We start from the raw sequence: 1,153,433 nt of genomic DNA, 5'->3' as shown, positions 1-1,153,433 counted from the left end.
TGTGTGTGTGTGTGTGTGTGTGAGACTATGTGTTAAGCACTGTTGGGGTTACAGTGATGCACAATCAAACAGACCCAGATGAAGAAGAAGAGTGCTACAACTTAACTGGTCATTTTTTCCAATGCCTTTTTTGTCCTCTGAACATCTTAATTACCAAGAATAGAAAAATAATTATTTGCTTAGTTTCTTATATTTGAGTTAGCTTCTTTGAAGTGATTATAATACTACAACATATTTTTCCTCAGGCAAGCCCACTAGAAATAATTTTTAAAAATAAGTGATGTGTCTTTCTTTTTTCAGCCATAGTTGTTTCTGTTTCATGTTACAGTGTACGTGAAGGAAAATTGGAACATACACTAGCTCGAGACTTGGTTCCAGGTGATACAGTTTACCTTTCTGTTGGAGACAGAGTTCCTGCTGATTTACGCTTATTTGAGGTAAGTTTGGTGTGTCAATTTCTTTGGGCTGCTTTAACAATGTACCATAGCTTGGGTCGCTTATAAACAACAGAAGAGTATTTTGCGTAGTTCTGGAGGCTGGGGAATCCAAGATCAAGGGTCCAGCCCAGTTGCGTTCTAGTGAGGGCCCTCTTTTCGGGTTCATAGCTGTGCCTTCTCTCTGTCCTCACATGGTGGAAGGGGCTGGGGAGCCCTCTTTGATGCTCTTACAAGAACACTAATCCTGTTCGTGAGAGCTCCATCCTCTTTACCTAAGCACATCTGAAAAGTCATACCTGCTAATACCTCATGTTTGAGACTTTGGATTTCAATATATAAAGTTGAGTGGGGGACGCAAATATTGAGACCATCGCATTTGGTGATCTTTTTGTGAGAAATGAAAATACTTGGATGTAGACTAAAGAATAGATGTTAGTAATTTTAAGAATGCATAGCTGATTTGGACTCTTTGTTTAAAAAGTGCCATGTAGTAAACGTGTTTTGTTTTCTTAAAATATATTTATCTTTACCACAGAGTCTTTTGAGGTATACATTAGTGAATCAGCCTATCTTTATGGAAATGTGTGTTAGGTCTTGCGGAAGACACAAAGATGATGTAATGAGTTCTTGTGATCAGGGAGCACACTATTTGTGTACGTAAATCACTCACAATAAAATAAGATACAGTCTGGTAAGTGACTAAGAGAAGTACAAAGAATGGAGTGTAAAAACTTAGAGAAAGGAGCAATTTACCTCTGATTTCAGTGAAAATCAGGAAATGTTTCAGACAACAACGTGGCTTTGATGGTGAGAATGGAAAGGTAGTACTGGACAGAGATGTGGAAGACCACGAAGCAGCAGTATTCAGATCCCTGGGAATGTCCCAGTGTATAATACCGGGGTAGATAGAATATGTTAAGGGTAGAAAATGTATGATGGAATCAGATTCAAGGGGGCCTTGGATACAAAGCTCTACTTCAGATTTTACTGGTTAGGAATTGGCTTTAATTTTTTTTTTTTTTTAAAGATTTTATTTATTTATTCATGATAGTCACAGAGAGAGAGAGAGAGAGAGAGAGAGAGGCAGAGCGAGAAGCAGGCTCCATGCACCGGGAGCCCGACGTGGGATTCGATCCCGGGTCTCCAGGATCACGCCCTGGGCCAAAGGCAGGCGCCAAACCGCTGCGCCACCCAGGGATCCCAGGAATTGGCTTTAAAGGTCATATGCAGCTGGCAAATGATCTTGCCCTTAATCTGGTCACAGTGTATAGAATAGATTGACAGGCTAGAAAATGGAGTTAGGCATCTAGTTTAGCATGCCAGTCGCATCTACTTTTGGAATTAACAGGCTATTCATTAACACCTATAGAGCTGTCAGTCTTTGAGAACATTCAGATTTTGGGACATAAAAAGTATTCAGAGGTTATAGAAAGCTTCAAGAACCTTTCTGAACTGTAATAACAGACTTCATTTAATCCTGAAGCAATGGCCTTTTTTCCAAATATTTAAAATTTCTCCTTAGGAAGATACCCGATTGCTTTAATTGGTGAGTGGAAATAATTGATAATATAACAAGTGTTGGGAATATTGTTTATTTTGCTTTATCACTTTCTGCCTTTATCTTTTTATGTTACATCTGTTTTTACTCATTTCTTCTCCCTTCCTTCTATTCCTAATACTTGGTTTATGACAAGACCTTGGATTATCATTCTTTAGACTTTTGGTTGGCCTGTCACTTGATATAAATTATCTTCCCTTTCCTCAGAGGGCCCTAATTTGAATTCTTGGAGTTTATGTCATCATCATTTATTCTGGAGTGCTTCTCTTTCAGTTTAGAAGCAGACCTCCTCATTGGGGTAGTAAGTAGATGGTGTTTCCCTTTATTTGAACATTTTGAGCAGTATAATGACATAGAAACTTTAAAACAGGGGTGCCTGGGTGGCTCAGTGGTTGAGTGTCTGCCTTTTGCTTGGTGTGATCTGAGGGTCCTGGGATTGAGTCCGGCATCGGGCTCCCTGTGGGGAGCCTACTTCTTCCTCTGCCTATGTCTCTGCCTCTCTGTCTCTCTCATGAATAAATAATTAAAATCTTAAAAAAAAAAAAGAAACTTTAAAACACCATTTGACTTGATAAAGTATATTAGAGTTTTCATTTAAATAAGGGTTAATCTAAGAATTATTTCAAAGTTCATGTGCAACTGGGAAAAAGGTAGAGTTCTGGACTAGTATATATCTTCTCCACTTAGCAAATATACTTTAAAGACTTACTGTGAGTTCAGTAAGGGAATTTTTGACCTTTTAAAGCTTGATGTGTAAAAATTGAAAGCATGTACTTTGTGGAGTGATGGGTTGTTACTGTTTTCCTCCTGCCATTAATTTTTTAGACACTTTCATTAGCATGTGTTTTATTTGACAGTGCTAAAGTTAGGTTGATTTTCTTCTGGTTAATCCATGTTTACATATATAGTTGAACATCTTTGGTTCCCTCTATCACTTCTTGTTCTGTTCATTTTACCTATCACCTTGGTACCTCAAGCAGGCTTTTACAACAACTTTTGTAGTAGATTAAGATAACTTTTCTAAAAGATTTGAACCTTTGTGCTGCTTCTAGATTTAAACACACTAACCTATGACATAATAAGGCTATTAAGGTAAATTTCTCTTCTGGACACAGAGGCTACTAGCTTCTGGAATTAGGTTGGCTTATTGGAGTGTTATTTGCTGAATTTGGCTTTGGTGATCTTTGGATGATTTTAAGGCTAGCTGGTCATTTGATGTTCTTGTATGAAATAAGCTCTTCATTAAGATTTAAAGGAAACCAAAAACTCACATGCCTTTGAGATATTATTGATTTCTCAAAACAAAGTGTGTGGATTTCACTTTAGAAAAAGGAAGTGTTTGGACTTCCACTGTATCGTTCTCCTCTTGTGGGTGCTGTGGTCTATCAAGGTTGCACTCTAGCATAGTCATGCTGCCACTCTAGGGTTCCTGTCATAAATTTTGAAGGTTCAGATTTTGACTATAAAACTTGCCTGGGCATTCAGTTGCATCTTGTCTGCAAGTTCAGTAATATGGCTGCTATGCAACTTTTATTTAGTATTATCTCTTAGTAGGCTGTGTCTTAAGTTAGGTCTGGCTGCTGTGATTAGATACCATAAACTGGGTGGATTGAGAGAGTGATTGCTCTCTCTTCTTCTACTTCTTGTAAAGCCACTAATCCCATTACGAGGGCCTCACCCACAGGAGTTCATCTGACCCTGATTACCTCCCAAGAGAATTATCATCACATTGGAGAGTAAAGCTTCAACATGAATTTTACTGGGACAAAATTCAGTCCGTAGCAGGTGGACACTGTCATTTGTAAATCCTTTTCAAGGAAGATTAATTTTGATGACTTTAGGAATTCTGCATTTTGTTCTCTTGCCTGACTCATTTTCCATAGCCAGGGAATGAACCAGTATGTGTTGGTGACAGTAACCTTGCCAGCTTAGGAGCCTTAGAGTCAGTGGTGGAGCTGGGACAGTAAAATTTAGAGGAATTGAGCTATGGGTATGTTTTCCAGTTTTTTCCCTGTGGGTTTTTATTTTAATTTTTAAAAGTATCTGAGAATAGACACCACTTGACCATTAATTGGTGATTGTTAATGGATTGGTCAGACTATGACTTTAGGTGAAGGAGTCTTATACACCGTACCTACATAATAGTACATTTTGCCTTTTTGGAAATGTAGCGTATTTTACTTACTGTTGCAGGTAAAGTCTGTATCAGTATTTGTACCAAGAAGTCTTTGTAAGAGAAAACAATAAGAGTGAAAGGAAAAGAGGGTTTCATTTTTTTGTTGAAAATATTTTACCTCTCTTAGGTTTAACTTTCTAAGCCTGAAATGTTGCCTGAAAATCTAAGATTTTCTTTTATTTGAAGTTCTGAATGATTAATTCCATTGACACTTTCTTTTGTGGCTCCCTTGCTTGTGGTTAGCCTATATCATTCTTTAAAGTTATCCTCAAGATCTAGACATTGGATACAGCTGCCTTCTTTTTTTTTTTTTTAAGTTTTTGATATGATTTTCTAAATGTATCAAATTTTCTAATGAGAACTACCAGTTATATGCCTGATGGCCAAGAATTAGCTATTTTTATGATCCTAGATTATTAATTGGACCATTTAAACCTGAGCCAAAAGATATCTCCACTAGGAGTCAAAGCCCACTGGGGCCATGCTCAGAAATCCAAACTTAAAATAAACAAATTGGCATTATATAGTGAACCTTTTTACCTCACGAATCCATGTATTTTGTTATAGGATAATATTTCAACTAAGTTTTTGGTGTCTTCAGGGCTGTTTCTTCCTATTCCTCAGTTCCCAAGTGAAAACCAAAGATAATGAGCACAGATCTATTTTGGCTACCTACCAATGGAAGGAGTCAAAGAGTCTTCTTGACAGAAACCTTACTTAGCCTTTATGTCCCTTTCTGTAAAGCATACAGTTTTGTGCACACTCTTGGTAAGAACCACTAACAAGCACTTTTCTCTGTGTTGGCTAATTTCATTAGATAGGAGCTATCTTTCTGTGTCAGAGCATTGTGACTTATTAAGTTACAAAATGTATTTTCCATTTACTCAGTGAAAAGCTTGATATTCTGGTGAAACTCAGATTCTAATTAAATTTGCAATGCTTTTTGAAAAAAATTCTTTCAAACATTTGCTGGAATATAAGCACATGTAATGATAGGTTAAATTTACTTAATTTGGTAATGGAGCTAACTTAGGCAAAATGTAATGCCTCTCTTTGGAAATTGGTGTGTGTCATGAGGTCATTTTAGGCGCTTTGTTTCAGTATTGTGTATAGAACACTGTATGAGGCTTCAGAGCTAGGATGTAAAAAAAGACACTTTCTACTGGGAGACACCAACTTGCAAACAACTGTGATTCAAGGAATAAAATGTGTCTTATGGATTGACCATGTGAGCTTAGATAATCCACTTAACTGTTTATAGGTCTCTGTTTTTTCATTGTGACAGAGAGTTGCCCCAGGGCATTATATCCTAACTTTTAAGGTACATAGGAATCATCTTGATTCTGGCCTATCTGCCACATATAAAAAGATTTAAAAAAACAAAGCACAACTTCATTGAGATATAACTCACATTCAAAACAATTTACACGTTTAAAATCCATTATTCAGTGGCTTTCTGTATAGTCTGAGTTGTGCGACTATCACCATTCACTATATTCTCTACCCTGCCTCAGAGCCTTATATCCACTAAATTGCTTGTTGTGTCTGTATACATGTGCCTATTCTGGACATTTCATTATAAGTGGAATTAAATAATATGTAGCCTTTTGTATCTGGCTTCTTTCAGTTAACAGTGTTTTCAGGGTTCATCCATGTGTAGCATGTATCAGTATTTCATTGCTTTTTATTGCCAAATGATATTCCATTGTATGTATATGCCACACAAATGTAAATCCATTTATATTTAAAGTGATTATTTATAGAGGACTTTCTTATGCAATTTTGCTATTTGTTTTCTATATGTGCTATATTTTTTATGTTCCTCACTTTCTCCAGTCTCTCCTTTTTTTGTTTGATATTTTAAAAAAAATATACTTTGATTACCTCCTGAATTTTTTTTCTGTATACGTTTTAAATATTTCCTTAGTGGTAATGATGTGGATTACAGTTAATGTCCTAAATTTAAAACAGTGTTTTGAATTGATACCAACTTTAATAGCATGCAAAAACTTAGCTTCTATACAGCTTACTTTTCTTCCACCTTTATGTTGTCACAAATTACATTTTTATGCATTCTGTGCCCATTAACCATACATTTGTAATAAGTATTTTATATAAATCAGATAGGAAAAATGGAGGAGTTACAAAGTCAGAATACAATAATGTTGGCATTTATATTTCCTTGTATAGTAACCTTTACTGGAGTTGTTATTTTTTCATTTGACTTTGAGTTACTTTCTACTTTCTTTTTGTTTTAGCTTGAAGGAGTCTCCTTTAGCCTTTCTTCTGGGCATGTCTGCTAGCAATGAATTATTTTAGCTTTTGTTTAAGTGGGAATGTCTTAATTTTTCTTCATTTTTGAAAGATAGTTTTGCTGGGTGTAGACTTCTTTTTGATCTTTTTTTTTTTCTTTCATCACTTTAGATAGGTCTGCTGGTCCTAGCCTCCATGGTTTCTTTTTTTTTTTTTTTTAATTTTTTTTTTTAATTTATTTATGATAGTCACACAGAGAGAGAGAGAGAGAGAGAGGCAGAGACACAGGCAGAGGGAGAAGCAGGCTCCATGCACTGGGAGCCCGACGTGGGATTCGATCCCGGGTCTCCAGGATCGCGCCCTGGGCCAAAGGCAGGCACTAAACCGCTGTGCCACCCAGGGATCCCGCCTCCATGGTTTCTAATAAGAAATGGCTGCTAATCTTATTGAGGAGTACATGATGAGTTACTTCACCTTTGTTGTTTTAAAGATTGTGTCTTTGTCTTTCAAGAGTTTAATTATGTCCATCAGTCTAGATGGCTTTGAGTGTTTTCTATTTGGAGTTTATTGAGCTTCTTTGATATATAGAATCATGTCTTACTGAATTTGGGAAGTTTTCATTCGTTATCTCTGCAAATATTCTTTCTGCCCATTTCTTTGTTTTCCCCTCTGAGACTCATATTATACTTATGTTGGTATGCTTGAACAGGTACCTTAAGCTCTGTTCATTTTTCTTTATTTTTTTTTCTCTTTATCCTTTAGACTGGTTAATTTCAATTGTCCTATCTTTTTGTTTGCTCATAGTTTTTCCTCCTTGTTCAGATCTGCTGTTGAACCCTCTCCAGGGAACTTACCATTTCACTTGTACTTTGAGCATCAGGATTTCTGTTTGTTTCCTTTTTATGTTTTCTTTCTCTTAATTGATAGTCTTTTTTTAAAAAATTGTTTTCCTGATTTCCTTTAGTTTTCTGTTCATGGTATTCTTTACTTTATTGAACATATTTAAGACAGTTGATTTAAAGTCTTTTTAGTAAGTTCAGTGTCTGGCCTTGCTCGGGGACGATTTCTGTCAGTTCATATTTTGTGAATAGGTCATACTTTTTGTATTTGTGATTTTTTTTGTTGAAAACTTTGTATTTTGAATGTTATACTGTTGTAATTCTGTACAGTAGATTCTACCTTTCCTCAAAGTTTGTTGTTTTCGATTATTGAGAGTTGCAGTGGTTGAATTTTAGTGATTTTTCTTTAAGAAAATTACTTTTTTTTTTTTTGCAAAGACTGTATTCTTTTTGTGTGTGGTCACTGATGTTTCTGTCCATTATCTCAGCAGTCAGCCTTATCTTTCTCAATCCAAAGAGGAAAATCAATTACTATTCTCCTGGTCTTTGTAGCTTATCTTTGAGTTGGGGCATCTTTTTTTTTTTTTTTTTAATATTTTATTATTCATGAGAGACAGAGAATAGAGAGAGGCAGAGACACAGGCAGAGGGAGAAGCAGGCTCCATGCAGGAAGCCTGATGTGGGACTCGATCCCAGGACTGCAGGATCACGCCCTGTGCCAAAGGCAGGCACTAAACTCCTGAGCCACCCAGGGATCCCCGTGTTGGGGCACCTCTTGATCATTGAGCCTTGTCTGTCTACAATGCTGCCTTCACCTTCACTTGCTTATGCCAAATCCACAGATCTATCAGGGTGCAAGTCCAGGATCTTCTCAGGTCTTTCTGAGCACACAGCTGTTTATAAGCCTGTATTTTTCACTCTGTCTTCCCTGGTATATGTGGCAGCCCTTCCAAGCCTTTATTCTCTCACAAAACTTCCTCCTCAGCTTCTTTCTCCCAGTCTTTTGGTTGTGTTTTCTGCTTGCCTTATTCCTAGTCACTTCCCGGCTAGTATATGTCCTTAATCTTTTGGCAGACATCCAGAAAGTCACTGTAGCTGCCCTGGAGTGAGGTTGTGAAATAAATATTAGCCTATGCACCAGTCCCCCAAGGAACTGCCAGAAAGGTTAAACACACAAGTACAGTATTTTAAGAACGAAGTCTGGGCAGCCCGGGTGGCTCAGTGGTTTGGCGCCGCCTTCGGCCCAGGGCGTGATCCTGGAGACCCGGGATTGAGTCCCACGTCGGGCTCCCTGCATGGAGCCTACTTCTCCCTCTGCCTGTGTCTCTGCCTCTGCCTCTCTCTCTCGTGTGTCTATCATGAATAAATAAATAAAATCTTAAAAAAAAAAAAAAAGAACGAAGTCTTTTTTTAAGCCCCCACTGCCAGTAAGCTGCAACAGAAAGAAAAGCTTCTGTCCCCACAGCCAGCACTGCTTCTCTGGGCAGTGGGGAATAGTTGATATGTAAACAGAAATGCCACAGTGCCTTCTTACCAAAATTCAGCTTTTTCTTCATTAAGCACTTCCTTGGTTGTTTTAAGGTTTTGATTCTAGAGTTGATTCTGTTAGTTTTTGCCAGCCTATGATTAGTACAGGGACCGATTCTTTGACTGCCCTATTCACCAGTTTTTATATCAAATTTAGTGTATTTTTTTGATAGGTCAATTTGATAAATTGATTTGCAGTTTGTTACTCCCTCTCTTATTGTAATTTTTCACTGAAACTTTGCTTTTAAAAGTTTCTGAATTATTAACTTATATACAGATTTGTAAAAAAAAGCATTTTTTTAATTAGCTGTCAAAAGAAATTGAGTAGAATATTGGAGAAGGTATATGGTGTTTTTGTGGAATTTAGAAACATTCCTATTTACTAAAAACTTTGATGTAATCACTTTGGAAAGGATGTATATTTCTGAAGTAGTATTGTCGTTATACAGCTTGGAAAACCCATCCATATGTAGAGCACTGGGAATGTTGGTTCTCTTAGATTGTATAAGCTTGAGCTGTGCTTAGTGTTTTGTCTGATTTTTATAGATCATTGGTTAAAAAGCATTGTGAGCTGAGGAATGCTATTTATGTTTAAAATTTTGAAGAGAAAACTTTTTTCTCATTAACTGTTGAGAATTTAAGAGACGATATGGGAGGGTTTGAAGTGAGACTTATAGCCTCTTTGTTTTTAGATTCTCATTTCATATTGGTAGGAAAGGACTGTTGGAAAAGTAGATCCCTTTTTGAAATTTGATTTCTTTTCATAGTCTTAGCGAAATATCCTAGAAATCATTGTTAACCAAATACTGGTCTTTAAGTTATTAACAACTTGATCACATTGAATCTTTCTGGCACATAAGTCAGAAAGTTTAATAATTCATGTAAATATCTATCATGGGATAAAATCCATTTCATGTAGGCCTTTTTAGTAATTTGTAACACTTGGTGGTCATGTGGGTAGGCTGGATCCAAAAACCTAGTGGATGCTTCCACTGGGAGCAGCTTCATGCCAGGATAGAAATCAAGTATGAGTAGGAGAAAGTGAAAACAGAGTCTATTGAATAGTGTGAGTGAGAGAGAATAGCAGACAGAGTGGGAGACTTGGAAAGGAGAGGAGAATGAGTCTTGTTGTTTGGAGTTAGGAGTTTATATTAGAAAGAGGTCTAGGGTTTGTGGTCCTTCAGGAATTCTGAGTAGGGTCCAATCAGAGGTGAGTGTCAGGTGAACAAAGGTGTTATTCCATAAGTGACTGAAAGTAGAGGGTGTTGATGCCAGTGTCAGCTGAGGTTTGTTCAGAGCTAATGTCCTAGAATGTGTTTGGGATCTGGCTCTGGCTCTTCTTGGATGTTGTCAGGTGTTTGGAGCCTAGGACAAAACTGAGAGAATGTTAACTTTCTTGCTACCTCCTTGAAATGGGAACACGGCTTCTTTGGCTGATTCAGAAACAAAATACAGAACATGAGTAAATGAGGGCTAACAGAAAAATAGCAGAGATGGAGTTTTTCTAAAATGGAGTTCCTTCAGCTTCCCTACTTTAGTCGGTTAGGCTTTGATTGTTAATAAACTAGAGCTCATGAAGAAGTTTTAATTACATTTTCCTTCATTTGAATAAACAGTAAGAGGAATCTTAATTTTTGAGACCAAAAGTAAGAAATTTTGTCGTGATTAGTCAGCTGCAGATGATTAGTTTGGAATTTTCTTCTGGGGGAAAAGCCATTTCTGATTTGCTTTTAATCTAGACTAGAGAAGTAATTGATTTAGCAGCATACAACAAGCCTTTCTTTAAGAATTTATTTGTAGTTGCCAGTTGTTCCATATTATCTATAATTTTTTTAAGCAGTCGTTTTTTGCTTTTCAGGAAAACTTTGTGACTTTGGCTCGTAATTTCTTTCTGCCTAATGTTGTATAGGTTTATCCTATGAAGTTTTTCAACCTTTTCTATTCTGTAGGTGTTAAATATTAAGATACAGATTATGTATGCATTTTGATTCTTATTTATATTCTGACTTTTGAACTGTGTTGTGTCTATTCACATCTCTAGTAGAGTGCCTGAGGAATAATGAAGAGTAAGTGAAACATAATCAGTTTCCCTATTTATTAACAGTTCTTCTGAAGGTTTAATGTTTAAACTTTGGCTAGAAGGCATGGAGCTGGCTGGTTCTTTAATTTCATTATATCCCACCTTTCCCTTTCTCATAAATGCAGCGGATAAGTGACTCTAATATCTTTCTTCTCAGATGAATTAAATTGTGACTTTGTTAAACTGTAATAGGCTTGCCTAATTCATTAAATACCACCTTCTTGGAAATGACTTCCTTCCCCTCACTCCCTCCTGTGGAAACTCTTGTAATCACCATTAAGAGAAAATAAGTTATAACTTAAAAAATAGTCTTGTTCAGGGCACCTGACTGGCTCAGTCAGAAGAGAATGCAACTCTTGATCTTGGGTCTTAAGTTTGAGCTCCACATTGGATATAGAGATTACTTAAATACATAAAATTTAAAAAATAATTCCTGCTCAGCAGACAGTTGAGATCTGTGCAGTTTGCTACATTGTATGATTTGGACAAATTTTATCAATATATATATATATTTTTAATTAAGCTCTAGGCCTAACGTGGGGCTTGAACTCACAACCCTGAAGAGCCAGCCAGGTGCCCCATTGAAAATATATTTTTGATCTTATCTACAAAGTTACAATTTATATTTATGTATACTATAAATAACACAAATAATTATATATTAATAAATAATAATTATAAATAGTTGTATATATTATATATGAATAAAGATCTAAAACTCCCTTTTTTCCCCACATGAGTTTCTACAGTAGACAGAATTGATGCTATTGTGCTAAAAATGATGTCTCTTTTTTGTAGAAAACCATGATTTGAACAAAAGTTTCTATTAAATGGTTATTGAACTGCTAAGGTTGACACTGAAGAGCTAGATCACTGACAGAGCTAATAAAGCTATGCTTTTCTTCCTTTTTTAAAAAGTCAGATTATTTTCATATTCTTTGTTTTAATAGGCAGCTACTACATGTTAGTATTTATCCATGTTTAAAATTTATGTTTGGGATCCCTGGGTGGCGCAGCGGTTTGGCGCCTGCCTTTGGCCCAGGGCACGATCCTGGAGACCCAGGATCGAATCCCACGTCGGGCTCCCGGTGCATGAAGCCTGCTTCTCCCTCTGCCTGTGTCTCTGCCTCTCTCTCCCTCTCTCTGTGTGACTATCATAAATAAATAAAAATTAAAAAAAATAATAAAAAAATAAAATTTATGTTTAAAGTTGAAAGTCTAAAAAAAAAAGTTGAAAGTCTTCAGTGGGAAAACATTAATTTTGCTTTCCTCAGAGAGAAGTTCTATAGATATTCGTAAGTTAATTGTTTTTAAAATTAGCAGGTCTTATTTCTAATTAAGAGTCAGAAAATTACATACAGTTTTGATTTTTTATGGCAAGCATTAGAGAAGAGCTTGCTAAATAAAAACTTTGTTTGATTTGCAATTCAAAAAAATACATAATTTAAAAATATATCTTAATGTCTTCTAGAAGTACTAATAAAACTAGAGAAGAGAAATAGTTTGCAAATTGATTCTCTAAATAGTTAACAGGAATTTGGAGTTCATCGTCAGCTCAGCGTTTGGGTTTTATCTCCCTCCATAGCTTACTATTTGTGTGATGTTGGGCGAATTACTTAACCTTTCAAAGTGTCTTTAAAAGAGGAGGGGATGATAATAATGGTACCTGCTTCACTGGAGTTGTTAGTAGCTAAGTAGTTGATAGTAGATAACTTAGCATAGGTATGTAGCAAAGTGCCTTTCAGATAGTAAGCAGTGAAATGTTAGTTGATTGCTTTTAGTACTTGTATCATCTTTGAAGAATGACCTAGCCTTTTTTTTTTTTTTTTACCTTGGTAATAGAATATATTAGTGTGAAAAATTATGTAGTTCTAAGTTTAATTTGGAAAGAAAAGTCAAATAAATATGTTCCCTTAATAAAGAAAAATTCCTTTTCCTTTGAACATGGACATTGAAACATTGAAACATTGAAAAAACTTTAAAAAGTTTTTTGTAGTTGGAAAAAAAAATTTTGTAGTTGGACTAAAGTAATGAAACCAGATATTCCTGGCCTGTGTTTGTATACATAATTACAGAAAATGGGAAGCTTTTTAAAGACTGAAGGACTAGCGATCTGTGCTTTAAGGAAAACTTTTTATGTGCTGATTTTGATAGTAAAATCTATAACATTTGCATGCTATTAAACTTCCAGAAATACTAACACAGTTTAGTCTCTTTGAAATTACGTGATATAATTTATTTTGTTTCCGAACATTTTTTAGCTTTATGATCTAATCTGTAAACTCTTTTTTTTTTTTTTTTTTTAATCTGTAAACTCTTGATTATATTTGCAAAATTATGTGTCTGCCTAGCACTGGAACACACCAGGCCTATTCCTACCCTCATAGTCTTTGTATTTTTTGCTTTCTTTGCCTAGATCACTTTCATCCTGATTGTGGCCCATCCTTGGGCCCTCGGGTTAATCATGGTTCTACAAAAGGGTCACCTACTTTTGTTAGATGTTCTCTCCTTTATCTAAAATGTCACTCTCTATCCTAATGCATTTTTTCCTATCAGGTATTATATTACATATTCTTGTTTGCTTATTTTTAGATACTTTCCCATAAGAATAAGAGCTGAGGGCAGGAACTTAGTTTTGTTTACTGCTGATTCCCACTGTGTATAATATAATACAGGGTCTGGCATTAATAAATATTTGTTAAGTGAATGAATCAATGAGATTGATGAATTAAGATATAATTTACTTTATAGATAGGGATAATCAGTGAGCCAGTTTTTAATATTTTCTTTTTTTTTAGAAGATTTTATTTATTCATTCATAAGAGACAGAGAGAGAGAAAGAGAGAGAGAGACAGACAGACAGGCAGAGGGAGAAGTGGGCTCCATGCAGGGAGCCCAACGTGGGACTCGATCCCGGGTCTCCAGGATCACGCCCTGGGCTGAAGGCAGCGCTAAACCGCTGAGCCATCCGGGCTGCACCAGTTTTTAATATTTTCTATGAGACATTTATCTTTATGAAAAAAAATGAACCATTTAAAAGTTGAGATTTATTATCTACCGCCTACCACCTGCCCCCCCCCCCACCAAAACCCAGCAGGAGTCCAGGTTTAGAGTATTTTATACATAGTACGCGCTGTCAATCAAGAGGCCTAATTGAGAACACCGGCTCAATTTATAATAGCAAAAAGACTGCATAGTCATTTAATTGCTCTTGGTTTATTCCCTTGTTTCTTTTCTAGAATCTATCTCAGTGCCTGGTACACAGTTAAGGTAGCCAATAATTTGTTTTTTGGGTGAGTGAATTAACTTGTAAAATGAGTAATACCATGCACTGGGTCTTAGTTTCTCAAAGTGTCTTAAAGACCCTAGAATAAGACCTTCTGGAATAAAACGGATCAAAGAAATTTGTGAAATACTATTCATTGATTCTCAAAGTATGCCTCAGAATCACCTGCATGGCTTATAAATACGTCTTTTAGGTTTACCCTGCCCACCTCCATATTTGAAGTAGGGTAGTGAATTTCTAACAAGTTCTGAAAAGGTAGGGAGAGGTAATTTTGGTTATGTGGGACCGCACTTTGACAGTCCCTGTTGTATCTGTATTCCATTTGAGGTTATTCACACAGACCTGTTGAAGGTTTACGGAAGCACTACCAAAGCTGTTTAGCTCTTAACTCAGTATTTCCAAAACTTATTTGAATTTGGTACCCATTCTGTGTGTATGTGTGTGATCTGCCAATCGCATTATACTCAGTGTCTTTGAACATCCTTGGAACTATTGTTCTGTGGCTCATACTTTCAGAAACAAAGCCAGGTCACATCTGCAGTGTTTCTCACTTATAGAATGAGGATTCCTTCCTTCCTTCCTTCCTTCCTTCCTTCCTTCCTTCCTTCCTTCCTTCCTTCCTCCCTCCCTCCCTCCCTCCCTCCCTCCCTCCCTCCCTCCCTTTCTTTTTTCTTTCTTTTCTCTTTTTTTCTGCATGCTAGAGTAGGTTAAAACTTAATTGTATTAGGAGTGAAATTGTGTTAGGGCTGAAACCCTTAGAATTGAATCCTGTTGCTTGGATGAAATCTAATATGATATTCATGATCTGCATGGAAACATTATATACGTTTTTGATTTTTGCTGATCTACATTGGGTTCAATGTAAGGATGTATATAGCAAGTTTCTTAGTTTCATGAAAATTGAGCCCAAAATGATGAAATGATTTCTTTCTCAGTACCTTTTATATCTTGTATTTATATTTCTCTTTCTAGGTAGCTTTTTTTTAAATTTGCCAAACACATTTTTGTAACTTCAGAGCATGGCAAAATTAGGAAGTAATACTTTATCATGAGAATTGTTTTCTCTAGATAAAGTCAAATCTCAGATAGTGTTCTTTTTCTCTAGTTGAATTTTGAAATTTGCTAATTTTATCTCCCAGTGTAGCATTTATTTTGCATGTTGCATTTTGCTGACTTCACTTCATATTTTAAATATGGTTGTACTTGTTCTGGGTCTTCTTAGAGTAATGGATATAATAAAAGATTTGAGTAATTATTAGGGGATATTTGAGGAAGAAGTGATGGTTACAAACTCTTCAGATATTAAATGTAGCAGAATCTTCAAACTTGAACTTAATGGAGTGCTTTATATTCTCCAAGGCTGTGGATCTTTCCATTGATGAATCCAGCTTGACAGGAGAGACAACACCTTGTTCTAAGGTGACCGCTCCTCAGCCAGCTGCAACTAATGGAGATCTTGCATCAAGAAGTAACATTGCTTTCATGGGAACACTGGTCAGATGTGGCAAAGCAAAGGTAATTTTTTCCTCTTGTTTTGAAAGTAGTAGTTCCTTTGTTTTCAACCTTTTTTTTTTTTTTTTTTTAGTTCTAATTTTGTGTGGTTCTTTTAAAATTATATGACAAAGAAATGACAGAATTGAACCTAACTTGTAGCCACTGTGTGTGAGACTAAGAAGCTATGTCCCTGAGGCATAATATTCCATAGTTCTGCCATTTGCCAGATAATGGAGCCTTTATTTTTTTATTTTATTTTTTAAAAGATTTTATTTATTTATTCATGAGAGACACACACAGAGAGAGGCAGAGACACAGGCAGAGGGAGAAGCAGGCTCCATGCAGGGAGCCTGACATGGGACTTGATCCTGGGTATCCAGGATCAGGCCCTGGGCTAAATAAAGGTGGTGCTGAACTGCTGAGCCACCAGGCTGCCCGATAATGGAGCCTTTAAAAACATAGTCCTCAGTAGCCGTTCTTTTTTTCATTTGTTTATTTTAGATAGAAACAGCAGTACATGGATATGTTCATTACTAGCTAAATAAAATTTTAATTTAATTGATAATGGTACTGGCTGTAATATTCTGTCCACATATCATTCACTTAATGATGGATTTTAGCTATTCTTTTTCCTGGATTCACAAATATAAAAGACATGATTCAGTAGCATTTGAAGGGAAAAATAAACTACATTAAAGGTCTCTCTTGAGTATAAGACAGTTTTGAATTTCAGAAATATTGATATAGACAAAGAATGAGCCTCAGAGGGACACCTGGGTGGCGCAGCAGTTGAGCATCTGCCGTTGGCTCAGGGCATGATCCCGGGGTCTGGGGATCGAGACCTGCTTTGGGATCCCTGTGAGAAGCCTGCTTACCCCTCTGCCTGTGTCTCTCATGAATAAATAAATAAAAAATCTTTAATAAAAAGAAAAGAAGAATGAGTCTCAGAATTGGGTGAAGGCTTATATGGTGAGGCATAAATACTAGTGATCCGTAGTACTATCACAAAGTTAATTTGCTAAGGGAACCTTGGATATGTGTATTAGCCGTCTTGACCGTGGACAAGGTTTTGGAGAAAGTAAGAGTTTTTGGTTTTACTCAAGAGAGGTGATTCCATCTGAAAGTAAATGTTGTTCTCCTGTTTTTTCTTTTAGGGTATTGTCATTGGAACAGGAGAAAATTCTGAATTTGGAGAGGTTTTTAAGATGATGCAAGCAGAAGAAGTAAGTACTTAGTTGTGTTAATGATATTTTAATTTCAAATCTAAAATTCTCCATTGTAAGTAGAGGGACAGAAAATATTGGTGGATTATTTTATGTACTGTTGAAAGTAGTATTTTATTTGGAGTATCACTCAGTTGTCTGTTTTTAGAAACGTAATTAGAAAGACTGTATTTGAAAGGGCTTGAGTTGACATTGCTAATATGCTAAAACATTTTGATGTTCATTGTTTATAGGAGAAAAAGGTTTATAGCCAATTATTTATAGGGCCTATTCTTTTTAAAAATTAGCTTTATCATATTAATTTTAAAAATTATTAAATAGTATATTTGTCTTGTTCAAATTCCCAACTTTATATAATTCCAAGTAATGGGGAAAAAATTGCAAAGTAAAATAACCTGGAAGATACTCTTGTTTAAGGATATTACAGATTAGTTCTCCCATTGAAAGTACTTCCTTATGTATATAAAAGGAAGTTGCATTCTACAAATGTCATATTCTCTCCAAATCATCTGGATTTCTCAGGTAACCTGCCAAGATTCCACTATGTGATGCAGTGTGTAAAGCCATTCCCAGAAGCTTGGCTGTGAAGGAGTGCTAGAGAAGGGAGTTAGCAGTAGCAGATCAGGGAGCCAACTGGAGGAAAAGACTTGGATTGTAAGCTTGTTTGTGGATACAGAAAGGAGAAGATTGGAAAAGTGAGGGGGCAGTTGATGGTAATAAAGTCCTGGAGAAGCTGATCGGGAGAATAGGCTTCTTCTCAAAAATAGGCATGAGGAGCATGATGGACCCTTTCAAATAAACAAGCTTTTAAAAGTCTCAGCCTTAGTTTCCTCATAAAAGGAGTAATACTTACCAAGAGAGAGTTGTGTACATCATGGGTATATTAAGAACGAGCATGAAAAAAAAAAAAAAAAGGAACGAGCATGAATATGTCAAGCACTTAGCGGAGTCCCTGGCACCTAGTGTATTTCACTAAATTTAGATCATTGCACTCTTCTCCAATTTGTCAAGGCACCAAAAACCCCTCTGCAGAAGAGCATGGACCTTCTAGGAAAACAGCTTTCCTTTTACTCCTTTGGTATAATAGGTAAGAGAAGAGTGAGTATGTATATCTCATCTATTTACTTATTTACTTAGGTTTTTAAAATTGTTTAATTTTTTGAGTGGGAAGGGGGAGTTTAGCTAGATGCATACATTTATTCATTTAATGAATTTTTAGATTGCTACTACTTTTTAAAAAATATAAAACTAGTCCCCAACTATTGTCCTTTTCTACAAAGATAAGTTAGAACTCTCTGTAATTATTATAATCAATGAGCATTTCTGTAAACATTTTAGTATTTGTCTTTCTCGTTTTCAACAAAATGGATAGTATGATTCATAGACTACTTTTCCTTTTCTGTTTCACATTTTCTTCATAAGCACCTTGTCATTAAATAGATGCTCATTGAATTGATGTCATGAAATAGGTGGTTGTATAGTATTCCATTATGTAGGAAAAAATATCTTAGAACTCTTGTAGACATTTCTGTTTTTTGAATTTTTAAAATTATATAAATGATTCTTCAGTGCAGGTATCTTATTAAATTCTTAAAAGTAAAATTATTGGATCAGAGATTATCCACGCAAGTTTTAGATTTTTGACATGTTTGCCATGTTTTTAAAGTTTTTGTTTCATATTGCCAAATAATATCTTTCATCAGCAAGGCAGAGTTATTTCTCTTCCAGCACCCTTGCCCGCTTTGTTGTCATGAACAGATGAATAAAAGACTTCTCATTATTTTATTTCACAATTCATTATAGAGAAACTGAGCACTTTTGTCATTGCGTGTATGGGTCCTTTTTATTTTATGACTTGCAGTCTGTTTATCTTATCCCTTGAGTCTTAGGTTGGTAACAGCTCTTCATATAATTAGGATATCCATCCTTTTGTTAAATATTTTCCTCCCAAATTTTAAATTCCCTTAAGGGATAAATAAAATAAACTTAGTACAGGATAGAGTTGTAATTGAAACATCTTTGTGTCCTGAGATTCTGATATAACTGTACTATTAACAATATCTGCAATTATAGTTTGTCTTTGTTATCTTCGTAAAAGCTGTCCCAACTCCATGTTGTGGAAAGTGTTTATGTTTATATCTATTTAAACATCAATCTACTACTTTAGTTTTTATCTTTGACACTTAATTTTACTATTTAGAATTTATTTTAGTATAAGACTTAAGGTAGAGTTCATAACATTTTTACTCAAAACTTAATTATCCCAATACCATTAATTCTATAGTCTATTCTATATTCACTGAGTTGAAATGACATCTTTATCATACATTAAACACTTGAATCAGTTTTGGAGTCCTTGCACCTTTAATTTTTCCATGCTATTATTTTAATTATTCTTGTTAGCCTAATGTTTCAAAATCAGTAATACAGCTTTAAGTTAAAGCAGACTTGTTATGCAGTTTCAACTAAATTATTTAAATATTCTGTTGATCCATCTGTCTTCATATAAAGTAGAAGGTAGAAAAGTATTTCATTCCTCATTTTTAACTAGTGTGTATATATTCTCATACTCCCTTAATTTATTGCTGTTTATTTTCCAGAATTTATAGGGAATTTGATAAATCTAAGGGCATGTAGCCAATTAAATCTCCCCAGTTATACTAATGCTGTACTGTGAAACTGTCTCACATTTAATGATAGAAATCTTTCAACTTTATGATTACCTGGTTTGAATATAATTCATTGGGCATATTTTTTGTTGTTGTTGTTGTGATAGAGGATAAAGGTCAAGATCAAAATGAAAGGTCTGCAGGCTTTTTTTTTTTTTCTTTAGCCTTTGGTCCATACCAAAGTATTTTCAACATTCTCTGATGGAAATACTCAACTCTGCCATCAGCAGGAAAGCAATCGTAGAAAATACATAAACAAATGGATGTGGCTATGTTCCAGCAACCTTTTTTTTACAAAAGCATGAAGGAGGCCCACAGATTATAGCTTCCCTGGTATAGTTCATTGGACATAATTTCTCAAGAAAGTATTGGAAATAGGATCTTAAAGAGTCACAATCTAGATTATGATTTTGTAGTTGTAGAAAGATGAAAAAAAACTTATTTAAATGTTTATATTGACCTAGAATACAATCTTGATGCTGTGCTTTTTTCTCACAAAACCAGTGGTACACTCTGTGCCCCCTTTATTTCAGAGAGAAAGATTAAAGCAGAGAGTATTTTGTTTGGTTTATGTTAATTGATTTTATTTGTACATGCCATAAAAGTAGTAATTTTTTAATGTTAATGGAATTTTAGGTATTTTATGTAAGCTCTATCACTCTGAGCCAAGTCCTAAATATTCTTTTGTTTGCAGTACAAACTTTATATGTACTGCTTGGATATTTAGTTATGAGAAGTAAAGTCCCAGGGTTTATTTTTGCAAAGCTGATAATAAATAGAAGACTTGTGTGTCTTACTCTACCCCCGCTCCCCCTGCTGTATGAAAATACTGCTAATATTTTCTTATAGTGGGAATCCTCAGATACTGCTTTAAGGGAGGGTGGCAGGAATGGCAATAGAAGGTATAACTCTGTGTGTGTGTGTGTGTGTGTGTGTGTGTGTGTGTGTGTTATGTAGCATTAACTTTAAGCAGCATTAGTTTGATCACTCCTGCTTAATGGATTTTTGTAAAATCTTGTAATTGTGATCTGATGCACTTTATTATTATTTTTTTTTTGTTTTTTTGTTTTTTTTTTTTCTTTTTTCTTTTTTTTTCTGATGCACTTTATGTCAAGGGACTTCTTTGGCTGTGTCCTCAGCTTGTTATTCTATCCCATCTATACTTATGTGATTATAGATAAAAGGGAAAAATAGCTATTTGATTCTGTTCCAGGTATCATCATGTTGGTTGGCTGGTTACTAGGAAAAGATATCCTGGAAATGTTTACTATTAGTGTAAGGTGAGTTCTGATCATTTGTTTATAAATTAAAATCTCTTTTCCCTCTATAATTTCTCTGAGAGGCATAGGTTATATTCTATTATGGAAGTATTATACGAGCATAAAAGAGTATAGTGTTTCTAATTAAATACTTCAGAATTCATATATTGAAATGAATTCTAGGAAAATGAAAACCTACATATATAGCAGTGAATAAAACCTGTACAGGATGTCTGGTATTATCAGTCCACTATTGCATTTTTATATATAAATAGACAGTTAAGGATTGTGTAACTGAAAACTAGCAGCATGAAAGAGAAAGACCATAATAATAGAAATTGAATAGTCAATCTCAGAGGAAAACAGAAGATTCAAGAACTAGCAGAAAAATGAAAACTAGAAAGCATTTGTGATACACATGCATTCACGATATACAGATTATTGCAGAAGAGAGAACAAAAAGTTTTTAGAAATTGTGATTTTTATTGCTGAAATTGAAAATAGAATTTAAGGGCTATAATATTAAAGCCAAAGAGGACTCCACAAAAATAGAGCAAAATGTCTAAAACAGAATGAAGAGAATAATTTAATAAATACCATATCTAACCGATAGGAGTTTTAAAAGAGGTAAGAAGAAATTATATAAGAAATGATACATAAATATTTTTCAATCAGAAGCAAAACATGAAATTTTTATAGTTTGTATGGATTATGTAAATGCCCAGCAGGATGGAAAAAACTCCCAACCTAGGTGCATCATTATTAAATTAAACAAGTTAGGTCTTCTATAGAGGAAAGATAATTAGACTGGTATCAAACTTCTCATCAGCAGCTGCAGTTTCCATCATAGGATCTTTTTAGACTACTAAATTCACAAGACTTTCATGGTCACAATTGGTACCTGTGCCCTGAACAGCGGGGCAACTTAAGGCAGCACTCCTCTGAGAGAGTCTGTGCAGCAATTCAGCTTCAGGTACAAGAGATTGGGATGACCTTATGTGTGGGCGAGCTACCCTAGGTTAAAATGTTTCATTGTCCGTGGGAGCCAACATCTCTGGAAACATATACTTTCCAGGGTGCTTGCAAGAAACATGTCCAGTTATAAGAGTCACCTACACTCAGGAAATCCAAAGTGATGGCTTCCTGTAAAATAATTAGAATTCTTAATATTCCATAGACAGTCAATCAGGAGATCCCTTTATCAGAAGTAGTGTTGCCTAGCAACATAGTTGACATAACTACCCTTACCAGGTCACTAGGGGAAAAGAGCTAGGGATTTAATCAAATGCAGAAGGGAAAAGGATTTTATTAACCCTTCCTCCACAGTAACATTGGATTACATTAGAGAACAGTAGGGCAGTGCTATCAAAGTACGAGGGGAAGGGATTTTAAGTCTAAATCTAGACGGAGACAAGGTATCAATCCAGTTAGTTAAAAACAGATAGGCAAGTAATCAGAAAATTTATTCCTTCTCTGTCCTGTATGAATTCTAGCAAAACAAAGATGATAAAAGGAAAATGGTGATGGATGGGATATAAGTAAGAGTGAAACTTACCTAGGCATCTAGGGAAAAGAAATCCTGGATGACAGCTGTATTGTAGGAGTAGAAAGTAATAGTTCAAATATTAGAACAAAAACAATTAAAAAAAAGTCAAATGTATTATAAGGACTTGGTAGGTTGAATAAGGTTAAAACATATTTGTGATAGGATGAAGCAGTGTATCTTTTCCCCTAAAGGGGCAAACATACAATTTAAAACTCTTGGCTTCAATCTTGGGTTGCATACAAAATAAATTTAAAATGGGGTATGAGTTTGAGATATTAAACATAAGCATATTATCTATTAGACTCATTTTTAGATTTTTAGTATTTTTGAGGGGGCAGTTCTGTTTGTGAAGGTTGACATATCATGATTTTTATTCCTACTTCAAGGTCTTACAAAGGACAAAGCGTTAAACATTTTTTTTAATAGAATAAAACTCATTCTACTTTGCAATTATGGATCCATTATCCTTTCATAAATCTAAGTAAGATATATTATGGGATCTTTAGTGACCTTATTTTTCTTGTGTCTTGAAACATTTTGTTATTTCATTATCCTATTAATTATTTTAATAATTATTTCCAACTGTCCTAAAAATGAGTAAAACAATAAGAATGCAGAATGATGACATCACTTATAAGGTTGATGTAATAGCATTATTCTGTTATCCTTTAATTTTTTCATTATGTTGCTCAGTATTACATCATCATTTACAAGTATAAAAGGGGTCTGGAGATACAGTCATTATAGTTGCCTTTTTTTCTTTCCTATTCATTAAAAGTTAGCAATCATTATTTTTTCACTTTTCACCATAATGGCAAAGAATAATTGATAGAAGAATTACTGGGTGAACCAAAAGATGAAAGCAAAGAGACAAAGAGCCACCATACACTCTAATGATGAGGGTGAAATTTAATCAAATAAATGAAATCTTAATACTATGAATCTTTGGATGGCAGTCTAGGTTTTCTGAAATTCCTGAACTAATGAATGAATAGTTTATTTCTAAGGACAAAAAAGGAAGGACAGGTATTCCCTTTCAGTTAGTCGTTCTACAGCAAGGAATTCATCATGCAGTGTTTTCCAACAAGAACCTAGACCACCCATTTTTGTTAAAAGGATGTGTATGGCAGTTTTCTTTAATGTTTTATAATATTTGTTTACCAACTTTTTACTTTATACCATTTATAAGTGGAGAAATACCAAAGGCTGGTATGAATATAAAAGTGATTAAAAGGAAATAGATGACAGAAATGAAAAGCTTAACTGGACTTATGTTATTGGTATTTATAAGTCTAAAAACTATGTTACTAAGACAATAACTGTTCTCTTTTCAACAGAATTATGAACCATCCACATTTTCAAAAGTTGTTGCATTTTGAAGACACAAATGCAAAAAGTGAAACCAGAATTGATAAGCCTATAACCTGTTGGAAATATTTTTTGAATTTGAAATTACTTTTTGTAAAGTGAATATATTCCAGGCTGTGTTTAGTTGCATCCAAAGGACATTGCTCATTTCAGATATACCTTCAAATCCAGGAATATAGTTTGAGGTTAAAATTCAAAGTTAGTTAATTCATTCATTCATTTGTAAGAGACCTACAGAGAGAGGCAAAGACCTAGGCAGAAGGAGAAGCAGACTCCATGCATGAAGCCCTATGTGGGACTCGATCCTAGGACTCCGGGATTACGCCCAGAGCCAAAGGCAGACACTCAACCGCTGAACCACCCAGACATCCCTAAAATTCAAAATTTCAAATGAAGTTTTTCACAATCCATTTTATTCCTCTGCAAATTGTTCATGAAGTGACTTAAAAACAAAAGAATGGAATGGTCCAATAGATCTAGATTGTAAATGATGATGCCTATTTTTCTTGATATAGTAAGGGTTAATGTAAGCATAAGAAAAGAGGATTCTGTTTCAGCATAGAATAGTTCAAAAGAGAGAAGGAAGTATTAATGGTAGCACATATTTCTTTGGAGCCCAATATAGGGCTGGAACTCATGACCGAGATTGAGACCTGATCTGAGATCAAGAGTCAGACACTTAACTGATGGAGTCACCCAGGTGCCCTGATAAACACGTATTTTTTGACTCTTTCAGTGTAGACTATTTGGACAATGGTATTATGTCATCCATTGGCTTTCAGATTTTAGAATTAAGCTGTAAACAGCGTGAAAAACTAAAAAAATGCTTATGGAACAGCATGCTAATGATATCAAGTTAGATGATGCTAAAGAAAAAATAGATAATAGAGGTTGATGAGTAAAAGAAGTGGATGCAGCAACATTAGAATGAAGAACAAGAATGCATATGTCCTTAACTGTAGGAGAGTTGGAGCTAATATATATATATATTTTTTGGAGCTAATATTTGTACTGGGATAAAAAATAGACTTAATTTGACTTTTTAAAAAATTGCAAAGGGAAACAATGAAGTAATTAATCTTTTGTTAGAAAATACACATACCACGAAATTTACCATTTAAAAATGTGCAATTCGATGGAATTAAGTCCATTCATAATGTACAACCACAACCACTATCGAGTATCAGTACTTTTCATCCCCCCAAAAGAAAACCCTGTGCCCATTGGGCAATCACTCACCATTCTTTCTTCTCCCCAGCCCTTGGCAACCACTAACCTGCTTTCTGTTTCTATGGATTTGTTTTATTGTTAATATTTCATATAAATGGAATAAAAATATGTGTCTTTTGTGTCTGGCTTCTTTCAGTTAGCATAATGTTTTCAGGGCTCATTCATGTTTTGCATGTATCAGTACTTCATTTCTTTTTATGGCAGAATAATACTTCATTGTATAGGTATGCCACAATTTCCCATTTATCGGTTGATGGACATTACTGTGATCTTTTGGCCATTGTAAGTATTGCTGCTATGAGTAGTCATGTATAAGTTTTTGTTTGAATATCTGTCACTGCTATCTGCACTTCTAGATAAGAAAATTAAACTACAGGAGTGGAGCAATAATTGCTCAGAGTCAAAGAGGTAAAATTTGGTGAAGCCTTGGCTATAAATCTAGGCAATCTGATGTCACAAACGTACATTCTTCAACCACTACACTTAACCTGGCAGCTAGTAGGTATCCCATAAATGTTAATTAGCTTTCCCTTCCTCTTAATTTTTATTTAAGTATTTTTTTATTACAGTATTAACTTTGTATTTTTATTAGCCTCTGTTTTAAGTAAAAGCTAATTGAAATTATTGCTGTAGGTACTATTTAATTTATACTTCAATACTAAGTATATATTGATTACAGTTTGGCTGTGGCAGCAATTCCTGAAGGTCTTCCCATTGTGGTCACAGTGACTCTAGCCCTTGGTGTTATGAGAATGGTGAAGAAAAGGGCCATTGTGAAAAAACTGCCTATTGTTGAAACTCTGGGTAAGTATGTGGTAATACAAGCATACTTAAGCAATAGTGTGCTAGTTTACATCAACAGTGAATCATCAGGTTGCAACAGTTTTTTTTGTCTGAGAGGCTAACATAGTGATATTTGACTTGTGGCAAAGTTAAGTATGGTTTTCATGACCAGAAAAGGTAATTAAAAATGTGTATCATTCAAGACTGGGGACTTTCAGAGAAATCTGTGTCATGGAATGTTCTAATGCTTAAATTATGTAAAAAAGAAATCCATATATAACAAATGAAACCTTGGAATAAAATTAATAGAATCTTCTTCTTTTGACATCTCAAGATAATTATCATAGATCCTAGAAATCACACTCCAGCTGAATTTGCTGATAAGAACAGTAAATATACAACAGTTGCTAAATGTTGCTACAACAAAACTTTATGCTGTGAAATTTCTTTTTTTTTTTAAATTTAGGAATCCAAAAATACTGAATTTCATTTTTTAGTTTGCATTATACTATTGAGAAGGCAAAATACTTAAAAATACTTACTGAAAATTTATATGGGTTTATATTTAAGTACCCTTAACACTTTAGAAAATGTATTATGTAACATTATAATATAAAGCTAATACTGAGAAGCTTTGTAGAAATTCAACTGCAAGTTAATAAGGAAAAGTCATCATTTATCACTATTTTTTAATTTTAATTTCAGAACTTAATGGTGAAAAGCACAATGAGAGAAAATAAAATTATCAGTGAGCCTAATTTGTGTAAAATTTAGAGAAGTAGGACAGGCTTCCAGTGTTTTTAATATAAACTTGTTTATTTCTTCCTGACTCTTTTGATGACGTGTAATGATTTATTCTATAGGCTGCTGTAATGTGATTTGTTCAGATAAAACTGGAACACTGACAAAGAATGAAATGACTGTTACTCACATATTTACTTCGGATGGTCTGCATGCTGAGGTACTCTATAGATTTTTTCCTTTTTTAACAACTGTATTTCTTTGTTAAGAAACTTGGTGTTTAGACATTCCTAACCATTCTAGTGTCTTATCTTCAAAACGGCTATAAATTCATCACCAGCAGAGCCTTTTCCTTGTGCTACTGGTCTTGATCCCACTTCACTTGTACACTCCATTTGTACCATCCAGAAACTTTGAATCATCCTTGGCACCTGTCTTTTAATCACTCCTACAGCCGTTTGTTACCAAACTTTTATTTTTGTTGTCTATGCAGCTTGAGGGGTCTTTTAGAACCAAATATTAGCAAGTCACTCCCAAAACTAAGATGTTTTAGTGGCTTTCCATTGTGACCAGGATCCTGACGTATGGCCTCTCAAGGCCCTTACATATTTTGTTCCTTATTTCTTTCTTTATCCTTACATATTCTGCTTTGCTTTCTGGGCACCAGATACACAGATTTATGATTCTTTCAGTGTAGCAAAATTCCTCCTATTTCAGGACTTTTGCTGCTATTCTCACTGTGTATAGGACAGTCTATTACCTCATCCTTTGCAACTTAGTTCCAACCCCACTTTTTCTTTCTTTCTTTAAATTTATTTATTTATTTATTTATTTATTTATTTATTTATTTATTTATTTATTTATTTTTAAGCATATAGCTTTTTTTAAAAAAATTTCTTTTTAAATTTATTTATGATAGTCACAGAGAGAGAGAGAGAGAGAGAGAGAGAGAGAGAGGCAGAGACACAGGCAGAGGGAGAAGCAGGCTCCATGCACCAGGAGCCCGATGCGGGATTCGATCCCGGGTCTCCAGGATCATGCACTGGGCCAAAGGCAGGCGCCAAACCGCTGCGCCACCCAGGGATCCCTCTTTCTTTAAATTTAATTAACATGCAGTATATTATTAGTTTCAGAGGTGGAGTTCAGTGATTCATCAGTCTTATATAACACCCAGTGCTCATTACGTCTTGTGCTCTTAGTCCATCATCCTCCCACATCTCTCCCCTCTTACCTATGATTAAGAGTCTCTTATGTTTTGTCTCCGTCTTTCATTTTGTCTTGTTTTATTTTTCCATTCCTTCCCTATGCTCTTCTGTTTTGTTTCTTAAGTTCCATATAGGAGTGAAATCATATGATAATTATCTTTCTCTGACTTATTTCTCTTAGCATGATGCCCTCTAGTTCCATCCATGTCCTTGCAAATGGCAGGATTTCCTTTCATTTTAATGCCTGAGTAATATTCCATTGTATGTATACAAGGGATATATATATATATATATGCAGTTTAGCGACAGATGTTCATCTGTCGATGGACATCATCTGGGCTCTTTCCATAGTTTGGCTATTATGGATATTGCTGTGATAAACATTCAACCCCACTTCTTTAAAAAAGCTTTGCTGGCTGCCCAGAACTGGCCTTAGATATTGTTTTCATAGAACTTGATGCCTCTTGGTTTTTAGCCCAGGTAAACTTTTCTGTTCCTCTTTATACTATTTAAGTTGTTTTTTGTTTTTTTTTTTTTTTTTTAATTTATGATAGTCACAGAGAGAGAGAGGCAGAGACACAGGCAGAGGGAGAAGCAGGCTCCATGCACCGGGAGCCCGACGTGGGACTCGATCCCGGGTCTCCAGGATCGCGCCCTGGGCCAAAGGCAGGCGCTAAACCACTGCGCCACCCAGGGATCCCTATTTAAGTTGTTAATAGAGCAGAACTAAGTTGCCCAACACAGGGCCTTCCTCATAGTAGTAAATACGTGTGGGAGGAGTAAATTAATAGATGAATTACTTCATTTTAAAAATAATATTTTGGCAGTTTCTTAAATACATGTCATTCTATGTGTATTGGTTAATTTTGAAGCTAGGTAAGGACAAGTTCTAGTCTAACCCCAGTCTTAACAGGCTTTCTAGCTAATATGTTCGTTGACACTACTTAAGAAGGGTACCATATTTTAAATTATATTTGCATCCAATTCACTGTATCATTAGACAAATTGACAGAAGTTGTACTTAAGTTTATTTAATTCCATTTTATGTAGGATTTAAAATAATAATATTGATATTTAGAGTGTTAGATTTGGTTAAGGATACCCAATATGGTGTGTGTTGATGATTTAGAGTCATTGGGGTTTAACATGTGCTTGCATAGTTCAGGAGTGGAAAGTAGGGTATAATAAATTTCTGGGTTTTTTTTAAAGATTTTATTTATTTATTTATGAGAGACAGAGAGAGGCAGAGACACAGGCAGAGGGAGAAGCAGGCTCCATGCAGGGAGCCCAACGTGGGACCCAATCCCTGGTCCCCAGAATCACAGTCCGGGGCTGAAGGCGGCACTAAACCTCTGAGCCACCCAGGCTGCCCAGTTTCTGTTGTTTTAACCCCATACTTCCATATGTCAAGCATTAGCTGTTTGTTAATTTCTCTCTAAACTGTCTTATTTTTGCTGTGAAATTCAACTTTTGTTTGGCTTAGTTCTAGCCATATGGAATAAGTATCTGGCTTGTCTGTACCTCTGATTTTTAAAACTGGCATGTAATATACTATGTTAAAGTAGTTTCTAAGTGCTAGGATAAATCATGTAATGTCACTGAGCCTAGCCTGCATATTTGCCAAAAGAATTCTGCTTTTTTTCTGGGTCTCAGGTTTGTCACAAATGTTAGATATGGAAATGGAATTGAATTCTTGGAAAATTGAGTATGTTTATAGATGTAATGTTACATAAATTTATTTTTATTATTATTTTTTAATGTTACATAAATTTAAAGCTCACTTATGTTTAGAGATTTTCATGGTTTACTCTTTTATAGTGTATTATAAGTAGAAACAATATAAATTTATATTAATTGTATTAGTATATTTCTACTTAAAATGTGCTATACATTGTTATATTTATTATAATTTAATATATAATATATTATATATTAAATTAATATATTAAATACAATATACTTATATTTATTATAATTAATTATTCATATAATTAACTATAGGTTTGTTATTACGGTGAAAATTAGAATCTAGATTTTATTTTTTTAGGGAGAGAGAGAGCACGCACAAGCAGCAGGGGTGAATGGCAGAGGGGAAAGGAGAGAATCCCAGGCAGGCTCTGTGCAGAGCTTGAAACCTGACTCAGGGCTCAGTGTCATGACACATGAGGTCATGACCTGAGCTGAAACCAAGAGTTGGACACTTACCCAACTGAACCACCCAGGAACCCTGGAATCTATATTCTTTTAACTATTAAAAGAATTATGTATTAAAAGCACATGTTCTTTTAGACATGTGCTTTTCTAGGTATATACATTAATAGCATCAAGATGTATAAAATGAAATGACACAAGTCATCATCGTTTTTGGCTTTCATAAATATTATCACTGTCTCTATGGATTGATTTATTGACCTCACTGTATGTTCCTTAGGTTACTGGTGTTGGCTACAATCCATTTGGGGAAGTGATTGTTGATGGTGATGTTGTTCATGGATTCTATAACCCAGCTGTTAGCAGAATTGTTGAGGTAAATACTTTATTCTCTAAGAAGGTGATTTTTCATAATGACTTAGAACACAGTGATGGGTTCATAGTCTCTGTATATTTCTCTTAGGCGGGTTGTGTATGCAATGATGCTGTAATTAGAAACAACACTCTAATGGGGAAGCCAACGGAAGGAGCCTTAATTGCTCTTGCAATGAAGGTATGTGTTTGATTTCTTTGACATATGAGACATCACTTTCACAAGAGAATGTGAGGTCATCAATTTCAGTATTACAGGTTTTTAGGTTTAGAATGAAGAAGACTCACAATATTTTATTGTTTTTATTGCCCCAAAATGGTTTGTGAACCATTTTTATTATTCTTGAAATACAGAGCTGATAAAAATAAAGCCTTTTCAACATAGCTTTATCTCTTACATTCAAGAAACAAACTAATGACCAGTGATTGGATTTCTTATGAGTGAATGTTCTTATAATATTTTCCGTAATATTTAGAGTTTTGTGTGGAAGGCTTTCTCAATGTGTGTAATGTTGAAGTGCTAACTTTAAAATGAGTGAAGACAACATTCTTTAAGTATTTCCATGTGAAGATATTAAGGACATCATGAGAAATCAGCTTTTCTTTCTCTTCCTATTTCCTTCATTATCAATTTCTTAAAAGGAGTATAGAATTAGAATGTGTTGGAGAGAGAGGGTGCTGTTTTCTGTGACCCTTTCATTTATCCCAATTGATGGCCTCTTCTAAGTCTTATATTTGATTAGATGAAAAACCTGAAGTCCACTCTGTCACTCCCATAACAAAAATTAAAACTCTTACTTTTAAGAGCAGTCTTAGAAAATTTTGAGACTTGTGTGAAATAGGATATCTCTAAATGAAGTTGTTTGAATTGAAATTTAATATGGAAATGTAGGTTATTATATTAAATTTAATAAAATAAAATTGATAGTTTTAGAATATGTTTTGTTAGTAAAAAGTGCATTTCTTTATTGTTTTTTGGTAAAACTAAAATAGCATGAAATAGCTTTTTGAAAGATATTTAGAAGTTTAATCTGTTAACCAATATTAACAGTGGTGTTATACGTAACCTTATATTAACTTTTTTAAGAGGTAAAGAGTGTGAAAACTACCTGCTTATGATTGGGAACCTCACATTTTAGGTAGAGAGTTGACACTGTGACATGCTTGGTACAAATACAAGCTAGACCAATATTAGAAGATAGTTAAGTCTTAAAAGTTGAACCACAAATAAGAACAAGGCAAATCCAGACTTGAGACTTCAGTTTTGAGGGATAGGCAAGATTTAGGTGGGAGGTAAGCCAGGGAAAGAGCAAGAATAAAAGCATGGAGGAATAAATAATCATAGATTACATGGTAGTTTATATATTGATTAACTTGGATGAAAAAAAAAGAGTTTGAGGATTTTTTTTTTAAAGATTTTATTTATTTATTCATGAGAGAGAGAGAGGCAGAGACACAGGCAGAGGGAGAAGCAGGCTCCATGCAGGGAGCCCGATGCGGGACTCGATCCCGGGACTCCAGGATCACGCCCTGGGCCAAAGGCAGGTGCTAAACCATTGAGCCACCCAGGGATCCCTTTGAGGATTGTTAAATAGACTGCATGGTGGGTTTCTGAAAGGACCTTTGAAAGCCAGGAAGAAGAGTCTAAACATGTTTCAGTAGATAGCAAAGAGAACAAAAAGCAATAAGCTAGGTTTTTGAGTAGTTTAAAAAATATTTTTGAATATTTGGAGGAAAATGTAGAGGATATGGGAAGAACAGCTACAGTACACTGGTAGTAGTCAGAATATCAAGTGGTAGGATGTAAGAGAGTAGGATAGTGGCAACAGGAAAAATAGATTTGAATCCCTAAGAAGTAAGGAATTGAATTTGAAGCTTCTGTTGATCATAAAAGTACATGCTCAGTGTTGGTTGGGTATTTTATTTATATGTATCCTGCTTCCTTCCAGAATTTGAGCCAGTAGAGATTTTAATCTAGACAGTGTTGAAGATTTGGTCTACATATAGTCCAGGTAGCATGTCTTACACTGTATCTACACACCCAGGCTTTCATCTTGATCATGTATGTTGCCATTCAGAGAAATGTGGTATATATAGATGGAGCACTGCTATTCTATCACCATTATTTGAAAAATACTCCAGGTATCTCATCTCTAGCCAGCCTACCTGTACATTGTGATCCTTGTTCTTTGTTAAAGGAAAAAATAATCACATGTTGGTGAGAATTAACTTTCTTTTTGTGCCATATAGATGGGTCTTGATGGACTTCAACAGGACTATGTCAGAAAAGCTGAATATCCTTTTAGCTCTGAGCAAAAATGGATGGCTGTTAAGTGTGTACATCGAACACAGCAGGTACCCTTCCATGTAAAGAGTACATACTAAATCTTGTTTAACATAGATGACTACATTGTATTTATTATCCACCTTTAGGTTTAAATACTCATTGACTATAACAAAGTCCCATTGCTTTAAAGTATATATAATTTATAGTAACTTATCCTTGTTCTCATGTTCTCTTTGAATTTATGCATAGAGACATCGAGTTTTGCTGTATGAGCAAACAGCTTAAAATGAATTAGACCCAAGTCTCAGTGTCTTAGATCCTGAGACATCAGATTCGATATTTTTGTTGTTGATGACTATGTATTAAAGGTTTCTGCCCTCTGGTGTTACTCTGTGTTCTTTCACTGTAGGAATGTCTGGTCTTCAGAACAAACAAAACCACATTATTTTGTGGGAAAGTGATTACCAAATGTTTATAATTCATATTGGTTTATTCATCTTAAAAACTGGCAAAATGACAGGCACTGATATTTCCAGCTGCTACTTTGTTCCTGGGTACTTTAGAAATTTTTACAAAGTTAGTGTAATAAGAATTCTTAGTTATCGGCAGTGTATAATTATGTCACTCATAGTTGCTGTTAATAGTGTGATGCTTAAACTTACTCTGCCTTTAAAGTATTTGTTATTTTTATATTTTCTTTATTAGGAATTAATTGGTTATGTATTTTCACCTGTGAGCAAATAGTTTGAAACCATTATGTCTCTATAGACAGGAATGAGTGAGATTTCCCCTTCACCCATAATAAGTAGGAAATATAATTGATTTTAAAAGAAAGGTCAATTTGGCCAACATTGAACTTTTAGATGTCTGCCAGGAACTCTGTCCATGAGGGTTAAAATACTTCTATCTAAGCTTTAAAGGAACTTTTATGAATCCCTGGGAAGGGAGACAAGTGAAAATAAAACTGTAAAAATAAAATACGTTTAAACCTTGTAACATAAGGGGTGCCTGGCTGGCACAGTTGGAGCATGTGACTCTTGACCTCACAGTTGTGAGTTCAAATCTCACATTGGGCTTGGAGCCTACTTAAACCTAGCAACATTAAGCATTCAAAAATTGTATTAGAGTTAGATAATTTTCATCTAATGTCCCTTGACATAGAGTTAATACAGCTGTAGTATGTATTTGAGTTTATTTGAAAGGTCAGTTTCTTTACGTTTTATGTATGATCACACAGTACTTCAGGATAATGAAGCTCATATAAAGTTTAATGATTTGACTTCAGCAATTTTGAATCTAACTTCACCAAAGTTGTACTCTGGAAGTTATACTCTGATGTTACAGTTTGATTGATCTTCTCAGTTGTGGGAGTGGGAGATAGGTAGCAGCAGGATATAAGTTTGAAAAGATTTGTGTGATTATATTCTCATTTACTGGTCTGAAGAGCTTCTTATACAACACAAAACCAACCAATGTAACTAACAAAACCCAAATACACAGATGTGACTCAAGATCTAGAAGAGGTCAGCCTGGCACAAATGTGGCAGATTTACCAATTTTAAAAATAACTTCAGTGGTTCAAATAGTTTGGCTTAAGAAGACTTTCATTTGAGCAGGTCAGTATACATTTATTTATACTTTTTCCCTGGAACCTGCCAAAATGATAACCAATGAGTAAAGGATATAAAAAATAGAAAGTATAGAAGACTCAGTGTGAAAATAGAGACTAAGACAGAAAGCTAAAAATAGGAGATCAGTTTGAAATTCTGGGTGAGGAACCAATAGAACCTCCTGTTTCTTGAGGCCAGATTATCAGCCCCCCCCCCCCTTTTTTTTGTATCTCTGAGGAATATCAGAAGTCTCATCTTGGAGACAAGAGTGGAGGGCAGAATTAAGGCTTATAACTGAAAACAGAGTGATTAAGGGCAAATCACTGTCCTCCAGGGGAAGTCTCTAGCCATACCTCCACTTTCTTAGAATGCCTGCAGGGAGGTATCTCCCTGCCCTCACTCTCTAAGTAAGAAGATTAAGGAGTTGTAGAGAAGCTGACTGGTCCCAGGGAGATCCTCACAGTACAGTTTTTTTTGTTTTTTGTTTTTTAAGTAAACTCTACACCCATTTTGGAGCCCAATACAGGGCCCCAACTCACCACCCTGAGATCTTGACCTGAGCTGAGTTTACAAGTCGGATGCTTCACTGACTGAGCCACCCAGGTGCCCCTAGTACAGAGTATTTTTTAAGCGGGCTCATCACTTATTGGTAGAGTTTACTGACTCTTGGTTATCATCTCATCATCATACAGTGAGGGCCATCATTTGGTAAACCTATCAATGCCCATGGAGCTTCTAAACCTTTAATTTTTTCAGTCTTAATGTAAATGGACAGTCAGGAATTGCTAGATACTTGGGAAAAGTCTTTTTTTTTAAGATTTTAATGAGAGAGCGAGAGAGAGAGACATAGGCAGAGAGAGAAGCAGGCTCCTTGCAGGGAGCCTGATGTGGTACTCAATCCTGGGACTCCAGGATCATGCCCTGAGCTGAAGGCAGATGCTCAACTGCTGAGCCATCCAGGCATTCCTAGGGAAAAGTCTTTAATACGAAAGCCACAGACCAAACCAACAGAGAAAGGAGTCTCAGCAAAACAGTGATAATGGTGGATGAAGAAAATTTCCAAAGACCGTAGAAAATGACAACAAAATGCCTTAAATAGAACATTTATCAGAAGGTGGAACAAAAAGTCAAAGAGGTGCTTAATATAAAAGGTAAGGTACAAAAATCAGAAAATAAATAGGAGAGCCAGCATCCACCTAATAGTGGTAATAGAGAGACAAGAAAATGGGAAGATTTTCTTAAATATTTATTTATTCATTCATTTATTTATTTAATTTATTAAATATTTTACAATGTTATTATTTTTTAAAGATTTATTTATTTATTCATAGAGAGAGAGAGAGAGAGGCAGAGACACAGGCAGAGGGAGAAGCAGGCTCCATGCGGGGAGCCTGATGTGGGACTTGATCCCGGGTCTCCAGGATCACACCCTGGGCCGCAGGCTGCACCAAACTGCTGTGCCACCAGGGCTGCCCTATTTATTTATTTTAGAGAGTGCACGCACTCACACACACACAGGTACACACTGGGGGAGGGGGAGGAGGGAAGCAGACTCCTTGTTGAATTGGGAGTCCACCCTGGGGCTTGATCTCAGGATCCTGAGATTACGACCTGAGCCAAAACCAAGAGTCGGCTGCTTAACTGACTGAGCCATCCAGGCACCCCCAAAATGGGAAGACTTTATCAGATAACACCATAAAAATTTCCAGAAGGACCTACCTCAGCTTCTAAAATAAAATTGCCTGTCAGCTGCTTAGCACAATGAGTTATGTTAAAGAGTGGGATGAAAGGATAAACACAACAATCAAGAAATTTGAGGATGCTTAAGGAGAATTTTGAAAGCTTCTGGGCTAGAGAGTGAGTAGGCAAGGGGAAGATCATATACAAAGGTTTAGGAATTAATGTAGCTTCTTTAGACTTTGCAAAAGTAACACTGAACTCTGGAGCCTGGAAGTTAATAGAAGAATGTCTTCAAATTGAGAGGAAATTTATTCTCAGCTGACCTTAAAAATGTGATAGAATAAAAATGTTTTGAGATATTCCGTGTCTCAAAATCTGTATCTCACACACCTTTTCTTAAATACTTGCAGATATTTTATTCCAACATAAGACAGTAGACTAAGGAAAAGGAAGACTTAACACCCAGAGTTCTAACCAGGACAACAGTGCAAAGAATCCCCATGATAGAGGTGAAGGGGAAGTTCCTGGATATTAGTTATGTAGCAGGCCTACAAGTCGACCAACTCAAACTAGAAAGGAGAACAAGACTCAAGAAGGAGATCTTCATTAATAATGTGGAAGGAATAGCTTACCTGCTCATTTAATCATATGAAAAATACCATTGAGGGGTGCCTGGGTGGCTCAGTCTGTTGACTGCCTTCAGCTCAGGTCATGACTGGGATTGAGTGCCACAAGGGGCTCCCAGTGGGGACCCTGCTTCTCTCTGCCACTTCCCCCGCTTGTGCTCTCTCTCTCTGTCAAATAAATAAGTAAAAAAAAAAAAGAAAAAAATACCATTGAGAAGGGCTTTTTATATTGCATGGAAGAGTTTGGAGATAATTAGTGATAGGTATAAATAAAACCAAGTAAATAAAAAGAAGTTAGAAGCTTTTTAAAAGACAAAGTTAAACAAGAAAAGAAATATATTTAATTTATATAGGCTATGGAAACATCATCATACCTTCCTGTTGCCTTCCTGCCTTCTAGTATCTCCTCACTAGTTACTTGGGGACCCAGGCAGGTGGGAGCTCCATCTCAATTTGAGCACACACTGCCCTAGCAGGGCCAGAGGAATAGCACATTATTTCCATTTGGAAGTGACACAGTATTGCTCATATTTATCGGCCAAAGCAAGTCACGCCTGACTTCAAAGTGGGAGAGAAGGGCAGGGAAATATGTTCCTGTCATGTGCCTGCAAGAAGTGGGATGTTTGTGAACTGTTCTAGTGACTATTCGATTAGCAATGAGGAATCATTAAACAGAATACTGACAACTTTTGCTTTAACTGTTTTGTAATGATGAGTGGAGGAATAGGTAGTAGGGGTGGCCAAACTACTAACCTGTTACAGTGGGCAATGTATAAAATTGATCAGTGAAAAAGTAGCAGTATAAATGTATTTAATAACATGGAGATAAATACCAAGGAAAACAGCCAAAAGAGTTAAAATTGGTTTGGCTCTGTTGAGTAAGACTAGAGGTGAGAAAGTTTGGGCAGGCAGCTCTAGTTTTTCATTGTAAGCTTTTATATAATGCTTTCCTAGGGTAAAAAGTAAAAGGTTCTGATAATACCCGTAATTATAAAGTGGTTGTGAGAATCAAATGTGATCATATATATTTGTACATATAATAGCAACTAATGGAAAGCCTGAATTACTGTTTGTGGGCTGATGATAGATTTCTTTCCTTTTCCTGTTAGGTTGTAAGGCTCTCCCCAACCTCAGAGTTTCTGACCTAAAAGGGCTTAGTATAGCATTGCCTTCAGTTGTGGAGGTGAGGGTGGGAAGTAGATGCTATTTTCTCTAGAGGGTAAAGAAAGCTTCCACAAAAGAGCTTTTAATCTTCAGAGTTCAAGTGCCACTCAAAGCCTTAGTTAGGCTTGAGTAACTTCCCTTGGGATTATGAGAAATGCATGCCATGTATTGTTGGACTCCAGTGACAGATATGTATAAATTGAAATAAACTTGAATTTATTTGCGGTTTTTTCTTTTAGGATGGACCAGAGATTTGTTTTATGAAAGGGGCTTATGAACAAGTGATAAAGTATTGTACTACATACTACAGCAAAGGGCAAACCTTGGCACTTACCCAGCAGCAGAGAGATCTGTACCAACAAGAGAAGGCACGAATGGGCTCTGCAGGGCTCAGAGGTAAGGCCATTTCAGCAAGATAATGCTTGCTTGCTTGCTTGCTTTCATTGCAGTAGAATTGACATACAATGTTATATTAGTTGTAGGTGTACAGCATATTGATTTGACAAGTCTATATTGTGCAATGCTCACCATGGTGGCACGGTCACCATCTGTCACCATATAACATTATTATAATATTATTAACTATATTCCCTATGCTGTACTTTTCATTCTCATGATTTTTTTATTTTATAAATGGAAATTTGTACCTCTTTATCCCATTCACCTATTCCTGCACCCTCCTCAGTGATGCCTTCTTTTAATTGTAGCTGAATTCGTGCTTCACATCTGAGCTGTCACGCTGTATCCCAGGCTTTGTAGAACATCCATTTCTAAAGTGTTATGTTTTAGTTGGCTCTTTGACCCCTAAAATAAAAGAAGTTGGGAATGTAGCAAAATACGAAATTTCTAGTTCTTACAGATATGCATTGGCCTCTGAGTAGGTGAAAGGAATTTTATTTTAGACAAGTTTATTTTATGAGAAGGGAGATAGAAGAAGGTAAAGTGATATTTCTCATTTCATCATTTGGACTGTTGTAATTATTGATAGATCTAAAATACTTTCCTAAATACTAAAGTTTTAAGCTTTTAATTTGTCCTTTAAACTGAGGCGTTCCTCTTCTGCTGACCTTCCCTTGCCATTCAGAGGAAAGAAGTGTCCAGATTCTGATTTTATGTCTGTGTTGCTGACTAAACAATGATGGGGGAGAGAGGATCTGATATGCACACAAACATTAGGCTGTTAAGGACAGTATATGTAGGATTGAAGAGGCCAGGGTTGGGGCCATACCTGGTTTTTACCTTCTGGATAGTCATCTGGCTTGTGGGGAATATATATACTTATGTAGTCTCTCTCAGGGAAATTGGAAGAGTTGCCTTCCTTAATCTTATTATTTTACAAAATAGAGATCAAGCACAGTCCTGGAAGGAGGAAGCAACTTAATGTAAAAAAAATATTCATGGTTCACTTAAGCAAGGGCTCTCTGTGGTTATAAAACATTTTGATAGACCTACAGAATTTCTGCTCTTATAATAAGCTAGGTTTAGAAAAGTACTCTTGTGGCTTTGAAGGCAGAGTTTTGTTATTTTTAGCAGCTCACGGCAAGGGGGTCCAAAGTTGGCTTGGGTTTAGAGACACTAAAGAAGTTTCAGAGGTTTCACACTTACTTTAACTCATCATCTGAAAGATTATGGAAGTTTGTGTATTTGTGGTTTGGTGTGACATTGTGAAAGAGACCAGAGTTGGGAGAGGAGAAAAATCTCTGTTTTGCAGGGCTTTAGGAAATGTTCTGGTCATTTGTCTCTTGCTTCATGTCTTTTCCTCTGGTTAAGCTCCACTTTCCTCCTCTCCCTGAAATTACCATATTGGGAACAGAAAGACATCAGATTTAACTTGATATGTACCTAAGTTACATCTTCTAAATTATAAGTTTCTTAAATATACTTGGTTCTTAATTTTGAAATTAGAATATGTTTTGTTTTTATGCTTTAGTCGGGGACCCTCCTCATGAAAAAGGTCTACCTAACCTTGTCCCAAACAGTAGTAGTAGCAGTAGATCTTCATTTGTGCTAAGGAAGCAAACAAACATAGGATACTAACCTCTAGGCTAACCCTCCACTGAGAGAGCCAGGAACTGATCTCCCTTTCTTAGGGTTTACTGACACATGAATTGATACTCACTTTCCCCTTCTGTTGCCTTCTGCCTCTGTTCCAACATCAAGTGACTCTCCAGGGTGAAAGCCTTTGGAGCTCACATCTACATAATAATTAGGTATATTACTCTGACATTGGGAGAATAGAAGTGGTTTGCCTCTAACCCTGGTTTTCTTTCTTTTTTTTTTTTTATCTTTTTTTTTAAATAAATTTATTTTTATTGGTGTTCAATTTACCAACATACAGAATAACACCCAGTGCTCATTCTGTCAAGTGCCCCCCTCAGTGCCCGTCACCCATTCACCCCCAGCCCCCGCCCTCCTCCCCTTCCACCACCCCTAAATTAAAAAAAAGTTCTATATTTTTTAGTTTTTTAAATTGGAGTTCAATTTGCCAACATATAGCATATCACCCAGTGCTCATCCCGTCAAGTGCCCCCCCTCAGTGTCCATCACCCAGTCACCCATCCCCCCACCCACCTCCCCTTCCACTACCCCTTGTTCGTTTCTCAGAGTTAGGAGTCTCTCATGTTCTGTCATCCTCACTGATATTTTCACTCATTTTCTCTCCTTTCTTGGTTTTCCAAATATATTTAATCCTTCTGCATGAATAAGAATGAATACTGCTTGTGATCTGGTTATGACTTTTCAGTTTACCCATGAGATACATATGTTTAGTTAGTGTGCTTTTTTGTGCTCTCTCTGGTAAATTGTTCAATCTAATAATATTCCAGATGGTGATACATTTTTGGCTCATAAGGTAGTTATCAGAAGTTCCAGAATTCTGAGGATAAGCTAAATGATATTTGGAAATGAGCAATACTTTGTGTTAGATCTTAAGTGCCCAAGGATGACCGGAAAGTACCAGTAATGATATGGTGGTGTTAGTTAGATATTCTTAAAGAACCAAAGTTAAAAATAAGAAATACTTAATAATGTTATGAAAAGAGTAAAAGAATCCAAACTGCTGTTAATTAGTGGTGGTTCAGTCACTTTACAGATTAATTTAGCTTCTAGGGTTTGTCATGTACAAAATTGTTGTATGTTGTATATAGTTAATTAATATAGCCTTCTCTTCAAGCTATTGAATTGTTCTGGAGACCTATAAAATGGAAAGATGAAGATACATTAGTAACAACCCCCTTCAGAGGTGTCTGTTTAAAACTGATTTTCAAAGCTCAATAAACCCATAGTTTCTCCAAATACCTAATTATATTTTCTAAAGAGCTAATAGTTGATGTTTAGAGGAGCTGCATGTAATCGCTTTGTAAAAACATTTATTTGCTCCTTACTTGCCTTTCTGCTTAATAATTCTTTAGTAATAGCTTTAAGCAACTCCATATCTAGAATCATTGATGTCTTCGCATGTAATAATTTTTATATTTAATGATTATATAATAGCGTTATAATCTTAAGTGATTTATTTGTCTCTAGCTTTTGTCAGTAAATTGTAATGCTTTTGTGACTCATATTTTCTTTTTTGGGTTTTATTATTTCTTAAGTTCTTGCTTTAGCTTCTGGTCCTGAACTGGGACAGCTGACCTTTCTTGGCCTGGTGGGAATCATTGATCCTCCTAGAACTGGTGTGAAAGAAGCTGTTACTACACTCATTGCCTCAGGAGTATCGATAAAAATGATTACTGGAGACTCACAGGAGACTGCAGTTGCAATTGGTATAACTACGTTGCTTCCTTTTTTTCTTTTTCTTTTTTTTTAATAGCTTTTCTTAAATGAACTGCAGTACATAGCTTTATGAACCATTAGATATAAAGTGTGTATGCATAATATTGACATTATACACATTTTTTAAAAGATTTTATTTATTCATTCATGAACGACAGAGATTGAGAGGCAGAGACATAGGCAGAGGGAGAAGCAGACTCCCTGTGGGGGACTTGATGTGGGACTTGATCTCAAGACCTTGGGTCACAACCTGAGCCAAAGGCAGACAGTCGACTACTGAGCCACCCAGGTGTCCCTGACATTATACAATTAAAATGAACTCTCTTATTTACTCATACTCTATATAGAATTGTGGGCAAAAATTTATTTTAGGCTAAAAATACTATTAATTGAAAATACATAACTGTTAGGAAATCACATTTACTTTATTCACAAAAGAATAGTTCATTATTTTTAATCTCATAATCCACTATATTGTTGGATTATGTTTAATCTCATAATCTACTAGATTTTGCGCATGAAAGGAAACATGAAATTTAGTTTTCCCTTTAAACTTGAGGATTATTTGCAAAGCAGACTTTGACTTATACCTGATTTGAAAGAAAATAGCTTGTGTCTATATTCTCTTGTTACATCATGTATGTGCTTATGTTGTTTGAATGTCATTTAAGATTACCTTAAGAAATGTAAGAATTGAACGGCACCTGGGTGGCACAGTTGATTAGGTGTCTGACTCTTGATTTCAAGTTGTTGGATCATGATCTCAGGATTATGTGATTGAGCGCCCCGTTGGTCTCCATTCTGGGCATAGAGCCTGCTTGGGATTCTCTCTCTCCGTTTCCTTCTCTTCCCCGCCTGCACCCCCCATATATATATGGGGAAAAAAAAAGGACACTGAAAGTTAATCTCCTGGAATTTATAAATTGTAATTCATGCTGATAAATTTAAGGTTTGCTAAAATCCATTAATTCTGATTTTATTAATATAGCAAGAGACTGGTATAGGAGTTTCACACTTTATGTTATCTAAGAAGAGTATGTCACCAGAAACAACATTGTTGGGAAGATTATACCTAGAAAAAAAAATTTTTTTTTTGAAAAAAATTGTAACATCTATTTTCTTTTACATTTAACTACATGATTACCATAGATCCACCAATGTTTTGTCTGGCTTTGGATACTTTCCTTAAAATGCATTCTGATCTTTATTAAAATTGAATTACTAAGCAAAACCTGATTGGCCCTGTTTCAGTTCTTACGTATGGTGGGTTAAATTGTCAAAACTCTTATTCTTAAGTTTAAACAAAAATAAAACAGAAAACCCTAAACTTTCAGATAAGTTTGTCTTACTAGTAATTTGTTTTGGTGATCCCTTGGTATAAAGACATTTTTTACTTAAAAATGAATGAATAACAAATCATATAAAGTGAACCTTATGTTGACTAGCCTAGCAAGCAAAACTAATTTGTTCAATTATGTTTTCTCTCCCATTTCACCTTAGCTAGTCGTCTGGGATTGTATTCCAAAACTTCCCAGTCAGTCTCAGGAGAAGAAATAGATGCAATGGATGTCCAGCAGCTTTCACAAATTGTACCAAAGGTAGGTCTAAACTTAAAGCCTTTTTAGATGGAAAGGCCTTATTCCAAGTGTTACAATTTCTGTTACCTTCATGAAACTGTTTGAGAACAGTGAGGACAGGACTATCTAATTGATCCAAATCATGAAATGAAATCTCATGATTGAAGTCAGTCTTCTCATTAAGAATATTTATGATACAGTTGGAGTATTTATAGTCATTTGAATACAGAGAGCAAATTGTTAACTTTAGCAAGAACCATCTTTCCTCAGAGGAGGGTATATGGAGGTTAAGTGGTTGAATTACATTTACAAAGTACAGAGTGGAGAGCGATCATTACTTTGTATTTCTTACCATTTTGTTTTAAATGTGTCATGAATACTTAATGCTTTTTAAAGAAAATCGAGGTATCATTTTTGTACAGTAAAATTTACCCTTTTTAATATACAGTTCTAAGTTTTGACCAGTGGATACAGTCTTGTAACCAACCACAGTCAAGATCTAGAACAGTTCCATCATATCCCCAAATTCTTCTATGTCTTTTTATAGTCAACTCCTCTCTCTACTTTTAACACTTGGCAACCACTGATTTGTTTTCTGTCCCTATAATTTTGCCTTTTCCAGAATGCTTTAAAAATGGAATCATATAGTATGAGGCTCTGGATCTGCTTTTTCCATTTAGCATAATGCTTTGAGATTTATCCATGTTGATTGTATTAATGATTTGTTCTTTTCTTAAATTGCTGAGTACAGTAGTATTCAGTGTTTGGGTGAATGTGTTACTTGTTTATTGGTTTAAAGACATTTATATTATTTCCAGTTTTTGTTGATTATGACTAAAGCTACTATAAACATTTGTGTTTAGATTTTTGTATGAAAATAAATTTTCATTTCTCTTGGATAAATACCTAGGAGTAATTGTTGGGTCACAAGGTTATATGCTTAACCTTTTAAGAATTTTCCAAGTTGTTTTACGAGGTGGCTTTATTATTTTGCATTCCCACCAGTAGTGTTTAAAAGTTCTAAATTCTCTGCATCCTCACCATCATGCGAGATTGTCATTTTCTCTCACACCTCATTCTAATAGGTAGGAAGTGGATCTTTGTATGGTTTTAATTTGCATTTCCCTCACAGTTAATGATTTTTAATATCTTCATGTGCTTATTTGTCATCCATATATCTTTATATATATATATATATATCTTCTTTAGTGAAGTGTCTGCCCTGCCTATTTTTAAAAGATTGTATCTGTTTTCTTAATGACTTTTGAGAGTTCTTTATATGTTATAGATACAAGTCCTTTATCAGATACTTGATTTGAAAATAGTTTTTGCTAGTCTATGGCTCATCTTTTTATTTATTTTTATTTTTTTTTTCTTTGTTTAGATTTTATTTATTTGTTCATGAGAGACATAGAACGCAGGGACATAGGCAGAGGGAGAGAAGCAGGCTCCTTGCAGGGAGCCCGATGTGGGACTCTATCCCAGAACTCGGGATCACACCCTGGGCCAAAGGCAGATGCTCAACCGCTGAGCCACCCAGGCGTCCCTCTTTTCATCTTTTAGCACTTTCAGAGAGTAGGAGTTTCAAATTTTGATGAAGTGTAGTTTATCATTTTTTCTTTTATGGATAATGATTTTGATGTCTTTTCTGAGAATACTCTGCTTAACCCAATGTCACAAAGAATTTTTTTTTACCTATATTTTCTCCCAAAAGTCTTATATATTTTTAGATTGTTACACTAAGGTTTGTGATCCATTTTTTTAAAAATATTTTATTTATTTATTCATGAGAGAGAGAGCGAGAGAGAGAGAGAGAGAGAGAGGCAAAGACACAGGCAGAGGGAGAAGCAGGCTCCATGCAGGGAGCCTGATGTGGGACTTGATCCTGGGACTCCAGGATCATGCCCTCGGCTGAAGGCAGACGCTAAACCACTGAGCCACCCAGGGATCCCTTGTGATCCATTTTGAATTTTTGTGTATGTTGTGAGAAATGGGTTAAATGGTTAAAGTTCAGGTTTTTGCATATGGATGTTCAATTGTTTCAGCACCTTTTGTTGAAAAGACTTTTTTTCTTTTAGTTTAAATAAACTGAAAAGAAAGAAAAAGACTGCTTTTTTCTTTGAAATGCCTTTTTTTAAACCTTTGATTGTAATGCTTTTCCAACAGATTATTTATAGGGAAAGTATCTTCTTTTTTTATAACTCGTTAACTTCTTCAGAGCCTTTAGGTGTAAGATTATTTTATTAGGATGCTTTGGCTGTTGGGGTTTAGAGGAAGGAACTTCACAAAGCCTCTTTTGTGGGTATGTAAGTTCTGTAGGAAGGGCCTCATAAAGGATAGGCAGTATTATTGCCTCTAAGTTCTTGACAGTTTGAGTTTCTTATCCTTATTGTTACTTGACCTATTTATGCACATATTTGTATATCCTTTAAAATAAGTGTTTATCATCTGACCTTTATTTTTTTTTAAAGATTTTATTTATTTATTCGTGACAGACAGAGAAAAGCAGAGACACAGGAAGAGGGAGGAGGAGACTCCATGCAGGGAGCCCGATGTGGGACTCGATCCTGGGACTCCAGGATCGTGCCCTGGGCCGAAGGCAGGCACTCAACCACTCAGCCACCCAGGAGTCCCCTAAAGCTTTTTATAATAGAATTTTCTGATTAGAAAATTTATTCATTAGAAGTATATGTTCAAATTGTAGAAAAACTGGAAACCTAAAAAAGTAAGAGTCAGAATGGAAACTGCCTGTAATATAATCCAGATACTCAGAGGTTGTACACTCACAGAGCATCCAAAATAATAAATTAACCCATGTCTTTTTAAAAAATGTGCTTAACAAAGCTTGGTTGGACCCTTTATAGTGTTATAAATATTTGTTAAACATAACTTCAGCATTCCTGAAATCATTAGTTATTATAAAACATGTTTTTAGTTGGTGTATAATATTTTGCTTCAGTATACTGTGTATGTATAAACACACAGCAAATACGTGGTTATATAGTCCTTTTTTTGTTGAAGTTTTAGCTTCCGTTTATTTTTTGTTACTGTAAACAATTACTTCAAGGATAATAACAGTAAGCAACTATTTACCATGTGCTAGGCAATGTATATATTACATACATTATCTATTTACTTCTAATAGTCATCTATATTATAAAAGATAGGCAACCCCATTTTTACAGTTGGGGAAATTGGGGCCCAGAGAATATGAGATACTTTGAAGTCTCAGATCTGATGAGTGATGGCAGTAGCATCAGGACTGGAGCCCAGGTCTGTGTGACTCTCAGGTCATATGTTACTTACTGATTTATTGAATATGTTATACACGACATTATCATACATGACTTTGTACCCATCTCTGATTATTTCTGTAGAATAAATTCCTACATGTGAAATGATTGGACCAATGACCAACATATTTACAAAACTCTTAACACATACTGATGAATTGTCCTATGAAAAGATTTTAGTTTATATTGCCACAAACTGTCCTTCATACAGTAGTAGTAAGTCCCTAGGCCTCCAGCCTCACTTGTGGTTAGATTTTAGGTATAGTTACAAGTAGACATGTACTGTTTTACTCGTTTATCTTTTCTGTATTTCAAGCTGTAGTTACTCATGAATGTTGTTTTCAGAGCATCTGGGAACAGTGTGGGCATTTGCTTTATTTTGCATTTAGTGAGGAAGCTATTTCCATATTTGAATGGGAGTGTGTGTGTGTCTCCTTTCCTGTTAGTTTCTTCCTGACATTTATTTCTGAGATATATTCTGTATTAGGTTACCCGGGAGTATTGAGAGGGAGTATACATTAGTAAATATATGTGAAATCTGCAGTTAATTAAACATTTTCCCATTAGACCTTTGTTCAACCTTTTCTTCTGAACCTATTCCCAGAGATGGTAACAAGTAGTGAAACTGACAGATTTGAAGTTTCATTTTATTTGCTTTCTTGGTTCATTCTCTGGGCTCTCTGATAAAAATGCTAATGAACTCTGAAAACCAACTTACAGGTACTTAGAGAGGGAAGTAGCAAATTGCAAATTACAAATTACAACATCAGCTTGGACAAATTACATCTTTTCCAGATAAGAGTTTTGTGCATTAATTATGGCAGATACCCTGATGCTATTCCAAAGAGACTTAAACAATATAAAACCTAAGCCTTGTGAGAAGCTTGTTGAATGACTTAGTTCATGTTACTCTAAAAAGGAATTCTATAAATACCAGGGCTTCCTTCCAGGTATTTCTTTTGACTACCTAAATCTTTTCTCCACGTATTATTAATGAATTGTTTTGGGGTTTTAGGGCTTAGCTGGACTCCTCTTGTCCCCCAATTTTGTTTTCTTTCCCACTTTATCTTGTGTTTATGGAGCTCTCTTATAACCAACATGTATACTTGGTCTTACGGTTTTACTTCCTGTTAGTTTGAATAGCTTTTCTTTTATCCATGTTAAAAGCAAAAAACTTTTCTTCTAAATTTCCAGCTTACTGAGATTTTCCCATATGTACTAAATCTCCTTAACTCTGTTCGTTATTAAAATGTTTTTTAGTTTCCTCTTTCTGTAATTCAGTCTCATTCCAGATCTAACATTGCTCTGTCCTATTGACCTAGAGCCATACTACTTAAAGAGTAGTATGGAAACTGAATTTTGCTTAATTATTTATAAAGTCCATCTAGTGGGAAGCCTGGGTGGTTCAGTTGGTTAAGCATCTGACTTTAGCTCAGGTCATGATCTTGGGGTCTTGGGATGGAGCTCTGCATCAGGCTCCTGCTCAGCAGAGAGTCTGCTTCTCCCTCTGCCTCTGCCCTTCCTCCCCACTTGTGCTCCCTGTCTCAAATAAATAAATAAAATGTTAAAAAAAAAAATCAGGGATCCCTGGGTGGCGCAGCGGTTTGGCGCCTGCCTTTGGCCCAGGGCGCGATCCTGGAGACCCGGGATCGAATCCCACATCAGGCTCCCGGTGCATGGAGCCTGCTTTTCCCTCTGCCTATGTCTCTGCCTCTCTCTCTCTCTCTCTGTGACTATCATAAATAAATAAAAATTAAAAAAAAAAAATCAACCTGGGAGTTCTTAATGTTTTTGTTTATGATTTCTTCCCTGTGTCGTATATTTCCCAATGATTAAAGTGGACATCCTCTTTTGTTCTTTGTTTTTTATAATAGTACCTCTATTTGTATTTCTAACAAACTTATTAACCAAATTTCTGTAATATAATCCCAATCAGCCTGCTGTTTAAATTTTGATAGGTTATAAATATTTTGTCACCCCTTTCTTCTTCAGTGCATCAGGTATCTTTTTATCTTTTCTGGAAGATTAGGGTAACTCTAGCAAGTTATTTTAATGCCAAGAACATTTTTTATTAACCTTTCCTTTAATATTTTCCTGTTTTCTTCTTTTTATGACTTCCTTTCTCTAACACCCTTGTCTGTTTGTGTTGATCAGGAAAACGCTGAATGCTAACCACAAATATAAAAGAGAAAAATACATAGATTTTCCCCTCTCCTTTTGATGATTTTCATCTTTCTCTCCCATATTATTCCTTTTTTTTTTTTTTTTTTTTAAGATTTTTAATTTATTTAAGACAGACACAGAGAGAGAGAGGCAGAGACACAGACAGAGGGAGAAGCAGGCTCCGTGCAGGGAGCCTGACGTGGGACTCGATCCCCGGTGTCCAGGATCAGGCCCTGGGCTAAAAGTGGCGTTAAACTGCTGGGCCACCGGGGCTACCCTCCCATATTATTCCTTAAACTCTCTCCTTTTCTGACATGACTTATTTTCCACTGTCCTTTTACCATCCTGTCTTCATCCTGTCTTCTCCCTTCTTGTTCCCAAACTACAGTGATTTTATTGTGTGCTTTTACCTTTAATTGGTACTTTTTTCCAGGTAGAGAAACAGATATAAAGGCGAAAAGATTACGAATAGAGGAAATTGAGTTACTCCTAATTAATCCTAGCTCTGTGATACAGTGATGTAGCTCAATTGCTAGTCCTTTCTGTTTTGTTTTGTTTTAAATCTCATTTATTTAGCCCATAATTTTGTGTCACTAAATCTAGTATTTTTAGTCAACTAAGGAGATTGACCTGCCCTTCTGGTGCTTTAGGAACAAATTTCACTGTGTACCACATGCAAAACACGAAGTGAGTCTTCAGTTTTGCATTGAGATCTGCTTAGTCTGAAAACTGCTACTCTTTTTTTTTGAGTTGCCATCAAAGCTTTGAGATGCTAAAATCTTATATCAAATGGTAGGTTTATTGGATGCATGTCAAGTAATTTATTATAAAAGAAATACGCAAAAAAAAAAAAAAAAAAAAAAATAAAAGAAATACGCTTTCAGTCCAATAGTTACATCTTCACTGCCACTGTCAGTGATAACCCACAGTGGTTATAATGGAATGATTTGAAATGATTTGCAGTGGCCTAAAGGCAAAATTTTACTCTGTTCAACCTGAGTATTGGTAATTAGCCTTTTACTTAAATATTCTGTAAAATCTACAATCTTTGCTAAACACTCTTGTACTTCACTGTGTACTACATGATTAATTTCTGCAGTAATGTAGAATTTTCACTTAAAAGATAACTAGTATACTTCCTTTTTCTTTATAGATTTTATTTATGAGAGACACAGAGAGAGATAGAGGCAGAGGCACAGGCAGAAGGAGAAGCAGGCTTCATGCAGGGAGCCCAATGTGGGACTCGATCCTGGGACTCCAGGATCATGCCCTGAGGGGAAGGCAGACACTTAACTGCTGATCCACCCAGGCATCCCATTAAGTAGGATACTTTCAATGAGTATGTAGCTGAGTCTTTTTTAAAGACACACTAAAGAGTCTGAGTAAATTTTTGAATTTTTTTTATAGGAAATATGTTCTCCAAATATGAATTATGTGATTCATCGTACTTAGAAGACCTAGCCATATGTAGAAATGTGATATTACAGTTAAATTGAGCCTTTTGCCTAAGAAAATGATCCTCATTTATTTTAGACCTTTATTAAAATTAGGAGAGAATCTTTGAACAGTCTGTGATGGTACTAAGAGTCATTCAATGATTAATTCATTTTGTATTTATAGAGGACTGAAGGTATGAAGCAAAAATCTCTGCCTTCAATGGAGCTTATAGTTTAAGATAAGCACATATATATATAACATTATGTCAGATAAGTGCTAATGAGCACCAACAAAAGCAGGGAAGAGAGAGATGAATGACTGAAGAGGTAGATTGAAATTTTTAGATAACATGACTAGAAATGGCCTCACTGGCAGGCCATATAATATCTGAGGAAAGAACACTCCAGACAGAGGGAGCATAAGGGTAAAGACATTGAGGTGAGTGTGCATGGTTTGTTTCAGGAACGATGAGGAGGACAGCATAGGTGTAGTTTGGGTGACAAATGAGGAAGAAGAGGCATGCACTTCATGCAGGACTTGGTAGGTAGTAATCAACTTTGACATTCATTCTGAGGGAGATAGGAAGTCATTGGAAGGTTTTGAGCAGAGGACAGATGTAATCTGCCTTGGGTTTTAACAGTTTGATTATGGTCACTGTGTGAAGAAGAAACTGCACAGGAAGCAAGGGCATAAATAAGAAAATCAGTTATTGGCCCCATGGGTTTAGAGTAAGGAGGTCGAACTCTGGATTTATTTGAGGATGGAGCCAGTAAGATTTGCTGTTAAACTACTTGTGGCATCTGACAGAAAAGGAGGAATCAAGGATGGCTTCCAAAAATAGGGTCTGAGTGACTATGAGGATGTATTTATCATTAGCAGAGGATATGAAGGAGCATGTATTTTGGGAAATAACAAGGGTTCAGTTTGTGATAGTTTTAAGTCTTAGAATTCCAAGAGGAAAAGTGGAAAAAGTAGTTGGATTAATTTCATTGGTCTGGATTTTAGAAGAGATATTGAGGCTGGGGACAAAAATGCATAAAAATAAATCTGTAAGGCTGGATGAGATCACCTACGGAGAAAGTAGGGGATTCTTAGACCTCTTACATAGGGAAATTTAAGAACTAAGTTGTGGAATATTCTAACATTCAGACTCTAGGGAGGTCTGGAGGAACCTACGGAAGAGGAGTAGCCGGAAAGGTAGAAGGAAGACCAGAAGAGTATATAGGGTAGTCAGGGGAGCCAAGTGAAAAAATTGTTTCAGGAGGAGGGAATTGCCATCTATGTTAGGCTGCTGCTGAAAGGTTAAGTCAGAAGAATAATGACCGATAGTGTTAGCAGTGTGAGAAGTCTTTGGTAATCTTGAATAGGAGTTTCAGAGCAGTGTGAAGACAACGGCCCAATTTTAATAGATTCAGCAAAGAATGAGAAGAGAGAAACGGAAGACTGCAAGTACAGAGGAGTTTTGCTATAAAGAGAAGGAGAAAAGGGTGGCAGCTGAAGTGAGAAGGAAAGTTTTTAGTTTTGTTTTATCTAAATGGAAGAAATCACAGCATGTTATTTACTGATGGTAAAGATGCAACAGTGAGGAAAAGATATTGATATCAGAAGGAGGAGGATTTCTGGAGCGATGATTTTAAGTAGGTCAGAGGGTAGAATATTTGCCCTACACTGGGAGCATATTCAGTTCATCTGTAATAAAAGAGAAGGGAGGGGATGGTGCCTGGATACAGGTACTGTATTGGTGGGAATTATGGAAGTTTTCTTCTGATTCTGTTTCCTCTGAAGTGGGAAGCAAGGTTGTCAGTTGAGATTGAGGTTGGAGATGGGGATGAATTGAAAGTATGAGGAGAGAAAACTTAGTATGAACTAATCCTCTAGTATAGTAGGGAAGAGAATGGTGTACTATGTAGATATTAAAATCACCATGACTTGGAAATGTTGGGAAAAGTGACAGTGAGGAGCTAATTAAATAAGTCACAGAGATGAGAAGTACAGCATAAAGAAAATAGTGGTATTGTAATAATGGTGATATGGTGACTGATAACTACACATATCATGGTGAGCATTATGTAATGTATAGAATTGTCGAATCACTCTGTTGTACACATCAAACTAATACAGTGTCATATTTATTTAAAAAATCTGGAAAAAATTTTGTGAAACGTTGGGGACCGACCTAGAGCAGTGAATGCCTGCAGTTAGTAGTAAGTATAGTCTCATGCGACATTCAAAACTGGAGTTTTGTGAATAAAGAAGGGAGAATGAAAGACACCTACCCCTGTCTAGTTTTACCTAGTGGTAATATTTGAGAGGACCGTAGGGATGGCCTTGGTTTGTGACAAATGAGGTTAAAACAGTGGGGAAAAGTGGAGGATACAGGGGATGTTGTTGATGCTTGCCTTTGATGTACAGCAAAGGGGTATTAGTAGACCGGGAGATGGAATCAGAAAAAGCGATTAAATGCATGGCTTGGACAGATAAGATCATAAAAACTGTTGGAGATACAGTGGAAGAGAATCTAAAGAATTAACAGGAACAAAAGAGAAGTAGACACTTGACACTGTTAAAAAAAAAAAAAAACAACAAAAAGACTCTACAGACATTGAGAAACAGCTATTCTTTATCTTTCCTGACAGAACAAAGGGAAACGGCCATTTTTGTTTGCCAGTGTGATGAAGAGATAAATGCAAGAGAGTTTTTCCTTTATCCATCTCTGAAATATTTCTAGAATAAGGCTGTTTTCTCTTCAGCGCTTAAACATGGGATAAATTAGATAATTTGTTTAGATTACATATTTCCCCGGATAACATTGGTAAAGTTTGAAATGACCATGTGAAATGAGTCTCTTAACAAACATATGGTGTATTATTTAACCTTGATCTCTACAAAGTAAATACAATTTACATTGATAATTTAAAAAATTATTGTTACAAGTGCATCAGATATTTTTTAACATTGAAGATTTTTAGTGTATCCTGTATTTTAACAGGTAGCGGTGTTTTACAGAGCTAGTCCGAGGCACAAGATGAAAATTATTAAGGTGGGTCTTTAAGAATCACATTGTTTTATCTCTGTCTCCAAAATGCTACTTCTTGTCTTTCATTATACTTAGATTTTTAGGAATATTGATAAGAGCATTAAAGTTGGAAGTACTGTGAAACAAAAGAGGTGGGGTTTTTTTGTTTGTTTTTGTTTTCTTGAGCTTGAAATGGAAGCATTAATAGAGAATTTAGTTAGCAAAGGAAGATGTAGAAGAAAATGTTAGTGAAATATCTGCAACACAACCTTCTTTAAACAGTTGAACAGTGTAGACATTATGTTCTGACAGGAGTCCATAGTCAAATCATCCCAGTGTAAATAGCAGTAATTGCTTAGAAACTTAATACAACAAGAAAAGGAAATGTTAGGAGAGTGGGAAGAGTATTTCAAATATTTCATTATTTATATTAATCAGTGAGGTATATAGAAAGCAACTGATGTAGTATCCATTAGTTAAAGGGCTTAAATTCTTAATCACATAGACCTCCCTTGTATTAGTTCAGAGTTTCTCAACCTTCACACTATTTGACATTTTGGACTGGGTTCTTTGTTGTGAGGGGCTGTCCTTGTGCATTATAGGATGTTTAGCAGTCCCTGACCCCTACCCCAAAGTCATGATAATAAAAAATATCTTCAGACATTGCCTAATGTTTCCTACAAGGCGAAATTGTTCCTGAGTGCCACTGTGTAATTAACTCTAGATTAGACTTTAGACATAGCTCTTGCACATGAGAATATGAATAGCAACTCTTTCTAAGCTGTATCTTAAGACTTCCATATATTGAAGTTTGTTGAAAAGTCAGTGGTCCATATTATTTCCAATCTTTATTATGTGAACAAAATAGAGAAGAGTTGTTGATCCCTTTATCTTTGTGGAAGCAACATTTTTATCAGAATCCTCCCTTCCCACTCCAGTCTCTACAAAAGAATGGGTCGGTTGTAGCCATGACAGGAGATGGAGTCAATGATGCAGTTGCTCTGAAGGCTGCAGACATTGGAGTTGCAATGGGTCAGACTGGCACAGATGTTTGCAAAGAGGCAGCAGACATGATCCTTGTGGATGATGATTTCCAAACCATAATGTAAGTTTTATTTCAGTGAATGTGCATCAGAGAATTTTGTCCCATCTTTTTCTGCACTCCATCTCCAGAGAGTTCAACTGGAAAAGAATTAGGATATTCAGTCTATTAGGATATTCAGCAGTGGATGAACTGTATTTTACTAGAATGAATTAATCTTATGTATGGCCTAGTATATAGTTTTTGAGAAAATTATTTGTATGGAATAGAAAGGACATAATAAATGGCAGAGTCATTCATTTAGGAAATATTTCCTGAGTGCCAGACAGATGTCACATTTTTCTGGCCATCAGTGTAGTGGTACAGGAGTAAACTTTCATGGGGCCTTTATTCTAGTTAAACTCAGGCTATTAGAAATATGCATGTGCATGGCCTCACAATCAGTATTAAAAGTAATCAAGTTCATCCATACCTATTTCCTTATGGACATAAGGACACTTACCATACTGTTAGTGATACAAGTTACTAAGTTTAAATAACTTTGTCTCCTTCAGCTATGGTTTCTAATGGATTTAAGATTTTATGTAATATCTGATCATGTCAGTTGTGCAATGTTCAGGTGGCAGTCACTTGAATTCTGTTATCTGATAATCATCTGTCAGGTAACCTGAGTCTTCCTCATTTCAGTGACTCATGCTAATTATATGCCTGGCATACTTCATCAACCTGTAGTGGCCAAAAGTGGAGCATGTGGGAGCTCAGAACTCAGAATTGACACAATCTTGTAGGGATAGAGGTTTTTTTCTTTCCATTCTTAGAATTGTATAAAAATCTTGAAAGAATGGAGAAGTTGTTTAAAAAAACACATAATTTACTAGATTCAACCAAATGAGAATTTAAGTATCTTTGTAAACTATATTCTCTATATAATTCTGCTACAGCACATGTCTGATTTTGTATAGGAGCAATAGGTAGCTTAAATTCTATAATTCGTATATATCTTATTACCAATAATTCCTGACATACATTAATTTAACCCCTTACCATGCATGCATATTGTACCTTTAAGAAAAAGAAAATTGAGAGGTAAAGATCACTATTTTAGTATTATAAATGTGTAGTATAGTCTCTTGTGTAGAAAGAATGTATGATTTTAATGTTGAAATATCTTTAAGAATAAGAATTTTAATATTGTGTAATTAAATTAATTCAGGTAGAGCTTCCCAAGCTGGACTTTCATTCCTTACCAGAATAATGTTTCTGTATTTTTTTTCTAATCTTATTCATGTGAAGAAAATTAATAGATTATTTTAGTGACATGTGTATATCAATTGCAAATTTGTTTTCAGAATTAGTTCTAGAATGTTAGTAAGATAGATATATCTTTATTTTTGTGTGGTAATATGTCTCATTTAATTTTTTTTTTTGAATTTCAGGTCTGCAATTGAAGAGGGTAAAGGGATTTATAATAACATTAAAAATTTTGTTAGATTCCAACTGAGCACGTAAGTTTGTAAGGAGTTTATCACCATGGATCTTATAGATAAATTATATGAGAAATAAAATTCAAGCAGAATGCTTAGAAGCCTCTGGGCTCCGAGTGTTGTTCATATGTAAATTTTCCAAAATGAAAATTAATTCTATCCTAAAATTAAAAATGGCATGATAAAAACATGATGTCTTTATCATCATCAAAATATGTAAACATTTGTGGTTTATTTACTAGCTCCAGAAGTAACTAAGGAAGGAGTGTCATGGGTTTCCTTAGTATCTTTTTCCAAAAGTAGAAGGGCTTTTCTGGAGTCAAAAAACAGTTGCCAAAATATTGTTGAAACTATTAACAATTATGTAGTAACAGCTATTCGAACTTAATTTTTAAAATCTTCCTCTGTTATCTAAACATCTTGAAATCCTTTATTTAAATGCTGTAGTTATAAGGTTTATTAACCTTTGGCTTCAAAATATTCACACAAACAAAGCATAGGATACTCAGAAATACAGACTTCCTTTAAAAGCACGGTAGTAAAATGAGATTTTCAAATACTGAAGAAGTGGTATTATAAAAGTAGTAAGAATTATACTATGCTGACAGATTTTTTTAAGTGACTCTTTTTTTCCAACAGGAGTATAGCAGCATTAACTTTAATCTCATTGGCTACATTAATGAACTTTCCTAATCCTCTCAATGCCATGCAAATTTTGTGGATCAATATAATTATGGATGGACCTCCTGCTCAGAGGTAAGAGTTTTTTTTATGCATATATTAGAAGAAAAACAAAGAAGGTGTGGTATCTTGATGATTAAGTTTTAAAATTTCATTCATGGACAGCATTAGAGATCTATTCATGCAGCAACATGTTTGTTATAAATTGTATGATGTGTGCTTATATCATTTGCTCCCTTTGAGTGTTGTTCATGTGTCATGGATCTGAGCTTTTGCATTATGTTGGATGCCCTTTCTTAAGTTGAGAACAGACCAGGGAATAGGTGCAGTCCCTGTCCTTAGGAAATAAGCTTTTGTCTCCAAGCACGGGATGTAATGGAGAAATCCCGAGTTTAGTGTTTAGTGGGTTCTGTTGTCAATTTTAGAGACTTTGGAAAAGTATTAAAGGATCTAAGCATTTAGATGGGCCAGAGATGTTGCTTTCCAGCAGACAAAGTCATGGAGTGATATGTGTCGATGGCCATCGTAATAAATCATCCTAGTCAAAACCTCCTTGCATGAAAGGTATTTCACAGTTTACTCAGTAGGTTAATATTTCAGGCCATATTTGAAATAAGCAAACTTATATGTAAATGAAATTGGACAATTTTTTGAAATTTGACCCTCAATCCCCCATCAAACTATGCCAAATAGAAGTAAAAGAGAGAAGAGTGATATAATCCCTGGTTATTTTTGAGTAATTATAGCCAAGCTTTTCTTTACGATTCAACATTTTGTTTCCATAAGAAAACATTTAATTTCCTGGATAATTGAGGTTAATGAGGTCGTAAAAGTGCTAAATCCAAACCGTAAAACTTTAAAGTAATTCACTTTTCTATTTGTTTTGAAGCCTTGGAGTAGAGCCAGTGGATAAAGATGTCATTCGTAAGCCTCCACGCAACTGGAAGGACAGCATTTTGACCAGAAATCTGATACTTAAAATACTTGTTTCATCAATAATCATTGTTTGTGGGACTTTGTTTGTCTTCTGGCGGGAGGTATACTCACTGGATAAGCTGTCTTAATAGCATGCGTTCTGTATGATAGGACTCAGTTATTTTGGTGTGTTACACAGAAACCTGGGAATTTAGGAGAGCTCTTTGGAAAAGATAACAAAGACATTAAAAATAGTTGGGTTTCAGTCTTTATTATTAATAAAATTGTTGATTGATTTATTAGAATAGTTTAAATCTGCAAAAACATAACAGTACAATAAAAAAATGAGTCTATTAATATTTGGGGAGGGGCACCTGGGTGGCTCAGTGGTCGAGCGTCTGCCTTTGGCTCAGGCCAAGTCTCGAATCGGGCTCCCCACAAAGAGTCTTCTTGCTATGTCTCTGCCTCTCTCTCTGTGTCTCTCATGAAAAAATAAATAAAATCTTTAAAAAATATTTGGGGAGAAATTAGAAAATCTGAATCTATTGCTACTTTATTTCATCAGAAAAGAAAATTGTTTCAATGTCCAATATATGGTTTGTAAAAGACTTTTTACTTTATTTAGATTACAACTATTCTTTAGTGATTTACTGAAATGGCATACTTAAATGGCATATATGTTTAGGGAGCTTAGATGTTTTATATCTTAGACTAAAGTTATTTTATTCTAAAGCAAAGAAAAAAATAACCTTTTACAAGCATGCAGTATTTCTTCATTAAATTCAGCCACTGACAACCATTTTTTCCTCTTGACAGCTACGAGACAATGTGATAACACCTCGAGACACGACAATGACCTTCACATGCTTTGTGTTTTTTGATATGTTCAATGCACTAAGTTCCAGATCCCAGGTAAGCTTAGGTGATCTTAGCTGACTAATTCAACTGGTAGGGTAGGCAAGGATTATGGGTTTTTAGCTTTGCTTGATTTTGTTGCCACAGAATATAGCCCCAGATATAGCTTTCCCTATGAACATGTACCTACAAACGTGTCATAATAGGGATAGGGCATTTGAGCAGATAGACTTACGTTTGACCAGAAGATCCAAGTAAACCACAGGTCTCATTGCCTGGTTTTTCTTCTTTGCATTCTCTTATTATCTGTAGCCTTAAGATAGGTTCAAGCTAATATTATCTGAGAGTATTGGACAAACCTCATGGGTTCTGTTAAGATGGTATTAGTCTCATATTAGAAGAAAGTATTGTTAGAAGTACAAGAACAGTTTTGAGCATATTAATGTATTTTGATTATTTCTGTCAGTGTGTTAGAACTTAGGACGTTTTAAATTTGCATTTCTTCCCCATGTTGTATCTTAAGATATGATTGCCTTTTCTTGATTAAAGTGTTTTGATAGAAAATAATGGGCTATGGGCTAGAACCTAGTAGTAGTTTTTCAGAGCATAATTTTTCTTGAAAACTAGTTCCATCTTGAGGCCTGACTCTTCATTTTAATTCTAGAGTACCTTATAAATCCTCAATTATATCTATTACCATTTGACATGCTGGGACTTTCTGAATACTTTCTTAATTTAGATTAAGTTTTGAAGAAGCTACAGTATTCATTTTTTTGTTTTATGAAAGGCAGTTTTACATTTTTAGTACACATAGAACTAGTTCTATTCTTTAAGAAAGGCTTTTAGATTATCTTAGCCTAATAGATAGAAATGATTTAGCAAAATAATCATACAAATAAAGTTTTGATGTTTTAGAATGTTAAAGGAAGTTACTTTTCTTTCTGTGATCTCTTGTTGATATTGTTGTTATTGTAGCGTCACTTTTGTAGAGAAAGCTTTCTTGATAAAGAGGAGCTACTTTAAATTGTACCTTTATTCTATCTTTATTCCAAAATAATAGTTAAAATTAAGAGATTTCATGGTATTGCCATTGTGGAGTTCAATCGAATTTATTAAAAATTGGAGAGGATCATGCTAATTAAGAAGCTGTTTCAGTGACCAAGGAATAATAATTGAACTCTTTGCTCTGCCAACAGACCAAGTCTGTATTTGAGATTGGACTCTGCAGTAATAAAATGTTTTGCTACGCAGTTCTTGGATCCATCATGGGACAGTTATTAGTTATTTACTTTCCTCCACTTCAGAAAGTTTTTCAGACCGAGAGCCTAAGTATTCTGGGTAAAGAAAATGTTATCTTTTTATAATTTATATATTTCAGATGAATTATTGTATTTTCTAAGGCGTTTGTTCTACTAAAAATTTCCTTTTAAAAAGTGAGATTAAAAAAATGAGTTGATTTGAAAAAGGAATGTTCTGTTTTCATTTGCAGAAGTTTAGGGAGTTGTCACTTGCTTAACTCTAGGCTTTAATTTTTTTGGTAATTTTTTTGTATTTGCTGCTTTTGAAGTATAGCAAATGAAAACTTATTAAAGAGTAATTGTAGTTTATAACTTTTCAATCTTATATGAAGAAAAAATAGATTTTAAATTGTAATTTCAGTAAACTAATATTTCAGTATTCTTACTTGCTAATTTGTACATTCTTATTTTACAAAATAACAGCCTGACCCTAAAAGAAAATTTTATTAATATTCTGTGGAAGACAGACATTATTCTTTCACATAGTATGTATTAAATGTATTATGATACAGTACATTTAAAAATTGATCTTGTGTAAGGTGAGGACTGATGTGTTTTGTGGTAATGCTACTTTTAATTCTTGTGTTTTTTTAAGTTAATTGGGATATTTATGAAAATAAGTTATGCAGTCTCACTGTGTTTGTTGCATGCTGTAAGTTACAATTTACCTTGAAGTTGAAATCATTTAATTTCAGTTTTTAAATTCGTTTTTATACTTGTTCCTCTTTATAAAAAGTGGGGTTTTAAGGAGACACCTGCAATTTATCAAGCAATGAATAAGAATGAGATAGTGTGTATAGTACTGTAAAGATATAATCTTTATTTGTTTTGTAAAGATTTGTTTTATATTTCAGAGAGAGAGCGAGAGAGCGAGCACGCGCTCATGAGTAGGGGAAGGGGCAAAGGGAGATAATATCCAAGCAGACTCCCGCTGAGCGCAGAGCCCATCACTGGGGCTTGATCTCATGACTCATGAGATCAGGATCTGAGCTGAAACCAAGAGTCTGGCACTTAACTGACTGAGCCACCTAGGTGCCCCAAAGACATGGTCTTTAATGAAGAGTTCTTCTAGGCTCTCAAATGGAATAGATAGAAATTCCTAGGTAATCTTTAGATAGGCATTTTTCAATCAAATTAAAATGAAAAAGGCTGTAATCTATTAAATAGAAAACAACTCTTGCGTGACTTAATGGTTATGAAGCTGTGGTTCAGGGAGAGTAGTCATAACAAGTGGGTTCTAGTTTTCTGGCTGCTGCCTTTCCTAGCTATATGACTTCACATAATTCATTTTTGAGCCTAACTTTCCTCATTTTTTAAAAGATTTTATTTATTCATGAGAATACACACACACAGAGAGAGAGAGAGAGAGAGAGAGAGGCAGAGACACAGGCACAGTCAGAGGGAGAAGCAGGCTCCATGGAGGGAGCCCGATGTGGGACTCGATCCCGGGTCTCCAGGATCAGGCCCCGGACTGAAGGCAGCGCCAAACCGTAAAGCTACCCGGGCTGCCCAACTTTACTCATTTTTAAACAGGCTAATTTTGTGTACCTACTGGAATGGTTGTGAAACAAAGTATTTTAAAAGTTCAGTTAAAATGCTAGAAAAGGGGCAGCCCAGGTGGCTCAGCGGTTTAGCGCCGCCTTCAGCCCAGGGCCTGATCCTGGAGAGCTGGGATGGAGTCCCACGTTGGGTTCCCTGCATGGAGCCTGCTTCTCCCTCTGCCTGTGCCTCTGCCCCGCCCCCCTCTCTGTGTGTTTTTCATGAATAAATTTAAAAAAAATATATATATATATTAAAAATGCTAGAAAAATGTAAGCTATTAGCTTTGCAACTGTGTTTCAAAGAATTATATGAATGAAGTAAAATCCATGAAATCTCTTATTTTCTCTTGCAGATTTGCTGTTTCTTGTGGGTCTTACCTCTTCAGTGTGTGTAGTAGCAGAAATTATAAAGAAGGTTGAGAGGAGCAGGGAAAAGATCCAGAAGCATGTTAGTTCGACATCGTCGTCTTTTCTTGAAGTATGATGCATATTGCATTCTTTTATTTGCAAACTAGGAATTGCAGTCTGAGGATCATTTAGAAGGGCAAGTTCAAGAGGATAATGAAGATTTGAGAACTTTTTAACTTTTCATTGACTAAAAATGAGTGTTATGTTAAAGACTTGATTTGAGACTTTAACCTGCTGGCAGTCCCAAATGAAATTATGCAACTTTGATAACATATTTCTTGATTTAAATTGGCTTTTGCAATTGAGTGGAACTTTATAAAGCATATGGGCAGTTATTTAATTAAAAAAAAAAAAGGCAAAACATGAACCACCTTCTGCACTTAAAGAGGTCTAACAGTACAAATACACTATCTATCTTAGATAGATTAAATTTTTTTTAATTTTTAAATATTGTACTATTTATGGTGGTGGGGCTTTCTTACTAATACACAAATAAATTTAATCATTTCAAAGGCATTCTACTGGTTTAGAAGTTGATTCCCAGGAGTGCCATATTTCAGCTACTGTATTTCCTTTTTCCCCTGCAATGTAAGCAGCTCAGACACCTTGTGTTACTGTTTTTGTATCAAGTTTTTTTGCACAGGATGTGACCACTGTCAGATCACTGTTCTTTTCTTTCTTTTTGTGATTGAAAAGCCTATACTGCAATTTGAAGTAAATGTTTGCTTTTCTTAGTAAGTGTAAATGGTTCCTTTTTTTTTTTTTAAGTTATGAGTCTTTGGTCTAGCAATATTAATACAGGGTTATCAAGTGACATTCTAGGTAGAGTAGCCTTGTTGTAATTAACACATAGTCATAGAATGAAAAGTATTTAAGAGTGATTGGGCTAAAATTTATATAACAGATTATATGAACATGTTAATGCCTCTTTTTTGAGTTAAATATAAATATACATTTTGTCAAGTATCATTTCGTCATCCCCTAAATATAAATCCAAGTACCTCACCTGAATAATTGAATTTTATTTTTCTTAATGTCTTTCTGTGTATATTTTTAAGCATCTTTCTTAGGAGGTATAGAATGCTATACTTAAAGAATAAAAATGCCCCAAACTCAAATAGATGGCTTATGAACCAGGGTATACATGGAAGACTCTGCACTGGCCTTGCTCTTTGAGTATCTGCAGCTTCTTTGGCTTAGGTTGCAGCACTGTCCTGAGCCTGTTCCTTCTTGGACTTCTATTATTTGTTCTCTGCTTTTCTTTTGATTCATTGAGCATGCTAGAGAAATAGTTGGATTTACTCATATAATGCCATCAGTTTTTATAATAGCTTGGTGAGGTGTAGATAATTTATTTTTTGTTTGTTGTGGCAAATTTGGGCCAGAAATTCAAAATTAGAAGTCCATTTTCCTGTTAAATACTTCTCTTTGAAACAGAAATGGGTTTCAAATTCTTAAATGTTTATTTCTTCTTGAAATTTTTGAGTTTTGTATTTTATAATTACTCTCCATTTTTTAACTGTCAGGATAAACCACTCTCTAGTTTTTATCACCGATATTAACCTGCTAGTGTTAGCACTGAAATATTCTTGTTAATGATAGGAAAAATACCTATTCTTTGAGTCCTTGTAATTGAAACAGTTGAGTATAAGGAGTTGAGATGTCTGAAATTTATTCTACTTTACCCTTCAAGATTCAATAGTCAAATGTACATTTTTCTCACTAGGTAGAACATAGAAACCATTATCTAGTCAACTTTATCTTTAAGACGTGATGTCTCATACCTAAATTTTGTATGATTTTTTTCTCTGTTACAAAGACTTGAAATATGTTATTAAGTGCATATCAATCTTTTGCTTTCCATTTTAGGTTTAGAGTATGACTCGTATGAAATAAATGTGCCTATCCTTTCATTTGATTTTGAACCAAAAGAAAAAAATGATTTCTTTTCATAAGTTAATTACCTTCCAGTCGGGACTGTTGACATTAAAATTTTATGGATGTAGAAGATACAGAAACTAGGCAGTATTCATTCATAATGCATAGAATCTGTGATTTAAAAAGTGAAATGTACAATACAGATATCATCCAGGTTTCAATTTTCTGTAATGTAACAACAAATTAGATTATTTGTATATGTATCTTCCATAGTATATCATCCAAATTATTATAATTTAAACATGCTAGTATCTGAATTTTAAATTTTTATCCCTTTTCCTAGCCCTAGGACTTTCTAGAGTCCTTAATTAAAATACTAACTTATTTGATTATTTGCTGTTAGACTACCTTTTGAAGTTATTTGGTCCCAAAGTAATTCAACATCTGGGAAGAAAAGAAAGGAATTTGAAATAATTTACCTAGGTAGATAATTCCTAGTTGCAAAGAAACAAGGCTTAGCATGTTCTCTCACATTTGTACTGGGGCTAGCACAATCCAGAGATGAAACAAAGTAAAACTAGACAACCTAATAAACCTCCCCCTTCAGGATATACAGGCTTTATATAATAGCAGTAACCACACTCAGAATGCTAAAACACATTTTTTACCTTTTATACCCATAAAAGGTATATCTTTTTCATTGGTAATTTTTCTGATCTCTTTTATACAGGACATAAAGTGAGTATTGGCCATTCTTAAAATAGTTTCTCAGTGAAAAAGAATTGGTGGCAAACAATATCATACCCAAGAACCTTAATTAACTTTACCTTGCTTTCTTTGTCACTTGGCAGTTCATTTGCATTTTACTTCCACATATGATTTAAGCAAAAACTTGGATGGATAAATTGTTATTTCAGTAAACTATTACTTAGTACCTGGAGTTTGCTAAGAATAAAATGGTGGTGGCATTCCTGCCCTTCAAGAGCTCATGAACAGAGTTAGCAAGGAATAGAACTGTTAATAAGCGATTTCGTGGAAGTTAGTAGTGGTCTTTGCACATTATTTTGAAAATATGTATACATTAAGATGAATCCACCACACTTTTTTTTTTTTTTTTTAATTTATGATAGTCACACACACAGAGAGAGAGAGAGGTAGAGACATAGGCAGAGGGAGAAGCAGGCTCCATGCACCGGGAGCCCAACGTGGGATTCGATCCCGGATCTCCAGGATCGCGCCCTGGGCCAAAGGCAGGCGCTAAACCACTGCGCCACCCAGGGATCCCCCCACCACACATTTTACTGGAAGTTTCCCTTGACATTGGTATTTGAAATGCCTTTTTAGACTAAGTTACAGTCCAAACAACTTATTTGTGTATTAAGACATGGTGTGGGTAAATATTAATTCTTACTGGTATGTGACTGGACAAGCAGATTATCCTCCTAATTAGATTTCCTTGAGCTTAGTATTTGATATGACTATTAACTCTTGTTAAACAACCTTATTTTCATTTCTGGTTTTCAGAGTTGGTTATTATTGATAATGGATAATGGTTAACCAGTCCTTGATATTAATGTAGATAAAATAGACTGCAAATATTGTTGTAGGGTTTAGATTTATAAAGAAATAAGAAGTAATATTTTGCCTTTGGGGAGTTTCATCCAGAGATGAAACAAAGTGAAACTAGACAACTTAAAAAACCTCCCCCCTTCAGGATATACAGGCTTTATGTAATAGCAGTAACCACACTCGGAATGCTAAAAACATTTTTTACCTTTTATACCCATAAAAGGTATATCTTTCTTATTGGTAATCTTTCTGATCTCTTTTATACAGGACATATACTTACATAAGTATATGTCCTGTATAATCCTTGAGTCTTAACCTGGAGACCAATATGATATATATTGGGCATAGTGGTAAATGCTGCCCCAAAAGTTATAGCAGTCAAAGGAGAGAAACAGCTTCATGGGAAGGGGTTGTCAGAGAAATTTCCTAGAACTAGTAGCATCTGAACCTGAACCTTAAGTTAGGAATCTTCAGCCTAGAAGCAGCAGAATATTGCAATCAATTACACAGCCTTTTAGAGGTGTTGGTGGAGAGCTGGAAGGAACAAATGAAAACCTCAAGGAGTTTGAAACAGTTACGGGAGGAAGTATATAATGTGAAGGGTTGGACAGATAGTCAGGAGCCTAGTGGTGAAGGGTAAAGACATTTGAGTGGTAGCATGCTGGAAGATTTCAGGAGCGTGATGTGAGTTTGGATTTTTATCTTGGAAGCCTGGAGGGTGGATTGTAAAGACAAAATAGGGAGACTGATGAAGAGAATTGTAAAAGCTTAAGTGGTAGAGGGACTAATTGAGCTGTGGTAGTATGGAAAGAAAGGCATGGCGTTTCTGTCTTCTAGGAGATAGTATTGACATGACCAGGTGGGAGAAAAGAAAAATGTGGAAAATACCTGTTTTGGGCTTTCTGGCTTAGATAATAGAGCTGTTGGGAGAATTACTGAAGCTGAGCAGCCTTTAATGCGACACAGGTCAATTTGAAATGGAAGTCTGTGGTATCCTTGAGATTTCCCAGTGGACATGTTAGATGAGGTTTTAGCACAATATGACTTAAAGCCATGGCTGACAAAGTATAATGTAGGAAAATAATTTCTTGTTACAGGCATTATCCTTCTGCTAAAAATAAAGCAATAAATGAATGGAAACTTGGCTTTGACAGAATGAAAGTTTTTGAAAGTAGTTTTTTTAGTATAATAATGTGAAGTTCAGCAAACATTCAGAATGCAAGGGGAAAAGATAAGATTTCAGCTTCCTCTGTTACAGAGCTTTCAGGATGAATCTGTTAAGATTACTGACTGGAAGACACTGATCTGAATATTGGGAGCACATCTTTTTTATATTTGCAGTAAGACACTTTCTTAAGAGGTGAGAGAAAATAAGCAAAGAACTGGGTAGCTTAGACTGAAGTTTGCTGGGTGTGGAAATGGACTCAGTGAATGACATTAACGCTAGAAAGCAGCTGCTTGCCTTGAGAGATTTATGGCAGGAGAATAGAAAGCAATGTTTTGCTTTTTCTTTTCCATTTTAGTCGTAATTCTTCCTTGGATCTTTCTAGCCTCATATCCCGCACAGTGTTCTAACACAATCCACTTAGAAGTCTTTTTGGATAGTATTCCTTCAACTTAAAACGGTTTTCCTCTGCCTCAGTTTTGAGAATTAGAATTTTTACCTGTTCTTCAATACCCAGCTGAAGAGCCAATCAGCGTGGCCTTTCCAGATTACTGTAAAGGGGTGTGTGTGTGTGTGTGTGTGTGTGTGTGTGTGTGTGTGTGTTACAGTTTCTTGTAAATACTATGAAGAATAAATCCATCCATAAGTTTGGGCATTAAGTTATGCAATTTTATTTTAGAAAGCATTAAAATTTAAGTTCAAGCCACCGCATTGATAAATATAGCCAGAAATTTGATATAATTGTTTCCTTTCGTTCAAAGTAGATTTAAGTGGTGAAGTTTGGGGAGGAACTTTGAGTAACCATTAGTTTTGATCTTTATAAATTCTTTTCTAACCTAAACCTGCTATTGTGAGTGTGGTAACTGCCTGCATTGGTATAGCTACCCCAGGTAGACATTGTTTCATATGCAGATAGATTACTGTACATGCCTGACTTTGCCATTTCTTTCCCTTTTTGTTTAAGTGTAACCAAACTGACATATTCTGGGCAAAGCCCCACATTTCTCTGCTGGTCCCATGACTGTTAGGCATGGCAAAACGGCATTTCATATCTAAATCAGGGTTGTCCTGTCACCATTATTTCTTCAGCAATAATTGCATTGTTTTACTTAGTAACCCTCTAAGTAGAATCCATACCTCATAGTCTTAACAAAGCACATCGTGCCAGAAATTGGACAAATGGTTCTTCATAAACCTAGAGATCCATTTTGGATTCTGAGCTTTTAAACTCTAAACAAAATGTGTTTTTTAATACAACTCTCTCTCTTTTTTTTAGATACTAATCCACTCAATTATATTAAAAACAATTTTTTATTAAGGCCTTTCTTATGCTAAAGTGCTTGTTAGTTGAATAACAATTTGGTGCCATCTTATGGTCATAAGAAAATACTAAAATGCCTTGAAAACATGCTTTTCTTCATCACATCTGCATCTTAATAGCATAATACGAAAAAATTTATTAGGCAGGTCTTTCAAAATATATATATTTTTAAAGATTTTTATTTATTTATTTATTCATAGAGACACAGAGAGAGAGACAGAGACACAGGCAGAGGGAGAAGCAGGCTCCACGCAGGGAACCCGATGCGGGACTCGATCCCGGGCCCCCAGGATCACACCCTGGGCTGCAGGCAGCGCTAAACCGCTGTGCCACCAGGGCTGCTCAGGTCTTTCAAAATATTATCCTTGGAGCCCATTTATAGCAGGCCCCAACCAAATAGATGATTGTAAAAATTATTTGCTTGATAGGAAAGACATGAAAAACTTTATATTTAAGCATTAATAAATCAGTTTTAGGAAGTTACAAATGAATTATGTTTTCATGTTTCTCATATTCAATACGGTTATATAATAGGATTGCATTAGAATTTATGACTGTATTTATGGAGTAGGTCTGGATGGCACATGATTTAGTTAGATGTGTTGCAAATTAGGGAAACATTTTAATACTTCCCTACATGGGCTGTTGATTTAATTTGGGGATTGACAAACTAAATCAGTCTGCTGCTGGATTTGTAAATAAAGTTGTATTAGAACACAGTTATGTACATTCATTTATGTATTATTTATCACTACTTCATGCCACAACAGAAGTGAGTAGTTGTAACAGAAGTGAGTAGTTGTAACAGAGACCATATGGCTCACTAAACCTAAAGTATTTACTTTCTGGCCTATTCCTATAGATACTCAAAAAGAGGAAAATAGGCCCATCCACTGCATTCAGTAGACTAGACAGGAAGTGGCATCAATTTTCTCTACCTTCCAGTGTCCCAACAGGATGTTATCTCTGGGATGGATGAACTTGATACCAGATTTAATGTCAGTGACTCAGCTCTAAGTCTCTGCCCAAGGCTCCTATATGGAGGAAGTCAGAGAGTCTTAGTCTGTTCTCAGAACATTATCATCAACAGGGAGGACATGCCAGTTGTTACTGGTTCCACCTTATCACCAAGGCTTCTTGTTTTTATAATGAATGGGTAGAGTGTTCTGATCTGCTTTCCCATCTGAGTTATGCTCCTTATCATACATAGAAGAGAAATGAGGGCTCTCTCTCATTAGCTGTTTCTTCCTAACACAAACACAGAAACAAGCTTAATTTGAGTAGGCTTTTTTATGTTATTCTGTTTAGGGAAGACAAAGTTTAGTAATAATACAAACCAGAATATCCTATCAGCACAATCTTAAGGCAAAATGCACTCTTGTATTTTCTCAGAACATAATGTTCCAAACCAGAATATATTTGCATAGTATTTATTATATTTCTAAGGTAAAATTGCAATAATATTTCTCAGTGGATTCCTCTGACAAACCACCCTTGGCTGTCAGACTTACAACTTTATGAAATTATAATTATTATTTTTAATATTTATTTATTCATGAGAAACAGAGAGAGAGAGAGAGAGGCAGAGACACAGGCAGAGGGAGAAGCAGGCTCCATGCAGGGAGCCCGACGCGGGACTCAGTCCTGGGGCTCCAGGATCAGGCCCTGGGCTGAAGGCAGGCGCTAAACCGCTGAGCCACCCAGGCTGCCCATAAATTATAATTATTATAATAGGGTCAGTTTCTTTAGTTTGTCTTTTAAAAAAGTTAGTGGGGTGCCCATGTGGCTCGGTTGAGCGTCCACTCTTGATTTTGGCTCAGGTTGTTATCAGGGTCATAAGATTGAGTCCTGTGTCAGGCTCCATGCTCAGTGCAGAGTCTGCTTGAGACATTCTTTATCATTCTCTTCTGCCCGTCACCCCAGGCAGGCTCTTTCTCTCTCTCAAGTAAGTAAACAAACAAATGAAATCTTAAAAAAACGACTGTTCACGTACATATGAGAGCTTGAAGGACTACAGTACTTTGTGATTGGAAACTTGGGCTTATGGATATCACCATTCTCAGATGTCAACAACAAGGGCCTTCTCAACCCACCATTTTTACCTCTTATTTTCCATACTTTCTTGGGACAAGACAAGGGAACATCAGAAGCTTGCTCTCTTGATGCCATCCTTTCTAGAGGCATCAACTCTTACCTCTCTCTGGTCATAAAATAGTACAACATACTCATTGGAGATTTTTTTTTTAAGATTTTATTTATTCATGAGAGACACAGAGAGGCAGAGACATAGGCAGAGGGAGAAGCAGGCTTCCTGCAGGGAGCCTGATGTGGGACTTGATCCCGGCTCTTCAGGATCAGGCCCTGGGCTGAAGATGGTGCTAAACTGCTGAGCCACTGGGACCGCCCTCATTGGAGATGTTTTTAAATAGAAGACAAAGGGGGGCACCTGGGCGGCTTGGTCAGGTAAGTATCTGTCTTGGGCTCAGATCATGATCCCAGGGTCCTGGGATTGAACCTCAGCGGGGAGTCTGCTTGTTCCTCTCCCTCTGCCCCTTTTCCCCCCACTTGTGCTGGCTCGCTTTCACTCATGCACTCTCAAATAAATCTTTAAAAATAAATAAATAGAAGAAGAGGAAAACACTTTATAATCTCAACACTCAGAGGCTTTAACCTAGGCTTCAGGCATATCCAGCTGCCCAGCAGATGTTTCTACTTAAGTGCCTAAAAGATATATCTAACAGCATATCCATAACAGAATCCCAAGTTCCCCAACTTCCCAACTACACCTCATCCTACGGAAATGAATGACAACTGAATAGAAAATCTGAAGACAGAGGGTTCCTGCCAGTATTTTATGAAGGTATAAAAATGCTGTTATCACCATAGCAATTTTAACAATAATTTATAGCAATTCTCAATGGCACATTTACAAACACCATTTTTTTTTTCAGAGTGATGTGATAAATATTTACTCAAAAAAGAGTTTCCGCATCACAGCCAAGTTCTTCCAACAGGTGGATTAATCCACATAACCTCTCCTTTATCATGAAATACAGTTTATTATTCTGTATTCATGTTAGCAAGCATTGAGATAATAGACAGTAGACTTTGTTTTCCCTGTCAACATCCTTTGTTTTTTTTTTTTTTTTTTTTTTTTTAAGATTTATTTATTCATGAAAGAGAAAGGCAGAGATGTAGGCAGAGGGAGAAGCAGGCTCCAGGCAGGGAGCCTGACGTGGGACTCAATCCTGAGACCACGGGATCATGCCCTGAGCCACACCTAGCCAGGAGCCAGGTGCTCAGCCTGAGCCACCTAGGTATCCCCATCAAAATCCTTTGATTTATTCTCCCATAATGTGTAACACACATGAATCAGACAGAAGAAGATATAGGGAGAGTAATGCCCAGATAGACGCATGGCAGTTTTTCAAGAAGAAACAGCACCTCAGTTAATCCTTCAAAAAACCAATTATATTTAAAAACACAGAGACGAGTTTTCCTAGTTTATATGCTAACTCGCATTATGCCATAATTTTTTCATAAATGATTCAGTCATAAATGATCAAAAACTCAGTTGATATATTCTGATCAGCTTTTTTTAAAAAAACTGAAACATTCCTAGGTGTTTCCTGATCCTGATGACCAGTGAGATACATTATACACAGAAATCTCCCAAGTGTCTCCAAAGTCATTAGAAGATTATTTAAAATACGTGTGTATACATGTACGTACATATGTGTATACATGTACACATATGTATATACATAAATATATAAATATTGAAAGATTCTGCTATTTTAACCAGATGCCTAAAATGTTATCAAGACTGGTTAGGAATAAAAGTGATGTGATTGCATGTGCATTGCAACATGTTCATGTGAAATTTGATTTTTTTTTTTCCCTGAAAACTAGATCCAGTGAAACAAGCTGGAAAGGTTTTTTTTTTTCTTTGTACACTATTTTTCTTTCTTTCTTTTTTTTTTTTTTTTTGGTTTATCCTTTTTTTTCTTTTCTTTTTTTTTTTTTATTGGTGTTCAATTTACCAACATACAGAATAACCCCCAGTGCCCGTCACCCAATCACTCCCACCCCCCGCCCTCCTCCCCTTCTACCACCCCTAGTTCGTTTCCCAGAGTTAGCAGTCTTTACGTTCTGTCTCCCTTTCTGATATTTCCCACACATTTCTTCTCCCTTCCCTTATATTCCCTTTCACTATTATTTATATTCCCCACATGAATGAGAACATATAATGTTTGTCCTTCTCCGACTGACTTACTTCACTCAGCATAATACCCTCCAGTTCCATCCACGTTGAAGCAAATGGTGGGTATTTGTCATTTCTAATAGCTGAGTAATATTCCATTGTATACATAAACCACATCTTCTTTATCCATTCATCTTTCGATGGCCACCGAGGCTCCTTCCACAGTTTGGCTATTGTGACCATTGCTGCTATAAACATCGGGGTGCAGGTGTCCCAGCGTTTCATTGCATCTGTATCTTTGGGGTAAATCCCCAACAGTGCAATTGCTGGGTCGTAGGGCAGGTATATTTTTAACTGTTTGAGGAACCTCCACACAGTTTTCCAGAGTGGCTGCACCAGTTCACATTCCCACCAACAGTGTAAGAGGGTTCCCTTTCTCCGCATCCTCTCCAACATTTGTTGTTTCCTGCCTTGTTAATTTTCCCCATTCTCACTGGTGTGAGGTGGTATCTCATTGTGGTTTTGATTTGTATTTCCCTGATGGCAAGTGATGCAGAGCATTTTCTCATGTGCATGTTGGCCATGTCTATGTCTTCCTCTGTGAGATTTCTGTTCATGTCTTTTGCCCATTTCATGATTGGATTGTTTGTTTCTTTGGTGTTGAGTTTAATAAGTTCTTTATAGATCTTGGAAACTAGCCCTTTATCTGATATGTCATTTGCAAATATCTTCTCCCATTCTGTAGGTTGTCTTTGAGTTTTGTTGACTGTATCCTTTGCTGTGCAAAAGCTTCTTATCTTGATGAAGTCCCAATAGTTCATTTTTGCTTTTGTTTCTTTTGCCTTCGTGGATGTATCTTGCAAGAAGTTACTGTGGCCGAGTTCAAAAAGGGTGTTGCCTGTGTTCTTCTCTAGGATTTTGATGGAATCTTGTCTCACATTTAGATCTTTCATCCATTTTGAGTTTATCTTTGTGTATGGTGAAAGAGAGTGGTCTAATTTCATTCTTCTGCATGTGGATGTCCAGTTTTCCCCAGCACCATTTATTGAAGAGACTGTCTTTCTTCCAATGGATAGTCTTTCCTCCTTTATCGAATATTAGTTGACCATAAAGTTCAGGGTCCACTTCTGGGTTCTCTATTCTGTTCCATTGATCTATGTGTCTGTTTTTGTGCCAGTACCACACTGTCTTGATGACCACAGCTTTGTAGTACAACCTGAAATCTGGCATTGTGATGCCCCCAGATATGGTTTTCTTTTTTAAAATTCCCCTGGCTATTCGGGGTCTTTTCTGATTCCACACAAATCTTAAAATAATTTGTTCTAACTCTCTGAAGAAAGTCCATGGTATTTTGATAGGGATTGCATTAAACGTGTATATTGCCCTGGGTTATATACATTGACATTTTCACAACATTAATTCTGCCAATCCATGAGTATGGAATATTTTTCCATCTCTTTGTGTCTTCCTCAATTTCTTTCAGAAGTGTTCTATAGTTTTGAGGGTATAGATCCTTTAGAACTCATACAGCAATTCAGTAGCGTGGCAGGATACAAAATCAATGCCCAGAAATCAGTGGCATTTCTATACACTAACAATGAGACTGAAGAAAGAGAAATTAAGAAGTCAATCCCATTTACAATTGCACCCCAAAGCATAAGATACCTGGAAATGTTTTTCCATGTATTACCTCATTTATCTGTTTTTCCCATCTTAACAGACTGTACATGGCCTGGTTCAGTCATGCCTTTGAATTTGAAAACGTTCCTCAACATGAGGTCCTCTTAGAATTTCTATATTTGGATGAACTTGGATTTTAGCAAATTTCAGACCTGGAAAGAAATACTGAAGCAGCTTACCGTATATGGTTTAGAAAGCAGTTGCTGAAAGTGGGGAGGCATCTTTTTAAAACTACTTCCCAAAATATTTAATTTCAAATTGATACAAGATGCAAAATCACTTTTAGCTGTCGACTGAATGCATCAATGTGTAAGACACTTAAAGTGTACCAAGTACCCTATATCCACCTCACTAAAAATACAAGGTTGATCTGTTTGGAGTCAGATACTAGTGAGAGTTGTCTTTTTACAGAGGTGAAATTATTTTTTTTAGTCTTGGGGGTGACTACTTTCTGGGTGCTGTTCGTGGATTGATGGTGTGCCAGCCATCCAAATAACAGGTGCTAGAGAGTGGCACCCAGTGAACTCTGGAAAGCTCACTAAAGGGGGAAATTTGCTTTGGCCTCCTTAGGATTATGGGAGTAAGGCCAGTATATAACCCTGGCAGTTGTAGGAAAAGGAAATTCATAGGAAGTGGTCTTATCTGCTACTAATTTTTTCCTTTTTTTTCAAATAATTTATGAAAAGATTTTATAATTTGAGAGAGAGAGAGAGAGAGAGAGCGCGCGCACAAGCAGGGAATGTGGCAGAGGGAGAGGGAGAATCAGGCTTCCCGCTGAGCAGGCAGGATGTGGGGCTCCATCCTAGAACTGGGAGATCATGACATGAGCTGAAGGCAGACGCTTAACCGACTGAGCCATCCAGGTGCTCAATTTTTTCCTTTCTTTAAACATACCCAGAGCTCTTCAATTGGATTTTAAAAACAATACAGAAGAGTCCTTGATAATAAGAAAAAATGGCAAGGAGGTGCATATACCCACAGGGATAGTTCCTTCTGGTCTTTTTTCATTATTTTCTAAGGTTGAACTTGGCTGCCTATTCACATTCTCTTGGCACTTTGCCTTTTTTTAGTGTGGTTTAGCCAGCCAACTCTGAAGTTGTTTTAATGTTTTCATGTTCTTGCCCTTCCCATGTTAGCCCATATTTGGTGGTGTTGATCTCCTTGTCTCTGTAAAATTTCTGCATTAGCTCTAGTAACCACTGGTGTCATGGTCTGATCTTTCTGCCCAGCCCCCTCTCTCTCCTCCTCAGATCCCTTGCTTTGCTCTTGGTGTGGGTGCTTTGCTCTTGTGTGGTTGTAACAGTATTGGCTGGCATTCCTTACATATTTCTAGTGCCAGGCACTGGATGATGTAACTTAAAAGTACATGTCATTTTGTCTTTATGTAACAATTTGAACTACTTTGATCCCCTATGTTACAGATAGGGTAACTGAGGAATAGTCATTATTTTATGCACAAAAGAAAAGATAATCCTAAGACCTTTCTACTTAGAAAGGTCTTTATCTTCTAAAATTATAATTTGAATTAGAAATCTAAACTTAAATACTAAAACTAATTTGAATTTTTTGTCATGATCAGTCATCTTGAAAAGCCTTTAGAGTTTATAGTTACAGGATATATAAGTTAAACTTTCTAGGTCTAGGTATCTCAAAAAGGGCTTGTCTAAATGAAGTTCAAGTAACTTTATTACAACTAGATAGAACATGATTGTAGTGTAGTGTTTTTCTCTGTCCAACTTTATTACTAAAATTGATTCATTTTAAAAAACTATCCAGAGTCCCTTTGGTACTTAAACTGCTAATTGGAGACTTACATTTCCAAAGCCTCAGGTGAGCTTTCATTAGCTAGAATTGAATCAGAAAAAGCAAGACCGGGATCCCTGGGTGGCGCAACGGTTTGGCGCCTGCCTTTGGCCCAGGGCGCGATCCTGGAGACCCGGGATCGAATCCCACGTCGGGCTTCCAGTGCATGGAGCCTGCTTCTCCCTCTGCCTGTGTCTCTGCCTCTCTCTCTCTCTCTCTCTCTCTGTGACTATCATAAATTAAAAAAAAAAAAAAAAAAAGAAAAAGCAAGACCTAAAGACTTGTGAAAAATAGGAAACAAACTTTCCAAATAGAATATGGAATTTGTAACCTACAGAGGTGTTTCCATGGCCCAAGGATCTCCTCTGAATTACATCTCTGTCTAGTAAAACCCAGGCTCAGAGCCAAATCTGAGAATCTTGTGATTTAACCTCTCCTCATCCCGGTGACTGCTGTCTCTTTATTGAGCATTCAGTCTGCACTTTGCCATTTTGTGGCTGACAGATTGCTTTATAAAATGTCCTTGTTATTTCATTATGTGTTGTCTTCCCCAAGCAGCTTACCTAAATATGACTTTGGGGATCAGGTACTATGTCCTATTTCTTTGGTAAACCCCTCAGATACCTTGGAGTGCCTATGACCTCTCACTTATATATCCAGGAGAAGACCTATAATTGGATGAGGTAACTCCATAATTGTCAGAGTAAAAGTTAATGAGCATTGTTAGATTCTAACTCCTTCTCTAAAAGGATGAGTAATTCAAGTGAATGGCTCTGATTGCAATGGCTAGAGAAGGGAACCTGATTTCGGTGTCTACTGAAGGAGGGTCTTTTTGCTTGAAAAACTCCTTTTAATGAAAAAAAAAAAAGATGAATGATAAAATTCAGTTGACTTTTAATTAAACTTTGTAGCCCATACACTCTTCAGTTTGGTGCCTATCAAGCCAGGTACTTGCCAAAGTGGAAGTAGAAATGATTTTTCATGCAAGGCTGGTGGTTTGCAAAAGCAGTGTTAATAATAAAGCCAGGAAGTAAGAGACTCATATTGGGTGTAATTTCCACATTGGCCCCCAACTGCAGGAATCAAGAAAAAGAAAATTTTTATATAACAAAGGACTTAATGTGCTGGTAGTCCCCATTAGATCTACAATTGGAAAAACACATATCAAAAATAGAGCATATGACTGCTTTATTGATTTTTTTTTTTTTTTTTGGATAACCATCTCTTTAGAAACATAAAAAGAACTTTGGTACAGACCCCCAGGCGCTCCTCCTAAAATAAACAAAAATTTCCTTATTTCAAGAACTCTTTATTTGAAACAGAAGCCAGTCTTTAGGGCTGAAAACTTTAGAAACAAGTAAGATTGTGTTTTTGCCAGTCAGCACTTGGAAAGTGTGATGCTGGGCTTACTCCCTAGTATGGTTCTCACTAGGAATGTGGAAAGACTTGTCTGCCAGATGTTCGGAACTGAACATAGGCCTGTTCAGTTTAAGCTTACATGGCAGCTTAAAGCCATGTTTAGGGTTCTCACTGATGGAATATAGAATATAACATTGAGAGAGTACAGTTCAAGAAAAGAACACAATTTGCAAATAAAGTGCAAATAAAACAAAGGCTGGGAATCTACTTTCAGATCTTCTAGATCTTGCCCAATTAGATTCATTCCACTTGCTTGTTATTTTCAAGTTATTTATTTGGAACTGACCAGCACCTTCACAATTCTGTTGGTATTTATAATTTTAGCAGCCTCTAGTGTGTTCCAGAGCAGTGCCTTTCAAAGTCTTTCGACTGCAATCCACAATAAGAAATATATTTTGCATAACCGTTTAATATATGATATGCATGTCTGATGATTTCCACTTAAAAATGCTGGTTATGACTCATTAATTTCATATCCCATTAATGGGTCAATTCCCGCAGACCTAAGATTCTGGTATTGCTGCATAGATCACTAATATTCTAACTTCTTCATAGTGTTTCCTCATTTTCCTCTATCTAGGAGCTCAGGATGCTATTGCTTCATTTGTTGGAGCCATACAGTTTCAACTTCTGCTTTAAAACCTGGAGCATTAAAAAAAAAAAAAAAAAAAAAAAAAACCTGGAGCATATAAAGTATTCCTCAAGCCTGCCATGGTCTCATTTCCCTAGTACTTAAAGGTGTTTGCTTTCTGTCTGGTTCCCTCACTTTTCTCTCCTGAAGCCTCAGACCTTTCAGAATAAAGGATGAAGAGGAAACAGTTGAGAAAAAAATGTTTTGAAATGATGATAACCCAGTTCCTGCTTATAGGAAATAATTGAAATTAGATTTCTATTCATTTTGGAAACATAGCTGGCTGAATTGCTGCAAAGGAAAGGTTACAGATTTATTATTAATGTCCGGAAATGGAACGTAAGAAGTACAAACATGTTTTTAAGTGCGTTTAAGAAAATACAGAAGTTTCTTGAAATCAGGTTGTATTTATTAAAAGCAGAATACAAAATACCTTGGGACTCAAAGGTTGCCTCTTAAAATGTTTATCCCCTAACAGATTCTAAATAAAACAGTTAATCATTTCAAGGGGGAGGTAACAGAAGTTTTAAGGATTATAATTCTGGTTGCAGACTGAGTTTATTCAAGCTCCGAGACCTCAATATGTTCCTCCAAGTTTTCAACCATTAATAGCCCAAACCGATTGCTTCCCTCATACCAGCATCTAGTGTCTGAGGTGGTTCCCACTCTGTTTTTTGACCAGCTGGTACCGTGTCTCTTTTGCCTTTTTTTTTTTGAATTTGATTTACCCTTTGGTAGGAATAATTCAGCAGGGGCATATGACCTTGTGGCATTAAACAGATGTTCATATAGTTGCTTTGCTTCAGGGCACATGCTCAGGAGACTCTCTACAGAAGTTGATGTTAGCAGCTGTCTGCATAGTCCATGCACCAGGCTCCCACTATACAGTCTGTTCAACAGGAGAGAAAAGTGTTAGTAAAGCATAGGTTCAGTGCAAAGACAATGATCATTAACATGGCTTCAACAAATGCAGCTAACCACTGAGAACTCTTCTTGCTTCTGTAGAGTTATTACTAAAATTACTTAAGAAAAATCTGTTCCTTGAAGGAAGGAACTGAGTTGTTATTACAAACTTGGCTGGTGATATCTAAAAACTTTTTATCAACAAATTAAATGAGAGATGCTTTGCTGGTTCTACAACCAGCCCAAAGTTGAGCAGACCTCTTAACACTTCAAAGAAAAGGAATTAAATATGTTTGATAAACTAAATAGGCATTCTCTTGAAATATGAGAAAATTTAGTGGCATCTTTTGCAAGGTCACTGACTCACACGTACTGAAAACCTACTTTAGAAATTGAAGATGAGATTAACTGGAAGCCACAAATTTTATAACTTAATGCCAGATGATCAACTGGTGCCTTAGCAACTGATGCAGGACCATCATTTAATCAGGTTAAGAACATCATTTAAAAAGCTCTAGTAATGCTGAGATACCAGAATAGTTCTGCTGAAGTTATTATGAAGATAACTATTTGGTCTTGTTTTTCTCTGTTCTGTTGTAAAGGGATTTGTGGTAGTTAGGATCCACTCAAGAATCACCTAAACTATTTAAGGAAGGCATAAAAAATCCATAGGTCAAAGGCCAATTAATCTTACTTGGTAGAAGGTTCTAGGGTTAGCTCAGATATTAGGCCCAGGGATGTATTAACACTATTTACTGCTTAGGAAGCTTTATACCTTAAAACATTTAGTCACACTGGCGTATTTTATATGCCTTCATACATACATCACTCATTTATTTGACAAATATTAAAGTACTTACTGTATGTTAGGCACCAGGGCTACAAAAGTAAATAAAATAGCTAAGTCCCTGTCCTCACAGTGTTCACATTCAAGTAGAGAGAGACAAAGGAGATCTATAATCTCAGCTCCATTTGCTAACAATCTCCCCTTTATCTTCCTCCCTCCCTCTAGGATCTCCTGTATAGACAATCACCAGGATGTCCCAATCCACTGAATGTGGCACTTTTTCACTGGCTCACACACTACTGCTACCCTTCCTTTCTTACCCAGCTTTAATTCCATAATCAAACATAATCACTTACTGGCATACAGGCTGCCTCTCCCTTCTTCATACTTACCTGGCAAAACAAAAACCCTAGACAAAGTTCACTGAAGTGTCTTAGTGGTCAACTCACTAGGAAAAAAGCTCCATTACAACAGATTTTTAAAAAAAATATTTTGTTCATTACACCCTGGCATAAAGTAGGCATTTAATAAATATTTGAATGAGTATGTGAACTGTATGCCAAGTGGTAAGAAATGCAATTAAAAAATCCAAGAGTAGTAGAACTAGAGTGACTGGAGTAGAGAGTAGTATTCCAGGAGGGTAATCAGAAAAAGCCTTATAAAGTGATATGTGAACAAAGACCTGAGAGAAATGAAGGAACAAGTTCTATAGCTTTTTACTTTAAGGGACTTTTTAAAATATTTGATCTAATCACAGAAATTTTTTGAGAATATGGAAAAAAATTAGTATTTCTCCTGTTTCCAGTTCTTCAGCTATAATAGTGATCTAAGACCAATTACACTAAGATTAATTTTTTAAACATAGCTTATATGCTTTAAGTATAAATAAAAGTATTTACTTCTGTGTGCAGCCATCTGAACTAGTTTCCCGTGGTGCTTACCGAGTTAGGTCTGGTTCCGGGAGAGGAGTGGACAGCAGCTGATTGAGATACATCCCCATCTGCAGACAGCACTGCCACTGACAGAAGATGTGAGCTGTGTCTAAGTCCAGTCTCGTGCCCGGCCGCGTCTGCTCCTTCACTCTTTGGAACTCTTCATACAACATCCTAGCACCATCCTCCCGCAGATCTTCCTTATCTAGACAAAGAAACAACCCAAGGGCAGTATTTCCAAAAACACTGTATAGCCTGTAATTTTCTCTCTATATAGAACTTTGAATTCCATAAGGAAAAAAAAATTAGTTTAAATAACCAAACTGCTTTTCTCTTCTGGCTCTTTACTATTTTCACGTCAATGTAAAAGCCTTGCTGTATAAACTGAAATATTTATACTGAAATGCCTTTTTAATGACAACCTAACTTTACTCAACCCCAAATTATTTATTTTTCCTTAAAACAGTATCTCTTCCCCTGGTCTACCACCTGACCTTAAACACATCTGCATCTGAACTCTCCAAGCCCTAAATCTGTCTCTCTGAAAAATACAAATTACTATTAAATATCATTCTCCTCACTGTTCTTGTTCACTAACTTTCCTTCCATGGAGGCCTCTATGCTATAGTGCACTTACACAGCCTCTGTGTTTAAAGCACACTTTAACTTCTGCTTTATGAGAGGAAAACAAAAGCATAACTCAGTGAGAGTATGGTCAGTCATCTACTTCACATAGTAGAGGTGAAGAAGCAAGAAACAGCCCTAGGAAATGAGTGTAGTGTGTGTTCAGCTGTAAGTTTCTGCAGGTCTGCTTGTGCAGGGAGGTGCAAAATGACACTGGACCAACTTGAAAGTAATAAAAAGGAGGCCCACCTTTTACCAATTAGCGAGCAGCAAGGCACTGAGCCTGCCTGGGTGCGGGGTCCACAATTCCTAAAAGAAAAGAAACAGACCCTTGACGTGCCCCTTCTGTTGGACTCAGGTAAACACCTAACAGGCTTGTTCTTTGAGAATATTCTTAAACTACATTCATTATTTATTATTCAATGGGAGGAAATACCCTAAACTTGTGTCTTGACTAGTAGTGGGCCTTAAGTTGGCTATCCCTTCTGACAACTACTCTCACACTTGGGGTGTCCTGGAATCTATGCTGGTTCACTCTTTCATTTAACTTACTTTAAAAAGTAAACTCCAGAGTAGTATTACCCACCAGAACTTCCAGCGATGATGGGAACGTTCTGTATCTCTGCTGTCCAAATCGGCCTCCTCTAGCCACATGTGGCTACTGAGCACTTGAAACGTGGCTGGTGTCAAGGAGGAGCTGAAGTTTTATTTATTTATTTATTTTTTGGAGCTGAAGTTTTAATGTTAATAGCCACACATAACTAATGGCCATTAGATATTATCACTGCTCTGGAGTGTGATAATGATTATACATGTCTAGATAAAGTGTTACAGCATTCATAATCCTTTAATTCCACGAGAGAATTGAAGTGCTCCAATGCATCGTCAAATACTTCACCTGATAAATCTAAATTGCCTTAAAGTGTATTTCTCTAATAGGAAAGTTACTATTTCTACCATCACTAACACACTAATTGAAACTTAACAGTGGAGAAAAAGTAAAAAAACAGCACAAGTACAAATGTTGATATGGTTGTAGGTATTCCGAAGTTTCACGAATGGACAATTCTAAATCAGTTTTTAGTGATGATGTTGCCACTGTATTGACAGGGATAGGGTACATGGAATACAGAGTGTAATTGGCACATTACACATTCACACTTCATAGATGAAAGCATTAGGTGCCACAGGGCACATGGGATTAGGCAGTGGCAGCACATTTTCACTGCTGTGCCCTTATAATCAAGTTCTGCAGCACAGAGCCTGACACACAGAAGTGATCAAAAATATTTGCCAGTGAATGAATGATATTTCGGTGCCTCCATTCCTAAGTTGTGGATATAACTGATGGGAGTAAATAATCCAAGAATATTTCTTTGTTTAAACTTACGATTACATGCAAGTAACATGCAGATATATATTGGAATTTCCAGATACCTACCAGGGCTGTTGATTATGGCATGCAAGGGCCCCATCAGCATCCCTAGCAGTAAGGCCTGGAGGTGATGTAGCTTTGCCTTGCCCTCTGTGTGCTGCAACCAATAGCAACTGACAGAAATGGGCAGCTTCAATGAAGAAGGGATTGGTTCCAGGATGGTCTGTTTCACCTTCAGAGTTTCTAACAGAAGTATCTGACGTTTGGCCAACGAGAGCTGAAAATACATACCAAACATCCTGCAAGTTACTTTGGGGAATGTCTTTGGTGTTTTTTTTCTTTTTTTCCTACTCTGAAGAGACTTCAATGCAAATGAATTGTCTGTCAGTTTCTTATCTTCCTATGGAAAGAAATCAGCAACATTCAAAGCATTTAAAACACTGGGTGCTTAATAAATATGGTTGAATGGCTATATTGTCTACCCCCACTACACAGCCCTTGCTCATGATATTCCATCTTCCATGTAGGCTGGTGAACATCTTCAGTGCATGTATCACTTAGGAAGCTTATTAAAATATTCAGTCCTCAGGTCCCAACCCCCGAATTTTGATTCAGTAAATATGAGAGGAACCCAGGAATCTGCATTTTAACTATCTGCTTTGAGACACAAAGATGTATATTCAACCTTACTCTTACTTGCCAGTGAATATTGAGACCCTGCCTTCTTCACGATGCCATTACTGATCACTTCCAGAAGGCAAACATAGAGTATATGCACCCTTTGTGGCATATACAGCCTTCTATTTGGGTCCTGTCTCTTGTCCCTACCCAGGTGAATGTTTTATTATCTTTGTTTTCCCACACAAGGATTATTCCAGGGTGGCTGCTTGTAGGTGAGAGAAACATCAAGGGAGATAGTAAGATTTAAGGACTACCTGTATCGTGTTTACAATAAAACTCCATACTCACTTTTACTCCATGCTTTAGAGTGTACTTCAAATAAAAGGAAGTTAATAGCTATGAGGGTTTCAGGCTTCTTGAATTAACTTTACCTTAATGAATCTTAAGAACCATAAGGGACCTTATAGGCCACACATTTCTACAAATAAGGAAATTAGGACTATTAAAAGGGCACCTTTAGAAGGACTTTTTATCATCAAACTTTACGGGAAAAAAACAAAACAAAAAAAACAAACAGTTGTATTCCTAATGTCTGCATGCAGCCAGAAAAGGATTTCTTAACTTTCTGAAAGGATGAAATATTTCTCCGTTATCTAAAACCGAGTTTGTGGTCAATCATTGTGTTGTGTTGACAGCTGGGAATGGACCTGTTAACCTGAAATAAAACACATCATAATTGGCAAAGTAGTTTCATTACTGATGTGTGAGAGTATTAAATCTAATTTATAAACACTGGTTTTAAAATTTTGATACTGTGATAAACTTTAGAATTAGAAATATTTAAAATGCTTTACAGTATAATCACTCCTTATGGGAAGTAACAATTAACTTACTTAAATATAAAGTAAAACAAACTCTTTATTATCTCAACTGGTAGGAAAACATACCAAGTAAAGCTAAGGAAATACATAAGCTAAGGAATTCTTTTCTGAGATCTAATGCTTAAATTTTTGAATTCCCTAGCCAAGTTACAACTTTTACGAACAAAGCAGAGTTTGGGCTTTGACTTTAGAGGTGTTCTGTCTCTCACTACCTGTACAGCACTGGGCAAGTTTCTGAGTGTTTCTACAGTCATTCTGATTATCTGTAAATGGGCATTATAATGAATTACACAAGATGTTTTATGGAACCCACTAGTTCTTAGCCCTTCCAAAAGAGGAACTACAAAAACAAAACAAACAAAAGAGGAACTAGTCTGCTCACAGCCCTTAAATCTGGTTAGGTTTTATCCCATATGACAACAACTCTCCCTTATCCCAAGGGGAAGGAAAGTACAAGCCTGTAGAAGAAAATCCACAGGGAAACAGACACCCAGAGAGACTGGTCGTGGCACTGCCTTACTCCCAAAGAATAATCCACTTCCATCTCCTTATGATTAACCTCTCATGGTTAGCTTGAATGGAGCTCTATCCATTGCAACTAACAATCAAAATGAAAACCCTACCCTATCTGGTTACTGTGGAAATTAAATAACTATAAAGGTTTCTATTACAACAGCTGGCACAAGGCATATAAAGTGTTACTAACTCGAATAGATAACTATCATAAAATATGTATTCATATACTGCATTTGTCTTTGGAATCACATTTGCACCTGATACCATTTAGAATTATCATGGGCTAATTAGAGCCAGTAACACTGAGCTAAATACAGAATTAATTTATGCCAAGAGAAAGCTGAAAGATCTCACCACACAGAATTTCACTTTACTCTGAATACAGGTAAGTGATGAGAACACTTGGCATCTCCACTTAGCAAGGAGTATAATCAGCATGCTATACTCATGGACTCAACTGGATTTTCATATGAAGAAGTACCCTATCCCTATGTCACACCATACACAAAAAATCAGTTGTAGATAGATCATAGATCTAAATATGAAAGGAGAAAAAACCTGTCATGACCTTGAATGGTAATTTTCTAAGTAGGTCACAGAAGTGATAACCATAGTACTATATTGGGACGCCTGGGTAGCTCAATGGTTGAGTGTCTGCCTTTGGCTTAGGGCGTTATTCTAGAGTCCCAGGATTGAGTCCCACATCTGGCTTCCTGGATGGAGCCTGCTTCTCCTTCTGCCTATGTCTCTGCCTCACTCTGTGTCTCTTATGAATAAATAAAATCTTTAAAAAAATTGGGCTATATTAAGAACTTCTCTTCATCAAAACATACTAGAGTGAAAGTCTACGGAATCTGACAATCTATTCACATGTTATTTGGCAAAAGATGTGTGTATAGAAATAAACCAATAGGAAAATGAGCAATAGAGTTTGAACAGAAAATTATATAACAGAATAGTGAAACAGCCAATGGACACATAAAAAGTGCTCAAATAAGTCATTAGAGAAATGCAATTAACACCTACCAAATTGGCTAAAATGATGCCACTATACAACCATCAGAATAGCTAAAAAAAATTTTTTTTACGGATAAAAAACACCAAGTGTTCACATGAGTGTAAATTAAGAGGAACCTTCATAATCTGCTGGTGGGAATACTAACTGGTTAAACCACCTTGCAAGACCATTTGGCAATGTATCTTGTAAACTGAACATATGCATATCTTCTAACAATTCCACTCTTAGTAATATATACAATAGAAATGTGTCCATACTATCTATAGATGATAGGCACTGGAGTGTTCATAGCACTATTCATAATTGCCCAAACTGCTAACTACCGAAATGTCTATCGCCTGCAAAATGGAAAAATCAACTGTGGTATATTCCCACAATGTAATAATACACAGCAATAAGAAATAAATGATCTATAGCTTCTCACAGTGATATGAATTTCAGAAACATCGTGTTGAATAAAAAGCCAGATGAATTCATACTGTATGATTCCATTTTTATAAAATATGAAAACAGTTAAAACTATTCAATGTTGTTAAAGGTCTGGATAGTGATTATAGGAGGTGGGAGAGGAGGTACTGGAACCAGACATTAGGGAAAACTGTTGGGGTACTGATTATGTGTCTTCATCTGGGTGTGCTTTACATGGAGGTGTCAAGTTGGTGAAAATTCATGAAGCTGTACAATCATCTGTGTTCTTTGTGTACATACTCAGGGAGGGATGAATTGCAAAGAGGCAAGGGGAAACTTTTAGGAGTGATGCATATATTCATTATTTTAATTGCAGGATGTTTTCACAGATGTAAACATCAAACTCATCAAAGCTTACGCTTTAAATATGGGCACTTTACTCATTTCTCAATAAAGCCATAAAAAAAGTTTTAAAAACTCTCCCACATAGCACCATTTATGTTGTGAGGAGAAATGTAATTTCAACAAAACATCATCATTTAAAATGTTGCTAATTTCAATTTTATTGGTATGGGTGAAGGTTTCATAAATTCCTTCTATTTGGAATTTGACCTATGCTCAACTTTCTAATCTATAACCCTAGAAACGTAAAATTAGCTATGTTACTTACATGGTAAAAATAACTTGTAAAATTGCATCTAGATTTGAACTATAAATGAACTGTAAACACCAGATGGGGACATCATATCACGGGGCTTCCCTGAGTGCAGTGACTTGTAATTAGGCATGGCCCTTGCAGGGAGCTTGGAAGCTATGTTTATGGAATTGTTACAAAAAAGGAGGGGGAAGGCGGCCAGTGAGACTTTAATTGGGATATAATTCACATGTTATAAAATTCACCCTTTTAAAGTGATTTTAGTAAATTTATAAGCTTGTGCAACCATCACTAATTCCAGAACATCTCAGCAGCCCCCAAAAGAAACCCCGTTCCCATTAGCAGTCATTCCTTATTGCCAAGGAGGCACTGGTACCCATCGGATGTGTTGCTCATTTCCTCCTGAGTTGGCACTAATGAGATTAAAGAGGTTAGTCCCTCATCAGTGTAGGTCAGGTATTGCATTTGGGGCTTGATAATGCCTTGGTGGGGGTGTGTGTGTGGCGCTGTCTGGTGCATTTTAAGATATTTAGCAGTATGCTAGGCCTATTCCCACTAGATGCCAATACCAACACCCTTCCCCCTCAACCTGCGTACTGCTAATCGAAAGTGTCTCCTGACATTGCCAAATGTCCCCTGTGGGAGGTAGGGGAACAAAATAATTCCAGTGGAGAACCAGTAGTGTAGACTGTTGCAAAAACTCCCAAAGGAAAGGAAAGCCTGATTCAAACCTGCTGGGAAGGTATGGTTGCTGTCCTACATGCTTGAGTAAACTGGTACCAGGAAAGGTCTAGGCTAAGTCTCCTGAATCTGAATATTAGGTGGATTTAAGAAAACTCTCAATAGGCACTGCAATTGGTATTGTAAATTTATATGCATTTAATTTGTAAATTTAATTGTATTAGCATAAGCAATTTCGTATTTATTGAGAGAGAGAGTGCAAGCACAAGTAAGAGCATAGGGGTGGGGAGGGGCAGAGGGTGAGGTAGAGGGCAAGGGAGAGAATCTTGAGCAGGCTCCATGCCCAGCACAGAGCCCTACTTGGGGCTCAATCTCAGGATCCTGATATCATAACCTGAACTGAAATCAAGAATCAGATGCTTACCCTACTGAGCCACATAGGTGCCCCTCTCTATTTATAATTTTTAACATATCTGTGTAATATTACAAACAACAAAATAAACACTGGGATCCAAAATGGTTTTACCGGGATCCCTGGGTGGCGCAGCGGTTTAGCACCTGCCTTTGGCCCAGGGCGCGATCCTGGAGACCCAGGATCGAATCCCACGTCGGGCTCCCGGTGCATGGAGCCTGCTTCTCCCTCTGCCTGTGTCTCTGCCTCTCTCTCTGTGTGTGTGACTATCATAAATAAATGAAAATTAAAAAAAAAAAAAAAGAAATTTAAAAAAAAAAACAAAAAAAACAAAAACAAAATGGTTTTACCTTGAAAAGTGGGTTGGTCTGAGAGTTACTTAGGTTTTAACAACACTGAGTTATGCTAAGAATCATGTTTTCAATATCAAGCTAATTATCATGATCCCATAAACCTAAATCCTAACAAAAAAGGTCCTCATTGAGAAAAATGAAAAATTAGGCCCAAGGATCAATATTAATCTTGTTAATTGAAATCTGATGCAGTCTAATATATTAGTTATGCCTATGATCAATGCCTTCAGGCACACTTTATTTTGCAGCTCAGAATTTTATCCTTTTCCTTTTTTTCTAAAGGCACATAACCCCAATTTATTAAGTATCAACAAAGTAGTTGTAATAACTGCAAAATAACACAGACTACTGAAGTAGAGTGGAAGTGGCAATCTAGAGCTAAAAGACCTGGGTTTCAGTCCTAGCACTGCAATTCTCTGGCTGAGATATTACATAGTAACCCACTTTGAATCCTAGTTTTCTCAGCTATGAAATGGGGGGAATAGAGCAACCAACCTCATTTGGTTATATTAAGAGAGATAATATGTGTGAAAGGACCTGTAAAGTACTTTATAAATACTAGATTAGTGTTGCAAACACTTACCTCAGTCAATTTGCTTAAGTCAGAATGATCCTTGGGCAGTTCTACTGCATTAACAGTTGATGTTTTGATATTTCTATTAATCCTTTCCACTTCACTGAAAGCTAGAGGCTGAGAAGGCAATACATTCCAGGATGTATTTTCCAGATGTGGAGAAGCATTCAGAAGAAGCCCATAAATGATTTGCCGGATGGGCAGAGATATTCTGTGGGCATTTGGCTGCTGCATATTTTCTACCTGTGTGTGCAGAATGGTCCGTCTTAGCACCAAAGCATCACTGATGAAAGGAGAGAGCTGGCCTTTGGCCAAAGCCACTAATACCCATTCGGGTAAATCCAGATTCAAGGCTGCTGGACAAGCATAAGTACCATACTGGAAAAAGTCTTGCAGCTCCACCTGAGATTGCTGGTATTCTTCCATGGAACAGCAGAGAATTTCCTTAACATTTTCACGATCCTTTTTTGGGAGATATTTCAGAACATTATCGAGTGCTTCAGTAGGGTCAGCAAAATGAGATAACCAATTCAGAAGTCCCAGAACTCGGTGGTGTCTCCTCCCCTTAGAACTGGTAGCTCCAAGAGGAAGACGCACTTTACTTAAGAATGTCTCTATGATGGGTAGATTAATATGATCGTTTCCACATAGCACCGCAAAAAGAGGTAGTAGAGATTTATTCATGTTGCTGAAGTGATGGCACAATGCATCAAGGGAAAAGCATTTGGCAGGGATATAGCAGTCTTGTGTGCCTTTGATAGTGTTCACATTTCTCCACTGAAAGCTATTTAAGGGGCAAAACCCCGATTTTAGGTCAAAGATGCAAAAGTCACTATCTGATGATAACACAGGGCAATTCCAATGATTAGCCAGTGTCATAATGTCCCGATCTGCCTCTGAGAAGCACTGGACAAAAGACACTTGTAGCTTGATCAAAACCTGTATGAATGCTTCCCGGATGAGTAAAGGACACACATACCCACCCCCACCAACAGAAAGGGAATGAGCCATCTGGATCTTCTCCCTAGCTCGATCCTTTAAAGTTTTAAGTTTTTTATCGGAAATATCACATCCTCCATCTAATACAACATATGGACAGATATTACAAGCCAACAGTGATTCAAAGAATTTTTGTGCAACATCTGCAAAAGAATCATAGTCTCCTCCATACCGAAGTTCCAAGTTTGAGTTGAAGCAAAGCCGGTGGAAGAGAGCGTAGCCATCAATGACAATTTTTGTGTCTCTTAACTTCAAATCAGTGAAGAACTCATTACTATGATCTTCCACAAAGCTCATTAGTCCTCGAATACCCATGATGACTGTCTGAAGAATTGCCTGTTTAAAACAGCAGAACACACTTTCAACTAATGCTGTTTAATGGGGACCGAGTCTTAATTTCCAACACCACAAACCAACATCAAATGTTATGAACAGCTCTTTAAACAGAACATATTAGGCGTTAGCCTCTCAATTCTTTTTTTTTTTTTTTTTTTTTTTTTTTTTTTTTTTTAAAGATTTTATTTATTTATTCATGATAGTCACACAGAGAGAGAGAGACAGAGAGGCAGAGACACAGGCAGAGGGAGAAGCAGGCTCCATGCAGGGAGCCCGACGTGGGATTCGATCCCGGGTCTCCAGGATCGTGCCCTGGGCCAAAGGCAGGCGCCAAACCGCTGCGCCACCCAGGGATCCCAGCCTCTCAATTCTTACCTAGATGCTCAAGTAACACCACCTAGCTGAGTGCCTTTTCATTCTCTTTTGCTTTCCCCATGTGTGACAAGGCACAAATGCAATGGTTTCATGGAGTTTAATCTCTGGATAGGGTGGAGGCTATTGATTCTAAAAGAAAATCAGTTAAAGCCCATTACTGACATACTAACAGAGCCTACTGCGGGCTCTGATATGGAAACATAACAGTCATCACCTTGCAACAACATTTTCGCGGGGTCAAAATAAAAAGTCCTGAGCTATAAAAATGATACCCTCTCACTCTCATAACTAACGAACCAGAGAGTACCGGGCTTCAGTTAACGAAAGTGTGTAGGGTCAATGATACCCATCCAGTTTTTCTTTATTGATAATCAGTCTGGGAATTTCGTTTAGGCCTTGGCTTGTGGTCAGTCCCATCTTAATTGGCATATAGTTTTGAGTAAGGAAAATTACTGCTACATGCATGCAGGAACTCCCCAGCTTCACCCTAACTAGAGGTTCTTTCCCTCTTCTTGCAATTGCATATCTGGCTCAGGACCAAGAATATCGCTCCCTCTCTGGCTAACTGGAGTCACAGAGTGTGTGTTACTAGCTTTTCCTTGGGCCTCCCGCTCCAATAGGGCTCAGCGTGGCACGGTCTTTATTTAAAAACCATGAGATTTTTATCGACGCCCGATTTCTTTTGCATTGATTTTGATTTTTAATTATATTGCATTAAAATGTGTCTATCTTGATTACAGACTTCTGGGGCACCCCTTGCATTTTGCGCCCACGCCAGTTCACCCCAGTTTTGGCCCTACCCTCCTCAGCATCTTATCTGGTATAGCAGTTATTTATTGACGTCTGTCTTGCAAAGCTTATGCGAACGGAGGCCGTGGCCACTCCTCCTAAGCTAATTACAGGGCCTCGCAGGAGCTGAACAAACGTGTGCTGGGTCGGAGGAAGGCGCCCAGAAGGCTTGAGGCCAGTCGTCAAACACAGGCCTTCACACCTCGCTCCTCCACAACCCTCATAACCGGCCACCCGGGCCAGCAGCCGAGCGCACCTGCACCGTCCTCCCCGGGGCCGGCCCTTCCATTAAAAGGCTGCAGGAGCCACTGCTGGAACCGCCCGCACGTGAGGGTCCGACCTGGGGAGCGGGAACCGGAAGTCGCCGCGTATGACGTCACTGGGAAAGCTCGCGTCCAGGAAGCTGGTGGAGCCGGAGGGCGCGGGGGCACAGGGGCTCCGGGGCCGCGGGGCGCGAGGTCGCTCAAGGCAGGCGGGGATATCAGCTCCGAGAGGGCCGCTGCCACGTTAGGAGAGCCAGGCGGGCCCGACCTGGTCGCCTTTCCCCGCCCACCTGGGTCACCGCACACTTCCGCCTCGGCGCCCGGCCCCGTGCCGCCTCCCGCCGCTTCCCAGCATGCCCCACGCTGTCTCCCTGGCAACGGGGCGCAACAGCCTGGCCCCGAGGTCGGGCGGCTCGGCGGGGCTGCTGCACCTACGGGAGACCTGCCCGGCGTCCGTCCCAATTACGGGTGGGACCGTGGGCACGGCCTGGCGCCGCAGCTCCTCCGCCCTCGGCCCCGAAAGGTATGCGAAGGGCGGCCCGCGTGGCGCGCCGGGCTCCCCGAAGCCGCGGACGGTGATGGCTTCAGGTCGCCCCAGCGGGGCTCGGCCTCCGGGGGCCTCCGTGCCCGCGACCCCTCCGCTTCCCTTGGCTCCTCGCCTCCCAGATCCGCTCCCGCCTCCGGAGCAGAAGCGTGGCCGGCGCCGCCTCCGTATATGTTAGCCCGCTTTGCGAAAATGTAATTTTTTTAAAAAAGAAGTTGAGGCAGGGAATGTTCGTTTTACCTTAAGGTTAAGGTTTGCCTTTAAGGTTAGGGTTCGGTGGGGGAGGGGCAGCCTTCGGCGCAGGGCGTGACCCTGGAGACCCGGGGTAGGGTCCCACGTCGGGCTCCCTGCAGGGAGCCTGCTTCTCTCTCTGCCTGTGCCTCTGCCTCTCTCTGTGTGTGTCTCTCATGAATAAGTAAATAAAATTAAAAAAAAAAAAAGGTTAGTGTTCCACTTAAGCAGAATCTGGTGTCTGACCTGCTTCCTCTCTTTATGACAAGGGAAGAGAACTACTTGACTTGAACCCGTGATGAACACGCTCCTTCCCTTGTCTTTTGCCCCCAGCCAGGTCAGTTTGCAGGAGGTCATCTCTCCCCTTTCTCACGGTTCCCATCCGACTTTCTAAGTCTTCTCTTCCCTCCTCTCACCACGCACACTTTTTTTTTCCTCCCTTGGGCAACAGTCGGTCTGTGTGTGGATGCCTGTTTGCCTTAACAGAATTTGTTGAACCACCTACTACTATATGACAGGAGCCAAGGATACAAAGATACAGAAGGTGTGTGTATCTGGCGCTCAGCTTCATCCACAACCTTCAGGAGGTAGGGGCGAGTGAACGTTGACAAAGGAACAGATAGTTCTGGAATCTAGACAACATGGGACCTGCTAGGGTAGCTCTGTGGTTGCACAGAGGAGATTAGTGGAATTGATTACTAAAGGTCACAGGGCTGAGTCTGGGAGTTTGGCAGAAGGGAACCTAGTTCCAAAGTAGTCTGTGGGCCTGGCCAGACTGCTTAGATGACATTGCTGGGTTTAAAATTAAGCTCATTTACAAACAGGAGCCCCTGGGAAATTGGACTTCTCCAGAACTAGTCTGTCCTTCACTGAACAGGGACCTTTATCTCATCCCTAATATAAGGAGAATTACTGGGTCATCTGGAGGGTTCTTTCCTGTTGAAAACTCTATGAGTCCATGTATTTTAATTTGCCAGAAAGTATCACTTTTGTGGGAGCAGGGAAAGCAAACAAAATACACATCTGGAGGACTGCTCTCCAGTCATTTTTTTTCAGTAGTAGATTTTACTGATATTTTCTGTGATCTTGATAATCTGATGTAAATTTTTATTAATTCAGGGATTTTGAGGTTCCGACACAATGCTAACGTTTTAGTATTGTCATGAGCACACGATGATTGGTTTCTTCTCCTCCTCCTTTTTCTTAGATTTTATTTTTAGGTAATCTCCACACCCAACATGGGGTTCAAACCCACAGTCCTGAGATCAAGAGTGGCATGCTCTGCCAACTGAGCCAGCCATACATGCCCTCCCCCTTTTTAAAGCTATTTATAGAATACATCTTACTGGCATCAGGTAAAACCTAACTGATTAATGCATTAGTTTAAGAAGAAAAATGCCTAAATACACATTTACTGTTTTGTTCTAGTCTGAGGATATTTGTAATTGCCACCACCATGCAAAGTGTGTTGGTCATGAACCCCAAACTACACAGGTAGCATCTCGTTTTATCGTTATACACGATAAGTTTTTGTCTTATAGTTGTGGAAACTTGACTCCAAGGCATAGACTGTCTTCAATTAAAAATCATGTTTTCATAGATTTTAAACAAATCCACTTTTCATGATTACCAACAAAACATTTTACATTTTGATGAAGTAAAAGTGATTTTACTGGGCATACACTCATATAAAACAGTCCTACTTTTCATAATCCTGCAGCACATTTATAGTTCCTTGAGGAATTATAACACATGTATATTCAGCTATCATCAAAACACAGTTTTTGGTTTGAACTGCATTTGTGACACTTATTTCCAATCCAGAGAGATTACTCTATACACAGTGTGTATAATAACTTCAGAAACTAGATCAGAATTGGTTTAGGATGGGAAAAATTTATTCTGAAGTCTTTGTTCCTCTTCACATCTATTCTAATAAATGCAAAAGCCAAGGTTTAATATCTACAGAAAAAAATTCTATGCTAATTTCTAGTGTGATCCTAACTCACTGTTTGTTAATCAAAACAGACATAAGGTGGGAAGAAAGACTTACGAAGAGATTGATGCAAATGTATAGATTTTAAGAAATAAATTTTAAGAAATTGTGGGACCCAGGAAATTTAACAAAAATCCCCTACCCCTGGACAAGCAGAGCAGGACTGACTCCATTTTGTGCTGCACCCACCTTGTGCCGACCTGCTTAGGGCACTGTCCCACCCTAGTCAAGGCGGGGCGCACCCTAATCGGAAATGGGGTCAGTGATAGGCCGACCTGCTTATTGCTTAGGGCACTGCCACACCCTAGTCAAGCCCGGGGCACACTCTAATCGGAAATCCGGCTCAGTGGTAGGCCAGTTCAAGTGGATACTTTAGGGTAAAATGTAATTCAATGGGCCACCTGCGATGAACCAACATGACTGTGCAACTTTCTGCGTATCGCATTGGCCACTGGCCCCTAAAAAGCTGCTAAGCCTCTTAGTCTCGGGGTCCAAGTCCCTGCCCCACTGTGTCAGGTGTACTTGGACCCAGGCTCGAGCTTGTCAATAAACCCTCATGTGTTTGCATCGGTGTCGGCTCCTCGGTGGTTCTCGGATTCGCAATCTCGGGCACAACAAAATAAATATAAGAATAAATGTTCTTATATTTGGATTTTTTAAAAAAGTAGGTGGGGAGTATAACTCTTAAACACATTAACTGTAACTCAGTTTTGCCATATTCAGATGTATGAGGGAAAGCTCTCTTCCTGTGAAAGACTGTCTTCTATTAGAATCCGCCAGTATCTCTACCTTTTGACATTTTTCTCTCAGTCACCAAATGTGGTGTCATTGAATCCACTACTCAAAGTTGCAGATATCATTGTCAAAAACTTCTACATATGGCTAGGAATACATTAGCATTCTTTAGGCTTGCCTGATCTCTGAACTTTTCACTTTTAAGGTATTGACTGATGCTACCTGGATGAATTTGGCCATCTTCTAGGAGACTTGAATATTAAATTTCTGTAAGCATATGAACCAGTTCTCTCTTGTTGGGAGCCATGCTGAAATTCCAAGAGGCTGCTAAGTATGCGAATGAATCAATAGCCATTTCTACTTATCCAAAGACTTTGATTGCAAGAAGATATGTGCTTCAACAAAAACTTGGTAGTGGAAGTTTTGGGACTGTCTATCTGGTTTCAGACAAGAAAGCAAAACAAGGAGAGGAATTGTAAGTAAAAATACTTCATACAAATTTTGAGTTGGCTGCCCTGTATGCATAGCTCTTAGCTCATTAAGAACATGGAGTATCATTTGCCCTTTGCATTTGAGATTCTAAGAACTTAGTGATAGAAAAACTTCTTGAATGGTGTCTAAAGATAAGATTTTTAAACGTATTTCAGCAAGTGAGTGAAGTACCCAAATGACCTAGAGATGGGAAATGGGGTAGATTAAGTGAAAATAACATTTTTATGCATACCAGAGTCTCAATTACAGCATTGCTTCCACTTAACTTGATTGGGACTTCTTGAATGAGAAAGTAAGAATTGTTTATAATGATGGCAATTTTAGAAATGTTATGAAATGCAAATAAATGGTAATTCACACTTGAAGTGAATAGGGTGTACTAAGGGAAAAATGGTATTAATTTTCCTTGGCTTTCTTCTATGGAGGAGTTTTTCCAAGTCTGAAGTCCTACAATTCTCAAATTAGGCATTTAAACCAAGCAGGAGCTCCCATCTAAAATTACATTAATAAAAAAAAAAATAAAATAAAAAATAAAAATAAATAAAATTACATTAATAATATTGAGGGCCCTCTTGTTACTTCCTTTTCTTTGATTTTGATAGGACTTTAAACTTTCACAGTAGAGAAAAACTTGTAATGCTGTTGTCTGTTACAGATAAGGATGAATCTTCCTTTCTAGCTTTAAGTTGTTTGAATTTGCTGCAGTGATAAGTTAGTTGGAATTGGAGTTAAAATAAAAACTTGTACATCAGAAACACAGGAAAAAGACAAAGCAGAGGAGGAATGAATAAGACATCAGTCCTTAACTCTAGAAGAACAGATTTCCATCCCATAATTCTTTTTTTCAGAGATTTTGAGGCTTTTTAAAATTCTTTCAGCTTTTGCCCACTGGATTTAAAATGAATGTAATAAATAAACATTTTCTACTTCTTAATATTACATAGAAATTATAAAGGTAAATGTTGATGCTACTATTTTATTTTCAAAATCAACTTTTTAAATGGTCTTTATGTCCAGAATTAAATAGTTTTCAGTAAATTCCTACATGAAGAATGGCAACAGTGCTGGCACTTCTCTGGTATCCTTAGAGCATGCTTCATGACCCCTATCAAAAAGAATTCCAGAAATCCTAGAGGTACTCTTCCACCCATGTAAGACAGAATGATAAATTTCTGAAAATTACTAGATTACCTTTATGGAAATATTGAGAGTAGGACCTAAATCTGACCCAGAACTTGTAAAAATCACATTGTATATGATGTGGGACCACAAGCAACTGGTCAAAAAAGAATTCTTGAGACATTTTCAGTGCAAAAAGATGCTTTTATTTTTTATTTTATTTTTTTTTAAATTTTTATTTATTGATGAATCAGAGAGAGAGAGAGAGAGAGAGAGAGGCAGAGACACAGGCAGAGGGAGAAGCAGGCTCCATGCACCGGGAGCCTGACGTGGGATTCGATCCCGGGTCTCCAGGATCACACCCTGGGCCAAAGGCAGGCGCTAAACCGCTGCGCCACCCAGGGATCCCAGAAAGATGCTTTTATTATAGCACAGGGATAGGACCCATGAGCAGAAAGAGCAGCACTTTTGTTGTATGAAGCTGGTGTTTATATGCTTTGTGTTCAAGGGGGTGGGACATGCAGGGAATGTTAGATCATACATGTTTTCTTTGAATTTCCACTTGTAACTACTGCTGCAAGATTTCTCTGGTGCTTACCATTCAGCTCAGTATTAACTGTCAGGGAGATATACCAACAGTCATGATACCCTTTAAATAATACTAACCAGTACATATGTGATCCTTATTGAAACTGTGCAGCCTTCTGGGCTAAAGGTGAACGTTTTTCTGCTTTTATCCCTCATCATAAAGACTATATTTGATTTTGTTTTTTTCATTGAGTGAAGAATGTGAAAAATCTTAAAGGAATTCATAGGAGGGCTAAAAAGTTGAACACAGGGATGCAAAATAAGATGTAGGAAGACCAAATTTGAAAGCTTCAGACTTGAGATGATGGATGAGTGAAGTGTGTAGGTGTTGGGGCAGGAGGAGAGAAATGGAGAGGAAAGGGTTGGTTGGTTGGTTGGGAAGTGATTTGTCAATAACTCTTCCTGTACTTGCCCTATTAGTCTGAAAACACCTAACTTGGGCTGAATATGGCAGATGAAGCCCTAGGGGTGAGGGATGAACCCAACAGTGAGGATAATTGACAAATTACTTGATACCAGAAAATCTAGCATAGAATCTCTTGAAAAACAATCCATCATCAGAATCTCTACAACATATGACAGACAGGCTACATTCAGCCTTCAGATGTGTTTCGTTTGGCCTGAACAGTGTTTCTTTTTCAGTCTAAATTAGTTGCCAGTAGTTAGCCATGTGTTGCCACTCTTCACTGTCTCTTTTACCCAGCTGTATCACACCTTTCTACTACCTGCCCGTCCTTAGACATTTGATTTTAGATCAATTGATTTTAAAACTCTCTGCTAAAATCATGAGGAATCATGACAATAGCTGTTCACAAAATCCTAGAATGCTAGAAGGAAGGCTGTAACTTGTCGTGGTTAAGACCACAGGCTTTGAGGATGATGTAAAGCCAGTCTTGTTCATAACTGTAAGATTAAGGTTATGCAGTTTCCTAGTCTGAGCTTCAGTTTTCTTATCTGTAAAATGGATAAGATACTTCATAGGGTCATAATAGGATTAAATAAGATATCTATAAATATATGAAATATCAAGATAAATACATATAATAAAGAGTATATAATATATAAATAGATATATTTATAAAGAGACATAAATTTAATTGTAAGTAGATGTGTAAAATACAGACTATCATATTACCTTATGGATATTACTCAATAGCAGTTGAGATTTATTTATTTATTTATTTATTTAAAGATATTTATTTATTCATGAGAGACACAGAGAAAGAGAGACAGGCAGAGACACAGGCAGAGACACAGGCAGAAAGAGAGAGAGGCTGAGCCACCCAGGCGTCCCGAGATTCATCTTATTTATAAATAGTCCAAGTTAAAGGAATAATTAAAGGAAGCCTAATAAAACTTTATCTAGTCACCCAACAACTGTACTCTCTATTAAGTGAAAATGTTTCTTTTGCATTCCACTTTTAGGGAGAAATCTCTCAAATCACATTTCAAATCTGATCTCAGGCATGGGATTTTAAAATCTTATTCAAGGATCTTTCTTGAGATTGTAACAATTCTATTGTCATCTATTCTTTTGTATCTGTATTCAAAAAGCAATTGATCCTCAGAATGTTGACCTTTAAGCTACCAGTTGAATCTTCAGTCTGTGAGCAAGCCACATTAATTAGCACCACCCATTCTCCAAGCAATTTGGTTAGATAAGATTTTAAATTATGCTTTACACAGGGACGCCTCGGTGGCTTAGCGGTTGGGCACCTGCCTTTGGCCCAGGGCGTTATCCTGGAGTCCTTGCATCTAGTCCCGCATCAGGTTCCTTGCATGGACCCTGCTTCTCTCTCTGCCAATGTTTCTGCCTCTCTCTGTGTGTCTCTCATGAATAAATAAATAAAATTAAAAAGATAAATAAATTATGCTTTACATAGTAGGCTGCAAACAGGGAATTGGTTAGTGTCAGAGATGGGTAGAAAATAATACCAGAAATGTTTCTATGTTATGAATGTTATTCCCTTAATACATCAGGGTAGATCTGACTCCCTTCATTGTTTTGTAGACATACCCCTAATCTTTTGAGATTATAAAGAAAGTATATCATAACCTTCTGTACCAGACTATCTCTTAGTATCCCATTAGAGTGACTAGAGTATACCATGAATCTGAGATGGTCCATAGGACATTTATTAATAGCTCATGTGAAATCTAGGATTATGTAAAATGCACTTTTAGATTTAATCAAAGAACTAAACAAAAAGAATATACTATTCTAACTTTTCCACCAGAGTATTGCAATTTATCATTATGCCACTTGGGGGCATCACTCTACCATTGACATTTTTCATATTCTGTGACTTTGTGCATTTTAATTACAATGCACATACCACATTCCTTTATATTTTTATTGACTTTCTGCATTAGCTATGGGATTTAAAAGAAGCTACAGGCATGACATTTGATTACATTAATCAAAGAAAACTCTTTGACATAAAGATCTGCCATTCCTTTTTTAGTTATCACAGTAGAATAAGATTAAACTTAAAATGAGTATTGAATGACATAGAGGTTTTTCTTTTAATCTGCATCATGAAATTTATAAAACAATATTTAGGAATATTTTCTTTCATAATTATAGAAACTCTGATCTAATGGATGTGAGGATATGATAATGTTAACTGATATTTATAAATGTTCTAATTCTGCTTCATAATTTTATATTTTTGTTAAGCTGTCAGACTTTATTTTTTTAAGCAAACCACAGATTTTGATGAGCTAAGAAGTTCTTTGGCCCTTATCACAGTGCATGTAACTTAATAGAAAAGAGACGTTGAGGAAGTAGGCTTACCCTAAGATACATGATTAAACTTGTACATGATTACTTATACATGGTTAATCATGGCCACAGTTGGAATGAATTTCAACATTCATTTTATCAGCATAGAATGCTGGTTATAGTGCTGTTTTTAATTTCATTAACTTAAAATACAGTGGCATTATTATTTAGAGTTGATTTGGTGCTGTAGTCTTTTAGTTTGTCAACACATTAGTATTTAATTTATGTATTAAACCTTTGCTTTGTTCTAAGCACCAGTAAGGAAACTGAAGCAGTAGGAGCTAAGGCTTGGCTCTCAGGAACTTTCAGTCTAGAAGAAGATACAATTAATATGCATAAAACAGCTAGCAAACAGTATAATATTTAAACATCTATATGCCACTTTGCTCTCAGAGTTGTTGGCCACTGCTCATATCCATTCCTAGTTATCTATGGTTTTTATTTTACTAGTTTTTGTGAATTATCCAAGAGCTTTCATATTTTCCCCCTTGGTCCTGTCAGTGTAAATATCCAAATATTTCCTTCTTTAACTATTTACTTACACATTGGCCTTTGCCTAAATATGGTCAGCATGGTTAGCATGGAAATGCTTCTCTCTCCACAGAACATTTCTTCTCAGTATCAAATGTCTACAGCATGAGATAAGGACTGGAGTCAAATCAGAAAAGTTACCAAGTCCTTAGAAAAATGTCTTCAAGCCTGGGCATTTGCCTCCTGGGATAGCTCTTGAGCCTATAGTAGAACAAATTTTTAAAAGTCCTAACAGGCAGATTTCTCACCCAGCCACAGAAGCAGAATGGAGGAGAGAGGACTAAGAGCTGTTGCTAGAATTAGTCCCACTGACAGCAGAGGGGAGAGGTCCTCAGACCTTAAGAATAAAGGAGGTGAAAAGTCATAAAGGTTCAACAAGAATAATAAAAATCAATAAAACCCCACAACAGTCTGGGTCCATTATTGTCAGATAGCTCTCCTAAGCCCAGTCTCTTCCTGAGAGCATCTCAGACTTCTGCACCAGTTCCAGAATGTTCTTTTGAGATACAGTCATCAACAGGGCTGGGACTGAGGGGGTCAGGACCTTTGAAGGACAGAACCATCATTAAACCACCACACTAAGATCCAGTCCTCAGCTTTTAATCTTTTTTTTTTTTTAAAGATTTATTTATTTATTTATGATAGAGAGAGAAAGAGAGAGAGAGAGAGGCAGAGACACAGGAGGAGGGAGAAGCAGGCTCCATGCCGGGAGCCTGACACAGGACTCGATCCCGGGACTCCAGGATCGCGCCCTGGGCCAAAGGCAGGCACTAAACCACTGAGCCACCCAGGGATCCCCTTTTCATCTTAATATACTTAGAGATAGTCAATTTTGGTAGGGGCTCATGCTAACTAAATTCAGACAAGACAGATCTGTAAATCATAATGCCACTTCTTAATTCAGGGCCTAGAATGAATAGTATCTCTTTTCATGTGTCCTTGCACCATTTTATTTCTTTCTTTTTTTTTTTTCTTGCACCATTTTCTGATGAGAGTTCTAGAGAAGCTGAATATCTAATCAGAAGTAAAAATATAGACAAAATGAAGTAGAGGGAGTAGTTGAATAGCTCTTTGCTTAAGCCAAATAGAGTCTCTTCCTCATGACAGAGAACATTGTTCCAAAGTGACCATTTTTTTCAGAACTGTCAGACCCAGGGTGCATCTTCTGAACAACTCTGGATGCGCATACATTCAGTTATCTTTAGGGTACCTTCTTTTCCTATAATGAAAGTAATATGCATATATGTTTTATTAAAAGTGCAGCTGTGCATAAAGTGGGAAAATAATTCTGTAATCTTGCCACCCAACTTCTGGTCTTTTCTGTGTGTGTTGACAAATATTTATTCACTCTTCTAAGGAAACATATAGTATTAGTCACAGTGGTTGCCTCAGAGATGGAGGATGAAAGTGAAGGAGATGTACTTTTCACTGAATCCTTTTTGTACATTTGGAATTTTTGGAATTTTGTACCATGTTAAAGTTTTAAGAAAACAACAACACAGAGAAAATAAAAGTAAAAAAAAAACCAAAAAAACCCAACTCCACATGTTCATTCAATGAACGTTGGTCACTATTTGCTGATCACCTGCTCTTCAAGGTGCTTCAGTCTGGTGGTTCTCAACCTTGGCCAAAGAATGGAATCACAGTATTTTAAAAAATACATGTTTGAGTCATACCCTAGAACATTGTTTTAGTTGGGCCACACCCCAGGCATCTGGGCTTCTTGAGAGCTTCCAGGTGATTCAAATGTTCGACTAAGCTTTAGAATATCTGGTCTAGTGGGAAAGAAGAACTCTAATTTTATCATCATAAGCCGACATAACCATTGTGAAAGGAAAGTCTTGGTTGCTATGAAGTATGATAGACCCATCTAAGCTGGCAGCATAGTGCTGGATGAGGCAAGGCTTCTGAGAATGTATTGTTTGGGCTGAGACCTGAAGGATGATTAAGAACCAGCCAGTGATTTTCTCACTTTATTAGGCATCAGAATTGCCTGGAGGGCTGCTAAAACGCAGATCGCTGGGCTCTACTCCCAGAGTTTCTGATTTAGCAAGTCTGGGTGAGGCCTGTGAATTTGCATCTCTGCCCTCTGTTGCTGCTGGCCTGAAGACTATACTTTGAGGATCACTGAACTAGACAAACGAGTGGGAAGAATAGTTTCACTCAATGTATATATAATTTTGCATCTTCTTTGAAGCACTAAGATATAAGTATTTTCCCATGTTACTAAGTACTCTTAAAAGCATTGTTTTAAATGCTTGCATAATAGTCCATTGTATGGCATTGATAGCAGTTAGTTCCCTTTTATTGAATATGTTGATTCTGGTAAACTCTTTGAAGTAGAAGTAAAAAAACTATTGTACCTTTTAGCATCCTCAGGGATTTAATGTAATGATTGTTCCAACATATCCTTTCTGACAGTGGTATAACCCTGGAAAACTAATGAAGAACCAAGATTCAATCACTGAGAAGTGATGGGCATTCTCTGTCATTCAACTGAAACATATTTGGGCCAGTTCTGAATTATGACCACATTTGCTGACATGCTCAGTTGTAATTAGGGAAAAAAAAGGACTTCATCCATTTTCAAGTTTATTTTAGACACAGAGAGAAATAGAGAAATCAGTTTTCATATTGTAAGGAATGAACTTGAAAAGCCTTCCTTTCTGTATATAAGTTTTCACCGTTTATAAAAAGGGTATTATTTCCTCTTAGTGAATTAATAAATTGATGATAGTAGCCTGACAGTGTCAAAAAATAGTTAAAAATGAGTAGTAGTCCTTACCAGAATGCATAGATTTTTATAATATTTGAGACAAGCTTTCGGTGACTCAGAATGTGACAGTAATTTCTTCTATTTAGTAGCTGGTAGCTTTCACAATGCTAATGCTTATATATTGCACCTACTTATGTATTAGTATAAACACCTATTTATGCATTTCTGTCCGATTTATTTAATCATTTTAACATATCCTTGCTTTCAGTTTTGACTCATTCTAAATAAGACATTAGTAGATTTAATAAATCCAACTTTGAGCCCATTTTATGTACTCTTATTAAAGCTATTATTTTTATCTTATGACCAGGCATTCTCCCCACTGGGTATCTGTGGTGGGAGGACCGGGTATTGAGTAGGCTGAGTTAGTTTAATAGGATTCAATGGTTTATGCAGTGAGGTTATGAAAACAATTTGGAGGAAACTAATGATTTCGTTTTGTCCTGCCAGAAAACAGTTTTCATTGTTGTGATCAAGTCTTGTTCCCTTAAAATCTTCAATCTTTTAAGAGAGATTATAATATGAAAACATATTAAATTTTCTCTTAAAACAGCTCATGTTCTAGAGGATCTTGCGCATCGGTTCCTCTTAGGTAAATATGAGAAGGGTAAATTTGAACTTGGACTTCACTTTGGGCTTTACCAATTCTCTGTCTGTTACAAAATCAAGCCCATGAGCTTCTGGCCATCTTACAATATTTAGGTTTGGTAGATAAGGAAAAAGAGAATAAAATGCAAGAGTGCACAGTTACCTTGACTTATCTCAATCATGGTAATGAAGTCAACATTTTGGGGTAAATGATTTATGTTTTCCTGAGACTGCTTCATCGTATGTATTAACGTAAAAGGAGTCATGAGCTTTTTATTTGGTTTTTATTATTTACAGATGAGAGATGACTAGTAAAATATTTTAGGATGAGTAGGATGTAGGGAACCCCTCAGTTTCATTTTGGCTTGGGCAGGGGGCCAAAAAAGCCTGCTTTGAAGACTGAATCACCAAGAACCATTTAGAAAGAAGACAACAGCACACGAAAAGCCTTTATTTTTTAATGTTTTTTTCCCCCTCATCACTATTGTTTGAGAGAAAATGGAAGTGAATTATTAAAAATATCACAACTAAAAAAAATCACAACTAGATTGTTGACAGGAAAAGAATATAGGCAAATTACTATTAGATTTTTAGACTGTTTAAATTCCTTACTTATCCTGCTCTGTTCTTATGTATTGTTTTGTTGGATTTGTGAGCAGGGAAGCTAATGGTTTTGCCAACATTGAGTAATACCCTAAGAAATAAGGAATATTATTTATTTAAATGTGTGAGATGGGGGGATATCTAAATTATTTTGGTAAATGATAATTTAAAAATGTAATTAGATATGCTGGTCCCTTTACATTGTCATTGTTGACTGCCCCAAATTTTTAAAATATAAGATTTATGTAAGCCTACTCTTTTAACTGTTATTTTGTCTCATTTATTCAATAAGTAAAATATTTTAAGGATGAGTGAATAATATGCAAGAACAAAACTTTGTGTGTGTAATATAGTTCAAGCCCCCCCCATCCCGCCCCAGTCAAAAGTGTACTTTTTTCAGGTAGATGACATGATTCTTAATGGATTCCAGAGGAACCTCAATAACCAAATTCAGGGTTTTAATGGGTAGTATCAGAATATTTTTCAATATTGAATCTCTAACTTTAATTTCCTGGCTCAAAGCAAAGCACCCTTAAGTATAATCTGTAACTAACCTTCTTGTTTTTGGTTCTTTTCAAGCAGGCTTCTTGTGAGACTTTTTTTCTCTAATAGCTTTTGGTGAGTCAAACAGTCCAATACTCTGCCTGACACAGGGCAAGTGGTTTCCCTGTACCCATCACTTACTCCAACAGGATCAGCAGAGGGAGGGATTTTCTTTTGTCAGCTTCTCCCTTTCTGAACTGATCTGATTCCTTTTTTGACACATGCATTGCCTTGTGGGTAGTTTTGGCTAGCACCTACCCTCATGACTATTTTGAACTGGAAATTCGAGTTGTGATATCCACCTTTAAAGAAGTTGGAATGAGATACATCTATAATGTAAACATCAAAGAAATGAGAAGGTGGAAAGCTCTCAGGTTAAAATTAGTTTCTGGGTCACTTTATTACACTTGAGCCAATTTTCCTGGGGAAAAAAGTTGAGTTGCCATGACATCCATTTCTAAATAGTGAATTTAGAGTGATGTGCACGACTTAAAAGTCAACAGGGGGGAAAGGCAACTGTTAGGTCACTATTGGTTCCTTGGCCAGTTATTCGTAAACTTATTTTTTGGAATCTAGTGATTTGTAAATTTATATTTGTATGAGAAATAGACATGGTTGACACAAAGTTCTAAAAGTAGCTTCTGTGCTATGCTAATTGTGTAAATAATTTCATGTAGTATTAAAAATAAGGAGTTAGTATTATATGACATTTATTGCTTTAAAATACCATGAAACTGGGGATCCCTGGGTGGCTCAGCGGTTTCGCGCCTGCCTTTGGCCCAGGGCGCGATCCTGGAGTCCCAGGATCGAGTCCTGTGTCGGGCTCCTGGCATGGAGCCTGCTTCTCCCTCTCCTCTGCCTCTCTCTCTCTCTCTCTCTCTCTAGGTCTATCATAAATAAATAAATAAATAAATAAATAAATAAATAAATAAATAAATAAATAAATAAATACCATGACGCTGACCTGTTCCATACTTTAACAAGAACACAATCCCTTTTTATTTTTCAGCTGTTTTAATGGCCCCTGTTACCTAATACTTATAAGTATGAATGAACAATTATGAAATGTTTGCTATATGCTATAGAATGAACTTGTTACAGCAGTGCTGTTATTTAGTATTTATGTGAAAAACCCACCTAAAGTTTTAGTTATTGAAAAAGCAAACTTTGGGCAGCCCCGGTGGCGCAGCGGTTTAGCGCCGCCTGCAGCCCAGGGCGTGATCCTGGAGACTCTGGATCAAGCCCCCCACGTCAGGCTCTCTGTATGATGCCTGCTTCTTCCTCCGCCTGTGTCTCTGCCTCTCCCTCTCTCTGTCTCTATGAATAAATAAATGAAATATTAAAAAAAAAGCAAACTTTAGAAAATGTGTTTGGAAAACAACCTTGAACTATGATATATGAAAACCTCTAAGAGTGTTAAACTGGCTGATTTTGCAGTTTCTAGTGATAATCATTGTGAAATTTCATAGTTCGAGCTGAATGTTGGTTTTTAATCTTTGGGTTCAGACCAGTCAATATTCTTGGTTTTAGTTCAGAGAAGAATTATAGGCTTTGCTTTTCATGACCTTTATCGAGCAAGTGAGGAAGGAAGTTTAAAGTGTATGTTGATCCTCTAGTCATGTGTTCTAGGTTTCCAAATTTCTAAGAGTAGAACATTTAGAATATTGAAGCTTTGATTACAATGTGTCTGGGTATTATATGCAACTGATGAATCACTAAATTCTACACCTGAAACTTTGGTAATATATATTACCTACTAATGTGTATTACCTTTGGTATATGTTACCTAAATGGAATTTAAATTAAAAAATAATAAAAAGAATGTGTTTGGATGTTAGCTTCCTCAACTTCTCCCATAGACGGTGGGCACTCAGCATTTTCATTAAAGCTTGATTGACATTTCCACTTCCCTTATAAGTTTGAACTTAGAGAAACCCTTAAAAATCTAATTAGGTAGTTACAGTTGTCTTCCCTTGGGGAAAATTTGAGAAAGATTTTTGGTCCAGTAGCTTTTCATTGTCTCACTCCCTTCTCTCCCATTTCATTGGCCTTGCACAAATGCAGATACTGTGGATTTGGGGGCAAGATTAGCCTATCTATTTTTTTACAAAATTTGATTTGCCATTTGTTGATCAGCTGCTTTTATTTTTTTTTAAATTTTTTTAAAAATTTTTATTTATTTATGATAGTCACACACAGAGAGAGAGAGAGAGGCAGAGACATAGGCAGAGAGAGAAGCAGGCTCCATGCACCGGGAGCCCGACGTGGGATTCGATCCCGGGTCTCCAGGATCGCGCCCTGGGCCAAAGGCAGGCGCGCTAAACCGCGGCGCCACCCAGGGATCCGGATCAGCTGCTTTTAATTCAATATGTTCTCTCTCTCTTTTTAAATATTCCATTTATTTATTTATGAGAGATACAGAGAGAGAGGCAGAGACACAGGCAGAGGGAGAAGTAAACTCCTGTGGGGAACCCAGTGCAGGACTCCATCCCTGAATCATGGGATCACGCCCTGAGCCAAAGGCAGATGTTCAACCACTGAGCCACCCAGGCATCCCAATTCACGTTTCTTTGAAAGATATTTCTGTACAATGATTATCAGGCTCTAATGAGTAGTTTTATTATTTGTAGAATTGTTTTATAAATGAAAATTAAAGGAAAGATCAATGAAAGATGTGATTTGCAAGGCTACTTAACAATACTTAGAAGTAAAGCATTTAGATATTTGATATGGGTGGGACTTGACACATATCCAACGTTGACTTTTAGTAAGCCTTACCATCTTTGAAGAAGTTGAGTTTTGGGCTCATAAGGGGTGAGTTACATTCAAACGGTTTTAAAAACCGAGAAAAGCAAATAATTTCCTCCAGGTAAAGCTATTTTGGCATTACGTTGCTAGCCTGGCATAACCATAAAAACTCTGTGTGTATTTGTATGTCTGTATGTACATACATACATGTGAAAACTATATGTATACACGCACAAGTGCTTGCGTGTGTGTGTGTGTGTGTGTGTGTGTGTGCGTTTGTAGACATACATTCTTCATTTCAGATTTTCGGTTCAGCACTAGTTTCAGCAGCAAAGATTGTACTCAGCTGATAGCAAATACCCTTCTTTGACGGATGAAGAAGTCAGGGCTCAGTATCTCATAATTACACTTAGACAGACACTAGAGTACCCTGGGGGGATTCCTACTTTATAAAAATTCAGAAGGCATTAATATGGCCCCTTGTTGAAAAGCCCACACCGAGAGGCACTAACTATACCCATGCCACTGCAGCGTGAGGTAATTGTGGGGTGTCCCCTCGGCAGCTGCTGCTGGCTTGTATTATGCCATTAGCTAGACTCACTCCAGGATTCCTTGGAAACTGTGTGCCTGCCTGAATAATTTATTACCCAGTGATCAATTATTCATAACTCATTATTACAACTGAAATAAAACCTAAAACCTAAAGGTGGAATCATTTTGCCACTTATGAATATCCAACAGATCATCAGGAGATTGCAGGAGATTTTGAAGTCCATGCGGTCACCTCTGCCTATTTGTTTCTCTGAAGGGATTCCAGAGAGAACAGCCTTCTGAAACAGAATCAGAATCAATGAAAGCAGTAACAAATGACTCCCTGCTGGTTGTGTTGTATTGGTTCATCTCTTCACACTGTTTATCTTTTTAATTCTGGCTTTATTTACACCAAGAAATAAAATTTTGGTTTAAGAGAAATTCAGAGACATTTATGGCACTTGGGTTAATTAAACCACCCTTAGGAAGTAAAAAAGGATACAAAATTATCTTCATGGTGTAAAATGCAGGTACATGTAATTCATTTTATTGACATTAGTCACATTGCATTCACTTGTTCCATTAGAGTTATAGCTGTGTTGTATTTTATTTATTTCTTGGACCATATCTTTAAATAAATGACACAGGTTTTTTCACATATATAAAAAGCATTTTAATGAAAGTTCTATGAAAGTGTAACCAAAAGAAGCCTAATTGTTTTGTTGTGGTGGTGGTCCAGGACGTATAATGGGAAATATTTTGGTTTAAGCAAGACTGATTATTCCTATTTTTAAAATAACCACCAAGCTTTAAAAAAATGTGTTAAAAATAGTTGGAGAGTTTGAAATTCCACTTATTTTGGGCTGTAAAACAGAGGTTTGCCCTTGGAGTTTGCCTTGCCCTTGAACACTCTGGCATGGAAGAATGGGCAGAAATCTGTGATGCTTCACACTTGGAGTTGCCATGTCAGTTTTGTGGCATTTTCTGCGTGGTCACTTCCAGTAGTATGTTGGTACTGATTTTGAGTGTCAGAGTTCTAACCCCAGCTTAAAGATAAAAGTCCCAAACTGTTAAGCAAGCACTTTCTAGTAGAGGTTCTAGATTTTTTTTTGTGTGTGTGTGTATGTTGATTCTTCAAATGGAATGAAGGCTATCCAACCAAGTTTTATTTTTTAAATTTTTAAAAAATATTTTATTTATTCATGAGAGACATACATACAGAGAAAAGCAGAGACACAGGCAGAGGGAGAAGCAGGCTCCATGCAGGAAACCTGATGTGGACTCGATCCCGGGACTCAGAGATCACGCCCTGAGCCAACGGCAGACGCTCAACCGCTGAGCCACCCAGGCATCCGTGTTCAAGCAAGTTTTAAATGGGCTGAACCCATGCTTTTCACACTGAACTACATATATGATGTCCCAGATGATCCATCAAACAGGAATTTAAATATGGATTTAGTTTTACTATTCTAAAAATATATGGATACTTAAAAATAATTTTAGGTCAGATGTGAATATGTCACAATGTAAAAAATTTATATGACTTTTAAATGTTTAATAAAATTTTAATAGGTTATACACATTCATATGGCTCAGAAGATATAAAAAGATGTACTGTTTAAAGTTTCATCCCTGTCTTACTTTTTCTGAGTTCCCATTCTCTCCCCCAGAAGATAACCACTGTTAATAATTTCCTATGGATTTTTCTGGAATTGCCATATGCATATATAAGCAACTCTAGAATTCTTATTTTTGCTCCTTTCTGATAAAAACTCACATTTTACACAGTTCTGTTTCGTGCTTTTTTCATATGCCAAAATATCTTGGAGCTTTTCCCATGTTAGTATTAGAGAATGTTCCCATTCTTTGTTTTAACAGTTGTATAGTATATTCCACTATATGGCTATACTATTATTTATTTACCTTCCTGTTGACGTACATTTGGGATGTTTTTAATCTTTTGTTGTTAAAAACACTGTTGCAGTGAATAATCCTGAACATTTGTCATTTCACAAACATGGCACTATATCTTGCAGGAATTTTAAAACAAAGCATGAGATTTCAGAGACCTGTCCTGCCTTTGGCAATCCCATTTCAGGGGTCTGAATTTATCCTTCTTTGCTGTTAGAGATATTTTGCTGGAAAAGCTTGCGAAGCACCCCTGGAAACCTTCTATTGAGGCCGAGTGGTGGGATGATTTTTCATTTTCTGAAATAACTTCTGTGAAGTGATAGTGACAACGTTACTTTGCCATCCTGTGTCTCCTGGAGGTTATGTAAGAAAATATGTGTAAATTTGATGGCATATTATTTATAGGCAAACATCATGTTGTAAAATCAGCCAATTTGGTTGTAGGCGTTTGATACAATGAAACATTTTATAGCTATGAAGCACCAGACACTGGTACTTTTGAAAATGTTAATAAGGTGTTCTGTGTAAAAAGGAGTTCCACGATTATGCAAGTTTAGAAAACATTTGGTTCCACAGAGTTGAACCAGTTTTGTTTAGATTTTTTGTTTGTTTTTACTGAGGGACTCTTTTACTGAGGGACTTAAATCTGCTGGGGTAAATTGTGAATCTTCAAGAGCTTTTCCCAAGCTTGTTTAACCACTGAACTCCCTATTTTTCTAGCTATTCTTACTAGCACTAGTATAGCGAGGAGCCCAACTTAGGAAATACTACCCAAATTGGACACCATGGCTACATGCTGAAATTAGTGGTCGTAAGCATATGTAGTATTTAAATTTACAAAAGATTTAGTAAAGGGAATCAGAAGGGAAGTCACTATTTTGAAACTGATTGTCATGAACAGCAGATGGTGGTAATGTAACATGCAAACCAACTATTAATACACGGCAGTATTTCCCATAGGGACCATAATGTCATCTTCATTTAATTACAATCTTCCAATATTTTAATTTCACTGGTTAAATGAATAAGAGGCTAAAAATAGATCACTAATATACTTTTAATTTCTTCCTTTAATTTCTTTCTAGGAAAAGCACAAGTTGGCTGAGAAATAAATTTGGGGAAATCTTTATTTCCTCAGACCATTTTAACTGGCATGATTTGGTTTTTCTTATTATCTTCACATTACATGAACATTCCTACTTTATGGATACCACAAGGATGTATGTGTGTTCTGTCTCAAAAGAAAAAGTCATAAATTTAGCCAAACTTAATTCTACTGTCCATGAGAATGGCAAAGAGCGGTTTCACTCAACGAGCATTTAGTTAATAGCTGCCTAAGAGATGAAGCAGCTACCATCATTTTCCTCCAGAGAATGACATTTGGATTGAAAGTAGGATGTGAACTCACCTCTGTTAGAAAGGCCATGAGGTGAGAAGGATTAGGGTCTCTTAGAGGTTGAGAGAGATATGGGTCACTTCCATTCTTCTGAGGTCTATTAAATATAAAATGGTGTAAAACGGGGCAACAAAAAATGGGGTATGTTTTAAACGTAAATTTAACACCAAAAAATTTAATATGCAAAAATACAATGCATTGTGACTATGTTTCTCACAGGATAATTACAGAATATAAATTTTATTTATAGTGTATTACGGTTGGGGCGGCCCAGAAATAGGAAATACATTTAAAGCTGTATGGGGAACATTTTTCCCAACTGTCTATGCAACAGAGAATTTAATCTGGCTTGGAGCTCTTGTCAACAGTCAACATTTGAAGCACTTCATGAATCTGCAGCACTGAACAAAAGGCCATTTTGGCCACTTATCAGGGAGAAGCCCTGTTGCAAAAGATAAACCTAGAGGAGTTACTCTTTCAGTGAAAGACATCTGGGCCTACTTGATAGACATGGAATTGCTGAAAATGGCCCAGAGAGAGCCTTTATTATTTAGATTGATGACTGTCCCCTAATATGTGAAACCACTGTTTGAAATGACCCATCAGAGGTACACTTGGGCAGCATTGCACCCTATCCCTGCCACCTCCTTGCTCCAAGCTAGTTAAACTTGCCTTATTTCTACTGTAGCAGAAAGACTAGCTTCAGGTAAAGGTGATATCTTAATAAACGGGCCAGGCCATGTCACCCCTGGGAGATAGAGCCATGACATCTTGCTGTTCCCTGGGTGGTGAAGGATCACTTTTTCTTTTTTTTTTTTATTTGAAGATCTATCACTCCAGACCCTGCAAAAAAAGGGGGGGGGGCTAGTTTATATCAGCCAAGTACTTATTGCAACAGAATCATTCAGTCAGTAACAATTAGGAAGTGGTCTTTACCTTAAGTAACCTACAGTGTGAACACCTTCATTCAGCCTTTAGTCAATGGGTAGATTGCTAACAATATCAGGTGCTGTCCTAGGCGTGGAATACAGCAGCAAACACAACCAAATCATGTTCTTAGGGAGGGGATATTCTGGTGGGCCTGTGAAGAGAGACGATGAATAAAACCATATGCTAACATGTGATTCAGTGCTATGGAAAAAATAAAAAGGGAAAGAGGATAGGGAGAGTGGGTGTGTGTCTATCTGATAAATACTAGTAGATAGTTTGTATTGTTTGGTGTTAAGATGATAGTAAATAGTAACTGACAAAAACATCCAAGACAAAAGATCATTGGAAGGAATTTTGTAGCAAAACCTATCACTAATACTTCTGTTTTTCCAGCAGCAGGACACAAACTTTTTCCATATGCTTATGTTTCTGTGTCTGGGCAGTAGTGCACAGAGACCAAGTATGCTTTGTGTTATTCAGTTCCTTTTCCTGCAGAGTTGGAGCCATTTTATAGGGGAATAAGGATGACTGTGTGTTGAGAGAAGTGGTGCTCAAGTTTTCTTCTGACGCCATGGAAGTGGGATGGGGAGATCTGGGGGACAAGAGGGGACAGCTGTCCCTGTTCCTGTTCCTGCCCTTGAAGACAGAGTCTCCCTAGATATGGCAGGAGTTAGGAATTTTCAGAGGGTCATTCAGTTTTCCAGGCTTCAAATTTATTCGATGCCTGAAAAGTTTTTGTTTCTACTTCAGTAGCCAGCTCACTTAGTGTGTTTTTCCCTGGCCAAGGTCAGTGATATGGAGGCCCTCAGGAAATTCCTCCAGGTGGGGCCTGAAGGTCTTCAGACACCCTCACTAATGGTTTCTTTTGGGGAGCAGATGGATCTAATGTGCAGTGACTGCTGTTTATTATTCTTGTTACCCAGAGATATGGGTGCCCCCTCTCTTGAAATATGGGCTTTGTGTTGCAGTGAGGGAAAATGTACAGTGTTTGAAACTCCCTAGTGTGAAGCCCCTCTTGATCAGAAATGATGGCAGTGTGCTATGTAAAGTTCTGGTAGAGGTAGAGAGAAGCTTGCTGTTATACATCCAGATGTAGAGCTGAGTCATCAAGGGCTCCTAGTTTCTTTCTTGAGAAAAGATAACAAAGAGGGTCAGAACAGATGCCCTCTGCAGAAGCAGCCACCCTCTCCTGTCCTTGGTCCCCCATTTGAGAGAAAGCAAAACCAGCCCCGGGTTAGGGCCATTCAGACAAGAATCTGCTCTTCAGAGGTCTGAAAGCTGTTGATATAATATCTAGCTATTGTTTATCATTGTATTTTATGTAAATAAAACCCATTGTCTCATCACCATCTCTTGAGGTCTCGAAATTTCCATCTCAGCTCCCTTAAATAACTTCTACTCTAATATTGACAAGAGACGGAAGTCACCCCTAACTTGAGATCCTAAGACAGTTGTACTTTTTACCCCGTGATCCTCACAGACACGTCTGTTTGGGTGACAGGAGCTGTCCCAGGGCACAGCTGAGATGTTGCAGAGGTGCTTAGCTCAAATCTAAGGTGTGCTAGAAAACTGAGACCGAATGTGAGATTTCTTGGATCTTCACTAAGGATTTAACCATTACATTTTAAAAACGCATTCTCATTGTTTAAAGATGAAGTTTTAAATTTTAATTTGTCTGAATTTTCTATGAGAATAAAACTGATCAAAGTTGATCCAGGAAATCCCAGAAATTTGTCTTTTTATATTGTTTCTCATTAATAATAGTATTAAAAAGAAAAAGTACTTCAACAGCATTGCTTTGTTTGATTGTTCAGTAGTTCTATAAGGATGACTCAATTGAAATGGCTTTTAAAAAAATTCTAGATAAACTACAAGGTATTACTAATCTCTAGTTCAGGAGAACCTTTAATTGACAGTGAAGATGTATTTTCAGTGTATTTTAAGAAGCATTATTTTTCTTGGTTCCTATGAAAATGTATTTTAGTTCATTGAAACTACCATGAGTTGCTTCAGTTCTATTTCAGAGTAGTTTTCCTGGAGCTGGAGTTTCAAATACAAGAGGAAATTTTATTTTATACATTAATTTTGTTTCTTACATACATTCTTAAAGAGGGTAAAACCATTATGACTTAATAGTTGTTATTTCCCTGACATAAATTAGAATTATAGAAGTGTAATCCACAAGAAATAAACCTGATTTTAAGATGTAATAAAAATCCCATTAGAGAGTCTTATCACTCACTGAAGCTCTGTCAGTGTGCATTTAATTTTTCCATATAGTCCTTTCAGGAACTGAACCAAATTAAGATCTGTCCACATGATGTGAGGTATATGTGTCAAATAGCACTTTTATCAAAGTAGGCATATAGTTAATTCCCATCTGGTTGGCTTTTTCTATTGACTCTAGAGTTAATTTTTAAGTGGCCTCACTGGTGTTTGATTGCTCTGACCACCTGATTTGCTTCAACAGAAAAGATGTTTCAGTTCCCTTTAATGTTCCTATGGCCTCTTCTTCCTCTGTAATCATCCCTTCCATATTAAGAATATATATGGCAGTGATAGACACATAGAGGATTGGCAGGCTTCCCTTGCTTTACCAAATATGTAAAAGTAAAATTGACCTGATGACCAAGAAGGAGATTGGTTAGTTTAGCAAGAGTTGACTGTAAATAGTGTTTATGCTTGAATAAGAGGCAGGACTGGCTACATAATTTGTGGGGCCTAGTACAGAATGAAAATACAGTCCCCTTTGTTAAAAATTAATAAGAATTTCAAGCCAATGACAGCAGAATATTAAACCAAGCACTGGCCCTTCTAATCATTGGTAGCAATCTTACTTCTAGATGTACACCCAAAGGAAAACATGTCAACACAAAACCTTGTACACAAGTACTTAGCAGTATTATTCATTGTAGCCAAAAGTGTGTGTGTGTGTGTGTGTGTGTGAGTAAATATCTGTATCTCTATACAATGGAATATATTTTGGCCATGAAAAGGCCAACATGGATGAACCTTGAAAACATTCTAAGTGAAAGAAGCCAGTCACAAAAGAACACATATTCACATATTGTATGATCCATTTATATAAAATATCCAGAATAGGCAAATCCACAAAGACAGAAATCACAGGTTAGTGATTGCCAACAACAGTGGGCTGTAGGAATGGGGAGTGACTGCTAATGGGTAAGAAGTTTCTTTGGGGATTATATTATTTTTCTAGGACTGCCATTACATAAAACCACAGACTGTGTTGCTTAAACAATAGAAATGTGTTCTCTTTCAGTTCTGGAGGCTGGAAGTCCAAGATCAAGGTTTCCTCAGAGATCCCTGTCTTTGGCTTGTAGCTGGATACCTTCTTGCTCTGCTTCACATGGCCTTTCTGTCGTATGTGCGTGCTCCTGCGTGAGCCCGTAGTGTATTTCTCTTATAAAGACACCAGTCATACTGGACTAGGGCCCCATCCTAATGGCCTCAGCTTAACTTTATCATCCCTTTAAGGACTTTCTTTCCAAATAACTAATTATATTCTGAAGTGTTGAGAGTTGAGACTTCAACATATAAATATGGAGGGCAGGGAACAAAAAATTTAGTCCATAAAAAGATGATGATGAAAATGTTCTAAACTGAGATGGTGGTGATGATTGCAAACCTATGGGAGTATACTACTAAAAACCACTGAATTGTACACTTTAAAAGTGAATTTTATTGTGGATAAATTATATCTCAATAAAGCTGCTATGTAGAAAAAATAAAAACAAATTGTACATGGCTCTTGCTTTCGAAGAGTTTACAGACTAATGTCAACAAGGATGCAAAGAGGCACTTTCAACCCCTTGCAGATTAGATGGAGATACACTTATCCCACTTTTATGGAATGGAGAAAACATTGTAGAAGACAGAGCATAGGGGCCAAATCTCACAGGATGAATATGAATCTGGTAGACAGAGGCAGCGAAATAAAATGAGTGAAGGCATGAAACCCTGGCATGTACATGAACTGTGTGACATTGTTATCTAGTCCCTTCTTAGTCTAATCTGCTCTCAATGTTATCAATGTCTTAACTACTAGATAGAGGTTCAATTAATAATGAAATAGCGTCTTGGCTTTAAGTCAGACTCTTCTGCATTCATATCTTTTTTAAAGATTATTTATTTATTTGGGAGAGGGAGTGAGAGAGGGCGTGAGCAGATGGGAGGGGCAGAGAGAGACGAAGAAGCAGGCTCCCCACTGAGCAGGGAGCTCAATGTGGGGCTCAATCCCAGGACCCTGAGACCACAACCTGAGCCAAAGACAGATGCCCCTCCACTTACTTTGGATAATTACTTAAATTATCAGTCTATACTATATGGTTAAAAATATTAAATATAAATATTAACACAGCATTTTTATAAGTTATTGCTCAAAATATATTAGCTCTGCCCTTCTCATTTCTCTGTTCCTTGGGTAACCTGTGGTTTGAGCACCCCCTAAACATCTTAATCATCGTTCCTTGGGCTGACTTGGGTGACAATATTCCTTTTGAAATAAATTTTCCAGGCCTGATGGAACCAAGTATATTGATACTACAACTTTTCATACATTTCATGATCAGCTTGGAATCTCAGGATCTCTTAGCAATCACATCATATTGTCTCATATTGAATCTTGAGGTCAGCTATTCTCCTCCCGACAGAATGGTCAGCCATTCTAATCTTAAGCCAGGTTTCACTCGTCTTAGATTTGGAAATTTAATTTCCCCACCTGTAACTATGGAACTTAAGGTTTAGTCTTGCAAAATTTAACTTAGATGGTTTTAGCTCACATTTCAGCTTCTTCAATTACTTTGAAAAATTGACTGTCTGTGTCTATTGATTATGCTCCCTGGCTTTGTGACTTCCACAAACTTGGCAAATATATCTTTTTGGATCTTCATCCAAGCTATTAATAAAATGTTGGTGAAGATATTGTTAGGGATGGATCCTGATAGCATTATAAGAGGGAACATCTGCAAAGTGGCCTGAGACCCAAGACTCCAGCATGATTAGTCTGCTTGTTCAACCGGCCATGAATCCACATGAAGATTCCTTATCTCCCATATTAAAAGGATATCACAACACTCTTCTCGTTGACATCTGTTAACATGACTTCATCAGATGGGCTGAAATCATGATATACCATGACTGATTGCTTCTCTCTCATCAACCAATCAAATAACCCTCTCGCAAAAATAAATTAGGTTAATTTAATGTGGCTTATTTTCCATAACCCATGTGAGTCCCTGCTGGCTGCTGCTTCATGTTCTAAATGCTCACAAGCCATCTGTTTAATCATCAATTCTTCAACTTTGCCAGAGATTCATGTCAGTCTTCATGGTCTACAATTCCTGAAATATTCTTGTCATGAAAATTGGAACATGTACTTTGCAGAGGTTGGGGTACAGGAGGGCACCTCTCCCTTTTTTCCTGGTTATTCAGGTTATCAACCGTGGTGCAGAGAATATATCTTTGAGTTGTGTTCTCAGTTGTAGTTCATTTGGGTCTGACTTTGTAAATTCAGAAGGTGGGATCCTATAGTGGGGATGTGCCCAGGATTTAGAAGTGGGGTCTCAGTTTCATTATTACTGGGTGTGGTTTGCCACTTAATTGACTTCATGTCTTTAAATGAAGGTCTTAACCTCTCTATATCTTAGTTTCTTCATTTCAAAAGTGAGGATTATAATAGTATCAATACAGGGGGCCAAATAATTGGTTCTTATATGGCACTTGATATCATCATAATTAACACCAGTATCACTATTTTAGTAGTTTGATGTTTTCTTATTATTATCTCATATCTTGGCTGGTGGTTCTCTTTTTAGGATACTTATTTCATCCTTTGAAGGTACATGCTGCTTTCTTATAACTTCTAATTATTTGTCTTCCCTCTCACTGGATTGCAAACCCCTCAAAGGCAGAGCTATGCCTTGGACAAGTAGAGTATCTTGCACAGTGCAGGTGCTTTATACACATATACCAAATATAGAAACTGGAATTAAGGTATGAGTTGAGAAGCTTTTCTTAAATTAGACATAAAACTGCATTATTCCATATGTAAGTTGGAATTCTGTTTCTGAGTTAGTTCTATTTAAAAGAATCGTTGATATCCTCCTGGGGGACACCTCCACTGCTATGTGTCTAAAATGAAAACTGGCTTATGTCACAAAGGATCAGGAGATTGAAATACCCTCTTGTGTGGGCAAGATTTGCATCTATGACATCACCATCCATATCAGCAACAATAGTAATAGTAATAGTAGTCATCATACTTTCTAGGAAGTTTGGAATTAAATTTGAAATTCAACTCTAACAACAATTTTTGGTCAGTATATCTATTTCTTAGTTCTACCTCCTCTTGCTTGTCTCAGTTTTCTATTTTATTATGTAAGTTATGTCCAATTCTTTGTGGAATGAGGCTGAGTATAAATACATTAAAGTAATAGATCATGTAACAAGATACATTCAAAGGGCCAGTGGACAGCTGTACCTTATCACTAGCGGGAACACAAGAGAAAACCAGTGCAAACTGCAGCTTTAGAATGTGGGCCAAAAATGTAGGAGATTTTGCTAACAATGTTTTAAAACTGGCTTTTGGCCTTTGGGGATCATCTTGGTGTTGGCTATGGTATATTCTCTGGAGGGTGTGTAGTCAAGTCTCTCAGCCTCTCTGTGTTCCAATGTCCTTATCTGTAAAGTGAGGGGTCCGGACCAGCAGCAGTCTCCAAACCTTTGTTGTCCAATGAGGTGGGAGGGGAATCATGCATCATGGGGTGGGAGGGGAACATGTATCCTCTCATTTTTGCTGCTCTTCAAACCCACCCTATCCCCAAGCCTCTAGAGAACTCTGTGGCTCTTCAACACTCAACCCTGACAGTCTTCTGGACTCCTACCAACTCTAAACCTTAGTACTCAAATTATGCTCCCTGGACAGGCAACATAGAGAGCATCACCTGGGACCTTGTTAGCAATGTGCAGTCTCAGGCCTACCCTAGACCTGTATTGGAACAGATTCCCTGGTGATTTGTATGCATGGTAAAATGTGAGAAGCATGACTCTAGGATCTTGTGTCCCTTGGAGGCTTCTTCAGATATCACACTTTATGAATCTAACAGATTTTTCTTTCATCGTGTGAACTTAACACTTGGATTTATCCTTAAATAAATTCTAGAGATTCAGAGTCTCTAGAAATGGTGCTGGTGGAAAACTATGCCTAAGACTGTTTCTAGCTCTGTGCTCTGACCTGAGGAGGTGGTCTCCTGTGCGGAGTTCCTGTGGACTCCTTTAGCAGGTGGGACAAACTCTGCACAGCCATCTCCGGGAGATGCAGCAAGCACAAAAGTTCTGAAGCACTTTATTTAGCCAGGCTCCCGTCCACCCTCTTGACTTGGAAATATGAAGACTTGTATAACCAGAGCCAGGCTAACCATGTGTCCCCATCTCTTCTTACACACAGCCACCTGTGACTTTTTTGTTCATTGCAAATCAATGACTACATCCATGAGCTGTCATTCAGGGAAACCAGATCCTTCCTAGTAGTGGATTCTAATTTGGGCTCTGTTGGTAGATTAAGCCTTGGCTTTCTGGTGCATAAAAACAGATTTTTTTTTTTTACATAAACACTACTCAGCAAAAATGTAAGACCTAGAATCAGTTGCTTATGCTTGCTAATGGCAGTATGCTAATACAGAGCTTCATTTTCCTCCCTTTCCATCTTAAATATAGTAATCTGCTTTATGCTAGCTATAGTTAGAGTTTTAACTTAAGTCCATATATTACGATTACCATGATGATGAAATGGATACTGAAATTTAGAAATACAGACTTTTTGCAATTTTGGCTGTCTCAGTGTTAACTTGCAGCCAACCAGCACCTGCTATAAATAAAATTAGGGGACTTTATTTCACTAAAATCCTAGATTACTTTTTCATTTTATTCTTGGAGCACCAACTTTCTTCTTGCCTTGATCATAATTTAATTTTATTTTATACAGGGTTTATCCTATGTTGGTTTTACCCAGTCAAGAAAATGGAGCTAATCAGTTTTTGTTGCCTTTTAAAATTCAGTTTGTTGCTGTATCTTGATTTCATGGTAGACTTGGCATTACATCTGATCATCTCATTGAAATCCACAATTCTAGTATTTTTCTGTCATGTTCAAAATAAAAACCTGACATGAAAAATGCATTAGAATATTGCATTTTGAATATTAACCTAAGATTAATTGTAAATTTGGAGCATATAACAACCATAACAAAAGCTAACCTGATTATCTATGGTAAATTATTCCTTCACATCCTTGCTGACATTGTCATGCTCCTTAATTTCGTTGCTGACGATAAACAGAATCTTTCCTCTAAGCTCAGTACTTAGTGTACTAAATGTGATACAGTGAATGGGTAATTATTGGATAGCCTTATGTTACCAGTATTTATTTTTGTTTTTAGAGCATATTGCTACTCCATCTTTTAACAATTTTGAATCAAGTGATATTGTGCAATTGAACTTTTTGAAAACTGGCTCCCTCGCACAAACAAATTACCCCATAGGGCCTCAAAAATGTAGATTTCACCACTTTTCTAGGAAAGGTAAGTTTTGAAAAACACTGTCTGACTCTTCTGCATGATCTCATCCCATCTCAGTCCAAATCTGGGGTTCTGTAAGTGGCAGAGACTCCCAACTATTGGTAAGATTGTCTATAACATTCAAATGACAATTAATGAAAAACAGACGTAACCTTATTAGGTATCTCATCAAGAGCAAGACCATTACTCCAGTCACTATGAAGAGGCTCTTGGGTTTTGTTTTTCCCTTTTTCTCTAATGCTAAGGAGGGGAATAAAAGAGTAGGCAACAGGAGTTCTTGTTCTTTGACAAATGGTTTGAGGAATGAAAAAGTTGTAGACTGTCTTAATAGTAGATACTGAAGATTTTCATAATGAAGCAAGAGAGGGGAAGCTGTTAAATTTGAAGACAAAAGTTGGTTCTTTGAAATTGGTAGTCTTTCCTCTTTCAAGAGGTAAATGTGGCTCTGTTGTAATATGCTATATAATCTTGGATAAATACTTCTCAAATCCTTAATAGGTTGAGGTGCTTTAATTGGTCTGCTCTGGGAAGTCCTTGTCTAGCTTTAAAATTCTATACGTACACAAAACCCATTCCAAAATTGGGAAAGAAATTGAATAAGGGGACAGGATATGGAAAACTGGGTAGCTTTGTGCTTCTCTTGAGCCAGGTCATCGCAGCAGGTGTTATCATTTCTGAGATAATGTGAAATATCTGTGCAAAATTATTTTCCAGGTTGCCATTTTTCTTTGTCAATACTAATGTTATGATCAGCTTCCTTAAGTAAGTCAGCTTCCAGATAAGGGCTGTTAAGCAAATATGCTAGGAAGCAGACTTTTATAAACTTCCACTTTCTGACTGATGCCCAGTATACAAACAGATATATCTCCATACAGGGCAAAATCATGTATAGGAGATGTGATCCCCATTACCTTTGCAACAGTACTTCATGTGTTGTTGATTTTGATACTAGTCAAACATTTATGGAACATCCACTATGTGTCAAGAATTGTGCTAGACACTGGGGATACAGAAATGAATGAAATCTAATTGTTCTCAGTCTGGGAGTGGAGATGAACAGAAAGGCATAAAAGTACATAATTGTGAAAGTTACACTTTTGATGGTGGAGGTAATGAGCAAGCTGAACTTTGAAGGGTGAGTAGTATGCAAGCTTAGTCCCATTCAAACACATTAGCCACTGCCAGGTGCTGGGAGTTCTATGGTGAATAAAGTGTGACCCTGACCCTTAGGGTGCCTGCAGTCCAGTAAGAGAGCTTATATGAGAATAGATGTTGTCACAGGATGCAGTGAAAGGTTAGAGGAAAGACCCCTAACTTAGCCTTGGAGAGGTCTAGAAAGACTTTCAGATAAGTGTCTCATAAATGTCATCAATATGAATATGTGTCATCTATAGTTCTTGGAACTTTGTTTTCCTTCTTTTGACAATTGTAATGATCAACCTTGTGCTTCTAACACCTAATGACTTCATTCTTAATTTCTTAAGTTGGAGGCTTTGGACTGTGTAAAACAAAGTAATTCCTTATATTAATAATTTTTTCTCTCATTTGTATCTCTAGGGAATTATGGAAAAAAGCATACATATTACTATGTATGGAAATATGTTTTCATAATTTGGTGGGAGAAGAAAGAGAGAGGAGGTCAGAAATTTTACGAATTTTTTTTGTCTTTCTCACTTCAGTGATTGATATATTTTGTGGTTTTTTTGCTTAATTATTCATGCTCTTTACTTCATTCTTTCCCTTCTTTCTCCTCATTTTAGATTGCTCCTATTTGCTCTATTAGCTCCTATATCTCTACCCAAGGGAAAGAAGAGAACACTGACGAAATGTTAATCATTTTGAATCCTGATACTTTTCAATAACTCCTAAAAATTTTGACATTTGGGAATTTTGAATTAATGACAAAATTACATTTTCAGATTATTTAAACAAATGCCATGTTGTCGGGGCCGACTCCCTATGGGGAGCTTCATGTGGGACTCCATCCCAGGACCCCAGAAATCACAACCTGAGCCAAAGGCAGATGCTCAACACTGAGCCACCCAGGTGCCGCTGTCCTCCTCTTCACAGCATATGATGGTGGAGGTGTGGGGAGATGGGTAGACAGTCATTTGTGTCTTTTAAAATAATCAAACCATAATATTCAATGACTTGGCTCATCTGTATAAATAAGAAAAATAGAATGGCCTGACCACTTGTATTGAGGTATAGGGGAGAAGGAAAAGGGAGAAGAGGAACCATAACTGGCTTTGAGAGGGGAAAATTGAATCTAGTATTAGAATTGAACCTAATACACCCCTGGTTGTTGGGCAGCCCCGGTGGCTCAGCGGTTTAGCGCCACCTTCAGCCCAAGGTGTGATCCTGGAGACCCAGGATTGAGTCCCACGTTGGGCTCCCTGTATGGAGTCGGCTTCTCCCTCTGCCGGTGTCTCTGCCTTTCTCTGTGTGTCTCATGAATTAAAAAAAAAAAAAAAATCTTTAAAAAATAAAAATACGTCCCTGGTTGTAAGGAGTACTTTTGGAGTCTATAGAAAGAAGCTCCAGAAAGCTGTCCACCAAGAAGGGAATCCACTCATTTTTTTATTAAAATGAGACTAAAGGGTGATTTGTTCTCAATGAAGTTTTTCGTGAGACATTCTCAGCAGCTTTTATGCAGGCTGTGGTTTAGAAATGTGGGAGGAAATAGACACATTGTAGTGAATCCACAAACACAGGCTTTCTCAGCAGGGCCAAAACAAATGCTGGCTTTTGTAGTTACCTGATTAATTAATACTCATGGATTTCTTGGCTTGGCTATAAACTCTGCTCAGGAGAAAAGAAAGCCCCTGGAAGAAGGGCAAAGCAGTTAGACATTTTATTATGTGACTCGTAAGGAGTCCTCTGGAAAAGACACATCCTGAAGGCAGTTCTATTCTTGCACTGACACCAGAGATTCTCTGCAGAGAAGGTAGAGTGAGCACCAGTGCTGTTTCCAGCCTTGAAACACATGCTCAAGCCACTTCTTCTTTTAAAAAAATTTATACAGATGGGAAACGTCATTGAATTCACATAATTATTAGAAATTTTTATTTGGGCCATATTTGTCTTCAAACCTCCCACTCCTAAAATCTCTGTTTAGTCTTTTCTACTCCTTAAAAATAAATGGCAACTTGCATAATTTGTTATGGTACCAGCATTGAAACACAGCATGGAAGTTGTCACCACAAACGACAATATAATCTAGATAGGAGCCAGGGTAGCATATTTGCTAAACTAATATGTCTGAAATAATTCTACTCTTATTTGTTTTTTCTTTGTTTATTGTCTGTATTATTGGTTATTATTAATTATTTATTCTTTGCTTGTCATCTGTATGCAATACTCCTATACACTGTTAATGTGTTTGTAAATGAAATTAGTCTTGAAAAGCTTAGGAAATGGAATTTAGCTATAGGTTATAATTGGTTTTCGGTTTCATTATTCACTACTAAAGACACTTAACTTTGTAGGAATCAGGGCGTGAATGGGTGACGGGCACTGGGGGTTATTCTGTATGTTAGTAAATTGAACACCAATAAAAAATAAATTAACTTTGTAAGAATCACTACATCTTAGCCATCTTTAGGATATAGATAAAATCGACCAGAATTTAAAATGGAGGAAATATTTTTATGCCTGTGGAAGATAGGCTTGGTGCCCTATCCATATCCCTTGGGTAGTTAGTGTTTCCTGTGCATGGAGCCAGTCTTCAACTGCCAGCACCTGCAGTGGTGCCTAAGGCCTCTATCTGGCCATTAGGGCCCGTGCTCTGGCAGGGTGAGAGAGTGGGGGAGTTAATACTATTAGGGAGTATTTTGTCTTTCTCACAGAAAATAGCAGGGAGACCCAGAGGTGCTTATTCCACACTAGCTTCCAGGGTTCCTTCACAGAATTAAGGTCCAGTTGCCCATAGTGGTGACCAATGTGGTAATATGTCCTTGATCAGCTTCCCCACTCCTTCTAGCTGCTTCATTTAACACTTGTACACAAATCTTTGTCTCAGGGTGTGTTTCCTGGGGACCCCAAACTAAGAGAGTCCTCTAGAGCAGAGCATGGCTTAATGGGATGATGCCTCACATTTACTTTTGCAATCTTATTATATAAAACATATTTGGATAAAAACTGAGGATAGATCAGTGAGGAGGAAGGAAGAAAAGAGTGGCTTATGAGCCTGTTAGTCTTATAGATCTTTTAAGAAGTATCCCTACATTTTCATTCCACATTCCATAATACATTCTCTGGTTGTATGTGTGTGTGCATGTGTAGTATCTAAAGAATGATACATAGATACAGAAATTAAGTTTTTGCAAGTAGTTCTCTTAAAAAAAAACTCACATACTTATTAACTTCCATAAACTATTTTAATGATGCAAATAAGGACATTCCTCTCCTGGGTGTTGATATACATAGGGCAAATAGTTAAGAAGGGAAGTTCATTTCTTTTGTTACTTGGGATCTACCTAGAGACAGACTAATTCCGCATAGTACAAAGTAGTTTGCAGGTGCAAAAGTGTACATCCTGGGATGTGCTAGTTAGAGATTTTGCTTTTTCTTTTCTCCTCAAGGAACAATTAGGGATTCCCACCTGACACTAGGCTTTATTATAGCATTTATCATGAAATTGTTCAACTATTTTGTACTTGTTGGCCTCTCCCATGGGACTGAGCTCTCTTCCAGGGCAAGAGGTTTATCTTTCTTATCCTTATATCCCCAGGGTATGGCATGATGTTTTGACATACAGAAGGAGGTCAATAGCTGGTCATGTAACAGAACTGTGAATTTCCTATCTTAAGGTATTTGGTAGTGGCTTCCCCAGGGCCTTGTTTAAAGTCTGAAATCAGGCTCTGCTCCTCAGTATTGATGTCTACCATGGGCACTTACACTACACCATTGTGCCATTTTAGCCCCCAAAACTCTGCTACTGCTTGTGATCAGGGGTGGAGAGGAAAAGACCAGGTGAATCAGACAGTTCTAGCCCCCAAATGAGCTGGGATCAGGAATTTAATGGTTAAAAACAAAAGCAGCTCATAGATTATGGCATATGATGGTGACCTGTAAAAGAAGTTTGTTTTTTTTCTCTGGACACAGATGTTAAAGTATACTCTTTTAATTGCTGAGAGAATAAACAACTGCAATAAAATAAAATTCCATCCTGGTGTACTCTCCAGTAGCTTCTACAAATTTTTTTTCAGCTACTCCTTTTTTTTTTTTTAAATCTTTATTTTTTTTTCTTTTAAGGTAAGTTTTTTTTTTAAATTTATTTATTCATGAGACACACACACACACACACACACACACACACACACACACAGAGGCAGAGACACAGGCAGAGGGAGAAGCAGGCTCCATGCAAGGAGCCTGACGTGGGACTCGATCGCAGGTCTCCAGGATCACGCCCTGGACTGAAGGCGGCGCTAAACCACTGAGCCACCAGGGCTGCCCTCAGCTACTCCTTTAGGTAACTTTAGTTCTTGGTGTTTCCATTTTTTAACCAATGTACCACTTTTTTGAATCAGTATCACTTTCTGCCACTATATATTTTTTGTCCTTTTTATACACTATATTAAAGAGTATAAAATAACTTTAAAAAGGATGTTTTATACTCTCATCATATTTCTACCCCTAAAAGAGTAAGAAATACTGTGGCCTTAAATCTCTTAGAGGAGTCTACATTTTAAGACTTGAATCAGTAAATAAAAGCTAGTTTAAGTGAGTCAACATTTTGGTTGTTCAGTTTTCATGACCCCAAAGTGTTTACAGTGATTTGTAGTAACACATGAATGTGCCTATCGCACTGGTCAGGACTCCCAGGTACAGATAAGAGCAGCCACCTTCTGAGGTTTAAGCAGAAAAGGATTTATTCCAGAAAACAGCTCATAGCAGCAGCAGGAGGGCTGGGGAGCAAGCTAACAGCTAAATGTCCAGGAGTATTAGCCAGAACCATGCCACTGATGTGGCTTGCTGTCTCTTCCTTTAGGGCCATGCTGTTTCTTATGACACCTGTGTTAACAAAAGGGAGACCCTGTGCCCAGCCTGTTTCTTTACCTGGCTCACACCCAAAGCAAAGTTCCGGGTGGGTGCAGCTTACTGGCGGAATGTAGGTCACACCTGATAACCCAACTCAAGGGAGGTGGGAAATGTGGGGTTTGTTTCCTTGTCAGTTTTTGTGTGTTTTTTATCTATCTGAGGAAGACAGGACCAATAGTCCAGGAATCTATTGCAATAAAGGGATGCTGTCTAAAGATGCAGGGTAGCCACAAATGACAGGTTTCTGTTATGATAATGTCTCGTGAAAATAGCAGCAGGCAAATTGTGCAAACTATTTGCCATCTGCTATTAAAAAAACCTGTGTAGGGATCCCTGGGTGGCGCAGCGGTTTAGCGCCTGCCTTTGGCCCAGGGCGCGATCCTGGAGACCCGGGATCGAATCCCACATCAGGCTCCCGGTGCATGGAGCCTGCTTCTCCCTCTGCCTGTGTCTCTGCCTCTCTCTCTCTCTCTGTGACTATCATAAAAAAATAAAAATTAAAAAAAAAAACCTGTGTAGCAAAAATATGGGGAGGAAATACACAAAATTATTAATGCTGATTATCTCTATGGTGAATTGTGGGTAATATTTTTTGTTTAAAAATTGTATATAAGGATACTGTATTTCCTTATAAATTAGAAAAGATGAGAGCTTACCAGTTAAGAAAGAAGATTAACATAATTGCTGCCTTGCTAGATGGATGAAATTCTATTAAAAGGCCTGAGCAGATTTATGTAACTACCTGGGATTAAAATATAAAGCAATCCATCAATCAATAAGTTAATCAACCAGTCTCCCTCCCCAAAAAGTCTTGAGCAGATTTAATATTCTCTCTTTGTTAAACAGGTGAATATTGAATCAACAGAAAAGCAAACAGTAAAGAGAAAACTACCCTCACCTAAGCTGAGGTCGAAATCTATTTCCTTTGGCTCTGCCCTCAGTGGCTGCAGTAGGTGATGGTCATATTAAAGAGACATAAGACATAACACCTTGAATAAGGAGAGCCTCAGATGTCATTTACCCCAACTTTATAGCATTCATCTCGATTTAAAGTTTTAAAAAATATATGTATTTTTGAACACTCAGGTATATTTTTCTATTTGTTTAATATTTGTCTTCCCCAGTAGACACAAGAGCAGGGCCTGTAAATCTCCAGTGCCTGCTATACCATAGACACAGAGTTAGTGCTTACAAAATGCATGTGATGCAGGTTGGTTGATGGTTAAATCACAAGGGAAGGGACCACAGCTAGTTATCTCTAGACTAACTGCAAATACTTTCACCACTACCAGTTGATTAGCCCTCACTAGATGGTTGTAGCTGCATGGGATGTCATTCTGCTGCTCTTCATGCTCAATGGGATACAGAAGATTCTAAAACTCTCTTTGGCTCATCAGCTTCCTTGCTCCTTGAAGACCTTTTCTCACTCCTACCCTTTGATGGACATAAGAAACAATGAGGGTCCTGCTCTTTTTTCTACGCCCTACTTTGGAAAGAGTGCACAGTTCTTCTGCCCTCAGGCTCATCTGCCCATTTTGGAGTTCTGTTCTTACCCTCCTCTCTGGACCCAGCCTAGAAGACATGAACTGTTTTTAAGGGCTCAGCAATACCCAGCTTTCCCTTTATCAGGTCCAGAGCATCTTTCTCACCTGGAGGTAGGGAAAGTACTCGGCGACTAGCCAGGTGTTCTTCCATACCTTTACTCCAGCCTTGGTCTCTCCTTTGAAATAAAAAAACCCAGGAATTTGGGCAGCTCCGGTGGCCCAGCGGTTTAGCACTGCCTTCAGCCCGGGGCCTGATCCTGGAGACCCGGGATTGAGTCCCATGTCGGGCTCCCTGCATGGAGCCTACTTCTCCCTCTGCCTGTATCTCTGCCCACCCCCCCGCCATGTCTCTCATGAATAAATAAATAAAATTTTTTTAAAAAGCCAGGAATTTGACTTATTTTATGTAGTTTGTGAGATGTCCTCTTTTTCCTGAGGCAGCATATGCTGCTGCTTCAATGAGGGGCACCTGAAAGAATAAGAGGAAATTTGGGGAAAAAGAAGCCCTGCTTAACATCTCAAAAATATAATTTGCCTCATTTATATGATGAGTGGCTGAATTTGAAGGGAATGAAGTTAGTGGTAGTTAACCCAGGTTTCCAGAATCACTCTCCAAAGTTTATCAGTTTGCTGCTGATTCTAGGAAGAAAGAAGCATGCCACTTGGGAAAAAGAACAGAAAGTTTGCAGATTGAGTGAGTCTGCAGGGATGCCTGTTTGTTGTTTATTGGTGGTGGTGTTTTTTTTTTTTTTTTTTTTTTTTTTTTTTTTGCTTCTGTCATAAAGTTTCTCCCAAACAGTTGAGATTCTGATAAAATAAATATCTGTCATGTTATTTAAGAGTGGACAGGCTGAGAATCACCAAGCAGGTGACAAGGTGTCCTTGATTTGGTAAGGTTCCATGCTGTCTTCAGCTGATATTGATCTCATATTAAGTGATATGCAGTGAGAGTTTCCTCTGTCAGTTCAGTGACACGATTTTAGGTAAGGAAAGTAGAAGGTCTCTGCGTCAGCTAGAGATGATTATAGTAGATATCACCTGTCTTAATAGCCCTACCTTCCTCTGCTAAGCTGTGGGCAAATGAGATTTTATGCTTTATCATCAGGCTGCCAGACAGGACTCAGGTAACTATATGTAAAATCTCATGCTCTGTTACACACTAGTTGATGTTTATGAGGAAAAATAAGTATATTTAAGCTTTTTATAACATTTGTTCCTTCACAGCAAGAGAATATTACACGTTTGTGTAAGGCTTTCTATTGTCATGCTTAACCACTGTGACTTTTACAACTGCATGTTAGCTGGCACAGTAAATTACTGGAGAAGCACTATGAAGATGTCACTGAGCTTTGCCTGCTGTGTGCTAATCTTCAGAAGTTACAGAAAAACATAGCCGCAGATGTCATTTCAAGCTCCTTTTACTACACTAACAGTCTGAGATGCCACTCTTAATAACATGAGGTCACTTTTAACTAAATTCTTGCTGTAACTGTCTTCTTAGAGAAAATGTTACCAAGCCAGCATTTCTGTAGAATACACTTCATGGCAAGGTGTTGATTACCTAACAAAACCAATGTGAAAACCCCATTAGGGGAAGGGAACCAAATGTTCCAACTTTCTAAATTGCAGTCCTAGTTAAAGACTCCTGTAAATGGCAGAGCAGGGCCTGTAAGGCTCCTGGTGCGGGGCCATCCTTCCTAATGCAGCCAGTGCCTGCTGTGGTTGTCTTGTGGGGGTGGATGAGTTCATAATGGAAATACCATGAAGAACATTTAAAATGAATAAAGTGTTATAAGGACTCAAGTTTTAGGAAAACTGATTTCCCAGTAACAGCTCTCTTGAAATAGAAGGTTCTCCGTATGAGATCTTGGAGAATGGAAGCTTAACACCAAGCATTTATTGATCAAGAAAAAGAGCCAAATGTCATCCAGCACTTGATATGAATCAGGTAAAATAAGGACACTTTCTAAGTTTTCCTACATAGTGTCTCAGCTTCTAGGACAGATGGTCTAACGTAGAATTTTTATGAAATGTTTGCCCCTGAGGAATGGAATGGGCAAAAACTACATAATACAGTGCTTACTGTAGTATCTAAGCTTCGAGGCCCTGAGTCTGAACAGACAAAAAGACTCTATCTCTGGTATTGTCTTAGGAAATTTCTTCCACAATGAGACAAGTAAGGAGAAGTCTTATTTGAATCAATGAAAAGTTCATAGTATGATTATGTTTTTAAGAATGATAGGAGCTCTCCTATCCAATGTGATTGGGGCTGGTACTTGGGTAAACAGAATAAACAAATTTTAAATCAAATGACATAATGGAAACATTTATATCAACTTAAAACATATCATTGTACATTTTTTACAATTTTTTGATGCACAACCAACATCTAATGTTTTCTGCTTAGAGGTCCCTTCATCTTTTTTGCATAAACTGCATTCATAATATGTTGTTTTCCGGGTAAACCTTGTTTAAAATGGAATGAAAATTCAGTCTGAATTCAGAATACTCAAATTTTACTTTTTTAAAAAAAAAAGATTTTATTTACTTATTTACGAGAGACACAGAGAGCAAGAGAGGCAGAGACACAGGCAGAGGGAGAAGCAGGCTCCATGCAGGGAGCCTGACGTGGGACTCGATCCCAGGACTCCAGGATCATGCTCTGGGCCAAAAGCAGGTGCTAAACCCGCTGAGCCACTCAGAGATCCCAAGTTTTACATTTTTTAAACCACCTATTTGGCACTATCTTGTCAATCACTTATCAGCAATTTTTTTTTTTTTTTGCAACTTGTCACTATCAAGTTTTTTGGCAAGCACTTAACTTAGTTTTCCTCACGAAGATAACACTCATACTTGTCCTTCATCAGTTTGTCTTATCTAAATCACAAATTTACGGTAACAAGCACAACTGGCATAATCAAGTTCAGGAATAAGCACAATGACTCGTGTAAGCTCACACCTTGCCTGGAAGGGCAGAGGTTAATGGATGTATCAGAGAGCACATACTAGTCACAGGCATTCTCTATGGCAAAGGTAACTATCAGCATCTGTTAGAAAGAACCAGAGAGCTCTGGTTAATCTTTGAGTTGGTTGAAGGGCCTTCAATTAAGACTGTTTTTACTATAAATACATTTCATTAGCATGCATACGTTGTAACTCTTAAAGAACATCTTTGCAAAATGTTTTCTAGTATGGGTTCTGCAGAACTTGCCTTAATGAATAGCTAACATTCACTTATAATCAGCAGAATCTGTCTGCGCACATAATTCGTGCTCTAAAGTGCTTTTCCCCAGCAATCTAGTTTACAGTGGTACTATAATTGGTTTGTTCATCAGACTATTTTTTCCTCAGATGGGAAGAAATAGTGTTTTGGTCCACTCCTCATTGAGTTATCACAGTTTTAAAATTAATAATTTGGAAATTTAATGAGTTCTTTTTCCATTTATACATGCTTGAGATCCTAAATACCTCTCTATCAGTGTTTATAGATTTTTTTCCTTCTCCTAAATACCGATAGCAATAAAGTATGCTATATATGCTATATAAAGTATGCTCAGTGGTTTAGTGCCTTCAGCCCAGAGCCTGATCCTGGAGACTTGGGATGGAGTCCCACATCAGGTTCCCTGCATGGACCCTGCTTCTCCCTCTGCCTGGTCTCTGCCTCTGTGTGTGTGTGTGTGTGTCTCATGAATAAATAAATAAAATCTTTAAAATAAAAAAGGAAATAGATAATGTCCCTATTGATATTAGGTTGTCCCTATTGATTTTAAGTTGAGACATGTGAAAAATTTTAGAGTTGAGAGAGAGAAGTGTGTATACACACACAGAGAGAGAGAGAGAGAGAGAGGGACATAGGTAAAAGAGAAAGACATAGAGTTGACAGATTTATAAATAAAAAAAAATATATATATATATATATATACACACACACACAGAGACAGAGAGATAGAGACAAAAAACAGAGATAGATACCAAGGTAGGAATAGAGAGAAGTAAAAAAGGAAAGGAAAAAAAGATAAGGTGAGAAATAAAACAGACAGAGACAGATGGAAGCAGAGACACTATGTGGAAGAAAAAGAGAAACCAAGACATCTACAGAGACAGAGGAGGAACCACCTCAGCAATGTTGCTCAAAATGAGCTCAGTCTTTGCCCTGTTTGACCAAGTCTGTAGAGTTACAGGTGTGTCAGTAACCAGGATCGGCAAGCAGGCCCAGGAGACAGTGTCAGAACAGACAATACCAGACCTATGAGTAAGTCATAGCCTGGACAGTAATTAGGTGGCCCCAAACCACTTGTACATAGCTGTTATGTTTAAACTTTAAATGTATTTAAATTTTTTTTGTTTTTGTTTTTCTGGGTTTGGTGGTTTTTTTTTTTTTTTTTTTTTTTTTTTTTTTTTTTTTTTCTGCAGAAAGGTACTGAAGAAAATCTCTGTTGGAGAACTTAATCCGAATGAGACTGTGCAGGCCAATGTGGAGGCCCAGCTCCTTTCCAAGCTGGACCATCCAGCTATTGTCAAGTTCTACACCAGCTTTGTGGAGCAAGATAATTTCTGCATTATTACGGAGTACTGCGAGGTAAGACTCTCCTCTTTTGGAATTCTTGGTAAAAATCTGTTTCAAAGTATATAGTTGCCTGCAAAGAGATACCTCATAAGTTCAGTGATTGAATCACAAGTTGGGGAGCTAGGTTAAATAGGTGATTGGGATTAAGGATGTTTTGTGATGAGCACCAGGTGATGTATGGAAGTGTTGAATCACTATATTATACACCAATATTACACTATATATTAACTAACTTGAATTTAAAGAAAAACTTAAAAAAAAAAAAGGCCTCCACTAGCTGAACTATAAAAACGTGGGTTATGGTGTCTTGTAGCTAAGAATGACAATCTCTAGGTAATTGATGAACTCCTTTTTTTTTCCGTAAGAGTTTATTTATTCATGACACAGAGAGAGAGAGAGAGAGAGAGAGAGAGAGAGAGAGGCAGAGACACAGGGAGAGAGAAGCAGGCTCCCTGCAAGGAGCCTGATGCAGGACTTGATCCCAAGACCCTGGGGTTACAACCTGAGCCAAAAGCAGACACTCAACTGCTGAGCCATCCAGGTGCCCTGACAAACTCACTTACAATAAAGGAGTAGTTGCTGCAGGAGAATGCTTCTTGGGGGAATAATTTTGGGGGGAGAGTCACCCGAACCTTCTACAATGGTCCAGTGCTTAGATGGACATTTAAATGCTGTAACAGAGGCCTGGACAGAGCAGAGGTCCATCTCTTGTGCTTTGAGTTCTTGGCCTATACCTATTTTCCCCACTGGAAATTTGGAAATGGAAATATGGCTCATTTTCCTCATGGAAATCTTTCTTCATATTTATCAAACTGTGATTTATGGCTTCCTGTATTTGCATTTTTCCCTGCCACTCCATGTTCTCTGCAAATAATAGCTATGCATTTTACTGAGCCCCAACTGAGTATGAAGCTGCTTGGGAAGGTACCAGAGAGGGAAACATAAGGAGCAGCTGTATTATGAATCTGTATGCTTGTTCCTGAGAGGGTAGGAAGAGGGGAGTTTTAAGGGCTGACTCAGAGAATACATGAAGATGACCTTGCTCAAAAAAGTAACTTCCAGAACATTCTGGGAGCTAATCTTAACTAAATGTACTTTGAGGGAATTTGGTGCTATTCATACTTTAGAGTGAGTTTAGTCAGTTCATTACCTGGATGTTGTGGGGGCCTGAAAGAAAGGATGCTGGAAAGAGGGAAGATGCTCCTTAGAATGGAAGACAGGCCCGTTTGGGTCAGAAACTTTGGACGACCAGAAAGAGTTGTGTGTTTGAGACACAAAAAAGGAGAGGCAGGAGGAGATTTTAAATAATCACGTATGGCTACTAGCTACTATATTGAACAGGTCTTGGTGATAAGCTAGAATTTTCTTTTTTTGCCTTATTTTTAAATTTTTATTTTATTTTATTTTTTTTAATTTTTAAATTTTAATATAATTTTAATGTACCAGAGAAGTTGTAAGAATATCACAGTGAACATATTTGCCAGCTGTTAACAATTTTCCCACATTTGCTTTATCATTCTATATATTCATTGATCTATCTATATTTTTTCCTGAACCATTTGAGAGGAAGTTGCAGACAGGATGGCTCTTTGTTCTAAATACTGCTGTATTTTTTAAGGCTGAGGACATTGTCTTCCATAACCATGGTAGGATGATCAAAATCAGGAAATGAACCTTGTAACAATGCTGGTATGTAATCCAGTGCTTGTCAAAATGTGATTCTAGGCCAGCTGCATCACTATTACTTGGGCATTCCACCCCAGCCATACTGAATCAGAAATTCTGGAGGTGGGGTTCAGCAATCTCTGTTTTGTCAAGTCCACTAGGCAAGTCCAAAACACATCTAAGTTTGAGAACCACCCATCTAATCCACATCCATCTTCAAATATAGCCCACTTGCCCTATTTATGTCCTTAGAAAGGACATTTCTGTATGTTTTTTCTCATGCAGGATCCAGTCCAGAATCATTTGTGATAATTTTTGAATTCTAGTGGTTTCCAAGGGCTGAGCTACTGTCTCAGGAGGGGCGTTGCCATGGTGATGACCACAGGCAGGCCCGTGGGAACCGCTGTAGGGCTTCCAGGGCTCCACACTGCTGCTGAGCTGTCAGGCTGTCACTTCCCCAACTCCCAAGGAATGACGTGGCGGATTGCTGGTTCTTGTTGTTAACAGAGATATTTCTCATCTTCAGACCTAAATTGGTTCTTAACTTGCACAAGCCTGGCATTATCATCTTTTTATTGAGGTAAAATAATATTGAAAATAGCAGATGGCCAAACTTGCACCTCATAGGAAAATGCCATCACCATTGAAATAGTTGGTCTTTTTATCTCCAAGTTTGCTCTTTTGTAATTTATTTTGGGGCCTTGCAAGATTGAAATATATAAATGCGTTCATGAGGCTGCTACATCCATCACTCAACCCTTTGGGCACATCACATCAGATTATGAGTATGAAAAGCAACCAACTGAACTCTCACAACTTCTTGTCAAGATTGAACCAAATCTTTGATGGAAACTAGTTCCCGAACTACCAAAGTGGGACAGTATTTAAAATATTGGTGTCCTTTTCTTCTTCCTCACTCCCACCACCCAGGGCTAAATGGAACTGCTTCCTCTTTCCTGTCGGTCCTGCAGTTTCGCACCTCTTCATCTGTACTTGGATCATTTCCTTTCAGAATGCCCTCCTTCAAATCCTGTTCATCCTCCCAGGTCCAGAAGAAATGCCTCCTTTACAGACTCCCATAATTGCCTGGCTGGAAATCTCTCCCCACCTGGCCCCTCTGACCTCCATCCTATAGCATTTTATTTCTCCTGGCACTCCACCTATTATACATAGTATAAACTATCTCAGACTTTCCACAAGGGATTTATCTTTTTCTGATTCATTTTTGTATTATATCATGGACCCACGTAGTGAGTCAGAAAGAAATTAGCACTCAGAAATTTATTTTTTTTCCTGACGAAGTCTTTATCACTTACTTCCAGCTGCCTCCCACCTCATTTCTGTCAAACCCTAATGGTAAGAAATAAAATATTGGCTCATTCTACCTGTTATATATGTCAAAAGCATTTTGGCCTACTTTATTTTGCTGGCTCACCTAACAATGTACTACCCTGGAGACCTAAGAGATACTACCTGAAAGTTTTCCCTTTGGACAAGGATAAGACATCCCCAGAAACCTGAGCATTAGCTTTATAGATGCAGAAGAGGATACGTGAGATCACATATCTTCAGTAGAGAGAGAACATATAATTATTCACCAAAAGCAGGAAAGTTATGTTGACATAACTAAACAAAAATATATCATTATACAGTAGTGCTCAAGTTTGGCTGTCATTAGAGTCACCAGAATATTTTAAAAATCATAAGAGCTGAGGCCCATCTCTAAAAAGTCTGATTTAATTGATCTGGATTTTTATCTAGACATTAGAATATTTTTTAAGATTTTATTTATTCATGAGAGGCAAGGAGAGAGAGGCAGAGATAGGCAGAGGGAGAAGCAAGTTCCCTTCAGGAAGCCTGACGCGGGACTTGATCCCAGGACCCTGGGATCACAACATGAGCCAAAGGCAGACGATCAACCACTGAGCCACCAGACACCCCTCTAGACGTCAGAAGTTTTGAATGCTTTCCAAGTGATTTGAATGGCAGACAAAGGGGAATGGTTAGTGTAGAAACAGAAAAATGGGGTCATAAAGGAAAACTTTGTCAGTGTTTATGGGACACTGAACAAAGATGAGGCCCAGACCTGAGAACTGGGAAGTATGGTTGATAGTGGCTTAGATTTTATGCTTAGGCATCTCGCTTGGTACTATTCTTCATGAAAATTACCTGGCCTGTTTTCCTTGCTCCATGTACAACTTCTGATTACAGTTCAGCTCTCTACATATGCTGCTGCTTCTTCTTCTTCTTCTTCTTCTTCTTCTTCTTCTTCTTCTTCTTCTTCTTCTTTTTTTAAGATTTTATTTATTTATTCATGAGAGACACAGACAGAGAGGCAGAGACCCAAAGGGAGAAGCAGACTCCTCACAGGGAGCCTGATGCGAGACTTGATCCCCAGCCCTGGGATCACCACCTGAGCCAAAGGCAGCTGCTCAACCACTGAGCCACCCAGGCATCCCTATATATGCCTCTTCTAACAGGAAAAAAGCCTGCTGGCTAAACTGACAAGGGCTCCCTGTCATCTTGGCAGTTGTTCTTACTGCATAGGAGTAAATCGACATCCTGAATTATTTATTGGTTCCTTAAGAATTCAAGTTCACAAAGGCAATAGTAATCAAAGGTCCTTCTGAAAGCCATTACTGATCTCCAGCTCTGTGTCAGATACAATTCTAGAGAGTAGGGGCAACAGGGATAACGTGATAATATTTCTTTAATGAACGTATATGGTAGAATAAATGAACCATTTTATCAATGGCAAAAATACAAGAGGGATGTGGTAAGGGCCTAGGGAATGAGATGGTGAAAGTGCTGTGAAAGTTAAAAGTAAAGAGAAATGACTTTGGACTGCAGGAACCATGGAGGAGCTGGCGTTACATTTGAATTTGAAACATGGGAAGGATTTGGTCAAGGGAGATGGGGCAAGGACATTTCAGTTAAAGGGAATAATGTGATAAAAAGCTCAGAAGTAGAAAAACATGGACCATGATTTAAGAACTTAATACTTCATCTTTAATTTTAATATATTTGCAGTTAAACACATTTCCTAATGTTAACAACTTCTATAACCACTGTGCAATATCAAAACCAGAATATTAATATTTTACCAGTTTCCTTCCCAGTGTCTTTGTTCCAGGACCCAATCTAGGATCCTGCAATGCATTTAGTTGTCGTATCTCCTTAGTCCCTTTGGAAAGTTTCCCTCTTCCAGCCTTGTTTTTATGATCTTGATACTTTTGATGCGCACTGGTAAGTTATTTTGTAGAAGGCCTCTCAGTTTGGATTTGTCTGATGTTTTCTCATGATTAGATTGAGGTTATAAATTCTGGGCAAGACTATCACAGAAGTGATGTGGTGTCCTTCTCAGTACATCATATTAAGAGGGGGACATGATGATAGTACATGATAGGACATGATGATCTTATTAATGGTGATGTTAACTTTGATTATTTAATTGAAGTTGTGTCTGCTGGATTTCTCCACTGTAAAATTACTATTTCCTTTTTTTTGCAATGGATAAGTACCTTGGAAAAGCTATTTTGAGACTATGCTAATAATCCTGTTTTTCCTCAAACTTTCACACACTGATTTTAGCATCTTCAGTGAAGGTTGTTGCCTGGAGCTCTTTTCACTCTGTTTCCTAATGGTGGTTATGTATTTCCCTCATTCTTTCTATATTCACTAATTGGGATTCTCTTATAAGGAAAAACTGTTCTACTGTTCCTTTTCCACTTACGTATTTATTCGGTTATTTATATCAGCATAAACTCATGAATATTTATTTTGTTCCATGGGTTATAACCCAATACTGTCATTATTTTGTTGTTCCAACTCTTCCAGCTTTAGCTGTTGGGGCTCCTTCATATTGGCTCCTATATCTTTTTAACATGCCCTCATCCTTTCTCAGGGAGAAGTAGATTCTTATATATTATTCTGTTTTATAGATAAGGAAATAGGACCCCAGAGAGGTGGAGTGATTTTCCTAGCAATCACATGGCTGGAATATTGAATTTTGTCCAGGGTAGAACCAGGACCAGGGGTATTAGGAAATACCTTTTTTTCTTTTTACTTGGATTGCTCTAATTCCTTCTTTAATATTTAATAGAGTCAATTAAATAGTCTTGGTTCCTACCTCCCCAAGCATGTAATTATCTACCTCTACACGGACATGAATTAAAAGAGATTGACAGTTTTATTGCTCATACCAACAGTATTAACCAAACATGTTTCAAATTGTGGCCCAGAACACAAATTTCTGTATACCTGTGCTAGTCAAGCCTATGTGAATTATAGGAAGATATAAAAAATATAAAATGGAAACTTTCAGTTATAAGATGAACAAATTCTGGGAATTTAGAACATAGTTCTGGGGATAGTGACATAATTAACAATACATACTATACACCTGAAATTTGACGATAGAGAGCTTTCAAGTGCTCTCACCACCAAAAAAAAACAAAAAACAAACAAACAAAACAAAAAACAAACAAACAAAACCAAAGTATTTGAAGTATTGGGTGTGTCAGTTAACTTGAATGTGGTGATCACCTCACAATTCACATGTACCCATGCATTTCCTTTTCTTGGCTTATTCTCACTTATATTCTGTATCTTTATCTCCAGTTATATGACATACATGAACACAGAAATGCATGTATATCAGTTTGTACACACATGGATATTTTAATGTGATGATGATGTTGTTAAGTGTTTTATTTCTCTCACTGAGAGACGAAGTAGGATTTGAAATAGTGGAGAGTGTGTGGACTTTGTCGTCACACTGACTTCTGTTCGAATCTTTGTCCATTTCCTTGAGCAAGTTATCTCTCTGATCCCTCTCCTCATGTTAAGATAGTGCAACAACACTTCTTTTGTTAGGTTTTATAGGGATTTGAAGTAATGAATATTGAAAAAATGGCTATCAGAGCCTAGCACCTAGTAGACTGTCAATAGTGGAAGTTGTTATGATAATAGTGGCTACTCCCATCTCCCCCTTTCCAGTTGTTTTCTAGAAGGCAAGCTAATTTATAACTCTAATTCTGACTTGTAGCTATGAGTATGATTCATGCCAGAAGGAGGAAACATTCAAATTCTTAAACACTAATAGGTCTGATAGCAATTTTCAAGCAAGTCTTTGCCAAGGATCTGTCTGTACTGTAAAAAAGAAAATTTGAAATTTTCTCTTATGTTTCTTATTTATGTAAAACTGCCTAAATAAACCAGGTAAGTAGGATGAGTTTTGTAATCCTGAACCTCTAGCAGTACGCTCTTGCAAGTTAATTTGGCAATGACATATCCTATAAAGCTACTGCTTATTGTCCTGAAGCTCTGTCTGGGGCCATCACCATCCAGATTGTTCTTTTATGGTTGAGGGAGACTCCTGGGATATTGATTATTGTGATGTTGATTAGTGACCATCTGTCTTAGACCATTTAGGCTGCTATAACAATATGCCATAGACTGGACAGTTTATAAACAACAGAAGTTTATTTCTCATGGTTCTGAAGGCTAGAAGTCTGAGATCAAGATTCTAGCAGACTCAGTGTCTGGTAAAGTCCAGATTCCTGGTCCATAGATGGTAGGTCATCTTCTTGCTGTGCTTTCACATGGTAGTAGGGGTGAAGGAGTTCTCTGGGGTCCCTTTCATAAAGACATTAATCTTATTCATGAGCCTCCACCCTCATGACCTAATCATTTTCCAGTGTACCCCCCCATACTCTTATATTGGAGGTTAAGATTTCTACATAGGTACTTTGGGGGGATACAGACATTCAGTCTACAGCACCATCTTTCCCAGTGCTCCAGGTATCCACACATCCGGCTGTCTTTAGTGGCTTGCTTTGCTGGGATTTCTCTGATTGAAGGAACTAAAAATTACCTATAGAGAGGTAGGTCCCATCAGAGTTCTCTGTTTCTGGGCAGCTCCATCCTGGAGTAGGTAGGTCTTCCAGAATTTGCTCTGCACCAGTCCTATGGATCTAGACTTTATCCAATTAGGGAAGACTATAAATCATGTGACTGCCTCATGATTTTGTATACTTGAACTGATCTGTTTATGATTTTTAAGTACCAAAATTAAAGTAATTTGATTTGTTATATTTACTTTTTTTTGTTTAAACCATGAAATATTTTAACCTTTTAACAACTAAGTTAAAAAGTAAGGCCACTGATTTTTACTTAAAATCATTAATGTAAAAACTGAAAAGCAAAACTAGTCTTATTTTTAAAAATATTTGTATTAAATGCACTAATATAAAGGAATTCATAAACCCAGTAGAACTTACAGCATGTGGGGTATGCCTTTAGCTGACATATGACTTTATATAAATACAAGTATTCAAAAATAGAATCAGAATAATCCACTTCAAATATTTTATTTGAAAAACAACCCAGTGATTTATAGATGAAAGCATCTCATGTCACTTCTTCTTCTTCTTCTTCTTTTTTTTTTTTTTTTAAGATTTTGTCTATTCATTCATGAAAGACAAACAGAAGCAGAGGCAGAGGTAGAGGGAGAAGCAGGCTCCCTGTGGGGAGCCCGATGCGGGACTCGATCCCAGAACTCTGGGATCATGCCCTGAGCCAAAGGCAGATGCTCAACCACTGAGCCACGCAGGAGTCCTTCATGTCACTTCTTAGGATAAAAATAAGTTCTATCATTTTATTCTTATTCATGTACATTTGCCTCAACAAGAAAAACACTTACTCTAAAAGAATTTGGAAAAAGAAATTAGCAGCTAAACTCAGGAATGCTTATTGATATTATCAGACATAAACATCATGCATGACACTACATGCCATTCTCTAGTACCTATTTAGAAAGTGAATTTTCTTATTTTGCTTTAAGAGCATAGTGTGGGGATCCCTGGGTGGCGCAGCGGTTTGGCGCCTGCCTTTGGCCCAGGGCGCGATCCTGGAGACCTAGGATCGAATCCCACGTCAGGCTCCCGGTGCATGGAGCCTGCTTCTCCCTCTGCCTATGTCTCTGCCTCTCTCTCTCTCTGTGACTATCATAAATAAATAAAAATTAAAAAAAAAAAAAGAGCATAGTGTGGCCTCCAATTCCCCCATTTTTATGTACTCCATTACAGCGAACTTCCAAAAGTCTTAGGAAATGTCTTCAGGTTCTACGATGACAGATAATCTCCTTACCTGCCCCCTCCACCTCCATTTATTGATGCTCTCTTTAGTAATGCCACCGGCTTTTAAAGATATCATCATAAAATGATGATATCTTTATCTTATTCAACCCTGAATGTCCCAAATACATCTTTTGCCTTTGGAATTTTTCAAACTGTTGGATCAAATGTTTCCATTGATAGGAGAAATATTAAATATATGGCCCATTTGTGTTATTATCTGGCAGCATTTTCTTAAAGTGTGGTCCATGGACTACCTGTCCCACAGTCACTTAGAATGCTTATTTAAAAATACAGATTTTGGGATCCCTGGGTGGCGCAGCGGTTTGGCGCCTGCCTTTGGCCCAGGGCGCGATCCTGGAGACCCGGGATCGAATCCCACGTCAGGCTCCCGGTGCATGGAGCCTGCTTCTCCCTCTGCCTATGTCTCTGCCTCTCTCTCTCTCTGTGACTATCATAAATAATAAATAAAAATTTATTTAAAAAAATCATTTAAAAAAAAAATACAGATTTTGACAGCCATTGCAGTACATTGAGCTCCACAGAGACAGTCAGGCAAGTGAGAGCCAGATGGGCATTGGGTAACTCTGTGCCTCACTGAGGAACATAATTAAACATGGGCAAAAGAGATCTGAAGAAGTTGAGAGGCAAAATGTCATCATATGCATTCTTTATGCAAATTTGCAGAGAGGAGCATGAGATGAAGCACCCAGAAACTTCAGTCAGCTTCCCAGAGTTTTCTAAGAAACACTCAGAGAGGTGGAAGACCATGTCTGCTAAAGAGGAAGGAAAATTTGAAAACAGGGCAAAGATGAATAATGCCTGTTATAAAAGAGAAATGAAAACTTACATACTCCCCTAAAGGGGAAACAAAAAAAGTTCAAGGATCTCAGTGTACCCAAGAAGCCTCCTTTGGCCTTTTTCCTATTTTGTTCTGAGTTATTGCCCCCAAATCAAAGGAGAACATCCTGGCCTGTCCATGGGTGACATTTCAAAGGAACTGTGAGAGATGTGAAATAACACTGCTGTAGATGACAAACCACCTCATGAAACGAAGGCTGCTTAGCTGGAGAAAAAATTATGAAAAGGAGATTGGTGCATATACAGCACTCGAGGAAAGCCTGATGTGGCAAAAAGGGAGTCATCAAGACCAGAAGAAGCAAGAAAAAAAAGGAAGATAAGGAAGAGCAAAAGGAGGAGGAGGAAGATAAAGAAGATGATGAATGAGTTAGTGCTAGTGAAGTTTTTTTTTTCCTTCTCAACTAGCATGTAGCACCCTCCCCCATCATACACAACTCACTCATTTTAGAGAAAAAAATTGAAATGTAAGACTGTGTAAGATTTGTTTTTAAACTGTACAAAGTCTTTTTGTATAGTTAATACACTCCTGAATGTCTCTTTTGACAGCCCTGTCCTGGTGGTCTTCTCTGTGGGCACTAACCTTTGCCTGGTACAGTGTGGCAGTGATACACTGGCATGGAAATTTAAAGCAGGTTTTTGTTGGTGTACAGCACAAATGAGTTTTATATGGAGATGTAGTTTTTTCTTTTTCTTTTCTTTTCTTTTTTTTTAAGTAATCTCTACCTCTAATCTCTAAGTAATGGGGCTTGAACTCACAACCTGAGGTCCAGAGTTGCATCCTGTACCGGCTGAGCCAGTTGGGTGCTCCCAGGATTGATAGTTTTTTTCATCCTCAGTTGTCTCTGATGCAGCCTCTATGTAATAATTGCTGTTCTGTTAAGTAAATACTCCTCTGTAATTGCAAAAAAAAAAAAAAAAAAAAAGTCGCAGCTGTTTTGTTGAGATTCTGAATATTTCTAAGTAAATACAATTTGTTTTATTAAACTTAAAAATACAGATTCCATTGTCCTCTCTAGACTTACTGAATCAGAGTCTCTGTTGATGTGGTGCAGGAATATGCCTTTTAAACAAGCAAAAGGGATGATTCTGATGCCTGGTAACATTTGAGATCCACTGGAAAGATGTATTAGAAGCTTGTGGAAAGGTGACATAGAGTATAACAGAATAGCGTTTTAAGATGTCAACCAAGTGAATTAATAAGAGGCAGCTTTTTGATTTTAAAATGAAGTAGGACAGAACAATTTTTCAAGCTTCTCCCAGCTCTAAAATCCTGAGATTACTTTGTCCTTTGTGTATACATATCTGAACATTGCAGTTTTGTTGTATTCAGGCTTCTGAGAATGCTCTACTTCAGCCTTTTAAACTGGTTGTAAGTACTTCTGTTGATGACTTAAAAAAACTTTGATTAATTTTTTTTAATTAAATGCTTTTAGGATTTGTAACTTTTTAATGGAATCAAAGATGGAATTTAGACACTGTATTTGAGTTGTTCTTCATGTCTTCAAGGTCTTGGCATTTCAAAGTTAGTCGGATGGTGGCTAATTGGGAGGCGGGAGGGAGGAGATGCCATTAACCTATCAAATGGTACATTTTGGGTTACAGATTTTCAAAACTTCAGAAATTAACATCAAAGCTTTATTAGCAGCTTTCAAGGGGTGATACTAGTGAAAGCCTTTTCTGTGAGCAATATAGACTTAGGGCAACATTTTAATAAAGGTTTAAGTCAAAGCCAATACTCTTCACTAAAGTTTTTTTTTTAACAATAAATGTCATCATTTAATATTTCTTAAAAGACAAAATTAAGAAAACAGTGAACCTACAGATATTGTAATAAGAATTTCTTAAACTGAGGTGTGACATTTTATCAAAAACATTTAATTTTTACTTGGAAGATGGCTTAGAGAAAGAAATCATAAATGCTTTTTGAGACGCCTGGCTGGCTTAGCGGTTTGGCGCCTGCCTTCGGCCCAGAGCGTGATCCTGGAGACCCGGGATTGAGTCCCACATTGGGCTCCCTGCATGGAGCCTGCTTCTCTCTCTCTGCCTCTCTGCCTGTGTCTCTGCCTCTCACTCTGTATCTTTAATTAATAAATAAATAAAGTCTTTTTAAAAAATGCTTTTCATATTGCTGAGTTAAAATCAGGCTGCTTCATTAAAAAATTGTATTTCTTTGTTATATAAAAGCATAATTTGTTATATTAATCTGTGAGTGACTTGATTACTAATTTGAATTCTAAGAAAATAATCTACAGAATATTTATTAGAGAACAAAGTAAATACAAAGCAAATGCTTTTTCTTAGAGATAAATGTACAAAATGAAAATCGTAGAGGCAGTAACTTGAGGAGGATGAGACCCTGCTCCCTGATTAATTTTTTGGCAGTCTGTCTTCTTGTCAACTAAACACATTGCTTGCTTAATATTAGGAACTGGTTCATTTCTCCTTCTTATGGTTCTACTCAGAGAGCAAGAGGGAGTTTGTGTAATCTCCTTTTGACATTTCACTTTGAGGCCTACTATTGTAGGCCCTATTCTTTTTTTTCAATAGTCTATATGTATATATATTTATTTAGTCATGGGAAATTGCACACATATGTAATACCAATGTAAGAAACAGATAAGCAAGTTCTGTCACCACTTAGGAGAGAGCAGTAGGAGGTAATTGTCAGACTAACGGTAAATGTCACCCAGGGAGTAGGCTCCCATCATGGCAAGATAATTTACAGAGAAAGAACATAATTCTACTTACTCACAAAGTAACAATACTGAAGCTGATACAAATGTGTAAGATGTGTATTTCTATAACTTACTAGGGATAAATTCTTGAAAAGAATGCTATTTTAATACACAAATTTCTCCAAATTTTGGTGTTGTTTGAATTGAGGTAGACAATTACATATGCAAAAGCTGTTTTCACAGGGACATCTGTACTTATGTATGACCTTTCTAAAGTAAGATGTTGGGTTGAAGCAGACAGCTTCACTGATATTTCTATAAGGCAAGTTTTTCTTTTTTTCCTTTCCTTTCTTCTTCTTTCCTTCTCTCCTTTTTCCTTCCTTTCTTCCCTTCTTCTCTCCTTTTATCACTTCTCATCTAAAGCTATTTAGGAAAGACACAGAAATAAGTATGTAATTATCTTCCTGACAGTGGAGATATTTTATCACATTCAGGGAATCTAAATGAGATATTGAATGGATATCTTTTTTGTTTTTAAAGATTTTATTTATTCATAAGAGACAGAGAGAGAGAGAGGCAGAGACACAGGCAGAGGGAGAAGCAGGCTCCATGCAGGGAGCCCGACGTGGGACTGATCCTGGTCTCCAGAATCACGCCCTGGGCTGAAGGCGCCACTAAACTGCTGAGCCACCCAGGCTGCCCATCTTTTTTGTTTTAAAATGTGTGTGTGTGTGTGTGTGTGCGTGTGTGTGTGAGAGAGAGAGAGAGAGAGAGAGAGATAGTTCCTCTTGCATAGAAGAAGAAGCCTGGATTGGAAAAATGTATATATTTACAGCTCACCTTTTATCTGATGGGCTTTCACATCTGCTTCACAGGATGTTGTCAAAAAATGTTTTGTGCAATTTATAGAAACACTATGGTGGTATAGCTTGTATAATTCAACAGAACTTTGATAAACTCTAGGTTTAAAAGGAGGGGATTTGAAGGTAGGTTTGGAGAATGAGAAAAAAATGATAGTCTTTTTGACAAGTAGCCAAATATTTGATTCATTATGTTTTTGGATTCCAACAAGTTTTGATCAACTTGCCCCAGAAAATCCAGTAGGAAATTGGATGTGAGCTAGGATGAAAATTGAAGGTTCGATATGCCATTTTTGACTTGTCATGCTCATGTGGAAGGTGAGACGATGTGAGGCAAATATTTGCTTATTGCACTGAAAGGAAATAAAAAATAAAAAATGCATTACAAATGAGCCAGTTGGTTGACCTAATATTGTTTGATTAGATGTAATTTCCCTTTGATTCTTTCACCGCCTATATATGCTCTTGCATTTAGCAGTGAAAACTGTTAGGAAGTCTGTAAATAGCTTAATGTTTGGCTCTTATGTTCCTTGGGGTGTGGTTTAGTACCTGTCTTCTTTCATGGAGCTGTGTGTTGCTGGCATACTCTAAAGACCAAAAATACTTGCATTTCACTTTTTCTTCAGAGGCACACTTCTGGAATTGTGTCAATTGTCCAGTGTTTTAAGGTAAAGGGGATTAAGTATAGGGCTTCTCTAAGAGAATTTAACGTTTTGCATGTTCATTTCTATGGTAGTTGAAATACATTAGTAGAAGCATAATCAGAAAAGGTTTTATGTCAGACTCTTCCAGGCAATTTTAGATGTTCGTCATTGTGATCATGATTCATTTTTGGCACCAAGTATTATTCTTCCTATCACCAGTGAGTGGTAGGACAGACTGACTAAATGTTTTATTTATTTATTTATTTATTTATTTATTTATTTATTTATTTATTTTTAATTTATCAGAGAGAGCACAAGCAAGAGTGTGAGAAAATATATTTAAAATAAAATAAATTTTATTTGTTTGAGAGAGAGTACAAACACTTAACCTTAACTGAGCCACCCAGGTGTCCCATGAGTAAATGTTTAAATCATGTGTTTGGACCCCACATAAATCAACAGTTGTTGTATTCCTGGGAATTTTACTGTAGTTAAATAGTCAAAAGGAGAGTTAAGTCATCCCAAGACACATGTTAGTCTAGACATGCTAAACTGAAAAAGAATCAAAACTACAGCAACCAGTACCATATTTACAATGTAAGGACTGATAGAGTTTCACCAAAACATCATCACTTTATATTAAATTAATATCATTCATTTGGGGAAGCCTGGGTGGCTCAGTGGTTAAGTGTCTGCCTTCAGCTTGGGGTGTGATCCTGGAGTCCTGGGATCAAGTCCCCCATCGGGCTCCCTGCATGGAGCCTGCTTCTCCCTCTGCCTGTGTCTCGGCCTGTCTCTCTGTGTCGCTCATGAATAAATAAATAAAGTCTTTATTTAAAAAAATCATTCATTTGAATCTTACTGGCTTTATATTTTACTTTGTATGTATGTTAGGCTTCTATAGTTATATATATATATATATATATAGTTATATATAGTTATATGTATAGTTATATAAAACTCTTAGTATAAGGAAAGTCACTCCTAGTTTTATGTGAGTACATATAAATATGTGACCTTTAGAAGGATTTTTGTCCTTGAGCGATGTCAAATGGGCATTATCTGAAGTAGTAAAAACAGAGTGTATTCAGTAACTGGCAGTTAGGGAAAGAGCTGTACTATGTATTATGTGTAGAATGTTATAACATATGTTATATGTCAAAAAGAGCTCTTCCTGGTTGTGCACACATTCTGATAAGTGCATAGGTGACTGGAACATGAAAAGGGAGACTGGAGGGGCACCTAGGTGGCTCTGTGGTTAAGCGTCTGCCTTCAGCTCAGGTCATGGTCCCAGCATCCTAGGATTGAGCCCCGCATCAAGCTCCCTACTCAGCGGGGCACCTGCTTCTCCCTCTCCCTCTTCCTCTATCCCTGCTTGTGCTCTCTCTTTCTGTCAAATAAATAAATAAAATCTTAAAAAGAAAAGAAAAGAAGAGGGAGACTGGAAGAAGGGGGAAAACAGTGGCAGCCTGAGCAGAGTGAGGGAAGGGGAAATTACAAAAAGCAGGAAGGGGGTTGGTTCATGTGTATCAGGGCTTGCTAACTGTCATTAATTACAGTTAGGCCCTAGGCCCCTGCCCTTCCAGGGACCCCAGGAGACAGATGTGGGCTAGGACAGACAGTAAATTCTTTTGGCAGCAAGTTTTCTCAGGCAGGCACTTTAAGGGAGACTAGTGCCATCCTGGGGATGTGACCTTGAGCTATTGGAATTGTGTGAGTATTGGTTCAAGTCTTTATAAGCCAAGGTCGAGGCTTGGTTGAGACTAAGGCTCAGAGGAACCTGGCTAGAGGCTGGTCAAAAAGAGACTTTGGAACTCAGTGGAAGCTCCAAAGTGGCAGTAAGCCCCCACTTTCTTGTGATAAAGTCACTGCTGTATGTTAACTGTTGTAGAGAGAGCTTGATTTTAAAATCTTAACTGAAAGAAAAATATGAAAAATTATGCTGTTGTGTTTCAGGGTCGAGACCTGGACTGTAAAATTCAGGAATATAAAAAAGCTGGCAAAACCTTTCCAGAAAGTCAAATAATAGAATGGTTTATCCAGCTATTGCTAGGAGTTGACTACATACATGAAAGGTATGTTCATTTGTTACTGATGGACTTGATTTTAAGTCATGTTTGAACTTGAAAAATGAATTTTTTGGGGGTAGAATTGAAAAGATGCAAGTCCAAAGGTAAATGACCCAGTAGTTAAACATCTATAATATGCTTTTCCATGAGAAAACTGTTGAATGACTCAATATAAAAGATTTACTTGAATAGCCTTTTTTGTTGTTCTAGAAATCAAGTTGGCCTTGAATACAAGGCAGAAACATGTATTAAACACATTCTCATATATCTGATGATATCCTGTGATTATAAGCAATTCTCAGATACTTTTAGCATACTATGAATTTATTATATCTTAGAATAAGCTTGAACTATAAATATCTAGCATACTCTAAATGAATTGCATGGTCACTCTAGAATGTGTCATTGCAGAAGTTAGCTGCGTTCACATCCCAAGCTAAGTGATGAGGCAGAAGATACTCTTGGGCTTCAGAGAGATACTCAGACTAAAAGTCAGTTTTGACATGAAATATCTAATACTGAAGGTCAAAGTATGTTTAAGTTCAATTGTAGTTTGCAATTATAATCTCTGTCTTAAAAATATATTTTAAAACTTTTAATTGTATTCCCCATAGGTTAAAAGTAATAGTTTTTGCATGTTTTAGAGACCCATAAAATGGTACAACTATGTTTGAAAAGGTGAACATACAGAAACAAAAGTAGATACCATGAAATGTCCATAGTACATCTTTCAATTTAGGACTGTGTGGAACATTCTTCTTGAACAAAGGTTGAAATTTAGAGAGTACATCAAGGTCTGGCTATCTATGGATTTCGGATAGCTCAAATATGTTGCCTATGGTTTCTGAATGCATAAAAAGTAACCAGATTATACTGAGCTTTGCATGTATCTTCTAAACACATGTTGGATAATACAAATAGGCACTGATTTATTGACAACTTGTAACAATCTTTTGAATTTTGTCAAATTATCCTAAGAAAAGGTGATAAAAGTATATCAAGTAATCTTTTAATAAACTATGCAGAGCTGCTGAATGTAGGGCATATGTATATACAGTTACACTGGAATTTCTTTTATTTTCTTTACTATTCCATGGCACATTTGTAAGCTTATACATAAGGAAATATGTATATGTTACATATATATATATGTCACTTTCATATATAAAGTGAAAACTTCTGTGTTCTATATGCAAAATATGCAAAATATAAAAGTGAAATCTAGTTGATTTAGGAACGAAATATTTGCAATACATTTGGTGTGCTTAATAGTTGAAGTAATGAGTTTAAAGTAATCCTTCAAAGAGAGGATTCAAATTTTTTTTAATCCTTCGACATTTTAAGAAAGTCATTAAATGGGGCTAAATGTTTGAATATTTGTGTATCTGTGTTCCTGAAATTCTGTCCTTTGTGATTCAGGTAATAAATGATTGCTTATTTATTATGTTATTATAACCAATTATTATAAAGGTTTTCTGTATAGACAGAGAAATTTCAATCATATTTAAGTTCATTTATTCATTTATTAAATAGAGATAAATTAAAAATAAGTCCTAACATTAAAGAGCTATTAGATTAGTAAACTAGCAGAGATAAAAAAAAAAAAAAACATGTACCCAAATAACTCTGTCACATGATGGATATACCAGCTGCAGAATCTCTGCCACATACTGTATTATATAGCCCTGGGCAGGCCCTTTGCCTCTCTGAGCCTTTGTTTTCTCATTTGTAAAATAGGGATAATAGTGGGACTCTCCTGCTTACGTATAGAACTATAGGGAATATGCATTGAGATGTTATACATGTAAAACCTTTGTAGTCTGCTAAGAGCTCTGTAAGTGTTGCTTGGAGTTATAACTTAATATAGAAATGAAAGCATAGCCACCAGAAGGGCAAAAAAAAAAAAAAACAAAGCAAAACAAAACTCTGACAATAACAGTTCTGACAAGAATGTGGAGCTACTGGAGGTTACATTGCTGGTATAATCACTTTAGAAAAATGTTTGGTAGTACTTCCAAACCTAAACATTCAAATACCCTGTGACCCGCTAATTCTCTTCTTAAGGTGAAAAATGAGTTCCTATGTCAAAAAAGAGACATGTACAAAATGTCCGTAGAAGCCTTATTTGTATTCGCTAAAACACTGAGAAATGTCAATTTTTAGTAGAATGGTTAAATAAACTGTGGTATAATCTTAAAATGGAATACTACTCTGCAATAAAAGAAGAACATAAATTGATATGTATGACTAGATGAATTTCAAAGACGTGATGGATGAAAGAAGCTAGATGCAAAAGAGTGCATACTATGTGATTCCATATGAGGTTTAAAAACCTTTATATGAGGTTCAAAACAAACAAAACTAATCTGAGATTAACTAACGCAATCTCAGGATAGAGATTACCCTTTGAAGGGGATTTTGACTGAAAGGGGGCACAAAGAAACTTCTGGGATGCTGGAAGTGTTCTTTATCTTGACCCGAGTGGATGATTACAAGGATGATAAATTCATCAAGCTTAAGATTTATGTATTTTAATGTAAATTATACTTTAATTAAAACAAATTATAAGAATGCCAAGAAAAGTACACCTTAAGTGCTATAGGAGACCAAGAAAAGGGATAATGATGCTACTTGGGAGCATCAATGAAGATCTTGGAAGAAATGACATTTGACCCAAAGTAGATTTTGAATAAGGTAAAAGATGAATCTGAGCTTTCCAGGATTAGTGAACAGAGTTAGCAAAGGCACAGAGCTCTGCACAGAAAATCATGGCACCTTCAGAGTGAAAGATGAGTAGTTCAGTTGGAATGGCTCTTAGGGTATATGAATGAAGTTGTGAGGAAAGATATGTTGACATCAAGTTGCAGAGGGCTTTATTTTGTAGTATACACAATAATGCCACAGAAACCTTTTGAGTGGAACTATGATCAGAACTTCAGGAAGACTGGATGATAAATTATAGAGAGGAAAGAGAGGAACTCAGGATATTTGTCTGAAACCTTTTATAATATCCATACATGAGGTTGTAGGACCTGAAATAATATGACAGTAGTGGGCAGGACATGGATATGACAGTTAACTTGATAAGTTCAAATAACTGGAGTTGGATATGTGAGATGTGATAAGAGAAGGTCAAGGATGAACACAAGTTTCATTATCCATGGGTGAGAAGTTGAAAAGATAGATTTGAAGCAATGCTGAATATCCTGGGTGAAATATGGAGAGAATGAGACAAGAAAGGGTGGGGAAGGGAGAGAGAGGGGGTGAGGATGGCAGGGAGGGAGAGAAAAGGAAAGAGAAGGAGAGAGAAGAAAGGAAGGGAGGGAGGGAGGAAGGTAAGGGAAGAAAGGAAGGAAGGAAGGAAGGAAGGAAGGAAGGAAGGAAGGAAGGAAGGAAGGTTAGTAAGTTACAAGTGAGGCCCTAGATATTGGGAAAACACCAAAATTTGTCTGTTTGAGTTCTTCCAATATCCGATCCTTGAAACAAAAACTGGGTTGTAAGAAGTTTAGGGAGCAATTTCATGAAACAGAAATCAGTGAGTGGGGAGAGTGAGTGAGATGGGGAAATGAGAAAAACCATACGGGGGCATATTATTGCTGCTGTCAGGAGAGGGATCTAGAGGCAACTTTCTTTTAAATGTTTTAAGCTAGGGGCTCCTCTTTTTGCGTTCTTTCAGAGCTTTTATGAAATTTCTTGACCATTTGTAACTATTTTCTAGCACAATTATGAATTTTCTTTTGAAAAATTCCTTATATTTCTGGGAGTTTTGGGTGGGAAGGGGAGGCAGTTATCACTATCTAGATCAATTCTCTAAATTAGTTTTTTGTGGGTTTTGAGTTTAGCTGACACACAGTTTCAGGTGTACAACATAGTGATTCTACAAGTTTATGCATTGTACTCTGCTCACCACAAGCGATCTCCAGAACAGTTTTTAAATGGAGAAATGCTATATGTTATTCCTGATAATAAATATATCATATACTTTTCACTTCTGTTAGTTTTCAATATGTAATATATATAGGTCTAATTATGTCTCCTACAGAAAATAAACTATCTCTTGGACAACCTAGGAGAAATGGATAGATTCCTAGAAACCTATAACCTACCAAAATGGAGGCAGGAAGAAATTGAAAATTTGAACAGACCGATTACCTATAAAGAAATTGAATCAGTAATCAAAAATCTCCCAACAAACAAAAGTCCAGGACCAGATAGCTTCATAGGTAAATCTTACCAGATATTTAAAATTCTTCTCAAACTTTTCCAAAAAATAGAAGAGGAAGGAAAATCTCCAAGTTGATTCTATTAGGCCAGCATTACCCTGATACCAAAACCAGATAAAAGACACAACAACAACAACAAAAAGAGAACTACAGGCTAATATTTCTGATGAACATAGATACAGAAATCTTCAACAAAATGTTAGCAGACTGAATCCAACAATACATTAAAAAAAAATCATTCACCATGATCAAGTGGCATTTATTCCTGGGTTGCAAAGGTGGTTCAGTATTCAAAAATCAATCAACATGATACCTCACATCAATAAGAGAAAGGATAAAAACCATATGGTCATTTCAATAAATGGAGAAAAAGCATTTGACAAAGCGCAACATCCATTCATGTTAAAAACCCTTAAGTAGGTTTAAAGGGAACATATCTCAACATAATAAGGGCCTTAACTGAAAGACTCACAGCTAACATCATACTCAGTGGTGAAAAACTGAGAGCTTTTCCCCTAAGGTCAGGCACAAGACAAGGATGTCTACCCTCACCACCTTTTTAAAAAGGGATTTAATTTATTTTATTTATTTATTTATTTATTTATTTATTTATTTATTTATTTATTTATTTTAGAGAGAGGGAGAGCATGAGTAGAAGGAAAGAATCTCAAGAACATGAACTTCCTCTCCATGCTGAGGATGGAACCCGATGTTCTATGCTCAATCTCATGACCCTGAGGTTGCGACATGAGCTGAAACCCAAGAATGCATGCTTAACTGAGTGAGCCTCCCTGGCTCCCCTCCCCCCACTTCACCACTTTTATATAACATAGTACTGGAAGCCCTAGCCATAACAATCAGACAACAAAACAAATACAACAACAACAAAACAACAAAAACAACAAAACAACAAAACAACAACAAAAACTAATAAAGGACATCTCAATTGGTAAGGAAGAAGTAAAACTTTCACTATTTGCAGATTACATGATACCCAAAAGAAAACCCAAAAGACTTCTCCAAAAACTACTAAAACTGATAAATGATTTCAGTGAAGTCAAGGATACAAAATCAATGTACAGAAATCTGTTGCATTTTTATATACCAGTAATGAAGCAGCAGAAAGAGAAATTAAGAAAACAATCCCATTTATACTTGTACCCAAAGTAATAAGATATCTAGGAATAAACCTAACCAAAGAGGTGAAAGACCTGTACTCTGAAAAGTATAAAACATTGATTAAAAAACTGAAGACAATACAAGGAACTGGAAAGACATTCTATGCTCGTGGGTTGGAAGAACAAATATTGTTAAAAGTACTGTCCAAAGCAATCTACACATGTAATGCAATCCCTGTCAAAATACTAACAGCATTTTTTCACAGAGCTACAACAATTCTAAAATTTGTATGGAAACACAGAAGACCCCGAATAGCCAAAGCAATCTTGAAAAAGAAAATCAAAGCTGGAGGTATCACATACGTCAAGTTATATTATAAAGCTGTAGTAATCAAAACAGTATGATACTGACACAAACATAGATCAATAGTACAGAACAGAAAGCCCAAAATAAATCCACAGTTGTATGGTTAGTTAATCTTCAACAAAGGAGGAAAGAATATCCAATATGAAAAAGACAGTCTCTTCAACAAATGGTGTTGGGAAAACTAGACAGTGGCATGCAAAGTAATGAAACTGGACCACTTTCTTACACCATATGCAAAAATAAACTCAATGTGGATTAAGTACCTATTTGTGAGACCTGAAACCATAAAAACCCTAGAAGAAAGCACAGACAATAATTTATCGGATATCAGCTGTAACATCTTTCTAGATATGTCTCCTGAGGCAAGGGAAACAAAAGCAAAAATAAACTATAGGGACACTTCAAAATAAAAAGCTTCTGCACAGCAAAGGAAACAACCAACAGAACTAAAAGGCAACGTATGGAATGGGAGAACATATGACATATCCAATAAAGGGTTAGTATCCAAAATATGTAAAGAACTTATACAACTCAACACCCAAAAACAAATAATCCAATTTAAAAATGGACACAAGACATACACACACACTTCTCCAAAGACATACAGGTGACCAAACAGACACATGAAAAGATGCTCAACATCATTCATGATCAGGGAAATGCAAATCAAAACCATTGAGATATCACTTCATACATGTCTGAAGTGCTGAAGTCTAAAACATAAGAAATATAAGTGTTGATGAGGATGTGGAGAAAAAGGAACCATTGTGCACTGTTGGTGGGAATGCAAATAGGTATAGCCACTGTGGAAGACAGTTTGGAGGTTCCTCAAAAAAAATCAATAATAGAACTACCCTACAATCCAGTAATTGCACTACAGGGTATTTACCCAAAGAATACAAAAATACGAATTCGAAAGGATGCATGCATCCCTGTTTATTGCAGCACTATTTACAAAAAAAGCCAAATTATGAAAGCACCCTAAGTGTCTATCAATAGACGAATGGATAAAGAAGTAGGGTGGTTTTGTGTGTGTGTGTGTGTGTGTGTGTGTGTGTGTAATATCATTCAGCCGTAAAAAGAATGAAATCTTGCAATTTACAACAACATGGATGGATCTAGAGAATATAATGCTAATGAAATAAGCCAGTGAGAGAAAGACAAATACCATATGATTTCACTCATATGTAGAATTTAAGAAACTAGGCAAATGAGCAAAGGCAAAAAAAAAAAAAAGAGAGAGAGAAACCAAGAAACAGATTATTGACTATAGATAGCAAACTGTTGGTTACCAGAGGGGAGGTGGGTGAGTAGGGGTAGGTGAAATAGGTGATGGGAATTAAGAGTACACTTATTTTGATAAACACTGAATAATATATGGAATTATTGAATCACAATATTGTATACCCGAAATGAATATACACTGTATGTTAGCTATACTGGAATTAAAACTTCTAAAAATAATTAATTAAAAAATAAACTATCTTAATTATCTGTTCTTAAAGCAATCTAAGTCCAAAAGAATGATTCTATTAGCATACAGTATAGATACTTAGAAATAATGATATATAAAGCTGAGAATATTAAGTGTTACTAAAAGCTTCCTTGAGAATAAGACACTAAAACTTTCTGCTGAAGGAAGTCATGTTGTATGAACAAAACCCCCCAATTTCAGTGGCTTACAGCAACAATTTCTTGCTCATGTTGGCAGCTGCAGATCAGCTGCAAGTCAGCTCTACCTGTCTTCCTATTCCGGTATCAAAACTGAAGGAGCTGTTCCCATGTGGGACATGCTTTTCTCATGGCAGATGGAAAAGCAAGAGAGTTAGCAGAAATACTATCTGCTAACCTGCTATTGACCAGAGCAAGTCACATGACCAAACCCAATGTCAGAAGAGTGGAGGAGCCTATCCCTCCTGAAGGGAACATTCACTAGAAGCCGGAAGGGGTGTGACTATTTGGGAACAAGAGTACAGCCTACCACAATGCTTCATTCAGCTTTCAAATCAAATCTTTTAAACCATAACCAATGAAAATAGGGATCTAGGGGATCCCTGGGTGGCTCAGTGGTTTAGCGCCTGCCTTTGGCCCAGGGCACGATCCTGGAGTCCTGGGATCGAGTCCCGCATTGGGCTCCCTGCATGGAGCCTGCTTCTCCCTCTGCCTGTGTCTCTGCCTCTCTCTCTCTCTCTCTCTGTCTCTCATGAATAAATAAGTAGAATCTTTTAAAAAATAAATAAATAAAATGTATTTTGAAAATTATATAGATTGCATAAGTTGTGAAAAGTATCTTGGAAACAATACATGTGAGGAAGTTAGGTTTTGTTCCTCTGTTGCAGGTGATAGTTAATTAGTGCAGGTGATAGTTAATTTTATTTTATTTTATTTTATTTTTTTATTTTTATTTTTATTTTTTTTATTTTTTATTTTTTGGTGATAGTTAATTTTATGTGTCAACTTGAGTGGGCTGTGGGGTGTCCAGATTAAACATTGCTTCTGAGTGTGTCTGTAAGGGTGTTTCTGATGAGATCAGTATTTGAATCAGTGAACGTGGTAGATTGCCCTCTCTAATGTGGTTGGCCACCATCCAATCCCTTGGGGCCCCAGTTAGAATAAAAGGAAGAGGAAGGAGGAACTTATCCCCTTTTTCCTGCCTTGAACTGGGACTTATCTTCTGTCCTCAAACTGAGACTCAGACCATCAATTCCCCTGGTTGTTAGGTCTGTAGGCCCAGACCAAGTTATGCCACCAGCTTCCCTGGGTCTCCAGCTTGGAGATTGTGGAGTTTCTCAGGCTCCATAGTTGTATGAGCCAACTCCTTATCATAAATCTCCATATCTATCTATATCTATATCTATATTCTAGTCTCTTGGTTCTGTTTCTCTGGAGAACCCTGTCTAATACAGTACATCAGCAGAAGAGATCAAGAAGACCCTGGAAGAGCTAAGAAAAATTAGGTTACAGAAGAAACAAAGATTTTGTTTACTCTTTTGGAGCTGTCCTATACTTATTTTAATTTGGTTTATTTATACATTTGTAATATGCTAAATGTATGGCATATGGCATAAACACTTATAAATAATGATGCCAGAAGCTGAATATATTCACAGTTCACTATAAGCTATCTTGAGAATGTAGCACTAAAAACTTATTCTTCCCTGTGGGCCTGAACCTCTGGCACACAAGAAGGATGTACATTTTTAAAAGATGTTTGTGTTCTGAGGCTCCTTACCAACTCACTCAAGCTTCCATATGCTGGTCCAGTAATTGAGGGACTTTGGAACCTTGGACAAAGCTAGAACCGTCTGGTCTCTGAAAGTGCAATCCTATAGCCTTTCTTCTCTTTGATCCAATTAATCAGCTAATATTTATTTTATTATTATTATTTTTTAAAATCAGCTAATATTTATTTATTATTATTTATTTTATTTATTTTATTTTTTATTTTTTATTTTTATTTATGATAGTCACAGAGAGAGAGAGGCAGAGACATAGGCAGAGGGAGAAGCAGGCTCCACGCACCGGGAGCCTGACGTGGGATTCGATCCCGGGTCCCCAGGATCGCGCCCTGGGCCAAAGGCAGGCGCCAAACCGCTGAGCCACCCAGGGATCCCCTATTTATTATTTTTTAAAAGATTTTATTTATTTATTCATTCATAAGAGACATAGAGAGAGAGAGAAGCAGAGACATAGGCAGAGGGAGAAGCAGGCTCCATGCAGGGAGCCTGATGTGGGACTCGATCCCGGGTCTCCAGGATCACACCCTGGGCCAAAGGCAGGCGGTAAACCACTGAGCCACCCAGGGATCCCCTCAGCTAATATTTAAAACAGCATCTTTTTTGGATGCCACAGGATTGGGCATAAGGGAATTCCTTGGGGACAGAAACAATGTCTTGCTCATCTTTTTTTTTTTTTGCCCCCAGTGCTAATTTGGAGACCACTAAACAAAACAAACAAAAACCTCCAAGTCATTCCTGTTGAAGAGGAAAGAGTCCAGTTAGCCTGGATTCTTTAAGATGAGGGATAGGGTTGCCTTTCCGCAGAGAACCCATTTGTTGGTGATCTTGAGGCCTTGCTGATTTTGATGCTTTCACAGTGGAGGACAGACTGAGGCTGGGGCACTTTCCCTAAGATGACTGCCTCATCACCTGGCAGCCCACACAGTTTCCCTGCCAGCTTGGTATTGCACTAGAATGGCTAAATATGTCCTGAGAGGTGGCATCAGTGAATTCCTGAGGACGGAAAAGCAGAAAGAAGTTATGATGTTTGTGGTGTTACTGGTGGTTTCCTCCTTTCTCCTGAAGTTACTGTTGGTGCCAGTACCTTTGGTAAGAAGAGTTTGCCATCCACCCTGAGACCAGACTTAATTTCCTATCATCTGAGCTATTTTATAACTCCATAGAGTCAGAGATTAACTTGAATATTTTTGTCTAGAAGAGATGCAAATATTTTTTGTTCGTTGGAATAGATCAGATAACTCTGGGGATCTGATTTATGGCCCTGTTGGCTACTATCCAATTTTGTACCTAACCTAGCTATCCTCTTATAAATACTTTAGCTTGTCAAAGATTCTTTGACTCTGTTTTAACATCTTACTAGTTTCCTCATTGATTAATGAATCATTAATCATGTGTCTCTCATGAATAAATAAATAAAATCTTTTAAAAAATCAAATCTGAGAAATAATAAGGTGACTAATAATACAGACAATTTATATAAAACCTTTCTTCTAAAGAGCTCATAGTAGCCCTTCATCTGTTACTTCCTATGTCCCATTACCATGTCTCTAGGAGTGATAGGTTCTCTCATTTCTAAGTTTCCTGAGGCCTGAGAGATAAGTGACCAGCTAACATTAGAAGACAGTTGTGCTCAAGTACACAGCAGAGCTCCTGCCTCCATCTCCTGCATCAGGCCATTTGCTACATCCTTATGTCTACATCCTTCATCAATTAGTGAAAAATCTGTGACATGTTTATTTTATATTTTCATGATATTCATAATTTTACCTTTTTACCTTTTTGAAAATTATGCTTTGACATTGGCCAGAATTTGGTCATACCACATACCTAAACTGGTCACCCTTAAAGGGAAAAAGAAATTACCTCAGTACATTTCCTATAATACCCTCCAAATTTACTCCCTTCCCTCCTCATTGCCCTTACCTACTGGACTGAAGAGGGATGAGAAAATCAAGACTTGGAGAGGCTAGATAATTTGTCCAAGGTAACACAGCCTAGGAGTAGGAACAGAGTCTTTTGGGGTCTGTTTGACCCTACAAAGTATGATAGTTCTGTTTTACTCATGGTAAACGCTCAATAAATATATGTTGATTTTTAAAGCACTATCCTTGGCACAAAGATGAATACCATCTAGTGGGGCTTGTTCATTAATTTATATTCCCATAACATCTAGAGCTGGGCTCTGTGTAAGTATGATGTTGGCTACTTAAAGATTTAAGGCAAAACAATTATATGTAACAAATAGAGGGTTAAATAAAATTTGGCCTCTTCTATGCTCACTCTTGTGGTTCTCTTGGTATTGCAGGAACTGTTGGGCACCTACACAATGACCATTCTCCTGCTTTTTTCCCTTGATAACAGAACCCCATGAGTCCTGGGGAGGCTGGGCCCTCCTCAGTCCGGTAGGTAAGGGCAAGTAGCATAGCACTTTAGGTAAGAACTGGGGGTTATTTATTTGCCCTGAAAAGAACTGGCCCAGACCTGTGTTGTCCACTTTTATTCTTCCCTTTCCTCTCCACTCTTGAAAACATTCCTTATTCCCCTCTAATTCTCTGAAGCCTTTAGGAGATAAAGATTATTTTGAATTAGAGGAAACTCATCATTCTCAATTCTTCGCTTTATGTACAATTCTAATAGCATTCCCTGTTAGAACGTATGGCCATTTGTTTCCATGAAGTAAAGTAAATGGACTTACTGAATGGCTTTTCTTTGGTGCTGCTCCTCAGTCATGATTTACAGTTTCACTCTGGATGGCTGAGGTCTGACCACTGTACCAAGGTAACATTGTTACACCTGTATTACCACTAATTGTAATAGTAAAAAATCAATTATTTTTTTAACTGATATTTCTAGCATTAACGGATACCAGTACAATTTTGTGGGCATGTATATTCAGGAGCAGGCATTTGTTTGAAGAGAAGTTTGCTTCTGAATGTGAATGTCTATATTGGTAACTATAATTATAAATAATTTTTAATAAAGTGATAAGAACTGGGTTCCCTTTTGCCATCTTTTATAGTTATTTGTATACTTTTCCTTTATGTCCCAACTTGATTGTAAGCATTATGGGATACATGGCCTTGTCTTAAGAATTGTTATATTTTTCACGTTATGTAGTATATAGCACATAGCATGTAGTTGGCACTCATTAATTGTTTTTTCAGATTAATAAATGAGCCCCACAAGATGGTACTCATTTTTGTTCAAAGGATAATGTTTCTAAAATTAATGTACATTTATTGAGCCTCTACCATGAGTAAAGAACAGTGTGGAAGAAGAAAAAATTATACATCCTTGGCCTGAGATTTTGCCAAGGCTTCTGGAGGCATCAGTATAGCCAGGTCTTTAGTTTCTCATAGGTCACATATAGGATTTAACATTCTATTCTGGAAGCAGTGCAGACCCATGGAAAGCTTTTAAGTTAGGGGTTCAAGAGCAGATTTTAATTTTATAAAGCCACGTCCCTGTTCCCAGCTTGAGTCTCAGGGATACTGCTCTCAAATTTGGGTCTCCTATATAGGCTTGTCGATATACCATAGCAATTGATGTGTATTATAATCATGAATTGTTAAAAAATATCCTTTGTTGTGAAGTCGGGGAATTATATAGTCCATTTTGGAAAAATGCCAATCAAAAATGGTTTGAAAAGTTCAGGCACATGTAAACCCAAGGATTCAATCAAGTTTAACCTACCAGTTTAATTAAATGTTTATAGGTTACAGGAATAATATAGTCAGGTAGAATACAGATCTTGTAGAGCTTATAATTTAGCAAGCATGATTGGTCAATTGTAGAATATGATGTGAAAAGAAGAACAGAAGTAGGAGAGTATATCTAACTTGCTGATAGAAGAAGGAATGGTGGTTAAGAATTAGCAGAAAGTGATATATATAGTGGAATCCTTTCCTAAGGTTGGGCCTCTAGGAAACACTCCAGGGCAAGGATTGAAACCTGCCTTGGATGGTGTAGACCCAGGTTAATGAAAGTGAGGACAGATTGAACGGAGGTGAGGATGTGAAGCAGAGAATTATGTGTTACTGTATTGGCCGTCAATTCACAAAGAGCTGGAGAAAGACAATAGCAGGTTGCTTGGCAGGGATATTCATATGGCTTATAGGCACATGGGTAGCATGTCTTGGGGAGAAAAAGAAAAACTATTTGCCTAGCTTCTTTCTCCTCTTGTCTCCTATTCCAAAGGAATTAACTCCCTTGCACGTTTAGGTTGTCATCTAGTTACTTACATTGCCAATTGGTATGCTTGATTCCATGTCCTGCAATGTGGTATTTCATCCTAGTCCAGATGTGGCAGGAACCTGAGGGTCTGGCATCCCCAGACAAGTGACTAATTGGCCTCCAGTACCAGTGTCTTTGGAAGGAAGGGGATAATCAAGGATTCCAAGGAGGTACATGACGTTTGTATCCAATACATTCCTGAAGGACAGACAGGATTCTGAGAGGCAGAGATGAAAGAGGAAGGCATTTTAATATGAGCAGTGACATGAAGGAAGAAGCATGTGTGCTGTATTTAAGATAAAGCAAGTGCCTTGTTGGCTTCAGCAGAGATGTGACAATTTCTTAGCCCATATTTTCTTGGCTTATAGTTATTCTTGAGTTTTTTCCCTTTTAAAGGGTACTTCAAATATATAACTAAATGTTTATTCTTTCATTAGATTTTTTTGTGTGTGTGAATAAATAGGTGGAAGAGGAGGCTGGAAATGGAAGACTCCAAATGTGAAGCTGTTCTTGATTCAGCCAACAGTAGGGGTCCAGGAGGGTCTTGAACAGGGAGTGGGATGTGGAAGAGTGAGGGGGAAGGATGATGTAATTTAAACCATTCCCTGTAATTCATCATTCATTTCTGCTTGATAGCCTCACCCAACTTCCCTTTTGATATATTGGTGGTAGCAATAACAATAAAATCTGAGCGGTAACAGTAACAATGACTACAACCATTCCATAGCTTCATTCACATCTCTGTTCCAATGTCACTTTCTCTAAGGCCTTCCCTGACCACCTGATCTATAAACTAACATCTCCCTACCCTGCATCTATCCCCTTTCTCGCTATATTTTAATAACATTATGTTAGCTGACATCATTATATATATATATATATATACTCATTTAGTTGTTTTCTGCCTATTTGCCTTGCCAGAAAACTTCATAAACTCAGAGACTGTGTCTGTCTTGATCAGTCACTGCCAATGCCTGGCACTGTTCTAAGCACCTGATAGAGTTCTAATGTAACTTCATTGAACCATATGTGTGCTATGAGTGAACTGTATGATACTGATTCTTTGTAATCTGTTGATGCTTGTATATTGATTTTTGAAGATATTACATGCATTTTTAGAACATGCATTTTTAAGTTTTTTTGATGAAATACTCAATTTATGTGTATTAGCTCAAGCTAATTGTGTTTTTCAAATCTATAATTGTCTTACTAAAATCTATATCCTTATTAATTTTTTTGTCTACTGAATTTATAAATCACTGAGGGAAATATGTTAAACTTCCCACTATGTGGATTTGTCAATTTCTCCTTAAATTTTATTAATTTTTCATAATGTATTTAAACTTCTATCATAAGTTGCACACAAGTACAGAATTTAAAAATTTTCCCAGTAGGGGCACCTGGGTGGCTCAGCTGGTTAAGTGTGCAACTCTGGACTTTGCTCAAGTCATGATCTCAAGTTCATGAGATTGAGCCCTGGGTGTGAAGCCTGCTTAAGATTCTCTCTTTCCCTCTTCCCCATCTCAAAATAAACAAACAAACAAACAAATAAATAAATACCCAATAAATTATTGATTTATTCATTTTGTAGTGATACCCTCCTCCATTTTTTTTTTTTTTTTTTGTGATTGGGGAGAGAGAGAGTGCCTCTGCATGTGTAGGGTGGCGAAATGCAGGTGAGGAGAGGGAGAGGAAGAAAAAGAACCTCAGGCAGGGTCCATGCCCTGTGTGGAGTCCCAGCCGAGCCCCAACCAAGCTTGATCTCAATAACCCTGAGATCATGACTTGAGCCAAAATCAAGAGTTGGTTGCTTAACCAACTGAACTACCCAGGTGCCCCTGTAGTGATACTATTTATCCTTAATTTACCTCATACTGCTTTTTACCAACTTTCTTTTGCCTGGAATATCTTTTCAATCCTCTTGCTATCAACCAGTGTCCTTATGTGGGTTTTTGTGTGTGTGTGTGTGTGTGTGTGTGTGTGTGTGTGTGTGTGTTCTTTATAACAGTCCTTTTTCTCTGTGTTTTAATTCATGATTTTAGTCCACTGTGAGTAACAGTATATGGAATGTATTCCTACCATTGTATTTTGTTACACGCCTTTTTCTCCTTTCTCTGCTTTCTTTTTCTGGTTTTTGAGTGAATGGTGGGCAATATATATGAAATAGTCGAGAGATATTGGGTGATAACACTCTTCTTCTGGAGGATCTAATTTTTTTCTGAGTGGTAGTTATAGTTAGGGTAGATCACCTTGAATCAATCAGGGACTGAGTTGGTTTAAGGCTGTTTTCAGATTTTGTGAAGGCTGGTCTAGTTCCGGTTTGCCTTTATACCTGAGAAATAGCCTTTGAGGGTTTCCAAGACTCTTTCATCTTTGTGAATCTCCTAAAAGCTCTGCTTAGTTTCTAACCTCTTAGCAGCCGCCCTCTCCTTAATGTCTCCCCCTGAATAACATAGGATTCAGTAAGTGCCCCAGGAGTACAAGCCATGTAGCATGTCAGACTCACTTCTCTTTTGTTCCCTTTTTTGCTGGAAAATTTTCCCCTCGAGTCCTGGCTGCCTTTGTAGCTCTGAACTGTAGTTTTTGTACTCTGAACCCAGGAAAAGTGCTGCAAGCTCGAGGTCAGGGAATTCTCCTTCTGTCGACTGCCCTGAGAGGAACACACCATGTAGTGTTTGGCTCAGCTCAGAGAATTTCCTTTCTTTCCAGGGTCTTGGCTCCTCAAATCTTGCCTGTCCTAGTTTGCCTTAGCTGATCTCTGATATCTTCAAAGACCTGTTGTTGTTTTTCTGAATCTTACTCAGATTATACATTGTTCAAATTTTTTGGTGTCCTCTGTACAGCCATGGAAAGTGGGAGATTTGATGTGAAATGAGTTTACTCCATCATAGTTAGAAGCTAAGGTTTTATTCTTGCATTTTTAAAATTTTAATCACTTTTCCCCCTAGAAGTTCTATTTGGTTGTTTTTCACCTCAGCATTCTCTTTTTTTGGAGAGTATCCTTTTTCTATCTGATGTTCTCTTTCCTTATTTTATGATTTTAATCTCTTAAAATATACTTATTTTATTGTTTGAATCCTTTTAGATTATCTGAAAATCTCAGGAGTGTAATTTCACTGTGTGTTATCTGCTGACTCTTAGTTTGCATCTGTTTCTGCCAGATGCCCCAAGAGGGTATAAGCAGTTGAGAACCAATTTTTATGTTAATTTCTTGGCTTGGGACTTCTGAGGCCATACAGCTATTGCATATTTGACTCCCAAATGTGAGTGAGCAGAGAGATATGGTTAGGGAATAAGAAGAGAGAGATTTTTTTTCTCTGCTCAGTAGTTCAGACCTATACAGATCAACTTTCCTGTCATTTTGTTTACGTGTGAGTGAGTGTTTCTTAGGTCATTCTTTCAGTTAAGGTACGAACCACATATGGGAATCCAACATTTATATCTATATATTCCAATTCTTCACATTACATGGGCTCAAGGTCTTGACTCTTGTTTCTGTGAGACCATTAAATCCAGTCCATTGGTTACTGGGCTCAGCACAACCCCCTAGGGCAGCTGAGAAATCAGTACCTACAGCCTACTCTGATTTTCAGTTTTCTGTTTGTATAAATCCTCAGGGAGGATCCCTGGGTGGCTCAGCGGTTTAGCGCCTGCCTTTGACCCAGAGCTTGATCCTGGAGTTCCAGGATCGAGGTCCCACGTCAGGCTCCCAGCATGGAGCCTGCTTCTCCCTCCTCCTGTGTCTTTGCCTCTCTCTCTCTCTCTCTCTCTGTCTAGCATAAATAAATAAATAAATAAATAAATAAATAAATAAATAAATAAATAAATATCCTCAGGGATTTGCTTCATTTTCTTGTAAGCTTCAGTGTGCATATGTAAAGATATTTGTATACTTTATTCCACATTTTTTGGTGTTTTTTAGGTAAACATTTTCAAGTTGTCCAGTTCTCTGTAATTCCAGAAACAAAAGTCTTAACCGACGTAATTTATATTGCTGGCTTATACATGTTATCTATCATTAAATATCATCATCAACATTATTATATCTGCAAATGCATAAAAACTGAACATTTGGAGTTAATAGTTATGTAATAGGTTATAACATATTTATAGAACATATAACTATATATGTTCTATAAGAATATATTATAGAAATACATTTAACATATAATACATATTTATATATAATATATAATATGTAATAGATTATATATAATAGATTACAAAGCTTTATGATAACTGATCTATCAACCGAGTGTATAATTAGTAGGTACAGTACTATATCATGAAACATAATAAAATTTGGCCTATTGAAATAGTGTAAACTGCATCACTCTTTTCCCAACTACATGTTCTTCTGATTTTTAAACTTTTTTTTTTTTAAACTCCTATTTCCTTAGGGGGAATTAGAAAATCCTGTGGATATGCGGCTTTTAAACACTGAAAGATATATCCATGGGACTGTGTACTTACCAGTTCACATATACCCATACATAAAAATAAAAAGTTTTATATTTTGCATGAAATTTTATGTCCTTTTTTTGCTTTTTTGTAGGAAGATACTTCATCGAGACTTGAAATCGAAGAATATATTTCTGAAAAACAATCTGCTTAAAATTGGTATGATTTTAAAACATATGTGTTCCAGAAACGTGGGAGAATATATTCTAGGTGTTATCAAGTATATAGCATTGAGCGATATAGTACCTAGAAGTGTTAATCACTGGTGTATTTTAACTTCTGAAACTTTTGTTTCTACCTGGTTGGAGCCAACAAAACCCAATTATTTTGTTTCAGAGTATCTGATATAAATTGAAGTGTAAGACATTTGCTACGTACTTCATAGATTGAACTAATAATTTCTGAGTTCCTACTCCATGCCAGACACTTTGCAAGTAGAGTTGTCTTACTAGCTTGATTAATTAGCGCAGGTTTCCCACTTGTTTTATTGCAAGCAATTAGCAGTGATCATGGATAATAAAATATTAGTATCATGGATTTGTTAATTTTTAGTTCTTCATTAGAACTGTACCTCCACTCATAACAGTTACTGGATTGTTTATTCTTCCTGTAAGATGTCCTTAGAGAGGGAAAGCCTAAAAGCATGTAGCTAGTTAAACTAGAGGAGTAAAGAGAAGCTAATGGATTCAAATATTTATAGTCATGTTCTTGAAAAGTCTCAGGTCTTTTACTTGAAATTTTTTCTTTATTGTAAATGAAGGATGAACTCTACCCCCTTGGATGAAATAGCAAATCCTTATATTCAGCCTTCTAGAATCTTTTTTTGTTGTTGTTAGGCAGACCTGAAATAAATAGCTTTTTGTTTCAAGTTGTTGGTTCTCCATAATTCCAGAAATAAAAAGCTTTAGCTTACATAATTCACTTTCCTGGCTCAGTCTTCCTTCTCCTATAAGATCTATGTTTTTAATGCTATTCGCCAACATTGTATAATTTAAAATATATCATTTTTCTTTTCTTTCCCTTTAAAATGGTATGAGTCATAGCATATTAAAATTGTCAAATTAGACAGTTGTTAGTTTCTGGACTGATTTTCATCATTTTAAAGTATTCATAAAAATGACATTTTTTTTAAAAAGGAGATTTTGGAGTTTCTCGACTCCTAATGGGATCCTGTGATCTAGCTACCACTTTAACAGGAACTCCACATTACATGAGTCCGGAGGCTCTGAAACACCAAGGCTACAACACAAAGTCGGACATCTGGTGAGTGGGCAGCGGGCTAGTCCAGATGATGTATACATCTGCTGCACTGAGAACAATGCGTTTTGTTTTTAGGCTCATTTACTTGCTCCATCCACTCATTTTATCCTTTTGAAGGATGAGTCATTCTTTGACCAGAGTAAAGGAGAGTTTTTTGGATTTGGAACTTGATTATTTCCATTATATTGATTTCAAAAATTCTCTTTATTTGTAGATTAATTGGTTGGTTTGTATTTTTTTTCCTCCTGAGCCACAAGGGAAAGTTCTTAATGTATCATAAACACTAAATGTTGATAGGTTTCTGCTGGCCTATTAAATAAAGTACTTGTAATCCTAAGCACTGTGCTTTTATTTATTTAAGATTAACTTCCATTTCTGTGGGGAATGTATGGTTTTATTTTTTTCTTCCTGTTGCTTATACAAATTTTTATTGAAGATATTAGCATTTAAGAATAAACTCCAATTTAAAAAATTATAGGTTTTCAATGGTGGATGCATCTGAGATTTCTCCATTTATCTGAGCTCTCATACCAAAGGAATTTCTCATTCCTTGTCATGGAACCAGTTTACATCTCAGTGCAGAAGCCATGTGGAAAATTGTATTCTATTGTTAGCAATAGATCCTATTTAGGGAAAATCTCTTCTCCTTTGAAGAGGAATCATATAATTTTCGGCTTGTTAAGGGTTGAAAGGACAGTCTAGCTGAGAGCCTGTTAATTAAGTAAATAATTATTGTATGCAAATCAACTGAAGTAGTTCTGAGCTTTCAAAGATGAGCGATGTGAAAGATTATGTCTGCTTCATTCCTCTAAAGAGGATAAAGTTGAAAGTTACCTTTCCTGTGGTTAGGGAAAAGTAAGCACAACAGAGGATATGCCTTTGGATTTTCATAAGGGTCGTCACTCATGTTCTTGTCCTGGTGCCTGCCAAGTTGGAGAGAACACTGTCAACATTAGTCTGGCTATGGCAGATAGCAATCCATTTTGTCCTTTCAATTCACTCTTGTGATTATTCATTTCTGGGTTCTTCAGTGTTGTTGGTTTTTTTTTTTTTTTTCATTGTTAGCCTGTTTCTACCCTGATGGTCTTTTCCAAATTACCTACCCTATTTTCTCTATCATAACCTTCCCCTAATGCCCTCCCAAAAAGCCAAAACCAAAATAGTAGACAAAACCCACAATGGTATGTTTGGGGGAATGAGTTTCTTTAAATTTTGCCTTATTGAGCATCTACTATTTGCCTATGACTGTGTAATAGCCCTTAGGGTATAAAAATAAAAAATAATAGCATTCCTGCCCCCATAGAAAAGTCTTCTTGCTCCTTTTAGAGTGCTTTCTTCAGTTTGAGATCACTCTTGGGCTTTGGATTGGATTTGAGTTACATATTTATATTTCTTTGTATACTTAATTTTTTTATTATTATGGACATTTAAAAATAGATTAGGGGTGGGATGCCTGGGTGGCTCAGTGGTTGAGCGTCTGCCTTTGGTTCAGGGCATGATCCCGCAGTCCCCAGATCAAGTCCCACATTGGGCTCCTTGCATGGAGCTTGCTTCTCCCTCTGCCTGCATCTCTGCCTCTATCTCTGTATCTCTCATGAATAAATAAATAAAATCTTAAAAAAAAAGATTTAGGGGTGCTTGGGTGGCTCCTTCAGGTTACGCATCTGCCTTCAGCTCAGGTCAGGATCCCAGGATCCTGGGATGGGGCTCTGCATTGGGCTTCCTGCTCAGCTGGGAGTCTGCTAATCCCTTTCCCTCTGCCCTACCCCCTGGCGCGCTCTCTCTCTCTCTCTCATAAATAAATAAATAAATAAATAAATAAATAAATAAATAAATAAATATCTTCCGAAAATAAAAAAAATAGATTAAAATATATAATTTATTCATGATTAAAATTACATGCTAGGCCAGAAAGATGTTTACATCATATCATTTGAATTAAGAATAAATTAATTTATGAAGCCCACTGTTAAGCCTTTGGAATTACATGTAGCAATAAAGTTGGCTTTTTTGAGCAGGTATCTACATCTGCTTGCCAAATCAGACGTGTCTCCTCAGAAACTTGGGGACCAATACCCACAAACAGAGGAGTAAAGTATATGATCTTTTTGTCTCAGTTGTGTCTATCATAGTCCTTTTTTTTAAAAAAAAGCTGCTGCTAGTATTGCATAAAAAATTACAGCAATATTTATAATATGGGAATTATAGGACTGTCATAAAGAATATAGGAATTATCAGGAATATCAGAATTATAGAAATAACAGAATAATAAGAATAGTATTGCTGTAATGTTTTAGGTTTATAAAAATAATATCTGACTCAGGCAAAACTTAAGAAATCTAAAACCTCCCAAATATAAAAATGCAGGAGAACTTTAATATATTTTGTGTGAGCATTAGGTGAGCTCTCCTTGCAGAGATTATTAACTGTTCAGCAAGTATAAGCTAAGGATTTATCATTGTCCTGACCTCAAATAACCACCTTATTATGAATGTAGTAATTACCTTGGTTGTATCTGAATCAAAACGGGCTTATCTAGTAATGAAATTTCTATTGCTGAACCTAAAGTGGAAAGAATAACAGAGAACTATTAATTATAGTGGCAGATACTTAAGTGTGATGAGTAATCTTTGGGAGACACTTTTAGAAAAATTAGATTGACTGGGGTTGAGAATTTTTTTTCTGAATCTCAGTGTGTTGCATCTGTTTACTGTGGAATATTTTCTTACAATTGGAAACACTTGTGAATAATTGACAGGTGTTTTGTTTTAGCACTAATAGCTGTACATATTATATTTCTAACACTTAATGAAGAATTGGTATAATACTAATTATATTTCATCTGTTTATGTTTGCCAATTGTAACCTTATTCTCTTTCTGCAATCTGTTAAACCTTTTGGGATTCATTTATTTATAGCAATAAAGTACAGATAAATCCCTCTCTTAAAAGTAGCTTAAGTTCCAAAAGTTTATAAACACTTATTCGGAAAGTTAGGATAATTAGGTTCATTAAGGACAATACTTTGAATACTGCTGATTTATATAAGCAATTGCTAAACACTTTTTCCCTCAAAAGAAAAATATAATGTATGAATTAGGTTCCTAGGCCGGCTCTTTAAATTGATTTAAATTATGAATGGTTAGAATTTATTATTTTGGTAGGAGAAACAAACAAAGGACAATACTATTAGAATAATGCTGCTATTTAAACAGAAAAGAAACAGAATATTTCATTATTGGTCTTATCTATCTTGTTGTGAGAGGTCAACCAGATGGTTTTTTGATCTTGTGGTCCTATATTCTTTGGGTGATTTAAGTGAAGGGAAAGGGAAAAGAAGGGGTATCAGTATACTGTGAAGCTCTCAGGATTTGCAAAATCCTGAGATCTGGTTCAAGGGTTGGTTACATAAGGAACAATGTAGGAGTCTAGTTCACACTCAACACTGGAGTCAGACTTTAGTGATGTTGGGCGGAATGTCAGACAAGGTTTAGCTATAGGTAGGAAAAAAAAAAAAAAAACAACAGAGAGGAACTAGCACCCACCTGACCTCCCAGAACTAAGAAATTATTCTCACAAGAGATCATTTCCTGGACAGGGAAAGGGAGCAAGGTGGAAAACAAGCCTATTTTCCAAGTGAAAGATTTAGGAAAGAGAAATACAGGTCATTTGGCAGCAGTTTTTGTAGCTAATGTGAGACCTACAAGTAGCTGGCAGCCAACAGCCCCATATTGGTGAAGGAAGCTCTGGAGTGAGAGAGCCCATTTCTTTCCCCTTCCCATGGTCTGAGAAATTCTTGTGTGGATCTACAACTAAGCTGTTGGGCAGGGTATGCCTTCTTAGGCAGTGAGAACTGGTGTCATTGTTGTTTATTTTCACTAAACAGAAGCTGAGGTAGGAAAACATCTCAGTCAAGTGCAGTAGATTTGGGTGTTAATATATTTTCTCAAGACTAGAATGAAATGACTGATACAAAATCTGAGACAATATCTAGTCTGGTTAGTATTATGAAGGTCACAATACAACTGCAGCAACAGAATCAGAATTGCTACTGTCTATGGAGTGCTCTGTGATTGACAGGTAATGTGCTTTATATATCTATATAAATGTGTTACTATAAAAAAGGCATACTATATATATATATATATATATATATATATATATATATATATATATATTTTACAACCTGATTTTTTCACTTGCAAAGGAAATATTATACTGCATTAACAAAATATAGCTACTTATTTAAATGTTTGCATAGTATTCCATACTTGTACACAATAAGTTTTCAACCAATAATGTTTATTAAACATTGTTTAATTTTTATTTGAAGGTTTTCTTTGTTTTTGTCTTTAAGCATTTTTAGGGCACAATGTATCTGGGTGTGGTTTTGAATTTATCCTACCCAGAGCAGAGCTTCTTGGACATGTAGATTAATGTATTTCATCAAATTTGAAAAGTTTTCAACTATTGTTTCTTTGAGTATTTTTTTCTTCTCTTTTCTCTGTCTCCTTGCCTTTTGGTACTCCCATTATACACATGTTACTGTGCTTCCTGGTCTCCGACATTTCTCTAAATGTCATTCTTCATTTTTTCTCTCGGTTTTTTAGATTGTATAATATTTGTCAATCTAGCTTCAAGTTCATTGAGTCTTTTGCTAGTTAAAGTCTTGGTGAATTTTTAATTTCAGTTACTGTATTTTTCAACTCTAGAATTTCTGTTTGGTGCTTCTAAAATAATGTCTATATTTTTCTTGATATTCTCCATTTGATGTGCATTTATGTCATACTTACTTATTTAAACATTTTTTCTTTTAGTTCTTTAAACTTATTTATAAGGATGCTTGGAAGTCTTTGTCTGTTAAAACTGACATCTGAGACCTCTCAGGTAGTTTCTGTTTTGTGTCATTCCCCACTGTGAATAGGTATTTTCCTGTTTCTTTATCTCATAATTGGTAAAAGCTGGACATTTTAGACAATATATTTTATCAACTCTAAACACTATTTTCTTCTACTCCTCCCACCTCTCTGGGGCTTGCTATTATTTGTTTCTTTATTCATTTAATGACATGCCTGACTATTCTAGTGAAACCTATTTCCCTTTTAGTGTGAAACCTCCAGTGTTGATCCTAAGAGAATAGTCTTGGGCACATGCACAGTTAGCCTTGGGATGATAATGGTTTTAGGAAGGTTGTCTGTCCCTTTCCCTGTTCTCTCTGTTGAGCTGGTTCTGCTGGTATTATACCCACTTGTTAGCTTTTACTAATTGCCAGCTCATTACTTTATTATTTTCAACAATACCTTAAGGCATGCATTGCTCTCCAATCTCTTTCAATTAAGTTTGAGCCTCTTTGCAAATGTAGTTTTTGAGGCCAGTCCTTAAGGTTTAAAATTTGGCTACTCTTTGCTGTCTCTTTCCCTGATTTTCTCTGATAATGTTGCTAGCCTATGGTTTAGCTTATTGTACTCATGGAGCTACCAATCTCCTCTAATTGCTTGCCAGCAAAATCTTCACTGTTTCTGAGAGCTGGAGTTTAGGCTTGAATTTCCTATGCTCCTTTCCAAATCAAATTAGTCTCTTTGGGGAGAGACTCCAAATCAAATTAGCATCTTTGTTATAGCCTGCCTTAGCCCTGGGCAAAATCTCTGAGCACTGGTCAGGAGGCAGGGACATGGCCAACTTAGAGTGACAGTCCTGCTCATGAGCAGGGTACCAACCAGGGGCAGTAGCCTCTCTTCCTAGTTTGTGTCTCCTAGCATGGAACCTCCAACCTGTGAGAAAGCTGGGTCAAAGGTGATCAGTGATCAGGGCCCCACTATTGTCTGCCTGCTGTCCCTGAGATGGAGTTTCCATTCTACCAATAGGGACTAGATAGAGGAAAGGAACTCTTAACATGTTGGTTGCAATTATGTGAAATTGAATCTCTATAATACAGAGCTGAGGAGATGAGAGATGCTGGAAGCCCGCCCTTCCTGGAGAGATATCCAAGCCCATGACAGGTTCTGAATAAAGGGAGAACCCCATCATATTGGCCACACTTGCTCAGAGTGAGATTTTTGTCACATTGACCTAGAGGAGTGCCTAAGTGCCACAAACTCATGTTTTTACTGAGAATTAGTAGATTTTCTTATATAAATGTTTCTTCATTTACCTTATGTCCTCAAGACAATTTTCAGTGACTTTAAATTGTTGGGGGTTTCGGTAATTTTCACCAATTATAGTTGTTTTGCTAGGGAGCATGTCTGCTGAGCTCCTCAAGATGCCATTTTGGAACTATTCTCTCCAAGGCCTTATTGTTGGAATTAGAGATTTTTTATTTATTTATTTTCCCTCTGTTAAACAGTGGAAAGACAACAGACTGGGACAGGGAGAAGTTGGGGGAGACTAAAGAAGGAAGATAGGCAGGCCTTCTATTAAGTTTATACCTTCTACTACTTCTGATACTCTGCCCATCCTAAAAGAACCCATGGAAACTATCAGAGATGATTAAAGCAGTTGGAGCACAGCCATTCAACCGAAGTGTGAAGCAGTACAGGTTGTTGCCACATCCAGCCATTATGGAGTAGCTGAGTGAATAACACTTCACTGTGGAAGGATACTTTGACCATTGTTTCTATTGATAACTTACCTTTTCCTTCCAACTTTGAACACTGTCCATGTTCATTTCCCAAACCTTATAGTTTATATGGAATCTGTGATTGTGACCCCAGGAGTAGCTAAAGATGCAAGAAAACAAACCCTTTCCCTTTTATTTTCTCCTCAGCCACACTGTGATCTCCCTGTTCTCTTTTCTTCCATTGGTGTTGCTCCCATCTTCAGTTCTCCCACTGGCCAAATTCTTATGTTGTGGAGGGTATGGAACCACCACAGGGGAGGGAGAACCAATGATCTTCTCTCAAACATTGTACTCAATAGTGAAATAAAGTAATTAGAAAGACTGGTATGGGGATCCCTGGGTGGCTCAGCGGTTTAGCCCCTGCCTTCCGCCCAGGGTGTGATCCTGGAGTCTTGGGGTAGAGTCCCACGTCGGGCTCCCTGCATGGAGCCTGCTTCTCCCTCTGCCTGTGTCTCTGCCTCTCTCTCTCTATGTCTCTCATAACTAAATAAATAGAGTCTTTAAAAAAAATACAAATTTAAAGAAAAATGGAATAAAATTAAAAAAAAAGAAGAAGAAAGAAAGACTGGTATGAACAGGACAAAATTCACCCAAACTTTGTTTCTAAAATGTTATGGGTCTTCCCCCAAACATGATATTATATTGGGATGATATGGTGGAAAGAATGCATTCACCTTTGCTTTTAAATATTCTTTTGAAAATTCAGTTCCTCAGACACATTATCCACATTTCAAGTGCTCAGTGGCCTACTGGTTATTGTATATAGAAATATAGAACATTTCCGACATTGCAGAATTCCACTGGATAGTCCTGAGTACTGCTCTAGACCCTTTAGGCCTTACCCTGGGATTTTCTTGCATTCAAGCAGCTTTTGGATTGAGCAGATCCTATGACAGTTTCAACTGCTGTTTTTAGACGGGCCCACTGTGCTTTTCAGTAAATGCTTTTTGACTATTTTGAAGTTACTATCTTTTTGTGGTCCTTCATCATTCCATTGATTCCCTTTGCTTTGAAATGGTGATGCTGATGCTGGGCAGGCTGCATGGCAACTGTGGTTTGTCTTCACTTCCTTATACTTTGAGGTTTGCAGGGACACCTTGCTACCTAACTTTGTTGAAAGTGTTGGCCATGGTTTTTGGTTTTGCTATCTAGCTGCTCTGTTTTATATGGAAATTTAAGAAAGATCCAGAAACTATGTTTCTGATGTAGCTGCCACTTTTCCCCAAATATTCAGAATAAAAATGCTAATAATATCCCTGGGTGATTTGTATGCCTATTAAAGCTCAAGGAGAACTGGTAGAGGTTCTGGGACATGACAGGCCCTTATAAAATGGTTGCTGTATAATATTGTTCCTGAAGTATTAGTTCAAGCCATCCAGTGTCTTTCATTATATTTAGACAAAGTTTATATTGATACTCAACTCCACTTCAGTACAGACTTTTATTTATGTTACCACACACTAAAGCAAAACTCACTATTCTTTTATTAAATTTCTATTAGTCTCTATTTATTCAATTGCTTAAGTTATGTGTACTCTCTTCTAGATGGATATTAGGATGATCCTCAATTACATAAAATAAAAATATTATCTAGAAGATAAGAAAAGCTGCCCCAACCCACTGGAGTCATGCATTGCTATGGGTTAGGTTTCTCTTTGCAGTCTGGGCAGATTTCAAAGGGTAAATTTAGTTACCTTGAGACAAGACAAAGTCTGAATTACATTTGCAATTCATTATCAACATGTGCTTCAGAAATCATTTGGGTAGTTCTGGTCAGTGTGGACAGATGGCAAGTTTATACAGTTCAGGTGTAATTTGCTTCACATGCACCTGATCCCAGCCTTCCTTTTCCCTGCTAAATTCCCTCACTTAGGAATTTATTTCCTTACTTCTTCACAGTTGGCTGTATTTTGGAAAAAAGAAAGGAATGCGAATCATAGACTGCTAAGTAAAATGCATGTCTCACTTGTTTTTGTTTTTTTTGTTTTTTCAACTTGCCCCCTTCTTTCCCCCCAAGTACCTCCTCACTTTCACATTGCCAGATTTAAGACCTGGGAGTCAATTAAGAGAAAAATCTTCAAAATGGATGGAATTTATGAGTTCAAGTTTATATAATTATTCTTTTTTTTTTTTTTTAATTTTTTATTTTTTTTATTTTTTTATTTTTTATTGGTGTTCAATTTACTAACATACAGAATAATACCCAGTGCCCGTCACCCATTCACTCCCACCCCCCGCCCTCCTCCCCTTCTACCACCCCTAGTTCGTTTCCCAGAGTTAGCAGTCTTTACGTTCTGTCTCCCTTTCTGATATTTCCCACACATTTCTTCTCCCTTCCCTTATTTTCCCTTTCACTATTATTTATATTCCCCAAATGAATGAGAACATATAATGTTTGTCCTTCTCCGACTGACTTACTTCACTCAGCATAATACCCTCCAGTTCCATCCACGTTGAAGCAAATGGTGGGTATTTGTCATTTCTAATAGCTGAGTAATATTCCATTGTATACATAAACCACATCTTCTTTATCCATTCATCTTTCGTTGGACACCGAGGCTCCTTCCACAGTTTGGCTATAGTGGCCATTGCTGCTAGAAACATCGGGGTGCAGGTGTCCCGGCGTTTCATTGCATTTGTATCTTTGGGGTAAATCCCCAACAGTGCAATTGCTGGGTCGTAGGGCAGGTATATTTTTAACTGTTTGAGGAACCTCCACACAGTTTTCCAGAGTGGCTGCACCAGTTCACATTCCCACCAACAGTGTAAGAGGGTTCCCTTTTCTCCGCATCCTCTCCAACATTTGTGGTTTCCTGCCTTGTTAATTTTCCCCATTCTCACTGGTGTGAGGTGGTATCTCATTGTAGTTTTGATTTGTATTTCCCTGATGGCAAGTGATGCAGAGCATTTTCTCATATGCATGTTGGCCATGTCTATGTCTTCCTCTGTGAGATTTCTGTTCATGTCTTTTGCCCATTTCATGATTGGATTGTTTGTTTCTTTGGTGTTGAGTTTAATAAGTTCTTTATAGATCTTGGAAACTAGCCCTTTATCTGATATGTCATTTGCAAATATCTTCTCCCATTCTGTAGGTTGTCTTTGAGTTTTGTTGACTGTATCCTTTGCTGTACAAAAGCTTCTTATCTTGATGAAGTCCCAATAGTTCATTTTTGCTTTTGTTTCTTTTGCCTTTGTGGATGTATCTTGCAAGAAGTTACTATGGCCGAGTTCAAAAAGGGTGTTGCCTGTGTTCTTCTCTAGGATTTTGATGGAATCTTGTCTCACATTTAGATCTTTCATCCATTTTGAGTTTATCTTTGTGTATGGTGCAAGAGAGTGGTCTAGTTTCATTCTTCTGCATGTGGATGTCCAATTTTCCCAGCACCATTTATTGAAGAGACTGTCTTTCTTCCAATGGATAGTCTTTCCTCCTTTATCGAATATTAGTTGCCCATAAAGTTCAGGGTCCACTTCTGGATTCTCTATTCTGTTCCACTGATCTATGTGTCTGTTTTTGTGCCAGTACCACACTGTCTTGATGACTACAGCTTTGTAGTACAACCTGAAATCTGGCATTGTGATGCCCCCAGATATGGTTTTCTTTTTTAAAATTCCCCTGGCTATTCGGGGTCTTTTCTGATTCCACACAAATCTTAAAATAATTTGTTCTAACTCTCTGAAGAAAGTCCATGGTATTTTGATAGGGATTGCATTAAACGTGTATATTGCCCTGGGTAACATTGACATTTTCACAATATTAATTCTGCCAATCCATGAGCATGGAATATTTTTCCATCTCTTTGTGTCTTCCTCAATTTCTTTCAGAAGTGTTCTATAGTTTTGAGGGTATAGATCCTTTACATCTTTGGTGAGGTTTATTCCTAGGTATCTTATGCTTTTGGGTGCAATTGTAAATGGGATTGACTCCTTAATTTCTCTTTCTTCAGTCTCATTGTTAGTGTATAGAAATGCCACTGACTTCTGGGCATTGATTTTGTATCCTGCCACGCTACCGAATTGCTGTATGAGTTCTAGCAATCTTGGGGTGGAGACTTTTGGGTTTTCTATGTAGAGTATCATGTCATCGGCGAAGAGAGAGAGTTTGACTTCTTCTTTGCCAATTTGAATGCCTTTAATGTCTTTTTGTTGTCTGATTGCTGAGGCTAGGACTTCCAGTACTATGTTGAATAGCAGTGGTGAGAGTGGACATCCCTGTCTTGTTCCTGATCTTAGGGGAAAGGCTCCCCTAAGAGAATGATATTCCCCATTGAGAATGATATTTGCTGTGGGCTTTTCATAGATGGCTTTTAAGATGTCGAGGAATGTTCCCTCTATCCCTACACTCTGAAGAGTTTTAATCAGGAATGGATGCTGTATTTTGTCAAATGCTTTCTCTGCATCCAATGAGAGGATCATATGGTTCTTGGTTTTTCTCTTGCTGATATGATGAATCACATTGATTGTTTTACGGGTGTTGAACCAGCCTTGTGTCCCAGGGATAAATCCTACTTGGTCATGGTGAATAATTTTCTTAATGTACTGTTGGATTCTATTGGCCAGTATCTTGTTGAGAATTTTTGCATCCATGTTCATCAGGGATATTGGTCTGTAATTCTCCTTTTTGGCGGGGTCTTTGTCTGGCTTTGGAATTAAGGTGATGCTGGCTTCATAGAACGAATTTGGAAGTACTCCATCTCTTTCTATCTTTCCAAACAGCTTTAGGAGAATAGGTATGGTTTCTTCTTTAAACGTTTGATAAAATTCTCCTGGGAAGCCATCTGGCCCTGGACTCTTGTGTCTTGGGAGGTTTTTGATGACTGCTTCAATTTCCTCCCTGGTTATTGGCCTGTTCAGGTTTTCTATTTCTTCCTGTTCCAGTTTTGGTAGTTTGTGGCTTTCCAGGAATGCGTCCATTTCTTCTAGATTGCCTAATTTATTGGCGTATAGCTGTTCATAATATGTTTTTAAAATCGTTTGTATTTCCTTGGTGTTGGTAGTGATCTCTCCTTTCTCATTCATGATTTTATTAATTTGAGTCTTCTCTCTCTTCTTTTTAATAAGGCTGGCTAATGGTTTATCTATCTTATTAATTCTTTCAAAGAACCAACTCCTGGTTCTGTTGATCTGTTCCACAGTTCTTCTGGTCTCGATTTCGTTGAGTTCTGCTCGAATCTTTATTAACTCCCTTCTTCTCTTGGGTGTAGGATCTATTTGCTGTTTTTTCTCTAGCTCCTTTATGTGTAAGGTTAGCTTTTGTATTTGAGTTCTTTCCAGTTTTTGAATGGATGCTTGTATTGCGATGTATTTCCCCCTTAGGACTGCTTTTGCTGCATCCCAAAGATTTTGAACGGTTGTATCTTCATTCTCATTAGTTTCCATGAATCTTTTTAATTCTTCCTTAATTTCCTGGTTGACCCTTTTATCTTTTAGCAGGATGGTCCTTAACCTCCACGTGTTTGAGGTCCTTCCAAACTTCTTGTTGTGATTTAGTTCTAATTTCAAGGCATTATGGTCCGAGAATATGCAGGGGACAATCCCAATCTTTTGGTATCGGTTCAGACCCGATTTGTGACCCAATATGTGGTCTATTCTGGAGAAAGTTCCGTGTGCGCTTGAGAAGAATGTGTATTCAGTTGAGTTTGGATGTAAAGTTCTGTAGATATCTGTGAAATCCATCTGGTCCAGTGTATCATTTAAAGCTCTCGTTTCTTTGGAGATGTTTTGCTTAGAAGACCTATCGAGTATAGAAAGAGCTAGATTGAAGTCACCAAGTATAAGTGTATTATTATCTAAGTATTTCTTCACTTTGGTTAATAATTGATTTATATATTTGGCAGCTCCCACATTCGGAGCATATATATTGAGGATTGTTAAGTCCTCTTGTTGAATAGATCCTTTAAGTATGATATAGTGTCCCTCTTCATCTCTCACTACAGTCTTTGGGGTAAATTTTAGTTTATCTGATATAAGGATGGCTACCCCTGCTTTCTTTTGAGGACCATTCGAATGGTAAATGGTTCTCCAACCTTTTATTTTCAGGCTGTAGGTGTCCTTCTGTCTAAAATGAGTCTCTTGTAGACAGCAAATAGATGGGTCCTGCTTTTTTATCCAGTCTGAAACCCTGCGCCTTTTGATGGGGTCATTAAGCCCGTTCACATTCAGAGTTACTATTGAGAGATATGAGTTTAGTGTCATCATGATATCTATTCAGTCTTTGTTTTTGTGGACTGTTCCACTGAACTTCTTCTTAAAGGGGAATTTTAAGAGTCCCCCTTAAAATTTCTTGCAGAGCTGGTTTGGAGGTCACATATTCTTTTAGTTGCTGCCTGTCTTGGAAGCTCTTTATCTCTCCTTCCATTTTGAATGAGAGCCTTGCTGGATAAAGTATTCTTGGTTGCATGTTCTTCTCATTTAGGACCCTGAATATATCCTGCCAGCCCTTTCTGGCCTGCCAGGTCTCTGTGGAGAGGTCTGCTGTTACCCTAATACTCCTCCCCATAAAAGTCAGGGATTTCTTGTCTCTTGCTGCTTTAAGGATCTTCTCCTTATCTTTGGAATTTGCAAGCTTCACAATTAAATGTCGAGGTGTTGAACGGTTTTTATTGATTTTAGGGGGGGATCTCTCTATTTCCTGGATCTGAATGCCTGTTTCCCTTCCCAGATTAGGAAAGTTTTCAGCTAGAATTTGTTCAAATACATATTCTGGCCCTCTGTCCCTTTCGGCGCCCTCGGGAACCCCAATTAAACGTAGGTTTTTCTTCCTCAGGCTGTCGTTTATTTCCCTTAATCTATCTTCATGGTCTTTTAATTGTTTGTCTCTTTTTTCCTCAGTTTCCCTCTTTGCTATCAACTTGTCTTCTAGGTCACTCACTCGTTCTTCCACCTCGTTAACCCTCGTCGTTAGGACTTCTAGTTTGGATTGCATCTCATTCAATTGATTTTTAATTTCTGCCTGATTAGCTCTAAATTCTGCAGTCATGAAGTCTCTTGAGTCCTTTATACTTTTTTCTAGAGCCACCAGTAGCTGTATAATAGTGCTTCTGAATTGGCTTTCTGACATTGAATTGTAATCCAGATTTTGTAACTCTGTGGGAGAGAGGACTGTTTCTGATTCTTTCTTTTGAGGTGAGGTTTTCCTTCTAGTCATTTTGCTCAGTGCAGAGTGGCCAAAAGCAAGTTGTATTGGGAAAAAGAGAAAAAGAGAGGAGAGAAAGAAGGAAAGAAAAGAGAAAGAGAAAAAAAAAGGGGAAGAAAAAGAAAAAAAAAAAAACGAAAAAAAAAAAAAGAAGAAAAAGAGAAAAAAAGAAAGGAGAAAAAAAGGGGGTGGGGGAAGGAAACAAATCAAAAAGCAAAACAAAACAAAAACAAAAACAAACAAACAAAAAAAGAACCACCGGGGAGTATCTTCTGATTCTGTGTACTTTAAGTCCCTTGGCTTCTCCTGGAAGTTGTCGGTCTAGCTGGTGTTCTGGGGGAGGGGCCTGTTGTGCTGATTTTCAGGTGTTAGCAGTTGGGGGAGCTGCTGTGCCCCTGCCTGGTGCAGGGCTCGGTGGGGGTTGTTTACCCCGTGAGGCCGCAGGAGGAACAGCCCCAGTGGCGGGGCAGCTCTGGAGCCCTGGATTCAGCTCCGGCAGGAACTCCGTCTGCAGGGCCTGGAGGCTCCGGGGCGGGGCCGCTGATCTGCTCAGCTGGGGCAGGAGCGTCCTCGCTGTCCTGGGCCCTCCCGGCCTCTGCCTGTCCCGGGGGAGGCGGGATCCTGGGCTGTGTCCCGGCGCCCTGTGCTCCGGAGCCTGCGCTGCTGGATTCGCGCTCCCGGGCCGCGCAGCCCCCTCCGCGGAGCCGCCCCCGAGCCCCTCCGAGCTGCTCCTGGAACCGCGCAGGCCCCTCCGCACGGAGCCTCTTCCTCTGCCCGAGCCCCTCCGAGCTGCTCCCGGGGCCGCGCAGCCCCCTCCGCGGAGCCGCCGCCCGAGCCCCTTCAGCTGCTCCGGGTCCCGCCGGGTCCCGCCGTGCGCGCTGCAGCCCTTAGGGAGCTCGGCGCACTCTCCTGGGCGCGCAGTTGCTGTTACTGTCCCCGGGAGCCCGAGGGCATCCCCGCCCTCCTGGGTCCTGCTCCAACTCCCCGCGAGCCCTTTTCCGCCCGGGAAGGTTGGTGCAGCTCCTGCTCCTCCGGGACGGGGCTCTCCTGTCCTGGGGACACTCGCCCCGGCCTCAGCCCGGCTCCTCGCGGGGCCCCTCCCCCTTGGAGGCCTTTGTTCCTTTATTTCTTTTTCCCCGTCTTCCTACCTTGATAGATGCGCAAACTCTTCTCACTGTAGCATTCCAGCTGGTCTCTCTTTAAATCTCAGGGTGAATTCATAGATTTTCAGGATAATTTGAAGGTTTTCTAGGTAGTTTGGTGGAGACAGGTGATTTGGAGACCCTACTCTTCCGCCATCTTGCTCCTCCCCTATCTATATAATTATTCTTATATAGAAATGTTTGGTTGGAAATTGGAAAAAAATTAAAACCATAGGTACACAGATATGTAGTTAACTAGAATAAAACTATATAATAAGTCGATTTTAACTTTTAACAGGATAATAAAAAATATTTTACCTGAAATGCCATGATGGTGTCTGTAATCAAGTTATACCCATTCCAGGCAGGTGCACAGGGACCAGAGCAGGTCCCTTTCTACAAATTACTGGCTGATAAATGAAGTCTTTTCCATGTGCTCAAGTGCAAGTAAATCTTCCTAGATCAAAATGAGACAGGCAAATAGCAGTATGCCTTTAGGGTAGCTAAGAGGATTTCCAAAGAAGAGAATAGTCTTGTATCAAAATTAATTGAGTACTGATATAGCCTCTATGTCTAATTGTTCTATGTCCTTCAGCCAGATAATTCCACATCTTTTTATAACTGCAATACATCCATCAACTGTGGCTTCAATAGAGTTATGTCTCAGTAAAAGCAGGATTTGACTTCATGATCAACTAATTGTACCTAATAGACACTAACCCCCTTTCCCTGCCAAGCAACAGAAAAACAAAGGCCAAACTTGCCAGCCTTCCTTTCCTTTTGCCACAGAGGGTCTCATTGTTTGTGTGCCCTATATTTGCCATAGTCTAATGCCCTGCATGGCTTGTCTCAGGCCCCAGAGATCCCTGAAGGTGGCTTATGGTTCTAGATAGGACCCAAAGTAAGCTTGGGAAGTAGCCCCTGCTTGAAGGTCTTCTATCAGGGTTAGCCAGAATTTCCAATTCAAGAGTCCTTAATGATCAGAAATGCTCTGATTGATACAGCACTGAGAGGCAGGATGGCATAAAGTTTATGTCTCTAGAACCAGACAACCTGTGTTGCAATCCCAGCTCTACCAGCTACTCTATATGGAACCTTTAACAACTGACCTAATCTTAATTATTTCATCATCTGCAGAATGGGAATAAATAGTGTCTACTTCATTAAGATTGTTATGAGAATGATTAAATGAGTATGTAATATATGTAAGGAATTTGGAATAGGGCCCAGCTTATAGTAAACACCATTAAAATTTCAGCTAGTATTTTCCTTATTATCATTATTATTGTTATCATTTGTATTATTGGTGGAGATATATAATAGTCTGCCCCCAAGACAGCTCATAATGTCCCGTGTCAGGAATTATTGCTCTCTTCCAACGCTTCCAACCTGTCAGAGCCAGGAAGGATTGTCTGGCTTTGTTTTGCTTTGTTGTTGTTGTTGTTGTTGTTGTTTGTGTGTGTGTGTGTGTTGTTTGTTTGTTTTGCTTTTAACCCAAGCCCTGAAGAAGACTAAGTCCATAGAAGCTGAATTAAATCCTCAGAAGAGAGTGTGTGGGTGCTGAGGGATTGATAGCCTTCTACTCCTTGGACCTGTGTTTCATTCCTTTTTTCAGTGTTCAGATTATTGCACATACATTAGGTTATGCAGCAGGGTGTTATCAATGTAAATTTTTTAGAAAGCATTTTTAAGAAATATTAAATGAGAACAATACCAATACCAAACAAGTGATCTAACATGGCACATTTCTGGGCAAATTACTTCCTTTCCTTGAGCTTTGGTTTTTTCACTGATAAATGAGAGTTTAGAATTAGCAAATCATGGTAGACCCTGTAGCTCTACTATTTTAAACATTCTCAGGGTTCAAATTAGACCCTTCTTTGGGGAAAGTAAATAAGTGTATTGAGGCAGTTTATAGCACGCAAATATTTTACACATATCCACACAAATAAAAATGTTTGGTTAAGCCTGATGATTATATTTTACTATTAATATGTAACCCTCCCCTCTTTTTGTTAAGAAAACTTTTTTCATAGTATAACAAGTACTGACTTGACAGTGTCTTTTTCATTTTCACCATTCTTATGAGTATATAGTGGTACTGGACTGTGGTTTTAATTTGCATTTCTCTGATGACCAATACTGTTAAGCACCTCATGATTTGGGGCCATTTAGTATTTCTTCAAGCCTTTTGTCCATTTTTCAATTGGATTTTCTCCTTTTTCTTAATGATTGGTAAGAGTTTTAATTAATTAATTAATTTTTTACATATTCTGGATACCAGTCTTTGATGGACATTTGAATTGCCAATATCTTCCTTCTCCCACTCTGTATCTTCCTTTTCACTCTTAGTACTGTGTTTTCACGAATCAAAGTTCATAATTTTAATGGAGTTCATTCTGTCAGTCCATAGCTTTATTGTTAGTGCTCTTTACATTTTGTTTAGGAAGTCTTTGCCTACCCCAAGATCAGGAAGATATTCTCCTGTTTTCTTTTAAAAGCTTTATGTTATTTTCCATAGTTGAAAAATGGGTGATTTTTGTGCATATGTGTGGTGTGAGGTAGGAGTCCACATGTTATTTTCCATATGGGTATTCAGTTAACCCAGCATAATTTGTTAATAAGATTTTTTTTGTCTTTGCATTAATCAAATGATTGAATATGTGTGGATCTGGTTTTGAGCCCTGTATTTTGTTCCATTGGTCTATTTTTTCTTCTTTGTTAATATCATGTTTTCATAAGTAATGCAACTTTATTTATTTTTAGATTTTTATTTATTTATTCATGAGACACACAGAGAGGCAGAGATGTAGGTAGAGGGAGGAACAGGCTCCATGGAGGGAGCCCAATGTGGGACTCGATCCCAGGACCACAGAATCACACTCTGAGCCAAAGGCAGATGCTCAACCGCTGAGCCACCCAGGTGTCCCCAGTAATGAAACTTTATAATGAATCTTACTATGTGGTGATACAAGACCTCCAAATTTGTTCTTCTTTAACTACTGTGGCGAGCTTTGTCCCTTTGCAGTTCTACATAACTTTTAGAATTAGCTTATCAATTCCCACAGAAAGTCTGCTAGGATTTTGATTGATATTGCATTGAGTCTATAGTTCATTCTGGGAAAAACTGTCATCTTCATGACATTGACTCCTTCAGTCCATGTATATGGATCTCTCGCTCTCCACCCCCACTCTCTTTTATTAGGTGATCTTTAATTTCTCTTAGTGATGTATTGTGGTCTGCAGTATAGGGCCTTTCACATCTTTCGTTGGATTTATTCCTGTGGATTTGACATTGTGTGATGTTAGTATAGTGACATTTTGTATTTCATCTTTTATTTATTTATTTTTTTTGTATTTCATCTTTTAAATGTTTGTCACAGGCTTATTGAAATGACCTTTTATGTACATAACCATGTAGAAATGCTTAATGACAGTTTAATATATTTTTTTCTAATCTTGATATGTGTATTCTTTATATGTATAAATATATATATTTATTTTATTTTATTTTTTTACTTTTTCTGGCCTTATTCTGAATAGCACCTTCATTACAACATTGAATAGAAGTGGTGATAATAGACATACTTATAATATTCTCAATTACAAAATAAAAGCATATACTTTCAATATGTCACCAATAAGCATAATACTTATTATATTTTTATAACTCTAAAAAATTACTTGAAGAAGTTACCTTCTATTCCCAGTGTACTAAAAGTTTTCTTCTTTTTAAAAGCACAAATGGGTTTTGAATTTTACCCACTGCCCTTTTTTGTGTCTGTATATAATTTTTCTCTTTTCATCTATAACGAGATATATGCCATTGATTGATTTTCAAATATTAAGTCAACCTTGTACTTTTGAAATAAAATCCACTCAGTTAAAAAAAACAAAAACAAAAACAAAAAAAAATCCACTCAGTTGTGATATATTATCTTTTTAACATATCATTATATTCTATTTATAATATGCATATATGTGTGTGTATTTGGAATTTTTGAATCTATAATCATAAAAAATTGTGTATAATTTTCTTTATCTGTATTATTCTTTTTTTTTTTTACTTTTCAGATTTATTTTATTTTATTTTATTTTTATTTTTTATTTTTTTGCAAGGAATCTATTGTTTATTGGTGTTCAATTTACTAACATACAGAATAACCCCCAGTGCCCGTCACCCATTCACTCCCACCCCCTGCCCTCCTCCCCTTCCACCACCCCTAGTTTGTTTCCCAGAGTTAGCAGTCTTTACGTTCTGTCTCCCTTTCTGATATTTCCCACACATTTCTTCTCCCTTCCCTTATATTCCCTTTCACTATTATTTATATTCCCCAAATGAATGAGAACATATAATGTTTGTCCTTCTCCGACTGACTTACTTCACTCAGCATAATACCCTCCAGTTCCATCCACGTTGAAGCAAATGGTGGGTATTTGTCATTTCTAATAGCTGAGTAATATTCCATTGTATACATAAACCACATCTTCTTTATCCATTCATCTTTCGTTGGACACCGAGGCTCCTTCCACAGTTTGGCTATCGTGGCCATTGCTGCTATAAACATCGGGGTGCAGGTGTCCCGGCGTTTCATTGCATCTGTATCTTTGGGGTAAATCCCCAACAGTGCAATTGCTGGGTCGTAGGGCAGGTATATTTTTAACTGTTTGAGGAACCTCCACACAGTTTTCCAGAGTGGCTGCACCAGTTCACATTCCCACCAACAGTGTATGAGGGTTCCCTTTTCTCCGCATCCTCTCCAACATTTGTTGTTTCCTGTCTTGTTAATTTTCCCCATTCTCACTGGTGTGAGGTGGTATCTCATTGTGGTTTTGATTTGTATTTCCCTGATGGCAAGTGATGCAGAGCATTTTCTCATATGCATGTTGGCCATGTCTATGTCTTCCTCTGTGAAATTTCTGTTCATGTCTTTTGCCCATTTCATGATTGGATTGTTTGTTTCTTTGGTGTTGAGTTTAAGAAGTTCTTTATAGATCTTGGAAACTAGCCCTTTATCTGATATGTCATTTGCAAATATCTTCTCCCATTCTGTAGGTTGTCTTTGAGTTTTGTTGACTGTGTCCTTTGCTGTGCAAAAGCTTCTTATCTTGATGAAGTCCCAATAGTTCATTTTTGCTTTTGTTTCTTTTGCCTTCGTGGATGTATCTTGCAAGAAGTTACTATGGCCGAGTTCAAAAAGGGTGTTGCCTGTGTTCTTCTCTAGGATTTTGATGGAATCTTGTCTCACATTTAGATCTTTCATCCATTTTGAGTTTATCTTTGTGTATGGTGAAAGAGAGTGGTCTAGTTTCATTCTTCTGCATGTGGATGTCCAATTTTCCCAGCACCATTTATTGAAGAGACTGTCTTTCTTCCAATGGATAGTCTTTCCTCCTTTATCGAATATTAGTTGCCCATAAAGTTCAGGGTCCACTTCTGGATTCTCTATTCTGTTCCACTGATCTATGTGTCTGTTTTTGTGCCAGTACCACACTGTCTTGATGACCACAGCTTTGTAGTACAACCTGAAATCTGGCATTGTGATGCCCCCAGATATGGTTTTCTTTTTTAAAATTCCCCTGGCTATTCGGGGTCTTTTCTGATTCCACACAAATCTTAAAATAATTTGTTCTAACTCTCTGAAGAAAGTCCATGGTATTTTGATAGGGATTGCATTAAACGTGTATATTGCCCTGGGTAACATTGACATTTTCACAATATTAATTCTGCCAATCCATGAGCATGGAATATTTTTCCATCTCTTTGTGTCTTCCTCAATTTCTTTCAGAAGTGTTCTACAGTTTTGAGGGTATAGATCCTTTACATCTTTGGTTAGGTTTATTCCTAGGTATCTTATGCTTTTGGGTGCAATTGTAAATGGGATTGACTCCTTAATTTCTCTTTCTTCAGTCTCATTGTTAGTGTATAGAAATGCCACTGACTTCTGGGCATTGATTTTGTATCCTGCCACGCTACCGAATTGCTGTATGAGTTCTAGCAATCTTGGGGTGGAGACTTTTGGGTTTTCTATGTAGAGTATCATGTCATCGGCGAAGAGGGAGAGTTTGACTTCTTCTTTGCCAATTTGAATGCCTTTAATGTCTTTTTGTTGTCTGATTGCTGAGGCTAGGACTTCCAGTACTATGTTGAACAGCAGTGGTGAGAGTGGACATCCCTGTCTTGTTCCTGATCTAGGGGAAAGGCTCCCAGTGCTTCCCCATTGAGAATGATATTTGCTGTGGGCTTTTCATAGATGGCTTTTAAGATGTCGAGGAATGTTCCCTCTATCCCTACATTCTGAAGAGTTTTGATCAGGAATGGATGCTGTATTTTGTCAAATGCTTTCTCTGCATCCAATGAGAGGATCATATGGTTCTTGGTTTTTCTCTTGCTGATATGATGAATCACATTGATTGTTTTATGGGTGTTGAACCAGCCTTGTGTCCCAGGGATAAATCCTACTTGGTCATGGTGAATAATTTTCTTAATGTACTGTTGGATCCTATTGGCCAGTATCTTGTTGAGAATTTTTGCATCCATGTTCATCAGGGATATTGGTCTGTAATTCTCCTTTTTGGTGGGGTCTTTGTCTGGTTTTGGAATTAAGGTGATGCTGGCCTCATAGAACGAATTTGGAAGTCCTCCATCTCTTTCTATCTTTCCAAACAGCTTTAGGAGGATAGGTATGGTTTCTTCTTTAAACGTTTGATAAAATTCCCCTGGGAAGCCATCTGGCCCTGGACTCTTGTGTCTTGGGAGGTTTTTGATGACTGCTTCAATTTCCTCCCTGGTTATTGGCCTGTTCAGGTTTTCTATTTCTTCCTGTTCCAGTTTTGGTAGTTTGTGGCTTTCCAGGAATGCGTCCATTTCTTCTAGATTGCCTAATTTATTGGCGTATAGCTGTTCATAATATGTTTTTAAAATCGTTTGTATTTCCTTGGTGTTGGTAGTGATCTCTCCTTTCTCATTCATGATTTTATTGAGTCTTCTCTCTCTTCTTTTTAATAAGGCTGGCTAATGGTTTATCTATCTTATTAATTCTTTCAAAGAACCAACTCCTGGTTCTGTTGATCTGTTCCACAGTTCTTCTGGTCTCGAATTCGTTGAGTTCTGCTCGAATCTTTATTAACTCCCTTCTTCTCTTGGGTGTAGGATCTATTTGCTGTTTTTTCTCTAGCTCCTTTATGTGTAAGGTTAGCTTTTGTATTTGAGTTCTTTCCAGTTTTTGAATGGATGCTTGTATTGCGATGTATTTCCCCCTTAGGACTGCTTTTGCTGCATCCCAAAGATTTTGAACGGTTGTATCTTCATTCTCATTAGTTTCCATGAATCTTTTTAATTCTTCCTTAATTTCCTGGTTGACCCTTTTATCTTTTAGCAGGATGGTCCTTAACCTCCACGTGTTTGAGGTCCTTCCAAACTTCTTGTTGTGATTTAGTTCTAATTTCAAGGCATTATGGTCCGAGAATATGCAGGGGACAATCCCAATCTTTTGGTATCGGTTCAGACCCGATTTGTGACCCAATATGTGGTCTATTCTGGAGAAAGTTCCGTGTGCGCTTGAGAAGAATGTGTATTCAGTTGAGTTTGGATGTAAAGTTCTGTAGATATCTGTGAAATCCATCTGGTCCAGTGTATCATTTAAAGCTCTCGTTTCTTTGGAGATGTTTTGCTTAGAAGACCTATCGAGTATAGAAAGAGCTAGATTGAAGTCACCAAGTATAAGTGTATTATTATCTAAGTATTTCTTCACTTTGGTTAATAATTGATTTATATATTTGGCAGCTCCCACATTCGGAGCATATATATTGAGGATTGTTAAGTCCTCTTGTTGAATAGATCCTTTAAGTATGATATAGTGTCCCTCTTCATCTCTCACTACAGTCTTTGGGGTAAATTTTAGTTTATCTGATATAAGGATGGCTACCCCTGCTTTCTTTTGAGGACCATTCGAATGGTAAATGGTTCTCCAACCTTTTATTTTCAGGCTGTAGGTGTCCTTCTGTCTAAAATGAGTCTCTTGTAGACAGCAAATAGATGGGTCCTGCTTTTTTATCCAGTCTGAAACCCTGCGCCTTTTGATGGGGTCATTAAGCCCGTTCACATTCAGAGTTACTATTGAGAGATATGAGTTTAGTGTCATCATGATATCTATTCAGTCTTTGTTTTTGTGGACTGTTCCACTGAACTTCTTCTTAAAGGGGAATTTTAAGAGTCCCCCTTAAAATTTCTTGCAGAGCTGGTTTGGAGGTCACATATTCTTTTAGTTGCTGCCTGTCTTGGAAGCTCTTTATCTCTCCTTCCATTTTGAATGAGAGCCTTGCTGGATAAAGTATTCTTGGTTGCATGTTCTTCTCATTTAGGACCCTGAATATATCCTGCCAGCCCTTTCTGGCCTGCCAGGTCTCTGTGGAGAGGTCTGCTGTTACCCTAATACTCCTCCCCATAAAAGTCAGGGATTTCTTGTCTCTTGCTGCTTTAAGGATCTTCTCCTTATCTTTGGAATTTGCAAGCTTCACAATTAAATGTCGAGGTGTTGAACGGTTTTTATTGATTTTAGGGGGGGATCTCTCTATTTCCTGGATCTGAATGCCTGTTTCCCTTCCCAGATTAGGAAAGTTTTCAGCTAGAATTTGTTCAAATACATATTCTGGCCCTCTGTCCCTTTCGGCGCCCTCGGGAACCCCAATTAAACGTAGGTTTTTCTTCCTCAGGCTGTCGTTTATTTCCCTTAATCTATCTTCATGGTCTTTTAATTGTTTGTCTCTTTTTTCCTCAGTTTCCCTCTTTGCTATCAACTTGTCTTCTAGGTCACTCACTCGTTCTTCCACCTCGTTAACCCTCGTCGTTAGGACTTCTAGTTTGGATTGCATCTCATTCAATTGATTTTTAATTTCTGCCTGATTAGCTCTAAATTCTGCAGTCATGAAGTCTCTTGAGTCCTTTATACTTTTTTCTAGAGCCACCAGTAGCTGTATAATAGTGCTTCTGAATTGGCTTTCTGACATTGAATTGTAATCCAGATTTTGTAACTCTGTGGGAGAGAGGACTGTTTCTGATTCTTTCTTTTGAGGTGAGGTTTTCCTTCTAGTCATTTTGCTCAGTGCAGAGTGGCCAAAAGCAAGTTGTATTGGGAAAAAGAGAAAAAGAGAGGAGAGAAAGAAGGAAAGAAAAGAGAAAGAGAAAAAAAAGGGAAGAAAAAAAAACACGAAAAAAAAAAGAGAAGAAAAAGAGAAAGAAAAAGAAAGGAGAAAAAAAGGGGGTGGGGGAAGGAAACAAATCAAAAAGCAAAACAAAACAAAACAAAACAAAACAAAAAAAAAAAAAAGAACCACTGGGGAGTATCTTCTGATTCTGTGTACTTTAAGTCCCTTGGCTTCTCCTGGAAGTTGTCCGTCTAGCTGGTGTTCTGGGGGAGGGGCCTGTTGTGCTGATTTTCAGGTGTTAGCAGTTGGGGGAGCTGCTGTGCCCCTGCCTGGTGCAGGGCTCAGTGGGGGGTGTTTACCCCGTGAGGCCGCAGGAGGAACAGCCCCAGTGGCGGGGCAGCTCTGGAAACCTGGATTCAGCTCCGGCGGGAACTCCGTCTGCAGGGCCTGGAGGCTCCGGGGCGGGGCCTCTGATCTGCTCAGCTCGCGGCAGGAGCGTCCTCGCTGTCCTGGGCCCTCCCGGCCTCTGCCTGTCCCGGGGGAGGCCGGATCCTGGGCTGTGTCCCAGCGCCCCGTGCTCCGGAGCCTGCGCTGTTGGATTCGCGCTCTCGGGCCGCGCAGCCCCCTCCGCGGAGCAGCCGCCCGAGCCCCTCCAAGCTGCTCCTGGAACCGCGCAGCCCCCTCCGCACGGAACGGAGCCTCTTCCTCTGCCCGAGCCCCTCCGAGCTGCTCCCGGGGCCGCGCAGCCCCCTCCGCGGAGCCGCCCCCGAGCCCCTCCGAGCTGCACCTGGAACCGCGCAGCCCCCTCCGCACGGAGCCTCTTCCTCTGCCCGAGCCCCTCCGAGCTCCTCCCGGGGCCGCGCAGCCCCCTCCGCGGAGCCGCCCCCGAGCCCCTCCGAGCTGCTCCGGGTCCCGCCGGGTCCCGCCGTGTATCTGTATTATTCTTGTTATACTTTATATCAAAGTTGTGTTGACTTGTTAAAATGAAAAAATTGAATGATATTAGTATTCTTTATTCCTAAAATGTTTGAAAGATTTACCAGTAAAACCATCTGGCCCTGAAATTTTTTTGTGGGGAGTTTTAAAAAAGTTTTTTTTAATTATTATTTTAATTATTTAATATTTTAATTATTATTTTAAGTTATTATTTTAAAGGTTTTAAAAATTATTTATTACTTTATTCTTTATTTGTTTATTTATTACTTTATTATTTGTATTAATAGATAAAGGACTGTTCACATTTTATATTATTTCTTGTATCATTTTGGTAATTTACATGTTTTAAAGACTGTTCATTTCATTCTGTTTTTGAAATTTACTAGGGAAAAACATTTATTATGTCATCTTAATACTTTCTAATAAATGTGGAGTCTATAGGGTTGTATGCTTTTCCATTCCTGTTATTGTTTATCTGTATTTTTTTCTTCTTGTTTGCTGTATTTTTTTCTTCTTGTTTTCTTAATCAGTCTCACTGGAGTTCTGTTTTTTATTTTTATTGTGTGTCTTCATTAGTTCATGAACTAATGAACTTCATTAATTCCTACTTCTCAAAAATTTCTTTCCCTAAGCTTTATTTGGTTTGATTTGCTATTCATTCTCTAGCTTCCAAGCTGACTTAGATCCTGGATGTTAAGCTTTTTTTCTTTACTTATGTATACATTTAATATTTTAGTTTTGCTAAAATCATTTGTTTTTAGCTACAGAGTATTGATATTTCATACTTCTATTAATATTCAGTTTTAAGTTTTTTAAATTTTGTTGGAATTTATTTCAACTATGAATTATTTAGATGGATATTCTTGAATTTTAAAGTAGTTTGTGATCTTGTAGGGTTTTTTCTCTCTGTTAATAATATTTAATAAATTATTTAATAATTTAATATTTAATAATCTGTAATTAATTATTTAATTAATAAATCTGGCTTAATTCCACTGTGGTCAGAAAATATGCTCTAAAGTTTCCAATCCTTGGGCGGCCCCGGTGGCGCAGCAGTTTAGCGCCACCTGCAGCCTAGGGCGTGATTCTGGGGACCCTGGATCGAGTCCCACGTTGGGCTTCCTGCATGGAGTCTGCTTCTCCCTCTGCCTGTATCTCTGCCTCTCTCTCTCTCTGAATAAATAAATAAATCTTTAAAAAAATAAGAATAAAAAATAAGGTTTTCAATTCTTGAAGTCTGTTGAGGTTTCCTTAATTCTAAGTATTGGCAATTTGGAAAATGTTCCATGTGCCCTTGAAAAGAATCTGAAATCTTTTCTTGTTGGATGCATTTATATTAATATGTCAATTATGTCAATTTTGGTAATTGTGTTTAGATTTTCTCTATCCTTATTGAAGCTTTGGTCTGCTTGTTTTATCAGCTGTTGAATGAGGTATGTTAAAGTCTTTCATTATGACTGTGAATTTGTCTATTTTTCTTTTAATTCTGTCAAGTTTTGCTTTATGCACACACGCAAACAGTTAATGGATTTTAGAATTGTTATAGTTCCTCATGGTTTGATTTCTTTATCAGTCTACCACCTTAATCTTAGTAGTGGTTCTTGCCTTTAAGTCTATTTTGTCTGATGCTAATATAGCTTCACCAGCAATATTTTGATAACTATTTGCATGGTATACCTCTTTCTATGAATTGCTCTGTGTTCTTATACTTAAGGTTTGTTTTGTGAGCAGTATATAATTTTTCACCCAGTCTGATAGTCTTGTAATTAAAGTATTGTCCATTTACATTTAATATAATTTTTCTATATTTATATTTTTATTTGTCATCTTATGATTTGTTTTCTATATATACCATTTTTTTGTCTCTTTGTCTCTCCTTTCTTGCTTTTGTTTTATTTTATTTTTTTAGATTTTATTTATTTATTCATGAGAGGCACAGAGAGAGAGGCAAAGACATAGGCAGAGGGAGAAGCAGGCTGCCTGCAGGGAACTTGATGTGGGACTCTATCCCAGGACTCTGAGATCATGCCCTGAGCCAAAGGCAGATGCTGAATCATTGAGCCACCAGGCATCCCTTATTTTAAATTTTTATATCATTATTTTCCCTCTAGTAACTTACTAGTTATAAACTTGCCAATTATACATTTTTACTATTCTTTTGGTGATAGCCCTAGCAATTATACATACATTCTTGCCTTAGTATAATGAAACTTAATTTAATGAAAGTTATTACTTTTACCACTTTCCCAGTAATGCTAGGACCTTAAATACTTTAACTCCATTTACCCTCTTATGTCTTTCACATTATTTTTGTCATAAAATTACATTTTACATAAGTTTAAACTCTACAATATACTGTTAGTATCATTTTATAGAGTTAATGTTGGCTTATACATAGTTACAGAATTATTCTTTATAGTGTTCTTTATTCTTCCCTGTATCCCTTCTTTCTGCCTAGAATCATTTTTCTTCAAGTGGAAGAATTCCCTTTTAGGATTGTTTTTAGTGCTATCCTGTTGCCAATGAATTCTCTCAATTTTTGCTTGTCTAAAAAAAATGTCTTTATTTCATATTTATTGAAGGAAATTTTTTCTGGTATAGAAATCTAAATATGTGCTACATCATTTTTTAAAAGATTTTATTTATTTATTCATGAGAGACACACACAGAGAGAGAGAGAGAGAGGCGAGACACAGGCAGAGGGAGAAGTAGGCTCCATGAATGGAGCCTGACTTGGGACTCGATCCCGGGTCTCCAGGATCAGGCCCTGGGCTGAAGATGGCGCTAAACTACTGAGCCACCCGGGCTGCCCTGTGCTATATCATATTAATAGTCATCAGATTAGTGGCCTTACAAATGGGCACAAAATTTATTGAGCTTCAAATAATTTTCATATTTTATAATATTTACATTGATCTTGGCATTTTAGTCACTATCATGGGATTTCTCCTAACATTCCCCTTCTTTCTAGCATTCTATAATGAAAATAATCCAGAATTTGGGCAGCCCTGGTGGCTCAGCAATTTAGCGCTGGCTTCAGCCTGGGGCGTGATCCTGGAGACCCAGGAGACCCACGACCCAGGAGACCCAGGAGACCCATGTTGGGATCCCTGCATGGAGCCTGCTTCTCCCTCTGCCTGTGTCTCTGCCTCTGTGTGTGTGTGTGTGTGTGTGTGTCCCATGAATAAATAAATAAAATCTTTTTAAAAAAAGAAAAAGAAAAAGAAACTAATCCAGAATTTGGAAGGAAATATACCTTGTGACCTTCATCAAGCCATTTGACTTCCTTGAGTCAGTTTCCTCATGTATAAAATGGGAAAAATATAGCGTCTGTATGTCACTATGAAATTATGAGGTCCTGTTGAGTTATGTATGGAAGTGCTTTGCAATATGTAAAGTACAAATTAGTTGGAGTTTTTTAGTGTCATTGTTATTTACTGAAACAGAAATATCTTTTTGTATTCAGTATATATCTAGAACTCTCTTACCAGGGCACATTTTTATGATACCCACAAAATGATTAAAATGATAGCATTCATGTATATATTTATTTATACATGCCCTGCCTTTTATAAGAAAGGACAGTGTTAAAAGTTACACAAAACACAGCTTACGCAAGGTTGGTTGTAAGTTTATTTTTGATTTTTCAAGCAACTAACATGAAATGGGAGACCTGGCTAGTTAACTTAAAATACTCACAATATTAAAAATGATCCATTAATTTTAGGAGAAGTAGAGATCTTTCTTAACACTAAGTTCAGGCAGGAATTTACCCCTTAGTTTTCTTAATGATGCCGAGTTATTTAAAAGATTATTCTGCTGGTTTAGAGGCTACTGATTTGCATGGTTAATCCAAATCAGTGTTGGACTGATATAGAATTTTAATATTCTGTTTCATACGCTCAAAGGGAGAATTATACATTTTAATGTGAGCTACAAGTAGCTGCTTTTCAACCCTACTTGCAAATGGATTCTATTCAGAAAACTAATAAAGAATGCCTGTTTCCTTTTCAAAATGCTTGGATACACATTTGAGGGAAGGTTAGGCTGATAAATTAAAATTTGATTTTGCATATGTAATATCAACAAAACTGCCTTAGAAAAATACTTAGCTGTGTTTATTTTTCCTTCATACAGGTTTCTTACTACATTGATCAAATGTTTATTTGCCCTACTATGTGCAGACATACCCCTGTTGGTTTTTTTGTTGTTATTGTTGTTCTCCTCTGACAAAAAGTGGTCATTCAGACTTATATTTTGTAGGGTTGTTTGTTTTTTCATTTTTCCCTCTTTATTTATTAAACATGTATTTAAATGGAAAAGAAAATATGAAACTGAAGCTTTTAAACAAACAACCAAAGAGTATGTTAGTGTCTCATAAGCAATTCCATTGACACATCTGAGATTTGTATGGTGATCAAATTTAAAATAGGATATTTATTCCTCATTTAAATTCTTTGACTTTGTCTTTAGGTCTCTGGCATGCATTTTGTATGAGATGTGCTGCATGAATCATGCATTCACTGGCTCCAATTTCTTGTCCATTGTTTTAAAAATTGTTGAAGGTGACGCGCCTTCTCTCCCCAAGCAATATCCAAGAGAATTGAATGCCATCATGGAATGGTATGGAAATAAATATATTGCCACAGAAGCAATTTTAAATTGTACTTATATTTTAGTTCATTTGAAAAATAATTTTCTTCTTAAACATTACAGCATGTTGAACAAGAGTCCTTCGCTAAGACCATCTGCCATAGAAATTTTAAAAATCCCTTACATTGATGAACAACTACAGGTATTTAAAATGAAAGGGATACTGGGAAACATGTATTAGCATTTATATACATTCAAGGACTTGAAGATATGTTGTGGGAATAAGACGCATTAAGAGTCAATCAGAAAGGAGAAACAAGATTTTTTTTAAAAGTTGAGGGAAATTATTAGATGATTTCTTTTGCAAAAGAAAGTGTGTGAAGTTCCCTGGAGCCCCAAATATGAGAAGTTAGGGTTGTAATTTTCTCCCTGAACTCAACATCCACCCTTAGAACTCTTGGTTTACAAATCTTACCTCAATACTTTGTGAGTATATCCCTGTTAGGACAAGAATGTACTACTAATAATACTAAAATCTGGAGTTTTCAATGAGCCTTTGTTATTCTACTCCTTTATTATATATCTTAGTCATACTTTTTATTAATTAGGTGAGTTTGCTTTCCTTGTAGATTAAAAAGTTTGATGCAAAGAATCTACCTCTGATGGTAAGAAAAAAGCAAAGGTACCCTCTTGGAGGTTTTGTTTGTTTGTTTTAGGCTTTCACAAATACCTCAGGCAAATTTCCTTTAATTTTATGACTAGTTTTAAGTGGACCCACAAAGTAGTCATTTACCTTTAAAGATGGGCACACCTTTTCATCTGCATCTGGTTCTAAGTTGGCAGGAAACAAGGATGCTGACTTGAGGTGCATCCATCAGCTGACGGCTAATACTGGAGGTGCTGTAAGGAAAGGAACTGCAATGGCTCCTGTCTTTTTGCCCAGGGCCCAGGAAAAAGTAATTATACATTATCAGGAGCACTGGGAAGAAAGCACACAGGATGCTGTAAAATAAGGGAAGAGAATGGCTCCGGTCATCAAAGAAAGAGTAGGTGATATGTCTCTACCAGTGAGATGGTGAGAAGCAGCCAGACATGTAAAGAGCCTGAGAGAGGGTTGGAATCACAGGGAATTAGCTGGGACAAAGCCCCAAGTCAGCATATGTTTCTGGATGGAGATATAGAGGGGAGGGTTCCCCAAAATCTGAGTTCTTCCTAATGTATAGCTTTCCTATGCAAAGCCAGTTCCACTAGCCTAAGGGCAGACCTCTGAAAAAGGCTTAGGTGCTAACTGTGGGATCAAAAACCACACTGAACACACACACACACACACACACGCACACACACACTGATGGGGGGCTGTGAGCTATGGAAAAAAGGTAAAAGGAATCCAAGGAAATCTGCTGGGACTAGGGTAAAGCAAGTGAGGCATTTACCCTGGGGCAAAATTAAAGAGGACACCAAAACCCAGTAATCAGGATGAATAACATTTTACTGCAACGTTTTAAAAAATCCAAATTAATGCTAAAAATCCATGGTAACAAAATATCAAAAATTTGCAGACAACATCCAACAGGGCTAGAATTAAGGTGATGGCAGTGAGGTAGAATGGTGCAGGTTCAGGGTTGACTGAGGTTGTTTTTTGTTTTTCTTTCCTATCTTTGTTTTTTTTCCTGTCTTTTATTTATTTATTTTATTTTTTTAATTCCAGTATAATTAACATACAGCTAACGAGATAGTTTTGGATGTACAAAATACGGTGATTCACCAATTCTCTGCATTATTCAGTGCTCATCATGATAAGTGTACTCTGAATTCCTTCCCCCGTTTTGCCCATGCCCCCACCTGCCTGGCAACCACCAGTTCTCTATACTGAGAGTCTGGTTTTTTTATTTGTCTCTTTTTTCATTTGACCATTTGCTCTGTTTCTTAAATACCACATATGAGTGACATCATATGGTATTTGTCTTTTCCAGACTTACTTCACTTAGCATTATACTCTCTAGATCCATCCATGTTGGTGCAAATGACAAGATTTAAACATTTGCTATTGTATTCTCCATGGCTTTTTGGTATTAATTTTTTTTTATAATATTACATTAAAATATGGCTTTTCTTGGTTACTGGGTTTTTTGAGGCCCCTTCAGTTTGCACCTGAGGGGGCGGGTGCCTCATTTGTCCCATCCTAGTCCTGGCCCTGGGAATGGGAACACTGCCCAGTACTGGCAGAGGCTGGGGAGAGCTTGTTTGTTCGTGGAGCTGAGGGGGGCCCTGCCTGTGGTGGAGAGCCGGGAGTGAGAGAACAGGCAGTGAGTACCAGCTGAAGTTGGAGAGGCAGGCAGGAGCCTGACCTTGCTGCATAAGCTACCATGCAGTTTTTTATAACCCTTTATAGAAGGAAAAATAGTTACCAGTGGGTTTGTTTTCAAGCTCCCAGGCATGGTCAATAATACTGCACATCAGAAAAGGCACCTGGTAATTGTTATGCCCTTTCATCCCTGAAGAGAAGTATTTAAAGTGTGTCAGGGTTTTTCTTTTTTTTCAGCACCTGATGTGTAGATACTCGGAAATGACTCTGGAAAACAAGAATTTGAATTGTCAGAAGGAAGCTGCACAGATAATTAATGCCATGTAAGTAATTGCTTTGTTTTTAAAAAGCCCATTGAGCATAAATGTTAAATGCATTTGTCTTTGAAAATCTATTAGTGCCAAGTTGATTGCATGGAGTGTCCTAGAATTCACTTAAGTCTTGGCAAGAAATTGGTGATCCAAAGCCCTTTTGCCCCAGGTGGTAGCAAATTGAAATTATAAAAGTTTTAAACCACTGCACAGCTTCTAGATCTGCAGGGTAACTCTGCAGTAGCCTTGTGAAATTAATATCTCAAACATTTAGTGATATTTATGATAACAAACCTTCCATATTAAGCATAAATGGTTTTCACGTGTTGTTTGTTTAACAGAAACTGGCAAAGTGCCTATTGAGAAGACAACATTGTGAAGTCCTAGGGCAATTGAAAATAAGCCAAAATTTACTTCCTTGAGATATACGTATGAACTAGCGAATGTCATTTTCACAAACAGAATTATTTCTTGACATAACTTCTCTCTCCTACCTCCTTCAAAATTCCTGTGCTATAATATACAAGAGCCTAGAATACTAGGTTACTTCAGAACAGCCAGGGATGGCTGTGCAGGTGGTGGACTGCACCACTTAAGGGGTTGTATACCAAATCTATAATTTTGCTGAAGAACTCTCTACTTGATTTTGTGAGTACCCCGTGAGAATGGCAGTACCTCCCCAGAGCTGTGCAAGGCAATAGGTGAAAAGAGTAGCCCGCGTTCGCTTAATCTTCAAGGCCAAATAACACAAACAGGCTTCTCTGACACTCAGTCCAGTGGTTTCTCAACTGCTCTATGTTTGTTTTCCAATTTCACATTTAAAACTGAGGAAACTGGTTCATCAAAATACTCAGTCTTCGTTTAACACATGATCTCCAGTTAAAATACACCTGGGAGCTAACATGATAGGCGTGCTCTTATAACCTAATTTCCTTAGGTTGCTAATTATTCTTGCAAGAATGTCTGGAATTCTTATTTTGTTTTATTTTAAACTGAGATGCGAGAGGAGTAAAATAACTAGGCTAATTTCAGCTGTCATTTTTGAGCTGCAGTTACAAAACTGTCTACCTGGCTGTGCTTACAATTAAAGTGTGCCAGGGTCTGATCATTTGTAGGGTCTTTCACATTATGAAATATTGATTTCTTTTTTATATATATTTTTTATTGGAGTTCGATTTGCCAACATATAGTATGACATCCAGTGCTCATCCCGTCAAGTGCCCCCCCCCCAATGCCTGTCACCCCTTCCCCCTGCCCACCTCACCTTCCACTACCCCTTGCTTGTTTCCCAGAGTTAGGAGTCTCTCATGTTTTGTCACCCTCTCTGATTTTTCCCACTCATTTTCTCTCCTTTCTCCTATAATCCCTTTCACATTTTTTTATATTCCCCATATGAGTGAAACCATTTAATGATTGTCCTTCTCCCATTGATTTACTTCACTCAGCATAATACCATCCATTTCCACCCATGTCGAAGCAAATGGTGGGTATTCATCGTTTCTAATGGCTGAGTAATATTCCATTGTATATATGGAATCCATTCATCTTTCAATGGACACCAAGGCTCCTTCCACAGTTTGGCTATTGTGGACATCGCTGCTATAAACGTTGAGGTGCAGGTGTCTTGGCGTTTCACTGCATCTGTATCTTTGGGGTAAATCCCCAGCAGTGCAATTGCTGGATCATAGGGGAGCTCTATTTTTAACTCTTTGAGGAACCTCCACACAGTTTTCCAGAGTGGCTGCACCAGTTCACATTCCCACCAACAGTGCAGGAGGGTTCCCCTTTCTCCACATCCTCTCCAACATTTGTTTCCTGTCTTGTTAATTTTCCCCATTCTCACTGGTGTGAGGTGGTATCTCATCGTGGTTTTGACTTGTATTTCCCTGATGGCAAGTGATGCGGAGCATTTTCTCATGTGCTTGTTGGCGAAATATTGACTTCAAATTGTCACTGTTTTTTTGATCATGAATTATGGCTATGTTTTAAGGAGCTCTTTAATCTTACAAAATAAGGGATGTATATTCCAGAAAATCGTGCATTCCCTAGAGGCTCCAGACTATGTTCCAGAGGGATGAGAGCTGCCTACAAATGGTCATTACAATTACACAATTATTATAAAATAATAAAGATTAGAGTGGGAATACATGACATAGAGACTTCTAGTGTTTTGTAAGGAGGGAGCTGAGTACAAAAGACATTCCACAGTATTGGGCCCTGACTATGTCAGGCACAGAAGCAAATGTCATTGGGAATATGGTAGCAGACCTTTTAGTGCATGAGTAACATAAGCACATTTCTTTAACAGAAGAAGGAGGCTCTAAAGTAATAATTTTGAATAACATTTTGTGGAGTGCTTGGCTCTGTTATAAGCACTTTAACTCATTTAAGCTCACAGGAACCCTATGAATTAGGTATTATTATTATTATTTTAATGATCATTGGTTAAATAACTTGCCCAAGGGCATATACATGTAACCTGGGAGCTAGGATTTGAACCCAGAGAATGTTATTAGCCTCGTGATAACCACTGTGCCACACTTACCTACTGTATGAAGCACAGAATATATAACATGTTCAACAAAATTTAACTAATACAATACTACCATTTGGGGTACTTATTTTTTTAAAGATCTTATTTATTTGACAGAGAGAGAGAGAAAAAGCACAACCAGGGAGAACAGCAGAGGAAGAGGGAAAAGCAGGGTCCCCACCGAGCAGGGGGCCAGATGCAGGGCTCAATCCCAGGACCCTGGGACTACAACCCCAGCTGAAGGCAGACACTTAACTGACTGAACCATGCAGGTGCCCCCTCATTTGGAATACTTTTATGTGTCAGACACTGTACAAACATTGTTTCATGTAATGCTCACCACACCCTATTCTTCACAGATGAAAAAAACTGGGGTTCAGAGAAGTTCAGTAACTTGCCCGAGGCTACAGAACTAATGAGTGGTAGAGATGAGATTCAAACCCTGCCTAATTCCAGAGATTAAATCCTATCCACAGGGTTGAATTAGTCCACTAGTCCATTTACTCCTTGATGGCCAAGATCCTAATTTGTCGTACATAATGACAATCAGTCATAGGGCATAAGAAATGAGCAGAAATTTGGAAAGTACATAATTTGCTTTTAAGCAAGTCTAATTTGAAAAATATTACCAATTAACCACAGTCCTGGTTGGCTCATTACCTACCCTGAGTTTATTAGTTTTTGCCTGGCCTGTCTCGAGATGCTTTCCCCTTCTCAGTAGTGTAATGATACTTCTGTAAAATATTTGTTTAATTTTTGTGAGCATATTTGGGATGAGTTGCATGCGGGGATCTTTATTATTTATAGGCAGGAAAAGATCCACCTGCAGACTCTGCGGGCACTGTCTGAAGTGCAGAAAATGACACCGAGAGAAAGGATGCGGCTGAGGAAGCTCCAGGCAGCTGATGAGAAGGCCAGGAAGTTGAAGTAAGCTGCCTTTCCTCAGGGTACCTTGCTCTCTGGCCACTTCCCAGGGCTCCGAAGGAATTGACTGAAGAAAAGCAAAAGCAGGGATCCCTGGGTGGCGCAGCGGTTTGGCGCCTGCCTTTGGCCCAGGGCGCGATCCTGGAGACCCGGGATCAAATCCCACGTCAGGCTCCCGGTGCATGGAGCCTGCTTCTCCCTCTGCCTGTGTCTCTGCCTCTCTCTCTCTCTCTCTCTCTCTCTCTCTGTGTGACTATCATAAATAAAATTTAAAAAAAATTAAAAAAAAAAAAAAAGAAAAGCAAAAGCAAAAACAAGAAAGCAAAATGCACATATGCATTTTATATTTCTTTGTTTCTTCACTTATTCGTCCCCTCGTAAGATGGGCTTTTAGCCATAGGTGGTTATTGGATGCCAGCCACGATTAATGTCAGGCTTTCAGTCTTGTGTGCAAAGAAAGATTGAATGTCAGGGAGCTTATTAGTGATGAAAATACAGAGTCAGCCTCCAAATGAAGCCTCGTTGCTGCTGATGCCTCCAGTACATACCCCGGCGAGAGGGTGAAGATGTTTGCTGTACCCCCTCTGCCAGGAGGTCTAGCTGGTCTATAGGGGGAAGAATGTACTGGCAGGAAATTGTTGGCTTTAGAAGACAGATTGGAAGTAGCTCTGCTCTGTCAAGTGAAGCCCTTTGAAAAATCTATGATCAGGGCAACCCTGCTGGTGGTCAACATCACTAGTAAAGTATTTACATGAAAAGGGGAGATTCCAAAGAGCCCTAGACTCCCAGTTTCTCAAAGACAAATTTTTCAGTTGGTAAATCCAATCTCCTAATTTTTCTTCTTTCTCTGCCAACTATTTGGTAGCTTAGAAGCCCCAACTGAGAGATAGAGAGACAGAAAAGACCTGAAACTCAATCTGTTCATTTTGTGACCTTGCTAACATATCTGAAAAAGGATTTGGAAGTATTCTTATACTTGTAGTGCATATTATGAGGAACCAAGTAAGAATCTGTGAGACTACTTCTTTTCCCTTAACACATGCCTTCTGTAATCAATGTGGAAAACTATTTCTGTCAAAGTGCATCATGGGCAGTCATGTGCTGGTAAATGTTTAACAACCACCTCTGGGGGTGTGGGGCTGGAAGGGTGTAAATACTCCCGCAATGGCCAATTTCAAGGTACCAGTGTGGTATCATCGAATGTTCAGTTGGAAGATATGTACACAATCTGCTCTTGGGAACCAGTACAAGCTGGTTTCTGCAAACCACTGCACCACTGGGTGTGGGTTTTACTGAGAAAATATATTTACGTAAATTGCTTGAGCCATTGTATTAACTAACAGTCCCAGATCTATTTCTAAGGCCTCACGAATGGCAGTATTTCTGGGGTACCATGACTCATGTCATTGTTTGAGGGTGAAAGGAAAATTAAATCTCTGACAGGAACATATCAAAAAGGTAATTTAATAACTTACATGCACATTACAAATTATATTTCAGATTAAAATGGTTTTTAATACACAAAGTCATAGACCTTCCACATGATATTCAATGTTTTTTATTTAAAGGCAATGATTTTAGATAAAGTTTACTATTAGTTTTATGGTTGAATTTCATTGTTTTTGATCATTATTTCTAGAATTCGAGCACAGTCATGTGTTTTAGCTAGAAAACAACTCTATTGTCAGGAGGGATATAATGTACCCACTTTAGAAACAAGATTTGACTCTAAGGATATTCAGTGACTTTTCAAAAATATCTAAATCTAAATTAGCACACAAGTAATCACGAGAACTCAGATTTTTCCTTCAGTTTAAGTCTATTACTTTTACCTCTTCTATATTAGATGGAAAAAATGTGTTGGAGAAAAGTTCCCTTTCACAGTGGCTCTCAAATTCTTTCCATAAATTCTTGGAAATCTAGCTCTCTTCTCCTTGTTTGTGGGTTTATTCATCCTGAGAACAGTAATCGAGTTATTAGTTCCTGTTGGGCACTGCCTGGGTGTCAGGGCCACCCCCCACCCCACCATCACAGAGAATACGCAGGGGTCCATACTGCTTTTTTTTGCCCTCAGAGTCCCATGGATCCTCAAGAGGAATCTGAACATGATAAGAATTCTATGTTCTTAATAGAACTGAACCCCTAGTTTCTAGAAACTAGGCCTTTTCTTCTGGAATGTTCAGAGACCCCTGCTTCTAAGAAATGTTATCCCCAGAAATTAGAAATTGAGAGTATAGACATGCTAATATTTTGTTTTATAAAACCTAAATAACTTTATTCTTGAAGTTGCCATATGGCAAATGTGTGTATATCTAAGTTTGAATTTTAGCGATGCATTTTAGGGGTTCTAAGGATAGATAAGGAGCCAGACAGAGTATCATCATGTGTGCTTTAAAAGTAGTACCATCATGGTGCTACACTTCATTTACCTTGATGAGGGAGAGACCCGTTGATCTGGTTTCTCAACACCCCACTCTACCTGTTGAAACAGAGATCTCACTTTACCTGCATAATTTAGATGTGGCTTTAGCAAAATGCAGCAGTTTTTCTATGTTCACTTTAAAATTGCAGAAAGCTTGCAGAAGAAAAATATGAAGAAAATAACAAACGATTGCAAGAGTTGAGATCTCGGAACTACGGGCAGCTGACTGTTGATGTACTCCATGTAAGTGCTCTCTTGTTTTAATGTTACATCAAACCTTTCTTTGATTGCTTCAGATTCATCACATTGATGTGGCCAGTCAGGTAGGAGAAGGGACAGAGGGGGAAGAAAAAAAGCATCCAGACCAACTTTGCCCAATTCAGGGTGGGAGGTACTGGGGTTCATTTTAGCATATAGGCTGATGGTTAGTGATGACACTAATTCAGAGCAGCTATACTTAAAAATGGATCAATAGATTCCTCCAAAAACATCCAAGTGCATACTGCATACAAGAAAACTCAATCAGCATGGAATGAACAATTGATGAATAAAATTATGACTTTGTAGAGCAAACGTATGTATATCTAATTTTGAATTTCAGCCGTGCTGTTTTTGCTTTACCTCTTTATTCCATTGTTCTCTTTCTGTATTATTTTTTCCTTCCCTTTTAATTTTCTGTCTCCCATCTATGTCATTATGCATTGTGTTAATAGTCCCTTTTGAACTTTGAATAATTACCTTAGATGTCCAATAATAAATAGGGTTGCAGAGTCACATGAAATGGACCCTGAATCATGTCCTCAGCATCCCAAGCCCCTAAATAGCAAATACCATTTTCTCTAATGGTTAAAAACATCTTCATGGGCCTGCCTTGGTGTAGGCAATGATACTTAAGGAAGTTTTTCTTCAGGCTCATATTTGGACAATAGACATCAACCCCAACTTCCTAGCTCTTCTGATAAAAGCAACATCGGAGGGAGTCATTTTTATAGAGAACTTTATGGCTCAAATTCTGGTTGTTCCTTCATTGGAGATCTCTGCATCTGAGGGAGATTCCTTTTCTTTAGCAGGAAGAACCAAGCTCCTCTAAGGCTTTGGAGATGATCTCTGAAGTCTGGGGGCACTCATTTTCCTGTAGTTCAGTGATCAGAGTGCTCCAAACCCTGGGGCATTGCAGGAGCCCCCAGCAAAGTGCACTCTCAGCCAGGCAGAGCTTAGGATCACTTGTTTTCTGCCTCCATTTGAGAGGTAATCCACCTTTCTCATTTACTTAATGGTTGTGAGTATTATCGATTTCTGAAAACTCCAAGCTGGAACAGATGGAGGGGGGGTGTTCAGCATTCTCTAACCTTAAGAGTATCTCTTGGACCCTTTAGCAGACAATATGGGGACATTGATGACATGTGCTCAATTCCACTTGCCCCCTCTATTTGTTTCATACTCCATTAAATGAAGCCAGCTGTGGAATCTCTTGTGGGTCCCAGAAACATGGAAGATAGTATCATTCCCACTCATGGAACCTAGTGAATGGCAAAATTGCTGGCTGAAGGGGATGGGGTCAGGAGCAATGTTGGATCCCTACTTGGAGAAGGGTCTTGATGTTTTCAGTGCATGGCAGACCTGATCCCCTACCAAGCACTGAGTGCTCATTGACAGCTCCCCACTTTTTTTATGCCCTGAAATGATAACTTGTGGAGGTGGGTCACCTGCCCTAGATCTGTTGGCTTTCTTCCACACAGGACTGAGAACTGCAAATTTCCACAGATCCTTAGAAGGAATCTGGCATGATGATAGAAATTCTGTTTGTCAATATGTGTAAAACTACTTGTTGAATCATCTAATAGAAACTGGGACATTTTTTCTGGAAGGTTCAGGGATCCCTGCTTCTAAGGATGTTATCCTCAGAGATTAGAATTTGAGAAATACAGATGTGGTAATATTTTGTTTTATAAGACCTAAATAACTTTATTCTTGAAGTTGCTGTAAGGCAAATAAAAATGTAGTTTCAAATATGATTTTACATTTCAATGTCTGATAATTTACTTGACATTTTTGCTTTCCTTCATTGACCTTTCAAAGTAATAATTTATGTGTTCTTTTTCATTTCTGATGTGATTGCTGTCAGTGTTAAACAACTACTCTCTAAGTGATCCTGTCCTTTTTTAAACCAGGGTCCTTGGGGATCCTGCAGTAACTTTAAGATAAAACTGAAACCATAATGGCAGGCAGGATCTCGGGAGATTTTATTAACTATATATTATCCCTCAGAACATGGGATAATCCCACAGGATAGTTGAGATCTTGGCTCAATTCAGTTGAAGAAAGTGAGGATTTCATAAAGATTTCATGAAGTCCCAATTCACAACTTCCTGGTGTCTATGTAGTTATTTTCAATTCCATCCCCTTTCCATCAGCAAGGAGCAAAGGGAGCAACAAGAGGGAAAGTGCCTAATGCTATTTTGTCCAGAGATGTTGGCTCATTCTTTGATCTTTGATTTAGTATTGCCAACATCTTTGGCCCTGAGATTTCCAGAAGTACATTTCTTAAGTTTGCATATTGATGGGGGCAGGAAATGCTCCAGCAGATGCTTGGGTCTTCTAGCTGGTTCAGTCTTGCAGACTGGGTTGCTCGGCACTTCCCTAACCCCCCAGGTATCTTGCCCTGTTTTATGCAATTATATCAGCCTTTCCATCTCACCCCTCATTAGCATCCCACCTTCTCACTTTCAAATGTCACTTTCTCTTTAGGAAAATCCTCTTTGACCTCACAAGTCCACAATCCGACTGGCTCTTCTCTAAGTTCTTATGGCTTATAGCAATGCTTCTCAAATTTCAAAATTCACCCAAATCACCTATTGTTTTTGTTAAAAGGCAGATTCTGATTTGGTTTGTCTGGGGTGGGGTTTGGGATGCTGAATTTTTAAAAAGCTCCTGGTGATTCTGATGCTGCTCATCCAGGACCACACTGATTAATAATGGACAGAAAGTGAGGCTCTTGAAAGCCATTTCACCTTCAGATGAAGGAAGACCAGGAAAAGCTACCGATTAACAGACTTTCTTATAGACTCTTTAGGAAAAAAGCATTTAATGGGAATGGAAGTAAAGGAAAAGTGACCTGGGGCTTTCTTGTCCACCCCAGGAGGAGGATGAAGAGAGGAGGCTAGGCAGGAAAAAGAGGCGGTTAAGCATATTCACTGGCACAGAGTGAGGCAGGTTTAATGATATTCAAAGAACAAAAGAGAGAGAAAATGGGAAGCTAAATACTTTGCAGAGGGACTGAAGGGTTTTAAATATCTCAAGGGAAGGCATCAGTGAGCTGGAAAAGAGGAAATAAAATGTAAGAAAGAAATTGGATTAATCAGATGCAAGAAGCTAAAGAAAAACGTGATAAGGAGAAAAGGAAGAAAGAGGAAAATGCTCCTGTCTCTGCCCATACACATATTTATGATTTAAATTCTTCCCAATTTCACTGGGGCTCTCTTCTCTGTCCTCTCTCTCTCTTGTCAGCTGATATGAAGTGCTTTATGTTATCAAAAGCAGTGGTATGAGATAAAATCAGAGTTAAGGGAGAAAATAGGCTCTGCTATTTCTTAAACATGTCAAAAATTCTTTGAGGCACTTAGGAGAATGGCTTGTTTTGTTTCCCAGACCCTAACTAACAGGACCTTTTATTTTGGCATGTATTTTCTGCTTGGCTGAATTTGAGCTTTGAAATCTGGAAGCATAGTTGGACATGGAATCATAGGCACCATTTCTTTAAAGGATGGTAGCTTTAAAACAACTAGATTCCATAATGTACAAAATAAGCCTGGTCTTTCTTTTATCCTGTGACACACACAGTTGTGATGATGCCAAAACTGGGTTTCTGTGAGAAGTGTGTAACACATCAGTTCTCCATATATGAAATAGTAAAGGAGATCAAAGATCAGAGCAAGTCCTTTCTAATAGAAGCAATTATAACAATTCTGTCTCTTCTCTTCAAAGAGAACCTCAGCAAATCAAAGTCAATTGAGGGTCCAAATACTTATTTTCCAATAATTTCTGAAGTAGAAGTGAAAACACATTTCATGCAATCTTTGTTCTTAAAGTTGCCTGTGTGCTATCAGTGATCCTTTGAAATTTGAAATCAATTTCACCTCCTACAGCAATCATACAGTACAAACACTGGACTTCTTAAAAATATTTGATGACTGTATTTTCACAAATGCTGTACCATGGCTTTGTTTTATTCATTAAGATTAGTTTGAGCTTTCCCTTCTGTTTTTAATAAGAAGAGTCTCTTGGAGTAGTTCTCCATGAAAGCCACTTATCAAGGAAAATAGGTCAGTTCACCATTAGCTCTAGGTTGCAAACACACACACACACACACACACACACACACACACACACACAAATCCGGGGGGGAAAAAAAGCAAAATGATCTATTGAAATACCTACTGATATATTTGAGGAATTTTACTTTTTTTTTGAAGTGTGAATTCTTTCATGTGGCCTCTTAGATCTCTTTCTTTAGGAAACTGGAGTTTACAGAATCATAGCACTGTTAAAGCTAGATGAGAATTTGGAAGTCATCCAAGCCAAACAGCTCTACTTCTGAGATGAGGAACCTGAGCAGGGCTGAACTAGGGGGAGATGGATGTGGTACCCTTGATGCAGAATTGTAGGGAGTATTTGTTCTTCGCTGCTGATCATGACTGCTCTTGCATGAGCCAGAAAGTGAGTACCTCCTTCAGTTGTGTACCTGGGCATTCCTCCTGCCTCATCCTAGTCATGGCTCTGAAACAGATGCCACGGAAGGTCAAGGTCACCTGTTGAGTTGGTTCAAGGCTGCTTCTCTCATCCCAACCTGCCTTTCTGAAATTTGAAAGTGGAATCCTGTTTAAGGGAGAGGATTAGACAGACTTTTATTTCTACATAGTTTTCTAAACAATATTGTTTCATTTGTGGTAATGCTGTTTCCTTCTATCAACTTCTCATCAACTGTTAATTACCTTCCACAAGGAATTTGATGACCTGACTTCAGAGAACCTACCTGAATCTCAGCCCATTCCTTCCTTGGACCTTGACCCACTTGAATCAAGTATAGAAGACACCTTAACTGACCTTGGAGATCATGGTATGAGTTTACATCAGTATTCAGAAGGGTTGGCACATGGGTTGGTGTGGCTGACCGTCTGGTAGGCTTGGCTGGCCTCTGAGAAAAGCCTTGGATGTATGTGACCACCTTTCATCAGTTTGCCAGAGGTGAGCTGGGACCAGGATAAAAAGCAGAGAAGCCAAAGGACTGTCTGTCCTCTTCTATCTTTGTAATAGATGAAAATGAGTTGGAAACTCACACCAAGTGAGAAACTTTTGCATGAGTTAAACAATATTATTATTAACGGACATTGTAATGGTGTAGGACTATGAATGCTCTGAAATACTGTTTCCTCCTTCTATTAGTGATTTCCCTGGCCTTCATAAAAGTGAACAAATGAAGTCCAGTTTGGAAAATCAACTATACGGATGTGCAATCCTTGCCAGAAGAAAAGTGTTCAGAGCTGTTACCCAAATAAGAGAGAGATAGCATAGTTTAATGTTAAAAACGTGAATTTTGGAGTCAAAAGCTGTCCCCGTCAGGGAAGCCCCTGGCAACTTTGTAGATTTCAGTTTTCTTATCTATGGAATAAGAATAATACCTCCTTTAAGGGTTGCTGTGAAAAGCAAATGAGAGTGGGCATATGATGTGCTCTTACCTCAGTGCCCAACACATAATAAGAGCCAAAGAAAGGGAAACAGTTTATTACCCTAGGGGGGAGGGTTATGACCATGGGGGCCATCTCAGTCTTGTACCACCCTCCCCAGTGCCTAGGACAAAGTGCCAGGAATATTTTCTGGCACTCAATAAATATTTCTTGGATGAATGAATGAATGAATGATATATTAGACTGCCCTCCAAGAAGCAGTTGTCAAGATGGGTGTAAAAGTGCAAGGATATTAGGGAAAATGTCTGCATGAAAGGCATTAGGAAAGGAGCTGGAAAAGGCTGAGAGAATCATCAACCCATGATTTAAGTCATGTTACAAATGAAAAGACAGGTTTGGTGGATGTGTACTAGTCTGCCAGGCAAACAGAGGCAACCAAGACATCAGGAAGTCTTTAAGCAAAGTCAGCCATCAGGGGCTTGCCTTAGTTTCCCTGCTGCACTTTAGCAGTGGTAGTGGCCTCTGAGAGAATGCAGGGATAGATTTCAGAACACAGCCTTAGGACCCTTGGCCAATTATGCTCCTTATAGTGGGAGGTCTGAGGTGCATCCTCATGGCTACACAATGGTGTAACAACTCTCTTGGGCAGTAGTTCTCCTTCCAAACTGAGAGTGAAGGTAGTGAAGTTTGGGTTGATTGGTCATCTCAGCCCAAATTTGCATTTGATGTCTTCTTTACAGATCTTTTAGAATTTGTGCTGCTGCTTTCACCTGTAAGGAAACTAGCACCTGAAGCTCTTTAGGTTGGCATTTGCCAACTTTTCAAATGATGGAAGCCATCTGATAACAGGTATTATTGACAAACAAATAGGTTTATCAGATGGATTTGCATCTTGGATCCTTTTCGGGTATTTCTATACAATACTAATATTTTCCAAAGGTAAAATTTGTAAGCACAGAAATATCCCATAGGCCTTTCCAAAAATATAAAACTGAGAGGCCATTGGATAGCATTTGATATGGATGGCTTGTGCGTTGCTGTAAGGCAGGGCCATCCCTTTGTATAAAGAGGAAGCCCCAGAACAGGATATTGAGTGGGTAGTCTAGGATCAAGAAGTCTGGGCCCAGCCTCTGGGTCTCAAGTAGGAAAAGTACTTCCTACTCATTTCATACATGAGAAACCAAAGACATTACATAATTTGCTTAAGAACTCAAAAGTGCCTGCTTTATAGAACAGCACCCTTTCCATTTTCCCCAAAGGTGTTGAGTAGGAACAATAGATTCTCCAGAATCAGACAAATGAATTGGACTTTCAAAAGGCAGAGTCTTTTCTTTGTGTGTCTCTATGCTAATTTTTGTGGCCTGTATTAGTCAAATTACTCCTAAGCTAGCCCTGACCACAGGTTGCACCTACTACCAGGAGACTAATGCTGATGTCCCCCTTTGTCTTTTGTCGTGGACGTTGCAATATGATAGACCAGATATTGAGTTACTAGCCAAACTGGAAATTTATGCTATAAGGAAACACTACTTAGGTCTCCCATAATAAGCCATCAGATCCAAAAAACACATTGTGGTTTTAGTCGAGCCAAATGCCTTGTAAAATATGTTAAATATTCCCCTTATTTTTCCTTCCCGTTAAGTTCATAGTTCTCTAAATTGAAAAGGGAAACTTAGAACAATAAAAACGTAACCTTTGAGTTGGTGATTGATTACAATTATGGGCAACTACAAGATTATTAGTGATCATATAGCTAGTGAAGTTTTGGGATATGAAACTTTAATTTGTTGATGAATTTTGCAGTGGTTATTTTCACCATTCTCTTTGCTTTTTAGAAGATTTGACTCCAAACTTTCAGCACCTAGAGGAAGTTTTTATTTGTTTATTTTTTATCTAGCATGTATATGTAAAATAAAATTACACAGTCTTTTTTTGAAGCTTTTATACCAAATGTAATCAGTCTTTGATGTTGAATTGGAAAATTCCCTCTGGGATGTGAGGAGTTAGTTGCAGAGAAAGAAAACAAAGTAAGATGTTATTACATTTGGTATGCATTTCGTTGGCTACAGCTGATTTAATCTAGCCAAAGTCATGGATAACCATTATATTCAAATGAGAAAGCACAACTGGAACATTAAAGAAATTATCCCTACCCCCGTATATGTAATGCTGATGATTTCTTACACATTAATTTCTGCCAGGAATTTCATTGCATTTAGCCTTATTTTCAGCAGCTTCCAACTGAGTTGCAGAATAGGGTTTCTTGCAAAGCTGAAGGAGCTTGAGGCTCATGAACATGGTGCAGACAGAGCATGGCTCTCAATCCACCTGTTCAGGTGCTAAGGGTTCACTGAAGTAGGCCTTGGCTGCCCACCCACAGCCTGACCAGTTATCATTTAAGTACTCTTTTAGCTACTCCTTGAGTGACTCCTCAGCCCCTTCCCTGTGCTCCAAGAAAGCTCTGACCTCAGAGGGATTGTCCTTTGCTTGCCCATAGGAAGTCTACATGCCCTTTGTAGTTATCAGCTGCTCTGTGACTTAAGGTATCATCTCTTCCCTTTAAGTGTCCAAGTGGAAATAAAGTGATTTGAACTCTGTTACACAACAATACATTTTTATTATTTTTAAAGATTTATTTATTAGTGAGAAACACAGAGAATGGGGCAGAGACATCGGCAGAGGGAGAAGCAGGCTCCCTACTGGGAGCCTGAAGCAGGACTTGATCCCAGAATCCTGGGATCATGACCTGAGCCAAAGGCAGATGGTCAACCACTGAGCCACCCAAATGTCCCTTATTATTTTAGTTTTTAAAATGAAAACATCAACTGACTCTGCAGTTCTACCTCTAGATAATTACCTAAGAGAAATTAAGACATGTCTCTAAGAAGATTGTACACAAATGTTCTTAGCAGTTTATTCGTAGTACCAAAAATTAGAAACAAGTGTCAACCAATAGATGAATGGGTAAATGAACTTCTAGTTTATCCATACAATGTAATCCTACTTGGCAATGAAAAGGAACAAACTATCAATACACACAACAATATGAATGAATATAAAAAATATTGTGCTGAGTGAAAGAAGCCACAAACAAAAGAGTTCATATTAAACAATTGCATTTCTGTGAAGTTCTAGAACCAGCAGCACTTATCTGTAGTGATAGCAATGAGACCAGTGGTGGTCTGGAAATTGCGAATTGATTCAAAGGACACAAGGGAACCTTTTGTGGTGATGGAAAAAGTCGATACCTTGATTGTGGTGGTGGTTTACCTTGATGTATATATTTGTCAAAACTTACTGAACTCTCTGCTCTAAATGAGTGCATTTTATTGTCTATCAATTATACCTCAATAAATTTGATAAATAAAAAGAACATTGTTAAGAAGAAAGGGGAAAAAAAAACATTGAGAGTAGTGCCTCAGTCTGTACTTTAGCTAACGAATGGCTGAGAGAGACTGGTGAGGTGGTGGAGGTAGAAGGTCAACTAGGAAGATCTCTAGTATTACTTGGGACACAAAGTCCTTGGTCCAGATAGTGATCATGGAGTTTTCTTCTAGTGTCAACTGAGCAATATTGCCTTCCACAAGGAATGCTAACAGTTTTGGGGTCTTCTCTCCAGAGGAAAATTAAAGATGAGGGACTAGAATCCCTTAGCTCCTCTCTTCAGGCTTTATAGTTGGAGGTGGCACACTGGTGTGGCAGGAACCCATACCAGCAAGTGTCACATGACCTTGTGTCCTCTGAAAGCAGCCCAAACATACTAGCACAAGAACTAACAGCCCAGACACCAAAACTCAGCCCAGAGAAGCTGGTAGAGCTGTTTGGCTCATCAGTCCTCAAAAAAGACTAAGTGCTGGGGGTCACTTCTATATTCCTAGATGTCCCATCACTTCCAGAGCTTTAGATATCTTAAAGACTTCATTCATAAATATAAATTGATGGTGGTTTTATTTCAGATTTGTCACATATTCCACTGAGTTACATTTGTGTTGCATGGTAATGTTTCCACCTGACTCTTGTATTTACACCCAAGAATAAACTCTCCAGCAGACACTCTCTAATTTCCTCAGCTCTTGAGGATAATTAAAATGAATCTAATATTGAGTAAAAATGTGCTGATTCTCCACATTGAGGCATATTTAAGAATTGAAGTGTTCCTTCCACATGAGAAGCTGGGTAGGTGCCTTTAACTGAAACTTAAGGATTCTATCCAATTTGAAAACTTGAAATGGATGCAGAATAACACCTGCCCAACCTGTCATTTCACTATTGTGGCCTAAACAGGCATGATAGAAATAAGAGGAAAATCAGTCCCCCAGAGCATCAGTTACTCATATAGAAAATCAGCACCTGTGGACATCTCAAAATAATTTTCTTTCCTGTGAAAGCTGTATGTGATTCTATGCTCCATCCCTTAGCCCAATATTAATTATACAGTAGTTATTAAACTAAAGGTGCTGCTGGTAGGCCAGAGAGCATGCTTAAATGGCCTTGCTGGGCCTGTCATGGGTCATGTTTGGAATGAACCAATTAAGCAGAAAATTAAGTAAGCATTAATCATGGCTTTAAGGTCAGAGAGACTACGAACTATAATAGACTAAAGCCTTATATTAATGGAAGCTTCAGACAGCACTTTGGACATACCATAGTAGAATTTTCTTTAGCTGATGTAATTATTTTCCATTCATGCAAGCTTCACAGTTGTGCTCAGGGCTCCTGCACCTACCACCAAGAGAATATCATTCCGATGCCCAAAGGAAGTGAAGCTGTCACAGAAAACTAATAGAGCTATATTGGATACTGTTTGCTTCCAGTCAAATAACCATCTTTGATTCATATGCTAATTTTTTAAAGGGATTGAAATATTTTCCTTTGGTGTTTGTTTAGGCCAGGCTTTAATTTAGATATTTGTGATAGGAATTTAAATTTGTCTTCTCTGATCTTTGCAGAGGGGCTGTTTCGTGGCAGTGAGGGCCATGGCAGTATTAGCCACCCCCTATGTTCACTTGTCAGAGTCTTTCATTCTTTGCAGTGAAATAACATCTCCCAAACAAACAAAAAACCTTTCTGGCAAGGAATTGTGGCAGCGGTATCTAGTACCTTCTGTCATTCATGACTAACAACATTTTCCACTGACTTCTCTCGCTTAGAAAAAATTCAAAATAGGAAAATAGGAAACCTACAGAAAGGTTCAAAGTGATTGTCAGGTTTCAGAGTAGCATGTCTATGTGTGAGCATTATAATGAATTTGACTTATTCTTAAAAAGTCCATTTTCCCACAGCTGTCTGCAGACAGTGATGTTTGTCACATTGCCAGCATTTGCAGCTCCCCAGTTAGACTTGGCTCTGAGATTGTGGGAAGGGTTCTTTATAGACTCATTATTTCTGTGCATTCGTATCCACATGTAAGAACACATTTTTAGGAATGTGTAGTAGAACTAACTCTACATACCTAGCCATGTCTTTCCTGCTAACCCCTTGGCCTGTCCTGGTTTCTCTCCTGGCTATGGCTCCTTTAAATTATGGGTTTTTTTTTCCTTTAAATTATTAATGGGAGTTCTTAACTATTGAAGATTAGCCAGCTAGGTACGTGTTTGTAGATGAGTTTAAGATGCCTTCAGTCTTTCACTACATTTTGTACTTGGGTATTTGGAGTTGTAGAGAGAGCAAAGTGACTTTACCCTTTTTATTATAGCTAGATTCATTTTCTCTTTTGAATATAGGAAAAGCAAACAAACCCAACCCCTCTCTCCAGCTTGACCCTACATGGCCTTTCCTGGCTTCACACATTTTAGAACTAAATGAGCTCCTTTTATTCCCTCCACTTTCCATCTCCTCACAACCCCATGCCTAAGAGATAATAATTGACAGTTGACATAAGTGGTTGCTTATGAATATATGGACTCTAGCTATATATTTGGCTTCTTTTTATTTGTGAAATTACACATTTTGGAGATAACTTTTGTGTGTACATAGTGTTCATGATGAGAAATTTTAGTGGTTATACTAGAGAGGGCTAGAAAGTGATTACTGGTTAAGAAAAAGCAAATTTTGGAAAATTAAAAGAATTTTTTCCCTTAGCCCCATTAGCTCTGTGTCATTGATGATGAGAGCAGGTTAGTGCCCCAATTGTGCGAGTGTGTTCAGAGGCCTCATTCTTACCTATTCCCAGAATGGCATCCAGCCGTCTTGATGTTATTCCATACCTCTTACTTTTCACTTTTTAGTCTTAATAAATCATACTCTTACAATGTTGATCTCACAACTCAAAATTCCACTAAATAGGCATCATGATAAAAGTATGTGTTTCCCGTTATATGGACAATATTCATTGATCCCAGTTTGATGGCACCCCTGAGAAGTATTCTCAATATAGAATTGTGTCACAGCACAGCAGCTGAATACCAACTGGCCAGTCCATTCCTCAAAGCATGGTCTGAGGACTGTCATCACTAGTATCCTGAGAACTTGTTAGGAATGCAGAATCTCAGACCACACCCTAGACACTACACCCTAGGCTCACTGGATCAGAAGATGCAAAATCCTGGTGATGTGTATGCGCATTCAAGTTTGAAAAGACTGAGTTCAACTCTAAGCTCAACTAGAGCATGGACTATATCTGTCTTGTTCATTTTATTCCCATCTGCTGGCACAGTGACTGGCTCTGAGTTGGTGCTTGGTAAACATTTATTGAATAAATGATTAAATTGGTGGAACAATTCCATAAGAACACTAATGCTTTTTGTCAAAAGCAGCATACATTTCTTGCAAAGATGGATTCAGTTGGGGAAATAGTAGAATAACAATTTGGCAGGAGAGGCTAACTTGTGTGCATTGGTGTTCACCTATAATTTTTACTCTTTCTTCTTGAGGGAGATGGTAATCTAATTTTACCAGATGGATACTGGAAAGAGGAAAAAATAAAGGAGAAGTGTCAGAGACATGGGAGTAGAAATCCTCCATGCATGCTTTTTGAGTCCCCTAGCCACTGCCTCTTCCCTTATAGATACCTTTCCATTTAAATAATCTCTAATGTAAGCCACCGCCATGCAAAAAATTGGTTTTCTTCTTCTGTACTATCCATAGAACAGTATTTAATTTAATAGAAGTAGTCATATCACCAGAAGGTAACCCTCTCAGACTCCTTCATGTTTTGCTAAGTGTACACATTTAGTGGGAATAAAGCGGCTTTATGAAGTCTATAGTCCGTTTAATAGGTACACACTTGTCTCTTTTGTTTGCATCAGCTTAGTTTCCCCATGGAATGCATGACCACACTTTACATAAGACAGAGTGTGAGCAAATGCTGATTGGTGGATTACTCTTATAACAGGATTGGTAAAGTCTGTATGTGAAAATAACTCTTTAGTGGTTTTATTGGCTGGATCCTCCAAGAAGCATACACTAAAAGAGAAAAGTAGGCGATGTTTTGAGGGTAATTTCTGTTGAGAGAAAAATGAGAGTGGGATCAAGAGTGAGCAAAGAGACTCTCCAGATTGTGATGCAGTTCTGGCATCTGTGAGATGTGAGCAGGAAGGAAGGAGGAGTGGGTAGGAAGAGCCCCAGACCTTATTATGGCTTCAAGACAGCCTCAGTCAACCTAGTGGAGAGTTCTGGATCAAAGATTGCCCACAGAAGAATACTACATTGGGCAGAAACGCTGTGCCTCACTATCCCTTCCTGCTTAGCAGATCCTCAAACCTGCAGTTGGAGGCTGTCAGCTTACTGCATGCTTTGCAGCTAATCAGCAAGTTCTTGGAAGGACATCTGACAGATGCCCCTCCATAAATGCTGCACGCCTCCACTGAGGCAAGTCATTCCATACACTTGAGGTGAATAAAATAGTATTTGAATAAACAGTCTAGGGGATCCCTGGTGGCTCAGTGGTTTAGCGACTGCCTTCAGCCCAGGGCATGATCCTGGAGACCTGGGATTGAGTTCTGCATTGGGCTCCCTGCATGGAACCTGCTTTTCCCTCTGCCTGTGTCTCTGCCTCTCTCTCTGTGTGTGTCCCTCATGAATAAATAAATAAAATCTTTAAAAAAAATCTATAATTCAGTATTTTTCTCTAACTCAGGGTAAAGTTACCTCCAATATATACAAAGGAAGAATGATGAAAGCTTCTGGAATATCCATAAACACTTAAAAAAAGATCTACAAGCCTGGAAGCCACTGGTGTACCTGAAAGAAATTTGAAGCCAGACTTTGTCTTTTTTCCCCACTTCTAGCCATTTGTCAGCTGTGTGAACTGGGGCAAAAAAAAAAATTATTGTCAAGCCTCAGTTTCCTCATCTGCATAATGGGAATAATACCCGATTTTCGAGGATCGAGGGAAGAATAAATTAGATGGTAAGCAAAGAACTTTGCACAGTGCATGAAACAAAGTGCACAACTGTCTCTTACTAAAAAAAAAAAAAATACATCAAAGCAAGTTGCAATATTTTCTCAAGTTCCACATAAAATCCCTGAATTGATGATAAATAGTATTTCAGTTTTTAGCTACCCAGGAGACCTTCTGATTATAGCTTAAAAGTACCTTTACCATATTAATTAAGTATGATTTGGAATACAGTACTTTTACTTGCTCTAGTTTTTGCATTTATGGGAAATAAAAAATCGCTCAGGCTGGTTATTTCCTCCTGTCAAATTATGGTCTTAATTATGCCCATCTGGGCCAATTAGCTTAGCACCAAAATATATATATATCTTCCCTGCCTAGATCCTAGACAGCTGGCAAAACCCAAGCCAAATTCTCAGAGATGTACATGCCCTCCTATTGGGTCAGAAATGCCACTGTTATACCCAGAGGTAGAATCTGGGACAAAGTTCTTTAAAAGATGCTCCTTTGCCAGCCATCCTGAGCCCATAAACTTGCAGCTAAAATTTCCAGCTATTTTCCCTAAATACATCATAAATGTAAATATATTTTGTACTAAGGAACATAATAAGGGCAAGAATATACATTAGTTTTCCACTGCAGTCTCATTTGGGATTTAGGCCAAATTCAGATTAAAATACAGATCTTGGTAGGCATAGCTCTGACTTTTGCAACGGAAATACTCAGGTAATACATGCAGTTATTGTAATAGAACTCTCTGCCCTGGGTTTGTAATGAAATCAGGAAGTTTTTCTGAGACATAGGATTTGTTCTATGCTCTACCTTGGAGGCTGTATGTATAAGTGACCTCCTGGTTTTAGATAAATTGCTCTGAAAATTCTTTCTATAAGTTTTTCCTTTAGTTAGAATATAAAGAATATAAGGAAATTTCAGCAGGCTGAGCAGATTTCTAAGATAGGGAAAAGCTGTACTCATTTCAAATGTATTATTTTGCCTCCCTTAGGGCTGCACATGAAATTAGAATATTCCAGATATGATTTTATGTGCATATTAAATCACTTGATTCTTACCACAAATCCGGTAGACAGGCTATATTCATCTTAAAGGTATAGTGGCTTGTTCGAGACAGTATTGTTTGACTGCCATACACTGTAAACAACTATCAGGTACCTTAAGATACCTATCTGTAAAAGATTTTCTTAAAATAAGAATTAAGTGAGGCAAATTTTAGGTTATCCTAAGAACTCTCAATCCTTTTTTTTAAAGATTCATTTATTTATGATAGAGAGAGAGAGACAGAGACAGAGACAGAGACACAGAAGGAGGGAGAAGCAGGCTCCATGCCGGGAACCCCACGTGGGACTCGATTCCTGGACTCCAGCGTCGCGCCCTGGGCCAAAGGCAGGTGCTAAACCGCTGAGCCACCCAGGGATCCCCTCTCAATCCTTTTTTTAAGGGGGAAAGAAAAGTGGGAATTGTGATTAAGAAGGCCAATGTTGCTGATGTCTTGGGTTTTTGCCCTTTGAGTTGGTTATGCCTATGCTGCTGTCATTAATCTTAACAAGACGGGAGAAGGTTTGGAATGGCAACACTCTAAACTCTAAGGGAAGGCAAGCTGGATGTGACCCTCCAGTCTGAGGGGCTGAGACTCAGGCTTGTCCATGCTCAGGAGTGAGCAGGTCTTCATAGTCTGAGTCAGGATAGCTCAAACTCAGGAGGCTCAGCTGGCCACTGACTCCTCAAGGTGACTTTACTTGTATGTGTTCTGAGTCTGGGTTTTTCTATTGGGCTGCTTATCAGAAGCCCTTACAGGAATTAAAAAAATATATATAAACACCAAGTTTCTGTCGTCTTAGACTTTCATTTAGAAGGTCTATGCCAGTGGTTCTCAAACAATACTGTACATCAGAATCACAAGACATAGATTGCTGGGTTCAGCAGCATGTAGGAGCACGTTGCCTCACAGACCCTACTGTACACACCTTCCAGTCTTGTGTTCAGTGATAGCATGTGGGTAGCTTGAAATCGGCCATGGTGACTGAGTGCTTACATCAGGGAAATTGGCAAATGCTATTAATCAGAGCTTTTTTCAAGAACCAGTTGTTAAACGTTTACTAGCATACCACTGGCTAGGAGCCCCACTGCCGAAGCTTCTGATTCAGTAGGTCTGGGATGATGCCAAGAATTTGCATTTCTAATAAGTTTCTTGATGCTGTTGCTGCTGGTTTGAGGAGCACATACTAAGAACAATTTGTCTAGAATCATGCTGTCCAATTTGATAGCCAATAAACTACATATGGTTATTTGAATTGAAATTTTAATTAATAAGAATTTAAGAAAATTTAAAAATGTTTTCCTCAGTCATGTTAGTCATATTTCAAGTGCTTAGGCTAATATCATGTTATATGTCATTTATATCGTGATAAAACTGGGGAGGGGAGGGGAGGGGAATGCTTAAGATTCACATGTGGTTAGTGGTTACGGTATTGGATAGCATACTTCTAGAGCATTTCATCATGCAGAAAAGTCTTGTTTATGCAGGTCCAGGAAAAAGAAATCTGTGCACCTAATTTTTTTTTAAGGTTCCACAGGTTATTCTGGTGCGAAGTCTGTTTCAATAATCACTACAATTATTAAGTATTGATCTTACATTTCAACTTTCTAGAACTCAAACTCACAAAAAAATTCTGTGTTCCTCACTTTCTATTTCTTGCTTGGGAGGGAAGGATTGATTTGCTAAGATTCTCAAATACTTGAGAACACGTATTAAGGACTCTTTTTAACAGGGGAGGACAGAGGTAAGGATGAAAAGAGGTATTGTTGACCTAAGACCCCGCCCCAAACCCATGTTTTTTTCAGACTATAGGTTTCTCCCCCATGCTGTGACAGCTCTCTGCTAACTGGAAAAAAAAAAAAAACTAGTGCAGGTATCGGTCATAGTCCTACCTGCAGATTGTATCAGGGGCCAGCACTGAGATGCCATTATGCTGCCTCAGACTAAATGTATGGCAAACAAAAGCCCCAGAGGTCTTTCAGACTTTATCTAATAACAACTCCCTCCCAACAAGTGAAGGACACGAATTGCATTTACTGTAAACCAGTTGATCATATTAATGAATCAGAAGTGTTCAAATCAACGGATTACACAAGACTGGAGAAGGGATAGAATTTCATTAGAGATGAAGGGTCAGGTGAGATAGTTGAGTCATTAATGACATCTGTGGAGCGGGTTACCAAAATCTGAGTTAGGAGGTTACACGAGGAGACAAGGGCCCAACAGTTGGGCCAGGAAAGAGCTGGCCTGGGATGCCAGCTGGTGTGGGTTGCCTCTAGTGTGTTGTTGGGTAACGATCTTTTAATTACAGCCTGGCATATAGAGGCATGCTGTATGTTACCATCTTCACAGTGCTTGTGTGACCTAAACAGTATCCATTTATTTCAGTTGCTATGTGCCCAAAATTTTATGTTCTTTACAGTGATCAAAAAAATAGTAATTAAGGTAAGGATCATCACACAAGATTATTCTGGATTATGATGTGCCCTAAATCCAATGGCAAGTCCTTTGAAGAAGAATCAAGACAGATACACTGAGAAGACTATGGGAGGACAAAGGCAGAGATTGTAGCGATGCATCTATGAGCCAAGGAGCACCAAGGATTCCCAACATCCACCAGAAAGTAGGAAAGATGTACATAACAGGTGCTCCTTTGGAGCCTCCAGAAAGGGATCAACCCTGCTGATACCCCGATTTCAGACTTTTGACCTCCAGTGTTGGGAAAAAAATAAATTTTTGTTGTTTTCAGCCACCAACTTTGTGGTACTTGTTACATCAGCCATAGAAAACGAATATGCTTCCCTTACTCTTAGAAACATGAACTCTTTCATCCAATTTTTAGCTAGTAATCAAGAGACCAAGTTACACAGTCAGGCTGTCAAGGTTGGAATTCTGGATTTATCAATCACTAACTATATAACTGGGTCAAATTACTTAAACCTTGTGCCTCAGTTTCTTCATCTGTAAGATGGAAATGAAAAGTATGCCACAGCATGGTTAGGAGGAATAGATAAAATTACATATTTAAAACACTCAGAACAGTTGCCGGAATGTTTAATAATTATGGTAATTACTTTATTACTATATTGCTGATGTCTGTTGTTGTTAAAAAAAACTTACAGATCTTTCACAGCCACTCCAGACTACTGTTTTTTTTCTCACTCCTCAACTCTCCTAACACTTCATGTCTCTCCTACTCTTGAGGACATACTGCCCTGTGGTTATATTGAATTTCTATGTTAATATATAAATCTACAAATATTTACTGGGGATCTGCTAAATTCAAGGAATCCTGCCAGCCACTTGGGAAAGCATGTTATTAACGACACCAGGACATTGCAGAATTTGAGGAAATAAGGGATGATCTACATTAAGGTGATCGCCAATAATTTTGGGAAAAAATGGATATAGTTCTGAAGAATAGAGAGGAATGAAGAGGTTATTTCAAATAGGAATTTTTCTAGTACCATTTGTTGAAAAAACTGTCCCTAACACTTTTTTTTAAGATCTATTTTTACCAATATTGTGAATGTTTGTGATAGGTAGGATAATGGCTCCCAAAGATATTTATCTCCCAATCCCTGGAATTTTTGAATATGTTACTTTACATAGCAAAGGGAATTGAAGTTGCTAATCTGATGACTTTAAAATAGGAAGATGGTCCTGGATTATGTGAGTAGGCTCAATATAATTAGAAAGGTCCTTTTTTTTTTTTTTTTTTTTTTTTTTTTTTTTAATTTTTATTTATTTATGATAATCACAGAGAGAGAAAGAGAGAGAGGCAGAGACATAGGCAGAGGGAGAAGCAGGCTCCATGCACCGGGAGCCCGATGTGGGATTCGATCCCGGGTCTCCAGGATCGCGCCCTGGGCCAAAGGCAGGCGCCAAACCGCTGCGCCACCCAGGGATCCCTAGAAAGGTCCTTAAATGTAGAACCGGGAGGGCAGAAGAGAGAAAACCAGAGAGATAACAGTATTAGCACTTGACTTGACATTGCTGGATTTAAAAATGGAGAAAGCAGAGGGTAGGGGGCTGGGATGACTGGGTGATGGGCTAAGGTGATGACTAAGGAGGGCACTTGGGATGAGCACTGGGTGTTATACTGTATGTTAGCAAATTGAATTTAAATCAAAAACATTTTAAAAAATAAAAATCAATAACAAAAAGAAAATGGAGAAAGCTGGGGCAGGAGGTATGTGCAATAAGCCAAGGACTGCAAACAGCCTCTTAGAAACTAGAAAAAGAAGCCTTGTAGAGCCTCCAGAAGGAATGCAGCCAGCTGATATCTTGATTTTAGCCCAGATCAGACCATTTTGGATTAACCTCTAAAACTGTAAGATAATAAACTTGTTTTATTTATTATGGCCAAACTACTTTGGCCATAATTTGTTAAAGCAGCAATAGAAGAGCAATGTGGTATTTTTTTTTTTCTGGTATTAAATGTAATTTTACTTGAAACTAACAAATCAAAAACTGAAATCGAGTAATTGCTGAACTTCAGATAAATGTTTCTTTACCACAAAAGATATTAGTTACTGGGGTGCCTGTGTGGCTCAGTTGGTTAAGTGTCCAACTCTTGGTTTCGTCTCAGGTCACAATCTCAGGGTTTGGGGATCCAGCACTGTGAACACTGAGTCAGTCTCCCTGCTCAGTCTCTCTAGGTGTAAGGTTAGATTGCTTATTTGAGCTTTTTCTTGTTTTTGAGGTAGGCCTGCATTACTATATATTTCCCTCTTAGAACTGCTTTTGCTATGTCCCAAAGATTTTGCACCATGTATTTTTATTTTCATTTGCTTCCATATATATTTCTTATTTCTTTGTTGATTCATTGGTTATTTAATATCATGTTGCTTAGCCTCCACGTCCTTGTGTGTGTTGCAGGGTTTTTTTTTTTTTTTTTTTGTGATTGATTTCTAATTTCATACCCTTGTGATAAGAAAAGATGCATGGTATGATTTCACTTTAAAAAATTTATTGAGACTTGTTTTGTGGCCTAACATGTAATTTGTTCTGGATAATGTTCTATTTGCACTTGAAAAGAATATGTATTGTTGTCTTTTAATTGAATGTCTTGTATATATATCTATTATATCCATCTGACCTAATGGGTCATTCAAAGACACTTTTTTACTTATTGATTTTCTGCCTAGATGTGGGATGTTAAAGCCCCTTACTATTATTGTGTTACCATCAGTTTCTCTCTTTATGTCCATTAATGTTTGCTTTATGTATTTAGATGCTCCAATGTTGGGTGTATAGATATTTACGATTGTTATATCCTCTTGTTGGATTGATCCCTTTATCATTATGTAATGCCCTTTTTTGTCCCTTGTTGCAGTCTTTGTTTTTTGTTTTGCTGGTTATAAGAATTGCAACCCTCTGGCTTTTTGTTTATTACTATTTGTATGGTAAATCTTTTTCCATCCCTTCACTTTCAGTGTGTATGTGTCTTTAGGTTTGAGATGCATCTCTTGTAGGCAGTGTATGGATGGGTCTTGTTTTTTTTTATTTTTTAATTTTTTTTATTTATGATAGTCACAGAGAGAGAGAGAGAGAGAGAGAGAGAGAGAGGCAGAGACATAGGCAGAGGGAGAAGCAGGCTCCATGCACCGGGAGCCCAACGTGGGATTCGATCCTGGGTCTCCAGGATCGTGCCCTGGGCCAAAGGCAGGCGCCAAACCGCTGTGCCACCCAGGGATCCCGGGTCTTGTTTTTTATCCATTCTACCACCCTGTGTTTTTTGATTGGAGCATTTAGTCCATTTACATTTAAAGTAATTATTGATAGTTTTGTACTTATTGCCATTTTGTTACTTGTTCTCTGGTTGTTTCTGTGGTTCCTCTCTCTTCCTTTCTTCTTCTCTTGCTCTCTTTTTTTGTGATTGATGAGTTTCTGTAGTGTAATGTTTGGCTTTCATTCTCTTTATTTTTGTGTATCTATTATAAAAAATTTGGGTTTGTGGTTACCATGAGGTTCATATATAACATCCTAAGTATATAGCAGTCTATATTAAGTTGATGGTTATTTAAGTTTAAAAGCATTCTAAAAAAAAACCCAAGCTGTTTTTACTCCCTCCTCCACATTGTATGTGTATGCTGTCATATTTTACATGTTTTATTTATAATTTTCTTATGTCTAATTATAGCCTTTCTTTTCCACTTTAAACAAGTCCCTTTAACAATTCTTATAAGGCTGGTGTAGTGGTGATAAACTTCTTTAACTTTTTTTTTTGTCTGGGAAACTCTTTATCTCTCCTTCAAATCTAAATGATAACCTTGCCAGGAAGAATATTCTTGGTCATAAGTATTTTCCTTTCAGCACTTTTATCATGCCATGCTCTACTGGACTGCAAAGTTTCTGCTGAAAAATCAGCTGATAACCTTATAGGGTTTTCTTTGATGAAACTTTTGCTTCTCTCTGCTTTTAAAATCTGTCTTTAACCATTGACATTTCAATTGTTATGTGTGACAGGGTGGACTTCTTGGGTTCATCGTATTTGGAACTCTCTGTGTTTCTTGAACCTGATGTCTATTTCCTTTCCTAGGTTAGGGAAGTTTTCAGTTATTATTTTTTTCAAGTAAGTTTTCTATTTCTTTTACTCTGTCTTCTTTTGAGACCCCTATAATGGGATCTTTGTTTGGTTGATATTGCCCAAGACATACCCTAACTTATTCTAATTTTTAAATTCTTTTCTCTTTTTGCTTTCAGCTTGGGTGCTTTCCATTACCCCATTTTCCAGAAAACTGATATGTCCTTCTATTTTTGCTAATCTACTGGTTTATTCCCTCTAGTGTGTTTTTTATGTTATTGTATTTTTTTAGCTCTGATTGGTTCTTTTTTATGTTTTCTTTTTTTAAAAAAGGTTTTATTTATTTATTCATGAGAGACATAGAGAGAGAGGCAGAGACATAGACAGAAAGAGAAGCAGGCTCCTCCGGGGGACCCCAGTGTGGGACTTGCCCAGGACCATGACCTGAGCTGAAGGCAGACACTCAACCACTGAGCCACTCAGGTGTCCCGTATATTTTCTGTCTCTTTACTGAACGTCTCACTGAGTTCTTCCATTGTTTTCTCCAGCCTGGTGAGTATCTTTATGATCTTTAAGATCTTTAAAATATCAGGCATATTGCTTATCTGTGTTTCATTTCATTCTTTTCCTGAGGTTTTATCTTGGCCTTTGTTTTGGAGCATATTCCTTTCACTCCTCCTTTTGCTTAACTTTCTATTTGTTTCTCTGGATTAGGTGGAACAACTAATCCTAAACTTGAAGAAATGGTCTTGTATATGGTTGTCCCCTATATAGACTGTGTGTATTTGGTGACTTTCACTGGCTTGCTGGAACTGGCTGGTGTGGGCTGGGGCATCTCAGGACTCTCCATGTAGTGGGCACCCTGGCAAGATAGCTAAAGCTGAAGTGGGTGCAAGCCAGGAGGTCTCAGGGTTCTATGCATAGAGGTCACCTTGGCAGAAGAGCTGAAGCTGAAGTAGATGTAAAGTGGGTCCTGGGGCATTCCTCTTAAGGGGCCCCTTGTCAAGACAGCTACTCTTTAATTTAATTTTAAAATATAATTGTAAGAACAATTAACATGAAATCTGCTCTTTTAGATTTTTCAGTGTACTATATAGTATTGTTGATTATAGGTAAATTGTTATACAGCAGATCTCTAGAACCTATCTTGCTTAGCTAAATCTTTATGCTCATTAATTAATAACTCCCCATTTCGCCCTTCCTCCAGCCCTTGGCAACCACCATTCCACTCTTTGATTTTTTGAATTTGAGTATTTTAAATGCCTCATATGAGTGAAATCATGCAGTATTTGTCTTTCTGTGACTGGTTTACTTCACTTAGCATAATGTTCTCAAGATTCATCCATGTTGTTGCAGATTATGAAAATTGATTATGTTTTCCAAAATAAAAAAAATATTGAGAAGAGTGGCATTGTTTTACATTTTTACAATTTTTAAAAAGTAACTGGCTTAATAGAAGGCAGCTGGATTCTCATATCTGCTTTGCATTTAGACTTATTGTAACATTACATGTCATGTAGTATCTGGAAAACTCCACTCTGCACTCATGAGAGGATGCAAGTAAAAAAGGCAAATAAGATCTTAGTACTGTTATGGAAGTAGTTTAGATTTTAGACTCCCCTGAAAGGGACTTGGGGACTCCCAGGGCCCCTGAACCATTCTTTGAGAACTGTTCTTCTAGGCATGAAGTGAGACACTGGAAGCCAGCATTAAGTATTCCTGTATATCATGAATAATTTCTCTATTTGCACTGCCCTGTTAAACAATTTTTAATAAACTGGCATAAAGGATAATGAAACAGTAGGATCTCCTTTCATGAATATGATGCTCTAAGGTAGAAAACCTACTCTATTTGAATTTCATGGATGTGAAATCATTAATAAGCAGAAATGATGTTGCCAGTGTTATTGTAATGGTCATAAAAGCTGCAGTCTTACTGAGATGATACACTTTATGCTTTAATCGACATCATTTTCATGTGCTAAGTAGGTGGATGCAAGATCTTGAAATTGTTTGAGGGGCCTCCTGTGGGGATAATCGTGTGGTGAAATGTATTCATTTACTTATGGATTTACTCCCAAAGAGCTTGGGAGTTTCTGAATCAATCACCCAAATGCTTGGCTCCAACGTTTGCTAGATATAGCAGTTTTCACCACCAAGGATTCCCAAATCAGATGCAAATTGTCTGATAAATTGTTTTGTATTACTCTCACTTTTCAGAAAAATAGTCCTTGGAGAATTGTGGCATCAGCAAATGCAATCAGTGCTTTAGAGCAGGTTGATTTTCAGTTGTTATTGTTACAGAAATAAAAGTTTCGGATACTGGGAGGTATGGTTACAGTAAAGTGTGCTCTTTCCCCTGGAGGCACAGGATTTCAGAGCTTCAGGTAGACTGTTCTCTGTCAACACTGATAAATTACACATATAGCTGTATCTATTCTTGTTTCTCTATGTTACAGTTTTAGATTAATATATTCCTATTTTATTTAATTTTCTCTTGGGAAGATCTGAAATTATTTTTAGTCCAATGGCCTATGAAAAATTAGGTTCATTTGACAAAGGCATGCAATGTACTAATGGAATAAACACAACTCTAGTTTTCTAATTTTGAGTAGAATACACAGCAAAAAACACAGACAGGCCCAAACTTATATACCTTTATTATACCTCTTCCATTGTCAAGATTATTCTATCCTAGTAAGTTTTCTGGGGGCTTTTCAATAGGATCCTATTCCTAAAGTCAGAAATGCATAACATTTTCTCACTCCTCCTCCTCCCTGTTGTTTAAAATAGTCATTTTCATTTGATTGAGGGAAGGAATACAATACTTAAGTAATTTGCATTATTTTGTTTTTATAAATTTGTCTTGTTAAATATTTTGGTAATGATTATCACACCATTTTAACTATGAATTTTGCTTGTGTTTTATTTTTTTTTGCTTTTATTTTTATTTTTATTCTTTTTAATTTATTTTTTATTGGTGTTCAATTTACTAACATACAGAATAACACCCAGTGCCCGTCACCCATTCACTCCCAACCCCCGCCCTCCTCCCCTTGTACCACCCCTAGTTCGTTTCCCAGAGTTAGCAGTCTTTACGTTCTGTCTCCCTTTCTGATATTTCCCACACATTTCTTCTCCCTTCCCTTATATTCCCTTTCACTATTATTTATATTCCCCAAATGAATGAGAACATATAATGTTTGTCCTTCTCCGACTGACTTACTTCACTCAGCATAATACCCTCCAGTTCCATCCACGTTGAAGCAAATGGTGGGTATTTGTCATTTCTAATAGCTGAGTAATATTCCATTGTATACATAAACCACATCTTCTTTATCCATTCATCTTTCGTTGGACACCGAGGCTCCTTCCACAGTTTGGCTATTGTGGCCATTGCTGCTATAAACATCGGGGTGCAGGTGTCCCGGCGTTTCATTGCGTTTGTATCTTTGGGGTAAATCCCCAACAGTGCAATTGCTGGGTCGTAGGGCAGGTCTATTTTTAACTGTTTGAGGAACCTCCACACAGTTTTCCAGAGTGGCTGCACCAGTTCACATTCCCACCAACAGTGTAAGAGGGTTCCCTTTTCTCCGCATCCTCTCCAACATTTGTTGTTTCCTGCCTTGTTAATTTTCCCCATTCTCGCTGGTGTGAGGTGGTATCTCATTGTAGTTTTGATTTGTATTTCCCTGATGGCAAGTGATGCAGAGCATTTTCTCATATGCATGTTGGCCATGTCTATGTCTTCCTCTGTGAGATTTCTGTTCATGTCTTTTGCCCATTTCATGATTGGATTGTTTGTTTCTTTGGTGTTGAGTTTAATAAGTTCTTTATAGATCTTGGAAACTAGCCCTTTATCTGATATGTCATTTGCAAATATCTTCTTCCATTCTGTAGGTTGTCTTTTAGTTTTGTTGACTGTATCCTTTGCTGTGCAAAAGCTTCTTATCTTGATGAAGTCCCAATAGTTCATTTTTGCTTTTGTTTCTTTTGCCTTCGTGGATGTATCTTGCAAGAAGTTACTATGGCCGAGTTCAAAAAGGGTGTTGCCTGTGTTCTTCTCTAGGATTTTGATGGAATCTTGTCTCACATTTAGATCTTTCATCCATTTTGAGTTTATCTTTGTGTATGGTGAAAGAGAGTGGTCTAGTTTCATTCTTCTGCATGTGGATGTCCAATTTTCCCAGCACCATTTATTGAAGAGACTGTCTTTCTTCCAATGGATAGTCTTTCCTCCTTTATCGAATATTAGTTGCCCATAAAGTTCAGGGTCCACTTCTGGATTCTCTATTCTGTTCCACTGATCTATGTGTCTGTTTTTGTGCCAGTACCACACTGTCTTGATGACCACAGCTTTGTAGTACAACCTGAAATCTGGCATTGTGATGCCCCCAGATATGGTTTTCTTTTTTAAAATTCCCCTGGCTATTCGGGGTCTTTTCTGATTCCACACAAATCTTAAAATAATTTGTTCTAACTCTCTGAAGAAAGTCCATGGTATTTTGATAGGGATTGCATTAAACGTGTAAATTGCCCTGGGTAACATTGACATTTTCACAATATTAATTCTGCCAATCCATGAGTATGGAATATTTTTCCATCTCTTTGTGTCTTCCTCAATTTCTTTCAGAAGTGTTCTATAGTTTTGAGGGTATAGATCCTTTACATCTTTGGTTAGGTTTATTCCTAGGTATCTTATGCTTTTGGGTGCAATTGTAAATGGGATTGACTCCTTAATTTCTCTTTCTTCAGTCTCCTTGTTAGTGTATAGAAATGCCACTGACTTCTGGGCATTGATTTTGTATCCTGCCACGCTACCGAATTGCTGTATGAGTTCTAGCAATCTTGGGGTGGAGACTTTTGGGTTTTCTATGTAGAGTATCATGTCATCAGCGAAGAGGGAGAGTTTGACTTCTTCTTTGCCAATTTGAATGCCTTTAATGTCTTTTTGTTGTCTGATTGCTGAGGCTAGGACTTCCAGTACTATGTTGAATAGCAGTGGTGAAAGTGGACATCCCTGTCTTGTTCCTGATCTTAGGGGAAAGGCTCCTAGTGCTTCCCCATTGAGAATGATATTTGCTGTGGGCTTTTCATAGATGGCTTTTAAGATGTCGAGGAATGTTCCCTCTATCCCTACACTCTGAAGAGTTTTGATCAGGATGCTTGTGTTTTAAATGGAGTTTTACAATTGATTAAATAGGAGAAACCACTACCATTTATAAAATGCAAAATCTATTTTCCCCTTTTGTTTGTCTTAGAGATTTTTATCTTACTAAGGATCATGCAATTGGATATATCTTTTTTTCTTAAGATTTTATTTATTCATGAGAGACACACAGAGAGAGGCAGACACAGGCAGAGGGAGAGGCAGGCTCCTCGCAGGGAGCCCCATGCAGAACTCAGAACACCCGGAACTCCTGGGACTCCAGGATCACACCCTGAGCCAAAAGGCAGACTCTCAACCACTGAGCACCCCAGGCATCCCGGATGTATCTTCTTAACTTTGTTTTTTTACATAACAAATACAAGAAAGAAATCTGCATTGTATAGTGAGAAATCAAGAGATGCAGAATAAGATCTGAGGCTGAGTCCAGGCTTCTCCCACTGGCTGTACGACATTAGACAAGTCCTCTAACTTTTCCAAGTCTCAAAGTATCATCTATAACATGGATTCTGAGAATCTATTCCCAGGCCACTCATGGGACACACCAGTTGCCCAAGGCTAAGCAACTATCAGCCACCTCACCTGAAGTGTTACACCTGCCTCTGGCTAATCTCTAACCTCCAACTAGTTTATTCTATATATGGCTGCCAAAATGATCTTTTAAGAATGTAGATTGTCATTGCTTGCTTAAAGTTCTTCAGTGGCTCTCCTTTGTGTTTCACATACAAAATAGAAAATCTTTCACGAGGCCCACAGGGCCCCTACTTACCTGCTCCTCGCTTCGCCAACCTCACCCGATGTTATGCTCCATCCTTCTGTTAGGTTGACTGGTCATCCTAGGTTGCCTGGGACTTTCTCATTCCTGAAAACTGGAATGATTGGCCCCTCTACTCCTGGTAGTCAGCTACACGGCTTCCTTTCTGTTTCTTGAGTGTGCCCACATCTTGCCCACCTCAGATCCTTTGCAAATGCTGTTTCTCCTGGAAATTACATCATTTTATCTCGCTATGTACCTGGCCTATGCCAATTTATTCTTCAGGCCTCAATTTAAATGTCCTGTTCTCAGAAAATCCTTCCCTCAGCCGCAGATGTAAATTAGATCCTGTGAAATTAATAGAAAACAGCTATATTGTTTTCTGCCCCCAGTCTCTGGCACAGAGCTTCTAAAACCCTTGTAATTTCCTAAGCAATAAGAGTACTATGAGCATCTTTTGTTCTATTATTTGGTCTTTGACTCTGATTCATGAGACAGAGTTCCTAAATCCTTTGGAATTTCCACAGTAATAGAAATGTCTTTAGCTCTAATGAGATGACTTTTGATGGGCTCCTGGACTAGAAGGAGAGGCTGCTCCTAGCTCCACAGTTTGTGAATGATATTTACCTAGAGTGACCAGTAACTGCTTATTTTTATAGCAGAGGTAAATAAGTTTTCTTAAATGGTCAAGAGTGAATATTTTAGACTTTGCAGACCATACCATCTCTATCACAGCCACTCAAATTTGCCATTATAGAGAGAAAACAGCCATAGATTGTATGGGCTATGATTGTGTTCTAATAACACTTCGTTGACAAAAGCAGGCATCCCAGACTTGGCCAACAGGCCCCAGTTTGCAGACCCTTAGTCTAAGTCACTTTCTGCCTATTGTCTTTGGATTCCAGGAACTTTGGTAGATGTGCTAACAACACTGGAAAATGTAAATTTGAAATGAAATTTGCTTTGCTAGATGTTCTTCTTTCCTTTATTGAAACTTGGCTTTAGCTTCACTGAAACAAACACTTTTAATACTGTTACCATGCAAATATACAGCACATCAATTTCTTCTTAGTTATTAAATAGTGCAAAATTAATTTTCTAGTGGGATGACTTAGCATTATTGCTGTTTGTGAAAAGAATTTGATGCAAATCAGTAGGCCTGCCCTGGGCTTTTCAGTTATGTGTTGGATGAGAACAATCACAGAGTGTAAAAACATACATGCTCTGAGGGAACGAGCTAGATATTAACAGGAGAGGGCACTGGAACTTGTGCTTTAAAGATTTTTTTCTTCTCCATCGTGGGTGCTGATTTCTTGGGAATGTTATCAACTCTAGAGGAGGATTCCGTAAACACCATGGCCAAACAATTCAATAGTACCTAAAGGGCTCAGTCCCGATCAAGAGCCCAAATGGAGCTAGGGTTGGGGGAATTGACTATCCTTAAGGAACTAAGCTCCATGCAGCTAGCCGATGGGCTTGGGTAGGCTGGGTGCAAGGCAAATCTAAAATTTCATTTGGTTTTGGAATTTGGGTTGGGTAAGACAAAGTCACAGTTGGGTGATCAAATTAAAAATGTAAATGGTAACTAAGAAGTGAAAGTGTTGGTCCAAAATGTTGAGAACCAGGAAGTGTTTGGAGATGTTGGTCAGGTTAAATGCCTCAGGCACTTTCAGATAGAACAGGTAAGCACTGGGATTCCATTCCTTGTTTTTAGAGGATGCACATGACAGGAGGGTGTCTAATTGGAGAACCCACCGTAAGGCAAACTAGAACTCTGAATAGGAAGCAAGTGTCAGAGAAATGTTTCCCTCATATAACAGCTGTGGTCAGTGTTCTGTCTATAACCCCTCCCATCCCTTTACCATTTTCTTGTGCTCATCTCCTACCTGTGTCTCTTTTGGTGGGGGGCGGTGGAGGGCTGCTCTTAAACTCCCAGAGGCTGCCTTTTCAGTACACAAAGAGCCACAAATGCCTGGGGATTTACTCCTTACTCTTACCTACCTCCTAAAAGTTCCCCAAGGCAGCCTTTTAAAAGTGACTACTGTGTGTTAGAGAATAAATGCTCAAATGCCTCCACCAACTGTTCCTAGAGCTCTGTGGGATTAAGCCAAGGTTGCCCCTTGTGGGACTCTGCTTGATACTAGCTGCTTGCATGGCCTCCTGCTCCCTGTCCCATTTCCTCACCCTCTACCAGTGTTTCCTAACAAATAATTCTGATGAAGATCCTTATCTCAGAATCTGCTTCTAGGGAAGTCAACCTATGACAACTAGTTTTTTGTTTTTTGTTTTTCTTTTTTTAAGTTGGAAGTAGTTCTTGACTGTTAAAAGAGATCTAGTAGGGCAGGAGGGAGGTGTGCCTGGGTGGCTTGTTTTAGATCTGACTCTTGATATGGGCTTAGGTCTTGATCTCATGGTCATGAGTTCAAGTCCTGTGTTGGGCTCCAAATTATTATTTAATTTAATTTAAAAATAAATTTAAAAAAGATCTAGTGGAGTTTTTCCTCATCAGTTTTTCCTGAATTAATTTTTTAAATTCATTTTAATGGTTTTATTAGTCTGCTGTTTCTGTCACAGGACCCCCATTTGAATCACTACATCTGTAATTGATAAAGAAAATAATTTTAATAAACCCCTGAGCTTTTTGTGCAGATACTTATTCTGTGGTCATGGCACAACACTGGTACCCACACTTTTCAGTTAGAAGCCTTGTACAGATCCCATTCTGTAGGGTGGCCTGTTTCCCTGGTGTCATTCATGGTGGGCATCAGTATTATGACCCAAATAGCCAGTCAGACTTACCAGAGAGTTTGAAAACTCCAAACAAAATGAAGATGACAGGATTTTCTGAAAATGACTGTAAAGAGAACTCTACCAGACCTCTGTAGAGTTTACCATGAATACTTAGAGCCCAAGAGCTTTTCAAGGTAGGCAGTAGATTCTGACAGTAGATTCTAGTTTCCATTTGTTAAGTAACTGGTCCCCAAGTCAACATTTAAGTGTTGAGATGGTGCTCAGTCCTGGAATTCTACTGTTTGGGACTTTTGCAACCTGCGTGAGAGGTCTGAGTTCTCTTTGCCAACTTCATTCATATTCTCTGTCAGAATCCAAGTTGGGAAAGAATATTCATGTTAGATCTTTTTTTTTTTAAGATTTATTTATTTATTCATGAGAAATACAGAGAGAGAGAGAGAGAGGCAGAGACATGGGCAGAGGGAGAAACAGGTTTCCTGCAGGGAGCCCGATGTGGGACTCAATCCCAGATTCCAGGATCATGCTCTGAGCCAAAGACAGACACTCAACCACTGAGCCACCCAGGGATCCCCCTATTCCTTTTAGATCTTAATGATGGTTAATTTTATAAGTCTACTTGGCTAGACTGTGGTACACCAGTGTTTGCTCCAACACCAGTCTAGATGTTGTGTGGAGGTATTTTTTTTAGATGTGATTAACATTTCAATGAGTGGACTTTGAGTAAATCAGATTACTTAGTATATCATGGGTAGGCCTCATCCAATCAGTTGAAGATCTTAGGAGAAAAGACTGAGATCCCCCTTAGGAAGAAGCTGAGATCCCCCTCAGGAAGAAGGATTCTGCCTCCATATTGCCTTTGGACTCTAACTCTTACCTAGGCCTCCAACCTGCTCTCCTGCCCTACAGATTTTGGACTTGCCAGACTCCTACTACAATTATGAGAGCAAATTACTTAAAATAATTTGTCTCTCTGTCTCTCTTCTCTCTCTCTCTCTCTCTCTCTCTCTCTCTCTCTCTCTCATATCCTATTGGTTCTGTTTCTTCAGAGAACTGTAACATAGATCCCATTAAATGCTCCCCAATTAGAGTTCCACATTCTGGATATTTCTCTGTTTAATCAGTTCATGCTCACTTTAATGTAGGTTATGGTGCATCTTAGTCTTGTATTTTTCTCCCCATGAGTTTTGTGAGTACTTAGAATTCAAGCAATATGATGTGATGCTAAAAATAATTACATACTTCCCTTAAATATAATTTTGACCACTTGGGGAACAATGTGAAATTTCATTAGGATCTGACTATTCAAATTCCTGTTTATCCTGATTATGAACCAAATTTTATTACATATATGTTTTTCACTTTACAATCCTTTAAGGGTTGAGATATCACTAACTTGTATATTGGGAGAGAGTTGTAGTGTAAAGTCTGTCATGATTCATTATGTAACCTCAATATAACAACCCAGTTACTTATACATGCTGATAAAATGAATATTTTCCTCAAAAAGAAAAGGAAAGAAAGAAAAGTTAAACTTCTAGGTAATTTTTTTGTGTGGCCAGCCTCCAATATGCCCTACAATGATTCTTGCCTCCTGGTATTCATGCCCCTGGATGGTCCACTCCCAAACTGAATAGGACTGATCTGTGTAACCAGTTGGATAGTATGGAAATTGAAAAGTGTGTCTCCCAAGGGTAGGTAACAAAAGATATTGCAGCTTCCACCTTGCTCTTTTGGATCATTCCCTCTGAGGGAAGCCAGCTACTATAGTGTGAGGACACTCAAGCTCCCTTAAGTTCAAGGCTGTGTTCAAGAAACTAAGGTCTCCTGCCAGGAGCCACATCACATAAGTGAGCTTAGAATTGGATCTTTCAGTTCCTATCAAGCCTTCAGATGTTTATAGTCCCAGATGACTTCTTGGCCAAAACCTCATGATGATCCCTGAACCAGAACCTCCCTCCTGAACCATTCCTGGATTTCTGACTCACAGAAAATGTGTGAGATAATAAATGTTTATATAGTCTGGGGAGTACTTTATTATGCAGCAATAGATAACTAACACAGTATTTTTTGTTGAACGGCTCTTTCTAGTGACTTCCTATGTACAAAATTACATTTTAACCTCTAGTTATGGCTCTAGACGTTATTTGAAAGTGCTCTGTGGTATTTAGTAGTATGCATGTGGTAGAGATAGTGATTGGGAAGAAGAGAAGGACCTGGCATATGGTTAAGACGTAGAAGCTGTCATGAATTTAAAAAGTCACCTTTTGCAAACATTGTTGCATTTGTGAGTATGTGACCAAATTGAGTGCCTACCTTTAAAGAATGGCCAAACAGAATTATGTAGTCAGCATGATTTAATACAAATGAACACTAAATTTGGAATCAGAAGACATGGTTTAGGGCCTGCCACTTTCAAATTAACTTAAAAATGTCAAGTAGCTCCAAATGTTATGTTCCTTGTCTGCAACATGGGGGGATAACACCACCCACCCATCTCATACCATGTTGTGAGGAAGCCTTAACTGAGAAAAAATATTTGAAAGCATTTTAATCGTGAAGAGTCATACAAAGATAAATAATCATTATTACTTACTATTTGGAGAATATGTAAATGGAAGCTTGTCTAGACCATGAAACAGTTCCTTTTAAACGTGGGTTTACCTTGCTCTCTAAGACCATATCTCATTCCACAGGAAGTAGCCAGGTCAAGAAAGGGCAGGTCACCCAGGAAATGCAACATTGCAATAGAAACTTCCTGAATTGGACCACAAAAAATGTGCCTAAACTGATGTGTAAGGATGCACTTCCTTTAACTAAAACATTGAAATGAATTCCATGTCCACAGTATCAGTACAGTAGAGTTCCCTCGTGTTTTTGTGATCATTGACCCATCTTGCCATATTCAGTTTTCCTGTTCACACTGGTGAGCTAAGCACATCCGCGCCAGCAAGCATCTTCTGGCAGTTTCCTGAGTGCCTCCAGCTGGCCACTTAACTGTGGGGTGCTGCCAATGGGAAGCAAACATTTTCCAGGAGAATAGAGGTGGAAAAGAGAAATTATAACTTCAAGATTTCATTGGAGAGGAAATCCTTTTTGGCTCACAAGGTGTTGTTTCTGCCAACAAACAAATTGCTAAATGCATTCCGCAACGGAGCCTCTGTTAATGAGGAGGTACAGCCAAAGAAAAATAAGAAGGTGGCAGAGGCTTCCTTTTGATAGCACTTTAAATTCTTCAGCTTTGTGAAAATCTTATTGTAATCTCACTTCTTGACAAATACTTGGTGGCTAGGAGCAGAAAGCAGTAGTCGAATCCCTTGCTACTCAAAGTGTGGTTCGTGGACAAGCAGCGTCTCTGTCACTCTGAGCATGTCAGAAATGCAGACTCTCAGGCCCCACTTCAGATCTGCTAGTCAGAATTCATATTTCATCCAGTTTCCCAGATGATTCATATGCAAGCTGATTTAGTCCGTTACTACATGTTGTACATTTGCAAGCCTTAGAACAGGAATAACCTGAAACCATCTAGTTCAGGCTCCCTGTATTTTCCCATGAGAGAGAGGGTTCTCCAGCTTGTGTTTTTTCTCTGAATCTGGTGGAGAAAAGACAAGCTTTACCTACTTATTTTGACTTTTGCTCTCCAAACCAGAAAAACAAGTTCAGAGGAATGTTACAGGTTTGCCTAAGGGAGAATCACCTTGACATGCGGAATAAAAGCACAGACTTCAGAGCATGAGGAAGACCTATTTCCAAGTGGATCATTGAGCTTATTTCTGTCATGTGTTTGGGGGGGGCGCGGGGGAGGGGAGCCTTTTGTGCGTTTGATCAAATAGATGTCACTAGAAGAAAAACTTAGAGCAGAACCTGCTGTCCTATATATATATATATATATATATATATATATATATATAGGCACTGTACTTAATTTAGCCCTCCTTACAGAAAGGGTCATGAATATGCATTTTGGCTAAGAAAATTTTTTCATAGCCTCATGTGTGATGCTGCAGGCTAAGCTAATCAACGTGGCTAATTTTAGCCTTAGTTTTGAGGCTTTATTTTAGAATAGGTCACAGTACTAGTACTAACCTATAGCTTATTGCATGAGAGAAAAAAGCATCAAAAAGATATAAAACCAAGCAACTGCCACCCACCCCTGAAGACTATAAATGTATTGTTTGTAATTGAGATTTAATTCCCCTTAGAGTTAGTGATATGATTAATAAAGTGGACCTATGCGATGAAAGACATTGTCTACTGTGGGGATTTAGGAGGATCATGAGCTGCCTTTCTCTGGGATGAGGGGTAGGAGATGAATATCTATTAAAGCTCTACTTGTCACTGGGTGACATATGGAAGTGTTGAATCACTATGTCTTATACCTGAAGCTAATACTACACTGCTGGTTAACTAACTGGAATTTAAATAAAAACTGAAAAACAGAAAAGCTCTACCTGTAGGCACTATATAAAAGAAAGTGGAAAAGGCATCTTGTAGATGAGAAGGTTTGATTTGATAGGTCCTTTGAAGTGGCTCTGGGGACATGCAGAGGAGGCCCAGGGCTAGGGTGGATCAAGTCACTGCCTCCCCCTGCTAGGTCCAGGGCTATGAGGATTGGAAAACCTTCTGGGGCCTCTTGGCTGTGGAGGGTGTGCTGGCCAGGGGAGGAGCAGAGGCTGTGAGCAGAGACTCACATCCCAGGGCTTCAAAGAAATCTAGCCAAATCCGAACTGGAAGCTACAATCCAACACAGCTAAACATGCAAAGGAGGACACTCTAGAACAGAACTGTCTGGTAGGACTTTCAGCAATGATGGAAATATTCTTACCACAGATGTCTTCCAAGTGCTTGAGGTCCAGTGCGACTGAGGAACTGAATTTGTCTTTTTTTTTCATTGTAATTAATTTTGATTTAAATAACCACATGTTAAATAACCACATGTGCCTGGTGGCTACCATATTGGACAAGGCAATTCTAGAAGGGGAGTTCTTTAAAGGAATGAAGTTAGAAAACAAATGTGAGTTCAGAGGAAAAATGTTAAGTCCAGGTTATAAAAGCCAAGGTCCTGATCTAAAGGCACATATGAGAACCATCTGGAAAGCATCAGAAAAATAAAAGTGTTGGACCCAGCCCAGGGCCACCCAGTCAGAATCCCCTTTGGCACATGTTTAACTGAGAGCTACCAGATTCATTGCTATAAGGAGGCTGGTCTGGGAAAGAGAGGTGCATCCAGGTGATGGCAGGCTGTGACTGCCAAGCTGAAGATTTCATATTCAGTTTCATTAGCAGTGGAGGAGCCCTGCTAGGGGAAGAGTGACATGGTAGTAAGTGCTTTAGACAGGACTTGTGGTAGCGGGTGTAAGATTGGAGGTGATTGCAAGAGTTGAATGTTAAGAGATATCTGGAGTGTTCATTTCTGCCTTGGAGTGTCAGTGTGTTCATTTCTTTTTTTTTTTTTAAGATTTTATTTATTTATTCATAGAGACACACAGAGAGAGAGAGAGAGAGAGAGAGAGAGAAAGGCAGAGACACAGGCACAGGGAGAAGCGGGCTCCATGCAGGGAGCCCAACGTGGGACTCGATCCTGGGTCTCCAGGATCATGCCCTGGGCCGCAGGCGGCACTAAACTGCTGCGCCACTGGGGCCGCCCCAGTGTGTTCATTTCACTGAGGGGTGTCCATATCCTTCCCTGGACTGAACATTGGTTCAAAATGTTCTCTAGCAAATATGCTGCTCTAAGCCTCCAGCCCCACTAAATGTTATGGTGATTGAAATTACACTTGCTTCCCACAGGCCCAGAAGGAGGCTGTTTGTAATGAAATAGAGATGCAGCAGCATTTGGAATGTGGAGTAAGAGCCACTCCAGGACTTCTAGCTGGAGCCCATGGTCTCCATAAAATGACTCACCCTGGAAAATAATGATTGCTGCCCTCCTAGTGGACCCGTCCCCCTCCATGACTCCTGAGCTCCCACGAGAGATCTCAATAGCTGCTGATGGGAACTAGGACACCCTGAGAACTAGGCCCAGCTGATGACTCACTGCATAATCATGAAAAACCATTTCATGGTTCACAGTAGGGGGAGAGATGGCTTTTAAAAATTGAAAAGGACAAATAAAATCCAATGTATGTTGAAGTTTAGAAATTGACAAAATGCCTTTGCCAAAACAGAGAATTTCTTTTCTTCTAACAGTGCAGGGGAAGGTATGTCCAGGGGTGACAGACGGAGGGAGTACCTTTATTACCTTCCGGGAGCATGGAAGCCTTGGGTCTCAGCGATGGTATTTATCTACTTGGTGGAGTCCAGCTGTCTTCCTGAAAGACAGGTTGCCTCTGCCTGAGGAGTTTGCTCTCGCTCTGCTATTGGCCCTTCATGCATAAATGCTTCTTTTACGAACCAATAAATGTAACCCAGACATCGGTTTAGAGGCCCTGGCCCAAGATTCTGGAAGCTTGGCTCAACTGAAGCTTGTCCAGAGCTCTCTTGGTAATTGCTGTGCAGGCTCCCTCCACCTCTGTCTCAGGTACTGTGGCTGGTGGCCTCCCCTGGCACTTACTGATTCAGACCTCAACTGTGTAGCTTCTCCACCTACTATGCTAAGTGTCTGATGAGTTTAGCATCTCACAGAGCACAGTGCCTTTCCAGCAGCTTCCCGGCCCTGACCCCTCCCACTCTCCTTCCCTACCTCTTCTCTGGAGTAAGGTCAAAGCCCTCCTCTTGTCTCTGGCAGAAGGGACCGTATTTTCTTCCCCTGCACTCTTGTCAGGTATTTTTCTAAAAACTTACAATTGGGCGCTTGCTTCAGCAGCACACTTGCTAAAATTGGAATGATAGATGCTTACATTTTGTACGAGTGATATGAAGAAAACTAATATTTTTCTACCTGCTCAGGGAATAGTGCTGGGCATTTATTAAGCACTTACTGTGTTCTGGACACTATGCTAGACAGAGCATTGAAGAAAACTCTGAGCAGAGCAAGTAGATTAGACCTCAAGAGATTAAAAATTTAGCTGTCTGAGATATAATTGATATCTGACAAATGACTCAGTTTAGCAGCCTCCAGAGGTGTGGGCTCTATTGTTTTCTAGAAAGACTTGAGGATTAAATGTATAATATAAAAGAATGCGACCTTGCTGGCACCTGTTTTCCTTTAAGTGGTATTTACTTAATTGCATAGCATCACTTATCTTTTGTAAAATTGTATGTCATAGCCATGAGTTAATGTATCATTGTTATAACACCCCCACGTCTTCGGTTGGGCTCCTTATATGCAGAGCCTCAGATGGTTATTCTGGTGTTTGTGTTTTATTGAGGGAGAGCTCTAGCGTTGGGGTGAAGGGTATGTCTAGACAGGGCAGCAGCAGAAGGAGCCTGATTCCCACAGCAAGCTTTGGAGCAGGACTGATACCAGGAGCTGGCTCCACCTTAAGTCATTTAGTCATTGGCCAGGGCTTCACTCCCAGGCAGAGACAGCACATAACCTCTTTGATAAGGAAATTCTTTAATCTGAGAGCAGTTGTCTGGAGAAGGGGACATTTGTGCCTTATTAGCCATTGTTATGAGCTGAATTGTATTCCCCTAAAATGCATATGTTGAACTCTAACCCCCAGTACCTCATAATGTGACTCTTTGGAGATAGGGCCTTTAAGGAAGTGATTATCTTAAAATTAGCATGCACCCTAATCCTTTCTGGCTGGTGTCTTTGTAAGAAGAGATTAGGATACTGACCATCACCAGGAGGACCAGTGCACAGAGAGAGGGTCAACCATCTGCAAGCCAAGGAGAAACCAAACCTGCTAATACCTTGATCTCAGACTTCTAGCCTCCAGAACTATGAGAAAATGCATATTCATTGTTTAAGTCTCCCAGTCTGTGGCATTTTGTTGTGGCAGCCCAAGCAGACTAACACAGCAGCCAACATGCACAGCAGCTGGAGGATGTGCGTGCCAATATGTGTCTGGTAAGGAGGTTTGGGTGGCACATCAGTAGTATTCATTTACACCCACTTACAAATTAGAAAACTGACCAGAGAAGTGACATGGGTTACCCAAGGTCACACAGCCAATAACAGATGCCAGATTTGAACCTCAGTCTGACCCCACAGTTTATCTTCTTAATCTCTACTTTTTATCCTGGTGGGAGGCAGCCTTTCTCAGAAGCAGCAGACATAACCAGTTAACTTGTACTTCATTCTGTGTTTTTTATCCCAATCTGTCCCCACCTTACATAAGACAGAGCTCCCTGGGGAAACTGAGGCAGCTCAGCATTGACAGTGTCTGTATCTGAGTGTCTTCTCAAGACATTCTCTCACCCAGTAGTTTTGGAAATGTAGCAAATTAATCACAGGTTTCTTCTACATATGAGATGATGTCTTTATTTAAAATGTTTTCATAAAAACTGTTTTCATTAAAAAATGGATTAAGGCAATCTTTTTCACACCCACAAGTGCCATTTTTAGGAAAATAAGAAATTCTGAGAACTGCCTTGTCAGTGTAATAATAACTATTGTCATTCTGAGCACTGCTGCTTCCAATTTATAATGGGAGAACATGGTCTTTAGAGGCCACATAAAGATCTAACAATAGATCAGTTTGTTCTTATTATAGCCTTTGTTCAATATTTTCTGGCTCATAATAAAGCCATTGCCCACTTCAGAAAACTAGGAAAGAAAGGAAAAATAAAGAAGGGCATCTCTGGGCAGCTGCCTGCCACAAGGTCCCCTACACACTCCCAGCAAGCCCCGCCACAGGTGACATAGAGAGCATCCTCTCTTTACGAGGCAGTAACAGGCATAGGGAGAAGCATTTTAAAAAACATCTTGTGGATATTCTTGACTTCCTAGAGAAGAGGCAGAAAAGTGTGAGTGAATCTGTTGGATTTCCCAAATCATAAGTCACTTGGTCACCAGTTCTGACAGTATTATTAGATGTGCGAAGAGAGGCTTGCAGCTGGAGCACAGTCTGGGCCCCTGGAGAAATCCACAGTCTACTAGGGAGTGCCATCGCACGCTGGGTACTCTGACTCACATACAGCTGGAGATGTTAGTATGATGAAGACATTTGTTACTATTAAGTTATGATTCCATCGGAGATATAAGTTCAAAGTCTGTGAGAGAGAGGAGAGAAAGAAGGGCCTTAGAGAAAAAAATCTTTATATTTCCTTCCCCCCTTCTCCTTTCCCTCCCCAAAATACAGATTAGGAAATTCTTTCCATGAAATACTATGTGGTAATTCGAAAGTCCTTATCTCTTAGACATGTAGGCATTTGTTTATTTGACAATAAGTTTGGAGTATGCTTTAAGCCATGAGTTGAAGAAACCATAGGGAACAGGTTTGGCTCCTGCCTCCTAAGAGTTTATCAATTGGGGATATCAGTAGAAGCTACTTTTATTTGAGTGGACAGTAAGTTCCAATCATTGTGCTAAATTTGTAGAATTTCCTTTTCTTTCTTTCTTTCTTTCTTTCTTTCTTTCTTTCTTTCTTTCTTTCTTTCTTCTTTCTTTTTTTCTTTCTTTCTTTCTTCTTTCTTTCTTCTTTCTTTCTTTCTTTCTAAAATATTTATTTATTTATTCATGAGACACACACACACACACACACACACACACAGAGAGAGAGAGAGAGAGAGAGAGAGAGGCAGAGACATAGGCAGAGGGAGAAGCAGGCTCCCTGCGGGGAGCTCAATCCCAAAACTCCGGGATCATGCCCTGAGCTGAAAGCAGATAGATGCTCAACTGCTGAGCCACACAGACGTCCCTGAGAATTTGCTTTTCTAGTAGGATCCCAGGTGATGTTCTTACTGCTCTTCTGGGGACCACCCTTTGAAAACAATTGTGCTAAGCTCATGACATGCATCTGCTCATAACATACCGATGGTTAGAACCATTCAGGATAGTAGTAGGCACCCGAGGTTGAGGTATTCCTGCTACATAGCTATGTTCCTTTAAAGGAAACTTGGTTTTGACTTTAGGCAAAGTTCTTGTTTTATTGCCTCTTTTTTAGAAAAAAAATAATGCGTTTTCTCAACCATTGCAGAAGTTTGAAGAACTGTTGCAATAATAGGCAAAGTATCAGGAAATTTCTCATTAAACAGTTGCTCTTGTATGTCACTTTCTCCTTGAGGGTCCTAGGAAGTAGAACGGTAGTTGTTAAAGTGTGTTGCCAAACTGGCAGCAGCATCCTGTAGACTATCGGGCCCCACCTTATACCACTTACCTCTGAAACACGGGCATAGGAATCCGTTTGAACAGGCCTCCAGGGGAGTCCTGAGGAACACTGCAGTTCAAGCACATCTGAGGCTGAGGATAGTGACAGTTAGGCTGAGTCTGAGCAAGGGCCCCTGGCATTCACTACTCCCAGCCCCTTTCAGATACTTCACCATGATGACAAAGCTTCAGTTTTCCCATCTCATCAGTCAGAAGTCTATCCCTTGTTGTTCAACACCTTTCAGCGTGGTGGGGAAAGACAATCATGACTTTTATCCATGACATGTTGTTTTGTTTTGTTTAAATATTTTATTTATTTATTCACGAGAGACACACAGAGAGCCAGAGACATAAGCAAAGGGAGGAGAAGCAGGCTCCATGCAGGAAGCCTTATGTGGGACTCGATCCTGGGACTCCAGGATCATGCCCTGAGCCGAAGGCAGACACTCAACCACTGAGCCACTCAGGGCTCCCAACCCATGACATAGTTTTACTAGCAAAGATGAAAATTCCTAGCTAACCATGAAATAGCACCATTCAATGGGAAAAAGATAGGATTCAGGTTATTTGTGTTCTAATCAAGTGTCCACCCTACATACAGCTATGTGACTTTCAGTTGATAATTAGCCTGTCTGAACCTCATTTTCATTACCTGAAAAATGAGATTAAAATGTCCTGATCTAACCTGAATAACTGTTGCAACGATTAAATGGAATGTGACTTTGCAAAGTGTAAAGTGCTGTAATTAGGAATGCTCACTCATAGGTTTGTTCTTCCCCAACAGTAAAATGGGAATAGTGCTCTAAGACTCCCAGAAATCATGAGTAGTTGAGAAACTAATGGCACACATCTTGTTTGCCATTGGCAAACAAGAGAATTTTGAATTCTTCTCAAGTAAAGCTTATTTCTTCATGTTTTGGGTGTATAACATATAAGGTTGAAAGATGTAGAGATATTATATTCTTAGGTATTTTATTAGAGTGCATCTATGTAATACTACATGATAATACTTTTATTTGAACTAGTCACATCCTAGAGCAGTGGTTTGGATACTGTGGCTCCAGGCCAGTAGCGCTAGCATCCCCTGGCAACTTATTTGAAATGTACATTTTCAGTCCTCACTGCTGAATCACCCCACCAACTGGGTGAGGCCAAGTGCTCTGTTTTATAACAAGCCCTGCAAGTGGTCCTGATGCTCACTTAAGTCTTAAAGGAAGGCATTTATCAGGGTCTTTTTTATTTTTAATGATTTTATTTATTTATTTGAAAGATCAGGAGGGAGAAGGAGAGCACTAGCAGGGGGAGAAGCAGAAGGGATGGGAGAGAATCTCAGGCAGACTCCATGCTGAGCGTGGACACCGACTCAGGGCTTGGTCTCACTACTCTGAGATCACGACCTGAGCCGAAACCAAGAGTCAGTCACTCAACCCACTGAGCCACCCAGGGGCCCCTATTAAGATCTTAATTGAAGGGTCTGGCCAACAGCATGCTTTTCATGAAACAGAATGATTGCTTCTCTTTTTCTGCGTCATGGATCTGCAACAACTGCACCCAAGCTGAGGCAGCCATAATTGGATTCCTTCATAAACACGCTGTCGCTGCCCACCCAGCCTAGTAGAGATCTGGAATGCCGCTCCAGTGCATCCGTTATGAGGCTGACTTCAGGGTGTGAGGAAATTAAAGCTATTTATCACAGACCATTTTCCCTCAATGACAGGAGAAATGAGCCTTAGCCTAACAAGGCTTCAAATTGGGCCCACGTACAAAAAACACATAGCTTGATGAACACAGTTTGAGCAGGCTTATGTTTCTTTTGACTTTTCCTTTTGAAAATGGACTCTCTTCTGAGCTGCACCAAGACACTGGTGCTTGTTTAAGAAACACTGGAGGTGGATTCAACCTGGTTTGTCTCATGACGTAGCTATAAGTGGCACGATGGCACTTTCCCATGACCATTTCTTCCCTTCCTCTCTCTCCTGGGAAGGGATCCTTGGTAAGAGAGGGAATCATTCCTCTGAGACTGAGACTGTGCATAAGGAGCCATGTTATGGGAGGGAGGGAGAACGATTTATCCGTATGATTTGGCCCACTGCCTTCTTGCCCATTTGAGATGGGTACAGTATGGATTTTGAGAAGTGATTCTATTTTTTTCGTGTGTGTGTGTATATAATTAAACTTGGTATATATTTGTGATTATCTAAGATATTTCTTCCTGGTGGTGTGCATTACAGGCAAAACATATACAGAGATTTATGTCACATGTTAATAACCGACATATCTTTGATGTCTACCTACCATGTACACAGTGCTTTGCTTCCATTATACTAATTAATGTTCACAATAGTTCTAAGAAATGGTTACCATTATCTCTATTTTATAGATGAGAAAACTGAAGTGCAGGAAGTTTAAGAACTGATATTAGAGCTTCGATTTAAATGCAAGTCTTTTGGATTCCAAAGCCAGCATTCTCAACCAGTGTTTTTCAAATTATGTGTTGAGAAATCAGTTTAACAAGTTGCAACTAGCAATGTAAAAAAAATTGAATTGAATGTGAAAGACCAGAATGTGTCATATTTAGTATGGGTAAATCTTGATGCATGAAACTTTCATTTCAACTATAAATATATTTGTATTCATACACAAATATAAGCACATTTCTGTGTACTGGGCAACAATGTAAATAATATTTCTTGCTGTGTCACAGTCAAATAGGAAAGCAAATATTCTGGCCTAAAGGAGGAGGTAGAGGGGTAGAGGGAAAGAGGGAAAAATAGAGAATAAGTAAATGAGACAAAGAGGCTCAGGAGAGGAAGAGGAAATAGGAAGAAGTGGGAAGAGGGGGAGAGAATGGACAGATCTGTGAAAGAGACATAGAGATGCAGGGAGAAGGGGAGAGAGAGGAAAAGAGGCAGGAAGTCATGAGGCCCTGTCCACCATTCCATTCAGTGAGCAGATGCACCTACTTGAGGACAAAACTAGAGACTTAAATTGTGTTCTTGGTAGATGTTAGTTTTCATATACTTCTCTAGTTGTGATCCTTGAGCCATTCTGAGTGTGAGTTGAATAAAGATTTTTACAAAATGTGGCCCCTGTATACAAATAATCTATTTCATCTGCTGCTCAACTGAAAATCTGAAGGTAAAATGGGCTTTGTTGGAATTACAAAAATGCACAGTATGCCCCTTCCTAAGGCAGTTTTGAGTATATGGTATTTTTGTCTTTTGAGCTAATTTTGATGGCATGGCACTGCCTCTTGTGTTTTGTGGGAAACCATAGATAGCAAAAATTTTAAAGTAGCCCACTAAATATCTTACTTCCAGAGGATCCTGGAATCAGTTAATGAAAAGTCCATTTTTATAGATGTGGAAATTGAGTGAACATTTTATAGTTTCTCTATATACAATGCTTTCATAAGAATCCTATTACTGAATCTTCATAGCTACCCTGCTAGGTCACCCTTATGCCAGTTTTACTGGAGAAATTGGAGCTCAGCAAGCTCAAATCCTTTGCCTCAGTTCTCTAAAAGGTGGCAGAGCTTAGATTCAAACCTAGTTTTCTCTGACCCCCAGTTCCGTATTTGCCCCCCAAAAATACAGAGTGGCAATAGTGGGATATAAAGTAGTGCTGTTTGTTATAATTTAGAAGAATTATTTTTGCTTATAAATCAGAGTATTGAGCAAAGCTCATGGTTTTAATGTGGTGGGTTGTCACTCTGTAATTCACTCCTCTCCACTAGGGTATTTCCCTATTTTAAGCCTTCATTAATAAATTGGGGTTGGTATCACTATGTTTGTTTTTTTTCTGATCCATTCTTGGCCTTTCTTGGTTGAAAACCATTATAAACACCAATTATATTTTTAGTTAGTAATAACATTGTATCAAATAACTTAGGTAGCCACTTCTTGGCATCAACTTAAGTGGGTTTCTTTCCTTTTAAAAAAAAAACAGATGCTCCATATAGATGTAAACAGGGTCCTAGAGTGAACTCCATCTCAAAAGGCCTCATAGCCTGTTAGAAAAGAACCATAATGTTTTCCTCAGCTTGCCCAAATGCCATTGCTATATAGCCTATCCATCTTGCCTGGTCTCACCACTAATATTTTCTTTAAAAAGGAAACAGCCAGAAAAAGTGCTGACAGAGTTCCAATCCAACTACCTCTGCTAAAGTTTTATGTGGGTGTGTAATAGGGTCCTACAGCCAACGCATCTCATCCAGCTCTTGCTCCTAAATCCCCTCATTTATAATAAGGATTCATGCCTCTGAATGTAAAGACTTGAAAGAAGATCATTTCTTCTTGTTTCATGGTTTTATTCTTCCACTTTCAAAATATGGTTGCAAGTCGAGTCATCCCTTCTTTCCTCTACTGTTTTAATTTTGCTGAGTATTTATTACAGTCAACCAGATACTTTGAGGAAGCTAAAATTCAGGTCTACACTCCATGAAAGCTATGTCAGTGCAAACATAATATATATCTCTGGGAAAATGTGGGGGATCCTAGACATATTATAATTTTAGTGACTAGTAGGGTCTGATTGTTGTCTATTCTTTATTTCAGAGATCCCGGAAGACCCGCTTGTGGCTGAAGAGTATTATGCTGATGCGTTTGATTCCTGTTCTGAAGAAAGTGAGGAGGAGGAAGAAGAAATAATGTTCTCAGCACCGGAGGAAGAGGTCAAGGACGAGGGACCCCGGCCTGCTCACAGAATATTCCAACAGGTAGATGCTGCTCCCCAGCAGATGTAGTGGAACTGTCCGAGGTCCTGATTTGCTTGTGACTTCCCAGAAAGTCAGGGAAGTCTTAGAACTTGAAGTGGGAAGTGCAGGACTAGGGTTTCTTATAAAGGCCCCATGTGATGGGTCTTTATTTCCAAGGCCCAGAGGCAGGCAGGGCCCCATGGAGTTCTGATATTCTGGTGTGGACCATGTTGATGAGGGAAGGACTGGAATACCCAGTACTTATCCAAGTGGGAAGATGATCCATACTACACTGTGGAGCATCCTATATACAGCTGTTAAATAAAGAATTCCAGTGTCTCTTTAGGAGAGAGAAGGGGATTTTAAAAAATATACTTTTCTGCCTGGTAATCAGCTTTTTGAGTCATGTCCTAGTGCACAAATTAGTTCTGGGGATGAGGCCCAGAGATCCTGGGCTTAGGAGGTGATCTTTCCAGCCACTCTCAGCCCTTGTGGGTCCATCCTTACATACGGCTGGAGTCTATGAATGTATGTCCTTGCTATAGATGTCTTTAACAATAGCAAGACCAAACCCTGTCTGGGTAATAGTCTAAGAAACAGTCCTGGCATGTGATTTCTCTGTTGAGTGTCTATAGGAGATGAAAAAAGCAAGAGGTATGTAAGGAGAAAGCAGATTACTTTGGGCAATTTATGCTCATAAAATTAATTTTCTTTGTAGGCCATAACATGGTAATCTTTCCAGTTCTAAACTTTCTAAAGTTACAAAAGCTTTTTAATTAACTGGGAACCATTAAGCTGGGAAAATACAAGTCAATCAAGGGGTACCTATGTCAATGGAAACTTAATTCAGGAGGACTAATTGAAGTTTGTATACAATCTAGTCAACAATTTTTAATGAAGACTAAACAATACATCATAAGAGTCAATAAATAAAACTGATAATATATGTTCTCAGATTCTATATAAGAAAAGGAGAGAGAAAAAAAAGAAAAGGAGAGAGAGGCAAGGAGAAGGGAACTAGAAGGGTATGGATATGAGACTAAGAAGCAAAAATGATGAGAGAAAAGGAGAAAGAAATTAAGAGACAAATACACAAAGAGAGAGCACATAAATGTTGAGAAAAATACAGTCAAGGCAGAGAGTGATTCAGCATATCAAAATAAAAATGCTCTCCTTATACCATTTCCCCATTTTCCAATGGACTTGGATGAACAACAGCACCTCCTACGACACATTAAAAATATAATTTCCATTTCCTTCTCTGTTACTGTTCTAAATAACTGAGACAAATATTTTTAAAGTTTTATTTATTTAAGTAATTTCTATACCCAACATGGGCCTTAAATTAACAACCCCGAGACCAAGAATCACACCATGCTCTTCTGACTAAGCCAACCAGGCACCCCATAGACAACTACAATACTACAGAACCATTATTCTGTGCCTATGGTTGCAAAACACATCCATTTTTGCCCAAAGCATCAAGTGGCAAAATTTGAGCTACTAGTATTATTACTTTTTTAAAATTTTTTAATGGATTAAAACTGATTCAGAAAACCACATGAATAAAATATACAGCAAATGCCACTCAGGTCAGGAAATAGAACTTTGCTAGCCACTTTGGAAGTCCCATCTTCAGTATACTTATAGGAACACAGGCTTGGAAATCAAAATGCCTGTGTACAAGACTAGCCTTTGTTACTTGCAGGTTCTGTGACCTTGTGCAAGTTACTAAATTTCACTGTGCCTCACTTCTCTAATCTGTAAAATGGGAGGATAATGGTTCCCACCTCCCAGTCTGGAGATTAAATGAAGTAATCAATGTAAGGTGTTTAAAATACTGTCTAGAATTTAATAAAGTAATTAATAATGAGTTATTAATTATTATTATGATGGTGATGTTACCCAGTCATCTTGTGGGATTTTAAAAAAGATTTATTTATGTATTTTAGAGAGAGCACACATGAGCCAGGGGAGGGGAAGAGTGTGAAGGAGAGAGAATCTCAAGCAAACTCCCTGCTGAGCGCAGAGCCCTATGCAGTGCTCCCTCTCACGACCCTGAGATAATGACTTGAGTCAAAACCAAGAGTCAGATGCTCCACTGACTGAACCACCCAGGCATCCTATTTTGTGTGTGTGTGTGTGTGTGTGTGTGTGTGTTTTATAATGCTACTTTCCTTTTTATTTTATTTTTACTTTCCAAACTCTTTAATGTTACTGTGAGGTTTCAGAACTATAGTATAAAAAAATCCCTCCTTTTTATTTCTTAGGGCCAATGATAAATATAGGACACAGTTTTACTCTCTGAGTTGTGCATCTGTCACATGCGGTATGATAGCTGAAATTTTCTCTACACAGCAAAGTGTTAGAAAAAGCAGAGTGATCTTTTTGGAATTGTGCCGCAGGGGCAGAGAAATGGATAACAGGCTATGCTTTGTGAATTGGTTTTAAATCTTTTGGGACAAGATGCTGAGGCTTCTCACATCCATGTTGGTATTTTGTCTCACAAAACCCTGTCAGGTAGTTATTCTTATTTCTATTTTCCAGATGAGGAAACTGAGTCTCCACGAGAAGTAGGTTGCCAGTGGCCATGCAGCTAGGAAAGGCTCAGAACCATGCACAGGCCAAGGTTTATCACATTCTCAAGCCAGTTTTCTTTCTAGTACAAAAGGTGTATCAACCTAGAGTGGACTTGGCATAATAGAAACAGGAGTGGAAATCTCAATTGAGTAATAGAGAGAGGTTAACTACAATCCCATTTGTTTTTCCTAGTAATTTGATATCATTTCCCCCTCCCTAAAGGCAGTGAATGTGTGGTTGTGATGAGTTTCTGCTCTTCCCTTCCTAGGTTATTTTATTAGTGACACACAAAATTGTAGTTACAGAACTTCATGCCAAGACCCAGTCTGTCAGCTTTGTGAATTGGGTGAAACCTTCAGCCATCACTGGGATCTTCCTCTTCTTCCCTCTTCCCAGTCTCACCCTTGACCCAAGCGTGTCCAGGGTCTACTTCAGTTATCACTCTATCCATGGCTTTTATGTGAGTAATCAGATCAAAGTTACATAGTTTGTGTTTGATGAAAGAAAAACAGTCTTTCATCAAACAGTCCAATGGGTTTCATTGGGATTGATTGCTGAGTCCCTTGTACCCACCCATGACAATCTTCAGCAGTAGCATCTCCAAAGTGATTTTATTAAGCACCTAATTGCTGTTGATAGTATGTTGCTTCTCTGCTGTGTTAAGCATCAACAACACCTTTATCACAAGCCATTATCATATTGTTGATAGCTACTCTATGAAGTCTCTGGTCACTGAATTGGAACCAGCCTCTTAGATCTCAGGAGAATGGAGTTTATAGCTGTCATCATAACAGGGTTTTCAACAGTATTTGTGGGACTTGTCACTGAAAACTTTTTTTGCTCTAATGGACATGCTTTAGGGCTGCTGTTTAATGAGTATGTTCAGAGACCCTTATGTTTTTCCCTTGCTGCCTTGACCATCATTTCCCTCTTCAAGACTAATCAATGTCCTGTGTGCACCAGGTATACACACTCTAGGTAGACCATAATGACTTCACACAGAACTCCTTCGGAAAAGGCTCTATTGTTTAATGAGTGTGGCTTGCATCAATCCTTGTTTTAAGAAGGCTCTTAGGACCTTGGTGTTTGTTCTTGCCACGACGAAGGGCTACGGAAGCCCATTTTACCAACTAATTCTGAAGCTTTCACCAAATCCTCTAGTGGTTTTGAAATTCTCTGCATAGTGAAGCATGAGGTAAAGCAGAATCATCTTCTTGGAATGGAGCCACAGAAGCAGAGAAATGGATATAGGCTAGAGAAGACCTAAGAATCTACCGAGGACTCTTAGATCAGGTCATCATGAGAATATATGCCTTTGAGTGTCTTCTATTAATAGAATCATTAGTTTAATCAAATCCTAATTGTTATAACAATAACAACTAATGTCCCCTGAACCTTTATTCTATGCCATGTACTTTTATATACTATGTCAGTCCAGGTCCTCTGGGAAGCAGATGACAAGACAGAATTGGGGAAAGCCTCAAACCACGATGCTGGTCTACATCTTTGAGGGCAAGGATGGAGGGAGAGGGAGGACTAGATGACATCCTCAGGTGCAGGGCAGCTCTAAAAAAGTCTTCACAGCTCTGGTAAGAGAGCCCCAGGGCAAAAACTGCCTTGCCCATCAGAGGAGATCAAACTGGGCAGGAATGGCCTGGCTCTAGTATCCCCACACTCCACCTGGCTGGGTGCTTCCAGGGAAGAGCCGATCCTGAGGGGGCAGCAGCTGGGGGTAGTCACCTACACTGGCAGCAGGCTGGCTCTTGAAGAGAAATGTAAATGGTGCACCCCCGGCTACTGGCACTTTCGTTTAATTCTTACAAGTTGGCCCTTTGATGCGTGTATTCTAGTTGAAGTACATCAAGCTGGAATTTAACTGACTGGACTCAAACAGGGGAGAAGGTGAGAGTGAGGAAAGGCAGAGAAGGGCCAAGAGAAAGGAAGAAAATATAAGTTAGTGATTTCAGGTCAGTTCTGCCTAACATTTTACCAAAAGGCAGATGTCCCAGATGGAGAAAGAGCCGAAAGCTGTAAATCCAGAATCCCGCGCTGCCTCTCAGGGCTCATGTGTCTCTCAGATTGAGAACCTCTTGGTGCTTTGAATTATTGCCCTAGACTTATAGTATTTAAAGCTACATGTTCTTCATACAATGCAGTTCCTAAGTGCAAGTCAGTTCTTTCATTTGGTGCTCAAAAGGAAACAGCATATTTTGTCTATCATTAGTTACTGTATTAAGCACTGACTTTAAAACTCAGGTCCCTTGAAAGATGAGACTGTTGTGATCTCCTCACTTTGCACAAGAGGAATCTGAGGCTCAGTGAAGGGAACACAGCTGGCAAGTAGCCACACAGCTAGCAAGTAGCAGAGCTGCAGATCTGACACTTCTTTTAGCCACTTCTTTGTACAGTATTTTCCTGGCACAACAGCTTAACTATAGCAATTATAATCCCTCCTCCATGATGATTGGGTAAACACATTAGATGCCAGGGGATAGCAGAAGGGCCACTGCATTATCTAGTCTGGTTCTACTGAACAGAATTACTGAGCTATGCACAAAGCAAAAGTTATACTGCGCCTTGGAGAAGTGCTGAGTTGTGAAAATTGAAACAAAAAAAGAGCCTGCCTCCCACATCTGGTATAGGATACAGAATTCTCTCCTCCTGCTATCTTTTTGTTTGTTTGTTTTAGTAGAAGATGCCAGAACTCTTGAGTCCAAGTTGTAGGGCTGATTTAACTACTATTTTGCATGCACTGACTTAATCAATTTAACTTCATGCATGAGGGGAAGCAGTTTTTGTCTTGAAGTGACCGTAGAGGTCATCAGTTGTAAGAAGCACTGTAAATAGCCCCACTATTTAACATCTCTCCATCAGCATCCCCCGACCTTCGTCCCAGGCTGGAAAGCAGCTAGCCTGGTTGAGGTGTTAGAGAAACTCAGCAGTCTCATGTGTCACCCTTCCAGGTAACAGGCCTTCTGTAGATCTAGGTCGCGTTGCTGAAAGGAGTCACTTTGATGAGACAGTTTCCATTCTCGTTCCTGTTCCAGCTCTCACTTCCATCATGGCTGTCCTGCCTTCCCTCTCTACTATTTCTTGTCCAAGCCAAAGCATAGTGCATTGCTGGTCAGACAGGGACCAGCAAACCTTGCCCTGGGACATAGGCACTGTGGGCTTTGTAGATCTAGTCCCTAAATCTGTTAAATCAAATCCACTATTGTATTGAAGATCACACCTACACTTTCACCCCAATCCCAAAGAATGGAGGGAAAAAAAAGAAGGCGATGGGGTGGATGAAGACAAAGCAAAACTTAGTGGGAGTGCAAAGAGTCTGTGTACTCCTATCAGTGTGGAGGGTAGGAGCCTCCACTAGCCTCCCCCACATCCATGTTGGGAGCTGAGCAGAGGTCTGCAACAGCTGGGGCAGGAAAGGGACAGTGAGCAACCTGCACTGTGCTCTCCTGTGCTACTCCTAGAGCTGGGGGTGAACATGGTGGAACAGTGTATGCTGGTTTTGTAAAGTTGGTAAGCCTAGTTGGCATGGCACCTTTGGGGCTTCTCCTAAACAGCCCTTGCAAACACATGGCCCATCCCACTATTCTGTGATTCAGTTACACAGAGAAATTAATTTTATTTTCTGAATATTTTATTCATGGGGAAAGAGTGAACACCATTTCATGATGTCTAGGAAGAAAGGAGTATGACACATCTAGGACATTGTTGGAGGTACGGTCCTTTCTACATAACTGCTAATCTGGAAGTGGTCCATGTCATACCAGAGAAAGTAGTCATCATTCTTAATAAAACAGAGCTAGCCTTGCAGCACGTCAGGTGCCATGCTAAGGCCTTTATGTGCCTTATCCCATTTTATACTCACAAGTACTTTACAGAGTTAACATCTTCCCATCCCACTTTACAAAGGGGAAAGTGCCAAATGGAAAGAAAGAATAACTAATTTGACCAACGTCACCTAGTCCATTGACAGGGCTGGAATACAAACCAGCAGATGCTCCTTGTCAACTAGGAGACAGTTGGGGTGAGTGTAGAACTGAATGTAGAAGCTAGTAAAGGAGAGGAAAAGAAGATTCTAGGGACCTCAGGGACAGCTCCAAAATGTGTGAGAACATGATCGGATGATTTAAAATCATGTTGAAAACACAGGACTATGTTTTCTATGTACTCTGTGGGATTCATATAGCAATAAAGCTAGAGCTGGAGTCAAAAATAGTAACGTGCAGTAAAGAAGTGTGTATGACAAGGGCTACCTTTTGGAACATGAACCAATAAACATTCCTTAAATTGCAGGACTTTCTTCCCTAGACTACTGAACATGTGTCATGAAAAGAGATAAATAGTTCATCAAGAGCAAGTGAGCTTTTAGGAGAGAAAGGGTGGATTGGGGGCAGGCTCCCCCACCCCACACTGCTGCCACTTGATAAATGGATCACAGCAAAGGTACCACCCACCCCAGCTCCTGAAAAATTCATTGCCCAAGTTCCTGGGTGGGCGCCGTGATGCCACTCCCAACGACCCTGCTTTCTTTTCTCTTCTCTCCATCCTTTACATTTCTAAACTGCGATCCAAAATGTCTTAAGAGCTCTGTATGGGATACCTGTGAATGTCTTTGAAACCCAGAAGCAACCTCACGGATACCGATGTGCCACGGGCCTAGGCATTAATAAGAGACAGCTGCAGTGAGGTTTTAATAATGTAGAGTAAACAAGGCATTAGCAGTGAAATGTGGACACATTGACAGTCACGTATCAGTGACTCCAAATTCAGTGACAGAGGCATTTAGTGTTACAGGAGCCTGGGGGCTTATTTGCAGTTTGAGTTTTGCAGATGTGGCTCTGTGTTCCCATCACTGCACACACTCTGAGACCTTTTTTCCTTGACAGAAGGTGACCATTGGCAGTGAGATAAGAGTGAAGACGTCAGCTTACTGATTTCAGGGCAGCCTCCACCAAGGCACCATCCGCTTTGTCCTGTGGCTTTGTACTAAACGGCACCCTCTGTCTTCCTATGAATTATGAATGCAAATAAGCACGGCTTGCCTTCTAATGAGATTGAAGAGAGATGTGAAAGGTACTTCTCTGAGTGTGTAGAAAGTGGATAAGGTCACCATGGTGTTTTGGTTTCTGTAACTTAGTGACATTTTTCAGGATGTAGTGGAAATAGTTTGAAGGAGAGTGTGCAGTAGTGTAGTAAAGCAGCTTGCGGGAAAGAACACGGGTGGGTTGTTGCTTAGATCATACATTATCTATCACATATTTGAGTGTTCTAGGCGCTGGGTTTAAGGTAGTGAAAAACAGACACAATGCCATCTTCATGGACATCTCACCCATTCTCATGTATTTACAGAGTATCCATAGACTGTCAACTCCCAAATGTGTGTCTTCCATTCTTCCCATTCTTCAGCTCTGTCTCCCCATAACCCCAGATTCACATACCCCATCTGCCCAGGAGTGGGGATAGGTGTCATATGGACTTCTAATAGACATCCTAAACTAAGCATGTCCAAAAGTGAACGAATACACACCAGCCCCAGTCCACATCAGCTCCTCCTGAGTCAACCTTGACTCACGACCTTTCACTCACATTCCACTTCCAATCCATAAGCAAAACCTATTGACTTGATCTTTAGAATATGATCACTACTTAGCACCTCTATTCCAATTGCTGGAGCCACCATCACCTCCCCAGTGTATGATTGCAATAGCTTCTAACTGGTCTCCCAGTTACCCTGCCCGCCATACCTCACTCAAACTAAAAGGCATGAGTCTGTTCAAAATGGTCTTGCAGCATCCCATCATCACCCATGGAAGAGCCCCTCCCTTCCATCACTGTGAGAATTGCCCTTGCCCACCCCACTGTAGTCATATTAGTCTCCTTCCTGTTTCTGGAATACACCAGGCATGTTCCTGCCATAGAAAGCCTGGAATGCCCTCCCCTCCAGATACACAAATTATTTTGCTCCCTCTTTACCTTCAGGTCTGTGCTTATATGCTGTCATATTGGGGAGGACTCAGAGTACTTAGATAAAATAGCACTTACTGGCCTGAGAAGTCTTGTGTCCTTTCCCTGCTTTATTTTCTCCATAGATCTTATTACCATCTGACCTACCACTGTTTACTTGCTTCTTCATTTATGGTCTGTCTTCCCCTACTAAAATAGTAGGGCAAAGATTCTGTTTGTATCACTGCTGTATTCCCAAGCACCTTGAACAGTGTTTAGCACAGGGCAAATACTGAGCAGATATATTGTGAGATAAATGGATGAATGAATGCCTGCATGGATAGTCTAGTGGTACAGGCAGCCCATAAGCCAGTAGGCAAACATCTAGAGCAATAAGGAAAGGAAGAGGTTAAAGTGATGGAGGAAATGGGCTTTAGGAGGGGCGGTGGGGACACCAAACTGAGAGAGGAATCAGGAAGTTTCTAGAAGAGGGGTTTTCAGCTATAACCTGAAGGATGGAAAAAGCCAGCCCCTTGATGTAAAGAAACAGAAATGAGAGAGGAGTATTTCATAGAGGGGGAAGGGTGTATAAGAAGGCTCGGGTCATAAAAGGACTTGGCAACTTTGAGAAATTGCATAGTAAGCAAGAGGATCGATGCTTTTGGAGAAGTCAGGCCAGCGGTAGCTACATCATGAAGGTCTTGTAAGGAGAGTGGATTTTATTTTAGGTACAAGACTAATCCAGTGAAGGGCAAGTGAAATAAAGTCTTAAAATGAGTCCATGGCAGTAGAAATAGGAATAACAGTGGCAGTGGAAGGTGGGGTTTGGCTGGAAGGGGGCTTGGGGTAAATTTCAGGGATGATAGAGGTGTTCTTTATCTTGTTTGGGGTGGTGGCTACATGGGTATCTTACACTGAAAATCTGGCATTTCGTTGCATGCAATTTACCTGATAAAAATAATACACCATCAACGATGTCATGAAGACAAAAAAAAAAAAAAAAAAAAAAAAAAACTACCAAAAAAACTACACTAGAAATGTGATACTCATACATATATAATGACACTTGTAAGTCAGCCTGTATTGAGGCTGCTTCTTTGACTCCTTATAGCCTGTGCATGACTTTTTAGCTTCAAGGAGGTCCTGGGTACACTCAAATAAGTGTCTTGGGAAAAAAGGGTGAGTCTAGATTGACTGAGCATGAGTGGGGTAAAGGGTTCCATATGGTTTGGTTTCACCCTGTGAGACTCTGACAACACAGGTGCCCAAGAAGTAAGAGAAATCAGCCCCTTCACATCACCACACCCACTGACATAGGGACGCTTGAGGGGGAGGATGTGCCCAATGGTCTGAGTTAGATGAAGCCTGGCTGAACTCCTTTCTGTGGCTGGAGCTATATAGATGCTTATGTCCACTTTATCCATATGTTTATAGATCTTTGCTTGGGATTGTTCCACAGACAGAAATGGTGTCGGGCCTGGCAGCACACCATGTAGTATCCATTCCCACTTATCCTGAGCAGCCTTCCGCCCCAGGAAACATAAAACACTTCTTAGCTGTGAAGCTGTTTATGTCTGGGTTGCTAACTGTCCAGCCTTCTGTGTGTATGCCTTTGGGAGTCAGCATTGCGCACCCGCCAGGAGAGCGCTGAGGCTGCTAGATGTAGACAGATGGTTGGGTTTTCACCACCTCAAGGTGTGGGGCAGGAAGCAGAAGAACCCCCCTCTGGGAGGTTCTTGAGAATGTCTAAAGATAGATGTACAATTGCTAAGGGCTATTGGTACCCAAACTGAGCCCTCATCTGAAAGTAAGGTCTTCTGACAGGTAGTTACCATTCATTCATTCATTCATTCATTCACAATTCATTCTAAGAAGGGCACAATATTGTGAACTGGTTACCATTTTACTGATGTCACTGCTAGATCTCTTTATCCATATATATATATGAAGCTATATGTATATATAGCTTCAAAGAAAGCTGTGTAAGTGAACATTGAAACTTCTCAAGTTTCAGACTTATGTAACATTTCTCTTAAATAAGTGCTTTGTTTCTTTTTTAGCCAACTTACAGTTCTTTATCTCTCATTGAATGAGAGGAAGACATTCACAGGGGAAACATGGAAGAGTGAAGGACACAATGTCTTTACCTCTCTGCCTTGCCTCACTCTGGCTCCTTTCTCTGTAATATCTTCTTCATCCAGATAAAGGTCAAGTGTCCTTAGACTTTGGACAACAAACCTCATGGGACTGGGCTTCTCATTGCTTTGTTCCCTCAGGGGAATAAGTGACTGTCAGCGACAGCTTGAGAAACAAACTGCTTCAGAAAGAGATTTCTTCAACTGCATTATCCATTCCAACAATTTGAGCAGAAAGTTAAGCTGGGTTCCAAGCTGCTGAGCATATTGGTCATGTACCAAACAAACATTTTTGAGCATTTTGTTTAACAAACACATATTACAGTTAATATGTCACAGACATGGATCTATGCACTTTGGAGATGCTAACATTTATTCCTCCTAACAACCCATTTTATAGTTAGGGAACGTAAGGCATGAATAGGTTAAGTACCGGGGATCCCTGGGTGGCTCAGTGGTTTAGCGCCTGCCTTTGGCCCAGGGCGTGATCCTGGAGACCTGGGATCGAGTCCCGTATTGGGCTCCCTGCATGGAGCCTGCTTCTCCCTCTCTCTCTCTCTCTCTCTCTCTCTCTGTGTGTCTCATGAATAAATAAGTAAAATCTTAAAAAAAAAAATAGGTTAGGTACCGTGCTCAAGACACACAACTGGCAAATGGCAAAGCCAGATGTAAACTCAGTCAGGCTTTATCCAAAGCCCATGCCCCTAACCACTAGGCTGTGCCCCTCTCCCTTGGTCCATTCTGTCAGAGCCTTCACTTTGTGCCAGTGGCCAGCCTCCCCTCATGATCTGGATAAATCTTTTTTTTTTTTTAAGATTTTATTTATTTATTCATGAGACAGAGAGAGAGAGAGAGAGAGAGAGAGAGAGGGGCAGAGGGAAGCAGGCTCCATGCAGGGAGCCCAACGTTGGACTTGATCCCGGGTCTCCAGGATCACGCCCTGGGCTGACAGCAGCGCTAAACTGCTGAGCCACTAGGGCTGCCTGATCTGGATAAATCTTAAATCCTATTCATTCCAGCCAGTTTGTCCATTAAACTCCACCAGGGATTGGTTTAAGAAGAATATGCAATCAATCCTGGTCAAAAAGTGTGAGGATATATTTTCTCAGGGAGGAGGGGGTCTGAGAGTGCATGGAGAGGAACATACTGGAGCTCTTTGTTTAAGCCAGTTTATGTAGGCTTTGGGTTACTTGTAGCTGAAACTGTCCTAGGTGATATAGATGATAAATTAAGATTCTTTTTCTTTTCCTAGCAGGAATATTGGTATAGAAATATGGTTGTGTAGTTATTGGATTATATTTTCAAAATAGCTTCTTGTCAACTTTCAAATAAAAGTTTGAATTCCAAGGAACAAACCAATGCTTGTGATATGCACAAATGACAGTATTTGGGGCTTGCCTCTAAGAATTAACATGAAATGTAGGATGCTCCGTAGTTCTGGTTTGGTATAAACCTTGTAACGACATTTTGACTACCCTGGTCTGTTATGGAGTATCCATGTCCAGATGTTATTGAGAATTTGATTCATTGAGTCTATCAGAGTATTAGATTTGAATAAAATAATGCTCAGAAAAAATCTTCCTAGATTGGAAAACTACTTTTTTCCACACCCCTGAATTCTCTCTCTCTCTCTCTTTTTTTAAGTTAAATTTTCATTAGTATATATTGCAATATTGGTTTCAGGAGTAGAATTCAGTGATTCATTGCTTACATACAATACTCAGTGCTCATCACAAGTACCCTCCTTAATACCCATCACCCATCTAGCCCATCCTCCTCCTTCTCTCTCCATCCCCTCAGTTTGTTCTCTATCATTAAGAGTCCTTTATGGTTTGTTTCTCTCTCTCCTTTTCTTTTCCCCCTTCCTATATGTTCATCTGTATATATGTGTACCACACCTTCTTTATCTATTCATCAGTCAGTGGATATTTGGACTCTCTCCATAGTTTGGCTATTGTTGATAATGCTGCAATAAACATTGAGGTGCATGTACCCCTTCAAATCTGTATTTTTGTGTCCTTTGGGTAAATACAGAGTAGTGCAATTGCTGGATCATAGGATAGTTCTATTTCTACCTTTTTGAGGAACCTCCATACTGTTCTTCAACGTGGCTGCACCAGTTTCCATTCGTACCAACAATGTGAGAGGGTTCCCCTTTCTCTGCATCCTCGCCAACACCTTTTGTTTCTTGTGTTGTTGATTTTAGCCATTCTGAGAGTTGTGAGGTGGTACCTCATCATGGTTTTGATTTGTGTTCCCTGATGATGAGTGATGTTGAGCATTTTTTCATGTGTCGTTGGCCACCTGTATGTCTTTTTGGAAAAGTATCTATTCATGTCCTCTGCCCATTTCTTAACTGGATTATTTGTTTTTTGGGGTGTTGAGTTTGATAAATTCTTTATGGACTTTGGAGACCAGCCTTTTATCAGATATGTCATTTGCAAAAATTCCATAGATTGCCTTTTAGTTTTGCTGATTGTTTCTTTCCTGTGCAAACCCCTTTTTAACATATGAAAATACATTTTATTATTTTGCTATATAGCATATTAGTGAATATACTCAATTGCATTTCTCAAATGGCAAATGAGACACAAGATAACATCTTTTTGATTCCTGAAAACCTCAGTATCATCTGTCTTTTGGAGGATCCAGTTTCCTACGACGTCTATAATACTGTTCACAAGGATACCAATGGTGCTTAGTAGTAAAGAACATTTTGCTAAGTTGTTCTATCATAAGTCCTTGCTCAAAGTGTTCATTTTTTTCTTCCAGTCTGGTTTTCAGCACTTGGTCATGTGTTTCTTCATTATTATGCACAGGATCTGGCCGAGGGATAGGTTTTGTATGCTCATATGGAATGTCCACAGAGGGTGGTAGCATACTATCGTCCTGCCGTCAGATGTCAAAGCAAGCTCTACTTTGCAATATAGTCATCTGGTAGAGGAGAATACATAGATTTATGACAAACACAATATAAAGCTCCATTTTGAATTGGAATTAAATATTTCCAGACAGTTCTGTTTGATATTGCCTATTTTACTGCTGCCAATGCCATGGTGAATCAAGATGCTATTGGGTGGTGTAAAAGATGATTTGAAGAGAGATGGATTTTTTTTAAAGATTTTATTTATTTATTCATGATAGTCACACACACACAGAGAGAGAGAGAGGCAGAGACACAGGCAGAGGGAGAAGCAGGCTCCATGCACTGGGAGCCCGACGTGGGATTTGATCCCGGGTCTCCAGGATTGTGCCCTGGGCCAAAGGCAGGCGCTAAACTGCTGTGCCACCCAGGGATCCCCGAGAGATGGATTTTAAATTCTGCTTCCACGTGTAACTATTTTCATCCCTGTGTCAGCGGCACCACGATCCTGCCATTTTACCTCAATCTGGGTCCCAGAACGTGCAAACCCTTTTTATCTTGATGAAGTTGCAATAGCTCATTTTTGCTTTTGTTTCCCTTGCCTCCAGCAATGTGTCTAGCAAGAAGTTGCTGAGGTCAAAGAGGCTTCTACCTGTGTTCTCTAGGATTTTGTTTCACATTGCCGTCTTTCATCCATTTTGAGTTTATTTTTGTGTATGGTGTAAGGAAATGGTCTAATTTCATTCTTCTGCATGTTGCTATCCAGTTTTCCCAACATCATTTGTTGAAGAGACTTTTTCCATTGGATAGTCTTTTCTGCTTTGTCAAAGATTAGCTGACCATATAGTTGTGGGTCCATTCCCGGGTTCTCTATTCTGTTGCACTGATCAGTGTGTCTGTTTTTGTGCCAGGACCATACTGTCTTGATGATTACAGCTTTGTAATATAGATTGAAATCTGGGATCATGATGCCTCCAGTTTCGTTTTTCTTTTTCAGGATTGCTTTGGCTATTTGGGGTCTTTTGTGGTTCTATAAAATTTTAGGATTATTTGTTCTAGCTCTGTGAAAAATGCTGGCGCTATTTTGATAGGGATTGCATAAAATGTTTAGATTGCTTTTAGGTAGTATAGACATTTTAACAATGTTTGTTCTTCCAATACATGAGCATGGAATGCTATTCCATTTTGTTGTGTCCTCTTCAGGTTCTTTCTTAGGTACCACTTTAGTTAGGATTATTCCTAGATATGTTTTTGTTTTTGGTGCAATTGCAAATGGTATCAATTCCTTAATTTCTTTTTCTGCTGCTTTGTTATTGGTGTATAGAAATGCAACAGATTTCTGAACATTGATTTTTATATCCTCCAACTTTGCTGAATTAATGTATGAGTTCCACAATTTTTTTGTGGAGTCTTTTGGGTTTTCTACATTAGAGTATCATGTTGTCTGCAAGTAGGAAAGTTTGACTTCTTCCTTACTGATTTGGATGCCTTTTATTTCATTTTGTTGTCTGATTACTGAGGCTAAGACTTCCAGTACTATGTTAAATAGTAATGGTGAGAGTGGGCATCCTTGTCATGTTCCTGACCATAGCCTCTTAGTTTTCCCCATTGAGGATGATATTGGCTGTGGGGGTTTTTATATATGGCCTTTATGATGCTGAGATATGTTTCATTTATCCCTACTTTGTTGAGGGTTTTTATCAAGAATGGACATTATATTTTCTCAAATGCTTTTTCTGCATCTATTGACAAGATTGTTTGGCTTTTATTCTTTCTTTTACTAATGTATACACCACTGAATTCTTTATGGTTGGGAGATTTTTATGTTTTTCAGGAATCAGAATTCTCTAATTATACCAATAGTAAGTTGAGTAGGGAAGCAACAGAATTGGTTGGCAATTATAGGTGGTTGGATTTTTGTTTTTGTTTTTATGGCCCAGAGAGTCTTCAGGACATGAAAAGAGTGTTATTGAAAACTAACATTTAATTGAACTTTTGATTTCCAGTGTATGCAATATTCAAAATATTAAAGTATCTGACACAGAAGACTTCAATAATAAATGTGATTCTTTTGAGTTTTGTCACTCTCTAATTCATCATGAACATATCTAGTACTGTATACACCAAAGTTCTTCACATATTTCTTAAATGAAAACAAGAGTAAAAAAAAAAAAAAAGAAAACAAGAGTAAAGGGGAGATTTTGCTATTGTTTCAGACATGTATTATGTATAAAGTATCTAATATATTAATACCTATGGTTTTTGTGTAAGTTCTATAGTTATACCTTACACACACACATATATGGACATACACATCCCACTATTCTAAATGTAAAGCTCAGCAAAGAAAAGACATCATGTTCTTGAAGCCATGCAGAGAAGGAGAAATGTCTTAGTCTTAATACTTAAATAGTCCTTCTTGGAAATTACCTTGATTCTTCATGAAGATAACTTCTGAGTTGTGGAATATATATACATTGCAATCAATTAGAAGTCTATAAACTCATATCTATAATAGAATGCGACAAATATCATGATGCCAAGTGATTCCATGTCAGTACAGTGGGCATTTTGCCCTCTAGGAGTATTTGGAAGTTTTTTTTTTAAGATTTTATTTATTTATTCATGTGCAACACAAAGAGAGACAGAGACACAGGCAGAGGGAGAAGCAGGCTCCATGCAGGAAGCCCAATGCGGGACCCAATCCCTGGTCTCCAGGATCATGCCCTGGGCTGCAGGCGGTGCCAAACTGCTGCGCCACCGGTGCTACCCTATTTGGAAATTTCTAATGACATGTTTAATTGTCACAACTTGGGTGAGGGGGGGTACTGGTAGTAGGTGAAGGCCAGGGATACTGCCAAACATCCTACAACACACACAATGGTCCCCCACACCAAGAATTACCCAGCCCAACATGTCACTAGTGCTGAAGTTGAAAAATCTTGAGTTAGTAAAATAGGTGCTTGTGGAAATTCTTCCCAGCTTAAAGTAACATTCACACTAATTGAATAAATCAGAATTCTCTAAAGATAAACAGATCTTTCTAGTACAATCTTCATGGCAGGCTCATTAAAGTAGTCTAGCACCAATCATTCTTATTGCTAAAGTTTGCTCTTGAAATTGTGGTCCATGGACCAGCAGTATTAGTAGCTGTTGAGAGCTTGTTAAAATGTAGAATCTTGACCCTACTCCAGACCTGCTGAATCAGATTCTGCATTCTTAACCAGATCCCTGGATGATTCCTACACAGAGTAAAATTTGAGAGTCACTGGGTAAGAGGACTACGTATCTATACCTCACCTCCAAAGCTGATCTGTGACTGGAAACAGGCCAAGAGCTCCACTACCTAGGAATACAAAACAAGATTGGAAAGCCTCCCTATCACAGGTGTGAAGTAGAAAATACCCCATACAATGTTAACTGTTTTCATTGCTCAGCAATTAAAAGGAGAGTGAGTTGGAAGCTAGTTTACTGTGGTGATCACTTTGTAATGTATATAAATGTTGAATCATGATGTTGTACATCTGAAACTATAATATTGTATGTTGACCACACTTCCATTTCAAAAAAAAGGACACTGAGAAATTCATTGAAGCACACTGAATTTTTAACAGGGTTTGGTACAGGTCTGCTATCACCAAATGTGTTATTGATTCCAAAAATACTTTCCCAGTTTCATCCTAAAATCCTTTTGGGTAACTGTGACCTATGTCTACAAGGCTAAAGGATAAAAACTCTTTCAGTTAACCTTTGCAAAAAAAAAAAAAAAAAAAATGCTCCATCCATCTTTTTAGAAGTTGCTCCAGAATCTAAAACATCATGGTTTGGGCAGCCCGGGTGGCTCAGCCCAGGGCGTGATCCTAGAGACCCGGGATCGAGTCTCATGTCAGGCTCCCTGCACAAGCCTGCTTCTCCCTCTGCCTGTGTCTCTGCCTCTCTCTCTCTCTCTCTCTCTCTGTGTGTGTGTCTCTCATGAATAAATAAATAAAATCTTTAAAAGAAAAATCATGGTTCTAATGTGGAGTAGTAGGACGTAAATATCTTTTTGCTGAAATGCTCATACTTAGGTATTTTCAGTAAAGTGACTTGAGGGCAATGGTGGGAAAGTAGCATTATTTTTTAATCTCAAAGAAAGAACCAAGGAAATGTTTTAATTGAAAAGTTAAAGGCATTTTAGATCTAAGGATACTAAAGCAATCTTTCTTCCAATGAGAGTAACTTATGTGTAATAGGATAGAGGTTCTCATAGTAGAAAATGTTTACTTGAACAAGAGTAAGGACAGGGAGCTTGCAGATGTCCCAGGACTAAATCCAGTAAAGACACCTGGGGATCCTAGAGTAGACTGAATGGGACAGGAAGCTCGGTTAATGTATTAGTCCACATGAGGCTTTCCCAAAGAATGTTCCTGGGTTTCACAGGCAATTAGGTTTGGGAAATACTATGTTAAACAGTGTTTTAGATCTTTATTAGAAGGCTTTTCAGAGCTTTCAATGTGTTCATGAAGGTTATGAATCTCCAAGATACCACAGACATATGGTATAGTTTTGTTGAAGCCAAGGTAGATAAATCTGTGACCCAGATAGTAAAGGGTCCTATTCCTTATGGGCCATAGGATCTATCGGACAAATATCCTGGGGCCTGCTAGAATGTGGAATTGGGAAGAATAGTAAACCAGGCCCAGGAAGGACCGACTAGGAGGCAAGGAAGGCCTGGGGGACTAATGAGCAAAAAGCTAAATTTAGAATGAGAAATTCTAAACCTGACATTCACATGCTTCACCTGAGGCTTTTATCTCTCAATAGTAGCACATCTCACAGTGCCTAGTGGTGTGTACCCTGCAGTGGTCACAGGGAGGGAGAACTTGTAGCAGGACTTCAGCCCATAGTGAGGTCATCTTTTGAGAGCACATTCCTCATTTTGGGACATTTGGAAGGTAACAACAGAAAGTTTCCCAGAGGCTCCTGAGAGGGATTTCACCAAAGGAAGTTCCAGTTAGGGGTAGCCTGTGGGTCATATCTGTCTCTGAGGTCAGCTCAGAAAGAGTCAGAAAATAGCCATACGATAGAACATCTGAGAGCCAGGCAGCCTGGGTGACTCAGTGATTTAGCGCCACCATCAGCCCAGGGTGTGATCCTGGAGACCCGGGATCGAATCCCACGTCAAGCTCCCTGCATGGAGCCTGCTTCTCCCTCTCTGCCTCTCTCTGTGTGTCTCTCATGAATAAATAAAGAAAATCTTAAAAAAAAAAAGAACAAGCCAAGGAAAATAAAGAGTGAAGCAGAAGATGCACCATCAGATGGCTCAATAGGAAGCTCTGTAAATAAAAGCCTCTGAAAAAATTGAATGGGGAAAATGCATTCAAAGTTTGCACTGGACTGAGAAGCTCTGAATTTAAATAAAACCAGAATTTAAATTCTGTAGGTAGGAACAGGAATATTCTGTTTGTTGCTTTGGGTGGCTTTTCTTTCATCAGCATTTTCAAAAAAGGTTTATTGGTTGCTTCCTGTGTGCCCACCTCTGAGCTAATAATTACTCAGCAGGCATGGTCCTGCACTCATGGAGCTCACAATAATGAACAAAACATTAATTTTATCTTTGGATAAGTGAATCAATCAAAAGAAACGGCACTGCGATAGGGTTAACTAAAGTGGTGATGGAAACGTAATTTAGACAGATGCTCAGAGGACCTCTGAGCAGGTGACAGAACGTGGAGATCTGAAGGATGAGGAAGGCAGTCACTTGAATATATATGTGAGGCCAACGCATTCTCAGCCAATGAGAAGGGCCCCAAGGTGCAAAAGATCCTGGTGCATTTGAAGAGAAGAGAGCAATGTGGCTGAAGCAAGGTGCACAGAAGAGCAAGTGGAAAGAGGCGAGATTAGAAAGATCAAAAGGAACTGGATCACACTAGACGTGGCAAGCCATGACTGGATTTCATTCTATCTACAGGGCTCTGGGTTGTATTCCATGCACAGCAACAAAGTGTGGCTTTTATAAGGGAAATGGATTAAAGCAATGCCACAGTGGAAGCAGAGAAGTAAGGAGGCAAGAGATGATTGATGGTGGCTTGAGCTAGGGTAACTGTTGGATTTTTACTTGTTTACTTTTAATGTGTGGCTCTTTTTTAATAGAAAAGAAGGGCCTTGGTACTGGTTTCCCAGTTTGGCTTCTGTGATCCTACAAGCCACCTGATGGTAGACAGCTTGCATTGCAGGAGAAATAATGAAGGAGGTCACTGCTGAAAGGCTAGTCTGGGATACAGCAGAACACAAGATCATCCCTCCCAGCCTCTGTTCATGTGCTCTCTTCCCTCCCATCTATGAAAATGGATGGTCTGTCCCCAAATGGTGGGCTAAGTAAGGCTGCTGCATCTGTCTCCCTCATCTTTGTATACATTGGTACGTAACTAGCATTCAGTAAATGTTTCCTGAATGGAATACAACTGAGTAATCAAGTGACAGTTTTGTGTGTGTATGAACTAAATCTTTCACCATGACTAGCTCTACGATGAGGAGATAATCTGAATTATTTAATCAGATAGAACTTGTTGATAATTAAATCAATCGATGCAGTATGATTTTTACAGGCCTGAAAAGATACCATCTGATTTTCTCCTTTGATGTGCTTGCTTTCTGGTGCCTAAACTTTTGCTATTAGAAATTCATTCCACTGATATGAGGTTATATACCTTATCAAAACACAAATACCCTGAAATAACACATGAGCCTTATCAATCACCTTGGGCTTTCATGGCTCTACTCTTTTTCTTGAGAGAAAGAAAATTTTCATGAGAGGAAGATGAAACAAAATATAAAGGAGCTCATTGTGGAGAGAATGCCCTCCTTGGGATGGGTGGGAACCTGAAGAAAAGAGTGAGAACAGTGAAAAGAGGATGGTTTCTAAATGTTCACATTCTTTGGTTCAATGATTCTACTAACCTAAAGAAATCATATTACACATGAGTCCGAGATTGATGTCCAAAGATAGTCACTGCAGAATTATTTACAACAAAAAAGTGGAAGCGTCCCAGATGTCCAATGATGAGGGCACAGATAAAGAAATGTGATATGGCTATATAGCACAGGATTATGCTGCTATTAAAATTATATTTATGAAGCATTCTTAATAGCATGGGATGAAAGTCCAAGCAAAAATGCATGGGTGTCTGTGTATTCTATGTGTACCATACATCTATGGTATAATTTCAAATATCTGAAAGATAGAGCCATGTAGAAAAGACTAATTAGATATGTGTGTGTGTGTTGTGTTATATCAATAGTGACTGGTTTCTTTGGTAATATTTATTTTCTTTTGATAATTTTCTATTATTTTCCAGAATAAAAAATAAATATGAATTATTAGAGGACATATTATTTTTTATTAACTCTATATAAACATTGTTTAAAAGGAGAGGTTGCTTCAGATACCATAACTTTGCCTGTGGCCGCCAGGCAGGTGTCACTAGGTCTCACGTACGTTACAGATTCAACTGACCTTTTCAAAACAGCTACCTTATCCCCCTTAGGAGCAATTTTGAATTCATTAGCCAAATTACTGCATCTGTTTCTGGAAAAAATCTGGGTGTTTGACCAAACTTGAATCTGTGGGACAGTTTTCCAGAACTAAATCTTACCAGATGTTCCTCATGCCTTGAAGACCTGTTCCTGTTATGGAGGAATTGGTTATGGGGGAAGGAGGCTTAAAGAGCTTCTGAATTCATCAGCAAAAGAACAATTATGTTATCTTCACAACATTTGAAATTCGGCTCCCTGGCACTTGGCTGAAAGGAGTGCAGACTGGTAGCACTGCAATTTAGCTTCTATCTGGATGTGGTTGCTCTCTTAGTTCACTTAGCTCTGGCAGAGATCAATTTAAATTGTGAAACAGAGAGGAAATGCACAGGTTCCAATCAACAGAATAATCCCCACATTGTACCAGCCATAATATGCTCCTGAAAGATGTTTTCCATGATTGAACTCCTTGCTAAAGTGCAAACATGGTGCAAAGTACTGGGAAACATCTTTAGAAAGACATGGTATTCATTTCCATTTTTCTTCCTTTCTCCTGGGGGTGGGTATATTTCTACTGGGGTCCTTTATGTTCAATTAAATAATTGCTGGAACACAAGGAATGAGTTTATTGCTAAATGAAGTTGCAACACAGTGAGACAAGCTCTTTAACTCCTTTTCTAAATTATTTAATGTAAAAATAAAGGAGAACCTGATCTTTATAATGAATTGTCTCTTTTTCAAAAGACAAAGTTTCATTTAAATGTTAAAAAGTAACAGTTGGATTTTATTTAATTCTGTGGCTTATTAATCATTAGTGTCATTTATTTTGATCACCAAATTGATCCAAATTTAACCAGTAGAAAAAAATATGTATCTGGGGATATAGTTATATGTAGATCAACTAGTCTCAATCAGGGGAGATTTTTTTACCCTTGGGAGACATTTGGCAGTACCTGGTGACGTTTTTGGTTTCTACTTCCTAGGGTTGAGGGAGGGATGATGGGAGTGTCTTATTGGCATCTAGTGAGTTGAAGCCAAGAATGCTGCTAAGCATCCTGTAATATACTAGTAGAATTACCTGGCCCAGAACTTCAGTGGCACTAAGGTGGAAAACCTCGGCGTGTATAAATAGATGGGGGAATGGGCATGAAAACATCAAGGTTGACATCAAGGTGAAGGATATATGGGATTTTTGAACTGCTTTTGCAACTTTCCTGTGAGTCTGACATTTCAAATGTTTAAAAAGTGTTCAGTGGGTACGGTTGGAGTTTTGGTCTTAATGCCCTCATCTGCAGTGTAGAGACAGAAAGTGACTTGTCCTTTGTTGGGGATGTAAGTTGAGCTTAGTCATTGTCCATGACTTCTGAGGCCACGGTCTTTAGGGCAAGTAGGGAAGTTGGCAGAGGTCTCAAGTTCCTACGTGGCCCATGACTGTTGCTTACTCCACTAAGGGAATGCACAAGCCTCTTTTGGAAGCCATATTTATTTTTATTTTTATTTTTATTTTATTTTATTTAAATTTTATTTTTAAAGATTTTATTTATTCATTCATGAGAGACACACACACACACACAGAGAGGCAGAGACACAGGCAGAGGGAGAAGCAGGCTCCATGCAGGGAGCCTGACATGGGACTCGATCCCAGGACTCCAGGACCACACCCTGGGCCAAAGGCAGGCACCAAACTGCTGAGCCACCCAGGGATTTCCCCCTGGAAGCCATATTTAGACAGAGAACTGATGTTTTACTCAAAGTTCTCTTAGGACCTGGAGTTCGAAGCCATTGATGAAGAACTCCTCTGCTGCATCTTGTCCCCAGGCTGCATTATACTATATATATCTCTCAGCAAAGAATTGTTTTTGAGTCTCTTTCATGAGATTATACCCTGGTTCCTCCAGTAATATTGTGAAACTCTGCTTGGGTTTGGAGGCCTGCCTTCTACTATAAGTATGTGTACACTAGTGACTAAGAAGAATTCAGGCTCTGGAGAATACCACGTGTTCTACCTCTTACTAGCTGCATGAACCTAGTCACATTATGGAATCTACCTGTGCCTCAGTTTTCTTAACTGTTAAATAGGGAGAAAAATAGCACCACTTAGTTGCATTTAAATGAATTAATACATGTAAGGTGGTGGAACAACAGCACATATTAAGATCTCAGTAAAAGTTAGTATTTGTTTATCCATCCATCTAGTCATTCATTCATTCATTCATTCAATTGGATTAGAATTATTTCCCACAGACTTCTATAGGGTTCCCTATCCTCTATGTTAGAAAGATATAACTGGTATGTCTAAGCCATCCAGATACCTTCTACACCCTGATTTGGGTCCTTGCTGTTTCGTTGCTTGACTCAACTCAAATACTTATTGCAAATGTCTATATTCTGTGGCAGATACAGTGATAGGGACTTTTTAATCTTTTATATCTCCGTCCCTTTCCCATCCCATCCTGTTCTACCCTGTTCTATCTCTTCCATCCATTGGGTATTTCCAACAAAGTCATACCCTCCACAAAAGGCTTTTTATTATTTCATTTGTTTTTTATAAGAGCCCTGTGTGGGATAGGGGACGACATTATTCTCCTCATTTTACAGTGAAGGAAAATGATGTTGGGAAAGGTTAACCAATTTGACCAAGGCCACAGAATTAAGAAGTAGTGTGTTCTTTCCTCTACTTCACCAGGAAGGAGGTACTTTGAGTGGGGAGAACCATACTGTACAACTAGGGGTAGACTGTGATCTAAAGAGTCAATGCCATTGTTCTGTTTCTGGAAGAGACCTGCACAGGTGAGCATTTAGCATTCGTCAGGCTCCTGGGTCCATGCTGGGTGCTGGAGACCTAAAAATTGTAAAATACTTAGCCATCTTAGTTTAGTGTCTCAGTTATCTTTTACTGTGTAACAAAATGCTCCAAAACTTAATGGCTTAAAACAATGACTTATTGTCTCTCGTGACTCTAGGTAGGTTGCCTGGGCTCACTAGACAGTTCTTCTGTTCCATGTATATTGTTTATACATGTGGCTGCCTTTATATATGTTTATACATGTGGCTGCCTTTTGCTGGGAGCTCAGCTTGGGGGTCCCAGGTGGCCTCACATGTATGTCAGACAGTTGATGCTGGCTGTTGGTTGGGGGCCTCTGTTTCCCTTCACAAGGCCTCTCATGCTGCAGGACATCTCACCATAATATATCACCACTGGGAGAGCCTGGAATTCTTTACATTGTTGCTGGCTTCCAAGAGAGTAATAATGGAAGCTACATGGCCTCCTAAGGCCTAATAATAAAAGTCACAGAACATCACTTCTGCCACATTTTGAGGCCCAGAGCAAGTCAGGGCCAGCTTAAGAGATGGGAAGAGAGAGTCTAAGTTTGATATGAGGAATGGTCTAGGAACAAAGGAATGGGAAGGTTTGCTGTCGCTATATTGGAAAACAATCCACACAGTCATGTCCATCTAACTCTTTGCTGGAAGAACCAGGTTTTAGAGCTAGAAGGTCCCTTAACCATCATCCAATTCAATCCCTTAGTTTCACAGATACAGAAACTAAGGCCTGGAAAGTCAAACCACTTGGCCCAGGCCAGGACACTTAGTAGAGGAGCAAGGCTTACAACCTAAGCTTGCCAAGTTGGTGTCATCACCTGTGTATGCCAATGTGTGCTTTGCTTTTCCTCCAACAGAGGATGTCTCTGCTGGGTTCCTCTCTGTCAAAGCTGTCCTGCTAAGTTTGGAGACCACAAAGGTACAGAAGAAGGAAAGGATTTGTTTTTCCCTCTTCTAAATCTCCCTGCCTCCCCATACCTGGGCTGGATACCAGGGTCTTCAGTTAATGCTTTGGCCTCATTGACCAGCATTAACCAGCCATAACCTTCTTCATCATTGCCTCTTTTATACATCGGAACATGAAATGATGCTGGGTTTCACCACATGCATAAAAAGTGGCTGCTCAAACCCCCACCGGATGTTATATTATGAAACAACACATTTATGTAATGTTTTAGAGTAGTCTATTATACCACAATGCATTTTTCTAAAATTCACAATTACTTCAATATGAAATGTGTTGCTTGTTTTGAAATGGAGCAGGTGAGCCACAAACTATTGATTTCCCTCAGTATAGCCACAAACCTGAAAATAATTAAATGGTTCCATTTTCCCAGGTCATTATGATGCTATTGTGGATATTTTCAGTCTCTTGGATTCAGGACAGATATTTCTTTTGTAGTAAAGACAATATTTGTTGCCAAATACAGTTCTGGGATTCCCTCAGCTCTCAAGAGGGTACCTGACTCTTACTGAGGGTTAAGGTAAATAAGAAGTGCAGTTCTTAGATTTATGACCCCTAGAAGACCATACATTTCCAAAGAAAAGCTGGTAGAGACATTCCCTACAAAAATAATATTTACTTGATTTTTGATGTATGTATGTATGTATGGATGGATGGATGGATTACGGATTGAATAAAACCCTTTCCCCATTCTAAGTAGCATTTGCTATTTTGTAAATTAAATAACATTTGTTTATTATAGAAAACTTAGAAAAGATGTAAGCACACAAAGGAGAAAATAAAGAGCATCCATAATCTTACCTTATACCACCATCAACATTTTCAGTGTCTCTTCTTCCCATCAGAGAGATGGAGGAATAGATCTATAGATTGATAGAGATGGAGAGAGTGAGATATAGGCAAACATATTGAGATATTTTTCTTTTAAAAAAATTGGATTATACAATACTAAGATAAAAAGTTTTTGCACAGTGAAAGAAACCATCAACAAAACAAAAAAGCAACCTGCCAAATGGGAGGAGATCTTTGCAAATGACATATCCAATAAGGGATTAATAGCCAAAATATATAAAGAAATTATACAACTCAACACCAAAAAAATAATAATCCAATTTTTAAAAAATGGGCAGAGAACCTGAATAGACAGTTTTTCAAAACAGATATACAAATGGCCAACATAAAAAGATACTCAAAATCATGGATCACCAGAGAAATGCAAATCAAAACCACAATGAGATATTACTTTATACCTGTCAGAACAGCTATAAAGTAAAAAAACACAAGAAATAACAAATATTGGTGAGGATATGGAGAAGAAAGAGTCCTCATGCGCCGCTGGTGGGAATGCAAATTGGTACAACCACTGTGGAAAAAGGTATGGAGTTTCCTCAAAAAAAAAAATAAATGAATAAATAAAACTACCATAAGATTCAGTAATTCCACTCCTGGGTATTTACCCGAAGAAAACAAAAACATTGAAAAGATATATATGCACCCTTATGTTTATTGCAACATTACTTACAATAGCCAAGATATTGAAGCAGCCCAAGTATCCATCGATAGATGAATAGATAAAGATGTGGTAATATATATAATAGAATATTACTCAGCCATCAAAAGGAATGAAATCTTGCCATTTGCAACAACATGGATGGCTCTGGTGGATATCATGCTAAGTGAGAAAAAGACAAAGTCAGAAAAAGACAAATACCACATGATTTCACTCATATGTATAATTTAAGAAAGAAAACAAATGAACAAATGAAGAAAAAAGAGATTAAAAAAAAAACTCTTAAATACAGAGAATACACTGGTAATTGCCAGAAGGGAGGTGAGTGGGAGGATGGGTGAAATAGGTGAAGGATATTAAGTGTACACTCATATTGATGAGCACTGAGTCATGTATGAACTGTTGGGCCGCTATAGTGTACACTTGAGACTAATGTAACACTGTATGTTAATTATACTTCAACTGCAAACAATTTTTTAATGGGATTGTACTGTCAAAAAATTTTGAAACCAGTTTTTTTTTTGTTTTATTTTGCCTAAATGTGGCAAGAACATTTTTCTATGTCAATAAATATTGTTCTGTCATACACAGAAGTAAATCTCTCTTGTTTTGACAGGACAGCGATATCGAAGCACTGGTCAGGTGTTTGGAAAATGTCCTGGGTTGCACCTCTCTAGGTAAGTTGTTTCAAATTCCAAAATGTAGTGGTATCTGCTGATGCTAACAGAATATCTGAGAAGAAAGCTTCGAAGGAATCTAACAGATATTTCAGTCCAGCCTCTTCACTTTATACAGGAGGAAACAGACGCACAGAAGTTGAAAGTCTGGCCCAGGGCCAGGCAACTCGAATTTTATTACTGTAAGTGACCGTCACTCTCCAAGGATGAAATAGTTGAAATTCAGTGGTCCGTTGTGACCAAATGGTGGCCTGGCAGTGCATAGTAATAGGCTTTTCAGGTTCCCCAGAAAAGGAAACTCCTACCTCACTCTTCCTGTAGGAAGATTGTATTCAGTCAAGCTGCAAAGACCATCACTCTGAAGGTCGGGCAGTCACTGGAAGCGATTTGGTCTGAAAAACAAAGCTAAAATTTCTTTAGCATTGTCATTCTCAATACATGGAATTGCTGTGCTTCAAGGATAAGACCCTATGTCTTAGTTTTTCCTTCTTTCTCTTTAATCTGAAGAGCCCAACTGTGGAAACTTCTAGCAATCGATGATAAATTGTCACACCTGACATGGGTAGAAAAGCAGAGGCTGTACCTACAGGTCCTGAGTGAAACGATCTGAGATTTTTTTTCTTTGAAATTTGATTGTGGAAGGGGGGGTGCACCTGGGTGGCTCAGTGGTCGAGCATCTGCCTTTGGCTCAGGTCATGATCTCGGGGTCCCAGGATCAAGTCCTGAATCGGGCTCCCCACGGGGAGCCTGCTTCTCCCTCTGCCTATGTCTCTGCCTCTCTCTCTGTGTCTCTCCTGAATAAATAAATAAATAAATAAATAAATAAATAAATAAATAAATCTTAAAAAAAGAGAAATTTTTGGGTTTTTAAATTTTTTAATTTCATGACCAAAAGCAATCTCCTCAAAGGGAATGACAGGAATGAAGGTCAAGTGTTGAGGTACGCAAACATTCACCACTATTTTATTAGGAGCTTTATGCATTTTGTACATTATTCCACATCTCTGTGTGTGGTGCCTCAGTCATAAACAAACATAGCTCCTGGACTTTTTCCTCCTGATCATCACCCTGTGATCTGTTCAGGTGTACATCAGTAACACTGGGTACATTTAACTCCCAGGTATTGATTTGAAGACCAGGAGGGGGGCAGCCCGGGTGGCTCAGTGGTTTAGCGCCACCTTCAGCCCAGGGTGTGATCCTGGAGACCAGGGATGGAGTCCCACGTTGGGCTCCCTGCATGGAGCCTGCTTCTCCCTCTGCCTGTGTGTCTGCCTCTCTCTCTCTCTCTCTCTCTCTTTCTCTGTCTTTCATGAATAAATAAATAAAATCTTAAAAAAAAATGACCAGGAGGGCTTTCCTTTGGCCAAGTCACTTTTCTTCTCTGGACCTTGGATTAGATCAGTAAGTTTGAAACTGAGTTCCTGGGGCCTCCAGGAAAGGACAAGGCTCTGAGTAGCTGGGGAACAAAGTCCGCATCTGCACTGCTCATCTGTGTTTCTCCAGAGTCTGACACAGTGTCTGGTGCAGAGGAGGCCCTTAGCAGATATTTTACAGTATGTTTGAAACAAATGAGATGCACACCCTGCTCCTTTACCAGCTTCAACCAAAAATAGTTTCACTCTTCTCTGTTTTAGAAATTAGACTTATACATCAGGTTGTGTCTTGAAAAAGATAGGTCCCACTGCAAAAAAAAGAAATTAACACTGAATTGAATAGATGATATCTAGATTCCCTTTTAGACTGTATGCTTTTATAAAAATAAGCAATAGAATCACGGAATAAAAAATGCATTTATCTCTGCCTGGAGCTCCCCTCAAGTGTTTCCTTTTCTCAAAGGAAACAAAGCTGGTATCAACTTACAGGACAAAGGGAATGGGGGAAATGGGGGCAGCTGAGAGCTGTTCACTCATTTGGGAAGTTTGGAAGCAGATGGATGTGTGGTGAGCAATTTAGAAAACGGACAAGATGAAAGCTACATGCCTAAGATGTGTGCAGGAAAAGAGAGCGGCTAAGGGGCAGGCTACAAGACTTTGAGATGATGGGGAGCGTGCTTTTGAAATACCTGTCTGGGAAAGTACTCACAGTGGGACCCTCATCACAGATGAGAATATTATTACTTTCAGAACCCCGGACTTCCATCATTACTAGACTCTATGAAGAAATCTCCTCGTGCAGTTTTATAAGTGTGAACTGCTCAGGTAGCTAGTACCTGTTGTGCCCTAACTACATTTTGGGGGAGTTTCACAGATACAGTAATCACTGTGGTGTTAATATATGTCAGAATGTTAACAGGATTCAAGAGACAATTTAAACTAAAATGTATCAGAGTATAAGCCTGGTCATGTAGAAATGAAACCTTTGCGAATTGAGGCTTTACTCACATTCAGCATCAACCTATGCATTTTGGAAATGTCCAGTTGCCTCCTGAGCATGTCAATATGTTAAGTATTCATGAGAGACTCCTAACTCTGGGAAACATACAAGGGGTAGTGGAAGGGGAGGTGGGCGGGGGGATCGGGTGACTCGGTGATGGGCACTGAGGGGCGCACTTGACGGAATGAGCACTGGGTGTTATACTATTATGTTGGCAAATCGAACTCCAAAAAATATATATACATAAAAAAATAAAGGAAAACCAGACCTGTCTTAAAAAAATGTTAAGTATTCTCCACAAATATGTTAAAGAGCTTCTCCCAACCCTCAACAAGAGAGGAAAAACAGCAGGTGGAAATGTCCTTTCTGGTTATTTAGACCATGCAGATTTTAACTTTGCTGCCCTGAAAACGTTGTGTGCAGTGGTTTGACCCCAACCCAACCCCAGATTTAGTCTTCTTTCTATTTGAAACAGAGGGAATGATATTTTCCCTGCCTGTGTCAATGGAGAGTAGAGAGAATGAATGAGTTAGCATTTGTGTAGCTTCAGGAGATCCTGAATTTGAAGGTATCCTTCTGAATTTCAAGTTCAGTATATGAGTTTCCTGTATACATGAAGGTCATTTAAAAACCTTTAGATCAGTAGTTCTCTCACTTGAACATGCATCAGAATCTCTTAGAGCACTTGTAAAAATGCAGGTCTGGTGCGTGGCCAACAATTTGTATTTCTAATAAGTTCCCAAGGAATGCTGATGTTCCAAGTCCAGACCACATTTTGGGAACCATAGCTTTAAAGTCCTTGAGCCCTGAAATTCTTATTGTGCACCCCACACCAACTTATAGTCCAAAGTATTGCTAAAGTATAAAATAAAAATTTTATTTCTTAATATTATAGAGAATTTGCCAATAAGCTAAACTGAAAATAGCTCCTTTCTAAATTTTTTTCCTCCTTTATGTGATGCAGTCTGTGTGCTGGACTATTTGGCACTGTATATAGGGTTACTGAGCTTCCTTGGAAGCAATCTTGTATTTTTGCCTCATCCTCAGCATCTGCATCAGACATTTAGGGAGGTCTGGTGGATTCAAGGCACTGCATGAGGATTCTGATGTTGAGACCTATTTGAAATGGTCCCAGCCACCAGATCGGGTCCTGGACAAACCAGGGCACAGTTTTGTAATGATACCAGAAGGCACCCACTAGATGCTTCTTTCACACATAGAGGACCTGTTGTCCCAAATGGAGGCACCTCATTTCTGAAGCCCTGAATCCCCCCTGAAATTTCCCATGGACTATAAGACACAAGGCCAGTCATGAACAGGATGTTGAGTGATCCCAGGTGGAATTAAGAAAGGGAAGGAGAGAAGAAATAAAAAAGAGAGCAGGAAAGATCAGAAATGAGGGCCTGGGGGAGACAGCCAAGAATGTCGGCCATTTCACCAAGGGCAGATACTTTAAAACCTGAAATTTCCATGGTTTAAATGTGTATCCTTTCTCCCCCTTCCTCATTCCTTTCTTCCCTCCAAATGTTTATAAAGCACTTAAAATAAGCCAGATATCACAGAGGATGAGGAAAACAATGTCCCTGTCCTAATGAGCTCTCAACATAGAGAGGCTGATATTTACCAGGCACTGTGATGAGGACAACATATACTGTGAACAAGGAAGGTGGAAGACAAGGGTCCACTATGGGGTTGCAGCCTGGAGAAGACTTCACAGAGGGCAAGGTTTGTAATTTCTTGTGTCAGTGAGGACAGTACGAGATCTTCTTTTTTTTTTTTTTAAGATGTACTTATTTATTTTAGAGCAAGAGGTAGAAAGAGACTGCAAATGGGGAGTGAGGCAGAGGGAGAGAGAGAATCCCAAGCAGACTCTGCACTGAGCACAGAGCCCAACTCCGGGCTTGATCCCAGGACCCTGAGATCATGACTTGAGTTGAAATCAAGAGCCAGCCACTTAACCAACTGAGCCACTCAGGCACCCCAGGGCAGTACAATATCTTTTTCACTGTAGTATTCTCAGAGTCTAACATATAGCCTGGCACACAGTATTTTTTCAATTATATTTGATGAATGACTAGAAAGATGAATAGAGTTGCCAAGTGGTTAGAGGGGGAACTATTCTCTAGAAAGCATCAAACAACATGAAAGCTCAGAGGTACTAAACAACTGGGTATATTCATGGAACTATCCAGAGGTTTGGTATTACTGGAAGAAGGTGTGAAGAAGGGATCCATAAACCTGGCTATGTAGGGCCAAACCCATGGATAATCTTGTATGCCAGGTTAAGGAGCTTGAATTTTATCCTGTGGATTAGTCTACCACTGTTTTTTTTTTTTTTTTTTTTTCCTACCACTAGTTTTTAAGCATGGTCAGAAAAGGTTACCTTTAACATATCATAAGGAAATTGCTTTGAAAGGAGTGACTTGAGATGGGGAACTGGTCATGGGCTCTCATTATACAGACAATAGATGGTGTTACTATAGTAACTGTTTAGGCCCATAACTACTCAGTAAGACCAGAAGATGACCTCTCATTTTCTTTTCTTCGAACTTAGAAAGGAAAATTCTGTCTCCATATTTCTTGGTAACCAGATTATGAATTAAGGCAACATATGAAATTTAACATTTTTAAATGTTTATGAAATTGGATGTTTTTCTAGAGAAGGAAGTCATCAGCAGAATGATATAAGTCCTTGGTAAACTATACTTATAAAAAGACTTATTTTGTAGATCCAAACTGGATGTAGTCACAGAAGCAATTAGAATACAGCAGATGCTTCAAAACCGCTCTGCCTGTTAAAATCCCCATCGTGCGTTGAGTTGTCTGATCCATTCGGCTTTTTGAAAATTGTTACCCCTCAATTCTTCCACTGAATCTTGGTAATAACCATTTAATCTCCACTAAACAGTGTAACTGATAGAGACCATCAGGGCCTCTGAATCCTTTAGAATCTTCTTTTGCTTAAGCTCTTCAAACTCTAAGCTGTTAATTGTAAGGTTGACTGGCAGCCATTTAACCTTGCACTATTGTGCTTCTCACCTTGAAAGAAATGAATTTCTCATGCTAATTAGAATGATTTCAACCTAGTGTTTTATCTTTCATTACTGACACACTGAAATCATGACATTTGAGGAGAGGAGGGATTATTTTGGGTCATAAACGACTTGGATCATTTTGATGTGGATGCACAATGCACAGTATCTGTTTGCCATTATACCTTCTGTTTATGTACTAGGGAAATTTAATAGTTTCTGTAAGTTCTTTAAAACTTAAAAGGATGCAACAGATTCCAAATTAATGGCAATTTATAGAGAACCTACTTGTGTCTGCTACCATGCCAGACACATTCATTTGGCAGATGTGTGGTGATGGGATGGGGGTAGGGAAAGGGCTTTGTAATATAGATAAACCCCTAAAACTGTAGTATTATTCATTGTTAGTAGTGTACTCTTAGGGAAGAACATTCTGTATATTACTACTATCTAGGAAAAAAGTGTCAGTGATGAGTTTATTTAAGAGAGAAACTCAGCAATTGTGCATTCATTTGTTACTCACACACTAGAATATCACCAAGTTAATATATTTTGGTTTGTAAATACCTTAGGCACTTCCTTGGTATAATCTGAAAGTGGCCCCTATACACAGGCAGGCAAGGAGAGGCTGAAGAAAGAAATAGGCTGCTCCAGATCGGTAAGGTGGTAGGTTGAATAAGTAAGGAAACTACTAACATATGAGGCTTATCTTGGGTGGCTGTAAGATGATTAGATCTCTGCAGCCACCTGCCAAATCTAAGAAATTGATATAGAGGCCCTAGCTGGGTTTAGTATACCAGCCATCCAAATGGTCTCAATATCACAGCATTATCTCAAGGCTGTGTCCTTGGAGCAGCCTCTGGGAGCAGGAAACGCAAGTGGGATATACATTCCAATGACAGGGGAAGGGATGAGGAGCCTCTGATTGCTGGGGTCCAGCTCACTGGTCAATTGGCAGTCGGGCAACAGTGTACTTTGTAGAGGAATGGTTTTAGGCCACAGTGATATCTTAGGCTTGCATCTTGCCATTAAAGACCTATGATTTCAGAGGAGAACTAAGCCAAGGGCCTAAATAACTATACAACTAAAGAGTAAGGATCCAGAAAATGGAGAGATCGCTTTTAGTTAGGGGAATAGGAGTCCTCAAGAAAGCTTCAAGGAGAAGGAACTGAGATCATTCCTGACAGACATAAGGATAGATTTGACCGTGAAGAGGTGAAGGCCCTGCAGGTGGAAGGAATAGGGTAAGAAGGAACATAGAAATAGGAACAGGTAGTAGCAGACAGGCTTTGCTCAGAAATGGTGAGTGGTTGGTTCCCTTTGGTATTTGCCTGAGTCATCTCACTTGTTAATATAACATGAACTACCTATATAGTTAATTTTTATTATTTTTCTTAAACAAATAAGGTCGCCTTTTCTTTATAAAGGTGTTTACTAGGATCTTTGATATCTAATACCCTTTTGTGTAAAGGGAAATATTCACTACTACTTGCACTTGATTTAATGTTCAATGTAGTAAGCTATATAATTATAAATATAGTATGGATCCCTTTTCTATCTTGTTTTATAGATTCCAGCTTTCTTTTGGTTTGTTTTAAAGAGACTCTTATATATGGACTCCTAAATTTTCTTCTAGGATTATTATTGTCTTATTTTCATAGTTTTTATGCCAGGGGAATTATTCTTCTCTATTTAATTTAAATTCCCTTTTTGTCATATCACAACTCCTGGATATTGTCTGCTTCTGATTCGATTTTGCTCTACTGATCTTGCTGCTTAATCTTCTGTCAATACTAGAGTATTTTTAATTACACTGCCTTTATGGAATGTTTTAATGTCTGATAGGACAATTATCTTCCAATTTTCTAATTTTTTCAAAATATTCTTATCCTCTGACATTTCTTCTCCCGTGTGGGTTTTAAGATCATTGATCCATTTCTAAAAGATACCTTTTTCCCCCCTACTACTAAGTTCTAAAGCAACCATGCAGCAACAGTGATTTCAAACTGGTTTTAAGGTAAATGCAGAGATAGTCTTCATATATTCATATATTCATTTCTTCTCCTAACGCTTCACCAAAGTCAGTGCCTATATTGCATATATATGACTGCATAATAAAGTATTCAAACACTTATTAGCTGAAAACAGCAATAATAGTTTACTATTTTCATGGTTTCTGTGGGTCATGAATTTAAAAGTAGCTGTTGCTCAGGGTCTCATGAGGTTGTAGTCAGACATCATCAGGACCACAGTCATCTGAAGGATGACTCACTCATACAACAGCAGGTTGGTGGAGGGCCTCAGTCCCCTTCACATGGGCCTCTTCCCATGGCAGCTTGGAAATCCTCAAGGCCACTAATGCTGGACATTGAGCATTATTGCTAGACTGGCTACCATTGCCACCTTGGGAACCTGGCTATGGCTCCCACTCCGGCCCTAGGCCTACCTGGATGGATTCCATGTGATCTCTGCCCCTTCTCATTACCAACTCTGATATACAGTCTGGGGAGGATGTGTCTCATTGGCAGAGGCTGATCATGTGTCTACACAATGTGCCTACAATAAGGGAGGCTAGGAAAGTAGTGAGTATCCAGTATTTTTAGCTTCTTTAGTGGGAGCCAGACTCTGTCTCACAAAGTAGAAGATTCTTCTAATAAAGGAAGAAGAAAGTGAGGCCAAACATAATAATAAATATCTACTGTAGTAATGAACTTTCTTGTTCTGAGAGATGTGGAGGGAGAGATGGCCCTTACAATGTTTTGTGGGAACATCTCTTTTGGCTTTCACAGAAGTAGATGATGATTCAAGAGAATCCTTTTTAAATTTATCTTCTGTGTTGCTGACTGTAGAGGGAGCCATTTGCTTCAGACAGCAATTGTCAGGGTCGACACTAATAAAAGGTGAGAACTTGTCCTGAATAGAGGGCCATGGCTGTGCCAGCTGGGGTGAACTCCATTGAATGAGTGCCTGCTTGCAGAACTAAGACACTTGATCCTGGCTCTGCTTAGCTGAGTGCTCAGTTGGGACCCCAGTTCCACACCATTCACCTGACAAGAGGTGGTAGAGACACAGACCCTCTGTCATCCACCTCAGCCCCAGAAGCAGCTCGGTAATGCTCTCAGGTATGTCTGATTGCATGTGGCACAGATGGCCATTGCTGTGCTTTCCTGGGTCAGGTGGCTGCTCCTGGGGCCAAGTAAAAGACCAAATTAACTTGGCCATTTGAACTTTAGAGACTACTTGTTCTGAAAGGGACAATATTGAGTGGTTCTTTCTGGCAGTAATTATATACTTTTTTAAAAAAAGATTTTATTTAGTTATTAGAGAGAGAGAGAGAGAGGGAGCATAGCCACATGAGCAGGGGGGAGGGGCAGAGGGAGAGGGAGAAGCAGGCTCCCCGCTGAGCAGGGAGCCTGACATAAGGCTCCATCCCAGGACCCCAAGATCATGACCTGAGCTGAAGGCAGAAACTTAACTGACTGAGCCACCTGGGCACCAATTAATTTTTGAGGCCACTTCTGTCTGGGTCAGTAAAGGTGTGTAAAGGCAGAGGGAGTTTCATTTCTAGTTTTCTAGTTCATTTAGAACTACTATCAGGCTATTGATGTGAAAAGTTGAAAATGTGAGTAAGGCTGCATTTAACTACAAATCAATTACTGTGAGCATTTCCTGGCACAAAACTGTGGTAGGATACAAAAAGGAATATGATTCACATTTCATATTTTCAAGGAATTTCCAGGTAATTACGGGGTATGAATATCTCTAGACCAAATGACTAGAATTGCAGGCAGGAAGTAATGAACAGCAACGAAGATGAGTGGGCAGCATCAAAATCTCCAGCTCGCTGGGCCCTACCTTGGAGATGCTGCTTCAGAACCTTTGAGGTAGGTCTTGAGAGTCTGCATTTTAAACAAATTCCCAGGTGATCCTGATGCTGCTGGTCCAGTCTGGTCTGGTCTGCTGGTCTCAATGTACTTTGAGATCCATTGGGCTAGGAAATCAGGGAAGAGAGTGCTCTCACTTCCAGCTGTGGCTTTTTAAAGAAAATGATGATTTTTGACAAATTTTGATCAATTGAATCAAGTTTTTAATAAAGGTGCCTCATTCAATTTTAACATATTTATAACCCCACTGAAGAGAGTGGTATTTACGACCCAGAAAAAGACTTTGTTTCAACGTTTAGGTTACACTAACCTGAAAGAACAAAATATTTTTGACCCAGTAAGTCTTTGTCTAGAAACTTATTTTAAAGAGATAGAGTTGGGTGTAAGGATAAATATACAAAGGTTTTCATGGCAGTGTCGCTTACAATAGTGAAAAATTAAAATCAAGATAAATGCCTAGAAATGGGGACTAGTATATCTTCTAGAACAAAGAAGTTCTTTACAGTTTATTAAAATGTTGATGTAGTCACATATTCACTGGCATGAAGGGTGTTATAAAGTAACAAAGTGTACAAAGCTGTAGTTGATACACACACATACATATGCGTGTGTGTGTGTGTGTGTGTGTGTATTTGGAAACACTACAGTGTTAGTAATGGTTCTCTTATTCTCTTAAGCAGCTTTTCCCTTCTGTGTTTTCTAATTTGTCTGCAATAAACACGGACGACTTATGTGATTCTTTTCTACTAAAAGAACAGGGAAGCACTGATGCATTTACCTTAAGTATTTTAGTCAGTCTTGAATCAGCCCAACTTGCCATCACAAAAAAGCAGATTTTATTTCTAAAGCTAGGATTCTCTATATTGGCAACTTAGCATAATAAAACTCCCCAAATACTGGCTTCTGGCTCCATGGGGTAAGCACAACTGAAGAAGTTGGAATCTGGCTTCCACAAATCTCTTCTCAACCTGTATCCGCATTTAATTGGTTATTTTAAAAACCCAGACACTATTTTTTTCCTTCCTTTTTTTCTTTTCTTTCTTTTTTTCTTTCTTTCTTTTTTGTACTGATAGGTTCTATTCTTAGAGGCCTCTTCTGGTACATTCAAAAGGAAATGAGCATTTGCAAACCCCTGAACTCCTGTTGTTTTTAATCTTCCATATCGTTCAGCTGAATATTTGTTGTGTGAAACAACCATGTAGTAAAAATAGAAAGTTTATTTCCCATCTTCTGGTATTTATTATCTCCCCTATGAGTAGCAGGTTTTCTTTCCCAAGCTGACCCACTTTTTCCCAACTAATTTAATTTTGGTGGAGACAGTGGGGTGCTATTGGGAAGTTGTCCTGTGCAAGGCACTATGGTGGGTGCTGTGGGGTCAAGGGAGGCAGTGGAAATTCATCTTGGGTCTCTCTACCAACAACAGAGCACCTTTCTGTGTATCACTGCATTTGAGCCTTACTGAAGCTTTGTGCACAGGTTTTTTTGCCCAGATGAGGAAGCTGAGTCACAGAAGTTTTGTAACGTAGCAAACATCAGAGGCAGGACTCTATGGCAGCTCACAGTGCTCATCTAAGTGTGCCCCAGCTTCCTTACGACTGCGAGCCTCTGGAGGTTGTTGTATCCTGGGCCATCTCCTTTCCTCCTGACTACTTTCTTCACCAGCCTCCTCAGGGCACTTGGCTTGGGCACAGCTGCTGCTGCATGGTTGGCAACAACTTCTCTAGGTGGTGGCTTCCATCCTGTGCCTGTGGAATAGTACTCTGAAAGAATTGCTCAAGGGGAGGGCTAAAGGGTTACATCGGTATTTTTATTATCACTTTTGTTTAATGCTCAACTTGTTCATGTCACTAAGACAATCACCTCATACCCCACTTCTCCCCAAACCCAGTACCCATGTGTCATGGCGAGAGTTCTTCAGGAAGCAGCCTCTGACATGAAGTCGGGTGGGCAGGATGCTTATTTGGGAGTGCCCTCAGGAGAGTCCTGAGGACAGGAGGGGAAGGAAGTAGGGTGAGGCAGAGGGAGGACAGTGCAGTGATGCTGTCCTGACAATCCTGGCCCAAACTCATGGGGAGTTCTGGACTTAACAGAATTGTCTGCATGAGCCAAAATGGCCAAGCTTTCTACCTCTACTATGGTCAGTCATTAAATGTGGGCCACATGAGAAGGGTATGCTCTTGGGCAAGGCAGCCTTCTATGGCTGAGGCAGGTCCAGAAGGGGCCACAGCTGGAGGCTGGCTGTGTACAGTGCTCCGGGCAGCTGGGGAATAGCTCCTTTCTTGAAATCGTTGGTGGTGTTAAGGTAACATAGTGAAGACAGAGCAGCCTGCTTCGCAGATTCTTAGGCAATTTAATCGACATCCTGAGACCCACTGTCGTCACAAGAGAAGCTCAAGGAAAAATGTTCACAAAGATGGGGGTCAGATAAGCCTCTGAGCAGAGTAGGATGGCCTTCACATGCCCTACTCATTCGTGGCCCTTCATAATAAGCCCTGAACCATCATCTGGAGAGGTAGAGAGATGAGATGACAGATGTAATGTTTTCCCCAAATTTCAACCTTTGGAGGAGGGGTTTTGTTTGATAATTTCCTGATTTCTCAAAATCAGCTCTTGAAAGTCCTTATCTGGATGTGTCACTTCTGTGAGGGATTAGAAAGATCACACATTTGGCAGTCAGGAAGCCATGGTTCTAGTCCTGACTCAGCCTCTTTTCTTATAGCTCTGTGACCTCAAGCAAGCCTCACAACCTCTCTTGGCCTCAGTTTCCCCATCCGTAAGATGAAATAATTTTGGCATGAAGAGGTCTATAGTCACTTCCAACCCAGAATCATGAAGTTTCTCTATCATTGAGGCCAGGAGTTGATAAACTACATACAACTCACAGGCAAAATCTGGCCCAATACCTGTTTTTATAAATAAGGTTTCACTAGAACACAGCCATGCCTATTTATTTACCTCTTGCTTATGGCTGTTTTCATGCTACAACAGCAGAGTTGAGTAGTTGCAACAGAGATTGTTTGGCCTGCAAGTCTAAAATATTTACCACTTGACTTTTGACAGAAGAAGTTTGTCAGCCCATTGGCAAATCTTCCATCAGGTGCCATTCTAAAGAGCAGGAACAATATGGTTCATGAGGACATGCCTTTGCAATAACTTGGGCCAAGAAGGGTAACTGTGTTTCTGGAGTATTCCTGAGGCACTTGCAGGACAGGTGAGAGTAAAAGAGTAGGAGAGAAACATTCTGTATGTACTATGCACCAAGGGCAGTGTCTGCAAGGATTCCTGAGTAAGCAATGTCCCAGGTGCTTAAGGGGGATCTTGTTTGCCAAAATATCCAGCCCTGCAGTCCCTGCATCAGCAGTTTATTACCCACGTGGCAGGATATTTAGCAGGGAGGGCAAATGCAGGTTTTTGTTTTACCATCAAGGTCATTTGTCTAGGCACTGAGCTGGGAGGAGTAAATAAGTAAAGTAAACATGTAAAGGGAAATTTTGGAGGAAATGAGAAAAGAATCTCTCTCTGCTGGTGAAATGTCATCAAGCTGTCACTCCTTCAGGGAAAATAGCTCTGCTGGTAAGAGACCATAGAAGTAGGAGGAATCCCAGCAATATTAACTATTACGAACTGTGCTCTGCACTCTCACGAAACACAGCTTCTAGTTGCTTACTTACTCTCTCATCATATCTTCTTGTGTTCATCTCACTGTCAAAACATTCCCAGGGGGTAGAATCAAGTGTTATAATCCTCATCATCCTGTATTTCAGGTGGGGAATGACTTCAGGATGATTGTGCCTGATGTCTTATGGTGCCTGGAGAATTTATTGTTGGTCCCAACCATTTGCCTCTTAATATTTGATCCTTTTGGTTGCTTTGCATTGTTGTTGTTGTTAGTATTGGTGTTGCCTTCCCGAGGAAATACCACCTCACAAGAGGTCCAGGGAGATGTCTTATACTAGATCATAGAAGGCTCTGATTGAGAGAAGGCCCTCAGTCTAGTGAAACCACTTAAATATAAAGTGAGCAAACTGAGGCTCAGGAAAGTGGCCTGAGAGCCATGTAGCTGGTGAGAATGGAACTAGAACAATAACTGTGGTCCTCTAACTTGACGGCTAGTACATTTTTCCACAGACCCTCAATACCCCTCTTTGTAGCATAGTGTCTTATGTATATGTACAAAGTGACACCCTGGTGATTATCTAGACAGATATCCTGTCTTCCCCAGTGGATTGCAAGCTATTTCTGGGTTAAGGATCATGGCTAGGCTACTATTTAAATTACCTTTAACTCCTACCTTTGCGCATCTAAAGTATAATCCGTCCCTTAAGGAACTATAAGAAAATGAGCAAATTAAACCCAAAGCAAGCAGAAGGGAGGAAATAATAAAGACTAGAGTGGAAATAAATGAAATTAAGACTAGAAGACCCATAGAGAACACCAACAAGATCAAAAATTCCTTAAAAGATAAACAATTAATAAATCTTTAGCCAATAATGTCCAAAAAAATAAGAAAGAAGACTCAAATTCATGAATCAGAAATGAAAAGGGAGACATTACTACTACTCTTAAGGAAATGAAATAGATTTTAAGGGGCATAGTATGAACAACAAACTGCGAACAAATTAGGTAACTTACAGGAAATGGACAAATTTCTAGAAAAACACATTACCAAAACTGAGTCAAGAGCAAGAACTCTGAATAGGCCTTTAACAAGTAGATCAAAGTAGTAAACTAAAAACTTCCAGTAGAGAAAAGCCCAGGCCTAGAAGGCTTCACTGGTGAATTATGCCAAATATTCAAAGTATTAATTCCAATTCTTCACAAACTCTTCCAAAAAATGGAATATGAGAGGACACTTACCAACTTATTTTTTGAGGCCATTCTTTGATACCAAAACCAGACTATATCACAAGATGTCACACAAATAAAAAGGATGAGCCGATATCCATCATGAATATATGTGCAAGAATCATCAACAAAATGCTACTAAAATGAACCCAGCAACATCTAAAAAAGGGATTATACTTGAGGATCAAGTGGGATTTACCCAAAGAATATGAGGTCATTTAACATCAGAAAATCAATTAATGAAATACAATATATTAAGAGAATAAAGGACGAAAGTGATATAATTATCTCAATAGATGCAGAAAATGCATTTGACAAAATCCAACATCCTTTCCTGACCCCCCCCCCCAAAAAAAAACAAAAAAAAACAAACACTCAACAAAGAATAGAGAGGAACGTCCTAAACCTGATGAAGGAAATCTCTGAACACACCTACAGCTAATTCATACCTAATGGTGTAAGAACGAATGTTTTCCCCCCGAAGATCAGGAACATGACAAAGACTTCATTCACCTCTTTCATTTAGCACTCTGCTAGAGGTTCTAGCCAGGAAAATTAGTCAAGGGGAAGAAATAAAAGGCATCCAGATTGGAAAAAAAGAAATAAAACTATCTCTATTTGTAGATAACATCCTCTTGTACATAGAAAATCCACTAAAAACTATTAGCACTAATAAACAAGTGAAGCAAGATTGCAGGATACAAGATCAATACACTAAAACCAGTTATATTTCTATACACTAGCAATGAACATTTCAAAGATGAAATTAAGAAAACAATTCCACCTATGATAGCATCAAGAATAAAATACTTAGATGTAGGACACCACCGTGACCAAAATGGCCAGAAGACTCACTGCCTTCCTCAAGGATGCCTGGGCCAAGGAGCTGTTGCTGGTTGCGTCCTTCACCGTCAGAGGCCTCACTAGAATTCTGCCCACCCTCAGCCCTTTCACCAAATACACCACCATGACCAACCAGGTCAAGCCCTACAACTATCCAGTACCCCTCTGAGATTATGGGAATGTATCCAATGTGCCTAGCCACTACTAGGACCCCCATGGCCCAAGCTTGGAGTAGCTGAAAAAGTTGTGAGCACCTCCAGTGACCTAGAGGCCCCCTCTTCTGTGGCCAATAAAATGTGAAAAATCGACCCTCCCCCCACAAAAAAGAATAAAATACTGAGGTAGAAATTTAATATGATACATGTCTTATGCTGAGATGAACTTTAGAGGTACAAAGATGAACAGAGTATAAAATATTTACAAATTACACATCAGATAAAAGTTTAATATCTATATTACACTTTACAACTTAACATGGAAATACAAACAACTCAATTTAAAAATGGACCAAGGACTTAAATAGATATTTTTTTCAAAGAAGATATATAAATGACCAATAACCACATGAAAAGTCTTTAGGGAAATGCAAATTAAAGCCACCACGAGATACCACTCACATCCACTAGGATGGCTATAATTTAAAAACCAGAAAATAACAGTGTTGGTAAAGATGTGGAGAGCCCTCACACACTAATAGTGGGAAGGTAAATGGTGTAGCTGCTGTGGAAAACGGTTTGGTGGCTCCTCAATCAGCTATATATGGAATTACCATATGACCCAGCAATTCTACTCCTAGATATATTCTCAAAAGGACAGAAAATGGGTACTCAGATACTTGTATGCCAATGTTTATTGCGGCAGTACTCGTAAAACTCAAAAGATGGAAACAACTCCAGTGTCCATCAACAGATAAATGGATAAACATGATGTGATATATACATACAACGAATATTATTTACCCGCAGAAAGGAAGTGTTGATACATGCCACGCATTGCTGAACCTTGAAAATAAGTGAAATAAGCCAGATACAAAAGGTCACGTAAGCTGTGGTTTCATTTATATAAGGTACCTAGAACGGTAAAATTCACAGACACAGAAAGTGATTAGAGGTTTGTAGGGACTTAGGGGAGAAGTGGGGGAATTATTGTTTAATGATCATAGGGTTTCTGTTTGGAGTGATGCAGAAGTTTTGGAAATATGTAGCGGGGATAGTTGCCCATGGTGCATGTACTTAATGCCATTGAATTGTACACTGAAAAATGGCTTAAGAAGTAAAAAAAATAAGGTGAACAGGACAAATCTCTGCAATCAGGAAGCTTACTAACTAGTTGGGAAAGCGTTAGGGGAGTAGAGGAATAGATTTATCCCTGTGATTCCGAGTGTTAGAAAGCACAACTGGCAGATAGCACCTCGGCCAACACCTAGCACAGTGACTGCCGTAGAGTGGATATGCATTCTGGGAAGTTTCAAGTAGGGTAGCCAGCATCTAGGACCGTGGAATAAGACAAGGCCTGGTTTCGAGTGCAGCTACATACTGTGTCAGTTGTATGAACATGGGTAAGTTACTGTCTCAAAGCTCAACGCCTAGTTCACAGGACCCTCACATGACATGATACAGGTAAGATGCTTAGCACCGGGCACCTGGCGCTTGTCTACTAAAAAAAGGGTTAGCCTTTATTGTTGCTGTTGTTGTTGTTAATGATGAATTGGGATGAATTTGTATAGGAATAAAGTTTTTAAAAGACTATAAGCCTAAGTACTGAAATATAAGTCCCACATCTGAGATAAGAAGGTACAGGAACCTAGGGCAGAAAGCTGGGGTGAGCCGTGGAAGGATGGGATCAAGGAAAGGAGGATGGCAGAGAGCTGACCATGACAGGGCCCAGAGGAGAGGGCAAGAGAATGTGAGAGAGATAGACCCCAGGCTCCATGACAGGAGGAAAGAGTGTGGCTGGTTCAAAAGGAGACTCAACAGAACTGCCAAGTGGCATCTGTCTGCAGTTGTGTTTCCCTAGTGCCACAGGTCCTCCTTGTCCCAGGGAAGGCCGTGTTGGGGATGCAGGAAAGGAAGCAAGAGCTCAGATTGTTCCATGTTACATTTCCTGTCACCACCTTCTTTTCAAAATGTCTGGATGCTGTGTTTTGATGCTGACCTGTGGTTTGAGCTGTGAGCACAGTGGTATTCTCCAAGGGCATGACCATAGTCACTCTCCCTTTATTCTAATGGGATCACAGTCCCCTTCTAAGGAACACACAGCCCACACAGTGAGTGGGTAGGAGAAAGCAGGACATGGTTGCCATTGGATCCCCTGCTCTTCTCTGGTTTGAGACCAAAGTCAGAGCCACTGAACACGTGCCACAGGGCTTTTCACAGAGATGCACCCGAGTCAGGTATCTTCAGAACTCACCACTAATGTAATAGACTAGTCAGAGAGTTTTTTGTTTTTTGAAAAATCTACCTTGGCTATCCCTTGCATGTACACATACCCACTTTTTAAAAATCACCATAGGTATAAGCTGTGTTTGATGACTGGTTGGTGCACGTTCTTCTGTCTTAGAAACTGAAAGGAGAAGAGTGCTGTCTAAGCAATGCTTCATGTCAGATCCACTGTTCTTTAGAAAAAAGATGGAAGTGTAGCAAAAGTGAGGGGCAGACTTACTCATGGGAAGGTACCACTTCCAACTCCTGCCTGAAGGCTCCTTGGGAAGGGAGATGGTATATAGTTCTCCTGGGAAATTTGTGAATCCATAAATGCACCTAATATTATGTGTCTTACACATACATACTACTTCCAAGTCTATGGATATTTTGTTGAAATTAATAAAGAGAATATTAATTTGAGAAAATCAACATGGATTCATCTATTTTTTACATCTGAAAAAGCAGAGATCTAGAACCAGAGCTTCATGGGCCTGCAACCAGAGCAGTTGCATGGTGTCCCAGGCTCAGAAAGAGGCCTTGAACCTGGAGTTCAATAAAATTCTTAATAATTTTATTTTTGAATTTGTGTTTTATGAGTGAAGTCTGATGGGACAATGGGACCTATGCTAGGGACTTGATACCTCACTTATACGCAGCCTCCAGCCACCTCCCTGAGAAGGGTTCCCTACCATCCTTTCCCTAACTACCCGGCTCCTACCACCCTCCATTCCCTATGAGGCCATATGCACAGTAGGGGAGGATCAGGGTCGGGTGGGGCCCTTGAGCCCCTGCAAAGGTCTTCAGCCTCCTTGAGAGTATCTATCCCAGTTCCTGAGGGAGAATATTAAGTGCCCAATAAAAAAACACCATGACAGTCCAGAGAAACAGAAGAAAGAAATCAATTTTTCTCTTGTTTTTGAACAGGGGGCCTTGCACTGTCATTCAGTTCTGGGCCTCACAAATTATGTTGCTGGCCAGTCTAGAGCCTTATCAAAATGTGGCCCCAGGACCAACAGCATTGATATCAGTTGGAAGCTTCTTAGAAATGCAGAATCCAGGTCCTACCCACACATACCAAGATAGAATTTACATTTTAACAGGAGCTCTGGGCGATTCATATTAAAGTTTGAGAAGCAGCGGTCTAGAACACACTCTGGGATTCAGTGACCCTGGGATTCATTGAATAAGGTGAAGTCTGTGCTTCTAGCCCAGTCGTTTTCATCATGATTGCTAAATGTGTTGTCCTTTTCTTTGACATAAAGCAACTGCTATTCATGGTGAAAGGTGGGATGGAGAGGAAAAAGCCTGGCCAAGAAGAAAAACTAAAAAAGGAATTGGTCTGAGCACCAAGCTTTGCCAGCCCCGGTGCTTGAAATGTTGTTTGCCTTGCTCTCTACTCTTGGGTTCACGGCTTAGCATCTTTCCCATCAGTGCTGAGAGCCCTACTGAGGGGAAGAGTGGCCACATTAAAATAAACTGCAACTCTTCTGGAAATTTCTTTGACCTTTATTTGCATGAGTCTTCAGGACTTGCCAGCTCTCTGGAAGAGAAGGGAAAGCAGCACCTTCTTTTCAGTCTTGGCAGAACTGGTTTTTGAGCTTGCGTTTTACTTGGCATGGTGTGGTTATTGTTTTAGTAACTTCAGGATCTAGGAAAGATGATTATAAAAAGCAACCGACAAGAACATGAAATGACCCCCCCCCCCCCCCATGCATCTCTCCTCCTCACAGAAGCCTTCCTTGGGGAGAAGCAGCTGTCTGGCCAGAGCTGGTGGGAGGGAAAAGCTGAAATAAAGCTTCCGTCTGATGCCAGGGAAGGCTGAGGCAGGTCTGGCCTCAGGATGTGGAAGGGGGGTAATCTCCAGGAGGGAGCAAAAGGAGAGCAATCAGTCACTGGCACTTGTGTCTTAACGTGGGGGTGTAACTGGTGATGTACCAGGAAGAGCAGGTTGTTAATTTAACTATTTGTGAATGTGCCCTTTATAGAATTCGTACCTGTTGATCTGATAATTCTGCATCTAGGGATAGAGGCTGAGAGGAGATCTGACGAAGAGTTAAATGTTCATCTCGGTGCTGTCCATAAGAGCAAACAGTTCAAAACATGTCCTCCAAGGGGGGGTGTACAAAAAAAGGGTGTATCTGAGGAATGTTAGAATTTGCATTTAATTTTTTAAACTTAAAAATATCAGAAGAAAGCTGTACTAATATGTGAGATGAGAATTGGCTCTCAGTCCCTTATCTGGTCCCTAAATCAGACAGTCACATATTATAAGAGATCAGGTGGGACGAGTGGGAGTATCACAGCCCGAGTCCCTTCTGGGGCAACTACGTGGATATAATTTATAAATGAATATCAGAGCGTTCAATGTCTTCTCCTGATGGAGTGTGAGGCACGTAGTCGGGGATGTAAGGAATATAGGAGGAATATTCTATCCCAGTCAGGAATGACCATGCAAATCCAACTCTGGTTGACCCCAGCCCTGGCTCAGGGGCCCACCTTAGCTTCTTAGTGGGAAGTAGTGTGGTTTCAGCTGATGGACTATTTCTTTGCCTTCAGTTCCAACATGCCTTGTAAGAGCCTCCGGGGCATATCGGGAGGACCTGTAGCTTTCTCAGCAGATTTCCTAACTGCAGCTCTCATTAACAACGCTTTACCTCCTGAACCCAGTTTTGGTTTTCTGCTCTAGTCTGCTGAAGTTCATGGCTGCAGATGACTGCCCACCAGCTCCGGTCAGCATCTTGCTTTCCGCTGCAAAAAAAGCAATGTTCAGGTGTGGGATTAAGATAAAGGGAAAACTAAGCTTATTAGAAAAACTGTCTCAGTCATCGAAGCAAATACCACACCTGCTGAGAGAGACTGCCGGAGGCTGCTTTGGCCATAGATGCATTTCCCTCGAGCTTTCTAGTATAAAGCCCATCTTCTAAATAATGGTGTTCTGTTTAAATAATCCTTTTGGAGAGAGGCTTAGTCCTGGAATTCCTTGTGCATATTAAAACTATAAATAATCTTGTCATTAGGAATAAATCTCCTTAATGTGCATGTCATAATTGAATTCATCTCTAATTAATGTAGCATTACCTAGTGGCAAAGGTGGATTAACTTCTGTTTTCTGATTGCCCTTGAATGTTTCCTCCAAGTTGCTGGAGGGCTGATGAAGTCAGTGAGGCCTGTGCATTGATTTTTCAGACGCAAGGACCATGACCAGCACAGCTCCAGACATGTCCCCGGGACCAGCAACATTCAACAGCACAGTGGCCAGGACCAAGATGAAACACATGAAGGAGTAAGTGGCATGCTGCTTGACCCCTAGGAGAGTGGAGTGTTAGAACATATTGACAAAGAGTCCTGTCCTATCATGGAGCGCTGCTCCGCTTGGTCTCCACAAAAACAACAGCGATGCTTTTCTAGAAGCAAAGGTGAATGGAATGTGTAAAAATTCAGTTGGAAAGGCCTGAATCTGCCTCAGAAACTGCTGCTAAGGTCTGAATGTGCATTTACCCCCTGCCACCAGCCTCCCCCAAATTCAGACGTTGAAACCCTAACCTCCAAAGGAGAGGGTATTAGTAGGTGGCTTTGGGAAGTGCTTAAATCATTAGGCCTTGTGAATGGGATTAGGGCCTTATAACGGAGGTTCCAGAGAGCTCCCTAGCTCCTTCTGCCATGTGGAGACACAAGGAGAAGGCGCTGGCTCTGAATCAGGAAGACGGGGTCCTCTCCAGAAGGCGACCATGCTGTTGCTTTGATCTTGGACTTCCCAGCCTCCGGAGCTGTGAGCAATACATTTCTGTTGTTGATAAGCTACCCAGTCTATGGTATTTTATAGCAGCCCTAGAGGATAAAGGCAGCACCTGTTACAGACTTCTTGGCAAAGAAGAAACACCCAGGTTCCTAGTCTAAATTTTCCTGTACAGTTCATGTCTCTAGATTGAGGTTGGCAAATTCTCTCTGTGGGGGGCTAGATAGTAAATAGTTTCGGCTCTGTGGGCCATACAGTTTCTGTCACAATTACTCAGCCTTGCTGTTGGAACAAAAGCAGCCTTAGGGGCACCTCAGTGGCTCAGTTAAATGTCTGCCTTGGGCTCCGGTCATGATCTCAGGGTCCTGGGATTGAGCCCACAGGCTCCCTGCTCAGTGGGGAGTCTCCCTCTCCCTCTGCCCCTGCCCTTGCTTGGGAGCACACATGCTCTCTCTCAAACAGATAAATAAAATCTTTCTTAAAAAGCAGCCTTAGGTAATATATAAATAAGTAAGCATGACTGTGCTTCAATAAGACGTTGTTTCAAACTGATATTTGAATTTTGTATAGTTTTCAGGTATCACAAAATATTGTTATTTTGATTTTTTTCAACCGCTTAAAAATGTAAAAACAATTCTTAGCTCACAAGATGTACAAAAACAGGTGGCAGGCCACAGATTTGGCCTGTGGGCTCTAAAGTTTGAAGACCCCACCTACAGATGTTCCAACTCAGAAACTTCTTTCTGAAATCGACTTCCTATACTGATGGTGAATGGTTAGGAAAGTTTGGCAAAATGAATAGTTAGGAAAGTTTGGCAAAAATTATTTTTCAATCGATTCACATTTATATTGCAACACTACACGTCATCGTACAGCTTAATGTTTGAAAGCAAAGGAGAAAAAAGTACTGGAAATTATTTCTAAACCAAAAGCTAGTAATGTATTTAGATACTTATTGTTTCAAGTCCTGCTTAGGTCTGAGTGGCCACATAGTAACAGAGTTTACCATGGCAACAAAGTGATGCCCAGGAACTGGAAGGAAGAGGGATTTTGGACTAAACTTTCCTGCCTCTGCCTGCTTCCACTTCTCTTTGCTAGGAGACTGTGGAGAAGCCTTTGCTAATCTCCCAGTTCTGATAATCTTCAAAGAAAAGCTACTCAACTATTTTGCTCTTAAAATTTAATAATGTGGTATTGTCAGATGCTTGATCTAAGACTTCATTACTCTTGCAAAGTACCCAACATCCCATTTGCTAATGTATTATGAAATGCTTTAAATAATTAAAATGAAAGTAGTTTTGGCAAAATAAATGGCAAAGATGCGTTCTGGTGATTTCAGTCCTAGTATTTTTTTTCCATCCTTGTTGCTTGACTGAATTTGAATTTGAACTGGGTATTTTCTGGCTTATGTTTTAATGCGGGTCAGTGCAGTGTGGATTCCCTCCCCGTGGTCGGTATTGCTTCTTTGGCAGAATAACCTGCCGTCCCCTCGTATCCCATGTAACAAGGCCCCATACCATTCCAGAAAAGACGAAAAGGAAATTGAGGCTATAGGGCTGAGTATCTTTTGAGGTCGTGGTGTTTCCTGTTCAAAGACTCAGAACACAGCCAAAAGAGAGGGGATCTTGCCATTCTTTCACATTCTTTGCACTATAATATAGTGTGTGCTCTGCATGTGGACACAAGTGTTGGGACACAACGAGAGATGAATTACCTTTATCCCAGGGAAATTACAATGCAGAGAAAACACCAAAATTCAAAGTGGAAAGCTAAATGACCACACAATGCTTTTGTAAGATGAGGTAATAGTTAAGAACAGCCACTTTTTAAAGAAAAGTGGGATCATGGCCATGTGCCAAATGGAGTAGATGGTGAGAGTTTCGAGGTCAGAAAGGGAAAGTCAAAGAGGCCACTGGGTGAAGTGGGAACTTGGCCTTGTCCTTAATAGAGAGGTAGGATTTGGAAAGGTAAATAGAAGGGAGGGGAGGCTAGAGAACAATAGATTTGGAGTCAATCATGGCTTCACCAATAAATGGTTTTCTGATCTTAGGCAAGTGATTTTTCAAAGGTTACGTTTCCTCATCTGCAAAATGATCATAATATTAATGCCACAGTTGGGTCCCCAGGAAGGTGGGCTTGGAGATGGGGATTACTGTGTGGGAGGTTTGTGAGGGAGTGTTCATGAGGCCAACACATGTAGAAGGAAAGGGAAGGAAGTGGACTGGGCACAGGGACACATCAGGCTATGACAGTGGAGAGCTCTGAAGTGGGGATGGCCCTGCAGAGCTGTCCTGAGTTAGGACAAGAGGGCCAGACCTTTACAGCCCCAGGCCAACCAAGCAATGGATGTGGGCTCTCCTAGGAAGGGACTGTGACTGAACAAGATATTCTTCAGCCAAGGCTTTCCACCAGTGGTACCCCCGCGGCTGGAGAGCACCTGCAGGGCCCATGGTGATGAGGAAGTGACATAATGCAGATAAAACTGATACATACAAGGGGCTTTAAGTATCAAGGATTTAGTACCTATCATTAAGGAATAAAGAAGATAGCTTCTTATTAAAAAAAACTATAAGGAATGCAAGGGGTATATTTTAGGGATCCTAGTTGCATCAGGTTAATCATGTTAATTTTTTAAAAATTGATTTTGAAAAATATTAAGCCTATAGAAAAGTTTAAAGAATAGTGCAATGAATATGCTTCACCTAGATTCACCAGTTAACATTTTTGCATAATCTCTTCACTTCATATCTATATAATGTACACAAATATTTATACATTATTATAATTGTTATTACCGTGTTATTTGAGAATAAATTTTATTCATCATGATTTTTCACACTTAAATATTTAAGTGTGAAAGTCCTGAGAATATGGACATGCTTTTACATAACCTCAGTAAATGATTAAATTTAAGATATTTTACATCAATATATACTATGTAATATACTGATCAACATTCAAACTTCAGATTGACTAAATAATGTCCTTTATACCATTTTTTTTCTGATCCAGGATATAAGCCAGTTTCACACATTACATATAGTTGTTATGTGTCTCTGGTGTCATTTATTTAGAAACAGTTCCTCAGTTTTTGTTATCTTTCATGACACTGACATTTCTGAAGAGTACAGGTAGGTTATTTTGTAGACTGTCCCTCGATTTGGCTTTGTCTGGTATTCCTTTATGATTAGATCTAGGTTTTCCATTTTGTATGATATCCTATATAAGTGATACTGTGTCCCGAATTTTTTAAAAGACTTATTTATTTATTTGAGGAGTGGGTGGGGCAGAGGGAGGGAGAGAATCCCAAACAGACTCCACATTGAGTGCAAGCCCAATGTGGGGCTCAATCTCACCACCCTAAGATCATGACTCGAGCCAAAACCAAGAGTCAAACGCTTAACTGACTGTGCCAACCAGGCTCCTCTCCTGATTTTTTAAAAATTTAATTTGGAAAGTTACAGACATACAAAAGTAGTCAGAATAATATTATTAATCCCAATGGACTCATCAGTCAGATCAACAAAGATCAACTCATGGTAAACCTTGTTTTATCTCTACTCCCAACTATTATCCCATGTTACTCTTAGAAGAGTCCCATTCACCATATTTTGTCATCCATTAATTTTTCAGTTATATGTGAATTTGAACCTGCTCTCTGACATCTCCCTTTTGGATGTATGTGAGGTATGTCAGACTCAGATGTCCATTCGAACTCCTGATTTCCCTCCCAAATATGTTCCCTTCACAGTCTTCCCCATCTTTACATAAGTAAGGTAAGGTCCAGGGAAGAACAAACCTTCTGACTCAGTCATCAATGCCTCTAGAGGTTTACTGTGTGATGGTTTACGGGTATCAGGCAAGTGGCTTCATCATCTCCTATTGTGAGAAATCAAAGCGCTCTAAGGAAATTGGGGAATAATATGTGCTGATCCTAATGCCATGTTTCTTCAAGTTCTCCCAAATGGGAGACCCTGAGGCTTGGTGAACACTATTATATGCAGTGGCAGGCATAGAGCAGACCCTAACATACTGGTCAGGAGGGGGAAGGTATGGGGCAGGAAGACAACAACTGCTGGAGTTCATATCACTGCTTATTATTACTAGTGTGCGCCCTTGAACAAGTTACTCAGCCTCCTTGTGCCTGAGAGTTCTCATCTGTAAAGAAGAGCCAATAAGGTTCCTACTTCATGGGGTTGTTGTGAGGTGATGTCATGTTGAGATCATGAATGTATGAAGTGCACTTAGGACAGTTCGTGGCACATAGTAAGTGCCCGGTAAATGTTAACAACTTACAATGAGACTCTCAATATATATGTGGTTACTTCCTCTTGAAAAGCCCCAAGTGAAGTATTTGAAGGTATTGGCATGTGTTAGTCTGCTAAGTGATGTTTTATACCTAAGGGCATCTGTGGGCGAAGAAGCTGTGAAGATATTTATATAGTGGTATTTTTTTTAAGCATGCAAAAAGAAGTGCCAGTTCTCTGGGAAAGTGTTATGAAGTTGTTGAATATAAAAACCAGCCATTTACCATCAGTCTCCAATACTCAGTTTCCTGTCACAGCTACTTTTTAACTCCTGCTGGGAGACCACTCCAGAGATGAAAATTCCTGCTGGGGGCACAGGCAGCACTGAGCTCTCAGCAGCTGTTAGGTGGTGCCACTCATAGTCTTTAGAAAGTCTGCAGAATCACAAGAAATCAGTATTGACTTCCTTTCTAAGTGGTTTCCATGCACACTTGAAGAGAGATTGTTATTCATATATGGATGGATGGATGGATGGATGGATGGATGGATGGATGGATGGAAGAGCCTTTGTGGCTCTATGGGCCCCTGTGGTTTCACAAGTCTCCTGAAGCTTCTCCTCTGCCCTGAGGGGTTTTTGGATTTCTGTTGACAAGAGCTTTCTTTACCTCCATTAGCTGTATTTGATTCCAGACCTGGTTCCAGAATGGTGCAGTTGATCAGCTTCCAGCTCTGAAGATAGTAGGTGACACGCTGTTGCTAAGGGATCAATCCTTTAACCAACACAGGCCAATGTATCATGCCACAAAGGTGTTTTTCAACCTGAGTGAATAGTTCTCCTGGCCTTTCTATATCAAGTAATCTCACTAGAGTCCTTAGCTTTGCTACTTACAGTGTGGTCCATAGACCAACAGCATCAACATCATCTAGAAGCTTCTGAGACATGCAGAATCTCTGCCCTCACCCCTCCTAAATTAGAATCTGCACTTTAATAGATTCTCTGGAGATATATTACAGTTTGAGAAGCACTGAATCCAAAGGATTTCACCCTGAGGTAAGTTTGTTACCAGAGTATGAGTTGGGATCCATCTTAATAAAAGCCAAATATATAAAAATATATTTATGTTTTTAAAGCCTCAGTTTTTTAGACTTTTTTTTACTTGTTTTCTATTTTTTTTATTAAGGGAGATACAATTATATCTAAAAAACTCACCATTTTTAGTATTAGTTCTATGAGTTGACAAATGTGTAACAATAAAATTCACTTTTTTTGGTATATAGTTCTATCAATTTTGTTAAGTGCGTATAGTCATATAACCATCCCCACAGTCAAGATTGTGGACTAGTTTCTTTTTCTTTTCTTTTTCTTTCTTTTTTTTTTTGTGTGTGTGTGTGTGTGCGTGTGGACTAGTTTCTATAGAAGTTTATAGAACCTCTAAAAATTCCTTGTGCTTCCTCTCTGTAACCCATTTCTCCCATCATACCCTACTCCTGGCAACCATTGATCCATTTTCTGTCCCTATAGTTTTATCTTTTCCAGAATATTATATAAGTGGGCTCATCACTTAGCATCATAGGCCCCAATTGTAACTGGATGGTAGTTGTGGATATAGACCTAGATCTATGAATAGTTATATGAGAGACCCTTGTAGTAGTTCTGAATTCCTCTGTTCTCCATGGAATTGTCACAAGGAGAGCCAGGTTTGGGGTATAGTTTCAGACATGTCATGAGCAGTTGTCCTGAAGGTTTGGGGACTCACTAAGCCTGCCAGTAGAGGGACTCACTACCCAGGATACTTTGAAGAGGAACTTCTGGTTTCCCTGTCAGGGATTTGTCAGGTTCTTGCAGTGGCCAAGAGGCCTTAATGCCTGGGAACCATGGGGGTAGAGGTGGACTCTACTGTCCTGTCAGTGGGACAAAGTTCTAGGGATGGGATCCACCTGACTAAGACTCTGCCTGAGAATGGGCACCCGTGGAGAGAGCCTAAGGGTCTCCGGGAGCTTCTGAGCCCATTTCTCCAGTAGGAAAGTCAATGTCCTGAAAAATGTCTCAAAGTCTAGATTTTGGAGTTGAAGGGAAATAGCCACTTTTGGCTGAAGAAATTTCCTTGTTGAGAGGGATGGCAGCTCTTTGTGCTCACAGCTCTAATTCACCTCTACATTGACAATTCATGCAACAGGGCACAGGAAAAACAAAATATTTGTCTGTGTGGATGTGTGTCTCCTCTTTGAAAAATACAACGACACATATATCGGGCTTCCTGAAGTGGTTCACAGCTCACTGATATTCTGGTCTTTTTTTGAAGCCTTTTTCCCCCCCTTCTCTCTGTTTGATTTTAGATAGTTTCTATTGCTCTGTTTCCAACTTAACAAATCTCTTCCTCTGCAATGTCTGGTCTACTATTACCAGTGTATTTTTCATCTGAGACACTGTAGTCTGGCTCTACAAGTTTGATTTGAGTCTTTTTTTAATGTATATATCTTCATGTCTTTGATTAACATGGTCAATATTTCCTCTAGCTACTTGAACAAGAAGAATACAGCTTATTTTAATGTCCTCATCTGCTAATTATATTTTCATTATATATAAATATATATCTATTTTATCATTTCTGGGTTGGTTTTGATTGAATCTGATTTTGTCTCCTAATTTTAAGTAATACTTTTCTACTTCCTGTTATTCCTGGTGATCTTTGACTGAATGTCTGGCTTTGTGAATTTGACTTTGTTGGTGCTGGTTATTTTTGTTATCCCAGCAAGTCTTGAACTTTGTTTTAGGATTCAGTGAAGTTCCTGGGAAACAGTTTGATACCTTTGGGTCTTAGTTCTGAGCTTCATCATGTAGGACCAGGGCAGCCTTTAAGCTAAAGCTGATTATTGCACATTACTGTGGTGAGACCCTTCTGTATACTCTACCTAATGGCCAGTGAATTGTCAGGCTTAATAATAAAGGACATTTTGGCAAGTATGAAGAGGCACTCTTCCTGGCCCTGTGTGTGAGCTCCAAGTACTTTTCTCTTTATAGCTCTTTTGCCTGGTTCTTTCCTTTGCCTCAGTAATTTCCTCACATGCATGCAACCCATCTATATTTAGCCAAATCATTAGTCTCTATATGGGTATATCAAGGTTTATTTGTTTTAAATATTTAGAAATTGCTTTTTTTTATTACTTTTGTTTCTTAATTATGTAAAGAGGTTCCATGAGTCCAAAGTCAAATCCATAAAAAGGTATATTGAAAGAAGATAGCTTCTATCCTTGATTCCCTATCCTATTCTCTCTCTTCTCTAAAAGGGAATAATCTAAAAAAAATTATGGACCATCCTTTCATTTGAAAAATATATTCAAATAAAGACACCCTATCTCTCACTTCTTAAGAAATTGGTAGCATATTATATACACAGTTTTGTCTACTTTACTTAGCAATGTATCCTAGAGCAATGTATCCTTACTTCATAGTAGTATGTAGTGTTCTCACAGCTTCCATGGTGTCCTTTGTGTGGATGGACTGCTGTTCATTCGCCCTGTGCCCTAGATGGACATATGGGTTTTTCCAGCTTTAGCTTTTACAAATAGCACTATAATGAATAGCCTGTGCATTCAGCTTTTTTATTTCCAGTTTATCTTTGAGTTAAATGTTTAGAGATGGGATTGCTTGATCAAAAGGTAAATGCATATATAATTCTTGTAGGTAGTCCCAAATGCCATTTTGCATTCCAGCCAGCAATGTATGAAAATGCCTATTTTTTTGGTTTCCTCACAGCATATGTTATCAAACTTGCATTTTATGTTTTCTATTACCTTACCCCCCTCCTTTTTCTGCCTTCTCCACCATCCCCCCCCCCAAAACTTTTTCTCTGTCTCTCTTATAAATGTAGTCTTTCACTTTTTTACTTTGCTTTTGGTATATTTTTTGGAATTTAGGAAGTTGTATTTTCATCTCTGTCAGCAAAAACACTTGAGAGTCAAGTACAGAAAATGTCTCAAAAATCTAGATTTGGAGTGAAAGGGAAGAAGCCACGTTTGGTCTCAGGGTTCAGCTGAATTTTCCAACCCATTTTACCAGCAACATTGTTTATTGGGAGTCAATGGTGTTGCTCACATGGATTAACAAAAAGTGATACTTTGGGGGGGGCGGGGACAGGGGTTAGACATTTAGCCCGTGGCTTTTGTGTGAATTATCTTAATGAGGTGAAGGAATTCATGATGCCCTAACTCCCTAACATGTAGGAGGAACACTTTTCCAGGACTGTTGATTTTGATGTCAGTGGTCTTAGCTGATGAACACCTGGAGTCAGTGTAGTGATGCCCAGATGGGCACTGCTCCCCCATAAGAGCATATATATATATATAGTCTTTGTTGAAGAAGGTGGAAAGCAAGGTATTTCTTATGGAGCTGCCTAGTGCCCTGGTGTATTTCATGGGATGCACTCACCACTTACTTGTGTGGTACACCCGACACAGCCACTTCGATACTCAACACTGGTTAATGCATTTGTGTGTGTGTATCACAGAGGCCTGTCCTTGTCCAGATGGCACTAGATCTTGTGTTAGCTGCTGTGGTTGCAGAGCTTTCTTTGAGTGCTGCAGGGCTACGGAGAGTTTCCTGCCAATTTCATTTCTTGAGCTCTCATGTCAGCTGTTTGGAAAGGTCAGAGCACAGCCCTGGCCGAGTACTGTGATGGGGAGGTAAAGTCAACTATTTAGAAGCTGCAGAAGGCACCTTGAGGTTCTATAGTAACCTTGAGGTTAAACATAGTAATTGGTTCAGTCTCCGCTAACTGGCTCAGAAGTTCTTGAAATTTTTCTGTCATTTTCAATCACAGAAGACCTTGACCTAGGAAGGTCAAACTGAAGATGAGAAGCCCACGACCTTTGTTGTCCTTCTCATTAACCTGATATACAGCTCATCGTGCAATAGCAATTACTTGTAAAAATGATGGTGGAGGACTAAGCACTTGCTAAAAATGCTTCCAAGATGGAGTTGCGTGAGGTTTGTAAAAGTATCAGCTCAGTTTTCTGAATTAGACCAAAGCCATAGCAATGTTTATATGAAGAGAAGCTTGCTTGCTTTCTTTTTTTTTTTTTTTTTTTTTTTTTTTTAGAAGCTTGCTTTCAATGCACAGAGATGTAATAAGGGAGCTAAGACACCCTCTGCCACATGCAGCTCTCACCACCTACCTGTGAGATGGCAAGACTCCATTTTATAAATAAAGAGGTTGTATTTCAGGAGGTTAAGAAGCATCCCCACCGTCACACAGCTAGGACATGGCAAGGCTGTGTTTGGAATAGAAGTATGGTTAATTCCAAGACGAGTGCTGCTAACCACAACCAGGGCCGGATGGTGCCAGTGGGAGCCAAGTGATACAAAAACGTGGGTCCCATCAGGAACTCTAAAAGAGCCTTTTATAAACCACAAGCCTTCCACAGGCCTGTGGTCATGTTCTAAAACCTACTTGTTCTCGTTTTGCAGTTGTAAGTATTTGCCACCCCACTTTAAAGGTGGAAGATCTGGAGCTACAGAAAGGCCAAGTGAGGCCCAAGGCCAGAGCTAGCTTCCAGGCTCGGTCTGCCGCCATCAAATCCTTGGCCCTGTTTGTTTCTCACATGCTTTTCTGAGTTGATGAGTATTTGGTATCTATATTTGACTGCATCTCATCCTCTCAGACTAGGCTTCTCTTTTGTCCAGTATATGTATTTAATACAATTTCAGGATTTCCAAGTGCTTCGTGAATAAAGCTCATTCTATCTCACTGATTGAAATGACCTTTCAATGTAGAAATAGATGAAGTGATGTTCTCTTTTTCACTTTCCAAATCTCATTGAAGAGGTGTTAGTTATGCTTCCAACGTTCCCTTTCTTTAGTAAATGGTCAGTGTCAGGCAGCAGCACTTCTGAAGGAACTGCTGATTGAAGCCAGCATTTCAATCTCAAAAAAAAAAAACAAAAAAACTTGTATGTAAGGAAAGCTGGTGACCAGCAAATGAGGGCTTCTCGTCCCAAGAGCACTGGTTTCAAATCTACATATGAGGTTTAAGAGAATCTTTACAGAGCTGGTCAGACTTCTTGCTCAGCTCTGTCAAGGTCTACAATCAATTAATTAGGTTTCTCTTAAGAGTCTGTTATGTGAGGTGCTAAGTGCTGTGAGGCGCATAACAGGGGAGACACCTTACACCCTAGCTAAGGAGACTGGACACTTGAAGTATGATTCACAGACTGAGGAGAAGGTCAAGTGCCTCCTGAGTGGAGCCAACAGCCAGGAGGTTCAGAGGAGGGGCTCAGCTCCTCCAAAAGGTTGGACGGGTCCACGCCCTGCTCAGATGATTTTTTTCTCCCTCACGTGGACCTGTTACATCCACTTCCCTGGCCCAGGAATGACTTAGTCCCTTTCTATGATGGTAAAGCTCAGCCTCTTAACTGCCAACCCACATGTCAGCCAGTTTGTTCTTGCCTCTTAGGTCTAGGCACCTTTGGTTCAAGGCCTAAACCCACGTCCCATGATAGTTCACAGCCTTCCTGGGAGTTCTGCAAATCCCTACATGTTCTGAATATCTCATCTTCTGTCTCCATTGTCCCCATTCTGCATCATGTTGGTCTAGACTGAAAATCTAACCTCTTTATCCCTTTCCCTTAACCAAATGGTCTGAGAGGGCAGCAGGCTTTTTTGAAGATCTGGAAGCCAGTGATAAAGGCTTCATGTCACAAAGACTTAAGCAACTTCAAACTAGTCACTTAGGCATCCCTGTTCTTAAAGAAATGCTCTTTAGCCACCTGTTGCAGATATACTCACTGGAAAGCAGGCTCTGAGATGATTTTCCAGGGAAAGTTTCTGGCACTGGGGCTGGCTGTCTGGGTCTGTACACGTTGTTGGGGGTGAGAAGGAAGCCGAATTGGGCAGAGGGAGAATCTGGGCTATGATACTGTCTCAGCAAGGCCTCGCTGACCAGATGGGATGTGCTGAAGTTGGGACGACCTTGCAAAACTGTCTCAAGTTGAGTTGAGGGGGCTGAGCTTGAGAACCTTGTGCCCACCAGTCACTGGCTGGAGGACCACAGAAGGGGACATGTGCCCTGGCACGAGAGCAGTTCCCCGGTGGGGCTGCAGGCTGAGGGCTCCCTGCCAGGGCCACTCCCCAAAGCTAGGGAATGAGATTTCAGTATAAAGGGGCCCAAAGTCCACTCTTGTCCCAGAGGTCTCCATCCCCAGTTTTGCTCGATTTTTCCAGCATTTTTTGCTTTCATCCCTTTCTCAGGAGCAAAATAAAATGTTCTCATGCCAAGCACCTTAGCCATCCCTCCACAACTTGGGCTTTTGCTCACATCTGTGCCTTCAGGATCTCACCTTCCTGAAAAAGTCTTCTCTAGGTATTTTTTCTAAATAGTGTGTGTGTGTGTGTGTGTGAGAGAGAGAGAGAGAGAGAGAAAGAGAGAGAAAGAGAGAGAGAGAGAGAGCACTGAAGATTAACACATGTGCACCCAAATTCCATTTGTTCCATTTCAGTAACAACAGGAGGCATCATAGGTAAACCGCTGTAATGAGTGGAGGTGGATTTTAGGATTTCAGTCAATCTGAATTTGCAACGTGGCTCCTTTTCTTACTCTGTAGTCTTAGATAAGCCCCTTTACCTCTCCAAGTCTTGGTTTCTTCACCTCCAAAATGTAGAAATAATTGGCATAGGTACTAAATATCATCCTATTTATTACTAAGTACTAACACTTATTACTCAATAAATGTTCTCCTCTCTTTTCATACCTCTTTCTGGATCTTCCAATGGCCCCTCTGGAGGCCCCCGTACTTTAAGAGTTGATGTCTAATTGGCTATGAAATGATTATTCTGTCATTTTTTTCTCTACATAAAATTGAAATCCTGCTTCCAAGCAAACAGTCCTAAAGGTGGCCCTTTAGCTATTGCGAACTACAAAACAGATGTCCAAGTCTGGGGAGTGGGGGCCAGGTAGAAATACAAGTTCAAGTACTATTTAGGTAAGAAGTATCAAAGCTTACCCAGAATCCCTTGTTTACTCTTCCTTGCTCATGTATTTTTTTTTTTCCTTGTAGAGCCATAAATCAAATATGTTACATGTCTTTGATTTCCCTTGTAGTAAACTTGTACTTTTCCCAGCTGGGGCAATGAACATTATTTTGAAACAATTAAGCACACTTAGGATAAAACTATAATAAATTAACACAGCTGTTCCTATATTTTTTTTGAAATACCTACAATCTGTTTGATGCTGGAAACCCCAAACACCGCAGGTTAAATAGGAAATCACGTGTTTATTGCTGTATTTGTTGACTTTTGACTCTGATAGTTTTCAATTTTCCAAATTAGAAAAAGAAAGCATGCATCCCGGCCCTTTCAATTCCCAGCCACGGAACAGGCTGTCACATCTGGGCTCCCAAGTCTTAGGATCTTAGGAAGAAAGCAGGCTCCTTCTGACAGTACAGTATGAGATATTGGCAAATATCTAAAATAATAATCTAAGCAAATGTTATTTTCGATTCTTGATAAGATGGCAGAGTCAGGGAGTCGCAACTGTCCCTTCCTTAAGCCCCTCTGGCTGTGAGGGCCACAGGCAATCATGTCACCCCTGTGTACCCTGAGTGTGCCAAGGGAATAGCCAGAAGCACTCTGGGTAGAGTCAGATACAGATTAATGGGCAAACCTTAGAAAAATTGAAAGAATCCCAGAGTCATAGTGTTTCCAACACCATATGAAGGAGGGATTTTCTGTGCACCTATGCCCATGGAAACTAGCTGGGGCCGGGGGGTTATGGGAGCAGGTGCGCTCCTCGGTGAGGCCCACAGTTACCTCCTCCTGCTGCCACCAGGAACATGATGCTGGAGCCTTAGCACACCTTGTCATCATGCATCCAGACTCCAACAAGTCTGCCTACCTCTGTAAGAGCAGAAAAGTGCTCACTGGAGAAATCAAGGCCTTCTTCATCTACTTCTTATCCTGCACCTCCTATTTAAGGATCAAAAATAGCCTCCCAGGTTATATCAGGTTCCAAGAAATATGAGCCAAACACTCAGTCAGCAAGTGTTAGCCCTTGTTGCCTTAGGTGGCATTGACTGAGCTCCTGTTGTTTGCAAAGAATAATGAAGAGAGAAATAAAAGATAGTTTTGCCTTTGAGAGACTGCAAATCTACTTTACTTAAAAATTTATCCTCTAACTCTTTGTCAAAAGGATTTGAAAATCGAATTACCAGTTGACGAATATGAATAGCATGCTTTGCTGATCACAGCTTACCACTAATACCTGAGGGAAGTTTATTTAATCCATTGTGACATCATATGTAACATACAATAAGACTTAGAGAATAACATATACAGAAAATGAAAATCAGAAACAGAGTGAGGAAGTCAATGTGTGACCCTGGTTGCTGTGGCTCAGTGTATAGTGTGGCCCTGAGCTTCCAGAAAGTCAAGTCAAAAGAGGGAGATATGATACAATTTCTAGTTCTCATTATCAGGAATGTGAATGTGGGTCCTTATGGAAGACAGGGCCCTCACATGGGGTTTTATACATGGCATATTGCGTAAACTCCTATCCTCCACCATCCTTCTGCAGGAAATGCAGACATGGACTTTATAAAGGTGGTTTCTTCAATGAAATAAGAAGCTGTTTGATGATTACCTAAGCCATGTAGTTTCCTAGGGGTCTAACTCTATTTAAAGGTAAAAGTTGGTAAAAGAATTTACAATCTGTTGATTTTAATTAGAATTAAATGTATGCTTCTCATTGTTTAAATTAAAAAAATATGTGACCCTTGAAGAAGGGATAAGAGCAAAACTGAAGGCAGATTTTTATAAAAAAGATTTTATGTATTTATTCATGAGAGACACACACACAGAAAGAGAGAGAGAGGCAAAGACACAGGCAGAGGGAGAAGCAGGCTCCATGCAGGGAGCCCAACGTGGGACTCAATCCTGGGTCTTCAGGATCAGGCCCTGGGCTGAAGGCGGCGCTAAACTGCTGGGCCACCGGGGCTGCCCAGATTTTTTTTTTTTTTTTAAGATTTTATTTGTTTATTTGAGAGAGAAAGACAGCAAGAGAGAGCATGAGCAAAGGGGAGAGGGAGAACCAGGCTCCCTGCTGAGCAAGGAGCCCTATGTGGGGCATGTGATGTGGGGCTTGATCCCAGGACTCTGGGATCATACTGAGTCAGAGGCAGATGCTTAACTGACTGAGCCACATAGGCGCCCCTGAAGGCAGATTTTAATTTAAATCTCTGTGGAATAAATGACATGGATGCCCTTGGCTGATTTGATGAGTATGTTTCCCTACTGCCATGCATTAATTAACTAATAGTGTTTTGACTTTCTATTTTTATGGTCAGCTCCTAATCAAGGAGTGTTAAAGAACAATCACTGTTATAGATGTTCCGAGAAAAGCAGAACACAGAATAACATCCAGTAGTAATTTAACATGGAGTCTTATCAACCTCTGATCAAGGGTTCCGCTCAGTTGCTTTGCCCATATACTGCCAGTAGAATCTTATCCGTAATAGCCAGGAAAATCTTAATATAATAAATCATGCAGGTGTTTCTTAACTCAGAACTCTTTAAAATCATCTGAAGGATTTGTTTGTGTGATCAATGTTATCCTCTGGCATATGAACAATTTATGAACACAAAATATAAGAGCAAATTCTGATGGCTAAATGAGAGAGTGCAGAGGATGAGAGAGAGTGAGCATGTAAACTTCCATCTCCTTCTCTAAGAATTGGGATTACCCTTTTACAGTAAGTCTTCCAAGTCTGGTCTAGATTTTTCTTCTTATATGCTACACATTTTGCTGGTATTCTTCTGCCTGTCTCACTCTATTCTGGACTAGGATGATCTACTCTTTGTATCAGGGCCCTTTTATAATTTGCAGAAGTTATTTATACTTGCAGCTGAGGATTCTCAAAATTCAATTTAAGTGCTATCATTGTTGGCTCTTTTTTAGTAACTCATGCACACGCTAATGCATTCTGTAAAATGCTAGGGGCTAATTCCCCCTGTTTGCTTGGCCTGTAGCTCTCTCTGATATCAGGACTCTTGTTCTTTGCATGAATATTCTACTTGCCATGGAACTCATTGGAAGACACCCTTTCCCACTTGAGTCTTTGGGAAAAACCAAAGTAACATAAGTTGGGCCCTGAAATCGAAGTTTACTTAGTTTATTTAAAAAGAAGAAGTTGTCATTGGCATAAAAAAAAAGCCATTTCCTCGTTGAGATCCAGGCTAAAGTGGATCTGCTCCTGTCAGAGGCATGGACGCCATGACACTTGCTAGGAGTCACTATAAAATGGCCTCCTCTCCCCCTGCCTGCAATAGCATAGGAAGATGTTCTCATTAAACACAACTTCCAGAAAATGATGTTTCCATCCCCCCCACCCCATGTCACACCAAGATTCTTTAAAGACTGGGACATTTGGGTTACAAGACAAATACCTTCTGATTTTGGATTTTGTAACACTATTATCTACCTAAGTAGAAGTACAGATAGTGAATAAATTAACTTAGGACATGAGCCTTTTGCCCAACAGCCAGAAGAATGCTACAGAGAAAACTCCCTCCATAGTCACAAATGCAAAGGTAAAATATTGAAATCTGAGAGGCAGATATGATTGTATGATTTCCTTATTGCATTTTGTCCACAGGAAAAAGATACTGAGATGACTTGACAGGATTCTTTGGTTCATTGACGATTTCTCACACAAAGATTAGGGTGCTCAATAAATAACCAATGGATGAACGAGTGGATGAATGAATGAAACATGGGGGCATTACAAAAATGGATTTCTTCCTTACCGCATCCTCAAATCTCTAAAAGGTTGCTCACAAATCCCTCATAATCCCCTGGCTGACTGTGAGTGGCTTAAGGAAAATGGCTTTCAGGGCAGTTTTCAGATATGCATGGGTTTGTTTTCTCTGGATAGCATGTAGGGCTGCAGTGAGATGCAGAATTTTCATGTGAGGCTTGACATGAGGAGTTGAGAGGAGACAGTGGGCCTTCAAGGTGAATTCTCAGGACTAGATGAGAGACATTGTAAACGACATCACTGATAAATGATTTTGCTATTACCTTCTAGAGATTTCGTTTTATTTTTTCAATCTCTTTCATCTCACGGCGGGGGGTGGCAGCATTGTTTGTTATTTGTTTTTAATTTAATTTTCCTTTTTAAATGACAAATATACTATCAAACTTGGAAGTGCAAAGCAATGGCAGAGGCTCTGGCATTCATACCTTTTGAGTGTCTGCTCAGCAGGATGTGTTTCTTGGCTGCTTCTGAAAATCAATAGAAGAAAGTACGGTGTGTATCTGTGCAGAAAAATGACAAGTACAGGGACAGTCACGTAACTACATATGGAGGCATTTTAAGCAGTTTGTGTCATCCAAACTCTGCTTTAAAATGAGGTTTCCAGCTGCTATTGTCCGTACCCCTGATAGGGTGCCTGTAAATACACAGCCCGGCGTCTGTTTCCAGCTCCCCAGCATGAGCACCACAGGCCTCCTCAGCCAGGTTGTGGAGAAAGAGGCATCCACTGGCCCTGTTATTTCTTTCCTTTTGTGGACTCCACTGTGGATCCCTCATCCTCTGTTACATGTACCCAGAACTGTAGCAACCCTGTGGATTGCTAAACTTTATGAGCCTCCTTTTGCTCCAGAGCAGGGGAAAGATAAAGTTGCCTACTCTTGTTTATTATGAGCCTTGAGTTAAATGCAGTAAAGCATACAGAAGCACACGGTTGTACTCCATGGTGTTGACTGAATATTGATGAGTGATTGATGTTTAGGAAAATGGGTGATTATGCAAGAGCAGAAGTATTTATCAACATGCTAAGGCAACAGATTTGTCACTTGGAAGGGACACTCTAGACCAGCATCGAAAAGGAGATCATTGAAGAGTATAGTTTTTGCAAACATTTGGTGTCTGCAAAGCAGTAAGGTCTAACATCCTAGAGAAAGTGAAGATTTAGCAAATGTTATAAATCACTGACTGTTGCTTTAGAGAGCTACTGGCTAATTGAGTATAATATGCACAAAGACTAGAGATATTTTAAACCTATTTTTTATTTTAAAAAACTGATTAACTTATCAGGAAAATATTAGAAACTGTCATAAATACAGGTAGGTAGGAAAAGCTCAGAAAGTAACCAGACTATAGTCACCCAAGAACTTATGAGTTTTGTCCATAGAATTGTAATGACCCCAAAGAAGGTACCTAAAGCCAAACTGGAGGAAGAGTTGGTTGAGGATGTGTAATTGCCCTGAGACATTAGGAGCTTGGTTTCTGGAGTCAGGGTAAACTCCAACTTTTTGCCACTAAACAATTATATGACCTTGAGCTAGTTGCCTTATGTCTTTGAGATTAGTTTTATCATCTGTAGACAAGAGACAAGACATAGGGAGTATGTACAGTCCTCACTGTGTTATAGACAAAGCAACAAATCTGAAATGTTTCCCGTCACTGTTGCCATATGCAATCTTGCTGTTTTAAACCAACACAGACAAAAGGATCTTAGGAACATGCATGACCAGGACTTCTACAACACTCGGTTGCTTTTTTCCTACAGTGCCAATCGTGCAAAGTTCTGGTTATAGCTCTGCCCCCTGAGTGGACATCTGAATCAAGTAGCATTTCAACATCATACTTTTACTAAAAATAAATGAAATGGCAGTTTTCCCACTCTTATTTAAAAGGTTTTCAACTCAAGCTACATTTACTTTTCAGTCTGCTATACAGAGAAATAAGTGTCAGCTGCCAACCCAACAATACTGGCATTTATTCTTATAATGATATAGAAGTCTCTTCATCTAATTCATACCTGGAATTCTGGTTGTGAATCTCCAGAGTCATCTCCAGAAATCTCTTTTTTGCTTTCTCACATACCCGTACCTGATTTAATGTCAAATTGTATAACAAATCTTATAGGGAAATCTTCTATGCTTAGAGAATGCTATGTCTTGGAAAGGAATCCTGCCCAGCCTTTCTCAGCATGTCTAGTAGTCAGAGCCCTATTAAGGGAAAAAAAACACTCCAGTTATTTTGATGGAGAGAATTTAATATAGAGTTGTTGTCCAAGTGTTAGGGGAACTAAAAAGACAAAAAGAAGACACTGGCATATCATGGAGCAGCAACTGCAGGGAGCAGCTATCACTACAGGCCAGGAGAATAAAATAAAAGGAAGAGGCTGGGACCACGAAAAACCAGAGGCTCCGAGGAAGGGCCAGTGATGGAGACCCCCGAGAAGGCACCATTGCAGGGCTCTGCTCCTGTTCTGAGCTTGAGAAGGGGGTTCCATGGGGGGTGGTACCTGGAATTTGGAGAAGGTGACGGCCACTGGTGCTGGTGTCTGTGAAGGGAAGCCATGAGGCGGATGTGCGAGGGTGGGAGAAACCATACACGGGAGTCAGATGCTGCTGGTCAGAGATGTGCCGTCACCAGGGCATCCGCTGGGACTGGAGACCCAATCCCTCTTTTCTCCTCTGGCTTTCCCCAAGTCTCTCTAGCACCCCCTATTACTAAAGGCCAATAGGGAGCAGTGGGCAAGACAAAATTGCCCACAGGGTCTTGGGTCCAGCGTCACAAGACCGAGATCAGAAGAGGTTTGGAGCAGAGGCAATAATCTGGCACCACCTGCCAGGCCATCGCACATCATAGGCATTTGTGAGACAGACCTTGTTCCTGTGCTTTTGCTTGTCCATGAAGCCTGAGCAATTCCTTCAACTTCTTTGGTGGGAAAGAGCCTTGACATTGAGAGGTTCTAGGACAGGCTCTCTCAGCTCCCATGTTCATATTCTTTTAAGTCATTAACATAAAAACAAAGATTTGTAGGGCTGTCTATGTGTATTTATGTAAAGATAACTCTCAGAAAGCTGTTGGTTTTCTTTCATACACCAGGTAGACAGTAGTTTTGTGGTTATTATAAACACACAGTTTCAACAGCCTGATTTCTTGAAAAAGAGAAGAGACATGCCTCTCCGATTTTTCTATTCATATAAAACTTTTAATGCAAATGAAAGCATGATTCAAGCATAAAAACAACCTAATTGCTAATCATATTTTTAATGAGCACTTATTACAGCAAAATTTAAAGTGAATACAAGCATATTAGAGATTTTTCTCATGTTTCTTTAATTGTAACTATCACTCATAAAGCTAACCTGGTGTGTCCCTCCAGGATTTAGAGAAACACACCCTTTTACTCACATCCAACCTAAATGCAAACAACAGCCTCATTGGGTGACAGAGTTCTTTTTTTTTATTTTTTTATTTTTTTATTTTTTTTAGGGTGACAGAGTTCTTAAGACCTGCACTGCTTCTTGTCCTTTTGGTTATGTTTTGAAAAGGAGACCATTCATTGACTACTTTCCCTAAGGCTCCAAGCCTGAGCTCTTGCTTGTGTGTGTGTGTGTGTTTACTGGTAACTTCCCTTCTCACTGTCCTTAGGCAGAAACTAAGAGAAGGGAAATCTAGGTGGGCCAGCATCAGACACTGTCTGGCTTGGATCAGAGAGGTGAAAAATGTTCCTGTCAACCTCAGCTTGTGAATTTTTAAAGCTAGCATTTGTACTTCCCTTGATTTACAAGGACCGATGGCAAAGAAATCATCCCACAGGAAGAATTGAATATAAAAATGTCCCGATTCCCAAACATACATCAATAATCCTAGCTTTGCCAGAATGTAACATTTCAGAAAACATTTCTGTGGAACATGGACAAGTTGTAGAGGAGCTTTAAAGTGGTTTAATTCCACAGGCAGTGGTGATGCCGTCAAGTCCCGACTGAAACTGCTTTAGTGCTGGGCCTTTGGGCAATAGTTCCATTTTGCTGTCAACCAGCAGGGAAAGTAGTGAGGTGCGGGGGGGGGGGGGGGGGGGGGGGCTCATGCCACCAGCTGCAGCTAGTAGCTAGTGGGTGCCCTCAGGACTGGATTTAAGGTGGGCACTTGCCACTTAGACCTGGGACATGGCCCGCAGCCCCAGGCACTCTGTGAATGAAGGAAATGTGGGGGGACTCTGTGGGGCATTGCTTGAGGGATGAAGCAAATAAGATATGATCTGATCTCGAGATCAGGGTTCCTGCAAGAGTTCCTGCAAAAAAATCCGCATAGGTGTGAATGCAGCATTTGTTTGTTTCCGGTGTGAGTGTGAGCCAGGCTGACTTGGGTGGGTGAAGCAGTAGTCGTGGAGCAAGCCAGCCCATGACTTTTATCACCTTGTATGTAACATTTGCAGGAGGCATTCTTGGCTCTCAGGAGTAATGCTCACAGCCCTTCCCAGTGTTACTAATGCTCTGGCCTGTTGTTTGGGGAAGTAGGCTTTGTCGACTGAGTTCTGTTCCTTACAGTGTCGTCCCAGACGACAGCGCTGCCTGGAAGCCCACTGGAAATGCAAATTCCCAGGCCCTGGCCAGACTTACTAAATCAGAATCTGTATTTTTAAACAAGCCCCTCAGGTGAATCCTGTGCCCAAGAAGATTAGAAGTACACATCCAAACTGCCCTCCCCAGTGTGTCTGACTTGCCCCACACCACAGATTTCCACATATTCCCCACAACATTCCGCTTCCAAGTTTTTTCCATCTTTATTGAGATATATTCAATACAACATTATGTGACTTTAAGGGGTCCCACGCGATGATTTGATATATGTATGTGTTGTGAAATGATTACCACAATAGGCTTAGTTTACACATATCACCTCTCACAGTTATCATAAAAATATAAAGGGCTTCACAAATTTGTGTGTCGTTCTTACACAGAAGCCGTGCTAATGCCTGTGTCATTCCAATCTTGCCCATATGCTGCTGAAATAAGTGCTCTGCTTCCAGCAGGAACCCATTTCCTGCTTTTTTTCCAGTTCTCTAAATGGCACATAAATTCTTCACTGGCCTTCACTCTGGTTTTCCCTCTGTCTCTTTTCCCATTAGATAGAATAATAAAGATGGAAGGACAGAAGGAAGGGAGGGAGGCAGGGAGGGAGGGAGGAAAGAAGAAAAAAAATTGAAAAAAAGGAAAGTGGAAAGGAAGAAAAAGTAGGAAGGGATATAGAGGAGGGAAGGGGACCTCATTTAAAACCGTACCATAGTAGTGTTGGAGTTCATGAGCTCTATTTCAATACATACGCATACACACAAATACAATTGACCTTTGAACAATGCAGGGGTTCAGGGTGCCAACCCACCATGCAATGGAAAAGCTGTATATAACCATTGCCTCCCCAGAAGTTAACTACTAATAGCCTACTCTTCACGGGAAACCTTATCAATTACATCAATAGTTGATTAACACATATTGTGTATATACGCTACATACAGCATTACATAAGTGTTATATACCATATTCTTAGGAAAAAGTAAGCTAGAGAAAAGAAAATGTTATTAAGAAAATCACAAGGAAAAAAAAAATCACAAGGAAGAGAAAATACACTTGCAGTACTGTGCTATGAAATATCTGCATATAAGTGGACCCACACAATCCCGACCAAACCTGTGTTGTTCAAGGGTCAATGGCGTCCTATTCACTGTTTCTCATTTCAAATGAAGCAATTACTTCCATGCACTGTTGAAGTGAATGCTGGTGCAATAATTTGGAGGGTGATTTGGCAATGTCTATTCAAATGCTGTAAATGGACATTCCCTTTGATCTAGCAGTTTCTGAATTCATCCTACAGAAACTTGTATAAATGCACAAAAATGTACATGCAGGGTTGTTTTAATAGCAAAAAGCTATAAATAGCCTAAAGATATCAATAAGAAATATTTTTAAAAATCAACATATATCTCTGCAGTGGACTAACCTGGCATTGATGATAAAAAGAATTAAGGAAGATCTGTGTGTGCTTATGTGATGAGCTCTCCAGATTATATTATTAACTGAGAAGAGGTGCAGAACAATAGGGATGATATGATCCCTTCTGCATGTTATTTTTTGGTGTGTGTGTGTTCATAAAACTGTTAACAATTTACTCTGTATACATCCATTAGAATATTCTACAGCCATTATAAATATTATTTTAGCAGAATTTTGAATAACTTGGGACATTTTTGTGAGGTAGTGCTAGGTTTAAAAAAGGACAGGATATTGGTGTCATGGGTTTTCTCCTTCACCTTTCTTGAGCATTTTCCAAGGTTATTAAATATTCTTAAAAATATCATTAACATCTCTATAATATGTCTTAGTTTTGGGTTTTTAGGTTATTTTCAGTTTTTTTCAACTCATATATTATTGACTTAAGTAAATATTTTTTTACCTAATGATGTTCAAACATTTCAAACATTTATGTTTCCTAAAATAAATGTTTTGTAATAACTGGTTCATAGGACATGACCTATTATTATAATTACTGGTTCATAAAATGTGACCCTTGATATTTATTGCCAAATCAGTTTTTATGATCACAAAGATATTTATTTATTTATTTATTTATTTATTTATTTATTTATTTATTTATTTATTTTTAAGATTTATTTATTTGTGAGAGAGAGAAAGCAAGGGGGCAGGAGGGAGAGAGAAAATCTCCAACAAACTCCCCACTGAGTAAAAAGCTGGACGCAGGGCTCGATCTGATGACTCTGAGTCAAAATTGAGGGACGCTTAACCGACTAAGCCACCCAGGTACCCCGATCCACAAAGATTTTTAGTGCAATATCTTCAATTTTTGGTAACATGGTTGGTTATTTAAAGTCATCATTTATTCAACAAATTTTAAAATTTGAGATAAAATTGGTTCAGCTAAAACTTAGTTTAATTCTTCCTATTTCTTCCCAAGTATATCAATGCCTACTCTATGCCAAGTTATCTTAAAAGCACTACACACACCATTACAAATAATACATGATTCCTACTTTACTACTTTAAAGCGTGATCCGGGGCCAGCACACTTAAACACTTAATTACACTCTGATGTGATTCAGGCTATCACAGAATATGCTTAGAGTACCATGGAACACAGCATGCCCACAGTATAATTGTTATAATTAACCAAGAGAGGGACTAGATTCTTATACTTCCCTTTGACTCTTCCTCTCCCACATCCCAACTAAAGAGTGGTCTTAGTTAGTGATAGGGGAAATCCTCTTCTCGTTCTGATCAGAGTTCAAGTAGTAATTGCATCTGATCATAACGAGGAAGTAGATAAGCACCTCAACTTAGGTTGTGGTGTCAATGTCTGGCACCATTTATATATTTCACAGATTTGGAAGATAATAAGCCTCCTTCAAGAATACATACTTTAATCCTAGATCCATAACCAGACCCTTTTACCATCTCATTTCTTTCCAGCTGCTTAGAATAGAGAAATGATGATCTAGCCTTCAGACCATTTGTCCCAACCTCAAAAAAAAAAAAAAAAAAAAAAAAAAAAACCTTTCTCCAAGGAAATGGAACAATCCAGCTTCCACAAATAGTATCGGCCACTCTCTTAATATTCCTCAGGGCAAGAAATTCTAAATTGAAACATTTTCTAATTAGGTTGATTAAATGAAATTGCGAGAATCTCACTGTTATTTAACCTGTGAGGGTGGCAGTGTCCTATGGTTCAACTGAAACTTGCAATTTCATTCTTCCTATTTCTTCCCAAGTGGATTCCAAGACCTAACTGAAACTTTATTTCACACAAAGTGATTTCTGCAATTTGTGGGCCAGAAACCAGGAACTGGATAATTATTAACATGGTTTTATGCTTGGTTGTCACTTCTCAGTCAGATCACCAGTAAGATAAAATTAAAATACAGTATTTCCTGAAACGAAGGGGAAAAAAAATTTCCTTCTTACTTAAAAAGAGACATGTAGCTGATGCAGCATCAGGAGTTAGATACAACCATGGGCAAGCAAACCCAGCAAATTACCAAACAAACTGTATTTTGTGGTCTCCAACCTGAGTAAGGCTGGTGTCCTCTTAAAACAAACATGATGCTGAGAACGTGTTATAAATCCAAGCTTATCACCAGGGCAAATCCATGCACCAGACATCCAAGGAGAAGGAAAGAGCAGAGGGGAGAGAGAGAAAGAGAAAATGCTTCAGCCTGAAATTGATGGAGGTCCCTTTTCTATTACTCTTATCAGATTTAAACTCATATTGTAAAAAAAGTAAATTTAGTAATTCTGTAGAGGGTGCTGGTATGCGAAATGGTGCCTCAGAGCTTGGGAAGCTGGCCTGACTGCATAAAAGCATCACAATTCTCTGTCAAAAACAAATTCATAGCTCTAAATACTTTTTGGAGTCTTGCTATTCAAAGTGTGATCCAGAGCTCCCAGCCAGTGTTTCTCCAACTCTGAAGTGCATACGAATCACTTGGGGTCTTGTTTTTGTTGTTGTTTGTTTTTTTCTTTGTTTGGGGGTTTTTGTTGTTGTTTTTTTTGGTTCAGGAACTGTTGCTCTTTATTAAGTTTCTAAACTGGTCCTTAGGGGATCCCTAGGTGGAGCAGTGGTTTGGCGCCTGCCTTTGGCCCAGAGCATGATCCTGGAGACCTGGGATTGAGTCCCATGTCGGGCTCCCGGTGCATGGAGCCTGCTTCTCCCTCTGCCTGTGTCTCTACCTCTCTCGCTCTCTGTGTGACTATCATAAATAAATTTTTAAATAAATAAATAAATAAATAAATAAATAAATAAATAAATAAAAAATAAACTGGTCCTTAGAAATTCTTGACTTTGGCTAGTGTGAATGAACATATGAAAGAACTCTGATCTTTCTTTCTTTTCTTTTTTCATCACACGATAAATGTACTCTTTAGTCTCCATCAACTATTCACCCATTCTCCCACCCACCTCCCCTCTGGTAACCATCAGTTTGTCTCTGTCATTTAGAGTCTATTTCTTGGGGTGCCTGGCTCAGTCAGAAGAGCACGAGACTCTTAATCTCAGAGTCACTGAGTTTGAGACCTACATTGGATGTACAGATTACTTAAATAAAACTTTTTTTTTTTAAGTCTGTTTCTTGGTTTGTTTCTCCTTCTCCTTTTTCCTTTGCTCTTTGTTTTTGTTTCTTAAATTCCATGTATGGTATTTGTCTTTCTTTGACTGGCTTATTTTGCTTAGCGTTATACTCTCTCGATCCATCCATGTTGTTATAGATGGCAAGATTTGATTCTTTTATGGCTGAATTTTACACATTTGTGTGCGCGCACACACATCTTTCTCCATTCATCAGTTGATGGACACTTGGGCTGCTTCCATAATTTGGCTATTGTAAATAATACTGCAATAAACATAGGGGTGCATGTATCCCTTCAAATTAGTGTTTTTGTATTTTTTGGGTAAATACCCAGTAATGCAATTACTGGATCATAGGGTAATTCTATTTTTAATTTTTTGAGGAACCTCCATACTGTTTTCCAGAGTGGCTGCACCAGTTTGCATTTCCACCAACAGTATAAGAGGTTTCCCTTCATCCACATCCTTGCCAACACCTGTTATTTTGTGTGTGTGTGTGTGTTTTAGAGAGAAAGAACTTACATGCTCAAGCAGGGGTTGGGAGGTACGAGGGGGAGAGAGAGAGAGAGAGAGAATCTTAAGCAGGCTACACACTCAGTGTGGAGTCTGCTGTGGGGCTGGGATCCCACAATCCTCAGGTCATGACCTGAGCTGAAATCAAGAGTAAGATGCTTAACTGACTGAGCCACCCAGCACCCCTCTGGTGTTTTGACTGTAGCCTTTCTGACAGATAGATGTAAGGTGGTATCTTATGGTAGTTTTGATTTGCATTTCCCTGATGATGAGTGACATTGAGCGACTTTTCATGTATCTGTTGGCCATCTGTATGTCTTCTTTGCAGAAATGTCTGTTCATGTCTTCTGCCCATTTTTTATTGCATTAATTGGGGTTTTTTTTGGTGTTGAGTTGTATAAGTTCTTTCTATACTTTGGACACTAGTGCTCGCTTCGACAGCACATATACTGTATTTTGGACACTAACCCTTTAGTGGATATGTCATTTGCAAATATCTTCTCCCATTTCATAGGTTGCCTTTTAGTTTTGTCAGTTGGTTCCTTCACTGGGCAGACATTTCTTATTTTGATGTAGTCCTAATAGTTTGTTTTTGCTTTTTTCCCCCTTGCCTCAGGAGACATACCTAGAATAAGTGTTGCTTTGGCCAATGTCAGAAAAATTACTGCTTGTGCTCTCTTTCAGGATTTTTATGGTTGTAGGTCTCACATTTAGGTCCTTGATCCATTTTGAGTTTATTTTTGTGTGCGGTGTAAGAAAGTGGTCTAGCTTTGTTCTTTTGCATGTAGCTGTCCAGTTTTCCCAACACCATTTGTTGAAAAGCCTGTCTTTTCTCCATTGCACGTTCTTCCCTCTTTATTGAAGATTAATTGACCATTTAATTGTGGCTTTATTTCTGGGCTTTCTATTTTATTCTGTTGATCTTTGTGTTTGTGTCAGTACCATACTTTTCTGATTTCCACAGCTTTGTAACATAACTTGAAGTCTAGAATTGTAATACCTCCAGCTTTGTTTTTCTTTCTCAAGATTGCTTTGGCTATTAGGGGCCTTTTGTGGTTCCATACAAATTTTAGGATTGTCTATTCTAGTTCTGTGAAAAACACTGTTGGTATTTTGATAGAGATTGCACTAAATCTGTAGAGAGCTTTGGATAGTATGGAAATTTTAACAGTATTTGTTCTTCTAACCCATGAGCATGGAATATCTTTCCATTTCTTTGTGTTGTCTTCAATTTCTTCCATCAATATTTCATAGTTTTCAGAGTACAGCTGTTTCACTTCTTTGGTTAGATTTATTCATAGGTATCTTATTATTCTGGTGCAACTGTAAACGGGATTGTTTCCTTAATTTCTCTTTCTGCTGTTTCATTATTAGTGTATAGAAATGCAACTGATTTCTATATATTGATTTTATATCCTGTGACTTTACTGAATTCATTTATTAGTTCTAATGATTTTTTGGTGGAGTCTTTAGGGTTTTCTATATATATATTACCATACCTTCTGCAAATAGTGAAAGTTTTACTTCTTCCTTACCAATTTAGAAGATTTTTATTTCTTTTTGTTGTCTGATTGCTGTGGCTAGAACTTCCAGTATTATGTTGAATAAAAGTGGTGAGAATGGATATCCTTGTCTTGTTCCTGACCTTCGGGGAAAAGCTCTCAGTTTTTCACCATTGACTATAATGTTAGCTGTGGGTTTTTCATACCTGGCATTTATCATGTTGAGATATGTTCGCTCTAACCCTACTTTGTTGAGAGTTTTTATCATGAATCATTGTTGTACTTCGTCAGATATTTTTTCTGCCTCTATTGAAATGATCATATAATTTTTATCCTTTCTCTTATTGATGCAATATATCATGCTGATTGATTTGCAACTATTGAACCACTCTTGCATCCTAGGAATAAATCCTACTTGATCATGCCAAATGATTTTTTAAATGTTTTGTTGCATTCCGTTTGCTATTATTTTGTTGAGGATTTTTGCATCTATGTTCATCAGAGATACTGGCCTGCAGTCAGTTTTGTTAATCTTTTCAAAGAACTAGTTCCTGGTTTCATTAATCTGTTCTATTGTTGTTGTTTGTTTTTGGCTTCATATCATTTATTTCTTCTCTAATCTTATTATTCCTTCCTTTTACTGTTTTGGGGTTTTGTTTGTTCTTCTTTTTCTAGCTCCTCTAGTTGTAAGGTTAGGTTGTTTATTTGAGATTTTTCTTGCTTCTTGAGGTAGGCCTACATTACTATAAACTTCCCTCTTAGAACCACTTTAGCTGCATCCCAAAGATTTGGACCCATTTGGGGTCTTGGTAAATGCAGATTCTGATTGAGCAGGTCTGGGCTAGGATCTGAGATCCTGTACCCCTAACCAGCTCTCCTGCGATGTGATGCTGCAGGCAGGACCATGTTTTGCGTGACAAGCTTTCAGTAGAGCATCCTTCTGATGGCCTTTGTTCCTTTTCTTTTAAATCAATAGCCTAACTCTGGGAAATGAACTAGGGGTGGTGGAAGGGGAGGAGGGCGGGGGGTGGGGGTGAATGGGTGATGGGCACTGAGGGGGGCACTTGACGGGATGAGCACTGGGTGTTATTCTGTATGTTGGCAAGTTGAACACCAATAAAAAATAAATTTATTATTTAAAAAAAAATCAATAGCCCTCATCCTTCAGGTGCACCGAGCCACACCGAAGTCAGGAGGCTCAGCTCCCCTTCAGTGACCTAGCTCTTTCCTCATTCAACTCTTGCTACCTGTAAAATGGGATTAACAAATCCATGCTGAGAGTCCATGGTGGCAGACTTTCCCAGGAGGATGAAGATCTCCTAATTTGGAGATTAGCTGATCCAATCCTTCCCCCTCCACTGCCTACCTTGCCTATGCCAGAAGGCCCATGCTTGAGATCCTGCTGACAGAGTTTGCAGTTCTCTCCCATTCCACCAGACTTGGGGAAGCTCTGCAGGATAAGAAGGGCTCCTTGCAGATACTATCAGACAGGTGGAAGTAGCTAAAAAGGCCATTTTTCAAAACCACCCGGCAAGCCTCACCTTAATGAGGGATCTTCTCCTTTGGCTTCAGGACAGGAGACAATTAAGAAACGCGGTGTTTCCAAGTGAAAGGCTTGAGGGGTTCCTGCCTGTCCTGCCCGGCTCCCCACAGCATGTGAAAGCCCAGCTCAATTTTCATTTGTCCTAACCTGTCAAGAGCAGCTGTCAGCTTCGATTATTGTTTTGCAAACTCATTTCAGTCTTTTAATGCAATTCACCAGAGAATGAGGTATTGATCCCCCACTCTCAGTTGTTTTTCCTAAGGCCTGCTCCACATTGGCCTTTGTGGTTTCCCTGTCTCTGGGCCCCCTCACTCCCTCACTCCCTCCCCCCAATGGATGTCACTTTCCTGGTAAGTGTGCTGTGATAAAACCCCTCTGTCGTCCTCGAAGGAGAGGTGTGATAAAGGCAACATATGAACATGTTTAAGAAATGAAGTGATGAAAATTGTCATTTTTCATTTATGGATAAACATTTTACTTTGGACATAAAATGATACAAATCTAGTGTAACTGTGCCTAGGGAGTCAGGACCAGAAAGGAGTATTCTCATTTGATGAGTCTGCTCTCTTGTTCATTGGAACTGCTGCAGCACCATGTTCAAAGTCTTGCAGGTCCTCTTGTCACTGAGGGCCTCCAGCACAATTTAGCCCTTACTTTTCACACTATGTTTGGGTAAATAATGTAAATTATTGTTCAGGCCAGGACACTTTGACAGTGGAATGGGTGCTGCTGGTGGTGACACTCCGGTGTCTGCACCGGGACTGTCTCAGGTTTACCAAGACATGGCTGTTCCAAATCTGGACAGTTTGTAATGTGGGACCCAGTGACAGTCAGTCTGGCATTGAGGGGTAACTCGGTCCATGAAAAATTACACCCGACAGAATTAAACAAGCAAGGAAGATTTCTCAAGACTGTTGTAATAGGGGGCACCTGGGTGGCTCAGTCCTTTAAGTGTCTGACTTTGCCTCTGTTCATGATTTCAGGGTCTCAGGATCAAGCCCCATGTCCCCCTCCCTCCTCAGTGAGAGTCTGCTTCTCTCTCTTCCCCTCCCCACCCCAACCCCTGCTCTTGCTCTCTCTCCCTCTCTCGCTCTCAAATAAGTAAATAATATCTTAAGAAAAAAAAAAAAGAGGGGATCCCTGGGTGGCGCAGCGGTTTGGCGCCTGCCTTTGGCCCAGGGCACGATCCTGGAGACCCGGGATCGAGTCCCACGTCGGGCTCCCGGTGCATGGAGCCTGCTTCTCCCTCTGCCTGTGTCTCTGCCTCTCTCTCTCTCTCTCTGTGTGACTATCATAAATAAATAAAAATTAAAAAAAGAAAAAAAAGAAAAAAAATTGTTGCAATAGAGGAGAAAGCTTGAACTCTGCTCCAAATACCTCAGGCACAGGGGATTTATGGGTGGCCAATAGGAGAGGAGTCAGTGAACGGAAAGTTATCAGTAGGAACTTGGTTAGGTAGCAGGGGTGAGGACTGACTAAAGTTTGGTCTAGAAGGGAACCTTTGGGGAATCTCACCAAATGACAGGCTGCCTTTGGAATTCACTCTTCTCCCAGGAAACTCATAGTTTCTCACGTCTTTGCTCTGACAAATTCTTCCAAATATATTAAGGTTCTAATTGCTTTTCCTTTGTGATTTCTCTTCATTTGCCTTTGCAAATTCAATTACTCTTATTGTGTTTGAAAAGAAAATTTCTGTTATCTTCAGATCTTTGCTTCCCCTTCAGCAAGGCTGGGGTGAAAATAATTTTTGAAAAATAAAAAATGTGGTTGGAATTGATCAAAGGAAGCACAGTTGTGACTCAGCCAGGAAGGACCCAATCAAGTGGCCAACGTTTCATAGTGCATTTTTTAGGGGAGCTTACTGACTAAAAGGAAGAACAAGAGGACTTACTTATTCTATACTTATTTTATATGTATGGCCATCACAGTGGGGGCCCAGGATAAGATCCACCATCCTTAACCCAGTGTTCATTCCCATTCTAGAATCAGTTTGTCTATAGACTGAAAGTGTTCGATTAGATGAACTCCTTGGTACCTTACAGGGCTTTTCAGAAATTCCAAGTTCTGATTTTTAAATCATTCTTTTCCTCTCTGGGTTGAATTTTCTTATTATAAAATACCCATGTTGACACCATTATAAAGGATCGCTGGCTTCTCTTTGCATCCAGGATCAAGGACCCCTTACCTCCACCTCCCAGGTCCCTGCCTCTGCCTAACCACCTACAATCATCTCCTGTCATCTCCTCCTCCAAATTAGGTCCCAGCCACTGCCGTCTTCTTTCTTACAGGGCTTATAGTGTGTGGGCGTCCCCTCTTCCCTCCGTTGGGAGTGTTCTTCTCCCACATCCTGGCAGAGATGACTTGTCTTTACCATCCAAATCTCCATTCAAATGTCATTCCTACTCCCACCCCTCAGAGAGGTCTTTCTTAATTACTTTAGCAAAGTAGCCTCCGTCCTCTAGTACCTCCTAGCCCAGGCCAAAGGGGGACGCTGGGCCTGTGCTGTAGAGGGTGCCACTTTGGTCATCCTCCAGACATTTTCCTCTCCATGAAGCAGGGAGGCCAAGGAGCCAAGGGGGTGTGCATACTCAGAGCCTGTGTCTCCTCTTCTAGACCATGCCCTAGTTACCTGGGGCCTTGCAGTTCTTCCCCTGGAGGGCCTCAAACCCATTCCCAGAGTCTGTGGGCCTCTGCCTCAGGTCTCCTGTCCCATGGGTGGTCTCGGCTGCCAGTTTGCACATTCTAATCTTGAGGGAGACCACAGAGAAGCTATTTGCAGGAAGCTATTTGCATGAATCTTGGACATAAGGGCCAAGGTATCAAATGTGTGTGCAAAAAAAAAAAAAAAAAAAAAAAAACCCTCCCAGTGGGAATCTGAGCCAGGTTAAAAAGAAGGGGATAGGTCAACACCCAGGGATAAAGGGCCAGGGGCTGGCTCACCCAGCTCTACCCTATTCCAATGCAGAACTCTGAGGAATCAGAATACTGAATGCAAACCTGGCCTTCCAGGTCTTTATAAAGTTAATTTGTCAAGGTAAGAGGAATATCATGTATTTTTAAAAATTGTATATATTTATTTGAGAGAGAGAGAGAGAACCTGTGAGAGCAGAGCAGAGGGGAGGGGCAGAGGGAGAGGGAGAAGCAGACTCCTCACTGAGCAGGGAGCCAGATGCAGGGCTTGATCCCAGGACTCCAGGATCATGACGTGAGCCAAAGGCAGAGGCTTAACTGACTGAACCACCCAAGCGCTCTGAGGTAGCTTATATCTTATTTAATACTTTGTTAGCTTGGTTCATAACTTTTAATCATTGAGGCATGTGTAAGCCTCCATTGGTACTCTTGCCGCACCCCCACAAATGTTTCCTCTGTGTAATGGCTGATCAAGAGGAGGGGGGGGCGCTGGTCCACATGAAAGGACCTGGTGGGCCAAAGAAGGCTGGGACCAAACATCTTTTCTGCCCTCGCCCTGGCCAGGCATCCCAACCCTCTTCTGGGCAGCTCGCTCTCTCTTCCATTTCTGTTTCATTTTATTTGCAGCATTGACAAAAATTTTAAATCACCTAGCTTATTGTCTGCCTTCTTCTAACTAAAATCCAAGTTCTTCGGGCAGCATTCCTGGCACTTGGCATGTACTAGGGGCTCATTAAACATGTGCTGACTGAACAACTTAGTGTGGTTTGGGGCCAGGACCACGCCAGATGCCAGGATGACTAGGAAAGGTTCTCTGTCCCCAAGGCTTCCAGCCCCATCAGGGAGCGGACCTGAGGGCAAACAAAGTCCTTCACTTTTAGTTTTTACTCCTCAAGTGACTAATTAATCTGGAAATAAAAATATAAATGTAGCAATTATTGAGGAGCTTCTACCGGGCAGAGAAACAGTCTGCCAAAGCCAATTAGCTCCGAGGAAAGGGCAAGACAAGACACTTTCCTATTAGCTAGTCTAAAGGGATCAGGGATGAGGGAGCTTTTAAGTTGGATGACTTATCAAAACTGGTGGAAACGTGTTCCTTTCCACCTCCCGCCCACCCACCCACCTCCAAAAAGAAATTGCTTGTTGTTTTCCAGGAGGGGAGAATGTTAAACATTTTCTGCTGTTCAGCTAGAATGTTGTCTGGAGCAGGAGGCTGACATCCCCTCTGCTGCTGCTCTTTGCCTTATTTAACTGGCTGGGCAGCCAGTGCCATCTGTTGAACAGCACAGTGGTGGCCACCTCTCCCTCTGCGGGGTGTAGGGCCTCTGGGGGTCCTCCTTCTCCAAGGCCTCATGTGTGCCCTGGGGCAGCGGGGCTTTTGGCATCTGTGGGCAGATGTCAGTTGCTTTCCAGATAGCCCCATGTGTCAGGCGTCAACCACAGTCTTTCCACACAGAATTTTTTTTAAGTCAGGCTTGTTTCTTCCCATTCAAAAATACACGGTCATTTTTATCCAGAGAGGATCGATTATATAGGTCACATCAAGCCAATCCATTTGAAATAGGGATGAAAATATAATCATACTGAAGGCGGCACTTAATTGGAGCTTTATCTTGAAAAACAACAACTAAAGATTACAAAAGTGATCTTCTACTTGGCAAAATTAGGTTACAGTTTCACCATGTGCTAATTCTTAGACTAAACCATAGAGATGCATATGTTTAAAATAAGATTGTGTGATATCACCATGTTCCTTTTCCATTTGGCTTTCAAAGCATCTATTCATTCATCCAACATGTATTTATTGTGTACTTACTATGTGCCAGGCACTGTGCTAGGTAATGGGATCAGTGAACAAGAAAGATGAAAATTATCCATGCCCTATGGACCATATATTCTATAGTGAGGTGACTGACAGATCATAAAATATTATGGAAGGACACAGTATGCTAGAAAGTGTCAAGTGCTGAGAAAATACAAAGCAGGGAAAGAGAATAGACAGTGCAGAAGGGGAGTAAAAGTTACGGTTTTAAAGAGGGCAGTCTGGATAGGTCCCTCTGAAAAGATTACATGAGGACACACAACTGGAGGAGATGAAGGAGAGAGAGAGAGATATTGGAGAAAGAGCATTCTCATCAGAGGGAACAGCAGGTGCAAAGGCCTGGGATAGAGTGTGCTTGGGGTATTCAAGGAAGAGCAAGGAGCAAGTATAAGAGGAATGGAGTGAGGGAGAAGAGGGAGGGAGGAGATGCATTTGGAAAGCATGGTGGGAAGATGGTTCAGGATCTTTTAGATCACTGCAAGGACATTGACTTCACCCTGAGTGATATGGGGAGCCCAAGACAGGGTTTTGAGCAGGAGAGTGAAGGGATCTGACTTACTCTGGCTACTGAATTGATAACAGATTATAGGGGAGAGAGGGTAGGAGCTGAAGGCCAACTGAGAGGCCATTATAGCAATTGGGTAAGAGTGTGGTGGCTTGGACCAGGGCAGTAGTGGAAGTCGGCATCCTGCATACATTTTGAAAATGGAGATGATAGGATTTACTAACCTGTCTGGTTACAACAAATGCTGAACTAATGGAGTAAGAGAGGAATTGGGATGATTCACAGGTTGGGGGCAGAGCAAATGGAAGGCAAGAGTTGACATGGACAGAAATGGGGAAGGCTACAGTGTTAGGATATTTGTGGAAAGAGCTCAGAAATTCAGTTGGGCATGAGATTTCTACCTGTTATTCAGGTAGAGATACTAAGTGAGTAGCATGCTCAAGGCATTCTTTCTTGAGCCTCTGGAAACTTACTTCACAAGCTGCTTCCTTTCCTTATGAGGACCCTTATTTCCTACAGTATATAGGGAACAAAGCTGTAGGGAAGAATCTGAAACTAGGCACCCAAAAGCAATGAGATACTATTACTACCAGAGCATTTTTTAAACCCCAAAGAAAGGGAGAAACTTCTTGAACTGGTGTAGCTAAAGCTCTCTAATAATGTCCCAAGATAACTGAAGGCTCTACTCCTATCTTTCAGCTAATGTGTGAGAGGAGAGATAACCAGAGGGTGGGAGTTGGTAACTTGCTTCAAACCTTTGAAAGTGTCAAGGTCGGGATCCCTGGGTGGCGCAGCGGTTTGGCGCCTGCCTTTGGCCCAGCACGTGATCCTGAAGACCCGGGATCGAATCCCATGTCGGGCTCCCGGTGCATGGAGCCTGCTTCTCCCTCTGCCTGTGTCTCTGCCTCTCTGTCTCTCTCTCTGTCTCTCTCTGACTATCATAAATAAATAAAAATTAAAAAAAAAAAAAAAAGAAAGTGTCAAGGTCATTGAAGGAGACTGAAGAGACACAACTAAATACTACACATGGTTATTTTGACCTGGATCCTTTAATTATAAGAAGCATTATTAGCCAATTGGGAAAATGTGAATGGATTAGAGTATTAGATGACAGTAATATATCAATGTTAATTTCCTGATCCCGATGGCCATTCTGTGGTTATGTAAAAAGGGTGTCTTCATTTGTAGAAAACATACACTAAGTATGGAGGGGAAGGGGCATCAGGTTAGCAACTTATTCTCAAAAGGCTCAGGGAGAAAAAGAGTTCTTAGTATTATACTTGTAACTTTCCTGTAACTGTGAGATTATTGCAAAATTAAAATGATATTTAAAACATGAGAACAGAGGATCTTGACTGGTTCAGTCCATAGAGCATGTGACTCTTGACCTCAGGGTTGTGAATTCAAGCCCAACTTAGGGTGTAGAGATTACTAAAAATAAAATTAAAAATTAAAAAACATACAGATATTTTTGTTTGACGTCTTCAGAACCCTTAAGAAAGATCGATAGAGGGCACACAGAGCAGTCATTATTGATGGGTAAATAAATAGCCATGATAAAACATATTGTTTGCAAGTTAAAAGGAAACATGAGAGGAAGTCAGTAAAGCAATTTGGTGGATGAAAGATTGAGTTTGGAGGAAATGGTCAGGGAAGAAAGTACTCTCTTGTGGTTTAACGGAGTTTTTTAGCTGGGGAGTCAGCCAAACACATGTTGGGGGTTGACTCCAGGCAGCTGGAGCTTCTTCAGAAGCCTAGGGAGGCTTCATCCAACTCCCCTGTGTCCACTATCCATCTGGGCAGGATGGTGATCCAGCCCAAAGAGCACTGGCCTGTAAATGAAGCATCTGGACTAAGATGACCTTTAGGATCCCTTAAATACTTAAAGGACTTTAAACACAAGAATAAAATGTATAAAACATGTGTAACATATGAAGAAATAGATGAAAAAGAATGAAAATGTAGTTCTTTTCATTTGAAAATGTAAGATCTTTTTACTTGAGATACCCTTCTAACTAAAGGGGTGGCTCCTGCCCCCCATCTCTCCTTCCACCCCTCCTGTAGAAAGAGCAAACTTAACAACCTCTTCCTTAAGGTGAACTGCATAAAGAGCACTCTCTGTCTTCTCAAATCTTAGGTAACAGGAAGAGTCCCCTTAAAATAGAAGTTTCTATTTTATGATTTCTAAAATACTCTGATGCATCATTGCAGAAATATTACAGTATGTTTTCTGATCTGAGTGTCAGAATAAATTTACACTGAAATATTACAGTGTTAGAAGTACCTATCACTTTTCTTTTGGCTTCAAATGAGTTTGTGTATAGCGTGCCTGATTTTTCCATTGACCCATAATTTATTTAGAATAAATACATTTACAAACATGGTACTATTTAATCCCTATCTTTGTTACAGATTTCTCTCAATTGTATTGTAATCAGATAACTAAATTTTGTGTAATATCTATTATTTGAAATGTGTTGAGCCTTGAGTTACTATCTAGTATATGGTTAGTTTTTGTAAATGTTATGAAAATCTGGAAAGAATAAGGGTTCTCTAATTGTCAGGGAGGGACAGGGTCCTATATATGTTTCTTAAGTTTAGCTTATTTAAGTATATTCAGATTTTCTATGTCACTACTAATTTTTCAAATGCTTCATCTATCAATACCGGAGCAAAATGTAGTAAAATCCTATACTATGGGGAAATTCCTGACAATTTCTCCTGGTCATGTTTTACATATTTTGATTCTACTTTATTAGATGCATACTGGTTTAGAATTTTTATTTCCTCCTGGTAAGTTGAACTATTTTCATTATCGAGTGGCACTCTTTACTGTAATGCATTTTTTTTTCTTAAAATCTATTTGTCTCATGTTAAGACAGCAATCTCTAGCTTTTTTTTTTTTTTTTTTTTTTTTGAGTATTTGCCTGGCACATCTTTTAATTTATGTTTACTCTCAACCTTTCAATGCCCTGTGTTTTAGGTGTATCTCATAAACAAGCTGGATTTTGTTTTTTAGTCAGTATTTACCCAGCTACATTTACTACATAAACAATGGACAGTATTTAGGTCACAAACAATCCTTATAGGAAAGGTTAACTTGAACAGTTTCCAACCAACAGTTGCACTCAAGATTCTGCTGCCAGAGAGGACCAAGCAGATGTCAAGCACCATTTACGAAAAGGGGCCTGAAAGTCACATATCCTAACTGGAGGTGCCATATATCACCTGTGCATTGGCAGTGCAGTTGTCTGCCTCTGTAGAGAGAGATCTGTTCTGTCGTTGCCCACCAGGTTCAGAGATAGCCATTTGAACTACTAGATGTGGACAGAAGGGGTACAAAATCTATCCTTAATAAATATTCCTGATGCTTGTTAGCACTAAATGATCACTAAGACCACAGTATTGAGGGGAAATACATTGTACCATTTTATTCCCGTAGTGCCTCATACATATTTAATGTTCAGGGATTTCTTATAGTCTGTAAAATCATTTTCAAGCTTTCCTTAAACTACACCTGAAGAGTAATCTATGTGTTCTCTTAATGCTTTCTGCTAAAATAGGTTTTTGTGATTATTTCTACAAAATTACTTTTTCTTTTTTTTTTACTCCTACTCTGCCACTGGCTTTCTTGTGTCACTTTTTTTTTTCTTTTCAAATTCAGTCAGAGAAGATAAAAGTACTTATAAAATAGTTTCTTAACCAGAGGTAGAACTACAAAACTGCTTGAAGCTTACAGTTAAACTGAAGTAGGACTTTGGTGCAATCCAGCATCAGGAAAACAACTATAAAATGATGGCAAATAAGCAGCTGGTAGGTGACAGGTATTGGGCTAAGATACATGTGTGTATGTGATTTCCACTTAACTATGAAAATTCAAGTCCCAGAGAGGTTAAGTAACTGGCCCAACACCACACAGCCAGTGACAGGTAGAGCCAAGATTCAACTCCAGTGTCTCTGAATCCATAGTGATGAAAAGTGAGTCCTGGAGTGAAACTACTGGAATCCATGTTCCAGTTCCACCACTTAAAAACTATGTGGCGATGGGCAAGTTATTCAATTCCCTCTTATATCTCACTTTCCTCATCTATAGAATGGAAATACCAACATCATATGCATAGGATTTAATGGGATGATATGAAATGATGCTCAGAATAGAACCTGGCACATAGAGAAGGCTCAAAAACTATTAGTCATTATAGTTTAAGGGAACATTTTGAGGCTTCATATCAGTGGGTGATATTACTAGTCAGATTCCCAAGTTTCTTTTTTTGAGAGAGAGCACACTCGAGCCTGTGCACATGTGAGGGGAGGTGCAGAGGGAGACGGAGAGAGAGAATCCCCAGCAGACTCCCCACTGAGTGCAGAGCCCAATATAGGACTGGATCTCAAAACCCTGAGATGGTGACCTCAGCTGAAATTGAGAGAGTCTGTTGTTTAACCCACTAAGACACCCAGGTGCCCAGATTCCAAAGCTTCTTTAACAATATGTTTATCTGCTTCTCACTCTCTTCTTCACACACTCTTCTCAGCCATCAAACTGATTCACTGATATCCCAGTGACCTCACTATTGGCTGCCATCTGGCTTCCCTCCAGCTGTTATGGCCCAAGTGAGACGGTGCCTTATTTCCTCCATGGAGTGTTTGATTTTCCCCACTTTCATAGCACTTTGTATTTATTTATAATTGATAGTTCTTTTTTTCCACCATATTGAGGTTGAGTGAGACACTCTTTAGATATCCAGTTATGGTATCAAGTGGGCAGTTGATTCACACGCCCACAGGGAGGACATACAGGAAGTCCTCAACCTATAAATGGTATTAAAGACTCTGAAATGTAGAGGCCAAAATGAGAAGTCAGCAAAGAGGCTAAAAAGAAGCAGAGAGCATGATAAGAAAAACTCGTGGTGAAAGTGATATTGCCAAAAACAACAGAAGGTTGTTTGAAGGAGAGAGTAGCCAGCTGTTGAATGTCAAGTAAGATATGTACAATGAAGAGACCAGAGGAATTAGCCACATGAAGATCATGGCAAGAGTAGCTTATGGAAGGAATGAGAACCAAAGCCCAAGAGGAGTGAATTGAAGGAGAATGTGCAGTCAGAAAGTAGGAACAGCAGCCATTTGTGACTCAAGATTCTTTGCTAGTGATGAAGGTCCAAGTGATCCAAGGGAAACAGATGAACTGAGAATATGGAGGTCTCGAGAAGCTTCTTGTTTAAAAGAAGGCACTGGAGCATATTCTTTCCTGATGCATATGCTCCAGGAGATGTAGAAATAGCTGCAGACAGAAAGGCCACTGAGCTGGTGACAGGCTAGATTCAGAGCATTCAGGAAGAGGATGGTCTTTCATGGGAACACAGATGGTCCCTTCACTAGGGACAGAGGGAAAGCCAAGTAGGTGGGGCAGTTTGGGCACTGAGAAGATAGGGAATATCTACGTGTTTGTTTCTATTTCTCATTGAGATATTAGGTAAAGTCATCAGCTGAGAGGGAGGGTGGGGCTTAGCAAGTTTGAGAGTAAAGAATAAGGAAGAAAGTGTGAAATAGTTAACTTGAACAGTAAAAAATAACCATACCAGAGAAGTATAGTAGGACCATGGGCAGTGCTGAGTGCTATTTTAAATTGCAATCGTTAATTATTTTAATGAGACCTGTTGGCAGAATTGAGTGTTTTTCTCCTGGAATGCTCTTTCATTCAGGTACAGGCTTAAGTAAATGGGCTTCTGGGTTTAACCCTTACAACTTTGCCAGAGGAGTTTGACACAGCAAGAGGGGAGCAAAAAGGCCAAGGGTGTTTGCAAGATAGTGATTATAATAATGGACCATGAAACATAATGAAGGAAAAGTGGGAAGTGGGGACATGAGGACACATGGTGACAGGCCAAAGGATTGCAAGGTAACCATGAAGTAGAAGAATAGCTGGAGTAACTGTGGCGAAGAGTATAAAGGAATGGTTGAGGAGTGTAAGGCTTGATATCAATTTGTGGTTATTGGTGCTGAGGAGGTCAAGGGTATGACCACGGGAGCGGGGAACTGAGGAGGGTAAAGAAAATGATCATTGGATATGAGACAGTCCAAAGTCAGAGACACCAAGAATACTGATGCCACGAGAATGATAACAGGAGTCAGGTGTGGGAGAAAGAGCATGCGAGTTACCGAAGTCATCCGTGAGTGGGGGCGTGACAGTGTTTGCTAAATGTTAGCAAAAGCAAAGCTTGGGTTTCTGGAGGTAACTGAGGTGACGAGGGATGTGAGGCACCCTGAGATCGGTCCTGATCATCTCCAGGCAGAAGGTGGGAAATCTGTTCAAGCTGGACACCCTGGGGCCCTCAGGCTGCCGATCTCCCCAGCACAGGACCTGTGTTTGAGTTTAAGCTCCGACAGCCACTAGCTGTGTGAGTTTGCAAAAGTCAACCTACTTATTCTCATCCATCAAGTAGAGATAAATGTTCAATGACTTGCCTCGTTCACAAGGATCATTTGAGATAATGAATGTAAAAGGATTTCGTAAGCTCTGAAGTACCATTAAAAAGTGAGTTAAAATTTAAAATATCCATCTTAACATTATAATTTCTAGCCTCTAAACTAGAGCAAGATAAATTACTTACTCTTCTTTTTGTCTGCCACAATACCTAACCTGGATGCTTGTGTTCTAGAGATTGCAATGTTGAATAGTACTGAACAGAAAAGCTTATAAAATGAATTAGAGCCTGTGATTAATGCCTTCAGTGTTATTGTCAGCGTTACCATCAGCACCGTCTAGCAGTAATGCTTTAAAAATTCTGAAGGAAAAAAAAAAAAAAGAAAAACTGACTTTTCTTCTCAGCAAATCCAGTGAAGTGAAGAATAAAGAAGCATTTTTTAAGGCTAAAGTCCTAAAAATATTTATGCATTTTGACCAAACAATTCCATTCTCACAAACTTTTAAAATCTTTTAATTCAGTTCAACATGTATACAGAAAAGTACAAAAGTCACAAACGCACATATGGCTTTTCACAGAGGGAACACACTCAGGTAATCGGCCTCACTCATAGAAATTGGAAGCCAGAAAACATTCCCCTGGATGAAAAAGCTGTGTTCCTGAGGACATTTGCTCAGTGTTATAGCAAAAAAAAAAAAAGCTAAATGTTAGGTGAAGGAATGACTCGGTCAGTGCTGGCACATAAATTCAGTGGAACAGCATGGAGGCATTAAAAATGACAGTTTTGAACTGGAGAAGGAAATTCACCAAACTCGAATGCCCTGGAGTCAGGCCACCAGGTGGATCCAAGAAGCAGCCTGCTCTAAAATGATGTGAGGGGGCAGCCCGGGTGGCTCATTGGTTTGGTGCCGTCTTCAGTCCAGGGTGTGATCCTGGAGTCCCGGGATCGAGTCCCTTGTTGGGCTCCCTGCATGGAGCCTGCTTCTCCCTCTGCCTGTGTCTCTGCCTCTCTCTCTCTCTCTCTCTCTCTCTCTCTCTCTCTGTGCCTCTCATGAATAAATAAATAAAATCTTAAAAAAAAATGATGTGAGGAAGGTGGACGCGGGGCAGTAAAGAGATGCAGAGCAGGGACCGTGGGCCGCACCCCGACCTCCACATTAAAATGCTAAAGACAGTCAAGCACTGGGGCGCCTGGGTGGCTCAGTCAGGTAAGCATCCAACTCTCGGTTTGGGCGGTTTGGGCGCAGGTCCTGATCTCAGGGTCCTGGGTGGAGCCCCACGTTGGGCTCTGCACTCAGCAGGGAGTCTGCTTAAAGAGCTGTTGTAAAGGTGAAGGGCGCAGAAAAGCACATCCCCTTCCCTGGCCTCTTCCTCCTGGTTACTTCAGTGTCCTCATTAACCTGATTTCTGACTTCGTATCCCACTCTTCTTTCCCCCCTTGTTCTCCAGACTCCAGCCACACTAGCCTTCTTGATATTTCTCCAACATGTTTTAGCCTCGGGACCCCCTGGTGTTGGCCTCAAAGGACACCTCTCAAAGGACACCTCTCAGGGGACTGTCCAGCCCCTCACCTGTCTCTCTCTCTCTCTCTCTCTCTCTCCCTCCCTCCCTCCCTCCCTCCCGGATTTACTGTTCTCCATTGCACATAGCACTGCCTGACATTTTATTGTCTGTGTATTTTTTAAGTTATGTTTATTCTCTACCCTAGAAGGCAAGCTCTATGAAGGCAGGAACTGACTTAACTTGTTTAATGCTCTGCTCCCAGTCCCCAGAAGGCACCTGGCAGATAATCGACATTCAGGAAATATTAAATACTGTTGAGTGTTCAAGGTAGAGCCATTGCGTCTTATTTTTCCCCTAAATCTCACAGGTACAATGTTTGTGTAATAAATGACTTAAAAAGACATTTCTGTGGGCGACCCGAATGTGTAAAACTCCTCTTTGTCCCCTCTAACTTGTGTGGCAGGTCAGCCATGCAGAAGCTGGGAGCAGAGGTATTTGAGAAGGTCTACAACTACCTCAAGAGAGCAAGGCGCCAGAAGGCCAGTGAAGCCGAGATCCGGGCAGCTCTAGAAACAGTGGTGCCTCACGCCAGTGACTGTTTTGAGGTTGACCAGCTCCTGTACTTCGAGGAGCAGTTGCTGATCACAGTGGGTCGAGGGCCCACACCCCAGAACCCTCACCAACATCTGTCAAAAGCAAACACGTTCAAAGGGACGAGTCCTTTCGATACATAAGCTGGACTTTATTATGGGAAATGGGTGCATGGCTGGAGCTCCCATCTTCACTTTCCATTCCTTGTCAAGAGGAGTGAGTCTTGTAGAGGGTAGTAAACCTGTCTGCCTCTCCTCTGAGTCCTGGGCCAGTCAGTGCTCTATCCTCTGAGGAAAGCTTGTGGACCAAGTGTGGCTTCCTGGAAATCCAAACCCCCAGGGCTTCCACAGGGTTGGCCGAAGTACCTCCGCAAGGTACTTCTCCTTGAACATCCAGGTAGATGGCTTGGAAGAAGCCATCTACCATTTACCATTTCCACTTGGAGGACAGACTCGGTGCCTGCCTCGGGTCCCTCCCTGTGCTCTGTGGCCAGCCTGTCCCTGAAGGTCGCTGAGCACTGAGCTGCTGACCAGGCGCCACAAATATTTGTCTCAAGTGAACTGGTTTTGGCCCACTTTTGCCCTTCCCCGGCTAGCAAGCAAGATGTGCGTATATTTAAGGACTGGGACTTAAAAAAATCCAAAAAGATGTTCTCTTCTGTGATTTATTCTCCAAGTTTATCCGTGGAATATTGAAGACTTTTGTTCTTAATAAATATATTTTCCCTGCTTACAGAATAAATCACCTGTTTTATCTGTTTCTTATCTAGAAGAATGTTGAGCAATGTAACACACTTATGTAATAATAATTACTGGAGCTGCTAATATTTTATTTATTTGGTGCCAATTATGTGCCACTACTGGGTTCAGTGCTTATGACTCTAAGGGCCTCATGTCACTGGATCTTTTCATGGAAAAGGAGAGGGAGAGAGAGGAGAAATTACCCCCATCCTTTACTGAACCTGCTTATTTACTCAGTAGCAGAGCTGAGGTGAGATGTCACCCCACATCTGGCTGATTCTAGCATCTGTGCTCTTAACCACTCTGCATGTGGCTTTGCAACCAAGAGGCTACGGCACACTTGCTTGAGGAGCTCCTTAATCGTACACGGGTTTAAACATACTGTTATCCTGACACTTGTTAAAACGGTGGAGAAGAATTTACTCAGGACTATTAACATAGGGGAGACAGATGGGGCTCAGTGCCAAATACAGCACAGAAAGCTGGAGATTTATTTTGTTTTATTTTTTAAAGATTTTATTTATTTATTCATGAGAGACAGAGAGAGAGAGAGGCAGAGACACAGGCAGAGGGAGAAGCAGGCTCCATGCAGGGAGCCCGACGTGGGACTCGATCCTGGGTCTCCAGGATCAGGCCCTGGGCCAAAGGCGGCGCTAAACCGCTGAGCCACCCGGGCTGCCCCAGAAAGTTGGAGATTTATAACCGGGGGTGGGATGAGGCAGGCACATCAGGGCTCAGGGGATATTCAGTTACAAAGAGAAGACATCCAGGGTAGAGGAGCTGGTCGCCAAACTGACGCACGGATGATACCGAGTTCAGCATTCTGCCTTCGGCTAACGATTGAGGGCACTGAGGCCAGCGGCCTGTTGCCTTACGATCTGTTGTGGCCGGTGCTATGGCCCCAGCACAGTGCAGTGCCTTTTAGACTAGAATTTCTTAAATCTGAGCGTCAGGATCACCGGGACGGCTTGTGAAAACAGATTCGGGACCCATCCCCAGCATTTCTGATTCAGTAGGTCTGAGTGGAGACTAAGACTTTGCGTTAACTACAAGCTCCCAGGGCATGCTGACGGTCCTGGGGTGAGAACCACCCTCAGACCACTGTTTGAGGACCCTCTTCCTGTTGCCTCTCCTCCCTGTATTTGGAGCGGTGCTTTGGTCTGCTGTGTGTGTGTGTGGGGGGTGGTGGTGGTGGTAGTGGTGGTGGTACTGATTCATCTCACTGATGTCTCTGAAGGTGGTGTGAGGACCAGGAAAGAAGGGCCCTAAAGCTTCAGGTGCCTCCCAGTGAATGCTCTGATTGGCAGGAAGAAGGTCAAAGTGTGACTACCTTGGCTGCAGGGAATTTGATGGGATCAGTCCAAGGACGAGGGAGCATGGTCCCCGTGTTCTATGTCTCATTCCCACTTCTGCAACCAAAGGAGCCACGGGAACCCACACCCTCTGCCATGCTCGAGAGCTTGTGAACATCACTGTTGTGTGTTCTCTCAACACCTTTACACCATGGAGAGGTGTGGAGGCCAGCACAGATCTTCACTCTGCCTCTTCCCAAAGCTAATGATGCCCCCCACCGCATGCTGGCTGGCCCGTGACAGTCATCTTGCTCACCTTAAAGCTCCTGTGTCTGGGGCAGGAAAAGCAGGCCTCAAATATGGGCTCCTTCCTGGGGGTGGAATCTGAGACCTTGCAGAATTCTGAACTTGAGCATATTGTTCAAGGCCAGATCCAGAAGCTGTGCCGGCTACGAGGGTAGAACACTGAAGGAAACCCAGGACATTTCCATCATGCTGGCAGGTAAGAGACCTCACCCCCAGGAAGAGCGCCCCCGAGCTCCCGTATCCTTTTATGACCAAACTGATTTCAGACGGATCTGGAGGAGGAGGATAGTAGCAGTGAGTTATAAAAGTTCCAAATTTCCTTACAATGATTTTCAAAACATTAGAACAGAATGCTTGTGTGAGTTGCTGGGTCAGAGTAAGAAATAGCTAGATTTTAAACAGCGTCTACTATCCTTCACAAACAGATGAATGTGCCCGAGAACAATTCCCTGGCTTTAAGAACAGGTTACTAAGGTCATTTCCTCTTCCCATTAGGCTCCCCGTGGCTGGGGCCAATTGAACTGACAAACAAACAAACACAGATTAACAGGAGAAAAAGCATACAAACTTTATTTGATATTAATATTTTTTACATGGCATAGGGGGCTCTCTAGAAAGAAGTGACAACCCCAAAGAAACAAGTAGGCCTGAGAGCTTATATACCATTTTGACAAAAGTGATAAATTTGTGGAGAAGTGATAAGACAGAGGATGGAGATTTAAGCTCTAAGGGAAGTAAATTGTGGGACAGTGACTAGGAACTATATGGGGGAAACTAATGGAAAATGGGGGTTATTTTAGTATGTTTGTTGACACCCCATTTTCAATGATAAGAATATGCTTTCCTGGGGCACTTTTCTTGTGGTAAATTTATGCTTTCAGGTAGAAGCGGGGAAAGCAGAACTCTTCCTACATCTCCCATTTCTCACTTGCTTTCATCTTCAAATAATCTTTATGCCAAAATGGCTTATTTTGGGGTGCTAGATCCTGATCCCCATGATGCTTAGAAAGACAGATATAGGCTGAAAACATCTTATCCTCCTGAGATTTGTGCTGTACATCATACCAGGCTTTCAAAAAAGGGAAAGGCAGGGGGAAGTGCCATTTTGGATCACGGCCCCATGCCTTACAAAAGAAACTCCTTTTGGATCCACCTTCCATTTGGTCCGCTGGGAGTGAGGGTAGTGGTGCCAGATTGAAGGCAACTGGAAGAAAATCACTTTTTATTATTACTAGTGGGCAAGTACTTTCTCCTTCAGCCAGACTCAGTCTGGCTTTGGGGCGACTCCAGGGTTGGTATTAATCACTAAGCAAACTGTGAGATGGTGGGTGGGAACTGGCTGGGGGATTAAGGAAGTCAGAAGATGCTGTTATGAAACCCTCACAGGGGTCCAAAGGGACTCCTCTGGCTTGCCGCTTTGTAAAATATATATATTTCCTTCATAAACACCAATTGACCTTTCTGCTTTCTATTTATGCAGAGGAAATGCCATCAGCTATTTTGGATGATGCGGAGATAAGGCACACACAGGAGAGTGACAGCAGTTAATTATTTAATGTATTTGGGGCTGAGGCTGCAGTGAAAGCTCTAGGTCTATTATAAAGTCCGGCCATCACAGTGGGCTCAGGATGAAGGAGGCTGACGAATCAAACAGTAGCTCCAGGGGCGAAACACCCCACTCCTCTCTCAAGATGATGGGATCACTAACTAATGTGTCAGGAGATCGGGCCAGGCCACTGAGATGATAAAGAAGCAAAAAATGAATAAATGAGGCAGAGGAAGGGGTGTGGGGGGGGGCAGGAGAGGGGGCAGGCTGGGACACACAGTAAAGTGTTTTAAACTTCTGCAGGGGCATCTGGGGGGCTCGATTGGTTAAGCTTCTGACTCTTGATTTCAGCTCAGGTCATGATCTCACGTAGTGAGAGAGCCTCGAGTAGGGCTCTGCACTCTGGGCAGGGTCTGCTTGTCTCTCTCTCTCTCTCTCTCTCTCTCTCTCACTCTCTAATTAATTAATTAAATGCTTCTGCTGCAATCTGCATAAGGAAAAAAACACAACTTCACACCAGGTGACTTGCACGCTACACTCACTCTTGCCATTTACTATGTGACCTAGGGCAAGTCGTTTTCTCTGAGTCTCCGCCTGCCTACATCTGAGGCTGCTGTGAAGAACAGGGAAGGGAAGGTAATAGGCTCCATCACATGAAATTGGCAGTGGGGTTCAGCGTAATGCGTGGAAATGCTTTCAATCTGGAAGATGCCCTTAACTTTGGAGGAGGACTCATTAGCTTTGATCGTCAGGCTGCCTGATAGCCCATCCTTGGGAGATTCATCCCCAAAGCCTTCCTTAGGCTTCTAAGATTCAACTACTACCACGCAATCATACCCCGAGAGTAAACATTTTTAGCCATTTTCAGCCAGCTCTTGACTAGAAGTTAGCTGACAGTGGTCTAATAGCTTAATAGGGGCATGGAGAAGGCAGCTCTGGAAAGGCAAGCAAGGGGGCTCTAAGGCCAGCTCTGAGTCCTCACAATGCCTCAACACACCTCACATTTCATGACCCTGCCCATGTGACCCCCAGAACAAGCAGTGTCACCAGTGCCCTTAGGAAACTCAGTTATTCCCTAATTTCAGAAGGAAAATCAGAAATCTGCTCCAACAAATATACCACAATAAAATAATAAAATATGATATAATATATTCATTAGGAATACCAAAGCCATTGGCATTTATGGAGAACTGAAATCTTCAAGAAGAGTATTTTCAAAGTAGACTTGTAGGGTTAGATTAGGAGACAATCTTTGAACAAGCTAGAAATTTTTTTTCTTTCAGAAATATTATGACTGTTTCTTGCTCTGAGAGATTGAGTTTTGGGTTTCAATTTACCCCTCTCCGGACCCCTGACTAGTCCTTTATGACTTCATGGGTCTTCCCACAGAGGGAGTAGATTTCCCTTGACTCTGAGTCGGGCCACAGAACTTGTTTTGGCTGAGTGATCATGCAGGAGCAGGAAACTTGCAGGGGCACTAGATTTTCTTCTCTTGTGCCCCTGCCCTCACCTGCCAGCCCGCCTGTCACAGGGGGAGGATGAGAGATGGGGAGCTGCACCACCCTCAGCCAACCTACAGAGTCAGCCCAGCCAATGATGAATAAAGCAGAACTGCTCCAGGCCATCTGCAAACTCTTGAGCCAGGAGCAAATGTTCATTGCTGTATGCTCCTCAAGTTTTGTGCTTATTCTGCTGCGTCATTATGGTACTGAGCTAACCCATATACCTGACATCACTCTCTACCATTTCTCTTAACACTTTTTGTCATGTCCTCGGGGCTTCCTTTTTTTTTTTTTTTTTTTTGCATTTGGATTTTTATAAATTTGGAGAAAAGTTTACTTCTAATGAAATGATTTAATGGTTTCTCAGAAAAAAAGTGTGGATCCTCTTTTTCAAAATGGTGAACCATGAACTCTGTCCTTCCTGGTTTTCAGCATGTTTCCGGAAGCTGCTGCACAGGAGCATGGAGCCTACCAAGACCACCTCATCTGCAGATATGGTCTAATTCTTCTTTGGATTTTACTTCAACATGTATTGAGTTCCCAACCCGTACCAGGCATGTAGGCACAGGATTTTGAATGATAAGCATCCAACAGGCAATGATTGGGAACAGCCGAAATGTCTGTCAACAGATGAATGGATAAAGGAAATGTGACATATTTATGTATATACACAATGGAGTATTAGTCAGCCTTAAAAAAGGAAGGAAATCCTGCCATTTTCTACAACATGGGTGAACCTGGAGGACATTATGTCAAGTGAAATAAGCCAGACCCAGAAAGATAACTGCAGGGTCTCACTTCTCTGTGGAATCTAAAAATGTCAAGCTCGTAAAAGCAGAGAGCAGAATAGTGGTTGCCAGGGCTGGGGTTAGGTTGTTAGATGTTGGTCAAAGGTTACAATGTTTCAGTTATATATAGGACAATTAAGTTCTGGAGATCTAATGTACAGCAAGGTGACTAAATTAGAATACTGCACTACTTTCTGCTTGAAATCTGCTAAGAAAGTAGATCTTAAGTGTGTTTTTTTTTTAAGTGTTCTTACCACACAGAAAAGAATGAAAATGGTCACAATGTGAAGTGATAGATATGTTAATTAGGTTGATTATGGTAATCATTTCACGATGTATATCAAAACATCACCTTGGGGCACCTGAGTGGCTCAGTGGGTTAAGCCTCTGCCTTGGGCTCAGGTCATGATCCCCAGGTCCAGGAATCCAGCCCTGCAGGAGCACGGAGCTTTCCCTCTCCCTAGGTATCCCCACTCATGTGCTCTCTCTCACTCTCAAATAGATAAACAAAAGCTTAAAAAAAAATCACCTTGTGCACCTTAAAATATATATATATATAGTCAATTATCCTTCAATAAAGCAGCGAAAATTTCATCAGGCACTTAAGAGGGAGGAAAGATCTCACAGGCCTCAAGAACACAAACATGGAGGACATAGCATGTGGGTTCTGGGAGTTTGAAATCTGTTTGTGCTGGTGGTTCATAAAGTGTGGGGATGATTACATCAGGTTTGAGAGGAAGGTGTAGCAGGCAGCCTCCTAGATGGCCCTGAATGATCTTCACATCTGGTATTCTTGTTTGTACATTGCAACAGGGTGGCCTGTGTGACCAATAAAATACCGTAGAAATGGTGGTGTCTCACTTCTGTGACTAGGTCACAAGACATGGATTCCATCTTGCTTTCTCTTGGATCACTCACTCTGAAGGAAGCGGCCACCATGTCTCGAGGACACCCAAGCAACTTTATGGAGACATCTATCTGGCGTAAAATTGAGGCTTCTGCCAATAGCCAGCACCAAGTTGAGCCACCTGGGAAGCAAATTCTCCAGCCCTAGGCAAGCCATCATTTGACTGCAGCCCTTGCTGACGTCTTGACTAAAAGCATCACAAGAAACCCTGAGCCAGAACCATCCAGCTATCAGTGACCCACGGACGCTGAAGGAGTAAGTGTTCACTGTTGTGTAAATCACTCCATTTCACAGTATGATGCAGTAATAGATCACTTATAGAGCAAAGCTCAGATTTGGGCTGTTGAGTTTGTCTGCTGTGTTCTGTAGCCAGGGCCAGCCCCCTAAAGAGGTCTCAGCAAAGCGTGGCTTTTGGCTGTGTCATGGGACTGTGTGGAGGGCAGGTTTGAATGGGGTGAGGCTGGAGGCAGGGCAAGGAGGCATTTAGCTGGGGTCCAGGTGAGAAAAGGTGAAGTCAGGGCCTTGTGGAGACAACACAAGGGAACCAGGAGAACTGAGGACTGACTGGGGGGTGTCTGTGAGGACTCCTAGGTTCCTAGCATGGGTGACTGGGCCATTCACAGAGCCGGGGATGCAGGAGCTGCAGGGGGAGTGGGGAAAGAAACACCGAGTCCATTCCTCGGTGTGTTGGGTGTTCGGGGTGCTTGTGGGGTATTCAGGTGAAGAGGTCCAGGCATGAAGCTGGAGGTGTCTGTAAAGTTCTTATAATCAATGGATCCACCTAATGAACTCCAGACAACACAGCAGTGGGTATTTTAATGCTGGACCTGCAAACAACTAGAGTAGGGCTGCCTTCTGTAGAATGCCACCTCCTTTAAGGCTGCTGGATTTGATTTCAGATATGTGAGTGCCCCCCAATAATAATCGCAGCGTCTAGCCCTTTCAGTAAGCCCTATTAGTAACCCCAACTGGCTTAGCTGACAGCTCTCTGCTGGTGCCATCTCCTCCCCACTCCTCCATTGTATATCCTTCAAAGTGAGTGGTTCCTCATCTTGGCTCTGCTTTTGAAACATCTGGAAAATTTTATGAAGATCAAGTGGAATAATTTAATATTTTCTGGTAGATGGTAGATGTTGGTTGCAGTCTTCTTTCTGCCTGAAAAGTGAGACTAGACCCTTACCTTTTTCTCCCTCTCCCGGACCAAAAGGATTCTGTCGGTGAAAGGGTTTTGTGAAATGCAAAGCTTTATTCAAATGTAAATTATAACCTTTACCTTCAGGAGAAGTCAAAGATCTTTTTATTTTTAACTTTTACTATAGAAAACATCAAACTGTATAAAAGTAAAGAGAATAATATAATAAGCCCTTATTATGGAACATCACTCAATTTCAGAAATAATTCACAGCCAATCCTATTTTATTTCTATTCTCACCTACTAGCGCCTCACTGGATTGTTTTTATCATAAATTTATAAATATTTCAGCATGTATCTCTGAAAGATAATCTTTTTAAAGCAGTAATACTATTATCATGCTTAAAAATGATCAATAATTGCTATCAAATATTCAGTCAATATTCACATTTCCTTACTTTTTGTTTCTTCAAATGAGGGTCCAAATGAAGCCCAATTGCTTCAACTGATAGGTCTCCTCAAACTCTTTTTATGTATAGAATCTACCTCCATCTCTTTTTTCCCCTTGTAATTCACTTATTGAAGAAACCAGGTCATTGGTCTTGTAGAGTTTCTTTCAGTCTAGATTTTATTGGTGGCATCCTCCTCATTTAAAAAAAATAAACTTAATTTTAAAAAAGATTTATTTATTTGAGAGAGAGAGCAGGGTGAGAGGCAGAGAGAAAGCATCCCAAATAGACTCCCCACTCAGTGCTGAGCCTGACAACAACAGGACCCTGGGATCATGACCTGAGCCGAAACAAGAGTTGGATGCTCACCCGATTGGGCCATCCAGGCGCCCTTAAGCTTTATTTTTTGTAGCAGTTTTAGATTTACAGAAAAAGTTGTGAAGATAGTACAGAGAGTTCCCACATAATTCCCCCAGTTTCCCTATTATTAATATCTTACATTAGCATGGTGTGTTTGTTACAATAATTGACCGATATCCATACATTATTATTAATCAAAGTCCATACTTTATTTAGATTTTACCTTAGCTTTCATCTAACGTCCTTTTTCTGATCCAGGATCCTATCTAGGAGACCACATTATTAAATTTAGTCATCAGGAATCCTTAAGGTATGCTTTGTTGAGACAGTTTCTCAGACTTTACTCATAGTCAATGACCTGAACAGTTCTGAGGTGTGGTGGTCAGGTATTTTGTAGAATGTCCCTCCAGTGGGGTTTAATGATTTTCTCATGATTAGACCAGGGTTATGTCATTTTGGGAGGAAGACAAGTAACATGAAGTACCATATGCCTCACATCGTATCAAGGGTGCATACTGTCAACATGATTTATTACTGTTGATGTTGACCTTGACTCACCTGGCTAGACTAATGTTTGTCAGGTTCCTCCTCAAAGTCACAAAATTGCTTCCCCCACTCCTTTCCACACTGTCCTCTTTGGAAGGAAGTCATTATTTACAGCACACACTTAAGGAGTGGTCAGTTGTGGGACACCTGGGTGGCTCAGTGGTTGAGTATCTGCCTTCAGCTCAGGTTGTGATACCGGGGATCATGGGATCGAGTCCTGCATCAGGCTCCCCACAGAGAGTCTGCTTCTCTCTCTGCCTATGTCTCTGCCTCTCTCTCTGTGTCTCTCGTGAATAAATAAAGGAGTGATCAGTTGTGCTCCACCTCCTGAGGGACACAGTATATGTCGAAATCATTTCAATTCTTCTGCCTGGGAGATGTCTCTTTCTGCTCATTTATTTGCTTCATTATTTTTTAAAGTAAGCTCTACACCCAACTTGGGGCTTGAACTCAAACAACCTCCAGGTGTGCTACTGACTGAGCCAGCCAGGTGCCTCTACTTGCGCATTATTTATATCAGAATGGATTTGCAGATATTTACTTTATACTATGGGTTATAATCCAATACTACTTTATTTTGTTGCTCCAATTGTTTCAGCTTTGGCCACTGAGAACTCTTTCAGTTGGTTCTTAAGTCCCTGTCCCTTTGACATACTCCTGTCAATATGGGTTTTTTTTTTCCATTAAAAAAAAAAAGATTTCTCACATCACAAGATGCTCCAGGTTTATCATGTATCCATTAGGTATATTTCTTGTCCCAGGGCTTGAATCAGCCATTTCTCCAAGGAGTCCAGTTCCTTTTATTAGAAAATGGTATTGGAAATCAAGCTCTGGGTACTGGGTATGCTTTTTGCTACTGGGGTATGACTGCTTCTACCCCCTCACAGCTGACTGAGGAAATTTGTGGACACTAACCCTTGTATACACACATACCTATGACTATTTTTATATGTAACCATCTGTATCTAAGTTAATCTAAACACAAATTTATACTGATGTCTCCAGCTCTAATCCACTACCACATGGATCAGTTTAGCTTCTTCATGATATTTAAAAGATGTTCTTTTGTATTTCTTATAGAATTGTAGTTAGATCCAGATTCAAGTTCAGGTTATGACAAGAATATTTCATAGTAGATGGTGTGTTCTTCTGTCATGAGGTACATAATATCTGGTTTTCTTTTAGTGATGTTAGCAGTCATTGGTGGACATTTCCTATGATCTATTAAAGTTTAAAAAAAAGTAAAATTATGATTGGCTATATCTTTTCTTCTTTGATTAACTGGAATACCCTATATGAACTTCCCCTCATTAACTATTTGGGAGCCCTGAGGTACAGCCCATAAAAAAAAAAAATTAAAAAAAAGACAAGATAAATGCTGAATGCTGAATCCTTTTCTTCCTCCTCCTCCTCATTATTATTTTAGGATTCAAATTATATTTATTGAATCAACGGATTGATTATCTCAGAGACTCCCAAAATTTCTCAGCTCTCTGTAACTTAAGGTGTCGGTGAATTTTTCATGGCCTCCTTAAGCCAAAGAAATAGCTATCAATATCATTTACTAATTAGTTAGGTCCAAGTATCTTAAGAAGTGTTTATGTCCTCACAACACGGCACCTGCTTGTCGCCACCTACCATCTCAAAACCTCATTCCCTGTTACACACAGATTTTCATCCCACTGCAAAAAAAAAAAAAAAAAAAAAAAAAAAAAAAAAAAAAAAAAAAAAAAAAAAAAAAACTAGCTTCACAAAGATAGGACGTCAGCACAAAGGATGCTGCCAATCTAATATTGAATCTAATCACTGAAATCGAAGCTAGTAATGTTCCCGATGTCTGAAAGAGACTGCTAAGTTTCTGGGGAAATCTAAAGTATCTCTCTGTGCCCCTGTAAGTTGTCAGGATGCACTGGCTAGGACCCTCAGAGTTCATTTAAAATAAATAAAAAAGTATTTGTTAAAATTTTAGATTTCAAAATTTTTCTTTTATTTCTTTTTTAGTATTGAAGTATAGTGGACAATGTTGTATTAGTTTCAGGTGTACAGCACCGTGATTTGACAGGTCTATGCACACGTCCGCACACGTCAGTGCTCCCCACATCTGTCATCGCCCACGTCACTAGACTCCCATTGCCTCTATTCCCCGCGCTGTACTTTTCCCCTCCATGATTCATTTTATAACTGGAAGTTGGCACCTCTTCGTTCTCTTCACCTATTTCTCCTATTCCCTCGCCTCTTCATTATTGTTCAAATGAACTCATCCTTCAGCATCTTCCGAGGCCGACCACCGAGTTACGTCTGGGTTCAGTACCACAGTGAACCTCAGCGAACCTGCAGGCGCTCTTGAGGGTCACGGCAGGGCTCAGCGATCCTCCCGCGGCCTCGCCTGCGGGAACCTCTGCCTCGGGAGGGTGGAGCGGGAGGGGGTGCGGCCGGCGCCCCCAGCGAGGCGGAGAGCAGTTCCCAAAGGGGTGGCAGGCCGGGAGGGCGGTATCGGGGACTGGCACGGTCGGTCAGGCTGAAAACGCTCCGGGCTCCGAAGCCCTTAGCTGGAGTCACTGGCTGTCGCCTTGGTGGCGCCGGGTGTTCCACGCTGCCGTAGAGGGAGCCGGACCCATCTTCAAAGGCCTCCTCCGGCAACCTGGAGAGAAAAGCGGCCCGAAGCTCTGGGAAGGGCACGACTCTCCCCCGGAGGGGGGCAGCAAGTCGCCTTCGGAGCGCCCCGCCCGAACCTCCGCAGGCGCGGCCCCCCCTCCCCCGCCCCCGCCCCCGCCCCCGCCCCCGCCCCCGCCCCGGGCCTCGGCCCCCGGCCCCGCCCGCCCCGCCGCGGCCACTGTGACCCAAGCGTTACTCGCCGGGTTCGCCCGGCGCCCGGGCCTCCGGCCACGCCCTCAACCCGCCCCGCCCCGCCCCGCCCCGGGCCCAACCCGGACCCGGCTCCCGGCTCCCCCCGGACTCCCGCGGCCGCCGCCGCCGCCGCCACCGCCCCGCGCCTGCAGGCCCCGCCCCGGTCGGCTGCCGCCTGCCGCCCGCCCCCTGCGCCCTCGGGACCGCGGCGCGGGGCCATGGCCGGGGCCCGCAAGCTGGAGCTGCAGGACGCCCTGGCGCTGGGGCCCGGCTGGCGGCACGCGTGCCACGCGCTGCTCTACGCGCCCGACCCCGGGCTGCTGTTCGGCCGCATCCCGCTGCGCTACGCCGTCCTGGTGAGACCCGGCGCCCCGCCCCGCCCCCCTCCCCCTCCCCCTCCCCCTCCCCCTCCCTCGCCCTGCCCTGCCCTCCCCTCCCCCCCGCTTTCCCCTCCCTCCGCCCCGGAGACCCCGGCCCCGGAGCGCCCGGCCGACCCCGCCTCCGTCCCCCGCAGATGCAGATGCGCTTCGACGGGCGCCTCGGCTTCCCCGGCGGCCTGGTCAACTTGCAGGACGGCTCCCTGGAGGCCGGGCTGAGGCGCGAGCTGAGCGAGGAGCTGGGCGAGGCGGCGGCCCACGTGCCCCTGGAGCGCGCCGACTACCGCAGCTCGCACGCCGCGCCCGGGCCGCGGGTGGTCGCCCACTTCTACGCCAAGCAGCTGACGCTCGAGCAGCTGCTGGCGGTGGAGAAGGGCGCCCCGCGCGCCAAGGACCACGGGCTGGAGGTGGGCCCGCCCCGCCCCTGGAAGCCGGGTCGCCGGGCCCTTGGGCCCCCTGCCCCACGGAGGCCTCACCCTTCTCCCCTTTTCGCCGGCCTCTGCGGTGGTTTTTCTAGAACACACCCAACCCATCCAAATCTCTCTCGTCCCCGTTGATTCAGCCAAGCCTTGCTCCCTAGGCCCCTGACTTTCTTGGGTAGAAGATGTGGCCACTTATGGGGGCGGGGCCGGGGGGGTACTAACCACTTTGTGGTTAGGCTAGGAGAGTAGGGGAGTGGACTGTACACGGCGAGGGTTCTCAAACGTTGGCAGGTATCAGGATCATCTGGGAAGCTGATTACTGACCCCACTCCCAGAATTTCTGGCTCGGAAGGGGAAGGAGGGAAGGACCTGGGACTTTGCATCTTTCAAAAGTTCCTAAATGATGCTGATATGACTGATCTGTTGTATTTTTTGAGAACTACTGGTGCAAGGCCAAGCGTGCATCCTGGAGGCAAGAGCCGCTAAAGGTTTAGTGCTGTGGGAGGGATTAGCATTTCTGAAACTGGATAGCGTGGTCATTTGTCTGTGGAGAGCTGGGCCCACTGGGTATAAGATCTAAGTCCTCAGGCCTGGTTCTGCTGGACTGATCAGGGATGAGACCCCTGATCTGGAAAGATCTGTCTAGGATGAGCTACCGATCTCACCGTCACCTGTCTCCCTTCCTTTCACAGGTGCTAGGCCTGGTACGGGTGCCCCTGTATACCCTGCGGGATGGTGTGGGAGGCCTGCCTGCCTTCCTGGAAAATTCCTTTATTGGAGCTGCAAAGGAGCAGCTGCTGGAAGCCCTTCAGGATTTAGAACTGGTGGAACCTGGTTCTCTTACAGCCCATAAGATCTCCCTCCCTCACTAGAGGCAGCCCTCTGTGGAGCCGTGGAACCTGAGATGAGGTCCTTGGGACAAAGGAGAGGAGGAGGGAACAGGGAATGTTTTCTCTTCTGAGCTTGATAGATGATAACAGATTAAAAGCAGTATGTGCAGTATGTCTGAATGGAGCTCCCGCCCCCCTGCCCCCCCTCCCCCCCCCAGCCCAGCAGCTCTCCACATCCAGAGCAAAAACCTGCAGCTCATCCCAGGGACCCTGGCAAATCCTCAGAGCCTGCCCCCTCTCTGTCCATTTGCACACACACAGCATGGTAGCCCCCGGACATAGGAATGTCCAGCCTATACCCACGTACAAGCTGACACCTCCCCATAACCACCACATGCAATTTAACCAGGAAGTGGCATGTGTGAGGTATAGCTTGTCATCAGAGCCACATCCTTGTTAGCGAGGAGAGAGAAGCAACACGGTCGCTTTACCCACTGAACATGGTCACATCCTTGCCTGGGTGTTGACAGAAGCAATATACCCCTGGAAGGTGGGTAGAGAATCCTAACCAACCTGCTGTCTTCTGAAACTGAGCAGAAGGGTGAGAAAAATGGCTTGGTCTCCTTGGATTTGAGACTTCGGGGTCCTGGTACATCTCCAAAGCTGTCATCTGGGACCCCTTAGACGGGACATCGGAAGGGAATGGACCCAGCTCTAGCCTACCTCTGTCCTCACAAAAAGAGTCTGCCAGCAAAGAGGGCTTGTAGCGGAGCCTCAGAGCCCTTCGGTTTTTTCACCAAATAATCAGTATGAGGTACTGGAGATCTGGGGACAAAAGAGTCATAGGTCTTGCTCTCCACAGGGTTAAAGGGCTAAATGGCAAATTTCAGGCTTCGTGGGCCGCGTGGTCTTTGTAGCATCTGCTCAGCTCTTTCATTTCAGAAGTAGCAACGAACAATACATAATGGGCATAGCTGTGTTCCAGTAAAACTTCATAAAAGGAGGTGGCCAGCCCGAGGGTGATAGTATGCCAACGCTTGCTCTAGAACGGACGATAAGTAATCAATTTAATTATGATGCCTATTTACTTGTTTCATTTATGTCAGTGTTAAGAAAGAAATAAAAGATTGATACAGGCCTTGCCTTGACATTTTTTACTTTTTGCTAAGGTGGTCTCGAAGGGAAGGCCCTCTGTGAAGAGCATGTAAGCTGAACGATAGGGAGGAAGTACCAGGTAGGAGTGTGGGAAGAATATTCTAGATATGCTAGGTGGTAGCATGTGTTAAGATTCTGAGGAAGGATCTTGGCAGATTATCCCACATCAAGGGTAGGGAAATTAAACTCCATTTCTCAATTGGGGTGGCAGAGAGATAAGCAGAGAATTTGCAGTCCTCTTCACCAGAGCATGGTCTAGAAATGGAAAGAGGCCAGTGTAATTAGGCTCTAGTAAGCAAGGGGAGAGGATGCTGGAGAGGTAGGCAGGAGCCAGATGGCACAGAGCCTCACGAGGCATGGTCAGGGGCTCCGGTGTGTGCAGTGTGACCTGGAAGGGGGCAGGAGAGGGTGTAGATGAGGGAGGCTGCCATAGTAGCTTACATGGGAGATGTGGTGGTCCGAGCCACAGTAGCGGAAGAGGTAGAGAAGCAGATGCATTTGAGAGAGCTATTGGTGTCACTAAGTGGCACTCGGATGGATTGAGTGTGGGGTGAAGTGAGGGAAAAGAGGATTCAAGTATGACTTTTCAGTTGTGTCTTAAGTCATGCAAGTTGTGGATGAGGGAAAACCTGGGTGGGAGCGGAGAAGCTTCTACAGGGGGTAGAATCAAGGTCATTCTGGGCATGTTGAGACAAAAATTTGTGAGTCGTCTGTATAAAGAGGGTACAGCAACTTGGTAGATGAGGTCAGGCAGGGAGAGAAAGAAGAGAAGAGGGCTCAGGATGGGGCCCCGAGGAAGCCCGGGTCTCAGGGTTCAGGATGAGGAGCAGGCCACATTGAAGATGACCGGCAGTCGAGAGGAAGCTGCTTGAAGAAAGCGAACTCTGCTAAGTGCTTATGAGAGTTTTGGTAAAAGGAGGGCAGAACTGTCCATTGGATTTAGTAACAGGTTTTTGGTGACTTTGAGGGGAACAGTTTCAGGAAAGGGTGGGAGGCAGACAGGAGTTGGGTGAGTGGGTGGGTAATGGGGGACTGGATAAGGGGAGAAGTGGGTCCAAAGGGCTGTGGGGCAACGGCCCGACACCTGGAGAGGGCTGCGGGTCAGGGGCAGCGTTTCTGGTGGGGGATGGAGCGTGGGTGTGCTGGTGGAAACAGGAGAGAGAGGCGGTGCTGTAGGGGCACAGTCCATGCAAAAAGAGGAGGCAGGAGCCTCTGATGGGAAGAGGGACAGGTCCTGCAGCATCCCAGGCCTCAGGGAGAGGAAGAGGAAGGAGGAGAGGATGATGGAGTTGGACAATCGATTGAAATGAAGTGATCAGGTGGATGTGGGTGGACGATGTTCCCAGAAGGTACAAAGTAGCCATTCATCATGGCGTGGAAAGGCAAGTTGGTTAAGGAAATAGCAGAATTGAGCTATTGGGCAGGGTTGAGCTATAGGTCAGTTTAGGGTAGGAATCTGGGCCCTTAGATGTGTGTGTGGGGGGGTGAAGGGTAGGCACGCATGTGCACGGTTTCCTTGCCTCCTGGCACTTCAGTCATCAGCTTGCCCTTTTTTTTTTTTTTTAAGGTTTCCTTTCCTTTCCTTTCCTTTCCTTTCCTTTCCTTTCCTTTCCTTTCCTTTCCTTTCCTTTCCTTTCCTTTCCTTTCCTTTCCTTTCCTTTCCTTTCCTTTCCTTTCTCCTTTCCTTTCTCCTTTCCTTTCTCTTTTCCTTTCTCCTTTCCTTTCCTTTCCTTTCCTTTCCTTTCCTTTCCTTTCCTTTCCTTTCCTTTCCTTTCCTTTCCTTTCCTTTCCTTTCCTTTCCTTTCCTTTCCTTTCCTTTCCTTTCCTTTCTTCTTTTCTTTCTTTCTTTGAGAGAGAGAGCACAAGTGGGAGAGGGAGAAGCAGTCTTTCCACTAAGCAGGTCCCCTGAGATCATGACCTGAGCAGAAGGCAGATACTTAACCGACTGAACCACCCAGGCGTCCCAGCGGCCTACTTCTTTAAATTCCTACTCAGTCTCCTTATTTAAGGTAAGTCTCTCGTGATGTTGAGGGGGAGCATCCATGGCCTTCATGTATCACCCCACACACACAGCCTCCCAGTCAGGGGCTCTTTTCTCAGCAAGCCACCTTAAAGGTGTCCGTCCATTGTTCTGTGGCTTGAGAACATGTCACTTGCCCTGTCCCTCCAGTCCACAGGCAGGTGGAGGGTCTGGGCCGGTTTCTCTCCCTGGTTTCTCCCTCTCTCACCCATTGCCGTCCTGCTGCTGGACTAGGAGACCTGGGTATGCTTGGCCACATGGGATCTCCTTGGCCTTGTTAAACCAGTCATTGGGTGGAGAAGATGGCAGACTTCTAGCAGTCCTCACCCCCTCTGGGAACCTGAGCATTTGTCTCCAGGAACCTGAGTGGCCCAGGCCACCTACCCTCAAACATATTTCTGCCTTTCTCAGCAGAATCCACTGCATGTTCACACTTCTCAGTTCTGTGCTTTTACCTGGAGTATCAGATTGCTGGTGCTGAGTTAACACTTCTGGGCCCCATGTCCCAAGCCAAAGTCCTACTCCATTATCAAGTTTCTGGCAAACCTATTAGAAGCAGAAACAGGGGCCCCTGGGTGGCTCCGTGATGGAGCGTTGGGCTTTTGCTCAGGTCTTGATCCTGGGGTCCTGGGATCAAGTCCCACGTCGGGCTCCTTGCAGGGAGCCTACTTCTCCCTCTGCCTGTGTCTCTGTCTCTGTCTCCCTCTCTCTTTGTCTCTCATGAATGAATAAATATAATCTTAAAAATATAGAAGCAGAAACATTTGAGGGAAGTATAGCTGGTCCTTCCCAGTCACTCAGGTCCTGGGAGGCTGCTAAGTGGAACAGACCAAGGCTTAGGTAGAGACGTGGACAGGGATGTTTTCTGTGAGTTTCATTTTATTGCAGAGAAAACATTTCCCCCCCATACTTTCTACCCCCACACAAAATGAATAGGACAAAACATTAGAGGAATAAATATTTTATCTGTGATGAAATTGTGAACGGTCTCAGAATTTGAACCAAACTAACAGACAGTGGCCTTTGACCTACCTCAGAGGGGCAGAAGAGTAGAGGAATTTAAAACACAATTCTGGGATCCCTGGGTGGTGCAGCGGTTTAGCGCCTGCCTTTGGCCCAGGGCGCGATCCTGGAGACCTGGGATCGAATCCCACGTCGGGCTTCCCGTGCATGGAGCCTGCTTCTCCCTCTGCCTGTGTCTCTGCCTCTCTCTCTCACTGTCTGCCTATCATAAATAAATAAAAATTAAAAAAAAAAAGGCTCCCGTTTCTGTGGGATGCCTTTAAAAAAATAAAAAACAAAAAAAAACACAATTCTGAGGAAGGGGGGGGGTGTGGGATGCATAGCATGGTCAGGACAGAGGAAAAAGAGAAACATCCACTGAACTTAAGGCCACAGAAAACTCCCTGCAAGAGAAACCGTGTGGCCTCACCTCCCCTGGTCCCCCAACTGTGTATCTGATTCAGCTGGAATATGGACTTTCACATTTCCTCCCGTGGTAAAGGCAGCCAGATGGAGAGTTGAAATCAACTTGTAGGCAAAGCAACCCTGGTGGGGGGCAGGGTACGTGGAAGGACAGGACCCACAAAGGAATCTCTTCACCTAACAGACGGGAGGGAGTCCATGTGCCGGCTTTTCCCCAAAGTGTTCAGCTCACCCTGATGCAGATGGGAACCCATGTCCCAAGCCCATGTCATTCCTGCTCCCCACGGGTTCCGTTTCTCTGTAGACACTCCCAGCTGATGCAGTGGCAAGGCCTCTCCTTCCACTAAGAGAGATGACCCCTGGGTGGAGTTTCCAGTAATTATAAAGAGCCCTTGGAAAAACTCCATTGAGGACGGCTATTACCCACAGCCCCAGTCCCCTATCCTGTGCCGGCCACTGAGGACAGACTGATAAATGCACAGCCCCCTCTTGCCTAGAACCAATGCCAAGGTGGCAAACAGGCAAAATCCAGGTAAAGGGGGCAGGATGAGCAGTGAGTGGCCCCATGCTTGTTTAAAGGCCAAAGAATAAAATTGCCCCTAATAAAGTAAGTAGGAAATGATAACCAGGTCTGTTCATAAAAAGTATGCTCTGGAAGATTTATTCCAATCAACAGGAGTGGTGTTTGCTCAGGGAATAAGGAAAACGTGGACTCTGGAACGAGATGAAAGTTGAGAAGCAGCTGGCAGCACCAAAGGCACTTAAGGAGATAGCTCTCGATTAGCTTAGAATCACGCTAGGACAGCGAAGAGCATCACCCACACTGGGAAAAACCTGCCACTGATGTCAAGAGCAGGCTTAAGAAAACCACCTAGAATACAGAAAGTATCGAACAAGGAGTGACCGGAGAGAACACGGACCGTGGAGAGGCCACACAATGGAAATCCAGAGTAGTGTTAATTGACAGAATGAAAATATTACCAGGCAGCCCATAGAACGTGCCACACCAAGAGCAAACCTAAGGTAAACTCTGGACTTTGGGTGGAATGATCAGTCATGTATGTTCATCAGTTAACAAGGTAACAGGTTTACCGCTGGCGGGGCAGGGTGGGGGGGTGCTGACCGTGGGGGAGGCTGTGTGTGTTGGGTGGGGGCATGGGGGCAATTTCTGTACCTCCCTGTTAGTTGTGTTGTGAACCTGATGCTGCTCTAAATAAGTAAGCCTTAAGAATTCACAGGCAGGACACATGTAAAGTGAACAATTTTTTAGGACATAAGAAGAAACCTTCTCTAAACTGAAAGAGATCCAAACCTGCGGGTTGGCAGGACTCCCTGTGTTCAGAAGGGAAAGAAAAGATAAAAACTAAAAAACAACAGCAGGATCCCGTTCTTCATTTCAAGGACATTTGTAAGGCAGGAAAATTAGGTCACTTACAGTAGCAAAACCTTCCTGTCGACCCAAACTGATGTTCAGATGCAAAAGCGTGTATCTCACCCACACAGTCTACCTGGAAAATAACAAAAATGTTCTTAGCAGTCTGCAAGATGAATCAAAGTAGAGAACTGACGAACGGGGAAACTGTGTAAGAAGCTTGAGAGCTCCTCTTCTCTACACACTTAGGACTAAGTTATTGTGCTAATGATAGGTTTAAGTAATACAAATGCCACCGATTGAAAGAAAATATGTATCATGTGAAAATAAAATAATAAATAATATGACGAATATGCTTGTCCCTGAATGGTAGATTATTCTAGTAAAAGGAGGGAGGAGATGGGAAAAAACATAAAAATATGTTAATTTTACTGGGGAAATGAATGGGCACTGTTTGGTTTCTGAAGTTGATAATAATGACCTTAGATTGGGTAAAAACATGAAATTTTACTATTTCAAGGGACATGCCAGGGCAATATGAATCTGGTTGAATGTGGACAGATGGGCAAAGAATACCAGGCAATTGCAGTCAAAAAGAATTGTCACAATATTAATATCAGAATTCAACGTCGAAGCAGTAGATGGGACTGAGAACTCTCTAACTGATGACTAGATTGTCCACAATGATCACGCAATTGTCGTGAATTTCAGATAAGATGCAGCAAGATCTAATGGGAGATGCGAGAAGGAGTCACCGAATGTTTTTGGGAGACCAAAACACTTCCTCAGTCCTTGCCGGTAGCTTCCGCTGGGAAGGCACTAGTCCAAGCTCTTTTCGTGCATTAACATGTCTAGTCCTTAGAGCAGCCGCCCATGGGACATGGAGATACTATTAGCTCCCCACTCCAAAGAAAGAGGCCTACGCACAAAGACCAACTAAATAATGTACTCTGCCTAACAGATAAAGATTGAACTCTAGGGGTGTCGGTTGGCTGGGCGAGTCTTGACTTCTTCCGCTGAGGTCATGATCTCAGGGTCATGGGATTGAGCCCTGGGATTGAGCTCCTCACTCAATGCGGAGTCTGCTGGCCCCTTTCTCTCTGCTCCTCCCCTTGATCGTGCACTCTCTCTGTCTCAAAGAAATGAGTAAAATCTTTTTTAAAAATCTAATTTTAAAATTATAAAGAAACAAAGAAAGGCCTCGGGGGTCGGTGTGGAACCTGTCCCGGAAGAATGGTGGGGGAGTCTGTCGATTGTGGAAGGACCTAAGCTTTCCAGCCCCCCAAAAGAAAATGCAAGCAGAGCAGACTGAGCAGGGGACGGTGTGTCCCCAGGGCCTCTCCCACAGCCAGGCCACTGGAGAGTGCAGTGTGCCCTAGGGCTGGGCTCTGCCCTCAGGTGCTGGGGGGTGGGGAGCAGAACTGAAGGAGGAGCAGCTCTCCAAGGGGGGTGGCAGCCAGGCTGGGTAGCCCAGACAACTGATTTTTAAAACAGGCCAGACACTCAAACTTCCTCTTTGTTTCAACAGAGTCAGCACTAGTGCTCCACGGAGAGGTTTCCCCGCATTTTATTTGATTTTTTGTTTTGTTTTTTATTTATTTAAATTCAATTAATTAACATATGGTGTATTATTAGTTTCAGAGGTAGAGTTCAGTGATTCATCCGTTGCATATAACACCGAGTGCTCATCACATCACGTGCCCTCCTTAATACCCATCACCCAGTTGCCCCCATGCTCCCACCCCCCCTCCCCTCCAGCAACCCTCAGCTTATTTCCTAGAGTCTCTCAGGGTTTGTCTCCCTCTCTGATTTCATCTTACTTCATCTACCCCTCCCTTCCCCTGTGATCCTCTGTTTTGTTTCTGAAATTCCTCATACGAGTGAGATCACATAATTGTTTTTGTCTGATTGACTACTTTCACTCAGCATTTTGATCACCTCCTCTTTAGTTTCTTATCCTCTAACCTGCCAGAGCTAAGAAAACCATTTGATCTCAGGCTTCCTGAGGATCAGTTCCCACTCCCTTTCACGTAGGAGCCACTGCCCTTCCGCCCTCAGTTCTCTCCCACCACTGCCCTGTTTTGCCTCCGTAACTCTGACTCTTTCAATGTCACTTCCTGAGGGAAACATTCTCTGGCCCTGACCTTCCAGGCTAGATTAATTTCCTTCATACTATATTGAAAATTCATACTATATTGAAGATTTATAGTATAAAATAGAATAAAAGAACATGCAACCTTCCAAAAGTAGGAAAAAATATTTCATTTTTTTTATTTTTAATTTTTTAAAAGATTTTATTTATTTATTCATGACAGACACAGAAAGAGAGAGACAGAAGCAGAGACACAGGCAGAGGGAGAAGCAGGCTCCATGCAGGGAGCCTGACGAGGGACTTGATCCCGGGTCTCTCCAGGATCAGGCCCTGGGCTGAGGCAGTGCTAAACTGCTGAGCCACCTGGGCTGCCCCAGGAAAAAATATTTTTAAAAGGCATGCCAGGACATTCGTTGTAATTTCCTGCATTTTTTCCTGGATCTTGTCATGTTTGTGGGTTTTTACAGCTTTTTAAGACTGTGATTTGCTGTGATTTGATGTCCTAAATTGGTTTGGTTTCTTTTTTTTTCTAATTTTCGTATTTGTTTCAAGGGAATTCCCAAAATTGTGTAAGATTCAGGTCCCACAAAACCTAGTCCTGCCAGGGTGTGAAGGCCTGGCATCCCCTTGGTCAGATGGGACAAGAGGAAGCTTTGACCATCTCAACCCCCAGAAGCCCCTCATGCCAGGACTGAGACCCGAAGGATGAATTCACAGTCATCTGTTTGACTTTTTTTTTTCAGCTTCTGGGATGCCTGGGTCGTTCTTGATTTTGGCTCAGGTCTTGATCTCAGGGTCGTGAGATTGAGCAGGCCTGGAGCCTGCTTAAGATAAACTTTCTCCCTCTCCCTTTGCCCTCCTCTCTCTCTCTTAAAAAAATAAAAAAGCCTTTTTTTTTTTTTTTGGCTTCTAGTGCTAACCTAAATTATTCCTTATTTGTGCAATAGATGGTAAGCTATCTAAATTTTCTCTTCTAGAACTTAGGAGTGATGAAGTGAAGAGATGTGGGAGAGTAATTGAGTCTCTATGAGTATAAGGTGTCCGGGAAACAGTGGTCTCTGAGCTTCAAACCTTTCCCTGGTGTTGGTCTTCTTGGCAGTCATGTGGAAGATTTAATGACTCTGGGCCACTTGTCCTCCATGGGAATGGCACCCCCTCCCCAAAGGGTATTTTCCAGTTACTATTATCATATAACAAATGATCCCAAAACTCAGTGGCTTAGAATAATACAACAAGCACCTTAGCTTTCATGGTTGGAGTCAGAGCCTGGAGCTTGAGCAACCAGGGACTGGCCAGGCATCTCTCTCTCTCTCCACATAGTCTCAGGGGACTCCCTCATTGCAAGGCTGCCTTACAGGAGTCGGACTGCTTGCATGGCAGGTCAGGGTCCAGCATGAGTGTTCCAGCAAGCAAGGTGGAAATTGCGTGGCCTTGTCTGACTTAGCCTCAGAAGACACAACTTTACTTCTGTCTCCTATTGATTTCAAAGAAGACGTAAACTCATACAACTTCAAGGAGTGAGACAGTAGGCTCCATCTCTTGATAAGGGCGTGACAAAGCAGCCCTAGAAGATCCTGTGGGACAGATATTTTTGTGTCCATCTTTGGAAAATGCAATTTACCATTGGGTGTCTAGAAATGTTTATTATAAAAAGAGAATATTGGATCTGAGAACGCTTGTTGCAGGCCTACCATACCTCAGTACTGAGCCCCGTGTACTCTTGGATCCAAGCATGAATTTGGATGGATTAAAATCAGAGAGTCCTTGACAGCAGATCTTGCTATGGTGCCGGCTTTGAAGCTCTCATCCTTCTGTGAAAATGGGCCTGACAGGGAAGAGGCTGCCAAGAAGAGTCAAATCACAAATTAGAAATCTCTGGAGATGGACCTACAGGGTGGTGCCATGTAAAAAGGCCACGGGAAAATTCTGGATCCCGGATTTTTTTTTCTCTGATGTTTTATTTTTTTTTAATTTTTTAATTTTATTTTTTTATTTTTTCTCTGATAAGTTTTAAAGCAGTGATAAGATGCTTAAAAACATCAGGCCAAACTTAACCATTGTTCCCAGTATGCTAAGATGTACATTTTAAAATCTCTGAAATCAGGATGGTCTTACAGTTGATGCCAGGTAGTGGTCTTGACCTAGTTGTCATTTGCTGCACATGGCCTGAAAATTTTGGGAAAGAATGTCTACAGTTGGAAGGAAATACCATAGACTACTGTGGACAACTCTTAAGAAATGTTGCAATATCACAACTCTTGGCACAGAGGTCAATGTTCTGTGGAAAAACACAGACACCTATGATCCCAAGTTGAAAAGTGATGTAAAAGAGCTGGACACGGTGCAGAGGTTTTAGAATTATCTGAATCAATTTGTTTTGCTTATATTTCCTTTCTGTGTATGCACGAGAGTAATCTATGATGAAAACTCATGTCTAAAAATGTCCAAAATTTCTTTTACACTATTTAGAAAATTAAAAAAAAACCTTCTATGTGATAGGAAAGCATTGTGTTATGGCCTAATGACTGATTTTCTTTCTGAGAGGCACAGAAAATCCTAAGGTGCGTTGCAATCAGTGAGGTCTCAGAGTAGCTGAAAGGCAGGAGGGAAGAAACCACATTTTCCACTTCAGAAGCATCTGAAGTCATACGTGACTTCTAAGAAGCAGCCCAATGTATGCAGGAAGGTCTAAAACAAGGAGTCAGAAATGCCAACAATGTGGCTGCTCTGGGTCATCAGCTACCTGAGGCACCAGGCAGTGGCCAGGACAGGGCAGCAGTGAGTATGGAAATGAAAGGTGGGGTGATAGAGACCAAACAGTGTGGCTCGAAGCGACTTTGGGGCCAGTGAGGAATAACGCTAGGTGGTGAAGCAGGGAGGAGGTTCTGAGGTACCAGGCTGGGAAAATGAGCGCCTTCTGCTTGCCTGTGCCATCAGGGACCAGGCCAGCCCCAAGTGTCCCCTAAATGAGACCTACAGGACCTGGCCAGGCAGGGCAGGAGATCACAGGTAGATATGGAACTGTCTCAAGAGCTGCCTGGCTGAGGCAGGCACAGGTAGAGGCAAAACCTTTACAGATCAGTTGCTTATGGAAGGGGTTAAAATTGCATTTGGGTTTGAAGTTGGGACAGATGTTTTAAGTAGAAGTTAGGCTCTTGAACCACTCATAGTGACTCAAACACCTTATACTTTAAGATCCATTCAGAGACGCCTGGGTGGCTCAGTGGTTGAGGGTCTGCCTTTGGCTCAGGGCATGATCCTGGAGTCCTGGGATCGAGCCCTGCATCAGGCTCCCTACAGGGTCTCCAGGGGGCCTGCTTCTCCCCCTACCTATGTCTCTGCTTCTTTCTCTGTGTCTCTCATGAATAAATAAATAAATAATAAAAATAATTTTAAAAAAAGATCTGTTCAAACATTGGTTTCATTACCCCCATTTCTCAAAGTAGGATTGGTCCTCAGTTGAGGCAGCTCCAACTTTTAGGGGCACAAGAGCCAAAGGTTTGAAACTGGACACACAGTCTCCATAGGCATCAGACACCTGCTCTCAGGCAGTGCTGAGAAAATGCCAATCCTCTTTTTAGTAACATGGTCATTACATTAAATGCTGTCTATTCCTGGAAGGTCCCACTTGCCCCAAGCCTCTCTAATGCCTGCTCATCCTTCAAAGCTCATCACCCCTGTAGGGCAGCTTTCACCTTTCCCTTCTGGGTTGCTATGGCAACCTGAGCTTGCCTCTACAACAGCACCATCCCACTGGCCAGGATTCTTCCTTTAAATTGTTTTTGGCCTTACTAGAACACGACTTTATTTCCCCAGCATCTGGCGTGTTGCTAATAAAGTAGACTCGGGAAGCCGTCAGTAAAATGCTTATTGAATGCAACCTTCGTAAAAAGCCTTTTCTCTTAGGGACGTTAAACAAGCCTGTAGAAGCTCATTTTGAAAATTAATTCATATTAATTCTTCTTCAACACATTTTTTCACAAGTAGCAAATAGCACTGGTCCTGGAATTCAAGTCATTTTACAGGGCAGTGGTCGTTGACTTTGGGCTACTTCCTTACCGTCTCTGGGTCTTGGGTTTTCCCTTGTCCTGTGAACATCTCAAGGGTGCCCTGTATTTTCCATTATTTAGCACAGTGCCTGGCACATAGTACACGCTCAATAAATATTTGAATAACATTAATCTGTGAAGTGAGTGAAAGGACTGGATAAATTATCTCTTTGGCTTCCTAATAATGTAAGGAAACCCTTTCCCTCACTCTTTCCAATCAAAACATATATTAATTTTTAATCCATATGATACAGTTTAACAAAGAAAGCTTACAGAGCTGCTTAGAAGGAGCCCAGCAACTTGTTACTATGGCAACACTACACTTCCTAGTCGTCAGATGATGGACACAGTATAGATGAGTCTACCTAATATATGTATATTGAAGTTTATCAGCCTTACTATTATGTGATAAGGTTTTAGTGGTCCTTAGAAACACACCTCAGATCCTCTCCTACTTGTTGGCTGATAACTAAAACTCCATGATTCATCTTTTTAGTGTGAAGGGCTTTATGTCCTTAACTGAAAACCATAATTTTTTAAAATAGTGCTCCATATCAGAGTAAATATCTTTATGTATTGGCTGCATGGAACTTTAAAAAATAACACTGGTGAATTGAGAAAGTCATATTGCTTCAGTTTCACAATATTTTAAGGGAATTAAATTCATAAATCATTGCTTCAGGTTGGCTAGCACCTACTGCAGGATGCCTGGCTGGCTCAATCTGTAGAGCATGCAACAGTTGGTCTTGGGGTCATGAGCCTTACATCGGGTGTAGAGATTATTTTAAAAAGTAATAATAAAAATTTAAAATATACTGGTAGTGGTGTGCAGGTTAGGCTGGCAAGTTCATGTACATTATAGCTAATTATAATTACACTAAGATGTAAGTTATTTGTAGCAAGTGTTATTTCCATACATTTTAACGGATAAACCAAGTCCATTGGGTGAACTGTGGATTTTTCAGGTATCGTTAAATAATACTGAAAACCTCCCAACACAGCCTATGGTCTGCCATTTTGTCATTCCCAGCTAGGACATTCTGGACTTTCTAAGAACAGGCCTTTAAAAGCTACTAGTATGATCCAACTGTACTCGCCTTTATATTTATTTTAATTGAGATTTGGGCACCTGGGTGGTTCTGATGGAATTTCTCACCAGGAGAGCAAAATATACTTCATAGCTTTATTTCAGGGACATTTGTAATTAAATGCCACTTAACTAATTGTGTGAAACCAAACAAGATGGACAGGTAGAAAAGTTTAGATAAATTCACTGATAAACTTCATCCTTAAACAAAACCCGTCTATTCTTTGTTGATGACAAGCAAGAAAGAGAAGCCTTTTGGAATTGGCCTTGTGGAGGCCATGGCTTGCTCCAAATTTCTGCTGACCCATTCATGGGCTAACAGATGTCAAATAAGCTTTGCCTGTCTGTTTGCCTCACAGATGTTGGACTCACCAGACAGGTACCATGTCCAACAGTGGCTCTACATGACTTCCCAAACCTTTACTACCCCATCACCATTCACGGGAGGAGTCAGAATGTGCAGTGCTCACTAAAAACAAGTCACAAATTCAGGGTTCAGATTCTACTTCAGGTGGAGAAAAGTCATTTTAAGAACATTTGCCTTGATGACACATGCTACTAAGGAGGATGGTGAGCAGAGCCCTCTGTCATGAAATGCCCAAAGCCAATATAATTTTGGAAATGTAAGCACACCTCCACATTCTGGTGGGCCTCTGTTATGTATGAAATTGTGAGTAATAGATTGTTCAATTTAAGACCTTTTAGCTTATATACCTGGAAATTTGAGAAGTATGTCGAATTCAGGAATATTTGATCCAAAGTCTCAATGACTTAGTTTTATTCTCTCACTCTGCTCTGTTATAGAGCGAAGCTCCATCTCAGGCTCTTTCCCCTTATTTGTTTCCAAGGGAGGAGTCTTTAGCTTTGCCATGATTGGGACCATCCTGGCCAATCCCCGAGGCCGAAGGAAGGCTGTAAACAAACTAATTGGCTTAACGGCTGGGAAAGACCTGAGTCAGTGACTCTGCCAAGGGCAATGAGATTAAGGGAGGGTCAATTCTTCAGATTTCATGGCTGCTATTTAATAAGAGAGGGAAGAAAACCACAACGTCCAAACTGGCAATAATGGTGCCACAAAGGGAGAACATTACCTCTAAATTAAGTACATGATTATTTTTGTCAATCATGGTGTAAAAGGGGCACAAAGAAAAGTATCATTCTGCCTGATTTCAAACAATTCTGTGTAATTCAAGGATTTGTGTGAAACCACTGTCTCTCCCTGGCAGCTTTCCCACTCCCATCCCATGTCCAGTAAGAGGCTGAAGTCAGAAATGGATTTTGTAGCATATATAGCATGGTAACGAGCTATTGTAGCTAATCCTACGTCCTTCGCTTCTGTTGTTCAGAAGGCTTGGGCAGAGAGGGGTCCAATGGCCTCTCCAGTAGCTGGCTCAACCCTTCTAATCTAAGCCAGACCTGAATATTTAAGCCTCAGCAGCAGTTTCTCAAATGGCCAATTAAAAAAAAAAAAAAAAGATCACTCACAAATTAGGCTGTTCTCCAAAGGGTGTTTTGAAACGTTTATTTGCTTAAGTGACTATAAAATTAGTAATATGGTTAGGACTCAAATTAATGGGCTGTTGTAGCCTTGTGAGTTTATTTCATAGACTCTACTTGGCCAGAACATTTTGCATCAATTTTTGTCATCCTAAAAGCCAATAGGCTATCGAGCCTTTTACAACTGATAAAGCACCACACTGCTTCCTCACGAGGACCTGGAGGTATGCTTTAAACACTATCACCCTGGACTCCCTTGACACTTTATGAGTGTGTGTCTGTGTGCGTGTATACGTATCTTATATCCTCATTTATAAACAGAATTGAGTGTCTACTATGTACCAGCTACCTAATCTAAATCATTTTATTTAATCTACGGTTATCTTATTAAATATGAATTCCATTGTACAGATAAGGAAACAAGCTTGGAGAGATAAATGATTTTCTAATAGTCATAGAGCTATAAATAGTAAAGCCTGTACCGAACTCAGGTCTGCATGTGGTCACAGCTTATGGTCTGACCCCACCACGTTTCACTACCTCACTGCCTCTATGGGATGTGAATTAAGTTATATTTTTCATTTTGCTTTCAGCTTTGCCTCCCTCCCTGTCTGCTCTTCCCTGCCAAACCCTATACTAATTGACTCAGAAAATATTTTTTGAGGATCTCCTATATGCCAGACACATTTTAAGTGCTAGAAACATGGCAGTGAGCAAAATAGACAAAAATCCCTACCCTCAGGAGTTTACATTTTAGTAAGACTCGTCCAGCTGGCTGTGTCTTAAACTTGCCAAAGAAACACTGCAGGCAAACTCCACAGAAAGCCTCAAAGGCAAAGCTGTAAGTCTGAGCAACCAAACTTAAGCTACTTAACCCCAAACGAGGTTTTCCATTTTGGTTATACAAGAAACATTCAAGTGAGTAGCTTCCTTTTGTTCTTAAGGACTATGATATTGTTTTCTTGGTTGCAGTTAACATTTATTGGGCTAAACTAGGCACCGGACCTCAAGTTACATAGGTTATCTCATTTAATCCTTAAAACAACCCAATGAGACAAGTATCACTCTGTCTCCATTTAACAGAGGAGAGTACTGAGGTACAATGAGGTTAGGGAACATCCACGTTGTTGCACTACTAAAGTGACGGAGCTGATATTTGAACTCAGGTCTACCTGACATTGGAGGCCAAGTGCTTACCCGTGCCTCTGCCCCATTTACAGGACTGGCCTGGGTCTTCTTTCGGTTTAGTGGTTATGATATACTCTTGGATCTTCTATGTACCATTGATTTACTTATCAGATCATCCAACAAACATACCATATTTTTGTACAGTGTTCAAGGCACTGGAGCTAGGAGATATCAGACAGACATATTTATGGCCTTCACAGCTTCACAGGATGGTAAGTAAGGGGCTTCAGAGAAACAACTGGGCACATATAAGACGGATAAATGCTAGGATGTGGAAATCTCTGTGTACTCCAGGTGCATGAGGGAGAGGCTCCTAACCTGGTCATCGGGGTGGGGAAGATGGTCAGTGGAAGCTTCATGGAAGGGACATCTAAGCAGAAGCCTAAAGCAACTATCCAGGTAAATGTATGTGTAGGAGTGGAGGATGGGAGAATGTTCCAAGAAGCAAAAGGATGCAAATGTTCAGAGTAGACCCAAAAACTGGAAGAAATTCAGGGTGTCTGGGGCCCCTATATGAGACGTTGGACGTGGTAAGGGTTGCACGGAGACTGAGCAAGGCACCACCTCATGGAGCCTTCCAAGCCAACATTAGAGAGACCAATTCCCACAGAGAATTGGGAAACCACTGAAGTATTAAATAGGGAGACATCATATTTACTTTTTATTTTGCCAATACGTTATCATTGTTTTCTTTTTAATAGTTTGATTGAGACATAATTGACATGCAGTCAGCTATATGTATTTAAAGTATACATTCTGATGAGTTTCCATCTACGTGCTGCTGACACTGTAAACATTACCAAGAGAGCGTGTTTTCTCCTGCTCCTTCTCAGTTCTCCTTTTTCTTTCATTTCCTACCCCCAGGCAACCACTGATCTGCCCTCTGTCAGTCGGATTTAGTTGTAACTTTCTAGAGCTTCAGATAAATGGAATCATAATTTATACGTATGAATTATTTTAGCGAGATCATGGGAACTTCCTTGCAAAGAGTGGATGAGACAAGGGAAAGACCAGGGGCATCAGTCAGTGAATTATTGGTGGCCTTGGCATGTTCCTTATCCACTTCAGCCCTACACAGGAGGCAGCGTGCCTCTGAGTAGCCCTTGATGGGGAAGGCCGTGCAAGGAAACGTGGTCAAGAACCAGAATTTTTTTTTAAGATTATTTATTTATTTATTCATGAGAGACACAGGGAGAGGCAGGGACATAGGCAAAGGGAGAAGCAGACCCCCCATGGGGAGCACGATGCAGGACTCAATCCCAGCACCCTGGGATCATGACCTGAGCGGAAGGCAGATGCTCAACCCCCGAGCCACCCAGGTGCCCCAAGGACCAGAACTTTTTAAGGGAGAAGAAAATTATTACATTTTATCCCTCTATTTTCTCCTCATATTAAACCCTAGTTAAATTAAATCTTCTTTTAGGTAATGACTCAGAAATTCTGCAAAGGGCTTACTAATAGCTCTTGATGATTCATAGGAATATTTTACTCTGAAAGTGGTTGTCGTTGAGGCGTGTCGATGTGAAACTTTTGCTCCTGGGAAGTATGGTGAAGGCCTAAGAACTTACGACTTTGTAAAGTGGTTATGATAATAGTAATTAATAATCGTATTTCTCTGTGCTCTGCCAAAGCAGTTGAGCATTGCAAAAACACTTTAGAATAAAGCAATAAATAGATAAGTAGCTAGAGACTTTAATTAAGCCACTTAAAGTATCTTTACTTTTCTTGTTTTTTGTTTTGTTTTGTTTTAACCCCCAGTGTCTACAAATTTCAAGAATTAGTTTGAACTAATTGCTTGGGTAATAGCAAAGATCATCATTTTCAGAAATATATTAGATAGAAACAAAACTCCAAGACTCTAAAATACATTTGATCACAATGCTTCAGTTTGAGGCCAAAACCCAATCATTTAGATAGACCCGAGAAAGTCCTCAGTTTTAGGCCTGGCCAGCTCCCAACTAGCTGTGTGACCTGGGGCAAGTTCCTTACTCTCTGGACCTGTTTCCTCACCTGTTACACAAGGTCATGGGAATATACCTCTAAGACTCTTTCCTCCTCTAGGATTCACTAGCATCTTCAAGTGTACAGGAGCGCCCTTACCCTAAATACAGTAAATAGTTTTATGAATTGCCCACATTAATATGATTTTACTGATATCTTCTCCAATATTTTATTACAAAAATTGTTGAATGTACAGAAAAGAATGAAAGAATGGCACAGGGACCAGCCACCTAGATTCTGTATACCCGCCACCTGGATTCCACCATTAACATACTCCTTTGCCTGCTGTCACACTTTTACTCATCTACCTGTACCTACCTGTTCCTCTGTCCTTCATTCCATCACATTTTTTAATTTTCAAAAAAATTTTTAAAATATTTTATTTATTTATTCATGAGAGAGAGAGAGGTAGAGACACAGGCAGAGGGAGAAGCAGGTTCTATGCAGGGAGCCCAACGTGGGACTCGATCCCGGGTATCCAGGATCACGCCTTGGGCTGAAGGCAGCACTAAACCGCTGAGCCACCCGGGCTGCCCCCATCACATTTTTTAAAACGTAACTTGAAGTGGCATATGCCAGTGTACTTCACCTCTAAGCATTTCAGCATGCATAGTATTAACTAGAGTTTCAAACATTTGTTTATTTAATTTTAAGCTTATGAACTGTGCGATGCACTAATATTAAGTGGCAAATGCCTACACCTGTGCAACCCAAACCTCTATCAGGATAAAGAACAGGACCACCATCCCAGAGTTTCCTCATGTACCCTCCAGCCAATCCCCGCCCCCACCCCACCCACCCCCACTCCCACAGATTCCTTTGGGATGTTCTAAAATCTCATATAAATGGAATAACACAAGTTGGCTCTCTTTGGTGTCTGGCTTTCACTCAGCATGTTTTTGACATTCATCTGTGTGGCTGCATGGAATCCACGTTCTTTCCTTTTTACTCACAAGTAAAGTCTAGTGTCTGAATACCCCACAGTTTGTTTAGCCATTCTTCTGTTGATGACACCAGGCCATTCCACTGTTCCATCCACTCATAAGATCAACACTTCCAATCTGTTCCATGCTTCAACAGACCCATTCTGGGAAAATTGTGTGTAGAATGCTTTGGTATATGAAGCCCAATTTGCAAACTGGCTTTGGCCAGAGTTCCTTGAGGAGAGCTTCACACACAGGTGAGCCATTAAGTGGAATACAGATGGTGGCCTTGCCGTGCCCTCAGTCCTCAGGGCGGCTGGGCTAGGACCGGGGATGCTGAAAGCTGGGGCCACTGGACGGCCACCCCAGGATCTGAAGTAACCTCACCCACTGTGCAAGTACCATTTTCCTGAGTGCAGTGGTGTGAAAACCTCTGGGAACCCCCAAATTAGGCTTACAAAATAAGAGATACCTTATTCATCCTTCACCAAGAAAGAAATTGAGATGCCATTAAATGCCACTGTGGTCTCAGCAAAATGTAGACACATGCACATACACCGTACGTTCAAATAAAAACTTCCGAATGAGATGAAAATCACCCTAAAACTATATTATAGTAATTCAGAAGGAAAGCCTGAAAGAGACCTAACAACTTTCATGGGGCAAATGGCAGAGGCAACAAGAGCTTTCTTCCCCTTATGCCTAAATTGTTGTAAAACAGAAACAGCCAACAAGTTCCAAAGGACTTTCGCAGAAGCAGAGGCCCCCTGTTTTGGCCATGTCATGGCAACTTTTGCCTCGCCTGTTTGCAAACTGCCTGGGCCATTTCAGGCTTTGGGATCTAGAGATTGAAGGTCTCCTCTCAATTCTTCCAATAACCAACAGTGTCACTTTGGCAAGATATTTTAAAGAAAGGAATACAAATTCCTATAAAAATGTTTACCCTGCCCATCTCCAAAAATGGACTTTGAGGCAACTTTGGATAAAATCCCTTTTTCTTTCATCATAATTATGAAATCTTGTTGACGTTCTTTGTTTTCAAATCAGTCAGAGAGATTACCAGGGAATGTGGCATTTCACAGCTGCCAACAACCAGATGCTGATCCAACACTTTCATTTTATGGATATGAAAACGACCATGGTCCAGACAGCTACAGTTACCTCTGAAAGTTGCAGAGCTACTTTGAGCTAATGAGTCCAGAACCCAGGTCCACTTGGGAATTGTACATTAGTTCCCTCTCTCCCCAGGCTTGCCCTGGTTTAAGTAGCATTTGTCATGTATTTTCTTTGTTTTTGGCTGCCCAGCACATGAAGTCCTTCTTATTTAGGGGGAGCCTCCCATCTTATGGCCACCTCCACGACGGAAGCCAAGTCTCTCTGGAGCAGAAGACTTGCTTTCCCAGACTGCCTGGCAGCTAGGGCCTGCGCATGTGATCTAGGCTCTCTGCCAGCCCCGTATATCCAGGCAGAACTTCCACTCAGGAATAGAAGGGAAGCAATTGCTCCCAGACAACATATGTTGGCATCAGTGTCTTCTCTATCAGAACTAGTAGTGAGACATCATGTGGGATCTGCTGTCTTAGCCTTGAACCTGGTCCTCCAGCTATCTCAACATTTTTGTGAACCTACCAGTACCTAAGTTCCTTAGCCAGGGTCTTCTATCATTTGAGTGCAGACCCTTGACAAGTTCAGTTAATAATATCAAACACCGTGTGCGAGGAGTTGTCCTAAGCACTTTACATGGATAAACGTACTTAAACCTCACACTAACCCCATGAGCTAGGTATCAAGACCGATCCCATTTGACTGGCGAGGTAACTGAAACACGATGATGAAAGTGATTTGAAGTTAAGTGATGTGCCCCGAATTATTAGCAAGGAGTAGCGAGACTAGGATTTGAACCGTGTTGTCTGGATCTAAATCTGAGCTCTTAATACACATACTGCTCTTAATACTGAGCTCTTAATACTACCCATACTGCTTCTCCACAGTTTTTGTTTACTGATTACATGAATAACTGTTCCTCAGAGAAACATTCCAACATTACAGAAGAGTAGATGAGAGAAAATACGAATAAACTGCTACTCTACCGCTTATAGAATATCATGGTCTATAGCTGCACTGATTGTTTACATTTAATTAAAATTAAATAAAAGGAAATATTTAGTTTCTCAGTCACACTAACCACACTTCAGGGACTCAATAGCCACCTGTGTCTACTGGCTACTGTTTTGGATAGTACAGATAAAAAACATTTCCATCATTGTAGAAAGTTCTAAAGGCCAGCGCTGAGGAGTTTGGGGACCTTTTTTCATAGTTCCCTGGGACAATAAACAAGTACAGGCAGTGTTATATAATGGAATGTTTTGCATGCTGTTTTTTTTTTTTTTTTTTTTTTTTATGGTGGGATTCTTCTGTATTCTCTTACCCATAGCATACTTTTTCTTGCTCTGACTCTTCACCTCTTTTTTCGCCCCCGGTTAAGCGAGATGTGTATGCATCCGTCTATGCCTTTCTCTTGGCTCTTACAATTGTAAAGTTACATATTCACATGCAGAAGTCCTTGTCGGTGGTGAACAATTTTGTTCCCCTTGCATTTTTCAGTTAAGAAAACATCATGGAGATCTTTCTGAGTCAACCAGTCAACAGATCGAGCTTATAAGTGGCCATGTGGAATCCCATGGTCCAGATATATGACAATATTTTGTTGCACGTTCAGCTCTTTCCATTTTTTTCTACCATCAACAAGGCTCCATAAATGTTGCCACACAATAGCTCCTTATGAATTGGGGCTTTTATTTCCATAGAATTGATTCCTGGGAGTAGGATTATGGAATTGAAAGATATATTTGTGTTTAATTTTCATCACCATTGCCAGGGATCCCCATTTCCTCCAGCAACACGTGAGTATATTCTGGTTTCTCCTTTCCCTTCTGTTTCCCTCCTACCCTGCTAGACACCTCAAATCCTGGCCGGCACCGGATGCTTTCACACCTCTGGATTCCTCTAAAATTATGGTTGAAAAGTGATCCCCCTCTACAGCTACTTGGCATACCAAGAGTAGATGGTGAGGGCAGCTGCCCAAGGTAAAGCAATAAAAGGTTCCATTTTATGTCAAGGACATAAAAACAATAAATTGACTAAAAGTCAGTTTGCTTTTTACTGTCACCTCCCACAGGTCATTTAACAACAGTGTTTCCCCTCAAAAATCTTTTATTGACCCCAAATCTAAACTATTGCTGTGATCGACTCTTAATAATGTGTAAGGTTCAAATTCCAGTTACACAGCTGGCCTCAAACATGCATGGACGCAGCCACATGTTTGCTTCAAAAGTAAATCATAATGGTTCTCAGCTATTTTCTATTCTAGCTCACTTTGGATACGGCTTGTGTCTCCAACCCCTGCGGTACTACACATTCCGTGCTTCCACGGGAAAGTCAGAATAAGCCAGGAGAGCTGGATGTAATTTCGCTTTTTGAGATTAAAATCCTTTCACACAGAATTAGTCTTGAACAACATATTCTGAAGCACCAGCCTTTAAAACTGTTCCTTGTGGAGAAGCCCACAAACAATGTAACAACTACCAAAAAAGTAAAGAAAAAGACAATTCCATAGAAAATAAAGTCAAATTTTGAAGAATACCGGCAAAAATGACAAGAAGTACTGCCAGAAGAAACCAAAGGGCCATCTTTGATTCTGGAACAAATCCCATATACTCTGAGCCTCAGTTTCCAAATCTGTAGGGACAATCATTCTTAACCTCCCGGGATCAATGTAGGGATTAAATGAGTTAATGTCTAATACATGAGGCTAGAAGTTCCAAAATTACTGCAAGATTTGACCTCTGGATCCCATTTTTCTTTTCTTTCCACACTTCCCACCCCACCCCCATTTTTTTTAAAGTTTGAATTAGTTCTAATGTTTAAACCTTGAGACTTCTCATGCTTAAAATAAAAATCCAGGGCAGCCCGGGTGGCTCAGCGGTTTGGCGCCTCCCTTTGACCCAGGGCATGATCCCGGAGTCCCGGGATCGAGACCCGCATCAGGTTCCTGGCATGGAGCCTGCTTCTCCCTCTGCCTGTGGCTCTGCCTCTCTCCCTCTGTCTCTCATGAATGAATGAATGAATAAATAAATAAATAAATAAATAAATAAATAAATAAATAAAATCTTAAAAAAATAAAATAAAAATCCACATTTCTGCCATTTCTGAGAAAACTGGAAGCTTGCACCCTAGCAAACCAGGTGCAATACCGCGCCCCCCTTGTCGGGGCTGCGCTTCAGAACCAGGAGGCTCTGGGTAACAGGTGTCTCTTGTTCTCCGCATCCCCCTGTTGCCTGGCAACAGCGTGGGGCGCTGGGAGGCCTCGCTCACTTTACCTGCCGCCCGGAAGGCTCTAGAGGTTAGTAGCACCTCCCCAGGCAGTGCCTCTCCTGGGGTCGGGTCCGCTCCTGTCGGTCACACAAGGGTGATTCGCCCCATAAGGACGAGGTGATGGCGATCTGGGAGATTGGCCTTCTGATGGGATTCAGGGGAAGGCCTGTCCTAACCCTGTCACTCTGACCATGAACAACCCCAGTAGTGAGGCGAGGACTTTTTTGCCATCTGGGCAAGGGGCCCGTAGCGAGTGGCAGCAGTAGCTTCTACCTCCAGACTTTTTTTTAATAATAAATTTATTTTTTATTGGTGTTCAATTTACCAACATACAGAATAACACCCAGTGCTCATCCCGTCAAGTGCCCCCCTCAGTGCCTGTCACCCATTCTATTGCACGGATCTATTTCTCTCCCTCTCCACGGTGGCAACCCTAGCTCAGGTCGCCACCATGGTCCAGATTCCCCTGAGACCAGGAAAGAGCATTAAAACCACTTGGTTTGTCTTTGCTAATTCTTTGGTTTGTTTGGTTTCTACACCTAGTAATTTATTCCAGTCCCTTTTTAAAAAAATTGAGGTATAACTGTTTCAGGTCCATTTCCTGTGATAGTGTTTGTTGTTTAATTAATTCTTCAAAATTTAAAGGTAATGAATTCACACTTTTTGGCTTTTTAAAGTTTTCATTGCTATCTATGAGAACATATTTTTTTTAAAGAGCTTTTATGGGATGCCTGGGTGGCTTAGTGGTTGGGCATCTGCCTTCTGCTCATGGTGTGATCCTGGGGTCCTGGGGTCCCACCCAGGACCCGTTGGGCTCCTGGCAGGAAGCCTGTTTCTCCCTCTGCCTGTGTCTCTGCTTCTCTCTCTGTGTGTCTCTCATGGATAAATAAATAAAATCTGGGAGTTATACTACATGTTGGCAAATTGAATTTAAATTTAAAAAATACTCATTAAAAATAAATAAATAAAATCTTTAAAAACAAAACAAAAAATCCAACTCTTATTTAATTTAATTTGAATGATAAACCATCCCCAAACCCACTGCTAAAGATGTTTATTATTTTTCTTCTAAGGACATATTACTTCCCTTAAAAATACTTGATTAGTTTAATAGATATAAAATATTTTGCTAAAGGATTTCATAATTTATATTTATTGACTGACTTCAGTTCTGCCCTTTAAGTATTTTTCTTCATAAATATTCAAACTTGAGGATTTTTTTTTTCTGCCTTGGTGGCTTTTTACTTGTAGTGATTGTTTTGCTTACTTTTAACTCGTCTTTCTTTTACCTCTGAAAACTAGGAAATGATCCAGAGAGAACAAGGGCCATCAGTAATCTTATGATTATTTCATTCTCTTTCTATTTTTCACTGTCAATAATTTCTGCTTACCTCTCCTCTTGTTTGGATTTTTAAAAATATTTTATTTATTTATTCATGAGAGACACAGGGAGAGAGAGAGGCAGAGACACAGGCAGAGGGAGAAGCAGGCTCCATGTGGGGAGGCTGACGTGGGACTCGATCTCCTGGGTTTCCTGGATCACACCCTAGGCTGAAGGCAGGCGCTAAACCACTGAGCCACCCGGGCTGCCCTCTTCTTTGGATTTTTAAGTGTTGCAAACTTCTCTTAGTCTATATACTCTAAACTTCTGAAAGAGAAAATGATTCTATCCAACTGTATCTCCATCAGTTTTCTACAACTTAAGCTGTTGCTTTTAGCTCTTGAGTCAAAATGTTCTGGAGAGAAGAGTGGCTCTTTCTCTGGCACGGGTGGGAGCCAGATGCATTACTAGTTATAGTAGCTTTATTGAGGGTTCTGTAGGATATTCTACAAGGATGATCATGTTTCATGCAAGTAAAATGACTTTCTTTTCAATTTGGGTTCCTTTTATTTCCTTTGCTTACCATATGGTACTGGCTTAGATATGAAGAGTAGTGTTCAGATTTGCTGACAAAGCAAAATCCAACAGTACACCCTACTTGAAGAGTCATGCAGTTCTGGAAGTATCTGGAAGTTTGAGGTAAGGGTGCCAGCATGGTTGGATGCTGGTAAGGGCCCTCTACTGGGCTGCAGACTGCTGACTTCTTGTCATATCTTCATAGGACAGAGAGCAGAGAGGACCACAGTTGTTCCTCGTTGTCTGTGCTGGCTATTTTTCAGTTCTGATATTCAAGAGTCATGTGACAAATCACTGTGTGGAAAACTAGGGGTTGGAGAGGCTGCTTTTAGGCAACAGGCTTGGAAATGGAAATCCAAGTAAGGTAAATGGGCCTATAGTGACCACCATGCCGAATGCAAATAATAGGCTCATTAGGTGACCCACCTCCAAATACCCATAGACCCTAGCTAACGGATGTGTTACTTATATCCGGGCACAGTTACCAAAAAAAGGGAAAATTCCATATGTTCCCATACTTCTTCACTCCACCCTATACCTATAGCCCCTCACCACTGCCTACTGGCAGACAATCTCTCCTTTGCTGTCCTGCCCGCTGCTCCTTGTAGTGTATTCAGTAAACTTCTATCTCTTTTGTTCTGCCTTGGGCGAATTCTTTCACCCCCTGCCACTGGCCTCTACCTGGTTGGTTCGCTCCACAGCAGGTAGTCTAAGCTACAGTGATAATGGTACACAGATTAAAAAGCTGAAGACAAAATATCACAGGCATTGTCTTCTCAGCACCAAGAAGGATTGAGGAGAAACCTGGATGGAGATTGACCACAGTTTGGAGCTCATGCTCTCCAAAGTCCTGCCTTGCCCTCTATTGAGCAAGGAATCATGATGAGCAAGGATGAGCCAAGGAATCACGAACATGTCATTTTGAAATCTGGCTGCTGTAAAATCAATCTAGGGTCAGCCCCAAGAACAGAAAAGAATAGAGCAAGGCCTGGCTGTCTTGGGGGGCACACTACACGGTTACCAGGCTGACGGAGTCCCGTGCCTTGTGTCTCTGCAAAATAGTACATTCCTCTGTGCATTTTGTTCTATTTTAATCAAACCATCTGGCCTTGATAAAACCCTACGGGTGCCCTTTTCTGAGACAAATTTCTGCAATGTTCAAGTCTCGTTTAGTGTCATTGGATGCTTAGCAACGCTTTGAAGAATCAAAGTTCCAGTGCTTCTTTAAGTGAGGCTTCACTGGGATGCCTGGGTGGCTCAGTTGAGCCTTTGGCTCAGGTCATGATCCCAGGGTCCTGGGATCGAGTACCGCATTGGGGTCCCTGTAGGGAGCCTGCTTCTCCCTCTGCCTGTATCTCTGCCTCTCTGTGTGTCTCTCCTGGATAAATAAAAGTCTTTAAGAAAAAAAAATGAGGCTTCAATGACTATTTGCATATGACAACATCCTCTGGGGGTACTTGCCAGAAATGCAGATTACTTAGGTCTCCAGTCCAGCCTTCTAAATCAGAATCTTTAGGTGGGTTCTAGGCACACGAATTTTAAAGAAGCTGATCTTGTACCCTCTACACTTAAATTCCTCCAATGATTACCCATTGCCTCTAGAAAAAAACCAAACAGTATGTTTCCAAGGTCTGCCTAGGCCGGACCTTGCCTGCTTAGCTCCCATGAGGCTCTCCCTCCATCTCTCAGCTTACCCCAAATAGTCAAATCTCCTCCTTTTATAGGACCTTTACACACTCTGTTCCCCTGACAGGAATGATTTTCCCTCCCCACTCCACCTAGCTAACAACAAATCATGATTTAGGTCTCAGCTCAGGAGTCTTCTGCTGGATCACAATCCCTTATTGCTTATTCTCACTACTTCACTCCTATTCACTTTCATGAATAGTTGATTAATATCTGGATCTCCAACAGTCCCTACAGTTCTGAATCCATAAGTTCAATGTCTTATATTTTCTCCCACTAAATCCACAAAGTTTAACATAATGCCTGACACATAGTAAGTGGTCAGAATGTACTTATTAATTGAAAGAACCATCCTTTCCCCAGTGTCATCTAGTCTCATGATTTTAAGCCCTGTCTACTAGCCAGTGACCTCCAAATTCATACCTTGAACTCTAATAGGCATTTTCCAAACTCGACTCTTTCTCTCTCTCTTTCTCTTTAAAGAGATATGTATGAGCATGGGTGAGAGGAGGGGGTAGAGGGAAAGGGAGAGAGAGAATCTTAATTGGGCTCCATGCCCAGCACAGAACCCTACACTGGACTTGATCTCATGACCCTGAGATCATGACCTGAGCCAAAATCAAGAGTCAGGCGCTTAACCAGCTGAGCCACCCAGGCACTCCCAAACTCAACTCTTGATCCCCATCTTTGCCATCTAAAAAGCTAGTGTCATCATTCGCCCCATTGCTTAGGGCCCAAACTTGATGTCATCTTCAACCCTCTTTGTCTTTCACTCCTTATTTTATCTATGAGGAACTCCCATGGCTTCCTTTCAAAATATTTTCAGAAACCTTTATTCATCTGCTCCAGTGCTACCACATTAGCCCATGCCACCATCATTTCTTGACAAGACTGACTTCTGTAGTCCCCTTCTGAGGGAAACTTGTGGATTTATGGAAAGAAATGAAGACCATCCAAATGAGAATGCTATTTATTCAGCATTTGCTGTAGCAAGGGAATCAGCCAGCTTTGTGCATTTGTCAGAGACCCAAAGGCAGGGAGGGGAGTGGGAGAGATTTATAGTGAATTAAAGAAAGGTTTTGGGTGTGCTTGATTGGAGGCTTTAGCGTAGGGAAACAGGACATGGGCTAATTAGAAGCAGAGTATCTCATATGATTGGTGTGAGGAGCATATTTGGCTTTCTCTTGTTGGTCCTGAGTTGGAAGTGATTGCAATATTAGGAAAGCTGGTGGTCACTGACCAAGTCCTGACCATGTGTGGCCAGTTTGGATCCTGAACTGGTTACTGTGTGGGTTGTGGATCAGAGTTATATTTTTACATGGTGTGGCTGTTGTATGTTGGTTTGGTTGTTGGTGTGGTACATTCAGTCTCTTGGGGAGATGTGGGCTTCTGTGACCACTTGGGTCTTCTCCCTTTAGTGGGTATCAAAAGCTTTGCCATAAGTTTCAGGGCATAGAAGAGTGAACAGGTAGGGCTGTATAGAGGCATCTGGATATCCAATAAGGCTAATAATGTAGTACCCTTTCAAATAAATAGTCTTAAGATATGCATTCAACTGAACCTGAGGGACTGAGGTTGAGGGGTAAGGTCAGAGAAAGAGAATGCCAGAGGTAGGGCTCAGTCTCATACTTAATGACCCCAAACAGTTCAGCTCTGGCCCCTAAGTCCTGAATTTCCAAGACCCAATTTCCTTGGAAGGAGTCTCTTATTTCTTCTGATAGAGGACCACAAAATGGCCATAAATTCTGCTATATATTTCCCCTTTTCAACTGGTACAATTGTACCAGAGAGATGGAGGGACCACAAAACTTCCATGCAAGCTTTGCACTGGAGAAACAGAAAGGAGGAGCCCCAGCTGTTGAATCTTCTCAGCCCAGGCACCAAGTCATAGGAATGAAGAGGTTTTTGAGAGAACCCCTGTCCCAGCTATTATCTGAGTACAAATGCATGAGAGACCCTGAATAAGAACCACCTGGCTGAGCCTAGTCATCCCCCATGATGATCTAATGAAAGAGCGTCATTATAAATTGCAGTTGCTATTTACGCCACTAAATCAGGGCTGGTTTGTTACACAGCAATAGAAAACTGTTACAGAATTCTTGAGGACTCTAAGATGGAGACCAGGCCAGAGGAGCCATGGAGAATGGCTGCCACCCATGTGGGACCTCACTGTCATACTGTCTGCAGCCTTGCAGAAGGGGAGGTCACTCCCCTGGCCCTGGCCTGGGAAGGCCAGTCCGAGATTCTTCAAATGTAAATCTCATCAAAATGCTAACCTCCCATAATTAATACAAAGAAACTCTGTGAACTACATGTCCCATTGAGGGAGAAATTTCAATGGTACTGGATTACATGTGGTTAAAATTCAAATTCAGGCAGAAATGCTAGGTCTAGAGATAAGGTTTTGTTTTTTGTTTTTTTTCTCCCTTCCCTATGGAAACCATTTCATCTTTCCCTCTCTTGTGAATATCTGATCCTTTTGCTAATTAGGAAAATAAGCCGCGGTATGGAAGATTATCCAGTGCAAATTCCAAACTTAAGGCAAGGAAACAGAGTCTCCGAGAGGTAAGGGGATATCTCCAAGTTAATAGATGGCTGAGCAGAGTTTAAAGGCCAGGATTGTAGACTCTCAGTGTCCAGTGTGCTTTTCAAGGAACAAATGTTTACTTTAGGTAACAAACCCTTATAAACCACTTATGGGCCAAGACTAAGTGCTACATAAGTATTAGCATATTAATGCTTATGATGGCCCTAGGGCTATTTTAACTGTCATTTTGTGGTGAAAAGAGGCAACTGAGGTACAGAGAGATTAGGGGCTCCTGCCTGGGCACTGCTTTAGAGATCCCTACACTGACCTTTTCTTGCCTTCTCCTTCCTTGTGGGATGAGAAATCAGTGGGACCAGAGACCTGTGTACCTGGAGGCTCTGCTCTGTCTTCTAGACCACAACTAGGTACCCAGAACTCCAGAATTCCCTGCCTATGTTTCCCAGCCCTGGGAATGTTTCCCAGTCCCATACAGGCATTTTCCCTGGGGTCATCCTACTGAGAGTGGATGTCCCCTGGCACATGTGCACCCTTGGACCAGAGGGATAGCTGAGGAACAGCATTTGTAGTTTGAGGGGAGCTTGAATGTACAGGCTGGGGGGCCTCACTTGGAGTGAGGTGGATCTGGGGCAGAGTGGGAAGGGAATGCAGGTAGGGGCTGGCTCTTCCCCTACCATCACCCAATAGGTGATGAACATCGAATTCTCAATTTGAACATAGCTTTCCAGTCATCATAAAATTCGATTTGCCAGGGTTGGAGGATAGAACTAGTCTATATGACAGTGCATTAATGTGATTTGTAATTTTTCAATATTTAAACATATCTGTATCTACATGTATACTCTTACTCGGATCCCCATAAAGTTGGCAGTGAGCACTGGTTTGTTGGTAGATGTTTTGGGTTGGGTAGTGTGGAGGAAGCTCTGATTTGTAGCTGGCCTCTTTCCACGTGTGAATACGCCCACCACAGTGGATTCCTTGGGATGGGTGGGGCTGCCACCCAGCGGGGTGGGAAAGGCTGTGCATAGTGAGCTCTCAGGAACCAGCCAGCCTGCCTCCAACCCTCCGCTCAGGGCAGGCCTTATAAAGGGATTCGATTCTTGAAAAACTTGGGAACTCCTTTTCTAGATATTTCAGCTTTTACTAACCATTTTAGGTGAAAATTAAATTCTAATGCCTCAAGCATCCATTGTATATAATAAATCAACTTCTCTTCTATCCATCTAGAATGGTACCATCCTTGAGAAAACCAAAGAAATAGTGTTTCTCATACTTCAGTGACTTCGTGTATCACCTAAAGATCTTACCAAAATGGAAACTCTAAACCAGTAGGTCTAGGATGCTATAGTTCTCCTCCAAGTGTGATCATTGGACCAGCTGTAACAGTAGCGCCTGGGAACTTAGAGCTGTAACTTTACCCAAGACCTACTGAATCAGAAAGTCTGGAGGTGGAATCCAGCAACTGTATTTTAACAAACTTCCAGGTAATATTGATGCAGCTAAAGTTTAAGAACCATTGTTCATAAGTATTACTGCAAATCTGAATCCTTGAACCCAGGGAGATAAGGAACTTCCTGAAAGTAGGGAGGAGAGGCAGAGGGATGTGGTAGTGGCCTGACAGTTTCGTGAATAAGTTCACGGCTTATATGGCATTGCTCCAAGTATAATTATCCAGCCTGAACTGGGAGTCAGCCTTGTTCTAACTGCATCACATCACAATGATGGTTGTTACAGTTTGCCACTGATTAAAATTTCTCATGGCCCAATGGGTTCCCAAAGCTGTGTTCCATTCCAGCCTCCATTCCAGAGGTGACCAGATAACTTCCTGTGATTGCTTTTCAAGCACCTCCTGCAGAGAGATATGAGCCTCCTGTTGGCCTTCCCCATTTACATGTAGAATATCTTTTAACAAAGATGATTCTGATTTCCAGTGCTTAGTCTCTCCGCTTCCCCTCTGCTTCCTCACATTGTGACCTGCATGCTAAACAGAACCCAGAGGGAGCACATTAAATGCATGGAGAAGTAATGCCACAAAGGCCAGCAGGATTCCTAACCAATCTCATTATACAATCTTTTTTTAAAATTGAAGTATGATGGACACACAATATCCTATTAGTTTCAGGTGTACATTATGGTGATTCGATATTTTTGTACTTTATGAAATGATCTCAATGAGAAGTCTAGTTACCTACCATATGTCACCATACAAAGTTATTACAATATTATTGACTATATTCCCTATGCTCTACTTTATATCCCCATGACTTGTTTATTTTATAACTGGAACTTTTTACCCCTTAATCTCATTCACCGATTTTGCCTGCCCCCCCATCCCCCACCTTTGGTTGCCAAGTTTGTTTCCTGTGTCTATGAGTCTGTTTCTATTTTGTTTGTTCATTTGCTTTGTTTTTTTAGATTGCACATATGAGATCGTATAAATATTTGTCTTTCTCTGTCTGACTTATTTCACTTACCATTATACCCACTATGTCTACCTATGTTGTCACAAAGGCAAGCTTCTATTTTTTTATGAATGAGTAATATTCCATTATATCAAATGTGTAATATTCCACATCTTCTTTATCTTATCCATTCATGTATTGGTGGACACTTAGACTGCTTCCATACTTGGCTGTTGTAAATAATGCCTCAATGAACATAGGGAATGCATAAATCTCTTTGAATTAGTGTTTTCACTTTCTTTGGGTAAATACTCAAAAGGGAAATTGCTAGATTATAGGGTAGTTCTATTTTTTATTTTTTGAGGAACCTCCATACTGTTTTCCATAGTGGTTGCACCAATTTATATTCCCACCAAAAGAGCACGGGGTTCATTTTTCCTACATGTCCTTGCCAACACTTATTTCTTGTCTTTTTGATACTAGCAATTATGACTGGTGTGAGGTGATATCTCACTGTGTTTTGATTTGCATTTCCCTGTTGAGTTATGTAGAACGTCTTTTCATGTGTCGGTTGGCCATCTGTCCTCTTCAGAAAAAATGTCTGTTAAGGTCCTTTGTCCATTTTAAAAAATATTTTATTTATTTATTCATGAAAGACACACAGAAGCAGAGACATAGGCAGAGGGAGAATCAAGGTCCCTGTGGGGAGCCCCATGCGATACTCAATCCCAGGACCCTGGGATCATGCCCTGAGCCAAAAGCAGACGCTCAACCACTGAGCCACCCAGGTGTCCCCTCTGTCCATTTTTTAATCACTTGTTTGTTTTTTTGATACTAGTGAGTTCAGACTCTTGAGACCCTTCAATATATTGGAAAGCTATAATGCCTAAATTTAGGATGGTATTGGAACTCAGTAGTATGAGAATATAATCAGGAAAAAACTCAGCTTCTGACAGAGAGGTGGTGGGAGAACAGAGTTTTTTTGTTTGTTTGTTTGTTTGTTTTTAAAAGATTTATTTATTTATGAGAGAGAGAGAGAGAGAGAGAGAGAGAGGCAGAGACACAGGAGGAGGGAGAAGCAGGCTCCATGCTGGGAGCCCGACGTGGGACTCGATCCCGGGACTCCAGGATCGCGCCCTGGGCCAAAGGCAGGCACCAAACTGCTGAGCCACCCAGGGATCCCCCAGAGTTTGTCTTTTAATCTGGGGTAAATACCTTGAGTTACTTGGCTGGAAGCTTCTCCGGTGTGGTAGCCCAGGCTGTAGGTGCCTAACAGGCTGCGTACTGTGAAGATCTTTGGCTCTCTGCCTGAGGGGTTATGTCTGGCTGAGAGAGCATGCTTACAACTATGAGATAATGTCCCTAAAAGCAACACTCAACCAATGACAGGTGGGGAATTAGGAGATAAATACCCTCTGTATCCTCATCTCTTTGTTGGGACATCTTTGAGGAGGGTCCTGTTCTACCCTGAGGGCACCCCAGTAGAACTGCCCTCCAGTTACCTACTGTGGCCACTGGTTTAATAACACACGCTTTATCACTTCCTTTCTCTTCCCTGGCTAATTATCCTTTGCTGGTGTTTTCTGAGATTACCTTTCAAATAAACTACTTGTTCTTGAATCTTTGTCTTAGGGTCTACCTCTGGGAATAGCCAAACTAAGACAAGGACAACCAAAATATTTTAGGTGGGGTGCCCAATAAGGGTAAGGGATAGCTTTCATTATTTCTTAGCAACAAAAAAGCAAACCACTGCCTTCGGGAAAATAGTAGCAATGGGTTCATTCATCCATTTGTTACCAAGCATTACTGAGTTCCTACTCTCTACCTGGGTGGTAGGTCTAGAGAGGTGGGGGCATGATTTTTAAAAGGTCTGGAATACTAATCTAATGTATTTGAACCTTTCTTCACCAAGAGGAGCAAGGGAGTGATATAGTCAGAGCTGGACAATGGGAAGCTAAATCTGGATCTGGAGGGTAAAATTGGGCTAAGGAGGCTCATTACAAAACCTCTGGAATATGTTCAGTGCATGTGCTAAAGAATACTTTTCCAAAAGTTAAATACATGACCTTCATATGAATAGCAAATAAACACTTCAAAGATTTTATTTCACTCATTAGAGAGCCATAATATAATAAAACTAATTCAAACAAGAACTTGAAGAACAGAGTTTTACGAGTCAGATAAAAAAAATCAAAATGAGTCTGTTCATAAATGTGAGGTTGGTTAATATCCTACAAACAAAGGACTTGGGGAATATCATTTTTGACAGTGGAAACTAATTGTCTTGCTATCAGATGAAATTTACATTTATTTGGCATCATCTACGTGACCCCCAGTTTCCTATGAACTGGCCTCTACCCCTGCAGGACTGTAAAATAGCCTGGTCAATAGAAAGCCAATCAAAAGTGGCCTTCCAGTATCATACTCTGAAAGAATACCCAATAATTTCTCTCTCTCTCTCTCTTTTATAAAGATTTTATTATTTATTCATTTGAGTGAGAAAGAGAGAGCAGGCATGAGAAGGGGGGAGAGGCAGACGGAGAGGGAGAAGCAGACTGTCCACTGAGCAGGGAGCTTGATGCGGGGCTCGGTCCCAGGACGCCGAGATCATGACCTGAGCAGAAGGCAGATGCTTAACTGACTGGGCCACTCAGGCACCCACCCCCCTCCAATAACCTCTTTTATTTATTTTCAAATTTAGGATAATTTTTCTAGTCAGTCTCCTCTTTTGTGATCATAAAAAAATTTGCAAAGATGATTTTTGATCACACCAAAGGCTGCTCTCATTAGGTTTGGCCTGATAATTAATTTAGGAGGTACAATAGAGTGTTAAATAACCATACAGATTGCCTTGGGCTTGCTCTGCAAATCTAGAGCCAGGCAGTTTGGGCAACTCTACAGGAATTGCAACTGGACTTTGAAAATTATTATTTTCTTTCCTACGTTGAGGCTTGGGAACCAAGCCAAGAAAGTCTACCCACCACATTTAACCTAGAGAACCTGTAAATGTGGTAAATTCTTCTCTCTTTGACGTCCTTTCAATGTTTTAGATGTCCTGGCTTGCCAGAATGTGAGCTTGGTTACCACCTGGGAGCCTGAGACGTCATCAACCAAGCAGCAGGCCAGTCTGCCTAGAGCTTTGAGGGTGCTGGCTCACATGGAAAGCCAAACCTTAGCAAAGTGTCTGTTGTATGTGACTGGGTATAGAAATGGCTTCGAGGCATACTAGTGTGATAATTCTTTACAGATTATGCAGGAAAGCCTGACGTGCCTCGAAATCTCCCAGTTTTCAAAACTCAAGAGGTGTTTTCAACTTTAAGTAGCTCCTGTTTTGGGGGATGCCTAGATGGCTCAGTGGTTGTGAGCGTCTGCCTTCAGCTCAGGGCGTGATCCTGGGGTCCTGGGATGGAGTCCCCACATCAGGCTCCCCACAGCCTCCCCTCTGCCTGTTTCTCTGCTGCTCTCTCTGTGTCTCTCATGAATAAATAAATAAAATCTTTAAAAAAAAAAAAAAAAGAGTAGCTCCTGTTTTCTCCTCTGTCTACAATAATCCCTGAGGCAAGGAAATGTTGAGGATCTAGACACCAGTTTAAAACTGGAGGAGAGGCTTGTAGAATCCACAAACTATTACCTAAAAGACCCTGTTGAGGGCTACAGCGGTGCTCAGATTGTTTCAATGGTCCCATTGTATCAGTCTTTGACTGTAACTAGGTGACATTTACATAAATTACATCATAATATAAATCATGTCTCGAGTCAAGGGGAAGGGGTTGCAATACCCATGTAGTGCTATAGTGACCCAGGTTACTATAACTTGCTTATATGAGACATTCCACATCACTGCTCTTCAGAGAGCCAGAGGAAACACCAGGAACTCCAGCAATTCTGGGGTCCATGCCCCCTGCTGCTGTATGTTCCAGATGGCAACATAAATAGCAATAGAAAAGGAGTGTTCAAATGAGAGATCTGAGAACTGGTCATTTGAAGAGACACGGCAAAGGTCTTCCGCTATTTTCTAGAATTTTGCATCCACCTCGGAGAGAAGTCAGCATGGCATCTGCAATCTGCCTTATAGTAGGGGAACAAATTAGTACTATACCGTCAGAGGCAGTGTGGTTTGAATTCCCTCTGTGCACTTACTTTCTTTATCCCAGCTACATCTGTACCCTCTTTGCTGTGGAACAACATAAGTAACGACTGGGTTTCAGAGACAGGTGACAATATTCAGTGTATTCTCAGCTCATTTTCAGTCAAGATTTCAGCCTGAAAATGGTTTTCCTTCTCCCTGTCACAACAACACTCAGAAACGGATTTTGCTGAAAGCCATCTATTTTCATCACTCTGATTGCTTTATTTATGTTGCAAATCACTGATTTGGTGTTTGGGAAATTCCCATGTTTGGGCAGCAACATTTTTAGTTAATGGATAGATGAGTTTCAAGCTTATTTATAAAATACATTTTTTTTTTTTTTAAGAGATCCTTAGAGTTCTAAGTCATCATTCAGGGTAGTGATATGTTCAGGATGGTGATAAACAGTGACCTCTTTTATCATTTCCTTCAACTCTTGGTGTCAAATAAAAACTGAAGACCGTATTTACCTAATAGCCACTCATGAACATCCTGGTATTTGCCTTAATAACCAGTTTGGATAAACTCATCTTCTCTCTAAATCAAAATCTGAATACCTTCTTCGCTGAATACCTGATCTTGTTGAATGGGATGTAATGAGATAGAAATCAGAGTTGAGCGCTGATTTTGGTTCTGCCATGACTTGGTTATTTCACCACATCTTGACATTTTGTGGCTCTGTTTCTTATCAATGGATTAAGAAGTTGGATTAGATGGTTGCTTTACAAACTCTCTTGTTTGCTGTTGTTTTGTTTTATGCAAAAGAGTTTTTCAAATGAATTTTTACTTGGAATTGTACTATGTAAAAGAGTGTATTGGTTTTCTATTGCTGCGTAACAAATGTCCCCGAAACTTGGTGGCTTAAAGCAACAGTAATAATTTTATTATCAGTTTCCACAGGCTGAGAGAATCTGGAGGCACCTTGGCTGAGCTGTTCTGGCTTGATGTACTGAAGGCTTGATTGGGGCAGCAAGATACAAGGATTCCACTTCTAAGGTGGCTTACTCCTGCAGCTGGCAGGGTGAGTGGCTGTTGGCCAAGGGCCTCAGTTCAACCCATTTCACATGGGTTGCTTGACTGTTTCCACAGCATGGCAGCTACCTTCCCCTCAAGACTGTTTCAGCCCTACCTTCTTCCACCTACCTTCTTCCAACCTTCCCCTAGATACAAATGGTCTGTGTGCCCGGGGCAGCAGGCTTTCAGGCCCACCCCCAGTAGGGTGAGGTGGGGGGTGGAGAGCACAGATTGGTCTTGGGTGGCTGGGCTCCTTTTAGGATCTCCCACACATTTACTCTTTGGTTTCAGGAAAGCCCTCAGCCCCTGTTGGATCCTTGGGAGGTACTTGCAAATACTTCTCTTCCTTGAGATCACATTCTGCTCCTCCTGCTTGCCTTTCTAGTTGACTCAGGCAAAAGAACAAATTGTGGGGAAGGGCTTGGGGTTCTTTCAAATGTAGCCTGCCATCAGCCGAGAGCACATTTTCCGTTCCAAGCACTTTGTGCTCACCCTCTCCTCCCTCCTTTAGGACTTGCCTGTATGCACAGGCCTGCCATCCCCATCTTGCTGGGGAGGAAACGGTTCCTGCTTATACACAGTCTCCCACCTTGCAGGTGCTGGCGGCAGCCTTTGGACCCAAGGCTGTCTCGTCTTTCCACTCTAGGCTGCTCCCTCGGAGCCAGGGCAAAGGAGTGCAAGAGCACCTGGCTCCCAGGGCCCCAGACACACCTAGTTCAGTCGCTCGCCACTGAAGAAATCCAAAGACAGAGAAATGAGAGGTGGTGAAACAAGAAAGGCATTTATTTCAGTGAAACCAACACCAGAAGACAGGGGACTGATGTCTCAAAGACTGTCTTCACAGTGCTGAGAATACTTCCAGGCTTACATGAGGAAAAGGTGGGGCAAAGGTGAGTGGGCAGCAAAGGCCGAACCAGTCACTGTCTTGGGGTCAGTCTCGGGTGGGGTTTGGCCGGCTCGGGGCAGTCTGTGTTGCTTGAGAGGGTAGTTTTGGTTCCCAGCAGAGGATATTTTACCCTCAGAGTCTCCTGCCAAGAGAACCAACTAGAAAGTTCGAGGTCAAAATGGAGGCAGTCGAAGGCCTCCTCATGTCCCGCACCTTGGAAGACCACATTCAGGGGGGGACCAGGGTGGTGTTCGCTGTGAAAACTGGGAATAACCTGTTTAGTTTTTCTGTGCTGTCAGGGGCAGGGGGGCAGGGGGGCAGGGGGCCAGGGGCAAGGGTCTGACCACCTTGGGCCATCCCTCAGCCAAACAGACACCCCTCCCCTACCTGCCTCTTCCCCACACGCAGGAATAACTAAACAGGTTCATTTCCAGGAGGAGGATGTGAGGCTCTCCCTGCCTGGCAGACCAGGCCTTTGGGGGACCCGTGGTCTTGCAGCTTGAGGGTTAATAAATCCCCTTGTTTTTTTCCCTCCAGGTGGCTGCTCTGCAGAGATTTTCATCAGCATGCAAGGCCTGCTCCCATTAAGTATTGATGTCAGGAGCTTTTATTTTTATCGTTGTCAGAGAAGGGAAAAGGTTAGGTCCAGGCAGAGTTCATTCATATGCATGGTTCCCTCCAGCCCTGGGCAGCTGGCCAAGGCTGGTCCTAAGGGGAGGGGGAGGTTGAGGCAGCCCCAGGCCTGGAGAATTTTCCCTGCCTGCGCACACAGGTGCACACGAGCCCCCAGGTGACGGGGTGAGGATGTGTCTCTCCCTCATTTAGGGGACCTGGTTGGAGGAAGCCCAGGCTGTGCTTGTCCCGGGGCCTGGCTCTCCTGTTGCAGGGACGTGAGCACCGAGGAGGAGGCCACTTACCAGTTTCCCGCCAGCCTTTGCCAGCACCCCCTGGATGGCTCACGTCCTCCAAAATCCTGACCTCCTCCATACGTGGGGAGGATTTTAAATGCACGTGTCTCTCCTGGTTATCACTTACTCTGATTTCCTGCTTCTCCTGATGTCTAGATCCCATTTTGGCTCTTGTGGCCGTTTCCTTCTCTCTGGCCTTGCATTTGTCCGAACATCCCATGGGCTTCCCTCCTCTGCCTCCCCCAGCACCACTCACACCGTGTGCAATCTTTTCTACTGAAGGTTTGCAGATGACCATAGGTCAGGTTGGGGGCACTTGGACCCGCAGAGCAGGTCGGTTAATACCAGATACTGGGCATCCCTGTCCCCAGAAGTCCCTCAGCCACACCTGGCCCCTGTGCCTCGCCTCTCACTGTCTCTTCTGAGCCCCATTGCCTTCTTGCTCGGCTTCCAATCAGCTCGTCCAGTTTCTCCAGTTCCATTCCTTTCTCTCCCTCCCTCTGGGGCTCCCACAGAAGCTCACAGTTCTTCCAACTTCACGAGCAGTGCAAGCTCATTCTTCAGTCGTGCCCTAGTTTGGTCTAGAGTAGGCACTGAGGGTTCTCTTTCCACGGTGGATATAAATTTTTTTTTTAAAGATTTTATTTATTTATTCATGAGAGACAGAGAGAGAGAGAGAGGCAGAGACACAGGCAGAGGGAGAAGCAGGCTCCATGCAGGGAGCCGGATGCGGGACTCGATCCCGGGACTCCAAGATCAGGCCCTGGGCCTAAGGCAGGCTCTAAACCGCTGAGCCACCCAGGGATCCCCTAAATTTTAAAATATATAAATATATAAGTAAATATCTAAATCTGTGTTCTCCCCGAGACCCCCCCCGCCAAAACCTCCAGTTGCTAATATTAAATTAGTAATTCTTATTTTAGCCCTTGCTGCTTTCGTAAGGGTTTGATGGCAGAGAAGGAGCCACAGGACAGAAGGCTGTGCCCTGACGTAGTTAAAACTCTGGCTTCCCATTCAGGAAGAGCACACTCCTGGGTCTGTCCTTTAAGACTCTGTTCTCTGTGAGTTGTAAAGAGCACTGCATTTCTGGCCCTTCTGGCCACCGCATGTGGGGGTTTCCCCCAAGCCAACCAATTCTCTGTGACCCCAGGTGGGTGTCCTACAATTCAATTCCATTCTGACGGAATCAGTGCTGACCCCGCAGGTTAAGGGCTCAGTCCCCCAGGGCAGCCTTCATTTCAGATGTCAGTGGCACCCAAGTAGTAGTCCCCAGGTCACCCACAACTTCTGTCCAACTTTCCTTCTTATTGGAGGTTCCCATGATCCCCTTCTTGGATTCCATCATTTTGCTAGAACAGCTCACAAAACTCAGGGAAACACGTTTGCTAGTTTATTATATAATAGAAGATATGATAACAGATATAGATGAACAGCCAGTGACACAGGTTAAGGTCTGAAAGGGTCTCAAGAGTAGGTGCTTTTGTCTCTGTGGATTTGGGGTGTGCTACCTTCCCGTAAGTAGAAGTGTCCACCAACCCCTAAAGCTTCCCAAGCCTGTACCATGGAGGTTTTTATGGAGCTTGATCACATGGGTGTGATGGAACATGAACTCCATTTCCATCCCCTACCCCCTCTCCTGAGAATGGGGGGTGGCATTAAAAGTTCCAAGCTTCTAATCACCATTTGTGATAACACGTCTATCTGGTGACCAGCCCCCATCCAGGAGCCCACCACGAGTCATTAGAACAAAATTAGAACAAAATTCATTAGAATTTTGAACATTAGAACAAAATTCTAGTGAAGGGAAATTCTGAGCTCAATGTCAGGAACTGGGGCCAAAGACGAAATATTAGAACAAAAGATTTTCCTAGCACCCCTATTTATAAGGGTCTTAGGCGCTCTGTGTCAGGAACCAAGGGCAGAGATCAATACATATATTTCTTGTTATTTCACACTTCTGGATACAGAGAGACCAAATTTGTTTTTTTGTTTTTTTTGTTTTTTTTTTTTTTGAGAGACCAAATTTGAATCTTGGCTCCACTACTTGCTGTGTGAACTTGGGCAAGTTATTTAATCTATCTGAGCCTCAACTTCCTCAACTATAAAATGGTGATATTAGTGATAACCACCTTGTAGGGTTCCCCTGAAGATTAAAAGGGAAAATACATATAAATCCCACTGTCTGCTGTTTAATGAGCACTCCGTATGTAGCTCCTTTCTACGAATCACTGTGCAAAGCTGAATGGACAATGAGATTTTTGCCAAAGGAAGTTCTAATAATACTATTAGCATATGCCGTTAGAAGTCCCGGATGCTTTCCATGCACTAGCTCACTGAATCCACACAATAACTCCGAAGGAGAGGTGGTTATTTGCCTTTCATAGATGTAAAAATTCAAGTCGTTTATCGAATGCCACACAGCTGGGAAGCAGGAAGACTCAGACTGTGTTTATTTAACTCTCATGATGTTTATCAGCTCAAGGCCTGCTGAAGCAGGGGAAGGAAGCAGGATAGGACAGCAGAAGATCTTTGGTGTATGACTGATAAAGCTGCAGCCAGCCTGGTCCCTGGGAGCTCTGGAGCATCTGTGGCGCTGGAAACATAATTTTCAACAGAGCAAATCTGAACCAATGTTACCCCAGGATGGAGATCAGTATTAAGAGGGTTGTATCAGTTAAGAACTGTATTCTCTAAGTATCAGAGACCACTCTTCCCGTCCCCCTCTCCCTACCCTGCAGGAACAAATTAGAGTATGGATTTTTCCCTCACATAAAAGAGACCCGAAAATCAGCAATATCCATTCCTATACTCCACAATCTAATCAGGATACTTCCCTCTCTCCTAGCTCCTGGTCTCCAGCCTCAGAATCCCTTCAGGTTCTAAGATGGTTGCTGAAGCTCCGGCCATTACATCCATGTTTCAGAAAAGAAGAAAAAGAAGAAGGGAAGGATTAAAAGAAAAGATGTATCCCCTACAGAACCAGTCCCTCTTAAAAAGGATTTCTCAGAAATACCACCAGCTCGTCCCTGGACTCCAACCCCCTGATCATTTGGTCTTTCTGGTCACCAGCCCCATTGTCAGGCTGTCTAGGGACCTCACCCTAGACACCATATTCACAGGAACTCAGATGTCACCAAAAAAGACTCATTGAGGATAATTTGCAAGAGTATCTCTATCAGTATTTATAAGTCAAATGTGTGTATTTGTTGTGACCCAAACCAAGTAACATTTTCCTTTTTTGATTCTGCATTTGTAAACAGCACTGTTTGAAGCTGAATTGCATCATATGAATTTGCTATACTTCTATTATATGAAAATTGTAAAAAAAAAAAAAAAAGAAAGAAAGAAAATAAAAACAAAGCAGAAAGCTGTTATTTATTCTGCTGTTCCATGCCCATTGCTAGCGGGCATACATACAGACTGGGGACATAGTGCTTCTCTACAAAAAACTTTATATTCTCAACCATGAGCTTTATAGTTGCCTACCCTGTAAGTCATCCCCCTGTCGAAGGATTGTCATGTCAGCATGATATTGAAGTGTGTATAGTAATTTGCTAAGTGATAATTTAGTAATTTATTTATTTAGCAATTATTCTTGTAGCTATTTCATGGTAATATCAATAAAGATGCCTTTATTTTCTGGGTGCCTGGGTGGCTCAGCCTGTTAAGCATCTGCCTTTGGCTCAGGTCATGATCTCAAGGTCCTGGGATAGAGCCCTGCATCGGTCTCCGTGCTCAGCAGGGAGTCTGTTTCTCCTGCTCCCCCTACTTGTGCTCTCTGTCAAAAAGAGAGAGAGAGAGAGAGAGAGAGAGAGATACCTTTTTTTCTTTTCTTTTCTTTCTTTTTTTTTTCCTAGTAATCTCTACACCAAGTGTGGGGCTCGAACTATAAGCCAGAGATCAAGAGACACCACTCCACCAACGGAGCCAGCTAGCGCCCCAATAAAGATATCTGTAACTAACCCCCTCAAAAAACCCCAGGTACTTTACATACATAATCTTATTTCACCTTTACAACCAGGAGGAGATGGTGTCTCCAGGATAATGATGGCACAGAGGTGCAGAGAAGTTAAGTTACTTACTCGAGATCTCACAGCAGCAGAATTGGGATTGGAAACCAGGCTTTACCACGATGGTAAAGCCCCGTGTCCAGCCTACTCTACTGTATGATTTCTGATTCCTTTCAGGCCTTGTCTTCATTTCCTTGTCCTCAGTCTTCCTTTGCAGCTCTCCCCTCCACCTCCTTGATGATGCCTTGGGTTTTATTTAAAAAAAAATTTTTTTTAAAGACTTTTATTTATTTATTCATGAGAGACACAGAGAGGGAGGCAGAGGGAGAAGCAGGCTCCATGCAAGGAGCCCGATGTGGGACTCGATTCCGGGTCTCGGATCACGCCCTGGGCTGAAGGTGGCACTAAACCGCTGAGCCACCCAGGGATCCCTGCCTTGGGTTTTTTTTTAAATGCAGGGTAAATAAGAGGGACAGATGGAGAAACACTGTGGCCAGACAATGCTTGGACACCAGGCTTTGATTTATGTTTTTCAGAGGAAACTGCATTTTTAGTCATATTTCCTGTAGGTCCAACAACTATAGCCAGAAGAAAAATAAGACACAGTTTTTCTGTAAAAGGAAACAGTTAAAAGGAAAGAGAATATAGAGAATTTATCCATCCATCCAATTAACACATGGCACATGTATTTGGGACAGGCAACTCTTCTAGGTCCCAGACACGGTCCGGTGTGGGGCCCAGGACAGAGTCCCCAGGGAGCCAAGGGGACGAGGCTTTAAGTAGATGAGGGGGGTGATAATATCACGTGGACTTTTAGATCATGATGAGGACAATGAACACAGGCAGGGCAAAATACGAAGGCCGGGCCTTTCCAGGTTGGGCCGGCAGGCACGAGCCCTCAGGAGAGGGGTGGTGTGGAGCCCTATTGCTCTGATCGCAGCTTCCTGAAACCAACGAGAAACTATGTGAGGAAAGAAATACTCTGAAATCCTAATGGTGGGTGGGTCCATTCAAGTGAAGAGTATATGAATTTTTTTCTTCTTCTAGTCTTGATTTTACAAAGTTTCTGTAAAATGCTTACGTATTTTATTTTTTTTTAAGATTTTATTTATTCATAAGAGACCCAGAGAGAGAGGCAAAGACATAGGGAGGGAGGGAAGCAGGGTCCCCATGGGGAGCCTGATGCGGAACTTAATCCCAGGACTCTGGGATCATGACCTGAGCCAAAGGCAGACGCTTAACCACTGAGCCACCCAGGTGCCCCAGGCTTATGTATTTCAACTATGAAAAACAACTGCTTGAAAGAGAACAGTTGGTTTAAGGGATCCCAGACTCCTTCAGGGCATGGCAGGACGTCCTGGGAAGGACCTCTTGGCTGTCTGCACTAGGAGTAGGTCTCAAAGGCACAAAGTGTTTTTATTCTGTTGGAAGTTTAGGTGAACTCGGGGATTGTTTGAGAAAAGGAAGGGGCTTTTTGCAAAAGATTTCAGGCTAGACCCCAGTGCTTCCAGCTTCTTCTAAACTGACAGCTCTCAGGAAGTAATGTCAACTTACCCTGGGCCAGCCTTGGATAGGTACTTCCCCCGCTGGGCCTTCCTCTCCTGTCAGCCCCAGGTGCCATGTTTGCCTCACCGAACACTGAAAGTTTGCATAGGCATGATATTTCAGGAAAGGTCACTTCCCTGAAGGCATTCCCTGAAAATGACTTCTACTCCAAAAATGGTCCCCCCAACCCTATCAGGAAATGCTAGTGTGTAGCTGAGGGCTTCTGGGCTCATGCGAAGCCACGAACTTTCTGCCTCCCATTGGGTAGTGACCCACATGACCCAAGGCCAGGTCAAGAGTAGAAATGCTGGCAAAGACCTGCCTAGAATCTGCTTTGCTGCTCCACACTCTTTTATTTGTCTTTCTGTGTCTCGCCCCCATTCATGTGCTTCTTGGTGGGCTGCCCACCAGCTCCCTCAACTCTGTGACCCAACAGGAAAGAAGTTGGGAAGGCACTTTCTCAACTCCACATCCCACTTCTGGTGGAAGCCACAGCCAGGGGAGAGAAAGGTGCCCCCGTACCCTGTGCATCAGTGTCCTAGGGCTGCCATAACGAGTTACCACAGAGCTGGGGGCTTCTACAGAAGTGCATTCTCTCACAGTTCTGGGGCCACGGTCCAAGGTGACAGCAGGGCTGTGCTTCCTCTGGAACCTCTAGGAGAGGATCTGTTCCTTGCCTCTTCCAGCTTCTGGGGTCTATTGGTGTTCCTTGCCTTGTGGCTACATCCCTCTGGTCCCTACCTCTGTGGTCACAATGCCTTCTCCTCCTCTGCCTCCCTCTTTTGTGTGTGTGTGTGTGTGTGTGTGTGTTTTATTATTTATTCATGAAAAAAAAAAAACAGAGAGAGACAGAGGGAGAGGGAGAAGCAGGCTCCCCGAGGGAAGCCCGATGTGGAACTTGATCCCAAGACCCCAGGATCATGACCTGAGCTGAGGGCAGACGCTCAACCACTGAGCCACCAGGTGCCCCCTCTTATAAATGCACACATGATTGCATTTAGGGTTCACTAAGACAATTCAGGAGAATCCCCTCATCTCAAGATCTTTACTGTAATCACATCTGCAAAGTCCTTTTTGGCCATGTAAGGTAACATTCACAAATTGCAGAGATGAGGACTCCTGTGTGCAGGAGTACATATGTCAAGCATATATATATGCATTTAAGATTAAGACTTATTTGAGAGAAACAGAGAGAGAGAGATAGTGCGAGCAAGAGCTGGGGCAGGGCAGGGGGAGAGGGAGAAGCAGACTTCCCATTGAGCAGGGAGCCCTACACAGGGTCCCATGCCAGGATCCCGGGATCATGACCTGAGCTGAAGGCAGACACTGAAGTGACTGAGCCACCTAGGTGCCCCGGGACCCCTGTATCTTTTGAGGCACTGTTTTTTGGTCTACCACACCCCCCAAGAAAGAATGCGTCCCTACTACTGAGTGGAAGCATTAACACTAGGTGCTCTGAGGCTCTGCCTTGAGCAGAAAGGCTTCCTTTATGAACACTGAAGGTATATTTAGGGAAAAGGCTGGGGACAGGGCTGGCAGGGAGGGTGGGGGTGGTGCTCAGAAAGCAGGCATCTCTTGGGAGAAGATTCTAGAATGTCTCAAGGTAGGAGGGAAAAATAGGAGAGGTGGGAGCCAGGGACAGAACAAAGGATGTGGCGGAGGACTTATGGGACAGGGGGGAGGAAGGTTCCACGCCTGCCCACGGCCTTGGTAACAGCGAGGCAGGGCTCTCCAGAGACTAGGCCACTCCCCCTGCATGCAAACCACAGCACTAAGCTAGTTGGTGGCACTTTTTTGTTAAATGAACCTCCTTCTGAAATATCATAAAAGGGCTCATAAATAGGATGACTGGGATCCTGGGGGATGGGTTGTAAAAGGTCATGCTCCAGACAGGGATTTGCTCCTTTCTGTTCCAGAGACATTCAAAATACCACTTTCTTCCACTAGAAGCCAGTGCTTCTGAAGATGACATCCCCATTCCTGGTTCTCCTTTGTTCCTTATTTTCTCCCTCAGGACCTCTCAATTCTACCTCAAACTGCTCTTCCCATCCTTAGATTTTGAGGCCGCTTGGGGTCACCACCAGGAAACGCCCCCTGCTCCATCTGTCCCATACCCTGAAGCCACGTGTGAGCGGCCGCTGACGTTGGTGACCCCGAACTTCAGGGGGAGCGATCAACCCAGCGCGGTGATTTTCTCCAGCAACGTGCAGCGGCTGAGGCCAGGCCTGGGGAAGATGGAAAGCCCAGCCCTGCCGCCACGGGATCGATGCCTCTGAGATAAGGTGTCTGAGCTGGAATAGGAAGTCGTGGTCAGGGGATCCCTGGGTGGCTCAGCAGTTTAGCACCTGCCTTTGGCCCAGGGCATGATCTTGGAGACCCGGGACTGAGTCCCACATCAGGCTCCCTGCGGGGAGCCTGCTTCTCCCTCTGCCTGTGTCTCTGCCTCCCTCTCTGTGTCTCTCATGAATAAATAAATAAAATCTTTAAAAAAAAAAAAAAAAAGGAAGTCATGGTCAGAGAAGAAGGGATATGAAATCAGGAATGTGGGGGGCTCATCAACTGTCAGCGGCTACTAGGCACTAGGGGCATTCTACGGTCAGATGCCTTAATAAATCTTATCTAGAAGGAAGGCTAATAATGCAGGACTTGGCAACGAGGCAGAGGTCGCTCCTCTCAGCCAGGATAGCGGGATGTGTGGTCATCTCTGTGGTTTGGACAGTGTTCCTGTTCTGTGTGTGTTCAGACGTGTTTGTAGAACGTTCTCGTTTTTGCCTCTATCCATCAGGGTCACGGAGAAGCACCGTGTGGTGCAATGTTCTGTGCACCAGGCCAGCCTTCGGGTGTCAAGGACTGCTTTTCTCCTTTTCACCCCACACAACTGACCAAACATTAAGAGAAAGAAAATCCCAGCTTTCAAGAAACTGGTTCTGCGATTCTGACATTCCGGGGAAGGGTTAACAAATCTCCCAAGCTCCCAGCAGCAGACATACTATGACTTTTGAAGACAAATTAAAATTTCATGTCAAAACCATTCAAATGCAAGAGCAGTGAAACATTTGAGTTTCACTTATTATAAGTATGGTCTAGAGACACGTCCCCAGAAGCTGACCTACTTTAAAACTGTGATAATCTTTGGGGGGATTATCTCCTGGATGCTAAATAATTTACTTTTAAATTCTATTACAGTTGCTGGTCTTTTATTAACAACAAACTTCCTGTTCTCATAACCTCGAATATGTTGTGGCCTCCCAACATGACAGTTACTTTAGCAAATGAATACATCTGGAATAAATCTATGATTTCCAAATTCCTACTATTTAGGGTAAAAATAAAATAACACAACGTTGAAGACCAAAGGGAAGATATCAGGGTCCTGATCGCCAACATCACCAAGCTAGAGTAGAAGTAGGGCCCTAGGTCCCTAAACTCAACTCCCGGCTTCAACTGCACGTGATACTTCCCTCTGAGTCCCTAGAACGTCAGCTCACGTGGGTAGAGACACGTCCTGTCTGGTTCATGACTGGAACCCCAACAGCCAGCACAGCGCTTAATGAATTATAGGTGCTCTATAAATGCATAAATAAGTTTTTTTTTTTTTTTTAAATAGAGAAACAAAGCACATTTCTGGAAAAACAGCTCTAAGGGACTTCTAGACCTTGTGATTCAAAATACAGTCTTTGGAACAGCAGCATCAGCATCTACTGGGATCTTGTTAGGAATGCAGAATCTCGAGTTCCACCTCAAATTACTGAGTCAAAATCTGCATTTTAACAAGATTTCCCAGGGGATCAATGAACATGTTAAAGTTTGAGATGTGCTGCGGTAGGCGTATCTCCACCAACGTTTCTCAACTTTGGCTGGCTAACACGGTGGGGAGCTTTTGAATACATCCTAATTCTTGGGTGTGATGTTCAGAGATCCCGATATACGAGCGGGGTGGAAGAGGAGCAATGGTAGCCCTGTAACCTGCGTGACTTTAAATGAGCTACTTAGTCTCTCAGTGCCTCAATCTGCTGGAGGCCAAGGCCCTCCAGCTAAAGGCCATCAGGAATAGGCTGTTGGTGAACACAGTTAATTTACTGGATTGCAGCAAGGAGAGAAATAGCACTCCACACAGGGCCAGGAGGCATCTCGGCAAAGGGTATTAGGAGGCGGTTGTCGCAGGATTTGAACTCTGGTCGATGGTTTGGGAGAGAATTCAAAGAAGTACGGTTTTCGCTGGTGGCTGTGGTTGGGCAGGAGCGAGAGCAGGAGACCAGGGCTGGAGGCAAAACTGGAAAGGGTGAGGGGGGGCAAGAGCTGGGCTACAGGGTCCCGTGGGCCACACCAGGGGCCACGGAAGGGGTGGCCGCTGCTGCCTGCACAGCCACGCACAGCCACGCCAGCTGAAGTGCCTCACTACCGTCCCGTGGGTTGTGGGTTGGCGGCTGAGGCCTGCACCATCTCAGAGCAAAGCTGATCACCCTGGTGATGAGGCTCAGATTCCCTTCCCAAGGCTTCCGTGGCCGGGGTGTGGCCGGGGGTGGCGTGAACTGTCACCTCCATGAATCAATGATTGCGAAGAGGGGTCAGCAGAGAACTGCTTAAGGAGTTGTTTTAACCAATCCTCTTCCTTCCTGTGAGTGGGACAGAGGGCTCGTGGGGACATGCGGATTTTTAAAAACAGTTAAATGGAAAAGCATAGTTACTGCAGATGTGATAAAAGAAACATTTGCATGTTCTTTGAATGGAAATTTGATGAAAACACCTTCCCATGTGGCAGCAGTTGTGTGTTGATTGGGTTACTCCCATCTGTTTTATACAAAAAATGGAAATGATAAACCATTTCTTAAAAAAAAAAAAGAAAGAAAGGGCAGCCCTGGTGGCTCAGCGGTTTAGCGCCGCCTTCAGCCCAGGACCTGATCCTGGAGACCCGGGATCGAGTCCCACATCGGGCTCCCTGCATGGAGCCTGCTTCTCTCTCTGCCTCTCTCTCTCTCTGTCTCTCATGAATAAATAAAATCTTAAAAAAAGAAAAAGTGTGGTTTTGTTCTGTTGGATGCTGAGACTGAGAGTGATTCTCACCTTTATAATCTTTATCACTCAGAGGTGAGAGGAACAAAAATTAATAAAGAACAAAAATTATTTGAGCTGGGAGAGGTAAATACTTATGTTTATTTTTATTTGTTCTCAGACACAATTTTAGAAGGATCTTGTTTTTTTTGCCTTGCTCCATGATAGTCACAGAGTAAGTAGCCTGGTGTGTTTGGGCAGATGAAGTTGTCTGTGCCCATAAATACTATTAATGGTTAGCTTTTTTGTTGTTGCTGGTACTAAGTTTTAGAACTCCAGTGTGTTTTTTATGTTTAAACCCCATCTCAATTGAGACCAGTCACATTTCAACTATTCAAGGGTCACATTTGGCCAGTAGATTCCATTTTGGAAAGTTACAACCTTTGAGAGTTTGAAGATTAAGTTAGCCAACGAGGTAGTTAGTCCTTGGCCTGGCTCAGTAAATTTTAGCTATTCTTATTGGCACTGATGCAGGAAAGGGAGAAATGGCAGGACCCTCATCTAGACTAAAGCTGGAATGAATTTCCCAAAAGAGAGTAAAATATTCATTAACGCCAAGAGGAGTCCAGAGGGAGTTTTGTGCTGCCGAGGAGTAATGGCTCTATAAACATCCATTAGATTAAACTCGTTCATTGTGTTGCTCAAATCTCCTGTGTCCTTCATGATTTTTGTTTGCTTCTTTATCAGTTTAACATACCTGATAGAAATACGTTCAAATTTTGTCATTTTGTACTATGATCACAGATCTGTGATTTTCCCCTTTGTAATTCTATTTGTATGTGCTTTACATACTTTGAGTTAAATTGTGAGGAGCACACCATGCCATGACAGAGCAATCCATCCTCGTTTCCCTTCCGTCTGTTTCCGTGTTGAATAGAATTTAAATTTTAGTCATCTCATTGAGCATGCTGGATGCATTAATGTTCAGATTTTTGTTGTACTGTTTATAACTTTAATTTCCTTTTGGGGGGATTCATTCTGATTGTTGATCGCATTGGCTTTTTCTTAGTATTTGATTTCTTGTGTTTTTTAGAATTTTGGTTTTGAAAGGGAGACATTTTATTTCCTCTTAAAAATGTATTTTCTCTTTCTATCTTTACCTCATTGCTCACCTGTCTTCATCTGATGGTTTTGTAGTTGCTTCTACTTCATTTCTGGGGTTTTAGTCTGAAATGATTTCAAGGGACGCCTGGGTGGCTCAGTGGTTGAGCATCTGCGTTTGGCTCAGGTCATGATCCTAGAGTCCTGGGATCGAGTCCCACATCAGGCTCCCCTGGGGAGCCTGCTTTTCCCTCTACCTGTGTCTCTGCCTCTCTCTCTATGTCTCTCATGAATAAATACATAGAATCTTTAAATGATTTCAAAAGATCCTAATCTCTGGAGATGTTGCACATCCAGGTACTGGGCCAGGGGGAATTTGGTATATCTCTTGGTTATAAAACTTAGGCTGTAATCTCTGACACATAAAATGCCATAGACAACATAGTTTTGTTTTTATTTCTTTTCCCCTGTCTTCATTTGAAGAGGATATTGAAATGGTAAAGGCCTTCTTCTAGCTTCAGGTAACAAGTTCCATTTTGGTCTCCCTTCTTGGTCCAAGCATTTTGGTTCCTGTAACCCCATGCTCTCAGTTTCTTTCTTATCCATGTCTTAAGAGACTTATGCTTCGGTTTGTTCTCTGTTTTATGTTGTTCACTTCTTCCCTCTTTTCTGGTTTATTTGTTGCAGAACCAGGCTATACCAATTTACTGTATTTTGACTATCATTGCTATGTGTTGGAGCAGAGGGGGTGAAAAAAATGTGATCTCATTTAACTTTGCTGATGAGAGGTCCCAACTGGCCATTTGTGATATGCCTCTTTGTTACATAAGCCCATGAGTGTTTCGGCAATTCAAGGGCAGGTGCTGGGAGCAGCACACTTGGTGTCTCCAGAGTTAGCACAGTGTTGAGGACATGGGAGAGGCTCCTCCAGAAGCGTAGATCTAATGAAGTATGCTGACATGGGTCTTGCCAGCCTTCTCTTGCAGCCCCAGGTTTTGAGAATCTATCATCATAGTCCTTTTAAAAACCTTCTTTTTAAAAAAGATTTTATCTATTTATTCATGAGAGACACACAGAGAGAGAGAGAGGCAGAGACACAGGCAGAGGGAAAAGCAGGCTCCCCGAGGGGAGCCTGATGTGAGACTCGATCCCAGGACCCCGGGATCACGATCTGAGCTGAAGGCAGATGCTCAACCACTGAGCCACCCAGGAGTCCTTTAAGAAACTTCTCCTCAGGGAGATGACATACACTCACTTATTTCTTTGTCCCATAGGTATGGCTTTCTTCAGTTCTGTATCTGTGCATTAAAAAAGACCAACCAGTTTCAGAGAAAGGCCTCACAAATGTAAACTTACATAAATGGTCAAAGAAGGGAAATTAGGAAGATGTATAGTGTACACTCTTCTCCAATTCCCACATTTCGGGCCAAGCCTCAGTTCAAGTCCCTGGAGTTTTTCCTAACCCACCTCCTTGCGGATCTTTCTGACCTGAATTCCTTCAGCGGGGATGGGTAAGTTATAGCCTCCTATTGCATGTGGTTCTGTGGAACTCTAAGATCGTTTAGTTGTTTCATGTGTGAAGGCTCTGAGGCAAATTTTGAACTATTTCCTGGTATCATGCCACCTCCTTCAGTGCGTCCTTCACTTCCTGGTTCTATCCTTTCTTGTACAGGTTTCTTGCTCTCAACTCCCAATCACATTTTTAAAAAATTTAATTTATAATCAAGGTATAATGTGTATAAGTACACACATTTTGAGTCAACAATTCACAACATTTTTACATATAGATATATGCACTCACATAGCCATTACTGAGATCGAGATATGAGATGTTTCCAGCACCACAGATGGCTCCTGTGAGCTCGTTTGCAGTTGGTATCCTCTCCCCTCTCTGCAGAGGTAAACTCCAGGTTTTGTTTTGTTTTTTTGCAATCTCAGTCTTTACTGGCTGCAGGGCCTCGCACACCCAGGCCCAGTGCTGGGGCTCAGATCTTGTTGAAAGCAGCAACGTCCACACTCTGCACGTGCCCCTGGAACTTGGTGATCTCCTCCTCCAGCAGGTCTGTCCCCACCTTGTCGTGCTGCACACACTGGATCTGCAGCTTGGGGATGCCATAGCTCACCGGCACCAGCTTGGAGGACACCCCCCCACCCCCCAAGGTCAGCCAGTCTAACTGGATGGCGCACGCAGGCCTCCAGCAGGGCCACGTCTGTCTCATCGTCCCAGGAGGATGGAGGACTTGGCCACCAGCGCCGCCTCCTCGTCCTCGTCCTCGTCCTCCTCCTCCTCACTGCCAAACAGGCTGATGGCATCGTCCTGGTCGTCCCAGGAAGGCAGTGGCCGCCTTCCTGGCCGGGGGCTCCGCTTGGCCGTGGGGGACACTGCTGGGTCTGAGGGGCTGCGCCCGGTGGGTGGGTGGGTGAGCGGTCTCAGCTCTTCTCCAGGCGCTCGGCCGGGCCTGCGGCTTGGAAACCGCCCCCTGCAGATGCTGCGCGACGCCTCGACGCCTGCAGGCTGCTGTCACCCGGGCCTGGGCTGCTCTTCTCTCTGGCTCCTGCCACCCCCGGGGTCACACGGGCCGCTCTCCTGGCCGAGGAGCCGGCCTCCCGCTCCGCGGCTCCTACAACTTCCTTTCTGCATCCTCGTATTTGAACTTGTCAAACCAGATCTTCTCGTGTACCGAGAAGTTCGTGGCCATCTCCCTGGCGGCCAGGGCTGCGGCCACCAAGGCAGAAGGCTCCGGCCGGGCAGCTGGGGAAAGGCCCAGATTTCTGTCCTGACCTCTTACATCATCTCTGAGTTTTGCATATTCCTGAACCTCACATAAATGGAACTATAACTGTGTATACTCTTTAAAAAAAAAGCCTTTTTATTTGGAAAGAATTTCAAATTTATGGGGAAGTTACAATAATGGTACAAAGAACATCCATGTGCCTTTTACCCAGATTTAGCTATTGCTGATTTTCTCTATCATCATCTATCATCTATCCATCATCTATCATGAAGTTGTATCTTCTATCTATCATCTATCTATCATCTATCATCTATCTATCATCATCTATCTATCGTCTATCTACCACCTAGCTGTCATCTAGCTATCATCTATATAAGTATTTTCTCCTGAACCTTTTCATGAACAGTTAAGAGTAAGTTGTATTCCCCGTGGCTCTTTATCTCCAGATACTTTAGTGTGCATTTCCTAGAAATAGAGAAAAAAGAAGAAAAAGGAAAAGGGAAAGAAAAAAAGGTTAAAAAGGGGGAAAAAATTTCTCCTACATTACTACAGTAGGGTGATCCATTAATGTAAATCTGACATTGACCCAATATCGTAAAGTTCATATTCCAATTTTACCAATTGGCTCAGTATTTCCTCTTTCCAACATAGGGTTCAGTCTAGCATCAGGTATTACATTTGGTTGTCATGTCTCTTAATCTCTTAATTGTGGTATTTGTACTCAGTCTTTTTCCTCTTTCATCTTTTATAAAACTAGACATTTTGTGAAGAATTCAGTCCTTTTGTTCATTTGGAGGCAATTGCCTGACATTCCTTAATGATTAGATTCAGGTTAGGCCTTCTCAGCTGGGCTATTACACAACGGACATTATGTCCTATGTATTATAGCTGGTGATACATGATGTTCATCTGTCCCTCATTGGCGATGTTAATTTTGATCACTGGCAATCACTCTACAGTTGGTATTTTTCCTTTCAACTAATAATCTCCGGGGAGCTACTCTGTCATGCATATATCTTGTTCTCCATCAAAATATATCCTCCCCTCCTTTGATTTAGTGTCTATTGACAAGATCTTATCCAAAACAGTCTTTATCATGTTGGTCTTAAAATGATAAGGTTCCGGGATCCCTGGGTGGCGCAGCAGTTTGGCGCCTGCCTTTGGCCCAGGGCGTGATCCTGGAGACCCGGGATCGAATCCCACATCGGGCTCCAGGTGCATGGAGCCTGCTTCTCCCTCTGCCTATGTCTCTGCCTCTCTCTCTCTCTCTGTGTGACTATCATGAATAAATAAATAAAATCTAAAAAAAAATGATAATGTTCCACCTCTGGCACTCCTGCCCTACTCCCTGAACGTTGCCATTCTACATTCTATTGCAAGTAACCGTTTTCCCTTCTCTCATTTACTTATTTTATTATTGGTTTGGACTCATGGATTCCTCTGTCTTCAAATGGTTTAAAATTAATAAGCTGACTTTCAAAAACATCTTTCTATGCTTGTTTTAATAAAAAAGAAAACCTGTTTATATCTTTTGTCAGTATCACAAGGACATTGTTCATTCTTTTTTTTTTTCCTAAGATTTATTTATTTTAGAGAGAAAGAGAGAGAGCAAGTGCACACAAATTGGGGGAGGAGTAGAGGGAGAGAATCTTTCAAGCAGACTCCCTACTGAGTCCAGAGCCTGATGCAGGGCTCAATCTCATGAACCATGAGATTATGATCTGAGCTGAAACCAAGAGCTTAACTGACTAAGCTACCCAGGCACCTCAGGGCTTTGTTCATTCTTAAAGCAGTGTCTATGGTTTAGAGTCTGGAAAGATAAATTTTTCCATTATTCATTATCTAGATTTTTAAAAATATTTCCTCCAATTTATTACTCTGGATGAATTTTAGAAACTTTCTTTCTCTTTCTTTTTTTTTTGAATTTTAGAAACTTTCTTACAAAATTTTGCTAACTATGCCTTTTCTCCTCACTGACTTCCCTCAACTCTGGTGGCATTATGATAGAACCGCAGTGGACTTGCAAATCAATTTAGAAATAACAGCCAACTTTGTGATACATAGTCCTTTTACCATGAACAAGTCTGCTCTCCATTTATTCAAGCTTTAATCTGACCAATAACATTTATAATGAACACATTTTCTATAAACATAGGGTACACAGATGTGCTATTGCTCTTGTGTTTTCTCAAATGATTTTAGATTTTTATAAGTTTGTCACTATGGTACTGGAGTCAAACGAGAGAAAAACAAATAAAATAATCAAGGACATGTAGACAGAGAGAGAGGGAGGGGGGAAGGAGAGAGGATACTCTTCAATATGTCAATTTTATTCATTTACCAAATAAGCCTTCTGAAGGAGGTTCTACTTGTCACCTGCCAGGCACTGTGCTAGACATGGGGACACAGAGGGGAAGCCAGACCAGAGAAAAGCAAATGAAGTCAAATGGATAGAAGGAAAAACTAAGTCTTCAACATGCTCATTTCATTCCCTTCTTGTATAGCGCCTTTTGGAGGCCCAACATGTCACCTATGAGACACTGTCACCTGTGGGGACACAGAAATGAGCAAACCACAGACCTTTCCTTTGAGAGTTCACAGGAGACTAAGGAGCTACAGGGTTGACACCTAATGAAGTGGGGATGGAATGATAATGAACTTGTCTATCAAATTTCAAAAATCTTGACTACAGTGCCCCTTCCTGGAGCTTGAAGTCAGTGGTCTTAGGCAGGTAATAGGATACCCTGCTTGACACAGCAGGTGGTAAAGTGCTGGCTGGAAAATTAGTAATGTAGTCTGATGATGAGCTTCAATAAAATGTTATATGACTAATTCATAATGTGTTAACTTACAGCCTGGGGAAACTGCACACATGCCAAATAAGAACATATGAGGCAGAGAAAAGCAAGGAGAGTATATCTGATGACTTTTTTTAAAAACATCTTCTTGAGAAAAATATAATTTAAAATCTGGAAACTTTTCCTGAGAGCTTCACTCTACATCCTGTCCCAAGGGACAAAACTGTCCAGGAAGGGCAAGGACTTCCAGTGACATTACTTGAAAGCATTCAGACCTCTGCTTTCTGTGCTCTGCAATATATAATTAAGATCATTGGACACCACTGGACGTTACAATGAAGGGGTCTGAAAAATACTCAGCAAATTTCTTTAGGCTTTATTAGCTTCTCAGCACCTTTTAGGCAGCTGTCAACTCCTGAGATGTGGCCTGGATCACTTGTCGCTCTGCCAGTCTAGGACTGAGCCTCCAAATGCCAGTATTATGCACCTGGTGGGGAGAATTGGCCAGGGTCACTACACAGCGGTTATTCTAGGCTTAGGCTCTACCTGTGGTTTAAAGTGATGTCCTTAGGCCATAACTTACTTCTCGCTCCTTCTTTTCTTCTTCTGTCCTCCTTCCTTCCCCTTCTCCTTCCCTCCCTCCCACAGTATTTGGGAAACACTCTAGTGTCTTTTTAACTTCTGTACTGAACTCTTCAGCAAACAAATTTTAACATTTATTTTGTCCATCCAGTTCTGGGTAAGGGGAAGGGAGTAAATCCTTTCAATTATTTAAGTAAATCAGAGTGGAACTTGAGCCTCACAGTTCAGCTTCAAATTAACCTCTCAGGAAATCCTCCAGCTTAACTCTTCTTTCCTTGCTTTGAGAGGGTGGTATGACTTACCCTAAGAGATGTTTTCGGAGTAGGACTGTATATATCTGCAAGTATAGACCTAAATGTTGATTGCCACACAACATTTGATTGCCATAGGAAGATGGGGGGGGGGTGCGGGTGAAGAGAGATAGCTATCCCAGAAACCAGGCTAAAAATAGTTCACTTTTACTCTTTTTTGGGGAGTCAAGGTAGAGGTGCAGGAAGGATAAAGCCTACCTTTGCCTGATTCAAGGGATCATGGTCATTTTGACTGGAGAGAAATGGATCTTTCTAGTATTACTCCCTGAGAGGATGTATCATGCTGTCCCCTGTATGAGGAATGTGGACCAATGTGCTCAGCAGCAGGGCTTGCTACAACACTTGCTCTCTTTGGGCCTCACAGACATGGTTTACTGCACATACACCCCATGGTTGTCCAGTGTAAATGCCATTCCAATACTGCCAGCCTGAACACCTCCTTTCACCAGGCAGGCCTGTGAAGCCAGCCTCCTTCCTCCCTTGCTAGGCAATGGCACATTCTTCCTGGGGCTCTCTGACGGAGATTCTTGGATACACCCAATATCACAAGTTGAAATGATATGTGCTTTTGCATTCCTCTCTTCTTGCCATGCAGTGGCCTAATAACATCACTCAGGCATGAGCTCTTCCTAGAGATTCTGGAAATTCCAAACTGGTGTTAAGAGATCTCATGTGGCTCACTGAGGAGGTAGATCCTTAGGGGTGGAGGGAGAAACATGAAATAAAGTGAGGTTGGGCTCTGGCCACTCTGGAACTTGGGAAATGGAAGGATAAAAGCAACATTCCCAGGTGAACCCAGGAGAGAAATAGTAGGGCAACTGCTTGAGGAGGACACCCACGCACACTTCATGTCAGGAAGTGAGGGATTGGCCATTTTTGTCTTAAGTAAATAGAAGATATTTTGAACATATTTAACGTGAAACAATGTTTCTGAGGGGCAGTTTGATGTTACATATCCTTTGAACCAGTGATTTCGCTTCCAGTAATTTACTTAAGAAAATAATTAATGATGTCAACAAAGATTTAATTATAAAGATGTCCATCGTCACAGTGCTTCCAGTTGCAAAACAAACAAAAACCCCAAGCCTCCTAAACCTTGATGACATGAAAAGATATATTATCAACTGAAAAAAACCACTATGAAATAGCATGCAGTGTATAATCCTATTACACAAACATACACATATGCAGGCAGGGAAATTCTAGAAGATGTCAACAGTCTCAGTAACTCTGCAAGATGGGATCATGAAGTGCTTTTCTCATTTTCTAAGTCTGCACAATAAACAAATATTACTGCTATAATGCAAAATAAGCACTTTATTTTTTAGTTTAAAAACTCTTAATAATCATTTTCTTTGGTGTACTCATAAAATCAAACTGAATGATCCATCCATAATGATCTTTTCCAATATTTACTCATTCAGTTCTCTGAATGTCTCTTTAACATTTAAGTCAAAACAGGAAACTAAGTCTGATTCAATATAGACTCAACAAACCAAGAGGCCAGGAAGTAACAAAGACAATTCCACACAGAGACCAGCAAAGACAAAACAGTGGAATTTCCATGCTGTGGGGAGCACCAAGGTCCAGAAAGTTCAGATGTTTTCCCATTTGATGGTGAAAGAAAATGATCACTAGAACATTCTTAAAAATCTGCCAGATTCTTGACCTTCTATGGTGGATAAATTAGGTCAGCTCAACTTACCAAATAAGTAGGAGAAATGACTTCCACAGACATCCTTCCAAACCTGCCCACCCATGAAAAGGAGTCCAATTCACCTTACCACCCATGAGATGGAGAAAAAGTTGGGATAGGGTCCATAAAAAGCTGTAAGAGGTCCCTTTTCAATTATAATTTTAATCAATGCTTATTTGCTTATTTTTTTAAAAGTTGGTTCAACAGTTTTAGTTGGTGTGACCTCTTAGACATTCTGGAAACTCAACGATTTTTTTTTTTTTTTTTAAGATTTCATACTTCTTTACTGTCTGAAGTTATTTATAGTTCTAATCAGTATCTGTTAGGCTTAAGACCCTTGCTCAGTTAAAAATAATCATTTTGGAGCTGACTGAGAGGGTAATATGGTTGTCTTGACCAGTGCTGGGAGTAAAAGGGCAGAGCTCTCATGCCCCCAACCCCTCGTCCCTCTTTCCCTTTGAGAATGGAGAAGATAACCTTGCTGGAAGAGCAATTTCACTCCATTGTGAATAGGAGGGGCCTCCACCAAAGTTTCATGGTCTGGTGTCAAGAGACCCCACACTCATGCCCCATTCTTCCTCTTGCACTGACTTCTACCCTATGTGGGAGAAACTACCCCTCAGAAAATTTATCTAAACATATCTACAGATGCATCAAGGAGGCACAGGGCTCCTATCTCCTCACAGTGGAAGAGTGGGTGAACTCAGTGGTATCCACCAGAATGCTTAGGAAACTCAGGTGCCTGGAAGGTGCAGCTCTGCCTAGAATGCATGAGTTGGAGTCCAGGGGTAATCTTCATTTCCTGTCCCAGTTCAGTCATTTACTGGATATTGGACTTGGAAATGCTACATAATCTCTGAGTCTCAATTTCCTTGTGTATAAAGTAGAGGTGATAACAAATACCTGGCAGCGTGGCTCAGGACTGAACGAGACCCCATGTGTAAAACATCTGACACTTAATGGGTGTTCAATACGTGTCTCATAGCTCTGACTGTTAACCTTCAGGTCATGAGGAGGAGGAGCCCTGATGTGGCCTGAGGGGCAGGAATCACTGACCAGTATGTCAACCCTTAAGGAATATGCTGGCACAGCTTTACCCATCTCCACGTCAGCTTCTCTGGAGTTGTTCTGAAACATCCAGCCATGAAAAGAAGTTTTGATCTATCCCAGTTTGCAGAAAAAGAAACTATACATAAAATTGTCTTCCTTTTTTTAGATTTTCTGTCAGTAATTTTTCTGGAAACTTGATACTTGCTGTAGGTGCAGGGCAAGTGAAATAAAGAAAACTAGCAGATATTGACAACAGCAATAACTAACTCAAACATTCAGACATGCTGAGATTGACAGCTTGTTTCATCTGTGATTTTTTTATCATTGAGGTGAGACACTAAAGTAACACATTTTCCAAAGCAACCTGAAACAATTTAATATGTATTTGTGTATGAGGCTGAATCACAGTTCATAATAGAGGAAACCAAATGTATCAACATTTTAGGTTCCCTTTAAAGATAGTCATGAATCTCAGTTGTGTAGAGGGATGAGGGGCAATCAGGAGCCCTGATTTTAGTACAAGATTTGCCAGGCACTTGTTTAGTGAGGTCCTACACAAGTCTTAGATTTCTCACTCTGCTTATTTTCTCAGTTATAGGAGATTGATGATATCTAACATTTGAATAGTTTTACAAGCTATTAAGCATTTTCCCAGGACAGTACTTTCATAAGAGCATAAAAACACAAATTTTATGTTCAAATACAAAGTACTAGACACATAAAATATTACTATTATTACGTTTTTATAAACATTTCTCCCATGTGAAAGGCTTTAAGGGGGGTTCCCAAATAACTGGCCTGGGTATCACAAATGACTTGCTTGTCTATATACATCACGTTATTCTAGGCCAGTGGTTCTGAACCTTGACTGGGCATTGGTATTACCTGAGGAGCTTTAAAAAAGTAACAGATGTATGGGGTTGTGGCGCCCCAGAGATTCCTAGAATGTTGGACTAGGGTTCTCAAAGCCCTCTGCATGGTTCAGATTTGCAGCTAGGGTTGATGGGCATATGTTAGGTGAAGGTAAGACCTGTCTTTGTAAACCACTGTGAGAATTACCTATACCTGATGAACTCCCTTCCAGGGTCCTGTGGCTTGGGTGGGCTTCACCATCCATCAGCAGTTCAAGGGTTCCTGGGCCACAGCATTTTGAGCTTCTTTCTTTAGCGGTGTCTCACAAAGTGCTTTGGATCATTAAAACGCAACCTACTTCCCATGGCAGAGGTGCCCTAATAAGTTTCTGGCAAGGGAATTGAACATGCACGCTGGAAAGAGATACTCTCTGTTCTAATTTTACAGGTAGAAAAAGGTTCGAGTTTTAATAGAACAGATCTTTTCCTGTTTACTTTGTTTTTACCAGTTTTTGTTTTTTTGTTTTTTTCCTTTGCTTACTTCCTCAGCTTTGACTCATGTTCTCCGGAATACCCATTTTTCTCTATGGATACTGTTGCCTTGGTTCTCCTTCACAGATACCTTAGCAGGAGGCTGGCCTGGCTGTTATCAGCAGCTTGTGAAACTCCCTGAGGAGAGGCAGGATGCCCTTCGTATAGGCCCCAGTACTCCTGCATGAGGGGAGGCATCACTTCTGTGTTTCTGCAGATAGCAGAACAAAATGGACCATCAGCCATCCGCTCTTATGCCATCTTTGCTTCATCACTGAAACACATCATTTTAGATGAGGAAATTTATGCTGGATGCCCAAGAAAGCCATTTATTATTATTTATTCTGACACGGTCCCTTTTATACGGTCATCCAAGCCTCTTTGTCAGGATTTGTGATGCAGTATTTAGTTAGTTCCTTCTCAAATAAAGCAGATTTGATGCACAGTCAGAACTCGTTATCTTATCCTTTTTCTTTAGAAACAATGGGCTTGGGACACCCGGGTGGCTCAGTGGTTGAGTGTCTGCCTTTGGCTCAGGTCATGATCCTGGGGTCCTGGGATGGGATCCCACATCGGGCTTCCTGCAGGGAGCCTGTTTCTCCCTTTGCCTATATCTCTGACTCTCTCTCTCTCTCTGTGTCTCTCATAAATAAATAAATAAAATCATTAAAAAAAAAACACACACACACGGGCTTTTACCCTAACACATACCTGATGCTCGTATAAAATTGGCTTTAGGAGGATGGAGGTCACAACTGTCACTTTCACTCCTCCGGTCAAATGACAGCAAAGAACAACGATGCACCTCCCATGCCAAGAAGATGCTCTGGACAGCTTTTATGGTGTTATGAGTTGCATTCGTTGAGATTAATTTGGCTTGTCTAACTTGCATGGGCCACCTCATTAGTCTAAAAAGAGTGAAAAAGAAGGCATGAGGTGGACTCCTCTAAGTTCCGTAGAACAACATTTAAAAGCATAAAACCAAATGATGAAATGAAGCCTGGCAACCTGTGCACTCAGGACTCTCTGGCTGTTTGCTGGAGGGGTGAGGACACCCTGAGTCCTCTAATTTCTGGGAATCCCAGGCAATAGCTAGAGGTAGAATCTGGAATGGCAGGCACATTTGTCTTGTAAGGCATGCTCTGAAAGACCATAGCCAGTTCCGGGGCCAACCTCTCACCTGATCTGCTAGGAATTATCACCAGAAGCTGGCAGGTGAGGTCATAAAGCATATAGGGCACTAAAACTGGGAACTGAGGGGGAAATGTCTGTTGTTACAGTAGAGTCCACTTGGTAGGAAATTCCCAAAAGTGGAAGAAAACCATCATCAGTCAAAAAAGCTCTTATGTGAGGAACTTCTTTCTACATAGAAAATAGGTGGCCATGAAGTGACACGTATGATTATAAAGTCCCTGAAGATGTTTGCCCAGGGGGGCCTCACAGCACCGTGACCTACCTCTCTGTATTTAAATGCTCGCTGTTGGATTAGCAAAACTGAAATCAGCGACATGCCCTTCCTTGTCAGGAAAGTGTTCCACTACAGAACTATTTATAAAAACAAGGTAAGAGGGGCAGCCCTGGTGGCTCAGCGGTTTAGTGCCGCCTTCAGTCCAGGGCGTGATCCTGGAGACGTGGGATCGAGTCCTGCATCAGGCTTCCTGCATGGAGCCTGCTTCTCCCTCTGCCTGTGTGTCTCTTTGCCTCTGTGTGTGTGTCTCTCTCATGAATTAATAAATAAAATCTTAAAAAAAAATAAAATAAAAACAAAGTAAGGGACGCCAGGGTGGTTGAGAGCCTGCCTTTGGCCCAGGGTGTGATCCTGGAGACCTGGGATCAAGTCCCTGCATGGAGCCTGCATGGAGCCTGCTTCTCCCTCTGCCTGTGTCTCTGCCTCTCTCTCTCTCTCTCTCTGTATGACTATCATAAATAAATAATAATAAAAAATGTTTTAAAAAAAAAAAAAAGAATGGAGAGAACTTCCAAAGTACTGAGTGCTGGCGACACAGGCAGTAATGGAGCATTTTGAGTAATAACAAGAGGAAGAACTCAGCCAGGGAAAAGCAAACGACAAAGTAGCTGATGGAAGGCGTCGCACTGCAGGCTGGACCACGCTGCAAGGCGGGACGGCCCGAGAGGCCTGGCCCTGTACTTACTTCTACTGAGGAGCGATAGAGACATTTCAAGGCCTTCACGCGGGCATCCGGCCCAGAGCCCAGCAGCGACCTCACGGCAGCCGTCTGAGCGCTGCTCTTCCCCCGCAGGGCGGTTACTGTGACACAGCCAGCACCATCTCTTTGGGCAGTGACGTAGGACCCAGGTTCAGTTTCACTGCAAAAAGGAGAGGCTCTCATTTGGACAATTTTTTTTTCCCTCAAAGGACGCTCTTTTGATTACTAAAACAGAAGTCGCTGAACGTAAGACAGTGCTCCCCCCTCCCCCCCGACTGGTGAAACTTAGCCTGCAGTATCAGGAGCCCTGACTGGCTGCTTCAACTAGTGTGTGTCCTAACACTTCACATTACAACAGCAAAACCCCACCCCAAACCGCATAGTTGGTACATACCTAACCATACATTCTCAGGGGCACTCAAGTTCCATCCACATATTTACCTTTGAAATAAGCCGTGAAAGTCCTCCTTAAATTCTGCCCCTTGTGAAAATTTGAAAAGCGGGTCTGTATCTCAGCACCAAAGGTTACAGAAAGCACTATTCACTGACTTTGTAAAACTTAATCTCCTTGCAAATTATATCCGTACATCTGCCGTGGGTAAGAAATGCTTTCGTTGACATTTTAGTGTTTGTGACAGCTTGTCACTGTCCAATTTTCACCCCATGCCAGGGCCCACTTTGGAGACAGGACTAATCGGCATTAACATTTCAGCTTCAGCTACTCTAATAAGGTTAGGGTCCTGGAAAGGAAGCAGGACAACCAATGCTTAATGTAATTCTTAAAGCAGATGTTCCTCGACCAGTTGGCCTTCCTGAGGCCTATACAATTTATACAAGGTTTAGCATTTATCAATTTTGTAACTAATAGTACCAACTAAAAGGCTGGAACAAAGGTCTAATTTGAATGAAGTTTAGTAATAAAAAGGTTCCCAATTCAAAACAAAGCTAAAGTAGTAAATCAAGTTCCAGCCCAAATCAGGACTGGAGCGGGCCCCACTGCTGAGAAGGAAATTGTGTCCATATCCATTCAGTGGCCAGTACTGCTCAGGAGAGGGCCCCTTTAGCCTGGACTCCAAACAGTGAGGTGAGCGGCCAGTGTCCACACTGTGCACTCCTTATCTTTGGTAGGCTGAGTTCTATTTTCCTCAAGCTGAGCCTTTGATGACAGGCACTGTAGCCAAAGAATGACCCAAGGTTCTTAGCAAATTACCTGTCCTGCTGGATCAGGCTGACTCTGGCTTATGTATTCCATAACTGTTGAGGCTTCCTCCTTTTCGACCTGGGTCCGTAGAACACAACTCTTCTGGGCTACTGAAATAAGTTTGCAGGAATGATCTTCCTCAATAGGTAGGTACTGGTACAAGACCCTGGCAATGGGGAGTAGGTGAATGAATGAGAGGAAGTGGGATGCTTTGCTTCCTGACTCTAGAAGATGGGGTTCACACTCATTATCCTAAAAGGTGATCAGAAATTTTCTCCTTAAAATTCAAATGCAGAGCCAGTGGCCACTTGGAAGACTCTATAGACAAATGGTGATGGTTCTAGGGTTGGCCCTCTCGTGGAGAGGGCTCCCTGCCTTCTTCAAAACATTGCATGCCCCAGGCAAATGACTGCTAAACAGCTCCTTGGTCTCCGGTCATCTCCTTAACTTCAGGTGCTAGGATTCCTTTCTACCACTGCACTTTATACAGAAATAAGATTTTATGTTCTCCCACCAATAATTGTTCATTTGTCTTACAAGGTAACAACTTAATTTATTATTAGTTTATTAGCAAATTTCAAACATCTCTAAGTTCATTAAAATTCTTCTCCACTATTTCTTTTATATCCTTCAACAAAGTTTTATCGTTTCCGTAAGACCCCAGTGTTTGTTAGGCCTTTTACCCCCTAGGTAACTGCTACTGTGAATGATATCCATCCTCCCACAAACACACCCCATAAAATTTCTCAGTTAAATATTGATGTTTATAAATCTTGTTTTTAGTCACCTTTCTGAACTGTCTTCATTGGTTCTGATGCTTTGTCAGTTGGTTGTCTTTAATTTTCTAGGTAGGTATTTCTTACAAATAATATTCTCACTTCCTACTATTTATATCTTTACTTTTTCTTGTCTTAGTAACTGTACTGACAAGGACCTCCAAGAACATTGTTGAACAGCAGTAGTAAAGGGTATCCTTGTTTGATCTCTGATAGGACTGTGTTTAATATCTTATCCCTGAATATGTTCGAGATAATCTTTTAATAAGTCCAGGAATTTCTAGTTTGAGAAGTTATTTCTGTTAATTAAAAAAAAAAAAATGGTACAGTTACCAAGACTTACTTCAGTTTAAAACATTTCCTCTTGAGTAACTCATGATTAAAATATATAAAAGACCAATGTTCTACTTTGGTACCCACACAGCTCAAACTGAGTATAACTGTATGTCATATTCTGCTTGTCTATATTGTATTGTCACTGTCCTTTCCCAGCTTCCCACTAATTTTTTTTTAAAGGTTTATTTTAGAGAGAGAGAGAGAGAGAGAGAGAGAGAGAGAGCACCCATGAGCAAGTGAAGGGGGGTGGTGGGCAGAGGGAGAGGGACAAGCAGACACCACGCTGAATGCAGAGCCCAATGCAGGGCTTGATGGCATGACCCTGAGATCATGATCTGAGCCAAAACCAAAAGTCTGACACTCAATTGAGCCACCCAGGCACCCCTTCCCACCTATTCTGGTTTATATTATTCTTTGTGTTTTCCTCTTCGTTTACTTTTTACTGTATGGATTTCCTGTCATTTGCAACAAATCTTAATGGAATTAGGTGAAGAATAAATAAAAACCTTAAAAAAGATGTGACTACATTTGGGTTTAAAACGAAAGAAATAAGCAAAAAAAAAAAAAAGTACTGTTGGATTTTCAAAAACAAATCCATTAGCTATCAGGAAATTATATGGAGATCTAACAGTATGATTAATAGGTCTCTTGGGTGACCATATAAATCAAGTCTCAGAAAACATCTGTAGTTAAGTTGGATTCTGTGGGTCCTCAGGAATCTGGTCCAGAGGAAATCTAGTAATTCAAGGAGGCCTGCTTATACCTTCATTGTTAAGCTTGATTATATGATCTAAGTAGCCATTCGTAAGCACATTTAATTTCATACACTGAAGGAAAAGCCAGGGGCCATACACATTTCAGAAATAGATGATTCTCAAGTTTGTTGGCTGTACAATCCCAGGCCATTTCAATCCTTCTAAGAAGGTATCAAGGAAAAACGATTAAACCTATCTATAGTTGAGTGATCAAACTAAAAATATTCTTCCCAACAGAAATATAAACAGGATCCAAAGTTTATAATTTTGTTGTTTTTCCTTTGTCAGGCCTTTAACTATGACAAACATACTTCTGTAATTTAAATAAAAATCTTACTTCATTTCTCTGTTTTAGAGCTCTAAAAACTGCAAGAATGATAACAATGAATTTTAGAAAATGACTTCTTTTTCTGAATAGGTTACACCATAATTCCCGAATGGTTTGCCACTGTTCCACAACCACCCCTTCACAAAGACAGACAAATCTTTAATAAAAGAAGTTTAATTTATAAGCATCTTAAGATAACTTGGTAAAAAAAGAATGAAGCTCACAATTACAAAGATTTTGCTCATATGCAAACTGCCAGTCCATTTAAATTTGGCATAACTGATCTGGTTAATGTGGTAATTTTTTTTTTTAACATAATTTAGTTTAGAGGATGAATGATGTATGTATGCCCTTGACAAAGGGGATAAGTATGGTATTGTGATTAAGAAAATATATTTCCTGGTTATATTATTGTTCTGGCTCTCAAAAGCTCATAAAATAAATTAAAGTTTGCCATGTCCAATGAGGTTAGGTAAATGTAATAGAAGGTGCGCTGGGTTGACACACATTTTCATCATACAAATCTTCTGGTAGTTCTTCTTCATCTCCATCAGGAAAGTATGTAGGGAATGGTAGATTTTTACAGAAGTCCTTATATGCAGGCAGATTAGAATCTCTGATCTGGAGGGAGGAGACAAAGGTCTTATTAATCAATATTACCAATTAAGTTGCTTAAAGTCTGCTTTAATTATTAATAATTAAAGAATATCTATTCCCACAGTTTCTAATGCGAATAACACAATTGTTATATGAGGTAAAAGGAATTCAATGTATTCTTTTTATTCTAATAAATTTAATTAATTCAGTGACAGAAATACAGCCTTCCTCAAGTTAATCATCTACTCATAATAAAATTACTCTGGTTATTAATTTATATCTTATCCATAACTTATAAATCTCTAGAATGGCCCAAAAGGATAAATTGTATTTTACAATTACTAGTTATCAATTGTATCCAAACTATGTACCTAAAGCTATTAGTACCTAATTATTGATTTTATTATCTACTCATTATGTATTTTTATTATTTTATTCTCTACTATAGATTTTTTTTTTGAGTTGCAGTTTAAAAAAATAACACCTAGTATTTTTGTTAGTCTTAAATAAAAAGGGCATATAACCAAAAAATCAAATTTTATTTATTTTTAAAAAGTTTTTATTTATTTATTCATGAGAGACACAGAGAGAGAGATAGAGGGAGAGACACAGGCAGAGGGAGAAGCAGGCTCCATGCAGGGAGCCTGACGTGGGACTCGATCCTGGGCTGAAGGCGGCGCTAAACTGCTGAGCCACCAGGGCTGCCCAACATCAAGTTTTATTAAAGAAATAAACTTACATTTAACAAGTACCACTATCATTGAGAAATTAAGGACAAGATGATATTTAGCAAAAACAGTAACAATCAATCCACAAGCTCTATTAATTCTTTATATTCTAAAATATGCTAATTATATCTGTGAATTCATAAACCAAGGAATAGTTCAGATATTGATATGATCTAAAATGTTGGGCTTTATTTTTGGAAAACATTATTGGATTCCTCAAAGCTTCTGACTCATTCTACGGCTTTCATTCAGGGAGAAATAAAAAAAATTACATGTAATTATACACACAGAGTAAAATAACGCATAATCATTTTGGCAATAAGAAACGAATAATTTGGTTTAAATAAGTACACAGCTGCTAGGAATAGCTAAGTACAGAAAAACATCTATTTTAATCTCTCCCATTAAAATTGTACCAAGAAATTTTTCAGTAAGTTGCTGAGAAGAAATAAACTCGTTTAATTTTTTTTTTCCAATTCACTAATCTTGGGTTGAACTGTAGCTTAAGAAAGTCATTTTCTTACCAATTTAAACTGTCTCAGAACTTAGAACTCAAGATAAAATCCAAGCAAATAAATAACAAAACCAACAACAGCAAAATTTTGTGCTAATTTGATAAATGTGAAAATTTGGTCATAAGTGATCTAATTAGCAAATTCTCAGTTGCTTTTACATTTTGATAGATCTATCATCCCCAAGGAACATTCCAGACAAAAGCACTGCTTACATATTCTAACTGTAAATGCTATAGTACTATATATTCATTGATTTGAAACATAAATGATGACATTTGGTGGCTCTAAAGCTGAGGGCCAAGAACTTGCATCTCATCCTTAACAAATGTGTGAGACTCCATAGTATGTATTTCTGTGCACTTAATCTAACCTCTGGCTTCATTATTTCCCTCCCTTCACCAAAACTCCTTTAATATCCAGCTCATTCTTTTTATATTTCTGTACTGGCAAACCAGTTCAAGTCCTTTGAGGAAAGGTGAGGGGTGGGACACACACACACACACACACAAACTAGGATATCTAGAATAAACTTAGATTATAAATTAGGATATAGGAATGAGCACACATAAATAATAAAACATACACTACACAATGCTGTAAACAGGTTCTTTCTTTAGGCTCTCTTAATACATTTAGTGAATCCAAACAACGACATAAACACTTAGAGTGATTAAACAGGCTGGTCATCCCTAAGACTATCTTTACTAACTGGAGAACAAAAAAAAGTTATTGGTAGATCTGTAACCTGCAGAGTGCGTGTGTGTGCATGTGCGTGTGCACAAAAGCTCTTATGGGATGAGAGAATGTTAAAGAGGCCATCTATTTGGGCCTCAATCCCCATGGGCAAGGGGGCTCTTTCACTTGCTATGGAATCAGCTGGAAGAATAGAAAAAGTAGAGTGAATATTTTCAAAAAGTGTACCACACTTCTGACGTTTAAAACACAAGCCCACAAAACACTCCCCAGACCCATTCCTTAATGTTTGGGATAGACATTTGTGTAAGGTTACAAAAGACACTTATTTAGACACATTATATTTTAGAGATTTTTTTTTCAAGATGAGTTTTTTAAATCAAAATATGTTTCTTGCAAATACATTCATTAGTGTGTTAATAATTCAAAAATTCAAAGTGGACTAGATATTCTTTGATGCTAGTTTCTTGAAATATACTTGGGACTCTTCTTTTGGAACTGCCTTTGGTATACCTTCTCAATGTCTTCAGTAATGGTAAGCCATGATACTTTCAGAGAGTCGAGTTTTGGGAGGCAGTTTTTTGTTGAAGTAGGTGGAAGAGTACCAAATGTTGTTGACTCTAAACTGTTTATAACAACCAGTGAGAATATCACTGTACGTACAGTTTTTCAAGACAGTTGACCTGTTCATCTATAATAGCATCCAAGAAAATGCTGAGGTGTACCTGAGAAGTCATAGCAGCAGTAAGGTTCAGCTGGAAAGCCAGTCTAGAATTGTATATGCAGTAAAATGGGGAGAAAAGGGAGATTTGATAATATTTTGTCAAAATTTAAAAGTTAATCTGCTATACAATATAATTTTATTATGGAAAATAAACATTTCCCTCTTTTCTCTTTTATTAGGTTGTAGTATTAGTAAACATGTATTAAACCTGGAATGTGGAGGGATACATTTAATTATTCAAAAGCCAAAATGTTTTACGAAGTAGAATGATAACCTGCCAGCCTCAGCAACCCGTCATTGTGTATATGACTAGGCCACTTGGAGACTAGGAACCTATTTAAATCTAAAAATATGCGAAGTAAAAAAAACAACAAAGAAAAAAAACAAAAAACCTGCAAAAATTAATAAGATGTATTTTTTAAGAAAAATGAGAATAATCCAGTCAAAAAGTTAACTGCAGAAAGGGAATTTTAATTACTGTAAGATTAAAGTAAGTATATACTTTATGCTAGTAATGGAACCTATTTTAAGAAATGAAAAGAATAAAGACCCAATCTGAAAAATCTGAGATTTAAATTTCAACCTATTTTTGTTGTTACTGTTGGAAAATTAATAAAGAATACATTTCTGGGAACAGCTAGTATCACTTCTACTATAAATTTATTTTCAGAACAGAAGACTCAAAATTCAAAAGTGATTTCTCATGTTGAATTATGTTGGCCTCAATCCCAGGAAGAATATTTATTTTCTATTTTATTTGATAGAAGTAAGACTGTGAGAGTGTAAGAGGTTTTTTTCATATTTATCCTATACATTTGTTTCCTTCTTTTACTTGTTTTTGAACATTAAAATGAACATGTATACTTTTAAGACACTAAAAAGTATAATCAGAGCAATGCTAACAACAATAAGGAATCCCTCCTTAAAATGTCTACCTTCTACCACCTTTTTAAAAAATTTAATTTTTTAGTAATCTCTATACCCAATGTGGAGCTTGAACTCATGACCCCCAAATCAAGAGTCATGTGCCCTTCCAACTGAGACGGCCAGGGCCCCTTTATCACCTACCTTGTTGATTCTCTCACTGAATTTCCATTTCATGTATTTCTAGTGCCTGTGTCAAACTATTTTTAAAAAAATTAAAAGTTCTTTTTTGGAAAAATATTGATATTTTGGCAATAGTTATCCCATTATCCTTTTTGTATTTCGAAAGAGCCTCTATTTATTGATCCTATCCTTTTTGTAGGTTCGTGATTTTATAAACATCGGTTTTGGCTATTTTGTACAATTTTTTCAGTCAGGTGCTACTGAAAAATGGAAAAAAAAATTTAATTTAGCAGAGAATATAGAAAAACAGCCACTTATTTTCAAGCCACATTTATGGGTGAAAAAAGAATTTATGGCACACATTCATGTATCCAAACAATGGAAAATAAAGACAGTTTACATACATACCTTTACTAAGCAATTTCTATGTCCTGGTACAGAGCCATTTACATAGATTATATTGTTTTTTGTGTTTATTCTCCATACCTAAAGTAAGAAATGAAATCAAATTTTAAGGGTTAAAAACTTGAGAATAAACTTGAATTAAAACAAACAGTATGTTACTAAAAGCTGGGGCTATAAGTAGCCTATGAAGTAATCATCATATTAACCTTCAAAATGCTGAATGAGAATAGTAGGAAAAATTCATATCGTGTGGATGGCTTATAATATAAGATTATAACAGGTATGTCTTATGGAAGTGCTGGCATACTCTCATTTTTAAAGATTTACTTATTTTAGAGAGAGAGAGCATGAATGGGAGGGGCAGAGGAAGAGCAAGAGAGGCTCTCAAGCAGACTCCCCGTTTAGCACAGAGCTGGACTTGGGGCTCGATCCCACAACCCTGACATGATGACTTGAGCTGAAACCAAGAGTCAGATGCTTAACTGACTGTGCCACCAAGGCACCCCACAAACTCTCACTTTAAATATAAATGTGAGTGTAGAATAACCAAGACTGCTTGGATGTCTCAATGGACTCTGTTGGCACCATTAAAAAGTGGAAATTCAATTTTATTTTATTTTTATTTAATACTAGCTTGCTCCAACTAGAAACTGAAGAAGCCACAACCTCTCTGGGTCTGATTTTCAAAATAAGTGTGCTGAGCAGACGGCCCTCATGTGGGTGGCCTTTTATGTGAAGGAAAAAGCTTATACAAATGGGGGAGAATGGTCAAGAAATGGTAGTGAAAGAACAAATCATGTGGGGTGAAAATCAAGTCTGACTCTCATAGCTAAATGTTAAATACTACAGAAATTGAAATATCTCATACATATGCATGTGCAAATACACATGTGAAGAAAATACACACAAACAGGTAAGACTGGGTGATCTCCCATAGACGTAAAAGTAATAGAAGGGAAAAAAAATCTTAGATTTAATTACATAAAATTTAAAAAGCTCTGCTGGTCAAAATTTAAAATAAAATGTATCTAGAATAGAGGCTGGAAGAACATGCACCAAAATGCTAAGTGTTTATTATTGAGAGGAGCTATTTTCTTCTTTGTACTTTCTATACTTTGAAACATAAACATATCCATATACAAATGTTATTTGTCAAATTCCTCACATTAGTGAGGACTGAATTTAACTCCTCCCCCCCTTAAAATATATGTAATTATTTTATAATGATGGATACACACCATAGTCCCTTCTTTAGTACTATCTTTTCCCTCCTGTTTTGATGGTCCCCTCTTTTCTCCTCCACATTCACTTCTATCCACCCACACATTCCACATATAATCCAAAATACTCTGGCATGTAATTCCACTTTTCTCTGTGCTTATATAATGGCACATATAAGCAGGGAGCTTTTGTTCATTCTTTTATAAAAGGAGAGTATTATACATCATGCTCTAGAACTTTTTTCATGCACCCTCTTCTTGTGGAAATCTTCCAGATCAAACAGTAGGTAGGTGCCTTTTTCTTTTCAATGACTACACATTCCATAGCTTGGGCGTTAAAATGAACACACTACCATCGTTATGGCTACAACACACACACATACATTTCAGGTACTGGAACGATTCTCTGCAGACACAAATGCAGTACATCCTCTGGTTCCTTCACATTCAAGTATTAATTTGACTATTCCTAAAAAAGAGCCACTTCAGAAACTTACTTTCAGTCCATACTCTGTCCTATCTTTGTTTCCCATTTGTCCAGGCATTTTAGTTCCAGGCCAGACTCTAGCAACATCCTACATAAGAAAACCAAAATCAGCACTTTTAAGTACTCTCAATTTCCAATAGCACTGATCAAAGCAAAATACAACGTGAGATAGGAGTTATTAAAATGTTTTACTTTTTCCTCATTCTGCTCTGGCCCAAGGAACTACATATGGATTTAGATACAATTATCCCAGAGGATCTCCCTTCTAAATTAGATCAGAGCAACAAAGTAAATACAGACTACAAAACAGATGTAGGCGAAAAACTCAGTAACAACAGAGTAGCAACTGCACTAATACTGGTTGAGAAGTAGAAAAGAAAAATTTTAGGACATAAACACACATCGTAGTATCACCACTCAAAGAACAAACTTGACTGCCTGGTCTGTTTTCATGAATCTTCTGTATTAATTCACTTAATGGACTCCATCTAAATTCCTGCTGCTGTTACTTTCCTTCTCCAGAATGATTAAAGGACAGAGTTAGTTACTAGAATACTGGGTTTGTTTGTCCAGCCCTGGTTGTCTCTGATTCACATAAATCAAACAGCTTCTCATAGTTTCTCTGATTTTGGCTTTGATAATGGATAATACTACATCTAAAGAAGCATATTTGAATTACATCTAAAATGGGAAAGCTTCTCATGACATATGAATTCCTGGAACACAAACACTTCTGTATCACTACTCTGACATTAACAGGCAAAACTCCCAGTGGAAGTAGCTCACCATAGCATTAGAGTTGGTAACCAAGTCAGATTAAAAGACAATTCTGCATGTCATAGACTAAATATCACTCTAATTTATTCTACTAACATAGTCTGTGATAGGCACACCTGGCTTAACATTACATTACTAAAAAAGGACTCTGCCCACCCCAATTAAATTTATATTCTCATTTAAAGTACACCCTCTTAGGATTATAAAAGTATTGACTAATACTTAATGACAGTATTTACAAACACAGAACGGTGCATTTCATGACCATAAACTGGAGTTATAACAACAGGTTCTTCTATATGCCTAATTTTTTAAAAAAAGATTTTATTTATTTATTCATGAGAGACACAGAGAGAGGCAGAGACATAAATAAAAGGGAGAAGTAGGCTCCTCGCAGGGAGCCTGATGCGGGACTTGATCCCCAGAGCAGGATCATGCCCTGAGCTGAAGGCATGATCACCTGAGCTGAAGGCATGATCACCTCAATCCCCAGAGCGGGATCATGCCCTGAGCTGAAGGCATGATCACCTGCTCACCTGCTGAGCCATCCAGGCATCCTTATATGCCTAATTTTTAAGAGAGTTTTATTGAGGTATAATTCACATACATATCTTATTCTTTTTAAAGTATACAATTTAAAGATCTTAGCATATACAAGGATTTGTGTATGACCACAATCTTAGAACGTATCTTTCCATCTAAAACAGAAATTCCAAATCCAGCTCCCCCAGCTCTATGCAACCACTAATCTACTTAACATCTTCACAGATTTGCCGAGGATGGACATTTCATGTAAACGGAAATCATACAATATGTAGTCTGTGACTGACTTCTGCCACTTAGCATGTTTTCAAGGTTTGTCCATGTTGCATGTATCAGTACCTCATTCTACTTTATTGCTAAATAATATTGCATTAATTTGCCACATTTTAATTATCTAATCAGCCAATTCATGAACATTTGGGTCATTTCTATGTTTTGGCTCTTATAAATAATGCTGCTGTGCATGCACAAGTGTTTTGTTCATGTTTTCATTTCTTCTGGGCATACACTTAGGAGTGAATTGCTGGGTCCCATGGTGACTTTACACTTAACATTTCTGGCAACTGACAAACTTTCGCAAGGCAGCTGTTAATCATTTCCACATTCCCATAAACAACGTATGAGGGTTCCAATTTTTCCACATCCCTGCTAACATTTGTTATTATCCATCTATCTTTTAAATTATAGTCATCTCAGTGTGTGTGAAGTGCTACCTTATTGTGGTTTTGATCTGCGTTTCCCGAATGGCTAAAGGTGTTAAGCATTTATTCATATGGTAACTGGCCATTTATATATCTTCTATGGAAAAATATTTAAGTTCTTTGGATTGAATTGGATTATCTTTTTATTTTTTAAGATTTATTTATTTTTGAGAGAGAGAAAATCTCAAGCAGACTCCATGCTGAGCATGGAAGCCAACATAGAGCTCAATCTCAGAACCCTGAGATCATGACCTGAGCCAAAATCAAGAGTCAGACACTTAACCAACTGAACTACCTAGGCGCCCCAATGTGGGTTATCTTTTCATATTCTAGATTACCAACTTTAGCAGATTTATGATTTGCAAATATTTTCTTCCATTCTGTGAGCTGTCTTTTCATTTCCTTGACTGTATTGTTTGCAATAGTTTAAATTTTGATGAAGTCTAAGTTTTCTGTATTTTCTTTGTTACTTGTATTTTTGGTGTCCTATTTAAGGCTTCACTTAAGGTCATGAAGAGTTACTCCTACGTTTTCTTAAGAGACTTTTATAGTTAGCTCTTAAATTTGTGTCTATGATCTACCTAATTTTTATAACAACTTATTTTCATATAATTTATAACTGTGTAATTTCACATTTGTAAAAAAGTTATAAAAATAATACAAAAAACTCTCATACTCTTGACCCAAATTCACCAGGTGTTCACGTTATCCCATTTGTTCTACCATTCACTCTATCTCTATATATGCACATGTTCTTCTGTACTATCTAAAATTTGATGGTAGGCATGATGCTCCTTTACCTGCAAGTATTTCAGTGTACTTCTTAAGAACAAGAATATTCTCTTATATTACCACAGTACAATTATGAAACTCAAAAAATTTCCTATCTAATCTGTAGTTCACATTCTAAATTTTGCGCCAATAATCCCACCCCCGCCACCAAATCCAGGATCCACTTCAGAATTCTACACTATAATTAGCTGTCATGCCTCTTTTGTTTCCTCAAATCTGGAGCAACTCCTCGGCCTTTGTCCTTCACAATCTTGACATTTTTGAAGCCAATTATTTTGTAGCCAATTATTTTGTAGATTATCACTCACTTTGGGTCTAATGCTTTCCCACAATCGGATTCAGGCGATGCATTTTTAGCAGGAATCACCACAGAAGTGATGATGTGTTCTTTTCTGTTCTTTTTGTGTTCACTAGGTTAACCCACTCTACAGGTATTATCTTTACCTTTATAATTAATCCAGGAGTTGTTTTGGGACTCTGTATGTAACTTGTCTTCATCCAGTTTTCACCACTTGTTTCAGGATCCACTGAATTCTTGGCTCAATCAGTTATTCCTTTGATGGTTGTCAATAGTGAAATTCTAACTCCATCATTCCTTCTACATTTATTAGTTAAGATTATACTGCAAAGAGTAGTCCCCTTTCTCCCATTGTTAAACTAAACATTCACTTTATCCATCTGTATCTGAGTGAGATCATCAATTCTAATTTTATTCCATGAATTGTCATTTTTTTTACATTTTTCAAATCAAATTGTTCCAAGTTTTACAAGTGGGAGCTCATTTTAACTAGCTGCTATGTCCTTTTCATGTGCTATCATTTTTAAAGCACTTTCTTTCTTCCTTATTTTAATTTCTAAAGGAATCTTTTTTTTATTGAGGTCTGATTGACATGTAGCATTTTATTAGGGTGTACAAAGTAATGATTTGATATTTGTATATACTGTGAAATGGTCACAATAACTCTAGTTAACATTCATTACCATATGTATTTACAAAAAACTTTTTGCCTTGTGATGAGAACTTTTAAGATCTATTCTCTTAGCAATATTCAAATATGTACTATAGCATTATTAACTATAGTCACCATGCTGTAAATTACATTCCTTGCTTTCTTGAACTAGCTATTTCGGGTTCATCTTGTACTCTTCCTGCCCCATGGATGAAATTCTCCACTTTTCCAAAGGGCCCAAAGTTCCTTTCAGTGGGTCAATGATATTTAGAAACCAAGATCTAGGTAGGCTCTAGGTGTGGCTCGCTGCTATAGATTATCTTTGCTTTTAGGTTCTTTCAGCAGAGAGAGCTAAGGAATAAATATATACACACATATCTATATCTATTTCTCTGTCTTTAAATACATGCATATAATAAACGTATACTGACACCTGCAATCTGAATTCAACACTACAGGGTTTATTCTAATATCCCTCCTTTTCATACCTGAATATCCTTTTCTAGTAGTGAGAAACTTGCTCCCATTATCAATATATTTACTTATCCACTCAATCCTACAACTTACAGAAAATTATTTCAGAATACAAAAGTCCTTCTCCATTTTCAATGCTCTTATTGTTTCCCCATTTCTTCTCTAACTACTTTTCCCTTGCACCATGGTACTGTCCTTGACAATCTTTCCCAACTGTCTGTGTTAAGGCAAAAATGAACCTGTAAAGGAACTGGTGGGCAGATGGAAGGGCATTCTAATCCCCAATTTCTTGCAGCTGAGGGAGACAAAGATGGAAATGAGAAAGTAGGGAGGAAAATACTGAGAATAACTCCTAAACTTACAGTATAGGGGTTATTACTAAATGACTCAAGTCTGGCTCTGGAAAGTAAGTGAGGCCAGGACCCATAAAAATGTGATAAGTAGTGTGATCTACCTGCAGTCAGATTAAAATTATGTGACCTGACCCCAACGACAGACTAAAGCAATCTATATGTAGAAGCTGAATATTTAGTATTAAAAAGGGAACCACTAAGTTATACTTACACCAGTCGAAATAGCTCCAGGTCTCCTGTGGGTTTTTGTTTGACCATGAGTAGCAGGCTGGCCTTTAAATCCCCATCTTTTCATGACACCTTGAAAACCTTTACCAATACTGAACAAGATAAACATTAGAATTTACATAATAAACAGAACACAGAATATTCCCAATTGTGCATTTTCTTAATAGTACGTTAGAGTTTTAACAACGCTACTTACCTAAATACCTAGGAAAAGCTATGCAAGAAAAATTGCAAATGAACATTCCTTTATCTATGTCCTAGTCTGCACCCCTTCCTGGAGCCTCATGCCATATAAAATGATTAATTCAAGATAGTAAGACAAGAGCAAGTTAAGCAAAGCAAGTTCTATCTGAGCAGGAAGTTTTATCATCCTAATCCTGTGAAACAACACCGTAAAAGTGGTGAATTTTTAGAAATTCCCAAGTACTTATAAGCTATGGGGCAGGCAATCATTAAGATCCCCATCTCCTGGTATTCATGCCCTTGTGCCATTACCTCCCCTGGAGTCCGGGTGGACCTAGGAACTCATGCCTAAGGAATAAACTATGGCAAAATGATAAGATGTCACTTCTGACATTAGGTTATAAAAAAACCTATGGCTTCCAGCTTGGCACACTCTTCCTTTGAGGCTCTGAAGGAAGTCAATGGCCATTCCTATTGAGTGGAACATGGCACTCTATAGGAATGTCATATGGCAAAGATGTCTCCAGCCAACAGCTGTGGTCCTGAAGCTTGCCAAAGACCACGTTAGTGAGCTTGGAGGCAGTACTCCCCTAGTTGAACTGAGATGACTGGAGCCTTGACTGATGGCCTGACGGCAGTCCTGCGATAGCTACAAGCACTCGGTTGAGTTGTACTGGGATTCCTGACCGTGGACACTGTGAGGTAATAAATGTTTATTGTTTTAAGCTGTTATGTTTTGGAGTAATGTGTTAGGTGGCAATAGATAATATAACAATAAATAAAACAATAATAATGCCATAATGCTGGACAAGTTTTATAAGACATCAGAAACATTTTAGTCTCAAGGTTTGAATAGGAAGCTCACAGAAAAATGGAATCAGAGATTAGCAAATTTTTTAAAATCTAGTATTTCAAATTTAAATGAAACCACTCTATTTTCAAATTCCACTAACTGGAGAAACATTCTGTGTACAGGTAGAAAATGGAAAATACTAAGGTTCGAGCATTAATAAAGTTTATCTCTGTCAAATATATCAGTACAAAGATACAATAAAAGGGCTAGAATGAATTGCACAACTGTACTGGACATATTTTTATACTCTTAAGGTAACACCTTAAGATAAAAACAGTATGAACTACATTTAGAACCTAACAGCAGAATTATCAAGTCACACACCAAAAGTTACTTGTATATGAGTAATTTAAATGTAACATACACCATTTTCTTCACATTAATCAACTGAACACGTCACTTATGGTATGCACATAATTATGCTTTGACTCAAAAACTCAAAATAATGCGTATTCCTGGTCAAAGAGCTAAAACAGTAATTTAACATATATTAAATGAAAAACCCACTATAAATTTTGCAAGGAGATTAACATCTAAGAACAGAAACTATGATAATCAAATATTTTACTGAAATTTTGCTTCAAAAACTTAAATATTTCTAGTTAACGCTGAATTTTAGAACACATTTGAAAAATAAAAAGCATGGCAATTTAAAAATAAGAAATAACTACAAAGTTATTTGAGTCTATGGATATTGTCTGGCAAATAACTTTTAAAGATAAAAAGAGAGGGGACTGGCAACACTAATCTAAACTGAACATGTCTTAAAAATACCACATTCTAACACTGGCCATTCTTAGTAGAAAGTGTACTAGCACCTTCTGAGTCCTAAAATTGATTCATCACTTATTTAAAAAGAAGGCGCTAATGTGTGCACCAATAAAACAAATGCCAGGTAAATTACAGAAGATAATTTAGCTCATTTTAAGAGTAAATGCTTATAAGATAAAAGTGGTATCCTGAAAGTGCTAATTATCTGTCAGCTAATTACAGACTGTTTTTCAATCTAGCTCTAGAATGCACCATGTTGTTATATTGTGTACAACGGGAACCTCTTCAATAAATAACCTTTAAACAAAAGGATAAATGCAAATGACATGACAAATTATTGGCTTAATTCAGATTATGGAGAATAGAGAGTGCACCTGTTGATCTACGGGTGGTTCAGGTATCTATTCTACTGTTCCTCTCCATTGTCACCCAACATGAGAACAAAAACAAAAGCTAAGAAGTGAACTGATCTATACTTAGCATAGCCAGGCACATTTTAAATATAAGGTTTTCACAGGTCACATAAAAGAAAACCTTTATTTTACTAAAAATGATACACAGCACATAATACACATACTTTATCTCCCTTACCCCTTTTCTGTTGCTGATTTTAGTTAGCAGGAAAAAAATCAAATAAAGGAAAATTCAAGTCATAAAGGACACAATGTGAGAAGTTCCACATTTAGTGAGACAAAACAGAAAATTAGGAAAACATAAAAATATATTTTATTTAGAGCATTTATACTTGATACAAAACCAACAATTCATTTAAAAACTCAGAGATTCTATTTAAATTTAGGAGACTCTACTGCTCTTGTTTCTCAGTCCATTATTCCCTTAGTGTACTTTAAGCTTATGAAGGGCAGGGGATTATTATTTAATCCAACCTAGAAAAGTCCGTGTTATTTTGTTACTGGCTATAGTTGTGTCTTCGGGAGATACCTAATTATTTTCTTTTATTTCGTTCTTTGGTTTCCAAATGTTATGTAATGGGTATGCTTTTTATAAAGTTTAAGAAGATGGTATTAAGGGTGGGAGGAGGTTTAACGGTATGACAGTCATAGGTATCTTACGGAAGAAAATGCATAATTTAATGTTACCAACTGAATTCTAGAAATCTTTCGAGATTACTGCTTGTGAATTTCATTCCCTTACTATACTGCATCAAAAGCACAAATGTATACCAGCAAACATATAGGTTTTAATACAAACTCATCATGTATTTCCCCATTTTGCAGGAGTCCCCTTGACTGCACGATTCTAGATATATTTGTATAGGGGATAAAACAAAATGTCCAAAGATGAGGAGTGCTCTCAATTCCATTCATTCTGAGTCCTTGGAATAACTTGCCCCCAAATTCTCATCATTGAGGCTTTCCCTCAACATGGGCTTCTATCTCTCTCCTTGGTAACCCTCTTTCTCCATTTTGGGAAACAAATTATGCTCCCTTAATTCCGAAATCCAAAGCCTTTTACTAAAATAATTTTTTATTATGGAAATTTAAAAAATACTCAAAAGCAGAGACCTAGTACAATGAATCCCTATGTATCCCACCACCTAAGGTCAAAACATTATCAACTGAAGGCCTATTCTGTTATATCTATTCTCCTCTTCTGCAACTCCAAAGGATTATTTTTAAACAAATTCCAGATATCATACTATTTCATCCCTAAATATTTTAACATGGCTCTCTTTTAAGGATCCTTTTTAAGAACAAAACCGCAATGTCATTATCGTAATCTAAAAAAGTTAGTAATTCTTTAATATTAAATACCTAGTCAGTATGCAAATTTCTAAGGCTTTTAAAAAAAATAGAATAGTCCTCTATCGTTCCTGTTTACCACCCTCCCTCCCACTACTCCCAATAATCATTTCCTCCCTATTTTCCTGCTTCTCTAATGCTCCTTGACATATTGCTTTCCCTTTGCTGCTACTTGAAAAGATGGTCTTAGAGACCTGTTGCTGACCCTCTTTTGGAGAGTTTATATCAGGGGTTGGCAAACTATGGCCTCTAGTGGCCACCTGTTTTATGTAAATAAAGTTTTACTGAAACACAGCCATGCACTTTTATTTACTTATTGCCTATGGTCGGTCCTATGGAGCTATAATGGTAGGGCTGAGTAGTTGCAACAGAGAACATAATGCTTGTAATTCTCAAATGTTTATTATCTGGCCCTTTGAGAAAAAGTCTGCTGACTCTTGAGCCTATTACTAATAAGCTGGAGTTCCACAAACCTGGCCCTCTGGCAAGAATTCTGCTACTATTCCATTCCACAGATGTACTGACTATATCCAACCAGAAGTATCCCAGCCATTCAATTATAATGTTCAGAAACTGAACGTCTCTCTTTAAGCTATCCTCCTTCATAGCCACAAGACTGACATTCCTAACAATTTTTTCACACAAGCTGTGCCTTGCTTTAAAAAGCAAAACAGGAACAACAAAAAGAAGCAAACAAACTAAACCATAACCTTAAGTGGTTCTCAGTAACTTCATTTGCTGGGGCATATAAAGGCCTTTTATAACTGGATCCAGTCTACCTTTCAAACACTGCTCATCACAAGTCCTTGTCACAGCAGATTATTCCGTGAATCCCTAAGTATGCCACTCTCTTTCTTGTCTTTGCTCATTCTGTTCCCGCCTCACACCCCCATCTCATTGCACTGTTTCTCTACTTACCATGAAAAAAGAACTAGAAGTATTTGTTATCAAGTGTCACATCAGCTACAAAATACTTCATTTTCTTTAATAAAAAAAAGTAAGAATCCATACTGCAAGTAGAGATTTTTGTATCAGAACCATTTCTAAATTGAGCTTTAATGTTCTCTCTTTAGCTGATTTATTAAAGCTGTAAAAAGTTCAAGTCACTTGTACATAATGTCTCAGAAAACCAGTAACTGAGTACTGAATGGAAGAGAGGACTCCTGACTTCTCTAGGGATGCCCCAAGATCAGGCTGTATTTTTAAGGAGGTGAGGATGGGAAGATGAAGAAATCGTTGGTTTAGAATCAGCTTCTCTATGGTTAAATGTTATGTATGAATACAGGGAAATGGAGACTCACATCAGGTTCTGGCTAAAATCACGACTGGGCTACTTCTTTATGAAGTTGAACCACTGAGAACAGATTAAGTAAGATGGTATCTTTACTTGTGAAAAAGCAATGTGAAATATAAAGGGATAATGTACAAATCAACAATCAAAAGAATTTCTTTTAGGATATAATTTAACATTACTTTGCTATGTTTTAGAGTCAAACCTCAAAAAGGTTTTTTTTTTTTCCAAAAAGGTTTTAATTAAAAAAACTTTTTTCTAGTAAACAAAAAAGAAAATTTTTACTAAAATAAATTACATGCACATAAAAGGTCCTATTAGCTAATTCACTACCTCCATCAGGATAAGCTTTTAATTTATGATAAATTAATAAGGCACAAATGTTTTAATCTTTAATTATAGCTTCTCATTTCAACAAACTCATGCAGATAGATGTTATCTACCTACGTTCATCTCCACACATTCCAGGGATAAAGCATCTCTCTGAAGACTCCTATAAACTCTGGGAGTCAATTCCTACCCAATTCAGTGCTGTCTAGATCTATTTACATCTAGTGATGTACAGCTCCTGAGCCCATAAATAAGGCATGGTGGAATTTTTCAGTTGCTTTATGTTATATCACATTTAGTTAAAAGCTGGCATGGAATAGCTGTGTGGCTGTTACTCTCTAGAATGAGTTTGTGACAGCATGACCTGAAATGTAGAATGTATCCTGTTTCTGTCTAAAAACCATAAACCTCCTATCAATATCTGGGAACATTTTTATCAACAAATGACTGCTAAGAGTGTACTGCTTATAGCTTCCTGATTTCAAATCTAGCTTATTCAACAGTATAAAGAACCAGATGAACAGGATTCCTTTGAGTCCTCTTATGAAAGGGAGCATTTCCTGGCTGTCCTAATAAATAAACCCAGAAAACCACATTTGCTGTCCTAAGTTAAATGGGCATTTCTCAAAACAGAATGTCAAATAACTATATAATTTTACAATATCAAGGAAGAATGTAATAGTTTTCTGCAGGTCTTTAGCCACTTTCTTCAACAGACCAGGAGACCATTTTCTATATATTGTTGAAACTACTATTATGCCTTAGTTCTTCATTAATATAGATAAGAGTGAGCTATGTCATTTCGAAAACTGAGGGATTATTTTTTGTAAATAAATTTTTGGAACAAAAGGAATCTTAGAAACAACACAGTCCCATGCCCTTATAGTAAAGAAAATGAAATCTACACTCAGACAAGTTAAGCCCAAGGACAAATCCCTGGTAAATGGAAGCATCTGGTCATGCTCTCAACCCAGGTCATACTGCCTTTTGGGAAACAGAGGAGAGCAAAAATACAAACATATCCAGCACATCAGAGTAGCAAGAGCTTCATTACTCTGTAAATTCTATATTTAGCAGTAGTATGTAATCTTAAAATTACCCAGAGTGCTTTGCAAAGCTACAACTTTCCTAGACAAGTCAGTCTTAAGAAGGCAATAATTAGATGTATTAGAAAATGCCACAATACAATTCCTAATGACTTCACATTTTTTTCATTTTAAAACATATTTCCTTTTGAAAAAAAGATTTTTCTTTTTAAAATCTGAAACAAGTTGAAAAGTAGTAATATCAACAATAGTGATAGTAGCCAATACTCCTACTAAACATTTAATACATGCCAGGCCTTGAGCTAATAGCTTTCTGTGCATTATCTCATGTTAAAGATGAGCCAACAGAGAGGCTGAGAAAGCTATCTAGGTCACATAGTTACTGAGAAGCAAAGCTTATGCTTTTGGCAATTTCCTAGATTGTCTCATTAGGTCTTAATTTTGCTGGTTTTGAGTTAAAAAATGCTATTTCATAGAGGTAAAGTGAGGCAATCATAGATGACTACTAGATAAATTTTTAAAGCAACAAAATATAACTCTAAAACATCACCCTCACAACTCTTTATCTTGAAATATTCACTGACTAATTTAAGAGGGATTAGTCTTTAAAGAGATTATTCCTTCTAAAGTTTAATCACTCATTTTGAAAACTATTTCACTACTACGCTTAAAAATATACTGCTTTGAATAATAGTAAATAAAGTAACTTACTAAAAATGAGCTAAAATTGAAAATGTACATGGCCAAACAGCAGTTGTATACTGATGGGTAACACATGCCTTGTTTTCCCCTCCTAGAGTTCAGAGCACCCTCTAGAAAGAACAATGGGCTAGTGGAGAAAATTTCTGACAGAATGCAGGACTGGGCACAGAGCCCAAAAGTCTTTGCTCTTTTAAGAATCCATCTGTCATTTTAATCACCTTAAGACTGATGGGCAACCATATTTCTGTACATAATGTGATATTTTAAAGAAAGAACCCAAATTAACCAAATCTCAGTAAATGTCCAAAGGTACTCTACAGTCCTGTAATCTCCCCTACTCCTTTATTTCTACTACCAGGGATAACATCATCAAGGTAAGTGCCATTTTTTTCTATTTTGACACCAAAGGGCAATACGAATTGAAAGACTACTGACAACTTTAAAGTCCTAAGATTATGTCTGAAAATATATGGGTTGTTCTAATTAATTAGCCTAGACTTGTAGACAAGGTTGTTAGATTATCCAGAAAGAAAATTATCTTGTAAGTAGCTGAATAAAGTGTTCCTGACTTCAATCTAGGCTTCAGAATTTCAGTAAATAAGGGTATAAATAAATTACAGACAACCAGAAAAAAAACCTCTAACTTCAGTTATGCCACTGTCATGAAGTCAAAGCTTAATAAAACACTTGGCAGGAAAGTACACCATGCCCACTGTTATGGAGGTATCACCACTGTTGGGGTCCTTCAAGTCCTTTCAGACAAAGACCTAACCAATTTCCCTTAATAATGCAAAATACATTTTACAGTTTTCTTTTATTGTTTGTTTCATTCTTTGCTGGTTTCTTTCCTTTAAAAAAAAAAAGCCCACAAAATATAAAAAGCACCATTAGGATTCACCAGAAAACAATGGGCTATGCTGAAGACAGAATCAACAGTCATACTGTATCTCACCCACTATTTATATATTATCCATAGCTGTTTCTTCCTTAAAACTGAGAGTGAAAGAAAAGGGAGAATGTTAGGCCCCAAAACATCATCACTTAGAAGTTACAGTCGATTATAACCACCATTACAGAACAAGAATAGAAACTTTAAAAGGGTGCCAGGGCAGGGTGCAAGGAACACATTATGACGCACGCTAGTCTTAAAATTGTATTTAGAGTGAATTATACAAAACCATCAGGTTTCAAAGACAGGGCTTTCATAGCTGTTAAGAGCATAACACAACTAAAAAATTATCCTGCTAGAATAGTTTTATATATTAGATGTAAAAATCTTTCCATTAATCTAAATTGAAATTTAGATTCTCAAACCCACTGGACAAAAAACTATTTCTGGTATAAAAGTAAAAATTAAAATGAACTCTGGTAAATATGTATTTACCTCACATTCCAAAGTGACACTGGTAAATACTTTTCTGTATAGAAAATTACACCTAAATTCAGCACAGGTAAATGCAATGTATCTGTCAATGCAAGCAGATTTCCCAATGCAATTAACAGAGAAACATTTAAAAATTTTAAGAAAATCTTAAAGAAGCAGCTGTTGTTGGTCATTGGTCACTTAAAAAAATGCAGATAATTTCATTCTCAAAGTAAATAGATTCTATTAATACTTTATTTTCTTAAATTATATAGTATTTTGTTTTAAATTTTCTTACTTATTCCTAAAATATATTTAGTTGAGAAATTAAATTTGAAGGCATAAGGTAAAAAAGAACTTAAAATACTCAAAATATAAGTGTACATTTAACAATTATATATAATCATTATAGTACGAGAAAAATGAAGATTTTCAATTAGAATCTAATTTGAGATTTTTCTTTTCTAATGGAAAGATGATGATGAAGCCAAATGATTACTAAAGAGACCAATTTTCAGTTTTATGCTAACTAAAATGTGAGTACTAAATAGGCCTACTTTTATTGACACTGTTACTTGAAACTGGATTAAATTTGCTTGCTTTAAAACAGATATTTCAATGTTATAATTTGAGTACAGGTTTCGGGAAAGGAAGGGATTTGGATTCTAAGTTGGGTAAAGGAGTTGGAAGGAAAGCAGTTCCACTGGTGAGCCCTTGACTAGTCTCTAAGCCAGTGGTTTTCAAAGTGTGTTCCCTGGACTAGCATCATCCACATTAGCTGGGCAGTTGTTAGAAATGTAAATTCTCAGGTGTTACCCCTGATCTACTGAGAAAGAAGATTGGGGGGGAGGGGGTTGTTTCAGAAACCTACTCAAGCAAGACAACCACTGCTCCTGCCTGTAAATCCATATCCCTCATCATTTGACCTATCCAGTCACCATATAGTTTTTTCTAGCAGGATTATTGATCAGGAAGATGGGGCTCAGACATTTCAAAACATGTGAAACAGGGGCTGGAGATGGAGGACAAAGTAGTAAATTATTGGCTGTTAGTGAGCCACAGTAAGGGACTGAGAGTACTCGGGAGTCTATTCCCAAAGATGATGGTTCAATTTACAGTCAACAAGGAAAAGAACATTCTCACTGGCTGTGAAGAACTTCAACTCCCCAAAATGGGATGCATCAGGAAAAGGAGACAGAATTTAAAAAGGAAAAAGCAAAAGCAAATGCATGTGTGTGTTCGCTACAACCTGTGGGCAAAGAGAAGAGGCAGCAGCAACTAGGACTGTATGCAGCTGAGGATCCAATGCTGCCCTGGGAAGGAATTCAAAACAGCTTTCATGAGAAGGACAGAGTCCTACATATTTACAAACACAAACATCTTGAGGCCTTAATAACATGCTAGCTATAAGAGTCACTGGAAATCTTCATCTTTTAAAAAATCAAAGTCACCTGATCTCAGGTAATACCACATAAAAACATGCGTACCAGAATAAAGCACACCCATGTATGGGGCAACTCTCTCCCTGTTACACGGCAAAAGTCAAACAGAACACTGTACTGCAGTCCACACAATAGTGAGGATTTTCTCAAATGAAGGTCCTTCTTTTTACCAAGTTGAATGGCAACTACTTTAAGTCCCAGGGCTAGTTATTTTCCCAGCTCTTATCAGCCACCAGGTCCCAAGGCAGGCACCAGTCTTGTTTTCTAGGTACATGATCTTAAAACTAAAATACTTTCCTTTTCACTTTATAGTCAACAAGAAGGAAGTTTAAGTTAAAAATAACTTTTAAGAAGCCAATGAAACTCAACAGTAGCATATGCAATGAAGGCATTTGCTGAACACATGTATCTAAAAAGTCTGGCTCTAATCCAAGCTAGTCACAAATCCCACCACAAGGGATCTGCAAACAGAGGTCCCTGACTTTGTAGGACTTCTTGGAATATCCCATATAAAATGTAAACTAGGTAATAGAATTCGCACACTATTAACTTTGTGCAAATTAACGGAATTACGGAGGTATTTTATTATATGTAGTTAATTCAGAAATTAAAAAAGTAAAATCATCAGATTCACAATACACACATCTCCCCCCAACTAACCAAACCAAAGCTTTCCAGCTCTAACATTCTGAGTTCATGACAAGGGAAGGCAGAACAGAATTACCAACTGATTTTTTTTACCAAGTAAGTAGGAATGAGCCTGCAACAATCAGGACGCAGGGGAAAACAAGGGAGAAGTCCAGTTTCGCTAAGAGGTGGACCCACTGTACTGTCAATTTATCTGACTCCATTTCTGAAGAGCTAGTCAAAGGTAAAGCCATTTGCAATAGCTCATTTGAAAGCAGGCAATAATGGTGTGGAAATAAAGTATATCTAACTGACCCCATTAAGAAAACTAATGCTGGTGCTCATCTGGTTTCCTTGGATAAAAGCTCTTTGGCTCAGTCACTGTGACTGTAAGACTACCTAGAGCATATGTGGACCACTGTCAGAATGACATAGGCTGCAGACCTTATCGGATGACAAAAAAAGGAGGAAATCGAGGCACACAAAGAAGTAAAATCATCATCTGGGTTGACAGAACAAGAAACAGGAATAGCCAAGAGTTGATATTTGGGAGTTCGGTTTAGACTAGTCATGCAGATTCTATTAACATATACTGAACACTTTCTACATAAACATCTGTAAGGACTCAGTTACTTCATTCTACAGTGAAGTAACCTTAACCAAATTTAAAAAAAACTGCTTTTCTTCCCACTCTGGACATGACTCAAAGCCAGTATTTCTGTTAGTGTTAAAATTAAGTGTTGATTTCTACCAAATTAAACCCTTGTTGGGATATAAAACATTTCTGTTTTTATGAAGTCTCACTTGTCTAGTACTGAGAGACAACACCATCTAGTAGAGGCCTAAGGTGTAATACTACTTCTTCCTGTTTCTGATAGGCTTTTCACACAGTTAACAAAATGTTTTATAGTTACCCTAGGGGAACCTTAAGCAAAACAACCATCACAAACAGTATAAAATGTTTCTAATTTAACTGTTTCCTACAGTTGGAAAGAACCATCAATTACTAGAGGACACAATCTCAAAAGAACTCTGTAACATTGTTCATTTATATTTCACCATCAAACCATATATAGCCTTTGGTCTTAAAAATAGAAGTGGGCCCAAGCCACAAAGAACCTGAGTAATGTGACCTTTCTCGTAGTCCCATTTCAAGAAGCATTACATCCCAGTTTCAAACCTTGTAACTTGATGTTCACATACAACTAATCCAGTGCAATTTAAAATCCAGTATAGTGACATTATAGAATTACAGATGAGAATAACAGTTACTTAATCTTTATTCAATGATGTGAAAGACTATACTTAGCCTCACTCCACTACATTTTAATATATAAGGAAAACAAAAGGAAAAGAATCTGTTATATGGACCTACGTTTTGGCTGTGACATCCACATACTGTCCTGGGCGAAAGTGAGCAGCATAAAGAGGAGTGCCTTTATGAAAAGAAAACAATCAGTATGAAATTTGTCAGAGCAGAAACAACTTCACTAAATATAAACTACATCTAGGAAGCCTATCAGATTTAAAAAAAAGTAGAAGATTCTATTCTGCAATTATAATTCCTAGAAACATCAACAATAAAGTAATAAAATTGTTCATCAAACATGCCTTGACTGTACATGGGCTGAAGAGCAATGTGTAATGTGTCCCAGGACAAGGCACATGGTGCTGGAGTGAGACCAACAGACCACAGGTGGCTCATGGGCTTGTACCCTTATGGAGGCCAATGTGGTACTGGCTGAAATGGGCAATTCACATCCTGATAAGCATAGTGTTCTTGTTGGTAAATACACGAGTTTGATAATTCTTTGTTGTTTTGGTGAATAATATAGTGACTTAAGATACCTTTCCGATTGCATATAACAAAATAAAAATAAAAGAATGACTCAAAAATGTTGTGGCTGGATCAAATCTTTTTTAAACATTAGAAATACATTATCCAAAAATAGGAACTTTGACTGTTTGATCCCAGGTCCATTGACACTGGGCAGTGATTACAGCATCTATGATATCACATAAAGCCCATATATGTCAGATTTTTGGTAGTTTGGTCACTGTGCCAATAAAATAGTTATTCCAGCACATGACTGGATAATTTGGAATTCTGAAAAAGTGTCATTATCAATACTCCCAGTTTTATAGACTAACATTTCCAAAACTAGTTGGTGTAAATAGAATCTTAGTTAAAATGCACAAGAAAAACATGTTATTTAGAGGAATTTTGTTTGTGAAAGCCCTTTACAACATTTTGTTTGCATCAATTTGGAATTGACTCTATGAGAACTATCTGACAATCTGCAAATATTTATAGGGCACTTACCATATGTACAGTTAGAAATAAAATAGATAAGACATGGTCCTGACCTCAAACATTTATTATCTAGGTGAAGAATCAACATTAACATCAACAATTAAGAGACTTCTTTTTTCTTTGAAAAAAAAAAAAAAAAAACCATAATAGTAGTAGTAGAAAATGCAACTGAATGCTAATTATGGCTTGTTTAAACAGCAAGTCAGGCAGCCCAGGTGGCTCAGCAGTTTAGCGCTGCCTTCAACCCAGGGCATGCTCCTGGAAACCCGGGATCGGGTCCCATGTCAGGCTCCCTGCATGGAGCCTGCTTCTCCCTCTGCCTGTGTGTCTCTGGGTCTCTTTCTCTCCGTGTTTCTCATGAATAAATAAATAAATAAAATTAAAAAAAACAAAACAAAACAAAAAAACCCCCAGGGAGTACAGTACTATGGAATTTCAGAAGGTAGTATCCTTTAATGTAGGACCTAACCTAGATTTGTATGGGCAAAGAAAAACCCTGAATTAAGAAAAAATAGGCGAGATTAACACTAACTGAATTTCTAGGAGGTTGAATGACCTGTACTGCTGATATTTGACCACTTTCACCCACTGAAACAATTTCACATGGCTTGAGCTACAACAAAAATTAACAGGGACTTAATTTTTACATTTGTTACCTCAGTTCTGCTCACTTTAGCTTCAAATTACAAAACTTGCACTTCAAAAAATACTTTTAATTCTAGCTTATATCAAGACTGATCCTCTGTCACTCCAATTAAGAAGGCTTATTGCACTTATATTTTACTTCATGAAATTCTGTCCAGATATTAAAATACCAAATCTTAAAATATCCTTCTACTATCTACTTGTTAGAACTCAAATTCAAGAGATCAGGAAGCTTTTCTTAAGTTCAAAGATGTCAAAATGTTGTCAACTACACAAAACCAATGCAATAACCGTGTTGCCAAATCATACTTTTTGACATTTCAAGGAGTAGGGAAAATACTTTGGAATTTTTATTTTTTTTAAAGATTTTATTTATTTGAGAGAGAAGGAGAACAAGTGACAGGTAGGGGAAGAGAGAGAGAGAGAGAGAAAAGGGGGCGGGGGGGGGGGGGAAGGCAAACTCCCTGCTGAGCAGGAAGCTTGAGGTGGGGCTCAATCCTAGGACCTTGAGATCATGACCTGAGCTGAAAGCAGACACTTCACTGGTTGAGCCACCAAGGCGTCCCACTTTGGAATTTTTAAGTAAGAATCTCTACATCAAGGTGCTATGGTCACCTTCTTGTTTCCTATTTTCTCAAATTCTTCTATCTCAGTGAGAGTTTAGCTATTCTTCACTTATTAAAATGACAGCCTACACAGAGTGAACTTCACATTTTAAAGGTTAGTTTATTTTAAAGTTAAAAAAATAAGTTAGTGGCTTTTCCAAATGTGAAACTCTTTGTACATTAAAAACAAAAGTATTCCTCCCTCTTTAATGGAAAACAAAGTTCTCTATAGTTCTTCCCAGTCAAAAAAGAAAAAGACTTGTTTGTCCCTAGTGATTAAATCAGATAACTGCTTTATATTTAAAAATAAATGTTTGGGACTTTGTATTGTGGATTCAGCTTTACTGAAAGGCCTAACATTAAACAAATCATGTATTTGGGTATTTTTGCCTCCCTCCTCTCCCCAACCTCAGATTACCTGGCTTAATCACAGCATTATCTGTTACATGAAATATTTTAACTTTCTGTTTTGGCGGCAATCCAAGTTCTTGGTAAAATTCCAATACAGATGTAGATTTCTAGAGGAAAAGCAGTACACATAAGTAACCCATTATACTAAAGGTGGAGTACAATGCACAGAGATCTAAACCAAATTATTAACAACCCGGAGAACAAATCATTAAAAGCATTCTGTTCCCCTAATGAACAAAGAGCACCATACTCCCCTTATTTAAGGGAGGTGAGATTTTGATCTATAATCCATTACACCTAGAATCTAACCAGAGGCATGGTGGAGCTCATACACACTACATAGTGAAAGATCTTTACTCTGCAGGAAAAGAAACAGAGTTGTGCTAAAATCTGAATTCTGAATGGGGACTATAAGTATCAAGAACCCCAATCCTGGGAAATTCAATTCTGTGTACTCTGCACCTGCTTCCGAGCAGCTGGAGGAAAATACACTGAGTCACGTTCAAATATATGACCACAAACTTCAAAGTGAGTCCCAAAGTGGTCTGGCCAAACTACGTTTCCCTATTTAAAATCCTTCTCACATTCTCCAAAGTCACAAACTCATGACCTCTTTTAAACCCTCCTTCTCCCCTCTTTGAGCTTCAGATTTCACTAAAAACACAGAAGAACAGGAGCATTTCCCCAAGGTCTTATCACCCAATCAAACTGCCTGCATCAGCACTTACCTACTGTCATCCCCCATCCCACTCCAGACTGAATGAGATGCACATGGGGCACTTTTAGAAAGTGCCAATGCCAAGGGCCTTCTGCTTAGCTTCACTCGTCTAAGGTGTCATGTGGGTGTCAGTATGTTTTTTAAGTACTCTCTATGATTCTGATGTGAAACTGGGGCTGGAAATTACAATGGTAAGTGCACTGTCCACGCTCTTATTAGAAGCCAAATCCTTCACTGTGTACTCATCCCATCCCTCTCCCACCTATTTAATGGCTTTACTCTTGACTTGTCCCCATTGCCTTCTGAGTCACCAATTTCCCTTTCTACTGGAACTATCTTATCAGTATACAAAGATGTCACAATAACTCACATTAAAACAAAACTTTCCCTTGACCAGATAGTCTCCTTTAGGTCATCTTTCCATTCCCACTTACGACAATGCTCCTTGAAAGATTTCTGCTGAATCTACTTTCTATCTTCCCATTCTCTCAAACCCACTATAACAGGTGCCTGCAACCCCTAAACACTGAATGCAAAGTGCTTATCTAGGTCACCAACCATCTCTGTGTGGCTGAATACATTGGTCAATACTTATCTTAATGGCTCTATCAGCAATGCTTGGCATAGGTGACAGACAACTCTCTCGTTGAGACTTTCACTCTCTCAGTTCCTTCCTATGCTAATAACCCCACATTTCTAACCTCAATCACAAATTCTACTCTGAACTACAAATTCATTTGTCTAACCACTAACTCAGTATCTCACTTTGATGTCATACAGCAACTCAGGTCTGATATGTCTAAAATTGAATTCAACTTCCCCCTAGAAGCCTGCCTTCCCCCGGTTTCCCAAATCTCAATAAATGGCAACTCCATACCTCTGTTGGTTGGACCCAAAATCTTGTGGTCTCCTTTGACTCTTTTGTCACATCCCATGTCCCACTCATCAGCAGTTCCTACAGACACTACTTAAAAATAAAGCCCATATCAATTACTTCTCACGTGCACCCCAAATTTTGCCTGGATTATTTTAATAGCCTCCTAATTGGTCTCTAAAGTTCCACACACCTGACCCCATGATCTATTCTCCAGTCACAGGCTGGCATGATCCTTTTAAAATTCAAGCTAAAACATGTCTCCACATGGCTTCCATCTCATACAGAATCAACCCTAAATCCTTTAATGGTTTACAAGGTTCTATACCATCTGACCTAGACCACTCTCCTGGGTCATGCTGCTTCAGGTACAATGCACTCCTTACATTCCAAGAACACATTAAACAATGACCTCAGGTCCTTTGTACATACTATTTTCTCTGCCTAGAATGCTTTTCACATTTTTGCAGGACATGCTCCCTCAGGTTATTCAGGCCTCCATCTAAATATTACCTTTCCTGATTATTCCATCTAAAATAGCACCACTTTGTCACTCACAATCCCCTCAGCACACTTTATTAGTCTACAAAGCACTTCTGTTGTGATATACATTTTTTTTTTTTTTTTATTTATGAGACACACAGAGAGGCAGACATAGGCAGAGGGAGAAGGAGGCTCCCTATGGGGAACTCAGGGCGGGACCCCATGATCACTCCTTGAGCCAAAGGCAGACACTCAACCACTGAACCACCCAGGCGTCCTGTGATACACATTTTTTTATTGTTTATCTTCTATGCCAGTCTCCCTGTTTCATTCCCAATCCCACCAAAATATAAGCTTTTTGAGAACAGAAGCTTTAGTTGCTGCTACATCCCTAGCTCCTGAAAGGTCCTGCTGCCTGCTTTTCCCTCTAACCCTGCCCGTTTTTCTGCTTCTGTAAATACCCTTGAATAATTCTTTTAAAAATATTTGAATAGAACACTTTATGAATATCTCATTTCCTTAAAATAATGTCCCGGGTCTTTTTTTCTTTTCTTAATTCTTAAGACTCTTGATACAGATATAGACACAAAAGATGGAAGGCAGACATCCATCCAGGTGTGAAGTCCTGGTTTGCCTCTCCAGGTACCTTTCCACTCTTGCTGCTGCATCAGTTCTTGGCACACAACATTACTGTGTTACAATATTATCTTCAAGTCCAATTATTAAAAAATTATAGGCCTAAAATAAAGATCATGACTTAGTCCGAGGATGAACAATCTTCAAGAAACTAAACTACTATGAAATCAAACCGAGAGCAATTTATAATCAAAAAAGAACAGCATCAATTGAAAGACCCTAACCAACTCAAGACAACGCTGATGATTTACTGTTAACCAAGCATCTTGGCTCCCAATCCGACAGATTATCTGTGCAGCCAGTCTTAACTACAGAATATGTGAATATGTAGCAAACTTCAGTTACTCGATGATTTTAGTTTAAAATGTAAATTGTTAGTGCCACTTTGTAACTTACTGAGAAGGCTGCCTTTGGTTGACATGAAATCGGGTGGCACTGGCCTATAAGCATAGAATGTGAATGTCTGGATTAGCCCACAAACCCTGGGAATGTCCCTGGGGCTCCCCAGAGGAACCGTGTGGCTGATGCTGGGAAGCCGTGCTCTGGACGCCCACAAAAAGTTGTTTTCTCAAGAAGCTATCCCTCCTCCTTTCCTCGAAGAGGGAGGACGTAATTTCATCCCAGTCATTCCCTATAGTTTTGCCCAGGTGGCTCAGCGGTTTAGTGCCGCCTTCAGCCCAGGGCATGATCCTGGAGACCCCGGATCGAGTCCCATGTCAGGCTCCCTGCATCAAGCCTGCTTCTCCCTCTGCCTGTGTCTCTGCCTCTCTCTGTCTCTCATGAATAAATAAATAAATAATCTTAATTAATTAAAATAAATAAATAAAAATATGCCTCTGGGCAGCCCGGGTGGCTCAGTGGTTTAGTGCCGTCTGCAGCCCAGGGTATGATCCTGGAGTCCTGGGATCGAGTCCCACATTGGGCACCCTACATGGAGCCTGCTTCTCCCTCTGCCTGTGTCTCTGCCTCTCTCTCCCTGTGTCTCTCATGAACAAATAAATAAAATCTTTTAAAAACAAATAAATAAATAAATAAAAATGTGCCTCCTTGCAATTATTTTCCTGATGTATCAAATTTAGATTTACTACATTTTAGAATGGACTTTAATTTCTGAGATTCACATATTCTATTTTATTTAAAAAGCATACTATTTTATTAATATCAGTTTCTAAGTACGGGAGGAAGCCTCTAAGAAAAAACTTTTACTTTTTTCAGGAACACAAAATAAGTAAGATAAACATCTTGACCTAAGTAACTACAGACTGAAACATACAAGGTAATAATACTTGATTATATTCCAGCGTCACTAAAATTGAATACTTTAATTCTTTCATTTAAAAATCAAAATATCATAAAACTAATTAGGCATCAGTCGTGAGAAGCGCTAAATGCTTGAGTTGAGTTGAAAGTAGCAGCAGTATAACAGAAGTGTTTTTTTTTTAACTTCCAAATAAATGATTTCAAAAGGCAATTTAAAAGACTGACAACAGTGTCACACTTGGATAATCCCATCTATGAGGCTGCATTTTTTTCTCCTTCTTCAAAGTTCTCTGCAATTACCCTTCTCACAATGAAAATGCTTCTCTGCTCCTAAGATGAATTGATTTAATCAACTTTTAAGGCCACTTAACTTCCTATGTTTTTATTTATAAGAAGTTACAAAAATAGTGAAAGCAAAACAGTCTAATTTCTAGGGGGCCTAAATTCTTTAGAGAGTTAAAAAATAAAACAGTTCTAGCCCTACTATAAATTGATTCAATCAATTCATTTTAGAATCCTTAACTATTTGATATTTTATATTCATAGGTCTACTTGTTTTTAAAAACTATAACTGAATCTATTCTCAGTTTCTCTGAGGGTTACAACACACAAGAGGAAATTTGCATACTTTTAGTTTTGAAAATCCTTTTCTTTTCTGAACCCAAATTCTTTACTTATAAAGAATTTTTAAACCTCATTTTCACATCTTATTCTGAAGAAAGGTCATTCAAAGACAAAGCTTTTCTTTAATATTATAATACATGGCCTCTAGACCTAGAAAATTTATATTTCTTTTTTTCTTGAAAATTTATTTATTTATTTTAGAGAGAGAAAGAGAGAGGGAAAGAGAAAGAAAGAGTGATCATGGGTAAGAAGGGCAGAGAGAATCTTAAGCAGACTCTGCACTGAGGGCATAGCCTGATGTGGGGTTTGATCCTATAGCCCTGAGAACATGACTTGAGCCGAAACCAAGAGTCAGTCACTTAACCCAGGCACCCCTAGAACATTTTTATCTTGAAGAACAAAAAAGATCTTTATAGCATTTCCTATACCAGAGAAGTAAATTAAAAATGTGTGTAAGAGGGTGCAAGTCCACAACATAGTATAGGACCTGTATCACCTTGCTGCGTTCTATCACTGCATATATATATTCACTGAAGAGAATGAAGTTTAAAATGTGTAGACCACAGTCTCAAGTACGAAAATACTATCATTTCTGAATTTTTAGAGATTTAATTATTTGAGAGAGAGAGAGAATGAGAGAGAGCACAAGCAGGGGGAGGGGACTTGAAGGAGGAGAAGGAGACTGCCCACTGAGCAGGGAGCCAGACTTGGGCCTCCCTCCCAGGATCCTGGGATCATGACCTGAGCCAAAGACAGACACTTAACTGACTGAGCCACCCAGGTGCCCCATTTCTGAAATATTTTAATCATTAGTATTATGTTAATAAAATCCGTAAGACACTTTTCTCAGTAAGTAAAATAGAGTAAACTGAGCTGCCAAATACATTTTTGGGTAGAACTTTAATTTTTTTTTTTTTCTTGAGAACTAAGATACTAAAGAACCAGGGTGAGACGTTTAGAACTAAAAGAGGATTTAGCAACCATCAAGTCCAATTCCTGGTTTTCATGTGTAAGAGAATGGATGTTAGTAGAAGTCAGAATTAGAACTCAGCTCTTCTGACCCCACATCTACTCGTTTTTCCACTGTCTCATAGTTCTGGGAAGTAATGTTAACAGATCTGTTGGAGCAGAATGGACTATCCCAACATCATGTTTAATTTATAAATATCAAGGCAATAAAGTCATGAATTTACAAAATCAGTAAAGAAAATAAAGATGATGGTGCTGAACAACAAAAACACAGAAGTACAGTTAATGAGAAAACAGTAGCATCTATCAAATCAAAGAATTATTCACATGAGGACTGGCATGTATTTACCCATTTAAAAATTCAAACATTTGAAAAAATCTGACTTTTTAAAAAGTTTCCATAAATATCTCAGTTTGCTTCATTACTGTGAAATTACTTAAACCCTAAAATTATCAGCCAATAAACTGTCAAGATTTAACAGCAGAATTAAAATATATATAGACTATACTACTGTAATATGTAAAAGTAGCTACCTTCTCTAACACTTAAGAGACAGGACTAAATGGCCTCTAGTCCGATCAACCTATAGGACTCCCATGATTTTAACCACTTCGAACTCATTGATCAGTATACCCAACTATTTATAGTAAAACTCCACTTGAATTTTCCATAAATACTTCACACATTTCTTTTGTCTATAACTTTCCTTTCCTTGTCACCATTTCAGGTTATAGCTTCTGCACTGAACCAAGTACTCAATAGGCTCCCTGCATGGAGCCTGCTTCTCCCTCTGCCTGTGTCTCTGCCTCTCTCTCTGGGTCTCTTGTGAATAAATGAACCAAGTACTCAGGAACTGCTGTAAGCCTGTGTCCCCTCACCACATATTCACCCAGTCTTGTACAAATCCCTCCCCTCTCCAAGTCCAATACAACTACCTTGGTTCAAAAGCCTTTTATTGACACTTCCCAGTGCTTAAAACAACTTCCTAAATGTCCTCCCTGCACACAGATTCTTCTCATTTAGTTAACCAAGTTAAGGATTTGACCACATCACTGTCCCAATTGGAGAATCCAGAAAAGCTCTTGGGAGTCTACAGGATGAAGTCTAAACTCTTCAGCACTCTACCCAACAGGTACACTTTGCACCTTTACTGTCTTCCCCCATTAGTCCCCCACATACTAAGATCTCACACACCACACTTCTCTTCCCAAGCACACAGGCTCTTTTCCATGTGTCTCGGCAGTAGCTACCTGGAACAAGTAATTTTACCCTCTAAGCTGCAGTTTTTGCCCATCTGCAAAATGGGGATAAAAATACTACTTATCTAAGAGATTTGTTACCAGGATGACATGAGATTTTTGCAATGTGCCTGGTATGTTAACAGGTATTCCTGCTGGTATGCTTTTAACACCCATTTTCTTTTCTGGTTTCCTTTGCGTGACAACTTCTGGGATCTCCCTAAGCACAACTGGCTCTTCCCCATTCCATGCTTGTTGCATGTGTAATACTATATAGTGATGGAGGATTTATTTGTTCATCTTCTCCATTAGCCTATGAGTACCCAGAGGGGTGTCAAGACACAAGAAATAAGTCTCTAAAATCTGATCGCCACTCTACCTCTCACCAGTGGGTGGCCCTGAACCTCTTTAGCCTCCTTAGCCTGTTTAGCTTCAGATGCTGAGAAGATTAAATAATAGGCTTAATGCTTATGCATCCAGCATATAACAAGTGCATATAACAAAGTTAACTATGACAACAAAATAGGAGGCACACAACAAACACTTGCTAGTTTTGACAGTTGTATAGTATAGATCCTATTTATCATCCATGTTAATTTCATAAACAATTTACGACAGAAAAAAAATGTTTATCTTAAAAATAAGTAGTATGTTTTAGTAAACTAAAGATGTTTCATTACCTATTAGTGAAAAGGATCACCATTTCTAGAAAGATGTTCTCCGCCTTTAGTCATCCAATAAGGATACTAATTGAACAGATTTTTCAAATTTAAGCTACATACTCAGCACCCTAACAGTATTCTATGTGTGTGTGGGGGGGGGGGGGGAATGCTTTATTTGTAAAAACCTGATGTGGGTTTGAATACAGCTGTATCCAAAGTACTGAAGAAGTTCCTTCTAGGGAGGGTCTGAACTGGGTGCTTCCTGTGTGCTCTAGGGACTTAAAAAATTTTCAGGACTTAGGATTGTCATGTCATACTTTCTACCCACATTTGAAATGTTATCGATTCTCTTCACATTGCAGGGAATTATGCCGAGGGTATATAAAACATGGGATGGTTTAGGAAGGTTAGACCCAAAACAATGCTGTATGTGACACCAGTGAATTATTTATTATTAACGTTCTTGTTAAGATTATGAATATAGTTTACTCCTTCTTGTGGTTGTGACTGGAAAGGACTATGTTTTGCATCTTCTTATGAAATATAGTGTTCGCAAAAATACTTGAATTGGTATAGAGAAAGCTGTAGAATTTGTAACTTATGTGGAATTTCAATGACTCTTTTAGTTTTCCATGTGTTTTTTAAAAAAATTACAAATTTTGATAGTGAAATATACTTAGGGAAATATGCACAGCAGTGAAGATAAAAATGACTCATTGATTGTATGATATATTGCACTGTATTTTCATAGTTATAGTGATTTCAGATTTAAGAAAATTGCACACACACAAAAAGAAAGTTCCTTCTAGTATATACAAATTAATCCTCACATGCTGCTGGAGTCAGGTATTAAGACAATTTAGAAAAAAAAAAAAGAGAAATTTAACAAAAACAACAAAACATAATAGCTACCACCTATTGAGTATCTTTGACATGCTAGGCATGTATGAAAAATCTCATTAATTCTGGTAACAGAGTTCTTAGGTTAAGTAGTATTTTTATCCCCACCATACAAATGGGCAAATACTCAAGTTTAGAGCAAAAAGTTGCTTGTTTCAAAAACTGAAAAGTACTAGAACAAACCCAAATTTCTCTCAGAATTTTGGGTTCAATGGCTTCACTAGACCACCGTCCCTCAAATCCACAATTTACCTCATGGACAAATACAAATTTGTGACTATGGAATAGCCTCAAAACTTAAAGAATTCAGATCTGAAACTAATGAACTGTACTATTCTAAAGAATGAAAATACATTCTTACATGGAAACGTGATACAGTTTTTCCGCCTACAGTTAGGGCTGCCATTTTTCCATTATGGTTTTCCTTTGGAGTATATTTTAGAACGTGACAGTCTTGTACCTAAGGAAACAAATATATAAAAAAAGTAAGTATGTGCTAAGATATATTTTAACATATCAGTCGTGTTGAAGCCGTATCACAATTAAGAATTCCCTAAAGTTAATTATCTCAATATTCCTCTAACACTAATCACAATCTTCAAATATAGAAGTAACTTTTAAAAAAAATGTCAAATACAGAGCATATAGACATCACATAGAGAAAAGTGCCGAGGGAATGCCTGAAGGGCTCAGCGGTTTGGCACCTGCCTTTGGCCCAGGGCATGATCCTGGAGTCCGGGGATCAAGTCCCACATCGGGCTCCCTGCATGGAACCTGCTTCTCCCGCTGCCTATGTCTCTGCCTCTCTCTCTTTCCCTCTCTCTCTGTGTCTCTCATGAATAAATAAAACCTTAAAAAAAAAGTGCCTAAAACATAAATCTACAACATGAGTATTTATGAAGAAAATATGCATTGACCACCACCCTGGTCAAGAAGTAGAATCCACAAAGCCTGTGCTTCTCCTTCCAATAATCTCCCTCCCCACTTTTTTTTTTTTTTTTTTTTTAACCCCTAGAGCAGAGCAGTGGTTCTCAAAGTGTGGTCCTCAAACAAGCAGCATCAACATCACCTGGGAACTTGGTGAAAATGCTGATCCTCACGCCCCAGGCCAGATCAACTGAATCAGAATCTCCTTTTTTTTAAATAAACCTTCTAGATGATAGAGGCTCATTAAGTTTGAAAAGCACTGCCCTAGAAGTAACTACTATTCTTGACCCTTATGGTAGGTAATGCTTTACTTATTTTTCTTTACAACTGCTTTTTTTTTTAAAGATTTTATTTATTCATTCATGAGAGAACACAGAGGGACAGGCAGAGACACAGGCAGGCTCCTCATGGGGAGCACTATGTGGGACTTGATCCCAGGACCTGGGATCACGCCTTGAGCCAAAGGCAGACACTCAATCGCTGAGCCACCCAGGTGTCCCTACAATTGCTATTTTTGAAACCATCTAGTTTATTGTTGCCTGCTCTAGATTTTGTATAAACAGAATCAGACTGTATGTACTTGTCCATGTCTTTCTTCTTTCACTTGTTTATATTTCTAAGTTTCATCCATATTGTTGTGTGTAACACTCTTCTGTTCATTTTCATTGCTATCCAGCATTCCATTCTGTGAATACCATGACTTATTTATCCATTCTGCTGTTGGACATTAGGATTATTTCTAGTTTTGGAATATTAAGAGCAATACTGCTCTTTACTGTTGTAAAGTAATGAAGTTCAAATTTTCTACTGACACTCAGGAGTGGAACTGCTAGACTACAAGGTTCACCTATCTCAGCTTTACCACATTATTGTGCTAAATTGTTTTCCGAAGTGGTTGTACCAATGCACAATCTCACCAGTACTCCTGAAAGCTCCCAAAATTTCTTACAGTTTTAGAACCCATAATCTTCTTTGATCATTGAGTCAATAAAAATGTCCAAAGGCTTGCAGGCCCCCTGGGCCTATGTGCATGAGCTCTCATTTTAGTCACCAGTATCTGTCTAATCATTTTTCTAAGACTAGTCCCCAAAAATGAACTCAGGCATCCAAAGTGATTTGGGGAATGAGGATCTCCTAACTCAATCAGTGATCTTTCTCTAATAATAATTGTAATGACAACAGCAGCTAACGTATATTAAACATTTGACACTGTTTCAGAGTGTGTGACATTTATTACCTTGTACAACCCTCACAAAAACCTTAAAGGTAGGTAATATCTATTTCTTTTTACCAAATACAATTATATCTTTTGCAGAGGAGACACGGTTTTAAGGAACACAGTTGGAAGTGGTGGAACCAAGATATGAAGTCAGGTTTTCTGGTTCCAGGGCCCGCTTCTTAACCATTAGAGTTTGTCTTATCTCAGAGAACAGGATGCTCCCTCCCCAGACAAGAAATGTTACATTCTAAGTTAGGAAAGAGATCAAAATTTTAATTTTGGGTTGAAAGAATGAAAATAAGATGGGACTGAGATTTTTTTCCAATGATGAATTGAACTGGTACACCTGTGAGAAGCTAAGTTACAATCTTTTTTTAACTCATTGTTGTAGTTATCCCTATGCCAATACCAAGAAGGCCACCACACAGGCAAGAGTGAAATATTCACTGAAACACTCAGAAGTTCTTTAATAGTATTTATGCTTATCATTAGCCCATTCTTCATCACAGAGTTACATGTTTCAGGATACAAATATTGCCCATTCAGGTTTGCACTCAGATCTTGGCACATGTACACATCTGTTACATCTTCTGTTTCTTTCTTACCTGAAGTAATGTGACCACATGCCTTTTACCATCTTTGGTCCATAAAGGCATCATACCCAGCTTCAGTGCAATAAGTCCTACTCTAGAGGAACCTGATAATTAAAAACAAATCAATGTTATTACAAACTTTTTCAACATTTGTCAAAATGAAGCAACAGTATTTCCTATACTGTGGTTCCAATATGAGCAACAGGCAGGTAAGAAACATGCTAATATATTCAGAGTAAAACATTACTGTTCCTTAGAGATATAACAGACTTCAAGCATGGCTAGGTAACATATTGTTACTTAATAAATCTCTATATAATGAGTAAATATAGGAAAACTGTACAAAATAAAGAAAATAGGTAAACTGATATATTCTGGCTTTAAAATAATGGTATTAATGGAGGGCATGATAAATCCATCATTACAATTTGCTTTTCTAGTATCAATTCATATCTAAGTGCATTAATTAGAAAATATCTGCTCAAATTCTAAGAACTTAGCTGGTGTTACAGGGATGACACAAGTGGTCAAGTGGCTAAAATATGTCAGCTTCCACCATGCCACTTAGATTTCTTGCACACGTTAGTAAAGTTGCTCCACTAAGAACTTTTTTTTTTTTAAAAAGATTTTATTAAAAAAAAAAAAAAGATTTTATTTATTTATTCATGAGAGAGACACAGAGAGAGAGAGAGAGGCAGAGACACAGGCAGAGGGAGAAGCTCCATGCAGGGAGCCCAACGTGGGACTCGATCCCAGGTCTCCAGGATCATGCCCTGGGCTGAAGGCGGCGCTAAGCCACTGAGCCACCCAGGCTGCCCTCCACTAAGAACTTCAGATCACTATACAATTCAACTGTCACAATAAACTCCAACTAGAGACCACATTCTCAACAGTATAGGCCTTATTCTCAGTCTCACTACACATGGATTTAGTACTCTACTGGACACAAGGAGCTGATTCTGGGGTTAAGCTTGGCAAACCTGGAGTGCTTGGATATCCCAACTGAAAACATCTGTGTGACACACTGTAGTTTTATTTATTTATTTATTTATTTATTTATTTATTTATTTATTTATTTATTTTTCACACTGTAGTTTTAGATCATACTCCTCTAACTTTTCTTCTCTGGTTTATTTTATACATTTTTTTTTTAATCTGAAGGAAACAAAAAACATATGCAGAATGATCTTCCCTTCACCTACGAAACAGTTTCTTGAAGAAGTCTTGATTACCATCGGATATTCACTAATAGTAAACCAGCATGCTAGACATAACCTTGCAAACCAAACCTCAATTAAACAGACACACTTAAGACATGAAAAGTAAATTCATGACATGATAAATTCATCAGGCAGTCACTATGATTTTGGATGTGCCAGCCACACACAGTAATTAGGAAAATGAGAGACTATCAAATATAAAATAACTACCTGGTTCCCAAGGATGTAGAGGCCAGGGTTCATCTTTCAAAGGACACAGTTTACTTGCTAACTGGGCTTTATTTTCATCAGAGGCCAACTGCTTAACAAACGTGACGTTTTCTTCCGAAAGATGCTCATCCCACCATGTACCACTTCTGCCATGGAGACTTCTAACCAAAAGCCAAATGTCTGTTCTATGAAAACAAAAATTAGAAAACCAAAACATAAAAGGCTTCCCCCATTTAATGAGGGGGAGGGAGGTCACATGAGTTAGAAAGTGTAGTCTGGGCCTTAGGAAAAGGATTTGGAGTCCGTGCAAGTCGCGCCCCCCCCCCCCCCCCCGACATTCCTTATAATAATGGGCTTCACACTTAATTGTTTAAGGGATGACCCTAGAGTAAAAGGCCTTCATCCCCTCTGCTGTTATAAACCAACTTCTAACAGAGCTGTCCTACCTAGACACAGGAAGCCCTGATCCATTTGTAGGTGGACCTTAATAGTTTACGTCCAGCGGGGGTAACAATGTGGGATGCTGATCTCTCTCTCTCTCTCCCTCTGACAAGCCCACCTCTTCCCAGCAATGACAAGGCCTAGGCTCAGAAGATCCGTAAAAGACATGATCTCTCTGAGAACCTGAACGCAAGAAAGACCTTGTGTTGGGAAGGAGGTAAATTCTTGCACGGGAGGGTCAGAAAAGTTAAGACTCTCTGCTGTCTATCCACCTTTCGTGGTCGGGTACATCCAGGTCGGAGTCCCAGCTTTACACTAAGTTACTTCTCCAAGCTTCTGTTTTTATCTGCAAAATATCATCATGGCAGTGTCTGTAAAATGCATAAGGGCAGCAATTCTACCTCGTGAGGCTACTGAGCTAAGGCGGCGCCTAATACACCTATCAAAGCATTCGGTACATAGAAAACGCCCACTAATTGGTAGGTGTTAATCCTGTTGGTAATGCTCCCTGCCAGGCGCTGGCTCATAAATGTTAAACATTAAAAAAAAAAAAAAAAAAATCCCCCCTCACTCCTTCAATGGGCACTTGCTTGGAGTAACGCTCTGAGTCCCCTGCGCCTGTGGTCTGGACGGAGCCCCTTCCCCGTCCACCCAGGGCGCACCCGTCCGCACCGGGGGCCAAAGCTCGGCTCCAGGTGTGTTTTGCAGGGACCATACCTCCCCCTCCCCCACCCACCTGTTTGCCGAGCCCCGGGCAGCACCCGGGCCGCCCGCGCTGCAGCCCAGCACCTGGGCGCCGGCCTGGGCCAGCAGCCTCCAACCAGACATGGAGTGGCCGGGAGGGCTCGCCCCGCTACTCTTCCTGGCGTCCCGCCGCTCTGCTTTCAAGGCGTCCCCGCGCTGCAGCCGCCAGCCCGCCTCGAGCCTCCCAGGAACGTCCCGCCGGCTGCCTGCCGCTGCCCTCGGGGACCGGAAAGGAGCCGGAGGAGCCACTTCCGGTCCGCTTCCCAATGCGTCCCGGGCACCAGAGTCACCCCGGGAATTAGAGTTCCGCCTCGGGAGAGTCCTACTTTGGGTCTGAGTTAGAGTAGGGAGGGCAGGGACTGACTCACTTGTCTCTCCAGGGGTTTAAAAGAAAAAAAAAAAAAAGAATGTTTGGAGTTTAGACTTTGCAAGAATGAGGCGACCCGGGGACAGGCTCCTTAAGGAAGCGAAATCACTTAAAAATAATGCACACTGTGTGGCAGCTCCTTGTACTGAACAGCCCTTGATATTGTTCTACTGATTTATGTTCAAAACAGCCCCGAAAGGACATTATTTTTTATTTTTTCGTTTTTCTAAAAAAAAAAAAAAAAAAAAAAAAGATCATTTATTTATTCATGAGAGACACACAGAGAGAGGCAGAGGCAGGCTCCCCTTGGAGAGCCTGATGTGGGACTCGAACCCAGGACCCTGGGAAGACGACCTGGGCCGAAGGTAGATGCTCAACCGCTGAGTCACCCAGGTGCCCTGGAAATTGTTATTTTTATATTACAAATGAGGGAACAGGGACTCAGAATTTTGGTGCTGGTCCACAGTAGTACATCTGGCAGAGGGACAGAGCTGGTACAGACACAGGGCCAGCATGTATTAATAATAGGGCATGGCCAAGGTGATGTTGTGTGACTTGCAGGGCAGGGTCATACAGGGTATTGCTACTTCTGTCTTGGTCTGTTGGAGTGCTCCCTATGGGGAAAGGCAGCGGTCCTGTCCTGCGGACACCCAAACAGCCCTGTAGAGAGGCTCCTTTCCAGCTGGAAGCGAGCCACCCAGAATTGGACCCTCAGGTCCCAGACCACCCATCAGGTGACTGCATCTGCTGAAAGACCTTGAGCCTGAACTGCCCAGCTTGAGCCTGAACTCACAGGTTCCTGACCAGAAGAAATGCCAAAGAAAATAAATGATGACTCTTACTTTGAGTAAGTGTTAGGGTGTTTGTGATGCAGCAGTGCCTACCTCATAAACCTTCTCTACAAATAAAGCCTTGTCCTGCGTCCCAGACCCAGCCTAATCAGCATGTGTGTGCCTTGGGCACTCATTCTACTTCAAAAGTCCATTTCCTTATTTGCTTAATGGGTGTTGGTAGAAATTTGGGAATAAGAGCTTTAAAATTTAGCTATTTCAACAGCCTCTTTTTATTAGTGATCTGGCTAGCCTGGCTTAAGATATCCAGGCAATGATCAATTCCTGGTTACTACTTGGAATTAAGTAGGTTCAAAATCTTCGCTTTGCTTGCTTTTCTATTCAACCAATTGCTATTGTGTTTACCCTGGATACTTCCAAATAACACTTAATTAAACCCATGTATGTTGCTTTAAAATTCTTTGATGACTGAACAAAAGTGTTAGCAATAGACAGTGGAACATCACATGCCAGGGGACCAAATACTTTAAACCAAAGGCAGATTCTTCTTCCTGGTTTTTCTCCTGATGCCAGTATAGTTCTGATGGCTGGAGTGTGGCTCTAGATCAGTGAGTATTCTTGTCACCTGGAACCATGGTCAGGGTGTCCCCTCTGATCCCAGAAGATAAAGTCTTGAGAAATTCCTGGAGACTGAGTTCATTTGGGATTTTGATTATTCTTGGAAAATGAATACCCAGAAAAATGAGAAATAGCTAACACCTCACTCTTGCTGAGTGGTAGGCACTCTCCTAAGTGCTTTACATACGTTAAGTCACTACTCACCTGTCATGTAGGTACTACTGTTCTCATGCTCACTTGCAGATGTGGAAGTTGAGGCACAAAGAAAACAAGCAGCTCATCCAGGTTCACAGACCTCAAGTTTGTTACGTTAAGTGGTAGTTTTAGGAGTTGATCCCAGGCAAGGTGACTCAGAGTCCAAGTGCCTTGACTGCTCCCAAGAAGAGAAAGCTGTACAGCACAATATTAGAACACCAAACTTGACATTCAGAGGTTGCCCCAGACAAAAGGGACTGGGAATGGTTGTGTTCAGTCTGCATCCTTAGAGGTTTAATCAGCCTGGATCAGAACCAGTTGGGCTCAGGAGAGAGTGATGTGGCCAAACTGCTTGAGATACTTACCCATTGATCGTGTACAATTTTCTTGTTAGGAAAGAAACAGGAGGCTCTATGATCTCCTAGATCAGCGCCTTTCAAACCTAAAGGTACTTAAAAATTACTTGGGGATCTTGATAGAAATGCAGAGACTGATGTCATAGGTCTGAGGTAAGGCCTGAGAGTCTACATTTCTAACAAGCTGGAGGTCATGTAGGTGATGGTAAGTGGGCCAACTTTGAGTAGCAGAAAGAATTCTGAGCTCAAAGTCAAGAGACTTGGGTGTCCAATCTCAGCTTGAAACTTAACCGGCAGTGTCACACTGAGTAAGTCACTTTATCTCTCTGTTTCTTCATCCGTGAGATGGTAGAGGAGCAGGGTTTGTTCAGCTGAGGCACCTTCTAGGCTTCTTAAGTGAAGTTCTTTGTAGAAGACGGAATAATGCTCCCCAAAGTTTTCCATATCTGAATCCTTGGAACCTGTGACTGTGTTCTGGCACATGGCAAAAAGGACTTTGTAGATGTGATTAGGGTTAAAGGCCTCAAGATGTAGAAATTATCCTGGGTTGTCTAGGTGGGCCCTAAAGGTAATCACATGAATATCCCAATTTCAGTTCGGAGAACCTTCCTGGCTACAAGAATAGAAAAATTTTGCAAGACAGATGTAACGTGGAAAGGATACAGCCTGCCTCTGCTGGCTTGGAAGATGGAGAAAGGAGTCCACATGGCAAGGAATGTGAGTGGCCTCTAGAAGATAAAAAAGGCAAGGAGTGGGTGCTTTCATCCACAAATGAATGCAGCCCTGCCAACACCTTCAGATTAGCTCAGTAAAACCTGTGTTAGACTTCTGACCTCTAAAAATGTCAGATGATAAATTTGTGTCTTTTTATGCCACTAAGTTTGTGGTAATTTTTTATGGCAATGATAGAAAATGAATATAAACCTTTAAGCCCAAAGTCCTAGATGCTGGTAATTCATAGAATAAACAGACCTTGATTTTGGATCTTTTTGGGATATGACAAAAAGATAAAAAAGATAAAAGATAACTTGTATTTTCAAGTTTACTTTTGAGTTTGAGAAAAATAATTCTGGGGAAGAAACCTCATATCCATTGCTAATTGCATTATTTTGTACATACATATGTTAGAAATATTTATTGAATATCAACTATAAAATATATAGTGCTTGGCACATAGTGGGTGCTCGGCAAATATTGGCTGGCCTAGTAAATGAATTTGAATCACACTGTACTAAATGCAGTGATAAAATAGTAATAAAATAATAATGGTAATGCCTGCTCTTTAGGGGGCATTTTACATGCCAAACACTGGGCTCAGAATAGATACCGTCAAGATTGCTCCTGACAATAATGAAGATATGGTCACCATTTTACATTTTACAAGCAAGACAAAATAACTTCAGTCCTTAAGGAGCTTACAGTACAGCAGGCAAGGCAGGGGAGGTAAAGAACCAAAATGATAAGTGCCAAAGTAAAGGTATATGTACAAAGTTCCCCAGGTGGGATACAGAGAAGCTAATGTCTGAATTACACTTGAGAGGAGAATAAGAGTGCACAGAAACAGAGTAGGGAAAGGACATTCCAAGTAAAGGGAACATGGTTCCAGCTACTATTGCTGAGTAATAAACCACCTCAAAGTTTTTGGCTTAGAACAACCACCACTTTATTACTTGTGTGGCTTCTGCTGGTTAGGAATACAGAAAGGGCCCAGTGGGGATGGCTTGTTCCTGTGTTTGGGAGCTCAGCTGGGATGACTTAGAGACTGGAGGTGATGTCGGCTGAGGGGCTGAAATCATCTGAAGGCTCATTCGTTCCATGTCTGTTGCCTGATGCTGCCATCATCCAGGACCTCAACTAGGCTGTTCTCTGGAATATCTATATATGCTCTTTCCATGGGACTGCTTGGGCTTCTTCATAGCATGGCGGCTGGGTTCCAAAAGCAAGCATCTCAAGAGAACCAGATGTAAGCTATGTCGCCTTTTATAACCTACCTTCCTAAATTACATGGCACCACTTCAGATACAAGTCAGCCCAGATTCAAGGGGAAAGAACATAAACCTACCCATCAGTGTGAACATGGCAAGATCACCTTGTAGGAAGAGCAGGTGGGATGGGAGACATTGTTATAGCCATCCTTAGAAAATATAATCTTTTTGCAAACACCATGTGCATTTAATTCCATGTGAAAGAAAGGAAGGCATCTCAGTAGTTGTAGGAATTGACCAGTTGCTGACACATTTACCATGACAACTCTACCCTGTAAAAAAAAAGGTCTAGATTATGTCTGGGTTGTTTTATAGGAAAGAAAAAGGGTTTATTCCAGATTTTCTTCTGCTCCCTAGTACAGCTTCTGGGTAAGTGTCTACTACATCCTCCATTCAGAGAGACAAAGGCCAGGCTTGTAGGACTGTGGGTGCCCAAGAGAACTTGAATATGGCCAGCGTGAACAACACACTCTGGAATGGAAGGGGAGACTGACCATCCAACAGGGTGAGCCACTGACCCTGAGGGCCATCCAGCTGTGCCTGTGCCCCCTAGTGGCAAGGACTGGGCAGCGAGTGCATCCAGGAGGAGAGGCAAACTGCAAGGGGCAGGGAGGGCCCTGACAGCCTGACTGCTCAGGAGTCAGGAAGTGACAGCCGTTCCTCTATCTGGTATTTCTACTCCAACCAGGCCTGGCAGGGTCGTCATGGCAACTCGCCTGTCTGCGCGGCTGAGCTGAGCCAGGATTCCCTTAGTAACCGAGGAGCCCAGGAGATGATGCTTAAAATAATCTTCGATGCCCAGGCAGAAATGCCTTTGCAGTTTTATTAGCCACGAAGCATCACGGGGCATGGCTTTCACTCCCACTTTATTTCTAAATGGAACAAAATGGCTTTTTAAAGCAGGAATTTCCAACCCAGGGCCAAATGCTGTCTTCAGTCCACGAGGCGCACATCCCGCTGCAACCAATGAGCGTCCCCGCCGAGTTTCTGAGAGGAGCTGCTGGTCACTATTACATAAATTACCTTCAAATAGAGCAGGCGATCTCTCGCTGAAATCACTGGGCTCCATCTAATCTCTTTTCTATTTCCTATTGAAGTCTCACACTGTCTTTCAGGAGGGCACATAGTTACGCTTGGCAAGACTTGAACACTTGGGCCCTTTAGCCCGACAGCCCTTACCTCTGACACCTTCCCAGCTCATGCGACCTCTTCCATTTTCCCTCATCTGCAAGGTCTGCTTCCCGCCCCCCCCCCCCCCATGGTAATCTCCTCCTATGGGCAGCCGTGCCTGTGAATTCCTCTCCTCTCTTAGCATCGACCATATGCACACGTCTTCTTACACGGTATTGTTCTCTTTATTGGTATAAGTAGTGAGAAGCCTCAAGTTAAGAAACCAGGTCTTCTTGACAAGACTGCAAACTCTTTAAGGGCAGGGTAATGGATATTGTCTCAGCTCTCCCAGAAATAGTTGGAAGTTTTAGCAATGAGAGTTGCAAAACTTTGTGAATAGTCCAAAGTGGACTGGCGTGTACACTTTGAAAGGGAGAATTCTCCCGTATGTGAACCAGACCTCCTGAACAAGAAATTGAAAATGTATGGAAATCTGATGTGAAATCCTGAGAGTGGACAGAAATCTGAGTGAAATTCTGAGAGTGGACACACAAAGCAGAGTACAGGCAATATCAGAGCCATTATTTTGTCCTGGCGTGCACAGCTGGGGTGAAAGAGCCTGAACTTGAGTCACCAAATGTCTAACAGGAGAAAAAGGGCTCTGGCTTGCTCACAGACGTGTTCCTTCTGCTTCCTCCTCCACTGGCAAGAGGAGAAGCAGAGGACTTGATACACCTGCATAATGGCTAGCAACAGTCTTGTTTGAGAAGTCGGACAGTCTGGGTTCAGATCCTGTTGCTGCTACTATTTCCATACACCCGGGGGAATCACTTGGATCCTCTGAGCTTCCTCATTCATAAAATGTGATTTAAAAAAAAGTGACTTCTTCTCCAGGCCACAGTATCAATTAAATGAAATGATGCGCAGGGTGTGCTTAACACAGTACTTGGCACAGAGTAACAACTAAACAAGTGCTGACTACTTATGTTATTAAAAATGTTATATTCACTTTCTGTTAGATATTACAGTAATCGTGAAAAATCTTGACTCATCCTTTTTTTGACTTTCTCATTGGCATTTTCTCCATGAACAATTTCATCTTGATATGATCATGCCAGATTCCTAACAAGACATTAGGGGATCTCTTCATCATTCTTTGACCTCAGGTTCCTTTATCTCTATGTTTGCTGATGTCCTGTTAATACCACAGAGGTGCAACATGTATAAGAATAGTGTTACTGGGGATCCCTGGGTGGCTCAGCGGTTCAGCGCCTGCCGTTGGCCCAAGGCATGATCTTGGAGTCCCGGAATCGAGTCCCACGTCGGGCTTCCGGCATGGAGCCTGCTTCTCCCTCCTCCTGTGTCTCTGCCTCTCTCTATATATGTCTATCATAAATAAATAAATCTTAAAAAAAAGAATAGTGTTACCATTATTTGAAGACAACATCGTCGTCATCATATCAACACCGCCAGGATGGAACCAGGACTCCTTTCTGGACAAGACGTGCATGCTAAGCTCACTCCTCTCTCCTCTTTTCATCTCCTTCTATTCCTTTCTTTCTTCTTGGAATTTGCAATCTCCAGTCCAGGACACTGCAGAGAATGCCAGGGGTAGGTCTGCAAACTTTGCCTTAAAGGAAAACAGTCTCCTTGAAGGGAGTCAGTCATGACGGAAACAGTCATTTGTTTGAGAGAACATGTGTCCTCTGGAAACTAACTGCTGTTATACCCTAACAGTAGCAATACTAGGAATGAAAGTGCTCTTAATAAATTTATTTTAAAGCTGTTTATATGGTGTCTAGTGTGACACTAAATTTTTTGCAAATATTATTTCATTTAATCCCCAGAGTAATCTATGAGGAAAGCACTGTGGCCAGAGAGGTTAGGTAAGTTGTCCAAGACCACATATGTAGTAAACATCCCTAGCAAGGCATGCACCTAGTTCAGTCTGGTTTCAGACCCAGGTTTCCCAATTCCCATTCTATTTTTCTAGTCTACATGATGCTGGGCCTTTGTTTTGATGTTTTGGATGAGTGAAAGGAGAAGTTATTTGTAAAATGTCTCCTTGCTTAAGTTGTGGCCAGCAGGATGGGGGGAAATGATCTTTAAAGTGAAATATCAACAGATTGGAAGTGTCTAATGTAAAATGTCATTTCAAGTATACAAGTCCTCTGCAAAAGGGAGTTTGGGACTTGGTCAGGCAACCAAATGGAATATATTAGAAATGGATTCCTGGGGGAGTTGATTCTGTGGAGGGATCTTCAGGGGAAGATCCCTGTGCTGGGCAGTAGGGAGGCCTCAAGCAGTAGAGCAGTTGCTAGTCATAATGGATACTTTCTTCGACTCACAAGTAAAGTGGCCTTCCTTGAGGAGAAAAAAGCCAACTTACAGGACAAGGAGTCATTCTCCCTCAAACTTTCCTCAGTTCCCCCCATCCCTGACTTCAAACTTCCAGCAAATTCAGAGAACACCTTCTTTACCATTTCCCTCCTGCTTCCAAGAATGTGAGAGGGATTTGATCTTCATCTCTCCATTGTTCCATGTATATACATCCAAGTAATCTCATTCCTAGTCTTGAAATGAAAAATGCAGTGACTCATCATATAATGAATGTCAAAGGGAAATTGTGAGTCGTGGTTAGAGACTATCAGGAAGGAACACAGTGGGTTTCCCAGAGATGGAGGAGAGACAGACACTATAATTGCCTGTCTTTTTGCCCTTTCCCTGCGGTGGCAGCTCAAATCATTTTGTCCAGTCTAGGAACAATTTATCTGTATCTCCTCTGTTTCTTTTCCATCTAATATAAGAAGGGCAGGAGAGGCTGGTTGAATGTTCATTTCATCCAACAAATATCCAAATACTTTCTATGTTCCATCTGCTATCTGTGTGCTATATCCTGCAAGGAAATAAAAGATGAAGTTGTTCTCCAAGGTCCTAAGGCAAATACTGACAATAAAATATTAATAGATAAGTAATATATTAATTTAGATACCTCTCAGCTCTACAAGAGTTCAGCGACCAGAAAAGAGTCGGGGAAGTGGGCTCTCTGTGTGGCTGGTAGGAAATAGAGAAGAATGGCCTTGTAGCACTGCCTACCCCTCCCCATGCCCTACCATCATTCCTGTCTGCCCAAGGTCGAGCTATGTTAGAAATCTTCAGTTGAGGGGCGCCTGGGTGGCTCATTTGGTTAAGTCTCTGCCTTCAGCTCAGTTTATGATCCTGGCATCCTGGGATGAGTCTTGCATTGGGCTCCCCGCTCAGCGGAGAGTCTGCTTCTCCCTCTCCTTCTGCATGCCACTCCCCCTGCTTTTGCTCTCTTGCCCTGTCAAATAAATAAATAAAAATCTTAAAAAAAAAAAAAAAAGAAAGAAATCTTTGGTTGCAACAAGAGAAATCCCACTTCAACTGAATTAAGTGAAAAGAGAATTTATGGACTTTGGTGGCCGAAAATTCCAGTAACAAGGTGGGTTTCAGTGGCTGAGAGAGGTTATCAAGTGGATATCTTAACTCTTTTTGTTATTTAAGCTCTTAAAGTTTCCTCTGTTTTGTCCTCATTCCCAAGAGGTGGAGGGAAGGCATCCTGCCCCTGCAGATTCATGCCCTCGAAGTGTAGCCACATCAAATGAAAGCTACTCTCTGCTGAGATCTCCAGCAAGTCCTGGGTTTGGATTTTCTGGCCTGGTGCAGGTCACATGCTTATCTCTAAGCCAGTCACTGTGATGAGGACCATTAAATGCTGCAGGGTTTTGCATTTTTTCAGCCTACATTAATTATTAACATTATTATTATTGCCATGCTTTTGTCTTCTAGCCTACACAACTTGCCTGGTATGCTACAAATAATGACTTGGCAACCACTTCCTGTGTGCCATCTACTGAGCCCGATGTCTCAGAGATGATCTCCTTAAGTCTTCACAAGCACTTTAAGTGGTAGAGGGTATTGCTTCCATTTACAGGTGAGGAATCTGAGCCTCAGAGAAGATAAACTCCATTTTATATTCTCTGGGAAACATATTTCTGCCTGACACCAAAGCTCTTGCTCCTAATCATCTGCCTTCTTTAGGAGGGTCAGGCCAGCTTTTTAACTCTCCTCGCTACAATGGATAAACGTACGTCCCAGGATGAACTGAGGTCTACACAATGGCAGCTCAGCTAAGCTGGTTCTGATCCTGTGGATATTAAATAAAGAGGCATAGACTGAATGTGTTGGTAATTTCTGGGCTGCAGCTTTATTTAATGATATTTTTAGTCCTTTCAATTCATTTGATTCCTATTAAACTCTAAATGAATTAGTTTCAATTATGAAATTATTTTCTCAGCCTAATCCAGTCTCTCCGGGTGTACATATTTTTCATATCCCACACTCCGGTCCACCTGGGTTTGACATTTGGTGCTCTGATTGCTTTCCGTGATGCAAGGATTTCAATCCCAGTGGATCCCAGCGTGTTGCCAAGGATTTTCCTTTGGATCGTTAATGAATGCAGGAGGTCCTTCCTAGCATTTTTATGTTACTCAGAAAAATCATTCGGTATGTGAGAGAGAAGACAAGATCTTCCTTTTGAAAAACACCATGCCTTTTAATCATCTGCGAGAAAACTTCCTTTCTTAGTAATCTCACCCTGGCCGCCAGGATGGGAGCAATACAGGGGAAATCGTGTTTGTTCATTTTAGAGCAAGCCTGCCAACCTTGGGTTCTGCTTTCAATTTTACAAAAGGAAAGTTAATGAATATATGTACATATATGCATAGAGGGAAAGGGCACCCCATATACTGTAAGAAACCAGTGTTTGTTTGAAGCTTTTTTTTTTTTTTCTTTCAGAAATTCTTGTCTAAGACTAGAGACATTATTCATCATGCCAGAACTTGAAGCTGTATTTACTTTCTGGGGAAAAGTATTTTTGTGTTCTGTCAACAATGCTGCAGTTTTTGGATACTCTTGTGCTCCCAGGAATTAGAGACACAGAGAGGAGTAGAATGGCAGCCTGGTACTCCTTTGTGAATCCACATTAGGCTTTTAAAATAGAAACCACTGTAAGTTTAATCAAATAGGAAATGCATACAAAACCTCAGTGTTCTTGGGCAAAAACTTCAGAGTTACATTATTCACCCCGAAGACCTGAAAAGATCAGGATCCCAAGCATAGTTACAAATCCCAACATTTCTTTGTGGTGCTCTGAGTAACTGCAAATGGCAGAAGAACTTTAAAGCCACAATGTGAAGAAGGCTCAGATGTATTTTGACACTGAGGAAGAAAGGAGAATGGGATTGTGGGTATAAATGCATGGCATTGTTAGTGAATATGAAATTTTTGTAAATATTTAATGAAGTGTTTCTTTTCCTCCAATGAGTTGTTAAATTAATGATGCATTTTATAATCCGTGAGTTCTCAGCGCAAACAAGGTATCCAGTTTTAAGTGTATCTCCTCGTTAAAATTTCCTTTGTTCAGTTAAAGTATTCAGGAAGGCTTCTGTTAAGTAAACTGCTCTGTGTTCTTGGCTTGACTTCAGGGAGTTCAGCGAGGGAACTGTGTCTGTGATGGGGGACGTGGCAGGGGGTGAAGTATGATTTAAAGAAAAATTCAGCAGCCCAGAAATGTGTTAATGAGATATGAGTGGCAGGAGGTGATTAGCAGAAGAATCTGGAGCCTGGTCCAAAGTAAGAAGTGAGGCTGGGTTTGGATGGGAAACCTGGTGAATGACTGGACTGCCTGGTAATCAAATAAGTTGGGGGTATTAAAGCGTGTTTTGTTTTGCTTTAAGCTGGGGTGAAATGCACATAGCATAACACAACAGAAAACCAGCCATCCTAAAGTGGACAACGCAGTGACATTCACACTGTTGGATACCACCATCCCTACCAGTTCCAAGACGTTTCCATCATTCTGTCCTATTGTGGGTTTTAATGAAAAGCTGAAGAAGATTGGGAGACATCTGGATTATGGAATTATGGAATTATGGCACTGGCTACATTCTGTCATGTTCTAAGTTTGTTGTCCTTAATGGCGTTTGCCTGAAAATCTTTGTGTTAAACTGAGAATTTCGGTGTAATGGAAGTTAATGCCCTGGAATCTGATTTGTGATCAGCGGCTGCATTTCTCAGGAGATGACAAGGTTTTATCATATACCTCACTCCCTCCCATCAGAATGTACCCCCCCGCTTCCTGATATATTCCTGCACATTCTCATCATGAATCGAGTGCCAATAGTAGGATGAGGAATGAAAAGGTGGATGAGACAGGGCTCTGCCCTGTAAGAGAGACTTAGTTCTAGTTGGAGAGAGAGGTTCTGACAGAGGCATGTACAGGCGAAAGGTGGGACTGGAAGGATGAATACTTGGCTGAGTCCAGAGGCTTCTGAGGGGAGCTGGAATCTGAGCTGAGACTTCAAAAATGAGTACAAGCCAACTGAGTGAAGGGATGGCAGGGGATATTTCAACAAATGCAACAAAACAAAACAAAACAAAACAACAACCCACAAACCCCAAAAAACAACCAAAACCCAAAAAAACCAAATGCGGTGTGAAGAGGTTGTTAGATCCCAGTGTGAGGTGGGGTGGCCAGAACAAATGGGCAAGGATTGGGCAGTGGAAATCAGATGTAAGATGTGTTCACACATGGAAAAACAGACTCGAGAGATAATCCAACCCTTAAGTAGCAAAGCTTGGATTTGGATCCACTTATCCTGGCTTGAAAACGCTAGGTATTTCCACTGAACCATGCTCAAGAGGAGGGTGCAGGGTATGGAAATATTTAAAAGTAGAATTGTTGAGGACTAATTTGGAGATCCATTGCATGGTGGGGCAAAGCAGGGGATGCTGCTGTGAATGGCTGGCAGCCTTGCTGTTTCTTTTCACATGTGTCCCTACCTGTTACCTGTCTCCCTTGACTCTTCCACTTTCAATATTCAAGCACATCTTCTTGAGGAAGTCTTTAGATATTCTATGTCTTAAATGCTAAGGCATGTGTAATATGTGCAATAAGATTCCAAAGTCCTAGAATCAGAGAGCAGCTCTAGGTTGCAAGCAGAGCAGACACCATGTATTTTTTTTTCCTCCTGCTTCTTCCAAGCCTAATCCCTGCCAACCCCCTCCCACTCCTCATCCTCATCCTCAAGCCTAGTGCAGAATTGGTATTTAGCAAGTGCTGGAAAGACTGAAAAAGGGAGGTATTCAAACAGATGTAGAATGAGCTCTCCCGGGCAGAGATTTGGAATCAGTGGATATTTTTACCACCACTCCTTGACCTCACTTATATTCTCTGTCTCCGTGGGTAGCCCTTTTACGGTTCTTGGACACACCACATTTCCTTTTAGAATCACCTGGCAATATGCTGCATTCTCTCTGTGGCAGGCAGAATGGCCGCTCAAACATTTCCAACCGTTAATCCCCTGGAATCTATAAGCATGGGATATTTTATGACAGCAGGGGCTTCCCTCACTGCACTCTACTCCTTTGAAGAAGGTAAAGGAACTGATCTCAGGCTAGTGAATCCTGGGTTACCTGGGTGGTCTAGTCTAATCACGTGAACCTTTAAAAGCAGAGCACTTTCTGTGGCTGGAGTCAGAGGGATGCCATAGAAGTCGGAGAGTTTCAATGTTTAAGAGGTTTGGGACCTACTAGTGCTGGAAGGGCCATTTGGAAAGCATGAAAGGGATGTGGAAAGTCTCTAGGAGTAAAGACCACTCCCCCTCCTGCAACTGACAGCCTGTAAGGAAATGGGACCTCAGCTCTACAACCACACCCAACCCCCTGAATACACTTGGAGGCAGATTCTTTCCCAGAGCATCCAGTAGAATGCAATCCTTGATTTCAGCTTTATTGAGGCCTTAGCAAAGGACCTAGCTGTCTTCCTGAACTTGCGACCTACAGAAACTGTGGGATAATAAATATGTGTTGTTTCAAGTCACTAAGCTTGTGGTAATCTGTAATGCAAGAAATAGCAGACAAACACACTCTTTGTAAGCGGTCTAGAGCAAGCAGTTCTCAAAGTGTGGTTCTCAAAGGTCTCTGAGACCCTTTTAGGGGCAATGTGAGGTAAAAACTATTTTCATAATAACACGAAGATGTCATATACTTTTTTGCATTGTGTTGACATTTTCTCCAGTGGTGCTAAAGCATTGGTGGGCAAACTGTTGGAGTTTTAGCTCACATCAGGAAGGTGGCACTACACTTTACCAGTGGCCATTTTATTTTTCACTGCCACGCTTTTACAGGAAAGAATATGTGGTCTCACTTAAGGGTGGTCTTGATGGAGCAGAAAAATTAATACTTTTATTAAGTCTTGACCCTTGGGTCCATGTCTTTTTCCTAATTTGGGTGATAAAATGCAAGGCACCCATACAGCATGCCTACTGCAGTCCAACCAAAGATGGTTGCCTCCAACAAAGGCACATGTGCCCTTGTGTTGTGACATAAACTGGTTGCTTTTTTGTTTTTTCACAGAATACCATTTTTATTTGGAAAAAAGACTAATATAAACTAGTTATTCCAATGTGGGTATCTGAGAGATACTTTCTTGAAAATGAATGAAATGCATCTGTCACTTCAACAAAAACAACAAACAGTATTTGTTGCCAGTGAAAACATCTGAGCTTTCTAGCAAAGATTAAAAGTTTGGAAAACCAGAGTCTGCCACTATAATTTGACAGATTCTCAATACTTTGTCTGATGAGATAGGCAGTGATATTATGCAGCAAAAGAATGTGAGTTTTTTGATATTATAAAATAAACTAAGGACTTAGAACATCTAAATAAGTGAGTGGATCAATATTTTCCAAGTGACTAGTGCATGATGTTACAAAGTCACGCATGGGTAAAAGCACATTGAAAAATGCCAAGAAGGGTTTACTGATATGATTTTGTATTCCACATTGCAACTAACCTCTAAGAAACTTGTCGAGATTTGGTGCAGTGGAAAGAATTAGCACAATTGTCTGAGAAGGCTGAAAATACTCTTCCCCTTACCATACAAGGCTAGATTCTCTTCATTGTACTTCAACCAAAACATCATTACACAACAGGATCAATGCAGAAGGAGATATGAGAATCCAGCTGGCTTTTATAATGCTGCTTGCCTCGTTATTTTTGGTTTTGAAAATTCATTCATTCATTCATTTGTAATCTCTACACCCAACGTGAGACTCAAACTCACGAACCTGAGATCAAGAGTTTCATGCTCTTCTGACTGAGCCAGCAGGCACCCCAGAAATATAGTTTTTAATTTAATTTTATTTTGAAATGTAGTTTTTTAAAGTAAAAATATTATATTTATGTTGGTGTGCAATGGGTTTGTTATTGTTAGGTAAACGAATTAATAAATATTTTCAGCTTCAATTTTGAATACAGCAAATATCGGTAGATATAAACCACAGAAATAAAATCTCTTTGTGATCCCCAAGAATTTTGGACTGTATGTTATCTACTGAGGCTCCGTGGAGGGCAGACCACACATAGATATAACTCAGTGGTTCCATATTTGCCCTCTAAGCCAATTTAAGCTCAGAGGTATTTTTTCTTTGGCCCTTGTGATATTTAAAACAATTGTTGAACTCTGAACGAATTTACCATATTTACAAATTGGTAGGTTTTATGTGAAATACCACATTTCCCAATTCTCTTGAGAAACTCATGGGCTGACTGCATTGGGCCCACACTCTTGCAGGGCCCCCAGAACTGGACCTTCTTTGGGACACATGCTTTCTGGTTTCTCTCCATCCTCACTCCACTCTACTCCTTATGTCCCTTGTTGAAACCTAGTCCTCCTCAGTCGCTCATATGGCTCACTCAGCTCCTGGGAGCATTGTGTTTGTAATGTCTGACCTCCTACCTTCATGGCAGGAAGTTGGGAAGAAATGGTTGAATTCCGGGGCTCTTTCCCTGCCCCCGGGGGGGTGTTAAGTCACAACAGGCCAAGAGCCCACATCAAAAAGCTGAGATCACCAGGTGAGAGAGAAATTTCTGAAATGGAGGCAAAGGTCATGTTTTAAGCCTCATTCTCTCAAATGGCCTAATTGTTTACTGTTTACTATGGCAAGTAGATGGGTATCGTGTCAGGAGGGCAGCTGAAATTGGGATTAGGAAATGGGCTCAGGAGCCAGGGTGTTCAAATTCTCGCTATGGCTTTTGATAGCTGTGTGACCTTGGGTCAGTTAACTAACCTCTCTATGTCTCAGTTTTCTCATCTGCAAAATGAGACTAATAATATTATCTACCTCATAGGGCCATTGGGAAATTAAATGAGATGGTATATAGCAAGAACTTGGAACAGTACCTGGCACCAATAAGCCCTCAATAATTATTAGCTACTATTTCTGTTATTCTTTGAGCTGGGCTTCAGTCTGGGTATGAAAAGTTAAGTAATCTGCCATAAGGTTCTGGCCAGGCAAATTGGACTCTGTCTGTCACCCTATCTCACAGATCCCAGGGATCCTGACGTGAAAGTAATAGATCCCAACAAATATTTGGGGAATGACATAGTGCATCATTTTGATTGGCAACCATACACTTAATTCACCTGTTAAATCTACAATAGATTTGAAATCAATCATGAGGGACATTAACCACTCTACTCATTAATTAATTCACTTAATTAGCCATCTCTTTATTTTTTAAATACCTATTGAGTGCTTACTATGTTCCAGGCACATTGACTTGGAAACAGGTGTCTTGGTTTGGGATTAGAAACCACCATCAGGTAATTCTGTACAAGAGGGTCTAAATATTTTAATCCCTTGTTCGTTAAAAACAATATCCTTTTGTTTCTAGGGGACTGTGAAAGAGCTAGTCCTAATCCGAGGTCATGTTGTCTACATGAAAGAAATCACTATTAGTGAATTGCCTTGAAAAGAGAAACAAGACTATAACTCTCAAAAAAAAAGTTCTGTAAGTACCCAATTTATTAATAAAACAATACAGTTTAAATATTTATGATTTATTTTGGTCATACATTTTTTTTACCATCATTCCCAAAATGTTGTGCATTTGGCTGACATGTATTTGCAAGGTTAGGATCTATAATTATAACACTGGAAACCATACAAGGCATTTGATTTGCTTATTAATACTTCCTCCCACAACAAACAACAAACAGATCTATTTTGCCTTGTGATTTACTTCCCTATGTCTCTAAAAATAAATTCCTCCTAATGCCTTTTATACTTGCAAAACACTTGTCCATTTCTCTGTGAGAACACTATAAAAGCGAAACATTCATTCTTCTGGTTTAAGACTGGCCAGTTCATATCAAAATAAAACACCTCCATGCAAAACAATGATTCTAGGCATTTCTGCTGATAGAATTTGCTCTCAGGAGTGATACAAAGAGGCAATAGGAAGCCCCACGCTAAGCTTAAAGATCAACTTGGTGGACCAGGTTTCTGGGGAACCATACTGCATGGCCATTTGCCACTGACAAGTTTCTGTTGTTGCGATCCCACCAAAGACTCTTTGAGGTCATTCCTAGGGATTGACATAAAAGTGGGACCATTCCACTAGGGTTCTGTGATGCCTCCTTTAAGAGAACAGAGGCTGGCCAGGAGGAACACTCCCTAGTCTGTTTAAGGAAGAGGTGTGACTATAAAGCAGTGATACTGATTTGGGGTATGCAGCTTCTGGAATCAGTTTCACTACTTTCTATTCCCACCTCGGAGACTGGCGGGACTTTTGTGCTATTGGCAGGGGAGAAGTGCCCTTCTCAAGCAGACTAGGTGCTTCCCTGTGTCAGATGGTCTCTGGGGTGGTACCCTGGAGTCTAGAACCTCAGGACTCTTAGATGTGGACTGCAATGGCATCACCTGAGACCTAATTAGAGATGCGGAATCTCAGGCCCATGCATACCTGTTGCACCACAGTCCAGATTTTTAACAAGATGTCCAGGTAATTTGTGTGCACAGTAAAGTCTGAGAGGTACTGGGCTAGGTGCCCCAGACCCACTTCTAGAAGACTATGTCTAGGTGGATAAACCTCTTCTTCAATAAAGAGACCATTCTTAGCAGGGAGGGATTATAGATAACAATTGCAAAAACAGTGTGGGTTTTTTTTTTTTTATTTTAAACATGCAAAATACAGTCCATGCATCTGCCATTTTGAAAAGTCTCTCATCCTGTAGCAGATAAAACCAAATTATGTTTTGGCTATCAACGTTCAATAAATGTGTCAAAATGCTTTACAGTGTAAAGATAATAAGAAATTTAGCAAAATTTCAACAAACCTGTATAAAAAACGGATACAGATAACATTTTATTTCAAGGCGACATGCTGTAATGTAAAGAGTAAGTTATAATTATCCATGTTTCTTTGTAAAAAGTCTTTAACAGTACAAGAGCTTAACAGATCCAGGCCTCAGGGCTACACATGCAAAAAAAATTGTCAGTTAGTTAAAAATCACCAAAACGTGCTATTTTTTAAATATGTATGTGTGTGTGTCTTTTTAAGTACAGGAGTAGTAGAAGTATTAAATATTAGCAGGTATAGTATTTCAGAACTCTGTAAAAGTATGTGGAGTTCATGGTGCCAGTGTCCGGGAAGACTCATACATTTCTGATGAACATTTTGGCTTAATCCCTTTGCCATTGTAATAGTCCACGACTTGATTTGGGACTTCAGCCAACACGCTCTTTGCCAGGGCAGCTGGAGATGCCTGCAGGGAAGAAGAAATCACCGTGACTTTGGCACCTGGCCACAGGAATCTGATCCAGAGTCAGCCTAAAAGACTGCAATCTTGCTCTGAGCACCCAGCCTCTCTCTCTCATTCATTCATTTAGTCATTCGATATTTGTTGAGCATCTACTCTAAGCAAGAGTTGTCAGATTGTTGGAAAGCGAACTTTTAATTTCATAATTATATTTTTCAATGTCTGTCTCAGAATATAAACTACTCACATCTGGGATCCCTGGGTGGCGCAGCGGTTTAGCGCCTGCCTTTGGCCCAGGGCGCGATCCTGGAGATCCGGGATCGAATCCCACGTCAGGCTCCTGGTGCATGGAGCCTGCTTCTCCCTCTGCCTGTGTCTCTGCCTCTCTCTCTCTCTCTCTCTGTGACTATCATAAATAAATAAAAATTTAAAAAATTAAAATAAACTACTCACATCTGAGGACGGGTGAAAGTTGGAGGGCAGAATGAATTTTCTTTAAGTTTTGTTCCCAATTTGGATTCAATTCCAAGCACTGTGCTAAGGGTTTATGAGTTTGTGGTTCTTGCTATTAAGGAGGGGAGCCTAGTGTGGCCAAGATGAACTTCACTGTGAGATTGATTGAACACAGTACATGCTACAGACCAGCAGTATCACTTCGCATGGGAGCTTAATAGAAATGTAAATGTTAGACCCCTTCTAGAGCCACTGAAGCATAATCTGCATTTTACCTTGATACCCTGGCATGATTCCTATGCATACTGAGATTTGAGAAGCACTGCTCTAGAGTCACAAACACCCTGGGACCAGAACACAGAAAATGAAAAGATGGCATCATTTTAGAGAAAATCACAGCAGGCTTCCAAGGGGAATGGCATTTGATCATTCTCAGCACAGTGAGTAATCTGATGGGGCTGAAGGAAGTGTGTGTGTGTGTGTGTGTGTGTGTGTGTGTGTTGGGGATGCAGGATTGTTGGAGTATTCCAGTTGGAAAATAAGCTTGAGGTTAGGTGATAGAGGGTCTTTAATACCACTAATTAATGTAGTCTTTATCCTATCAGCATTATGATCTCACTGTATGATTTGGGGTAGAGGAAGGTGGAGGTTGGTTTTCTGCATGGACTCTGGAGTCATATAGAGCTGGATCTGACTTCTGGCTCTGGGATTTGGTACTAACTTTCCAATCCCTGGGCGAGTAAAATTGCCGGAGCCTCATTATTAGCTATTATTGAAGTTGAAAACTTGAAACCAAGGAACCAGTTAATGAGTGTCTGAGATTCCTTAGCAAAGAAAAGAAAGGGCTAGACTCAATGTCGAATGACCTGGTTTCTTGCTCTTTCTTTCTTTATGTGGCTTGCCACTCAGCCATTAAACTTGGCTAAGCCCCAATGTTCCTAGAGACAAAATAGCAAAGGATAGGGATTGAGTTTATCTTACACAGTTTCTAGGAGGCTCAAAAGAGAGACATGTATCTTAAAGACAATCTGAAAACACGTCAAGGAGTTTTTCTAAAGTTACCTCTCACATTTTGAAGATGTCATGACATGTTAGGCACTTGGCATCCATGAATGCTCTTTTAGTTTATAAATGTCTATTCAGGGTTGTGTGTTAGAGCATGGTCCACATGTACACTGGGGTAGCTATGAAAGTCATTCCTATCGTTTTCTCTGGCCACAGTTCACATAAAGGCTAGAAAGTCAAATACTTAATTTCCCAGCCTCTCATGCATCTAGGGATGGCCATATGACCCAATTTCTTTGTTTCTTTTTAAATTTTTAATTTTAAATAAGTCCCATGCCCAACATGGGGCTTGAACTCCTGACCCTGAGATCAAGAGTCACATTCTCTGCCAACTGGGCCAGCCAGGCACCCCAATATGACCCAATTTCATCTTTGAAACATAAGGATTGTTTCTTGGAAAGCTTTTCTTTCATGGTTAGAGGGGACAGACATGTCTCCCTTTCCTCTTCATTTCTTCCTTGAACTAGAATGTAATTCTTGGAGCTATGGAAATTGTTTTATCATCTTGAGTGAATAGCAAAGAAAATCACCAAGTGCTGATACCATCAAATCTCTGAAAAAAAGATGTGGGCAGCTGCCAGTCCCTAACTTCTAGTTGCATAAGAACAACATATTTGTATTTATACAACCTAGGGTTTCTCACTTTTGGCTCTATTTCCATTTTGGGCCTGATAATTCTTTGGGTGGGGAACTGTCCTGTGCATTGTAGGATGATTACCAGCACTCCTGGCCTCTACCCACTACACGCAAATAGCATCCAAAGCTGCCACCATCATAAATGTCTCCAGACATTGCCAAAGTTGTCCCTGGTAAAGAACCACTTGTGCAATCCACTGTAAGATGGATTGGTTCTTAGGTGAAGCCAAAGATAACCCTGAACAGTGCTGTCAAATAGAACTTGGTATAATAATGGAAATCTCCTACATCTGCCATGTCCAATGTGGTAGTCACGAGACACGTGTGATTATCCAGCCCTTGAAAGGTGGCTGGAGTGACTGAAAAACTGAACTTTAAATTTTATTTAATTTAAATAGCCACATGTAGCTATTTGTTGCTGTATGTAGATGGCACATACATACAGTCCTTCTAAATGACTCTCCCAATTCCTTTGCATTATCTGGGTTGGTGGCTCTGGTGAGCAATTAGAGCTTTGGGGGCATTATCTGGTTGGGAAAGGGCCAAAAATGTGAAGGCAGCTGTGTTTATTAACCCCCTACAAGGACCAGGTGCTGTGCTAAACTTTCTATAAGACCACCTTTATTCTTCCAAATGTGTGTGTCATCTGCCTCATTTTACAGACGAAAGTCTGTGGCACAGTGAGGTTAATTAACTTGCCTGGAGCCACACAGCTCAGAGTCTGTGCCCTGCCCCCTTCCAAGATCTGAGTTATCATGTAAAGGGAGGCAATTCATGGGTTACTCGCTCGTATGAAATGATGTCAGCTTACCTTCCATTTCGTTTACTGTGTATGAATTCAGAGTAGATACGTTCGGATAATGATATGGTTTTCAAGCTCTAATCTGAAATCCATGAAGATAAGGGGCATGATTTGCTTCTGGTGTTGTCTTTGTAACCCACAAAGCAGCTGGAGACCATGCAGCAGACACGTATGAGCAGTACCCCACTCCTTTGACCTGGTTAGCGCGCTTCCTTGTTTCTGAGGCCCCTTCAATTCCCTGCCCACTATGGATTTGTCCTTCCTCTTACCAGCTCAAGCTATGAGGCTTTCCTCAGGGCTGTTCCTCTCTGCTATGAAGTCCTACAGTGTAACATTTGAACCCCTTTCAACCACCCGCAGGTTGCTTAGCATGGCAGTTTCCTGCTGCCACCTATGTTCCAAATGTGTGATACTCCAGTAAATTCCTTGAGGCCTGGACCCGTGGTTTTATCATTTCACTGTGGTCCCAGTCTAGCATGTGCCGTACCCACAGCAGGTGAACAGGATGCGGCTGGGAGAGAGGCAGGAACTTGCATGGCTCTGTGGCACTGCTGTAGCACACAGATGTGTGTGTGTTTGCAGGTGTGTATGTATGCAGGGACAGGAAGAGGGTGGTTTGGGGAAGTGCGTGACTCTCCTAGGGGATGAGCTCTTTGACCCCTCTTCACTCGCACAAAGTTATGGGTGGTGGGCAGTAATGTGACTTTTTCAGTCTGGCTGACAAAATGGGGCAGGAAATGAAAATCTGGAAAAGCCACCCCCTCTCCCCACCTTGGGCAGTATGCAAGTAAGTAGCTTCATTGATGATCACAGTGCAGCAAATTGAGCCTGTTCTAGCACATTCGTCCAGGCAGTAGATACCACTTCTTGCTGTCTACATGCAGAACACCTGAGGGCTTGGTGAGCCTTTTTTATTTAGTAAGTGGTTTCATTTGGAAATACCCTCCTCAGGCAAACTGAAGGGGGGCTGTGGTAGCACAGCTAGCCCTCACCCACGCTATTGCCCATGTGCTTGTTGGGGGCTTGGAACTCCCTTTCCGCTCAACACTATAGCCAGGGATTGATTTTAGGCTTCTCTAATGATTCTAATTACACACAGTCCTCCTTAAAAAGAGAATTGCAACTGTGTGGCAGTACAGTTATGAGCAATACCTTATTGTGTGGGGAGCCCTGGCGTGTTCAAGGATCTCACTAAGTGGTCCCAGCAGGCCAAGAGATGTAGGGTTCACTGGAGGCTGCTGGGCTCACTATTTATCTGAATGTTTGCTTTAAAGCCTGTCCCCAAAAGGTGGCAAACAGCAGTTTATGAGAAGTATATGCCAAAGGCTCTGACACTGGCACTGGGACGTGTCGATAATAAATAATGATCCATCCATCCTTTCACTCCTATACTTGCCTTACCCAGTGTAGCTGGGGTCCCAGTGTGAGCCCAAATTGGGATTCAGATGTTTCTGGACATACCTGGTAAAATGGCTAGGAGAGTGAAAGCAATGCATCTGAATGAGGGCTTTTGGCTTGAGGAGAAAGGCTTTTCCAGAAAATGTCAGGAGGGAAAGCTCAAAGTGGATGGCACAGTGCCTATTCCTTCCTCACCCTGCCTCTAATAACTGACTTCAGGCCTGAACTGGACAGGAAGCTAAAGACACTTGTAGAAGGGATCCTGCAGGTGTAGGGACACAGATTTCACTGCATTAACGGTCCAGGTGACAGAGGGGTCTCTGTAGCATGAAAAGGAGGGGACTCCTGTCATTCCCAAGGGGACTGCAGGGTATTTGCAGGGCACTGAGGATTTTCGAGATTCCCTCCTGCTGGGGTAGCTCCAAGCCCTGGGAGCAGTATCACTGGCACCATACACACAGCAGAGGGCAAGGCCTCAATGGATAGCAGGGGGCAGGGATGCTCTGCCCTGGAGTGGCTTCCACAAGGGTCACAGAACAAAAGAACACAGACAACTGTCTGTGACAACCTACGTGAGTCACAGATACTGCTGGGGGAGGCTCTGAAGGGTTCCTCAGGGCCATGACCAGCACAGAAGGAGACTTTGTGTGTGAATCAGAGAAGAAAGCGTCACTTGGGGCAACTGCAGCCCTTCCAGGTACAGGGTTTGGTTATATTTTAAAGGTGCCTCTTCTTCTCTGCAGTTGGTAATTACCCCAAATTTGGAAATGCTGAAAAATTGGTACGGAGCAATTTCTCGATGTCACGCTAGAGCATTGTCTGATGGGCCTACTTTAGGGTCATCTTGGGACTGTCACACTGCTTGACCTACTCTTTGTTACTGGTGGAAATCCAAGAGTGTAAAGCTAAATGTTAACTTGCAGAAAACTAGTAAGATTTCTGCCCTGTAGAGAAGGTAATCTAAAGATGATGATGAAGAAGGTTTTTTACCCTTTGGGTCATTAACCAGTTTCAAATCTGCCTTAGGAAACCTGGTCTAGTATTCCCTCCCACTGACCATCAGCAACTATTTTATTATCCTCCTTTGAAGCAGCTTTGCCATCTTTCTGGTTCCCTCATTAATAAGGTAAAGAAATCTTTGATGCTGCTTAGTGTATACTTGTAGAGGATTTAGGTTTCTATCATTTCAAAAATAGACTTTTCCAAGGCAAACACAGGCTTCTCCTGGGGCACATGGCTTGACAAGGAGAACCTGGGCTGAATTTCAGCTTCTCTTTGTCACTTCAGCCGGGCACCCTTAAGCAGGGAGCAACCTGCCTAACTGTACATGGCAGCCCTGCATACACCAGAAAGCCTAAATTATACGGATGAGGGCAGTGCCAGTGAAATGCTGGCTGCCACAGTTAGCATGACTCCTCAGCCATTGCTGGAATTATGCATCTTGTTCCAAAGAGTGAAGCTCTCTACATATCCTGAGTGTGAGATGGCCCGGCCTGGGCACGGATGGCTGGCATTGCTTCCCCCCAGACATTGGTGGGAAGTGTGGGAGGTGCTCGCTTGGGCTCTGCTCTCCCACGGGAAGCCCCAGAGATATGCGTACGTGTTTGAAGTTCCTGAAGGGCACGAACTGGACGATGTCTCGAAGAACAGGCTCTCCCTTCGGTGACCTCAGAATGCCATCGTCACCGTCCAGCATCTGCATGTCACTGAAGTCAGCGTTGCCCACCCCGACGATGATGACCGACATGGGGAGGTGGGAGGCGTGGACAATGGCCTCCCTGGTGTCAGCCATGTCCGTGATGACACCGTCGGTGAGGATCAGCAGGATGAAGTATTGCTGCCATTGACCGGAGACCAGGTGAGCACGGGGACCGAGGGGTGGGGGAGACAAGGACAGTACCAGTTATGCACCGGGCTGGCTTCTGTGCATACTGACCACGGTGACAGTGCTGACAGACTTTTAATGAGTCCTGTGTTGACGGCCCTAAAGACTGGAGGTGACAATGAATGGAGCTTCGATGCAGGGATAATAATTGTGGGTTAATTCTAAGAATCACCTTAATGGCAGTTACACAGTACAGTGTGGTGGACAGAGCAGCGGAGGGGAGGCAGGAGGGGCCGGCCTCGAAGCCTCCACTCTCTGAGCTCCTGGGAGAACTCCTTACCTCCTCTGGGTCTACACCCCTTCACCTCCTAGACTTCACCACTAGACTGTTTAACCCACCCTCTTCAGCTGGGGGATTTTTCAGAGCCTGTAGCTGTACTGCCCAATACAATAGCCACTAGCTCCACATGACTACTGAGCCCTTGAAAAGTGGCTAGAGTAATAAGATTTTAGTTTTATTTCATTTTAATGAATTCAAATTCAACCTTCAAAATGAAGACTTGATTTGGTTATTGGAAACCTTTTAAGTACGTTTGGAACAACTCAGGTATGTGAATCTAGTTTCTCAACTATTAATCTATCAAGTATTTGCAGTGATTCTAGATCTACAAGTATTCTAGATCTACAATCTAGATCAAGTATTTGCAGTGATAATTTAGTATCCAGCTTAAGTTGATGTCAGTATAAAATACACATGGGTTTTGAAGACTGAGTACAAAAGAAAGAATGTAAAATATTTTATTAATAACTTTTTATATGGAACACATATTAAAATGAGGATATTTTGGTTGTATTGGGTTAGATAAAAACATATGATTAAAATTAATTCCCTTGATTCTTTTAACTTTTAAAAATGGGGCTATTAGAGAATTTAAAATTGCATATACAACTCCGTAACATTTCTGGTGGACAGCACTAGTCTAAAGCATTGCTAGCAGAAGGTGTGGGTTGCTGCCTCTTCCCCTGAAGGCCATGCACCATGGTCTAGTTTGAGTGTGCTTGTGGGTGCTGAGCTCCTGTGGCTTCTTGCTCCAAGTCCCAGCTCCCTGCATGCAGCCTGGCTGGCCTCCTTCCACCTGGGTAGGTTGGCAGGTGGCACATCTGAGAACAAGACTGGATAATATATTCTGTATTCATCAGCACAGGGAGGGCTTAGGACTTGCTATGGGGTCTGGAAAAGGCAGGCCATCAGAAGTCATCACTATTGTTAGTTGTGAGTGGTGTCATAATAGCATCTGCTGTGAGATGGGGGGGAAGCAGGGCACTGGGATGCTAACTCATGTCAATCTAATGTAATTTTTGCAAGATGCCCAACATCTGCAGGGAGTAAATGTAGGATTAGTAAGTCATTCCAAGTTGCCATTCTTCAAAGAAGAGAGGCTGGATAGAATAGCCACATTATGAAAACACCTGGTTCTGAGAATCATACTTAAAAGGTTGTGCATAGATTGTTAAAGGTTCCCGCTTCTCTCTGTAAATCTGAAAAAATATTTTAAACAAAATAACATGTCAAAAGTGCAACTGGAGGCACTGAACAGCAATTCACACTATGATGAAGATGGTCACATGTTCTAAATGTTTTCCATGTATTTAATATAAAGACTAATTCTGTTCCATGTCCATTAATTAACTACCCACCCCTAGTTCTAGGTGACCAACCAATTTTCAAATGCATTTGAGTTGTACATTTGTATCCATACCCATGCTCTTTGAGTCTTACATAGTCAGAAAAAAGGTGGCCTGGGAGTTTGGAGGAAGGTTTTAGTAGGATGACCTGATGGTGCAGCTAGGGGCAGTAGGAGGCAACTTGATGGTTGGGACAGAGGGAAGGAGTAGAGAATACACCAAATCATAAATCAACTCCCTAAGTTGTGCCCTGGAAGGCCAGGTGGATGCCACACTTGGAGGGAGACTGTTTCTGACTCAAAAGCAGATGGGCCTTTGTGTGAGTCACACTTTTGTGTCCTCCTCCTTCTTTCTCCACATCCCCCAACTCCCATTTGATCTGATCTTTGTGGACCAGAGGTTGGACCCCCCTACCTGCTCAATGCCTCCAGGAACAAAAACATCTGATAGCCACCTTACCACATCAAGAAGTTTTAGAGTTGAAATGGTCTAGAGACAGGGTTTGGAAAATATTTTCTGTAAAAGGACAATAATTAGTATCTTAGCCTTTGCAGGCCACAGTGATCTCTGTCCAACAACCTAACCCTGCTAGTATAGTGTGAGAATAGCCATATAGCCATATTCAATATTTAATATGAACAGGCATGGTGATGTTCTGATAAAACTTTATTGATGGATACCAAAGTTTGAATGTCATATAATTTCCCTGTGCCATGAAGTTATTCTTCTTTTGATTTTTTTCAACCATTTAAAAATGTAAAAGCCATTCTTCGCTTGTAAGTCATTGAAATACACTGCAGAATGCAGTTTGTTGACTTTTTATATAGAGCAGGGATTTTATTTTATTTTTTAAAGATTTTATTTTTAAGTAATCTCTACACCCAACATGGGGTAGAATTATACAATCCCGAATTTACAACCCTGAGATCAAGAGATGCATGTTAGAACATGCATCTGAGCAAGCCTTGGGACCTTAGAGCAGGGATTCTTAACCTGGGCCTGTGGACTGCTGAAAGACTTCAGACAGTTTGTGAACTTCGGATAAATTACATTTTAGTTTCACCAACCGAAATTTATAATTTTTTCAATTATAACCAACAAATAGAATTAATTTTAACTGTACTCATGACTTAGTCACCAAAAGAAATCACAGAATATTTTCCTGTCATATTACAGCAACTGCAAATATCTTACTATATCATTTATATCAACACTACTTAGAATTTACAGAATTATTAGACTAGTTATTGGTTCTCATAATTTAATGTTAATAAAAGAAGCATTTTATTACTATATTTATCATGCTTCTTAGCCACACTTAAAAAATTTTGCTGAATGCATTTCAATATATTTGGTTTATTTTAATATATAGTTTATTTTGTGTACTCAAAAGCATTTCTGAGGAAGGGTCCTTGGGCTTCTCCAGCTGTTAATGGTGTTCAGGGAACAAAAAAGGTCCAGAACCTCTGATCTGAAAAGATTGTCAGGATTCGAGAATCTGATCCTTCAAGGTTCAATCTAGCTAAAGGTAATAGGCTGAAGACTGCTGGATCAAAATCCTGATGGAAATTTCCAATAAAGCAAGCAGTAGTTTCTTCCAAAGTCAGGCTAGAAAATGTTCACAGATGAAATATCATAGTCTCTGAATGAACTTGAACGAACTTTGTAAGGAGGGGATTTTTTTTTTTCAATTTGTGTAAGAGTTCCATAAAATTGAGAAGAAAGTCTGACAGCCATGGACTCCCTGCACAACTTGCCAAAGAGGTTCAAGGTTAGAACCCTTAGCAATCAGTGATAACAAGGGCCCCTAGACCATGCACTCTTCAAAGAACAGGGAAAATCTCTGGGAAAAAACATCAGTTTTTGGCCTATAGGATAAATTATTTGGGGCTATATGGATTAGATGCTTCCTCCACTGATTCATTATCTGTGCTTTCAGAGCAGACCCACCTGACCTTGGGAGAGTGAGTCATGGTCAAAAACTCATGCTGGCTTATATCAGGCCCAAATCCTGACCAATGTCAGTCATGTTCTCTTTTTATTCTTGTAGATCTCAGTATTCCAGAGGAGCTGGGATCATTACGTTTTCAAACTGGGCTCTGGGGAGCCCTGGGGATACCTTAGATGTTCTTGGGGATAAGGAGGTAAAGGAGAACAGACAAATTTGAATTTCATCCCTTAGTCCAGATTTAGCAAGAATAATCTATTTTCTTAAAATCTATTTTAAATGTTGGGTTTCTGAACAATTATCATTTGAAGAGTTTGAATTTGAAGTTCCAGTGATGAAAAAAAGTAAAAAAAAAAAAAAGAAAAAAGAATAAAATGATATTACTCAGCCATTAGAAATAACAAATACCCACCATTTGCTTCGACGTGGATGGAACTGGAGGGTATTATGCTGAGTGAAATAAGTCAATTGGAGAAGGACAAACATTATATGGTCTCATTCATTTGGGGAATATAAAAAATACTGAAAGGGAATAATGGGGAAAGGAGAAAAAATGAGTGGAAAATATCAGAAAGGGAGACAGAACATGAGAGACTCCTAACTCTGGGAAATGAACTAGGGGTGGTGGAAGGGGAGGTGGGCGGGGGGTGGGGGTGACTGGGTGACGGGCACTGAGGGGGACACCTGATGGGATGAGCACTGGGTGTTATTCTATATGTTGGCAAATTGAACACCAATAAAAATAAATTTATAAAAAAAAGAATAAAATGAAATACTGATCCTGTCCAACCCTTATACTTAAATCTTGCATCAGTGAGAATTCAAAATTGCTCCATGGCCTCTGTATGTTTGGCAAGATGGAGGTGCCATTGACTGTTAGAAGTATAATTTTCAGATGAATGTTGAGGAGGAAAGTCTGACTGGCATGGGTGGATGGAGACAGTGAGATAGATTCCCTTTTGCTTTGAAGGAGAGTAAAGTAAGGGACGGTAGCTAAAGGGTAAAGTAGTGTCAAGGGAGAGATTTTAACTCAAATAGATATAGTCTGTTTTATTTGCTAATGGGACTGAGTCTGTTTTATTTGCTAATGGGAATGAGCCTTCAGTAGAAAGGGGAAATAGATGATAAGGAGAGAGGAGGAACATAACTGCTGGGTCAATGTCCTTGGATAATTGAGAGGAGATGTGTTCCAGTACACAAGAGGTTAACATCAGATATGAGCATGGTCCTCCAGCTATTCTAATATGAGGAAGGCTGAGAACCTGGGTACAGTGCAAATAGCTTGGATGAGTTCATGTCAGCAGTATATGATATCTTCTTCATGCAAATGCAGTATCTTGGAACCCAGGATAAAATTAGAGAAAATTTCAGACATCAGCAACATTCTACTAAATCTGAAAAAAAAAATTAAGAAAGCTAGAAAAGAAGTATATTGGTATCATCAAAAATGATATATAGAAAAGTTATTATGAAAAAAAAAAGAAAAGTTATTATGGTAATATACTGAACTCTAAAATTTTAGGAGAAGAAACCAAATTCTGTTTGGCCTTGTTACCTTGATTTGCAATTTTCTTAAGAAAGCCATGAATAGAATGTGAAACAAATATTTGCCATGATATTTTGTGCTGTTGCATTTGACTACCAGGGTCAGATTTATCCATTGTTTTACTTCTGTTTTGCTTTTCTTTGATCTGTAGTATGGGTAGTATGGGTATATGGGGAAGAAGATTTTTGGATGTCCCCCACCCCCACCCCACCCCCAGGATCATGAGGTGGCTAATGACCCGTACTCTGGTGACTATAGTAGCTTCCACTGTTGAGTGTCTCCTGTGTTCAGTTCAGGTAATGTTGCAGACATTTGAGATGTGTCACCTCTAAGCCTCACAATAACCCAGCAGAGATGGGTATGATTATCTCTATTTTTCAGAAAAGGAGATTGAGGATAGGGGAAGGTTAAGGCATTTGTCCAAACTCACACAGGTAGAGAATGTTTGGATTTGTTGCCAGAGTGGGATGGATGCGATGGCCAATATCCAGGTAAATGCCCATTAGCAGGAGGACCAGCCCTCTCCTTACCGATGCCTCCTTGGTGTTAGTCTCCTCTGATGCTGACTTGGCAACCTTCTGAATGATGGGGGCGATGTTGGTAGGACCGTAAAGCTGGAGTTTAGGAAGGCAGCTCTGATAGGCTTCCACAACTCCTTGAATTCCTGAGGTGAAATTGGCAAAGATCAGAAGTTCAGTAGTCCTCTCAAATACATGTGTAATCAAACACACAGAGAAATAAAGCGTTTAATTGCCCCTAGTCATCCTTATCAACATCACATTTATATCCATGAGGTAAAAAAGAAAACACCACATCCATGGTGGTGTTGCCTATCCTCCTGCCGAAGTCATTCTCTTTCAAAGCTCAAGTCAAGCAACCATTTCCACAAACTTTTCCCTAATGTTCTACTTCACACATACGATTTCATTAGATCCTCATAGCACAATGAAATAGATATTATACCTCTTTTATATGTGAGAAAACTGAAGCTCAGGGAGGTTAAATGATCTGCCTTAGGTCACACAGCAAGTGAGTTGTAGTCTTAGGATTTAAGACCAGGTCTTGTCTGGCTCTATCTAGGGGCTGAACTGTTAGCCACTAGGCAAGTCAGCTTTACTGTTTCTCTAGTTTTCATACCACCGACTGACTCTCCTCTAGTATACACCATCCTGGGCCACCCCTAGGAGTCATGTGTACATGGTTTCATCATCATTATTTAATGTAATATGCTGAGGAATTTTTGGCTGGAAATAATGCAACACTGACCAAAGCCTTTGAGAAGGCTCTTTCTGGCACAAAACCATAAAGGTACTTGTTTGAAGTCACTGAGGTCATATCCTTTGTCAGCACGTTGATAGTATCAAATGATTTCCATGTTTCCCCTTCTCCTTATTCTTTCACGGAGAGGAAGTTTTGAAAAAAAAATACCTAATGAAAACTTGGAAAGCAGAAAGAAGGGTAGCTAATCACTGCCCATGGGGTAAATTTCTCCCCCCTGTTTTTGTTTTGTTTTTTTTTTGGCCAGAGAAATCCAGAATTGGCATCAATACTCTTGGTGTAAGCTCAAGATCTCTTCTGCATTCTGTCTTTTATAACTATTTTTTTTTCTCTGTTATTGGCTTTTCATTGTCTTTGGAGTAGCACAGTTTATTTGGAACGAGGGAGCCTACTTCTCTGCTGTGGACAGATGACTGTGGATAACTGACACACTGCATCGGAGCAGAGAGACTAAAATAGGAAAGGTAAACACAGAAGGGCTGTGAGACCTCAGCTTTCTTTTATGTGTGATTTACCTGCACATTCTGGGTTGTCTTCATTAAAGTTGATTGCAAAGTCGTGAGAGACCTAGACACCAATTAAAATTTTAAAAAAGGAAGAAAGGAGAATTACAACTTTAATCCAGTAAGGAGGCACTGGGGTTTAGAGTTTGCAAACAAATGCCCATTACATTCATTATGTGTTAAGCAGCAGGAACCATTTTAAGCCTTTACACAATCAATCTGAGATGGAGGGTGAATTCTAAGCTCCCTGTGGTGTTGAGGTGACAGGAAGACTTTCCAGAATCAGATAAATGCTGGCAGGAGAGGAGAATAAGGCAAATAAAAAAGAAATCGAAGAAAAGATTTCTGAAAAATGTAACTCCAAATAGCTTCCAGATTGAACTGGCCACAGCCTAGAGGCTTAGATTTGGCTGAGCTCTATTTGGACCCAGTGATAAAAACAATGATAGCTCAATAACGCAAGCTGTCTGCCCAACATGGTGATGGTTATGAAGTCTCCAGCTAAGCTGTTGACATTTAAGAATCATTCTAACATGATATGCAGAAATATAGGGCAGGAGGATTTTCACATATACACAGTTAAAATAGACTCTACTCTTGGAAAAGTAATAAAGCAATACTTTTACTTTTCCAACACAAATTCCCTTACCTGGCAGGACCTATGCATAAGTCCGAAAAAGGTATTGTTTCCTTTTTTGTTTCTAAAACCTGATAAACAGGAGGGATGTTCTGGCATCTGGACATTTTTATTGGATCTTTTGAAATTATACAGAGATTTCCATTTCAAAGGTGATTTCCATGCCCTGACTCTTTTGGGGGCTAGAAGATAGGTCATCGTGTTAAAAGATGCCTCTTTTCTTAGTGTTGGTGCCCTATCCCACATTTCCTTGTCCTGAGCACATCCAGGCAAGTCAGCTGACTTCCAACCATCTTACCTTCTCAGGCCTCCGGAGCCTGCTTTGGCTGCCTAGCTGAAAATGTTGAGAAACTAATGTTTTTGGGGAGCAGCCCTTAATCACTCAAGGGATGACAGGACATGGTGTATCAATACCCCAGCTCTCTTACCCCTTAGGGTCTGTGCATGCCCTACATTGTCTCCCTGGGGCCCCCAGAAGAATTAAGCTCTAGCTGCCCACAGTGGTAACTGGCTTCTTAGCACACCCTATGTTGACCTCCCCCCTCCATTCTTCCACCCTCTGTTGAGGTTTCTTCCACCTCTCAAATAAACAACTTGCAACCAAATCTTTCTTTCAAAGTCTATCCCCCAGAGAGTGCAAGCTAAGACATTAGTGCTTGTGGCTCAGTTTCAAGGCAAACTCAGATTTTATCCTAAAGAAGTCAATTGTGATAAACTTGCTGGATGTATCTGACAGACTGAGACCATTGGTGCCTGTCAGGGCAGAGGGGAAATTAGGCATGGAAAAGGGGCATTTGCATGACTTTTTGAGAGCAGCGATGAGGAAGTGAGAGGGATGCTCTTTAAGACAGCAGGAAGAATAAGTTAGCTGACAGGCAGTGTGGAGCCAAGGGATCAAATGAGCATGAGGACTTCAGGAAACAGCAAAAAGGATGAGTTACTCCAAAAGGGGGGCCAGGCAGGTGTCACAGATGAGAAAAGGCCTGAAATAAGTGTACTGCATACCTTTGGCCTTAGTCCTGCTGGCCAAGCTGAGACCAGAAGACTACCTGGTGGGGATGTGGTGAAAGATGCTCAAGCATCTCTGGATAATTGGACAGGTGATTGTTTTTTTGTTTTTGCTTTTTAAAAATATATTTATTTATTTGAAATAGAGAGAGGGGGGGGGGAGGGCAAGGGAGAGAGACACAGAGAGAATCTCAAGCAGATTCCCTACTGAGTGTGGAGCCTGACACAGGGCTCTATCTCATGACCCTGAGGTCATGAACTGAGCTGAAATCAAGAGTTGGACGCTTAACCAACTGAGCCACCAAAGAAACCCATGGATTGGTGGTTATTGAGGCACATCTCATTTTCAAAGCTCAGGAGCTCTGGGAAGAAGGTTGGTACCCATTTGCCCACATTCTGGAATTGATACCCCACTGAAGGGGCCAGCATCCTCAGTTTTAATTCTTGCATTTGTCATCTTTTAATCTTAGTGTTGCCAGGTCTTTTAGTTTTTCCAGAGAGGTGAGAAATCTGACATTGTATATGAAATTGTTTAATTCTTTAAAAAATTGTGTCCAATATAATACATTTGTGGCCTGAATAATGTCTACAGGTCACCAGCCAGTAACTCCTGTCCCATGTTCTTCCTCCCCATGTGCTCAATTTCCAACAAATACTTCTATAATTTTGTAGCCATGGCTAGCAGGGAAGATAGTGTGGGATATAAGGCAAACAAGAAAGAGGACAGGTCAGAGAGACACACCACTCCATCCACTGCTCTTCCAGCAGTAACAGGGGTATGGATTCTTTTCTTTCAAAAAAGTACACAAAAGGGAAAAGTGCTTGGTCTGGCAGCTCTGGTGTGGGAGAAAATGTCAGCATTTTTCTCCTGCCCTGTGACTCAATCAGTAAAAGGGAAACTGATGACTGAGCAGTATTGCTTCCACTTAGCTTGTACCTCAGAGGAATTGGTAAAGCTGGGGCAGGGACTTTTCTGTCTCTCCAAGGCCCTTCTACTTGTGGGAGCAGAGTTCTCTGGGGAGAGTGTCCCACAGGAGCATCTGGTATACCACAGCACAATGCCTCAGCTCCACTGCAGTGCAAATCTCTCTTCACAATCTTTGCCTTCCTTGTTTGTGAGAAATGACTATCAAATAGGACTCCAGTGTTTTCACAGAAACCTTTCAGCTTCCCAATACTTGAAGCCACAGTGGTTATCATTGGAACTTTCAGGACTTCTCTGTGTCTCTCCCTCACACAGGCCTGTTGCTCAGAGACTTGGAATGAGGGGCATCTGTAGACATTATTGTCACAGACTTTCACAGTTGGCATTGTTGGTAGGACTTTTATCTGGGGGATATCTGAATAGATAGGTTCTGAGCCAGTGGAGAGCAACTACCTGAGTGTTTTCTCAGTCTTTGACCATATCTGTTAAGAAGCTCAACATGACCCTTCATTTGGACCTCTGAGAAGACCTATCCAGAATACCAGGAGATTGAGTTTTATCAAAATATAGGCTCCAGTGAGCTAATCTCACTAGTTCTGAAGACCATTTCTGAGTTTTGGGGCTCTACTTACATAGTTTTATCAAGGGCCAAAAGTGAACTCCTGTGAGAAAAGTGCAAGTTATTCTTTGGCTACAGCAAAGGATCTGCTCACTCACCGTGTACTCTGGGGGTATCCTGGCACCAAACCCAAAGGCTGGGAACATCTTGTCACTGTAAAAAAAAAAAAAAAAAAAAAAAAAAAAAAGAAGTTGCTTCATTTGTTCATCTAATGAGGAAGAAAAACATGAACCTTCATTACCTCACTAGGACGTTACTATGTCAAATGCTGACTCATGCTTCTTGATTATCTATAGTAAAAAGGGATAGCAGCAGTAGCACGGGTAATTAAAATCAAGAAGGAATCCCCAAAGTTCATTACAGTCATTAGTCTGCAATGTCTTCCCATAACTTTTTGCTAGATTTGTTACTATGGAATAAAATGGCCCAGGATTGCCTCAACTCTCCTATGCCAATTTTCTTGAAAAGTGATCATGAGTTACATAACTCCAGTGGTTGACTGTTAGGGTTTTGATATATATTATCCTTTAAAATCTTTGTAGAGAGATATCATTATTCCCATTTCCCAGGGTGGGGAAATGCCTTGGGAGGTAAAGTGATTTATCCAAGATCAGGCTGCTAGTTAGAGCCAGGGTTCAAATCCAGACAAGTCTAAATCCAAAGAGATATTAAAAAATCAGTGGGAAGCTTGTAAGGCTAGCTAACTGTCAGAGCTTGGTTCCTTCTACAGGACTCATTGTGTCCATTACTTTAACTCATACAAACAATGATACATTGTTTACATTTTTTTTTTGTCACCTGAATGCAAAAGGATGCTGTTTCTTTTGGCATTAATATCTTTACATCTCCACTGCCTTTCTGTCTCAAACTGTCCCTTGCCCCTCTCTTCAGCATAATACTTGCCATAGAGTGTGTGCACAATAAATATTTAATGACTGGATAACTCATGATTTGAATCATGGCTTGGTTTATCTTATGCATATTGAAATTCTCTTAATTTACTCATTCATGTATGTTATATTAATTCCTTACTATACTATAGGTGAGATGATGGAGAGAAGAATTAACCTTAATTGCACATATAATGTGCTGGGTATGATGGTAGGCAATGTACATTTTTATTTGATTCTCATGCAATTCTTGAAGTTCCACTTACTTATTATTCCTGCTTATAGGTGAATAAACTGAATCTTGAGAAGTCTAAGAAAATGGCCTAAGGTGTTTACCAGGGAGGATTGTGTGATTCTAAAGGCCATGTCTTTTATGCTGTCCCATTATGGTTTAATGATTGTATATAGCATTAAATGTGACTTCCTTCTAGAACTTGCAGTAATGGGGTCCCTTGGTCAAACTATAAATAAGACTCTCCTTAGGCAAATTTTGTTTCAATGGGGCTCTGGAATTTTGCTCTTGGCAGAGGCATATCCTTCTCATGCCATCTTCCTTTTATTTTCTCTCCCATTAAAAATACAGCTGAGATTTATTCTTGGAACAATCCCTACATTTCTCTGTTCTTTGCAGAGTTAGCCAAAGAAAAAAGGAAATTCAGATTAGGTCTCACGGTCCCTGAATGGCTCTGTCAACAAAAGGGGACCCCCTCAAGGCTGACAGAGAAGTCAAAGTACAAAAACCAGATTTTTACTCATCACCATCAGATTTAGAGGTCTTTAGTAGCCAATGAAGGCTTTGATAAAACTTCACCAAAATGCAGCCAAGCTGAGCAGATTTGGGGTAAGGGTTAGGAGATACAAGGAAGCAAACATTCTTTAAAATTAGTCAAGTTTGCCAGAAAACCACCAGCTCTCTCTTTTCCTCACTGTTGTGTAGATACGAGCTTTGTGGTACATTGCATCTGGCATATAGTAGAAAAGGTATTAATACTGGTAAATAGAAAAACACAACAGCTTATAAAGGATTAGCCACAGCTCTGAGAAAAAATACTTCCGGTCCTTGGAAATACTGAAATACATTGCCTCAATAATTTCTCCTTAACCAAGACAAGGGGAGCAGGTATGGATAGGAATCTGTGAGGGAGAGTTCAGAGGTACTTTTGGGGTAAGTCTGGAAGAAAACTTTCCAGGGTGGCGAATGGGTCCTGGTTCTTCCAACCCGGAGATGTCTCAGAAGTCAAAACAGAAACCTGAGTCTCCACACCTTTTATTTTTTTTTCTTTGATGAGTTTAGGAAGGGTGAGATCTAATATTCCATCCCTTTCTAATCACCAAACCAATGTTCCAGCCTTAATGATATTCTTTTTATACCTTCTAAGCCACCCTTGGGGATTTGAAGTTTGCTGAGCATGATGCACTGTTATGTAATTGAGTTTCAAGAGCAAGGAGGTAGGGAAAATGCCTCACCTACAAGAAGAATAATTAATGACCCAGGAGGACATCAATTCTCTGAAGTTAGCCACCACAAAGTCTCTAACTAACAAACATACCAAAGAAAAAATTTTAAGCCTAAGCACAATGGATTTAAACATTCATTATTCCTGATTAAAAATAAAGTAGGTAAAAAAAATAATAAAGTAGGCAGATAGGAGTCTTATGCAAAAGGCAAGAGAAGGCAGGTTGAGCACATAAGCAAGCATTGGTATGCCAGCACATCAAAGAACTTGAGATTGAATCCACCTAGCACTGAGTAAAAGGGACACTCAGCAACTACTGGGAAAATGATGGGGGGAACTTGCCAACTTGGAAAATTCAATATTACTACGTTGCTAAAGGCAATATTTCTTACTATTAGAATAAAATACTATAAAATACAATAAAAGAGCCCATGTTCTTCAATGGTAATGAGCATGTCGTCCTGAACTTGTTAGTTCAGGACTACTGGATACATGTTAGAGAATGACCTTGGTCAAATGATCACCAGATGGAAGATTCATTTTCAAATACCATTTTTACCCTCCTGTTAAGGAAGACTTTGAGATGAAGAAAGAGAGTAATAAAAATAAAGACAAATTACCTCATCCATAAGGGAACAGAGGCTGACTCATAGCAAAATGGCATTTCAGAACACCTAGACATTTAATTAAGACTATTCTTTAAGACAGTGGTCCTAACACTGGGGTAAATGGAAATACAAAGCTCTTCTGGGGATAGGAGATCTGGTGTTTTTTTTTTTTTTTTTAAAGGAAATCAGTATTCAGTTTCTCTACTTTCATATATATTCTCTGTTAAAATTGATCTTCTGGGAACACCTGTAATAGAAAGACCTGCTCTCAATTCACACCTTCCCTTTCACAATTATCCTTCTCCTTACCCATTCTGAATCTTAACCACAATGGTGCATTGTTCCAGAGTATAAAAACTCTGCAGTAGAAAATAAGAGAATTAGGAAACAAATCCTTTTGCAAGTCAGGTAGTTGCCAGTTTTTGCTTTGAAAAATTGTAGGAAGTGTTGATATTAGCTGGTAGATCATTAAAAATACATTTTGGTGATAAACCATTATGTGATTTTTTTGATCTATAAATTAGAACTGAAAGAAATGATAATACTGCTAGTCAAACTCTTTCCATTACCACGCACTTATTTACAAGAACAAGTTTCCTAGAATTTATATTTATAAAAACAAAAAATTAGATTATAATTGATGCTATTCTATTCTAGTATTAGCATTTTAGCATTTATTTACAGATATGTAAACTACTTGGGGGAAAAACTCCACTATTTTTTTCATTAAAAATTTTTTTTATTTTTCATAGACAATAACTAGATATTGACGTTTCCAATATATTTATGTTATTTTGATCAATTATGCACTAACATTGGTTGTGATACTCAAACAGAAGATTTTTAAAAATATTTTGAAACTTTTCAACACAGAATTTTAGAAATTAGAAATTTTAAAATTTATATTCATATTTTTATTATAGAAATCAATAAAAATTTTGAGCCCAAATCTTAAAGATACATTAGGATGAAATTCTTTGGGGGAGGGGAGTGGAAATACAATTTCATGAAAAAGAAGAAATAATTAAAATTCTCAATTCCAGCTAAAGAGCTTGTTCATGCGTTTTTTAATGGATGATGGTGATTATCACAGAGCTATGGCATTTAGATCCTACTGGATGCATTTACAAGAATTATGTGAGAGTTTTATTTTTAATTGTCCATATTTACAATACACCAGGATTTTCAGTCTTTGTCATTGTTTAAACTCATGATAGAAAACACTGGATTTCAATGTAAGAATGTGTGAGATTACACATTTTTATAAAATTCTTTTCAGGGCTATGTGCTCAGAACCAAAAAGTAAAGGTCATTGGTCTACAATGTTCTTTAGATTCGACACTATAATCCCTTTTTCCTTTTGTGTTCAGTTTATTTTTTATTTTTTTTATTTTTTTTATTTTTATTTTTTTTTGTTCAGTTTATTTTTAAAACTAATTAAGAGTATCCAAGATTATAGCTTCTATCATTTACTGACCATAACAGGCAGAGCATGTGCTAGCTAGCCATGTCATGTCTATCCCTACAACTGCTCTGCAAGGCAAGTTCGATAAATCTTCCATTTGAAATCAAGGACACCAAGGCCCATGGAATGGAAACCTCAGAATAGAGGTAGCAGGGCTGGGGGCTGAAACCAGGGTGTTCCTGTCACTAGGACCCCATGTTCTTTCATATTATTTTTAATAATTAATTAATTAAATAAATCAACGAGAGAGAGAGAGAGAGAGAAAGCAAGAGAGAGCACAAACACAAGCAGTGGGAGCAGCAGGTAGAGGGAGAGGGAGAAGCAGGCTCCCCATGGAGCAGGGAGCCCGATGTGAGGCTTGATCCCAGGATTCTGGGATCATGACCTGAGCCTAAGGCAGACACTTAACCCACTGACCCACCCAGGCACCCTAACCTGATGCTCTTTCTATTACCCCTGTTGACTCTGCCCTTCGTAGGAGGCTGGTCTGGACTACAGATTAAGAATAATAAAGGTAAGTCCATCCAAGTTCTAATGACAACAAAGGACAGATTCAGCAAAACTCTGAACATCCCAGAATTTGCCATCCCCAGAAGGCCCCCACCTTGACTACCTCTTCTCCCACAAAGGATAAAGTTTAATCCTTCTCTCTTGATGCAGTCCCCATCCTTACACAGGGCAAGGCTACCCTAACCTTGCCGGGCTGTGATTTATTTACATGCCTTTTTCTCCCTGAGATGGTGAACCAACTGGGGGAACATTATGCTTTATTAATTTATCTCTGTCTTTACCATGTGAGGTGCCTGGCAGCCAACAGAGGCTACATAGGTCCTTAGCCATTCCATCTCACTCATCTCACTGATTTAACTCTGGATCTCACCTTGGGATGCCATTAGAAAAATGCCCATGAAAAAATCCTGATTCCTCAGGATGTACACCAGACTAATTAAATCAGGCTCTAGGACGGGGCCCAGGCATTGGCATATTTTAAGACTTCCCAAATGAGGGATCCCTGGGTGGCGCAGCGGTTTGGCGCCTGCCTTTGGCCCAGGGCGCGATCCTGGAGACCCGGAATCGAATCCCACATCGGGCTCCCGGTGAATGGAGCCTGCTTCTCCCTCTACCTGTGTCTCTGCCTCTCTCTCTCTCACTGTGTGCTTATCATAAATAAAATAAAATAAAGTAAAAAATTAAAAAAAAAAAAGACTTCCCAAATGTTTCCAGGGTGCAGCCAAGGCTGAGAACCACTGACTGGTGTTGGTAGAGTGGAGGAGGTAGCACTGTGATACAAACCTATCTTCTGATTCTAAACCCAATACCTGTCAGATTGGGCATCAGACCTAAGTCTGCCTCTTAGCACACCATGCAGGAAGACTCCTGCCTCCTTCACAGGTTGCTGACACCTGGGTGTCATTCTGGGGTGGCCACATCCATGAAATGGCAGTCTGTGCTTCCAAACAATGCATTCAGTATCTATACTCTCTTGAGAGCAGATAGACCAGCCTTTGGTTGGAGGATGTGGCAGGTGGTCAGAGACCCACATGTCTGCAGGGCCCAAGGAATGGATGTCACCTTGATCTTGAGCAGCTTGACCAGAACGTTCACGGGAGCTGGGCAAGTGCTACAACCAACAGGGAATACATGAGCTTGTGTGTGTGCATGTGTGTGTGTGTATGTGTGTGTGTGTACCTGTGTGCATGCTTGGGGAGTCCAAGGGGAGAGTATGGGCAGCGTTCTCTTTTTCAGAGGCTCAGGGACAGAGCGGGACTGTCTTCTAGGCTTAGAACCAGGTATTGTGGAAAAGCTTCCCCTTCAAGGCCACCCTGAGAGGGGCTTTGTGCATCTCACCAGCTGTTCTACTCCATTGATCACCTCGTGCTGACCCCTCAGCAATGACTGTACAAGGCAGAAAGAAAAACCCTGGGCTGTCAGAGGCTGGGAGCCATTCTAAGGCTCACGGGGATTAAACACCACGCTGTCGCTGCAGGGGGGGGAAAGACGCCTTCTGTCAGTTTTTATTCAAGTGTTTCTTTTGAACATCAACCTCAGTGACTTTGATGTGAGAATAAATTAATTCCAAAGCCCCAACTTGAAATTTCCTGACTCTGCCTGTCTATTGTCTATCCACCCACGCAGGGGGGGAACTGCCCAACCTTGTCAGTTCTCAAGCGAGCAGCTTGCATTACACGTTCTTCCTGGGAGGCTTTCACGAGAGGCCTGGGCTTCTCAGGCCTGGGCTTCCTTGGCTGTCTCCCCCTTTTAATGCTGAGCTGCCTTCCCTATACATATATGTATACGTATACGTAAAGCTCCACTGAGCCGCAGAAGCCTGATTTTCCTGGACAGTTGGGCTGATCGCTTCGGTATTATCCTATTAAAAAATTTTAAAAGAATCATTTACAATAATTCTTCATGTAGCCCCCAAGGTGTCAGATCTCATTTTTATATCGAATCTGTATTTCTGCATGAATACAAAATGCTCTCTAGGCTTTGCCTGGCTTTTGTTATAAGGAGACAATAGCTCTAAAAGATGCACGGGTCACCCGGATTGTAGTGTCCGCATGTTGCATGTGAGGTAACCAGGAAACGGAGGAAGTTCAGCAGCCAACTCGAGATCATCCCATAAATCTGCTGCAGAACCACAGCCAAGGCTCCGGGCTTTGGCATCTTAGTTTCTGGTCAATTCACCAATCTTTTCTTTGGAATTCAGCATTACACTGCCTTCTCCCCTGAAGAGTCAACTTTATTATTAAGCATGAATTTATTGTATTGTATCAAGTGATTTACCTACTTTATTTCTTTTATGAGCATTTCAAGATATAAAAGTTATTAGTAATCCAGTGGATATCCCTCCACTGCCTTCTTTCTTGCTTCTTATGCATTCACCAGTATACTAAATCATTTGTGTGTGTGTGTGTGTGTGTGTGTGTGTTAGAAAGGAGAGAATGACTGTTTTGGTGTCTTGTGGATGTCTGGAGAGTTTCTGGCAGTGGAGATGCGATTTGTCAGTTTTTTTCTTTCCTTGGTGGAACTCTCTATATGATATATACCCTCTCTAGGAATACTCCCTGTATTTGGGCCAAAAGAAAGCAGAGCTGAAATTCAAGTTGTCTTCAGGGTCAATATCTCAAGGTTAAGTCTAAGAAGTATCACTTCAACAAGGTAATTTAAAATGCTATTGCCCTCTGTTCTAAATTTTTTAAAAATTTTTATTTATTTATGATAGTCACACACACACACACAGAGAGAGGCAGAGACGTAGGCAGAGGGAGAAGCAGGCTCCATGTACCGGGAGCCCCACGTGGGATTCGATCCCGGGTCTCCAGGATCGCGCCCTGGGCCAAAGGCAGGCGCTAAACTGCTGCGCCACCAAGGGTTCCCCTGCCCTCTGTTCTAAACATACAAGAAGGCAAGTGTCAGCAAGGGCCTGAGTGTTTAAAGCTGTTTGACTTTACTGGACCTGTTCATTCAGTCCCTGGTTGCCCTCATACCCAGTTGAGTTACTGGCAATGACCGAGCCGAATCCAGAAAATCACCAGCAAGAAGGATACTGATGAGACCTTGTGCATCACCTGTCCTGTTGGTTTCTCTGCACATTGTGGTCACTAGATTGTCTCATTCCTTATAGTGCCTGGGGCAACAGGTTTTGAATATAACTCCCACTAATCATGAGACTAGAAAAAACAGAAATCATGCTATCCCATACAATTTCTCTGAAACTGGAAGACAGAGCCACTTAATTTTCCTGATTTAAAGGGTTAGTTCGTTGCTTCTTATCACTAACTAGCCTTGTTTTACAATCATACTAAGGACTCAACTGAGATTTATCCATATTTATATTTACATTTATATTTACATTCTACCTCAAAGAACCTTCTCAGACAGGTGAACAACTTCACCTCAACCTAGAAATATTGAAAAGGCAAAGTAAATTCAGTTTAATGTAATTTATGTAAATCACAATTCTCTTGGTGGGAAAGGTCAATATTTACCATCAAGGAAAAATAAATGTAATACTTATCTGATCTCAAAATCATGTTTTCTGTATACACACCCCCACACACACATACACACACATACTTCCATGGGCACACACACACGCACATGGGCAGACACACACTCTGCTAGTATTACCAATAGCTTTGAAGTCAGTGAAACACTGTGGTTATGAGATTAAGCAGTGGAATGAATTAGATCTGAGTTCAAATCCTACCATGGGCTGATGCACAGCCACAATGCACAGCCACAATGCACAGCCACAATGCACAGATTACTTAACCTCCCTGTGCAGTTCTTTTCTGTTAAATAGTGCCTACTAGGTAAGGCATAATGTGAGGGTTAGATTCAGTACTGTCCAATAAACTGGTGCTTCTCAAACTCCAAAATACATACAAATCATTTGGGAATCTTGTTATCATGAAGATTCTAATTCAATAGGTCTGGGGTGGGGCTCACAATCCTGAATTCCTGGGTGGTGCTGTGCTGCTAGTCCATGGACCACTTTGAGTAGCAAGACATCCTGAAACTTCACAAAATGTAAAGTGGTTTTGCAAGCCAAATAAGAAAGTTGAGAAAGGGTGTGTGTGTGTGTGTGTGGTGTGTGTGTGTGTGTGTGTGTGTGTGTGTGTGACCAAGGTGAACATGGCATGAACTCAAGTTTCTCTAGGTATGGAGAGGATAAAACATCTGGGGCAGCTTTTATCCTGTTCCTTCATGAGCCTCAGTATGGGTAGCTGCTGGGTTTCATTTCCGTTTTTCTGCCGAGGATCAGCCAGGGAACCATCAGAACCCACAGAGAGATGATAAGGCCTGAGCCAACTGGAAGTCTTGTACCTGTCATAGTCTTGGCAGATCTCCCCCACAGCCACCAAGGCTTTCAGATACTCGTTGGGCTGGTAAGGGTGGATGTAGTGCAGGGAACAGCTGTTCCTGGGGTCTCCGTTTGAGGCTGTGAAATCTATAGCTACCTGGAAGAGAAAATAGGAGAATGGGCGGATTTAAAGTGAATGCATCCTATAGGAATTGTAATCCGCCAACCACACAAAAGACATGGCTTGAGATGGAAAAAGCAGCACATCACATACCCTGCCAAGAAGGAAAGTAAGAGAAGTTACTAATTTGGTTGAGGCCACTTCTGTAGTCTTCCGTTCTCCTCTCCCCCAATGCCAAAACAGAATGTGAGATTGACACGCAGGTCAGAAAGCGCAGCCACTGTTTATCCACATCACCAGGCAGCAGGAGTAAGGGTGGAATATCTGCTCCCCAGGTCATAATTCACTAAGAAACCACTTCTCTGCTCTTCAGGCAGGACAATTCCATCTCAGAGGCAGAGGTAAAATCCCTTAAAACTAAATTCTGTGATAAAGATGTGGTCTATATAAAAATAAGCCATTGTCATGTTTTCATGTGTGGTGAGTTGCAGAGCAACGTGCTGAAGTGGTTATAATACATTTTCTGCAAGAAGCAGCTTCGGGTGAGGCATTCAGCTTTTGGTTTCCATTCATGTGGGAAGTCCTGCCTATAACAGAGAGGAAGCCTGAATGCTATGGCATCATGACTCGGAGGTAGAGAAGAAAAATATCTGTCTTGCTGCCAACTAGATATTATCCTTGAACTTCTTAATTTTTTTCTGACCCCCTAGCATCATTATCTAAATAAGAATTGACTCCTTAACACCCTTAGCAACACCAAATAACAACAAAAGCCTCAAGCCTGGAGAGTGCAAAAATGAGAAGGAACATTTCTTCTGTCTCCCAACATTATTACCGTTTAAATAAAAGTTAACCCAGCAAACACCTCTAAAAAAAAAAAAAAAAAAAAAAAAAAGCTTCAGCTTGGGAGTGGGCAGAGGTAGGGAAAAGATAATGGGGATTAAAACAAAAGGAGTTGTAGGAAAAGAAAGAAATGTTCATGTTACGTCTTTTCTTTTTCTTTAGGGCCTGTCAGCATCCACTCACAGGCTTACTAATGTCAGAAAGGCTTTATTTTCTCTTATGATCTTGTGGGTGGGAAATGTTATTTGTACATCATGTGACAACATTCCACTATGCCACATAATTGGAGTGTCCCATTGGATTTATTGGGGGAGGGGATGTTACTTCTGGAAGAACAGAGAAAAGGTACTATGTGTTCTGTTTCTGCTCCTAAAAGATCAGCCTGCAAGAGTCAGGTTAATAAGGGACAATGTCCCCAATTCCTTATAATGCTGCCACCAAATCTAAGTGACTAGAAGAGGAAAAAGCTATAGGCTAACAGGAGTTCACTTATAATCTTTCTTTTTTTTCTTTCATAAATTTACTTTCTTCATCAGTGATTTTGTGTCCCCTTTTCTTCCTCACCCCTCCCCAGGATTGTGTGGAAACGGAATTTAAGCAGGATTCAAATTCTATTTTCAGAATACCCTGATGTTTTCAACAAAGGGAATACCAACTGATACAATGCTGGTACTAACAGTGTTTCAAAAGGAAAAAAGGTCATGTGGAGAGAAATCACACGGTATTTCCCTAACCCTGAGATGCCCTCACTCAGATAACAAAGGGAAGAAAGAGAAGAGTAACCTTTGTTAAAACCCTACTCTGTGTCAGACACTATGTTATCTGCTTTCCAGGTATTTTGTTATTTCATTTTCCCTAAAATCTCTGGTACGAAGAGATTGTCATTTCTTTTTATTGATGGAGATCCTGATGCCAAAGGTGATGAAGTTTGCTGGAGACAGAGCTGGGTTAAAACCCAGGTCTATATGGCTCTGAAGACTGCTCCTCTGTTATGCCATTATACATCTAAGAGAACATATGTGGCTGTGGCTAACATGCCAGGATGTCACATGGGTATGTTAGTTCCTATGAAGAATGGAGGGGTTTAGCCTGGAAGTAGTGAGACTAGCTAGAGGCAATAGAGTAACTTAGGAGAGATGAATGGCCTTGAGTGAAAGTTTTTTCTAATCAGAACAGTTGTAAAAGGTAGGCAAAGAGCAATTAAAGTGTGTGTGTGTGTGTGTGTGTGTGTGTGTGTGTAATAGGAGAATGTGTTACTGAGGATGACTGGAGGTGATCTAAGAGGACCAGTAAAATCCAGCTGGGAAAAAAGAGAGACAAGAGGTGAAGGTCCTTTTAATCAAGGACTGTGATGAAAAGCTCGAGTGTGGGGGGCCTCCATGTATTCTGTGAATGAGAAGGAGGTGTAAAGCCCTTCAGGACCCATGCATGGGGCCTCAACCAGACAGAGGTCCAAATACATGCAGATTATTTCTGGAAAACTTCTCTAAGAGGAACACCTGGGAGGTGCTTGAGAGATAGTGTTCAAAGAAACCATATATACCTAGGGTCCTCCTGGTTCACGAACCTCAAGCATGCAGAGCCACCACTTAGGCCTTTTGGTCCTGATGAGACACACTTAGGGGTAATGGCACCTCCCACACATATATATAGGGTTTAAAAGGTAAAAAAAAAAAATGCTGGGAAGGCCAGGTGTAAAGCCACCTCTTTCCTACTAAAGAAAGCATTTTAGGACTCTAGAAAATTCTAGAGAACGTGGGAATGTTGTTATGGAGATAACCTTGATTCTGCTCTAATTTATCTAAAATGCAAATCATTGGAGGTGTCGAGATGTTGTTATTAATAACCAGTACCTATGGCTCACATAGGTCTGTTTATGAAGTTCGTCATCATGGATCACCACAATCCTCTGCCTGTGCTTCTGGATGCTGCAGTTGAAAACTGTCCCATGCACTGATTACCTGAGTGTCAAGGGTATTCCATGGTGACAAACACAATGCTGGTGTCTTGACAGAAAACCAGAGAATGAAACCAGGTAATACAAAGGCCAGAAGGGAAAAACCTCCATAAAGAAAAATGACAACTCAAGAAACTCAAATGTTCCTCTTTTCCTCCCCAGGCATGGGCAAGATCCTCCAAGTACGCAGGCAGCAAGTGGCAGCATTCAAGTCCGGGTGTATCACCTGAATGAATATGTTGTGTTATGGGGAGAAGTGTGTATAATGTCTGGATGAACACACATAGATTTTGGCAACAATATATTTTAAAATAGAGCAACATATCATAGAGTTGGGGCGAGTGGAAGGCAAGAGAGGTGACGAGGACACAAATTCAAGAAGGCATTCATTGCCTGCTGACCCTGCACTTGCATGATCTCGAGAGTGAATGCCTCCTTTTAAAGTTTGCGCCCTAGGTGCCTCTCTTGCTTTATCCTCATTCTGGCCTTGTTTGTATTTTCATTTTCTATCAACTCTTCATCCTCGGGTTTGGAATAATTCCCTTCTGCTTAACAAACTAGTGTGGAGCAGGGGTGAGAGTGAGAAGGGGGATTGTGACCAGAGAGATTGAGGATAGAAAATGAAGAGCACTTGGTGACTGATGGCTGACAAGATGACATCCTGAGGATAGTGGAACCCTGAAGACCACTGTTAGAAGGTCAGTGTTGGGTTGCCGGCTCTTGGGGTGCTGTGCAGACATATGAATAGGCCTGATGGAAATTTTACTTTTTTTCTGCAGACAGCCCTCTGGGGGCAGGGGAGGGGGGTGGAGGGGTTCCAATTTTTCCACAGGGATGGCCCCAGTGTCTATGACAACCACAGAGGTTATTCTAGCTCCAGAGACTCTGATAGAGCTTTGGGGAAAGGTATGAACTGAAAACTTACCTGGACAAAGAGGAAAGAAACCAATGATCCTTACCACCTACCCCTTTCTGTAGTTCCCACCGCTTATAATAAAAATATTTTATCATTGGCTAGACAGCAAGATAGTCTTAAGTATACAGCAACTGAAAGATCTTTTTCCTCGCAAGTTATGGTTTCTAATGTCTCCCTGATGAAGCTGGAGATAAAATATCTATCTTCAGGAGGTGGCCCTTCTACCAAGAATTCTCTGTGCTCTTTAAGTTAGCATTAGTGGAAAGAGAACAGAGCGAAAGGTTAGGTTTATTTTAAAAAGCAACAGGGAGGCAGTGAAAGACGGGAATAAGCTGAGAAATAAAAGCAAAGAAAATGACTGAAAAATACCAGTTTGTGGAGGTGGCTACCAACGCCTGGCTTCCTGAATGCTGGTGAGCTTGTGGGGTGGCCACGTTTTCATTTTCTGATATGAAGCATTTACAAAAGCCTGTGGTTCTGGTATGTGCTCCAATCTTCTCAGCAGGCAGCCTGGGAACAGGCGCCCGCCCGTGGCTCTCCCCTTCTGCCCAGGAGGCCTCGCTCATCATTAAGCAGAGCTGTGGAGCAGCTTTGCAAACCCTTGTCAAGTCAGACTGTGCAATGTTCCCTCTATTGCTACCGAGCCTCCGGTGCAGAGCTGCTTCCCAGAAAAGGCTGGAAGCCAATCAGAAGCATCTATCTTCAGACATTCTTAGCTTCTTATATGAAATGAGCCCACTCCTCAGATCCCCTTCTCTTCTGTGACAAACAAGCCATTTGAAACCTCCCGGATATTTTCTAAGGGAAGCTGCTGTGAACCACCTTCTGGTTAGCTGCCTAATTTCTCTGCAATCAATCTGCAGTCAACCTTTGTCATATCATCTGCTGGGGCAGCGGTTTTCTTTCTTTTATGTTTTTTTTTTTTTATATTTGTATATAGTTTGGACCCGTATAATAAGCCTGATAGGTAGAGATACTGCTCAGTCTAGACCATTTCTTAAATGACAGGTTAAACTCTTGTGCTTTTCAATTTCCTCAAAACTCCACTAGGGGCAAAGAAATGGGACCCTAGGCTAGATGGAAGGGATCCCCAAGGTCACCTGGTTCATTTCCCACAAACTGCTAAGCATTCCGCTTTTCAACCCAGGGCTCATTCTCATTTCTCAGAGGTCTACACCAGAGTCTGCCAGTATTTAGCTTGGGATATAATGTAGTGATTTCAAACTTAAACTGGGACACAGTGTAGACAGAGGATGCCCGGAAGGTGTTAGGGACTGGGCAGATTGCCTGAGAGAATTCGTAATAGGTGATCTTTTTCTTTAGGCTGGAAGGTTAATCTGGGAGGAGCCCCATTCAGATTATTATATTCTATTACCAAAATGTAGACTATAAAATTGGAGAAAAAGCAAAGCCATACTGTTCTTTTTTTTTTTTTTTTTTTATTTATTTATGATAGGCACACAGTGAGAGAGAGAGAGGCAGAGACACAGGCAGAGGGAGAAGCAGGCTCCATGTACCGGGAGCCCGACGTGGGATTCGATCCCGGGTCTCCAGGATCGCACCCTGGGCCAAAGGCAGGCGCCAAACCGCTGCGCCACCCAGGGATCCCATACTGTTCTTAATGTTAAAAAATTATCAATAATAAAAATGGCCATCTGATAATATGAAAAAATACATTTTGAAGGTCACCTGGACCACTTAAGAATCTGATACAAAATTTATGTCCTTTCATTGGAAAATGCACATACCTAATTCTGCACATAATTTTGGGAGTTCAGGGATGCCCCACAGAATGGGGGCATGATCCACAGAATTGTGGATCCTAGGCTAGGATTCCACTAGCTTAGCCAGTCATGTTTCTTTTTCCTTTCTAGATTTCCCCTCTCTCTCCCTCGCCCCCCTCCCCTTTTTCTCTCTCTCTACATAGACACACAAATATTTTATCTGGTTATAATCATAGAGTAGCTCTGCTTTATGTTCTTTTTTTTTTTTTTCAGTTAACAATAGGTCATAAATATGTCTCCATGTTATCATCAATCATTATAATTATCATTTAGAATGGCTGTATCATAATCCACCTAAATGAGGTACTGTAATTTACATAGCCATTATCCTATTGTTGGACATTTAGGGTGCTTGCTGTTTGTCTCTGAAAATCTGCTTTACAAAGTACATTTTTTTCTTTTTTTTCTTTTTTTTTTTGCATCTGGAAAAGCAGTAACTTTCAAAGGAAATAGTGAAGTTTTCTACCATTTTCTTTCCAAATACCTTATGGTGTCTGTCTCTTCTATGCTGCCTATAATCTTGTGTTTTGTGTGTGAAATTCTAGTATCTAATTTTATTTTTGCCTGCTGTGCCATGTGCCAAACACAGTGAACTCCATCTCCCCCTCTCTAGTCTGTTTCTCGTCCACCCACCTCCCCCGGCCTCCTCCAGGACTGCCATGTGACAGTTGCCCTCAAATTCTTAGCACTTGAGGATTCACGCGAGGAGATAGAACGTCCTCAGGGGCGCCCTTGGCCTCTCGAAATTGTGTGCAGAATCAGGTGTGTGCATTTTCCAGCAAGAGGATATAGATTGTGTATCAGATTCTCAAGTGGTGCCGCTGACCAAAAAAGAATCATTGACTAGGGCTCTTTTTAGCATCTTAATCTCTTTCCCTCCCCTGGAGCTGCTTCTCTACTTGTAGTCAGATTCTAGCCTAAAACTTGCCCTCTTTTAATCCTCAAGTTGCTATCCTCCTTTCCCCCTCTTGCCACCTCTTCACTGCCCGCCTTCCTCAATGAGTAGTTATACCCACTGTGTTCCCTTCCTTACTTTCTGTCTACACCCTAACTCCTGGGTCTCCCTGTCTCACGCTGCTAAAATTGCTCATTCAAAAGATGATACGTGCCTCTTTATCACATGCCCCTGTTTTTTATTCATCTTCTAAATTCTCTTTCACATATGAGATTATTGCCCTTGATCTTATAAAATTTTCTTCTTAATCATTTGAAGTTCTGGCTTGTCCTGGACCTTTCCTCTGGCATTTCTGCATCTATTGGTTACCCCTCTTCCCCTTGCCGCCCACCGGAGATCTATAATTTTCTGAGACACCTTTTTTCTCTCTGTATTCTTCTCTCTGGCCATCTTATCCAGACCCTTATGTGTGCAGCTTCTACCTCTCTCCTGAAGCCTACGACCATTGTTCTAAGAGCCATCTCTACTAGAAGACCTGAAAGTACCTCCATCATGTACAAGTGCAAATCCATCATCTCACTGGCAGCTCCTCTGGATTTCCATATTGTCATGAATAGGCTCGCCATGCGTTGTCAGTCAGGCGCAAAAGATTTGAGTCCTCTGGACTCATCATTTTCTCTTGTCTTCCGTTGCCTCATTGCACAGGCCAAGGCTTATTGGTCTCTCTTGCTGCAGTGTCTCTTCCTACTGCTGCCCTGCTGGTTTAGCCTCTTACTACTTGTTACCAGGACTGTTAATCTCTCCTTGCTTCATCTTCCAGAGTGCCCTCACCACCTTCGATGCCTTCCACCAAACACGCCCAGTTTAGTTCCCTAATGCATGTCCCCAATTGCTTCGATGTCCTGCTCAAGATTCTTCTGAACATTCCCTCATTCACCACCTTACTTCAAAATTAAAAGCCCTTCAAATTCTTAATCCAAACCACTTCTCTAACACTCCTCTGAATATATCATGTTTATGCATATTAACCCAAATATGGTTTCAATATTTATCAGTAGAATATGTGTATGCATAAACATTTAAGTTCATAGGGATGCTTTTTTTTTTTTTAAAGAGAGGTGGAGGTGGGGAGGGACAGAAGGAGAGGAAGAGAGAGAATCTTCAGCAGGCTCTGCACCTAGTGCAGAGCCTGACATGGGGCTTGATCTCACAACCTTGAGATCATAGCCTGAGCCAAAATCAAGAGTTGGACACTTAACTGACTGAGCCATCCCTGTAGGGATGCTTTTGAAGGAAAAACCTAGTATCATATATATCCATCTCATTTCTTGTTTTTCCTAAATCTTACCTCTCCTTTAAGGTTTAGGGTTCAATCCACTATAATTCAATAACAGTAACTAATATACATCAGCCTGGCATCTGAAGGGAAAGATGCTCCACTTTTGACATCTTAAGGTTGAGTCAGAAATACCAGGCATCTGTGGAAAGTGCAAAAGCTTTCTCTGAGCCCCTGTTTGTAACAGGCACTGGTCAGAGCCTTGATAGGAAACAAACAGTCCCTTCAAAAGGATGATTAAGAGAGCTTAATAAAAGGACAATTTGAAAAGTTGAGGGACACTAAGTCGATAAGGTAAGGGAAGAGGAGTTAGAACTGAGGAGGTGGTGGTGAGAGCCATTAAGGTGGTGCCTCTCAGCAGGGGAGGACCAGCAGTAGTGAGAGAGGAGGGGAGGGTCATCCTTCTGTTATCAGGCAGGCCATGTGGACCCAGCATGTGGAGCTGGGGACCCTGTGGGGTTAAACTTCGGATGTTCATGGGGGCTGGTTTTTGCAGCATAACTCCAAGTGCAGAGCAAGCCCCTGAAGGTTGAATAAAGAGTTATTCAAGAGCATGGAATCTATAGACTCTAAAACAGACCCAAATCAATAGAACTTTCCCTTGAAAATCTATAAATAGTTTCCTGAGTTGCTCATTTGCCTAAGATTGTGGAACACTATTTTCAGTAGCTCTCTTTTATGATACTGCTGGCTTCTCTACTTCCATTTGTGTATATCTAGCACAATGAGCCCACAGGAGGCTAGAGTTAGGTGTGTGTGCTTAAAATGAGTAGGTTTGCTCCTTTCCATATGTGTTGCCATGCATGCGGGAGGGCTGGGTGGGTGCACCTTTAGAGAACCTTAAACTTTAAAGAAATGACCAAATTCTAAAATTAACTCATAACTATTGAGGGGTAGGTGAACAATGCTCGAAGGTTAGGGAGGACATAGGTAGACACCTCTGAGATTAGAGTAGAGGACAAGCCTCTAGTTAAGGAGGGGTCAGCCTGTCAAACAGCCCTAAACTCATTCCTTTGGAACTCCTTTTAGTTCTTTGAGTACCACCATCCCTGTCCCAGAAATACATTGGTCCTGTCTTCTCTCTTGGGCTTAAACCTGGACAAAAAAATTAAACCATCTGCCTTGCTTTCTTCATATGACTGAGCCAGTCAGGGAGCTAAACAGGGCTGAACTTCATGACTATGCATCTGTAAGATGAGGAACAAAAGCTGTTCAGATTGTATTTGTCTTGTTTGCCATGTGGCTTTCCCATAGGTTTTTAGCAGATCTCTCTCTCTGGCCATCTGAGGATGCTCTTTCTGGAGGTCACATCTGCCCAAACCTAGGAGGGTTTCGAATATTAAGTTATTCCAGGGCAGATGGACTCATAAGCTTGGTCTACCAGCATCTTAAAAAGACCCAGCCAACCCACCCAAATACATATTTGGAGCATGTAAATCCCATGTGTTCACAGATTACATGTAGGAGATGATCCCTGATCCACCCACTGAAGCTAGGTACTGTATTTCTCAACTTTGAAAGACTAGTTCTCCAATATTCTGAAATTCACCTTTTCATTGTTTAATGAACCACTTGGATGGCTTACTCTTGGCATTAGTGCTTGTGTTTGGGCTGTATCTGCCTTGGCTCAGTGAGACTTACTTCCTTGCCATCCTACTCACCAGGTGATGGGATCTGGCAATATGCCCACTACTCCATGCCTCATATAGTTACTGAAAGAATGGGAAGCATTAGGAAGGTTCTCAAATCACCTGAGTTTGAGTGACATGAGTTTCTTGATATGATTGCGTGACAGCCATACTCAATGGAGAAAATGGAAATATGAACTCACTTTAAAAACATGATACTATAAAAAAAACAAAAAACATGATACTATGCAGTATTTTAGCAATGAGAACTGAACAAAGCTGACAAAAGTTGATTTTGTTGTTCAGGGTTTTAGTAAACTTTTGTCTCCTCATTCCCTCAATCCATCACCATCCCCCATACCTTGCTCCTTGAATACAAACAAATGGGGAAACAACTTACTGTAAACTGGATTTGGCAGCCACCCATTATGTAGTCCAAGAAAGAATGCATCTTGTGGATCTGCATGGGAGAAGGAGAGGAAATCGTTTTAGTAACAACACAATCTATTTCCTTATGGACTGGAAGCTTAATCTTTGGGGTTGGGCTGCTAACCTAGAATAAGGAGTAGAAAGAGCTCTTTGGGGAAAAAGGGGGTCAATTGATTTTGTTATGTTAAGGAGAGAAAAAGCAATGCTCAGTTTAGATGGCCCTGTGAGGATTGCAACTACCCATGCCCTGCTCCCCTCTCTTGGGTAATGGTATCTCTGGTGAGAGACTAACAGTGTATTTTCCAAGTGTCACTCCTATTTTGGAATCCTATTTTGGAATTAATAAAGTCTCACACTTGGCTTCGGTTTTGCTCCCCATGTCTAAGTCCCAGTCCTGGTACCATTCTTAATACCACAAGTAATCTAGATTGGTGGCTTCAGGATCGCAATGACCTGAGAAGGCCTTTACTGACAGTTTCCCATTAGTTACATTCCTTCCATACCATGAAAAATGACTAATACTTATGAGCACTAACTCTAAGCCAGGGACTCAACAGCCATAATTTCATTTAATTCTTAGAACAACCTTATAAAATTGGTACTATCATTATTCTTGTGCCATTTCATGGAGGAGGGATTTGAGGCTAAGATCTCCTACCTAGTAAGTAGGTGGTGGAGGTAGGACTCTAATGATGGCAGTCTGGACTGCATAGTCCAGTCTTTGGACCTCTGGGCTGGGAGTCGGCGTGGTCCCTGCTTTCTATCCAACCATGAACATCTGTGTTCTCATGTGCCTTACCAATTTCTGGTCTTCATTTCTGCTTCCATGATTCTTCTGCTTGACTCAGGGTGATATTCATCCATTTATTTATTTAACAAGGATTTATTGAGCCCCCACTATGCACTAGATGGTAGGGATATAGTGATGAGAAAAAGGGACATGATCCCTGTAGTCATGGAGCTCACAAACTGCCCGCTTTTACCTGTGAATTCTGACCCTCAATTCTCGTATTCCATCTGATACTCAGGGCAGCGTCTCAGAGACTGACCCAAGAAATCCTGTGTTGGTACCACCTCCAGGTGGTACACATCTCTTGGCAGACTTCTCAGGGCTAATGTTCACTTGGACCCCTAAACAGTGTCTACTCCAGGCTTCCTTCTGGCAATGCTTTGCTTGATGGTTGAGACACCCTCCTATTGTCTTGTATATCGAGGAAATAAGAACTTGGTTGGGAATGAGTTGAAATAACGTTGGCCCCTGAGCACTAAATTATGAGATCAATTCATGGAGGATCAAAACAAATTTAGACACAGTCACCTACAGGAGACAGATAACCACTGAACTGGTTCATCTAGATCTTTTCTCCTTCCTGCTTCCCTGGCTGTGAGGATGTTTTGAAAGTGCCTGGGATTTGATTTGTAAGGTAAGATGATCAGAGACAAATGCCTTTGGAAGCAGGCACAGCTCCCCAAAGGACTGGAGGCATGTCACGCCACTCAGAGGCCACATGGAGAAGCATGAGAGTCAGTCAGAAGGCAGAAAGATTGAAAGGAAAGTGTGGGTAGAAGTCCTTATTGTGTTTTTTCGTGTAAGGAATGAGAGGGTAGGGTAAGCAGTTAAACTAGTTTCGGATTGGAGAGTTTCAATAATTTTGGTGGCTCTGGAATATAGAGGTGCCCTCTAATTATCTGAAGCCTATACGTGGGATGATATAGGGCCACAGAAATATTGACTGTATATGTGAGAGCTCCGTAAAGGAGGTGGTTGCAGGTATGGGCTCTGGATTAGTAGGTCTGCATATTAAAGCTATGCTCACAAGCAAGTTGTTTGCTATCTCCAGGAATTAGCTAACCCCAGGAGGAGCAGATCCTACCTGGGTCTGTAGGGCCCCAAGACATTAAAGAATCAAAAACTACAGAAAATAAAAGACACAATTAATACAATGATCCCAGTTGGCCAATCGTCTAGTTATCCCCTAGTTCCACTGACTGATTCAAGGGGTGGGCACATCTGTCTTTCCTTCCCTCTTTTTCTTGCTATGAGAGGATGTGCTCCTGCAGCACCCAACAGCCATGGAAAGAAAAATCTGGAAGAAGGAACCTGACACACAAAAAGAGAAACTAGATGGCATTTAAGTCTTCTATGGTAGAGTCAGACAGGCATAGGTTAAAATCTCAGTATTTAAACTTACCACATGTGTGACTAGTTACGTGATCTCAGTTGACAGCAGAAATCTCAGGGTTATGATACAAGTTAAACAGAATTCTTCATAGTTACTCTCACATAGTAAATACTCAACCAGTGCCAAATCTTAGGTGTGATTTAAGAGATTTGATTATTAGCATGTAGGATTTTCTGTGAAGTTAGAGCCCTTCTGGGAGGAATTTCTAGGCCCTTGTGATCTTTCACCATTGCTTTGTGTTTATAGCACCCTTTCAGCATGGGTGAGCTGCCACATACAAAGCACTGAACACTGTGACTACCACATGGTAGGTGCTCTGGAAATGTTGGCTTACCCTTTTGGGGGATCTCCCTCTGATGCTGTTCTGGACAGAGAAGAGCCTGACACATGACAAGGACTCCTCATCTTTGGGGGAATGACTATCTTTGTGGAAGGAAAGTGGCATTGAGCCACCAAAACTCCAAGGCCACCCATGCTTACATTTCTCATTGCACATCCTTTAATACACTGACTTTCTGATTTTTATTTTAAAAAACACCACACCTCCTTGATATCCTTTCCCACTGACCATACAACCTGAGCTCTTCCTCCCAGACAGCCCTAGCTTCACACTCCTGGGAGAGAGGGACTACATACGTACCTTGCACAGATTCAAAATCACCATGCCCGAGTTCTTATAATTCTTCTTCTTGGCTTTGTATTTGGGATTGATGCACTCCCACTGCACCTGTGACAACATCACATGCTCAGGGAGAAGTGGAGTCATTCAGGGAGGCCCAGTCCCCAGGTGCTGCAGCAGATGGATATGAAGGCTGACAAATGGTCTCTGCATGATAACCCTTGCATCCCGAGGGACTGTACAGAGGTATGGCTGAGTGAGACTGACATCAGGTTGCCTAGTTGAATCCCGGTCATACCAATTTCCTGGCATGTGACCCTTAGCAAATTACTTGATTCCTCTATGTCTTAGATATCTCCTCCATAAAATGGAGCTGATAATTGTATCTATCTCAGGATTATTGTGAAGATTTAATTTTTTTTTTTTTTTATTCACAAGAGACACATGGAGAGAGGCAGAGACATAGGCAGAAGGAGAAGCAGGTTCCCTTCAGGGATCCTGATGCGGGACTCAATCCCAGGACCCCAGGATCATGACCTGAGCCAGACATTCAACCACTGAGCCACCCAGTGCCCCAATTATTGTGAAGATTTAATAATTAATCCACATAGTACATTTAAAACAGTACCCAGCACTTTTAAATGCTTTATATTAATAGGGTCATATCAAGCAACAGAGAGAAGGAGACATCTGGAGACACATTCCTAACACAAGTGTTGAGTCTTAGTGCCTGAGAAATAGCTTCAAAGCTTGGAACATTGAGAGACATTGAATGCTGGCTACAGGAAGTTAGTGGGGATGATGATTAGTTTGCATAGAACCTCACTGAGAACTAAAATAATAGAGTGATACATATCACAACAGTGACACAACAGATCTCCCATGGGGCTTCTCTGAGGGATAGTATCAGACCTGCAAGAGTGGCTGAAATTGAGGGAGTGTCTAGTGGAAGAGATATCAACCCTTCCGGCCTACAAGAGACTTCATGTGACAAAACCAACTACAAGTCAAACATCCAAGAGCTACTAAATGCTCCTGCCTACCATTCTAGGGGAGCTGGATCCTTGGATTTCTAGTTAGGAGACAAATTTTCACATACTCTCTCTCTCTGACAGTTAAGAGTATCTGAGAATAAAGGAGTTTCTGAGGCAGATGTGAGTTGGGGTAGACTGATACAGCATTGACTCCCACTGATTCATTCTTCTTAGGGTCCATGCATTTGAGCAGTTCCCTCCCACAATGACAGTGAGCATACTCATGTGACTTGTTTTGGCCAATTGGATATTAGCAAAAGTGATATGAGCAGAGGATTAAAAAGTGCTTGTGCATTGGGGCTTGCCTTCTTCTTGCTGCTAGGGAGTTTTTGCCGCCATGTAGAAAAGCTTAGGCTGATCTGGAGAATAAGAGTACACGGAGAAATGTCCTGGCCATCCCCATTGCTGAGGCATACATGCATGAGTGAGTTCAGTCGGCATCATGTAGAGCAGAGAGGAGCTGCCCTGGGTGAACTCAGCCTATATTGCCAACCCAGGGAACTGTGGGCAAATAATGAAACAACAAATTGTTGTTTCAGCCAGGAAGTTTTGGGGTAATTTGTTCCTCAGCAACAGATAATTGAAAACAATAGTTTCTCAATACTGGGAATTTCCAGTAGGCACTGAGTAACTATGTAAGGGTTGGGAAGAGAGGAATCCTGTACTGTCTAAAGGTCCTCTAAAACTCCTTCCATAAAAGGAAGGAAAGAAAAAGAGGAAGGAAGGAAGGAAGGAAAGAAGGGAGGAAGAAAGGAAGGGAGGGATCTAGGGAGGAAAGAGAGGAAGAAAGAAGAGTCAAATTGAATCTCCAACCTTGGTGTTTTTTAGAGGCCTAATCCTTCCATCTTCATGATGGTTGTCTTTCTTCCCTCACTTAGGCTCTCTTCTCACTTGCTCTCCATGTGGGTAGCATCTGATCAACAAGAATTCTAGCTTGTCTCAAAGTAGATTTAGTATTTTCTGACCAAGCACCCCAAATTCATCAAAACTGAAATTGCCTTTCCCCCAAATATTCCTCTAATGTCACAGTACAAACAAGTAGTGTAGGAATTTCCCTTTCACTTGGAAAGAAAAGATCCAAAATAAACTGTGATGATTCCTTTGTCATTTCTAATAATTTCTATTAACCTCAATTTCTTCAGTCAAGCAGGACATAACGAATGAAACTTTGAATGAGTTAAATTTCAAGTTATATTAAGAATTCTAATGATAATCTATGAAAAGCCTACTCATTTCCATCACAGGCTAAGGTGGATCAGTAGTGGAGGAGGGTTGATGCAGACAGATAAGGGCTCCAAGGAAGCAGGTACTTGGGGCTTTCATGCCTGTTGGGTGGGAAAGGGATGCTGATGAACCAGGTCTAAGTATTTTGCATCTTTCTTGGGATAAAGTTTTCATGTAACTATAGACTATGTGCTTTACATCGACAATCCCACTTAACTCTCTCACAATGCACTTTTAGAGATAAAAGATGGGTCTCAGGTCTTATGGGTGGCAACTGGTAGAGCTGGGATTCACCGCATCAGTCTCCCTCCAAAGCCTGGCCCAGTGACACAGCGCTTCCCCTGGGGGGTCTTACAGGGGCTCTCCTATTTGTTCTTGCAAGTTTCTCTTTTGGCCACCTCAGTCTAAGGCTGTTCATGAAGGCCCCCCAAAATTAATCCAAGCTAATCAAGAATTGACCCTGCAGAACCATGACTCTCACAGGAAGGAGCTTAAAAGAAGATGGTTCCTCGTTTTGTCTCTGTTTCTACTTACTGAGGTTCCTCAGGTTCCCACCTCCTCTATCCTCTCTCCTTATCCTCCATTCTCTTGACATTAACTACCTATTCGTTGGCAGCTCCAAAAATACATCTCCAGGGAGGCCTCTGTTCCAGTTTCCCAAACCCCATTTTTGAACTTTCCTTACAAACTAGACCTCCCTGAAACAAGACTTCCTTACTCAGGAAATGGCACCAACATTTACTCATCTATCCCCCTCATAGCCAAACTCTCAACACATCATGTAGCTCTTGTCTCCAAAATCTACCTTAAATCACTCTGCTTCTCTCCATCTCTGTTATCACTTTTTTACCCTAAGTCATTATCACCTCTTGCCTTGCCTGCAAGTAGCCTCTGACAGATCTGCTTCACTGTCTTCTGTCTCTCTCTCTAATGGATTATCTACACAGTGGCCAGAGGCATTTTTTTAAAAGTTAAAACTAGTCATGTTATTCTCTAGCCAGAACGTCTTCACACCACTGTCCAGTAGAATTTTCTGCAATGATGGAAATATTCTAAATCTGTACCAACCAATATTGAAGCCACTAGTCACATGAGACTATGGAGTACTTGGAGGGTGACTAGTGTGGCTGAGGAATTGAAATTGAAACTTAATTTTAATTAATTAAGACTAAAACACTCACATGTAGCTAGTGGCTCCTGTCCTAGCACAAAGCTGTCTCTCATCACTTTTAGAAGAAAATCCAAACTCCTTTCTTCAAACTATTAGAATGTGCTTTTTCTGGCCCCTGCCTTTGTCTTTGACCACATTTCATCCACTCTCTCTGCTCCAAATATACTGGTCTCTTTCCATATCCTTAATCACACCAAGCTCTTTCCTCCCTCAGGACTTTATAATGCTATTCCCTCAGCCTACATGCTTGTCCCTTGCTTGTTACATGGTTGGCTTCTTCTCATCTTTAAGGGACTACAACTTAAATGCTGCCTTTTTAGATTATCTTCCCAGTACCATACCTTTATACTAAACTTGTTCAGTTTTTTATAGCATTTGTCACAGGCTGTAACTACATCTTAATTTTCTGTTTGATTCATGTTTATATTTTACTCTGATCCACAGTCATGACACACCTAGAGCTTGGCACTTAGTTCCATAATAAATACTAGTAGAATCAATAAATAAGAGAACATTTCCCACAGTGCAAATGTGCCCAAAAGGGGCTGAATGATTGGACTAAATAAAATCTTTCTGGTATCTCAGTGATACAGAAAAGTACATAGCATAGCAAAGATTCATTTCCTCAGTGGGACTTAAAGATTCATGTCTGTTTGTTTGAAAGCATCAGACTTTGGTGTTCTTCAGTTATAATACATGCTATAATTTTACTTTTAATACCCTCTCAGGAACCTAAAGATGAAATTTTCCCCCATTTATTGATTTGGCTATTTCTGCTTATAGAGGAAAACAGGACACAACTTTGTGAAACTTTTTAAACTCTAATACATGGTATCAATAACTCATTGATTTATTAGCTCACTAGGGCCTGGTTCAACAGAGCAACCACTTCTCTGACTATCTTGTTATCCTGGGTGAAACTTCACTTATAATTTAGTGTTGGCTTTTTGTTTTTAAGATTTTATTTATTTATTTGAGAGAGAGGGGGAGAGAGAGACGAGAGAGGGAGAGAGCATGAGACACTGGCAGAGGGAGATGGAGAAGCAGACTCCCCACTGAGCAGGCAGCCTGATTGCAGGACCACATGGGATAGAGTCAAATCCCTGGGATCATGACCTAAGCCGAAAGCAGATGCTTAACAGACTGAGCCACCCAGGTGTCCCAATTTAGTGTTGGTTTTGACTGTGGCCCTGAAACTCTGCATGCCTGCTTGTGGTAGAGGTCTCTCCATGTTTCACACCTTGCTTGCAATACTAGATATTTAATAGAGCATATATGATAGGTTCTGTGGGAGCTATGTAGAAAGTTGTCCTTGATTTTCTAGACCAATTATAAGTACTTGAACAATGGTCTGATTCAGATTAAGCTTCCAGTTCTAAAGAATGTTAGTTTATTCCCATTAAGCCTAGGTATATTTTGACCTTATATCTGAAAGAAGAGACCTGAAAAATGAGTTGTGACATCCTCTGTTATCAGCATTTCTTTTTTTTTTTTTTGTCTTTTAAGATTTTATTTATTTATTCATGACAGACACAGAGAGAGAGGCAGAAACAGAAGCAGGCTCCATGCAGGGAGCCCTATGTGGGACTCAATTCTGGGACTCCAGGACCATGCCCTGAGCCAAAGGCCGATAACTGCTGAGCCACCCAGGAATCCCTGTTATCAGCATTTCTGAGAGGGCCAGGTATAGGATCTTATCTCTAAGAGAAAGAGCTTTCTCAAAGCCACTGAATGCTCAGCTGTCACTCTTTTCCCAGAGTAAGAATGTCAGGTATTTTGGTTTGAGTTCCCTTGAGACAAAGATTTAAGTGTTAAGTAGTTCATTTAGGAGGCAATACCAGGAAGCACCAACCGAGGAGTGGGGAGTTGAGAGGCAGAGGCTGCCACAGAGGTGTGCAAATCGGTCACTGTGGACAACCAGGGCTCATTGCTGCTGGGAAACTCTAGAAAACTGCATAGAACATGCACTAAGAATTCTGCACCCTGCAGGGTCAAGAGAGCTGGGGTATTTATACTTCAACCCCTATTAGTTACTTGTTGAGGGCTGCTCCCTGGAAGGAGCCTGATGCAGGACTTGATCTCAGGACCCTAGGACCACAACCTGAGCCAAAAACAGATGCTCAACCACTGAACTACCCAGGTGCCCCATCACCTTCATTTTTTAAGTGAGAAAACTGAGGCATAGAGAGGTGAAGTCACTTGTCCAAGGCTACACAGCTAAAGGAAATTAGAAACATTCTCATCTGACCTCTGTTTTACTGATAGAGAAGCTGTACCACACTAGAGCAGTGTCTTCTGCAAGGTCACACTAGTTGCTTTGGGTTAAGTTAGTACGAGAATCTAAATACTCAAATCTCACCATGCTCCCTACTCATTACATTAAATCAAATATTGATATCTCCTCTCTAGGTGCTCCATGTGTAGTGGGTGCTCAGGATGCATCATGAGAGAAGTGTCTGGGGGAAATGCCATGTGTGGTTTAGCACCTACCTGTTTCCCTTCCATTGCTCCCCTCATCTCCTTGAATGTTGAGGTGAATTCTCCAATGAAGTCGTGTTTGCCGTTGGAGTCCCAGTCCCATACTATGCACTGCAAGAGAAAGAAGTATCGTTTTGTTTTTTGTTTTTTTTTAAATTAAGAATGCATCCACAGTAGCTGAAGGCAGTGCAAACTTTATGAGGAAGAACTGATAAGAGATGCCTAGTCTTGAACAAAAGCCCAGCACTCTAGGATTGTGGCATGTGGAATGTAGTATGCCCTTGGTTTCTATAATTTTTTAAGTAGATTTTTAATATTAATTCCAGTGTAGTTAACATACAGCGTTATATTAGTTTCAGGTGTACAATATAGCAATCAACACTTCTATACATGACTCAGTGTTCATCATGATAGATGTACTCTTAATCCCCTTCATCTATTTCACCTATCCCGATCCCTACCTCCTGCCCTATGGTAAGCATCAGTTTGTTCTCTACAGCTAAGAGTCTGTTTCTTGCTTTCTCTCTCTCTTTCCCTCTTTGCTTCTTTGTTTTGTTTATTAAATTCCACATATGAGTGACATCATACGGTATTTGTCTTTCTCTGACTTATTTCATTTAGTATTATACTCTCTACATCCATCTATGTTGTTGCAAGTGGTAAGAGCTCATTCCCAGTGATTTCTGGAGTCTTTACTTAGCCTTATTGCCACAATCTCAAACTAGTCACTGTGATTCAACAGTGACGAATAATCTGTCCATTTTTCCAGATAAGGTTAACAGGACCAAAAGGATATGAGTGACTCACCAAAGGACCATCTAGTGAATGGGAACCTGGGATGTGAAGGCAGATGTCCTAACTCCACTTCCAGTGTTTTCTACATAGCAAAGCCTCCCTGGTCTACAGGTGGAAACGCATGCCTGACTCCATTATCTGTAGCTCATGTTTAATGATTTGAACAGGACCATATTAGTCACATTTTCTTTTTTTATTTTATTTTTTTCTGAAGGCAAAAGGGCAATGCTAACAATAATGAGTAAGAAGGCAAATAAGTGAAGTCTTTAACTGTACCCATATGGAAAACAGTGACAGATAAGTCACACAGGTAAATATCAGGCACCCCTCACACATGAGATGGTTGCTTCTAACATGAGGGCTCTTTCTAACAATATTAAGGCTAAATTCTGGGCTCCCAACCAACACTCTGTAGAGTGACTCAGATTAAATCAGTAGCCATCATTCTGTTTGGTTACATATTCTTAGGCAAAGAAGGAGTTCTGCATTTTGTTTCCAGGGTAGAGGTTGTGGAGTAGGGTCTCAGGCACTGTGGATATAACTTCTAGATCTTAAGCTAGTGATTTGCGCTGAGGAAGTCTCAGATCTCAAATAAGACCAAGGCAGCAAAGGAGAACTTTTACTGCAAAGTTTCCTCTGGAACATTTGGGTTCTAAGAGGTGGCCTGGTCCTTCCTCAGGATGCAGATCCCATTGGCCAGTCCTGTCTGAAAAACCTGACTTGAATCTATTCTCTGATCCCGTGAGATGACCCAGACCTAAAATGAAATGTGTCCAAAATGAAACATGATTTCCTCCGTGAATTCATTCCTGCTCGTTTATTTTCTGCCATGGTGAATTTTACCAACACTCATCCAGTTGCTACAAGGAGAAAACTGAGTGTCATTCCTGATATTCCACTCTCCCTTGCTCCCACATCAACTCCAGTGCATTCTATCTCCCAACTATGTTTGGACACCAACACTGTCACCTGCATTACCAGTCTGGTCTCCTTACTCTCCCCAGTGTGTCCCCCCTCCCCCCCACCATCCATAATCCACCAGTCAGGCTCATTTCCTGCTTAAAATCAAAATGCTTATAGGCTAACTAAGGTCTTCTAAGGGCTTTCATGATCTGACTTCCTGTATATCCCCAAATTCACCCTTTATGATCCACGTGTACAGTATTTTAAATACTGTAAAATGAATTAAACATTTTAATATGAAGTTGCTTGGAATGAAAAGCATTTGCTAAGAAGTATTTGCAAAGAACTTTTTTGAGGCATCTGTTTTTTTTGTTTTTTAAAGATATTTATTTGAGACAGAGAGTGTGCAAGAGAGAGAGAGCATGAGTGGGGAGGAGGGAAGGGGTGGAGCAGAGAGAGAGGGAGAAGCAGGGTCCCTGCTGAGCAGGGAGCCCAATGCAGGGCTTGATTCCAGGACCCTAAGATCATGACCTGAGCCAAAGGTAGACACTTAACCAACTGAGCCACCCAGAAGCCCCCTTTTTTGAGGCATCTTGGAAAAAAACAAATTTCTCAACTTTTGCTTTCTCTTTCAATATGGAGGCCATGGTAGATAATTCTTCTGCATGGAAAACATTCATAAGTCCTTTGGCTATGGAGGAGATTATCTTAGAATAAATCAAAATGGAAGAGGTTAAAACAAAGGGAGCTCAACTGCTCTGCTGAATAAAGTAATGTCAGGTTGAGTTTTCCCTTTGCAACTAGAGACATAGACATAGGACCCAGGGGTGTGGGTTGAGAAGAAGTTTGGTAAGGATTCATCAGAGGGCTGAAGACAGACCTGACATTGGAGCAGGAGGAGGTAGAGACAAGTAAGGAACTTTGAAAATGGTGAGGTCTAAATTTCAAGGTTAGGTTGTTTGGATATCTCTCCCCTCATGTGTCCTCTCTACTTCCTCCTCTCCTGTTATCCCTGAGACTCTAGTAAATCTGCCACCCATATCATTATGCTGGTGGTGACTTGGAGAATAAAGGTGAGGGGCTGTGTCCATGTTTTGGGACAAGTAGACCAGAGAGCGCTGTGATATGTCCCATAGGGATTGCAGACTGAGGGGAACAGGGCTGTGGAGGGAGAGCAAGACAGATTACTCCTAGGAATGGAACCCACAGAAACCCTGGTGAGGGTATCAACTTCCACAGTACATGGAGTTAGAACTCAAGATATCTTATCTAGATTTTGAAAGAATCTTTGGCTCCAGGAAGTTGGAGAATTACAATTAACATTCAGCTGAAACCATGCAATTTACACTAACTTTTTGGTCACTACATGTTTACTCCATTGATAGATGCTAAAAGTAAACTACTGATTGTATCTGTTACGTGAATCTGAGTCTCTAAGTGAGAGAAATGCACAGCAGAGTCCCCGGATGACCCAGGATGGACATTTGTATCTACAAGAAATAAATCACCGCTGTTGTCAGCCACTGAGATTGCCACAGCATAACTCAGTCTGAGAACCATTTAAGTACTTAAAGTGCTGTCGTAGGGAAAGGTATTTCAATTTACTTTGTTGGACTCCAAAAGAAGGAAAACAATTTTGTAGGAACGTTACAAAGAAGTAACAAATAAAAGAATTTCTCAGGAATTAAACTGTCCAGAAATAAAGTTAACTGTTTGTGTAAGAGTGAGTGTTTTATTGTTGGAAATGTTTAAGAAGAAACTGGAAGACTATGCCCAAAAAATGTGGTAGAGAGAGTCAAGCAGAGAATGTTATAGAGGATTTGGTGGGATATTCTTTGCGTTTTCTTCTAACTCGGAGATGCTAAGATTAGTTGGACTTGTATAGATTGAAAAATAATGTCAATGAAAGGCTTAGCTCTTTCTGGTTGAAATGCTAAGCAATGTGATGTATGTAGGAGTGATGAGAACCCCCTTTTTCATTCAGAGTAGGACAAAGTCCTATCTGATTTATTACAATGAAGAGTGGAACCAATCAATGATTCATCCATTTGGAAAAATCGCTCAGACTGTGCATTGTACATACCACATTGTTGAACACTGTCAGTTGATCTGTGGTTACTACAACCAGGTGTTTTTCTCCTTGCTTGCCAGCCCCTCCTTACTGACTCTCCCACCTTACACAGGTATGACCTGGGCCTGGACACAGAAAGAAAGAAGGGTAGTCCTTGGGCCCCTGTCTTTACAGCTCTTAACTCTGCCTGGTAGTGAATACAGCCGTGGGACACCTGAGACTGACACTCAGATACTCTTCTACCTTGAGGAGCAGATAAAAAGGCAGAGGGCAGAAACACATGAGAGGAAAGAAGTGAAGCAGCCATTTAAATTCTTTTCTGCCTTGGGAAAGAGGTTGCATCCCCTTCTTCCTGCCTCCCTGGTCATAGTAGAATATAGAAAAAGCAAGAGGGGATGCACACAGTACTTCAGTTTGTCACAGAATCTTAGGCAAAGACTACGTCACTCCTTTTTTGTCCTCCCTTAGGTTCCCTGTCATGCTGTGGTTAGTTACTTTCCCTCCTTCCACCTGCCATCTGCAAAATTCAGGACATTTGTAATGTGCCATCTCTCAGGGGCAGAAAAGGAGTGACCACTAACCTCCATGGGCTACAGGGTGAGTCAGGTTTGACAGGACTCTAGTCCTGGCCTCCCAGGGGCAGGCCCTGCCGCTTACATGGGCTCTGCTTCTTCGATTGGCTAGCATTTCTCATATGGCAGACGCAGAAATCTGTTTTGACCTATCTCAGAAGGGACCCTAAAGGAAGGAAGACACTGAAGCAGAAAAACAAAAACACTCTTCCTGTCTCTCCCTGCCACAGAGCTGGCTTGTGACAGCTCTGATGCGGTTGGGAGAGGAATGCATCTGGGTGAAAAGTAAACAGATCAACTGCCCTGTAGAAAAACTGAGACCGAGGCAGGGTTCTTGGTGTGAATCAATAAGGAAGCCTTGACAGATCTGTGAGAGATCAGCAGCTGGAGACTCTCCAGGAGCCAGAAAGCTTCTCAAGTCCCTGTATCCCACAGTGGAGTTTAGGATGCAATCTTATGATGTCTGAGGTCCACAGACATCCAAGCAACTCCCTCATTTTACAAAGAAGGAAATGGTGGCTAAAAAGTGAAGTGGCTTCTTTGAGTTCACCCAGTGCAGGGCTGGGACTAAAATCCAGGTTTCCCAGCTCCCTGATTTCCCAGCTGCCACGTGAATAGCAAATTATAGTAATTAAAACATATATAGTGCTTACTGTATACCAGACATTGTCCTGAGCACTTTGTTTTATGTATAAAATATACATCTCTCAACTCATTTAATCCCTGCAACAATTTATTGTTATGCTCATTTTATGGATGAGGAAACAGAGGCACAGAGAGGTAAAGTAAGTTTCCCAAGACCACCCGGCTAACACTAGATAATTTTTGAACTAAAAGAAGTTCATAACTTGTCTTAACTGACCATCTTTTATGAACCTATGCCCCTTGGTTTATGGTCTTTAATCCTTTACGACAACCTTGAAATATCAGTATTATTATTACCATTCACAGGTAATTGTCATTCACAGGCTTAGAGAGATTAAGTGACTTGACTGGACACCTAGAGAGTGACGAAGATGAGTCTGAATCCAGGTTTCTGGTGCCAAAGCTGATACGTTTTTTGTTATCCCATACAGCCTCTTAATGGAAGCAGAAATTCATAGTTGAGGTCTTCTTAGTTTGCTCTGTATAAAAAACCCCATTCTGTGATTGAAACTATAAACTACTAGGATTCTCTGAAGATCAATGAACACACCAAGCAACAGAGAGAACCTGTTCACTATTTCCATGCAAGAGGCTGCACAGACAGCCGCACATGCATGGTCTCTGGGGTCTTTAGCTCTGCCTGTGAAATGCATGGATAGATGTCTTGAGAGTTTTCATTACTCCATCCTGTTCTTATCTTACATTTGTATGGAACCCATTATAAGAAAGGTATGCCAACTTACTGTTCATTAGCCTTTTGTGATGGTCACTTTTACATGTCAACTTGGCTAGGCTACAGTCCTGTTATTTAATCAAACACTAATCTAGGTTTGCAGTGAAATTATTTTATAGACACAGTTGATCAGTTCATAATCAGTTGACTTTAAAATGGGAATTTTGTGGTTCCTTATGAATTTTAGGATCATGTTTCTATTTCTGTTAAAACAACGATAACAAAACACCACTGGGATTTTGATGGAGTTAACACTGAATCTATAGACCGCTTGGAGGAGTATGGGTATTTTGAACCATATTAAGTCTTCCAACACATGAACATGGTATGTCTTTCCATTTATTTGTGTCTCCTTTAATTTCATCAGTGTTTTATAGTTTCCAATGTGCATTCTTTTGCCTTCTTGGTTAAGTTTATTCCTAAGTATTTTATTATTTTTGATGCTATTGTAAGTGGGACTGTTTTCTTTTCTAAATTCAATTAGCCAACATATTGTATATCATTAGTTTCAGAGGGACTGTTTTCTTAATTTCCTTTTTGGATGGTTCATTATCAGTGTATAGAAACACAACTGACTTTTGTATGTTGATTTTGTATCCTATAAGTTTACTGAATTTGTGTATTCTAATAGTTCTTTTTGGTGGAGTCTATGGGGTTTTCTACATATAGGAATCATGTCACTTGCAACCAGATCATTTTACTTCTTCTTTTCCAATTTATATTTATTTTCTTTCTTTCTTTTTTCTTTCCTAATTGCTCTGGCTATGATTTCTAGTACTGTATTGAATAAAAGTGGCAAAAGTGGGCATCCTTATCTTGTTCCTGATCTTAAAGGAAAAGCTTTCCATTTTTCACCATTATGATGTTATCTGTGGGCTTGTCATATATGTCCTTTGTCATTTTGGAGATATATTCCTTTATACCTAGTTTGTTGAGCATTTTATTATGAAACAGTGTTGAATTCTGTCAACCCAGAATAGCCAAAGCAACCTTAAAAAAGAACAAAATGGGGATCCCTGGGTGGCGCAGCGGTTTGGCGCCTGCCTTTGGCCCGGGGCGTGATCCTGGAGACCCGGGATCGAATCCCACGTCGGGCTCCTGGTGCATGGAGCCTGCTTTTCCCTCTGCCTGTGTCTCTGCCTCTCTCTCTCCCTCTGTGACTATCATAAAAAAAAAAAAAAAAGAAAAGAACAAAATGGGACACATCTTACTTGTAATTCCAAAATATATCACAAAGCTACAGTGATTAAAACAGCATGAAATTGGCATAAAGACAAACCTGTAGGCTAATGAGACAGAACAGAAAGCTCAGAAATAAATTCACACATGTATGGTCAACCAATTTTGGACAAAGGTGTCAAGAATGTATAACGAAGAATAGTCTCTTCAACAAGTGACATTGGGAAAACTGGATATCCAAATGGAAAGAAGGAAAGAGAGAGAGAGAGAAAAACTAGGTCCCCATATTTTCTACACACAAAAATCAACTCAAAATGGATTAAGGATTTAAGCATAAGAACTGAAACTGTTAAAACTACTACAAGAAAACATGGGAGAAAGCCTTCTTGACATTGTTCTTGGTAATGATTTCTTGGCTATGAGACCAAAAGCATAGGCAGCAAAACCAAAAGTAGACAAGTGGCATTATGTCAAACTAAAAAGTCCCTATTCAGAAAAAGAATCAACAAATGAAAAGGTATCTTATTAAATGAGAGAAAATATTTGCAAACTATGTATCTGATAAGGGGTTAATTTCCAAAATATACAAGGAATGCCTACAACTCAACAGCAAAAATTCAATAGTCCAATTAAAAAAAAAAAAAAAGGACAAATGTCCCGAGTAGACATTTCTCCAAAGAAGATATAAAAATGGCCAACAGGTATATGAAATGATGCTCAACATCATTAATTATCGGGGAATGCAAATCAGAACTACAATGAGATATCACCTCACATCTGTTAGGATGGTTATTATTTTAAAAAACACAAGAAAAAAATAACAATTGTTGAAAAGGATGTGGAGAAACTGGTGTTTTTGTACACTGTTGGTGGGATTGTTCAATGGTGTAGTAGTATGGAAAACAATTTTAAGGTTTCTTAAACAATTAAAAGTATAAGTATTGTATGATCTAGCAATTCCATTTCTGGGTATACATCCAAAAGAATTGAAGTCAGTATCTCAAATATATCTGCACTCCTGTGTTCAGTGCAGCATTATTTCATAATAGCTAAGATATGGAAACAACCCAAGTGTCCACAGACAGATGAATGAGAAAGAAAATGTGACATACACGCACAAACACAGAGGAATATTATTCAGCCTTTAAAAAGAAGGAAATCTTGATATTTGTGACAACATGGATGGACACTATGCTAAGTGAAATAAGCTAGTCACAGAAAGATAAATATGGCTTGATTCTACTTTTATGAGGTATCTATAGGACTCAAACTCATAAAACAGAGAATACAAAAGTAGTTTCTAGGGGCTCGGGGGTGGGGGAATCAAGAAGGTGTTGTTTCATGGTTATAAAGCTTCAGTTGGGCTAGATGAATAAGTTCTAGGTATCTGCTGTAAAAAATAGTGCTTATAGTTAACAATATGGTATTGTGTACTTCAAGACTTGTTGAAAGAATTGATCTCATGTAAAGTGTTTTTGCAACAAAGGATAGAGAGCATATTGGGAGGTGTTGGATATGTCTATCAGTTTAATTGTGGTGATGGTATCATGGATGTTTGCATATGTCTGAATTCATCAAATTGCATACATTAAGTATGTATAGTTCTTTTCATACCTATTACATGTCAATAAAGCTGTTAAAAAACAAAGTGAAGGAGATTTTCCTTGATAATCTGGGTGGGCCTGATACAATCATTTGAAAGGCCTTAAGAGCAGAATTGAGGTTTTGTTGTGGAAGAAGAAATTCTGCCTTTGGACTGTAACTCCAGCTTATGCCTAGGAGTTCCAGCTTGCCCTTCCTGATGGCCTGCTCTAGGCTCTAGGGATTTCAGACTTGTCCAGTCACCCCAACCACGTAAGCCAATTTCTTCCAATAAATCTCTTAAAATATATCTCTCACCAGTTCTGTTTCTCTGGTTAACCATGACTGGTGCACTTTTCTTCACCTCCTCCCTTGCATTCATGTACCCACACTTAGAAATGAGTTTTCAGTGGTCTTCCCATACTGAGATGCCAACATTTATTAAACATGTACTTTGTCCCAGGCATTTTTCTAAGCACTTCACATAGTCAAACTCATTTAACCTTCACAGTAACCCTACTACTGAAGAGCATTGTCTAACGTGTGGCTGACTTTGACATCAGAGTTCTCAGGGTTAGAATCTGATCCAGTTCCTGGTGGGGATGGGTGAGCTGTCCAAACTGTGATCATAAAACTATAACTGCCATTGATCACTGCACAATTCTCATGGGCAAAAGAAATCTGTTCTTCCCTTGACTTCTCAAATTTTAATTTTTTATAAGCTCTGTCAATTTGTCATTTGTTCAGGTAAAGCAGAATTTGCTGTCAAGTTTCTCCTGGCTCCCTAGTCACACCATCCCCTAAGCTTTCACCTTATATCTGCTTCAACATCTCTGAATACATGGTCATCACTGGCCTATATCCACGACTTGAAGGAAACCCCTGAGCACTCAGATTTTTATCAGGGTTTAGCACAATTCCTGGGAACAAGTAAAAACTTGGATAAATATTTGATAAATGAATGAAAAAGCTCTCTCTCCCTGAGTCAAATTGATGGCAGTTCTCTGAATGTTTTGTCCTGTCTACACACTGCAAAGGGAAAGGAAGGTGTTGCTATCATCATGTTATTTTTTACGAAATGAGACAATTGAACTGGATAATAAGCTTTGGTGATTGTAGAGATGGGTGTAGGGATGCAAAAATGGGATATGGACATAATTTAATGATTGCAGTCACAGTTGCTAGGGGCTGGGAAGTAGGAGAGCTAAGTTCTAGTCTGAGCTCTGCAGGTAGTGCTGTGTGACCTCGGGAAGGCTTCTCAACCTCTGTGCCTTGGTTTCCTTCTCTATAAAGTGGGTGTTTGGGGAATGAGAATTGCAACAAATGTTCTGTGAGGTCCCTTTCAGATCCAGAATTCCCTAATTACATGGCATTGCATCTTTATTCCTTTTTCAGCTTTCTGTTCCAAAGTCTGAGACTATTATATTAAAGCAATACAATTCTTAATTATTAATACATGGTTAATGTAGCAATACTCCCTTTGTTCTCTTTTGTTAGGTATAATAATACACTTTTGAGAGCTAAAAGTCCATTGTTCATTGTCTCATGGTGATCCTCACAAAAGCTCTCCCTTCCCCAAGAAAAAGGTTCATTTTTACAGATGATCCTAAAATATAATAAAGCAATGAAAGGCGGCTTATTCCCAAGTGCAGAACTAGCATGAGTTGAATGAGGCTATGAACCTGCCTTTATTTCTCTACATCCAGGGCCCTCGTCATACCACATAGCTTCACAATATACTCCTGCCAGGTACCTTTCCAATGGAAAAGCTTTTTTAACCTTTCCTTTCCTTAAAAATTTTTTTTAAAGATTTTATTTATTTATTCATGAGAGACACACACAGAGAGAATGAGAGAGAGAGAGAGAGAGAGAGAATGAGAGGCAGAGACACAGGCAGAGGGAGAAGCAGACTCCATGCACCGGGAGCCTGTTAAGGGACTTGATCCCGGGATCCTGGGATCATGACCTGAGCTGAAGGCAGACGCTCAACTGCTGAGCCACCCAGGCATCCTTTAAATTTTTTTAAAAATAATCAATTACTTCATGATATCTGACCGACCTCAGGGAAGAATACACTTATATACATTTTTAATGTTCTCTTTGATAATAAGAACTCTTCAAAATTGCCCAGAATGATTAATCTTCAGAGGGGTCTTACTGGGTTCATTTGAAGGTGGAATTTTAAACTGAGACCATCAAAATTAAATGCTAACAATGTACGAACCAAACTGTGTTCTCGCTTCACTCAGTCTAGACCAGTTTTCTAACCATAGCTTTTATTTTACTTATTTTATTTTTTTAAGATTTATTTATTTATTTATGATAGACATAGAGAGAGAGAGAGAGAGAGAGAGAGGCAGAGACACAGGAGGAAAGAGAAGCAGGCTCTATGCCGGGAGCCCGACGTGGGACTCGATCCCGGGACTCCAGGATCATGCCCTGGGCCAAAGGCAGGCACCAAACTGCTGAGCCACCCAGGGATCCCTAACCATAGTTTTTAGAAAATCAGGAAATATTCTATCACTTTGAGGAGATTTTAGGCAAATACATACAATCATATTTCAGGACAGCCATGATTAGGAATTTGTGAGAATTTCATCCATAATTTAGTATTTGGGATCACTTCTTTTTTGTAAAAATACAATGACAACCCTTAACACAAAATTGGTTTAGTGGTTTATACAGCACTCTAATAATCTACAAAAAGGATATCAAACACATATTTGTTTATTTGATAGTTGTGACTTGGGCATAGGCAGACCTTGGCTGAGCGTGTCCATGGGGAGAGGATCCAAGCTCCCTTGATTATCTTTTAATTACTTTACTGTGATTGCTCATTGCAGATCTGGCAATAACCATTTGATATTGACCCAGCTGTTAGGACAAGAATTAAGAATTAAAAGTAGCTGCTCCATTATGACATGAATACTCTGATTTGGACTTCTGTGTTTTGGGGGGCAGAGTGCCACGTTGAGTAAAGACAGAGGGCTTCAGAGTAGAACTGAGACTGAAGCTGGATTCAGTTAGATGGTTATATGCATGATCTAGATGGAGGGGAGAGTTTCTCAAATGAACACGTAGTTAAAGCTCCAGAAGTGACAGGCAGAGCTGAGGCCTCGACTATGTCCATCTCTGAGAGCTACCTTTGCTGGAACGGTAGGCAGGACTAGTGGAAATCTGTCCATATGACAGCCCAAGTATCTTCTGAGGGACTCTAAGGTGAGGAGAGAGAGTAGGCTGACAAAATGGGTCCAGGAACAAAGAATTGGATTTTACAGGAGTGGGGCAAGGCTAGTAGTCTGGTGACAATCACTCAGGTTTTTCCACAGGCCTTGCCCCCATGGATTCATGTCTGAGTTCTAGGGAGGGGGTTTTCAGTAGGCCAAGAGAACAGAGAGAATGGTTTTGATGCACTGAGAATCTCAGAAGACAGTCCCAGGGACTCAGATGCACTTCCATGCAGTACAGGCGTTGTTTGGGGGCTGAGGGAGGAGGGATGGTGGGGGCAGCAGTAGCAGGAATGTCTGGACACCTTAGAGGGCACAGCATTGGTATTGACACACTAAGGCATCTGTGCACCAAGTAGCAGCAGCAGAGAGAAAATTGTGCTGGAATCTTTGGGCTCCATGGAATATGATCCCCCTTGCCTTGGGATTAATACTTCTGATACAATGAAAGTGGAGGAGGGCCCTCAGCTGGCTTCAGGTGTAGCAGAAGCAGGAGAAAATGCACAAAAGAGGGTGGAGGGCGGGGCAGACCAGATGGCTTTTGGAGACCCGGGATCGAGTCCCACATCAGGCTCCCTGCATGGCTCCTGCCTCTCCCTCTGCCTGTGTCTCTGCCTCTCTCCCTCTCTCTGTGTCTCTCATGGATAAATAAATAAAATCTTTAATTCCAGCGGACCCTGTAAATGAGGCTGTGCATAGTCATCTACCATCTGTTTTTCCCTGCCTGGCCTGCCCTCACTCACTGATCCCCACCTCAAGCGGAAACACAGAGCATCTGGGACGTGAATTTTAGATGTAGTGGGGGAGTGCTCTGTGTTCCTTTTCAGTACTGTATGTCCAGAATGACAGGACTTCCTCTAATCCTGAAACTCAGACCAGGTGCTTGGTGGGAGGAATATCCCAAAGCATGAGTTCCCCTTGTAGACTCCGGTCAGCGCCATTTAACTCAATCTGCTTTTCTGGTTCTAGACTCTCTTGCTGTCATCTGCTGCTTTTTCTTCCAAATCTGCTCTCAATTTATACTTTGCATTTGTCTCATTACATTTCTAGTAACCAGATCAAACTGTCTTTTCCAAAATTAGAGATTTGTTAAAGATGTTATTACCTCCAGGGAGGGAATACCTTGACCTTGGGGTCAATGTGCTAGTGGTTTGATAATGGTAGAAATAGCAGCACTCTTGGAGTCATTCGTAATTTAATTCAAATGTCTTCCCTTTCATTGGGCAAGTGTGTAATCATCCCCAAATCACTTTGCCTTTTTTCTATCCAGTTTATTCATCTGTAAGGTAGGGATGATAATTCCTCTCTACTCTCTAGGTTGTTATAAGAATTTATTTGACACATATATATTCTTTCTTTATCACCTACCATGGACTAGAAATTGTGCTGGCAATGGGTATAAAGAGATGAAAGACATATCTCCTGCCCTCAAGATGCTCACAGTTTAGTGCAGGTGATGCACTTGCAAATACATAATAGTTTCACAGAGTGGACATGGCAAAACCAGAGGGTTGTGCCACAGGCTGTCACTGTAACAGTCAGGAAGGCTTCCAAGAGCAAATAAGAAAATAGCACCTGCTAAGTGGCATTTACAAGTATAAGAGCTCTTTAATTTATTTATACATAAGGATAAATGGCTAAAAACAGATCCTTTTATGAGCACAAAGTAAGGACAGATAGAGCAGAAGAGCACTCTGGGTGCCTACAGGGACAACTGGAGGACACAGAGCTACTTTCTCCTTCCTCTTGCTTACCCTTGAGACTGCACAGGACTGGAATGCAATCTGCCCAGGTAAATCTCTTGTCTCCCACATGTTATGTGCTCCAGAGACACTGTAAGCGTCTCAGAGCAATTCCCTGCAGGAACTTGTTCTATGCCATGCTGAATGCTCCAGGATATGATGTTGGAGATGTGGTGGTGAAAAGGACAGATTTGAGAAGGCACAGAGGTGGGTCCTGGCCTGGCCTCTGATGTTAACCAACTATGAGACATTAAGCAGGTCATTCTACCTCTCTGGGCCTCAGTCCTCTTCTGCAAAATGACTGGCTTGCATTAAAGGAATGATGATAAGAAAATGTTATGCCTAAGGATTAGTATGCCTAAGGACAGCTTGTTAAGTTTCAGATTCCCAGGCCCTAACTGAAATTTTTGACTCACTTTTCTGGGGAGGGTCCCAAGAATCTGCCGTTGAAACAAGCAACTTACCAGTTTGTATGCATTTGGTCTCTAGACACACTTAAAAAACAATAGATAGAAAATCCAGGAGTCTAGGACAAATGGCAATAATCACATTTATATCCTGGCTCACACTGGCTTCTTCAATCCAATAAGAAACTTGACCACAAACAGAAAACAACATTCAAGGGCCATCCTGACTCCGTAGTGATCGTGCAATGCAGCACTGTCTAAGCAGACAAGCAACATCCTCAAATGTTATACTCATGAAAGTGGGACTGAGAAATTCCCAGGAGGGAAGGGCGATGTACACGTTGGTTTTATCTTGAGTTCACACAGCTCTTCTTCTGGCCTGCGGCCAATCCCTGAGACATCCCACAACGAAGTATGTCACTCTTGGAAGCTTTCATTGGAGATTTATGGCTTTGGGAGGCTTGGTTAATTCAGATAAGCTTCAGAGGCTCCCAAATGCTTGTCCAAACCTCTTTAACTTCACACCTCGCTACTCTTTAGGAAGATTGAAGCTCCCATGGTTGTGTGGGCAAAGTGAAGAGGCAGGCTTTGACAGTGACTTATGCCTCAAGCTTTCAGCAAGAGCTCTATCTTCATGATCAAAGTCACTCTGAATTGGTTCAACCTGTACCACTCTTTTCTACCAATTTTACAGGTGTAAGATCTATCTGAGAAACTGATATTCAATCAAGGGCTGATGGGTGTTGGACTCAGGAAACTTCCTTATGTGAATTGCAAATATGAACACAATCTCTACTCAATGCATGTATATTCAATGATATAAGTCAGACCAGTAGGCTGTTGGGGTATGATGTATACTATCCTTAACATATAATGAAGTATGGTTCTCCTTGAGGAGTTCTGAAACTATAAGGGCCTCTTCCGTACTCCCCCTGGCTCCCAGTCTCTCTGTCTCTCTTCTACGTCTTTACCTCCTCTGTATATTTTCTGAAACCTATTGCAGATGAATCTGATATATTTGACAAAAGGAGATTGAAAAAGTGACTATGGATTTTGTTTTTCCATTTCATTATTTTTTTTCCATTCATTATCACACCTTTATTGAGTATCTACACTGGCAAGAAATAAGCTAGGTGTAATACATAAAGCAATGAATAGTAAAGATAGAAGAATTAATTTTTACTCACATAAAGCTTACAGCCTAGTCATAAAAACAGACATTAATTACATATGAGAAAAGTGAAAATTAAGGACTCAACTGGGTAAATGAATGAGTGAATAAAAAGAACATGTGAATCCCATCTTTTATACAAGAATCCTGGAGCACTTTTCACAAATGGTAAATAGCAATTCCCTCCCAGTGCTTGGAGGATCTGTAGGAACTGATACTGAAATTAGAATTTAGATTAGGTATATAATCTATTTCATTTAGAATTTAGATTAGTTATATAATCTCTAACTTCATAACTTTATCACTTCAGAGTTGTAAGACAGAAAGGCCATTCCAGGGCTCAAGAATCTGAGACACTTTATCCACAGTATCTGCTGTGAAAAGAAATAGAAGTCTACCTACATCTCATGTTGGAGAGATACTGAGGAAAGAGGCACTTTAGGGGGAAAAAATCTCAATATTCTGAATAAAGATTTGCTTTTCACCGAGCCACAGAAACAAATGTTCTGCACAGCTCTCAGTGGGAGGAGTTCTAGACAGAGTCAGGAGATGAGGGCTCTTGGTCTCAGAATGGCCATTATCTTTTTAGGCAGATACTTTAATTTCTCAGGGGCTCAAGGCTATTATCTAGAGAAAGAAAGGATTAGACTCAATGCTCCTTAAGTTTCTGTCCTACTCTTAAAATGATTGCAAAATTAAGTGATTTCCTTCTCCTTCACTAGTGTCATTCCCACCCATCAGCAGGATCATATGTGATTAACTCTGGGAAGAATGACTGCATCATGCTTCTTGGGTCATTGCATCCATTCTAGACAATAACGACTCACCAAAGTTGGAAGGCAAATTCTAAAATCTTCCATTTGATTTTTACCTAATACAGTCTAACTCCAACAGGGATTTATATTTCACCTGGAAATCAAACTAAACTTTCAAAACTATAAAATCCTTATTTGATATTGGAGTATCCTCATGTTAAATTCACTGTTAGATTTCCATCTTAGATTTTTGGAAAGCTTTTGAATTCCAGTTGAGTGATGAGCTCTGGGTAAATGTCCTTTGACTGATGTTCTGAATAGAGGTGAGATATGCAATGTAGGCTTCAAGTCTTGGAGGCCAGAGGTCACAAATCCTCAATTGTCCTTATAAAGTACCCTGTATAGGGGATGCCTAATAATGACATGTTTTTGTTCTGTCAATTTATTTGTTTTTAATACAGTTAGCATTTGAGTTATTTTTGATTGCAAAGTACTCATTGGCCAGGTTCTCAAAGCACATTTCACTTATCCTCACAACAAACCTGCTAGGCAGGTACTGACAACAGTTTGAAAATAATTGAAGCCCAGGTACATCAGGTAGCTTTCCTGAGGTTACTCAGTTAGAAGTGGTAAAATTGGGATTTGAACCTTGCTCTCTTGGGGGCGTCTGTGCTTTACCATATACCATACTGCCTATTTAATCATTGTTGAATGAATATTTACTGAATATCTACTATGTTTCATGTGCAGATACTCGGGACACTGATTACCTGACAGTTGGGATAGGGTGCTATTTCACTGTTTTTATGAAGTCAATCCACCCCAGCATTTGTCAAGCAGAAGAACATTCTATAGAATTCCTTTGTTGAATTAGTCCTCTATAGGCAATGTAGAGAGATCACTCTGGCTGCCAAGTGGAAAATGAATAAAAGGGAGGAGAAACAGAAGTCCAATGAGAGCCTGAAGTAAACCTGTGGCATTGGAAAAATTATACAAATAGTAAGGAAATAGAACTATAGGTCTTAATCTCTAAGTAGATGTTGGCATGGAGGGAGAAGAAAAGGAGGAAGAAAAAATTAGAATCGTCTTCAAGATTCTGGCTTGGGTATTTTGGTGTACCATTCGTCTACATGGGGGTCACCAAAAGAACAAGTTTGAGGGCTAAGGGATAGTTTAGCATTTGGCCATGTTGAATCCCAGATTTTTGCTCTCTAATAAACACCACGATTCTCTGGACCTGTGGTAAGTAATCACTGTTTCTTCCAGCAAAATGCTGTGTCTCTGTTTCTAAATGAGCCATGCTGCTTGTGGTTTATTGATTGTTATAATTTGATGCCTAGAGACTACCTTCTGCTGGGTCCCTGAGGAGAAAAAGGGTCTTGAAGACCAGAAAAGAACAGATGACTCCATTTGTGTTGCTTAAATGGGTCTGTAAACCACAAACTGGTAATGTAGGACTCATGGACAGCTAGGAGGAAATCTTGGCACAGCCAGGCAACCTGATTACTGTGTATTCCCAATGTAAACTTATATACTCGCTACTCTTGTTTAATTATTGCCTATGCAACCATCACAGGTGTTCAAGACTTGGAAGTTTTAAAATAAGGGAACAAAACAGATCCTAAAAGCATACAGAAATGAGCCACTCCTAATCAATCACATGAAATGATCATCAGAAAACAGTTTTACTGCTGCCATGTCCAAACTGATTCTGGGTATTTAAATTGGATTTATCATCTATCCATTAGACAATATAAAACAAACTTACGCATTCTAGCCAGATTTGCAAAAATTGTTCTGGATCCTCTTGCTTCATTACAACCACTGATCTTTGTCCTTCCTCTGTTCCAGTCTTTATAATGTTTCTTTGATTTGCTTGGGTGTCTAGTTTATCCTTTAAACACAAGCTTTGGCTCAGGACTCTTTATGGTCTAACTAATCCTTGGGATACTCTCACTCATGACTCGTTTGGGCAACCATCACATCTGACCCACATCCGGATCTTGGGTCCTGACCCTGGAATTAGCTTCTGATTGGAGCCTTATGTAGACTTATTCCAGCCAAGCTTAGGTAAATTCAATACTTATTTTCCAAAATTTCATCTTGTGTGTGTGTGAAAAGGTCTCTGTCACTTAGCCTTCCTCCATAGACTTGGCCATTCATGATCAATCTGTGCCTCACTGAGTTATGATGCTTACTTACATAGTGTGAGATAGAGTTTGGAATTTCCTAGATAAAATGAGAAAACCAAAAGTTTGACTACGTTGTTAGCCTAAAATTGCTACTGGTGAAACTCTATTTGTCAAAGAGACTCATTTCTCCTCTTCTAAACAATAATTATTATAGACAGACTTTTGAATAGAACATTTTCCTGAGAGATAGAACTTGGTTGTATGAGTCACCCAGGAAGACACCCTATTCTTTTCATCTGGATGGAGCCAGACACACATTTGCAAGATGGACAAGCTGAGAGCTGAGATTTTGACAGTGGTAAGCAAGGCCGCTGACCTATCTTATCAGCCTTATTACCCAAGTAATTGAACCTTTCTTCTCATTCTATTTCTATCACTGGACAGACCAATAGCTATATTTGTCTCTGGGGAGATAAAACAGAACTTCTTTACCTGGAGGTGTAAACCCATCCATTCACTGATGGGAATGGACCTCCCAGTAACAGCTTCATCAATAACTACTTTGGGAGGTCAGGAAAAGTAGTGGAAACTAGTTATAAATTCTTCTGGCTAACCTAGTAGTCATTGTATTTTCAATGGTTGTTTTTGATGAATAGACTCAAGTATCTAAATTTCACAGTAAAGTTATCATTTGAAGGAACAGAAATAAAAATTTATTAATCGACATAGTAGCAAAGCATTTTAAAGTTCATTTTATAGAGTACCAGTTGTATGGGAGGTTAATAGTGAAAAATAAAAAAGGGCTGATCCTCAAATAAGTTTGGGTTACTCTGGGATAGTAGATGTTAAATATCCTTCTATCAGGACATTGGCACGTGCTGTTCCCTCTAACCAGAATGGTTTTCTCTCCAACTTTTTCTAGACAACTCTGTTTAAATTTCAGGTGTCAGCTTAAATATTCTTTCCTCAGGCATTCAAACTAGATCTAGCTTGTTTTAAACCCACCATTTGCTTCAACATGGATGGAACTGGAGGGTATTAAGCTGAGTGAAATAAGTCAATTGGAGAAGGACAATCATACAGTTTCGCTCATACGTAGAATATAAGAAATAGTGAAAGGTATCATAAAAGAAAGGAGGGGAACTGAGTAGTAAAAATTAAAGAGGGAGACAAACCACGAGAGACTCCTAATTCTGGGAAACAAAGGGTTATGGAAGGGGAGGTGTGCGGGGGATGGGGTAACTGGGGGATGGGCATGGAGGAGGGCACTTGATGGGATGAACACTGGGTGTTATATGTTGGCAAACTGATTTTAAATTAAAAAATGTAAAAAAATAAAAATAAAAAAGAAATGCACATTAAAACAACAATATGAATATGATACCATTTTCAACTATCAAAAAAATAAAATATCAACAAAAGTAAATAAATAAAAATAAACTTTCTTCTGTCCCCATACTTATTCTGTATTATACATTGGGGATTATGCGTTTTCATGTTTAATTTCTTTTTTTCTCTATGAACTATAAATTAGCTCCTGGGGCAGCAACCACTCTTGTTTCGTTTCCCATTTTATTGCCTATAGTGAACACAGAACTTTGTGTACTTTAGGTGCTTAATAACTATTTCTTGAATGACTATGTGGCAGAGTAGGTTAGCTACCCAGCACACCATTGCTGGATGGGCTACATTTCCCAGCCATGTGACTGGTCACCAGCAAGGGATTGTGCTGTGTTTCACCTCTGCATTGAAGGTTAAGAAGTGGGTGTGCTTTCACACTCTTTTATTTTCCACTGGCTGGAAGGGAAGGACTTTAAGGTTTCAGATGATGGTAGAGCCACAAGATGGATGGAGCCTGGATCTCTGAATCACTGTATGAAGACTGCCCGTGGAACACCAATTGTATTTTCCTTGACTGAGAAATAAACTTCCATTTTACTAAGCCACTTAGAAGGCACATGATGTGATGAACACTGGGTGTTATATGCAACTGATAAATTATTGAATACTACATCTGAAACTAATGATGTACTTACTATATGTTGGTTCATTGAATTTAACTTAAAAAAAGAAGTCAGTTTTAAAAGAATACATGTAAATAATACATGAGAAAGAATGAATGAAAGTTAAAAGCAATCCAGATGTGATCAGAATAGAGCTGGTTGTCTGGCTCATATTAGCTAAGGATTTTCAACATTAAATGAAAGGAACTAAGAATTAATAGAAATCTTGCTATTGTCATATTTATGTCTGTTCCGATAGACTATGTGGTAAAATGATCACAGCCTTCACTTCAGACTCTGGATTTGATTATTTTCCTCTCATCCATTTGATTTAAGAGCTCCCCCTGAACTGTTACAAATGAATTCCTGACTGAATGGACCATACCTGACTTTTAGAACCAAGATTCTCATGCTCAGAATTAGTGAAACTACATCAGCATAACCCCTTTAGGAATGCTGTTTTACCAAGATTTGTGTTTGCTTGAATGTGTGCTACATTATACTAGTGTAATGTATAAACCTTTCATTAAATCAGCTTTGCTCCTGCCTTCCCTATCTTCTCTCCTTTCACAAATATTGTTTGGAGACTAACTGTGGGCCAGCTACTGTGCTAGTCACTTTTGATAAAATGAGGAACAAGATAGTCATGGTTTCTGCCATTTATAGAGCTTATGATCTAGTAGGAATGACGGACAATTAAGCAATTGCAATGCAGTATGATAAATGCTATCTTATAGAGGGTACAGAGTGCTATGAAAGGCCAGTACAGCAGACACTATCAGTATATTCCACCCATGTCACATTTGATCCAATGTGGGGCACACCACTCCTGATATTCTTTCTTTCCCAGCACTAACACTTAGAGGACTGTCCTCAAGCTGCCAGACTGTTTTTCCCTGTTTGTGTAGTACTCAAAATTCTTAGGATAGCCCTTAGCCAGTGACTGCCACACGCAGAGATTTAAGTGCTATCCTTGATTGAGACAACTCTGAAATGTAACTACATTTTAAAAAAATATATATTCCTGGCAGGATTGGATGAAAATTCCTCTCTTTTAGACTTTCCTTGATATCTGATCCTTACTTTGCCTCCTTTCCTTCTGTGGTCCTATTTGCCCACTATCTATCAGTTAATCCTGGGAACACATTTATGTGAATCCTTGTTTCAGAGTCATCTTCTGGATGACCCAGATTATGATGGGAGTCTAATCCAGTTCAGAAAGTCACAGAAGACTTCTTGGACAATGTGTCACTTAAGATGATGTCTGATGGATAAGTAGTCAACCAGGTATATGGGGCGGTCGGGGGTGGTGGTGTGGAAAAGAAGGATGTTTTAATCGGGGTGGACAGCACATTCAAAGACTCCTCCTGGAGAGGCTGTGTTTGGATGCAAATTATTCCTTCAGAATCCATCTGACTTTCCCATTTTGGCAAGTTTTATGGTGAGCTCACATTTCCCGAAGCTCTATGTCAGTGATACAAAGTCCCTGTTTCCACATGATCAGTATTTATCAGGGGATTAAAAAAACCCCACAAAACAAAATATATTTGTTCCTCATTTATTGATGGATTCATTGCTTGTATCAGTGTGAATAATGTCTTGGCAAAACTGGGAGCGGGATAGCCCATTACGTTTAGTGATATAAATTATCCTTGATGGAGAAGGTCCTTGTTCATCAATACTGATGTGGCTGTGTCATCAATTTAATAGCTGAACGCTAAGGACCATTAAATCTAGCACTGTTTGCCATACCATTATTTATAATAGTGCCCAAGAGTAACATGTAATTAACTCTGTGACTGATTGACAAAGTAAATTGCAGGGTAATCAATCATATTGCATAAACACTTGTCAACGGGCCACATATGGGATGTGAAGGTTGACTTGTGAAGTTTTGGTGCTTCCCTGTCTAAATTGTTGTTCTGGGCTAGTGTGAGGCTTAATGCTGATAGGGACTTTGTTTTCAGATCCAGATTTAAAGCTGGTTGCTGCACCTTTACATTCAGTCCAATCCTGCTGCTTAGCATGATTTTGTCATGTTTTTGTGGCTTAGCTTGATTTTTAACTGATGCCCTTTGAGAGGGTAACTAATGAAGATCATTCAGTTCTTTATCTGGAATGACTTTCTCTTTTTAGGTCCCTCCTACTCATGGATTATTCCTTTGCCTACTAGTCCCTCCTTTCACTTAGTTTTCCTTCTGCCATTTGCCTTTAAAACAAGCAATTTACACTCTTCTGCAGTAGTCGTCCCTTATATGGCCATTTTGTAACTTGTTCTCCTCTTTGAGCTGACCAGCAATGAAAAATGCCTATTAAATTCACCGTGAGCATGGGTAGATGGGACCAAGTCAGATTTTCCCTCTCATTTATTGGCCATTTTGTAAATGTTAATCATCCAGAAGGATCAGATATCTCTGCCTGTGATAGCTACTTGTAAGTTCAGAAACTCCAGGTTCCAAGTGGCCAAAAAGAAGCTCGAGACAACTGTTGAGATTCTTTCCAGAAGGAAAAATGGTTAACAGAAAGATATGACTCCACCATTAGTGTGAGTTTCTTCTGTGTAAATATCAAGGCTATCTTGTGGTTAGGTGAGGTCTTCCCTGAAATGGGAAGGCATTATTTTAAGTATCAGCCATGGAAGAAGAGTCAGGTCCTTAAAGACGTGAAAGAAAGATTCTGTACCTATCTTGTAGAATCACTCTCTTAGATCTGGAGTAGGGTGCAATTACCCTGCACCAAATACCCTGCATCCGTCCCTCCCACTACTCCCTGCCCATCCTCTTATCCTCATCCATTGCAGATACCACCAATCAATCATTATGTTTTTCCTCATTGAATCGGGATAAAACTTTGGAACCCTCCTCAATCCAGCATCCCAGTTGGTCATTTTCTATTGATCAGAGTTGGAATATAAGATTAAAACCGATTTCCTTAGTGTTTTTTTCAAGTCTGGTATGTCAGGATGCACATACATCTAGTACATACTGATGGGTAGGTGCTAGGAGGGAAAGAATTACCTGAAGATCCTCACCTTACCCATTGGAGCAGGATGTGAGCCCTGGAGAATGAATCATATCTTGTAAACCAGATATTTTTCATGTAACACTACTTCTCAGGTTTATTTTCTCTTTGTTCTCACCTTTCTTTCAGTGACATTTGATTTGAATGGTCTGGCCTTGTCATAGATGGGCCACAGACTGGCCAAAGGAAAACTGTGTGTCCATGATAGGGACAGAGTTAAATCGAAAGCTGGGTTATCTTGAGGCCAGAGTACACCTGAGACTGCTAATTAGTGACTACTTGTAGCAAGTGTAGGTATTTTTAATTCAGCTGCTTTTCCTTCCTCTGAGATTCTTCTGCCTACTGACAGCTTTAGTGATTCTCAGTGTTATTTTATTTAAAAAGGTAGCTTTCATTTTTTGTCACCTTAAAAAGACAATCAAGAACTCACAATAGGTAGCAAGAAGTTACTTCATTCACAGAAATTATCATTCCATCTCTCTTCCTCCCACCTATCCTTTTCACAAAGCCATGTGTTTTCCATGGCAAGTTCTCCTAGTTTTGTATGTCACTAAAGCCACATGATAAAGTAGCAAATATCAAAGTCTTCTGATGACTGAAGAGCTCAATATCCCATGGATATAATGATGATATTGAAGATGATTTCCCCAGCATGAGAGCCACAGGAACCTTGCCTTCTTCTCATTCTGTCCTTACTTAGAAGCTTAGCTTTTAGGATACTCTCTAGAGCTTTGATCTATGAAGAGGTGAACAAATTAACAAACCTGGACCTTCTAATATATTATTATTCAAATTTGCAAACAATCACCTTGGCAAGCTGGTATGTGCTTTATAGACCTAAGTATTGCTTTGACATGTGAGTCAAAGAGAATTTGTAAGAAATAGACAGCTGCTCTTAAAGAGTTCAGTGTGGCATGTAATCTAGTTCAGTTGAAAAATTTGGATATATAATCACTGCTAAAGAGACCACTGCTCTCCTCTGTGTCTCTGGGTCATGTACAAATCATTCATTTGGCAGGTTCTTTGTAATTTCACTAATTAAAGGCATCCAATTTATCCTTTTGGCCCTGAGTCAGGATTCTACAATTTTTTTCAAAGCCCAACCAAAAGTAAGGGAGGTAAATAAGGCCCAATATTTAAGATTTATTTTTTAAATTTACTGAAGAGTTCTGTGATTTGGCATTTGACTTGGTAGTTGCCCTAGTACGTGTCTGGATTTCTTTCCAGCCCAGCTAGTGAAATATGAACCTGTCTTTTTTTTTCCCAAATCAGTTGTCATTAGGATTTTATTGGTTTTATACTCTAGGTCAGTGGGTAAGGATAGATCAAAGGGCAGAGGAAGAAAATACAGAGAAGCTTACTATGAAAGTATAGATTCCATTCTATACATGTCTATACTATTGTTCCAATCATAATCTTATTCATTCAACCCAACAGCATGCCCCCCAATATGTGCTCAGTAGGCTGCCAGGAAACATATTATATATAATGTGAGTTTAAAACATGCATCACTGCCCTTTAGGAGCTTGCCATCTAGGAGGAAAGATAAACTGAAAGTAACTAAAGCTAACTGAAAGTAAGCTAAAACCAAAATGAAGGTGGGGGGACAATTTGTTTGGAACTATAGAGAAAGGTTTGCATAAAAGCAAAGAAGAGATCTGTTGTGTGCTCTCATTGGATGTGAGAACAGGGGATGGAATCTTTGTTAACTTGTGCCAGGAAAAAGGTAAGTGGTGAATAAATGCTTGATGAATGCAATTGAGAGGGAATATGTCCCAGGGAAAGTGTCCTGAAAGAAGTCATTTTTGAAGCAATCTGGAAGGAAATAATGGAGTTTGGGTTGAGAGAGAGGAAGTAGGAGGAAATTCTACCTAGGAAATTGAAGGAGCTTAGAAACGTAGGCAAGCAGCTGCTGAAGCAGAAGGGAAGAACAGAGAATAGTGTAACAGGTCCAGTGTACATTGATGGCTTTTATCCTTACTTTGGGCTTCCTCCCATATTTAACCCCCATTCAGAAGTGACTAGAAATATAATACAGCCTCTTGTTTCTAACCAAGTCATGCGGCTACTGCATTATTCTCATGGGAAATGGAGTCCTCCTGGGATTTCTGAAGCTCACAGAAGTCTTAGATCAGTATTCTCAATCTTTAGTATACACAAGAATCTCTCAGAAGGCTTGTTAAAACACAGATTTTTGGGCCCCATCTGCAAAGTTTCTGATTCGGTGGACTTGAGGTGAGGCCTCAGGGTTTGTACTTGTAACAAATTCTCTAGTGATGGCAATATGTTAGTTCTGTGACCACAGTTTGAGAACCACTATCTTAGATAAATACACAGTCCCCTTTCCCTCATATTTACACCATTTCCCATGACATGGAAAGAATCAAAATGTCATAATATGGTTGTGATGAGCAGAGACCTTTTTAAAATGTTTGCCAAAAGTGGCTGCTTCAAAGATGCTTGATATAAGATTCCTGGAATAAAACTGCATTAATTTTCAATGTAGAAATTATTATACTCCAGGAGTTCCCACTGTCAGTTGAATGTTTGGAACTCAGAACATTATTTTCCTGCAACAAATTTGTAAATAGTTGGTCACCAGCTCACCACAAAAGCCCAAGTCACTTGGGATAAATCTAATGCACTTAGTTCTGCAATAGATTATCACAGAAAATAACACCATAGCAATACCTATGGGTAAACCAACACAACCTTGAACATGTGTGCTTCACTTTGTTCAATAAATACGTGATCCTTAGAAGTGATATAACCATTAAATTTTGATAAATTAAAATTGTATTTTAGCACATTCAGAATCTCACTAATTGAATGATCTTTAATTAAAGAAGAGACTAGGATAGAATGAATTTTAAAATAATGAAATAGGACATAAAGGAATTCTCAAAATCTTTGTGCTTTTTAAGTTGGAGTGGGTTTTTTTTGTTCTATAAATCATAGGTACTGGGAGGATCCCTGGGTGGCTCAGTGGTTTAGTGCCTGCCTTCGGCCCAGGGCATGAACCTGAGTTCCAGAATCAAGTCCCACGTCCGGCTCCCTGCATGAAGCCTGCTTCTCCCTCTGCGTGTGTCTTTGCCTCTCTCTCTCTCTCTCTCTCTCATGAATAAATAAATAAAATATTACGAAAAAGTAAATCATAGATACTTATAGGAAATAAATTTGGTTTATATAGACATCCCAGCCTCTCTTACGGCACTGACTTTGAACCCTTTACTGAACAGGCTAGGCTTCAGAACATTTATTCCCTCATTCCTATTCTGAGGGTTTCTCTTCATACAACTTGCCATAAGGGCACCTCATGCCCATCCTCCCCTGAAGTAGACACCTTGTCTAAAGATGGCCAGTTTGTATGTAGGTTGGCCAGGAGTCTGTGGATGACTTGGTTTGGATATTTTGCTCATCAGATACAAAGGGACCAATCAGAACTTGACACAGAGAAGAAGAAAGAAGCAGTTGGTTTTGGGAATAGCAGCCAAAGGGTACAAGAAGAATAGCTGAGTTGTCATAATGGTGGAGCACAAGAATATTTGTGAATCCTTGCTGCTTAGGAGGTTGACCAGATGACCTAGTCACTAGTACAGCACTCAATCCTGAATGATTTATTGAATCTTGAACTACTTAATAAGCTCTGTGAGAACTGGAAGTTCAGCTGTTCTTGGAATCCTGGGTCTGTAGCAAAATCCTTTTTTTAAATCTTCCTTTTTTAAGGTGAATTCTTATACAACTCATGCAAACTAAAGGTCTCCAAAATTCCTTTTAATAAAGATAGTCTAATCAACATAAACTCTTATGGAAATCCTCTAGTGACAGATTTGGCACATAGCTGATGCCTACTCTCCAATCTTCATTTGAGGTCTCTGGGCTCAGGTTTTCTATTTGTAGAATTGGGATAGTATTTCTCTCATTTCCCTCCCGATCACTCCCTCCCAACTGATGGATTAGTAAGTTAAAATCTTCACAGCTTTGAATTAATCAGAACTGAAGGCACATGAAAATGCAAAGAATTAAGGAACAGACAATACATAAAAGAGAAAGAAGAGTGAGAGTCAGGGAAATCAGCCCTCATCACAAAGGAAGGTGCAAAGCCTTTGATGAGCTACATCTATAAATAATTAGCTCTGCCAGTCTCTGTAAAGCTTTGGCCAATTGGTCCAGGTCCACTAGGGATAATGAAGGCTGGGGACATACTGTCAACAAGCTTAGTTGTAAGAGGACAATGTGCTTCAGATACTTACCCCGCACCCTGTGTCATGTAGATTTATAGGGTCTGAGCACTATTCTGATGAGTGCTGGTATCTTTAGATTCATTACATGGGAACTTACTCACTATGCCTTGCCTCAAGTTGGTCGTAGAAATCTTAGCATCTTAGATTCATTGGCAATTTGGGGATCATTCTACTCTCTCTAATTTTAAGGGTAAGAAAACAGCTTGTAGGAGGATGAACAGCACAAAATTTACTCATGATATTGTTGCTTTTAAAGCCTTGCTCTACTTTCTCTTAGCTTAGAGACAGTATAAACTTCATCTTGCCAACCTATTCAATCACTTATTTTGTGGGACCATTTATAATAGCCCCACTGCTATCACCTATCAGTCTCATTTGGGCCTCCCGACAACACTTTGAAATGGGCACAGGTATCATTTTCATTTTCAGATGAAGAAGCTAAAACTGAGGCTAGGCCGCTTTTTGGAAACCCAGATCCTCTGACTTCTAACACTTATGCCTCCTCTATAGATAGTATATTTGATAATAATTTATAACCTAAATTTTGAAATGGAAATGCTGGTCTTTATTATAATGCTTACCTTCATCCTAATGCCACATTTCCTGGATTTACAGCAAAGGTTCATTATTAAGGACAATGTTTTCTTAGTATCTTTGGTTCTCTGTGAAACACTTTGCAATTACAGGAATTCTCTTCAAATTAAGTCAGAATTTCCACTAGATTAAAACAGGATCCCTTTGAATGGTGGTAACTTTATTTGATTCCCATCAAACCATTCTGAGCCTTCACTTAATCACTGTGATCATCTCCTTCAAAGGCTTCTGTGAGACACCAACATTAACCTACTATCACCAAAGTCATTCATTCATTCACTATTTCCTGGGCAACAACTATGTGTCAGACGCTATGTTAACAGTTAAAGATACAAAGATAACAAGGCATGGTGCCTGTTTTCTCAGAAGCTTATAATTTTGTGTGTGTAGGGAGTTGAGATGCTGGGCAGAGGAGTGGTAAAGAGGAAAGACAGGCAAACACCAACAGTTGTGACAGAGTTGAGCACTTGCTATGATAATTATGAGGACAGAATGCTGTGGAAACAGAGAAGAAGGTTCTAAGTCAGAATGAGGGGTCAGAGAAGGCATTTTGGATGGAAGGAAGGATGGGAGGGAGATGAGAAGAGAGGGAAGAGAGAAAGAAAGAAACATAAGAAAGGCACATTCACTTTTATGAAGTAAGAAGGAATGACAGGGGAAATCCACTGAACATTTTATGGAGCCATTAATTCCTGCCTACCATGTCTCCACAACTCCACCTTTCTTGTTAAGTGGTGATGAAACTCTGGCCAGCAGGGACTCCTGACTAGGGTCCACTTGTAACCTTAGCCTGCTGAGAAGTAAATCTGTCATGCTTCTTTTTCTTGTAGAATAAAAGTCAAACTTTTCCTGGAGCACTTTCTAGGACTATGGTTGACACAGCTGTGAGGAAGATTAGCATTCTTTGTACAGCTGGGTGAAGAAAGGGGAACCTTTGTGGACATTTCCTCATGAATGGGAGGAAGTACTATGGCAGGGAGAGCTTTGAAAGTCCATGTAATTACACGATGAAGTTAATGACTACGTGGGTAGGGAGGTCCTGGCAAAGAGATTAATCCAGTGTTGCTGGTTGTTATTCTTTCTTTTCTTTTTTTTTTTTTTTTCCACTGCTGGTTGTTGTTCTATGACATTTGCAGTCAGTCAACATTTCCCAACTGTGAAAACCACAATATAGCAGGTACTGGTGGGAGAGGCATGAAGCTCAAGGAGATAAGATAATTCACAATTACTGAACTCTAGGGCTCTATATACAGTGAAATGTACTATAATCCTATTCAATTCTCCAAACAACCTATGCACTCTTCATTGCACAGGTTCAGAGAAGCTAAGTAAAGCTAAATAACTAGTTGAAGTTCACCAGCTTGAAAAATGTTCAAAGGTGTGCCTGATTTCCAAGCCCAGCTTGTTTCATCATGTCAGTCTTGCCCATCGTTGCCTGAGAATAAGAATCACATGGATCGGGGGGCAGTGTTTATTACACACATAGATTCCAAGGACTCTGACAAGACTTAAAATCAGAATTTCTAAATGAGATGCCAGGGAATCTGCATGTTTAATATGCATCTTAGATGGTTGTTAGGATCAAGTCATTTGGGGAAAACTTTGCAATGTATTATGCTGCCTTGACAAGTAGCATGAAGTTAAAGAGGAAGGGGGAATGGAAAAAGATTAAGGAAGTAGAATCTGCAGGATTTTATTGATTACAGGAAAGCAAAGTCTTCAATCCCTGAAGACTGTCCAAAGTTCTGTGGGTTGTAAGCTTCTGCCTTACAACAAAATCCTCCTCTAAGTAAGGCAAAAGCAGCAAATGGCCATCCTACCACAACCCCTTGGGTGTGAGCACCCCAGGAGAAATCCACCCAGAGCTCCAGTGTGAGAGCATAGCAGCATGAAGGTGTACTGCTCTGGTTGCATAATGTGTTAGAGATGATTTCATAATACTCATAGGTGAAAAGAAATGTAAAAGCATTTCTGGGAGAGTAGCCAACTATCGTGTCCCTGTTTTCAGAACACAAAATTTACTGTAATTGGTTGATTTAAAAAAATAATGATGATGCTATATTGCAATGAAATGATTTAAAGAGTTTCTTAGAGCAAGAAATTATGTTAAAGTTTGTAAAGGTTTTAAATTGACAACATTGTGCTAGGGTAAATCTTTTTCTTTTTAGCACAGTGGGCCATTTTTTTTTTCCTGAGTCCCTTGGGTCCAGAGTTGCCTGACACATCTAGGCCACATAAATGCTTTTTGTTTTTGTCCTTCACTGAAGATGCCACCTATGGCAGAATAATGGTTCTTCAAAGATGTCCACATCCTAATTTCTCTAACCTGGTAATATGTTACTTTACATGGCAGTAGGGACTTTGCAGATATGATTAGATCTTGAGATAGGAAGATTAGCTTGGATAATCCAGCTGAGCCTGATGTAATCACAAATGTCTTTATAAGAGGGAGGCAGATGTCAAAGAAGGAGATATGAAGGGGGAAGCAGACGTTAGAGGGATGGAAAGGGGTCATGAGCTAAGGAATTCAGGCAACCTCTAGAAGCTGGAAAAGGCAAGGAAATTGATTCTCCCCTAGAGCCTCCAGAAAAAAATGAAGCACAGCTGATACTTTATTTTAAAAATATTCATTTTGGATTTCTGACCTCCATAACTGTAAGATAATAAATCTATGATGTATTAAGCCATTAGGTTTCTGTTATTTACAGGTCGAGCAGGAAGGCACTTGTGGTCAAGTGAGATTCTTAGGAAAAGCCAAAATAGGGGTCAGATTAAGACCCAAGTTTAAAGTCTATGGTTTTGTTCCTGGTTTACTACTATCAATTGGCAGATAAGCCCTAATTCCCTCCTGTGACAAGATCCATGGTTTCTATTCCTTGTAATTGCCAGTGACAGTGCCCCATCTCAATGCCTTTGCTAGGGTCATCTGTTCTTACTTCTGATGTTATCACTTTCAGGTGTCCTCTAGCCCATTATCCCTTAGAAATTGCAACCCTCATGGCCAGCTTCAGAGAATCTTCCCCATTGGCCCTTACAATCTGTAAATCTCATTCGGAGGAAATTAGGATAATGTTTGCTAGAAATTTGGCCGTTAAATGGCATGTGTCTGGGTGTCACATTCCAGTGTGTTCTTTTCCAATGATAATCAACTGGCTTCCTAAGCTGAGCCCCCTGTCTTATGATTCTTCATACCTCAGAGAAAATTTCTTATTTGTAGGCATCACCTCTGGGCCTGGTTGCTATCCACTATCTGGTTTCACCACTGTCAGGAACCCCTTGTAATTTTACTTCCTTACTCCTGAGCTTAATCTCAGGGAGTACAGTTGATTTACTGCTATGAAGGAAATTTGACTTGCTATACTATTATAAGGAAGAGTGGCAGCTTGATTTTGCTCAGCTTGTCAATAAATTAATTAAATCTGATCACCAACATGACCTTAAATTTCCAATGGATTCCTGTCCTAAAGTGTGCCCCATTTAAAAGTCTTGAAGGCTACCTCCTACTCCTATAGACATGATATGATAGATGCATCTTGAATGGCTTGTTTGATATGTGAGTGCCAAATTCCAGGGATATATATGGCAGTATCTGCCTATGGGAAAAGGAGTATGGTGTCCTGTATACACACATTAGGCAACAGTCCTATAACATAAGGAAAGGGGACATAATTGGTAGGAAAGGCGGGCACTTGATAGGGCAGGTTAGAAATGACTGTCTTGTGCACAGTGGCAAGGAGCAGATTATCTGCAAAGACCATATTGAAGTCAGAGATATGCCTCCATGTGGATTTGCTTCTATCTATGGTACTGAAGGTGCTGGTTCTAGAACGCCATCTCCTCACACTCAAGTTGGGCTTGATTCTGCATCATTATCTTGGCCTGTTACTTGGTGGCTACACCTAGGGGCATCTAGAAGAGACAGAAATATGTATACTGTAAATCCAGACCACATGCCACACTTCGCAGAGGATAATAGGATAATAGGTACAAGGATAGAGGAAAGACTGAGTAGTTAATGGGTTAATGGGTGACTACGAAGTTAACATAATAATTCTGTCTACAGAGTTCTGATTTCTATCTGCCACATCATTAACTTTATTTTTTTTTAAAGATTTCATTTATTTATTTGACAGAGAAAGAGCAAGAGAGCACAAGCAGGAGTGAATGGCAGAGGGAGAGGGAGAAACAGACTCACTGCTGAGCAGGGAGCCTGATGAAGGGTTCAATCCCACGACCCTGGGATGATGACCTGAGATGAAGGCAGCCCCTTAACTGACTGAGCTACCTAGGTGCCCCCATCAACTCTATTTTTATATCACCTTTCTATATCACTAAACTCTACTGTAGTTATATAGCCAAACTAAAAAAATAAGCGTGAAGTTTTATATTTATGCAACAAGACAAATGGAGTGTGGTGAAATACCATTATTATTGGGTAATGATTTTTGTGCACGTTATGAAGTTAGGATGTTTCCTATGGAAAACCATTTTACAAATTGCTATCATCCTCTAATCTGCATGTATAATCCTAGGCCACCAGGTCTCCTCCTGCTGGCCATTGGGCTGTCGGCCCCTTCTGTCTCAGGAGAGTTCCCCAAATCACTCCTCTCAAGAACTGGCATTCTTGCCCAAACTTCACTCCTGTACTCCTGGAACATGCTTTCTTTATTTCCACTTGCAGTCCTCCCTCTTGGAATTGATTTTTGCCTTAACACAAAACTGTTATAAGCTGCTGAACCCGGGCCCTTGCTAATCAAATGGTGGTATGGGTCAGTGTATCTGTGGATCAACACCATTGTGATCACAGGTGTGTTTGAAATGCAGATTTTCAGCCCCTTGCCCCAGACCTACTGAACCAAAACCTAGATTTAAACAGATCCTCTGGTGATTTTTGTGCACATAAAAGTTTGAGAAGTACTAGTTTAGGCTATCTGAACTAGTTAGATTAGTTGCTGAGACCTGAGCTCAAATTTCTAGGAATTATTGCTATCCCTAGAGATTTCCAAGGTTACACCTTGGAGAGAAGTAATTTGCTCTTACGTAGGAAAATAAAAGGTCTTATTTTCTCACCATACGCAGAAAATCCCTTCCTCTAGAACTTCTTTTTTCTCTTTCTCAGTTTAAGTGTAACAGCAGAGTAAGGAAACAAAACTGGAATAGCAAATGGGTATATTTTTTAGAAAGCCTGTTAACTTTCCACATTCTTTCCACTCTCTTTTATCACTGACAGAACTTTCTGTATGTTCAACTCAACCCCAAATCCAAGTAGATTTAATTAGGTTGAAGCTACAGGCTGGAACCTAGAGCTCTTAATTTGGGGTAATTTTTTATAAGGTGAACATCATTTGTGCTTTCTTCTTTCTTCAATGGGATAATGTTTCACCTTAGATTGGCCCTATTTAAAGTATGCTCATCCCCCTACAATCATATAGCACTTTACTAGATTCCTATTCTCTTGCTTGATGATACAAAAACTCTTTGAGGTCAGAGAGTGTATCATATCCCATTTTCAGGTGAGGATATTGTGGTTGGCAGGTTAAGTGAATTCACCAAGGTGGTGAAGTTTTGCTAGTATTGACCAAAACCCAAGCTTTCTCACCCTAGGCCAGGGATGTCTGTTTGGAATGCCAAATACCTCTCTCACATTTCGGTATCTAATCATCCAGAGGCCAAAAATGGACTATGTACAATTCCAGCTTTATGTCTTGGGTCCAATAGGCTTATGGCTTTCCAGAAATTAATAGTTTTTTATTTACATTTTCTGGATAAAATCTGTATGGATTAGATGAAAAGGGATATTTATTGTTATTTTCCTCTGTAATTTAAGCTTCAGTTTTGAGAAGAACTAACTCAATTTCTTCATTTCCTCCCCTCTGATGATCTGAATATTCCAGTTCTCACCTACTCTTCAACTGAAGTGAGGTCCCACAAACACTGTTACTAAAATCTTGGTAGAGCTGAGCTCCATGTATTCAAGCAGAAATGAATGGTCACTTGCACGTTTCCTTTGCAGTCACCTTTATATCTCAAGTATCTTAGAAAGTCTTTGAACTTAGAAACCAACCTGTCCAGTTTCATCATCAAGGGCCACAGGCACTTTTCTTAACCTCTCCCTAACCACTTAAGGATGCCTCATAATTAGAGTTTCCATTTGTGTCCAGGATGACACCTGCACTGAGGAAAGTGGCCTTCAAAGTTCTCAAAACTGCAAGGTGTAGGGTCTAGAGCAGGACTAAGTTTTATAGAAGCAAAGAGAAGGACCTTCTGCTCATTGTTAACTGAATTAACAATGTCCTGCAATGTTAACTGAATCCCAAAGCTGCACGTGTGCATGGAGTCTCATAAAGAGGTTTATGAGGGCAGCCCGGATAGCTCAGTGGTTTAGGACTGTCTGCAGCCCAGGGCGTGATGCTGGAGACCCGGGATCAAGTCTCACATCAGGCTCCCTGCATGGAGCCTATTTCTCCTTCTGCCTGTGTCTCTGCCTCTCTCTCTCTCTCTTTCTCTGTCTCTCATGAATAAATAAATAGAATCTTTTAAAAAAGAGGTTCATGAAACAGTGTCTCACTTATACAAACAGGGCTTTAGCCTAGTTCAAAAGGCCAGGCCAAAAGAGATGCTGTTCCATCCATCTATGGCTTGTCATCACTTTTCTGCCAGGACTCTGACTGATACACTAGTTATTAAGCCTTTCTTTCTCCCTGTACCCTATCAGCGTCTCATATGCATATTTCCTCTCCAATTCTTTTCTTCTTCCATCCAAACAAAAGTTAGCATGCATTTAACCATCCTCCCCACAAACATTTAAGGGGTCATAGGACCATTATTATAAGAAACACTCAAACTGTATGACCCTATTTGGCCTTCCCTCCCTTCTCTTTCAACAAACATTTATTAAACTTCTACTATCCATTAGAAATTACATTACCATATTTCATTGGCTCTAAGTTATTGCTGATTGAACAAAGCATAGTTATTTTAGATTTTTATATAAAAATAAAAAACATTCAAGATGAAGAGTTTAATAGGAGACTTCTACGATGCTGGGACTCCATATTGGGTTATCCTGAGGGTAAGAGCACAGAGGGGAAAAAAACAAAACAAAACAAAACCATCATGTAGGAAGGGACAGCAGGAACATTTACATATCTTAATTTTCTAAGTTGAGAGATGAAAACTTCTTCTGAGAGTCTGAGGCCAAGCTGGTGTTCACTCAGGTCTATGGTCTAAAATCATAACTACCAGAGCAGTCCAAAGAAGCCTCAAGCAGAGAATTTAATTTAAGGGAATCTCAAATTGGTCATTCCTCAGGTGAGTGGAAGAAACAAATGTAAATCCTTTCTGGAAGAATTCAACTTGTCCAATATGGTAGCCACTGGCCACAATGGCTATGTAAATTTAGAATAATGAAAATTAAATAAAATGAGAAATTCACTTATTTAGTTGTACCAGCCACATTTCAAATACACAAGAGCCATGTGGCTTGAGGTGCCTGTATGAGGCAGAACAGATACACAATGTTTCTATCATCACAAAGAATTCTTTTTAAAAAAATGTTTAAAATTAAAATTCCATTTAATTAACATATACCATATTATTAGTTTCAGATGTAGCATTTAGTCAGTTGCATTTATCAGATTTATCAGCTGCATACAATACCCAGTGCTCATTACCTCAACTGCTGTCCTTAATGCCCATCACCCAATTACCCCACCCCCCACTGACCTCCCCTCCAGCAACCCTCAGTCTGTTCCCTATAGTTAAGAATCCCTTATGGTTTGCCTCCTTCTCTGTTTTCATCTTATTTTATTTTTCCTTCTCTTTCCCTATGTTCATCTGTTTTGTTTCTTAAATTCCACATATGAGTGAAACCATATGGTATTTGTCTTTCTCTGACTGACTTATTTCACTTAGCTTAATACCCTCTAGTTACATCCACATCATTGCAAATGGCTAGATTTCATTTTTTGATGGCCAAGAAATATTCCATATATATATATATGGAATATATAGTAGAATATATAGTATAAATATATACACTACATCTTTTTTATCCATTCATCTGTTGATGGACATCTGGGCTCTCATATTTTGGCTATTGTGGATATTGCTGCTATAAACATTGGGGTGCACATGCCCCTTCAGATTACTATGTTTGTATTCTTTGGGTAAATACCTAGTAGTGCAATTACTGGGTCGTAGGGTAGCTCTACTATTTATTTATTGGACAGAGAGAGGGCACGAGCAGTGGGGAAGGAGAGGGATAATCAGGCTCCCCACTGAGCAGGGAGGCTGACATAGGGCTTGATCCCTGCACCCTGAGATCATGACCTGAACCGAAGGCAGACGCTCAACTGACTGAGCCACCCCACAAGCCCCTATTTTTAACTTTTTTTTGGAACCTCCATACTGTTTTCCAGAGTGGCTGCACCAGTTTGCATTCCTACCAACAGTATTAGAGGGTTCCCTTTCTCCATATCCTTCTGTTGTTTCCTGAGTTGTTAATTTTAATAACTGTTCCAAGCTGGACCACTTTCTTACACCATACACAAAAATAAACTCAAGTAGATGAAAGACTTAAATGTGATACAGAAATCCATCAAAATCCTAAAGGAGAACATAGGCAGCAACCTCTTCAACCTCAGCTGCAGCAATTTCTTGCTAGACACATCTCCAAAGGTAAAAGAAACAAAAGCAAAATGAACTTTTGGGACTTCATCAAGATAAAAATCTTCTGCACAGCAAAAAAACAAAAAACAAACAAACAAACAAAAAACAGTCAGCAAAACCAAAAGGCAACCTACAGAATGGGAGAAGATATTTGCAAATGATGTAGTAGATAAAGGGTTAGTATCCAAAAATCTATAAAGAACTTACCAAACTCAATACCCCACAAGTAAAAAATCCAGTCAAAAATGGGCAGAAAACATGAACAGACATTTCTTAAAAGAAGACATACAAATTGCCAGCAGACACATGAAAAAATGCTCCACATCACTGGTCATTAGGGAAATACAAATCAAAGTATTCTTTCAGATAGTGCTGGCTATAGTAACATGCCAGTATGATGTGACCTGATTTCTGAGATATAAAAATTAGAGCAAGTTGCATTTCTTCAACTTAATGAAATACAGGAGATGCACAGGTAGGGGGATCAATTAAACTTCTCTTCAAGGACTCGGGAGATATGATAACCAGGCTGCCTGGGAATCACTTGGGACTGAGGACAGCTAGAAGCTAAATCATGGAGGATTCCTCTTTGGCTTTCTGAGCTGTTATAGCAGTCAGGAGCCACTTAGACCAAGAGCTCACTGTGTGTGATTAACTGAGGGATTAGCACAAAACCTCATTACTTGGATGAACTTCTGGGACCTCTAGTTCTATGGAAATTAGAATTGAATGCAGAATGACATGTTTTCAGAGACCTTTTTTTCCCACAATTTTGTTACCTTTGACCTTTTGAAATTAAATTCATTTTTATAAAGTTACTATGCAATCATTAGAGTAATATATGATCATTTTCCCGAGTCCCCAAAGAATATAGTATCAGTGGGAGATTCCAGAGTAAAAGGTTTTAAAGAGTGATTTTCCACTCTCTAGATTTCCAACAATCTCCATGCTTTGACGTGGCTCTCTGAGGATTCTGGCTTTGAGATTTTGGAATACAAGAGTTTTACGTGGGGAAAATATGCAGAGCTATAATAAACCTGGCAAATGAGGCTACTGTTTTAGGTTTGCACAGTTTCAAAACTGTAGAAAGACTTAATACATAATGCAACTTAATAATACAGTATTTAACTTCATGAGAAATTACTTTGTGATTCTGCATATTTTCAAACTGCTACTATTTCTCTCCCAGTCCAATCTATTAGCTAATACAGAAAAACTCGAATTATTAACATTGCCCTTTCCTCTGTTCATAATAAGGGATAAGTGAAATATGGTGCCCAAGAAGAAGTGAATTTTAATGAAAGAGTTGCCTCATATAAGACTAAATAGTACCTAGAGTATGATAAAGCATTGAGGCTGTAGGTTTGTGTTTGGGGGAGGCATGTAGGAAGAGAGAAGTTGGAAATAAATGGAACAGTTGTGGAAGGAGACCTTACATTATATGAATGCCTACTATGTGCCAGTTCTCTGCTAGGTGCTTTACACACATTGTTCACATTATCTTCTGCAACTCCATGAAGTAGATTATTATCTTCACCTTATGACTGAAGAAATAAAAACTCAGAGAGGCCAAGTCGCCTTGCCCAAGGCCACTCAGTGACCTTTTGCCAATACCACTCTGCTAAAACTGCTCTTGTCAACATGAAGGTCTTGACAATGACCCAAGGCAAATTCCAATGATTACTTTTCAGTCCTATCTTTTTTTTTTTTTTTTTTAAGATTTTATCTATTTATGCATGAGAGACAAAGAGGCAGAGACATAGGCAGAGGGAGAAGCAGGCTCCCTGCAGGGAACCTGATGTGAAACCCGAACCCAGGACCCCAGGATCATGACCTGAGCCAAATTCAGACAGATGCTCACCACTGAGCCCCCCAGGTATCCCTGGTCCTATCTTCTTGACCTATCAGCCACATTTGACACAGCCAATCTCTTTTTCCTCCTCCATAGACCTTCTCTACTTGGCTTTTTAGTACATGATACTCTTGGTTTCCTTCCAATATCACTGGACATACACCTTCAGATTCCTTTGATTATTTCTCCCCATTTCCTTGAACTCCTAGTAAAGAGTGCTCGGAGCTAAGTCCTTGAGCACATTCTCTTCTCTAGCTATCCTGGTGTCCTATGTCAGGTTTTATCAATCTTAGCACTATTGACATTTTAAACCAGATGCTTCTTTGTTGTGATGGAATAATCCTGTGCATTACAGGATGTTTAGCAGCATCCCTTGCCTCTACCCACTAGGTGCCAATAGCACCCACCCCAGTCAGCTCCAGTTAAGAACCATGGGTTTAGGTGAGCTCATCAATCTTTATGGCTTTAAAAACCACTGATAAGCCCCAAATTCCCAAGTTTATATTCCAAGCTTATGTCTTCAGTTCACACCTTCCCCCCACCTATTCTACCTCTCCATTTGCATGTCTAACACATATCTTCATTTGAGTCTCCTACCCTAAATTTGCTCCATCTGCAGTCCTCCCCAGCTCAGTTAATGACATCCATCTCTTCCAATTGCTCAGGCTAGACTTCTCTCTCTCCCACTCCACAATCCTTTAGGAAATAATGTGGTTTTACTTTAAAAATATATCCTTAGTCCAATTATATCTCGTCGCTTCTACTACTATCTCCCTGGTCCATGTCACTATCTCTTGCCTAAATTAATAGCCTCCTAACTTGATCTCTTTGCTTCCACCCTTATCCCTCTATAGTAATTCCATTCACCTCCCCACTGCTAACCCACTATGCCATAGGAATCTATTCTAATTTAGAGAAAACATATTCTTCTCAGTGCATATAAAATCTTTATGAAAACTGACCTCTTGCTAAGGCTAAGTCCCAAAGTGAGTCTCAGAATAAGTCTAAGAATCAGTATAATACAGATCATGTTCTGTGACTACTGCTAAGTTAAAAATTGATTTTAAAAAACAACTACAGGGGTGCATCAAGGGCACAGTTGGTTGAGCATCTGACTCTTGGTTTTGGCTCAGTTGTGATATCATGGTCCTGAGATCGACCCCTGTGTTGGGCTCTGGATTCAGCAGGGAGTTTGAGATTCTCTTTCCCTCTTCCTTTACCCCTTCCACTCATGCTCTTTCTCTCTCTCAAGTAAGTAAATAAATCTTTAAAAAAACACCAAACAATTACATCTCCATGTATCTAGTTAAAAAAATTTTCATTGAATCACTCATAAAAAAAGAAATAATAATGGAAATTGAATGTAACTTGGAACTAGATGGCAATGAAGACACTAAATATCAGAAGTTGTATGATGTGGTTAAAATGATCCTTCAATAAAAAGTTAAAACCTTAAGTGTTTATATTAGTAATGAAGAAAGATGAAAAACTATATGGAATTTTTATATCATTGTATTGTACACCTGATGCTAATATAACACTGTATGCTAATTATACTTGAATTAAAAATAAATAAAAAAATTTAAAACCTGACAAGCCAACTGTTCAACTTAAATGAAAAAAGAAAAAAAGGAATAGAATAAACCAAAAGAAAGTAGGAGGAAGGAAAAACATTTGTAGATGATTTTGGTTCAACCTTCACCCTTTCCTTACCACACCCCCCACCCCACATGCCTTATCTAGAAACTTTGTTTTGCAACATTACTTTTAAAGGGTAAAGAGGATTCCATTATGTATATTGTTTGTATTACCATTCATCTATGTTAAATATTTTTCATTTATAAATATAAAATCCACGATGATTTATATAGAATAACTTAAAAACTAGAACTCTGAAGCTAAAAAAATTTGCACATGTTTAAGGTTTTAGATATCTTTGGGGATTGTTATGGTTAACCACACTGACTTCAATTAATCTTGCAAGTTATATCACAAGCCTTGATGAATTTAATAACAATATACTCTTCCAACTCTTGATCTTGTTCTTTGTGAGGTATAACAGTGTATCCTTCCTATTAACAGGAATATTTATCCTTCAGATATTGGAAACACATTTAATAATCTCCTGAACTCTGAGCATCCATTAACTAACTGACTTATTAACTTTAAAAGATATGAATGCCCCGATTGGGCAAACATTTTGCCAAGGCTTTATGCATAGGAAATCCAGATTTGAAAGAGTGCTTCACTTTGGAACATTTCCCCAGGTAGAGCTGTCAGAACCAATCAAGAAAGTAAGTAATCAAACTCACTTATTATCCTAATCCAATGTGGCTGAGCTTCAGTTAGCAAAGCAATTCTAGGGACAATTAAACCTGGATCTCTAGTTAAGGGGCTAGTAATATTCAGTAATTTCATAGTCCTTATTTGTTCATCTCCATTCTTGAGGTGAATGTTTTAGATTGAGTAAATATGATCACTCCTACTATAAACCTACTTTGACCTTCCCTATTGTTCTTGAGCTTGACAATGCCTTATAATTGGAAGGAGATTAGAGAATAAGAAGGTAACATTGAATCAATGTTCTTTCTGAATTCAAGTGAGACTAAGGGTTAAAGAATTTCTAGCTATGTTTTAAGAAAGACTATTCCTTGGTTTTGTAACATTACTTCATAAGCTGAAAATAAGTGGAAAATAAAGGGAGGGGGCATTGTTTCTTTTGGGAGAGGAAATTTCCAAACACTTTAAGTATCTGGAAACATGAACTTGACAATATATCAAATAGTACTCAGATGCAGTCACATATGAACTTTTAAACTTCAAATTTTTTATTGATATATAACCTTTTTGTAAAACTTGATAATGATAGCTTTTTAATGGGTGACATTTCTCAGGATCGAAAATGAATTTAGATATTTAAAATACTTTTGTATGACTTCTGTTGAAGAACTGTCAGTTGTACATTCTATGATTTCCTTCAAACTTGAATCTAGCAACATTTTCCTATTTAAAATGGATTATCAAAGAACTGAAGTTGTAAAAAGTCTCAGAAAACTTGCTGGTCCCAGAATTATTTAGTCCCTATCATGAATGAAAGGCTCTTAACTTTACCAAACTGTCCAAATAAATGATTTAGACATAATCACTTTTGGACTGGTCCTGAAAGTGGTCCACCAATTTTTAAAAAGGTTATTGTAGATGATCAATTTGTAAGTTTTCTAAATAGTCTTGAAAAGTGTATAATCACTTTTCTATTGAATCAATTACTGTGTGAGACATTAGATTGACCTATCTAGACTTGCACTGTCCAATAGGGTAGCTACTAGCCACATGTGGTGATTTAAGTGTAAATTTTTAAAATTATTTATTTATTTATTTATGTTAGAGGGGGGAGCATGAGAGGGAGAAGGAGAGAGAATTTCAAGCAGACTCTGCACTGAGCACAGAGCCCAACACAGGGTTCAATTTCAGAGTTCAATTCCAGGACCCTGAGATCATGACCTGAGCTCAACCCAATACTTGGGGGTTTAACCAACTGTGCCACTCAGGTGCCCCCAAGTATAAATTCATTACATTCATTCAATAAAATTAAAAACTCAGTTCCTTTATTGCCCCAAATCACATTTTAACTGCTCAATAGCTATACATGGCTAGTGCATGCCCCATTGGACAGCACTGATAGTGAACATTCTATTGAACACAGAATAGAACATCATAGAAAGTTCTACTTCACGGTGCTAGCTGACACATCTACCTACTACTCTGCATAAAAAGTAAATTTAGTAGCAAACTCAAATGTCTTCAGAGACCAGGAAGGTAAAATATATGGCTAAAGCAACATGGTATAAGACTAGAGAGAGATTTAATATCTCTGTTGAATTGAACAGTGTAGTGTATATGCTCCATCAAGAGAAATATCTGCCTGCCACCCTGAATCCTGCTTTTTTCAGGCAGGTCTGTGATTCTACAGGGCCCTGAGTACACTTTTGCTAATTTGAGTGGAACATCAGACCTTTAAATACATTAGTTTACCTTGTCCTCCAGGTAAAATAAAAGACTTGAAATTCAAACCTACTTGTGAAATCCAAACACAATTTCACGTATTAGTGGTCATTTAATGGCCATATATAATCAAGGTACGTGATTTTGGCAAAGCCTGTACTGTAGGTTCTCAAATTTGAGCATGCATTAGAATCACCTGTGGGGCTTGAATTTCTGCTCCATTAGGTCTTGGGTAGAGTCTGAGATTTTGCATTTCTAACAAGTTCTTCAGTGATGCTGGTGCTAGTAGTTAGAGGACCACACTTTGAGAAACGCTAGTTTAAGTACTTGCTAATAGTTCTTTACAGTTTGGGCCATTTTCCAGGTCCACATGAAAATGAATCACATTTCTGTTTATGGGAGAAGAGGCTATCTGTAGAGGAAGTGAAATATCCCAGAATAAGGAGTCAAGAGGCCTTGTTTCTTGTCTTAGCCCACTGATTGAATATCTGTGGCTTCAAGCAAGTAGTACCATCCTCTGCGCCTTAGGAGAATGAGAAAGGTCCAAGCTTGCTATGACTTCTAGATAAAATAAGCAGGAATACGAGAGGGGCATAATCAAGGAACGTGAAGAAAAACTGGGCACAATCTGTAGCTCAATAAAAAGCACTTTTCAGATAAGGAGCACTTTTCAGATAAGGAGGACTAAGAGTGATGTCATGCTAATAAAAAGTCCCTGATGAACTGGGACTAGGAATCACCTGTCAAGAGAGATCCTGAAAGTACCAAATCATCACTGCTTACAGGAGGAAACAGGAAAAGCCAGAAGACTGAAATTGTGTTGGGGAGAAGTTCTCCAAACTTAAAGGAGATGGGATAGCTTAAATGATGCTTCCATTATTGCCATCCATCCACTATGCATCTGCGATGTCCAAACTAACTTTGCACCTACCCTGAAATGAGACCAGGCCTTCAACACTAAGAGTTAGAGTTATGACCTATGTTAAAGACCTCTTGTTAACTAATTGCAGATAGTATTGCCACATCATTCCACTTTAGCCATTTTTTTTTTCTTGGAAATCCTGACACTCTTTAGAGGAGTGGCTGGTACTTTGTGTACATTTAATTTCATTGGGTTTTTGGCCAATTAAACATCTGAATGAATGATTTATCATAATGTCTAATACAGGTAACTTAGCCCATGCTTCTTGGCCACTTATTACATGCTGTGTGTGTTGCATGTATTTCCTCCTTTAATTCTTACTGCAGGGCTATGAAGCAGGTACTATTTTATGCCAGAGGTCCAGAGAAGTATCTTATACCCTATCATATGAACTAAACAAGACCCAAAGCTTCAAAGATAGCATCTTGATAAAGTAAGCAATAAGTTGATTTTTCTTTCTTTGAAGTCTCAACATTCAGAGCCTTTGTGGCATATGTCTGGCTGCCCTATGTGGCCCTGATTGCTAAGAAGGCAATACTAAAATAGCAGGTTGCTTAGAGCAACCCAAAGTGCTTTACAGACTTTCTCATTGATGCAAAATAATGTTACCAAGAAGTGTGTTGGGACAGGCATCTTTGTTTTGTAGATGATGCAATTTAAGTACAGGAAGGTTATTTATCCAGTTACAAAGAAGAGTTTCAGAATTGTGAGTAGAACTCAGACCTTGACCTTGGAGAAAGACTCAGGAAACTGAAGAACCTGCCCATGAAAAGCCTCTTTTACAACAGCTGCAGAGTATCCAATTTCTAATGCAGAGGTTATTTTGTGTAGAAAGCCTCCAAATCTCACTCTTTGTGATTCACTAAGGACACAAACTTTGCTGGACAAAGGTAACAAATTATACACAAGTAGAAGGAAAAAGAAAGAGAACCTTTCATTGCGTATCAGGCAGGAGACGAAGGATCTTGGGTACATTTCTCTCGAAACATACAATGCCCCAAGAATTAAGAGTCAGGTCAAAGGGCTCCCCATCCCATATGTTTCTTATTATAAACTGGAATCAACAGGAAAATATAATTTTCTTTAGGTAATTTTATTAGTTTAATTGAAACCACCTATTCTATGAAAATTCTTTCCCTTACATATTATGACAGCAGAAAAACTCATGAGGTTAAATTCTGTCCTCAGGAAACTTCATCACAAAACCTCTTCTATATCACAAAACCTCTTCTATATCTCCAAGGAATGCCACGGGGCTAAATTCAGAGAGTGAGTCCCGTTGAAGACAGTCACAACATATCCCGTGTTAGGAAACCATCCCAACTCTGGGCCATTTGAGTCTTTGAAATGTTCTTTGGCAATTTGGAGCAGTAGTAAGTGGGTAAGTTGAAGAAAAAGAGATATGCAAGCATGTCAGGATGAGGAAAGGCCTGAGGACAGGTGGGTACCATCTCTGGCTCCATGGCTGCTAAAGAATGTACCTCAAAATCATGATGACACAGAGCTTAAATCCACAGCTGGCACACTGTTCTGTCATCTGAACCACCAGCTGAAATAGGAGCAGAATCTCAGAAAAGATGGGGGAAGAGGAGCTTTTTTTACTTTCCCCACAGTCGTCTCATAACTGTTGTACAAATCCAGAGGAAACTTTGAGAGGTAAAATAGCTTCCTTTCACTGTCTAGATACTGGTTTGGTCAGACAGAGAAGTTCTGCACAGCAAATGTCCATGGAGTGAAGGATGGAACCTGGGAATGCTGGTAAGCAAACAGCAAACCATAGTTCCCAAATTCTCATCTCTTAAGTGATTCCCTTTGGAACACATCTGATACCTCCCCAAACCTAGAAATGCCATGAGCCATCCCAGCAAATCTGCCTGCCAGCAATCACTGCAGACACTGCACATACTGACCTACAGACAGGACCACGTTTCTGGGTGAACTCTTAGAACTGTGCACCTGCTGGTGGAGAAGAGCAGTGGGAAAGAGGTGCTGATGCTGGAAGGAAGGAAGTCTGGTTGTCAGGCCCCACCCTTTACCTGACCTCCACCATCTCCAGTCCTGCCACATCCTTTCTTTTCCCTTTTCCCATCTAATAGTTCAGGATCTAAGAAGAGGGGCCTGTGGTCAGACTAATAGGAAGATCGTGGAGAAGGCTCAATTTATAGTAGAAAAGCATGGGCTGGGATCCCTGGGTGGCGCAGTGGTTTGGCGCCTGCCTTTGGCCCAGGGCGCGATCCTGGAGACCTGGGATCGAATCCCACATCGGGCTCCCGGTGCTTGGAGCCTGCTTCTCCCTCTGCCTGTGTCTCTGCCTCTCTCTTTCTCTCCGTGTGACTATCATGAATAAATAAATTTAAAAAAAAAAAAAAAAAAAAAGAAAAGCATGGGCTTTGAAGTCAGGGTAGCGTGGGTTTGAATCTTGGCTCTGATCTTACTAGATACTTGATATTGAGGCTCCCTGAGTGAATGGACAATAACAATACCTACCCTGCAAGGCTGATGAGAGGAATTAATAAGATGATTCAAGCTAGAAATTGGAGAAGACTCTTAATTCCTCCATTTCCCTTGTCCTCTTCCCAACTGGTATCTAGGCGGTCAGCATTTCCTGCCAAATTTATTGCCTTAATCAGTCTCCAGATGACTCTTTTGCTCTCTTACCCTCAATGTCACTGTGCTTCAAGGCCTCATCATCTCTTGTCTGGACACCTCAGTAGCACCTTCACTGTTTCTCTCCCTTGTTCAAGTCTATGAAGCCAGATTAACTATGAGAGGTCCAAATCTAACTGTATCTTTCTTCTCTCATACCTCAGAATGGGTGCACTATGAATTTTTCTTCCCTTGGTATTACTGCATATTAAGAAACATCTGTCTGTTTCTGCATTGACATCAGGCTTCCCTCTCACACTTTGAATGTCTTGATGGTGGAGATGTTCACCTTTGTGATTCTAGAACCTACCATAGTGCTCCATAAGAGTAGATCTTAAAGAGGGATTTATTCATGACTGAATGATTACATACTTAAAGTAGTCAAGCGAGCTGCTACTTAAAAGATATTCTGCAGTTATCACCTTTAAGGAATAAAAGGCTTAAATAATTGAAATTGAGATGGCTCCGAAAGTTCTGGGTTTTCTCCTTGATGACAATTCTTAAATGTGGATTCTTTTTTTTTTTAAATAATAAATTTATTTTTTATTGGTGTTCAATTTACCAACATAGAGAATAACACCCAGTGCTCATCCCGTCAAGTGCCCCCCTCAGTGCCCATCACCCATTCACCCCCACCCCCCGCCCTCCTCCCCTTCCATCACCCCTAGTTTGTTTCCCAGAGTTAGGAGTCTTTATGTTCTGTCTCCCTTTCTGATATTTCTTAAATGTGGATTCTTAAGGCTGTGTTGGCACATGGTAGGCAATGTAAAATTTGTTGAATGAATGAGTGAATGAATAAGTGAATGAATCAATCCTAGAATAAGGGCAGGTATTATAACCTTCACTTGACTATTGAAGAAGCTCAGAGAGGTTGGTACTAAGCTCTGAGAAACATCCAAAGGGGTCCAATCACCTGTAAGTAAGTGGAAAAGCCAGAAACAAGTACTAGTTATCTACCTGCCTTACTTGTTTTGCAGAAGTCCTTTCTCCCTAGAACAAAGTGACGACTAGCTAGGCAAGAATGGAAACAAAAAATTGTCGTACTCTACTCTATGCTCCTGGGTTTGATTGGTGATGATTTTGCAGGGCCTGGAACCTGAAAACACAGGGACAACTGCTGATAGGATGGCTGTGTCCAGGTGAAAAACTGATTTGTAAAAAGCAATAGTTTTTTGGCATGCTGCTCCAGTTTAGCACACCACAGTAAAATGAAAAGGGAGATCGTATCAGATTGCCTTCCTAAACTCCAAGCTCCACCAAGGCTGAATCACTCAATTCTTTGAACTCTCCAGTCCAGTAGCTTTATGGTCCTGGTAGATGGTTCTCATATAGACTCCTTCTCATGTTTAAGAAACAACTACACCCAGAACCCACTGTGTCACTAAAAAGAGGCCATACAAAGAAAGCATCAGTGCTAAAGTAAGAGCATTCAGTAGACTGTGCATGACATTAATGGAAATCCAATAGAAAGACTAGTTGAGAGCTGACTTCCTATTAGGAGAAGCACCAGTAGGAGAGGGGAGCCTCAGGGTATTTACCTCCACTGCTTCCTGGCCACACCAAGGCTTTGGCAGTTACCTGTGTCCCTTTACAGCCATAGCTCCTAGAGGGAAGGGGTGGTGGTGAGGTCCACTTTAGCTCTCTGGTAATCTAACTTCCATCTCCTTGTCTCTTTAGACCTGGGGTTGTAAAGTTCCTGCTATTGTTAGTTGCTTGGCACCACTTTACTGTCCCTTGTTTTAATATCTGTGATAGTCCTTTACTAAATGCCTGGCTAGAATCCTGACGAGTACAGAGGAGAAAATAGCTTCTTGGCTTTTCTTCTGTGATATCCTGTGCAAATTACTTAAATCTATGTCCTAGGTCCTAGTTTCTTCATCTGCAAAATGGAAATAATCGCCTGTCTACCTCCTAACTGAAGGTCTGATGAGAAAATGTTGGGAAGCATTTGGAAATAGATTCAGTACACACAAAGTAGGCAGAAAAGGAAAAGAGTTTTTATCATCTCTGATTTTGAACTAAGAAAAGCAAAAAAGAACTATTCATGGTAGTATCTCCTTTCTGCCTATATAGGGTCCTCCCAAGAGATTTAATGTATTATGGAACTCCCTGGTTTTTTTAACAAGCTTACAAAAATCCCTGAGGTTCTTGTTTCCTGACTGATGGGTGATACTAAGTTGCAGGGATGGACTGACATTCTCCTCTTCCTTGATCTTTCAGTCAAGGAGAATGATGGGTAAATAAATCTTCCATTTTGTTTTTCCTTCTACCTTGGGGACAGCGATTTGATCTCCCCAGGGGATCGACATCACTTAGCCCAAGCATCACAACAGTGGATCTACGGAAGATAGTGTGGCCTGATAAAAGGACCATGGGGCTTTAGGAAGCCTTCAAACCTGGGCTTCAGGTTCTGTCCTTAGGAGATCTGTGAATTTTTAGAAGTGTATTCAACTCTTTGAGCTTTAGTGTCCTTCTTTGTTAACCTTACAATTTTGTTTTGTAGATGGAATGTGGGAAAATATCCAGCATAGCTCCTGGCACATAGTAGGTGCACAATAATGGCATACTGTCACATACACTTAGAGTGTAATATAAAGGTTGTAACTGTAGAATGAGCAATGCAGAAATGTGGTAAATGATACTCATTTTAGAAGTCAATAAAAGTATATAGAAGGACAGCAGTCTCCTCTGATTGTTTGACTTTGTCTCACCAAGCAATTGCTCTATTGCCAGGTTACATTACATCTAAGAAGACACTGGACTTTAAGGGGAGATAAGCCAAATTGATTCACCGTCTATTTTCTAACTTTGTATCATGTTACTATACCAAATTAAGATATGTTTGCTATCATCAGGAAAACCCTCTGGGACTTGGAAAAATAATTTCCATTCTGCTTTTTAAAATAAGAACTAAAAAGGTCTAAGCAAATATAGAAAATTGGTGTTGATATTAAAAATTGTGTTTTTATTATTTATTTTTTAAATTGTGTATTTTAAACTAGTGTTTTCTTCTGGTTGCAAAAGTGTGTTCATGCTTGAGGTAGAAAAATTTAAAATGTGGAATTAAAAAATCTTTTAAATCTTCATTAGAAGAATAGATGTGCACTTGGAATAAATGTGCACTATTAACAGTTATTATCTTGGCGTGTTTCCCTCTAGTCACATATACATGTGCACTTGCATGCATATTCAAAAACGCACACATGCACATACACACACACATCATACATTTATTGACAACTCTTACACTTATGCCTGGCCCAGCTCTCTCTTCTGAGTCAGACTCAAAGAGGCAATTGCCAGATTGTTCAACTGTCCTGGTCTGCCCAAGACTGATGGTTTCCTGGGACGCAGAACTTTCAGTGCTAAAATTGAGACAATCGTGGGCCAACAGCCCACTGGATGGCCCATACAAACTTTAAATTTAGTAAGAACAAAACCAAACTCATCATTCCCACCCTGAAACTCCTGCTTCTTTAATGGGAACCCTCAGTGCCTCCCATTGCTCTCAGGATAAAAATCTAAACTCCTTAGCATGACCCACAAGGTTCTGTTTACTCCAGTAGCTTTGCCTTCTCTTATCCTGCCCTGTGATCTCTTTCCCAGCATATTCAAATGTGACAGCACTATGTATATTAATCACATACTTCTGGGCCTCTTTACATATCTTGAAGGTCCTGGATTAGATGCTACACTCTTCCAGGAAGCCTCCTTTGAGCCTGTAAATATTTTGTATTCTTTATAATAAGTTTATATAACGTACATGTCAGCAGAAATTTGAAGACTCCTTGATTCTAATGAAACTTACTGGAGTTCTTGCATCGGGCTGCTGTCTCCTCAGTACCCGTCAGAGAAAACCAACAAGGGGCTCAATCTTCTTAGTTTATTGAGTTGAGCAGTAGTTCTCCACTGTGTGTGCACATTAGAATCATTTTGGCAGCCTATCAATATTGCCAATGCTTTGTCCTCATACCCAGAAATTATTTAATTGATCTGAGATGGGGTCTAGGAATCTGTAATTTTTAAAGCTCTCCAGGTGATTCCCATATGTGTCCAAGGTTGAGAATCCTTGTCATGGTTATGCTACTGCAGTGCCACCTGGTATCAACACAATTGTTTTCTGCCCATGCTAAGGTTAACTGCGGGCTTCCTCAGCTATTGTTAGGTATAACTCAAACCTCTCCCAGAGGAAGTATTCCTTGATTTAGCAGCAATGAAGTGATAGTTTGATCTCCAAGTTCTTGAATTCCATCTTTATTTCTCAATTAGACCAAATTCAGGAAGGGATGCCATGAATTTTCACTCTTAAACCCCAACAGAGAGGGAACGATTAGAGGTACATTTGTTGTTGGCAAATCAAACTCTAATAAAAAAACATTAAAAAAAATAGAGATACATTTGACTAGAGTAATTCTAGACCAGGGGCAATTTTGCCCCCAAGGGGAAATTTGGCAGTGTCTGGAGACATTTTTGGTTGTCACAACTTGGGGTATGGGGTGTGTTACTGGCACCTAGTTAGTGCAGACCAGGGGTGCTGCTAAATTGTCTACAATGTATGGGATAGCCTCCTAGAGCAAAGAATGATCTGGATCAAATGTCAGTAGTGTTGAAGCTGAGGAACCCTGATTGAGAGACTAGATGATCTCAAAGCTTCCTCTTAGTTTTAAAATACATGTATCAATGACCAGCTGTGGAAGAGCCTTTGAGTACTATAAGGAACTAGAGTGAAGTGGGCAGAGCAATAACCTAGTTTCAGAAAGAAGGAAACAATGGACGCAGATATAGAGTACTTTTAAGATGGAGATTGGTGACTTGAGGGAAACATGATGGTGAAGTTGTCTCTTGACTACTTCTTCAATATCAGTAATTCTCCACATGTGAACACTGGACCAGCAGCATCAGCATCCTCTAGGAAGTTGTGAGAAATGCAAAATCTCAGGCCCTACCCCAGACCTCCTGAAATCAGAAATTCTGGGGTGGTTAGGGCCCAGAATTTTGTGTTTTAACAAGCCCTCCAGGAGATTCTTATGCATGCTCAAGTTTGACAACATTGTTCTAGATCATATGTTGACCTGTCATAAGGTCTGCTGCGTTTGGTACATTGTATGCCTTCAAGAGTCGGTTTCATTACTGGGAGTGGCAGGGGTGAATGAATTATAAGAGTGCTTATGAAGAGGGCCAGCTGGTCGAGATGAGCTGGAGGTAATGCTTCCTGACAAGTCCATTTAGTGATTTGACTCTTTCATGGGATAGCTGTCATAAAATGTTTTAAATGACAGTGCAACCAGGCATGCGGTGGTCAACAACAATAATATTGGGTAGATGTTTCATTGCCAGGGAGAAGGGAAGGAGAAAAAAAAAAGACAAGTAAATTACAGAAAAGGCTCTGAGGATCAGAACATAGAGAATGGCCCTTTCTTTTGTCAGCCACTCTGGGACTTAATTGAATCCTGCTTGTCTCACCCACCCCACCACTCTCCCACCTCCCCTCCAAATCTCATGGCTTAACGGTAGGCCAGCATTTATCATTCCTAATATGAGACTTAGTCCCCACTATTTCAGAGATGGGTTGAAGGAAATAAGGTACCTGACTGTGAATTATGCAAGTGAATTGAATGAGACCCGATTTTTGGAAAATCTACCAGGCTGCTTTCCTTCCCATCCCTTTTCTGAGAGGAATTTAGGCCCCTTTATCCCCAAAAGCTGTGCTGTGAGAGCCAGGTGAGGCCAAGACACTGTCTCTTTTTCTGAGACTTTCATTGCAGCCCCTCACTCCTGGAAGAGAGTCTTTCCTGGCTGGTTTCCTCCTCATCCAGACTCTTCTCTTCCTTTTTTTTTTTTTTCTTTCCTTCCTGCAACCTTGGGGTTGGTAGAAGGAAAGACGTGTTTAAATTCAATAGAAAACCTGTGAGTTGGGGGGTTATATAATGATAAATAGGCTGCATTTGGGTGTTCTCTAGAACACTGACAATAAGGAAAGAAGCTTCCATAATGAATTTAGACTTGCCTTGACAGGAGCTGTCACAGGTCAAAAGTGATGTGATAGGACTAATAAATTAATCAGTAGTGTCAATATACATGAGGGTAAGAATAAGTGGATGAGAGGAGTATTTTTCTTAGGGCCTTTAAAAGGGCAGACCAAATAGCAAAAACCTGGCCGAATGGCTTCCATAGGCTCTAGCTAATGTATATACATATATATAATATATATATATATATATAATATATATGTATATCCATCCATCCATCCATGCTTCTGCCCATTAGTCAGATATTTATTAAGCACCAACTATATGCAAGCACTCTTTTAGGGGCTGAGGATACAGAGGTGACTTAGGCCAGTTCCTTTCCCTCAGACCTTGGTATTTGCACAATAGTAACCATGTAAACAAATAAACATGATTACAGACGATGGTAGGTGCCATGAAGAAGACTGATAAGGTGATAAGATGGATTCTAACTGAAGGAATGCATGTATGACGAATGAAGCCTGGAAGCCATCTCTTGGTTGAGTGGTTGAGTTTTGAGCCAACATCTGAAGGTTAAGAATGGGCCAGCCATTCAGAGGTGGAGAGGGGATATGAATAGGAACAGTAAGGGATTTCAGGCATATATCAGGCTATAGAAATGTGAACTCAGAGGCTATCTGAGCTTATTAGGAAAAAATATCCATAACTTATCTAAAAGTGTGACTGCAAATCCTTTCAATGGCATGCTGAAGCTTTAACAGGCCCACCCAAGGATGATTCATTTTCCTACATGAATATACCATTGCTTATTATCTATGGACTAAGAGCTCAGACTCCATGAAGTTATACATGGTAAACTTGTATATGACACAGTGATTTCTGTCTGGTAGCAAAGATAACCCTGAAGTTTATGATTTATTGCTGTGAAGGACATTAACCAATTTTATTTCTAGAAATCTTAGTCCCGTTTAAAGAAGACTATGCAAACCTGATTCTTTAAAATGCTATTGGAAAACAGTTTAATCATCTTATTGGTTTCCTCATTAATGAATGAGATGAATAAAATCTTTGACATATGTTCATTTGATAGTTGGATGAGAGTCATGCTTTTAACTTTTTGAAAATTATACTTTGACAAGACTCACCATGGCTCAGCTCAGAGGTCTGGAGTCCAGAGATCAGCTTTAATGAATTCACAAAGCCCCAGAATTATATGCATTTTAAAAGCAAATATCCTATTAACTTAATCAGACTCTCCAGAGGGTCTTTGTGTCAAATGGCTAACCAAAGTAGAATCTCTTAAGACCTCACACACCCTTGCCTTGATTTTTTCCATCTTTTTGCCAAGTAACTTTCTGCTTCACAAATGCTCAGATATCAGGGAAGGGGAACCTTGTGTGGAGCACAAGGATTATAGTTCTTATTAAATTAATTTATTAAAATTGTATTGAAAGTTTTGTAATTTATATTGACCTCCTGACTTATGCATCTACCCCTACTATGAGTCAATTTTTCTAGGTCTCATCAAGTGAGGGTGATTGGACAAAGCTGCATTCCTATATAAGCAAAGAAGTTGCAGACCACACCAGGTAAAATGGAACTCTAGCTGGAGCAGTCCAGCCGGAGCAGCCTCTGTAGGCATCATAAGGAGGTATTTCCAGCTTGTTTCTAACTCTATTGTGCAGAAGCAGAGGAGATGATCATTCTAGCTTTCTTCTCCTTCTTGGTGTGGCACAAAAGCATTTGTGTCCTTTCTACGAGTCAAAGGACACAGGAAGAAAGGTAATTTATATACAATCAGGGAATAAATAATTCAATTTCTTACAAGGTCACTCAATCTGTTGTCCCCTGACATGAATTTCATGTGCTCCCCACATACGAAACCCTGGCTTTCCCTAACACCTTTCTGGAAATTCAAGCATTTTTGCAGGCAGCTGGGATCTCATAAGCAACATCTCCATAAGGAGATGCTGATACCTCCTCTAGTTCCTGAGGAGGGACTGTGGCATCCTATCAAGCAACCTAAAAAGGGGTCATTTCTCTTGGCTTTAAGGATTCTCTCTTTATAAAAGTTATCCTTTCTAAGAGATGGCTCTCTTACTGTTTGGTAATTTTATTGAAAAGATCTTCTAGAGAGAAATGCCTAGGATGGCTGCAGATTACAATACTTTAAAAAAAATTCCTGTTTAATGTGACAGAGTAGCTGAATGTTCTACAGAAACTGACTCAATGCAATGGCCTCTTGGGATGTCAACTCAGTTTGTGGAAGCCTTCCTATTGACAAGGCTAGGTTTAAAAACAACATTTCCCAAAGTACAAAAAATAAAAATTGAGCTCTTGAGGCAAGTTTTTCAGCTTTAAAATTAACAAAGTAATGCAATGAATGAGGATGTGGCTCTCATTAACAAACAAATAAGTCGACAAGTGAATATAAGCAACAGCCCAGGATAACCAGCATCAGTGAATGTTTGGGTCACCAAAATACAATGTCATTTGATAGTGCAGTGACTGCACCAGTTTGAATTATGCCACAAGGCTGCATCAGGGGATTCTCAAACTTTCTGCTTATAATATTCCTTCCCCTTCATCATTCAACAGCTTTGTCTAGCTTCCTAGTTTTATTTAAACATCCTTCCAGTAGTTAGTTAGTACTGGGTGTCAGGTCTGACCTCCTTGCCCTGCCGCCTACGGTGCTCCTTCTTCTCCAGGACCCATTCACAGCTCTTCCTCACCACCCCGTGGCATGCAATCCTGTATGGGATCCTCTCTCGTGTGAACATGGACTCCTGGACCTCCTCTTCCTCATTACTCTCGTTACTCTCATTCAGGGGCTTTGGCATAAAGGTCGAAGGCCCAGAAAACAAGCAGAGGTAGAACTTCTTTGCCTTGGTGCTATTGGGGAAGTCCACCACCACGCCACCAGTGAAGCCAGCCTTGGTGGCCTGGATCGTAATCAGCTCCAACTGCTCGGAGTTCTCCAGGTATAGCTGCAGGACGGCCCGGGCTCCACAGACCAGCACAGAGTAAAGCGAAGAAAGGAGAACTTTTTTAAACAATGTGGAGAAACCTCTTTTCCATCACAGCAATTGTGACTTATTGAGATGGAAGTTCTCTCTAGTGGAGAAATGTCCAACTTGGATGACAAGAGGGTTCCCTCTGCACCTTAAATTATCTCACTAGGGCACTGATAAGTGTTTATTTGATGCTTTTAGTTCAGAATGTCAAAGTATCTTCTAAAGGTGATTTCTTACAAAATATGATCTGAGTTAGTCAAAGACAGAGGAATCGTTGGGACAACTGTCCCAACAAAGTAGTTTGACCAGGTTATGTCACCTCCTTTTTTTTGTTTTAGATTTTATTTATTCATTTATGAGAGACCCAGATAGAGAGGCAGAGACATAGGCAGAGGGAGAAGCAGGTTTTCTGTGGGGAACCTGATGTAGGACTTGATCCCAGGACCCTGGGATCACAACCTGAGCCAAAGACAGACACTCAACCACTGAGCCATCCAGGTGACCCCAGGTCACCTCTTTTACATTCTTTATTTATAGTGGTAGTGAAAGGGCAGACTACCTCTCCCCCCCCCCCTTAGAAGGGTTTCTGAGAGGGAGGAATCTGGGGTGAGGAAGCTCTTAGAAACTGTCATACCCTGATTCCAGATTGTTGAGACAAGAGCCGTCATAGATAAAGTACCAGGTATAGGTAGATATCAAATGCTGCTAGTACAATAATATCTAGTAGTTCTTTCGCAAGGGGGAGTTCAAAATAATGGTAACAGGAAGAAGGTTCTTTTTCTATAATTTATTTTTTATTGTAGTAAAAGATATGTAATATAAAATCTACCATTTAAATTATTTTAAGAGGATTGATAGCTCTGTGGTACTGAGTGCATTCACATTGTGCAACCATCACCATTGTCCATCTCCAGAACTTTCTCATATTCCCACTGAAACTCTATATCCATTAAACACTAACTCTCAAGATTCTATTTTTTTAAAAAATATTATCTATTTATTCATGAGAGATACACAGACAGAGGCAGAGACATAGGCAGAGGGAGAAGCAGGCTCCATGCAGGGAGCTCAATGTGGGACTCGATGCCGGGACTCCAGGATCACACCCTGAACCAAAGGCAGACATTCAACCACTGAGCCACCCAGGTGTCCCACAAGATTCTTTTTTTAAAAATAGGAGACTAGATTCTGTGGTTAAAAAAACCCACCCCAGGCCCCATAACTGTTGACCCATTCCTTCCCCTTTGGAATCATTAAAGACTGAGCAGAAGAGTGCTCCCATTAGCAGCAGAAGCCTGACACATGAAGCGGTAGAATTTTCTCCTTGGGTGGTACTGATTGGAAAATAAAGGGATGGGATCCTAACATGAGGGGACTGAAAATAGAAAGATGGCTTAAAGGAAAAGAGAGAAGAGAGGTTGGGAGAGAATTGTTCTGGCCGCATGTGGGTAGTGGCTACTCTTTTGGACTGCACAGATACGGAATATTTCTATTATCAGAAAGTTTTATTGGGCAGTGCAGCTGTAGAGTGTAGTTTCCAGAGTTAGACAGACTTGATCCTACCTATGTTGCCTGCAAGCTCTGTGAATTTAAGCCAATTATTTCATCTTTCCAAGTTTGTTTTCTCATCTACAAAATGGGAACAAGAAACAGTGTCTTCCAGTGGAGGAGCCAGCTAGTTGGTCACCAAAAATTTGTTTTCTTTTCTAGACCCCAATGAGATCAGATTTTGTAGCCTCCCTTGCAGTTCATTGTGGTCATATGACTGAGTTCTAGTCATTGGAATATAGACAAGCAATGCTAAGTGCTGTTTTCCGCTAAAAGAGGACTGAGAGAGTCCTCTTTTCCCTTCTGTGTGCTAAATGCAAATAGCAATGAGGCCCTAAGGTATGGGTGAACCATAAGATAGAAGCAACTGGGTTCTCAAATCACCGCATGGAGAAGAGACAACAGATTAGGAAGATTTATCTATGATTGTTACATGAGCTAGAAATAAACTTTGCATGGGTGTTCTTGGTTATTGCAGTATTGTTCAACCTAGGATAAGTATAGGGTTGAAGGAGATCATTTAAGCAAACTATCCAGCATAGTACCAGGTAGCTGGTGAATGTTATTCAGTAAATGTTAGCTGTCTTTCAGCAGTGAAGAGCAAGGACCACAGAGCATGAGAGACCTGCATATAAATCAGGCTGTGCTACTTAGCTGTGTATTCTTAAACAGCCTTGAATTCCTCATCTGTAAAAAAGGGGAAATATTAATGAAAAATGAAAGAATTATTAAAGTTGAGAAAGAATGTAGTTTTTCTTCCATTCAGAAGCCTCTTTTATTCCTGCATGAGTTCACACTATTTAAGCTGGTTATTGCTTTCCCATGCTGCAGTATTGATTACAGATCTCAGTAGAGGCAGCCTGCAGGGTCAGGGATGCCATTTAAGTGGAGTTAAGAATTCCTGTGCCATGGCTGATCCAATGTAGAGAATCATGGATGAGTCTGCAATCATCTGGTAATTGTGGGACATTTAGGCTGAGTGAACTATTGACAGACACAAACCCAGAAGCCCTTGAGCCCAGAAGAAGCCCTTGAGCTCAGAAGACCATTAAAAAAGCACTTGAGGGGAGATCCTTGGTGGCTCAGTGGTTTAGTGCCTGCCCTTCAGCCCAGGGCCTGATCCTGGAGACCCAGGATTGAGTCCCATGTCGGGCTTCCTGCACAGAGCCTGCTTCTCTCTCTGCCGTGTCTCTGCCTCTCTCTCTGTGTCTCTCATGAATAAATAAATAAAATCTTTTTTTTAAAAAAGCATTTGAATTTTAACAGATCTCAATATAACAGGTCCATGGGCCATTCAAGCTCTTTTTTTCCCCTTTCAGTTGTAAGGTAGGTAGAGAGAGAATTATTATTCTGTCTTTATTGCAGGTGTTTCCCACAATACCTAGGACCCCTCAATTCCACCTTCCTGACTTCCTGTGTTTTGTACCAAGAATCAGAAAATGTTGGTATAACCCATGGAGTATCTAATGATTGAATCTCTGGATTTAGAGGAATTAAGGGGCTGAACTGGGGCCACTGTCAAGGACAGAGATCTGGGGATTAGAACTGAGATTAGTGGGTTTTTTTCCTTTTCAAGCAGTAAGAGTCAGAAGGTTTGTTAGAGAAAAACAGGATGAAGTAGAAAGAAAACAAATTTGGTAACTAAGCCCAAAGGATCAGAAGAAGAGGCACTTAGGAATCAAGGAGTTAGCAGTCACGGGGTGTTGGGAGTCAAAGGGGGAAGGTCTAGACAAACTCTAAAAACCTACTCCTGGAGTCAAGTCCATTGGGCACTTGTAAGTCAGTCTGGCTCAGAGAGTCCAAAGTAAAGACAATGAATTTATAGTGAAAATACAATTTCAGTTCAAAATGTCCTGGTCACACTTGAGAAAGGGAGGATACCATTAGCAGTTTGTAACCAAAGGACAAATGCTAAAGATTTCATATAGAAGGAAGAGTAGAACGTATACATACGTACACACATTGCTTTGCAATAAAAATACTGACCTACCCAAAAGAAGTACCAGCAAGTCAGTTAGGTTTGGAGAATCAGTAGGAAGACAGTGTTTCTCAATGTGTGCTTAGCAAATGGCTTGCACCAATATTGTTTAGGAAAGTTGCTAAGATGAAGCTTCCAGGACTACTGCGTTTAGGATCCTGATTCAGTAGAGCATCTTTCTGATTGGCCAGAGATCCAACTTTGGGGGTGTCAGACGGGGGTTCATGAACATAGATATTCTAAATCCATCATGCAAGGCTACAGAAAAGAGAAAGCATAAAGTGTGTGTAAGATGAATTGTGGGTGAAAATGTCATTTGTTGGTTGCTCTGGACTGTGGTGTTCCTCTCATGCTGTCATGGGCTCTTGAGTCCTATAATCTTTGCTTGGACTTTGGAGACCTGTTTCTCCTTTTTTTTTTTTTTTTTCTGTTACTTTTTTCTGCCTGGTTGTCTTGCTTGTGCCCAGTGCACCATGACCTCAGTGAAAAACCTGACCCTCTCTCATGCATAGGCATGGGGACAGATTAATACAGAGATCACTGTAGATCATTTTCCAAGGCAAACCACACTCAGAAAATGCCAGATGAACTCTGCATGGAGAAAGTGTCCAAGTTATCTCTGTGGCTTGAGAATTAGAAAAGGAGACAGGAGACAGCCTTGAAATAGCTTATATCATGTTTTTCTAGATTTTCTAGACTTCTGTCATGGAATTTTCCCATAGTACGAGGTACAATTAGGGTGTTAACAATGTGTCAATAATGCCTGCTGATAGTGCCTTCTCATCCTTTTCTCTAACACCCCTTCTGCTAGAATCTATTCTGAATACTAGCCTTGCCTTCTAAAGAATATATGCTGGATATTAATAATGTACTGATCAAATCAAAAGAAATTATTAATACCAGATTTCAGAGAACTTAAGAGGCATAGATTTTCTTATAACCACATATTGGTAAGAAAGCATTGCATTATGGCTTCATTAAGAACTTTTTTCCCCCTTAGTGGTGCTTTACATAACTGGTAGTTTCTCACACTTCATGAGATATGTTATGCACATACAAGTCTCGTTTCTGTTAAACATTAGAATGATGGTAAATAAAACATTCTGGTTGGTTCAGAGGTAGGTGATATGCTTTACCAAGATGATTCATTTTCTAAGAAAAACAACAAAAATAGAGACAGTACAACTCAATAAAAAGGGCATTAAAATTGGCATTTGATTGCATGAGGGTTTTGAGCCTCAGTTTCTTCTTCATCTGTAAAATGAAGATAATGAAAACGATCTCATTGTATGGTTGGAAGTAAATGAAACTATGATTTTTGATATGTCGTAGAAATCATGGATAAATTCATTAAACAGCTAATACTAAGTGTTAAATATATATCTCATTAAATAGCTAATATTAAATACAAGCCTACATCTATTCAGGAAGTAGAGCAATGACTTTTGTCTCTAGGGTTACCAAGCAAACAAGAATCTTCTCCAAATGCCAGCACAGGACTTTAAGTCTCAGGAGACAGGGCTAAGAAAGCACTAAGCCTCTGATACCTTCATAATCACTTCAAAAATTAATCTCAGTCAGAATGACTGGAAAAGCACTATAGAATTTTCCACTATGAAAAAAATAATAATAATAAAAAATAAAAAATAAAAAAAGAATTTTCCACTATGGTGATGAGTAAGACAAAGATGTCCTTTCCTCTATTATTCAACACTGTATTAGGAGTATTAGTCCATGCAAATAAAGAAGAGCAATAACTAGAGCTATTAGGATAAAAGTATGGGTAAAAACAATCTCTATTTTCAGATGATATAGTTATGTAGTTGGAAAATGCTTAAAAAACAGAAAATTACTGTAAATAATAATAGAACTTAATAAAATAGCAGTTTAAGAAAACAGACAAAATTCAATAACCTTTATATTGACAAATGATACAAGACATCATGGAAAATTCCATTTATAAGAGTTAAAGGAACAAATAAAAACTGGGCATAAATTGAAATATAAATGTTGGAAACCTATAAGAGAAAAACATTAAGCACTTCTGTGTATATAAAAGAGACTTGAACAAATGGGAAGACATATTCTAGGATAGGAAGATTCAATATTAAAGAGGTTTCCTTTGCAATATCAATAAAAATATCATCAAGTTATTTCCTGGTACTAGTTGTTTATAAAGCTAAATGGGCAGAAAAACAAGCGAAATGTCCAGGAAAACCCTTAAAAAGACAAGGAATACAACAGAAGTGGAAGGAGCTAGCTCTGCCAAGTATTAAAGTGTAGTACAAAATGATTACCTGTAAAAGAAGACAGTAAAAAGTGGAAGAGACAGCAATGGAAGCTACATTTTTCTGAATATATTTGTTCTGTAGTTTTGACTTTAGAAGCATGTAAACATTTTATATAATTATAAAGCAAAATTAAATTTGTAAAAAAGTCCTGGAAGCTGAAAGCAAAATGAAACAAATGAACTGAGAGTCCTAGGGGGTAGAGGTTCAGCTATGGAGAAGAAATATTTCAAGAGACTTTAATATACAGCTCAGCATCCACAGAAAGATAGATCCGATGGATAAAAAAAATTCGAAATTTCAAAATTCATGAATTTTAAAATGTGTACCAGAAAGCAAGGAAACTATAATATACTACCAAGTTTATGTCAAAAGAACTCGAGTTAACTTAAAGCACTTTTCATTGGTTAAACATGCAGAAATTTAAGATTTCAGAGGAATAATAATAACTGAAATAGATCGAAACTCTCAGATATATTTTAAAAATCCATAAATTCTTAATAATGCTGGGGTTCTTCACTAGTCATTTATGGAGCATGCTAGAGAAGTAATTTGTTATTCTGAAAATTGGTTTAAAAAGAAGGAAAAGTAAAGTGTTTTTTCTCTCCTATATGAATCACAGCTAGGAAATTAAATAGGTATAAAGGGAAAGTTTTTCTATACAGAAGACATTAAGCAATAGATAAGTAATGATAGAATTAGAAAGTTGCCATTTGGGAAGCCCTAACAAACGAAAGAATGTAGGCAATGTTCTTCAAAGACTGTTCACATCACTTAACACTTTTGTAAGAAAGCCACATCACTTAACACTTTTGCTAGAAAACAGATCCCAAATCTGATCAAGCCCAACTACTCACTAATAGGAAACAAGAATGTGAGAAATGCTATAGGATAAATCAACACTGTTTCTTCAATAAGTAAATTGCAAGGGGTAAAAAAAGGAGAAAGAACTAACAGATTAAAAGAGACTTCAGAGGTATTTGGTCTAATGCAATGCTTGGACCTTATTTAGATCCCAATTAAAAAAAAAAAGAAAAAGCATTTTTTTTTTTTTTTAATAAATGAGGCAGGCCATCAGTCAAGTATGAATAGTGGCTGAATATCTGATAATATTAAGGAGATTTGGTTAATATTCTTAGATTAATAATCAGATATTATATAATGGTTTTGTTTGTAAAATGATTTAGAAATACATGCTGAAGCATTTTGGGGGTGAAGTGATCTTTGAGATGGGGCCACACCATGACCTTCATTGGCCCTCAGCATTTTTACCCCCTCCCACCACAGTAGATTTTGGGGATGTCATTGCTTTCTGAGGTGAGAAAAAATTAAAAGCATTTTATTCAATCTTACAAGTTCAGTTTTTCCCTTCTAATCTTAAAAGAAATTAAAATGTCTTCGTGGAGTCCTGAAAGTCTACTGGGCCCTGGCATTGTGCTTAATGGATGAATTTGCCCTGGTCTGGGATTTGCTTCAAAATAATCTGGTGGGAAGAGTAGGGGGGAAATGACTATTACGGGGTGTGTGTGAAGTAAAATTGGCCATGAGATAGTAATTGTTGAAGTTGTGTGCTGGGCATGGGGAGTTATCATATTATCTTTCTACTTTTATATACGTTTGAACATTTCCATAATAAGTTAAAACATCAGTATCTGAAAAAATGCTTCTTTGAATGCTTTTATGTTTTACACAAAGGAGCAGTACAGAATAAATAAAAGCAAAATAAAAAGTCAGTTATTTGAACTTGGTGTTCATGTGGGTTCTGAATAAATGAGATTTAAAGATACTAAGCCTCATTTGAGACAAAGACCTAAGTGTTAAAATTTTGCCAAGATTGAAAATCTCACCTGACAGTGTGTTTTTAAAATTAAAAATTTTTAAATTCACTTTCTAATTTTTGGGGAGATAGAAAGAATGACACCCATATGGACAGAAATGCTGCCTGCCAATATGGTACCGTTTTATTTTGGAGCAAGCTGGCTGGGGGCAGAATTATGAGAGTTTCACAGTGGCCTTTGTGACAAAATAATGAATACATATACAGGGCAATACAGAAGTCTATCCCACCCTTTAGACAAGCTGCATTTGGATAGTGTAAGCAGATGAGCGCAATATAGGCTTTGTGACCTAGTAAACTCCACCATACCAAATACTGACATGGATCATTCTCTGCCTCACATCAGTCCCCGCCCCAGTAAGGTCAGACATCCCCTGCTGATCTCTCAGTACTTTCCTTTCTCCTCTATCCATTCACTCAGTGAGAAGTTACTGGGTATCTGCTCTGTGCCAAGTCCTATGCTAAACACCTTTATACGCAGTGAACGAAACACTTCTCACCCTGAAGGAGCAAACTGGAAGAACAAGTCAGCTACTGAGGAGACAGGATTTAAACAGAAATTTTAAAACAAGACATTTAAAATGTCTTTCATTTAAAATTTTCAAAACAAGTTGAGAGGTATTTTAATGGGATAGGTAGAGAAGGCTAGAAGCCATCCCACAGAAGCAAAAGAAAGTTTTCTGGAGGTGGAGGGAGTTTTAAGAGACCTGAAAGGAAGTGACATGTTTCAAGAAAAGCAGACTGAGGAAGGCATCCCGGACAGAGAGAAAGCTGTGTGCAAAGGTGTGTGCAAAGTCGAGATGGCTGGGATAGTAGAGATAGGTATGAGTGCCAGGCAGAAAAGCAGTGGTAAACGGGAGATTGGGTGCTGGAAAATGCTGTGGAGACACTAGGCTATGGGAAATTGGTCATGAAGAAGCACACGTTGGGGCGCCTGGATGGGACAGTTGGTTAAGCGTCCGGCTCTTAGTTTCAGCTCAGGTGATGGTTTTAGGGTCACAAGACAGAGCCCGATGCTCAGTGCAGAGTCTGCTTGAGATTCTCTCTCCCTCTCACCTGTGCTCTTTTTCTTTCTCTCAAATAAATAACTCTTAAGAAAGAAAAAAAAAGAAGCAAATGTCTACACCAGCGTCCTTAAAGAGTAGGCTAAAACCGGCTGCAGCAGCATCACCCAGGAACTCATTAGAATGCAAAATTCTCAGGCCCACCCTAGATCTCCTGTATCAGAAACTCTACAGATGAGGTTCAGCAGTCTGTGTTTTAGCAAGTTGTCTAGGTGATTCTGATGCTTACTAAGTTGGAAACCATGGGTCCTCAAGCAGGAGTAATTAGACCTTTCAGGAAAAATTTAGCAATGTCTGAAGAGACTTTTGGCTGTAAGACTGATGGGGGTGGAGTATCCTAGCATCCAGTAGCCAGGAATGCTGCTAAACATCATAGAGTGCATACGAAAAGCCCCCACAACAAAAGCCAAATGCCAACAGTAAAGCTGTTGAGGAGCTCTGATCCTTCTTCCCTTCTTCCTTCTCCTTCTCCAATACCCTATTTCTTTCTCTCATTCTTATCTAGCTATCATCCACTATCTATCTCCTTTATTCCCACTTGTTTCTCTACTGCAGAAGACTCACAAGGCCATAAGTGCTTCTTTTCTGCATTTTAATTCATGCTATTACAGACAACCCTCCCCTTTTATTCGATTAATAACTCCCTATGACAAAGTTGATCTATGGCTAGTAGGCATATTATTTGATTTCTGCCCCAAATAGGGCCAATTATCTCACTGGAAATGAGATGGGGGCTGCTCAGAATACAGGCGATAATAACCACCCCATGCCTGAGACTGAAACTCTTGGCATTCTGCATATGAGCTGACGTGTGAAGTCCCAAACAGCCAGGAGGCCTGGTTTTGACATGAAAGACAGTCCCGATAGCAAATAAGGCATAAAATATCTTAGGTTTTACAGGAGACAAGATATTAGGGACAACTTTGAGTTGCTCCTCAAGAGCATGGAGGTAAGTGTGTTTGCTGAGAAGTCAAGCACAAAGTCCACACAGAACAGTATTAGGCAAAGATATATTAAGGTCACATTAAAGAAGGCAGGACTAACCAAACAGACAGGATTCTAATCTGACAGCACTGACAAATCAAAAGAATTCTATGAGAAGGTTTGTGGGCCAAAACGGTGAGGAAAATGTAAAATTACAAAGACAAACATTGGCAAAGTCCATCTAACAGTTTCCAGGGGAGTAGGTGCCCTGAGAGATCCACATGAATGTTTAGTCTGCCTAACGGACCTATCTTTGCATAGTGGAGGTAGGGGTCCCAGGCTTTCAGAGTCTGAAGCCATTCCCCATCCCAGTTATCCAGCAGGTTCTGCTATCCCTGGCTCTGTTTTCAGACTATTACAGCAACCTTCTGACAGCTGGCCCACGTAGAGAAAATGCCCTGATTAAGCTACTGTGAATGCTGAATCGGCTTGATGGGCATGTTTCTCATGGGACATGATTAATTGGCCTTTCAGTTTATAGGCTCTGGTCTCTACTGAATTAACTTAATCGTCCTGAATTGGTAGAATCAACTCTGGGGCATGGATAACCTGGAGTTTCTGGACTTCCAAGGCAAAAGCAAGGTCAGACCTTAGATTATAAAAAATGCCTCCTGGAGTCTGCATTCTGTCTCTGGTTGTCCTTTGGTCATTCTCACAATGTGTCTTTTCTTCCAACTTGTTTATTCCCATGATATCCAAAAAGCATTTGTGGTAAATTGGACAAAAAAAGGCCACCATTACTTCACAACTCCTCTCACCAAGAGGCAGTCTACTTCCTCACCCTTTGAATCTGAGATAGCCATGTGACTTTCTCTAGCCAACAGAATGTGGAGAAAGTGACCTCATATGGAGGAAGTGACCTCATATGAGTTCTATGACTAGACCATAGAGACTTTGCAACTTCTGTCCTTGTTCTTTTGGAACTGTAAGGTCACTGTGTGCCCACATAGTGGGCACCCTTAAGCCATGGATTTTGCCTCTTAAGATAACACAATCAGGATTTATCTTGGACTATCTCATAAGCTTCAGTGGCTCCTGCAGAAGAAATAGCTCCTGCATCTTCCATCAAGATGCTAAGAGATTTGGGGAAGTGGTACAGAAAATGTTGGGTTTGCCAACATTCACATGAGGAGAAAGAAGAGAGTTAAATACATAAACAATTGCATTTCTCAGACAGATTTCTGACCTTCAGCCGGCGGTCTGGATCTCCACTGCATAGAGAATTGACTGATACTTTGAATGATTTCCAGGCTGGGCTTAAGTTATTCATCACCACCTGAGAAAAGAAAGAAGTGCTGGGTTGGGGAGGAAATGCTTGACATTTTCATATTTCAACATAAAAACTGAGAAGCATTGTGGTGCTTATGAAAAGGACAATTGCCTGGAATAGTGTCTTAATAAAAACTTGGGAGTAGCATATCTTTTAAGGGTGCCCACTATGTGGGTCTTTATGGGAAGAACTCCTGTGGTCACTGTCCTGGCTGTTGTCTCATAAATAATGACAGTAATACTGTCAGAATGTGGATGCTGGAGATGACCTGTTATACATCAAAGGGAGCTAGGATTGAGGAGGCAGGGCTGCCTCTGGCCTCTGATAAAGGATCTCTAGTTCTATAGGACTGTCATTCCCATGGCAGTATAAGTAAAGACTTACACTCAAAGACTAGTTGGTGTATGGAGTGTAGTAGGTCATTTCTACTACTAAAGAACTAAATGGGTTTTGGTAACTCGTGAGCTCGAGTTTGAGCAGAGTGCATGTCAGAGGAGTTCTTAAAAGAAAAATCCCAGGAGAATATTTATCCCAGCTATCTAGGAAGGCATAATAGGGCAGATCTTCAGATCTTCAGTGTCACAAACTAAGTCTATAGTACAGCGAAATCCTTTTGAAAGCAGCTTACTAATTAATCCTGCCCAGGGGTCCATACAAATCAAGTCTTAGCCTGCCATCACTATGATTCAAGTAATTCTACTGGGCTTAGAATGGAGGAGAATCCACTCTGTGCCTAGGAGTGTACTGTGTACTTTAAGATAGGGGTTCCCAAAGTGTGGTCCTTAGAATAGCAGGAGAACCAGCACCACCTTAAAAGTGCAGATTTTTAGGTTGCACCCAGACCGACTGACAGAAACTCTGGAGATGGGTCTCCTATAGGATTCTGAGGCATGAAATTTGAGAACGACTGACTGTTCTAGGGTACTTACAAATGAAGTCAAATAGAACTCTATTATATTGATTTTTCTTTCCTATGAAATTTTTAGTTAGAAGAAGTCAGCATTATAAAAAAATTTAATTCTCTATCCAAATAACATAATTATTTTATAAGTGATTCTCTCTTCTCCTGGATTCCTTAATATAACTATGAATTATTGATTGTATCATGGACTCATTATTAAATTTCTTTTAATGCATTAAAGTATAAAAATAATGCTCCTGTGAGGCTTTGTCTTGGGCCCTGATACCCTGGGGATGATCAGAGTGATAGTGAGAAGAAAAGTTAGATAAAAGTGTTTGAGTTAAAGTTCTTGTCCTTATATAAAAACACTAAGAAGTGATGATATTTCATTGCAGTGGTCTTGAAAATCTCAATAGCAGATCAAAGTTGCAACTAGAAATTTCCTATGAAATTAGAATCTGTATGTGTGTGCATGTGTGTGTGTACTTCCCCCAAGAGAACAGTATTGCCTAGTATTTATTTCATATCTGTTGAATAAGAAAGACAAAAAAAATCACTGTTACGTTGCTGTCTTACTGGAAAACTTTGCAATCACATTTCTTGTGAGACTCCAGAAGCCCCTCAGCAATGAGGTATGGGAGGAATTCTAGAGATTTTTGGGAATGAGAATTTACCAATACCAATAATGAGAAAAGGACTGCTGTCAGGAGCAAAGGAGAGGGGGATCTTGTGAAGAAATCAATTAAATACCCTCTATCTCCTTTCCATCTGCACTTTAAAGCCCTCATTCACTGTCTGGAGCAAAAGCACGAATGGATATACCTCTTCCAGTTCTTACCAAAGTTTACTCACTTCTCCTGAAAGAAGTCTGTCCCACCACAGAAATCTGTATGTGTGAAAAAGACTCTTTGGTGGTGGCAATTAGGTGCCACTCAGGGAAACTACTGCACCTCAAACCAATCCTCAGGGATTAAATTCCAGAGGATCACATTGTACTATAACATGTGGCAGACATACTATCTATATTTCATTCATTTATTCAGCATGTTTTATGAAATGCCAACTATGTACCAGATATCCATAGACTTTGCCCATTCAAGACTACTTAATTCTTGTCTATCTTAAATAAGACACAAAAAGTTCTCCTAAAGCTACTTGCAGCTCTATTAATTCAGGAAAATGGAAATGGATTTCTAATACGGGGTAGTAGTGAACATGGCACCCTCAATATCATCCTATGAAAGTCATGAGGATTCCTTCTTCCCTACCCCACCATTGGTGTGTATGTACATGTGTATGTGTGTGTGTGTGCACGCACGTGTGTGTGTATATCCAACAGTCTTCTCTCAGCTATTTCATCACAACCACCCCACTTCCTCCTTATCAATGTATTTCTCTCATCTCTACAGACTCTCTCTGGGACTAGTTTGTAAATAAAATGAAATAAAAGTAGAGAATGGGGTTGGTTGTTGAGTGTGTGTGTGGTACCGGGTGGTGGTAGGGGTAATAAGGGATAAGGTTTGGAGCCCCAGGGAAAAAGAGGAGAGAGCTTGAGAAGGAAATGCAGCTAGACCAAGTGGCAGCTGAGATAGGACAGCTGTTCATACAATAGGCCTGACTTTACTGGGGAGGCAGATTGGCTTCCTAAATTATAGTGAAGTTCAGGCCAAACAAACTCAGTTCAAACTTCTGCTCTATCTCTTGTTAACTATTGAGAACTTGGAAAGTCACTTGACTTTCCAAAGGTTCAGTTCATCATCTATAAAATGGGGGTAATAATAATCATGTCAAGGGATTGTTATGAGAACTAAACAAAATAATGCATATAAATCACTTAGTACAATGCTTGGCATCTAATCACTCTCATCGAATGTTATCTAATATTCATATTTTTATTATTAATAAGTTGCTGGCTGTTTGTATTAAAGGTCAACAATGAAAAATTTAGGTGAAAGGGTCTTCTAACATCTAAGTTGAGAATTAAAAAAGGTACAAAAGGCAGAGAGTCCTGTTAAAGACAGTAAAGACTCCAGGTCTGAATGTGTAGCTACAGACATCAAGAAATGTAAGAGGTTTCTCAAAAAAGGTCAATTTATCATCTTAGGAGATAGGACGGTACAGCTGAAGATGACTCTTCTCACCTCAGTTCGGTGTACAAGCTGCTGGGTTGCATCATCATTCATACGAAAAATTTCCAGAAATGGGTCAGATTTACTGAAGAAATCCTAAAATAGACAAACAAAAATTAATTATTCCCCACCTACATATATTTGATCATGCGTTGAATCACATACCCCTGGATTTGACCCTTCCCTGCTTTGTTCTTCATCTCTGTAATCTACCTTTAGCTAGAATGAGCTACATCTGAACCCCAAGTCCCTAGAGAATCACATTCTTGGTTGAGTTAAATCCAAAGTATTCCTCAAAGATCAATTTCAACGCTGGTTGTTTGAAAAACAATGTATCTGTTGTCTTAAACATATTAATTGTAGTTATTGTTAAAGCCTATGTTTGATGACTACAGTATCTGGATCACCTATGGATCTGTTTTTATTATCTGTTTCTTGTTTCCTCTTGGTATACCAGACACTGTGTAAGAAAGATTATAAAGGCTTCAGATGAGTCTTTAGCTTCTGGCAAGCAGTTAGAATTGGGCAGTTACCTATATCCAATTAGGATTGAGCTACTTAGAGATTGGTTTCTTCAAAAATCTTTATAGACACAATACATTTTTTATTCATTTATTCTTTGAATATTGTCTTTAAAGGGCTATAACTGAAAGGCTTTGTATTTATAAGGGCTGTTGTTCCTTGACATGCCCTCGGTGCTAATTTTTGTGAGACTTTCAAAGGATCTGTTCAGCACCATAATCTCCTGGCTCTAGCTTTTTGTTCAGTTTCTCTTTATGCTGCTATTTGCTAATTGGTGATTGTCTTGGGAGGATAAGACACTCAGACTGTTTTTTTCCAAAACATCTATGAATCTTGAGCCCTAGCTGTCTCAGTAACACAGAACTTCAGTTTGCTTCTCTAGGCCCACGAGACGACAAAGACTTTGGCTCAGTTTCCTTATTTCTTAGAAACTATTTTCTGCTAGGCTTCTTAGCCTATCTACCCATGGTGTTTTATGAATCAGCCTTGAGAAAGTGCCTTGAGTGGAAAATCTGGATAGAATGTCTGAATTACTTCAGCGGATTTCTCTCCTCTCCATTTTTGGCTCCTCAAAATTTGACTGCCTGAGGATGCCCAAACATATGTCTCTTGTATCTTATCCAGTGTTTCTAGCCATTCTCAGTGGGAGAATAATGTAAAACAAGCAGGTACTTCATTACTGGAAGTAGACATATCCATATCCTTCCTTTAAACTTATTTTTCCCCCAATGGATTCTAAACTTTCAGAATGGAGGAATTTGTCTGATTTTCTTTTATATCTCTACCATTTCCTCATCTTCCATGTCTAGGCTTTAGTGGTACTCAGTGTTTACTGAATGTATGAATGAATACATATGTAAGTGAATGAATGATACGAACGCCTGGTGTAGAGTAGGAGGCTCTCTGGGAAACAGCCTTAATTACCACACTTTTATTTAATATTTCATCAGGTGATTCCCTCCACCCTGAAATTCTAGCCTACAGCAAAGCAGAATGAAGCCCATAGTCATTCTAGTCTTCAGCTCAACAAAATAGTCTCAGGAAATATATTGATCATAGAATCTCCATACTTGATGTTAATGTATAAGGAAGGATAAAACTTGGTTTCAATCCTCCAAAGTACCATCTATTTTGGTGGTAAGACAAGTACACAAATAAATATAACCCAAGGCTAAGTATGAATGAATGAATGTACAATGGAAGAGAGAAGGAGCTGAAGCATTTGCACTGGAAAATATGGTTGTAAAGAGGATATTTCTAGGGAGAGAACAGATTGCACGAAGGTATGAAAAAGCAAACAGAGGGGCACACTGAGCAGATTAATTCCATTACAACCTAAGAAGTCTATACATCTGGGTTTGTTTGAGACAACCCTGGCAAAGTCAGCTCCATGATATGAAGGGCCTTGAGTACTTATCCAAAGATTTTACACCTGCCCTGGGAAGCAGTTGGCAACCAATGACAGATTTTGAGCAGGAAAATAATATGACTGGCTCTATATAGTAAAGAATATTAGCTTGGGGTTCCTGACTGACTCAGTCAGTAGAGTATGTGACTCTTGATCTTGGAGTTGTAAGTTTGAGCCCCACCTTGGGTGTTAAGATTACTTAAAAGCAAAATATTTAAAAAAAAAAGAATATCAGCCTAGAAACTTCATAAGGCATCTTAGAAAAAAGATGGGAGGTAGACATATCTATCTTCCCCTTTGTAGTCCTCCCACCCTAGCCCAGAACTAAGCACCATGCACCATAACACCCAGAGTCCTTCTGCTCTATTTTTAAAGGTACCAAATTACCACAGCCTTTGTCTTGTCAAGAACCCCATAGTGGCTGCTTTTGTCAATAAGTCTGTCCGCAAACCTTGTTTGTCTACCTAAATGGCCCGTTTCCCGTCCAGACACACTGCTAGCTGATTCCTACCTCCACATGTTTACTCAAAACATTCACACACCTCTCCCCCTTATTTCTGCTTCAGCACTCATCTTAAAAAATTGGAACCTCCCTCTTACCGTCCTTTGATAATAGATATAAGCCACATTAGCTTGTTCCTAGATGCCCTTAGATTCCTCTCTAAGAGTTTTAGGCTTTGTTTCCTTAAATAGATTGTTGCTCCCTCAGGGAATGTGTTGGTGAATTGCACTTAAAATTGCTGACCACACTTTTTCTTTTTCCTTTCATTGATAATTTTAAACTTTTGTTATTTTTATTTAAAAATAGAAAATATAGAAAAAGAGAAGGAAAAAATGGCCCATACTCTTACCCATAATTCCACAACTATGAATAACATTCTGGTAAATATTTTTCTAGAATCTAGACAAAATTTTCTTTTATTTCTTTAAAAATATATTTGAGGGCACCTGGGTGGCTCAGTGGTTGGGTGTCTGCCTTTGGCTCAGAGTGTGGTCCTGGGGCCCGGGAATGAGTCCTGCATAGGGCTCCCAGCAAGGAGCCTACTTCTCCCTCTGTCTTTGCCTCTCTCTCTGTGTGTCTCTCATGAATGAATGGATGAATGAAAAAAGAAAAAGTATATATTTGTAATCATACTTTACATACACTTTAATACCTTTTTTTTCCCTCTGGGGAGTATATTGCAATGCTTTTTCTATTTCACTTTACATCCTTTTAAGATACTATTTATTTAGAGTTAGCAAAGAGATGTTGTCAGGTGGACGTACTATAAAGCAAGGAAGGAAAGATCAGATATGACCTCTGCCCTCAAGTAACTCAAAATCCAATATGTGCACACTGCCTTTAGAGCTGCTTTCAGGGGGCAGCCCAGGTGGCTCAGCGGTTTAGTGCTGCCTTCAGCCCAGGGTCTGACCCTGGAGACCCAGTATCGAGTCCCACATCAGGCTCCCTGCATGGAGCCTGCTTCTCCCTCGGCCTGTATCTCTGTCTCTCTCTGTGGGTCTCTCACGAATAAATAAATAAAATCTTAAAAAAGAAAAAAGAAAAAGAAAACAAAGAACTGCTTTCAGGGACACCTGAGTGGCTCAGTGGTTGAACATCTGCCGTCAGCTCAGGGCATGACCCTGAAGTCTCAGGATCAAGTCCCACATCAGGCTTCCTGAATGGCGCCTGCTTCTCCTCCCTCTACCTATGTGTCTGCCTCTCTCTCTCTCTCTCTCTCTCTGCCTCTTGTGAATAAATAAATAATTTTTTTTTAAAAAAAGAACTGTTGTTAAATCCCGATTCCACGTTATACAATCTGCATGATATGGAACAAGATATTTAATTTCCTCAAGTCTTAGTTTCCTGGTCAGTAATTGGAGAGAATGACACCTTTTGCCTCCTCATACTATGGAAGAATTAAAGGAGCTGATCCATGCAATATGTTGAGTCCAACACCTGGCAGTGATAAGCATTCAAAAAGTGTGGAGGCCATGACTATTATCAATAAAAGAGACAATGTGCAAGGGCAGTTTGTAAAGTACTACACAACTATCAGGGATGATTACTACTAAGAAGGCATCTGATTCCCGGAAATAAAACAATTCGTGAGCAGCTCAAAAATATCTTAAATGTACACTCAGAAATTTGTAGTTTAAAAATGACAACTCTGGTCTAATTGTACGGTTATGTGACACAATCTGGAATTTTTGTCTTTTTTTGTTTGACCATCAGCATTAAGATGGCCCTTGGGACAGCTTGATGCAAGCAAGGTTAATGATATAGGTACTTTACTGAAGTTTTGCTATGGTGAAATTTTTAATAACTTGGAGGCCATATCACTCTACACTTTTAGCTCAGTATGAAAGAAATTTAGTCATGTAAGAGGGCAATAAGCACTCAGCTGAGGTTTGGAATAGAAAAGGAAGCAATGCATTTCTATGATGGTGATCTTGAAAATGGAATCTTAGAATAAGAAAAGATAATCTGAAAGATTTGGAGTCATTCCAAACTCTATACCTTCCTACCCTTATGACTTTGGGCGAGCTGTTTAACCTTACTATGTTTCACATGTAAAGTGGAAAAAATAATTTCTACCTTTGGGAATATGGTTTTGAGTTTTGAGGATAATATAGGTTAAACACCTGACACCTCCTATACTGTAGATGCTCATTAATTATAACTTGCTATCATCAACTCAGGCTAGCTTAGTTTTTAGGCAGGCATACTTGAATATAGTGAAATCAGCCTAGCAGGGAGAGATTTAATGGTGCTTTGGAACAGGGGTTCCCAAACTCTGATGTGTGGCCTAAATCCTGCCCACTTTTTTTGTTATTGGAACACGGCCACACTCATTCATTTATGTATTGTCTATGGTTGTTTTCATGCTTCAAGGCAGAGCTGAGTAGTTAAGACAGAGACTATATGGCTTACAAAGTCTAAAATACCATCTGATCCTTTACAGAAAAAGTTTGCTGACTTCTACTTTAGAGACATATTTGTTTGTCTATACAATACCCCATCAGTCTAGCATTGTGGAAGCACTAAAAATGTACTTTATAATGATACTAATACAGATGTGGTCTCCACATACCAACATGAATACTTTCTAAGGAAAGAGAGGAGAAAGAATATTCTTTGTCAGCTTGAATGTTCTAATGTGATTACATTCATATCTCTACTTACTTATTAGATTAATTGCCAACTCACTGCTAATGTAATAAAAGTGCTTTAGAAATTAGAAAGCCCACCTCTCCATTAAGTGAGCTGCATTAACATTAGGTAAATAAGTTATTTGTTGCAAACTTAATCTATTTTATTTGTGGCTGCCATTGAAGACAGATTTCAAGGACTCTGGATTTCCAACATAGGTAGATGGCTGCTGGTCTACTGACAATATTGGAAAGGCAAGTTTAAAATGACTATTTCTATCAAAAGAAAAGGGGCATTTCTCTCTCATTGTGGTTTGCAAAGTACTTAGTGCTCCCTGGGTATCCTACAATAGCAGTTCTCAAACTCTTTGGTCTTAAAACTCCTTTACACTCTTAAAAATTATTTAGGACCCCAAGAAGCTTTTGTTTACATAGATTTTATCTATCAATACTTACTATTATAAACTAAAACTGAAATTTAAAAAATATTCATTTGTTATGTCATTTTGAAAATATAAAAACAAACTCAATACACCATAACAAAAATAGCATTTTTAAAAAGATTTTACTTATTTATTTATGAAAGACACAGAGAGAGACAGAGACACAGGCAGAGGGAGAAGCAGGCTCCATGCAGGGAGCTTGACGTGGGGCTGGATCCCAGGTCTCCAGGATCACACCCCAGGCTGAAGGCTGTGCTAAACTGCTGAGTCACCCGGGCTGCCCCCAAAATAGTGTTTTAATGGAAAATATTATATTTTCTAAATTTAAAAATAGTTGGAAAACGGCATTCCTTTACATTTGTACAAATCCGTTTAACAGGGGCACCTGGGTGGCTCAGTGATTGAGTGTCTGCCTTTGGCTCAGGTCATGATCCCGGGTTCCTTGGGATCAAGTCCTGTATCAGGCTACCCGCAGGGAGCCTGCTTCTCCCTCTGCCTATGTCTCTGCCTCTCTCTGAGTCTCTCATGAATAAATAAATAAAATCTTTAAACAAAACAAATCAGTTTAACAACTTAATGGCTTAATAGAAGGCAGTAGGATTCTTGTATCTGTTTCTGCATTCAATCTATTGTGATAGGCATCAAGCTACTTTCAGAAAACCACTGTCCACATATGAGAGAATGAGAGTAAAGAAAGAAAATAATATCATAGTAATATTATGAAAATAGTTTTGACCTCATGTATTCCCCTGAAAGGGTCTTGGAACCTTGGACAGCACTTAGAGGACTGCTGCCTACCTCATACCTTCACCTCCTTCCTCCCTGGCTTCCTATTTCCCTGAAATACATGGGAACATTACCAAGACCTCCACACCTAGAGACCATTTCAGCTTGTATTCATTAACCCTTTGCCCTGAAGAGAAATTTAGATTTTAGTAAGGCAAACTGATTTGCCCATTCTGTCCTATTCTGTCACTGATTATTTGTGTGTGTGTGTGTGTGTGTGTGTGTGTGTGTGTGTATGCGTGTTTATGTTTGGCCTTGGGTAAGTCATTTTACATTTCTGAACCTCAACATTCTCATCTGTAAAAGAAGGCAGTTGCATTAGACCAGAGGTTTTCTACCTAACATATCTGGATATCTAATGGTTACCAGAATGATAACAGCAGGGCTGGGGATCCAGATGTCCTATAACCATTGTCTGAATTGCATGTAACATATTTATACTGGAAATTCCCAAACACATGTAGAAATGAGTCTCATGATACTAATTCATGAAATTTAAAAAATGAAGACCTTTACCTACATTACTTTTAGTGATGACACATTTTCTCAACTAGTAGTTGTAAGTTCAACTGCTAACATGTACATAGCAACAACATCATTGAATGCTAAAAGCTAGAAAGACGTCCTCTTTCATGAAGTCGGAAATATTTTTCCAGCTATGACATGAAATAATTGTACTATCTTGTTCTGATTCTATCACCCAAAAAACTGTGGCAAGTTGAATTTTCCAGAGATGGCCACCACTATGTCCATTCTCCACATGCTTTTCTATGATATGACTTTCCTACCCCCCATAAATGTGTGGAGTCAAACTCCCCTCTCCTTGACACTGAGTTGGCCTTATGACTTACATGTGACTAACACAATGCAGCAGAATTGATGCTCTATACTCTCTGTTCTCTTAGGATGCTTTCTCTGGGAAAAGCCAGCTACCGTGTGGGAAATGTGAGTAGCCCAAGACCACAATGTAAGCACTCTGGTCAACCAACCATGCTGAGCCCAGCCTTTTAGCCATCCCATGTGCCAGGCATGTGAGTAAAGCTAGACTGAATTCTCCAGATAAGCTCCTCTGCCAGCTGAGTATCACTAAGTGACTTCTGTCAACATCATAAGAAGCAGAATTGCCCCATTGAACCCTACCTCAATTTCTGACCCTTGATATCATGACATGTAATAGAAGAATTAAGGCACTAGGTTTTGAGATGGTTTCCTATACAGCAACAGATAACCAGTATTATCTATTAACCAGTATTATCAGTAGTAGTAATATCTGAGTAAGTCATTAGACCTTACTGAGCCTTGGTCTCCTAAAGAGATTGTTTGACGTGATCTTCATGGTATCATTTTGCTCCTTAACTCTACAACTTTTCCCTTTTTCCACCTGAGTCCATTCACCATTCAGTCCAGAGAAGAACAAAGGCCTCTGCTTTGTTCTGAACAGGACCTGATCCTCTCTGGATTATGAAGGAGCCTGGGCAAGATTATGAAGGACCTGGAGTCTACAGCACTGGGACATTGAGGCTCAGCAGTGACCAGGGCCTTGGATAATCAACTCAGACAAAGGTGGAAATGCCCACCTAGAACCATATTCTGTGCTGTCTGAGCCTTTTACAGTTTTGTGAGCAAGTGCTCATGTGAATGAAGGGAAAGTGTTCAAACACCTCAGAGCTAATGGGCCCACTAACAAAGCCCCAAGTCCTCTTGTGCTATAACATAAGTCAGTTAAAGGGCAGATTAGAGGTGCTTAAGAGACTATTAAGTGGAAAGAAGCCATTATAAACCATTAACTGAGTAGCTTAAAACTGCTGCACACTGACCCAATGGCTTATAATAGCACCAGAAAAGATACTACAAAGCAGTTTGGTGAATCATTCCAAAACCTGGGGAGATGATGGGGGAAAAAGACCATAATGACCAATAGGAAGTGAGAATTAAAAGCTTACATCCAACTGACATCAGTGCACACTGGCGTTTCCAGCACCTAGCTCATGCTAATGGCAAGAGGCAGCAGTTCACGAAAATTTCACACAAGCTACTCAGGACACTAAAAACAAACAACTATAATTCATTCATAAGGATAAAGTCTTTCTGATGTCTCCAGGCAGAATTAACCTTCTCCAGACAGTCGTTATACATCACTTATCACATCTCATCATGCCTATAACAGTATTTTAAAGCAGTTTTCACTTTATGTTTAAATTTACATTTCACTAGTTAGATGGTGAATTTGAGGTCGTGGGTATGAGAATGGTTTAAAGCATGTCTTTATCCCACCACCTGATGGGTGGTGCATGCAACAAATATTGGTGAATGTATGATGAATGAAGAATGAATGAACAAATAAAAAATAAATTAATGAACTTATTAATGGGCTGAGTGCTGTTCATATGTGAAAGTGAGTGAGATATGCCAGGATATATGTGGCTACCTGAGACTTTTGGGAATTGCTTTACTTTTTTAGGCCTAATACCTGTCAGCAATTTTTGAAAAAGTGATACCCCCCCAAAAAAAATCCCCTCTTCTCTGGTTGTGCTCTAGGAAAACAGAATCCTTTGTGAATACATTTATTAATGTGATGTGTTTTTTTACTTAAAGCTATCTTTGGAGGGAAAGCACAAATATATGGTGAAGTTGGACAGCACAGTCCTCTCTCCTCTATATGAGGTGGAGACTGAAGAACATTTCTGTAAATATAAGATTAACATGGCCTGTCATTGGGTAGAAGTTGTCAGATATAATAGAAAGAATAGAAAAATATATGAAACTGACATGGAAATGAATCCTCAGTTTTAGCCACTTACTAGAAGGATATGGTAGCCAAGAAAACTGCTTTAGAGAGACACCTCCCACTACAGGGAGTGTAACTGACTGAGGGCCTCAGCTGCTGTGCCCTGAAATACATCCCTCTACTTGCACAGAGCCCTGGCTTCCCATCAGCCGCTCCCAGCTAGAGCCTGCCTGTGCAGGGGATATTAAGGCAGGCATGGGGAACATGATACTTTCCTGCAGGCCAATATTGGCCCTAGGACTCCCTGATGGCCTTGCTTAGCCTTCTTTCGACCGAATGGCATTCCAGGACACTGCTACCCACCCTTTCCTCGCTCTCTCCTTTACTCATGGTCAGACTTGCATTATGGTCTGCAGATTTCCCTATGTTCCTAATAAAATCTAATGAATAATTCTGTCTTGGTATCTGTTTCTTAGATTATCTAGACTAACACATGGAGTGACCTTAGACAAGTTACTTCTTCTTTGGAACTGTTTCGTCATCTGCAAAACAAAGTTACTAATGCCTGCTACATGGGAGTTATAAGAATGATTAAATGTGATGATGCATGAAAAGCTCTTAACTCTGTGCTTGGAAAATATAGGTGCTTAATAAATGTCACTTCTCTCCCCTTTCATGTCATCTGTTTTCTTATGAAATGTCTCTAGCAATGGGGTTAAACCATATTTACCTGTGCTTATTGACCTGTGGTGTTTGGGAACAAATTGGTGTGACATAATGGTCTTCTTTTAATTATAGTCCCTTCCCCTTCTCATCAATTGCTTCTCAATTTGGGGAAGCCTTACTTTGCAGACCTCTCTGAAATCTTTGATCTGTTTAATAATGTCGGTTGAAAGGGAAAAAACAGCTGCAGGGGGAAATCTGATTAAACTTTGTGTGCTAGCTTTATTACTTCCTTCAGTAAGGTTAATGCCAAACACTTTACCTTGTCATCCAATTTCCGGGCATTGAATGCAAGTTCAACATAGTCATCATTGCCAGATAATTCTTCAGCAATCACCTAAAGGAAAAAAGGTTCACATATTTTTATGCGTTTTCCAGAAGCTGTTGAAGCCATTGTTCTAATCCAAGGACCAAGATTAAGAGAGGTATTTAAATATTTAAAATTAAGAGGGAAAAAAATAAAAAATAAAAAAATTAAGAAGGAGAGGGTACCTGGGTGGCTCAGTGGTTGAGCGTCTGCCTTTGGCTCAGGTTAGTGGCCCTGGGGTCCTGGGATTAAGTCCCACATCAGGCTCCCTTCAGGGAACCTGCTTCTCCCTCTGCCTATGTCTTGTTTCTGCCTCTCTCTGTGTGTCTCTCATGAATAAATAAATTAAATCTTTAAAAAAAATAAAATTAAGAAGGAGATTAAATTTGTCTGGGAAGTGTGAGAAGCAAAATCTTCAAAATGTCTTAGAGTAAAAGTGGCAAGGTTAGGTATTGTTCTTCTGGGAAAGAACAAAGGCCAAAAGCAAATCTCGTATCTGGGTTCACCATGCCAAAGCTTCTCTGGGTTTGGGCGCTTTGGGAGTGAGCCTTTGGATCCACGGCTTTTTAGAACACCAATGGGGTCTTCAAAGACTCTTTGAACTATCTGTGTAGATTGAACATGGAAGTCAAAAAAAAAAAACATACTTGATATGAATGCCTCATTTAAAATATTCAAGCAACAAACTCAGGTAAGTGCTTGTGAGAGTGGTCATAACTTACACCACAGGGAATCTTTTTGAATTTTCCCCTTAAAAATGGCTTTAATACATTTTCTTAAAATGAATCGGTCACTTTCAAGTTAAAAAGGAATGTTCAAAAGAACTCAGGAGGTTTGCTACCTGGCAATTTACCCACGCCCAGCAATTCAGATTTTCCTGGTACATTTTTCTACCTTTTTTTCCTTTTGTCTACACAATAATTAGACCACTTTCTCTACCTTTCTCAAGGGCTTTATAACAAGATGCCAAAGTTTCAAATACTGGAGTTTTACTTGAAATTTTCAAGGTTTTTTGTTTGTTTGTTTTAGAAATACTTCCAGTATTACCCAAGTGAACATTATATGATAATAGAAATGTTCTGTAATCTGCACTGCCCAATACAGTAGCTCCTATTCACATGTAATTATTTTTTATTAATTCTTAAAAATTCCAGTTAATATACAGTGTTATATCAGATTTAGGTATACAGTACAATAATACAATTCCAAATATTACACAGTGCTCACCATAGTAACTGTATTCTTTAGTCTCCATCTCTTATTTTACCTCCTTCCCCTCTCCCCACCACCTGCCCTCTAGTAATCATCAGCTTGTTGTCTATATTAAGAGTCTGTGCTTAGTTTGGCTCTCTCTCCTTTTTAAAAATCTTCTCCTTTGTTTTTTGTTTCTTAAATTCTACATATGAGTGAGATCATATGGTATTTGTCTTTCTTTGATTGGCTTATTTCACTTAGCATTATACTCTGTGGCTCCATCCATGTCGTTGCCAATGGCAAGATTTCATTCTTTTTTATGGCTGAATAGCATTCCATGCATATATACATATCACCTCTTCATTCATTTATCCATGGACTCCTAGGCTGCTTCCAGCAAATAATGCTGCAATAAACACAGGGGTGCATGTAACCCTTCAAATTAGTATTTTTGTATTCTTTGGGTAAATATCTTTAATTTTTTGAGGAAACTCCATCCTGTTTTCCACAGTAGCTGCACTTCCAACCACTTGCTGATTAGATTTTTTGTGTCAAGTGTCCCTCTGCCCATGGAACCTGCTCTGTCTTATTGCAGGACAGGAAATACCAGGGAATAAATACCTCCTCACTTCCCTCCAAGGGCAACTCTCAACCAGAGACAGTTTGCATTCCCACCAACTGTGCATGAAGGTTCCTTTTCCTCCACATCCTCACCAACATTTCTTTCATGTGTTTTTTATTTTCGCCAGTCTTACACATGTAAGATCATATATCATTGTAGTTTTGATTTGCATTTCCCTGATGATGAGTGACATGGAGTATCTTTTCATGTGTCTGTTGGCCTTCTATATATTGTCTTTGGAGAAATGTCTCCTATGTCTTCTAACCATTTTTAATTGGATTATTTGTTTTTGTGGTGTTGAATTGTAGAAGTTCTTTATGTATTTTGGATACCAATCCTTTATCAGAAATGTCACTCGCAAATATCTTCTCCCATTCAGTAGGTTGTTTTTTGGTTTTGTTGATCATTTCCTTCGCTGTGCAGAAACTTTTTATTTTGATAAAGTCCTAAAAGTTTATTTTTGCTTTTGCTTCCCTTGCCTCAGGAGACATACTTAGAAAACAGTTGCTATATCCAATGTCAGAGAAATTACTGCCTATGCTTTCTTCTAGGATTTTTAGTTTGAGGTCTCACATTTAGGCCCTTAATCCATTTTGAGCTTTTCTTTGTGTATGGTGTAAGCCAGTGGTCCAGTTTCATTCTTTTGCATTCAGCCATCCAGATTTCCCAACACCATTTGTTGAAGAGGCTATATTTTTCCCATTTCATATTCCTTCTACCTTTGTCAAAGATGAATTGACCATATAAATGTGAGTTTATTTCTAGGCTTTCTATTCTATTCCATTGATCTATGTGCCTATTTTTGTGCAAGTACCATACTGTTTTGATTACTACAACTGTGTAGTATAAATTAAAATCTGGAATTGTGATACCTCCAGCTTTGTTTCTCTTTTTTGAGATTGTTTTGGCTATTTGGGGTTTTCTTCAGTTCCATACAAATTTTAGGATTGTCTATTATAGTTCTGTGAAAAATGTTGTTGGTGTTTTGATAAGGATTGCACTGAATGTGCATGATTGCTTTGGGTAATATGGACATTTTAACAATATTTGTTCTTCTAACCCATGAGCATGGAGTATCTTTCCACTTGTTTGTGTTATCTTCAATATCTTTCATGCTTTTCAGAGTATAGGTCTTCCACTACTTTGGTTAAGTTTATTCTTAGGTGTGTTATCTTTGGTTCAATAGTAAATGAGATTGCTTTCTTAATTTCTCTTTCTGTTGCTTCATTACCAGTAGGCTCATGGATTTCTGTATATTGATTTTGTATCCTGCAACCTTACAAAATTCATTCATCAGTTCTAGTAGTTTTTTGATAGAGTTTTTAGGGTTTTCTTTATATAGTATCACATCATCTGCAAATAGGGAAAGTTTTACTTCTTCCTTACAAATTTGAATGCCTTTTATTCATTCCTCTTGTCTAACTGATGTGGCCAGGAAGTACAGTACTATATCAAACAACAGTGGTGAGAGTGGACATCCTATCTTGTTCCTGATCTTAGAGAAAATGCTCTCAATTTTTCACCACTGAGTATAACATTCATTAGCTGTGGGTTTTTTTTTGTATATTATGCTGAAGTATGTTTCCTCTAATCCTAATTTTTGAGAGATTTTATCAGGAATGGATGTTATATTTTGTCAAATGCTTTTTATGCATCTATTAATATGATCATATGATTTTTATCCCTTCTTTTATTGATGTGATGTATCCCATTGATTTGCAAATATTGAACCACACTTGCATTTCAGTAGTAAATCTCATCTGATTATGGGGAAAGATTTTTAAAATGTATTGTTGGATTCTGTTTACTAGTATTTTGTTGAGGATTTTTGGCACCTATGTTCATCAGAGATACTGACCTGTAGTTCTCTTTTTTTGTAATGACTTTATCTGATTTTGGTATCAATAGAATAATGGCTTCATACAACGACTTAGGGAATTTTCCTTCCTCTTCTATTTTGTGGAATAGTTTGAGAAGAATAGGTATTAACTCTTCTTTAAATGTTTTGTGGAATTCACCTGTAAAGTCATCGGGCCCTGGACTTTTGTTTACTGGGAGTTTTTTCATTACTGATTCAATTTCATTGCTGGTAATTGGTCTGTTTAAATTTTCTATTTCTTCCTGATTCAATTTAGGAAGGCTATATGTCTCTAGAAATGTATTCATTTTTCCTAGGCTGTCCAGTTTGCTAGCATAGAATTTTTCATAATATTGTTATAATTTTTTTGTATTTCTGTGGTGTCAGTTGTTATTTCTCTCCTTTCTAATTTTATTTGAATCGTTTTTTGGGGGGTCTGGCTAAAGTTTAATCAATTTTATTGGTAAGTCTAAAGTCTGGCTAGAGGTTTATCAATTTTATTGATCTTTTCAAAGAACCAGCTCCTGGTTTCATTGACCTGTTCTATTTTTTGTTGTTGTTGTTTCTATCTTGTTTATTTCTGCTCTAATCTTTATTATTTCCTTCCTTCTGCTGGTTTTGGGTTTTGCTCATTATACTTTTTCTAGTTCCTTTAGATATAAGGTTAGGTTGTTTATTTGGGACTTTCCTTGCTTCTTGAGGTGGGCCTGTATTGCTATAAACTTCCCTTTAAGAACAGCCTTTGCTGTATCCCAAATATTTTGGACCATTGTATTTTCATTTTCATTTGTCTACATGTATTTTCTGATTTTCTCTTTGGTTTCTTGGTTTACCCATTCATTGTTTAGTAGCATATTATTAAACCTCTGTGTATTTGTGTGCTTTCTATATTTCTTCTTGTGGTTGATTTCTAGGTTCAGAAAAGATGCATGACCTGATGTCAGTCTTTTTGAATTTGTTTAGACTTGTTTTGTGGCCTAATATGTTACCTATTTTGGAGCACATTTCATGTGCACCTGAAAAGAATGTGCATTCTACTGTTTTAGGATGGAATGTTCTGAATATGTATGTTAGATCCATCTGGTCTGGTGTGTCATTCAAAGCCACTGTTTCCTTGTTGATGTTCTGCTTGGATGATCTATCCATTGATGTAAGTAGGATGTTAAAGTCCCCTACTTCTATTGTATTACTATCGATTAGTTCCTTTATATTTGTTATTAACTGCTTGTATTTGGGTGATCCCATGTTGGGTGCATAAATATTTACAATTTTTGTATCTTCCTTTTAGATTGTACTGTTTATGATTATAATGTATCCTTCTCTGTCCTTAGTTATAGTCTTTGTTCTTTTTTTTATATAGTCTTTGTTCTAATGTCTGCTTTGTCTGACATAAGTATTGCTACTTTAGCTTTCATTTTACTTCCATTTGGATGATAAATGTTTCTCCATCCCTTCACTTTAGTCTGTGTGTGTCTTTAGATATGAAATAAGTCTCTTACAGGCAGCATATAGATAAATCTTTTTTTAAAAAATCTACTCCATCACCCTATGTATTTTGATTGGAGCATTTAGTCTATTTACATTCAAAGTAATTATTGATCTGTGTATATTTATTGCCATTTTGTTACTTGTTTTATGGTTGCTATTGTAATCACTCCTGTGCTTTTCTTCTTGTTTTTTTTTTTTTTTCTCTCATGATTAGTTGTATGTCTTTAGTAAAATACTTGGATTCTTTATTCTTTTTATTTTGCATATCAATTACTGTTTTTTGATTTGTGGTCACCATTCAGTTTATATATAACAGCCTATATTTAGCTGATGTTAAATATATCAACTTAATTTTGAACTCATTCTTTCCTCCTCTCCCATTCACGTATCAGATATTTGGTATCATTATTTTACATCCTTTTATTTTGTGCTTCTCTTGACCAATATTTACAGATATACTTAATAATTTTTTTTTTTTGCTTTTGTGCTTCCTGTTTTTCTTACTCTTACTTATAGTTTTTGTTTTCTACTCACAGACTCTCTCTTAATATTTCTTGTAAGGCTGGTTTTGTGGTCATGAATTCAATTAATTTTTGTTTGTCTGGGAAATTCTTTATTTCTCCTATTCTGAATGATAGCCTTGTTGGATATTCTTGGCTGCAAATTTTTCCCTTTAAAAACTTTGAATATACTGTGCCACTTTTTACTAGCCTGCCAAAGTTTCTGCTGAAAAATCAGCTATCAAAGCTGATAGCCTTATGGAGTTTCCATTGTATGTAACTGCCTTCTTTTCTCTTGCAACCTTTAAAATTCTTTCTTTATCACTATGTTTTGCCATTTTAATTACTATGTACCTTGGTGTGGACCTCCTTGGGTTGAGTTTGTTGGGGGGGATCTCTGTGCCAATTGAATCTGGATTTCTGTTTCCCTCCCCATATTCACAGCCACATGTAACTACTGAACACGTGATATATGGTTAGTGTAAGGTATGAATATTTTCTTTTATTTAACTTTGAATAATTTTATTTAAGTTGAAATAATCACATGTGGCTACTGGCTACCAAATACAATAACATAACAAAGAGGAGAGCTAAATGGTGAGCTTTCTGGTCCTTAGAAAACAAATCTTGAACTAATTGCTTTTAGTGCATATTTTTAATTCTCAAAAAAAAAAAAAAAAGGCAAGGATAGGTAGTTTGATGATTTGAGAACCCCAGACAATTCCATATTCTTTTTGTTCTCGACAACTCCATCTTTGTCCCCCACTAAAACATTTATTAATTGCAGACATGTTTAGTAGAAGTGAATAGCCTCACTTTCAAATGCTTTTTCTATTTTCCTAGGGGTAGAAGGATCAAAATTATATTGGCAAAAAGGAAAAAGAAAGAAAAATAGATAAGAAGGAAAAAGAAACAAAAAGGAGAGAAGTACTTTGGAAAGCTGAGCAGTTGTGGTATCAACTCCCAATAGTCAGAGGGTCTGCTTCCCATTGGCAAGTTCAGTCCAACCACTCCATCTGGGCACCTGGACAGAGGGCTGCTAATGGAGGACTTACCGTGATGGAGGACTTCCCTGCTGTGTTCCCATGCTTCAACAAGGATTTAGACAGTTTTCTCTGGGAAACGATCTACATAAAAGGAAACAAAAGATGGAGATATTAGTTATATGATTGTAGGTCTACTTTTTAATTTTTCCTTTTTAAACTACATTCACAACTCTACTTGAAATTGTAAAACTATGTCTACTTATTTTCTAGAGTTTCTCCATGAACCTCTCCTAAATATAAGTTATTATCTTCTTTTTTCTTACAGTATGTGATATAAAAGAGTGAAGGCATGAGAAATTACAGATGATTCAGTCAATTAGCAGGTGGCTTAATCTGAAGTATTACAACAAAGTTATATGGGAAATGTTGAACAGGTATATTATAATAAAACAGATAAAATTTCAAAATGATCCCAAATGGCACTAAAACCTCTGTGCAATGTGGGGGATAGGCTACAGGGAGGAAAAGAAACCCAAGGTCTAAATATACACTTCTATATCTATAATCTCTAGGGTTCTATTTTTAATATATTCATTAGGAAGCTTTAAAGTCAAACATTAAGAAACTGATGCCCAGACAAGCCAAAAGGAGTAATTGAGGTCCTTTTCATGATTCAGTGTCAATGCACAACATGCAATGACAACTAAAGTTGCTATTATATTGGGAGCTATTCTAAACAGAACTTGGCCCACACCCTCTTTTTTCCTTTTTTTGAAGGAAATGTATGGCAAGGCATTGAGGTCCTGATGGTGATGCAGCCCATAATTCTCAAAGGAGAAAAGGCTTAAAAGAATCAAATGACAGGGATCCCTGGGTGGCGCAGCGGTTTGGTGCCTGCCTTTGGCCCGGGGCGTGATCCTGGAGACCCGGGATCGAATCCCACGTCGGGCTCCCAGTGCATGGAGCCTGCTTCTCCCTCTGCCTGTGTCTCTGCCTCTCTCTCTCTCTCTGTGACTATCATGAATAAATAAATAAAATCTTTAAAAAAAAAAAAAAAAAAAAGAATCAAATGACAGCTGTGCTCTTGCTGAGGGAGAACAAAGTCACACCTTGCAATAGACAGCTTCTATCTAAGATGGCTCTCAATGGTCCTATTCATGCCATTGTGCAATTCTCTCTCCTTGAGTGTGGGATGGATCTAATAACTTGCCTCTAATAAATAGAATACCAGAAAAGTGATGGTATTCTTTTTGAGATTAGGTTACAAAATGAATCTGACTTTCTTCTTGATCATCTTTTCTTTTCTTTTCTTTTCTTTTCTTTTTTCTTTTCTTTTCTTTTTTTCTTTTCTTTTCTTTCTTTTCTTTTTTTTTTCTTATCATCATTTTTTATTCTTCTCTCTCAGAGCCCTTGCACTGAGGGAAACAAGTTGCAATGTTGTAAGTAGCCCTATAGAGTAGCTCAGATGGCAAGGAATTGATGTCTCCAGCCAACAGCCAGTGAGAACCAGAGGACTGTCAACAGGCCCATGATGAGTTTGGAAACTGGTCTTCTCCCAAGTTGAGCTCTTAGATAACTTCACCTTGACAGCAGCCTTGTGAGAGACCCTGATCCAAAGGACAGAGCCACCCTATCTTCTGGTTCTGTGAGATCATAAATGCTGGATTTTTTAAAGCTGTCAAGTTTAAGAATAATTTTTTTATGTAGCAATAGGTAAAAATATACATATTACTTACAGAATGGGAAAAGAAATCACTGTAAAATGTAGGGAGACAAATCCATTCTCTGATATCCTTATATCTTTTTGTGTCCGTGTTAGAGCAATGAAAATACTAAGAGTGTACTAGTGTCTAATGCAAAAAGTTCACAGAACTTTCCTAAGCCAAGCAGATTTAAAGATCCTGATTCTCAATTGGCAATATGAAGAGAAAAGAGTATTTCTGTAAGAAATCACCTGGTTACTAATGATGATGATGATGATGATGATGATGATGATGGTAATGATGCAATGGGAACTCCCATTTAAGGAGTACATATTCCCAAAATATTTACTTAGCTTTCACTATATGCCAGCCTTGGTGCTAGGCCCTAAGAATAGTGGTAAGAAAAGTCAGATGCAATATTTGACCTCAAGGAACTTACATTCTAGTGGCAGAGATAAGACAAATAAACAAATATAACTCATCACAAAAGAGAAATGCATTAGCTGTGATGAGAACAATAAATGGATTGATGGTGGGATGGATGAGTAGACCATTTCAGAATCTTTTGCAGTATTCCAGGCAAGAGATGGTGGTGGTCATGGAAATGGAGAGAAGAGGGAGGAATTTGGAAATGGACTGAATATGAAGAAAGAGGGAGGTATGATAAATGATAAATGCATCATTGGATTAAGTGGTTGTGCCATTCATTGAAATAAGGGACACTAGACGAGGACATTAAATTTGGGGAGCAAAGAATATGTATTCAGGTTTGGGAAGAAAACAGACTGGAGTAGGCTGAAGAGGAGAGAAAGAGGGAAGGAAATGGAGCAAACACATGAAGACAATTCTTTCACTAAGTCTAGCTATAAAGTAAGGTAGAGAGAATAGAATCTGAAAGAAATGAGAAATTGAATAACGTTGTTGTTTTAGTGGTCACTTTAATGTTAATTTTATTTCCCCCCAAATTTGGTATTATTAATTTCCTTTTATAGGTGACAAAAATAGGGCACAGAGAGTTTAAGTAACTTTTCCAAAGCCACAGGGCTAAAAGATAGTGTGGCAGAGATTTGAACAAGGGTCAGACTCCATAAATTGATCTCTAGCTTCATTTGACTGGCTCTCATGAAACAGATTCAGAAAATTTTCACTGCTGGATTTGCATTCTGTGTTTGCTTTCAAGCCCTGGATCTCATGTTTGTGTGCCTAACCCTCAATATGTAAACATGAAGAAGATTGTAAAGAAATGATTAAGTTAAAAAACAAAAAAAAAATTTTTTTAATTTTTTAAAGAAATGATTAAGTTAAACCTCAAGAATGGAGAAATCTGAAGACACTGGCTTTGGTTAAGGGCAATATAGCATAATGATTAAGAACATAGTTGTTGGCTTTTTAAAATTCACAGCTGGCTATCAATAAAATTACATGAAAACATTTCAGATGATAAAGGAATTGACATTCCTTCCTATAATTACTTCTGAATTTAAATTCCTCATATTTTCCCGCCCTATTTTCCCACCCTACTCATTAAGAAAGTTCCAGTAATTCTTCTGTAGTCAGAATCATTATCCCCACTCCCTCCCCATTCACAGATTATCACTGGTTTTAGAAAGGCTACCATTTCTTAGAAAAATGTAGACATCATTTTTGAACTTGAGATGAACCAAAACCCAGAAGAAACACAGGAAACAAGGAGCAAAGGGACATTAGGAACACTTTACAGTTTCTCTCCAGGGGGTTTTCAGCAAGGAGGAATAGGATAAACACATGAATAAATGACAAAACAAGGGTCACTGGTAAGTAGCAACCAGGCCAACATCTAGCTAAAGTAAAGAAAGGCAAATACTCTATTTCCCAAGTAAATTTGGCCTCCAAAATACTTCCGTCCATAGTCACTATTTCATTCATTTTGGTATCCTACCCTTATGACTCCAAGTGACCCCAACAATGCTCTCAGCATTGTGAAAACCCACTCATTGGATTACTAGGTGTGGGTATGGGTACACTGTCTTTACAGACTGTGTCTTCCAAGATCCACATTTTCATTCTTCAAGCAAGACCAAGGGAGACTTAACTTACAAGCACTCCAATACTCACATTCTCTTTCCTCACTCTTATCTAGAAATGCCAACATTCCCATTTGTTGTGTGTGAAGAGAATGCTATTGTGTTCCAGCTCCTGACTTTTGCTCATGCTAAGAAGATAATCAATCTCCCCAGAAATATTCCTTCATGCATTTGGGTATAAAATGGCTACTCAAGGAGGCAATCAAACAAACTTATTTTATAGCCCCCAGCCCCTCATCTCCAAAGAATGAGTAATAATTAGGGTTTCAAGGCTTTCATTGTAATAAAGATCAACAAACAATGATCTTGCCATTCTTAGGACTGTTGTGCAAAAGTGGTGGGGATGGCCAGCTGTGTCAGTGATTTATAGAGAAAAGGCTATTTGTTGCAAATCTCACTTCTCATGTAGGCTCTCTTGCAGCTGAGGTGACTGCATCAGGCTCATAAAGGCCTTAGATCTTGTCAGAGGACATTTGAGGCCAAAAAACAGCCAGCTCTGCCTGGCAAGAGGATACACTTGTTAGAAGTCCTCTAATTTAAGTAATATGCCCGACAGAGAATTTAAATCCGTAGATCATAAGGATTACTCACTGGACTTGAGAAAAGAGTGGAAGACCTGAGGGAGGCCCTTACTACCGTGATAAGAAATAACATAGCAGAGATAAAGGGCTCACTGAATGAATTGAAAACATGCTTGATGGAAGGAACAGCAGGATGGAAGAAGCAGAGGGATGAATTAATGACCTAGAAGAGAGAGTAATGGAAATAATCAGGTTGAACAAGAGAGAGAAAAGAATTATACAAAATGAGAACAAGCTTAGAGAGAATTCAGTGACTCTAGCAAAGGTAATAACATTCATATTATAGGACTCCCAAAAGAAGAAGAGAGAGAAAAGGAGGCAGAAAATATATTTGAAGAAACAATAGCTGAAAACTTTCCTAATCTGGGGAAGGAAACAGCTATCCAGATCCAAGAGGCATAGAGAACTCCCACAAAAATCAACAAAAGCAGACCCACATGAAGACATATTGAAATTAAATTTGCAAAATATAGTGATAAAGAAAAAATATAGAGGCAGCAAGACCAAAGAAGTCAGTAACTTACAAGGGAAAAATCCATAAGGCTAGTGGAATATTTTTCAACAGAAACTTTGCAAGCTAGAAGAGAGTGGCATGATATATTCAAAATGATGAATGGGAAAAAACTGCAGCCAAGAATATTCTATCCATTAAGGCTATTTAGTATAGAAGGAGAAATAAAGAGTTTCCCAGAAAAACAAAAACTAAAGGAGTTTATGACCATTAACCCAGCCCTACAAGAAATATTAAAGAGTGGAAAGAAGAGAAAAAAGATACAGTATCAAGGAAGGAAACACAAAAGCAGTAAAAATGAATATTTCTGTAAAAAAATCAGTTAAGGAACTCACCAAAAGGATATAAAATATAATAAATCGTATCTAAAATATGAAGAGGAGTGGAGAAAGAATGGGATCAAACTTTAATGACCATTAACCTAATATAGACTGCTATATGCAGAAGAAGTTATATACAAACATAATGGTAACAATATATAAACAATACAATAAAACCATAAATAAACAATAAAAACCATAATAAATATGCAAAGAATAAAGAGAAAGAAATCCAAGTATATCATTAAAAAAAAAAGCAGCAAAACATGGAAGAGAGAAAGATAAGAAAGAATCAGTAAATCTTCAGAAACAACTAACAAAACAAGTAATAAAGTGGCAATAAGTACATCTCTATCATTAATTACTTGGAATATAAGTGTACTAAGCACTCCAATCAAAAGACAGAGGATGACAGAATGGATAAAAAAACAAGAATCCTCTATATGCTGCCTACCGGAACTCATTTTAGACTAAAGATAGAAGCTCTCTAATTTGATTCTTTTCCACCCTACAGTGGGGTCATAATTGCAAACCTTACCATTCAACAAAAAGGTGAAGTATAGGGGGAGGAAATAGAAGTTGAAACATTCTTTTTAGCAAAGTTGGACCAGAAGGACATCAGTGCCATGTGTGCTCTGCATTTACAGATGGATCAGGGGAGGAAGTGCTTCTTTCCTTGTGAAGTGGAAAATATTCTAACAGCATGGGTCCTCATTTTTTCAGGAAAGTCCACTGTTTCATTTGGGTGAACAGTAACAAAGCCAGGAGAATAAAAAGTACTTTGGCCAATATTTCAACAAGTGTACATTCAACTGAACTTTCTTTCAAAGTCTTTTAAAACAGTCATTCTGGGATGCCTGGGTGGCTTAGTGGTTAAACCTCCCTTTGGCTCAGGGTGTGATCCTGGAGTCGTGGGATTGAGTCCCACATGGGGCTCCCTGTATGGAGCCTGCTTCTCCCTTTGCCTCTCTCTGTCTCTTTCTGTCTCTTATGAATAAATAAAGTCTTAAAAAAATAAAACAGTAATTCTGGGGACTAGATAGTCATTTTTTGTGAGACTGCTTTTACTGAAAATGTCTTCAGATTCTCTTTTGAAATTTCTTTAAGACTCTGTTGTAACAAAAAACATTTACTGAACAACTTCCCTGTGCCAGGCACTGTTCTGAGGCTATAGTGGTGAACAGATGAGAAACCTCCTTACAGTATTTGACAGTCACATCTCTGGTCTGAATCAGAATTGATTACCTCCAAAGCATGTATCAGAGAACTTTTATTTCTTAAAAGGAAAGTACATACAACAAGAAAAAACTCTGTGGAAGTAAGTCTGGAAATCACAGGATCAGAAAAAGTTTGATAGCTCAACTGCAGGACATCAACAAAGCTTTATTTTCAAATGCCCCTGAGTACATCCAGGTAAGAAATATTTCTTACACTTGCCTGATACCACAACCTTTAGTCAAGGAGCATCTCTAGTTTTGCAAACTAGCAATTACTATGACCACCACTACAGAAAACACCCAAAGTTTCCTGATGGCTCACTAGCAGAGAGAGAAGACATGCCCAGATCCTCTCAGGCTTTACTACTGCAAAGCTGGCAGCACTTCCCACAACTGGCATTGGCATCTCCTTGCCTAAAGATTTTTTTTGGTATCCTTGCCTGTTGTCTACAGGTGCGGCAGGCTGAAAGTGAGGAGGATTAATACCCTTGGCAGTGAACGTCAACCAATGACTGATGGACTTTGGTACAGAAATCCCCCAGTTCTTTTGTCCCAGGGAGGTGGGGGTGACTCTGTGGTATCTGTTCTACATAGGCACTGTGTTTCCCATCTGGGATGAAGCTCTAGTTGTTCCAGTGGTGATTTGTTAGACAATGCACCCTTTACTTTTGGCTACTTCTCCTTTCCTGTGTCACTTCTCCACTCTCCTTTTGATTTTTCCTTCACCTCCCAAATAATCTACTTGCTCTCGAGTCTTTGTCTGCTTCTGGGAAAGACAACCCAAACTTTTCCTCTGTGCTAGATAACGTGTTGAGTGCTTCACACATGTTATCTCTTTGCTGTCATTTAATGATCAACACTCTTTCTTCCCCCAAGCAATTGGAATGACAGAGGCAAGGCTTGGAGAAAATACGGAGTTTTATCTAAGGTCACATAATGTTATGGGCTAAATTGTGTCCTCTCAAAATTCATATGTTCAAGTCCTAAACCACAAAGTGCTTGTATTTGGAGGTAGGGACTTTAAAGGGATAATTAAGGTTAGATGAGGGTGGAGCCCCCCCTCATTTAGGGGGAGCTCCCCTAATCCCATAGCACTAGTGTCCTTATAAGAAGAGGAAGATATATTGGAGAACTTTCTCTCTCTGCATATGTACACAGAAGAAAGGCTATGTGAGGCCATAGAACACAACTGCTTGTAAGTCAGCAAAAGAGGCCTCACCACAAACCAACCCTGCTGTCACCTTTATCTTGGAAGCCAGTCTCCAGAATTATGGTAAAATAAATGTCTGTTGTTTAAGACACCAGTCAGTGGTATTCTGTTATGGCAGCTCTAACAAGCTAAAATACACATACCTCATAATAGTTGAAGCCAGGATTCATTCCTTCATTGAATAAATATATGTTGAATATTATGTGATGGGCATTGAAAATATAGTGAAGACACAAGGCAGGCAGGGGCACTGCCCTCTCAGAAATAGCCACACAATACACATGACAAATTTGCAAGGAGTAGCAAAATCATGCCATGAAGTAAGACAGGCCTGATCCAGGAGGTCAGGTAAGGCATTTCTGAAGAAACTACTCCTGACCTGAGAGCTTCTGGAAGAGAACTGAAGAGTCAAAGAGGGGAGGGATGATGCTCTGAGTGGCAGGAACTGTAGGTCAGAAGGGCATGAGTATGAGGAGACTGGTGAGTATGAAGACAGAAAGAAGACCTTTAATTTATAGAGACTAGGCTCTTGATGGCTTTGCACTCTGACACCAAGTGCTTTAGCATTCTTGGCTTATGGTAGGCTAAAAAATGACCCCCCCAAAGATATTCAGACCCTAATTCCTAATATCTCTGTATATTACCTTATATGGCAAAAAAAAAAAAGTCTTCATAGCTGTAATTAAGTTAAGGATCTTAAAATGGGTAGATTATTGTGGATGGACCCTAATGCAATCCCAGTGTCCTTATAAGAGAGAACCAGGGGATGGGGAATATGATAACACACACTCAGAAGAGAAAAAACCATTAAGATGGAGTGGGGAGAGATATGAAGACACTAGACATTGGACCCTGGACATTTGGAGTCATGTGACCACAAGCTAAGGAATGCTGGCAGCCACCAGAGGTTGGGGAAGGCAAGGAATGGATTTTTCCCTAAAGCTTTCAGAAAGAACATAACTCTGCTGACACCTTGATTTCAGACTTCTGTCTCTCCAGAACTGTGAGAGAATATAATTGTACTATTGTAAGCCACCATGTTTGTGACAATTTGTAATTATAAACACAGAGAACTAATGGATGGAGTTAGCCCATGATCAGGTTCAAAGTTCAGGAAAGGATGCAATGATGCCTTAGTGATGACTCATTTTAGGTAATCCCCACCTATCCATTTTCCTCCCCAGGACTTCTGGGCAATATCATTTCAGCTGGTAGAAATCAGACCTGCTCAAGATATAGATTATGCTAGAAGGGATTTCTCTTGTTGTTCTCCCTCCATTTCCTGGTTGTCTTGTTCCCACTGCTGACCTAAAGGACCCACAATCTTGTCCAAACAGAGTAACTCCTGAGATCTTTGGCCTCTCCTATGCACTAAATGAAAAAACCTTCAACAAGTGTGCTTTTCCTTATGCTATTCCCTCTGCCTAGGATGACTCATACCCTCTCTCCTCAGCTAGCAAATCGTATTCATTTTTCAAGACCTACATTAGAAGTTTTCATTAGTTGCTGTGTAGGAGGCAAGTGGTCACCTGTGGGACATAGAAGAGCTTCTCCTTGGCTCTTTATGTTTGACATCCCTACCTTAACCTACCTAGCACCTTCCAGCAACACCAGCAGCCACATGGCCTGGGAATTTGTCAGAAATGCAGAATCTAAGGCCTACCCCACACATTCTGAATCAGAATGTGAATTTCAATGAGATCCTCAGGTGATTTGCATGCATATTAAAGTTGAGAAGCACTGGGCTAGAAAGTGAGAATTGAATGTAGACAGTTTTATTACAATACAATCAGATTTTAAAGATTTGGAAAAGGGCTTTTAAATTAATCTATTCTGATGATTTAGACTTTCATTAATGGGCAAAGTTGTAGGAACGAAGAAAGGTACATGCTGAAGCTTTATCAGCCATTCAGGGGAGAGGACATGTGACATGCGTGTGTGCATACATTTTATGTAAATTCAGTACAGTCCTTGCTTCCCCAGGGGAGATCTACAGAAGGAAAGCTCTGGGGTGAATGATTCAGAATGACAGGAGCAATGGGTGATCTACTGGTTTGGGCTTCTCATCTTAAGCTTTCTATTAAGCAGGATTCTAATTACTTCAAGTGTAATTACAGGCTTTACCCTTTCTCTGACTTCTTTAGCAAGGGATGGAGTGGAGAGAGAGTTTCAGAGAGGGATTTAGGACTGCTGTGTATTCCTTATCCACCTTTGCCTCTGATGATGAGGGTAAAGCCTCCTCCTCATCACAAGTGACCTGGCTCAGAGGCCACCCTCCCCAGCCCCCAGCCATACTACACGGCAATCAAGAGAAAGAGAAAGACCTGCCTTCTCCAAAGCAGCTCAGTGCCCAGGACAGAGCATTTTGTCAAGTCAAGGGTACCAGGCACCTTTTCAACCACCACATTTGGCAGTCTGTGACTTGTCTTCAATGAGGTTTGCAACCAAATTAGTAGTTCATGGGACAGAAGAGGATTGGAGAAATTCTTTGACCATTTCTAAGTGAAAGAAGCAAACTCCAACTTTGTGGTTGTCAGAGTATTTTTATTACTATTCAACAGGTGAAAGAACCAGAGGATCAAACATAACTAAGGTCACACAACTATTACAGTCATAATAAATACTGCTTCAAGAGTACTTAATAGGTGCCAGCTACTGCTCTAAACTACCTTATGTGTATTGATTTATTTCTCATGACAGCCCTATGAAGTAGTACCATATGCCCATTTATGGATGAGAACACTGGGTATAGAGAGTGTATTAGTTTGCTAGTGCTGCCATAATAAACTACCACAAACTTGGTGGCATAAAACAACAGAAATGTATTATCTCCTGGTTCTGGAGGGCAGAGGTCTGAAATCAAGCCATGTGGCCATATTCCCTCTGGAGTTCTTAAGGAGATTTCCAAAGCTTGTCTCTTCCAGTTTCTGGTACCTGCCATTGTTCCTTGACTTGTGGCTACATCCCTCTATTTCCTTCATGTGGTACTCTCCTTCCCCGTCTGGGTCTGTCCTCTGGTGCTTTTCTACAAGGACACTTATTATTGGATTTAGAGCCTACCTGGATACTCCTGGATGATCTCACCTTGAGATCCTTTACTTAATTAGATCTGCAAAGACTCTTTGTTTAAATAAAGTCACATTCACATATTATAGGGTTAGGATGTAGACATACCTTTTTTGGGGCCACCATCTGGCCCACTACAGAGAGGCTAGGTAGTTTGTTCAAGGTCCTACAGCCAGAAAGCAGCAGAGTTGGGATTTGAATCTAGTTAGTCCAGCTCCATTCCCTTAACTGCAGTGGCAGTTGCTACCATGTTTCTATACACATATGTGGCACCTTGTGTCAAGGACCTTAAAATGTGTGCCTGAATATTCCACCGCTATTAATTTATTTTTAAAAAATCGGTATCAGAGAGCATGAGGATATATAAAACACAATGCTTATTTAAGGGCTGTTTATGATTGTGGAAAACTACAAACAGTCATAGTGTCCACTGTATGGGACACTTTACATGATTTACCTGGTTTTTGCTATCATGGAATACTGTGTAGCCCTTAAAACAGTTAATGTAGAAATATATACATTAACATGGAAAGACATTCATGATGTATTTTTATGAGAAAAAAGCAAGCAACAAAAGGTATGTATAAATGACCAAATGGTTATTTAAAAAAAGAACTATATGTATGTGCTTACATAGAAAAAATCTGGAAGAATATGAACCAGAATGTTTACTAGCTATCTCTCCATGTTGTGAAGAAGGATGGTTTTATTATTTATTATTTTTATGTATTTCTGAATAGTTGGGGTTTTTTAATTTTTAAAAACTTTTTATTTATTTATTTGACACAGAGATAGAGCCAGAGAGCACAAGTTGGGGGAATGGCAGAGAGGGAGAAGCAGGCTCCATCCCAGGATCCTGTGATCATGATCCAAACCGAAGGCAGGTGCTTAACCAGCTGAGCCACCCAGGTGTCCCTTTTTCTGAATAGTTTTTAAAATGGGCTTGTATTGCCTTTACATACAGAGAAACAATGAAGCCACTCCTTACAAATAATGAGGTGGAGGGATGGAAAATCTTGCTTGTTTTACAGGGAAGTTATGTGGAAGAAGTTCTTGCGTGTCTGGAAGAGCCTGAGATGTGGGCCCTGCCACAGAGTTGAGGGAGGGTCTCTGGAGCAAAAGTCTCTAGAAGTTGCCACAGTCCAATATCTGGTGTACCCGGGGACATAATGATTTAAACTCCCCACAGTTGTGGTGGACCCATGGGCATTCTTAACTTGCTCCTTACTAGCATTCCAAACCTTCTTGGGTCTCCTCTGTAATCAAAAGCATTACAAAGGACCAGAATCAGAGGGATGATGCAAGCTTTGTATCATCTTTCTTAGGGATCATTCTCTCAATCTTGCATCAAAAGTGCAGGCAGGGGCTCCTGGGTAGCTCACTTGTTAAGAGTCCGACTCTTGATCTCAGCTTAGGTCTTGATCTTAGGGTTGTGAGGTCAAGCCCAGTGTTGGGCTCCACACTGGGCATAGCTCCTACTTAAAAAAAAAAAAAAAGTACAGGCAAGTGTTGCAGACTGGCCAAGGTGTACAATTGCTCAGTAGTTGCAGTGGGGATGGTGTCTGGGAGTCAGGAGGTCTGGGTTTAACTCATGGCTCCTGCATTTAAAAATGGTGTGCACTTAAGCAAGTTACTTGAAGGTTCAAGTGGCTAACAGAAAATGAGGAAATAATGGTACTTTCCCCACAGGGCTTTTGTGAGGATTAAAGGAGATAATGTATGCAAAGTTTTCAGCATAAGGTCTGGCAGTACAATGTAAGAACAGCTGCTCTGCTTTCTGCCTGAAACTCTTTTCTGTATTTCTTCACATGGCTTGTACCCATACTTCATTCTCGTCTCTACTCAGAAAGGGCCCTCCCTGACTTTCCTATCTAAATTAGCACCCGCCCCCTGCCTACCACTCTCTATTCTTTATCCTGTTGGAGTTCCCTTCATAGCACTATCATTGTCTATTAGATTATGTAGGAATAGATAAACTCCATGAGAACAGGGCTTTATCCCCTTTGCTCTTGGCTGATGCCCTAGTGTTTAGAAGAGTGTCTGACATGTAATAGGTGCCCATTAAATGAATGAATAAATTCATACATAATTATTTGGATGAGTGAATAAATGTATATAAGCTTTTAAATTATTATTGCTAGCATTAAATGCATTATTCACTGAATGAATGCATACCAGTTATTTAAATCTGGTCGCTATCCTTAATTGGTATATGAACAATAGGTCCATGCCAAGGGAAGGATGAAGCCTAAACACTACAAGCTGCTCAGACTCTTTGGTCCAGGAATATTTCAGAGAAATACTAGTGGGGTGTCTATTTGCAGATGGATGTCACAGGTCTCCCTGAGCTGGGAGAAAGAGACTATTTAGATAAAGGAGTCAATTTAACAACTCATGAAAAAGGTTGCTTCCTTCTTGACCTTGGTTAGCAGTCTTACGATGATAGCATTTAGGGAGAATTGCTACCTCACTTTTTCCAATCTGCAAATGGTTGTAGAAATTGAATGTGGTGCAGTAGGCAATATGGTATAATGGGAAGGCAAGTACTGAAATCAGATCAACTCAGGTGTGAATCTTAGCTCTACAACTTGCTGTCAGCATGATCTTGGATGGATTAGTTGAGCTTGTACAGCTGAGTTCTTGATCTAACAAATGGAGAAGATACTGGCTTCATGTAACCTGGTATCTGGGATATTAAAAGGCCCCCAGAATATCAGTCTCTTCCTTGCAACTGACCACTAGTGAGAAAGTCAGTAGGAAGATTTGGGAGATCTGTAAAGGGATATAGACCTTTTTCTTCCTGAGTTGTCAAATGGAAGCCCAGAGGTAGTATACTTTAGGGGCTTGGGGGGAACCACTGAATACTCTGAATGTGACTCCAAATGCCTGTTGTTGCATCTTGACTTTGGCCCTAATGACACACATGTAATCTTGGCCTAGTGATGATAGCCATAAGGATGATGGTGATAATGTCATCAGCACCAAGCTCAGAAATGCCTGATACATGATTAGGACTTAGTAAATGTTAGCTACGGAGGTGATTTATTATCACGAAGGGACCAAAAGCTATATTGCCTAAACTTGGACAATTTGAAAATGAAAGGGGACAGTGTTAATAATTAAATCCTGGCAATGGGTATAAACTAGGATGACCTGGGCAAATGCAGTCATAGGTTACCATAACGGTATCACAATACCTTACATGTAAGGATGAATCCCCCTCTCCTTGGAAGTAGTTAAGCAGAGGCTTAGAAGCACCAGAGAGCAGAATCCCACTCATCCAACAAAACTCAACCTTGCTTTTGTTTTCCTCCCCATTTCAAGCTTTTCTGATTCTACCGGAGTTCTGTCTGCAAATTTACTGTGATACAAATTTTCTTGGTTTGATTCTCACTGGGGAGAGAGAGGTTTGGAGCAATTCTACTCCCTTGTTTCCACCAACTGGCTTGGGAATATGTGCTGACCTAAGCCTCCAGTGGGCAGACGCCAAGGAAGTGTGGGTGAAGCACATTAATCAGCACACTCACGGTCTCACCTGACCTGCCCTCATGTACAGAGAAGCTCCAAAGGCTCACATTCCATCTAAAACAAAGTTAATGAATTCAGATCTGGTCTCATTTTGTCCTTGAATCTGAAACCAAGACATCTGGGAATGATTTTGTAACCCAAGCAGTTACTGTTTCTTCTCCCCTTAAACTTTATCAGGTTAATTCAACATAAAAAATTTTTCTTTCCCAAATTAGACTTGAACTGGAGATTCTAGGCTTTGGGGGAATGTCAGAACCTCTCTGCAGTTCCAATGATGCTTCCTTGACTTATTCCTTATTAGTGCTCCAAGCCCTCCATGGTCTCTTCTGTAATCAAAAATGGTATTACAGAAGATCATAGTCAGATTACCCAAGTGAACCTTCCTCCCTGTGGGAACTGGAGTGGGGTGGTGGGAATGAAGCCTTTACCTGAAGCGTCTGCAAAATGCTCACTCAAAAACATAACAGCATAGCTGCACAAATATCTTGCCCCAAAACCTTTCCCTCACACTTCCCAAAGTAGACTTCCTTATATATTCTAAAGTTCTCTGAAGTTTATCTATATAATACTTCTGCATCATAGTCATGACACAGAACTCATGAATATGAGTTCTCTGAAGTCAGAGTATAGGACTTATTATGATGTTTTTACTAACATTTATTGCAATTTTTTCTGCTTATAGAGGTGATATATATTCCTTTTAGAAAATACAGAAAAACATGGAGGTGACACTAAAAATCACTCACAATCCCACCTCCCTGCCATCACTGTTGTCATCTAAAAATACATCCTCCTAGTCTTTTGGCCTGGGAAGAAATGGGCACTTTAATAGCTAGTACCATATATTTTTTTAAATTTTTAAAAAAATTTATTTATGATAGTCACACAGAGAGCGAGAGAGGCAGAGACACAGGCAGAGGGAGAAGCAGGCTCCATGCACCGGGAGCCTGGTGTGGGATTCGATCCCGGGTCTCCAGGATCGCGCCCTGGGCCAAAGGCAGGCGCCAAACCGCTGCGCCACCCAGGGATCCCAGTACCATATTTTTTTCTCACCTTTGGGAGAGAAGACAAAAGAGAATTTAGTCTTCATATGGCTACAGTTGATATTCAGAAAAGTTTGTGAAATCAGTTACTAAATTTCATAAGCAGCCTAAATGAAAAGAAAAGCAGAAATCTTCACAAATTTTAAAATAATTGTACCATACTTTATAAAGAGTCTGAATACCTTATTTTTGGCAAGTAAAAATATTTACCAAAGAATTAACATTAGAGCTACTGTTTTATTTGGTGAATCAAATTTTTGGTAATTTGACTTCAGCGAATTGGCTGTTTGGCATATTGATAATTCAGTTCATGTGCTACAGTGTTTCATGCTTCAGGGCCAAGACAAGTACAGGACATTTTTATTTAAGGCACTTAGGATGCTGATAAGTAAGAAAGTACAGCAAGACAACTTTTATAGGAGAAAAGCAAAGGCCAGGTGGTGGAGAGAGCATTGCAAACACCATCAAGACAGGGTTCAGCTTGAATTTTTGAAGGTCAGTAGTTCTGAACTGTAGCAAAAAGGACTGGAATGAAAGCTGGCTGGAAACAAGCAAGAGTGGGTGCTGTGCTAGAGGTCCCAGGTGGCTGCCTTCAACTCAATTGGCGTATTTGGCTCCCTATGGGGAAACAGGCCCAGGGGAAATTGTGGGGTGAGCTGGGGGATGCGTGCCCCATTCTGTCCTGGCTTAAAGAGTTGGGATCGGCACAAACACCTAGAGTTGCTTTCAGCGGTGACACATCAGTTCTTTCAAATTCTCATCCATTTTCCTGATCTCTTGTTCTTTTCTCCTTACTCATTTGGAGCCAGTAGAGGTATCATATTACTGTCAATGTGTGGAACAGGGCTTGTAAACACAGGCCCATTTTAATTGCCACTAAATATATCTTTTAAAAACTATTTTTGAAATTAAGTAGACATGAGAAGGTGCTTTCCTGTGGGGCACTTAGGTGGGAACACAATGTGTGGCTGAATGACATCCATGACTTTGCAAGAAGGAAAGACCTCATACTAACAGATGATGTGAGAAGGGCCTAGGGGTGGGGAGGTCGGGGATGGAAACTATCCTGAAGAGAGATGAGAATGCAGGAGGGGATGCTTGTTTTCAGAGACAAGAGGAAGAAAGAGATGAATAAGAATCGCTGACTATTAGAACTGGAAGGAATTTAGAGATTAATCAGGACAAAACCTTCCCTTTATAGATGAGGTCACCATATCACCAAGAGGTAAGCAAACTGCCCAGTGTGACATAAGGAGTTGCTGGCAGATCCAGGACTCCAGGGCAGAACACCATAAAGGAGATTTAAAGGTACAAAAGGAAGACTCCAGACAAAGCAGAAAGATTTTCCTAGGATCCGAATTTTAGATTTGCTTGTCAGACAAACACAGAAAAAACAAAAAAAAAGGCAAGAATTAATGTTACTCTCCTTGGAGAACTGAGGGCTTGCTCACCAACAATCACCCTATGTGAATCCCACCTGCCTAAGTCAGTAAGCATGGAGAGACCACTTCCTGGGACTTCTCAGCCAGCCCACGGTAGCTGAGATGATGGTATTTATTTATGACATCATTTATCACTCATGTGGTTTCTGCCTGCAGTAATTCTGCAAAGTTAGGGAAAGCTTTTCATGTGAGAAGCAGAAGGGAAATGAGTTACCTGCTGTAATGTGTAAATTTAACTTCCCTGAGCCATCAATTTTATGCCATGAGAATATTAAATGTTATGAAACAAAATACCAACCTGTGGAATCTCAATGTGAGCATTTCAATGAGCTTGGATAGCACCTTCTGCACTGTTACATTTCCAGTGTCAACTGGTTGGGTCCAACCCATCCTGAAACCAAATTCCCACTGACCATTGACAACTTTTGATCTGCCAATCCTTTCAGGGGCCATTGTGGTTGATGTAATCCTAACATTCACCTGTATCAGGAAGGGAACCAGTGGTCCCGCTAAGAGGTCCATTCAACTACACTTAGCGGAGGGGAGTTAAGATCTTTAAGAAAGTAAATGCTAAATTCCTGTATGTGATCCTATGTAAAAATTATGAAGCAACTTTTTTCTGCTCTCTAGATGTTTTCTTTGTCCTCCTTAATTTCTCCAGACAATTGCCCTAAACATTAGTTCTTTCATAATTAAAACTAGTGATTCAGTGTCCAGGAGACTTATTAGCATTCCTCCTGCAAGACCCTGGGGGAGTTGGTTCTCAAACTGTGGCCCCCCACCAGCAGCATCCTCATCACCTGGCATCTTAGAAATGCAAATTATTGGGCTTTTTGCTAAATCCACTTAATTAGAAACTCTGAGGGTGGGGCCCAGCACTCTGGGTTTTAATAAGCCTCCAGGGATTCTGATTAGAGCTCAAGTTGGAGAACTGTTGCTCCGTGGGAAGGCAGTGCATGATTCCTCTCTCATGAATGAGGGTTCAGAGCTTCCCAGACTGCACAGGACTCCTTTATGGGATCATAGATTTCTCTGCCCTACTTATGATGACAGAAAGCAGGACATTCTTGGTTTTAACAGATGTCCTCTGTCCTCTAGGGGAAGAATTACATTAAAGTATAGCTACATGACAATGAAGAGAGGACAGTTGTAACTATACTCTGAGCCATGGAGAAGAGGAAATGCCCACAAGAAAAGCAATGATGAGACACCCAGGGAAGGTGGGGGGTGGTGTGCAATCACTGAATTTGAATTTGGTTAGTGGGTGCTCAACTCAGTTGAGGGTGAAAAGACCAGGAGGAGGCACTTTCTGGGTGTTGATTTTATAAGGTTCTGGTTTGGGGAGGTTGAAACATTGATACTATTTAAGAAACCATGCTGTATTTAGAGTAAATTCAGTATGCAGACCTGAAGGAAAGAAGACCAAGGTGGTTTTTCTTTTTTTTGCAAGACGATTCCTATGTTGTCTCTATCAGCTTCACATGAGGTAAACAAACAAACTTAAAAAAGAAACAAAACAAGAAAACAAAAATCTAGCTAGGTCAGCTCTGTGCTTTGCATTGATACTACATTCCAATTTATACTGGTCAGTGACGAGCTGTGATGGGCTTTGGAGCCAAACATATCTGCCTTTGAGTTCCAGCTCCACCATCTACCAGCTGTGTAGACTTCAATAAGCCACTCAGCTTTATTCAGTGTGTTTCCTCAAATGTAAATGAGGATAATGGTAGTGCCTACATCCCAGGGATGTCCAGCTGATTAATTTAAGTGAGGTTTTGCAAACGCCTAGCCCAGTGACTCGTAACTACAAGTACCTAGGGAAAGGTAACTGCTACCTTTACTGTTCTCATTATTTCTGACTCAGTGTCCCCACTGCATCTGGTGTGCAAAGAAGTGGAAGAATTTGAGGATAACTGGACTAGTTAGAAAGCAATGAAAGAAAGTGAGGGCACCCCTTTAAAGAAGGTCTACTTGCTATTCTTAGATGGTGAGGGATCATCTTAGCTCTCCTTGGCATGCCCTCTGTTGGGTGCAGCAGGAGAGGGGCTTAGCTCCTAGTCTTCTTTCTGCCAACAGAAATCCAAGGACAGTCTCCAAGCTCACCCAGAAGGAGAACACAGCTTTCTGGGCCCCCTACATCTCTGTGATTCGCCCCCCTCAACCATCTGCTGAGAACACACAGTTCTGCCTAGAGTGCTCTTGGAGGACATGATCCTTCATTTGGCATTATTGCTTGGTGCTAAGTCACTGGCTGTGCTTGTACTCAACTTCATGGCCAATGCCCGTTTCTAGCATGCTGAGGGCTGCTATTTTCCTTTGCTAAAAGCCACGAGTCCCACTGTTTCACATGGCAGAGTGAGAATGTGGCCAACTCACATGGACAGGCAAGTACCTGTAGACAGCTTTGAGGAGACAGCTCTGAATGTGTGACTTCCAGCATGGGGTTTGGGATGTCACTTTCTCTCTCCTTTTGGGCCTTCGTTGTGCTAAGACAGGAATTAGAATACCTGACCCCAATTATTTCAGAGATCTCGGTAGAAATGATTTTTACTTAAAAATAGTCTGTATAGGGGTGACTGGGTAGCTCAGTTGGTTAAGCATCTGGTTCTTGATTTAGGGTCAGGTCATGATCTCAGGGTCCTGGGATTGAGCCCTGAGCTCATGCTCTCTCTCTTTCTTAAATAAATAAATAAATAAATAAAATCTTTAAAAAATGGTCTGAATAAAGTTACACACACACACACACACACACATACGCACAGAGAGACTCATTTGACTAAAGTTTTCAATAAACTTGAGGCAAAGTCCTAACTTCGGTTTTACTAATTGCCCAGAACATGGGTGTTTTGTCAGAATGTTTTTATCCATTTCGCTTCCACCTTCACTCCTGAAACAAAGCTGGCTCCTAGATATGTTGATTCTTCCCATCATTTCCTAGATTCTCAAGTCTTTAATCATAGCTTCCATATTTTGAATGCTCCTTCCTGCTGGGGACTCCACTAAGCACCTTATATGTATTTTCTCACTGGATCCTTACAATATTTCTTGAGGCCAACCCTATTATTATCTCTACTTTGCATATGAAGAGGCTGAGGCTTAAGTGACTGCAAGAATTTGCCTGTGGACATACGACTTGAGAGCAGCTGAGCTGGGATTTGACTGTAGTCCAGGAGGTTCCACAGCATGTGCATTTAAGCATTATGAAACAGTGCTTCAGACCCTGAATGTGCCTTTCCCCCAGCTGCTCCACAGCTCCTAAATCTAGCCATTCCCTGCCTAACTAAGCAGTACAAGGAAAAAAAAAATCTTCTTGAACTACTGAAGTGATGAAGAAGGAAAGTATTGGCATTTTCTTTTTGTGTGTGTGTGTGTGTGTGTGTATGTTTTGCTGGATCATACTAGAGAAAAGAACAATTTAGAAAAAAAGAGAAAGCTTTCATTCACACCCATATTTAACATCAAGTTCACATTTGTATCTGAAAGAATGTAGAGAGAGATGTCCTTGCATATTCAACAATTTTTTAAAAATCTTTTATGATTTGTTTGTATATGGCATGTTCAGTGAATTTCCTTTTAAAAATAAGGATCTCTTTGAGGGATCCCATCCACTTTTAGGCTACCTGAGTCATAGGGGGTCCACTCTCAAATCTATATCATTTCTAGATCCACGTGGTGGAATGCCAATTGGCAACCTCTTCTGGATTCTCCACAGATATCCTGAGTTTGACAAGCCAGCATCACGTTCTATTCCCCACCTGATTCCTCAATTTGATTCCTTTAAAAGATAGGCAAATCACTCCTCCAGTAACCTGAGCCAGCTTCCTGAACACTCCTCCCTCATCCATTCTCCAAAGTTTGTTGATGTTGCACTTGGCCAAACTCCGCCCTAGGCCTCCTCAACTTCCATCACCATTGCCCTCTCATCTCTTTCTTGTTATGGCCTGAGCTTCCTAACTGGTTTTCCTGACTCCACATCCACTCTCCCACTCACCTTTCTCAGGAACACTAAAGTGGTCTTTCTAATATACACCCCATATCTTGTCCTTCCCCTAGTCAAAACCCTCTAGGACCTCCAGTGCAGCACATTTGGTCTTTCCAAACTTTAGAGAACGGCACTTAAGTCCTCCTTCTCTGGCTGGTCTTCTCCTGTTTAGCCTCCTCTATCCTTTTTCCACCCTTACTTGGCCATCCAGCCATGTTGAGTCACTTAGAGTTCTTTGTTTTTCTTGTGCTGCCATGCCTTTGTGTGTCCTGGTCATTTTGTCCAGAGAGTTCTTATTTCTTTTCTCTGCTGGTGAATTCCTACTCATCCTTTGAGGTTCAGGTCCAGAGTCATCTTTCTTATGAGACCTTCCATCCCTTCTAGGAAGAGATAAGTTTTCCCTCATCACTCCTGGAACACATCTCTGTTGTGGCATGAAATAACATGCATTTTAATTATTTATTTACCAGTCTGTATCTCCCAGCTAATTGTAAGCTCTTCTGGGGCCAGGCCTCTGTCTTTTTCGTCATGGGTACTTGGTGTATCTGGAGCACTTGCTAAATGCTTGTTGAAATAATGAACATGTGATTGAATGAAACTTACCATGATAAATAAAAGTTTTATATTGATCTAAAATTTTCAAAATGAACTCATCAATAAATGTGGCTGAGCCTGTGTGATATATAAAGCATGGTGTTGCATTAGACATGAAGAAGTACTGATTATGGCCTCTGCCTTAAGGAACTTGTAATCTAGCTATGGGGCCAAATGATATATATAAAAATAAATGTTAATTAAGAGAGAAATGATTTTAATGAACTAAGAAAAAGGAACTTCTTAAGGCAGTTACTAAATGAGTGAAGTGGAGATGAATTATAGGATGTTGGAGTCTGAAAGCGGTCATTATGGCCTAGAGCAGGAGTTTTATGGAATATGACTTGATTAGTTAGAACTCCACATTGCAAGTGGCAAAAAGAATTAGCCCACAATAATTTAAATAATAAATGGAAGCTATTGACCAAAATTCCCAGGAATGACTGGCTTCAGACAGGACACCATCTAGCATGCAAATAATATGATCTGATTTTTCTCTATTTCTCTGTTCTTCCCTTTGAGGTGACTCTTCTTTTTACCCACATTTTGTCATTTTATCACCCTTCCTTTCCCTTCCCCAGCAGCTCCATGTTCTCTCCTTGAAGGGTGCCATTTCCAGATCTCACAGCTTTACCTTTCTCAGAAGGCTCTAGCAAATATGTATATACATTTCACTATCTCTGATTAGTTATATACCTTCACTGAACTAATCCCTGCAACGACAAAAATGGAATATTCTGATTGATTTCAGCCAATTCATGCCTACCTCAAACGTATGGAAAGTTTAATCGCACTATCACATGGCTGATAACATTAAAGGGTAGTCATCCATGAATATACAAGATACCCAGAGACACTAGGGTGTCACCTGGGGTCGGAGGCACAGTAGTACAGCTTGGGAAACATGGTTTAGGGCTACACTAAACAAGTCTGACTTGCTGCTCACTTGCTTCACCTAAGCCAGATGTTAAAAGAGATCTTAGAACATGTGGCCTCTCTACATTATCATTCTTTAAATCATGGCAGAAGAAAGAGCTTTGGGTTAGGGACCAAAAGCTTTTGACATCTGGTCTTGGCTCTGTCAGGAAACTGAATCTTTCTGATCCTCAGTTTTCTCAGCTATAAAAGGCAGATGATGATACCTGTCTTCTCAACATTGTCAAGAGTTTCAAATGAAATGGTCAATATGGAAGTTCTTTCAAAAGTATCAAGATATATTTAGAACGTACTATTTGTAATCTCACCCTCAGTGCTTATATATTCCTCATCTTAAAGGTTCAAAAAATTTAAGCCAATGGACTTCCCCAGTTCCCCCACTCCAGACAGTCCATCCATTTTTCACTGATATGTTTTCAATGGTATACTCTATATCAATTATGGTGCTTTTAGCTGAAGGAATGGAAAACCCCATCCCAAACAACTTTAACAACAGGATACTTTATTCTCTCATAATAAGGAGCCCACAGATACAGTGGGCCCACGTACAGTATATCAGCCAGTGCCTCCACCTCTCTGGCTCTGACTTTCCCTTAAGGTTGTGCTCATCCTCACCTTTGCTACAAAATGGCTACAGTGGTTCCAGTAATCATAGACAGAGAACTCTTTTTTTCATATGCGGATCTCTTTCTCTCTCTCTCTTCCTTTTTTAGGTTAGAGAAGCTTTCCAAGAAAAACTATCATGTCTTATGGATTAGAACTGGCCACAAGCCCACCCCTAAGCCAACCAATCTCTGGCAAATGGGAATGGGATTCATGTGATTGGCTGAGATTACTCAGGATTCACCCTTGGGCTAGGGATAGGGCTATTTTCTACACAGCTACATGGTGGAAAATGATCTGAAAATGATCAGGGCCTGACAGCTAAAAGAGGGGAGTGACTGGCTCCTGGGTAAGCAGCCAATAGCATCTGTGTCACAGATGCCATCAATACTCTGCTCATTTCCCCTGGTCTATGACTTCGGTGCACATCACTGACTTTTGACCACTAGCACTTGTATTTCTTTGCTTGTAGCTTCTTGGGCTACTCAGAGCCTGCTTTGCTGCCCATGCAGTAAGCCAGAAATACTCAAGGATTGATGTTCCCACCCTGGAAACAGCCCTCAATGACTAATGAACTATATACTGGAAGCATATAAATAGCAAAGTTCCCTCATCTCTAGGGTGAGATACTTCTGTGATGTTTGCTCTACACTGGCTTCCAAAATTTTCCCTGCAGAATTAAGCTCCAGTTGGCCACAGTGATAGCTGGCTTGACGACACTCTTACAGGCTGCCTTCCTTTTCCTATCTTACTTTCTTGTTCTGCTATGGCATCTCCTTCACCTCCTTTGACTTCCTGTCTCAGAGTCAGCTTCTTGGAAAACCCAAATGAAGATACTATGTACCATATGCCAAACTTCTTTCTGAATCCAGAGGCTTTGTATATAATTTTCTCATCTGCTTGGAATGTGTTTCCTCTTTCTTCTCAACTGAAACACTCATTCTCCCTTCAAGTCCTAGTGTAAATGTCACTTCCCTTCAGAATCTTTCTTTGATCTCCTCTCCACCTGACACCATTCTCTCAATCTTTGCTCTCCTAGTCCATACTTCTCCTTAAGAATAATTATAATGGTTGTACTTTAATTAATTATGTGCTTCCCATCTTTAACCACAATTAGACTGTGAACAGCCTGAGGGCTGGGATAATGTTTTTGGCTCAACACTACACTGCTGGCCTCCAGCACAATGCCTGGCATAGAGTAGAGGGTCAAGGACTTACTGGCTGCTGGAAAGATGAGGGTTGAATCTTTTGATGAAAAAGATCTTTGATTTATATGACTCGTGCATGGATCTAGATTTGTTTCTTAGGGTAGTATATAACTTTAATACATGAGGGGATGTCCATAATCTAAAAAAGAATCTTGGAGTGGCTAATTTATATCTATAAGAGATGCTACTTTAATCACCTTATTTTATTTATACATTATAGAATTCTACCTCAAATCCATCATTCTTTCATTCATTCATTCATTCATTCATTCATTCTGTACTACTTATTAGGCATTGTACCTGACAAGACCTTAGCACTATCTGCCATCAACTTTTTTCAAATCATGAGAGAAATAATATTTATGGAGAATATCCCAGGTTCCTTCTCTCCCTCCCCTCAGCCATAGTTCTACATTGGGCTTTTGGCTTTTACTAAGGGAACAAATAATCTAATGAAAGTAATCATTATATCTGCTTAAAAAGGTATCTGAGAACATTGTCTGTTTTGTTACTCAGTGCTCACATGGGAGAAATTAGTGATAAGTGGCACGAGGCACAGTTAAAGCAAAGAAACATGCATGCTTGTCATCTCTTTGCCAGGCAGGCTCTTTCTTACTAATCCCTAAACCCGACCTTTGCCTCTGCATAGGATTGATGCAGGTTTTATGGGACTTGAGGTTTATATAATTTGGAATGCTTTGAGAAAAAAGTTCAAGACGACAAATAAAAATGTCACACAGAGCCTTGGAAGCATTCTACCCAAGTGAGGGGCTCTGAAACTCAATCATCAATGGTTTTGCAGTAAATTGGCATCTGACCTTGATTCAAGGAACCTGGTGTCCTTTGTCTCTTACTCCTACCATGGTTGTTCTCACCTCTATGCCTCTATATATTGATTTCTTTTTTTAAAAAAATATTTATTTATTTATTTATTTTTATTTGTGATAGACAGAGAGAGAGAAAGAGGCAGAGACACAGGAGGAGGGAGAAGCAGGCTCCATGCTGGGACCCCAACATGGGACTCAATCCCGGGACTCCAGGATCACACCCTGGGCCAAAGGCAGGTGCCAAACCGCTGAGCCACCCAGGGATCCCTATATATTGATTTCTTACTTGAAAGTCCTTCCTCCTCCTTTTTCAATCTGTGAACCATATTTTTTTCAAAGTTTGAATCTACAATGCCTTCTCTGATTCTACCTAGCACAAAGCTCACTCTTCCTGGACCACAACCCTATGACTAGTCCTGTCTCTTTATGGTTTACATTGCATCATGAATTGCCCTATTTTAGGTGCATAAAGTGTGCCCTCTTCAACTAGAGTGTCTACTTTTGGGCATAGGAACTATTTTTTCATTTAGATTTCTCCTCAGCACCTATTAAAGTTCTGGGTAGAGCAAGAAGGGAAGGGAAGAAAAAAGGAAAGGTGTCATGAAGCAGAATTACAGGGTTTGGGATGAAGCCAACTTCGTTTGAGTTCTAGTTCTGCCACTTATTAGTGTGGGGCTTTAGGCTTAACCACTCTGAGTTTTAGTTATCTCAGTGATAAATCGATACAATAATGATGTTTATTTCACATCATTTTGAGGATTAAGTAAAAGCATTTATTCATTCACCAAATAGCTATTTAGCCCCTCTCCTGGGCTATTTTTGGTACCAGAAGCTTGGAATACAATACTCTCTGTATGGGGACTTTCATAGTTGAGTTGGAAGATGGAAATTTATAATGTAACAGAATAAGACTATAGCACCCACAATCAGAGTGTAATAAGTATTCAATAAATAATTGTGAAATAACTGATAGAATGAAGGAATTCAGAAGAAAAAAATGGTTAATTTTGCAAAGTAAGTAGGTCTTCCCATATTTGCCACATCATCCTTGTGTAAGTACACTGTCAACTATAATGGATATGACATTGTATGGGAACTCATAAAATGCTACATGTAAAGGAAAAATAAAACCAAAGGAGAAAGAATGCAGGGATAGAGGAAAAAGAGGAGGAAGAGAGGCCACAAGCAGGCAAGGAATAGGAAGGGACCTCTGTGGACCCACCTGGCCGAGTGTGCACTCCATGCCACCCAGGAAGTCGGCCTCCTTCAGTCCATTGTGGTTGCTGCTGATGTCATGAACCTCAAACCGCAGGCGCTGCACCTCTTCAAAGTAAAAGTCCACAGTGAACAGTTTTGAGTACACCGGGTTAATGCAGGTGCGAATCACCTCTGTCCTGTCAACCTGCAAGGAGAGAAGAAGAGAAAACCCACCGGGGATTAGGGCTTTTTATTACTACACTTTAGGTGAAATAATCTTATGGTGCTTTCCCTCCTTCCAAACCATAAATGCCCTCCACTGAGTCACCAGAGTGAGCAGTTTGAAAGTCTGCAAGGAAGCACCTTCAAGAGAAAGAGCCATGGTTCAAGGATATAGATAGAATAGTCTGAAGCTTTGTATTTAAAGATTTAAAACATGTTGTATTGTTAGGTAATAGGGCAACAAGATGGATCAATCATTAGTGACTGCCTGGAGCCCTAGGATGAAAAAGAGTCTGAAAGCACAGCTGGGCTCAGAAGGAAAGAAATCTGTGATAGGTTAGTGATGTCTGATGGGCACAGTAACAGTAATGTAGGTACTGGCCATGTAGGTGCCCCATTTTAGCTAATCCTACTCTAACATAAATTACGCAACTCCGGATTCCTAGCATAATGAAATGGAAAGGCTATGAGAATAGGAATGAAGATGACTGCCTTTGGTATCAACTATGCCTTTTATTGGGTTTACAATGGTTACACAGTCATTTTAGTCCCCTGAGCCTCAGTTTCCTCATCAATAAAATGAGGATTCGAGGATTGGAAGGTGAAAAGCCTCTTCCTGCTCTAACATGCCATGAGTTATGACTCTCCTTGCCTTCTGTGATATTAAGTCTCCACTTGTCCCTCTCTCTCAGATCCATATCTGTCATTCTCTACCCTACTCTTGCCCCTGGGGGCTGATCTCTATGGATGGGACTTCCTGGGCCTCCTTGCCCTCTAGGTTCTGGTTTGAGTCAGGCAAGGGGATGACTTAGCAGGAGATCAGACAGTGGGAGGATAGGGACGGGCTGGCAGCAGCACCATGCCTCTGCGCACACAAGTCTGCTAGTAGACTCTGTTCTGCAGAAGGAGCTTTTGCTGGGTTCTGGTAACACAATCTCCTTTCCCTCTCTTGATCCTTCAGATCAAGGGGTGGTAACGACTTTCTGCTGTTGTTATCCCTAATAAGCCTCAGCATCCTTCATTGGCCTTCCTATCCCCGTGCATGCCCATAGAAAGGATCCCTCCATAAAGAGTTTAACCCTCTAGATGAAACTCTCTGAGTATGCCACCTGCTTTTTGCCAGTACTCTGACCTCTAAGGTTCTTTTCCTTCATGTCTGTCACATGTCAAAACGCCATTTACAACACCATTTATATTCTGAGAAGCTAACCCAAGATCTTAATGACAACTAACTCAAATTATAGCTAACCCAAGATCTTACAGTATCTCCCAACAGGAGATACTCATTACTCATAGTTTATAAATCAGCTGGAGCCTATATGTACTTTTGGCTTTCTTTTTCTTTTTTTTTTTTTAGATTTTATTTATTCATGACAGACACAGAGAGAGAGAGAGAGAGAGAGAGAGGCAGAAACACAGGCAGAGGGAGAAGCAGGCTCCATGCAGGGAGCCGGATGCGGGGACTCCATCTCGGGACTCCAGGATCACGCCCTGGGCCAAAGGCAGGCGCTAAACTGCTGAGCCAACCAGGGATCCTCAACTTTTGGCTTTCAAATAGAAACATGGTCTATTGGATACTTCCCAAGTGTCATTCATTAGCACAAACTGGGAAAACCATTTCCTGTACTTTCATTAGAGTACAAGGAAACACTCTCAAAAAACTAAAGGGAGGGCTGCCTTTAACCATATCATGCAGATACATGTTATCCAACAAAGAAGAAAATCAATACTTGCTGCAGTCTCCCCTGACATTCTTGCATTCAGTGTTTTGTCCCTGGCCCCAGCCCTCCCTATGGACTCTGTGTGAAAGAGAGTTGTCTTGTCAGGAACATCACCTGCTATTCCTGGTGGGTGGACCATACAGGTTGTGAGGAGAAGGAGAATATGATTCTGGTTATGTCCTTGTCCAATGGACAGAAAACCAAATCCCAAACTACTGTTGATTAGCATTTTACAATAAGCTATTGTTCAGACTAATGCTTATTTGACTATTCTGGCTTCTCCTGAAGGCTCAGCTTCTATTTGAGCTGAATTTTACATTTTTAAAATTTAAATTCAAGTTAGTTAACATGTAGTGTAGTATTGGTTTCAGGTATAGAATTTAGTGATTTATCACTTACATAAAACACCCAATACTCATCCCATCATGTGCTCTCCTTAATGCCTATCACCCATTTAGTGTATCCTCTCCTCTTCCAGCAACCCTCAGTTTGTTCTCTATAAATAAGAGTCTCTTATTATTTGGGGTGCTCAGTTAGCTGAGCATCTGAGTCTTGATGACTAGCTCAGGTCATGAACTCAGGATCATAAGACTGAGCCCCAAGATGGGCTCTGTGCTCATTGGTATGTCTGTTTGAGATGTTCTCTCTCTTCCTCTCACTCTCCCCTCACTTCCCCATGCTCACTCTCTTTCTCTCTCAAAATAATAATTTTTTGAAAGTCTCTTATGGTTTGCCTGAATTTTACATTTTTATATCATATTCATTCTGTAGATTAGGACTGAAAGTGTCATTGGCTGATTATATAGGTAAAAGGATTTACTGTATTGACATAATTTTTTTGACATAATTTTTTTTTCAATTGTTTAAAGATCATGGTGTAAATCAGAGGTCACAGACTGGCAGTCTGCAAGTTCAAGCTGACTTGGAGGTTCTTATTGGTCCTATTTAAAAGTACTTTCTCCCTTAATTTGCCAACATAAAAGGCAACAATAAATAAAAAATCCCATAAAAGGGTCTATTTCTATTGCCCCTCCCACCTTTGGGGAAAAAATCAGAATATCTGGTAACGTGGGGCCACATTCATACATTGCAACAATTGGGGACTGCCATTCAGATGGGGCAGTCACTCACCAAGCTCTTCTGCCTCAGTGAGTTTCCTGCCTGACCCCTAGAGGTATTTTTGCAATTATCTGGCCCAAATTCACAGAATAATGAGCCATATAAGAGATTTAATAATATTCATGTGGTGCCTTTTGATAGAGGATTTTGAAATAACCCCCAAGAACTAACTAATAGATCAATTTGACACACAAATCTCTTTAAGATCTTTAAGACACACAAAAGGAATCTTCTCTCCTTATGGGTGAAAGAATAGCCCTAGGTGGGTTGAGATAAGAAATAGGAGATGGAAATTCCATCCAATTCTAGTCTTTGGTCCCCTGCTTTAGCCACACAGATGGCACAAGGGGCTGATGTGCCCCAATCCTGCTGCTTTTCTTCTCACTTCTTGATTCTCAGATGATCACATAGATGTAAAGTTTATGTTGGCATCAAGCCACACACCTCAGACAATCTTTCCAAGGCAAGCTGCCAACATGCAACATGGAATGACTTGGTTTTTTGAGGGAAATGACTGGTTGGATAGAAATTTTAAAATACACATTTGCATTACTAAAATAATTTCCACAGATAGTCTCGGGGCCAGTAAGAATCCTAAGAGCATAGAGGAGCTCAGAAAAAGGATGATGGTAGAGAAAGTGCTTGCAATACCAAATGCCTATTTAGAAAATGTTTTAAAACTTACTGCATCCCCAGCCATTATGGGAGGTGCATTATCTTTTCCGGAGACTGAAGCCAGGTTTAATCTGAGCAATAGAGCTGAGGATAGCTCATGTTTCGCACTGAGAGGCATCAAGGTCAAGGTGATTGTTTCCAAAAGATCATCTACTGACTGGTGCTACCAGGTGCATCAATCCATTGGGCAGCTTTTTTTAAAAGCTCAGATTCCTGTTCTCTACCACCAGTGATTCTGACTAAGCAAGTATAGGGTAGGGCCCAGAAATCTGCAATTTAAGGATGTTCTAGTAGATTCTGATGTGGCAATATCAAAGTACTGGAATTTTGGAGATGTAGGGTCTTGCTCTTCTGTAAGGTTTTTTTGTCAAGTTTAATCTTGGTGGTCTTCTGTTACCCTGTTTCCAAAAGTCCGCTTATCTCCTTTCCTCCCTAGTGGTAGTAATTGATATATTCATGATGCTTTATAATTTGCAGAACATGCTTATGTCCAGTTTTTTATTTGATTCTTATAGCAATTATGTGATATAACTTTGAGTATTTTGTGTATGAGAAAAATCAAGGACAAATGTCAGCACAAGGTACTGGATGATAGAATGAGCACTTGAACTCATGCCTTCTGACCTCAACGCTTGGACTATTTTCCTTAATTCAAGTTTATTTGTGAGAATGCCTTGAAAGAAATGAAAAATGCTGCTAAGTATGGTATGATGGTGATAGAATCAACTATTGAGTACTGCTTTTGATGAGAGGCCCCTTTAAAAATTTCATCTGAAACACTTTTGAGTATAATACTAGAGTGTATAATAGTTAATAGTTATAAAAGGTCAGCTGTGCCATAGACACTTAAAAATGCATTATTCAGGTATAATTGACATATAATAAATCATATTTATTTAAATTATGCAATTCAATAAGTTCTGACATATGTACATACTTGTGAAACCATGACCACAATCAAGATAATGAACATAGCCATTGTCCCCTCCAAGTTTCTTCACGTACCTCTGTAATTCCCTCCTCCTGCTCCTCCCTTCCCACCCCATTCCCAAGAAACCACACTGACCCACTTTCTGTTCTAATAGATCAGTCTGTATCCTCTATGATTTTATGTCATAGCATGCAGTATATAGTCTTTTTGTCTTTATTCTTTTATTCAGAATAATTACTCTGAGATTTATTCATTGCCAAGCACATCAGTAGCTCATTTTTTAATTCTTGAGTAATATTCCATGGATGGCCATTTGGATTATTTCCAGTTTGGCTATTATACATAAAACTGTCATCACTATTCATGTACAAGCATCTGTATGTATATAATATTTCTTCTTTTGGGTAAATACCTAGGATTGAAATGAGTTATGTTAACTTTTAAAACTCTAATAGGTGTGTAGTATGTGATGATAATTTCCATTTTCCCAATAACCAATGATGTTCAACATCTTTTTATATGCTTCTTTGCCATCTGTATATCTTCTCTGATGAAGTATCTGTTCAAATCATCTACAGGCACTGTCTTTTCATCCTTATGACAACATTTTGAAGTGAGTACTATTATTATCCCCTCTTACTGGGAGGTAGAGAAGCCCTATAATTATCCCAATTTCACAAAGCTTGCAAGAGGTAGGATTTAAACCTAGGTAGTCAATTTCCTAGGTCTGTGTATTTCACCTTTATGGTATATAGTCATTCAAATTTGAAGCTTTTCCACCTAAATCCTGTTGCCCAGAGTAATACACAAGCCAGATGACAAATGTAAAATGTGGAAGCTAGAACTGGACAGTCCTTTTACCACCTGATATGGCTCCAGGCTCATGTCATTCAGAATGGACGGTAAAATCACATCACCTTGGCTAGCAGTATGCCTCAGAAGTAAATAAGATAAGCATGACCCTAGAAGCACCTTTGGAGAGGTTTCTAGCATCACAATGATGGGTTCTGGGTCTTCCTCTTTCTTTGCTGACACCCCCCCCCCCCAGTCCTTCTAGGCTCCTGGCTCCATCCATACAGACCCTGAGCCAATTCTGATTCAAATACTGGCAAGGGTCTCATATATGTCTTCCTGTGCTGAATGCCTCTATGTCCTCCACAGCTGCTCCTTTTCCCAACATGAGTACCCAGTTTGTGTGCCTTAGTTTTCTGATTTCTACTGAACATCCCATTGCCTTAAACCCCAGCCCTCTTAGCTTGGGAGTTTTGTCACTGTACTAGTGCTATATAATAGAAATGTCCATTATCATGGAAATGTTTTATATTGCATTGTCCAGTATGGTGGCTACTAGCCAGATGTGGCTATTGGGCACTTGAAATGTGGCTAGTGGACCTCAGAAAGTGAATTTTTAATTCAATGAGAGTGAGGCTCTCATAAATAGGATTAGCATGCCCTTATAAAAAAAGTCCTAGAGCGCTGCCTTGCCCCTTCCACCATGTGAGGACACAGTGAGAAGCTGGCAGTCTATGAATCAGGAAGAGGGCTCTCACTAAGCAGTGAATTTGACAATGCCTTGATCTTAGACTTCCTAGCCTCCAGAACTGTAAGAAGTAAATTTATACTGTTCACAAGCTACACATTCTATGGTATAGCTAGACTACCCAATAGTTTAAAAATCTTAACCAATGCACACAGTTCAAGTTTGAAAAACAGTAATATTGTATTACCAACTGTTATGGCTCAGCCCCAAGGCATACAGAGACCAAGACACAAAGTATTGTGGGATCTACTCCGAGTGTCACACCCCAGCCCCTGGATCAGACTTTGTGTGCTGGTCCATCTCCACTTTTTTTGGAAACTGCCATTTTGACTATTGCTCATTTTGCTATAGGACATGAAGACTTAGTGAAATAACCACATTATGGGTTGATTTATTTGGATGTCTTCAACTGAGCACTCCATTAATAGTGTGCTCCCAATTTGTGAAACAAGAGTTAGAGAATGTGGTGGTTATTCTCCTTTGCATCTCTAGATCTTTCTGCTCTGTTCTGTGTCATAAGAAACTGGCCTGCATGCATTGCTTCATTTGGATTTTTCTGTCAGCTTGCCTCCTTCAGCCACTGGAAGGCACCAGTAGGAGATCATAAAGTGGGAGGAAAGAGAGGCTGGTGTGTTTTACCTACCCCCTCCCTGCCCCATGTTGCGATTTTGGCAGACTGTCTTGCTCCTCCTACTAGAATCCCTCCCTGTGAGGCTCTAGCTCTTACTGGATTCTGGTAACATTGCTACTTCTGCCTACCCATAAGCCCAGTGGTGTATTTTTACTACTGCTAGTCCCAGAGCATCTCAGCATTCCTTGCTGATCCCTCTAACTTTGTCCATGCAGCTATAAGTGGTCCCTTTATTAACATCTCTTTTTTTGGCTGGAACTCTGATTCAGATATGCTGTTAAAAATGGTTCAAGATACTGCAAAACGTAGAAGAGCCTTCTGTATTCTAAGGGGAGATGAAATTGTGTCCAGTCTGATGGCTCATGATGAGTGAATTCTATGATATTTTAGGACTTTGAAAAGTGGTAATCCATATGGACTCGTGGTAACTTCCTTTTAGCCACAATATCCTATTCCCCAACTGTGTTCAATAATCGGTCATAAGGAACATTCACTGAGTACTTAATATTCACCAGGCATTGTCCTAACCACTTCACATGTATTATTCCACTTAGTCACCCCGACAACTACAGATTACCACTACTGCTATTTTACATATGAAGAAACTTAGAATCAAAGTGGTTAACTTGCCCTAAGTCACCAGCTATTAAGTGATGGAGCCACTTGGGATTTCCCCTAAACCTTTTTCCTAGGACATGGCATCTCTCTTGAAGAGAACAAATCTATTTAGGTGCCCTCTGACCATAGCAGTTTTAAGAAGTGTCCTTCTCAAACTCAATACTCCAAATGCTCTTTGAGAGGAAAACAATCTTTAACACCCTCAGCTGGGCGACAGACCATAAAGTCTTTTCATTGTGACTGTTGAGTGTCCTGTGCACCTTTCCCAGTCTTCAAACTTTCTCTTCCCACCACTTTTGTATTTTGCTCTTCAAATTTCCTCCACTTAGCTAGAGCCACTTTAGAATGGCTCAGGAGAAATCTGGATATTCTAAGCCAAGAGGACATAAGAAGATTCTGTAACATAAATGGTGTTTTTTAGTCCTAAATCAATTGCTTTCTCCCTCCCACTCCAGCTGTAAGCTGGCACATAAATATCAAGCAATCAGAAACTGCCTCACAAAATTCACGCCTGCCTGCTAAAAGCAGGCAGAGGCTGCCAGAATCAGGAGTGGGAAGGTGTTGGATTGCAGGTCACCCCAAGTTGCAGCTACTGTCAGATCCTCCTCATACAGGAGCTTGGAGGCTAATCCCACACAAGTGTAAAGCAATTTGCACTTCACTCAGATGTTGGTTATTAACAGGATGTTCCTACCATCTCATCTCTCTGTCACAGCTGTGGAGTCCTCTGGAAAGGTCATCCAAGACTGGCAATCCTTAGTTTTCTTATTAATTGATGTTTGAAATAGTGAAAAGAAACTCATCTGCAGGGTGCTGCTTACGCATCCCAAGTCCAACATGCCCACCAGCCAGCACACTGTGAAGGTGAGCACACCGAGGCCTGCCTCCACCCTCCTCATAAGAGGTGTCCACATGCAGGGAAGAGGCGATAGGAGGTTGTCCATAGCTTGGGGTCAGCCCCCTGGCTTCCAATTCCCTCCTTCACAACTCCTTTAGAATTACCAACATCCATACTGCTTGTAAGTCAGTTCCCAAATGTCCAAGTTATGAACCAGTCACATGATCCAAGTGGCCTTTCTCCACATGCCACTGGGTAGGGAGGGGCACATCGGCCTTATGCCCATGGCACTCCCTCATTAATCCAGGGGTGATTACCTGTCCTTGACACTTTGCTTTTTTCATGAAGCATATGTTACCGATAATATACAATAATAATCTCAGATCTTTGATTCTTAGTTCATCAAGCACCAAAATGGGCAGCTGCTTTCATCCTGCTCTCAGTTCAGAGTAATTGGTGGGAATGTGGTATTACAAAGGTACCCGAGGCTATCTCTGTGTTTAGTGAAAAGACTGGTCACTATCTGCCCTGCTTGTAGGAGGGGGTAGGAGTGGCTAATGTGTCATATGTATGTCATTCTTCTTCTACTCTGGTGATTCAACATTTAGCAGAGGAAACTGAAGCCCATAGATATTAAAATGCTATTCTTAAATTCACGAAGCTACAAGCTAGCAGCGGAGATGTGGATCCAGCTAGATTCTCTGACTCCTGGTACAGTGCTTCATCTCACCACATCACACTTCTTATTCCATGACTTCCTATGTAACTACACAACTTAGAGGTTCCAGAGCCCAGTGTTTTAGCATCAAAGTTTAACACACACACAAACACACATATGCATTCAGCTGTTTGTCTGCTTGTTTTAAAGATTTTTATTTATTCATGAGAGACAGAGAGAGAGAGAGGGAGAAGGAGAAGCAGACTCACCTTGGGTAGCCTGATGAGGGACTTGATCCCAAGATCCCAGGATCATGACCTGAGCCAAAGGCAGACGTTCAACCACTGAGCCATCCAGGCACCCCCTGGATGTTATTTTAACAGATGTGTGTGTGTGTGTGTGTGTGCGCGCGCATGCACACACACACACACACACACTGAAGGGTTGTTTATTTTTGTTTGAGAGGAAGAGAGAGAGAGAGTGCCCATGCACAAGGGTGCAGGTGGGGAGGAGGGGCAGAGGCAGAGGGAACGAGAGAATCATAAACAGGTTCCATACTCAGGCAGAGTCTGATACAGGGTTCAATCTCACCACCCTGAGATCATGACCTGAGCTGAAATCAAGAGTCACACACTTAACTGACTGAGCCCTCCAGGCACACCCAGTCTTTTTTTGTGGTTTTATCAATGAGAACTAATCCCCCACAACATCTAAAACAAAATTCTAAAAAACAAATCCTCTGAAAGGGCAACACCATGGAACTAGGCCACACCAAGAAATGGGCTAGCCCAGATGCCTCCCCTACACCAGCATCAAAGAAGTCCTTGAACCAAGCCAGACATGAATGGTCAGCTAAGAGAGGGGCACATAATCAGACATCACTGACTGTTTCTTGAATGGGATGACTAATACTTTCAAGCAGCATTCCTGAAGCATACACTATAATATACTAACTCTATAAACAGCTCCTGGAAATAAAGCATTCTACAGTCAAATGAGTTTTGAAAGTCCTGCGTACTCTACCCTTTTTTAGAAAGCTATCATGCAGGATTAAAGTCTCTTGACTTTTGCAGCAAAGAAATATTAACTTTTCTTATATTTCCCAAACTTTTAAAATTCCCTTTTTCTTCTCAGAAATACATACATTAATATCCAACAAAACATATTTAAGGAGTTTGCATTAAAGTGTTAGGAAAATAGGTAAAGTAATAGAGAGAAATGAGTTTCTTCTCAACCTGGAGTGGATTCCAATATGTCCCACAGGCTTCTGACCCTCCTTACACAGTTTATTTATTTTATTTTATTTATTTATTTATTTATTTATTTATTTATTTATTTATTTATTTACAACTTGAAAATATATAATATTAATATATTTCATATAAATACAATGATATAAATATTTATTTTTAAAAATTTAAATTCAATTGGCTATTTCAAAATAGTACTTTCTGCAGTCAATTTAGACCAAACAGCTTTAACTCTATGTCACAGTCCCTGCTGGGTGGCGAATCTGGGATGTTGCCCATCTGACAGTTACTAGTTACATACCTGGATTCTCTTTTCACATAACCCAATATCCAACACCCACTCCTTTTGCCCCATTTCTCTCTCTCTTTCTCTAGATCTATATCTCTATAGACCTCTAATGATATCTATCATCTATCTATCTATCTATCTATCTATCTATCTATCTATCATGTTTTGCTTTACTACTTTCTAAAAGATTTCTTCTTGGGCAGCCCCGGTGGCGCAGTGGTGTAGCACCGCCTGAAGCCTGGGGTGTGATCCTGGAGAGCCAGGATCGAGTCCCGCGTCAGGCTCCCTGCATGGAGCCTGCTTCTCCCTCTCCCTCTACCTGTGTCTCTGCCTCTCTCTCTGTGTGTCTCTCATGAATAAATAAATAAAATTCTAAAAAAAAAAAAAAAAAAGATTTCTTCTTAAACCCAAGGAATTTCCAACATTTTACTATATTTGTTAACTTAAAAGTTGCAGCTGCTCACACATGCTTGAGAGAAGCCATGGTAGGATGGATACCCCAAATTTTAGAAGCACATTCTCTTTGTTTAATCCTGATAATCTGGGCCTTGAGTTTACCCTTCAGTAGGCTGAATACTAGAATTTTCTAGACTATTATAAACAATGACAACTCTCCCTTCACCCCAGAAGATTAAGCCATTCCACATACCACAAAACTCTCCAAATGTTTATTTTCCCCCTCCTATTCCTGTTTCTTTCCTTGTAAACAGAAAGAGAGAGAGAGTTTTTGATAAACGAAAAGGATTGGTAATCAGAAAATGAATCTCAGAGGATTTTCAATTCACTGCCAACCACACAGGTAGACTGATTCCTTATGGCAAGTATTTTAAGGCTGTCAAGATAATGTCTTTATTAGAAGAGGTAAAAATCCTCTTTCTTTTTTCTCCTTCCATTCCTCAACTTCCACTGTCTTTACACACACATGTACATACAGCACACAATGCTTCTTTTACAGAGCATATGTCTATTTTAGAGGTATCTTCCACTTATGTTGTGGCCATCGCTCATACATTTGACAGTAATTTTGGCATACTGAAGAGCTTATGTTTCAGGATGCTTCACTAGATACAAGTGCTATTAGTGAGTGGAGCCAAATCTCTAAGTGATGAACTTTGCCATTCACACTATCATCAGCATCATTAAAATGATCATCAATAATCAATATTTATTGCTGGCCTACATTTTTTAGAAACACAGGGTTGGGTATTCTCATGATTATGTAGAAGCAGCAAGTCAATAATATCTGAAGTATGCTGACAGCTTATCAGGGGCTGTGTGTTAAGTTCCTGATGCTTATTCTCTCCCTGAAGCTACTCAGTAGACCTCTGTTGGCTCCTTGCTCAACAGGTGAGAGGGCTCAGGAAATGAAATCCAAAATATTGCTTTCATGTAGCAACATCAGTGATTTCAGTGCCTAACCTTTGCCCCACGGAGGGCTGTGTTTTCACTTCAAATAGTGATCCAAACCTTCTTTTCTTAGGTCTTATTTATTCAACTAAAGTAAATTCTGCACAAAGGCTTTTGATTAGCAATTTCTACTCATTTCCATGTATTCTTTCATTCCCTCAATGAAGATTTAATGAATGCAGGTGATTTTTCTAGCACTGAGCTAGGTCCTAGGGTTTCAGCCTTAAACTAGATACAATATCACTCACCCCAAAGCAGTCCAATGTATAATGGAATCCAATTTGTAATATAGATGTCCTACCCAAGGTCCCACTTATTCTGTGGAAAATCTTGAGTGCAGAAGAAGGACATTCAGTGTAGTGGTGGCCATTGGCAACACTGTAGTACCCCGCAGTGGAGGCATTCCCACTCAGAGAAAGCAAGACAGAAAACAGATTCTCATAAGTGACATCTTTAGATGTACAATATGTGTGACAAACACAAGTGGCTCTTCATCAGTTCTGAAAGCCCACCATGCACATTTTATCTGATCTGGCAGCTGTTTTGGGAGCCAGGCTAAACACTTTTTTGTATTTGTATCGCAAGACATCAGACTTTCAGGAATTAATAGGCCGAGGCCAAAATGAAGCATATTTTGGTTCCATACAGAGAGGACCTTTCTTATAATCAAAAAACCTGAAGAAGGAATAAGATACCACTCAGCAGGAATAAAGAAGAGATTTAAACAAGAGACACAGGAAAGGGTGAGAAATAGACTATTAAGGTTTCTTCTATCTCTGGGATTCTAATTCTATGCCTGAATCCAAATATGAATTTTTTTTAACTGGCTTTGATGGCCAGAGAATGGATAGTTTTTAATTACCTAGAGAATAAGTTTAGTGGTTATGGATTGTCCATGGTTCATTTCCAGCTCCCTGGTTTTGCTTGAGCCACTGTGAGGTCTATTTTTCTTGGTCTAATACATATGCATACACATAAACAAAACAGAATGAATGTATTAATCATGACTTTTTATTTTCTATATTTTTTATGCTTTGACATCTTGGGGCCTTGCTGACTGCAGAGCGACTGTCCCTGTCAGGGCTGGCTAATTGTTGATACTACATTTGATCTTAGCCAAAAGGCCGAGAAGTTGATCTGGCTAATTCTTAGAGACAGTAAAGAAACCTGGATTGTGCTCTTCATAAGCAAATCAACCAGTCCAGTGCCCATACCTCCAGTGACCTCCGTTGTGCTCTAGGCCATGATTCCCCTATCTTGATAACCCCAGGGATAGGTATCAGACAACCAGGGTTAGCCCCTATTCTCTGGAGCTCACTGAAATTACTCAAATTAGTCAATCCTAAATCTGTTTACCCTGCTTTGTGCATTCTTCTCTATGAAAATCACAGTAAAGTCTCTAGCGCATGCTTCCCCTCACTCCCTCTGCCTGCTGACTGACCCCAGTACTTCCCCATGTTGCCTGGTGTGGCAGGAAGCATGTCTTCTGTTTCTAGGGAAACATGAGTACAAATCTCTTTCTTTGTGAGTTATCTCTGTGTCTATGTGTCTTACTACATCTGATTAAAATAAATCCAGGTACTCTTGAAACAGCGTAACTATAGGTAGGCAGATAGTTTGATAGAAAAGAAATAACTAAAATGGAAATTTAGGTATTATTCTGTGAATTTATTTATTTATTTACTTATTTATTTATGATTTTTTTTTTTATTTATGATTTTATTTATTTGAGAGAGAGTGTTGAGCAAGGGAGAGAGCACGCATGGCGGGAGTGTTGTTGCGGGGGGAAGACTCCCCTCCTAAGCAGGGAGCCTGATGAGGGGCTCGATCCTAGGACCCCAGGATCATGACACTTAACCGACTGAGCCACCCCGGTGCCCCTCTATGGATTTAATAGCTTTTTCTTGGTCTCTATGATTAGTAAAGGAAAGAAGCTGACATTTATTGAGCATATACTTCATGCAACTATACTCACATTATATCACTTAAGTCTCAGAACACACTAGCATTGCAAGGTAGATATAATCAAATGCTTTCACTTTAAAGACCAGGAAATTAACACCCGAGGAAGTGAAATAAAGCCCAAGTTCCTGGTAGTGCTGAACCTGAAGCCAAGCTTTCTGTTCCAGGTTTTATTTGTTTTTTAAACCATACCCTAGTTACCACTTTCTACGCCAAATAACATCAGAGCAGCCAGCCTTTGATTGTCTTCAAGGTAGCAAACACAGTCAGAATGGTAAAGGATTCTGCTCATTTCCTACCCAGAGAGCCAGTTGGATCCTTGAGACAACAGCATATGCTAAACTTGATGGATGAAAAAAAGCATGTTTCTAAGTAAGTAATATGGGTACAGGATAAGGCATGTGAGGTACTGAAACTCCATCTGTCTAGTATGGCTTCAGATGGCCCTGATGGAGTCAAGTGTTTCCTGGCCCTAGCCTCAGCCAGGACTCTTCTATTCACAGCTAAATTCCTTAGCTCAGCTTTCCAGGTTGGGATGATCCATGGCTTAATTCTTGGACTTTTTTTTAACTTTTTATTTTTATTTTATTTATATTTTATCTCTACACTGTCTCTAATCCTATTTTTGAATAAGACTGATTAATGATTTCCAAAGTAATATCCCAAGCCTTGATGTCCACCCTGAACGTCAGACACACAAATCTGTCTTCACTGTCCCCACCCCCACCTTGGTACAGTGACGCAAAGGTTCCGCCCAAGGGGAGAGAAGCAAACCTTAAAGAGGAGTGCTCTGCCAAAGAGGGCTGGCTTTATTTTGAATAAAGTCTGGAGAAGTTCTCCTAAATGCCTTGATGTTGAAAACCATGGAGATCTCATTGATAAGCAGTTAAGAGAGGGCTAGGAGTGCCATGATCCTAATAGCAACAGGCCACCTGGCGTACCAAGCCAGAATCTTAATAGAACCAGGGAAAGGAAAAGCCAGGAGAGTCCATGAGGGGAAGAGGATGGGTGGGTTAGGAAGGCTGGGGCTCACTCTAAGCTGCACCCATTTAGGAACAATCAGAGCAGAACAATGGGGCAGACAGGAAAGCATCTCCTAAGCCACTCAGAGATCCATCAGCAAAACAGCAAAACATGGAGGCCTTATGAGCTCAAGGGGATTAAGCACAAATTCAGGCCAATACCAGCTAAATATTAAGCTACTCTGACTCAGAGATGACTCCCAGGAAGCCAGGCTTTAAAAATAAAATCACACTCATCCCTGATGGTCTGGGAGACTGTGTGCATACTCAAGGTTCACGCTTTAGGGGCAGACTGAAGAAATAACCTCAGAACTGCTAAATAGGAGGCAAAACTGAAACTCCTGGAGCTCTAAAAAGAGTCTCCAAGGCCTCTACCCACTCCCCCTGGTCTCATAACCCACATGCCAACGTAAAGTGTAGAAATCTAACTGCACAAGCAGATTTAAGCACAGATTCAGCTGCCCCCTCTGTCTCTCCAGAAAACATTTCACAGGTATCTCAAACTTGACATGTCAAAACAGAGCTCCTGATAGCCATTCCTGATTACTCTAAGGAAAATTAGAAAGAAAAAATTCCAAATTAATGAGGGGACATGTATAGCGACTTTATCATGTGAGCTAACATAAGGAAAATGAACAAAAGGCAATAACAATGCAAAATAAATAAAAACATAAAATATGATGGAAGAAACAAAATGTATAGAACAGTCATTGCATAAATGTAAATAGACTGAATTCTCCCACTAAAATACAAAAACTGTCTTACTGGCTTAACAAAACTGGTTAATGCAAATTATAAGAAGCATAGTTAGAGAAAATAAAGATTAAACATAAAGGGATGAAGTCAGTAAGATACAAATTTAATGAAGGCAGGTTTGGTGGCAGTAATAAGAAACAGGATGGAATTTAAGGTTAAAGTACTTATCAGAGTAAACAGAGGAGCCATGTATTTATAAGTTGCACAATTTGTAAAAAAGATATGCAAACCTGAATTTATCCACACATAAAGATCATCTGTACATATGTGAAATAAAACTTATGCAAGAGAATGCTATAAAAATACAATTACTATGGGAGATTTCAATACACCTATCTCAGAATGGACAGATTTAATAGATAAACAATATGATATATAAATAATAAATAAGGCCACAGAGGAATTGGTTAGTACAAAAAAAAATAAGTGTGTATACATACACACACATAGAATGCATATGTGAATTAATACATATATACACACATACACATGTATATTCACATATGTATGCATACATACATATCCTCATTAAATAAGAGACTGTTTTTCTTTATGTCTATGGAACATTTATGTAACTTGACTTTATAATTAGCCAGTGAGTAAAGCTTAATAAAGTTTAAACAGCAGAGATTTTATATGACAAAGAATCTAATAAAAATAGAAATGAAGAATTAAAAAGTACCAAAAAGCTTAACTGCTTTGAAATTTAAAAACAAAGTTTCATAGATAATCTTTGTGTTAAAGGGGGAATAAAAGAAATTTCAAACAATCTAGAAAGCAACTAAAAGAACACTTATCAAAATCTATGGAACTCTTTGGAAAAAGTGTAGCCTTAAATGTTTTTATTAGTAAAGGATAAAAATAAAAATTCAGAAACTTGGTATTCATCTTAAGAAACCAGAAGAACAATTAATAAATCACAAGAAGGATGGATAAGGATAAATAGAGGGAGAGATAAATAAAGCTATAAACTAATCTTGGGGTGCCTGGGTGGATTAAGTACACATAGGGCTCCTAGTTTTGACTGAGGTCATGATCTCAGGGTAGTGAAACTGAGTTGCCCAATGGGCTCCACACTCAGTATGGAGTCTGCTTGAGATTTTTTTCTTTTCTCTCTCCCTCTGCCCCTCCCCATGCTCAAGCTCTCTCTCTCTCTCTAATAAGTAAATAGACAAAGTCTTTAAAAAAAAAAAAGCTAATCTCAACAAAACAGAAGACAGAGGAATACAAATATTAGAAAGGATAAGTATATTTGAGAGGTGGTCTTTGAAAAATAGTGTAAAATAAAACAGACTAACACCTAGCAGTAGGAATATAGATAAAAGGAAAAGAACAATCACAGATGTAGGAAAGATTAAAAGAATATTACATGCAAGTTATTTCCCAAGGGAAAATGGTTGTTTTGGCAAAATATAAATTACTCAAACCTATTTAAGAAGAATGGAAAACCTGAGTAGACCAACAATTGTAGACAAGCTGGAAGCTGGTGAAGGTGATTCTAGAACTATTACTGAAAAGGGCACTAGGAGCAGATGGGTTCACAGCTGAGATTTTTCTAACCTTTATAGACTAGATAATTATCATGTTACTTCAACTGTTTCAGGCCATAAAAAAAAAAGCTAGACAGCTCCCCAATTAATTTTATGGAATAAGCATAAATTTCATACTGAAATCTGATAAAAAATAGTAGAAACATAGAAAAACATATCCAACCTCATTTAGGAATAGAGATATGAAAATTTTAAATAAAACATTGTCAAAAGAATCCAGCAGTGTATACAAAAACATACTAAGACCAAATAGAGTTTATTCCAGTGATGCAAATGGAATTAAGTACCAGGGCACTTATCTATATAATTTATTATATCAATATATTAAAGGAAAGAAACCATGTGATCATATCTTCAGATGGAGAAAAATAATATTAAGTAAAATACGAATGGCTAGAAGCTACTTAAATAACTACAAGCAAACCAAATCTAAACATAATAAATAAAATAATAAAACCATTTCATTTAAAATCAGTAATTAGACCAGAATCTTATTACTATTATTTAATATTATTTGAAAGACTGTTTCAAAACAATAAGAAAATTAAATAACTGAGATACATTGAAAATTATAGTTAAGGGATCCCTGGGTGGCGCAGCGGTTTGGCGCCTGCCTTTGGCCCAGGGCGTGATCCTGGAGACCCGGGATCGAGTCCCACATCAGGCTCCTGGTGGGTGCATGGAGCCTGCTGTGTCTCTGCCTCTCTCTCTCTCTCTCTCTGTGACTATCATAAATAAATAAAAAAATTAAAAAAAAAAAAAAAAAAAAAAAAAAAAAAAGAAAATTATAGTTAAAATGACCTCTTTTTTTTTTTTTGCCAATTACTATTGTATATCTACAAAGAATCAAGGCATTCCAATAAAATCTACCAGCATTAATAAGAGAATTTGTAATGTGCCTAAAGATAGAATATAAGAATTAAATACAAAAGTTTAAAAAGCTATTGACTTTTCTCTACTTAACAGTAAGTACCCAGAAATGGAAATAGGGGAAACAGTCCACTTATAACAGTGATAAAAAAGGTCTTTTTTTAAAGATTTATTTATTTGAGAGAGAGAGAGCATGTGAGGGGGTAGGGAGGTGCTGAGGGAGAGGAAGAGAGAGACTTGCAAGACCCTGCTGAGCCTGGGGTCCAACCCAGGGCTCAATCCCACAACCCTGAGATCATGACCAGAGTGGAAATTAAAAGTCTCCTGTTTAAGCAACTAAATAAGGCACCCAGGTGCCCCAACAGTGACAAAAGATTAAAAAAAAAAAACATTGCAATTAAATGTATTTTTATTTTATTTTTTTAAGGATTTATTTATTTTGGAGAGGGAGAGAAAGACAGAAGCAGACTCCCTGCTGAGTGCAGAACCTGATGTGGGGGCTCAATCTCACAACCCTGAGATCATGACCTGAGCCAAAATCAAGAGTCGGAAGTTTAACCCGCTGAGGCATCCAGGAGCTCCAGAATGTTAACAAAAAAAAATTTTTTTTTTAAGATTTTATTTATTTGAGAGAGAATGCACATGAGAGGGAGAGGGAGAAGCAGACTCCCCACTGAGCAGGGTGCCCAACGTGGGGCTCAATCCCAGGACCCCAGGATCATGACCTGAGCTGAATGCAGATGCTTAAGTGAATGATCCACCCAGACACCCCTAAAAATTTTTTTAAGTAGGCTCCATGCTCAGCACCATGGAGAGCTCAACGCAGGGCTTGAAGTCATGACTCTGAGATCAAGACCTGAGCTAAGACTAAGAGTTGGACCCTTGAACGACTGAGCCACCCAGCTGCCCGAGAGAACATTTTCCATCACTACAGGGATCAGTCATATTAACCCTCTTATAGCCATACCTGCTTCCCTCCCTGCTCCCCCCACACCTTTCTTAACTGCCTGCGTCTGCTAATCCGTTTTCCATTTCTATTATTTTGTCAATTCAAGAATGTTGTTTAAATGAACTTGAATAGTATGTAAGTTTTTGGGATTGTTTTTTTTTTTTTTCCCCTGAGCACAATTCTCTGAAGATGCACCGAGGTTGTTCAGCAGTTTGTTCCCCTGCATCTTTAAGTAGAATTCCATGATATGGATGCATGCAGTTTGTTAAGCTATTCACTCATGAAGGAACACTTACATTGTTTCCTGTTTTCAGCAATTGCAGATAAAGCTGTTATAATATAAACATCTGTGAGCAGGCTTTTTTGTGAACATAAATCTTAATTTCTATGAGCAAATACCTAGGAGTGCGATTGCTGGGTCAGATTGTATGTTGATTTCTAAAGAAACTAAAAACTCTTTCCCAGAGAGCACCATCTCATGCTCCCCTTATAGTGTATGAGTGATCCAGTTTTAGCAAATCACCCACAGCATTTGCTGTCATTATTTTTTATTTTAGCCATTCCAATAGGTATGTAGTGATATCTCATTATAGTCTTAATTTGCATTTTCCTAATAGCTAATGATGCCAAACATCTTTGCAAATATTTATTTGCCATCTCTATGTCATTTTCAGTGAAATGTCTCTTTAAGTCTTTTAACCATTTTCTAATGGGATTGTTTGTTTTTTACTGCAGGGTTTTGAGATTTTTAAATATATTCAAGATATTAGTCCTTTGTTGGATATCTGGTTTGCAAATATTTTTTGACAGTCTGCAACTTATCCTTTCATTCTCTTAAAGAGTCTTTTGTACACCAGTTTTTAAAAAAAATTATTTATTTATTCATGAGAGACAGAGAGAGAAAGGCAGAGACATAGGCAGAAGCAGGCTCCCCATAAGGAGCCCGATGAGGGACTTGATCTCAGCACCCTGGGATCATGACCTGAGCCAAAGGCAGATGCTCAACCACTGAGCCACCCAGGAGTCCCCCAAAGTTTTTAATTTTGATTAAGTCTAATGTATGAGTTTTTCCTTTTATGGATCATACCTTTGGTGTCAAGTCTAGGAATTCTTCATGTAGCCCTAAGTCCCCAAAATTTCTTCCTAATTTTTTTTCTAAAAGATTTATGGTTTTATCCTTTACATTTAAGCCTTTATACATGTTCAGTTAATTTTTTTAATAAGGTGTGAGATTTGGTCAAAGTTCATTTTTTTGGTCTATTACATCTCATTGTCCCAGCACCATTTGTTGAGCTACTTTTGTCAAAAACCAAGTGGTCACATTTGTATAGGTATATTTCTAGGTTCTTTGTCTGGTTCCATTTGTTTATGTGTCTACCCTACTGCCAATGCCACACAGTCTTAATTTCTGTAGCTATATGATAATTTTGAAATTGAGTAGAATCATTCCTCCAGTTTTAGTCGTCTTTTTTTTTTCAAAATTGTTTTTGTTATTCTAATTATTTTGCCATTAGAATAATTTTATCTATGTCTACAAAAAAAATCATGCTGGTATTTTGATAGAAATTGTGTTAAGGCTATTTATCAGTTTGGGGGAAATTAATATCTTTATTATGTTGAATCTTCTAATCCATGAGCATGGCATGTGTCTTCATTTATTTAGATCTTTGATTTCTTGTATTCACATTTACAGTTTTTAACATACAAGTTATGTTCATATTCTGTTAGGTTTACACCTGAGTATTTAGGGTCTTTTTTTTTCTTTGACAATTGTAACTGGTATTGTATTTTAAATTTTGGTTTGGTTACAGAATGATAATCCAAATGGCCAACATATTTTAGAATGTTGAAATCCACTACTACTCAAGAAGATGTAAATTGGAACAACAATAAGATATCATTTAATTCCCATGAGCCTGGCTAAAATTCAAGAGTGATAACACCTACTCTCCTTAAGATGTGCCATCAAAGATCTCTCGTTCATTGTTGGTGAGAATGTAAATATTATGGCAGTTAGGGAAAGCTAAATAGAAACATTTAAATATTTTAAAATGTGAATATGCTTTCAATCCAGCAATCTCTGAGAACATATCCCCTTTAGAAATAAAACCACTGTTATATAAAAAAAATATGAACAAAGTTGTGGACTGCAGCACAGTTTTAGTGCCAGGTAAATTGGAAAACGTGATGAATGCCCCCAACCAGACCAAGGCTGAATAAACTGTGTCTCCCTCACACCAAAGGATATTATGCAGATATTTGAAAGAATTTAATAGTTCTGTATCAACTGACTTGGAGAGGTTGTCACAAGGTACTTCTTATTTTAAAAAGCAAGATACAAAAAATGATATAAATGGGTCTCCATTGTGTAAATCAGTGACAGGGTCCATATTAGTGTATATCAGTATCTGTGTAAGATTACATGAACAAAGAGAAAAACCTAAAAGGTCATGTTCTAAGTTGTTTAGAGTGAAAAGATACTATAAAAGAGAGAGGAAGGGATCCCTGGGTGGCTCAGCAGTTTGGCACCTGCCTTCACCCAGGGTATGATCCTGAAGTCCCAGGATCGAGTCCCACATGGGGCTCCCTGCATGAAGCCTGCTTCTCCCGATGCCTGTGTCTCTGCCTTTCTCTCTGTGTGTCTCTCATGAGTAAATAAATAAAATCTTAAAAAAAAAAAAATAGGGGGAGAAAAGGGGTGCCTGGGTGGCTAGGTCAGTTAAGCATCTGCTCAGGTCATGATCCCAGGATCCTGGGATTGAACCCAGCATTGGGCTCCCAGCTCAGTGGGGAGTCTACTTCTGCCTCTGCTCCTCCTCCCTGATTGTATTCTCTCTCTCTCTTTCAAATAAATAAATAAACTTAAAAAAAAATAAATAAAAGACAGTGGAAGATAAAGGTGGAACCAAGTAAGAAAGTACAAGAAAAAGAGAGACTACTCTTAAAAAGGTGATGATGGCATCACACTTACACATTTACATATATAAAATTATACAGATACATATGTATATTTGTGTGTTGAGTATCATGTATTTGAGAAAACTTTAACATTTAAAAAATATTCACAGCACGTGCAAAATATAGATATAATATCTTTCAGTAAGTCTGAAACAATACCTTTTCTTCCCATGTTGGAATCAATTCTGATTCTTTAAGAGTGAGTTGAACTCATTGATTTACATGTAGGGACCATGCTGTGTTAAATTTATGTAACTCTGAACACAAGAATAGTTTCTAGCAGCAAAATAGTAGAGTTGGATTTGTATAAGGTTGGTGCCTCTGTGACCTGAAACTATATAGATCATTGCTCTAAACTAAACACTAGAGTACTCCGAGGCACCACAGTGAACTCATGAGCAACATGGATATTTTCGAGAGAAATTCAGGGATATTTGACATCTGTTGGTTATCCTGCAACCTACTAATTCGAAGTAGTTTGCATTTCAACCATTGATCATACCAAATTTCTTTCAATGTCGTGATATCCTCATGAAACTAGATTTTTGGCAGTTGCTAAAATGTGGAACAGGAGATGAGAGTGGTATGATCCAAATATTATTTCAAGGTTTGAGAAGTTGGGTAGTGCCCAACAGGCACACACATTCCATTATCAAGTAACTATAGTGATTAAAGAGTACAATTTTAAGATTTGTTTTTTCAATTTATTTCATCAGTTGTGTGGACCTAACTCCTTAATAGACGGAATGGGAAGTTACTTCTTTTAGCTTAAATCCACTGTAAGAGAATTACTAGCTACTAAAGTCACTGTGAGTGCATTGTTTGCTACAGGACCACACATACTAAGCTAACATCAAACCTCCACAGGGAGGAAGCAATGGTTGCAACTACTTTGAAAATAGCTACATGGGCCTGTGACAGATGACCATTACTTAAATTCAATCAACTCTTTCCTCTTTCTGTAAATTTGTAAAAAAAAATATTTAAAAATCCCCAAAGTGCTACCACTGATTTTATTCATATTTACCTCAAGAAGTTAATTGATATTCCACCCACTACTTCCATTACAACTTGCAGGGATGAAAGAATACAAAACAATTACAAATCGATTACTGTTACACTGGGTTTTCAGGAGCCATAAATCTGAGAGCTGCCTTGCTAGGAGATGCAGTAAGTTTGACAAGTTTCTTAATATTCAGAAGCCAGGCATCAGATCTATTCAGAATTTGCACATTCTAGTGTTGATTACTTCCTTTGTGTGTTTATAATGGGATTTGTTAAATACAAAGGCCACTTGTCTACTTTATTATATCATTATTAAATAAATCATATTAGGATCATTTGTCCCATCACATTAGGCATTCTTATTCTGGAGACTGTCAGGGTTGCTAGTATAGTAAAACATTTTCCAGAGAGACTCTCCAATCCAATTTCAAAATGCAAAACTCCCTGCCATGTCCAAGAGAAATTGTTGATGGTATGCTTGCATAAAATCTCCATTCCCTCTTGAGAAAATGACAATAAACTCATCTAAGTCCACTTGATGCAATAATTATCATACCACCAAGGGCAGTGTTGAGCATTACAGTAGGATTTTATGGGTGTCCATTACAGACAGTGGGTTAAAAAAATGCCACAAAGATTTGGTGTTTAAAACACTTTGGCATCTCTTTTGTCAAACACAAAGAAGTGTTAATATTGTCTTGGAAAGATCTGGAATCTGGCCACGTGGCCTAACCTCAAGAGCTCCCTGCCCTGCCCTCCCCTCCAGGGTATTTTACTGTTTCTTTTCTACTTGTGCACATTCATACCAGGGAGGATGGTTAATAAAAAGAGGCTGTGCTGCTGAAAAAAACAAACATAGTCTTGATAATTAGGCCTCCAAGTATTCATTAATGCTAAAGCAAAAACAACCTTGTAAAACTAACAATTATATTTTTCCCTTGCTCAGTCCTCCCTTATCAGATTCTGAGAAAAGGGTAGGTTTTTCTTTATAGTTGTTCTTAGCTCAGTCTTCCATTTTCACCCCATCAATTCTTAAGCTTCAACATCCACTATGCTCATAGAGGAGCCTACTTGAATGTAGTTCTCGCTGTCCACAGCCAGGATCTAGGCATACCATTATAGGGTAGAGCTTCTACTTTGCTGCTACCCCTGTTGTTCCAAAGTGCCTTCACCTAGAAAGGTAAATTTCATTATTATCCCTCCATGCTCTGCCTTGGAATGATAAGGATAAATGGAGAAGGTCAGCTTCAGTTTTGGCCAGGGTACAGCCAGAGAGGGCCACCCCAGTAGAGATGGCAGATGCTTACAAAATCCCATTTGGGCCATAATTGACAATTCTTGGGGATTTATCAATTTAATAGCAAGAGGCTAAATTGGAGGCCCAGGATTGGAAGCTGAAGCATGCCTAACTCAAAGAGAGAATGAGCTAGATTGGGATGCCAGTGGAGTCTAGCCAGTCCTACTTAGATAATGGGAATGGCAGAAAACTGAAGAAGCCAAGCAAGAAGGAAGGAACAAGTCAAGAATCATAGCACAGGTCACGGGCAGCAGGGAACAGATCAGATGGATGCTAAAAAGCTATTGAGCCTGGCAGGCAACAAATTTGTTCTGGAGCTACAGGTTAAAGCTTCCATTTATGCAGAGTAGGTTTAATATCCCATGTTCCTCTGCTATGTTAGGCTCTCATCAGAACCTTCACCAACATGCGATTGGCCCAAGCAAGATATTAGATCAGATCCCAAATAAAAGTGAAGAATGGGAGAAACATATGGAACTACAGTAAAGTACTAACTCTGTTTTATTTATCAGGCAATGTCAACTGCTTCATCATTGCTAGGATAATAAATAGAAAATTGCATAAGGGCTGAAGGAGAGTTTATAGATTCTTTAAAGTATATCTGCAGGGAAATTCTTTAAGGAAGTGATTAACATTAATGAGAAATGAGAAAACTTCAGCACCATTCCTCCTATAGATGCAAATAAATCTATAAGGCACTTCACTAGCTATTCCAAAGACTCACTCTAATGTACCTTAAGTGCTGTGGAGGGCAGAAGGCCATCAATGTTATAGCTTTTTCGGGTATTCATTTTACAGAATCAACCTTAGATAGCTTTGCCACTTCTGAAACAGTACTTCCTCCATTACAGAGAGAAGGCCTGGTCGTTGTGACCTGCTATGAAACCCACTTATGTAAGAATCTTACTAGCAACCTTGATGCATCTTGGTCAGAGTGAAAATAGTGTGGATTGAAACAATTCAAACAATTCCAAAATGCCACCACCAGAGCTGTTAATTCCAGAATAATCTTATTGAAATGAAATGCATGATAGTGAAGGCTAAGTTATGACTACAGGATTTTATCTGATTTAGGGGAGAAAATTATAAGACTGACATTTTTTGAGACCTTCTTATATATCTCTATATAACTTAATTCTCACAATATGCCTGTAAAGTAGGCATCCTTCCCCCTGTTTTGCAGAGGAGGGAAAAGAGGCTCAGGGAAGGATACTTAATTATTAAGTTGCAGCTCTGGTATTTGAATCCGATGCTTTTTTTAAATTGCTTGTAAAATCAAAACTTCTGACAGTTCCCCATTCACTAAATAAACCCATATTCCCACATGATGTGAGTCTAAAGCTTCACTTTAGGTGACTTAAAACTTAGCCCCACATGTAGGAGAAAGCCTAGACCTTTCCCCATTTTCATTCCCTAGATCACCTCAGTCACCTTCAAGGTGTAGGGTGCATACCCATTTGTATATTTCATTGGGTGGGTAAATCATTTTGTTCTTAAGGATGATTTGCCAAGCCAGGCTTTGGAAGTTCTCATTTGCATTCCATGAGCAATCAGACACATCATTCTGAGGAAAGATTCAAGATGTGACAAATGTTTATTTTCAAAAGGGCAATTTGGAAGTGAAGATAGTAGGAGTCCTTTTCTCTAAAATGAGATTACTAGTTCTGTCCATTCTCATGAGGTGGTGATTTCAGGTGCTGATTAGAGTGAAGGGATGGTGACTCAGATGGGGGTATGAGCTTGGTCAAAGCAAGGGTAGGAGATTCAGGGAAATGGTTTACTTTTCTTGGCAAGAACCCCCTGAAAGAAGAGACACACCTTCCTCATTGAGAAGATGTAAGTCCACTTAGGGGTAGAATCTGAGCCATTAGGGCCTGGATGAGGATAGAACTCTCAAGCCTGAGACTTGGGGTAAGATTTACTTTTTTTCTTCAAAAAGGGAGGAAGCAGTCAGGGAAAAGAAGACAGGGAAGAGTGTACAGCAGATGAAATGAGGTATGCAGTGATATGGAGTGATTCCACTTCAACGACCACCCTCATTTATAATCAGGTTACCAAAGTCACAAAACATTTGAGAAAAAATGGCAGTTTTAAATAAGAGTTCATGAAAAGCCTGGGCATATTGTCTAGAAGAATAGAATGGCACTACAGGAAAAAAGACTGGGGGTCACAGAAGTAGAGCTCCATAAGAAAGAAAGCTTCTGAGCACTCTTATCACTTGGTGATGGGAGGGAGTGGCTCTAGAACCCAGAGGCCATGGAAGGGTTTGGGTCAAGTTCAACCAGTACCTGAGGCAGCTGACACACCTGTACTTAGGAACTTCGCAGTTCTGTGCTCTAGCTGTTTTTTATTCCACTTGCCTCTCTTAGGACCCCAGGACATTTACCACCCCACAATGATATCTTGGGTTAGTTCTCAACGACTCTGTGAAGAGGAAGAAGCAAAGACAGATGCAGAAACAGAAGCAGGTAGGATGTCTGGATGTTTCCTAAAAAAAATGTGATTCTCCAGCTGAGAGGAGATGAAAATCTGCATTAGTATTGCTTTAATGCTCAAATGAACAAATTGGGAGGCCTTTTGAGTGGAAATAAATGACTGGATTACTATTTATAGTCAATCAATTAAGGAGCAAATGATAGCACTCAAATGAGGTTTCCCTGCTTGGTGATATATAAATAGTGACCCCTCAGGATGCTCATTTTTATTAAGGATCTTTCTAACAACTTTGATGTTCACTTCAAAAGGAAACTCATTTTTAGAATAAATGACTCCTGCCCCTTCCATCAAATCTTCACTCTCCCATTGTGGTTAAACTCAATTATCTTGGAGAGTGAAGCCTTAGTTGGTTTGAAGTTGTCCAGTTCATCCAGTGTCCGAATGTTAGGGGTGCCCAGGAAGACAGTGTCTAAATCTACTTTATGATTTAAGTGAACCCAGTGGCCACTCAAATTAATAGTTACTAAGTATTTGCCAGGTTCTCTATTAAATATTTTATATATCTGATCTCACTGAATTCTCACAAGAACCTTAGAATGAAGGTAGTGTTATTCTCATTTTGCAGATGAGGAAACTGAGGGTCATAGTTCACTTACCCCAGTTCTTCCTTCGTTTTTTCGCTCCTTCCTCCTTTCTATAACTTTTTATAAAGTGCCTATAATGTGTCGCCCACTATTCTAGTTGCTGAAGATACAGCAGTGAACATAACAGAAAAATAAGGCAAGATTAAGGATAGGAAACATTAGCAGGGGTGGAAATTTTAAATAGGATTAATTAGGAAGGCCTTACTGAGACAAGTGACAGGTTAATGTGGGCTCAAGTTCTTTTCTACTCCTCCTTTTAAAAAAAAAAGGGGGTCAATTTATACCCTTTTCCTAGAATCTGGGCTATTTTGTGTCTTCTTTAACCTACAGCATTTGGCATGAGCTATGCTATGCATAGTAGCTGGCCTAGCTTCAAGAGGACTGTCAGCTTCTACTTTGGTCTCCTGGAGCTCAGAACTGTCACGCAAAGACTTTTACTACTTTGAGAGTGCCATGCTGTGAGGGAGCCAGAGTTAGGCACTGGGAGAAGCATGTGAAGAGAGGGAAAGAGTCCCAGCCATCCCCATCTACTCAAGTCACCCAGGAGGGGCCCCAGGTAGTAGGGTGCAGAAAAAAGCTTTCCTTTCTGTGTCCTGGATGAGTTCCTGCCCCACGGAATCATAAGACATAACAATCGTCAACTGTTGTTATTTAAGCCATTAATTTTGGAGGCAGTTTATTACATAGTGATAGAGAGCAAACAGAAAGTGACTTTTGAGTAAAGACACAAAGTGGGTCAGGGAGTGAGCTGTTTTAGAAAGAGCATTCTAGGGGATCCCCAGGTGGCTCAGTGGCTTGGTGCCCACCTTCAGCCCAGGGGCTGATCCTGGAGACCCGGGATCGAGTCCGGCGTCGGGCTCCCTGTGTGAAGCCTGCTTCTCCCCCTGCCTGTGTCTCTGCCTCTCTCTCTCTCTCTCTGTGTGTCTCTCATGAATAAATAAATAAAATCTTAAAAAAAAAAGAAAGAAAGAAAGAAAGAAAGAAAGAAAGAAAGAAAGAAAGAAAGAAAGAAAGAAAGAGCATTCTATGCAGAGGAATGCCATTTCAAAGGTCCTAAAAGTACCTGGAAGGCCCAACAAATGGCTCAGAGGCCAGTGTGGCTGGAGCAGATTGAGTGAAGGGCAGAGTAGAATTAGATGAGGCTGGGGGATAAAGAGGGAGGCAGATCATGAGCAACTTTGTGGGCCACTGGAATTATAATGTTTTACTTAACTATTATTCTTTAAGGATCTATAAGTCAGGTGCCTAGGTGGCCCAGTCAGTTAAAGCCTCTGAGTCCTAGGATGGAGTCCCGTATCAGGATCCCTGCTCCACGGGAAGCCTGCTTCTCTCTGTCCCTCTGCCTGCCGCTCCCCTGCTTGTGCTCTCTCTGTCAAATAAATAAACTCTTTTTAAAAAAAGGATCTAGAAGCCAACAGTGCATATATACTGTTAAATAAAACCAATTAGATATTGCCCTCATTAAATTTAAAGAACACAGCTGTTAAGTGACAGAGCAGATACAGGTCAGGGCTGTCTCAACCAAAGGTGGTGCCTTTAATCAGCGCACACCAGCCTGCTCAAATCACAGATTGATACACTTTTCCATGACATCTCATTTCTTAGCGAAGTTTTAGTATCTTATGATTTTTTTCACCCTTAGGACTACTTGCTTTTTTTACTCAAGTTGAGAATATTGAATAACATGGGAAAAGGAAGAAACCAGAGGAAAAAATATTTATTAGCTAGGGTCAGCTATTTTTTAACCACATGTGAGGCTTCATGTTAAACCAATTAATTCTATGACTGCTCGAGGGGAAGATCTGTTTTGAGTAGGATGAACCGGAAAGAGATGGCCTCAGGCTGAGCAACAATTCTACCTTGAAATTTCTGTGTGAGCTTGAAACAGTCATTAGCCTCTCTGTGTCTCCAATATCTCACCAGTACAATGAAAGATATTTTCTAAATGTAATTTATGAAACATTAATTGATAAAATATTCTGTTAAAGAAAAATTGTGTGCCTGTTTGGATGTGTATTTATTATATGTCTGAGAGGAAGGGAGTGGGGACCTGTGCCAAATAAGCTGGGAAATTCTGCATATTATTATTATTTTAAAGATTTTATTTATTTATTTATTCATGAGAGACACAGAGAGAGAGAGAGGGAGGGAGAAACATAGACCAGATTTTGTGCCCTTCAAAATCTTAACATCCTTCACACATCTATTTCTTTCTTTTTAATAAGATTTTATTTATTTATTTTAGAGAGAGAGAGAGAGTGCATAAGCAGGGAGGGGCAGAGAGAAAGGGAGACAGAATCTCAAGCAGATTCCCTGGTGAGTAGGGGAGCCCAACGTGGGCTCAGTCTCACAACCCTGAGATCATGACCTGAGCCGAAACCAAGAGTGGGACACTTAACCAGCTGTGCCATCCAGGTGCCTCCACACATCTATTTCTCTCTTTTTTTTTTAAAGATTTTATTTATTTGTTTGTTTATTTATTCATGAGAGACAGAGAGAGATAGAGAGAGGGGGCCAGAAACACGAGCAGAGGGAGAAGCAGGCTCCAAGCAGGGAGCCCGGTGTGGGACTCAATCCCAGGACTCCAGGATCACACCCTGGGCTGAAGGCAGATACTCAACCGCTGAGCCACCCAGGTGTCCCAAATTCTGCGTATTATGGCCCCTTCTTGAAGCACCACAAGACTAATTAGCAAATTAAAGACCCTGATAAGTTCTGTAATGTACTTGGTGACTGCTGATAAGTTACACACCTATCGTCTTTGTTGATCTCAATGATGCATTTTTTTGTCTCCAAGACAGAATATGTATTATCTTATCTCATGGTTGTGACCTGAGGTTAAGTCATTTATCATATATTAGCATCTCTGTTCCATAGTTGATGTTGAGTTTCAGTCTTATCTCATTCCTTTTCTTTTTCTAGGCCTCTGTTTCTTGATTAATAAGTCAGAGTGAATAATACATGCTTTGAACACTGTAAATGACAGATGAGTTTACTGTTGTGCTGCCACCTTATAAACACTCACCTTTCCATCTGTGTGGTTTTGGGGAGTATCAGAGATAGAGGTTAGCCCATCACCTCATTTGGGCCAAAAGCTACAACCTCTGTCTTCAAATTTTCTTACCAGAGCAACTTAAAAGCAATGATATAATGACATGCATGTTCTAACTCTTTTTCTCAGGAATTAACTAACACATTAGTAGTCAGCACATGACCTGAAGCATGTAACCAGAAAAGCAGAAAGTTGACATCTCAACATTATTAAAAAAGAGCTAGATAATGAACGACTCTTTGAAATAAAAGCTTTGATGAGTATAATTTTATTCCTTTCAGTGAAAGAACTCGGGAAACAACAAAAACATCAACTTTCCCCCCTTACTTTAGGTATACCTTAATTTTTTCCTTGGCCAAGTGACAATGGGTCTAGGCTTATAGTCTTTTCAATATTACAATTAAACTTGTACCTGTCAAGGAAAGAAAAAAAACACGTGCATGCACACACACACACACACACACACACACACACAGAAGTGACTAGACTGACCCCAATGAGATTCCTGTAGGGAAAGAGGTAAGGCAGGAAAGAATATATATCACAAAATGATTTATTTTAGGAAATAAAACTCTTTCCTACCCAGGACATGATCACAGAATCTCCTCCAGATACAGTAATGTAGGTTTCCTCAAGAAATTCCAGGTTGTTGCATGTGTCCTTAATTAAGACAAAGCATCCAGTATTGGACTCCCTTGCACAATGAGATTTTCCACTTTAAATTGGACAAGTAACAAAGTATCATGATAAATGTGATTTAGCAACTGACTTAATAACTGAGATAACATGAACCACAGCTGCCACATTCACGCCACCTTCATTTGATGCAGCTGATCTGAAGTATACTCTTTTGAAGGACCAGTCATGATAAGCCTGTCCAATGCTCATTGTGTTCATGTGGAGTTATAATAAATTAGGTTGTTATTCCTCCAAACCTTCCATTTATTTCTGGAGATGTCTCATTGTAATTTAGCTCAAGTTAATGATAACCCAAAATGCAATATTACTAGTTATTATTTCTCACTTTAAAATAGTGCCTAAGTGGATAATATTCTCTGGTATAGATAAAGTCCTGAGCCAGCTAATGAGAAGATTACGATGGGCAGAAAAGAGAGGCCACAGGAAATTGTGTCTCTGGCTAATCAGATCATATTTACCTCCCAGACTTTACCTGTCTCAGGAAGGCAAAAAGGATCTACAGGAAATTGGTTGCTAACATCAACGAAGAAATAGCACTCTCTTATATTGCTTGTGGCATATACTTTTTGGAGGAAAATTTAGCAATATGTAACAAAAGCCTTAAATATGTATGTGTCCTTCAACCAAACAATTTAATATCAGGAAATTAACTTTAAAAATGTTCATCCCAACAGTTTTTGTAACAGAAGTAAAAAGGAAACAACTGACATGTCTAATAGTATGGGCTTAATTAATTATGGCACACCTCATATAATTTCCAGCAAATAGGATGTGCCAGACTCTTGGAGTATTACAAGTTTTAATTTACTTCATCTCCAAAACAACCCTCCGAGGCAGTGTTATTATGATCCCTATTTTACAGATCAGTAAACTAAATCACAGGGATCTAAATAATTTCCCCAAATCACATGGCTATTAAATGGCTTACTTGGCATTTGAACCCAGCTTTTGGGCACCATAGTCTACATTCTTTTGTTTTGTTTTGTTTTGTTTGTTAAAGTATAGATGACACACAATGCTATACCAGTTTCATGTGTATAATATAGTGATCCAACATCTTTATATGTTCTGCTATGCTCACCACAAGTGTAGTTACCATCTGTCACCATGAAATAATCATTTACTATATTCCTATGCGGTACCTTTTGTCCCCAAGACTTATACTATTTATGTTGCCTCCATCATAATGGACTAATGTTCTGTCAGTAGTATGGTATTAAAGATAAATATTTCATGGAAAATTTTTCAAAATATGTGGGTGTGTGAAAATAGCAGGTTACAAAATAGGTCAGCGTGACCCCATTTTTATAGAAAAAAGGAAAAATATAGGTAGAAAGAAACCTAAAGATCTTTCAAGATATATCCAACTATATTAATAATGGCTATTTTTGGGTGGCATCTTTAGGTGCTTCCAAACTGTTGTTTGGTTTATCTCTTAGTTCCGATCATTGTTACAAAGCCCATGTATTCAAATGTTAAGCCTCCTTAGAAATCACAGAAATGTAAATGTAAATATGTGAGATAACCTTATAATTAAATTAGAGCATACATATTTTGAATCATAAAATCTAATGTTAGCCATACTGTGGTGGAAACAGTACACTTGTTCACTGGTGCTGGCAGTATAAATTGCTATGACCCTCTACAGAAAGTAGCCGGCACTATAAGTCAAGAGCCATGGAATGTTCATTTCCTGTTACTCTGGTTCTACTTTTAGAAATGATCCTATGTTCATGATCCAAAAGAAGAAAACTGCCTCATGCATTTAAGAAGAATTATATAAATGAAATATTTAATTTGTGCATCTAGGTAGAGCCCTGAGAAGCCAGACCAACTACCAGGGTTCCTACTTGTACAGTCTCTCCTCAGACTTGTAAGAGAAGACAATGACCAGAAATACTGCAGAACTCTAAAGTTGTTTAGCAACTCCTGTCAGCATGCTGGGTGTCACTAACACCAGGATGTGCACCAAGAAAAAGTGTAAAATAGATCTAAATCCAGGAACACCAGTGGTGGTAGGAGGGAAAGCCTCTGGAGTACCCAGCTCTGTGTGATCACTGGTATTGTCTTCAGGGACTAGTTTTGGGCTTCCATCATGAGGGCCTGTGAGAAGTGGCCCATGGCCTTGTCTTTGGCAACTCAGAAGCATCAGTGCAGAAAGGGCCTCTGCCCCCTGAGAACTGAAAATATCACACTTCTCTCTCTCGTATAAACAACACTGGGAGCAAGCACTTTTCCTCTTTCTGCGCCAAACATTACTGGGAAGAAACAAAAGTGATTTAGTTAATCACTTTAGAGAATACTTGCATCGGGAAGAGGAGACCATGAACCAACATAATCGCTTATTTATGAAGACTAATGGCTTGCTTATTAAGAGTTGCTGTAGGCCACTCACCTGACTGTGTCTACTAATCATAAGCTCACACAGTGGCCCCAACCCCAATCAGTTGCCTGCCTTGAAAGATCTGCCTTATATCACCCAGCCTAGACCCTTAAAACCTTTTAAATATCCTCTGAGACACCACTAAAAAGACTCTGCCTGGGTGGTATTCTCTCTCACTGCAATAAGGCAAATACAGTTTGCTTTCTTTCTTTTTTTTTTTTTTAAAAAGATTTTATTTATTTATTCATGAGAGACACAGAGACAGAGAGAGGCAGAGAGAGGCAGAGACACAGGCAGAGGGAGGAACAGGCCCCATGCAGAGAGCCTGACGTGGGACTCGATCCCGGGTCTCCAGGATCAGGCCCTGGGTCAAAGGCAGTCACTCAACCGCTGAGCCACCCGGGCTGCCCTACAGTTTGCCTTCTTGATCAAAAAGCTTTCTGGTGGCCTTTTGCTGACGCACAAGGCGACTCCTCCCTGGTTCAGGAATAGGAGAAGACAGTGGAAGCCAGAGCAATTGATGAGGCAACAGAAGTGATGTGGCTGTGGCAGAGGTGAACGCTAGGACCCTGTGAAGGATGCCCCATCGCCAGAAAGGCAGGAAGGACAAGCAGGGGAAGCGTGAGGAAGGAGTGCTAAGTCTCTGAGCGTGGAGAAGCCATATCAACTTCTGGATGACTGGAGCTGAATGATGCACAGAGGGGAATAGGCACCCTGAGCCAATCGGCCACCAGCAGCTTCAGGGCTGCCTGGCTTCGGGATGGCCAGGGAGAGTATGTGAATCCTACTGGGCTTGTGACAGAGAAGGGAAGGGCTTGGTAGGCTAGGGTTTCAATGTGGGGGCTCAGTGCTGGAGTTCTAGGGATGCTACTGACTGTACTGGGGTTCAGAGGATGAACTCTGGCCCGACAGCCTGCATTCAGATCCTGGCTCCACCACTCACTAGCTGTGTGACTTCGGGTAAACCACTCAAGAAGTGTTGGCCTTCATTTATTATCACTTCATTATCATCATCCCACTAGTGGAACTCTTCCACGTGCCAGAAGGGGAAACGTTGTGGGGAGGGGTGCTGAGTCTAAGATGCTCATTATTGCATTATGTCATATACTAGAACAATTTAGAAATAAGCAATAGAGTGCTGGTAAATTTGTTGTGTCTGCCAATTTTCATGGTGTAAAGACTACCCGTGGCCAATTTTAAGCTGCCAATGTGAACCCAGAGTAGGGAAGAAATGTGCACAAAGGGCTCCCATAAGCTGGTACCAGGCAGCTCAAACACCACTTGGTAGAGCCTTAAATATTTGCTAAAGCAAAATAATCAGTAGAATGTCCTTTGATAATCTAATAGGATGCTATGAAAATTAGAATTATGAAGATTGCCTACAAAATGCTTATGATAATAAAAAAATCAATATTCAAAATCACATCTATAATGAGATGATAACTTAGAAGTTTCCTTGATTCTAAGATGCAGTTTTCAGTTTTGCTGATTTTCTGTGCTCAGGATGCATTTTACAATCTGCATTTAGTGCTCTTTAATTTTTTTTTCTGAAAAGTGGTTAATAAATCAATGATGCTCCTCATAAGCAATGCTATTCTAGAATCAACATTAAATGCAGACAGATTGATGACAAAATCAGGAGGGGGACAGGAAAAGAATACAGCAAAGTGAGAACAGTTTGATTTGTTGTTAAAGCAATACTTGAAGTGGATTTTTTCCTTCATTTGTATGTCTTTTAATGTTATACAACATATCATAACAAAACATTGGAGTTTATGCATATGTGCAAGGAAGAGAAAAAGGCTTTCCTTCCTTTCCCCTTCCCTCCCACCTGTCTGCCTGACTTCCTCCTTCCCTCCCTCTATCCCTCTCTCCCTCCCTCATTTTCCTTGTTCTTTCGTTCATTCTTTCTTTTTTTCCTTCCTTCCCTCCTCTACTTTTGTCTTCAACAAAAGTAGCTTATTTATAACAACTGATTATGTGGTAGTAAAGGCACTATGTAGAATGTGCTCAGTGTATGTGTATGCGCGTGTGTGTGTGTGTGTGTGTGCGTGCTGTACACATATATTTAGATATTTAGTAAAAGACCTCCACTACTTCTCAGCTTGGTTTACTGTCTATCCATCAATGATAAATACTGAGACATATATTTAGAGCTGCCCCTTTAAAAAAAGCCAGAGAAAACCAGCTCAGATTGATTAAAAAAATATGCAAAACTCCATAATGAAGGGCTAGACCAGTCTGAGTCTAGTGAGTGATTTTTTTTTTTATACTAACAACACAGTTGGTTTCTTTCATTGTGGCTGAGGCACTGAAAGGGGGTTTGGGGGGACAATCATGACCCCTTTCTCCTTTATGCAAGGAGAGAACATTGTTCATAATTTGTCAGAATTGAAAGGGAAAAAAAAATCAATCACAATTTTCCCTGCTTCCCCAGTGAAGATTTTTTTTAAACCAAGAGGTTCAGATCCAATCTGTCCACCAGAAAGGATAACTGTAGGCTAGAAGAATTTCTTTTCAATTCTCCAAATCCCCTCTCCCCAAACACCCACACTCAGACTTCACAGTTTTTAGCAGAAACACATTTTGAGTGTCTTTATCCAGAAAGTCAAGTACCCTTTTCAAATAGAGCTTACACTCTACTATTTTATTTGGAAACCCTGTCTCTAGTCTGTGGCTTATTTGGGTTTTAGGATTTTCTGCTCCCTTGCTTTGTTTCTCCTTCCAGGTGTGGTTAAGGGAAAGATAGGGGAAAGAAGAGCAGCTTCCTGTAGCTATGGCTCAGGATATCTGGAATCTCAAAGCTTGGTGGAAAGGAGGCTGAGACTTAATGGTTATAATCAGGCTGAGATAATTTTGCATATATCGCAAGTTTTGATCTTCTCCTACCTCCATTATTTCTGCAGAAAAATAGGAGCTGGTTTTGAGGAACATTTGTACCCACTTATTCTAGAACTCAAGACTGACTTCTACTGGCTTGTTCAGGTCACTAAGGATGCCAGGAAAGAATGATTTCTGTCAGGGCCCAGGAATTCTAGTTTCTCACTCTGCAAGGAGAGGTGGAAATAAAAATGGACCACTAGACAGGCTAAACTATACAGGAGAGACTTGAAAAAAATCCTATCATAAATGTAATATCCTGAGCCCAGAATGTGTCCATCCATGGGAATAGAAATTGAATCAGGAGTCCTCCTTTGTGTAAATGCCCTTCATGTTGATCTTTTCTTTCTAGCCAGTGCTGTTTTGGTATCAAATAGAATCTCTCATTTTTAAGAATTGTAGCACTTTAAGGACCTTGAACTGGCTGAGACTCCACCAACGCTGTCTGCAAAAATGGCTTTAATCAGAATGGTCCAGAGGGATGTTTGCTGAACAGCTTCATCATAAGCAGGATGGGGACTGGCTCCCTCTGATCAGCTGTCGAAAAGCCTGGGAAAAACAGAACTGATTTCCTTCTGCTGTCGAGGATGATTTTGCCTTGTTTTTTATCTGTTGCACCATGAATTCAATGCCACACATTCCCGCAGTGCAACCAGATTGTGCATGAATACTGAATGAGTCCCCTGGAAGGAAACTGAAGCCCCAAACTAGTCTGGTTAGAAAGGCTACCTCCATTCTTCTCAAAGCAATTTGCTTATACAAGGGAAATTCTAAGTTCTCTGTATCTTACATATACTAGAAAAAAGGTATTCTGAATATTTCATAGTCTTAAAGACTGGGCAGAGTAAATTGTTATTATATTTTTCAGGTATATGCTGGCACAAGTGTGTTGATTTTGATCAAATATCTATAAACCTTGAGCTTGTCCAAGCTTGTGTTCATCCACTAGTGCTGTGAGAAGTACCCACATCCTATTGTCCATGGAGTTTTCCAGTGCTTTTGGATGCCCTAGTGTTAGGTGATATGACACATCCATTTACTTCAATGATCCTCTTTTTGAATATTTATCATCAGAAGGCAAGCTCAGGGATTTGGTTTGGGGGACCTCTAAAATAAATTTGCTACGCAAGTGAAAATGGAGAAACACTATTTGTGGGTGTCTCTCTCAGGGTTGTGGAAAGATGTGAAGGCAACTCAAGTGCCTGGTTTCCTTTGTCTGACAAACCATGAGACATGGCCATCTATAAACGAGGGTATACACTTGTGTGAAGAACATATATGCTTTAAATCTAACAGTTACTTTCATAGACCAGATAGTGCACAGCTGATTGGTCTACACTGTAAAGATTGGAGCTTTTTCTTATGATGAATTTTTGAAGAGCCTAGATGTGAAGAATGGTTGCCTGAAATCTCCAAGTCACAGTGACGATGGGGAGCAGAGGATAAAAAAACCCTGCTGTCAGTAAGTGGTCGTAAGATAACAGAAAAAAACAAACAAACAAACAAAAAAACCACACACACAGCACACAAGACTGTCTAAGAAACCTCTCTCACATTCTTACCTGCTAACTTCCTCCAGCCTCTCCTTCCTGGATGACCAGTCTTGCTGGTCTGAGAATTTACGTGGCAGCAGGGGCAATCCATTTGGCTACTCCTGATGGGATGGGGGAAGGAGGGAGTTCTCCCTCTCCTCTATTTTGAGTTGGACTGTGAATAATTATTTGTGTGTCCTATCTTTTAAACAGCATTCTGTAGAAGTCAAATAATTAGAATTGCATTATGAGATGAGCTTTGCTTATTTCCTCTTAGCTACATTTCTTTTTTGCCAAATAGGGCCAGAGATAAACCTTCAATTTATTCTTAGAGTAACACTATTTCTGGTCTGAGCTACAAAACACTTAAGATGAATTTGCATAGTTCATGATGCATTCACTCCAACAACAAAGCAGAAACTTTGAATGACTTCGAGTTATTCAATTTCTAGACGTATATAATTTTTTGTTTATTTTCACAGTATAAAATGTGTTTTGTGCACTGACCAGCCACCATGTAGATTTATAAGCAATCATTTAGTTTTAGGATTGTGTTAGTGGATTACAAATGTGAAAGGATTTTACGTGGGACTTTTCCTGTTGCTTTGGAATTACCTCAAGCTGAGAACACAGATGTTAAGTATCCCATATTTTATTTATTTATTTACTTATTTTTTAAGATTTCTATTTATTCATGAGAGACACAGAGAGAGAGGCAGAGACACAGGCAGAGGGAGAAGCAGGCTCCATGCAGGGAGCCCAACGTGGGACTCGATCCCGGGTCTCCAGGATCAGGCCCAGGGCTGAAGGCGGTGTTAAACCACTGAGCCACCGGGGCTGCCCCAGCATCCCATATTTTAAAGAGAAGAGTAAACTAGGGGTCAGCCGCCTCCTCTGAGGAGACAACCAAATCCCTAACCATCGCTGCTGCCTCTGATAGAAATTTTACAATTGGCGAAGAAGGAAGGGAAGGTTGTGACATCCTGGAGTTGTTCTGATTGGCTGATAGGGAGTGTTGTGACTTTCCTTTCCCCTCTGAAAGGGAGGTAAAACTTCACTTTACAAATTCACTGGAGCAGAGTCACTGTGGAGAGCTCTTCTTAAAACTGTTGGGGCTGGCAAGGAGACACAGATAAGATTGCTGGTTAGGCACTTGTTTGTGCAGTGGGCTTGCTAGTATTTCCTTGGTGCTTCTTTGGGCAGTAAAAGAAGAGCATTGTAGGAGAGAGCAGGAGTATTAAGGATGTCCACCATTTGGTGTGGCCAAGAGGGTGATTTTTCTGTTAGTCAAATGGCTATCCTGGAAGGCAGATAGCATTGGGCTATCTTGCATGTATCCCTTCTTGAGGTTTGACATCTGGAGGAGTCCCAAGAAAGTACAGAGTAATTACCTAGAGGCAGGAGTGAAGGTAGAACTTAAAGAGGGCTGGGGTCCTCCACCCAGTGCTTTTGACCACCTGCTGGTATATAAGCCAAGAAGAACATTTTTTAAAGCTGGTATCCTGAGATTTCTGCCACTTTAGGACCAGCTTAAGTTGTGTCTTTGCCACTGAAAGTTCTCATCTTGGAAAACCTCCCTGGCCTATCTAAGTTAAATGTCATGAGAGGGATCCCTGAGTCTAAACTGCTGAAGACTCTACACCACTCACAGGACATTTACTAGAATTGCCCACCCGCAAAATATGGAGAAATTACGTGCCTTTTCAGAAGTTAGATATTCCATTTTACTGACCAAGCCAGAACACATGAAAATTTATTTATGAAAGCAATGGCTGGTAACCATCATAGTCTTTATCTTGATTATAATTCCTTATTTCTATATGCTTATTTATTAAAGTTTTGCCCCCATCATGTTTTAAGCTCTATGAAAATGAGAAGCATATGTGACTTCTTTAAAACTACCTCCTCAAGGTCTAGCACAGAGTCTGCCACATAATAGATGCTCAATAAATATTTAAGAAACAGCAAATCTTTAAAGTGCTACACATGCACATATACAAGGTATAAGGGACACAATATTATTTATTTATTTAGCCAGTGATGAAGAAATTTAGATCTGGAATCCATATCGATTTTTCAAAATCCCCATTCTGATTAGGGTGATACTATCTGTAAATGGTTTCATGTGCTTCCATCTCAGACTCCCACTGCACAGTTAGAGATTAGCATTAGGCTTTAAATTATTTTCCAGTGGACACATTTCCAGATATAATCATTCCTGCCCTGGGATCTACATTTAGTTGAACTGATTTTAAGGGAGTGATGGCCCTTTTCTGAGCTGCCACCAGCACTCCTCATCATTAATGAGCAAGTGACCAGGCAACAGATGGAAATAAGCTACAGTGAAGTTCCTAAAAGGAGATGTCCTATGAATAAAACATCGAGGGCTGATTGAAAAGGATATGCATATTTCTTCTTCATAGCATGTTCTAGAATTTTGGTCTAAAAACTTGGTTATGAATTTGTGGCTCAGCTCCTGGGAGGAAATGATTAGCATATTTATCAATGAGTACTTTTATTTTTCTTCAACAGTTGTTATGAATTAGGCTAAACTGAGAAATTGGTAGTTCTTAAAGTGACATATTTTTCTTTTACATTTTACTAGTTTGCATTTGCAGTGGTCTGCTTGTCTCACGGAATTAAACTTAGAATAACAGAACTGATTTTTAGAGCTATTGAGATTATAGTTAGCCAGGAAGCAGTCATCTTGAGTATTAGAATTATAAAGTGTGCTATGATTTGTTATCAGTATACTGCTTACTACCTTAAGACTTAGTGTTGTAACCTGTGTTTGGAAATGCTGCTACTGAGGGTAGACTAGCAGCACAGAATTTATTATTACCCTTTTTTGACAAACTATGAAGAAAAAATATGCATCTCCTTCTCGACCAGTCATCAATATTTTATTCCTTTTTGATAACGAGTACACTATTTACACCACATGTCTAGTTAGCATTGAGTGCCATGTTTAAAAAGATATAATAGAGAAGCTGTATCTTTGAATTAAAAACGCCACAGGAATCATTGGATTCTAAAATGAAAAACAGACCTTTTACAAAAGTATAGAGTTAGTTAGACAGCTTATTGGGTATCTAGTATTTATTAGAATCCAGAATGTCATAGAATCCAGTGCAGGCAAAATCACTTGACTCTCAATATGGGATCTCATTGTCTGCTAAATGAGGCAGTGTGATGGAGGACAACTGGCTATATGGTTTGTTAATCCAGGATCTTGATCTATAGAGAGAAATGTAAAGATTCTTAGGGAAGATTCTCTAGCTAGTTTTAGTAAGGACATCCTTGTTCTTTCATTTTAATAAGTGTATACATTAATGTTCTTAAAATAATAAAACAATACATGATGATTGATGAACGTTTGGAAAAGACTGAAATATAAAGAAAAGTATTAACTATATGTGCTTTAAGCTACTGTGGATATTTATACCCAAATATATCTTCAGGAGTTTCAAAACTTCTAAATATTGAGATATCATGGGAAGGTGGTGTGGAGAAGGGAATAAAAGCTTTGCTTCAAAAAAGATAGCATCCAGTAGTGAAAATACTCTATACATAACACTTTACACTGAATATTTCTTGAACCGTTTTTCAGTGAAATAAGAAATATTGATAGAACATATAACACAATGTCAGTGTGACTTTACTTTTTTGAGAGAAAGAGAGAGAGAGCAGAGGGTGAGGGAGAAGCAGGCTCCCTGCTGAGCAAAGAGCCTGATGCAGGGCTCAATCTCAGGACCATGAGACCATGACCGAGGCCAAAGGTAGGCACTTAGCCGACTGAGCCACCCAGGCACCTTTACATTTTCCATTTTTAAGGACAATTCTGTTTTTGTGTGTGTGTGTGTGTGTGTGTGTGGTGGGAGGAGGGGGTAGGGAGCAGAGGAAGAGAGAGGGAATCTTAAGCAGATCCCATGCCTAGCATGGAGTCCAACACAGGGTTGATCTCACAACCCTGAGAATATGACCTGAGCTGAAATCAAGAGTTGGACACCTAATGGAATGAGCCACCCAGGCACCCCCTTAAGGACAATCCTGATTTCATAGGATTTTTAGTTCTTTCAATTTCAATGAAATTTCAATTTCAATTTCAATGACATTTACCAATTTATTACTAGAGAGGACTACAAAGCATTTATAAGAATGGTCCTACAGATTCAAGAAACTAAAAAAAATGTCTCTCAAGGTAAGTCTCTTAATGCATAACATATGGAAGATGAACATACTGTGTTAACTCAAAACCAGAATATAGGGTCTGATAGCAGCATTATGCACACATCAGATGAAAATTACTTCTCTGTTGGGTGATTTGTGTTCCTCAGAATAATGGGACAACTTTCAGTTTGGTTTTGTTAAACAAGCGATTCACTATCATTGTAACTGCACTGGACTTAATACACTGGTATCGCAGAAGTCATACTTGAATCTATTATTTTGAAGAGATGGGTAAGTGGCTTCACTAGAGTTTTGATGGCAGAAGATTCTGTAACTTACCAGAAGGAGGCAACTGAATTTCATGTGCAAAGACACAAGTCTTTATTTAATCTTCCAGCCAATTCAGAACTTTACAAGGAAAATAACACCTAACTATCTTTTCTGAGCTTCTTGCTGATTTCACCTTTCGTGGATCTTCACAACAATCTTGTCAAATATGTTTTGTTCTCCCTCTTTGTCAGATAAGGAAACAGGCTCAGGATCATCAGACACTCAACTGCCTGCCCAATAAACAATTGTCTCTTCTTCCTGGCTAATAGAACTCTAGCTTTAACCAGTAGGCAGAGTCCTTGTGGAAGATGGGTTCCCACTCAGAGGTGAAGCATGTCTGGACAAAACCCCAACTGGTAACCTCATTCTCTTTGGTTAATAATTGGCATAGAGGTGACCCTCTATCGAGTTCCATCCAAAAAATACAGCACAGGAAGTCTGTTGAGGGGTTTCTACAATATGTTTCCACCTTGAAAAAAAGAGAATCAGAGAATCAAAGGGAATCAAAAGAGAATTTTCTTTCTCTGGAGAGAAATATGTCTTGAGCTGTGGTCACCATCTTATTATAATGCTGAACCAGGGCAATCCTGGTGGCACAGCGGTTTAGTGCTGCCTGCAGCCGGGTGTGATCCTGGAGACCCAGGATCAAGTCCCATGTCGGGCTCCCTGCATGGAGCCTGCTTCTCCCTCTGCCTGCGTCTCTGCCTCTCTCTCTCTCTCTCTGGGTCTCTATGAATAAATAAATAAAATCTTAAAAAAAAATGCCGAACCAGCCTGAATGTGAAAGCCAACAGGCTTTGGATGATGAAAGAGCCTGGGTTTGGAGGAACATTAATAATAATAATAATTAATAAATAGTTGAGTGTTCTATTACTTGCGGTCAAAAGCATTCTATCTGGTAGAGCGATAGAGATGAGATTTAAACCCAAGCCTTACTGACCACAAAACCCACAAAATTACCAAGGTGATGATCTGGTGGCCCCTGGGATCCCTGCTCTTTGGTGCTTCAGGGGCTGCTACCAAGAATGAGATGAAGCTAGTCTGGAGAGACCCCACACTGCCCTCCACCACCTACCTCTCCCCCAAACTCACATCTTAACATACAGAGGCTTGAGGTTAGATATTGCTCATAAAAAGTTTTTCCTGATTTTAATAGAAAACCATAGCAACACACTATGCAGCCTCTTTGAAGATGGATTTTTTTTTTTTTCTTCAAGCCAACTCTAAACCAGTGGTTGTCTTTTGCTTAAGAGAACCTTTCTTAAAATCTGGCCTAAAGCTTGCTTCAGTCATTTTGGCTGGTAAGGGATGAAGCAGAAAGGAAGGAAAGATGAAATCCAAAGGCAACTCAGAAACCATCCTTTAACTGAACTGGTCTAATTTCTTCTTTCTTATCTAGATCTCTTCCCTTAGACGATTAAAAAGCTAAGTCAACTTGTTTTCACTTAGCGCTTTTTTTTCTTCTTCTTCTTTGTCTTTTGTCTTTTCCTTTTTATCATTTTTCACTTCTAGGGAAGATCCTGATGAGGAGTGCATTGGCCATGGGTCCTACAGAGGAAAGTGATTAGAGGATGAGGGACAGTAAAATGTGTACTGTGGTAAACAGCTCAAAGCAGTTCTTCAAAACTTTTGGTTCTCCTCAAGACAGGTTTACGTGATCATTTTCTTTTGTTCCAGAAAAGTTAACCATCTTTGGTGGGGTGGAATTTTAGTTCCCACATAAGAAATGTCTAAAAGATGCTAGAGGAAAAAAAAATGGAGAGGAGGAAGGAGGGAACAGAGAGAAAGTGCTCTAACCACTTCTTCCATAAGTTTAAATGCCACTGAATTCATACTTCTTTGGAAAGTTCTAACCTGAGTTCTCTACGTTTATGGTATACAGGTAAAAAAGAGAAACTGGAATGGCCCAAGAGTCCTGAATCTTTGGGTTCTATTTTCTGTGGATCAGAGTTCCTCCTGACAACTTGCACAGAGCCAGAGAGAGCAAGTTAAGAAAAAAATAATAATCTGGAAATGTTCCAGCTGGATAAGGGAAGAAAGTTCAGGGCTATTTCCTTTTTCTTCTTCTTTTTTAAATTTTTTATTTATTTATTTTTTTAATGAATTTATTTTTATTGGTGTTCAATTGTTTTTCTTCTTTATATGTCTCAATCCAGAATCTCAGGCTTCAGAACTAAAAGGTGACAGAAACAGTGCAATTTTCATGGTTTCTCTGTGTTTGGGGAAGATCACAACAGGGTGATAGAAGAGCCCTTTGTGAACAAAGCACATCATGAAAACAAATGCCTAGTATATGCACCAGCCTCACTAGGCTGCAAGAGCTTCCTAGACCCGTATGCACAAACGTGATCCTACCTCCTTCAATAAAATCGTCTTCCTTTTCGAAGTTCAGGAAGCCAGGACTCAAATATTTTAAGGAATTTCTGAGTTCCACTGATAGCAAATGGCAGACCAGAGTTCCAGCCGGGAGAGTCTGTGTTCTTTCCATTGCCACAGGACTTTCCAGAGCCCTGATTGGAGGTTGCAAGAAACCAGAGACTGCAACTGGAGAAGAAGGAGGCTGAGGGCATCTTGGCTGAACATTTGTCACCTCGGCATTCTATTGCCGCCCACAAGGGATAAGGAGAGAGTGTGATGATGGGAACTTTCTTTCAGACAAAACCATTCCAGTCAGCTTCAAATTGATGCAATGAAGCCAAGTGAGAGAGATACCTCTAGAGATAAAGCAGATGCCAATTTTAGAAAAGTGCTGCACAAAAGCACTTAGACTAGAAGCAATCAGCATCTCTGAAAGCCAACATATTTTACACAAACCATTGAAAATGGGGCCACTTCACCTAATACACTGCCTCTATTGCATCTTGTTGGACAATGGCCTTTTGTTCATCAGGAGCTGACAGTTGATTAAGGACCTTTCTTCAGGGAAAAAGCAACTCCCCTCCTCATCCTCCACCTGCCACACAGATATTTAGGGAGACCTGTCAAACATTAAGGAGTACATTGAAACGAGTGTATAGATTGAATTAAAGGGTGACAGTGTAATTCATGGAGTTTTATATTGGTTTACTGTGACTCTTGTCCCCTAGTAATACAGGAAGGTACAAGAGGTGGCTGTACTTTCATATTTTCTAACTGGAGGTGCCATGTTCCTCCCATCTTCAGAGCATAGCCACTGGACTATACCCCACCTACAGACTGCCTCATCCAAGGTATATTCTAAAACACTCTCGAAGCAAGGGTTCATCTTACAGTAAAGATGTATCTATAATATGGAAGCCCTTTTTTCTCCTGCAAGGTTATGTGGTGAGATAATACTAGAATAATGCATGTGTCATTCCCCTACAATGACTTCCTCACTTCTCCCAGAACTCACAAAGCAAGAAGAGCTTTCAACATACACTGTCCTCAGGTAGATCTATAACGGTCCTAGAAACAAAGGGAAAATATGAAATGTGTTCAGCTTTGAGTGTTTAAGTCAAGTTTGGACCAGTAACAATAGCATTTCAGAAATATTTGTTTCAGTTTCAAGAACCTAGCAATTTCAAATAACGAAACCAAATCTTTTTTTTTTAAAGATTATTTATGTATTTATTCATGAGATAGAGAGAGGGAGAGAGAGGCAGAGACACAGGCAGAGGGAGAAGCAGGCTCCATGCAGGGAGCCCGACACGGGACTTGATCCTGGGACTCCAGGATCATGCCCTGGGCCAAAGGCAGGCACTAAACCACTGAGCCACCCAGGGATCCCCAAGCAAATCTTAATATAAACAGTAGAATTGGGGAGAATTAGCTAAAGAGTAGGAAGACCTTCCTAGAGAGTAGATAAGGGTTGTCCCACTGGGGGACAGATCACATTGGAAACACAGGTTGAAAGGGACCTAGGAGCAGACTCCGTGCCATTCTAGGGATCACTGTGCCACTGAGACTCAGGATGGACCCCACGATTTTGCGCAATTCCATTGGTCTCACTCTTTATTGGCAATGCCTTTTCCACATTTCCAGGAGAATCCTACACCCTCCATGACCAAGGATGGTCCTTAGACATGTGGAGGGATGATGAGCACGTGGAATGAAAAACACCTGGCACATGTCCTTGGGCAAGAAATTATGTGGAGAACTCCCGAGCAGGCCTGGAGGTGACATACACTCCTTTATTGAAGCTGTTATTTAACGAAGGTATGTTGAGGGAATGGTCTTCAGAAAGGGGATTCACACACTTCTTTATGATTCTGATGCAGCTGTCAAAATGGAGTCCCACGACAGGATTGAGTTTTGCTCTTCAGTGACTCTCTCCCACTTGCATAAGGAGCCCACCTTTGTCTTGCCCTTGTCTTCTAGATTAGAGTCTGGCTGATTTCCAACATCAGGCCTTCTCTGCAAACCAGTGACGGGTCTCTCACAAGGTTCCCTTGTCTACTGGAGCTCCTCATAGTGCCCACTCCTACCTTCTGCCTTTAGGTACACTGTGCTGCCTTCTCCAGGCTTCCCAAAGGCCAGCTTCTTGCATGATGTACTTCATGCAAACCTACTGCCCTACTCCCCAGTGTGGGCCCCTCCCAGACATGTATTTCTAGTGCAGGTTTTGTGACACACTGCCCGTTCTAGACAGAGTATGAATTTGGAGGAAAGTTCAAATCCTGGCACTTACAAGTGATGTGGCATTAGGCAAATCACATAACTTCCTTAAAACTAAGTTTCCTCATTTAGAATATGGGGATTGTAGTACCTATTAGACAGGAAGTATAGTAGGTTATATATAAGTAGCAGATATGATCTGCCCCGCACTATAGACAACCTTCTTGTTTTAATTCTATTGTGTGATAGATCAGAAAATCTGTTTCTTTTGTCAAGAAAATCTGTAGCACATCCTAAAAAACCTGTAAAATTCCTAGGATATATAGACACCGTGTATAGCAAGCTTAGAGATACCTTCTCCCTGACTTGTCTTATTTTTCCTGCTCAGGAAGTGGGTGGCACAGGACCATAGCTTATTGAACTGAAGGTCATATAAAAGCAGTGCCTGGGATCCCTGGGTGGCACAGTGGTTTGGCGCCTGCCTTTGCCCCGGGGCACGATCCTGGAGACCTGGGATCGAATCCCACGTCGGGCTCCCGGTGCATGGAGCCTGCTTCTCCCTCTGCCTATGTCTCTGCCTCTCTCTCTCTCTGTGTGACTATCATAAATAAATAAATAAATAAATAAATAAATAAATAAATAAATAAATGCATGCATGCATGCATGCATGCAGTGCCCAAGGAAGAGCACTGATGGGCAAACAAATGAAGCTAAGCCTGTCTTCAGGTGCAAGGGGAGAAGCATGGAGCCAGAGTTCCAATGTGCAGCCTGAGGTCAAATGGATGGATGGATGGATGGGAGGCCAGGGAAGGGCCTGAGAAGAGAGAAGAATATGGATCTTGGCCATGGTGAAAACCAGTTTGCTCAGGGTACCCAGAAAGTTGCATGAGTGAGTCTGGTTGGATGTTTGTCTAAGGTAGGGAGAAAGAAGGAACAAAATTCCTTTTGAATCCATTTATTCCTGCCTGCTGGTAAACCCAGGTATGGATAAAATGAAATTGAGTCTAACTTTGGCCCGACTCCTATCAAATAGTCAAAGTTCCGGGACACCTGGATGGCTCAGCAGTTGAGCGTCTGCCTTTGGCCCAAGGTATGATCCTGGAGTCCCAAGGTCAGGTCCTGCATCAGGCTCCCTGCATGGAGCCTGCTTCTCTCTCTGCCTATTGTCTCTGCCTCTCTCTCTGTGTCTCTCATGAATAAATAAATAAAATATTTTTAAAAAGTCAAAGTTCCAGAGTGAACAACAAATACAAAGAACATTTCTCCCAGTGTTTGCACAAATTGCCTGGATATGGCTAGAAGATGACAACTTTCAGGAACAAAAATGCTAAAAGAGCAGAAAACCTGTTGGAAGAGACATTTCTGTCCTGCCTTCCATAAGGAAGATGATGTCATAAATCTGTACCCCATCTTGTGTTTACCAGAGTTAAAGTTTCAAAATTTGCCCTCGTCCTTTGAATATATAAAATGAAGAAACCAATGAATAATAAACATGCATAGGCCATTCAGAAACTTAATGGCAGAGCAAAGTACAAGGTGTTCTAAAATAAAAGACCAAAAAATTAAATTTAAAGTATTTGCAACAAAGATACACAGAGGAGTCCAAACTCAGGTAGAAGGAAAGAAAAACACTGAGATAAGAACACACAGGTGAAAATTCTTGCATATTCTCTTCTGAAATTTCTCTTCTGGGTCATCATTGGCTCAAAAATCAACATTCCAGGTCTACATGCCAAGTGAAACCCTTACTAAATGCACTGTTTTAAAACAGCTGAACTGGGATCCCTGGGTGGCGCAGCGGTTTGGTGCCTGCCTTTGGCCTGGGGCGTGATCCTGGAGACCTGGGATCGAATCCCACGTCGGGCTCCCGGTGCATGGAGCCTGCTTCTCCCTCTGCCTATGTCTCTGCTTCTCTCTCTCTCTCTCTCTCTCTCTCTCTCTCTGTGTGTGACTATCATAAATAAAAAAAAAATATTTAAAAAAAAAAAAACAGCTGAACTTTTCACATAAGCCCCAAGACATGGTCAAAATTTCAGTCCTGCCTTCCTTTATTCAGAGCACACAGAAGGACCTTACTACCAATGTTATAACCCTGCTGCCAGAGTTTCTTGAAGCAGAGAAAAGTTTTTGAAATCTCCACCTCCAAGAGGCTGCCAGAGATCCTGGCACAAAGAGGGTGCCTCATTGTCTGGTAAATGAGGATCTAAGATAATTGACATGGGATACTTTGAAATGGTTAAGTGACTTTAAAATACCACTCCTTCTGCCACTCTTCATTTCTTCCTTTCAGTATACTCTTAAGCATCTTCAAAATCTTAAGTAGATGGGTACTTCAAACAAAGGAAGTCATACTTTGTTGTATGTAAGTGGAACTATCAATTTGATCAATTCTGAAGATGACAGTTTCTAAAGTTCATAATAAAAAAAATATATCTTAGTGAAAATGTTAGCATATACTATGACCATCTCACCTCTACTCAGATTAATTGTGCACTGACACATCAGACCTTACAAATACTTTATAATTATATAGAAACATTTAATAAGTTAGTGTATACCCTCCTAATAGTCAGTGCACTTTGAACACATCTGAATAATTTCAATTTGGTTTTTATCCCATTTAGTTAAAATGACATACACACATGCGCACAGTATCATTGTTCCTAGCTATTTTTTTCTTTTCTTTCTTCTTTTCCTTTCTTTCTCTTTCTTTCTTCCTTCCTTCCTTCTTTCCTTCCTTCCCTTCTTTCTTTTCTTTTCTTTCTTTCTTTCTTTCTTTCTTTCTTTCTTTCTTTCTTTCTTTCTTTCTTTTTCTTTCTTTCTTTCTTTCTTTCTTTCTTTCTTTCTTTCTTTCTTTCCTTCCTTCCTTCCTTCCTTCTTTCTTCTTTCTCTCTCTCTCCTTCCTTCCTCCCCCCTTCTTTCTCCTTTCTCTTTTCTTTTCTTTCTTTTCTCTTTCTCCTTCCTCTCTTTCTTTTCTTTCTTTCTTTCTTTCTTTCTTTCTTTCTTTCTTTCTTTCTTTCTTTTTCTTTCTTTCTTTCTTTCTTTCTTTCTTTCTTTCTTTCTCATTCATTCATTCATTCATTCATTCATTCTCCCCACTTAATGTGGAACCCAATGCCGGGCTCGATGTCACAATCCTGAGATCATGATCTAAGCTGAAATCAAGAATCAGAGGCTTAACCAACTGAGCCACCCAGGTGCCCCTGTTCCTAGTTAATTTGAAGGATTAATTTTATTCCAAAAAGGCCATCCATGTTTTGAGAATTAACCAACTAGATTTAAACTATTCCAAAAGAGAATATAATATATTATGAAAGAGGTGGCAGCTAGAGGGCCAGAGATTCTAGGACCTTTTGCTAGAGATTGATAAATGGAAATATAGGTTTCTCAGTCCTTCATGTACTGCTAAAGTTTCATCTAGGAGGAAATGGTAAAGACTCTGGACTTTGGGAGCCATGGGGGCCCTTGGGGGAAGGCAGCCTGGAGGTATGGTGACTTATCACTCCAGAGGCAACCCCTAACCAATGAGAGTCAGGTGAATGTTCTAGTACCTCCACTTGTAGAGGACCAATACTGAGGTGCACTTCACACAATTCCTTAGATGTTCTCAATGATGAGCCCTGGTTGCCAATAGTAGTTAGAATCTTTGCTGTCTTCCTTTTCCTCCCTGTCTTTTTCTTCCATTCCTTCTTTTCTGCTTTCTGGCATCATCTCCCAAATGAAATAGCTACATTCACATCTTTGCCTGAGGCTCTGCTTTGAGGGAAACTCAAACTAAGAATCCATTGTTGATGTATGTGGTTCAGGACAAGAAGAAAAACAAAACTACTGCTGCTAATTGCCTGCTGTATGCCCATCACTGTGCTTGGCTATTCTACATGAAGATGAAAGAACTTGGGCTTTGGAGACAAAAGGGCCTACATTTAAACCCGAGCTGTATTTCTCACTATCTTTGTGGTCAAGGTGTTTGACTTCTAGAGGCCTCAGTGTTGTCATGTGTAAAATGGACATAATAAGACCTATCTCAGAGGCTTCTTGTGAGGATTCCACAGCAGACAGAATGGATCTAAAGCAGTGTTATTCCATAAATATGGGTTCTTTGCTGAATTATCTAATCTTTCCCCCTCTGAGAAGTAGGTATTCCCTATTTTATAGCTGACAACACAGAGGCTCAGTAACTTAACTCTTTCTCTTAACTCATTCCCTTCCAGCTAAACTGGCTTCCCTCTTCACTGTCCTCAAACATACCAGCCACAGTCCTATCTCAAGGGACTTTCTTTGTTCTCAGCACCTGGAACTCTTTTCTCTGATACCTGCTTGACTAACTCCCTCACCTCCTTTGTGTCTAAGCTTGTTTGCACCTTCCCCAGGAGGCCTCCCTGATCACCTTGTTCATTACAGTCCTCCTTCCTGTAGCTTCCCCCAATCTCCAAAGCTTTTGTTTATATTCTTATTTTTACCTTATTACTTCTCTCCTTTTAGCTCCTTGTAGATTTTTTAAAATACTTCTTCTAAAGTTTTTTTTTCAGACTGTCCTATTATCTCCAATTTTTTGAGTACAAAATTGGCAGTTTGTTTCAACACCAGAGATTGGATAGGGATTGGATCCGACAGTCAGACCCTGCAGCTTTATGAGCTGATCATCAACAGCTTCTGCCAAATACTCTTTCTTCCCCTTCTTCATTTCTGGGATTGCTTTGTTTTACTTTCAAGTTCAGCTCTGTATGTAATGCTGTTGTATATTTCATCTAGTATTTCTTTGTGTTTGGAGAAGCACAGGGTTCTTTCTATGTCAGATCAGTTTGCCAGAGTGACTGCCAGAGGGAAGATTCTCATATGTAATGAAACATACTTCGGACAACATGGAAATTCATGTTAGAAACCTAGGAAATAACAACACTGATAAAAACAACTGACATGCAAAGAGTTTCCTCTGTGGCAGATAAAATGCTAGAGGCATTATATTGTGTATACAACTCTATGAGATGGGCACCAGTATGCCAATTTTAGAGAAGGAGCAGAAGAGGTTAAAGGAAATTTCCCAAGTTACACAGCTGGTTAGTTGCCAACACACCCAGGATAAAGTAGTGTTTGGGCAGCTAAGGCACATATCCAGTGTTACCACTTATCATGTGTATGACTTTGGGCAAGGTACCCAAACTTTCTAAGGAAAACAGGGATTGAATCAATAGTGTTGAATATGCAGATTAAATGAGAATACCCTTAGAAAGTGCCTAGTACGGTGCCTGGTAACTAGTATACTCTGCAAATGTTAGGTGTTATTATACAGCACCCATTTAGAAATCATACATGTATTGTGCAGGGAAAACAAAATCCTCTCTCTGGACAAGAAGGGATGATGCTGTGCTTCTTTCTTCATATCCTAAGAAGTCAGCACCAGCACATACTCTGACTGCCAGGCGGTTCCCTGTACACCTTCTGTGAACACATCACTTATTACCAACTTGAACTTCTGCCTCTCTATTTGTATCTTCACACATTTAAAATTCATATTACTTGCTAATTGATGCACTCATCATGCTCCAACTCACTTCCTACTGTACCAAAGTCATTTGTATGATTTCTCCTAAGTCACCAGAAGTTTCTTTTCTTTTCTTTTTTAAGATTTTATTTATTTATTCATGAGAGACACACAGAGAGAGGCAGAGACACAGGCAGAGGGAGAAGCAGGGTCCCTGCAGGGAGCCCACCATGGGACTCAATCCCGGACCCTGGGATCACGCCCTGAGCCAAAGGCCAACACTCCACTGCTGAGCCACTCAGGCATCCCCAGAATTAAGTTTCTATAGACACTTTCAAAAACCTGATTTGACCCCTCAGTTCAGGCTAATACATGGAGGAAAGAGAAGGTGGATGTCTCAGGTTAGCTTCTCTAGAGGCAGATGTTGAAGAGGTTTTGCAGGTACAAGCTATTTACGAGGGATTAGTACCCATGAGAAGAAGGGGAAGAGGCAGAGGGAGACGATAAATTGCAAAGCAGGGCTGATAAAGTCTTGGCAAACCCGAGGGTAAATCTGGAACAGACACTGCCTGTCAGAATTACCCTGCATTAGGCCCAAATAACTAGGTTTTTATGCCCTGGTCTTGCTTAGTTACCAGATGGCCCTGAAAGGGCATGTCCTTGGGTGAAGTGTTCTTCAGCAACACAGCCAGACCCAAAGGGTCTAATAGCTGGAGGCTCTCTGATGACTGTCCTCCCCACTGCTGGGTATCAATATTCCTTGAAGAAGGATCTAGATGGTGCATTTCTGCATCTTCCACAGGGGAGATTAGAACTAGACATGAGATTTCATCAATGTTCCAATAGACTTTTAGGCCATCACCAAAATGACTCCTTCCTTCTTCCTTGCATCTTGAGAATTCTTTCAGTAGCTTGACTTTCCTACACTTGGTTATAAGTTCCTGGAGGGCAATGTTCATACCAGTATTATCTCCAATAGCCAAATTATGGTAACCGCCCAACTGTCCATCAACTGATGAATAAAGAAGATGTGGTATCTAATGCAATGGAGTATTACTCAAACACAAAAAAGGATGAAATCTTGCCACTTGCAAGAACATGGATGGAGCTAGAGAGTATAATGTTAAGTGAAGTAAGTCAGTTCAAGAAAAATACCACGTAATTGTACCCATATGTGGAATTTAAGAAACAAAACAAACAGAGGGAAAAAAGAGAGAGAGAGGAGGAAGAGAGAGGCAAATCAAGAAATAGATTCTTAACCTTAGAGCACAAATTGATCTTTACCAGGGGACAGATGAGTATGGGAATGGGTGAAATAGATGACAGGGGTTAAGGAATGCACTTGTGATGAGCACTGGGTGTTGTAGGGAAGTACTGAATCCCTGTATTGTACACCTGAAACTGATATTACACTGTATGTTAACTGACTGGAATTTAAAGAAAAACTGAAAAAAAAAAAAACATTTTCCTGGAGGGCAGACTCTGGGAATTATGGATCTGAAGACATACACAGCCCTTACCACATGCCCTTTATATAATGAGGGTAGAGCAAATGTTTGTTAAATAAAAAACTAGAAGAGAATTATACCAAAGACCACAGGGGAAAGGATAGCTCAATATATCACTTTTGAACAACTATTTGAGAAAAACAGACTAATTAGCACCTACATCATACCATGTACCGAAATGAATGGCAAGTGTATTAAAGTCTTAAGTGTAAAAACTGAAATTATAAGTCTGAGAAAACATAGGTTAATATGACTCTGATTTTGAGGTATCTGAATTTTGAAAGCAAGGAAGGAAATCACAAAATAAACTCATAGCTTATTCATGCAATTTTTTAAACCTCCCTATGTAGAAAAAAAGGAAAAACATTTAAAGACAAATGAACAGTTTGGAAAATATTTGTAACAGATTAAGTAATTTTTTTTAATAAATAAAGAGATCAGAGAAGTTGACTAAGGTAATAAAAATACCCTAATGGGAAAAAAAGCAAATGATATGAAAGTACAGCTCCAAAAAGAAGAAATACAAATGACCAAGAAATATATTGCAAAGGTCTAGCCACTTTAATAATCAGAGGACTACACTTTTAAAAGAGATAAGAATGTTTTTCATCTACCTAACTGACAAATTTAGAAAAGATAATACCATAAACAAAGATTGGGGAGATGAGATTTACATATAGATTTGGTGGCAGAAAAAATCTACACTATTTTTCTTGAGGACATTGTCACCATTTGCATAAAATCTCTATGACACAACTATTCTCCTTTAAAGAATTTTCTGTAAAGAAATGATCTGAAAAAAAAAAAAAAGAAATGATCTGAGATTTAAATATTGATAAATATCCAACAACAGAAAAGTTAGGATGAACTAAATTATAGTTTATCCAGTTACCGTGAAGCTTTTAAAAACTGTATCACTGAAGAGAATATTTAATGAGATTGAAAAATGCTTCGGTTATAATGTTAAGTGGGAAAAAAGTCACACACAGCAACGTGAGTCTCAACTCACTTATAAAGACATTTATACATATATACATACACATATATGTCCTAGAAGAATAGAAATTAGCAATGATGATGTTGGGAGGGTATAATGATGATAACTATAGCATTTCCTTATTCTTTTCTCCATTTTTAATATCTTTACACTGTGCCCATATGAATTTTATATTCAGAGAACTCAACCAAACACACACTTCTAGTCTAGTCTAGTCTACTCTATTTTATTTTATTATTTTTTGTTTCCTTAAGCAATCTCTACGTCCAACGTGGAACTGGAATGCATGACCCTGAGATCGAGAGTTGCATGCTCTACCAACTGAGCCAGCTGGGAGCCCTCACAGAATTTTCAATAAGGGGCAAATAACAGAGAGAAGTTCAGCCAGCTCCTGGCCTTCTACCAGTCACCCATCTTCTACTACTCTCCCTACATTCATGAAGAAAGGATCCCTACATTCTCAGTTTCCAGAGTCAAAATGCTTGAGATGACTGTTGCAGGTCTGAGTGTGCAAACTGCTGTGAAGTTGAGAGTTGCACATGTTTGGGTCTCAGTCCTAGGCCAGCCAATTACGAACTGTGTATCTTGGGCAGCTCCTTGTACTTTCAGAGACTTACTTCCCCTTACTTTCTTTGCAAAACACAGCTATAAGGTTATAAATACCCACTTAATAGTATTGTTGCTAGAACACTATGTACACCAGTTCATAGCACAAACTCCAGTGTCAGGTTGCCTTGGTTAAAATCACAGCACTGCCATCTACTAGCTGTGACACTGAGGCCAAATTATTTAACTTTTATGGGATGTGATGGCATCCTATTTAATGGGAGATAATAATAGTGCCCATGCTGCAGAGTTTTAGGAGAACATAGGGGTTAACAAGCACTTAGAGTAGTCCTGAGCATACACTCTGCCAGTGTTTGCTATGATCATTCAAAGAGGCATCTAACATAAAACACCACTGAAGATCTGCAATTCTGTTAATTAAGAATTTAGCGCCATGGGCTATGTACCAAGTCCTTATTAGGAACCCAGAACACTAAAATATGTAAATTCTGATTTTGAGAAAGTCATGACTTTTAGAAAGAGGTATGCATCTGGAAGGAAAAAAGAATCCTAATAGAATAGAATAAACCAAGTTGGAGTTCTGTACAGGGCACTCGAGGAGCACAGAAGGGGCCCTTCGTTATTTAGTCCATGAGTTGAATGTAGGAGATGATACTGAGCCGAAGCTTAAAGCACACAGTAGGCACTCAATCCATGTCCATTTTCTTCCTCTATTCCATTTTCCCTTCTAATGACCTCCCTTTGTCAAGTCCTTAAGGGGAGACTGGATGACAAGAAATTGGAAAGAGAATAAGGGAAATCATGCTCATTCTTCCAGTTCCACTTACCCACTCCCATTTCAGGAAGCCTGACAGTAAATACCAACTTGCACTTATATATGACATACTTTTGACATTTCAAGGTCCTTTCTTCTGTTCCTGCCAGCCAGATATGGAAGTTATATACTTTTCCTCCATGGGTTTGTTTGACCTTTTGTGAAAGGCTATGCTAACCCCTGTGCTCACAAAGGAGTAAATACCCATGTCTTGCTGTCACAGAGTTCTAAGAACACAGGGACATTTGAAAATTAACTAAGCTGCTTAGCCAAAACCTACCCTCCCCAGGGGAGCTTCTTTGTTCTGTAGGCTAAGTGGGACCTATCTGGATACCCCCCACCCCAACATAGCTGATTTTGTTTGCCAGTCACTCCGTGCCTGGCTCTAATTGGCACCTTCTTAGGAGTTTAATTTAGAAGTTCAAATCTCCAGTACAGGTTGAGAATGAGCCAAGCCTACTGAGGGCTATCTGGGAAGGCCAATTGTGCCCTCTGGCTAGAAATCCTGCCCTTCTTTTCTTCATCTTACTAATTCCTGCTTGTCTTCTAGATTCAGCTGGGGCATAATCCCATCTGAAACTTTGTCACTCTGCCTCTTGGCTCAGTTAGGTATGTCTCTAACATCAGCAACAGCACTTATCCCACTGGTAACATTTAGAATAATTCTCTTTCCCACAATCAACACTGAGGGCTTTTTTTTTTTTCTTTGAAAGTAGTTATTCACCTTTTACTTATAGCCCAGTGCCAGCATGGTGGTGACCTGCCATGCAGTAGGTGTCTTGAATGTTTGATGAATGAATGATGAATGAGCGAATGAGCAAATGAACTTTCCAGACAGGTCAGGTATATAACTTCATGTAAAGATAACAGGAAATCCTAGATAGAAAAATGTCCTCATAGACCTCCTTCTGGACCATGTCTCTCAGTGCTTCAAAGAGGGCCACGCTTAGTCAGCTAGAGTTGAGCAGATAGCTCATCTCCCTCATTAAAAGGCATCCAAACTTCTTTTGTTTTTGTTTTATATATATATATATATTTTTTAAATTTTTATTTATTTATGATAGTCACAGAGAGAGAGAGAGAGGCAGAGACACAGGCAGAGGGAGAAGCAGGCTCCATGCACCGGGAGCCCGACGTGGGATTCGATCCCGGGACTCCAGGATCGCGCCCTGGGCCAAAGGCAGGCGCTAAACCACTGCGCCACCCAAGGATCCCATTTTTTTTTTTTTTTAACCACATAAGGAATACAGGATTATCACAGGTTTTTTTTTTTTTTTTTTAATGCAGGTAAATAAAACAAAGAGCCCAATCATTGCTAACATTTTCTAAATCAAATTCATTCCAATATCTGCATGCTAGGAGGTATTTCTCACATGGGACTTAAATGGCAGCACAGAATAAACAAAACTCTCAATCAAAGTTATACAGAAAGTAAGATAAAAAGTTCCATGTATCTGGTTTTCTCTTGGCAAAGATCAATCAGTTACAACTCACTGATGATAAATATTTGAGGTGAATAAGTAGTTTTTAAGAACATGGTGGTGATGGGTGCACAACGTGAATGTACTTAATGCTGCAGAACTGTAGACTTGAAAATGATTAAAATGATACATTTTATGTTATGTATATTTTACATATATAAATTCCCCTCCCCCACCCAGCGGTCACTTTTGAAATTATCCTGAACTAAGACTGCAACACCAATGCTCAGTGGCCTAAGAGTGGCCATTTTTTAAAAAAGATTTTATTTATTTATTCTGAGAGACACAGGGAAAGAGGCAGAGGAGAAGTAGGCTCCCTGCAGGGAACCCAATGTGGGACTCTATCCCAGGACCTGGGGATTACACCCTGAGCCAAAGGCAGATGCTCAACCACTGAGCCACCCAGGTGCCCCAAGTATCCATTTAGAATAAAGATTTGTGTCCTTAGCTAAAGAGGAACCTAAATGCCCTATAAGAAGACCCACTTGCTCTACAAGAGTCACCTAACTTCATTGTTTACATGCCCCCTAAAAAGCATTCTGAAAAGCTATGAATCCACTTAAACACTTGTAAGTTGGCATCCAAAGTATTTCATCACAGGTGTCACTAGCTGCAAAGAATATAATATGCAGCTGATTTCAATTCTGCCATCTTGTAACTTTGAAATCCAAAGAGTAGCAATGTGATGCCATAGTGATTTAAAGCTATTATCTACTGAAAAACATACATGGACAAGCTCTTTTTAAACAAATTTTATAAACTTCCTTTCTCCCTTCAAATTGTATTTCCATTATATTTTCCTCATAAAATTTTATCTTAATAAAATATAATTTTATGCTTTAAAATATTTTATTAGGGCAGCCCTGGTGGTTCAGTGGTTTAGCGTTGCCTTCAGCCCAGGGCCTGATCCTGGAGACCCGGAATTGAGTCCCGTGTTGGGCTCCCTGCGTGGAGCCTGCTTCTCCCTCTGCCTGTGTCTCTGCCTCTCCCTTTCTTGGTGTCTCTCATGAATAAATAAATAAAATCTTTAAAGAAATAAAAATAAAAATAAAATAAAATATTTTATTAATCAGTCTTTCCTACCTTTTTGTGACAAAATATATGTCTATAAGTGTAAATCTTTACAAAAGGTTTTCTGTAACCCTACGTGTTAAGGATTTTTTGGATTGAGTTATCATTACAATTATGAGTAAAAAATTATCAAAACAATAAAATATCTTCTAAATTCAGATTAAAAATTACTAAAGTTAAAATTATAATTCAAAATACATCTCTTAGTGAAATGAATGGCTACTCCTCCTGTAATTACTTCATGTATTCAGGGATGAATATAACCAATCACTAGGATAAACGAGATTCAGCTTCAATTGCATTCCTGTTTTTCATTTTTATAAATGCTTAAAACTGAGAAACTTTTTCTCAGAAATAAATAGACATGAATGGAAGTTTTATAATAGCACCGCCACTCAATTTTTTGTACCCCTTCCTAGTTTTTTTTTTTTTTTTTTTGACAGACACCCTTTTTTTTTTTTTTTTAATTTTATTTATTTATGATAGTCACACAGAAAGAGAGAGAGAGAGGCAGAGACACAGGCATAGGGAGAAACAGGCTCCATGCACCGGGAGCCCGATGTGGGATTCGATCCCGGGTCCCCAGGATCACGCCCTGGGCCAGAGGCAGGCGCTAAACTGCTGCGCCACCCAGGGATCCCCCCCTTCCTAGTTTTATGTCAAAATCACATGGTCATTTATTATCAAAAATTATTTTTAATGGTCCAGTAACTGACAAGTCCATTAGGTTCACCTTCAGTTATGTACAAAGCAAAGAACTAGACCTGACTTACAGAAAGATTTGTTGATTACTGAGTCAGGATGGTCATCTATTTTCTTCTTTCTTTTTTTTAAAAAATATTTTATTTATTTATTAATAAGAGACACACAGAGAGAGAGAGAGGCAGAGACACAGGCAGAGGCAGAAGCAGGCTCCATGCAGGGAGCCTGACACAGGACTCGATCCCAGGTCTCCAGGATCACACCCTGGGCTGAAGGCGCACTAAACCGCTGAGCCACCTGGGCTGCCCTTTTTTTTTTCTAAAGAGAGAGACAGAGAGAGCATGAGCAGGCAAAGGGGCAGAGGGACAAGCAGACTCCCCAGTGAACACAGAGCCTTACTCTGGTTCAACTAGGAGCTCGATCTCAGGACTCGAAGATCATGACTTTTGAGCTGAAGTCAGACCTTAACTGACTGAGCCACCCAGGCACCCCAGGATGACCATTTTCTCAACACCTACACTAGTATTTCAAATGGCCCTTTGTCCAGCACTTAGGAGGTTTTGTAAAACACCTTCGTCTTTAGATAAAGTAGGAAGGTGAGTTCCTAGGCAGCTCAATTTTGGGAAATAATACAGGTCAAAGTTGACCTGTAAATTAAGCCCTGTGTACTCTTCAGAAAACCTCCATGTTTTCCTAAGAATGTGCCTTTCCAGGTTTGAAGAGTGCTGCCTAAGTCAACAATCAACAGACCATAGGGGATTAGGGAAAGACACAAATTACTGACATGCTTCTGGGATGGAGAAATCCATTAAACTTCTTTGGGAAGGTACCACTGACAGCCATTTGGTGCCCTGGAGCCATGTTGGTGGCTGACTTCACCTCTCCTGAGCCATCTGCAGCCAGGGCTGCTCCCACCATGATTTCTTTAACAACATGACATTTTCACCATTAAGTATGGTATTAAGACATCATGAAGTTACTTACCATACTGGATTATAATTATTCAGTGACAAAACTGGCAGTTTTCTGCTTAAATCAGGAAACCAGGACCTAATAGTACTTTCCTCTTTCCTGGCAGACAGAATCAGGCTGGGATGAGATTGGAATAGTATACAATGTTTACCCTTTTAGATGTGCTGTTGGCTGCCATAGTATGAAAGGATCTCTACTATTTTTTTTAAAGATTTTATTTATTTATTCATGTGAGACACAGAGAGAGAGAGAGAGAGGCAGAGACACAGGCAGAGGGAGAAGCAGGCTCCATGCAGGGAGCCCGATATGGGACTTGATCCTGGGACTCCAGGATCATTTACCAGGCCAAAGGCAGGTACTAAACCGCTAAGCCACCCAGGCTTCCAAGGATCTCTATTATTACCACAAAAAAGGCTATTCCTGTCCTCCACCTTCATACCATCTCACACCTTTTTCTATTCAATTTCCTTCTCAAGAAAAAAAATCAACCAATAATTATATATCAGCTGTATATAAATGTATATAACATATTATATACATAGATATAGGTAATATACATTGTTGTTATATATATAACATACTCTTTACTTCCATTTTCTTCCACTTGAGATTCTTTTTCTTCTTCAGGGAAGGTATTTTAATACTAGGTAAGGATGTTCTGCATAGAGACCATTATTCTCAATTTTAATTCACCCAAAAAGCACCCATTTGCCTTAGTTACGCCAATAATTTGTTTACATTGTCTCAAGAAAATCTCAATCTATGGCTTGAAATACCACCAATATACTATATAAACTCACAATTTTCTATGCATAGCCTTTTTCTCTCCTCTAAATTCCTATTGTGAATATCCAACTACCAACTAGACATCTAAACTTGGAAATCCAACATGTAGCCCCAACATAATATTCCAAAATATCTTTTTTTTTATTCTGCTCCCTTACCCTACAAAAATCTTGCGTTTCCTCAAGGTCCTGTTTCTGTAAATGGCACCACAATACACTAAGTTGCTCTAGTGAAAAATCTGTTGGTCATTCATCATTTCTCATTCTCCGAAATCCTAATCCATCACCAAATGAACATTTTTAGAAAACATGAAGGACTCCACTTTCCCATTTTCCCTATCTATCCACTTCTCTCTCCACTAGAGCAAGCCTCTGTGAATATCTGTCAAGGTTTTCTGATAGTTTCCCTCATTCTTGTCACCTTTTACTCTTTCAATCAATTCTCTGTACAGGAGCAGGAATGACATTTTAAACATAGAAATCATATCACGTTATTTTCCTGCTTAAAGTCCTTTTTGGTTTTCTATTATTCTTAAAATAAAATCCAAACTTCGATAAGAGCCTATAAGGCTCTATATCAGTTAATTTTAACCTGTGAATAAAATCCCCTGGAAAACTGGGGTACCCTGGCTCAGCAGTTGAGTGTCTTTCCTCAAGGTATGCATAATCCCAGGGTCTTGAGACTGAGTCCCATATTGGGCTTCCCCACAGGGAACTTGCTTCTCTGTCTGCCTATGTCTCTCTCTCTCTCTCTCTCTCCCTCCCTCTCTGTGTGTGTGTGTGTGTGTGTCTCATGAATGAATAAATTTAAAAAATCCTCTTGAGAACCTAAAATAACAAGAGTGGCAACAACAACAAAAATCAAATATCAGCCCCCTCCCCAGACTAACTGAACTGGAATCTTGGCAAGTAGAGCACCTCCATTTAAAATATATATATATATATATATATATATATATATATATATATATATATATATACACATACACACACACACATGAGCAGGGGGAGGGGCAGAGGAAGAGGGAGAATGAGCAGGGAGCCTGATGTGCAGCTTGATCCCAGGCCCCCAGGATCATGACCTGAGCCAAAAGCAGATGCCAAACTGACTAAGCTACCCAGGTACACCAACCACCTGCATTTTTGATACATGCAAGACTTGACAACCACTGCCCAACATAACAGGACTTCTCCCCACTGTTCTGGCCATTTCTCTCTCTCACTGAAATCCAAACCTATCAATCCATTTCTTTTCTTGAACACATCAAATTTGTGGCTGCCCCAGGACCTTTGCACAAACCATTTCCTCTTTCTAGAATGTTTTATATCCAGATGATCAAGTTGACTGGCTCCCTCTCATTGTTCAGGTCTCAACTCAAATATCACCTCTTCAATGATGAGAGAGTCACACAGAATTGGGCAGGAGACTTGCAAACCTTCTTGTCAGTGTACATGAGAGCAGAGTTATTATCTTGCATTCTCCAGTTACTCACATATCATGTGTCTGTGTCCTGTTTCTATGAGCTTGTTGTCAGTGGCTGCTCTTCTGTTACCTTGTTTAAAGTGTGCAGCCATCCTAAGAAGTGTGCTTGGCTAAGTGAGTGTGTGAGGGATAAAAGCCAGCCATTCACCAAGTCAATCCCCCTGCAGGGAAAGTCATTCCAGAGGAAAGGCTGGTTTTCTCAAATTCAACCACAAGAGGGGGCATTTTTTTCTCTTTTCTGCAAGGTGCCACCTGTGGTGGAAGCAGTCCTGGCAATACTATTATTTTTGTTTGTTGTATACCTATTGTTTTATTTTGCAGATGACAACTCTATTATTCAGAGGTTCAATACTCTGTCCCAGTAGAAACTATTTCTGTGAGTCAAAAATCTGTTAGTGAATTAACAAAGTATCTGGGGCTCTTTCCATGATCAGCATTCTTACTGCTACTTTGGGGGATGCCTGATTTATCAGAAACCAATGCTTACAGGGCAGCTGTTGGATACGAGATTCCAGAGCAAGAGGGCGCCATCATTAAAGCATAGAGAAGTACATTACTAGTAGCCTCCAATTCCATGGGAGTCATTTAATTTCTTGGGGTTCATTTTTCCTTCCTTGGAAATTGACAGGGTGGACTCAGCACCAATCCAGCAACTTAGATACTAGGATCTAATAACTTTGGCTCAAGAGAGCAGCAGAGCTTTTTACAAATGAAGAGTTTTCTTTACTCTTTCATCACAGTCGGTCTAAGGTTGCTTAAATCAAAACCTTCGTGTGAGACAACTTCTGTCACATTAAGCCGTTTTGGAATTATCTTCAGACTCATTAACTACTTAAGGGGGTCAGTTTGGTCACTACCAACCTTCCTTTTTATCAAATTTGCTGTTGAATTGAATTCCTAACTTGGATGAAGTCAGATGTCCCCAGGAGCTTAATTACAGACGCATTAATTTATTCTGGACCTGCCCCCTCAGGTCAAGAGCACACAACCACCCCCATAGCTTTGTGCTATGGACATGTTTTCCAAGCCTTGTCCTGCAGTCTTTGGAGGAAATGATGAAGGTTGGAGGAAGGATGCAAACAAATACATTTCCTCCAAGTCAGTTCAAAGTAGAGTAACTCATTGCACACACCCATCTGCCCCTTCCTTTCCCTGGCTCCTGCTTCCCCCCAGACCCTCCATCAGTAAATGGATTTAACCTCATTTGCTGCTCTCAAGGGAGAATGCATTCAACCACAAGCTTCCCGAGGTGCGCTTCCGTTCCTGGTACAAAAAGCTGAAAATGTCATCACATTTGCAAATGAACAGAAACCTCCCACTCAAAGAGCATCAATGCCACTGTAGCTCACAGAAGCAGATGGCAGGAGCCTTCCTCTTACTGCCATTGCTTTATTGTTAGAATAATACATATATATTCTTTTCATCTAATGATGTTGGGCAAGTTTAACTTTCTTTGCAAAGGTAACAACTGTCTCTGCCTCCAACCAGAAGACTAAAGTCTTTCTCTGGAAAAAGGGGAGAATGGTTCCTATTCACTCCAGATGGTGTTAATCACCTCCAGCCTCTAGACATGTATTTATTTACTTAAGCTTTACCCCACACTGTAGGGATCACAGCGGCTTTGGTATTCTTCAGCTAAGGGAGTCTGAATTCTGGATTGAGGTGGGGGCCATCTTTCTAGGCATTCTCAATTTGTCAAGGAGCGATGAGCTGAAAGCAGAACACTTTATACCCTCATAATCTGCAATGACCTTGGGTTTTAGTTTGTTTTCTTGGATTTAATATTTCCTTAGCAAGTAACCCCAAATTGGCAAGGGGGGCGGTTCTGGATAAGACAGTACAGAATATAACCAATTTACTATGCATCTACATGTGAATAAGCCATGATGAGGACTGCTTCAAGCCACTAACTAAGCAAGACTAACTGGCTTATCCATTCACAGACCCCTCCCAGGAATGCAGACAAAGGTAACCAGACATTCCATTAGAAACTTTGCAATTAGACTGTGTTACAAGCTTATCAAATGAACATCCTAGAATGATCCAATACTCAGGATACCTATCATATGTTTTTGTCCTATTCTGCAGGAACCAGGGATATGGAAATGAGGGGCTCTAGTTATTAACCTTGTTAATACTTTAGAGTCAATGGCTACAGAAAATGGCTTTAGCATTATACTCCAGTTAGGAATGGCAAACTTGTTGGTCACTGTTTACTAAAAACGAAAGTAGATGTTCTAAGATAGATTGACTGTCTTATTCAAACATAACACACCAATGCCTTTTACATCAAAACCCATTGAATGAGCTATTTTGAAGCCTGCCTTTTAAGTCCATTGGGTGAACGAAATTGCCCAAAAAATGGACATGTGGCTTTAGATGCTCTACCACTGAACCTCTACCATAATTAGAAGAAGAGCACTCCTCAAAAGGCCTCAGTCACAGACTTCTGCCAACGAAGATGATCTATGAAAATTTAGACAATGACTCATTCAGGACTTACTCTGTTCCATGCCCCATGAAAGACAATGGGAAGATAAATAGGGTACAGTTTCCACTCTCAGGAATATTATAGTATAGCAGGTACGGCAATCCCCTCCTTAACCATGGAAGATGAATTCCAAGACCCCCAGTGGATCTTGAAACCACAGATAGTACTGAACCCTATATGCAAGTGAGGCACAGTAAGAGATTAAAACTAATAGACAATTATAATATACATAATAAAAGTTAAATGAATATAGTCTCTCTTTCAAAATATCTTCTTGTACTGTATTCATCCTTCTTCTTTTAATCATGTGAGATGATAAAATGGCCATGGATGAGATGACATGAAGTGAATGAAGTAGGCACTGGGATGGAGTATAGGCTACTACTGACCCTCTGACAATATCAGAAGGAGGAGCATCTGTTTCCAGACTGCAGTTGCTGCAGGTAACTAAAACCTCAAGAAGTGAAACTGTGGATGGAAGACAAGGGAACTACTGTATAAAAGAGATATATAAGCTGATACTTACAAACAAAAAAAATAATGTAGTCTGATGTTGAATATATGCAGAGTGATATGAAAACTGACACCTAGAGGGCAGCCTGGGTGGCTCAGTGTATTAGCACCGCCTTCAGCCCAGGGCATGATCCTGGAGACCTGGGATCGAGTCCAATATCAGGCTCCCTGCATGGAGCCTAATTCTGCCTCTGCCTGTGTCTCTGCCTCCCTCTCTCTCTGTGTCTCTCTCATGAATAAATTAATAAAATCTTAAAAAAAAAAAAGAAAACTGATGCCTAGGAACATCATCTAACCTAACCCAGTAAGGGGTAATAAAAAGATACTTCCTAGAACAGGTGGTTCTCTCTCTCTCTCTTTTTTTAAAGATTTGTTTATCTTAGAGAGGGAGTGAGCAAGCATACTGGTAAGAGGAGAGGAAGAAGGAGAGAATCTCGCAGGCTCTGCACCCAGTACAGAGGCCCATGTGTGGGCTTAACCCCACAACCCTGAGATCATGACCTGAGCCGAAACCAAGAGTCAGACACTTAACTTACTGTACGACACAGGTGATTCTTTTTTTTTTTCACAGGTGATTCTTAAGTTGAGTGCAATGTGATAGTTTTATGAGGTAGTTGGGAGTCTAAGGAAATAGTTTTCCAGCCTTTCTATTTTCCTTCAATTAGACAAGAGTTTGGGTAGCCCAGGTGCCTCAGCAGTTTAGCGCTGCCTTCAGCCCAGGGCCTGATCCTGGAGACCTGGGATCCAGTCCCACGTCGGGCTCCCTGCATGGAGTCTGCTTCGCCCTCTGCCTGTGTCTCTGCCTCTCTCTCTCTCTCTCTCTTTCTCTCTGTCTCTCATGAATAAATAAATAAAATCTTAAAAAATAAATAAATAATAAAATAAAATTCATTACTTCAGGGCAGCCCAGGTGGCTCAGTGGTTTAGTGCCCCCTTCAGCCTAGGGCATGAACCTGGAGACCCAAGATCCAGTCCCACATTGGGCTCCCTGCAGGGAGCCTGCTCCTCCCTCTGCCTGTGTCTCTGCCTCTCTCTCTCTCTCTCTCTCTTTCTGTGTCTTTCTCTCTTTGTCTCTCATGAATAAATAAATAAAATCTTAAAAAAAAAAAAAAACTAGGCAAGAGTTTGGAAGAAAGAAGGCAGCTATTTCTTATTGTCTTATCAGCCTGATGAAATAATTAGTTGAACTGGGACACTTAAATGGGCATTAGGTGGTGTTCATATAGCATTCATTAGGTGGTGTTAATATGGCATTAACGTTACCAGCATCATAGCTTGAATTTCACAAAGAAAAGTGATGCTTGGAAGTTTTTATTTTTTCTTCTTTGTCCTTTTAAATGAAAACCAAGAGAAAATCAATAAGATAAAATTGTGTGGAAGGCTTAACTTCATTACATTTTGGAATTTAAACTAAACTTCTGTGCCCCATGGTCAATTAAAGACACTTTTCTCCAAACTCTCCTGACAAGACATTTCCAAGAGCTTAAGATATACTTACTCACTTTGTGGAATTTTGAAAACTAGTTCAGAAAGAAAAAAAAATGCCATGAATACTGCTGTAGAGATGTTCTTAACTTTTTAAGTTATCCCATGAGAGACTAGATATAATTGAGTTAGAACAGACACAGACAGCTGGGCCAGGACTTGCTCCTGAGGTAAAAATAAACTCATTAAAGGTTAAACTCTGTGCAATGTCTTTAAGACCAAGGCAAAGAGCGGAGCTACAATACTAAATGGAACCATCATAATATTGTCATCCAAGATACAGGACCCAAGGAGTCAAGTTAAGCTCAGAATTCTTTCATGTAAGCTTGCAAAGATGTCATTGAATCTACTCAATAGACAAGAGACAGTCACAGAATTATTATATATGTTGAAATGGGATCATTATTTTTACTTGCCTGTTTTTATTTGTGTTTTCTAATATTTTCCTGTTACTCCCCAGTCCAAATTCAGGTACGAAATAGGACTTCTTCCATAGTCCTTTCCTTTCCTCCTATCCCTCAGCTCCCATGAATGATGCTCTATCACTAACATTAGGGCTACGTACAATTGTGGTTTTAAATGGCAGCCTGGACTCTGTTTACCTAGTGCAATCCCTGGTAAAACATACCTGGAATAATAATTCAGTGGCCTGCAGATTAGCTCAGGGTTAGTGAAGAGGTGGCCAGCGCAGCAGCCAGAGTTACTGCCTTCCTTATATTAATGAAGAACAAAAGCAAGGCCTAGGAATGGAGTAGGCTTTAGTTTCCTTGAGCCCAAAACATAGCTCTCAGTCTTCACAGGGGCTGTTTATTGCTAGTGTGTGAGTATTTCATGTTTCCTCCCTGGAACCTTTCCTAGCCACCCCAAGAAAGTCTGTGTTCCCCATGTAACCATTAAGATTGTTATGGCAGCTCTCATAACACATAATGACACAGTTCTGTGTACAGTTCTCTACCACCATTGCATAGGCAAGCTGCTTGAAAAAGGGGCCTACTTATCTGAAAAACCTACAGATTCTTAGCCCCCTGCCAGTACCCAGTATATAGTGGTTGCTCGATACACACTTACTGATGATTAGATGGATGGATAAATGGTAGAGCACATGTTGCTTTGGGGTTGTAGACTCAGGGAAAATGACATAAGACATAGTTTCGCACAAATCTGACTACCTTGCTAATTCTCTCACATTCTATCAATCCACTCCTAGCAAAAAAGGAAACAATATTCAGGATTCTGATCCTAGAAGTACCAACATTTTAATTTTATAGACACTTAAAATGTCAGGGATAGAACAGATCTGGGCCATTACTTGCCAAAATACCTGATGGGTGAGAAGAGTAGAGCCTCTTAATTTTATTTATTTTATTTTTTATTATTTATCTATTTAATGCAGTGAGTTTTATGGGGCTATTAACCATGTGTGAGGCCCTCCTAGTGCATCTCCCACTGATGCTCCTCATGTGTGGGCTGGGAAGGCCTGGCTGAAGATAATCCAAGAAAGGAACATTGGGGTCACGATTGAGGAGGCTCTGAATGTCAGCCTAAGGGCATGGCCTTAATTTCATGATGAAGATTTTTAAACACATGGGAGAGACAATTGGATCTACGCTTGGAATGAGCAACACAATTCTATTTTGGAGAATTCTGCTATCAATGGGAGAAGGCTGAGGACAAGGCAGCCACTCAATCCTCTGTGAGAGAAATGAAGAAGACCTCGATAAGGGTGAGAAGAAAAAAGAACTTGGGATTCAGGGCTGTTTTAGAGGTGAACTCATTACATCATCAAAGAAAGGGATCATCTAGAACTATTTCCAAGGGATTCTGTGTTGGTTGTAAAAATGAAAACAGAGAAAAGGAAAAGGACAGAATGCAAAATACCAGCAGGGGCTTACATCAAGTAGCATAAGGACCCAGAACCCTGTAATGGTGTACATGAACATACATTTCCTCAGATGGTGCTTGCAGGCAGCTTCCATCACTGATTCAAGGGGCCTGAGAGAAATGACCAGCTTCTATTAGCAATGCCCACAGCAGGCCAATCAGTCACCATTCAGGCAGTGCCTGAAATTTTCTAAAAAGCTCATGCTGCTTTTGTGATTGAAATGGGGTCAGGTTTATTTTTGCCCTGGCCTGTGTTTCACAAGAACTTCCTGTCTAGTAACTCCACATCATGCCTAGCACTGCAGAAGAGTTGAATGTATGAGATGAAGGCACAAAGTTGTCTTGGGACCCTAAACAGAACAGAAGTGGATTTAAACCCAGATGTTCCATCTGCTCAGGTCTTGGCCAAAGTTATTTGTCAGCAGAAGAGAAACTGGGGAATCTTGAGAGCTATGGGCCATTACTTCTTACCAAAGACAGGACTCAACCCTGGGTTAAATCTTTCAAAAATGATATCAGAGTGCAAAAAGTTCTGGAATATAAAATGCTGTATACTTTATTATTAATATTTTCTCAGGCTTGTATACTTATAGGTATTTAGTAAATACTCTGTGTTGGGGCTTAGTCTGGGTAAACTGACTAGTGGCCTAAGCCTAAGCCATGCTAGTATTCCAAGGAAACTAAACCAGAAGCCAACAGAAATGTAGAGAGGGAGAGAGAGCATAGCATTGCTAGGATCCCCAGCTGAGATGGCAATAAACTGATAAGCCTATCTTCCAGGTCAAGAAAACAGGGTGGGGGAAGCTCAAGGAAAAGATAAAAGGAGTGTCATTTTCATACCAAATCAGGCTATACACCCAGACTGAGAAAGGAAACTAATAATATAGAAAATGTCCCACAAGGACTTTGAGAAGAATCAAGACCCCACTCATTTGGTCAAAGTAGAGTGCAAGGCTTCCCTTTCAATGGGTAACAGAGACTCAAGGTCATAGAAACATCAGGTCCTCAAAGCAGAAAACATCAAAAATATGAAGGAATATCATTCAAATGCCTCACACCTAACATCTCAGGTGCAGAACAGTAGACTATTACAAACTCTTCTAGTTTGCACAGCAAAAAATGTTGATAAATTACCTAGCTGCTCCCTCTGGGTTCCAAAGCTGATGTGGAATGGGAGAGTCAGCAGATGCTGGCTATGCCTTGAATGTAGCTGGGATGGGGCCAAGACGGTGCACACAGGCACTATTAAATGGAAAGACCTAAGTCACACTGCACTGATCTCACAGCAAGGTTGTGGCGGTGAATGATGTCAAAGAACAGATGTTTAAACAGAGCCCCTTAGCAGCAACCTCAAACCATAAAGTGTTCATAGAGGGAAACCCTGGAACCTCTCTCAAATCTGTTCATGTATTTGGAAGCTAGGAACTGAATTAAACAGTGAAGGTGAAATACTCAGTTTTATAGATATGGAAAAAGATGCTGCTTTCCCCCTATCTGCAAAGAGGAATCAGGTTATGACAGCACAGGGCAAAAAGCATAAGAACAGATCAGCAACCCACAAGGATAATTGTCTCTAAATGGGTACTTAGAACTTTGGGTTTTAACTTCCTGGCTTCAGACTGAAAACTGTGATGAACATAAGACTGGAATTAAAGCTCTAAGGTTGACTTCCTGGAGTATTTTCTAAGTTATATGTCCAATTTGGTTTCCAGGGAGGCAGTGAGAGGTAAAGCAAAGCAAAACAAAACAAAATACCCCCCCCCAAAACAGAAGTGTTTTGAAATTAGACAAATATGAATTCAAATTGTGGTTCTACCATTAGCCAGCTGGTGTGGTGCCCTTGGGATCAGGTGAGTTGCATAATCTCTCAGAGGTTTGGCTATGGGCACAATTTCATCCACATCTTGGGTTTTGTGAAGGTGATAGGAGATGATGCAAGCATCATGCCTAGCATAGTGCCTAGCACATAGCAAGGGATGTGAAGAGCCAACTCTCTCCTCCTTCTCTGCATAGTCAGTCCCATTCCAGTTCAGTTGCTTATTTCTTGCCAGAGAACAAAAGTATAAGTTTACCTGATAATTGTCTCTATCAAGTTTTTCACAGGGAAGAAAATTGCATATGTGGCTTGTTCTTCTTCTCAAAGGAAATATTTGGATAAGAACACTTTTAAGGCATAGACATCTGGAATCTTTCCTGAGCAAAGAATTTAAAATGTGAAGAAATTTTAGACATTGAAAGATATTAAAAGATATTAAAAAACATTGTTAGCCACCTACCCTGTGCCAGGCACTGTTCTAGGCACCAGAAACACATACAATGAACAACTCTCTGCCCTCCTGAAGCTTATTTGCAAGTTGGGGAGGACATATTCTGTTTAGAAATGTTTACTGAAGCACTATTTGCAATGATGAGAAACAAAACACAATATAAATATTTAACAACGAGGAAACAGTTAAATAAATTATGTGCTTCTAATTGCTGGAACATCATGCAGTAGTCAAAATGATACCTATAAAAAGAATGGACCACCATAAATAAGGACTAGCCTCTTACCAAATAAGAAATCATGGTTCTTATTAAGGTCGAATATATCTCTGTACATTTGAGTTTGTAAGATACGGTTCCCGCACCACGAAAACCAGCTCATTTTTCTCACCTTGCTTTATGTTTTAGGCCTCATAGTACCTAGAAATAAATCTCTCTGTCACTGTCTCTTAAACACACACTATGGTTAATTAATCTAACCTATCAGAGCTGATGTGGTGAGTTGAAATTCCCTTCCAGCACTGCAAGTTTGAGAGTCTTTGATTCTACCATCAGGTAGAAATTCTGAGAGTTGATATCACTTCTGCATTTCCGATCCATTCACATTGGGTTTTATCATCACCAGCATTTATATCTCTGCAGAACTCAGTTGTCCACCCTAAAAAGAATCCACATGATTTAGGCAAATCAAATCAGGGTACTGGAGAGGAAATGTCAATACCAAGGAGTAGACAAGTATTACAAAAATACAAATTATAAATATCTATAGAACATGTGCTTATAAATGGAAGTGCATCTTCTGTGTACGACTTCAGCCTTGTGAATAAATGCCTGCCTCCAGCTAGATTGCCCTTCAGAGCCTGGCCCACAGAATTATTATTAATTTTTTGTAGTTTTTTTAAAAAAAGATTTTATTGATTTATTTGACCGAGAGAGAGCACAAATGGGGAGCCACAGGCAGAGGGAGAGGGAGAAGCAGGCTCCATGCTGAGCAGAGTCCAATATAGGGGCTTGATCCCAGACCCTGGGATCATGACCTGAGCTGAAGGCAGATACTTAACCAGCTGAGCCACCCAGGTGTCCCTTGGTCCACAGAATTAGCACAAAGGTTTGTACTATTGGCCAATCAAGACCAGGACTAAGACATTGTTAAGGTGGACTTTTTTTTTTTACTCTTTCCTGTGCCAACACCTTTTATAATGTGACTTTTCAACTTACTTCATCAAAAGGTATGGAGTGTTTCCCCATTCCTTATATCTGGGCTGGTCCTACTTTAGCCAATGGAATGTGATGGAGGTGGCAGTGTGCCAGGTCTAGGCCAAGGCTTATCAGATGCTTCCATGCTTCTGCTCTTTCTCTTGGAACTATGCCACTGCCATGTGACTAATCCCAGGCTAACCTGCTGAAGAACAAGGGACACATTGCCCAGTCATTCCCATTGCCTCCCTCACTGAAGTTGAGCGCATTCACATGAGAAAGTTCATATAAGACGAGAAGAACTGCTCAACTAAGCATAGCACAAATTGCTGCCCACATAATAGCAACTTAAATACATGTTTGTTTTTTAAGCCACTATAAATTGGATGGTTTATTATTGAAGGGAAATAGTCAGAAGCTGACTAGATGCTAAAATGAACAGAAATCTGAGCACTTCTCGGATTCATTTGCCTTGAGTCCAACCAGAAAAATTCTAGTTGCCCATTCTGTGAGTTTTCTATCCTCATTCCCATCGAATCAGTCCATGATTGAATTACATAGTACCTGTAAAACTAAGAGATGTGCATTCCCCTGGGAAGGCCATCTCTTACTTTTCTTGGTGTCCTGGGGAGATACATTATTCTGGATAGCTAGTCTGAAGAATAATTTTGCAGAGCTGTATGTGACAGGAAGTTCTCTTGCTTTCCAAGTATTTATGGCAAGATAAAGAGGTGGATGAAAAAAAAATTAGCATCTGGAACTACAGTGAAACCACAAGCAGGTGATTCCAACAACTTTGACACCTCCAGGGCTGTTTTTGTTCCTGTCCTGTTCCAGTTTTCTGTCTGTCTTAAAAAAACACCCTAAATTTAAACATATAAAAAACACCCAACCATCACTTATTATCTCCCACAGTTGTGGGCATAGAGTAGGCTCCACTACATGATTCTCATTCCAGGTCTCTTATAAAGTTGCAGCCAGATTGTCAGCAGAGTTGGAGTTATCTTGAAGACTTCCTTACCCACTTGACTGGGGTTGATGTTTTCTATTGGCTCAAACACCTACAACTGATCTCTTCACATGGCCTGGAATTCTCCAAAGCACGGTGACTGGGTAACCAGAACAAGTGTTCCAAGAGACAGCTAGGCAGAAGTTGTATCTCCTTTAATGCCTCAGGTGTCACATAGTGTCATTTTCATTATGAAGTAGATTGTGTTGTCTATTCCATTCTATTTAGTCAAAAAAAGTATGCCTACGCACAAGAAGAAGGGACACGGATCCTACCTCTCATACCTATGGGTGTAGAAAGGTCATATTTAAGGAACACATGGGGTGGAAGATACTAGTATGGCCTCCATTAGAGAATAAAACTTCCCAAATGTGTGCATAAAAATGGGGAATGAGGAAATTCCAGAGTCACTTTATTTTTAGTAATAGGCAGGTAAACTCACACTAGCTAATGACTTAGACATTAGATACTGTGTGGCCATATTCAGCTAGGTCTTGGATATAATTAGAACTTGAAATTTTCCCTCTCTGAATCTTCCTAAAAAGCATCTTGGGAAGTTAATGAGAACATTTCTGTTGGCAGAATGCCATCCTTCCACACTCAACTAGATGATATTTAATTGAAAATATAAACTTCACCTTAAAATATTAATCAGAACATAGTAATTCTGCAATTGTCAGCCTCTGCCTCGAACAAAAAAACCCACAGCCAGCTTGGTCAGCTGATATTAAGTCCCAGGTGCAAGAAAAAGGTGAAAATTCACAAAAATCTCTGAGATACTTTTAGAAGCCATAAGCTATAACAAAGCTATTCCCTCATTTTCTTACTCTCATTTCGTATAGGTGGTCTACTCCATGTACCTTGCCTCTGAAGAAGGATGTAGTAAGGTGGAGGGAGAGTGAGTGGCTTGCAAGAAATAAGACGTGTTTCCAAAAACCTACCATCCATTCAGAGAGATGGGTAAGGAGGGAGAAAGTTTGGTTTTCACAAAAAATCCTACATTGAAGCAGGTGAAGGGGCTCTCTTTATTCACAATTAGAGTCTTCCTAGGTTAGGAGGAAGAGAGAAGAGAAAGAAAGGTATGCATAACCCTGGAGCAAGAAGACACATTCCTGGCCAGGCCATGGATTGCCAACAAAGTCAGAGAGGTGAAGGGGAGTTTAGAGACCTAGAGCCAATGCCCTGAGTGGCCAGTGTGTTGGGGCACTGGAGAGAAGGGCCACAGCAAATCTGTAGAGGATTGGTGGGCACAGGCAGGGGGCAGATGACACCTTGAGCAAAAATTTTCTTGCCCCACACCAGACACTGAAGCTTTGTGAAGTCACAAGCCCTCAAGGTCATGAGGCAAAGGATGTCTCAGGGACCACCTCTGTGGTCCTTACCTAACTCTCATACCACCTAGACAGGGAATTAGGAGGGCTGGGGGAGCCACAAAAAAGACAGATATTAAAGTTTCATGTTGGGATCCCTGGGTGGCGCAGCGGTTTGGCGCCTGCCTTTGGCCCAGGGCGCGATCCTGGAGACCCGGGTTGGAATCCCACATCAGGCTCCCGGTGCTTGGAGCCTGCTTCTCCCTCTGCCTATGTCTCTGCTTCTCTCTCTCTCTCTCTCTCTGTGACTATCATAAATAAATAAAAAATTAAAAAAAAACAACCAAAGGTTAAAAAAAAAATAGTTTCATGTTTGTGGGACCAGGATAGTTAATATTAAATTGTATTATAGAAAATAGTGCAAGTTATATTTCTTACTCATAAGATTCATCACCATTGCCTTATTTGCAGATAAATGATATTTTGGTCATCTCTATTTTCTTAAGTTCAAAAAAATCAATTTCACATTAGTGGATAGAAACTTAGGGAAAGGGGCACCTGAGTGGCTCAGTCAGTTAAACATCTGCCTCCGACTTGGGTCATGACCCCAGGGTCCTTAAATCCCCACATCTGTATCCGGGTTCCCTGATTAGTGGGGAGCCTGCTTGTCCCTCTGCTCCTCGCTCCACTCATGTATGTGTGTGTGTGCGCGCGCGTGCTCTCTCTCTCTCTCTCTCTCCCTGAAATAAATAAATAAAATCTTAAAAAAAAAAAAAAAAAAAAAAACTTAGGGAAAGAAGGAGGAGATACGTTTCTTCCTAGTTTAGTGGAAAGAACATATTGAGACAGATTGTCTGGGGTTCAAATCCTGATAACACTGTGGACTGGATGTGAAATTATAAGCATTTAATTTGTTCTCAGTTTTGTCATCTGAGATATGGAAAAAATTATGTACAGAATTCTTGAATAGCTTAAATATGACAACACACGTAAAACCTGTTATAAAATAGCAGCCTTGTAACTGCAGATATGTTAGTCTTGTCTCCTATCCTCTTTGCATAATGTAGGCAATCGTGAATAGTCAATTTAAATGCATTTGAAAGAAAAATAATGGAAAACTCAAATTCTTAACTTCCTGAATATATCATTAAAAAGTGACAGAAATCATTCTTACCATCTAATCTAGTCTGTCCATCACTTTCTTTAGTAATGTGGCTAAAAAACAATGGGTTGGAAAATAACCCTGTGATGGTAGGCCTCCAAAATAATTTCCAATGTTTCCCAGTTCCTGGTAACCACTTTCCTGTGGAGCTTCCTTCCACAATAAATAGGGCCAAGTTGTGCAATGGACAAAGTATTGTGGAAATGAGGTGTGCCTTCAGAGCCTAGGTAATATAGGATTGCGCAGATTCCACCTTGCTCTCTCTCAGATCACTTACTTTAGAGGAAACCAGATGCCAAGTCATGAAAGCACTTACATATTCCTACAGGAAGGTCCACATGATGAGGAAGTGAGGCCTCCCACCAATAGCCAACAGCAACTAACTATCTACATAAATGGGCCATGGAAAAAGCAAATCCTCCAACTTCAGTCAAGGTTTCAGATGAATGCAGCCCTGACCAATATTTTGACTACTCTCACAAGAGACCTTGAACCACCCAGTAACACCTCTCTCAAATTCCTGACCCACAGAAATAGGGTGAAACAAAAAAACACTGTATTGTTTTAAGCCACTAAGTTTCAAGGTAAGGTGTTACACAGCAATAGATAATATAAAGCTCCATGAAACCATTCAACCACCTCAGAGTCCATTTTATATTTTTCTTAGTCAGTTCTCTTTAGGTATAACATTTCCTGCTAGAACTGAAGTTGTCCTCATATACTGGGGCTAAGTGGCACATTTGCTCATTTGAAATTAGAAATACAAGTTCAAGTTTGGTTTTGCTTTTGACTTTTAATAGTCTCATATAATGTCAGAGCTGCAAGAGATCTTCAAGTTAGCTACTGTAATTATCTAGTTGCTCAACTCAGGAACTCATGTGGATATCCATTTCTTAGGGAGTATCTGAATAGTGGGTTTATGAGGAAATACTTCTCCCCCAGCATTACTCAGATCTGTTAGGTGAAATACTCATATCTGTCTGTTAGTTGAAATAACTACAACTACTCTTCATTTAATATTGCTTTTAGATCACAAACCATCTAGATTTCTTTCTTTAGTATGTTCTTCTGTTTATCAGCTTATTTTTTGGTATTTATCCTAATAAAATTTTGTGGATATTTGACATTGAGTGATTAATAGAGGACACATTCCCTTCCATATATATATGCATAATTTCTTTTCCACTCATATCATGTTCTTGGCTTTTACTGATCTCACAGCTGACAAACCCGTAGGTTAAATTTCAGTTGAGTCAGGTCTCCTAATTCTATATCCTTGCATATTTGACTCCTGGAACATAAGAGTAAGCCTTCATTTTCACTGCTAATCATTTCATCTTGTTGATTCCATCTCATTGTTGTGATCTGAAGTGATGATGCCAATTTTAGATGCTATTAGTAATCCCTACCACTCCTCAAAGCCTTGGATCTTTTGAAATTCCAATGAAACTACCTTTTAATACTATTATCAAATCAATTACATAAAAAGTATATATAGATATGGAAAATATATATTAGGGCTGAATATAGAGTCCTATAAATTTTCTCCAGGACAGCATCAGTGGTTAAATCAGCTTAGTAGTCCATTCATTAACTAATATATTTATTTTCTCTACTCCAAAAGAAATATTGTAATATGTTTTCATTTTTTTACCTTTCTTGAGGAATAATTGACAAATATAATTATATGTAAAGTATACAATGTGATGAGTTGGTATAAATTGTAGGATAATTACCAAAGTCAAGATAACAAATACATCCATCACCTTACATAATTAACTCCTTTGTGCGTGTATGTGGTGACAATTCATAAGATCTACTCCATTAACTCTAGTCACCATGTTGTACATTAGACCCTCAGAACTTATTCTTCTTATAACTGAAAATTTGCTCTCTTTGGTTTACATAACTCCATTTACATTTTCAGGTTTCATTTTTTATTTTTTAAAGGGTTTAAAAAAATTTTTAAGTAATTTCTGTATCCAATGTGGGACTTGAACCCACAACCCTGAAATCAAGAGTCACATGCTCCACCAACTGAGCCAGCCAGGAGCCCCTATATTTTCAGTTTTCAAATATAAGGATAGGTCTAGGGAATATCACATATAAAGTAAAAAATTCCTTAACTACCACCCAATTCCCATTCTCTCCCAAGGGTAATCACATTTCTCAGCTTTGTATCCTTTCTAGACCTTTTTCTATGAATAAACATGTACACATATGTATCCATATAAATAAAAATTATAGCTTGTGGTTTTTACAAGTTATTTCTTAAAAGGTATCAGATTACACATACCATTTCACACCTTTAAAAAAACTTCTGTCTTAGAATACTTAGGTTACTATATATAGATCTACCCTATTATATCTGTTGCATATTACTTCATAGTACAGACATAAAGTAGAATATATTTGCCCATGTATAGATATTAATTTTCTTCCCCAATTTTTTCCTGAAACAATGTGGCAGTGAATGTGTCCTTGTGACAGTCTCCTTGTGAACATTTTCATGTATCATTCTAGGGGGAAAAAAGAGAAATCCCTGGGTCACAGAAGATGCATTTTTAAAAATATGTATTTTCAGTCTTGCCTAATTATCCTCTGAAGTGGGTATGGAAATTAACATCTTAATCTGCAAAATATGAAATAACTTGTTTCCACATATTCTCATGTATACATTTATTGTTTTACAAATATTTCTTAAAATTTATGATGCATTTTAACAGAAAAAGAATGAGTAGGAAACACTGGCTGTCTTATTTTTACATATGTAGAAATTTAAACAGTTCCTGGTACATGACAGAAGACATTTAATCAGTAGTTACTGAATGAATGAGTGAAAGAATGAATGAAACATAGAGGAGGATGGAAATAGAAATGTATTTTCCTTAAATCTACTTGAAATAAAGAATTCTACTTAGGATGTTGAAAACTGAAATAAACATTACTTCTACAACAACAGTTAGAAGAAGCCAAATAATCTAAACATTCATAACTTTTCTTAAACCCAACAGAACTGAGGTAATGGGGTAACAAACCAGCTCCAAATCTAAGGAAAGACAGTGCCTGAGAGGAGAGATGGGGTGCTGACAGAAGCACACTTGTGGCAGAGCATGAGAGAAAGAAAAGACTACCATAAAAATAAGATTTTACCTAGTATGGTATTGACAGGAAAACACACATAGATCAATGGAACAGAATTGATAGCAAAATAAGCAAGAATATAAAATGGGAAAAGGATAGTCTCTTCAATAAATGGTGCTGGGAAAACTGGGCAGCCACAGGTAAAAGGTGAAAATTAGACTATTACCTTACACTATACATAAAAATTAACTCAACATGAATTAAAGACTTAAATGTAAGACCTGAAATCATAAAATTCCCGGGGGAAAAAAAAAAAAAAAACATAGGTAGCAAGCTGCTTGACATTGGTCTTGGCAACGATATTTTTGGATCGGATTCCAAAAGCAGAGGCAACAAAAGCAAAAATAAACAAGTGAGACTTCATCAAACTAAACAGCTTCTGAACAGCAAAGGAAATCAACAAATGAAAAGGTAACTTACTCACTGGCAGAAAATATCTGCAAATCATATATCTGATAAGAGATTAAGATCCAAAAAAATAAAAAAAATAAAAATAAAAAAATTTAAAAAAATAAAAAAAAATAAAAAAAGAGATTAAGATCCAAAGTATATAAAGAACTCATACAACTCTGCTGAGAGAAAAAAATCTGTTTTAAAAAAATGCTCAGAGGATCTGAACATTTTTTCCAAAGAAGACATATAAATGTCCAACAGGTAATGAAAAGGTGCTCAATATCACTAATCATCAGGAAAATGCAAATCAAAACCACAATGAGATTTCACTTTACACTTCCTAAAATGGTTATTATCAAAAAAACAAGAAACAACAAGTATTGGTGAGGATTGGATAAAAAGGCACGCTTGTGCCCTATTGGTGGGAATGTAAATTGGTATAACTACTATGGAAAACAGCATGAATTTCTCAAAAAATAGATAACAGAACTACTATATGATCTAGCAATTCAACCTCTGAATATTTATAAAAAAATAATAAAAGCACAAATTCAAAAAGATATATGCACCCCAATGTTCAACGCAACACTGTTTACTGTAGTCAAGATACAGAAATAACCTGTGTCCATCAGTGGATGAATGGATATAGAAGATGTGATATATATGTGATGAAATACTCTTTAACCATAAAAAGAATGAAATCTTGCCATTTATGACAACATGAATAGACTCAGAGGCTATTACACTATGTGATGTAAGTCACACAGAGAAAGACAAATACTGTATGATCTCACTCACATGTGGAATCTAAAAACAAAACAGAACAAAATAAATTAAAAAAAAAACAAGCTTTAAGATACAGAAAACAGGTGATTTCCAGAGTGAGGGGGTGAGTGGTGGGCAAAATGGGTGAAAGGAATCAAAAGTGGAAACTCCCAATTATAAAATAAATAAATCATGTAATGTATAGCATAGTGACTATAGTTAGTAATATCGTACTATGGGGTGCCTGGGTGGCTCAGGCAGTTAAGCATGTGACTCTTGATTTTGGTTCAAGTCATAATCTGAGGGTTGTGAGATCGAGCCCTATGTCAGACTCTGTGCTGCTTAATATTCTCCCTCTGACCCCCTACTCACTAAAATAATAATAATAATAATAATAATAATAATAATATATTACATATTTGAAATTTGCTAAGAAAGTAAATCTTAAAAGTCCTCATCACAAGAAAAACAATTTTATAACTACATATGGGGACAAATGTTAACTAGATTTATTGTGCTGATCATTTTTCAATATACAGACATATTGAATCATTATGTTGCACACCTGAAACTAGTATCACATTATATGTCAATTATACTTCAATTAAAAAAGAATTTAGCTAAGATTTTTAATGAATTGCTAAAGCTAAGTGTGGGATTGGTCTAAAGTGAGTATATAGAACTCCACAAGCCACAGACACAAGAGAGAATTCATATCCATTTACAGGTTTTTAGCTATGACCTCCACTGGCTGCTCATGAGAACAACTAAAGGCAGGCAGTAAACTCAAAGACAGACAGGTCAACACAAACTACCTAAACTGAAACACAAAGAGAGAAAAAAGAAATCTTAATTGAAGAATGGTCACTAAAATGTGGTAATAAGCTTAATTTACTATAAATAATTTGAATTTTTTTAAAAAATAAGCTCATTTGTATAATCTTTAAAATATTTTATTTTATTTTATTTTTAAAATATATTTATTTATTTATTCATGAGAGACACAGAGAGAGAGACAGAGAGACAGAGAGACAGAGACACAGGCAGAGGAAGAAGCAGGCTCCATGCAGGGAGCCTGATGTGGGACTTGATCCAAGGTCCCCAGGATCACACCCTGGGCTGAAGGCGGCGCTAAACCACTGAGCCACCTGGGCTGCCCTAAAATATTTTAAATAAATCTATTCCATATATAATTTGTGAAATTAGACAACTTAAAATAGTAAAGACAACTTCTGTGAGAAAACCTACTTAATAAATTTAGTATTGAGGTTCCTAACATCCAGAACAAAAAGGAAACATGACAGTTTGCCAGTTTCTATTCTGATATGGAAGAGAATGAACTTCTTTGCCCATGTTTTCAGAAGAATCCATCGTATGGGATTTTGTAAAAGGGGAACTAAGCACTGTAGTAGTAGTTTTTTCCAGAAGGAAGGTACCTCCACTAAAAGTATAGATTTTTATACCTTCTGAATGAACAGATCTTATATCTTTGATAATATTAGCCTGTGGTTTTCCTAATGATATGGGGTGCATACATGCATGTGGTGTGCATGCACTGTGTGTGTGTGTGTGTGTGTGTGTGTGTGTGTGAACTTGTGATTGTGATAAAAGGTTCCAGATGGAGTTAGGTTGCTAATAGTTGGCCTTAAAATAGGCAGATTATCCGATGTTTTTCTGGTGGGCTGAATGTAATCTCAAGGGTCACTAAAAGTAGAAATGGGGGGGGCCAAAGACTAGGTCAGAATAATGTGATATGAGAAGGAGTCAACCTATCATTATGCTTTGAAGATGAGGGAAAGGGGCCATGAGCCAAGGAATGTAAGTGGCCTCTAGAATCTAAAAAAGAAAAATGAATTCCCTATTAGAGCTTCCAGATCTGCCCACACCTTGATTTTAGTTATTGAGACTCATGTCAGACTTATACAGAATATAAGATAATAAATGTGTTGTTTCAGGCCATTATGTTCATGGTAATTTGCTATGATAGCAATAGAAAATGAATATGCACTCTCCCCTCATCCACTTCAATGGATGCAATCCATTGCTTCAATGGATGCAAAGGAGACAGTGAGACAGCAGAATATGAAGGGTCAACCCCAACTGTGTGGCAATAAAAGTCAGATAAGATTGGCAATAAAATACACCAGGGTTAATGAGAAACCAATGGAACATGTGCTAACAGGAAATATAATGTGGACAAACAGATCATAAGCTACAGTGTTTACTCGTAAGAGTGTTAATAGGTCATAATTGTCTGAAAGATTATTGTAGAACTTTGCAAACTTCACACAAAAGGGAATAAATAACTAAGTAGATTATAAAAAGGCAGACAGTGTTTCTTAAGTGTCAAAAATTATTATCTTAGGTTAGTCTAAGTAATCAGGATAATAGGTTACATTCCTGCATTGGCCAAAAATCTTGTGAGACACACAAGAAAAAATGTTTTTAAGTCAAATGATGAAGAGAAAGAGTGGGAGGGGAAGGAGAAGGAGGAAGAAGAGAAGAAAAGGAAGGAGAAGAAAGAGAAGAGGAAGAGGAGGATGAAGAAAAGAAGGAGAAGATAGAAGTATAAGAGACAGCAATGTATTAATACCTAGAAATAACCTAAATATATAGGGAACACTAGGACATGGATAGAGAAATGACAGAAAGACAATTCAGTGAATGTCTTCTCAGTGAAGCAACACTGTCATCTGGCACAAACTGGTTTCTACTATGTATTTAAAGCTATCTTTCAAACTCTTCCATTTTTTCATTCTGTTCCAGTCTTGCCTCTAATTCTTTATCTGAGAATGTTATTCAAATTAGCCCTTATATAAAAGTTTTCAGTCTGCTGATTGCCTCAGAGGGAGGGTATTACATAGATCTTCTCAAGTTAATAATCAGTATAGTGAACCAAGATGAGCATAATTCAAAATAAAGAGGACGTCAATACTTACTTGTAAGAGCTGATGTTACATCAGGCACCATGGCAAGAGGTTTAAATATTAAATGCATCATCTCATTTAACCCCCTCATCTTTATTTCGTAGCTATAATTATCCTAATCAGGAAATTGAGTCTCAAAGGGGTAAAGCATGTTTCCCAAGATCATATAGCTAACAATCAGCAAAGTTAGAAATGTGGCTTTTCAGAAAGGTGGTGTTGAAGGCTATTTCTTGGTATTCAAGTAATGGAAAGTCAGTTGTCCATAAGGAAGGGCTCAGAAGTCAGCAGCCCTTGCTAGGAATTCCAGTGTGCTCCCTGTCTAGGTCTTTAGGTCTATGAAAAACAAGTGAGACAAGTTTATTCCTATGTCCTGATGGTAAATCATCCAGAATCATAATTCACTTTCAGTGTTTGTGGTTATCCAATATGAAAGAAAGAAGATGGAAATTGAGCTGGCCAAATTGGGAGGAAAAAAAAAAAAAAAACCTCACTAAGTCTGGAAAGCACAACTTTATTCAAAGAATCAATAAAGCTAGAGACATTAAGATGAAAAAAAATCCTACAAAGAAATTTAGCTTTTAAGAGGAAGAAAGGTACAAAAGGAATGCTTGAGAAGGAGAAAAGGCAAAGACAAATATTTAGCACAGTATGATGCAAAGCAAGATGAGGAGGATCCAGTCAAGGTAGCAACCAGGCTCAGGGAAAAAAACAGATACTGGAGCCTGCTGCTCTATTAATTAGCCCAAACACAATTCCTACTTATTTAAACAAAAACAAAAGAATCTGAGCTTCTCTGAGCCTTGTCTTGTGACCAACAGCCCTGGCAATAAATATCAAACACATGGAAATGATATGCTCCTGAGAGTGTGCTCAACCTTTTTTCATTCCATTCCATAAACATATATTGAGCACTTACTGTATCCCAAGTGCTGTTGACAACACTGGTGATGTAGAAAAGAATAAGATACAGCCCTTGCCATACAGCAGCTCAGAGGCCAGTGAAAGCAGACTGGGAGCCTAAAAATTTCAAGATGTATAAAACAGTATTTCAAATTATGAAGAGTGTTGTGAGGGGACCCTGGGAGTATACTGGATATCTTCCCAAACAGGGGACCATTTCAGCTGGATCTCAAAGTATACACAGGAGTTACCAGACAGGAATAAAGGGAAGAATCAATATTTTAGGCAGTAGTCCCATAGCTGGGAATATACCCCAAGAAAACAGATTTCTAAATACATGCAGAAAGATATGTAAAGCAGGTTTATTTTGAGGTTCAAACCTGGAAACAATTAGCATGTTCAACCACTGAAGAATAGGTCAAAAAATTATGTTGATTCAGTAGTTTCCCATCTTTTAACTCAGTGGAATTTCAATCTAATGAAAGCTTTTCCAATGAAAATGAGAGAAAATCTGTGTAGAAATAAAGAACTCATGAAATAATGACAGGTAAAATACAAAGAACAAAAATTCCATGTGTAATATAAGCTCCAGTCTGTGAAATATGTTTCCATATTGATGAAGATTAAAAAGAAAACAGAAACGAGAGCAATTGTTTTAACAGAATAGCAGAAGCATGGGAATATTGGAAATCCATTCATGTTGTTTTAATACGTGTGTGTATAATCTATGTCTGTATACATACCGACACGTATATGTAAATTTAAAGTGTGGTGAACCAAGGTGACATCAAACTAATTAGAATCTTTCTTATAAAAGCAGGTTAGTATGTTATCTAAAATACTCCATTTCATCTAAGTATGAAAGAAACAAGTTAACCTATTTCTCAGGAGGAAAAAAAAATTTCACTGATTTCACTCATAGATAGAAATATCAAATAGCAACCAACTGAAGAGGGGAGTGACTTGCATACTATGAAATAATGGGTTCTAGGAGGAAAAATCCCAGAACACATATTTATTCCTGTCACTGTCACAGTATCTGAATCCAATATGTGATGTGTTTAATTACACCTGACACGGCTTTGAAATTTTTCTGTTGATGATGTAGAGGATACTTAATTTTCTGTATTTTGGGTCTTTGGCAAGAGGTTCCAATTGCGTTATCTCTTCTAGACCTGATTTCTGTCCAGCTGATAAATGGCAAAGGTCTGGATGTAGGCATCATTGCTGCGATACTGTATCCAACCGACGTCACCTGTGTTCACATACTCAAACAACTAAAACAAGTTGCTGAGTATAACATAGACACCTAAATACATGGGAGCATTGGAGGGTATCTGTCAGAGTTGTATCAGTCAGGATAGGCTAGATTATTCCACAGTAACAAATAGCTCTCCAATCTCAGAGGCTTAAAACAACAAAACTATATTCTTTGTTCTTTTTACATGGACATCATAGCTTGGCAGAGGGGTTTCAGCTCATTGTAGTAACTCAAGGAATCAGGCTACCACAGCTGCCAATGCCTTGAACACTGGCAGTCACTGTTCTAGAAGGAAAACAACACTCTGGAAGGTCTTTCACTGGTGTGGAAGTGACTCATTACTCATATCTCATTTGCCAGAATTAGTCACAAGTCTCTACCAATGATAAGAACCCAGGAAGTGCAATCCTATTGTGTGTTCAGATGCCAGAGGACTGGAAATGTTTGACAAACATCGCCAATGACAACCACAAGAATCCTTCTTTCCGCTTTGTTTATTTTTAACAGAGGCATGAGGCACTGAGATGTGATGCTAGCAGCCTTCAAATATCATCTCAGAGTGACAGTCTGCAGGGACACAGGGCACCAACAATCAGGAGGAGGTCTAAAGAAGAGCAACACAATTTTAAGAGACTGGTGAGTCTGGTGGATAAAGGAAGATTAAAAGAATTAAATATGTATAGTTTGGCTGAGCAAACCCAGTAGGGAGCGACAGTGGGTGGTAGAGGTGGACATGGCAGCAATCTAAAAATATTCATGAGATGTAAAGGATAAGAAGGGAGAATTACTTTGCATGAAAATCAAAAAGTATCACTAGATATTGTGGAGATAGATATGAGGAAATAGGCTCTGGTATCACAAAATTAGACAAACTGGGAACAGTATAAAGTGGAAGAAATAGAAGCATTATGGAATATTTTTTATTTGTGAAGATAGGAAAAGGAAACTCCAATAGATAAGGATTGGATGAAAAATAGAGATGTCCAGGGATGGAGATAAGCAGCATGTGGGGCAAACCTGACCTCCTTCCTGTATTCATGCTAGAGATCTCTTTTTAAGATCCTATTTATTTACTCATGAGAGACACAGAGAGAGAGAGGTAGAGACATGGGAGAAGCAGAGGGAGAAGCAGGCTTCTCACAGGGAGAGCCTTCTCCCTGTGAGAAGCCTGATGCAGGGACTCAATCCCAGGACTCCAGGATCACAACCTGAGCTGAAGGCAGATGCTCAACCACTGAGCCATCCAGGTGCCCCATGCTAGAGATTTCTGATTTCTAGCCAGATTCCAACTTTAAGGAACAGGATAGAAGCAGATACATCCTCCTGATAACATCTCTGAGAATTGAAGTTTAACTAAACCACGGACCACTTCACAACAAGCCCTCTCTCTATTCCAAAATGGGAACATTCCAAAACCTAGTTATAAATAAATACCTGGATTATGTTTGGGAAAAATTCCTAACATCACCTATAATATAGTTACTTAAGGTACTTCTCTAAAGATTTTAATATTTTTTCCAAGTCTAGAACCGTAGGTTTTATTTAATATGTCCAGGACTAATATTGATACTGAGGTACTAATAGGCCTTCTCAAACTTTCCATGCTGTCATGGTGGCTGTTTCAGAGGTGGCAAAATTTAGATTTGTGTCTTCTCTTTTTTCATCCTCACATCAGAGGTTTGCTTTTCTCTTATTTCAAAAAGTTTCAAACTGAAATTGGAGAAGGTGGGACTGGACAACTTTAGATACCTGAATATACACATTTGAGGAGTTTCCTAGCTGGTTTCTTACTAGTCATTTCTGGTACTAATATGAGAAGAGTTTAATTATTTACTTTTTTCCTAATTTGTTTTCAAACAGAAAGAATGAAAAGAATTATTTCTTTGTTTCTGTTTTTGTTTTCTAGATAAAAAAACACATGTTTTTAGAGTTAAGAAATTCTAATCCACATCTCCTTATAGGAGTGAAACAGGGATCAACTTCACTTCGGAACAACACAAAACTAAACTGACCTGGAAATTTCTACTTTTTCGGTTTCTAAGAGTAACTCTGCAAATAAGAGAAGAACTAGCAAGGCCAATGCAGATTTGTTGACACTAAGGAATTTGCTCCAGTCATTTAGAGCCAGAAGGAGTGATTTGCATGATATCAATTTGTACTGATTTCTTCATCCACACTTGGAAATACTCCAAGGAAGAAATTTACCTTCCTAAATGCCAATTACTACCTCTACTCTATAATATCAGCCCACCCCATGCCCACTCCATTTCCCAAAATGGACAATTACATTCTTTTGAAAAATCAACTTTATTGAGGTATAATCTATATATAGTAAACTGTACCTATTTAAAGTGTATAGTTTGATGAGTTTTGTAAGTGTGTATACTGTGTAGCCACTGGCAAAATCAAGATGCATAACAGCCTTAACTTTCCTTTAGGAAAAAAAACTATTACGACTGTTTCTGAAGACTTAGGTTTGCCTAATGTGGAGGAGAGGGAACTTTCAGTCCAAATCAGTACTGTTGAAAGTGAGGGGGGGAGGTAAGGACTGATTTCTACTGCAACTGTAGTTTGCTGCATAGGAACAGAAGGTTATTAGCCCAATGATAAAAAGAAAAACCTGGGGGAGGGGTTGGGAATGTAGGAGTGGCCATGATTTGCAGTTCGCAATATTAAAAAAGTAGTTTGGCAAGCCTCCCTTGAGAAGGTAAGACTTGGAGGGAAGGAAGTTAGCCAGGCTGCTCTCAGGGGATAAAGACTTCCAGACAAAGGGGACAGCCCTAGCACAGGTCCTAATGCAGAAATGTACCTGGTATATTCAAGGAGCACCAAGGAGACCAGTGTGGCTGCAGTGTGGTAGATGAGAGGTAAATAGTAGGACAGGTCAGAGAGGTTTTGGAAGAGGGCTTTGACTATTGTTATTCTATCTAGCATATCATAAAGGAGTGTGGAAGGAGAGCCTGGGGCCAGCAAGGTCATTAGCCAAGGAAATAATGGCAGATCGGTGGTCCAAGATCCAAAAAGATGGAGCACCAAAGGCTTGCTAAAGGGATGAATGACTAAAGAAGGCAGATCAGCATGCCTGGGTTGTTCAGTGGGTTAAGCATCTATCTGCCTTTGGCTTAGGTCATGATTCCAGAGTCTGGGGATCAAGCCTGGCTTCCAGTACCCTGCTTAGTGGAGAGTCAACTTCTCCTTCTGCCCCTCCCCCCCTACTCATTTTCTCTCTCTCTCTCAAATTAAAAAAAAAAAAAGTAAAATCTTAAAAAGGAAAAGAAAAAGAAAGCAGGCCAGAAGAACACAGAAATTCGAGGAAAGAAGTCAGGAGGCCCAGGAGACATGAAATTGTGTTGCAGATGTTCATGGCAGAAGTTAAAGAAAGAAGTACTCCCCTGAGCCACCGATAAAGGAATGCTGAAAAGTCCTTTCCCAACCTTCTCAAAGAAGCAGCATTTTACCACCTCCCCTAAATGAAGAGTATAAATAAAAGAAACACCGCCTACCCATATCTGAAAGGTTGCCAACTCCTGTTTTGTAAGAATCCAGGATCTTTTCAGCAAGGGGCTGCATTCAAATCTCAAAAGGCACCATGTTGTTTTGCACGATTTCAACCATTTAGGTCCTCTAAGCTTTTGAGCCACAACTCCATTTCAAACAAATATCTCAAATCCAATTTTAAAAAATATAGCAATATGATAAGTCCATCTAAAGGAGTACATTCCTTAATGCTTTACTGTCAGTGTCAAAAAAATCAGTTTCTTTACAATAAAACATGAAATTGCTTTATTAGTTGAATACATAAAAATGCCACAAGATTTACGTTCTTTCTTCGACACATGCTTGGGTAACTCCCATTAGTAGCAGGAGTTGCAACACCTCCCATAAGGGAAAAATAGAAGCTTCGCAGTAGTAAGGCAACAATAAGCAGCAGAGACACCCAGTGGTCATCTCGATATTGCATGATCTGCTTGTCCATGGCTCAGTTTCTCCATCTGGCTAATAGGTATGAATTTTGTGCTCTTCTGTCAAAAAGCATAAGATAACTAATGAAGGGTTCATACTAATAGCTACAAATGCACTGACCTCATACTGTGTATAGAGCATTATCTTACTGTTAAAAATAAGTTCTTACTGTTCTTACTGTTCAAAGTGTGGTCCATGGACCAATAGCAGCTGCATCAATTGAGAGCCTGTTAGAAATGCAGAACCTTGGGCCCAATGCCTAATCTGCTGAATCAGAATCTGCATTTTAACAAGATGTCCATTTTGCACATCGAAGTTTGAGAAGCACAGTGCTAAGTTTGCTTTAAACCTAATTTAATCCATGTGGTAGACAAAATCATCCCCATTTTATTGATGAAGGAGATGAGGCTCAGTCCTGATATAATTTGCTCCGAGTTAATTAAAAGGTGAAATCGGGATTCAGACTCAGTTATATATCTGGTTCCAAAACATACATGCTATTTCCAATAATACTTCACTGCCCCATGATGTAAAAATGGCCATGAAAACAAGACTGAGGGAGGAAATAAGGGGAAATCTTCATGCTTCACTTTACTGTGATGCTTAAAATAAAAGAAAAAGGTCACTATGACCATATAGAGAAGCCATTTGGGTGTGTAAGAAAGAAATACAATATTAATATAGGCCAGATCTAGTAGGAGAAATTGTAATTAATGAAGAAAGAGAAGTCTTCTAGAAGATCAGAAACCAAGACTCTTCCTCCATCCTATGTATCTTGTAGAGTAAAAGGACATACACACACACATACACACACACACACACTTTCCTTAAGAAAACCAAATCCTGCTCAGCATGAATATGTATAATTAGATGTTCCCTGGGAGTGAGAAGTAGTAATTAATTCAGTGTTAAACATCACAATCTATTACTTGAACTCCATAGCAACCGTGGTTGCCAATAGAGGGAAAACAAAATTTCGGAGCCTATTTTTAAATGATTACATTGAAATTTTTGAAAATGTGTAAAAGCTGATACTTGCTATTTTTAGGCTAAAACAATAGCCACAAACTCAGGGAGTAAAGTAGATGCCAATGAATAAAGGCAAAAGGAAGGGAATCTAGTCTGAACCAATCAAGAGAGTTATGTGGACAGAATGATTCTGACCCTGCCCAAAGCATGAGCTCAGCTGCTCACTCTGGGAGAAGAAAATTTTTCTTTCGGGCCAAGAAGAGATACATTAATAATTTCTCAAAACACAGTCTTTGCAACCAAACTGAACTAGATTAGAATCTTAGCTTGTTATGTAATGTGCTTCCTTAGACAAGTTGCTTACTTCCCTTAGCTTTAAATCCTTCATCTGTTATAATGGGAAAAATAATAGATATTTCATAAGATCCCTAAGAGAATTCAGTGTAAAATGCCCAACATAGGGTGTTGTAGATTGAATTTCCCTGAAAGCTGATCTTGAGTTTAGTGTTCAGTGTATTTATTAGAGAATGCCCCTGGAATCAACGTCTGTGGAAGGGAAGGGAAGAAAGCAAGATAGGACAGAGGAAGGCCCAGCAACAGGCTTGGCTGCCCTCCATGGGAAGCTCTGGAGCTAACATGGCCTGACAGAGCTGTCTCACAGCGGGCTGGTATGGCCAGGGCATTTGTTCCTCCTCCATCGGTCAGTCAATAGACAGGCTGCTCAGGGCAGAACTTGACCTTGGGTACAGGGGCAGGCTCTTTGCAGCTGAGTCAGTCCTTGAAGGGACTGCCAGTATTATCAGCAGCTAGACAAATCCTCTGAAGGGGCATCTGTGTGTCACATCTCTACATCCAAATACATGCTACACAAGTAATGTTTGCTTTACTTCCTTTGCATATGTAATCCTCACAAACACTTACTAATAGAATGGTTTCTGGTGTCCAGAAAAAAAAACATTATGATTAACAATTTAATAATTTCCACTCTTTAAAATAATTTTTAGTACTTTCTTATGTCCTGAGCTTAGAAACCCATACTTATCTTATTGAAACTTCTCAATAATTCTGTGAAGTAATGTTCACCTCCATTTTACAGTTGAAGAAACAAGTGAAAATAGTTAAGTAGAAATAGTCAGTCCTGACAAGCAGTTGGTAATGAAAGGACACTATATAGAACAGGTTTGTAAAGGCACTTCTTGCCACACCATTGCTGTGACTGTTCAATGTTAATTCAGTCCACCAACAATTGAACAAAGTGTCAAGGGAGCTGTGCTCCCTTTCTTCCCATTGTTGAGACAGGTGACTCATGTATCTTGCCAACTCACTTAACCTTTACGTTACAATGTTCCCACAATCCAAGGATAATTAACCCATGTCTCACCCCACATTGTCCCTAAGAACTACAAAAGAAGAGGTGGTTAGATTACAGGACTCTAAAACCCCTTTCAGCTTGACAATTCTCCACCCATAATCCCACCGATTAGTTGATGGTTTGCAATGCACTTTGAGACAAGTTTAGAATAAAGGACTAGATCAGTTATGGTTTCTTGTTGCAAGCAGTAGACACTAGTTTTGGCCAATGTATAAAAAAGAGCATTTGTTGGAGAATGGATTTTAGGGGATCAGTGGAAGGCTGGAGGACCTGGCTTTGAAACTGCCAGGACTACATAGCCTTGGGAGGTTAGCAACCAGGAAGCGAGCTGTCTCATTGCAAGACTGGACAGACGCTATCCATTCTGCTAGGGTAACCATGTGATAAATGACTCTCAAATACTCCATCCACCCTTTGTTACTCACTCAAGATGGAAGGTCTGGAGAGAAATCATCTGCTGGATACCCACGGCTATACCAGGGAGAGGACAGAGACAACATGATCCCTTTGGTTTCCACTGTTAATGAAGGTACATGGAATATTTCTCCCACCAAGGCTACACAAGCTGGAGGAGATTTCATTTCACAAGAGGAAACAGATATATTTGGAATGGGAGAATGTAGCTTTGTACTACAAAGCAAATTCCACACTCATTACTGCAGCTTGCTCACTCAGTCTTATGTCCACAAACTAAATCAACATTTTCTGGGTATTATTATGCTATTCAAATCCTTTCAAAAGTATCTGGCTTCTCAGATCTTTAGGTAGCTTCAGGGGTTCTTATACCTCCTATTTATATATTTTCCTTTGGAAAATAGGAAAACTTGATAATCAACCCTGAGTATCTCTTCAAGGGATTACCTATTCCCTCATTACTAAAAGAAGTGTAATGTTAAATTACATACTCAAAAAATAAGGACTTGGTCAAGATTCCCATAATCTGGGGAAATTTCCATTTTATATATACTCCTAATAACCAAGGCAGGGGAAGCCAATTAATTCTCAAATCCTGCAAATTCAGAGAAACTTGATTTACAAAACAAAGTAGAAGTAAATGGAGCTGATGCATCAGTCAGTTATGCAAAATGAAGTCTTTTTTTTTTTTTTTCAGTTTCTAAAGTAAACTACTTAGATTTTTAACCACCAGTCAGGCTAAAACAAAAGAATTTGGTTATATCTCTGTAGGAATCCTACCAGAATTCCTTTATAGGATTTGGAATTTGGTTATTTGTCAAGAAATGCGAAAAAGGGATTTTTATGTGTTCCTTATGCTCGTTGCCCTGATCCTTCTATCAGCACAGACCAATGACTGTTAAGTCTAGCCATAGCTCAAATGGATCATTTTCCAAAGTGATAAACTAACAAGGATTAGAAAATAATCAACTTATTCTTCCTCTCCTTAAATATCTGTCCTATTCCCACATTTCCACACAATTCAGAATTCATTAATTTACCAGGGTAGAGAGAATTTGACCTTGAGTTAGCTATTCTGCTATCAAGGATAATGTCTTTCCCTACCTTCGGGAGTTGACTGGCTTTTCTAACTGCACAAAGAACTAAATGCCTGCCCAGACACAATTTTATTGTCAGCAGGTACCTTGTTCACATAGATGTAACAGACATCGAGGTCACTGCCTCACTTCTGCAGTTCCAGAAAAATCCAGCTACCTAAAACATCATTTGGGAAATATTGATGTTTCATATGCTTCAACTTATTTTCATCCAGTATTGAATCTCCAATATAATTTCCCCATTTCTCAGTAAGGAGGCAGGAATAAGAGGCCACTCACACATCACAAGTTTCCTTACACAGGAAAAAAGAAGGAAAGTAACTTATTGAAAGCCTACTATGTGTCAAGCATCACGCTAGATACTCCACATATCATTCAATCCCCATTGGAACCCGGCGGGATGCTGTGTCATTTTCACTGAATGGACATTTGGAGATGTTAGTAATTTGCCTAAGATCCTATAGCCTGTACTTGAATTGGTAGAGCTGTATTTGACCCTAATTCCATCACTCTTGAGCCTTCCACTATGGCACAGCCAGCAAGCCACAAGATTGGTATCACCACAGTTCAGAAATAAGCTCTTAGAGACTGTCATATCTATATAGACACCACCACTATAAGTTGTTGGGATTAAAATGGGACATGTGTTCTGAATACAGACAGGGTCAAGGCTTTCATTTTCACTGAGCACACAGCAATTAAATACCTTCCTGAAAGCACACGATGGGAAATGAGTTTTGGAACGTCATTGAGGTACTTTCTAATGAATGCAAAAATGACTGGAGTTGTAAAATCATGTTGCAATCACACCCTCTCTGAAAGTTAGGCATGAAGGCCAAATTGCTTTCATCAGCCACATTGCAAAATATTTAAGGATAAGCACATGTTGCGGGGTTTCAATAAAACCAACATCAAAACTATATTCTGTTTTCAATCTGGTATCACATGTAGCAAGCCAGATATTTCTTTTCTTTATTTATTTAAATGAAAAAAGAAATGGAGGCACTGATGTGTACATTGGAACTTGTAACTAGATTGTAAGGTCTGGATACAGGAACTACTTCATGATTCTTTGGAGCTCTTTTATCAGCACAGAAAAGATATACAACACATTCTTCTTCTGAATGAATGAATAAATGAATGAATGAGATCCTGTTTCCTTATTCAGAGGCCAGAGGACAGAATCCAACACTAACTAAGAATCCCTAATATGCTAAGCTCTCAGACTAAACATGGGTCTAGAAGACAGAAAATCTGACTTCTACAGCCAGCTAGCTGAGTAATTTAAATCCTCTGGTCTTTCATACTTTATCATGAAAGGTTTGAAAGGCCCTGTTTAACACTGTGACTCCATGATTCTATGAAATAGAATCAGTTATTCAGACCATACTTTTTCTCTGATATCTTTCTTGTTATCCAATAACATAGGAGTTTGATATAAATGTGGCTTAGAAAGAAATGCAGAACTCAAAGTTTACAAAAAAAGGGGGTCACCTAAGTGGTCCAGTCAGTTAAATGTCTGCCTTCAGCTTAGGTCTTGATCCCAGGGTCCTCTGGGATTGAGCCTCATGTTGGGTTACATAACTCAGCAGGGAGTCTGCCCCTCTTCTTGCTCATGCTCTCTCTCTCTCTCTCTCTCTCTCAAATAGATAAACAATAAAAAAAAAAAAAAGGATTGAGGCGCCTGGCTGGCTTAGTGGTTAAGCATCCAACTCTTGATTTCAGTTCAGGTCATGATCTCAGGGTTGTGAAACTGAGCCCTGTGTTTGGCTCCACTCTGGGCATGGAAACTGCTTAAGATTCTCTCTCTTTCCTTCTCCCTGTGTCCCCCCCCCCCCAACACACACACACGCACACGCACACATGCACATGGACACGTGCTCTCTATTTCTCTTTTAAAAAAGGACTATAGCTCAAAGACAGCTTGAGGACTCTTGAGTATATGGACAAAGGATGGAATTCAAATCTTTAGTAGATGCCAGTAACCTTTGCACATGTGATGTGCCTTGCTGCCTAGCTTATCCTTAGTTGTGTATCATGGGAAAGAGGGTAGAATTGTTGAGGTTAATTCAAGTTAGAGGTCTGATCAGGTCTTTTAATGTTTCTGGGTTCCAGTTTTATCCATATTTAAGTAGGTAAGCCTGTGTAATGTTCTCTCACAAGAAAGAAAACAGCACATTACATAAGTGAAAGCAGATTAAGCATAGGAACCTCTTCAGAAGAAAAACTTTTCCAAGTTATTTGGTGTGTGCACTTCCTTCATATATGGAGAATTGGGGAAAAGAAGAGAAATCAGAGGAGACAGTATCCTTCTTCTCATTTCTAGGGTAACTTGGATTTGAAGAACATCCTTGGTGAGGGGTCTGGAGTAGACAGCAAGTTAAGAACAGGAAGTTACACAGGCCTGATATTCTTGAAAATTTTTCATAGCAGCACAGAATCTTGAAATCTTTGTGGGATCACCCAAGTGGAGTCTCTAGTCCTATTCTCATGGAATGTGACACTTGACCTTCTACTATCAATGGAATATAAATGAGCCATTTGGTTTTGCTGAAACAAGACTTGGGGAGGGGACCTAGGAACTTCAGGGAAACATGAGTGATCTATCTAAGACTCCTTAGTAGCTTTTGGTGTCATAGTCACAAATTATTCCAAATATAATCCAGAGTGAGAAACAGGGACCATGTGAATGACTTCATAGTACAGGCTTAAAAATGATCCTTAGAAATGGCAGCTACTTGGGAATCCTGGGTGGCTCAGTGGTTTAGCTCTTGCCTTTGGCCCAGGGTATGATCCTGGAGTCTCAGGATCAAGTCCCACATCAGGCTCCCTGCATGGAGCCTGCTTTTCCCTCTGCCTGTGTGTCTGCCTCTCTCTCTCTCTCCCCCCCCCTTTGTGTGTCTCTCATGAATAAATAAATAAAATCTAAAAAAAAAAAAAAAAGAAATGGCAGCTACAATTTAGCAAAACCATTTTTTGCTGTTTTGAGGCCTGACCAATAAATTGTGAGTAGTCATTTCTAAGGTACAGCTTAGTCTCAAGAAGAATGTGAGAACAAATAAATATGTAAGAAGACATCCTTTTTCTACCAGTGTCAGCTACTTCTTGGTCATGTCCTGATTTGCCTTGAATAACATAATTTGAGTATTAGCAGGCTAGGATGTATCTACTCTGTGGAGGTTTACATTGAAAGTAGTCATAAAATTCTTCCCCAGGCTGATGACTATGATTCAGGTCATTGGAGAGAGGCCCAGTGAAGGTCCTTGGGCTTCAGAAAGGCTATAACACACAGTGAACTCTCGGTCATTTCATTCATTGTATGTTGGGCAATACAGCAGACCCAAAGGCACAAGCCATCTGTTTTTAGCATGGCAGCTGATTACCAAAACATGACCCAGAGCCCAGACCCTATGCCCTAGGTCTTTGATGGCCATTGTGTGAAGCCAGAAATAATAAAAAAAAAAAAATGCAAGGGGCCCAGGGACGTTTATGATAAAAGCAGAGAACTCCACAAAAGTTCTGGTGGAATCTATATTTAAGTATTTTCACTGCTGAAGGGGAAAAAATGCCTGAACTAATATTTCTGTAGACTCCAAGAACATCCCAAACCTCCCACATACAGACAAGCACATCCTAGGCACTCAACACAAGTGCTGGATTTGCATGAATAAATAAAGTGAAATGAGTATTTTAGGGAGATGGGCTCTGGAGTCTAATTCTGTTTCATATAAGCTATATCCTGGGTAAGCTGCTCCCTTTCTTCCCTCCCTGAAAATAGGGAAAATAATACCTATTTCACAGGGTTGTGGGTGATGACGAAATAAAATTGTGTGTGTGTGTGTGTGTGTGTGTGCATACATGTATTTAGTAGAATGTTTAGCTTATAGCAGAAAGTGAAAAGGTATATTTGTTTGGCTCTTCAGGGCCTTAGGGAGCTCTAGAGAACCTGGGACCTTTTAGTCAAGAGTAACACAAATGACTAAAGGATACAAACTATACCACATGAGTACAGTTGGGCGGATTGGAAAAAAGAAAGATTACAGATAATTTCCTAATTGAGAAAGATTCAAGCCAGAGTCACAGAAAGTCAGAGGAAATTCAGAGAAGCCTTATTTGTGCTTTTACAGATGAGGGCTCTTGGGACAAAGATGTATTTGTCAATATCATGCAACACTAACCCCAGTTCTTCTGACTGTGTTCAGTTACTTCTACCATCCAGAGTTGCCTCCCCATTTTAGAGCTTGAGGTAAGCTACTTTTCATACAGTACCTTACATCATAAAGTTCAGAGTAAAAGGAAAACTGTAAGATGAACCTGGAAGAAAAAAAAATACTTTCTCAGGGAAAATTCTCATGTAGCTTTAGAATCTATGTGTTTTTTGTTCTCTCTAGCTCATCTGTAGGATGAGCTCCCTTGCGCCACTAACTAACTCAGAATTGAAGAAAATGAGGTATATGGGAGAAATTTATCACCTGTTCTTTTAAGCTAACATTCTTCCCGAAAACTCATCCTAAACATTATTTTTGTTGAGCAGGGTTATTCACTGAGATCTCAACAGCCACTCCTACCTTATAAATGTAAACATACACAGAGGTACTGTATACTCCACTGGTACAGTATACCCCACCCACCACATTAGGACTTCTGGGTATCTCTTTCTTAAGTCACCAAAATCCAGTGAGCTCTCTGTCTCCACAAACAGTCTGAGTTTTTCTTTCTTACTGTTCTTGAACTTCACTGTTTTTTAAAATCAATGCCAGGGGCATCTTTAAAGATTTTTCCATGTAATTTGAAGTTATAATATATGTTACATCTCACTTTAAAAGGGAAGAATTTGATTATTTGATTATTTATAATAGACAGGATGTGGAATATGAAAGCAGCCCAAGTATCCATCAATAGATGAATGGATAAATAAGTAGCGGTACACACACACACACACACACACACACACAGTGGATTATCACTCAGCCATACAAAAAGAGGAGGTCTTGCCTTTGGTGACAACATGGATGGACCTATAGAGTATTATGCTAAGTGAAAGAAGTCAGATGGAGAAAGACAAATACCATATTATTTCACTTATGTGTGGAATCTAAAAAACAAAACAAACAAAAAGCAGAAACAGACCCATAGATACAGAGTAGAGGTGGTGATGGAGTGGGAAAAATGTGATACTGTAATAGTGATGTACAGTGACAGATGGTACACTTTCAATGAGCATAGCAGAATTTATAGAGTTGTTCAATCACTATTTGTACACCTGTACCTAATGTACACCTAATTTGTACACAGTTGACACTGTGTCAACTATACTTCATTTTTTAAAGAATGAACAATTTGAATTATGTTTTGTAATTCTCTTCTGAGATTCAAAAAAGATGCAGCTAAAAATTTAGTGTTAGAGATACATACTTGACAGAAGAAGATAATGTCTCAAGGTGACCATTTTAGAAAAAATACCATCAAGCTTGATCTCTCAGATCCTAATTGCTTTTGTGCCCAACCACAGACATTGGATTACCTAAAATGTATTCTAGGAAGAAACCAGACTTTTCATTGTAAAAATTATCTATTTATTCCAAACCTTGGCTTTGCAAGAAATGGAAACCGGCATTACTATACACATGACTTTAATGTTCATATTATATATATGGATTAATGCCCTTTATATATATAAAACAAGACATATTAAACCAAGTAGAAAAAGCAATCCATGGCTGCTATGACAGTCTCATGGGCTCATCTTCAGTAGCAGCCTCTAGTCTTATTTCATTTGTATTTTTAGAAAACAGCAGCAAGGGACAAATAGGATACAGCTGGTAGCACAGCAGGATATAAAACATTTTATGATTTAAACACAATAGCCATAATGCCAAAAAAAGACAAAGAGAGGAGTGAATCCAATCTACTAGTGAATTCCCATATTTTTGCCACAGTGACTATTATGTTTTAGAGTATTTAATTTTAGTCTTTAGACTTATTTCACAATATCGTAAGAAGAATGTTGAGTTGGAACTGAAATATAGAAAAGTGGTGATTCTTCAAGTTGAATTTGTAATAGAAACAACTGGGAACTTAATAGAATCAAATAAGATTAACTGTGATGCTAACCCAGATGGAACATGGCATAAGTATACAGCGGTCCTTCAACAAATCTCGCAGAAGTGGACTGGTACCTTTGATAGTTTTCCTAGGCTAGGGACACAATAGATTCCAAGAAAATACTTAATGATATGCATTCAACCAAGGTGAATTAGGGACTATGAGCTCATATTTCAGTGAGGGAGAATGAAGTAGAAGCAATGATTAAAAATAGCATAATATAGTAAATAATACATATGGGGGTAGCATCCTGATAAGGCTAGGGAAAGCCAATATAACACCATATTGCTCAGATTCTAAATCTGCTTGGTATAATTTTCTGATTGCTTGATCTTCAAATATTATTTTCCCCTCTCACTCTTTTTTAATTGAGATATAATTTACCAGCAATAAAATGCATAGATTTAAAGACTATGGTTCTTTTTTAAAAAATATTTTATTTATTTATTCATGAGAGACACACAGAGAGGCAAAGGCATAGCCACAGGGAGAAGCAGGCTCCTGGCAGGGAGCCCAATGCAGGATTCAATCCCGGATCCCGGAACCATGCCCTGAGTCAAAGGCAGACACTTAACCGCTGAGCCACCCAGATGTCCCAAGAGTACAGTTCAATGAGTTTTGGCAAACATGTATAGTGATATAACCAATACTATAATCAAGATATAGAACAGTTTCATAATCTAAGCAAGCTTCTCCCTATACTGATTTCTATCACCCTAATTTAGATTTGCTTATTTTTGGTTCATATAAATGGAATCACACAGTATATACTTTTTTATATTTGGCTTTCTTCAGTAAAATAAAGTTTATGATTATTGTACACATTCATAGTTTGTTCTTATTGCTGGGTGGTGCTCCATTGTACAAATATATCATAACTTGCTTATTTATTCTTACATTGAAGGATATTTGGATTGTTTGCAGTTTGGACTGTATAAATATTATATGAATATTCTTGAATAAGTCCTTGTGTGGATATCATTTTTTTCATGGATGAATATGAAGGAGGAAATTGTTGTGTTCCCACATTTTATTCTTGAACATTCGCTCTGATTCACCTCTTGGTAATCTGGATTACATATTTGAATGCTTTTTGCTGAAAAGTTTTGTACGTGATATATTTCTGAGAAATGGTTTATTTCTTGAGAACTTAAAAATGCCTTTATTTTTTATGTACATAGATAATACACTTTTGAATTCCATCTCCTCTCTCATCTACTATCAATATCATTGCTCTAGAGTAGGCCTATCATCATTCACCTAGAATACTGCAACTTGACGTATCTTGACAGTATCTCCTCATCATTATGATCCCAGTGCCTGGCACATGACCAGAGTTTAGTAAATATTTGGGAAATGAAACATGTGCTTCTGCTGAGTCACCTAAACTCACATATCACTGGTATAGTTAGGTAACTCCCTCCTATCCACAATCCAGCCTCATCAGTACAAGGTGTAAAGTTATAAGAGGGAAGAATTAACATTCAAATCCCAGATGGAGCTGCTACGGCAACAAATAGAAAAAAAAAAAAAAAGAAAAGAAAGATGCCCAGAACATCAACTACACAATCCTATAAAATGATACTGTAACTATACTATAAAAACAACAAATTAAGGAGTAAAGAGCCCAATGGGACATTGCTTGACAAATGTTGAAAGTACTAAGCTAGAATAAATCACAAGAGTCACCCCTTCAAGAGAGGACGGGAAGAACTTGGTTGGATTTATGTGTCATCTGTTGTTGAAATAACTTCATACACATCACTGCCACTGGGACTATATATCAGCAGAATGTGATAATGCATTTCAATGAAGCCTCAGGTTATAGCTTTTAGAGGTGGAAATTAGCAGATCCTATGTGCATGCAAACACACACACATGCACATATACACCCTCTGAAATTCAACACTATGGGAGATTCTGGCAAAAAAATGTTGGTCATCGTTTAGATTTACTTTGCTATACGAGCAAAAAACAAGTATCTTATAGATCTTTTCCCTTGAATTAAGCACATAGTTAGAGCTTAGAAGATTCCATTAAAATATGGCTGCCTAAAGACCATACTCCTCTCCGGATTTATGTCTTTGCCACAGTGATTCCTTCCCAGGTATTCCATCCTATGCTGTCCTCTTGCTGACAAGTTCTTTTGCCCTCTACATCCAATTCATTAAGAAATCTATCTACCTTCAAAATATATCCAGAGTATTATGACTTCCCCCCGTCTCCCCTAGTCCAAGTTGTCATCATTTCTCACCTATATTACTATAACACCCTTCCCTCTGGTATCCCTGCTTTCATCCTTGTTCCTGATATACCCCAAAGTGTGCAATGCTTACTTAGCATGTAGTAGGTACTCAATAAGCATTTGTGGAACAAATAAATAACCTTGCATTAGATGCTTCTGAAAATGAAGGTCTTCCTTGAGGTTAACTTCAACATGGCAAATTTAGAAAATAAATTGAAAGATACTGTTAGAAGCATTGTTGTATGTCAAATTTTAAATTCTATGTAGAATTCTACGTAAAAGTTATCTTACCTGGAAGCAGAAGAAGGTTTTTGTTTTGTTTTGTTTTTATTAGGATTTTATTTATTTATTCATGAGAGACACAGAGAGAGAGAGAGGCAGAGACACAGGCAGAGGGAGAAGCTCCATGCAGGGAGCCTGACATGGGAGTAGATCCAGGGTCTCCAGGATCACACCCTGGGCTGAAGGCAGTGCTAAACCGCTGAGCCACCAGGGCTGCCCATAAGTTTTTTAAAGGAAGAAAAATCTAGTTTTTCCTAGCAGTTCATCTAGTATATAACATTATTAGAAATTCCTCAAAAGTGAGAAAAATAAGTTTTTCTTTCTGCAAGAAAAATGCTGTCATGTTCTGACACTGATATTTCTCAAATTCAGTGGTCCATGTCACATGGGCTTAACGTTGTGCCTTAGAGGAAGGGATTATATATCATGTTGTTCAAGCACTGACACTGTTCTAAGAATTTATAGCATGATATCCAAAACAAAATGTGTGCTTCCCACATATTCATCTTTCATATACTACTATTACTTGCATCTAGATACTTTTTCCTTAAGTTGACATATTACAAAATTAAGTATATCTAAAAAAACTGGAGCTTTATGTCACTACCACAAATGGAAAATTAGTACCACTTGCCATAAATAGAAGAGATAAATAAACATACATATAATAAATTGTAAAGTTATTTCCAGATAGATACTATTGCCGACCCAATACTTTGAGTGTGAGGTCTTTTTTCTCTTTATTGAAAAATGGAGAACATAGAATGTTAAAAAAAAGATATGAAAATATAAAATACCCCCCAAAAAAGTTTCTTTCTGACCTTATCAGTAGAAAGAGAATTTTAAGATGCATCTCAACATGTGACTTAATATTACTCAAGACTGTGCCCAGATTTCCCCTATAATATCCTTGTGTCCCTTGTGCCATATGGTGGTTAGCATGGACTCTAGAGTGCAATGTCCGGATTTAAATGCTGACCCCATTACCTACTGACTCTGCAACCTTGAGCTAGACACATAATCTCTCCAAGTTTCATTTTACCACATCTGTGAAATGGGGCAAATAGGCCTATTTTGCAGACTGATGTGACAGTTACATGATAGAATATGTGAAACCACCAAGCCACTGCTTTAAAATGTTCGTTCCCTTCTAGCTCAAACAAGATTCTTGGCCTTTAATTTCAATGACTAAAATCCTCCCTGTTCAGGGCACCCATGAGTCTACACTACCAAGGGTTCAAAGTTCCCTCTAATGGATTTATGGCTTATATTTTGTAGTTGACATTTATATCAATATGTCGTCATAAGTTTAGGGGAGGGAGCACTTGTTACAGATATTCTTATACAGAAAGCACAATCAGTTTTGAATGGAGACTGGCAGTAAATGATAGGTCAAGTGAGGTCACTTTGGGTACAAGGATGATCTTTCAGCTAAAAATGCCAGAGGAGGGCTGGCCCAGTGCATCAAGATATGAAACTTAGTTGGGCTGACTAGCTCAAGAAAAATTCATCAAAATTGGGGAAATTTGCAAAGGTCATCCTGACTCATCAAGAGCATCCAGTATTTCCAATTCTCTCCTTTACCCCACATTTCACCCTGATTCCTTCTTCCACTATGAGAGTCACATACATTCCAGCAAGAGGAAATTAGCATTTGGAGTATATTTACACCATTTGTCCAAAAGTAAGGGCAATTGAGGGGCTGATGTATATCTTTAAATTTGTATGGCTATTAAGATAGCCAATTAAAATTATTTGAATAATTCAAAGAATTTAAGCAGGAAAACAAGAAGTATCTGCAAATTAAGAAAGATACAGTAATTTTATTTCTCCATTAAATACCAACTTTAATTCTCCATTTAGAAAGATAAGATGACAATAAATACTCATATGGTTTGCATTTTTTTAAAGACAAAAGCTAGGGAGAAAAATGCAAACTATAGTGAAAGCCTGTGGTTTAAATTCCCTCTTCAGATTTTATAATAACTGTTATCTTCTTGCATTTTCTCCCTTTATTAGTATCATGGGACAGCCAGATTTCATTATCTCTTTTTAAATTATGTTTCTTATTTCTTTGTTTGGCTCATTTACTTATTTATTCCTTTAGATGTGGATTGATGATGGAGGAGTGGAAAAGTGAAGACAAGAAGATTCTTTCTGTGTCACCTTTTATAAGAGAAGTTAGATTTTATTTTCTTACTTAGATTCCAAGAAAGGCTTCATTAGGCTTAAAGATGTGGGTGGTAAAGAATTTTTTCTTTGAGGGAAAAAGGGCTTATACATTCAATAATTATATCTGTTAGTAGAAAAGGAAAGGATCACATAAACAAAAATGCTGAGACAATTAACTATTTTGAAGAAATAAAAATCAAGTTAAATCTCTTTTTACCACAGAATAAAAATAAATTCAAGATGGACTATGCTTTAAATGTGAAAAAATAAACAAATGAAACTGAAGAAAATATATCTATTTATCTGACTATAGAATGTAAAAAGAAGAAATCACAATAGAAAAAAATATAGATTTGTAAAAATAAATAAAAATTTAAAAAGGAAAAATTACTTTATAGTAAATAAAATTATTGTAAGCAAGTAATATATACAGAGGGTTCCTATTAAATAATAAAAGAAGCATTTAAATCTCCTTTGAAATTGGCCAGAGGACATAAACAAGAAATTCAATGAGGAAATAAAATAATAAATACAGAAAATAAATTCTATCTCACTAGTAATGAAAACAAAATGATAGCTCTGGTTCTGTTGAAGATGGGATAAGCAGATTCCACTCTACTTCTGCTGCTAATTACAGATAAAATCCTGGACCCACATAAAGCAACTATCAGAAGATGCTGAAAGGTGGAATCAAGAAGATGACTGGGCTACTGAAGAAGGAAGACTTGACAGTGACTTCCCTGGGGCTTATTTTTTATCTCATATATGTCTTGGCCTGGGTGCTGAGCTGCCTGAAACAGAGAATCTCCAAAGGGTACAGTAAAAAAATTATGTCCCAAGAAAAATCCACTTCCTCTATCCAGAGGACAGAGAAGAGAAAGGCCCTATAGGATGGATCCCTGTTACCCTACCTACCCTACAAACCCCACAAAAGAAGCAGTTCCCCTTTTACCCCATTACACAGATGTGGCAAACAGGCAGTGTCCCTTTCTTTCTGTGCCTCTCTCCGGTGAGTGCATCCACCAAAGAGTCTTGGAGAGGAGGCTCAATCACTCACTTCTCACACTGAGCAAATGCCATAAGAGATGTGACCCACCCTACCCACTGATGTGACAGCTGCAGATACAGTGGCGTGGAGCTCTCTTGGACTATCCACGCTCCTCACTAAGCAAATATAAGCAGAGCCAACATCTCTCTTCTTCCCTCCTCACCCCAGCTAGAGAACACGGAGAGGATGCTGAGAAGAGGAAGATAGGAAGGAATCATTTATATCTGTATTTGAAGTCCCAGGCTTACCAAGAAGGGGTCCATGCACAAATCCAACTGGGATGAATATGGCAAATGCTCTGAGAACTGAATTATGGTATAAAATATCACCCAGGTTTCAGGTTGTCCTCCAGACAGTGTGCACAAGTGAGGCAGACCAGAATTACACTACTAGAATGGAAGTGAGTGGGGGATAGGACAAATAGGTGACAGAGATTAAGGAGTACTCCAGTTATGAGCACCAGGTGTTGTATGGAAGTGCTGAATCACTATACTGTACACTTGAAACTAATATTATATGTTTCATATATTAACCAACTGGAATCTAAAAACTTTAAAAAATGATGCTTTAAAAGAAACTGGCATTTAAACCACAGCCTTCACAATCATAGATACAAAAACTTAACTAAACATTAGTAAATACATAAAAGAATAATGTATCATGACCAAATAGTGTTTATTCCAGGATACAATGTTGGTTCAATACTCAAAAATGAATTAACTCAATCTGCCATATTTATAGTCTAAAGGGGAAAAATCTATATGATCATATTGATTGAGGCAGAAACAGCCTGATAAAATTTAACACCCATTCATGCTAAAAACTTTCAGCAGAGTAAAAATAGAAAGAAACTTCCTCAATAGGGTAAAAAGCATCTATAAAACGATGTTCAGCTCACATCATATTCAATGTGACAGACTGAATGCTTTCCCTCTAAGATCAAGAATAAGGCAAGTTTGCGTACGTTCACCATCCTTTCCAACATAAGGATGTTCTAGTTTGTGTGATAGGGAAAACAAAATAAATACCATTTGGAAGAAAGGAAATAAAAATTTTCCCTTAGTTACCAGTGGTTAGGCAAAGAGTTCTTAGATATGAGATCAAAAGCATGATTCATAATAGAAGTGATAAATTAGACTTTATCAAAATGAAAAACTTGTACTGCTGAAGGCACTGCTAAAAGAAGGAAGAGACAACTACAAACTGGGAGAAAATATTTGTGAATCAAAATGGAGAGGTTTTTTTTTTTTTTCATAATGGAATTTTTAAGGCAGTCTTTAAAGATCATATGTATATAGACAATATAATACCATGGGAAGATGCTTATAATATAAAATGAGTTTAAAAACCAGGGCACAAAATTATAAATACACATGTATTATATATTAATATATTCATATTTTATTTAGTTTATCCTATTTAATATATATTTAATTACTAAAATTTGACATGCCTTTATTTACATATAGGTTACTTATTATCTTACGTATTTTATTTATATGTCAATATATTAAATGTCTTTTATACATTTATATATTTACATATACATACATTAATACAATGTTGATCATGATTATTCTGAATAGTGGGATCACAGGTTGCTTTTATTTTATGCTTTCTATTTTTGTCACATATGGGAGCATTTTCACATGTAACTTGTGTAAATGTAATAATATCATATCAGAAAAATACTATGCCTTGAGAGTAAAGAGACCTGCTGGCTAGTTGCTGGGTTGCCACTAACCAACCAACCGCAGGCAAACTGTCAAAACCTCTTCCTTTTCAGTTCCTTTACCCATTAAAGGAGGAATTACATGACGTCATTTCAGGGTTCCCAGGCCTGTCATTCTACAGTTCGACTAGCAAGCATGCATGAGGCACTATACAAGGCAACACAAGATAGAAAAGATGGACTTAATCTCAAGGACCTGAATGTCTAGTCAGGAGGAAACAATGGTTTACACATAATAATCTGTCTAGCACGAGGGAGAATCTGGTGAGTGCCATGAGGGATTAGCACAGGAGAAGCCACATCTGGCAGGGTGAGCAGAAACATTTTCATGAAGGAGTTAGCATAATCAGCCTTATCTCTTCCACTCCCAGTTCAGCTGATTTTCTCCTCTATAATTTTCTCAATTGGCTTCCAATTTTATTCCATTAGTCGTTTGGATCATTATTAGTTTTTATTTCAATTTCCTCTGCAGTGAGCCCTGTCAGCAGCCAAAGAGTGACATAAAACCAGTGAATTGGAATCCAAAAGAACAAATCGCAGCTCAGTTAACAAATATGTTGGCTAAATGCCGGCCTCAGTAGGAAACAGTCAGCCAAAATATTTATCAACAGGATTTTAATTCTACAGTTTGATTTAAATTTCTGCTCAGCTGAGTGTGGGGTATATCTAGCCGGTTAACTCCAGAATTCTAATCAAAGGACCTTCAAAGCAGCAAGACAAATATTTGTGTTAGTATTTCAGTTGCCAACCTTAGGTGGTATGGCTCTTAAACACTTGGAGAACAACACCCTGAGTCCTTGGCAGCCCTTTAAGAAGTCCCAAAGTGGGACGTCTGTGTGGCTCAATGGTTGAGTGTCTGCCTTTAGTTCAGGTCATGATCCAGGGGTCCTAGGATCAAGTCCTGCATTGGGCTTCTGGTAGGAAGTCTGCTTCTCCCTCTGTCTTTGTCTCTGCCTCTCTCTCTCTCTGTGTCTCTCATGAAGAAAAATAAATAAAATATTTAAAAAAGAGTCCCATAGTGTGTTATCTAGCTTTTTTATTATGCCAATTGAATGCCCTTGCATCCCCAGAGTGAGCTTCTAGAGCACAAATTCTGGCTTGTTAATGACCTGAGCTTGGTAGGAAATGCACTTGGAGTGGTTTTCTCAGTAGTTATGATACAAATAGGCATTCATACTATCTCAGGAGAGCCTTCTAGGGTAACTATTTAACTATTTATCTGGATATGGGGCCACTTACTGTGTCATCCCCTTGAGGAAACTTCTACTTCTCAAGAAGTAGGACAGCTTCCTTTCAACCTTTTCTGCTGTTCCCCTCCTGCCTGTACCTGCTTTATGCTTCTGAACAGAGTTCTTCCCCAACCCATCACTAGCTAATAAGGAGGGGAAATGCTGTCTATCCTTCCAGTTCCTGAGAAAAGTGTAGCACCTGCAGCATCACACTAAGCTTGGAATGGCTAGAAAGGAAACATCAAGATACTGCAACGAGAAGGGGAGTTAAGTGGTGTCACACAGGGAAGTATCAGGTCTGACAAGAGTATAGGAAATCAATTTTTGGTTCAGATTCCCATGAGGAAGTGATTGCACCTTACCAAAGGAGTATAAACTGCTCCTCCTTTCACAGCCACCAGACAAAGAAATTCCTACATAGGAAAAGAACACTGGGTATGTATTTAGATATGCATAGGAAGAAAGACAAAAGTGTATCACTAAGAAAGTTTAGAAGTCATCCATCATTGTAATGGACATGGAGATGCCCCACCCAGATTCTCCTTTAAGGAAGGAGTTGTTATTGTAGCAGTTGGGAGTGCTAGCAGAGACAGTCCTCAGTAACAGCTTCTTTGGAGACCACCTCAGCCCCAGAGCCAGCTACACACCATGCAGGAGGAGACATTATGGTATAAAAGCAAAGGTGGTTTCCTGCCATGCTGGGAAGAAATAAAAATTCTGCCCATGTTAAAGAAGCCTGGAGGGATATATATATAGATAGGTAGATACATTTATATATAGATCTATATCTAAAAATTCTGTCTCTCTCTCTCTCTCTCTCTCTCTCTATATATATATATATATATATATATATATTCCATCATATCTGTCTAAATCTAAATCTAAATCTCTATCTCTATCTATGTCTATTCTATATATAGACAAAGATACTGAGAGAGAGGGGTGTTGAAACACAATTTGAAGTCTGCTCCATGTCTCTCTCTTTAGACATAAATAGAATGAAAACATAGATGGGCTTGGGGCCTTCTTAGAGTGCCCCTGACCGACTTAGGCTACTACAATAGAATAAAAATAGAATAGCATTTTGAATGAGAAGGGAGGGGTAAAAATACATGTTTCAGTTTCCCAATACCTGTATGTAGTTTGTAGAACTTTCTGCAGGGAATGGAAATAGCTCAAAAAGGTCAATCGCCTGGGGAAAAAACAAAACAAAACAAAACCTACAATTGAGATGATGAGGGAATAGAGAGAAAGTATCAGGGATCATGAACATCAGCAGGTGCTGGAGCTCTACTAATGGTCCAAATGGGATCCATTTCCCAGGGCACTCAGTACAATGGATAGAGACATCTACTTCAGAGGTGGCCAGGAGGGATCCAGATGACCGCATAAAAGCCAGACACCCATCCTCTCATGCCAGGCACCTATCTATGCAGTGTCCACCTGTACCCAGGCACCATACTGGAAAGAGAAGCCTCCTTGAGAGAGAGGAATTCCCTGGATAGGAAGTATCCTATGGTTGCTCTTTGTTCCAATCCCACCCCTTCCACCCATATGCAACACTACCTTGGGCTGCCTTTAATCATCTCTGCATCTCAATTTGCTTGCTAGGAAAAATAAATAAAACCCAATAACATTCATCATAAAACATTTTAAAAAGTGAAATGACAATAATTAGATTCAGAGAAAAACAAATATTATCTCCACCATCCCATCTCCACATACAATGCCCAATATGATTCTGAGAGAAGGGGGGTTGGCAGTTGCTGACAGAAATCCAGAAAATCTGCAAATTATTTATGCAGGAACTGAGTGGGACAGTGCTTTTTGAATTATGCATGCTTCTGTTTTATCAAATCCATCCCTCCCCACACATATTATAGGAGTTGTCATCTCTTATTTACACAGCACAGGGTACATTGCTCAAATAAAGAGGGCAAAGCGATATGGTGCACAGAAAAGAGTGTTTACACTGAAAAGTATAAGTATTTATTAATCGAATTCTACACACTTTAGATACATTTTTTAAAGATGATATAATGTGGGTTGACAATGTCCATGATTAAAAAAAAGTTGTTGCCTCCTCCGCTATTCAGCAGGCTACTTGGACAAGCAGCACATTATTTCTAAACTATAGTTTCAAGTTGTGTACTAGTTCTAGCTTTGTGATCACTCTGAGCCTCATTTTTCTCTTGTGCAAAATGGGGATAACAAGACCTTGCTCGCAAATCACTGTGAAAATGAAATGACAGGCTGTATTTACAGCACTTGGTGTGAGTCTAGCATGGTAAGGACCTTCTCTTTACCCCTGGATCCCCAGTGTGACCCTGAGGCCTGATTTCCCTAGCCTGGGATTTTTAAAGGGGACCAAGGAGACTTATTGCCATGAGGCAGTTCAAATAGCATGGACTCTTTTTCACTGATCCGGTCTGAGTACGGCCCCAACAAAACGCACAGATGAATGTTTCTTGAACACAGCAGTGTGAAGACATGGGGAAGGGTAGTGGTATGGAAGCAACACAAAGATGTAGGGAGAAAATTAACCAAAATAATATTTTTCCTCTATTTCCTTATCTTTGGTTACCACCTCTGCACACACACACACACCCTTCCCTATCCTCTGTGTTGGCCCCAGTCTGTGTTCTAATTACAGCATATACAAATGTCTGGCTCATTCTCTAAGGTCTCTGTGACATTTTCTTTGAGTCCTCCAGAAAGACAAAAGCAACTTTTTCCTATAAATGATCCTAAGGATCCCTGTATGTCCTATATATCTGCCATGTTCTCATAGCTTATTTCAAACTCATTCTAGCCACCAAACTGTAGCTCCTTGAAATTGATATTATGGTAAAAACAATTATTAATGTGTTATTACTGTTAACTATATGCAAATGGTTTTAACAGATATCTTATAAAATATTTATAACAGTCATTGTTTTGGATACTATTATCATCCCCTTCCTACAGAGAAGTTGATTATCAGGGAGGATAATGGACAAAGGGTCATAGATCCATGAAAGAACAGAATAGGTATTGGGTCCAGGCTGTCAACTCAGTAGCCTAAGCCTAAGTTCAGTAGCTGAACTATGCTGTGATGTCCATACCTCATGGCTCTTTCCACACCAGAATCCCTCATGAGGCTGGCATAGTGTAGACACCTAATTCAGGCTAGTTGTGTGATTTCAGCCCTGAGAATATGGAACAAATGAGATCATGGAAAATATAATCACTTTCTCATTTTTTATTTTTTAATTGCACTCCCTATATATATACATATATATACACATAATAACCTATTATAATTTATATATACTCTATATTAAAATACACACACACACACACACACACACACACACACACACATATAAAAAAGACAATGTTACATCTTTCCCAGCTTCAATCTTCCTTTCTCTTTGGAAGTTCTTCAGAATGGTTCCCACATGACACTGAAGCATATTCTGTACACTGTACAAGTCAATACTCTTAGAAATGTACAATTATTATGAGCTATGACTTTTATCCCATCTGCTACTTCTAGTTTATACATTCACTATTTAGTAATAATCACTTTCCTTGCTAGTTCTTTTATATATTTAACATCAGGAGAGATAAAAAGAAGATTTGGGGAAATATCTAACAGAAAAAAATAGACTCTCAACGTTTTGATTTCACTTGTGTAGGTTTAAGACTTGCTGAAACATTTTAGCAAATTGACTTAAAATATTGACTCATACTGTATATGACTATAACATCATAACCACTACCATCATTACCTTATATTGAATATTAATTCTGTGCCAGGTTCAATGCTCAACCATTTAAATGTAGTCAAATTTTCTGAAGACTAACATTAACTATAGCACAATTCCATTAGTCTACTTAACTTCATGAGGAGAAACACACCGTACCTTTAGGAACCCATGACAGTCAAGAGACACAGAGATGGAACATGGTTCCAAGGCAGTTAAAAATATGTCTAAGGGCCAGCCCGGTGGCTCAGTGGTTTAGTGCTGGCTTCAGCCCAGGGTGTGATCCTGGAGACCTGGGATCGAGTCCCACGTCAGGCTCCCTGCATGGAGCCTGCTTCTCCCTGTGCCTGTGTCTCTGCCTCTCTCTCTCTCTCTCTCTCTCTCTGTGTGTGTGTTTGTGTGTGTCTCATGAATAAATAAATAAAATCTTTATAAATAAATAAATAAGTCTAAGGATATTTTTCTTCTACTTGCAAATACTTCCTTTAACATAATGGGCACCTAATAAGCATATTGACTGAGTCAATGAATAAATGGTTGATGAAATCACAACTTGACTAGGCATGAAATTATTGGTCCATATCCTTCTTGCTCAAAAACTATAGATTATTCAGTTTCTTGGGCGTTTAATGTGGCAAAAATTGGACACAAGTTTGGTTTTGTTTCCTTCTAGGGTATTTTAAAAACACCTAGATGTTTAAAAACTTTGTATTTTTGCTTTGTGTCAAAATTTTAGCCACACTTAATTGAGGATTGAGTCTTTCTCCATGACTTTTTACTGAAATGGGATAAACCTTTTCAGTTAGCATCCTTGATTCTATTCTCATTTCTGGAAGGTTAACTGGAATTAAATTAAACACCTGAAGCTTGATAGCATAGATGTCAATAGCCCAAGGATTTAAGCCAGACTGCCTAAATTCTAATTTGTACAAGCTGTGCAATTTTGGGCAAGGCACTTAAATTTTCTGTGGCTATTTCCTATATATACAACAAGGGGAAAAATGTTAACTCATGGAGTTATAATGAGTTAATAAATGTAAATCACTTAGAAGTGCTTGGTACTTAGTAAGTTTATATTCTTCTAGAACATCAGTATAATTTTCAGGATCCAAGAGACATTCATTTAGCACAGATGCTCTGGAATGAGCCGGTGTTATCTTCATAGAATGTAACAAAAATCACTACCTCCCCACCATGTCCAGCTACATGCATTCTTCATTTACCCATCAGTTACTGTGTTTTATTGCCATTACTCTATCTTTAAAAACACTTTGCATCACTCCAGTTACCCCAGCACAGCCTGCTTCCTCTTACCCACATTCTTTGTTGATGAGGAAAAACAGTCTCAGAATAGATGTAGTAAGAGAGGTACTAAGGGCTTGGCCTTATGCAGGAGGTAGATAAAAGTAGTGAATCAGCTGAGAATTTACTAGGAACATTTATAGAAGGCATGGCAAGGATAGAATAAACTGACTGCTTCATGAACTCACATCCACACAGTAAAAAGATGTTCAGTTTTCTGTCTGGTTCAAACCCTAGAAGGAAAGTGAGAAACTATTTCCTTACTTCTTTCACACTGGTGAATGGCTTCAGATGGCAGGCTGCCTCCTGAGATTCTCAATTCAGCTCTATGAGATTTAAAGTGTGTGAAACTCTTCTAGAGCAAGTCTTTCTCAATATTTGGAAGAGTTGTGGATCTTCTTCTCCTGTGCTTTCGGTGGTATTGCAGCATGGAGTTACTCCTAGCTAAATGTCACTTTTATGTCAGTTGATTTGCTTTGTTTTCCCCCTTCTTTTGCAAACAACTTGATTCTAGCCTTTGAGATGCAGCCTTGTCTCTGCACCAAATTCCCAGACTTTGGCCATCTATGTTCACACCTTCCCTACTCTGATTTCCATACCGTGTATCAAACATCCCACTCAGTAAGGTATATAGTCACCATTTGAACATGCTCATGGATTGCATGAGTTCTTCACAGCATGATAGCTGAGTTTCAAGAACAAATGTCCCCCAAGTCTGAACCAGGCAGAAGTTCTATTTCCATCTATGATCTAGCCCTAGCCTTAGAAGTCACATAGCATCACATTCACTATGCTCACAAGTCACAACCTGGCAAGGAGGGATGTCAAAGACCTATTTTGGAAGAGCATGAGGAACGGTCAGTTACTGTGGCCATCTTTGGAAAATACAATCTGCTACACTCCTCCTCAGACTCTAACTAACTTGGTCTAGTGTTCTCTCTCCAGGATAATACTTGGTCTAGTGTTCTCTCTCCAGGATAATATCTCATCCCTCGCTCCTCATGGTCAATGTCCCTGCCATTCCTTTTCCAGATGCTGGCACCTTATGGCTTTCATCTCATTTCCGGCCATGGCTAGGTCCTGGGTCCAGCTGCTCACCTGTACTTGCTTTTGCTCATCACCACTGTTTCTACTGTCGGTCTTGTCTGATCAAAGTTTTTTATACATGCCCTTCACTTCTCTGCCTCTTCTCCAGTAAAGAAGCAAATTCCATTCATTTCATCATTAGTCATAACTTGCATTCCTATTTCCAGAAATTTAATGATTTATTTTCCTGCACCTGTGGGCATATATGATTAAGTAGAACTGAATGCATTGCTGACCCTGTCTATTCAGAGAATAAATCTGGTTCTTTTCTGACTTGAGGCAAAACTGGAAAGAGAGTCATGAATCAGTAGAGGTTAGATTCAAGGCTACTGCTAATCAGGTGTTAAAATGTCAAAATAATAGGGTTTCACTCAAATCCCACATACTAGGGTTTGTCCAGGTGCACACAATGAACATTAAGAGCCAGCTCAGGAGCATGGAGATTACCACCCTCTTTAGAAAGCCAATTTTTAAAAAATACCTCTATTTCAAGATAGTACTAAAAATTCAAATAGAGAGAGGAAACAGATATTAACTGCAACAGATCGGCTATTGTTAGATAAAAGAGAAAAATGATGACCATGGATTTAAAAAAAAAAATTGATTACAAAAGACTACCTAGAACACCAACCACAATAAAAAAGAAAATTAAAACATCCCATTTGCTTATAACACGCAGATAAACAGTATATACATTTTAGTCAGGTTTTTTTTTCCGGTAATTTTATGCATGTAGCAACATATATATTTTTTCATAATTTTAAGAGAAATGGGATATTACCCCTCCAGTTAAATATCCTTCTTTTTAAACAGCATGATTTCATGACCTATATCATTAAATACTATTTGAAAATCTCATTTTAATTGAGATTTTGTTATACATGTAGGCTGTTTTCATATTTCACTATTATAATGACATTGTAAGGAGTATCTTTCTCTATACATAAAGTTTAAATGTTCACTAGATTCTATTTCTACTGGCAATTATAATGGGTTTAGAGCATCCCTCTCTTGCACCCTCAACAATACTGGATATTATCATTTAAAAAAAAAAACCTAAGTAATTACGATGATTGAAAAATTGTACCTTATTCTAATTTATACTTATTTGATTATTAATAGAGTACTTTAATGTAATTGTTGGCCATTTAAGAGTCTGCTTTAGGAACTATCTGTCCATAGTCTGACCATGTATCTATTGGGGTATGATAATGTTTGTCAGAGTTCTTAATTGTAAGGAAAGAAGCGTAGAGATAGAAAGAGAGGGAGAAGAAAGGAAGGAGAAAAGAGAGAGTGAAGGAGGGAGAGAATTATGTTTATAGGATTTGAGGTCCTTCACAGAAGTCTGTAGGAAGGCTTAAAAACCAACCTCGATGCTAAGCAGCCAGAAAACATAACTAATGCCTCTCCTTTTTAAACTGATTCTGGTGAAGAAACTACGGCCCCTATGGCAACAGCCACCAAAAAGAAAGAACTCCTATCCCTTGTGTCTCATTTCACTAGCTTTTAATTCAGCAACAGCATCACCAATTTACAGAGCCTGAGACTTTATGGGCAGAGGAGGTTTATGTACCCAAACTTGTAAGATGGAGATTTCCCAAATACAAAAATAGGTGTGGCCCCTGAACCAACTGGGAAACACCTACTATGCTTTGTAGTATGGGCCTCACTAACTCTTTGCGAGGCCATGCAGCCAGTGGGCCAGCCTAATTGAGTCAGCAGTGACTCTAGAGCCACTGGAAACAAAAACCTATCGCATAGTCAATCCACCACATGGTTTTCTTGCACTCTCCTTCCCCCTACCTTGCAGAAGCCTTTCTCCTAGTGCGCCAATGATTTTTCAGGCTTCTATCACCTTAACTTAATCTTTTCACAATTTTGATATTAATATAATTAACATTTCCTGGGCATCCACCATGCATATGTCCACTCAAACTACTCCAAGGGTTTCAAAATCTACATTATTGCTGAATATGTTGTATGCTACCTAAAATTTATGCTACGTAGGTAGTTCAAATGCTTTCAGGAAGAAATCTCAGAATTGAGTGCTTCTGTTCTCTCCTCGTGATCCACCCTACCTTTCACCATCCTGCCCTCGTGCTCCAAAGCCTGACTTTGCCCCACAGCTCCTGGGTGGGTTTGGCAGGGTGGAGCACAGCAAGAGTCCAGAAGAAGAGACATGGAAGGCTGGTGTCTACTGTCAGGCAGCCCTCTCCACACAGCTCTGTCTCTGGTGCTAGTGAACACTCTTTTCTCTTACTCCACGAGGTCCCAGAATGATGTTGGTGCCTCACTGCCTCTGGGCACAGCACAGTTCCATCTTTGTTAATGGCTTTCAAGTTGTCTGACTTGATACACTATCTCTTTCCTGTCATGATCCTCAGACACATCAAGTGATAATACAAGAGTATTATGTTGCTAAAGAAATAACTCTACATTTAAAATATCTCATCATTATGCCTGCAATGTACTTTGAAGTACATTTTTTAAAAAGATGAGTTGATGGATAGAAATGTGATAAAGCAAGTATAGTAAAATGTTAATGGTAGAGTTTTGGTAGTGGGTATATGGATGCTCACTATAAAACCTTTTCAGTATTTCTGAATGTTTGAAAATTTTCATGATAGAATGCCGAGGAAAATCTATCGCCACAAATATGGAGGAGATTTAAGAAACTACAAGGGCATATGACAGGTTTGATGAAATAGACTATTGATGAAAAAATAGGAAATAAGAACAAGCAGACGGGGATGCCTGAGTGGCTCAGTGGTTGAGCAACTGCTTTCGGGTTCAGGGAGTGATCCAAGGAGTCCCGGGGCAGGGGGGGGGGGGAATGGAATCCCACATAGGGCTCCCCACAGGGAGCTATTCTCCCTCTGCCTATGTCTCTGCCTCTCTCTCTCTCTGTGTGCCTCTTATGAATAAGTAAAATCTTTTTAAAAAGAAGACAATTGGAACTGTCTAATCACCATTAAATAAATTGGAAAAGTTCTCAAAGTATTGCCCCCTAAATCATGCTAAGTCATTATAGACTTACAGGTAAGTTCTTTAAAGAATTGAAGGAATGAATAAACCCTGTACTATATAATCAGTATAATTTCTATCTGCATTTTTCATTGTTTCTTTAGGAAGTACCCTCCAAAGTGAAATGACTGACTGGTTTAAAGGGTAAGAAAATGTTTGTACATCTTGGCTCTCTTGACTGATTTATAGTAGGAATAAGTAGCACTGTATTATCATTTGCACATCTTACCACTGTCTTGAGGTTAATCATATATATATATATATATATATATATATATATATATATAGTTTTTTAAAAAAGGTTTCATTTTATTTATTCATGAGAGACACACACAGAGAGAGAGAGGCAGAGACACAGGCAGAGGGAGAAGCAGGCTCCATGCAGGGAGCCTGGCGTGGAACTCGATCCCAGGTCTCCAGGGCTGAAGGCAGCGCTAAACCACTGAGCCATCAGGGCCGCCCCCAAATAGACTTTAAAGACTGTAGGGGCACCTGAATGGCTCAGTCGGTTAAGTGTCTGATTCTAGATCTCAGCTCAGGTCTTGATCTCAGGGTTTGAGTTCAAGCCCAACTCTGGAGCCCAGCCTGGAGCCTAGTTAACAAAAAAATAAAATAAATAAGACTGTAATGAGACAAAGAAGAATACTATATAATCATAAAGGCGACAACCCTACAAGAAGGTATAACAATTGTAAATATTTATGTACCCAACATGGAAGCACCCAAATTACATAAAGTAGCAATTAACAAACACAAAGGAAGAAATCAATAATAATACAATAATAGTAGGGGACTTTAACACCCCACTTACATCAATGAATATATCATCCAAACAGAAAATCAACAAGGAAAAAGTGGCTTTGAATGACACATTGGACCAGATGGGTCTAACAGATATATTCAGAACATCCCATCCTATATGATATATATATCACCTCTGGATTTGCAGGCAGTGCCAATGCCATCTTTCCTCAATGTGCTCTTGCAAAGCACATTACTTACTTGTACACATTTTTGACATTTGTTGTGATACCTATCGCTAATTTGAGAGGAAAGTAAACAGTAAATAAGGATAACTCACGAAGAATTAGAATGCAGATAGCAGTATGATCCTGCAAAGATATAGTACAGAACTGCTTTGAAGAACTGCTTCCTAAAATAAACAGGTTATGAGACACACACACACACACACACACACACCAAACTTGTATCTAGATTGTTCTACCTTTCTTTAACATTTTTTATTTTATAGGCTAAGCAGCATTTTCAAATTCTCTCAGGTCTCTTTACTCTAGCAAGGCTTCATAATAGCTATACATAATATTTTACTCTATCATTGAATCCTCAGATTTTAATTCCACATGAGTTTCCTAAAAATAGAAGTGGGACCAGGGAAAGTATGTTCTGGGAATAAGCAACACAATAAGAGGGACTGTTCCACAGCTTTCATATAATAGAACCAATCAGGCCATGCCATGATAAAGAACAGCAACAGTCCAGAGCGATTTGGGAACTTTCAGTACTTAAAGAGAACATACCTGTACCAAATATCATGTATTACCAAAGTCAATATTAGCTCACATGAGGGTGGCTCCCTGGCACTGTCACCACTGCCATTTTCCAGAATATAAATAAGAGGCCAAAGTTCCTATAACAATCAAAGGGGCTAGGCCATGCTTTGTGTCTCTGGGAATGATGTGCATGAATATTGGAACCCATATGCCTCTATCCTGCACTGGCTGGATCAAACCACAGGAGTCAGCCTACAGGCACATATGACATCAAAGAACAGATATGCTGATTTCTCCATCAGCCTAGAGAGAAATATTCACTAAGCCATTATAAAAGGGGCAAGCAAAGCAAAGTGAAATAGAAATGCAGGGCTTAGAAGAAGGAGGGAATGGAGAAGGGAAATGCATGCTGTCACAAAGAGTCTTAAAATGCAAGCATAAATTTTGGGACACTATCAATAAAGAATGAAAGCACATCCACTCTGGAGTTAAGTCTATATTAGAATCCCAGTGCTATCACTTACTACCCGTGTCACACTGGTTAAGTTACTTTTAAGTAAGCCCTTCTGAGCCTCTGGCTTCCTGTCTATAACTGAAATACCACCACTAAAGTCACAGGCTTTTCTGCAAAAGTTATTTTGCTCAAGTACTTGATATCCTGCTGTCATTCAGATATCAGCTGGGGTCTCAATGCCCATAGAGTTTTAAGGGCTCCAAGTTCATTCACTATGGAACTCTAAAGACCTCTCCATATTTCTTAAATTTTCAGGAGTGTGTGTGTGGTGTGTGTGTGTGTGTGTGTGTGTGTGTGTGTGTGTGTTGGGGTGAATGGGAAATGAGGAGATTTAACTCTATAAATCATATTTTAAAAATGTAGTTTCTTTAACTTTCTATTAAATCATCTCATCTTTTTCCCAATTTTGAGGAAAACATGCATGTGTCAGTCAAAAGTGACATTCTTCACATTATAGTCTCTAGTTATTTCCACCCCTTTGGGTAAATACTCTGTCAATTCATCAAATTCCCCCATCAAAGATGTTTTTCTCTGTTCTTGAAGGATCTCTCCACCTTTCCATCTTTATACAAGAAGTCTGGGAGCAGGAGGAAGAGATGTCTGGTCCTGTCATCCTTCCTTGTGGTCCCTGATGAACTCAAGGCTGAGGACAGTTCACCTCAACCAGGATTTCAGTAATGGGCTTCTGTCCTCAGTGCAATCACTGCTTCACAGCTGGGATCACCTGTGGTTGAGACCTGGATTCTTCTTGCTGACTCTGCCATCAGCTTTTGCAGGCTCAGCTGATCTTCTGAGCTCTGACTCCAATTGAACAGCAGCTTGGCCAGCCCTCTTTGAAGTCCTTGTCCACAGGGTCATTTTAGTCAGACTTGCCAGAGGATACCCTTCAGATATCTACATATTTTCACTGAACACAGAGGTAAAATGTGGTTATTTCCTCATTATCCACAGCTATGGGAACAGTGGAGTGAGTGTTAGTGGGAAAATAATATCAAGTCTTCATTCTATATTCCCACAATGCCATTTCAATCCTACTGTTTCCACATGTTGCCATGAGACAGCTTTGCCATGATCCCTCCCAGACTTACAAACAGGATATGTTCTCTGCTTTTGGCTTCTTCCTCAATCTGCCTGGGGTTTCTTCTCAGTTCCTTTAAGCTAAAGCCCATGGAAAGGAGAAACTGGATTCCTAGTGGGGCAGAGTCCTCACCTTAGACTCATCTCCTCAACCATCTCTTTTCTCACTCTGCTAAAGACTTCCATGCCACAGCTTGCCAGATGGTACCTTCCCTATGTTCATAGTCTGAATCTTCTCTACACCAGAGTTTAGAAAAACATTCTATGATCAGAACCAGATAGGCCTGACTCCCGATTTATAAAGGAGAGCTTCTGCAATTTAAGAAATCCTTTTAGTCTTTAAGACAATAAGTAGTTGCACACTGACTCTGATTGTTTTAATAATCCCAGCACTCCTTGAAGCAAAGGAGAGAGAGAGAGAGAGAAAGGCAGAGACACAGGCAGAAGGAGAAGCAGGCTCCATGCAGGGAGCCCGACGTTGGACTCGATCCCAGGACTCCAGGATCAGGCTCTGGTCTGAAGGCCGTGCTAAACCACTGTGCCACCCAGGCTGTCCCAAGTTTTTTTGTTTTCTTTGCATCAACATCAGCAGCCGTCAGTTATCTGTGTATCCCTAACAGAAAGCACATATTACCAGTGGCCAGTCTTATTTTCTGGCTGCTACCTTATCCGTTCCCTCCACTTTTTTCTCTCTACTTCATTTTATCCCCATCCCAGAATACAGCTCATTTAAGAGAGCATCTGTTTTAAGCTGACTTCCTTCAAGCCTGCACCATATAAGCAAAAATGACAAATACAGAGGCAAAGACTTCTTGTTGTTAAAAATAAGAAAGGAAAGGGAAAAAAAAATACCAACCCAATGAGTTGGAGTTTGCCAGGGAGGCTTCTATATTTGTTCTGCTGTGAATTCAAACTGGGACACCGGGAACTTCATATCTTAACTACTTTATTAGGTGATTAGTAATTAAAAATGCCTCAAAGAAAAAAAAAAAGTACTGAAGAAGATTTGCACCCAACTCCTATTTTGGCTCATCTGAACACAGAAGCACTTGAGAGATGTAAAATTCTTTAATCACTCCAAATTGCTCAAGCACAAACCAGGCCAAGAGCGTCAATTGCTTCTAAAATAAGATGCAGGTGTTCTGAAAATTCTAAAGCAGCCTGCTCATTTTAAATTACTCTTCACTCCATGTGCCCATCGGGGAGGGAGGATTGAAGAAGGCATTTTCCATCACAGCCTCACTAGTGAAATGATAGTGGTGATTCCAAAAAAGAGAGAGAGAAAAAAAAAAAAACAAAAAAAAACAAACAAACTGAGATACCATCCATCTCCTCTTTCTGTTTTAGCCACCCAATTGAGGTTGGAGGAGTAGATACATATCCTCAGGGGAACTCTCACTACAATCCTAGTGGTAGATTGCATCATTGGTCCCAGTTTTTCACCCTTCATGATTTCATGCCTGATTCCATGCCCTCTGCCAGTGGTTTTTTTCCACCCTAAAGGTAGAGTGTATATCTCCACACTTTGACTCTGGTTTTGTCCATGTTACTTTGATGATAGAATGAAGCAGAAGGGACAGTGTGTTAACTCTGTCTTGAGCTCAGGTCTTAAGAGACCTTGTGTAATATTTCCTGCTTTTTTAGGACTTTCATCATTACCATGATAGAATGTGTCCTGAATAGTCCGCTGGTCCGAGAAAGAGGATGAGAAATTCAAGGAACAGAGTTGCCCCAACCAAAAAGGACATTAAGGAGCCCTGCCTCAACCATCTGGCCCTCAGCCAACGCACAAACACCTAAGCTACATAAAGTCCTATTTCTAGTGCCACTGAGCTTCTGTGGTTATTTGTTCCACAGCATCACTGTAGCAATAGCAAACTGATAGTACTAACCCAGGCATTGAGGGTTGGGAGTAAATACTCTGTCCTTGGCCTGTTGCTTACATATCTTTCAGTGTACAGATGCTATATTCAATTGTGTATAAAATTTGGAGTACTCTGGTATCTTCTTAATATCTGGAGTACCAATTTAGTTGATATACTCTGCACAATTCACCAATTCTGTTTTTTTTTTTCTGATTTTTAAAATACTTTCTAAATTTTTTGACTAAGATCCAGGACTCCTATCATCTGTTTAATATTAACTAAATCTTAAGGTAGTGACTACTTTTAAAACAATGTTTTCTGAGGGTTCTTGATACAGGGTTAGGACACCTCAGAAAACGTATACCTTCCTTCATGGGGACTGTGTCTATAGTAACTGAAGACATTCTGCTGTGTGTCCTGGGAGAGTATTCATTGGATCAGAAAGCAAATAACATTGAATTTGAATTATAGTTTGCTAGTTGTGTGGCCTTAGATAAGTTACTTAACCTCTCTGAGCCACAATTATTTGATCTATAAAGTGAGACCTAATAGGGGAGTTAAATTAGGTAAGGAATGTAGGATACCCAGCATACCTGACATATATCAATAACATACTCAATAGATATTCATTTTTCCCCCATTTTGATCCCACTTCTCATCTTATGCAAGGAGCCACTACATTGAAGAATAGTCATTTTGGTGTTAAACTAAGACTGTTCAATAAGGATATCCTGAAATCCGAATACATGCCAAATGCAGTACTTTACTAGGGATATAACATGAGTAAGACATGGTCCCTGGCTTCAGTGAACTAAAGTGTAGAGGAGGACACATTCTAAGTGCTTCACGTGTATTATCTTATTTGCCTTCTGTAGCAATCCTATGAGAGCTTATCCTCATTTTGCAGAGTAGTTAACAAGGCCCAAATCACACAGCTAGAAAGTAGTAGAGCAGGGATTCAAACCAGGATAGTCTGATTCCATAGCCCATATTCTTAACCACTTTGCTGTAACATTATTTAACAAAATTGAATATATGCACGTTGCATGATACAGCAATTCTACTTCCTGTCACTCTTCCTTGCACCCGTGTACCAGTCAACATGTATAAGAACTTTCACTGTAGAACCATTCATAATATTGATTAACCGACACGGAAATAATTTTCAATATATTGAAAATTGTGCATCGCATGGTGCCATTTATATTAACATTTTAGATTTCTTTAGGTGTACGTACATATGTAAATACACAAGAATAGTCACTAAATGGTTAACATCTTAGGAAGTGATGAAAAGAAGGTGGTTGGTTTAGAAGAATTTAAGTATTGACAACAAAGTTGGGAGTTTTAAAAATGAGACTATATTTGTATATTACTCATTCAATTAAAAATTAATATTTTTAATCCCTCCTTAACAAAAAACACAATGAGAAACTCCAAAGGTGAGACTTGAAGAATATCCTATGAGCTTAGCACCAGCTATGCAACAGATGGGCAGAGGAAATATAACTGAAGCTGAAAAAGTGAGGACTAGAACATCATAAAACATAGATAGGACCATTACTATTCAAATGAATCATACATACAGAATGATTCCAAAGTGCTGAGGGATTAACATATCAGCAAATAAAGATCTGAGTATACTTTAAATATCTTAGAATTTTATTTGTCAATTATACCTCAGTAAAGCTTAAAAAAAGTAAGAGTTTGACTTCCATTCTCACATTAATAGAAACTATATAAGAAACCTTGTAGAGTCACTTCATGGGAGTTGGTAATGGAAGAGAACGAGAATAGGCATTCCCTTTTTCTGAACATTTTCAATATGAACCTTCAAACAAACAGCATTGAATAGTTATTATTAGAAAGAGGAAAGTAGGGATGCCTGGGTGGCTCAGCGGTTGAGCATCTGCCTTTGGCTCAGGGCGTGATCCTGGAGTCCCGGGATCAAGTCCCACATGGGGCTCCCTGCATGAAGCCTGCTTCTCCCTCTGCCTATGTCTCTGCCTCTCTCTGTGTGCCTCTCATGAATAAACAAATAAAATCTGAAAGAAAGAAAGAAAGAAAGAAAGAAAGAAAGAAAGAAAGAAAGAAAGAAAGAAAGGGAAAGCAAAGCCCTCCAGTGGAAGAAAGAGCCTGAGAGCCTGCTTGGCCTAAGACCTGGTGTCTATTCTTGGCCTCCCCTCATTGGGTTGCAATGTCTTACTTTATAGATGAGGAAATGGAGACACAGGCAGAAGTGGGTTGCTCAAGATCTGGTGGAAGCAGAGTCCAGACTAACATCCCATCTAGAACCTTTTCCTGATCACTATAGTCTCATGGAAGAGCCTCCACTCATGAGTGAGAATGGACAGCTGTAATGACAGCTATATAAGAGACTCTAACCTATGCAGAGGAGAAGATTTTAAGCCTTTCATTAAGCTTTTTAAAAAAATTATTTATTTATTTATTCATGAGAAATGGAGAGACAGAGAGGTAGGACACAGGCAGAGGGAGAAGCAGGTTCCATGCAGGGAGCCCAACATGAGACTTGATCCTGGGTCTCCAGGATCATGCCCTGGGCCAAAGGTGGCACTAAACCGCTGAGCCACCCAGGCTGCCCTCATTAAGCTTTTTATTAAGCAAAGCCTACTCTTGAAAGAGACACAGAAAAACCAAAGCACATACATTTGTTTATTCATGAATTCTTCTATTCTTAAAATACTTTCTATGTATTTATTGGATACCATGAGTATAATACAGTGATGGGCACTTTCAGAGATTAGAAATAAATTGTCTTCTCAAAAATTAAATCCAGTGACAGAGTATGTGACTTTGTATCCTCTGAAATATTAACAATATATAAGCAATGTAAAAATTGCAACAGGATATAAGAAGGATAATACATCATGACTAAATGGAATTCATCTCAGAAATAATACAAGGTTGGTCTAACATCTGAAAATAAATCGATAGAATTTACAACATAATTTAACATAATAAAGGAAGAAAAACATTGTCACATGAGGTACAGAAAAAGTATTGGACAAAATTCAAAAATGTATTCATGTTAATACCTCTCAGGATACTGGAAACAGAAGAGAGCTTCCTGAGTGCAATAAGGGACATCTATGACAGGCCTAGAACTAACGTATTTAATGGTGAGGCACTGAACACTTTAACCTAATACTAGGAACAATGCAAAGATTTCCATTCCTACTACATCTATTAAGAGTGTACTGCAAGTTCTAGACAGTGCAAGAGGAACAAAAAAAAAAGTGAAAGGATAATTATCTTACTCATGGACTTTATTGTTGTATAAGGTGAGAAAGTCCTGTACAATCTAAAAAATTAATAAAATTAATGAATGAATCAGCAAAGTCATGGGATATAATGTCAATATATATAAATCAATTGTATTTGTATATATTAATAACAAATTTAAAAGATTAAAACATAAAAATTAAATACTTAGAAATAAATGTAGCAAAACATATATAGTTAAACACTAAAAACCATACAAAATTGTTGAAATTTTTAAAAAATGAAGAGATATGTCATGTTAAGAGAGACATATAAGTTGTTAATTTTTTCAAATTGATATAGATTCAAAGTAATCCCAATCAAAATACTAGCAGAATTTTTTTTAAATTGCCAAATTGATTATAAATTTTTGTCAAGGTGCACATGATCTGGAATAGTAAAAATGATTGTGAAAAATTAGAATGTTTGAGGACTCACATCTGAATTCAAGATATACTATGAAGACAAAAAATAAGAAAATATGATACTGTTCTAAGGATAAATAAGTAGATAAATGGAACAGAATAGAACCTAATCTATACAAACATTTTTAATTGCTTTTCAACAAAGGGACCAAAGCAATCTAAATATGAAACAAACAGGAAAAAAAAAGTTAAAACAAAATTTTTAATAACTGGCACTTAAATAGCTAGATATCTGTACAAAAAATAATTTCAAATCCTACCTCATTGTATAAACAAAAATTCATTTGACATGGATGATAAGCTGAAATAGAAGATATGACCTTTATAAAGCTTCTAGAAGAAAACAGGGGAGTATTTCTGTGACTTTGGAAAAGACAAATATTTATAGATAAGATACAAAATGCAAAAGACATAAAAGAAAAATATATATTGTATTTAATCAAAGTTTAAAACAACTTTATATATATTACTAGGAAATGAAAACATAGAAGATAATATTTGTAATATGAATATTCAGGATATACAAAGAACTCCTACAAACAATGCAATATATAAAGATATGGGCAAAAATGTGAAAGAAATTTCACAAGGGAAGATATATGGTAGCTAATATGCATATGAGAAGATGCCAATACAATTTAATCAGTAGGGAATACAATTTAAATTACAGTAAGATAATATTTCAAATCCACCAGAATGGCTAAAATAAACAAATGCCAAATGTGGGCATCAATACAGAGCGACTGGAACTCTCATTCATTCTTCAGAGTATAAAATGGTGTAACACCACTTTGAGGACTGTTTCTTAAAAAAAACATACATTTGCTCTATGGCCCAACATTTGTGTTTCCATGTATTTGTCCAAGAGAAACAAAAACATCCATCCACCAAAACATCATATAAGAATCTTCATAGCAGCTTTATTCATAATCATTGAAAACTGAAAATGGTCCAAATGTCCATACACCGGGAAATGAATAAAAATATTTTGGTATATCCAAATAAGAGATAAACTACTGATACATAAACAACAGAGGTAAATCCCCAAAACCTTATGTTGAAAGGGAGAAGCCTGGGGATCTCTGGGTGGCTCAGTGGTTTAGAGCCTGCCTTCAGCCCAGGGCGTGATCCTGGAGTCCCGGGATCGGGTCCCATGTCGGGCTCCCTGCTTCTCCCTCTGCCTGTGTCTCTGCCCCTCTCTCTCTCTGTGTGTCTCTTGTGAATAAATAAATAAAATTTAAAAAAAGAAAAGAAAAGAAAGGGAGAAACCAGACACAAAGGAATACATTTATATGAAGTTCAGGAACATGTAAGATGAATATATGAAAAGCACGTCTGAACGATGGTTGTCTTCTTGGAAGGCCAGAGATTGGAAGGAAGAGAGATTTGAGAGGACTTTCTAGGGTGATGAAACTATTCTACATATTGTTTTGGGGAGTTGTTAAATAAGTGTATTTAATTGTCAGAATAGTATGCATTGACACCAAACTGAATAGATCTGTGTATTTCACATGCAAACTTATTTTTAGAAAGGGTTAAGAAATGGTTCCCAAAATCGCAGTGAGAAAAGAGTTTTACATTTCATTTCAAGATGAAGAACTAATCTTTGCACTCCCATCCAAGGTAAAACATCAACATTTTCCATTCCAATACCAAAATAGAAGTATTCAACATCACTAAGCAGGGTCTCCATTTCTTTTATTCTCTCCTTCCTTCCTTTCCTGCCCCCCTCTCTCTTTCACCTTATTTTTCTTCTGAAGGTCCCTAGAAAACTGGAAGAGCTTTAGAACACAATTCCACTCAAACCAAAAACTTAAATTCTGTATGACCAAAGTGCAACAAACATATCCAACTGCTTGTCTATCAAACTTTTCTCCTTGGGCCTGGACAACCCCACAGGGGTTCTCGTAGCTCTTTTTGATCACCAATCCAATGAAAAGGCAGGTTTAGGAGAAACTAGCTTTTGTTTCATGTCAGTGTATTAGCCTCTTTCCAGGTTTTAGTTTCCAACACTCAAGAGAGTCTTCAGTAGGCCTCTCAACTGATCCATTTCACAGTTGGGTTTTTTCTTCTCTAGTCCTCAAGACACATGTTGTTCTATCGAAGAGCAAGGGCTCATGATTTCCTAGTTGGACAAAGATTGGCCTATGTGACAGCCAGGACACTTGGTCCTGGAACTAGTTCTTTACCACCAGAGCAGTACTAGGCTTGTGCCCACTCAGGTTGGACCTAATCGGCTGATATAAAAATGACAAATACCTAAGACTGCCCATCTGCAGTTTCCAGGCACAGTCACATATTTTTGACTCTTGACTTGCCAATAATTGCACCATCTTTCACAGCATTCTGTAAAGTTGACTCTGCCTCTGTTTCAGGAAGGTCCTACAGGTGTTTGAAAAGCGTGTCTTCCCTCCTGCAGCTCTTCCTTCCTTTTCAAGACTTGGATTGGTTTCCAACATCATTGTTTTCTTGTCCAGCTCATACTCATTAGTTGCACAATTAAGTAAAGCATGAATTTCTGAATTTCTATTTTGAAATGAGTAGGCATTTATTCTCCCAATTGTGAATTGTGAGGGTGTGTGTGTGTGTATGTATGTGAATATTTCAACGTTTTAATTTTGAAGAATTTGTTTGGACCTCCTTTGATAAGGCCTTCACTTCCAGACTCTGCTTAGTTAAATCTATCATCATATGTCTGGTAATATTTGTCATCATTATCCCTGCAGCCAAGCCTGATCTTTTCTAATAAACAGATATTGAGTTCATATAAAATAAAATTTATTGTAAGTTTCTTCCTGCACTTGGTCTCATATATCTGCTTTTCTGAGTCCTCCCTGACTGAAACTAGAAAATATATTTGAGATTCAAGCCAATAGATGATTTGTTTAGACTAGTCTCAATTTGCCAAGATATTATGCATTCCTCCAACCAAGGCCAGGAACTTTTGATAACATAATCTGATACAGATAAAAGGAAGATGACCAATCATGTGGTTCTATCTACAAAGTCTATTCAATTCAGAAAATATCTCTGGGGGCACCCAGTATATAGAGTATCTCAGAAAGACGTAAACATTTCCATTTACATCATTTCTATATAATTGTTTTTCATAATGATCATGCACTCATCCCACCCAAGTTAAGATGTTTTTATACAAGGCAAAGTTTTCCAAACTGCTGGTATAAATGACCCAGGAAATGAAAGGCATTACACATTCTAAATATTCTATAGATTTCTTCTAGCTCTAACATTCTATGGTAGTACAGCATTTTGATGAATCCAGACAACAGCAAGATGGGACATTCACATGCAGTTTCTACACTATGGTATTGAAAGAGTTGAGGGAGGGACCCATACATGAATGAGAAACATAAGGAGATAGGAAGAAAAATCTACTGAGAAATGATGGAACTTTGGAGAAGATAACCACAAGAGGACTCTCCAGGCGTTACCTTACATGGCTGAATATAACTGTTAATACTTACGAATGCCAGGTACTATTCTAAAGCTTTGTGTATCTTAAAACATTTCATCTTGCCATGAGGTAGGTATTATTGTGCCCATTTTACAGATGAGCAAAATAAAACACAGAAAACTTAATTACACACAGTGATAGATGGCAAAGTTCAGGTTTGAACTTGGTCAGGCTCCAGAGCCTATGCTCTTCCCTAAGATGGTACCCGATTTCCTTCACTCAGAGGAATAGGAGGGTATAGTTTTCGTCATTATTTCTCTTTACAAAACATGGTAGCTTCCCTTGATTTAGATCATGTGTTTATTCCACCTGGAAGTATATGTCAAATCTTTGCCTGCAAGGATTACACAAGAAGAGAAACAAAGATCACAAGTCATGTTCTTTCATTCATGTGCTCCTTCATGTGCTCCCTACTCTTTAAACAAGATCTTGCTAAGAGATACTTTGTTCCAATGCCAGTGCCAGACTCCAGGGTTTCAAATCTATGTTCTAGCAACTTACCCTTTGGGCCAATGGGTACTTTATATTTTTGGCAGCACAACTGATTGTGGTTTCTTTCTCTAGTCTGAAAACCTTCTGTAGAACTCTGACACATAGATAAAAGTGAAGAGTGGGTCTTCTAGTAGCAGCTCACTCACTCACTGTTTGACAAGAATGCTTCCTCATTTGTAGAATTTCCAAACAAGTCAGTGGAGCCCTGGTGTTGGTAAATGCCTGGCTGGACAATAAGATGCGATGCAAAGAACAATGAATGAGGAACTAGAAAATTGAATTAGGTTGATATGAGAACATTTCTGTCTCCCTGGGCCTTACTTCCTTCATTTTACAGAAAACAGGTGTGGGTGGGTTGAAATTCTCTAATGCCTAGATATAAGGGCTATAAGAGGGTTTCCCTCTGCCATTCTGCAGACATAAGATGTCTTTCATTAACCCATCTCCAGGAAGTAGGGACCCAAAAGAACATTCCATCCTGATAGCCCTTACTTACTGCCTTTCCATCTCTCAACCTCTTTGCTACTCAGTTACACCCTGGACTAATTATGTTGTAGAATCCACCGAGGAATCCAATACAACCCTAATTTCTCCTAACAACACAGCAATTTCAAGCAGGTGCTAGGTGGTTAAAAAAAAGAAAGAGCACAGAAACTCACACCAGATGTAGCCCATATAAATACTACCACACAGGTGTTTGGAGGGGAATAAGTTCTCCAAATTATGCAAATTAGTATCTTTTCTTGACAACTCAACTTTTTAGAACAGCTATACACATGTCTTCAGGGATTTTTATTAATTTTAAAATATCAATTTGTCAAAAAACATCAATTTGTCGTGTGTGAGATAATTCATGCAATTAAATCTTCAAACTTCTCTTAAATTTTGAAAGCCAAGAGAATTAAAGATCTGACCATGATTTGTTCCTTCAAAACATAAAGAGTGAAAAACGTGACTGAATTGCATCATACAGATAATGTAAAACTACCACTTCAACCCCAGCTTTACACTCTCCTCTCACTCAACCCTATCACCACACCCATTAATTAAAATAGCATTTGAGTCTGGTTTCTCCTTCTTTATGATGTTCCCTACTTTGATGGACTCTAATTACTGCTCAAAAAACAAGCAGCCACAGGGTAAGAGATAAGAGAACAGAGAAACACTGATTATCTACACAGAGCCTTGAACTTTTAAAGTTGGCTATTTGACAAAGAGGCAGTGTTTATTATTTACTGAAAACACAAAGAGAGATGCTTTTCTTGTCATCCATAGAGAACCTTTTACACATGGGAATCTTAGAGTAATATTATGGACTTCTAAACGTTTTACCAAAGGGGTTTTAGATATTTTCTCCTTTGTCTACCATGATATCAGTGAAGCATTTGAAAACAATTCCTGCCAAAGTGTTCACAAACCTATAGCAACTTAAAGATGGTGAGTCTTCAAATCATGACATAATGGTCAGATAATTTTAACAGCAAATGGAACAAAGTATATCTAGGAATTGTAGTCATAAAGCAACAAGATTCACATAAACCACCACAACCCATCTTTATACATTGCCACTTTTCATCAATCCACCTTCCACAAAAGGATGCAAACACTCTGAGCTTGAGCAAACCCAATGGCAACCTTGCAGCACATTAGAACCACTTAGAAAACTTTAAAAGATTTATAATGTCTGGATTCTACTCTCAAAATCTGAATTTTTTGAGGATGGGGACCAGGTATTAGCATTTGTTTTTAGAAGTCCTAAGTGATGCTAATGTGCAGCTAAGGTTCAGATCCATTGTTTAAAGAAGGCTGGTGGAGCTGTGCTATGATATTATCAGAGATCAAAAACATTAACTACTTTCTACTTATAAAAGATACGTTTAGCCAAATGTTCATAGTATCAGAAGTGATGAATGAGACTCATAATAAGGGTGACCATATATCCCAATTTGTACAAGATAATCTTGGTTAATGCCTATTATTTAAGTGTAATTATTAGTTGCACTTTTCATTTTTAAAAATGTGTGATTTAAATGATAAATTATATATTATCTATGAAACATCCCCCCAAAACTGGTCACAAACCCCAGCTTGGCTCCTGATTTTGCTTCCCCTTCATCTGCTGGCATCTCAGTGGTCTACAAGATGTTCTTCTCTACCCCATACCCAAAATTGGAAACCACCTGAAGTTGGCCTCCTTTTGGCTACTTTTGCAACTCAAGCCAGTCTTTGCTTCTGGTCCTCTTCCATACTATTTCCCCCCAAATTTAGCATCTATCTCAGTGATTTTCAACCTCTATCAGAGCAGTTCTTAAGCTGCACATTAAAAACTCCAGGGGGGGAGGGTAAATATTCAATCATTTAGGTCATATCCCAGGCCAATAAAAGTGGAATCTCTGGGGGGTAAAACTCAGGCATCAGTATTTTTTTAATTATTATTATTTTTTTAAAGATTCTATTTATTTATTCATGAGAGACACACAGAGACACAGACATAGGCAGAGGGAGAAGCAGGCTCCCTGTGGGGAGCCTGATGCAGGACTCGATCCCAGGACCCCAAGCTCATGACCTGAGCCAAAGGCAGACACTCAACCACTGAACCACCCAGGCATCCCAGGCATCAGTATTTTTTTAAAGGTGATTTGAGTGTAGAGTCAAGTTTGAGAACCAGTACTATTCATGTAATTCCAAAAAGCAACTCTTGTTGCCAACCCCTAAACCCTGTCTAATTTAGATTAGTCTTTGAAACTTCTGATATCCAAACCTCTTTTGTTCTCAAAAACCTTCTTACATCAAAAGGCAAAACTTGTGTCAGATGCCACAGGGGAAAGATGCACAGAGAAGCACTGATGCTGCCTAAAGAAATTGTAATGATTTTGATCTAGTAGAACCTAATCCAGAAACTAATAGAAAACATCAATGCAAATCCATCCACAGAATGATCCATCATCCCCTAGTCTATCCTTTCTCACTCGGCACTTACTTCCTCATTCCTTTCCTTTCTCTCAAGCACATCACCTTCTCCTGAAGTTCACCTTTCTCCTGAATTTCTCAGTTCTCCTGAGTTTCACCTTTCCCTCATGCACACAGAATTATGACATACCCAAGTCATCATTTAGACAAGCAAAGGCACTTGGGTCTTTATTTTTAAAGTCAGCCTTTCTGTGTCTACACAGCAATGTTAGCATACCACATAACAAAGCGTGATACCAAATGCCTCAGAAGCTATGTTTGGGAAATAAAGGTGGTCATAATAAAGATCCAATCCATCAGACTTTGTAGTTTCTAAGGCTGTGGACTTACAAAAGTAAAAAAGTATTACTAAGTTACAGTGATAACTTTTTAGAAATAGTTTAGATAACTGAGGAGAGAACAGAACCAGAAGAGAGAAGGACCAAGATATGAAGAATCAAAAAGTAATTGGGCCCATTTTAATTACCGCTATGAAACAAAGAAATTGCAGGATTTGAAGTGGGAAACAGTTGAGACAAAGTCTGCATATTCCCCATGATTTCCTGTCCCTGGGATGGATGATATACTAAGAATTAAGACATCTGAAAATTGTATTTACTTCCTTTTATTGAGAATTTGGGTGCCTGCACACATTTTTTTTTAAAGATTTTATTTACTTATAATGAGAGATACAGAGAGAGAGAGAGAGAGGCAGAGACACAGGCAGAGGGAGAAGCAGGCTCCACGCAGGGAGCCCGATATAAGACTCGAACCCGGGTCTCCAGGATCACACCCTGGGCTGAAGGTGGTGCTAAACCGCTGAGCCACCAGCTGCCCCCTGAACACATTTTTAATGAAGGATTTTATGGAAACAGTGTGGACTTGTTTTAAAGAGTACAGAACTTTGAGTCAGTTAGACCTAAGTTTGAATCTGAGATCTAGGTCGTGTGACTAAATCAGTCAAACTCAAAGAATCTTGATGTTTTCATTTGTAAATGGGGGTTATATTGCTTATGCCACGGGAGATGCTGGAAGGATAAATTAAGATAACTCATATCTTCTGTGTGCCAAACAATGCAAAAGCAACAATAACAAATGACATTACTTAGCCCACCAAAGAGGTTCACAAATGATAGTTGAATGTTTTTGAATGAAAAACACCTGTTTCGGGACACCTGGGTAACTGAGTGGTTAAGCATCTGCCTTTGGCTCAGGGCGTGATCCTGGAGACCTGGGATTGAGTCCCACATCGGGCTCCCTGCATGAAGCCTGCTTCTCCCTCTGCCTGTGTCTCTGCCTCTCTCTGTGTGTCTCTCATGAATAAATAAATAAAATCTTTAAAAAGAAAAAAGAAAAACATTTGTTTCATCAGTTTGCCTTTTAACACCTAAGGGGATAGAACTCTAGAATTTCTGGACATCAGTGCATGAAACTATTAAGCTGTTAGATTCAATATAAAAAATCCCATTTTGGTATGTTCTGCTGCCTGTGTCACCACTGACTTCAAGCCTTTCTATACACCTGCTATAGAATGAATATTTGTGTCCCCCTCAGATTCTTATGCTGAAGTCTAATCCCCAGTGTGATGGCATTAGGAGATGTGGCCTTTTGGGGATGATTAAGTCATATAAGGGTGGAGCCTCATGAATAGATTAGTGCATTTATGAAGAAGACCCCAAAAACCCCTTGCTCCCTCTTTCATTTGAGAACACAGCAATAAGACAGCTGTCTATGAACCATGAAACAGGTCTTCACTGGGCACCAAATCTGCTGGTGCCTTAATCTTAGACTTCCCAGCCTTTTCTTGTGTAACCACAAGAAATAAATTTCTGTTATTTATTTATTTATTTATTTATTTATTTTTTTTTTTTAAGATTTTATTTATTTATTCATGATAGTCACAGAGAGAGAGAGAGAGGCAGAGACACAAGCAGAGGGAGAAGCAGGTTCCATGCACCGGGAGCCCAATGTGGGATTCGATCCCGGGTCTCCAGGATCGCGCCCTGGGCCAAAGGCAGGCGCCAAACCGCTGCGCCACCCAGGGATCCCCAATTTCTGTTATTTATAATCCACCCTGTCTATAGTATTCTATTAGAGCAGCCTGAATGCACTAAGTTTATACCACCTCATATAAAAGTGAGTTTGGGTTTCATTGCTCAGTAAAATCAGAAAGATATTAACATTACCTCATTTTCAGTATTTCTGAAACCCCACATTTGGAGTCAAGTAATGACTGTAAAGTATCACTTACTGAAGAGGTTCTTACAGGCTTGGTTCAGATCCATTTGATCTAGTTCAACACAAAGTTATTAAATGTTTACTCCTCACCAAGTCTCTCAAAGACAAATAAAAGAGCTCTCGCTTTCAAAAAATTTATAGAATAAGTGCTTCTATTGCAGAAAACTTTCCCAATTCAAGGATTCAGGATTTATGATTACTTTCTGTGAAAGCCAGTCACCTTATGACTTTGGGCCATCCTACCTTGTTAGAAGGAAATAAAATGTCAGAACTGAGGAGAACCCTACTTTCCCTTCAGTATTATAGAGTTCAAGGGCACAGAAAAATGGGCAAGCTTTGGCCAGTGAGTATACAAAAGAATAAGGTCTAAAGAGTAGCCTGGAGTTTTCTAGAATCATCAAAGGGAAAATTATACTCCCTTAATGAAGGGAGTGGGGACACAAATACTTATTCATCATCACTCTGTTCAGGATTCAACAGTATTTGTTCCAGTCCCACTAGAAACAAGAGCTGTTTTCCTGAGGGTCAGTCCTTTGCCATTTTTTCTTACATTCTATAATCTATCTTTGAATAATATCACTCAAATGTATAGTTTCAAGTAACACAAATACCTCAGTGTATTAGAAACCTACATTTGCAACCCAGAGATGGTTCTGTGCGCTAGAAATTTATTTCAAGTTGTCTTCTAAATGTCTCTGGTATCCTAAATCTCTCAGTATTCTTATCCTGGCTCTTGAGACTACCATGACTATCATCAGCCAAAATTCCCAGTCATCTTTGATTCCTTCCTCTTCTTTACTACTCACATAAATCTAGACTCTGAACCCTGTTAGTTTTCCCATCAAAATTTCCTACGTCCATCATGCGTTCTCTGTACCCACAGTACCTGCTCTAGTTCAGTCTCCCATTATAGGTTGCATGGATACCGAACAGGCTCTTTCCTGGTTTGCTTATCTCTGATTTCTCCCTTCCTAACCTCTTGTTACATGGCCACTAATTAGTCTTTCATCAACCCTCAAATTTTCATATAACCTTCACTCTGATACAAACAAATACCAATGATTTCCCAAAATTTTTATGTGTTCCACTCTGTGGTTTCAATTCAACCTATCTCCCTTCTTACCAGAAAATCATTTGTCTTTTTCCAACAAGCTATGCCCTTTCAAGCTCTTACATTTTTAAATATATACTCTTCTTTTTTTAAATGCCCTTCACTTCCTACTTTATATGGTAAACACCTCCAGATTCAAGACTCCTCTCAAATCTCACATTCTCTGTGAAGCCTTCACTGGCATTCCCAGGCAGTTTTCAATCTGCCCCATATATTCCCACATAATCAACCCTATAGCTAGACTCACCACACCCAATGAGACGTATTAGTTTACCTCTCTAACTTTTTCACTAAGACCAGGGCTACTTCTAAATAAAGACTGCGTCTTATTCATCTTTGTGCCCCCAATACCCCACCTCCACCCCCAAATCACCAATCAAGGCATAGCATAGACCCTGGTACTAGCTAGGATATCACTACACATTTGTGGACTGAAAAGCAACATAGCAGGTATCACAGGTTGGGTTCTCTGAGCAACAGACCCAGAGACAGAGTCTAGTACAGAGGTGTGCATTTAGGAGTGCTCTTGGGACTAGTACCTTTGGAAGGGAAGGGAAGAAATCAACACAGACACATAAAAATAACAATTTTAGAGCAACAGGAGTATGAACTAATACAAGTTTTGTAAAAAATGCATAACATGGAAATTATAATTTTTATAGCTGGGAACAATTGGGACTCTGCTATCCCCCAAAGCAGAGTTTTGTTGGTGAAAAAAAGGAAGAATGGATATTAGACAAGTAGGGATTTCTGCTATATGAATCCAGGCTGAAAAACCCATGTTCAAAGCAGAAACAAGTGACATGTAATAAAGACTGGATAACATAGAGACAGGGTAGATTCATAAAGTAACTATTGTTTTGTAAACTGACGGTTTCCCACTTAGCACAGCAATATTATATGAATTAATTAAGCTTGCCAGAGGAGATTAAGGAGAGAGAGAGGCATAGAGTGCCTGACAGGACAGAAAACAGATTGCTGGGACAAAGAATCAAAGTCATCTTAAATTAAAGAGGGCAAAAAAGAGAATAACAAAGAAAAGGTCCAAATAGAAACAAGACACCACCAAGCATTAAAACAAAACTGCAAGCATAAGACACAAAGCACAAGGATCTCAGCAACTAGTCAGCAACACTTGTTAGCAATTCAAGTGAGAAGTCAGAAAGGCAGCTGGTGCTGCTGGGAGTGTGTTAAGAGTTTGTTGCCAATGTTCATAAAAGAAGCTAAAGGTCACATTTTGAAGACAGAAATAGGTTTCTCTGATGCGAGGGAAGAGATGGAAAGGGGGTTGTGACACTCAGTAGGAACAGATTCCCCATCTCCCTTGGGGCACAGCTGTTACAGGAGTTACAGCAGTAGGTAAGAAAAACTACCAGGACAAAAAGCCCAGGAGCTGATAAACTAAGAATTCTTAAATTCAGAACGCAGCACCCAAAGGACAAACGAAATGCTAACCAGATTTCAAGAACAAGACAAAACAGGAATCATAGTGTAGCCACCGGGTGGCCAATAGCAATTTGTGACTAAGAAACAAAAGGACACAGACAATTTGACTGAGCCACTGTGAATTCTAACTCTAGTCATGAGGAAAGCCTGGGGCTGAGGTCACCAGCCCTCCATGCAAATGCCCAGTTCCTTCCATTCTCAGAAAATGCCTGCAACTTCTGTATGACTTCCTTCCAAAGTTTAATCACCCTTTATTTCATTTATTTTTATTTTTTAAAAGATATTATTTATTTATTAGAGCGAGAGAGAGAGCCCAAGTAGAGGGTAAGAGCAGAGTGAGAAGCAGACTCCCCACTGAGCGGGAAGCCTGACACAGAACCCCATCCCAGGACCTGAGATCGTGACTGAGCCAAAGGCAGGTGCTGAACCGACTGAGCCACCCAGGTGCCCCAGCATCCCTCATTTTACAGTTGATCTTCATTTTGAGGACGTAAGGTTGTACAAGGGACCTTGGGTTGTAACTGGCACTGCCATTAACCAGCTTTATGACCTTAGAAAAACAACATCTCTCTTTGGGCCTCATCTGCAAAATGAAGGAGATGGACCATCTTTCTCTCAGGTTTCTTCATCCTCTATATAGATGGACAATGAATGGTAAGTGTAATCCTTATAATAATGCTTCATAAAACAGATCTCAACAATAACTTTCTGCAAAATGAAACTTCACTAGCAACTGCCCTTTCAGAAAAGGACAACCTTAATTCCTTTGTCTTTATTCTTTTGAATTCTCACCCATAGGAACAGTACTACTGATATTTTAAAAATAAGATCTGTCAAGGGTACAGATGGAAGAGTTTATGAAATACATTTGTATCACTTAATCTGCACCATGAGGGAAGGTGATGGAAAGACTTGGTAATGGTTCCCCAATACCCATTCTTCTTGTCTGCAGAGGAATAGGCCCCTAATTTTTATCATAGCCCATGGCCATCTAAAATAAAGGTTGCCTTTCTAGCCTCCACCCACATCCCCCACGCCTCCCACCCTGCAGATAGGGATGACATCTCTCTAAGTTCTGGGAGAAACTATTAACATTTCCACAATGTGCCCTCAAAAAGAAGTGATTGGGCACTTCTCTCAATCTTCCTCCTTCCTGAGGGCACAAGTACAAACTTCACTTTCTGTGAAGCTCAAGAAACCTCTTAGACCATGGGGGAACAGCTCCATATGAAGGCTGGCAAAGCAATGGAGAGAGCACCTTGATTCCTAATGAATCCATGAATCTGCCTTAGCAGGCTCTGGACATCTTTAATGTATGAGAAAAATACGCTTCTATCTTACTTGTTTGTTTATTTATTTATTTATTTATTTATTTATTTATTTTTAAATTTTTGGGATCCCTGGGTGGCTCAGTGGTTTAGTGCCTGCCTTCCGCCCAGGGCGTGATCCTGGAGTCCCGGGATCGAGTCCCACATTGGGTTTCCTGCACGGAGTCTGCTTCTCCCTCTGCCTGTGTCTCTGCCTTTCTCTCTCTCTCTCTCTCTGTGTGTAATTTTTTTATTTATTCATGATAGACACAGAGAGAGAGAGAGAGAGAGGCAGGGACACAGGCAGAGGGAGAAGCAGGCTCCATGCACCGGGAGCCCGACGCAGGACTCGATCCCGGGGCTCCAGGATCATGCCCTGGGCCAAAGGCAGGCATCAAACCGCTGAGCCACCCAGGGATCCCCTTCTATCTTGTTTAAATAACCAATATTTTTATTTGCTTTACTTGCTGCCCAAATAAATCCTAGCTGATACAAATACAGGAGTTATTAGTTTTATTTTACAGATATAACAATTTGCTGAAGACTTTCATTTGAATACAGGACAATTTTGATGCCTAGCCCAATGCTCTCCTTACTTCGCTATAAAGAGACAAAAGCAACCAAAAGCAGATGTAAGACAAACCCCCTAAAAGAGAATTCATCGGACCCTAGAACATCTCAGAAGCAGCTCATGTGGCCCTTCACATGTAAAAACATTCCTGTGACAAGTTAAAGGGGACAATTGCCTCTCTAGAATTAAGTAGGGGATGTAGGACACCACCTTTACGAAGGATTCTTATTCTCCTCAAAGTATCTGAGCAAGGACTAGGAAGAAATGAGAACACAGTATCAGAAATAGCAGCTAAACAATTTGCTAAGTTGCCATGAGATGCATTTCAAAGGCATTTGAGAACTAAGGCAAAGCTTCAAGAAGAATTTTTCAGGAGACAAAGAGGTCCTTACCTCTCCTCCCCACCTAACCTCTCCACAACCTAGCCCCAGTCCTAAAACAGTTGGATAAGTCTTATCACTTCCAGAACGCTAAGGGGTGGGGAGGTCAGTCTTGCTTCTCCCTGTGCTCCGTGAGACCCGAATTTCACACTCTCTTGAAGTGCTATTGTGCTGAAGTATGAAGAGTAGGACACCTTATTCCAGAACAGGTTTTATAAGAACTATTAATTTCTTTTGTTGTTTTTACATAAAACTCAATGTTTCTCACAGTAAACATATCCTCCTCTAAGAAGTAGATGGATGGCATCTGTGATGCTCCAAACAGTTGGGACCGCCCCTTCCCAAAGAACAGCAGAGGCAGCCAAACAAAGCCCATTAATTAGCCTAGCTTTTCAATTTAAGGAAAATTTGTGGACCATGCATCTTCTACTTCTGCATATTTTATAGTAACAGAATATTTTTAGATAAAAGCATAAATAAAAGATGTTGCTGGATTTTTATACAATGCATTATATCTGTTATATTCTATTGTGGTTTTATTTTTTCACAGCACAACCATAACTATATAGATGGTTATAGTTCTAAATTGGGGGAAGAAAGGGAGAGAGAAAACTATTCTAAGACCCACAGGAGAAATTCTGTTTTTATTAATCATTCATATATACTTTTATTCATATTTATTGGGAGCCTACCATATACCAGGCATTCTGTTTGGCATTTGGGAATACAATGAAAGGAAGATACACATGGACCTTTCTTTTGTGAGTCCTATGATTTGAAGGTGAATGTAGATAATAAACAAATGGTAAAATATGGCATTTCCTGTGTCATGAGAAGTATAAAAAAAGCATCTATAGGAGTCCCTAGTTTGGTAAGGAAGGGAGAGCAAAGTTTGGTGGGGGGGAGTTAGGAAAGGTTTCTCAAGGAAATGACAGCTAAGTTAAGACCTATCTATGATGAGTACAAGATGTCCTGGAAGAATGTTTGCGGCAAAATAAATAGCATGGGCACCTGTCCAAGAATATCTCAGTAGGATCATGACAGGATACCATCCTGGGTCCCCTTTGGCTACCTTAGCCAAAATGGTCAAAATAACACTACTTACTAATAATGTGTTCATTCAGTCAGTTATTAAATATTCACTGAGCACCTACCAGGTGCTACATACTTTGCTGTCATTAAAAAGAAAACTACTGGCCCAAGATGGAGTCACTTGCAGCAAAACATGACTTAATTGCAGTTTCAACCACTCCGTGAATGAAATTTTAAGAAAGCAATCTAGAATTTTCTAGTCAGCACCAATGAGGTAATCTGTAATATGGGCCCTCCCTATCCCTTAAAGGAAGACCAGGTAATCTTTGTGATACCACTCCCTGTCCTTCCCCTAAGGGACAGTGACCCTACCTGAAACAATCCTTTTTCTTTTGGTAATAGCTCCTTGTCCAATCCTCCTTCCCACAAAAACCTTCCATTTTGTAGGAGCCCTTGGAGTTCCCCTCTACTTGCTGGATGGGATGCTGCCCAATTTATGAATTGTTTTTAAAAAAGCCAATTAGATCTTCAAATTTACTCAACTGAATTGTTTTTTAACATTATAATTACAGAACATAAAGGGATAAAATAAGGCATGGTACCTACCCTCAAGGAGCAACCAGTTTTGCCAACAGAAGCAATCCTTGCATAAATTGGTGGTATGAGGGCTTCAGCTACTAATAATCAGGCATGAATAGGACAGAGTGTAGACATTAAAAGACAACTAGTTATCATTCTGAAGGGAGATGACCAGAAGGCAGTGGGTGAGAGATCAAGGGACAGCAAAGGAAAGGCAAAGAGAAGAGAAAAAAGTTTGATAAACGGTCTGAACAGTTAGTCAGCAAGGGCTGCATTTAGTTATTCACTTATTGTTAAAGCAACCAACTTCTAAACTTCATCAGCTTTGTTGGGAGCACATTGTTCTCCCAACTAGCTTCTTTTTAGATGTTCTGAGAAAGGATGCTAATTAACAATGGTGTTAGCAGGTTTCTATTTAGAAATCATTTGACTCAGGACATCACACTGAACTATGTTAGAGGAAGCACAGGGAGCCACCCTCTGGGGAAGTGAGATCATTCAGTCTGAAGAAGAGAAGGTGGAAAGGTAATTCTGTAACCTCCTTCTAGGAAAATCCAGGCATTTGTTGAACATCCTCTGTGAAGAGGGCCTAGTGATGTCTTACGTAAAGTGAGGGATGGGGAAAAGATAGTAGTTTAGGAGATCAATGATTAAACCACCTCAGAGAAAACGTCCTAAGAGACTAAAGACGGAGTAAAGGAAACATAAAGGAATAAGAGAACTGCAAAGATAGAAACTGTCCCCTGGATAAAGCAGGGAGGGTAAAGGAGAAAGAATCAGCGACATCAAGTATTTATTAGTGGCACTTTCAAGTTGAAGGCAGCCAAATGCCATATAACTTCCTACACTAAAAACAGAACAGGAAGGTGTGTTCCCTCTGCCCTAGAAGGTAATGAGTTAGAAAATAAGAGTCAGTTGGGGTTTTTCCTTATAAGAGTTAAGGGGATTAAAATAAGATATATCAATGAATGTTGAGAAGTCTTCCTAGAGATCTTAAAAATAGGATTGTATTCGTAGATGTCAGTACTGAGGATGTTTTTTCAGAATTCTGCAGGAATACCATTACCTCTATGAATCATTTTGACCACCTCCTACCCTAACCATAGGCTGAGATAGATCCTGTAGCAGATTACATTTTCCAAGATGGATATACCAATATATGTCCTGTCCCACATCTTCTTCTTTTATCAAGACATTGACATTTTTCCATCAAGAGGTGGAATCTTTGTTCCCCTATCTTGACCTGGGTACTAGATCTTTGTAACTGGCTCCAACAATACATTGTGATAGAAGTGCATGATTTCTGATGCTAGATCACAAAAGGTGACATGGCTTCTATCTGGCTCTCTCTTGGGATAATTGCCTTGGAACCCAGCCACCATGGTGTGAGGAAGCTCAGACCACATGAAGAGGCCATATGCAGATGTTCTGACCCCCAGCCAAAACACAATCCATGTGAGTGAATGAGCCTTCAAATGATTTTAGCCCTTAGCCTTCAAATTTTCTAGCAAAGACCCCAGACCTTGTGGAGGGACAAACTAACCCAGATGTGCCTTGTCTTCATCATTGACTCACAGAAAATGTGAGAGGTAAAAATGATTTTTGTTACTTTACCCCCACTAAGGTTTAAGGAAAAGTTTTGAACAGCAGTAGGAAATGAATAGAGATACCATCTTACATGGCCCTACAGTACCCACTTTAATGAAATCATAGCTTTTATCACATGAAGTAATTCATAGTGTAATTCATTTACTTTATCTACCACAAGATCAGGAAATCTCAGATGGCTGAAACCACATCTTTTCACTTGTATATCTCCAAGACCTAGCACAGCACAAATAAATATTTGCTGGCCAGATGAATTTTCAGAGGACCCATCTCACTTTGCTCTATCCATCTCTGACATCTTCCACCCTGTATGACCCAAGTCACATAAATAATAAAAACTGATATCCACTGAGTCACTACTAACACAAGCAGAGGCTCTAAGGGTTTTATGGGTATAAATTTATTTAATATCCACACCAGTCCTTGCCCTATGAGGGAGGTTCTTTTACTGAAAAAAACTGAAAGAACTGAGGCACAAAGAGGCAGAGAGATTCTTGCCTAGACGGTACTAGAAAAGTCAAGATCCAAACTTTAGGCAAAATTCAAACTTCCACAGCCTGGAACAGCCTGGAGCTTAACCACTTCTCAATATTAAAGATCACAGGGTGAGAACTCAGATAAGAACAGAAAATCTACTCTAGATTTCTAGACCTACCTAGGACTGCTGGTAGGATGAGGATGAAATCTATTTAAGTATTAGCAATAGCAAATATAGGAGCTTAGGTCTCTTGTGGGATAATTGTAGACAGCTCATGCTCATTTGACTGACAGCTTTGGGAAGGCAGGTGGTTATGCCAATTATTAAACTCTTGTCTCTCAGTTTCCAACCCATGGTTCTATGTTACTTTGTGAGGCTAGGGCTGGGAACTCTGAGAACTGCTTTTTGCTTTGGCAGCCGGATTCCTGCTAGGCTGTACCAAGAGAGGTCACCAGAGGTGACTATGAGGCTGGAGAAGGAAGAGGAAAAGACCTGCTCCTCCGTGTTCCAGTTTTGCTTCTTGTCCCATGAGCATCAGCAACCTTCCCCAAGCAAGAATTCTCACCCTGGCAATGTCACTTCATTCCCTTGGAAGCTGCTGAATCCACTTTGCAGTTTTTCCAACACTCACAGAACCAGCCTTGTTGCCCTCTTCAGACACATAGCACAGTCTCCTCAAAGGTCTGAGGAGACTTTTTCGTCAACTTTTCCCCCTTGTTCTTCCAGCCCCAAGGGCAAAAGCTACTCTGCAGTTACTGTCATTTTGATACTTTCATGTCTCCTATTTGCCTTTCCACATCTTTAATTCCTAGTAAACAATTCCTTACATTAAATTCTATTTCTTAAAATAACTCGTAGTTTCCTTTTTTTGACTAGACCCTGACTGACACAGAGGAGGATGAAAATTATTACTCTGGCAAAGCTAGCTTCTGAGATTCAGCCAGAGGTACAAGCTAATTCCAGGAACCTGCTAATACTTCCTCCTCCCTTCATATACCCAAATCTTTTAGATCAAGCTCTACCTCCTTGGCTCTGTAAGTAGACCCTGAGAAAACTCTGAGGTACCTGGTACGTCTAGAACTTCACTTACAGAAGATATAATTCTTTTGCATGAGAAACATTTCTTTTAGTATATCAGTGTGCCCTATTCCCATTCACAAATATCTATGAAATATTGACTTTCAACACATCATGTTGTACAACCTGTATATAAAAAGTATATCAACTTTTATTTGTTAATCATAGCTCAGTTAAGCTTGGGGAAGGGTGGGGTGGGAAACACTATCATGCTAAGTGCTGGGAATTCAGCAATGGGAAATGCCAAGTCTCTATCCGTGAGGAGCCTACACTCTAAAAGGGTGGCTAACCAGAAATGTATCATCTCAGTTCAGCACAGAGAGAATTATGGACAAGATAGACATTGGGCATTGGGAGCAGCTGGAAAGTGGAAGTGACCTTTTTAACTTCTCTGACTCCATGGCTTCTTTTTGTACTATCTGCCTCTTTTTCCTAATCTCAGGCACTCTTGAGGACATAGTTGGCCCATAGGCTGTGGGAACAGTAAAGGATTACTAGATGTCTCTGCCAATCATTTCTGTCTACCTGGCCTTTGACATCCACAGTAAGGTGACTGTCAATATAGAATGTACCATTTGATCATTTAATCTCAATTAAAAATCACGTTAGTTTTAAAGCTATTCATTCATCCAGTTGCTCATTTGATAAGTGTTTCTTGAGTATCTACAGCACTCTGGGCACTGGACCAAACACTGAGGATAAAAGATATATACAATCCCAGCCCTAAAGATGCTTTGGTGCATTTATAAAATAGATTATTTTTAAAAATTACCACTTGTTTTCCTTTCTTAAACTCCAGAAGTGCTCCCGGGTTGCTGCAGAGTTGAAGGTAAGAAGACCTCTTTTGTTGGTTTTGTGACTTTGGTTTCCTCAGTTACAAATAAAGGTAATACCATTAATTTGGCAGAGTCATTGTGAATATTAAGTGAGTTTATGTATATGAAGCATTATATACATATTAGATTGAATCTAAAAATGATGCTGCTTCATTTTTTTGTTATATTTAATATGTTCATTTCATTTACAAAATTATTTCATTAAAAACTATTAATTTCAACTATATAGTAAAAAGCGAATTTAAAAACTCACATCTGGAGTTCCATACAAGGGGAGAAGTTGGAAAGATTTCTGCTAAGAGTCAAATAAGAAAAAAAAATAAAAAATAAAAGTAAAAAAAAAAGTCAAATAAGGCAAAAAAATTACATGTATGTTATTAATGGATATTTCTCACATACTTACCTCCACTGTCAGACTCAAACTTTCTACAGAATATGATACCGTTAGAATGACATTTAAGGCCTTTGCTGGCCTTAAATAAGGAGATATACCAACATCATATCATTTAATTGTTATAGCAAACCTATGAGATGGGCGCTACTATACAAACAAGGTAACTAACAACTGAGATGCTGAGTAACTTGCTCAGGCTTATTCAACAAGTATGAAGAAGATTTGGGATTCCATCTTTAAACTGTTAATCTCCAAAAGGAGGAAGATTGACTTCATAACATATGGCTTTGTGAAAATCACTAAATACATACTGGATCTCATACACACAAATACAGGCTAAATAAAAGTGTCTTTGTGGGTCCTGAAAAGATATAAGCTATGTAAGAAACCATTTTGTTTTTCTTTTAAAGATTTTTATTTATTTATTTTTGAGAGAGAGAGAGAGAGAGCATGGGGGTGGGGTGCAGAAAGTAGAGGGAGAAGCAGACTCCTCACTGAGCAGGGAGCCCAATGCAGGACTCGATCCCAGGATCCTGGGATCAAAACAGTATGGTACTGGCATTAAAAACAGATGCATAGATAAATGCAACAGAATAGAGAACCTAGAAATAAACACAACCACATGCAGACAACTAATCTTTGCTAAGGTTCCAAGAATACACAAAGGGAAAGCATAGTCTTCAATAAATGATGTTGAGAAACTACAGATTCACATGCTAAAAAAGAAAAAGAAAAAAGAAATTAGTTTCTAATCTTACAACATTCACAAATTAATTTGAAATGGATTGAACAAAAAAAAAAAAAGAAAAAAAAGAAATGGATTGAACACTTAAATATAAGACCTGATTATAGAATGGCAATTGAAAAGATCAACAAGGGATCCCTGGGTGGCTCAGTGGTTTAGCACCTGCCTTCAGCTCAGGGCCTGATCCTGGAGACCTGGGATCGAGTCCCACGTCGGGCTCCCTGCATGGAGCCTGCTCCTCCCTCTGCCTGTGTCTCTGCCTCTCTCTCTCTCTCATGGAACCTGCTCCTCCCTCTGCCTCTCTCTCTCTCTCTCTCATGAATAAATAAATAAAATAAAAATTTAAAAAAAAAAAGATCAACAAAACGAAGAATTGTTTTTTCAAAAAGATAAACCAAATTTACAAATCTTTAACTAGACTATCCAAGAGAGAAAAAAAAGAGAGAGGACTCAAACAAAATAGTTTCCTAAGACACTGCCAGGGTGGCTCAGTTGGTTAAGCATCTGCCTTTGGATGAAACCATAAAACTCTGAAAAGAAAACATAGCGGAAAACTTCCTTAACATTAGTCTTGGCAATCATTTTTTGGATATGACACCAAAAACATAGGCAATAAAAACAAAAAGAAACAAGTGGGTCTACTTTAAGCTAAAAAGCTTCTACATGGCAAAGGAAACAATCAATGACATGAAAAGGCAACCTATGGAATGAGAGAAAGAACTTATATCAGATAGTGGATTAATATCTAAAAAATATAAAAAACTAATACAGGGAGGGGATCCCTGGGTGGCTCAGCAGTTTAGTGCTGCCTTTGGCCCAGGGCGCTATCCTGGAGTCTTGGGATCCAGTCCCATGTCGGGCTCCCGGCGTGGAGCCTGCTTCTCCTTCCTTCTGTGTCTCTGCCTCTCTCTCTCTCTCATATATAAATAAATAAATAAATAAATAAATAAATAAATAAATAAATAAATAAATAAATCTTTAAAAAAATAATACAACTCAATAGTAAAAAAACAAAAAATCCAATTTAAAAATGAGTATAGAATATGAATAGCCATTTTTCAAAAGAAGACATGCAAATGGCCAACAGGTATGTGAAAAAATACTCAATGTCACTATCATCAGGGTAATACAAATCAAAACTATGATGAGATATCACTTCACACCTGTTAGATGGCTATCATTAAAAAGATGAGATAATGAGCATTGGCAGGGTGTAGGGTAAAGGGAATCGTGTACACACTATTGGTGGGAGCGTAAGTACAGTCACTATAGAAAGCAATTTGGAATTTCCTCAAAAAATTAAAAATAGAATTATTATATAAAATCCTGCAACCCCACTTTTAGGTATATATCCAAAGGAAATATCATCATTATCTTGAAGAAATTTCTGCACTCCTGTGTTCATTGCAGCATTATTCACAATAGTCAAGATATGAAAACAACCTAAGTGTATGTCAATGGATGAATGGATAAATAAAATGTGATTATATGTATATCCATACACATATATATGAGAATATACATACACATACATACATATACAATTTATTAGACAAATGCCTGACTTCAGGTGTGATTGCAGTGACATCCACTTCAAAGATGGCTATCTTTGAATGTATATCGCCAGTCACGTGGCTGGATAAAGAATCAGGACACTCCTAACACTGAAGAGCCTTGCCTTTAGAGAACTTGGTTGAGTTCAGTAACTTTCTCAGCCGCTTGTTTTCTTTCTTTGCCTCACTTTAAATTCCCACTCTTATGTTTTATATTCACCAATTTAGAGTAATAAGCCCATGGAATCCTTGGCACCCACCTTTGACCCCCAATAAAAGCAGAGCCCCAGGCCCCTGTGGCCCCCTTCTCTCTCTCCCTCTACCTATAATCTCCCTGTGTGGCCTCAGGTATGTCATTTGCTTCCCAGAATCTGTGAGTAATAAAAAAAGGTTTATTATTCTTCAAAGTTTCCTGATGGTTGTACTAAAGGACATCTTTCAGTCACAGTAAGAACACAAGCGCTAGTCCAGCCACAACATTGGTTATCAATAGGCTAAGACTAGCACACGAAACAGCTATAAGAAGAGAAGGAAATCATGCCATTTGTGACAACATGTATGAACCCAGAGGACACTAGCTAAATGAAATAAGCCAGACACAGAAAAATAAATACTGTATGATCTCACTTATATGTGGAAACTAAAAGAGTTGAGCTCATAGAACCAGAGAATAGAACAGTGGAGGGTAGAAAGTTTCAGTCACAAGAGGTGCAATTTCTGGGAATCTAATGTGCAACATCATGATTATACTTAATAATACTGTATTGTATACTTGAAATTTCCTAAGAGAGTACATCTTAGGTGTTCTTACCAAGAAAAAGAAATAACTATGTGAGGTGACATATGTGTTAATTGGTTGTGGTAATCATATCACAAAGTGTATATGTATTAAGTCATCACACTATATACCTTAAAAATTCATGTTGAACCTTATAAATGTATACAATTTTTATTTGTCAATCATTCTTTAGTAAAGCTGGAAAAAAATTTAAACCATTTTGGGGACGTCTGGATGGCTCAGTGGTTGAGCATCTGCCTTTGGCTCAAGTGGTGATCCTGAGGCCCTGGGATTGAGTCCTGCATCAGTCTCCTTTCAGGGAGCCTGCTTTTCCCTCTGCCTATGTCTCTTCCTCTCTCTCTCTCTGTGTCTCTCATGAATAAATAAATAAAGCCATTAAAAAAAAGAAACCATTTTGTTTTTTCCCATTAGAAATGTTCCTGGGGTTTTGAAAACTTAAACAGGTTGTTTGGTTTTGGTCAGTTGGTATTTTCATTTTACTTACTCAGTAGTGCACTTAAAAAAAGAAATGAGTTACTTTACCAGAGGCAAACAATAAAAAGCAAAGCAAATAATATTTATCTATCTATACATAATTCCAACCACAACCAAATGGAAGGCCTGCCCTTCATTGAATTGTGAGAGCTGTTTATTGCTATGAGACATTGTTTTTCCCCTTTTCATGGAGTGTGTGTGTATATGTGTGTGTGTTATCATCAATTTCAGTAAAGGTTAATCTGTGTGGTAACTGACAAAAGGAGGCAGAGCCTAATGAAGCATGTGTGCAGTATCACTAATCAGAAGCAACAGCTAGGGACAATATGGCAAGTGCTCCCTAAATCATGCTCCAAGCACCAGGTATAAGGTGAGCAAGAATCAACAAAGGACATTTTCTGTATTTCAAAAAGCCATTCTAGTGCTACTTTTTTCAAGGCTAAAGAGGAGTCAATGGTATCATGCTGTCTGTGGCTTCTTTCCTTGAACAGTCTACAGCAGACACTTTTTGTTTCCTTGACACCAAACCTACCATGTCTGGTATTTTCGCCATAGGCATCTTTGCTGCAAGCATTTTTGTTGCATAACTAATTGACCATAAGTCAATTTTGCCATAAAAGATAAAAAGACAACAAATAAGAGATATTCATTATAAAGGACATAATGAAACACAAAAAATGAATAACAAGATTAGAAAGACTTTATTGTGAAGTATTTGAATACAAAATATTTGAATACATTTAAAATGTGTGTAGATTCATAGCAATACTGCACAAATAGAGGATTCTATCTTGTGGGTTTTACCTAAGCCTTCGTCTATGTACACATAGTGGTTACTCCTGGCACATGTTGAGAGGTAGTAAACTGAAGGAGGCACAGACTGTACACCAGGCTAAAATTGATGTTCTGTTTCTCAGTCTGGGCGCTGGTTTTATAGTTGGATTCATTTTCTGAAAATTTCTTGGGCTGTGCACTTATGATTTGTAAAATAAAAAAGTTTACCTAAAATGATTATCATTGGACATTCCTCCAAAGACAGATTTGAACAAAATTTCACTCCAGTTAGATGTTTCAAATAACAAAAAGACATATCTTTGACCCCATTTGCCATCAATAAATAAGATATTCCATTAAGAACAACTGTGCTACAACTAGATAGGATGCACTAATCTCTACAGAAGAACTTCTAAACGATCAAATTCAGCACTGATAATATGCCAACAATCTCTATAAGCAAGAGAAAACCTCATTGATCTATACTTTCAGGTATTTGTTTACCATCTACCAGGTACTAGACACTGTTCTAGGAACTAGAGATTCAATGATGAGTAAGATATATAAAAATCTTGCCTTTATGCCTTAGCAACATATTTATAGATATATCTCCTCAGGCAAAAGAAACAAAAGCAAAACTAAACTATTGGGTCTACAAAAATAAAAAAGACTTTTGTACGGCAGTGGAGAAACCATCAACAAAGCAAAAAGGCAACTCACTGAATGAGACAAGATATTTTCAAATGATTTCTCTAACAAAGGTTTAATATCTAAAATATATAAGGAACTTATACAGCTCAACACCAAAAAAAAATACATATATGATTAAAAATTAATAGAGGACTTGAATAGACATTTTTCCAAAGAAAACATATAGATTTCCAATAGATACATGAAAAGATGATTAATTAACATTACTAATCATTGGGGAAATGCAAATCAAAACCACAGTGAGATATCACGTTACACTTATCAGTATGGCTAATCAAAAAGACAAGAAATAACAAGTATTGGTAAGGAGGTGGAGAAAAGGGAACCCTACATGCACCCTTGGCAGGAATGTAAATTGGTGGAACCATTATGGAAAATAGTATGGAGATTCCTCAAAAAATTAAAAATAGAAATGCCATATGATCCAATCATTCCATTACTAGGTATTTGCCCCCAAGAATACAAAAACACTAATTCAAAAAGATAAATGCACCACTATGTTTATTGCAACATTATTTACACTAGCCAAAATACAGAAGCAACTTAAGTGTTCAACAATAGTGTCCAATGATACACACACAGACCCACATGATATAAAACTATACAGCCATTAAAAGGGATGAGATCATACCATTTACAACAACATGGATGGACCTTGAGGATTGTGCTAAGTGAAATGAGTCAAACAGAAAAAGACAAATATAATTTTACTTATATATGGAATCTAAAAAACAAAACAAAAACAGACTCATAAATATGGAGAACAAAATCATTTTTGCCAAAGAGAAGGGGGTGGGAAGATAAATAAAATAGGTAAAGGGTTAGCTTAAGAACTACAAAATTCAAAAAAAAAAAAAAAAAAAGAACTACAAAATTCCAGTTATAAAACAAATAAATCACAGGGATGAAAAGTACAGCATAGAGAATATAGTCAACAATACTGTAACACCATTGTATGGTAACAGATGGTAACTACACTTACAGTGGTGAGCACTGAGTACTGTATAGAATTGTCAAGTCAATATGTTGGGCACCTGAAAGCAATATAACCTTGTATATAAGCTATACTTAATAATAAGCTATACTTAAATAATAGTTTATATTTTATTTATACTTAAATAATATATTTTTTAAAAGTCTTGCTTTTATAGATCTTATATTGCCCCACCCTAAATTGCTGAATAAAGAATACCTAGGAAATCCATTTTGTTTACTCTGGAAGATTCTATCAGAAGTATGACTGAGACTATCTCCTACTATTTAACTCCTTGAATGAGTTTCATTTGGTAAGTTCACTAACCAGAATTAACTATGAAGTGAATTTTAGATTCACTTCATAGTTAATAAGGGTGTGCGCTGTTGGTAAAAACATAAACTCAGGATATTTCCTAGAGTTTGTCAGTGAAGGCAAACCACACAATATGTGAGATTATCTAAGAAACAAAAATGTGATTACACGAAGTGAATGGAGTGAGTGTGGAACACTATAGAAGTGTGGGTATGAGTAAGGGTGTGTGTAACTAATGCAGAAATCTTGTGACTAACATAGATCTATTTCCATCAATAATTTTTTTCTTAAGTTTCCTCCATGTTCCCCAATATTTCGTGATGTAAAAGAAGTCAGCTGTTTCATCTGACATTACCATATCCAGTCTCCTGTGGTATGCTCTTGGGAAAAGGTTGGCACAGAAGCAATCTAATTCAAGTTCAAGGCTGCATCAGAGTTATTCTCTATTCCAAGGATTAAACCCTCAAAACTGGCCCCTGATCCTTCCTGGAGCATCCCTTCCTCTCCCCACTGAGAACTGCTGAACACCATCTGTGCTAATAGGCTCTGTGACTCAAGACCCATCCACCTCCTAGGATGACTGTGGACTCCTGTTCTCAAAAGGTCTTTAAAAATAGAAGAGATATTCTCTTCTGGGGGTATGGCTTAGGCAGAGCTTTAGCCAAAAGGATGACGGTCCTTTCATAAAGTCTATCAAGAACCATTTATCATCAGAATTATTGAGTTTGGAGATGAGGAGGGGTATTTGCCTCCTGTTAAAATCTGTCCTGTGTTTATAGCATTATTTTCATTTTTAAACAATGTTATTCCTTATCTTATCTACCTGGCGGAGTCGGCACCCAAAATCTAGTTTAAGTAGCATCTTCCCAGTCTAGAGTTAAATATACTTTCCTCTGACCCCTCCAAGCTTTTAAAGAATATTCTGGTGGATCCCTGGGTGGCTCAGTGGTTTAGCACCTGCCTTCAGCCTAGGGCATGACCCTGGAGACCCGAGATTGAGCCCCATGTCGGGCTCCCTGCGTGGAGCCTGTTTCTCCCTCTGCCTGTATCTCTGCCTCTCTCTCTCTCTCTCTCTGTCTCTGTCTCTCATGAATAAATAAATAAAATCTTTTTTAAAAAAAAAGAATATTCTGGTTCATGCAGTGTCCTGTCCTTTAAGGAATATGAGGTTTTGAAGACAGAGACCATAATTGTCCATTCTCATGTCCAGTGGCAAGGAGGGTGCATGGCACGCAGTAGGTATTCAATAGCCATTTATTGAATAAACGCCAGTGACCAGGTAATACTTACAAAATGGAACTTTTGGAAAATAATTTTCCCCCAAACACAACTTAGGAGCTTAAGCCTTATACTTCATCTTAAAAAAGTTCTCCTGTCCAGCTCTCTTATAGAAACTCATGCCCTATCTGATAGACTCAGAGTTCTTCATAAAAGAGGCTGTAAAAGGAGAGATGAGCGGAACTTGAATGTCTTTAAAAAAGCTCTTGGGAATTTTCTCTGCAACTGATCAAGAGATGAAGAAAGAGTAGAAGGGAAATTCAGGGTTAAATTGAAGGGAAAACAATAACTTCAAGCATCCATGTGCATTGAACATAATAAATATTATTATTTGGATAATAAGGAAAACATAGAAATAAAAAGGTTATTTTTATAACCTTTTTAACAACCTTTATAGACTTGTTATAATTGATACTTTGCTTAGCCAACAAGGTGGTCCCTTGTTAAGATGTTTTTGAAGTAGAACAGCTTAACTTCAAGGTTTCACTCTGAGCAAGAGGAGAGTAGCCCCTGGCATCTGGGAGCTGACTTACTGGTCTGACTTGGTGCTATCAGCTAGGCCTTGTGTTGCTAGGAGCTGGCCTGGCACATATAGCTTGGTTTTAGTGTTCAGTCAAACAAAAAATATTTCACAGAACACCATTATAACACAAGGCCACTTTATACACATGATGGAGCAAGACAAAAACTAAACTGCCCCACAGTCACACTTGAACCTGACAAAAACATAAACACCATCCACACCACAAAAATAATCAAATATCTCCATCCCAGTTAAAATGAGTGACTGCTGCTTCTTTACCAATTATAGCTTTAGCCTTGGTCTATTCTTCCCTCTAGATAAAAATCTGTTAATGTACTCAATTATAAAATTGCTCTTGGGATGTCTGGATGGCTCAGCAGTTTAGCGCCACCTTCGGCCCAGGGTGTGATCCTGGAGTCCCAGGATTGAGTCCCACATCGGGCTCCCTGCAGGGAGCCTGCTTCTCCCTCTACCTGTGTCTCTGCCTCTCTCTTTCTCTGTGTCTCTCATGAATAAATAAATAAAATCTTTAAAAAAAAAAAAAGTGTTCTGGCTCTCTGAAACCAAACAAACCAGAGTAAAGCTGTCCTTCCTTTAATTTTCCTGAAAACACCTAGCAATAACCCAAATTCTATGTCTTTCTTAAACTCTCTTACTGAGATGCTTCACAGTTCCCCAAGGAGAATATTCTCTCTTGTGGCAATAAGCAATAATAAACCCAACTTGTTCAGCTCTAGGTGTCTTACTAGTGGCTGGAGGTTATTTTTCCCTAACATTATTTGTTCACTGAAGTACAAACTGACTTCTCCAGGATGCCTGAGTTAACACTAAGATAGTAAACACTCTTGATTAATCATTTTATAATTCTATCATACTATTATCATAATTTGTTGTTATTCCATCCACCTCATTTAAATAGAATCTTTTAGAAGCCCACAGAAGAAATGATGATGGAATCAATTATTTTTAAGGAATGAAAAAAAAATGAACAATTGGAATTTCTCTTTTCTTGCTCTCCTTGTATAAGAAAGAAAAACAGCCTTCTATAAAACAGGGCTGGGATATAGTGGTCAAATTCATTCCATGGAAGCCATGCATTTTCCTAAGATCCTCAGCTCATCACCATAATTTCTACCAATTCTCTCTGCACAGAGATTTCTCCATGGAACTGTCACAATATTTTTCTTCCCACTTAGAATACCAGAGCATTTTCTCTTCCCAAGTTCTTCTTGTGTTGTATAATGTGACAGGCTATTAAATCAATTTCTCTTCCTCTCTTTAAATAAAGCACATGCAGTGATCATTCAGAATTAAAGGTGACAACCTGGAGATGTTTGGATTCATTCTTCAGTTCTAATACACACACATATGCAACTCACATCTCTCTCATGCATGTTCTCACTCTCTTGCAAACTCACACATACACACTGTGCATTAATAAAAACACATTAATAATTAGTTGTTTTAATTATGCTAGTATTTCTTAGATCAGTCATGTTGTATTATAGTAAGAACTATAATGCATACTCATGTAAAGATAATTTTGGAAAGAGGACAGAAAAGTGATTAGAAATCACTTAGGTGAGCTCAAATGATGCAAAACCAAGGAAAGCCTCATTTTGTGACTGGGGCAAGAGAGGATGACAAAGGTTCAGGGAGCCTTTATATTAAACTCTAAATATTTCAAATATTTTTAAAAGAATTACCTCTTTTGTATCTCACAGTTTGCTGGCAGGGGCACATTGGTATGATTATTCGGATAAGCAATCAGATAAGCTTAAAATATATGTATATCCTTTGACCCAACACTTCCCCTAAGAAAACAATCATCAATGCTCACGGAATTAAATTAATAATAACAGTGATGGCTAGCAATTAGGTAATTCTAAGTGCTAGGCACTGTTGTATGTTAAATCTACAAACAACCCTACGATGTAGGTACTCGTATTGTCCCCATTATACAGATGGGAAAATGGAAGAAATTGACTTGTAAAAGATGTTATAACTGGTAAATAATGGAGCTGGGATTAAAATATAAACAGTCTGTAACTAGGATTACACTGTATACTACACTGTCTCTTCCCATTAGAAGTACATTCATTGCAGAATTATTGACACGACCTACTACTCCTCCCTTAGTATCGCCCATCGTAACTGACTCAGTTGCTCAGACCTTTCGAATAATTCCTGATTTCTCTTTTTCTCATTCCCTAGATCTAATACATCAGCAAATTTATAGAGTATACTTTTTAAATACCTCTCATTTCCAATTACTTCTCATCTTCTCCATGGTTACCACCTGATCCAAACTATTACATCTCTCATTTGGACAAATACAGTAGCTCCTGAGTCGTCTCCAGCATCTGTTCTTGTCTCTGTACACTGTCTGGCACAGCAAACAGTGTTATCTCTTAAAATGCAAATCACTTCCCTGCTTCAAGCCTTCCAATTCTCCCCTCTCCTTCATATTTAGAATAAAAATCCAGGATCTCTACCATAGCTTATCAGGCCCTACACATTCTGGTCCCTAGCTGCCTCTCCCACATCATTTCCTCTCTCTTGTCTTCATATCCCACTGCTCTCTAGCCTTCTTGTCTCCCTGCTATTCCTTAAATAGGCCAAGAAATGTCTGTGCCGTGGCCTCTGCTCATCCTCCTGTTAGAACACTCTTTCCCTACATCCATATGTCTCACTCCTTTCCCTATTCAAGTTTCTGTGCAAATACTGCTTCCTCAGATAAGCCCTCCCTAACCATGGTTTTTAAATTAGTCCCTCCAACATTCCCTATATAATAGATTATATACCCAAAAAATAAACTTCCTTCTTGCCAGTAAATTATTGTGAAAATATTTATTTGTATTGGAAAATATGGTTGGGCAAGTTTCAGGGTAGTAGGTAGGGAGTGGGCAAGAGAAGAATCAAGTAGCAAGAAGACAGAGACAATCGTGTTGCAGCTTTGGTGGCTCCCATAGCCATGGATGAGTGCAGTGGCTTCTATGAAGGGGGCAGGACTTGGAATAATGGGCACCAGTGGGAGAGGACTCAAGGTAGAACCAAAGGATCCAAAATTTGAAGCAAGAGGATTTTAGAGAGCAGATTCCACATGTACTGACCATATAATCTTGGAAATATTGGTACAAATCCCTTTCAGTTCTCTCATCTGTAAATTGTCAATAAAAATTATAGCACTGACTGAATTTTATAGACTGTTCCAAGGAATCAATGAAAGAAAATGTGGGAGGACTATTAGATACCAATGACTCTTATTTGTTCCTTCTTCTTTGTCATATCTAGTGTTGGTAGCATACATACACATTATTCCTTAAACTGGTGTTTAAAATCAAGAGAGAGATTTCAACTTATAGTTTCTTTCTGTTGTACTTCCTGAGGCTATCCATTTCCTAAGTTTCACACTCAGAGTAAAAAGTCATTCCTTTTAAATATTCTGTATTTGCATCTTTCAAACTTTTAAGATAATAGCATAAATGGGAATTAAGATTATAAACATGCCCACATTCTCCCTATCTACACCCTTTAGGATAATCATAGATTCGTGTAAATAATAAGATGAGGCTTTTCAAATAAACAATATTTCCAGATACAGATTTTTTAACTGTGTGGCAAGCATTCAACACTCTTTGCATGAAAGGAATGGGTCTCTGTGCTTGGCCTGAAACTGCCTGTGCATGGAAGGCCACATGCAGATGCTCTAATCGGAAGTTCCAGTGCCTAATCGGTGCCTGGGTGGCTCAGTTAAGCAGCTGCCTTTGGCTCGGGTTATGATCCTGGGGTCCTGGGATTGAGCCCCATGTTGGGCTTCTTGCTCAGTGGGGAATCTGCTTCTTCCTCTGCCTCTCTCCTCTTGCTTGTGCTCTCTCTCTCAAACAAATAAATTAAATCTTTAAAAAAGGAAAAAAAAAAAAAAAAGAAGTTCTAGCTTTTCATGAGAGTAAAGACACCTTCAGATGATTTGAAATCCCAGACTTAAATGACTACTACTAGCCTTCCAGGCTTCCCTACTGAGACATTGGACATTGTGGCACAGGGATAAGCCATCGCCACTGTGCCCTGTATGGGGTCTCAACACACAGAATCCAGGAATCTAATAAAATGGTTATTTTAAGACATTAAATGTTGGGCTAATTGTTATGCAACAGTAGTCATTAGAACAAACTGGCTGAAGTATATCTTCAATAGGAACAGATTTAAGTAGATTCCCCCACCTTAAATCCATTTCTCAGAAGCTATTTTGAAAAGGCTAGAATTCACCAAAGGAAGGTTAAAAAGGTATCAGAATTTCTTGCTTCGATGCACAGTTCCAAAGCTGTAATCTTTCCACAAGAAGAACTAGTCTCCACATTCAAGAAGAAAATATCTAAGCCTAAATTCTCAGATGAGAGGAAGCACTTGAAATATCAAGTGTTTGAAAGCAGACTAGCCAAGATAGAGAGTTGAACATTTCTGAGCTTGAATCAAGATAAAATATTTAATTAGCCTATAAACTGACCCCAAGAACATCTGGAGTTTCCAGAAGGGAACATATTTCTTGAAACTTCTTCTCTGAGACTGCCAAATAGTGGGGGCTGGTGTTGGCACAAAAGCAAGGATGGAAAAGTGAAGATGGAAAAGAAAGGTTATCGGCATGGCCTCTCTGATTCCCGTGCACAGATAAGAGAGCATGGGCAAGCGGAATGAAGTCGCTCTGAGTCTATCCATCTTCTTCAAAATGCAGAGAATGCAGGGGATGAGGAGGCTCGGATAATTCCTGACCAGGGGAGCTGAAACCAATCGATCAAAGTGGTTAGTCAGAGACTTGGCAGAAACTTAAAGACTTGCCCAATTTCTCACTGAAACTTCTCTTATTTTATACAGACAAATGGGATCAAGAATTCTTGCTGGGCTGGTGGCAGATGAAAACCCTGTCACCAGCATTAAACATACCTTGAAGTAGGCATTTCCTGATAATATCTTCCATATAGTGAGCACTATGTGATGTGCTAACCACATTAGTTTTTCACACGTTATCTCCTTTAAACATAATGGCACTTAATATTTATTAAACACTGGCATTTAATATTTATTAAGTACTCACGATGACCCAAGTACTATGTTAAGCAATTCTTATGCATCATCTCATCTCATCTTTATAATAAACCCACGGAATAAGATTTTGCTATTGTTGTTGTTGTCTCTGTGTTCCAGATATTGAAAATACCCAGGCCCAGGGAAGCTGTTCCAGATATTGAAAACACCAGGCCCAGGGAAGCTGATGCATTTGCATAAGGTTACATGGATAACCCAAGTGGTCTGATTCCAGAATTCATAGGGTCAGCCAGTTCACTGTCCTGCCAGCCAATCGCTTAATCCTGACAACAACTATTTAGACACAAGGTAGTAGGAGAGGCTCAGAGATGTTAGGTGACTTTCTCAGGTCACACAGTTAACCTGTGCTAGACCTCAGTCATATTTCCAAACTGACTTCATATCAAGCCTGGATGCAATAGCAGCTTCCTAAATTGTCAGCCACAGGGATTTCAGGTTGATGGGAAGCCTGGTGAGTCAGCATAAATAATTTAGTTTGATTCTGGGCTAAACCAGCTCTGGGTCTATTTTTCTTCTTTTCTGTGGTACTCTTTCTCTGACTTTTAGTTAAGGAACCAAATTTTCCTGTTTTAAAAATCTTACACAGAACCCCAATATACTCAACAGATAAAGGTGATATTTTTATTGGTATAAATCTATTTTATAAGTTGAGATTTCTGTCACTTACTATGATGTCAATCAAGGGGAACATAATGCGTGTTAATGGTTTCTGATGTGTCGAAATTTAACTATCTATGTTGTTTCCTGTTATATGTTTTAAATATTAATACATATTCTAGGAAATGTTCTATATCTTGATTTGAATGGTGATTATTCAAGTATGTATATATTCGTCAAAACTTATCCAACTACACATCCAAAATGGCTGCTTTCGGTTGCATTTTATATGCAAATTGCCTCATCAAAGTTGAGAAGCAAAAAGTTATATTTATATTTATATTTCAAACAAATGTTTGCAATACCTCCAAAGTGGCTAGCCTCCCCCCGCCCCAGAATACTATTTATAAGTCTTCAAAGCAAACAGTGTGGTGACTCAGAATGGGGAAGTTGAGAATTATTTGTGTCCTAAGGTTCAAATAAAGACACTGAAGAACTTCGATCTCATTCCAGGAATTTCTATGGCTTAAAATAAAAATGATTTAATCCCTGAAAGCCAACAAGAAAAACGTGCTACCTCCTCTACATTCAGGTTGCTTTTGAAGCAGACAGGAGAAAACTAGGTGGAAGAAAATTATGTTTTCAGCAAATAATTTACTCTCTTTCCCCTATTGTCTCAATGAGAGACCCAGGAGGCAGATAAATCCAGATGGAGCCTGGGGTGGAGGAGGGAAGACAAAGGGAAACCCCACCAACGCTAAGCACAGCTACAGCTCTCCTTTCCCCTCACCACTGCTACTCTCTCCCCATTGGAAGAAAAAGAGAGAAGAGAAAAGAAGAGGAACACAAAGAAGTTTAAGATCAAAAAGATATAAGGAAGGAAACAGAGTCTAACAGAATGTGGTTACAGGTTATAAGCTGCTACATGGTCTTCATCCCTCAGCAGCAGGAAATGTCCTTCAAGCATCATCCATGTCTCCATCAACATAGTTACTATGCCAACTGTACACTTTACATAGGAACATATAAAGAAAATCCCTTGGGCAGCCCGGGTGGCTCAGCGGTTTAGCGCCACCTTCAGCCCAGGGCATGATCTTGGAGACCTGGGATCGAGTCCCACATCAGGCTCCCTGCATGGAGCCTGTGTCTCTGCCTCTCTTTCTCTTTCTCTCTCTCTCTCTCTGTGTCTCTCATGAACGAATAAATAAAATCTTAAAAAAAAAAAATCCCTCTAAACAAACTTCTTGCCTCAGGTACCAATAATCCAACCTCCATGTGAAAAGAGTAAGCCTAATCGTGTAGGTGAGTTCTAATCAACTGAGTTCTTATTCTCCTGAATGAGAATAGGATGTTCCTCAAAAATCCAAGGGTCTTTAGAGGTGAACAGGGAGAAATGGACCATGAAAATGAAATCTAACTACTGAATTCCAAGCATCTATGTGTCAAGCACTATGGTAGACACTAGGGATGCAAAATCATTAAAATGGTGACAGATTTAGTGCTCCAGAATTTACTTCTCCAATGACCTCCAGATACGTCTCTACTCTGCCTCCAGCCACAGGGCAATATTATTTGCATTAGTCCTCAGAAAACTTGAGGACCAAAAAAAGCACATCTTTATTTAGATAACAGTTCTTGAAAAATGACTAATGTTCCATAATCACAGCACTTATTGAGCACTAACTCTGTAGTACCAGGTACTATTATAAGCATTCTACAGGCATTGAATCATTTAAATGGTAGGTGGGTACCATTATGATACCCATTTTATAGGTAAGGAAACTGAGGAACAGAGGGTTTGGGTAACTTGCCCACTAGCACAGCTAATGATGGCTGGACTAGGCCCTTCAATCTAGTCTGGCTCAATAGCCTGAGCTCAGGACTCCTATGCCATGCATCACTGGGAACTTTTAGGAAGTCAGGCTGAAAGCATATAAATTGGAGGATGCGTAGGCTGTTTTAAGTATTTACCAAAATAAATTTAATTTCTGTTTAAAAAATGCAAACAATTTTAAATGAATTCTTGGATTCTCTGAGGAGAGGAAAACATGTTTATTTTATTTTTTAAAGATTTTATTTATTTACTTATTTTTTTATTTATAGTGCACATGAGTGGGGGGGAGAAACACAGGAAGAGGGAGAGAGAGAATCTCAAGTCGACTCTGTGCTGAGCATGGAGCCTGACATGAGGCTTGATCTCCAGACCCAAAGGTCATGAATGACCTAAACCAAAATCAAGAGTCAGACGCTCAACCAACGAAGCCACCCAGGTAACCCAAACGTGTTCATTTTAAATGACTAGTCACATTATATGGGGTTACTCTATCTCCACAGAGGCCAGGATGAGGGAGACACAGAGTTATGGAGATAACATGGGCACTGGAGTCAGACAGCCTGGGTTCAATTTGTCGCAGCTCCTCTTCTTACTACTTGGGTACGCTCTGAGCAAATTACTTAACCCTTTGGTGCCTCTTTATAAAATATATATGGAGCCCAAATTATAAGGTTGTTCTGGTAATTACATATGATGACACATATGAAGTACTGAGTAGATTACCTGATACAGCATATAACTACCCTCAACATATTTTAAGATATCATCACTAATAAGTCACCATTACAATGAGTAAAAAAAGAGTAAGTGGACTGAAATTACAAAGGAAATAGGATTTTCTTAAAGAGATGATTGTCAGCAGTGTGTCAAGTTAAATATTAAAATAGGAATCTAGGAACCATGTTGAAAACATCTTGGAGATCCTGAAGGTGGCTTAAGCTAGAGGCAGAGTGCTCTAAATCATAAATGCCTCCTGAAGCTCTTTTCTTGGTCTGCAATTTCATCTTTCAAATACTCATCATGAGACGCAAGGTCTTATAAAAAGCCATGGCAACCAAAGCTCTGTCTTAATGTCCAGAGTGTGGCTCACCAGTTCTTCAAGTTAAGGAAGCAATGAAGCCCATGTCATGGTGCTTTCCCCCCTGCAGGAGGCCAGACATTATTCTTCCAGCTGATAAATCATCTCCAAGGCACATAAAAGAAGTCAATCTAAGATTTCAGTTCAAACTGTTTTTCCTCATTTGCAGCCCCAAATTTCCCATTTTGTGCAATTCCACTCTTAGACGCCATGACATTGACAATTTTGAGATGTCATTGATAAGAAAGCCACTTAGCATCTTATGCAATGCAGTTTGCTTCTTTCCCTTTAGTCAAGTGCATCACTTACAGGGTGCACATCAGGCAACTGCAGTCTCTGGTCAAAGGGATGTGACCTCAGGCAGCAGGGAGGAAATTTTTTTTTTTTTTTTTGGCTCTACTGTTTCATTGTGTTTCCTATTCAGTGCTTGGAGTAAGATTCCTAATATCACCTTTATAAAGGAAAGAAATTATTCTTATTAAGGATGTGTTAAGGGGGAGGTAGAAAGCAGCATCAAAGTTTTCCCAAATGGGAGTTTGATGCGAAACCACAGTGAAAACTTTGTGAACAACTGAAGAAAACTGTTGTTTTTTATCATCTGTCATGCTAGGTGTTAGCCACTGAAACACTGCAAGTCAGCGAAGTGTGAACAGAAAATCTTTTGAAAAAGGAAGTTTTTTGTGATATCCAGAGGGAATGCTTTAATTGACTTAATTCTCATTTCTCAGCTCTTGTCTGGGTCCACAAATGAGAGGTTAGCTATGTTTCAGAGACCCGGCCCAGGCAGGTGTGGGAGTAAGGTCTAAACTCAAATACTTCCGGGGCCACACTAGTAGGGCAAGTGAGCGGGGCAGGCTGGCTAGCAGGAAACAAGAAGACAAACTCATATTCTGGATATGGGCACCTGCTACCCACATCCAGTTCACCACTGCACAAAGACTAAAGGTTCCATGTTGCCAGGTTTTCTGGTTACTCAGTAGTAGTCTGGAGTTTTATAAAAAACTGTCCTGATCTTTACATTTTGTTAAATAGTACAAACTTGCTTGAACACCAATAGTACAAACTTGTTTGAAGGCCAAACAGAATATGTGTGAGACTAGACATAGGCCTCTAACTTCAAGTCTATAACTTCCGGTAAGGTGAAGAAAATACAGGTTGGTTCGTGCAATCAACCAGATTCCAGCTTTACTACTTACTAGCTGTGTGACCGTGGATGATTTATTATTTCTGCTCAACCTCAGTTTCCTTACCTGGTTAGTAAAGTCTCCCTTGCAGGGTAGTTGTGAGAATTAGAAAGAATATATGTAAAATGACTTATTTCCTAGCTGGTATCAATTAACTTATATAGATGGCTACTTTATTTTGTCATCACCCAAATGTTCGTATTGCCTGACCCATTTTTATAACATTCTAGCACTTTGGAGCAATGGAAAATTGATTACCTCTGTTACAGGTTATAGATAAAACTACTATTTTGGGCTTCATCTTCCTGGCTCATACAAAAGGGTGATGGCTCACTACTGTCCCAAGCATTAAAGAGACTTGTTCCATAGAACTCTTCCATGAGCCCTCTAGCCAAAAGCAAATTGCTGAGAGGTTCACATTTCATTTATTTGGAAGTGGGCAAGTCCATCCTATGGTCTCATATTTTCCCTCATATGCTATTGGCAGGATGTCAGGTCATATGGCAACTACACCCTACATCTAGGTGGATAGGGAGTGGGGAGAGAAGGTGGAAAATAAGGAGAGATGAAGGAGTGATTTATTTTTATCCCTATCCCACATAAAGGTAGTCTATGCACCCTTGAGATGGTCTGTATATAGGCCCTGTAGTATAGGCCCTGATGATTGGGGATTTTTGTTGTTGTTGTTGTTGTTGTTGTTGTTGTTGTTAAGCAGATGCCTGGTTTAAGCTCCTATTGTTGAGGCTTTCAAAGAGACATCCACTTCAAAGAGGACTATTTCTAATAAACACAGAGCCAGCCACAGGACTTCATAAAGAGGCAGGCTACCTTCTGGCACTGATGCTCTTTTATTTTAGGTATCGTGATTGATTTAAAAAACTGACCATTTGGGCCCCATGTTTTTCCCTTCCTGCACTTAAAATTCCCATTCTTACATTTAAAATTCATCAATAAAGAGTGAGCCTGCAAAACCCTAGGCCCCCACCTTTAACCCCAATAAAAACAGAACCCCAGGCCTGTGTGCACACTCCCCTTCTTTCATTCTACCCAAGACCTCACTGTGTGGCCCCAGGTGTTCTACCTAATCTCTAGGTTGTGTAAGTAATAAACCTTTATTTTTCAAAGTTCCCTGATGGTTATTGCTGAAAGACATCTTGCAATAATAATAATAACCACATGTGAGGGTCCACCCACTACATTGGTTATAGATAGGCTGAGACGCCATTAAACATCTACCCACCACACATTCAAGGAAAAGGAAGAGTTCATTTAAGTCCTGACCTTGTTTTAGTTCTCTTCCTCAAGGTCATATGACCTCCTGAGCCGCTAAGATAGAATGAGTTTTTCCACTAGACTCTGAGGTCTTTGAGGGTACAAATCATATTCTTTCATGATACCCAATACATGCTGGAGTTAATTTCAATGTCTGTAATAACCTTTTCATAAGACTATTGTAAGAAGCAAATGAAATAATGTAAGCAGAAGGTCTTTGTGAATGTTAATATATGGATATATTATTATAAATAATAATAACTTTACGTCAGAGTCCACTGATAACTTTTAGATATAACCACACTAATTATTACTAACAATTATTACTACAAACAACCCATCAAAGCACATGATTTATATAACATGTTTCCATGGAATTGATCCAAGGGTAATTAGTTCTCAGAATTACTTGGAGCTTCCTATGAAGGAACTCAATAGCTATGCATTAAAAATAAATGTAGAAATGTAATTGAGGTGATCGGAGCAGCATCCTAAAAACGTGGGAATAATTTGGCTTTTTCCAATGAAGACAAGTTGCCAGGATTTATAGGATTTCTGCCAAAGGCCATGGCATTGTGGCCTTAGCTCTGCTTCATGGAGGACACCCAATGTGCCCAGGGGATAAAGCATGTGCTCCAGGAAACTGAATAAATGTCTTTAGTTCTCAGGGTCCTTGTCTTTTGAATCCCTGAGAAGTGTTAATTTTTCCCACTTGGCTATGATGTTTAGTTCCAAAAGTTAGTGAATATATCAGTATTCACCAGAAGGTAGGAGGAAATTATTTCCACTCTTCATTGGAAAATGAGATATGATCTAAATACACACCATCACACTGTACTGCACCATATACTTTTGCCATTATGTGACCAGGAGTGGGTGCAAGGAGGATTTTTTTTTTAATGGGTATGGTCTCAAATTAGGGAAATTAAATCGTAAGTCTAAAACTCTCAGTTTGGAATGCATTTCCAACCTACAAGTATTCTTTTCCTTCCTTTCTGATAGTAAAACCATGGCCACTAAAGAAATACCGAAAGTTTTACCCAACGAGAACACCATCCTGTCTCCATATTCTGGAAGGAAACAAAAGTATCCTCTCCAACTTCTCACTCCTCATTATATTCATCCCAATCTCTGCTGGTCTACAAAGAGCAAGAGTCTCTTGTGCATTTCAAGACCAATTGGTTTCCAATATTTCAAAGACAGATTTATCCTCATTGACCCTTAATACTATTAACAGCACAGAAGGTCAGACTGTAGGTCTTTTTGAGTCTAAAAATCAGGTTTACAGTTTCATGATCACTTCAGAGGCCAATGTTCTTTTCTAGGGCTAACAGGCTACAGCCAATTAAAAAAACAAACAGCTCCTCTCCATATGGAAAGACCATCTAAAGGCACTTCTAACTATTGTAGTAATAATCTCAGCTGTAAACCAGGGCAAAATGGGCCCTCTCCCTGCTGTGATTCCATTACAAAAGCACAGGCCAGCAATCACTATAAAAAAGAAATGTCAATCCCTAGTTACTATCTCCCCCAAAACCACTTAAATTTAAAATTAAGAGCCTACCATAACATTTTTACAAACTCCCTTTCCTCTTCTTCCCAGCCCAGCCAAATTCTCTAGCACATCAGAGACTCTGGAACCACTCTATTTATATTAACCCTTAAATTAATTAAATTAAATATTTTAAAATCTTAGTTCCTCGGTTATACTATCTATCTTTCAAGTGCTCAGTAGCTACATGTGGCTAGTGGCTACCTTACTTGATGGCACAGATGGAGAACATTTCTATCATTACAGGGAGTTCCACTGGACAGTGCTGATCTAGAGAGAGACTCTTTTGCCAAACTTTAAAATTCCCTCTGGGGTATGCCTGGGTGGCTCAGTGGTTGGGCGTCTGCCTTTGGCTCAGGGTATGATCCTGATCGAGTCCTGCATCGGGCTCCTTGCATGAAGCCTGCTTCTCCCTCTGCCTGTATCTCTGCCTCTCTCTCTCTCTCTGTCTCTCATGAATAAATAAGTAAAATCTTTAGAAAATAAAAAATAAAATTCCCTCTGAAAGATAAGCTCACCTTGCTTTTTTCTCATCCTGACCCTGCCTCCCAATAATCTCTTCATTATGCAAATCAGCTTCGCCTCTCTTTTTTTTTTTTTCTTCAGTTAGGCAATTACTAGACTTCTCCATAAAAAAAGACATGGGCAGAGCCAACATGAATTCTCTTCTGCAAAGCTTTCTTTCAGTTCTGAAACTGTGTACATAGAAATCTCTCTGTAAATCCAGACATGTTGGAAGGGCTAGACATAGGAAAATGTATGCCTCAAGAAATGATATCCCAGTGCACTGTCCATGTTTGCTAGCCTTCATGGAACCTAGATAGTAGAAGCCAAATGGTTTATTTTTTTATGATTTTATTTATTTATTCATGAGAGACACAGAAAGAGAAGGAGGCAGAGACACAGGCAGAGGGAGAAGCGGGCTCCATGCGGGGAGCCCGATGTGGGACTCAATCCCAGGACTCTAAAATCATGCCCTGGAGGGCACTAAACCGCTGAGCCACCCAGGGTTCCCAAAGCCACATGGTTTAAATGGACTGTCAGATGCTTTTAACTCGTAGCACAGGTGTGCTTCTAACTCTCAGCATAAGACCACTTGCTGAATTTGTACTGCAAAGTAGGTGTTAGCACTAAACAAATATGCATTACTTGCTGAGAGGGTAAATTATTATCTAAGTTACCATGAGCTGTCAAAGGTTTATGTGCTGGTCGTTTACCTCTTGGCTCTCAAGTGTATTTCTATACCCTTTCCCTGTAAACCTTGTCAACAGGCTTCCATCACAGTTTGGTCAGTGGGAGGCACTAACGGGGTACATGAGAGCAACATGCAGGCAGATGCTGGGGTAACCTCATCTCCCTTTCAGATCACATTTACAGCATCATCTGCATCTCCTTTATCTTCCTGGCTCCCACCAGACAGGCCCCCTTACATGGATCCAGCTTGTGCTAGATGGCTCTTTGGTTCTGGCCCTACTATCTCCCTCTTTGGCCCCTCTTGCCCAGTTGGTGTGCTGGTAAATGTTTAACACTTGGTTCTGGGTGGGAGGTGAGCCCTGATTTGAAATATTTGCCAATGCTTGTGTTGTAAATACCCACATCAAAACTGCTTGCAAAGTTCCGAATACTTAAGAATCCGCTTTCACAAGCCTATACAAGCTGGCCTCAACACACTATTGCCCCACCCTAAGGCTTTTGTCATTAATGCCTGGGTTCCCTCAGTGTCCCTATTTACTTTCTCAGCATTTCTAACTCCTTTACTACTAATTACCTGAATTAAATACTTTATGAGCTGCCTGGCATTGGCTATGTTTTTGTTTTGTTTTTTGTTTTTTTTACTGTATCCTGAATGTATACTGCTAAGAGTGTAAAGTATATTACAGAAGTGTTTCTCCAAGTGCCAGATTATAAATCGGCCTATCACTATGTATGCTGGAAGTTCAGCTGACAGTATTGTTTTTAAAAGTAAAGCTTTTTAAATGAAGGAAGCAGCAGTGAGTCAATTTACATCAGGGAGCAAGTTTCTTGTCTGTGCACTGTAACAGAGTTTGTGAACCGGTGGCTGTGTGCAGACCATCCTTTGAGTAACACTTACATAATAGAGCACTCTAGAAAAGCAACATAGCAATACATACCAAAAGCCCCCAAAGTTTCCTATCCTTTGTACCAGTTCTTCCACTTTGATAATGTCTCCTAAGAACTCATTCAAAAAGGAGGGAAAAGCCTTATACATAAAAATGATCACTGCAGTTTAAAATAGGGTATTTTTGGAAGCAACTTCAAAGTGAAAAAACAGGAAAACTATTAAATAAATTCATGGGATATTATGCAACTTTTAAAATTATTATTATGAATATTACAGCAATACAGAAAAACATACTACTAGGTAATAAAATAAGGAAAGAAAATTTTATATGCCTGATAAGAATCATGTAAGACTATGAATGCCAGGGGCACCTGGATGGCTCAGTTGGTTAAGGGTCTGCCTTTGGCTCAAGTCATGGTCAGTCTCCTAGATGGAGCCCTGCTTTGGGGTTCCCTGATCAGCAGGGAGTCTGCTTCTCTCTCTCCCTCTGCCCTCCCTCCATCCCTGCTCATGCTCTCTTCTCTTGCTCTATCTCTCCCAAATAAATAAATTTTTTTTAAAAATTTAAAATTTAAAAAAAGAATATGAATGCCAGAAGGGAGAGCCATATATACAAATAATAGTAGACTAATGTAAAGATGGCATTAGGAGATGAATTTCTTTCTCATTTCTTTCCTCTAATTTTCAAGGTGTGCTTTTTTTTCTAATGCAGGCTGCCATTTCATTTTGTGAAATAAAAAACAGAAAACAATAAAACAACAAAGTCAGTGAGACTGTTTAGAAGGGAAAAAAGATATTACGCATTAAGACACCTATGAATGCTGTTTTATGTTGACAATATAAGCCCTTGATAAGTCTGAAGTTAAAGACTCCCAAACTGCTCATCTGTCCTGCATTCCCCCATCCAAGTTGCCTCCACCTGAGTTTCATCTGCTCATTCATCAAACATGCTGCCTCTCAGGTCTTTTGAACCTTCTTTCTTCTGTGGGATGGAAGACTTTACCCACTAGAAGAGCATCTTCCAGCTATTTGCAAACAAGTGGGAGAAGTACTAAAGACTCGAGGATTTGGTTGTAAGGGATCCAAAGCAAGTAGCTGTCTACTGTTGCTCTGCACAGAATGGCTTCAAATCCCTTCTCCAAATTCCACAGAGTACCTGGTTCCCTGTGAGATGATAACTACTACTTCCCGGGCTGCACCTCTTGTTCCTCCCTATCTCACCATTCACCTCAGAATGGAGCTTTATAACATTGCTCACTCAGACAAGTTACCTAAAAGCAAAAAGGAAAAATCAAAACCAAACATTTAAAAAAACAGTCCTCATCCAATCTGTTTTGACTTTTAAATCAATGAACAAAAGCCAACTGCGGAATCAACCTGCAATATTGCCACACAAACCACCAAGACCACCCCGGTGTCCACCATCAAAGATAAAATAGCAAGACAGAGCTCAGGCTCTGGAGTCCAACAGCCTGAGGGTAAATGTGAGAGTTTTCCATTCAGGAGCTGAATGATCTTGGGAAAATCCTTAACCTTTCTGCATTTCCTCACCTGCCTCTCTGTTCCTCAGAGGATTATTGTGAGGATCGGCTAGTTATTTTACCTAAAGTACTTAGAATAGTACCTGACCCTTGATGAGCACCCAATAGAATGTAGCTAATATTAAGTTTTCACTCCAAAAAAAAAAAAAAAATGTTGCATGATGTGGCCTCTGTAAGGCAGTCCTTCCCCAGGGATCACTAAGTCCATAATGAGCACAAAGATTAAGGGTAAATGTCAAAATATCCAGGGCATTAAAACCGCTGCATCAAAACATCATGGTACAAACAGAAATACAGTCATATTCAGTTCAAGAATTTTCCTTCTCATCAAAATAAACCACTTGAAGACAGGAAATGCAAAAATATTTTTGAATCAATCCCCCAGTCATGCTTCTGTCCATTTCCTTGGACATGCCTACCTCAAACCACTGCCCGTGGGACTGCATTTTGAGGATGACACAGGGGTCTGGTTTGGAAAGAGCATCTCTGTCAGAAATGCCTTTGCATGCCACACGCAGCTCAACTTTGGTCAGGCAGGGGCTGTTAAAGATTCCCAGCGTATTGGCAGCTGACTCATAAATGTTGCTCATCTTCTTCATTCTGTTTTAGGCAAGAAAAAGGGAAAAAGGTCAATCACCATGGTATTTGTCAAAGGAGAAAGCCTTCCAATTACCTTTCAAGATATTGTTCAACAAACAATTTCAAATCCTGAATGTATTTATTATTTCACTTTCCACCATCGTGGGACAGTTCCAGTGAAACAAACAAATGAACAAACAGAACCAAAGAAATGACAAGAACCCCCACAGGTGCTGGTGTGCTTGGCTAAGGCTACTTTTCTATATGCTTTGCATGCATTAGCACAGTAAAATTTTCAGTTTGTGAAATAAAATTAATGAATTACTGTAAACTGTAATCCAGCTCTACATTAAGTGCATGGTTTGTGGGAAATTTTACAGATTTATTGGCTAATCAATTTAATCACAGTTCAAGTTTCTAAGACTCCCTAAAAATCCAGTTCTTCTCTTCCTTCTATGTGATGACACAGAGAATGGTTTCCTACCTGAAAACACTGTCCAAAAATCCCTTTCCTAACCCTGGCCCACCCTCTCCAGATGCCAACCACCTCCAGGAAAGAGACCCAGAATCTGATTTTCTGCCCCAAATGTGGAAGTCCATCCTCAGCTTTCTTCCCTTTTACCTGCCACATTAGAATTCAGAACCCAAAGGGGGAAGTAGGGGTGCCTGGGTGGCTCAGTTGGTAAAGCGTCTGCCTTAGGCTTAGGTCATGATCCCAGGGTTCTGGGATAGAGCTCGGAGTTGGGCCACCTGCTCAGTGGGGAATCTGCTTCTCCCTCTGCCCCAACCCCATCTCTCTCTTTCTTTTTCTCTCAAATAAATAATCTTTAAAATGGGGGGGGGGGGGGGGTAGGGGGAAGACAGGAAAGACATGGCCTCTGATTCTGAATTCATGGCAAAAGCAGCCACAATAAGCATTGTAGGCCCCTTCCCATCTCCACATGATAACCTTTACAGTAACACTTTGTATCACGGAGGCCTGGACTATGGGGATCCCCCTGAGGTCACCAACACTCTCCTCCTTCTCTGAGGAGGACTGGACCTGTAATGACATTGGAAGATTCTCTCAGAAGTGAAATTCAATATCCTCCTCATGGAATTCAGTTCCTTGTAGAGTCCCTAGGAAAATGGCAATGACTTCCTCAATCTCACATAGTATCAGGGCCCTAGAGTGGAATTTCTTCATCTGCAAAGTGAGGGTGATCCCTCTCTTCCCTCCCTTCTCCATAAATATTCAGTGAGTTTCCCCTTGGTACGAAGCACCATACTATGTTCAAGTACACAATACCATCTCTTTCATAAGGTGATAGGTGTGCCTCAGCATTACACACTACACACACTACACACACACACACACACACATACACCAAATGGTCTCTCCAAACTTAGCTGCTAGCTCCATGCCAAAACCAAGCCTTTTCCAATCTGACAATGCCACTCTCTCATGGCAGATATCGCCCAACCTTCTCTCCCAATGCCTTCACAAAGCTCTCCACTCTTGCTTTCCATTGTTCTTTCACTTTCGTTCCTTCCTTCTTTCTTTTCTATTTTCTCTCTCTTCTCCTTCCTTCCTCCCCTCCTTTTTTTTTCCCATTCCAACTCTCCAGTGCCCTATTTATCTAATTATTGTGAACATAGGTTTTTCCCTATAAATACTGAAGGGAAATTGTAGTGACTGCCACAAAGTTATGTCCTCAAATAGGAATGGACAAGCTATGTCCTCTGTGTCAAATCTGGCTCACCCCCTGTTTGGGTAAGTAAAGTTTTACTGGAACACAAGCGAGCTCACTCATTTATGTACTGTGTGTGGTTGCTTTCACTACAACTGCAGAATTGAGTAGTTGCAACGGAGACTGAATGGCCTGCAAAGCTTAAAATATTCACCATACGGCCCTCTTTAGAAAATGTTTTCCAAGCTCTACTCTTAAATATCAGGTAAGGGCAGTTTACAGTTGGGAAAAAGTTGCAATTCTACTTTAGTATCTGTTATGGGGTCAGTTTGAGGATGAAACTTGCTCTATGCTCAACCATACTGAACATTAACAGGTATTTGAGGACATTCTTCTCTACATATGGGAAAAATCAGCACAGAAAGAACTGGCACCTTACCCATGTCACACAATTATTCTAATCACAGAGCTAGGGCCAGAATGCCTGTTTTCTAGCCCCTAGCCCAATGGTATTTTTAACACATGTAATATCTTTAGCCAGAGAATTATTTGAATCTATCAAGGAACAGTGGATAAAATATCCCTGATTTATTTCAACCTCCAGACAGAATCATACTTTCCTTCTATTTTTGAATAATTTTTTCTTAGAGAATCTATTTTTAGAGCAATTTTGCATTCACAGCAAAATTGAGATGGTACAGAGATTTACCATATGACCCCCTTTTCCCACACCTGCATATTCTCCCCATCATCAAAGTACCCAAGAATATATCTGTTACAATTGATGAACCTACACTGACACATTATTGTCAACCAAAGTCCGTAGTTTATATTAGGGTTCACTCTTGGTATTGTCCATTCTACAGGTGTAGACAAACATATAATGGCATGTAGCTACCATCATAGTATCCTACAAAGTAGTTTCATTGCCCTAAAAATCCTCTTTGTTTTGCCTAGTCATCCCTCCCTTCCCCATTACCCCTGGCAACCACTGATCTTTTTACTGTCTCCATAGTTTTGCCTTTCCCCAGAATGTCATATAGTTGGAATCATAAAGTGTATAGCCTTTTCAGATTGGCTCCTTTCATCCCTCTGCTTTCTTGACCCATTGACTCTTTCTATAGAACACAAGCTTTTTCTACAGAATGAGACATCTTCTCCAATGTCTAGTCTTAATTATGAGGTATAATGGAAAAAAAGATTTCATCAAGGAGACATAGAGTTCCTTCTAGGTTCAAATTCCAGCTTCTCCACTCACTAAGCATGTGACCGTGAGCAGGGTACTTAATTTCTCTCATAGTTATACCTGTCCTGAAGAGTTACTATGATGAGCAGATAAAATAATGTATGTAAGGTGATTAGCACTGTGCCAGGTATAAAGTAGCTGCTCCAAAAGTGGAGCTATTATTATTATAATCTGACTGCTCTCAACATTAAATAATTCATTTTCCCACGGCCAACTGGAACTCTTTTAGAATTCCCACTATTACTTTAAGATCAGAGTTTTACTAGACCCTTTAAATGTATTGTCTTTCCAGCCCACACCTTCCAGGCATAGCACCCTCCACTGAAGCACACAGCCACCTCTCAGATCAGTAGCTTGAAGATTAATACACATTAACTGATAACTCTCACATAATCACAAGGCAGTTAGTAAAACAATGGTAACAATCTCATCACTGTGCCAAAAGCTGTCCAAAATTTTTTAACTATTAAGCTTCGTAAAATATGCACATAATTTATGTATATAATTATTAATGATATATCCTATAAGTGTACATAGTATTCAGAGTTATTTATTAGTTGGTAGAAAATTTAAATAGTTTATAAATGAATAAACAAATGAAATGGGGCCCATGCTCAGAGGTTTTTTTTTTTTTTTCACCAATGAGGTACATGATCCAGAAATTTTATGAATCATTCCTTTAGGCAATGGGAAACACTTGGAAGATTTAAAGCTGGGAAAATGGACATGAGGAAATAAGCATTTGATAAAGACCAATATGGTATCAATATGATGGTTGGACTGAAGAAGAGAAAAAGTCAGAGATTATCTAAAGGCAGCTATGCTGGTCATTACCCTTCCTCATTGATTCTTCTCCCTTCTTCTCCTGCTTAGGGACCTAAAAGGCTGGCCTCTTTTGACTGCCAGCTCATTGTTGGCTACTTTCCTATTGTTATGGTCTGAATATTTGTGTGCCACCCCAAATTCAGACATTGAAATCCTAACCTCCAAAGGTGATAGTATTAGTAGTTGGGGACATTGGGGTGATAAGGTCATGAGGGTGGAATCCTTATGAATGAAATTGGTACTTTTATAAAACAGATTCCACAGAGCTCCTTAGGCCTTTCCACCATGTGAAGATACAATGAGAAGTCAGTAACCCAGAAGAGGACCCTCACCTGACCATGCTGATCTTGAAGGCCACCCTAATATTGAACTTTCAGACTCCAGAACTGTGAGAAATAAATTTCCATTGTTTGTAAGCCAAATCTATGGTGCTTTTTTTGCACCATAGATAGAAGCTCAGACAAAGACACCTGTTGGGTTGAAGGGAGGCAGAGCCAGAGAAGGGAGGAAGGAGAAAAGAATAGATTTCTTCCTAGATCCTACCTTGTCCCTTAGCAGTGGCAAGTCCCTACATGACTCTGGTACTGTCAGGCAATTCTGTCTCCAAGGTTCTAACTCTCACTGTACTTTGGTAATACTGTTTCCTCCTTTTGCTTCATCACATCTATGGGTAGTATTAGCTTCCTACAAGTCTTAAGTTGGGCATCATAGAGGCAGAGCCTAAAAAAGGAATCTAGATGCATTTGATTAACTGAACAGAGGATAGAAAGTGAAGGAAACAAGAAGGTAGTCTCAGCAGAGGTCCAGCTTCAGCACGGTTCCAAGGAGGGCTCTCTAGCATGGAATGTGCCATGGGTTTGTTCACCTTAAGTAAAGAGGTCTGGCCTGTTATAACCCAGGTCAGTCAGTCTTGCTTGGGTAGAGAAAGCATAACTTCTTAATTTTGGTACTCACGCCCCTGGCTGAGAGCAGTCAATTCTTCAGAAAAGAGATAGCTATAAGCCATTAATGGCCAACTCTCATCACTTTTGGGGGATGGATCTACTAAATTGATAAAGGGATTTGGGCAGAGTATCAACACGTCTATTTCACCACAGTAGTTACTCTCTGGAGATTATATATATATATATATATAATTTTGCTTTATTTTTTTCCTTTAGGTCATACACTATGCCCCACAGCATCTCCAATAATGTTCATCTTGATAATGTTTGTAGACTGGTGATGAAACCAATATAAACCTTCAATTCAAATGAGGGGTGGGGAATAGAGTATAGAAGAGAAATATAGAGATGGTAAAGATAGATCTCCTAACTTTTCACAATTATGCCTAGGTCCTAGCTTACCTTCATGTGCATGCACAAATGAAAGCCCTGACCAGATATCCTGGAGTTCATGAGTTCTCCAGCTGCCCACAGAGAACAGTAGCCCTGACCTTGACTTTGGAGGTGGTGCATAGGCCAGTGAAGTCAAATTGTTTGGCTTTGGTCCAGCTGAAGCTCACCACTGAAAGGTGATCACAAAATATGGCTCTGTCAGCGAGTGATCAGCTACCTCCAGCTCCAGATAAGTGAAGTAAACAACTAATTTCACACTCTGTTAGAGAACAGGATTAATATGACCAGATTATCAATACATTTTCTGAGGCCTATTTAAATCCTCTTTGTTGCCTTTCACACAATACCCTGGTTTCACAGAGACTAATGTCTGCTGAGAATTATTTTGATGAAAGCTGACTTTTGGCCAATTTTAGAAGCAAATTATAATTGTCCTTTCACTCAGATAATTTAAGTTACAAAAAAAAAAAAAAAGAAAAAGAAAGAAACACCAACTCCACCACTTCAGCATATCCACACACTCTCTAACAGGACAAACTGATCCTGAAACTTAATTAGGTTCTGAATGAGTTGCAAACAACGCCAAGACAATAGAGAGCTCAAGAGAGAAAAGAATCAGCTTGAGTTCACAGGGGAACCAATTGAGCAGAACTTGTCTTAAAACTGTGTTAAGAATAAGTGCATAATCACTGTTCTGCTTGCTTTGGCATTATTTGGCCTTTTTAAATGTCACAGCATATCCAGGGAAGGCTAGTGTGCATCTGGATGTCTCTATCGCACCATCACACAACATTTCCATCTCTATTCAAGAACTATGTATGGAGCAGCTGCTATGTGCCTTGTGCTGTGCTGAAATCTGGAGGTACTGAGCATTCATTCATTCATTCAGTTGAAGATAAACCAGGTGTTATTCCACTCTGACTCATTAATTTATTTCCTATTCAACATTCCTTGATTTACTTTTAATGGAGAATAATACTCAGAGTGCCTGGCTGGCTCAGTCGTAGAGCATGCGACTATTGATCTTGAGGTTGTAAGTTCAAGTCTCACTTTGGGTGTAGAGATTACTTAAAAATCTTAAAAAAAAAAAAAAAATCTACTCAGGTGGCAAGCACTGTGAGGAACACGTAAAGGATGGAGACATAAATAAGGCAATCCATCTTTCTGAGGGTCCATATTGACTTTGATAGGATCATGAATCACCTAGGGACCTTGTTAAAATATAGTTCCTATTTCAAGAGTCTGGGGTGGGGCTTCAGATTCTGCTCTGGGTCGCTGATCCTACTAGCCTTTGGACCACACTTTGAGTAGCAAAGTTGTTGCATATAAACTAAGCATTTATAAAATAAGACAAACTGTTCCACAGGTTGTTTATCTTAAGATCAGATATTCACAAAAGAGATGCAGAAAGGCACAGAGAATAAGAGTGTGAAGCATTAGAGATAAGAGTACTCATTAGATGGAGTACTACTCATTTGTGGGACTATGGGCAAGTTACTTGGATCCTCTATGCCTCAGTTTTATCATGCGTAAAACAGGATAATAAAAGTCCTTATCTTGTAGAGTTGTCTTGAGAATTAAATGAATTAATCCACAAAACTCCTCAGAAGAGGAACTTCTCTCCCCCTTATCTACAGTGAGCATTCAATAAATGCAAACCATTACTGTCCTTTTTAGAAATTATACAGTAAGTTCAGGTAACATTTATCAAGCTCTTCTGTATCTGCCAAGCACTCGGCATGAAGTCATCCAATCCTCAGGAAAATCCTTCACTTGATCCCCAGAAGAATCCCATGGTCAGGGCTGTTAGGATGCCCATTTCCCAGGAAAGAGACCACAGCACTGAGAAGTGAAACAATTGCATGTGGCTATTTAGGCACAGAGTAGGACAAGGATTTGAACCCAGAACTCCACATCTAGAATTGGGGCTTTTATCCATTCTGCTACACCTGCCTCCCTGTGGGACAGCTACTTAGGAAGACTTAAAACAAGCATAAGACACTTCCCCAAATTTTCTTGACCCACCTGGTTCCTCTAAATGTCAGACTGCAGCTGCCCCTCCCTCCTTCTGTCTACTCCACAAAACCTGCCTCACCCTTCTCTCTCAGGCTTCTAAGCTTTTAGATCTTTTTTTTCTTCTTCTTTCATAGAGAGTCCTTTATTTTGTAAATTAATCTACCCTCTAGGTTTCTCTCCTCTCACAACTTTAATCATTACTTACCCTGTCAGCTCCCACTTTGGCAGTACAAACACCGAATCTTCCCAAGAGGGTGGGAAAGGAAGAAAAGCTGTGAATATTTATATTTTCTATCCTCATCAAGCATATCATTTTCTATAAATCTCTTTTAAAAATAACTTGTTTGCCTAGCCACTAATGTTAACTATACTAATAACCAACTACATATATACTGTTTCATTTAATCCTTGAGACAATCTCTTAAAACAGGAATTGTTAGTCCTATGCTACAGACATAAAAAATGAGATTCATGGTGGTTAAGTAACCTGCCCCAAAGTCATAGCTGGTAAGTGAGAGAACCAGGAATTAAGCCTCAGTCTAATGGACTCCCAAACCTACATATTTGAACATTTCTTATAAAATGATTTACATTCTTCATTTGCTTAACAATTACTTTCTTTCTAGATGATGCAAAGGCAAATTTCAACCCTGTTCCAATCATATATCTCTAAGGCACAGTGTATGCATTAATGAGCTTGTGCTCTAACAGTCTTTAAAAATTCACTTTTCTTTTTTCCCTTACACTCAGGCAGCTCAAGTCATTTTTGCAACTCTGTCACAGTAGCCTAACCCAGCAAGCTGAGAAGTCTGGGAACCCAGTGTCCCTACTCTGATGGTTTCAAACACTGAGCATTTGCTGGATTATGGATGCCCCCAGCAAACCGATATAAAAAACCATGTGAACCACAAAGGGCCATGGTTGAATAAGATTCAAAAATGACAATATGTGTACATGAATGTTTTTCTAGAATATACTATGCCAAATCACTTAAGTGCAGTAAATTATTACTTCAGTCATTTCCTGAGCTTTCTAATTTGAGACAACGGAGGGACTAAAAGAAAAAATCCAGCAGAGATGCTATTTCCTGAAAAACAGCTTTCCTGGGAAAATGTGTATAAGGAATCAGATATATTGATGTTCTAGGAAATTTCAGGCTCACATTTTTGTCTCTAACAGTGAGTCATACAGATGAGATTTTTTTCTAGAAAGCAATTATGTCCATTGCATCACATTCATATTAATTTTATAGCACTCAAATGTCACCCAGTTTTAGGAAAAGAAGTGGATGTATAAATTTAACTGGATAATTATAAAGGCTGATAGAAACCTTTAGAAGTAAAACTTGAACAAAATATCAAAGGAAATCACATGAATGACTATCTCTTCCATGTCACAGTCCTCCTTTTCCTATCATACCAACTATAGTTCCTGAAGGAGAAAGAGCAAATTCAGTGTTGTTCTTTATTATTTTGGCACTGAAATAATTTCCTCCTGTTTCTCAGGCAACTACATTTACCCAGTAGAAACATCAAATCCCAGTCTTACTTTGTTCAGTTATTTTCCCTTTTTAATATAATCATAGGTTCGATTCTTCCATTAATGTCATGTTAACAGGAAGCTGGGGGCTCACAAAATGGATTTGGGTCTTCTGGTCTCATACATGTAGCTAAATTTAAAGGGAAAATGGAGCAAGACTACTTTTATATTCAACAGGAGAAACTAAGACAGCATATGAAGTCAGAAGCCAATTTCCTTGCGAAAGCATGATAACCGATCCACTGATGATCCCTTATCTACTCCTACACCTTCTCATTTAAGACTTGCTTCTGCTTTCAATGACATCCTAGCATTTATATGCTTTTGCTTAGTTGGAAGAGGAAAATATGATGCACTTTGGGAAAAAAAGAAGGGGTTAAGTAGATGACTAGGTGTAAAAGGAAATACAACCTGCAGTTCAGCTCTGCTCAACAGAAATATGTGTAATTATAGAAATGTTTTATATCTATGCTGTCCAATACAGCATACCTACTGAGCACTTCAACTGTGGTTACTGCAGTTGAGAAAGTGAGCTTTTAATTTTATTTCATCTTAATTTAAATTTAAAAAGCCACCTGTGGCTAGTGGCTATCATAATTGACATGTACTAGACATGTATTAGACACACTGTATTACACTACTATTCATAGATTTCTTTTCTCTTTTTTTTTTGTTTCTCCTGAAGACTAAAGCTAAATGGTATTGCTCAAAAATACTTCCCACTATAAATGCAATATCTAAGACCTCACCTTAAAGTGATTCATTAAACAGGACTCTTTTACAAGAGAAATTCAGCTGCCCACTATTTGGTGGAGACAGGATGTGGAAGTGCTGAAAGGACTTAACAGGTCCAAGTTTGGCTCACAGGCTTTCCTCAAGCGCTATTCCAGCTGACTGCCTGTGTTACTGCATGGAAAGAGTGTATAATTAATGATGGTTGCCACCCACATGCATGGCAGGGGTAAGTGGCAGCCTGTGGCTCTTCTACTGGTACTAGGATAGACCTTAAGGAAAATACTGGGGTGAGGATCTCCTTAGAACTTCTTTCTAATGTGGCATTACCTTTAAGTCTGATGTGTAATGTTTCTACTAAAAGTTTCAAAATAGCAGAACATAAGCTTTTTGGTAAATGGCCTTGCTAGAGCAGCTACAGATAAAAACAAAGGAGAGACAAGAATTAGATAGAAATAGCATGTGAACTGAGTATGTTTTTTTTTTTTTTTTTGGGAGTGGAGAACTGCTTGATAGGGAGGACATTTTGAAAAATAATATCATATCTGTCTCAGAGATAGTCATATGACCAGCCCTCATGGACACATGGGTGATACTTTGGGGAAGAGGAAAGCCATGGTGCATGTGGAAGAAGTGGTATCTGCATGTCAGCATTCACACATGGACACACACACACACACATATTCTCTCTCTTTCTCTCTCTCAAACTTTCAGAGGACCAGACTGAAAGGTAGGATAGCTTTTACATACAATGTGAGAAATATATATTCATTGGAATTATTTTATTCTATTTTTTAAAAGATTTTATTTATTTATTCATGAGAGAGAGAGAGGGAGAGAGAGAGAGAGAGAGAGAAAGGCACAGGCAGAGGGAGAAGCAGGCTCCATATAGGGAGCCCGACATGTGACTTGATCCCAGGTCTCCAGGATCAGGCCCTGGGCTGAAGGCAGTGCTAAACCACTGACCCACCCAGGGTGCCCCATTGGAATTATTTTCAAAGGAAACAATCTCTCCACTAGCGCAGAGAAACTCTAGGGGTCCTCTGGTAGCAGGAGGGGATGGTCAAATTGATCAAGTCTATGTACCTGGGCAAGGCTTTATGGGAGACATTATTAGATGAGGAAGAAATTTGAAAGATGCCATGTGTGTGGCAGCTGAGAGTTCTGTGGATTTCCAATCCTCACCAAATGTGAGAAGAATCTGAGCACAGGAAAATCTGCAGGCTCCAGTGTGGGCAGAGACAGACCAGAGAAACAAGTTCTACACATAAAATAATAACAGCCACAGTGATACCAATTATAGCAACTGTTCTTGAATACTTATGTGTCCAGCACTGTGCTCAATGCTTTCAGTCCATCACATTTAATGTTATTCAATGGTTATATTGTTTCAATGGTTATAAAAGGGAACTTGATATTATTTTAATTTTACAGTTGAAAAAACTAAGATTCAGAAAATCTAAGTAAATAACTAGATCACATTACCAAAAGCTGGAAGAAGCAGGATTCAATTAGATTTTTTAAACCTTAACTCCAAAGTTCAGGATTTTTCTTCCATAATTATTGTTGTACACCTTAAGATCCAGGTTTAGATTCTAGTTCTATTTGAGTCCCTCGATGCTGGAAGTCCTAGAGTGTTATATCTCATTCATTCATTTATTCATAAAATATTTACTGAACACTTCAAGTATGTGCTGGAAACCATGCTGGGTACTGGGAGATACAAAGATGAAAAGACCGGATCACTACATTCAAGGAACTCACAGGCAAATGGGGAAGTAGATAAGCAGATATTTCTAATAGATTAATTTGCCTATCATGCCTTCTGCCATATTTCCATTAAGATAGCCATGGAGAAACTCAGAAGCTCACAATAGCACTAGAAAGAAAAAAAAGTAGCCAGGGGAAATTTCCTCTGGCTGTTTTCTACAGAGCACTCTGCTATGGAACTATTGTTCTACTGTATGAGGTATTAATAGGTAGTCACAAAAGAAGTAACTGGAAGATTTTATAACATAAAGTAGTTTCATTACATGGAAGTTTTTTGTCATTAGTACGTGAATGTGCTCTGTGAATCTCAAAAAAAAGGAGATAGGTATGGTGTATAAAGTTTCAAACTTACGTAGTCACAGAAAACTTTCAATGGAATACATCCAGAGATAAAGGATTAGCACAAAAGAAAAACAAAACCAAAGTTTGGAAAAATGAGGTTAAAGGGCAATAAATAGAGGCATATTGCATTTAGGCATAATTTGTTTCCCATGGGAAGTATGGTAATTGGGGGCCTAGACAAGAAAGGATCAGTGAGTGCAGTGTGGAAAGCACTGTCTTTCATGCACCAAACTACACAGAAGAATGGACTCTGAACTTCTGGCTGAGTCAGAGAGCTCTGGCCACAGTCTGACCAACCTATTCCAATAAATACCAACTGAGCTCACCAACTTTAGCCAGTACTAGATATCAAGGTGACCTTTAGACACTCTGATGAGAGGTGGAAGTTAATACTGAGTGGATAGTGAGGAGGATTAATGACACTCCACTTAGATTGCCTACTGGTAAATGCCAGATTGGGCAGATTTTTTTCCCAACCAACTCTGAATGAGTAACCAGAAAATAACAGGAACAGTGATTACATGTGATCTAAGGAAAGGATGGGGATAACTAAACTGTGGTCCATTCATTTGATGGGGGCCAAGGGCAGAATGCTCCAAAAGGGCAAAACAGGCTGCCCTGTGCTGAGCTGAAGGCAATTGACACTCTGCAGGCACAAGAGAAACTTTTGCTCCTTAACCACATGGAAAGATCTGAATTAGGGGTCTCTTCCAGAATAAGGGCAGCAGAGATAAAGTTTATCTGAATGACCCATCTGTATGGCAAGGCAAATATCTGCTCCTCTTATTGCCCTGTGAATCATATTCCCTCCCTCTGAAGTCCCACAGCCCTACCCTTTCCTCCCTAGTTCAGGATGACATATATACTTCATTTTGCCTGTCTTTGGAATTTCCATGTCTTTGTGGATTCCCCCTATGTACAAAATTAAATTTGACTTTCTCAGGTTAATCTGTCTCATGTCTATTCGATTCTCAGTCCAGCTAGAAGGACCTTTGAAGGGGACAGAAAATTCTTGCTCCCGACACCACATAGCAACAAAACTGAAGGACCTATTTTGATACATATCAGCATGGATGAATCTCCTAGACACAGTGTTGAAAAAAATATGCCAGATACAAAAGAGTACATGCTGTCTGGTCCCAATTATATCAAGTTCAAAAACAGACCCAAATACATTATAATGATAGAAATCAGAATAATGGTTACCTTTTGTGGAGGGAATGATGAGAGGGATACAAAAGAGGCTTCTAGGATGCAGAAATATTCTACATCTTGATTTGAGTGTGGATTTTTTGGTAAAAATTCATGGAGCTGTATACTTATGTGAACTCTATGTTTGTTGCACTTGGATAAAATTTTACTTAAAAAATAATAGATGGTATACATAAGACCAACATATTTAATATGGAGTTAAACTTCCCTTCCTAAAGGACTGAGAACCTTAGATTACCTTTAAAATCTAACTAGGTGATCCTTTTAAAGGAAACTATACTAAGTAAATGAATAGATAACCAAGTGAATGAGTGAATGTATGGGTAAAGAAAAATAGACAAACTCCAATTAAGAGAAAGTGGGGATGATAATTATGAGACAAAATAGATTCTAAGGAAACAAACCTTAAGTGAGATAAAAAGAATTATTTCTCTAATTTTCCCAAATCTAGATTCATTGTAATTTATTCCTCATTGCAATCAGCAACTACTAGGTTTGCAGGGGTGCTTGCCAAATTGTTAAACCCAAATTTGGTCACTCCCCTGCTCAACATCCTTCTGTGGTACATAAATTCTGCAGGCTAAAGTCCACATTTCTCATCTTAGAATCACTGACTTTTCCTATCTGCCCATCAAGTATACTATTTACTCTCCAGTCAACTTTAAACTGCTCTATTCTCACTCACTACTCTTTATCACTCATTCAAGTCTTTTTTGTCTATTGGAATGCCCATGGAATTATATTATGTTTATCACACAAAAAAGTCCTGATCACTTAGGCCTCCTTCATGGCCCCATTTTAATCCCCTGATAAAGTTTTCATGACTACCACAATACTCATTAGTCACGCCTTAATTTGTGTTCCTGTGGTCCCCTCACATCAATTATCACCTACGTGTTACAACTATAAGCTATCATGATCCTGGTAGGTAGGGACCAAGGACTGTTCAACAAAAGATGAAAGCAGGATAGACTGGGGGTGAAGCCTCCTCCGCTAGCTGATGACAGGCTGAAGCTCCTCAGTATTTAAAATGTGTGGCTCCAGAAGCTGATAAAGAGATCTCTAGAATCAGAAATAGGGACTCAGGTAGCCAGCCAGGCCCTCAAAATGCCAGATGACTTAGAAATGTAACAAGTACAATCTACTCTGTCATCTTAGAACTAAATATTACATCAGTGTGAGACTCTAAAGCATCCTATCCCAGAGGGCACATCACTTTCATTCTCCTTCCCTCTCTCTCCCTGCATTAAGCTTTTCACTAATACAGCCTGAGACATATTTACACAGTACAGGGCTGAAACAAAAAAATCATGGAGAGTGAGTAACCCAACGATCACAACAAAGGTTTCTTGCTCATGCCTGGGGTACTGACATCACTGTGCCCACATAGTTCATACTCATGGGGCTGCACCAAAGGGCAATAATTTCAATACTGACACTTTTGCCTCTGCATCTCAGAAATCAAATTTTCAAAGAAGAAATGATGTTACTTCTGGGTAGAATTCAATTTAGCCCTACCCAATTCATTCCTACTTCCACCACTACTGGACTAGAACAATTGAGCACATTCCCTAAACTCAGATCCCTCAGGCTCTAGTCTTTATGTTTGTCTATTTCACTGGAGCAAGAAGCCTAGGAAGCAAGCACAGCAAATTCTTTTAATCCTAGACCACTGGAAGAGATGCTCTTAATCAGGAAAACTCTCCTTTCACCCCTAAGATTCCTAAAATTCAACCTGACAACCAATTATCGTGCCTAATACTCTATTACATTCTACGAGGAGCACTGAAATACTAAGACATGATCACTGCCTTTGAAGAACTGTCAGTTTGACTAAGTAGATGAAATATTTTTTCATGGAAGACACTATAGCATGACATTTAAATATGTCACTAAAAAGTACACTTTTTAGTCAGACATCCTGATCTGAACCCTGGATCTATAACTTACTAACCCTATAACTATAGAGGAGATGTACTTGGTTTCCTCATCTGCAAAATGGAACTAATAGAAGGATCTATCTTAGCATTATTGAGGGTTCAGGGAGCAATAATGCAGATATAGACCAGAGATTAAGTGCTAAATAATTGCTATGGTATCATTATTAATGTGAAAACTATTTCTGCAAGTACAATATGATGAATCGCTAAAGTAATTAGCAAGGACAAGACAAATGATAAAACTCAGAAAAGAAACATTTCGGTCTAAAGTGTAGCAAAGAAAGATGAAAATCCATGCTTATCAAAAAGTCTTCTTTATGCCAAGGTGCACTGAACCATCACTACATCATCTATAAAATGGAAGAGACAGGTCTAAAGCTAAACCCAAAGGACTGATCTGAATTTGGAGAGGCTTAGAAAAGAAGAAGGGAAATGTCAATGTATATGTCCAGTCATCAAAAAAATGGCAAGAACATAGAAGTAGCATGCTGTGTCTGGAGGTCATGAGATGCTCAAATGGATAAAAATATCACCTGTGTGGTGCATGATAGATTTGGAAGTGTTAGGAACCAAAGATTTGACTCTGTGTCTTGGCTCTGAGATTTCTTAGTTGTGACATAACTTTTCTGAGCCTTAGCATTCTCATTCTGAAAAAGAAAATTAATATAGCTACCTCCCAGGGCTATCATGAAGATTAGAGCACATGATAGACATAAATGAACCAAGCATAATAACAACACAGGAGATTCTGGTTTCATTTCTCCTATCCTATGGTCCAGAATATAGCAAATGCCCAATGTTCTCCATACTCAAGTGTCAGATCATTGGAGAGAGTTATGATTTATAGATCAATCATTATTATAAATCAAGATTCCAAACTAAAAGTTCATGTTAAGTTATTCATGTATTTTGGTTTGGGTCAAAAACTTAAAACAAATAGGTTCAATTTATACTTGTTCATCAGATGTGTGACATTTTTTGGCAAATTCTGTAAAATAGCTAGCTTTGGGAGCAGTTAAAAATTAGCTAACTTCATTCCTACTTGAAAGTCAAAGTTTAGGGATGCCTAGGTGGCTCAGTGGTTGAGCATCTGCCTTCGACTCATGTCATGATCCCTGGATCCTGGGATCAAGTCCCACATCAGGTTCCCCATGGGGAGCCTGCTTCTCCCTCTGCCTATGTCTTTGCCTCTCTCTGTGTCTCTCATGAATAAATAATTTTTTTTTAAAAAAGCAAAATGTTTTTTAATTTAAAAGCCTGCTGTAAGTAACCTGGCTCTTTTGTGCTAATAGTAGGACTGAAGAAGCATAGATAAAAAGGTGTGTGTGGGGGGATGGGGGGTGGTATAAAAATCTCATCAATATTCCATGTGCTCCTTTAGCACTCTTGCAGTTAGGCAGAGCCATGTGACTGTTTTGAGTAGCACTGCACTTTAGGAAGAAGTACAGAAGAGTTAGTGCATGTCCTTTAGCAGTTCTTCCCCTTGTCATGTTGATCAAAAAAGCCTTTTAGTGAGATACTGGAGTGACAATATCAAAGCACCTGGAGATATCAAATCAACACTAAAAGACAGTAGCCACAGAGAAATATCTGGACTTAAAAAGGACTTTATATAAGTAAGAAATAAACCTTTGGTGTGTTAGGCATTGACATTTGGTTTTGTTGCTACAACATAAACCTAATCTATCCTGAACAATGCAATATCCATGTCAATTTCTTTTCTTCACTCAAAATGTATGAATGTAGTAGGGTTTAATTAAAAAGGAATTGAAAGAAAAAGTAAATGAGAATGTGTACTTGAGAATGTGTACTATCAGAGAAAAGCATCACTCTTTAGGAATGTAGACATGATTTACTACTGACTCTGATTGCCAGACCTATCTCCTAGACTCAGTTAAGGGTATTCCAGAGTAAGTCATCTATAATGAAAACTATAATGACAATCTATAACAACAACTGAGTGTTCTACCAGTGGCTATTCCTAGAATGGCTTTGAAGTAGAAGAAACTCTTGAAATTCAATCCTTACTTTTCATTAATCCATCCCTCAAATTCCACTTCCCTATAACTAGCTACTAAGTACCTGTCCTCCCAGCATTGCAGGGACACTGTCCATTATTTATGACTTCTCCAGGAAGAATTAATTTTCTGTCCATGAGTTTTATCTCTTATGCCTTACATAAGTTGTCAGCCACGTCTTAAAATACAATTTACAGTTTTCTTTTATATAAAGTTTTTCAGAAATTAAAGAAATTCAAGTTCATGGTTTAAAAATGGGAACTATTAAGAAAGCATAAGGAAACAAAAACAAAAAAAAAAAAAAAAGGAAACAAAAACCATTTGTAATTTCATCACCCAGACTTTAAAAACTATTATTATTTTGGCATATTTTATTACAACCATTTTTATGTTTATGAATTTTAAACAGAATCAGAATCTTACTAGCTTTTTGTAGTGCTTTTTTTTAAACACAATGATTCAATAATATCATCCAGTGCTCATCACAACCAATGCACTCCTTAATCCCCATCACCTATTAGCCCATCCCCCCACACCCTTCCCTCTGGTAACTTTTTGTATAGCTTTTTTAACCTAAAGGTATATTAAAGAGTATATCCCATTGTCATAAGTTTTTATAAACTGAGTTTTAATAACTAATATTCCATTATATTGACATGTTAAATTCATTTAAAAACTCAGAACAAATAGGCTCAATTATAATTTAGACTGGTTCATTAGACATGTGGCATTTTGCTCCCAAAATGATGTTCTTTAAAGATATTCCAACAGACTTACATATATATATATCAGTGTCACAAAGTCCAGGTTTACTCCAGACATCAGCTTCATAAAATTATACAGTACCATTCCTTAAAGCAATCTGAAACTTTTGCTTTTTGATCACTGAAGTGAAATTGGGACCATTTCGCTTGTGAGAAGCTGAAAGAAATGTAGAGAACCCAATAGGACCATAGAGGGGTCTAGTAAAAAGATGTCTTAAGTAGATGAGTGGCTTGTGCCAGCCAAGTGCCAGGCCCTAAGGAAAAGGATTCTCATTTTTTTCCAACCTTTTCTTTCTAATTCTCCTCTCTACACCAAGAGTCAGACCCAGAGGCAGAGGACAAAAACACTAAGGGGCCAGATGGCTGCTTCTATTCTCTCAATCTAAATAACCAAAGGGACCCTCCTGACTCTCACATGGTCCAGCTCAATTCAATAGAGTAGGAGACTAGATAGGGATTTGGGTCTATGGTCCACCTGGTGATAGGATTGATTTGCAGTGTCCTCCACATATTACATGTTCCCTGGGGACTGGCCAAGGACACTGGGAAAAAAAAAAAAAAAGTCCTGAACCCATCTCATTAGAACACAATAACAAATAGCCACATGACATGTCCTATTTCCCTTTCATCCGTTAAGTCCTCATTTGTCCTACCCCCTGAACAGCCATTCATCTCCATCCTCACCCCAACTTCCAATCCCCCACCTCCTAACTTTGCAACTTCATTTTACTTGGAATGCCCCTTACTCTTTCAACACACACATCACAATTTCAACTGAAAGATCACCTACTCCAAGAAGTTGACCAGAGATAGCCCTAGGTTAAGTTGGTTGCCCCTCCTCACCACTCTCATAATACTTAGGGTTCATCACTGCACTAGTAAGTAGCTCATTTGATTAAAGTCATTGATTAATTTGCCTGCTTTCTCCACAAAACTGTAAGCTTCATGAAGGCACAGGTCCCCAACCCCCCATCTTTCCATGTGTAAATCCCCATCAGTTGGCACGTCACATAAAAAATAAACTATTAAATGCAAAAAAAGGTTCTGCTTGAGAGGAAAAAAAAAAGATTTTTTTTACCCTTCTACTTGAATAGCAAAAATATATCTTTAGGGATGGGGGGGGGGGGAAATGGGAAGAGGAAGAAGAAAAAATATATTCTTATAATGTGCCCAATGCTATTCTAAAGTACATACATATGTAAGTGGGGCTCTTGCATCAACCACCCAAAGCATGTACTAAGACACTCAACAATGTATAGAATGCAAAACCTTAAGACTATTTGAGCAATTTCCCCAGGGTCACATAGCAAATGTGCACTTGAGCTAATAGACAAGCATAGGCATTCTGACTTTAGGTGATTCATCACCATGTTATCCTACATTTGTTCATAATTTCAGGGAATCTAGGGACATTTGACATGTTTTCTACCTGTCTGGTCAGGAAAGTAAAGAAGTCAGAAATAGGTCTGATCCTTTTATATCTGTAGATGGAGTAAGAAAGAGACTAGTAGAATGTAATAGTCTTCAGATTGTAGGAAATTTCATCTCTAAGTGGCATCCCAGTGCTAAGGAGATTTGCTCAGTTCTGGGGGGTTTCAATAGCAAGTAAACTATTTAATGAAAGAGGGAAAATAATTAGATATCACAGCAGTTAATTATTAGTAGCAAAAATTCTATGATCTATCTAATTGGATTTTTAAAAATACATACACACACAATTACAACTTATTGTATTCAAATTAAATGTTGTTTAATGCAATTTTTAAAAGGTAAATAAGAAGATAGCTAACTAGCCTGAAATGTAGGTTGTCTCCTCTAGGATCTAGAATCAACCATGGAGAATCTTTAGAAATAAGAGGCAGGTATGGATTACAGGTATTAATTTTAAAAACTGTGAGAAGCCCCAAGGGGGACAGGATGAAAAAAAAATTAAGTGTTTTGTCTGCTTCTCCCCCAAGTTAGCATGTGACAAGCACTGAAAAGAAAGACACTTAGCTATTAAATATTTGTTGATTTGAAGCAGAACTACCAGAATAGATGTACCAAGAATTTTAAATGAGTAATAATAATAATGATATTTATAACAAATATATTTTAAAAGATCTGATTAATAACATAAAAGAATTATAATAAGAAGAAACAATTGGAGTTATTACAGGATAAAAACAAAACAAAACAAAACAAAAACATGACTAAAACGAGAAGGTTTTTGAGGAGGGGTAAGAAGAGGAGAAACCAGAGAAGGAAGCTGACATTCCTGGATCTCTATGGACCTTCCCTTGGAGAAGCACACCCTGATTGTAGGTGTAGCCTTTTTAAGCAAGAATTAAACTATTTTAAAGCTCATATATGTAAATCTCACTAGGCAAAATGCCTGGGACTGTTAATCCCATTCCTTGAAACTCAGTCTCCCAATTTTGAATGAGAAATTTTCCATTTCTTTCCTGTTATCTAAAATCCCTTTACTACTCTACAGAAAGGCAATTATTTAAGTCAGGAGTTAAAGGATGGGTCTTAAAGCACACAAGAGAAAGAGGAAACAGCACACGGAGAAAATAGAGAAGGTTGAGCAAAGGAATGGAGGTTGAGGTGGTAAGAGGTTGAGGTTGAAGTGGTGGGAGGTGAGGGCACAGCACTGAGTGATCCATGTGATTAGAGATGGTAGAGAAGAGAGAGCAGACTGAACTGAAGTACTGGGCATGCCTTGCAACTAACAAGAGCTAGGGTCATTTACTGAACATTTATTAGGTTTCAGCAATTTTGCCTCACAATTTACTTTCTATATTAAATCTTTTTTTTTTTTTCTCATTGAAATCTCACAACAAACTTACAGGCATTTATTATTCCTATTTTACAGATGGAGAAACTGAAGCTCAGAGAATCTTATTTCTTTTTATTTTATCTTTTTAAGATTTTATTTACTTATTCATGAGAGACACAGAGACAGAGGCAGAGGGAGAAGCAGGCTCCCTGTGGGGAGCCTAATATGGGACTCAATCCCAGGACCCTGGGATCACACCCGGAGCCAAAGACAGATGCTCAACCGCTGAGCCACCCAGGTGTCCTGAGAATCTTATTTCCTTGTTTGCTTTTTAGTTATTTTATTTGCTTTTCAAAGGATCATGTAGCTGTCTGATCTAAAATCTTGTTAGCTTCCAATTGTGCTGACCAAAATACAAAAGTGGTCATTTAACTCCCTTCTCTATAATCCTTTAGGGGATGGACTCCAGCACTTTCAGGATTAAGAACAAGCTCCACAGAGCCCTTCTCTCACCATATTCCACCAAGTGCCTTTCCCTCCATCCACTGCAATGACTTGTTATTTGCTACACATTCACAGGGCTCAATCAGAACCCAAGACATCTCATTGTCATTGGTGAATTATTCATCTGGTTCAGAGCCCAGACTGGGTGCTCTCTGAGGTCAAGGGTGTGTCCTATTTGTATTTTTATCCCATTGCCATGTACAATGACTGATTCAAAATGAGGGCTTAATCAATGTTTGTTGAAGGGATAAATGAATGGATCAATCAATCAAATCATCTTTGTGTTCCCCTATGCAAAGCAATCCTCCAAAAAATATTCAACAAGATAGTTTATCCCCTGATCTGGACATTAACTAGAGTTTCATTTTTCTTTGCCTGTCCCCACTCTCCACCTCCCCAACATGATTTCCTGGCTTTGTCTTTGTAGCAGGGGGTAGAAGTAGGTAGTTAGGTTATGTTTGAGAGATTGCTCATTCAAGAACAACCTTGCAAACAGGCAAGAAAAGTAATTTCTTTTTCTTTTCTGTTTGCATTCTTGACACCATTTAGCTTTATGCAAAAATATGTAAAAACCACTCAAATACATATTAGACACATGCATAGGATAAAAGCCTGGAAGAAAATATATTATGATGTTAATATCAATTTATTTCAGAGTCATGGGATTACAGGTGATTTTAATCTTCAGTGTTGTACATTTTGGAATTTTCTAAATTGTAGATAACAAACATGCATATATTACTTTTATAACAAAAACACAGTAAGGATTATGCTTTAAAGCATTAAGCAAACTCTGTAGATATGAATTTCTGTAGTATAATATTGATGTTCAAAATCTATAATAGGTACATATTAATTATACATACCATATCAGTGAATTAAAGTATAGATAACTGAAAACCTAGTCTGCTTTTGTAAAAAAAAATTGTTTGCAGATAAAAATTGGATTGTATTTAACACAAAAGTTTAGTGATTCATGCTTTAAATATATTTGGCTATGAAACTTATGGGCATTTCATCATGAAAGCAGTCCAAACTTATTCAAAGGAATAAGCCTTTCAAGCCAGTGACCCCCACAGCCCTTTTTTCCTTTGCCATTCAACAATTTGAGTTGCCCATCTGTTACAGACAAGGGTCTTAAAGGGCAACAGCATCCTAGCAGTGACTGTCCACAGCAAGCATTCCAAGCCTACCTCAAGACTTAAAGCCGTGTCCAAGCAGGTGTGCCTAAGGCGTGATCACCATGAGGAAATAAAAGCTGTGTCCGACCCAGGCCTGCATTTGGCCATGCTTGTTAAGGCACACATCCTGGAGTGATTACTTGGCTGTCCACACTCACTCCAGGCCAGATTGAAACAGATGGAAGAGCCAGAGGAAGCTGTCATCTGAGAAGCTTTTGTTTCCCTGACACCCATGTCAGAATGTGGAAAATGAAGAGAATGAGCAGCAGCTGGCTGCTCCAGCATCGAAGCCTGGCTTCTGGTATTGACAGTGAGTAACGAGGCCCTGGATGCAGTCCAGTGGAGACAGTCAATCCTAGCATTAGCTGAGGGAAAACAGAGCTAGGGAGTCTTCCAAATAATGGCTGCAAAGAAAGTCATTCTGATTTCTACTGTCCATCAAATGAGCCTTCAAGAGACAGAAGACTCCCTCTGCCTCTGGGATGGTTAAGATTTTTAAGTTCAGCCATACTTTTATGTCATATATCTTGCCACCCTCTCATTTCTTTGCCAATCACCAGCACCCAACTTGTCCTCGCATACTATAAAAAGATTTGCTATGTCCTGGAAAATACCAATGAGTTCATGGCAGCATTTAGTCAGTATTCATTCATGTGTGCCTGATAAGAATCATAGATATAATAACCTTAGTACAAATACTAAGCTCACCAGGGACCAGAAATCCCCATACAGACCAAGAAATGAATGACTTTTGGTACCATCTAGGTCTCTGTGTTCCTTTATATCATCATTGCATCAGTCCACAGGTGTTGACTGAGAACGCAGTAAAAGAGAGAAAGTCTCTGCTCTCATGGAGTTTTAGAGCACCAACCTCAATTAGTAGAATAAGATCTTGAGTCTGTTGTTCAATAAATTGTCATTGTCAGCATCACCAGGAAGCCACCCTTGACAGTATTCCAAACCAACTTAAATTTCCTGTCTCATCCCTCCTGTATTTTAATTATCTGTTCACCCACCTGTCTCCTCCACATCCGGTGAACTGAGTGAAAGTCTGTGATTGTTCTCTATTATAGACCCAACACCTCTTTCAGCAGTTTGCATGATGTACACACTCAAGAAATATGTGAATGAATGACAAAGGGGACCCAAAAATATGTTTCTGAGTTACACAATCTGGATCAGTTCCAGCAAAATGAATGGGTAAGGTTTATCTAGTAACTTCTTGGCAACTGCCAATAATGCCTCTTCTCTTTCTGCAATAACCATGAAGGCTAACAAAGAGGGAGCCCTTCGTGTATGCCAGTTGTGTTAAGCCCTTTACTTGAATTAATTTAGTTCTCACAGCACACCTTGAGGTATATATCATAATCATCATCATCATTTTAATTATAGATGAAACAACTGAAGCTCAGCCAGGTATTGCAATTTAGCCAAAGTCACATGATTACCAAGTATCAGAGTCTGATATCAGAGCTTGTTCTTAACCAACGGCCTTCCTTTCATGGCCCTTTCTACTCTACTGCACACCACCTTTCTCCTTCCATTCCATTTAAGGTAAATTCCTATTAAAACCATAGCTGTGGAAGGCAGGGCAAAAATGGCACTGATACTGTCCCTTGTAGTTCTTGGTAGCTCCCATCACAACCCTGGGCCTAATTTAAGGTATAAATAACTAAAGAATGGGTGCGCCCCCTCCAAAAGCTTGCTTAACTCTCCTATTCTTGTGATCTCTCTCATAGAAATCCCCTCCTGTTTGAGGATTCATAATAATCTGTTTTGAATTTCTTTTCAAATGGAAAAAAAATAGGAAATCAGGGTGACTCTTTATGATGAGGTGGAAGGACTAAACTCTAAGCCAAAAAGATGCTTTGCCAGAGATCTACAATGACATTATCCAAGGCCTCCAAGAGAAAAACCTGTAAGACACGTAGAGACCTTAGCTCCCCTGTCTCATTTCTTTTTTTTTTTTAATTATTTTTTTTTCCATGTCTCATTTCTATCCCTTCTTCATGTCTTCACATCTCATGTTAGGTAGTGCCCTTGCCCTCCCAGAACTTCCTCATAGAACCATACCATCTGCATAGGCCTGCCTCCTTGGGAAAGCTCCAAATGCTGCTCTAGACATTTTCTCTCCTTTATCAAAGTTGACCCTTTTCTGCCTAGTTACCTTGTTGGAAAGTTCTTCAACTAATTAGCTATTCTATCAAAAATGTGTGCTGATAGGATTTTTGTTTTGTTTTGTTTTAATCTTTAACTGAATACTCCTAGAGATGTAAAACCTTAGTGTTATTGTTTGAATCTGCATTAATGGCACTGGCTGCCTGACAAACATCTGGTAACAGAAAGACCCTTTTCACAGGAAATACTTTTCTAGTGTCTATTAATCAACAGTCACTTCAGGACCACCTATAAGATGCACATGCAGGGCAGGTCCTCTTGGTTACAAGTGCTATTGTAAATGTGCTGGGGAGATTTTGCAAGTAGGCACCTAGCACACACCACCCTGGATCCTCTTGCCAAGGACTCCACTTGACTCAAGAGATAGTCATGTTCAAGTATTGATACTTTTCAATGGGCGCTAACAAGATGTATTGGAAAGAACCTTAACTTTCTAGTCAGATAGACTTTATCTTGAAATGTAGCCTATATTAGCCAGGATTCCCTATAGGAAACAAATGTACAAATTAGGGACACAGCCAGCCCAGAGAGACTTTGTGGGAAGGAGGCAAGAAATGCATACCTTGACCTCATCCTTTCTTCTGATCTCCTGCTGGGGATTCCATTTAAAAAAAAAAAAAAGAAAGAAAAAAAAGAAAAAAGAAGCCAAAGGGTTTATTTATTGGTGTGGTTATCTACAGGGCAGTTGTAGTAACTATGATAATAGACAAGGATATCTCATTTCACAACTTTTTGGTGATACAATTTACACAGAGTTCAGTGTGAATGGTGCCCTCTGGTATCAAGCAATATGTCAGTCCTCTTAAACACCGTACACCGTACATGGTGCCTGAGTGGCTCAGTCAGTTAAGTGTCTGCCTGTAGCATGGGTCAGGATTTCAGGGCTCTGGTATGGAGCCCTACATTGGGCTCCCTGCTCAGTGGGGAGTCTGCTTCTCTCTCTCCCTCTGCTCTCCCAACCCCTGCTCATGCTTGCTTTTGCTTTCTCCCCCTCTCAAATAAATAAATAAATAAATAAATAAATAAATAAATAAGTCTTTTTAAAAAAATAAAAATAAATAGAATAAATACAGTACATTGCCCAGCAGGTGATAAGTACTCAGTGAATCTTAACTCCTTTACTGATTTCAATTCAGGCAGACTAAATTTAAAGTTGCCAATTATATGTAGCTCTCTTTGGGTCCTTCCTTATCAGAACCTAAGGACCAGAGCTGCCACCCTTCAGTTCACCTCTTTCTGACTTATCAAAGAACTTACTGAATGTTAGGGAGCTTTCAAACTTGTCTCCTGTAATCATAAAATTTTCAGAAACAGGTTTTCAAACTTCCTGCTTCCTCTTTTGTGCCTTTGCCTTTCTCACAAGGTGAGGTAAGGTAGAGGAACAGATGCGAGGTGAGAAAGAATGAGCTCACACATAGGAAACTAAGGGTGTTGATTAGAAATATTTCCAATCAACGCATAGGCCAATACTTCATACTGGAAATATCACTACCTGATATTTTAGCAAAGGCAACTTACACTTACTCATTCCTCATAAATTTCACGGCAGTTTCAATCATGGCAGAAAGTACAGCCAATGATACTTGCTCTACCAAACAGACTGATAGGATCTTTTGCGATATGCTCCTGAAACCCACAGACCACTGAACAAAATCCTCAGCATATAAGTTGCAAAAAAATGTCTCAGGAAAGGAAATGAAAATCATTTCAGTAAAGGAGAAATTGGTGGACCAATTTAATTAAAAGGTCAGGGAGGATATGAAGTCTCCTCAAGTAGAAGAGTAACTTTATCTTGACCAACAGCACTCTTTTACAGAGGAACTAAGTTCAGAGAGTAAACACTACCCTTGATTACCTCAGCATTGCATATCATACCCATGGGTATGGCAACTGTGTTTGTAGGACCTGCCCCAGTTTTTATGGTATATATGACTTCTGAGATCCTCTTCAATTCTAAGGGATGAAGAACTTGAGTATTTCCCTCTGAGAGATGTTTTTATCCCCATCCCCATTTCATCCCTACCTTCATTTGGCTCTAACCTTTTAAAGAGTCAGGAAAAAATTCCAAGAAAAGTGATCTAAAGCCAGGATATTTTGGTTACTAACATAAATGCAGTGGACAAAGGGATCATGAAACTATGTGACATTAGAGAAATTACTTCTCTGGCTTTCAAATTTCTTATCTGTGCGACAGAGCAACAGATTTAGATTAGAGATATAATGTACTCCCTTCTAAGAGAGGGGAAATAATCCCTTTGGTTCTTACATCTTAAAGTTCATTATCTTTCACAATGCTACTTCTTTTTTTGTTCCAGTTTGGTACTATGATATAAGTGAGCACCCATCAGATACAGCTGCAGCTACCATAATGAAAAGGCAATATTTCAAATGGACACAATAGTCAGAAGACATGAAAGTTCAAGAAATTTCCTGAATGATGTGGCTATGAATATCAGAGAGACCTCACATGTAAGCTAATGGGTTTGGACAGGAGGACAGGAGGTCTTGCAAACAACTGTCAGTACTGTAAACAGAAGTATACACATGCTGATAATTTGAAAGGCCTCATTACCATAAAATCAGCTGGTTTGGTTTCAAGGTCACAATATAGAATCCTGAGGGGAAACCTAGATAGCTAAAATATGATAGATTAGGCCACTAAATACCTTTATCTCAATGCAAGACCTAGATCCCCTCCCAATCATCTAGTAAACATTATCAATTGAGCACCTGCTCTGTGTCTTATTCTGTGCTAGGTGCTGGTAGTCAAGTGACTTAAGACTGACCTGGACTCCATCATCATGGAAAAGACAGACATTAAATAAATATCTATATAAATATATACCTACATGCTCAGGTAAGAACCATGAAGAAAGGGTAAATAGTGTTATAAGATATTATAAGAGGGGTACTTTTTGGTGTCAGAGAAGGATTTTCTGAGGTAAGAGCATTTAAATTAAATCTGATGAATGAGTATGATGAGCTATGGAAAGAGTAGATAGAGGAATATTTCAGTATATTCAAATCTCCAAGCTTGTTTATATTTGAAGTTAATCAATGTGGCTGAGGCACTGAGAACAGGAGGAAAATGAGACTGAGAGGCAATCAAGAACACAGCTTGTAGACCACACTGAAGATTTGGAATTTTAAATGTAGTGGTGAGTGGCATGACCTATGTAATTTCATGAAAGATCATTCTAGAGCAGTGTGAAGAATGGATTGGGAATAGCAAAAATGGAAGTGAGGAGAACAGCTAGATGGTCATTAAAGCTCTGAAGTCAGAAAACACCAGAAGCTTGGCCTGAAGCAATGGCAGAGGAGGAGAGAGATGGGCAGATTTTAGAAGTATCTTGGCAGAAAAACTAATAGGTTTTACGCAAACTGGAACAGAAGATTAAGAAGATGGCAAAATGGGCAGCCCGGGTGGCTCAGCAGTTTAGCGCTGCCTTCAGCCCAGGGCGTGATCCTGGAGACCCGGGATTGAGTCCCACGTCAGGCTCCCTGCATGGAGCCTGCTTCTCCCTCTACCTGTGTCTCTGCCTATCTCTCTGTCTCTCTCTCTCTCTTCTTTGCATTTCTCATGAATAAATAAAATCTTTTTTAAAATAAATAAATAAAAAAGAAGATGACAAAATGACACTGCCTATATTCATTGAGTGACCAATTATATATTTGGAGGTACATGCCGTCTTCCGAAAAGGGAGACACTAGGAAAGGAAGAAATATACTTCTTCCCTTGAGCAGAAAGAAAGGAAATGCAGGTTAAGTCTATGGACTTGGTGGTGGGAAGAAGGAAAGTTCTTGCTTGATGGCTTCTATTTCTGTGAAACATTTGACAAAGGTTGGGGGGAAGGAATTTAGAGATTTTAGGAGAATGAAGGAGACATGAAATAAGTTTAGTGATGAAGAAAAGGTTCAGTAGGTTAGTTTAAATAAGATTTTTTGGCATTGTCAAAGGCCCAGATAAGGGTGGATTCTCATGAATTGACACTAATATCACCCTTTCCCAATGTATAATTTTTCCAGAGGCCTACAGCTAGCTCTTTGGATATGGGCATATGGTTTGGTACAGATGGGCTGCGTTCACTTGCAATGATGGTGAGTAGGTAAAGGAAGTTGAAGGTATTTGCAAGAGAGCAATTAAAATGAAGAGTAATAGAATATAATCTGGATAGGGTAGAAACGAAACAAGAAGAGGCTAATAGAAAAATTGGAGGTATCAGTAGATTAGACCTCTCAATGAGATAATTGAGTGAACTGAAAAGTGGGATGATTGAATTAGCAATATTGGAGGTGGGGCACTTTGTATTGATGACCAAAGTAAAAAGTGAAAAATGGATAGGACAGATAGAGGAGAGTAGAGCAAAAGATCACTGGAGATAGGAAGGTCTCAGCCCTTTTGAGAATATTCAAGTATGTCAAAATCGAGGATGTCAAGTTTTCCAGGATAATGATAATCACAGAAAGTAGGGAACTGAAGAAGACTGAAAAAGTGTGACCAGGAGTAAGGGAATAAGACAGAATGGCTTGATAATATGGCTTTGACAGAAAATACTCTGCTTGAGAAGGCTATAAGGAAAGTTGTACCTTAGGGATTCAATCAGATGTCAAACTAAGTGAAATAGAGGATGAAATGTTTGCAACGGAAGTAAAAAAGATTGGAAGAAGAGTATTGTTTGGAGAATTCCAGGAAACACCAACTAGAAGTGGGGTTTTGGAGGAAGGGAACAGTGTTTGATGTCTGTGAGGAATATGTATGGATTAGTGGAGGGCTACGAATTTCCCTTTATGCATGAAAAAAACTCAGGAGTCATTTTAGGCTGGGACAGTGAGAGTTCAGTCCAAGAATGTGAGCCTCCTCTTTTGTTTTGCTTGCTTTGTTTTATTTTGTTTTGTTTTTGTTTTCTGTGTGTGTGGTTTTTCTGTTTTTGCACAAATAGCAATCAGAACTTCTATTAGAACAATGGCTGTGTAAATCAGAATTTTTACTCTTTTCCAAATAAAAATCATATAAAAGCATTTAGGAAAATAAAAAGAAAACTTTCAAATGCCATTTTTAGTGGGAACAAGAAACAAATTTAATCCACAGAGCCTCAAAACACATAAAAGGGCTGCCAAAAACATCTGAGCAGAAGCAGAAGCTGCCTTAGAGGGGAATATATGAATAAACAGATAAGAGAATGCAACATCGGCAGATTCCAGAAAGGATTGGCACCTTAAAGGTAAGGGCATTACCTGAAAGGCAAAAGGTGTATCTCTGGTTTGTAATGATAGGTGTAAGTTGGGTAAGCGTGACTGGTAGCAGAAGCCCTGCTGTACTAAGTCTGGTTCAGAGAAGATGGGAGGGGATTACACAAGAAACACTAGGATGAGTGTAGCAACAAAAAAAAAGAGAAAATCTTTGGGCTGGGATGTTTTTAAATTTACCCTCGACTCTTGCCACCTCAAAGAAAAAAAGTACTACACATAACTAGTCGAGGAAAATCCAACTTGCTCACTGAAGAGCAATATAAACTGAATTGGCAAAGACGATACAAAGAAAATATAAGAAAAATGCAAAAAATCTCACGTACACAAGAAAACTGTGATAAAAAATTTTACCACAAATTTTTAAAATTTTATGAACCAATTCCTTCTATTAAGACCAGAGAGCAATAATATAAATACTCAGAAAAGAGACATAAAAACAAGAGAAGAAATGAATAAGAACCTAAGAAACAAGCAAAAAGAAAAAATCAGACATAAATATGAAACAAATAAGGGACCTGTAGATAGGAATGAGAAAACAATAAACCAAAAAACAGGCACATAAATGAGTCAGGGACTAAATAATGAAAAATATGATAAAACTGAGGCACTTGTGATTTTGACTTAGATCATAATCTCGTGAGATCAAGCTCCACATCCCAGAGTGGAGCCTGCTTAAGATTCTCACTCTCCCTCTTCCTCTGCCCCTCTCCTTCTGCCCCTCCCCCAACTCCCTTCTCACTTGCACACATGCATTCTCTCTCCTTCTCTCTCAAAAAACAAAAACACAGAAAGAAAAATATGAGACAAGCAAAGATTCAACCTATGAATAATTAGAGCCCCTCAAAACTAAACAAAACTATACAATAAAACAGAATAGCTAATTAAAAATTAAAATATAATCAAGAAAACAAACCTATAATAAAAAATTTGAATGTATTTATTGAAAGGTGCCATATACACCAAAAAATGTATATGAAAGTAGTCAATATAGAGACATATCCCAAATTATCACATTTTATTTTTATTTATTTATTTTTAGGTTAGTGTTTTCATTTTTTTTGGATAAATATCCAGAAGTGGAATTGCTAAATGATATAGCAGTTCTATTTTTAATTTTTTGAGGAACTTCCATACTGTTTTCCATAGTGGCTGCACCAATTCATATTCCTACCAACAGTTCATGAGGGTTCCCCTTTTCACATCCTCACCAATATTTGTTATTTCTTATCTTTTTGATAATAGGCATTCCAACAAGTATGAAGTAATATACCATTGTGTATATTACTTCATACTTGCTTTACATCTCCCTGATGATTAATGATGTAGAGCACCTTGTATCTGTTAACTAGCTGAATGTCTTTTTTGTAAAAATGACTCTCCAGATCTACACATTTTTAAATTGAATTGTTCGTAGTTTTTGCTATTGAGTTGTATGAGTGCTTTATATATTTGGGATATAAGTCCCTTATCAGATATATAATTTACAAATATTTTCTCCCATTCTTATAGGTTGTCTTTTCACTTTCTTAATGATTTCCTTTGCTATGCAGAACTTTTTAGTTTGATGTACTCTCACTTGCTTAGTTTTGCTTTAGTTACTTTTGCTTTTGGTGTCAGATTAAAAAATTATTACCAGGAACTATGTCAAGATTATAAACCTATGTTTTCTTCTGGGGGTTTTATGGTTTCAAGTGTTATGTTCAAATCTAATCCATTTAGAGCTAATTTTTATATATGGTGTAAGATAGTGGTCCATTTTCATTCTTTTGCAAGTGGCTGCCCAATTTTCCTACCATTTATAGAAGAGCTTGTCTTTTCCCCATGGTACATTCTCCTCCAAATTTTAAATAATTATCTGGGCAACCATGCAAAACTATAGAGGAAAAATCAGAATGGTGTAAGACTTCTCTAAAGAGAAATTCTATACCAGAATACAATGCAGTAACACTTACAAGGCTTTTAAAGAATGAAAGGATAAGCCAAGGATTTTAAATACAGCCAAACTGTCCTTCAGGTATAAAGGCCACTGGCTAGCATTTTTCAACTTGTAAGTTTTAAGACTATATTGTACTTACTTAAAAAAACTTAAGCCAATTATAAGATGACTGATAAAATGATAGCAAAAGGAATAGTGCATTGAATATATCTAATTCTCCAACAAAGACTAAAACATACGTAAGTATTAAGATGCCAGAGCAGAATGTATATATTAATATCTTGACCATATAAACACATGCAAATAACTGAAATTCGGGGGAGAAATTAGGAAAGCTTGGACATTAAGTGAGATTGCTATTTCCATATATGTTGTATCTGACAGGAAGACTGTATCATTTAAAGCTGATAAATAACAAAAAAATATATAGTCATATTTAATAGTACAAAGCTGATCAACAGGACAAATATTATTTTTTAAATTTATTTTTTATTGGTGTTCAATTTGCCAACATATAGAATAAAACCCAGTGCTCATCCCATCAATTGTCCCCCTCAGTGCCCGTCACCCAGTCACCCCCATCCCCCACCCACCCCCCTTTCTACCACCCCTTGTTCGTTTCCCAGAGTTAGGAGTCTCTCATGTTCTGTCTCCCTTTCTGATATTTCCCACTCATTTTTTCTCCTTTCCCCTTTATTCCCTTTCACTATTTTTTATATTCCCCAAATGAATGAGACCATATAATGTTCAGGACAAATATTATTGACTAAAATCAAGTAGTAAAAGAAGAGAAACCAGGGGTGCCTGAGTGGCTCAGTGTTTTTGGCATGGATAGTGATCTCAGGGTCCTGAGATCAAGCCCCACATTAGGCTCCCTGCTCAGCCCTGTTCAGAGGGGCATTTGCTTCTCCACCCCCCTCTTATCCTCCTTCCCCACCTCATTCTTATGCTCTCTCTCACTCTCTCAAATAAATAAAATATTTTCCAAAGAGAGAGAAACCAGAAGGAGGGAAAAGGGCCAATATGTTTACTTGTCACTAACTGATTTTGGTTAAGGAAATGAAGGACTGACCAAGGTGAGGACATAGGAAGCTTCTGACCTTCCCTCTTCCCACACATGCAGTAAATATACAGCTGCATATGGCTCAATTCCCTGAGAGAAATCCAGAAACTAGTTGAATGACTCTTACACACTGAGTGACTAAGAAAATATCCACACTGAAATGGGTAAGACATGCTGAGACACATTTTCACCATAAACCCTATATCTAGCACAGTGCCATATATTGGATAGGGACTTCCTAACTCCTAGCTTCTCCATGAGGAGCAGAAGGTTTGGATCACAACCGCAAGGCCGCCATCTCAAGGACAGATCCTAATATCACCAAGCTCTGAGAGCCAATGGGGTTTGAATTCACAAGTCCCACAAGACAAGAGCAAATGAAGAAGCAGCTGTTCAATGGGCACATAAGCACTCTTGTTGCTATACTCTCTAGGCTCAGTGCAGAAGGAGTAGGCAAAAATGCCCACCTGCTAGTCTCTTCCTGGAATGGGTTTGATTACATGCCTTCCTAGTTGCTGCCTAAGGCTCTGGCTTCTAATCAGCTTGAATTTGGGTGCAGACTGGGATCCTCGTGGGAGCCTGAAAGAGCTGATGGGCTCATCTCCTGCTGTCTCTCCTCATTCACTCCAACTATAAAACCAAGTGTCCAGCTTTTCCCTGGAAGTAGCTTGTCCACACATGTAGCACCCAATGGTTATGGCTGCTGCTGAGGAACTGACTCCCAAATTGGCTAGCTCTGGGAGATAATAGGGATCAGAATTCATGAGTTCCCCAACATGTAAAATAAAGAGGTAGTTCTGCCAACAAGCACTCCCAGTGACTATTTCTACTGGCTTAGCACAGATTGAGCAGTCAAAGCTCTTGGCTTCTCTCCGATAGGGGCTAGACTGCATATCTAAGGTCCTGGCTTTCCTAGCTGCTGCCTTAAGGTCAGGCTTCCAATTAGTACACACTACAGGGCTGAAGGGTCAGGCAATTAGCAGTCTTTTTAGAGCTTGAACAGGCATATGATCATTCTCCATTCCTCTATAACACTGAAAGCTCTTAGCATACCATCATCTACTGGGAGCCACTAAGAGAAAGACAGCAACTTAGACATTCACAAAGGTTTGTGAGGCAGCCAGGAATTCAGGCTTGGCTGATTGATGTGGTTCATTTCCTACACAGATCAGTTTTTCAAGACTAAGAGAGGTGGCTTCATTGTCTAATAACAGAAACCAACTCAGAGAGCAAAGGAAAATGAAGAAACAAGGGAATATGTTCTAAACAAAAGAACAAGACAAATCTCCAGAAATCAACCTTAATAAAATGGAAATAAGTGATTTATTCAATAAAGAGTTCAAAATAAAGTCATAAAGATTCTCACCAAGTTCAGGAGAACAGTGCATGAACAAAGGTCAAAGTTTCAACAAAGAAATAGAAAATATTTAAAGGTACCAAACAGAAATTATAATGCTAAAGAGTACAATAATTGAACTGAAAATTCAATAGACAGGGGTTGAAAACCAGATGGGATTCAGCAGAAGAAGGAATCAGTGAACTCAAAGACAGAGCAGTGGAAATCACCCAGAGGAAAAGAGTGAAGATAGTTTAAGGGACTTGTGGACATCAGCAAAGGATCAATATATGAATATATGCATCATAGGAGTCCCTGAAGAAGAGAGAGAAAGGGGTGGAAAGCTTATTCAAATAAGTAATGGGGCAGCCCGGGTGGCTCAGCGGTTTAGTGCTGCCTTCAGCCCAAGGTGTGATCCTGGAGATCTGGGATAGAGCCCCATGTCAGGCTCCCTGCATGGAGCCTGCTTCTCCCTCTTCCTGTATCTCTGCCTCTCTTTCTCTCTCTGTGTCTCTCATGAATAAATAAATAAAATCTAAAAAAAAAAAAAAAAAAAGGTAATGGCTAAAAACTTCCCTAACCTGGGGAAAGAGACATCCAGATCCAGGAAAGTGTACAGAGCATAACAAATAAGATGAATCCCAAATACCACACTGAGGCACATCATAATCAGGTTATCAAAAGCTAAGACAAAGAGACAGTCTTAAAAGCAGCAAGAGAAAAGCAACTTATTAAGTACAAGGGAACCCTTATAATATTATTGGAAGATTTTTCCACAGAAATCTTGCAGGACAAAAAGGAGTGGGATGATATACTCAAAATGCTGAGAGGGGGCAAAAAACAAAACAAAACTAACTACCAACCTAGACTACTCTACCCAGCAAAGGTTTCTTTCAGAATTGAAAGAGAATTAAGTAGTTTCTAATACAAAAGCTGAGGAAGTTAATCACAAGTAGGCTGGCCTTAAAAGAAATATTGAGACGAGTTCTCCAACCTTAAGTGAAAGGATACTAATTAGCAACAGGAAAATATATGAAAGTATAAAACTTACTAAAAAAGGTAAATATATAGTTTATTTCATAATACTCTGACATGGTAATAGTAGTGGTAAATAACTTATAACTAGTATTAAGGCTAAAAGACAAAAGTATTAAAATAATTATAAATATAATAATTTGTCAGTGGCTTAATAGAAAAAGATATAAGCTGTGACATCAAAAACATAAAAGGGAGGATTGTTAAAATGTAGAGTTTTTGTATGTGTTTGAAGTTAAGTTGCCACCAGCTTAAAATAGACTGTAAGCTTTTGTAAGCTTCAAGGTAACTAAAAAACAAAAACTTATAGTAGATACACAAAATATAAAAAGAAAGAAATCAAATCATACCACCATAGAAAACCATCAATTATCGAAGGAAGAAAGCAAAAAGAAGAAAGGAACTACAAAACAGCCAAAAAAATTAACAAAATGGCAATGGTAAGTCCATACCTATCAATAACTACTTGAAATGCAAATGGACTACACTGTCCAATCAAAAGACACAGAGTGTTTGAATGTATTAAAAAAAAACAAGACCAAACCATATGCTGCCTACAAGAGACTCACTTCAGCTTTAACAACACATATAGACTATAGGTGAAGGGATGGAAAAACATATTCTAACACAAGTAGAAACCAAAAGAAAGCCAGGGCAGCTATACTTATTTTAGACAAAGTAGATATTAAGACCAAACACTGTAATAAGAAAAACAAACCAACAAACAAAAAACTGTAATAAGAGACAAAAAAGGTCATTATATAACGACAAAGAGGTTAATTCACAATTCTACATTGTATACACCCAACACCAGAGCAACTAAATATATAAAGCAAATATTAACAGATCTGAAGACAGAAAGAGACTGCAACATTTTAATAGTGGTGGACTTCAATATCCTACTTTCACAATGGATAAATCATTCAGACAGAAAACCAATTTTTAAAAATGGACTTAAACTACATGCTTGACCAGATGGATCTAACAGACATTTATAGAACATTCCATCTGACAGCAGAAAAATATATTCCTATTCATACATGAAACATTCTCAAGAATAGATCGCATGTAAGGTCACAAGGCAAGATTTAACAAAAGTAAGAAGATTGAAATCTTATTTTTGGATCACAGTATCACAGTGGTATGAAATTAGAAATCAGTTATAAAAAGAAAACTTGAAAATTCACAAATATGTGGAAATTAAGCAACATGCTCCTGAACAAGAATGGTCAAAAAGAGAAATTAAAAGGGGAATCAAATAATGTCTTAAAACAATGAAAATAGAAACACAATAAACCAAAACTTTTGAGATGGAACAAAAGCAGTTCTAAGATGGAAGTTTACAGTGATAAATGCTACACTGAGAGGGAAGAAAAGGGATCACAAATAAACAACTTTACACCTCAGGAACTGGAGACAGAATAACAAAACAAGCCTAAAGTTACTAGGAAGAAGAAAATAACAAAGATCTCAATGAAAATAGGCAAGTAGAGATAAGACTCACATTCAATCAGAAATGAAAGAGAAGGGATGCCTGGGTGGCTCAGCAGTTAAGCATCTGCCTTCAGCCCAGGGCATGATCCTGGAGACCCAGGATCAAGTCCCATATCAGCTCCTTGCATGGAGCCTGCTTCTCCCTCTGCCTGTCTCTGCCTCTCTCTCTCTCTCCCTCTCTCTCTCTCTCTCTCTCTCTCCTCTCATGAATAAATAAATAAAATATTTTTAAAAATTTAAAAAAAGAGTACTTGACAAAACTCAACATCCTTTCATGATAAAAACTCTCAACACATTTGATATAGAAGGAATGTACTTCAATATAATAAAGGCTGTATATGCGAAGTCCACAGCTAGCATTATAAACAATGAAAAGCTTTCAGCTGATCCTCTAAGATCAAAAACAAGATAAGGATGCTCACTCTCACCACTTCTATTCCACACGGTACTAGAATGCCTAGCCAAAGCAATTAGTCAAAAAATGAAAATAAAAATTTTAAAAATAAGACAGGAACATGTAAAATTATCTTTGTTTGCAGTTGACATGATCTTATATATGGAAAATCCTAAATAAAGACCCCAACAAAAAACTGTTAGAACTAATAAACAAATTCAGTAAAGTTGCAGGATATAAAATCAATATACAAAAATCAGTTATATTTCTACATACTAAGAATGAACTATCAAAAAAAGCAATTAAGAAAACAATCCATCTACAATAGCATCAAAAAGAATAAAATACCTGGGATTAAATTTAACCAAGGAAGTGAAAGCCCTGTATACTGAAAACTCTAAGACACTGATGAAAGAAACTGAAGAATGAAAGGAAAAATATTCAGTGTTCATGGGACGGAAAAAATAATATTGTTAAAATGCTTATGCTACTCAAAGTACAGATGTAATGTGAGTCCTATAAAAATTCCAATGACCTTTTTTCACAAAAATAGAAAAACACAATACTAATATTAGCATAATACCAGAAAAAACCACAGATAGCCAAATCAATTTTGAGAAAGAAGAGGAAAGCTAGAAGCATCATACTTCCTCCTTTCAAGCCGTCTCTAACAAAACTATAGTAATCCAAAAATATGGTATTGGTATAAAGATAGACACATAAATCAATAGAACAGAATAAAGAGCTCAGATATAAACCCATGAATATAGGGTTGATTAATTTTCAACAAAGCTGCCAAGAATACAGAATTAGGAAAGAATAGTCTCTTCAATAAATGGTGATGGGAAAACTGGATATTCACACATAAAAGAGTAAACCTGGATTATCTTATACCAGACACAAAAATCAACTCAGCATGGATTAAACACTTGAACCTAAGACCTAAAACCATACACTTCTAGAAGAAAACATATAGGGTAAGCTCTTTGATACTGGTCTTAGCAATGATTTTTTTTTAATTGACACTAATAGCACAGGCAACAAAAGAAAAAATAAACAAGTGGGACTATATCAAAGTAATAAACTTCTGCAGAGCAAAAGAAACCATCAACAAAATGAAAAGGCAACATATGGAATGGGAGAAATTATTTGCAAACCACAGACACAATAAAGGCTAAATATCCAAAATATATAAGGAACTCCTACAACTCAATAGCAAAACATAAAACAAATAATTTTAAAAATGCACAAAGGGCTTGCATAGACACTTTCCAAAAAACACATACAAATGGCCAATAGGTATGTGAGAAAGATGCTCAGTATCACTAATCATCAGGGAAATGCAAATCAGAAATACAAGAAGATACCACCTTACACCTGCTAGGATATATATTATCAAAAAGACAAGTGATAACAAATGCTGGTAAGGATGTGGAGGAAAGGGAACCCTTGTACCCTGCTGGTGGGAATATACATTCTAAAGCCACTATGGAAAATATGGACCTTCCTCAAAATTAAAAACAGAACTAACATATGATATAGCAATTGTATTTCTGGGTACATATCGAAATGAAATCACTCTCCCAAAGAGATATCTGTACTCCCATGTTACTGTAGAATTACTCACAATAGGCAAGTATGGAAATAACCTAAACCTAAAAGTATGTTGATGGATGAATGCATAAAGAAAAATTAAGTAGAGATAGATAATAATATTTCATTATATTCATGATCTGTTTCATATATTCATAATATAGATGTATATTCATGATATATATTGCTTGAATATTATCCAGCCTTTAAAAAGAAAGAAATTCTGCGACGACATGGATGAACTGGAGGATATTATGCTAGGTGAAGTCAGTCAGATAGAAAAAGATAAATACTGCATATCACTTATATATGGAAGGGGGAGGGAGAAGGGGAGAGGGGAGCGGAGGGGAGGGGAAGGGAGGGAAAGTTAGGGAAGGGAAGGGATTGTAATCTCAAACCCTGTGTCATGCTCCACACTCGGCGTGGAGCCCCTCCCCTACTGCACATGCACTCTCTCTCAGAAAGCAAAAAAAAAGAAAGAAAGAAAGAAAATGCTGTCCTTTTATAAAAAGGAGGAAAATAAGAAAAGACATGTATGTCTATTTGCTTGTGTATATATAAAGAAACTGGAAAATGTTTTTTAAGAAACTATTAACAGTGTGTAAGTTTTGGGAAGGGTTTGGGAGAACAGGGTGGATAGCTAGAGCAGATTACATGTCTTGGTTTTCTTAGAATTATCCTGATATGGCCCAGACCATCCTGGCTTACAACTATGTTCCAGTCTAACTATTAGCAATGTCTCCTTTCACTCTCAAAATCATTTCAGTTTAGATGATAAATTATAGGTTACTATTAACTTGTACTGGCATCCCATGATCACAAACACTTATCTAGCACTTACACTATTTCAGGCACAATTTTAAATACTTTATGATTTAATCCTCACAGCTCACGCTGTGCCACTGCTACTGTAGTCAGTGTCTCACTCTTGTCCTGGTTTTATGCTGGCAAGACTGGACCACTCAGTTTTGAAAATAACAGTAGCAATTTTTCATAGAGCACTCACCATACCCTAAGCAATTTATATGCATCCTATCATCATCTAATCTGGTTAACGATCCTTCCAGACAGTGAGCAACACTATTCTCATTACACATGTGATGAAACTTGAGGCCACAAAGAGTTGAAGTATTCTACCCAAAGTCACATAGCCAGGCAATAACATAGCTGGAGTTTGCACCCAGGTTTGCCTGCCTCCAAAACATGTATGTATGCATTCAAACCTCCTCCCTGAAACTTAATAGAAGTAATAATATTGCTTGAAATTAAAAAGTTTAATTCCTCATAACTCAGTCATGAAAGTAAGGCATTATGATGGTTTACAGAGAAAAGAAAAACAGAAGTTTATACTCTGATGAAACTTTGTTTCCAACAAGCTCATCTATAGTGTGTGAATATTCTAGATTCATCATGGCACTTGACAGGATCCATGCTGAACACTAAACTTCATAAGTAGTATATTCTCAATTATGTAACTCACACAAACAGGAAATAATATGGAACTCACCAAAAAATAACAGTGGTTCTCTTTGAGTTGAGGAATTAGGAGTAATTGTGCTTTCATCTTTATATTTTTCAGTATTGCTTTATGCTTTTTATATTGAATATGTTTTATCTTTTATATTTTGAAAAGCATAAATAATCTGTAAAGGAAAATATATAGGCTCTAATACATACAGACTTCTTTTTTAAAAAAATAAATTTATTTTTTATTGGTGTTCAATTTGCCAACATATAGAATATCACCCAGTACTCATCCCGTCAAGTGCCCACCTCAGTGCCCATCACCCAGTTACCCCCACCCCTCGCCCTACATACAGACTTCTAATCATTTGGCTTATAGTTGAAGATAAAAAGTGACTACATCAAAATTAATGAAGTGCATATTTTTCCAATATATGGTGGGAACACCTCCCAGACTCTCTAGCAAGGCTGAATAAAGCCATAGGTTTACTTCTCTGATAAGATCACTCTTTTTAGTTGGTTCTGGGATGAAGAAAAATGAATAACTATTAATCCAGGGAAAAGAGGGTGATGAATTCCAGACACGTGGGTTTTGTGAACAGGAACAAATGTTTACAGGGAGACATAAGGACATCAATGCCTTTCTCCCTCATATCTAACTCCTCAGAGGACTGAAAGAAAGTGAATCATGCTAAATTTTCCTGAATATTCTGAATAATGCATCGATCTAATTTGTCTTTGGAGATAGTTTAAAACTAGAGATGTTGTCACAGACACCAAGGATGAGGATGGGGCTTAATAAATGATAAAATAAGAGGGGAGAAAATTAAGATTTAGGGAAGACCTAAGATGTTTCAAGGCACAATTAGGCAGTTTTAGAATTAATGATTTTCTTTTAATCTTCATAACACCTAGTGAGTAGTATGCTGGAGCTGGCTTGCACTGGCTCCAAGAGCCAACTTTTAAATTTTCAGGAGTTTTGCAAATTGGTTATTAAACATAGTCATTAATAAAAATTAAATGGTATAAACTTTATATTTAACACAAAGGTAATAAATACTCAAAACTCATTCCTTCCTGATTATTTTAGTATATTTCTGTATTTTACTGTTATCTATATTCTCAAGTTTATTTACATCTGCTACATATGTAGTAAGGGAGGAAATACTATATAACGATGCTTTGATGTTACCACTGTAGCTTGAAATCATCAATAGCAAGAATATTTACACCATAGAAATTAGGAAACACTACAAATTAGAGCTCTTCTTCCCCTTTTCTTACTTCCTTTTGAAGGCTGTTGGTTAAATATTTAGCAGCACACCACTAGTCATACTTCCATAAAATAGATCTCAGATTATAAAATAGATCCCTAAGTATATATGAGAAAACCAAGGCCAAAGAGGGATATTTGAAGAAATCATACAGTATATGTGATGCTATTTACCGTTCCTTTAAGGGAAAATATTATAAGGATGATTCGATGAAAGGTTAAATAAGGTTTAAACTTCTGGTTAGAAGATACCTACTTTAAAATCCAAGGTCAGGCCTACCACTTTATTAGATTCCCCTGATTGTCTTGGCACAAATCAGCCTCTCAATAAAAAAAATTGCCTCCTGTGGTTCACAGATGTATTATTGTTTACTCTTAATATGTATAAGCTTGACATAAGAAGACTTCCGCTCACTTACTAAAACCTAATATCAATAAAGTTAGGTTTTAGTAAGCTTTAAAAGACTGCCTAAATTCCGTAGTGTTATTAAAAATGTATTACATTAAGTATTGCTTTTTTTTTTTTAAGATTCATTTGTTTTAGAAAGAAAGCGTGCATGCATGGGGAAGGGCAGAAGGAAACACTCTTCAAGCAGGCTCCTCACTGGGCTCGAAGCTGGATCTAGCCTGGGCTAGATCTCAGGACCCATGAGATAGGACCTAAGCTGAAACCAGGAGTAAGACTCTTAAGCTGCTGAGCCACCCAGGCACTCCAAGTATTGCTTTATTTTTACAAACAATTCATTATGACCTGGAAATCTTTTGATTCCTTTAAAAAGTTGTTATTGCAATAAAATGAGCCAGGATTCTTAAGAAAATTGAAAAACACTTGAAAAACACAAAATAATTCCAACTAGCTAACAAAAATTCTACTTTTAAATGTTCCAATATTCACAGACTATTCGCAAATGGGATAAGAAAGTAGTCTATCGATTGAACATATGAAGTATTTACTGAAACTAATACTTATTTACAAGGTGCTTCCTCTTTTCTTTCTCCTAATATACATCATGCATAACAAAAAATATTAAAAGCATATTTTCTAATTATAAAAGTAAAATGTGGCAATTGTGAAAAATCTGGAAAACTTTAATAATCAAAACCAAAAACAAATATAATACCTTGCCACTTGAAGTTCGCCATTGTTAACATTTTGGCAGGTTTCTTCCCAATTTGCGTGTGTATCTTGTGTATATGCATGTGTGTGTGTGTGTGTGTGGTGTGCATGTGTGCATGTGCACACCATCATTTTATTTTGGTGAGTTAAAAACTGAGGACCAGAACCCTATCCCTATTCCTTTAATCAGGAGCTCCACGACTTTAGGCAACTATTATCATTCACCTCTACCTGACAAAGCTCAAACTGGCAACCAAATCTCTATCCTCAGAAACTTCCTCCATCATCCTAAGGGTTTGTGTTTTTTGTTTTTTTTTTTTTGTTTTTTTGTTTTTTTCTGGCCAAAGGATTCAATTTAACTAACTTTGGTAAGAAAATGCTTCCACTCTTCTGATGCCTATAAAGCAAATTATTATTCACAGAAGCTAGTTTATTTTTAATTTTTTTTAAAGATTTCTCCATTTATTTTAGAGGGAGCACAAGCAAGGGGAGGGGCGAAGAGAGAGAGGGAGACAAACAGACTCCCCACTAAGCAGGGAGCCCAACATGAGGGGCTCAATCCCAGGACTCTGAGATCATGACCTGAGCCAAAACCAAGTTGGATGCTTAACTAACTGAGCCACCCAGGTGCCTCTCACAGAAGGTTGTTTAAAAGAAACACAGTAGATGCCTCACCCATAAATTGATCTCAAAGATTTCTTTCTTTTTTTTTTTTAAGATTTTATTTATTTATTCATAGAGATGCAGAGAGAGAGAGAGAGAGGCAGAGACACAGGCAGAGGGAGAAGCAGGCTCCATGCAGGGAGCCCGACATGGGACTCGATCCAGGGTCTCCAGATCACGCCCTGGGCCGAAGGCAGGCACTAAACTGCTGCACGGGGGGCTGCCCCAAAGATTTCTTTCTGCCCACCTAAGCAGATGGTGCAGAGTGCAGGCTCTAGAGTTCAAAAAATGTTGGGTCTCCATCCCAATTCCGTCATTACCTACTTGTGTGCCTTTAAACAAATTGCTTCACCTCTCTGTGCCCTCATGTTCACAGCTCTAAGTGGTGACTATAGGTCCACAATCCCTTATCTGAAACCCCTCAGGTCAGCTGTGTTATGGAAATCAGGAAGACTTGGAATTTACAAAGGTAATAAAGTGGATATAAAGTATAATTTGTAAAGCCCACAGACGGCATCACATCATCTACTGTATATTTGGTAACATCTACAGAAGGTTCTGCGGCAGCACTCTGTAATCAAACACATTTATATTCCTGTGGCAGAACATGTGGCCATCCACACTAGGTGACATAAATAAAACCTGTAAGCTGCCTCTTGTCATTTCAGGTCAGATTTTTTTCAAACAAGCTCAAAAGTCTAGCCAAGTTTTGCTGCAGATGAGTTTGGAAAAACTTTTTGTTTGGGGCACTTGAGAAATGTTAGAATCAGGGGTAAGGATTTGTAGCCCTTTAATCTCTCATAGCATTAGTGTAAATATAGAGACCTGCCTAGCACAGGGCCTGGTGGAGATATAAGGACTCAAGAAATGTTACTACAGCAACAACTTACTACTGTCATTACTGTTATTATCTCGTATTCAAAGGCTCTCTCATGCCACTCTCGTTGGCATTAATTCTGATTTTCATCTTTTCTCACCTGGAATCCTCTTTCGGCTCCCGACTCTTGTCTCCCACCCTCCAGGATTGCCTGGTGCACTCATCCTCAATCTATAAGCGCAAGATTATTCTAATGTGACCACACATCTCCCCTACTTTCTAGACTCACTGGTGTCCTATCACTCACCTCAATAAGTCTAAGTCATTTCATATGATCTACTACACCAATTCTTGCCCTGGTCCATACCTCTGGCTCCCACTTTGTCTCTTAACTACATCCCTCCTTGCACTTCACACTTTAGCAGTGCCTCTTTAAATCCCCTCAAACACACCATACCTTTGCAGAAGCTTTTCCTTCTGCCTGTGATGCTTATCTCTATTAGCTACCTGGTGAATCCATAGTTACTTCTGATGTCTCTTTTGGGCAGCACCTCCTCCTGGCAGCCTTCCCTGATGCACTCAGATACCCTATCATACACACCCCAAATCATTATCTTCTCTCTTGCCCTGCCATATTTCTAACTTAATTCCACCACATTTATTACAAGGGATTGGAACTTGTTTGCTCTTATGTCTCCCTCTTGGAAGACAGGGACCATCTTTTTTCAATTCCAAATTTCTAGCACCTAGCCATGGTCAACATTAAAAAAGTTTCCAAAAAAAAAAAAAAAAGTTTCAGAACTGGAGTGTGCTCAGTTCATCCAGTTCAGAACTGGATGGCTCAGTCAGTTAAGCATCCGACTTTGGTTTTGGTCTGATCTCAGGGTTGTGAAACCAAGCTCTGTGAAGGATTCCACATTCAGCATCAAGTCTGCTTAAGACTCTCTCTCCTTCTCCTTTTGCGCCTCCCCCTTGCTCACATGCACACACACATGCTCTCTCTCATTCTCTCTCAAATTAATTAATTAATTGATTAATTAATTAAAAAGTATTTACAAAACAGAATCCCAGGACTACCACTGTGTTATAAGATTAACTAGGCACCAAATGTTTATCTCCTAAACACAACAAAGCTGAACCTATTTCTCTTTTTTAGCCAGGAAATAATCTGTGCGGGAAAAGCCTAAAGGAGTCCATTTGGTGCCATCTCCTCTGTAGTGGAAGCTGACAAATGACTTCATGATATAGGTAATTTGAGGAAGGGATAGTTGGGCTTCCACGTCCTTGAGTAACATCTGGAAAAGTACACAAAGTAAGACAAATGGCAGAAAAACCACAGGGTGTCCTGTGTGTCTTCCCTGACCACAGGTTGCTCCTGGCTATCAGGATTGTCAATACTTCACTTTTACCAATGTAATAGCAGCAGGGAAAATGAAGAGAGCTCAACTCACCCTCAACTGGGTATCTCTCATTACTGAGAAGCCCCAGATGAGGAGCAGCTGCTATCCATCTGCCTCTCTAAAGATGACGGGAGAAAAGGAGCCATTTCTAGTGTGGCAGTGTCAATTTGGTGGGGTTATGTGATGGAAGTGGTGCAATTGAAATGAAACCAATTTACATCTTAAGTTCTTTCCTTCTAAGATAGTGTTTATGAACAATGAATATTTAAATGCTGGAAATGTTATCCTTCCAAAAATTCCAAATGCCAATATGCATCTAATGACAAGAGAAGAAGATGCTTAGCACTTCTTATTGACATGAGGAAATTAAGTAAAAGCTGCATATGTGCAACCCCAGGCCTGGCAGATATTTCTCCACAAACAGCTTTATAGAATGCAGAAAGTACTCATGCAGTCCCTAGTTCCAGATTTTGGGAATAAAATCTTAAACATGTGCTTGAATGGAGTATATATAGGATGTGAGGTCAGGCTGGGTTTTAATTTTATACCTGTTACTTACTTACTAGTTATGTGGCCTTCAGGAAAGTAGTTTTCTCTCTCTGAGCCAAGTTTGCTCTATGCATAATGGATAACCACTTATATTCATTTCAGCTACCATGCCAGGTACTTATATTACTTATTTAGTCCTCCTAAAACCTGGTGATGGAAAGGACATTACCTCCATTTTGCAAATGAGTTTCAGAGAGACCATGGGACTGGCCCAGTATCACACTGTGATGACCAAGGAGGTATACTGCATAGATAGTCCTTCAAAAGAACCGACTGCAAAAGGTAGTTGGTAAACATCTTCTGGCTGCCATACCTTTGAATCCACAGCAGCATCACTGAGGCTATGTTTGCCCAGGATTCCTCCCAGCCAATGACAGAGGATGATTCAGGTATAAGAGATGAGCTATTCCACCCAAAAGCAGATGCCCCTGATGAGTAATCTTTGCTCTAGGGATCTTCATTGTCTGGTTGAGACTACACTGAGTCTGAAGTTCTTCCTAGCCAACCCTCCTGCCTTTTTGCTCTCCTTTCACAGGTAACAGACTTGCATGGTAACCTGGAAGCTCTTCTCACCTACTCTGTTCTCCTCTGCCTTTATTCTTTTCAGTTATTTACCTAAAATGAAGCTCCTGCATGTCTAATTCCAATTTGACATCTGCTTTTTGGAGAACCAAAACACACACATAGTGAATATGGCCCACTGAGTCAAGTCCTAAGAAGGTTAAATGAGAACAGGAATGGAATAATGAAATAATGTTTGTGAGAGTTTCCAAGACACTGTTGGCATGGAGGCCAACAGTTCACAGGCCTTGGTACACATCTGAACTGCTTGTGCTATATTTTCAAAATGGACATACCCATCTCAGTACCCATCTCAGACCTACTAGAAATTCTGGTAGCTGGTCATAAAATTATTTAGATAATTTATTGGACTGAAACTCTGGTTACATAAAATTAACCATTTTAAAGAGAATGGATCAGTGTCATTTAATATCTTCACACTACACACTTCTATCTAGTTTCCAAACATTTCCATCACTTATAAGCAAACTCCCTTTCCCATGAAACATTTTTTCCCCTATCCCCCACTCCTCCAGTCTCTGACAACCACCAACCTGCATTTTGCCTCTACGGACTTCTCAATTCTAATACTTCATATTAATGGAATCATACAATATTTGTCATTTTGTGTCTGGCTTCTTGCACTTGGCATAGTGTTTTGGAGGTTTACCTGCTTTGTAGTATATATCAATATTTCATTCCTTTTTATGACTGAATAATATTCTTTTTCAAAATTGGTTATCCATTCATCTGTTGACAGACATTTAGGCTGTTTCCACCATATGGCTACTGTAAATAGTACAATTCTGAACATGTGTATACATGTACTTCTTTGAGTGACTATTTTCAATTCTCTTGGGTATTACTTAAGAATAGAAATGCAGGGACAGGCTGGGTGGTTCAGTGGTTTAGCGCCTGCCTTCGGCCCAGGGCCTGATCCTGGAGACCCGGGATCGAGTCCTACGTCAGGCTTCCTGCATGGAACATGCTTCTCCCTCTGCCTGGGTCTCTGCCTCAATCTCTCTCTCTCTCTCTCTGTCTTTAATAAATAAAATATTAAAAGAAAAGAATAGAAATGCAGGGTATTTACACAAATACAATGTTTAACTTTTTGAGGAATTGCCAAAATGTTTTTCCATAGTAGCTGAACCATTTTACATTCCTATCCACAATGTACAAGAGCTCCAATTTCTCCAAATCCTTAATGTGGCCATTCTGTAAAACAGTATGGAGGGTCCTCAAAGGTTAAAAATAGGACTATGGTATAATCCAGCAATTGTATTGCCAGATATTTACCCAAAGGATACAAAAATACCGATTCAAAGGACGCATGCACCGCAATGGTTTACAGCAGCATTATTAACAAGAGTCAAACTCTAGAGAGAGCCCAAATATCCATTGACAGATGAATATATAAAGAAGATGTGATAGAGAGGCACCTGGGTGGCTCAGTGGTTGAGCATCTCCCATCAGCTCACAGCATGATCCCGGGATTGAGTCCCACGTCAGGCTCCCCATGGGGAGCTTGCTTCTCCCTCTGCCTATATCTCTGCCTCTGTGTCTCTCATGAATAAATAAATTTTTAAAAGATGAGATATAAACAAAATGGAATATTACCCAGCCACAAAAAAAGAATGAAATCTTGGGCAACCTGGGTGCCTCAGCGGTTTAGCGCCACCTTCATCCCAGGGCCTGATCCTAGAGACCCGGGATCGAGTCCCACTTCAGGCTCCCCGCATGGACCCTCCTTCTCCCTCTGCCTGTGTCTCTGCCATTGTCTCTCTCTGTGTGTCTCTCATAAATAAATAAATAAATAAATAAATAAATAAATAAATAAATAAATAAATAATAAGATCTTTAAAAAAAAAAAGAATGAAATCTTGCCATTTGCAATGACGTGTATGGAGCGAGAGTGTATTGTGCCAAGTGAAATAAGTCAGTTAGAAAAAAATAAATACCATATGATTCCACTTGTATGTGGAATTTAAGAAACAAAACAGATAACCATGAACAGATGAACAGGCGGGGGAAGAGAGAGGCAATCATAAAACAGACTCTTAACTACAGAGTAAAAATTGAGGGTTGCCGGAGGGGATGTGGGCAAGGGAAAGTGTTAAATACATGATGGGTATTAAGGAGTACACTTGCTGCGATGAGCACCAGGTGTTGTATCGAAGTGATAAATCACTAAATTCTACTCCTGAAATTAATATATTTTTTAAAGATTTTATTTATTTATTCATGAGAGACACAGGCAGAGGGAGAAGCAGGCTCCCTGCAGAGAGCCCGATGTGGGACTCGATCCAGGGACTCCAGGATCACGCCCTGAGCCAAAGGCAGGCACCCAACCACTGAGCCACCCAGGCATCCCCCTGAAATTAATATTATACTGCATTATAACTAACTGGAATTTAAATAAATATTTTAAACAACAAAAAATAATTTTTCTATATCCTCACTAAAACTTGTTATTTTCCATTTTTTAAATTATAGCCATTCTAGTAGGTATGGAGTGGTATTTCATAGCTTTGATTTACATTTCCTTGATGACTAATAAAGTTGAGCATATTTACATGTACTTGTTGGACATTTGCATGTAATTTTTGGAGAAATGTCTATTCAAGTCCATTGTGTACTTTAAAATTTGGTGGTTTCCATGAGATACCGCCTCACACCAGTGAGAATGGGGAAAATTAACAAGACAGGAAACAACAAATGTTGGAGAGGATGTGGAGAAAGGGGAAGCCTCTTGCACTGTTGGTGGGAATGTGAACTGGTGGAAAACTACTCTGGAACTACTCTGGAAAACTGTGCGGAGGTTCCACAAAGAGTTAAAAATAGAACTACCCTACGACCCACCAATTGCACTGCTGGGGATTTACCCCAAAGATACAGATGCAGTGAAACTCTGGGACACGTGTACCCCAATGTTTATAGCAGCAATGTCCACAATAGCCAAACTATGGAAGGAGCCTCGATGTCCATCGACAGATGAATGGATAAAGAAGATGTGGTCTATATATACAATGGAATATTACTCAGCCATTAGAAAGGACAGATATCCATCATTTGCTTCAATGTGGGTGGAACTGGAGGGTATTATGCTGAGTGAAGTAAGTCAATCAGAGAAGGACAATCATCATATGGTTTCACTCATACAGGGAATATAAGAAATAGTGAAAGGGATTATAAGGGAAAGGAGAGAAAATGAGTAGGAAAAATTAGAGAGGGTGACAAAACATGAGAGACTTCTAACTCTGGGAAACAAAGGGTAATGGAAGGGGAGGTGGGGTGGGGGCATGGGGTAACTGGGTGACAGGCACTGAGGAGGTCACTTGATGAGGGGTGAGCGCTGGGTGTTATACTATATGTTGGCAAATCAAACTTCAAAAATAAATAAATAAATAAATAAATAAATAAATAAATAAATAAATAAGGTGGTTTATCTTTGTTGTTGAGTTGTAAGAGTTCTTTATATATTCTGGCCTTTATCAGATATATATTTGGTAAATATTTTATCCCATTCTGTAGGTTCTTTTCACTTTTTTGTTAATGTCCTATGATAAATAAAAGTTTTTAATTTTGATAAAGTCTAATTTTTTAAGTTGGTCACATTTTTGGTGTCATATCTAAGAATTCATTGCCAAAGTCGTAAAGATTTATCCATATGTTTTCACCTAAGAGTTTTATGGTTTTAGCTCTTATAATTAGGTCTTTGATCCATTTTGAGTAAATTTTTGTGTATGGTATGAGGTAAGGGTCCAACTTCATTCTTTTGCATATAAATATCCACTTATCTTAGTATCATTTGTCTCCCCTATTGAAAGATCTTGGCACCTTCGTCAAAAATCAATTGGCCAGGGATCCCTGGGTGGCGCAGCGGTCTAGCGCCTGCCTTTGGCCCAGGGCGCGATCCTGGAGACCCGGAATCGAGTCCCACGTCGGGCTCCCGGTGCATGGAGCCTGCTTCTCCCTCTGCCTATGTATCTGCCTCTCTCTCTCTCTCTCTCTCTCTGTGACTATCATAAATTAAAAAAAAAAAATCAATTGGCCATAGATATATAGGTTTATATCTGGACTTTCAATTCTATTCCCTGGTTTATATGTTCATCCTTGTGCTACTCCCACATTGTTTTGATTACTGCAGGCTTGTAGGAAATTTTGAAATCAGAAAGTTGTCTTTTTAAAGATTGTTTTGGCTATTTAGAAGACTTTGAAGTTCCATATGAATTTGAGGATCACCTTTTCCATTTCTACCAAAAAAAAAAAAAATTGACAATTTCATAGGGCTGCAATTGAATCTGTATGTTACTGTGAATAGGATAGACGTCTTAACAATATTAAGTCTTCCAATCCATAAATGCAGGATGTTTTCCCATGTTTTTTAGATTTCTTTCAACAATGTTGAGCAGTTTTTCAGTGAAAACTCTTCATATTTTTGGCTAAATTTATCCCTAGGTATTTTACTCTTTTGGGTACTACTGTAAATGGAATTGTTTCCTTAATTTCCTTTTCAGAATGCTTATTATTATCATATAAAAACATAACAAATTTTCATGTGTTGTTCTTGTATGCTACAACTTTGCTGAATTTGTTTATTAGCTCTATAACTTTTTTGTGGATTCCTTGGGATTATCTACATACAGGAACATGTCATCTGTGAATAGGAATAATTTTACTTCTTTCTTTACAATTTCAATGCTTTTTATTTTTCTTTTTCTCATCTAATTGCTCTGGCTAGGACTCCCAGTAAAATGTTGAATATCAGTGGTAAAAGTAGGCATCCTTGTTTTGTTCCTGATCATAAAGACAAAACTTTCAATCTTTCATCACTGAATATAATGTTGTTTGTTTTTCATAGATGTTTTTATCATACTGAGTATGTCATATCTTCTTGTAAAGCACTGAAAACAACTGATATAGGCTGGGAAGATTGTGGCAGGGTAGGAGGACCCTAGGCTTGCCTCATTCCATGAATATAAGTAGATAACTAACAAATCATCCTAAATACCCCAGAAATCGACCTGAAGACAGATAGAACAAACTCCACAACTAAAGGGAGAGAAGAAGCTACATAGACGAGAGAATATGTATTATCACAAAGGTTGGAGACTAGCTATGCCCCAAGCAAGCTAGAAAAAGTCCAAACCTTTACAAGCAAATCCTGAAAACAAGGTACATCAGAAACTTGGCAATGAATTAATGCAATTTCTGAAGTTGTAAAGAACTCCACTCATTCCATGAGAAATAATCCAGGCTGCAGCTGCTGAAGGAAACTCATCCTTTCTAGCCATCAAGAAATCTGTGTTGAAGCTGATCAGAATCAGAAATTGGCAAGGATGATTTTTTTCACTAATTTCTTTGAAATCACAGAGTTGACTGGATTTCTAGCCTATACTAATTGTATTTGGATGTGACCATGCAACTGGATTCTAATCATTGGAATGTGAGAGAAAGCAATGTGTACCATGCCCAGCTCATGAAAACCTTCCTCTTGAGATCCAACATGTTCCTTCACCCTTCTGGATAACTGGAATGGAAATAGTTCCTAGGACCATGGACACCACAGATTGCAGACAGCAGACCACAAGATGGAAGGAAGGAGATTGAATCTTTGAATCGATACTTGGAGAAAAAACATCTAACAATCAGGATCATCCATTTTGCAGTGTATATGAATAAGAAATAAACTATATAAATGTTGAGTTATTTAAAAAGGAAAAAACTGATATAAGAGCTCACCAAATAGTCCTACTAAATTGCAAACAATAAGTGGTTTCTCCTATCTGCTGATATGCTTTGGCATGTAGGTGCTGAGTATAAAATGCAGTATAAGCAAAAATAAACAAAAATAGAAAGTTCTGAACATAGTGATTGTGACTATAGGAATCAGTACTATTATGTGAAGAAAGAGCATAGGTTTTAGTGTCAAGCCAACTGGGTTGGAATACCAACTCTGCTATCATTCATGTTTTGTGACATTGAGAGATTTGCATAACCTCTTTGAAATGGTTTTCTTTTTCTGTAAAATAAAGATGATATCAACCTTACAGCATTCTGTTATGATTTCATGTAAATGACTACATTCTGTACCCAGAACATAATAGTTGCTGAACAAACACTAGCTAAGCCCATTACTACCATTTGCAGAGCCTGGAGCAACAGAACAAAAATGCCTACTTGACAAATACCTGCTTATTCGAAAATTACAAATCAAAGCAAAAATGGCACTCCCATTTTGAGTAAATTTTTGTGTATGGTGTAAGGTAAAGGTCGAACTTCATTCTTTTACATATAAATATCCACTTCACCCTCTCAAATTAAAAAATTACTGAGCATTAATTCATGCCAGGTATAAGGTTTGAAATTAAAATGTTAATCATAAAATTCTGGATAAGAATGGAGGAAAGCCAGGAATATCTAAAATACTTCTTCCAATTTTCCAATTGCAATACTTAATAAAACACACAAAAAAGGCAAGTTCCTAGAATGCTCAAATGTGGAATTATTGGACAATAGCCAAAATCATATTTAAAGGTGAAACATTAGAAGCATTCATTTTGTAAACATTTATTCATCATCTACTATTTGCTAGATTCTGAGTAAGTAATAAGAACATCTGCTATTACAATTACTATTTAATATATCTAGAAGTTCTACCTTTTGAATAGAAAGAGAAGATCAAATGATTATTATTTGCACCTTTGCAGGGAGGCATTCCCTAGCCACCCTATTTAAAATTTCACGGCATTCCACACCCCAAGACTTACTTGCTATCTCTTTTTTCTTAATTTTCCTCCACAGTATTTACTACCTTTTAACATAGTATATACTTTACGTAGGTATTTTTTATTCTATGTCTTTCCAGTAAAATGCTAGCACCAGGAATATTCCATTGTATGAATAAAACACAATATATTCATCCATTCCTCACATGAAACATTAGGATTGTATCTCCATTTTTTACCATTACAAGCAAAGAATATTCATATATGTCTCCTTGTGAATGTGTGAGTTTCTTACAATATACACAATCAATTCTTACAACTTGCAGTAGCTATGTTCCATGAAGTCACTGCAAACACTGAATTAAGCAGATCCTGAACCATTGCTCCTGGAGGATATAGAGTTAGGTCCCCGCAAGCCTGTGGTAACATTATTGTTAACGAATCAACAAATAACCTTGTTTTAAGTGTGTTTTGGCTTTAAAACACCTTACTTAATATATATTGTTGATTAGTTAACATTGAACTCACAGCCAATAGCACTTATTATAACTCATACCTGAATGAAGTTTACCTAACACATGCTTTTCTTTGTAGAGCACATCACAGCTTTCTTGAATTTAGGCATACCAGGAAGCACTTCAGCACTAAGATACTTGCGGGTCATTTTAAGCAATGAAATCACCAACAAAAAGCACAAAAATTACAAAAACATGGCACTAAATAGATCATGAAGAGGACATTTGTTTACAGCATGAGAACTCAGCTGGGATTGTACACATTGTGACTCAAAATTTTTTGCTATTATGCACATGTCTGCAAATGACTGTGAAAACACACTATTGAATATTGATTCGAAGGTTACAAATAAATTTTAGCAAATAGGCAAATTTGCAAATATGGGATCTGTGAGTAATGAGGATTGGCTAGAAGTAGTACTCCTAGTTTTAAAGTACAGCCATCTTTACAATTATTAGATTTTGGCACACTGTTACTCAAAATGTTTGTACCTATTTCATTTCCATCCTGTTTAATTCCATCCAAATGTTCCCACATCCTTTTCAACCATTGGTATTATTACTATTTTTAACTTCTGTCAATCCAATGCACAGAAAACGGCAACTTGTGTTTGATTGTTTAACTTTGTATTTATCACAAAACTACAGTGAGATATCACCTCACACCTGTCAAAATGGCTAAAATCAAAAACATATGAAGCAACAAGCATTAGAGAGGATGTGGCAAAATAGGAACTCTCATGCTCTATTGATGGGAATGCAAACCGGTGCAGTTACTGTGGAAAAACAGTATGGAGGTCCCTCAAAAAATTAAAAATAGAATTATCATATGATCTAGTAATTGTACTACTGGGTATTTACCCAAGGATATAAAAACACTAATTTGAAAAGATATATGCAATGTTTATTACAGCATTATTTATAATAGCCAAATTATGGAAGCAGCCCAAGTGTCTATTGATAGATGAATGGATAAAGAAGTGGCATATATATAGAATGGAATATTATTCACCCATAAAAAGAATGAAGTCTTGCAACATCATAGATGGATGTAGAGAGTATAACACTGAGTGAAAGAAGTCATTCAGAGAAAGATAAATACCATATGATTTCACCCATATATGGAGTTTAAGAAACAAAGGAAAAATAGACAAACCAAAAAACAGACTCTTAACAATAGAGAACAAACAGGTGGTTATGAGAGGGGAGGTGGATGGAGGATGGGTGAAATAGGTGATGGGGATTAAGAGTACACTTATCTTGACAACGTATAGAATCTTGAATGTATAGAATTATAGTAATGTATAGAATTGTCAAATCCCTATATTGTATACCTGAAACTAATATAACACTGTATTTTAACTATACCAGAATTAAAATAATAAAAAAATAATTTGGATTTATCAGATTACTAGCAAAATTAAGAATATCTTTTACATGTTTGCTCCTTGATGAATCCCTGTTAATGCTATTTGACCATTTTCCTATTTGCTGACTGTTTTGTCTTGGCTATCCTTAGACATCTACCTCAACTATAACTTTTAGAATAAATTTCCCCAGTTTTATAAAAAATATGTTGGAAAATTAGAACTGCATCAATTTTATAGGTTAATTTGAAGAGAATTAACATTATTAAAAGATCTATTACTATCTTCTTTTATGTATTCCAGAAATGGTTTGTGATTTTCTCTATAAGAACACTGAACTTTGTGGGATTATTTTTGGGGTTTAGGAGATGTCTTCTTTAGCAGTTGCTCTGTTGTCAAGTATATGGGAATATTAGGTCTCTGTAGGAAGAAACTTGGCCAATGGGAAATAAGAGGCAGGAGGGAACCAGACTGATAAATTCTTGTCCCTCTCTGACTGCTTCATGGTGTACTTTCCTCTTGCTAACCTTTTGCTAAACTGAGGGAATATGCCTTGATATCTTTGCAAGGTGTTTGGAAATTGTGGCCAGTATAGCAACACAATTGCTTCACATCTTTCCTTGCCTAACATTACCTATCTCCCTCACTGTTCCTGCTGAAACTCTCCAAGTGTCAACATTGTAATCCATACCCCAGGTTCTGCTTTCCAGCAGATCTAGCCTAGGGTACTCAGGCTAAAACTTACTGCATAAATTGAGCAATGTTAACATTTCTTTCTTTTAATCTCCTTCAGATGTGAATATGGTGAAATATTGATATATAAGTTGATACAGATCCACCTCTTACCCCCAGAATAAATTCTTCTTGGTTATGATATACTTTAAAAATAATGGGTTTTATATGCTAGTATTTAATTAGGAATTATTCATTTCTGATCCTAATTGAGATTAGTCTATAGTATTCTTTTACTATCCATACCTAATTTTAGTATCAAAGTAATATTTGTCTATAAAATGAGGTTAGTGGCTTTTTTTCTTTTTGTGTTCTCTGAATTATGCATAAGATGGGGATTACCAGTTTGATAAGGTTTGATGAAACTTGTGTTCAAATTTTATTGGTCTGATGTACTTCTTATATTTGAGAGATACAGGATTGATGGAGTATATTTTTAATCAGCAAAACTACTTCTTTAGTGGATATTGGCCCACTGAGGTTTTCTATGTCTCTATCAGTCAATAAAATCTTAAGCATTAAAATGGTTTGCATAAAAAATGTAGTTTGAAATTTCTGGAACAGCAAAGCACGCTTACGCCCTATAATCTAGTAAAATTCCACGTTTATGTAGTTCTTTTGCTGAAATTATCATAAATGTAAACAAAATTCATATTTAGGGATGGAAGTCCAATAGAGCATTTATTATAAAATCAATGATTTTAGAAATAATAGAAATATCAAAAAATTTGAGAATGCCTTAAACATACTAAATTGAATATCATATAGCTATTAAGTTAGATTCCTAAAGAGTTAAATAGGATATTATAAGAAAATACTATGGATTGGCAGGTGAGAAAAAGTTATATATTCTATTTTTTAATTTTGATTGCAAATAATGAGAGAAAGGATGAGCGAGAAAGAGAATAAAAGATTAGTAAGATATATCCCAAAGTTTTAACCTTGTTATAGTCTCCATTAAAATTTTATATTTTTATCATGAACATGATGATACTTTGTCATCAGGAAGAAAACATGTTATAAAATATTTTTAAAAGTCACTCTTGTATTCTAGCCACACTGAGCCAGAATGAAGTATTAGATCATTGTGCATACAAGGCATTCTCTCCTAGCTCAATGCCATGTCCTACTTAGACTGAGTTGGGATGCAACATTGCCCCACAATGGAACTCAGTGAGAAACTGTTGACATCTCTAACTGCTACCAGAAAACGTACCCTCTAGAGCCTTACCCTTGTCAGACTACATCTAGGGCATCCTCTAAACGAAAAAAAAATTAAAAAAATAAAAATAAAATTCAAGCCTTACCAAAGAAAAATAATGTCTCTATGCCTGTCAGCCTGATCCTGGCACAAGTACAATAGCCTCTTGAAGTGAGTCATGGGGATTCTGAAAAAGAAAAGACTTCATAGTGTACACTAGCACTCCCTGTGTTCCATTCAGGACCAGATACACAGCAAGGAGACCTTTATTGTAAAACAAGCTAAAGAAGAGCATGCACAGAGCCTTTGGTTATCAGTACTGTTATCATACTGCTGACTGTGAAATCAGTTGGCCCAAAGAGTGTGGAGATATAACAGAAAAGACATGTATTTAAAAAAAAATTTTAATTCGAATTCAAGGCTTTTCTTGAGGAAGCAAAACTCATACCAGGCAAAGAATCTGCCCCAAGTGAAAAAATTCTTTCCAACCTCAGGCCTTTTCTAGCTCCCTCACATAGTAACTCATCAGATATTTGTTAGAGTCCTGCTAACTGTGGGAGGCATTGAAGAGGATCAAAGATTTGTTGCACATAGCACCTGTCTTCAAGGAGCTTATTCTAGAAGGAGAGTTCTGAAATCAAGTGATCCTACTGCATCTTCTGTACCATAAGGGACATAGAGCACAGAAGAGCTGGAGACAATGTTGGGTAGGAAAATTGCAAAGCCAGAGGGTTGCAAACTCTATCCTATCCATGTGGACCTGGAAGCTTCTAAATACCGTATTTCTGGTTGGAGGGAGAAAGATCTGAGCTAAGGGCAGTATTAGTTGAAGAAGAAGAGAAAGAATACCTCAGAATTTAATAACAACACAGATGTGATAAGCAAATAATGGGACTTCAAAAACAAAACATGGTATCTCAGAGGATGAGACTCACTAGCAGAGTCCTGGTGGTATGATTTAGCAAGAATGAGAATAAGTAACCTTATGGAATGACTTCTGGATTCTAGGTACTCTATTAAGCATTTGAAATGCTTTACATCATGTAATCCTCACTGCAAGTCTATGAGGCAAGTATAGATGAACAGTAAGTAACTGAGACCAAGTGATCTTCCCCAGTTCTTGCCCTTAGTAATAGAGCCAGTATTTGAATCCAGGCAGACTGGCTCTAGAAATCCATTTCTGACCACTACACCAGTGATTCTCAGTGCAGTCCTTAGACCAGCTGCAACAGCATCACATGGGAACTTTCTAGAAATACAAATTTCCAGGTCCCTTCCTCTAACCTGCTGATTCAAATCCTGGCACTAGGGGCCAGGAAGCTGATGAGCATGTCCTCCAATGGATTCTGACACACTCCATGCCTGAGAACCACTGCTCTATCCTAGGCTCTTTGAAATCAGAGATTTGGAGTGAAATTCCAGCTCTCTTCCATACTAGCTGTGTGATCTTTGGCAATCTATGTACTTTTCTAAGCTCCAGTTCTCTCATATTTAAATTAGTATTAATAATAGCTACTCTTGGATTCCCCAATCCTGGAGAGTTTTAAAATGAATAAAATCAGATAAATGCTGATAAATGCTCAAAGTGTTTAGAGCAGCAAAGTCTCTGTAAGCATCACCTGTAGCCCAATTTCCTGGCTGCAAACTGGCCACAGGTTGTGAATCAGGCTAGAGTCTTCTAACTGAAACCAAAAGACCAATGAATAAGAAAAGAAGACTGGAGAGACTGGGAGTAATGAATGCAGAGGTCCAGAGGTACTGGTCATTACTAAGACATAAAAAAAACCCTGAATAATGGGGAAAAGACTCAATGAAATACTCCAAGATCTAAGCAGTCAGGAGACTGCGAGGATGGGAGAGAAAAGACAGACGGTTTCCAATCAAAACCCATGAGACAAAAATCACAAACTCAAACACTGTTCTTTCAGAACAGATTATCAATCACTGAGGCCAATATGCTTAGGCCAAACAGAGTCCTAGAGGTGGCACCAAGGCACAGACACTGGCTTCCTAAACACTCATCTCAAGACCGCTGTGTAACTGTCGAATGCACAATCAGACTATGGAAAGATGAAACTGGAACAACCAATTAAAAAAAAAAATCTCTCCTCCATTCAGTCTAGCTTACTCGTGTAACCACCTTAATACCGAAGCATGATGGTAGCCCTCTGAAAAATAATGGAAGCTTGCAGAGAATGTTTTCACTCCCAGATGCAATTTAGGGTGATCTCATTTGCTCCCCTTTACCACACACCCCCACCCACCCACAGGCACAGCCACCTAAATTACACTGTCATATAGTGCCCTGAATTACAATGACAGTGACCTATGAATTTGAATGCCTAACAGCGACTTCTTTCTTTTGAATGACTAACCCCATTATCTTAAGAAATATATCTTCTGAATACTAAAACCCAATAGCAAATTCGAGCAATATGTCATAGTATGTGGTGCTTCTAAAGATTCTGGTCATTAAGATGACTCAAAAACAGCCTTGAAAAGAAAAACAATTGTGAGCCTGACAATTCACTGTGTGAGGCATATGAGAGAGACATAGGGAGAGAGAGCCATTCGTGCTGAATAGCATAATACATAATATTACTTCGGAAACCTTTATGGCTTTGAAAATGCTGATAATATCTTCTGACGGTGTTTATTTTCATGCGATACCTCATTTGCCTTCCAATCGAGAGTTGATTTCAAACAGTTTAGTCTCATTAGCATAATTTATATCAGAACAAGCAATGTAGCTTCTATTTAGTCAAAACTTTAGGGTACGGATAAAACGACCTCAGAGAGATGCCTTAGGAAACAGGTCCAGAAATGTTCAAGGAACGGCTCTGAGGCCACAGAGGTAGCTAGTTAGCAGCAGAAGTGGCAAAAGTAGGACAAAAATCTTGATCACCTGAATCTTTGTCCAGGGTACTTTCTTCCATGCATTTGTAGAGAGAATAATAACCAAAAAAACCTCTTAAGAAAAAACTGTGACTCATAAACTGATTTCTTTGTTTTTCCTGAAGCAATCATATCAAAGTGCTGTATTAGAATTTAAACTTTCTTACATCATAAAGGATTGAGTTTCAGTATACTCCTCTGCAACCCTAGGCAAGTAACTTAATCACTCTGAGCCTCAGCTTTATCCCTGGTTAAACAAAAAGAATTCTGGTTAACTCTCAGTATTGCTATCCGGAACAAACTGTGTGTGGTATGGCCTGACACAAGAACCCATCCAAAGTAGTGCTCAGCAAATATGCATTACCACAGAGCCAAAGGAAATGGAGTTGGGCTACTTACACAGTGAGTGTGCTAAAGCATAGCCTTTCCAACAACCAGGCTGAAAGGAGACCACCTTTAAAATATGCATAAAATATGCATTCAATATACTACCCCATTACAACAAGCATGTCATGTTTCTCTAAAAGTATTCTCCTCTTTCCTTGTTGCCTATTTCTGACTCTCAAGACCCAAACCTAGAAGACTGAAGGCAGAATATTTAGAATCAGAGAGGGCTTATGGTCCCTTATTACAATCCCTAAGCCATGCCCCTAAAGAAAGGCCAGCAGTAAAAGAGTAGAGGCCATGGGGACAACACCACCAGGAATCATACAAGCTAGATACTGCAAAACAACTTCCATTTCTCTCACTCTCTCCCTTCTGCCTATGGAAACCCAGGTCTGCCACTACATATACTTCACCAAGTCCTGCCCATCCTATTTCCAGAATGTTTCTAATTCATTAACATATCTCCATCCCAACTGGCCAAATCTAGATTGCGTCTCATTCATTCAGCATTCATTCATTCACCCAGCAAATTCACCTCCAACATTCTAAGCTTTGTACGGAGCATTAACCTGGGGGTTAGAGTTCATTGAAGCATATCCTTGGCCCCTGGGATTATACTCACTTTGATTACTACCTAACAGATCCCCTGGCTTCCTGTCTTTCTCTCTTTCTTTTTTTTTAAGTTTGTTTATGTAAGTAATCTCTATACTCAATGTGTGACTTGAACTCATGACACCAAGATCAAGAGTCAGATGCCAGTTAGGCACCCCATTTCTTACCACTATAATCCATCCTGTATGAAAGGCCATTATCATCTTCCTACTCAAAACAAACAAACAAACAAACAAACAAAAAAACTGGATTTCTTAAAGCTCTCAGAATTCCATGCATATACAAATGTCCATGCCTTTGCTATTTCTGCTTGATTAGATTCTCCTTTTAACATGGCAAATTCCTTGTGATATATATATATATATATATATATATATATATATATATATATATATATATATTATTCTACTTCCTGGGTCACAAATCCCAAAACCCTTGGAATTTCCTAAACCTTGAGAGTGATAAATGTTTTTGTTTTTTTGGTTTTTTTTTTTTAAGTCAGTGAGGTGGCTTTTGGAAACCACCTAAGGATAGGGCTTGTTTCCAGTGGAGACAATCACATGATTAGAGGGTTGAAACCTTTATTCCTACCCCCTGACCTGGGGTAGGGGACAGGGGTTAGAGATGGAGTTGAATCACCAATGGTCAATGATTTAATCAATTGTGCCTATGTAATGAAGCCTCCATAAAACCCAAAGGGACAGGGTTAGGAGAGCTTCCAGGTCATTGAACACATGGAAATCTAGGGTAGAGTGGCATGTCATGGAATCTCTGTGCCCTTTCCCCATGCCTTGCCCTGTGCATCTCTTCCATTTGGCTGTTCTTAAGTTATACCCTTTTATAATAAACTAGTGATCTAGTAAAGTAAGTAAATGTTTCTCAAGTTCTGTGAGCCATTTTAGCAAATTAATCAAACCCAAGGTAAGAGATGGTCATGGGTCAGAAATACAGATAATAACCTGGCCTTTCAACTGATGTCTGAGGTGGGAGAGGAGGCAGTCTTGTGGGACTGAGCCCCCCAACCTGTAGAATCGGATGCTATCTCCTGGTAGATAAGTGTCAGCGTTGAGTTGAATTTTCAGACACCCTGCTAGTGTCTGAGAATGGCTTGTTGGTGTGGGGAAGCCCACCTTTTCCCCTGTCCCCACACAAACACATGTTAGAATTGAGTCCAGAAATACCCTTTACTTCTGGTCATTGTTCAAGGCCCTGCCTTTTCCTTAGCTCCCACAGAAGTTGCTCATGCTTCCATTATGGCTATTCTCAAAGTGCACTGTGGTGGTTGTTTCCTTCTGTTTGTTTTCTTAAGATTTTATTTATTTATTCATGAGAGACACAGAGAGAGAGAGGCAGAGACATAGGAAGAGAGAGAATCAGTCTCCATGCAAGGAGCCCAATGTGGGACTCAATCCCAGGACTCTGGGATCATGCCCTAGGCTGAAGGCAGGCGCTCAACCGCTGATCCACCCAGACATCCCTCCTTCTGTTTGATCCATTAGACTAAAGTCCTCCCAAGATCAGAATTTTCCCTTTAATTTCTTTTCCCCCAGTATCCACCCAACAAGTACTTGGTGCTTAACAGGTGCTCATCAAGGGTGAATGATTAGACATCTTTCTCTCTCCCTTGGAATTTGTTACATGTTTCAACAACCACTCTGAGGGCCAACTCTGACAGCTATAATCAGTGCATTGCTTTATTTTCATTCAGTGTTTGATCTTCTCTCAGTTCTTCTGGGCCCAATTCTCATGCTAAGAACAACAACAAAAAATGTACTCAGAGCAAAATACAGACCATCCTTCAAGTGACAGCTACACAAAAAAGAGCATGTATTAGAGCTAAATGTCAAATATCCCTTCCTTCTTTCTATTCAATCACTCAACAGCATTTAATGAACACCTAATACATGGGACGTGCTATCTAAGAACCTAAACATTTATAATTGAATATTTATCTAACTTGTGGAGTCTTAAGCAAATGAATGAGTGGGAAATGCATCTGTGGGCCCCCTGAAACTAAAACATATAAATACATTTTCCTAGGAGAGATAATAGCTTTCAGCAGATACTCAAAAAAGTCCCTGCTTCAAAAAAATTTAAGAACCATTTTCTAAACTCTGCTTGGAACAACATACATTCAACCTGAACAAGTTCTAAGACTTTGCTATTTGTATATAAAAGGAATCCTTATTCTTTTATAAAATATCTTGTTCAAGCTTCAAGAGTTGCAGCAGGTATTAACTCACAAGGGCCCTTTAAGCGTCTGTAAACCTTTTTGTTCAAGGATGTCTCTTTTTCCTGTAGTTTAACAAACTCCACAAGGATAACAGAAGCTGTGTCTGATTTTTTCTTTTTCCTTGCAGACCAAGAGCAGCGCTCTGGACATGGGACCTGTAACTTGAAGCATAGGTCTAAGGGGGAAGGAAGCACAGTGCCTTATTAAGATCAAAATGGTCTCAAAATACAAATACAATTATTAAATTTTCCTCACTTCCTTTTGCCCTTTTAAGCTCTTAAATAATATGAATATGCTTGACAAGCATAGTGTCAAAAAAAAAAAAAGCATGACCCTGGAAATCAGACCTAAGGACCTGGGTTCCGGGCTCTCCTCTCCCACTACTAGCTACGACCATGACAGACTCAGTTGTCTGAGTTCCACAGGCTTTTTTTCTACTTATAAAATAAAATTTTGTTAGAATTCAGTGAGACATGCCTAGTAAAGTATCTGCTTCACAATAGATGCTTGTGGACATAATTGTTGCTGCTCACCAAAAGATTCTGGTTCTTCCTTTTTTCCAGGCAAACATCCCTGCCCTCTTGAAGTTGACTGCAGTCACATGATTTCCTTTGGCCAGTGAAATGGGAATGGATATTATCTGTTATACTCTAAATGAAGTTTTAAGAATCAGTGAGTGAACTGCCAATTCCCTTTCCAATGCTCTGGAGATGGTGAAAGCACAAGTGGAGGTGATACCTCAGTTATCATGTGTCCCTGAGTAATTTCAGTGAATACAAGCACACACCAACCTCAGTTGGGCCTACAGTATGAATGAGAAAGAAACTTCTCTTGTATTAAGTCACTGAGAGTTGGGGCTTGTTACAACGGCATAAGCCAGTGTATTCTGAGTGATACTCTGCTTAATAAATATCAGTTCCTTTTCCTGATTAAGTTTCATTAGCTGCACATTTCCTTGTTGTATTTTGTTCTTAGAAATTAGTCTAATCATGGGTAATGATCTCAGGATCATGAGATCTGGCCCCACATCAGGCTCTGGACTTGGCTAGGAGTCTGTTTGAGATTTGCTTTCTTAGCCCCTCCCCCTGCTCAGGCACTTTCTCTCTCATCTCTTTCTCTCTAAAAAAAAATAAACACAGGGATCCCTGGGTGGCGCAGTGGTTTGGCGCCCGCCTTTGGCCCAGGGCGTGATCCTGGAGACCCGGGATCGAATCCCACGTCGGGCTCCCGGCGCATGGAGCCTGCTTCTCCCTCTGCCTGTGTTTCTGCCTCTCTCACTCTCTCTCTCTCTGTGACTATCATAAATAAATAAAAACTTTAAAAAAAAAAAATAAATAAACACAATTTTTAAAAAAATTAGTCTAATCAAAAGTTTAACACGAATAAATGTTTGTTTTCTTGAGGGAACACTAGGCAAGAAGCATATAATTTTTTTAAGAAGCATATAATTTACTATGGTTTCTTAAACTTTTATTTAAAGATAACTCAAGGTGATGAGGGTGGTGATCAACTTTCCTCCATGCTTCACTCTCTAGAATATTTGGTGGTACTGCTCTTTACTGCCTTCTCCATTTCAGAAACCGAAATCCAACCAGAATTCAACAGCTTCACATTAGAGTCAATTATCTGGCTAGATTAGCTTATTATAGAACTGTAAAGTTGTATGAGTTAGCATATGTGTGTATAGGAGTCGATGGGGAGTTATTGTTACTTCTCAATACTAATGTGAATATATTCCGGATTATCTATCGCCCCAAAATTTAAGAGGTTAAAACAACTATTTTATTGTATCTCACAGGTTTTGTAGGTCAGGAATTTGGGAAAGGTTCTGTTCTATATGGTATAGATGAGGCCACTCGGTGGTGTTTATCTGGCAGCGAGCCTGGTCTAGAGAGTCCAAGATGACTTTGCCCACATACCTGGCACCTTGGTGGGATAACTGGAAGGTAGGGGCTCACCTGGGTCTGTTAACTGAAGTTCCTGCTCCAATATAACATGGTAGACTCAAGGTAAATGGAATTCTTGCATGGTGAATCAAGGTACCCAGAGAGGGATGCCTGGGTGGCTCAGCGGTTGAGCATCTACCTTTGGCTCAGGGTGTGATCCCAGGATCTCGGATCAAGTCCCACATCGGGCTCCCTGCGAGGAGCCTGCTTCTCTCTCTGCCTATGTCTCTGCCTCTCTCTGTGTCGCTCATAAATAAATAAATCAATCTTAAAAAAAAAAAGTACCCAGAGAAAGGGTTTCAAGGCAGAATCTGCAAGGCTTCTTAGGACCTAGCCTTGGAAATCCCAGAAATCACTTCTGCTGAAATGTATTGGCTAAAAAAGACCAATTAGGCTATATTTAGTTCATATGAGGGGGAAAACAGGTTCTATGTTTAAGTGGGAGGGCTAGCAAAGCATTTATCATCATCTTTATTATATCATGAAACTGCTTCTCTGATTCCCTAAGAAATCTCTGAATCCAAAAACCACAGTGGCAACAATAAGCTTTGATAAGCAAAAAGTCATTCCCTTACAAGTTTAAATGTCTTCCTTTCCATCTCAGAGGGTGTACTTGGATTCATTTACAAAACCTCTACTGTTGGAGATATTGCCTTACCCCTCTACCAGATGCACTCTCCACCATTACTCCCTTGTTCTATTCCCTGAAAGTCTGACCTGCATTGGCCAAATCAGTGGCTCCCTTACCCTCTGGTTTCTCATTGGATGCAGTTAATGGGAGATGCTGGCAGCAGAGTGTAGGGAAAAAGGAGAGGAGCATTATTACCCAGCTTCCTCCCTTCTGGAGTATTTTGGTTGGTCATGTTCCTCTAGCTAGGCTGAGGCCACAGTTCCTTCAGGTATCACCCACTAGAGATAGTTATTTTCTCTAATCTCAATAACCCTTCCCACTCCTACCCCTTCAGGCCTAGGAGTGTTAGCAGCTTTAAGAGAAATAAAAATAAAATGCATTCAGGTTTCATTAAAATAATTTAAAATTAAATCTACTTGAGGCCTCTTTGAGTACAGTGTTGAGAAAAAGTATATTCTTAGATTATTTTTTGTGTTCCCATCAAAATATTTCTTAATGAGAAATCAATGAGATTATTGTTGAGTTCATTTCTTAAACTGACCCTATGTCAAAAAGCAACAACAAAAATGCTTACAAAAAATTTATCAACAGACCAGAAGATTTGAAATATTTCCTCACTTGGACTAGAAGACATGAAAAGTTCTCTCAGATGACAGGTCTGAAATACCTTACTAAATAATCTCCAAGTTTCAATTTTAACTCTGATTCATTTGAATTTTCTCAACATTTGTGAACCATTATCTGCTACTGAGCATACAATGGAACCAATTACTTACCTCTTTCCCACTAGCCTGTTGACTTTTCATGGTCCAGGATGGGCTCTTGATTGCCTTTGTGCCCCTTCATTTAGCTCTATGCCTGGTACTTAGTGCATGTTTCATGAATGTTTGTAGAATGAATGGGTAGATGAAGAAATGAATGAGAGACTAGCAAAGCACATATACTTAAGAGAAGAAAATGCACAACCCAAAGTTAGAACTGGGATTAGTGAGACTTCTTACCATCCTATCCAAGGAAGAATTAAAAGAAAATATAAGCCAAAAAGAAATGCCTGTCACCTCAGAAGAAAATACTGTTCTCTCAGATCAGAGTCTTTGAAGTCAATGAAAAGACTCAAGGTCTGATGGGCAGCCCAGGTGGCTCAACGGTTTAGCACCACCTTCAGCCCAGGGCCTGATCCTGGAGACCTGGGATCAAGTCCCACATCGGGCTCCCTGCATGGAGCCTGCTTCTCCCTCTGCCTGTGTCTCTGCCTCTCTCTCTCTCTCTCTCTCTCTCTCTCTCTGTGTGTGTGTGTGTGTGTGTATCTCTCATGAATAAATAAATAAAATCTTTAAAAAAAAAAAAAGACTCAAGGTCTGAGTCTTATGTCAATACTCCCTTGGCATGCAAAGGTCTCACTGCCACCATTAAGTGGCCACTCCAGTATGACTAAAAAAGAAAAAAAAAAAAAAGAAAAAGTTTATAGCTCTGTGCTGGGCGAATTCCCCAAGTTAAGCTGGCCAACTCCAAGCCTCACTCTAGCACTTAGAATCAGAGTTTCCTTGTCTGAAGTAAAGTAAGTACACAGAACTAGAACAAATGCCAATTCCCAGTGATTTCTGGTTCCCTTTTAAATAAATAGATGACATTACTGGGAATACAGAATGCTAGTCTTTCCTGTTGGAATGTCACAGGAGGAACACTGTACCCCACAGGCAGCTGCTGTTCTCATGGAACAAAGGATGTCCATGTCTCTCATCTCTGAGAAGAATCCTCTAATAGTGTCAAAGCATCATTCCCACACTTCAGACTAGGACCTGCAAGAGTATGACAATGGGGAGAAGGCCAAATGGTACAGAAGACTCAAACCGTAAATAGTTCTACTTCTGAAAGTTAGCTTTGAACTGGAACTCAGTTCTCATCCTACCTCTGTGACTCCCCCCACCCAGGTTACCCTGGACAAGCCACTCAGGTTTCTAGGCTTCTGCTTCTTCCTCCATAAATGGGTGGATTGGACTGGATGTTCCTAATGGACTTACCCAGATCTACCATTCTAAGATTGCAGGTTTCAAAGAAAGCCTAGCAATAAATCACTAATATATTAAAAAAAGAATTAAAGCATAACAACAGTCTGTAGCTTAGGTTATGTCCCATCTTTTCCCCCATTATTTGTGCACACTCCCTAACTCATCTCCTGGCTCCAATGTTTGTGTATTTTAGCACAAACTCCCAACACATCTGGTTATGTGGAGAAAAGTCATTTTATACAACTCATTAGTGGTATCAGAGCTACCTTAAAAGCTACCAAAACTTGTGCTCGCTTCGGCAGCACATATACTAAAAGCTACCAAAACCTGAATTTACATGAATAGCTGGAGCTTTTCAAATGTGTTCAAGAAGATTTTCAGGTGATCTTGAAAGAATGTCTATTATTTCAAGTTCTACCCGCCTCTATTCTATGGACTTAATTGTTTTCTTTATCTCCCCAGAGCTCATCTAAGTTTATAATGGAAAAAAATGTCAATTTTCCCCACCAAGAATTCATGTAATAATAACAGAAATAAGTAATGAGAAGGAGTAGGTGGAGGAGGAGGAGATCTCACATTTATATAGCCCCTAGTATGGAACAGGCATGGATTCTAAGTGCTTCATGTATATTAATTTATTCGCAAGTACAATTCTGAATGATAGAGAATATGTCATCCCACTGGCAGACAGGAAACTGAGGATCAGAAAATGTAAGTAATTTTCTCACGGTCTCCCACCTAGTAACTGGCAGACCTGGGATTCAAACCCAGGCAACTTGATTCCAGAATCAATGCTTTCAACCCACTGTATTGAACAACTTCTCCCCACATGGGAATGTATTCCAAAGAAATCTGGAAGGAATGTTTTGAATAGTTATAAGAGTGGAGAAATGAGTGTGAATGCTTATCTCTAAGGTCAGTTTAATCTGTATATCTATTTAACAATTACCTGGGAAGAGTAGAAATGTCAAAAGCACTTATCTTGTCAAAAGAAATTGGTTCACCAAGCATAGCATTGATTTTTTTTTTTACCCTAAGAATTCAGCACAGATTAGCAAGGTACCAAGCCACAAAATGTGCATTCTCTGGGCTCTTTATACTGACTATTTGAAATATGTTATCCCAAACTACAGGGCCGGTTGCTTTAAATCACCATGGCAACCAGAATCAGTGGAGATGCCCCCATGTAAACAGACAGGAGAAGGACTGTCATTAAAATCCTGTTTGTGGTAGAAAGGGGGTATTTGGAGAGAATCTGTCCTGCAGGAGATCTTTCACTTTAGGAAGAAAAACAACCTTGCTTTTGTCAGAACTTTCTGTTCTCAGATCTTAATATAGTTGTTTGTTCTTTTTCTCCCTGAAGGAGGTTTAAGAAAGCCCTTCTCTGCTGCTTCCCTTTGCAGCTACACGTTGTAAAATCTATTGTGTATATATGTATGTGCATATGCCCGCATTTATACATAAATACACATATGTGCATGTATGTATATACACCTTTACAGTAAATGTGCATTATATACACACATTATGTGCGCATTCATACACATCTAACAACCTATATACATACTGACTTCCCAACTTCTCACCATAGCACTCTCAGCTCCTCATTCTGACAGATGACTTGTTGTTCATCTGGAAGCAGATTCAGCTAAGAAAGAACACCAAGCAGCATTTTCTCTCCCCTGCCTCTAATGAGAAAAGGGCCAACTTGGATGTGATCTGACTCAGTAAGGTTGCCACTGGCAGAAGGAAGTCTCTACTCGCTTGTTCTTCCCCTCCTCCATGCTGTGCCAATAGCACCAGGCCTGCCTGCCCATCGTCTCCCCTGTCACCTCAGCCTGTTTAAAAGTGATGCAAGTTAGAGAACCATCCATTTTTCCCATGTTACACATTAATTTCTAGCAGTGGTTTTGAAAACTTGAGATTGGGGCTCAGAGGAGTTGACGAATGTCAAATTTTAACTAGGTTCTGGAGGTTGAATGAGATGGTGTCTAAATGTCCCTTTCAACTCTGAATTGACTAAGTCCAGAGATCCTAGTCAAGGTCATCATGAGGAGAAATAATAAACAGCAAAAGAGTCAGCCTGCAGGAAGTACAGAGACAAAAGTGAAGGCTTCCATGGTACAGTAAAAAAGCTCTGAGTGGCAAGATAGGAGGTTCTGCTCCTCACCACAGTAGGTGACTCAGGCATGAGACTGACTTTCCCTAGATGCCCAGTCCCTTCACTTTGAGAATGAGATGCTAGATTCAATTTCCTTGTTATCTCTCCAACTGCTTCCAGACCAGGTCTGAGTTATGACAAGCCCAGGTCCTGCTGGCTCCAACCTCTTCAGCCTCGTTCATCTCCTATCCAGGGAAATCATGTTGTTTCTGCAGGCCCCAAATGTCTACACTTTAGAAATAAACACCCTGACATCTACATCTACAGAGGGGAAATGCAAGGTGAGCCTGAAGAGGAGGTGGCTCTGTACCTATTGATACCCGCAAGGTCCTGTACAAAGTTAGGAAGTTAGGATACAAACTCCATGTTCCACGTGTTTCTGTTTGTATATACAAGTAGCTATAAACATATATCTGAATACATAGACATTTACGTCTAGTATGCATGGAATTTACCCAACAAATATATATATATATATCAAGTTATGAAGAAATGATATACAACTACATATAATCATTACAGTATGGCTTGTAACAGCCAAAAAGAATGAATGAATAAATGAATGAGTGGCTGAATGAATGGAATCACTGAAATGTCCACTGATAAAAGGCAGGTAAAAAGGTAAAATAAATTATAACTTTTCCACACAATGCAGCTGTGACAAAGCATCAAACAGACTTGAGAATCTAAAGATATACTGTTTGTAAAAAGAAACCTTAATTTTTTTAAAAGAAAATGTTCTCTCATCACTTTCTCTCTCCCTTGTCCTCTTTCCTATATAACATTCAATTCTTGGATTATAGAAATACTCTATAGCAGAAAAAGCTCATTAAAGTTCAAAATATGCAGTAAATTTTTGGAATTCCAGTGTCTTCTACCTAGACATTTACCCAGTTAGGAGTTGTTCAGAAACTTAAAATCAATATCATGTTATACATGTGGAACTGGATTAGAAGGTGGGAGGCACAGTGAGGGCACAGACACCTTCCATACCACCACACCTGACATGGTCACTCCCTGGATGTGAGAATGAAGGAACGAAGGAATGAAGGAGGAATGAAGTTATTTGGGCATTTGGCATGGATTCTTTTCCTTCATGTCTGAGGAGACAAGGAAATGTTCCAGAATCTCAGAGATACTGATATCAATGCAGTCTTCCCAGAGAAAGGAGCAAAGCAGTTGCAGCCACACCCTCCACCAAAGACAAGTGCTGCATGGACTCCTTGGAGCCAAGGGATATAACATCAATGTGTCTTACGTGCCTCGTGAGAGTCACTGTGTCTTCAGGCCAAAAATTACTTTATTTAGAAAATTCCTGAATTTGGAAAATTACTGCTTTGCCAAATAAAGATGATGAGACAGTTAAAGATACTAGGAAGTAATTATCTGATCTTTTTCTCCTTTAAGAAGGTTTTGTTTGCTCAAATCAGCATCACCTATCACCTCAGCAGGAGCATTGGAGGAAGAAGGCTGGGGTCAGGAGGCTGGAGTGGGAGGAAGATTTACTTTTATAAGGTTTAAAATCTTTTTATACTATGATCATGGTTTACTTTCCTAATCAAAAAAGCTCAGTTCAGGGAACCCCGGGTGGCTCAGCGGTTTAGCACCACCTTCAGCCCAGGGCGTGATCCTGGAGACCTGGGATCGAGTCCCACATTGGGCTTCCTGCATGGAGCCTGCTTCTCCCTCTGCCTGCGTCTCTGCCTCTCTCTCTCTCTCTGTGTGTCTCTCATGACTGAATAAATAAATAATTACATCTCTAAAAAAAAAAAAGCTCAGTTCATATAAAAACAAGAAAATAAATGAAAATACAATAATGAGAACAGAAAAGTTTAATAAAGTTTGCCTAACCTATGTTTCCTTTAAGAGATCAGCCTGTGTGCAGCAATTTGGGCCTGAGATGCTGTAAGAGAAAGAAGTTTATTGGTTGGGCTTTTTCATTTGGTTTTGGTTTTGTTTTCTAAAGAAAGGGCAGGAGGAAAAGTAGGAGAGGAGAAGAGAAGAAAAAAAAAGAGAGAAAAGTTTTCCCCTGAAGTAGTCTTTAAAATGAATGTCAGAAATTTATGTCTAGCATCAGGCTGCACAATACCCAAGAGGAAAAGTAATTAAAGGAAGCTGGAGGGTGAGGGATGGGTAGGAATCATACAAATGATCAAGGAAATTACTTCTGAGTTAGAGCCAAAGGAAATGACCTGGTTTCATAATGGCTGGCAAAGGATTTGGCAATTGGATTCTAAGTATCTGAAAGGAATAAACATCCAACACTAAAAAATGAGTAAGTGATAAAGGAAAAACATTTCCATTTTTGATAAACCCACTTTAAGTGAACCTGCTTTATTCTTTTCCCCAACAATCTTTGTAAAGGTACAAGTGAAGTATGAACTAATTCTGTGCAGCATATTCAAGCATTCTGAAGTTAAACAGATATAGTGAAGGAGACACAGAAAGAGAGGGACAAAAACGAGTCTCCTGTTATATATAAGAAACAGCAGCAGAGAACAGGTAAAAAGTGTGAGCTTTCCCCTAAGTTGCATTTCAATTGTTTAATAAGTAAACCAAATCACTGGGAAAAAATTTTTTTTTACTACATAGGTGATAATCAGTTCAACCAAGACAGCATTTTGTTGTTACAGTAATAATTCGCCATCACAACACCTGCTTTCATGGTTATGTAAAGTAGTACAAGACAAGAAAAACTCACACCTCAACCAAACCAGCAACCGAAGTGGCATCCTATGCAAAAAATACAGTAAATTCGTATTAGGCAATAAATTACCCAAGGAAGAAACTACCTCCCCTGAACCCACCACACCTGCCACACACACAAACCACTGCTATGGTATTAGCTTCAGGCATCTCCTCTAACAACGGTTCTTGAAAATGTTCATTGTATGATCACTGAAACCTCTAGAAACTTGTTACATCTCTGTCCCTTCACTTCATTTACCAATGTAATCTATGGGATAAATTCTCTTACCACTAAGACTTTATCCATCCGGATCTTTTAACAGATGAACCATTTTAAACTAGTGAAAAGTCTTAAGTATTTAATGTAATTTAGCAAAAATACTTGCAAAAACATAAATAAATTGTCATGGACATAAGTTAATGAAAATACCAGAATTCACAAGAGTCCAATCAATCTGCAGTTATTCATTGCATACCTATGCACAGGATGCAAACATATGCAGGTCTTCCAACTAGTAAAAATGAAGTGCTAGATTTAGAAATTGAAGTCACATAAAAGGATTAACTGGTTTCTCAGGTTTACTTGTTACAGGTAAAAACAACCTATTGTTTTTATCATGATTAGAATTTATGGTTCAAGGAAAATCATATTTCCACTTTATTTCATTGCTGGTATATTACTGGTACATGCTTATAAGAGTTTTCTGTTTGTTTATGTACTAAAAAAATTCATATTGATAGAAAAAAGAGAAAATACTAAGATTTATTTTCACATATATATATGTGCATATAAATGTAATACTCAGTAAACTTTGATGTGGCTTATAATGAAACTATATAATAATATCCTGTCGACATTATCTTCATGGATGCTCTGGAATTTATGCTTATGTTGAAGTGATAAATAGTACTGATTTGAGCAAACAAAAGCTTCTTAAAAGAGAAAAAGATGAGACAATTATCTGCTAGGAACTTTGTCCCATTTTTATTTTCCAAATCATTTCACCAAAATTTTTTTCTAAAAATTGACAGTAGAAAATACTGTAACCATGCTAATACTGAATACTTTTGATGAATTTGAGATTTTCTGATTAAAAAATACTAACCTATAAATACCTAAATTTTAAGATACTTGAGTTTAGGATCTTGGGAATTAACTCTAGTTAATTCTTGTTAATTGCATATTTGACTAAATTTATCTTTTTTTTTAAAAAGAGAGAGAGAGATTTAGAGTTATTTTTCTCTAACAGTAGGTTCATCCTCAAAATGTATATGATTTTGCACTGCAATTTAAAACAGCCTGACAGGACTAATTTACATTTACATCATACTGAGATTGTTTAATTGCTAGAATGCCACATTGCATCTTTAAAATATGTACATATTGTAAATTCCTTGCTTCCCTGTGGAATAGCAAGAAAAGACTTACATTGGATAACCTAATTTATAGAAAAAGAGCTCTTTAAAGTTAAAATTACACAGCAAATTCTTAGACTTCCAAAGTCTTCCACTTAAATATTTACCCAGTAATAATTTGTTTAGTAATTCAAAGCCAGTACCATGTATACAAGGAGGACTGGATTTAGAAAATAGGAGACATGGTGAGGGCACAGACACCTTTCACACCACCACATCTGACATGGTCGCTCCCTGGATTTGAGAACCAGAAGGAATGAAATTATTCAGGCATTTAGCATGGATTCTTTTCCTTCACGTCCGAGGAGATCAGGATATGTTTCAGAATCTCAGAGACACTGATATCAATACTGTCTTCCAGGAGAAACTCAGCAAAGCAGTTGCAGCCACATCCTCCACCGAAGACAAGAGCTGTATAGAATCCTTGGAGCCAGAGTACATACATCAGTGTGTCTCATGTGCCTCTTGAGAATCATTGCATCTTTAAATCAATCATTATTGTTGTCTTGTGGATACAGGAGAAGCATGAAGTAATCACCAACCCCTACAGAGAATTCAGGAATATTGTCAAACGTAGCCAGAAGCACCTGGCTTTGGTGGCTGATGGAAGACTTGGCCTCTCTTACATAGACCTTTGCATCTGAGACAACCCCTTTTTTAAAGAACTATTCCCATGGGCTCCTCACCAAACAAATTGACCAGGAAGGTAATTTTTTGCTTTCGTGAAGACTTGGGGAGAATTTGCTCCTTTCAAAGCCCACACAGATATTAAGTGACTGAGCCAAACTTCCACAAAGATCTCCTAACCCCACCTATCTCATTCTTTCATTGAGCCACATTGCCTCTAGACAAATGTATGTTTTATCATAGTAGCATTGAATGGCTACAACAGTACTGTTCTTCATCACCTTAGGATGAAAAGTAAAGTTGCATAAGGATGTGGGTGTGCGTGTGATTTTAATCCAACAGCAGTAATGTTTGTGCATACACAAAGAAATATGCCATGAGACATTTGTGAAAATAGGAGCTGCAACAAGCCTTAAGGGATGAAGTAATGCTCCTTTGACCATACCTTTGTTTTATCAGTAAAATAAAATTCTAGTATGAGAAAACTTCCCATATATAACAACTACTAATGAATGTTTACCATACTACCATAGATGTCAGCACTCGTGAGTCCTGTCCTTTTGGCCCTGAACTATTTCTGTGCATGTCAGTCCAACTTCTAACTTCTGCTACCTACATTTCTTGACTTGAGGGCTTTCTCTGGTCCCTGGATTCTGCTCTGTTCATATACATGGCAGGCTGCAGTGCCAGGGAATTCAGAACCAACCATCATGACTGATGGGAGTTAATGGATTCATACATCAACTTCCTTTATCTTCAGAATTCCCCAGCAGGATTAAACTCCAATTGCTCACAGTGCAAATTTGTTCAATAATGCACCCTTTATTGGCTTCTCTCTCTTCCTGTCTCACCTCCCCACACCCCAGCAGTATTTCTCGAGAACATCGTCCAAATCAGATTTGATCATTCCTTGGATTTGAGGACAAGGAAAAATGAGTTTCACTGTGTTGGGTTTGAAGCTTAGTGCATTGTCTGTTTTATCTTAATCCTCACAACAATCCAACAAAGTATCTTTTATTCTCTTATAGATGAGAAACATGAAACTTACAGATATAGCAACTTGCCTATGGTCACCTGACTAGGAGAAGAGCCATGACTCAAACGCAGATCTATCTGATTCCAAAGTCTTGTCTTTAACCAAGAATCAACAATCCTTTATCAGTGTAGCCCCATGGGTTTCCATACCAAAAATCTGCAAAGTATCTTGAATCATTCTGTAATCAGTGACATTCAATGATCAATAGAGACTAAATAAGTCATATAGCCATTAATTCCAGGAGAATACTAGATTCACTGAAAATATCTTAAGTGAGATGCAGTAACGAATGGTATCTTTGACTTCTGCTATATTGTCCATATACTGAGCAGAACACTGTGTAAAATGGCCTAAGTAAGACCAGATCATGGTGACTATTACAAGCATGATTCTAAGGATTTCCAACCAAGCTGGATGGAAGAAACATAATCATAATGCCCATCTTTTTATAGTGGACACATTGCCAACATTACTTAACATAAACATATTATTAGCCGCCAAATGATAAGTTAGGATTGGCAAAAAGCTAGAGAAGACAACTGGAGCAAGCAGTTTACAACTACTTTGACTAGATTAAACCCACTTCCTTAGTAGTATTTACCAATAGGGAAGTGTGTGGTACCAAATCAGCTTTCCAGGAGGAGACAGGCGAAGGAACAGAACCTGATTGGTAGTGTTTACCAATTTCTGTGGTGTAAATACTCCCACCATGGCCAATTTCAAGCTACCAACGTGTTGTCATTGAATGTATAATTGGAAAGAGAAGCAGAAAATTTGCCTTCACAAGCCAGTATGAGCAAGCTCCAGCACACCACTGCTCCCGTGGGATGATGATAACAGAAACCAAAGGCTTAAATATGTCTTCTTTAGGTTCTAGGGAAGGTGGGAGAAAAGAAAAGCAGTAAACTGAGAAAGCAGGCGAAATCTGCTCTAGGCAAGCTCTGTTTCATTCTGAGAGGTAAACATTGTTCTTTCTCAGCATGGATCAGAGAGACAGGAGTTGCTATGCAATATAGGACTTAGGAAGTAAAGAGCAGTGGTGTTCAATGTGGGCTATGTATTAGAGTCCCCTGAGGTCTGTGTAAAAATCCTGCTGCCCTAGGCCTCCTTCACAGTCAATAAGCCAGAACCTCTGGGAGTGGCACCCAGCCATCAGCTGTTATGGATGACAAGGCTAAGAATGAATGCTTCCTAGTAACACTTCTCAAACTCAAATGTACATACCACTCATCGGGGTATTTTGTGAAAATGCAGGTTCTTAAAATATTAAGTAAAAAATCATGGTACTATCTAAGTGCAGGAGCAGGAAAAGCTAATAAGCTAATTAATAGTGAGAGACATAAGACCAGTGGCTATCTCTCAGAGAGTACTGACTGGAAAGAGAAAGAAGGAAACCCTCTTGAGTGCTGGAAATGTTTTACATTTGATCTGGAAAGCAGTAACACAGGTAACACATTAAGTCTACTACATTTCACTGTCTGCATGGTATTTCTTAACAATAAAATAGTGATAGTAAAGGGGAGAAATGCAGAATCTGAGTTAGTAGATCTGGTGGGTTCTAGATTTCAAACAAGCTCTCAAAAAGATGCTGATGCTATTGGTCTGACCACATTTTGAGTCTCAAGGCTATGGAGTAGAGTCGGGTGATTTAGAAGTCAACTTGCTATAAATGTTTCCCAGTGTCTACAATGTGCCAGGCAGAGAGGTAGGCCCAGTTGGTGCATAACAGTAAGCCCATGAATAAGTCTCAGGCTGCCCCTGAGGAAGTTAGTCTGCTGAGGTCAAACAATTAGTGTAACAGATTTATTCACTGATTAAAAATACCTCAGTGAGTCTTTGCTGTATGCTAGAAGCAAGTGACATCGACATGAACACATCAGAGAGGGTGCCTGTCCCCCATCCTCCAGAGCTTATAGATGTCAGACCAGAAAGTGCACAAATATTTACTCATCCCAATTGAGATAAGTGCTATAAGAGCAGGGTGAAATTGAGTTGCTGAAAGGAGGCCAATGTGGCTGGAAGGTGAGGAGGGATGGTAAGTGGTAAGCACAGTTTGCTGATCTAGGCAGGTACCAGAGAAAATAAGGCCTTGAGAGCCATGTTAAGGATTCTGGTCTTCATCTTAAGAGCAATGGGAAGCCTTTGAAAGGTTTTAAGCAAGGGAATGGCATAATCAGATTTGCATTTTTAAAAAGATCACTCTAACTGCAGTGTGTAAAACCGATTAGAGGGGAGCCAGAAAGAAGGCTAGTTGAGCAGACCAAAGGAGAGATACCATTAGCTTGGACAAGGGTGATAGCTATATAGACAGAGTAGAGTATGATTTCCAGAGATTTCTGGGAGAACATGGACAGGGCTTGATGATAACTTGACTATGGAGGCATTGAAGGTGACTTTGAGTCTTCTCATTCACACAACTATAAACATGGGTGGTGTCATTCACAAAGCTGGGGGACAGCGTCCTCATTGTTTCCATATTTTCCAAGCTTGCCAAAAATATGTTTCACGCAAGTTTATTCTTTCCCAGTTAACATAATTAACCAAATATAAGCCATTTCCTAGAAATAAATCCACAAATTAAAAAAAAAAAAAGTTTGACAAGAACACAATCTCTTTTCCAATGGTCAGCATAGCCCTGTTGCTAGGTGAGGTAGACTCACACAGTCATGGACCACTCTAATGTCAGGCCCACTCAGATTTCATTGTGAATATAAACCCCCAAAATTCAAAAATTCAATCCAAATTATCTTTCTCCTCATGCCTTCCTTCCTTCTTCTCTTTAGTGCCCATAAGACTATTGTATATGAAGACACATGCTTAGGAAATTGCTTATCATGGTGTGTTCTGCTGGCTTGCAGTGAGTCAAATTTATTTCCCAAAGAAATGTTTTTTTTTTTTTTTTTTTTTGCTTGTGAAACTGTGGGGTATTTCTCCAACCTCACTGAGGTATACTTGACAAATAAAAATTATATTTATTTAAGCATACAACATACATTTTTAAGAGTACATTCAGAGTCTGCCTGAATGACTGCAGATGTCTTGCAAAGGGTGGTAAACGATAAACATGATCTCCAAGAGACAAGTTGCCCATGGATACGTTACTGTGCAACTAAGGAAATGAAACCTTTTGGTGGCTATTGAGATCAGATTCAACACCAACATGTGGGAGTCCAGGGTTGATTGTGGTCTCTGTAGGTTAACTCAATGGCCCTAAAAGCACTTAGGCTTATTTCAGGCACAAAATGCTGCTCTGGAATATAAAATGTTGAGTTTTCAACCATCACTATGGGTGGGTCACCAGAGGCTTTGGCTAAAAATGCACTTATTTTTAAAAAATAAATCTTGAGGGTGCCTGAGTGGCTCAGTTGGTGAACCTTCAGATGCTTCTTGGTTTCAGCTCAGGTCATGCATGATCTCACAGGCACGGGATGGAGTCCTGCATCAGCCTCCATGTTCAACAAGAAGTCTGCTCCAGATTCTCTCTTTCCTTTCCTCTCTCTCAAATAATAAAAATTAATTCTTAAAAAAAAAATACAATTGAGCATTAACAGTGGTCAAAACAGAATACAAGTTTTGGGGATCCATAAACCAAGAGTTCTACCCTCATGGAACTGTAATCTACCAGGGAGACAGAATAAAAGAAAATTCAAACAGAATGAAATTGGTCCTAAGAAGAGAGAGAAGCAATTTTTGTGAAAGATAGAGGAACAATATATTTTTTCTTATAGGGGAGACAGGAAAGGCATTGTAAAGACAATGAAATTTGAGGTGGTTCTGGCTGGGAAATAAATAAATTTCAACAGACAGAAAAAGCCTACCAGCCCAAGACAACTCAGCCTTCAAACCAAGAAATATTTTTGGAGAAAAAAAAAAAAAAAAAAGCCCTATGCTGTGTCAAAAGCAACAAGAAGCAAAACTGCATTTGGGTTTTAGGAAACAGCAGTTTAGTGTGAAGTTCAGTGGCTTCGGAATAAGTAGGATCAGAAATGAGCACAGAGGACACAGAATCCTGTGCTAAAGAGGCTGAACTGGGTGAACTGGGAAGCCGTTGAAGGTTATGGAGCAGAAGGGTTGTGGGATGATGAGAACAAAGTAAATATCAAAATATTATCAATTTTTAGTCAAAGCTCATATTCTCTCTCATTGAATTGTGATGCTCAAGGTTTCACTGGTAACTTTGTACATCAAGGAGACATTTAAAATTGCTTATTTTCATTTATTATTTTCTGTTTATCATTTAAGTCTCTGTAGACTTATATGACCATACCTCCAAGAGATAAAAATTTATCTATATTAAAATTTCTTAAAGAAAAGACATAACCAGTAGGGGTAGGGGTGGTTTGTGAAAGAATGATTTTGCTATCTAAATTTTCATTGTGCATGCTATAGGGGTTTCTTTTCCTGAAAATGTCTTGGTTTGAAGGCTGAGTTGAATTTTAAGTTTTAGCTCATTTTTTAGTGACTAAGTCCAAATGGCCATTGTTGATCAAAGGTGGAAGAAGTGTCTTGTATGTGGAATAAATGTTGTTTTAAGTTCTTTTTCTCTTTGACATCCCCCAGCAAACACAAAGCAATTGTACAAAGCTTTCCAAGGACATATTCAATTAAACATATAATAGAAATATTACTTGACTCTAGGACAGCATGATGCAAGTATAGAATGAGATATGGGAAGATCTGGGCTTCTTTAATTTCTTTTTTTTTATAGTAAAACAGATATCTGGTTTGGAAATGTGTACTTTAAAATGAATTAAAATACTCATTGGTGTCCCTCTCTCTTTATGTTCAAGTGGGGTTTATTTGTCAAGGATATCCACTGTTAATGACAAAAAAGGAGGATAACGGAGGTTGAAAAGGTTGAGGAGGAGAAAACATGTGGCAGAGCTGGAAGACGTCCCTTTGCAATTGGCCTAAAGAGGTATAAAGAACTGTAATAAAGAGGCAGGTCCACACAAAAATGTTCTGTTCTCTTTCACCTCACTGATAACGAAAGAATCATGGATAGTGCTAAAGCTCTTTTTTTTTTTTTTTTTAGATTTTATTTATTTATTCACGAGAGACACACAGAGAGAGGCAGAGACATAGGCAGAGGGAGAAGCAAGCTTCCTGCAGGGAGCCTGATGCAGGACTCGATCTCAGGACACTGGGATACAACCTGAGCCAAAGGCAGACAGATGTTCAGCCACTGAGTCACCCAGGTGCCCCGGTGCTGAAGTTCTAGAAGAAGAAAACTTCTGCTGTTTCCTTTGCTATGTAAAACTATGTTGATTGATAAATGTTACCCAGGTTTGGGGCTTTTCTTGAAGGGCACAAGTAGCTTATGATTTTTATGTCGTGCTCAGTATCCTTTTGAAAAAGCAAAAGATGGTCATAGAGAAATACTGTTAGTGATGACTAGTGTGGGCTGTCTGGGCAGAAAACACTCCTGCTTTGTACATAGGAATAGCAAGAGGTAGCATTGCTTATACAGTGGTAAGCTTAAGTTCTTGGAATCACTAGCATGACTTTGCAAAGTGGGGCTGTCTGGGTCAACTCCAACATCCTAAAGTGAAGCAGAAGTAGAAACAAAATGCTTGAGTAGAAGATAAGCTCTAGAGAGGTTTCCCCAGAGAAGATTCTCTCTTTGCACCACAGAAACTATGAAAAAAAATGCCTAAAAATATGTTAATAGGCAATGGGCTCACAGTTTAAGACACCACACTTAAATTTGCCTTAATTGTTGCTTGAAATAATACTCCCAGCTTTAAAAGAACTACTAAAGCACTCCTATTCAAAAATCACACTAAAGATTTTTGTTAGGGCAAAAATACAAGAAAAAAAAACAAAGAGCATACACATTAGAAAGGAAAAATTCATACTGTTTCTAACCTTAGACAAAATGATTGTCTACGTAGAAAATTCCAAAAGTCTACAAAAAGCTATTAGAACTAAAAGCAAGCTTAGCAAAGTTGCAGGATACAAAGACAATATTCAAAAATCAACAGCTCATCAATAGACTGGTCATGGAATGAAAAGTTAATATTTTTTAAAAGTACTATTCACCGTAGCACCCAAAACATGAAATCTAAATCTAGATGAAATCTAAATTTAGATGAAGGTCTAAATCTAACAAGATATGTCAAAGATCCACATGCTGAAAAATAAAAAATATTAAAGAGCAAAATCAAGGAAGACCTAAATAAATGGCAATGTATATGTCCATTTTGTGGATTGGAAGACTTGATATCCTTGTATAGGTGCAACTGGATATCAGTGAAAATATCAGTAAAGCAAGTTTTGTGGTTATATTTTGTTAAAATATGATCTTACATAAAAAAAAGTTGAAGAGAACTCCAAGCTTCAAGTGCAATGGAATTACAGTTTGAAATGCCAACTCCTTGCTTCTCAAAGTGTGGTTCAAGCACCAGCAGTAGCAGCTGCACCATCTGGCAGTCACTCCAGAACTGTTGAACCAGAATCTGCATTTTTAACAAGATTCCCAGGCAATTCAATTTATATGCACGTTAAAGTCTGAGAAGTTAGTGTGATTCTCACCTCAAGCCCTTCCCCCAAACAAATCACTGTTACCCAAAGATTCTTCTTGTATTTAGGCAATGAAGTGCAGGTAAAGGAAATTAATTCAATTCTTTCAGATGTTTATTTCTTTGGGAGAGTCCCGTATACAAGGCCTCTAAAGCTATCTCTGAGGTCTGAATGAGTTAAAGCAACTAATTAGCTCTGCTAACACCTACTGCTCCCTAAGAACCTAAACTTTGAGGGAGTAGCATATATACTGGAGGGCAGATACATAGTTGAAAATATATATACATTTTCTATAACAAAATTGGCGTTTGTACAGAAAAGCAGTTAATCAATGTTAGAAGAAGGATTTTAACCAAAAGCACAACGCCAAATATTTTTTAATAAAAATATAGATGCACTGCGCTCCTTACTTTTCAACTTTTAAGATGTCAGTCACTCCTACATCACAAAGTAATTTCCTCTAATATATCTTTTATTTTATCTGTTCTCAAAGCAAAATACACACACACACACACACATTCTTTTAAGGGAGCTACAACACATGGCTATTTCAGGGCTTGAGCATGGTCTTAGATATTTCTGTGAAATTACCAATTTTTCTTTAAGTTTGTGTAGATGTTTTATTTCTAAATCTAGGACCCAGGCCTTTTCTCCTTGTGGGTCTCTGAGTGCTATGCTCCCCTCAGGGTTCTTTGGAGGATTTTTGCCTCCCATATAAAGGTCCTGGAGTTGAACAAGCTTCTTCACTTTCCTTCAGAAAGTCCATTTGCAGAGTAGCAGAACTGGCTCTGGCATCATGGATCTTGACACTTGCACTTTCCTGGCCATGACATAAGCAAGATGTCTCAGGGTGAGAGAAGATACCATAAAATGAGACCACTACGGAAGGAAGCCAGCCAGTCTCTGGAAAGCCTGAAAATAACCTGTAAAATGAGGGAAGCCAACGAGAACTATTTGGCTCAGAAATGGCCCAGAAGCCTGGCATCATGGGAATCTCCCCAAACTCCTTCGTAGCCTCCCCATTCCTGAGACATCATCTACGCAAGGCACGTTGACTACTTCTGAGCACTTATTATTAAATAGTTTTGTACACCCATCGCCTCAACATAACCCCTAAGAGAAGCTCAATTCCCTGCTTCACCAAACAGATTATTTCTAACAAATGAATTGCTATCATGACACATTTGGCAAGTAGCAGCCCAGAATTTGTGGTATTTGATTATGTAAAAGAAACATTACAGAGAAAAATTATGTAGAAACCACTGGTCAGTAAATTTGTCAGCACACGTGTTACAGCAAGGACTTCATGCTGTTGAATTTGGGAGAAGCAGCATTCCTGTCCAGTCTTCGATGTTCATTAGCCAGCTCCATTTTTGTAATATGCTGTTGATCAAGCTAAACCTCAGCTTTTTCCCCTCTTGAAGTAATTGGCTGTGACTCATCCATTTGCACAGGATACCATGAAACGCTCTCTGTGTTTTGTAGAAATTAAGTGCCTGACTTAATCCATGTGTCTTCCTTTGGAGTTTTAATTATTCATTTCTCCATGAGAGCAAAAGGTTGGATGCTTTGGGTTATTTATAGCTGGGGGATTGTGGAAGAGCACAGAGAGTAGGAGGAGAGAGAAGAGAACCAAAGGAGAAATTCCATTAAAAATAAAGTGAACTCAGGCAGGAAAGTAGAAAGGCTGGAGACGAAAAAGTCAACAAGTAGGAGGGGAAGGAATCCATGCACATGGCCAAGGCAGGAAAGATGCGCACTAGAAGGAGAAACTCAATGTCAGAGGGAGATGGAAAAAATAATAAAGGAAAAAAGGAGAGAGAGCCCAGTGATTAGCAGATAGGAAAATCCTCACACCAGCAGTGAAGGTTTTTACTACAGTCTGGTACTTTGATCATTGCCTCTCAACTCTGCCACTGTCAGCCTACGGCACCCAAATGTGATCTGATCACACTGGTCTGATGGTTCTGTATGACAGCTGAGTTCACAAGTTTGGAGTTATTGTGGAATCCCCCGCTTCCTGGGAATGCACTGTCACAGTCCTACGAGCCAAGAGCTGTTTTTTGTTTTTTTTGTTTTTGTTTTTGTTTTTAGTTAGGAGGGGATAATGAAGTCACTGCCCCATCTCTTTGGAAAAGTACTTCTTGTCCAAAAATGAAGCAACCTGAATTCCAGGAGGCCAGAAAGTTTACACCAGCATCTTTGGAACATTCCAAAATGTACAAAGTATCTGCTCAAAGAATCATGGGGCCCTACCTGTTGCTGATGAGAATGGCTGAGTTACACCAAGAACTCTTATATGGAAATAATAATATAGGGATAAGTCTAGGGTGAAGGGGTGATCATAAGTGCTGACACGAGTTATTATTACTGAAAATGCCTCCCTCCCTCCCTCTTCAGGTGTGCTGAAGAGCCCCTCACTCCACTACAGTTTTGATGTAACCTATTTCCATATAATGTCTTTGGATTTCTAGCATCCCTCTAACTGTCTAAATTCACTGCCTGAAAAAATATTTCCCAGGATATGAAAAGTCTGTTTTTAGCCAACAGTGGAAAGGGCAGACCACTCGGGAATGAAATTTTCAGACATTGCAACAGCTACTGTTATCCTAAACATGGAAACAAATTTGACAGATCCGATTCTGCCCAAACAGTCCTCCCCCTCCCTGTGGCACAGACAGGTCCTCAGAGCTGAATATGCTCAGTGCTACAAGCAGCAGCGGACAGCACGGCTCTTGAGAAATGGTCTACTTACAGATGTAACTTCTAATATTCATTTAATTTTCCTCAGTATAGGTGCAATGTGACCTTGATAAAGTCTCTCAAATTCTCTGTGCCTTATTTATCTTCATTTATATGAATAAAATGAAAGGGCTTGCCTAGAAGAGAGAAAAGGCACATATTTTATAGATGAGAAAACCGGACCTTCAAGGACCCATGGCTACTATTAGTCAAACTAACACACAGCCCAATATCTGATTTCAAGCACAGAGCTGGAGCTTCTTCTATTATGTGCAATATGGAGAACATTTTTATAGGTAGAGGGAAGCCATGGTGGAATGGCCAGTATACTGACAGGTATGAATATTTTAAAAATTAGGTTAATAACAACAAAGTGATCCGATTTGACAGGCACTCAAACGTGAGGCCAGTGTCAGCAAATAGGGTCTTGCAAGCAGCAGAGAAAGAAGGTTTTTGAAGAGGAAAGTGGCATAACAAGAATGCTGTTTCATGAAAAGCAATTTGCATTTCCAGAGCAATGGTGATATCAATGACAGAAACAAGGCCATCAGGAAAATAGCCAGTTTGGAAATAATAAGGTGCGTTTGATTTGCTGCCTGTTGAGTTTGAAAAGTAGGTACACCACACAAAGAGAAACATTTCTTCAGAAACTTGAGATATTGAAAGCAGAGGAAGAGATTATGCCTACAAATATCAATTTAGGAATCACATGAGAATATGTCATTATTGAAACTAAGAGACTAGTTAGTCTTTTAATTAGCCAGGGTGCTTCAGTTGTAAGCAACAGAAACCCACTCAAGGCCATGTAACAAAGACATGTATTGGGAGGATATGAAGTAAATCACAGAATTAAAGGATTTCCACCCTTTGACATGATTGAAAGGATTATTAGACTGGAAATAAGATCTAGATTCTTATCCTGGCTTTTCCACTCATTACCTGTGAAGTTTTGATTAACTTACTTGATATTCCTTAGTTTCCTGGTTTGTTTGTTTGTTTGTTTGTTTTTTCCTGGTTTTTACAAAGAAAGAGGTAGAACCAGATAATACAGAAGATCAATTTTAAGTCTGGTATTCTCAAATATTTCTGTTTTCAAGAACTATTTTCTGTGATAGCGGGAAAGGGTTTTCCCAAGAAGGAAGAGTGAGATTTGGGAGAAAATGGAATTAAAGAGCTTTTACTGTAATGCAGGGGATTCTCAGTAGGAGTGCCTACTAGTCTTCTGAGTTCTGTCTCAATAAAGCATTAGCATTTCTAAGTCATGTAGTCAAGCTAGAAACAATCTCTTTTCAGAAAGCTCAATATTAGACATAAAACTTCAAACTTTCCATAGATGTTACTTCCACCATGCCCTAGCTTCTAGAGTTGTAGATGAGAAGTCTGATGCCAAACTGATTCCTTTGTTCTCTTGCCATTAGCTTCTTCCTAATTGGAAGTTTTTGATAGTTTTGTCTATATTTGGGGGAAAACCAGGAGCCCTAAAAGCATGTGCCAGATGTGTGGCTTTTTTATTTTTTAATTAAGACTGCTCAGAACTCAGTTAAGGATCTTCAATTTATTGACTCAAGTTTTTCTTTAAAGTAAGGAAATTTTCCTTTATTTATTTTTTTAAATAACTGCCTTTCTTCCATCTGCTCTTTTGTGAACCTCCTGGAATGCCTATGTTAGAGTCCTCAGACTGTCCCCTAGGTCTTTTAGTATTCCTCATTATTTTAATATTTTTATACCCTTGCTTTGTGCTTTGAAATACTTCTTCCCATTCATCTTCCAAGTTACCCTTTTAGTTCTTTTTTTTTTAAAGATTTTATTTATTTGTTCATAAGAGACACAGAGAGAAAGAGAGGCAGAGGGAGAAGCAGGCTCCATGCAGGGAGCCCAATGTGGGACTCGATCCCAGGTCTCCAGGATCATGCCCTAGGCTGAAGGCAGGTGCTAAACTGCTGAGCCATCTGGGCTGCCCACCCTTTTAGTTCTTAATGGCAATTATTTTCTTGTTCAGTTGAACTATCACATTTTTAACATAAAAAAACTTTAAAATTCCAATAACTTTTTTCTGCTGCAAACAAACTTTCTAAATACTCTTTGATTATCACTAGTCATTTCTAGGAGCTCAATTTCCCTAGGCAACATCTGTGTAGATACTTCATTGGGTCCTTTTCCCTAAGACTATACAACTATTTCCTTTGACCAATCACAACTGAAAGTCTTCCATATTCCTCCTACTCTCCAGCAAATAGTATAATGTGTGGCAGTCACTGTGGCCCAGTAAAGCACCGATCAGTAACCGCCCATCTTTTATTAATTCTCCTAGGGGAAGCTTCTCTGCACCCAGATCTTCTGAATTGTAAGAGTTAGTAGTCTCTTAGACTCAGGGATTTGAATGATCTCATCCTGTACCCTTAACTTCCTGGGAGTCACTAAGAGTCCAGGAAGATCCATGAGGCTTAAAAAAATACACTTGAACTCCTTATTTAAGAAGGTCCTTTCATCTTTCCTATGTCAACATAGACATTTTGGGACTATTTTGGCCTTCTTTTGCCCCTGGCCTTTCAGCATTCAGATTTCCTAGAACTTGTCTGGCCAAACGGGAAATAATGTCCTGACCTTGCTCTCTTATCCAAAAATTCCGGGGAAAGTGGCCTCAATTATACCTCCAGTGTCTGACAGCTTGTCAGTCCCAAATGTTGCTCAGCTCAGTAGAAGTAATGGAAGTTAAGAGGAAATGACATAAAGGATACAAGGCTGCCATCTTCCCATAATCCCCTTTCCTAAGGTATCTCTTAAACTTAAATATTTTTTAAAATACAATTAAACAGATCAAAATCTACATTTCTAAAAGATATAATGCAGAGTGATTATTCACATTACAGGATAAACTCTGCTTCACAAAATATTGCAGTACTAGCATCTCATTTGAATTACAATAGCTTGATCTCATGAGTAGCTAGCATCTCATTTGAATTACAATTGCTTGATTACACACACACACACACACACACACACACACACACAACCTCTATGGGTGCTTGGTTTTTCATGGCATGCCTATTGCAGAAAGAAAAATCCAGATAAATTTCCCCTCATCCTTTATCAAGCTGTTCTAGATTGTCTTAATACTATCAAATTATCTTTTCTCAAACCAAGGAATTTACCAGACATGGTTTGATTTGACTTATGTGTTGAGCAGTTTCTATTGAGAGAGGAGGAGCAAGTATTGAGTTAATAGTGAAAGGCACTTTGGAAGATGGCTGCTTGAGTCAGGTCTCCAAATAAGTGGATTCTCCACCGGGCACTGTGGCATCAAACTAGGGCTGATGGGGGTAGTAGCATTGATTTGGGAGCTATATACAACTTCAATCATAACTTGCCTATTTCATACCTCTGTTTACAATATTCAGGACACATGCCTACCAGGGGCCAATGGAAAGAGAAGCTGATACTGGGAAGATTCTACTCCAATGTCCCTATTGGTTGTCCATTTCTTCCATGGAGTATAAAATTCAGGGATTCCCTTCTCAATTCATATGATGAGCAGGTCCAGTTCTCTGCTCCTACATAGTACAAGGTCAGCTAGATTGAGAAAGGAAAGATTTGGAGGTAGATATCACCAGGCATTCTTTCTCTCTTGTCCTTCTCTCACACTCCAGGAACTCTAAGAGCATAGAAATGCTGATTTTTCCTGTCTTTGAACTTCAAAGATCCCCTGTTGCTCTGGCTACAGGCAACCTAGATAATAATCCATGAGCAAGACAAGAAAACCATGTCCAATCGCTAACCCCACTGTGTGTAGTAATTACCCTGTAAGGTAAGTGCTTGTTCTTTCACCTTTACCCTCTTAATTAGGATGACTACCAGGAACTATATTGGGAGAAATATATCTTAGCACTACTAAACATTAGATTAATGAGCCAATCTGGTCACATGACAGCTTACAAGTTTTCCAATTTGCCACCAAGTTCTTCCTGGATATGAAGGCATGTATGGCAGATACCTCACATCTCCAGCTGTGACCCATTTTTATCCAGATTTTGAATATGTTTAAAAGATTGAATTAACTGCCTTCATCTGATAATGTCAGGAAAGAAGGCATCTTCCAGAGTGGCATTTTCTCAAGAGTTTCTGATCCACCAAGAAATTGTTCCCATTCATTCATCCATCAAATACACAATGTGCCCTTGCTATGTGTTGGGTACTGAAGATAAAACAGTGGATAAGATGGATGGGGTTGTAGCAATTAGGAATTTAATTATTCATTCCTATATTCACTTCTTCATCAAATGTTTACTGTGTGCCTACTACATACCATGCCAATTCTGACCACAGGGTAGTCTAAAGCTATTTAAAACTATTGTCAACCAATTTAGATTATGGAATGAGAATAATAGGATAGACAGGCCCTATCCCTAGCTTATGTTATAATGGCAGAAAAGAAAATCATCAGATTGTAAGAAATGTATGCAGATTATTAATATAGAGCCATGTGTTGAAGATGAATGATGTGACTATTTAGGATAGATGGTCAGGGAAGGCTATGATCTGAGTGACTCCAAAGAGGCAGTTATGTGATAATAAGGGACAAAGGTATATTATACACAGAGAACAGCACTGCAGACAAAGGAAAGAGCTAGTGTAAAGGCTTTACAATAGGAAAAACCTTACTGTGTCTGAGGATAAATAAGAAAGACAATGTACTCTATGACCCAGAAGTCTCAATCCTAGATATATATCTAGGGTGAAAAGATATTTTTGTACACAAATGTACATGAACATCCACCTTATTGATAATATCCAGCAACTGATATAAGGACAAAGTGTGTACATCTATACAGTGGAATACTACTCAGCAATTAAAAAGAATGAGCTTCTAAAAACATGGATAAATCTCAGGAACATTGTATTTAGTGAATGAGCCTCATGTAAAAGATAGTACATACTGCATGTTTCCATTTAAATGAATTCCCAGAGAGGAAGAAGAAGTCTATGCTAGAAAAAAATCAGAATGGTGGTTGTAACATTGGACTCTAGTTGATATAATTAGAAGAAAATGTACTGTAATTTACTTTGAAATGCACCAAAACATAAGATGGATTAATAGAAGAGTAAACAAATGGATAGATATGTTATCTATTAGACTAAAATTGTAACAGTACAACTAACTGGTGTGTACACCAGTGTTTATTGTAAAGTACTTTTAACGTTCCCGATATTTAAATTTTTTCATAATAAAAGTTTGGGAAAGAAAAGAAGGCCAGTACAACTAGAGCACCCTAATGTGATAGAGACAAGTATCAATCAAATCATTCATACAAGTAAACGTATTTCACTATTGTGTTTTTTGGTTGAAAATAATATTTTTCCCATTCCATTGGTTTCATGGTTTCTAGTTCACAAATGTAGTCATATAGCATTTCCTTAATGCAGATTGATACAGAAACAATGTTCAGTGAATGCTCACTATGCCCTGGCACTATGCTGAAAGAACTAGGGAAAACATAGGAGTTATTCATTCCTGCTAACAAAAATCTTGCAATAATAGTTGGAGAGACTGGGCCAACTTGTATGAAATGATCAGAGAACAACCTGGGGGAGATAAAACAATAATGCTACCATAAGAAATGGTATTTAAAGAAGAAAGCTATTAGCAAAGAGATCTGAGTGGGCCTACAAAGACAGATAATTTAGCTGCAGAATTTAAATAATAAGTGGAAAAAAGGCAGTGTGAGGTCTCCCAGTCACAATGGGATGTTTATTAAGGACTTATCATGTGTTGAGCTGTGCTAAGAACATTACATTAATTTAACAAATACTTATTTTTATCCCCAAGTCTAGGGATAAAACAGAGCACCGTTTTTGTTTTTTTACTTAATGGACCTTACATTCTAATTGGTTGGGGGAAGAGAGTGTCAGTCAATAAACAAGATAAATAAAATACCCAGTTGTTAGACAATGATAAGAGCTAAGACAAAGAACGAAGCAGGAAAGGATATAAAGTGTTAAGGTGAAGGTAAACATTTTAGATAAGGGAAATCTCATTGAGAAGGTAATCCATGAGTAAAAACATAAAGAAATTAGAGAGTTGATGCTTAAAGTTTCAGAGAAAGAACATTCCAGGCAGACAGAACAAACCACAAGTGCAAATGTCCAGAGGCAGGAACATTTCAAATGTTAAACAAACATCACAAAGTAGAGGGGTGCCTCTGTGGCTCAGTTGGTTAAGTGGCCACCCTTAGATTGGCTCAGGTCATGATCTCAGCTGGATCAGTGAGATCCAGCCCACAAGGGGCTCTGCACTCAGCATGGAGTCTGCTTTGCCTCTCACTCTGCCCCTCCCCTGCTCTCTCTCTCTAAAAAAAAAATTAAATAAAACCAAAAAAAAAAAAAATGGAGAAGATATTATCTCACTTAATCTCACAGCTATCAGCCCTATGAGCTGCATCCTATCATTACCCACATTTTACAGATGAGAAAACTAAGGCACAGAAATGTTAAGATAGCCTCAACTCAAAACGAAACCTCAGTAAAATTAGTCAGGATCATGTCAAAACAAAGTTGCTTTAATGTATGAGTATAGTCTCTCAGATCTACACTTTATATTGCAAGCATTACCAGAAGAGAAAAGTCTAGGTCCTGAATATTAAAACCTGAGGAAGAAAGCAAAGCAAATTCAACTAAATCTTGATTACCAAATGATTTATTTGGCTGGCTAGAGAACAAGGTCAACCAGATTGACCGAAAGGTGACTTGATTTGAATAGATGAGGATTATGATTAATCTTAATGTCGAAGAATGAAAATAAAATGCTTTCCTAAAGGGGCAGAGGGAAAATCTTATCCAAGTATAATGAGTAGATAATGTCAGCAATGTGGTTGCTTTAATCAATATACCACAGATGAAATGATAAAGGCAATCTGTCTGCAAATGAAAACTACAAATACATCACATCATGATGTAGCAACTATTACAAACACAAATTCAAAGCCTACTGGCCTGGTTCAGAGGAAATAGCTGGAGCCATGTAGTCAGCATTTAAAAAAAAAAAAAAAGCCATCCATACAAGGTATATATTCCAAGCAACAAACCTTAAAAATAGCTCCATGACAAATGAAGAGGTAAAACATGGGCCTTAATCCTTTCTCCTTCCATGCATTCCACAAATGAAAAGAATATCCAGAGACACAAAGGATGAGTCCAGACTAACACGCACATCTATAGGTCATACCACTGGCTCTCCCCAAATTATAGAAGGTTATTTAAAGGCTTGCCCAGTGCAAGAAATCATTGCATGTTAACTCTGGTAGCCCATATGCAACTAAACTCATTTTTCTAGCTTCCCTAGATCAGTTGCTGCTGAATAAAATTTTTTTCCCATTTATGATCCTTTCTAAACACTTTTATTTTCCTTAACCAGGTTATGCTGTTCCCAGTGAGTCCTGGGCTCCTTTCCGAAGGATGATATCACTGCAGACACAGCAGCTCCAGCTAATAAAAATCTGTTAGGCTGCCAATCTTGTCATCACCTCTGGCACCCACGTCCATTGTGGCAACAGCCTCCCATGGCTGCTTTCTTGATTTTTCTTATTTGCCCCATCAGTCATCTCAATAGCACACTGTGGCGTTCAGAATAGAGTCTCAGAAGGCCAAAGACCAATTGCTGCAGAGATGGGGATATTAAATTAAACCAATGCCTTGGCAGAAAGCCTCAGTGGTACCCAGGAAGAAAAGGCGAGTGACAGAGATCAAAGTTCTCATTAATGTGTAGCTGACTTGTCACTTTTATGGGAGTCTTTGTAAGGAGTTGAATTCTGATTGAAACAGGAATACAAAGCAATGACATCCCAGATAAATTTAATTTTTCTTGCCACTTTTAACCCAAATACTTAAGCCTTTTTAATTATTTTTGGTTTTTGCCAATTAAATCACATTCCAAAAATGTGAAATATGACGAGAAAGTCTTTATTAAGCACCTATATACATAAAGCATTGGCCTTTTTTCTCCAGAAGCTTATAGTTTAGGAAATTAGGGAGGCAGATTTGAGGTGAGGAAGTGTGCCTCTGCCAGGCCTGCAGAAAATCAACCAGTGATGCCCATTTAGCAACTTTAAAAAAGAAAAAAAAAAAAAACAATCATGAATCAATCCCTTTAAGAGTTATTTGTATCTCAAAAGCCATATTAAAACAATCCCCCTTGGGCACCTGGGTGCCATAGTCCCATTAAGTGTCTGACTCTAGCTTTCCGCTCCAGTCATGATCTCAGAGTTGTGAGATGGAGCCTTGCATCAGGCTCTGTGCTCAGTATGGAGTCTGCTGGAGATTCTCTCTTCTTCTCCCTCTGCCCCTCCCACTTGTGCCCCATTGCTCGCTCTCGCTCTCGCTCTCTCTCTCTCAAATAAATCTTAAAAAAAAAAAATCACCATTTATAATAGATAAAAATTTAAACAGAGGAACATACCAAGCAACATCCATCTGATAGGCTAATGATCCCCATGAAGACAACAGCTGCCCATTCATTAAACCATCATTACTCAATGCCTGGTCCTGCAACCAGCCATCTCAGCATCTCCTAGAAACATGTTGAAATGCAGAATCTCAGGCCCACTCCAGATCTACTCACACAGAATCTGCATTTTATCAAGATCCCCCAGGTGATTGTCTGTACTCTAGGGCTTGAGAAGTACTGAGTCCAGTGAATAAGCTGTGGGTTCTGAATGGAATTCATGGTCACAGACACACTCTACTCCTTTGCTCAGTCATTGGCAGCAGCATGTTATGAACATACACACAACACTGTAAGCCTATGGGTCACAAAAACGACATTATGGTGCCACATGAGGGACACTGTGCAGTTAAGAGGTGTGTGAGAGAACAGTGGGGCCATCTATCAAAAGGCAACTTCTCCATCTATTTTGGATGAATTCTTCTAGTCAGGAGGCTCTGCACTATTAGTCCGATTAGCCTCTTCACAAAGCCCCTGTCAGCTCACACTCTACCAACCTCAGCACCTTGCCTTGCTAATTTATTTCTGGGGAACAGGCAAGCGGAGCTCAGATTCCCCTCCTACAACAGGCGTACAATGACCTCAAGAGCTGCAGGCTCACCTCTCTCCTACTTCACAGGAAGCCATCCTCACCTCCTGTTTCTGGGTGGCAGGCACTGGGCTCACCCTGAGTGCTCCCTATGAGGTGATGAGTCAATGGGGCTCAGACCCTAGCAGACACATCATCCATGCATTGTATGAACTATCCTAATGGCATCTTTTTAGCACATATCCTGAGAGGCAAGTGATTAAATTAAAATTCAATGAATATCTCCCTTTTCTACCCAGGTTTATTGGGATCTGTGAAAATAAGAAATTATTTGTTGGAAGAGAGTCATATAGGTCCTGATTAAAAAGACAAGGCTGCTGACAGCGAAGGGCCATGGAAGCTGAGATGCTGAAACTTGCCGGCACCAGCATTTTAATTGCAAGATGACATTCATCAGAAGATACCGAATTAACTAACCTGGAAGAGCAGAGGGGGACAGTGATGTGGGGACTGGCTGACCCTAATTAAATTGGATTTTGTGATGGAAATGATGGTCCCCTCAGTTCTGAATGACAGCTCTCTCCCTCCTGCTCTCTGCATACTTCTCTCAACATCGTCTATAAGTTCTACATGACTTCAAAAAGAAAACAGAGCAAGGGACTAATCTATAATGAGCACTACTTAATTCCATTCTGTGAGCCAGAATTGAAAAAATATATACATACTTTGAAATATCCATTCTATATCTCTATCTAAAATGTACTGTTTCTGCTTATTACATATCTAAAGAAAAGAAATGTTAATTTTTTAAAGTTGAATTTCCATATAAAAATTTTGTAAAATTCAGAAAATATAGAAAACTAAATAACCATTAAGTTCAGAGATTACAGCTATTAATATTTTGATGTATTATTGATTTTCAGTATGGGAAGAGGTGTGTGTGTATAGAGAGAGAGAGAGACAGAGAGACAGTGAGACATGGACAGCAATTATCAGAGAGACACAGAATTTGGGATCATAATGCATATAGTTTTATATTATGTTAATTTTACTTAGCATCATTTTATGAAGGATTATAACAATCTGATGGAAAATATTTTTAAACTGACATAAAAAAAAACAACAAGAACTCCAGGTAAGCCATCCCTTGAGACAGTATCAAGAAAATAGAACAATTTCTCAAAATAAAACATTTTTGATGGTGTACAATTTTTTAAAAAATATACCTACTGGTATAGCCAACATATAGAAACCTCAAATAGCCAAATCTAGACATGAGTCACTGTGGTTAAGCATATGGAATTAAATAACATCAAATGCCTAATAGAAGTGCAAGTCCATGAAACTACTCTGAAGAAACATCTTGTTAATATAGCTGTTACCTTTAATCATTTCCATGAGTCAATAGTAGAAAAAAAGTAAAGAACAATACCACCAAGGTAGAGTCTTCTGGAGCTCACTTATACGTACATTTCCTCTCCTTCTGAGTACAAGGGAGGATTCCTCTTCTCCACCTTCTTAGCAATCTGAGAGCATATGACCAATTTCAGTAAATAGGATGTGACTAGAAGCAATGTGTGTTTCTTCAATGACCACTGCAAGACAGTGCCAACACCCAGCTGCCCTGCTGTGGTGACTACCAAGGAGGCCTTGTACTGAAGTGGCAAAGCCAGAGATCAAGGCAGTATCTTGGATCACTGATAATGGAGAACTGCCCCAGAGAGCTTCTCAATAGTATTAAGCCATTGGGGTTATTTCTTAAGTTAGCACAATCTATCTTATACTAATAGAGTCACCCTCCCCCCCCCCAAAAAAAATGAAGGTTCCATTCCTATCATATGTTCTATTGTAGAAGGCAACAATCTGTTAAGGCACTCTTCTTCCCCATCTGCCCACCTGATAAAACATGATTGGTCAAAATGTGTGAAGGGACCAAAAGCACAGGTTGGAGAGAGCAGACCTCAGGGTCCATTGGCATTGACCCATGCAGGTGTCCAGTAGCCACCTACTATGAGAAAAACCACTTTGCAGGGGCTTCTAGGAATAAAGAAGTTAATGGGGGATATTCTTTGCCTCCTAGAAATGTAAAGTCTAACAAAGAATAAAACCATAAGAGTACAAAGATAGAGCACTTCTAACAACTGTGACCATGGGGAGGATATTTATCTCACTGAGTCTCAGCTTCATCATCTGTTGAATGGGGATTAAAAATAGTACCTTCCTCACTGTAGCACTGTGAGAGTAAAATATCTAGCACAATGCCTAACACAAAGCAATTACTCATTAAATACCCACTACAGTTGTTTTTTATTTACCTTTTAATTACCTGGAATATTATTATTAGCACAGAATTGTTTTTCCTTATATTCAAGGAGAGCAGTCCTTTCCTTCCTCCCAAGTGTTAAAATATACAATATTGCAGAAAGAGCACAGAATGTGCAGCATAGTCCAGATGTGAAAAACCTGAACATATACCTGAGCCATGTGACTTCTGAAGACCTCAGTTTTATCATCAATAGTTTTATCATTAATAAAATTGAGGTAATAATATCTTCCTTTCAGAACTCTTGGAAAGAATCAAGGAAATCAAGTACATAACTCAGAAATACACATTTCTTCCTCACTCCTCCCCTTCCTTATGAAAGATAATCAGAACAAAGGATGTAAAGTCTATTTACCACGGTAAATAGATTATTCCTAAGTATCCCACAGGGCTCTCAAATTAGGAGAGACGTGTACAGCACAAGAAGCAAGCAGTTTGCAAAGTAGGTATACTGCAATTCCCCTTCCAAAGTCATATAACTCGCAACCCTCCATTTTCTGAAAGTTTAAAACTGTATTCATTGTTACTTACATTTTTAAACCATACATAAATTTTGCTTTTACCTTTGTAGTTCTTTGGGTTGAGCTGTTATATTAAAAATTTGATTGAGAAATAAATTGTCTTTACAAACAAGGAGAAGTCAACCCCACCTCCCGTGGATTTCTGTTATCATATATAGGCATGAAGTGCTAAGACTTCAGGGGGACAGTGCGAGGAAGGACTTGTTATTTCACAATCAGCAAGTCTTGAGAAGACACTGACATGACATTGTATTACCCAGTTTACTGCTGATTCAGGGATGAAGAGACATTAAAAATGAGTTCTAGAAGTAATAGCACATCAGAACAGGATTCATCTTCCTGCCAGACAAGCTGAACCTATGCTTCAACAACTCCTACTATAACAGCTCCTCCCTTCAGATGATGTAGAGCTGTTACTTTTTGTTTTTATTAATAATACAAATGGTGTGCCCACCATCTCTACCAGGTGGGATGTTTGATCCAAGCTTCTTTTGAGAAGAGAAAAAAAAAGAGCCAAGAGTATGATGTGATCAGGTAGGAGAAAACAGGACAGGAGTCTTACAGAGTTTGTGAGTTTAAAGCCCAGGACCTGGAAAAGTAATCATTTCAGTATCTTCATTTCTCCTTTTTGACCCAAAAGACCTGAATATTTGGTTCAAAGGCAAGACAAGACCCAAGCCATCAAGTTTAATTTCATGAAACTGTTTTCTCCTATTTTCCAAGCAGGAACTCTAGAATCAGAAGAGTCTGAACTCCAACTGTGAGTCCCTCCCCCCTACATACCTTACCCCCGGCCCCCCCCCCCTCCGCACTGACTCAATGCAAGTAATAACCTCCCTGAGTCCCAAATTCTGTGCCTGAAAAATGAGGAAAACACACTTATACAGTGGAGTGTTAGAAAAATTAATGAGACTCTGTATGTGAAGTACTTGGCAGAACCATTCTACATGACCACACAATTTGGACACTATCTCCACACTTTAAATGGCATGCCTTTAAGTTGTGCAGTATAAAACCTATACAGCCATACATGGCAGTCCTTTCCTTCATTCAATAGTTCCATTCATTCAAACATTCACAAACTATGTTCCAGGCACTATTCCCTCAACCTCCCTTAATAAGCCTTAATGAATTATTCATCCATAAATTTATTCTAAATCAGTTCTTGGATTGTCATGACACCTGTCATGATTTTATATTTTCTGTCTCACTATTGCTCACGTGTCAATTACTCAACACACCCACCATATTCCGTATTCTATTATTTCTGTTCATCACTACATCCTGCTTCCCTAAGCACCCAGCACAGAGGATGGCACAGAGTCTATTCACAATGGATACCTCTGATGGTGAATGGCACCCAACTTTCCTAATGGCATCGTTGAAGTGAACTTGGCATGTAAACTACCAGCAAACAAGGGTCTTTGTGTCTTTTTTTTTTTTTAAGATTTTATTTATTTATTCATGAGAGACACAGAGAGACAGAGACGTAAGCAGAGGGAGGAGCAGGCTCTATACAAGAAGCCCGATGTGGGACTCGATCCGGGGACTCCAGGATCATGCCCTGAGCCAAAGGCAGAGGCTCAACTACTAAGCCACCCAGGCATCCCTTTGTATTTGTTTTCATTCTGAATTCCCAGCCCCTAGATCAGTGTCTGACACATATGAAGTATTTAACAAATGTTTACGGAATTAATGAAAAGCTTGAGCCCTTGGAAATGTTAAGTAGAAATAATTAGCAGTATGAAAGACAACTTATCATCCATATCAAATAAGGATTGAAAGAAAGTTCTTTTGAGATGGAAAGCACCCACATTTAGTTCCAAGTGGGACATGGAGTATCAGGCATAACAGCCTAATAACTGAAGAGTTATCCAAGAAAATCAGCTCTGTCTTAGATTTGGTATCTATTTTTCTTAATGGTTTAAAAACTGATATTGTGATAATAATAATGCTCATACTATTTATCAAGTACCTTCTATGCTTTGCAACTTCAAATACATTATAACCAACCTTTTACAACCATGCCGTAATATATGTACTATTATTCCTTCTTTTAAGGACAAGGAAACAGGCTCAGAGATGTTAAGTAACTCATCCAAGCCTTATGTGCAGGAAATGACTGAAATGGAATTTAGAACAGGCTCATCTGATCCTTCCATATGGAGAAATCAATATATGTGCACGCATGTGCACAGGAACATGAAGGTACAGGCATGTGTACACCTCAGGCTGTCACTACAGTTCAGGATATGCCCATTAATCCTTTCACGAAGAAGAGTTCACTGAACTAAATTTCTAAAGATTTTTCCTGGTAACTTTATTTAGCTCCAAAAAATTTATGTTCTTAAAAAGAAAAAAAAAAAAACCTAATTTAAAAACCCATTATCAATCCCCACAATGACATTACCCAGGAGAAAGATGTCTCACTCTAGGCATAATTATGAAAATTCACAAGCAGCCCACTTTTCTGGCAAACTATGCCAATGACCTCCCTAACCTTTTGCAACCTGGGATTATTAAGCTGGGCTGCTGAGCAGTTCAGATACCTGCTTTGTGACCAATACCCCAGGCTGTTTATGGGCCTAAAACTCTCTTGAGGCTGTGCACTCAGAAAGCAGTGGGTCACTGCTGAGCTGCCTGTGTCCTCTTACCTAATAGAAAGCATAGCTCAACAGGATGCCTGCCTGGAGCCAGAGGTAAGGGCTGGCGCTGGGCCACATGGCTGCTCTGGGTCTTTCTCTGCGGCAGATGTCAAGGTCTGCAGGGTGTTTTATTAAAGGAACAAAATGCAATGGCTTCAAGATACCAGCCCTCTTCACCATAAAGCCTTGGCCTGGGTGGAGTCAAGATGCCTAGGAACACCAGCTCAGCTGCTCCTGGGGGTGGGAGGAGTCTGTTTTATGAGCTTCTGGAGCTCAACACAGCCTGTCCCCTTCCCTCCATGCTTGTTAGACACCCAGCGTGGTTTTCAGAGGCCATGTTGATGCCATATGTTTATGCCACTGAAGCATTTTACTGCCTGAGCAGAGGCACTTAGCACAAAGAAGAGCACATTGTTTTCATAGCTGGCTGGCTCCTAATACTTCCCCAGGAGACTCCAGGCTCAAAGAAAGGGTGTCTGGGGAGTTTGGGAAGATGCCAACAAGGTAAAGGGTTCCCAGTGACACAGTTCAGAATGTCAGCCAGGCAAAGAGAATGGCCCAAGTCAATAGAATCTTGGTGCAACAGAATCTTGGTGCAAAAGAAAAAAATTAAGGAGGACAATAAAGAAATTATGTATGCAGAGCTTTTATTTTATTTTATGGCAAATTAACATTACTTTATATCAGTGATTCTCACCTGACCAGGGTCAATTTGGTCTCCTAGGGGACACTGAGCAAAGTCTAGAGATATTTTGGATTGTCACAATTGGGCAGAAATGAGGGTGCTACTGGCACCTAGTGGGTAGAGACAAGGGATGAGGCTAAATATACTACAATGCACAGGACTGTCCCCAAGAACTGAATTCTCTGGCCACAAATATCAAGAACGCTGAGGTTGAGAAACACTGGGGTATATTATCACTGAACATATAAGAAAGTTCCCTCTTCCTCTGCAACCTCATTGCACTAACAATTAAATTAGCCACATTCGGGGTCGCGTAGGGAGACATCAGGGCATAGCATTTAAAAGCCATATCATCTGAATGTAAGATCTAGATATAAATTCTAGGTGGAGATCTTTCTGGCTCTGCCACCTTGGACAGCTTATCTAACTTTGGTGAGCCTCAGTTTCCTTTTCTGCCAACCACAGGCAGAACCAGTCACTCCTAACTGTATGAAGTTTAAATTACATGAGATGATAAGAAAGTATTTAGTACTATGTCAACACACAGCTACAAATACCCAAGTGATGATTATTAAGGCTCAACAAAGTGAGGGCAAAACAGAACAAAATAGACTTTTAAGAGAAATTTACCAAGTATCTTGGTAATTTGAGGAAATTGGGGTTTGAATTTGAAAGATCTCAAAGATGCTCAGACCTGTCACCTCTTTCCTTAGAGGGTTCTTTGGCTCCAGTGAGTCCCACCACCATGTACTAACACCCCACAGGCCACCTTATTTGCCTTCCTTAACTATTACCATCCCATTGCTCAGACCAGGTAGCTGGTCATTCTTATGCCCAGGTCTCTACTGTCACAGGCCAAGCTTGACCCCAGTGATGATCTGGTCACAGAGAAAAGACTATCAATACCTGATACTCAAGCTCATGTTCCCCTTGTGCATGGAGACAGAGGGGCTCTGGTCATTCTCCTCTGTTCCAGTACTGAGCAGAATCAGGCCAGACTTAGCCACATCTGCCTTTGATCCAACACCCCTCTGACTTCTCCTATCCAATATTTGCCTCAACACTGTTACCTTCAGTCTTCAGAGCCCTGTCCTCAGAGCAACCCTGGAGCTCTCCTCTCTTCAAGCCCCATTTCCTGGAATGCAGTTTTCCCTGCTGGCTTCAAAGGCACCCCAGGCAGGGGAGCACCAGAGAGCATGAAGATAACTGCTTAGCCAGCCACACAGACTGCCTCAAAAGGCCTTCATATCAAAGAGTTCAGAGATGCCTTGGAAACCAGCTAGCATAATTTCCCGTAGCTGGTAAAACTGAAGCACAGAAAGAAAAGAGGACCAAGAACTGCCACTAACCCATAGGGCACCTTTGTGCAAATAAGAAATGGCACTGATCTGGATGGAGCCAATCCTGAGCCAGGGTGAATACAAAGCCTGACGAGTAGACGTGGCCTGGATCTCAGGCCAAGACAGGCCTCACAATGAGGTGCAGTGAACAATCCTCTGCAAAAGCTCTGGGAAGAAGTTTGCTCAAAATCACAAAAATGAGTTGTCACAGAACTGAGATCAGACTGACCACTTCTAAAGCAGAATCAGTTATATACGGAAAATAAGTGGCTCCTGAACTCCCTACTGTCCTTCAAAACAAGATTTATTGATCAAAAAGTGTGGATTTCACCATGTGTCTTCCTTGTGGTCCCTCTAATGACAGAAAGTAGAAAGGCAGACTACCTGCCATGGTGTAGGTTCCTTGAGGTACTTCATACATAGCTGGAGGCCCAGAAAAACTCAACATATTCAAAGGAGTAAGGGGGAGCCCAATTACCAGCTCTCAACAGCTGGGAGCCCAATTACCCAGTTCAGAGTCAACACTTAGGCAAGGTCAAAGCCCAAAGGATGGTTTTGTTTTGAAATTGTAATAGCCAGCATGGCATAGCTATGAAAACAGGAAATCATTTCAGAGAAGCCCATTAAATTTCCCACCACCAGAGTATTTCATATGATTTTTGTGATGAGAAAAATATGGCATATTACTAGGGGCAACTTCAATTGTAATTGAATGAGTTATTATATACTACAACTTAAGCAACATCAGTTTTCCTGCATGGGAACCAGTTGATATTGCCTCAGGACAAAACTTTCCCCTTTTCCTATGTCTAATCTATAGGTCATGGGTCAGCAGACTTTTGATATAAAGGGCCAGAAAGCACATTTCTTAGGTTTTGTAGTTCATAGGGTCTCTGTCACAACTAATCAACTCTGCCATTGTAGCACAAAAGCAGCCACAGATGATACACAAATTCATGATTGTGGCTGTGTTCCAATAAAGCTTTATTTACAAAAGCTGGTGGCTAGTTAGACTGGATTCATTGGCTGCAGTCTGCTGTCCCCTGCTCTAGGTGGTGCAGAGCATGAGATGGGGAGAACCTTAGCCCCTGCTCATTGACAGGTTATGAAAGCCACAAAGATGGGATGCTCCTGAACAAACAGAAATGAGAACCCAAGATGGCAAGGGTGGGAAATCCTTCCTCTGATTCTACCCTTGATCATCATGGATTTGGGAAAAAGATTAAACAGAGAAAACTGTTATCATGCAGTAAGAGAAGGAACTCACTTGGAGCATGGATGTTTCATTCTTTTTTTTTTTTTTTTGGATGTTTCATTCTAAGATATGCCCCAAACGCTAGTTCCCTTGGCATCTGTCTGGGCATCACAAGATTAAAAAATCAGTATAAGATTCTGAAAACCAGTCTGGTCTCTCTTCTACATTTTCCCAATATACCAAAGGGATACAAACACCAAAAAAGAAGGCCTCAATTGCAGGAGCATATTTCAGAATTCATGTATGTTGTATTTCTTTAGCCAATTATATGGACTTATGCCTGTATCACAAATCTAAACAAGATTTCTCAGAGGCCTAAGATCTGGAAGCCATTAACATGACTAGAGGTTTTACCTTTGTTAGGAAACAGGGAGCCTCTGCTCCATGCATGCCAGGCCATGAGGGGGAAGAGTAGCGTACACCCCCAGGCATAACAACTCATCCTTCCATAAATGGCAGAACACAAGACCAATTCCTGGGAGCCTGCTTCTCTCTCTGCCTGTGTCTCTACCTCTCTCTGTGCATCTCTCATGAATGAAAAATAAAATCTTAAAAAAAAAAAAAAAGACCAATTGTTTCTTCATGAGTAAAAGATTGTTTTCCAGATTATACCATAATCCTTCCAGAACAGGGATAGTATTTTGTACTTGTCAGTATCATTACACCTTTGCCCAGTGTCCCCACAGGTTAAAGTAATAATTGCTAAAATCTAAAGAGCATTTATGCTATGTCAGGCATTATTCAGAGTGTTTTGAGTCCCTTCTCATTTAACAACCTCACAACAGCCTATGGCTTAGGTCCCACTGTTTTCATTATTTGATACTGACAAATAATGGAACTGGGACACAAAGGGATTGAGTCATTTGCCCAAGATCATGCAGCTCCAAGTGATGAAGCCCAGATTTGAATCCTGGTATCCCAGCTCCAAAGCCAGTACTCTTAACTTCTATGCAATACTGCTTCTAATAATCCAATCAATATAGGTGATCAATAAATGCTTGGAGCCAATGACAGTAGCAACTCTGAGAGATGGGAAACAAAAAAACAAAGTCTGAATTGGAGCTAAGCCAAATTGTGCATGATTGCCAGTAGACTCATTCTGAGCCACTGTCTCCTGAGGTGGGCAACACTGTACTGTCTTGTCCCCTCTCCAAGGGGAGCCAGGTTCTAAAAGTGGTAGATGCCATTAAAAGAGCTATAAGGGGCAGCCCGGGTGGCTCAGCGGTTTAGGGCCACCTTCAGCCCAGGGTGCGATCCTGGAGACCCAGTATCGAGTCCCACGTCGGGCTCCCTGCATGGAGCCTGCTTCTCCCTCTGCCTGTGTCTCTGCCTCTCTCTCTCTCTGTGTCTCTCATGAATAAATAAATAAAATCTTTTTTTAAAAAAAGAGCTATCTATAAGGAGACAGGTCTGCAGCTCTGTAAAGAAAGCCCTTTTTCAATAGCATCAGGCTAGAATGCCTTGGAAACATGCCAACAGCTAGAAATGACGCTCTTTCTAGGCACTCTCAGAACCTTCACTAAGGGGACAGGGTACAGAAAATGGCCCCAGGACAAATTCTCACTCTCATCTCCAAGATCCTGCTTCTGGGGGAATGCAGGGGTCAAGCATTCTGAATTTCCCAGTGACTGGGATGAGGACTAGGGGCAGCTGAGGAGGAAGAGGAAGCAGAGGCACTACCTAGCCGGGGTGAGAAATGATGGCTTTGTTCCTTAGACTACTTGTTTTTTCCTTCCTTAATATCCAGATTGTTTTGATTTTTCTTTTTTCTTTTCTTTTTCTTTTTTCCTTAAAATGTTTTTGATTCAGAAGCTATTTTAATCTGTTTTTCTTGTCTAACATTGGCATTTGGGAGTAGAAAATGTAGTCTAATTACAGTTTTCATTACATCTCATGGTATATAGGGAGGGTCACACTTCTATGGTCTTTTAATATATTGTATTCTTGGCTTCTGTCTTTCACAAAACAGTTATTTAATAGTTTCGAGCAACTGGATAGTGTTTAGGTAGCTTAGTATTCTCTACCTCTAAAGCCATTGTGTCGTGTTATAAGAATGTAGTGTGCAATAAGTCTGATTGCTTCTTTTTTTATAAAGATATTTATTTATTTATTTATTTATTTATTTATTTATTTATTTATTTACAAGAGACACAGAAAGAGAGGCAGAGACATATGCAGAGGGAGAAGCAGGCTCCCTGCAGGGAGCTCGACATGGGACTCGATCCCAGGACCCTGGGATTATGACCAGATGCTCAACCACTAAGCCACCCATGTGCCCATCTTTTACTTTATTTAACTGAGAAAATTTTTACAAAAGACCCTGTCTTTGTGAAAAACCTTTATATCCTTGAAAAACATTTTATCCTCCATTTTTAAAATTTTTCTTCAAAATTCTGTTATATCATTCCTAATAAAATGTGGAACAAACTATTTGATTTATTCTATTGACCAAATATTTAATTTATTCATCATCACTTTCTTTGTCTAACATATTTCGGTAATAAGTTACAAATAAAGATTCTATTTTCAAACTATTTCCAAGAGTCAGAGAATCTTTTATCAGATCCTGGTTTTCCTTTAATTTACTATAGATCTGGTCCAAATCACTTTGGCCTAAACCATTATATTTCTCTATACCTATGTTTCCTCATTTATAAGATGGAATTGAATAAAACATTTCAAAATTGACTTTTGACAAATGCCATTCTAGAATAGCTTATAGTGAGGCTTCCATTTACCACCAGGGCCATCTTGCCTCTTTCTTTCTGCTACAAGATAACTCTTTTAACCAGATTTCATCTGATGAAGAAAAGGAAGAAAGTCAAATAGACCCTAAGAATCACTACACTGTCCTTAAAGGAAAAGGAATTCTTTGTTCTAACTCCTCAGACACACACACACACACACACGACATACGAGATGCCTGAATGTGAATTTTTAAATAATCACTTGTAATTTACTAAGGAGAAAATGTCTTTTTTGAGCAGCCAACAAATATTTGACAAAAAGATTATTTCCTTTACTTAATGGCAAAAATCAAAAGGCCACAAGGCAAGGGGATTCCAGCCATCCTCTATCTCCTAAGGAATGCTGCTGATGAGGGTAAGCTGTTAAATACATTGCATGGAACAATCACAGAAAAATGCCAGCCTCAGCAGGAACAAATTTAGAATCTTCAACCTCCACAGCTAGACTGTCACCACTGTGTATCAGTCAGATTTCATTCTAGTCACTGCCAGGAAAGACCCAGACATCAGGCTAAGATCAGGGCTCATCAGGCACCTGAAAATAAAATACTCCTTCACAGACTGGAGATACTGGAAAAAAAATAGTATGAATTGCTTTCAGCTCATAAGATACACATTTACTATAGAAACATCCAAGAACACAGGTTAAATATATGTATCAAGGAGCAAGGAAAACAGGAGAGTTTCCTGACCTACAGGATTGAACAATGTAAAAGTCAAGACAATCTCTAAGATTCTTTGAACTTTGAGCTGCTGCAATAAAAGAAAATAAAAATCTAACAACATGCCAAAAGTTGGTCACATCCTGGATTGGACTCTACCATCTTAGATCAGCCACACTCGGAATTCCAGCTGAGATCTTTGACTTCCTGGCTCTCTGAGATCTCCAGCATGTCAGACATTAGCCCTAAGAGCGGTACTTTGGCTCACCCAAGAGCTGCCAAAAATTAAAGACTGGGATTTCAACCATGGCTGGGAAATAAGTTTCAAATGCTCTCTCCTCAATTTAGACTTCCATTCCAAATGGCTCTTCACATGCAGCATAAAGTAACCAATCTACTGATCAAGGCAGGGTCTGAGATAAACTGAATGAGTCCCCTGAGCCCACTGCCAGCTGAAGAGAAGTGGCACCTGGGGGAAAAAAAATGACAACTGGAGAGAAGGCAGTATGATCAGGAAAGGAGAAGCCTTGGGATACCTGGGTGGCTCAGCAGTTGGGCGCCTGCCTTCAGCTCAGGTCATGGTCCCGGGATCCAGGATCAAGTCCCACATCGGGCTCCCAGCGAGGAGTCTGCTTCTCCCTCTCCCTATGTCTCTGCCTCTCTCTCTCTCTGTCTCTGTAATCTCTCTCTCTGTCTGTGTCTCTCATGAATAAATAAATAAATTAAAAAAAAAATAAAAACGGAGAGGAGAGGAGAAGCCAAAGGAATTAAAAGAGAGGAAAACTTTCCTGGAACTTTCCCTTGGAAAATGAAGGTGGGGTGGGGGGGAGGGAAGGAGATGCTGCTGAGCTTTTACTTATATCAGTCCCCGCTTCCTGGACTGACATTTTCTCCTCTCCAAATATGAAAATCCTATTTGGAACCCTAGTTTACATAACTTCTCTATAAGACTTCCCCAAACCCATCCACCCCACAAAAAAATGTTCCATTCTCTGAACCCAAAATGTCTCTCATTCTACTCATCTAGCAAGGATGCCCACACTGTCTTGCATCATCTCGCATTCTTGTTTTGTGGCATCATATAACTGTTACTCTATTATCTGGCTTCTCACATACACATGCCTCAATTCCTAAGTTTGATCTTAAGCTTTCTGAAAGTGAAGTCCATAATTATTTTACTTTTTTTTTCCTAAGGCAGTAAATTGCACATAGTAGGTATTCAATATATGCTAGTGATTAAGGAAGACAAAAAAAGGAAGAGTAGGGAAGAGGTAACACAGGAGAAAAATGCCCCACAGTAGCCTGAGGGCGGGTCTGTTGCACCAGGGAGGAAATTGGAATTCCGTGCAAGCTAAGAAGCAAAAGACCCGGGAGACACCTGGATATATCTGTTGACTTAAAGGAAGGATGTAAGGATAGGAAGAATGGATGGAAGAAAAAGATGATAAAAGGAAAACAAAGAAAGAGAGGAAAGAAAGAAGGATGAAAAAGAGACGACAGAAGAAAGGAAGGATAGAAAGAAAAATGGTTAAAAGGGTAGAAGGAAGAAGGGTAGGTAGAAAAAAGAAAAGAGGGACAGAGGACAAGTCTTACCCTTGTACTTCAGGATCTTCCATTTTTTACACTATTCCCTTTCTTGTTCCAAAATATCTCTTGGTGCCTTACAGGGCACCCAGCACCTAGTCCAAGGCTTATCGGCGCTCCTGGATAAAGCTGTGTGTAAACCACCTCCAACACCGATTTGCTTCACTGGTCAGCACCTGCCATCTCCTGCAGGTACGGTGCTACTGATCCTGGGAAGTCAGCCCCAGGAAGGCTGCATTTACAGCCCAGGGCTAAGAGCTCTGGAGGATGTCCGGGCAGAAGCCTGAGGCCCCACTGGCCAGCACCAGGAGTTGCAGTAGGAGGTCTTCTCCTCTTATTTGTGCCAATGTGTCACATGACATACTCAGTCCACTGGCTCCCTGGGCAGCCCATCAGGGAATCAGGGCTCTGAGGCTCCACGGGGTGGGGGCAGGGGAGTGCCTCTGAGGACACGGCCTGGCACGCAGCCATGCCTCCCTCATTGCCAACCCCCTGACAGCACCTCCTTCATCCACCCCTGAGGACCCAGACACTCAATCTGGACTGTGCCCCAGACAACACAGGAAGGCTGGAGTCGAACTCTTGACAAATGCATAGCTCTTTGTGGTAACCAAAAAAAAAAAAAAAAAAAAAAAAAAAAGACCCCAGGCAACTCCAGCTTCTCAAGATATCTCCAGCTCTACTGTTCCCTTTTCCCTCTAACAGAAATACCACAACATTATAAATGTTCATGTACATACTTTTTAAAAAAGAAATGAGTCAGAGAAAACACCTCTGTTGAAGAGACAATGAAAGGGCTGTTGGAGGGAAAAGGTGAAGGTTTACATCCGTAAACCCCGAAATTAGAAGCATACTTGGTTACAAATAGGTTGTGCTTGCTTTTCAGGTGAGACAGTCCATTAGCTTTCAGTAGATTCTCCAAGGGAACTGTGACCCACACAAGATTAAACTATCACCCTATGTTAGGCAAGTTGCTGGGGACTCATCAATCAGGAAAAGAAGGTTCACTGAGTTTGCCAAAGACAACTGAAATCATGAAAATGTATTTCCTAGAATTATTTCACTAAAATGACAACTGAATTTTAAAATAAGAGCTTTCTTCCCCTTCCACCCCACCTCTCAGAGGTGAACAGTCTTCATGACTATCTGTACCCACCAGCCCTGCAGCCTGTATCTGCTGGCGATGGCAGGGGAAGGCCATTTAAACTCGTGACACTTCATCAAGCCCATGCCCACTGCCATCACGACTCTAAATTAAACTAAACCAATTCCAAATGAGCAAGGCTTGAAATGCTCTCCCTTCTGGCCACCCAAATGCACTCTACAGAAATAAAATGAGCTGGTTTTAGGGGAGGTTACAGTTGGAATACACCACATCGTCTTGAAACTTAAAATATCACTGGAAGAATAATCAGGGGTATATGCGAAATATTGAACTAAGCCCTAATATAGCACTGCAGGGACACAAAGGGTAATTCGACTGCTACAGAATAAAATGAAGCTGAGAAAAAATCAGAGCGACGCACTTGAGCAAGCACCGAAACACAAAATAATGGGAAAATCTGCTTTATCACTTTATTTTTAAAAAGCCGTTAGCAGACTCTGCAGCTGTTAATCACTGCTCACATATGGCGTGGCTGTCACCTTTATGAATCATGTTTTATCTTGAAAAGATTGTCCTTTATTACCTTTCCTTTTGCACGTTCCTAAGGAGATGTGAAACAAGAAAAGAAGAAAAGCTCTGAGGTTCTCCGTGCCAGGATCAACATTTACAAATAAAGCAAGCAGGAAAGTATGTTAAAGTTTTAAATTATGTCCAATTTTGTGAAGCTGAATATTACCATCTTCATTTCCAAGCTGCAGAAACAGTGCCATCTCTTACCCAAAGGAACTTCTAACTTTAAGACTTTGCTCTGATAGCACATGAAATCTAAGCCCTAGGTATCGACTCAGATAGCTCTTGTTTTGGATGAAGGATTTAAATAAATTTGATTCAAAATAAAAGACATGATATTGCATCAATCTGTAACCATACATCTGAAAAACAGATTTGATGAGAGAAGACAACAGTAATGGGGACCCATGAAAATACACATTTAAAAGAATGAGGAACGTTTACGATCACATGCATATCATTTGTTCACTTACTTTTAAAAACAGAATGAGAGCTGACCAGGATGAAACTCATGGCTCAAAAAAAAAAAAAAAAGAAAGAAAGAAAAGAAAAGAAAAGAAAAAAGAAAAAAGGAAAGGAAAGGAAAGGAAAGAAGAAAAGAAAAGAAAAGAAAAGAAAAGAAAAGAAAAGAAAAGAAAAGAAAAGAAAAGAAAAGAAAAGAAAAGAAAAGAAAAAACGAAACGAAACGAAACTCATGGCTCAGGAAAATTTGCCTCAATGCTCTTGCTTGACATAATCCTGACACTTTACCGAACTGCAATATTAGCCATACTTCAGCCGATCAAAAAACAGTCATTCTGCTTCCAGTCCCAAAACTAATGGCTTTCAGAAGTTCTATGTATCCTAATACATAGAAGAGCTCTCAGAAACTAACATCCTAGAAAGGAACAAATTCTGCTGCTCCTCGGCCAGAAGGATCGAGCAGTCTTCCCCTGCAACACACTTCCACCCGTGGAGCTTCAGGGTACCAGAGTCACAACATGGCCCAAACTGCATAATGCCAGTGTCTGCCCTATCTGGTCCTCCTCCCCTCCTCTTCCAGAGCAAGAGAAAGTGGTCTGGGACCTGCACGTGAAAGCCAAGAGCTTGTGCGCTGGTTTTCCCCTCCCCGGCCCCAGGGCTGCTTACAATCCTGCTTGCTCTCAGCTGTCCGACCTGCCAGTGAGTAAGTCACTTACCAGGAGGGGAGGCAGGCAGGCTGCTCTGAGCCCAGTGCTCTGGATGCTAGAGTGTCTAAAAGGAACCGGGTGCAGCCTGGGATGTGGATGCAGAGGCTGAGACTCTGCTCCATCTCAGCAAAGGCAGCATGTCACTCTCCCAAATGAATGAATGAATAAATGATAACACCTTAGTCTAATCTATGGAACCGAGCACATGGAAATCCTGGCTATTTCCTCAGGAAAGGGGACAGTGGGAACTCCAGTTCCTAAAGAGAGGCACAATGTGGGTGTCTAGGTGGCTCAGTCGGTTAAGCGTCTGCCTTAGGCTCAGGTCATGATCCCAGGGTTCTGGGATGGAGCCCTGCATCAGGCTCCCTGCTTAGCAGGGAGCCTGCTTCTCCCTCTCCCTCTGCTGCTCCCCCTGCTTGAGCTCTTTTGTACTCTGTCAAATAAATAAATAAAATCTTTAAAAAGAGAGAGAGAGGCACAATGTATGCACTGAAGTAAGAGTTGGCCTCCCAAATCACGCCACAAGCATGACTCCTTCTCCTGGGATGACACATGTCCTATTCCTCTCCCCGCCAGGGGTGGAGGACAGTAAGAGTCAGGAAATTACCATCACCTCTTCCTCCTCCATCCCCCATGAAGTAATCAGTAGCTCTCTAACCCACCATATGACAATTTGGGAAGCCAGGGGGAATGTGATTTCCACCTATGATTTTGGTGTTTGAGCAGAGGGACATCGGGCACATCTGGTACGTGCCCAAGATTATACCAAGAGCTGCTGAGCATGAACAATAAGCATGTTCTTCAAGCCCATCTCCATAAAGTGACTCAGAGCAAGCATTTAGCATGATTTTGATGCTCTCAACTGTTAAATCCCCATGTCTCTCTCCACGTAGAACACCCGATAACACTGTGACAGTAGACTGTCATGCTTTTTGACCCTGGGTAATAATTCCAGCTGATGCTAAATGAACATGACTGCTGGTGACTCAAGAGGCTGTGGCTGTCACTTTGGCAGACTGGGGTACAAGGCACCAAGGGTGTCTTGCCTCATCTCTCTCTCTAATATGTAAAATAATCCTGCAAAAAGGATCCTTAGAGATCAAATCAGATACTTTGATTTTATAAAGGTGAAAATGGAACCCAGATCATAAACCATTCATCTAGAAATTCACAGTCATTCATCCTACAAGCATCTACTGTGTACAAGATCTTTACAATGCACAGCAACAAAATTCTATCATTAGATATTTGGTCTATAGTCCAAATTTCAGAATAATACTCCCTTGGATTTTTTTTTAAGTCTACATATGTTTCCCCTCTGGAGATGGCTAAATAGAAATATGTTCCTAGTGCAGGAACTAGCAGACTTTTTCTACAAAAAGCAAGATAGCAGGCTGGGTGGGCCATATAGTCTGTCACAACTACCCAGTTCCGGCATTGTAGTATGAAAGTAACTTTCAGCAATAACAGGTGTCACTATGTTCCAATAAAACTTTATTTACAAAAAAAAAATCTGCATGCTGGATTTGGCCCACAGGCTATACTTTGCTGACGCTTGCCTCTAGTGAATCTCATTTGACAATGACGTTTTTGGGCTGTAGATCTCAAGTTTGCTTCAATCAGGCCTTATTTAATCTCACACCTTCCTTAGATTCATAGAAGTTAAAAAGTATATATAAAGGAAAAAGCACAGAACAATGAGTTTAGAGAATGAACCTTATATTCAGCTATTATAACCATCCATAAAACACAGGGAAGGTATGGAAATCATAAATAGAACTGCTCCTGCCCATCCAAGCAAAAAGCGACAGAAGTTTTCATCTAAATGACCAAGCACTGAGCCTCCCTAATTGGATATTATCTCTTCTCCCCAGTTTAGGAAGAGAAGGGCAGGTCCGATCTTCCCTGAGTACATTCCCTGGGTAGGGCAGATGGGGAGCAGGGGGCCAGCATCCTTCCCTGTTTGCGTCTGCTTTAGAGAAAGGGGATCTCAAAAGTGACACCAGCAATCTGCAAAACCAACAAGGTTCATCACTTAGAATGAGTATGTGTTGCTCACCCAAGCCCGTTGAGTCAGAATTTGAGAATTTGGGGCAAAAACTCACAACTTAAAAATAGCATCAAAAACTTGGCTGAAAGGGTTCCCAGGACATGGCCTTCATGGAACATATTACATAGACTCCTGTTTGATGTAAGTGAAAAGAAGATGCAACTGGCTGGTACACTCATTTATGCCCTTGACCCTCCTCTAACCGCCACTTTCCAGAAAGGGAATTCCTTTACAAAGTTATAATTATCAAGCGGAATGTGCCCTTTACAAAGAGATGCAGTGTGAAGGAATCTATGCTGCCTCCGGTCAACCCACAGAAATGCTTTGTGTCAAATTTCAGCTTTTAAGGAAGATGACAAATAATCATCTAGCAGCACATTTTTTTTATTTCATTTTTTTATTTGTTTGTTTTGGCCATGGGATGTGCCTCTGTGACACCAAACATCTGGATAAACATTTTTAAAGTTTCTCCATGAACCAGTGATCTAGATTTTTATTGTCAAAAAGACCAAACAGTCAAAGGACTGGAAGATATCCTCTTTCCAACTTCTCATTCAAGGATCTGCTACATCTAAATCACCACCCTAACACTGCTTGCTGCAGCGTCTCCCTTAGTTCATTGGTTTCTATGAAAATAAAAAGAAATTTGAATTCATTGATCATCGGTTGAAAACCACATTGAGTTATGTCAGCTCTGATTTGGTTGATTTTACTCAGTAAAACTTAACGATGCCATAAAGCATTAAGAGTCGGCCAGAGCATCAGTGTCTGAACAACCACGGACCATTAGACACCAAAGGAAGGTATCTACTAGGACTTCTCATTCCAGTTAGATAATGAATAAAAATGATGGGAAAAGGCAGTATTTCAGTCATTAACCCACAATTAAATACAACTTAGCTGCCAACACTACACAAAAGCCACAGCTCTGGAGTCTAATCGTTCATCTCTTCCTCCCACAGTAATGAGGCAGCAGGAGCAAGCCCTTAGCCTGTTTCCTTGGGCTTCCCTTTTGGTGGCATATGCCCTGGGGAACCCTGAAGGCAATACATGTCACAAACATTCATGAACCGTAGCTTTCTAAATTCCCTTGGCTGGGATAGAGATCCTTCGATGAGTAATAAAGCAACTATATCTCAGTTTGTTCTGGGATAGACACAGTTTAACTGTTGCTTTGCCTTATCGTAAATGCGCATACACATGCATACTTACACACAGAAAAATGTTAAGAAAGCAATTCCCAAGCAGGTCAGCCTTTTTTTTTTTTTTTTTAAGATTTTATTTTATCTATTCATGAGAGACACACAAAAAGAGGCAGAGACTTAAACAGATAGTCCTGATGTGGGACTCGGTCCCAGGACCCCGGGATAATGACCTGAGCCAAAGACAGGCGCTCAACTGCTGAGCCACCCAGGTGCCCCAAGGTCAGCCTTTTCTTTAGGAAGTTGCCATCACTAGAAATACAGGCTAAAGTTTAAGAGAGTCCCCCATATTAAAAAAAAAAAAAAGTTTAGGAGGAGATGAGATGTATCTCATATTTGCTGGCTATAAAAGTCATCAAAACAAATTAAGATTGAGAATCTAAGAAAAATGCTACTACTTGCATCATGGTTTAGTGCAACAGTTCTCAAAAGGTGAACCATTTTAATTTCCAATATAGTAAATGTAGACAGATTTAACCTAAACAAACAAAAGCTCTTGGGACAACTGGGTGTCAGCAGTTGAGCACCTGCTTTCAGCTAAGGACGTAATCCTGGGCCCAGGGCAGCCCAGGTGGCTCAGCGGTTTAGTGCCGCCTTCAGCCCAGGGCATGATCCTGTAGACCCAGGATCGAGTCCCACATCAGGCTCCCTGCATGGAGCCTGCTTCTCCCTCTGCCTGTGTCTCTGCTTCTCTCTCTCTCTCTCTCTCTCTCTCTCTCTCTCTCTCACACACACACACACACACACACACACGAATAAATGAAGTCTTTAAAAAAAAAAATCCTGAGCCCAGGATCAAGTCCCGCATAGGGCTCCCTGGAAGAAGCCTGCTTCTCCCTCTGTCTATGTCTCTGCCTCTGTGTCTCTCATGAATAAATAAATAAATAAAATCTTTAAAAACAAACAAAAGCTCCTGGGGGGGGGGGGGTCTTTAATAATTTTTGAAGAGTATAAAGGGTCCTAAGACCAAAAAGTCTAAGAACCGCTGGCTTAGTGGAAGGAGTACACATTTTGGAGTAAAATCATTTTCAAGTTTGTTTCGTTTCCTCTGTCTCCCATTAGCTGTGTAACCTTAGCCAAGTTACTCAGCTTCTTTGGTCTTCCATTTTCTATGGATCAGACTAATTACCCTTATAATTTTCTGCTCAAGCAAGTTTCCCTGTTGAAACATGATACCCAGAAGGTCAGGGTTATGTCTGTGTGTTCACTCCATATCCCCTGAGCCTAGCACAGCACATGGCATGATACATGATAGGGTCTCAATAAATAGTTATGAATTGATTGACTGGACAGGTATGAGGATTAAATAAGATAATATGCATAAAGTGACCATTGAGATACCTGGCACATAGCAAATGTCATAGCCCTGTAAATATCAGAGCCCTTTCTTTCCTGCTAATGCTGTTCTCAGTTGTACTCCGCAGGATAGAAAATGCAGTTTGTCTATATAAAGTGAATATTTAAGACTTGGTTCTCAAACGGTGGTCCCCAAACCAGCAGCATCAGCATCACTCGGGAAATTGTCAGAGATGTACATTAACTGGCTCCAGTGCTAGACCCACTGAATCAGAACCTGGCAGAGGCCAAAAGACATTTACTTGTGTTGTAACAAGTTTTGTAGGAGATTTTGATTCGTCCTAAGCGTGAGAACCACAGCTTTGAGACATGCATTGTATCTCTCTGAAAAGAGTATTTTATGCTAGTAGCACTTTGGACTTTGATATCTGAGAGCACCCAATATGTCTATTGCTGGCTGCCTAGAATCCTTTTTGAACAACGGTAGATGATACATAAAGTCAAATACAATAAATATCTGTTGCTGGGCCTTGCAGGGCAGGCAGTGTGACTGATTTTGCATCCTGGCTGTGTATCTGGGGGCCAGTGCTAAACACAATTTGCATCTGAAAGAAAGCTGGAACCAGCAGAGACAGATGAAGTTTTATCTTAGAGAAACCCCAGCACAACCCTTGAGTCATTTTTGTAGCTAGGCATAAAATTTGTGAGTGGAAACAGAAGAGGGAGAGAAGAAAGGTAAATGGTTGTGTAGTAGCTGCGGAAAGCATATATTTTATTACTGATTTCTATCAGACCTTCATAAACACACTCCTAGTTCTCACAACTCCCTTGCAATATAGCAAACCACTGCCATTAGGGTAATTACTCATAAGCTCTAAACTTTGAGGGGTGCCACCAGCCAATACTAGTTACAATTTGAGTAATTTCCATGTGCTTACAACCTGATGGGCGCTTGGGAATACTACAGACGTGTGCTGTATCCTTCGAGGCTCGCAGCTATCCTAGGGCATAGGCACTATCATTACTCATTTTACATCTATGGAAATTGAACTTCAAGAGATGAAGCAGAGCTGGGATTCAAATTCAAGAATGCCTGACTAAAAATTTATGCTTTTCACTAAAAATTCTACCAACCTATATACACAGTACAAAGTATAGCCTTGTAAATATAATGGAGCACATTTTAGATAGGGACTATGATTCAGTGAATGAAGTAAAAATCACACAATGTCAAAATAATCCTCAAAAAAATCCCATCAACTGTTCATCAAGTATATTATATTACATGTACAATATCTACAGTAATATATACCTGTACAACTTCAAACATTAATTTAGATTATACGATATAGAACCATCAAAGTACAGTAAGAGTATTTTTAATAAATGAGAGAGGGTGTAGAGTTGATTTTGAGTAAGTTCAATATACACTGTAGCCCCCCACAAACTTGGCCCTCATACAGGATACATGTTTAAGGGAATGGGCATGCATACAGGGTGACAGAGAGTTATCTATGTACCAGAAGGTTCTGGGCACTCTGGAGTTATCACAAGACATGCACTATACAACGGTTACCCAGAAAAGCTTGTAATACACCAGGCAGTAGGCATGACCACACATGGTGATACTACACAGCAGGAGCCAGAGCCCAGCCAGGCCACAAGGGCATGTGAAAAAGAGGATCGGAGCCTTCGTGAGAGAGGCAGCTATAGAAGGATGGATAAGAAACAAAGATCATTCGACACATGGATTTGAGCAAAGCACCTTAGCTTTGGAACTGGGGCGGGGGCACCCTAGACTTGAGTCCTCCCCTGTTGTGAGTGCTTTGGGCTTGACCCAATTATTTCTCAAATGGGACTAATAATATCTAACCCACAGGATATTTTTATATTTAGTATTTTTAGTAATTATATGTTTATGTTTATACAGTGCAATAATTTTATTCTTTTATGCAAGATAAATGTGTATTATCTGAAATAAATTAAAATCACTTTTGAGAAAGTACTGTATCTTCCTTTAAATCTTCTCAGAGAAGAATGGAGAGGAGGAGTGGAAGACTAGGAAAAGGTAACACTTAGTGCACACCTATGATGCAGGTCCTTCGCTACCTTGTATGGTGTACATTTTTATAAACAAGGAAATAAGGTTCAGAGAGATTTAGTAATTTTCCCAAAGCCAAACAGCAATGGAGTGGCAAAACCAGAATGCGAACAGTCTTTTTACCTTCAAAGCTGAAGCCCGTGTCCTGACAAAATTCGGCAAATATTTGTCTTGACCAAATTGCATTGCAACCTAGTGATTTCTTGGTACACTCGGAAATAAGTGTGAGGAAGAAGGAAATGACATTGTTCATGCAGTCAACCAAAGCTTTTTGAGCAATGGCTATGTGCCTGGCCCCATTTGGGGCTTGGCAGTGAACAAGACAGAGAGAGTCCTGCTCCCGTGAAGCACAAAAAGGGGAGAAAAGATAGGTGTAGCATGAGCCAGGACAAAGAGTGCAGAAACCTCTGTCTTGCCCTCAATCAACCAGCAAACAGATTGTGAGAGTGATTTTACCATGCTGGGCCTCAGTTTCTTCATCTGAAAAATGGGAAAGCGGTGTACCTAATTTTATAGGATTGTACAGCTCTCACCCTCTCTGACTCCATAAGAAGCATTTATTTTCCATAAGCCTTAATGAATGTTATTAGCCCATCCTGCCCCCCTGCACCAAAGCAACTATTTGTGCCCAGCCCTGATGTCACATCAACAAGATCTCACATATAAACCTCCCTGACTTCTCTCCATTTTGTCACTGGAATTTTTGTCTCTTAGTTACAAGTTGAGACAACTGTACAAAATATAACAAAGACATCAAATCAAGTACCCTGTGCCCCTAGGGTCTCCAAATAACTTAAAAGCTTGTCTGTCACTTTAAAGACAATGATAAAACATTTCTTTTCACCATTCTACTACTACCCTTATTATTTTTCTTTTTTTTATTTTTTAAAGATTGTATTTATTTATTCATGAGAGATACAGAGAGAGGCAGAGGCACAGGCAGAGGGAGAAGCAGGCTCCATGCAGGGAGCCCGATGTGGGACTCGATCCCTGGACTCTGGGATCACGCCCCAAGCCAAAGTCAGACACTCAACTGCTGAGCCACCCAGGCAACCCTATTTTTCATTTTTATATATTGAATACATATTTCAATATTTTAAAAACAGAACTCTTATTTAGATTGATCCCAACCCACCACTTAGTGATGAGTTCCTTGTTGTTGTTATTGTTATACTTCTATCATGTTTCCTTTAAAACTCATTTTCCTGTTTAAATGGATTATGTCAATTACATAGACATTTATCTTATGATATAAATGAAGCGAAAATACCCAGGGGGGTGGTACAAGCTGACTGGATGTAAGAACCTCTCTCAACACTGCTGAACATACACACAAACCTAAGAGCACACTGAGTGAGATTTCCGCCAACCCCCATATTTCTATTCCTCAGAATCACCCTCCCCAGACCAGGTTCCTTGATATCCAGGGAGAAGCAAACATACCTGAGTATAAAGGACTTGAGGGACCACTCTCCAAGTTCTCTGAGACAAAGCAAATGATTCCCTTAACTCTTTTTTTAAAGGATTTTATTTATTTATTCATGAGAGACACAGAGAGAGGCAGAGACATGGGCAGAGGGAGAAGCAAGCACCCTGTGGGGACCCTGATATGGGATTCAATCCCAGGACCCGAGGATCACGACTGAGCCAAAGGCAGACGCTCAACCACTGAGCCACCAGGTGCCCCTGATTCCCTTATCTCTTAATCCACATAATTTGTTCATCTCTCTCTTTACACTTACCCTCCATGGGTTTTAATGTCTGTTCTCACGTACCTGCCTACCCCTCAGGCCCACCACTTCAAGATAGGAGCATCATGTTTATCCCCAGTGCCTACCACAGGTTTTGGCATAAAGGCTGTGATTAAGGGGAATCCCTGGGTGGCTCAGCGGTTTCGCGCCTGCCTTCAGTCCAGGCATGATCCTGGAGTCCCGGGATCAAGTCCCACATCGGGCTCCCTGCATGGAGCCTGCTTCTGTCTCTGTGTCTATCATGAATAAATAAACAAAATCTTTTTTTTTTTTTAAAAAAGGCTGTGATTAATTATTATTCAACAGATGAATAAATGAGACCCTTCTGCTGAGGGGGAGAGAGTGTGGGAGATGGAGACAGGAGACAGAACCTCCGATGGAAAAGAAAGAATGGAGTTTTGGGGGAACTTTTAAGAGAAGGGACACAGGAACTAGCATTTGCCTGCCCACTGAAATACTGGACCCTATCAACACTCTACATTCACAGCCACCGCCAGCCCCTTTTCCAGATGCTAACACTAATGCAGGTGAAGTAATTTACTCTGTCAGCAGCTTGAAAACTCCAAGCCCCAAGTTCAAGTTGGGTATTTCTGAATCCAGAGTTCTTCCACTGGGAAGAGGCTCCAGTGTCAGGAAGCAGAGGGCAGGCAGTCAGACTCACAGCCAGTCATGCTGAATCCTAAGAGCAGGCAGGCTGTCCAGCTACTGGGCAACCCACACAGGCCCTGGAAGCACCCCGGTGGCCTTCTGAAGGCAAAATCTTTAGTCTTCTCCCTGTAGTGAGACAATTTGGACTGGAGAGTCAGAGGCGCCGGGAAAACCAATACTTCATACCTGAGCACATCTTTGGGGTTCAGTGAAACCCCATCCCTGAGCCTAGAAGTCAGGTTCATGGTCCCAGGTGGGCTCTGCTGGTGCTCCGGCGCCCTCTAGCGACCGTCCACTTGAATCCCGACTCTCTCCAGCCCTTCCCCCTTGCCTCAACAGCTAGTAGAGGCGGTCCTCACCCTGGACTCCTGCGACCTTAATTTGTTCCTCCTCTCCCTCAAAGTGCAATGAATTGTCCTGCAGAGATGTGAAATCTCTTGGATCGGGAAGGTCTTTTAGTCACTACACCCTAAACCTGAGAAGGTTTCTGGGCTTCACCTGAAATACTTTATTTTCCCCCTGATGTATCCAAAGAGAAGAAATGTGTCTGGTTTTTTTAAGTAATAAGAAATACAGAGTTAGAAATATTATGTTTCGAGCCAAAGATGGAAAAACGACATTTTAGAGTTTGTTCTTTTTGAATAGACCTCCAATTTAGAACAGAATAAAAGATTCCCCTGTGAGTTCCTGGAAGCGTAAATACTCATAAGATCTCTTTGCTTACTTTATTGATTCAATTATGACATTTAAAATAGCAAACTAAGACTGTGCATGAACAACTCTTCACAAAACATGCACATTCCGAAATGGCTGCAGACAATGATTTTGTACAAATTTAATCACATCTATTGGGTAAATATTGCATTGGCTCCGAGAGAGCAAAGTAGTAAGTCCCAACCCTACTCCTCCAAACATTCCAATGGAGGTGGAAGTCCCCCCACCCCACTATCAGGAAGATTATCAGTGCACATGACCCCAGAGACTGGCACCATCACAGTAATTATCTCCAGGGAATTTGAGTCTCTATAAAGAGAGGAGAGGGTTGTTGAGTGAGTCTCCTCATCTTGAGCAAGTCGCCTTTCAGAGGTTCAGTTTCCACATCTGTCAAATTAAACAGCTAGCGTCAAACAGATTATTGCTAAACTCTCTTCCAGTTCTGAGAGGCATAGATTCAAAGTGATAAAGTTGTTGCTCACAGTTTAGAAATGAGCCCACCACAGGCCAGCTCTAACTTGGCTCCTCCCCCAGCCCCCAGGAGTGAACTAAAATCATAGGACTGGAATAAACCTTCCCAAATAAGGCATCCTTACCACTTTCTTCCACTTTTCAAAACTTGCCTTCAATATTTACCGATGTAAAAGCCAGTGGTTGTCAAGAGGCTTTCCAAAGAATACAAGAGCCAAAGAAAGGACTTTCCAGGCTTTGCCAACTTAGAAAAAACATACACTATATATCATATATATATATAGTAATTCATAGACTAAACAGAAAGCTCCCACATAAATGAGATTCCTATGCAGAAAAGACAGAAAGTAGACGTAGGCACTATGATGTTTTTATTATGCAGTCACGAGCGTTAGGAGACATCCACTAATCGAATTTAGTGCTGAGGCCTTCTATGTATTGTCTACTCCCAATATCACACAGAAGACAGCACATCATGTCTGATCCATTTATTGAGCTTGATTTTGGACTTACCACCAACCTCCACATAAAACACCTTATCCAAAGAATGGATTCCAGCCCACTTATTTTCATAACATGCTTCCCTCAAAAGAAAAGCCATTAAAGAATTCTTAGGACATCCTAAAAAAATTAGAGTCTTGTAATCTGTTATCATCTACACTCAATCAGGAGAAAGGCAGAATCAAATGCAACTCTATTATTATAGACTGGAAGGTTAATTCTAATGCACTATAGGATGGTCTTGAACCATGTGACATTTTTACTTTAAATGCATTTAAAATTTTCTGTTTGATATTTTGTGACTCTGGTGTACCGGCTACCGTTGCCAGGGCAATATGACTTTGGGTGACTGTATAGATCCAACGGGGTTTTTGTTTTGTTTTAAAATATTAACAAGGCAAAAATGGAAAGATCAAAGATAGAGAACAAATCCAGCCTTTTTTCTTCTTCAAAATGAATGAAATACAGATCTCCTGGCCATATCTCTGATTAAAAAATACAAAGACTCATGAAGTGACTTTTCCAATTAGTGTGGAGCCTTTTTCCCAACCTATCAGGTTGATGCTATCAAAGTACTCTTCTCATCCTTTGTTCTGGATTCAGATCCCCCTGAAAGTGTAATGACACACACTGACTGTTCACCTCCAACACATTTGCCTCTAAATGGAAAAATCCTTTATGTGAATAAAGGTGGTCATAATGATCCAGAGTGTTATATTTCAGGATACAGAAAAAGGCTTGGTGCAAACCATATGAAAACATTCAGTTGGGTTCCAAAAGACTCAAACACAGATGAAAATAAAGATTCCACTATTAACCCACTTTTTCCTCTTTTTTTTTTTTATACTCACTTTATCATAAGGTTTTCAGTCATGGTGGACTCAAATCATCTGATGATAGGAAGAATCAAAGCATCTGTTTTTTGTTTGTTTTTTTTTTTTTTTTTTTTTTTTTAATTTTATTCTTATTTTTATTTATTTATGATAGTCACAGAGAGAGAGAGAGAGAGAGAGAGAGAGAGGCAGAGACACAGGCAGAGGGAGAAGCAGGCTCCATGCACCGGGAGCCCGATGTGGGATTCAATCCTGGGTCTCCAGGATCGCGCCCTGGGCCAAAGGCAGGCGCCAAACTGCTGCGCCATCCAGGGATCCCTGTTTGTTTTTTAATACTACCTAAAACTTCTTTGGAAACAGATAATGCCTCTTTTCCTACTAACTGGAATGAGGTATGTTTTAATCAGAAATCCACATGCAGGTCAAGAAACACTTTAATACAGGATACCTTTTAATTAAAACCTCTAAAAGCAGGATCCCCCTTAAAAAATCAATGATTCAAGCAAAATGCCATGTTGCTATCAGAGACCTAGAGATAAACAGGAAGTCTTTTAAGTACAATTAAAAAACAATGCACAAACCTCAGAACTACGGTTTTTAAAGAAATACTTAGGAGTTCTAGTAAAGTGGTTGTCTCATGCTGGGAAATTCACTGGTCCCCATCTGTGCCTGTTTCCAATAAATTATACTAGGAGTGTGTCCAGAAGGATAAAAACGAAGCTGACCACTCACAGGAAAGATCTAAGTTTGATGGTCATGAGAATTTTCACACAGTAACAAAGGATTCAGATCTTTGGTTCCATTGTAGGCAAGCTCTTCTCACCCAACCATTCAAAACTGCCCAGGATTCAACATCCACTCCTGCTGTAGACTGATACTTCCTTTTATATAATGCTCAAGGGAAATCACCTAGTTTTGATGTGATTGGAGTTTGATCTTGTGAAGCTGTCAGAATCTTCCCATCAGAGATAAATGAGGAGATTCTGGCCCCCATTAGTATGCACATTAACTCAGGTGTCCTATCTGTGTTTGCCAACCCTCCTATTTTGATCCACTTCCCTACATGTGAGTACCTTTGACCTACTCTGAGCTCAGACCCCCTGATCTGCTAGAGCAACTCCATCAGTCTTTCTTTAAAAATAGGCCAATAAGATGAATTTAACCTAGAAATAGCTTAGTAAGGGAAATGAAAACATCAGAAGTTATCTAATCACAGCAACAGCCATCCTGAGCTCTATCTGCTGAGTAATAAAAAGAAGTGGAACCTTCCTAAACTTGACGAGTATCATATAAGTAAAATTCTTGTTTGCCTCTGGCTCTTGGGGAGATGTGCTAATGCAGTTTAACCAGTGTATACTAACTACAAAACACTGTCATAGATTCAGAATACCTGCGCTCCGGGAAAGTTTTTTTTTTTCCTGGGGGGAGACGTAGTCTTGACATAGAGCCAAAAAAAATTTTTTTTAAAGCTTACAAGCATCTTTGAGAATAGGGATTGTTAAGAGGTGCAGTCGAAGGAAGGAATGGGAAGAAAAGAATATTTCATTTGAAGTTAAGATGGTTTTTCCCTAAGACAACTAGGCTTTAGTCTCAGTTAAAGAACACTTTAAATACCTTGAACGGCTCAAAAATGCTGTTTAAGAAAATGAAAACCACGTGAGCCAAGAACCATTAGAGCAGTGCTTTTAAAATCCTTGGCAAAGCTACAATAGGAAAGGAGAGAATAGGGGCTAGTTTTGCATAGTTTTGAACACAGGTGCAAAGGAACGGAGGCATCTCCTCTCCAAAGGCACTGAAATCCTATAGCATCAGAGGGTTAATGTGTGTATGCTGGAGGGGGGTGCAGGGGGGAGAGTCTCTCCAGATATTTCTCTTACAAAGTTTCCCAGGATACTCACCCCTCCCTATCTCACCCACCCCCCGCTACTCTGCTCACCTTTCCTCCCTCCACCTCCGGAACCCCCAGGGCACGGATTTCCTAAGCTAGTGCACCCGGGGATCACCACTGCAGTCTGTGATATTTCCTGGAGCCTCCCAAGTTTGGGGACTGGAAGCCGGAGTCTCGCAAGGACGCGGGTTGGGGGTGCGGTCGGATCTGGAGGGCAGGGTGGGAACCGGCGCCTTAAAGCCCACCCACTTCCTTCATAGGGGAAAGGGGAGTGAATCTCCCTAAGAGTATTTCTGCCAATTCCCCAAGGGTCATCAACACTCAGTAGACTTGGCGTGGGCCACCTCCGAATTGTCTCCCTGGATTTCGCCCTAACAATCCACGGGCTCCTGTGATAACACAAGGGGTCCCGATCTCTTTAGTCCTGAAGTCCCTCCTGTCCCAACCCGGGCCCCAATTCCCCTCCTGGCTACTTTATCTAACAGAAGAAGGAGCGCTGAGGGACTTGGCTGCATCAAGGGACTTGCAAGCCTGCTGATGAGTTTTAAGCCCGAGAGCCCCCCCCCCCCTCCCCACACACACACACAATCACATATCAGTGGGACCCATTGCAAGGGGGGTGAGGGAGGAGGTGGAGAGGCTAAATCCAACAGCACCTGGGTCAAGCCACCGGCCCCCGCTGCAATTTCCCATAGCTTCCTGACTGTCAGGGGGGGAGCCGCAACTTCAGCCAGGACCGTTCCCCTCCCCGATTTCTAAAGCAGCAATGCGCTCCCGCGTCCCCCACTTGCGGGACCGGCTCCCCGGCGGGTGCGCGACGGGCCCCTCCGCAGGCTCGCGCCCCACCCCGCGCCCCACCCCGCGCACCCCGCCCCAGCCCAGGCGCGTCGGGCGGACAGAAGACGAGATGCATGGGAGGAAAGTTCCCCTGGATTAAAGGCTGGGCCCGTAAGCTGCTTCTTAAAACCACAACAGCAGTGATAAACAAGCAAATCTGAGCGAAGCCCAGCGCGTCTCAAAAGTTGGTCTTGCTACGCAGCAGCCCCAAAGGACTTTGCCATCGTGGCGCCCCAAGAACACGGGAATGCAGAGTTGCATCCTCGACTTACCTGGAGGTGCCAGCCGCGAGGAGCAGGCAGAGAGCTGAGCCCGGGACGAGGTCTGTCCCCCGCGCCCCCAACCCTAGGATGCAGAATCCGGCTTTGGAGCGGAGGCGGCTGGCGGGGTAGTTGGGGGCGGCGGGGGCGGGGCGGGGGGTTCGGAGCCCTCCCCCCTTCGTCCTCTCAGGCCAGTTTAGCAACAGCGGCCGCAAGGGATGCTGAGCGGAGAGTTTGGTCTCTCCGGAAACCCAGACTCCATCCTCGGAGGTGGGGGGCTGGGGAGGGGGTGAAAATGTTGGATGGAGGCGGAGGCTGAGCTCTCAGCGAACTCCGGGAGTAAGTGGAAGGTACGCGGAGGGAGCGGGAGGAGGCGGGAGGGAGGAAAGGGGGAAGGGACGGGCCCGCGAGGGTGGCGGGGAGACGGCAGCTTCTCGGGGAGATTGCCACCTTCTGACGAAACCCATGCGCCCGGCAAGCGGCGAGATCCTGGGGGGAACCTCGGCGCGAGCGCCCCCTGGGGGGTTGCGGCGGCGGCGAGCGGGGCCCGGGGGAGCGCGAGTCCGGCCCCGCCCAGCGCCGGCCCGGGGCGGGGGGCGGGGGGGCTGCTGCCCGCTGGGCTCCGGGGGGCCCCACCTGAGGTCTCTCCAGTGCTTGCACCTCGTCGGCACTTCAGAATAAAGCAACAATACCTGGGAGGGGGGGTGGGAGCGGTCCTTGTTTTTGTGCACGTTCAAGGAAACTTCTTGGATGGATGATGCTCAACAGCCACCAGGGATGAAGACAAAGTGCCCACCTCTGTATCTTCAGGGGCTCACAGAAGTGCCTGGCATATGGTAGGAGCCGGCTCTGTGTGTGTGTGTGTGTGTGTGTGTGTGTGTGTGTGTGTGTGTTTAGTAAATAAATGCATGAATAATTGAATGAAGGGGGCTTTTCTTCATCACACGTCTTCCTGAATACATCCAGCTCACAAATAAGTAGGAGATAAAGAAATACTTAGAGAGCACTATGTTTAAAAATAGATATAAACATGCTGTCTTATGTAAGGGGTAACCACTGCCACATGGCATGAAGCACTTTGAGGAAGCAAGTGTGGCATTCCGCTTCTGAAACTTATTCGAAGTCGAATTCAGATCAATGAGCGATGGAAGGACATACTGGGCATTGTGTCTGATTGTTTGCACAACAGCAGATAAACCAGATAAATAAATAAATAAATAAATAAATAAACAAACAAACAAACAAACCAGACAACTATCCTGTTGCATATTGTAGCATCCTGTCACACCATCTCTCTCAGGTGTCATCAGAATCACATACTGGACCCCAGAATCCTTAAGGGTCAGAAAAAAAGGCTGTCTCTGACATGGAGGATGTTATAACATGCACGGGAATACAGGGAGATAGGCAGCTCTTTCTCCCCATCCTCTTAACAAGACCACGCTTCATGTGAAGAGGTTATCAGCCAAGAACTGTTCATCAACCTCGGAGTTCTCGATTGCAAAGGGCAGAGACAGAGAAATAATACAATAAGGAGCAAGTGCCCCTACAGAGGCAATTAGGAAGATCTTTGAGATTCAGGGGAAGAGCCCTCAGAAAGAAAAATAATAATAATATAGGATTTTTCCCTCAGCTCACCTCTCAAGACCTTCTGAAGTAGGATAGCACTAACCATTGACCCTAGGATCTTAGCGAGCTTGCCTGTACACTGAAGCTCCTCGGGTTCACTTTGGTTTGAAAAACTTGGGTCACGTGGCTCAACAGAAGCCAATCCATGTGCCCTGGGATACGGGATCACACTGTAGCACCAGGCCCGCCACAGTGTCTGGAAGATTCAGTGTGCCCCTTAGCACGCCTGGAGCCAGAGTGGAGTCACCAACTCATCCGCACGTCAACTCAGTGAAGCGCAGGCCTGGCTCTCCAACGTAGTCTCAGATCTTCCTACCAGGAGTGAGGGGACAGATGCTGAGTAAAATCAGCCTGTGTTTACTAAACATGAAAATATTTAGTCAGAAAATATTTCTTTCAGGTTTGAGTAATAGCCTCGGTAATGAAGTTTGAGCTGCACCGAACTTACAAAGATGAAGGGGGAGAAAAGAAAGTGATTATGCATTTCTTTGCATGTTGACTTTTGTTCCCTGGAATTTAAGTCCCACGGAGTGAAGATCTGTTTTGTCATCTTATCTGTGACTATGACCCGATGCCTGGTTCGACATCTGTCACTTAGCAGGCGGTCAATAAACATTCGTTAAATTTCTTTAAAATACCTTAGAGATCATTAACACAAACCTCTTATTTTATAGGTGAGAGAAGAGGAATTAAGATGTGCTGAGCATGCACTATTTCCAGGCAATGTGTTAGGCACTCTAGTGACCATCCCATCTAATTTTCTCCACAATCTACCCGGGGAGACTTTATGATGTCTACAACAAACCCGGGGTTTGGGTGGTCAGGAAGGCCAGACTAGGGCACACAACTAGTTAATGAGAGAACAGGTAGTGTTAATGGAAGCAGGCTCTGAAGGGACAATTAAGAATGGCTGAACACGCGAAACATGGTGCAGAAGAGAGTCAGAACTCCTAGGGAAGAATCCAGCACAATCATCTTTGGCCCTGTGTTAAAAGCATAGACACATAAACTAAATGCAACACCACAACTTATGACAAATATGGTTTCCTCTGCCAGCAGGCTTCAGCTCCCTAATTAGAAACAAACAGTCGCCTGCAAGCCAGTGTGCAGAACACACGTGCAGCTTTTTTCCAGAAACTTGGTTGTTTTTTTTTTTTTTTTTTTCAAGGCATGACATGGAAGGTAAATTCAAAGAGACTCTTCTCAGGGCACATAAAGCAGAATTTACTCCCACCTCTCGTATGAAATCAACAGCTCATCTCTATAAGTGAAGACATATAACCAGCTAATGAACTATGGTTGCAATTACTGCCCCCACACCAAGTTTGCTCACCAGCCGGAGTCCCTTCAAAAATTGTGACATCAACATCCCCTTATTTGTATCACTCACCTTCTTCCAACTCTCCTTCTCATGGATTCTGAGCTGCTGGGTTCCACAGCCATAATCAAAATTATCTAATTCTGAGCCACAGAGTCACGGTTGCCACACTGGTGTCCCCAAGCCACGAAGGAGGCTCCAGCTCTGAGTAGATTCACTCGCCGGGTCTCTGTTTGATAACATAAGGGGAGACATCCGCTCACTGTCCTATGCCAATATGAAAGGCACCCCACCCATCAGTGTGACAAGGGAAATGCTGGAATGGAGCCAGGGAACAAAAGGGAAGAAATGTGGATTCTTCCCAATGCCGTTGATACCATTTTTTAAGGTAGCAGATGATGAAGGGGAAAAACAGGCAGAGAGTCAATGCCCTGCATTAAAAACCCCGGATCCTTCCCTGAATGAGTCAGGGTGAGCATTTTGTTTTGAAATTGAATTTCTGTTTTCTTTTTTTCTTTCAAGCTGTAGGATGGTTACATACTCAACGAGTCAAAGGGATGGCTGTAAATAACAGGATTTAGTTTTGAGGCTTTGGATCCAATAAAAATCTTGCATTTCCCCCCAGGGTTATTTATAGCTCAAAAAAAAAGTGTTCTTTTTTTTTTTTTTTCTTTTTCGTGTGATTTTGAGAATTGACTGATAGCTCTTCTGTGTTTCTGTATATGCCTGAAACAGGTTGTATTACTGGAAAGCAGAAAGGAAAGCTCTAAGAAAGCCCTTCTATGATGCAAAAAGTCAAGAGAGAAGTGATACACATGTTCCAAACTGACACAGGGATCAGATCTTCTGCTGTCTGGTCCTCTTCTCTATGGCACCCTGTGTGACCTCTGGTGCCTCACCCATCAGGAACAAGCTAATGCTATGAAGGGGTGCCTTATACTTTGGTCTACCAATAGGTGGCATCAAAATCCCTCTAGCTTTTCTTTATTACATTAAAAAAGAGAGAGAAGCAGAGAGCATTTTCTGAGATTCTGCATTTTACCATGGGTGATGTTTTAAAGGACACTAGATCAGCTATTATTTCAGAGCAGACTATCCCATTTATCTCTTAATTAGGCCTCTCAGCCCCCTAAGCCTCAGTCTCCTCATTATGAAAAGAAGGTATTTGAAGTGAACTCTAGCTCTGGGGTTCTGCTTTTTAGCTACATAATGTCTGCCCAGGCACACCACTCTTCATGTTTGTGATAAACCCTTTAAGACTCCATTCCTTTGGGTTTAAGGAACGTTAGTACGAATCTCTCACTCTGTTGCAGAGACTGCTTTTTGCCTAGCCTGTAATCATTTTTGTTTGTTTTTCCTTATGAAGAAAAGCACAATTTCATGGGAGGTGGCAATGTGCTCAGCCCCAAACCCACATTACTCAGCCTTTCTTGCAGATAGGATAGTCATGTGACAAAGGTCCAGCCCTGCACTAATATGGTAGGCACTAGACTCATGTAACTAAATTTAAATTTATTGAAATCCACTTAAATAATTCAAAAACTCAAAAATTCATCTCCTCAGTCATACTAGCAACATTTTAAAAAAATTTTTATTTTTGGCTTGAACAACAAGAAACTTATTTTCTCATAATTTTACAGGATGAGTGACTCAAATCGAGGTCCAGTGGGGGTCAATTTCTTTCTTTTTTTTTCATTTAAGTATACTTAACACAATGTTACATTAGTTTCAGGTGTACCACCTAGCAATTCAACATATCTATATGTTATGCTATGCCCATCACAAGCATAACTACCACCTGTCACTATATGCTATTACAATATCATGGACTATGTTCCCTATGCTGTGCCTTTTATTCCCATGACCTATTCACTCAATAATTAGAAGCCTGTATCTCCCTCTCCCCTTCACCCATTTTGCCTATCCCCTACTCCCCTTTCCTCTGGCAATCATCAGTTTATTCTGTGTATTTATAGGTCTGATTCTACTTATTTGTTTTGTTTTTTAGATTCACATGAGTGAAATCGTATGATACCAGTTTTTCTCAGTATGACTTATTTCATTTAGCATAATGCCACCTAGGTCCATCCATTGGAAGATCTCATCCTTTTTTATGGCTGTGTAATATCTCTCTGTGTGGGACACCTTCCTTATCCATTCATTTATTGATGGATGCATAGGTTGTTTCCATATCCTGGCTATTGTAAACAATGCTGCAATGAATACAAGGATACATATATTTTTTCAAATTAGTGTTTTTGTTTTGTTTAGGTAAATACCCAGTAGTGGAATCGCTGGATCATATAGTATTTCTATTTTTTATTTTTTGAGGAAACTATATGCTGTTTTCCACAGTGGCTGCATCAACTTCAATTTCTCCCAATTGCGCAGGAGGGTCTCTTTTTCTCCACATTCTTGCCAACACTCATTATCTCTTGTCTTTTTCATTTTAGCCATTCTGGGATGTGTAAGGTGATATCTTATTGTAGTTTTGATTTACATTTCCCTGATGATTAGTGATGTTGAGCATCTTTTCATGTGTCTGTTGGCCATCTGTCTGTCTTTGGAAAAATGTCTATTTATGTTCCTTGCCCACTCTCAGTCAGTTTGGGTTTTCTGGTATTAAGTTGTTCAAGTTCTTGGTATATTTTGAATATTAACCCCTTATTGGACATATCATTTGTAAATATCTTCTCCCATTCAGTAGGTTTCCTTTTTTTTCTTTTGTAAAGATTTTTTGAGGGAGAGAAAAAGGAGAGAGAGAAAGCCCATGTGCATGTGAGCAGGAGGGAGAGAGAGAATCTTAAGCAGGCTCCATGCCCAGTGAAGAGCCTGATGTGGGACTTAGTCTCACAGCTCTGAGATCATGACCCTGAGATCATGAACTGAGCCAAAATCAAAAGTCAGACACTTAACCAACTGAGTCACCCAGGGACCCCTTGTTGGTTGCCTTTTTGTTTTGTTGATGGTTTCTTTCACTGTCACACTAGCCATATTTTAAATGCTAATAGTCACAAATGTCTAACCATCTCAGGTCAGACACAGAACGTTTCCATCATCGCAGAAAGGTTTGCTGTGCAGCACTAGTTGAGATGGCAGTGGAAGTTATAGGACAGTTTCTATGACAGTCTTATGAGGGAAGAACATACTGATTTGGTTGATATGTATCTTTATTTTCTTACCTGCTTGCCCCTCCCTCCTTTCTGCCTGAAGGTAAAGGTGGGTCAGCCATCACCTGACTATGAAGCAGCAGGATTTGCCAAGGCAGCCTAGGCCGAAAGATAAAAGGAACCTAGGTCTTTGGTGACATGAAGGCAACCATGTTATCACCAAATTTATTATGAGAAAAATGAACCTACCAACTGATGCGAGCCACTGTTTCCAGCTTTTTAAAACAGCTGAGTAGTATTTTTAACTGATAAATCCTCAGAAAGTTACCTGGACAGTTTTCTATTAATGACTTTGGATAAACAATTTTCTTTCCAGTTTCCTTTACTTTGGAGAGAGTAGAGGACAAGATCTTGGCTAAAAGAAACAAAACAATGTCTGTACCCACAACAAGATAATTACGAATCATTCAATATGCCAAATGGGCCAAAAGGGAGGAAATGGGACATTCATTAATGGTACCCAAAATAATTATCCCATATTTTATAGTTTTCCTGGAGAAGAGGTAGATGTCTACAGAAAAAAGAGAATAATATGTGAGCCTGTTCTGTGTGCCAGAAACTTGGCTGAATGATTTAACAACATTATCATATTTAAGTCTCATGGCAACCTAACAAGGTGAGTATCACATCTTTTTTGTTTTGTTTGTGTTAGCAAACTGAGGCCGAGAGAGATTGAGGGTTGTGGGTACAGACATTTTGACCTTGTCAAAATCTACATAGCTAGTTAGTTATAGAGAGGAGTTTCAAATCCAGGTCTAGTTGGCTCTTGCCACAACTGCATAATGGAATTCTCCTTGTGAGTAAGGATCATCAGATTCTGATCCATATGTGCTTATTTCAAGGCTCTTATTCCAGTCTCTCTATCACTTTTTTCACAGTTTTGATTTTTTTCCTACCACTGCAAAAACTAAGGATATTTATCTTCACAAGCTATAGAAATTGACCAGACAGGTTAGAGCAAAAGGCTTTCCAAACAAGCAAACGACACAATGGCTCCAAGTGAAGAGCAGGCACAGCCTGATCAAGGAACCTGAAATAACTAAGTGATCCACTATATCTGGGGCAAAAAGGAAGAGAAAGGAGCAAGGGCTGAAGCAAACGCAATACTATCAACAGTATTGGTTAGATGGTTAGACATTTGTTTGTTGTTTGTTGTCAATCTTAAACAAAACAAGGAAAGATTGAGAAACTAACATAGACAGGAGGATATTAAACATAATAATAAATGTAATGTGATGCCCTCAATTGGATCCTAGCACAGAAAGAGGACATTAATGGGAAAACTGGTGAAATCCAAATGAAGTCTAGAGTTTACTTAATAGTAATATACCAGTGCTGGTTTGTGACAAATGTTCCATGGTAATAAAATGTGTTAACACTAGAAGAAAATGGGTGAGAAGATATGGAAATTCTCTCTACTATCTTTATAACTTTTCTGTAAATCTAAAATTATCCCAAATTAAAGACTTATTTTAAACACACACGCACACACACACACACACACACACACACAACTTTCTCACTTGTTTCCTAAGGATAAAGTTATACACAGCTTTTTACCTCAACTAGTATAATTTTCAGGTTTTTGATGTTACCAGAATGATAATTTAATTTAATCCATCATTTTGGCCTATTTTGTAAGTAAAAACCTTACTTTATCTGCTTGTCATCTTTAGGTCAAATATCTTCTTGGCAAATTCCACAGGAAGACTCTCCCCATTTAACTCCTGGCAGAACTCAGAATATTGATGAGAAATGCCAGAGGACTAGGACCCAGCCGACTTTTCCCTGGCTTGGCTGGTTCTCAACTGGCAAAAGAAGTGACAACCCTACTCCCCATCTCAAAACAAACAAACAAACAAACAAACAAACAAAAAGAAAAATACAAAAAACCTTCTGGGAAACAAAGACAGAAAGTCAGAGCATTACATTTTTACATAGTCATTTTTCTGATTGCAATTCCACTTTCTGCATTTTTCCAGCAGCGCAGCCTTTAAAGTGAATCACCGGTGATCAAAGGCAAACCAAAATAACACATTGTTCCTCTAGAGAAGAGAAGGTGAAGTCCTATCATTCTGAGGGTATTCTTGGGGGAAAAAGAAAGAAGAGCAAGAGAGAGACCACACTGCCTACTTTTTCTAAAAGCAAGGCCTATAATTTTGCTCTTTTGAAAATCTTTTTTAAAAACCCTTGCTGGTTGGGAAAGGCACAAATAATGCTGAGGCATATATTAAAAAGTTTATCTGTTCTGTTTCTGTCACCTCCTCCTGTAGCAGCATGCTGTGGGTGATCTACATCGTGTCTGATCTTGCTGTTGTATTTGTAGGAAGGGAGACATTAACAGGTGTTGAGCATATGTGCACCAGACACTACACTAGCCCTTACAGTATGTTCTCATAGATTTCTCCCACCTGTGCAGGGTAACAGTGTGGGAGATTCCAAAAAATTATCATTGTTCTTCCCCTCCCTCCCTACATCTACAACCCTTGCAATGTGCCTCTGCAGCAATTCCCATCAAGTAGGGAAGTATGTTTCTCTACCCTCTTGAATCATAAGGCTGGCCTTGTAACTTGCTTTGGCCAAGAGAAAGCAGCAGAAGTGAAACTGAGCCAAATCTGAGCCTAGACTTTTAAGAGGTCTGGCACATTCCACCCCACCTCCATGAGAACAAGCATAGGCTATCTTGTTGGAGGATGAGTGAGAGATGGGCCAGTGATGACCCACTGCAGCTGAAGCCCAGGCATGTGAGGCAGCCTAGGCAAGATCAGCAGAGCAGCTCCTAGCCAACCCTCAATTGGCCATAAACACGTGAATGAGCCATGACCAAAACAGCTGAGCCTGGGGAGAATTGTGAGCTAATAAATGCTTGTTATTTTAAGCCACCGAGTTTTGGAGGTGGTTTGTGATACATCAATAGTAAACTGATACATGAATAGTCATTTCTTTTTAAGATACAAGAAAATGGAGGCGTGAAGAAATGGAAAGATTAATTTTCCCAATACTGCAGAGCCGGTAAGTAGGGATAGTCAGAATTCAGTCCAAGGATTAAATGAATCTAAGGTCTCCACTCCTACTACAACCCCAGCCCATAGAATAGAACAAGAAGAAAAACAAACACAACCCAATGTCGTAGCTATGTAAATGTGATAAAACTAAAGTGGTTTTCTCAGCTCTCTTCTACATAATGTGCAATGTGTGTAGATACGTATACATTTGTAAAGAATTACCTATTCAATGGAGAGAATGAGCTAGGTAGCGAAATCTATTTTTTAACTTTAGCAACAATCTAAATCAAATGCATTCATCTTGGTGTTAATCTGTAAATTGCAGCGCAGCGACAGTTTGTAGGTGACAAGCTGACTTGTTTCTCTCCTTTCAGGAACTCCAGGGATAACCACTCAGCACTCCTTTTCTCCCTCCCTATGTGGCTCTGTCCTGCTCTTCCCTCCCTCCTTGTGTGTCTCTTTCCAAACCGTTTCCCTTTTACTCCTTGTGCTCACTCTCCAACTTCATCTGTCAAACCTGTACAATAGTACTTTAATTTATTCTAATAGTCCCATTTCCTAACTCCTGCATTTTTGATAACTTCCTCCACTGATCTTAAATCTGTCACCCTGCTAGTTCATTACTTCCAGATGTCTTCCTTTGGGTCAACAAGAGGGTGAATTAGATCATGTCATTCCTCTGTTTCATACCTTCTTATTGCTCCCAGGATAGTCTCAACTCCTTAACATGGCCTCTAGGTCCTCTGCATGATCCACTCCTTTCTACTTTTCTTGCTTGGGTTCACACTACCAATCTCTCCAGCTCTCTGTATCTGTGCTTTAACAAGATTGAATTTCTTTCAGGTCCTTGGACTCCTACTTCTGAGTCTTTCTACATGCTGTTTCTTTCGCGTGCTGGGAATTCCCTCAATGTGCATGTGCATGAGTGCATACATATACATGCTTTATTTTTAAAGTCTTACAAGAAATTTCCCTCCTGCTGAGAAGTCTGCCCTAAATCTCCTAAACAAGATAATATGGTCTTATTATGTGCCCACAAGTAGCCCGTACTTACCGTTACCACTCCATACTGTACTTGGTGGTTTAATTATCCATGTCCCCATCTATCTCATTGGCCATTGTATACCAGAGGCTAGAATGGAGCTTGGTACCTAATAGACTCTCAATAAATATTTATTGAATGAACGAATCATATGTTGGTTTTCTTCCTTAGGTATGCTTTACTCTCAAAGGAATTTTCATAATTTTTTATGTTCCATATACAAGAGAGCCATATTGGAATATTTTTGGTAGTAAGCAAATGAAAAATGAACATAAGTTAGCTTAAACAATCAAAAATTGATTGGCTTGTATATCTGGAAGACTCGAGAGGCAATACAATAATCAGGTGGTTTTATTCCATAACTCTGGCTGTTTTAGTCTTCTCAACCTCAGATCCTAAGATGTTACAACTGCTCAGATCCCACATTCATAGGTCCAGAGGATGAGAGAAAATGCTTTTGCCCAGAAATCCCATGCAAAAGTTAGAAGGTTTGCTCTGTTTTGATCACTTAGGCTGTATGGGCAGCAAAGAGCCAATGTTGGGGCCAGGAAAATGCAATATGCTGATGACTTAAGCTTCCCATTCCCTAAATAAGTGGATTGGGTGGGGAAATAGTGACCAATTAAATGAAAATTGGGGTATCATTAAGAAGAGAGTCACAGGGAGCACCTGGGCGGCTCAGTCGATTAAACATCTACCTTAGGCTCAGGTCTTGATCTCTGGGTCCCAGGATGAAGCCCCACATCAGGCTCTCTGCTCAGTGGCAAGTCTGCTTGTACCTCTGTCTCTGTAATCTCACTCACTCTCTCTTTCTCCCAACTAAACAAATAAAATTTAAAAAAAAAATAGAGAGTCACAGGTGCTGGCTGTAGCTAATAATGACCCTGGATTTGTCACAACACAGTTTTCCATGGATTAATTCATAATAATTTATAGGATATATGCTCTGTATATGGTCTGCTTTGGATATGCAATCTTCACAGATTATACAGATTCTGACAAGCCTCTTCTCAACATCATTCTGTGATGAAACAGGCCTCATAACAGAGCTGCTTTAACAAAACTGGTAGAAACTTTCCAGCCTCTTGATGAATAATCAAAGTTATAATTTTAAATGCAGAGACTTCATCAACTATTTCTAAGAGTAGTTCTAATTCTCACTGCTGGTTGCTCCTTGTCTCAGGCACGGCTTCTCTCTCTTTGGTCTTATTTTCCATCTCTGTATTTCTCCCACTGGAAGCCTCTGTATTTCACCTCCTCTGCTTCTGTGTAAAAACATCTAACATTCTGCTCTTTAGGGACATAAAGAGTAGCTTTCATATTAGGCCCAAACTAAAAATACATCTCTGCCTTGAGCAGAAACAGGATTCTTTCTTTATGGACCACAAAACATTCTTTCTGTCTCTAGCGTGATAGAGATTTTACGATTTAACCCCTTGACTACCAATATTAGCCAGTTGTACAAGTAAAATAAGCACAAATAGGATAAAGAAAGATATCAGGTCATTTAAGGGAGCAGTTCTGGGGATGTCTAGGTGGCTCAGTGGTTGAGCGTCTGCCTTCAGCTCAGAGTGTGATCCCAGAGTCTGGGGATCGAGTCCTGCATCGGGCTCCCCAAAGGGATCCTGCTTCTCCTTAATGGCCTAGGAGACTCTCATGAATAAATAAACAAAACCTTTTTTAAAGGGGGGAGGGGTTCTGGCCATCAAATTTATATTAAAATAATTCTACACATCATAATATCTATGTTTTTTAAGATATCAAAACAACTGGACTTCAAGATCCATCTTTGATATTTTCCCATCCATAAAAAACAAAGACCAGGAACACACAGATACTACATTCCACAGCCTCTTATCAGAGTTGCCACAGATAGCAAGTCAATTTATTTGTGATTCATTTCTTTTTCCTGAATGCTTCCTTCAGGAAATATAAAGCAAGTACTGACCAGTTATTTATTCGTTCATTCAGTGAGTATTTACTGAGCACCTGCTATGTGCCAGGTATTCTGCTAGTCACTGGCAATAAAAGGAATAAATAGGTTGATATTTTCATGTGGTGATAGTCACGCAACAGATAAATCTAATAAAGCACGGTGAGCTTATGACAGAAAATGTGCAGGTGCTGTGGCAACACAAAACTGGGGGAGTTTAAACAGCTCTGGGAAAATGGAAAGTATTACCTCTTTAAGAGGTAATACTTTGGCTCAGAATAAAGAGTCAGTATGAGATGCCCAAGAAAATGGGAGTGAGGGAAGGGGAAGAGGCAGAGAAAGGATTGTGTGCAGAAGAAAAAGGCAGGAGGAAAGCAGAGGTGGAGCTGGAGATGGGAAAGGGAGACTGTTTCTGTGACATACGGTTCTAGGAAAATTATGAGGGGGCAAGGGGCTGAAAGGAGGCAGATCATGGAAGATATTATAATATCATTAAAGAGTAGGATTTACGGAGTCACTGAAAAAATTTTGAAAGGGGACTGGCATGACTTTATTTCCATTTTAGAAAGCTCCTTCTAGCAGCTGGATGGAGAACTGACTAAAGGTGAGCAAGACAGGAAGCAGAAAGACTATTTAAGATAGTGGCACTGATCTGGTGGAAAGTTGATGGTGGCCTAAACCCAAGTGGTGACAGTGAGGAGGGAAGAGCTAGATAATTCCAGAAATAAGATAAAAGTTCATATGACTTGGGTTCATTTAGCATGGATCCAAATTACCTAAATAGTTCAAATTTAGCATCAATTTATATGTGTTTTACTTAGCTGCTATTGGTATCCTGCCTCCCCATCTCTTGCCAAGCCCCCTCTGCCCAAATCTGAGGTCACCTGTAGACAGCTGCCATACAACACAACACAGATGGCTGCCAGCATTTGAGTCTGGGGCCATTCTCTGGGCACTGGCAAGGGGCAGGCCAGAAAACAAGCAAGTCAATGTCCCCAACAGTAACCTTAAACCAAAGAGGGAAGGAAACTGGTAGTCAAGTATCCCAACTTGCTCATCCTTTCATGGGATGACTCTAAGGCATGTTCTGTAAAGTCTCTCGAGAAGTCTTCATTAAGATGGAGCCTCAGTTGCCTGCAGGAGTAACCAGTCATGAATGATCTTTATTGGCTTTCTGACCTTGCATGTCTACTGCCTCTCCACTCAATATTGCTTCCTGGAATAACTTCCCAAATACACCACCTGCACCAAAATTCTTGTCTTGGGGTTAGCTTTTGGGGAAACCCAAATTATGCATTATATAGCTCAAAGAAAATTTTTTAAAGTTCATCATTCTCTTTTTTAACCTTTCAGTCTACTCCTCTCACTAAGCAGAGGCAAATCATAGCCAGATCCCAACAACCCCACTTCTCCAGAGGGCAGAGGAGTACTATGTTCTTGCCCTCCTTGCCAGGTCCTCTGTCTTTTCAGTTCTCTGCTGAGATTCCCTTTTCCTCCTTGATAACTGGGGACAAGCAGAGGAGATTATGCCTACCACAAATCATCTAAAAATCAAATACCTCGGCCTTTTTAATCTATATTTTATTAATATATATTAATTCTTGCTGGGGCCTTGTCAAGGGCCCTCCCTGGAGAACAATTAATCTAGTGTATAATCATTTTTATGACTTCCTGGATTTTATACAAATTGAATTTTAAAGGAAAGCATAACTCATTTGGTAGGGATAGAACAGAAAGCAAATTCTTTGCCACCTGCCCACCACTTCATCTTACCTTACAGGAGATCATGATATAAGGTGAGAAAAGTAAGTGTATGCTAGTTTCACAGACTCATTTCCTCACTAAGCAAAGAGGTCTCTACCCAACTAGCTCAGATCAGAGGGTCATGTCTGCAGATCAGGAAGGAGGATGAGGGAAGGGAAGAGAGAAATGAGAAGCAGCAGGAACTACCATTTCCCAAGACCTAAGCAATGTCAAGTGGTAGATCAATTCCTTGAATATGCCCCCCTCATTGACTTCTCCCCATTAATCTATACAACAAGGGATATGCTGCCATTCATAGATAAGGAATCTAAAGCTTCAGGTGGTTTAAAGAATGTGACCAATATCACATATGTGTGATGTTAGAGACTGAATTTAAATGAGGCCTGTTTGACTCCAAAGCTCATTCTTTTTTTAAAAATTTTTATTTATTTATTATTTGAAAGAAAGAGTGTGTGTGTGAGAGAGAGAGCACAAGCAAGAGGAGGGGTAGATGGAGAGGGAAAAGCAGACTCCCCAATAAGCAGGGAACCTGATGAGGGACTCAATTGCAGGACCCTGGGATCATGATCTGAGCTGAAGGCAGATGCTTAACTGGCTGGGCCACCCAGGCACCCTCCAAAGTTCATTCTTTTTCCACTTCACCTTTTGATTACAAGCCATGTTTACTCTTTCATGTGAATACTTTCCAAAAGCAGGGAAAGCTTTTCCTGGTGGAACTTTCAGTAAGAGCATTTCTTAGCATCTGGGCAATCTCATAAGGGACTATATCAAGAACACTAGTATGAACTCCCCTTACTTTCTCCACCCCAAATTTATCAACATATCAGAAAACTATTATCAATGCTACGAACATCCAGCCAGGAACACTTCTAAATTTAGTAAAAAAACAAAAAACAAAAAACAAAAAACTTAACTCCTAACAAGATAAATGCTCTGGCAGGTAAAGACAAGAGGTCATAGATTCTCCTTCCCCTAAATAGACAACAATAACAACAACTACACATTATTTAAAAAGTGAAAAGAACCAGCACAATCAATATTAAGATATGAACTTATAAAAATGGCAGCTTAGTCAGGGGAGTAAGCTGCAGGAAATTCTGGTGCAGCTTACTTAGCAGGATCAGTGCTGGGTAAAGAAAATTAATCAACAAATCTGAGAATAATCACAAACAGCCCTCAAGTCAGCAGTTTGGGAAAGGTTATAAAAACTCTTTCAAGCCGTGTTCCTATCACCACAAGAACTCCAAGAGATGAGAGAAATTCCTAGTACTCCCTCTGAGCATCTTCCAACTGAGAGAAATAAGAAGGAGGAAGGCAAAATGTTAGGACTACCTAGATTTGCCTCCAATAATAATAGGGACTTGCCAGGACAAGCCAAAATGTGTACTCTTGGGGTGTGTGTGCGAGTATGGGGATAGGGCACACAGGGAACTGCAGATGAAGACACAGGTCTCCACTTGGAGCTATGAATAAGGAGTCAAATCTCTAGATGCTGGGTTTGTTTTTATTTTCTTGTGGCAGGAATAGAAATAGGCCCTGGGAAATGAGAGGTAAGTGGAAACAGAATATGAAATAACCAGAATGGCCTCTCTGATGTAAGTACAGTCCATAATGACTTAGAGGGAAGAGCCAAAGAAAGATGCTATCCTTGTCCTCTCTCCCTTCCGAAAGAATAGAAAACAACCCCAACCAGGTGCAATGAGTCCTGAGAGGGGACATTTGACAAAGCTTCAGAAGAAAGAGAAGTCCCAGGTCCTCAAAACCTGGGACTCAAATCACACACAACCCAAGCCAACCTCTCTCCCAGTGGTCCAGGCTATTTCCCTAAACAAGCAGAACTCAAAATGTTCCAATCAAAGGACATAGGGTGACAGAATGTATTAAAAAAAAAAAAAAATAGGACCCACCTGTATGCTGCTTCCAATAGATTCATTTTAGACCTAAGACACTTGCATATTGAAAGTGAGGGGAAAAAAAAAAAAAAAGAAAGTGAGGGGATGGAGAAACAACTATCATGCAAATGGATGTCAAAGAAAGCTGAAGTAGCAATACTTATATCAGACAAAATAGACTTTAAAACAAAGACCAAAAAAATGAATAAATAAAACAAAGACCATAACAAGGGACAAAGGACACTATATAATAATAAAGAGGACAATCCAACAAGAAGATATAACAATTTTAATATTCTTGCTATATGCACCTAACACAAGAGCACCCAAAATACAGAAAATACTTATTAATAAACATAAAGGAACTAATCAATAGTAACACAATAATAGTAAGGAACTTTAACACAGCACTTACATCAATGTACAGACCATCTAAACAGAAAATCAACAAGGGAACAATGGCTTTAAATGACACACTGGAACAGTGGATTTAATAGATATATTCTGAATATTCTATCCTAAAACAGTGGAATACACATTCTTCTCAAATGCACACAGAATATTCTCCAGAATATATCACATATTTGTGCACAAAACAAGCCTCAACCAATTCAAGAATATCAGTCATATTATGCATCTTCTCAGACCACAATGTTATAAAACTAGAAGTCAACCATAAGAAAAAAAATCTGGAAAGGCCACAAATACATGGAGATTAAATAGGATGCTATTAAACAATGAGGAGGTAAACCAGGAAATAAAAGAAGAAATTAAAAGTACACAGAAACAGGGATCCCTGGGTGGCGCAGCGGTTTAGCGCCTGCCTTTGGCCCAGGGCGTGATCCTGGAGACCCGGGATCGAATCCCACATCAGGCTCCCGGTGCACGGAGCCTGCTTCTTCCTCTGCCTGTGTCTCTGCCTGTCTCTCTCACTGTGTGCCTATCATAAATAAATAAAAAAAATTAAAAAAAAAATAAAAAAAAAACTTAAAAAAAAAAAAGTACACAGAAACAAACAAAATGAAAACACAACAGTCCAAAATCTCTGCGATGCAGCAAAAGCAGTTCTAAAAGGGAAGTTTACAGCAACACAAGCCTACCTTGAGAAACAAGAAAAATCTCAAATAAACAATGTAAACTTACACCTAAAGGATCCAGAAAAAGAACAAACAAACCTTAAACCAGCAGAAGGAAATAAATAATAAAGATTAGAGAAGAAATAAAAGGAAACTAAAAAACAATGGAAAAGATCAATGGAACCAGGAACTGGTTCTTTGAAAAAAAAAATCAGTAAAATTGATAAACCTCTAGCCAAACTTACCAAGACAAAAAAGAGAAAGGACCCAAATAAATAAAATCACAAATGAGAGAGGAGAAATAACAACTGACACCACAGAAATACAATTACAATATTATTAAAAACTATATGGCAACAATGTTATGAAAAACTATATGCCAACCTAGAAGAAATGGATAAATTCCTAAAAACATATAAACTACCAAAACTAAAGGAGGAAGAAGTAAAAAATTTAAACAGACCGAAATGGCAAAGAAATTGAATCAATTATCAAAAAACTCCCAACAAATAAAAGTCTGGGAACAGACAGCTTCACAGGCAAATTTTACCAAACATTTAAAGAAGAGTTAATATCTACTTTTCTCAAACTATTCCAAAAATATAAAAGGAAGGAAACCTTCCAAATACATTCTATGAGGCTGGCATTACCCTGATCCCAAAACCAGATGAAGGCACCACACACGCAAAAAAAGGGAAGTATAGGCCAATATCTCTGTGAACATAGATGCAAAAATCTTCAACAAAATACTAGCAAACTGAATCCAACAACACATTAAAAAAAATCATTTACTACAATCAAGTGGGATTTATTCCTGGGCTGCAAGGGTGGTTTAATATTTGCATATCAACATGATTCATCACCTCAATAAGAGAAAGGTTAAGAAACATGATCATTTCAGTAGATGAAGAAAAAGCATTTGACAAAGCATAACATCCATTCATGATAAAAAAAAAACTCAAAAAAGTAGGTGCAACCCAGAAAACCAATAATCCAATTTAAAAATGGGCATAAGGCATGAACAGACACTTCTCCATACATCCAGATAACCAACAGACACATGAAAAGATGATCAACATCATTTGCCATCAGGAAAATACAAATGAAAACCACAATGAGCAATCACCTCATACTCGTCAGAATATCACAACAACAGAAGAAACAAGTGTTAGCAGGGACATGGAGAAAAAGGAATCCTCATGCACTATTGGTAGGAATGCAAACAAGTGCAGCCATGTGGAAATGAGTATGGGGGTTCCCTAAAAAGTTAAAAATACATCTGCCCTATGATTCCACAATGGCACTATGGGTATTTACCCAAAAAATACAAAAACACTAATTCCAAAGGATATATGCACCCCTATGTTTATAGCAACATTATTTACAAAAGTCAAGATATGGAAGTAGCCCACGTGTCCATCAATATTGATGGACAATATATATTGTCTATATATATATATATATATACCATATCTTCTTTATCCATATATATATTATATATATCCATATATATATATATATATATATATTAGCCATAAAAAGAATGAAATCTTGCCATTTTCAAGGACATGGATGGAACTAGAGCATATAATGCTTAACAAAATAAGTCAGTTAGAGAAAGACAAATACCATATGATTTTACTCACATGTGGCATTTATGAAACAAAGGAGCAAAGGGAAAAAGACGAAACAGACAACAGACTCTTAATTATAAAGAACTGATAGTTACCAAAGGGTAAGGGAGTGGGTATTTGGGTTAAATAGGTGATAGGGATTAAGAGGAGCACTTATGGTGATGAGCACCAGGTTATGTACAGAACTGCTGAATCAGAATCACTATACCATACACCTGAAACTGATATAATGCAGTATGAAAATTAACTGACATTGAAATTTTTTTAAATGAGAACTCACAATATTCACATAACAAAGTAGCTCAAAGGACGACAATCAAGTTACTTATAGGAGTGGAGGAGAATGGAGGAGAATCTGTCCAAGAACTAAAATTCTGGGTAGAGTTGTCCATATGAAGTAATGAAGATGAAAAGAAATGGTGTGGCATTAAGAGAACACACTACAGCTAAATGAGAGTAGGAGGGGCAGGGGGGGCAAATAGAATATGCCAACACTGGAAACCTAACATAGAAGAAAATTCTCTGGGAGTACTTCATGCTATAATCTTTCTATAAGATTCTGTAGCATATGAAATAAGACCACAAACCAAAGACAATAAAACAATGCCATGAAAACTGAGATTGCAACGATAAGGAAACAAGTCAAAGACCAAAACAGACCTATCATGGAACAAGGAGGATAAAACAAACAGCTGAAAACAATTACTAATATATAAGGAAGACTTAATATATAGTATAGGTAGAAGGGAAAAGACTCTAAAATATTAAGAAAAAATACAATAGATGCCAAAAACAGAAAAAAAAATGGCCCAACATAAGGCATATTATTGTTCCAGAAATAGAAAATTAAATAAATGAAACAAAGTGTATTAAAAGTTATAGAAAAACTGTTGGACAGCCACATATAGAAGAATGAAATTGAACCACTTATTTGCACCATGCACAAAAATCACCTCAACATGGATTAAGGACCTAAATGTGAAACCTGATGAGACACCTGGGTGGCTGAGTTGGTTGAGTGTCCAACTGTTGGTTTCAGCTCAGGTCATGATTTTGGGGTCCTGGGACCAAGACCAAGATGTCAGGCCCCACACTCATTGAGGAGTCTGCTTGAAGATTCTCTCTCTCCCTCTCCCACCATCCCTCTCCCCACTACTGTGTATGTTTGTATATCTGTGCACTCTCTCTCTCTAAATAAGTAAATAAATCTTTTTAAAAAGGAGCTAAATGTGAGACCTGAAATAATAAAGCTCCTAGAAGAAAACATAGGCAGTAATTTGACATCAGTAGTAGAAATATTTTTTCTAGATGTCTCTCAGGCAAGAGAAACAAAATCAAAATTAAACTATTGAGACTATGCCTAAGTAAGGAGCTTTTTGCACAGTGAAGGAAACCATAACAAAACAAAAAGGTAACATACTGAATGGGAGAAGATATTTGTAAATGATATATCCAATAAAGGATTAATATCCAAAATATATCAAATACTTATACAACTCAACACCCCAAAATATGAGCAATCTAATTAAAAAATGGGCAGAGGACATGAACAGACATTTCTCCAAAGACATAAGATTTCCAACAGGCACATGAAAAGATGCTCAACATCATTCATCATCGGGAAAATGCAAATCAAAACCAATGAGATATCACCTCACACCTGTCAGAATGGCTAAAATAAAAAAGACAAGAAGGTAATAACCTATAGGTGAGGATGCGGAAGAAAAGGGAACTTGATGCACTATTGGTGAGAATGCAAACTGTTGCAGCCACTGGGGAAAACAGTACAAAGTTTCCTCAAAATATTAAAAATAAAAATACCATACAATCCAGTAATTCTGCTACTGGCTATTTACCCAAAGAACACAAAAACCCCTATGTTTATTGCAGCATTATTTATAATAGCCAAGATATGGAAATATCCCAAGTATCTATCAATAGATGAATCGATAAAGATGTGGTATGTATATACACAATGGAATATTACTCAGCCATAAAAAAAACAAAGAAATCTTTCCACTTGCAACAACATGGACCTAAAGGGTATAATGCTAAGTGAAATAAGTCAGAGAAAGATAAATACAGTATGATTTCACTCATGTGGAATTTAAGAAATAAAACAAAGGAAAAAAAGAGACCAAAAAACCAGACTTTTAAATAGAGAACAAACTGATGGTTATCGGAGGGGATATGGGTGGGGGAATGGGTGAAATAGGTGAAGGTGATTAACAGTACACATCATGCTGAGTAATATATAGAATTGTTGAATTACTGTATTGTATACCTGAAACTAATATAACCCAAAACTAATATATCTATAAAAAAATAAAAGTTATACAAGAGCCATTCCCTGAAATAAGGAAAAACTACAAACTGAAAGGACACAGAATGTTCCAGGAAAAAAATAATAATTGTAAAAGAATTATTGAAATCATAGTTAAGTTATTGGACTCTGAGGCTAAAAGAAAATTCTCCAGGTATTTAGTAGACAAAAAAAGCAAGTCATAAGAACAAAAAAATAGTCTGGCTTCAGAATCTCCCCAGCAGAGTTTAATGATAGAAGTGACCAATGGCTACAAAGTTCTGAGTTCAAGAAACTCTGACCCAAGACAATCCTACAAGATTAAGATGTCTTTCTAGTACAGAGGAACCAAAATAATTGCTTTCACCATGAAAGAGTTAAGATGCTTGAGATGCCTTAAAACAAACAAACAAAAACTCCCCAGTGATTAAATCAAGCTGATAAAACATTAAATCAAAATACAGAATTCAAGAATAAAGGAACTATAGTTAAAAGGACTAACTCCTTTTAAATAAAGTAGAATTAAACAATTATGGGAATTATGCTACAAAATAGAAGTAAATTTTGGGTTTTTTTTAAAAAAAGCTTTTATTTATTTATTTGATGGAGAGAGAGAGCCAGAAAGCACAACTGGGGAAATGGCAGAGGGAGAGGGAGAAGCAGGCTCCCCACTGAGCAGGGAGCCTGACTTAGGATTCATTCCTAGGACCCCAAGATCATGACCTGAGCCATAAGGCAGATGGTTAACCAACTGAACCACTCGGGTGCCCTGAAGTAAATGTTTTCAACCTTGGTACGCTAAAAATAAAATACAGCTAAAGGAAATCAGCGTGTGAGGGAAAGAAAAACAGGAAAAAAATTATAAATGTGCTTTTCCCTGTTTCGTAGTAGAAAACAATCAGTATTGTATAAACATATAACACGTTAAAAACCATATTGACTCCTACCTGTCAATGTTTCTACCAAGTATTTCCTTAGAGAGAGGAAGTGGGTCTCAAATTTTAGGATCCACAGAATTCCCTTGTGGACTTGTTACAGTACAGATTGCAGGGCCCCACCTGTAGAATTTCTGGTTCAGTAGGTGTGGGCTGATGCCTGAGAACTTACATTTCTTTTTTTAAAAAAATGATTTTTTTAAAATGTATTTATGGGAAAGAGAGAGAGCACGCGTGCAGGAGGAGAGAGGGAGAGGGACAAGCAAGCTCAGCACTGAACACAGAACCTGTCTCGGGGCTCGATCCCAGGACCCTAAGACCATGATCCCAGCTGAAACCAAGAGTCAAATGCTTAATCAGGGATCCTTGGGTGGCGCAGCGGTTTGGCGCCTGCCTTTGGCCCAGGGCGCAATCCTGGAGACCCGGGATCGAATCCCACGTCGGGCTCCCGGTGCATTGAGCCTGCTTCTCCCTCTGCCTCTCTCTCTCTCTCTCTCTCTGTGACTATCATAAATTAAAAAAAAAAATTAAAAAAATGTTTAAAGCAAACAAACAAATGCTTAATCAACTGAGCCATCCAAACACCTGGAGAACTTGCGTTTCTGACAAGTTCTCAGGTGATTGTTGATGTTGCTGGCCAAGGACCACTGCTTTTACACAAGGAGCCTTTAGGAACTAGATTCTCTTGCAAAATCATTGTTTTGGTTTTGATTTAAGATAGTTTAATAATTTTTACTTAAAATGACATATATAGCATGATCTCTTAATATAATCATAATTTCCATCTAACCCACTACTTTTTTCTATTGCATATGGTGAAAAGAGGGGAGAGAAATGTTTAGAATGATGGTTTATGTTAATGGTGGTTTATTCTCAGGTGGTGAGATTTGGAGGAGATCTTATTTGTACTTTTTTTTTTTAAAAATCATTTGAATCTCTTAGAATGAGCTTATGAGACATTTTTTACAAAACAGCAAAGTCATTAATAGCAGTAAACTACAAGATCAGAAATATAACTTATTCAATCTAGATTTCAGTTTCTCAGAGTGACTCCAAGACACTTGTTTGGAAGATCATGGTAGTTTCCTATGGGGTAAGCAATTCAGATCAAACACTTACTTCAGCTCTACTACCTCTTGTTACAAATCTCATGTTTAACTGTCTGCTGCATGAAACCATGCCTTTCTTTAGTGATCCTAGAATTGGCTCTTCCAATTTCTTACGGGTTTTGGTGAACAAGTTCCAATGTACAGCACAGGGAATATAGTCAATATTGTAGTAACTTTGTATGGTGACACGGTAACTAGATTTTTCTTGGGGATCATTTCATTATTTATAAAAGTATCAAATCACTGTGACATACACCCAAAACTAATAGGATGTTGTAGGTTAGTTATACTTCAATAAAAAAGTAAAAAGTAGAAGAAAATGGATAATGTATTTTTTAAAAAAAGATATTCTATGTCCTTTCAAATTTTACACCCCTTCATTCCTATTTTGCTTCAGCCTTACAAAAGATGCTTCATGGATTTTCTCACCCCTTGTCCTGACACCCCCAATTCCTCCTGATTCACTTTAATTACCCTTATCGGGGTATGTTTTGCAACACTACTACCATATATTGTTGGATACACTTAGCTATTAAATAAACAAAAGCCTTCTCCCATAGGCTTGATAAGTACAGTCGACCTTGAACAACACGGGTTTGAAATGCAAGGGTCCACTCATATGCAGATTTTTTTGGATAAATACAGTACTACAAATGTATTTTCTCTTCCTTATTATTTCCTCAATGACATTTTTCTCTAGCTTACTTTATTGTAAGAATAAACTACATAACACATGGAACATACAAGATATGTATTAACAATTATTTTATTGGTAAGGCTTCTATTCAACAGTATGCTATGAGAAGTGAAGTTTTTGGGGAGTCAAAAGTTGTACATGAATTTTCAACTATGCGGGTGGAGGGGATTGGCACCACTAACCCCTGCATTGCTCAAGAGTTAAGTATACTTTATGCTTTGGTTCAAGAGCTGGAAATGAGAAAAAAATAAAACAATTATGAGCTGCCAAATTACATTGCAACTTAGAACAACTTCCCATCATGAAGGAAATACAGATGGCATGACCACTACTGAAATAAGAGTAGAGGAAAGCACCAATAGCAGTGAATCACCATGGCCCAATGTCAGTAGGTAAAAGCTTGCAATAGAATCTGATAATTGAACTGGAACTCCTTTGTGTGGTGGTGGGGTTGGGGGGTAAGGGGAGAGAAAGGAGTAAATGAATGGATGAGCCACTATGGCTACTAAAGAAGGACCAGCAGGGCCAATACTCCATCAGAGCAATTAAAAAAAAAAATGAGAGAAAAGAAAGGAAGAAAGGAGGGAAGGAAGGGAGAGAGAGAGAGAGGGAGAGAGAGAGAGAGAGAGAGAGAGAGAGAGAAAGGGAGGAAGGGAGGAAGGGAGGAAAGGATTTATGATCTGATCTTGGTTTCCAGTTTGACCCCTAATATGTGAATGGGGGTTGTGTGACCCTATCATCAGTTTCCATAACTCTTTAACTCACTGTTTTGTGGATCCTCCCAATTCTGATTTTTGAGTCTTTGATTGCATGTGCCTCTTTCTCTCTGAAAACCAGGGTATTAAAAACCATTCCCTACCAAGAGCTCCAGCTCTTCTCTTTGGCCACATTCATCACCAGCCAGCTGCTAGCAATCCTCACCTGAAAGATCTCATACTTCTCTCACTTGGCAGGAGGAGGAGACAGCCATCTCTGAGAGAGCAGGTAGTGTATATAGTACATTTTGCTGAAGGCTGACACAGGGTTTCTTCACTTTTCTCCTGGCATTGGACTTTCTGAAATTTATAAGCCAGCCAATCTTGCAAATTATCTCGATCTGTTCCCCATTCTATCCTGAGCAAGAGTTGAGTTTGCTCTTTGCACATATCTCCAGCATCTCAGCCTCACCCATCCTATTTTGTTTGATTCTAGACATTTCACTATGCCTTTTCCCAAGTGAGCTGTTTATCAATACTCTGGTCTGTTATCCCCAAACAGATTACCAATGGAGGCCTGGGTGAATGCATTCCCTTAGTCCCCTAAAACCTTCTGTTTTTTTGACATCTTCAGAATGTTACCATTTTCCTAGACTGTTTTCCTCCCAAGTTCATTTTCTACCAAGTTTGTCAAACTTGCTGAACCAAAGGAGGTGTAAAGAATGTTTTCATATGCTATACCAAGATTCTTAAGTCATAGAAGCAAATACACACTAGGTTTACAATTGAAAGACTTGGATTGCAATACCGTTTTCTACCTCTAACTAGTTCTATAACCTTAGATAGAGAGGTACAGCTGAATATAACCAAAACTCTTTGGGCTGCATCTTCTACATCTGTTAAAAGCAAACAAGAATACTCAAGCTGTGTTCTCACAGTACAGTTGAAGCAAGACAACGAATGTAGAGGTAATCCAGTATTGATAATTCCTCTGGAAAGGAAAGGTCATACTATGGTAGCAGACTGAAGAACAGTTCTTAAAAATAACCCTATTCCCTTTGTATCTTTAGTTTCTTTTATATTAAAGGAAGGGGGAGAAATAAGTGGGGAGAAAGACTTTGCAACTTGACCTCAGGTAATAGGAATTTATTGATTTAACTTTAATTATCTCTTGTGTGTATGCTTACAATATATCTATCATATGTATTGCTAAGTACAGTAGACTCATATTTGATTGAGATTTTGATCCTCACTCAAAATCTGAAAATTTAATTAGGGGCACAGATGAGAAAATAGACAATTTTAATACAGTGTGATAAGTGCCATGATTAAAACATGCATGCATCATTATCGAAAGCACAGAGTGGGCCTTTGGAACTGACCTAAGAGATAAGCTAAAGAAGACTTCTCAGAGGTGTTAATCCTCAGCCAAGTCTTGAAGAACCAAAATTTGAATGTTGAAGTTCATATTCTTGTTTGGTCTTCCAGCTCATGTAGAGCAGAAAGTTAGCAAGGGTGACAGGCAGTCATGTTGTAGGTTCTGAAGGATGTGAGCCTACCTGCAGGGTATTATGACATGGGGAATGAGAAGCAAGAATGAGGCATTCACTGTCAGGCTAGAAATGAGCTCACTATGGCTCGGGGCCATGCCTGAAGGATCAAGAAGCAGACCCCAGCGGAACAAAGGGGGCACCTTTGCAGTGTCTTATTTTCATGGATAACAACATTAACATTCAGAGGAAGATGAATGAAATTCATGTGAGTTAAGTTGAAGATATAGAGTTACAGAGTATAAATATAGTCGAATCATCAAATGTTAGACATAAGAGGAACCTAAAAAATGTATTAATCTAGTCCAACTCTTTATTTTATAGATGAGAAAGCAAAATCCATACTTGAAGTGACTTGCCTAAAGTCTCACATTTCGTTATTAAGCAGAATTGGGACAATCTACAAATAAAGCCACCATTTTCACTGAGTCTCCACTCTGTGTCAGATACCTCATCCTGGATCTCCAAGTTGGAGGAATTAGACAACTTCTCTTAGCTCACAGGACAAGCAAATCATGGGTCAGAGATTTTGATATTGGTCTGGCTCCTAAGAAAATCTGAGTTCATTTTGCTACATTGTGCTGTTTTAGGTCTCTCCCAAGGGCTAGAGAAATGCAGAGATTCACACAGCCCCAAAATGTCCACCTCAGGATTTGAACCAAAATCAATGCCTTTTCAGTACTCTGAATTTACTTGCATAGGCTTATTTTTTAGCCCTTCTGAGCTACTCTAGCCTGAGTCAGACACTATTCTCTAAAGTATGTGTGCCAGGAGGCCAGCATTAAAAGCTCCTCACCGTATTCCAGAGTAACAGTAGCTGAGATAAGGCTTTGTTTGACGCAAATTCAAGCTGCTTTTGTGACGAGGACATAAAGATATAACTTTGGACAAACGTTCTTTTACCAGCATACTGTAATTACACAATATCATGTAAATTGTCTTTCATTGGATTCTTTCTTTTCTGTACATATAGATATTGGATTAATTAAAATAATAAAAACAGTCCATCTTCTGCAAAGCCTCACTAGTTCACATCAGTTTCTCAAGACAATGGGGAAAAACTGTTAGAAGTACCAATGAAGAAGGAATATTGGCAATTCTTTAATAATCTTCTACTACTTTGGGCTAGTTGAGGAATAGGGTTCTTAGGTTAGTGGACATAGTGAGTCAATATGCCTTGAACTGAGGTCAATTCTGCACTGGCAGAGGAGGCCTGGGATCGAGCCCCTTGTTGGCTCCCTGCTCAGCAGAGAGTCTGCTTCTCCCTCTCCTCCCTGCTCCTGTTCTCTCTCACTATCTCTCTCTCTCTCCAATAAATAAGTAAAATATTTAATTAAAAAAACAACAACAAAGCAATAGATTAGTGGATTAAAAAAACACAATGTGTACAGCCTAGATGAAATTAGATAAGCTTCTAAAGGATCAAACAAATGCCTGTCGATATTCCCATTTATTCATCAAATGGAATGATTACTAAGTCAGTCATTACTATGGTGCTGGGAAAAATTATGAAGTAGAAAAAAAAACAGAAACAAAAGCTAAACACTAGACTCATGGAGGTCTTATGATTGGAAATGGGGGAGAGCATATACACATATTTGTGCATACAAATGTCAGGTGACAGTAAATGATATAGGGAAATAAAGCAGAGGAGAGGAATGGGAAGAGTACCAGGGAGCTGCAGATTAAACAGGTTGTCACAGAAGGTGTCACTTGAGCAAGGACCTAAAGTTTCTAAAAAATCAAGGCATGTTGTTATCTAGAGATAGAATGTTTCAGGCAGAGGATAAAACATGTTCAAAAGTTCTAAGGCACAAAGGTTTAAGAAGCTGTTAGGAGCTTCTTGTAGCTGGAATGGAGTAAGCAAGGGAGAAAGAAGTGAGAAACAGGGCCAGAGAGATAATGAGAAAGCAGATCCCAGTGCCATTCAATAGAACTTTCTGTAATGATAGAAATGTTCTGTATCTATGCTCTCCAATACGGTAGGCACTAGCCACAGTGGGGCTACTGAGCACTTTAAATGGGACTAGTGTGAATTCTTAATTGTATTTAATTTTAGTATACCTAAATTTAAATTTAAATATGGCTTTCATTGTGGATAGTGAAGAGCCTTGTAGGTCATTGTCAAGATTTTGGGTTTTACTCTGAATAAGATGGGAAGAAACCGTAGGAGAGCAGAAGAGTAACATCATCTGACTTGGATTTTAAAAGGATCACTATGCTCCAATGAAAACAGACTGTAGGGTCAAGAGCAGACTCAGGGAAGCCTGACTTAATCCAGGTAGGATATGATAGTACATGCTGAATGATAACTCAGATGGGGTGGGGGGCTGTGGTGGCAATGGTTGAATTCTGAATATAATTTAAAGATAAAGCCCAAAGGATTTGCTGCCAGATTGGATGTGGGATGTGAGAGTCAGAGAAGTTCATAGGTTGTTGTCAGAGCATTCCACAGAGCACTGAGAGGAAAAGATTCTGAGAACTACAGGTTTGGAAGCCTCATTTCTTCTGTCATTGGTAGCCTAGAAATTTTTAGAATAAATTGAGATTATGCCTATGTTGCAAGGTCATTTGAGATTAAATGAGATCATATATGCAAAGTGTCTAGCATGAAGCTTAGCACACAGTAGGTCCTAACATGTTAGTTTTCTTCTCCAGGAAGCCAGAGACCCTTCAACAAGAATTCTATTGACTAGCAAGGGTCAGCACTTTTCCTATAAAGAACCTGATAGCAAATATTTTTGGCTTTGCACACCATACAGTCTATGCCACAACTATTAGACTCTATTGAAACAAAAGCAGCCAGAAACACAAAACATAAATAAATAGGCATGGCTGTAATAAAACTTTATTAGAACAGATGGATGGCTGTATTGGCCTTTGAGTCATAGTTTGCTAACCCTTGGTTTGGAAGAAATATTCATTTACTCTAAAGGGCCACTTTAGAGAGACATATAGGGTGGCCCATATGTCTCACTTATCAGCAGCAGTTCTAGTATACATCCACAGCTCCAGCATGATTATTAATACAGCCTCTTTTCACTGTCAAGAGTGTCCCAATTTGAACAATAAACTATATGGCTGCGGATGTACACCTCCTTGTCCTACATAGAGACAAAAATGGGTAGTGTGGTAATTCCAGAGCTCTGTTGGTAGTTATGCATTGTTTTTAACTTATGAAATAAAGCCAAGTTTTACTGAGTGCCTATTTTGCTCAATGCTCTAAAAAGGACCTAGAGGAAGACGGCATAATACATGTCATACCTCTCTCTTCCATACCCATAGCAGGCTTTACTAATTGATTGTGACAGTCCATTCCTAAGCCAACTCAAATACAGCCCCACCATTTTTTTTAAACACACTGCTCCTGGCAGCCACGACCAATAGTACCAAGATGAAATCTCGGTCATCTTGGCCTTAAAGCATAAAGCATGGCTCCTTTTCAACAATACTCACACTCTAGCTAAGAAGTGCAATATATATAATTCTAAAGTAAGTACAATATTTAGAATTATATATATATTATATATATATAATTCTAAAGTAAGTCTGACTATGATAAGTAGTACAAACAATAAATATGATAAGCATTCTTAGTGGAAATTCTCATTTTCTGAGCCTCCTATGAAATAATAGTTTTATTTCCCTTAAGGAAAGCACAAGAACTTCCCAACATTATGTAGTATTTCATGGTCTCTTTTTTAGAAGTTTAGGAGATTGAAAAATGTTACCTCAGAGAGGATAAAAGCAGCTCCATTCAATTTTTCTGCTGTTTAAAATGGTAATTTTTCTTCCTGCCATGCAAAAAAAAAAAAAAAAAGAAGAAGTAGAGGAATTTGTTTCACGATTAATATGGTATCCTTTCATTCTCTTCACATTAAGATTTAGGGAATGTCCTCAAAGAGAAGCATTGAAAAAATTCTATAGTCTAACTGACCAGTTCTAGATACATCTGAGTTTCAAGGTTTGACCAGTCAATAAAAATATTCTGAAGGCACTTGTGCAAAGAACACTGAACTAAGAATTACAAAAAGATACAAAAGAAGTAAAATAAAAAGAATGATGAGCAACTCCCTACCTTAACCAGGTGCCTTATTGTAGTACATAGAACCTTGAGTTTATATGGCAGCCCTGCAAAGGAATCTATAGCACAGCTATAGGATGAAAAGAAGAATGTAATTGACCCTTTTTTACAAAAGGTAAGTTCGTCTACAAAATTTACCTCTCACCTAACATCATCTGTATTGTTTACCAGACTGCCTCCAATGTGCCAACGTGGAATAGTTTACTGTCAAGTACCAGAACCACACATTAAGCCTCCCCTTTCAGCCCTGGACTCATACAATATAGCTCTCTCAACTAAAAAGTGGTGTGTATGTAAAAGGTATCAACATTGTTAATTGCCTCACTCAAGGATTGTCTCCTCCTGCCATGTACAAACACACACACACACACACACACACACAAAACACATACACACAAAACAGCTGCCTCTGGGGAACCCACATCTTCCCTATCCTTTAATTTTCAAACAGAACCAACAGAGCCCTGACTCTACTTTCCATGGTAAATCTACCACCCACACTCTTCCTCTTATCCTTGCCCCCTACAGTGTTTCTGAGGATCCCATAGGTCTTAATCTGTCCCTTGGTCATCTCATCTTATGATCCAGTTTCCTGCTTTTCTGGAGTTTTCCATCTCTACTTTGCACCCCTCCTACAACTGCTCTGTCTTTTCTGCACATAGGCAGTCCCTTGGGAATCCATCCTGGTCCTTCATTCCACACAAAGCACCAATGACTTAGGCAGGCCTGTATAACCAAACATCACTCAAAGTTTGAAGCAATGGAATGGGGACTACAATAATTCAAGACATCTTAAAATTGAAAAGTAAGACATTTTTCTCTAGCTGTGTTTCTTCCTTTGGGCACTGGCTTCCTGCCAACTGAGGAGACTCTGGTTCTCTGTAGCTGTCTCCTTTCTCCTAGTTCCCATGCCTCTCACATACCCTATCCATTCCTGAGTGCCCCCTAGAAATTCAAAATTTCCCTCCTTTTACTAGGTTTATTATGCAGAGCAATCCTACTGTTTCTGGTAATACCCTCCACTCCTTTGAGATGATGCTCTGGGAGGGTGGGCACTCCAGTTTCACTCTCAAAAGAAGTTATCAAAGTAGATTACTAATGCTTCACCTCCTTTGATGTAAAATAAAACCCTCCCAGACTGGAAAAGTGACTACACTCAATTTTTCTGCTGTTTAAAATGGAAATTTTTCTTCCTGCCATGCAAAGAAAGAAAGAAAGAAAGAAAGAAAAGAAAAAAGAAATAGTAGAATGCCCTGAGAGAGAAGCATTGAAAAAAATTCTATAGTCCAATGGACCAGTTCTAGATATACCTGAACATAGATGCATGTTTCTGATGACACAAATATGCATTTCTGGATAGGGATTTTTTTCTAGCTTTATCAGTGTCATTACATATTGTTTTCTTAGATTAGAAAAACTGAGTCCCAATAATATCAGTATCTAAAGACAGCATAGTAGGAGGAATTGGCACCAAGAAGTTATAATTTGCAATTGGGTGCTGTCCTTAGATTGCCGTAGGTGTGTTGGGGGAGGTATATTTGTCTTTGCATTGTGATCTGAAGCTAGAATCAGAATAGAATAAAATTAGGAAGTGTTTCCTTCTTTGTAAAATGGAGGATTTCCAGACCCTGCCACCTCACCCTCACTGCCTAAGCCCAGAAAACAGAGAAAGCCTTACACAGAATTTTCAGGAACTTTTCACAGTCTACCCTTTGGGAATGGTCTTAAAGAATCCCATTGCACCAAGCCAAACAGTGAAGGTATGCAGGAAACATAGAACAAAGACAAGATTCTAGTTGACTTGAAATTTTCTGTAGTGTCAGGTCACTAGGAACAGGGACAATATTTTGAGGACTTTTTGATTCAAACTCAGGATTACTAAGTTATGAAGATGACACTAAGGATGGGGGAGATTTGAGGCTTAAAGACTGTCTTTTCCTTTCTTCCTCACTCAATAAAGGGATAATACATTTAGCTAACCTGTATCTACCTACTATTTGTCAAGCTGTGTGCTGTTTTATTTGTAATATATCATTTACCCTCTACAATGAACTCATGAGATAAGTATTATTCGGTCTTATTATTATCTCCATTAGATTGAAAACAACTGGACAAATAATCCAGTGAGTTTTAAACAATCTAAATCTAAACAGCAATTATGGATGGAAGGAGTAGTCCAGGGAAAACCCAACAAAGGGAACCTGAAGTAGAGAAGGAACTGCAACAGGAACCAACATTTGTGAGTACCTACTACACGTTGGGCAACAGTGCACATTTTCTTTATTTGCTCTACAAGAACCCAAAGGGTTATTATTATCTACATCTTACAAGTAAAGAAACTGACCGCAGAGAGATCAACCATCTTATCTATGACCTCAAAACTAGTTGGTAGGATTTGAACCAACATCTGTCTAATTCCATTGTACTAAATATTTGGGAACACAGCTGAAGGGCAGTCCTAATTCAACAGCTAGTTTTTCTAAGTCTTATTTCAAAGACCCAAGATTTGCCTGATGAAGCCAGAGAATTATGGAGCTATTCTTTTTTTTTTAAAGATTTTATTTATTTATTCATGAGAGACACAGAGAGTGACGAGATATAGGAAGAGAGAAAGGCAGGCTTTTCCTCGACAGGGAGCCTGGTGGGGGACTCGATCCTAGGAGCCCAGGATCATGACCTGAACCAAAGGCAGATGCTCAACCACTGAGCAATCCAGGCATCTCTATGGAGCCATTCTTAGATATAGATACCTGGTTTAAAACATATAGATCTAGAATAACTATTATATATCCCAGTAATGACCTTGTAACTTAGAGTAATCTGATTCCAACTTCTTGCAATTTCTTTTTCAGAGAGCATACTGAATCTATTCTGCTTCTATTCAACTAAATGGAACATTCCAAGGATTCAATGGATGGGACCTTTCTTCTCAGTCATCCCCATGATAACAGCATAAAGTCACTGAGGTGGGAACACAGCTAAGGGCCCAGTCCCCCAGCCAGATGGCAACACAGCCTTTACATTTTGACTCCTAACCTTAACTTCTGGTCCCAAGATGACCCTTTCCATGTGCTGTCCTCTTCTCCCACCTCCCTTCTGACTTCGCAATCACCATGAACTCCCAAATCAGTATGCAGGCACCAGCACATGAGGTACCAATGCTGCCTCCTCAGGCGGCATTCTAAAAAGCAGTGGGGAAAAATATTTTTTTCAACATATGATTTAAAGAAATCATAACTCTGAGATTTTGGGGGGGAAGGAATGTCTGTATGCGTGATTGTATGTATCTATTTGCATGTATGCTTGTGTATGTGTCCTCTGGTGCCTTAAATTTCTGTTCTAACAGATCTCAGGATTCATTTAGCAGATGGTCCGCCAAGAGCCTGATAGAACCTAACCTCCCACGTTAAATGTTTATGGAACTGCTGATCAGAGGTGGCAGTGGAGTAATGGGGAGAACTCAGAAAATCCCAGGAAACAATCAAGCCCTTTTTATTTAGAATATCAATTGGAACATTTATTTGTAGCACTTTATAGCTTATGAAATGCCTTCATACCCACCATGGCATTTGATCTTCTCAACCACCCTTCAGTGTATATATTTATTTCAATTCCATACATAAAGCAAATGAGACTCAGGAGGAAGGATGGGTCCAAGGCCACAGTTACTAAGTGGGAAAGAGAAGGTCTCCCCATCTCATGACCCTCAACTTCAAATTTCATGTCCTCTTCCATCTACCACAGTGCCTATTCCTGTCTTCCCAAGAGGCACAATGAGAATAATGAAATGGACACACAATCATCTTATATAGGACTCATTATCCTCCAAAGCTTTCAATACCCACTTTAAAAAAATTAGAATTAGATGGTGTTCTTCCCATATAACAATATTTTTTACCCTCCTAAACTGATTTTTAAATACCAAGGACACCTATCATAGAACAAATCCATAGAGGCAGAACAGTACATGAGAACAGGCTCATTTGTCAAACATTTTGGGAAGGCCATCTCTCCTCCACCAGGGTACAGCAGGAAGTTAACTATTTGTGGATGAGAAACTCTAAGACAACTCTTCTGCCAACACGTGAAACTTTACCTGACACTGTGCATGTGAGTGGTAACAAGGAGACGTAGTATGTAGGGTGTTTTATTAAGTTTATAGCTGTCTGTGAACTATAGCTGTATAATTCTTCTCAATCCATGTAATGAAAGGAGGGAGAAGACAGGAACCTCTGAATCAGAGGGCCCAGGAAATGTAGTAACCATTCTGAGAAAGGAGAATCTATAAAAGAATCATACACTCCATAGACCCAGATGGGAATCAGACTTACCAGGATCCTACAAGATGGTAGCAACCTGAAGGGAAGGGCTGGCTTTGAAAACTCTGGGAGACCCAACAAATCTCAATGCTAATGAGGTCTAATGAAGTAATAGTATATTGAAGCAGAACATCTGGTTATCAGGACTTAATAGATATGGTACTGGGAGGGAGATGTTGAGGAGTCTTCAAAGGTGGAGAAAGGGCTGAGGGAAGTAGGAATCAATATGACTGGATGATCTATATGATCCAAGATAGAATTGGACATCCACAAGAGTTCCTACTGTGTAGCTGAGTCATGCAGTACAGCTACATTAGTACCCACGAGAACATATACTCTCTAGAGAGAATAATGAGCCAGTAATTCTTTTTTTTTAAAAGGAAGGTATAGAAGATAACACAAAAGATCAGATTGTCCAATCAGTCTGATATGAAATCAGAGGCCTTATACAGTTACCAAGATTTTCTAATAATTTCAAAGATACAGATAATCACAAGGCACAGAAAAGCAAGGAGAGAGGCTTGGAGTCTTCTGAGATTGAACTCCCAAGTCTTTTCTTGTCACATCAGGTCATGCTCCATGTTCACAATAACCCAGGACTCTCTAAGCAATGTGTACAATTCATATCACTTACATAATAGGTAATCCTATAAATTCATGGATTCAGATTTGTTTAGGGTAAGAGTCCTAGAATCCTAATAGCATTCTAGAGATAAAAACTAAGCTTATTTTCCAAGGAGTCTGCCATTAGCATATTTACTAGGAGATATGACCAGGTCTTGTGCCTTCTTTCTTTTACAGGAGTAGAGCTTCAATAAAGAGATTGAATTGTAGGCTTTCTTCTACTAACCCTTTCCTTCCCAGTGTATGATGACACATTAGATAATGTGAATGGCGCTGCATGTTGGCCTTGACTTAGTTATAATGATTTGGTATGTTAAAGCATTGTCCCGTTTGTCTCCAGATTCTGGCCACTGTTATAGCTGGAGGTAGATGATCAGCTTAGAAGACAGATGATTCATTATTTAAATTGTTCTTTTTTACTCAGTAACTGTAATTCTTATTTGCTTTTATATACTTTTCACTATACAGAGCATTTCCACTTGCATTGTTCCAATGATATGTAAAACAATCCTAGAAGGCAGACAAGAAAGATCTTGGTTTAGAAATAAGGAAACTAAGGATCAGTTTCAATTAATAAGTGGGGGACTGGGACTCAATCCTAGGTGTATTTGGCCTCCAAGTCCACGCTCTGTCTGCGGCACAACATGACAAGTACTTGGAAGAGGAGACTGATGGCTTGACCAAGATGCAGAGAAAATTAAGTTTCCATGCTCTTAACCTCAGAGCAGGTAGACTGTTATTTTCTTCTTCATCTCTTATCTTCAGAGCATTTTACCCCAAACTCTCCTTGCACAAAACCTTCCTAGCTTTGCCATGGTTGTAGTAAGGACTAAGAGTGCTGTGATGGAGGACAACGCTGGCACCATGAATCACTTTTTAAATAACACACTCATATGGAGACAGATGAATGGGCTAGCCTTGGAGTCCTCTACCTCATGACAGGTAGGACATTGGACAGGGGGTTAGATGCACTTCCCTTCTTAGGTACCCCTCCCCATCCTCCATCCAACAGGGCATTGATGATTAGCTTCTGGCAGATAAATGGGCAAAGGGAAAATAAGAGGGATGGATGAAAAATTTCTCCCTAATCAGTCCATACATTCAAAAGACAGGATACCATGATGATACCAAACAGAAAACAAAAGCATGAACCACATTACCCCTGCTGTGTTCCTGGTCTAAAGTCAGGCCCACCTGTCTCCCACCAAGCACAACTGCTTCAACCTACAGCAACATCCCTTTGACCCCTCAATTGCCATCCTGTCCTAGGACCAAGACAGTTCTGAGCCCAGAGGTTATTTAAAGCTCTTGCTTAACACTCCATGACCCAGCATTGTCACTGTGGATTGTAAGGTAGCTTTGGCCTTAAACTCTGTTTAGGTTATAGAACTCCCCTTCTCTAAATCAAGTGACACCTCATGCCCTAATCTCATTAACTGGATTTCTGCCCTTTGCCTGCCTAGGATCCCAGTCTCTGAAGGGGGGCCTCAACCATCTTACCCCTTCCAGATAGACAGGAACTAGAGGCCAGTTCCTATGTTCACAACATATGAACACATAGGATTCACTGAAGGGTTGACCACATTGGCAGCAACACACAGCCATCTATTCTTACACTCTGTTGCATCTATTTGTTGAGACATCCCCATTATTTCCTGTGAAACTGACTTCTTGTATCCATTATCATCATATTATCTACTATTTGCTGCCATATTATTTAGATAGCATGTTATACAAGTAGGTTGCACTATGCTTCCAGCTCCCACAGTTAGTTCAGCTCCCCGTGAGTTCATCCCAGTAAGCAGGTAATGCCAGAGCTGGTCTCATCCCAGTTAACCCTACAACACTGTTCTCAGTTGTTTAAAAACACCTAGCATATGGGACGCCTGGGTGGCTCAGTGGTTGAGCATCTGCCTTTGGCTCAGGGCGTGATCCTGGTCCGGGGATTGAGTCCCACATTGGGCTCCCTGTGCGGAGCCTGCTTCTCCCTCTGCCTATGTCTCTGTTTCTCTCTATGTCTCTCAGGAATAAATAAATAAAATCTTAAAAACAAACAAACAAACAAAAAATAGCTAGCACAGAAGAAGGTCCTTTGCCATTAAGGTAATATTTGTCAATCTTCAGGGAGCTGAGAGACTCTGTTTTATTGGTTTGATTTTTTTGATACTCCCTTCTAAAAAGGCTTTTCAAATTAATTTTCTAATTAAAGTATATTTAGTTACATATAAAAAGAATTCTGTAGCAACCCCGGGTTAAAAAAAAAAAAAAGAAGACATCTGGTGGTATGACAAAGTAGGAAAGAGTAGGACTCTCTCCTTGAAGTTAATTTCAAGTCAGGGTCAAAATGCTGAGTGGGCAAGAAAGCTCTAATAATCTTTCTTTCCCAGATCCTAATCAGCAGCTCCAAGACATATCATACCCCCAAGTACACTCTGACTTCTTTATCAACCAGAAGGAGAAGAGAGAAATCATATCACCAGGACAAGTGTTCTGAGGGGATGAGGGGAAGAATGTGAATCATTTGATGAAGACACATCAGAGGAGACAGAAAGTAACAAGGGCTTTCTAGACCCCTGATTCGCTCTCTTCATCCTCCTCAGGGAAATAGAAAAGAGTAGTAAACATTCAGATATAACAAGAGATTCTTTTTAGACTTCAAGAGATAATTCAACAGCTAACTCAATAATAGAAGAATTAGAAGAATAGAAGTAATACACAATTTTGTAGAGACAGTCGTTTTTCAATTACTTGCATACATTGCTGATGGGATACATTTTGGAACTTTCAGTCTGGAAAAAAACCTCACTTTCTGTAGTATGGATCAAGAGCCTTCAGAAGTTAAAAATCCCTAAATTGGTACTTCTAAGAATCTATCTAAGAGAATAATCAGGGGCTCCCTGGTGGCTCAGTTGGTTAAGTGTCTGCCTTCGGCTCCAATCATGATCTCGAGGTCCTGGAATCAAGCCCACATCAGGCTCCCTGCTCAGCAGGGAGTCTGCTTCTCCCTCTCCCTTCTCCCCTGGCCCTGCTCATCCTCTGTCTCTCTCTCTCTCAAATGAATAAATAAAATCTTTTTAAAATAAAATAAAAAATAAAAGCATAATCAAAGATGTAGACAAGAAATGTTCATAAAAGCACTATTTATAATAAAGAAAAATAAAAATGGCTAAATAAATTAAAACGCACCCAAGTGACGAAATATATATAGCCATTACAATTCTACTCTAAAAATATTTAATGATGTGGGAAAATCCAGACACAAATAGTAATATATATTATAATCTTACTTATACAAGTAAGTATACAAGATTGTGTCTAGAAGGCTAGATCACAGACATTAAAAATTCTTCAGTAGACTTTTCTGCATGCTCTGAATACAGAGAGTGACTCAGATACTGGCCAAGCCAAGGAGCAAGGAGCAAGACCTTATAACTATCTCCTTGTAACTACCTTGGACATCCTTCTACTTGGACTCTAAAGGACTTTGACTTCCACCACAAGATCTCAGGTTGCACCATGCAGCTGGCTCTTGGCGGAAAAAGAGCAAATCTAATTGTTCTGGTAATTTCTCAGCCAGTAGCACAACTTGAAAAATGGGGCCTTCCTATTCACATCCTTGGCCTCACATCTGGCCAGTTTACAATGCTTATTTTTGAAAATACAATGGCTAAAGAAGTTTATGGAAGCAGAAAAGATTTGTTGTTAGACCCAGTTCAGGCAGGTATGTAATGTATGATAAACCAGAGAATGAATGACTAAACCAAGCAATCAATTTATCAGTGATAGTGGATTCTTGCCATACACCTAAGTTATTCAGAGCACCAGGATAAACCTCTCACCTGCCAGACTACTCTCCTGTATTTCATTGAGGTCTCCAGCAACAGGCAGGAATTCACTAGCCATCAAGAATCTCAGGATCTTGACTTATTTCAATTCTGCCCTCTGCCTTCTATCCCAGTCTGTTTCAGACATGGACTCACATACTGGCTACTCTATTTAGTAGCCAAATTCCACTAGTGCAGGTGTTGAAAAATGTACTTTGGAAGGATGCATAAATGCCCTCCTTGCTGTTGCAAGGGACAACAAGTGGCCCAGCTGCTGCTAAGAGACCTTCAGGCATCATGATAAACACCAGGGGTATTACAGAAAATTTGGAAGGTAAAAGACAAGGTTTACATAAATCAGGGGTGAGGTCAAGTTCGTGGTTATGGAATCAAGTGATCAGAGGATAAAGATCAGAAACTAAAGAAGATCAGGAACAGGCAAATGGTAAGAGGCAGAGGTGGAGAGAAGCTTCACGGCCACACACAGTTGTTTTGTTTTGTTTAATTATTTAGCTAAGTTGCCCTGGTATAAAGTATAAGAAGCAAAGTAGACAATAAACAGTAGGGGACGAAGAGCTGATCAGACACTAATAACTCATTATTTTGGTCCTTTATATAGCTCCACGGGATTAGGAAGCTCACCATTGATTATTCTCGCTGGCCAGGCAAAGCCTGGACTTTAGGAGCCGGCTATGGAAAAGTGAGCAAATATGGAGATGGAAACTCTGGGAGAAATCCAGGGGTAAGGAAATTTTATTTCTTATGCCCATGTGGCCTTGGTGGCTTCCCTTATCTATATGCAGTGTCTGGCTCTCAGTCAGTACTCAGGAGTTGCTTGCTGGGGACCGTGTGTGTGTGTGTGTGTGTGTGTGTGTGTGGTGTTTGTGATATTATGATGCTAACTGGGACCTCAGAAGAACCCCCCACATGATTTCATCTTTGAACAAGTGTACACGGGATAAGGATTAGCCAAGATACACTGGACTTGGAGCTACAGAATTACTAGCACTTCAGGCAGCCATGGAGATGAGGTACACTGTCCCCAATTCTCTTATGAACTGTATTCTTTCTAGCTCCCCCTCCACCAAACATCACCCTCTGCTCCCTGATTCCCAAGACCAAGAAGTGATTGTGTCCAGCTCATCTTTGGAGCCCAGGCCATGTTACAAGTCGGGCAAGTCTATGGATCCACTGAAAAAGTAATAAACTAATATTCACCTTATAGAACTATTTTAGGGATTTAAACAAAGCAAACTGTGTAAATGTACCTAGCATACGTTGGGCATACAGACACCCAAAATGTTCTTTTGATACCCCTTATCTTCCTTCAATAGTCAGCCAAATTAAATTTTAAGTCTTTGAATTTTCCTCAGTACATAATTTCTAGTTTCTGGATATTTAGTGATGTTAATAACTGCCTTTCTCTCCTGTATCCCTTTCTGGGTGAAATTGCTCATCTAAAATCCCATGACACCTGCCCTCCCTGTTTTCATAGGTGTTCAGAGCACAATCAGTACCTGTTCCTTTTATGGGTAAGGAAATTTAGGCACAGAGAGGTTAAATGAACTTTCCCATGCAGTCAGTAAGTGGCAGAGCTGGGATCCAACCAAGACCTTTTCTATTTTACCTGCACCATGAAAAAAATGTTTTGAATGGTGGTAAAATAGTAATACTACAGAGAGAGAAATGTCATCTATCCTAGCACAAAAGAGCCACACCAAAATAATCAGAACCCCTAGTTAATAGACGTTAAAATTTGTTTCGAGGGATAGCTTCTGACAGGATGACTGCTGATCAAGGAAGAGTCTCCAGGAGAAAGTCGTTGCCTGAAGCACACAAAGAAAAAATACAATCACAAAGTGTGATATCAGAGTTCCAAATCCATGGCAAGTTGTTAAATCACACCTAGTTCAGCTTCTGGAATTCTAAAGTTTATAAAACACTATTGGGTTTGGTTTTTTTTTTCAAGGCAGAGCAGTTTAGAGAAGGCATGAAATAAAAGAACATTATTTGATTTATCAGGGTTCAAATGTACTATTCTACTTATTATATTATGAATTCACATGAGGCTTTATAAACAGTGAAATTAATCATTGCCTCCCACTTGTTCCATCAAATCAATATGCCACGGATAAGTATCAATTCAATTTCTTTCTTTTTGAGGTTGTTTCCTCAATCAGGAAAAACTGACACACTAATTTTAGACTATCTGTAATCTTCTCTAAGTGAGAAGTAAGCTGATCACTGTGGCTGTGGAAAAAAATCAGCCCTTGTGTTCCAGTAGACATTTAGATATGTCCACAGGAAGAAATGCTCAGCGTGCCAATGGTCTCTGAGTTGTATCCATTGGTTCGAGTCTCTGGAGGGAGCTTCAGCAAAGATGATGCAAACGACAGCCACGGGGACACTGCTACTGCTGCCTGAGGGGCCAGACCTTCTGTGACACAGACTGAATTTAGAGGAAATTCAAGAAGACAATAGATGACTCTTGTCAATCAGAAGATAAAACAGATATAGACTATGTCCAGTATATCTGGTGAATCTCTGGAGAGTTGAGTTCATTGCTAGTAAACAGAACATTACCCTAGCCAAGTGATTTAAAAGAAAATCCTGGCCATTATTAATTTTATCTATTTACAGTTTATTTAATATTTAATCTTGAAGGAATCAGAAGGCATGCATTGTTATCATATTGAAGCAGTGAATGATTGATAGGAAAGCCATAACAGACCTAAATAAAGAATATAGTTTGTGATAGTGGGTGGGGAATGCCCATTTATTGAGGTCTTCTGGGTATTACATACCATATCAGAGGCTTTACAACAGAGTTTCTTAACTTCGGAACTATTTATTGATATTTGGGGCCAGATAATTCTTTGTTATAGGGAACTATCCCATATACTATACCGTGTTTTTAACAGGACTCCTGACCCCAAACCAATGGATACCAGTAGCACTGCTCCCCTTTCCCCATTGAAACAGCCAAAATGTCTCTAGACATTGCGAAATGTCCCAAGTAAGGAAATTGCCACTGTTTGAAAATCAGTTTTAACAATAATAAAACCTAATATTTACTAAGGGTGTACTGCATATTTACTATTGATTTAAGTCATTTTTATGCTTTTTATAGTCAAATGTATTATCCATACTCAGTGCACAAAAATGTATAACTTAATAATTTATTAAATAGGGAATATCCATGTAATCAGCAAATTGGAAAAAAAATTTAAAAACATTGCCATCTTTAGAAGCTTGCATTGGACTCCCTTCTAATCTCTACCCACTGCTTGCCCCCTAAGGTAATCATTACCCTAAACTTCCTTATTTTACTGTATAGCTCTACTACCTAAACATGTACCTCTAAAGCTAAATAGCTTACCTTTCTCAGACATTTATTGGTGAATGTGTGAAATCAAAAAAAAAAAAAAAAAAAGAGTAGACCAAAAAGAAAAATATTTGGGTTCAGGAAACAGGGGAAGCAACACCAGACTCTCTAAGATGATGGGGAAGGGTCATCCCAGAATACCAACTAGTACTCAAGATAGAAAGCAATCAGTTCATCTTAGAACAAGTAAGGCAGTGTCAGGACAGATCTGTCAAGAAACTGAAATCAATATAATGTCTTATGTATCTGAATACATTGAGAGGTGAACTAGACAGCTGATTAAAATTTCAGGCCTAATTTAGGGAAAGGTACATTAATCTTTCTTTTTTTTTTTACATTAATCTTTCTTAACTGCAGTTTCAATATCTAAAAATATGAGGATAATAACCCCTACTTTGCTCAATGGTTCTCAATATCACAGAGCTCTTTTTTGTAAAGCACATAGCACATACCTGGTTCTCTAGCAAGTTTAGCTAATGTTCTTAGCTTAATATTCTAAATATTATCCTTGTTATAGTAATAACTATTATTATTAGAACTGCTGTTGCCAATGATGTTATATCCAACCCCCTGCACAGTGACTTTACATAGCAGCTGTTGATGCTTTGGTCTCCTTCTCCAAGGACTGTGACCTTGATGAGGGAACTGGTATTATCTATGCCATTTCTGCCAATTGGGGTTAGGGTTGGTCTCACCACTGCCACCAGCATCCCTTCCTATAAGATAATGTGTTTTTAGTTGTCTTAGTGCCCTCTCTTAATGAACTGGGAACAACCATTCCTGAAGATTGGGTGAGATGGAATTTAAGTGACACCATTCACTTATACAAATAAACATTCATTGAACAACTATTATGAATCCAACAGGAGAATTAGACCATTCAAAAAGGTTCTCTGGCATAGCATCCTCTTATTCCTAATCCTAATTGTCTCCTTTCAGATGCTTGCCACTCCCTGTCACAGCTGATCCATTTTCCCCCTTATTTTTAATTTCAGTTTTGTAACTTTCCATCCAACTTGTGGGAAACCCCACGCTTTGTAGGTGAGATCTAGGTTGGCCTAGGCATGGAGCCAGCTCTACGTCCACCATGAAACCATCTCCCTTCAAGGCCTTCCCCAAGAATACTCCTTGGTCTTATATTTTGGGGTCCTGTTGACCTCCATCCCATTCCCAGTTAAGACAATCCTTTCAGAGCCTCATGGAAATTCTCTCTCTTCTTTCTTCCTTCTCTGAGACATCAAACATCATAACTTCAAAAAGTTTGGGCTTTCACAGAGGTAGGAATATGGGTCATCATATAGGTCACCAGAAACTTCAGCTTTCTGCCCTGCAAAACCCCCAGTTACAAAGAATTATAAATAGCCTGGTTACTTCCTTGAAATGGAAATGGGAGAGAAGTAAAAACACAGAAACCAAAATAAAACTAGCATCCCAATCATTTTGCCAAGTATATTTCTGTTAACATCTGTATGTATAAGTTTTCTTGGCATTTGAAGAAAATATGACCACTATTTCTAGGGTGGAGTGTGAAATTTTCTTAAAGGCTTCTTTTGACAAACCACAAGTATATCTTAAGATGAGATAGTGTATGTCTTAGGTAGGCTTTTCCTAAGGTTTTCCAAGAAGAAGATTCTGAGATGAGGATTTGTAATAAAGTATTTTAGGAAAAATCATCTGGGCAGTGGGGAACTGGGAATTGCAAAAAGTCAAATTTAGCCTATAGTTTAACATGTCCTCTCTCAACTCTTTAGTAAAGTATAGCATCCCCACATAGCCTTGAGTGATGCAGGTTGGGGATGGTGCCATCAGCAGAGAGATGGGGAAATAAGGGATATGCTATTTATTCCATGTCACCCTTTTGATGGATCCATAGTGAAAGATACTTGTCCCTTCAAGGGGACTGTCCCAGGGAGTTCCACAAGTGACCATCATCAAAGCAAGAGAGGACCCACATTGAATAGAGTGTTGGATGGAGTCATGTGGAGGAATTCATACTTGAATACAGTACAGACTGAACATGAATACAACCACAAGGCACTTCATGATTTGTTGGCAAATGGAATGATAACACTATGGCATCATCTCTATTATAGATAGGACTTTAGTTCATTTAAGAAAATGACGCCCCCCCCCCCCAAAAAAAAATATAGGCACTTACCAGTGGAATCTCTACAATGCATTTCTTATTAGAACTAAGTATCTAGCTTCAGTCAACTGTAAGTATCTTGATCAACTTAAGGCCCCTTAATCATTGGAAATAGGTTAACATAGTAAGGGAAGGGACAAGGGAGAGGCCAAAATAATGAAAATACGAATCAAAGGGATGTACTAGGAGACTAAAAACCAGCAAAGCTCATATATATATTTTTAAATAACCCTCAGAATTTTGAGAAAGGAAAAAAGCTATTTAGAATGGAATACCTACCATTGCATTTCCTGTGAAGGTTTCAATTTCCCACTTGTAATTAAACCAATCTGTAATTCTATATTGCTCTGTCTTAGGTCCCTATGAATAAAGCCAATCCATATTATATGCTCCAAGCACCTATCAGATATTGGGAGTCCTGTTGATCCTTGAAAAAGAAATATTGACCAATATTTCTTAGCTGATTCAAATGATGAACTTCCTTGGCTGGATATATTCTGAAAACACTACATTATAACAAAATGTTTTTAATCTAGTTCTAAGAAACAACCCCAATCAAATTTCTAGTCAACTGACTTATGAGAGCAGCCTCCTGAAATAATAAAATCTGAGAGCCTATGTGTGGGAGTGAAGCAAACTCAGTTTCACTGTTGGATTTTAGATTTGTCCTTTCCTGCAGAAGCTCTCAGCCAGCATTCTGACTGCCCATTTCCAGCCATCCATCATCACCTGCCAGGAACAGTTCTGAAGATTGTGTGATGGGCCTGATGCCTGGATAATTCATTCATGATACCAACATGGAACAGGAATGACTGCCCAAAGAAAAATGTTTGTCCCTCCACTTTCAGATACCCAGTGCTTGGTGTGTTACAGATATGCAAGAGAAAGTTAGATTAAAGTAAAGAGGAAAGGAAAGAAGGATGGAAGAGAAGGAGGGAGGGAGAGAGGGAAAGTATTATCTTTTCCTAGCCCATTCATTTTCCTTATTAAAAGGGGTTTTTCTCACCTTTTCTTCTCAAAATTCCAAGGATCCTCCCACATTCTTACTCCAGCTAATTCTCACCTTCTTAGTGGAGAAATCTGAAACAATAGAGTAGAAATCTGGCAAACTCTGCCACTCCTTCTATCTACCATCTCCAATGCCTCATTTCCATCCTCTCACCTGCTAACGTACCAAGTAACCACACTCCTATCCACAAAAAAAAAAAAAAAGTCACTCCTCTTCACACTTGCATCTTTGTATCCATCCCTTCTGGACTACTGAAGGATATTGTTATAGCAACTCTCCCTCTCTCTCCTATATCATCAAATTGCCACCCTCTATCAAACCATCTCTATCAGGTTACAAACATTATTTCTCCCAACTTAGAAAAATCCTCTCTAGAAGTTCCCACTTTCCCTCTAGCTGCCATTTTGTTTCTTTCCTTCTAGCAAAATACTTTGAAAGTGTTGTTCACTCACACTGTCTATAATTCTCTTGATGTTGAGGTGCCCCAGGGTTATCTCTTCTTCTCTATTTATACATACTATCCTGACAAGTCATTCTAGTCTCATAGATTTAAATACTATATATTCAAGACTACTTCCAAATTTACATCTTCAGTCCAGAGCTTTCTCCTAAATCCCAGACTTCAACATCTAGCCACTCTCCTAATAACTCCACTTGGACGTCTACCAGGCATACCAAATTCAACATGTCCAAACCTAAACTCCTGATTTCCCCTCTTAAAGCCTGCTCTAAGACAATCATCTCAATTAATGGCATGTCTATCTTTCCCATCATTTAGGCCAAAAGCTCCGGAGTCATCCATAACTCTTCTTTCTCTTATATCACAATTCAAACCATCTGCTGTTGGTTTGAGAGAATATCCTATCAGAGATCCACACAGTGGATTCTCAGTGCCTTCAAGCCTTTGTTCACATGTCACCTTCTCAACAAATTCTGCCCTGGCCATTCTGTTTAAAATTGCATTCTTCCCTTCTCCCACCCCCTGAAATCCTGCCCTGGATTTTTCCATAGTTCTTATCAAGTTGTATAACTTATTTATTATGCACATTGTTTAATATGTCTGTCTCTTCAATAGGATCCATGAAGACAGGGATTTTTAACTGTTTGGTCCACTAATGTGTCTCAATCGCCTAGAAGACTACCTGGAACATAGTAAGTGCTTTAATATATATTTGCAGAAGGAAGGAAAGAAGGGAAGGAGGGAGGGGAGAGAGGAGAGGAGGGAAGGGAATGCAGGAGGTGAGGGGAGAAAGGGAGGAGAGAAGGAAGGGAGGAGAAGAGAAAGGAGAGAGTATAACATTTTAACCATTCTTGGACAATTTCATTTACTTGCCCTCTCTGGACCTCAGTTTTCATCTTGAAACAGGCCCAGAGTTGAAGGAGATGAACTATAAGATACCTTCCAATTCTACATGCAATGATTCTATGAATTGTGTTAATCTAAGGGGATTCACAAAAGAGGTAAAGAGCATGCAGAGTCTTGAAACAAGTGGGAAGCCTGGTAGACTATGGCTGAGCCTCCTTCCTATTCCCAGCCTGCCATGAGGCTTTCTGGCTTAGTCACTTCAGCCATCCTCCAGATAATACTGATCCTAGAGAAGCTGGAATATCTATCCTACACCACCCCCCTGATATATAGGCTACACTCCCACAGTCTTCATGAGATCCCAACACATATCTCTGCCAAATTTAAGTCACCAGCAATTATCACTTGATGTGCCCTAGTTAGACTGTGAAAGCTATAGCTCTGCCTTTGACCCTATTCCCCATTACCCATCTGTTTGCAACATCGTGTCAGAGCCACTGTGAACAAAGCCCCTGCTCTCAGTAGGCTGCTCACAAACTGCTCCATGCCTATAGCAGTAAATTGCCCTGTGAATGTCCCTGCTCTTGGGCAAAGAATCCCCGGAATAGAAGCTTCCACACCTGCTTTTCCCCCACAGGATTAATGCTATTTCTCAAGAGAAGGATAAAGGCTGAACTATAGGAAACATGGGATCCTGGCCCTGTGGGACACTCACTGATGCAGAAAGACAAGATCAACATCTTGTTGGTTGATTCCATCCTCAATACAGGGGCCAATCAAGAATTGGCAGTAAGGATCCAGACCACGGTGAAGTCAACAAAATAGTATCATGGTGTGAGGTGCAGATGCATCAGGGAGGCTTTTTAGTATCACCCCACAGTCACCCAGGGAAGGGAGTCTTTCAGCAAGAGTTAGGCTGGGGCCAGGTCTCACCTCCATTCTCAAATCTGAACCCTCACTGTTCCAACATGAATCACATTACAGAAACTGTGTGGTTTGGTGAGCCAGGCCAAACCATCAGAATTAGGGGATGTATATTCTCTACCCAAAGACAAGGAACACATCTTTTTCCTGGAAACAAGCAGCTCATTCACAAAAGACCCACTAAGCAGACTCAGAAAAGGCCATATTTCTTCTTCCAGAGAAATGGCCACGTATATGTGTATTAGCTATTGTTTTCTCTGAAAGTGTTTTTTTTATTGTTCTTCCTTTTTTTAAAGATGTTATTTATTTATTTATGACAGACACACAGAGAGGCAGAGACATAGGCAGAGGGAGAAGTGATGTGGGACTCGATCTCAGGACACTGGGATTACAACCTGAGCCAAAGGCAGATGCTCAACCACTGAGCCACCCAAGTGCCCTATTGTTCTTATTATTATAGTTCATCATTGGATAGTAGCATTAAAGCATGTAATATAACTCCAATTGATGAGATAAGAATGTATCACAATTAAGTGTTTTTAATATAGGCTTATTTCTTGAAGGTATTTGTGGACTAATGAAATTATGAACAAAGGAGATGTTATAGAGAATATACAGTTTTATTTTTATTCAAGTATAATTAGCAGTGTTCTATTATGTTTCAGGTGTACCATATAATGATTCAGCAATTCTATATATTTCTCAGTGCTCATCAAGATAAGTGTACTCTTAAGAAAAGATGGTGATTTATTTGGGGTAGGGTGTGTGGGTGTGTGGGTATATTTAGGCTGGGGAAGGACTGGGTAAGTTTTCATAGAGGACATTTTATTTGGGTCTGGAAGGGTAAGTAGGAGTTTTCTCGATGGAGAAGTAGGTGGAAGATATTTCAGGCAGAAGGGCCGATTCTATCTCTTAAAGGAGTCAGTGGTCAGACTTTATAAGAAGATACATTAACTGCTATTATCCAATGATGAACTATAATAATAAGAACAATAAGGCACTTGGGTGGCTCAGTGGTTGAGCATCTGCCTTTGGCTCAGGTCGTAATCCCAGTGTCCTGAAATCGAGTCCCACATCACTTCTCTCTCTGCCTATGCCTCTGCCTCTCTCTGTGTGTCTCTCATAAATAAATAAATAAAATATTTTAAAAAAGAACAATAAAAAAACACTTTCAGAGAAAACAATAGCTAATACACATATACATGGCCATTTCTCTTTGGTCCTCAAAATTAGCAATTCTCCTTTGCTTTTATGTAAGGATTTTTAGTCCCTTCCATAAGAAACATCTAAGAAAAAACAATTGCCAAACAGTGTAGGGGGGTCTGGGTGGCTCAGTTAGTTAAGGATCTGCTTTGGGCTCAGGTCGTAATCTTGGGAGTCCTCAGATCAAGCACCTTTTTTGGGGGGGTTCCCTGTTCAGTGGAGAGTCATCCGCTTCTCCCTCTCCCTCTGCTCCCCCGCCCTACTCATGCTCTCTCTCTCTCAAATAAATAAAATCTTAAAAAAATATATCAAGCAGTGTAATATAAGGAGACACAACTTCACAGTTGTTCTTCCTACTTTACCTGATGAAAATTACTTTCTGCTTAACAATTTTCAACTTTACCTCAAACAGAAGCTGCCCACACTTGCCAGGAATATAGATATCAGAGCTAAAAGTGACAACCACATCAACGTTGAATTCATATTCAAAGTCAGTTTTCAAGCTTTAAATCTCATCTTATGTCACTGCCATTTTGAAGACTGGAGAGAAGAAAAGTGCAGGAATGTTCAGTCCAGCTGGCTGGGAGATAATGAGACAGCTAGTTCCTGCAGTAAATTGACATTTGGTGGAGATCTATCAATAGACCTTCATTAGACACTTCGGGTTCAGCCTACGCAGAAGTGAATTTTTTCTAGTCTGGTCCTCACAGAAGGTGGAACAGTCTCTTCTCATGAAAGATACTTCTAGGGAGAAGGGGACTTAGACCATAGATGGAAACTAGAGAGCAGTCCACAGAAAGTGTTCCTTCAAGCCAGGGCTTGGCAAACTTTTCTATAAAGGACACATACAAAGTATTTTCCATTTTGCAACACATACGGCCTCTGTAGCAACTACTCAACTCTGTCATTGTAGCACAGAAGCATCCATAGACAATACAAAACTGAATGGACCGATGTTCTAATAAAACCTTATTTTCACCAACAGACAACTGGCCGAAGTTTGTTGACCTTTGCTCAGTATTTCCCAAAGCATTGTAAACATACCACCACAGGTACATGGGTATACTGGGTGACTTTAAGTAGCTCACAAAGAAATATTTCAAATTTTAAGTTATGTTTATGATTTAATGTTTATCAGATACAAATATATAATTGCCTTATCAAACTCAATGTCATGGATATTATTGCTTAGGATAAAGCTAAATTTATTTTTAAAAGCAAGTTGATGTAAAGAAAAGGAATAAGTAAATAACAGAAGAAAATTGATATTGCAAAAGACTCATAGGTGATATGAGTAGCCAAAGCCTAGAAACACTGCTCTAATTTGCATTTATATCTTTGTCATGAGCATGATGGTATGACCTCACTTCATCTTTACAGTCAGTATTATCACTATACTGGGCCCAACAGAAAGGCCACTAAGAGACCATTTCAGACCTATGGACTGGATTTTCCCTCTTGGAAATGTCTACTGCTCACAGATTGGTTCACAAATGTGAACTACGGCTTGTCTGAAGTCTTTCAATGATCATATGACCATATCTATGATTTTATTTGGGATAAGCTTTTGATATTTTTTTAAAGTTAAAGAAAAATAGAAAGTTCCTTTTTTTGTATTTAAAAAGAAAAAGGTAATTCCATTAAATCACAGAACCTTTGTTGAAAGTAAAATCAGAGATCATTACATAAATAGGTGTTGAAGGGTTTGCTTGCTGTGGGGGTGGAAGGGAATAGCTTTCTGTTTACCACTATGCCATTTATGAAAATTATGTTTTAGAACCCAGTTTAGCTCAAACAACAGAGAATAAAAATAAAAAGATCAAAGAAAGTAATATCTTTCTCACTCTTACCTCTTTTCTAGAGAGTTAAGCCTTTTGACAATTCACTCTTTTTTTAATAAATTTATTTTTTATTGGTGTTCAATTTGCCAACATATAGAATAACACCCAGTGCTCATCCCGTCAAGTGCCCACCTCAGTGCCCATCACCCAGTCACCCCCACCCTCACTCTTAAGGTCCCCCTTTGATTTCTGGGTAGTGACTTCATTCCTAGGTGAGACAAGTTGCCTACTTTCTAAAAGGAAAGGTCAACCCAGCACAAGTGAGTATCAATTTCACTATGTATTCTCATTGGCCTTTACGATTTGAACTTCTACAGTCAGTGATCTGAATAAGCAGAGCAGTTTAGACTCAAGAACAAGATACAACTGTATTCAAACTCCAGTTTGGCCATTGTTTGTCCTGCTTTGTAGAATTGTGATAACTAGTCAAGGAAAATTCTGTAAAGTCTCTAACATGGTTTCTGATGAGGGCTGCTACATTTAGCAAAGAAAAATAGAGGCAATCTGTATTTATCTAGCAATTTTAATCTGTCACAGTGTACCCTTGGAATACATTTTAAAAATTATTATCTTTCTTAAAAACACAGGACCTTTCTGTCTGTTCATGGTGTTAGTTCCAGGAAAAACCTGAACCAGTCTTGCAACAAGCATGTAACAAATTATCTTTTCTCTTTGCCCAGAAATTAGATTTATAGAGAAAGGGGAAGGAAAGATCAAGTTTGTGTTAAACAAAACAGGTTTGAAAAAAAGCAAGCAAACTGGGGTGGGGGGAAAGCCATGCTTATGAGAAAAGTAGTCTCTGAAAAGGTCATATAGCTATATCTCCTGACTACAACTTCCTCACAATTTTGCACTGAATCCACATCAGAATCCAGTTCTTGATAGCCCTCTGTGGCTTACTTAACATAGGGCAGACCTATAATAGTTAAAGAGGGAGAAGGTCAAAGTTCAGGAGACATATGAAACCCTCCACCCATTTTTCCCAGAGTAAAGAACAGAGCCAGGCTTTCCGGACAACATCCATATTCACCTCTCATAGAAGCTATGACCATGGAAATCATTATTGTTTCTAGCTATGGGACAGCATGTGCTGATGAGGTTGGTCGCTTAACAGTATGTTTTCCTTTTTCCTAAAATGACTGAGTAAAAAGAAGTCAATGTTCTCCACCCTAAGAGAGCATAAAGAACAAATAATACTCTACAACTGGCTTGTTTTCTAGGATGTTTCTTCTTACAGACTTTCTGAAGATGAATGGCTGATGGTGTGTCTCACCCACTCTGTCAATACAAGATGGCTATATAAAACAGGAGGAAAAACTGCTCTTGAACTGGAATTAGTACATTATTTGTCTTAACTATAACAAAAATATTCAGATGTGACTCATGTGACCATTGCCAGGCACAGTATTTTTTAAAAAAAGAATAAAACAGATCTTTGCTTCCTGTAATATGGCTAATACATATTCTGTAAAGTACATTCATTAAAATATAACTAGATCCTGAATAAATAACAAAAATCAATCTTTACAAAACATTGCTGAGCTCACAAGAAAGTAGCATCAAATAGCTCATGTTCAGTGGAAGGAGGGGGAGAAGAAGTGAAAAAACTATAACCAGAAAGATGAGCAATGAGGAAGATCAAAACCAGTATTTCCTTGAGGGAAAATGTCAAAGTCAGCATTAGAAAAGGAGGACTAAACTGAGAGCAAGGTGGGAACCTAACTTAAGTCCTCTGAATTAAACTTACATTCTCAAAAGAAATGAAAGTGCTCTAGACCAGGACCCCCACATGCTCCCAGTAGAAACACATACAAGTCCTATCTGATGACAGCAACTCCATTTGAATCTCTGAGCAATCTCACAGAAGGAGGCCAGTTAGATATGATCACACAGTACAGAACCACCAGTACACAGGGAAATGAATCACCATGAAAATATACTGTACTGTCAGATACAAAATATAAAAACACAAATGAAATGTTTAAAGAAATAAAAGAGGGGATCCCTGGGTTGCTCAGTGGTTTAGTGCCTGCCTTCGGCCGGGGGCTGGTCCTGGAGTCCCAGGATCCAGTCCCATGTTGGGCTCCTTGCATGGAGCCTGCTTTTCCCTCTGCCCGTGTCTCTGCCTCTCTCTCCCTCTCTCTGTGTATCTCATGAATAAATGAGTAAAGTCTTTAAAAAATAATAAAGAAATAAAAGATAAAGCTAAAGACAAAAAAAAGACCTTTATATCAAAAAGAACTGCTGGAATTTAAAAGTTAACAAATTGAAGTTTTAGAAATAAAAAATATAAATAAAAATGAAAATTCAGTTGGGGTGTTAAAAATAAACTGGTTTAGTATAGCTGAAGAGAGGAGTGCCTGGGTGGCTCGGTTGTTTAAACATCTGACTATTGATTTTGACTCAGATCTAACCTGTGTTGTGAGATCAAGCCCCAAGTCAGGCTCCATACTGGGTTTGGAGCTGGCTTAGGATTCTTTCTCTCCTTCTTCCTCTGCCCCTCTCCCATCTCCCCACCCCTGGCTCTCTAAATATATATATAATAAGGTATCAGTGAACTGAACAGTAAATGATATTGGAACAACTAGACATTCAACTAAAAAAAGGATCTTAACCCATAGCTCACACATCATACAAATATTAATCAAAATGGATAATACACCTAAAGGTAAAAACCTAACCTTACAAAATATCTAGAAGAAAATTTTAAAGAAAAAATTTTGTGACATTGAATTAACATGAAGATTTCTTGAACACAACACCAAAGGCAGATTTGGTAAGGGAAAAAAATGTTAAATTGCTCTTTATCAAAATTCATAACGTCTGCTCTTTTTTAAAAGTTTTTATTCAAATTCCAATCAGTTAACATATAGCGTAACATTAGTTTCAGGTGTAGAATTTAATGATTTAATACTTACATACAATATGTAATGATAGGACAAGTGCACTCCTTAATCTCCATCACCTTTTTCACCCATCCCTCTATCCCCTTCCCCTCTGGTAACCATTAATTTATTCTCTATAGTCAAGAGTCTTAACCATTAATTTGTTCTCTATAGTCAAGAGTCTATTTCTTAAAAAAGAAAAGAAAAAAGAGTCTATTTCTTGGTTTGCCTCTCTTTTTTTTTTTTCCATTTGCTCATTTGTTTTGTTTCTTAAAGTACATATATGAATGAAATCATATGGTATTTGTCTTCCTCTGACTGACTTATTTCACTTAGCATAACACTCTCTAGCTCTATTCATGTTGTTGCAAATGACAAGATTTCATTCTTTTTTGTGGTTGAGTAATATTCCATTGTAAATATATACCATATCTTCCTTATCCATTCATCAATGGATATTAGATCTATTTCCATAATTTGGCTTTTGTAGATAATGCTGTTCTGCCTTTTGAAAGACACATCAAGAAAATGAAAAGATAAGCCACACACTTACAAAAACTATATTTGCAACTTAGGTGTCTGATATAGGATTTGTATTCCAAATATATAATAACCATTCTCAAAACTCAGTAAGCAAACAATCACCCCCCAAAACAGACAGGCTTTACTGAAGAAAATAAACATATATCAAATAAATCATTAGACATCAAAAGTCAAAATTATTAACCATTAGAAAGTAGAAAATTAAAACTACAATGAAATACTGCTTCACACACAATAAAATGGGCAAATAAAAAATAATGGCAATACCAAGTGTAAGTGACAACACTGAGCAATGGGAAGACACATACATTGCTTATGGAAACTCAGTAAGTTACAACCATTTGGAAAACTGTTTATCAGTGTCTTACAAAGTTAAGCATACACTTACCAAATGACCTAACAATCCCACTCCTAGGTATTAACCTAAGAGAAACGAAAACTTATGTTCACACACAAACCTACCCATGATTATTTATATAACAATTATAATTACCAAATACAACCAAATCTCCTTTAACTGATAAATCGATAAATAAAATGTGGCATATCCACCCTATGAAATAATTCTCAGTAATACAAAAGAAATAACTACCGAAATATGCAACAGCATGGATGAATTCCAAATGCCTTAGGCACCATTTGTTCAAATGACCAACCTTTCTCCACTGAATTTATTTTGCACCTTTTTCAAAGATAAGTTGGCCAATCATCCAGAGAGAAAAGCCATACATGTTAGAACAATGGACCTAACAGACACGTACAGAACATTCCATCCAAAAATAACAGAATACACATTCTTTGCAAGCACACATGCAATGTTCTCTGGGGAGGATCATACGTTAGGCTGCAAAGCAGCTTTAATAAATTTAGGAAGATTAGAATCATATCAGGCTTCTTTTGTGACCACAATGATATGAAACTAGAAGTCAATTACAAGAAGAAAACCTGAAAATTCACAAATAGGTGATGATTAAGCAACAACTAATGGGTCAAAGAAGAAATCAAACGAGAAATCAAAAAAATTTTTGAGACAAATAAAATGGAAACCCAACTTACCAAAACTTATGAGATACAATAAAAACAGTTCTAAGAGACAATAGCAATAAATGCCTACATTAAGAAAAAAAGAAAGATCTCAAATAATCAACCTAACTTTATTCTTCAAGGAACTAGAAAAACAAAAACAAATTAAACCCAAAGTTAGTAGAAGGAAATAAATAACAAAGATCCAAGTGAAACAAATGAAATAGAGACTAAAATGACAATAGGAAAGATCAATGAAAATAAGAGCTTTAAAAAAGTTTTTTTAAAGATTTATCTATTCATTCTAGCTAGAGAAAGAGAGTGTGTGTGTGTACACCAGTAGGGGGAGTGGCAAAGGAAGCGAATCTTCAAGCAGACTCCTGCAAAGTGTGGAGCCCCACACCTGGCTCCATCCCATGACCCATAAGATCACGACTTGAGTTGAAACCGAGTTAGATACTTAACCAACTGAGCCACCTCGGTGTCCCCAAATAAGAGCTTTTTAAAAAAATAAATAAAATAGGGGCACCTAAGTGGCTCAGCTAGTTAAGCATCTGCCTTAGGCTCAGATCATGATCTCAGGGTCCTAAGGCAGAGCCCTGCACCAGGATCTCTGCTTCTCCCTCTCCCTCTGCCTGCCACTCCCCCTGTTTATGCTCTCTCTTATTCTCTATGTCAAATAAATAAATGAAATCTTTAAAGAATAAAAAAATTAAAATTAAAAAATAAAAGATAAACAAAATAGACAGCTAGATTAACCAAGACAAAATGGAAAAGACTCAAATACAATTAGAAATAAAAGACATTACAACTGATACAAATGCAAAAGATCATAAGAGATGACCATGAATAATAATACATTAACAATTCAGAAACCTAGAGGAAATGGATAAATCCTGGAAACATATAACCTACCAAGACCGAATCAGGAAAAAATAGAAAAACTGAGCAAACGAATAACTAGCAAGTAGATTGAATAAGTAATCGAAAACCTCCCAACAAAGAAAAGTTCAGGACCAGATGGCTTCATGGTGAATTCCACCAAACATTTAAAAAAGAATTAATACCAATCCTTCACAAACTCTTCCAAAAATAGAAGAGAAGGGAAACTTCCAAACTCATTTTACGAGGCCAGTACTACCTTAATATCAAAACCAGATGACACTACAAGAAAAGAAAATTACAGGCCAATATTCTTGGTGAACACAGATGCAAAAATCCTTAGCAAAACATTAGCAAACCAAATTCAATAGTACACTAAAATGATTGTACATTATGATCAAATGAGATTTATTCCAGTGATGCAAGGGACAATTCAACAGCTGTAAGTCAATGTGATAAACAACATCAACAAAACAAAGGATAAATATCATGTGTTTATCTCAATAAATGCAAAAAAAAAAAAACTCTTGATAACATTTGATGTTCTTTCATGTTAAAAACTCTCAACAAACTGGGAATACAGGGAACATATAGCAACATAATACAGCCCATAAATGACAACCCCACAGTCAACATCATATTCAATGGTGAAAAGCTGAAAGCTTTTCCTCTAAAATCAGGAATGAGACAAAGATGCCTACTCTTGCCACAATTATTCAACATAGTACTGGAATTCCTAGCCAGAGCAATTAGACAAGAAAAACATACAATCTTCCAAATCAGAAAGGAAGTAATATGATCTCTATTTGCAGATGATATAATATTATATAGAAAATTCTAAACACATCACTAAAAACTGTTAGTATAAACAAATTCGGTAAAGTTGCAGGATATAAAAATCAATATACAAAATCAGTTGTGTTTCTATACACTAACAATGAACTATCAGAAAAACAAACTGATATATAATTCCATTTACAATTGCACCTGAAAGAATAAAATTCCCAGAATAAATTTAACCAAGGAAGTGAAAGTTCTATGCACTAAAAATTATAATACATCATTGTAAGAAACTGAAGAAGACACAAATCAATGGAAAGATATTCTTCGTAATTTGTAAATATTTTCTATTTATAATTTTTTTAAAAAGGGAAGGAATACCATGTCAATACCTGTCACAAGAGATTGCAAAGCCATACGAGCTCAAGATACTAAAAGATGCATCAATTTATTTCACCCAGATGGTTTTCCTTTTATTGGAGACTTTTAACATTGCTTTCCAGCCTGAGGAGTAACTGTAGGCGATCTAACCATTAAAGCCAAGTCTGAAATGCACATCTTCTGAGTCTGGGCTTGCTTCTCAACCTCCTGAACCACAGTGAGTATAACCGCCTTGCCTTTTCAGAGGACTTCCAGGATGCCCTGAAGCAGAGGGAGAAAGAAGCCTGGCAGCCTGCGGCAGACCAGCCAATAGATTATACCTCACATACGTAGCGATACCTTGCACGGTATTTGACTTTTTAATTTAACATTAAAAATTATTTTCACATAAAAGCCTTCATTTTCCGGGGAGCCCTGGTGGCTCAGCGGTTTAGCGCCGCCTTCAGCCCGGGGTGTGATCCTGGAGACCTGGGATCAAGTCCCACGTCAGGCTCCCTGCGAGGAGCCTGCTTCTCCCTCTGCCTGTGTCTCTGCCTCTCTCTCTGTCTCTCTCATGAATAAATAAATAAAATCTTTAAAAAATGATTTTAAAAAACCTTCATTTTCCACTTTAAAAATTTCAAAATACAGGAACAAAGAGCCTACATTCTCACTTGGTGGAAATCTGCTCAGGGCATTGTAGCAGCTGCTCTGCAAACAGGACACGAGGGTTGTTGGGTTGTTTTTTTCACAGTTCTTATTCTCCTTTTTGTCGCCTTTATCCTGAGACTGAGCAACAGTTTCCTTTTATCACCACACGTGTGCTGCCATTTTTATTTAAAAGTTAAAAGTGAGGGGACGTCTGGGTGGCTCAGCGGTTGAGCGTTTGGCTCAGGTCTTGATCCCCGAATCCTGGGATCAAGCCCCACATCGGGTTCCCCACAGGGAGCCTGCTTCCCCCTCTATGTCTCTGCCTCTCTCTGTGTGTCTCTCATGAATAAATAAATAAATTCTTTTTTAAAAAGTATTTGAGAGTTTTAGATAGGAAGGTTCCTATGAAATACTTTCTTGAGTGTCCAGAAAGGTTTTTATTAAACTCACTAAAATTATGTCCTTCCAGGAGGCTGTTAGGAGTTAATTTCCTTCGATTCTGCTGTGAGATTATGGTCACTATCTATAAGATAACTCATGATTTAATTATTTTCCTGGAATATATCAAATGGAGGTGGAAAAGAACAAGGAATAGGAAATGAATTTTGGCAACATACTGGTTAGACACTGGTAGACAGCAGTAGTTAAATCTCACAGCAACCATAGGACATACAAGTATTTTTGTCCTGGCTATAGCTGAGGAAACCAAGGCTTCCACTAATGAATTAACTTGCCCAACGTCACATGAACAGTAAAAGACAAGGGTCAGAATTTGAACTCATGCCTGTGTGCCAAATCTCTGCTCATTCTCCAAGGTTCATCATCAGCATTACAGACTCATTACAAATGCAAATCCTCGGTCCTCGCCCCAGACCTTCTGACCAAACAAACAAAACCTGAGTCCAATAATCTATTGCTTTCACAGGTTCCCAGGTGATTCTATTGCACACTCAAATTTGAGAACCAGCACTCTGTGCCAGCCCAAGTCCCAGAAAGGGAGGACATGGGCCTAGTGTTTAAAAGAGGAAGGCGCTAAACAGGCAGACTCTTCATAAAGAGAGGGCACACGCTGGATAGCCTCTAGCTGGGACCCTGGGCCCGGCCTGGGAACATGATTCCTACTTACAAATACATTTTGAGAATAAAACTTAAAGGATAATATGCAGGTGCAGCTGATGCCCTAAAGAAAGATGGAAACATTTAGTTGCTCCTTTTGTAGGATTTTAAAGCTGGGAAGAGACTGAGAACTAGCCCAATTGCAAGATTCACAAAGGTGAAATGATTTGTTCCAAATTACACAGAGGTTACCCAAATTTCATTTGTGCATATTTTATTGGACCTCCGATTCTTTTGCTCTACTTCACATTAACCACTAGATATAGCACTGCATTTTTCTCTTCCAAGTCACAATGTGCAATCTGAGATGATTTTAACTTTGAGATTCTGAAAAAGCATTCCAATTTTTTTAATTCAACCTTTCTACTTCCTGGCTTTGGGCCATGGAAGCTGGCCACCTGTTCATAATTCATTTTTATCAGCTGGAGAATAACTGAGATATGCCAGTAGTCACCTCTTCCAGAAATAGGGGATAGGGTCTCCTGTTAAGGAAGCTGTAGTCAACAGGGAAATCATGGGGACAGCTGGCAGCCAGAGATGGAATCAAGAATGCAAATACAGTGAGTGCCTGCTGTCATCTAGAATTGTTCCCTTCCTGGGTTTCCCCACCTCATCAGAATGCAGTTTTGTTGAAAGAGGCAAAAAAGAGATACTAAAAATTAGATATGAGGGACTGGGAATGTTGTTGCCAGTGACAAGAGCAGAGAGGACAGGGATAGAAAATAAGTAGCCAGAAAAAATTAACTAAATCTCTGATTAGCCAGGGCCCTGGCAGTGAAGGGTGGGAGAACAGAATTCAAGTGGCTACCTAGGTTTTCTAGATGAGAAAGGAAAGGAGAATAAAGAACCCAAAGCATGCAAATCTTAGGAACTGCTAGGTGGATCTGAAAGGGGAGAAAGCTATTGGTGGGACCGCCAAGCAAAAGCAGGAGAACGAATCTGATTTGCTGACACAGGTTTAGAGAAGTGCTGCCCGGGACCAGCAATGAGCTGAACATAAGAGGGGATGCCAGCCTGCTAAGTTTTGTCTTTGTTATAGATAATTAAAAGTCAGGAGGGAAGTAGTATTCTGGGTATGGTTTTATTCCAAACAGGATTACATTGTGGTTTGTAAGATGACACAAAGATAAGAGGGCAAGTTGGTACAAAGGAGACAGAATAACTTGCTCCCCATAAAGGTGACCCAAAGTGGCCTGGGGTAAGTCACCATGGGTGGGTGGGGCTCGTTTATGGCAAGGAGTCAGGGCACATCAAACTGGCAACTGTGTTAGAACCCAGGCACAAGATCAAGGAGAGAAATAAAAATGGTCCCAGATATGGTCAAATTAAGAAGATGTGCAGAATCAAAAAAATAGGGAAGATAATAAAGCAGGAGATGAGCATCAAATCACCAAAAATGTCAGCCAGCATTTGTGGCTTTTTAAATTAAGTGGGAGCTGGTTCTATAAGAGGCTTTTCTCATTTAGTGGGTTAGGGTCAGAAGTTGGGCGAATTTTGGTTAGATGACCCTACCTAAATCTTCACCTTTCATTGAGTCTCCTTATCTACAAAGAAAATAATTGAAAATTGTCCTCCTACTGCTACACCTGAGCAGGTAATTGTGAAAATCCAACTAAAGTGATGTACACAGAAAAGGCTTTGGAACGCAGAGGCTCTTCAAATGCAAGGGGATGATATTACGATGTCATCATTTCAGTCGCCTCACTCTGGTTAGTGGATCAGTGAGAAGGGTGGTATGCTATTAGGCCACAAGGGGAAAGAACTCGGGAATGATACTCTAAGGGCACAGGGTAAGTCCCAGCCACAGTACAGTGATCCTCTTTATTGTTTCCTACAACGACAACAGGAGGGGTGATTTTCACTTGTAAGAAGATGCAACATGCGGCTCAATTACTGTCAGACACTTACTGTAAAATGGATGAATATCTTGTTCTTAGGGATTATTATTCCTTAAGATAGATAAAAGAGAAGCAGAGAGTGTAGCTTACCTCCAGGACTCCTTGCTAAAACTACCACTGGGTTATCAACTCCGCCTTATTCACGTGTGTATGAGTATAAAGCAAGGCGGCCTCCCAGATATGTCAAGCATGAGAATGGAGAACCTATTAGAAAAACTACATGACAAATGAATTCCTGACATAGACACTGTAAATTGTCTACCCAAGGGCCACTTCTCCTCCTCCCACATCCTACCTCCTACCTCCCACCCCTCCACCCTGCACCCCACTCACATACATACTTCTTCCTTACTAGCCTGATTTGTTCAGGGTAGCAATATAGCCATTTAAGAATATATAACTTCTTGACCTCCTTTATACACAAGGGTGGTCCTATAGCATATGTCTGACCAATGAAATATGGGCAAAAGACCCTAAGGCAATGTGAAAAGTCCCTGGATAAAAAAGTTAAGCCTTGTTAAAAAAAGATATTCCTCCACCATTTACTTCCCTTCCTGCAGTCATGAGGCCTAGAGATCTAAGCTGCTGAGCCATCTCTGACCATGAGTTGGCAAATACGAGGATAAAGCCTGACCCAATAAAGAGGGAGAATTGGAAAACAGCCCGAGTCCCCAGGGGCATCACTGAGAAGCTGCACCAGCCTCTATGCTTTTTATCAAGTAAGAAAAGTAAACCCCTTGTTTAAACTTCTCTCGGTTGGCCTTTCTTTTATTTTCAACTAAATGTATTCCTAATTGACAGAAGAAATTTTCTAAGGGATATTGGGACTTATGAGCCATATCAGTTCATGTGAGCCCTTTACTGGGAAGATGATGAAGGCACGTAAAAATGATAAGGAAATTCTGGAGAGATGTTTACCGATACATCATCATTCTGACATAAGTAGAAAAGGCTAATGGCATTTTAAAGGCAGCAAATCGTGGACATGGCTCTTGCAGGGCTGCTCCATCTATCACCCTATGAATATTTATTGAGCCCTGTGCTGCACCCAGTGTCCTCTCCCTCCTTCTTTTGTCAATAATCATTCTTTGGAACTCCAAGCTTATTCGTCGGTAAGGAGAAGAAGGCTCTAACCTGCGAGGATCTTCAAATGCTTCAGCTATATGGGTGGAGAGAAACGTCATACACTGACTTAGTGAGAAATCTGAAGCAGAACTCTAGTGAGTGACCCACTCACTTAGCAATGGAGGTAATAATAGATACACACACCTATTGCTGTTGTACTGAAGCTTCTACTGATTGTCATCCTATGTGGACAACAGACTTCAGAAGTCATGCAAAGATGAGCTGTTTCCAGCCCTTATAAAATAACCCATGGAATGCTAATCGTATTCATTTTATGCTGCTTGATAACTACACTGAAATGATAACTAACATATATGAATGATGGTCACTACTTGTTTACAAACAAGCCACTTTTTCAGTCTTTCTCCTCATTTTGTTGGTTTTCTAACACTTAGCAGCAAAGCCTGTGGAACTGTTCCATATTTGTATCATCATCATATTTGTATCTACATATGCTCTCAGAAAAATACAGAACACATACTTGAACCCTCTCTCAGCAAAGGAGAGTGCCTCTTGTCTCTTGTTTCGGGCTGGACCCCCATAGCCCTGCCAATCACTGACCTCCAGAGCTGAGGTTGTCTCTCTTCCACCCACACACCAGGATCCTCTCAAATTGTCCTATCCTCTATTTACTTCAAAGTTATTGAAACACCACAAAGACAGACACCAAGGAGCTTAAAAAGCAAGATTTCTAGGCCACTGGACTACAGAAATAAAAGCATCACCTCCATAATACTATGTGCCAGCACTCGTCTGTGTGACTTATATACAGTCATTTAATCCTCACAAAACAACTCCATGAGGCAGATATTATTTTCATGCTCATTTTGTAGAAGAGGAATAGACGCATTGAATACTCGTCGGTAGTAACACAGCTGCTTAGTGGCAGAGGCATGGTCTGAACCTAGGCAATTTGGCTCCAGAATCTAGGCTCCTAAATGCTATGTTCTACACTCGCCATCCTGGAGCATTGTAGGAACCCTGTTGTTTGTTCTCTCTGTCTCCACCTCTCACCCTATTCTGTCCTCCTTGAGTCCCAGCAGGCTGAACCCCATCTGCAGCACCCAGACTCCCTTTCTCTGTGGCTTCCAGTTGGACTTGGCCAATGTAAAGGGCTGGCAGGACATAAGAGGGTGGGCAGAGGACATTTATTCCCCACTGCGATCTTTCCCTGCCCCTTACTACCTCACAACAGCATTAACCATGGCTACCACTCCTGCTAGGTGGTCCCTCTCCCATCCCTCCCATTTTTCATGGACTCTGGACACCATCCCTGCTACCCTCTGTCAGCGAAGGTGAGTTGACAGCTCCCCTCTGTTGCCAATCTCAGGGTGTTTTCCTATCCTTTGTTGCTGGCCTTAACTCTGTTCCTACTTTGTCACTTAAACTCTCTTCACTTAAAACTTAAAAACAAGGGATCCCTGGGTGGCTCAGAGGTTTAGCGCCTGCCTTTGGCCCAAGGCATGATCCTGGAGTCCTGGGGTCTAGTCCCACATCGGGCTCCCTGCATGGAGCCTGCTTATCCCTCTGCCTGTGTCTCAGCCTCTCTCTCTCTCTCTTTCTGTGTCTCTCATGAATAAATAAATAAAATCTTAAAAAAAAAAAACTTAAAAACAAGTAAGTCATTTCTTTTCTTCCAGGATCTGGACCTATACAAAGGTTCATATGACAGAGACTCCCTCTCTGGTCAGGGGTGGTGGCCTCACAGAAAGGATACACCACTGTGACAATAAGCTCCATATCTTTTGAAGCATCTCAGTTCTTTCAAATAGCTTAATGGGTTGAAGAAAAAGAGAGATCCTTTAATAAGAGTACTAAAGGGATCAAAATATCAGGAAGACACAACAATTATAAATGTATATAGATGTAATAATAAAAGTTCGAAGTATGTGAAACAAAAATTGGCAGAACTAAAGAGAGATAGACAAATCTACCATTCTAGCTGGAGATTTTTTAACACACCTCTCTTGACAACAATAGAATAAGCAGGTAGAAAAATGAGTCAAAACGTAGAAAATCTGAACCACTGCATCCATCTTCACACCACTGCTCACAAAATCTATACCAGGAGATAAATCTTCCACTAGTATTCAGAGATAAAATAACTTTCAATGCCAGCACACAGTGTTACTGTCTCTCAATTAAAATGCCAATGAACTATAAAATCCCTTAACCAGGAAGACTTGAAAAGTAGAGGCCCAGGACACCTGGGTAGATCGTTTAGCACCTGCCTTCTGCCCAGAGCGTGATCCTGTAGTTCTGGGATCGAGTCCCACGTTGGGCTCCCTGCATGGAGCTTGCTTCTCTCTCTGCCTGTGTCTCTGCCTCTCTCTGTGTCTCTTGTGAATAAATAAATAAAATAAAAAAAAAGAAACTGAAAAGTAGAGGCCCTTGTGACAAGGATAACTATGCCTATCAAATTAATCACTCCACAATGTATTAAAAATTTTGAATAACCATGTTGTATACCTGAAACTAATATAATATTATATGCCAATTATAATTCGATAATATATAAACAGACAAATAAATAAAAGCTCTTAAGACTTGGAAAGGCATATGAAGAGACACATAAAGGAGAGGCTGGAGACTCAAAAGACAGAATCTTGTCTATGACTCAATCCATTTATATAAAGTTCTAAATTTCATCAATAGCATTACAAGTCAAGACAGTGGCTACTCTTGAGAGATAATGACTGGAAGATGGCATAATGTGGACTCCAAGGACACTGGTTATATTTTGTCAATTGATCTAGGTACTGATTACACCACTGGGTTCAGTTTGTAAAATCTTCTTAAGCTATATCCTCATGATTTATGCACTTCTTGGAGATAGCTTATTCTTCAGCAAAACATTTTAAAAAGACAACCTCTGTGAACTTCACACTTTAATTTCAGTTCCTGGCTTATCTTCATGATTGTTAACTGGAACAGAGAAATAACACATGCAAAGATATTTCTTATCCCATTGTGCTTAGCATGTGTACATTTGAGGGAAACATTATTCATTAATCCAGTACCACAAATAACAAAGTGACTTGAAAAGTAAACAAGTAGGAATTACATTTAATAAAATAGAATTTTCCTAAGTTCAGATCTCCCTGTTAATTCCTGGCTGGGGTTACTGGCCTCAGTCCTTCACCCTTCCCTGTATCTAAGTACCATGCTAGGAGCCTTTGAAAAAATAAATTTCCTCCTGCCTCTGTTGATGAGGTACATTTCCCTAACCCTTGCCTTTAGGCTTGATCATGTGACTTTCTTTAACCAATCACAAATGGGCAGGAGTGCCAGTTCCATCTAGGCATTTAAAGGCCTTATATATTTCCATGTACTCTTTGTCTCTCTGCCTTAAGAAGAATTTTCTCCAGTAGTTTCTGTCTCTTTATCCTGAACAGAATAAAACACATGAAGCATATCTGAGCCAGCTAGACCCACAACTTGAAACAGAGATACCCAATGAACCAGCAGACATATGAGCTAAGTAAATGCTAACTGTAAACAACTGAGATGTTTGTAGTTGTTTGTTATGCAGCAATAGCTAACCACTACATCAGTCAGAACATGATTTAAGTAACTTGTTCAATTCTTCCTGATTCCTTTAAACCATAAGACCTACTCATACACAATATAGCTTGTGCTAGATTTTTTATTAATAGTAATAGTACTACTACTATTATTATTGGCTTCTGATATTCATACCTAATTCACAGTTTTAGAGTAGGCTAAGGGCAACGCCCAGTCAAAGCTGGAGAAGAAAGCAGGATGTCTGGTAAGAGATACAAAGGAAATTTGAGAGGAGACCTCAGAGTTCCTGAGTGTCCTAGCTTCTGGTTTTGTGGTCTATTTACAAATTTCTGCCCTCTGCAGTCCTGAGTGAGTACAGACCTGCTGTCCAGCAAAATCTTGCATACCATATTCCTTAAAACAGGCCTCATCTTTCTCCTCACTGTTGAGTTGTGCTCTTGCTGTAGATGCTCTGACCTGACAGGTGGACTGCAGGCAAATTGAGCAGAAGAGGCCCCTCACTACTGACAAAGTAGGCCACTTTTTCACATCATGCTTAATGACAGGGTTAGCACTTTCCTCTCCCCCAATTACTATTTATTCTCCTCCCTCAAAATTATGTGCTTTGATCCCATGGTATTAGAACCCTAGTTTAGGTCAGCATCTCAAAGGCTGTGAGTGAGTCACTCAACCTCTCACCAGTCCACTCCTCCAGTTATTTTTCTCCAGCTACAGTGAGAAAGAGTAGGTCCTGTCTTAGCAAGCCCTTGAAGTATTTTCATTTGAAAATTTTAAAAGGTGCTCCTGAAAGCTTGAGCAACGGTGGCAAAAGAGAATGCTTCAATAGTCTTTGGAAGAAATGCTATCTTCCTGATATTCTGTGGCTTGTGGAAAGGCTGGATTTGCATACACAACACCATCACAGGATGATCTTTGCAAATCCAGAGTCTAGCATCTGTCAAAATAAGAATGTACTTTAGAGTACCTGATAGGAACCTGAGAAGAATGCCTGATTTGGAATCAGACACTGGCACACATGGTTTTCAACTCCAGAGCAATCTATTTTTTCTTGTGGATAAGTAAATCAGAAAGGAAATAAAATTTACTAAAAACCTACAATATGCCTGGCAAAGTACTTAAGATTCCATGCATTATCTCATTTAATCCTTATAACAGCCCTGCAAAGTCATTTTTGTAGGCTCAAAGAGATGAAATGACTTGCTCAAGGTCATGTGGCTAGCAAAAATGAGAATGCAAATTTGAATCTGGATCTACTCCATTGTGTTCTTGGAACCCAAAAGATGAATGTGACTACAGAAGAAGTTAGATGTAAGAGAACTATCACTGACAGGTATTTTTCAAAAGCTCACAACTGCTTTATCAGGATAGTAAAGGCAAGGTACAAATATGTCCCTAGGAACCTTGCTGGGCCTCTCAGTTTCCATTAGGCATAGGTGCCATCATCAGAGAATGTTGCACTGGATGGACTTATTTCAGGCAGAAACAGAGAGCTTTCTGGAAACCCTCAGGTCACTCTATGAATACCCAAAGTTAGTACTGTTGTACCTCCACAGATAGATGTTATTGCCAGAATATTTTGAGGAGAAACAGGATGGATTTGCCTCCATCACAGAAAAAGGTTGACAACTGGGGAGTCTCACCAAGACACAGGTAAACATCAAGAACAAAACTTTGTGATACTCATGTGCATCCTGCCTCTCTACAGTTTAGAATCTAGAAAAGGTCTCTCTATGGAGCTCATTATGATTTTTAAACAAATTTAGATTCCAGTGGAAGTGATATTTGAAAGTATTAATTGTGTGCCTGCCACCGGGCTATGACTTTCACCTATGTTGTCTTGTGTAGTTACCTTCCTTGACAATCCTGTGAGTAAAGAATCATTATTGCCTGAGAAAACTGAGATTCAGAGATGTTAAATATCTTACATTATGGCACATAGGTAAGAATGTTAAAGCTGTAACTCAACTCAGCTCTCTTGAAGAATAGTTCAGAATTCCTAGCTCTAAACTAAGGTTAACCTAGGTTATGATCACTTGTAATTTTTATAGCCATAAAATAGGAAGTATTTTTTTTAACAAGTACAGCATTATTGGAAGAAAGATGCTACCTCCAAAGGTGGGAATTGGAATGGTATTTAGACTTTACATGAGAACAGAATTCACATCTGACTCTTCTTAATAAATATTCTTAAATAAATTCTTTTTAAAAGAAAAACAAAGCAGGCTGTATACTTTTAATTCTAACAGTGTCACTTACTTTCTAGACATCCTGTGTGAATTTATAAGGTCCTTCCTTTATATAACAGTACCACTTCATCAATTAGTCAAATGGTCAGCCCTAAGGATCCCTAAATCCAGGAAAAAAATACTGTAGGCTTTAGGAAGATTTTGTTTTAATTCCTTTTAGGGAATTAGATCAATGATTACCAGATGGATTCCTATGAGATAGATTCCCAGTTCTCAGAGATGTGTCATCAGTGTTCTAACCTCATATAGGAAGAGTAATGGGAATGCTATGCTTACTAGGATATGACCATATAGATGAACAGATATATGAGGCCATTTTAGCTGACATTATATCAACTCATTGATTAGAAGGGCTGGTAGGAAGCCATGGTCAGCAGATGAAAAGATAGGCAGAGATATGGGCACACTAAAATAGGATAAGTTATCATGACTCATCAATTATACATTTTCTCCACAAAATACAAAAAGTTTGATAGAAAAGATAAAAATACTGATAAAAACAAATATGGAGAAGAACTTATGAATAGACAAATCAGAAAAAGAGAAATCCAAAAAGCCACCATTACTAATAATTAGAGAGATTCAAGTAAAAATAACATGCTACTTTTTGCTCAGTACATTAATGAGAAAATCAAATGATACCAAGTATTGGCAAGAATGTACAGAAAAGGGAAGCTTCATGTAGTGCTACTGGAATTCCGAGCCTGTTCAGCCATTTTGGAAATAAGTCTGGTTGTAGATAATGAAGATAAATGTGTGTGTCCTTGAAATCCCAACATACCCCTCCTTTAGGAGAGGTGTATTCCCTAAAGATGTTAAAAAGTAGTAAAAGATGTTCATCAGAATTCTGTTTGTGGAAGCAGAAATTTGGATAATTTGGTTTATTCATTAGAGAAACAGAGACATAAAATGTAGACTCTAAGTGTGGAATACACTGCTGGGAGTTAGAAGTAATGAACTAGATGTCTAACATGACAAAACAACATGACTAAATCTCAAAAGTTAGTGTTAAGTAAAAAAAAAAATCATAATAAAGGGTGTAGTGTAAAACCCTATATGCCAACTTAAAAAACATATACACAAACTATATTTTCTAAGAATCCATGCATAGTCAAGGATATGTATCTGATACATGAGAGAGGGCACCTAGGGAGGTATCCAGCTACAGATAAAGAGTGGGAGTGAGGCTAAGGCATGAAAGAGAAAATGGGGTGCTGGGGTGGCTCAATTGGTTAAGTATCTGCCTTCAGCTCAGGTCATGTTCCCGAGTCCTGGGATGGATCCTCACGTCAGGCTCCCTACTCAGTGGGGAGTCTGCTTCTCCCTCTCCTTCCATGTTCCTCCCTCCCTTACTTGTGTTCTCTCTCTCTCTTTCTCACTCTCTCTTAAATAAATAAATAAATAAATAAATAAATAAATAAATAAATAAATAATAAAATCTTTGAAAAAACATTTTAAAAAGGCATAAAAGAGAAAATTAAAATAAAACAAGAGAGGGCGCTGTGTCAATAGTGTGCCATAAACTGAGAATGTCAATCTTAACTCTATGTACCTGAGATCCAAATAAGTAAAGTGAGGAGAAACATTATAAAAGGGATAAGAGACAACAATCACTGAGATTAATAGTGATGGTTTGTCTCTTTCAGTCAAGAATTCACCATTATCAATTGGATGAAACCCTGAGGCTCACAGGATTGTGTCATTCAGTCCCAACTCCTCCTCTGTGACTCTCCTGAAGAGTTCCAAGATACACCAGGTATCCAGTGGGAGCCTAGTCCCATCCCCAGCTTCCAAGAGATAAAAATCGCCAGTACAAATAATTATTACAGTTACATCTGAACTTGCACCCCAGTTTAGTATAAAATAAATTGCTTTGCCATAGACAGAAAGGAAAAAGGGAACAGTGGCATGTCCTGTGGAAGAAGGAAAATACAGCATCTCTCGCTGGCCACCATGCTGACTCAGTGTTCTACTTTTGCCATCATAGTTGAAACTTGTCTAGCAGTGGCTCTGTTATGGCCTCCCAGTTATCCCTAGAGTAGGTTAAGAAATTCCAGGAAATATCAAGTCAGGAAGAGACACAGTTCCTTGGAAAGATAATTGTGGCTAATTAACTTCCTTAATTACCAATCAGACTGCAGACTCCCCCTTGCTCCAATAAACAAGCACATAAGCAAGCAAATAAAGAAATCAGAAGCAGTTACATTTGCTGCCGGGGAGCAAAAAGTGACCTATATTTTCTAGAACAGAAGACAAAACAACAATGTGAGGAATTTTGTAGAGGTGTGCAAACAGTTGTTTAAATATGAATCAGCTGAAGAGGATATCATATAAAGGGTATAAGGAGATTAAGAAGTACATCACAATAAGAACATCAAAGCTTAAATAATTTTTAGTACCCAAGTTCATATTTAAAATAAAGCTCCAGACATTCATTTAGTTAATACATACAGTCCTATGGTGACCAAAAGAAAATCAGATTGCTACGGATACAACAAATGTCACATAAGAAAGTCATTTTTCAGAAAAACATATTGTGCATTTTTAAATATTTTTTAAAAGTGAGAACTGGAGTTACACAAGATTAGATCAAATGAAAATTCAGGGCCCATGCTTAAAGCTCTTATCACATTTTAAGCATTTCTAGGAAAATTTCAAGATTTCTAGGCTGGGAAAGATAATTAATTTTTAAATATTCCTGAAGTTTAGGGAACCCTATACTATATATATGGCTTTCTAAAGTACTTTTTAAAAAGATTTTATTTATTTATTCATGAGAAACACACACAGAGAGAGGCAGAGGCAAAGGCAGAGGGGGAAGCAGGCTCCATTCAGGGAGCCTGATGCAGGACTCGATCCCAGGATCACACCCTGAGCCGAAGGCAGACGTGCAACTACAAGCCACCCAGGCATCCCTTAAGTACTTTTTTATAACTAAAAACTGTCTTTCTGAACAATTCTCATCCTCAAACCCCAGAAACACACCACTTCATCTGTCCTATTAACTACACTAAAAACTCAGATGTTTATATTCTTTTCTGACCGATTTTTATCCTTTAGACAGTAATGATTCCTAATGCTTTGCAATCAATCTTCTCTAGTCCCCTATAAAAAAATTTCAACTAAGATGTACCATTTTATCTTTTCGATCCTCTAAGTGAACTAGAATGGAAACGGAATCCACATGAATTCTTTAGTACTGAAAAGGAGAGGAAAAATTTCCTGTACCTCAGGTAGCTTAGAATCTAATGAGGAAGACATTGAGATGGAAGCACAATACCACAGAGAGAGATAAAAAATGTAGTAGCAGTAATTATAGGATTTTATGGGGGAATAGGAACCACTTGGGGAGGGTAGAAGGAATGTCAGAGACAGCTGCCTGGAGGACATGGTGACTAAGCCAAAACCAGATACAGGCAAAGAAAGGACAATATACACTGAGCCATCATCTCAACTTTCTATAGCCAAATGTTTCAATAACCTACGGTGTTTAAGATCAACATGGAATATAAGTAGAATGTTAAAACAACAGACCAATAACTTGAAAGTGCTGATGTTGCATGTTTACTGACTAATGCCAGGGGGACTCTATGTAGTTTATTTCATAGCCCATCAAGGAATGTCATATGGGCCATCACTGAGTTTTAGAATCACATTTCTGGAAATCTCACACCCTCTTTGGTTTGCTCTAAGAAGCAGTAATGGACCCCTGCACCCTGGATCAACATCCTCTTCCCTCCTCTAGAATCTAAAAGAGATATCCTAGGCAACCAATGGAAATTACAGTATTTTCTCTCCCCATATTTTCAGACAGAACTTCATCACATGAAAAGTACACTCAGATGAAAATACTTAACAACTGGGTTGTGGTGCTAGTTGCACAATTCCATAAATTTACTAACACTGTTGCATTCACCATACAATGAGTGAATTTTTAAGGTATGTAAATTACAACTCAATAAAACAAACTTAATTATTGAACTTCTTAAATGTTTCTTTCAAGGCATTTTTCATGCATTTCTATGTAAATTATTCCTTTTACAGGGGCATCAGCTGTGCCTCTGCATCCTAGTTCCCATCCCTACCAACTCTATGACCTCAGCAAGCAGCCACTTCTTTGACATCAATTTGCTGATGTGAAAAGTGAGCTTTTCTTTTTTCTTTTTTTTTTTTTTAGAGAGAGAGAGAACATGCGCAGGAATGGGATGGAGGTAGGAGGGGAGAGAGAATCCCAAGCAGGCTCCATACCCAGCAGAGAGTCTGACACAGGGCTCGATTTCATGACCCTGAGATCATGACCTGAGTAGAAATCAAGAGTTGGACACTTAACCAACTGAGACACCCAGGCACCCCAATAAAATGGGCTTTAATATTATTATTTACACATCAAAGTCCTAGGGCAGGTCAGGGGCTAATGAGAAAGTGCAACATCAGTGTCAAGTGGGGTCCTGATAATTAAGAAAAGCTTAATAGATGTTAGTTTTCTTCCTTCCTTCTCTTTCTTGAAGTATAACATTCGAGAACCAATTTGCACATTACAGCAATAGCACTCCTTCTACCAAGGGAATTTTATCCTGTTTAAGAAGCTATTAGGGGGATCCCTGGGTGGCTCAGTGGTTTAGCGCCTGCCTTCGGCCCAGGGCGCGATTCTGGAGTCCCGGGATCGAGTCCCGCGTTAGGCTCCCACCATGGAGTCTGCTTCTCTTTCTGCCTCTCTCTCTCTCTCTCATGTTTATCATGAATAAATAAATAAATCTTTTTAAAAAAAGAAGAAGAAGAAGCTATTAGTATTCTACAGCAGTTACTTACTCCCTACTGTCTTGGCAGAAGGCATCCTTCCACCTCTCTGCTTGATAACCTACCTAGCCTGTGGCTCCTGGTGGTCCCAGCTCCCCAGGAAGTGCCAGGTCCTCCCAGCTTTCTCCCTTGCCAGTGGCCTTCTGACACATCCCATTTTGCTTTGTACCTTTCATTTAAGATGCAAAAGCTTGTTCTGAGCGACAACAGGCTTTTGAAAGTGCTTCAGGATTCTTAATAGTCGAGGTCAGGGAAGAGAGAGAATTGCCACCCAGAAAAGAAAGAATCAGCTAGCATGCTGCCCTGGTGGCACCCAGAGTTCACCAGCTCCCTCAGGCTGTGTAGTTAATGCCTCACCCAGAGAACAAGGGGGAATTAAGATGTCTTGAATGAAAAGCAGCTGAGAAGGGGGAGCCTTGATCCTGACGCCAATTGCAGCTTAGACCTGCCATGCCAATGTGCTCTTCCTTCTCCCATGACTCATCTTGGGCAAATGCTAACCAGTACCAGTCATTGTCTCCACCTCAACAGCCTCGGGCGCGAGACTGGGATCATACTGCAGCCCTCAACCATGCAAGTGGCTCAAAGCAATCCTTCTGAGGGGATTAAATTAAAGCAAGACCACTGTGTTAAGGATGAATGTTTGGTTTCTCCTCTAATACCCTCGGTCTGCAAGTCCCCTTGCCCTCTGGGTCTGCTAAGTTCCTTTCAGAGACTTTCAGAAAACCTAGGACATGGAAGAGAAAGAATGACATGCTTTCCAGAAAAACTAATGTTTCATATCACCAACCGGTTGGCCAATACCTGGAATTCCACTAGAAGATCTTCACTTCTTTAGCCTGAGGCCTTTATTCTCAAAATATAACTGTCCAAATTTAATAGTATATGTTAATAGTCTTTACAATGTTTATATCCTTCAATTTACCAAACCTAGTATAGGAATTTAGTCTGAAAAAACATAGATATGCAAGAAGACTTCTGCACCAGGATGTTTATCACAGAATTACTTATTATATTAAAAAAATACAAAAAAAATTAAAAAAATAGAACCAATGCCCCAAAATAAAAGTATGAAATAAATTTGGCATGACATTTTAAATATTAAAACTCATGTTTGCAACTCACATGCTAATACTCACATGTTAATAAAAAGAATAGGACAAAAATTATATAGTGAGGCTAATCAAAACAACGCGTACACACATGCACGCGCATACACACCCCGCATAAGATTATGCATAGAGAAAATTCTGGTAGAAATGTTCAAAAATATTGAAAATGGATTTTTTTTTAGGTAGTGGGACCAAGAGTGGCTTTTAAAAGAAAAAAAGTCTACTATGCTGTTTAATTCTCATTTACCAAATATGTTACTTTACTAATGAAAATAAAGGATTTCAAAAAATAAACTAATGAAAATTCTACAGTCCTCTAGAAATGATGGAATTTGTTATCTTGTTCTAGCAAAGGGTACCTAGGAATGTTACCCATCATTTATATGCAAGGCATGTCAGTTTCTGATCTTCTAGGGGAGTAGGTTCTGATAGGAAAGAGTCAGCACTTAGTATTGAGTGTTGAGGGGAAAGAGGGGACATGTGGTATTGGTAGCCTGGGAGCGAGACTGGAGGCAAACTCATAATATAGCACCACCACCCTGATCGTATTGCCTTCTTTCCTGAAACCTGAAACCCTGACAGACTACTGAGAAAACTGCATACATATAGGTGGGTAGTGTACTATAGTGACAATACTGGATTAGATGTGTCAAGATATTTTAAAAAGAAAAAAAGCAGCCCCCAACAGTTGTCACAGGTTAGCTGACTGGCACTGAGGTAGACCTTAGAATTCTCTAGCTACCAAGTTCAAAGAACATTAATATCAGATAAGATCACTCTTGGGGAACCTGAGTGGCTCACTTGGTTAGGCATCCAACTCTAGATCTCAGCTCAGTTCTTGATCTCAGGGTCATGAGTTCAAGCCCCATGTTGAGCTCCATACTGAGCATAGAGCCTACTTTAAAAAAAAAAATCGCTCTTGTCAAGGACAAAAAGACCTCTGAAGAATAGTGTGCAAACCACAAAAATATCTTCCTTAGTGGCTTAAAAGGGCAGCTGCTGCTTCCTTATCAACTACAGCTTTATCTTGGCTCCATTTCTCAGCCATCCTAAATAAAAGTTGCTAAGATACCCAATTATAGAATTGTCCTATTTCCTAATAGCACTTAATCCAGAATAAAGCCATGCACCCAAATCTCCCAGCTCAATCTTATAACAAACTTCTCCTACAGAAATGCCCCCGTGGTTCCCCATGATGTGTGCCCTCCCTTGTTGAAACAAATACCAATGAACCCAACCATAGTGTGTTGCTACTGGTCTTTGGCTGGTAAACGTGAACATCTTATCTCTTCTCTTTGTTCAGCTACTCACTATATATGTTCTTGGGCAAGTCAATTGTCTTTATTGAACTTCTTTTTCCTCATTCTTAAATGGTTACAATAAATTCTATCCCTAAATAAAAATCTTACCTGTCAGAGATTTTTGCATTTTGGTGCCAATAACAGCTATTGAATTTTTAAAAAATGCCAAGTCTTGGCCAAAAGCAAACTCAAAAGCAATGAACGCTGTGATATAGTTTGGAAAGAGCTAGGCATCCTGGCTCCTCCACTTGATAGCTGTATGATGAAAGGCTACTCAATTAACCTCTCTAAATTTTATTTATAGGAAAATAATAATAATAATATTACACCCACCTCATAGGGTTTTTGTGAAGACTAAATGAGAGAATTGTATAAGAAATAGAGTTCAATATCTGGGACATAGTAAATGCAATAAATATGGCTACCTAGAAAGAGAATCTGGGTCTTAAGTTTATTCATCTTGGTTTTCCACTGCCTCGCAGTGTCTTAGTAGACATCAAAAAAAAAAATTCTAATTTGGTATATGTGAGTGAATTACATTTAGAATTATTTAATTCACTGAATGAAAAATGATAAGTACTTTCTACATAACATGCTATGTGTTATAACCTGTGGGTACAGTGATAAATAAGTTACCATCTCTTTCAATCTAGTGAGGGAGATAGACATTAAACAAACACACAAATGAATTATATTTACAAGTTGTGATAGATGGATGGTAGAGCAGAGTTTCCCAACCTTGGCACTACTGACATTTAGAAATGTATAATTCTTTGTTTGGTGAGCCATCCTGTGCATTGCAGGATGTTTGGTAGCATCCCTGGCCTCCACCCACTACATGCCAGTAGCAACCCCTCCCTTCAGGTTGTGACAGCCAAAAATGTCTCTACAGTTGTCAAATGTCCTCTAGGAGGAGGGGTAACCCCCCCCCTACTTCCCACTCCACATTCAGAAGCACTGCCATAAAGGGAAAAAAGAAGAGGATTCCCTGAAACAGCTGAATAAAGGTACCAAATTTAGGTTATGAGTTACAAGAGAGTCTGTGTGAGGAGAGAATCCCAAGGCTGACACCCCACAGGTAAGCAGGATATAGCTTAGTAATAGAGAAGGAGGAGTATCCAGGCCTGGGTCTAAATGTTTGTGTGAAGGCCTGAGCTTGCAGCTCCGAGGAATTAAAAGTCCAGTGTGGCTGGGCTCCAGTGGGAGATGAGATGGGAGAAGAAAGGCCATTCACATAGTTTGTAAAATAGGAGGATGATTAGGATCCCTGGGTCCTGCTGTGGCTCCACCCAGTCACCATGTGCAAATATCCTTGCTCATCTTTATCATCTGTGTTTCACCATCTCCACGGCGAGGAGTCATGGAAGATGAAACTAAAGGAACAGAGAGACCAAGACTGGAAAGTGTGCATCCAAATTCAAATTTTCCTCTCTTCCCTGAGCACACAGCCAAACTAAGTGTTCCAGGGTCCACTCAGGCCGCCATGACAAAATACCATAAACTAGAAGGTGTATAAGCAACAGAGATTTATTTCTCAGGGTTCTAATGGCTGGAAAGTCCAAGATCAAGGTGCCAGCAGGGTTGGTGTCTGGTGAGAGCCCTGTTCCTGGTTCAAAATCTATGCTTTCTTGCTGTGCCCTCACGTGGTGGAAGGGGCAAGGGCACTCCCTGGGGCCTCTTTCAGAAGGGCACTAATTCATTTGTGAGGGCCCTAACTGATCACGTCCCAAAGACCTGCCTCCTAATACAATTACCTTGGGGATTAGGATTTCAATATATGCAACATTCAGACTGTAGCCACCGGCCTCCCCTGCATTAGGGAAGCCCATACAACCGAGTTCTGGCCAATGGAGTGTGAGCAGAAGTGATGTGTACAACTTCCAAACCCAGCCTCCGAGATAGTACCATGCTTGCTCTTAACTCTCCTCTGGCTGCATGTAAGTGTCAAGGGCAACCATGAAAGGAATGTATTGAAGATGACTGGCTCCTCTGTTAGTCTGGGTCCTTCACTGACTGCATAGACTGACTCCCAGAGCCAGCTCCCATTCATCCACTTCCTGAAGTAGCCAGGTTGAATTGTTATGTAAGACAGAGGTAAACTTCTATTGGGTAAAGGTCTAAAATTTGCAAGTCTGTTACTGAAATTTACATTATCCCAGCAAATATAAGCAACATGTCAGGAAATTGCTCTCTCTGGATAAAGTATACACAATCCTTTGGCTGACCACTTAGTGCAGGAAAGTAAAACATCCCCCAGCCTTATTAAGCAGCTATGGAACATTCAGGCAACAGTACACTCCCAGACAACTCAGAATCATGAATGGGATAGTTTTAGCCTTGGACTTTAGATATGAAGAATATACTGAAAACGAGCAGAAAGGTCTTCACTCCTTTTCAAAATAACAGTTGGAGAATTTTTTTTTGCAAATATTGCAAATATTTTAACACTGTAACCAGTCAAAGGAGAAAGTCCCTGAACGATAAAAAGTTCTGAAACCAAACATGGTATAGCTAATAAACTCTAAAGTCTTCTGGAAAATTATCACGACTACTGCCAAAGTGAAAATTAATTAATTACAAATCAATTAAATAGCACAAAATATAATTTGAAAAGGTACATAAAATTAACTATATTTCTACCCTAAAGGTCTTTTATGTCATGCACATTCACTTTTTTCCTGCTAGACTTTTCCATCTAAGCTTACAAAACCCAATGTCAATAGCTAGAGACAACTTCTACTTTTTAGCAATCACACATGTAGCAATCAAGCAAAATTTACAAGTTTCTGCATATTTTTCAAATACACAACTCCAAATCTATGCATAATATAAGGAGTGAAGCATAGAAAGTTTGCTCCAGGTAAGAACTATAAAAACATAAATCAGAACAGACATGCCTTCAGCTACATGTAACAGAAAATGCAACTTTCAATGCGTCAAAGATACAGAGGAGGATATTTCTATCACTTAATAAGAAATCTGGTATTAAGTGATCATAGGTGTATTTAATACTGCAATACAGCATATATGTATAATGTGCATTATCTGCATATACATACATGCATGTGGTTGTGTGTATAAATACTGAAATACAAGTTTAATGAAACAAAACATACTATATGTAATGTACTTTGATATTTCCTATTATGTTTATTGTTTCATTTTTGAAAGCTATCAGTGACAAATAACCTAATTAAAAAGTGGGCAAATTTTTTGAACAGACATTGTACAACAGAAGATATACAAGTGAAAAAAAAAAAGAAGATATACAAATGGCCAATAAGCACATGAAAAGATACTCATAAAAAGATGCTCATCTGAGAAAAAAGATACTGTATAGTATAAGGGAAATGCAAATAAAATCCACAATAAGATAGCACTAACACAACACTAACATGGCTAAAATTTAAAAGACTGACAGTGCTAAATGTTGCAGAGAAGGTGGAACTATTGGGACTCATGATGAGGTTGCTAATGAAGATGAAAATGGTATAGATACTTTGGAAAACAGTTTTGCAGATTTTTATGAAGTTAAATACACACTTACCAAAAGATTGGGCAATTCATAGCATATACCCAAGAGAAATAAAAACACATTTTGTCACAAAGACTTGTACATGTATATTCATAGCAACTTTATTCCTAATACCCCAAAAATGGAAATAACCATCACCAGTTCTCAACAAATGAATGGATAAACAGATTATGATGTATCTCAAGAAAGGAAAGCCACTGAGCAATAAAAAGGAACAACTGATACACACAATATCAATGAATCTCACAGATTATACTGAGCAAAAGTAGATGCAAATAGTACCTTTTTATAATTCCATTTGTATAGAATCCTATATAAGAGAAATTTGTTTTTTTTTAAGATTTTATTTATTTATTCATGAGAGACACAGAGAGAAGGCAGAGTCATAGGCAGAGGGAGAAGCAGAGGGAGAAGCACACTCCCTGCAGGGAGCCCGATGTGGGACTCCAACCAGGAACTCTGGGATCGTGCCCTGAGCTGAAGGCAGACGCTCAGCTGCTGAGCTACCCAGGCATCCTCCAAAATTTGTCCTTAATGACAAATATATACATATGAAGGGGAACACTTACTACAAACAGGCACAAGGGAATCTTGGGGGGTAATGGAAATATTCTATATCAGGATTATAATGGCGGTTACATGAGTGTCTATATTTGTCAAAATTCATAGAACTATACATTTAAAATGAGTGAATTAATTTTGGCTCTACTAATAGGATATGACTTACCATTTGAAAAACACAATTTTATCACTAAAATTATTTGGATGCAAATAATATCAAAGAGCTTTCTAGAATCAAAATGATTGGTATAAGAATCTACTAGGCTGTCATGTTGCTCATGATTAGATTAAACACACTGTGACTATTAAACCTGATACCCAATAACTCCAATTAGCATAGGCCTTCACAGGTCTGCTTTCACCTTTATTTAGATTATGACTAGTAAAGTGCTTTAGTAAAAATCAGTTTACTGTTTGCAAAGAACTGTCACTTGCATTTTATCTGCCCTGAGCAACAGTCCAGTAAGGCACGTATTTTTACTCCTCTTTTAGAGCTGAGGATCTGACGTTTAGAGTTACAGAGCTAGTAAATACAGGATGGACCCAAATCCACTTGCATTTGAGTCTACTGTTTTCCCATTACATCACAGATGGCTTGAAGAGCACTGAGTCATGGGCCCTTGACTTTTGGTTTTAATTTCCTTGTTATTAGGACACCCAAGCACCAGAAGACATATTTGGTACATCTTATTTGCTTTCAAAAAATAGGGTTTAGTTCTATTGCTATCATTCCAACCCACAGATCTATACTTTACGGGTTCTGTAAGATCAAATGGAAGTCACCTAAAAATGCAGCTTTAAAAAAAGAACAAACATTTCCTTTACCTAAACATTTCCATTTTTCTTCTTCCAAAGAGTAGAATGCTCTTTCCTCAACAGATTTGGCTAGTTAATCAAAAAGAAGAAACCATCCAAAAAGGGGAATCTATGACCTCTTTGTCAAGGGAAGTAAAATAATTCAATGCCAAGGAGGGCTATTTTTATTTTCATCTCATGATCTGCAGGATTTTTTAAAGGTCAGCCCCCATGAAAGTGAAAGGAGAAACTGTTTAAGAAGTGCTCCCACAAATCCCTCTCCTCTTAATAGTCTCAAGCTTGACCCTGTGTTATCAATAGACAGTTACCTTGGGTAGTTAGAGCATGATTATATAATAAGGACAAATGACTGGTTCTATCCCTGCGGAGGTCACTGGAGTAGCTTTGATATGCTCGGGTGCCACCTAAAACCACCACTGACCCCAGCAGTTAACAGTGGGGTCCAGAAACTGTGAGTGAATCTTCCTTAACTCATGCTGTTACTAGAAACACAAGTCAGTAACATCCTTTGGGCAGCTAATGGGAGGTGGGGTATTTGATTATTCACTTATCCTTAGAGCATGACTATGAGGACCCAGTCTCCAGAGATAAGAAGGAAAGGACGTGTCTAGTCTGCATAATACAATCACTCTACGCTGGAGCAAAGGAAATCTTGCAAAAGTCATTCAAGTCTCTGATTCTAGGCAAACTATTTTGTTTCTCTGAGCCTCGGCTTCTTCATCCAGAAATGAGAACAGTCATTTCCTACCTCACCAAGTTGTTGTGAGGCTTAAATGAGCCAAATGCGAAAAAGCTGTGGGAATTGTGAAAAGCAGTAAAAGCATTCACAGTCATCCTATTCTTTATTAGAATCTACTTTTTGTTAGAGGATATTATTTTTTTGCTCAAGATCTTTGTTGGTTCATTTAATAAAGGTGGTTGAGTGCCTGTTATGTGTCAGACAATAGACTATGTGTTAGAAATAGAGAGGAAATATAATGAAATCCTGATCCTCAAAGACTATCTAGTCTGTTGCAAGGGCAACAAATAGGAAGGGAAGTTAAGTGTAGTAGATGCTATGATGTGACACTGTGATCCCCCTTTCATGTCAAAGGATTTATTCCCTCTGATGCAGGAAATAGCATTAGCCCCTTAGAGGGAATGCCTGGATGAAGAGAATCACCTTGCCCAAGGTCATGCCCACTTCCTGAGGAGTTTGCACCCAATTACTGATCAACTTAGTATACAAAGGCACAGTCCCCTTGCTCCAAAACAGGGCACTTGTGAAGAGCATCCCATAGGGCTGGCTGACATTGACACTGCATTGCAGCTTACCTTCTTCCTCTTACTGATCCTGCTTCCTTCCCTTCCTTTCCACAAGTATTGATCCCAGCGAGCTCCTTAATAAACCTCCTGCACACTGATATCCTTCCCAGAGTCCACTTCTGTGGTGATTAATTGTATGTGTCAATTTGGCTAAGCTACGGTACCCAGTTTTTGGTCAAACACCAGCCTAGATATTGCTATGAAGGTATTTTTTGGATATGTTTACCATTTAAATCAGTACATGTTGAGTAAAGTAGTTTATCTCCATAATGCAGGAAGGCTTCATCCAATCAGTTGAAGACTTTAAGACTAAAAAGGGAGTTTTGCCTACAGACTGCCTTCAAACCCAAGTTACATCAACTCTTCCTTGGGTCCCTAGCAGATGATAGATGACAGATACATACATACATACATACATACATACATACATACATACATTGACAGACACTGATTCTGTTTCTCTTCAGAACCCTAATACAATTTCCCAGAACTCAACTACAATAGCAGGCATTTATGGTACAGTGATTAATAACCTGTGTTAGCAATAGGGCTAGCTTCATGGGCATGCAACCTGTGCAGTCACACAGGGCCCCAAATTCAGAAGGACAGGGTTATATGCTCTACTGTCACCACTTTAAAGTCTTGGTAATTTTATCTTCAACTTGTGTTTTATAAGTGAAGGCCTATGGAACAGTAGAGCATGTGTGAGCAGAAGGAGCTACATGTAATAGGCATATTCACTGTTCCTTGCCACCCCATTCCTGGACAGCATTTGTGATGCTCTGTGACATAGTAATTCCAGCAGACTGCCAATGCATGGGAGCTCATTGAGACTCGAAAAGAGTACATGACAAGATTGTTATTTGTACAACTGAGTGAGTAGAGGAAAAGGGTGAGCTGACAACACCAAGAGACCACACTTTTGCAAATTCTAAACAAAATATGCATCAAACACAGAAAGAAAATAATGGAATTCTAACACATGTATGGCCAAAAAACACTTATACTTTTTTGTTCATGTTACTTCCCTGTATTAGTCAACCACTTATGCTGAAAATTCTAATAGACAAGTAGAGAAAATACCCAGAAACCCATAGGTCCTTTGCCTTACTTATTATTTATTCCAGTCTTTATTTATCAGTAAGCTGAAGGTAGGACTGTTGGTAGAATGAGTGCTTATCAGGAAGTAAAACCCAAAGTGTTAAGTTAGTTTTGTGCATATTTTCTACTGTCTGGTAAGTACAAAATATATCTGCATGTACAATATCTGAATCATGAATTCTGTGATTTTGGTGACCCTACATGTGAGGTAAATGTTCTTAGATAAAACTGGCCTTGCTCAATATGGAAACGAATGGCAAAATTTATGTCAATTATTAATTTAAAATTTTAATTTTCTTTACTTAGAATGACATTAAATAGCATATAAATAACAAATAGCAAACAGACAAGTTAAGAAAGAGACTTTGGAAGAAAAGAAAAAGCTACATATTATAGTACCTTTAATGGCACTTTTTCTCCTGCTTTTTGAACAAAGGGCCCCATGTTTTATTTTCCACTAGGCTCTGAAAATTCTGTAAACCCTCCTCACCTCCCCTCTGGCCACTTAGCAACATGTTTTATGGATACGTAGAATTGGTTTGAGGAAAACTCAAAATGAACTGAGTCCTAAGAGGCTGTTGGAAATAGCTAGGAAAGGTGAGTTGAGGGAAATGGAGGAGGGGGTTCCAGGCAGAGGGAACAGTATGTACTAAGTCTTATAGTCTAGAGAAAGTGTGGCTCCCACAGAAAATTAGATAGCATTTGGTTCATCTGGATCTTGAGTTAGAACAGTGGGTTGGGGGAAATTGGCAAGAGATGACTCTGAACAATATAAGACCAATATAAGTGAGGGTGCTGGTATGTACCCTGCAGGAAATGGGAAGACAATGGAAGGTTTTAAATAGAGTGTGATTTAAAAAAAAAAAAAAAAAAAAAAAAAAAAAAAGATGCACTGTAGAAAGATCTTTAGTACCAGTTTTGACTTTAAGCATCTCACGTACAGACCTCTGTGCTGCTGTTGCCCCAAGAGCCCTACACTGTCTAACCTCCTGACCACTGACTTTCCTTTCACCTTTGTAGTTCTAGCTGACAAGCAGAGGACCCCGTACCAGTTGTCAATCCCAAGGGAGCAGAACAGCATGCTTTGGTCACCAGTCTCAAGGGAGGACTCTAAACACCTCTGCCTAATGCATCTTGGTATCAGAGTTGCCAAGGAAAACACAACACAGTCAAGCACTGGACAGAACAGCACTTTGTGTACACAAAGAAGAGACAGCACAAGATCAGACTCAATAGTGGGCATCAGTCCCCATGGTCGGTGGGTTTCTCCCAGCAACTCACACAGGACAATTTGCCTATGTAAACCCCTTCTGTGCTCCAGTGGAAGGAAACCTACCTCCTTTTCAGAGGACAGACGTAACAATGGGGTTGGCCAGGTGTCATGTAATGCACATACCTTGACCAGAGAGAATATTGCGCTTGAAACAGGGAAAGATATTCCCAGCCAAGGTAATAAGCCCAGCAAAGGCTGTGTGAGCTCTTTATCTCTTGGTGAGGCCTGAGGGCCAATCTTATGGAGCTAAGTGGATGCTGAAAAACTGCTGACAGGAGGCTGCCTTTCCCAAAACTATTTATTCTTCAAAGTCCAGGTCAGACGCCATCACCTTCTTGACTCTTCGAGAATCATTATAAAATGCCTAAAAGTAATTCTCTGGAGAATGGTCCATAAAAGAAACATTGATAAATTAGATTTTACTAAAATTAAAAATGTTCACTCTTTAAAAGCCACTGTTAAGAGATTGAAAAGACAAGACACAGACTGGGAGAAATATTTGCGAAGTACATATCTGATAAAGAACTTGAATCCAAATATACTTTTTAAACTATAAAAAATAAATAGCAAGAAAAAACAACTTTTAAAAAATGGCAAAAGATTATACAATTCACCAAGGAAGACATAGGGATGTCAAATAAGCACGTGAGAAGGTGCTCAACATCATTATGTTTTCAATTATAAAATTGAAAATAAAATCTCAATTAGATATTAGATATTAGATATTAGAATGGCTAAAACTTTAAAAACTGAACATATCCAATGCTGGCAAGGATATGGAGGAAATAGAACTCTCGTATACTACTTATGGGAATGTAAAATGCTACAACTACCTTGGAATAGAGTTTGGCAGTTTCTTAACAAGTTAAACATAACAATTAACATAGAATCCAGTAATTCCACTCCAGGACTTACCCAAGAAAAAGAAAAGTATACATCCCCACCAAGGCATGTACACAACTGTCCTTACCAGCTTTATTTGTAATAGCCCAAAACTGGAAACAACACAAGTGTTCATCAGCAGGCAACAAGACAAACAAATTTTGTTACATCCATACAATGGAATACTACTCATCAATAAAAAAAAGGGATGAACCATTGATACACACAACTACATAGATGACTCTCAAAATAATTATGCTGAGTGAAAGAAATCAGACATTAAAAGGAGTATACAATTATTCCATTTATATAAACCTTTGGAAAATGTAAGCTAATTTATAATGATAGTGTGCAGATAGTGGTTGCCTGAAGACAGGCACAAGAGAGGTGGAGGAGAGATCTTGGGGAATCACCACAGGGAAAGATTACAAAGAGGCATAAGGGACCTGAGAAGGTGTAAAAAAAAAATGTTTACTATCTCAATTATGTTGACAGATTCACAATTGATGATGTGCATGTGTGTGTAAAAACTTTTCAAGTTGTATCCTTTAACTACACACAAGCTATTCTACATCAATTATGTATCAATAAAGTTTTGTTGTCTTGGGATCCCTTTCACTATTCTGTCCCCTTTTGTATATATTTAAAATAGTCTAGAATAAAAAGGTGAAAGGAAACACCTTTGTCTTTTTGGTACAACATAACTAAAGTCATGGAACTAGAAGTGGCCTTGGGGTGACATCATATCGATTCCCCTCCTCCCCTGAGAAGGTCAACAAGGGCTCTTAGTGCTTATGCACATTATAACCTAAGTGGTGTTGCTCGAGTTTTCAGGGGCATTCTGGGCTTACACAAATTAATTTAACCCCCAAAATGACCCTCATTTATTTCCCTCTATACTTACTGCCCCCCAACCCCCTGCAACGAGGCAATAACCAAACGTCTGTCACTGTTCGCAGTAATTTCCCTACAGCGTCTGATGCCCATGAGACCAAACAGAGGTGGAGAGAAGAGCAATGCAGAATATATATGTGATTGCTCAATCAGCTGCTGTCTTTCTCCCAGATAGCTCTGGCTGATTTAAAGTCAGGCAGGGCTGAAATGACAATCAGACCTGATTTTTCATCCCAGCTCCACTGTTAACTAATCTACAACCTTGGGCCAGTCACTTCTCCTCTCTGCTCTCAGTTCCTTTCTCTGTAATATGAGGGGCTGGTGTCTGGACTACCTCCAAGGTCTCTTCCAGGACTGATATTTACAACTTTTCTTATGTCCTTGCAAAATAAAAAACAAAACAAAACAAGCACACTGCAAGGTGGGACTTATCAAGGATGTTATAGTATGAGCCCCAGTCTGTGACTATTGAGAGTCAGAAGGAGGAGTATTCTGAGGTGGATGGGTGTCATCTGGACTATTATGTCAAGTTCATTATGCTGAAGCTGGAATATGCATCTTGGTCAGGCATGGTTTATTGAGAAGAATAGAATCTTGTTTGTACTTCTCAAGCATATGGGAAATTTTCAAGAAACTGTAGGGCTTTCTTAGAACTGAAATGGATGAAACAGAGTTAGATCTTATAAGAAGCTGAAACTAGGGACGATAAATCATTAACAGTGTTACCCCCATTCCCTCACTCTTGTGCTTTCACTCATTAATGTTTCCCCTTCCCCTGCCCCTGTTCTGTCTCCTGAAAGATCTTACTCTGTGCTTCCGTGGCACATGGCGAGAAAGGGCTCAAAAGCTCAACATGACCTCCCATTCATGGAAGGGAGTCTCCACCTGATTAGTCTCCCATCTGAAATTCCAGAGTCCCAAGACCAGAACTCCGGTGTTATCAGCCTGTGTATCAGTGGTTCCCTGGTACAAACAGCTGTTCTGGTACAGAGTGGGGCGGGGGGGTCATGCCGTACATAGAACTGCTCCCTCTGGGACTAGCACAAGGGAGGTTCTTTTAGAAAGGGGCATGAGGGGCAGCCCAGGTGGCTCAGCGGTTTAGCACAGCCTTCAGCCCAGGGTCTGATCCTGGAGACCCAGGATCAAGTCCCACGTCGGGCTCCCTGCATGGAGCCTACTTCTCCCTCTGCCTGTGTCTCTGCCTGCCTCTTTCTCTCTCTCTTTCTCTCTCTCTCTCTCTGTCTTTCATGAATAAATAAATAAAATCTTTAAAAAAAAAAAAAAGAAAGGGGCATGAATTGATTGGTAGAGAGGCCACCTCTGATGAGGTTTAGAAATCCAACTTAAAAAAAAAAAAGAAAGAAAGAAAGAAAGAAAGAAAGAAAGAAAGAAAGAAAGAAATCCAACTTAATGCCCACAGAGAAAATTTCTTTACCCCAATAACTTAAGAACTAAGTTCTTAACTCCTTAGATCTCCCAAACTTTATATATGAGGGACTGAGGACAAGCTAATTGTGGCAGAGCTGGATCTGGAATTCTGGCCACTTGATTTCTAACCCAGGGTGCTCTTTTAGGATGAGCTCTGCCAGAGGCTCTCCTCATGTCCAATATAGTGCTGTAGAATGAGTGCCAGGAAGGATATTGTTTATGATGACTCTGCCATTAAATCATAAAACGGGAATTTGAGTCAGTGATAGATTGTATTTTTAAGATGACAGCATCATCATCCCTTATCCCACATGCTCTTCTTACACTGTACCTTGATGTTCATCCAGTGAGTGGTAAGATCTATGTTCCCTCCACTTGAGACCTGACAGATCTTTGTGGCTTCCCCTACCAAAATAGTAGGAGTGGGCAGCCCCGGTGGCTCAGCAGTTTAGCTCCTACTTCAGCTCAGGGCCTGATCCTGGAGACCCGGGATCGAGTCCCACATCGGGCTCCCTGCATGGAGCCTGCTTCTCCCTCTGCCTGTGTCTCTGTCTCTTTCTCTGTCTCTGTCTCTCTCTCTCTCATGAATAAATAAATAAAATCTTTAATAAAAAAAAAAGAGTAGGAGTGCTGCTACATAGTTTCTGAGGCTAAGACATTAAAATGCCACCATGTTCCCCTGGGACACTTGCTCTTGGAACCTAGTCACCATACCAGGAGGAAATACAAGCTAAGCTAGACCACATGGAGAAGCCACATGTAGGTGTTCAAACTGAGAGCCCAGCTAAGGTCCCAGCCAACAGCCAGGATCAACTGATGTATGAGTGAAGAAGCCTCCAGATGATTCGAGTCCCCCAAGTCATTGAGAAATTTCCTAAGTTTGAATCTGAGGCCCCAGATTTAGAAGACATCTTTGCTATGCCCTGTCTGGAATCCTGTGAGTATGATAAGATAGTTATTTTATGCCACTATAAGTGTTATATCTGTGAGTATGCTACAAATCTGTGAGTATAAGATAGTTACTTTATACCACTGAGTTTTGGACTGGCCTGTTACAAACAATAACTTGACACACACTACTAGCAAAACTTTGGGATTTTTCCAAGACAAATTTCCAGACAAACTTTCCTGGGTGTTTTTATCCTAACCATCATGTTAAAAGAGCCTTCAATTGCATTACTACCAGTCACTAGATTTTTTTAAAAGATTTTTATTTATTTACTCATGAAAGAGACACACAGAGAGAGAGAGAGAGAGAGAGAGAGAGAGAGAGAGAGGCAGAGGCACAAGCAGAGGGAGAAGCAGGCTCCATGCAGGGAGCCCAACGTGGGACTCAATCCCAGGACTCCAGGATCACACCCTGGGCCGAAGGCAGGCGCAAAACCACTGAGCCACCCAGGGATCTCTATTTGCTTGATTTTTAAAAAAAAGACATATGCATTAAACCCAAAGTCCTGTATCTGTAGACTTGTTTTATCACCTGTTACAGTAACTAATCAGTACCCAGTGTCTGTCATTTTGTGATTAGGCAGGATGCCTTTGTGACCCAGAGAAGTACCCTGAAGATTGTCTCCATTCCCTGTATTTCATTCCATTCCAGTCTTTTCCATTATTACCGACCACTCCCCCAACTTGTGACAAAGCTAAAAGATGCCAGGTGTTTTCCTCTCTCAGTCCATGAGAAAAACTTCAGTATTTGGTTCTAGCGATTCAGGGGAGCATCAATATCCAATTCCACCAAGTGGAGAAAGCTGGTGTCCATTAGCTTCCCTCCTCACCACATGCCTGCCCCCCATCCTGGTAGCTACGGAGCTCCCGTCTTTGGCAACCATTTGTATTTTTCTTTGGTCCCTGCCATGCTTCATTTCCATCTGTTTACTGCTCATCATTTCAGTCATTAATTACATGCTAATTACACGTCAACAGAGCCCTCATGTCATTATTTGCAGAATAACACATGATTACATCTCCAACACGACTGCTCATTGCTTGCCAGGCTCTATGCTGAGCAGTGGAGACACGGAGGTGAAAGAGAGGCTCAGCAGGTCTTCAAGAGGCTCACAATCATCACAGAATTTGGAGCTCCTCCTCCATGGGCTGCCTGCAAGACTGGTGCTGATCCTACATTTCTCACTCTCCAATCACTGACTTTCAAGGATAAACACACAATAGCAAAGCTGCCACTAACTGTGAGACTTGGTCACTTTTCTTAATATTACTGAGCCTCCATTTCTTCAGCCACACAATGAGGATGTTACTGCCTGGCACATGGGTTGTGGGAAAGGTGAAGCAGGACAGGAGATGTAGATGGAAAGCTTCGTGTCTCAGGGGAACTCAATAAATGCAACTTGTCTCTCCTGCTTTCCCTAACTTCATGTTGTTGTCCCCAACCTACTCTGTTTTATAATTTGAGTGCCTTTTAGACTCTATTTCTCTGGCTGCCCCCTTCTCTGATGTGAGGGGAAATTCTGTGATAAGGGGAAACGGCACAGTGAATCAAAAAGACTATAAATATGAAGTTCAATATGCGCCATCCTGAAGGTATCTTAAGGGTCACCCACTTCCACCCCCTTAATCTCCTTCCTTCCTTTTATTTATTTATCCAAAAGTCCTCCTTATACACATAATAAATCCAGTCCCTCTGTCTCTTTGTTTGTCAAGTCAGAGAATCTGTCTTCTCTGAATCCTTGCCAGGCTCTAAGCCCTCCACAGCTGGTTGTAGAAGTTCATGGGGTATAAAGGAAGGGGGGTTATGGGAGGCAAAGCAGTTATAAATATAGGGAAGAAGCAGATATAGTGTAAAATATTTTTAATTTTATAATAAAAGACCATATCTTGAAACAAATTTTAAGGTGCTTCTGTTTGTTTTAAACCTGTGGTAAGTTTTGTTTTGTTTTCCAGAAATAGCCCCAATTCTTCATGTTTCCCAATCACTGCATCTTTTGCAATGCGACTTTACAGCTCCTTCCAACAAGGAGTGGAGTTGATTTTCTCATACCCTGGATCTAACTTGTCCAGATGTTTTTTCCAGTTCCAAGCCTAGGTCTCAAGAGGCTTGCACACTTCTGCTCATTCTCTTAGAACCCTGTTACCACCATGTAAACAAGCCTGGGCCAGCCTGCTGGAGCACAGGTGCCCACACAGGGCAGAGCTCAGCTGTCCCAGATGAGGCCAGCCTACAACCAGTTGACACTCAAATATGTGAGCAAACCCAGCTGTCAACTGAGTGGCCACCCAGCCCACAGCTGAGCACAAATACATGTGTGAGTCCAAGACTGGAAGACACACCCATGGACTTGTGAGCAAACAAATGCTTATGGCTTCAAGACACTGATTTTGGGACACCTGGGTGGCTCAGAAGTTTAGCACCTGCCTTCAGCCCAGGGCGAGATCCTGGAGATCAGGGATGGAGTCCCATATTGGGCTCCCAGCAAGGAGCCTGCTTCTCCCTCTGCCTGTGTCTCTGCCTCTCTCTCTCTCTCTGTCTCTCATGAATAAATCAATACAATCTTTTAAAAAAAAAAAAAAGCCACTGATTTATGGGTAGTCTGTTGGTCCTTTTTTTTAAAGATTGTATTTATTTATTTCAGAGAGAGAACGTGCAAGCTCAGTCGCAGGGGAGGGGCAGAGGAAGAAGCAGACTCCCTGCCGAGCAGGGAGCCCTACTTGTGGGTCAATACCTCGACCCTGGAATCATGACCTGAGCTGAAGGCAGATGTTCAACTGACTGAGTCACCCTGCGCAGTCGGTTTTGCTATAATATCCAACTGACACCAAAACTATAGAAAAAAAACTGAACAAAATCTTCTTGGTTGATAGAGATTCTCAAGGCAGTGGATAAGGTAAGAGTCTATATCTCTGCAGATAAGAAAGTGGTTTTGATATTCTTAATTTTCTTTCAAAGCAACAACTGAAGCAAGTGAGTAACATTGCTCTTAGTGATAAAGCCTCAAGTGGCCTGAGTACTGTTTAAAAAGGCTGTTTAAAACTGAATGTTCATTCACCTTTAAACTGAATGTCTGTTGTTTGAAACAACTAGAAAGTGAAGCTGGGACCAGAGAAAAAGGCAGGGAGGGGGGTGGTCCTTGCTTGAGATTTAAGCAAGAATCCTTGCTTGAGATTTAAAAAATTAGAACCAAGAAGAAATGTTCCCCTCTGTTGGCAGAAGCAGAATGATGAATGCAAAGCAGACATATTTTCCAGCACTCTCAAAAAACCCAACATACCAAGAGAAGAGATAAGAGGCACTGACCATCTTGGGAGCATCTGAGCTTCTGGTTTCACAGTATGAGTCACAAAATCCCATTTTCTCCTAAGCAGGTCCAAGTCACTCTCAAACACTAGCAACCAAGAATCTGATGACGATATCAACAGGAGAGAACACCTGGCTTTTTGCAAGGCAGCTTTGAAGAAAATTTTGGGGGAAAAAACTGGAGAAAGATAAATTACATGTGGCAGATACAGATACAGGAAAGCACTACTCAGATCCTCCTTCAAGATAGAACTCTATGGCCAGCAAAAAGGAATGTGGTTGACTGATCTGGCTCCACTTTCAGGCCAAGGGCACGTATTCTAGCCATGCACAGTCAAGGACTGACTAAAGCAACATAGTTGAGGCCATGCTATCCCGGTGGCAGCCTCCAGCTAATAATTAAGCACAACATGTGGTGCAAGAACTAGCCATTTCCACTCAGCGCAGGACTCCTCTGGTGAATGATTTCCTTCCCACTTCCAAATTCCCTACTGGACTAGCAGAGGCTTTGCCAGTTCAGCATCACAATCCAGACTCTCTGCCCAAATCTGCTCCTTCCTTTTTCCGTTCAAAAGTGTTACTCTTTCATAAGCTTTTGTATTTCTAATTCCATGCCCAACATTTTAGGAAGCCCTAAATTTAACCTTAATGGCTTTCCTCCAGCAAATTTATGATAATATAAGATCATGAATATTTTCTGTAGAACTCTTCTCTAGAATAGATGGGAGGAGCCCTTTCTAGGAGCCATGAGTAGGTAGAAATGTTTAATATCTTCTTCCCCACTTTATCCCAAACTCTGGTTCCCTGGCTCTGGTTCCTAACTCTTCCTACCATTCCAGGGGCCACACTGCAATGTGTAGCTAAATCAAGACCACAAATCAGGAAAATTTTCCTGATCCATCTAATATACTTATGGCATCAATGAACTTGCCCCCTCCCCCACACTACAACTTCTTCACTTGCCTCACTTCCTACCTCATCTCAGGAACAGGAGATTAATTGATGAATGATGCAGACCTTGTACATGTCTGAGCCATTTATTTTTAATATTTCCCATGATATCTACCCTTGGAGCTCCCAAATACATGACAGATAGCTGGAAATGAGCCTGAACTTGATTCTTCATTTTATTTTCTACTGGTATATTTAGAAAGCATTAGAATGGAAAGAAATTACAGCTTGTTCACACCTTGACTTACATAGTCACTGGTAGGAGGATTGACCTTCAAGCTCATAGAATTGCTAGCAGAACCTCATATTTCTCCAACTTGATTAGCACAGGGTACACTTACTTCATAATGTAGAATCAAACTCTTTAAGCTACACTTGTTTATTGGAAGTTTTGCAAACACCATTTCTTCAACTTTGTTTAAATCTAAAGACATGAATACTGTTCTGATAATATAAATAACTGTGTAAATAATCTCTAAAAATTGCCACCAACAGTATTTGGGTTCCTTGCCCTTAAACCTGGGCTGGCCTCTAAGTGTTTTGACCAATATGGGGGGAAATATGTTCTAGGGTTTTAGAGCCTAGGGCCTTAAGGCAACTTAAGAGAACTCCCCAGGAACCCAACTGCTTTTCTATATGAAGTCCACACCAACATAGAGAGGACACAGTGGCAGCCACAAAAATGAGCCATCTCAGACATTCCAGCACAGTTGAATTCCCAGATAATTGTCTATATCACAAAGCAGAAGAATTGCCTAACTAAACCCAATAAAGCTATAGAATGATGGGAAATGATAAAAATGGTTGTTGTTTCAAGCCATTAAGTTTTAGGGTGGTTTGTTACATGGCAATAGGTAAATTAAACAATGATTTTTAAATATTCTTACTTAAGAAGTAATATGAAGGTATAGGAAATGGGCATTCTCACATGCTGCTGGTAGGAGTATAAATTCAGTGTATACTGAATGAAAAAAATATTTATATATACCTATATATACATAAACATTGATTTGGATGCCAATTTGGCAGTGTTTATTAATATTTGATATGCATATGCCCTATAACTTAGCAATTCCATTGCTCTGTATCTATGCTAAAAAAATCACCCACATGTGTACCAAGAAACATGTATAAGTATGCCTACTTTAATATTGTTTGAAAGAGAAAATGAAAGCACAAGAAATGGAATATCCATGAGTGTAGGAATGGCTATATGCCTAATATGAATCCTTTGTATCTGCAGAAAGAATAGATTTATATGAACCAATATAAAATATGTCTCAAATATATTCTTGAGTGAAAATAATAAATTGCAATCAATATATACAGTAACAGGACATTTGTGAAATAATATACAAGGCAATGCTATATATTTATAACTGCCCATATATCTAAATGCCAGAAAGTCTGAAGGAGTTAACTGTATTCTTAGAATTGGAAAGGCTATTGTTTGATAATAACTCTAAGACTGCAAAGCTTAACACAATAGAAATTTATTTTATCCTCACAAATTGGCCCTCCTGTGTAGTTTTTCTCCAAATGGTGACTTAGAGATCTGGGTTGCTTCCATTCATGTAGTTAAACAATCTGGTATGTGTGGCCTCCAGGTTCTCTACATCAGGGGAGGGGAAGAATGGAGGAGGATCACTGCAGGATCACTGCTTTTAAACTGCCACAACCTAGAACTGACAACACACCATTGCAGCTCACAGTTCATTGGCTGGAACCAGTCATATGGTCCCAACCTTACTGCAGTCCCATCTTTGAGACACTTACATTTATTGCAAATATTTTTCACTATTATAAATAACACTATATTGCATGTGTATGTGATAATCTGGCAATCTCTTTACATTTATATATCCATTTACAGTTTCAAATACACTTTACATCCATTATCTCAGACTAAATTTCATAAAAATCCCATGTGATAAGTAACCTGGTTATAATTCTCTCCTTTTTTGCAGTAGGAAAATTGAGGCTTCAAGAATCTTGACCAAGGCCTCATAGCTATAAAAGAGCTGAGACTCAAAATGAACTCTGTGATATTCTAATTCCAGTTCTTTTTTCATTAGACACATGCCAATCAGCTTCCTGCCCTATATCATATCTTTTAAGATGGCCTTAGTATGTGAAAATAAGAGGAACTTAGCCAGAGAACAGATAAGGATTTTAAGGAAATGAAAGAAATCACTGTTTCAGGAATCTGGGTCAGAGTGGTTTCTGAAAAATGTTTGTTTCCATGTCTGTCTTCATGATTAGAGCTGGACTTTCTAAGTAGGATTAGGTCACATTCAATTCTACAACCCCAGGTCTTGACGCATGTTAAACCCTAGGTATTTATTGAATGAATAAATACATGAATGGTGACAGAAATACACCTTTTACATCCTCTACCATAAAATCATAGCATTTTCAACTTTGAAGAAGTCTAGACCCATACTACTCAGTTTAACATCTAACAGATGATTTTCTGGTTAGACCCTTACTACTCAAATGCAGTCCCTGAAGCAGCAACATCAAGACCAATGAGAACTTGTTAGAAATGAAGAATCTCAGGCCTTACACCATACATACTGAATCAGAATCTTCATTTTAACAAGATTTCAAGATGAATCATAAGCACTCTAAAGTCCAAGTAAATTTGAAAAATAAATAAAAGTTTGAGTAACTCAAATGGACTTGAATAAACTCTTCTGTTCTATAGATAGAGAAGTTCTATAGATACTCCAACTTTGGGTATAAGCCAAACTGGAAACATAGTCCCTCACCTCTGACTTTATTGATCTGATTCTTCTTTACACTATATCTTCTTCTTAACATAAAAGAAATGCACAATAAATGGAGTTGGTTTAAATTCAATACATTTAGTGTCCATGCAGGGTTGGAAGAGGTAAAGTGGTTTTTAATGATATGATATTGACACCAATTCTGATATGTGGGTTTTTTTATATCACACCAAGCATTTCTCTGACACCAGCTGGCTGTCCTAAAATTCAACTCAGTTTTGCCACTATCTACCCAGAGATAGCATCAAATACTACAGGCTAGGACTCAGTTCCACAAGACTGCCCCCACTTCAGATGCCAATCACAAGTCCAGATGTAAATCAGAGATTCCCATGAACCCCTCCTTGGGTTCAATTAATTTGCTTGAGTGGCTCACGGAACTCAGAAATTAGTTTACTCACTAGATCACCAGTTATGACAGAGGATATTAAAGGATATAAATCAATAACCAGATGAAAAGATACAAAGCATAAGGTCCCAAACAAAGGACCTTACCCTCCTCTCCCCATGGAGAGGAACCTGGCACAGCAGCACGTGGATAGGTACTGGTTCAACAACCTGTAAGTTCTCTGAATCTCATCCTTTGGGGTTTCTATGGAGGCTTCATTACCTAGGTATAATTGATTAAATCACTGGCTCACGATGACTGAACTCAATCTGTAGCTTCTCTCTCCTTCTGGAGGTCAGGATCAGAGAAGGGGGACACAACTAAAAGTTTAAACCCTCCAATCACACAATTGGCTCCCTCAGCAACCAGCCACCATCTTTAGGTAGCTTTCCAAAAGTCAGTTCATTAGCATAACAAAGGACATTTTACCACCCTCCTCACAAAAAATTCTAAGGATTGTAGGTATGCCAGGAGTGGACAAAAACAAAAAATATGTATTTATCATTAATCATGATATCACAAATGATACAACTAGTAGATTATACCTGGAGAAAATTTATAAAACATAGGAGATTGAGTGGAATGCAGGAAGCAGCACCCAGTATTAAAGTTATTACAGGCTGATCCTCCTTTTCTTACCAGCTCTAACATTCCTCCATTTATTCTGCAGTCCTCCTTCCCAAGGCTGGCTCTAGTTTTCCTGTCTTACCATGATTGCATGAATTCACTGGGGCAGGGCACACATACTAAGGACAGCCCAGGAGTGTACCCCACAGGAGAAGAAACTTGGACTGACTCTGAAAGACATTCTCACAATGATGATCTCCGTTAATCCATATACTATCCAATAAAGTAGATACTACGTGCATTTCACAGATAGGGAAAACTAAGCTCAAAGAAAATAAGTAGCTTGCTTAAATCACTCTATAAATGCAGACTCTTTGGGCATGAAGTCAAAAATGGCCTTCTCCAGTTTAGAATGATTCAATGGGGGCAGAGGTCCACTGGCTTTAGGATGACAGTGTCTGTGCTTCTTTGAAAATACTGAAAAGAATTACTGGAGAACTTTGCAATCCTAAGCCTCCTGGCCATACTCCAGCCAACTTCAGGGCCCTGGAGCCCTGAAGTCTGCTCTGAACTCAAAGACTGTAGATAGTTCTTTCCCTGCATGGAGATGTAATCGCTCTCCACAACATCAACTCAGAAGACTATACAAAGCAAGCATCACCACTGGTTCAGCACTATCAGTACAAGGTGGGAAGGTTGCTAGGAAGCTAGAAGGCTCTAAATATGCTCTGTGATCCCAGCTGCATGCAGATCCCCACACTTCTGCTCCTTGAAACACAAATCTGGGAAATGATTTCAAGTGAGAACACATGAAGATCAAGGAGCTTTGTTCTACCATGTAGAAATGACTTATGATTAGATAAGAAATATGAATTAGTAAACAATCACTGGTTAAATTAGAGGCTAAACATCATAGATTTTTAAGATTTTTCAACATCAGGAAAGAGAAGACCAAAGATGTAAAAAAGCCAATGTTGCATGGCCAGTAAAGCCAAGAAAGAATCAGAATCTGGGTCTAATTCATACTTTTCCCATTCTGTTAGAAGATCTTTGAAATATTTATACCTACTGGTAACCCTCTCCTTTTTTCTATCAATATTACTATTTTCCTTGGTCATCTCTCCTATCTCCATGGCTATGAAAACCACCTATATACCATTGACTCTTAAAGTTCTTATTTCTAATTCTTGTATCACTCCAATTTTGATATCACATCAAAAGTATACATCTAATAGCTCCTCTGACATCTCTACTTAATTTTTCCCAAGCTTAATTTTTCCCAAACAAAATTCTTCATCCACATCTCTACCCAAATCTGTTCCATCTTCAGTCTTGTCCAGGTAGATAAATACACCAGCCTCCACTTGGTCACTCCATCCAAAACCTAAACTCAGCCTGAATTCTTTTTTTCTTTCATGACCCACAACCAATCCATCAGCATGTCCCATTGGCCACAATTCCAGAATGTGTCCTGGATCAATCCAATTCTTATCACCGCCACTGCTTCCATCCTCTCTCACTTGGATTTCTCCTGATCAGTCTCCTTTTTCACCCTTGTCCTGTTCCAGTCCATGTCCTAAAACCCAGAATGATCTTTGAAAGTATGCATCAGTTCATGTCACTAACCTCCTTCAAACCATACAAAGGCTTCCTAGTGTTTTGGGATCACTGGAAGGCCCCATTGATCCAGCACCTGACCACCTGTTTGACTTCTCTGTCATTTGTCCTCTCACTGTGTCCACCCCAAATTAACCAACCTTTCTCTGCACCTTTGACATGCCAACCTAATTCCAGACTAGGCTTTTGCTGGTGGTCTTCCCTCGTCCCAGAGGCTCTTCCCCAGATCTCCTCATTATGCCCTTTCCCTACACTCGGATAGATCTGTTCACACGTAAGACCCTTACCATGCCAACTCAAGTAACCATTCTCTAGTACATTACTTAGCTTTATTTGCTTTGTAGCACTTAGCAGTTTACATATGTATATACATATATATGTGTATGTGTGTATGTATATATTTGTTTACTTATTATCTCTCTTTTTGTAGCACTATGTCTCCTCTCAAAACTGTTAATTAAGATCATAGACCACTGTATATCTTCATTACAGACAACAAATTCTTTCTATAAAGGACTTTGCAAGTCAAACGGTCTCTGTTGCAACTACTCAACCCTGTCACTGTAGCATGAAAGCAACCATAGATGATATATAAATGTGTTCCCTTAAAACTTGGTTTACAAAATTAGGTGGTAGGCTGGATTCTGCCCATGAACAATAGTTTATCAATCTCTTATCTAGGTGAGGACCTGGCTTGGTAAATATCTACCGAATGCATACATAAATGAAAGATCTAAACAGAATATTGTCTGGGAGAAAATGCTGAAAATAATAGATGGGAAAGGGGAAAAGAAATACTCAGCAAATGACTCTTGTATATATCTGGCTGTAGCTTATTATTTAAAAAGCCTTATTGTCTCTTACATGTGTCACACAATTTAATATTTCTACCCTTCTGAGACTTAGCAAAGAGCTAAGAATATACTTTGTACTAAATCAGACTTATCAGTTGTACTCTAAGGTCTTAGGAGACACCTGAGACCCAACCTCATCTCTGCTTAGACTACTGAATATAGAAGGAATGGTGTGTTCCATCAGCTGGCAATAAAATGACCCACAGATTCTAAAAGATTTGGTGAATTACCTACCATCAAAGTTTTCCTCTGATTCTGCTACCCCTTAACTGCATTTTCTCTTAGTTCTTTTGTATATCAATTTTTCCCAGATATCCTTTATAATGTATAAACACTGTGGCTAAAATTCTGTAATTTATTGTGGGACTGCATCTGCCAAAGAAAGTATTACTCAACTACTAAAAGAAGGTATAAATACAATCAGAGACATGATTTTGAAGGAAAGCATCTTCTGCTTTGAGAAGAGCAGATTCCCAAAGCCCTGCACTGGGAGGAAGCTCAGGTCTCCCCTGGAAGGGTAACTGCCCATTTAAGCATAACAGAGCATAAAGGCTCATGAGCTCTCCCTCTATTATGCAGTACAATAAATTGGCAAGTTCTAGGTGCCAGGAAAACTGTGTCAGCCCCTGCAGCTCCACTGAGAGAAGAGGAGTTCAGAATTCATTTTCCATAGAAATAATGGCATACACATGCCTAGATTTTGTTGAAATTGCATGGAGACTCTGAACTTTAGGCAAAGAGGGCATTGAGAAGGCATTTATGAAGGTACCACCACCATTCTTAAAACACCTGTTTCAAGAAGAAGGTAACTTTGAGGTCTAAGCAACTGACATCCAAATAAAAACCTCTAGGGTACAGTCTGCTCAGAAAGGGGAGAGAGATACATTCAGATCCTCTAAGTGGGAAAAACCAAACCAAAATGGGAGCTAGATGGAGAAATAATATTTTCTACTTGTTTTCTTTTTTCCTCTGAGCCAGATAACTAAAGTTATCAAATTTTAAAAACTAAAGAAAGTAACTTTATAAACTAAGAGAAAGTTACCTTCCCTCCTCCCTTTCAAATTCTGATTTCTGAAAGAATGGGCAATGAATCAGGAAATGAGCCAAAATGTATCTTTTACATAGCAAGGCTGTAATCTCAAAAGTCTTTCTTCAGTACTTTTGTAAAAGCTCAAGGCATGGCTTTTTCAGAAAGTTACTGATGAGCGCCATCTACTGGGAATTACCCAAACTCTATCGGGAAATTTCAAAGCACTTGAAATTCAGGACTCATTTTGCACAATGGCCTCTTGGGCGTAGAAAAGGAAACTCCTGGGAACCCCGGGCAAAAACTTCTCGAGTTTACCTGAAAAATCTTGCCTTGGTCCTTTGCTAGCTACTGGCATAAACATAGGGTGTTACGTTTCCAGGAGAAAAGATGTAAAATGAGCCCCTCAGGAAATCAAAGCTCCAGAACATCTCTTTACGAAGTCTAGAGCTTAAGAGTAGAATCTAATGGGGAAGGAGTTCTGTCCAAGCAACCTCTCCTCTCACTGCCTTCAAGTAACTAAAAAGAAAGATTCAGTCATCTGAAAATCAGATTGCTCAAAATTCTTTTGTCCTCTGTGGACAAAACGAGCATGATTATTTAGTCTGAATTAGGTCCTCCACTTGACAATGACTGTCACTGTCTGGCTAATAAAATAATACACGTGTGTATGTGAAATCACAATGACTGATGTCTCAAATTCTTAATAAATCATATTCTGGTTGGATCCACTGACTAAAAATGCCATAGTCCTGTGAGGAAAACAAAATTTTCATCTCTGGATTTCCCCATCTCAGAGCCAGAGCATCTCTGTCTGTGAGGGATTTCCATTTTCCTCATAAGTCCTTTATAACATCATTGGTCCCTGGGTTGTTCTTTTGAAGGAAGTAGAAAATCTGGCTCTCACAAGAAAGTTTTTGGATAAAAGGATAGCAGTAGAATCACCCTACTAAGGACAAGGAATGGTAGAGAGTGAAGAGCCACTACAAATGGACAGTAATATGGTGACAAGAACAGGGATTTGAATTCTAGCTCTGCCACTTACCAGCAGGATGACTTTGATTCAATCTTAACGTCTTCATCATCCTGTCTCACTCTGTAAAATGGGGTAACATTGCCTCGTAAGGCTGTTATGAGAATTAAAATAAGATCTTGCGATTTAAGTCACCTGGTGTGTGTGCTTATCAAACAATTTTTCTTTTTCACTTTCCTTTTTTATAGGGCCACGATAGATCATAGATGTGCCAGCTCTTCCCAGGCTGTCTCATCAGAATTCAGAGCAGTTACCTTTGCCGTTCATTCCAGGAATATCTGCAGTGTATTTTTGCAGAGTCAGCTTGTAAAGTATGCATGAAGTCCCTCTAAACTGGTGTTTTTAACCAAGAAATAAACCACTTCCTTGTAGGTGCCTATAAATAAAAAGAAAAGATTTCCAATCACATTTTTGCATGTGCCAAGAGTAAGCATCTGCATTTCTCAAGGGAATTGCCTAAAGAATATTAAGAGGAAAACTTACCTATGCAGATTAGTCAAAACTCCCCAAATGCCACCCCAACAAAATCAATTTATAATAAATTGGCAAAAGTTTGAGAATAACTTCTTTCCCCCACCACAGCTTTCCTCTCCTTGATCCATGAATTGCAACTCCAAAGAACTTTATCTCAAACTAGCAAACACACAAAAAATGTCATATAGATTGGTAGTTTGGTTAGATAAACTTTTGCAAATAACCTTAGCATTTAATATCAATGTGTTGAAATTTCAATAGCAATGAAATACTTTCCATTGTTCGTTCATTCATTAATTCATAAAACACTTCTTGAATATCAAGCTTGAGCCAGGCAGTGTTCCAGCTGCTAGAAATAAAACAATGAACCAGACAGGCAAAGCATTCCTGAATTCATGGGGTTTAACATTCTAGTGAGAGGAGGCTGATAATAAGCATGTAAACAAGTAAGTGATATATAATTTCAGAGAATATGAAATTGCGAAAATCTAACAGAGTAATGCAGTACTTTACGAGTCAGCACTCTTTGACTCTCTGAGGGAATATTGCTTGAGCTGAAATCTGAATGACAACACAGAGCCATGAAAACAATTGGGAGATTGAGCAGTCAGAGCAGTCATACAGACAAGTGCAAAGGTCCTGAGGTAGGAGGCAAATAATAGTATTTATGGGCAAAAAGAAAGATTTGGGGCTGGGCAGTAACAAAGAGGTTGTAGGCTATGCTTTCCAAACTTGAATGTGAATACAAATCACCTAGGGATGTTGTTGAAATGCAGAGTCTGATTCAGTGGTCTAGGCTGGAGCCTGAGGCTCCACATTTCTTTTCTTTTTTCTTTTCCTTTCTATTTTTTTTAAGATTTCTATTTATTTAATTGACAGAGAGAGTGTGCACAAGCAGCCAGTGGCAGGCACAGGGAGAGGGAGAAGCGGGCTCCCCACTGAGCAGGAAGCCCAACATAGGGCTTGATCCAGGACCTGAGATCATGACCTGAGCTGAAGACAGCCACTTTACCACCTGAGCCACCCAGGTACCCCAGGGCTCCAGATTTTTAATAAGCTACCAGATGAGACCGACACTACTGGTCCTTGGAGCCCACTATGACCAGCAAGAATATAGGGCCTTGTAAGCCATGGGACAATGTTCGAATTTCCTGCAATTGCAATGGAAAGCCACATTTGTCTGATGCCTTCATACACCTAGAGCCTTTCTCAGTTATACAAAGATTTCACACCGCTTTGATATATTCCCCCTACCCAGCTCCCCCTACCCAGCACAAAGCTGAGTGCTTGGTAGATGCACTATAAATGCCTGTGTTAAATGATAAGGCTAATTATCTTGACCTTTCTTCGTAGTTTGCCTGGTGCTAGAAAAGAGTAACAAAAATAACGTTGGAATGCAGCGAAACAAAGAGTATAGATGGACTTTGGATCATGTTTATGGATTCAAATCCTATACTAACAACTTAAAGATCTTGGGCAAAATGCTCAATTTCTAGGGCCTCTACTTTCTCCTTTACAAGATAGAAATAATATCTCCTTCATTAGAGACGCGGGAAAATTACATGCAATAGTAAATTGAAAGTGCCTTGCAATAGGAGATGCTCAATAAACATCCACTCTCCTCCTTCCCCAGCTCCACCTGACTGTCCGCACCATGGCATCTGCATCAAAAGCATCATAATCTGTAAATTATGTAGAGTAAGCTGATTTTCAAATTAAGAATTCAAGGCCCATCTCCACGTAAAGTAACTGGTTATGGCCCCATCACATTTGTTTATTGCTGCCTTAAAGACAATCACATCTGGGTTCTAGCCCTAGCTCAATTACGACCTTGTTTGACAATCTTTGAGAACTCCCTTGACCATCTGTGGGCCTCTGTTAAAATGAAAGATTAGAATAGATGGTCCTGCCCAACTGTGAGATCTTTGAACTATGATTACCCTGTAAGCGTTGTAAGGAAGTGGGCTAGTCTCCCAGGAAACATGGCAGAAACCTGGTAGCCAGGACAGTTGGGTGACGAGATCCAAATTCATCAAGAAGACAAGTGAAATCCTTGGCTGACATGCAGCCTCATTCCCTTCTCTCCAATTCCATTATTCTAGGAACTATATGCCAGAAATATTATCTCATCCTCATTGGATCTTTAATATTTTTAAAAGCGACTGGCATCAGAGGGAAAATTGAGAACAAGACTTCATGGAATCAAATGTACACGCATCTCTGGTTTTTGTTACTTGATTGGTGTTGTCTGTTTGTTGTCACAACAATGTTATAATCTTTTCTTTCCAAAAATATCTTTGAAATGAAAAGAAATCTATAACGTTCTAATATTTTCAACACTTAAAAACATTAAAGGAGGACCTTTAAGGGTTTCTATCTCTTCTTGTCTTTACCACCTCCACCCATTCCTCACCCCAGGTTGGGAATTTTGTCAGCTTTTGTTGTCTGCTTGATTTTATTGTTGTTGCTGTTACAGTTAAACACAATAAAGATGAAAACGACTCGAATAGCAAATGCCTCTGACACTAAAGAATTACAATCACAACTGTTGAGAGAGACTTAGGCTCAAAAAGGAACTTATGCATATTGTCTAAAGGCGTATATTTCAGGGAAATGGTTTTTCTGTGAAGACTCTGAATGAGCAGAGGCTCTTTCTGAAAAGGTCAGATGCTTCATCCCAGCACAATGCTTTCCCACCTCCAAGTGGGAACAGAAGATACCAGTTACTTTCAGATATATCAACAAAAGTGCCCCAAAATTCAAGACCCAGACGAAACAAAGAATCTCTCTGTAACCTATTTACTCTCTGACTTAGGTGTTTTGTATCCTGCTGTTCTGAAGACTTCAAATGCTGAAAAAATGGAGCGAAGATCCAAGAACCAGGTAATGGTGACACCCAGTGTGATTTCAGAAAGTCCATGGGAGTTATGGATCACATCATGTTTAAGAGATTAAATTACGTGTACTAAAGGTGTGACACCCTAAATCCTCCAAATTATATGTGTTTCCTAGATCCACGGGTCTGTGGAGCAGGCAAAGGAGCAGGTGCTGCTTACCAAAAACATTGGCTCCCTTAATATCATCTCTGCTCTTTCCTGGCCAAGGGCACCCGTAATTACCTCCCGTGAACTGAACCCACAACCCCACCACCCTCCACACACGCCCACTGCTGAAAATTGTATTGGCAATTAATTTGTCAGGAAAATGCTAGGGCATGTGAACACTGGTAATTTTATACCATAGATATTCAAATTAAACCTCGAGCCTGAGTGTTTGCAGTGTCAAATTTTAGAATAGTCGCAGAAGAAGAGAGAAACACAACCTTCCTCCTGCTATCTCCTGACGAGGGGCAAAAAAGAATGTTCCAAGTGGATGTAATAACCTTCGCTCCATCTGTAGACTTGACTTGGGAACATTAAGAACAAAAACACACTAATTATGGGTGATGCTCCTTGTGTTCCTCTCCAAATGAAAGGGGATGGGGCTGTTGTTTGTTCTGTACGATTCCTTGAGTGCCGAGAATCTTTTTAATGAAGAAAAATAATGTCAGATACTGGTAACTTTGCAGGAGCCCACTCTCATTCTGTGCTTTATTTTCCCAGGAGTACTGTGGTTTATAGACTCTTGGTCAGTTCACAGTCACAAAAGAAGCATCAGCATAGCCCGAACCGGAAAGTCCCCCAAACCATCTCAATGCAGAGAAGAAAAGAACTCTGGGACCTGCAAGCTGAATCCAAGGGGAAAGCATAAAGCTTCAGATTCTCCTATGGCTAAAGTCTTAAAGAGTCCCTCCACTAATTATTGTAGAGGAAGAAAGAAAACTAACACTGGTTGTCTAGTTCGGGCACTGTGCATATATTACATGATTCAATCTTTACATAAGACCCATTAAAAATGTACTAGTCATCATCATTTTGCAGATGAGGAAAAAAAAAAAACATATGGGTTAAGTGGCTCCATAACTCAGTCAGTCCTGTGTGGGATTCAAATTCAAGTCTTGCTAGGCCGTTCCCTACTCCACATGATCCAATTTCTATGTCAAGAACCCTTAAGGGATGCCTGGGTGGCTCAGTGGTTGAGAGCCTGCCTTCAGGTCAGGGCGTGATCCCGGGGTTCTATGATGGAGTCCCACATCAGGCTCTCTGTGGGGAGCCTGCTTCTCCCTCTGCGTCTCTCTGTGTGTCTCTCATGAATTAAAAAAAACAAACAAAAAACCCTTAGGGCAGGATGGGAGACACATAGTTTAGCTGATGGAATTCTTTCATAGGGCTTCCCAATCCACTGTATACAGATTAAATAAGCAGTATCTTTCATACATGTATATATACACGAATACTTTTGATTGTGCATAGATGTTATTGATGAACTATAAATGCCTTTTAGATGTTAACTAACTCAGCATCTTCTCATGATTGTACATGTTTTGCATCAGTAGATACCAAAAGTTCAATATTATCACATGGATATATGAATTTTTTGTAATTAGGGGTTTTCATACTCAAGAACTACTGCTATTCTCTATGTTGCTTCTTCCATTTATTCTTTAAGATATAATACAAACTGAGCACCACAGAATTAAATTATGGGACCATGAAGTTCACTTACATGAAAAATGGAAGCCATCAATGTCTGGTTTTAAGCTCAGAAAAGAGCCACTTTGCTATACATTGATAACTATTTTATTTTATAATAATAAATAATTATTTTATATATATATTTTATAAAAAATTATTTATTTTTATTTATAAATTCATAATTTAATTTATTAAATTGTGATCTAAGGACTATCTGGGACTTGATAAAAAATCATATCGCTGAGCACTACATCAGACCTATTAAGTCAGACTCTCTGGAGACAGGGCCCAAGAAACTGCACTTTTTTTGTAAGCTCCCTAGGATGTTCTATCACCCATAAAGTCTAAGAACCACTAGTGAGAACTAATAACGTGAAATAAATTCTGGCCCAACTGTACAACATTGGATCTGAATAAGACTTAGGGATTAACATAAAAGTAAATAGAATGTAAGACCCTGAACATGTGGTTCTTGTCCCTGGGGAACATAGACTATGGGCTATACTGCCCATCAGTTTACACCAAGGCAAAGAAAAAGCCTTCAGTTTTCAAATCAACCACAAAGAATCATTAACACATTATTAACCAAAGGGATTTTCACCCCCTATTCTGAGATGTGAGGATGCTTTGCCAAACTAGATTTGGAAACTTTTTTTTTAATTCTCTATCTCTCCTACTTAATACAGCACAAATCAAACATCATTCATTAATATTTATACAGCCTCTGTCTTTCCTGCTGCTGTATATTTCATTTGTTTTCACATCCAGACACCCTTTCTTTGATGTATGCCAAAAAATGGGAATGGAAATTTCTCCTAATGAGTCTATTAGGATGCCTGACATCATGACCAACCAACTAGCTTTAGATGCTACTAGGAAAATGGAAACTCCAGTGTGATGAGAGATGTGGAACCTTGAACTCTCAGCAAGAAGATTTCATCATGAGCCTTCCAACTTCATGATTGGTAATTGCCCCCTGGGGCATTGTGTTGAGAGGATTCTAGGACCATACTCGGCCTAAATAGGGAAGAGTAGTGGGATTGATTATGGGCAAAGTGGCAGCAAAGTGCCAGGCATTTGGTATCCTTGCTCTTAGTGATTCAGTATTTGCATTGGAAATGCCTGCCAAGTTCTACAGCACCCAAAGTCAGAGAGTTCTGGAAACTTCCCTTCTTTCAAATCTTGCATTTAATGTAAGAGAAGCAGTATCCAGAAAGGATGTTTCCCAAAGCTACATAACTGCTTGAAAATGCAGGACCAATGCTAGAAGTCTGCTTTTCCCCAATCCAGTTCTATTTGGTAATCCCAGTGGTGTTTAAGAATGAAAAAATTTCCTCTTAATCTTAGGCACATCTGTTACACAGCTTCTGGAGAGAAAGTTGAGCAAATCTCTACTGTGCCAGGTCAGTGAGCACTTCTCTAAGTAGTGGTGGTGACCTCTTATCCCTGATACTCAGCTGGCTCACAAACCACCAAGAAATAATCTGGAATATTCCAAGGAATAGTACAACTTAGAAGAACCAAACAAGAGAATGAATCACTGGTTCAGCTCTTCTAAGGAGGAAAATATTTTCAGGAAAACTGGAGGACAAGGAGATTCTCTGGGATAAAGCTGGCTCTGACACAGGACAGAGGGAATGCTGCATGTTGTGATATGCTCTTCCTTGGAACCTACTGGCTTGAGGGGTGATGGAATTTAGCCCCACAGGGGTATGGTTATAGATTCTCCTTCCTAAATGTACTCTGAAAGGCAGCATGATAAAGTCAATAATTGGAGGGCTCCATTCCTCCCAATGGACCCACATGTAGAGATGCTCACAGCTGTATAAATCACTCACAGTTAAATATGACTCTACCAGTCCAGACAATTGGAACTAAAAGGAAAATTAGCATCACAAGCATTTTAGCACTTTCCTTCTCTTGGAACCACTAAATAGTTCTCTTTTGTTTCTCTATCCTTTCCTTTTAATGGTCTTAAATGGCTTCCTCTTTAAATTAAAAAAAAAATCCTGCACAGAATATTCCTCTAAAGTTCCAAGACCCGTGGCTCCAATCTCTAGAGCCATGTTCCACTGGTGCCGATAAAGAAACTAGAGTACCATCCAAGAACCTTCTGCAGACTCATGATATAGTACAGGTATAGTCTAGAAATCAATTACAGAAAACAAGAGAATGAGACCAGAGTGAAAGGAATGAGGCAAGGCTTAGGGGGTCCATGTGGCTGTACCCTGCGATGCTTGCAACAGAACATAGTTGTAAGGAAATGAGACACATCTCCTTCCCCAAGCATGAGGTTTTCCTATTTAGCATGGCTTCTCTACACCTGGCCTGGTAAGACTAACTATCAGCATAAGGGTAGGAGAAAAGAGGCAAGAAACTACAACTAGACTTCCTGCTAGATTTGCAGTGGGGTATGCAGGTATACCCCACTGGCCGCTCAGATACTAGCATATTTGGGGGCTTTGTGCAAACCAAAAAAAGGCACCATTTGCTCAAAATACTTCATTGCCATCTGCTGGAATGTTGTCAAAATAACTATTCATGTCTAGGGTGATTGCAAGTGAATGTCAACCCCTAGAGGTGTTCCTGCACAACCCAAACAACTAAATTGAGGTCAACTTGAGAGGAAATCTAGTCTGATAGGCAGAAGAGGAAATCCCAAGATTATGCAAGCATGGTTGTAGGCCAGAAATCAGTCTACACCAGGAGACCATAACCATGTAAATCAAAGTACAGCATTATCCAAGATGAAGCATTCAGGGGGAGGCTGGGCTCAGAAAGCCAAAGGGACCATTGCCTCTGGTCATATAGCCAGTGTTGAGGAAGGCAGATGGAGCCTGAAAAGCCCAAGACAGGCCCAGTACCAGTCAGACTGATGCAGCAGGACAGACTGCAGGTCAGAGAATCTGACACAGGTCTTCAGAAGGTGACTCTAAGTTTCAAAGAGTGAGGGACATGCTGAGGCTACATAGAACACCAGCCATCCTCAGCTATAAAGACAGAAGGGCTGCAGAGCCTGGAGTTGTGGCAGGGTTCAGTAGTCATTCAACAAATATTTATGAAGCACCTATGATGTGCTGAGCAATATGTTATGTGAAGATGGTACAGAGATGACTAAGTCATGATCCTTACCCTCAAGGAACTCTTCTTCTGACAGAAGCTCCAGAAACAACATTTTTAGTGAATCTTACGATTCATTAAAAAAAATGAAATACATATTTAACAAATGCTACAATATGCCTTGCCCCTTTACTATAAGTACAGGACATGTATGAACCAGAAACAGTCCTTGCCTGTAAGGAACCTATGGACAAGTTAATAAGTAAGTGCAATACAGGGCACACAAGCACCAGACGAGTAAGCACAAGGAATGTAGAACCACAAAAAAGGGGCTCTTGACCCAGGTTTGGGGGCCTCAGGAAGGGTTCCAGGAAGAAGCAATAACTAAGGGACACCTGCATAGTACACAGTTCCTTCCCACAAGGGGTTTAGAGCTTTGGCCTGAGTTATCCAAGAGAGTAGTCGCATAAGGCAATGGACCACTTGAAATGTGGCCAGTGCAATAAGTGAATCTGAATTCATTTAAAATTTAAAACTAAAGCAATGCAAATTTTTTTTCCATTAAACACCCTTTATTGTTTTGATAGTATTACATTTCACTCTAACCACTGCATTTCATAAGATATTATTGTTATGTTAAAATAAGTAAGTACTTTTTTCCTTTTAGAAGATTTAAAATTACATATGAGGCTCTCATTATATTTCTACTGGATAGCACTGGTCTAGACCAAAGAGACAATCATACAATCAAAACAGTAAAGCAAAAAAAAAAAAAAAAAACCGTAAAGCAAAGTATTCATTATAATGGCTGTGATAGGAATCAGTTCACCTAATACCTGCTGTTGCCTGGAAATACTAAGACAAATGCTGAGATAGAATCTAGATGGTAGAGAAATGAACACAGATTAAATGCAAATTAATGCAAGCTGAATTTATGAAGAGATGGGAAGCTCATGCTCATGCATAGCCAGAGGGGGAAAAATATATATATTTCAGAGAAGTAGCTTATAATCTGGGCCAAGACAGGTCTGTGCACCAGTAGGGTGGTGACTGCGACAGTGGTAGAAGTAGGATACTCACCGTACTATATCCATCACTGGCAACAAATGACTACAAATGATAACAAGTCTAAACAGATGGTGGCTCAAACTTGAAGGGCATTTCTCGTTTACCTAACAAGCCAAGAGGTATGGGTCTGTGGCTGGTTCAACAGCTCAAATATGTCCTCAAGCATCCAGCAATTGCTGTCCTTCCCTCCACCACTCTAAGGATTTGTTTTTCTTTACCTTAGCCTTGCCATGTCAAGGTTCTAACGCAAGAAGCAAGGGAGACAGGAGTAGCCAAGTTAGAGAATCTTCCTTTTGGCTCATTGACACTCAAAGTTCTACCCCTAACTTCCAGAGAGGCAGAGAAAGGAACTATCTGGCAAAGGAGAGCCAGAGAGCCATGCTACACTTAAACTAATCGTTAAGTATTCTGTTGAGACTGGATATATTGCTGCTGGGAATTAATTTGGGGTTCTGTTGGCAAGGACTAAGAGAAATACCTCATGATGTCTACCACAAATACCGACACTGATATCCACTTCATGATATTCTAAGTCTAATTCTTAGCGGGTAGTTGTCTAAAAGATATTCCCTTAGCCGCAAACACAGGAGAAGTTTCTAACTATAGATGAAAGAAGAGAAATCTGTAAACTCTAGCCAAAACAAAGCTGCAATAACCTAATGGCAGCCTGCCGACAATTCTCTTATTCTCATTTAGGAAAAGTAGTGTCGTCTCAGACCATTATCTTCAATGAGAAGGACAAAGTGTGGAATTCACAATGATGGAGAAATTGTTTTTGCGGAGAAAATAAATTGTTTTTAGCATTGCTATACAGAGACAAGAAAACTGCAAAGTGTCCAGCATTCTTGAGCCAAAAACAGGTCATTTTTCAAATTTCTCCAAGTAATAAGGGCTGCAAATTGGCCCCTGTACACAGTAGTTGTTAAGACAAATTTTATAGAAAACCATGCTAATAGGAGTTATCAACCAAAGACTAAGGAGTGGGAAGTAACAATAAATACCAATAATCTTGGCCACTAAAGAGGAGGAATCTCATTCTGACAATTAAAATGTGCCTTCCTGATCCATTGGAATGCTGTTCAATCACTCACACGGACATAGAGAGGCCAAACAGCTCATCCTCTGCAAGGACGTGTCAGTCCACAGAAAGGAATGACACATTCATAAATCAAGTGAAACTGAATTATGTTTAACCATTAGAAGTACATGTGGGCCTTTCATTTCAAAAGGCATTTATTAAGTTTCTACTTGCTTCTGGACACTGAAGTAGGTCCTGGAAAAACAGAAGCAAAGAGCACCAGACCCTGCCCTAAATCCATTCACACCCTAGTGGAGAGTCAGATGGGAAAATAGATAAATGCTTTTCATTAGAACAACAGGCCTTTTCTAATTGAGAAGAGTGGTTCTAGGAATATCTCACAGAGGAGGCAATGTTTTACCTGGGTTCTAAAGATGAGGAGACACTGTGCAGGGAGGCAAAGGGCTAAAAGAGATTCCTGAATGAAACACCAAGTAGCAAATTGAAAAGCAGAATGGTATTTGGAGAACAGGAAACAGTGCAATAGGAATGTCACGAAGTAGTTGAGGATGGCTCTAGAAGAGCAGCAAGAGAAAAGGCTGGGAAAACATGCCAGGGGCTGTATTATATATAATGCACTGGAGTAGCAAGTACACAGCTTCAAGGTTGAAAAACACCTAGTTTAAAAAAAAAAAAAAAGAGAGAAAACCCCTTTTGAGTCCCAGCCTCTTCACTAGCAGCTATGATTTTGAAGAAGACATTTACATTTTCTGAGACTCAATTCTCATCCTCACCTAGAAAATGGGGATAATAAGTACTTTCTACGGTTTGTGTGGGGAGAAAACATGATGATTACAGCTACAAAGCATTCTTATTTTTATCTTTCATCATTATGTGCATATTATTGTTAAGCTGGGTGTAAAAGCAGGGCAATCTGCTTTATGTTGCCATTCAGAAAAAAAAAAAAAAAATGGTGCAACTGTTTCCCGGGAAATCAGTGGAGGCAAAAGGGGCAGCAAACTAGCTTAAGTTGTGAAAACTCATCCATAGCCAAAACAGTGCTACTTAGCTTAATTGCACTGCGACTATAGTGGCAGAGACATGATAAAGACAGAGTTATTAAAGAGTGTTCCCAATGCTTAGTAGATGGGCCTACAATGTAATTCAATGATGATTTTACGGGAACTTTAATAGAACTGTTTCATTTCTATCTGCAACCTGTTAGCTGCTGGGCATGCCCTGGTCCTTTCCCGGGGAACCATAGGGCAGCCATATTCATGGAAGCAATGGTATGCTGACCACAGCCACCCACACTACCACCATACCAGCTGTGTCTAGTTACCTTGGAACCTAATTACCATGGCACCTATTTACCAGCCTTACAAAACGACCTTTCTAAGGCCTTCTACAGGGGGCATAAGATGGTGACCAAAGCCAGGGCTGGCTTGGATAACTATATTTGAGCTCTAGCCTTACTGATGTCATCAAATATTCAGATAAGGGGTGGGAAAGACTTAGCAGAGCCAATGGCCCATGAAATTTTTCTATAAACATTAGCTATTTCTATTAAATAATTGAAGAGAGGGAGGAGGAGGTAGAGGAAGATGGACCAATGGGTGAAAACTTCTGGGAGACAGATTCAGTTCCGTAAGAGGGAAGTTTTCCCATGGATGAATGGCCACCCTACAATGAGAGAGCATGCTGCTTGCATCCCAGATCCTGTCTGGGCAGGATGAGCTATGGGTTTAATAATAACTGGCTGGTGGGGGGGGTGGATAATATTTGGTAATTCCTGTGATGTCTTAATTGAAATTTTGGGCCAAAGAGAAATGACACCTTCTTCTGGTGCCATGAAATTATTCTTCAAATGCTCGTGAAATGAACTTCCCTCCCCTAGGAAGGTGACCATAAAAGAAAATCAGAGCCTTCAGGTCGAATGTGACCTAATGGTCAAGTGACCTGGATTCTAATCCTAGAAATTTGACTACCTTATAAAAGTCCTAACACTTTTGTTCTTCTGTGAAATGAAGGTTTCAGCGATTGCTATGAATCTGCAAAAGGATAAAATGTGCAAAGAAGTCTTGCAAGGATCCTGTACAAATGTAAATGTTATTATTGATTTTTGCAAGCTTCAGTCAATGAGTTTTTATTAATAATTCTAGCCTCCCCCACTAAGTCAGGAGAGACTGTTACTAAGGAAAGGAAGGCAGGTGGCCACTTAAGGGCCCTGAGGAAGATTCAGATTGTCATGTTCCTACTGGAAAGATGAGGAGCAACAGCCACCACTGAGACAGCCCAGTCTCCAAAACATGCTCCAGCTGTCCAGGAAAAATAGCCTCCTAGATAGATCAATAAGATACCAGAGCAATTTCTACATGTCTCTATGGCTCTAATTATTAATGAAAAGGGGGGGAGGCGACGGTTTACTCATGGTTCTATAATTATCACAAAGTAATGCAGCTTCCCAAATAAATATTGTCAACTAATTGCCATCAATCCTACTCCCCAGAAGCCCCAGCTGTGATTAATGGGCATTTCCATCAAGCCTTCTCACACAGTGAAACTGGAACAGATGGCTCCAAGGGATCAGCAGACCCAGGTGAAATGGGGACAAATATTAATAAGTACCACTATTTATCAAGTGTTTCCCTGGGCTGGCTTCAGCCACAAAGGCTGGTATGTTCCAAGCTGCCTATTTCAGCGCTAAGGATGATGATGATATTCAAGACCTGAGCTGGGCAGAAGCCCTTCAGCCAGCATCTCCTCACTAGCCCAACAGAGCAGCATCATTATAACCCACACTCTGGAGTTCAGTTTTAGAAGATTTTGCTTTTCCTTGTAACGATGTATGAACTCTGAAATTCAGGATCATTGCTGATCTTCAGGATCATTGTTGATCTCCAGGATTGTTGTTGATCTTCTGACATAGACGTGTCAACCACCAACCAACACAGATAGACAACCACCAAGATGTCTGATAAAATGTCCAAAGCAGAAAGCCACACGGTGCCAGGATCTCAAAAGCAGAGGTAGAAGGGTTAGGATTGCCAGGAAAAATACAGGGTGCCCGTGCAACATGTAGGGAACACGTACATCAAAAATGAACTATTTGTTGTTTATCTGAAATGTCGATTTAGCTTGGTGTCTTGTATTTTTCTTTGCTTCCTCTGGTAACCCTAAGAGTGCCTCTAAGAGAGAAGGTGTAAGAACTGCTTGATTTGAAAAATAAATTGCCAGTTGGACTTCATTAATAGTAACAGGAGTCTGAGAACTGTCCTGAGTTGGTTGACCTGTGGATTTGGGCTGCTGGGACAAGTCTGAGGCTACTAGGACCCAGGGAAAAGAGGCCAGGATGAGGGGGAGTCAGCCTCAAGGGCAGCTCTGAGGGAAGAACATGTCTTTCCCCTCAGATTGTTCCCTAAGCTCTGTAGACTCAAGTCTGAATCATGGGGAAATAGGGCTGCAATAACCTAGTGAGTTAATAGAGCTGGTCTTATTTATCATTTCCTTGGGCCCCTGAGGAGGCATTAGTAGCAGCAGGTTCTATGGTGATAGAACACACTGGGTTAGCGTCAGTGGCTTTTTGGAGAGTTTTTTTTTTTTTAAGTCTTTTTAAAATATATATATTTTTAAGATTTTCTTTTATTTGAGAGAGTGAGAGAGAGCAAGAGCAGAGGGAAGGAGCAGAGGGAGACTCCCTGCTGAGTAGGGAGCCCGATGTGGGGCTCCACTCCAGGACCCCAAGATCAGGACCTGAGCCAAAGGCAGACACTTAACCGACTGAGCCACCCAGGTGCCTGCATCAGTGGCTTTTGGATAAGGACTGGCACCATTGAGGCGGCTCCATCAGGAGTGGCAGGGCAGGACTGGGAAGAAGTCACCACAACAGATCAATGCATGACAGGAAAAGACCCAAAGCAGACTTGGGAAGAACAAGTGTGAGCCCTGCTCTAGGAACTTCCAGAACCCTGTAGAGGAAACCAAGGTCCCACCAGCCAGGAGGGGGAGAGACAGGAGAGAACAAACTGATTTGGGGTTATTTTTATAAAATATTCCTAGCCCCTGGCTGACTCTTTCTGGGGTAATTAGGGTACATTAAAAACAATGGGAACCTCACTCTTTTTACATAGAAGCTTTCAAGTTCAAAAATAGTCTTCTCCCTCAATTCTAACAAGATAATGAGAAAGAAAATGTAAGGAATAATTAGTGTGAATTATCTCAAAATGTACATCCTAGAATTCTATCAAATATAATATATCTATGCTTAGATTTAAGTCATAGGTTAGATTTAGACATAAGAAGAACACATTAAGTTTTTCTTAAGTCATTAAAAATCAGTAATTCCACAGCAGGTCTACTGTTAGGTTTGCTAAAAGGGGTTTTATTGTTTAATCCTACTAAGCATTTCATAACCTTTTGTAGGAATCAATTAGTCAAAAAGTTTTATACATGTCTGCTATTATTTTCTTATACTCCTTTGAAAATCATGAATGCAGCTATTACCCAGGACATTTTTCCTTTGCATTTGTTTTGTGCCTTGCAGATTACCAAGAGCCCAAAGGATTATTTCTCCCTTGATTTCATGTAAACTCTGTGGGATTGCAAGATAGCATAAATGGGTAGGAGTGGTAAATTATCATTTATTGAGTCTCCATTAAGAAAAGTCAGGAACCATAAAAGTGGTGAACAATAAATGGTTAACATTTGCTGAGGGTTTTTTACATCCCAGACACTATTATAGGACCTTTCTATGAATCATTTTATTCCAAGAAGCTTCAGATATAGACCATAAAGCCAGACATAGCCATCGAGTTGTCCTGCTTATCAGAGTCAAAGCCTCTTAAAGATGATTCACTTTCCTGGGAAAAGACTGAACCTAGCCATGTGTTTGTACATACTATCCCTTGACCTGGTGCTACCGGATAGATCCTGACTGGAAGCTGATCCAGAATCAGTCAGCATATGCTCTGAGGGAGTCTATATGGCTGTTGATTGGCTTAAATACAGCCAGAGGCATGGTGAGCAGCATCTAGCCTCCATATCTCTTGGGTGGCTAAACCATTTCTTAGCCCAGGGAAGTAATAGAGACTGCATCTCAGCTGCACAGGGTCTGGTCTTCTGAGGCCCAAGCCAAGAGACAGGAATAGATCCAGGATCTTAGCTTCATTTCATCAGGATTCTCAAAAGGGCCGGTTCACACATAGGGATTCCAAGGCCAAACTGAAGAGGTAAGTAGTAAGCTCAATTCATGCAAAGGATGAGTTGTAAACGAGGGACTGAAGTTGTAGAGCTGAAAACCAAAGAAGCAGATTGTATTAATCATGTTCCCTCTTCTTCTATTTTTTAAAAAATTTGTGAAAAATTGGAATGAATTCTTATGTAAATATTTGGTAGAATTCGCCAGTAAAGCCATGTAAGCTTGAGATTTTTCTTTATGGGTATTTTTTTAAACTACTAATTCAATCTCTTTACTTATTTTAGGCCTATTCAGACATGCTACCTCTTGATTTGGTTTTGGTAGGTTGTGTCTTTCTAGAAATGTGTTCATTTTATCTAAGTTATCTAATTTATTTGCATAGAGCTGTTTATAATATTCCTTTAACATATTTTTTAAAATTTCTGTAAGCTTACTGCTCAAGACTGAATGTTTGTATCCCCCACTAAGTCTATATGTTGAAATCCAATCCCCAATAAGATACTATTTGTTTACTAGATGATGTGGGTAGAGCAAGAATGGGATTAGTGCACTTCTAAGAGGCCAAAGTGCACTCTTTCTGCCATGTGAGGCTACAATCAATAAATCAGCTGTCTGCAACTTGGAAGACAGTACTCACCAGAACCCAATTATGCTGGCATCCTCATCACAGACTTCACGCCTCTAAATTTCTAGTGTTGATAAGCTCCGCAATGTATGGTATTTTGTTAGAGCAGCCTCAGTTAAGATAGACAGTAATAATGCCCCCTCTTCATTTCTGATACTAATAATTTGACTCTTCCCTTTTTTCTTTGTCAATCTAGTGAAAAGTTTGTCAATTCTGTTGATCTTTTAAAAAAACACAACTCCAAGTTTTGTTGATTTTCTCTTGTGTCTCATTTCTCCACTTCATTAATTTCCACCCTCATCCTTGTTATTACCTGTCTCCTGCTTGATTTAAGTTTAGTTTGTTCTTTTTTTTTCTAGTGCCTTAAAATGAAAGGTTAAGCTTTTGATTTTAGATCTTTATTTTTCTCTAACAGGCATTTTATAGCTAAAAAATTACCTCTAAGCACAACCTTAGCTGCATCCCATAATTTTTGTTGCGATATATCTTTATTTTCATTCATCTCAAAGTACTTTTTAATGTCCCCTGTGATATCTTCTTTGACTCATTGGTTACTTAGGAGTACTGTTCAATTTCCAAAACTTCTGTCTTTCTGTTATTAGTTTCTAATTTAATTCCATTGTAACCAAAAACATACTTTATACAAAAATTTTAAAACAAATATTTTGCAAAAGTCAACAATGAGCAATGGAATTTGAAATTAAAAACACAATATCATTTACAGTAACACCAAAAAATTAAATACTTAGACATAAATCTAACAAAATATGTGCAATTCCATTTGAGTAAAACTATAAAATTGATTAACAATATCAAAGAAAAACTAAATAAATGGAGACATTTCATGTTCATGGACAGAAAGACTCAATATGAAAAAAAAAAAAAAAGAAAGACTCAATATGGTCAAGAAGTCAGTTTTCTCCATCTTGATCTATAGATTCAATGCAATTCTGATCAAAATCCCAGCAAGTTATTTAATGGACATAGACAAAATGATTCCAAAGTCTATATGGAGAGACAAAAGACTTCAAATAGTCAAAACAATATTGAAGAACAAAGTTTGAGAACTGACACTACCTAACTTCAAGACTTATTATAAGGCTGCAGTAATCAAAAGAGTGCAATATTGGTGAAAGAATACACAATTAGATCAATGGAACAAAAGAGAGAGCTCAGAAATAGACCCCCATAAATATAGTCAACTGATCTTTCACGAAGAAGCAAGGCAAGGCAATAAGAGCAAAGACCATCCCTTCAACAAACGGCACTGGAACAAGTAGACATCCACATGCAAAAAATCAATCTAGGGCAGCCCCGGTGGCTCAGCGGTTTAGCGCTGCCTTCAGCCTGGGGTGTGATCCTGGAGTCCCGGAATGGAGTCCCACGTCGGATTCCCTGCATGGAGCCTGCTTCTCCCTTTGCCTATGTCTCTTCCTCTCTCTCTCTCTCTCTCATCAATAAATAAAATCTTAAAAAAAAATCAATCTAGACACAGACCTTATCTGTGTCTAGATTGACCTTATACCTTCCACAAAAATTAACTCGAAATGGATCTTAGACCTAAATGTAAAATGCAAACTATAAAACTCCCAGAAGATAACATAGGCAAAACCTAGATGACCTTGGGTATGGTGATGCCTTTTAAGACATAACACCAGACATAGTCAATGAAAGAAATAATTGATAAGCTGGGCTTCATTAAAATTAAAAATTTCTGCCCTGTGAAAACAATATCAAGAGAATTGGAAGACAAACCACAGGCTCAGAGAAAATATTTGCAAAGAACACATCTGATAAAGGACTTATGTAAAATATACAAAGAATTCTTAAAATTCAGCAATAAGAAAGCAAACAGCCTAATTTAAAAGTGGGCCAAAGACTTTGACACCTCACCAAAGAAGATATACAGATGGCAAATAAGCATATGAAAGATGCGCTCCATCAAATGTCATCAGGGAAATGCAAATTCAAGAAATCATGAAATACCACTATACTATAAGAATGGTCAAAATCCAGATGAACAGGTGGAGCTCCGAGGACTTTTAGGACAGTGAAAATACTCTTTACGATATTATAATGATACATGCACATCATTATACATTTGTCCAAACCCATACAATGTTCAACACCAAGAGTGAACTCTAAGGTAAACTACAGACTCTGGGTGATTATGATGTGTCAATGTAGGTTCATCCTTGGTATAAAATGTACCACTCTGGTGAATGATGTTGATAATGCAGAGGGCATTATCAGACATGTGTGCATGTCTGCAGAGGGCATGCAGACATGTGTGGGAGCAGGGGGTATTTAAGAAATCTCTGTACCTCCCTCTTAACTATGTTGTAAATCTAAAACTTCTCTGAACAAATAAAGTATTAAAAATTAATATTTTCATTGAAATTGATAGAACATAAAATAGATTTTTAGTTTTAAAATAAGACCTAAAATGTATCAAAATGGTACTGTACTTTGGAAAGGTGGAAATTTTTTTTATTGAAGTATAGTTGAAACACAATGACATTAGTTTAGGTGTACACCATAGTGATTCCACAACTCTATGCATTATGCTATGCTCACCACAAGTGTAGCTACCATCCATCACCATGAACTATGATTACAATATCATTGACTATATTCACTATGCTGTACCTTTCGTCCCTGTGAAATTGGGGTAAGTCACATCCTTGTGACTTACTCATTTCATAACTGGAACCTTGTACCTCCCACTGCCTCATTTTGCCCATCTCCCTACCTCCTTTTTCCTCTGGCAACCAACAGTTTGTTCTCTGTATTTATGGGTGTTTCTGCCTCTTTGTTCATTCCTTTGTTTTGTTTTTTAGATTCCACAAATAAGTGAAAAATCATATGGTATTTGTCTTTCCCAATCTTAGTTATTTCACTAGCATAATATCTTCTAGGTCCATCCATATTGTCCCAAATGATCTTATTCTTTTCATGGCTGAGTAGTATTTGGAAAGGTGGAAATGTTGCATCCACTTTTGCATTATATCTCCAAATATGCAGTACTATGCCTTGCATATGGTAATTATTTAAATATTAATTGAATGAGTGAATAAGAGAATGGATACGTGAATGAATTCATAAATATATAGACATGTAAAGAGAGACAGAGATGGACAGGATGAGAATATTTTAGTGCCATTTTGAAAGAAGACTAAGCCTAAAAGATTTTGGTTCAATATTCTTTCTGAAAAAAATCTGTCACTGCACAAAAGAAACTCCTGGTGTCAGAATTCTGTCCTGAGTTGCTCCTTCTTGATGTATCAGTCCATCTGAACAAGCATTTGCCATCACACTGTAAAGGAATATAAAGCTGCTATGACAGAGAAACTGAGTTCCTTACTTAAAAGTTAAAGAAATATTAAAAGAAGCAAAGGTAAGCTTATTTTTTTATTACTCGACTTAGAACCTTTAATCTGCCAATGTGTTATACCGGGATTATGGCATGCTGTCCTTCCCAATCTGCTGGGACCAGAGTGAGTCTGGAGAATTCACTCGGGAAACCCTGCTCTCCACACATGATGCTTGGCAAAGACTTGGTACTTGGCAAACACACTTATTGACTTGGCAGAAGGAAGTACCTCTACTGCTTGAGTACAAAGATGCCATAGTTTGGAATCCTTCAGAAGCAGACCCTAAATCTGCTGTGAGTAGAACTGAATGTAAGTGCTTATGGGGGAGATAAAGGAACACCAGCAGGGAAAAAGAAGACAGCATTATCAAGTCAGATATGTCAGCAGATACCTAGAAGCTGGAAAAACTCTGGAGGCCCCATGCCTCAAAATTATCCTGCCAAAGAAGCCAGGGAACTGGACTATTTGTCCACCAGTCCTATAACTCCTCATTGGAGGACTGTTCTCTGAGGACGTTAACACCTTAGTGCTTATAGCTTGCCCAGTGGGGTGCTAAAATGGACCCTGGTAGCCAGAGAAATCAGGCAAAGAAATCAGGTGCCATCACTGGGATGGTAGACCAGTGAAGTATAAGATGGGTTTCTAGAACATCAACTACAAAAGAGATCATCGAGGGATGCCTGGGTGGCTCAGCAGTTGAGAGTCTGCCTTTGGCTCAGGGCGTGATCCTGTTTTCTTATACATCCCAGGATCAGGCTCCCTGCATGAAGCCTGCGCTTCCCTTTGCCTATGTCTCTGCCTCTCTCTTTGTGTCGCTCATGAATAAATAAATAAAATCATTAAAAAAAATAAAAGAGAAAGAGATCATCGGGAATCTCTGGAAATCCCAACAAAGCTCTTCTAGGCTTAATTTTGCAGACCCAAGACAGGAGGAATGTCAGTTAATTCATACATTAAATATACATGCACTTTGCAATTTGGGATTTAAATGTGGGACAGCCGTACAATCCAGTGGAGACAAAAAAAGAAAACAAAATGAGAGAACTGGGCAGGGAAAGGGGCAGAGAGTAGCTATTCACAGAGTTAATATGTTAGGAAATAATAAGAGAGATATATGCACACACACTCTATATATACCTGTGTCTGCCCACTACATTAGTTCCTACTAATATTTGGTCTTTGTCCCCAGTTTCTCACACAGAACTTCTAAAACCCTTGTAATTTCTTGAGTGATGGGTATGTCTGACATGAGCTTCTGAAGACCTCAGATTTTCCTGGGTGATAGCATCTTTTGTCCTAACAAGGCATCTCATGGGGGGCTCCTGGAGGGAGGCTGGTCACCAGAAAGACCAAGCCATGATTAGAATCTTGGAACTTTCCGCCCTACATCTCATTTTTCAGAGAGGGGATAGGGGCTGGAAATCAAGGTAATAATCAAAGTACAGGGGTTTGGAGAGCTTCTGGTTTGGAGAACACACCCACACGCCCCCACTCCACCAGAGACAAAAGTTCCTGTGCTCAGGACCTTTCCAGACCTCATCCTATGTATCTCTTCCTCTGACTGTCCTTCTATATCCTTTAACATATACTTTATTATTTATCAAACCAGTGCACATAAGTAAGTGTTTCCCTGAGTTGTACTATAGTGACAACCTGGACTTACAATTGGCATTTGCACTGGGGGACAGGCTTGTGGGACTGAGCTCTTAACTTGTGGGATCTGATACTAATTCCAGGTAGACAGCATCAGAACTGAACGGAATTGCAGGACACTCAGCTGGTGTCCAAGAATTGGTCAGTGTGGAGAGAATCCACACAACTTATGTCACAAGTGTTGTGAGTGTGGGGGCACTGGCTGGCTCAGTCAGTGGAGCGTGAGACTCTTGATCTCAGGATTGTATGTTTGAGCTCCATGTTGGATGTAAAGGCTACTTAAAAATAAAATCTTAGGGATCCCTGGGTGGCGCAGTGGTTTGGCGCCTGCCTTTGGCCCAGGGCGCGATCCTGGAGACCCAGGATCGAATCCCACATCAGGCTCCCGGTATATGGAGCCTGCTTCTCCCTCTGCCTGTGTCTCTGCCTCTCTCTCTCTCTGTGACTATCATACATAAATAAATAAAAATTAAAAAAAAAAACACTGAAAAAAAATAAATAAAATAAAATCTTAAAAAAAAAAGTGTTGTGAGTGTGAATAGAGAAACAGCAGAATAATTTTTTTCTTATACATATGTCTAATTTGCTTTGAGGCATATTCATATCTATAGAGGCTTCCTCCATTCTCTCTAAGCCATTTTAAGGGGAAATTGTCTTTTAACAAGGTCCCACCCTGTAATCAAATCTCTCAACATACAGACAGGATTATATCTGCTTCCTTTAATGGATGAGTTTAGCTATTTACTTTGTGCTGTCATAACTCCCACCAAAAAATCACATAAAGCACTGGATTGTATCAAACACAAGAGAAAGATGAAGTGGGGTACCCCAAGGTTGGGCCAAACAGCTTACCCAGCTGAACTCCCATGCTTTCCATAATGTTGTAGGAGGAAGCACATGGAATTTGTGAATCATACTGAGCCTGGCCACAGACCCCAGCCATTCTTCAGTTAGTCATATGACTCTGAACCACATCAACTCCTTGGCTTTCAGGACCCTCAGCTGTGAGACTGAGATACAAACAGCTTCCTTATAGGTTTGTTATAAGTACCAAATGAGATATGGGTATAAACAAGCTTCACTGACTATAAAGTACTACGTGAATGTCAGAAGTTGTTGTCTTATGCCTCATAGACTCACTACCTTGACCTGAGCCAGTGAGGAGAGGATGCACTCCACAAACCCAATGAGAACTAAACTATAATTCACAAAAGGTGAGAAGTAAGGGATTTCCAATTAACTTTACTTCTATGGGGAAAAATACATCAAACCTGTCCTGAGCTTCCAACCTTTCATTATGCTTAAAAAATGAAACATATGCTTCAAAGCACACCCTTCCCATTTCAGAGTGAATCATGTTGCTAATCACCAGTAGTAAAAATCAAGCTCAAAGGGAGGAATGCTTGGTTGTTGTGGGGGTTTTTTCACATTGGAAAGATGAAGCACTTAATTATGCATTCTGTAATTAGTTTGTAATTCTCACAAAAGGCACGAGAGGAATGTTAATGGTGGTTGCATGCCCTGTGGAGAGGGAGCAGCATATTTGATATTCAAGGGCCATCCCTTGGAAGGGGTTCGCTGAGTACACTGGGATTGTCACTAGCTTTGTTCCTCTACGAAGAAGGCCTAAAGGCAGCTCCTATCAGCACAGCGATGGTGAAGGAGGAAGGCAATATTCTTTATATCACCTAGGGAGTTTATTGCTTAACTACATCAAGTTCATGCTGCTGTTGGTCATCTTCTGAGAAGACCAGGGAATGTGTCAAAATGACATTTTTGTGTTGAATGTTTCCAGAAGTCATGCAGCTCAATTGCCTCTTTGGTATTGTTCATTTCCGCTAGCATTATGCATTCCTCCCTGAACTGGGTCCCTTGGGTGGCAAGCCATTACAAAAAAGCATTTCAAGTTCAAAGGACTACAGAGCATGCTGGGGGTAATCAGGGCCAAGAATCCTGCTCTCTAGGCCCAAGACAAGGAAATGGAGATGTAATAATTGTGTTACCATCGATTCACTCAGTGGGTGCCTGGGCAGGCCTCACCACTCGGGAAAGAGCGTTGATTTTCTGTGCAAAGAACTATGACTTACATGCCAATATGGTGGGCTCTGCCTGCCCACAGAGGCAGAAAGATGATTGGGTAGACTGTTTGCAAAACGTGGCCTCAATTATTCCTGGTTGTAATGTGATTTTTTCAGTTTTCCCTTTAAACCTTTATTATATAATACTTTGAGTTTGAGCTGACCTCATCACTTGTTTTGGCCAAATACCACATTGGAGCCGGCTATGTAGTCCCAACCCTTATAATAAGATGTCGCCTGCCCACTTGGGTGAGTGTAAACACCAGCCTCTGGGTGTTGCACTACATCTCTGGAAATAACCCCAACTCCAGTTCTAACCCACCACTCCCTATGCTGAATTTCCCTGTTTCTTTGGCCAAGTTTTGCTCCCTGACTCAGTTCCCACCATTTATCTGATCCCATTTATCTTGATCGAATTGAGTCCAGCTCCATTCTCCTGCTCCTCCCGCAACTCCTCTTCACTCTCCTGCTTTCTGGCTTCTGTCCAAACCACTGGACAGGACTGCTCACCCTGGAGGTCACTAATGGCCTCCTGTGTCCCACGTTCAATGACTTCTTCTCCATTTTCCTCTTATTCAACATCTTTGCAGTACTTGATCTTATTCTCCGTAACCTCCTTGTAGGAAAGCTTACTTAGGATATTTCAAAAAAACACTCTTAAAGAATCCTTTCACTCAAGAAAGTCTCACAGCTTGAACATGATACTAGTGAGAGACTTACATAGTCAGAATCATTTCCAAATGATAGCAGTATTTCTTTTTTTTTATATATTTTATTTATTTATTTGAGAGAGCATGCACAAGAGAGAGCATGAGCAGGGAGGAGAGAGATAAGCAGGCTCCCCATTGAGCAGGGAGCCGGACATGGGACTTGATCTCAGGACCCTGGGATCATGACCTGAGTCAAAGGCAGATGCTTAACCACCTGAACCAGCCAGGCATCCCAATGAGAGCAGTATTTCTGGCTCCAAAGAGCTGGCTGGGGCATTAAAGATGGTAAAAATATGCTGACTGTGATTCTTCATGTTCCAAGCCAAGCCTGATTTTTTTAAGAAAGTGCATCATTACATTTAAAAAGATAGAAGGTGGGTTCAAAAGAACAGCAAACTAGGAGACTCAAGTTCAAAATTGAGTCCCAGTTCTGCCACTTAGCAGCTGCCCACCTCAGCAAGCTACCTGATATCTTTGAACCATAGACTGTCATCTGTGAAATGGCAGCAATTGCCAGACTATGAACTCCTTGAAGGTAGGCATTCTTTTTATACCTGCTGGTACTCACGAGCCTAGCACAATGCCTGCAACATAGCAGGTAGTCAATCAATCAAATATTTGTTAACTAGGACACCTGGGTGGCTCAGTGGTTGAGCGGCTGCCTTTGGCTCTGGGTGTGAGCCCAGGGTCCTGGGATTGAGTTCCATGTTGGCCTCCCTGCGGGGAGCCTCCTTCTCCCTCTGCCTATGTCTCTGCCTCTCTCTGTGTCTCAAATAAATAAATAAATAAATAAATAAATAAATAAATAAATAAAGTATGTATGTTTGTTAAGTGAATTTACCAAGAATGAATGACAGATCTGCAGTTTGCACACATAAAATCATAAACCCTAATGGCATCACCCCTACATCTCTAAATGCCAAACCCATCAAAATAGAAGTCTCTCACTGGAATTTTATCCACCCAACTAATACATTCTTGCTAGTCATGTACATACATTTTCCCCTGGATGTGGTAGACAGATAGCAAGGGAGCAAAAGATAAACTAAGATGTTCCTCAAACTTCTGTGCATCAGAATCACCTGAAGACTTTGTTTTTAAAAAGTCCAGATTCTGGGTTCCACTCTCATAGAATCTGATTTGGAAAGATCAAGTTGGGATTCAGGAGTCTTTTTTTAAATCAAGCTCTCCACGTGAGGGTAGATGGTCTTTGGTCACGACTTAAGAAACACTGCCCTCACCCTTCAAAAGCTTCCTTTCATCCTGAACTTCCCCTCTCTCCTGCCCTGCTGAAGGGCTCGTGGATGTCATCCACACTCTGAGTGTCTTGCATTTTAAATGGTCTCGGCCCAGACTCAAGACTTCAAATGCATCTAACCTCACTGCTGCAGAGACAAATGGGTTTTTGCCCTCCACAGGCGGCTGGGTTCTGCCCCAAAATAGCAATTCAGAGCTCACAGAGACAACTTAGTGAGATGGGCTCAGTCCCCTATGAAGTTATGAGTCAGAACATCTTTTTCAGCCTTGAAAGTGATTAGCAAAGCAGAACAGAGTCTTTGAAACTTTGTTTTCCTCCATAACAAAGAGATGAGCATGCATCTATTTAAGTTAGGACCGTTGTTATAGAAACTACCTATTTTAAGTGAATGATACGAACACTGAACATTGAAATGAGCAAACTCTTACTAAAGCTTGGGCAGTCTGATTTGTTCTAATCGTGCATCTTGGACAACTGACATTCAGATGTGTTTGTCTCTAACCATGGAGACTTTGAGCCCTGGCTCCTCTGGAGCTATCCCCTTCCCTCTAACATGGGCCTCAGAGCTCCTGTATATGCCAGACCCTTTTAAATCCCAGACCCTGTTTAAACACAAGATTGAGTTGGCCACCTTCTCTTCCTGTAGCAAATGAATTTAAAAATATAAGCCTCCCAGGAAATACATCACCTTTGTAAAAATAATCATGGACCTCCTTCTTTAACTCCACCATGTAAAAGAAAGAGAAAACCCTAAGCCAGGCTGCAGGTTGGCTCCTTGAGACCTCCAAAAGTTACCTTGTCCTAAATGTCATGAGGCAAATTTTTTTAATGAGGTCTCCTGCCTAAGCCAGAATATTCCCCCTTACTCTAACCCTCCACTCCTTCCACCTGCTTCCTACTACCCTAAAATTTGGAGTGTCACAAGACCTTATTCTGGAGAAGACACTTTGAGTTGGTCTACTCCTACTTCAGGTATCTGCTGCAAACTCTTCCTCCAAGGGCCAAATAGTAAATACTGTAGGCACAACTAGTGAGCTCTGCCATTGTGGAAGAAAAGCAGCCACAGACAGTATATAAATGAATGACCATGAACATGTTCCAATAAAATCCTATTTACTAAAATATATGGCAGGTTGCATTTGTCCCTGGGGCCACAGTTTGCCAAACCTCACTATAGTAGATGCTATTGAGTGTCACCTGCATTGCCCTCAGGACCAAAGTACTCACACTTTTATGGAAGCTGAAAGCTCTCAGCTGGGTCCCTCTGTGGGTACTGCTCTTGGGTGAAGATAGCCTCCTTACCTGAAGTGTACTCTGCATTCTTGGGAGCAGCTCACATACAGAGATTGGGGTAGAAAATACAAAGGTTCAATCTACTTGGTCCAATCCAGGGCAACTCTGAAAGACCATCCCAGCAGTAGAATCCCCTGCAGGATTGACTGAGGCCTTTTGTTGTTCAACTTCTCTCTTTCCAGTCTTATTTTCTTCACTGCCTGTTACTCCAGGGGCTGATCCTGAGAGCAAAGCCCAATAAACTTCCTGCATCCAAATCTCCAGTGCAGAGAGAATCCAACTGAAAACCAGCACTGTCTCTCTCCTTCTATCCCCACTCTCCTCTAACCCTGCCCTACACTGATAGGTCTACCTAATGCCTGGCTGGCCCCTGCCATGCTGTGGGGACTGTTGTGCACATGGCTGGCCAATAGAACTTCCAGGGGCTCTTCCTTCTGGAGTGTATTTTCATCACTTTGCTTAGGCCACCATCGCTAACATGGGTGCTCCTACCACTGCCCACTCAGGACAGCTGCTCACAAGTGAGTCTCAAACTATGCCTTGTATAAAATGCAGAGTCCAGGGCCTCACAACTAGATGACACATTACAGTAGATCTGGACTGAGGCCTTGGAATCTCTATACTTAATATTAAAATACCAAGCACCACACATGATTCTAAAATTGGTGGCTTATGAACCATTCGCTGAGAAACTCTGTAATATGCTTTACTTGCACTTAGTAGGTACTTCACAAATATTGATTCAAGAGACATTTCTTAGCTCCTACTGTGTTAAGGAAGTTATAATCCAAAACATATTATCACATATGTACATGATATGTAAATAACCAACTAAGAATAACTAAGTCAATATATACACAATCTGAATTGCACATTTGACCTTTCAAATTATATCTTCCTGGAGAATAAGAAACACTCATATACACTATTGAGATAAGAACAGAGTTAGAATGGTTGAACTTGGAAAGAGGTTACAAACTCAAAGAGGAATATTGAACAGGCAGGTAAAGCCATGGTAGACCTGGAAGCAGTACAAAAGGGAATGCTGGGGACTGTGGCATACTCTCTCCAGAGGGCACCTGACACTCACATCCAACAGTTGTAAAATGTGAAAAAAGGGAAACATTGTTGCAAGATCATCTAATTTTTTTAAAAAAATAGTCTAAAACTAGATACTTGTAACATAATATCTACAGGTTTTTAAAAATTGGCTCATAGTTACTTTTACATAAGTCTGTAAATTCAATTAGACCCTCAGGACATCACCATTAGCTAAAGTCTTCTGGGAGTAGCAAATAGGGTAATTGCTCTATTTGTGAAAAAGAAAAAGAAATATTCCAGCATTCCCAAGGAGCATAATCAGAGGAGTCCCAAGGGCATCTGAGCAAGAAAACACCACAGATAACCTTTAATGAGGCAGAGAGGACCAACAATACAGGTTTATAAGGAGAACCAGAGTTCAAACTATATGTAGAATCCTAGGAAGAGTTCAGTGAGGTGGGGCAGGGGAATGTGAGTGGAGATAAGATGTTACCATCAACTCCACGGAGGGCCAGAGGCTCTGACCAAAGTAGAGAAGATACCTGAGCAGAGAGACGCTGAATCCAGCAGAGAAAGGATAGGGACTCAGTCCCCAAGTCTGGGAAGCTGGGCCCATTAGAAGTCATTGTGGGAGCAAAGTCAAGTTATCTGATGCCAGTGGGTAGGAGGTACCCACTTTTGAAGGAACAGAGGCCAGGGCAGGCCCATCACATAGCCATAGGAGATGTTATAGCTTCAACTCAGATTGACAAATCAAAGGCCTATTACAGTAACTCTTATTTCTGTTTTTGTTTTTTAATTGGCAAGCCATTTGTGATTTTATTTTAGAAGATAAAAGTAAGAACAGACATCAGAACTAGTATATTTGAATGAGGATAAATTTAAAAGGTTAAGGAACTTTCTGGAATGTGTCTCATCTCCTAAGGATAGACATAATTCTTAATTTAACATCAGGAAAGGAAAGAGACCCAGATGCTGCACATACCTCCACCACCAGCAGACTATGTAACTGGCGCCAAGTCAGTGTCCCGTCTCTCTGGTTTAGTCACTCTAAAGATGTTGAAGAGGATCATCCCTCAGGTTCCTTTCAGCAAGAACAGTGGTCATCTGGATCTGCATGTTTACACCTCATTTGCTTACAAGTAACAGACAATACAACGCAAAGAGGCATAAGCAAGAAAAGACTTTATTAACTCATATCATTGAAAAATCCATGTGGAAAATTAGATGTGAACTGATTAGGGACCCAAATCCTCTCTTCCTCTTTATTTCTTGGCTCTGCCCTGGAGAAGTTGAACCCACACTTCGCATTCACATGACAGCAACATGGTTGAAACTATACAAAGAGCTACAGTGTTTTTCAGTCAAACCTGGTAGAAAGAACACCTGCTTTTATCCTATACGTCTCAGGGATAGTCTAAAGATATCTCATTGGCTTAACCATGAACCTGTAACCCAGGTAAAACTCATGTTGGTGACTGGAAGGTCACCAATGCAATGCAATGATTTGACTGGCTTAGGTTGCATGGGGTTGGGGGTGTTGGAAAGTAGAATTTTAACAACAAACGGGGGAAAGGAGGTCCTTCAAATAGTTGGTAATAAAAATGAGATGGACAGACACTGGTTGCCAAAATGAAGGCAAACAAAATCTGACCTTCATTAAGCACAATATATGATACGCACATACTGTGGTTTAAAACATATCCCTTCCAATAGGCCCATTAGGTCACGCAAGGTAGTAAACATGCGATAAAACAAAAATGCAATAGAAGAAGCAATTATATAGTTTGCTTTGTGTTGATATTTGGATCACTTCCAAAGCCTTTAACACAAGTAACAGACTACATCTTGATTTTTCAGGGTGGAGGTTGGGGCGGGGGGTTGGGGGGTGCTTATCAGAAAGCCTCCCTGCTTAGGTACTGAAAGCAAGAACTAATCCAAAGCAAATGTAGCATAAACCAGGCTACTACTTTGGGTTTCTCTAGAAGAAAGTTACATACATTCTGCTAATTGGGACTATTGCCTGTCATTTTTTTTCCACCCTGGAAATAGTTTCATAGATCTCAGGAAGACCAGCAGATAAGCATGAACCCAGTCCCACTCACTCATTAGGCATCAAAATGAGAAGACACAAAGGCACATAGGTTTGGGGAGAAAACCAGACTGAATTGTCTAATTAGATTTCATCGAGTTCAGGAGAGCCAATAGGATAGAATTTAAGATAAAGATTTATAAATTAGCTGCCAGAATTCTCTGCTTGCGTTCTTTGTACTCCCATTGTGTCTAGAGAAGCTGCTTCCTGTGGAATGAAGGGATGGAGGTGCTTCAGACCTTGGCAAGCCTGAAAATGAATCCGCTGGTATCCAAAGGCAGAAAAATGCAGCCACATGCTGGCAACCATCAAATCTCCCCTCTTGACTGTGGCTGTGTTTCTTTAGAAAAGTTTTGGGGTTACTGATGGGTGATCTAGCAAAGCTGGCAATTAAATGGATCTCGAACAGCAGGAAATATTTCTTGTGTAACTCATTTCAGCTTGCTTAAATGCAGGACCAGCAGTTATCCTATGAGAAATGGTGGTGGCACAAAACTTAGGAGATTCATAAAAGGGAAGAAATCTGGGCCATGTTTTGAGGTAATGTCATTAAAGCTTCAAATGCACAGAAATGCAGGAAGGCTTTGTGCAGATGGTGTGGTTCTCATTACTGGGAAGTTGAATTCATAGTTACTCACCTACACTAAATGTGCTGACTACCCTCTAAAGCCCAAGCAATACACCAGCATCTCACGTCTCATGGTGGTTATTGCAAATTTAACCTACCTTTTTACGATTAACCGAACTGTAGTATTTAATTTCCTACAATTTATTTTGCTATTAGATTTTTCCCCCTGAAATGTCTTTTATGGAAAATTCAAAAATAAATGTCAAGCACCTACAAAAGAGGGGCAAAATTATTATGGGTACAGCTTATTTCACAAGAGTATTACAAGTTCTGTTTTTGTCCTGTCTGCGAAAAAAGAAAGAGGGAAACATGAAACCCAGGATGAAACCCAACCTAATACTTTATTCCACAGGTTCATGAGCAAGATGTGCAGAGGGAAAACCTCAGCAAAATGTATTTTCCTGACAATAGGCTTTGATTGACTGAAAGCCCAGAGATGTGTTCGCCGTAAGAAATCATTTCTCAAAGCAGAGGTTAGCAAAGTATGGCCACGGGCCAAATTCACCCCGCCACCTATTTTTGTAGGTAAGCTTTATTGGAACCCAATCACATTTCTTCATTGATATACTGTCTGCGGCTGCCTTCACACTACAACCACAGAGATGAGTGGTTGCAATAGAGAGGGCGTGGCCTGCAAAGTCTAAAATATTTACTGTCTGGCTCTGGAAAAACAGAAAGAGTTTTTCCAATTCCTGTCCCAAAGGGTAGAAGTAAATGGCCTCCTTGGAGTCTTTGCCTTAGCTTTGGGTTTCATCACTCTCATGGCAAGAGCAAGTAAGGAAAGGACATGGATGCCCAGGAGGGAAACAAAACACTTCTTAAGACCTCTAGCAGAACAGTCCAGAGCTCCCCACCTGAGGCTTTCTCAATGTGGGAGGCTCCTACCATGAGAGTACAGCTCCACTGAGCGCTCATACAAGAAAAGGATGTGCAAGAAAAACTTGGGAAGGAAACAACCCCAGTGAATTAGTGGGTGTGGAAATTAGCTGGATTACCTTATTGCCACACCTCATAGATCCGTTCTTAATTCTTCACAGGTGGGTAGCTTTCCAACCTCAGACAGTATGTATTTCTTTCTTATTAGGTTTTTTTTTAAGATTTTATTTATTTATTAGAGACACAGCGAATGAGAGAGAGAGAGACAGAGACACAGGCAGAGGGAGAAGCAGGCTCCATGCAGGGAGCCCGATGTGGGACTCGACCCCAGGTCTCCAGAGTCACACCCTGGGCCGAAGGCAGGCGCTAGACCGCCGAACCACCCAGGCTGCCCCTAAGCTGTCTTTTGTACCCATTTACCAAAGAATATGTATTTGCTATAGACAGATTAACAGGTATGTGCATAAAAATAATAAATGGAGCAACCTCAAAAATTTCACCTTTCCCTTCTCTACATCCAAAACTATTCCTCCTAATACCATGACTCCTTAACCATGTGGTTGTAACCAATCATATTAGCAATCCTTCTTATCAGGGTGAACTTCAGTGTGTATGTTGCATTAAGCACAAGGGGGAATGGGGAGGGTTAATTGCCCTCCCCCTAAAAACCAACTCTGAAAAATAAAAATAAAAAATAAAAAAATAAAAAATAAAAACCAACTCTGGTTACATCTCCACCTGCCTTGATATCATAAATTATTCTGAAAAATAAAGGTCTAATGAGAGTTTCCACTAATTCTATGACCTTCTTAAGGATTTTTCATGTACACAGAAGATTAAAGTCTCTAAGAAACAATGCAATGCAAAAACCTATTTAACTTTGTTTAATCCAATATTTTAGACAACTATTGTCACAATAGTGCTGCATAACAAACAATCCCAAAACTCTGTGGCTTACAACAAGCAATTACTCTGACACTTACAAGTGTGCAAGTTGATAATAATTGGGCTGACATAGACTGGGCTCAGTTGAGCACCTCTGCTGAGGTGCTTAACTGAGGATGGGCTAAGCTTGGTTTCTGGGCTCAAGTCAGCTTCTGGAATATTTATTCTGAGGCCCAGACTAAGGATCAGCAGCCACCCAGGGGAAGCTCTTGCACAAGCATATTTCAAGCCTCTGTTCACGTCAGGTCTGCTAATATCCCATTGGCCAAAACAAGACACATAGCCAAACCCCAGTGGAGGGGCAGGAAAGTATATCCCACCCATCGTGAGGCCATGTCTTGGGCATAGGTGTGTGATTTTACTACCTTCTGACAGTCCATTAGCTTTCTGGCATTCCTTCCAACCCACTCTGACCCCACCAAGTTTCCAACATTTTTTGACTTTAGGACTCTCATATCTAGCAAAATCAGTTCCATGGAATTATACTTCATGCTAACCTACGTACAGTTGATGATATGTGTAACTAGAGCATGAGGCTTGGTTTTCAAACACAGAGTACACCAGATTCTTTTTGCCATAAGAGGAAAAGAGGAGAGAATCTCTGAGACCTCATCTTCTCTAAACATGTGTCTACTTTATCTATGCAATGTTACCAGAAAGAATCTGAAATTGCAAGACTAGCCTCACACAGCACATGAACAATTTTCCAATATCATGCCAAGAAATGAGCCAGAAACCCTGTACAGATGATATGTCCTCCTCTGGGGTTTGCAAAGTCACGTGTTGGCTCCTGCAGCTGCAATCAGGTGGTCCATGCTGACTCATTAGAGTAGATTTACTTCATTAACTGTGAAGCTCTCCTCTTCATCAGCAAGTGTCTCAGGAACCTGGCCTGGGAGCTGAGCTGGGTTGTGAGAGGGAGATGTCAGCTTCCTTATCATCTGTTTCATGCTCAATTCCAAGATCTAAGAGGTGGCAACTGAGGTGAAACCAAATTGAGAGCAAGCCAACAATCCATGGTGTCAACTGAACTGGCTGATTATATAGGCAGAAAACCGGCCTAGATACAAAAACCAACATCTCAGCAGAGCAGCCAGGTCCAGGACACAAGGGATGAGGAAGTATCACCTGGAGGGAGCCCTGTGGATCCTAGGGCCCTTGACCTTGATGGTGAGTGGAGAGAATCTGGGTCAGTTTTGACCAGTTATGAGCCACCAAGATCGCACTTGGGAACACCACAACTTAGACGTGGTAATCATTGCATAGTTAATATGAGAGGGTTATTTTAGATTAGAAAATTCGTTCATTTTTTAAAGATTTTATTTATTTATTTGAGAGAGAGAGCACAAGCAGGGTGGGGGCAGAGTGAGAGGGAGAAGAGGGAGAAACAGACTCCCTGATGAGCAGGGAGCCAGGGAGCCTGGCCAGACACAAAGTTGATTCCAGGACCCTGAGATGGTGACCTGAGCCAAAGCCACCCAGGTGCCTCTAGAGTAGAATATTCTACAGCATGTTCTAGAGAACATAGGTTTTACGGAATGCTAACGGATATTACATAAAACAGCGTTCCACAGACAAGCGAGTTGTAGAAATTCCTGTTAGATGAGGTTAGAGGGATTTCCCAGCTGGACTTCATAGCACCTTTATAATAGCAACCTTTATTATAAATCTACAAAAAGGATATATAGTTCATAGCATTTTGCGAACTGATTATGAAACCCACCTTTATTTTTAAGTAGGCTCCAAACCCAGAGTGAGCCCAACACTGGGCTCAAACTCATGACCCTGAGATCAAGACCCAAGCTGAGATCAAGAGTTGGACACTTAACTGACTGAGCCACTCAGACACCCTTAAAACCCATCTTTTTAGGGCATTTTGGGAAAACACACTTTTAGGAAGTATGGATATAGTGACACAAATCAGTTAAATTTGCTTTCTACTTACAAACTGTACAGTACCAGAGTCCTTATAAAAAGATTTATGTATAACAAATTAAACTGCCTCAACTTAACTGTTTTACTCATTTCACCTCTCATTATTTTCTTCTCTTTTTCCAAAATCTGTAAGGGATAATATTTTAATATGATTCAGTCATTCAGTATTTCCTCATACCAGACATCCCATAGTCTCTCAGAAACATCTATTCCCCTTTAGAAGGTTAATGATTATTATAACAAGAGTGCAAAAAGAAAAACAGTCAATATTCAGCTTTAGAGTTTTGCAGCAACTTAATGGCTTATAAGAGCAAGGTTTTTCAAGAGAAAAAGAATTTCCTAAATCTCTTTAATTCCCATTAACTTGCTAAGGGCTAAGCCTAAGTGAGCAAGATCATACAGTTTCTTCAACTGTGCTCCTCAAACCTGAATGTGCACATAAATCACCAGGGCATCCTGTTAAAAATGCAGCTTCTGATCCATTTGGTCCAAATGGGGCCTAGGATTCTGCATTTTCCTGAGCTCCCAGGTGATGCTGATGCTGCTGGTCCACGGACCACATGGAGGGCGGAGATGCATCATAGGGAGGTTACTCCATGCACATTTGATGGCTCACTATGAGACCTGATGCCCTAGGGCAGAAAGAAGATAAGGTGGAGAGGACATGGGAAGCCCAAAGTTTTTCCCTTCCAACCTGAGGGATGGAGAAAGGAAGAAAGGAAGCAGAGGAAGGTAAGATATACTTTAGTCTCCCTTATTTGGACTAGAGTCCCAAAGAACAGAGGTTTATTAGGAAGGGATTGAGGGCATTTCCAAAAAGGAAAAGACTCTGTCCAGCCTGTGGTATCAGAATGCTGTGGTATCAGCATCAGAATGAAAATACACTGGTGTGAGCATCCCTGAGGAAAGGTCTTGCTTAACTCTCCAAAGCTGCCTTCTTGTCCCATAAATGGTACCCAAAACTCCCTGAAAATCAGCCTGGGGAATTTCACAGAAACAATCACAAGAGGGAGTCCCCACCAGGCATCAGGGGTATCCACAGCACACAAGAGCCACGGTGAGGGCTAAGTTAACAGGGAAACTCGGTGTGATGAGAGGCCAAACCATTGGGGTCTAGCAGCGGACATTAGCTGAACAACCGCTCTGAGGGAGCTAGTTGACCTTAGAGTTCTCCAAGCCAGGGAGCAGCCCAGGTCAGCCCCTCTGCCACAGAGATCAGAGCAGTTCCAGAAAACAGTGCGGTCCATGAATTCCATCCCCAACACCCATCCCACCATCCGAGGTCACAATTACCACAACACCCAATGGACCCACCACCACTTTAAAGAGGCACAATGGGTGAGGACAGGGAGAGAGTGTTTCTGCAAAGAAAAATAAGCATAAACTTATAGAGACTATTTAAATTACTGAGTTGGACTAAAATTATTTCATTGGACTAAATATTAGGATCCAGCAGTGTGGATCAAATGAGTTAATTAGTAAATAAACTACCTACTTTCTGCATGTAACATAGTCCCAACTACAAATGTAAGCAATCTTTCCCTTATCTATTTTAATATGGCCTGGACTCACTAACACAGTGTGCAACTGTGATTTCAGATTTATTAATTACTTCCTATAATCTCAGCCATTTAGAGGTCTGAAATACCTCCAATGGTTAATTTCCTCTCATCTAAGTTATCCTTCTTATGTGAAGCTTCAAACAGCTGACCTTAACTTTAGCTCTTTTCTCTTCCTCATATAATTGCTTATGGATGCCCTGACACCCTGAGGAATGTCCTAAAGGGAAATGCTTTCTTGAAAGAATGCATATCCAATATCAGACATTAAATGATTAAATAATACTACCTGAGCTCTGTCTAAACTTAGGCCACCGTGAAGAAATGCAGAGGTGTTCTCCAAGAAAAGTGCCTTGGTACTGCCCATGAGGAACATGCTTCCCCTTGGATCCCAAATTGGAAGTGACTGGACCTACCAAAGGGATTCACCAAAAGGATTTAAGAACACTTTCCCAAACCAACAGCAGATAGACGACACTGATTACTGCAAGATACCTGCATACACACACACACTATCCTGGATCCTGAAGTGCTAGCAATACCTCTTAGCTAAAACGGCCGCAGAGGGTAGAGAATATTTCTTGGGATCTCTGTGATGTTTCCGTTGGTGATGGGTGATATGTCCTTTCCTACTTCACCCTCAGCCCCATTTCCATTCCCATGAGAATCACTGTCACGGGGAGCCACTGTTACTGGTGGGAAGCGTTTTATCTTTCAAGTTGCTCAGACACCAAAATAAATGAATGAGTTGATGAATGAATGCATGAATAAATAAATACACAAATAAAGTTGAGAGACACTACATCAGAGAAACAAGAGCTGCTGTGTCAGAAACCCAAATAAGAGCTAATACTTTACAGAGTGTATTGGAGGGACATGAAGCACTCTATAAAAATTTGCTGAAAAGGAGATGGTGTTTTTAACTAGTGTATAAGCAAAGACAAAAATACATACCAATCATTAGAAATGACAAATACCCACCATTTGCTTCGACGTGGATGGAACTGGAGGGTATTATGCTGAGTGAAATAAGTCAATCGGAGAAGGACAAACATTGTATGTTCTCATTCATTTGGGGAATATAAAAAATAGTGAAAGGGAATAAAGGGGAAGGGAGAAAAAAAAGAGTGGGAAATATCAGAAAGGGAGACAGAACATGAGAGACTCCTAACTCTGGGAAACGAACAAGGGGTGGTAGAAAGGGAGGTGGGCGGGGGGTGAGGGTGACTGGGTGACAGGCACAAAGGGGGCACTTGATGGGATGAGCACTGGGTGTTATGCTATATGTTGGCAAATTGAACTCCAATTAAAAAAAATATATATATATATATATATATTTTTTTTTTAAAAAAGACCTACCAGTGATAAGTAATAAAAAGCACAAAGCTAACATCCCAGGAAAGATGGGCTATACAAAGTCTACCCAAATACATCATAATCACTGTCTGGGCCACAACTGTAAGGGCTAATCACCGGCCCCGTTAGTGGGTGGAAGATGGATCTCTTGTGTGATGGTTCTTTTTTTGTGTAAGTACATGGTTAACTGTACCTGGTTCTCAGTACAGAATATGATTTCAGGAATTCTCAATAAAACTTTTTATCATCTTCATAAAATTTGGGGATAATCTTATATATCCAGATATGCACTGGGAAGATCCTACCTATTTGCAGAGTCAAGATTATGGTACTGGTTCAGTCAGTAAAGAGTCTGCCTTTGGCTCAGGCCATGGTCCAAGGTCCCTGGGTATCAAGTGGGGAGTCTGCTCTCTGCCCCTCCCCTGGCTTGTGCTCTCTCTTTCTCTCTCTCTCTCTTTCAAATAAATAAGTAAATAAATAAAAAGTGGTGTGAGAGAGAAAGTTTCCTCATAAATTTGGAATAAACACTTAAAAAAAAAAGGATTAGGGACACCTGGGTGGCTCAGCAGTTGAGCGTCTGCCTTTGGCTCCAGGGGTGATCCCGGGATTCCGGGATCAAGTCCCACATCAGGCTTCTTGCATGGAGCCTGCTTCTCTCTCTGCCTGTGTCTCCGCCTCTCTCTCTCTCTCTGTGTCTCTCATGAATAAATAAATAAAATATTTTTTAAAAAAAGGATTATCGTGTCCTAAGTAGAAGGAATCAGCTCCTCCCTTCTAGCAAATTCTCATTATGAGCTACTGTGTCAGATGCACACGGCATCAATGTCCATTTCCCAAATAAACATTGAATGATACACTCCTATTGTTTAAGAAGCTGGACTTTCTTCCTTCAAAATTGTCGGAAACCATCAAACAAAGTTTCACAAAGGCCAAACAGGTGACTATGCCCCAGCCCCACCTCCAGCACTCCAGGCCTTCTTGATACAGGCCAACAATCTCCTCCCAAGCCTGCAAACAGACAGAGATTTTCTCCCTTGACTCACTGAGTGTCCTCCTTTGCCTTTCTAAATCATACACCCCCAGTAAGGCTCAGATCATATTTCACTTCCTTAAAAAAAACTTCCTTGGCCACTCAAACCTTCATTGATCTCCCCCTTCAGTGAAGCTTCTTGAGCAAGTATTGATTGTACCATAATTGCAGTATTTAATCACGTACTGTCTTGTTTTCCTGAAGTTTTGTTTTGTTTTGTTTTGTTTTGTTTTTTTAAAATACTAGGGCATTTTACAAAAAGAATTTGAAGATTGCACTACTAAGGGGCTTGTCAAAGAAAGGATTGGGTTGCAGGCTTTTTAATAATCTGGTTGCAAAATGTTCTTCATCAGGAGCCCCATTGTTTCCTGATCTTACCAGGGCAGTGGCCCCTAAAATGCTGTAAATCAGGGTAACTGCCTCAGAAGAAGCTGGTGCTCGCTGACAGCCCCTAGCCTCCTGATAAGTCCACCACCCCACTGTGACATGCCCCCCATTCACCCCTGCTCCTGAGTCACTCAGCTTGCCTTCCTGACTCCGGCTCTCCTACCCACTAGCCTAGGCATTGCCTTTTTTCATTAAGAGGTAATTGCCTCTGCTTCAGACCCAGATCTCTTCTTTTAGGGCCAGGCTTAAGACTGTCCAGGTTAGATGTGTCCCTAGCAGACACTCCTGGGATAGCCAGTTTTTGGCTGCTGTTCTAACATCCTCCTAATTGATAACCTTGATCCAGCGGGCCTCTATGGGCCATTCGGCAGCTCTCTGCTGCCCCCTCCTGGCAATTTGGGGCATTACGTCAGCTTGCTCCGGGAACTCCGCTAGTTGCCTTAACTCTTTAAATTCTAGTAAAATCCTATGGATCTGGCGTGCCTGGCAACGAATGGTTGCTTAGTATCTATCATATGTGAGAATTTTTACCTTGCACTACTGCTTCTTTTGCACTTACTTGCCTATCTTATATATAGCCACACCATCAGCTAGTGCCTTTATTAGATGCTGATAGATCCAAAACAAAACAAAAAGATTTTGGTAGATCCAAAAATCTCTCTGCAAAAGCCAACCATAAATATAAGATATATATATATATATATATATCTTATATATATCATATAAAAGAAAGTCAAAAATGTTACTATATGTAGGGCACTGAAATTTTAGGCAAGTCATTATACTGCTCTCTTTTTCTGATTCGTCATCCACATAACAGAATTAGGTCTGATGTATACTATGGTAATTCTCAAAGATTCATTTATGTAAGAATTACCAGGTAAGCCAGCTAAAAATTAAAATTTCTGGATCTCACCCTTCACTCTAATTTTCCAGTTGGAGCCCAAAGATCTATATTTTTAACGAGCGCCAAGCAATTCTAATGCAAATGGCCCATGAGAAACTCTGGTCTACTAGCCCGATTCTATTTCTATTTATTCTATTCCTTGATTCAGCCAAACCACACACTCTAAGGCTTAGAAATAGAATACCAGCCTAACAAGGACCTAGGGTAAAAACAAACTTCTGTGAATAGGCATCTTTTATAAGCACAATAATCACGATTCTCTACTTGCTGTGTGATGATTGCAGCGCCGAAAATATGCCTAACACCAGCATCTGATGTAAGAGAGACTGTTGTAATTTAATAACTCTCTTCCATAATTTATCACCTGGACCCTGCAGCACACAGAGATGATGAATAACCGAGTCAGCAAATATTTTAGTGCTCAGGAGACAAGTAACTGCTATTTAGAGGGCACTGTGATGTCCTTCCTTAGGCCTGGAGACATGAACTTGAGGAGGGTTTTTTTCAATTGTTGTTATTTATTTACTCAAATGAAGACATATCAGAATAACTGGGCTCCCTAATATTGTTAAATCAAATACTAAAAAGAAAGATATCTCCACCAGCTTCCACAGTGGCTGAAAAGATTGTTTCAGGGCACTTCCAATGCTTGGTGGCAGGGATTCTCTAACAGATACGTGCATGCAGTGGAATCATGGGGGCTCTTGTGAAAATGGAGACCTTCCAATCCACATTGGTTGTCATTGCTGCATGACCACATGGCTTTGTGGAGGCCCTGCAGCCACTGTCATCACAGTTCCCAGACATTGTTCCTATCCTTCCTGAGTCATCTTGCACTGTGCCTCTACACTCTTCACTACCCCCACAATATCTTGGGTTACTGATGCAATAGGAGGTGAGGTGAGGGGATGGAAGAGAGATTTGAAGATAGAGGAAGGAACCATGAGCCCAGAAATGCAGCTCTAGAAGCCAGAAAAGATAAGAGACAACTTGTCCCCTAGAGCTTCCAGAAAGCGCAGTCCTGCCAGCATTGCGCCTTCAGCCCAGTGAGGCTGACTTTCTACTTCTAGCCTCCAGAACTGTGAGGAAATAATACAAATTATTATTTAACTGGCTTCTCACTGTATTCTTCCTATTTCATCAGGGCCCCACCAGGAAGGTTCCCTCTTTCCCATCCTACTAGAATGTAAATTCCCTAAGGACGATGATCCTGTCTAACAGTATCTCTAGCAGCTGGAACAGTGCCTGGCACATAGTAGGTGCTCAATACATATTGGGTGAATAAACAATCTATAGCTATCTTCTCCTCATTCCCTGTCTTCAGGAGCCAGAGCACAACCCCATGAATTCAACATCACTTTTGTTTTGACCCAAAACTCCACACTACAGATGCAATTGGATTCCAAGAAATAAATGTAAGAAAAACCATTTCCAGTTAGCCACTGACAAAACAGAACAAAGGAAGGGTGAGCTCTTGCTTTTGTGTCATTGTCTAACATTTTTGGACATAAGAGTTTCCATTGGAAGCTGTGCTTTCCTTTCCAACCAATGAATTCTTGAATTGGGCCAGAAGTGGCAATTGGTTTGTAAGTAGTTGCTCATAGAATTTCTACAGAGCAACTGGCTTGTTTGGATCATATGAGGGCAGGATGGGTAACTAATACCTACCAGGGACAGTTTTGTTTGATAGCACCGATAAAATAATCAATAAGATAGTAATCAGAAGCAGCTCAACCAGTCAGCACCAGATTAATAGGGTTGGGTTGTTTTTGGTTTTTTAATCTCTTCTCTTCTTTATCTAAATTATGGAATTACCCCTTCTTGCTTTTCATAAAAACTCCTTGATTTCCCCATATGAGCAGGACATATTTCTTTTTTTTTTTAAGATTTTATTTATTCATGAGAGAGAGAGAGAGAGAGAGTGTGTGTGTGTGTGTGTGTGTGTGTGTGTGTGTGTGTCAGGCAGAGGGAAAAGCAGGCTCCATGCAGGGAGCCCGACATGGGACTCGATCCTGGGTCTCCAGGATCAGATCCTGGGCTGAAGGCAGCGCTAAACCGCTGAGCCACCCGAGCTGCCCAGCAGGACACATTTCTGGTTACCCCGCAATCTGTGCTCCCCAAATTGCAATTCTGAGACCCCAAATAAAGGCCTTTGTTCCTTTTCCGTTTTGCCTCATCTTCTCCGTTGACACTTTTAAAAGCAGCAAGTCATCACTGGAAAAGGAGAAGGAATGACCATTTGTTGATCACAGATGAGGAGGCTAATTCTGAGAGGTTAAGTAACCTGCCCACGGTCTCAGATCAAGGATTCTTCTTCAGAGTTGCATAACCAGAAAGTCTTTACTATCCCAGGGGTTCTAAGGTTGTGCTTCTCAGACCACCAGACCCCACTCCAGACCTACTAAACCAGGCTAGGGGTGGGCTTGAGGTCTGTGTTTTAACCAGACCTCCAGGGTACCCTGTGTGCATTGAACTATAAGAGCCACAACCCTCCATCATGCTGCTCTCAGCATCTTCAAACCTACTCTGGGAGTATTTAAATATTAAATCCAATAGTTACCCTAAAAAGTATAGACTTGCATGATGCATAAAGCTAGGAAGGAAGTTTGAGAGAAAGTTAAAAAGTGATAACCCTCACCCCCACCCCTTCTCCCACCCACCATGGTCCACAGACCCATCTGTGCAATGTCGGCCAGACCTCTGAGGACTCAACAGGCCACCAGAGTGAGGCAAAGTCTTGAGCTATAGGGATGCTTTGAGTAGGAAAACAAAGCAATATCATCTGATGAAGGAAGAGAGCCATTATTTTATATTAACTATTTTATATGAAGGGAAACAAAGGTCAAAAGAGAAACCTTAGCAATATTATAAACAGATCAGATATATACTTAAGGACAGGAGAAGGTACATAAAATTTAAAAAGAAACATCGTATCTAAGGGTGAGGTAACGTTTAGGATTTTCTTTAAAGTACAACTGCAAAATAAAGGGTGAAGCAGGCCAAGATTGGCAAAATGCTGACAACACTTCACTGTAATTCTCTCCACTTTTGAGTGTATTTGAAATTTTCCCACAATAAAAAGTGTGGGTTTTTTTTTTTTTTTTGAAAAAGGAAATATATTCACAGTGCTCAGATAGAAAGTATATTGTGAATATTTCAGCCTGCTAAAGGCATCTGCTAAAACAGGAAAGAGGCTAGAAGTTTCAAGAACTTATAGGACAACTACTCCATGGGTTTTTTTTTTTAATTTTTTAAAAAGATTTTATTTAGTTATTCATGAAAGACACAGAGAGAAAGGCAGAAACACAGGCAGAGGGAGAAGCAAGCTCCCTGCAGGGAGCCTGATGTGGGACTCGATCCTAGAACCCAAGGATCATGACCTGAGCCAAAGGCAGATGTTCAACCATTGAGCCACCCAGGTGCCCCTACTCCATGGTTTTGATCTCTATATGAGCTGAAGTCAGTCTCACTCATAGGTTCCAGAATGCTAGCAAGAAAACTCATTGACTTTAGAAAAGAAAAAAACCCATATTCTTACATTGAAAGATTACCACGCAATCTTTAAACGAGACATATTTATACCAAAAAATTATTTATTATTTATCTAAATTCAAGTTCAACTGGTGTCTTGTACTTTTACTTGCTAAATCTGACAACCCTATCAGTGTTTTATACTCTAACCAAAATTTGACACCATCATCAAAGTTTGATCCAAGTACATTTTCTATCTCCATCCATGTCACCTTCCTCTCTTTACTGGTCATCCTTCCTCTATTTCTCCCTTCCTTTTCAATAAATTCTCCACGCTTTTTTCTTTCCTTATCATATGGTTAATTTCTTCCATAGCAAAACTACTTTACTCACACAAATCAATGGAACACTTCCTCAAAATGATATGAGCTGGAGATAAATCCAGATTCAAAACAAAGTCAAGTTAACATCTCACTAGTGTTGGCATGTTTTGAATAACTGCTTTTCTTTCCAGTAGTAGAAACTCAAACGTCAAGAGCTTAGGAATACCCAGAAAGAAAAGTGAGAGAACAGACAAGAGAGAGCCAGTTTGGCCCTGAATCACCCCTACCACAGAGAAGGATATTTAGTCTAGTTGTTTACACCTTAAGAAGTGAATCTAGATAATTGGTCATATTTAAAATAAAAGACAAATTTTACTTTGCAGATTTTTTTTAAACAAGAAACAGGGCAAGAGAATCAAATGTAAGAGAGAATGTAGAGAGCTCTTTTGCTGACATTTTGTAAAAACAAAAAATTTCACAAGTGTTCTAATTAGTTCTCAACCCCTGTAGGTGGTGGGTGGCATGACTTATTATCATACATTTACAAAGAAAGAAACAGGCTCAGCAGGGTGGGGAGGGGCTAACTGGGATTCTGGAGTTAGGGTTGGGGATGTGAGAAGCCAGGCTTTGGGTGTGAAAAGGAGCATGGAGACCCTAGTGGACCTCTGTAATCATTGGAGCAGCATGGTGTCAGGATGCATTCCTGAGGAATCTTTTATTTGCAGGTGACAGAAAATGAGACAGGCAGTGAATGTTCTGGATCTCAAGACTGAAAAACCCAGGAGTCATCTAGCATGTCAGGCATGACTTTCTCCAGGGGATAAAACTACATCACTGGGTCTTGGCCTTTTTCTCTTAGCTTTCACCTCCACTGTACTGGCGGCTCTGTCCTCAGAGCTGATTATTATTTATCTTTTTTTCTGGCAAAAAAGCTCCACCTTTTGCATACTTTCAGGCTCCAGGCCTACAAGAAGTAAACAAACAAAAAGGAGCCCTTTCCTAAAAGAATCAGAAACATTCCCTTTGAGAAGCTTTGGCTGTCCTTGGGTTGTGACTGTTTCCTAACCAATTACTGTAGACCAAGAAATGCAACTGATGGATTGGCTTGGAACCCTGGCCAAGAATGAACCACCCCAAAGTACATGGCCCAAAGTAGGATAAATTCCTCAAGTGACTATTTCCTGCCATGTGATCAAATCTCTGGATTCTGACAGGTAGCACAACCAACCAGTATTTCCTAGACCACCCTCTCCAGGACCTTTCTTAGGTGGGTCCTCCTACCTCCTGTGAATGAGAAGAATTCTCTGGGGTCCCTTCAGATGAGTCTGTGCCTATGGATATCAGTTCCCACTCCTCAGAAAAAGACTGAGAAGCGAGATAGCATGAGAACAAGAAAGGAAAAGCCAGTGACATCAAGGACTGACATAGCCAAAGCATACCATGAGTATTCTTCAAACCCAGGTTGCAGTATACCACAAGGAGCCCTGAGCAGGAGCTAGATGGAAAACAAAATGGAATGAGATAAAATCCAGAGGCTATGTAAGAGATTCTTGGTTATATTGCTGATACTGAGAGGCCAGACTGAGCTACATGAATAGCTTTTCGATTCCCTGAGAAAAGAACCTAGAGGTTACCTGAAGGTAACCTGTAGCTGCCACAGGATTATGGGTAAGATCTATACATTTTCTTTATCATTTTCTCAGTCTCCTTTCTGTAATTTGACTCTATGCTGACTGGCCATACCCAAGTGTGAATCCAGTGAATAGATGGAGTAGCTATGTATTGTTTTTAAACCATCCCAGATCTATTTCCACCTTTTTTTCTGGTAAAAGCAGAATTTAAAAAAATAGATAAGCTGGGGGTGTGCAGGTAACTTATTTGGTTAAGCTTCTCTTTGGCTCAGGTCATGATCCCAGGGTCCTGGTCTCAAGCTCCCACATTGAGCTCCCTGAGCAGCAGCAGGGAGCCTGCATCTTCCACTGCCTTTCCCTTTGCTTGTGCTTTCTCTCTTCCCACCATGACGGTCAAATAAATGAATAAAATATTTTTTTAAAAGTAGATAACCATCCACTCTCAACCTTAGTGTAGTTTGAATGGGATAGAACTAACTCCCCAGCTCTAGAAACAGTCAAATCAGAGAATTACATGGCCATCGCCACATGAATAGTTCAAAACACACCAATGACACTTAACCACTGGACTGGAAACACTAGAAAAATTCCTCTTGTCCTGGGTGGCTAAGAGAGAAGGAGGTAAATCTAGTCAACTTGCCACCACTTAGAGAATCTTTCTGAAAATAATGTTAACATGGAGAAAGGCAGATCCAAGAAAAAGAAAGAAACAGATTCCTGGTTACAGACCTGGGTACTTGGATTCAGCCATGTTTGAAGCCAAATATGAAAGCTAGATTTCTTTTTCATTTAAATTCCTGTTTTGCTAAAACCAATTTGAGTTGGTTTCTGTTGTGTGCAACAAAAAGACATCCAACCAAGGCCACTGCTAGCTCACACACACACACACACACACACACACACACGGATGTGAAAATTAGCCCTGAGGGCTTCACGCTGAGCAGATCAATGGCATGTCTGTGCACATTAGAAAAAGTTTCCCTTTCCTCTAGGCACATGGAGTCCAAATTAACTCAGCTAGGGGAGTGTGGGCCAGATTTCAGCCACTTCTCACCCTCTCAGCAGTTTTGCATTCTGTTCTTACTGCATATATTTATGTGGCAGCTCTGCGCCTGGTTAACATACAAAAAGTTGGAACTTATTAACTCAAATCTCCTAGTGACAAAGGCTTTGGTTGGTTGTGTTAGGACATGTGACTCACCAAGTTCGACACAGGCAATTAGGGTATAACCAATGTACCAGTTACCAATTCACACATAAGTGCTCAATAAATGACTGAACCTCATCACTATAAACAGATAGGACCCCTTAGTTATCAATATCAACCTGGAATGAGTATTGGAAATAGACAGAAAGGGCTGTCTAGTGGCTGGTTTAGGACACCTGGTCAAAAATAAAGGTAAGCATCAAGAATCTGCCAGAATGGCTAGCAGAGCAGATCCTCTTAAGAATTGGGTAGTATGGGGGCACCTGGGTGGTTTAGTCAGTTAAACGTCTGACTCTTGATTTTGACCTAGGTCATGGTCTCAAGATTATGAGATAGATCCCTGAGTTGGATCCATACCCAGTATGTTTAAAACTCCCCCTCTCCCTCTCTGTGCCTCCTATCCACCCCCCCATTCCTGCTTATGGGATCTTTCTCTCTCTAAAAATAAATAAATAAATAAATTGGGTGGTATGTGAAAGGAACCTTTCCCCAAAGACTGACTCTGTGGTTTTAAAATATGCCCTTCAGAAAGTAAAGCCTAATTCCCTTCCCCTTGAATGTCATCTACTCTTAGGGATTTGTTTCTAAAAAATAAAATGTGACAGAAATGATGGTTTATGACTTCAGGGATTAAATCTTCAAAGCATACCTTACTCTCTCTGGGAGCTTGGGGCAGCACTGAGCCTGAAAGTTGGGCTAGTAATCGGCCAATCCTTCTGCAGGGACCAAACCTAGTAGAAATATCAGCTTCCTCATCAGACTCCAGGTAGACGGAGGTCCCGAGAGCTAAGCTGCACCAAGATGAGTTGTCTGGAGCTGCCAGACACATGGACAAAGGGAGAGGGAGAAATCACACCCAATGGCAGATCTAAAGTCTTAGTATAACACAAAAGATAAGAGGTGAAAATCAGAACTAGAAAGGAGTATATAATTGAGACAGAACACGCAGTAACATTTCAGGGTGAAGGCTTGAAAAGGAGGAATCTGAATTAGGCAGAAACCCTCGGCCTGGCCAAGGGAGGAGGGGCTGGACAAGCCAGGTTAAAGGCTCAAAGTAGACTGGTGATTTTCAAATGTGAACATGCAAGAGTAGTTGCTTTCTTTCTTTTCTTTCTTTCTTTCTTTCTTTCTTTCTTTCTTTCTTTCTTTCTTTCTTTCTTCTTTAAGATTTTATTTATTTATTCATGACAGACACAGAGAGAGGCGGAGACATAGGCAGAGGGAGAAGCAGGCTCCCTGCAGGGAGCTCAATAGGGACTCCATCCCACGACCCCAAGATCCTGCCCTGAGCCGAAGGCAGACGCTCAACCACTGAGCCACCCAGGCGTCCCCAAAAGCAGCTTTCTTAAACAGAAATTACCAGACCCCACCTCCAGAGATTCAGATTCTAATGTCCGAGGAGGAGCCCGACAGTCAGCCTCTCTAACTCGCTCCTGGTGTACTGTGACAAGGGCCGTGCCACGCAGAAGGGCTGGGATTATGCAGGGCTTTGAGCCCCACTCTGGCGCAGCAGCAGGAACATGGAGAGGAGATACCTTTGAGTGGAGAGCCATGCGTGTTCCCTGAATCTAATGAGATATCTGCATGTTCCACCCTTATGTCCCCTCCTGTTTCTTAAGCTCCAGCCTCTGCTCTGTGCTACTCCATTCCATGCTGAAAATGAAATCACTGTGAGGTAAGTGCTATCATTTACTGAGAGGCCACTATCGATTCATTGACAGCATACCATTCTGACATCACACTTAGTAAGGGGAACACTCTTATTACTTCCAATGTACAAATGAAAACCCAGAACTGACAGTGTTTCGTTAACAGGCCCCAAATCATTCAGGGGATTGAAATAAAACTTTAGAAGTCATTCTAACTAAGAGTGAGAGAGGTCTGTCCCTTAGGAAGCAGGAAGCCCAATGTGCCCCCCAATAAAACAAAACCCATCAGGCAGCAAAGAACCACATAATGAGCTTTTGCTGTCATTATTTTTCCAAGAGAAATGACATGAGATGGTACCTTGTTTAATGAAATCTTGGAAGCAATTCATTTCCTTTTAAAGCAGAACGCAATCGAGATGCTTTTGATATTTCTCTAAGAACCCCTGCTACAGGGCAACCTTCAAAAAACATCAAATAGAAGTCAGGGAAAATCTCTAGGTTGGCTATTAATTTCCTATCATGTGCACAAATGACCGATCTGTAGCTTATTTATTTGCAACTCTAACCCCCAGAGACAAAGCCTATCTGGCTCTGTTTGGCACTAGGTTTATTGCAGTTGGATAGGAAAAGTTGGAAACTGAAATGTCCAACCTATTATTTCTACAATCCATATGACAAATACCACGCAGCATTTAAGCTCTCATATTTTAAATAAGCTTTGGAATATTGAACATCGTGTACAGAATATATTATTAAATGAAAACAATCCATTTAGAACAATTTTTTAAATCATGCTTAGGCTGATGCCTTGGTTTGGGTTCCCATAGCAGCAGACTCTATGAGTTAGGAATTCAAATTCAAGGAGCTTGTTTGGGAGATGACCACAGGATACACTGATAGAGGAGAGGGGAAGTGAGAGAGGAAAAGGGAAGCTGCCAGTGAAGGTCACTTTGGTCTCTGCCATGCAAGTTAACCTTGTGGGCAACCCCACTAACTACTGGGAACTCTGGAGCCAAAGTAGATGACATTATGGCCTAGTTATCCCACGAGAGAGGTAAGGAATATGAGTTATTTATTTATTTATTTATTTATTTATTTATTTATTTATTTATTTATTTAATAGAGAGGGCATGAGTGGAGGGAGAGGCAAAGGGAGAGGGAGAGAAAAGTAGATTCCCCGCCAAGTAGAGAGTCCGATGGTGGGGGGGAGGCTTGATCCCAGGACCCTGAGATCATGACCTGACCCAAAACAGATGCTTGACCAACTGAACTCAGGCACCCTGAGATTTTTTTTTATTTATTTATTCATGACAGACACAGAGAGAGAAAGAGAGGCAGAGACACAGGCAGAGGGAGAAGCAGGCTCCCTGAGGGGAGCCTGATGCAGGATTCAATCCCAGGACCCAGGAATCATGACCTGAGCCAAAGGCAGACGCTCAACCGCAGAGCCACCCAGGCGTCCCAACACCCTGAGTTTCTTAAACAGTAATCTCTGTCAGGAGTTATTTAAAGGCTGCTCCCAGGGACCATTAATACTCTGGCATTTCCAGCTTGCCACAGATGTAGAATAGGCTCTGGCTGCCAAAACAAAAAATAAATAAATAAACAAAATAAAATGAAAAAACTCAAGGGAAGAGATGCAGATCCTGGCAGTTGGAAACAGGCAAAGATGATACCCTATTTAATGAGAGCTTGGATGCAATTCATTTCTATCGTGTGGTGGTAAAGGCTGAAGGAGAACTGGCTGAGTATTCTGTCTGTGATACCTGGATACCCCAGAGCCTAGAGCTCGAGGTAAAAGCTTAGGTATTATTAGTTTTTCACAAAGTGTGACCCCAGGGAGGAGTGAGGTAAAAGGAAATAAGGCAGAGAAAGTTTTAATCAGTGAAAATGTGCATGTCAAGCTGGTCATCCTTTGCTGACAAGTGTGCTTGATTGATTGATGTCACAAAGCTGCCTCTCCAGAGGGTGGATGAACTACTGCGTCGCAGGACAGTCTATCTTAAGGAAGGGAGGAAAAGACTTAGCCCTCAGCTTCTGTATCTTGTTGGTGAAAGGTTTCCCCATGACGCAGTAACTCCTGAACACTTCCAGACTCTGCATGTGGGGGCGCCAAGTAGGTCTCATGGCAAGAGGGAAGCCAAGAGTAGGAAGCGAGAGGCATCCAGTATGGGCAGAAGAGGGATTGCAGGGTGGACCTCAGTGACATTTGCTAGAGCCCTACATACTTAGCTACTGCAGTGGCAGCCCAGGGAGAAAAGCTGGCCAAGGGCCTCAGAAACAATGAGGGACAAGAAGATCTGAGGTATTGCCTAAGATATGGCTGACACGTTTTTGTTATGTTTGTGTGTACATACGTAAAACATACACCCTCATGTACAAACACAATCATATTTAACAGGCAACTGTTAACAAGAGATGGGGGTAAAGGTCCAACAAAGCTTTATTCCCTCCTATAATCTCTGATATATGCTTAAAGGTTTAAGTATTTTGAATTTTTAATGGGTAAAGATCAGGATGTGGACAGTTTTAGAAAGAGAGGCAGAGTAGTAACCATCTATTCTTCAAAGTAAAACAAAGCAACAAAAAATTAGTATTCTGTGTCTTACTTATGGACACAGACAAACATAAACATCACAAAAAGAAGACAAAAATTTGAATCTTTTAAGAGATTGTTTAGAAAGCAACTGTAAGTCACTTTTTTAAATGTGAGAGGTATACTTCTTGCCTTACGATAAAATCAGTCTCCAAATAATTTAAGAATATACTTTGTTTATATATCTTGCTTCGTTTATTCATTCACTCAATTAGCCAATAGCCGTTATTCATCAAATACCTTCTGAGCCCTTTCAATGGACAAGGTACTTACCACTCACTGTGATAACAAGAAGAATCAAAAAGAATTGCTACCTGCTAGGGTAGGTAAGATCAGTCATGTCAGTGACAATTAGTATTCCCTAAGTATCCAGATGTTTCCTTACCTTTTCCAGCCTCCATTGCAATGAAGTGGGGGCCATGTGACTAACTCTGTCCAATGAACTTTGAGCTGAAGTGAGGTGTGTCCCTGCCCAGCTAAGGCAGATGAGAACTTATATGACTCCCCCAGCTCTCGCTGACCCTAGAATGATGACTCTGGAGGCCACATTTTCCTAGATGACATAGCTACAAGAGGGTGAAGGACCATCAGACCTGCTTCGGATCTTGCATGGATAAGATATAAATCTTCCTTGTGTTAAGCTCTTGAGATTTCAGGGTTGGCAGCACACTAGTGCCAAGCTTAGCCTGACTAATACATAGACATATAAACAATTACAAAAATGTTATTACCATGTAATAACATAAAAAAAGAGGTAAATTCAATGTTTACCTCTAAATTTGTTTTAGTAGAAAACAAGGAGAGGTGAATTAATCAAGCTGGAGTTGCCAATTATACTTCCAATACTAAGCCATAATCCCCACATGGAGGAGCAGCTTTTCCTATGGCCTGGACTAAATACAGACCCTTTTCTTGATCTAGAATCCACAAAAACACCTTACAATCTTATGGGTTATTGTTATTTAGTAGAAATACCAGAGAAGCACATCCACTGCACTGACACCAAAATCCAAAGAGACTCACCAAATGATGTGCTTCATTCTGTGTGCTATTTCACTTTAGAAGGCATATCCTGACAAGCCTCTGACATTGTACTTTTAAAATTTTACAACATAGCAGACTCCTAAAATTTGCACTGCTTTTCTTCTACCCTTAATAAGACAGGACAACAAAGGCACATGACCTTTGTGATATTTTTCCCCAAATCCATAACCTCAGTCTAATCATGAGGAAACACCAGACAAACCCAAAGGAAGGGGCATTCTATAAAACATCTGGCCAGGACTTTTCAAAGTGTTAAGATTATAAAAACAAACAGTAAACAGCAACACAAGGGAAGACTGAGCACCTGTCAGAGATTGAAGGAAAACTAAGGAGCCATTATAACTCAAGGCAACATGGTATCTTGGATTGAATGATGGAACAGAAAAAAAGAGAGAGTAGTGGAAAAATTGGTGACATCTGATCTAAGGTTTATCAATAGTGTTGCACTGATATTTATTTCATAGTTTTGATAAATGTGCCATGGTTATGCAAGATGTCAAATTAGGGGAAGCTGAGTATATGGGACTTTCTATACTATCTTTATAACTCTTCTGTAAATCAACTATTAAATGGTTAAAAGTTGAAGGAAAGCAAGATAGAAAGGGTCTGGTTAATAAGGTTGAATATACAGAAAGAAAATAAAGGTACATGTGAGGAAGTGCATGTGTTTTTGTCTGTTGGTGGGTCTGTGTGATGCTGTGTGGGTCTGGGTGTGTGTATGTGGTCGGGGGACATCTGGTGTGTGGGGTGTGTGTATATATGTCTCTGGGTGGATGACTGTGTTTATGTGTGTATATGTTGGAAGAAGAGTGAATTTATATGCACACAGCTCTACTGTGAGAGAATTAACAAGCTAAGGTACTTGCATGAGAGTGAGCACAGTCTTAAATTTTGATCCTAGTCACCTTGGTTACCTCACCCTAGACCCAGTCTTTTAGTGAGGCTGCCAAGAAAAGCAAAAGATCACACAGGGGGCACCTGGATTTGAACCAGGGACCTCTTGATCTGCAGTCAAATGCTCTACCACTGAGCTATACCCCCTGATGGCAATAAGCTTCACACAAACACCTATTTCACTTTTATGAGTTACATCATACTTCATAAATACCTTTTATAGCTGATCTTCTTCTTGGATTTAAATTCGTCCTCAATTCCCTTCCAGCCGCACCAGCTCCTGCTTTTCCCAGAGCACATATGCTCATTCTCTTCCCAGCACCTTAAAGCTCAGTGTTATTCTCAGTATAGTTTTCCACTTTTTAAAATACACTACCCACTGCCCAGAAATCTCTGGGCACATCTATGAATGTTTTTTCCTCCACCCCCACATCGATGAATGTTTTAAGTATTATGGGTCACCAACGAGTATTGGACAGGGAGGGAACCTCAGCTGGGTATCCACACACTTCAGAGGTTCGTGTCTAACTCTGAAATTAGAGGCAAAGGTGGTGTATGTGCATTTATTTTTTTTTTTGTATGTGCATTTATTATATATTGTGTATGCTTTCATCAGATTTTCAAAGAAGATCTCATCCAGGATGAACTGTCTTATTTTACAGTCAAACAACAACAACATCTAGGTATTCCAAAGTCCACAATTCACCTTTGAACACTTCTGATTCCTATTCCCTTCGGTTCCAGTCTGGGGATTTTTAATCATGTGTATCTCTGAGATCGAGAAGAAAGGGCAAGGAAATCTCTGCCATTGCAACAAGGCCTGTTGCCTCCATGAAGCTGAGGAGTGAACAGCAGCCAGAGCCTCAGCTCACAAGCTCTCTGAGTGCTCAGACACCCATTCCCAGTCGCTCGCCCCTGAGGCCTTACAGGAACCTCAGATTTTGTACATAGTGGCCTCAAAACAAACTCGTCACCTTCCGCCCAAACCTGCACCTCTTCCCATTTTGCATTTTGTAATAATAACAGGTCATATATACTGGCCACTTGCTACATGCCAGACACAGTAATAAAGGTTTTACCCATAACTTCCCAGGGGATCATTAAAAAATGCCAGTGAAGTTAGGTATTATTATCCACATATTGATTTTTCAGGTAGGGAGACTGAAGCACAGAGTGGTCACACAGCTAGGAGGTGCTGAGTCAGGGATTCCAGTGTAGGCTCGGGACTCAGAGCCAGGCCTGCCTCCCTAACCATATGATCAGCCTCCTCTCTGTCTTGGTTGGACTGTGTACTCAGTCATTTGGTCAAAACACAATTCTGGGCTTCTCTCACCTTCTCTTCTCCAGTTCTAGTTAATCACTGGGCATTGCTGATTTTACTTCTGACGTCACTTAGCTCCACCCCACTCCTACCCTGGCAGTGCCACCACCCCTTAAATGGCCTCCCAGCCTCCAGCACTGGCAGCCATCCCCCTGTTGCTCCCAGAGCTGCCTGTTTTAAAATGGGGTCTATCTAGGTCACACCCCTAAAAATGCCTTCCCAAAAACTGCAAGTCTTTTAGCACGATATGCAGAGTTCTTTTCATTTGGATCCCTATCTGCCTCTTCAACATCATCTTCTGACACTCCCACATCTTATTTTGTGCTCTAGCTGCCTCCACTTGCATCCGTCTGGCCCCAGCCTCTGCCCAGGCAGCCTTGTCTGCCTGGAACTCCACCACCACCCCCATACCCCTTCTTCCACTCCACCCTCTGTCCTGTGAGATATTATTCATCTTTGCAACTGTAATTTGCCATCAGCAACTCAAGGAAGCCTGCCTTAACCTTCTAAACGGAAGGAATCACTGCCTCCTCTGCATGCTTGGTGGTGGCACAGCTCCGGGCAGTTCACGTCACTCTGATTTTGTACTTTGCAGGCCAACTTCCTGGTTGAGAGCACACTGAGGCCTAGTCACCTTTGGGTTCACACTTGGCACAGTTCTGGCTCATAGTAGGTGCTCTGTGTGTTGTTCAGGCTCATCTAAAGACGCAGCATTGTCTGGGCTGTGGGCAGGGGTTAGACGCAGACCAAGGTCTGACGTCTGGCCCACACCGGGGTCCTGAGTGAAGGCACCCACGCTGGGAGTACGAGGCTGCAGAAAATGAATTGGAGGTGGAAAGGTAATAGAGATTCCTCAAGCTTTAGAGCAGGAAAAGAGTGCAGCTCCCTAAACTTCGGGCCCATTCATGCTCACCTCTAGCAGTGTTTTGTGAATGAAGACTTTCACTGAGTTGCTGGATTGACCCTACAGTCCTGGTACTTTGGGAGCATTACTAAGTGGAATTTTGTCACAAAACTTTTAACACTAGAACAGTATGAGTAGCATCATGGAGTCGTCAAGGCTGTGTGCTCTGACTCCAAATTCTAGACCTTCTCTTTGTAGACTTTTGAACATTAGCCGATTACTGAACATCTCTAAGTCTGTCTCCTCATGTAAAATGAAGATTCTGGTGGTATGGTATGTTTCTTGTGAAATTTAGGAGAGAAATGGAGGAGTTAATTGATGTAAAGAATTTAGACTAGTGCCTGGCATATATACAAGGGACATTAGTTATTATTCAGCCTTGAGCTACAGAAAATAATTAAGCCAAAGTCCATCTATATTATTCGGAAGCAAAAACTGGAGTGTACAGGGGGCACCTGGATTTGAACCAGGGACCTCTTGATCTGCAGTCAAATGCTCTACCCCTGAGCTATACCCCCAGTGATAGAAGCTTGTTTTTATAGTCTATCTCTCTCTCGACTCTCTGGTTCTGAAACCTCCAATGACTCAGGGGAGCTATAATTAGAGAGAATGCTGCCTGGAAGGAGTCTGGGCATTACAAGCCTTAGAAATTTATTATGAAAAAAGACAGGACTCCTGAGAACAAAGCTCTCGGAGCCCAGAAACTCTTCTTATGCTTCCCAATACTCAGAGCCTGTCTGTCCACCCTATCTCACATAAAGCGAATCTCAGTGCCAGGTAAAAATCATCAGGTTTTTCACAAATGGCAACGTCAATATAATGCCTGTCATACTTCCTTTATAGCCAGCACTCCTAGCAACTGAGATTCTCATTCCTCTTAATGACTTCACAGAACTGAGCTCATAATTGGCACTCCATAGATATTTGTTACATTGAATTGATTCTGAAAAAAAAAATGTATAAATAATGATTGGTGTGAGATAGCTTTTCCATAACTGTAAGATGATTTTAATCTTACAAAGACAGATGGTCAGTGAGTTGGATTCTTATGTAACATAATTTGCCTGGAACTTGGAATATTGTCAACTCCAAAAGGTCATTTGATGAAGAGAAACAAGGCTCCAAACAAGAGCCTTTAATCGGTTAAGTAAATTATTTATCCCAGTCCTACCTACCACCAAAGATTCCTTTTCAACTTCCAAACACAACCGCAATTAAGGCCACCTGTATTTCATGTCTGTAACCCCTCTTACTTGCATTCCCTGCAGTTTATAACTTTGACCAATTCTTTTTGGAAGCATTCTTTTCTTTTGACTGCAATACTTTGATGAATTCCTGATCATGGCTTTATATAAAGACATCTCTCACCCTAATAAACTGTTCAAGTCCTCCTTATGGAACTCTTGCATGCTTAAACCTATTGAGAAGTCTCTCTTCTGCTGATTTCCCAGATCACATACATTTTTCAGGTCTTTTCAAAGGATCCTAAATTGACGATGGCCATTTTGTGTCAGGCAGGGTTGTGGTTGGTTGGGAGTTAAGACAGGGGAGAAACTCCATTCTATTCTTTTTCTCCTCTGCCTCAGGCTGGATTTGAGAGCCAAGAAGAGAATCACAATGCATGTTTTGCTCATTGTTCTTTTCTCACCTGAAACATCAGTGGGAGTTGAGATTTTAGCAGTAACAAATGTAGTATATGCTTCATATCTAAGAACCAGCACTGGAAGGGATTTGGAGATCATTTATTCCAACCACTTCTTTCGCAGACCAAGAAAACACAGATGGAGGGAAGCTGTTTAAAGTTGCAGGCATATCTGGGTGGCTCAGTCAGTTATGAACACGACTCTTTATTTCAACTCAGGTCACAGTCTCAGGGTCCTGAGATCAAGCCCTTCCTTGAGCTCTGAGCTCACCAACAAGTGTGCTTGAGATTCTCTCTCTCCCTCTCCTCCTACCCCTCCCCCAGTACGCATGCCTTCTTGCACACACTCAAATAAATGGATGAACCTTTTAAAAATAATAATAATAAATAAGTAAATAAAGTCACAGATATATCAAAGCAGGATCAGAACCAAGGCTCCACTTACTACCAGCTCCTTGGAGACCCCCAGTGCCAGGAACAATGTGTGACTGTTTGTGGGATAAACATCAAACTTACCATCAACTGAGAAAAGGAGGGTAAACTGAAAAAGAACAAAGACCTTTATTTGGAGACTCAGAATTGCAATTTGGGGAGCGTAAATTCCAGATGGAGTAGTCAGAAAAGTATTCTGTTCCTGTGGGAAAAGCACAGGATTTTTGTGAGAAAGAAGGAAGGAGGGATCACATGATTTAGATAAAGAGAAGAGGAAAAATCTGGGACTGACTGGTTAAGCTGCTTCTATCTTATTGAAATTACTTTATTGGTTCTATCAAATAAAACTGTCTCTCATATGTTGGAGCCAACTTTACCGTCCTCATAAGATCTAAATACAGGTTGCTCTATCAAAATGTTATCACCCTTACAATAAATAAATTGAGGCACAGTGAAGTTAAATACCTTACCTAAAGTCACACAGCTGGTAAATTTAGCTATGTGTGCCCAGAGTCATCTTGGAAATCCTCAAAGGTAACCACAGTGTGATGGTTAATTTTATGTGTCAACTTGACTGGGCCACAGAGTGCCTAGATATTCAGCCAAACATTATTATTGGTGTGTCTGTACAAGTGTTTCCAGATGAGATTAACATTTGAGTTAGAGATTAAATAAAGCGGATTGACCCTCCCTTTTTAGATAGGGGCCTTATCCAATCAACTGAAGGCTGGAATAGAACAAAAAGTAATAGGGACCTCCTCCTGCCTGACATCTTTGAACTAGGACATTAGTTCATTAGTTTCCTGCCTTCAGAATCAAATTGGATATCAGCTCTTGGGGTTTGAGCCTGCTATCTTTCTGCATGGTACTCATACCATCTGGTCTCAGGTTTTTGGACTTAGACTGGAACTTCTCATCAGCTCTTCTGGGTCTTCTGATTATTGACCACAGATCTTGGGACTTTTCAGCCTGATGGGTCTTTCTCAGGAGAATCCTAATATACATAGCAAACTCTGGGAAGAATAGTTGGGTCTGCACTGGCCTTGAGGATACCGTCCATATTTGTTGAGATTTCGTATACCTCAGGAAGTGCAGAACAGCTGCACCTACCCTACCTATAAACGAGGGGATCAGGAATGATGGTTGAACTGACCTGCTGCTGTACTCTTAACTTCTCTTCCCTTTATCAACATGTGAACTGTCTCTCATTGTCAAAACATAAGTAAAAGTTAATATGTGTTTTAATTTTAAGTTATACAAACCAAGTAATCTAACCTGAGCTCCAAAGCCCATCACTGAAAGATTTGCATCAGAACTACAGAAGAGGAGATGATAGCACAAAACATCTTGCAGAAAACTCAGGAAAACTGTGGCAATCATTCAAAATATGCTCAACTACAGAGTTTGGGAAACTGGGTCTTCCTACTATTTTCAGATCCTATAGGACTATTTCATAACTAGAATGAATTAAAATTTAAGTTTCAATAATCAGAAGGCTTTTTCCCCTTATATTAAGGATTTTCCCCCTTATATTCCTTTTTAGTTGAACTCTTGTTTCACTTTTTCATCCTCAGGGTTTTTGTTTTTTTGTTTCTTTTTTTACTATAAAATGGAGATATTGTCATTAGAAGAGCTCCCTAATCTTTTCCAATCCCAACAATGTATGACTGACAAATTCAAAATTTAGCTTCTAGTAGGGAGACTGGGTCAAAAGTACAAGTATAACCCAAAAAATGTCAGAAAAAAAGTTATTCAAAAGAAAGGGAATATGTTTCTATGGGCATAAGATTTACCATCAACCTTACTACCCTGATTTTTCCTCATTTTTTTCCACATAAGACATTTTTCTTATAAATACCTATCCTCTAGGAAAAGATGCTCAGCATCACAATCATAAAAGAAATGCAAATCAAAACCACAATGAGATACACTTTACATCCCTTAGGATGGCCACTATCAAAAGAACAGAGAATAACAAGTGTTAGTGAGGTGGAAGAGAAATTGGAGCCCTCATACACTGTTGGTGGGAATGTAAAATGGTGTAGTCATTATGGGAAGCAGAATGGTGGTTCCTCAAAAAATTAAAAATAGAATTACCATATGATTAAGCAATACTACTTTTGGTATATATTCCAAAAGAATTTAAAGAAGAATACTGAAGAGATAATTTGCACACCCATGTTCACTACAGCATTATTCACAATAACCAAGAGGTGGAAGCTACCCAAATGTCCATCAACAGATGACTGGATAAAATATGGTATAAATATACAATGAATATTATTCAGACTTGAAAAAGGAAATTCTACCATTTGTGACAAGATGTATCAGCCTAGAGGAATTTATGCTACATGAAATAAGCCAGACACATAATGACAAACAATTCCCAATCCCACTTTCATGAGGAATGTACAATAGCCAAACTCATAGACCTATAGAGTACATAGAATAGTGGTCACCAGGATCTGAGTGGAGGGAGAAATGGGGGAAATGCCAGTGAGAAGATACAAACTTTCAGGTAAGCCAGATGAGTAAGTTCTAGAGACCTAAGTACAACCTTGAGCCAAAAATACTATATTACATACTTAAAAATTTGAGACAGTAGATCTTATTATGCTAAGTGATTTTACTGCAGAAGAAAAAATCTATTAAAAATAGGTAGATAGATAAATAGTTAGATATAAATTTAGAAATAAAGGGGGTGAGAGGAAACTTTTAAAGGTGAAGTGATGAATGTTTATAGCCTTGAATGTGGTGATAGCTTTGAGTCTGTACTTATTTCCAAACTCATCCAGTTGTTGTATATATGATACATGTATACCTTTTTTATGTCAATCATACCTCAGTGAAGTAGTTTAGGGAAAGAAGAAAAACATAGTTGTCAAGGGCTGAAGGAAGAAAGGAATTAATGTTTAATGGATATAGAGTTTCAGGTTCACCAGATAAAGAAGTCTTAGAGATCATTGCACACAATGTGAACTTAATATAACACTAATGAACTGACCCTTAAGAATGATTAGAGAAAAAAAAGAATGATTAAAATGGTAAATTTAATGTTATGTGTTATTTCAAAAAAAAGAAAAGGAAACCCATGTCCTAATATTACAAAGAACTTGAGTAATGACACAAGCCACCTCAAAAAACCAAACACATGCCCTATTGTAGAAATGGCAGGCATACTAAGATCTTATATCACTTGATGAGAAGCTACTCTATAACCTCCAGCTTAGTGAATAGATTTTGCCTGATTCACAAACCAAGACAAATTCTTCCTGTAACTCAATAGCAAACCCAAATGCCTTTGTCTGCTCCGGCACGGCCTACAACTGCCTGGCATTCTTTGTTCCCCAGATTGTCACTGCATCATTTATTTTAGCCCCTTTTCATTACCCACTTAACAAAAAAAGCAAAATGAGGCTAATTTTCTATACTTTCTATACTATCCAGTAGCCTCTGGGTTTTGCCCCACAATCAAACCTGCAAATCCACCTGTCCTGTGCCCAGGTTTTCTGCTCTGTCCATACCCAATCTAGGGATGTCATCCAAGTTGTTATTATGCCTTCAGCTAGATTAAAGAAAGTTGGGGGCTGGTGCATGTTAATTTTACTAAATTTGTGGGGGGAAGGGGCATGTCCCAGTCAAAAGGCACCCACATGAATTGTCATGGGGAAGATTGGCCAAATGATATTTTTAGTAATTGCTTTGCAGTTTACATCTCCAGAGCCTTCAAGAGAAAACCATGTGCTCTGCTATAGCTCTGAGGTCACAGTAAGTTCTGGTTTTTACTTTAAAACTCACAAATTCGCCATCTCCTTCTCCCTTCTTCTCTTCCCTTCTTTCTTTCTTTCTCTCTCACAAAGTAATCTAGATTCAATCTCCTAGGGTTCAATTTATTCTGCAAATGAAACAATCGTCCTTTTACAAGGACGATTCAAGCCACTCAGATTGCAGTGTTTCAGTGCAGAAGTTAAACTTTCCAGTATAGATGTGCCTTATTTATGGGAGAGTTTGTTCCTTACAAGTTACTGTGTGACAACCACAGTCCTGTGTCCTTCTATGAATGCCTTTGCTTATTTGTTTCATGAAATATTGTCTTTGCTGGCATATATTTCCCCTCCTTAAGTTTTCCTAAAAATCTTCCAAAAGTAGCCAACCTGGCAATAATCTCTTTGACATCAGCCTTAGAAATATTTTTCTAGATATGTCCCCTTAGGCAAGGGAAACAAAAGCAAAATAAAATATTAGAATTACATCAAAATAGTTTTTTGCGGGGGGGAGGAGCAAGATGGCGGAAGAGCAGGGTCTCCAAATCACCTGTCTCCACCAAACTACCTAGAAAACCTTCAAATTATCCTGAAAATCTATGAATTCGGCCTGAGATTTAAAGAGAGACCAGCTGGAATGCAACAGTGAGGAGAGTTCGCGCTTCTATCAAGGTAGGAAGACGGGGAAAAAGAAATAAAGGAACAAAGGCCTCCGAGGGGGAGGGGCCCCGCGAGGAGCCGGGCTGAGGCCAGGGCGAGTGTCCCCAGGACAGGAGAGCCCCGTCCCGGAGGAGCAGGAGCTGCACCGACCTTCCCGGGCGGAAAGGGGCTCGCGGGGAGTTGGAGCAGGACCCAGGAGGGCGGGGATGCCCTCGGGTTCCCTGGGACAGTAACAGACACCTGCGCGCCCAGGAGAGTGCGCCGAGCTCCCTAAGGGCTGCAGCGCGCACGGCGGGACCCGGCGGGACCCGGAGCAGCTGAAGGGGCTCGGGCGGCGGCTCCGCGGAGGGGGCTGCGCGGCCCCGGGAGCAGCTCGGAGGGGCTCGGGCAGAGGAAGAGGCTCCGTGCGGAGGGGGCTGCGCGGTTCCAGGAGCAGCTCGGAGGGGCTTGGGCGGCGGCTCCGCGGAGGGGGCTGCGCGGCCCGGGAGCGCGAATCCACCAGCGCAGGCTCCGGAGCACAGGGCGCCGGGACACAGCCCAGGATCCGGCCTCCCCCGGGACAGGCAGAGGCCGGGAGGGCCCAGGACAGCAAGGACGCTCCTGCCCCAGCTGAGCACATCAGCGGCCCCACCCCGGAGCCTCCAGGCCCTGCAGACGGAGTTCCTGCCGGAGCTGAATCCAGGTTTCCAGAGCTGCCCCGCCACTGGGGCTGTTCCTCCTGCGGCCTCACGGGGTAAACAACCCCCACCGAGCCCTGCACCAGGCAGGGGCACAGCAGCTCCCCCAACTGCTAACACCTGAAAATCACAACAGGCCCCTCCCCCAGAACACCAGCTAGACGGACAACTTCCAGGAGAAGCCAAGGGACTTAAAGAACACAGAATCAGAAGATACTCCCCGGTGGTTCTTTTTTTGTTTGTTTGTTTTTGTTTTTGTTTTGTTTTGCTTTTTGATTTGTTTCCTTCCCCCACCCCCTTTTTTTCTCCTTTCTTTTTCTTTCTCTTTTTCTTCTTTTTTTTTTTTTTTTTTCGTTTTTTTTTTCTTTTTCTTCCCTTTTTTTTTCTCTTTCTCTTTTCTTTCCTTCTTTCTCTCCTCTCTTTTTCTCTTTTTCCCAATACAACTTGCTTTTGGCCACTCTGCACTGAGCAAAATGACTAGAAGGAAAACCTCACCTCAAAAGAAAGAATCAGAAACAGTCCTCTCTCCCACAGAGTTACAAAATCTGGATTACAATTCAATGTCAGAAAGCCAATTCAGAAGCACTATTATACAGCTACTGGTGGCTCTAGAAAAAAGTATAAAGGACTCAAGAGACTTCATGACTGCAGAATTTAGAGCTAATCAGGCAGAAATTAAAAACCAATTGAATGAGATGCAATCCAAACTAGAAGTCCTAACGACGAGGGTTAACGAGGTGGAAGAACGAGTGAGTGACCTAGAAGACAAGTTGACAGCAAAGAGGGAAACTGAGGAAAAAAGAGACAAACAATTAAAAGACCATGAAGATAGATTAAGGGAAATAAACGACAGCCTGAGGAAGAAAAACCTACGTTTAATTGGGGTTCCCGAGGGCGCCGAAAGGGACAGAGGGCCAGAATATGTATTTGAACAAATTCTAGCTGAAAACTTTCCTAATCTGGGAAGGGAAACAGGCATTCAGATCCAGGAAATAGAGAGATCCCCCCCTAAAATCAATAAAAACCGTTCAACACCTCGACATTTAATTGTGAAGCTTGCAAATTCCAAAGATAAAGAGAAGATCCTTAAAGCAGCAAGAGACAAGAAATCCCTGACTTTTATGGGGAGGAGCATTAGGGTAACAGCAGACCTCTCCACAGAGACCTGGCAGGCCAGAAAGGGCTGGCAGGATATATTCAGGGTCCTAAATGAAAAGAACATGCAACCAAGAATACTTTATCCAGCAAGGCTCTCATTCAAAATGGAAGGAGAGATAAAGAGCTTCCAAGACAGGCAGCAACTAAAAGAATATGTGACCTCCAAACCAGCTCTGCAAGAAATTTTAAGGGGGCCTCTTAAAATTCCCCTTTAAGAAGAAGTTCAGTGGAACAGTCCACAAAAACAAAGACTGAATAGATATCATGATGACACTAAACTCATATCTCTCAATAGTAACTCTGAATGTGAACGGGCTTAATGACCCCATCAAAAGGCGCAGGGTTTCAGACTGGATAAAAAAGCAGGACCCATCTATTTGCTGTCTACAAGAGACTCATTTTAGACAGAAGGACACCTACAGCCTGAAAATAAAAGGTTGGAGAACCATTTACCATTCGAATGGTCCTCAAAAGAAAGCAGGGGTAGCCATCCTTATATCAGATAAACTAAAATTTACCCCAAAGACTGTAGTGAGAGATGAAGAGGGACACTATATCATACTTAAAGGATCTATTCAACAAGAGGACTTAACAATCCTCAATATATATGCTCCAAATGTGGGAGCTGCCAAATATATAAATCAATTATTAACCAAAGTGAAGAAATACTTAGATAATAATACACTTATACTTGGTGACTTCAATCTAGCTCTTTCTATACTCGATAGGTCTTCTAAGCAAAACATCTCCAAAGAAACGAGAGCTTTAAATGATACACTGGACCAGATGGATTTCACAGATATCTACAGAACTTTACATCCAAACTCAACTGAATACACATTCTTCTCAAGCGCACATGGAACTTTCTCCAGAATAGACCACATATTGGGTCACAAATCGGGTCTGAACCGATACCAAAAGATTGGGATTGTCCCCTGCATATTCTCGGACCATAATGCCTTGAAATTAGAACTAAATCACAACAAGAAGTTTGGAAGGACCTCAAACACATGGAGGTTAAGGACCATCCTGCTAAAAGATAAAAGGGTCAACCAGGAAATTAAGGAAGAATTAAAAAGATTCATGGAAACTAATGAGAATGAAGATACAACCGTTCAAAATCTTTGGGATGCAGCAAAAGCAGTCCTAAGGGGGAAATACATCGCAATACAAGCATCCATTCAAAAACTGGAAAGAACTCAAATACAAAAGCTAACCTTACACATAAAGGAGCTAGAGAAAAAACAGCAAATAGATCCTACACCCAAGAGAAGAAGGGAGCTAATAAAGATTCGAGCAGAACTCAACGAAATCGAGACCAGAAGAACTGTGGAACAGATCAACAGAACCAGGAGTTGGTTCTTTGAAAGAATTAATAAGATAGATAAACCATTAGCCAGCCTTATTAAAAAGAAGAGAGAGAAGACTCAAATTAATAAAATCATGAATGAGAAAGGAGAGATCACTACCAACACCAAGGAAATACAAACGATTTTAAAAACCTATTATGAACAGCTATACGCCAATAAATTAGGCAATCTAGAAGAAATGGACGCATTCCTGGAAAGCCACAAACTACCAAAACTGGAACAGGAAGAAATAGAAAACCTGAACAGGCCAATAACCAGGGAGGAAATTGAAGCAGTCATCAAAAACCTCCCAAGACACAAGAGTCCAGGGCCAGATGGCTTCCCAGGAGAATTTTATCAAACATTTAAAGAAGAAATCATACCTATTCTCCTAAAGCTGTTTGGAAAGATAGAAAGAGATGGAGTACTTCCAAATTCGTTCTATGAAGCCAGCATCACCTTAATTCCAAAGCCAGACAAAGACCCCGCCAAAAAGGAGAATTACAGACCAATATCCCTGATGAACATGGATGCAAAAATTCTCAACAAGATACTGGCCAATAGGATCCAACAGTACATTAAGAAAATTATTCACCATGACCAAGTAGGATTTATCCCTGGGACACAAGGCTGGTTCAACACCCGTAAAACAATCAATGTGATTCATCATATCAGCAAGAGAAAAACCAAGAACCATATGATCCTCTCATTGGATGCAGAGAAAGCATTCGACAAAATACAGCATCCATTCCTGATCAAAACTCTTCAGAGTGTAGGGATAGAGGGAACATTCCTCGACATCTTAAAAGCCATCTATGAAAAGCCCACAGCAAATATCATTCTCAATGGGGAAGCACTGGGAGCCTTTCCCCTAAGATCAGGAACAAGACAGGGATGTCCACTCTCACCACTGCTATTCAACATAGTACTGGAAGTCCTAGCCTCAGCAATCAGACAACAAAAAGACATTAAAGGCATTCAAATTGGCAAAGAAGAAGTCAAACTCTCCCTCTTCGCCGATGACATGATACTCTACATAGAAAACCCAAAAGTCTCCACCCCAAGATTGCTAGAACTCATACAGCAATTCGGTAGCGTGGCAGGATACAAAATCAATGCCCAGAAGTCAGTGGCATTTCTATACACTAACAATGAGACTGAAGAAAGAGAAATTAAGGAGTCAATCCCATTTACAATTGCACCCAAAAGCATAAGATACCTAGGAATAAACCTCACCAAAGATGTAAAGGATCTATACCCTCAAAACTATAGAACACTTCTGAAAGAAATTGAGGAAGACACAAAGAGATGGAAAAATATTCCATGCTCATGGATTGGCAGAATTAATATTGTGAAAATGTCAATGTTACCCAGGGCAATATACACGTTTAATGCAATCCCTATCAAAATACCATGGACTTTCTTCAGAGAGTTAGAACAAATTATTTTAAGATTTGTGTGGAATCAGAAAAGACCCCGAATAGCCAGGGGAATTTTAAAAAAGAAAACCATAGCTGGGGGCATCACAATGCCAGATTTCAGGTTGTACTACAAAGCTGTGGTCATCAAGACAGTGTGGTACTGGCACAAAAACAGACACATAGATCAGTGGAACAGAACAGAGAATCCAGAAGTGGACCCTGAACTTTATGGGCAACTAATATTCGATAAAGGAGGAAAGACTATCCATTGGAAGAAAGACAGTCTCTTCAATAAATGGTGCTGGGAAAATTGGACATCCACATGCAGAAGAATGAAACTAGACCACTCTCTTTCACCATACACAAAGATAAACTCAAAATGGATGAAAGATCTAAATGTGAGACAAGATTCCATCAAAATCCTAGAGAAGAACACAGGCAACACCCTTTTTGAACTCGGCCATAGTAACTTCTTGCAAGATACATCCACGAAGGCAAAAGAAACAAAAGCAAAAATGAACTATTGGGACTTCATCAAGATAAGAAGCTTTTGCACAGCAAAGGATACAGTCAACAAAACTCAAAGACAACCTACAGAATGGGAGAAGATATTTGCAAATGACATATCAGATAAAGGGCTAGTTTCCAAGATCTATAAAGAACTTCTTAAACTCAACACCAAAGAAACAAACAATCCAATCATGAAATGGGCAAAAGAGATGAACAGAAATCTCACAGAAGAAGACATAGACATGGCCAACATGCACATGAGAAAATGCTCTGCATCACTTGCCATCAGGGAAATACAAATCAAAACCACAATGAGATACCACCTCACACCAGTGAGAATGGGAAAAATTAACAAGGCAGGAAACAACAAATGTTGGAGAGGATGTGGAGAAAAGGGAACCCTCTTACACTGTTGGTGGGAATGTGAACTGGTGCAGCCACTCTGGAAAACTGTGTGGAGGTTCCTCAAACAGTTAAAAATATACCTGCCCTACGACCCAGCAATTGCACTGTTGGGGATTTACCCCAAAGATACAAATGCAATGAAACGCCGGGACACCTGCACCCCGATGTTTCTAACAGCAATGGCCACGATAGCCAAACTGTGGAAGGAGCCTCGGTGTCCAACGAAAGATGAATGGATAAAGAAGATGTGGTTTATGTATACAATGGAATATTACTCAGCTATTAGAAATGACAAATACCCACCATTTGCTTCAACGTGGATGGAACTGGAGGGTATTATGCTGAGTGAAGTAAGTCAGTCGGAGAAGGACAAACATTATATGTTCTCATTCATTTGGGGAATATAAATAATAGTGAAAGGGAAAATAAGGGAAGGGAGAAGAAATGTGTGGGAAATATCAGAAAGGGAGACAGAACATAAAGACTGCTAACTCTGGGAAACGAACTAGGGGTGGTAGAAGGGGAGGAGGGCGGGGGGTGGGAGTGAATGGGTGACGGGCACTGGGTGTTATTCTGTATGTTAGTAAATTGAACACCAATAAAAAAAATAAAAAAAAAAAAAAAAAAAAAAAAAAAAAAAAAAAAAATAAACTTCACAACGACCCTATGACATAGAAAAAAAAAAAAAAAAAAAAAAAAAAAAAAAAAAAAAAAAAAAAAATAGTTTTTTGCACAGCGAAAGAAACTATCAAAAAATACAAAGAGGCAATCTACTAAAATGAAAGAAGATATTTGTAAGTGATATATCCAATAAGGAGTTAATATCTCATATATATGTGTGTGTATATATATATATAATATCTCATATATATGTGTATATATACACATATATGTGTGTGTGTGTATATATATATATATATATATAACTTACATAAGTCAACACCAAAAAAAAATATATATATATATATACCCAAATAATCTGATTTAAAAATGGGTGGAAGTCCTGAATAGACATTTCTCCAAAGAAGACATCCAGATGGCCAACAGACACATGAAAAGATGCCCAACATCACTCATCATCAGGGAAATACAAATCAAAACTACAATGAGATATTAACTTCACATATGTCAGAATGTCTAGAATCAAAAAGATAAGAAATAACAAGTGTTGGTGAGAGTGTAGAGAAAAAGAACCCTCATGCACTGTTGATGGGAATGCAAACTAGTACAGCCACTGTGAAAACAATATGGAGGTTCCTCAAAATACTAAAAATAGAAATGCCATACTATCAGTAATTCCATTACTGGTGGTGCCTGGGTGTCTCTCAGTTGGTTAATGGTTTGACTCTTGGTTATGGCTCAGGTCATGAGCTCATGAGTGGTGGGATCCAGGCCCACATCAGGCTCCATGCTCAGCAAGGAGTCAGCTTGAAGGTTCTCTCCCTCTTCCCCTCCACCCACTCTTCTCTCTCTCTCTCTCTCTCTCTAAAATAAATACTTAAATATTAAAATAATAATAATAATAATTCCACTACTGGGCATTTATACACAGCAAACAAAAACATTAATCCAAAAAGATAAGTGCGGGAACCCTGGGTGGCGCAGTGGTTTAGTGCCTGCCTTTGGCCCAGGGCGCGATCCTGGAGACCCAGGATCGAATCCCATGTCGGGCTCCCAGGGAATGGAGCCTGCGTCTCCCTCTGCCTATGTCTCTGCCTCTCTCTCTCTCTCTCTCTCTCTCTCTGTGTGACTATCATAAATAAAAAAAAAATAAAAAAAAATAAAAAAAACAAAAAGATAAATGCATCGCTATGTTTACTCCAGCATTATTTACAATAGCCAAGATATGGAAGCAACCTAAGCATCCATCAATAGATTAGTGGATAAAGAAGATGTGATATATATGTAATGAAATATTACTCAGCCATAAAAAAGAATGAGATCTTGCCACTTATAACAACATGGATGAACCTAGAGAGTATTAGTGAAATAAATCAGACAGAAAAAGACAAATATTATATGATTTCGCTTATATGTGGAAACTAAAAAATAAGGCAACTGAACAAACAAAAGAAGCAGGAACACTCATTAATAAGAGGCAAAACTGGTATTTGCCAAAGGGTTCAGGATAAGAGGATGGGCAAAATAGGTGAAGGGGAAAGGAGACACAGGCTTTCAGTTATCAGAATGAATAAGTCATGGGGATCAAAGCCATAGCATAGGGAATATAGTCCATGATATGGTTAATAGTGTTGTATGGTGACAGATGGCAGTTACACTTGTGGTGAGCATAGCGGAACACATAGAATCGTCGAGTCACTATGTTGTACACCTAAAACTAATGTAACATTGTGTGTCACCTATACTTCAATAAAAAAGTGTTTAATTAAATAGAATAAAAATTAGGCAACCTGCCAATTGTTTGGCTAGCACACTGGATATACGGTTATTGAGAGGATAAGGAGAATAATTTAATTCATAGATGTGGTGGCTTGAATGAAATCAACTGAGCTAAGCTGGAACTACATCTCCCAGAATTCCTTCCTCTGCATGGTTCTGGGCTGAGTCTGCACCCACAGGAAAGTGTGCAAGAGATATGAAGGTGGAGGGAAGTGTTTACGCTGAGATAGGACGAGGTAGGGCAGCTGCCATTGTGGCATTCACTCATATGCACTGATTTCTGGGCCTACTTTGTTGACTTTGGGCAGTCCCAGGCCCATAGTTCTGTCCACTTCCTGCTGGACCTCCTTAGCTTCTCTGAATCCTGGGCCATGTTCTGGAGCAGCACTGGAGTGAAACATGCCAGCAACTCACCCACGTCATTGAAGTTGGAGGGTTGGAGGCATTGAGAGACTGATGAGGGTTCCAGTTTGTCCTTTTTCTCCCCCACTTCATGTCCGTCTTCCCTCTCAGACTGCTGGCCTCATTGACCTCAGGTAGGTACCAGACCCAGGGCACCAGACTTATGCATACTGCTCAATTAGCTCCCACAACTGCATAAAGCCTCTATAACAAATCCTTTACATTATGTATATTGTTCTGATTCAATCCCAACTAATTACTGGAGGAAATAAGTCAGCAAACGACATGTAGAGGCTGAAATTCTTTGGTCTGACCAAATCATTCTCTATAACGACATTCTCCCATACGATGGCTGAAGAGAAGGATAATGGCTCCCAGACTTCAATTTGTCATTTTTCTCTGGAGCCTCACTGTGAGCAGCACCCAGAATTGCTTCTGGCCTCCCTTGAGATCTCTCTTCCTAGTCATACCTTACCCTTATCTGTTGGTTCATGTCTGTTTAGAGTCACTTTATATCTGAAATATATCAAATCATAATTTCTTGCCACAAAGATAGGGGTTTTTTTTTTTTTTTCATTTCTCATTAAGCTTTATCTAGCAGCAACTGAAAACTATAGATCTAAGAATCTCTCCTTTATGGTATGGAAAAGAACAAGGGCTAGCTATCAACCCCCCAGCTCCGTTCAATCAGACCTTGGGGCAAGTCCCTGAATCTCTTGGAATCCTCCTACCTTTATCTGCCGAGATAAAGAACTGGAATTGATCTCTCAAGACCCCTCCAAGTTCAAACATTCCATTCAAAATACATCTTCTAAGGAACACTCCATATACACTAAGAGAAGCTTCATCTTTAAAGGAGCTGGAAGTAAATATTTCCAGAAGCAAATATATGGATTTTTGTACACTTTCAAAGATATGTCAAGCCGTAGACACAACTGTATAAAAGCATATTTCAGAATGAAACTCAGAGTAAATTTAACATTCAATGACTGTAACTAAATTAATTCTAGTTTTTAGTATATTTGTTCACATGGTTTTTAGCATACTTATTCATGTGGTTTTATTTTATTTTAAGATATTTATTTATTTATTTATTTATTTATTTATTTATCTATTTATGAGACAGAGAGAGTGTGCACAGGCGCCAGAGCAAGAGAGCAAGAGAGCATGAGCAGAGGGCAGGGAGTGGGAAGCCTGATAAGGGGGTTGATCATGACCTGAGCAGAAGCCAGACACTTAACAAACTGAGCCACCCGGGTGCCCCAAGTTTTTGTTTTATTTTGATAGTCTTGTTTTTTATTTTTTTATTTTTTTATTTTTTTTAAAGATTATTTATTTATTTATTCATAGAGACACAGAGAGAGAGGCAGAGACACAGGCAGAGGGAGAAGCAGGCACCATGCAGGGAGCCGGACGTGGGACTCGATCCAGGGTCTCCAGGATCCCACCCTAGGCTGCAGGCAGCACTAAACCGCTGCGCCACCGGGGCTGCCCAATAGTCTTGTTTTTTAAATGCATACTGCCTCAATCCTATTTGGAAGGGTGTGAAATATAAACTGTAAGGAAATCATTAAAATATTCCAGTAGCTCTGAAGGAAAACTACTATAGGTTAAAACTCCTTGCTTATGTCCCCTGGGAACAGCAAGTTAATGCATTATTTAAGGTTGCTGGGAAGCATACAGTTCTCAAAGGGCCTCGATTGACTTCTGGGAAGTGAATTTGGCTTGGGGGAAAAAAAACAAGCATAAAGTTTTTCTGACTTTATCAACTTCACATGGATTGAAATAGCTTTAGTCTTTGTCTTTTAGGACAACTTCCTCATCTACCTGGGTCCTCCATGCTACCCCAGCTAACATGTATCTAGAGCCAGGTGCCCACTTTGTGTGAAGGACACCAGACACAAATGTCTGTCTAGTCCTCCCCACCCAAGGATGGAGAGTTGTGTACCTCACTTTATCACCAGTCTCTGCCCAGTGATGGACAGGCCCCTGCTCCAGAACCAAACCCAGGGGCCAGAGCTCTGCCCTCTATGGACGGATGGCCCAGGTACTTGGCTGCCTCCCTTCCCAAACCTCCTGGCATTGCCTGTGAGTCCATGTCTTGTGGATAAGGAAAGGTAACTCAGAGGGCAAAACTAAAAGCCCAGAAGGCAGAGTCAAGATGCATGGAAAATCATGACAGTAGCACTGAGCCCTAACAGGGAATCAGTCATGCCCCTTGCTAGATTCTAGAACTGTCACGTGCCTCCTGTTTTCCCTCTTTTTAAACTGGAGTGTCTACTGTGGTTATCCTGTGCTTGTCCCACAATAGTGGGACACATGATCAATCTCTTCAGTTCACAGGTCTTCAGATTGAGAAGGATGATACCCAAGGAGAAGGATTTGAGGAGCTATATCCAAGGAGCCTCATTTGCACTTGCACCTTGAGCTGAGCTTGATTTCATAATGGGATGAGACTTTTGTAGAAACTTGGGAGGAGTGAATGTATTTTGCATGTGGGAAGAATATAAACAGTTGTGGTCAGAGGACAGATTGTGTTTTAAAACATATTTTAAAACATGACCCCAATATTCTTCATCACTTCTCCCCTTGAAAAGTAGTCCCCTCCACTTGATTCTAACCAGGTGCTCAGAACTTCTACAACCCACAAAGCATGGCAGAAGTAATATTGCAGGACTTCTGAGAGTAGGTCAGAAAAGAACATGTGGCTTCCACCTATTTTGGGGGATTCTAGCTCTTGGATCCCAGCTACTAGGCTGGGAAGAAGCCAATGCTGCCACATGGAAAGATCACATGAGGGTATTCAGGCCAACAGCCCCAGCTACAGTGAACAGGTCTTTAGATCATTCTAGTCCCAGCTGGCAAGTCATCCCCAGCCTTCAAGTCTTCCCAGCTGAGGCCCCAGATAATGCAAAGCAGAGATAAACCATCTCCATCGTGCCCTTTCTATATTCCTGACACACAGAATTCATAAGTATAATAAATAGCTGTTGTTTTGCACATTGGCTTTGGGATGGTTTATCACGTAGCAATACATAAGTGGAACTCCCTGCCCACGTTCCCTGTCATTGGTGTAGCTGTTGGGACAGTCTACCACTCTAGGCCTTAACCAGGACTGAAGACTGCAATGCCCTGGGGTCCTATTTCTTCTCTACCTCACTGACTATCCCCCACTACCATCACAATGTATGAGGCTAAGATCCAGACCCTCCTTCTCTCATCTGCTCTGATTTGCAGGGTCACTGTCTTATGGATGAAACCCAAGATAGTACAAACATAATAGTGAGTAACATGATTATGACTAGACAGTAAATAAGAAAAATGAAATCAAAGTCTAATAGTTGAATTTGGTGATATGGTCTGGCAGTGAAGCCCGACATGCCTGAATTTTTTATTTGTTCTTATCTGTCCTGGCACCTCCATCTAGAATGTTGCCTTACATCTCCAGTTTCCCATTGGTCTAGGACAGGGATCGGTGACCAGTGGATGATGAGTTCCTGGCAAATCTCCAGCTTCACTTGGCAGAGCTCCAAGCCAGGTCCCAATCCTCAGACCCCTGTCTAGGCAAGCTAGGATGCCCCGTGAGGGAGAGAGTACAGCCAGTGGCAATACTTTCCCACGCAGTCAAATCTCCTGCGCAGCACCTACCCTTCCTCCTACAGGCTCAGTCCCAGTCTCCTTTGGGTCTGAGATCTCAAGGCTTCAAGGAAGTGAGACGTTCTCCTTCTCCCAGAATGGCACCTGGCACACAGCCCCTGTGTCTCTGTTCCCTGCCTCATTCTGCCAGCCAATGCCATCAGCTTTCCCCTTACTGAAAAGCCATGTGTTACACACGTACTACAGTCGTCCCCAAATAATGACAGTAATGCCAACAAGAAGACCTGCTGCAGGGGAGAGGGCCACAGGATTCGGTGAAATAACCACCAGATTCACTAGATCGTCAACTGATAAGACATATGGCAGCAACTGTTCTTCACTGGCCTGAGATCTTGCATGTCGTATTCTAGAACCAGGTGACAAGGCATCTGTGGAGGGCAATGCAGCAAGCCAGGCCGTGGGTGGTGAAGATTAGGAACAAAATATGGAAATTGACAGATGGCAGATCCCGCAGCCAAGAACTGATTCTTCAGTTTGACATGGTTGGCATACAGATTTTAAGTGGAACTTGGTAACGATCAGGTTATTTTATCAGAGACCAAGCAAGCCCTTGGCTTCCGTAAGGTCTAAAGTTTTATTTGCTTTGCTTTCACTAACGTTTCTTTACTTTCCAGGAACTTCAGAAGAAGGTTGGTAAACGGAGGGAGACAGGGAGTGGCAGATCAAGGCGAATTTGAGTCCTAGATCTAAACTTTGAAATCCTAAAATATTTCAGTTATAAAAAGATGTCCCAATTTCAGAAACCAGTTCTGTAAACAGTTTTCAGAAGTCAGGAGACTTGTAGAGGTTTGGCTGACAAAATTTTCATTTGCCTCTTCCATATTTCATAGTGCCACTCAATGGTTTTCAATCTCTAAAATCCTAAATTAACATGGACATCTGCTTCTAACAAATATAGTCAGAACTGTCCTGCCACCACCAGTTTGCAATCATAAAACCAAAGAAAGAAAAAGAAGTGAAAAAGAACAACTTGGCCCAGCTTCCAGGAGCCAGGATCTTTCCCAGCTCGCCCCCTCCTTCAGGACCCCCTCCTGTCTCCAGCACGTCTCAATCTAATGTCATAACTCAACTGCCAAATGCGCAGAACAGCAAACGTCAGCCCTGACTCTATTTTTCTCCAATCATTCAAAACTCACCAAGCTGTCATCAGAATAGGAAATAAAAAACAATCAAAACTTTGTGAATGCATACTGCATTCAAGGATTCCATACACCCCCAACAACGTGTGCTGCAATGAGGAGACTCTAACTCCTTCTAGGCAGGCTGGTATCTGCCTCAGGGCCCCATAGCCATTAGGTCTCTCTGACTTGGCTTCTGCTCCAGGCCAACACTGCCCATCGGAAATGTAATGCACCCCTCAAATGTGAGCTACATATGTAATTTTTTTTATTATTGAAGTATAGTTGACATATAATGTTATATTAGTTTCAGGTGTATGACATAGTCGCTCAACAACTCTATACATCACCCCGTGCTTATCTCAGCAAGTGTAGTTATCACCTATCACCATACATTATTACAATGTTACTGACTCCATTCTGTACTGTACTTTTCATCCCCATGACTTATTTGTTTTGTAACTGAAAATTTGTACCTCTTAATCCCCTTCACTATTTCACCCAGCCCTTCCACCCCTTCTCCTCTGCCAATCACCATTTTCTTCCCTAAACTTATGAGTCTGTTTTTGCTTTTTTGGTGTGCTCGTTATGTTTTATTTTTTAGATTTCACATGGAAATGAAATTATATTTTTCTTTTTTTGACTTGTTTCACTTAGCATAATACCCTCTCGCTCCATCTATGTTGTTGCAAATTGGCAAAATTTCACTCTTTTTTATGGCTGAGTAACATTCCACTGTCTATATATACCACATCTTCTTTATCCATTCATCTATGGATGGCTGCTTGGGTTGCTTCCATATCATGGTTATTGTAAATAATGCTACAATAAATATAGAGGGGCATATATCTTTTCAAATTAGAGTTTTCATTTTCTTTGGTTAAATACCCAGTAGTGAAAATACTGGGTCATATGGTATTTCTATTTTTAATTTTTTTGAGGAAACTCCATACCTCTTTCTACAGTGGTTGCACCATTTTAGATTCCCTCCAAGTGTTGGTGAGGATGTGGAGAAAAGCAAACCCTAGTGTGCCACTGCTGGAAATGTAAATGGGCACACATATAATTTTTAATTTTCTAGAAGTGCATACTCTTCTCTCTGTAGCGTTTCAGCTGTTCTCTCTTTAAATCTCAGGTCAAATGTATAGGTTTTCAGGATGATTTGAAAGCTATCTAGGTAAGTTGGTGGGGACAGGTTACTGGGGGCCCTTCTCCTCTCCCATCTTGTCCCGCCCCCCAATTTTTGATTTTCTAGTAGTCACATTTAAAAGTAAAAATAAACAGGTGAAATTAATTTTCAAAAAACATTTTTAACTTAATGTTAAATTATTATCATTTTAAAAGTAATCAATATGTTAAAAATTATTGAGAATATAAAAATTTTATATTCTTTTTTCATACTTAGCCTTCAAAATCAGGTATGTATATACACAGTTGAAACTATCATCATTTCCAGTCCTCAATAGCAATATGTGGCTAGTAGCTATTTTATTACACTGCATAGCTTTATACAAATAGCCTGTCCTTATTTTTATGGCTAATTATTTTCTCTTCTAAAAGAAAGTGCCTTTCCTGCGTTAGGCAACTAAAGTGGGAATCCCTGTTCCCTGCAAATAAGCTTACCAGATCAAACTCAAGACATCTAGTTATATTTTAATTTCACACAGACAACAAAGAAATTTTTCAGCTTAAGGGTGTTGCAAGTATTGCATAGGACATACTTATACTAAAAAAAAAGGACAAACTATTCATTGTTTATCTAAAATTCAAATTTAACTGGACTTCCTGTATTTTTATTTGGTAATCTAGCAACCCTATCTGAGAGGTATTTAGTAGAATTGAGTCTTTAGCTAAAGGAAAGTACATGGGTGGTATGTGAACAGAGCTTTCTCCCATCAAGACCACTATTAAGGTAATGCGGGGAAATATGCCATCAGAGAGCCAGTATAGGTAGGAAGGGCCAGGGTGTGTTCTACCTGGGTCTAGAATAGATGGGAGTGTACCAGAAATCTTATCAAAAGAAAAAAGAGAGAAATGGAGGGAGAGGGAGAAAATAGGGCAAGTGAGTGAGACAGCATAAGATGATGGTGCACCAGGAAGTCAGAAACAGACCTGCTGGAAGAGTCACTATGTTCAGGGTGAGAACCACCATTATTAAGGGTGAGAAATGAAGGCTCCTGCCAGAAATGTGCACATGCTGAGCAGCAGATGGTGCTGACTCTCTGGAGCCTACACCTCTCCACCCTATTTTCTTCTTCCCTTTCCATGAATTTTATAAAGATGCCTGTACATTTCATAAGAATATACATTTTGCAAAACCTTGATCTTAATGTCATATCTATAGTTTTCCAATTTGCTATGAATTTTCTTTGCTAATAAAATTTTCTATTTTTATTTCATATACTAAGAACTCTGGCAATTGGTGAGGAAAGAAAAGCATTGAGTTTGTTCAGTTTACTAGCTATTCCTTTGTGTGCTTCAAGTGAGAGGGCTGAAACATGCCCCCAAAATTCCTAAAATACCCCAAAATTCTGAAACAGTAACCCAATTAAAGCTAAGGAGTGTAGGGGGGAAGATGTGTTTTTCAGATTGGCTAAGAGTTGAGTACTTTAGGGCTTAGAGATAAGATCCTGAGTGTCTGAGACAGAGATCAGAGGCGAGGGCTCAAAAATTTGCATGTCTAAGCATTTCCCAGATGTTGTTAATACTGATGGTCGATGGCTTACACTTTGAGAACCAATGCCTTAGATAATGAGAGAGTTTCTATGGGGGTCTAAGTAGCACCCATCAAGACTTTTTGTCCTGTTCTACAGTTATTGTGTCCTCAAACTGGAAACCCCAAGACTATAAATTGCATCAGCAGTGGTCCTGCAGGGCCAGTGGCCTGTTATTGCTGTGGATCATGCCATTGTGTGATGTGGGTTTTCACAACATGAGTCAGATGGTTTATTTGGAGCTCTGGAAGTTGGAGGAGAAAGTGTCTCAAAGGTGACCCTTTGAGAACAAGTATCCCAAACCAGAGTCTTCACACTCTCTCGTCATATCTGCCCCTCCACCTCCATCATCCACTGCCCTTCCTTCTAATCAGCACTGAAGTGCCACTGTCCTAGTCTGTCCTCAGCCTCCAGCCAACCCTAGCCTGGGTCACAGGAGGGTTAACTTCCCTAATCTGTTGCCACCCAAATCCTCCAATCTATCATCACCCCAGATACAGAAACCTTTCATACTCTTGTCCTAAGCATGGTGCCAAAGAGACCCACTTAGTACATGACTTCAGTTTCCTGGGCTGACTATGTAGTTACTTCCTGTCCAGAAAAGAGAGCCTCACACATATCAGTCCCAGGCAAATGAAGAAAATGGAAATCTACCTAAAGGCATAACAGTGAGACTTAATGAGATTTTCAGCACTTACGAAAGGCATTTCTGTTTTTATAGCCTCTCCTGAGCTTATCCCTTTATCTTCATTGGCCCATCCACATTCTTTCAGCAGGCTGATGGGAGACCAGCCTATTCTATTCTCAATTCCTCTTCTGGAATTTTGTCCTCTTAGAACACTCTCCAAGACTTCCTGTCGACCCAGGTGACACTTGAATTTGTCATCCACCCAATAAGGAATAAACACAGTTCATTTAAGGACTTAATAATTAAAAAAAAAAAAAAAGACTTAATAACTACAGTAAATGGAGTTACAAGGGATGTACAAGATCAAACATAAAGAAGCCACAGAAGTTCAAAACACCTTACTACATTCTCCTCATCTTTGTCCCTGTTCTGTTCCAAGAAGCCCAGGTGCCCTCTCGGCAATTTTATCCCCAAGGATGCAGAACATTAAACCACACTGGTCACCGCGCACCCTTCTCTTGTCTAGAGGAGCTGCTCTACCATGAAGATTCCCAATGCAGAACCCTTCATTTTGTCCAGAAAGGAAGTTCAGAGAAAATCAACAGTGGTAAACTAGGAGGACATTGAGCTGCCTTCTTAATCTCAAGTGGGAAACATTCCTCAGGGGAACTTGGAAAGTCTTTGAGAACCGGTGGGGAGGCAGCATACTGGCTACAACAAAGCCCTTGATTTCCACTCAGTCTCTGCTTAGCATTTTGCCCAGAGCTGTTGGCTAGACGAGCCCTACCCTTGCGCCCAATTATAGAACTAAACAAATTATTGTTAATAAATGTGCACTGCAAATTAAATAAATCTTAAAGTGCAAGCGATTATTTCCCTCTTAGCATTCTTTGTGAGGTCAGCCCATTTCCACATGTAATGACTAATTTCTGGAATCCATCTGCAATTTGCTTTAGATGCAAATTTCTCTGGATATGGAAATCAAAATTCACAATAATCATTTTGCGTGTTCTTTTTCTTCTTTTGAAAGGGACAGGACCAGGAAATCTTCCAGTTTCCTGACTATCTGATTGTTCTGATAAACTAGTATTTCTTAAACCACAGTCAACAGGACCACCATCGGAAATACCCGGAATACTTGTTAAAAATAAAAATTCTTGGCCTCCTCCCAAACCCACCAGGGCGAGGTGGTGAGGGGGTCTTTATTTCTAACGACTCCTTAGGAGACTCTCATACTCACTGAATTTTGAGATCCACCACAATAAGCGCAGTTTATATTTATCCCACAAGTATTTTATAAGCACCAACATACTTAGAAAGCAGTTAGGAGTTTAACAAAACTACACCCCTCCAGAGCTCTAGTTCCTCTGCTGCGTAATTATGCTGCCATAATTATGGCAAAAAGCTTAGCTTTATTCTAGATAGAATTCAACACTGGATCAGACATCCCTTTGGTTTTTCCTAAGATGCTTTGCCCTTTACAATATGTTTCTTCCCCACTTTTCTACCTTCCATGCCATTATCCCCATTTCATTCAACATCTCTTCACTATTTCATGTCTTAAATCAATAATCATGTTACCATTTTCTTAACAAACACGTCTTCTCTAAACACTGGCTTCCCCCAAAACACACAGATTCTGTGACATTAACTCCATTGCCGTTCCTAACCTCACCAACCACACTTATCTTCCAATCTGGCAATAGCAATGCTTGAAGTACTTAGAGACACAGCTCACAATTTTTCCTGAAGACCAGAAACCATTTTGTTTATTCCTTTTTACAATGGCATGGACTGAATTGATCCTCGTGAATAAGTCATCCTAGATCTTCATCTCTCCAATTAAATTAACATATTGCCCTTTCCCTCACTTATTTCAAATACTAGCTCCCTCCCTAGAGATAGTTTATTAAGCCTTCCTTTGTGCTGACTCTATAATTTAAGCATATTTGAATTATTACACATATCATTCTGCAACATAATATTTGTTTATCTGTATGTTTCCCATACTAGGCAATGATCTCCTAGGCAGGAATCTGATTAATAACCTTGCTATACCCAGTAATTAATACAGTTCTAGCACACAGTAGGCATTTAGTGATATTTATATGGACCTGAACTACTCTCAAATTTTTATGGGTAGAGACACATCTCATTTAATGCTGTTCCGTAAAATGGTGATTTGCTATACCCCTGTTCATTTCAGAAATATTAATATATGTAATACATTCAATACTGTTTATTAATATTATATTTAATAATAGTATAATATATAATACATATAAGTGGCATTAAATAAATAGTATTATATATGTAATAATATTATATATAAGTAGTGTACAGTTAATAGATATTTTCATATGGCCAGACAGTTGGTAGAGTTCTAGAGCAACACTGTCTACTAGAGCTTTTTCTAATGATGGAAATACTCTATGTCTATGCTGTTCAATACAGTAGCCACCAGGTATATGGAACTGCTGATGAACTCTTGAAATGTGGCCGGTGAGTCGGACTAAGGAAATGAATATTTAATATTATTTTTCATTGATTTAAATATAAATATTCACACGTCGCTGTTGCTACCTTATTGGATAGCACAGGTCTGCTATATGCTATTTTAATGCTCTCATCCAGAAGGCACAAATGCATCAAACTGCTTCCTTCACCATAGAAAAAGGCTGGCAATCCAGTGTTTGCTGAGCAGTGGTGTTCTAAGGGGGCAGTGAGTGACAGTTGTCAGCTGAAGCACAGAGAAGTATTGTATCACTGACATTGCTTAGAATGGATGATGCATGGTAATTATAATAGGCAGACCAACTTTTAGTTTTATTACTATTTTTAAACTCTATACAGACAATGCCCCCACTTACTGTCCAGCACCCAGAGGGAACTGCTTCCACCATTGCCCCTGTTACAGTACTATCTTCTGTCATTGCATTTCTTCTTGCCCTCATATCACATTCCAGTGAATATTTTTGACACATGATGGGTAACAAAAGGTTTGCAAACAATTGTGCTGAAAATGAATCAAAAGTGGCAAGGAAAGGGTGTGCCTGGGTGGCTGAGTCAGTTAAGCCTCTGCCTTTGGGCTCCAGTCATGATTTCTGGGTCCTGGTATGGAGCCTCACGTGGGGCTCCCTGCTCAGCAGAGTCTGCTTCTCCCTCTCCTTCTCCTTTTCCCTCTCCCTTTTCCCCTTTTTGTGTTCTCTCTCTCTCTCTCCCTCTCTCTCTCTCTCAAATGAACAAAATCTTATTTTAAAAAAGTGGCAAGGAAGGTATGTCATTGAGTATTAAAATACAAGTTGTACTTGGGGAAAAATTTCCTTGACACTGGTCGTCGCAATGACTTTTTGGGTATGACATCAACAGCACAAGCAACAGGGATGCCTGTGTGGCTCAGTGGTTGAGCATCTGCCTTCAGTTCAGGGCGTGATCCCAGGGTCCTGAGATCAAGTTTGTGGAGGCCAAGAAAAATTAAGACCATTGCCTTTGTCAACAGGGGCCCAGGACCCATGATTGGGTCCTGCAAAGGATCCTCTGAAAAAGGGGGGAATGTGGGACCCAGGAAATCTAACAAAAATCCCCTACCCCTGGACAAGCAGAGCAGGACTAACTCCATTCTGTGCTACACCCGCCATCTCATGTAAAACCCCCCACACGACCTGCCTATTGTTTAAGGTACTCCCTCACCCTAGTTTAGCTATTAAGCACACCCTTATCAGAAACCAGCACACTTAGGAATGCGGGACCTCTGACATTTAACCAGCCAAGGAATGGTTTTTGCCCACCAAACCTGCCCACCAAACCTGTGAGCCAATTCTAACCAGAATAATAGGCTAGTTCAAATGGTCACTATAGGGTGAATCGTGATTCAATTGGCCACCTGCATGTGGACCAACATGATTGTGCAACTTTCTGCGTATGTTACAATCTCATTGGCCACTGGCCCCTATAACACTGCTGTGCTTCTTAGTCTCGGGGTCCAAGCCCCTGCTCTGCTGTATGGAGTATACTTGGACCCAAGCTCGAGCTTGTAAATAAACCCTCATGTATTTGCATCGGTGTCGGCTCCTTGGTGGTTTCTCAGATTCGCAATCTTGGGCACAACAAAGTTCTGCATCTGCATCGGGAGGGAGCCTGCTTCTCCCTCTGCCTGTGTCTCTGCCTCTCTGTGTCTCCCATGAATAAATATACAAAACCTTAAAAAAAAAAAAAAAAAAAAAGGAGCTGACAAGCAATAGCAAACAACAAGCAGGACTACCTCAAGCTACCTCAAGCATCTGCATAGCAAAGAAACCATCAACAAAATGAAAAGGCAACCAGAGGAATGAGAGAAACTATTTGCAAACCATATATCACATAAGGGGTTAATATCCAAGATATATTTTTAAATTCATATAACTCAATAATAAAAAATAATTAATCTGTTTTTATTTTTTCTTTTTTTTTTTTTTATTGGTGTTCAATTTACTAACATACAGAATAACCCCCAGTGCCCGTCACCCATTCACTCCCACCCCCCGCCCTCCTCCCCTTCCACCACCCCTAGTTCGTTTCCCAGAGTTAGCAGTCTTTACGTTCTGTCTCCCTTTCTGATATTTCCCACATATTTCTTCCCCCTTCCCTTATATTCCCTTTCACTATTATTTATATTCCCCAAATGAATGAGAACATATAATGTTTGTCCTTCTCCGACTGGCTTACTTCACTCAGCATAATACCCTCCAGTTCCATCCACGTTGAAGCAAATGGTGGGTATTTGTCATTTCTAATAGCTGAGTAATATTCCATTGTATACATAAACCACATCTTCTTTATCCATTCATCTTTCGTTGGACACCGAGGCTCCTTCCACAGTTTGGCTATCGTGGCCATTGCTGCTATAAACATCGGGGTGCAGGTGTCCCGGCGTTTCATTGCATTTGTATCTTTGGGGTAAATCCCCAACAGTGCAATTGCTGGGTCGTAGGGCAGGTATATTTTTAACTGTTTGAGGAACCTCCACACAGTTTTCCAGAGTGGCTGCACCAGTTCACATTCCCACCAACAGTGTATGAGGGTTCCCTTTTCTCCACATCCTCTCCAACATTTGTTGTTTCCTGCCTTGTTAATTTTCCCCATTCTCACTGGTGTGAGGTGGTATCTCATTGTGGTTTTGATTTGTATTTCCCTGATGGCCAGTGATGCAGAGCATTTTCTCATGTGCATGTTGGCCATGTCTATGTCTTCCTCTGTGAGATTTCTGTTCATGTCTTTTGCCCATTTCATGATTGGATTGTTCGTTTCTTTGGTGTTGAGTTTAAGAAGTTCTTTATAGATCTTGGAAACTAGCCCTTTATCTGATATGTCATTTGCAAATATCTTCTCCCATTCTGTAGGTTGTCTTTGAGTTTTGTTGACTGTATCCTTTGCTGTGCAAAAGCTTCTTATCTTGATGAAGTCCCAATAGTTCATTTTTGCTTTTGTTTCTTTTGCCTTCATGGATGTATCTTGCAAGAAGTTACTATGGCCGAGTTCAAAAAGGGTGTTGCCTGTGTTCTTCTCTAGGATTTTGATGGAATCTTGTCTCACATTTAGATCTTTCATCCATTTTGAGTTTATCTTTGTGTATGGTGCAAGAGAGTGGTCTAGTTTCATTCTTCTGCATGTGGATGTCCAATTTTCCCAGCACCATTTATTGAAGAGACTGTCTTTCTTCCAATGGATAGTCTTTCCTCCTTTATCGAATATCAGTTGCCCATAAAGTTCAGGGTCCACTTCTGGATTCTCTATTCTGTTCCACTGATCTATGTGTCTGTTTTTGTGCCAGTACCACACTGTCTTGATGACCACAGCTTTGTAGTACAACCTGAAATCTGGCATTGTGATGCCCCCAGATATGGTTTTCTTTTTTAAAATTCCCCTGGCTATTCGGGGTCTTTTCTGATTCCACACAAATCTTAAAATAATTTGTTCTAACTCTCTGAAGAAAGTCCATGGTATTTTGATAGGGATTGCATTAAACGTGTATATTGCCCTGGGTAACATTGACATTTTCACAATATTAATTCTGCCAATCCATGAGCATGGAATATTTTTCCATCTCTTTGTGTCTTCCTCAATTTCTTTCAGAAGTGTTCTATAGTTTTGAGGGTATAGATCCTTTACATCTTTGGTTAGGTTTATTCCTAGGTATCTTATGCTTTTGGGTGCAATTGTAAATGGGATTGACTCCTTAATTTCTCTTTCTTCAGTCTCATTGTTAGTGTATAGAAATGCCACTGACTTCTGGGCATTGATTTTGTATCCTGCCACGCTACCGAATTGCTGTATGAGTTCTAGCAATCTTGGGGTGGAGACTTTTGGGTTTTCTATGTAGAGTATCATGTCATCAGCGAAGAGGGAGAGTTTGACTTCTTCTTTGCCAATTTGAATGCCTTTAATGTCTTTTTGTTGTCTGATTGCTGAGGCTAGGACTTCCAGTACTATGTTGAACAGCAGTGGTGAGAGTGGACATCCCTGTCTTGTTCCTGATCTTAGGGGAAAGGCTCCCAGTGCTTCCCCATTGAGAATGATATTTGCTGTGGGCTTTTCATAGATGGCTTTTAAGATGTCGAGGAATGTTCCCTCTATCCCTACACTCTGAAGAGTTTTGATCAGGAATGGATGCTGTATTTTGTCAAATGCTTTCTCTGCATCTAATGAGAGGATCATATGGTTCTTGGTTTTTCTCTTGCTGATATGATGAATCACATTGATTGTTTTACGGGTGTTGAACCAGCCGTGTGTCCCAGGGATAAATCCTACTTGGTCATGGTGAATAATTTTTTTAATGTACTGTTGGATCCTATTGGCCAGTATCTTGTTGAGAATTTTTGCATCCATGTTCATCAGGGATATTGGTCTGTAATTCTCCTTTTTGGTGGGGTCTTTGTCTGGTTTTGGAATTAAGGTGATGCTGGCCTCATAGAACGAATTTGGAAGTCCTCTATCTCTTTCTATCTTTCCAAACAGCTTTAGGAGAATAGGTATGGTTTCTTCTTTAAACGTTTGATAAAATTCCCCTGGGAAGCCATCTGGCCCTGGACTCTTGTGTCTTGGGAGGTTTTTGATGACTGCTTCAATTTCCTCCCTGGTTATTGGCCTGTTCAGGTTTTCTATTTCTTCCTGTTCCAGTTTTGGTAGTTTGTGGCTTTCCAGGAATGCGTCCATTTCTTCTAGATTGCCTAATTTATTGGCGTATAGCTGTTCATAATGTTTTTAAAATCGTTTGTATTTCCTTGGTGTTGGTAGTGATCTCTCCTTTCTCATTCATGATTTTATTAATTTGAGTCTTCTCTCTCTTCTTTTTAATAAGGCTGGCTAATGGTTTATCTATCTTGTTAATTCTTTCAAAGAACCAACTCCTGGTTTTGTTGATCTGTTCCACAGTTCTTCTGGTCTCGATTTCATTGAGTTCTGCTCGAATCTTTATTAACTCCCTTCTTCTCTTGGGTGTAGGAACTATTTGCTGTTTTTTCTCTAGCTCCTTTATGTGTAAGGTTAGCTTTTGTATTTGAGTTCTTTCCAGTTTTTGAATGGATGCTTGTATTGCGATGTATTTCCCCCTTAGGACTGCTTTTGCTGCATCCCAAAGATTTTGAACGGTTGTATCTTCATTCTCATTAGTTTCCATGAATCTTTTTAATTCTTCCTTAATTTCCTGGTTGACCCTTTTATCCTTTAGCAGGATGGTCCTTAACCTCCACGTGTTTGAGGTCCTTCCAAACTTCTTGTTGTGATTTAGTTCTAATTTCAAGGCATTATGGTCTGAGAATATGCAGGGGACAATCCCAATCTTTTGGTATCGGTTCAGACCCGATTTGTGACCCAATATGTGGTCTATTCTGGAGAAAGTTCCATGTGCGCTTGAGAAGAATGTGTATTCAGTTGAGTTTGGATGTAAAGTTCTGTAGATATCTGTGAAATCCATCTGGTCCAGTGTATCATTTAAAGCTCTCGTTTCTTTGGAGATGTTGTGCTTAGAAGACCTATCGAGTATAGAAAGAGCTAGATTGAAGTCACCAAGTATAAGTGTATTATTATCTAAGTATTTCTTCACTTTGGTTAATAATTGATTGATATATTTGGCAGCTCCCACATTCGGGGCATATATATTGAGGATTGTTAAGTCCTCTTGTTGAATAGATCCTTTAAGTATGATATAGTGTCCCTCTTCATCTCTCACTACAGTCTTTGGGGTAAATTTTAGTTTATCTGATATAAGGATGGCTACCCCTGCTTTCTTTTGAGGACCATTCGAATGGTAAATGGTTCTCCAACCTTTTATTTTCAGGCTGTAGGTGTCCTTCTGTCTAAAATGAGTCTCTTGTAGACAGCAAATAGATGGGTCCTGCTTTTTTATCCAGTCTGAAACCCTGCGCCTTTTGACGGGGTCATTAAGCCCGTTCACATTCAGAGTTACTATTGAGAGATATGAGTTTAGTGTCATCATGATATCTATTCAGTCCTTGTTTCTGTGGAATGTTCCACTGAACTTCTTCTTAAAGGGGAATTTTAAGAGTCCCCCTTAAAATTTCTTGCAGAGCTGGTTTGGAGGTCACATATTCTTTTAGTTGCTGCCTGTCTTGGAAGCTCTTTATCTCTCCTTCCATTTTGAATGAGAGCCTTGCTGGATAAAGGATTCTTGGTTGCATGTTCTTTTCATTTAGGACCCTGAATATATCCTGCCAGCCCTTTCTGGCCTGCCAGGTCTCTGTGGAGAGGTCTGCTGTTACCCTAATACTCCTCCCCATAAAAGTCAGGGATTTCTTGTCTCTTGCTGCTTTAAGGATCTTCTCTTTATCTTTGGAATTTGCAAGCTTCACTATTAAATGTCGAGGTGTTGAACGGTTTTTATTGATTTTAGGGGGGGATCTCTCTATTTCCTGGATCTGAATGCCTGTTTCCCTTCCCAGGTTAGGAAAGTTTTCAGCTAGAATTTGTTCAAATACATATTCTGGCCCTCTGTCCCTTTCGGCGCCCTCGGGAACCCTAATTAAACGTAGGTTTTTCTTTCTCAGGCTGTCGTTTATTTCCCTTAATCTATCCTCATGGTCTTTTAATTGTTTGTCTCTTTTTTCCTCAGTTTCCCTCTTTGCTATCAACTTGTCTTCTATGTCACTCACTCGTTCTTCCACCTCATTAACCCTCGTCGTTAGGACTTCTAGTTTGGATTGCATCTCATTCAATTGATTTTTAATTTCTGCCTGATTAGCTCTAAATTCTGCAGTCATGAAGTCTCTTGAGTCCTTTATACTTTTTTCTAGAGCCACCAGTAGCTGTATAATAGTGCTTTTGAATTGGCTTTCTGACATTGAATTGTAATCCAGATTTTGTAACTCTGTGGGAGAGAGGACTGTTTCTGATTCTTTCTTTTGAGGTGAGGTTTTCCTTCTAGTCATTTTGCTCAGTGCAGAGTAGCCAAAAGCAAGTTGTATTGGGAATAAGAGAAAAAGAGAGGAAAGAAAGAAGAAAAGAAAAGAGAAAGAGAAAAAAAGGGAAGAAAAAAAACGAAAAAAAAAAAAGAGAGAAGAAAAAGAGAAAGAAAAAGAAAGGAGAAAAAAAAGGGGGCGGGGGAAGGAAACAAATCAAAAAGCAAAACAAAACAAAACAAAAAAAAAAAAAAAGAACCACCGGGGAGTATCTTCTGATTCTGTGTACTTTAAGTCCCTTGGCTTCCCCTGGAAGTTGTCCGTCTAGCTGGTCTTCTGGGGGAGGGGCCTGTTGTGCTGATTTTCAGGTGTTAGCAGTTGGGGGAGCTGCTGTGCCCCTGCCTGGTGCAGGGCTCGGTGGGGGTTGTTTACCCCGTGAGGCCGCAGGAGGAACAGCCCCAGTGGCGGGGCAGCTCTGGAAACCTGGATTCAGCTCCGGCAGGAACTACTCGGTCTGCAGGGCCTGGAGGCTCCGGGGCGGGGCCGCTGATGTGCTCAGCTGGGGCAGGAGCGTCCTCGCTGTCCTGGGCCCTCCCGGCCTCTGCCTGTCCCGGGGGAGGCCGGATCCTGGGCTGTGTCCCGGCGCCCTGTGCTCCGGAGCCTGCGCTGTTGGATTCGCGCTCCCGGGCCGCGCAGCCCCCTCCGCGGAGCCGCCGCCCGAGCCCCTCCGAGCTGCTCCTGGAACCGCGCAGCCCCCTCTGCACGGAGCCTCTTCCTCTGCCCGAGCCCCTCCGAGCTGCTCCTGGGGCCGCGCAGCCCCCTCCGCGGAGCCGCCGCCCGAGCCCCTCCAGCTGCTCCGGGTCCCGCCGGGTCCCGCCGCCCGCGCTGCAGCCCTTAGGGAGCTCGGCGCACTCTCCTGGGCGCGCAGTTGCTCTGTTACTGTCCCCGGGAGCCCGAGGGCATCCCCGCCCTCCTGGGTCCTGCTCCACCTCCCCACGAGCCCCTTTCCGCCCGGGAAGGTCGGTGCAGCTCCTGCGTCTCCGGGACGGGGCTCTCCTGTCCTGGGGACACTCGCCCCGGCCTCAGCCCGGCTCCTCGCGGGCCCCTCCCCCTTGGAGGCCTTTGTGTCTTTATTTCTTTTTCCCCGTCTTCCTACCTTGATAGAAGCGCGAACTCTTCTCACTGTAGCATTCCAGCTGGTCTCTCTTTAATTCTCAGGCCGAATTCATAGATTTTCAGGATGATTGGAAGGTTTTCTAGGTAATTTGGTGGAGACAGGTGATTTGGAGACCCTACTCTTCCGCCATCTTGCTCCTCCCCACCCCTAATCTGTTTTTAAAATGAACAGAGGAAACGAATAAATATTTTCCCAAAGAAGACATGGAGATGAACAATAAATACCTGGAAAGGTGTTCAACATCATTAATCATCAGGGAAATGCAAATAGAAACCACAGTGAAGTATCACCTTAGACCTGTTAGAAGAGTAACAAAGAGACAAGTGATAACAAGTGTTGGTGACAATGTGGAAAAAATGAAGCCTATATACACTGATCGTATACATTGGTGCAACCACTATGGAAAACCATATAGAGATTCCTCAAAAAAAAAAATTAAAAATAGAATTGCCATATGATCCTACTTTTGGGTAATCCTAAGCCAATGAAATCACTGTCTCATAGAAATGCATTCTTGTGTTCACTGTAGCATTATTCACAATAGCCAAAATGAGGGAGTAAAGAAGGTGTGGTATACATACACAACAGAATATTATTCATACTAGAAAGAAGGAGGTCCTGCCAACATGAATAAGCTTGAGGTGAGGCCCAGGGTACTTGTGAATTGATCTTGGGAATAAAGCATTTTGGGGGATAGCCTGGGTGGCTCAGTGGTTTAGCGCCACCTTCAGCCCAGGGCATGATCCTGGGGACCCAGGATCAAGTCCCACATCGGGCTCTACGCATGGAGCCCTCTGCCTCTTTCTCTCTCTCTCTCTCTCTCTCTGTCTCTCATGAATAAATAAATAAAATCTTTTTTTTTTTAAAAAAAAAAGCACTTTTTAATATATACATCCATTCGTTGCCATGGAAACAAATTCATTATATGTTAAAGGAGAAAAGAGCTTATAAAACAGCATATGTAATATAATCTGGAATATACACTGGTGTGTATGTGTGTTCCTATGTATAGTAGCCACTAGCTACATTGTGTGTGTGTGTTCATGTGGTACACATGGTATATGTGTGTAAATATGTGTATGCCTATACAGTCAGAGACAAAGAAAGAGAATGGTAGAGAATGCAATTAAAAAATAGCAGTGATTGGGGTGCCTGGGTGGCTCAGTCGGTTGAGTGTCAAACTCTTGCCTTAGGCTTGGATCATAATCTTAGGGTCATGAGATCGAGCCCTGATGAGCTCTTTGCTCAGCACAGTTTGCTTGAGAATCTTTCCCTCTCCCTCTGCCCCACTCCCACACTTGCTTGCTTCCTCTCAAATAAATAAAATTTTAAAAAAATAGCAGTAATTATTTCATATGGTAAAATCAGTTTTATTTCTCTAATTGTGTAATGAATTTAAGCAAATAAGAAGCTTTCCACAAAAAGCTTACAGCAACTAAGAAAAATCATTATTTTAAATGTTAGCATATACAAATCCTTCAATTATTGGGTACATCTTGCAGAGTACCACTTTATCTGACAGCTCTTAAATTCTTTGACTTAGGTACTGTTTTTTTGTTTATTTGACTTGGTTTAGTTTGATTCATAAAATCTACTCTTATATTTGCTGTTTAGTTATAAGTGGCTTTCTGAGGCCAAGATAGGGATTCGTGCTCATTTTTCTCCTGAATAGCTTTTGGTCATTTAAACACATGTTTAATGACATCAGTAAGGCCATGGATTGGATGCATTTCTTCTTCATATAACTGCTCTCAAATCTTTCATTTTTATTTAGAATGATCTGAAACCATGGTTCTCACACCTTTTTGGATTCAGGGACAAAGGCAAAATCTCCATAGACACCTGCTTCACCTGTTTTTGCTTATCACTTTTAGAAACTGGACAGTTGGCACTGCTTTCAACTAAACACCAATAGATGAAAAGGTTGATCTTAAATTTTATATCAAATTGGATTATTATTTCAGGCCCCAAGTGAAAATATAGATACTGTTATAAAACTAAATGGAATACAGAACCGCCTAAAATAGGCAGCTTAATGAGCCTTAGCTTCATCCAAGCACCACAGAAAATGCTGATCATCTGGAGGGATGGATGGTGAAGTCAGATGCAGCCCACGTTGTAAATTGAGACCTAATGCAAATAAAAACAGACCTTCAGATTTGAAATTAGATGTAAAGTGGTTTCTCCATATAAGCAATTCTTAAGTAATTAGAAGTCAATGCTGCTGGATCAGATGGTTAGACTTGCTAAACCAAATAACCTAGACCGACCAGAGCTCTGAATGAGGCAATTCTGGGCTCCATGTGAGGTGCCAGCTCCCCAGCTGATATGTTGTTTTGCCTTGGGCAAGCTAGTTGACTTCTCTGAGACTTAGCTTCCTTGTGGAAAATAGTATTTCTACCTACCTCTCAGATTTGTTAAAATTAAATGAATGGGTAGGAAAGGAGAAATATAAGTTAGTTTTGTGCTCAATTTTTTATATTTCTTCATTCATTCTAATCAGATTTGGGAAGGGAGGCCAAGTAAACAGGCAACCTTCGCCAGCCATCTTGAACAGAAAGTTTCATTATTAATATTATTGACGGGTATGAAAAATATTCCTATACCAAGAAGACAGCAAATAGGTAAAAACTAAGATGTAAATTACCACTTAGAAGTCAGCAGACTTTTGAATCACCTGCTGATTCACCATGGCTGGTCTGCTCAAAGTGGGCCTTCAGACTTTATTAAGGGACTGATTCCAGACATCTTCCTGGAGAAATAGGTCAGAGGAAGATAGAGCGATAGGGAAAGCATTTGAAGGGAGACAAAGATTATTTGACAATCTATGTTTAGGTTAAAAGGAGAAAACAAGAAGGCTCAGGGCTCCTCAAGACCCAGCTAAGAAAGGCAATGGCACCACAGACTAGGGAAATCAGGACAAGGACTGACTCTTCCCCCAACTTTATTATTTGTGTTATCCCATGTCGAACCACCTGGGGAGGTGAGCAGTTAAAAACCTGCAGTTATTACTGAAATAAATACAACTGAATTTAAAAATTATAAACCAAAAAAAAAAAAAAAAAACCCCTTCATTAAATACCAAATTAAAACAACAATAACAACAAAAGTCTTCCTTCTCAGAGACAAAAAAGATCAGGTAAGCTGAGAAGATGATGTCCAGCTCATCAAGAGGAGGTCACAGAAAGGAAAAGTGTTTGCTAGCACGAAGAGAAACTAGCACACAGTGTGGGAGAGAGAAGAATGTGCAAATAATCGAGCTTCAAGTACAGACTGTGCTTCTTCTAAATTATGAGATCTTGAGGGGATGTGGAAATTCTCCAAGTCTTGGCTTAATCGCTAGCAAAAAAATTAACTAGTGTTAATAATAACACTGATATGGGCTTCATTGTATCCCTCCCCCCATTCATGTGTTGAAATCCCAACTCCACTTCCTCAGAGTGTGACTGTGTGTGGAGACAGGATCTTTTTCTTTTTTTAATTGAAGCTATAATTAATATACAGTGTTAATATTAGTTTCAGGTGTACATGGAGATGCAGTGATAATTAAGGTTTAAAGAGATAATTAAGGTTAAATGAGGTCATTGGAATGGGCCCCAATCCAATAAAGCTTTTGTCCTTATAAAAAGAGGAAGATATGTACACATGGAGAAATGTGTGGGGGCACAGTAAGAGGGGGGCCGTCAGCAAGCCAAGGAGAGAAGACCCCAAAGAAATGAATCCCACAGACACCTTGATCTTGGACTTCTAGCCTCCAGAGTTCTAAGGAATAAATTTCTGTTTAAGCCACCCAGGCTACAGTATTTGTTCTGGCAATTCTAGCAAACCAAGATAAATACAACGTGAGAGGGTGTTTCTGAGGAGCCAACTAGAATAGGAAGAGAGGTGGGGGGACATAGAAACTGAAATGCTCGTCTCACCATCATTTTCCTGAGTCAAATGGTGCTTCACCTGCAAGTTGGCTATATTTGGGTAAAAGTGTCAACTCAGTAAGAGGGCAGGATACAACAAAAGTCCAAACCCCGAGCCACTCAATTCCAGAAAACTATTTTTACAGACTTCCAGTGTCAAAAGTTATTCATACTAGAATTTACCTAACCCCCCAAGCTATTTGTTAATTTGCTAAGGTCTCTCCAGAGAAAGAGGAAAAGAAAAAGTGCATGTATGCTATTTGTTTCTACAGATGAAGAAATCATAACTTTTGAGCTGTTTTAGCGGGTCTGACTGACTCGTCTACACCTTGGGACCCAGACCCCACGAATTTTGCAACATGACCCATTCCATTTCTGCAAACATTGTTTTGTTTGTTCAGGGAATCACACCTGTATTAATTAGCATTTAGTGAATACTAGCAGCTGACCAAATCTTATGTTAACTTTGGGGCCTCTGAATTCAACACAAAAAAACATAGAAAGTCTGTATTTCATATTATTCCCAAGTGTCTGACTCCTAAAGCAATAGAGGGGCCCATCAGCTGCCTACTGTTTAGTCCTTCCAAGTAACTGAAATAGCCGGGTGTTTGACTTCTTAGCTATTCTGCGACACACTTTTAGTCTAGTAGGTTTTCCTCCCTTAAAGGCCAATTTCCATGAATGACCCATAGATGGCACCAGTTGGCTATAATGAACGTTTCTTTTAAAAAATAAAAACCTTTTACTATGAAAATTTTCGAACACATATACAGACGGTATTATAATAAACCCCCATGTACCTGTCACCCAATATTAACAATTATCAACAAGTGGCCAATCTTGTTTACCTATTCCATCCACTTCCCTACCCACTAGATTATTTTGAACGAATTCTCAGACATCGTTATCAGTTCATCTGTAAGTATTTTCCTATATATCAACAAGAGGTAAAGGTACAATGAGCAGCTTTATCAGTTTGCATTCTGTCTGGATTTTTATTTTTGTTTGTGTCTTTTAAGCCACTAAAGTTTAATCCACAAAGAAATTTTTCAGATGAGGCCGTTCAGACTACTGCTCCGTTTCACTGGCTCTTAGCTCTTTGCTTTCTCTTCTTCCCAGCATGCTGCCCTCCCCGCTTGCTTCTCTCACCTCTACACTTATATTCGCTCTCTGGCCCCTCAAGTGACCATGAAGTGAAAAAAGATGGGTTTTGCGTAGGCTATTTAGACTTTTCTTAAAGATTTATTACATCAAGTTTGCTTGTTATTTAATGATTAGAAGCATTAGGAAGCCAGTCAGTAGAACAGTTGTCTTTCAAACCAAAACTATAAATTTTATTTGTTGTTTTTAAACAACAAATAAAACAATAGGGGAGTCCTGGGTAGCTCAGTCAGTCAAGCAACCAACTCTTGATTTCAGCTTAGGTCATGACCTCAGGGTTGTGAGCTGAAGCCTTGCCTCCACATCCAGTGCTAAGTCTGCTTAAGATTCTCTCTCTTCCTCTCCCTCTGCCCCTCCCCACCCCATCTGCTCGAGCTCTCTCTCTCTCAAAAAATTTTTCAATTAAATTTTAAAAATAGAAATAACTTTCCATCCTAAGAGCTTTATGGTGTACTTTCTGTAACTACTTGGGTTTCAACTCAAGCCCTAACCATACGTTCAGGCTTAGAGAAGAAGCAGGGCTGGAAAACAGCATGGTAGTGGGAAGAAACCAGACTTGGAAGCTACGTGGCTCCCCCCACTTATCACTAGGACAAATCACTCAACCTCTCTGCGCCTCAGTTTCCTCTTCTGCAACAGGGATGTACTTGTACCTGTTCATCCCACATCATCACACATAGCAGAGATGGAGGAAGATGCATGGGAAAGTGCATTTCTATTCACAAAGTTAGGCATATACTGCATGAAGCTAGGTGGTTTAGAGCAGGAACTCAGATGTCAGATCTGGGTGTAAGTCTCAGCTATGTTTGACATTGGGCAGGCTTTACCTTCCTGATCCTCTGCTTTGACATCTACAAAATAAAGTTAGTTATAGAACCCCCAACATAGGGTGATTTTACAGATTAAAAGACAGTGCATATAAAGCACTTAGCAAGAGCACTTGACACACAATAAGCAATCAACCTATAGCAGTTGTTACTACTCTTATTACTTCATTTCTAAGCTGAAGGACCCTAGAATTACATAAAAGCCAAAAGGACTGTAGAAAACGTTTCCGGGATCCCTGAGTGGCTCAGCAGTTTGGCGCCTGCCTTTGGCCCAGGGCGCGATCCTGGAGACCCGGGATCGAATCCCACGTCGGGCTCCCGGTGCATGGAGCCTGCTTCTCCCTCTGCCTGTGTCTCTGCCTCTCTCTCTCTCTCTCTCTCTCTCTCTCTCATGAATAAATAAATAAAAATATAAAAAAAAAAAGAAAACGTTTCCTAAGAGAACCCTTTGGGCTGCTCATTCAAGTTGTTCACAGTTTTGATTCCTGGATCAAATTCACCCCAGAGCCTCCCTAAACTTCAACTGGCTCCTTGGATCCTGACCTTCCCAGCATCCTTTGGACGAGGCTCATCACCTTGGAGGGATGTTCTAGTCAGAACTGTACTTCTGGACATAAAACAAAGGGACACTGAGCCCCCAGGCTGAAGGTCAGGGAATTCACGTTCTTCCCTCAGCCTTCTTGTTATTCCATACATAATCTCAGGCAGTCCTGTCCAGGGGTTGCTGGTCTGTCACTGATGGTGATGAGTAAGGATGTGAAAATGCAGTGATTCACTTGCTTCCTAAACATACTCATCTAAATGTTGACCTGTCCCTCTCCAAGGAGGCTGGAGCTGCCGGACTCGGGGTTTTCCCCAGCAAATTTCCTCTTCATTCTTAAGTGGGAGGATGTGGGAAGGAGCAGATGCTTTAGAATAAGCCTGCTCCCAGTTCGCACAAAAACCTGTGCAATTAGCTGTAAGGGAATTAACAAGAACCTGATCTCATTCTCTCATTGGTTGTTTAAAACCAACCTTCTACTAAGGAGTGATACTTACACTGTAGATGCCTTTAAAACTGGGATCTTCACTAAGAAAAGCTTGCCACAGATGCATGACTGCTGCTCACATCATCGCTGGGGCACTTAGAGACCCAGAAAAGATCTTATGTTTGGCTTATAGAGTTTCTAAGAGCAGTGGAATGAAGGAAGTTGTTTTTGTTTTTGTTTTTTTTTTCACATCTCCTGTAAAGCTCCTTGTCAACAAATGTCACCAATGAAATACAACTGTCTACCCCCCTTTTTAACAGCAACCAAAACAATTAACCTCAGCGGAAGCCTTCGTCATTTAGAAAACCTGAACGTGACAGACCTTGGCACTGATGAAATAGAAACAGGAAGAGGAAGAGAGGTAACTGCCCCATTATATGGGGGGAAAAAAGGCAAAAAGGAAGTCACCAGGGGTAGCACCTCTCTCTCATCCACAGAAGCAACTCCAGGCCAGCATTTCCCAAACCTATCTGATCAAACAATACAGCATATTGGTAAATTATTACATAAAAATGAGGGTACTCCTTGGTAAAAATAAATCCAAGAAATATTGAATCAATAAAATTAACCAGGTCACATTACCACAAAATTTTTCAGAGCCTTTAATATGTCACTGTGCCTTTGTAACACTCTAAGAAGGTGATGGGTGTCTAAAGTATTTCCTACTAAGAAGGTGATGGGTGTCTAAAGTATTTCCTAAAGTATACCATGTTTTGCCATAAAATCTTTTATCCACCAATTAAGAAACTAGAGATAACTACCCTAAACTAGTATATCATTTTTTAAAACCCATGTGTTCAAAGTGTTATGTTACCCACAAAAGCAAGAGTAAACATCCAAATATAAAGAACAAGCAGGGATCCCTGGGTGGCGCAGGGGTTTGGCGCCTGCCTTTGGCCCAGGGCGCGATCCTGGAGACCCGGGATCGAATCCCACGTCGGGCTCCCAGTGCATGGAGCCTGCTTCTCCCTCTGCCTGTGTCTCTGCCTCTCTCTCTTTCTCTCTCTGTGACTATCATAAATAAATAAATATTTAAAAAAATAAAAATAAAAAAATAAAGAACAAGCAAACCTCTTATAAGTTAAAGAATTTGTGTTCTAGATCTACCACTTCTTGGTTGGGTGCCTCCCCCACTTCTGTTCCCTTAAAACATATCCCCCCATTTGCATACATGACATCAGGAATTTGCTGTCACATTTAGCTTCAACCTCCAGTGGGCAGCAAAAGAAGTAGCCTATAAGCATGTGTTAATTACAGGTTGAATTGTGTCCCTTCAAAATTCATGTGCTAAAACCTAATCTCTGGTACCTCAGAATGTGACCTTATTTGGAAATAGGGTCTTTACAGAGGTAACCAAGTTGAAATGAGATTATTAGGGTGGGACCTAATCCAATATGACTGGTGTCCTTGTAAAAAGAGAAAATTGGGACATAGAGGTCTGCATAGGACAGATAATAGGAAGAGGCAAAAGGAGAAGAGGGCCATCCACAAGCCAAGAAAAGAGGCCTGAAACAGATCCCTCCTTCCCTCACAGCTCTCAGAAGGAACCCACATTGCCAATACCTTGATTTTGGACTTCTAATCTCCAGAACTATGAAACAGTAGATTTCTGTTGCTTAGCTACCCAATTTGTGGTGCATTGTTATGGCAGCTGTAGTAAATACACTGCCTTTACAGGCAGCTTTCACTTCATTTATTTATTTATTCATCAAATACTTATTGAGAACTTATTATTTTCCAAGACTATTTTAGGTTCTAGAGACAATGGTAAACAATTGCAAACGCTTCCCTGCCATTATAGATCTTACAGCTTATTGAGGGACTCAGATATGAAATCAAATAATCACTTAAAAATGTAAAATTACAAACTATAAAAATCACTAGAAAAAAAAATCACTAGAAAGAGACAACAAAGATGCTAAATAATCCACATAGACAGGAGCCTGACCTAGTCTGTGGTGTCAGGAAAGTTTTCTTGAGATGAGCTGCAATTTAAAGCACTAGCAAGAATCCAGAAGTACAAGGATGTGAGAAGAGTGTGCCCCCTGGAGGGAGCAACATGTGCAAAATTGATTTTTATACAAAAAAATAATAGAATAGCATAGACAAAGGTCAGCACATTTTATAAAGAGTTGAATTCTCCAGGAAGAAATGACTCCAGGGCAGCCCGGGTGGTGCAGTGTTTTAGCGCTGCCTTCAGCCCAGGGCATGATCCTGGAGTCCTGGGATGGAGTCCCACATCAGGCTCCCTGCATGGAGCCTGCTTCTCTCTCTGCCTGTCTCTGCCTCTCTCTCTCTCTCTCTCTCTCTGTCTCTCATGAATAAATAAATAAAATATTTAAAAAAATGACTCCAAAGTCTGTCTTTCTAATAAAACATTTTTTTATTATATTAACCAAACTGAAAGTAAAAGAGAAATGGAAAAAAAAATCACCCATCATAATGACAGATTTTAATACATTTCTCTCAGTGTTTGAGAGATTAAGAAGACAAACATCACTAAGAACATAAAAGATCTGAATAAACAATAAGGACACTCGATCTAATGGGGACAAATAGACATATATAGACTACTGCTACTGGATGCTTCTAAATACACAAGCTTTCCAAACACATAAAGAACATTATGTACTAGACCAGAAAACATGCCCCAAGAAATTTTCAAGAATTAGTGTCAAACATACTAGTCTCAGATCAATGTGATTACATTAAAATTCAATACCATAATGAAAACCACAAAAACACTCTGTTTGGAAATAAATATATACACCTAAACAATTCACAAATTAAAGAAAAAATCTTAACAGAATCTACAAAATATTCAGAAGTGAACAATAATGAATACACCTGACTCTACAATTTATGAGATGCAGCTCCCCACGGGGAGCCTGATGCATCTCCCTCTGCCTAATTCTCTGTACCACTCATGAATATATAAATAAATCTAAACAAAAAAAAAAAAAAAAGGGACACCTGGGTGGTTCAGTGGTTGGGTGTCTGCCTTCCACTCAGGGCATGATCCCAGGGTCCTGGGATAGAGTCCCAATTCAGGTTCCCCCCCAGAGTCTGCTTCTCCCTCTGCCTATGTCTCTGCCTCTCTCATGAATGAATGAACGAATGAATGAATAAATAAATCTTTAAAATATAGTACTTAGAGGAAAATATATAGCCTTAAATATACAAATTTAGCAAGGGTGGGGAGGGACTAAATAAATGACTGAAGTCTCTCTGGTGATTGCTTTGTGACACCCCTTGATCAGTTGCCCTTCTTTTATTCTATGCCCCTAAGAGTCTCACCTCCAAGGACCATATTACCCCAGGGGCCTTTCAGCTGGCTTCTAGTTGGGTTTACCCAATGGATGACGGTGGCAGACATCAGAGGATAGGAAGACAAATAGAGAAATTTATTCTCTACTCCCACCTTACTGAGCCATGGAGTTGGTAGAGGCTCCATTGCTGGGAGTGGGGGCAGGCTGAAGGCACTGCACATTCCCTTACAACCTCAGACTAGAGTAAAATACTGGCTTCCTATTGTTATGAATTTGGGATGCTTCCCCTTTTGTTGGTTTCCTTAACCCTGCCACATGTGCATCAATACTCTCCTCATTAAACTACCTTCAGTTAATCCTTTCTTTGAGTATGCATCTCTTTTGTGGATCCTGTCAGGATCCTGATTGACAGGGCATCTAACTTAAGAAGTTAAGAAAAAAAGTAATAGAAAAAGCCAAAGAAAGAAAATGGAAGAAAAAATAAATAGAAATTAATACAATATAAAACATACAACAGAGAGGACTGACAAAAAAAAGTAGACAAACCATTAGCATGATTGATCAAGGGAAAAAAAATTCAAAGATAAAATTAAGAATGAAAAGCCATAACGTGGAGTGCTTAAGATTCTCTCTCTCCCTCTCCCTCTACACCCCCCACCAGCTCATGCATGTGCCTGTGCGCACACACACACTCTCTCTCTCTCTCTCTCTCAAAAAAATATCCTGAAGCCACCTCACACTAGAATCCAGGAGCCAATTACTAAGTATTAAGGAATTTTGTGAGCCAATTATTAACTGTTGATACCTAGTTATTAGCCATAATAGGATAGTATGTACACTCTAGAAACCAGTGAACACTGCAACCAGTACAGAATTAAGTTATTAATTCAAAATCTACCAAAAATGAAAACCTCAGTCTCCAATAATTTAACCATGAAGCTCTGTCAAACATTTATGACATGAATAATTCCAATCTTGTACAAACTATCAGGGAACAGGTAAACAGAGAATCATTTTATGAGTTTAGCATAGCCTCGATGTCCAAACTGATAAAGTATGAATATGAAAAATAGCAGGACAATCCCATTAATCAATACAGAAGCAAAAATGGTAAATAAACTGCTAGCAAAGCAAATCCAATAATGTGTAAAAAAATAAATAACAAGTTACCATGGTGACTACTAAGTAACATATTGACTTATTGAATCACTACATTGTATACCTGAAACTAATACCAACATTGTATGTCAACTCTACTTTAATTTTAAAAAGATAACATAAAGAAAGATAATGTAAAGAAAAAGGATTTTACCCAAAATGCAAGGATTAGAAAATCCTTTAGTATTAAGGTGATTCTCCACCTTAAGAAACTTAATGAGAAGTGTGTCATCACCTCAACAGATGAAAAAGAACTTTTGATGAACATCAATAATATTCATCATCTAAAAAAAATTTCCTAGGGCGCCTGGGTGGCTCAGTCTGTTAAGTGTCTGCCTTCGGCTCAGGTCATGATCCCAGGGTCCTAAGATTGAGTCCCACATCAGGCTCCCGGTATGGTAGCTGGAGCCTGCTTCACCCTACCCCTGTCTGCCGCCCCACCAATTTGTGCTCTCTGTCAAATAAATAAATAAAATATTTTTTAAAAAATTTCCTAGCATCAGGAATAGAAGAAATTTCATTAACCTAATAAAGAGCAGCTCCCTCCCCTCCAGAAATAAAAGCAAACATGATAACATATTAAAATCTTTTTTTTTTTTTTTAATCACAAACAACTCAAGGCCAGCCAAACTCTTTTACTACTTCTATGCAACATTGTACTGGCAGTTCCAGCTAGCATCGTAAAGCATGGGAAAGAAATAGCATGTATGAAATAACAAGGCTTGTTGCAATATAAATAGAGCGTGGGAGAAGGTGGCTGGCACAACTCTCAAGGAGGAAATTTAAAGCCAATATCATATCACAAGACTTAAAGGTGTAGGAGCCAAGGGCAGGCCACCCCAGAATGTGCCACTTTTGCATATTGATTATTTTAAATAAAAGTTACGTAAGAAACAGCCAGGCAAGGACACTCAAACATTCCTCTGTCCCCCTGAAAGCAGAAAATAAGCCTCCCAGATGAAAGTACTCTCCCAGCACTAAGTAAGAAGACATCCTTATGACCAGGGAACTTTAAAGCCAAGAAAGCTATAGAAACAAAACTTGTTATTTTTTTTCTAATCTACGTACCTCAGCCCAATTCCACTTAGGATTCTTTTGTTTTGTTTTGTTTTGTTTGTTTTTAAAGATTTTATTTATTTATTCATGAGAGAAAGAGAGAGAGAGAGAGAGAGAAAGAAAGAAAGAGAGAGAGGCAGAAACACAGGCAGAGGGAGAAGCAGGCTCCATACAGGGAGCCTGACATGGGACTGGATCCCGGGTCTCCAGGATCAGGCCCTGGGCTCAACACGGCGCTAAACCGCTGAGCCACCGGGGCTGCCCCGCTTAGAATTCTTAACTAATTGAAACTTCCAAACATCTATTTTCTTTATCCTGTCAATTCCTCACAAGTTTATTGTCTCTTTGTCTAAAAAGTATAAAAACCACCCGCCTTGGTCATTTCTTTAGGTTCCAATTTCATGCTTAGGCTTCCATGCACATATAATAAAGCTTTGGGGTTCTTTTCTCCTGTTAATCTGTCTCATATAAACTTAATTCTTAGTCCAGCTGGAAGACCTTGAAAGATAGAGGAAGAATTTTTCCTTCCCTACAAAGTCAAAGAAAGAAGAGTTAAGGGGAAGACCCAAGAAGATAAAACAGATTCCCTCCTTGTTCTTCCATAATGATTTGGTTAACAGGTAAAACTACCACTACCAGTCAATGATTAGAGATTCCCTAGGATGGCCTCCTACTCCCAGGGACCGCACACCCTGAAGCACAATGAGCAGGGAAATCCCATTCCATCTCAGCCCACTCAGGCCTCCGGCCAACACAACTACTCCTTCCCTCCCAGGACACTAACTCTCCACTCACTTCCCACCTTGTACATTGCATGGCTGGTGGTTCCAGATCCCAGCATCCTCTAGTGAAAATTTTAAAACAAAACAAACAGTAAAACCTGGTCTTTCACCTGGGCTACTTTTTAAATTCTCATTGTCCAGACCACACTCTATAACTATTAAATGAGTATCATGAGTGGCACTAGATACCAGTTTTTAAAAAACAAAACAAGAAAAAATAAAGCAAAACAGAAAACCAAAAACCTAGGCTATTCCAGTGTGCATGCAAGTTGAAGTCTTTCTCTTTAAAATGTGGCTATGGACCAATAGCTTTGGCATTGCATAAAGAATAAGGAAATCGTATTTAAAATGGAGTTAGCTGGGGCACCTGAGTGGTTGAGCATCTGTCTTTGGCTCAGGGTGTGATCCCGGGGTTCTGGGATCAAGTCCCACATTGGGCTCCCCACAGGGAGCCTGCTTCTCCCTCTGCCTATGTCTCTGCCTCTCTCTGTATCTCTCATGAATAAATATATAAAATCTTTTAAAAAGTGGGGGCGGGGGGTTAGCTGTTAATACAGAGAACAAACAGATGGTTGCCAGAGGGGTAGAGGGATGGGCAAAATGGGTGAAGGGGATTGGGAGATCCAGGTTTCCAGTTATGGAATGAATGAGTCACAGGAATAAAAGGCACAGCATAAGGAATACAGTCAATGATATTGAAATAGCATTGTATGGTGACAGGTAGTAGCTACACTTGTGGTGAGCACAGCATAATACATAGAGTTGAATCACTATGCTGTACACCTGAAACTAATGTAACATTGTGTGTCCACTATACTCAAATTTAAAAAAAAAAAAAAATTTAATGGAGACTGGAAGCCCTGAGGAGGGAGCGGCCATGCAGGTACCACTCATTGTTGCCTGCATAAGCAGCAGGAAGAAGAAAGAACATTCTGGAAGCAAAGAAGGAAGCTCTCTTCCTACCCAGCAACAATGCACTAAACACTGCTTGTAGCCAACCTCCACAACCTCGAACTCTTGTTCTCCTATGAACTTTTGTTCAAAGCCATCCTCCCCAATTTCCTCCAATTATCTACTAAAAGATGACCTTCCCTTTGTCTCTTCAGACTTGCCTGTGGTATGCCATAGTTTGTCCCAAATTGCAAGTCCTCTGTTATTCCTAAATAAACTCCTTTTGCTGAGGAAAACAACTGGCTATTTTTAAGGTTGACAGCATTCCTGGGGAGCTTTTTAGAACTGTAGAAACTTGGACCACACTCAGGCCTACTGATTTGTGTGCCCATTCATATCTGAAAAGATTAAAATTAGGGAAATAGACCAAGGATAGGAATCCCTGTGGAGGCCACCAGGGTACAGCAGTTTTTCTGGAGAAGCAGTTTGAGCTGGGTGTGAATCATCCCGTTCCCATCCAACTTGCCCACTGCTGCCAAAGTGATTTTTCCTAAACTCAAATCCTCTACCGCTCTCCTATGGCCTGCACTCTGGGGTCCAACTCCCTGATAACAGGGTCCACTCACCATTCCTCTCTCCCATCCCCAACATTTGGTCTCCTCTGTATCCCCAAATTCCTACACACACACACATACACACACACACACACACGCTTCTCTAATTCTGCTCCTTTTGTCTTTTTTTTTTTAAGATTTTATTCATTTATTCATGAGAGACACACAGAGAGAGAAGCAGGCTCAATGCAGGGAGCCTGACATGGGACTCGATCCCAGATATCCAGGATCATGCCCTGGGCTGAAGGCGGGTGCTAAACCACTGAGCCACCAGAGACCCCCTATTCCTTTTGCCTAGAATTCTCCCTACGCCTAGCCCAGTGAGTCCCACCCTCTTGCTTGCCCAAAGAACTCTTCTTCCCACTTCAAAATCACCTCAAGTGTCTCCTCCAGGAAACCTAAAAAGATCAGCCATTTCCTCCTCTAGTTTCCCACAGCTTCTCCTACAACAGTTGGAATATAGCTGTGATTACTGAGTGGGATTTATTTGCTTTTCAAGTCTGCCTTGCTCATGGCTTTGTGCTCTTAAGGGCAAGGACAGTTTTCTCCTGCCCATTGTCTACCTCTGACCTCTCACATCCACTCTGTAGCTAACAGCATCATAAATTTTGCAAGTCAGAGGTCTAAGTAGACCCCCCATCCCTCCTCATAGTTCCCTCACTCAGCTCCTAGGATTTCCCCCTTTAAGACTCACATTCAATTGACCACATACAGGGAACATTCAGTAAGTGCTGCGTTGGGAATACATAGATGAAGACCAACACATGCTGCAGAGTGGGGACAAATGTTCCTCTACCTTTCAAAGTTCTTCTGGCTGGTCGAAGAATTAAAGTGACACTGGAACAGATGAACAGGAAACAATCAAATTTTGTACATTTGAGAACTGCACGTGCATGAAGGCTTCAAAGGCAGTAAAGTAAAATAAAGCTGATATGCCATCCTGAGCCAAGGAATGGGATAGGGGCCTGGGGCCGCAGAGGGGAGGATGGCAATTCACGGGACAGTAAAAAGAGCAGATGTTTGGTAATCAGATGTTTGCCCTGCCATACACATGGATCATTCAGATAAAATGTACCTCTGATATTAATTCTTATTCTGGGAAAGCTAATCAATTTAGATTCTTCTAGTTAAATGAGGGGCAAAATTTCTCCTGAACAAAACGGGTTTCCATTGCCTTCAGCTCAAAATAGTCTACATGCCAAAATAGCACATTTTGAGGAGGTTTGTTCTGAACTCCTTTATGTACTTCCTTTTCAGAAAATATACATTTGCAACATGTCACTATTCCATCTTTCATTCCCACCCATCAAGTACTTTGAAACTGGCAGTCTGATTAGAAGGTAGGGTGATGGCACTCTTTACATTTTCAGCAAAGCTATCAAGAGTAAAGAATTAGATTAAAACATTTATAAACTAGGGCAGCCCGGGTGGCTCAGTGGTTTAGCACCGCTTTCAGCCCAGGGCGTGATCCTGGAGACCCCGAGTCGAGTCCCATGTGGGGCTCCCTGCATGGAGCCTGCTTCTCCCTCTGTGTCTCTGCCTCTCTCTCTCTCTCTCTCTCTCTCACTCTCTCTCTCTGTCTCTCATAAATAAATAAATAAAATCTTTTAAGAAAAACATTTATAAACTAAATGTTTATAGTTTAGTGATATTTCACTATGAGGTGATATTTCAAATATGGTCTATTGTCATTTTTCACAGTGGTTGTGTTGTGTACATTCACCACAAATGCTGAGTTAGTGAATATACCTAACCATGGCTTCTAGGGAAATACAGGGTTAGGTTCCCAAAAGCCTGTGATCACAAGACCTTCATCACTTGGTGGATATGTAACCTTGTTTCATGTGTGTTTCTGTTTAAAGACCCCTTACATAATATACATTGTTTATTCAATAACACTAAACTCATGGCCAACAGCACTAGAGCTCATGTCTGAATGAAGCTTACCTAATGCATGCTTTCTCTGAAAGCCCCTCACAGCCTTCTGTGCCTACAAAGGCCAAACAGCACTTCCACACGACACTGGGGGACCATCTGAAACACTGGAGTCACCAACAGACAGCACAAAAATGTGAAAACTGTGCCACTAAATAGACATCGGAAAGGACAGTTTGCAGTAGAAGAGCCAAAAGAAGCCAGAACATCACTTTGTTCACCATCAGCTGGGAATGTGCCCATAGAGCAAGTTAACTATTTCACTACTTTGCACATGTCCACAAATGACCACAAAAGCACTGTGAGTATTGACCTGGAATTACAAATGGATTTAAGTTAGAAAGCATATTCACAAATGCAGAATCTACAGATAGTGAGGAGCATCTGTATTTAACAAGTAGGAGCACCAACAAATCAGAAAAGATGCAAAATACATTATTGAAGGCCCTGGGCAGGGGGGGGCGGGGGGGTGTCCTGGTGTGCCAGGAAAGGATACTTTGAGTGTTCCTGGGTGCTGAGTCATGGGAAACTCTAGAGAGATCCCAGAGAAAGAGCTGGGTAGCCAGGGGTGGTATGGAAACAACAGCTAATTACTGATCTATTATAAAATTACATGGAATTTTTAATCAGATTGGTTCTGTTGGCCCTTCCTAATGTCCCTAATGTCAATGTAATAACAGGCTAAGAAATCCCCAATTTTTCCCATTACTCATTATTTTGTCAGTCCGCTTGACTCACTTACATCGGAAATTGTATTACTCCTTGCCTCAGACAAAAAACTTAATTGTTATCTTAATTATCTTAAGAAAGAGGAAATCTCCTGACAAACAATTTTAATAGCAATCTATTGGTTACTGACAAACTGATTATGCTTCAAGAGGCACCACCCTCCATCTTTGTGGACAGGAGCCGAGCCTGCTCTGCAAGAAACCTTGGTGCTGTCCAGGCTTGCAAAACACAAGTTCATAATAGCATCACACCAGTGCAGAGGGAAGAGGAGTGGAGCAGCCTGCAGGTGTGCTTCAGGGATACGATGACTGAATAGGAGGAGACCTCATCTGGCCTGGCTCAATGCCCTTCAGTATCCAACCTGGTCTTGAGCAGTGCTTCACAAATATGAGGTATGTACAAATTACTCAAGAATCTTGTGAAAGTGCAAATACTGATTCAGCAGGTCTGAAGTGGGACCCAACACTGCACATTTCTAACAAGCTCCCAGGAGATTCTGATGCTACTGGTCCCTGGTCCACACTGTGAATTTAAAGGTCTGGCTGGAGTGGTGGTTCTTAATTACACCTGAGCATGCATCGAAATCACAGTCTGCTAAAGCATAGATTGCTGCCCTACTCCACCCTCAGAGTTTCAGATTCAGTAGCCCTGGATTAGGGCCTACAAATTTGCCCTTTTTAAAAAATATTTTATTTATTTATTCATGAGAGACACACAGAGAGAGGCAGAGACATAGGCAGAGAGAAAAACAGGCTCCCCATGGGGAACCTGATGCGGGACTTGATCCCAGGACCCCTAGATCATGCCCTGAGCCGAGATCAACCACTGAGCCACCCAAGCATCCCCAAATTTGCCTTTTTAACCAAGTTCTCAAGTGACAATAATGCAGCTAGTTTGGGAATCACACTTTGAGAATTACTGGTCTAATCTAAGCTACTCAAACTCTTGGAACATTGTTTCCTCCAGTTTATTTATACATAATAATGCTATCTTTTCATCACATTGACAAAGAACTTCAGGTTCTCATAAAAGGTATCACTTTAGTGATGAAGTTCCCAACGCCAGAGGCCAGCCACATCTTATATTCATTTCATACAATATCAATGTACTAAGGATAAATTGATACAGCTGGATTTGTGACAGTTAGATAATGAATTTTACTCTCAGATGAGAACTTTTACCCTTCTAAGTGCTATCTATTTCAACTGGTACAAAACTAATCACCAGCTGCCAACTCTTACTCTCAATTCATTTTTACAAATTCTAAACTCCAAGTTTTACGAATTTCTTCTTTCTCGTTTTGCAAATGAAAAGCCCTCGAAAGAAAGCACTTGAGGAGTAGAGGCCCCGGCTGGCTCCTTTGCTTTGTATCTCCCATACCTAAAACAGGCCCCTCAAAACATAAGTGTTCAATAAATATTTGAAGAAGAGGAAGGAAGGGAGAGAGGGAAGAAATGTATACCCTTAATTCAATCTTCAGTTGCGATGAACAGGTCTTCAAAATGACTAAGCTGAAACCCTTTCTTTTTCTTTCTTTTTTTTTTTTTTTGAAACCCTTTCTAATGGCAGATTTTTATGTTTACTTTTTGTCAGTAAAGGCCTTCCCGATGAAGGCCTTCTGGCAAAAAAATTCAAATGATTTCTCAATAATAATAATGGTGATAAATATTAAGAGCCACTGTGTTACAATATTAGTTTTTTTCTTTTTCTTTTTCTTTTTCTTTTTCTTTTTCTTTTTCTTTTTCTCTTTCCCCGGAAACAATATCATTAGTTTATACAAAGCAGTTGGCAACTAGGTCACAGAGAAGCCATAACTATGATCTATTCAGCAAATAAGAACATTACCTTTCTCCTAACCAAGCCGACTGATCCACAGAGTGTGCTGTCCTGCACAGAGATAGTGGCCACCAACCAGAGACAATCACTGTCTGTTTATACAGCTAAACAGTTAAGGCCAGGCATTTGTCCACAGCAAGTCAACTGTCCCTTCCCCGAGGTGTTCCAAGAACTGTTGAGGCCTGTCTGCCTCCCTAGAGAGGATGCGTGCAGACTTGTACTAGGTGCATACCCTGCGTGGTTGGTGGTGGCTCTTGAGAGTCTGGAGGAGCTTAAAGGAGAATCAGGTACAGACAGTCTCTACCTAGAATAGGTCTCAGTTGATCTGGAGGGAAGAGAAGATAAATAAGTGACTGTTGTGATAGAGATGTGTACAAAGGCCATGAGACACAGCAGGTGGTGGCAATATAACTCCTTGGGAGAATCACCTGTTACCTGGCTTCACCCAAGTCAACTAAATAGCTATTGATAACACTTGTAGGTATTGTTCAATTCAGGGCTTGAAGACAACAGCAAACAATTTGTTAAGAATCCCTGAGCTGAGTGAAGTAAGTCAATCGGAGAAGGACAAACATTGTATGTTCTCATTCATTTGGGGAATATAAATAATAGTGAAAGGGAATATAAGGGAAGGGAGAAGAATGTGTGGGAAATATCAGAAAGGGAGACAGAACATGAAGACTCCTAACTCTGGGAAACGAACGAAATTTTACATACATGGTAAAAGCATGGGTGCAGACTGCCTACCTTTCCTACCATCCACTCTCACCATGCACTAGCTGTGTAACTTTGGGCAAGGAGTTAGCAGCTCCTCTGTGTCTCATTTTCCTTATCTGTTAGATGGGAATACTACTACTATTTATCTCATAGATATTAGAAAGGTTTGAGAGCTTAGAACAATGCGAGGCATATAGTAAGCATAATAAAAGTGTTAGTAATTATAACAAGTTTACATTCCTCCTCTAAAATTCATGGAACTAGATGTGTTTTAGAATTCAATATATTTTTTAAAGATAATCTGGTTCTTGGGACATCTGGGTGGCTCAGCAGTTGAGCGTCTGCCTTTGGCTCAGGGTATGATTTCGGTCCAGGGATCGAGTTCCACATCGGGCTCCCTGTGAGGAGCCTGCTTCTCCCTCTGCCTATGTCTTTGCCTCTCTCCCTGTGTCTCTCATGAATAAATGAATAAAATCTTAAAAAAAAAAAAACCCTGAGCTCAAACTGGCATGAGAAGTACATACAGTTTACTCCACAGCTCCAGTAGCAAGAGCAATAGAGCTACTGAGAGAGGTCTGGTATTGACTTCCAATTTCTCATCACAAAGAATGTGGTAAACGTCCTTAGCCACTGGGACTCTGAGACTCCAGATTTCTTTTCTTCCCTCATTGTTTGAGATGAGCTGACCCACATTTTGGAGTCTCATGCCTTTTCATCCCAGCACAACTGGCCATGTTGTCTCAGATTAGAATTTATACTTGGGTCCTTGCCTCAACATAGATTCAGGTGCATTGTCATCACAGAGACCTGGCACTAGCTCTGGTGGGGAATTCTCCTGCTTACTGTATGATTTATTAGTCCATAAATGGCTTCTCTCTTTAGTGACAGGGCCACAAACCAAGAAATGCAGACACCCTCAAAGAATGGGAAAGCAAGAAGATTGCAGTTCCTGTTCCTGGAAGTTCCAGGCAGAACTTTGATTTTAGCCAGGTAAGACCTATTTCAGACTTCTAACCTCTTGAACTGTAATAACTGTTAATAAATTTGTGTTGTTTTAAGTTGCCAGAACAAAAGCTTCTGTAATTTGTTACAGAAGCCATAAGAAACTAATAGAGTATTCTTTAAAGATGAAATGGAAACACAGAAAAGGTCAGTAACTTGCTAGTAGTAAGTGGCTAGCTGGGGTCCAAACCCCAGATTTAACTACATTAGAGTGAGATTCTGGATTTAAGACATAATATAATACTTGGTAGGATTTGTCAACTATTTAATATACAAGGATTTAGGAGGTGAAGAAATCCAGGGTAACAGCAAGGTTTCTTGTTTAAGCCGCTATACAGAAGTGACTCCATTCATTGAAAGGATTCTAAGAATCAAATGAACAATTATGGAAGAGGACTGAAACATATTTGTATTTAATCTGCATGCTCAAATCCAGATTCTTCCAATCATGAAGCTCAACTATGGTAATTCCTCCTAAGGAGTAACATCATCAATGGGATCTTCTCTGTGGCTCCTCATTCAAGTGCAAGGGATGCAGAGTTGGGGTGGAGGGATGGAAAACAAGCATGAGAGAGCTTTTGTCAAACAGGGTAAATCTCTATCTTTCAAAAGAGGACTTCTCTCTTGCGTGAGAATTATTAATTGGATTGGCACCTCTCTTCAATGTCATGAACTTCCCTCAAAATCAATTTATAAACCAGCTGCCTATCAAGCACTCCTAATTCAAAATCCATCTTTCAATTCACAATATAATATGAAGATTTGAAGAAACTTCTTTGGGAGAAGTTATTTAACATTCAGAAGAAATTGTCCTACTGGCTAATCTGGTGGAGATTCCCTGCCCGAGGGAAGCAATACTGTGTAAACGGAAACCCATAGGCTTTAGAATCACAGTGACCTGGATTTTGAATGCTGGTTCTACTGCTTGCTATCTGTGTGATCTTGGACACATTACTTAACATCCTTTCCTCATCTGAAAAATGAGGATATACTTACTGGGATTATTAGGAGGATTAAACAAGACACAGATATAAAGTGCCTTGAATGTAGGTACTTAACATTTCCTTTAGATTTTAAAATCAGAAAGACCTATGTTAAAAAAGAAAGAGAAAAAATTCTGCCTGAAATATATCATTACATATTGTGAAAGGTCACTTTTACACAGTACATTTTTAGCACCTCTAAGATGTGGTTTAGTCTTGGCAACTTCTTGCCAAATAAAATGGAGATCTTTGTCAGTACCACACAGTTCAGCTGATTTATTACCCAGATTCAAATTCTGGGCTCCCAAACTCTGTAGAACTTGCTGAGGTAAATGACAGCTACTCTCAACACAGGAGGGTAGAGAACAAGTTTCCACTTTTCTAGGGTCACTCAACCCAATCAGCTCATCCACAAGCATAATCCATACAAAACCAGCTCCCATGAGGTCCAGTCTAAATCCATAATTGCACTCAAAGAAATGAAGTTCAATGGGAAACATAAAATGGAAAAAAAATCAAATATTTTCCTCTCTTCTCTGGATTATCTTCCCTCCACAACTGCTCATGAGCTATGCTTTTTCTCAGAAAACCATGTTTCACTGTCTTACTTATTTTTTTTTTTAAGATTTTAGCTCTTTATTCATGAGAGACACACAGAGAGAGAGAGAGAGAGAGAGGCAAAGACACAGGCAGAGAAAGAAGTAGGCTCCATGCAGGAAGCCCAATGTGGGACTCTATCCGGGGCTCCACGATCAGGCCCTGGGCTGAAGGTGGTGCTAAACCACTGAGCGACATGGGCTGCCCTCACTCTCTTACTTTATTCAGGTCTCTGTTCAAACAGAGTTCCCTAATTTCTTTATTATTTGATAGCGTTCTCTTGGTTTTTTCCCTTCATCCTGCTTGATTTTCTTTGACAGAACTTTTTGCTATCTGAAATTATATCATAGATTTGTGTTTGAGTATAATCTGTTTCTTCTACTGTCATGTAGGCTCTAAGAAGGAAAGGGTCTGTCTCTGTTTTGTTATGTTGTTATTACCATGATTCAACTTCTGTATCACTAGCACTTAAAACTGGTCTGGGCACATAACAAGTGCTCAATAAATTTTTGTTAACTGAATGTCAAAAGATCACTTGTCTAGGATAATAATACACACTATTTATATTATTTATTGAGTCAGGCCCCCTGGAATTCTGTGAGCACTATTATTATCATTCCATTTTATAGGTGAGGAAACTGAGATTTCATGAGCTTAAGGAACTTGCCTAGAGACACACAAGTAATTAGATTAATGGGCCTTTAAGACCACTTCCAAGTCTGTGGTGACAGGAAGACACTCAGAAGACTGTATAATGTTGCAAAAAAAAACGAAACATTATAATTCTCAGGAAGTAAATTTGCCGGCTCCTCCCTAGAGCCTCAGCAGGAAATGTGTATGTAACTGAAGTAGAGGGACAGGGAGCAAACATGTTCTAAAAGAGGCAGCCTTCTCTTTTAACTGGACCATTGGGGCCTACACAGGTTGACCTTATGAAGATCCATCCTGGGGTTGCACCTGGGTGGCTCAGTGGGTTGGGCATTTGCCTTCCACTCAGGTCCGGATCCCAGTGCCCTGGGATCAAGCTCTGTCCTGCCCTGCTTCTCTCTTGCCCTTTGCCCCTCCCCCTGCACTGTCTCTCTTTCTAATAAATAAAATCTTCTTTTAAAAAATCCATCTGGGAATATGAAAAACATCCTCTACTCCAAACCTGTTCTGTTCCTGTCCAAAGACACACAGCAGATTTATTGCTCAGAAAGATGCCTTCCTATTGAGAACAGATGATATAAAGAGAAAACACTAGTTAGGTGAAGATAAGAAGCAAAGAAGCAAAGTGGCTGGGACAGTGCAAAGAAAGTAACTCAGGGCTCTCACTTTGGCAGCACATTATATTAGAAGGTAACTCCAAGTTCTGGGGTAGGTTTGCTTGAGCGTCACCTGGATTTTCAGAGAATAAGGAAAGAATGTCACTCACACACACAGCCAATTCCTCTTTTTTGAGCCCTGCGAGCCCACCCCGCATTAGGTAATTATTAGTTCATCTGATTTCCCTTGCCTCACTCTCAAGTACTTCCTAAAAGTGAATATGCTTTTTATCTCTGCAACACCAGCATCTACCAACCACAGAACTGAAAATTCAGATTCTAGTAAATATGTGTGAAATAAATGCATGCTAGAAAACAAAACTGGTTTTTGCTAATTTAAATACCAAGATAATACTTTTAAAACTTGCCATTTAAACTCTAATCGTCGGGCTCAAACATACCTTTTAGTGGAGATAAAGAACAGTTCAGAAAATCCAGGATGTCACTCTGGCCCTTAATATTCCGCATCTTGAGAAAATCTGTTAACTTCCAGACTTTACCTGAGTATGGGCGGTAACAGCTAATCTTTCTGTCGGAGGAGGTCATTGAAGGGCGGTGAATGCTGGCTGACCCATCAGCTGGCCCTCGGGGAATGCAGGCTCCTTACCCCCTCCCCTGTCCTTGGAACCTACAGACTCTGCCCACATCCCCACAGTGGGGGCCTTGTCCAAGCAGGAAGCCTTGAGAGAGGAATGTGTTGTTATGACCACCTGGATGTAACCATATGACTGAACCCAGTAAGGCCTCCATGTAAACTTTGAAGATCCTGGTGATCCCTACAGAAATCTACTTGTCTTGCGTGCACGAGACAAACCTCAGGTGTAAGTTTCCTGGCTTGTTAAACCTGCCACCTATGGATCTGGAATGGCCTGCCACTCCTCATCTCTCCCTGCCCTCCTTGTGCAGGGACCAGTTTCAGATTCAGGGAAATTGCCCAGGTTGCAAACCAACACATTGCGGGGTGTCGTAAGGATGGTGGAGAGCCTTTGGCACAGGGTCTGACATGGGAAAGCTTTAGGAAAATGCGACCCACTGCCCTTAGAAAGTGTTTTTGTTCAATTATCTGAGGTTGGCCTCCTTCCAATGAGCCTTGTTGGAGCTCTGGGAGATAACCGGCTAATCATTTTCCAAGGTTTAAAAAGCTGGAAGAAAAAAAAAATATGTAACTATGTAAGGACTTAATACTTCAGCATGTCAAAAATATCATCAACAAAATTTAAACAAATAGCAAACCAGGCAAAGTATTTGCAATAAATAAAATAAGGATTTAATATTTGGGAGATCAAGACAAAAAAATGTTTAAACCCTATTTAAAACAGTAAACAATATTAACAAAAAATTCACTAAAAAGAAATCTAAGTGGCTAAAAAAACAAATTTAAAATAAAGCTTTATCCTTGTCAATAACTGAAGGACTACCTAACAAAATATTGAAATGCTATTTTTGGTATATCAAATTATTTTTAAAAAAGTGCAAACCTTTTGGAATTTGAGAGATTTTCATGGAATTCTGTGATTCCAGCAATATACACATACATGTGCATATATATATATATACATACACTATGTTTTATGGATTGTAAGATATATATTCCTAAGTTTTGAAACTAGGATCCATCCCAAACCAAGTCTTTTATATTCTGTAAAACACTGTGAATTTATAATACTATTTTCTCTCATCCACTTGTTGATGATACTATGGGTAACTTTTATTTTCTTCTTTTTAGTTTATTGTTCTCATAAATTCATAATGAATAGATTTTACTGTTCTAATAATATTTAGCAAGTAAATAATAGTAAATAATTGGCTGGCTGATCAACCATGCTAGGGAAGAAGTGCTAACATAGAAGTAAAAAAACAAAATCAAATAGTCACAGGAAGAGAAAAGAGATATAAAGCAGGGCTAGTAGTAATAACAGAAGCAATAGTTGTCCTGCCAGAAAGAGAAGGAGGAGGGAGATTATGGATTGTGTTGTGTCTCCCCAAAACATGTTGCAGTCCTAATACCCAGTACCTGTAAATGTGACCTTATTTGCAAATAGGATCTTTATAAATGATCAAGTTACAATGAAGTCATTAGGGTACCCCTCATGAATATGACTTATAAAAAGGGGAAATTTAGACTTATAGACAGACACACACCCACACAGGGAGAATGCCATGGGAAGATTAAGGCAGAGATTGGGATGATGCATCTACAAACCAAGAGACACCAAAAATTACCAGGAAACCACCAGAAGCTAGAGAAGAAGCATAGAAGAGATTCTCCCTACAGCTCCAGAAGGAACCAACCTTAATTAAGTAACCTTAATCTTGGACTTGCAGGCTTCAGAACTGTGAGACAATAATTTCTGTTGTTTAAGTCATGTCACCTGTGGTACTTTGTCACAGCAGGCCTAGAAAACTAATATTAGGGGCAAGAAGGGGAAGAGGGAGAGAAGAAAAGACAGCAATTCTTGTCAGCCTGGTAAACTGAGCTCTGGGGGAAAAAAAAGGGAAAATGTCTGCAAAACCCTAGTTTGTTATGTTAAAATAGTCAATATAACCTCGAGTTTCCTAAAAGTAGTTAATACATGTTACCTACAGTACTTCATTCCTGAGGAGATCATGGATCAGTGCAGACTGTCTGGAAGACATTGTGTTTCCTTCCTTGGCATTAGAAATAGACTTCAATGGCAAGATTCAGGGGCAGGTAAGTGTTATTTCAGAGATGAACTGAGAAAAGAAGAAGAATGCTAAACAATCATGGGGGACAAGAGATCTGGGATCCAAGGCTGATTAGCAATAGCATTGTTCTCCTCCCAACTCCATGAAGTGAGGTCTGGTGAGGCTGTGGGATCCATGGGAAAAGGATCCTGGAGTATTTAGCTCATGTTCTCTCAGGAGGCCTATATTCACAAAGTGGACAAATAGGCTACAGCAAAGGATTTTTTATGCTTCTCCAGGGTTTCTGTGTTTATTTTTTGTTCAGACTCCTTCCTTGAGTCAATATTTTTTAAAGGGGATTGATATACCATGCTCAGCAACATCACTTGGGGTACTTATTTGAAATTGCAACTTCTGGCCCCCACCCAACCCTCCAAATTTGGAGATTCAGGAACTCTGGGAGCAGAATCCAGGATTCTGCATTTTATTTCAGCATCCCTGGGTGATTATTTTAGAACAACTCTAGGGCCTTAGCAGCCTTCTGGTCCTCAGATCCTTCTGTTGCCCAAGTAACAAACTCTGTATGTTTGATGGGTTGGTTAGTTTTATAGGGAATACATTCCCCACAGTCTACATGTTTCTTGATGCTAAGAAAGAATCTAGAGATATCCAGAATCCTAACAGTATAATTGAAGCTATGAATAAGGATATAGAAATTGTGGATTCATGTGCCTATATATTATGATATGCAGGTTGTTTTGCTGGACAGGCTAAAAATGGCAAGAAGTTGAGAATATATATTGTGATATGAAGGGAAGGCCCAGCCATGTATAATTGGAGAAAGTTTGCCACTTGGGTAGAGAAAAAATACATAAAGATGGCCCCTGAATTAAAATAATGTACAGTCCACAATGAAGATCTAATGATCATAAACTGTTATACAGCAAATATCATAGCATATAAATCCATAAGGCAACACTTTCAAATAATGCAATGAGAAGTGAGCGGAAACACAATTACAGTAGGAGACTTTAGCTTACCTTTGGAAAGTAATAAAAATGAACAAAGTGTTCTGTCAGCAAAAAAAAAAAAAAAAAATGTTGAAACTCCCACTTTGGTCAAATGAAACAACATGAAAGAAAGGCAAAAACAGAAAGCAACAAATTAAAAAGAAAAGAAAAAAGACAGAGCTAATAACCCAAGAATTGACTCTTGAAACAATAACAAAAAAATAGCTCACTGGCTAATACAATTTTTAAGTTGGAAGTGTACAAGTTAGGCAGTGGGAAAAAATGTACACACACACATAAATATAAAGGGAATTTAAAAATACGGTGAGAACACTGGATGAAATGGATTCTTTTAATATAAATTATCAAACATCTATAAATACTAGTGATATATTAATATAAATAATTAACACAGCAAAAGAGTTGGAAAAAAAGGAGACCAAATACCACAAACATAAAATTGTCAAATAACTACCCTTTAAAATCTGCTAAATCCAGACAATTTCACAAGGAGCCTCAATCACCTTCTGTCAAACTTACAAGAAGCAAAGATTTCCAATGGTATTAAAATAGTTCCAAAGCCTACGAGAAAAAGAGGACATCTCAACAGTATTTACAAAGCCAGTATAACTTTGACACCAAAACCTGAAAATGCTAACTCAAACAACTACAGACCAATATTTTATGAATATTATTTAAAAATCAAAATAAAATCATTGAAATGGAACTCAGTTGTGCATTAAAAGAAAAATGCACCATGATCAAAAGGGATTGACTGTGGAAATTTAAAATTAAAATTCAGCATATTAAAAGATCAAAGGAGCAAAAATAGGTAATTCTTTCCATGGATCTTAAAAGGGAATTTGTAAAATATCCACTACCTATTCAATATTCATTTCTCAATTTTTGCAGACTCTTAATAAAGCAGGAATAGAGGCAGATTTTTAATTCTACAAATTTGGGGTGGGGAATGTGTGTTCATATCTATGTGTGTGTGTGTGTAAATTAAAAGCCCAGCTTCCTGTTTAATGGTGAAACATTAGTATTCCCTTTAAAGTCAGAAATGAGCTAAAAATGCCCCCAAAAGCACAACTATGATTTGAAATTACATTTTAAGGGGCCCCTGGGTGGCTCAGTAGTTAAGCGTCCAATTCTTGGCTTCGGCTCAGGTCATGATCTCATGATTGTGAGATTGAGCGCTGTGTCTAGCTCCACGCTCAGTGGGGAGACCACATGAGATTCTTTCTATCCCTCTGTCTCTGCCCCTCCCCTATGCTCATGTGTGCTCTCTCTGTCTTTCTCTTTCTCAAATAAATACATCTTCTTAAAAATTATAATAAAATTACATTTTAGGGACGCCTGGGTGGCTCAGTGGTTGAGCGCCTGCCTTCTGCCCAAGACGAGATGCTGGAGTTCCAGGATCGAGTCCCACATCCAGCTCCCTGCATGGAGCCTGCTTCTTCCTCTGCCTATATCTCTGCCTCTCTTTCTGTCTCTCATGAATAAATAAATAAATAAATCTTTTTAAAAATACATTTTAAATGCTATTACAATTAGAAAAGAGAAATAAGAGGTAAAAAAAAAAAGAAAGGTATTCTTAATGATGTTGTACTCGATAAAAGATAAACAGATATAACAATGGAAATAAAGAAATGTTGAGATACTATAGCGAAGACTTCACATGGGCTTCTGGCACTGCCTGGTAATGGCCCTGTATTTTATTGCATGTTCATTTCCCCACTTTCCAGGGCATGTGGTTCCCAACTCATTGCTCCTAAGATCTTTCAATTTCCACCCTACTTGCTTCCATTTCCCTAGGGGATGCTGTTTATTTTTTGCTGAGAATATAAAAGCCCTCAGAAGGGGAACCTGGGTGATTCAGTTGGTTGAGCATTTGACCCTTGATTTCAGCTCAGGTCATGATCTTGGAGTCAATGAGATTGAGCCCCAGGTCAGGCTCTATGCTCAGCGCTCAGCGTGGAGTCTGCTTAAGGTTCCCCCCCCACACACTTTCTCTCTCCCTCTGCCCCTCCTCTCATGTGCCCCCTTCTCTCTCTCTCTCTCTCTCTCTCTCTCAAATAAATAAATAAATAAAAATTTTAAAAGCCCTCAGAATACAACTGAGCCCCCTCCTATTAAAATGATGAATTGTCCATTTCCTGTGTAACCTTTCCACTGTGTTCTAGATCCCATTCCCTCCTAAGCAAGGACCCTCCTCTATACTCTTTACTATATCTTCATGCAAACTCAATACTTAAACACTCACAAACACAGAAATAAAGATAGAAAACCCCCATCTTCTTCCTCAACTTTGCCCTCTTTCTCCCATTTTCCTTTCCTTTTCACAGCTAATTTTTTCTAGAGTCATTGATGATTGTTGCTTCCATATCCTCACCTCTCATTCCCTTCTCAGTGGGTTCTAACTGCACTCCCATCTCCCCCACTCCACTGTTCCTGCTCCTTATCAAAGTCAACATGACTTCATCTTGCCAAATCCAGTGGTCACTGCTTCTGTCCTCATCTTTCTTCTGCAAACACTCAGGGCTTTCGAAACGGTCAACCACTACTTCTGCGAAATTCTCTCTCTCTGCCTACTGTCTGTGACTACACTCCCTGTTCCCTTCCAAGTATTCATCACACCTTTCCGGTCTCCTCCTCTGTTTCCACTCTTAATATTGCTGTGCTGCAGGACTCTGTTCTTTTCCTAACAACATTATTGAGGTATAATTACATACCATAAAATTCATCCATTTTAAGTGTATCATTCAATGATTTCTAGTTAATTTACAGAGTTGAGCAATCATCCCCACAATCCAGTTTTAGAACATTTTTCTTGCCCCAGTAAGATCTCTCTTGCTCATTTATAGCTAATTCTGGTTCCCACACCCACTCTAGGCAGCTGCAAATCAACTTGTTCTATATATAGATTCACTTTTCCTTTTCTCTTTTGACACATTCTCTGTAGGTGATTTTATATATGACTGTGGCTTTATACCCCATCTCTATGTCCAAGATAACCAGATTTATGTCAAGAGCCCCAATCTCTCTACCAATCTCCAGACTCATATATTCAACAGGTATTCAATATCTCTACTTGGATTTTTAATAGACATTTCATACATTTCTACAACAGAATTGTTGCTTATTTTCTTCATGTGATATGGTGGCTAAGTATGTCTGCACCCAGACATCTAGGGTTTGAATCTTACCTTGTCATTTATTAGTTGTGTGACCTTCAGCAAGTAACTTAGTCTCTCTGTGCCTTAATTCCCTCACCTATAAAATGGTGTTTAATAATGGTAACTATCTCGTTGGGTGTTAATGGAATTAAACAAATTAACATCCACAAAGCATTTTAAACAGAACACTCAGTATAGTAAGTCAGTGGTTCTCAAATTTTCTAGCACATCAGAATCTCTTGGGGAAGCTTTTAAAAGTTCAGATGGCCAGACTTCTACACCACATATCAGTTAAGTTAGACTTTCTGGAAGTGACACCCAGACACAGGTATTTTTTAATTCCCAAGTGATTTCAATGTGAGGTTAAGGCTGAGAGCCAGGGCCATAAGAGCTTACTAAATTTGTATTAAATAAGTAAGTTAAAACTGTGTCTCTCTTGGGGCACCTCATGGCTCAGTCAGCTAAAGATCCAACTCTTGATTTTGACTCAGGTCGTGATCTCAGGGTGATGAGATTGAGCCTCAAGTCAGGCTCCACACTTGGGATTCTCTTTCTCTCTATCTCAGTCTCACGCTCTCTTTCAAAATAAAATAAAATTTTAAAAATTTTGAACTATTTCTCTCTCAACTGTAACTTCCTGTTCTTCTCCATGTCCACAAATCTGTACCTAACACTTTTTTTTACTTACTTACAGCATCCATCCACATTTTTTTTTCTTGCGAAGGAATACAAATCTTGTTCAGGTATCAGAGAGTCAGGTGCTCTTCCCAACACCAAGGCATAACTTGTGGGTGGTCTATGTCAATCATAGTGATCCTACCCCCTACCAGTGATTGATTTAGGTGTGGTGTTGTTAATGTGATTTTAGTCAATAAAACATGAGTTTTTTTTCATTGATGAAGTGGGCTATTATGAATGAAATACCCATCCTTTTTCTGTACCTGGCTGTTTCCACCTGCATGCTATAGTATTATAGCTATATTATGGGAAAGCAGCTATACCTACAACAGTGACAGCCACGTTGAGACCATGAATGGAGCTAATCTAAAAAAAAAAAGTGAAATAGCGTAGGCTCTTGATGACATCCTTGAGTCCCTAAGTTAGGTAACCATGGAATATTCTACCTCTGTATTACTTGTTATATGAAAACTGAGATGGTTCTTCAGAAACTCATGGCCCAGAGCATCCTGATATGTGACCTAAGTATGAAAAAAACTATTCACCCAATTTCTCAAATCCAAGGCCTAGACATGCTTCTTGATTCCCCCACCCCTCACATCTCATATCCAAGACTAGCCAGCCCTTCCTTCCAAATATGTATTTATTCATCCATCCACTTCTTTCTGTCTCCCTCATGTCTACCTACCCTGATCCAACCCATCTGTCTCCAGGACCAGTGTCATGGCCTCCAGGCCCTTCTGTTTGCTCTCCCTTTTGCTCCTCTGTAGTCCATTCTTGACAAGCAGCCACAGTGATTTTTAACACATATCACTCCCTTGATTAAATTCCACATTTGCCTTCCCATTGCATTCAGAATGAGTCCAAACTCTTCACCACAGCAAGCAAGACCCTGTGTGATTTGACAATTTCTCACCTCTCTGATCTTGTTCCCTCCAGCTCTTCCCCATGTTCACTAATCTTCAGCTACACTGGCCATCTTTTCTTCCCTCTGATACCACAACCTCATTCCTGTCTCAGGGCATCTCTGCCTTCACATGCCATTCACTATGCCCAGTCCACTCTGCTGCAAAGGCTGTTGTAGTTCACACCTTCACTTCATTAAGGTCTCACCTCAAATGTCACCTCAGGGAAACCCTCCCTGGTCACCCATATTTTTTTTTATATTTTATTTAAATCCTGGTTACCCATCTTAAGTCACCTCCCCTCCACCCACAGGATTGTTTACTGTCATATCACCTCATTTTACTGTACTTACAGTAATTATCACTATCTGAAATCATCCTGTAATTCCTTCATTTATTCGCTTATCTGTCTCTCCTGCTAAAATAAAAGTTTCATTAAAGCAGGAACTCATCTATTCACTGTTTTTGTTTTGTTCACTCCAGCATCCCAAGGACCTAGAACATTGTAGATACTCAGTAAATATTTGTTTGATTGAATGTGGAGTGGAGTGATGGGTATGTAACCAAAATTAAGCCAACTAGAGTTTTCCCCAGGAGGTTTGAACTGGAGTTGGGGGGATGCCTGGGTGGCTCAGCATTTAAACATCTGCCTTCGGCTCAGGGTGTGATCCTAGAGTCCCAGGACTGAGTCCCATATCAGGCTCCCTGCATCCAGCCTGCTTCTCCCTCTGCCTGTGTCTCTGTCTGTGTGTGTGTGTTTCTCATGAATAAATACATAAAATCTTTTAAAAAAATAAAACTGGAGTTGGGAAGAATCCTTTCTTCTTGGATGAAGCTATGAGCAGTCTTGGTTCTAGTTTCAATTGGATGTATGGTTTGAGAAATTGAAGACACATGAAGAGAGGCAAAAAGAAGAATGAATTAGATGAACCCCAGTGACATTTTAAAAAATATTTTTCTATATCTATCTCTCTATATATCTATATCTATCTATCTATCTATTATCTATCTATCTATCTATCTATCTATCTATCTATCTATCTTAGAGCAAATGCATGTGAGGGGCAGAGAGTCAGAGGGAGAGATAATCTTGAGTAGACTCCACACTGAGGATGGGACCCAAAATAGACCTTGATCTTACAACCAGGAGATAATGACCTGAACCAGAACCAAGAGTTGGAAGCTCAACCAACTGAACCACTCAGGTAACCCAACAAAAATTTGGACATTTTTGTTCCAAGTCCCCATTTGATCTTTACTCTTCCCTTTGTTCAGTTACAGGAGGCAAAAATTCTCTTTTTTGCCTAAGATGAACAAATCTGTCACCTGCTGCCAAAAGAATCTTGAGTACGAAGGTGGGTTGCAAGCTTCAGAAAGGGCTCTGAGTTCCTTCCCAAAGGAAGCTCCAACGTCAGCCCTGGTCAGGAGTCAGGTACCCTCTAATCAACACCAAGCCAATGAGAATGGCCCTTCATTATCATCATCTGGAAAAGCAGCAATAACAAATTGACAAACAGTGTATATTCTCATTCATTTGGGGAATATAAATAATAGTGAAAGGGAATATAAGGGAAGGGAGAAGAAATGTGTGGGAAATATCAGAAAGGGAGACAGAACGTAAAGACTGCTAACTCTGGGAAACGAACTAGGGGTGGTAGAAGGGGAGGAGGGCGGGGGGTGGGAGTGAATGGGTGACGGGCACTGGGCGTTATTCTGTATGTTAGTAAATTGAACACCAATAAAAAATAAATTAAAAAAAAAAACAAATTTTACACCATGTAGAGCCTACATGGGGATGTGATGCTCAAATCTGCCATCAAGAACAAACTTGCCAGAAATTCCAAGGAGTGGCATTAGCTAGCAGCCTCAGTTGCACTACTTTGGGGATCCACTATAGCGTGTGAGCTGAGGCCACATCCTTCCATGCAGCTCCTGGACGATGACTGAAGCATGATGGGATACTGAATTTTGGCCCAACTCTGGATTCCTCTATTCCACTGGAGTCCCCATTTTGCAGTCCGAAGTGTTTGCAGTCTGAGCCACAGTCTGAGGCTCTTTCTCCCTATCCTTCCATCCATCACTCCTTGTCCCAAGTATTGGACCTCTATCACTGTCTGAAGTCCTTCCCTGCCTACTCTTCTCCCTTTCCTTCTACTAGGCATTATCCTCAATAAAGAGCTTGTGCTTCTAACTCTATCTTGGCATCTGCTTCCTGGAGGACCTGACCAACACATTAGCCAAGTGCAGGACAAGGCTAACAGCCCTTATACTATTTGAGGGCTGATATACAGAAGAAAGCATGAGACACAGGCAGGATGGAAGGATGAAAGGTTCCTAGGGAATCCACGCTTTATAGTTGTAGACAACAACCTGCTTGTGTTTGGCAGGCAGCTGAGATCTTCTGTTGCAGGAAGGACAGAGAGACAAAGTACAGAAGACCATCAATAGCAGGAGGGGTAGAAATAAAGCAGAGCTGAGCGCCATCCCTTTGGGATCTTTTCCTCCTCCCCCCTTCCTGGGGCTGTGTATGGATAGCCATGATTCAGATGTTTTTTAACTCTGGATTCCTGCATTTTGCCTATAACACATTCCTTTTACTATCACACTGATTCTCACACTGCTGGTGGTGTGTGCACAGAGATCTTGGCATTTCTTGGAAAGGAAGAGAATAATTTCTTTCACCACAAGAATGTGTTCTGTGTTTTAGAGACCACAGACACTCACTCCCCTTAGGAAGCTGGCTCGACCATAACCTTTCCAGGTCCAGCACCTTGTGGTCTTGATTTCACACTGATCACTCCCTGGCCTCAGTATCTGCCTGCTTACTTTCTGCTTCCAGTTATCCCTAGTCCACTATTCTGTAAATTTTCTATATCCTTCCTTGATGAAATGCAAAGAGTAGGGTTTTTGAAGTTGGATAGACTTGAGTTCACATTCTTACACTGTACTCTTTAGCTATCTGCCTTTCAAGTATGTTATGGGCATTCGATGAGATAAGATGTGCCCTGTGACTGACAGAGTTCACAGCATACAGTAGGCACTCTATAAATGTTAATACCCTCTCTTCTTCTCTTTCTACTCTCAGGGGGCATTTCTATTTTCAACATCTAGTGTTCACTCTCTGACCTTGACTTTATAATTACCATTCTTTACTCTTCTGTTTGAGCTCTTGTGCAATTTCCCTGACCCACCCTGTCTGCCACCCACGTTTTCCCATAACTACACCCATAACTGGAGTTTTATGATCTCCCACCTGTCTCTCAGTCAGAATGTCCCGTTTCCTCCCCCTCCAAAATGAGGAAATTGTAGTGACACCATGCTTAACAATATAGTATTAATGTGATGGTGGATCCAGTGGTGTACTGGAGTCTGCTTATACTGGCTTGTGAGAACCAAGTGGTGAATTTTCAGAAATTTTATAAGCTGGTTGCTAAACACAGCCATAATAAACTATATAAACTTAAAATTAAATAATTTATATTAAAAACAAAGTTAATGGGATAGGTGGGTGGCTCAGTCGGTTAAGCATCTGCCTTTGGCTCAGGTCGATCCCAGAGTCCTGGGATTGAATTCTGCATCAGGCTCCCTGTTCAGAGGGGAGTCTGCTTCCCCATCTCCCTCTGCCCCCAACTCATGCTAGATCTCTCTCCCTAGTGCTCTCTCTCTGTGTATTTCAAATAAACAAATAAACAAAAAAATGAAGTTTGTTAAAGAGCAGACTTTTCAAAAAACAAAATTAAAAAAAGTAAAAAATTCATTACTTCCAAATTATTTTACTACATTGTATTATTA

General features: G+C 39.6%; 6 protein-coding genes, 4 long non-coding RNA genes, 3 other non-coding genes and 4 pseudogenes across 48 annotated transcripts in view; 9 read left to right on the top strand and 8 right to left on the bottom strand.

Annotated features, from left to right (window-relative positions):
- The window catches only part of ATP2C1 (ATPase secretory pathway Ca2+ transporting 1), a 136,302-nt gene extending 56,382 nt beyond the window's left edge, over nt 1-79,920 (top strand). For 5 of the 6 annotated variants that reach the window (XM_072792779.1, XM_072792776.1, XM_072792778.1 and 2 more), the window contains 22 exons: nt 329-437; nt 15,516-15,671; nt 16,805-16,873; nt 17,885-17,960; nt 20,756-20,822; nt 25,625-25,749; nt 26,592-26,689; nt 30,106-30,201; nt 30,289-30,378; nt 32,448-32,552; nt 37,804-37,960; nt 41,158-41,328; nt 42,839-42,940; nt 52,802-52,848; nt 53,763-53,929; nt 55,303-55,371; nt 55,990-56,106; nt 56,921-57,068; nt 57,763-57,858; nt 58,998-59,139; nt 60,994-61,118; nt 79,358-79,920. In XM_072792779.1, the coding sequence (XP_072648880.1) occupies nt 329-437; nt 15,516-15,671; nt 16,805-16,873; nt 17,885-17,960; nt 20,756-20,822; nt 25,625-25,749; nt 26,592-26,689; nt 30,106-30,201; nt 30,289-30,378; nt 32,448-32,552; nt 37,804-37,960; nt 41,158-41,328; nt 42,839-42,940; nt 52,802-52,848; nt 53,763-53,929; nt 55,303-55,371; nt 55,990-56,106; nt 56,921-57,068; nt 57,763-57,858; nt 58,998-59,139; nt 60,994-61,118; nt 79,358-79,453 (2,428 nt within the window). In that variant the 3' untranslated portion in view covers nt 79,454-79,920. Of the gene's footprint in view, nt 1-328; nt 438-15,515; nt 15,672-16,804; nt 16,874-17,884; nt 17,961-20,755; nt 20,823-25,624; nt 25,750-26,591; nt 26,690-30,105; nt 30,202-30,288; nt 30,379-32,447; nt 32,553-37,803; nt 37,961-41,157; nt 41,329-42,838; nt 42,941-52,797; nt 52,849-53,762; nt 53,930-55,302; nt 55,372-55,989; nt 56,107-56,920; nt 57,069-57,762; nt 57,859-58,997; nt 59,140-60,993; nt 61,119-79,357 lie in introns of all 6 variants that reach the window. The other variant, XM_072792777.1, reaches the window with a different exon arrangement.
- Nucleotides 79,921-80,208: 288 nt separating this feature from the next.
- On the bottom strand, nt 80,209-90,543 carry ASTE1 (asteroid homolog 1). Of its 4 annotated transcripts, none has more exons than XM_072792802.1 (4): nt 90,214-90,542; nt 87,468-88,793; nt 81,406-81,616; nt 80,209-80,273 (listed from the first exon to the last, which is right to left on the bottom strand). In XM_072792802.1, exons 1-4 carry the CDS (start codon nt 90,244-90,246, stop codon nt 80,224-80,226), a joined length of 1,620 nt encoding a protein of 539 aa, XP_072648903.1. In that variant the 5' UTR covers nt 90,247-90,542; the 3' UTR covers nt 80,209-80,223. The 4 variants fall into 4 exon arrangements, with proteins under 4 accessions (XP_072648903.1, XP_072648904.1, XP_072648905.1 ...); XM_072792803.1 differs by having other exon boundaries at nt 90,298-90,541; XM_072792804.1 differs by lacking the exons at nt 80,209-80,273; nt 81,406-81,616 and adding an exon at nt 82,177-82,675 and having other exon boundaries at nt 90,214-90,543.
- NEK11 (NIMA related kinase 11) lies at nt 90,377-351,858 on the top strand. Of its 21 annotated transcripts, none has more exons than XM_072792782.1 (18): nt 90,605-90,743; nt 91,447-91,582; nt 93,932-94,201; nt 121,421-121,501; nt 131,866-132,031; nt 147,817-147,935; nt 165,665-165,729; nt 166,707-166,833; nt 196,279-196,428; nt 196,522-196,600; nt 198,941-199,026; nt 202,355-202,474; nt 205,043-205,136; nt 209,895-210,009; nt 249,922-250,082; nt 277,017-277,077; nt 297,664-297,760; nt 340,569-341,437. In XM_072792782.1, exons 3-18 carry the CDS (start codon nt 94,032-94,034, stop codon nt 340,837-340,839), a joined length of 1,962 nt encoding a protein of 653 aa, XP_072648883.1. In that variant the 5' UTR covers nt 90,605-90,743; nt 91,447-91,582; nt 93,932-94,031; the 3' UTR covers nt 340,840-341,437. The 21 variants fall into 21 exon arrangements, with proteins under 21 accessions (XP_072648885.1, XP_072648884.1, XP_072648897.1 ...); XM_072792790.1 differs by lacking the exon at nt 91,447-91,582 and adding an exon at nt 340,368-340,432 and having other exon boundaries at nt 90,606-90,743; nt 340,569-340,706; XM_072792785.1 differs by lacking the exons at nt 91,447-91,582; nt 340,569-341,437 and adding an exon at nt 347,744-351,858 and having other exon boundaries at nt 90,606-90,743.
- LOC140614032 (high mobility group protein B1 pseudogene) lies at nt 141,437-143,720 on the top strand (annotated as a pseudogene).
- On the bottom strand, nt 263,300-263,783 carry LOC140614034 (large ribosomal subunit protein mL42 pseudogene; annotated as a pseudogene).
- On the top strand, nt 292,050-292,304 carry LOC140614035 (NADH dehydrogenase [ubiquinone] 1 alpha subcomplex subunit 3 pseudogene; annotated as a pseudogene).
- On the bottom strand, nt 319,169-319,271 carry LOC140614571 (U6 spliceosomal RNA). The gene has a single exon (XR_012015405.1). It is a non-coding gene; the product is annotated as a U6 spliceosomal RNA (small nuclear RNA).
- A 1,433-nt stretch (nt 351,859-353,291) lies between the features above and the next one.
- NUDT16 (nudix hydrolase 16) lies at nt 353,292-355,878 on the top strand. The gene is made up of 3 exons (XM_072792806.1): nt 353,292-353,467; nt 353,626-353,895; nt 354,603-355,878. The coding sequence occupies exons 1-3, from the start codon at nt 353,330-353,332 to the stop codon at nt 354,780-354,782; spliced, it is 588 nt and encodes a 195-aa protein (XP_072648907.1). The 5' UTR covers nt 353,292-353,329; the 3' UTR covers nt 354,783-355,878.
- A 50,045-nt stretch (nt 355,879-405,923) lies between these two features.
- Nucleotides 405,924-410,725, top strand: LOC140614028 (uncharacterized). Its single transcript, XR_012014929.1, has 3 exons — nt 405,924-405,987; nt 406,313-406,549; nt 410,628-410,725. It is a non-coding gene; the product is annotated as an uncharacterized lncRNA (long non-coding RNA).
- Nucleotides 406,733-407,599, bottom strand: LOC140613725 (elongation factor 1-delta pseudogene; annotated as a pseudogene).
- A 10,589-nt stretch (nt 410,726-421,314) lies between the features above and the next one.
- MRPL3 (mitochondrial ribosomal protein L3) lies at nt 421,315-460,698 on the bottom strand. Of its 4 annotated transcripts, XM_072792773.1 has the most exons (11): nt 460,448-460,696; nt 459,271-459,455; nt 457,853-457,944; nt 455,463-455,561; nt 446,744-446,843; nt 444,137-444,197; nt 432,374-432,482; nt 427,583-427,660; nt 425,869-425,946; nt 424,415-424,457; nt 421,706-421,777 (listed from the first exon to the last, which is right to left on the bottom strand). In XM_072792773.1, exons 1-11 carry the CDS (start codon nt 460,537-460,539, stop codon nt 421,764-421,766), a joined length of 951 nt encoding a protein of 316 aa, XP_072648874.1. In that variant the 5' UTR covers nt 460,540-460,696; the 3' UTR covers nt 421,706-421,763. The 4 variants fall into 4 exon arrangements, with proteins under 4 accessions (XP_072648872.1, XP_072648873.1, XP_072648874.1 ...); XM_072792771.1 differs by lacking the exon at nt 424,415-424,457 and having other exon boundaries at nt 421,315-421,777; nt 460,448-460,698; XM_072792774.1 differs by lacking the exon at nt 427,583-427,660.
- A 16,053-nt stretch (nt 460,699-476,751) lies between these two features.
- CPNE4 (copine 4) lies at nt 476,752-1,141,757 on the bottom strand. 3 transcript variants are annotated; one of them, XM_072792768.1, is made up of 19 exons: nt 1,141,625-1,141,757; nt 1,029,994-1,030,115; nt 959,289-959,351; nt 932,826-932,982; nt 805,038-805,218; nt 634,285-634,464; nt 608,298-608,369; nt 601,536-601,610; nt 591,544-591,627; nt 588,418-588,507; nt 522,695-522,793; nt 516,797-516,883; nt 513,945-514,004; nt 504,088-504,221; nt 494,933-494,987; nt 491,658-491,709; nt 490,395-490,528; nt 484,460-484,696; nt 476,752-478,511 (listed from the first exon to the last, which is right to left on the bottom strand). In XM_072792768.1, exons 4-19 carry the CDS (start codon nt 932,876-932,878, stop codon nt 478,377-478,379), a joined length of 1,728 nt encoding a protein of 575 aa, XP_072648869.1. In that variant the 5' UTR covers nt 932,879-932,982; nt 959,289-959,351; nt 1,029,994-1,030,115; nt 1,141,625-1,141,757; the 3' UTR covers nt 476,752-478,376. The 3 variants fall into 3 exon arrangements, with proteins under 3 accessions (XP_072648869.1, XP_072648870.1, XP_072648871.1); XM_072792769.1 differs by lacking the exons at nt 932,826-932,982; nt 959,289-959,351; nt 1,029,994-1,030,115; nt 1,141,625-1,141,757 and adding an exon at nt 929,819-930,276; XM_072792770.1 differs by lacking the exons at nt 932,826-932,982; nt 959,289-959,351; nt 1,029,994-1,030,115; nt 1,141,625-1,141,757 and adding an exon at nt 915,264-915,376.
- Nucleotides 505,643-509,540, top strand: LOC140614457 (uncharacterized). Of its 2 annotated transcripts, XR_012015308.1 has the most exons (4): nt 505,643-505,861; nt 506,897-507,063; nt 507,148-507,683; nt 509,358-509,540. It is a non-coding gene; the product is annotated as an uncharacterized lncRNA (long non-coding RNA). The 2 variants fall into 2 exon arrangements; XR_012015307.1 differs by lacking the exon at nt 509,358-509,540 and having other exon boundaries at nt 505,650-505,861; nt 507,148-509,322.
- On the top strand, nt 720,225-722,149 carry LOC140614026 (uncharacterized). The gene is made up of 2 exons (XR_012014928.1): nt 720,225-720,429; nt 721,700-722,149. It is a non-coding gene; the product is annotated as an uncharacterized lncRNA (long non-coding RNA).
- Nucleotides 955,645-979,536, top strand: LOC140614024 (uncharacterized). 2 transcript variants are annotated; one of them, XR_012014927.1, is made up of 8 exons: nt 955,645-955,765; nt 961,738-961,880; nt 962,494-962,607; nt 965,187-965,312; nt 969,028-969,150; nt 969,482-969,607; nt 976,024-976,100; nt 978,794-979,536. It is a non-coding gene; the product is annotated as an uncharacterized lncRNA (long non-coding RNA). The 2 variants fall into 2 exon arrangements; XR_012014926.1 differs by lacking the exon at nt 965,187-965,312 and having other exon boundaries at nt 978,794-979,532.
- On the bottom strand, nt 1,081,768-1,081,839 carry TRNAC-GCA (transfer RNA cysteine (anticodon GCA)). The gene has a single exon. It is a non-coding gene; the product is annotated as a tRNA-Cys (tRNA).
- TRNAC-GCA (transfer RNA cysteine (anticodon GCA)) lies at nt 1,084,364-1,084,435 on the bottom strand. The gene has a single exon. It is a non-coding gene; the product is annotated as a tRNA-Cys (tRNA).
- Nucleotides 1,141,758-1,153,433: the final 11,676 nt, after the last annotated feature.

The sequence above is a fragment of the Canis lupus genome, chromosome 22 (genome assembly GCF_048164855.1).
Source record: "Canis lupus baileyi chromosome 22, mCanLup2.hap1, whole genome shotgun sequence".
Taxonomy (NCBI): Eukaryota; Metazoa; Chordata; class Mammalia; order Carnivora; family Canidae; genus Canis; species Canis lupus.
This window is presented reverse-complemented; position numbering and strand designations above follow the sequence as displayed.

Excerpts from the sequence above, each read along its gene's own strand:
- CPNE4 (XM_072792768.1), bottom strand. The coding sequence starts at position 932,878 with ATGGCTGTGGAACCCAGCAGCTCAGAATCCATGAGAAGGAGAGTTGGA. Across the intron at positions 588,508-591,543 it reads AGCTTGTACACCGAACTGAG|GTGGTGATGAATAACTTAAG; the intron begins GTGAGAAGAGTC and ends TTCTTTTCTCAG. Across the intron at positions 514,005-516,796 it reads TGATTTTGAATCTGTGCAAG|ATCCACAAGATGCATTCTTT; the intron begins GTACGTATGTAG and ends TCTCCCATGCAG.
- NUDT16 (XM_072792806.1), top strand. The coding sequence starts at position 353,330 with ATGGCCGGGGCCCGCAAGCTGGAGCTGCAGGACGCCCTGGCGCTGGGG. Across the intron at positions 353,468-353,625 it reads CGCTGCGCTACGCCGTCCTG|ATGCAGATGCGCTTCGACGG; the intron begins GTGAGACCCGGC and ends CGTCCCCCGCAG. Across the intron at positions 353,896-354,602 it reads CCAAGGACCACGGGCTGGAG|GTGCTAGGCCTGGTACGGGT; the intron begins GTGGGCCCGCCC and ends TTCCTTTCACAG.
- MRPL3 (XM_072792771.1), bottom strand. The coding sequence starts at position 460,539 with ATGTCTGGTTGGAGGCTGCTGGCCCAGGCCGGCGCCCAGGTGCTGGGC. Across the intron at positions 432,483-444,136 it reads GTGGATGTCACAGCCAAAAC|TATTGGTAAAGGTTTTCAAG; the intron begins GTAGGTCCATAT and ends TATCTTGTTCAG. Across the intron at positions 421,778-425,868 it reads ATAGAAATTGCTTAGTAAAG|ATCAGAGATTCTAATCTGCC; the intron begins GTATGTATGTAA and ends TCCTCCCTCCAG.
- NEK11 (XM_072792782.1), top strand. The coding sequence starts at position 94,032 with ATGCTGAAATTCCAAGAGGCTGCTAAGTATGCGAATGAATCAATAGCC. Across the intron at positions 94,202-121,420 it reads GCAAAACAAGGAGAGGAATT|GGAATTATGGAAAAAAGCAT; the intron begins GTAAGTAAAAAT and ends TTGTATCTCTAG. Across the intron at positions 277,078-297,663 it reads CCTGGGTTGCACCTCTCTAG|ACGCAAGGACCATGACCAGC; the intron begins GTAAGTTGTTTC and ends TTGATTTTTCAG.
- ASTE1 (XM_072792802.1), bottom strand. The coding sequence starts at position 90,246 with ATGGAAGGGCCGGCCCCGGGGAGGACGGTGCAG. Across the intron at positions 88,794-90,213 it reads CCCCGGGGAGGACGGTGCAG|GCAATTCTTCAGACAGTCAT; the intron begins GTGCGCTCGGCT and ends TGTTTTAAACAG. Across the intron at positions 81,617-87,467 it reads ACTTAAGCAAATTGACTGAG|CTCTCGTTGGCCAAACGTCA; the intron begins GTAAGTGTTTGC and ends ATGTATTTTCAG.